This window comes from Podarcis filfolensis (assembly GCF_964270895.1).
Source record: "Podarcis filfolensis genome assembly, chromosome: 16".
Taxonomy (NCBI): Eukaryota; Metazoa; Chordata; class Lepidosauria; order Squamata; family Lacertidae; genus Podarcis; species Podarcis filfolensis.
Window position 1 is genome coordinate 21,510,867 of NC_139620.1, and position 1,148,750 is coordinate 22,659,616.

The window sequence follows — 1,148,750 nt, forward strand, 5'->3', positions numbered from 1 at the left end:
GGGGATGGTGAGGCCTCTGGGTCCAAGCACACATGCATATTATATAAAGGTGCAAAGCCCTTCTTTCACACCCTGTGAAACATAAATGCTCTGAGATTTTAAAAATGGGCAACGGCGCGCCAGCGACTCCCGAGCCTCCCCCATCTCCTGCCCCCTTCCCCCTTTGTTTTGACTGATGGGGGAGGCTTGGGAGTTGCTGGCTCTGGGCTGCTGAGCCTGCAGCCGCCATGTTTCCCGGAGACAGATTTGCAAATCTAGGTACATTCCGGGGATGGAATTTGTCTGGGAACAGATTTGCAAATCCGGGGACTGTCCCCGGGAACGGGATGTCTAGTAACCCACTCAAAGTGGTGTGCATGGTTATTCCCCGACTTATTTTATCCTCACAACAGCCCCATGAGGTAAGCTAGGGCAAAAGCTAGTGATTGGCCCAAGGTCACCCAGTGAGTTTCATGGCTGAGTGGGATTTGAAACCTGTCCTCCCAGGTTTTAGTCCAACACTTTAACCACTACACCACACTGGCTCTAATTAAATACTGACACTGTAGGCTGCAAACCACCTAAGACTTATGCATCACTTTTCACTACTCTTAAAAGTTCCCTGCAAACTTGCTGTAAGGTTTTCTTCTTGCAATAAAATGATAAAGATATAGGAAATAATATAAATAAATAGTTCCTGGGATAGAAGAAGATAAACTGCATGTATTTTTTTGTAACCAGTGTGTTAGCTCTTCAGAATGTGACTTAACTCTAGCTTCCTGTCTGAGCATAGCCACTTTGCTGAATACTACTTTTCTTCTTCTTCTTCTTCTTCGTCTTCCTCTTCTTCTTCTTCTTCTTTTCTTCTTCTTCTTCTCCTCCTCCTCCTCCCACCCATCTGGCTGGGTTTCCCTGCCCACTCTGGGTAGCTTCCAGCAAAATATAGAATGGGGTCCTGTGTTTATACTAAAATATCAGTTTTGCAACAGTAGTATCTTGCAAATTCAGCTAAAATGGGTATATTTCTAAATGTGGAAGTACATATATATTATACACACACACATACACACAAACATGTAGTCAAAGCAGCTTGTACGTTTTGTTTAAGAAACACTGAAAAAACACATTAATAAGATATTAACTGGAAAGCCCCCTGGATTTCTTAAAACATAAGCTGTTATACTGAGTCAGATCATTGATCCTTCTCACTCCATATTGTCTTCTACACTGACTGGCAGAAGACAATATGGAACAAGATGGACCAAAGAGTATAGGAGAGTTCTCCTGTGCTTGGGTCCTGCTTGCAGGTTTGTTATAGAAATATGGCTGGCCACTGTGAGAACAGGGTGCTACACTAGATGGTAAAGGTAAAAAAAAATGTAGTATAAACACTGACAACTAGGAAACGCTGCCCTGTGAGCGCTACAGTTGGAGAACAGCTTTTACCAAAGGTGTCATGGGCTTTGAAGACACTCAAACTCAGGACGCAAGGGAGAAACATGCTAAGAGGAAGGCACGCTTGGCTAATCCACACCGTGACCAGCTCCCGCCCAGAAACCAATGTTCCCACTGTGGAAAGACACGTGGATCCAGAATTGGCCTCCACAGCCACTTACGGACTCATTGTTAAAACCGTGTTTATGGAAGACAATTTTACTCGGCTACGAGTGATCGCCGAAGAAGAACACTAGATGGGCCATTGGCCTGATCCAGCATGTTTTCATGTCCTAGGTGCAATCTCTAGCATCTTCAGGTAGCGCTGGGGAATGTCCCCTGCCTGCAACCCAGCAATCTGTTCTCACAGCGGCCAACAAGATGCCTGTAGGAAACCTGCAAGCAGGGTCCAAACACAAAAGCATGCTCCTCTCCTGTGATTTATAGAAATTGGCTTTCAAAAGAATTCCTGCCACCAACTCTGGAACTAGAGCATAGCTGTCATGGCTAGTAGGCATTGAGAGCCTTCTGCTTAAAATTCAAATCCTGTTTTAAAGCTGTCCAAGTTAATGGTCATCACATCACAGCCTCCTGTGGGAGCAAGTTCCACCATTTAACTGAAGTACTTTATTGGTCTTGAATCTTCCAGCATTCAGCTTCATAAGATGTCCATGGATTCTAGTGCTATGAGAGCCACTTTCTCCATGCCATGCATAATTTTATAAACTTGTATCATGTCCCAACAGACCTTCTGCATGCACAGCATATGCTCTGCATCAGAGGTTCTTAAGAAAAGAAAGAGCAAGAAATAACTTCTGCCACTAGGACAGGCACACCTGTTCACCATGGTCCTGGAATATATGTCAACGTCCAATAGCAGGTGTTTCTTCAAAGTCTCAGATAGTGCTCTGTGGCAGAGACAACACAAAGGATGACATTTTAAATGCCCTCCTCCCCCACCTCTCCCTGTTGTGTTTGCCACCAAACCACCTCCTGTTGAGGACCTCTAGTACAAGGGCATTGGATGATGAGCTAGAACTTGCTGAACCTGTGATGGAGGCAAGATTTCCTTTGCTACCAGTTGCTTCCTGCAGCTCCTATTGTATACATGTACATATAAATATAACACAGTAGTAATAATAATATTTATACCCCACCCATCACCCAGTAGTGATGTATGGAAGTGAGAGCTGGACCATAAAGAAGGCTGATCGTCGAAGAATTGATGCTTTTGAATTATGGTGCTGGAGGAGACTCTCGAGAGTCCCATGGACTGCAAGATGATCAAACCTATCCATTCTTAAGGAAATCAGCCCTGAGTGCTCACTGGAAGGATAGATCGTGAAGCTGAGGCTCCAATACTTGGCCACCTCATGAGAAGAGAAGACTCCCTGGAAAAGACCCTGATGTTGGGAAAGATGGAGGGCACAAGGAGAAGGGGACGACAGAGGACGAGATGGTTGGATAGTGTCTTCGAAGCTACAAACATGAGTCTGACCAAACTGCGGGAGGCAGTGGAAGACAGAAGTGCCTGGCGTGCTCTGGTCCATGGGGTCACGAAGAGTCGGACATGACTAAATGACTAAACGACAACAACAACAACCCCACCCATCTCACTGGGTTGTAAGCAAGCTTCTGCATCCAACAGAACACTACATCAGATTGGGTACTGAGAAAAACTAGATGGTGGGAGGTGAGAAAAAAGCTGGCTTGAAGCCATAATGTTTGCATTGGTCAAAAAATATAATTTTTGTTGCATCGTTTCGAAAGGGGAAAAGCTATGGGGTTGTCAGGAAGAGTGCCTGCACTTCAGAGTCTACTACTGACCCAGTAGTTATTTGTGGCAATTATTATCCAGCCCTTAAAGAGGCTGCCAGAGCAATTCACAAAAATAAAAACTAACAAAAAAGAGAAAAAGGCCCACAGTCTAAAAAGACAGTAGCACACAAGAAATAAAGGGATGGGAGGGAGGAGGAAAAAGCAAGTTCAACCACCTGCCCTTAAAATACGCACATATATTAGGCTTGCCATAAGTCAGAAAAATTCCTGACATGTTTTGGTTTTGGGGTGCAAAAATTGCACCTAAAAGAATTGGCAGAAAACCTGGACGTATAGCAACGCGATGGAAAAAGCACCCAAAAGCTTAAAATCACTATTTTGGGGGGAGGTATCCCCAAAAAAGCTCAACCATTTGGGCTCCAAGAAAAAAAGCTCAACAACTTTGCACGTGTCAAGAATTTTACTTTTTTGAAATATGGCAACCCTGACATACATGGATCTACACACACATCCTTTTAAAAGCAGTCCCTTTAAGAGAGTCCCTGCGGAGAGTGGATGGGGCGCGCAGGCGGAAGCAGACCCCAGTTGACTGCAATTCCACACATCTATACAGCAAGCTGTTCACAAAAGTGGGGTGGGGCCAAGAAGCGAACCTGGAAACGCTTGGCAGCGAGTTGAGTCTACACCTACATCGGTCTATGGCTGAAGGCGCCATTCCTCGCGCCTACGGGTAGAAGGGGGGTCCAAACCGCGGAGCGAACGTCAAGCCAGCCTCCCGCCAATCCGCCTATCCATCCAGCTCAACCAGGGCCCGGAAGTGGTTCTAGCGCGCCTGCGCGCGGGAGGCGGGGCCGCTCGCGGCTTGTCTGAGGGGGGAGTTAAGAAGAAGAAAAAAGGAGGAGGAGGCGACCGGATCGTCCGCGGTGGCCTCGGCGGCGGTCGGTCGGCGTTTTCCCGCTTCGGCCATGAGCGTCGCCGCGCTGGTTTCTCCCGCGCTCCCGCCGGGGCCTCCAGCTTCTACCGCCGCCGTGCTGCCTGCCGGGACGGGCCCCGCCGCTGCCATTGCCGCCGCTGCAGCCGCCGCCGCCGCAGCCGCCGAGAGCTTCGAGGATGAGGAGCTGGACAGCCCCGCCGACGAGGAGGACGGGGAGCGCAGCGGCCGCGCGCGGGACTCGGACGAGGGTGAGTCGCCTGCCTGCCCGCCCCCCGACCCGCCTCCGCGGAGGCCTCGAGGCGCCGCCGAGCAGGTTTTCCCGGGAGTAACCTGCCGCCCGTTTCTGCTTGGGGCTGATTCCCAAGGCGGGGGCGAGGGGAGAGGAGCGCGCAAGTTGAGTCTTTCTCGCGAGTAGGCCCATTGGAATTCATGCGCGTGGTTCACGGGGGCCCGTGGAGCTCGGCGCGTCTGCTCATGAGGCAAACGCTGCACTGGTTGCGATGGGGCCACCTCACGGCGGCCCCGATCCGTTCTTCTCGGGAGGGAAACCGACTGTCGGGGACTTCCGAGTCAGGAAGCACGTGGGTATTGTAGCCACCCGTCCAGTCTTACCTACGAGTAGATCCCATCGAAGTTTACGAGCCCAGAGGCTGACTGACTGACACCTGGTCACTGTATGGACAACTGTTCAAATATTATTGCCTGAGTTAGATCCCCCGCCTTCCCTCCCTGTCGCTTTTCCCTGGTGTGCCTTTAAAAAACGAAAGATCTTAAGCCTTCAGGCAGGGACTGTTTTGTTTTAGTTCATTGATTCCCAAACTCAAAATAATTCCATGCCCTTTTTGAGGATTTAGTCTTACTGGAGTGCCCCTTCTCTGGTGAAGACAATTTGGAGGTAGCTTTAATAATGTTTTATCTAGGCTAGAGCAAATGCAATATATGGTATTAATTTATTATATATAGCAAAAACTATGCATGCACACTACAAAGAGAAATAATTTCTCAAAAAGCTTAAAATAATGGTAGTAATAATTGTATGTTTCAAACACCCCCCCCCTTTTTAGCCAGCAATCCGTATGGAAGGGTTTAGCTAAAACAAAAGAGAAATTTTGTTAATTAAAACTCTTCAAGATTCATCGCCCATCGGTATAATCGTTGTGTAAAATGTATGCTGTGGATGTGACCTCAGTTGCAGGTGGCTAACTTGTGAGTAAATGTACACATTTGCAGAGCAATCCTTTTAATATATAGTCATTTGCAACAGAACATTCAATTTACAACAACAGTGTCATTCTTTACCTAGGTGGAAGTAATGAAGAAAGAAAAAAGTAAGTTTTAGGGTGCATCTAGTGTGTCTGGGACTTCAAAGGAGGGTGTGGGGAAAGGGAGAACCTCATACAAAAAATGGAGAAAATCATTGGGTCTTTCAGTAGAGTCACTTTGTCACTTTTGTTAACAAATTGAATACTGTAGATGGATACCAAATCCCCGTGTCTTTCTCCTCTCCTGGGTCAATTTTTCATCCAAGGCTAGTTGCCAAACTATCCTACCAAGTTTTAAAGGAGGGATGTTCTGCTCTTCGCACAGCACTCTTATTATGGTGCTCAGTGGGGTTTAATGCTGGTCACAGGAAGTATTCATATTAGCTTTTGAGTAAACACACATAGAATTTCCTGTTACTTATCTAGAAATGTATGTGAGAAAGCATGTTGCAAGTCCAGAACCCAGTTAAGTGTGGTACTTTTCCCACTGCTTTTCATTTCACCTATTTATTTCACAAAATAAATACACTGCTCGCTTGATTGTAAAAACAACAACCTCAGAGCAGTTTACAGAAAAGAGTAAAATCAAGAAAAATGTACAACCATGCTTTAAAGCATGCAAAAGTTAAAACACTAAAACAGATTAACATTGTTTATTGATCTGTTTTTATTGATTGCCTGGTCTATGTTGAGCAACAGGCGTTTTATATAAACTTACGGCCCAACTTAAAATGTTAACTTCTGGAATTTTACTGTGAGAGCATCAATAGTTTTAAAAAGAAGGCTCTGAAGAATGGCAGAGTCAGATGTCAGAAAAGAAAACATCTCGTGACCAACCAGTAGCGTATGTTTACTTGGCAGTAAAAGTATTTGTTTCCATAGGATTTTCTTTCAAAGAAGTTAGCTTAGGGTTGCAGCTTTTTTCTTCTCCTCCTAACGTGAAAAGGGTAATGTTTGGTCTGCTTCAGTGAATTTCTTCATATGCATAATTACTTTATGGAACTTTCTGGTGGAACTCAGGCTTTGTATGCAAAAGTTGTCAAGTTCACTTCTCAACATCTTCACATAGGGCTGACCCCTGCTTGAGTTTGTGGAGATTTTCTGCCAATCTGTGTTGTTGTTGTTTAGTCGTTTAGTCGTGTCCGACTCTTCGTGACCCCATGAACCAGAGCACGCCAGGCACTCCTGTCTTTCACTGCCTCCCGCAGTTTGGTCAAACTCATGCTGGTAGCTTCGAGAACACTGTCCAACCATCTCATCCTCTGTCGTCCCCATCTCCTTGTGCCCTCAATCTTTCCCAGCATCAGGGTCTTTTCCAAGGAGTCTTCTCTTCTCATGAGGTGGCCAAAGTATTGGAGCCTCAGCTTCACGATCTGCCCTTCCAGTGAGCACTCAGGGCTGATTTCCTTAAGAATGGATAGGTTTGATCTTCTTGCAGTCCATGGGACTTTCAAGAGTCTCCTCCAGCACCATAATTCAAAAGCATCAATTCTTTGGCAATCAGCCTTCTTTATGGTCCAGCTCTCAAAAAGAAATCTGTGTAGGGCAGGTTATAGTGAATTAAGACAAACCAATGGTCAGACCCTGGATAAGGCAGCCTCCTACATTCTATTGTCATGTTTAATTTGATACATTTGCACCCTGCCTTGCTGTGATGCTTGAGGAGGCTTTTATTAAGAGGAATGTGCCTGTTCCCTTGAAGGTCTTGGATGTGCCAGTAGTAATTTTTCCAGTAATTACCAAAAGCCATGGAGGCACTGAACAGAGGCCTGTGGGGAGGCAGGAGAAGGGGAGGGGGGCACTGTGTTAAAGCCAGTGGGATACTGGAGAACTGTGTTGGGATCAAAGAGTTTGCATGGAATGAATATTGGAAGGAAATTGACAGACACAGCTGGTAGGAATCTTGTTATGCTGTCTGGTGGGAACTGTGGTACATAATCACGTTCCTGCCTTTATAACATAGAGGTCTGGATAACACAACAATAAGAAATGGCACAGTTGTTTTGAATGAGCTTGCTCTCTTGCGTGTTTAGTTTTTTTAAGTGTACAGTTCTTTTTTGTACCTCAGTGGTGTTTGTTTCTGCTGCTGAGTGGGGAATGCTTGAGCAAAAAAACGTACTGATTGGCACTGCTCTGACACTCGCTGATGTTCCTGTTTCCTTAGATACCGAAGATGCAAGTGAAACTGATCTGGCCAAGCACAATGAGGAGGATTATGTAGAAATGAAGGAGCAGTAAGTATTCTCCCGGTTACAGATATATTTCCATGCCTCTTTCATATGAGTCATATCCCAGCTCAGAGGGAGGGAGTTTTGAACGTATGTTGGTGGGGCAAAAGTGCAAAAGTATTAAGACAAAAAGATTGAAATTCACATCACATTTCCCTAAATCAAAGAGCTGTTTGCAGCAGTTGTTGTTATTTCTCCTTATAGCCCACCCTTCACCAAATGGTGCCAGGGTGGGTTAGAAAAAGATCACAATTAAAATAACAACATAAAACCAAATGTCAGAATAACAGAAAGCAGCCCCACAGAAGAGGCCTGAGTTAAAAGAATTTGTACCTTGAGCGTAGAGAAATTCTTCCCTTGATAGTCCTGTACGTCTTACTTCCATCGAATGCAGGCTTCCCCCAACCTGGTCCCTCCCTGCTGGCTGTTTTGGACCACAGCTTCCATCATCTCTGACCCTTGTCCATGCCTCATGGGCATAATGGTCTGAAACAGCTGCAGGGCACCAGGGTAGGGAAGACTGATTTAGTGTTTTGAGAGCAGGCCTCAAACTCATGGGCCTCCTGCCCCACCACCTCCGGTGCAGTTGAAAGGAGATGAGAAGCTTCTGTTTTTGAGCAACCACAGTTTACCATGTGGTCCAAACCTGAAAAAGTTGTTCATCTCAACAACTCTTATTGAAAGCAAGCTGACTGGTTCTGCATTGCATATGAACTAAGTTTAACGTTTCTGCTGAACTTTAAGCATATCAGTGAGACTTTGGACAACGTATATTCCTTCTAGATATGCAATGGCTTTATGCTCCTGACTCTTTATTTTCTTAAGTGCTGGGTTAGTTGATGCTTCTTAATTTCTGCTTTTCGTAACATTATCTTTTCTGCAGTTAGGCGTCTTGTGACATTTTGCCTGGACAATACCTTCTGGAATACAGATTAGATGCTGTTGTGGCCCAGGCAACTAAATTTTATTATCTGGCCCTCTGTGATCAAATGCTTTTGAGGTAGAAAATCAAGATCTTGGTGTTCTTTTTTTTAAAAAAAAGCAAACTTTTATTGCTCCTTCACTTCAGCTCTACTTGAACAACATAATAGAAATTTAGCAATGGAAAGAATCAATTGAATAGGAAAGTAAAACCAGCAGTTGGTGTTCACTGGGGTTCCTTCATTAGAATATGTATTCTCTTTGCAGGATGTATCAGGATAAATTGGCATCTCTTAAGAGGCAGCTGCAGCAACTGCAAGAAGGTATGGTTTAAAAAGCATGACATGACATTTATTCACGAGAACAGCAGGCTTTACATTTAATACCCAGATCAAATAAAAACATAACATCAGAAGAGCCCGGTGGATCAGGCCAATAGCCCATTTAGTCCAGTATCCTGTTTTCACAGTGACCAACCCTATGCCTGTGGGGAAACCAGCAACAAAAGCATTCTCCCCTTCTACAGTTTCCGGCAACTGGTATTCAGAGGCACTACTGTCTCCAACCATGGAGGATAAAATGTTTTGGAGTTCTCTTAAATCACACTTTCTGGTGCATTAGGAATATAGAAAGATGCCTTATGCCAGATCTCTATATATGCCCATCCAACCCAGATTTGTCTGCTACCTGCTGCCTGATCATTTCATTGGAGATGGCAAGGATTGAACCCGAAATCTTCTACATGCAAAGCATGTGCTCTGTCATTGAGTTAGGGTCTCTGCCATTTTCATGCAGTGCAATTGGGGAATCTTCCATGATTTGGCATAGTGCTGAATCTTTCCTGACCAGTGTCGTGATGGTTCTCATTTTGAGATTTCAGTACTTGCATGCAGGCATCACAACTTCTCTTGTTTTTCAAGTGAAAAGAAATAAAGCCACTCTTAATATATTGCTGGTTGGATTATCTGAAAAACAGAACCTGGAATGTATTGAGTTTTGCTTTAATAGTGTATTATTAATCTTATTTATTAAATTTGTATACTGACTTTCATGTGAAGATTCCAGGGCAGTTCACAACAGCAACAAAATATAAAATGAGAATAAAAAATACATAATAAAACATAAAGACCACCAAGCCAATAACCCCTTCTCTCACAAACATACAGTGGTGCCCCGCAAGACGAATGCCTCGCAAGACGAAAAACGCGCAAGACGAAAGGGTTTTTCGGTTTTTGCGTCGCTTCGCAAGACGATTTTCCCTATGGGCTTGCTTTGCAAGACGAAAACGTCTTGCGAGTTTGTTCGCTTTTTTCCTAAAGCCGCTTGAAGAGGTGCAGTTGCGACGGACCGTGCTTCGCAAGACGAAAAACATCACAAGACGAAAAGACTCGCGGAACGAATTAATTTCGTCTTGCGAGGCACCACTGTATTTAAAAAGCCTTCAGATGTTAATCAGCCGAACACCTGGTTGAAGAGAAACATTTTCACCTGGCACCTAAAGATATGTAATGAAGGTGTCAGGCAAGCATCCCTGGGGAGAACATTCCACAAATGGGCATTCCACATACCCTGACCTTTTAAATATATCACTTTACCTTAATTTGGGACAGTCAGTTGACTTTTATTTCTACTAAGCACAAAGCTGAATGGAGAAGTGGCTTTTCCTATACTGGATGTGTCCACTTCTCATCTGTACTTCTTAGCACCAGTACTGTATAATTTTACTGAAATGGACACTGGGGATGGGGAGATGCACCAGTGATGTAAATTTTGTGCCTGCTCTTCTCCTTTAAGGGCTAGAAAGTAGCCCAAACTCTTTTATTTTGTCTGAACAATATGATGTTGCTTCTTCTTTGGCAGTGGCTTATTATTTGTGGAAAGAAATTTTTTTTAAGCTTGATCTGAAATTTTTAACCATCAGGTTGAAGTAGGACTGCTCAGAATAGGTGGTGGTAAAATTGGTGAAGGGAATGGTCTTTTTTTTAAAAAATGAAACTTTGAGGTATACTGTACAAACAAAAATCTCTTCTGCTTTGAGATATAAACTGCGTGATTCAAGCTGTGTACAGACACTTCTGTGAAATAACAGGAGCAATGACCTCTGTCACAAATCCTGGGCCCTAGGTCAGATCAGGCACTGATAGCTTGATAGTGAGAAAAACAGTGTAGAGTCCTTCTCAACAGTATTATGGTGCTGTCCCATTTTGTTGCAGCGGGAGGGATTGGCCTTTGAGGTTCCGTCCAGCTCTATCATTCTATATTTTAATCTATTGATTTCGGAGTGTTAATTTTGTACGGTTTTAATAGGTACTTTGCAAGAATATCAGAAAAGGATGAAAAAGCTGGATCAGCAGTACAAGGAAAGGATACGCAATGCGGGTGAGCGAACTGCATTTCTGGTGACTTGCTTGAGGATTTCTGATCTAGGCCTAGAGAAGTACATGATAATCATGCATGAAACCCTGCTCAGTGCTTTTGGGTGATCTTACTTGTGTGTCGCAATCTCATTCTAAAAACTTTCCACAGGGTCAGCTGTGTTTGTCTATTGCAGCAAAAACAACCTCCTGTAGCACCTTGGAGATTAATACATTTATTGTGGCGTAGGCTTTCAGTGGACTACAGTGCACTTCTCCAGACCATTCATGTCCATATGTAAATGCTGTTCAACCAGTTTTGGAAGGTGTCAAGACCGCCTAAATGAGGTGTTCACACTTAAATGGACCTACAGATGTATCTGATGAAATTGGCTATAGTCTACAGAACTTTGTGCCATAGTTCATTTGTTGATCTTTACAGTACCCCTTCTTGGGTTGATTCTGATCCTAGACACACATTTTTATAAATAATTTCTATTGATTTTTTCCCCCAATCAGACTGGCTTTTATAGACTTATTCTGGGGCAGGCTTATGTTCCAGCTAAGAAGAAGGTACAGCAATCAGTGTTGCTTTTCTGCAGTTGTATTAGGTGTTTCAGCGCAATCCCTTGTGTCCACCTGGAAGTAAATCTCCTTCAGTTCAATGAGACAGCTATAGGGTTGCAAACTTAACTGTTGGCTATCTAAGATAGGAATTGTTTGGTATACGTTGCACCAAATGTCTAGTTACTTTGTCAGTGCAGCTACTGATGAAGATTAATCTGGTGCAAGCAGAAATACCTGCAAGGGCTGGTTTTGCAGCCTGTCTTAGCGGCCTGTAGCTTGCCGTCATCAAAATTTTCACTCTAGGCTAACCACTTGCTAGAGTTAAATGCTTAGTTCAGCAAAAAAAAAGTAACTTATTTTCTCTTTCTTTCAGAGCTTTTTCTCCAGCTGGAAGTAAGTGTGTGTATATATATATATGTGTGTGTGTGTGTGTGTGTGTGTTTCCTTTTCTGTTGGTCGGGTTTCATTAATGTATTCTGTTCCCTTTTTCAGTCATTTTGAGTAGAACTTCCTTTCCTTTGCTGTAGAATGTTCAAACTATTCTGCAAATTGTGATCGACCTCTTTCTTGCCCTGAGGAGAAGCTCAGTACTGAGGGTGCATGAATCCCAAGTCATTTGAGAATAGTTATTTCCATCCTTTATTAGGTTGTGGCATTGGTTTTGCAGCACACATGTAAATTGTGTTTTAAAGCAGGCAGACACCATATACTTGTGAAAGGGAGAAAGTTCCACTCAAGTGAGGCTGCCTGATACTTAAGAATTAAGAGAGCCACAGGTTCCTGTAGGAGGTAGGGGGCCATGTATCCAACTTTACAGATGCTGGGATAGATGGACCTTTGACCTTACCAATCAGGGCTCATACTTGCTTTCCGTATGGTGACAAGTCACATGAACAGTTTCATTGCAAAGTTTGGGAAAGCCTGTGCCATTAGTCAGGTGTAACTTCCGACTCCGCAGCTTCTCAGTCTGGTGACCCCGAGCACAATGGTTCCCCTATCAGCACCTATGCGTACCTGATGTGGTTCTGCCCTGTCGATGACTCCCTGTTTTCTTTTGGGCTTGGCTCAGACAGAGCAGGTGGAACGGAACTACATCAAGGAAAAGAAAGCGGCCGTGAAGGAATTTGAAGATAAAAAAATTGAGCTCAAGGAAAACTTGATTGCCGAGTTGGAAGAGAAGAAGAAAATGATAGAGAGCGAGAAGCTAACTATGGAGCTAACAGGAGGTAAATACAAAATAATTGAAGTCAGCATCTCTCCTTAGGGAAGAGGGCATATACAGTGGATAAGTCCTCTGGATACGGACTTAATTCATTCCGGGAGTCCATACGTACCCCAAAAATTCTGTATCTAGAGGTGCCACTTCTGCGCATGTGCGTGCGGCAAAACCTAGAAGTATACACTTCCAGGTTGACTACGTTCGCAACCTGAAAGTTATGTTACCCGAAGGTAACGTAACCCAAGGGTCCACTGTAACTGTACAATTACCTGTATATTGTCGTGATCTGCCCAGGGAGCTTACAGTGAAGGGCAGGTAAGAAATCTTATAATTGGATCAGTCAATCAATCAATATGTCAGCAATGGAGCAAATGCTTTGTAGCCAGAAGTGTCCAGGTTCAGTCCCTGGTATCTTCAGTTAAAAAAGGATCAGATAGCTGTTGACATTGTAAACCTACTTCTGCCTGAGACCTAGAGGAAAATGCATTATTGGATGAATTAGGTCAGAGAAGGAGAAATGCCTCTCTAAACACATGCAAGCACTGTCTGCAAAAAAAAAAGTACCTTTAGGACAGGGACTGTGGCTCAGTGGTAGAGCATGTTCTTTGCATGCAGAAGTCCCAAGTTCAATTCCCGGAATCTCCAGGTAGGGCTGGGAAATGACTCCCTGTCTCAAACCCTGGACGGCTGCGGCTGGTCACAGTAGATATTACTGAGCTAGATGGGCCAACGGCCTGACTTTGTATAAGGTAGCTTCTGGTGTTCTTACAAAAGCTGCTGTCAGTGAAGAGAAGGCATTTTAATGAGCTAGCAGACTCTGATTAGAAAACAGTGACCGGTGTCTCTAAGCCTGCTTACTCAAAAGCAAATGCTGCTCATTTCAGTGGAATTTTACTAACCACATAGGATTGCAGCTTTCACCGCTGAATCCCCATTGCACGTTTGCACCATGCATACAGTTTGTAGGTACTATTTATTGAGTAAAATTAAGCATACACTTTTGTATTTCTCAAATTAGGGGCAGAGTCACAGGCTGAGTCTTTGCATAAAAGAAAAAGACCCCCCCCCCAAGAAAAGATTAATGTGGAAAAGCACAGTTCTTTTTTCTCTTACTCTGTTTTTAAAAAATCAGTCTGTGGACCTTACCAAAAAACTGTCCTTGCTTCTTCAGACTCCATGGAAGTGAAGCCCATCATGACGAGGAAATTGCGGAGGCGGCCAAATGACCCCGTTCCCATCCCTGACAAAAGGCGGAAGCCGGCCCCTGATATCCTTTGACCAGCTACCTGGTGCATGAGCTTTCCTTGAAAAGAGAGCTTATTGGTTGGCAAATCTTCCCTTGCAATGTGCAGCTGCACAGCGTATTGGCTGACAATCAGCAAGGCCCAATGCGCCTGGCCATTGCACCATAGCTCTTCATGCAGGCGATCCCAAGTTCAGCCTCTGACATGTCTAGTTAATGTCTAGCAGGTGATGGGGGAAAGATGCTCTGCCTGAAATTATGGAGAGCTGCTGCCAGTCAGAGCAGGCAACGCTAGGCTTGGAGGACATTAGCTTGGCCCACTGTAAGACAGCTTCCTATGGGCCTCTCCAAATGGGTGGGCAGAAGGTAGATCGGGCATCAGTGGCTGCTATGCTCTGCCTCCACAGTCGGAGGCAGCGAACTTCTGAATGCCAGTTGCTGGAAGCCAAAAGAGGGGAGAGTGCTCTTGTGATCAGGTTCTCCCGATGGGCTTTCCATGAAAGCATCTAGGTAGCAACTCAGTACACCTTTATTGATGGAGGTTATCCCGGGGCACCGTTGCTCTTCCCTTTTGTTTCAGAGCAGGGCCTTTGCTTGGTTCTGTTCACTGGGACAAGTCCCCTCCACACCCCCTTGGCTCAGTCCTGCCTGCTTCAAGACGATGGGGCTTTCCTGGGGTTCTGCCCCTGTGAACAGTTCCGTATAGTGCTAGCAGCCAGAGTCGGCCTTTCCTGCTTAATAGTTCGCCTGCCATGGCAAGTGAACCTTCTGTGGCACGTCTGCAATATGCCCCGCAAAGGAGAGACCCAGAAGTAGCCACAAAGAGGGGTGTCGCTCCTGGGTTGAGTTCTGCCCAGGAGATGCAAGCCGCATTTTTGTACATGGTTCCAAAGTTACTTCCCCCTTAATTTGGATTACCTCAGCTAAATTACCTGCTAACAGACGAACAGATAATGGAGGATCTGAGGATTCTCAATAAGGTAAGTGCTTAGCGTAGATTGGGTGTGATTAACTTTAATTCATTTATTCAGACAAACCCCTCCTTTTTCTCCATGGCACTCAAGATGGCTTACATGGTTCTCCCTCTCTTCATTTAATCCCAACCAAAACCCTGGGAGGGAGGTTAGGCTGAGAGAGAGTGATTGGCCTATTGTCACCCAATGAGCTTCATGGCTGAGTGGGGATTTGAACCCTGTTCCCCCAGGTCCTAGCCTGACACTTAACCACTACACCACACTGGCTCTCAGGGCCGCATTCCTTTCTGGGCAACCTTTGGGGGTGGGAGGTGGTGGCATATGCCAGTGGTGGGTGTGGTCAGAGGCAAAAGTGGGCGGGGCAATGAATGTATATTTTGGATCAGTACAGTAGACTAGTTTCTACGCAAGCTCACATGCCCCTCTCCACCCTCCATCCTGACAAGCAAGAAGCATGATCTCAGTTGAAGGATGTGTACTAATCAGGCAAAACACTTGAGGAGGGTGCAAAGCAAGGACAGTGAGGGTAGTGGCCTGAGCCCGAGTCCCAAGAGTTGCTAAAGAGAATGTCCAAGGTGAATGGACATTATCTCTTGGTTGTCAGAAGAGCAGGCCAGTATCCCCTGTCATCTCTCAGTGCTGCCGAACACTGCTCATAGCTCTTGGTTTTTCTCTGTTCCCAAGAAAAAATGGGTATCAGAGAGCCACCTAGGACCTAAAATGTAGAAGGAGCCGAAATTCTGGGCAGAGACTCTAAAGGCAGTTGTGGAAGCCAGTAGACGGGAGGATTTCTGGCTGCAGTCAGCCTGCCCCAAACCCTGTCCTTAGGGATAGAGAGTCGCTGTAGCTTAGACTGAGCATGACTGGCTGGTGGATTAGTGAGGCATATTGTCATAGGTAGAACATTTTTTAAAAAATTAAATGCACTGCTGAATTAACATTAGAATATTAATAATATACTGATACTAATTCTGTGCTACATTCATTTTTTAAAATGTTCTGTGTTAGTGAAAACTGCTGATATTTTGTGAGAGGGCGGCATAAAAATCCTTTTAATAAATAAATAAATGTATCCAAAGATTTGCAGCCCAAAATGAAATAACACTAATGATGCCAATCAGAATAGATTATTAGTAATTTAATACTTGAATTGCTTCCTATGAGGCATTCTAAGTTACAAACATAAAAGAGTTGCACATCTAAAAACACTGTTTTTAAAAAGCAAGTGTGTGTATGTACTACAGGCAACTCCCCGTTTACACACGTTCAGTGCACACACGCATCCCCACGAACCCAGAAGTGGCATGAGAAGGGGCAAAAATGGTCCTAAAAGAGTGCAAAAATGGTGTGAAAACAGCATCTAGCAATCCCAATAGCCTTTGCAAATGCAATCCCAGGAGCCCTTGCACTGATCTTTGAGCCCTGTGGAGAGTTGGAGTTTGGGCAAGGAGATTTGGAGGCAACGATGCCGTGTTTGCTTTTTCAATGGTGTTCCAAATATACGCGATTTCTCTTAAATGTGCGGTGCCTCAGAACATAACTCCCACATAAATGGGGAGTTTCCTGTACATACATAGCATCATTTCAATCCAGTTCATATTAATTTATTATTATTAATGATTTTTAAATTTCCTTGAAAATGACCGTCTAAAGACCATGTACAATAAGAATAATTAAAGCTGTAAAATACACAAAGACAACAAATACATTTAAAGCAGAACCAAAACCACTCAAAGCAGACTTTCATGGTAAAGCGTCATTTATCCAGATGGAGAAATCTTCAGCTGTTCTCTGCTCCACAGGGTGGAGGCAGCCACACTAAAAGCCTGCTGTGGGTTACTGCGGAGTGGGCATGTGAGGTCTTTGGAACTTGCCAGCTGGGAATAAAGATCCCTATTCAGAAGACATGTTGGCCTTCATGAAATGTCCTGTTAGGTCAGTTATTTCTCTTCCGGTATATGTTCTTGTAGGGAGTCACTAAAACAGCTTTCTTGTTTTTCCTTTTTATAGCTTAAATCACCTAAACGGCCAGGTAAGTGGCATCCCCACCCCAATAAGGCTTCCTAGTGTGTTCAAAAAATAGCTTAGGAGATAGGAAGGTCCCAAGCTTTCAGGCAGAAGGTCCCAAGCTCAACCTGCGGCATCTGTGGCTAAAAGGATGCCGAGCAGTAAGGGATGGTGGAAGTACTTCTGCTTGAGACCCAGAAGAGCTTTTGCTGGTGAGAGAAAGTAAAACTGGGCTGGATGATCAAATAACCTGACCTGATCTAAAGTAGCCTTCTGCATTGTTATCGTAGACTGCTTTATGCTAGAATATACTGTATAGGGTTATAATTTTAATGGGTCCAGATTTGAGTATAGCTAATGACCTCTGAAAAGCTGAGAAATAGCAGAATGCTTGGATGAGTGTTGCTATCAGAAAAACTTTCTTTTGCTGTTTTGACTGGAACTCTGGCATCTCCCAGTCCTAACAGGTCACCCAAAATTCCCAGCTATGCAGAGGGGAAAAACAGAAACTCAAAACTGGGAAGGAGCCAGAGTTCAGTGTAGCCATTCCTAACTGTGTCTTGCAGACATTTTGGACTGCGACCCTCATTGACTTCAGCCAACATAGCCTGATGGTTAGAGATAATGGGCCGTCCAGCAAATACCTGGCGGGCCCTGGGCTCCCTGCCCCTGCTCTAAACCTTGCGCTATGCTGGATCCCTAGAATTTGTAGGGTTTGTAGGGTTCTGAGAACCCTGGGGAGCAGCTCTTAATCTAAGTAGATAATACAGGGCATGGGCAGTCAGATGCTGTTGGAGTCACAGCTCACATCAGCCCCAGTCAGTGTTCAGGGTTGATGGAAGATGAATTTCACCAACATCTGGAGGAGCACCAAAACAGCTCAGCCAACCTGGTGCTCTTCAGATGTTCGGGAATGTTAACTCCCATGAGCTGCAGCTAGCACAGCTGTTCTGGCTGGGGCTGATGGGAGTTGTAGCCCATAAACATCTGGAGGGTACCCGGTTGACAAAGGCTGAGCTAGATTGCCCAGTGGTTTGACTCTCTGCAAGGTAGACCTGCACAAGTCAAACCGGATCTCTGCCTGTGTGCTCCTCTCACAAAGCTTAATACTTTTACCTCCCACTGTCGGCTTAAGGTCCCCGCAATCACTCAGTGTTGCCTGAATCGTAAGCTGCTACGTAGGGTTAGACTGTGTATAGAGTTCACTCTTCTATTCCAGCGTCTCCTTCATCACCAGAACACCTGCCGGCCACGCCTGCCGAATCCCCAGCACAGCGGTTTGAGGCAAGGATAGAAGATGGCAAATTGTACTACGATAAAAGATGGTAAGGCTCGGTGTGGGGAGTGGGGTCTGTTCTGATGTCATGGCCTTCTGAGCTTTAGAAATGGTCAGGATCAAAGGATAGAAAGGGCCAAAGAAGGAGCAATTTCATGGAGGAACCTCCAGGAGCCCTACCCCTCCTACGTACAGTGTTGGAAGGGTTGTATCACAGTGGTCAGAGCATCTGTTGTGGCTTCAGAAGGTCCCAGGTCCAGTCTCCAACATCTCCAAGTGGGATGGGAGATTCTCCTGTCCAAAACCCTGGAGAACCACTGGCGTGACTTGGTGTAAACCAGGCATAGGCAAACTCGGCCCTCCAGATGTTTTGGGACTACAACTCCCATCATCCCTAGCTAACAGGACCAGTGGTCAGGAGTGACGCCTATGCTTAGTGTAAGTCAACTGCCTAGGTTTCTTTCAGGGTGAAGTGGAAAATGGCCTCTCAGAAATTCTCCATCCTATTTGCACGTGGTGAAATTTGGAGGGGAAAGGAGTGGAATTCTTCAATAGTTTTGAGGTGCCCCCCCAAAAAGAGAGTTCTCACCTGAAAAAAAAATGACTTTGCTAACATGGAATTAAGCTCAGTTGTTGGTTCATACTCAATGCAGTGTTGACTGGGGCCTCTTGAGACTGGTAGGCTGGAAGGCAGGGAGACCAACAGTAGGTGGCGCCAGAGTCAATAATAGGGCAGAGCTGACTAATTCTGGTTTTCTTCCCATCCTCCTTGCTCAGTTCTACAAGGTTTCACTTCCACAATATTAAAACTAAATATTATTAAGGCAGGATGAACAACTGAGCTACTTCATTCACAGTCTGAAGAGGTCGGGGTGGGGCATATAATTGAATATTATTTTTTTGGTGGGGGTGGGAATTCTCCCAGCACTTCAAGAAGACTTGTAAAGAATTATCAGGAAATGTTTTTCCAGATAATGGTTGGCCTAGCCCTAAGACATGTAAAGGCTTTAAACTTCTACCAGGGGGTACTGCACTCCTCTGCATCTCTCATCTTACTCCCCCTTTCCCTCTCACCTGCTTCCAACAAGCAGGTTTTTTTTTCTTTTTCTGTTTTTTTCTGGCCACAGTGCTTAATAACCAGAAGGTGTAGGGTAGATCTGATTCTTTGCATTACCCAATCAGTGACTGGAGTGCATTGCAGTCTTATGTGCCTTTAGTCAGGCCATCAAAGGCCATGAAACCTTTCCAACAAGGGTAGGGAACCTTTCTGCAGCCCAAGGGCCACATTCACATCTGGACAACCTCCCGAGGGCAACACGCAGAAGTTGGGGCCAGAGGCAAAAATGGACTGAGCGATTAATGTAAATTTTATCTCTGTACAGTAGGCTAGTTTCTATACTTGCACACCCCTCTTTATCCTCCATTCAGACAGGAGTAATCATATTCTGCTGTTCCTCCAGCAGCACCAATGCTTCTCTGAATACCAGTTGCTGGAAACCGCAAGAGAGGAGAGTATTCTTGTGCTTGAGTCCTGCTCGTGCGTTTCTCACAGACATAGTCGGCCACTGTGAGACTAGGATGCTGGTCTAGGTAGGCCACCAGCCTGTTCCAGTAGCCAGGCTATTCCTGTGTTTTTATAGGCAGCTCAGTGGTAGAACAACATGGCAGCCATATCCTCATAGCATAGCAGTCAGCAGCTTCTAACCCTGATGGTTATGTTCTTCCACTTTTGGAGGCAGTAATGTGTCTGAATACCAGTTGCTGGAAATTGCCGGAGGGGAGAATCGCTCTTGTACTCGGATCCTGTTTGTGGGCTTCCCGTAGGGGCAAGTCGTCGTGAGAGCAGTATGCTGGACTATATTGGCCATTGGCCTGATCCAGCAGGCTCTCATGTTCTTAAAAAAAATTTTTTTTTAATCCCCTTACATTTAATAATAATATCTAACAATAAAATGCAAAAGCGTAATCCCAATAGCATCCAACAGTAACATACCTCTGTAGTTGAATCCTGGCCCCAACGAAAGCTCCACTCTGGTAGTCTCTAGGCCCAGGTATAGACAAACTCGGCCCTTCAGATGTTTTGGGACTACAATTCCTATCATCCCTGACCACTGGTCCTGCTAGCTAAGGATGATGGGATTTGTAGTCCCAAAACATCTGGAGGGCCAAGTTTGCCTTTGTCTGCTCTAGGCAGCCTGCTTTTCCAGATTTGCAGTAAGGTGGTCCCTGTCGCCTTGAACAATAGCAGCAGCTGTTGTAGCTGGAGTTGGTTGGGGCCCTGCCCTTCCAGGTTTGGTGGAAACAGGTCAGCCATGCAAGTTTCACAGGGACTCGCAGCAAGAGGCATTTGTTGCAATTCCAGGATGTGTTCAGGCCAGTGAAAACACCCAGGCTGTAAAACAGGGCCAGCGAGGTGTGTAGCTTGGCAAGAGTTCAAGGGACAAATGGAAGGGGGGCTGCAATCAGACTCAAGCTTCATGCTTACTGAACAGCACTTCAAGTGCCGCTTAACTCCAAGAGTAACAGCACTGCCAAGTGAACACATAAGACAGGTTGCAATGAGAGTTTGTACATTGCCAAATCTGGTCTTGCCCCAGTGATGGCAGGCACCTCGATTCCACCCTCCCAGAAAGCTGTCAACAAAGTAGGGGGGCATTGGCCGTCTTTGGGATTTCTAACGTGCTGCCCTCCAGATGTTACTATCGTTTATTCATTAATTGTCTTTAAAGAATCTTCTCAGGGAGATTTACATATAAGATAGCTTGGAAACAGCAAAAGCAAGGATAAAACTGAGTAGACTCCCTGGTAAAAGGCCTATTTATCCAGCTGGGAAAAGACCTTCAGTTGCTTCTGCAAAATGCAGGCAGTGGGCAACCACATAGGAAGCCCAGCTCCCGAGTTACTGCAGAGTTATTCAGACTGCAGTTCCCATCATTCCTGGCCATTGGCCTGTGCTGGCTGGGTCTGATGGGAGTCCAGCAGCATCTGGAATCATCACATTGGAAGGCATCTAAAATGATCACCAATCCACTAACACAAGGGTGGCCAACTCCCGAGAGACTGCGATCTACTTTCAGAATTAAAATCTGGCAGTGAGCTACCCCCGTTTTTTAGGGTTTCAGGTCAAAGTTACAACAGAAGTTCTGGAACACTACATTTCCCTCCAAAAAATCTTTATTGAAACTTCACATATATAGATAATAACCAAAATTCCCAATGATTCCCTCACATAAAATATAATATCTAAAGTACAACAGCTGCATAATTATACACTTAATTATAAAACCCACCACCCACCCTCTACTTACCTCCACAGCAATTCAACTTCTTTATATTTCTTTCTACCTCTTTTTCCTTGCATTCTATAATAAATTATTTTTGTTAAAGTCAGATTTTTCCTTCTTTCTTTATTGGTTTTGTTATTGCTTACATTTTTCATTCTAAGCCTATTAGCATGTCATTTTTAGAACAATATTTTGACATATAATCTTCGAAATACTTCCGCTCCATTCTTAACTTTTTAACACCAACAAAGGGAGAGTAGATTTGTAAATTAAGTGAGTGTATAGACTTGGAACACTACATCTTTTATTCTCATTCTCAGAAGCATTTTTGCCACAAGGTGGCAGAATGAGATCAGAAATTATTTTCCGTGAGAGGAGGCTGGGGGGAAATGGTTTGCTTGTTTTTAGCAGTAATGTGCCTTTTAGAGACCACCCCTTGATGTAAGAATTCAGATTGGTCTGCAGAATATAGCAGGGCTCCCAAATATAGCAGCAGCTCCCAAATATTTCATTGAGCTCATCCAACAATAGACATAGGGTAGCCTTGGGAACATATTACTAACCACCCCCTATCCTGGAAATGTAACCCTTCCCTCCCCACTTGACTAATTGTTGGCCTGGTGAGTCCCTTGCAAATCTCCATAGACCTGCTGTGCCAATCCTGTTTTTTCCTAATTGGATCTCTTCTCTGAAAAGCATTGTCCATTGAAGTAAATGTACCTCCAAGAATGGAGGAAGAGGATCTGATTTCTGATAATGTCTGGCTCCTGTAAATTGCAGTGTTTTTTACACCAAGCCTTATGACCCCTTGATTCTTAGTCATATCTTAAGAATGGCATTCTCTCTGGCCTCAAATGGCCCCCATCACTATTTCACCACAATACTCTAGGAAGCTTTGGACCTTTTTCTGGGACAGCATCCCTCTGAGCCACACAGAAAGCCATTTTTTTTAAATTGCAGGGATGTTCTGAAGTGCTTTGTGGGTGCCAAGGAAGTCTGGTGTTGGAAGGCGAGGGGAAGTATCAAAAAACCCCAGATTTAGGTGCATCTGAAGCAGTTCTTTAGATTTTAGCTAGCCAGTTTGCTCAAAGTAAGTCCTATTGAAAAAGGATAGCGCTGGGTTTGTTTATTGGGAATTTTTCATTAGAGGGGAAAAATACTCCTATACAAGACTCAAAATATGCAACAGGAACAAGTAAAACATAAGAAAAGAAACTACAAAGGAATAATACAGAAAAATAAATAAAATTGAATCTTAATAGTGAAGCTATGCATATTGAAATCACAGAGCTAGAGAAATAATATATTCTGAGAAGGCCATCTATTGCCAAATCCCAAAAGATGCCAGTAGCAAGGGGGAAAGAAATGTAGATGGAGGACACATTTTGAGATGGTTGTGGCCACAAATGCTTAGGTAATAAATAATACCAAAAGGTTTTCTCTTGTTCAGGAGGTTGAATCCCCTCTCCGCCAGTTGTTAAATATATAACAAGCGGGTGCCAAACAGAAAGAAACATAACTTTTGCTCTATTTATTTGACTCACAGCTGTTAATTTTTCTGACAGTGCAAGTGGGGAGGGTTTCTGCTGTTATATTTAAGACCTTTAAAAAAAGAAGTGACATCATAACTGAAGGTGCCCAAAACAGTAATTTTTGAGGGAGGAAGGAGGGCAGTGTCTAGCTGAACAGATCCACTAGTGCAAGGATTTCCATGAGTACAGTGGAACTTCTGCCCCCCTCCTCTCCCCGTGCCCTCCCAAAATTTGTTTATTGCATTTATAGCTCCCTTCTTCTCCAAGGAGCTCAGGGTGGTATTCATAGTTCTCCTGATTTTATCCTCACAACACCACTATGAAGGCAGGGCTAAGTGTGAGAAAGCGATTGGCCCAAGGTCACACAGTGAGCTTCATGGCTGAGTGGGGATTTGAACCCTGGTATCCCAGAGTCCTAGTCCCACACGCTAACCACTACGCCACACTGGCTCACTTTGCTCTGGAAGGTTGAGGGAACCCTAAACAGGATTTAGGGAAGCCCAGGCAGGTGCGCAAGGAGGAGGGGAGTACCTTTGCACAGCTGAAAGTCCTTTCTCTTGCAGTGCTGTTTAGCTGGATCCCACTCTGCCTAATCCTTTGCAGTGAAATTTAATTAAAACCTCCAGCATTAGCGTACTTGCCATATGGGCGGTTGTCTGAACTCGTCAGCTAATTAGCATTGAAGGGGGTTTCAGTCATCCCAGTCGCATTCCGTATTTTCTCCCATTCGAGACGTGGCTCCTTAAACCGAATAGGCTCATTGCCTGCTCTGTGCTGGAAGCCAGCCTTGATCTTGCTGGAGGAAAGTTTTCTGTGAGATTGCCTGCAGATAGAAGACCCAGCCCACACGCCTTATTTAAGCCGGTTGGTGAATGGGTCCGTACAAGGGGAGGGGCGTAGCTCAGGGGTAGAGCATCTGCTTGGCATGCAGAAGGTCCCTGGTTCAGTCCCCGGCATCTCCAGTTAGGGCTGGGAGGGGCAGCCTGTCTGAAAGCCTGGAAGATAGCTGCTGCCAGTCAGTGTTGACAACATTAATCTAGATGGAGCAGTGGTCTGCCTGAGTGGAAGGCAGCTTTCTACCTACCAGGGGAAAACACGGCATTGTCCAGCAAGAAGCTCAGTGGTGGTGCGGGGAGCGCATGTGGCGCATGTTCATGTGCTCACCAGCCCCCCTGCAAGGTAGGTTTATGGCTAAGGAAAATGCCTGACCACCATGGCTGAACAGGGCATCGAAACGTTGAGTCAAATACCCTCCGCCTCAGCGCACTGGCTTTCCATGCCCCCAGGATGGTATATATGTGTGTCTCGATTTCACCTTGCTGTTAACGGCTTGATTTCCTTCCGAGTGTCACTGTTGGCCCTTTTCCTTCCCCTTTCCTAGCATTCCTATTCCTCAAGATCAACACTGCACTCCCCCACCCTTTGCTGTAAGATTTCTTTTTTGGTTATTGATTGCAATGATGCCTCAGCAGGGTAGTTAATATTTTAAAAATAACTTGTTGGTGTGGGAGGACAACATTTTGAGTGCATATTAAAACCTGTCAAGTGTCAAAATGGAATGAAACGTCAGCTTGAGAATTGAATGCTCCCTTTTTTCTATATTCCTTCTGTCCTCCTTTCTTCCTATCTTTCCTTCCTTCCTCCTGATGGCAAAAGAATGACTGTTTAAAGCTAGGCATAGGCTTCCCTGTGACCTTTTTATTTGCAAAAGTGTGAAAGCAGAGCATATAGCTTTTGCCCTCCACAGATTTGCCTAACCTTCTTTTAAAGCCTCCAACCTGGATGGCTTTAGAAGAGGATTAGGCCAGTTCATGGAGGAGAAAGCTCTCGGTGGCTACTTGCCATGGTGGCTATGCTCTGCCTCTGTGGTTGGAGGCAGAAATGTTTCTGAATATCAGCTGCTGGAAAACGCAGGAGGGGAGAGGGCTCTTGTGCTCGGATCCTGCATGAGGGTTTCTTACAGGCTTCTGATGGTCAGCCACTGTGAGAACAGGATGGCCTGATCCAGCAAACTCTTTGAAATTAAAAAGGTGGCTTGGTGGCTGAAATGCAGACTGTGTGCAGGAACTCAGGTCTGCTTTTTCACCAGCCTGTGTCCCCCCAATTTATAGCAAGAATGCGCTGTTTGCTCTGTGGTAACGTGGCTGCTGGAAATCGTGCGCTATTGTGACATGGTTGGAGAAGAAATAGAATGTAAAAGATGTCCATCAAATGATGAGCGCATAGATGGCGTGTAGGTTTGAGTGATGTATTTTCTCTCCGCCCACACCTTTTCATAACACCAGAATCGGGGGCTAAATGAGATAAGTCTTCATTTTGCACAATTAGCAATTGCATCAGTGGCTTTAAAAAAGCAGGTTGCAGGTGCAAGGGATCCTATTGGGATAGTTGTAGGGGGACTTCAATTCTCTCTCACACACAAACACATGGCACACTGTAGGCCTAGGTCCAGATTGCGGGAGATCTTACATTACATTTAAAATACCGATTCACATTGTTAATCCTGTGACTGACACCTCACCGCATTTTGCCCTCGGACACGACACTAAATAGAACTCTGATGGATTCAGCACAGATGGTGTAAACTATGCAGAGAGGGTCTTTTCAATGGTTTCTGCCCCCTTCCCGCTTTGTAGAATGCTGCCCTCAGGAAGCTCACTTGGCACCTGTGTTAATTGCATTTCAGCACCCAGCAAAGGAGATCCTTTTCCCTCAGGCCTTTTAATAAGTTTTTAAAAGATCTTTTAAACCACTTAATGTATTTTTATTATTTTGCTCCCTATATAAATTGATGGTGGAGTGCGGGGGTGGCAGGTTCAAATTAACTGTTTGACTGATTTCTTTGTTGATTATTAGTCACCTGTTGGTTTGTTATTTCATGTTTTATTGTTCGTGGCCTAGAGGCTGCAGTGTTTGGATCACTGAGAAATTTAATAAAGATTGTTTTTCCCACAGCATGCAATAAACATATGGATTTGGTTTCTGGACAATCCACCATTTTCCCTTTTGAATATGAGGCTCTGCTGAACTCCAGTTTAGGTCCTATATTGAACTCCTGTAGTTTTTCTTGCATATAATTTAAAAAAGAAAGAAAGATATAGCACATACAGACTATCTGATAACCCCAATTTTCCCATTTCTCTCCCCACATCTAGTCTGCATTTATAAGCCCCTTTGCTAATGACTACATTTCATCAGTATTCCCTGCAGTGAAGAGCACACTGGCTGTCATTAAACATTAAAAAGCAGAAGCCATAATAAATTTGAAGCAGGAGAAAGCAGCCGGTATAGTCTGTGGAATGCTGTTGTGTTTATACATTTGAAGAATTCTTGAATGCTAAACCACAGTTTAGAGAGGGGAATGAGTCAACTGCTTTGCTCATAGTTTGCAGACAAAGGGCATTATTGCATTTGCACCACAGTACACTATCAAAAGCTTTTTGTGTTATGGCCAGGTTTGAGCTTGGCAGTCATAATAAGCTGGAGCAAAGTCTTCACCCTGTTGCATCCATTCTGCCTTTCTCCTGAGTTGTTAGTTGTGCCTCTGAATGAGGTAGTCTTACACCCAGAACACTTATAAATTATTAGTATTTATTTATTACCCGCCCCCAGGTTCCCAGGGTGGGCCGCAACAATTTGAAATACAACATTAAAATCAAATGACAATCGCAAAAGTGGGAGAGGCCCCTAAAAATACGAAATCTCAAGTGTCAAGGCATAAATAATAGTTGTTAAGGTCAAAGCAAAATGAGTGGGTTTGTGATGACGGTGGTAACCAATCTGGTGGCCCATAATCCCTGACCATTGACCTTGCTGGCTGGGCATGATGGGAGTTTAGAGTCCAGCAACATTTGCAAGGCACGACATCAACTGTCCCTGGATTAAAATGTTCCTTTTTCAGGAGGCAAATGGCTCATTCTCATTTGCGGGGACAGTGGGGGACAGAGGACACCAGTTGATTTTTGTAAGCTGGGATCTTGGGCTGTCCCAGAGTGTCAAGTAGACTCACAGCTCTTAACTTTTACTTGCAGGTATCACAAAAGCCAGGCTATTTATCTGGAGTCGAAAGAGAACACCAAAATTAGCTGTGTGATCAGTTCCGTGGGAGCCAATGAGGTAAGCTCGGGTCTTCAGTGAGTTTTGCAGGCAGTTGCCAGGTTTGAAGCTCTAAGGGGTTGGCAGTCAATGGGGCTGTGGACCGTGACACAATATTATTAAATTTATTGCCTCTGGCTATGTACACCTCCCCCCCCCCCCGAATTCTGCAAACACTAGTTTGTTACAGGTGCTCGGAATTGCAGCTCCATGGAGTAAACTACAGTTCCCAGAATTCTTTACCGGGCGTCGGCACTGTGCTTTTTTTCCAGTGGCAGGATTTTGGAGCAAAATATTGAATCTTCTGTCTAGTCAATTGCATGGCAGCAATTGGCGGCAGAGCTTCGGGAATTGGAAGTGAGATGCATTTATTAAGCCGAAACTCTTCATCTGACTTTTTTTGTTAACTCTTCCATATATTTTTTAAAACACAATTACTCTTCCGTAACTAAGTGAAGCTCTTTGTCTAGTTCTCCATCCCAGTTTATGTGCCAAGAGCTGACAGCTGATGGATTGAATTTATATCCCACACTTCTTCCCGAAAGAGCCCAGGGTGGCAGACACATCAATAAAACAATTTTAAAACATTCTGAAAACACTTTTAAAAAAACAGTGATTTCGGGGTTGCCGGTAGCAACATCCTTCAGCCATCAAATGTTTTGGTGCAAATAGCAATGTTTTCACCATTTCTGCAGAAAGTCAATGGCAGAGGCAGATACACTTCACCAGGGAGGGGATTTTACAAACATGGTAAAGGTAAAGGTACCCCTGCCCGTACGGGCCAGTCGTGTCTGACTCTAGGGTTGTGTGCCCATCTCACTTAAGAGGCCGGGGGCCAGCGCTGTCCGGAGACACTTCCGGGTCACGTGGCAAGCGTGACAAAGTTGCATCTGGCGAGCCAGCGCAGCACACGGAAACGCCATTTACCTTCCCGCCAGTAAGTGGTCCCTATTTATCTACTTGCACCCGGGGGTGCTTTTGAACTGCTAGGTTGGCAGGCGCTGGGACCGAGCAACGGGAGCGCACCCCGCCGCGGGGATTCGAACCGCCGACCTTTCGATCGGCAAGTCCTAGGCACTGAGGTTTTATCCACAGCGCCACCCGCGTCCATGTTACAAACATGGAGCCACCATCAAAAAGGCCCTGGCAGAGGCCAGTGGTGACCAGGCATCACCTACATGGCCTCTTAGAGACTGTTCCAAACCTTCCTGAACCCCATAAATATAGCTCATTCTTGGCTTGCGCACATCATCTGATCCTCCCTTTGGAAAACTAATTGCCGCATCTTCAGTTAAAACGAGTCAGGGAGACCTTGGTGAATGCATTGGGGGTTTGGTCTAGACCAGGGTTTCCCAAACCTGGGTCTCCAGCTATTGTTGGACTACAGTTCCCATCATCCCTGACCTGCTAGCTAAGGATGATGGGAGTTGTAGTCCAAAAACAGCTGGAAACCCAAGTTTGGGAAACTGTGGTCTAGACCAGGGGATTTTTTTTCAGACCACCTCCTCCCTTGGTTTCCTAAACCCATCCCCATTGCCCTCCTACCCTATAAAAAAGCAGTCAGAATAGTGGTTGGCATAACCCGCTACGGAAGATAATAACACAATAAAATTCAAACCAGTAACAATTAATTGCACAATTAGTCAAAATCCAATTAAAACTATTGAGTTTAATTATTCAGCAAAGTTGATGAACTTGATCCCAGCTTTTCAAAAGTCTAGCAGTCGTTTATACCTCCACTGCCCCTCTGCTGAGTTATTTTATTACTTACTAGATTTCTACTGTGTTTTGTTGTTGTTGTTGTTGTTGTTTAGTCGTTTAGTCGTGTCCGACTCTTTGTGACCCCATGGACCAGAGCACGCCAGGCACTCCTGTCTTCCACTGCCTCCCGCAGTTTGGTCAGATTCATGTTGGTAGCTTCGAGAACACTGTCCAACCATCTTGTCCTCTGTCGTCCCCTTCTCCTTGTGCCCTCAATCTTTCCCAACATCAGGGTCTTTTCCAGGGAGTCTTCTCTTCTCATGAGGTGGCCAAAGTATTGGAGCCTCAGCTTCAGGATCTGTCCTTCCAGTGAGCACTCAGGGCTGATTTCCTTCAGAATGGATACGTTTGATCTTCTTGCAGTCCATGGGACTCTCAAGGGTCTCCTCCAGCACCATAATTCAAAAGCATCAATTCTTCGGCGATCAGCCTTCTTTATGGTCCAGCTTCTACTGTGTACCTTCCTTCAAAGAAGAGTAGGGCAGCCTAAGATTTGAGTTGCAGTTGCTCAGACTGTTTCTGCTTTCCCCTCTACCCAGTTGGTTGCTTGTGTTTTTGTTCTGGAGGTTGGATTTTATTCTCCTTGGCTTGGTTTGCCGTTGACTCCAACACAGCCAGGGAGAAAGACCAACAGGAAATTGTTGGGAAGCACCCGTTTTATGGCTGTGGTGCTCTCTAGATGGACAGTGCCGAGTTAGATGTTCTGATTGACATTTGACAGCCTCCCATGTTCCTATGTAATCCAGCCCTTTAATGAGAACCGTGAGGACTAGACTCTTACTCTCTTTTTTAGAGGAAAGGCTTAGTGTTAGAGCCTCTGATTTGCATGCAGAAGAGCCCATTTTCAATCTCCAGCATCCCCAGGTACGGCTAGCGAAAGAAGGACCCCTGCCCGAAACCTCTGAGAGAGCTGCTGCCAGCCAGTGCAGACGGTCCGGAGCTAAATGAACCAGTGGTCCAACTCTGTATAAAACTCCCCCCTGTGTTCTTAACCAAAGACCAGTGGCCATACTTTCTGGCTCATCCCATATTTCACAAACGGGGCCGAGGAAGCAAAATAATCTTCATCTGTTTACAGTGGTACCTCGGGTTAAGTACTTAATTCGTTCCTGAGGTCCATTCTTAACCTGAAACGGTTCTTAACCTGAAGCACCACTTTAGCTAATGGGGCCTCCTGCAGCCGCCGCGCTGCCGGAGCACAATTTCTGTTCTCATCCTGAAGCAAATTCTTAACCTGAAGCACTATTTCTGGGTTAGCAGAGTCTGTAACCTGAAGCGTATGTAACCTGAAGTGTATGTAACCTGAGGTACCATTGTATCTCAGTTGGTAGAGCATGCGTTCGAGCCCCACATTGGGCGAGAGATTCCTGCATTGCAGGCGGTTGGGTTAGAATAGTCCTCACGGTCTGTTCCAACTCTGAGTCTATGTACCTCAGCAGATTACTGGCAAGGTTGCTATTCACACATGTAAAGGGAAAAGACACAGCAATTCTGTCAAATCTCCTCTTACATTTTTATCTGCCTTTCTCCATACATGTGGGGTAGCTCACGTAGAGCGTGAGATTCTTGATCTCAGTGCCGTGGGTTCAAGCCTCGCATTGGGCACAAAGATTCCTGCATTGCGTGGGGTTGAGCTAGATGACCCTCATGGCCCCTTCCAACTCCACGAAGCTGCATAAAACCCTGCCTCGAGCAAAACATAGGAACTGAAACAAGTGGGCAATTAAAAGGAAAACATTTTGTATGGCTCGCTCTGGCTCGTGAGTTATGGCTGCTATTCAAAGTGTCTCTTTCAATTAATAATGAAACTAGTCACAAAGATGTCATTATGTTCAGTGGGTGATTATTCAAATGAGCGTGCAACGTCGTACCGAGAGATGCATTAGAACATAACCTTAAATCAAATTTAGCAATTTCGCTCTTATTAACATTAACAATAAGCATCTTAATGCGGTTAGGTGCCCGCATAATTGAAATTAAGTCCCAACTCACCCTGTCGCCGGAGACGTGCCCAAACTTGGGGAGAAGGATTCTTCTGGCGCCGGCCACTTTAAGTAGGCGTGACGTATTTCTCAAGTCAGCTTAGGGAAAAGGTGCGTTTTGTCTTTCGTATTTCAGCAGGAAATGAAATAATTGCTGTAAGACCGTTTGAGAGAGGCTGTCGTGCACCTGTTTAGGGTGCAGGATGGCCCCAGGTTCCATCCCCGACACCTCCAACAAGAAAAAGGGAATTTGGGGAGCATAGGAAGCTGCCTTGCACCTAGCTAGAAAACTGGTCGGTGCAGCTTAGTGTTGCCTACACTGACTGGCAGCAGCTCCCCAGGGTTTCAGACAAGGGTCTCTGCCAGCCGTAACCTTCTGCAAACTGTATTACATAGACAGGCCTCTACTACTACTACTACTACTACTACTACTACTACTACTACTGCACCCTTCCTTCACCTTAAGGTCTCAGGATGTGTTCCAACAGCTAATACACGACCTTAAAAAAAGTTAAAACAACATACAATCGCAGAAATAAGATAGGTCCTAAAAATATATACCTCAGGTATCATCAGTGAAGACTCTTATTCTGACAGGTCTCTGGGAAATTACTGGGTTTTTTTAAGGAGAGGGCTTTTAATAGTGCTTTGCTTTTTTATCTGCATTTTAAAAGATTTGTTTTTTATATTTTATTTCTGTTAGTGTTTAATTAGTTTTTAACAATTACCATTTGTATGTTCTTAGCTTTTTGTATTTTACCAATGTTGTTTTAATTTGTGTAAGCCACCTTGAATCCCTGGGAAAAGGTGGGACATAGATAGGATTTATATCTGAGGTCCAACTCCGAGGGCCTTCTGGCGGTTCTCTCCCTGCTAGAAGTGAGGTTGCAGGGAACCAGGCAGAGGGCCTTCTCGGTAGTGGCGCCCGCCCTGTGGAACGCCCTCCCATCAGATGTCAAGGAAATATACAACTAGTCTTTTAGAAGACATCTGAAGGCAGCCCTGTTGAGGGAAGTTTTTAATGTTTGATGTTTGATCGTGGTTTTAATATTCTGCTGGGAGCCGCCCAGAGTAACTGGGACATCCAAGTCAAATGGGCAGTATTTAAATAATAAAATTATTTATAATATAACATAACATAACATAACATAACATAACATAACATAACATAACATAATATAATAATATAATGCTTTGCCAGGGTAAAGAGGTGCAACATGGTTTATTTTTCACCCAACTATTTACTGACGTTTCATTGTTGTTTTTAACTGATGCTTTGCTGATTTTTATCCCAACCCCTTGTGGTTTTTACCACCTTGATATATTTTCACGGAAGCGCGGACTGTATAATCCAACCCAGATGAAAACGCAAAAAGTTGACTTTTCTTTTGTGTGTCCCCCCCCCCCCCCCACCAAAACCTTCGCAGATCTGGGTGAGGAAAACCAGTGACAGCACAAAAATGCGGATCTACCTTGGACAGCTCCAGCGCGGAGCCTTCGTCATCCGGCGGCGGTCGGCTGCGTGACTCTCTGGCCCTGCGCTGTGTTAAAGACAATCAGCTCTTGCAGAGACTTGTGGTTGTTCTTCCTGGGTCTGAACCAGCAGAAGGTCCACCTCCCTCCTCGATCCTTTGGATGCTGCCTGTTTGGCTGCCCACGTTGCTCCTGCTGTCCTCTCTCTCTCTTTCGTGAGCCCACGCCGTGCACCAGAGCCCACCCCACTGCGTTAGTTGAGCTTTCTCATTTCCAAAGACTACTTAAAAGAAGAATGTATGCCTGTGGTCTCAAGTCCATTCCATTCTTGTATATCCTGCAGAAGAGCACACGCGGTGTATCGTTTTTAAAATTATATATATATTTTGCATTGAGAGGCGCAAGCAGGGTAGCCTCGGGGAGACGCAATGGGCAGCCTGCACATCTGAGAGGTGCTGAATGGAGGACAGATCCGACCGCAGTGCCTCTTAAACAGCCGACCCCGTGAACGACGCTGATCGCAGTTAGGCATGCAGGGAAATAGGAGTTTTCCGAGGTCCTTGGGTGTCCTGAACTTCGAATTGCTTTTACTGAAAGTGTGGTTCAGGGGATCGCACTTGATTGCCCCGAAGCTTGAGGGGAGGGGCGGGTGGGGCGGTAGCCATTTGTATATCCCAGCAATGAGCAAACCCAATGTTTTCTTTGTGTTTCCTGTGGAGGGTGAATCAAAGGAACAATTGGACTCTGGGTGGGAGGGAGGTTCTGTGAGCAGCGCTGTGTGGAAACTGCTGGTGACTGTCCTACAAGCTGCTCTCTTTGTTGTTGCAGCAGCTGTGATGATTCTTGGGTGGCGGCTGATGGAGATGGCATGAGCCCTGTATGGACACTTGTGTGTGAGTGAGTGAGAGAAAGAGAACACACATCAGCGAGGCCCTCAGTGTAATCTCAAGGGATAGTAATTCTTGAAACCAGATGGAATGTGCAGTGCCAATCTTTAGAGAGTGCTGTACTGTTTTTATGACCTGGCGGTGGTGGTGAAGTTGCTTGCAAAACACTTTTTATCTCGATACCTGCTGTGTGGTGTCTGCTTTTCTCCCCAGCGCTGTTGGCTGTCCCAGTCCAGCCTATGTTGTGAATTCTGATTGAACCAGGCCTGATCAACCACCTCTTTTAACCCTTGCCCGTTCTTCCTACGCAGCAATTGCATGGGTCCTCAAAGCCCTCCTTTTCACACCTGCGGGGGTCCGGGGTTTTTTGCACGCCTTCCTTATTCAGCCTGAGCCTGCCATGTCTCATTTTCTGTGTGCTGCAGCCAGATGGCAGTCATGCCACAGCAATGAGGTCCGTGTTAGAATCTCCTAATCTGAACCCTGGAGTTGGGGGATTGTGGTCCAGGCAGCCGGCCTTTCTGACATTTCATTTGCCTGCCCGCCTGGCTCCCATCATTGCCAGCAAATATGTGTGCATCGGATTCTGCACCCAGCTATACATCAGTCTCTCTTGCTACAAACACTCTCTTTGAGATATAAAACTCCTCCGTTTTATATCTGTCCTTATCAAAATTGTTGCCTCTTTCACCTTGGCTTCAGAGCCCAGTTCCCCCGAATAAATTGCGTGCGATTGAAATGAAGCAAGGATGTGAAAGTGGTTGGAAATACCTGCTACAGAGCACTGGAAGCTGCCTTCTGCTGCGTCAGGCTCAGTATTGTCTGCACTGACTGGCAGCTGCTCTCCAGAGGCCTTTCCCAGCCGACGCCAAGGATTGAACCTGGGACCTTTTGCATGCCAAGTATGCAACCTGCCTCTGAGCTACAGCCCTTTCTTGACATACTGCGTGGAGAGCAGCCAGAAGCATGCAAGTCTAGACTGCCTTCCCATTTTTTTTGCTGCCTTTTAAATAACTAGTCCATGGTGTGCTTCTTTTAGGCAGTTCTACATCGCCCGATAGCTTCTCAGGGGGAGAACCAGTTGTTGGGAGAAGGCAGGCAGGGTGGAAAAAAATGAGCAGCAGCCTCGATAGCAGAAAAGTGCCTGTAAGCGTTCCGTCTTATTATTCTGGGGTTGGGGGTGCCTGGGACCCCTTAGATGTGGTTGAATTCCCATCACCCCCTGCCAGGATCACCAGCAGTCATGTAACAGCCAAGTAACAACTGGAAGACCACACCTGACCATCCCTGATCTGTCTGCAGGAAGACCCCTCATCCTGTCAGGGCTGGTTCACAGGCTGCCTTGGGAACTTGACCCTAAGAAACAAAAGCAAATGTGCTTGCCGCAGATCTGGGCTGTGCTCTGTTGCTTTTTTCTAAAGGGGTTCTGACCATTTTAGGATTTCGAAAGGCAAAGTTCCAAAAGGGAGCCTTAAAAAAAAAAGTAAAAAATGAGTTTTTTGTTTAGGACGGCTCAATATTCTGTTATGGATTCACATTAGCCTTTCCTCTTGCCAGAAGGATTCTTTGTGTTTTATGAGAGTGGATAGCGTCGCGTTTAGCAGAGCAGGACAGTGGGTGGGAGGGTTTCCTTCAGCCTGGGGCTTGAAATGAGGCGGAATTCATCCTTGATTGCTCACACCAACCCTATTTGGGGTCTTATACGCCGGTGCCAACTTTTATTTATTTAGGGGTGGTTTTTTTACGAGGATGAGTCAAATTCTTATGTGCAGTGAGGATGCAAATCAATAAAAGCATTTTGCCGATTTGCAGTATAAGCATCTTCCAATCACTTGCTTTCTTCCAATATTGTTTGTGGAAATCATTGCCGAGTTGGCAACCTTCTGACAAGCATGGTGTTCGGGGAGAGGAATTGGCAGCAAGGCTGTGTGTTCAGCCCGTCAGAAATCTCTGCCAAGGCAACAAAGCAGGCCTCGAAAGCAATTGTCCCCTGCTGTTCGTCCCTTCCTGCGGAGGTATACTATCCTCTGTTCTATTGCTCGGCCCCGTATGCTCTTCCATCTGTGGGTCGAGGATAACATACAAGAATGTCAGAGAAAGTCTCAGTGTCCATCCTTCGACCTTCACCTGGTGTGACTCAATATCAGGCAGGTCCCTAAGTTCTGAACACGGAGGTTCCTTATAGCTGGGGATGGTAGCCTGCGGTGGTGTAGTGAATAGCACGTCGAACTATGACCAGGATTCAAATCCCCACTCTGTCACAAAGCTCACTGGATGACCTTGGGCCAGTTGCTGCCTCCCAGCCTAACCTACCTCACAGGGTTCTTGTGGGGGTTAATTGAGGAAGGGGAGAGCCATGTATGCCACCTTGAGCTCCTATGGGGAAAAGGTGGGATATAAATGCAATAAATCAAACAGTATAGCCCTCCAGATGTTGGGATCCAGCTCCCATCAGCTCCAGCCAGCATGGCTAATGCTGAAGGACAATGAGAGCTGTGATCCAGCAGTATCTGGAAGGTCACACATTCCCCATCTCTGTGTTTGGCACCATTGGCTGCATTGGCCATTTGACCTATCCTTGTGGAATTTGCTTTATCCTTTCAATATACCACTCTGGGCACACAATAGGCAGTTTCCTATATTACACCAGAGGTTCACAGCTTCTAAGGCTGTGTTAGAAAATCAGATCTATAAGCCAGGCCACGTAGGGCACCTTAAACCAGGATTGCAGCCACCGAAACAAAATACCTAGTTGACATTTTGGGGCCAGATGGCTCAAAGGTCGTATTTTTCAGTGCAACTTTTGTGTTCCTCAAATTAATTCTGGTTGTGCCGATAAAATATAATGGATAGAATTCTACAAGATGCGTTGCCAAGTGAGTGAAAACAGACAAGGTCCAAGGATCTCCAGGCACGCACCTCCAGATGGTAGAGATGTCAGGCGCCATCCTGGTACCCGGGCATCTTCCCTTGGTCACAAGTGGCCGATAGCCTGGTGCAAAACGTGCCTGGTGAATTTCAAATGCTGTTCTAAGCTGCTGGTAAATGTGGCAGCTCAGGTTGCTAACAGCCACGGCCTAAAGCATCTCATGGTCACCAGGTTTCAGAAGGCTGGGGGTAAGTGGTTTAATGCCAGAAGCAGTGTAGAGAGTTGAGAGGCTTTTTGCTTCCAGACCCACGTATCCCAAACGGAGCTGATTATGAATGCTCTGCTGTTTTCGAGGGTTGCGCACCAGCCCTGATGTTTTGAGGATAACATGTTCCCCCTGCAGCCATGATTCTTGCAACAGCTATTAGAGTCTGAGCAAGCTTAACTGATCGGCACAGCAAAAGCGTACAGAGTGCAATTGCTCCGAGATCAGCACAAAACACTGCCGACAAGGTCTGTTTTAGCCGGGGCTGGTTCCGGAGAAGTTGAAAACTGCTGCAGGAGCAAAGTTTCGCAAGCCCCCCATCTTGATGGATCTCTTTAGTGCTGTGTCGTGCGCATGGAATTCAGAGCTACGCACATCTCCCCACCCCTTAATCCACAATTCCCTGCAGTTCGCGGTCAGGGCTCCAGGCCGTACACCCTCTGAGCACACAGGTTTGCTTCACCGCCACCTCTCTCGCAAAAGGATAATCCTCTGTGGTTTTATCGCCGCAGAGCGCCAAACAACCTTGCAGAAATTGGCATGGAATTTCCTTGCGCCATCTCTCCAATCCTCTTCTCGCTGGAGGACGGGAAAAGCTAATTTAATCAACCAGCCGTTGAAAAAGGACTTGCCACAGGCGAAAGGGTTTTTGCATGTCGGGAATAATTTGAAGGCTCCTTAGGACAGCCTAACTAGGGAGTGGAAGGTGTTAGGAGAGAGTGGAAGGATGGCCAAACCTGTTGATTTGGGTATCTCTCAGTTCCTCATTTTTTTCAACTTCTAAAAAACGTTACTGAATTCCATTCATACCCCGCCCTTCCTCCTCAAGGAGACCAGGGTGGCAAACAGACACACAACTTAAAAACAAAATGAAAAAAAATTCCAAAACAGGTTAAAACAATTTAAAAGCAGTTACAATGACAAACATCTAGAAGCAGTTGCAGTTGAAAACCTTCTAAGAGTGGTTAAAAACATTTGTTTCCATCTGATGATCTTGGGCTTCCCAGGAGAGTTATTCTTCAGCCACCGAATTCAGCTGGGTAAACAAATGTTTTCAAATTCCTCCTGAAGGTTAACAGTGGAGACAGGCGCAGCTGCCTAGGGATAGCATTCCACAACTGGGGAGCCATCACTGGAAAGGACCTGTCATGCGTCAGTCACAACTGGACAGATTTTTCCGTTCTTGAGTTTGATTTTCCATATTTCCATATCACTTTGCTTTCGGTTTATTTGGTTAGATCCAATAAATTCTTCAGCATTCTTGTACAATTTTCTCCTGGTGTACACATTTTTGTACACAACCTTGCCTGATATACACGTCTGGCAAAGCAGTTTCCCCCAATATGATGCATTTTAGTTGTCTCCTCCCCCCCACTAATATATGGACATGTTATCCAACAATACACTTTTTTTGCACACTTTACTTGGCTGGAGGAGAGTGCATTACAAAATTCGGAGAAGTGAATGTTTCAAAGGACGGCTGTGTTGTTTCAGAAAGTGCAAGTTAGGTAAACTGCCTTTAGATGCAAACTAAGAACATAAGAGTAAAAGATGTTTGTGTGTGCGCATGTATCTTTCATACACACACACAAACACAAACACATACACAACATTTCATAATTGCTTTGTGTTGTTGTTGTTGTTGTTGTTTAGTCGTTTAGTCGTGTCCGACTCTTCGTGACCCCATGGACCAGAGCACGCCAGGCACTTCTGTCTTCCACTGCCTCCCACAGTTTGGTCAGACTCATGTTTGTAGCTTCGAAGACACTATCCAACCATCTCGTCCTCTGTCGTCCCCTTCTCCTTGTGCCCTCCATCTTTCCCAACATCAGGGTCTTTTCCAGGGAGTCTTCTCTTCTCATGAGGTGGCCAAAGTATTGGAGCCTCAGCTTCAGGATCTGTCCTTCCAGTGAGCACTCAGGGCTGATTTCCTTAAGAATGGATAGGTTTGATCTTCTTGTAGTCCATGGGACTCTCAAGAGTCTCCTCCAGCACCATAATTCAAAAGCATCAATTCTTCGACGATCAGCCTTCTTTATGGTCCAGTTCTCACTTCCATACATCACTACTGGGAAAACCATAGCTTTTACTATACGGACCTTTGTTGGCAAGGTGATGTCTCTACTTTTTAAGATGCTGTCTAGGTTGGTCATTGCTTTCCTCCCAAGAAGCAGGCGTCTCTTAATTTCGTGGCTGCTGTCACCATCTGCACTGATCATGGAGCCCAAGAAAGTAAAATCTCTCACTGCCTCCATTTCTTCTCCTTCTATTTGCCAGGAGGTGATGGGACCAGTGGCCATGATCTTCGTTTTTTTGATGTTGAGCTTCAGACCATATTTTGCCCTCTCCTCTTTTACCCTCAATAAAAGGTTCTTTAATTCCTAAATTGCTTTGTAGTGAATCACAAAATGGCAATCAAGTACAGAGTGCAATATATTAACAAACACATACAAACCTATTGAAATACACCAATCAGTAACACAAACAGATACATCCCTCAAGACCAAAAATCCCGGTCAATTCATTATGTGCAATGAAGACAGCTGACCAGATTAAAAACAAGCGGCAGCCTGGGAATTAAAATAAAAATTATAATCTCTCTTATGTCTTACCTGGGGCAGCAGGACCCTGCCTGCTTGCCTGCCTGCCTCACACCCAACAGTGTGTTTTTTACTTGCACCCTGGTGCTTCCAGGTTCACACTGACATGGTTTTCGTGATACTGTAAACAAAATGTCATGTTGATTCCCTTGAAAGCACAGAAATGCATGCGGGCAAAATGAACACATCCCATTTGCCTCTTTAATGGGTGCTTGTCCTTCGTCTGTTTTTGTCTTGGGGAGGGGGTTGCCTCTGGCACCCCAACTTTATTTCTGCCTCCTCTAAAGCCTGTTAATGTCCCCCAGGAAATATCTCCCCCCACCCTACTTTGTGTTGAAGTACAGTGGTACCTCAGGTTACAGACGCTTCAGGTTGCAGACCCCGCTAACCCAGAAATAGTACCTCAGGTTAAGAACTTTGCTTCAGGATGAGAACAGAAATCGTAGTCTGGCGGCACTGCGGCAGCAGGAGGCTCCATTTGCTAAAGTGGTACCTCAGGTGAAAAACAGATTCAGGCTAAGAACAGACCTCCAGAACAAATTTAAGTTCTTAACCTGAGGTACCACTGTACAGAGCTCAGATCCTTTTGATTTAGAATTGGGCACTTTCCCCAACCTGTACAGTTGCACACGTGCCGTTTAATAAAGATTTACATACCCTCGAACACTTTTCTGATGAAAGTAGGAATGTCCTACTCCATCATAATAATAATTTTATCATTTATACCCTGTCCCTCTGACTGGGTTGCCCCAGCCACTCCGGGTGGCTTCCAATAAATATAAAAACATAATAAAACATTAAAAAAACAACCCACTTCCCTATACAGGGCTGCCTCCAGACATCTCCTAAAGCAGGGGTCTGCAACCTTTAAGACAAAAAGAGCCACTTGTACCCGTTTCCGAAGGAAAAAAAACTGGGAGCCGCAAAACTCGTCATTATAAAAATAACTTTTTTGTCACTTTTTTATTATTTCTTTGTTTGACCCCTCAGAATTACTCCTCCTCACAGAAATAAACGTTAAATTAACAAGTTACCTTTTTTTGTGTGTGTGTTCTTCACTCCCCTTCAAAACAGTGACCAGCGTACATGCCCCCTTTCAATGCAGTGACCAGCGTACATGCCCCTTACAATGTAGTGGGCGGGCGGGCGGGAAGGTGACGTTGGGACTAACGCACGCACTGCCCCCATGCGACGTCACAGCCAGTACAGCGCCCGCCACAGTGGAGAGTGTCGGGGTGCACAATGCGCCTCCTCCCCTTGCTAGTATCCGCCCCGGAGCTGCGGCAAAGGTGTACAAGAGCCACATGCGGCTCCGGAGCCGCGGGTTGCAGACCCCTGTCCTAAAGGTTGTCTAGTTACTTATCTCCTTGGTTTGGGGGTCACATTAACTCCATACCCTCCAACATTTCTCCACTGAAAATAGGTATGTCCTAAGGTAAAGTGGGACATTCCAGGATCAAATCAGAAACCAGGACAGCTTCTGTAAATTCAGGACTTCCTGGAAAATAGGGACACTTCGTATGACCCTTCTGCAGCTACAACTGCAGTTATAGGAAAGTTTTTAATGTTTGATGTTTTGATTTGCTGGAAGCTGCCCAGAGTGGCTTGGGCAACCCAGTCAGATGGGCAGCATTTATTTTATTTATTTATTTATTTACTTACTTACTTACTTACAAACACACATACCCCGCATCATGCTGGGAATGATTTATTTTATTTCATAAAATTTATGCATTGCTTGTTTGCGAAATTGAAAAACAAGATAAAACAAGAAATTTATCAATGAGGAAAAATAATTAAGACTTTTAAAAAGTGGACCAAAAACAGATTAAAACTCCCATCAACTTTCTAAACGTCTGCATAGGTTTGTCTAAAACATGGGTAAGCAATCTAAAAGTAAACATGAGTAGGCAAACTAAGGCCCGGGGGCCGGAGCCGGCCCAATTGCCTTCTCAGTCTGGCCCGCGGACGGTCCGGGAATCAGTGTGTTTTTACATGAGTAGAATGTGTCCTTTTCTTTAAAATGCATCTCTGGGTTATTTGGGGGGCATAGGAATTCGTTCATTCCCCCCCCAAAAAAATAGTCCGGCCCCCCCACAAGGTCTGAGGGACAGTGGACCAGCCCCCTGCTGAAAAAGTTTGCTGACCCCTGGTCTAAAACATAATGTTTTGAGCAGGCACTAAAAAGCATATGGTGTCTTCCTGATATCAATAGGCGGAGAGTTCCAAAGTGTAGCTGCAGCCACACTAAAAGATCCATTTCTTACAAAGGTATTAGGTGGCAACTGTAACAGTGCCACTTCTGCTGATCCAAGTGGTCAAGTGGGCATATATATAGCAAGATGCTCTTGTAGGTAAAATGGTCCCAAGTTGTTAAGGACTTTATATACTCATAGTAATACTTTGAACTTGGCCCTCGGTAGGTGACCATCGGAAGTGAGAGCTGGACCATAAAGAAGGCTGATCGCCAAAGAATTGATGCTTTTGAATTATGGTGCTGGAGGAGACTCTTGAGAGTCCCATGGACTGCAAGAAGATCAAACGTATCCATTCTTAAGGAAACCATCCCTCAGTGCTCACTGGAAGGACAGATCCTGAGACTCCAATACTTTGGCCACCTCATGAGAAGAGAAGACTCCCTGGAAAAGACCCTGATGTTGGGAAAGATGGAGGGCACAAGGAGAAGGGGACGACAGAGGATGAGATGGTTGGACAGTGTTCTCGAAGCTATGAACATGAGTTTGACCAAACTGCGGGAGACAGTGGAAGACAGGAGTGCCTGGCGTGCTCTGGTCCATGGGGTCACAAAGAGTCGGATATGACTAAACAACAACAGGTCACCATCTGCTTTTCTGGAATTAGAGCGGCTTATGATTGCAGGTTAAACAACCATCCCAAGAGCAAAAAGCTGGAGGAGATCAGCAGCAACTTCATTTTCTTTATGTTTGTGTTGAAGATTCAAAGCCCACCTTTTGATCGCGCCATCTCCACGGCAGCTTACAGTGGATTAAAACAAGGCGAGGATAAAACACGAAGCAATTAAGGAGGCAACCGGAATGGGCAGCAAGACAGCATCCGCATTCATAAGCAGCACAATTATCTTCTGTTTGGAGCCGAAACAAATGAGGCAGCTTTTGATGGCAACTCCGATCTCTCCCTGGTAGTCGCCTGCCTGTCTCGCACAGCTAGGGGAGAAATGATTATAAATGGAATATTTTTTTTAATCCCCTTGTAAATCCTCAAAACTGTCCATCAGGGTTGTATGTTGGATTGTACAGATGCTAGGCTTAGGGTCGGCATAGGAGTGCAAAATGGACCAGCTCCTCCCACCCCAAATAAGCCTAATAGGGGCTGAGCATGCTCAGTATGCAAGGAATATTGGGGGCCGGTTGCCAACGAAAAATGGAGATGGAGGAATGGAATGCTCTGCCTGACTGGGACGCTGATCAGAAGAGCTGTAGTTAGGAGCTGTGAATGCACTGCAACATTTTCTTGCAGCTTCCCTTTTGTTTCTCTATATCAAGGGTGGGAAACCAAGTCTAGGGGCCAAATGCGGCCCTCTAGGGTAGGGTTACCAGACGTCCCCGTTTCCCGGGGACAGTCCCCGGATTTGCGAAGAAGTCCCTGGACAAATTCCATCCCCGGAATGTCCCCGAATTTCATCTAATGTCCCCGGGAAACGCAGCAGTGGCAGTCTCAGCAGCCCAGAGCAGTTGGCTCTCGCTGGCTTCAGGAGCTGATCAGAAGTCCCCATATGATGGTGCTGCAGGGGCTCTAAGATGCAGCTTCCAGGCTGCCTCCGCCTTCCCTGAGCCCAGCAACTACGCTGTGAAGGGAGGCTTCATGCTGCCTATAGGAGCAGCCTCCCAACTCCTACTTGCGTGCAAGCAGGAGCGGGGCAGGGATCTCTCAGCTGTGCAGGAGGCTTCACGCTGCCTATCAGAGCTTGCGTCCAAGCAGGAGGGGGCAGGGATCTCTCAGTTAGGCAACGGAAAGCCTCCCTTCCTAGCTAAGGGATCTGTTATGTACTGAGTTGAATAGGATCCAAACTGCAGCAGTCTGATTGGTCCTAGAACAATAGGATCCAAAAGGCAGCAGTCTGATTGGTACTAGAACAATAGGATTCAGAATGCAGCAGTCTGATTGGTCCTAGAACAATGCAGCAGTATGATTGGTTGGCAGGAACCACCCAATCATGCTCCAGATAGAAGTGAATCCACAACCTGACTGGCTTACAGTAGAATTCCGGAATCAGCCAATCATGTGCAGCCCATTGTGTAAATAATGTATATAAAGCAGATACTTTGAGGGGACATTCATTCATTCCTCCTCACCACTATGAGCTGAATAAAGAGCATGAAATCACTTTGCGACTCTGAGTATATTTCACTGGCGACGAAGGTGGGATCCCGCTGAGCTGACTGCCACACACAGCACCCTGCCCCCTCCTGCTTGCATGCAAGTAGGAATGGGATTGGGGCTGCTCCGATGGGAAGGGAGGCATCCTGCCGCCTGAGCTTGCTGCTGCCACCACTCTCGGACCTCCTTCTCTGCCTTCCATGCCTGACCCACCGTGCACTGCTTCCCCACCACCACCACCACCACCGAAGAACCAACAACTCAGGGGCTGCCCAGGCTCATGGAGAAAGGAGATAGAAGCCTCAGAGGAAGGGGAAATGTGGCGGCTGAGGTCAAGGGGGCGGCCACCCCTCTGCCACCGCCATCACTGCAGCATCAATGTCCCAAACATGTCTTATTTATTTATTTGTTTATTTATTTATTTAAAATGTCCCCGGATTCCTTGAAAAAAATCTGGTAACCTTACCCTGGGGTCTCTCTGTCTGCCTCTTGGGACTCTTCTCCAAGACAAACTGGCCCTGCTTTGCCCTCTTCTCAAGTGTTTTTGCCTGGCTGGAATGTGTCATTCATGCGTCTTGCTTGTCTGGGTGGAACATAGAGATGGGTGGTGGTGTAGAAACTCCCCTGTTGTAAAAAAGGTAAAATTCACATCCGATTCTGTCTTCTGTGACATTAGCTAACCCTCCCGGTTAGGTGTCATCTGCAAATTTGATGAGCGTCCCTTCAATTCCTTCTTCCAAGTTGTTTATAAAGACACTGAACAGCAACAGGCCCAGGACAGAACCCTGAGGCGCCCCACTTTTTCCCAGGATGATGAGAAAACATTAGTGAGCACCAGTGCTTTTTTAACCCTCTAAAAAATTTTTTAGGGGTACCCTCATTTTCCTACTCATATTGAAATATTGCCCCTCAGTGAGGCCAGACTTAGATTCACAAAATGTTTAGGGGTATGCGTACCCCTGCGTACCCCCCAGAAAAAAAGCACTGGTGAGCACTCTTTGTGTATGTTCAATCAACCAGCTACAAATCCATCTAACAGTTACCTCGTTCAACCCAAATTTTACCAGCTTCTCTGCAAGAATACCATGGGAGACTTGGTCAAAAGCCTTACTGAAATCAAGATGGACAGCATCTTAAAAAGCAGAGACATCACCTTGCCAACAAAGGTCCGTATAGTTAAAGCTATGGTTTTCCCAGTAGTGATGTATGGAAGTGAGAGCTGGACCATAAAGAAGGCTGATCGCCGAAGAATTGATGCTTTTGAATTATGGTGCTGGAGGAGACTCTTGAGAGTCCCATGGACTGCAAGAAGATCAAACCTCTCCATTCTTAAGGAAATCAGCCCTGAGTGCTCCCTGGAAGGACAGATCCTGAAGCTGAGGCTCCAATACTTTGGCCACCTCTTGAGAAGAGAAGACTCCCTGGAAAAGACCCTGATGTTGGGAAAGATGGAGGGCACAAGGAGAAGGGGACGACAGAGGATGAGATGGTTGGACAGTGTTCTCGAAGCTACGAACATGAGTTTGATCAAACTGCGAGAGGCAGTGGAAGACAGGAGTGCCTGGCGTGCTCTGGTCCATGGGGTCACGAAGAGTCAGACACGACTAAACAACAACAACCTCTGCACCATTCCCCTGATCCACCAAGCTTGTAGCTTTATCAGAAAAAGAAGAAAAAGAAATGAGATTCGTCTGGCATGACTTGTTTTTGAGAAACCCGTTCATTTTTTCTGTACCTGGCTTAGAAACCTCAGTAATGAAGCTGTGTAAATAAATATATTGATGGGAGGACAAGCTCCTCCAGCAAAATACATGCTGGAAACCCAGCCAGATGGGTGAGGTTTAAATAATAAATTATTATTATATTATACTATTATTATGCAAACGTGCATTTATTTATTTATTTTTTAAATCATTGGAAAGGTGAGATCGTTTGATTTTTATTTTATCTTGGCAAGAAAGATAAAAGAATAGGTTTTAAATCTGGAAGCTTTGATGCATTGCCATGTGGCTGCATTTTTTGTTTTTAAGGTAAAGGCAAGCAGGAGGTTGACGCTGTACCTTGTTCAGAAGTATCCCTGGTTGCCTGTGAGCTGGTTGGCTTTGGAGAAAATACCAGCTGGATGGCTGTCTTTAGAACTTCAAGCTTATCGTAGGATCACTGAAAGCAAGAAGGTGTGTGTGGTTTTCTTTGTGTGTACATTTCACTTAACAGCACTAACATTTTGCCACCTGGGCTGAGCATAACTAATCAAAATGAGATGGTGGGAGGGGAGGCTTGTAGAGCAGACATTTGCCACCTGAAACGCTGTGAAATCTGATCGCCCATCACCATTTTCGCCTCACCCTCTTCCACTCTGGGAATGCAAATGGGCTACTCCTTCCCTGCAATGTCATCCGGAGGGCAGAGAGAATTGGCATGAAATCAAATTAGTCATTGTAATGATTTCTTGAGTCCTGTGGGTAACTGGAAGGCAGGTGCGTAGAGCTGAGCGGAAAGGGGAAAAAGATCTGTGTGTGTGGAACTGGTTGGAAAAAAGAGAAACCCAGAAGGGGCGAAAGTAATGCTATACAAGACGGATGCACATTTTTTCAGAGCAGCAGGAGGGCAGCTTGGAAAGCACTCGTTGCGTTCAATACTGACATTTATCTCATAGGGTGGTCTCTGAAACAACACATTTGCAGCTCAGTCAGTTACAACTGAGGGAAAGCTACCTGTGGAGCAGGTGTGGGTAACCTGGGGCCACTCCAAATCCCATTGGCTCTCGCCAGCACGGACAATGGTCAGGGAAGATGAGAGTTGCAATCTAGGGATATTGGGAGGGCTGCAGGTCCTCCACCCCCTGCTGTAGGGGTGCCTACAGGCCATAAGAATAAGAATAATAAGAATAAGAATTTATTATTTATACCCCACCCATCTGACTGGGTTTCCCAGCCACTCTGGGTGGCTTCCAACAGAACACTAAAATACAATAACCTATTAAACATTAAAAGCTTCCCTAAACAGGGCTGCCTTCAGATGTCTTCTAAAAGTTTGGTAGTTATTTTTCTCTTTGACATCTGGCGGGAGGGCGTTCCACAGGGCGGGTGCCACTACCGAGAAGGCCGTCTGCCTGGTTCCTTGTAACTTGGCTTCTCGTAGCGAGGGAACTGCCAGAAGGCCCTCGGTGCTGGACCAAAGTGTCTGGGCAGAATGATGTAGGTGGAGACGCTCCTTCAGGTATACTGGACTGAGGCCGTTTAGGGCTTTAAAGGTCAGCACCAACACTTTGAATTGTGCTCGGAAACATACTGGGAGCCAGTGTAGGTCTTTCAAGACCAGTGTTATATGGTCTAGCACTTGTGACGTTGCAAACACGCACACCCCCAGAGCAATGTTGCAACTGGATTAAAAAAAATAAAAATCAGGAGGGGGGAACCTCCTGGTATGGAGCTCAAAGTGCAAGAACTCTGTTCCATGTCATTGTGAAATAATGTGGAATGCTCAGAGACGTATCTTTGGTCTCTGGCACCCTTGGCAAGGTGTATCAGCAACCCCCCCCCCAAAACCCCCCACTTTAAAAGAGGGTACGTTATTTCATATGTGGTGGAATTGTAAATTAATTTTAAAAATTACTGGGAAATGAATTATAATGAATTGAAGAAAATATTTAAGATAACCTTTGTGAAAAATCCAGAAGCTTTTTTTTTGTTAGGTATTTCAGGTCAAGATTTGCCAAAAGAGAAGAAAAAACTGTTCAAGTGTGCTAGCAGTTGTGGCTAGGATACTGCTAGCACAAAGATGGAAAAGTGCTGAAATACCAGCTAAAGAAGAATGGCAAGGAAAACTGATGGAATACGCTGAAATGGCAAAACTAACAGAAAGACTTCGAGACAGAGACCATCGAGATTTTAAGAAGCTGCTAGAATAGTGTTTGCTGCTAGGTGGAAGTCACCAACTATACCCACAAAGGAGGAATGGCTTTGTAAACTAAATGAATATTTAATTTTGGCAAAATTAACTGCTATAATAAGAAATCAGTCGAATCAAAAATTAAAAAACGAGTGGAAATGTTTTGATGAATATATGGCAGAATACCGCTCAAAAAAAAGATATGCTAATATGCCTAGATTAAAATGTGAAGTACTGGATGGAAGAAAAATTAGTAAGGAAAGATAATAAGAATATATAGATGACTTGAGAAGACTGTAGAATGCAAAGATTATTGTAAACTGTATAATGTGGAGGAAATCGAGTGGGGACGGAGGGAAGTGGGAGGAGGGGAAAAGGAATAATATGATGGATTGAGGAAATATATGGTAAATGTAAATGTATGGGAGGATGGGGGAAATGGTGTTGGCTTTGGTACATTTGTATTGTAATGTAATATGTGAAACCAATAAATAAATACATAAATAAAATAATTTATTATTTATACCCCGCCCATCTGGCTGAGTTTCCCCAGCCACTCTGGGCAGCTCCCAATCAAGTGTTAAAAACAACACAGCATTAAATATTAAAAACTTCCCTGAACACGGCTGCCTTCAGATGTCTTTTAAAGATAGGATAACTGCTTATTTCCTTCATATCTGAAGGGAGGGTGTTCCACAGGGTGGGCGTCACTACCGAGAAGGCCCTGTGCCTGGTTCCCTGTAGCTTTGCTTCTCGCAGTGAGGGGACCACCAGAAGGCCCTCGGCGATGGACCTCAGCGTCCGGGCTGAACAATGGGGGTGGAGACGCTCCTTCAGGTATACAGGACCGAGGCTGTTTAGGGCTTTAAAGGTCAGCACCAACACTTTGAATTGTGCTCGGAAACGTACTGGGAAACTCAGACAGATGGGCGGGGTATAAATAAATAAAAATAGAGATTTTAAAGAAGGACAGGTGGGGGGGTGACAGATGATGGGAGTTCAATCATAGAACTGTAAAGTTGGGAGAGACCCTAAGGCTCATCTAGTCCAAATTCTGGCAGTACAGGAACCACAGCTAAGAAAGGCCAGCGGCATACCTGGAACGCCACTCAGTTGCCAGCCCCTGTTGAAATGTTTATGATTCCTTTTGTTAGTAATATGCAGCAACAAACATTGATGTGTGCTGTTGCGGTTTTTATCAAGGAAGATTAAACATAGGAGGAGAGGGATGGGCTGACAGCTGTTTCAGTGATGGGCTCGTTGGAATATGCAGTCCTCACCATCAGCTACGTAAGGCAGGCATAATACTTTTGAGAGCGGCGCAATGCCTGCCTTGCACTGCTGGTTAAGAAGCTGCTGTGACTGCTCTTTTAAATCTGACATCCATAATTGCCAGGTGGTTTCATGTGTGGAAGACAGCCCGCATCCTTGCTGGATTATAAATGAAAGAAACTTGGTGGAGACAGCACAAGCCTCACTGTGGCTTCATCTCTCAGGCTTCCCTAGGTGGAAATTGCATGTGAGTGGTAGGCCGGACCCGACTGTGAGGCAAAGTGCAGCAGCTGCCTCAGGCAGCAGATTCTGAGGGGTGGCAGCTCCTCCTGGGCCTTCCCAATAATGGACAGATCTGACTGCCCAAGTAATTAATTGTGCAGCAAAAAAAAAAAAAAAGTGGAGATCGATTCAATTTATTTTATTTCTGTGCCGCTTTTGATTCAAATGAATCCCAAAGGGGCTTACAAACAATAAATAACAACAACATGATAGAATGTTGTTGTTTAGTCGTTTAGTCTTGTCCAACTCTTTGTGACCCCATGGACCAGAGCACGCCAGGCACTCCTGTCTTCCACTGCCTCCCGCAGTTTGGTCAAACTCATGCTGGTAGCTTCGAGAACACTGTCCAACCATCTCGTCCTCTGTCGTCCCCTTCTCCTTGTGCCCTCAATCTTTCCCAATATCAGGGTCTTTCCCAGGGAGTCTTCTCTTCTCATGAGGTGGCCAAAATATTGGAGCCTCAGCTTCAGGATCTGTCCTTCCAGTGAGCACTCAGGGCTGATTTCCTTCAGAATGGAGAGGTTTGATCTTCTTGCAGTCCATGGGACTCTCAAGAGTCTCCTCCAAGCACCATAATTCAAAAGCATCCATTCTTCGGCGATCAGCCTTCTTTATGTTCCAGCTCTCACTTTCACACATCACTACTGGGAAAACCATAGCTTTTACTATACGGACCTTTGTTGGGAAGGTGATATCTCTGCTGAACGTCACAAATACAGTGGAAATGGTGTAGAACAATTAACAAGTCATCAGTAAAACAATCACAATCTGTGAAACACTGTTAACAAAGGTATCTGAAGAAGTGTGCATGCACATAAAAGCTTATATCCAGAACAAACTTACTTGGTCTCTAAGGTGCTACTGGACAATTTTTTAATTTTTTAATTTATTTTGACTGCGTCAGACCAACACTGCTGCCTACCTGAATCTGTTAACAAAGCGACAACTCTAAAACAAACTAAACATCACAATCAAAGAAATAGTCATATTTACGGCTGGGCGATATCTGTTTTTCAACATCATGATATATCACCAGCTAAGCATCGCGATAACAATAAATATATCTCAATGTCTGAAATAAGGATGGAACTATGTAGAGGCATTGGCTGGCTCTACGGTTTTTCCACATCGTGATTTTTGTCACAATACCCCCCCAATCACGGTATTTGTCAGTATTTCAGCGGGGGGGGGGGATTGTTTTGGGGAGCAGCCTAGGGTTGCTAAGTTGCTGAGATTTTTTTAAGGAAACAACCTAAGGTGTTGACATTTCTAGAGAAGGCAACCAGAGCCATTTTCTACCTGGAAAGTGCGATGGGAAATTCAAAATGGCCGCCGCTGTACCAAAATGGCCACTTCTTTTGCTGCTTTATGCGGGCCACCATTATACTTGACTATTGTTGGAGTTTTTCTATTTTTTAAAAAAAACAACTTTCATAAAGTGGGTGCTATTATTCCTCCGATAGCTCATCACACCCGAGAACTGCTGTGTTAACAAATAATGCATTCACACACCCCAGAAAAGGACAGTGATTGAAATAGCATTGTTGGAAAGTACCATGCCGCACAAACCTACTTAGAACCTGGAATATGAGGGATTTTTAAAAATTTAGTTTGACTTTATTTTCTTTGCAATAATTAATTATTGGACTTATACCCCACTTTTGTTTCCGAGGAGCTCAAGGTGCCATACATGGTTCTCCCCTCCTCAATGAGTCCCCGCAACATCCATTGTTGTGTAGGTTAGGCTGTGGGAAGGGACTGACCACCCAGTGAACTTCATTGTTGAGTGGGGATTTGAACCCTGAACTCCCAGCTTCAAGTCCAGCAACTGTAGCCACAACACTGCGCCAGCTTCTTGCAAACTGCCCTGGTGATGCTTTGTTAATATCTAAATATGCTTTACCTGAAAGTAGTTCCGGAGTTTTAAAATGCATAATATGTCAGCTTGGTTTTTCTTGGGGGGGGGGGAGAGAATATAAAGGAAAACAAGAGATTAATAGAATGAGCATATCTGATCAGAAGAGCACTGTAGGCACTCGGATTGACTCCCAAATAAACAAGCTGATGAATCAGATTAATGACAAAAAAAAAGTGTTTTCCCCTGAATGGCTGGGACCGTGCCACAAATTTTGGGTTGAATCACTATTTCTTGCCAGCTCTAACATATCCTCAACAGGCCTCGCCTTTGGGAGATGACTCTGCTCTCTCCCAGCTGGGGCTTAGTAGCTGATATCTGTATTTTTGCATCACTCTCGTGGTGATGTTAGGGAGGATTATAGTCTTGATGATTTAATCAGCGAAATCTTCAGCCAAATCCTATCTCAATGGGAAATGTTAATTTATTCACTGATGGGGAAAGGCAGCCATTTGCTTCAGGGTTGGTGGTGTTTACCTATCTGGTCACATGTCCAACGCAACACTGGTGCTATCAAAATAATCTCAACTGCCAGCAATATTTTAGCTAGCAATAGGTGCCTGAAAACCTTGCCCCTAGGTATGTTTATTCAGGAGTAAAGTCCTACTGAATTCATCGGAATTCTCCCTCTGAATAATTGTAGTGGGGTTGCCAACTCACAGGAAGAATACAGACTCACCCGCTCTTGTGCATTTTAATTAACAGTACCGCAATATGCAAAAATCAGCAGATGATGCTTCAGACGGTAGGAAGATAAAGTTGATCGCCTGCAGATAGTGACAGGGAAAACATTTGATTCAGTTTGGATTTAAAGGCAAACTTACCTAATAATTATTTTCACTTTCCTGAAGAGTACACCAACTGATACGCAGCCATCTTTTGAAATTCTCTTTTCTGAATTTTGCAGTGTCCTTCTGCAGCCAAGCACTGTGTACAGACATGCACATCCTTTGAGAAAATCTGCAATAAAATGCCTATGTTAGAGAAAATGGCATGCAAAGACTGTGTGGTGTTAGCGGGGAAAGGCCCTGCAAATTTGTGTTTATTTGGTAAAATTGCACACAAAAAAAGGTGTAACTTGGGAGAAATTCGCTCAGAAACGCTGATGAACGCTCATGACTTTCAAAACAGATAGGGAAGACTGATGCATGCTACCACTTCTTGAGAGCGGTCACTTACCCATTGCCCATGACAAAGAAAACAAAAAACCCTTCTCAATTATTGTTGCTTAGCTGTTGCTGGAACTTGTGTATGCAGCTGTGACCCCAGACTGATAGATTCCAATGAAATTTATGAAACTCATCCCTTTTCTTCTCTATTCCTTGGGACAGGAAATTAATAGTTTCATTGTTACTTCTTCCCTCTCCATCACCTCTATTTCTTCAATCTTTCTTTCTTTCTTTCTTTCTTTCTTTCTTTCTTTCTTTCTTTCTTTCTTTCTTCAACAAACACAGTAACCTAAAGACTCAGGAAGCCCTATATCAGAGGCAGATTTGGGAGTGTGACAAGTTCACCTGCACTGGGTGCCGAGCCAAGAGGGCACCACAACAATGATGAACAATGGAAGGTGAGAGGTTCGGGGGTCACCAAATTTTGGCATTTCACAGGGCACCGCTGAAATGTTAAAGCCCAAAGCCTGCCACTCTTTGTGGGTCCCTCTGAATCATCATGAAATCAAAGGGACCAAGTTGCCATCGACCAATAGCCACAGCTGTTCTGATCATCTCCCAGGACGTTTCTGAGCACAATTCAAAGTGTTGGTGCTGACCTTTAAAGCCCTAAACGGCCTCGGCCCAGTATACCTGAAGGAGTGTCTCCACCCCCATCGTTCTGCCCGGACGCTGAGGTCCAGCTCTGAGGGCATTCTGGCGGTTCCCTCATTGCGAGAAGTGAGGTTACAGGGAACCAGGCAAAGGGCCTTCTCGGTAGTGGCGCCCGTCCTGTGGAACACCCTCCCTTCAGATGTGAAGGAAATAAGCAGCTATCTTCTCTTTAAAAGACATCTGAAGGGAAGTTTTTAATATTTAATGCTGTATTGTTTTTAACACCTGATTGGAAGCCACCCCGAGTGGCTGGGAAAACTCAGCCAGATGGGCGGGGTATAAATAATAAATTGTTGTTGTTGTTGTTATATCTCATCATCTCGTTCTCAGGTTTCCAGGTAGTCCTGCAGAAGAAAATCCCAAACCTGCAACCCGGCAACCAAATTTGGTGTCTGTGTGTGTGAATTCTGAAGGACATTTCCATGGCAGTTCGTAGGCTGCTATGGCAAGGATTAACTGGGTTGCTCTGCCTTCAAACGAACCCAATGCTTTTCCCCGTTCTGGAGTTCCTGCCCTCTTTATCATTCCATGGGATGCCTCAATTAGCCACTCAGTGGCACAGCAAATGTGCAATTAGGGTCAAGGCAATTACAGTGCTGATTGGATATTTACTCTTTACCAATAGCAACCATTGCTTGTACAGGGAGCAGCAGGATTTTGCAGAGAAATGTGGCTTTGTGGAGACAGCATCAGCTCTTAGTGGGGTTTTTTTTGGGGGGGGTGTGTGGAAATCATCACTTGGGCTGGGGCTAGCTTATTTTTAGGACCCACGTGGTTTTTATAATTTCAAATTGTTTTTAAATACAGTGGTACCTCGGGTTACATATGCTTCAGGTTACATACGCTTCAGGTTACACACTCCACTAAGCCAGAAATAGTGCTTCAGGTTAAGAACTTTGCTTCAGGATGAGAACAGAAATCGTGCTCCAGCAGCGCGGCGGCAGCAGGAGGCCCCATTAGCTAAAGTGGTGCTTCAGGTTAAGAACAGTTACGGACCTCCGGAACAAATTAAATACTTAACCCGAGGTACCACTGTATTGTGTTTTAATAGTAATGTTGGCATTTTAATTGTTGTAACCCACCTTAGGGGGAAGGGTGGACGATAAAGTGTATTAAGTAAAATATAAATATACATATATAAAGGTAAAAGGTAAAGGACAGGGGTCAGCAAAGTTTTTCAGCAGGGGGCCGGTTCACTGTCCCTCAGACCTTGGGGGGGGGGCAGACTATATTTTGAAGAAAAAAATGAATGAATTCCTATGCCCCACAAATAAGCCAGAGATGCATTTTAAATAAAAGCACACATTCTACTCATGTAAAAACCACGCTGATTCCCAGACTGTCCACGGGCCGGATTTAGAAGGCGATTGGGCTGGATCCGGCCCCTGGGCCTTAGTTTGCCTACCCATGGTAAAGGACCTCTGGCCGGTTAAGTCCAGCCAAAGGCAACTATGGGGTTGTGGCGCTCATCTCTCAGGCCAAGGGAGCCGGTGTTTGTCCACAGACAGCTTTCTGGGTCATGTGGCCAGCATGACTAAACTGCTTCTGGCGCAACGGGACACCATGATGGAAGCCAGAGAGCATGGAAATGCTGTTTACCTTCTCGCCACAGTATCTCCCTTCCGCCCTTGATCCCCCAACAACTGCTACTCAGAGGCATCCTGCCCCTGACATTGGAAATACAGTGGTACCTTGGTTTAAGAACTTAATTCGTTCTGGAGGTCCCTTCTTAACCTGAAACTGTTCTTAACCTGAGGTACCACTTTAGCTAATGGGGCCTCCTTCTGCCGCCATGCCACCACTACACGATTTCTGTTCTCATCCTGAAGCAAAGTTCTTAACCTGAGGTACTATTTCTGGGTTAGCGGAGTCTGTAACCTGAAGCGTCTGAAACCCGAGGTAGCACTGTAGCATATTGCCACTGTGACCTGTTGCTGAGCCTGTGAACTCTTCGCTGCCTCAATAAAAATATCTTCCTTACAATCCAGATCTGGACACAAACCAGGACAGATCTGTGTCCCATACCCTCCAACATTTCTCCATTGAAAATCGGGACGTCCTAAGGAAAAGCAGGACATTCCAGGTTCGAATCAGAAACCAGGCTGGCTTCTGTAAATCTGGAACTGTCCCTGGGAAATAGGGACACTTGCAGGGTCTGGTGTCCTGCACCCCTGTGTATAAGCAGCCTGACCTAGATGGACCATTGGCCGGATGCATCAGTCTCTTCTTACGTTCCAACTAGGCTGCAGGTAGAAATCAAAAGGCCTCTTTGTGAAAGATACGCAAATGGCCCATCACTGCGGAACAGAGAAGACAGATCCACACTTTCTTGGGTTGTGCATTGCCTGTAAGGTTCCCCCTCCAAGTTGTCTTTCCTCCAGAGGAGAAACATGCAAGTTTTGAATAAGGGTAAAAACTCTCTGGCTCTCCATCCCACCTGATTCCTGTGACCCTGGTCCAATTCACTCTCTGTCTCCCACCTGCTATTAAACTCTTAAGAAAAAGTACAAGATCTTAGTGGTGGCTCTAAGTAGGTCCCCATTTTTTTTTTTTTTAATGTGAACAGAGCGGAAATTATTTCCATCTGGAGAGCGACGGTACCTGAGGGAAGTGTAACAGTTTCAGAAGATCAAAGCACCTTGTGTGCAGGTAACACAATTCATGTCGCTGAAAGAAGTTGGTTGTCTTCAGGTGTTTCCTCCCCCCTCGCCCCACCGCGGGGGGTTCAGATGACTTTTGAAGCTGTAATACAAAGAGACCGAGAAACGCAGCTTGAAAAGGAACACTTTAAAATATAAAGAGCTCAGCGGGGGCTAATGGGTGCTTTTAATTGGCTCTCAGTCATTGGCATACAACAGATTTAATCCCCAGGAAAAGCTGCTTTATACTGAGTTAGGCCACTAGCCCTACCACTACCGTATTTTTCGCTCTATAAGACGCACCAGACCACAAGAAGGACCTAGTTTTTGGAGGAGGAAAACAAGAAAAAAATATTCTGAATCTCAGAAGCCAGAACAGCAAGAGGGATCGCTGCGCAGTGAAAGCAGCAATCCCTCTTGCTGTTCTGGCTTCTGGGACAGCTGCGCAGCCTGCATTCACTCCATAAGATGCACACACATTTCCCCTTAATTTTTAGGAGGGAAAAAGTGAGTCTTATAGAGCAAAAAATACAGTAGTTCAATATTGTCCACCCAGGGATGGGGAACATGTATCCCTACAGTTGTTGTTGGACTACTTATCCCATCAGCGCCAGCTATCATGGCCCAATGGTCGGGGTGATAGACATAATTTCCTCACAATTGGTCTGCACTGACTTAACAGGGTTTCAAACAGGGGTCTCTCCCAGGCCTTCCAGGAGATGCCAACAGATACTCTGAGCTACAGCCCTTTCAATAAGACACAGGAACATCATATCCTGCAACATTTCTCCCCATTCAGTGCTATTTTTCCAGAAAAAGAAATCCTGGAACTCTCCATGAACGCCTCCTTTGTCCTCTTATAATGGCAATGGTGCCAGAACTGAGTTTCAGTGACTTCTGGCTGAAAAAAAAAGCCCTGGGGAACATCTTGTTCCATACCACCACCCCCTCAACATTTCTCCTGTGGGTTAAACCACAGAGCCTACGACTTGCCGATCAGAAGGTCGGCGGTTCGAATCCCCGCGATGGGGTGAGCTCCCGTCGCTCGGTCCCTGCTCCTGCCAACCTAGCAGTTCGAAGCACGTCAAAGTGCAAGTAGATAAATAGGTACCGCTCCGGCGGGAAGGTGCACTGCTCTGGTTCTCCAGAAGCGGCTTAGTCATGCTGGCCACATGACCCGGAAGCTGTACGCCGGCTCCCTCGGCCAGTAAAACGAGATGAGCGCCGCAACCCCAGAGTCAGCCACGACTGGACCTAATGGTCAGGGGTCCCTTTACCTTTAAGGAAAAGCGGGACATTCCAGATCAAATCAGAAACTGGGACAGCATTCACTGAGAGCTGTACAGTGAAGAAGACAGATGCACCTCTGTGAGGAGGGCTTTCCACAACTGAGGTGCTGCCACCATCCCCCTGAATTTCTAAGGGAGGTGGAATTACCAAGAAGGCCCCCTCTGCTGATCTTAGTGCTCGGGAGGGTCTGTAGGCAAGGAGGTCAGAGGTGTGCATTCAGTGGGCTAGATCAGGGGTCAGCAACCTTTTTCAGCAGGGGGCCGGTCCACTGTCCCTCAGACCTTGTGGGGGGCCGGACTATATTTTGAAAAAAATATATGAATGAATTCCTATGCCCCACAAATAACCCACAATCTACTCATGTAAAAACACCAGGCAGGCCCCACAAATAACCCAGAGATGCATTTTAAATAAAAGGACACATTCTACTCATGTAAAAACATGCTGATTCCCGGACTGTCCACGAGCTGGACTGAGAAGGCGATTGGGCTGGATCCGGCCCCCGGGCCTTAGTTTGCCTACCCATGGGACTAGGCTAGTTCCCTAAATTTTCCCAGTAAATCAGAGTACAGTATTAAAGTATTAAAGCTTGCAGCCTCCTTCCAAAAGCCCGGGAGCTTCTGCCTGGCTTAGGGAGGGAGGAGCGATGCTCACGTGTGTCTCTGGCCCTAACTGTTCCCCTACGAAAATGTTCACCGCATGCCACTGGAGTGGGTGGTCTTTCAGGTATTTGGAGCCTAAGTTGTTTAGGGCTTTAAACATTGGCATGAGCACCACGGAGAAACTGGCATCCGGTGCCAGCCCCCTCCCTGTAAGCTAAGTTTGTCGATCCAACTATTTTCCTGCTGATCCACCTCTGTTTCCACAGTCTTACTTCGAGGAGAGTCTGATTATCTCACTTCCCCCTTAATAGGCTTCAATTCAAGTTACAGTCAAGGATAAACTGGATGATATCTCAGGGAAAGAGATATGATCTCCTCACCAGACTTGCTTTAATAAGAGGCTGCTATAGGAGGTTGATTCTCTTATCTCCTCTCCACACCTATCTGCTTGCTAAGTTTTTTTTGGAAGCGAAAGGCAACTGTGCATTCAGGATTTGCGTCAGCCAATCAGGAAGAGCGAAGCACTGGTGGAGGTTTTAAGGGGGTGGGGGGCAGGATAAGGGTGGGGTGAGTTTCTGGCGCCTTGCAGTGCCTGTAGCTTTAAAGATATGGCATTATGCAGGGATGCTGTCTAGCCTTGACGTTTCCTAGTTGCCTCTGCCTACCCTCTGTCACATTTGGGCTTGCTGCAATACGTACAAATGACCTTGTCCTGAAACTTTGGTATGCTGTCTGAAGAAGATGCTTGCTCAGTCATATTTTGATGGGCTGGAGGCCACTGTCACAGAATCATAGAACTGTAGAGTTGGAAAGTACCCTGAGGGTCATCTAGTCGAAATATACGCCCTCCCTGTGAGATTTTGACCAGCTTCGGCCCATCTGAAGCTGAAGCTGATACAGGCTCGCCTTATCTTGAGCCCAAGCAGAGCGTCGTCATACACAGCGGAAGGATAAGCAGTATGTGCTACATTCTTAATTTTATTTACACTCTATGCTGAGAGAATACATACATGCATCTTGCCTCTGCGAGAGCAGAGAAGCAACCCCTCTCGGAAACAAAGAACACCGAGAGAACAGTGAAAAACAGGAAACCAGTGAACGTCACATCCAGTCTCCCATTCCCGTGGGAATCCAACAGTAACTCTGACTGTGGAATGCAAAACAATGTCTTGTGACTGCAGTTGCTGCTCAGTGAGGGAAATAGAAACCAACACTCCCTGCAAGGCAGGAATCTCAACATGAGGTCTCCCATCCAATTTGAAACCATACCAGACCCTGCTTAGCATTGCAAATGTGCAAGCAGTTTTATTGCTGCGCCACTACTTCTACTCGAAGGTGGTGGTGGGGAAACAGCAACAAATATTGTTTGCTAGCTGAAGATACTTGCTCTGTAATCTTGGATGGGCTGGTGGCTACTAGCTTTGTTTTGTTTTGTTTTAATCATGCTGCTCTAAAGACAACAAATAATCTTAAATGTGAATAACGAATACAGTGGTACCTCAGTTTTTGAACGTAATCTGTTCTGGAAGACCGTTCAAGTTTCCAAACGTTCAAAAACCAAAAACTCAGTACAGAAGCCTCAGTATGGAAGCTGTGTTTCATGTTCGACTTCTGAGGTGAGTTTGAAAACCGAAGCATTTACTTCCAGGTTTATGGCATTTGAAAACCGAAATGTTCGTCAACAGAGGCGTTTGAAAACCGAGGTACCACTGTATTGTTATACAAAACCCCAGTCTCTAAGAGGTTCCAGGAGTTCTGCTTCCTTGGAATAAAGGTCAGTAGGGACTATGGTGGCTTCAGGAAACAGTATATATATTTTTTATTTACACATATACACAATCTGATTGTAAGATGGAGATTGATAGCTGTCTCCATGCATTTCTCTAATCCTATCTTAAAGCCATCCAGGTTAGTAGCCATCACTGCTTCCTTTGGGAGCAAGTTCCATAGTTCCATACCCTCTGATGGAAATAGAGACACCCTATATAACAACAACAGTTTTATTATTTTATTATTTATACCTTGCCCATCTCTCTGGTTGGCTTCCAACAGATATAAAAACTTAACAAAACAATAAGAAACTTCCCTACAGGGCTGCCTTCAGATGTCTTCTATCTCCTTGGCTCATGGGTTGCATAACGATGTGCTGTGTGATTAAGTCCTTTCTTTGTTCTGGCCTGAATCTCCAATATTCAGCTTCATTGGCTATCCCTAAATTCTAGTATTATGGAAGAGGTTCCTTTCCTGCATCTGAACAATGACTTGTCCGGTCTTTTTCACCTGACCAAGTGGAAGGAATGTATTCATGTCTCCATTTGAGCTCATGCACCTTTTTAAAAAAGATGTCTTCTGTTATCTTCAAAAACTCGGACTGGTGGTGGTGTTACAGGATGCTTGTGTGTCTCAGTTGGCTGCTGGACCCGCCGTAGATTAATAGCTTCTCTCTATCTGGGAAAAGCCAAGCTGCTGCTGCTGCTGCTGCTGCCATCACCTCCCTCCCGAGTTTTTTTGGGGTGGATTTTTCATTGTTTCATTGTTTGCTGGCTGAGGATAAAAAATGACTTAGAGCAGGACCCAAGGCAGTTGAAGTCTCGCTGCACACATGAACGCCCATGCGTTCGTGCACAAACACACACGAATCCCGCACAGACTGCCCTCTTCAGACCTTGCCAGGAGTAACTGTGTCCCATTACTCAACTTGTCTTTCCTTCTCCTGCACCAGAGAGCCATTTTCTCCCTGCAGAAACACACACACCTGTTCAGAATGGAGCCCGCAATCTTGAATGCTCTGGTCCAGACATAGGCAAACTCCGGCCCTTCAGATGTTTGGGACTATAATTCCCATCATCCCTGACCACTGGTCCTATTAGCTAGGGGTGATGGGAATTGTAGTCCCAAACATCTGGAGGGCTGGAGTTTGCCTATGCCTGCTCTGGTCAATATGAACTGTGCAACTGAGCCGTGGGGGAACCACTATCAGTGTCTCTCCCCCACCCCCAGACCTCAGTGATTGGCAGGCCTGTGCAGAGGGTTGGGGACAGCCAAGTATACTTGCCCTGGGCCTTGGAAGGCTAAGCTGGTTGGGGGCCCCTCCAGGTACCACATGCTTTTATGTTTGAGTTTATAAATTTATTCTAACAAGACGACTGCCCCATACCTTCCAACATAGATGAAAATAGGGACATTTCTCACTCTCCCTGGGCCGACCCTCCCCAACCCCCCATTTTTGTGCCCCCCAAGCATTTCCTATCAGAAAAAGTGCCGCTGCCACCATGCTAATGGGACAGAAGACACATACCCTCCACTGTCCTGAGAAAACCTCTTAATCCCAATTTTATTTTATTTTATTTGGTAGATTTACAAAAAGTAAAACACGCACGAATGAATAAATTTTAGCAAAGGGGCAAGATTAGACTTAGATGCACAAAGCATTCAGGAAATAAATAAATCAATACTCCTTGCGTTTTGCTTCACTTCCTCTTTCTTCCCACCCAGGGTGTCCCTGTGTCAGGAGTCCCGGTTCCCAGCTTGATAACACCGTAAGCGTAGGTAATTAAAAAGGAAGATTTATTGCAAAAACAAACAGTTAGCTCCGGACGGCTCTATCAAAGCCTCCAGCATCACTACTCAAGATGACCCTTCTGAAGACGCTTTCCGGTGACACCAGAAGATATTGAACTTACTACCCTTATGTCCCTTATTTTGCTTCCTATCTATCAGTCCTCCCATTCACCAACTCTTTGAACATAGTGGATTAGCTCCACCCTCGTCCTGGTCTGAGTTTCTTCGCTCTGTTTTGTGCTTCCTGCAACCTTTGGCTGTGTTCCAGCCTGCTCTCAGCTACTGCCTTATCAGCCTGTCCGTCAAGGTCAGGAAGAGCCGAAGTCTGCAGCTGCCAGCTCTCCCCTGCCTGACTAACATCTAAGCCTCTCTGTTCCTGGCTGCTCTCTGCAGTTGGCTGCAAACCTTTGCTAGGAGCTGGCTCGTTCCTGACACCCTGCCCTCTGCCTACCCCTCTGAGTTGGTGCATCATGAGAGGCTGGGCCTTGGCATCTGCAGCCTCTCTTCTTCCTCCTCACCCACTTTCAAGCAGCCACTATGGGATGCCCAAGGGGGGAGACTGGCGGCAGCCGACATGGAGAAGCAACTGGGTACTCCCTGGCAGCTGCCAATGCTGCCACTGCTGTCGCTCAGGACATGTGATGGCTCATCTGCCTCCCCAAGCTCGGCAGCGGTGGTATGATGGGGGACATTCCAGGATCAAATCCGAAGCCAGGATAGCTTTTATAATTTCGGGACCGCCCCTGGAAAATAGGGACACTTGGAGGGTATGCAGTCCCGGGCTGCAGGCAAGCTCTGCGTGGGCCTGATGATTAGACAAGGGATATGAGGGCTTAGGAGGCTCCTGAGATGCCCTCAACCCAAGTTGTCAAGGGCCTTGTAAATTAATGCAAGGAACTTGAAACTGGCTTGGTTCAAGCCAGTGCAAGCTTTTGAGTATGTGCTAGCGATTTTCTGCCCCCATCAATGGCCTAGTTGTAGTGTTTTGCACCAGCTGGACCCCTGGATCAGGACACCAAGAATAGCCCCACACAGAGCACCTTGCAGTAGTCAAGTCTTACCAATGCATGTATGCAGAATGGCTTGCAGAGACAAAGCTGGAACCTGTGCAGATCTGTGCAGCATGGAATCTGCTACACTTTCTCGTCATTTCCCTTCCGTGTGGATGATTTTGTCGTCCACTCTGCCACGTTCCCGACTTTGGGAAGGAACGTCTGCCTGTTTGATTAATGGCTCCTCTCCACCAAAACAGCAGAGACAAATCTCATCTGGAGCCCCACAAAGAGGAATGAAGAAAGAGGCTTGGCTAATTTTCAGCCATTATTTTCAAAGCCCAAGCCCCCTTTTCTGGCATCAATTTAGCTATTCTTTCAAAAACTAATTAATCTTCACTCCGGCAGCTCCAAGGGACCTGTGTTTAGATAATTAACAGTCCGTGGATTATGAAAAGGCAAAACTTTCAATCTACTACAGTTCTTGGCTTTGAGAAACTTAATGTTATCACCCAGCTGCTTTTCATCAATCCACCCTTTTCCCTGACAATTAAGAACAAATAATTAGATATGATGGATCCTGCTTGCTTCCTAGTGGCTCATACACCAATTTTCCCCCTCCCTTTCTCTCCCAAGAAACATCCACCATCTGTGCAAATTTTTCATGACTTTGGAACTCAAAACAGCTACACTGGTGGCTTTTTCGCTCCTGGTGTGGTAATATGAGATATAGATACTGGACATAGGAGTTCACCTTATTCTTTTTAAATCTCCATCTTGCCTCTCATGTTTGTTTTTTTTTTTTTTCACATTTAATTTTTTATTACTTGCATCAAGAAAAAGATTAAACAAAAGAATTATCTACACACACATGAGCTAATAAAAATAGAAATCATACACAATCATACACCACTAAAGAGAAAAAAAGTAAGAACAGAAGAAATATAAAAGAAAAAAAAACTTAATTTTCACATTTACTCCTTCTTAAATTAACATGCCTCTCATGTTTGGTCTTAACATAATCCATGGACTGCAGTTAGTTTAGTTAGTTAGTTAGTTAGTTAGTTAGTTAGGGCAACCAAAATGATCAAAGGCTGGTGTGAATGTGGCCTCAATCTCCCACCACCAGCAACAATTGGTTGTTTGTTCTGGGCTGAAATCACACCCACTTCTCCATCCTTTCCATTTCCACTGTTGTTGGACTCTGTATTATTACTATTCTACACTTCAACATCTCGCTTGCTTCCCTGTTTCTTTAATTCTTAGAGGTCTGGTCTCGTGGGACGCTCAGGGCTTCTGGCATGTCTGAATATGTATGAAGACCACCCTAGAGATTGCAATCCATTGCTGCGGGCCTGACCTTTTTGCCTTTATTGGAGAAAACACGTCCATTGCACAGCCCTTCCTTGGTTTCAGATGAGGCCGCTCCTTCAGAAGACATCAGGATAACGTCTTGCTGTCCCCTTGCAATTGGCTCTTTATTGGGCTGGGGAGAGGCAGAGCTTCAGCAGTCAAACTCTTTCTGGCCTCGAGTTCAGCTGCCATGACGTTGCAATGCTGAGGCAGTCAAATTCCTGGCCCCTCTTGCTGTGATATTTGCGGCTTTGCTAATTTTCAAGCAGGGAGCGCATGTCTATTTTCAGTGTCCTCTGCCTGGTGGTGTGAGAGCTCCAGCAGGAGTAGATGAGTGAGCTTTAATATTGTGGAATAGAGGATAAATCTATTGCCTCAAAGGGGTGTGCAACCTATGCTCAACAAAGTTGCTAGGTAAAGGGACCCCTGACCATTAGGTCCAGCCGTGACCAACTCTGGGGTTGTGGCACTCATCTCGCTTTATTGGCTGAAGGAGCCGGCGTACAGCTTCCGGGTCATGTGGCCAGCATGACTAAGCCGCTTCTGGCGAACCAGAGCAGCGCATGGAAATGCCGTTTACCTTCCCGCCGGAGCGGTACCTATTTATCTACTTGCACTTTGACGTGCTTTCGAACTGCTAGGTTGGCAGGAGCTGGGACCGAGCGACGGGAGCTCACCCCATCATGGGGATTCGAACCGCCGACCTTCTGATCGGCAAGTCCTAGGCTCTGTGATTTAACCCACAGCGCCACCCGCGTCCCCACAAAGTTGCTAGCAACCCATTTATGCATTATTTTGCTCAACTGTGTTCCACTAGTGGAAGACATGCAGATGATCCCAGGTTCAAACCCCCAGTTTCATCTCTAGGTAGGGCTGGGAGAGATCCCTGGCTTTCCACACCTGCCTTCCCCCACCCTCCAGCCCTACATAAGAACCTTTCCCGGACCGTGACTTTAGGAACAGCAGAAGCAGCTGGAAAGAGAGGAGAGGAGTTCAGGGATATTTTTAAAGATAATTTCATTAGTTGTGTGTCTTGGCTTCCCAATTTGTATTGTGTTATTTTATGCACCATGGCTTGCTGTCATTTTTATTATCGTTTAGAAATAATTCATTGTAATTGTTAAGAGTGAATTTCTGTTTAATTATTATTTGCTGATGTTGAATTTTATTGTGCTCTTTTATATTCTAATGGGTTGTTGAATATTACTTTATTTGACATATGTTGTCTAATTTAAAGTTTATTTTGACATTTTTGTATTGGATCAGTTTGTTATAAGGAGGCAAACTGCCTTGTGTATAGAAAGGTGGTATAAAAATTAAAAGTGTATATGAAATGAAATGAGAGTTTCTCCAAGTCAGTGCAGACTGAGCTAGATGGACCCCAGGAACTAACTTAGTGTAAGGAAGCCTCCTATGATAGGGATAGCTCAGTGTTAGGACACCTGCTTTGCATGCAGAAGGTCCCAGGTTCAGTCCCCAATGGCATCTCTAAGTCGGGCTGGGAGAGATCCCTGTATGAAACCCGGGATATCTTCTTCCAGCTGGTGCACTGAGCTTGATGGACCAATGGTTTGACTCAGGAGAAGGTAGCTTCCTATGTACAAAGGGAAAACACAGGATTAATATTTGTATCCTACCCTTGTGCCTGCTCAGCATAGTTCATAGCTTCTCTGAGTTATTCAAGCCCCTTCGCCACGGCAAGGCAGTGATCCATGAAGGGGTACTCTTGAGGAGTACCCATGGACTGCAAGAAGATCAAACCTATCCATTCTTAAGGAAATCAGCCCTGAGTGCTCCCTGGAAGGACAGATCCTGAAGCTGAGGTTCCAATACTTTGGCCACCTCATGAGAAGAGAAGACTTCCTGGAAAAGACCTTGATGTTGGGAAAGATGGAGGGCACAAGGAGAAGGGGACGACAGAGGATGAGATGGTTGCATAGTGTTCTCGAAGCTACCAGCATGAGTTTGACCAAACTGCGGGAGGCAGTAGAAGACAGAAGTGCCTGGTGTGCTCTGGTCCAGGGGGTCACGAAGAGTCAGACACAACTAAACAACTAAACAACAACAAACCCTTATGCCTGTTTGTGTGTGTTCAGCTTAATCCTTGCCAAACACCTATGAAGCAGGATAATGACCAATCACCATGGTTGTCTCAGTAAAAGGCAGTTTTGCAACGTTCTTCACACAGCCCATAGTTAAATTGTGGAACAGGAGGCAGTGAGGACCACCAACTTGGATGGCTTCGAAAGAGGATCAGACAAATCCATGGAGCAGAAGGCTGTCAATGGCTGCTAGCCAGACTGTCTGTGCTCTGCCTCCAACGACGGTGTCTCCAAAAAATTTTACACATCACTTGGGAAGACAGGCAAACTAATGCCAGTGTACTGGAAGGAGCAAAGATCACCAGTGTCAAAGCAATGATTCTTCAACATCAACTTTGTTGGACTGGTCATGTTGTGCGGGTGCCTGATGATTGTCTTCCAAAGCAACTACTCTATTCCAAACTTTAAAAAGGAAAGCGTAATGCTGGTGGTCAACAAACGAGGTTTAAAGACTCTCTCAAGGCAAATCTTTAAAAATGTACAGTGGTACCTTGGGTTACATACGCTTCAGGTTACAGACGCTTCAGGTTACAGACTCCGCTAACCCAGAAATAGTACCTTGGGTTAAGAACTTTGCTTCAGGATGAGAACAGAAATCGTGCTCCGGCGGCATGGCAGCAGCGGGAGGCCCCATTAGATAAAGTGGTGCTTCAGGTTAAGAACAGTTTCAGGTTAAGAACGGACCTCCGGAACGAATTAAGTACCGGTACTTAACCCAAGGTACCACTGTAGTATAAACACCGACAACTGGGAAACACAGGCCTGCGAGCACTCCAGTTGGAGAACAGCCTTTACCAAAGGCGTCATGGACTTTAAAGTACTATACCAGCTGCACTGGCTCCCGGTGGAGTACAGGATCAGGTTTAAGGTGCTGGTTTTAACCTTTAAAGCCCTATATGGCCTAGGACCCTCGTACCTACGGGACCGCCTCTCCTGGTATGCCCCACAGAGAAACCTACGGTCTGCAAATAAAAACATCCTGAAGGTCCCAGGCCTCAGAGAGGTTAGGCTGGCCTCAACTAGAGCCAGGGCCTTCTCGGCTGCGGCTCCAATCTGGTGGAACGCTCTGTCACAAGAGACTAGGGCCCTGCGGGACCTGTCATCTTTCCGCAGGGCTTGCAAGACAGAGTTGTTCCACCAGGCCTTTGGTCAGGGCACAGCCTGACTCCCTCCTCTGGCAACCTGCACAGAATTTTGCTTAATGGTTGCCATCAACTTGATTTTAATTAATTTTTATAATGAAATATTTTTAGAATGTTGGATTATTTGATTGTTTGATTATTTGATTGTTGTTAGCCGCCCTGAGCCCGGCTTCGGCTGGGGAGGGCGGGATATAAATAAAAGTTATTATTATTATTATTAATATTATAAAGACGCTCAAACTCAAGATGAAAGGGAGAAACGTGCTAAGAGGACGGCATACTTGGCAAACCTTCACCATGATCAACTCCCACTGTGGAAGGATGTGTGGATCCAGAATTGGCCTCCACAGTCACTTACGGACTCACTGTTAAGACCGTGCTTGTAGATTTCCCACTGGGACTTCTACTTGGCCACTGTGAGAACAGGATCCTGGACTAGATGGGCCATTGTCTTAATCCAACAGGTTCTTCTCATGTCCCTATGACATAAGTTACATGCCACATCCAATTGCTGCTGCTGCTTCTTTAAAAAAAATTTTTTTTTTGATTTGTTAGCAAACGAAGGGCAAATGTAACAAAATGAAAGAATCAAAAATTCAAAGCATCACAGCCTGGAAGGGCAAAAGTGCCAAGATGCAACACAGCTCAAAGAGATAATAAAATACTAACTCAAAGCAAGATTTCCTTTACAAATAATAACGATTTATAAAAAATGAAAGCATTCTCCACCTGTGGTTTCCATCATTATTTCAAATAATGATTCTGTATAGCCTTAAATGAGCCAGACATTTGCATACCCTAGTGACTGTGTGCCTCAAAATTTGTATAAGAAATAAAACCATGCCATATTTAACATAAAATAAAAGTCATGTCCAATTGCTTCTGAATTACATCACCCAGTAAGGACACCTGTGCTCCACTGATGTTCCCATCTTCATCCCTTCCCCGCTCGTTTATCGTATGTACAGCCAGGCATTGCCCTAAATCAAGGAATAAAAAGAGGGCCCCGTGCAGGAAATTATTGTGTTTCCAATATGTTAAGAGTTACGAGGCAGCCAGAGGAAGGAGTCCAGGCAATGACCAAGAGCAGAGCTAATTAGCTCTGACACACACACACACACAGCAAGGTTTTTGCCTCCATTGCCACTGTCATCACCACCTGCCCGTCACCGAATCGTGCCTCTCTGCCCTCTCGGCAGTGTCTGTCTCTCTTTGTTAATTTGCAGATCTCACTTGGCACGGAGGGTTCCCACCCTTGAGTTTATTAAATGGAAAGCCTTATCTGTCCACGCAGATAATGCCAGGAATAATTAGCGCGCAGTGAGGTTTGTCAACATCCTTGAGCTTCTCCCTGCAAACCCTGGCCCTCCCTCTTGTCCCTCTGCTTGTGCTGGTGGCACAGGTCCTTGGGTGCAGGGTGAGGGGAGTGTCTGGCCCTCCTGGCATTGGTGGGCACCAACTCCTGTTGCCACTGTCCATTGGCCAGACCAAGGGCATCTGGAAGGAGCAAAATCCTTGGAGTGAGTGATATATAGAGATGATAGATAGATAGATGATAGATGATAGATAGATAGATATGCCTTCTCAGCAGCTTTTGGTCCACAGAAGGTGGTGGACTTTCCTTCAGTGGAGATTTTTAAATAGGGGTTGTAATTATTATTACAGTGGTACCTTGGGTTAAGTACTTAATTCATTCCGGAGGTCTGTTCTTAACCTGAAACTGTTCTTAACCTGAAGCACCACTTTAGCTAATGGGGCCTCCCGCTGCCGCCGCACCGCTGGAGCACGATTTCTGTTCTCATCCTGAAGCAAAGTTCTTAACCTGGGTTAGTGGAGTCTATAACCTGAAGTGTCTGTAACCTGAAGCTTATGTAACCCAAGGTACCACTGTATTATTATTATTATTATTATTATTATTATTATTATTATTAATGGATGAGCCAGCTCTCATCACATCTTCCTGTTATCCTTCAAGCACCTGCTCTGTGTTGTATATAGTCTCACTAATAATAATAATAATAACAATAACAACAACAATAATAATTTTATTATTTATACCCCACCCAACTGGCTGGGTTGCTCCAGCCACTCTGGGTGACTTCAACACATATAAAAACATAATAAAAACATCAAACATTAAAAAACTTCCCTATACAGGGCTGCCTTCAGATGTCTTCTAAAAGTTGTGTAGTTCTTTATTCTCCTTGACATCTGACGGGAGGGCGTTCCACAGGGAGGGTGCCACTACCGAGAAGGCCCTCTGCCTAGTTTCCTGTAACCTCGCTTCTCACAGTGAGGGAACCACCAGAAGGCCATCAGAGCTGGACCTCAGTGTCCAGGCAGAATGATGGGGGTGGAGACACTCCTTCAGGTAAACAGAGCTACCTGTATGGCCACCTGTCAGGGATTCTATCGCTATGATTCCTGAATTTGTAGGGGGTTGGACTAGATGACCCTTAGGTTGCCTTCCAACTGTACGTTTCCATGAATAAGAACCGCTGCAATCGTGTTTCAGGACAGGAGTGTGGCAGTAGCTTCTGCTTGATGATCTGAGGCAGGATTACGCGAAGGCGCCGTTTGAGGCCTCATTCATCGCTGCATCACAATGCAAGGAGCGACCTTGTTTTCCCTGGGTGACATTTTAATAATCTCGGCGTGAAAAATCTACGCCTCCTCCTCCCCCGCCACCTTTGCCTTTCAACGCTGGCCTTTTCCTCCAGACGGCCCCCTCCCTTCTGCAACTCTGCAAACTTTCCGAGCTGACAAGGGTGTTATATGGAACAGCGCGTGCGTTTGTGAGTGCATGGAGGGGGGAGGAGCAAGGGGAAATGCCACGATAATTGAAAATAAATGGTGCATTATATGAAATCAATGTCCCCGGTGAAGCTCGCTGGCTGTGTGTTATCTATTTATTTGTTTTGATGGTTAACATATTGCGGTGATGGGATGCGGCTGCCCGCTTGAAATGAGATCTGGAATGGCTGGGTGGCAAACAGACGGCGCTGTGAAGATTAGGCCATCTTGCTTTAGGGTTTTCCCTCCGTGTTTCCTTTCTTCCCCCGAAGCAGAAAAAAAGAAAGAAAAAGGCAATGTTAAGAATATTCTGTGTGGGCTGCAAGCCGAGGCAGTTTGAGGGGAAATGGGAAGATTTCTAGACCTTCGACCATAGCTGGAGCTGGAGCTTTGCAAATCAAAAGAGATGAACTGGCCTCTTGCACTGATATGGGCTTTATCAAAATGGCAAGAAAAATAGGTGCAAAAAACTTAAACCAAGCCTAGGGCCTTCTTCCATCTAGCTCAGAATTGCCTACACTGACTGGCAGAGGCTCTCTGGGGTTTCAGGCAGGTGATGTTCTCAGTCCTCCCTCAGGGATTAAACCTGGTGCCTTCTATGTGTGAAGCATGTGTTCTACCACTCAGCCGCAGCCCCCCCAATTAAACAAGTTTCCAGTTCTCATGATAAACCTCGCAAGCGTCACAGAAAAACTGCCACACTCCGTTTTTCATCACGAGAAAATGGAGGCCATTTGGTAATTGTGATCTCGCACAAGTTTGCGCCGTGATCCCCCCTGAAAAAGTACATTTTTCAGGGCTGCGTTCTGACCCAAAATGCGTGCTCTTGGGTGCCGCGCCTGAAAAAGTGCTTTTGGGGAGGCGGGCCCCACGACACAAAATCGTGTAGAATCACGGCAGCCAAAATGGCCGACCTGCTGTCCTGATAAATAATAGGAAGATGGCGTCCCGGAAGATGGCGTCTCGGATTTTGGCTTCAAAGTGCTGGAAGGGTATGTCATAGTTCTCCATTAATGGCTGGTGCAAACATAGGAAGCAGCCTTATACCGAGCCCAGAACATTGGTCTGTCTAGCTATGCATTATCTACAGCCACTGGTCTTCAAGTGGTTGGTTGGGACCCACATACAGGGGTGGGCCGCAACAGGAGCACTGAAAGTAAAGGTAAAGGGACCCCTGACCATTAGGTCCAGTCGTGACTGACTCTGGGGTTGCGGCGCTCATCTCGCGTTATTGGCCGAGGGAGCCGGCGTACAGCTTCTGAGTCATGTGGCCAGCATGACTAAGCCGCTTCTGGCGAACCAGAGCAGCGCACGGAAACGCCGTTTACCTTCCTGCCAGAGCGGTACCTATTTATCTACTTGGACTTTGATGTGCTTTTGAACTGCTAGGTTGGCAGGAGAACAGGAACACTACTAGCTTGCAAATAAATGGTAATGATTACAGACCCTCCAAGTGTCCCTATTTTCCAGCAACCATCCCGGATTTACAGAAGCTGTCCCGGTTTCTGATTTGATCCCGGAATGTCCTGCTTTTCCTTCAGATGTCCCTGTTTTCACCGGAGGAATGTTGGAGGGTATGAGATTAAGAAATGGGTCCCCAAATGCCTGCTTGGGTTGAAAGTGGGTCCTGGGTCTGTGGGATGTGATACATAAGTAGCAGTGAAGTACAACATTCCTTGTTTTCCTAGAATGGACATGAAAGGGGATGTTTGGAAACTTCCTGTTTCCTCCTGGGCTGTAGCATCCTTCCTTTTGCATGTGACTAAAGGTGGGTGTGACATCACCTGTCCAGGTAACAAAAGGACTAGGCACGCAGTCATCTCACTCTCTTTGACTTGCTCCGTCGTTGGACCACCAGCTTTTTAGGAAGAAATGCTCTCAGCCAACAGAGGACAAAGGGACTATCTCCATATGGGATAGACCCACATGTATATACTTTGTAACTAAGTCTGCCTTCAGGGATCCAACTGTGAACTGATGATGTGAGCAAACTTCTTTTACAGTGGTACCTCGGGTTGCAAACACATCAGGTTACAAACACTTCGGGTTACAGACTCCGCTAACCCGGAAGTAGTACCTCGGGTTAAGAACTTTGCCTCAGGATGAGAACAGAAATTGTGCTCTGGCAGTGCAGCGGCAGCGGGAGGCCCCATTAGCTAAAGTGGTACCTCACATTAAGAACGGTTTCAGGTTAAGAACGGACCTCTGGAACGAATTAAGTTCGTAACCAGAGGTAGCACAGTATATACTTTACACAAGATTGTGGCGTGTTAATTCTTTTAAGAGGGAAATAAGGGAACTTACCAGGAATCTAATATTAAGAGGCTTAAACAAGCCTGCAACCAGCTACCCGCTGTGTGTTTAAAAGGGGAATGTAAAACTCTGCTAAGTTATAGAACTTGCTAGCACAAATTAGGAAGGATATTAATGAACAATATACAGTGGTACCTCGGGTTAAGTATTTAATTCGTTCCGGAGGTCCGTTCTTAACCTGAAACTGTTCTTAACCTGAAGCACCACTTTAGCTGCCGCTGCGCCGCCGGAGCACGATTTCTGTTCTCATCCCGAAGCAAAGTTTTTAACCCGAGGTACTATTTCTGGGTTAGCAGAGTCTGTAACCTGAAGCGTATGTAACCCAAGGTACCACTGTATCCTCTCCTGCCTCCCCGAACATTGCCACAGGGTCTGGAAAGGTTGAAGATCCCTGTGCTTGGCAGCTGCTCTTAAGGGTTTCAGTCTTCCCAGGCTGACCTGGATATCTCTTGGATTCAACCTGGGGCCTTCTGCATGCAAAGCAGATGTTCTATGGCACCGTTCTAAACAGTACCAGGGCTGGTCCAAAGCGTTTTGCCGACTGAGACAGAGAAGCAAATAGCACCTCCTCACTGTGGTCCCAGTGTGTGGCTGCTTTCAGTGGAACTGAGGTGTTTGCTTTTCATTTAGTTACCACGTTTGCATCCTGCCTTTCAGGCCTGAGAACACAAGATAAGGTTGCATCCAATGTAATGCACTCAGTGAAAGCCACTTAAGCTGTGTGTTCATTCCGCTGGCGAAATGTTTTGTGCCACTGAGGTGCTGTCGCAAGAGAAAAGGCAGAAGCCGGTCGCTGGGGTTTTTTTTTGTTTTTTTTTGGTACAATAGTCTGTAAAATAGGTTGTGCACTAGATTACTGCCAGTGTAACTGATGCATAGCGTTAAAACCGGCCCCTCCACCAGGCCAGAGAACGCTGGATGCAGCCCCTAGTTTACATTTTACAATAATGGTTTGAAATTTAAGAGAATGGCATGCAATACTCTGATGTGATGCTGTGTAGAAATTTAAAATCCTGCCTGCTGATCAAAAAAGGTGTCTGCCTGAAGCCAGTTAGAGGAGCTGGGCAAAGCTGCCCACTGACCTAGGAAGGTACTACGTAGCAATAGGCAAATCTCTCAGTTCAGTTCCTCTCAGTTTCTCTGTTTTCCAACGTTCAGTCCAGATCTCCATATTTCCAGATCAGTTGATGGCTTTTTTTGGTTTTGGTTTTTAAATAATAACAACAATAATTTTAATATTTATACCCGCCCATCTGTCTCGGTTGCCCCTGCCATCAGCTTTTTGTGCAAATTTCTCTGGGCACACACATTTTTGGGTACACAATTTTGCCTGATCTACACATTTTTGCAAAGTAATTCTCAGTACAATGCATATTTTCACAAATAAATGCATTTCTGTACTCGTTACTTGGCTGGAAAACTGCGTAGGAATATCTGGAAGTGTGGATTTTGTAGGATGGCTGTGTTTCAGTCCTCGCACGGTTTTGAAAAGTATGAATTAGATAATTCACACTTGCTGCTAATTCCTGGAAATCACAGGGGGAGGGAATGCTCTTGTGCTCAAAGCCTGCTTGTGGGCCTCCCACAGGCATCTGATTGGCCACCGTGAGAACAGGATGCTGGACTAAACAGACCATTGTAGCTCAGTGTGTATATGCACTTTTATGTTTCTCTGATCTCATCCTCACCAAGGACAATTACTGACCACTGTGGTTGCCTGGGTATAAGGCAGTTTGCAATGTTCCTCTTCATGCAGCCCATAGCTAAACTGTGGAACTCACCCCCACAGGAGGCAGTGATATTTACCAACAGCTCCTGCCAACCTAGCAGTTCGAAAGCACGTCAAAGTGCAAGTAGATAAATAGGTACCACTCCGGCGGGAAGGTAAACGGCGTTTCCGTGCACTGCTCTGGTTCGCCAGAAGCGGCTTAGTCATGCTGGCCACACGACCCGGAAGCTGTACGCCGGCTCCCTCGGTCAATAAAGCGAGATGAGCGCCACAACCCCAGAGTCGGCCACGACTGGACCTAATGGTCAGGGGTCCCTTTACCTTTTATGGTGAACATCCAACAACCTTCTCCTCTGTGAATTTGTCTAACCTTCTTTTAAAACACTGTTTCCCAGACTTGGGTCTCCAGCTGTTTTGGGACTACAATTCTCATCATCCCTGACCACTTGCTAGCTAAGGATGATGGGAGTTGTAGTCCAAAACCAGCTGGAGACCCCAGTTTGGGGGAAAGTGTTTTAAAAGAAGATTAGACAAATTCACGGAGGAGAGGGCTGTCGATGGCTGCTAGCCATGTTGGAGATGCTGTACCATCAAGGTCAAAGGAAGGGATTCTTCTGAATAATGGTTGGTGGAAACCTCAGGAGGGGAGAGAGCTCTTGTGCTTGGGTTTTTCAGACGTATTTGGCTGGCCACTGTGAGAACAGGATGTTGGACTAGATGGGTCTGACCCAGAAGACTCTTCTCATAATATTTTAAGTTACCTTTTAAGGTGAATTCAAGTTATCTTCTCTTCCTGGTGCCATGTTGAGGACCCAACCCCTTCTCAAGCACTGGAGACAGCTGTGCAAGTTTGGACCGCGTATTGTAAAAGCATCCCGGGCATCTTTACATAACACAAGAGTTGCTCTCGGAAGACCCGCCATTTCAGCCACGTTTCCCTTATGCCGGCAACCTCAATCCACCCCTGTAAGACCCTGTCTCCCGAGATCCCTCTTGGTCTAATTGGCCCGAAGAATGCAGCTCAGCGTGACTTATGAAAATGGCACCTAATCTGTCCAGATTAGTTCTGCTTACTGGAGCAACTGACACATCAAACTCCATCGCTGGCTAAAAAGTGTAACATTTCACAGGGCTGTTCAAAAAAGAAGAAGAAAATCAAAGGCGGAGGAGATGGAGGAGGGATGGCTCTGAAATACATTTTCACTGGGAAGGAAAAAGGAGGGCCATCTGAGACATGGACTCCATCCCCTCAAGTATTCCCTGGTCCTGGTTGGTCAAGATCCACACTATTATAAGAAAAAAACTGCTCCTTTTTCCCTTATGGGGTACCCAAGAGGCCATATAGAGTCCTTATGTAAGTTCTCTATCGGTAGGAGAAAATAACAGAGGCCAACCAGAGAATATTGAGAAGCAAAGCAGCTAGTAAGCCTGATCTTTATTAAAGCTGTTGCAACAGGGTGCTCATGCCCCACCATGCAGGAGGGAGGAGGAACCCAGAACAATGGTGTGCAAGCCCATATGTAGACTTTTGAAATTGCCACCTTGTAGCTCAAGACCACCCCCCTATACATCATACATACATCACAGAAGGGGCAGTCTACAGCAGAATCCTGTCTGGCAGGAAACCTGTTAATGGGCTTACCTGGAGAGCCTGGCCATTCTTTTGTGATGATAAATGCTTAATTCCTGAGTCCAGGTCACAGGCTCACTCTATTCGTAGTATGTAATATACCATTGGATGTTGGGAGTGTCTTACATTGTCATACGTGTGGAGGAAAACCTTAAACACATTGCAGAGTTCAGCAGAGTTCCTACAAATAGACCAGAGGCAATCGTACTTCATTCAGCAGAGCTTTACTTGCGCTGAAGGCAAATGTAGCGTAATGGTTATCAAATCCAATACAATCAGGATTGGCTCAGTCCATACAAAATCCAGTTGCAGCATTTATAAACTTAACTCATAATAAGTCCAAACCTTAGCACTAAACATCCTATGTACAGAAACACCACACCAGAAGGAAGAGAGACAAAGAGAAGAGTAAGTCCCAGGCTCCTTCTGGCCTATATTTATAGTCAGCATGACTATAGAGGTAAGAGAAACAGTTCAAAGCAGCTTCCCAGAAGGTATAACCCAAACAACCGATAACCCTTCTTCCTCTGCTCCTCTCACACAGAGAAGCTTCTAGTAGCTTCCAGAAACCAGCTTGAATTAATTAGAACAGGAAAGATACCCACACATTAGATCAATACTTTCTGCACTAAAAAATGGAAACTGACAGGGAGCTGTAATTCAAAACACCCTGCGGGGTGCATCCCAAAGCCACCTTGTCTAACGTGGTCGGGAATGATGGGAATTGTAGTCCAGCAAGATCCAGAAGGCCACAGGCTCCCTAAAGCCTTCTTCTACAGTATCAGCTTGGTTTCCTGCTTCCTTTCCTGACATGTCTATAGTGACAGGGATGAAAAATTCTCGTCTAAATCTGCATCAAGGCCACTTGTTTCTGGAAATGTTTCTGCAAGCGTTTTTTGGAAGCAGTGGAGTGAAATACATCCTGCCACCGCACGGAATTGCTAAAAAAGAGAGAAGAAGATAGCAAATAATAAACTTCCCATTCGATATAATTAAAAACAGAAGTGTCATCACCCACCTGCCTAGTTTCCTTGCAGCCTCTGCAGCGGGCCTCAGATCCAACGCTTGAGCATGCTGGCTTTGAATATGATGAGATCTAAATCATGTCCTTTACTTTTGTTTAGCAGTTGAGAAGTTTAATTGATCGTACCCAACTGGCACCGATGGGGGATCTTGAAATCCTGAGAAAAGATTGCATGTGTGTATTTCAACCTGCCAGCTCCCTGCTCTTTCCACCATCTGTAGGGTTTTCTGGTGTGTGTGTGCAAAATACATTCAGATTTTTGCTTTTCGAATAATGTATTTAATGATTTGATAGAGTTATATCCAGCCCTTTCTCCAAAACAGAGCTCAGGGCAGCCTGCAAGAAGCCAATATGGTTAGAATGTCATACTAGGACCTGGAAGACTAACTGTTCAAATCCCCACTCAGCCATGAAGCCTTGGGCTTCTCAGCCCAACCTACCTTACAGGGTATATAATAAGGAAGGGTATATAATAAGGAAGCGGTGGTTCGTAATACACCCATAATAGGTTTATTAATAACATGTAAGAGGCAATCTGTAACTTGGTGGCCACAAATTTATTGGTCAAATATTTTTGCTTTAGTATTAAAAACACAACTCATAAATGCCTTTGAGCATGGTCTGTTGAGTTAGGTTGCATGAGAAGATAATTACCCATTAGGCTACGGAGGGGGCGAGGGGAAACCGCACTCCAAGCCATATAACATTGATTTCCTTTGCTGCTTAGAGACCATGCACTAACCCCATTTTTTCGCATAGAGGAAAAAAACCCCAAGGCTGAAAGTAAGTATTAATATTTGTGTGTGCTTTGCTATCTAATCTCGCATGCTCTTTAGACGGCAAACTAGGGTCAGTGGAGAGGAAGGGTGGGGGGAAGATTTGTCCCACCCGAGCCTGTCACATTCGTGCTGTTTCACAGAGCGATGCTGCATTGGAGTGGGACAGCGGGGGGCCAATGTGGTGCCCTTTTAAATGGGTGTTCCCCTTTAAATGCAAACTCATTATAATTCCCAAGGAGGCACAGCCAGGGGATGTGTCTGAAGGACCAGCTAGAGAAGGCTCAAGGGCCACATTTGACCCTTGGGCTGGAGGTTGCCCATTCCTGCTATGGTGTGTGTTGAAATTTTGCTGGTGCCCATGCAGACTGAGGAGGCTGAAAGCAGGGAACCCAAAGTGTTGGTGGAGCCATAGCCAATGGCTAATGGAGCCAACATATTCCAGGTCTGTATGGAGACACAGATTCCCTGTCCTTGGGATAGGAGGTTGGGTGGCAAGGCACCCAACTTTCCAGAGGACAGCCCTCTATTTGAAGGAGTCCTCTAGTGGAAAGGAAAGTCCAACTTTAAGATAATGAACCCTAAGAAGCGAGAGCATGTTGAGTCTTGAAGGTGCAGGGAGTCCTTCTTCTTCTTCTTTGGCAATCACTCGTAGCCGAGTAAGATTGTCTTCCATAAATACGGTTTTAACAATGAGTCCGTAAGTGACTGTGGAGGCCAATTCTGGATCCACATGTCCTTCCACAGTGGGAAGATTGGTTTCTGGGCGGGAGCTGATCACGGTGTAGATTAGCCAAGCGTGCCTTCCTCCTAGCACATTTCTCTCTTGCGCCCTGAGTTCGAGTGTCTTCAAAGCCCATGACACCTTTGGAGAAAGGCTGTTCTCCAACTGGAGCGCTCACAGGCCAGTGTTTCCCAGTTGTCGGTATTTATACTACATTTTTTTAGATTTGCCTTGAGACAGTCTTTAAACCTCTTTTGTTGACCACCAGCATTACGCTTTCCATTTTTATGTTCGGAATAGAGTAGTTGCTTTGGAAGACGTTCATCAGGCATCCACACAACATGACCAGTCCAACGAAGTTCTTCCAAGCAGGGAGTCCAACAGTAGGTGGCGCCAGAGCCAATGAGAGGCAGAGCCAACTCATTTTAGCATCCTCCTCCCTGCTGAGTTCTGCAGAAGTGACCTTGCGGCTGAGGAGGAGGACGAAGCTGGCAGCCACTGGCACGCTTTGGACAGGTTGTAGGCAGGAAGGCAGGCAGGTGGCTGGCTGACTGGCTGGGTGAGGACAGGTTGAGGTTGGTGGGCCAGTGCCTCAGATGCCTTGATGGACTGGCTGCCTCTGCCAGCCTCTCCCCCTTTCTCTAGGGAACTTGCGATCCTCTTCTCCTGGCAGAGGAATAGTGCCCATCGCAAGAGCTCTGACTTTAATTGCTAATCAGACGCTGCAATCAGCCTCGCCTGCCACTCCCTGCTTCTCCTCTTCTCGGGTGAGCTGACTTTCGAATCTCAAGGTGACTCTGCTGGGAATTAAAGAGACTTGGAAACAGACATGATAATCAGACTAAATTCATTAGGCAAGCAGTAACATTGATTTGCAAATTGGATAGTGACGGGGGTGTATCTTCCCGCACACAGGTTGCTATTTTTAAAGAAATCCCTGTTAGTGTCATCACGGTTTTGAGCTGCCACCCAATCTCGCCCAAGGCAACTGTCTGAGGTCTAAGTGACCTCCAGATGATGGGGAGAGGAGGGAAGTTTTGCTTTGGCAACCGGCTCAGAAAAACAGAAGTGCAGGCTGTTTGGGAGGTTTTGTGGTTGGGTGTTGTCACCTAGCTGTGAATACAGGAAGCTGCCTCCCTGCCCCGATTTTGACCCTTGGCCCAATCTAGCTTATTGTTGTCCACACTAACTGGCAGCAGCTCTCCAGGGCTCCCAGTAAGGGATGCTCCCAGCCCAAGCAGGAGATGTTGGAGATTGAAGCTGCATGCAAAGCCGGTCTCTGCTATGGAGCTTCCTCTGTTTCTATTGTTATTGATTTGTGGGGGGGGGGGGTCTGGAGGAGATCTGTGGGCTGCTTCTGGGCCTGCCATCCTGTAGCTGTAAGGCTAGAAACCTGCTGAACCGTACCCACTCTGGAAGAATGGCAGACGAAGTTTATTGACTTTATGGGATTGGCAGAAATGACTGGCAGAATCCGTGACCAGGGAGAAGAGTCGGCAGAAGAAGAATGGAAGAAATTCAAGGACTACTTACAAAAATATTGCAATATTAATGAATGTTGAGTGATGTTGGATTGAAATTAAATGGTTTCTAGCTGTAATGGTACACAAGAATATGAAAAAATGGTCCTTTTTTTCTTTGTATATAAGTAAGAGTTTAAGCTACAATAATTTAAGAAGATGGATAGAAAATAAGGGGTTTAATTGTAATGCTAGGAGATAAGGATTTGCTGGATAAACAATTTGAACTGGAATACAAGAAGGGGAGGCATGAGGAGGTCAAGGAAATATGTTATTGAAAAATAAGTTATGAACTTTATGTGTTTTTATTATTTTTTCTTTTTAATTTTTCTTTGTTTGTATAAAATGGAAAATTCTAATAAATATCTTATAAAAAAAAAAAAGAAACCTGCTGAACCAGTCAATCTGTGAAGGTAATGGTCTTAACCTCACAGCTAAGTAATCATCTCAGTTGGTAGAGCGTGAGACTTAATCTCAGAGTTGTAGGTTTGAGCCCCAGTTTGGGTGAGATTCCTGCACTGCAGGGCGTTGGCCTAGTTCAGGCATGTCCAAAATCTGTTTCGGGGGCCTAATCTAGCCAGCTGGTCAGTTTAATCCGGCCCCTGTGGCAGATTATTTCCTGGGGTAAAATCCTGAAAAAAACCTCAACAATTTCAATCCTAAAAAAACCTCAACTACTTCAACCCTAGTGGGACGCGGGTGGCGCTGTGGGTTAACCCACAGAGCCTAGGACTTGCCGATCACAAGGTTGGCGGTTCGAATCCCCGTGACGGGGTGAGCTCCTGTTGCTCGGTCCCTGCTCCTGCCAACCTAGCAGTGTGAAAGCACGTCAAAGTGCAAGTAGATAAATAGGTACCGCTCCGGCGGGAACGTAAATGGCGTTTCTGTGTGCTGCTCTGGTTCGCCAGAAGCGGCTTAGTTATGCTGGCCACATGACCCGGAAGCTCCCTTGGCCAATAAAGCCAGATGATCGTCGCAACCCCAGAGTCGGTCACGACTGGACCTAATGGTCTGGGGTCCCTTTACCTTACCTTACTTCAACCCTAAAGAAAGCTGAAGAACTTTGGGGTAAAAAGTCCAACAACTTCAATCCTAAAAAAAGGTCAACTACTTTGGTTGGCCCTCATGGCCCTCTACTTCATCAAATCTGGCCCTCCTTGAAAAAAGTTTGGATGCCGCTGGCCTAGTTGATCCTCGTGGTCCCTTCCAACTCTACAATTCTGTGATTCTGTGATCATCTCAAACAGTGAGCCACATTATCCAAGGATGGAGAACACAGGCTAAGGTGAGTTGGGCGTGAGAGAGAATTTGGGTTGGTACTGGAGACACAGAGGCTTGTCTTGCTCTGTGCTGGATCCCAAGCTATGATTTGGGGATCTCTCTGGAAACCTAATGGCCCAAGTTGTGGGGGGGAGCGAAGTTTGGGGACCACTGCCTTAGAAGTATGCACCTAAGCTCGCCAGATACCAAAATGGACAGGACTCAAGCACCTTTAATAGTTGTGTAGAAGAGGGGATTTCAGCTAAATTCTACTCAGCTATTAAAGATGCACAGAGCCCTGTCTTCACCCCCCCCTGTCTGTCTGTCTGTCTGTCTGTCTGTCTCTTTTTCAACTTGCCTATTTAATTGTGCTGGCGACTTTCTAATCTCCCCCACCCCCACCAAGGTAGCATCTTCTTCTTCTTCTTCTCCTTGTTGTAAATAAAACCTGTGCTATCAGAATCAGGTGCAACACAGTCCATCACCTCTCCTGAGTGACAAAGAGCTCTTACAATCACAAAACAATGGGAGAAGGGCTAAGTATTATTTTAATAGACTCATCACTTTTGGTTATGGCAGCCACCATCTGCCTCTCCCCCTTTAATTACGAATGCAAAAAGGAACATTGTTCCCAGCAGCATCGTAATGAGGTGCGACAGTGATTTAGATCCCCCTATCTTTCCCTTAATTCATGGCCTCCCAGCCCTTGCTTGCATTTTTCCACAGCTGTGGGGGGTGGGGGGGGATGGAGGCATAAATTTTGGGCAAATGGGGCTCAGGAGTCGCTTCCTGAGCAAAGCAGTGGGTGTTTTCTGGAAAACAAAGAATTCCTTTTTTGTGTGTGTGGATTTCATCACCTGCAAATGTGCAGAAAGCAAAAGGAGGCCCTTATGACATTTTGGAGGCAAATCAATCTAGCAGCCGCCAGACACAGAACTAGCAAAATTAAATAAAAACAGAGCTGAACCAAATATTATTCCCCTATTTTTATTTTTAGGACATATGTCAAGGATGAGGAACCTTTGGCCTTTCAGGTGTTCCTGAACGACATCTCCTGTCAGCAACAGGCAGGATGGGATGATGGGAGTTGTAGTTCAGCGGCACCTGGAAGGCCTAAGGTCCTGAAGCGTAGGTGGGTTCCCACGAGGCAAGACACAGCAATAACAGCAAGAACCTTTAATTGAACTAACAGAACTGGACAACAGGGGCAAAGCAACTGCTTATATATATTTCTGAAGGCCGGAGCCACTCCCCACCTGATTGGCTGTTTAAACTTCCAAGCTGCGAATCATGACTCAGAGTTTAAGGGCCAATGGCAGAGGCCCAAATCCTGAAATGTTCCTGTGATTGGATATCATGTATCGAATCAGAGCACAGGGGCTCAGAATCCTTCATCCAGACTCAAGCTCAGGCAAACACAGACCACTGAATACATAACAGGTTCTTCACACATAAGTGCTAATTTTGAGAGCAAGGTAGAAACTGTTACTGGAATAATATTCACACGGAGAATACCCAAATTTTACAAACAGGTCTGACGTCTTTCTTTCAAACTTTTCCACCTGCTTCTTTCTTCTTCTAGGGGTAGTCCCATGAACAATCAAAAGCCAGTCAAGAATGATGAGATGATGACATACCCTTCAACATTTCTCTGATGAAAATAGGGACGTCCTATTTAATAATAATAATAATAATAATAATAATAATAATAATAATAATGTTATTACTTATACCCTGCCCATCTGACTGGGTTGCCCCAGCCACTCTGAGCTGCTTCCAACATATATAAAAACATAACAAAACCTTTAAAAACTTCCCTATGCAGGGCTGTCTTCAGATGTCTTCTAAAGGTTGTATAGTTACTTATCTCCTTGGCTCGGGGGTCGCATAACTCCATACCCTCCAACATTTCTCCAGTGAAAATAGGGACATTCTAAGGAAAAGTGGGACATTCCAGGATCAAATCAGAAACCGGGACGAGTTCTCTAAATCGGGGACTGTCGCTGGAAAATAAGGACACTTGGAGGGTCTGTGATGATACACAGCTAATCAGAATTGATTATGTGACGACATCAGTGAAGACAAACAAATGTCAATTGAGAATTAGAGCAAACTTCCTGGATCCATTGCACTGGTGATCTCAGTCAATTGGGGATCATTTAGTAGAGAATCATCTCTATGGTATGCATTCAGATTTGGCTTCCTGGTAATATCACTGGGTCAAATGAAGCCAATTGAGCAGTAGGTCAGCAAGGAGATAAACAGGTGACAAGTATTGCCAACTTTAAAATTATAGGAAGTGAGTTGCTCACTGACACTGTTGAAAATATTCCCCCAAACAGTGAGTCATTTCAGCTCAGCTCTTGCAAAAAGAAAACCAATTTAAGCAGCTAATTGTTATAGCCATCGATGATGGGCAGTGGGTAGGATACTTTGACCAATTGATAAAGATCACAGGGAGGATGTGTCTTGGGGAGAACATTGATGCAGCTCTATATAACTTCAGATTGAAGGAAACAAGCATGAACTACGGTTTTGAAGGTTAATTGTAGGAACACTGGAGACTTCTTAACAGGCTCACAGGGCAGGTGCAACAGGCATACCAAATCCTTTCATATTACCTGGGTCTTCACGAAGGATTTCCAGTACATCTCTGCTGTTTATATTTATTTCACAAATTTTATATACCACTCGATTGTACTAAAACCTCAAAGCGGTTTACAGAACAAATGAAACAACAATAAAATCATCTACTACAGTCATACCTCATGTTATGTCCGCTTCATGTTACATTCTTTCAGGTCAGTGGCATAGCGTGGGTTGTCAGCACCCGGGGCAAGGCAAGTAATTTGCGCCCCCTAACCTGTGGATTTGCGCCCCCTAACCCTAACCCCCAGATGTTGCGCCCGGTGCGGCCAGCCCCCCCTGCACCCCCCACGCTACGCCACTGTTTCAGGTTACATCCTGTGGTGACCCGGAAGTACCGGAAAGGGTTACTTCTGGGTTTCGCTGCTCACACATGCACAGAAGCGCAAAATGACGTCACGCGCGTGCGCAGAAGAGGCAAATCACAACCCGCGCATGCGCAGACGCGCCACTGCGGGTTGTGCTCTTTTCAATGGGCCTACAGAATGGATCCCATTCGCAACCAGAGGTACCACTGTATTGGGTGAAAGATTTCTACATTGCAGGGGACTAGATGATTCTTGTGATTCCTTCCAACACTACAAGTCTGTCTGTCTTGGTAAAAAGTTGGTGGGGCAATGAATGCAAATGTTGCATTGTACCATAGGCAAGTTTTTCTCTCTGTCATCCATCCTGATAAGCCAATGGCATGATCACAGTTCAAGGACACATTCCAGCCAAGCAGAAACATCCAGGGCACAGAGGAGGGTTAAGTAAAAGTAAAGGTCAAGGACCCCTGGACAGTTAAGTCCTGTCAAAGGCGACTATGGGGTTGCAGCAGTCATCTCACTTCAGGCCGAGGGAGCTGGTGTTTGTCCACAGATAGCTTTCCGGGTCATATGGCCAGCATGGCTAAACTGCTTCTGGCGCAACAGAACACCATGATGGAAACCAGAGCGCACGGAAATGCTGTTTACCTTCCCGCCACGGCGGTACCTATTTATCTACTTGCACTGGTGTGCTTTTGAACTGCTAGGCTGGCAGGAGCTGGGACAGAGCAATGGGAGCTCACCGTGTCACAGGGATTTGAACCGCAAACCTTCTGATCGGCAAGTCCAAGATGCTCAGTGGTTTAGACCACAGTGCCACCCACATCCCAGAGGAGGGTTAAGAAGGTATGTGGGCTGGGTAGAGTTCTGAGGGCCTGATAGGGAGCACTGAAGGGCCACATCCAACCTGTGAGTGTGAAGTTCCCTACTCCAGCTTTCAACGTTTTGTTCCTTTTTATGGAGAACAATTTGCAGAGAACAACCGGCGTTGAGCAGTGGCTGAAATATACATGATGCCTAAAGCCTCGGATCTCACATTTTGATGTGGCTGGAAATCAGCTTTGCCTCGGGACTCGACTGGAGGGGAAGAGAGGGAGTCCTTTTGCCCCCAAGGCTGTTTTAATGATCAGAAAGCAGCACAGTGTCTTTAAATACAGGATGCAGAAATTAGCTGCCATTAAAGCTGCCATAGTTAGGATCTCAGCAGTGAAGACTTATTAGGTCTTTGCATGTGGTGAGACGTCCGTTTCACAACCATAGAGTTTTAGAGTTGGGGAAAACCCTCTTGGAAGTCCTGTGCTGGGTACCAATATGAGGTGTCAACAGCTCTCTTCCTATCATCCCAGGAGACCCTTCTGACCATCATCCAGAACAACTTGGAGTTGGCAACAGGCAAATCAGAACACATGACAAAGTCCCTGCCTCAACAGGTGACAGAACCAGGGCCTCCAGGGATGTCATACCTTGTATACCCCTATCTGGTTACTTTGATTCCTGATGGAGACACTCCGAAGTGCCCTATGCATGCAAGGTTTGTTGCATGCCCAGTCCCTTGTCAAGGGCGCTGGGAATTGTAGTTCTGCGAGGAGCAAACTATAGTTCCCGGGATTAATCGGGGGGAGCTATACTCTTTAAATGGGCTTTAAATGTATGGCATGGATGCGATGTGAGCCACAAAAGACAACACAAGACTTGCTTCCAAGTAAGTACTGTATGCCTAAACCAGCACTGTTATTCTGTATAAATTTATTCTGAATAATTGTATCTCCTTCAGCTAGTTAGGACAGGGATCACAGAGCTATGAAGGGTATTGAATGCCTCCCTTGCCCCTTCTGACCACCCTTGAGATTTCTATAGGAATCCTTCAAAGCTGCACAATCCTAACAACTTTGAAGGGGTTTATTTTTCTTTTTCAAAAATGAAGGCTGAGAATCTTAAGACAAATGCCACATGCTACATTTTAAAAAATTCCGAATCTGCTGCCACATCTAAACATATACACAGACCATTCTGTTGATGTCTCTCAGAACAGAGCAGGATGAGAAGGCTCGGAGGAATCTACAGAGATCTGCGCGGGGCTCAGTAAATAATAGATATCTTGGAACCAACGCCATATTTCTCAAGTGCCCAGATATTAGATTTCTGCCAAACGATCTGTGGCGTCCAGCTAAGCAGAAGCAATAATGCAAAACAGACATCGCCACACTGTCTAATAAAACCACGGGAGCCAGGCTTGGTGGGAAAGGCGCCATATTTCAACCCAACAGACCGTGCTTAACAGAACAGTTAAATAAACGCAGCGTGTCCCTGATTCTTAAATATTGGTGAGAAGGCGGGTGGTGGTGGGGAGCAAGCAGCGTACAGAAGGGATGAAACCAATGGATCCTTTCTAAGAGCTTGTTTGCAAACCAAAGATTCTGGGACATTGATCTCACGAGGGAAATTCCGATGCAGAAGATGTGCAAGGTCAAAAATCAAGTTTTTGCTCACCATAGAGAAAGGCAGGACAGCGTAGTGGTTTAGAGTTGCAAACCACGACCCAGGAGACCCAGGTTCGGATCCCCACTCAGCCACGAAGCTCGCTGGGTGACCTCAAGCCACACACTCTGCCTCGGGTGAAACTGCCTCACATGGTTGTTGCGAGGATAAAATAGGAAGTAGGGGACGAACCATGGGCTCCACCCAATGTTAATCTGGAGAAGTGTGAAGGCTGAAGGATGGCCGTGGTTCGGTCTGTGTATGGTTTTGGGAAGGGTGGATCAGGGAGTTTTGCAGCACAGTGAGCCTGTGTGGTGTAGAAGCTAGTGTGGGATATTTAAAACGTGACCAGAGCAACAAGTCATGTTTTGCTAGATAGGGACCTGATAGGAGTGGACACTCACAGAGTTTTCCTGTAAGCTTGCTAGAGAAAACTCTGTGAGAGACACTCCTATTGTGCCCTGACAGGGAGGGTGTATACTGCGGACAAATTCTGGCTCCCTCGGCCTGAAGTGAGACGAGCGCCGCACTGCATAGTCGCCTTTTACTGGACTTGACCGTACAGCGGTCCTTTACCTTTACCTTCTAGCTATTCTCTTTAGGGGACGCTGTGGTCTAAACCACTGAGCCTCTTGGGCTTGCTGATCGGAAGGTAGGCGGTTCGAATCCCCACAACGGGGTGAGCTCCCATTGCTCTGTCCCAGCTCCTGCCAACCTAGCAGTTTGAAAGCATGCCAGTGCAAGTAGATAAATAGGTACCACTGTGGCGGGAAGGTCAACAGTGTTTCCATGAGCTCTGGTTTCCATCATGGTGTTCCGTTGTTCCAGAAGAGGTTTAGTCCTTCTGGCCACATGACCCGGAAAGCTGTCTGTGGACAAACACCGGCTTCTTTGGCCTGAAAGCGAGATGAGTGCCATACCCCATAGTCGCCGTTGACTTGACTTAACCGTCCAGGGGTCCTTTACATTTTACCTATTCTCCTACCTGCCTGGGCACACCCTTTTCCATCTCTTTCTGCTCTGCCGCCAGTGTGAGCAAATCTAATTGTCATCGGCGTCCCCCCGGAGCCTTTCGCACACCCAGCAAGAACTCTCTGAACATCGTAACATCTGGAGATGAGGGGCAGAGCTCTGAAACCTTAATCAGAGATGGAGAGGTAGGAGCCAAGAGTATTGATGACAGTGTCAAGATAAGAAAAGGAGTTTGAGCACTGGGTCGTGCTCCTGGATGATTTCTTCCTTGCCGTAAAAACAAAACAAAAAGTGTAAAGGGCTCCATCTTTTAATGTAAGATGCAGTTGTTATAGTGGTGAAGCCTTTTCAACACTTCCGACTTTAACAGCCAAAGAGCTGGAGAAGCAATGATTTCTGCATTAAAAATTTATGGCCGACACCACATATTATGGCATTTATATTGGCCTCAAAGGGGACAAAGAGGACTTTGGCTTTTCAGGGTCATATTTCCTCTAGCAAAATGCTACCGGTGTACGCAGTGGTTGTGGGGATGCTTAGAGTGGCAGAAGATCATCATTGCAGCAGATGTTTGCCTGTGGCTGGGATTCTGCACTAACTGATTCTGACACCTGAATTCTGCGACTGGACAAATGTACGCAAATTAATCTGATCATGTTCATCTATCTGTCTATATCTATCTATCTATCTATCTATCATCTATCTATCTATCTATCTATCTATCTATCTATCTATCATCATCATCTATCTATCATCTATCTATCTATATCTATCATCTATCTATCATCTATCATCTGTCTATCTATCTATCATCCATCTATCTATCTATCTATCTATCTATCTATCTATCTATCTATATCTATCTATATCTATCTATCTATCTATCTATCTATCTATCTATCTATCTATCTATCATCTATCTCTATGAATATTAGTATGTTTACTCCTCTCTTCTTTCTGTTGCTGTTGACAGGATCTCCAGTGGTGATCCACTGGCTAGTGCTGGTGGAAAATTGATCTCTCTCTCTCTCTCTCTCTCTCTCTCTCTCTCTCCACACACAGACAAAGAAAAACAACAAAAGCAGCACTCAGATTGAAGAGACAGTGTGGCATAGTGGTTAGCAGTGGTGTAGCGTGGGGGTGCAGGGGGGGCGGCCGCACCGGGCGCAACATCTGGGGGTTAGGGTTAGGGGGCGCAAATCCACGGGTTAGGGGGCGCAAATCCACGGGTTAGGGGGCGCAAATTACTTGCCTTGCCCCGGGTGCTGACAACCCACGCTACGCCACTGGTGGTTAGAGTGTTAAATCAGGACCTGCGAGATCAGAGTTCAAACCCCTACAGCCAGGGCTCCCCGCCCCCCACCAGAACTCAGTTCCGGCGCTTCTCAAGTGTGTGCCATTGCCATTCTAAGAGAACAAGGGTCATGGCTCACAGAATCAAAGAGTTGGAAGGAACCACGAGGTCATCTAATCCAATCCCCTGCAATGCAAGAATCTTTTGCCCAATGTGGGGCTCGAACCCACAGCCCTGAGATTCAGAGTCTTATGCTCTGCCAAAAGGGAGGTTTTCGTGGTGTGTTCTGGCAACTCTTTTTTTTAAATAGAAAAATAGCACTGCCTACACAGCCTTGAGGGATGCGGGTGGTGCTGTGGTCTAAACCACTGAGCCTCTTGGGCTTGCCGATCAGAAGGTCAGCGGTTCAGATCCCTGCAACAGAGTGAGCTCCCCTCCCTCGGTCCCTGCTCCTGCCAACCTAGCAGTTTGAAAGCATGCCAGTGCAAGTAGATAAATAGGTACCACTCTGGTGGAAGATAAATGACATTTCCGTGCGCTGCTCTGGTTTGCCAGAAGCGGCTTAGTCATGCTGGCCAATAAAGCGAAATGAGCTCTGCAACCCCAGAGTCATCTGTGACTGGACCTAACGGTCAGCGGTCCCTTTACCTTTACCATTACACAGCCTTGAAGCTCACTGGTCGTCTTTGGGCCAGTCACTGCCTCTCCGCCTCACCTACCTCGCAGGGTTGTTGGGATTAAACGAGGAAGGGGAGCACCATGCACACTGCCTTGGAGCTCCTTGGGGGGAAAAGTAGGATATAAATGCAATAAGTAAATAAATATTTTCCTCTGATGGCAAGCCAGAGCAGTCAGTTTGTTACCAGATGTCCCCATTTCCCGGGGAAAGTCCCCGGATTTACATATCAGTCCCCATACAAAATCAATGGAAGTTGAAAAGTGTCCCTGGGTTCATTGCAAAAAATCTGGTAACCTTAGGTCAGTTTATAGAATCATAGAATCAAGGAACTGTAAGGTTGGAAGGAATCCCGAAGGTCATCTGGTCCAACCCTCTGCAATGCAGGAATCTCGACTAGATTGTGATGGAGCTCTGCCTCTCCCTGGTCCTAATCCTGGCTATTATCCTGAAGCTAGAGACATTTGGCCTTGAGAAACTACCTTGTGTGTTCTGACTGTTCTTTGACATCAGATGGAGCAGCCACTAGGAAGAGGTGCTATTGAGTTCAGCTCCAACCTGCAGTTCCAAAGCCTCACCACAAGGGGCAACGGCATGTAGACCTGCCATTCTCGTCCAATTCATTTCCCAGAAGGGATATGTTTTTGTTTTTCAGGTGGTAATCTCAGCATGCAGCAGTGGCCTGGCCAAATGTGAAAAGAAAGGAGACAAAGAAGTCTGTCTGCTCCTCTCATTGGTCAAGGAGAAATGTGTTTCCCAGGAGATCTGAAGCTGCTGGCTGGCTCCCAGGAACTGCATGGAGAGCAGCACTCATACTGCTTCCATTTCCATTTCCACTGGAAGCTGTTTCATACTGAGACCATTGGCCCATCTATCTCAGTGCTGCCTGCACTGGCTGGCAGCAACTCTTTACACCTTCAGGCAGGGAGCCTCTCCCAACCCAACCTGGAGATGCTGTGGATTGAACCTTTTAAATGTGTTGCGGTTTATTTTTGTTCTTATTTTTATTATGAATTTTGTGTTTTTTATATTGTATCTTTATGTTGTGTACCTCCCTGAAATCTACGAATGAAGGGCGGTTTGCAAATTTAATAAATAATAACAATAACCTGGAACCTTCTGCATGCAAAGCAGATGTTATCCCAATGAGCTACAGCTGTTCCCTTAAGACACAGGAACATACGAGGGCCGCTCATTAAAAATTTTCCCTGACCCACTTCCAGTTATTGTAGGAGGATGAAATTGCGCTGTGGTCTAAACCACTGAGCCTCTTGGGCTTGCCGATCAGAAGGTCGGTGGTTCAAATCCCCGCAAAGGGGTGAGCTCCCGTTGCTCGGTCCCAGCTCCTGCCAACCTAGCAGTTCAAAAGCATGCCAGTGCAAGTAGATAAATAGGTACCGGTCTGGTGGGAAGGTAAATGGCTTTTCCGTGTACTGCTCTGGTTTTGGTGTTCCATTGCGCCAGAAGCGGCTTAGTCATGCTGGCCACATAACCTGGAAAAACTGCGGACAAACGCCGGCTCCCTCAGCCTCTAAAGTCGAGATGAGTGCTGCAACCCCAGAGTTGTCTGGACTGGACTTAACTGTCAGGGGTCCTTTACCTTTACCTTTTTTAATGATACATCTCTCCATAGGTAACGTGGTAATTTGCAGCTCTGAACTCCTAACAGTTTCTCTGCTACAGGTGCTAACATGGTGTAATTAGTAGAAAGCAACCTTACACTGAGTCAGGCCCATTGGTCCATCTGGCTCAATAATAATAATAATAATAATAATAATAATAATAATAATATTTTATTATTTATACCCTGCCCATCTGGCTGGGCTTCCCCAGCCACTCTGGGCGGCTTCCAACAAAATATTAAAATACAGTAATCCATCAAACATTAAAAGCTTCCCTAAACAGGGCTGCCTTCAGTATCCTCTACACTGACTGGCAGCTGCTCCAGGCCTCCCTAGAGATGCTGGGGATTAAACCTGGAGCCTTCTGCAACAAGGCAGATGCTCAGCCATCAGCTGTAGCCCTTCCCCCAAAGTACTGTGTTAAAAAAAAAAAAGCCCACATAAAAACACAACCAGTTTCAATCTCTGCAAACTATAAGATCTTTTTATACCGTGTTCACAGCAACGGTAATCTCCCTAGCCAGGAGCCCTGGGCACTTGCAATCTCAGTCCCTCTGGCTAAGATCAAGTGGTGTTATCAGTAACTCTATCGGATATTAAGCATTTGGGAGTCTGGGTTTCACACCGGCAGATGGCTGCGTGCTTCGTGGCTGCCTGCGACAGCCTTTTCCCGTTGCAGCTGCCCTTCAGCGTCGATGACGGGCACCGCTCAGAGTCTCTGGGAAAACATATTGTTGCTTCAAATGCCATCATGCCGTTTTGGTAGTCTTGCCATGAACGAGGGAGTCTGTGCCGCTCCGATTCCGTAGGAAGGACATGCCAGGATCAGGCGTGGGCGTTTTCTAACGGCAAACAGCAGAGCCGTGCTGGAATGTGGCGGTTCTGGGGGCCGGCTCACAATCTGGAGCTTTGGAACGGAGCCTTTTCTTTCTCCCTGGCAAGAAGGCATCGCAAAATGCCGCCGGATTCGCCAAAATATCTGCAGTACACTTACAAAGTGGTAGAATGGCCTCGTTCCCGCTCCTTCCCCGTGTTTTTATTTGTGTTGTTGTTCATACCCAGTAGGGCCTGGGGCTGGTAGGGCAGAAGGCAGGGAGGCCAACAGCAGGTGGCGCTAGAGCCAATAGCAGGCAGAGCCACTCCCTTGTTGTTGTTGTTATTTAGTCGTTTAGTCGTGTCCGACTCTTTGTGACCCCATGGACCAGAGCACGCCAGGCACTCCTGTCTTCCACTGCCTCCCGCAGCTTGGTCAAACTCATGGTGGTAGCTTAGAAAACACTGTCCAACCATCTCGTCCTCTGTCGTCCCCTTCTCCTTGTGCCCTCCATCTTTCCCAACATCAGGGTCTTTTCCAGGGAGTCTTCTCTTCTCATGAGGTGGCCAAAGTATTGGAGTCTCAGCTTCACAATCTGTCCTTCCAGTGAGCGCTCAGGACTGATTTCCTTCAGAATGGATAGGTTTGATCATCTTGCAGTCCATGGGACTCTCGAGAGTCTCCTCCAGCACCATAATTCAAAAGCATCAATTCTTTGGGGATCAGCCTTCTTTATGGTCCAACTCTCACTTCCATACATCACTACTGGGAAAACCATAGCTTTAACTATACGGACCTTTGTTGGCAAGGTGATGTCTCTGCTTTTTAAGATGCTGACTAGGTTTGTCATTGCTTTTCTCCCAAGAAGCAGGCTCCCTGTTTACAAGTAAGAGAATCTGCAGGTAGGAGCTGGCTAAGGTCAGGCTGAGGTTGTTGGGGGCAGTGCTCCATTTCTCACTAATGGACCAACCTCCATAGTTTGAACATTTGTATCTCCCTTTTCCTCCAAGGAGCTCAGGCCTGCTCAAGATGCAGTAGCTGGCATCGACTTAATCTATAGCTAATTAACCTTTTGATCCAGTATAAGGCAGAAAACCGAAAAAGATCCCTAGTTGGGGCCAGAGCAGACCTCAGCCATTAAGAAGACACGATACAATTGAGAAACTCACGACTGATAACACCCAGAGACAATGGGACAGCTTTTGCTGAATTTATGGGTTGTCAAAGGGAAGATAATCTGCATTTCAGAGAAATCACAAAGGCCAAGATTGATCCGAAAAGCAAATTGACTGGGACCAAGGAAGGTCTGTCTTGTCCAGGGCTCAGCTGAGCTTTCAAATATTTGAAAAGTGAGCCTGGGTTTTACAGAGAAGTGAGGGATGAAGCTGCATGGTTTCTTCACATTTCAAGGTGGAGGGCAGATTTTGAAAGCAGAGGGTGCCAAACCCACTGATGTGCCTCTCTTTCATTGGTTGGCATGTTTTAATTCCCATAATGCACTGGGGTGATTTCGGTGCCATTTCAGTGTGCATTCTGGTAGGGGATGATGGTAGCTCCACTGGAAGCTATCTGCTTTCTTTCTGGATGAGTGGCGGGCCAAGCTTTAGCTGACTGACAACATCGATCAAAACAGAGGAGGTGTCCTGGCCCTCACTGCTGGAAGGAAGAACTTGGAACTCCCAGCTTGGTTTCTGCCAAAATCTTTAATCCATCCATCAGAGTGGCAGGTAGCCTAGGCACAGGCTACAGCAAGTACAGAAGACATATAAATACACGACTAAGTGCTAGCTAAGATGTTGATCCAACAAGTAACAAACACCCACCCACCCCGCGTCTTCCTTTTGAAGGATCCTACCTGGAGTACTGTGACCAGTTCTGGGCACCACTGTTCAAAGAGGAAATCAACAAGCTGGAACATGTGCAAAGGAGGGTGGCCAAGATATGAAAGAATTTGGAAACCAGGCCTTATGAGAACCGGTTGACGGAGTTGACTATATTTAGCCTGGAGAAGAGAAGACGCAGAGATGCTATCATAGACAGCTTTGAATATCTGGAGGGCTATCACATGGAAGATGGAGCAAGCTTGTTTTCTGCTGCTCCAGAGGGGAGGACCTGAGCCAATGGATTCAAATGATAAGAGATTCCGGCTAAACATGAGGCAGAACTTTCTGGTGGTAAGAGCTGTTCAACCGTGGAATGGACTATCATGGAAAGTGGTGAAGTCTCCTTCCTTTGAGGTATTTAAACAGAGGTTGGATGGTCACCTATCAAGGATTCTGTAGCTGTGATTCCTACATTCCAGGGGGTGGACTGGATGACTTCCAACTCCAGAATTCTATGATTCTATGAAGAGTGGGGTGAGCACACCACTTAGCATGTGTCCTGGGGCTGGGCAAGCAAACGGGCACTCCTTCAATTGGGTTGGGCTGGCATCTCTGTGTCCTGGGAGATGGAGGTGGGGTCAACACCATCTCAGCATCCAATTTGCTCTCAGTTGCCTCTTCTGAAATAGGAGCTGCCACCCCCCCAAAAAAAGATTAGGCACTGGGGGCAGCTGCACAACAGGATATATCTGATATGGAGTGTCCAGTGTCATGGGGGTGGAAAACTCTTCTGCCAACCATTTTGGTCCCTCCTCTAGATCCAGCTCTCCACTCTCTGGACTTCGGGTCTACTCCCCAGACTCAGACACTTCTCGGGGTGCTAATTGCACCCACCCACCCCACGAGGAACCTCCCCAAGGTCATCTAGATCCAACTCCTTAAGCTCCTCCCATTCCTTCTCAAGATCTGACCATCCGCTCCAAGACATCTCCATAGGACTCATGAGAAATGGATAACATGTGTTGAACAGAGTAATCCAAAGCCCCAGATTCCCCACGCAGCAGGGTGCTTGAATGAAGCTGAGTTCTCTCTTTGCCCAGCTCAGACAGGCAGCTGTTGGTAGGAGGGGCCCATCATAGTTGAGCTCCTGGCTGCCTCCACTTAAACCACAGGTAGCCAAAAGCTATCCCAGGCAGTGTGCATGCTGATTCTTCATATACTCTTCACACAGAGTGGGTATTTTTTGAGGAGCAGAGGGCAGGGAAGGCATGGAGCTGGCAGTGACACCTGGTGCACATAGGCCAGAAGGCACGGAGCTTGACACTAGGTGGCGCCAGAGCCGATGACAGGAAACCCCAACAAATTCTCATTTTCTGGCCATCCTCCATGGAGGGCGGCAGGCAGAGGAGCTTCAAGGGCAGGACCAAGGACACCCATGTTGTGGGTGTCGCCACACTTTGCCCACGAAGGGTTGATGTGGCCTGCTCTCCCCCACTGACCCCCCGTGTCACCTGAGAGGGAGGGAAGCTGAGGAGAGGACTCTCTGCATGCGCCGTCCTTTGTGAGATTCAATCACGAAGGCAAGATGGCACAAAAGCCTATTGTGCTCGGAGACCAGGAAACAAGTCTATGAATATCCCAAGGCTGTCGAAAGCAAAACGCCGAATAATAGGAGGATCTGCGTGAGAGGCTGCTTGGAACGGGGGTGGTTGGGGGGAGTAAATAAGTTTGGACAAAAGGAGATGACGGATCGCTGCTTTGTTTGCTGTACTTTTGGGCTGTCTGTCCGCAGAGGGAAGTAACCAGGCAACAGTGAGAGGTGGCGAGAAATAGGCTGAGGCGGGGGGGGGGGAGAGCCTTAGGCCAACCAGCACTGCGCAGCCCCATAACTAACCACGTATGTGCTGGAGGTGTCAGGCCTTTTCCAGGCTGGGTAATATTTGCACTGGTTGCTGGTTCATTTGCGATCCCAGTTCAAGATGCTCACAAAGTCCTAAGCGGATTAGACCCCAAATAACCAAAATGCATTCTCCTACAAAAGTTGAAGCTAAAACTCCAATTAAGTATCGAGCTACATGCAAGGTGCTCATACGAAGCTCTGCACAGCAGTTTGCAACCAGGAAACTGGAAATAGATTGTCTCAGCTCTTATATACCTCATCATATGGTTTGGTTGCCGGGACCGATAACATACCCATCAACTGCCCTAGAAAAACGGGGACATCCTGTTCTTTGGCGTGAAAGTACGGTGGCGACTATTTTGGGCACCTTGCTCTCTTGCAATTTTGGGCTAAGATCTCGCCCCAATGCCTTTTCTGGGTTCGCAATCTCACACAGTGCCCCAAACCATGTGTTTCTGGGTGCTGTGCCTGGGGGGAAAGTACTTTTTTCGGGTCCCCGATTTCACACGGGTCTCTTGACTCGTGTTGGGTTTTGGACCCGGAAGATGGTGTCCTAGATTTTGGCCACGTCGTGTCGGATGGGTGTTATAGTCCAACATGGCTCTGTCTGCACTGCAGTTAATGGGAATTGTAGTCCTGCCTCGTTTCATATCTTTGAGAGGAGAAAAGGCTAAGGAGTATAAACCTACACAATCCAGAGTGGAGTCCCTAAGATGGTTGGATGGCGCCTTGAATGCCTCCTTCCGGCAACTCCTGCTGCCAAGCTGGTGCCAGATGTATTGCTCTTTAGTTCCTTTGGACCAAATCAGTGAGGCCGGGAGGGATGCCTTGTTGTCTGGGCAGCTGAGGACCTCCATGCACACTGCCCAGGCTTGCACCCCAGGGTGAGGTCACCTTGGTGCTGCTAACACAGCAAAAACAACGCAGGAGGCAGAAGTTATGAGTTACCAGTCTCTGCAGCCACAACGGGCGCTGAGATTCTCCAGCAGTTTGGCTTTGTCCCCGGTGGCACATTCCAGTGTCTCTTGAGACAGACGGGTGCCAACAAAGTCCAGAATGACTATGGTCTCTGGGGCTGATGGGCGTTGTCACCCAAAATGTTGGTACAGTGGTACCTCTGGTTGCGAACAGGATCTGTTCCAGAGGCCCATTCGCAACATGAAAAGCCCACAACCTGAAGTGCTGTATCTGCGCAGGTGCGCAGCGTGATTTGATGCTTGTGCGCATGCGCAAAGCGTGATTTAGCACTTCTGTGCATGCGCGAGCGGCAAAACCCGGAAGTAACCCTTTCCGGTACTTCTGGGTCGCCGCAGGACGCAGCCTGAAAAAATGTAACACGAAGCAAACGTAACGTGAGGTATGACTGTACTGTCTGAAACTCATGGGAGATGAACTCCAAAAACTTTGATGTCCAGCACATTGAGGAAGGCTGATGTGGGACATAGATGGTCTGAAAATGTAGCGGAAACCACCCAACACCATTAGACACACTTAGACCTGTTGAGGTCAATTGTCGTAAGTGGCCCTGGCAATGCCATCTTGTGGGATTCTCAGAAGCCGGTATCCTTATACTGTAAACAGACTGGCCTCTGCTATTCACCAGGTTGGCTGGCTCCCTCTTTTCATGCTTTTACTCAGAGCGAGACTTGGTGGCGAGAAATTGCCGGTGATTACCGGTCAAAATAAGCCAGGCTGACCATTGCCTGCCTCCCACTCCAGAAGGGAGAGAGAGAAAATCACAAGATGAAATCAGGCTACCCTACAGACTGGGAAGAAGATGCCTCAACCACATATTTAGGGCCAATCTGAGCCTCCCATCATCTGTAATCATGCTCCACTCTGCTCAAGGCTGACTCATGCTGCCTGCTCCTCTTGGACCACTTTGCCAGGGCTGGTGATGGGTGAGATGTCTCTGGAGACTGGAAAGGAAGGGGTGGAACAGGCAGGTGGTGCAAAGCCTCTCTGGATTGGTTAAGCTTGGTGTAAACAACAGGAGGTTAGGCTTCTGCCCCAGGACACGTCTGCGCTATTCAGTATGTATGTATGTATGTATGTATGTATGTATGTATTATTATTATTATTATTATTATTATTATTATTATTATTATTATTATTATTATATTTATACCCCGCCCATCTGCTTGGTTTCCCCAGCCACTCTGGGCGGCTCCCAACAGAATATTAAAAACATGATAAAACATCAAACATTAAAAGCTTCCCTAAACAGGGCTGCCCTCAGATGTCTTTTAAAAGTCAGATAGTTGTTTATTTCCTTGACATCTGATGGGAGGGCATCCCACAGGGCGGGTGCCACCACTGAGAAGGCCCTCTGCCTGGTTCCCTGTAACCTCACTTCTCGCAGTGAGGGAACCATTTTAAGCAGTCATGGCTTTGCCCAAAGAATTTTGGGAGCTATAGTTTCTTAAAGGTGCTGAGAGTTGTTAGGAGACCCTTAATCCCCCCCCCCAGAGCTAGAATTCCCAGAGTAGCTTAACTATCAATCCCTCTTCCCAAGCAACTCTGGGAACTGTAGATCTGTGAGCGCCTTTGGCACCCTCAACAAACTCCAGGATTCCCAGGATTATTTGGGGCCTCCAAATTGACTGTCTACAGTTTACTGAGCAAGACACACAGTCCTAGTTGGGCACTGGCGCCTCTTGCCACAGAGGAGTTCTATTTTCCTACATTACACAGAGATAGCCAGCATAAAGTAAACGTAAGAACAGTGCTGGTGGATCAGGCCAGTGGCCCATAGCTTGTTCAGCATCCTGTTCTCACAGTGGCCAACCAGGTGCTTCCAATGGGAAGCCTGAATATTATATTAGGACCAGGAAGACTCAGGTTCAAATCCCTACTCAGATATAAAGTCCTCTGGATGACTGTGGACCAGTCTCTCTCCCTCCCCTGCTCTTTCTGTGTCAGCTTAATCCACCTCGCAAGGCTGTGGTGAGGATTAATGGGCAGGAGAACTGTGCATGCCCCCTTGAGCTCTTTGGGGGGAAACATGGGATATAAATGTCATAAATAAGACGGAGGAGCAAGGAAGGAGAGTGTGTGTTTGCTGTGTTTTGCATTGCAGCGGCTCAGACTAGATGTCTCTTGGGTGTAGCTTCCAACCGTACAATTATTGTGTGAAGCACAATGTTGGGATCCCCCAGTCTCCCTTCCAACAGGGAGCTCCAAAAACTAGCACCTGCTTAGGAAACAGGCTGCCAGTTGGAGCCACAATGACGCACAGGTTGTTGTGTTTCTGTTTTGATTGCAAATGCTTACAGCCGTGTTGAAAAATACCTCTCCTCTTAATTCATTTTTTTGGCCTTCTTTCCGCAAATATTACTTGCCTTCTCATTCAACACAGCTCTCATTCCTGACTGCATTTCATGATCAAGGTGTCTCCCCTTCCAGGTAAGTATTCCAAATCTGATTGGCTGCAAAGCCAGGTGTGATGTCATCCTGTTCTCCGCGGGGAACCCTGATGGACCTGGGAAACCCCCACGCCACTTTCGCTAAAGTTTCGGTCTTGATTTCCAAGCAGAGACTCATTTGCTCACCTTTTAGGTTTTGTTTCTTTTATTTTAATGGCATGCTCCCAGTGATTGTGGATCATACTTACAGTGCCGTGTTCAATGACATCACTGGGGCCAGCTCCCATGACATCACCAGGGAGTCCCTGTGACATCACCAAGAAGCACCCTGTGACATCACCAAGGGCCACCTGCAGGTCTCAGCTTTGGGCCTGAATTCTCCGGGTCTCAGTTATCCCTAATTGGCTGCCTAGTGTCATGATGTCACCCCCATTCATCATGTGTTCCCTGATTAGCTGATGGTCCTGGCCAATCTGTGACAAAGGACAAAGGACCAGCTGGGAGGGGGGAGAGAAACCAAGAGGGGGTGAGACCTGGACCACACCAGCAACCAGAAGAAACAACACCCAACAGTTTTAGGAGAGAATATGGGGTGGGTAGATGCGGGGGGAACAATATTGTCAGGAAATGTTTCTGCGCCAAACCAGCGGCTATTTTTGACCCGAAAAATCCAAACTGGAGAGTATTCGCTAGTTTGAAGCAAACAAAGGCAGCAACGTTGCCTGGCCTCAGGGTTTGCATTTCATCATTGACTGAGGAAATGAGCTCCACTAATAGAGGAACAGGGAGAACATTGGCTAAGCACAGCAGATAACAAACACTAATCATAATGCAAGCAAACACTCAAAGCCCTTGGCTGGTTTAAAGCAAATGTCTCAATTAACATGGAGGCTCCCCACCCCTTCCTACTCACTATTTTCCCCTCCCCCTTCCTTTCTGGGGGGCTCCAGGCAACTTTCTCTTTCAAATGCAATACATTGTTGACAGTTGGAAAAGACAGAGAGAGAGACTATCCATTCAGAGGGAGGAAGCAAGGTGCCTTTGCATGCCTTTGCAATTCATGTAAGGTTGGCACGAAGGCCCCCCCCACCCCACCCCTGCTGCCTAACTGCAGGCTGGTGCTTTTAACAGCAGGCTAAAATGCAAGAGCCCCTTCATGGATCACTGCCTTCTCATGGTGAAGGGGCTTGGAGAACTCCAAGAAACGATGAGCTATGCCGTGCAGGGCCACTCAAGACGGACAGGTCATAGCCGAGAGTCTAGACTAAATGTGATCCACTTGGAGGAGGAACTGGCAAACCACTCCAGTATTTTGCCAAGAAAACTCCATGGACATAAAAAAAGGAGAAGCTTTGAGAAGAAAGTGAGAGTTTCCAAGGCATGCTCTGGTTCATGGGGTCACGGAGAGTCGAACATGACTAAACAACAACAAAATGCAAGAGAGCCATGCTGAACATTTGGGGGAATTTTGGATTGTTCGTTTGTCGGGTGGGTGCATATTCTTGGTTAGACTACTGCACTGCACATGGGGGGTAGGGCTGCCCTTGAAGATGGTTTGGAAGCTGCCGCTGGTGCAGATTTCAGCAGCCAGATTACTAACGGGGACCACAAGGCCTGAGAATCTATTGCACTGGTCCATGCACAACTGCCCTGGCTACAGTGCCAGGCTCAGTTCAAAATGAAAGCAGAGGAGAACTCAGGGAGGGAGACAGTAGAGTAGGAAGGGGGCCCTGGGTGGAACTGGGGCTGCAGGGCACTTGAGCTGCTTTATCCCTTCTGGGTACCCTCTGGCAGGCCCAGTGCTGCCCAAAAAAGCAGTGTTTGAGCTCCCAAGCTCAAGGACCATTTCCCCCCAAAGACATCCCTCCAAACCAGGAAGGTTTTGCAACTTCAAATACAAACAGCTCCCATCAGAAGCTCTGAAATGAACTGGGCGGAAGCCTCGCCATCTGGCGACAAGTTACCCACTTCAAGCCAGACGATTGGCAGTCTCTCTGGTCTCTGGATCCCACGCACCCCGGCTGTCCTGGACATCCCTTCCCCGGGAATCTGTCTCCTTGTCACATCCGCTTTGAGTCCTAATTAGCTCCGCGGGCCTCCGACGGTGTCAGCTTGTTCCGTCGCAAATGTCAGCCCGATGTTATAGCTCTGTTGAGCAGCTGACAAGTGGTACGGGGGAAAGGCAAAACAGTCTGGACCGCCTCCAACATTTCCTCTCCGCGCCCAGTCAGAAGGGATGTACTCAGAGAGGCGCACCCCTTTGGAGTAGGCCCATCCTCTCCATGATTTGAGTACAATGGCTGCAGAGCTGGGCTGGGGGGCCCTCTTCCTCCTCCCCTTCCCCTTCCCTTTCCCCTAGGGTGCCAGGGTGGGTTACAACATTAAAACAGTTTAAAACCAATCAGTGGCTTTCTAAAAATATACACCTCAGGTGCAAGAACCAGGGTGAAGAGGTGTATCTTCAGCCTCCTCTGGAAGCTCTATAATGAAGGTGCCAGGTGTACCTCTTTGGGGAGAAAGAGGCACAGCTTAGGGGCCACCACAGAGAAGGCCCTGTGTCAGGCTACACCCCCACCTAACCTCTTGAGGGCAGAGGAACTACCAAGAGGACCTCTTCTGCCCATCTCAGCACGCAAGAGGGTCTGCAAGGAAGGAGGTGGTCTTGGGCAATCAACATGCAGCATTTTAAGCATTAGCATGCGTCCTGAGTGCGCACTCCTCTGAATCCCACATTAGGGAAAGCTTTATGTCAGGATCCCCCTTTTTCATTGGTCCTTGCAAAAAGTCCCATCCCCCACTTGCACAATTCCCATGTGCAGCAAATATAAATGAGGCAAGTAGTTCCAGGGCATGTGAAGAGTGCTGGCAGAATGAAGAGGGTTTATAGGAGAGCTCAAGGAGGCAGGGGGTGGGTGCGTGTGGAGAGGGCACCTGGTGGTGGAGGAGAACATTGGCCCTCTCAATATTGGGGGACTGGGTCTCCTGCTTCAAAATATTGAGGGGGCTGAAGCCCCTTGCACCCCCTATACCCAGAGCTGGTGAAACAGTATAAGGTCGGGGAGAAGAGAGGCAGGGAGAGAGAGCCAGCGTAGTGGTGGGGAGAGAAGGAGGTAGTAACCTTTCATTCTTTCGCACAGTGTATGTGCGAGGTTTTGGTGTAGCATCACACGGCTAGCTTCTTAGTTTTCATTGGCAATGACTATTTGATTCTAAAGCAAGGCTGGAGAAGCTCTTCTGGCAAGAGGAACACATTCTCTTCTGGATAGCATGGGGGGGCTGCATGCCAGGAGTGGGCAGCAGAGCCAGAGGCAAACGTATAGCTGGAGAAATGCATGTAAATTTTACCTCTGTACAGTCAGCTGTTCCCCCCCCCCCACCTTCTTTCTCTCCTCTGTCCAGATTGGAGATCTAAGATTCACGCCAGCCAGGCAAAAATATTCAGGGCAGAAAGACGGGTCAGGGGGTGTGTGGCTGCAGAGAGTCCTGGGGGCCAGATAGGGAAACCAGAAGGGCCACATTCAACTAAGCCAGGGCTGGCAGGGTTTGAGTCCCTCAACATCTGCACGTCCACCCCACCTGCTTACAACTGGGTGTGCCAAGCGGTCAATTTTATTTTCCCTGTTTCTTTACCCAGGGTACAATGCGGGGAAACTCAGTCATCAGCCTGACTGTTGCTAGACTGGGGACCTGCGTGGTCAGAGCATGTCCCTTCTGCTCCGTCTTCTGCAAAACGTGAGCCTTCCCTTGCCTCCGACTGCCCCACAGCCCCTCCATCAGAAGCAATCAGCTTCCCGCCTTGACTTTACCAAGGATGTCACTGCTATCTAGGTCAGCCCAAGTGTCAAAGGGGGCCGGGGCAATTTGTTCCAAGTCCCCAGCGTGTGGGCTCCAGGGATGGTAATTGGTGCAGACTGGGGAAGCGGGGAGAAGGATACGAGGAGCTCAGCTAACCAGGGGCTCTCTCTGGAAATAACATGGAGGGCGTGCATCCTGGACCGGTTTTGACATTTCCATCCCTTTTGTGGAAGGGGCTAGAAGGGAACAAAGGGGATGGGCGATGAAGAGCAGACAGACTCGCTGGGTCTCAGCTTGCAGCTCAGTCAAAAGCGAGGGCAGGAGCCTGGCTGATGTGTAGCGCTCTCTTCCCCACCCCCATCTCTCTCTCTCTCTCTCTCTCTCTCTCTCTCTCTCTCTCTCTCTCTCTCTGTGTGTGTGTGTGTGTGTACATCTCTTTTGCCTATCACAGCATGGAAAAGGTCAGCAGGCAGACCTGCTCACCAGTCTGCACAGAACAGGCAGCGTTTGATAAGCCTGATGATCTTGTTCTTTTCACCACCGTCCCATGGAACATGAGCTGCATCTAACCAGACAAGAGGGAGGGAGGCTGGAGAGAAAGTTGGCCAAATATGATGTCTTTCTATAGCATATATAGAGATCGCCTCTCTCTCTCTCTCTCTCTCTCTCTCTCTCTCTCTCTCACACACACACACACACACACACACAGCAGTAGCATGAGCTTCCTGGGACAACTGCTTCTTTTTTGGGAGTGGGAGGACAGCAATTCCTTTGTGAGGACGACAAGGTTTCTGGCTGCAATTTGGTTGTCTCTCTTTACTTACCTGGGATTGCAGGAGATATATACAATTGCAGAACTGGGAAGCAGACAGTGAGTCTGACTGAGGAAGGTCCATAGCTCAGTGATTAGAGCATCAGCTTTGCATTCAGAAGGTTCAGTCCCCAATGGCATCTCCTGGTAGGGTTGGGAATGCCACCTGGATGAAACTCTGGAAAGCCACTGCTGGTCTATGTGGACAAAACTGAGCTAGATGGCTTCTGCCCCATGTTCATCCGCCTTGGTTCGTCAGCCAGTCTGCTCAGGGTTTTGTGCTTGGAATGCGGAGTCGCAGCATAGCATGGGTTGCTGGTGCCCGGGGCAGGCAAGCTACTGATGGCACTGGAGCATCTCCACACACAGTGGAGCCAAGTGTGGCAATGCTGTGCCACCTGCCTGTCTGCCTGGCCCGCCGACATGGCCCTTGACAAGAGAATTCCCTGGCCCCCGCAGAGAGGAGCGCCGGACTGTGCCACGCTGGGGTTGCCCCCTTGCCCGCCCCCCTCTGCGCCTGCTCACCATGGGCCTGAGCTGCTCTGCTGCCTTCAGCAGGGTGGGGCAAGGATCCCCATGGAAGCTGTTGCCTGCATGGCAGCCCCACAGATTTTTGTGCCCAGGGACATGGCCCCCCTGCCTCCCCCATGTTATGCTAATGATGGGGAGGGACACCATCTTCTCCTCCCTCTCAGGTGGCAAAGCGTCTCAGGCCAGCTTCTGCCACAGGGCTGGAGTCAAAAGAAGCCTTTTCCTCAAGCACTTTTGCCTCATGCCTCAGTTTGTCATATGCGATACCAGCCAGACATTCCAAGGTTTTTTGCTGTCTGTATTTAGGAAGCGTCAACAAAAGGGGAGAGAGATGAAGGAGTGATGCAGAAGGCAGCACTGACTGCAGCGTTCCAGAGAAACAGACCCTCCACCCACCCAGTTGTAACTTTTGTTAAATGTCAAGCATGTTAACATCTGGGGGGAGGGAATGCATAGCAGTGCTTGAGACGGCTTGACTCAGGGATCAAGGATCTGTCAGGGCTGCCTCCGCCCCCAGATTTTTAAGAGTGCCTATGATGATCTGTGGATAAGCAAATATAGCACAAGGAGCAACTGCTGAGACAGTGACTGGCCCTATTTAACCCAGGGAGCTACATGGCCATGTGGGGATTTGAACCCTGGTCTCCCAGGCATTAGTCCGATGCTCTAACCACTACACTGACTGGCTCTCTGGTGAACAGCACTGCCAGAACCTTTCCTGTAAGCAGGCATTTCCCCTAAACTCCCGTGGGTGTAGCCAGAGATTGAGGCATGAGACTCTTAATCTCAGGGTCCTGAGTTCGAGCCGCACTGAGTTCGAGAGTCCTGCATTGCAGGGGGCTGGACTAGATGATCCTTGTGGCCCCTTTCAACACTATGATTCTATGATGAGCCTTGAGATCCGTGATGGCTGCTCTGTGAAGGCAAACAGGGAACGGCCCCACCAATCTCAACAAGCCCCAGCTGACTGCCTTTTCACTTTGATCCAGTCCAGGGAGTAGCCCTGGCTGTCAGCTTCTACCTCCTTGGCCTCCTGGGGGAGAGGACTATCAGTGGCTACTAGTCATGACAGCGATGCTCTTTCTCCACAGCTGGAAGCACCAATGCTTCTGATTTCCAGTTGCTGGAAACCACAGGAGGAGAGAGGGCTCTTGTGCTCTGGTCACTGTGGGATGTGAAACACAAGAGCAGCCAAGTACAACATTCCTAGAGTGAACATGTTTACACATGGGGAGGAATGTTTGTCCAGCCAGCAGGTAAACTTCCTGTTTCCTTCTGGGCAGGGACAAACTTCCTCTGCATTTGACTAGAGGTGGGCGTGGCCTCACCTGTGCAGGTAAAGACAAAAGCACAGGGCAGGGCAGCCATCTCTCTCTATGACTACTTTCGGCGAAGACGCAAAGATGCTCTGTTGGCTTCCAGCCAAGAGAGGACAAAGCACCTGTCTCCTTATGAGATAGTTTCCAGGTGTATGTTACTTTTCTAAGCTGAGTCTGCCTTCTGGGATCTGATTGTGAACAGAATGTGAGTAAACTCTTTTTATACTTTTATAGAAGACTGTGTCGTGTCTTATCTTTTATGAGGGAATAAGGGGAAAATACCAGAACAGTTATTATAGAGGCTTTAGCGAGCCTGAGCAAACACATCCACAGCAAGTTTAAAAAGGGGAATATTACTCTGCTAAATTGTGAACTTGTTTACACAAGTTGGAAAGGCTATAATCAAACTATATATCCTCTCCTGCATCCCTGAACATTGCCACAGTCTCCCAGTGGTTGGCCACTGTGAGAACAGGATGGTGGACCTGCTGGGCCATTGGCCTAATCCAGTAGGCTCTTCTTATTTTCAGTGCTAGCCTTGTAGAACCCAGCAGAGAGAAGTATGGGGGCAAAGCTAGCATTAGCTGGCTCTGTCCGTCATTGGCTCTGGCGCCCCCTACTGTTGGGCCTCCTGCTTCCTGCCTCAATGGCCACCACTCACCGCTGATCAGAATCTTCCGCATATCAATGAAGACCTCTATCACTGAGCTTCCACCCATAAGAACACCCAAAGAGCCCTGCTGGATCAGGCCAGTAGTCCATCTTGTCCAGCGTCCTGTTCTAACAGTGGCTAACCAGATGCATCATCATTGATGCAGAAATGCAGTGCATCTCACCATAGCAGTGAAGACTGATAAGGTGCACTCATGTCCCTGCACTGTCCAGTGCCCAGGGGATGATGGGTAGCTTCAAGGCTCCCCTCTCAACTCTCCCTTCCCAGTGTTGTTGTTGTAGTTTTTGAAATTTATTTATTTGGTTTTTCAGATTGAAATTTTAGAGTCACATATGCAACATACAACATAAAAACAAGATTCCAAGGAATCTCTTGGACTTCCTTACTCCCCTTTGTGGGTTCTACTGTTAATCATTTCCTCCTGCATCTTTTATAATAATCCAGATATTTCAACTCTCCAGTGTATCCAAAATTCACCATTAAACAACAAACAATATTCCAATCCTACAAACGATTTTAACTGTTTACAATGGTCTTTAAGATAAGTTATCAATTTCCCCCATTCCTTATTAAACTATTGGTCTTCCTGATTTCTGATTCTTCCGGTCATTTTAGCCATTTTGGCATAATCCATCAACTTGATCTGCCATTCTTCTATGGTAGGGACTTTATCTTATTTCCATCTCTGGGCCAATAACATCCATGCAGTTGTAGTCACATACATAAATAGTCTTTTCTGCTCCCTTGGGATTTCAGCACCTAGTATTCCTAAAAGGAAAGCTTCAGGGTTTTTAAGGAAAAGGTTATTTTTTTAAAAAAAATATATCCGACTCATTAAATATCATTTCCAAAATTCCTTTTCTACCTTACATTTCCACCACATATGATTTAAGGTGCCTTCTCTTCCCAATGTTTTTGTTTAATTTTTAAACTAGACACAGACCAGAGAATCCTTCAAATGGAGAACATCAGAACATCAGAAGAACCCTGTTGGGTCAGGCCAAGGGCCCGTCTCATCACAGAATCATTTACAGTGGTACCTCAGGTTACATATGCTTCAGGTTACAGACTCCGCTAACCCAGAAATAGTACGTCAGGTTAAGAACTTTGCTTCAGGATGAGAACAGAAATCGTGCTCTGGCGGCACGGCGGCAGCGGGAGGCCCCATTAGCTAAAGTGGTGCTTCAGGTTAAGAACAGTTTCAGGTTAAGAACGGACCTCCGGAACGTATTAAGTACTTAACCTGAGGTACCACTGTAATTGTAGAGTTGGAAGGGACCCTGAGGATTCTCTAGTCCAGGCATAGGCAAACTCAGTCCTCCAGATGTTTTGGGAATACCACTCCCATCATCCCTAGCTAGCAGGACCAGTGGTCAGGGATGATGGGAATTGCAGTCTCAAAACATCTGGAGGGCCGAGTCTGCCTATGCCTGCTCTAGTCCAGCCCCCTACAATGCAGCTGCCCCATTCGGGGATCGAACCTGCAACCTTGGCATTATCAGCACTGCGTTCTAACCAACTGAGCTATCCAGGCCAGCATCCTGTTCTCACAGTGGTCAACCAGATGCCTGTGGGAAACCCTCAAGCAGCACCTGAGCTCTAGAGCAGTGTTTTTCAACCTTTTTTGGGCAAAGGCACACTTGTTTCATGAAAAAAATCACGAGGCACACCACCATTAGAAAATCTTAAAAAATTTAACTCTGTGCCTATATTGACTATCTATAAAGTAATTCTCTTGAATAGGAATCAAATAAACACAAAGAAAGTATTTTATAATTACTTTATTATGAAACAGTAAGTAAACAGAAATATGAAAAATTATAAAATACTTTATTTTTAAATCTTTCAAATTTTTCAATTTTTCCCACAGCACACCAGGCAACATCTCGCGGCACACTAGTGTGCCGCGGAACAGTGGTTGAAAAACACTGCTCTAGAGCACTCTTCCCACTTGTGATTCCCGGCAACTGGTATTGGGGTACCATTACTTCCATCATGGCCAGTGAACTCTGGATCAGGTCTAAGGAGCATCTAGTCCAGCATCATTTTCTCATGGTGGCCAAGCACTGTGGGAAACCTGCAAACAGGACATGAGCACATTTTTAATCTTTGTTGGAAGCTGCCCAGAGTGGCTGGATGAAACCCAGCCAGATGCGCGGGGTACAAATAATAAATTATTATTATTATTATTATTATTATTATTATTATTATTATTATTATTATTATTCTCTATTCCTGCAGTTTCTAGCAACTGGTATTCAGCAGTTGCCTCCAACCCGCTCAAAAGGTAGGGGTCCTGGCAGCAAACCTGTCTCACTCAGCCCCTCCCAGAAGAGCAAACATATGCTTGCAATGATTATGTTTGTTTCCCCTAATCCAGTGACATCTGCATGTAGAATGGTGCTGTGTTTGCTACCTAACTAGGGCCAACTGGACTGGATATCTGTATTCCTTTTCTCCCTGGTACTGGAAGGACTGATACGCGACTCTCTGGCTGACTGGCTTAAGGGCTTCAAAACACAGTGCTTCTGGGAAGCTCACAGAGTCACAGATAAAAACCAGCAGCCCTCCCCGTGCTGTGACTGAGAGATATGGTCAAGCACTCATTTTGCCTGTAGGCAATCTCGGCTTCATTCCTTGCTGTTTGCAGGTGGCAGGAACAAGCCTCCCCACCCCCCCACCCCGAGAGCTGTTGCCATCAGAGTAGGCAATACCAAGGGAGAATTATTCCCTTCCAGGAAATTCTCTGTGGGCCACAGGTCAGCAGAGTCAGACACAAGTGCGGGTGGAAGAACTGGTGTGAATATGAACCTTGCGCAGGAAAGTAGTTCCTACAGAGAGACACCCCTCTCCATTGTGCATCCAGGCAAGTGACAATCATTGTCAGAGTTCTAGGAAACGTTCCAGCAATTTGCTCAGAACTGGAAAGATCTGGACAATTTACATCCATCCCTGTGGAGGCAAAAGAATACAGTGGTACCTCAGGTTAAGTACTTAATTCGTTCTTAACCTGAAGCACCACTTTAGCTAATGGGGCCTCCTACTGCTGCTGTGCTGCCGGAGCCCGATTTCTGTTCTCATCCTGAAGCAAAGTTCTTAACCTGAAGCACTATTTCTGGGTTAGCAGAGTCTGTAACCTGAAGCGTATGTAACCTGAAGCGTATGTAACCTGAGGTACCACTGTATGGGCAGTGGCAGGACTGGAGAAGCTTACCAAACACCTGAAAGCTTTGTGGGGTGAACAAGGCATGAATGACATTATAGACCATGGGTAGGCAAACTAAGGCCCGGGGGCCGGATCCGGCCCAATCGCCTTCTAAATCCAGCCTGCGGACGGTCCAGGAATCAGCGTGCTTTTACATGAGTAGAACGTGTGCTTTTATTTAAAATGCATCTCTGGGTTATTTGTGGGGCATAGGAATTCGTTCATTTTCCCCCTCCAAAATATAGTCTGGCCCCCCGACAAGGTCTGAGGGACAGTGGACCGGCCCCCTGCTGAAAAAGTTTGCTGACCCCTGTTATAGACACTTGATACTATTTCATTGCCTTCTCAGTTGATAATCCTGTAGTGTGATGTCCTCTGAACACCCAACTGCAACTCAGAAGCAAAGCATTTCATTCTGCCCAATCCCACTTGGGGGGTGAGGATTATTGGGATATGTTATTGCAACTTGTTAGCACACTTGTGTAATTGTGAAAACTTTTTCAAAAAAAACTTCATTGCAAAATTCGGAGGAGTTTGAATTTCGAAGGGGGATCGTAGTTTTTCAGAAAGCGAAAATCTGGTAGGCTCACTTTTAAATCATTTATTTATTACATTTCTATCCCACCTTTGCTCCCAGGAGCCCAAGGCAACACACACACTTCTCCTCCCCATGTTATCCTCACAACCACAACAACAAACAACAACAACAACCCTGTGAGGTAGGTTAGGCTGAGAGTGAGTGACTGGCCCAAGGCCATCCATGGAGGTTCATGTCTGAGTGGGGATTTGAACCCTGGTCTCACAGGTCCTAGTCTGACACTCTAACCACTACACCACACTGGCTCTCATGCAAACCGAATTGAATTTCTCCCAAATCCCTAGTCCTGAGCCATGTAAGGCTTTATTGGTTAAAACTGACACCTTGAATCTGGTCCATCAATGTATAGACAGCCACTGCAATTGTGCAAATCCTCGTGATCTATGGTGCACCTGCTCTGCTGCTGAGCTATGGACTCGCCCCCTTTCCAGACTCATCCTTCTTCCCCGACTCCTTTACTGCCTCCAACAATACTTACCCCCCATGATAAATAACGTACACTGAAGTGATAAAACTAATAGATGAAGACAGACAAGGACAGGAGTGGAAGCCTGTTTGCTTTGAGGGGCCCCTTTCCTTTTAACGGCAGAAAGCGGATTATTGGTGCAATTAATTGTTCAAACTGCCAAGACAACGAAAAAGTGTAGGGGAATAAACAGATGCTGATCTTGATTCAATACTCATTAAGGCGGAGAACGGATTCATTTCCTATGCATGATTAACTCCTGCCAGCTAGTGTTTGGCAAAGCAGATGATCAGAAGAGAATTAATTATCCCACAAATAGCACCTCTGATATCATGCCAGTTGCCCCCCCCCCCTTGGAGAACATGGGACGGCGAGCCTCTGTTGCAAATTTGGGGTTTCCAGGCACCAGAGTCAATGAGGGCCCTTCAGAGAACAGGTAGATTGGGGTGGGGGCGTTTTTCCAAACTGAGAGCCATGTTCATGTCTGGGCAATCTTCTGGGGGGGGCACATACCAGTGGTGGGAGGGGCCAGGGGAATAATAATAATAATAATAATAATAATAATAATAATACTCCGCCCATCTGTAGTATAAATACTCCATCTGGCTTCCAACAGAATATTAAAATACAATAGTGTATTAAACATTAAAAGCTTCCCTAAAGTGGGTGGGGGCAGAGATGTATGTAATTTTTCCTCTGTGCAGGTTAGTTCCTATGCACACTTTGGTCTAAGCTCCATTCAGGCAACCTAAAGAGGTTTTGAGAGTTTGGAGAAAGTACCGACGGTGGAAGAATGGAGAATGAAGCTGTTAGACTATGCTGAGTTGGATAAATTGACTGGGAAGATTAGATATTTAAGAGACCAAAAGTTCACCGAGGACTGGGGGAAATTCGTGGAATATCTGGAAAGTATAAGTGAGGGACAGATAACACTAGAGGGATTTAAAGAAGCACTGTGAAAAATCGAGAAGTATTGTTTAAAGGGAACAGAAAAGAAAGATATAAATAATGACAATATAAACCTAAGGAATGTGTAACTTAAATAATGACCATGGATGATTTACGGAAAAGCTGAAGGAAGTCCAGAAAAGAAATAATTTGTGAAAAATTGGATGTGAAATTAGTATGTGTTTTTGTTTTTGTTGTAAACTAATAAAAATTATTTCAAAAAAAAAGAAAAGAGAGAGTTTGGAGAAAGTATGAAGTATGAAGCTTCAATTCCCAGAGTTCCTAAGGTAGGAATGTGGCCACATTAGCCGCCTCTCTTTCTAAGCTGTTGCGAACTTACCCAACCAGTGGTTTCCCCAGAAGGCACTTGGGTATGCCTGACTGTCTTTGAGGTTTCTCACCAATTGCCATCCTGCCCTGGGTGTGATATGAGATGTCTGGAGGGTGGCAACACGAGAATGGGCCTTTTCTGCATTGGCTCCCCGTTTGTGAAATGCTCTCCTAAGGGAGGTTCGGCTGACACCTTCATTATACACCTGGTCTTTAACCAGGCCTTGGGCTGATAGACATCCGATGGCCTTTTAAATGTGCTATGGAAGGGTGTGTGGGGGTTATTGGTTTGCCTCTGTTCTTATTTTTATTATGTATTTTGTGTTTTTCGTGTTGTAATTTTATGTTGTGAGTCACCCTGAGATCTACGGTTCTAGGACTGTACACAAATTTAACAAATAATAAATAAAATAATGATGATGATGATACAGGATACAAGCACACACATATATTCTATATCCCCACTTGCACTACTCTCTCTCTCACACACCCGCCATTCTCCCCAAATTAACTCCTTAGGGAGCCCCCCAACACCTCATGCAGCTAAGCTTGCTTTTCTTGGCTTCTTGGGTTATTCTTCATGAAAATCCCAGATTGTGATGAGGCACTACAAATCCTGCAATGGAGGCTATGCGACGACAGCATTCCATTTTTATATATATAGGAAGATATCCATATCTACAGATGTAGATACAGATGTTTCAAAAATAATTGGTGGGTCTGAGAAATAGTTGGAGTTTCAAGGCTATGGGGCAGGGAGGGAATGACCCACACCCCATAGTTTGCGAGGAGCGGAGAAACACACACCATGTCTGCCAGATCCTAGATCATGGGTAGGCAAACTAAGGCCCGGGGGCCGGATCTGGCCCAATTGCCTTCTAAATCCGGCCTGTGGACGGTTCAGGAATCAGCGTGTTTTTACATGAGTACAATGTGTGCTTTTATTTAAAATGCATCTCTGGGTTATCAGTGGGACATAGGAATTCATTCCTTTTTTTCCAAAATATAGTCCAGCCCCCCACAAGGTCTGATGGACAGTGGACCAGCCCCTTGCTGAAAAAGTTTGCTGACCCCTGTCCTAGATGCTACAGAATGTGAGAGGAGGTCTTTTGAGTTCTTATTTTCTCACTCTTCTATCAAGTGTTCTTTCCCCCCACCCCCAGTGATTGGAGAGGAACAGGGAATGGATTTGTGAGTGTCTCAAGAAAATTGCCTTTTGCCTCATTGTTCTAAGTAATAGTGCAAAGTAATAGAGGCATAGGACATGGGCAGCTCTTGTCACCCCTCTTTTCAGCAGCAGGAGGCTAATTCTTCTGCAAGAACTGGAAACATTGTGCCCGGCCTTTTGTTTTACAGCTGCTTGTTAAAGGGACAAATGGAAGAAATGAAATAGCTCTCTTTAGGAAAGAAATCAGAAACAGAGGCCATCTGCTGTAGGGCAAACGTCTATCGGTTTTACACCAGGCTAGCAGCCTCATTGCTCGGGAATCCAAGGAAACCAAAATATCAGTTCAGTTTTGAGATCAGTGGTTGAAATCATTGCAGTTTGGAAAGGTTCAGTCCACCATCTAGAGCAGCCTTTCTCAACCTGTGGGTCCCCAGATGTTGTTGAACTACAACTCCCATCACCCCTAGCTAGCAAGGCCAGAGCTCAGGGATGATGGGAGTTGTAGTCCAACAACATTTGGGGACCCACAGGTTGAGAACTGCTGATCTAGAGCCAAAATAGTGTCCACTTGCACCCAAAGCTAGACAGAAACCTGTCCTTGATCTCTGGAACCATCATGCAAAAAAAATTAAAAATGATTATAATCAGTACAATTCTGAAAGGTGCAGTCCTCCATGAATTGGTCTCATCCTCTTTTAAAGTCATCGAAGTCAGTGACCCTGCAGGAGGGAGTTCCGTAGTTTTAACTCTGTGTTGCATAAAGATGTCCTTTCTTTTATTTCCCAACATTTAGCCTCATTGGGTGCCCATGACTTCTAGTGTTACGAAACAGAGAGGAAAAATTTTTCTTTATCTGCTTTCTCCATGCCGTGTATGATTTCACAAACTTCTATAATGTCGCTTCTGACTCACCTTGTCTCTGAACTAAAAAGTCCCAAATGCTGCAACCTTTTCTTGTGGGGGGGTCATTCCATCCTCTTGATCATTTCGGCTGCCCTTTTCTGAATGCACGCCCTTAAAGATAAGCGGGATATCTAATGCGGCTTTCTGCCCAACAAAATCAGGTGATCTGAAGAGCTAATTTGCAGCTCAGCATGGGGGGGGGGGGGGAGAACTGCTTAGCACATTCCCTAAAGCCCTTCTTAACCCACAGCCTGAATTAACTTACTCTATCACTGGAGGAAGTTCGAAGACCACCTACTGGTTTTATTATTCTCATGCTGCTATTATTGATTAGTTTGATTTAATCAACGGTACGTGTCTGGTGCATTTGTTGCATTTTATTTATTAGAATTTATTTATATACCACTTTAGATGGTGCAGGAAAAACCCCAAAGAATCAGCCTGGATAGCTCAGTTGTTTAGAGTGTGGTGCTGATAATGCACAAGGTTGCAGGTTCGATTCCTGTAGGGGGCAGCTGCATATTCCTGCATTGCAGGAGGTTGGACCAGAAGATCCTCAGAGTCCCTTCCAACTCTACAATTCCACGATTCTATTAATATATTATTAAAACCGAAACAATAGTCTAATCCAAGGAGTCAGCTACATAAGTAAAGAAAAAGCATTTTGTGGCTAGGATATTACTAGCCCCAAAATGGAAAGACGACAAAATACCAACTAAAGAAGATTGGCAAGAAAAATTGATAAGAGTATGCTGAAATGGCGAAGCTAACTGGAAAACTCAGAGACAAGGACAATAGAGACTTTTAAAAAGACTGGGAACTATTTACAGAAATATTGTAAAGAAGTGGACTCACTAGTAGGGTTTGATTAAACACTTACAATCAACAAAATAGAGAGATTAAGATGTAATAACAGGAAAATATTAAAATGTAAGAGGTAACCTGAAAATAATTATGGTATGAAAAGGAGGCGAATATAATAATATTGAATTTAAAGGTTGAATTATTAAGGTCTAATAAAATAAACAGGAGAAGTTAACGTGTAAAGAACCAGAGAAGGAAGTTGAGGGAAGATGTAGGGAGGGGGAGGGGGGCGTGTGGGAATTGTATTTTTCTCCTTTTTTTGGAATAATGTTACTGTGATGAATATAAAACCGTAAAACCTAATAATATTTTTTTAAAGCGTTTTAAATGCGTTATAGCACTGTGACACCAGACGGCACTGTGGAGTTCCGTCTTTCTGCAATGTGGTTTCCTATTAGGAGGTTTACAACACGTTTTCCTTATTATTATTTTTTATGTGTCTAGATCCAGCCCAAGTTAAACAGTAATATAAGAACACATGAAAGCATATAAAAAAGAATAAAAAAGAAATCCAGAGGATTCTAACCCATACAAGAGGGTCTAACCTTGTGGACCAGGGAAAGCCTGGATTAAAAAAAAGTCTTCGTAAAACATCTGATGATTCTTGCTCCGTGGCAACTGATTCAATAGCTTTTCTTGAAGATGGGAGTTGGATTTTGTGTGTTTGGAATTTTGTCAAATTTTAGAATGCAAATTTTGGAATTGTTCAACTGTTTACACTCCCCACCCCCCTTTTTCTTTCTTTTCGAAGTTTAACTTACTAAGGGTGAAAAAGAAACCCAACCACAACCTTAGTCATTGATGAAAGGCACGATAGTGGCCGGTTCACAAGCAATGCGAAAACGGCATCCCACTACACAGTAAAAGTGTGGCAAGCCTTGCGATACAAAACAAACCACAATTCCCTGCAACATCCAAACTCAGGGAAACCTTGGCTTGTTTAAATAATGATTAATTAGAATAAGTCAGGATCAAAGTGCAGTTTCAGAACCTGGCTTGTTTTCACTGACAGTAATCCTTAAAAAGCCACTGTCTCTGAGATCTGATGTCATGGGAAACTGGTTGTGCTTTTTAAAAACAAAACAAAACAAAACAAAAAACACTGGAAGCAGATGTTCGTGATTTTCTCTTGTGGTGCATGGAGCTCACAAACCTGTGGTGATCCACAGCTCACTCACACAGTGAAAAGCAATTTTCACAATTTCATATATATATATATATATATATATATATATATATATATATATATATATAATTTTTATTAATTTCAACATACCAATTATTATACATTCCACAGAACTTCACATCTTATACAATCTTTTTGGACAAAAATTTTTTTTCCTTCCAGTAGCACCTTAAAGACCAACTAAGTTAGTTCTTGGTATGAGCTTTCGTGTGCATGCACACTTCTTCAGGCACAATCCAATCTTTTTGGACTTCCATCAGCACCTCTGATGATCCACCATTTTTATCATTTCTTCTGCATTTCTTAAATTCCTATTGCCTTTAATTATCTTAACTCACAATCCACCTCTTTAACCATTTTTGCAATAATTCAAATAATTTACCTCACAAAACTTTTTGCAAACCTACAAACGTAATCTGGTCATCACAATTACTTTTCAAATAGTCTGTAAATTTACACCAGTCTTCTGTGAATCTCTGGTAACAATTTTCACAATTTCCAATTGCACCTGGATCAGGGCAATGTGGTGATGCAACTTGCTCAGTATATGTGTGTGTTTTTTTTGGGGGGGGGGAGGGCAAGACTCTCCTGAATTCCTGGAACCAAGAAAGGGTTAGAATTTAACGATATCTGTCAAAATGCTTTAAATGCCCTAAAGCAAGCTTTACTGCGGTCTCAGCTGTTAATGGCACCTGATCCAAAGGAAGCCTTTTGTAGTTCAGACTGACACTTCAGAAGCTGGTCTTGGTGCCATCCTGCTTCAACAAGATGATGAAGGTGAACTAAATCCTGTTGTATTTATCAGTAAGAAGTTATTTCCTGGAGAACGTAATTATGCTGCGGTAAAGAAGTACCGTATTTTTTGCTCTATAAGACGCACTTTTCCCCTCCTAAAAAATAAGGGGAAATGTGTGTGTGTCTTATGGAGAGAATGCAGGCTGCACAGCTTTCGCTGAAGCCAGGAGAGCGAGAGGGATCGGTGCGCACCGATCCCTCTTGCTCTCCTGGCTTCCCTTCATTGGAGAGGTGCTGCGCAGCTTTCCCTCTCTGTACAGCGCCCCTTCAGCGAACCAGGAGGAGAAACGGAGCCCCTTCCATTTCTCCTCCCGCTTTGCTGAAGAGGCGCTGAGCAGAGAGGGAGAGAATATTTTTTTTCTTGTTCTCCTCCTCTAAAACTAGGTGTGTCTTATGGTCGGGTGCCTCTTACAGAGCAAAAAACACAGTAATTATGCTGTGGTTTAGCTGTAGTATGGGCCCTTAATAAATTACGATCTTACCTCTGGGGTCAGTGGTTTGCACCTGAAACAGATCATTCCCCATTATGTTGGTTAGACAGAGTAAAAAAATGTAACCCAAAACTTTAAAGGTGGAATCTCACTCTTCAGGATTTCAGTTTTGTTTTCTTTTAAATAATTTTTATTTAGTTTTACACAATCAGTCACACAATTAAAATTCTTAATAATATTAAAAATAAAACAAGATTCTTCCGAATCTTAGGACTTCCTTCCTCACCTCCATAGGTTCTTTAAATACTTTGGCAATTGCATATTATAATTCATCCAAATTACAGTTCTCCATTGTGCCCAAAGTCTCAATTTTGACACAGTTCATAGAAAAGGAAGTGCTAATAAAGTTGCTGACTTTTTATCTAGAATCTATGTTGATTAAGAGGATTAATGTTAACTGGTCTGCTTTAATCTTGCAGTATGTACTATGGATATATTTTTTGTTATGTCTGTTTCTCGTTTCGTAACTTATTTGCTGTGTTTTCGTTGGTTTTAGAATGGTTATAGTACATATATTGTTTGTGGTTCAGTTCTACTTGAAGATGAAAATTCTAACATTGAGAATTTCATCTTCAGAGAAAAGAAGGGATGTCACGAAGTAGCGATCCTGTAAGCAAGTGCCGCTGGGTGGGGCCCCTCAGGCAGGTGGTAACAATTAGTCCCCAAAGTGGGGGGGGGGACACATGTGATGGGATTGGCTGATTGCCAGCATTCCCCAGCCCCTATAAATCTTCGAGTTAACCTGCCAGGGGAGGGAGAGAACACATTGTGTTTTCGACTTGCTATTTGATGTTCTGTAGCTGGTGCCAGAGAAGAAGAAGAGGAGGAGGAGGAGGAGGAGTTTGGATTTTATATCTTGCTTTATTACTACCCGAAGGAGTCTCAAAGCGGCTAACATTCTCCTTTCCCTTCCTCCCCCACAACAAACACTCTGTGAGGTGAGTGAGGCTGAGAGACTTCGGAGAAGTGTGACTGGCCCAAGGTCACCCAGCAGCTGCATGTGGAGGAGCGGGGAAGCGAACCCGGTTCACCAGATTACGAGTCCACTGCTCTTAACTACTACACCACACTGGCCGATAAAGCCTAGTACAGTGGTACCTTGGGTTATAGATGCTTCAGGTTACAGACACTTCAGGTTACAGACTCCGCTAACCCAGAAATAGTACTTTGGGTTAAGAACTTTGCTTCAGGATGAGAACAGAAATCGTGTTCCAGCGGCGCGGCGGCAGCAGGAGGCCTCATTAGCTAAAGTGGTGCTTCAGGTTAAGAACAGTTTCAGGTTAAGAACGGACCTCTGGAACGAATTAAGTTCTTAACCCGAGGTACCACTGTAACCTGTTCGGTGCCTGCATGTGATTGATTAGTAGCTTGGAGGGAGGGCTCGGGAAAGCAACCCCCTCCTTGACAGCACTTAGTGAGCATCATCCTACCCCCAAGCCCAGTGCAGATACATCCTAAGATGTCGCCTCCAGCTTGACAGGTGTCCTTCCAGGAAAATGAAAAAATGACATACCCCGCTCCTCGCCTGTATACCCACAGAGAAATAAATTGTGCTTCTCTCCCCCTCCCTACCCCCAGGATGCTTACCAGCAGACAATCATCTCCTCCACAAAGACTGTCTGGGGCAGTACGTAGGGGGATGAAAAATAAAATGTTCTATTTATGGCTCCAGCCATTCTTGCTCCTTTGACAGTCCCGCATTGATGGGGCTGCAGGGATGTTTTCCCTGTGAGTGTGAGATGGATAGGGCGGCTGAGGTTGTCTTTCAGAAGGACAAAGGATAGGACACAAAGGATCTGCTCCGATGCCAGCTACAGGGCCCGGCGTGCACGGGGGAAATGCAGTTTTACTTCTCCAGTGGTGTGTGTGAGAGAGATTCTCTAGACAAAGCCGTACTTTCAGAGTGTCTGCAGGTTGAGCTGTAGGGTAGCCCCCCGTGGAGCTGTTTCCCATTCTGTTCGTGATCAGACAAGGAAGCTCTATTTTATCATTTGTATCCCATGAGATGAGTGCTCAGGTCTACTTCTGTGCCGGTACAGAACCAGGGAGAAGTGAGGAGGGAAGGTGTAGAATGTTGTGCACAGTGAAAAGAGAAAGTGAGAGGGACCCAGGGAGAGAGAACAGAGAAGGAAGTAGCATGGATACAGAGAAAACGAAATGTGAACTGACATGACCAAGGCCACATTCACAACATTATGGAGAGGTTTTATAGAAAAGTGAGCTAACTTTCTTCCCTTTCTTCATATACAATTGCTCTCTTAAGCTGCATTGCACATTTTATGTCCCCCATCTCCCTGTCGGGATCTCTGCTCGGCCAAGCTGATAAAGCTCATCTTCCTCCAGAATCGCCCTCCCGACGAATAATTAACGACCTGAGCCTTTGATGAGGCCTCAGGCACATTCTCGTTCAGCAGAGTTTCCAGCACAGGGAAGTGATGAGATTTATGGCTACATCGCTGTGCTTTATTTCTTACTACGCAGACAGCAAAGAAATATACATTCTCTCTCTATGAAAGCAGAGAGCAACTGAACAACAAAGGAACAGGAAACCAGTAGCGTCACATCCGTCTCCCATTCCATGAGACTTCCAATAGCCTGGAATGTGTCTGGAATGTAAACAGAGTCCTGTGACTCAAAGCAGCTGCTCAGTGGCAAACAGAAACTAACACTCCCTATGTTTTATGACTATCATTACTACCGTATTAAGCCTCTGCACAAGTATGTAACACTTTTGTTATGGAAAATGACAATAAAGGGCTTTTGAAAAGAAGCACTATGATACCGCTTGAAACAGACATGGCTTCCCCCAGAGTTCTGGGTGCTGTAGTTTGTTACAGGTGCTGAGAGGTGTTATAAGACCCCCCTATTCCCCCCACAGAGTAATAATTCTCTTAACAATCAATCCCTTTTCGCAGGAAACTCTAGGGATTGTAGCTGGGGGTGGGGAATAGGGGCCTCCTAACAACTCTCAGGGATGAGGGTGGTGCTGTGGGTTAAACCACAGAGCCTAGGACTTGCCGATCAGAAGGTTGGCAGTTCAAATCCCCACGATGGGGTGAGCTCCCGTTGCTCGGTCCCTGCTCCTGCCAACCTAGCAGTTTGAAAGCACGTCAAAGTGCAAGTAGATAAATAGGTACCACTCCGGCGGGAAGGTAAATGGCATTTCCGTGTGCTGCTCTGGTTCGCCAGAAGCGGCTTAGTCATGCTGGGCACATGACCTGGAAGCTGTACGCCGGCTCCCTCAGCCAATAAAACGAGAGGAGCGCCACAACCCCAGAGTCGGTCACGACTGGACCTAATGGTCAGGGGTCCCTTTACCTTTAACAACTCTCAGCCCTTTTAACAAACTACAGCTCCCACAATTCTTTTTTTTGGGGGGGGAAGACCATGGCTGCTTGAAGCGGCATAACAGTGCTTCAAAAGTATGGTGTGAATATGGCCTTAGTTCAGTGCCATCTGGAGGGTCTCACGGGATAAATTCCTCCTGCCCACAGCTACAATTCCCAGAGTTCCCTGTGAATAGGGCAGAGGTTTTCAACCTTTTCAGGTCCATGGCTCCCTTGAGCAACTACATTCTTTCTGCGGCTCCCCTGTGGGGCTCAGAAGCCCAGTTATGTCACCCCTTGCCTGCAGAGCTGGCAGCCTCTTGCATTTTTTTCAAACACCCTCCCTTGTAGTTCCTTCAACCTCCTCTCCTCTCCCCTCCCCTCTCCTTGGGAGTCTTCCAGGCAACCGTTGCTGCCTGCCCCTGCCCCAAAGAGAGGTGCCTCCTCACATTGCCCCACAGGAGCCTGGGAAGCACCCCCTGACCAGCCCCAGAGGCACCATTCACCTGGGGAGCTTGTAGCCAGAGCTGCTGCAACAAACAGCTATGCAAGCCCTTGGGAGGCAGAGAGGCAAGAAGGCATCAGAGGAAGGGAGGGAAGGAAAAAGCAACAGAGGCTGGTATTGCTGTCGGCACCCCTGACCATCATTCAAGGCACCCCAGGGTGCCACGGCACATTGGTTGAAAACCACTGGAATAGGGATTGACTGTTCAAACACTCTGGGAAAGGCAGCTCCGGGAATGTTGGGGAGTTATTCATTTTGCTGTTACCATAGCTTGGTGCTCTTTAAATAACCCCCACCTGGAAGATACGTAGCTGATTATTATATTGGTGCCTCTTATCATCAAGAATTCGCCCAAGACCAACTTAATGTTATTCATCTCCTATATCATGGGTAGGCAAACTAAGGCCCGGGGCCTGATCCGGCCTAATTGCCTTCTAAATCCGGCCCGCGGATGGTCTGGGAATCAGCGTGTTTTTACATGAGTAGAATGTGTGCTTTTATTTAAAATGCATCTCTGGGTTATTTGTGGGGCATAGGAATTCATTCATCCCCCCCCAAAAAAAAATAGTCCGTCCCCCCACAAGGTCTGAGGGACAGTGGATCGGCCCCCTGCGGATAAAGTTTGCTGACCCCTGTCCTATATGAATTTCACCCCTCTCCACTTGGAGCTGTCCATGGTCCTGCATCCGTTGCTGAACTCTGGTTCTGCTATCCCAATTCTCCCTTCATGGGCCATGTTCAGAATAGAACACCAGCTCAAATGCCATGCCGTCCCAGGAGGCTTGAGCATAACCAAGAATAATCTTCTTCACCTTGGTTATAATAACAATTTGTAAATTGCTGTCTATTTCTATATTTAGGTAATATACGAAGACAGCCCAAGGGGAATTAGAATAGATAGGGCTCTTGCAATATTGAAATGGGAACAAAAATAAAACACCTTGTTACTAAATCCTTTCGTGATGTCTGTACTTTCGGTGCTGCAGATCAGGGATGAGGAAGTTGTGACCCTCAGAATACTGCTGGACAGCAACTCCTATAATTCTTGGCCATTCTTCCTGCATTGCAGGGGGTTGGACTAGATGATCCTCAGGGTCCCTTCCAACTCTACAATTCTATGATTGGCCAGGCTGACTGGGGCTGATGGGAGTTGCAGTCTGACAACATCTGGAAGCCTGTAGGTACCCCATCCCTGTTGCAGATGGAGTATATTGTATACTACTTTGATTTATATATAAAAGAAAAGGTTGTCATGCAGCATAAAATGTGGGAATTAGACTCCAGTTCCTATTTGCAAAGTATGCGGAAGACAGATCTGGGTTGTGTGGTCCTTTAACTGGTTCCCCTTTCCTTCCCATAAAAGCCAAGCAATACACTCTATTTTTCAGTTTAAAGAACATATCACTTTTACTTAGTGTACTTACAGTCACAGATTAAAATATATGCGATGCAGGTAGAAGATACTTAAATTGCTAAAACATATTACTTAGATTAAACTGTTACAGACAAAACTCTGGGGCAGACAGCATCACAACACAACATACCTGCTGCTCTAACTGTTAAGACTGTTAACTTACTGCCATAAAAAGCCAACTGCCATAACTGCCTCAGATCACAGGTTTTCTCTCTCAGTCCTGCTACCCTGGTGGGGATGTGGGACAGGGTCTTCTCGGTGGCTGCTCCCAAACTTTGGAATTTCCTTCCTAGAGAAGCTAGAGTGGCTCCCTCCTGGCTATCCTCCCACCGGCAGGTGAAGACTGTCTTCTTTTGACAGGCTTTTGGGAATGGACTTTTAAAAAAAGAAAAGAGTTTTTAATAGTGCTGTGCTGTTTTCACTTCCGGTATTTTAATATAATTGCTTTTATCTATTACAGTTTATTTACAATTCTCTTTATATGTTTCTGGCCTTGTGTATTTTATCTGTGTTGTTTTGATGGGTGTAAGTTGCCTCGAGTCCAGGTCTGGGGAAAAGGAGGAATCTAGAACCATAGGATTGCAGAGCTTCAAGGGATCACAATGGTCATTTAGTCCAAACTCCTGAAATGTATGGAATCACAGCTAAAGAATCCCTGACAGACGGTCACCTGACCTCTTTTTTTTAAAAAAAGGAAGGAGAGTCCATCACCTATTATATAAGTAAATATAACAGCTGCAGCTGCAGCAACAACCACCTTCCTGTTTCATTAAATGCCTGTTCTGCCAGCATCTGTTTACCTTCCCCATCCTTCCCCTGATGGTCCAAGAGGAAGACAAAGCAAAACTGTCGTGGATCACTTGGCCTTATTAATCGTTAGTGCAACTGCTAATGGTGAAACTTTTATGGCTCCACCGAACGAGCAGAGGGTTGCGAGAGTAGGCACTTCCCATTAAGAGGCACTAATGAAATGTGAAAACGTTTTACTAGGCCATAATTGTGTATGTATGTTTGCATGCTTTCTGTAGCTGCTGGTGTGCTTCCATTTGTGGCTCATTTAAATGCCCATTAAACCCGGCGAAATTGCCATCAAATAGCTGCAGAGGAAAAAAGAAGAAGTGGTACCACTACAGGCGGGAGTGAGAGCCACCACTTTTCTGCCATAAACGGAGCGGGTTTCTTTAATGGGCACAAATAGCAAGAAGAGGGTCGGTGGGCATCTAGCGTCAGGACACACACAGAGAGAAACACACACACACACACACACAAAATCTGGACAAGGAGAGTATGAAGGAAACTGTCTGGGGAGCAACCTTCCTTCATACCCTCCTTGAGTGCTTTTATCTGGCTGGAATGTGTCCTTCAACTCAGATCATGCCTGCTGCTTGCCTGGATGGAGAGAGAGAGGTGTGTGTAGAAATTAGCCTGCTGTACAAAGGTAAAGGGGACGCAGGTGGCGCTGTGGGTAAAACCTCAGCGCCTAGGACTTGCCGATCACATGGTCGGCGGTTCGAATCCCCGCGGCGGGGTGCGCTTCCGTCGTTTGGTCCCAGCGCCTGCCAACCTAGCAGTTCGAAAGCACCCCCGGGTGCAAGTAGATAAATAGGGACCGCTTACCAGCGGGAAGGTAAACGGCGTTCCGTGTGCTGCGCTGGCTCGCCAGATGCAGCTTGTCATGCTGGCCACGTGACCCGGAAGTGTCTGCGGACAGCGCTGGCTCCCGGCCAATAGAGTGAGATGAGCGCACAACCCTAGAGTCTGGCAAGACTGGCCCATACGGGCAGGGGTACCTTTACCTTTACCTTTACAAAGGTAAAATTTGCATCCATTGCTCCACCCACTTTTGTTTCTGGCCCCGCCCACCACTAGCATGCACCCTCTGGAACAGGCACCCCCAAACTCGGCCCTCCAGATGTTTTGGGACTACAATTCCCAACATCCCTGACCACTGGTCCTGTTTGCTAGGGATGATGGGAGCTGTAGTCCCAAAACATCTGGAGAGGCGAGTTTGAAGATGCCTGCTCTGGAAGATGGCCCAGAAGAGAATGCAGTCTTCAGAATTAAAAAAAACTCCCCCATCCAGCATTATACTCTCAGGCCACATTCACAGCATACATTTAAAGCACTATGGCAACCGTTTAAACCAGGGGTAGGCAACCTAAGGTCCGTGGGCCGGATGCGGCCCAATCGCCTTCTCAATCCGGCCTGTGGATAGTCTGGGAATCAGCGTGTTTTTACATGAGTAGAATGTGTCCTTTTATTTAAAATGCATCTCTGGGTTATTTGTGGGGCATAGGAATTCTTTCATTACTTTTTTTCAAAATTTAAATTTATTATATTTCAAAATATAAATTTATTATTTATACCGCGCCCATCTGGCTGGGTTTCCCGCAGCCACTCTGGGTGGCTTCCAATAAAAGGTTAAAAATACATGAAGACATCAATCATTAAAAACTTCCCTAGACAGGGCTGCCTTCAGATGTCTTCTAAAAGCCAGATAGTTGTTTATTTCCTTGACATCTGATAGGAGGGCGTTCCACAGGGCGGGTGCCACTACCGAGAAGGCCTTCTGCCTGGTTCCCTGAAACCTCGCTTCTCACAATGAGGGAACTGCCAGAAGGCCCTCAGAGCTGGACCTCAGTGTCCGGGCTGAATGATGGAGGTGAAGACGCTCCTTCAGGAGCATAGCCTAGGGTGTGGTTGGTTGTCTTTGCTTGGCTGTAGTGAGATTTGTTTTTCTGTGTGAGTGGGGTATGTATGTATGCGTTTTAGGATCAGGTTAGCCAGATTGATTTGTATGCTGTCGGCAGATTCTTGTTGTTGTACCATGGCTGTTTCAAGTGGTATGATAGTGCTTTAAATGTACGGTAAGAAATGTGGCCCTTGTTGTCTCTGCCTGTCATTGGCTCTGCCTACTTCTTGGGCTCCCAACAGTCCGCCCTACCAGCTCCAATGAATGTTAGCCACCCACAAATGCCCACAAGTACTTAGACATGCAAGCTGAGATGGAGGAAGACCTCTCTGTAGCTTCTGGTGTGCTTCAGAGGTTGGACACAGGGGGCAGTGATGGCAACCTACCGTATTTTTCGCTCCATAGGACGCACCGGCCCATAGGACGCATCAAGTTTTTTGGGGGGGAAATAAAGGGGAAAAAAATTATTTCCCCCCCAGGCGCTTGTGGTGCCCGCAGCGGGGAGAAGCGCTCTTCTCCCCGCAGCCCGCCTTCAGACCAGGTCCGGGGACAGCGGGAAGACGCGCTGCGCCTCCCCGCTGTCCCCGGAGCTTGCGGGGCAGGCAGCGGGGAGAAGCGCTCTTCTCCCTGCCGCCCGCCCTCAGACCAGGTCCGGGGACAGCGGGGAGACGCGCTGCGCCTCCCCACTGTCCCCGGAGCTTGCAGGGCTGGCCGCGGGGTCTCCCCTCTCACTCTGCAGGCTTCAGCGAAAGCCTGCATTCGCCCTATAGGACGCACACACATTTCCCCTTCATTTTTGGAGGGGAAAAAGTGCGTCCTATAGAGCGAAAAATACGGTACCTAATGGCTTCAAAAGAGGATTAGACAGATAATGGAGGAGAGGGCTTTGGATGAATATAAGCCATGATGGCTATGTTCTGCCTCCACAGCTGGAGGCAGCAACACTTCTGAATACCAGTTACTGGAAGCCATCGGAGAAGAGAGTGCTCTTGTGCTCAGGTCCTGCTTGAGGCTTCAGCAGATGCATCTGGGTGGCCACTGTGAGAACAGGCTTATGGGCTAGATGGGCCATTGGCCTGATGCAGCCAGGGCTCTGTAACAGACAAGGAGCCATCAGAATTAGGATACCAAGCCATTCAAGCCATGTTCCACCACAGAGCTACAGATCTTTGCCAGTTAGATATGAAACAACATGGGACGGTGTCAGAGCTGGGAGTCTGCAGCTTCTGGCGAACACCAGCCGCCTACATGGCTGCATTAAAAATAAAACACGACGAGCCACCCAGCGTCCTTCACACACTCTTGCCTCCACCGTTTCGTACCGAGATGCAAAACGAGGTGTTACCCGGCAACCGAGCCTTGCTGCAGTCGATTGCTCAGGGTGGCGAACACTCTTTCTGCTGTAGGATCAGCTGCTGAACAGCTACATCACTCACTAACGGCTCTGCTACAAGGCAAAGGACATTGGCAGGATTGCACCTCCCACATTGCTGAGCCACAGTAAGGAGACGGAGGATCAGGATGTCTCCACCAGGAATCACAACAATCAGATGGCTTTAAAAGAGGATTAAGTTGGTGGTTATATTAATTAAATTTATACCCCACCCTTTATACCCCAAGGTTCTCCCCTTCCCTCATTTTAGGTTGGTTAGACTGAAAGGTGGTGACTGTCTCATAGACGCTCGATGCTGAGCTCAGCAGCACATGTGTCACACTGATCCTAAGGTGTTCTTAGTCTCAACACCGGGACCAGTGGCTCGTCTGCACCGGCTATCAACGTTGCAGCTCTCCACCGCTGGTGATTCTTAGGTGTCAGCAATGATGGTTCTCCCCATGCCACTTGCCTTCTCCTCCTCCCACCATCTGGCATCACAGCAGTTCCCTGGTACAGCCTCCACTGCCCAGGTGATGCTCTCTTCCTTCCACTACCATTGCCTCTGCTGGTCTCCAATGTCCCCTTCCCATGCAACTCTCTCATTCAGCAAGCACCCACCTTTGAAGTTGTGGGGACCCTGAGTGCCTGCTACTTCTGTTGTTGCTGTTGCTGTTGTGTTTTTGTATATTATGTTGAAAGCTGCTCAGGGTGGCTGTGGCAACCCAGTCAGATGGACGAGGTGTTGCAATGTGTCCAAGGGAACGGGGGCAATTTGCAGGCCCCCAGCTGGCTCCAGCGCACCGGCCGGCAGCCAGGCAAACTTGGAACAGCATCAAAACAGCAGCACACAGCTTCAGAAGCCTTCAGAAGCTTGAGCACGCCTCCATCAGCAGAGTGAATAACACACAACCGAAGTGGCGGACAGAGGCATATGTAAAGCATATTCACAAGCAGTTTATTTAGCATAGTTCAGGACAAAGAAAACATGTCTGCTCTCTTTCATGTCCAAGAGCAGGAAGCATAAGCAAAAGCAATACACAAACGGAAGTTCCCAGCAAGCTGTGCTGGAATGTAAACAGACATGTGACATACAACAATCCACATATCTGTTCCTCTTAAGGGTGGAACGGAACATCAATATCCTAACACGAGGTACAACATTATTATTATTATTATTATTATTATTATTATTATTATTATTATTAATTTATTTCCCTCAATTGCTGGGCAGAGACTCATCACCTGGGTCTTGGCTCCATTGGTTTCAGGTGCTGGCCTGTCTCTTAACTGGTTTCAGGTGGTGAGTCATGTGCCCCCAATCTTGTACTCCTTCATACCAGCACCTCAGCTGTCAGCTGCCTTCCTAATTCTGCTCCTGGCTCTTGGAGGCAACTGTGGAAGCCATGATCCCCCAGGGTCCCAAGGGCCCCCTCTGTGCTGGAAGGCATTGCGATCTCTTCTTCCCTGTGTTCCTGGTATTCCATGCTGCCTGCCTGCTCTCCCACTGGCCTCTTGTCCCTCAGCCCCTCTGGCATCTTCCTCTGGGTCATACTCATCCGGTCACTCCTGGCACCCCTGCCAATACACGACAGTGACTGGCCGAAGGCTCACCCAGTGAGCTTCGTGGTCAAGTGTGGATTTGAACCCTGGTCTCTCTGGTGCTCGTTTGGCATGCCAGGTATTATGCCACAGTGGCACAGGTGTGCGTTTCTAGTCAGGGATGATGGGAATTGTAGTCCAATGGCATCTGGCAGGGCGTGGGCCACATTTTATGGCCCTGCCTCTTGAAACCCTTTGAGTTGGAGATTGCAGGGCTGGATCCTGCAACGGCTTGCCTGCAGAGCTGGTGCTTTACATACAGCTCAGCTCCGGCCCCTCCCTATTTTTGATGGGGGACTTAGCCCTCCTACGTTAAACACCTTGCCAGTGATTCCCGGCCAATTGACTGTTGCAAAGGGCCTTCCAGTCTCTGGGTTTGATCCCTGACTGATGAGAACCAACTGGGGTCCTTTGACCTTAGCAGAAATTACACACGGAAGCAGCCACCTCGCCAGCCCCAATATTTACTTGCTCAATTTTGTGGCTTCCTGCAAAGCCCCGCTTCCCCCTTTCCCAACCTCCATCCGTTCTCAGACCCTGCAGCTGCGTTTGACCTTTAATAAGCACCACTTCTGTGCAAAAGAAAAGAAATGCGAGCGCAGTTATTGCTTAGAGGCCCCTGGGGCAGGTTACCTACCAGGCCTCGTGTTCTCCTGAAGCTTGTAAGGGAAAATTACATTTTGATCTACATCCCCACCCCCTTCCAAATAGCCACTTCTTGCATCGGAGCCCACGAGTCGGAGGGGAGGCAAAGGCACGTTCCTGCCCTCTCCCGCTCTCCAAGGCTGCCAATCGATTCACCTTAAAAGTGGCGACGTTTACCTGTCACCACAATATTTCATCTCACCTCTGTATCTAGGAAGTGCTAAACGCTGCAGAGAGGAAGAGGTGGAGGTCAAGGGATTGGGAGATGCCATCACCCCAAAAGGCAGCGCTTACATTTCCCAGCTACCTTTACATTAGGGGCCAAGAACATTTTTCAGCGTGAAAGCCTTTCTAAGCAACCTTATGGTGGGGGGAGTGTCTTATGCCGGTGGTGGGTGGGGCCAGGAACAAAAGTGGGTGGAGCAAGTGGTGGGAATTGATGCATGCACACCTTTCTGTGCTTTCCCCAGGTAAGCAAGGGAGCATCATCGGAGTGCAAGGAGACAGACTAACAAAAACACTCAAGAAGTTGCAAAGAAGGGCCACTGGAGAGATTCCCAAGGGCCAGATTGAGAGAGGGCAGCTCTCTAGGCCTGAAGCTCCCCATTCTTGCTCTTTTGCATGCTGAAAGTGAGCCACAAGAACATTCAGAAGAGCCTGCCTGCAGGATCCGCCCAATGGCCCATCTAGTCCAGCATCCTGTTCTCACAGTGGCCAAGCAGATGCCTGTGGAAACCCCTATTGGTGTATTCCAAAAATAAACTTGAAATGTTTCTTGAAACAGGGCTGTCCTTGAAGCAAGTCTGCTTAGAAATGAGAATTCTCCCCAGGAACAGGTGTCCTTACCTGAGCATGTCTGGGGGAGGAGAGAGCCAGTGCCTATGAGTTTTTGTGAGCCTGGTTTTTTTGGCGGATGGCTGCAGGGAGCAGAGAGGATTGAAATCTCTGTATATAGTTTGTGCGATGTAATCCATGGGGAGCAGTCAAGTACAACATTCCTTGTTTTGCTAGAGTGGACATGCAAGGGAATGTTTGGTCCAGCCGGTCGAAACATCCTGTTCTTCCTGGCCTGGAGCATCCTTCCTTGCATGTGACTAGTGGGTGGGTGTGACCTTTCCAGACCTGGTAAAAGGACAAGGCATGCTGCCACTCTCTCCCTTTTCCATCTCCCTTTCATCCTGTGAACTGTCGGACTGCTAATTGCGGTCACTAGGTCAACCCACGTATGGGGTAAACCTAGTTGTATATGCTTGTAACATTAAGCCATAAGCCTGCCTTCAGGGATCACACTGTGCTCTGCCTGATCATGAGTAAACTTTCCTTTTATTGCCTATGAATAAGACTGTGGTGTCTTTATTCTTTTAGGAGGGATTCTTACCAGGAAAATATTAGAACACATTTCAATCTGGACAAGTCAGATTGAATTGTGTATTGTCTTAAGAAACTCACACGAGTTTGCAACCAGTTTTCTGTTGTGCCTGAGAAGGGAAATGTAAACTCTGCTAGGTAAAGGAACCTGCTAGTGCAAGTTAGGGAGGATATTAATAAACAATATATCCTCTCCTGCCACCCTGAACATTCCCATATAGTTAGTGTAGACCAGTAGCCGTGGTGAAGGAATGGGTTTCTGAGCAGTCAGTTTAAAACTGACTCAACCCCCCCCCTTTTCTTCGCATTTCTAAAATGCTTTAACTTGAGCTGTTGAGCAAATGCATAACAAGAACACAGCTGCATGAACAAAGCTCTCTCCTTTATCAGTCTGTGACGATAAGGCTGGCCTTGTCCACTCTAAAGTGGAACAGAGATGACACTCTAGGTCTTATCTTACCACAACCCTGACGCACAGACCTAAGTCCGGGAACAAAGCCAGAGTGCGTTCTCGGAGATGATGACCTCTTCCTCCAAGATAAGAGTAGGAAGAGGAAGATCCTTTTATGGTCAGAAGTACAGGAAGGAAGATCCTTTTATGGTTGAGAATACCAGAGCAGGAACATATGTGATGTCAACCTGCGTACATAGGCTGACGTGGTTGGGTTCCTGGGGAGGAGGATATATATACTGCATGAAACCTCTCATTTCTTTGGACTTGCTGTGGACTCACCACGCAAGTGCCTTCTGCTATCCGGAGAGCAGAATAAACTCTTTCTTTGAACCAACCTTGGTGTCGTTTGACTTCCTTCCTCCTGTCCCGGAGCAATGCAGACCCAATCGGTGAACTCCAATAAGGCTACAGTGGAATAGAGTTATGCAACTTGTCATATAAATAAATACTTTGGAGAAGAACATGAAAGGGCGAGGTGTTTATCCCTTCAAGGGAATTCACCAATAGAGAGCTGGACTGCTGCTGTGAAGATGCAGGAAGACTTTCTGGGTAACTCAGCTGCAAAAGGAACCCCAAAGGCTTGGAGCTAACATACTAACAACCCCACCAAGCAGGTCCTGAGCACAAGAGCACTCTCCCCTCCTATGGCTTCCAGCAGCTGGTATTTAGAAGCATCTCTGCCTCGTATACTTTAATATCTGACAAAGCCCTAAAGGACCTGTGAGCTCCTGTTTGCTAAGCCAATCTGCCTAGGAGCTGGGGTTTCATGCGCAGCATTGCTTAGATCAAACAGCTGAGGTTCTGCAAGACTTTCAAAGGAGCTCATCTGTCTTGCAAAGATCTCTGCTAGCAACATTTGCTCTTGACTCAGACTACCAGTACTATTCTTAAGGATACTTGAAAGCAGGGGGGGGGGGGGAATCCTGTGTTGACCTTGGACAACTACTCTGATGCTCCTGGGGGGCACATAGCGCCCCCATCTTTTTATCCCTTCTGCACCAGCACAAATCCATTTCCATGCCTAGACGGGTCTGATTAAGTTGAATCCTGCGAAGCTGCTCCTGAAGTTTTGATGGATAGGGGTGCTCTTTGCTGGTGATGTATGTACTGAGACCTGCAATCTTCATGGAAGGCTGCACTTCCAAACATGATGCCTGCCACTTATTGATCGACAGGCTGGCTGAGGAGACTCAGCACCTTTCTCCCCATCTCTCCTAGACACTCGTCCTTGAGGCCACTTGCTGAAGACAGCAAATAGAGGCTCCTTGTGATGATGGACTGACCCTTCAGCGGTATCCAGGAACATCTTCTGTACCCATCAAACAAACAAAAATTATTCCATGTCTTACTGCTCTCAGCTTCCTTTCCCCAGCCTAGCTTTCCTTTCTGCCATTCCCTGTTGGTGATCCAAGTTAAAACAGACGTTCTCTAGGGATGGAGGGGGGAATTGAATTTGATTCACATTTAAAGGCTGTTCTGGGTTTCAGGCTGGAGATGTTCCCAGCCCAACCTGGTGGTGCCGGGGATTGAGCGGGACCTTCTGCGTGTAGCAGTTCAGTTCAGTTCAGCCCCAGTCCCGTCATCCTTGACCATTGGCCATCTGGGCTAGGGAGCTGTAGTTCAACAGTGTCAGGACGGCAACTCATTGGTTATCCCTGTGCTAAGTCACACTCCTCAAACTGATTGCCTTATTCTCACACTACATAAGATCATAAGAAGTGTCCTGCTAGATCTGGCCAATGGCCCATCTAGTCCAGTATCCTGTTCCCAGTATGGCCAGCCAAATACTTGTGAGGAACCAGCAAGCAGGACCTGAGCACAACACTGCTCTTCCCTTCTGTAGTTTCCAGCAACTGGAGTTCAGTAGCATTGCTGTTGTTGTTGTTTAGTCATTTAGTTGTGTCCTACTCTTCGTGACTCCATGGACCAGAGCACGCCAGGCACTCCTGTCTTCCACTGCCTCCCGCAGTGTGGTCAAACTCATGCTGGTAGCTTTGAGAACACTGTCCAACCATCTCGTCCGCTGTCATCCCCTTCTCCTTGTGCCCTCCATCTTTCCCAACAACAGGGTCTTTTCCAGGGAGTCTTCTCTTCCCACGAGGTGGCCAAAGTATTGGAGCCTCAGCTTCACGATCTGTCCTTCCAGTGACCACTCGGGGCTGATTTCCTTCAGAATGGATACGTTTGATCTTCTTGCAGTCCATGGGACTCTCAAGAGTCTCCTCCAACACCATAATTCAAAAGCATCAATTCTTCGGTGATCAGCCTTCTTTATGGTCTAGCTCTCACTTCCATACATCACTACTGGGAAAACTGCATCCAATCATGGAGGTGGAGCATAGCTAGCAGGCCTAGTAGCCATTGATAACTTTCTCCTCCATGAATTTGTCCAACCTCTTTTAAAGCCACCCAGGGTGGTGGCCATCACTCGCCCTTTTATCTTCCAGCATTCAGCTTCACTGGACATTCATGAGTTCCACTGTTATGAGACATGGAGAAAAACTGTTGTGCTGGTCCTGGGGGGAAGGTTACGGTTGGCATGGTCAAAGTCCGGTCCTGGGTCATGAGTCTGGAAACAGTTCACAAAGAGCGAGGCGGGGTCCGAAGCAGGGAGCCAGATGGGGCCGGGAACTCTGGAAGGGCAGGTCTGGGTTCGGGCAGGAGCAGGTATTCAACGACGTTGCTCCCACAACCTGGGACCGGGCTGACTGGCCTTTATCTTCTCTGAGGCCAGGGGCGGTCCCGGCCCCTAGGAGACCCGCCTCTCCCGGCCTTAAGGCGAGCACTCCTCCTGGGAGAAACCAGTTCCCTCTGCCTCTCTGCCCTGAGCCTCTGCAGCTCAGGAGAGGCTGGGGAGTTCCTGGACCCAGGGGGAGACTCACCTTCCTCTGACAGGGCCGGGAGAGGTGCACCTGTAGGCACTGTGTCCTCAATCACCTCCGGAGCTAGAGTGGAATCACCTGGTGCCTGCTCCTGAGGATCCGGCACAGGTGCAGGCGCTTCAGAATCAAGGCCCTGCCCCAGTTCAGCTGGCCCTGGAGGCAGGGACTCCTGTGCAGGCTGGGGTTCCTCCGGTTCAGCCTCTGAATCGGATTCCCAGGCCATGACAACTGTTTTCCATCCACTTTCTCCATGCCATGCATCTTTCTACAAACTTCCAACATGTCATGTCTTGCTCACCTTTTCTCTAAACTATAAACGCTGCAAGCTTTCCTCAAAGGAGAAAGACCTTGAAAGTAGAGCTCTGATTTCTGCAATTTGAAGAGGGATATGGAGAATATTGGGACGCGGGTGGAGCTGTGGGTTAAACCACAGAACTTAGGACTTGCCGATCAGAATGTCGGCAGTTCGAATCCCCGTGACAGGATGAGCTCCTGTTGCTCGGTCCCTGCTCCTGCCAACCTAGCAGTTCAAAAGCACGCCAGTGCAAGTAGATAAGTAGGTACCGTTCTGGCGGGAAGGTAAACGGCGTTTCCGTGCGCTGCTCTGGTTCGCCAGAAGCGGCTTGGTCATGCTGGCCACATGACCCAGAAGCTGTACGCCGGCTCCCTCGGCCAATAAAGCGAGATGAGCGCCGCAACCCCAGAGTCGGTCATGACTGGACCTAATGGTCAGGGGTCCCTTTACCTTTATGGAGAATATTGGACCGGTGGAGGGGAGGTGCTTATTGTAGCTCTGCAAGTTCCATCAAGCTAGTGGTTACCATGCTTTTCTCCAAAATGTCCAGATTCGAGATGCATTCTGGGAGAACTGCTAACAATGGTGACTGCTGCAGACCACATTGCCAGTCAGCCTTAGCTCAGGTCATGCAGGCATGATCCCGTGAGAAAGTCCCCTTAGCCACTGTCTGTTGAAGACTATGGGGACAGCAATGTGATTTAAACAAGGCGAAGGATGTCAGGATACAAAACTTGTTGATAGGACTCGTAAAATCCACCACCATAATTCAAGCACTGACCTGGCCTGGGGAGATAACCTCAGTCTTGGTTGGGTCCTAAGTGAATAGAATCAAACTTGCTGATAAATTCTTACCCAGCAATTTCATGCCAACATATTGCCCTTTGAAGTTCTTTTGTTGGGGAATGATGACTGCAAGGCTACCAGTCTTCCACAAAGGGACTTCAAAGGGGAAGACCAAACCGAGTCCCTTTGAAGTATTTTTGAAAACTAGATTGCATACACTGTCACATGCAGTGGCATATCAAAGCACCGTTCAGTGGTTTTCAGAGTTGCAGATGAACATGGCTTGGCCCCAAGTGGCTGACGGTCACTAGAAGATGACCACTTAACCTCCAGCCTCTAAGAAGGGGAGAATCTGTATCCCATTTTGAATGGGACATGAAATATTATACATGAAAGAATGAGAAGTGCAAAGTCTGAAACTTTGGAGACCCCTTGCTGGCCAGTGCAGACATTACTGATCTCATGGACCAAGCATCTGACTCAGTGTAAGGAAGCCTCCTATGAAAGGTGAAGGGCTGTAGCTCAATGGTAGAGCATCTCCTTTGCATGCAGAAGGTTCTGGGTTCAATCCTTGGGATCTCCAGGTAAAGCAGTCAGAATAAATATTGAGCTAAATGGACCAATGGTCTGGCAGCAGTGTCGGGGCGGAAATATGTGGTGGTCTTGTAAGATTGTAAAGATTGTAAACCTTCTGGGAAATGATTTATAACAAATTGAAAAAAAATGCCTAAAATAACTTTTTTGGGCTCAACAACTTTCCCGTCTGGATTTTCACTCTTTGAAATATGACAATCCTCTTAAAGCAGCACCGGGCACCTTCGTTGCATATCTTTAGGCACCAGGTAGAAACATTCCCCTTTTCCCAGGCATTTGGCTAATTAAACTGGGGGGTATTGTTTTTGTTTGTTATTATGTTGTAATTTTTGCATATTTATATTGTAAACCACCCTGTGATCCTTGGATGAAGGGCAGTATATATATATATTTAATTAATAATAATACTGCATTAGATATCAAATTCTCATGTAATTACCAATTCCTTTATCATTTCCCCCCCTCTATTCCTTTCTCAAATCCTGCCTTTTTGTTTATAATACTTTGCAAATTATTCCATTAAAGGCTTCCATTGTTCTATAAAAAGTTCATCATTTTGATCTCTTAATACGGCTCTCAGCATTGCCATTTCTGCGTAGTCCATAACTTTTAAAAGCCATTCCTCCTCTGTGCGCTCGCCCCACTTCTGATTCCCCCCCAGCAACTGGAATCCCAAAGCATACTGTCTCCAGCAGTGGAGGAAGAATATAGTTGCTGTGACAAACAGCCATGGATAGCCTTATCCTCTATGAATGTGTCTAATCCCCTTTTATGGACATCCAAGTTGGTGACCATCACTGCCTCCTTCTGGAATGAGCTTTGTGGTTTAATCATGTGTTGCATGGTTAGCCCAGAAATGGAAGCAAGAAGAAATTCCGACAAAAGAAGAATGGCAGACAAAATTAATGGACTACGCAGAATTAGACAAAATGGCTGGAAGGATTTGAAACCAGTGGGACCAGAGATTTACAGAAGATTGGAAGAAATATATGAACTATCTGAAGAGCAACTGTAATCAACAAATTATGCTAGTAGGATTACAAGAAGTTTTGTAAGGAGAAATATATGAAATATTGCAAAATAGAGAAAGAAGAGACATTAGTTATTTAAAGGTAATAGTGAAAGTAAGAAGTGTATATTAAGTGATTAGATTGGAAAATGTTCAGATGTGATTGATGGAAATCCAAAAAAATTGTATAAGATGTAAAAGTATGTTTAATTATTTGAAAATGATATGATAAAAAAACCTAATAAAAATTTATATAAAAATAATAATAGTCATGTGTTGCATGAAGAAGTACTTTGCCCTAAGTCTCCCAGGACTCAGCTTCATTAGATGGCCCTGGCTTCTAGCATTATGCGTGAGGGATTTCTTGAGCACAGGTGTAATCTGAAATCAAACAGGGTATTTCCACAAGTTCATGTGTGGCCGCATGGCGTTCAATGTGACAATCATTTTTCTTCTACTAGCGATCCTCATAATCAGGCAGGTTAAATGCCAGGCTTAATTAAGCCTTACGTGTTGTGTAATCAGTTGACAGAAGGCATCTCCATTGGTAAAAGAGCATCATTCGGTGTCCTTCCAAGTCTTATAATGACAACATAAGGGGATGTCTGATCACATCAGTGTCTCCCAACCTTCCAAGTCAATGCTATCCCATTCCATTCCTAGATACATTACTGGCAAGGCAAGCAAGTCAACTCTGAGAATAGACTCAGAGATGCAATCCACTATACACTTATCATAGAATGCTAGAGTAGGAAGAGACCCCAAGGGTAATCTCATGCAATCCCTTGCAATGCAGAAATCACAGCTGAAAAAACTGTAACAGATGACCATCCTAACTCTGCTTGAAAACCCCAAACGAAGGAGAGTCTTCTACTTTCGGAGGTAGTTCATTCCATGGTCAAATAACTCTTTGTGCTGGGCCCGGGGGTAACCTGAGAACTGCGGTCCAGGTCAGGTCCAGAATCCGTAGGTTCCACTAGGAGTCAGTCCGATAGGGTCAAGGCAGGACACGAGGCAGGAAACAAGGCAAGGACAGGTACAGGATCTCAGACAGGGTCTGGCATACAGCAATGTTGCTCCCGTAACCTGGGGCAGGGTCCGACAGCCTTTTATCTCTGTCGGGGTAACTGCCGGTTCTGATCCCTTGGCGACTCACCTCCCTGTTTCGCCCGAAGGCGAGCACTCCTCCCGCGAGTTCTACAGGTATCTCCTTTTCTCAGATCCCAGTCTCTGCAGCTCTGGAGACGTCAGTGGGTTACTAGACCCAGGGGCCGCCTCAGCCTCCCCTGACCAAACTGATAGTGGAGCAGCTGTAAGTGATTGCCCAGCTAAAGACAATGAGGTAATCCCCGCATCTGGAGCCAGGGCAGGCTCAGGCCCCTGACTCGGCCCAGCTGGTGCTTGTTGCAGGGGAACCTGTGCAGACTGGGGCTCTTCAGAATGCGGCCCTAGACTTGGTTCAGATGATGCCTGAAGCAAAGGATCCGGTGCAGACTGAGACTCCTCTGATTCCGAATCCGAGCCCAAGTCCCAGGCCATCACACTCTTACTGTCAGAAAGTTCTTCCCAGTCAGAATCTATTTTCTTGTAATTTTGGATCCATTTGTTTGGGTCCTCCCCTCTAGAGCAGCGGAGGATAAGTTTGCTCCATCTTCCATGTGTCAGCCCTTCAGATATGTGAAGATGACACTTATGGAGCAATTGCTCCAGAAGGAGGCAGTGATGGCCACCAGCTTGGGTGTTGGAGGAGAAGGCTTTCAATAGCTACTAGGAATGATGGCTCTGCTCTGCTTCCACAGTTGGAGGCAGCAATGCTTCTGAATACCAGTTGCTGGAGACCAGAGGAGGGGAGAGGGCTCTTGTTCTTGAATCCTGCATCTGGTTAGCCATTGTGTGAACAGGATGCTGGATGAGACTGGCCCTTTGGCCTCATCCATCAGGATCTTCTTATGTTCTTATGCTATTGAACTACAGCTCCCACCATCTCTTATTCTTAGCTCTTTAGGCAGGGGTTGATGGGGCTTGGAGGTCAACAACACCTGCAGGGCACCACATTGACTCTCCGTGACCATGGGAGTTGAGGTATGACATGGACCACTGGCTATCCCAACAGGCCAGGTGGGTCATATTTGCCCCATGGGCTGGAGGTTCCTATGTAGCAGGACTGGTGAGATTCAGGGCCTGGAAAGGTGTGGCCTGCAGAGAATCTTGAAGGCCTGACAGAGACCTGGAGGGTCACAGTTGTCCCCTGGACGTAAGGTTGCCCACCTCTGCTCTAGACAAATGACACTTGTCTTCTGGCTTCATTTCCTCAGAGAATATGGCACCTTCCTGTCTCTATCTTCTCCTATCTGCTTGCACTTGCAGTGCCCTTGATGTGCTCCGCACCACAGAAAGCATTTTGCTGAGCCAGCTTCCTGCCTTAGATTCTTATTTCCACCTTTTGCTATCCCCTAATGACAGAACTCCCCCCTGTAAACTGTGTATTTGACAGGCTTTTCAAACCGCTAGCACTTGCTTCCTTAAACATGCAAGGAGAAGTATCTGACGGCTACCAGACATCCTCCCTGCGGTTTCTGGATCGCCTGGATCCCATAGGAGTCTTTAGGCTGATCTGTTTGGAGGAGGAGATTTCAACTCACTCTCTCAAACACACTCAATACCAAAAACCCATCTTAGATTAAAGCCCTGCAATCATTAGTTTGCCTGTGGAACAGCAGGGCGCTTCCAGCTGCAAAGGATTAAAACAAGTAGCGCATGTATTTTTCTAAAAGGGAAACAAATGAATGCAGCGGATGATCCCTAGCATTTTTCAAGTTAATATTTTAAAATATCATGATTTGCTTCGAGGGAATTATTCTAGCTGCGCGCTCCGATGGAGCAAGCTGATGAGCCACCCAACATTCTCAATGCCATATTCTCCACTATCACCGGTAAACATTGTGGCAGAAATCAGCCTCCACCAACCTGGCATTCGTCCAGATGTTTTGGACTACAACTCCCATCAGCACTGACTATCGGCTGTTCTGGCTGGGGCTGATGGGAGTTGTAGTCCAAAACATCTAGATGAATGCCAGGTTGGCGGAGGCTGTTATCAAGGAAATGTCTTTTGCTGCCTATCAAATTCAGACTTGCCACCGCCATGTCTGTACATCCTGCACCAGCAGCTGGTATCAGGCTGGAGCGATGGAGCTGCCACCTTCAGACCCTCCAAGTGTCCCTATTTTCCAGGGACGTCCCTGATTTAGGGAAGCTGTCCCAGTTTCTGATTTGATCCTGGAATGTCCTGCTTTTCCTTAGGATGTCCCTATTTTCACTGGAGAAATGTTGGAGGGTATGGAGTTATCCAACTCCCCGAGCCATTTGAAGGCAATCCTGTATAGGGAGGCTTTTTTCAAATGTTTAATGTTTTATTGCACTTTTATATATGTTGGAAGCTGCCCAGAGTGGCTGGGGCAAACCAATAAGACGTAGGGGTATAAATAGTAAAATTATCATTTTGGAAAGGGATGTCCCTATTTTCATCAGAGAAATGTTGGAGGGTATGCACTTGCCGTTTCCTTTCTCAGTGTGAAGACAGAAGGCTGTAGAAGTGTATAGAATTATACATGCTTTGGAAAAAGTGTGTACAGAAAAGATTTTCTCCCTCTCTAACGTAACAGCTTCAGTCCAATATACCTGAAGGAGCATCTCCTCCCCCATCGCTCAGACACTGAGGTCCTTCTCTAAGGGTCTTCTTCTGGTTCCCTCACTCTGAAAAATGAGGTTACAGGTTACCTTCTTGGTAGTGGCACCCTCCCTGTGAAACACCCTCCCTTCAGATGTCAAGGAAATAAACTTTCTATCTGACTTTTAGAAAACATCTGAAGGCAGCCCTGTATCAGGGAGTTTTTAATGTTTCAAAAATGTTTGATGTTTTAGCATGTTCTGATATATGCTGCGAGCTGCCCAGAGTGGCTGGGGAAACCCAGCCAGATGGGCGGGGTATAAATGATAAAATTATTATTATAATCTATCTTAACTGTTTTTAATTCTGAATTTTCAATTGTTGTAACTCACCTTGGGACCTGCTGGTGAAGGGTGGGTAATAAATGATGATGATGATGATGATGATGATGATGATGATGATAGATTAGCCAGCTCTCATCACCTCTCCCTGTTACCCTTCAGGCGCCTGTTCTGTGTTGTACGTAGTCTCGCTAGCAAGCTGAGGGAAAGCCTGCTGGCATTTCCAGGATGTTTTCTACATTTTTACGGACTGCACCTTTCAAAGGAGCTACTGCTTTGAGTGGAATTTGGCAAGGACCCTGATTCTATCAGCCAGGGCCCTTCATCTGCCAAACCGTCACGGACGGCTCCTGGAAATATAATAACACGTTGCAGATATTAGCACGGTGACTTGGTCTCGTGATAGCGATTGATGAGCACTTCATTACTGTTTGTATGCCTTTCCCCGATGCTGGCAGGAGACCACTTCCTCAAATTGCTCATTCAGCGCCATGCACATTTCGCATAAAAGCCTCTGTCTTGGTGATGCCTCCGTCAAGGCCAATCTGGGCTTTGCTGGTGATTTGCAATCACTCCACGGGAGAACAGCTGTACCTTTTGTCTGCGTTGTCGGAAGACATCTAGGCGGTTTGTACAGCTCTGTTTAGCTGTCAGCGAAGATTTCCCAGGGTCTGGAGCCGCTGAGGGTCCTTCGCTCCTTCTAATACCAGTGTCAGGTGGCGAGCGCTGATAGAAATGGAGCCCAAATGAAACCACTGAGAAAGAAGGGTCAGGAATCAGCATCCCTGGAAGAACTCGGTCTTTTTTTGCAGAAGTTCAATTCAAAATCCTCCCCGCAACAAATTCTTTTTTTTAATTATTATTATTAAATTTTTATTGATTTTAATATATAAATTATAAAATGTACCACAAAACTTATCACTTATACAATCTTTTTAGACTTCCACCAGCACCTCTGATGATCCACCGTTTTAACCACTCCTTATGCATTTCTTAACTTTATATTGCCTTTACATCTCTTAACAAATCATCCTCCCCCTTCTCCATTTTTGCAATACTTCCAATCATACTCCTCACAAAACTTCTTGCAAACCTACAAACGTCGTCTGATCTTCACAAATACTTTTCAAATAGTCTGTAAATTTACTCCAGTCTTCCATGAATTTCTGGTCCCGCCGGTTTCGAATCCTTCCTGTTAGTTTATCTATTTCTGCATAGTCCATTAATTTCATCCTCCATTCTTCAATCGTCGATAATTCTTCTTGCTTCCATTTTTGGGCCAGTAATATTCTTGCTTCCCCGCAACAAATTCTTAGCCCTAATTGTGGGTTTCCAACAGGCATCTGGTCAGCCACTGTGAGAACAGGATGCTAGACCAGATGGACCATTGGCCTCATCCAACAGGCTTTTCTTATATTCTTAGGTTTTCATCTCGGTGGAACTCAAAGTGGAACGGCAAAAGCACTCTGATCCACCTGAACTTTGGGGTCCAGCTGCTTTGGGGGTCATTTTCCAGGGAAGACAGTGCACTGCCTGCTGAACAGGCTGAAAGTCAGGTTGACTAGAGTTGTAACCAGGGCTGGCTCTATAATGAGACAGACTGAGGCAGCTGCCTCAGGTGGTCGATGCTGAGGTGGAGGGAGTGGCCAAAGCCGTGAGTGCCGTGTGACCTTGTACCCTGTGCTAGCCCTCAAGTGCAGTGGAAGACATGGGCATAGCCGGGGGGGGCAAGGGGGCAGTTGCCCCCCTCCAGATCAAGTAAAACAATAGAAATACTTAACTAACTGAATAATAATAATAATAATAATAATAATAATAATAATAATAATTTTATTATTTATACCCCGCCCATCTGGCTGGGTTTCCCCAGCCACTCTGGGCAGCTCCCAACAGAATATTAAAAACACAATAAAACATCAAAAACCACCCTAAGCAGGGCTGCCTTCAGATGTCTTCTAAAAGTTTATTTTCTTGACATCTGATGGGAGGGTGTTCCACAGGACGTGTGCCACTACCGAGAAGGCCCTCTGACTGGTTCCCTGTAAAATCACCTCTCGCAGTGAGGGAAGTGCCAGAAGGCCCTCAGAGCTGGACCTCAGGCTGAATGATGGGGGTGGAGACGCTCCTTTAGGTATACTGGACTGAGGCCATTTAGGGTTTTAAAGGCCAGCACCAACACTTTGAATTGTGCTTGGAAACATTCTGGGAGCCAATGTAGGTCTGACCAATCACATCAGTTCTGCCCCCCCCCAAGTCCTGCCTCCCCCTAACCAAAATCCTGGCTACGCCCACGAAGACACTATATTTTCACCAGTCCAAATGGCTTCCATATATGCCTCAGAGGAGGGCACCATCTTGTCCTTTGCCTCAGGCAGCAACATGTCTTGAGCCAGCCCTGCATTTAACGTTGGTACCAAGCTAACTTTGGCACTGAGACCCTGCCAGCTGCCAGCTCCTGATGCCAACCTGTCTGGATGGATTAAGCGTCTGCTTCCAGATGCTAAAGGATCTCATCCCAGGTGTGCCACCGCCACACCTGTTTGCGTTCCGGCAGAGATCCTCCACCTGCCTCTGTACAAACCAGGGCTTCCCATAATAATTATTCCAGCTGGGAAGAGATTGCTTGATCTGGTTTTGATGTTTTTTTTAACAAACAAACACAGGTCCTTTCTATTCTCCAGCTGTTTTTTTTCAGAATATATCTCAGCCATTGTTACCAGAAAAGATGTAGGGGGAGGCAGGAGGGAATAGAAGCAAAGCAGAGAGCATGATAGGAAAAGCAAGCATTTAATTTCAGGATGTTCTTATCATGTTTGTTTACCTGTGTTTTTTTTCTCCCAGTGGCAAAACATTTCCTTTCCCCCCTTTTTTTAAACAAAAATTGTTGCTCGAAAATATAAAATAGCTAGCAAATCTTCCTCGAAGCTTTAATCACCTCCCCAACTCCCTGCTTATGTGTTCTATAAATGGGAACAAAGGACGCAAGGGAAACTAGGAACATTTCCCTTTGATTGCCTTTTGATTCAGGCAGGTAGGGGAGCGGCGCAGAGAAGCCCCCGCCACTGCCTCGAATGAGGATCCCATTTAGCTCGATAATTCCTGCCTCTGGTTTTCCTTTGGCAATGGGGAGATAAGAGCTGGCACTCCCCCCTTCCCGAGCAGCGATTTAAAAGCGAATCTGGAGCAGGCGATGAAGAGGAAGGTAAATATGGTGCTGAGGGGCGTTCTGCGCCAGGAAAACAAAACAAATTGGAATGGGATGGCTCTTCTATTTATTTATTTATTTTGCCCAAATTAGCCTGCCATGTTTACTGTTTTGCAAAATCTGTTTTGCTTTTTTTGCTAGCTGCTGCGGGGGGAGCCTGTTCTGAACTGGTGAGCTGGAAGCGGCTTGGGAAATTAGCCGCGATTCCTGCACCGCTTAGCTATGATTCCTCCATTGCAGGGGTGGGTGGGCTGGATGACCTTTTGCATCCCTTTCAACTCTGTGATTCTGGTTTGTAGTAGATTTCCCAGAGCTACTGACTCCTCATTGAAAACGGCAGGTTAAGGCAGCTCTCAAAGAGGATTAGGCAAATGCATGGAGGAGAAGGCTAGCAATGGCTTCTAGCCATGATGGATGTTGGAGGGTCTGCATACCTCTGAATGCCAGTCACTGAGAATCGCAGGTGGGGGAGAGTGCTGTGGCATCCATGTGGCTCCCCATGTGCCACTGTGAGAACCGGATGCTGGGCTAGAAGGGACACTGGTCCAGTAGGGCTCTTTTGACCTTCTTTAACTGTAAGTTAAGGACCTTGTAGCTCGGTTTGCGGGGGTGGGTCGGGGATACAAACCTTCTCCTCGCATAGGAGCAGGCTTCTGGTGTGCTCTCTTTGCCTCACTGACTGTTCCTTCAGGTTGTTTGGTGGTATGTACATATATTGGCCAAAGCACACAGAGAAAGATGGAAATGAGCAGATAACAGGGACAACACAGTCTCGACAGCTGAGTCGAATTGCCCATTGTCATCACTTCCATTGTGTTTAAATTTGTTTGCATTTGTCCCGTTGCATTTTCCAGCTAGTCATGTTGATTTTATCAACACCAGAAGAGCCTTTCTACTGGATCAGGCCAGTGGCCCATCTAATCCAGCATCCTGTTCTCACAATGGCCAAGCAGATCCCTTAATGGAAAGCCCTTGAGCAGGATAAGGGTGTAACAGGTCTTTGATTTTTTGAAAAAAAAATCCCCATCACATCAATGTGTTGGAGCCAAAATAGCCTCAAAAATCAAATTGGTGTACATGTCACTCACATCCATGAAAATTTGCCTATTGCTAATTAAAATTGCCCCCCTGACCACAGCTGATCAATTAAATCTGGCTAACTAGATGAATCGAGACTTGAGTTGATTAATCTAGCAATCAATTTGATTAAAGAGCTTGCAATTCTCTTGTGGTACACAGCTGGAGCCTTTGGAATTAGGCAGTCTAAGTGTGTGTGTGTGTGTGTGTGAGAGAGAGAGAGAGAGAGAGAGAGAGAGAGAGAGAGAGTCCAAAATTCCTGAGCCATCGCAATCTCACTGTTGTAATGACACAGTTGTAATGACAGCTGGGACACATTTAGGGCAAGTTAACCATTGGTGTGTGACCTTGTGATCTCCCAGGATCTTGCACCTTTCAAATTCTGCTTCCTAAAGATAGCATCACTTGTTCTTACTCTCTCTCACACATATCATACCCCAGGGTGGGTTATTAATCATCGACATGAAGCTTGCTCATGGTGTGTGAAAAACTTCAGGTGGGATTTTCTGCTTGGGCAGTGATGCAGCAATGCATTCAATAACATTTTGCTGCCTTCCAAAGATATCCTTCGGAGAGTTGCCCAATGATAACTGTTTAAGCTGGTGCTTCCAGAACTGGAATGTTACCCCCAAACATCATCTAGTCCAGGCCAACCCCTGATGGTGCAAAAAAGGGAAAACAACCCACTGCTACATCACCCCTGAGAGGTGGGCATCTCCAGATAGGTGGTGATTTGCACTCATTATGGTGTTGTCAGCACTTACATGAGACGTATAAATAGTTCCTCTAACTTGGGTCGCCAGCTGTTTTCAGACTACTGTTCCTCATTATCCCTGAGCACTGGTCTTGCTAGCTAGGGATGATGGGAGTTGTAGTCCAAAAACAGCTGGAGACCCAAGTTTGGGAAACGCTGGGCTAGGTGGACTGAGTGATGGAGCGGCTTGGAGACCCACAAAGGATGTGGTAAGGAATACCAGACACTTCTAGGTCAGGTCAAAGGCAAAGAAAATCAGGACCGTGGACAGCTCCCAGTGGCTCTGCTATCTCTGATGGGCCTTTGCTGCAATGACATCACCTTGCTGACAAAGGTCCAGATAGTTAAAGCTATGGTTTTCCCAGTAGTGATGTATGGAAGTGAGAGCTGGACCATAAAGAAGGCTGATCGCCAAAGAATTGATGCTTTTGAATTATGGTGCTGGAGGAGACTCTTGAGAGTCCCATGGACTGCAAGAAGATCAAACCTATCCATTCTTAAGGAAATCAGCCCTGAGTGCTCACTGGAAAGACAGATCATGAAGCTGAGGCTCCAATACTTTGGTTACCTCATGAGAAGAGAAGACTGCCTGGAAAAGACCCTGATGTTGGGAAGGATGGAGGGCAGAAGGAGAAGGGGACGACAGAGGATGAGATGGTTGGACAGTGTTCTCAAAGCTACCAGCATGAGTCTGACCAAACTGTGGGAGGCAGTGGAAGACAGGAGTGCCTGCGTGCTCTGGTCCATGGGGTCACGAAGAGTAGGACATGACTAAACGACTAAACAACAACAACAGCTTCCCACGCTCAGGTAGCAAGTTTGGGAAACACCGAGGAAACTCAGTGTTGCCTTTACTGACTGGTAGCGGCTCTCCAAGTTTTTAGGCAATGACTTTCTCCCAGCCCTTCCTGGAGAAGCTGGGTTTTGAACCTGGGACCTTTTGCACGCCAACCGGGCGCTCTGCCATTGAGCTAAGGGATTCCCATAGGAAGATAGGACACTTCCTTGTACCAAGTGAGGCCACTGGTCCTTCCAGCTCTCTTTTGCCTACAGCAACTGGCAGTGGCCCTCTGGGGTTTCTCTCTGTGGCCCTCTGGGGGTGAATCTCTTCCAGTTCTACTTGGAGATTCCATTGGGGATTGAACTTGGGAACTTCTGCCTGCAGGACAGGTGCTCTTCCATTGAGCTATGGCGCTCCTCCTCCCCCAGTTCTTATCACATGTAGAATAGGCTGGTTTGTGCCTTTGCACTACAAATGCAAGGAAGAGCTGCAATTAATATGTGCATCCTGAGTTAACTATTTAAGGCAAAAAAAAAAGGTAAAGGACCTCTGGATGGTTAAGTCCAGTCAAAGGCAACTATGGGGTGTAGCACTCATCTCACTTTTCAGACCGAGGGAGCCGGCATTTGTCCACAGACAACTTTCTGGGTCATGTGGCCAGCATGACTAAACCTCTTCTGGCACAACGGAACACCGTGACTGAAACCAGAGTGCACGGAAACACCGTTTACCTTCCCGCCGCAGTGGTACCTATTTATCTACTTGCACTGGTGCGCTTTTGAACTGCTAGGTTGGCAGGAGCCGAGACAGAGCAGCGGGAGCTCACCCCATTCATTGCAGGGGTTTGAACTGCCGACCTTCCAATCGGCAAGCCCAAGAGCTTCAGCGGTTTAGACCGCAGCACCACCCGTGTCCCTTGCTAGCTATTTAAAGGCAGGTTACTCTCCAACAAACCCTCTCACCTGCAGAAAGGCCCACTCCACAAGCTTTCCATTGCAACCTATCTGACAGCGTAAGGATATCAGTTGATTTTATTTTTATCGGCCCATTGATTCTCATCAGTTTCCCGTCTAAATGCTTTTTTGAACTGAAAGATCCGATTCCAGAGTTGCTGGTGGTTTTGCATTTAAGATCAAACCCAATTTAGATTGTGAAATATGATTCTCAATGTGTTTGTTATTTATTTGCTCAGCTCCCCTCCTCCCCCCATCATCTTTTTGCCTTTCCCTCTTTCTCCTCCTCTCTGCTTTCCCAAATATCGAGATAATGTGGTTTTAATAGTATGATGCCTGTGCTGCCTTTTGACAGCTGCTTAATTCCATTTTAAACTGTCCATTAAACTAGGCATGGCATTCTTTCTGCTTAATGTTCGCTATTGCAAAAATCATCCTCCCTGTTGACTAAAAAGTGTTTGGGAAAGCTTGTTTTGAGAACTGCGCGGCTGATCCTCCCAGCCTGCAAGGAGGAACCGTGTCAGCTAGTGCCAGGTGTGGATTTCTGAGACCCGAGTTCAAATCCCCTTTCCCGCTTATGCTGAAGACAATTTTTGTCATAGTGTGACACTGAAGCTCAGCCACTGTTTTTATTATTTTATTTATTGAACAGTATCCCACCTTCTTCTCCAAGGAGCTCAAGTGGCATGCATGGTTCTCCCCCACCTCAATTAACCCCCACAACAACCCTGCGAAGTAGGCTAGGGCTGGGAGGCAGTGACTGGCCCAAGGTCACCCAGTGAAGCCATGTGCCAGGAAAGTTGCCCTAATGACAACTAGGAAAAGTGGGAACCTGCGCAACTGTGGCTGATTAGCTGACAGACCCTGTACCTCGGGTTACATAAGCTTCAGGTTACATATGCTTCAGGTTGCAGACTCCTCTAACCCAGAAATAGTACCCTGGGTTAAGAACTTTGCTTCAGGATGAGAACAGAAATCACACGGCGGCGGCAGGAGGCCCCATTAGCTAAAGTGGTGCTCCAGGTTAAGAACAGTTTCAGGTTAGGAACGGACCTCCAGAACGAATTAAGTACGTAACCAGAGGTACCACTGTACTATACAAATCTTACGTGGTTTTTCTGCCCAGAGACACAGGGGTGGGACCTCCTTGCCATATTCTGGATTCTGCAGTGAGCTGGTTGGCCAGGGAACAGGAGATTGACAGAAACATCTCAAAGAGCTCAAATGAGTATATAATGTGTGTGGTAGAGGAAAGAGGGTGTGGCTTTGATATTTTGGGGGTGGGGTTAAAATTGCTTGGCATTCTCCTTGGGAGGGCTGTATCTTAGTTGTCCTAGTGCAACAGCCTCCTCTGGGGTAGGAAACCTCAGATTCAGGGAGGAGGGGCTTAATATTACCTTCCAGTCCTCTTATTGGCTAATAATAATAATAATAATATTTATACCCCGCCCATCTGGTTGGGTTTCCCCAGCCACTCTGGGCGGCTTACAGCAAAATATTAAAATACAATAATTCATCAAATATTAAAAGCTTCCCTAAACAGGGCTGCCTTCAGATGTCTTTTAAAAGTCTGATAGTTGTTTATTTCTTTGACATCTGGTGGGAGGGCATTCCACAGGGCAGGTGCCACTACCAGCAAGGCCGAGAAGTAGATTCAACCCCATTTGCAGCCACGTTGACAAGCCAGATAGGTATGAAGCACAATGAAATAATGCCCACGATTGCATGAAACAAATATTTTCCAAAGCCTGTATTTGTAGCCAGATAAGGAATGCAGAAACACCAACGTGAGCAAGAACCCAGGAGGTCTGATTGCAGTTTACAATGTGCCACAAGAAAAACAACCCAAATGTTCACATTGAAAATGTAGACCTTGTTGGCTTCTTGCATAAGCCCATAAAACCCATAAAAGGATTCTTCAGAGAGTTGATGCTAATAATCATAAGAACAGAATGAGCCCCACTGGACCAGCCTAATGGCCCATCAATTCCATCATCTTGTTCTCAGATTGTCTACCCAGATGCCCATGGGAAACCCACAAGCAGGACCTGAGCACAAGAGTACTGTCCTCTCTAGCAACGGGTACCCAAAAGCAGTTCTGCCTCCAGTCATGCAGCACAGCCATCATGGTTAGTCGCCATGGGTAGCCCCCTCTCCTCCTTGAAGTTTCAATCCATCCACACTGAGCGTCAGCATGGCATGGTGGTTAGACTAGCCCTGGAAGTCTAGGGCTGATATCTCCACTCAGCCATGAAGCTCACTGGTTGTCCTTGGGCCAGTCACTGCCTCTCAGCCTAACCTACATCACAAGGTGGTTGTTATGGGAATTAAATGAGGACAGGGAGAACCATGTCTGCCACCTTGAGCACCCCAGAGGAAAAAGTGGGATTTAAATGCAGCAAATAAAATAAAGTTGGCGGCCACCACAGTGAGTTCCACAGTTTATCTATGCACTGCATGAAGAACTTCGCCCATTTACCTGTCCTGAATCTCCCAGCATTCAGCTTTGTTGCATGCCCATTCAGTCCTCTGAATCTATGGGCCATTGGGCCATGATATTGTTTTTCTAAAGAAATCGCCTTAAAGCTTGCATCTTCCTTTTTACCTCGAACATTTGAGTGCAGCCACAGAAAAACGCTGCCGCAGTCGCTAATGGGCTGCACATTGTAGGGATTCTTTTATTTAGAGAGAAGAAAGGGAGAAATGAAGGCTGGCTTTTTGTTTGGGTTCGGTTTGGGTGTTTTTGGTTTTCTTTTCAGTCCTGTTAAAGAGGAAGCGTCAGACAAAGCGCCATGTGATTCTCCCGCCCGGTGGCCTCGCTCAGGAACTGGAGTGTGTGTGTGTGTGTGTGTGTGTGTCCCTTTATTGTGTTGTTTTGCAAAGGTACTGGAGCATGCTGTGTTCTGATGTCGGCTTTGCTTGCATCGCCTTGCAAATGGAAAGCCAGCCTGCTGCCAGAGGAAGCAGGAGAGAGCGCAGGGACTGAACACATCATAACTGCAATCAGTAGGATTCAGCCTGTAAAGGGATGCGACAGAGAAAGGGGAAATATTTGCAGTGAGGTGCTGTGCTGAGTCGGGTGCGGGAATCAGGATTCTTCCTTCCACTTAGGGTATGGTTACCAGATTTTTTTCAATGAATCCGGGGACACCCCCTTTTTTTTTTTGGGAAGCTGAGTAGCAACAGGGAGTCAGTAGTGGGGATGTTGAGGCAAAAGTTCCTGGGCCCAAGCACACATGCATATTGTATAAGGGTGCAAAGCCCTTCTTTCACATCCTGTGAAACATAAATGTGCAGAGTTTAAAAAAAAAACCAGCAACAGTGTACTGCCCACAACTCCCGAGCCTCCCCCGATCAGTCAAAACAAAGGGGGAAGGGGGCAGGAGATCTGTACCGCCGGACGTCCCCGGTTCCCCTTCAGCAGCGGCAGCAGCAGTCAGCAGTCAGCAGCCCGGAGCCAGCCTGGTAGCACAGTTGGCTTTGGCTGGCTTCAGGAGCTGCTTACTGCTTGCTGCCGTGTCTCCCGCCATTTTTCCTTGCCAGAAGTCCCCATATGATGTGTTGCGCACAAGACACATTATATGGGGACTTCCGGAGAGGAAAAATGGCAGGCACCTCAGCAGCGGGCAGCTCCTGAAGCCAGCCAGAACCAACTGTGCTACCAGGCTGTCTCCGGGCTGCTGAGGCTGTCGCTGCCACGTTTCCCGGGGACAGATTTGCAAACCTGGGGACATTCCGGGGACGGAATTTGTCTGGGGACAGATTTGCAAATCCGGGGACTGTCCCCGGGAACCGTGGATGTGTGGTAACCCTAACTTAGGGCATGCTGTTTTTTCCAGTGACTATGATACCTGAGGCAGTGCAAGTGAGGGAGACTTCTACACTGGAAGTCGTGGTAACTGGTAGCCCTTGCTTGCTGCCAAAAGGTCATGCTGTACCAGTCTGATCTTCATAGAATCATATAATTGCAGAGTTGGAGGTGTACCAAAGGCTCATCTACTCCAACTCCCTGTAATGAAGGAATCACAGCTGAAGAATCCCTGACAGATGGCCCCACAACTTCTGTTTAAAAACCTCCAGTGAAGGAGAGTCTTTTGAGGGAGCTCATTCCACCATCAAACAGCTCTCACCATCAGAAATGACTTCCTAATCTTTAGTCAGAATATCCTTGCAATTTCTCTCTCCATACCCACGAAGGCCAGTTGACACTATGCATTCTATTTACAACTGGTACTGCAGCTTTCTACAAGCAGGTCTGCTGTAAAACAGAGTCCCCAGGTTTTGGAACTCTCTACCATCATGGGAACATGGGGTGCCGCTTTATATGGAGTCAGAGCCTGGGTCTAACTAGGCCAGTATTTTCCTACACTCACTGGCAGTGGGTCTCCAGGGCTTCAGAACATACCCAGTCCTACCTGGAGAAGCTGTGGATTGAACCTATATGCAAAGCACATGCTCTGTTGCAGAGTCACAAGCTCTCCTTGTTTGAGGCATTGCTGCCTTGTGGTGGCATGGTGAAATTCTGGAGTGTCTCCTATATCCTAGCAATAGAGGAACTAGGTGATCAGCAGGCAGCCCACAACACATTGATCAGGCAAAAGATCAGGACCATGGACAGGTCACACTGAAGTTGGAGGAGAATCGTGCAAAGGAGCAGGGCTGGGCTGACATTAGACTCTCATGGCCCATTTTGTTTCCTTAGGAGTCCTCACCAGTGGTGCCCCACCAACCACAGACAGCTTCCACCTGCTTGTCTTCTTTCCTACAACCAGTCAGTGGGGTGGCCCTGGCAATCAGCTTCCTCCTCTTTAGCCCCAGTGTTGCCTTTGTAGGAAGGAGAATGGGGACAAAACTAGCTGGCTTCGTTTGCAGGAAACACATGTGATTAGGCTGCACAGAAAAGTGTTAATTAATAAAAAATTAGGCCAAGAATTTATCTCATCAGACAAGGTTAAAAAGAGAGGTGTGGCAATCTATGCAAAAGAAAGCCTATCACCAAAGCTTCTTTTTAAAGATGAACAAGGAAGAATTTTGGCAATAGAAATCCAAACACAAGGAGAGAAATTTCTGATCTTAGGAATTTATGCACCAAATGAGGGGAAATCAGAGTTTTACAAGAAATTGCATGAGACGTTGATGGACTTTATTGACTATAACAATATTATTATGATGGGAGACATGAATGGAGTGGTGTCCACGAACATGGATAAAGCACAAAGACAGACCATAACGAAAGAGGGAAGACTACCAAAAACCTTTTTGGAACTGACTGACAATTTGGATTTGATTGATATTTGGAGGACCAAAAATCCCCTAGGTAGAGAGGGAACATTCTTTTCTGAAGCCAAAATGACATGGACAAGGATCGACCAAATTTGGACAACTAGAGGCCTGGCACCTAAAATAAAAAAGGTGGAAATCTGCCCAAAAACCTGCTCCGACCATAATGCGGTAAAGATGGAAATGAAACTAACACCTATCGGTTCCTTCAGATGGAGGATGAATGACACCTTACTAAGAAACCAAGATATCGTAAGGAAGGCCCAAAAGACTCTGAAAGACTATTTTGAAATTAATATGAGAACTACGGTTGAAAAAAGAACGGTTTGGGACGCAAGCAAAGCGGTCATGAGAGGGTTCTTGATTCAACAGAATGCAATAAAAAAGAGATCTCAAAATGAGAAGAAAACGAAAATTTTGGAAAAAATAAAACAAGGGGAGAAGAAGTTAAGAGTTAAACCAAACTCAAAAGAGATTCTAAGAGAGATTAAGTTATATCAGGTGCAATATATGAAATTGATTAATGAAGAAATAGAGTGGAAAATTAAACAAATGAGACAAAAGACTTTTGAGTCAGCTAATAAATGTGGGAAATTATTGGCGTGGCAACTGAAAAAAAGACAGAAGTTAAATACGATCACAAATCTTGAGATCAATGGAAAAAACATACAGAACCCGGAGGAGATTAGAAGGTGCTTTCAGAGATATTTTAAACAACTTTATACGCAAGGGCTGCAGAAAGAAACTGAGATAGACCAATTTTTAAGAACCAATGGATTACAAAAAATATCTTCAGAAAATAAATTAGTATTGAACCAGCAAATTACAGAACAAGAAATTGAAGGTGCCATTCAGAACATGCAACTGGGCAAATCTCCAGGACCGGACGGGCTAACCTCCAAATACTACAGAACTTTGAAAGATCTCTTAATTCAACCATTAAAGGAGGTGTGCAATGAGATTTTGGAAGGGAAAAAGGCGCCTGAATCGTGGAAAGAAGCATACATCACATTGATACCCAAGACAGAAGCTGAAAAGACACAACTAAAGAACTACCGTCCCATCTCCCTTTTGAATGTGGATTACAAAATATTTGCAGACATTTTAGCTAGCAGACTTAAAAAAGTATTAATGGAAGTAATACATAAGGACCAGGCAGGCTTTCTCCCAGGCAGACACTTGTCTGATAATACAAGGAATATAATTGACATTTTGGAGTTGTTGCAAAGGAATATCAACACGAAAGCTGTTTTAGTTTTTATTGATGCGGAGAAAGCCTTTGATAACATCTCTTGGAGTTTTATGAAGAAAAATTTGAAAGGGATGGGAGTGGGTCAGGGGTTCGAAAATGGTATAGGAGCAATATATTCAGAACAAAAAGCGAAATTGATTGTAAACAATGTGGTGACTGAAGATTTTAGGATAGAAAAAGGAACACGTCAGGGCTGCCCTATCTCTCCATTATTATTTATCTCGGTCCTGGAGGTGCTGCTAAACATGATAAGAGGGGACCGATTTGTAAAAGGTATTCAGGTCGGAGCCAAACAATATAAATTGAAAGCCTTTGCAGATGATTTGGTTCTAACTTTACAGGAGCCGGAATCCAGTATGAAAAGAGCTTTGGAATTGATTAAAGAATTTGGTCATGTGGCGGGATTTAGACTAAACAGGGTAAAAACTAAAGTATTAGAGAAGAATTTAACTCCAATGGAAAAGGATAGGTTTCAGAATGAAACAGGTTTAATGGTGGTTAAGAAAGTGAAATACCTAGGGATTAATATGACGGCGAAAAATCTGAACTTATTTAAAGAGAACTATGAGAAATGTTGGGCAGAAGTTAAAAAAGACTTAGAAATCTGGTCTAACTTGAAGCTTTCCTTGTTGGGTCGAATTGCAGCTATAAAAATGAATGTATTGCCTAAAATGCTATTTTTATTTCAATCCTTGCAAATTTTGGACAAGATGGATTGTTTCAAGAAGTGGCAGAGAGACATCTCTAGATTTGTCTGGCAGGGCAAGAAACCTAGAATTAAGTTTAAAATTTTAACTGATGCAAAAGAAAGAGGTGGATTTGCCCTGCCAGACCTTAAATTGTACTATGAATCAGCAGCATTCTGCTGGCTGAAAGACTGGCTGCTTCTTGAAAATACAGACATTTTGGATTTGGAAGGTTTTAATAATGTTTTTGGGTGGCATGCATATCTTTGGTACGACAAGGTTAAAGCTCATAAGGCATTCAAAAACCATATTGTCAGAAAATCTTTGTTTAATGTCTGGATAAGATATAAAGATCTGCTGGAAAGTAAAACCCCAAGGTGGTTGTCACCTATGGAAGCTAAGGCTCAGAAAAAGCTCAATATGGAGGCTAAATGGCCAAAATATTGGGAAATTTTGGAACAAGAAGGTGACAGATTGAAACTGCAGAGTTTTGAAAAATTAAAAGACAAAGTGCGAGATTGGCTTCATTACTATCAAATAAGAGAGGCCTATAATTTGGATAGAAAAATTGGCTTCCAGGTGGATAAATCGAAATTGGAAATAGAACTGTTAGAACCAAAAACTAAGATTTTGTCAAAGATGTATAACTTGCTGTTGAAATGGAACACGCAGGATGAAACGGTCAAATCAGCAATGATCAAATGGGCGCAGGATCTAGGTCATAATATTATGTTTGCTGATTGGGAGCAGTTGTGGACCACCGGTATGAAATTTACGGCATGTATTGCCTTAAAGGAGAATATTATGAAAATGATTTACAGGTGGTACATGACCCCAGTCAAGCTTGCTAAAATTTATCACCTGCCTGACAATAAATGTTGGAAATGTAAAGAAGCTGAGGGAACATTCTTTCACCTCTGGTGGACCTGCCCAAGAGTTAAGGCTTACTGGGAAATGATATATAATGAACTTAAGAAAGTACTTAAAAGTACCTTCCCTAAGAAACCAGAGGCCTTTCTCTTGGGCATAGTTGGCCAATGGGTGCCAAAGAAAGATAGAACATTCTTTATGTATGCAACAACAGCAGCAAGAATACTTTTAGCTAAATATTGGAAGACACAGGATCTACCCACCGTGGAGGAATGGCAGACGCAAGTGATAGACTACATGGAGATGGCTGAAATGACTGGCAGAATCCGTGACCAGGGAGAAGAATCGATGGAACAGGACTGGAAAAAGTTTAAGGACTATCTACAAAAATACTGTAAAATCTTTGAGTGTCAATAGGATGTGGGAAGTAAAAGCAACAGGGTTTGTGTGACTTTGGCCAAAGGTGTGTGAAAAGAAGAATCTAAGAAAAAAAGGATAAGGGGTTATGAACAGAACAATATTATGTCATATTTTATAAGATGAGGTACGGATTAAAATAATGGAAAATGGGGACATAATAATTAGAATATAACATTAAGTATGGTTGAAATAAGGTTTTGAATTTGCTGAATCTGATTGGAGTAAAGTGGAACACAAAAAAGGGGGATGTGAGGAGGTCAAGACAGAGGGGCATGGAACTTTATAAATTTAAGAAAGAGTGTTTTTCTTTTTTCTGTATTTCTATTTTTCTTCTTTCATTTTTTTTTCTGTCATATATTGTTGTTTTTCTTGAGCTTTATGTATGGAAATGATACATTTTGAAATGATGAATTCTTTGTTTTGTAAAACTTTAATAAATATGTATTTAAAAAAAAAAACAAAACTAGCTGGCTTCTATGCCTGTTGGCTTCTCTGCTCTGGCGCCATCTACTGTTGGGCCTCCCTGCCTTCTGCCACCACTGATCCTCATGGTCCAAGTATTGCATGCTCTACTCCTGGCAGAACTTTCAGAGCTAGAACCAATGGGTGGAGATTCTAGGGAGGCAAATTTGTACCACTGAGCTATGCCCCCTCTTGAAGGTGGAAGCTGTATATATGGGGGGAAGAAGACTTAATGACAGATTCCAAGTGGAACTTCCTATATCCCTGGCCCATCCTCTGACTGATGTGTGTGTGAGAGAGATATACACTGATCAATCCAGAACAGTCCTTTGACAAGAACCAAATGGAGCCATAAGAACTGGCTGCTGGAACAGGGTCTAGCCCAGCTTCCTGTTCTCACAGTGTCCAACCAGATATCTGGGGGAAACCAACAGGCAGGTCTTGAGCACAAGAGCACACTCCCCCACCCCTCATGGCCTTGAACAACTGGTGTTCTGCGGCACCATGAAGGTAGAGCAATAGCCTTATATCCATAAATGTGTCCAATCCTCTTTTAAAGCCATACATACATATTAGTGGCCATCACTATCTGTGGTGGGAGGGAGTTCCATAGCTTAACTATGAGATGTGTGAATAAGTATGTGTCAGGGAACTGCCATCAGCTCAGAGGCGGGAGGTGGAAGGGCAGTTGGGTTACAGGGAGCCGCCAAAGATCGTGAGAAGCAGCTCGTCCTCCGGGGAGGAGCGAAGCCACGCCTCCAGTGGGGAAGGGATGCAGGGCTCGGAAGATGCAAGGGAGAGCCGCAACACCGAACCTGAGCAAAGCGGGGGGGGAGCAGGTCCCCCTTTGCCCACGCCCTCTCTGCGCAGAAGGCTTACACGCAGAGAGGGAAGGCGTAGGATGGGGGTCAAAAAACTGCTCTGCTGGGGAAAGTTTAAGGACTGCTAACTCCCAGATTCTGCTAGCAACTGAGCAGACATGGAATTGAGTCGATCTGCATTGTGAACGTTTTGGACAGATAATAAAGCCTTGAAAAGACCAACGGGGAGTCTTGCCTGTTTGCTCTCGAGCAACCACGTTGGCATACATAACAGCATGTTTCAAAATCTGTCCCGAATCTTCCAAAGTTCAACTTTATTGGTTGTCCATGAGTTCTAGTGAGAGAGAGAGAGAGAGAGAGAGAGAGAGAGAGAGAGAGAGAGAGTTCTCTATCTACTTACTCCAAGCCACCCACCATTTTATAAACAGCCAACATGTTGCCTCTTACTCGCCTTTCCTCTGAACCAAAAAGCTTCACCCTTACCTTAAAGGGGAGTCACTCCATCCCCTTGGCTATTTTGCTCACCCTTTGCCAAGGATTTCCGAGGATCTGGAGGTCAACGTTGCCTTCTTCTGCTTACCCTTGCAGCTGTTGTGCTGCTGGGAGGCAGGGAACATTGCGATGGGAAGCACGTCGGCCTCTAGGATTTTGAGGGGCACCTCTGGAAACGGCTCAGGATTTGATTACCGTCTTCAAGTCTAATGGCTGCTGCTAAAAGCTGTTATTTCCGTGCTGTGGATCAATGGCTGTTGAAGAGCTGCCAACTGTGCTTGCTAGGGGAGGCATTGGATTTGGCATTACCCAGAAGGCTCTGCAGCTGGAGTAGGAGCCCAGGTGTTCATGTAAGAAGGCCCTCATCCAACCCAGACTTTCAAGAAAGCCGTTTTGTTGGAACCATGCATGCACAGACATGGGAAAAGAAGGCGTCTCCAAAGAAGGCTCTATTACAAAGATGGGGGACCTGTCTCAGCCTGAGGGCCATCTTCCCTTCCTGGTGACCTTCTGAGGGCCACATGCCAGAGTAGAGCGGGGCCAGAGGTGGGAGTGGGTGGAGCAAAGAATGTAAACCTTTGCACAGAATGCTACGTTCTACACAAGATCACACACCCATCTCTATCCTCCAGTCAAGCAGGCACCAGGATCAGAGAAAAACACCCCAGAGGAATGTGAAGTATGGTTGGTCAAAGGGTGGGGCCTGGGGATAATCCCAGGGGTCAGAGAGACAAGCCTGGGGGGCACATTTGGCCCCTGAGGCTGAAGTTCCCCACCCCTGTGGACCACCATTTATATCAGTTTGAGGCTTGTGGATTTGATGATACAATGATGATGGTGGTGGGGGGGGGGGTTATAAACCATTAAATGGTGTTTCTGTGTGCTCTGGCTTCCATCACGGTGTCCTGTTGCACCAGAAGCAGTTTAGTCCTGCTGGCCACATGACCCGGAAATCTGTCTGTAGACAAATACTGGCTCCCTTGGCCTGAAAAGCAAGATGAGCGCCGCAACCGCATAATCACCTTTGACAGGACTTAACCATCTAGGGGTCCTTTAAGGTCAAGGTCAAGGTCAAGGTCAAGGACAAGGACCCCTGGATGGTTAAGTCCTGCCAAAGGCAACTATGGGGTTGCGGTGCTCATCTCACTTTCAGGCTGAGGGAGCTGGCGTTTGTCCACAGACAGCTTTCCGGGTCATGTCGCCAGCATGACTAAACTGCTTCTGGCACAACGGGACACCATGATGGAAGCCAGAGCACACAGAAACACCGTTTACCTTCCTGCCGCAGAGATACCTATTTATCTACTTCCGCTGGCGTGCTTTTGAGCTGCTAGGTTGGCAGGAGCAGAGACAGAGCAACAGGAGCTCACTCCATCGTGGGGATTCAAACTGCCAACCTTCCGATCAGCAAGCCCAAGAGGCTCAGTGGTTTAAGGCAAAGGCTAAAAGGTAAAGGGGTCCTTTACCTTTACCTATAAACCATTGCAAGCTGGACTAGCTCTAAGTTTAAAGAACCTTCTCACCGCTCCCAACACACATTGGTGGTCACTCGGTGTGCTTATCTGAAACCTGCATGAACCACCTGCCATTTTAATTACCCACAATGTCCCCAGCATGGGATCACTCTGGGAGAATTTAGGAAATCGGAAAAAACAGATGGCTCTCAGTTTGTGGCAGCTAACGCAGGTGGTAGAGAAGGAAAAGGAGGAAGAGCCACTTTCGGCTGGAGTCATCTGCCTGAGGATGCCAGGTGCTGTCACCACCCCTGTGTGGAAGGGCCAGAGAGGAGAGAATGCCTTCTGTTTGACTGGCATGCTAGCTGAGCGCAGATCTGGGTATATGATGAGATACTCTTTTTGCTGGTGACGCTAATCAGGAAAAAAAATGGCTCTGGACATCTTGCTGACTTGGGGCATGGTAAGAACATAAGAACATCTTGGGCTCCATGATCACTGCAGATGGTGACAGCAGTCACGAAATTAAAAGACGCCTACTTCTTGGGAGAAAAGCAATGACAAACCTAGACAGCATCTTATAAAGCAGAGACATCACCTTGCCGACAAAGGTCCAGATAGTTAAAGCTATGGTTTTCCCAGGAGTGATGTATGGAAGAAGGCTGATCGCCGAAGAATTGATGCTTTTGAATTATGGTGCTGGAGGAGACTCTTGAGAGTCCCATGGACTGCAAGAAGATCAAACCTCTCCATTCTTAAGGAAATCAGCCCTGAGTGCTCACTGGAAGGACAGATCCTGAAGCTGAGGCTCCAAGACTTTGGCCAGCTCATGAGAAGAGAAGACTCCCTGGAAAAGACCCTGATGTTGGGAAAGATGGAGGGCACAAGAAGAAGGGGATGACAGAGGACGAGATGGTTGGACAGTGTTCTCGAAGCTACCAGCATGAGTTTGACCAAACTGCGGGAGGCAGTGGAAGACAGGAGTGGCTGGCGTGCTCTGGTCCATGGGGTCACGAAGAGTCGGACACGACTAAACGACTAAACATCAACAAGAACATAAGAACATTGCCAGATCTGGACAAGGGTCCATGTAATCCAGCCTCTCACATTGGCCAACCAGATGCCTATGGGAAACCAGCAAGCAGGATCTATGCACAAGAGCCCTCTTACCTCCTGTGGTTTCCAGCATTGTTGCGTCTAACCGTGGAGGCAGATCATGGACCCCTTGCCTAGTAGCCATGGGTAGCGCTCTTCACCATTAATTCATCTAATCCTCTTTGGAAGCCATTTAGGTTGGTGGCTACCACTGTTTCCTGTGGGAGTGAGTTCCACAGTTCAATCGTGCACTGCATGAAGAAATCCTTTCTTTCCTCTGTCCTGAATGTTCCAGCATTCAGCTTCATCAGACGTCCAAGAGTTCTGGCGTTACGAAAGAGGAAGAAAAACTTTTCCCGATTTGTTTTTTTTCCTCCATGCTGTGCATAATTTCATAAACTTCCATTATGTCTCTGCTTACTCACCAATAGACTGACGATCCAAGTTCTTCAGCTGCTGTTCCAAACCGAGAAGCAGTCACAGCTAGAGCAGCAGAAAGAAGGAAACAGGCGAGGCATGGATCCCGAACGGAATTCTACTCTCTGGCACTGTTTCCTAAGCCCCACACAGATTTTCCATCTGCTGTTTTCTCTATCATTAGATCCATGCAGTGCAGAGCAAGTGACATATTTGGCTCGTTTTAAGTATGAGCTTGTCGTTCCTGTAGGATGGGGAGGGGGGCGGAGAGGAAGGAAGGAAGGAAGGAAGGAAGGAAGGAAGGAAGGAAGGAAGGAAGGAAGGAAGGAAGGAAGGAAGGAAGGACACTCCATAGTTCCTCTTGCCACTGACAAACTGGTTCCCCAGCTAGGTGTTTTTATTAGGAACAAAGGAATACATTGCAGTAACCTGCTTGTATCCCTTTCTAGGAATAGATTCTAGACCTAGAGAGCAAATAGGCTTTGTTGTTGTTGTTGTTTAGTCGTTTAGTCGTGTCCTACTCTTCGTGACCCCATGGACCAGAGCACGCCAGGCACTCCTGTCTTCCACTGCCTCCCGCAGTTTGGTCAAACTCATGTTCGTAGCTTCGAGAGCACTGTCCAGCCATCTCATCCTCTGTTGTCCCCTTCTCCTTGTGCCCTCCATCTTTCCCAACATCAGGGTCTTTTCCAGGGAGTCTTCTCTTCTCATGAGGTGGCCAAAGTACTGGAGCCTCAGCTTCAGGATCTGTCCTTCCAGTGAGCTCTCAGGGCTGCTTTCCTTCAGAATGGATAGGTTTGATCTTCTTGCAGTCCATGGGACTCTCAAGAGTCTCCTTCAAGCACCATAATTCAAAAGCATCAATTCTTCGGCGATCAGCCTTCTTTATGGTCCAGCTCTCACTTCCATACATCACAACTGGGAAAACCATAGCTTTAACTATACGGACCGTTGTTGGCAAGGTGATGTCTCTGCTTTTTAAGATGCTGGAAGCGGATTTGAAGGGGAGGGTAAAATATCTGCTTTGCATGCAGAAAGTCCCAAATTCAATCCTTGGCATCTCCAGGCAGGGCTGGGAGAGAACCCCATATGAAACCCTGAAGTGCTGCTGCCAGTCAGTGTAGACAATGCTGAGTCAGATGGATCTACGGTATAAGGCAGTTTACTATGTTCCTGCTTATTACTATTGTTACTATTTGTATACCACCCTTCATCCGTAGATCTCGGGGCAGTTCACAGCATAAAAATGCAAGGAAAAAACAAATACATCATACATAATAAAAACAAGAGCAAGAACAAGAACAAACCAATAACCACCCCTCTCCCCCAGGGACAAATCCTAGCAGGGAGAAAGATTTCAATGGTCAGATCCTGGGAGGTAGAAGCGCCAACTTTCTTTTCCCTAGCTGAGCACCTGAACCTTTTGCCAAACCTGAAAGATAGAAACTGATCCTGTGAAGCTTCATCTCTGTGTCACGGGAAATCTTCAGTGTGCTGCTCAGGCCAGAAGTATGCTGGTAGGTGGAAAACTAGGACCCTTAGCCCTCCTGTAATAGAAATACAGCAGGCAGAAATCCAACAGGACTGGCTATTTATTTATGCATTTGTTATATTAGCTTGTTATATTTAATTCAGATGTTTAAAGAACCACATGGACTAGTATCTAAATTTATTTATAGGGGAAGAGCTGTGGCTCTGTGTCAGAGAAGAAGAAGAAGAGGAGGAGGAGGAGGAGGAGGAGGAGGAGGAGTAGTTTGGATTTGATATCCCGCTTTATCACTACCCAAAGGAGTCTCAAAGCAGCTAACATTCTCCTTTCCCTTCCTCCCCCACAACAAACACTCTGTGAGGTGAGTGAGGCTGAGAGACTTCAGAGAAGTGTGACTGGCCCAAGGTCACCCAGCAGCTGCATGTGGAGGAGTGGGGAAGCGAACCCGGTTCACCAGATTGCAAGACTACCGCTCTTAACCACTACACCACACTGGCTTTCTTTGAGGCTGGGAGACCTCCCTGTCTGAAATCCTGGAGACCCATTGACAGTCACTGCAGACCATACTGAGCTAGATGAAGCAAAGGAAGGAAGGAAGGAAGGAAGGAAGGAAGGAAGGAAGGAAGGAAGGAAGGAAGGAGGAAAGGAAGGAAGGAAGGAAGGAAGGAAGGAAGGAAGGAAGGAAGGAAGGAAGGAAGGAAGGAAGGAAAGAAAGAAAGAAAGAAAGAAAGAAAGAAAGAAAGAAAGAAAGAAAGAAAGAAAGAAAGAAAGATCTGGCTTGACAAAAGACAGCTTCCTGTGTTCCTGACAAGTAAGCAGTGAACACACTTCCTGGCTCATCCCAGATTCTGTACATTTTCTAGGATGTGATGAGCTGCAATTCAATGAGACGATGGAGCATTTCAAAGTTTGACCTATTTTATCATTTATAAAATGATAGCCACAAGACATGGACATGTTATCCAGACAAAATAAGCATATAATAGGCCAGCTGTAAAGCAGAGTGATATAAACAGTGGTATAAACAGGAACAGCATGGGTCTCAGAGTAGCAATTTGGAGATAAAATAAAACTACATGGTTTAGATTGAAAAGTAGCTTAAAACTCAGTGCCCCCCCCCAACCAATTCCTTTCCTCATAATTCCTAAGACTGAATTTCCCTGTGGGTAAGACAATACATTTGTAATACTAGAACTTGGGGGGGTCATCCAGTGAAAAGGACTGGTGGTAGATGAGACTCAGTGCAGTATAGTGGTTAGAGTGTCGGACTAGGACCTGGGAGACCAGGGTTCAAATCCCCGCTTGGCCATTGTGCTTGCTGGGTGACCTTGGGCCAGACACTCACCCTCAGCCTAACCTACTATTGGCAAAACCTATTGGTGTTTCGCAACTTTCTGACTAGTTGCAGGACCTTAGCCAGACCTAGCAGAGTAAAAGCAGAATCCACGGAAGCAATTGGCAACTTGGCTGCAGACAGGATAGACGAAGCAGGAACCAGGAACTTGTAGTTAGGTGTTTATTATATACAGTGGACTAGTTACAGGAACAGAACACGGATCTTTTGCTAGCTCTCTCTGACACGACTCACAACTCCTACACTCACTGACACACTGAACCACTGAACTAACACATTCCAGTTAGTAGGCCATTAATTATCACTCCTTTGAGAGAGCTTGACCAATCAGGGAGCTGTCTCCATGTCTCTGTATCACCAGGCAGACTTACTCCTTCACATTACCTTGGCTGTCTGCCAAATCCTAATTGACTCTGTGTGAGTAGCTGCACATATTCAGATTCCCAACACCTACCTCACAGGGTTGTTGTGGGGATGACAAGAGGAAGAGGAGAAGCACATAGTCAGCTCCTTGAGAGGAGGAAGGTGTGATATAAATGCAATAATTGGCAGGAGGAGGGCAGACAAAACAAAGCACTTCTTCCCTCAGAATATTCATTTATTCCAGGGGTCGTGAATGCAGAACTGCTGGATTCCCAGCTCCCATCAGTCCTAGGCAAGGATGATGGAGCTGGTGGTCCAACAATTTCTAGAGGTTGCCATGTTGACTACCACAGGTCTATGAAATTCACCGCCACAACATTTGTCAATTGTTGCTGACTTAAACAATGTTGGGGGGGATGGCCAAAAGAAGAGCATGTATAAGACCCTGCATCTTAAAAAGTAGAGACATCACCTTGCCAACAAAGGTCCGTATAGTAAAAGCTATGGTTTTCCCAGTAGTGATGTATGGAAGTGAGAGCTGGACCATAAAGAAGGCTGATCGCCGAAGAATTGATGCTTTTGAATTATGGTGCTTGAAGGAGACTCTTGAGAGTCCCATGGACTGCAAGAAGATCAAACCTATCCATTTTGAAGGAAAGCAGCCCTGAGAGCTCACTGGAAGGACAGATCCTGAAGCTGAGGCTCCAGTACTTTGGCCACCTCATGAGAAGAGAAGACTCCCTGGAAAAGACCCTGATGTTGGGAAAGATGGAGGGCACAAGGAGGAGGGGACGACAGAGGACGAGATGGTTGGACAGTGTTCTCGAAGCTACCAATATGAGTTTGACCAAACTGCGGGAGGCAGTGGAAGACAGGAGTGCCTGGCGTGCTCTGGTCCAGGGGGTCACGAAGAGTCGGACACAACTAAACGACTAAACAACAACAAGAAGACCCTGCTGGATCAGGCCAATGGCCCATCTCATCCAGCATCCTGTGGCCAAGCAAATGCCTTAACAGAAAGCCCAAAAGCAGGACCTGGGCCACAACAGCATCTCTCCCTACTTGTAATTCCCAGCATCTGGTTAACAGAGGCATACTGCCTTGGATGGCATAAGACCATAAGAAAAGCCCCGGTGGATCAGGCCCATCTCATCCATCATTGTGTTCTTGCAGGGACCAACCAATGCCTCTGGGGAGTCTGCAAGCAGGATGTGAAGGCAACAGCCCACTCCCTCTGTGGTCCCTTTTCCACTGTCATGGTGCCTCTGATCCAGGAAGCAGCATATGACCACCATGAAAAGTGAGATCATAAGAGCCTGCTGGGCCAGACCAATGATCCAGCATCCAGTTCTCGCAGTGGCCAACCAGGTACCTATGGGAAACCAGCAGGCAGGTATGCCCCACGGAGGACCTTAATGTCTATAAATAGTAACACCCTAGAGGTCCCGAGCCCTAAGGAAGTTAGATTAGCCTCAACCAGAGCCAGGGCCTTTTCAACTCTGGCTCTGGCCTGGTGGAACGCTCTGTCTCATGAGACCAGGGCCCTGCAGGATCTGATTTCTTTCCGCAGGGCCTGTAAGACAGAGTTGTTCCGCCCAGCCTTTGGCTTGGAATAAAATTGATCCCCTCCCCCTCTTCCTTTTCCCTTTCTCCTTATGTGATGGAACTCCTATTTGTGGACTTTTTTTCTGGCCCACGTAGGAGCAGTCTGGATTGTTGGCCTTGGTGAAGACTTGACGTTTTCACCCCTCAAAAAAGTTTTTGATTTGAGTTCCTACTGAAATGAGACTGTATTTTAATGTTGTATTTTAATCTTGTTTTTAAGTTGTATTTCAATCAGTTGTTTTTATACCGGTGTTAGCCACCCTGAGCCCAGTCTTGGCTGGGGAGGGCAGGGTATAAATAAAATTTAATTAATTAATTAAGCAAGACCCAAGCACAAGAGCATTCTCCACTCATGTGGCCTCCAGCAGCTGGTATTCAGAAGCTTTGCTGCCTCCAACCAGGGGTGTAGGAAGGGGGTGTGGTGGGTGCGGACCACCCCAGGTGCCATCCCCGAGGGAGGGTGACATCACCACGCTGTCCCCAGACACTCGCCACGGGCAACACACTCCCCAGGACGCCGCAGGCGGAGCACCCCCTGGGAGGCTCATGGTGGAGGCCGAGCTGAGTCACTGTGGCTGGTATTGCCCATCGATAGCCCTCTCCTCCATTAATTTGTCTAATCAGCTATTAAAGCCACCCAAGGCTATCAGCAAGTCCTGTGGCAGTGAGTTCCATAGTTAATTATGTGTGAGCTGATGGCAGTTGTAGGCATGAGTGCGGGTGCATGTTTCAGCGTTTCCCAGCCAGAGCTTATCTAGAGCAAGGAGGCATACCCCAGTTGTAGTAAAACTGGAAACAGAAAGGGATTTTTAAATTCGAGTAAAATTTTGCAACAGAACCAAAACCAGCTGTTCGCAAGAGTATGGCTGGAAAGAACCCTCTCTCTGGCACAGCTCCAAGGAACCACTAGAGGGCACTCTTACCCACCAATCTCGCTGAGTTTCTGAGCACTCCATTCGCTGTCTGCCCCTTGGTTCCCATTCTCCGCACAACGGCTGGTGCAAGAGACCAGCGTAATCATAATGGTAATGCAACTTGATGGCTTTCCAGTCCAAGCGCAATGTATGTCAGGAATCTGGAGGAAGAACTGTTTGGGAGGGAGAGTTGATTTCCTACAATTGCTTGAATGAATGCAGTGATCATAGGTGATTGGGACAGAGCATAGGAGCCAAGGGCCAAGGTCCCCTCCCCCTCCCCCCAGTAAAATATTCGAGGGGGCTCCCCCCCCCAAAAAAGTTGATGGACATTGCAATTCAAATGTCATGTGCACACTGCATCTTATAACTGATTATGTGGGGTGGGGCTTATCTGCCCCCACCGAATATTTTATTTAAGTTGGCACCCCAGGACAGAGTACAGTGGTATCTCGGGTTAAGTACTTAATTCTTTCCGGAGGTCTGTTCTTAACCTGAAACTGTTCTTAACCTGAAGCACCACTTTAGCTAATGGGGCCTCCTGCTGCTGCCGCGCCACCGGAGCACGATTTCTGTTCTCATCCTGAAGCAAAGTTCTTAACCAGAGGTACTCTTTCTGGGTTAGTGGAGTCTGTAACCTGAAGCGTATGTAACCTGAAGCGTATGTAACCCGAGGTACCACTGTATTGCAAAGCACAGTCTGCAAGGTTACTTACTGGCTCTGGTTTTCCATCTCCTGCGCACACATATACATGCCAAAGCTCACGAAATGTCATCTGGAAAGCTTGTGGAGATGGCCCAACTATTTCAGCATCCTGTTCTCACAGTGGCCAGCAAGGTGCCTTTTCTGGGAAGTCCACAAGCAGGGTCCAAGTGCAACAGCACCCGCCGCATTTATGACTCCAAATAACTGGTATTCAGAAGTCTACTGTCTCCAACAGGAGAGGGAATAACATACCCATAGTGGCTAGCAAGCACCGATAGCCTTATCTTTCACAAATTCATCTGCGCCTCTTTTAAAGCCATCCATGTTGGCAGCATACCGTCCAAGTGTCCCGATTTTCCAGGGACAGCCTTGGGATTATGAAAGTCATCCCAGATTCTGATTTGATCCAGGAATGTCCCTGTTTCCTCTATCAGGGCTGCTGTCACCAAGCTCAGGGAGGAGGAATGAGATGACACTTTTTCGAGTGGTAGTGGGGAGGGCCTTGCAGAGCCAGGCAGAGGCCCGGGCCAGGTAGAGAAGTGCCCCCCTTTTTTTTACCCTGGGGATAACAAGTCTTATAAATAAGTAAGTATAGAAATAATTTTCACAAACGTTATGCTGACAAATAATTTTATTTCAAGGCTTGAACCATATCTGCATATAAAGACAAAACGGAAAATATAGATATAGGTAAAGGTAAAGGGACCCTTGACCATTAGGTCCAGTCATGGTCGACTCTGGGGCTGCGGTGCTCATCTTGCTTTATTGGCCAAGGGAGCCGGCATACAGCTTCCGGGTCATGTGGCCAGCATGACTAAGCCGCTTCTGGCGAACCAGAGCAGCGCACGGAAACGTTGCTTACCTTTCCCGCCGCAGTGGTACCTATTTATCTACTTGCATTTTGACATGCTTTCGAACTGCTAGGTTGGCAGGAGCAGGGACCAAGCAACAGGAGCTCACCCCGTCACGGGGATTCGAAGCGCCGACCTTCTGATCAGCAAGTCCTAGGCTTTGTGGTTTAACCCACAGCGCCACCCACGTCCCTAAATATAGATAATGCTTTTTTAAAATACATAGGGAAAAGGATTATTTTAAGTATTTACATTTAAAAATGCTTTTGTGAATATGCTGGCCGAGGCTCCCTTTGGAATCGGAGGCCTGGGCCAAGTGGCCCATATGGCGCCCCCTCTGTCTGGGCCCAGTGGTGGGGGCTGCTGCTGCTGCGAGGGAGCATCCCGTTGCCTCTCTATGGCCCCTTCATGGTCACCGCTGCCAACATCCTCCCTTGGGCAGCTTGTAGCCAGCAAGGGCGAGGAGAGGTTGCCACTGCTGGGCCCAGCCCCACATGACACACCAGCTTTGAGGGGCAGGCAGAGGGGCAAGGCCTCTCTGGGGAAGAAGAAAGGGGAAGTGGAGCAGAGCAGAGTGCAGGGAATCTTGAATTTTTTTAATGCTATGTGTGTCTGCATCTAATCTTGCCCCATTCTAAAGTTTATTTAATGGTGTGCATTTTTCATTTTGTAAATCAACCAAATAATAAAATAGAATTGGGATTAAGGGGTTTTTATGGGATGGTGGAAAGTGCATGTGTTTTGTCCTGTTGGTGTAGTAGTAGTAGTAGTAGTAGTAGTAGTAGTGATAATAATAATAATAATAATAATAATAATAATAATAATAATAATAATAATTTATTTGTACCCCGCCCATATGGCTGGGTTTCCCCAGCCACTCTGGGCAGCTTCCAACAAAGATTAAAAATACTTTAAAATGTTACACATTAAAAATGATGGCACTTGCCCATCTTCTGATCAGAAATGCTCTGCAGTGGGGGGACCAAGAAAAATGGGTGGTTGCGGAGGGTCAGTTGGCGTGGGGGGGGGAGTGAAAAATGTTCCTGTTTTCATCCGAGGAATGTTGAAGGATATGTGGCAGTCATCACTGCCTCGTATGGGAGCAAACTCCACAGTTCAACTACACACTGTGGGAAGAAGGACTTCATTTTGTCTCTTCTGAATCTTCCAACATGCAGTTTTCAAACCTTCCAGGTCTAAGCTGTAGCATCAATCCTCCAGAATACCTTCCCAAAAGAGATTATGGGCGTTCAATCAGCTGGGTGCTTTAAATGTCTATTCAGAACCCATTTGTTTCCTTTTATCATAATATATTTGCTGTTTTCTCATCTTAATTTATGGTGTCTTATACCTGCATAAGCCTGCATTATACCTGCATTAGATCCCCCTCCCCCCAAAAAAAATGTTTTAATCCAGAAATGATGATAATATTATGAATAATAATAGAAGAGAAGAGAAGAGAAGAGAAGACTGGGAGGTGATAAAAGAGCCATCTTCAAAAACCTGAAGGGCTGTCCCATGGAAGAGGGAGCAAGCTTGTTTCCTCCTGCTCTGGAGGCTAGGATCTGAACCGACGGGTTCAAGTTACAAGAAAGGAGATTCCAACTAATCTGGCAGGAGTGCGTGCAGGAGCCAGGCCCTGTGACCAGTAGGACTTTGCAGGACTGGAGCCTTCCTAAGTTTGTTCTGAAGAGGCAAGGCGCAGCCACACAGGTGAGGCCAATTGGTAACTCACAGCACCTGGTGGCAAGAGCTGGGAAGGGATATACGGTCAGCATTTCCCTTCAGCTTTTTGCCGCAGCAACACGTTCCCTGCCTTGCTGCGTTTGGCTCCTTGACTCCTTGCTTCTTGATCTTCAGACCCTTGACTTTGTGACTCCTTGCTTCTTGATCCTTGGACCCTTGACTTTGTGACTCCTTGCTTGTTGATTCTCAGACCCTTGACTTTGTTACTCCTTGTTTCTTGATCCTCGGACCCTTGACGTTGTAACTCCTTGCTTCCTGACCCTCAGACCCTCGGCTTCTTCACTCCCGGCTCTCTGACCCTTGGACTCCTGGCTTCCTGACTCCTGGCTTCTGGACTCCCGTTCCTGCTCCCACCCCACCATCTTGCCCCCGGTCCCGATGTCCCCAGCCGGGACTTCAATTGCCCGTGAACCGGACTGTGGCATAAATATTAGGGAGAACTTTCTGACAGTAAGAGCTGTTTGTCAGTGGAACAGATTACTTTGGAAGGTGGTGGACTCTCCTTCACTGGAGGTTTTCTAAAACAGAAATTGAGTGGCCAGCTGTCAGAGATTCTTTCGCTGCAATTCTTGCATTACAGGAGGTTGAAATAGACGGCCCTTGGGGTACCTTCCAACTCTTCCATTCTATGCTCCTAATAGCCTGTGTCTCAACTATCAAAAGTCTGGAAGACATCAGTCTAATGACTCCAAACATGGACAGTGATATCATTTTGTCTTAAGGCAAAGAAGGAAAAGAAGGACCACAAAGCAAGGAGCTGGCCCTCTGGATTTGCAGAATTCTTCCTTAGGTTTGATGTTAAGGAAGGAGCAGGAAAGAGGAGAGGAGAGAAATGTTGCTAATTATGCTCTTTGGGCCTTGTCAAGGTACTGTGTTGCTGTCTCTGCTTGTATTTCATTTCATGGGCCAATCCACCTGCCTAGGTTTAAGAGTGAATGAGGCAAGGCATGGCCTACGAGAGGGAAAGCCTCAAACTCATTACACCCTTCGGGAGTGATCCTATGCACAAGAAGCTGGCACAGAGCTAGCTGGTGTAAATTAAGCAGGTGAAACGTTATACCAGATCCAAGGTAAAAAGGTACAGGTAAAAAGATGAAGGACCCCTGGATGGTTAAGTTCAGTCAAAGGTGGCTATGAGGTTGCAGCACTCATCTCGCTTCTGGCCGAGGGAGCCGGCTTTTGTCCACAGACAGCTTTCCGGGTTATGCGGCCAGCATGACTAAACCGCTTCTGGCGCAACGGAACACTGTGATGGAAGCCAGAGCGCATGGAAACACCATTTACCTTCCCACCACAGCGGTACCTATTTATCTATTTGCACATGTGTGCTTTCGAACTGCTAGGTTGGCAGGAGCTGAGACAGAGCAAGGGGAGCTCACCCCGTCACGGGGATTCAAACCGCCAACCTTCTGATCAGCAAGCCCAAGAGGCTCAGCGGTTTAGACCACAGTGCCCCCTTGCCACTGTGAGGACATGATGCTGGACTAGATGGGCTTTCGGCTGCATACAGCAGAGCTTTCCTTATGGTGTATATCTTTTATAGGTTGTAGAAGAAATAGAAGAACAATATGAACCTCCTCCCCCAGTTTTCCCATCCCCGACCCCAGGAAGAGTTACAGAAGTACATTGATGAGGAGTCATGTCCCACCAACCAGGTTCTTTTCCATACACCTTCTGTTCGCCCACACCTGAGTTCAAACCCCCATTGAACACAGTGAGGATTTCTTTTGAGTAAACATGCTTTGGATTAGGCTGTGTAAACCACAGGACTGATATCAGCTGGGATGTTTCAAATCAGGTAGGAGCAGAACACAATGGGAAAGATATCTGTATCTCCACACACACACCCTCAATGGGCCATTTTGAGTGGAAACTGCCAGGAAAGGAAAGCGTTGACTTGATTGATGGATCTCAGGTTGAAGTGGTGAGAAGGTTAAGACCAGGTTTCAACTCCCCATCCAGTCTGTGAGACACATTGGCTGACCTGGGGGTGGCAGTCACAACCTAGCCCACCTCACTGGATCACGATGCTGAAAGTTCAGAAAGCGTAGATCCACTCACACCACCTATAGCTCCTTGGAAGAAAGGTTAGGATACAAATGTCACAAGTAAATAATATATAGCCCCAAACAAAGTCGATCCTGCAGGCATTGCAGGGGGTTGGACTAGATGACGGGATGGGTCAACTCTACAGCTTTATAAATCTATGATTCTAAGCCTGAAATCTTCCTTCCTTTCCTAGCCCACAAAAAAGAAAAGGGACTGTTAGGCTTTAGGGTATCACAAGATTATATTGGTTGTATGCAGCAAAGTTCTACTCAGAGTTGACCCATTGAAATTAAGGGACCTAAGTTGCCCATCCATTTCCATGTGTCTAGAACTAAAATTGAATGCAACCTGTTTTTAGTTGCAATTCATTTTTAGCATACTTTTTTTTTTTGAGGGGGGAGGTTAGATATGGCAATTTAATTTTTCGTTAAAGGGCTTGATTAGCATCGTTTTTGGGACAATCAGATGTACAGTATATAATTTATCACAGCTTATTCGAATACATTTTTTTTAAGTTGACGTTCTAAACAGTTGTTTTTACTGATAATTTCACTGTTTTGTTTTTATTTTTGTTAACAGCTTTCAGGCCTTATTTTATTTCGCAGTCGAGCGGGACATAATAAATTTCGTGAAACGAACAAAGTGCAAGCTCAAGCCTTTGTGTTTGCCTGCGACAGACTCTGAGTCCTTAGGAAGTGCCATTGCGCTGAGCACTTGAGGGCCTGTCCTTACCCCGCCTCTCTCCAAAATGGGGGGGGGCGGTTGAGGTTATTTAATTAGGCTTGTTCCTTCCCTCCCTCCCCGATTCTGCTGGGGGCGGGGAAGAGATGCATACAAGCAGCTGGAGGGGCGAGCGTGAGTTTCTGCTCATTTCCTCCCCTTCTCAATTAAATCGCGTCTGAGTCAGCGCCTCGCCCTGTCCTCCCCACCCCCGTTCTCCCCTCCCAGGCCATTGACAGGCACACGCCCGGAGGACCCGGGGACCAGCCGCCCTTTGTGATGCTGATTCGGGCTGGAGGAGCCCCTCCGTCTTTTGTCTGATGTTTTCCAGGCAGACGGAGGAGGAGAGAGCGCAGCAGCAGCTCTTGAAAATTGACCAGCCCCCCGAGCTGCGCGTCACATCGGAGCAAAGACAAAACGCCCGCCTGCCTGGGCTTAGCGCGCACGCACTGCCGGTTCGGGAGGCAGACGGAGGCGCTTCCCTTACGCAGGAAACACAGGGCTTGGTGATTCCCCCCCCCAAAAAAAAAAAAAAATATTGTCGATCCAGGCTATTACCCCTCCAGGGCAAACCGTCTTAGGCAGGCGCTGGCCAGGTGAGAGAGCCCCCGGGCTTGGAGAGGCGGAAATGTAACATTTCAGCACCCTGGACAGTTCCGAGCGCGGCGGCGCTTTGACGGTCGGGCCATGGCGAGCGTCCAGCAGGGCGAAAAGCAGCTGTTCGAGAAGTTCTGGAGAGGGACCTTCAAAGCCGTGGCCACGCCAAGACCCGGCAGCGTCATCGTGGCCAGCATCACCTCCCGCAAGCCCCTGGCCAGGTAGGAAACTTGTTCGCATTGCTCTGTTTTTGAAGCTAGACCGGCTGCCTCCTTCCTCTCCTTCCGCGGTTTGTTCTGTTTTATTCCAACATGCTGGGGCACGGAGGAGACTGACCGTTTTGTAAGGAAAGAGCTTTGAAAATAGTGATTTTACTGCTTTTACTCTCTGCGTTTTAGTAGATCTGTTGTTGTTTTTAATCTTGCTTTAATTCTTTTTAACTATTAATTTGCATATGCTTTTCCGCCTTCTTTGTTTTCTCTGCATTGTGTGAGCCGCCTTGAGCCCTGGTCTTGGGGGAAAGGCGGGATATAAATAAACAAATAAATAAATAAATAAATGTTTAACGGCATGTTTTATTGACGACTTCTCTGTCTTGACTGATGCATTTCTCTGTGGTTTGGGTTTTCAATGTAGTATATGCATTTTGCTTCCCCCGTTATCTTACTATGTTTTATGTAAGCTACTCACGGATTTTGCATATTAAATGGTAAATAAAAATTATCGAGGAAGAGGACCCTTTGCTCCAGCCCTGTGGGTGCAGGGAGTCAGGGACCCTCTCGCCTTCTGTTTGATCAATGGATAAGAAATCTTCCCTAATTGGGGTAGATCAGGGGGTTGTGAGAGTCTTTTTGTAAATGAGGATGTGGGTGTGGAAACTTTTCCTGGACCCGTAGAAATTAAGAGCCTGCAGGAGCATATCAGATACCTGGATAGTGGTGGTTGGCTTATTAAGGAGCAAGGAAGGTTTTGGGGTTGAGCTTTGATGAATATGTCCAATCTCTCTGAATGTTCAAGTTTTAATGACTTTAAAAAAGCACCATATTTAATATACTGTCACTTTCTGGCATCTGCATCCTTTCGTCTCACCCTGCAGAATTCAGGATGGGGTGGGTTAGATGCTGAAAAATGTACATCAGGAATAAACAATGACTCTTCCCTGGTTTTGGGCACCAAGCATCTCTGTGAATGGAGGAGGTGGGCATGAAAACTTTTTCTAGACCAGCTGGGCTTTGGTGGGAGCAGGGGAGCTAAAGAGTAGCATCTGCAAGAGCAAATCAAATATATTGATTATGAAGGTGGTGATGGTTGGGTTTTATAGGCAAGGTAGGTTTGGGGGTTGAGCCTTGATGATGTGCCTATTCTCCGGTCAATCTGAAACAGATTTAATGGCATTAAAAAAACCACAACTTTTTTAAAATGTACAGTTACTTTCCTCCACTACCCAAAATTCAGGATAGGATGAGCAAGAGACTGAAATTGATGCACCTAGAACACAGCAAGTGTGCCCTGGTTTGGGAATGACTAAAAAAAAAGATATTAGAATTGCATCCACCTAAACACAAAAATTCAGGAGTGCGGAAGAATGGCAGAGGAGTCTGACCTTTTAGTCCCTTTTGTAAAAAGCCATGATGTATGAGCAACTGGATGTTTGAAAAATAAAGTTGGGCTTACTGATCTGTGGTGCTCTGACCTTTAAAAGGTGTAAAGTCCAAAGGTGAAGGTGATGAGGAAGGAAATTGTATTGTGGTACACATACATATTATTAAACTGTTCAGAGGTTTATTTACAATTATACATTTTTTAAATGATATTTTTTAATGAATTCAATATTTGTTTTTAAATGTTTCCTTTTAAATGTTTCCTTGGGGAGAAAAAACTGAAAACGTTATAGCTTTGTTCTTTTTGTAAACTCCTTTGAGGTTTTATTATTTACTTTATTGCATTTATATCCCTCGTTTTTTCTCCCCAAGGATCTCAGGGTGGCATGCATGGTCCTCATTTAATCTCCACAACAACCTTGTGAGGTAGGTTAGGCTGAGAGACAGCCACTGACCCAAGGTCACCCTGGGAGCTTCATGGCCAAGTGGGAATTTGAACCCTTGTCCCCTCCAGGTCCTACTCTGACACTCTAACCACTACATTACCACTGGCTTTTATTTTATTACCATCAAGCGTTATAGCAATCTTGGGGAATAAATAAATAAATGGGGCTGAAAGACAAGAGCATTTTTCAAATAAAACTCCCTGAGCTGCACACCGGGGAGTTTGTTGACGCTGGAGTTTCCTGCACTGCTGTTTCGCAACATTTCTGCTAGAATTCAGGATTACCCATAGGACTGAGCTGCAGCTCTTCCAAGAGGCTTAGGGCAAGTACAGCAATCTATGTGGCTTCTCCCAGATTATTGCATGGATAAGCGCAAGAATTGGCACTCTTGCCAAGTGGGGCTTATAGGGGCTGGTGGCACTGGAGGGTCAAACAAAATCCCCATTGCAGAGGTCTTCTCCACCCCAGCGCATAAATGCCATTTTGAGTGCAAACATTTGCACAGGCTTTGGGTCCATCTCTCAGTGATGGTGCTTCCGTTGCTTTCACAGTCTAGGAAAAGGTGTTGATATGGAACAGCGTACATAATTCTCCACTATCACTGGCATTAGGAAGAGCCTGTGATGCAACTTGATCACTCAGTGGAAGGGCATCTGCACTGCATGCAGAAGTTCCCTGGTTCCATGCCCAGGATCTCCAGGTAGGACTTCCATTCTGAAACCCTTGAGAGCCACTCCCAGTCAGTTTATATAGGATTGAGCTGGATGGATGAACTGTCTGATTCAATATGGTGAAGGACCATAGCTCAGTAGGTTGAGCATCTGTTTTGCATGCAGAAGGTCCCAGGTTCAGTCCCCAATGGCATCTCCAGGTAGGGCTGAGAAAGATTCCCCATCTAAAACCCTAGAGAGCCACCAGTCCAAGTCATTATACGGCAGCTCCTTAAGTTCCTGCTAGTTGCATTTGGGTTGGTTGCTCATTTCCTTTCTGGAAAGGGGATGGAAAACTGTCGATCTGCTTCTCTAGAGGGTCTTTCATAAAGCGCTTTGGTTCCTTAGCCACCCCCTCCCCACATATAACTTCTGAGGGTGAATCTTCCATACCTATGAACTTCTTACCGATAACTGATAGCTTCCTTCAAGAATCTGACCATCTGTGTATATCGGAGCTGGTAAAGGGCTGGTTGTTCCAGCTTCAAATTTAAGGTTCGGATCAAATTTTCCTAGGGCTGACGGAGGTTGTAGCCCAAAAAGTCTGGAAGGCACCAGGCTGATATAGCTTATTCAAGAGAATATAGTGACCTTTGGGAATGCAGGCGTTGACTATCTATAAAGAATAACATTCTTACAGCATTTCTGTTCTTGTTGAGAAGGAAGGAGGTGTGGTGCTTGCAAAATCTTTAGAGAGGGACAATTTGGAAACAGAGGCTTTGTTTCATTCCTCATAAGAACATAAGAGCCTGCTGGTCACCATCACTGCTTCTTGTGGGAGTGAGTTTAACTATGTGCCGTGTGAAAAAGTATGTTCTTTTATCAGCCCTGAATAGACAACAAAGAGAAAGGATACATTGACTGTGGTCACGATTTCTTACAATTTATATTTTGCACTGTAGTTTTTAATCTTATGTTAAAGACCAGTATTACATCTGCTGGGCTCCCTAAGTGTGTATATTGCAGCAATTAACCATAATGACAAGCAAACATCAACAGCTAGAATGAAGCGCTCTGAAGCAATAGGTGCTAACGTTTGAAAGCCCAAATCCCTGTACGCTCCGAGCACACAAGCTTGTCTCCCACACTTCCCATTTGTTACACCATTAGAAGCATTAAAAAACCTACAAAAGCACCGCTTACATCATTTCCCTCCTTACTGCAGTGAGAAGGTACCATCTATTAAAATAATGGTTTGAGAAAACCTTCTCATATTGGGTAAAAATATCTCACCAAACGAAAGCCCAATGAGATCCGACTCCTGTGTATGACTCCTGGAACATTTGATTGCCTTTCATTATCTGTGCCCAAAGTAATCATGTGCAAGTCTTTATTTCAGGTGGGTGACTCATTATGCCAACATTCACATACCTGCTGCCCACTGTATGTATTGGATCCCAACATCGCCGTTGGCAGAGGGTGATGGGAGTTGTAGTCCAAAACATACAGAGGGTAGGCTGCACCCTTGCTAGACTGCCTTAGTTCCTCTTGCATTTCCTCTTTTTCCTGAACTACAACTCCCGTCACCCTAGCTAGCAAGGCCAGAGCTCAGGGATGATGGGAGTTGTAGTCCAACAACATCTGGGGACCCACAGGTTGAGAACCACTTTAAACAATTTCTTCATTGTTTTATTTTTAAAAAATGCATATCTCCATCCCAATTTAGTTTCTGACATTTGCAAATGGACATTGGCTGAGTGATAGAGTATCTACAGTACCTTGCATGCTGGAGATTCCAGATTCAATCCCTGGCATCTCCAGGTAGGACTGGGAATGCCTTATATCTGCAAACCCCCTATCCCACCCCCAGAGCCTCTGCCAGTCAGTGTAGACAGCACTGAGCTGGATGGTCTGATTCAGTATACCGTAAGGCAGCTTCCCGGATTCCTGTGTGCTGCCTCTTGAAATCGTTTACACTTAACCATTTGTAATGCTTGAAAATCTTTTTAATAAATCTCATTCCGGATGGGAAGATGGTTATCAACTGGTAAACGAGCTCAAGCATGAGCACAAGTGATGGAGAAAGTGACCCTCACCTCCCTCATTATTAAAAATGCCCTGCAATTGAACATATGCATGCATTAGCAGAGATAAATGCCCAGACTGCCTCCGGGGCATTTGAAGAGCTTTGGCGACACTGATCCAGCCTTGAACCGACTTTCTGAGTGGGGCAGTTAAGGTGGGTGCTAGTGATGATGCTGTCAGGGTTGCTGGGCATCTTGTTGGAGGGCAGCATTGCCAAGCTCTGGCGAGACAGATTGTGCACTGCTTTGGGGGGCAATAATACAGGGGAGCTCTCGGCTCACTGGCAAAGGACTGGGAGGGAAGAGTGCAGCTCTAGATAACAAGATCTTCTTAGGAGACCAGCTAATGACTGCCTGCATCTGTTGTTGTAACAAAGACTGCAGAGGCGGTCAAGGTCTCATTCTCCGATGGCATTTTCATCCCAGACCTTTTACTGTCAGGTTAATGCAAGGAAAGGAACACTGAATCCCTGGGCTTGTTCGTGACATCTAATTCTTTTTCTTTTTTGAATACAAATTCTGATTATATTAATCCAGAGCAAATCTCACCTGGCAGGAGACCAGGGGTCACCTTGATTCCTTTTGTATCATAATCCCTAATGTTGATTGGAGTTGAACTACAGAGGTCCTGACAGTGGAGGGGAATCCCTATTTTCAAACATGAAGGGAGGTGTTGCTGCTGTTTGTCACAGTCAGTATACTCTATAAGCATTTTTTAAGATATACAGGACTCTGCCCCAAAGATCTTGTAATTGAAAGTGGGAGAGGAAGCAAAAGAAGAAGAGAAAGGAAAGGAGGAGCCACAGGATTTGCAGAGGATGAGTATTGAAATATTGATATGAAGTCTAAGCTATCGCAAGGAGAAGAGATAGAGTAATGACAGGCATAGCAGAAACGGTGGTATAAGATAGCATAAGAACACAACGAGAGAAGTAAAATTTAAAAGGAGAAGTCACATATGGGTGGAGGGAAGTCGTTTTTATTCTTTTTATGTCCTCTTATTTTGTATTGATTATTCTATGCGATATGTCGATATTTGAAGTTTGCTTTTGCAATCAATCAATCAATCCATCAATAAGATTTGCAGAGGACGAACGGGGTGGTTGGCAGGGAGGTAAACAGTTAACATTGTTTTGGCTTGGTTCCAGTTCAGGTTCAATTGCAAGGAAGCTTGCCCCAGTTAAGGCCAAAGAAGGTTCAGTAACCAAGTCAGCACAAATGGCTACTAGCCACAATGGCTATGCCCTCCCTCCACAGACAGACAGATGCACTAATGCTTCTGAATAGCAGATGTCAGAAGCCACAGGAGGGGAGAGAGCTCTTGTGCTCAGATCCTGCTTGGCCATCTGGTTGGCCATTGGGAGAACAGGATGCTGGACTAGATGGGCCATGGGCCTGATCCTGCAGGGGTCTTCCCACATTCTTAAATGAACTGACTGTTTCATTTTCGGTTCTCATGAGAAAATGTAAATACAAGAGGCTGTTTAATCAAATAATAATAATAATAATAATAATAATAATAATAATAATAATAATACCTTTGTATGCAAACCTTTAAGTCAAAGGTTAGAAAGGAGATGTGTCGACTCAAGCCAGCAAAAACTTAGTCTGGTGGTTCCCAATTGGTGGTCCATGGTGTCAGACTTGCATTCGACCGAGCGACTCTTCCGGTCGAGTCCTCCGGAATCGCCTCCGACGTGATTAACGACCTGAGCCTCTGATAAGGCTCCAAGCGTGTTCCCCCATTACGCAGAGTATCCAGCACAGGGAAGGACGAGAAGTTTATGAGCTACATTTCTAAAGAGTTTTATTCCTAACTACGCAGACAGAAAAGAAATATACATGCTCTCTCTGTGAAAGCAGAGAGCAACTGAAAAACAAAGGAACAGGAAACCAGTAACATCACATTCATCTCCTGTCTTCCTTGAGACTTCCAACAGCCTGGAATGTCTCTGGAATGTAAACAGAGTCTTGTGACTCCAAGAGCACTGCACAGTGGCAACACACAGAAACCAACACATGGACCCTGGGGATCTACATAACCCACCCAAGGGGCCCATGGCACCATTCACATAAAGACTACCATAGAGACAGGGCTTTTTTTTCCAGCCAGAACTCACCAGAACTCCATTCTGGCCATTGCCATTATAAGAGAACAAGGGAGGCGTTCATGGTAAGTTCTAGCACCTCTTTTTCTAGAAAGACAGCACTGCATAGAGACATCTAAATTTTCAAAAGAAGGGGGTCCATGGTTTGGCTTTTGAAAAACAGGGAATTCATAATACTTAGCTACATGGGAGCCACTGACTTAGTCTTGAACACCCACCTCCATAACCCAGCGGTTGGTTGTGCCCATCAGGACTGGTGGGCAGAAGGCAGAGAGACCAACAGGAGGCGGAGCCAGAGCCCATGACAGACAAGGCTCAGAGCCAACCAATTCTAGTTTTGCACTCATCCCCCTCCTTGCTGAGTTCCACAAAGGCAATACAGTGGTACCTCGGGTTAAGAACTTAATTTGTTCTGGAGGTCCGTTCTTAACCTGAAACTGTTCTTAACCTGAGGTACCACTTTAGCTAATGGGGCCTTCCGCTGCCACCACACAATTTCAGTTCTCATCCTGAAGCAAAGTTCTTAACCCAAGGTACTATTTCTGGGTTAGCGGAGTCTGTAACCTGAAGCATCTGTAACCCAAGGTACCACTGTACTGCCACTAAGGAGAAGGAAGCTGGTGGCCTCTCTGGACTGGGTGTCAGGTAGGAACAGCTTGGTTAAAATGGCCTCATGGGCCAAATGGAGAGGCTTGGTGGGCCAGATTAGGCCTGTGGGCTGGCAGTTTCCAACCCTTTATATAAAGGCACAGACACCCTTCCATGCAAGGTGGGGTTGCCGTCTCCCCCCCCAAGAGGCTTCAAAGAAATGAACGAACAAGGAGCGATTTATCTCACAGCCAACAGAAGCTTCTGTAAGCCTCTTGCTTAAGAGCAAACCATCGATGTGCTTTTTCATGTCTGCAAACTGTTAGTGTTGGAAACGGATAAGCCAAACGGGAACAGCCGCCTTTATGTTCAGAAGAATGTACCTGCTCATAATGAGCAGCTTTCTCTAATAAATAAGGATGTAAAAAAGAGACCTGCTAGGATCAGAGCAAAGGGTCACCTAGTTAGTCCTGCATCCTGTATCCCACAGCGGCCAATCAGATGGCTCGTAGGCAGGCTGTGATGAGAGTAATAGTCCTCTTCTGCTTGTGTGTCCCTAGCAACCAGCATTTAGAGGTATCCTGTCTCTGATAATCTAGGGAAGATGTAGCCACCGTCACCAGCAGCCAGTGATAGCCTTCTCCTCAATATTCACTTCAAAAAAAAGGATATCGTGGGAAATAGTTCATATTGGGGGGATATGTGCCTAGAAGCAATAATACAGTGGTACCTCGGGTTAAGTACTTAATTAGTTCTGGAGGTCCGTTCTTAACCTGAAACTGTTCTTAACCTGAAGCACCACTTTAGCTAATGGGGCCTCCTGCTGCTGCTGCTGCCGCACCGCCGGAGCACGATTTCTGTTCTCATCCTGAAGCAAAGTTCTTAACCTGAAGCACTATTACTGGGTTAGCAGAGTCTGTAACCTGAAGCGTGTGTAACCCAAGGTACCACTGTATATTATTATTATTAATTAAATTTGTATACCACCCTATATACCCATAGGTCTCAGGGCATAGAATTACATTAAAAAAACAACAACACAAAATACATAATAAAAAATAAGAACAAAAACAAACGGGTAATCCCCCAATACAGATTAATTCCCTCTCCACTTTATCCTCACGACAACCCTGCAAGGTAGGTTAGGCTGAGAGACAGTGACTAGGGCCCAAGGTTGCCCAAGGAGCTTCAGCATGGCTGAGTGGGGGGTGGGGGTGGGGATTGGAGCCTTGGTCCTCCCAGGCACTGCTCCCAGAGAGCCAGCGTGGTGTAGTGGTTAAGAGCGGTAGTCTTGTAATCTGGGGAACCGGGTTCGCGTCTCCACTCCTCCACATGCAGCTGCTGGGTGACCTTGGGCCAGTCACACTTCTCTGAAGTCTCTCAGCCCCACTCACCTCACAGAGTGTTTGTTGTGGGGGAGGAAGGGAAAGGAGAATGTTAGCCGCTTTGAGACTCCTTCGGGTAGTGATAAAGCAGGATATCAAATCCAAAGTCGTGGTCTTCTTCTTCCTTGTACTCTAACCACTACACCACATTGCTGGTGCTCATTCCAGAGGCGAGCAATGAAGGTGATGGTGGGGGGGGTGAAGTGGGGAGATGGCATCTGTGGGGAGAGGCAGGGAGATCAAAATGAGACACAGTGGGTGGTTGTGGGTGCTTACGACACGTCCCTTTTTGATGCCTTGGGTGCCTGCCATTAACTTCATCCTCTGATGCCTGAGAAATTCTGCTAGTTGCTTGCAGTTTTGAACAAAGACGAAAATGGTTTTGTAGATGGGTTGTTGTTTTTTTATATTATCCTGGAAATTTACTGCTGCACAGCTAATTCCAGAACCTTTCTCTTTATTACAGAGTCAGCTAGCAGGCAGCTTCCCCCACCCCCCAATGCTATTTTGGAAAAAAACACACTTGCAGAGAGAGAGAGAGAGAGAGAGAGAGAGACGGAAAGCATTGGTCTGTATCCATCACTGCCTCTCTCCCTTTCCAATCTGAGTCTTTGGGGCAAAGCAGCACAATGAAATCTAGCATGAAATAATGCGAATTTGCAAGGGCGCTTTATGCATGTGGCTTTTAAAGCGACAAAGGCCGTTCCCCGGGTCAACATGGCAGAAAAATCACGTCTGCAATTGAGTGTATGCTTAAAAGATGTCTGTAGCCAACTCTGGCTCTCTGGGCCTCTTTGCACTCTACTAAAGGTAAAGGTAAAGGTAAAGGGACCCCTGACCATTAGGTCCAGTCGTGGCCGACTCTGGGATTGCGGCGCTCATCTCGCTTTATTGGCCAAGGGAGCCGGCGTACAGCTCCCGGGTCATGTGGCCAGCATGACTAAGCCGCTTCTGGCAAACCAGAGCAGCGCACGGAAACGCCGTTTACCTTCCCGCCGGAGCGGTACCTATTTATCTACTAACACTTTGACGTGCTTTTGAACTGCTAGGTGGGCAGGAGCAGGGACCGCGCAACGGGAGCTCACCCCGTCATGGGGATTCGAACCACCGACCTTCTGATCGGCAAGTCCTAGGCTCTGTGGTTTAACCCACAGCGCCACCCGCGCAGTGGCGTAGCGTGGGTTGTCAGCACCCGGGGCAAGGCAAGTAATTTGCGCCCCCTAACCCGTGGATTTGCGCCCCCTAACCCGTGGATTTGCGCCCCCTAACCCATGGATTTGCCCTAACCCCAGATGTTGCGCCCGGTGCGGCCGGCCCCCCCTGCACCCCCCACGCTACGCCACTGCACCCGCGTCCCTTCTTGCACTCTACTACTTCCTTGCAAACCCAGCTTCAAGCAGGATTATTTCCCAGGGAAGTCTGCTGTGTAGAGCAGGTTCTTACCTAAGCTCTCATCCGGCAAACGTGGTTTTGTCCCTCTCCTGACTGCTGCATTACACATATCAGGAGTGGGGAACCTTTTGGCCTGGAGGCCAAACACCCCACACCTGACACTGTATGTAATACAGGCCAGTGGAGAATCACACAATCATAGAGTTGGGATGGATCCTGAGTATCATCTAGTAGTCTGACCCCCTGCAATGCAGGAATATGCAGCTGTCCCTTATGGGGATCGAACCTGCAACCTTGGTGTCATCAGCACCATACTCTAGCCAAGGACCACCTCTTTCCATATGAACTGACCTGTAGCCTGAGATCATTTTCTGAGGCCCTCCTTCATGTGCCACCTCCTCAAGAGATCCGGAGACCGGCAACATGAGAACAGGGCCTTTTCTGCAGTGGCTCCCTGTCTGTGGAATGCTCTCCCCAGGGAAGTTCGCCTGGCACCTTCATTATACACCTTTTAGGCGCCAGGCGAAAATGTTCCTTTTAAACCAGGCCTTTGGTTGATCTGTTTGACATCCTGCACCCTTTTATGGGACGAGGGTGGCACAGTGGGTTAAACCACATTTTATTAAATGATACATGTTATATAAGAACTAGACAAAGAAAAGTTTCTCTCCCTCTCTCATCAGAACTGGTGGGGATCCCATGAAGAGGAATGTTGGAATATTAAGGGCAGATAAAAGAAAGAACCTTTTATAGCAGCACGTAGTTAAAATAGATTGTAACTTTTTATTCATTTGTGCTTTTATCCTGTACTGTATTTTTATCTTGCGAACCGCCCTGAGACCTTTTGATGCAAATCTAATCCATCAGTTAATCTGTGGAACTCTCTGCCACAGGGATGGCAGCCAACTTGAATGGCTTTCTAAGAGGACTGGACAAATTCATGGGGGACAGGAAGGCAGCCAATGGGCACTAGCTGGGAAGGCTCTGCAATGCTTCTGAATACGGGTTATTAGAAGCCACAGGGGGGGGGGAAGAGGGCTCGTGCTCAGATCCTGCATGCATCTATAGACATCTCTGGGTGGCCACTGTGAGAACAGGATACTGGACTCGATGGGCCACTGGCCTGATCCATTGGGGTCCTGCTAAGTTCTTATGTGCTTACATTCTCCATAGTAGAATTCTCACTTTTGTGTGGCTTTCTTGACGGGAATTCAGAGGTGTGGGGGGGGTCTTCTCAAACCATTTTATTTTGTCAAGCAATTTCTCCTCCAGCAATTTATTTTGTTATTTTGTCGGCCGATCTATATATCTATATCTATATATTTTTTCCTAAGCAATTTCTGCTCATCCGTTCCCTTGCCAAACTCAGGCAGCACGTAAAAGCTTTCAGAAGTGGCAACTCCGAGGAAATTGCACCCATTCTGATCCAAGAAATTCAACAATCGTTTTTTGACTTTCTTTTCTTCTTCCTTCCTTCCTTCCTGTAACACCCCTCCTCCCCTAGGTTCTGCTCTATCGGATGCTCATTGGGGAAATTAAAGTGGGGGGGGAAAGGGGGGAAGTAATTTAGAGGCAACTGCCAGCCTCATCATCTTAAAAGAAGCAAGAGATTGTCATATTGACAGAACAGAGAGCATCTCCCTCCTCTGTTCCTCTCCCCATTTGGTTCAATCAAATTTTGTGGCGTCGTATCCAAAGATCTGCCTGCAATTCTAACCTTCGCCTTGCCTGGAATATATTCAAAGGCTGTTGCGGGTGGCCCAGTCTACCTTTCACTCTTTTCCCTTTGACAGCCTGTGGTTATGACCACTTGGCTATCTCGAGAGCTCCATAATGGATGATCGGGCTCTCAGAACTGATGGGTGTTTTGCTCGGAGGAGTAATTGATGTCATCTCTGCCTCTTGTGGGGCGCGGTTCTTCCCCCCTACACACACACACACACTGCAAACCACAACCTTCACGTTAAATATGTACCGTAAGCTGAAGAGCTGGGTGCTATTTCCATATTTCTTGAAAAAAGCGTGATTGGTTTTGAATCACCGGTCAGGCGGCGCTGCCATTTATCGTCAAAGGTTTAGCCTGCAGTGAGGTCCCCTTATTAGACGAATTAAATGTTACCTACATAGTCTTCTGATCTTTATGGGCTCCAATACTCCTGTCTGGATGCTGCGATTTCAGGTAGAAGATTCACTTTCCAGAGAATTTCTATTTCCCCCCACTCAAAAAATGAAAAAGCAAGATTCTAGTCCTTGTTGCTAGGAAACTAGCCTGAAAGTGTGTGAGCAAGGCCTGGTGAATTCACCAAAGCCACAAGAGTGTGGAGACTGTGCAGGATTCCCAGTGGTTAGGAGTGGGGTTGCAAAGTTCCTCACCCAGGAGCAGCCAAATCAGTTATGGAAAATAAGGGAAGCTAATTTGTGGATAGGGACGCGGGTGGCGCTGTGGGTTAAACCATAGAGCCTAGGGCTTGCCAATCAGAAGGTCAGCAGTTCGAATCCCCATGACAGGGTGAGCTCCCGTTGCTTGGTCCCTGCTCCTGCCAACCTAGTAGTTCAAAAGCACATCAAAGTGCAAGTAGATAAATAGGGACCGCTCCGGTGGGAAGGTAAACGGCGTTTCCGTGTGCTGCTCTGGTTCACCATAAGCGGCTTAGTCATGCTGGCCACATGACCCGGAAGCTGTACTCCGGCTCCCTCGGCCAGTAAAGCGAGATGAGCGCCACAACCCCAGAGTCGGTCATAACTGGACCTAATGGTCAGGGGTCCCTTTACCTTTACCTAATTTGTGCATATCTTACACAGATCAGATGTTCTCCTGTGGGAGAATATTCATCCCACATTGTTTTCAAAATATCTGTTTACCTCTATGCCGACTTCCAGAAGTTTGAGGATTTTTCCATATACTCTATGAGTGATGTTCCAAGTTCTAAAAGTGATCACTGGACGAACATAGTGGTAATCATAGAAAAGGTACTCTATGTTTGATATATCCTCTATATACTGAGAGATGATGGAATTATTGCTTCTACTAGTTGCAAAAAAATGTATTTTATGCTGGGTCTGGGTAAGCATATCTCTGGGCTTAGAAAAAGCTGAGAAGGCCAATTTTAGGCAATTTTAGAACCAAACTCCATTTTGGAGTTGATGTTAAGCAACCGCTACTTGACCAATATGAGATTAATTTAAGTGTATATTCTTGTCCTCTGATAAGGATATGTTGCCATGGATCCTGGATAGCATCTTGCAACTCTGTCCAATTTATAGGTGGAGTTGGTTCTAGATCATTCAAGGCTACAGATATCACCCTATTTCATTCATTCATTCATCTTACATTGATATACCAGTTTTCCACCAATGAGCTCCACATGGCTCTCTCTCTCCCCCCCTCACTTTAAACTCACAACAATCTTGTGAGGTAGGGTAGCCTGAGAGCTGGTAATGACTGGCCCCAGACCACCCAATGAGCTCTGTTCCCCTCAGTCCCAAGATCTGACACTAACGTAGGGACAAGGAAGCTGTGCCCGCCCTTGGCCTTATCTCATTCAGCTGGGGGGAGTCCAGAGGGAGATAAAGAAAACATGGGAAGAAGCTCCAATGGATGGTGTGATGGTAAGAGAATGGGGAAAGTCATCTGTGAGTTCAAAGCACAGGCAAGAGTGATCTCTCTTCCCCACTCAGAGCCTGCTGGCCCCTTCGGCCCTCCCAATAAAATATTTGAGGGGGTTGGGCCTCCCCAAAGTTGATGGGCATTGCCATTCAAATAGCGTGTGTGCACCATGTCATGTGATCGATTAATAGGGGCGGAGCTTACCTCCCCCCCCCAATATCTTATTCAAGTTGGCACCCTTGGAAGGAGGTGTCAGAAAGAGAGAAAGGGGTGCCAAAAGGGGGAAGGCAGTGTCAGAGAGAGAGAGAGAGAGAGAGAGAGAGAGAGAAATGGGGTGTCAGAGCCACAGAGAAGAAGAAGAGGAGGAGGAGGAGGAGTTTGGATTTGATATCCCGCTTTATCAGTACCCAAAGGAGTACTAACTTTCTCCTTTCCCTTCCTCCACCACAACAAACACTCTGTGAGGTGAGTGAGGCTGAGAGACTTCAGAGAAGTGTGACTAGCCCAAGGTCACCCAGCAGCTGCATGTGGAGGAGCAGAGATGCGAACCCGGTTCACCAGATTACGAGTCCACCGCTCTTAACCACTACACCGCACTGGGGGTCAGAAAGAGAGAGAAAATGGGATGTCAAAAAGAGAAAGGAAAAAAGGTACAGCAGTACCTCGGGTTACATACGCTTCAGGTTACAGATGCTTCAGGTTACAGACGCTTCGGGTTACAGAAGCTAACCCAGAAATAGTACCTCGTTAAGAACTTTGCTTCAGGATAAGAACAGAAATCGTGCGGCGGCAGCGGGAGGCCCCATTAGCTAAAGTGGTGCTTCAGGTTAAGAACAGTTTCAGGTTAAGAACGGACCTTTGGAACGAATTAAGTACTTAACCCGAGGTACCACTGTATTGTCAGAAAGAGAAGAAAAGGGGTGCCAGAAAGAGAAAGGGGGTGTCAATGAGAGAGATGCAGAGAGAGAGAGAGAGAGAGAGAGAGAGAGAGAGAGAGAATGAATGAATGGGAAAGGTGTGCCAGAAACTAAAAGAAATAAAAGGGGCTGCCTGACCCCCTTTGGCCTTTGTCTCACCCCATCACTGGCTCTGGTCCTCAACAAGAAAAACATTTTAAACGGTGTAGAGCAGGCTGACTGCAATATGCTCAGCCCAGGCGTGGAATTCCCATATTTTTTTCTGAGCCTTGAGACATACAGACCTGTCTTTGCAAGAAATCTGAGCCCATAAATTTTTTCAAGGGCTCTTCTTCCCAGGCTTGATGCAAAGATTTCTCCCACAGACCTGGCCCAAAAGCTGTAGCTTGACATACCTGCAAAGACTCCCTTGCCAATATCATTGTGATGAAGTACACACAATCCTTTTTGGCTTGGATGCCTCTCATCCAGAACATGGTGGTGGAGACACAAGATTTCCTTGGTGTACATGTTTCGATTAAAAAAAGAAAAAGCGGCACAATTGCAAACATGAATATCAATTGTCCAGAAGCAATTACTTTCTGTCCTGAGACGATCCTTTGACATCCAGATAATCGTGGGACACACTGATTGATTTTGACAGTGGAGAGAATAAAAAAATGATGGTTTTGAGAAATCTGGCCGAGTGATCCTTTTAATGCTAACGTTAACTAATTCATACTTCCTGAAACAATTCACAAACGCAACTATCTGTCAAAATTTGCGTTGCTCCAGATTTTGCAATGTGGCTCTCCATCCAAAAACTGCACACCCACCTACCCCCAAAATACTTTATATCAGGGGAAAGTGTGCCATAATTTTTTTAAAATATATTTGTGAAACCTCTTTATTAACCACCAGTCCAGGAGTTGGCACCGCCCATCAGCTGCCCCCTCCTCTTCAGTCTCTGTGTTGCGCCTTGTATAACTCAGCAGGGAGGAGGCTAAGGACAACGCTAGAATTAGTCGGCCCTGCCTGCTCTGGCGCCACCTACTGTTGGCCTCCCTGCCTTCCACCTTACCAGACCCAATGAACCACAAACAGCTGCTACTGCCTGCAGATACCTTTGTATCAGGAGGGCCCTTCCATATGATACAGGGATCATGTCTTTGCATGTCGAGACCCCGCAACCACCCCCTCGTAAAGAATAAGACACCAGGACACAGATACTATGTTAATGTTATTGGGCAAATTTTGGCCACAACTTTATTGATTACGGACTGTGAGCGGTATTGGCTTAGGCATTGGATGGACCCAACTATATCTGACTCCTGCCCACTGCGCAGGAAGTCCGGTAAGGGTAAACCACCGGAAGGGGGAGCCCTGTCGATGCATACCATCTCGAGCTCCACCATGCGTTCCTGATGGGGCCCTAGCCCCCGCCCTGGGTTTCGGACAAGATCCACACCCCCGGATTCCTTCAACGGAATACCCTTAAGCTTGGAGAGGCAGGTGATGGTCACACCTCACCTCCCCTATCATAAGGTCAAACAATACCCAACCACAAAACCTTACAAAGTTGTGACGATTGCTACGAGGTAGGTGAAAACCAAATGGCCCCATGCCAATTTTGCCAAGTGGAAAAAATCCTACCAGGCCCCTCAACGGCGACCAACCAAGGTTGATAGCAAGGCCAATGAAAAAGTAAACCTGAAAATTAGAGAGGGAGGGCAGGCGTTTAAAGCAGTGAGCCAAGAGAACGCCACTGTTTAAATTGTTCCCGGCCATGCCCCCCTAGCCACTGGATTGGCTGGCTGGCGATGATGTGGCCAAGATCCACCAGGCAACACGGGACTTCGTCCCCCACCCCCCAGAGGAGAGGGAGCAGCCACGCAGTCCACCGCAACTCCTCCCCACAGGTAAGTGGAGCAGACAGAATGTGGCAGCACCTGCTCTTTGGCATACCCTCCGACATTGCTCTGATGAAAATAGGGACGTCCCTTTCCATAATGATAATTTTGATAATTTTACTATTTATACACAGGCGGCTCGGGGGTCGGATAACTCCATATCCTCCAACATTTCTCCAGTAAAAATAGAAACCACAGAGCCTAGGACTTGCCAATCAGAAGGTCGGCGGTTCGAATCCCTGTGACGGGGTGAGCTCCCGTTGCTCGCTTCCTGCTCCTGCCAACCTAGCAGTTCGAAAGCACATCAAAGTGCAAGTAGATAAATAGGTACCACTCCGGCGGGAAGGTAAACGGCATTTCCGTGTGCTGCTCTGGTTCGCCAGAAGCGGCTTAGTCATGCTGGCCACATGACCCAGAAGCTGTACGCCGGCTCCCTCGGCCAATAAAGCGAGATGAGCGCCACAACCCCAGAGTCGTCCACGACTGGACCTAATGGTCAGGGGGTCCCTTTACCTTTACCTTTAAGGAAAGGGGGGACATTCCAGGATCAAATCAGAAACTGGGACAGCTTATCTAATTCAGGGACAACCCTGGAAAATAGGGACACTCTTCTTGCACATCAGACAGGCACTTTCTCTAGTGTGTTTTTGGTGTGTGTGGTAGGATCTCCAGCCTTTTAAGTAGAGATCTTTATCATACTCCTGTCTCCGTAATCGGATTTGAAATTGTTTTCATGTATGGAATTGGTTTGGATCGTTTGTGTGTGTTCTAACTGGGATTTTAGTGCTGCCGATGCTTTGACTGTGAAATTGCTCCGAGATATTTTATGGGAAGTGATTCACCAATGCTTGTCAGATAAAACACAAGGCTACTATTTTCAGCAGAGGCTTCTTATGTTTTGTAATAGTTCGGGAACGCGTTTAAAGCACATTTCCCCTCCCCTACAAAAAAATAAATAAAAAGGAAACATGGGAACTGTAGTTTTTAAGGGTGCTGGGAACTGTAGATCTGTGAGGGTTAAACTACACTCCCCAAGATTCTTGGGCAGGGGAAATGTATGCTTTAAAAGTCTGGTATGTCCATAGCCTTAGACCTGCACCTAGCAAGTTCCTAATAAATTCAAGTTCGTCTTTCAGCCCCTGTGTTGGGCTCACCCGATATCAAGTTTTCAGCTACTTTGGGGCTGCTTGCTCTGCACAGGCCTCAATGTCAGAGAGATGTCTTTGCCTGAGCAAAACCAAGAGGGAGTTATTTCAGACTTGGCCAGGAGTAGAAGTGGGGCATTTGGTAGGGGGCAGAAGGCTTTCTTTCCTTTGCAAGAACGCTGCAGTGGTCGAGAGGCACCATCTGTGAAGTGGTGTGAGAGGCTTTGTATCGAATGGGGGGAACTGTCAGATGAAAATCCAGTTTTGAAGGATGCCTGCTCTCCAGAATTTGACAGGGAGGGGGTGGAATAAGCAGGCATGCTTTGCATTCAGTGGAAATGGGGAGTTTCATGAGACCGCGAGGCTCTCTGCCAGAGAATTTTCAAAACAGACATCTGGCCAAGAAAGCATCATGGAACATTTGCCCCTTTAGTTTGTTGAAATGTTAGCTCATCTGTGCCTGGCCACAGACGCATTAATGTGCTTTTTATTTTCTTCCTCCCTTTTCTTCTCTGAGGTTCCTTGGAGAGGAAGGGTGGGGTGAAGATTTAATAAGTTAAATAAATAAAAAATACTGTGGCCACCTAAAGATTCCACCACCACCTCGTTCGACTGCCTGGGTCAACAAAGCCAAGAACGAGAGTATGGACACATTTGTCATTTGGAATACTTGTGTGTACAGTTCTGGTTCCTGGTCACCTTTGCTCTGAAAGGATATTGTAAAGTGGGAAATGGTTCAGCAAAGGGTGACCCAAATGAGGGGATGAAGGAAGGTTCTGGGTTTGGGACTTTTTAAGTATAGGGGGGAAAGGCAAGTGTTGTTGTTCTTGTTGTTGTTTAGTCATGTCTGACACTTTGTGACCCCATGGACCAGAGCGCGCCAGGCACTCCTGTCTTCCACTGCCTCCCACAGTTTGGTCAAACTCATGCTGGTAGCTTCGAGAACACTGTCCAACCATCTCGTCCTCTGTCGTCCCCTTCTCCTTGTGCCCTCCATCTTCCCCAACATCAGGGTCTTTTCCAGGGAGTCTTCTCTTCTCATGAGTTGGCCAAGGTATTGGAGCCGCAGCTTCAGGATCTGTCCTTCCAGTGAGCACTCAGGGCTGATTTCCTTAAGAATGGATAGGTTTGTTCTTCTTGCAGTCCATGGGACTCTCAAGAGTCTCCTCCAGCACCATAATTCAAAAGCATCAATTCTTCGGCAATCAGCCTTCTTTATGGTCCAGCTCTCACTTCCATACATCACTACTGGGAAAACCATAGCTTTTACTATACGGACCTTTGTTGGCAAGGTGATGTCTCTGCTTTTTAAGATGCTGTCTAGAAAGGCAAGTAAGAGGATGCAAGTGAAGTTTACTGAATTATGCGTGGCAGGGAGAGAATGGATAACAAGAAAGTTGTTATCCCTTTCTCATAAAACTAGAACTCGCTGACCTCCAACGAATGTTGGAAGATCCAAGACATATTCTCCACACAGGGCATTGTTAAACTATGGAACTCCCTCCCACAAGAGGTAGCGATGGCCACCAATTTGGATGCCTTTAAAAGAGGGTTGGACACATTCATGGGAAAGAAGGCTACCAATGGCTACTAGCCGCAACGGCTATGCTCTGCCTCCAGAAGCAGAGAAACACGATGAGCCACTATAACCTGCTAATTTTTACTTGGACTTTGGACATTTGGGTGGGTGGTATGCGCAGAATGACCATTAACTGGATGCAGTGGTGGCTGGTTTGCTTTGGGCTCCTGTGGGGCAGAAGACAGGGAGCCCAGCAGTAGGGGGCGCTAGAGCCAATGACAGAGGGAGCTAGTTTTGTCTGAGTTCTACAATAATAATAATAATAATATTTTATTTATACCCCGCCCTTCCCGGTTCAGAAAACCGGGCTCAGGGCGGCTAACAACAAATTCAAAACACTTAATTGATGCAACAAAAAACAGCATAAAATACAGTATAAAACATGAATAACAATAAATTCAGAATTCAAAAATCAATTTAGGGGGGAAATCCATCCAATAAACATTAGATGATCACCAGGGCTAGATGGCTAAATTAATCCTATTTGGACCAGTGAGGAGACCAGGGGAGAATTAGCTGTGGGATCCCAGAGCGGGTAATCTTCATAAAAAGGGGAGGGGGAGGGAAGGAAAGGGAATAAAAGATCAGGCTAAGTTCAAGTTGAAAGCCAGGCAGAATAGCTCTGTCTTACAGGCCCTGTGGAAGGAGGTTAAATCCTGCAGGGCCCTGGTCTCATGGGACAGAGCATTCCACCAGGTCGGAGCCATCACTGAGAAGGCCCTGGTGGAGGATAATCTGACTTCCTTAGAGCCTGGGACCTCTAAACTATGATTATTCATGGTCCTTAAGGTCCTCTGCAGGGCATACCAGGAGAGGCAGTCCCGTAAATATGAGGGCCCTAAGCCACAAAGGGCTTTAAAGGTTAAAACCAGCAAGGGGGAACATGATGAGACTTAGGAGAGGGAAGCTGATAGGGCCAGTTGTAGGTAAGAAGGCAGGCTGGCTTAAGCCTGTCTGAGGTCAGTGGGGCAGTGCTCCAGCTGCCCGCACAGACCAACCTCTGCTGTCCGGATGCAAACTAAAGCCCCCTGGGTCTGCCAGACAGCCAGGGGTCAGCTGCCTGGCGCTGCCATGCCAGAAACCTGATTCCCTTCCCGCCGGGGGAAGGGAATGCATCAGGTTGCATTTTATTGTGAAGGAAGGGGAAAAGTGACAGGTGTGTGTTCCAGCTGTCAGTCTGGCGAGATGGTGAGTTTATTGGTTTTAACCCATGCAGAGATGTTCATCCTAGCCTTCACCTGCATCGGGTTGGAATGGGTTGGGGACGTTGTCCAGCCCGAGGGCCACATTCCATTCTGGGCATGCTTGCGGGGGCCGTGGGCTGGTGGTGGGCTGGGACAGAAGCCAAAGTGAATCAAGCAGCAAAGGTAAAAAAAATCAAGTGTTTATTTATTGCATTGGTATCCTACCTTTCTCTCTGAGGAGCTCAAGGTGCCATGCATGGTTCTCCCCCTCCTCCTTATTTAATCCCCACTATAACCCTGGCGCTGTGGGTTAAACCACAGAGCCTAGGACTTGCTGATCAGAAAGTCGGTGCTTCGAATCCCCGCAATGGGGTGAGCTCCCATTGCTCAGTCCCTGCTCCTGCCAACCTAGCAGTTTGAAAGCACGTCAAAGTGCAAGTAGATAAATAGGTACCACTCTGGCGGGAAGGTAAACGGCGTTTCCGTGCGCTGCTCTGGTTTGCCAGAAGCGGCTTAGTCCTGCTGGCCACATGACCCGGAAGCTGTACGCCGGCTTCCTCAGCCAATAAAGCAAGATGAGCGCCGCAACCCCAGAGTCGGTCACGACTGGACCTAATGGTCAGGGGTCCCTTTACCTTTTTATAACCCTGCCAGGTAGGTTAGGCTAAGAGGCAGTGACTGGCTCAAAAAACCCAGGGAGGTCCATGGCTTCCTTTGCTTGGGAGTCACCTAACTCCATACCCTCCAACATTTCTCTGCTGAAAAGAGGGATTTCCTTAGAAAAAGCAGGACATCCTGGGATCAAATCAGAAACTGGGATGGCTTCTGTAAATCTGGGACTGTCCTTGGAAAATAGGGACACTTAGAGCAGGGGTCAGCAAACTTTTTCAGCAGGGGGCCAGTCCACTGTCCCTCAGACCTTGTGGGGGCCCGGACTATATTTTGAAGAAGCAAACTTCTTAACCCTATGCCCCACAAATAACCTAGAGATGCATTTTAAATAAAAGGACACATTCTACTCATGTAAAAACACTCTGATTCCTGGACCGTCCGTGGGCCGGATTTAGAAGGCAATTGGGCCAGATCCAGCCCCCGGGCCGTAGTTTGCCTACCCATGACTTAGAGGTTCTGCACTCATCCAGCCTGCCATTGTCCCTGGCAGTGACTGGACCCACTCCCGGTCCCTGTGTTAAACACTCTGGGCCATTTATTCTAATTGCTGCCAGCGTTCCTTGCAAACCCCTCAAAGAAGCCGAAATTGAAACATACCTGGCTTGTCTTTGTTTATCTGGAAAAAAAACAAGGGGTGGAGGGAAACCGCCCCCTTTTGCTGTCTACTCCTTCCCTCCTTCCCCCCTTCATATAGATTCTTGTAAATGTTTTGCAGTGAGGCCTGGGGGCTTTTGGTTTCCCCTGTGCGGTCTGAACAATGTCTCTCTGCGAATGGATTATTGAGCTGCTTGTACCGTGGCAGAATAAATAAGACAATCGGGAGAAAGGACTTTTTCCAATTAACCTTTCCTGGAGCTTGTCAGAGCTTGGCATTGAGGCCTGAAGCGGGGACAGAAAACCACGCCACATCTTCTCCTTCGTGTCTTGGATCTGCTGCTGGCGTGACCTCTGCATGCAGCTCCCTGGCCTAGGTGGACCTTCGTCAACCTTCTCCAACCTGGTGCCCTCCAGATCAGGGGGTCCCCAAACATTTTTGGAGCTGTGCACCCTTGGGTTCATAAACTCATCCCCAGTGCCCCCTAACCTATAAAAAAAAACCCAGCCCCCCACTCAGTAACACAATAACATTCAAAACAGTAACAACTGAATGTGCATTTATTCAAAACTATGGACTAGCAGTTAATAGTCCTGAAGGAGCATCTCCACCCCCATCGTTCAGCCCGGACACTGAGATCCAGTGCCGAGGGCCTTCTGGCGGTTCCCTCACTGCGAGAAGTGAGGCTACAGGGAACCAGACAGAGGGCCTTCTCGGTAGTGGTGCCTGCCCTCTGGAATGCCCTCCCATCAGATGTCAAAGAGATAAACAACTACCTGACATTCAGAAGACATTTGAAGGCAGCCCTGTTCAGGGAAGTTTTTAATATTTAACACTGTACTGTTTTTAACACTTGATTGGGAGCCGCCCAGAGTGGCTGCGGAAACTCAGCCAGATGGGGTGGGGTATAAATAATAAATTATTATTATTATTATTATTATTATTATTATTATTATTATTATTATATTAATAATTATTATTATTAATAATAATAATTAAAAATAATAATTTATTATCAATAATAAAGAGGTTGGCAAGTAGGTGATGAATGTCATCTAGGGATGCCAGTTTTTCAAGCTCTGGTTGGCACCTCCAACCCAGCCCCCTTTTCTGCCACCCCTTGCTTCTTGGCACCCCCTGAGATAATCCTACCACCACCATCTCAGGAGACACTGCCACCCACTTAATCACCCCCTGCTCTGAAGTTTGAAACTACAACTCTTGGTCTGGAAATTGAGCCTTATGAGGAACAGTCACTGGTGCTGTGTTTGTTAAGCCAGAAGAAGATGGCCATCTTCAAATACAGTGGTACCTCGGGTTACATACACTTCAGGTTATATACGCTTCAGGTTACAGACTCTTATAACCCAGAAATAGTACCTCGGGTTAAGAACTTTGCTTCAGGATGAGAACAGAAATTGTGCTCCGTCGGCGCGGCAGCAGCAGGAGGCCCCATTAGCTAAAGTGGTGCTTCAGGTTAAGAACGGACCTCTGGAACGAATTAAGTACTTAACCCGAGGTACCACTGTATCTGAAGGGCTGTCCCATGGAAGATGGAGCAAGCTTGTTTTCTGCTGCTCTAGAGGGTAGGGCCTGAACCAATGGATTCAAATGATAAGAGAGGAGATTCTCTTAGGGAGGAATTCATGAGGGTAGGAGCTGTTTGACAATGGAACGGACTACAGTCGTACCTGGAATCCGTTCTGGAAGTCCGTTCGACTTCCAAAATGTTCAGAAACCAAAGCGTGGCTTCTGATTGGCTGCAGGAAGGTCCTGCTGCCAATTGGGAGTTGCGGAAGCTGCGCCGGATGTTCGGCTTCCGAAAATCGTTCGAAAACCGGAACACTCACTTCTGGGTTCTGATCGTTCAGGAGCCGATTTGTTTGGGAGCCAAGGCATTTGGGAGCCAAGGTACGATTGTACAACAGCAGTTTGTGGAATCTTCTTTGTTCGAGGTTTTTAAACAGAGGTTGGATAGGGATTCTGGGATTTCTGCATTGCAGGGGGCTGGGCTGGATGTCCTTTAAGGTCTCATCCAATTCTACAAATCTATTATTAAAACCCCTCTCACCCGCAGCCAACCATTCTCCCTGCCTGCGATTCCGAGCAAATACTATTCAGAGTCAGCTACAGAAGGAGAAGAACATAGGCATTGTGGCTAGTAGTGACATGACTTGCTTCTTATTTATGTCTGGAAATATTGAATCTGGCATCTGACAATTTATTGCTTGGTTGGCTTCAACAGCTTTCGTCCAGATGATTACCGAATCTGCATTTTTCTAAGCTCAGATAGTGCACGTATTGTCGTAGTGTAGTGCCGATACCAAAACAAAGAGTTCGTTGTTTCATTGTCAGGTGGCTGTGATCAGGTTTTTTGTGTGAGTTGATTGGGTCTTGACGAATGATCGGAGTTGTCCCAGAAAATATGTCTAAAGACCATGTGATCTATGATTTCTGGCTTCTCACTGTGATTACTATCATTGCTACTGCCACTACTACAACTGGGCCTTGCAACAAAATGTTGCAGCATAAAGCACGATCCTTTAGATTCCATCCACTCTGTTCTGTTCCCTCTCCTACCCTGGCTTCCCATTTCGCTCCTGCCAATAGCCAGCCAACATCCCATTACCAGTAAGCAATGCTCACTTCTCATTGAGCTCTTTGAGAATTCTTCCTCCTTTGACTCCCCCCCCCCAAAAAAACAAACCCATTTATGCAAACTTTGGAGTTTGCAATCCTACTTCTTCCTTTTGCTTGGACATGCCCTTTTGGATACATAAGCAATGGCACTCTGTCTGAAGGTCAACACTAGAGGGATATAAAAGGACAGAAGAAATGAATAAGAATTAAATAGCTTCTTGCCTAATCACCTATGGCGAGTAGACATTTGCCAAACAACCAGAGAAGGGAGTGTGTTGTTGTTGTTGTTGTTGTTGTTGTATTATAGGCAGCATCATTATCAGCCCAAAATAAACCATAACAGAATAAGCTGGTGGTATTCAGCAGTACCGATCACCGAAGAATTGATGCTTTTGAATTATGGTGCTGGAGGAGACTCTTGAGAGTCCCATGGACTGCAAGAAGATCAAACCGATCCATTCTGAAGGAAATCATCCCTGGGTGCTCACTGGAAGGACAGATCCTGAAGCTGAGGCTCCAATACTTTGGCCACCTCATGAGAAGAGAAGACTCCCTGGAAAAGAGCCTGATGTTGGGAAAGATTGAAGGCACAAGGAGAAGAGGACGAGATGGTTGGACAGTGTTCTCGAAGCTACCAACATGAGTTTGACCAGACTGCGGGAGGCAGTGGAAGACAGGAGGGCCTGGCGTGCTCTGGTCCAGGGGGTCACGAAGAGTCCGACACGACTAAACGACTAAACAACAACAACATTCAGTAAGATGGGTTTCACTCCCAGTTTATTCAGGCAGTGGTGGCTGATCCATTAGCGTGACTGGCAAGCTGTCCCACCAACCTCATTCTGCTCTCAGCCAGCCCTTCCCTCAACCTACCTGTGTACTTATTTGCAACCAGTCCAGGGAGTAAACAATGCTTGTCGGCTTCCTCATTAGTCTCAGTGTTGCCCTTGCAAGGAAGAGGATGGGGACAAAACTAGAGTGAGTTGGCTCTACCTGTCATTGGCTATGGCGCCCCCTACTGTTAGGCTCCCTGCCTTGTGCCCTACCAGTCCCAGTGGGCCTCAGCCACCACTGTGTTTAGATATTCCTATTCTCAGATATCAGCACTCCATTCAAAGTTCTATCCCTTCCCAGATTTTGGCTCTCATTCAGGGCTGCCAAACCCCTCTAGATGCTTCTGGACCCCAACACACGCCAGTCCAGACAGCACGACCCAATGGTCAGAGACGATGAGGTGTTAAGTCCAGCAACATCTGCAGGGCCACCAGGTCCCCCTCCCTGCTGTAAAATTGTGCTAACAGGCAGGCATGCCTGGCTTCCAAATGACACAGAGAAAGTGGGTCACTAGCCAGAAAGCCCCCAGGTGACAAAAGCATATTTAGCCCAGTTATAAATTAGGGAGCACTAGAGCAGAGGAAATTCCCAATTGATAAACTCCACCCGCCCATAAATATTCTCCCCCGCCCCCCAATATCCCTGCCTGCAATCTAAGCAGCTTAAGGGCTATTTCTCCCTCCTGCTGGCAAATTTATATGTAAGCCCTATTTAAATCCCCGGCACAATTTCATTTCAACGCCACTGCTGTAAAGAGACAAGAGAAAGAATCCTTTTATTATTTTATATTTAAGCTTTATTCACAGGGCATAAAGGGGGGGATGTAAAACAGAGCATGTCTTCAAAAGTCGCCGCAGGAAGCAGGTGGATCCGGACTGACAGCGGAAATGAATTTCATTTCGGAATTTTATTCCGGGCGTAGTGCAATTCTGGAATGCTACAGAACTTTTCGGACGTGCATCATTTCGCGACACAGTCATTCAGTTTTGCTAGCAAAGCAGAAGTGGAACTAAACCCTTTACAACCCCAAGAAAGAAAGCAGGGCGCGTTCACACAGCACACCTGCACACTGCAACCAACACACTAACGTGTCGTGACACACAGTTTGGAAAGCTCTGTTCTAGAATCTCGGCTTTTTAATCTTCGAGATTTGTTTATTTCCAAATGCAAGGCCCTAGTCCGTATGTTTCCAGAGAAAATGTCATTGGGAGTGGAGCCTGGTGGCATTTCAAAGCCAGAGAAAAGTGATAGAATAAGATTTCCAGTTGTCAGAGGGTGGAGCTTCAGTTCCCCCTGGATGCATACATGGGCACATGGAAATGTGTGCACCTACGTGCGTGCATGAAATACTTTGTTGTTTCTCCTGCATGGCAAAAGCAGGATCTTTTTGCAAAGTACAGTGGTACCTCGGGTTACAGACGCTTCAGATTACAGACGCTTCAGGTTACAGAGTCTGCTAACCCAGAAATAGTACCTCAGGTTAAGAACTTTGCTTCAGGATGAGAAGAGAAATCGTGCTCCAGTGGCGTGGCAGCAGCAGGAGGCCCCATTAGCTAAAGTGGTGCTTCAGGTTAAGAACAGTTTTAGGTTAAGAACAGACCACCAGAACGAATTAAGTTCTTAACCCGAGTTACCACTGTACTCAAAATGTATCACATACTATGTAAAGCAGAAGAAACCACCCAATAGGTAGATTAGGTGGCAGAATTTTTCTTGGATCAAAAGTGTGTTGTTGTTGTTTTTTAAATACCCACGGTCTAGACACATTCAATTCCCTCAGAACATTGTCCAGGCTGCACCTGAAGAAAGCAACAAGATCTTTTCAGACTGTTCGAACAACTGTTGCAGTCAAATGGGCAAAGTTAGAATCATGAGCAGTGGAATGAAAACAAGTGAAATAGAGGATAATTGTATTAGATTCAAGTATGTCATATAAAGCAGTTGGTATAAACTGCGAATAAAAAGATCATGGGAGTAAGGGTGAGAAGTCAAAACTTTAAGGAAAATATATATTTAAATGTAAATAAATTTGTAAGTAAATTTAAATGTAAGTAAATTTGTAAGTAAATTTGTAAGTAAAAATGTAAGTAAATTTGTAGGCGCTGTGGGTTAAACCACAGAGCCTAGGACTTGCCGATCAGAAGGTCGGCAGTTCGAATCCCCATGACGGGGTGAGCTCCCGTTGCTCGGTCCCTGCTCCTGCCAACCTACCAGTTCAAAAGCACGTCAAAGTGCAAGTAGATAAATAGGTACCGTTCTGGCGGGAAGGGAAACGGCATTTCTGTGCACTGCTCTGGTTCTCCAGAAGTGGCTTAGTCATGCTGGCCACATGACCTGGAAGCTGTACTCCGGCTCCCTCGGCCAATAAAGCGAGATGAGCGCCGCAACCCCAGAGTCGTCCGCGACTGGACCTAATGGTCAGGGGTCCCTTTACCTTTACCTTTAAATTTGTAAAACCTGTGAAAATCAATAAAAAATGTTTAAAACAAATCAAAACTAGATCTTGACATATTGGGGGTGGTTCAGAGTTGTCCTGCTTCCTGTTTCCCCTGGTTGTAGAAAGTTCCTGAAACAGATTATAAGGCCACTGTCAGTTTCTTTCAGCCTCCTGAAGATGTCTCTGTAACTGAGATATGCTACCAGGGTTTTCCTTTCCCCTCATCCCTCCCAAACCCATTTCCTTTTGTGTCATGCCTTTCAGATTATCATCCTAAAGGCAGAGACTGCCTTATCGCTGACATTTGTAAGCTGTTCTGGCAGCCTTTGAGGTGAGGGGAAGCGGCTAAAGAGCAAGATAAAAAAAACGCTTTCACAATATCTATCGGGTAGCTAGAAGCCATCAGTCACCAAAGGCCACCAGCACTCATTAAGCGAGCATCAGGTGACAGAGAAAAGGCTAGAGAAACAAGTCGTCTCTTGACTTCTGAGGCAGAACGCAAATACCATTACCATGACAACACCTGCAAATAACTTGGAAATGACAAGAGTCGGTGGTTGAGCCCCAGTTTGTTTCAGACGTGGGAATAAATCCATGGTTGCTTTTCCGCTTGACTAAGAGAGCAATTCATCCTCAACTTTCAATGACACACCTGCTCAACCTGTTGGTGAACTGGTGCAATGTAGTGCTAAACTTAAGGCAAGGAGACCCAAGTTCAAATCCCGGTTCAGACAGGATTATCTCCCGGCCCTACCTGGAGATGCTGAGGATTGAATCTGGAACCTTTTCCATGCAATATAAACGCTCTTTCACTGAGCTACTGCCCTTTCCCCATCATAGGAGGCTTCCATATACTGTGCCATATAATTGGTCCATCTAGCTCAGTATTGTTTACTCTGACTGGCAGCAGCCCTCCATCTAGCCCAGTATTGTTTACTCTGACTGGCAGCAGCCCTCCATCTAACCCAGTATTGTTTACTCTGACTGGCAGCAGCCCTCCATCTAACCCAGTATTGTTTACTCTGACTGGCAGCAGCTCTCCATCTAGCCCAGTAGTGTTTACTCTGACTGGCAGCAGCTCTCCAGCATTTCAGACATGGTCCTCTCTTGGCCCTACCAGGAGATGCTATTGGGGATTGAACCCAGGACCTTCTGCACTCAAAGCAGATGCTCTACCGCTGAGCCACAGCCCTTTCCTACATTTCCCATGCCTCGGGGAAGATTGAGTTTGGAACAACCCCAAACTGATCGTGTCCCATAGGAAATTGGAGAATGCTGGGGGGGGGGCAGACTCCTGCAAATTCTAGGTTGACAAATGGGCCAGATGGCAGACTGGCCTCTTCCCTCTTCCCAGAGTCACTTGGGGCTAGAGATCTGGAGCGATACACCCGTTAACCCTTAATCTTCTGAGACACATTGTCAGAGGAACGACAGAGCGTTATGCGCAAGAGCACATGGGCGGGTGGGAGAGATTTGGTCGCTTGATCTGTTTGCATGGAAGATTAAAAAGGGAGATTTGCGCAGTCGGTTGCTAATCTCGGGAGCCCGTGTGCAGCCTGCGTGTCGGGCACAAGGCCCAAGCTGACCCTGGGAATCTCTCCGAGGGCATCTACATGTTCTACATTGCAGAGGACTGTCCTCTATTTTGAAGGGCAGACAGCCCTGGCCTGACCCGGTCCCATCATGTTAGCATGTAATCTTGACATGCGTTTTTAGTAGTCTGATAAAGCTACTGGTTTCATTTTGTATTTTATTTTATTTTATTTTTTTGAAAAAAATAAAATTATGTACCGTATTTTTCGCTCTATAAGACGCACCAGACCACAAGATGCACCTAGTTTTTGGAGGAGGAAAACAAGAAAAAAAATATTCTGAATTTCAGAAGCCAGAACAGCAAGAGGGATCACTGCGCAGTGAAAGCAGAAATCTCTCTTGCTATTCTGGCTTCTGTGATAGCTGCACAGCCTGCATTCGCTCCATAAGATGCACACACATTTCCCTTTACTTTTTAGAAGGGAAAAAGTGAGTCTTATAGAGCAAAAAATACGGTAACTTGTTTTTAATGTTGTTGGCGTGTTCAGTGAATATTTTCAACTGTCTTTTGTAAACTGCTTGGAGCATCGGTTCCTAATTTTGGGGGTTCCCTAAACTCATCCCCAGTGCCCCCAGCCCCACCCTATAAAAAGCATCACTACAAACAGTGGTTTGCATGACCAATTAAGGAAGATAAGAACACAATAAAGTTCAAAGCAGTAACCATCAATTGCACATTTATTCAAAATTCCAGTTAAAACTAGTTTAATTATGGGCAACGCCCCATTTATACGGGGGTTATGTTCTGAGTGCATTTAAGTGAAATCATGTAAATTTGAAACACAATTGAAAAAGCCTGCAAACACCCTGTTCCACCCCTTTTTGTGATGTTTTTTGGTCACTTCCGGGTTGGGTGCAATGCACACGTGAGTAGGCCCTCCAAGTGTCCCTATTTTCTAGGAACAATCTCGGATTTACAGAAGCCATCCCAGTTTCTGATTTGATCCCGGAATGTCCCACTTTTCCTTAAAAAGGTAAAGGTGAAGGACCCCTGACAGTTAAGCCCAGTCGCTAACAACTCTGGGGTTGCAGCGCTCATCTCACTTTACTGGCTGAAGGAGCCAACGTTTGTCCATAGACAGTTTTTCCGGGTCATGTGGCCAGCATCATCATCATCATTAATTTATATCCCGCCCTCCCCAGCCGAAGCCAGGCTCAGAGCGGCTAACAACAGTAAAAATAACATAGTTTACATAAAATCACAATCAATTACTTGAAATGAAATTGAAGCATGACTAAGCCGCTTCTGGTGAAACCAGAGCAGTGCAGGAAATGCCGTTTACCTTTCTGCCAGAGTGGTACCTATTTATCTACTAGCACTTTGACATGCTTTCAAACTGCTAGGTTGGCAGGAGCTGGGACAGAGCAACGGGAGCTCACCCTGTCGCGGGGATTCAAACCGCTGACCTTCTGATCGGCAAGCCCAAGAGGCTCGGTGGTTTAGACCACAGCACCACCCGCGTCCACTTTTCCTTAAAGGTAAAGGTACGCCTGACCATTAGGTCCAATTGGGTACAACTCTGTGGTTGTGGCACTCATCTTGCTTTATTGGCCGAGGGAGCCGGCGTATAGCTTCCGGGTGATGTGGCCAGCATGACTAAGCCGCTTCTGGCGAACCAGAGCAGCGCACGGAAACGCCGTTTACCTTCCCGCCGGAGTGGTACCTATTTATCTACTTGCACTTTGACGTGCTTTCAAACTGCTAGGTGGGCAGGAGCAGGGACCGAGCAACAGGAGCTCACCCCATTGCGTCCCTATTTTCACCAGAGAAATGTTGGAGGGTATGGAGTTATGCAATCCCCGATCCAAGGAGATAAGTAACTATACAACCTTTAGAAGACATCTGAAGGCAGCCCTGCATTTAAAATCCTGCTAATGTTTCAACCTGCTTACAATGATTTTGTATATACATTATAAACATTTCCCATTCTTTTTTTAAAAAAACCCTGTCTTCTTGATTCCTGAGCTTCCCAGTTAATTTATCCATCAACTTGATAAATGCAATATTTTGAAAGCACCTTTTAACTGAGAACTGTCCAGTTTTAATCTGGTGTATAAAGAGGAGGGATCGCAAGAGGAGGAGAGCAGGAGCCTCGAATAGGAATGAAACGCAGAAATTTGGAGAACCAAACTGGAGAGGGACTGAAACGGACGGGTCGGCTTCCCTCTGAGCCTGGCGTCATCTTTCTTCCTTCTCCCCTTCCTCCTTCAGCCCCCTTCCTGACCTTGCCGAATCCCTGCTCTTCCTGGGGCCTGCTGTTGCCTCCTTGCCATCCTCTCTGCCTCTCTCTGACCTTAGATGTTAATTGATACAGAGAGGCCTTTAATCCTCTCTCTCTTTCTCCCTCTCTCCCTGCTCTTGTTCTGGGGCATCTGCTGAGCGAGAGAGAGGAGCAGCCTGGGCTCCGCCACCCGCCTGCCTGCCATCTGCTCCTTCCCAGCGGCCCCCACCCCCCCAGAAACGCATCCTCATAATGAGCCCCTCTCGGTCCTCCTCAGCCCAACTGCAAAGTGGGTGAATTGAGGGTGGCGGAGGCGAGGGAGGGAAAGAAAGCCTTTAAGAGCCAAGCTGCCCGTCTGCTCCTTGACCCCGGGGTGGGTGGGGGGGACTCCAGCTGTACAGCGGCCCTCCCTGGGTCTGCCGAGGTGATTCACATCTCTAATTACCAGGCCACACAGCAGTGCAGGCAGCCCTGAAGGGGGGAGAGAGGGCGAGAGGGGATGGAGAAGGACCCAGGGGGGTTGGAAGATGCTAGGATTAAGGAAGGGGGTGTCCTCTCAAAGCAGAAAGGGCTTCTGGTCACAGGACAAGTGGAACTTTTTGGGGGCTCCTGCGTTTCTCTCTCTCTCTCCCTCTCTGTCACACACATCCCCTCGCTGCCATCTGCCTCTCTCATTAGCTGCTTGGATATTGTGAGAAATACCCCTTGCCGGCTGCCTGTCGCCTTGGCAGAATGCGCTCACTGTCTGCTTCTTCTACCTGCCCAAGTTTGTTCTATTTACAGTCATACCTCAGGTTTCAGATGCTTCAGGCTGCATTTTTTCAGGTTACGGACCGCCGAAACCCGGAAGTACCGGAATGGGTTACTTCCGGGTTTTGACGGTCGCGCATGCGCAGAAGCGCTAGATTGTGCTTTGCACATGTGCAGAAGCGCTGAATCGCCACCCGCGTGTGCGCAGACGTGCCGCTGCGGGTTGCGAATGTGCATCCCACACGGATCACGTTTGCAACCCAAGTGTCCACTGTACTTTTGTTTTATTGCATTTCTGCCCCACCTTGTTCTTCTTCCTCATTTAATCTGCACAACAGCCTTGTGAGGTAGGTTAGTTAGGCTGAGAGGCAGTGACTGGCCCAAGGTGACCCAGTGAACTTTGTGGCCGAAGTAGGATAATAAGAACATGATAAATGCCTGCAGGATCAGGTCAGTGGCTCCTCTACATTTTGTACTATGTATTATGTGGTTTTATATCTTGATTTTATTCTGTGAATCGCCCCGAGACCCCCTGGTATAAAGGTAAAGGTAAAGGGACCCCTGACCATTAGGTCCAGTCACAGACGACTCTGGGGTTGCGGCGCTCATCTCGCTTTATTGGCCGAGGGAGCCGGCATACAGCTTCTGGGTCATGTGGCCAGCATGACTAAGCCGCTTCTGGTGAAGCAGAGCAGTGCACGGAAACACCGTTTACCGTCCCGCCGGAGCGGTACCTACTTATCTACTTGCACTTTGACGTGCTTTCGAACTGCTAGGTTGGCAGGAGCTGGGACCGAGCAATGAGAGCTCACCCGATCGTGTGGATTCGAACCGCCGACCTTCTGATCGGCAAGTCCTAGGCTCTGTGGTTTAACCCACAGTGCCACCTGCGTCCCCCCCCTGTATAGGGCAGTGTATAAATTCAATTCATCATCATCTTGTCCAGGACCCTGTTCTCCATGTGGCCATGTGGATTCTGGTAGAGTCACAGAACTTTGTCATTGGGAGAGACCCACAGGTCATCTAGTCCAACCCACTGCAACGCTGGGATCACAGCAAAAAAATGTGTGCGAATGGCAGAAAAGCACAAATCCAGTCTTTTTCGCTTAAAAATGCAGACTGTATGAAATCCTCAGGCGCCTCTGCTGTGACAGACAGGAGCAAAGAAATGAGTTCTGGTAGGCTGGAGAACTCTGGAAGCATGCAATCTCAGAGACGCTGCAGCAGAGAGCTGTAGAAACCAGGTGTGGCAGACTCAGGTGATGCCAGGCTCCCGGCGGGCAGAGACACAGAGAACGAAGCTGCTGACATGGCTTCTTTTGCCAGCTCACCAGCAGAGCATGGACACACTTGACCCTCTGGGCTCAGACTTGAAGATTTGCATCATTAGAAGGAACTGGTGGTGTTAGAAATGCACGAAGAATGACCATTCACCATTTGCAAGACTGAAGTCAGCCTTCCTCCTGGTTTACAGACAGATTTTGTTTGTCAGGAACCGGGGTCCTCAAGCTTGTGGCCCTCCAGACGTCTCTCTCTGGCCCTTGGGACTATTCCCTAGGCTGAACTCAGTGTCCGACTCTTTGTGACCCCGTGGACCAGAGCATGCCAGGCACTCCTGTCTTCCACTGCCTCCCGCAGTTTGGTCAAACTCATGCTGGTAGCTTCGAGAACACTGTCCAACCATCTTGTCCTCTGTCGTCCCCTTCTCCTTGTGCCCTCCATCTTTCCCAACATCAGGGTCTTTTCCAAGGAGTCTTCTCTTCTCATGAGGGGGCCAAAGTATTGGAGCCTCAGCTTCAGGATCTGTCCTTCCAGGGAGCACTCAGGGCTGATTTTCTTCAGAATGGATAGGTTTGATCTTCTTGCAGTCCACGGGACTCTCAAGAGTCTCCTCCAGCACTATAATTCAAAAGCATCAATCCTGAGCTAGATGGACCAATTATAAGACTCAGTATACGGAAGCCACCTATGAGAGCCATCTTGCCCTCAATCTTTCCCAACATCAGGGTCTTTCCCAGTGAGTCTTCTCTTCTCATGAGGTAGCCAAAGTATTGGAGCCTCAGCTTCAGGATCTGTCCTTCCAGGGAGCACTCAGGGCTGATTTTCTTCAGAATGGATAGGTTTGAACTTCTTGCAGTCCACGGGACTCTCAAGAGTCTCCTCCAGCACCATAATTCAAAAGCATCAATTCTTTGGCGATCAGCCTTCTTTATGGTCCAGCTTTCACCTCCATACATCACTACTGGGAAAACCATAGTGTAATGGCTTTAGGGGTTGCTTGTGCGTAAATAGCCGCCGCTCTGGGCTAGGTTGGCTGGTTAAACCATTTCTCGCTGGACAGCCATCCACTCCGTGGCTGTTCAGTCGCTGGCAGAATCCGTCAGTGGGCGTTTCTTAAACCTTTTCCAACATAAAAGTTGTTTGACGCCCAGTCTCCTCCTACTCTCCCTGCGCGGAAGTCTTCTGCGCAGGGAGGGTGTGGGTAGCGGAGGACCTGTGCTCTCCCCGCTGGTGTCCAGTGAAGAGTCCCGGAGCCTGCTCTCTGCTTCCCCCATTGGCCCCCCTCTATCCCTGGTGTTGCGCTGATTTTCTTCCCCAACAGGAGACCTGCCTCTCTCCCTGCTTGGCCCCTCTCCAGCATCGTTGTGGAGCCTCGCCTCCTCCTCTAGTTCCGATGGCAGTTCCCTGACACATAGCTTTAACTATACGGACCTTTGTCGGCAAGGTGATGTCTCTGCTTCTTAAGATTTAACCTTGGCATTAGATCATATAAAGTAGATGAGCCAATGGTCTGACTCAGTATAGGACATCTTCCTGGGGTAGATGCCTTTCTGCCTTCCGCGCGGCACGTAGGGCAGATTAAAGAAGGGACTTCTTCACGCTGTTAAACTATGGAACTCACTGCCACAACAGGCAGTGATGGCTACCAACTTAGGCACCTTTGAAAGACGATTGGACAAATTCATGGAGAAGAAAGCTATTGGTGGCTGCTTGCCATGTTGGCTACACTCATGGTCAGAGGTAGTTGTGCTTCTGAATACCAGTTGCTGGAAAACCACAAGAGAGGCGAGGGTTCTTGGGCTTGGGTCCTACTTGAGGGTTTGCCATGTGGGCATCTGGTTGGCTTTGGTGAGAAGACGATGCTAGATTTAATAATAATAATAATAATAATAATAATAATAATAATAATAATAATAATAATAATTTATTATTTACACCCCGCCCATCTGGCTGGGTTTCCCCAGCCACTCTGGGCGGCTTCCAACTGAATATTAAAAATAATACAGCATTAGACATTAAAAACTTTCCTGAAGAGGGCTGCCTTCAGTTGTCTTTTAAAAGTAAAATAGTTGTTTATTGCCTTGACATCTGCTGGGAGGGCGTTCCACAGGGAGGGCGCCACTACCGAGAAGGCCCTCTGCCTGGTTCCCTGTAACCTCACTTCTCGCAATGAGGGAACCGCCAGAAGGCCCTCGGCGCTGGACCTCAGCGTCCGGGCAGAATGATGGGGGTGGAGATGCTCCTTCAGATGGGCTCTTGGGGTTTTCTTATGTTCTTATTCCTGCCCCCTGCCCCTGGAATCCTTCCCACAGGGCAGTTGGAGGTTCTGTAAACCAAGTGGACAGTCAAGGCGGAACAGGCTCTGATCTTTTCTTCCTCATTAAGATGTAGTTTCTGTGTTCTGTGTTTAAGAGCCAGGACACATTCTGCCCCGATTTAAAACGGGAAGGCCGGGATTCTGGAGTAGATGGGCCGTTGGCCTGATCCTGCGGGTTCTTCTTCTGTCCTTGTGCCTTCGTAAGTTATCGGTTTGGGACCAATTTCTTTGGAACTGAGATCGGATTACCGGCTGCATCTTTTTATCTCCAGGGAAATTACGAGCATCTTGAGAGCGCTGCCAGGAATGTCGCCGGGTCACACGTTGCCAGGGAGCCTGCAGAGGCCGAGTTTAATGGCCAATAAACGACAAATGGCAGGCATGCTCCGCAGGCAGGAAAAGTGGTATTTTGAAAACGGGGCCTATTTAAAGTGTTGCAAAAGTTGAGCGGTGGCCTATTAATTCGAAGTGCAAGATTCATAACATTGCCTTTTCTAACTCTCTGTGCGTGCGCATTGGATTGTTGGCAATAAGTTCATTGGGAAGAGGGAGACATGGAACTCTAATGGCCGCCTGGATTCCTTTTAGATTTACACCAATGGTGAGGCCCACTCAATGGTTGGAACAATTGAGATTGGCAGCATAGGTCAGCTGGGATGGCTCAGTCAGTAGAGTACGTGGCTCTTAATCTCAAGGTCATTGGTTTGAATCCCACATTGGGCAAAAGGTCCCTTCCAACTCTACAATTCTATGATCTACTATTCTATTTTGTGTTGTTTAGATAGTACAGGGATCAGCAAACTTTTTCAGCAGGGGGCCGGTCCACTGTCCCTCAAACCTTGTGGGGGGGCAGTCTATATTTTTTTCGGGGAAGGATGAACAAATTCCTATGCCCCACAAATAACCCAGAGATGCATTTTAAATGAAAGCACACATTCTACTCATGTAAAAACACCAGGCAGGCCCCACAAATAACCCAGAGATGCATGTCCCACAGAGGACCTTACGGTCTTCAAACAAAAACACCTTGGAGGTCCCGGGCCACAAAGAGGTTAGGCTGGCCTCAACCAGAGCCAGGGCTTTTTCGGCTGTGGCTCCTATCTGGTGGAACGCTCTGTCACAAGAGACTAGGGCCCTGCGGGACTTGACATCTTTCCGCAGGGCCTGCAAGACAGAGCTGCTCCACCAGGCCTTTGGCCAGGGCACAGCCTGACCCCCTCCTTTGGCAATTCTCACAGAACTCTAGCCCAATGGTTGCCATCAATTTGATTTGAACTGATTTTATAACGAATTGATTTTAGAATGCTGTATTATTTTGCTGTTGTTAGCCGCTCTGAGCCCGGCTTTGGCTGGGGAGGGCGGGATATAAATAAAAAAATTATTATTATTATTAATAAAAGGACACGTTCTACTCATGTAAAAACATGCTGATTCCTGGGGTGGGCCGGATTTAGAAGGCGATTGGGCCAGATCTGGCCCCCGGGCCTTAGTTTGCCTACCCAAGAGATAGTATTTTCTGTTTGGGGGACTTGCAAACCATCCTGATGTTTTTATATGACTGGAGGTGGGGCAGATCTATAAAGACTTTAAAAAAAAAAAATGTGAATGGGCACATATTCCCTAAACATTTCTTTTTTTCTTCTCAACGCTGCCAATACCTCTTCAGCAGTAGCGGTGATGTTGATAGTAAATTCATTTTCTCACATATCTGGAACATTATAACTCCATCACTGGGACTCTCTGACATCAAACACCTTCCACCAAATGGAGGATATCCTGTCATTTGTCTCAAGCATACACTCCAACGATCCCTGCTTTCTGATGCTTTTCTCTGATAAATCACTCTTCCTTATTTTCTCACTCTTTTATCACTTGGGGCTGCCTTCTTAAAATCTTGTTAGCAGGCACAATCTGATACCAGAGTTGCCATTCTTCAGCTTCCCTAAGCTATGGCACTTGTCCATGTGTGTCCGAGCCAATGCAGATTAATCACTGTGGATCGATCATTTGCATTGCCAAATTTACGCTCGAAATGCATGTTTGCTTGATGGAAGAGCAATACGGTTGCGAGCAGGAGGAGGGAGAAGGAACGGGAGGGGGGGTGAGTGGTGAAAATGTGGGTTGGAAGAGGAGAGGGTCTCCCCATTCCACCCCAACTTCAGCTGGTTTGGGGGGGTCAGAGAGGATAGGAAAGGAATTGAAAATAAAACCACTGACATCATAACGTTGTTATCCAAAGCTATGGTGCAACCCGATTTGGAATACTGTGTACAGTTCTGGTTGCCCCCACCTCAAAAAAAGGATGTTGCAGAGTTCAGAAAGGTTCAGAAAAGGGCAAGGATTTAGCGACTCCCCATTGAAGAAAGGTAGCAGCATTTGCGACAACTTAGTTTAGAGAAAAGGTGAAAAAGAGGCGAAATGATAGAAGTTAATAAGATTAATAATAATAATAATAATAATAATAATAATAATAATAATAATTTATTTGTACCCCGCCCATCTGGCTGGGTTTCCCCAGCCACTCTGGGCGGATTCCAACAAATATTAAAAATACATCAAAATGTCACACATTAAAAACTTCCCTGAATAGGGCTACCTTCAGATGTTTTCTAAATGTCAGGGAGTTGTTTATCTCTTTGACATCTGATGAGAGGGTGTTCCACAGAGTGGGCGCCACTACCGAGAAGGCCCTCTGCCTGGTTCCCTGTAGCTTTGCTTCTTGCAGTGAGGGAACCGCCAGAAGGCCCTTGACACTGGACCTCAGCGTCTGGGCAGAATGATGGGGGTGGAGATGCTCCTTCAGGTATACTGGGCCAAGGCCGTTTAGGGCTTTAAAGGTCAGCACCAACACTTTGAACTGTGCTCGGAAATGTACTGGGAGCCAATGCAGGTCTTTCAAGACCGGTGTTATATGGTCTCGGCGGCCACCCCCAGTCACCAGTCTAGCTGCCGCATTCTGGATTAGTTGTAGTTTCCGGGTCACCTTCAAAGCATGGCAAAGAAAAGAGGTTCTCAAAGGGTGTGGCGCCTCTGAGAAGTCTGCCTGCCTCCTCCCATTCAGCCACCCTACAGCTGAGGGGGAGGCGGTGGGTGGACTGTTTGAGGCAGAGCAGAGCCTGCGGGCACCCAAGCCACCGCAGGCCACACAGTGAGTGCCGCCCGCCATTTTGTCACCCCCCCCCCTCAGTGGTGACACACAGGGCAGACTGCCCCCCGCCCCCCTTTCCTCCACCCCTGCTGGTGTGGCAGGGAAGATGGCAGATGCGGCAGGAAGATTCACGGACAATCAAATACATTTTTAAACATTTCCGTACAGTATAGTACAGTACAGTATTACAGTGGTACCTCAGGTTAAGTACTTAATTCGTTCCAGAGGTCTGTTCTTCACCTGAAACTGTTCTTAAGCTGAAGCACCACTTTATCTAATGGGGCCTCCTGCTGCCGCCGATGAGAGCACGATTTCTGTTCTCATCCTGAAGCAAAGTTCTTAACCTGAGGTACTATTTCTTGGTTAGCAGAGTCTGTAACCTAAAGCGTATGTAACCCGAGATACCACTGTAGTATCAAAATATTTTGGGGGGATATACACCCCAAAACAGTGTCCATGCCTCTCTTCAAGAGCACTGGCTATTCTTCTACAGCTCTCCATGCCATATTGTTGTCAACAAGGATTTTCAACTCTGTCAGTATGAAAGATCAGAAAAGAGAAAGTCTTCTTTGTGTTGATGAGGAGATGAGAGCTTGTTTGTCTCAAATTAGACCTAATGTAAATGAGATTGAGCCGGCGAAAGCAAACTCACACCTCTCACTGTGTTTGTATACATACTTAAGGTACATGTGTAAGACGTTCGTTTATAATTATATTTTGGGAATGATTCACGTTCTTCGTTCTTGTATACTTTCCAGAAGTCCCATGATCATATTATAAAGTAATAATTGAGCTCTGTGTTATAAATCAAGCACTGCTAGCTGTTTCTTTTTTGTTTTCCAATGTATTTCATAACAATTTTTTTAAAAAATCTGTCAGCACTAGCAAATTTTTATTCTGACAGTGTGGCCCAGAGAAAAAAATAGTTTGAGAACCACTGGAATAGAGGGAGTGGATACAGGAAAAAAGTTTCTCCCTCTCTCATAACACTAGAATGAAGCTGAGTCAGGACACATAAAAGTCCTTCACACAGTGCATAGTTAAACGGCGGAACTCACTTCCACAGGAGACAGTGATGGCCAACAACTTGGATAGTTTTAGAAGACCTGAAAGAGAGAGCACAGCAGAGGTTATATTTTCTGAGAATCCCCTGGAGAAATAATCTCTCAAAGGACCTGTTGATGGCATTTTACCGTTGTACTGTTGAGAGTGTATTAACTTATGGTCTATGTGTGTGGTTTGGGAGCTGCATGGTCAGGGGAAAAACAATGCTGTCCAGGGTTGTAAAGACTGCAGAGAGAATAATTGGGTGCACTCTTCCCACCTTGGATCAAATCTATGCTTCCAGGTGCCATAAGAAAGCTGCAGAGATATTGCAGGATAGTGCACACCCCAGAAATGATCTCTTTCAGCTTTTGCCTTCTGGAAGAAGGTGCAGACTAGGACTATCCGCCTGAGAAACAGTTTCTATTCAAATGCAATTTTGGTTTTAAACGCAGTGTAAGGTAGTCTCTATGGGAGTATATTGTATTTAATTATGGGGTATCAGAGTTTTTAGGGGGCTAACCAGGCTGGGATAGCAAGCTTGTTGGTTTCTGAACGTCTGATGTAGATTTTCAATTTCGTTGTTCTGTATGGGACAATGACAATAAAGATTATCGTATCGTAAAATGATTGGACAAATTCCTGGAGGAGAAGGCCATCAATGGCTACTAGCCAGGATGGCTACGCTTTGCCTCTTCAGTTGGATGCAGTAATGCTTCTGACTATCACTTGCTGGAAACCACAGGAGGGAAGAATGCTCTTGTGTTTTTGTCCTGTTTGCAGATTTCCCATTGGGGCATCTGATTTGTGGCTGTGAGAAGAAGATGCTGGACTAGATGGGTCATTGGCCTGATCCATCTGGCTCTTCGTATGTTGCCTAGAACCAGGCGCCTTGGCAGGGAGGGCAAGTGTCTTCTGTGGTTAGGAGTGCCTTTGCAGGTAGCAGCAGCAGACCCACGTGGCCTTAAAGGAGCACAGGTTTGCAATCCCGACCTTCCCACAAGGTGAGCAAGTCCCCCAAGTGAGCACAAACATGCCACCTTGTCATGTACTGAGTTGAATAGGATCCAAAAAGCAGCAGTCTGATTGGTCCTAGAACAATAGGGTCCAGAATGCAGCAGTCTGATTGGTCCTAGAACAATGCAGCAGTATGATTGGTCTGCAGGAGCCACCCAATCCAGCTCCAGGTGGAAGTGAATCCGCAACCTGATTGGCCTACAGGAGAATCCCAGAATTAGCCAATCATGTGCGACCCATTGTGTAAATAATGTATATAAAGCAGATATTCTGGGGAAACTTTCATTCCTCACTACTATGAGCTGAATAAAGAGCATGAAATCACACCTCTTTCACACCTGTGCAAATTGAGGCGAAGGTGTGCCCATGCAGGAGTCCTAAGCCACTTCCTTGCAATCCTGCTGCCAGACAGAGAGAGAGTGAACGGGTACCTGTGTTGCCAACCCTTAGTGGAAAGCCAAGCCTGATTGCTTAGTGGAAGGAAGCCGGCTGCTGAGAGGTGGGAACTGAGTGGGGAGCTAAGAAAAGGGTGACTCAGTACTTTATCTAAATATTTGATCTCACCCTTGACCATGCCTGTGTGAAGGAGCTGCTCCTGCCATGGGGAGGGGGATGTACATTAAGTGCCCAGGTGTTCCTGTATGAGACTGATTGTCTACACCGGTGAAAGCTTTGAATCGGTGTCTGGATGCAGTGGTGGGCTGGATAAGGGCCAATAAACTATGCTTGAATCCTAGAGTGATTGGGATTCTTTGGCAGGTGACTCCCATGTTCAGGAAATTGGCAAGTTACTTGTTTTGGATGGATACGTTTTTGTAACTAGAGGTGTGGGAGTTGCAAGGATTTTTGTTGGGGGGCAGGACTTTTGTTGGGGGGGGCAGAACTGACTTGATTGGTCAGTTAGTTAAGTATTTCTTTTGTTTTACTTGATCTGGGGGGGCAGCTGCTCCCCTGTCCCCCCTTGGCAGGGGGGCAAGTGTCCTCTGTGGTTAGGAGTGCCTTTACCTTTGCCTCCATGCACTGAAAAGCCTCATCTGCTATTTTCTATGCCAGGGGTCAGCAAACTTTTTCAGCAGAGGGCCAGTCTTATGGGGGGCCGGATGATACTTTGGGGGAAAATGAATGAATTCCTTTGCCTCACAAATAATCCAGACATGCACTTTAAATAAAAGCACACTGTCCCTCAAACCTTGTGGGAGGGCAGACTATATTTTTTTTTGGGGGGGTGAACAAATTCCTATGCCCCACAAATAACCCAGAGATGCATTTTAAATAAAAGCACACATTCTACTCATGTAAAAACACCAGGCAGCCCCCACAAATAACCCAGAGATGCATTTAAATAAAAGGACACATTCTACTCATGTAAAAACATGCTGATTCCTGGACCGTCCACGGGCCGAATTGAGAAGGCATTTGGGCCGGATCTGGCCCCCGGGCCTTAATTTTGCCTACCCATGTTCTATGCATTGGGTTTCTCTTACAGACAGAAGAGCAGAGCAGGTTTGATTTTCCTTAGTACGTTGGTGTCAAGGCTGCCCAAGGTCCCAGCTCACAAAGGTCCAACGCTGCTTTCTAATTAAATACAAAAGTCTTTATTGAAGTTCAGTTTCACTTCCAGAGCCGCAGCGCGCAGCCCCACATCTCAACTGTCAGACCGCTGATGACCCTTCTGAATCTCCTCCCCCTGTACACCAATTTAAGACCCTCTTCTTGCTCCACCTTTTCCGCTGCTCCTTCCTCCTCTGGGTCCGCCTGCCCGCCGGGGTCTCGCCCTTCCTAGCCTCCTCTGACGCTGATTCCCCTGAGCCTTCTCCCTCCCTCCGGCGGGCTTTAGGAGCTGGTTCCCCATCCGGGTCTCCTGCTGTCCCGCGCGCCTGTACATTTGAACTTGGCGCGCGCGCCCAGCCAGCAGCTTTCCACCTGACCGTTTCACTGCTGCTGTCACTGCTTCCCCCTTCGGGGGGGGCTAGCTGCAACTGACCTCCCTTCCGTTCCTCCACTCTCCGATGGAGGCGTGGTCAGCCCTGACTCCCTCTCTGGAGGAGACGCTGGCCCTGACACATGTGACTCTTCCCCCCCACTACGCTCTGGTGGGGAAACTGGTCCCGATCCTCCACTGCTGCTTTGGGGTTCCCCTCTGGCTCCTTGTTTCTGGTGCGTCCCCCCTGGGACCCCCCTTGCCCTGACCATCGGCGCCCCCTTCTGGGAATCTTCTGATTCGCTGGAGAAGCTCATGGAATCTCTCGGGCCACTGTCATACTCCCCTACGCTGCCCTCGGATTCTTCCCCTTCGCTCTCCATTTCCTCTCTCCCCAGTGCTCCTGCTCCTGATTCCCTGACAGTTGGCAACACTCCTTGGGAAAATATCAAGAGAAGCCAGATTAGCATGGAACATAAAAGCTCGGCTTTTATGTTCTCAAAAGCTCGGCTTTTCTGAACTAATTTTCAGGCATGTCCTAATAATACACTAGCCCTAATGTTAACTGTCCTCAATTTTTCAAACTCCCCCCTATAAATCAGAATTGCCAGCTGTTTCCCACAGTTGCCCAGGGTGAAGCTGATTATATTTTCTTAAGTGCAGTAGAAGCTAGGAAGTCTACTTCTCCTGCTTTATCTTATGCCCCATGCTTGCAGGTGCCGAACACCTGTCTCTGGCAGAGGCAGCATAAAGAGAGCACATCTGCCAAGCTGTGTTGCTGCCCTCTGGTGGACAGTCAAGCATTAGCCACTGAACACAGGAACCCCTGAAACTACTTTATATGCTGGAGTCAGGCCATTGGTTCCTCTACTCAGTGTTGCCTCCTTTGAGTGAAGAAGACTTGAAAAATTTCAATTGGTCCGTAATGCAGCAGCCAGATTGCTGGCTGGGGTTCCATTTAGATCTCATACAAGATACAACCCCTGTTTTGAAAGAACAGCCCTCAGTGGTGTAGCATGGGCAGTTGCCCCAGGCGCAAAATTGTTAGGGGTGCAAAATTTCCAATAGGGGGGAAAGTAGTAACAATAAATTTTAAAAATGTGCCCCCTTGCAGTGGTGGAGCTTCATGCTCCAGCACCGGGGGGCAGAGAACAAGTGGGGATGAGGCTGGCACGCATCCTGGGCGCATGATGCGCGTCCTGGGGGCATGGCACACCGCCTGCAGGGGTGTGGCACCCAGTGCGGGCAGGGGGCAGTCGCGATGGCGCACCACCAGGATCGTGCTGCTGGGAGCAGTGCGCTCCCCCCGCACTCCTCTTCCTCCGCCAGTGCCCCCTCGCCCTCACACAGAAAATCTAACAGTGTTTGTGCAGGCAGACTGAGGATCAGATTTGGGCGATGGCTGGTTGCTAGGGCGCCTTCTGAGCAGGCTTTAGAAAGATATTCACTCCTGACCAATCCCCCATTCAGGTCTCCACCGTGCTCAACACTCATGGGGCACCACAGCTGCCACTCGGACAGGTCACAAACTATTGCCCCTTCGTTCCAGCTTATTGGCGGGCAGTGCCGAGGATACTTGCCATGCCCGGGGCTCTGGCAACCCACGCTATGCAACTGGCTGCACTGCTTGCCAGTTCATCGCTGGACCCAATTCAAGGTGCTCGCATTAGTGTTTAAAGCCCTAAACGACTCAGGCCCCAAAGAGCCAAAACACCACCTCCTTCATTGGAGACCCTCTCAGGTGCTAAGATGGGCAGAGGGTGCCCTCTAAGAAACTTGAGGGTCGCAGCCCAGGAGAGGAGGACCTTCTCTGTGGTGGCCCCTAAGTTGTGGGACTCTCTCCCTATGGAGGTGTGTCTGTCTTCTTCACTACACAGCTTTCAGCAAATGCTGAAGATGCACCTTGACTTTTGGCAATTGAGATGTGCATTTTTAGGACCCACCGTACTTCTGTAGCTGTACGCTGGTTTTAATGCTGTGTTTTAATTGTTGTAACCAGCCCTGGGACCTTGGGGTTGACAGACGGGTAATTAATAATGGTCATAATAATAATACTGCCCTGGGTGGGCCGTATGGCGTTCTGCGGGAAAAGTGCCAGTTCGCCAGGCCGTCTGCGTTGCAAGTGATTTGTGTTCAGATCCAAGTGTGCAGATGTATTATTATGTGATGGGGAAAGGTCATGCATGCAGATTCTGCCTCCAAGTCATGAAACAAGCTGCAGTTTTGCCATAAAATAAAAAGAACCCTATAAATGGAAAGTTGGATGGGACCACGAGGGTCATTTAGCTAGTTCAACCCCTTGCAATGCAGGAATCTTTTTGCCTAAGGTGGGTCTCGAACCCGCAACCCTGTTGAACAAGTAGAAGCATCGCAGGAGATGCTCCTTGCCTGGGGAACCATCTGAAAAGGCAAACAGGAGGAGACGTGGTAGAGGTGTCTAAAATTATATAAGAAAGTGGGTAGAGAGAAGATTTATATATGTATAAATTTTCTGTTTTACAATTTAAAATATTCATTTAAACAACCTTAAAATATCAATGACTCCCTTTCTTCTCTTTCCATGGTTCATTTTGCATAACGTAAATCCCTGCATATTTTATATAAACCAAACCATTCAGTATTCCATTATTACATCCATCAAAACTTATTTACACTGTTGAATTTATCTTAATGCTGCCAACGTTTTCAAATGTACACAATTCCCCCCCCCCATATATTCAATAAACGTTTTCCAATCTTCTTTAAATGTATGTTCTTCTTGTTCTCTTATTCTATAAATTAGGTCCGCAAGCTGCGTGTATTCCATCAGTCTAAGTTGCCATTCTTCTTTGGTTGGGACCTCACTCGTTTTCCATTTTGGGGCTAACAAAACACAAGTCACAGTAGTGGCATACATAAATAACCTTTTTTGATACCTGGGAATTTCCATCTGAATTATCCCCAACAGAAAGGATTCTGGATGGGTTTTTTTTGGAAAAGTACTTTTAAACATTTTTTTCAATTCATTATAAATTATTTCCCAGTACTCTTTTACCCGTTTACAGGTCCACCACATATGAAAGAACATTCCCTCGACCTCATTGCATCTCCAGCACTTATCTGATTCAGTCTTATACATCTTAGCAAGCCTACTCAGAGTTAGGTATCATCTGTAAATCATTTTCAAGTAGTTATCCTACTTGAAATCGAGAGAATATTTTTATTCCTCTCTCATAACACTAGAGAAGGGATGAGAGTAGCGCTGTGGGTTAAACCACAGAGCCTAGGACTTGCCGATCAGAAGGTTGGCGGTTTGAATCCCCACGACGGGGTGAGCTCCCGTTGCTTAGTCCCTGCTCTTGCCAACCTAGCAGTTTGAAAGCACATCAAAGTGCAAGTAGATAAATAGGTACCGCTCTGGCGGGAAGGTAAACAGCGTTTCCGTGCGCTGCTCTGGTTGCCAGAAGCGGCTTAGTCATGCTGGCCACATGACCCGGAAGCTGTACACTGGCTCCCTCAGCCAATAAAGCGAGATGAGCACCGCAACCCCAGAGTTGGCCACAACTGGACCTAATGGTCAGGGGGTCCCTTTACCTTTACCATAACACTAGAACTCAGGGACACCCAAGGAAGCTGCAAGTTGGAAGATTCAGGACAGACAAAGTAAAGGACTTCTGCACACAGGGCACAGTTCACTCCCAAAGAAGCCAGCGATGGCAAACCAATTTAGATTGCTTTCAAAGAGAATTAGACAAATTTATGGAGAAGTCTGTTAGTGGCTACTTAGCCATGTTCCACCTCCACGGCTGAAGGGAGGAAATGCCACTGAATATCAGTTGCTGGAAACTATAGGAGGTGAGTGGGCTCTTGTGCTTTCAGGCTCCCCACTGGGGTATCTGCTTGCCACGGTGAGAACAGGACGCCAACCAACTACTTTCTGATCAGCTTTGTGTATCCCAGGAGCAGATCTCTCTCTGGGGCAGTGCAGTAAATCAGCAAGTCTAATAGAGCCCAACTGAGCTTTGGAAGAAGCAAGAGACCCTGCAAGGTACTGCTGTACATGCCAGAAACCTCTGCAGCTGTCAGCTAGTTGAGGATGTGCTGCTAAGGACCCTGTGAGCATATTTCTCCCCTGGGCAATGGAAATAAGCAGATGGTCAAGATGGGCTGCTTACAAATATGAAAACAAAGGATAAACTCAACAGCCAAAGGCAAGCAGAAATGAACAAGGATAGGATTGTATAAAATAGCTTCTCATCTATTCGCCTATGGCGAGCAGACATTTGCCTCCAAGCAACCAGGGAGGGGAGTGTAATTGTTGTTCTTGTCATTATTCTTAAGTTCCCAGTTTTCCTTTCAAAGAAGCCCAGGGCAGCAAGAAACATAGCAGGGAAAGCAATACAATTAAAATAAAGCGTGCTCCGAACACTTAAGAACAATGAAGAACATCTAGAAAAGAGAGAGGTTATTTCCTTTACTCTTCCGGATGGATCTGCACTAGAAACGGGCTTGCGTCAGTCTATGTGAGCAGGCGGACCAGTTTGTTTGTTTTTAAAACAAGGGCTAATATCTGGGTGCATTTTGCAAGAAGAGGATGTGACTGGAATGTTTCAAAGACCAACGGAAGGGACCATAATGGAGAGGATTTTATTCCTTTCACACCTGCAGGTGATCCCTCTCCAGAGTCGGCAGCAAACATGGCATGCCATTTAAAAACAGAAACTTTCCCCATTTTGCACTGTTCCTGCAGGGCTCCCTTAGGCCCTGGTTGGATCACATCCCAGTTTTTGGATTTGCAGGGAAAGCCCTATATAATCTCCACCAGGTTGGCTCAGCCCCTGTGCTCGATAGTTTGCAAGTTCATGCCCTCCAACCGTATCTGTTACAGGAATAATGCCTAACTTTCCCCATACACCCCCCCCCCAAAAAAGTGTGTAGTTAAACATACATACATCACTACTGGGGAAACCATAGCTTTAACTATACAGACCGGCCAAGAGAACTCCATTGACAAAGACAACAGGCTTGCTCCATATTTTTTATAATTCCTCATAGCAATCCCACCTGATCACTACATTCCCTCAGTTCTTTCGGCAGCTCTCACCACCTGCCTTCACCATCAAGTTATCATCAGTGAACTCTCTCTTGGGCAGCTAGAAGCACAGGAAGCTGCCTTAAACTGAGTCACATCATTGGTCCATTGTCTGAGTATTGTCCACACTGATTGGCAGCAGCTCTCTCGGATTTCAGACTGGAGGTCTTTCCCAGTCATACCTGGGGATGCCAGGGATTGAACCTAAGAGCTTCAGACTGCAAGACCTTTGTGCTATGGCCCTTACACCCTTCCACTCGGAAGACCTGGTCTTCTCCCCTGAATATGGGGAATCCGGCCCCAGGGTCGTGTGATGCCAAGAGCATCTTCGAAATACCATTGCTGCTCCAGGAGAGCCTGTTTGGGACTGTTTGTTTCCTTGAAGGCCACACCTTCTCCTTCTGTAGCTCATTCTGTACAGCTCTTAATAAATAAAAGCTGGAGCAGATAATTACAGCCTTGATGGCTGTTCCCAAGGAGTGCCGAGAGGGAGGTCGGATCTGAATTCTTTTAAGTGTGTACACAAACAATTAGCAAAAGATGGCAAAGGGTTTGGAAGTTTAAGAATGTGCTTGAGGTAAAGGCGGTAGCAAGCGGGGCGGAATAGAGAATGCTTCTGAACCGGAGAGGCACTATTTCAAATTTCAGTATTTTCTTTTCGTATGAGGAACTGCCTGTTGGCATCAGGCAGGTGCCTTCACTATACATTATTATTATTATTATTATTATTATTATTATTATTGCATTTTACTCTTTCGGCACCTGATGAAACCTTTTTGTTTGGTTTAGACAAGCCCACCCAGATGTTTAGAAAGTCGGCGCAAATTTTAATTTGCTTTTCGTTTATTGTTAACTTCCTGAAAGTCTGAAATCATTGTTGCTATTATCGACTATTCTGTTGCTTTATCTTCTTTGGTAAACCACTTTGAGGTGTGTGTGTTTTGGGGGGAGGGGAGGCGCAATTACAATCAAATGGTGCATGGATTTTATTAAATGAATGAATAACACGACCCCGGATTTTAGCTGCCCAAACTGCAAGGCAGGATCTGTGCCACTGAGAAAAAGCAGCCTGGTTTCACAATGAGCCGCTGCAAGGCGAGCAAAACAAAACAAAACAAAACTGGAGAACAAGCGGATTGACTTAGGCTAGATTGCTTCTGGGCTGAGTGATGCAGTCAGCGGCCAAGGCCTGTCAGACTGATGGGAAGTGACAGCCGTGTCCTGGAGCCCCGAGTGGTCTCAGGATACCCCTGCAGGGAAATTTTGTCCTCTTCTCTCTTCTTTTCCCCCGTGGAACCATCTCTCCCTGTCTGTCTCTCTTGTCTCAGCTGAACCAAAGAGCCAAGGCCGCTTTAAATATTCTCCTGCAGGAAGAGCAGAGTTTAGTGGCTGGACGGAGCAGATCAGCACGCAAACTCTGAGCATGGGCCCACGACCCCAGCAGGCAAAATCCAAACGCATAAGCTCAGGGCTGCAAATCAGCCGTGACAGCCTGCCAATTGCTGGATGCCTGTGTGCAAACTCTGTCCTCCTGTGCCCATGACAGGGGAGGGGGTGCTGTAAGCTTGGGGAGGGTCTTTCAGGGACATTTCAGAGCAGACCCGCCTAGGTCTGGCCTGGACATAGCAGGTTCACCACTCAGTGACCGGCAGCATCAAGTTCTGGCTGGCGTTTATGAACAAACTGCTATTCATTAAACGCTGTGCCGGATTTACGTATAAGCTAAACAAACTATAGCTTAGGGCCCCACTCTCCTGGGGCCCCAAAAAAAAATTTAAAGGAAAACAACACTGGATGCACATTTCCAAAATATAAGATAAAAAACCAATAAAATAAAATCTACATATAGCAACAGTGTTTTGTGTTGTGTAGGCTCCTATGATGTAAGTAATGGGCCCCACCTGCTAGCCTGCTCCCTAGAATATCACTAGTTTGCTCATTTCTATATATAGGGTACCTACATTTTACATGTGCAAATGGCTTTAGATACCTATTGGGTCCATAAATTTTGTTGTTTAGTCGTTTAGTCCTGTCTGACTCTTTGTGACCCCATGGACCAGAGCACGCCAGGCACTCCTGTCTTCCACTGCCTCCCGCAGTTTGGTCAAACTCATGCTGGTAGCTTCAAGAACACTATCCAACCATCTCGTCCTCTGTCGTCCCCTTCTCCTTGTGCCCTCCATCTTTCCCAACATCAGGGTCTTCTCCAGGGAGTCTTCTCTTCTCATGAGGTGGCCAAAGTATTGGAGCCTCAGCTTCACGATCTGTCCCTCCAGTGAGCACTCAGGACTGATTTCCTTCAGAATGGATAGGTTTGATCTTCTTGCAGTCCATGAAGAGGGTCCATAAATTACCATACAGCATATATTCAACACAAAAAAACAGCGACAATTTGTTGTCGACAAAGGACAGCTGGACATATAAAGGGCCCCATTACCTTCAGTAGCTTAGGGCCTCATCAAACCTAAATCCGGTCCTGATCGAATGCCGCGTTGGGGTTACGGGACTCCTTTGTTATTTCTTTGCAGTTTTTTTATTTGAAAGAGAGCGATGCAATAAGACGGGGGACCTCTGGCATTGCAGAGATTGCGGCCCTCCAAGCCTCCATATCTGGCCCTTGGAACTTTCCAAATGCCATGCCTCTCACTAGCACTGCTTCTTTGCACTTGTGAGTGTTTTTGCGGAGCTGGGGTTTGTCCTTGAATTCTTATGATGCTTCTTGCATTCGCATACCCTCCAACATTTCTCCAATGAAAATAGGGACATCCTATTCAATAGTAATAGCAAAATTCAGTGCAAAAACTGGTGGGTGGCTGTTACAGTCTGAAAAGTCTGGATCAAGTTAGTTAATTTCAAACCTGCTCCTGGTTCAGGATCAGGATCAGGGAGAGGCTCCCACCATTCTTCCTCAGTGCAGCCCTCCTCAGCACGGTCCCTGAACCAAGTTGGTGGCCATCACTTCCTCCTGTGGGAGAGAGTTCCACAGTCTAACCCTGTGCTGTGTGGAGAAGTCCTTCCTTTTCTCCACCCTGAACCTCCCAACTTGCAGCTTCTTTGGAATAAATGGATGAAATTGAAACAAGACCCACAAGCCATCCCACATCTTATTCCTGAAGGGCTTAGGACAGGTGTGGTGGAAACCTTGGCCCTCCAGATGTTGCTGAACTACAACTCCCATCATCGCTGGCTATTGGCCATGCTTGCTGGGGCTGATGGGAGATGGGTCCTCAGCATCAGGAGGGAAAAAGATTCCCCGTTCCTAGCACCTAGGAGGTCTGGTGGTCTCCCATTCTTCCTTCTGGACTTTGGCTGCTCAGCAGCACAGAGACCTAATGCCTCCTCTTTGTCCCTGGTGGCAATTGGCTATGCTAAGCAGATGCAGATGATGGTTATATAGGAAGCTCAGCCTCCTCGTATGCAAAACTAGTTCCAAGGGTCTAATTTTCATCAGCAGAGCCTGACTTTTTATAGCAACTGGGAAGCGGGAGAGTGGCTAATGAGCTGTAATTCTGAAGAGCTTCTGCCTTGATTGAGACTAATTATTTTTTATAAAGAGAAATAATTAAAAATGTGAGGTAGGGAGGGGAAAAACATGTGGCGTTGAATAATTCGCGCACCTTTTTATCTCTCCTTCCCCGAGAACGGATGGCAATGTTTGCGGAGAGACGGTGGCAGAATTGTAACCACAAAGGGCGACTAGAGGTCCTCTAGCTGAGTCCCATTTGGGAACAGTCCTCAGTTGTCCCAGGAGTCCTTGGTCAAGTTGGTTGAGTCAAAGTCTAGGAAAGATTTGGATCTAGGCAGAAAGCCTTGTTCGGGAGGGGTGAGGAAGCATATTTCATCTCGAGGGCCGCATTTCATTCATAGCAACCTTCTGAGGGCCACATGCCAGCAATGGCACAGAACAACTTCTTTGGTTATGTGGATTGTGGTGCTTAGCTAGCTAGCCAAAGCCATTGTCTTAATAAAGGAGCTGGTTTGGCACACCTTCTCGTATACATTCTACCCCAGAATTGGCCCTACTAAACATCTTCCAAGACAGCAATGCCCATTTACACCACAAAGAACTCATAACCCACCTACTTTCAGCAGCCAGAAGCATCATAGCCAGACACTGGAGAGACCTGTCAGGAGTAAATATGGACCAATGGTACCAAATAGTATGGGAAACAGCCCTACTAGAAAAATTAACCAATAAACTGAAACTGACACGGGGACATACCTTTACCCTGGTATGGCTCCCCTTTATCACATACACAGCCCAATAAGACAATGACAATAATCCACCAACAGCATACAAATCAATATGGCTAACCTGATCCAAAACACCCACCCACCCCACTCACACACGAAAACAAAGATCACCACAGCCAATCACAAACAAATAGCCACACCCTAGGCCAACCCCAACCTCTCTCACCACCAAAGGAACACAAGTGAACAGCACAAGCAGTGCTGACACCAAACCCTACATACATTAAGCATAATAGAAACATCGCCACCCGACCCCACCCCCACCCACCTTCCCTCCCTCCACCCCCTTTTTCTTTTCTTTTTTCTCCCCCTAATGTCTCAACAAATGAAACAGATTTGTAAAAATGTTACATGGAAAAAATACGAGAGACATTGCACTTACTTCTGTAAAACAAGAAAATCTTTAATTTAAAAAAATGGTACATTCTACACCTACAGATACAGGAACCCAAGAACTGGAAAGGGGCCCGTGGCATCATCCAAACTGACCCCCACAACCCAAGAGTCTCATATCAATTACAACACTCTAAAAAATAATCTAGTGTCCTCCCTGGTCAGAAAAGACCTGATAGATTCTTCCCAAACCCCTAGGAGATGCCACAGCTGATCTGATCCTTACTTACCCAGTGCACATCCCCGAGTGAGTAGGGAAATAAATCTCCGTCTCTGCACCCCTGCCCACAAACGTAGCCTGTTTTCTCATCACAGACACCACATACATTTTGCCTGTGTTGAAGGACCTCTGTTTCCCTGGGGTTGTTTGAATTTAAAAGACTGTGACACTCTCAGCCCCAAAGCATCCACGCTCCAACAGAGCCTCGCAGCCACAGATTAAGGACTCTGACACTAATTGTCGTCCGGCAAGAGAGGAAACTGCAAACCTCCTCTCAAGGACAGAAGTCAAAGCACCCGGTCAGTTGCTGCCTCTCCGTCTCCTCTCTCTCTCTCTCTCTCTCTCTCTCTCTCTCTCTCTCTCTCTCTCTCTCGTAGTCATGCAAGATTTAGTCCAGCAAAGATAACTTCAGCTACATCAGGAGAAACCTAGAATGGCATTTTATCCTAACCTAGGTTTACAAGGGCAAAATTCAGGGTTGCACCATTTACAGTGCGATTCTACTCAAAACACACTATATATAGGCAAAGTGGTGAGTGAAGCCAGAGACGAAAGTGAGCAGAGCAATGGATGCAACTCCTACAGTAGGATGTAAACTGGATGAAAATTCTCCTTCATCCCTAAAGCCTACTGCCCTGGTTTTTTGTGATATATATAACATGCAACAAGCATTACCTTTAAACAAATGGACATTTAGTTTTCTTTTGTTGCAACAATTTTTTAAAGTTTGCTTTTAAACTTAACATAATAGAAGTTTATAAAATGATACATGGCATGGAGAAAATAATAATAATAATAATAATAAAATTATACCCTACTACATGTTGCATGAAGAAGTGCTTTCAATAATAATAATTTATTTATACCCCGCCCATCTGGCTAGGTCTCCCCAGCCACTCTGGGTGGCTTCCAACAGAGTATTAAAAACATGCTAAAACATTAAAAACTTCCCTATACTGGGCTGCCTTCAGATGTCTTTTAAAAGTCTGATAGTTCTTTATTTCCTTGACATCTGATGGAAGGGTGTTCCACAGGGTGGGCACCACCACCAAGAAGGCCCTCTGCCTGGTTCCCTGTAACCTCATTTCTCACAGTGAGGGAACCGCCAGAAGGCCCTTGGAGCTGGACCTCAGTGTCCGGGCTGAATGATGGGGGTGGAGACGCTCCTTCAGGTATACTGGGCCGAGGCCATTTAGGGCTTGAAAGGTCAGCACCAACACTTTGAATTGTGCTCGGAAATGTACTATGAGCCAATGTAGGTCTTTCAGGACCGGTGTTATATGGTCTTGGCAGCCACTCCCAGTCACCAGTTTTGCTGCCGCATTCTGGATTAGTTGTAGTTTCTGAGTCACTTTCAAAGATAGCCCCACGCAGAGCTTGTTGCAGTAGTCCAAGCAGGAGATAACCAGAGCATGCACCACTCTGGCGAGTCAGTCTGCGGGCAGGTAGGGTCTCAGCCTGCGTACCAGATGGAGCTGGTAGACAGCTGCCCTGGACACAGAATTGACCTGCGCCTCCATGGACAGCTGTGAGTCCAAAATGACTCCCAAGCTGTGCACCTGGTCCTTCAGGGGCACAGTTGCCCCATTCAGGACCAGGGAATCCTCCACACCAGCCAGCCCCCTGTCCCCCAAAGACAGTACTATTGTCTTGGCAGGATTCAATCTCAATCTGTTAGCCACCATCCATCCTCCAACTGCCTGGATAGAGAAAGGTTTTTCTCCCTCTCTTGCAACATTAAAATTCATGAACATCCAATGAAGCTGAATGTTGGAAGATTCAGGGCAGAGAAAAGAAAGGAATTCTTTAAGTTGTGCATATTTAAACTATGGAACTCCCTCCCACAGGAAGGCAGGGATGGCCACCAACTTAGATGGCTTTAAGAGAGTACTAGATAAGTTCACAGAGTATATAAGGCTATTGATTGCTGCAAGCCATGGCTATGCACAGTTGGAGGCAGTAATGCTTCTGAATAAACAGTTGCTGGAAACTGCAGAAGGGGAGAGTGCCCATGTGCTTGGGTCCTGCTTGTGGGTTTCCCATAAGGACATCTGGTCAACCACTGTGAGAATAGGATGCTGGACTAGATGGGCCATTGGTCTGATCCAGCCAGCCCATCTTAACGTTCTTATGTTATTTAACTGCATCTATTTCTCTCCCACCATAGTACTCACACAGGGCCACTTAGATCCTTTTAAACAAGTCAGAGAGTTCCACTATTTTTTGTGCAGGATCTGGATTTCCTGAATGCAGGACTTGGTTCTTGTTTGTTTGTTCTGCAGCATAGAGGACACAGAGCCATGCATGTGACTCACTCTGGCACAGACGCAAAGAGGAGCTTTTCCTTGTGAATGTGAAGTAGCAGTCCTGCATTATTTCCATCAGGCTGAAGAGGCGTGGAAGGGAGAGAATGGAGGGGGAGCTATGCCATCTGTTCTGCTAAGAGGGCGGCTGCCTTTGGTTCTGCCTCCAATGCCACCTGGTTGCGAACTTTTCCTGAATTGTCTCCTTTATAGTCGTTATGAAAACCCTTAAGAACTGACACCCAGTGGTGTAGCGTGGGTTGTCAGCACCCGGGGCAAGGCAAGTAATTTGCGCCCCCTAACCCGTGGATTTTAGTAGGGGCAGAGAGCTGCGAGTGAGAGTGCCCCCCCAGATGTTGCGCCCAGTGCGGCCGGCCCCCCCTGCACCCCCACGCTACGCCACTGCTGACACCCAACTTTGCTTTCCGCTCCGTCCTCTTCCTCCTTCCTCCCCACCTCCTTTTGTGTCAACCTTGTGAAACCTTGGAGAACCACCACTAGATAGAGATGGAAGTCTCCCATGCCTGAAACCACTGAGAGCTGCTGCCAGTCAGTGTCAACTGTACTGAGCTAGCTAGATAGACTGAAGGTGTTGCTCAGTAGAATGAAGCTCCCTGTGTTTTTATGGAGGAAGAGCAGTAGCTTAGTGATGGAGCACTTGCTTTGAATGAGGAAATGTCCTAGGTTCAATCCCTAACTGCATCTCCATGTAGCCACTGCTAGAAACCCTGGGGAGCTGCTGCCAGTCAGGGCCAGCAGAACTGAGGTAGAAGGACCAATGGTCGGGCACTTCCTAGTTGGTCATACAAATTGTTTACACTATTGCTTCTAGACCCACCCATCCCGGGGATGTGTGGCACATTGCAGCTTCTCTCTCACACCCACCCACATCTCCCCAGTCACAGAATCGTAGAGGGGACACGAGGGTCATCTAGTCCAACCCCCTGAAATGCAGGGATCATTGTCTTGAACTCACAACCCTGAGATTAAAAGCCTCATGCTCTGTTGACTGAGGGAATATGTGACCATTCACATTTAATTTGTGTGTGTGTGTATAGATATAGATGATATAGATATATCAGGCATCCCCAACCTGCAGCCCTCCAGATGTTTTGGCCTACAATTCCCATGATCCCTAGCTAACAGGACCAGTGGTCAGGGATGATGGGAATTGTAGTCCAAAACATCTGGAGGGAGAAGGTTGGGGATATATCCCCCTGCTCCCCATTCATCATATACAAATATCAGGGTGGTTTACAAGTCGTCATCCCCCACAACAAAAAATACCACCCAAACAACACAGAATAATCTTTAAAATGACTGGCTTATCTTAAGAAAGTTTAAAGAACTGAAGTGAATCAGCCAACTCTTCAGGGTTAGCAGAGAGGCAGAGTCCCACTCCCAAGTCCCAGTCTTCTAGGAAAAGGAATAAAGTCTTTAATGATGCAGTCAGGATCTTGCAGACTGAAGACCCATTGTGATATCATCTGCCAGTAAACCAATCAGTTCCCTCTAACTGCTCCCCTTATTTGCATGCCCGAACATTCTAAATAGCCATCCCACGCAATCATAGAATTGTAGTGCTAGAAGGGACCCTGAAGGTCATCCAGTCCAACCCCCACACAACGCGGGGATCATTTGTCCTGCATGGGTTTCGAACCCACGACCCTGCAATTCAAAGCCACACGCTCTGCTGACTGAGCCATCTAGCCCCACCACAGCTCTGCAGCCGTCATCCCAAACATAATCTAAAGAGCCACTGTGGAGGAAAAGCAAACTCTGCCGTTTGAAGTTCTCTTGCATTTGCACAAAGCTGGCAGTTTTCGAGTCCACGGCTTTTCGACTCTACTGAGCCGGCATTTTGCTCGGGACCCCCAGGGCGGAAGGCCCCGTCCAGCACTGCAGCGCAGCCGCGGGGTGTTTTGCGGCCCTCTGAGTTATCTGAGTGGAATGCTTTGGAGCCGAACATATGGGGGCGGGAGGCAATTTTCTTTTTCATGCTCCGATGGCTCAAAACCAGCTTGAGCGAAGGCAGACCCTGATGCCTGCAGTGGGGGTGCGGGAAGCTATATCCATCTTACTTCAAAGCTGGCAGCCAGCAGAAATGGCATCAGAGGAGAGAGAGAGAGAGAGAGAGAGAGAGAGGAAAAGATTTAGCTGGGGAAAGTTAGAAAGCAGCTAGTGGGGCAACTAAAGGGTCTACTTGAGGGCATCCGGCTGGCCTCTGTGAGAATAGGATGCTGGGATAGATCAGTGGTGTGGGGTCAGTCAACTAGAGGGACTAAGCTAGTCCCTCAAAATGTTCCCAGCAAATTAAAGTTTTAAAGGCTGGTGCCTCCGTCCCAAAGTCCAGGAATACAGTGGTACCTCGGGTTACAGATGCTTCAGGTTACAGACACTTCAGGTTACAGACTCCGCTATCCCAGAAATAGTACCTCAGGTTAAGAACTTTACCTCAGGATGAGAACAGAAATTGTGTGGCGGCAGCGGGAGGCCCCATTAGCTAAAGTGGTACCTCTGGTTAAGAACAGTTTCAGGTTAGGAACTGACCTCCAGAATGAATTAAGTTCTTAAACTGAGGTACCACTGTACTCTGTGTATTCCTTGCCAAAGCCCTCGATACTCCATGCCCCTTCCAACTCTACAGTTCTATCTGTCTGTCTGTCTGTCTGTCTGTCTATCTATCTATCTATCTATCTCTGTTGGCTTTTGCTGCCCAACTCCCCAAGGAACTGAGCCCTTAAGTTCATGATCAGTCAGAGAAGAATGAATGGAGGCAGGATCCAGGGAAAGCAAGGCTGGTCTTTATTTTTATGTTGCAACAGAGTGCCCCCACCCTTATCAGTGCTGGATTTACATATAAGCTAAACAAGCTATAGCTTAGGGCCCCACTCTCTTGCAGGCCCCCCAAAAATTAAAGGGGGGAAAAACTGGATGAACATTTCCAAAATATAAGATAAAAAATAAATAAAATAAAACCTACATACAGCAATAGTGTTTTGTGTTGTGTAGGCTCCTATTTGTTATGTGCAAATGGCTTTAGATACCTATTAGGTCCATAAATTACCATATAGCATATATTCAATACAAAAAACAGCAACAATTTGTTGTTGACAAAGGACAGCTGGACATATAAAGGGCCCCATTACCTTCAGCAGGTTAGGGCCTCATCAAACCTAAATCCACGCCTTGCAAGAAAGTAAGAAAGACCCAGAACAAAGCGTGCAGGAACTTTTAAAGACCTTTGACATTGCCCAACCCCTTAGCCAAAGACCACCTTAAAAGCATCACACATACATCGCAGAAAGAGGTGGTCCACTACAGAAATTTGAGAGTCTGGCTGTCTGCCAAGATCCCTGATAATATTTTGCTGATTGCATTACCTGGGGAGCCTGACCATTCTTCTGAGATCCAAGTTACAGGCATACCCTTTTCATACACAAATATGCCCTTCAAATGAGGGTTGCCATATTTCAAAAAGTGAAAATCCGGACACAAAAGTTGTTTGGTTTTTTTCTGCAAAGTTGTTGAGCTTCCGACATGGGCTGCCATATGGCTGGGTTTTCCTGGACATTTTTACCAGTTTTCAGAAATTCCTCCCGGACCATATTTTCGACAGACAAATCTTAGATATGTCTGGGAAAACTCAGACGTACGGCAGATAGGATTTTTAAGTGAAAATAACTACTGGGAAAGGTTTCTCCAGGACATCTCCTTCTGCAGAGGAAATATTTAGAGTACCATATTTTTCCGTCTATAAGACACCCCCTAATTTTGGGCAACAGCCAATCACCAGTCTACCCTCGGCACTATCCGTGTATAAGATGCCCCCTAATTTTTGACTTTTTTTTTTTTGGAAGAAAACCTAGTCTTATACACGGAAAAATATGGTAATTAGAAAAGCCAAGATGGCATTGGGAGTTGTTTGGTGTGCTAAAATAATGTGAAGTTTTCTCAGGGGATATTTCATTCATGCACACACACACACACACACACACACACATATATATACACACACACACACACACACAATCATACCTCGGGTTACAGATGCTTCAGGTTGCACGTTTTCGGGTTACGGACACGCTGAAACCCGGAAGTACCGGAATGGGTTACTTCCAGGTTTTGGCGCTTTGTCCATGCGCAGAAGCACTGAATCGTGACCTGTGCATGCTCAGACGCGGCACTGTGGGTTGCAAACGCTGTGGGTTGCAAACATGCCTCCTGCACAGATCACGTTCGCAACCCGAGCCTCCACTGAATAGATAGATAGATAGATAGATAGACACACACAATATATATACGCACATTTCATTCATATATAAGCACACACGCAAACCACCCAGATCCAACAACATGGCTAACTCCCAGTCTCTATTTGGTATTTTTTAAAACCAACCCCCTCCCCCACCAAATCACCATCACTGACTGCAGATCCCTCCCTCCTTCCCCTGCCTGCTGTTTTCTAGTTTATCTCTTCTTGAGCACAAGCCTTCAATGCAGTAATCCCCACCAGGTAGGTTTTGAAGCTCCACAATTCCTTGATATCTCGGCTCCACGAGGGGGCCTGCCACTGAAGGTACTGCCAATACATGGTCTCCCTCCAAAAAAGGAGCGGCGGCGTTTGTTTTTTTCCAAAAGCAAAAGCGATAAAAGGTGCTTGTTAAAAGTTAATTGATCCCCCACCCCTTTAAAAGGGGGGAAGAGAAAGGAGCTTAGAAGACAGGCTGTGAGATGAATATAATAGCCAAATCAAAATCCCCACTGATGTCACCGGTGTGAAAATCATGAGAATTTGATGATGTTTATTTTACTTCCTTTCATTTAATTTGAAGGGCGAGTGGTGCATTCTTTGACGCTGTTGTTTCAAGAGGTTCCCCCTGCTTCGCCTTCCACTCTTTCTGCCTTAACGGTTTCAAATGGATAATTCCTTCTTTGGAAGATAAGTCTCAAAATGAATTTTAATGCATGCTCCAACTGTCTGGGCAGTGAGAGTTCTAGGGGTGCAGGGGGTACCCGGGTTTTATTTCCTTAGGAGTTAGATCCCTGTGGACTTTTGACATTCTGGTGCCCTATACACAGCATCTCAAAAAGCAGAGACATCACCTTGCCAACAAAGGTCCGTATAGTTAAAGCTATGGTTTTCCCAGTAGTGATGTATGGAAGTGAGAGCTGGACCATAAAAAAGGCTGATCGCCGAAGAACTGATGCTTTTGAATTATGGTGCTGGAGGAGACTCTTGAGAGTCCCAGGGACGGCAAGAAGATCAAACCTATCCATTCTTAAGGAAATCAGCCCTGAGTGCTCACTGGAAGGACAGATCCTGAAGCTGAGGTTCCAATACTTTGGCCACCTCATGAGAAGAGAAGACTCCCTGGAAAAGACCCTGATGTTGGGAAAGATGGAGGGCACAAGAAGAAGGGGATGACAGAGGACTAGATGGTTGGACAGTGTTCTTGAAGCTACCAACATGAGTTTGACCAAACTGCGGGAGGCAGTGGAAGACAGGAGTGCCTGGCGTGCTCTGGTCCATGGGGTCACGAAGAGTCAGACATGACTAAACGACTAAACAACAACCGTAGATTCTTTGCTAACCTTTGGCTTTCCAGAAGTTGTCGTACTACAAGTCCCATCATTCCCTGACCATTAGCCATCATGCCTGGGGCTGATGGGAGTTGAAGACTCCAACAACTGTTGCAGGGCCATAGGTTAGCCACCCTACAGGTTGGTCATAGATGGAGATTTGCAGCATTAAACACCCCAACAGATACCTTATAAGGTAAGCTAGTAAGCTTGATGTATGAGTGAGGATTTCAGCCCTAGACTCCCAGGTTCTAGCCCAACTCTCTAACCACTACACCACAGTGTCTTTCTTCTTAGGATTTCAACCAACCCATATGCATGCACTTCCTCTGCCTTTGGTGAAAGCCTGCTGTCAAGTTGGTCATTGGGTTGTTGTCTGTGCATGGGACCTAATGGTCAGGGGTCCCTTTGCCTAATGTTTAGTTGGAATCTCCTTCCGTGTCTTTAGAATCCATTGGTTCGGGTCCTATCGTCTAGAGCAGCAGAGAACAAGCTTGCTCCATCTTCCATGGGACAGCCCTTCAGATATTTGAAGATGCCTATCATATCCCCTTTCAGTCTTCCCTTTTCCTGGCTAAACATACTCAACTCCCTCAAACATCCCTCATAAGGCTTAGTTTCCAGACCCTTGATCACCTTGGCTGTCGATACCCTTCTTAAAATAGCAAACCACCCCCTCAATCAGTCCTGTTTGGCAACACAAAGGAAATATAAGAACTTCTCTTTTCCTCTCGTTCCATCTCAGCTGGAGGTGTTGTGTGTGTGTGTGCGTGTGTGTGTGTGTGTGTGAACAGGAGGGGAGGGAATCTGCGATTGCTTGATTGATACTATGCTCAGGGATCCGTAGTCTCTGATGTAATTACACTTATGGGTTTTGTGTGATAAGAAGATTAATCAGCCCATTACACCAGAGCTGTTTACCTATAGATGAAAGTAATTGAACAGAGCAGTCATACGTTGCCTGCCGTTGCTTTGCATAGCTACCTGCAAGCCTGTTTGCTGCCTCCTGCCTCATTTTAGAAAGAGAAAGAGAGAGGTGTCAGGCCTTAAGCCCGTTTGGAACCAGCACTTTGGAAGTCCTCCCTCTTACCCCCAGATTTGAAGAGATGCTCTAGGTGGGGGCCTCATCCTTTGTGTGCAAAGAGATTCAAGCTTCAGTCACTGAAAGCTACAGAGGATTCTCTTGCTGAAGTTGTCAGACAGGTTTCTTTGTAAGGCAAGGGCCATTGCAATGCGCTCTATGTGGGGCTACCTTTGAAGGTGACCCAGAAACTGCAACTAATCCAGAATTCGGCAGCTAGACCGGTGACTGGGAGTGGCTGCCAAAACCATATAACACCGGTCCTGACAGACCTACATTGGCTTCCAGTACGTTTCCGAGCACAATTCAAAGTGTTGGTGCTGACCTTTAAAGCCCTAAACGGCCTCAGTCAAGTATATCTGAAGGAGTGTCTCCACCCCCATCGTTCAGCCCGGACACTGAGGTCCAGCACCGAGGGCCTTCTGGTGGTTCCCTCACTGTGAGAAGCCAAGTTACAGGGAACCAGGCAGAGGGCCTTCTCAGTAGTGGCACCCACCCTGTAGAACACCCTCCCACCAGATGTCAAAGAGAACAACAACTACCAGACTTTTAGACGACATCTGAAGGCAGCCCTATTGAGGGAAGTTTTTAATGTGTGACATTTTGATGTATTTTTAATATTTGTTGGAACCCGCCCAGAGTAGCTGGGGAAACCCAGCCAGATGGGCGGAGTATAAATAATAAATTATAATATTATTATCATCATCATCATCGCTGGTCACTTAACTGTCCTCATCAACATCCCTAAAGAATGACCCAGGTTGCAAGAGCTTCCACTAAGTGATGGGACTCTCCAGGCTAATGGGTCCTTTTTCTCCATCCCACTCCCTGCCACCTTGCAGCTAGGTAGGAGTACAATAGCCAGAGTGGTGTGTTTGAGCAAAGCTAGAAACAGGCTGGAAGCCGGAGACACAGACTTGCTTGCTCTGTGCTGGGTCCAAAGCGGCGACAAATGGAGAAGCAAGATCTGTAGGGCCGATAATGCGGCGAGTCCCTCCATCTCATGCTCAGGTTGTACATATGTGTAAATAAAACCATGTGTGCTAAAGGCACCACATATTCCGCTGACCTTCATTCCAAGGAAACTGAACCTGAATAAGCGCCAGGTACCCCAGAGTCTCTGGCCGCTCGGAGACTGGCGTGGCTTGTGACACTGCCATTTCAGGATTTCCCATGATTCTCATAAAGCTAGGTGTAGCAACTATAAAGCACGGGTTGCATGCGGCTCTAGGAAGTAACAAATGTAAAGGAGAATTATTAATTATTAAATTAGAAGGCATTGTGATTCATTTATGTGTTGCTGTTTTCCTGCTGCAAAGTGTGTTTGTGCATGTCCTGTATAGATTTTACAAGGAGGCAATTTGAGAGTTTGCATCAGTTCTAATTTTAGGATATATTTTTTTTAAATGAAATAAGAGTTATTTAAATGGTTTTACATACCGCGCAAAGAACTTGAAAGTGTATATTTATAGCGAATGCAATAGTATATAGATACAGGTGATAGGTTTGATGGAATCGTAGAATTGTAGAGTTGGAAGGGACCATGAGTGTTATCTAGTCCACCCCCGGCAATGAAGGAATAGATGACAGACAGACAGAGATGGATGATAGATGATAGATGATAGATAGCTAATTTTATTTTATTTTATTGTATTTTATTATGACTGGGACTGTCACCCCACTCAATCCACTTGCCAACCCTACGTACTTTGCCAACCCCCCCAACCCCCCCTTCTTCCCTTTCCACCTCACCAAACCCCCCTCCCTTCAGACATGGGCAACCTAAGCTAAGATTCCTTCCAGACATGCAACCCCACTGGGAGAGAAATAGCTCTAAGTCCTCCTGAGAACAGGGAGGAGAGCATGGGCAGCTTGAGGGTTTAGCTTCCCGCTTCTGCTAACCAAGATGTTGGAGAGCTTCAGGCCTGGGGGCCAAATACCTCTCTACCTGGCCCTTGGAATTATCCACAGGACACACCTCCTTTCCCTAGGCCACACCCCTCCCTGGCCCTATGCTTTTGCCTAGCCAGAACGTGTCCTTGAACTCTGATCGTGCCTTTTGCTTGCTGAGATGGAGGAGGGTGTATTGCAACTAGCCTAATGTATAGGGCAAAATCTACATTAATTGCTCCACTCATTCCCCCACTCCCAGGCCTGCCTGCCGCTGACATGTGGCCCCCGGGAGATGGCCCAGAAGGGAATGTAGTCATTGGGCTAGAAAAAGATCCCTTTCCCACCATGCTAACCCAGCCTGTACTTTAAATACCCGCCTTCCCAGAGAAAGGATTGAAAAGACACCTTGCATGCTATAAATATTGTGACAAGGGTGTTCAGTACCAGACATATTACCTACTGTGGTTGGAATATGTTCCAGAAAATGCAAAGTGGGGATGACAGAATCTGATCTAGGATGGTTTTAGCAGCAGCGCAGCTGATTTCTCTGGCCCAGTGTTGGTGTAAATCATGCAGTGATCCCCCTCTCAAAGAAAGGAGAGGGAAAGCCTGGTTGTGCAAACTATGGGAATGATTGCAGCCTGTTTTAAATCAAGGTTTGATAGTAACCAGCTGTACACGTTTCAAAACAAACAGCCTGCATTTATTTCACTCCGGAGAGATCATCATGGGCAGGCATACCATTTGGAAAACACGCTGGTGACGAGCAGGGAAATATTTTGCCGTGATGTAATGGAATGTGGTTTTACTTTTAAAATTTCAATTAAGAACGCCTTCTTCCGTCTCGCTGCTTTCAAAGGCTCCCATCAGCAATCCGGCTTCTTGGTTCGGATCCGCAGCTGTTGGGTCTGCCAACCAAGTTAAGGCCCTTCGCTGTGCTTAGGCCCCACCTGCAATGTACATTTAAAGCAGTTTCGTATCACTTCAAATATCCCCAAAGAATTCTGGGAAGTGTAGTTTTTTTATAGGTGCTGGGAGTTTCGAGGCGAGACCCTTAGTCCCCTTCATTTGAGCAGCAATTCCCAGGAGGTTTGTGAGGAAAGAAATGTCTTCAGCGGGTGTCTGAATGATAGCAGGGTTGCCTCAGTTCAGAGGGGAGATGATTTCATAGGGAGAAGCAGAGAAGGCCCTGCTCCTGGTTGCTTCGAGGTGGGTTTTTTCAGGCTGCGGCAAAGCAACAGTCACCTCATTCGCTGTCCTCAGTGACCAGGCACTGAGAGAAGAAGATCCCCCAGGTAGCTGAGTCCTCTGTCTTCTGTGCTCCCTCCATTGTGAAAGGCTCTCTTATTTATTTTTTTAAAGGAATGGATTGTGTTGCATTATACACTGCAGATGGCATGGTAGATAGCGAAGTGTTAAGCTCAGCCTCTATTGTACAAGGTGGGCCTGGCAGAGAATACACAGAGCAGGAAGAGGGAACAATTACTGGAGTAGGATCCCATTCCAAGTAATTTATATCTCGGGCGACTTGACACTGATTGCAATTCAAGCTATTTTCTTTAGAGCTCAATGTTCCTGCCATCGCCTCGTTCCGGCAGCCTTGCAAAGACTCGTTTCATCACGTTCTGTCCATAAAGCTTTTCCTCCCGTCTTATCTCTGCACAATAAACCTAGAGTCCAAGGGGAGGTGATAAGCGACAAAAACCTTTCAAAAAGGGGGAAAAAAGAGGAAAATCTCAGGGGTGCGTGAGAGCGAAACCATATGAAACACTCTGCTGTGACACCTGATCATTTTATGAATCCGACAAGCCTCCCCGGTGAATGAGTGCTTGAGGAGAGTCGCAGGCGCTTGTTATGAGCCATCCAATCTACGCACGGAGGAAGGGAAATGAGCTCAACTTTATTTTTCCCCCTAAAGTCAGTGATTAGGTGCTATAATTAAGAAAGCATTGTGCCTGATTTCTAATCTTCCTCCCTGTTTAAAATTTAATTGATTTCCCTCCCGATTGAATCCATCTGCATCCATCTTTATAAGGCCCTGGGTTCTGAGTTTGGAATGAGACAGTCCCTGAAAGAACTGCTCTCTATTTGCTCAAGGTAGCACCTGGAACTGTCCCAGGCAGCGGCGGGGCTACCCTCTGTGGGGGCAGGGCGAGGGTCCCAGGGGTGTGGGGCGGCAATGTCCCCCCCCCTCAGGGATAACACCTGGGGCAGACCACACCCACTGCACACACACCCTTCCTCTACCAGTGATCCCATTTAGGAGATTTTATTATTTTTCAGCATTCTAACTGGCTCCCTGTTTCTGCAAACTGTGTAGGATGGATAGAGAGATGGCTTTAAGGCTGCAGCCCTAAACAACGTTACTTGATAATAACATACCCTCCAACATTTCTCCGATGAAAATAGGTAAAGGTAAAGGGACCCCTGACCATCAGGTCCAATCGTGACCGACTCTGGGGTTGCGGCGCTCATCTCGCTTTATTGGCCGAGGGAGCCGGCGTACAGCTTCCGGGTCATGTGGCCAGCATGACTAAGCCGCTTCTGGCGAACCAGAGCAGCGCACGGAAACGCCGTTTAGCTTCCCGCCAGAGCGGTACCTGTTTATCTACGTGCACTGGTGTGCTTTCGAACTGCTAGGTGGGCAGGAACTGGGAGCTCACCCTGTTGCGGGGATTTAAACCGCTGACCTTCTGATCGGCAACTCCTAGGCTCTGTGGTTTAACCCACAGCGCCACCCGCGTCCCTTGTCGATGAAAATAGGGACGTCCTGTTCAATGGTGATTATGATGATGGTTTTCTTATTTATACCCCACCCATCTGACTGGGTCACCCTAGGTTTCCAACATATATAAACACATAATAAAACATTAAACATTAAAAAAGGAACTTCCCTTTGCAGGGCTGCCTTTAGATGTCTTACAAAAGTTGTATAGTTACCTACTTATCTCCTTGGCTCGGGGGTATCCTCCAGCATTTCTCCAATGATAATAGGGACATCTTAAGGAAAAGCAGGACATTGTGGGATCAAACCAGAAACTGAGATGGCTTCTGTAAATCCAGGACTGTCCCTGGAAAACAGGGACACTTGGTGGGTCTGGAGAAATTTCCCTTGAACTTCATAGGGCTTTCTCTGAGTAGAAAGGCCTAGGATTGCACTGTGAACAAGCCTTGTGTACATAGCATACATGCCAAAGGAGAAAATCACCTTGACTGTTTGACCTGTGTAGATAACATTGTGGTTACAGGTAGAGCCAATACCATTAAAATACTTTTGATTTTTTTGTATGTATATAAAAATGCTTTTCTGTAATTTAACCATCCTAAATATATCCACGAGCAGGTATTGAATCTTTGCTGAGAAATTTTCACCTAGCCTTGTCATATTCCAGTTCATGAAAGCATGGAAAGTCTGCTTTGCATATTATGCAAATTGCAATGCAAATTTTTGCTCTGATTCTGAGTGGGAAGTGAACTGATTTGAGGTTTTTTAAAAAAAAAACACGCAAAAAATAAAAATGCAAGAAGTTGATGGAGCGCTGGGTTTCTGTATCGCAACACAACGCCGAGCTAGACTGACCTTTGCTGTGACCTGACGTGCCCTTTGCGGAGGGTATCTTGGAATGAAAATCCAAACCAGAAAGTGATCAGAGTTAAGTGTTTTAGCAATTATTCCTATAGCAGCAGTTTCAGGCACTGTTTGACAGCACTGAGGCTCCAACTCTGCATTGTTATTTCTGGAGCAACTCCCCCTATGAGGAAATGTTGATTCCGAGAATAGGCAAGTAAATGGATAAAATCAAAGAACTGCAGAGTTGGAAGGGATCCTGAAGATCATCTAGCCCAGCCCCAGTTGTCCCATATGGGAATCAAGCCTGCAACCTTGGTGTTATCAGCACCATGCTCTAACCAACTGAGCTAAATAGAGAACCCCTTTCTCTCTCTCTCTGGACAGCCAATGTTGGAAGATTCAAGACAAAGAACAGAAAGTACTTCATGCGGCCCATAATTAGCCTATGGAACTCACTTCCACAAGAGGCAGTGAGGACCACTAACTTGGATAGCTTCAGAAGAGGATTAGATTCACGGAAGACAAGGCTATTGATGGCTACTTAGATGAGGCTGGATAGCTCAGTCAGTAGAGCATGAGACCCTTAATCCCAGGGTTCGAGCCCCACTTTGGATGAAAGATTTCTGCAATGCAGGGGGTTGGACTAGATGACCCTGGTGACCCCTCCCAACTAACTCTACGTTTCTATGTATTTACTAACCATGATGGCTATGCTCTGTCTCCATGGTCTGAGGCACTAATGCTTGCGAATACCAGGTGCTGGAGACTGCATAAATGCTTTTCATGGTGAAAGCAAAGGTTCCTCAGCTTCCTGGCTGATCTAACCCTACTTTCCTTCCAGAAGTCTCTCTTATTTATCGACTCCTATGAGCCATATTTAGCCCAAGGCTCACATTTTAACTAATGCACCCTAATTGGTCATTAACCCAGGTCACCGGTTCCAGAAAACATTTCAGAATTGATTCCAAAAGACTTAGCTTCAAAAGGGGTTTTAGTTTTAAATGGGGCTTTCAGAGAAGGTCAGGCATCAATTAGCTGGAACGGAAGAACCTACAAACTTTGTTGATTACCAATATATGTGACTGTATGATGTCAGCCCCTATGGAGAAAGCTTTGCGAAGAGTGACCTTGGATAGTTTCATAAACAGAAATGGGAAAAAGGGCAGGAGCCCCAAACTGGTTAAATGAGGTTAAAGTTAAACTGGTTAAAGTTGAATGAGATGGTGTACCAGTTCCAGTTGGGACCCAGGCACAAGCCCAAAATCATCCGCAAACACCAGCTGTGGAGGTATCATGGGAAGAAAACTGTCACTGGTTGATCCAGCCGTCAGTGGGGCTGGATCCTGGGGCCACACTGGCCCCACCTGGACAAAGTGTATCCACTACTGCATGTAGCTTACCCAATGCCAGTCTGGTAGGAACCTGCCTTATGCTTAGTCAGACCATTGGTCCAACTAGCATGGGTGGAGCTGTGGTCTAAACCACTGAGCATCTTGGGCTTGCCGATCAGAAGGTCAGCAGTTCGAATCCCACGACAGAGTGAGCTCCCGTTGCTCTGTCCCAGTTCCTGCCAACCTAGCAGTTCGAAAGCACGCCAGTGCAAGTAGATAAATAGGTACCACTGCAGAGGGAAGATAAACGGCATTTCCATGTGCTCTGGTTTCCATCATGGTGTTCTGTTGTGCCAGAAGTGGTTTAGTCATGCTGGCCACATGACCCGGAAAGCTGTCTGTGGACAAATGTTGGCTCCCTCGGTCTGAAAGCGAGATGGGCACTGCAACCCCATAGTCGCCTTTGACTGGACTTAACCATCCAGGGGTCCTTTACCTTGTTACCCAACTAGCTCAGTGTTGCCCACATTGAAACCCTGGCAGTCAAACAAGAGTCTTTCCTTGCCATATCTGGAGATGTCAGAGTTTGAACCCAGGACCTACTGCATGTAGATTACATGCTCTGTCATCGAGTTACACAGCCTTTCTTAATGCAGAATTTTTGGTGGGCACAAGGAATGGGCACTATAACTGGCTTAAAACTGCAGACCTTCCAGAGGCACTATTTTACGACATTGCACTTATTTGGGTGCATGCAAACTGCCTGAGCATTTATACGAATGCTGTGCATAATCTCTCTCACACTTGCACCCAGTAGTTCTGGGGTGGGGTGAGAGGAGACCAAAGCATCCTGCGAAGAACTTGAACCCGAGTTTGCATATTTCCCCTCCCCATCTATTTTCCTTTTGTGTCGATTCTTTCTAGATTGTATAAGCCTGTTGGTGGGGACTTGTAGACTGCTCCAGCGGCTTTTGGGGGAGGCTGAAGGGCAGGAGAAGAAAGTAATATTTAAAGAAATAAGAGGAGAAAAGATGGCGCAGCTGTGCAACACCTAACTGATATGCAGAGAGATGCAAACTATGATCTAAGCCAGAGGGTTCAACCTTTTTGAGTCCACGGCTCCCTTGACCAACTCCATTCTTTCTGTGGCACATCTGTGGGGCTCAGGAGCCCAGTTATGCCACCCCTTGCCTGCAGAGCTCACAGCCTCTCACCCCTTTTCGAACACCCTCCCCTGTGGGGTGTTCCCTCAGCCTTCCCTCCTCTCCTTCTGGTCCTGCCCCACGCCCACCCCCACGCCCCAAAGAGAGGTGCCTCTTCACACTGCCCCACAGGGGCCTAGGAACTTGTCTGTCCATTCCCAACAGCTAGGGCTGGTGGACTGGATAGCTGGGCTCCCTTGCCCACTTGCTTGCTTGCTTACTCCAAGGCCACCTCAACTTCTGGCAACCAGCACCCCCTGGCCAGCCCCAGAGGCACCATTCACCTATGGAGCTTGTAGCCAGGACTGCTGCAACACACAATTGTGCAAGGCTTTGGGAGGCAGAGACAGGAGAGGGCATCAAAGGAGGGAAGGAAAGAAAGAAAGACAGAGACCAGTGTTGCCTGCAGCACCCCTGACCATCATTCAAGGTGCCACGGCACACTGGTTGAAAGCCACTGATCTAAGCAGAAACACAATGTGGATTGTGACCAAGTGGACCATGTGGCTCCTCAACTGGCTGCCCAGGTACACACTGAGGACTGGCAACTTGAAGTGCCTGCTCACTTTTCTTAGGCATCTTGACCTTGAAACTGGCCTTGGACCAGCCAGTCCACCCAAGAGAAGATGCCTCCAAAAAGAGGGCTGTCCCCCCTGTGAGGTAGGAGACTGGGGCACCCTACAACTCACATTCTGTGGGTTTCTTCTCCTTTATGAAGCTCTGTGGAAGATGCATGCATCAAAGCATGAGCTTCTCCTGTAGCTTCCTACTGGGTTTGATTATATGTCCCTCTGCCCTCCAATACGTCATGCCCCTTAACCAGCACATTCTCCAGAGGCTGCATTTTGAAATCTGCCATTCAGGCCACAGAGCAATATTCTCCCCTTGATTAACTGCAAGTCACTCAAGCCGGGAAGATCATCTCGGAGGTCCCTCCCGCTGGCATTTCCAATTGATGTGTCTTTGTGATGGGAAGGTGTGCCAAAGGGCAATCATATCCCTCGCTGCTGCTCCTCTGCCTGTGAGGACAGGGGCTTTGTGATTGTAAATTAAATGGGGGGAAGAGAATGAAAACAAGATCTTGCAGGCTCTCGTTGGACCAAGCGTGGCTTCTCGCTGCGCTAGCCAATCAATTGTGACTTTCGAGTCCCTCTTAATGCCTCGGGGCTTTCTAATAGGGATGGATGACTCAGTCCTCTTTGCGGCCCGTTCCAATTTTGCAGGTGTTCCTTCACAAAAGACCGCTCCATCCTGATCAGTCTATTTGTGGACCGCAGCAATTTCACAGGCATTCATTCACAGACATCCGCTACATCTGCAACAGTCTCTTTGTAGCCCTTTTCTGAACTGCCTTATAAGCATCATGGTGGGAAGGAGAAGAAATTGAAACTGCCCAGCAAACTCACTCAGAGCCAGCACCGTCCCGCAGCTGAATGAAGCAACCCAATTCAGATGGTACCATCTTCAAAAGCAGTGATGAGGTCACTTGTGTAATGCCCCTGTTTCACATGCAGAAAGTCCCAGGTTCAAGCCCCAGCAAAGGTTGAGGTGCCCTACTTTGCGGCAAAAATATTCCCTCCCCCCTTTTTTTCTTTGTTCATCTGTCAGTCTGAAGAAGAGCTGTGGGCAACGTGAAAGCTTGCTCACTCCTTGGTGAATTTCGATTGGTGTTTTTTTATTTCTGTTTTTGTTTCTCTCTCCCCCCACCACCACCGGGGGGGAATATCTGTGTGGTGTTACTCTGGCTTTGAATGCAATACAGGCAGTGCACCATCTCTGCTTGGAGAAAGGGGCAGCCCTCCCCAATGTACTTTTAACTCTACAATATTTTTTTTAAGCATTTGCTAAATAGCATCTTTATTTCCTGGGTTAATTCATAGCTGGCCTTAGGACGACGTAGTGCTACAATTGTGGAGCAAGCTCTGAACTATTCCCCCAGGGGTGGAGAGCAATTATTGATGCAAATAATTGTTCCCCAATCCCATCAAAGTCTGCTTTTGCTTCGGCCCAATATTCTTTTTCATTGATTCCCGAAGCTCCCCTGAGCCCTAAAATACTAGTAATCTCTTTGGGCTGGATTCTTGCGGCGGCAGATAAATGGCTGTGTGCGAGTGCGTGCACGCATTTTTTTCTTTGCAGACTTTCATGTTTGTGATGGGAAATGCATTTGCAATTTAATATGAATGATTATTCTAATCTTAAAGGAAAGGATTATCACAGAACTCCCTGCAGGAAACTTAATCGAGGAGAATTGCCCAAAGACTGTCCTGGCTGGCAGGCTGAAAACCTGAACAGGGGCCCTCTATATGGAAAAAGAATGGAGTGCCCTGGGGTGGGTGAGAAGGAAAACAGCATGGTTGGCTGGCTGGCTGGCTGGAACCCTAAAAAGGAGCACTCCACACAGCAACATTGGCATGGAAAAGGAATAGAGTGTCCTGGAAATAATGGAATGGAGCCTCCTGCAAAAGGGCATGGCTGGCTGGAAACCCTGAACAGGGATTTGCCCCACTCAGCAACATTTTTTGTCACAGGTCCAACTTGCGATTTTCCTGCTCCTCTTCATTCTCCAGACCTGGTGATGTCTGTTCCCAGCCCACTCCCAACATCTGTGACTCACAGCATGGCATGTCACCCTGACAACTGTCCTCTCTATTCCAGCTTTCTCTTCGGGCTGCTTTCCTGCTTCCAGGAAAGCTATGCATGGTTGGGGCTCCCAGACTGTCATTAGTTGCCATATCGCAGCACAAAAGAACTGCTTGTTTGCTAAATGCTTCCTGACAAGACCACTGGCTTGTGCAAATCTGAAATTGTGTCCCGGCTTCCCAGTGCCCCAATCAATCTGGGGGGTTGGCCACTCGATGCCTCCACCCCCAAGCCCTCATTTTTTAACGGATGGCTTGATTTGGTTTAGCAGATTTTCTGGGAGAGAAAGAGGTCTGGACCAGAAGGGGCAATGTGGCAAACGGATGTGCTAAAATTAAAATCTCAGGCAGCCATAGATTCTCAGACACCACCAGGGCACTCAGACAACTTCTGGATTCCTGGATTCGACATCATTTGTCCTCCAGCTTGGTGCTTTAAAAATACAGTAGTACCTCGGGTTAAGAACGTAATTCATTCTGGAGGTCTGTTCTTAACCTGAAACTGTTCTTAACCTGAGGTACCACTTTAGCTAATGGGGCCTCCCACTGCCATGCAATTTCTTTTCTCATCCTGAAGCAAAGTTCTTAACCCGAGGTACTATTTCTGGGTTAGCGGAGTCTGTAACCTGAAGCGTCTGTAACCTGAGGTACCACTGTAAATAAATGCATAGGTGAGCAGGAAAAATGCTCTTGTGGTTTCCAGGCACTCCTGTAACTTTAGGTAAATGATTCCTTTTTGGAGGTTCCGCTAACTTTATGGCTTCCTAAGGAGTGCAGCTTCCCTTAAGTGCCTCAGGTCAAGTTCCTGTCCTGGAAGAGTGGGGTAATAGATGTGGAGCTGTAACAGAATGTGTGTGTGTGTGTGTGTGTGTGTGTGTGTGTGTGTGTGTGTGTGTGTGCGTGCCTGCCTGCCTGCCTGCCTGCCTGCCTGCCTGTGTGTATGTGTGTGTGTGTGTGTCAGAGAGAGAGATACTCCTGTCACTGGAAAAGCTGAAAACAAATCTTCAAAACTGCACCCTCAACTACTGCTTTATTACTCCCCACTCTTATTTATTATTGAAACTCATTTGTTTTTGTTTTAAAAATTAATACTTTATTACTGATCTATTCAGTAAGTGGGATGCCTCTGTTATGCCTTCTGTGATACTAAAGGGTTCTGAATGTATATCACAAGTACGCGTGTGTCTTTTGGACTGCTTTGAATATACTTTAACCACCTCAAGCACTGTTTTTACAGAACAATCTCATGGAGACAGGAAGGGGGGGCCCATCTGTAGCAAGAGAATCACCAGATCCAAAGCCCTGTAAGTGCAAGCATGAGGAAATCTTTGGCCCTACAAATGTTGCTGGACTCAATCCCATCACCCCTGGTCATTACTCATGCTGATTGGGGCTCGTGTGTGTTGGAGTCTGACCACATGGGCTAGACCAGTGTTTCCCAAACTTGGGTCTCCAGCTGTTTTTAGACTACAGTTCCCATCATCCCTGACCACTGGTCCTGCTAGCTAGGGATGATGGGAGTTGTAGTCCAAAAACAGCTGAAGACCCAAGTTTGGAGAACACTGGGCTAGATGGACTGAGTGGTGGCGTGGAGACCCACAAAGGATGTGGAGACGAATTCCAGACACTTCTAGGTCAGGTCAAAGGCAAAGAAAATCAGGACCGTGGACAGCTCTCAGTGGCTCTGCTATCTCTGATGGTCCTTTGCTGCAACATCTTCCCACGCTCAGGTAGCAGGAGGCCCTGGGAGGTGTCCATGGTCCTGATCTGCTTTGCCTTGTCTTTGACCTGATCTGGATGAGCCTCTGGCATCCATTGCCACTTCCTTTGTGGGCACCGATCCCTAACAGTACAGGTTAGGCAGATCCAAAGTAAATTGGTAACAGATGGCAAGATGAGAGTTCTCTGCCCCATGGAGCTTGCAATAGAAGCCCTGCCTGCCCCTGTGAATGTTTCACTGACAAGGTTCTTCTTCTCCCTCCTTCTTTTCCAGCACTGAGGCACTCAGCTGCCTGCCGCTTCCAACAGACAACAAGCACCCAGAGGAGCCATGCCAAACTCAAGAGACCTCTAGCACCAATGGCTGTGTGAGGTTGAAAGACAGCCAGGAGTACGCTAGGCACAAATCATGCAGGTAAGACTCAGGGCCTGAGGCCTCTCCAGATATGGCCCTCTGAGTCACTCCATCTGCCCCTCAGGACTCTCCACAGGCCACAATGCTTCTCCACAGCCCACACCTGCTTTGTACCTTCCTTGAGTGTTTTTCCCTGGCTGGAACGTGTCCTTGAAGTCTGGTCGTGCCTCTTGCTTGCCTGGGTGGAGGAGAGAACGGGAACTAGTGTGTGTGGAAACTAAGCCTCCTGTACAAAGGGACGCAGGTGGCACTGTGGGTTAAACCACAGAGCCTAGGACTTGACAATCAGAAGGTCGGCGGTTTGCATCCCCGCGACGGAGTGAGCTCGGTCCCTGCTCCTGCTAACCTAGCAGTTCGAAAGCACCTCAAAGTGCAAGTAGATAAATAGGTACCACTCCGGCGGGAAGGTAAACGCTGTTTCCTTGCGCTGCTCTGGTTTGCCAGAAGCAGCGTAGTCATGCTGGCCACATGACCCGGAAGCTGTACGCCGGCTCCCTCAGCCAATAAAGCGAGATGAGCGCCGCAACCCCAGAGTCGGTCACGACTGGACCTTTACCTTTTACAAAGCAAAACAAAAGTACCTTTTACCCTTTACCTTTACAAAGGTAGAATCCACATTTGTTGTTGCCACTTAAGAACATAAGAAGAGCTTGCTGGACTAGGCCAAGGGCCCATCTAGTCCAGCATCCCGTTCTCAAAGTGGCCAACCAGATGCCTGTGGGAAACCTGCATGCCGCACATGAGCACAAGAACATCTCTCCCCCTCCTGTAGCTTCCTGCAACTGGTATTCAGAAGCACTGCTGCCTCCAGCTGTGGAAGCAGACCATAGCCTCCACCAAGCCTCAAAGCCATTGATAGCCATGTCCTCCATGAATCTGTCTCATCCTTTTCTAAAGCCATACAAGTTGGTGGCCATCGCTCCTTCCTGCAGGAGTGAGTTCCATAGGTTAACGATGCACACTGTGTGAATAAGTCCTTCTTTTTATCTGTCCTGGAACCTCCCAACATTCCGCTTTGTTGGCTGTCCATGGGTTCTAGCGTTGCATCTTTGGCCTCTTCCCCTGCCCAACTGTGGCATGTGGCTCCCCTGGCAGATTGCTCAGAAAGGTATGTGATCTCAGGCTGACAAATGTCCCCCCCGATTTGCTGGAAATCACGCAGGAATCTACCAGCAGATCTCAGCCTACCTTCTGTTTAACCTTTCCGTACAGCGCACAGGTTATTCAAGGACCCGTAGGAACTAGCTGCCCTGCGGTCAGTGCCCATCTCAGACCCTTTGAAATGGCTGGCGCAAAAGGCTTTTAGAATAGTATTTGCATTTTTTTATTATTTTAGTTTAGCCTTGCTTGGTAATTAGACCCAGGGCTAGCAGCAAAGGAACATGCCTCCTTAAGTCATCCTTTGTTTTCCTGCTCTCTCTGAAATGCTTTCTGCCGCTTCTTCAATAAAACATGGCAAAGTAATAAGAGTTCTGCCTAAAGGGGACCCATTTGCACCCACGTGTTTTCCAAGAGGCTGGCGAGATGGCACAGTTGCTGTCTTCCTCGCAAAGGGCTTTACATCCAAGTCAAGAGAAAGCTGAATGCTTCGGCTTCCCCGCGGTGCAGTCTTTGCCGCAGTCTTTCAGAGCAGCCTGGGTTTTTTATTTTTATTTTAAGATTCTGCATTCCAAGATTGCTTGTCTCTCTTTCGGATTTAATAAGCTCGGGTGGCAATTAAGAAGTAGTCCTTGCCATGCATTTAAGGCATTGCGTAGGCTTGGACCTCATGTTTTCAGCACCTGAGTGCAAGCACGTCGGGGAGTTTGAAGAGAGTAAAAATAGAGCCTAAATCACCGTACTGCTTCAAGGCAAACCACCCTAAAGAGAGGCCCATAGAACATGCAGCTTCCAGAATTCTTTGAGGGAAGCTGTGACTATTTAAAGTAGAATCACAGTGCTAATAATAATATTAATAATAATAATAATTTTTATAATTTATAACCTGCCCATCTGGCTGTGTTTCCCCAGCAACTCTGGGCGGCTTACAGCACACATAAAAACATAATAAAACATCAAACATAAAAAACTTCCCGATACAGGGCTGCCCATAATAAATGTATGGTGTCAATGTGGCCTTAGTTTCAGTGTTGCCCTTGTAGAACTCAGCAGGGAGGAGGATGGGGACAACAGTAGAATTAGTTGGCTGTGGCTGTCATTGGCTCTGGCGCCACCTACTGTTGGACTCCCTGCCTTCCACCCTGTCACTGGGGACAGTCGTGGAGACCACTCCCACTTCTGCTCCTGCTTCCGCTGTCTGAAGACCAAAGTCTTTCTAAGGGATAAAGGAGGACGAAAAAGAGCGTGAGCCCCTCTCCCTCCGCCCCCATCCTTTGTGGCTTCTTTCTGCTATCGACCGGCCTTTGCTCTTTGTCACTTTGAAGGCGGGGGGAAATGAAGCCTGCGGCGAAGCAGATTGTTGTTTAAAAGGGCCCTATTTGCCAAACTGTCCCCAGAATTAAAGCACGTAACTGTTTTGCTTCCAACTGCTGCAGGAAGGTGGGAGGTGGGGCTTCTACAGACGCCCAGATTTCGAGCTTACTGCTGCATCGGCCTGAAGTGCATTGTAGTTGCTTTTCTTAATTAGACTTAGATTGCAATCAGTGAGGTGCAATTAAATCCGCATCAGCTTTAGGAGGCCTCCAAGACGAGACGGAACGCCCAAACCGTCACCAAATAAAGATGAGAGGTGGGCATGAAGTGAGCATATAGAGCCCTTAACAATTTGGAGCCAGTTTACCTGCGAGATTGCCTTCCTCCGTAAGTTAGCTTAGATGGAGGAGACACAATTATGGAAAGACAACACGTTCTTGAATAACAAACATACACTGAGAGAGAGTTCATTGTCTGTGCCAAGCCTGGTTCCTGGAGAGTGACAATTAAGTTTTGCGGGTAAACGCAAAGATTAGAATACTGCTCTTTTCTGTGGCTGTCATAGAATCATAAAATTGCAGAATTTGAAGGGACCACAAGGATCATCTCGTCCAACCCCCTGCAATGCAGGAATCTTTTGCCCAATGTAGGGATCAAACCCACGACCCTGAGCTTAAGAGTCTCATGCTCTACCGGCTGAGCTATTCAGGATGTTACTTATTCATTCCAGGTCATGTTGTTAGATGGGAGCCTGTTCCAGGGTCACAGATAGTTCATGAGGGGGTATATTTCATTTTAAGCTTACACCAGCCACACAGATGCCATGATCCATAGAAATAAACCACGCGAAAAGCACCAACTTGAACCCATTGTTACCTGTCGGAATTAAAACATTGGAGAAGGTTGCATCTGAGCCATGTCAGGCCCCAGCAGACTTTGACTCCATAGCTTTAGAATAGCAAAAGGTAAAGGTTAAGGACCCCTGGATGGTTAAGTCCAGTCAAAGGTGACTATGGGGTTGCGGCACACACCTCGCTTTCAGGCCGAGGGAGCCAGCGTTTGTTCACAGACAGCTTTCCGGGTCATGTGGTCAGCATGACTAAACTGCTTCTGGCACAACGGGACACTGTGATGTGCACAAAAATGCTGTTTATCTTCCCGCCACAGTGGTACCTATTTATCTGCTTGCATTGGTCTGCTTTAGAACTGCTGGGTTGGCAGGAGCTGGGACAGAGCAACGGGAGCTCACTCCGCCGCAGGGATTTGAACCGCCGACCTTAGGCAAGCCTAAGAGGCTCAATGGTTTAGACCACAGCGCCACCCACATCCCCTCTTTTAAAAATAGCCCCCTGTGCTGTACAGGAGAATTAACACAACCTGTGCTTCCTGTCCTAGTCAAAGCACGTATAAATCACCAGCTTGGTCAAGCTGAGGTAGCTGGTCCGCTGCTGAGTTGGTAGAGCACATCGAATCACAGAATTGTAGAGTTGGAAGAGACCATGATGATCATCTAGTCCAACTCCCTGCAATGCAAGAATATGTAGCTGACCCATACGGGGATCGAACCTGCAGCCTTGGTGTTATCAGCATGACGCTCTAACCAACTGAGCTATCCAGGCTTAAAACACATGTGTTGCCTTTGTGGGCATAAGATGAACCTTGGGAGCATCGAGCACTTCTAAGAGCATCTTTCACGAGGACCAAAGGAACTAGGTAGGGCTAGACAAAGGAGGCATTCCTGGAATTGCGTTCACGCTTTCCAAGAGCAAATGCTCATCTGCTGATAACACGAGCCTCTTAAAAGGCGGCTTGATCTGAAATAAGGTGACTGAGTTCTTTGTAAAGATATTCCTTGATGCAGATTTTTTTTTTTTTTAAATAGCACATCACACCACTTATTATTTTTTTAGAAAAGGGAAAAGGCAGCAGCAGGTGCTGCGAGGATCACTTAACAAATCTTCTTTGGGATCTTTGAAACCCTCGCCAAGAGGGAAATAGTGAAGTGGATGCTTTTAAATAGCAATGGACGGCATGAGAGGGACTGTATGTTCTTGATCAAGAACACAAAGGCTAGCTGCCTTTGCTTGCATCATGTCAATATCTGAGCTCTTTCATGCTGAGTGGCTCGCGGTGACTCATCCTTCATTGATGGCTCTGAACCCTGAAATATTTCAGGGAGCCGCTTAACCGAATCTCTCTCTCTATATATATACAGTGGTACCTCGGATTACAGACACCTCAGGTTACATAAGCTTCAGGTTACAGACTCTGCTAACCCAGAAATAGTACCTCGGGTTAAGAACTTTGCTTCAGGATGAGAACAGAAATCGTGCTCCGGCGGCGTGGCGGCAGCAGGAGACCCCATTAGCTAAAGTGGTGCTTCAGGTTAAGAACAGTTTCAGGTTAAGAATGGACCTCCGGAACGAATTAAGTACTTAACCCGAGGTACCACTGTATACCACTCTAAGGCCTTGGTGGTGCCACCACTGGGAGCAACCCTGGTTGGCACTGACCCATGTCAAAGCCTTTTCAGTGGTGGCTCCCTGGTTTGGGGAATGCTCAGAAAGGTGTGCCTGTCACCCTCATTATTAACTTTTAGGAGGAAGCAAAGTTCTTAACCCGAGGTACAATTTCTGGGTTAGCGGAGTCTGTAACCTGAAGTGTATGTAACCTGAAGCATATATAACCCGAGGTACCCCTGTACTACCTTTCCTCAAGCTCAAGATGGTTTGCAACATAGAGCTAACTAAAATTACTACTCAGAAATAATTCTCTCACAGTGCTCAGTTGGGCTTACTCTCAAGTAAGTGTGTATGGGATCGTGACTTCAGGTGCTCTTTCCTATATGTATGCAGTTCATACTCTACCTTCCAATGAATTCAGAAAGGCACGTAGGCACTTATCAGTGCTAGCTAGATCCAGAGCTGCTTGGATACGGCAAAGTTGACTCATCACCTGCCTTGAGGCCTTGCCTGGGGTCGTTCCTCACACAGAGGACAATGGCATTTTGCTTCTTGGTTGTAGGCTGTTCTGAGCCTTTCAGACAGGGCGAGGTTTTAAAAAAACCTAAATCTAGTACATAAATGAGCCTCTGTTATAGCTGGAACAACCCCCTGTGATTTTTTCAAGGGCTTCTTGGAATTGGCCTTACAGTCCGATGGCCCCTGGACTACTGCAATGTGGGGCTGCCCTTGCCCACAATCTCGTGGCTCCAGCTGGTGTAGAACGCAATGACTAGCCTGCATTTGGGGAAGATGACAAATAGCATGGGGCACCTCTGCAAAAACCTCTGTGCATGGGGAAATGATGGAGGGATGCCAGAGGCCTTCTCCACTCTCACTTCTGCCCTTCCGGCAAGAGCCTGGCAGAGCCTTGGATAAGGTGACCAAACCGCCACCAGTTCCACACCACCATGTCCCAGCCTTGGGATTGCAGCCTAAATCTCCTGTTTATGTAATTGATTGCTATTTAATAAACATTGCCAAGTCTCTTTTAAAAATAAATTAGGCGGATGCCCGTACTTTGCAACCATTATCCTATGCAAATTAAAGTCTGATTAATTTATTTTAAAACATATTTACTGAGAGGAGCCAAATGTATAAATCTATTATAGAGTTGTTAACCTCGATAAATATGTCTTAAATAACTTGGTGCCAAGCCAGTTAACATACAGTAACTCTCTCATTAGATCTGCAATAAATCCCTGGAGGAGACAGTTAATTTCAAGCATGGCTAAATTACCCGGAACATGGCAATTAAACATTCACCCTACGTTATGGATCTCCCGCAAGACCCCATCCTTCACAGGAAACCGTACTTTGGGGATCAGAACTGTCAAGATGTTGACAGATGGCCGTGATTGACACATGAGAACATGAGAACATAAGACGAGCCTGTCGGATCAGGCTAGTGGCCCGCCTAGTCCAGCATCCTGATCTCACAGTGGCCGACCAGATACCTGTGGGAAGCCTGCAGTCTGGACATGAAGCAACCGCACTTGCGATTCCCAGCAACCAGTTTTCAGAGGCCCATTGTACTACTGCCTCTGACAGTGGGGACAGAACACAGCCATCTTGGCTAGTAGTCATCATGCAAACTTAATACCTTCTCTCTCTCTTTCCCTTCCTCTATCCAAAGCCCATCCTATACTGAGGAATTCACACCACCTCCTACCAAGGGGAAGAAGAAAAAGAAGAAATCTACGCGGAAGAAGAGAAGGAGGTGAGTGGAAATCCATCACAGGCTTCTTTCTGCACCGGTGTCAGGCAGCCGAGGAACCAACCCCCACGGCAGGTTGCCAGGAATGGATAAGACAATGAAAAGTCCTTACCAACTGCTTTTTATTCAGTATTTACAGAGAGAGGCTTGGGAATGCAGAATCTTGGAATAATAGCGTTGCCCCAATTTAGTCTCCATCCGCTCCCTCTCTTCCACTTCCTCATGCATCATCACTACAGGTGCTGAGAAGTGCCATATGCCTTTGAGTTCTTTGCTCTCCTACTTTTAATGCTTGCTGGGTTCTGGGAGAGGAGGGGCCTGGAATGCTCTCTAAAGATGCTGTGTCCATCAGCTGTCCCCCCTCTGGTGCTTCTTCTTCCTCCTCTCCCATTCTTTCCCAGCTTTTCCCCTCATCTGCCTCTGAGCTATGACCTCCCTCAAACCCCTGCTGTAATTCTGAACAGTCACCTTCTTCTCTGGAAGGGTCAGGATGGGGAGGCGGTCTCCACCATTCCTCCTCTGCCCAGTCCCTAACACCTGGGGGTATAAAGGATAAGGCAGTCTCTCAACTAGCCTGTGATTTGAGGTTTAGGCTTAATGCCGTGTATCACACAGCCACAGTTGCCAGGGAGGCATGATGGGTTGCCAATAGGGATCTCAGAAATTACGGCCTCTGGTTGGGTACCCGTGAGAACGGAACAGTGGGCTAGGTGCTCCCTTGGCCTGATCCAGCAAAGGGTGTTGCAGGGGGGTTGGACTAGATGACCCTCAGGGGGTCCCTTCCAACCTTACAATTCTAAGATTCTGTGACTTCTCCCTAGGTCTCCATCCTGCAGTCCCTCCCCACTGAAGAAGAAGAAGAAAAAGAAGAGCTCGAAGAAAAGAAAAAGAAACAGGCAAGTCTTTCTTCTGCTGTGCTCCCACTCCGGAAGGCCTGCCAAATTTCCTCCTACTCAAGAGGATTCCACTGTACCGGTGGTTCCAGATTTGGGGAGAGATGTTATTGGTCCTTCTGCTCACCATTGCCTGCTCACTTGCCTCCTACCCCTGGCCCCAATCCCCACTGTGGCCAGGAGGGAAAGGCAGGGGAGGCTAGTTAGTTAAAGTAGACCTGTGGGAATGTTCAGGGTGGCAGGAGAGGATATATTGTTTATTAATATCCTTCCTAACTTCCGCTAGCAAGTTCCTTTACTTAAAAGAGTGCATTCCCCTTTAAAAAGCAGAAAACTAATTGCAAACTCGCGCGAGTTTCTTAAGACAATACGCAATTCAATCAGGCTTGTCCAGATTGAAATGTGTTCTAATATTTTCCTGGTAAGGCCCCTTGAATCCCGCCTAAAAGAATAAAGACGCCACAGTCTTATTCATAAGCAATAAAAAGCAAGTTTACTCACGATCAGGCAGAGCACAGTGTGATCCCTGAAGGCAGGCTTAAGGCTTAAAGTTACAAGCCTATACAGTGGTACCTCGGGTTACAGATGCTTCAAGTTACAGGTGCTTCAGGTTACAGACTCCGCTAACCCATAAATAGTACCTTGGGTTGAGAACTTTGCTTCAGGATGAGAACAGAACGCGAGCAGCAGCGGCGCGGCAGCAGCGGGAAGCCCCATTAGCTAAAGTGGTGCTTCAGGTTAAGAACAGTTTCAGGTTAAGAACAGACTTCCGGAACGAATTAAGTTCTTAACCCGAGGTACCACTGTACAAACAGGTTTACCCCATATGTGGGTTGACCTAGCAACTGCAGTTAGCAGTCCGGCAGTTCACAGGATGAAAGGGAGATGGAAAAGGGAGAGAATGGCAGCATGCCTTGGCCTTTTACCAGGTCTGGAAAGGTCGCGCCCACCCACTAGTCACATGCAAGGAAAGATGCTTCAGGCCAGGAGGAGGAACAGGAAGTTTTGACTGGCTGGACCAAACATTCCCTTGCATGTCCACTCTAGGAAAACAAGGAATGTTGTACTTGACTGCTTTCAGTGGATTACATCCCACAGGACCATCCCACCAACCTCAGCCAGACACCCCCACACACGCATCTATCTTCTTGCTTTCTCTGCTGTCCAGAGGGTGATGGAGCTTCCTCTGCCTTAGCCTTAAAACGGGAACCCAACTGAATCTCTCTATTGTCCCTAGGTTTGGCAAACTTTTATAAGTCGCCAGGAACGGTCATGGAGCCAAGATAAAACATGAGCTGCCTTGCTTGGTTCATTTCTTCTTTTTTTAAATTAGTATGATTTGAAAATATAGCAAACAGAACATCAAGCTGAAATACATCATGGAAAAGTCATAAGCTCAAGAGGAGTAAAAAATACATTTTTAAAAGAACTTAAAAACTAATGAATAGCATAAAATATATTCCATGTTGGGATGCAAGTTTCGTATTGATACAAAATAAATTCTTATAGGTTTGGGGGGACCCTCTTTCCTTTTTTTTATAATAAATTTTTATTGATTTTACAACATATATTAAAACACAATACAACTAACAATTGACGACACATAAACAGACAAACATGTAAACACGTATAATTTCTTAACCTCTCTTTCTTGAACCTTGTTTCCACGACTTCCCCATACCTCCCTTTTCTGCATCCCTGTTTTAAACTTTTCCAGCAACCCCTAATTTCAGTACTTGTAATTCAGTTTCTAATCTTTTTCCTCTTACCCAATTATTTATCACTGCAATTCTGTTTTACATTACCCATGACATTTTAGCACTCATTAATTTTACAACAATTCTTAAGATAAACTTTAAATTTCTTCCAATCTTCTTCCACCGTCTCTTTCCCTTGGTCACGGATTCTGCCAGTCATCTCAGCCAGTCCCATATAATCAATCACTTTCGTCTGCCACTCTTCCAGCGTGGGTAGTTCTTGTGTCTTCCAATACTTTGCTAGAAGAACTCTTGCTGCTGTTGTAGCGTACATAAAAAACGTCCTGTCTTTCCTTGAAAAGAGGGGGACCCTCTTTCCTAAACCTTAGATATTAATAAATGGTAAGATTTTGATGATTTGGGATGTGAAGGAAGAAGTGCAAGCTGCAGAGGAATGGACTAGCCTATGCAAAATGACCTGGCCAAGCTAGGGCCAGGAAGAAACAATACAGGGCCCTTGAGGGCCATTAGCAATGTGAGGGAAGTCCCTCTTTGCCCTGAGGTGTGAACAGAGACTGCAGATTTGGAAGGTTGCCAGGATAACTGGGTGTGAGGTGACAGAAGAAGAGAGTTTCTTAGCAAGGTGTTCTGCAGGGAAGAAGAAAGGAGAAGAAGGAATGGGGTCCATCTTGGGCAGGCTGGCTGCTTGCTGGCTGGGAGAGAGGCCTTGGACTCCAAGGCTACACTGCTGTGGGGTACAAGCCCCTCTTGAAATAACCATGCTATAAGATCAGGACTCCCTCCATGCAGACCGAAGGTGTAAATCGGGGAATAAACCTTATTTCTTAAAGCTACAGCAGTCTCTGCTGTGTCTCAGTTCTCGAAAGGAACACAGATCCTGGGTGAGTTCCCGGAACCTCATGGCCTCTTGCCACTGCTTGGCAGAGAAAGGGGGCGGCCCCCAACTTTTGTAACACTATTAAGTATTCATAAATAGAGATAAAATCATATTTAGGAGGAATGTGCCAACCATGATATCAAGTTCCTTCCAAAGTTTCCCACTTCCCCCAGCGTAAGAAAAAGCCACATATTTGGTAAGTTAAAAATTGGTTTACTTACAAACTCTCCAAAGGTCTTGTTCATGTGCTATTCCATACATCTGCATAGGCGGCAAAACTTAGCTTAGTTACAAAGTGGTAAAAGTTCCTAAATTATTAGTATAGGAACACAAGAGTGGCTGATGAGAGCCATGCGGCTGAACTGGAGCAACCAGCTCAAACTTCTTCACAAGTTCAGCTTCTTAAGTTGACTGGTAAGGCTTGGTAACCTTCTTCCTCCCAGGGTGAGGGGAAGTGACCTCAGCTAAGCCGGGCAGGATAGCTTACTCTATTCCATTAACCCTTTCAAGAATTAATTAGGCCTAAGTATGTTGGTTATCTGAGGTTGGTTTTCCCACAAAATGTTTGCTGATTCTGCCGGTGATGCTCTTGCCTGATTTAATCATTTATATTTTAATATTAATATTTTGCATTTTATGTTCCAGGTTTTCTTCAAAGAAGAGAAGACACAGGTAAGGATAGTGAGGGCTTGGGGGGGGGGAAACTTGCCTAAACTGTCTGGAATAATTCTAGAATCACAGGCTGAACCAGCTCACCAGTGGTCAGTGGAAGTTAACCATTTTGGTTCAACCAGATCTAATGGAGAAGGCCCCTAGTTGCTGATCCTAGTTTCAGCATTCTTCCACTGCTCCTGCCAAAGGACCATTTTGGGTAATGATCTGATGCCACGGCATGTTAGCTTTTGTAAGAAATTCATCTTTAATGTGGCAGAACCCGCACTTTGGAACTCCCTGTGCATTGACACTGGGCTAAAAACGTTTTTGTTTAGATAAGCCCACCCAAAACAGTGTTTCCCCAGTGTTTCAATGCCTTTTTTTAGTTCACCACTTGTTTCAGGGTTTTTTTTAAATGTTCCAAATCATGGGTAGGCAAACTAAGGCCCGGGGGCTGGATCCGGCCCAATCGCCTTCTAAATCTGGCCCACGGATGGTCCAGGAATCAGCTTGTTTTTACATGAGTATAATGTGCCCTTTTATTTAAAATGCATCTCTGGCTTATTTGTGGGGCCTGCCTGGTGTTTTTACATGAGTAGAATGTGTGCTTTTATTTAAAATGCATTTCTGGATTTTTTGTGGGGCATAGGAATTCGTTCATTTATTTATTTTTTCAAACTATAGTCCGGCCCCCCACAAGGTTTGAGGGACAGTGGACCGGAGCCCTGCTGAAAAAGTTTGCTGACCCCTGTTCCAAATAGTTGTTTTTAATTTTCTTACAATTTTACGGTTTTACTGCTCTGAGGGTAGGGGTTTTTTTGAGGAGGGGAATGTTTACCATCAATGGTATATAAATTGTATGAAATAAAAATAAATAAATAAACGAGCACAGTGGCGCTCCTACACGTTTACATGCCCCCGTTGAACTTTTACCAGCTCTCTAAATCGAATGGTCAGTTACTCGTTCATTAGCTTATACCTTTTTTTCCCCCACCCTCTTATTTAGTTCCCCAAGCCCCAAAAGCAAAAGGAAGGAAGAAAGAAAACACAAGAAACAGTAAGTGGAGGCAGTCGCTATGTACGCACCAGCGTTCGTGGTTGATTTGCGCATGCATGCAAATTGGTGCGTACATTGGTGGGTGGGTGGGTGTCGTTGGCTCAAGTAAGCTCTTCAGCTAAAAAAAAAAGCAGAGGTTGTCCCAAAAGAAAAGAAAAATCCATATTATAGCAATAAAGTCATACCTCGGGTTGTGAACGTGATCCGTGCGGGAGGCAAGTTCGCAACCCTGAAGTTCGCCTGAACCGCCGCATCTGCGCACATGTGTGATGCGATTCAGCACTTCTGCACATGCGTGTGACGTCATTTTGCGTGGCAAAGACTGTTCTCTAATTGGAGCACTCGCAGGCCTGTGTTTCCCAGTTGTCAGTGTTGATACTACATTTTTTAAGATTTGCCTTGAGACAGTCTTTAAACCTCTTTTGTTGACCACCAGCATCACACTTTCCATTTTTAAGTTCGGAATAGAGTAGTTGCTTTCGAAGACGATCATCAGGCATCCGCACAACATGACCACTCCAACGAAGCTGATGTTGAAGAATCATTGCTTCAACATCGGTGATCTTTGCTTCTTTCAGTACACTGGTATAAGTTCGCCTGTCTTCCCAAGTGATGTGTAAAATTTTTCGGAGACACCGTTGATGGAATCTTTCGAGGAGTTGGAGATGGCGTTTATGAGTGGTAATAGGGTGCCTCGCTGGCTGGCTGCCTCTGGAGCTGAACGGCTTCTCTCTCAAAGGCAGTGCCACTCCCACCTGCCGGCTTTGCTCAATGACTTTGTGGGTGTGTGGCCCCCAGGGCCGTCTTAAGCATAGCCGGCGCTGTGGTGCAAAGCTCCCTCCGGCGCCCCCATTTCCCAGAGTTTTTTAGGCGCTGCCGGCGGGGCTGGAGGAGGTGGGCAGTGGCTGGAGGGCGGCTCCTTTGGTGGGGAAGAGGTGAAGGCTGGATGTGGTGGCTCCTGGCTCATCTGGCCACTTCATGCCACGGTGGTCACAGCAGACGGAGGCTCCGGACACGGTGCTGCTTCGGTGCGGCATTGCGGAGGCGGGCGAGGGTGGCAAGCTGATGCTGGGAGGTGCCGCGTCCAGCCTCCGCCTCTTCCCTGGCGCCCTCTAGAGCTTGGTGCCGTGGCACCCCGCACCACTAGCCTCTGTGGGTAAGACGCACCTGGTGGCCCCCACAATTACCGTATTTTTCACTCCATAAGACACACTTTTCCCCTCCTAAAAAGTAAGGGGAAATGTGTGTGTGTCTTATGGCGCGAATGCAGGGGTGAGGCAGGCGGGAAAAGCCCCCAAGAGCCACACACAAGCTCAGTGATGGGCTGTCAGTGATGGGCTGCCCTTCTCCCTCCTCGGGGAAAAGCCCCCAAGAGCCACACATACACTCCACGCGGCTCATGAAAGGGAGCGCTGAGCAGAGCCTGGGATGCATACAGGCTCTGCTCAGTGCTCCCTTTAATTAATATTTTTTTTCCTTGAATCCCCCCTCTAAAAACTAGGTGCGCCTTATGGGCACGTGTGCCTTATGGAGCGGAAAATACGGTATATTACCGTATTGGCCTGAATATAAGCCACACTTTCCCCCGAAATTCTGATCGTGAAAAGTTAAAGTATGGCTTATATTCGCGACCTTACTGTATGCAGCCAGGAGCATGGGGCAAACAGCGCCAGGAGCGCGGCAAAGCAGCTCCCGCCCCGTGCGTAGTTCCCTTGTCCTCTCCCCTAAGGCCGGGAAGGGAGAGAGCGAGGAAGGGGAAAGGCAGCCAGCAATGCAGCGTGGCTCCCCCCCCCCCCCCAGTATGCAGCCAGGAGCAGCGAGGAAGGGAGCAGCTTATATTTGGGTATTTTTTCCTTTCACCACTCCAATTTTAAAGGTGTGGCTTATATTCGGGTGTGGCTTATATTTGGGCCAATACGGTACACCCACAGCCCCCTGGAGTTGCCTCCTATAGCTGTGTGACTGCGTTGGGCTCCTTCCGGAGGAAAAGCAGACCGAAAAATGGTTTTATTTGGTTCACAAAACTTATATACCGCTTACTTGACAGATGACCGCTAAAGCACTGGGGAAATTCAGTCTTCCCCTAGAGAATATGGGGGAAAGTGGCCAACTCTGTTTCTGTGAACTTTGGGTACAACTGTGGATCCAGCTGTCATATTGTTTGACATTATTTGAATATTGAAGGAATCGATAGGCTTATTCCGTTCTACCTTCCTCTTTCAACCCATTCCTTGCTCATCAATACGAACTAACAGCAGGGTCTCAGTCAACATTAAGTGAGATGAATAGGAGAGGAGATGTGAGAGCCATCTTCAAATATCTGGAGGGCTGACATATGGGAGATGGAGCAAGGTTGTTTTCTGCTGCTCTGGTGGGTAGCACCCAAACCATAGGTTTCAAATTACAAGAAAGGCGATTCTGATGAAACATTAAGAAGAATTTTCTGGTGGTAAGAGCTGTTCAGCGGTGGAATTCTTTTGTTGCGATTGCAGGGGTTATGTCAGAGCAAGTCTCTATCTGACAGCAGACACAGGAAGACAAGGGGGAAGAATTGAGGAATTCCCAAGGGAGGGGGAAGAAGCAGTTAGCCGCAGGAATGTGAACATTGTACACACCAATACAAAGAGCTAGTGTGGTGCAGTGGTTAAGAGCAGTAGACTCGTAATCTGGTGAACCAGGTTTGCGTCTCCGCTCCTCCACATGCAGCTGCTGGGTGACCTTGGGCTACTCACACTTCTCTGAAGTCTCTCAGCCTCACTCACCACACAGAGTGTTTGTTGTGGGGGAGGAAGGAAAAGGAGAATGTTAGCCGCTTTGAGACTCCTTTGGGTAGTGATAAAGTGCGATATCAAATCCAGACTCTTCTTCTTCTTCTTCACACAGAGACACAGGGAGAAGGAACGCAGAAGCTAAGCTCAGATAGTGACACAGACACGGGAATACAGGGAGTGCCATCTCCCAAATCTCGTAGAATCACAAGATTAGCCGAGAAGTGCAAAATTAACAGGAAGAGAAAGTGGGGGTTTTCCTGTTGGGGGGGAAGGGGGAGGAGCTCAGTTCTGGCAACGCTTTCGTCAGAGGATGACTGAATTAGCTGAGCTCCGACCGGGGCTTTGTAATGGACAATAAATCTGAAATAATCAACTACCGGAATCGTCTCATGTGTGGGGGGGAGAGACCCCAAGCCTGACAGGTTGGACCCAATAGCCCTTGAAGGGCTCTACAACTCTACAGTTCTATGATTCTACAAAATCTTTCGGAAAAGATTTTTTTCAGGGGGGGAAATGGGTATAGATAGATATAGATAGATGATAGATAGATAAAGAGAGAGAGAGAGAGAGTGTTACAGTGGTACCTCGGGTTACATACGCTTCAGGTTACATACGCTTCAGGTTACACACTCCGCTTACCCAGAAATAGTGCTTCAGGTTAAGAACTTTGCTTCAGGATGAGAACAGGAATTGTGCTCCGGCGGCGCGGCGACAGCAGGAGGCCCCATCAGCTAAAGTGGTGCTTCAGGTTAAGAACAGTTTCAGGTTAAGTACGGACCTCCGGAATGAATTAAGTACTTAACCCGAGGTACCACTGTATATAAAACCACTTCCCAGAGGTGTTTTCAATCAAATCCCTTTCTTCCCACAATTTTGCTGCCTGTAAATATTGTGGAGTAGCTGCGGCAGAAATTCCCCTTGCAGGGGTCAAGTATGGAGGCTCACACCAAATTCTCAATTGGTCAAACATTGTCCAGTACAGGACAGAGTTCTAAGAGTCTGCCAGAGCATTTCCCTTAGGACACACCCTATATGGCCAAATATACATCTTCTTGCCACCCCACCCCAGCACCACACCATCTTGCATACAACCACAGTCCTTGAAAACACTTACTCAACCCAATTTTTTTTTTACTGTACATATTAGAATCCTCCTTGTACCTTATATGGAGTTGTTTTCCAATTTACTGCAGCGTTCTGCCATTAGGTTCCTCCTTAGCTGGTTCTGACAAGTTTGCAGTCAGGTCGGATTCTTGCGTACGTGACACTAGGTTCACTGATAAACCAATTTGACAGGAATTCCATGTCACAGCCTTCCGTAAACAGATGCCATCCAGATGTTGTTGGATTATAACTCCCATGGGCCCCAGCCAGCAGGGCCAGTGGTCAAGGACGAGGTGAGTTGTAGTCTGACAACCAGGTTGGGAAGTCCATTGTAGAGGCTTTCGGAAAGCTGTTTTCATTTAGCCCTACGACTGATGAGCTGGCATTTGCCAGCTGTATTTTCTGGCCACATCTCCCAACGCTCCATGGACCTTTCAAAGACGGATTCCCACCTGCAGGTGAATGTTAAGGTGTTCTGTTTTTCTGTCTTCTTTTTCAAAAGCTCTCGCAGTCAGTCACAGAAATCCCAACGCCGCCGCCATCGCCGCTGCCGCTCTGGCTCAGAGAGCACCAATTCCCTCACAGAGAGCTGTGGAAGCAGGTAAGAATCTTACCTGGGAATAATAATAATAATAATAATAATAATAATAATAATAATAATAATAATAATAATTTATTATTTATACCCCACCTATCTGGCTGGGTTTCCCCAGCCACTCTGGGCAGCTTCCAACAAAACAGTAAAATACAATAACCTATTAAACATTAAAAGCTTCCCTAAACAGGGCTGCCTTCAGATGTCTTCTAAAAGTTTGGTAGTTATTTTTCTCTTTGACATCTGATGGGAGGGTGTTTCACAGGGCAGGTGCCACTACCGAGAAGGCCCTCTGCCTGGTTCCCTGTAACTTGGCTTCTTGCAGGGAGGGAACCGTCAGAAGGCCCTCGGAGCTGGACCTCAGTGTCTGGGCTGAGCAATGGGGGTGGAAACGCTCCTTCAGGTATACTGGACTGAGGCCGTTTAGGGCTTTAAAGGTCAGCACCAACACTTTGAATTGTGCTCGGAAACGTACTGGGAGCCAGTGTAGGTCTTTCAAGACCGGTGTTAATTATTATTTTTTTGTCTAAAACCCAGGAGAGCTGCTGCCAGTCAGTGCTGACAATACTGAGCTAGATGGACCAGCAGTCTAACTCAGTGCAAGGCAGCTTCCGATCTTCCTATGTCTTAAGGCATAGGAGGTTTTCAACCTTTCTGGGTCCACGACTCCCTAGACCAACCACATTCTTCCTTCAGCACCCCTGTGGGGCTCAGGAGCCCAGTTGCGTCACCCCTTGCCTGCAGAGCTGGCAGCCTCTCACCCTTTTTCAAACACCCTCCCTTGTAGAGTGTTCACTCAGCCTTCTCTCCCCTCTCCTTGGGAGTCCTCTGGACAGCCACGGCTGCCATCCCAGGTCTTTGATCTGCCCCCCCACCCCAAAGAAAGGGGCCTCCTCACACTGCCCCACAGTGGCCTGGGAAGCAACCCCTGGTCAGCCCCAGAAGCACCATTCACCTGCGGAGCTTGTAGCCAGGGCTGCTGCAACAAACAGCTGTGCTAGCCTTTGGAAGGCAAAGACGTAAGAGGGCATCAGAGGAGGGAGGGAAGGAAAGAGGGACAGAGGTCAGTGCTGCCTGCAGCACTCCGACCATCATTCCTGGCACCCCAGGGTGCCACGGCACACTGGTTGAAAACCACTGTCTTAAGGAAAGGGCCAGTGTCACCTCTATGTAAGGTTGGAAGAGAACCCTATATGAAATCCTCTTTATTCAAGGAGACGGTATACAATTCAGAGGGACGCGGGTGGCGCTGTGGGTTAAACCACAGAGCCTAAGACTTGCCAATCAGAAGGTTGGCGGTTCGAATCCCCGTGACGGGGTGAGTTCCCATTGCTCGGTCCCTGCTCCTGTCAACCTAGCAGTTCAAAAGCACGTCAAAGTGCAACTAGATAAATAGGTACCACTCCAGCGGGAAGGTAAACGGTGTTTCCATGCGCTGCTCTGGTTTGCCAGAAGCAGCTTAGTCATGCTGGCCACATGACCCGGAAGCTCCCTCGGCCAATAAAGTGAGATGAGTGCCGCAACCCCAGAGTCGGCCACGACTGGACCTAATGGTCAGGGTCTTATACAATTCAGCAACACTTCCCAGTAGGTCTTGTCCCTATGGAGCAGTTGCCAGGACTGAAGGTCCCTGCTGTTATGTTCTGAGTTGAATAGGATCCAAAATGCAGCTGTCTGATTGGTCCTAGAACAACAGGATTCAGAATGCAGCAGTCTGGTCCTAGAACAATAGGATCCAGAATGCAGCAGTCTGATTGGTCCACAGGAGCCACCCAATCCAGCTCCAGGTGGAAGTGAATCCGCAAGCTGATTGGCCTACAGGAGAATCCCAGAATTAGCCAATCACATGGGGCCCATTGTGTAAATAATGTTTATAAAGCAGACATTCTGGGGGAACTTCCATTCCTCCTCACCACTATGAACTGAATAAAGAGCATGAAATACACTCTCGACTCTGAGTATATTTCACCTGCCTTCCACCCCTTCAAAGGCTCCTTCTCTCCCAGAGGTTTCCCAAGCAGTCTCAAACTGTGTCTGCTCACCTCTAGCCTCTGTTCTGCTCTCCTCATTATTTTGCGTGTTCTCGGAGACCAGGGGGAGGGGAGCTTGTCGCAGCAGGAAAGGGAGACTCCTTGGACTCTTCGGCAGTCTCTTGACCCGCCCCCCTCTGCTTCACCCTCTGAGTCTGAACTGCTCCCTGTCACAGGCTCCTCCTGCTCACTAAACCCTGTTGCCCCTTCGGCATCTGGCACCTCCTCCCAATCTTTTCCCTCTGACCTCTCCTCATTGTCCTGCCACCAATCCCCTGGCTCTGAACCTTCTTCCTCTTGGGGTTCCCTGGCTAGCGCCTCCCACAATTCTTCTTCGTCCTGACACTATGAGGCATCTTCCTAAATAGGAACCACCCCTCTTCTCCCTCCAGGCCGGGTGCCAGGTCACGGGAGGAAGGCCGCAAAGCGAGATGGAAACACTCCCGGCACTCTTTGAAGAGCCCTCAAAAGCCTGATGGCACTACAGAGCTGACCACCACTCCTTTCCCCGGCTACACCCCCCAGAACGACGGCTTGCTTCCCTCCACAGAAGCTGTAAGTATCCCCCTATCTGCTTTGCCCCTTGGTTTAAGGCCCCGAGGATCCGTTATGCAATGTTTATGACTCAATTACAGGCATGTTATACTAAAAGTCGGTTTGAAAGCTCGATGCATTATTAACGGCGTGGCTCTCTGATGTATGGAGAGCGTGCAGTTTTTTGCACAGAGGGTGGGGAGAAAGGGAGGGCAGAGGATGGGATCGGGGGGGGGGGGAGACGAGAGATTGCTTAGGCTGTAGCCCATGAATAATACAGGGGAGACATTTACCAAGGCAGTGGCCTCCAGCGATGATATTTCACACGGGTGTCTCTGTAACATGCCTCTTCCGCTCCGTGGATTTGCTGCCTCTTGCACCCAGGCGGTTCAGTCCTCGGAGGCACGCAAGATTAAACCTGTTTTTTTAAAAAGCAACATTTGCATTGAATCGGGTGGGAGCGGAGGTGCAAGGGTGGCGAGAGACGAAGGGGGATGCTGGAGGACTCTTGACAAACAGGCCCCGTGGCTGCTCCTATGGATGCTAATAGACGCCTTGCGAGCATCAGAGGAGAAAATGGGCAGCCGGATGTAACAGGGCTGGCTTGGGCACAGCAATCACTGTGAGCTCAAGGCCGGGTTTGTTTGTGCTCAAGGCCTGCCTGGATGTATCTACTTCTGGCACCAAGGCTTGCCTTTCCTCCACCTCCCAAGCCAGAAAGAGGAGCTGCCATGCAGTGTTAATTTAATGTGCCTGTTTTTTTGCTAGGATCCCTTTTTTATATAAAGCAAGCAAACAAGCGTTCCTGTGTAGGTGTTAGAGCAGGAGTGGGGAACCCTTTTCAGCCAAGGGCCATGTTTCCTTCTCGGCTACGCTCCAGGGGCCACATGCTAAGAGTGGGCGGGGCCAGATGTAAAAGCAGGCGGAGCAATGGATGTAAATTTCAGTAGGCTGGTTTCTACACTCACACAAAACCCTCTCCTGTCCTCCAGCCAGGTAAGCGAGAGGCATTATCAGACACAGATCCAACCAGGGATGATGATTACTTGGGTGTGGGTGTGATGCAGAGCTAGTGAGGGGTGTGGTCTATGAAGAAGGGTGTGGTCCAGAGAGAGTCTCAAGGGCCAGGTGAGAGAGGTCTGGATGGCTGCATTTGGACCCCAACATCCTGAGACCCCCACTTCCCTAAATCAGAGCATTCAAGTGAATGTGTAGGGAATCTAGGTAAAGGCAAAGGGACCCCTGACCGTTAGGTCCAGTCGTGACCGACTCTGGGGTTGCGGTGCTCTTCTTGCTTTATTGGCCAAGGGAGCTGGCGTACAGCTTCCGGGTCATGTGGCCAGCATGACTAAGCCGCTTCTGGCGAACCAGAGCAGTGCACGGAAACGCCGTTTATCTTCCCACTGGAGCGGTACCTATTTATCTACTTGCACTTTGACATGCTTTTGAACTGCTAGGTTGGCAGGAGCAGGGACCAAGCAACGGGAGCTCACCCCGTCGCGGGGATTCAAACTGCCGACCTTCTGATCGGCAAGTCCTAGGCTCTGTGGTTTAACCCACAGCGCCACCCACATCCCATGTAGGGAATCTACATGGCCTCATACTCTCAAAGTACATACTCTCAAAAATTTATTTATTTTGTGTGTGTGTGTGTGTGTATAGCATTTCAAACAAATATCATTGCCCTACGTCAGGGCTGGCCCGTGACATTCTGCTGCCTGAGGCAAAGGGCAAGAAGATGCCACCCCCCTTCCTTGTACACCGACAGACCAGACTTTAATACCGGTGACAGGATAGCATCCTTTATCACACCTAAGGGCAGCAGGCACAGGGCAGGCCATGTGGTGTACACAGCTCAATATTTTGCCGCCATCCTACAGTATATGCCACCTGAGGTTGCCATCTCAAACTACCCAATGGCAGGGCCCAAAGTGGCTCACATTAACAAGAGAGACGGGGACAGAGACAGAGAGAGGTGGGGCCTGCCCTCAGGCATAGAAACTAAAAAGACTCAGAAGTAGGGATGTAAGAGCATTGCAACAAAACCAAAAATGAGAGCGGAAATTGCTGGTGTTTCCTTATTTGTTCCATGTCTGTATTGGAAATCGATCCAGCAAAAACTATCAGTATTCATTGTTGTTGTTGCTTTCAGTCTGCAAATGATACAATGGCAAAGTAACTTCCCGAATGTATGTGACTGATTTTGTACATTGCATACGTAATTTTGCCACTGGGGACGACAGACAAATAGCATGGTTTTTAGCAGAATATGAACTGCAGCAAAATGGAAACAGCGCTGTGTGTGAAATCTGATCTGGGCACTCCTGCCCCCTATGTGTAGAAGTTTCTCTGCAGTAGCTTCTCATAGGTAGGTTTACAAGCAGACCTTTGTACTTTGAAAGAGATGCTAAAAGAAGGAAGCTGTGTTGCATGAAAAGCACAGCCTTCTGTTTTAGGTGTTGTGTGCTGGAGACGGGAGGAATTTGATTCAGCTTGCAAATAAAGGTGAATCTGCAATAGGAGAACTGAAATGCAGCCAACCTTCAGAATTTGCACCTCTCTGAATTTTGCAAAGCCAAGTTCTCCGGTCAAGTGATGTGTACAAAAAGGTATACTGATGGTGCAAACCACACTTGGTGTGCAGGTCTGGTGGCCTCACTTCGGAAAAGGATATTCTAGAGTTGGGACAGGTTCAGAAACGGGCAACTCAGATGATCAAGGAGGTGGAGTGACTCCTCTATGAGGAGAGGTTGAGATGTAAGGGATTTCTTCGTTTAGAGTAAAGTAAAGGGACCCCTGACCATTAGGTCCAGTCGTAACCGACTCTGGGGTTGCAGTGCTCATCTCGCTTTATTGGCCGAGGGAGCTGGCGTACAGCTTCCGGGTCATGTAGCCATCATGACTAAGCCGCTTCTGGCGAACCATTTACCTTCCCACCAGAGTGGTACCTATTTATCTACTTGTACTTTGACATGCTTTCGAACTGCTAGGTGGGCAGGAGCAGGGACTGAGCAACGGGATTCGAACCGCCAACCTTCCGATCAGCAAGCCCTAGGCTCTGTGGTTTAACCCACAGCGCCACCTGTGTCGTTTAGAGTACAGGCGATTAAAAGTTGACATGATAGAAGTTTCTAAATGATGCATGATATGGAGAAATAGAGAAAAGTCTCTCATAATACTAGGAGTCACGGGCATCCACTGAAGCTGAATGTTGGAAGGTTCGGGACAGGTAGAAGAAATTACTTCAGTGGTGGTCACCAACTTGGATGGCTTCAAACGAGGATTTGATAAATTCGTGAAGGCTATCAAAAGCTACTAGCCATGGCGGCTATGCTCTGCCTGCATGCTCACAGGGAGAAATGCTTCTGAATACCAGCTGCTGGAAACCAAAGGAAGGGAGAGTTGCTCTCATGCTTGAATCTGCTTGCAGACTTCTCAAGAGGCATCTGGCTGCCCACTGGGAGAACATGATGCTGGTTTAGATGGCCCATTGGCCATCAACAAGCTCTTATTATTATCTTATGTTTTTACGTTCATATCCTGGGATAAAGTGTTCGTTAAAAATTATCTATCTATTTTGCAGTAACACACAAAAATTCAATGTTTTAGGGGGGACGTTGTTTTGCAAAAAATAAGGTGTATATTATGCAAAATTGCATTTTAAAAATGAGCATATTAGGATAAATGTGCCCTTAAATGTTGGTGAATTTTCATGAGGATTTCTTTCTTTTTAATGCAAGCTGATGTGGAGAACTGAAGATTGGAAAAATGAGAAATTGAAAGAGACAGAGTCACCCACTCCTATTTATGACTCACTCTGAACATTTAACATAGTTAACATATTGAGTAGCAGTTGAAAGAGGGGTCACCCACCTCTTTCAGTTAATGAGCAGATTTGGATTTTTGAGCAAGTGCCTTGGGTGTCACCCCTTCTGCTCACTTCCTTTCCTAAATGAGCCACACACACAAGGCCACTTTCTCCTCCAGAGAGAGATAGAAAGGGAGGGAGAGCACAAGCCACTTTTTCCAGCGGATCTTTGTAAACGTCAGATCCAATAGAATTACCGTATTTTTCGCTCTATAAGATGCACATTTCCCCCTACAAAAATTAAGGGGAAATGTGTGTGCGTCTTATGGAGCGAATGCAGGCTCCATGGCTTCAGCGATAGCAACACGAAGCCTCCGAAGCGCAGTGGGAGCGCTCCCGTCGCGCTCCGGAGGCTTCGCGTTGCTTTCACTAAGCCAGGAGAGCGCTCGGGAGGCTTCGAACCCTCTCGCTCTCCAGGCTTCGGGTTCCTTTCGCTGAAGCCAGGAGAGCAAGACACTCTCGGTTTCAGCGAAAGGAACCCGAAGCCTCCGGAGCGTGGCGGGAACTCCAGCTGCGCTCCGGAGGCTTCACGTTGCTTTTGCTGAAGCCTGGAGAGCGAGAGGGGTCGGTGTGCACCGATCCCTCTTGCTCTCCTGGCTTTGCTTCGCTGGAGAGGCGCTGCACAGTTTTCCCTCTCTGCGCAGCGCCCCTTCAGCGAAGCGGGAGGAGAAATGGAAGGGGCTCCGTTTCTCCTGCCGCTGCGCAGAGAGGGAGAGAAATGTTTTTCTTGTCCTCCACTTCTAAAACAAGGTGAGTCCTATGGTCGGGTGCGTCCTATAGAGCGAATGATGCGGTAAGCTGAGCATCAAAGGAGAGAAAGGCAACCACCCTCCCCACTCTATGACCAAGGTTGTCTGTTCCTAAGGGTAGCCTGAGAGGAAAACTATGGAGATAGTTGCTGTTGCTATACTTTGTCTGAACACTCATTGTTAAGCATTATTATTCCACTGCCCATTAAATTTAATCAAGATGCCTCCTGGGGAGCTTGATAGCAAAAGCACTAATTGAGTTAATTTTTTTAAAAAACACACACAATTAAACTTGAGCTGAGGCAGGGGAAAGTTCAGATCTAAGTCTGGACCAGGGAAAGTTGACATGACACCCTATAGATACTTTGGGAACTCTCGTGAGCCCAGCCAGCATGACCAATGTTCAGGGGTGACGGGAGTTGTAGTCCACAGTATTGTGGAAGGCTAACCCTGATCTAGACAGCTTTGGCATTCCAGCACACTGACATGGCTTACTGTTGTCGACATGTGGCCTACAAGCCCCGCACGGTTGCCTAGCAACAGCAGGCACTGGGAAACCACCCATCGCTTGGAATTTCCCACAGTGCTTTGGAACGGCTGATGCAGCCTTCCTCTGGAACATTGTGGGAACTTAAAATTGCAGGTGGCTTCTCAAGATTCTGAATAAGTCTATGGCCAGATTAGCAGATGGAGAAGGCTCTTCGCCAAACAGAAGGTCAGCTTATGGTTGTTGTTTTTTTTACAAATATTGCATGTAAGATGAGGAGGAGGATTAGGAGGAGCACTGCTGATTCAAGGTGAATGGCACATCAAGTCTGGCATGCTGTTCTCATGGTGGGCAACCAGGTGACTTTTCTGAGAAGCCCATAAACAGGACCTGAGCACAACAGTACTCTCCCTTGCTGTGGTTTCTGTGGGATGATTAGGGAGGCAGGAGAGGATATATTATTTAATGATATCCTTCCTAACTTGCGCTAGCAAGTTCCGTATTCTAGCAGAATTCCGAACATCCCCCTTTTTAAATTACGCAGCAATCAGCTTGTTGCTGACTCATCTGAGTCTTACTGTTAAAGATTCCTTCCTGGTAAAATCCCTTCTAATCCCTCTTAAAAAGAATAAACACAAGAATCTGATTAACGTGAATATAAAAGTAGTTTACTCGCAGATTCATTCGGATTCACAGACAGGCAGGCTTAGGTTATATAACTACTAGAACTACTCCATAAAGGAGTTAGTCCCAAGTGACTGTGACTAAGCAGTCACTCCTCCAAACACACAGTGACATACAAAATGGAGAACACACACTGATCAGAGCATGGAGGCCATGTGCTCCTCCATGCTACTACAACAGACCACACCCTCTTCAAGTCACATGTAGTAGAAGTCTGTCCCAGCTCAGGATGAAACAGGAAGTCTTCTCCTGAGTGGTACAAAGCATCCCCTAGCATGTCCACTGTAGGAATGTTGTACTTGACTGCAGTTTGACACCCCATAGTTTCCAGCACTGGGTAGTCAGAAGCATACTGCCTCAAACACAGTCATACCTCATGTTACATTTGCTTCATGTTACATTTTTCCAGGTTGTGTCCCGCGGCGACCTGGAAGTACCGGAAAGGGTTATTGCCGGGTTTTGCTGCTTGCGCTTGCGCAGAAGCGCTAAATTGTGCTTCGTGCATGTGCACAAGCACCAAACTGCGCCGCGCACCTGCGCAGATACGGCGCTTCAGGTTGCAGGCTTTTCATGTTGCGAATGGGCCTCCAGAATGGATCCCATTCGCAACCAGAGGTACCACTGTATGGTGGAGAGGGCTGTCGATAGCTGCTACCCACAATGGCTATGCTCTGCCTCCACATTTGGAGGCAGCAATACTTCTGAATGCCAGTTGCTGGAAACCACAAGAGGGGAGAGGGCTCTTGGGCTCCAATCCTGCTTGCTGGTTTCCCACAGGCATCTGGTCGGCCACTGTGAGCAAAGGATGCTGGACTAGATGGGCCATTGGCCTGATCCAGCGGGCTCTTCCAACTGTGGCCAGCAGCTATCGATAGCCATATCCTCCGTGGATTTGCCGGCTCCTTTTCTGAAACCAACCAAGCTGGCGGCTGTCACTCACATTTTGATAATAGATGTGCACGCTTTCAGGGTGGGGTGGGAGTGTTGTATGGGAGAGTAAACGGAAGAGCAGGCACAGAGAAATCTGGGACTTCATGCAGAAAATCTGTGGATTTGTGCAGGCTCGTTCCGCCGCCAGGCACCTCCTGGAAGGGAAGGATATTCTGACTTTGAAGTTGGAGCTTTAAAACACAAGAAAGACCCCCCAGAAAGAGAGAGGTTTCTTAAGCGCGCTGCAAAAATTGCTGGTTCCATATGGTTGAGAAAATTGATAGCAACATCTCTCCAAGGAGGCATTTAAAGCACACCAAACAGGCTTGTTCAGTTTAATTGGAAAATTCGCTGCAATTATACTTTTGTAACCTATTGGGCTACCCTGCTTCTTGAGTTAAGCATTCGGCGGAAATTGAAGCCCGAGGTACGAGCCTTTCTTTTCTCCTCCTCCCACTTCAATTAAATAATGTTTTGACCCGACCAGAAAACCTGCAAACAGCCTGATCCCAAATATATTTAGTTAGAAGTTAAGTCCTGCGGAGTTCAATAGGACTTTTGATAAGAGTAAGTAGGCTTAGTGAAGTTTGCCCTGCAGGACTCTTGCCTATCTCACAGATCCATGGCCTGGTGGCAAAACGGTAACAGCAATGTTCTCTTGATGGGAGAACCGAGCAATCTCCATCGTTTCACCTAAATGGAGATCTAAGCAGCGCGATATGAAACAAGGCACCCACCGTGAAATTAACACGTTTGAGAATGAATGGCGGAAGGTGTCTGCGCAGCAACTGTGGAGCTTTGGTCTGAGGGTTAGTTCCCAGGCCCCACATTAATTGAGTTAATATTTCAGTTTGTTTATATGCAGATAGTCTAGGGTGGTTGCTCTGAAACTTTTTCTTGGTTCCATAAACTCATCCCCCAGTTCCCCCTACCCTGACCTATAAAAAGCATCACAGTTGTATCTTGGTTCTCAAATGGAATACATTCCAGAAGTCCGTTCGACTTCCAAAACATTCGGAAACCAACACACGTCTTCCGATTGGCTGCAGAAAGCTCCTCCTGCAGCCAATCAGAAGCTGTGTAAGCCACGTCGGACGTTTGGCTTCCAAAAATAGTTCGCAAACTGGAACATTTACTTCCAGGTTTGCGGTGTTTGGGAGCCAGAACATTCGAGAACTAAGCTGTTTTAAAACCAAGGTATGACTGTACTCAGAATAGCAGTCTGCACAACTCACTAAGGAACCTAGGAGCCAATTCCCAGGGGATGAGGTTTCTTCACCGCCCCCCCCATAAAATATTTGAGGGGGCCGGGGGGCCCCAAAGTTGATGGACATTGCCATTCAGATGGTGTGCGTGTACCGCATCTTGTGGATTATTTAGGGCAGGGCTTACCTGACCCCTCGCCCAATATTTTATTCAAGTTGGCACCCCTGCTAAGGAAGGTGATAACACAACAAAATTCAAAGCAAGTAGTCCTTAATTGCACATTTATTCAAAATCCAGTATAAACCATTTGGTTTCAGTAATTAGAGCCCTAAACGGCATCAGCCCTGTATACCTGAGGGAGCGTCTCCATGCCCATTGTTCAGCCCGGACACTGAGGTCCAGCTCCAAGGGCCTTCTGGCGGCTCCTTCACTGCGAGAAGTGAGGTTACAGGGACCCTGTGAAATGCCCCTTCCCACCAGATGTCAAGGAGATAAATAACCATACAACTTTCAGAAGGCATCTAAAGGCAGCCCTGTATAGGGAAGTTTCTAATGTTTGATGTTTTCTCATGTTTTTACATCTGTTGGAAGACGCCCAGAGTGGCTGGGGCAATTCAGTCACGTAGGCTGAGTTCAAATGATAAAAGTATTATTATGTGTTATTATTAATTCAACAAAATTAATATACTTCATCCCATAATACCAGCTTTTCATAGTCTGATAGCCATTTACACCTTCCCACTTGCCTCTTAGACCCCCTAGGTAACCCCCCTCAAGGGATGGTACCACCCACTTTAGGAACCCCTGCTTGAGGATGTCCCTTGGTACATTCCTCCTTACCTTGGCAAGGGTCTGTGGCAAAGGGCTTTGGGAACCACCCACCGCTTTAATTACCCACAATGCCCCTGGTGTGACATCATTCTGGGGCATTGCAGGAAATGCAAATGACCGGCCCCATTTTAATTTTATTTGCTCACAACGTCCTGGAGTAGCAACATGATGACAGGGGGTATTGTGGGTAATTAAAATGCTGGAAAGATTCCATATCCAGCCACCTGGCAGATGGAATCCCTGAGGCCCTGAAAGCTGCCGAAGGATGCCAGGTGGAGAATGGGGCACTGGCCCCACCAGACTCAATCTCTGCTGCCTGCTTTTCCACTTGCAACTAGTCCAGGGGGCAGCCCTGGCTTTCAGCTTCCTCTCAGTCTCGCCCCTTGCATAACTCAGTAGGGACAAGGATGGGAAACCAGAATCAGTTGGTTCTGCCTGTCATTGGCTCTGGTGCCCTCTACTGTTGGACAGTAGAGCACCGGGGTGAAGAGCAGCAGCAGCAGAAGAAGAAGAAGAGTTTGGATTTGATATCCCGCTTTATCACTACCCGAAGGAATCTCAAAGCAGCTAACATTCTCCTTTCCCTTCCTCCCCCGCAACAAACACTCTGTGAGGTGAGTGGGGCTGAGAGACTGGCCCAAGGTCACCCAGCAGCTGCATGTGGAGGAGCGGAGATGCGAACCCGGTTCACCAGATTACGAGTCCACCACTCTTAACCACTACACCACACTGGCTCTCAGGCAGGGGCGTGACTGGCATGCGTCCCGTGGGTGTGGTGCGCAGCCCGGGGGCGTGGCACGCCGCCCGCAGGGGTGTGACGCATGTCCTGGGGGCATGGCATGCCACCCACAGGGGTGTGGTGCATGTCCCATGGGCATGGTGTGCGTCCTGGGGGCGTGACATGCGTCCTGGGGCATGGTGTGCCACCCACAGGGGCATGGCACGTCTTCTGGGGGCGGGGTGCCCATCACGGAGGGGGCAGCCACGATGGCACCCCACCAGGATCGTGGTGCCAAGGGCGGTACGCTCCCCCCACCCCCCTCTTCCTCTGCCAATGCTGTTGGACTCCCTGCCTTTTTGCCTTCTTCCCCAGCAGTCTCAGTGGGCACCAGCTGTCACATTCTGCCAGACAGCAAAAACAGTCCTGAGCTAGATAAGGTGACTGACTTGGTATGAGGCAGCTTGCTTTGTGAGATTTGGAGGTTGTTGTAGTTGTTTGCTACGTCTTGCAATCTGCATTGGGACAGTCTGCAGGGGAGGCTAGTATGAGCTGCTCTAGAACCCAGGAACGTCTCCCCATGGATCTGATGATATTGTGGGGAGCCACAAAGCATCAATGGGAGGAAGAGGTGTGTTTGTACTTTGTAGCCAGTGCCTATGTCTTCCTTTTGGTCCTCACTAAAAAACAAAGCGGGAAATCTTCCTCTCTTTTTTTTTACCAAAAAAAAAAAATCTCCGTTCTCCTTTTAATGATTTTTTAATTATTATTTTTTTATGTGGGTCAGCATTAAAAGCCAAAGGTGATGATGTGAATAGATGCCATATAAGTCCCAGATAAACAAGTGGCCAAAACGAAGTAGCTCGAAAGGGATTGTTTGGAGAGAGAGAGAGAACATGATGGCAAAGCTTATTTAAAATCGGACAAGACAAAAAAACAAACACCCAACATTTGAGTGGAGAGAGATAGAGAGAGGGTTTGTGGATTTTTTTTAATCTTCTCTTGTAATTTGAGACTCTAATGATGGACTTATGATGCCCACTCTTCCCTTTTTCTTACACCTTACCCTACTAAAGGAGGAAATCTTGATTGGTAAGTGGATGAAAACCGCAAGATGCTAGGACGTTTATTACTAGAGGTCCCTCGAAAGTATGAGCTGTACCAGGGGTGACTAACCTGTGGCCTCCTGGGTATCGCAGGAATGCAATTCCCAGCATCCTCCACCATTGGCTGTTCTGGCTGCTGAGGATGCTGGGAGATGTAGTCCAGCAGCATCTGGGGGGTCCATTGGTTCCCCATTCCTGAGCTGTGCCTTCTAGGAGGGGGAAAAAACCACACCGAGATATATATATATGTCTTCTTTTTTCCCAGAGGGAGTTTTTGCTTTTTGTTTTCTTAAAGTTTTCTTTCATTTTCTTCTTTTGATTATTGTTTCAAGGCATTACAGTTTGCCTGCCAGATTTCTTTATGTCATTCCTAAGATATCCCTTTTCTTTTAAAGTTTGTGATAGACCTCCCATCTCCTTGTCGAGAGTTGATTGATTGATTGATTGATTGATTTGAAATGGAGATCAATCACAAAAAGGGCAAGACCCCAGCCAAAGTTAAGCTCTTCTACAGCTTGGCTCCAGGCATGTTCCCTCAGGAGTTAAGTCTCTCTCCTTTCAATGGGACATGCAATTAATCCATATCTAATTGGGATCGAGCCCCACTGCATTTCAAATGGGATTTAATCTCATATAATGTGCACAGCAGCCTTCCTCAACCTGGTGCCTTCCAGATGTTTTGAACTACAATTCCCATCGGTCCCAGGCAGTATGTCCTTCCACTCCTTGAGGAAGGTGTGGTGTCTCAGAGGGGGTGATCTGGACCCTTGGAGGCAATGAAGGCTTCAATTAAGTCCCAGGCATTCTTGGAGCAAGTAGCTCACTTGGAGCTTTCCATGGTGCTGAAACCACTGGCCAGCCTTTTGCCCATGGTGCTGAAACTACTGGCCTGCCTTATGTCCTTCCAGTGGGCTTCCTGTCAGGGCAAGACAGGACATTTGTTTGTATCAGGGATTGGGTGCCTGCCTGTGGCACTCCAGATGTTGCTACTACAGCTCCCATTATCCCTGACAATTTGCCATGTTGGCTGATGGGAGTTGTCGTCCAAAACAAGCTGGAGGACTTTCCAGGTTGGGGACTACTGGTGCATAGGATTGCTTTGGATTGCCTCCTTATACTCTGTTGATTTCTTCAATAAAGAACCTATGCACGATTAATACCCTCCTTTGCCAACCTGGTGCCTTCCAGATGTTCTGGCCTACTACTCCCATCAGCCCCCACCAGCAGGGGGCATCTGGAGGGAACCAGGTCAGCGATGGCTGTTTAAGGCTCCCCTGCTGGAATCAATGGGAACTAGAAGTGCTTAATTTTAGCTGGATTATGCTTGCAGGATTCTGTTCTGTTCTGTTCTGTTTAATTTCTAAGGCATATGTCTGTCCGTCTTTTTAAAGATACTCCTTTTCTTTTTCAACCCCTTTGTTTTTAGAGAAGGCTTTGGTTTTAAGTCTGCTTTATATTTTTTTTTATTTGATCTTTCATTCAACATTGATTCGCATGCCTAGGACTCTTTGCATGATGCCTTAAAATCTTCCAATTTATATCTGGGTGGGGAAAAAAGACATTTCTTCTTTCTTTCAGGGAGATGTGTTGTTTTGTTTTTTATTCTTTCTTTGTTTGTTCGTTTCTTCCTTTCTCCTTCTTTCCTTCCTTCCTTTCTTTCTTTCCTTTGATTACAGACTGTGCATCATGATGGTTAAAAAGAAAAGAAAAGAAAAAAGGTTTATTTGGAAAAAAATAAAATAATGATTGAGTGTATAAAATCAGACAAAACTTAATGGGCTGAGGAAAAATCTATTTATACGCTGGCCAATGGCTTTTGTTTTGCTTGCAGATTTCAAAGTCTGGGTGTCCTGCTGACCTCTTTAAAAAAGCAGAGGGTCGGGTTGGCAGGCTGGCCCAACAGAATGGAGTACCCCACGAGTACGACTCAGGAAATGATACTTCTTCCCCTCCATCCACCCAGACAAGTGCATCCAGGTCAAAGGGGGGCCCCAAACCACCAGGTGATCAAGTCTGTGATGGTTTCAGCCGGGCCTTCTCTTCCGGGAAGGTGAGCAGCGGGAGCAGTTCTGATTCAGGAAATTCCTTCACCAGCTGCTTCTCCCGGACTAAGGGGGCAACTTTAGACAATCCATCTCCAAGGGTTCGAGCCAAGGATCAAAGGTGAGCAACCACCCTGAAAGTCTGAGCTCTGAGCTCTGGAGCAACAGGAAGTTGCTGTAGCTCCTGATAATATAATAATAATTTATTATTTATACCCCATCCATCTGGCTGGGCTTCCCCAGCCACTCTGGGCAGCTTCCCAAAAAATATTAAAATACTGTAATACATCAAACATTAAAAGCTTCCCTAAACAGGGCTGCCTTTAGATGTCTTCTAAAAGTCTGGTAGTTGTTGTTCTCTTTGACATCTGGTGGGAGGGCGTTCCACAGGGCGGGTGCCACTACCAAGAAGGCCCTCTGCCTGGTTCCCTGTAACTTAGCTTCTCACAGTGAGGGAACCGCCAGAAGGCCCTCGGTGCTGGACCTCAGTGTCTGGGTAGAACGATGGGGGTGGAGACGCTTCTTCAGATATACTGGACTGAGGCCGTTTAGGGCTTTAAAGGTCAGCACCAACACTTTGAATTGTGCTCGGAAACGTACTGGGATGACCACCAAACTAGATTGTTCTAAAGGAGGATTAGACAAATTCATGGCTGACACGGGTTTCAGAGAGGGTTCTCACATAGCCCTACTTGGAGTTGCTGGGGCTTGAAACTGGGACCTTTTTCATGCAAGGCAAAAGGGTCTCTGATAGCAGTGATGGGTAGAGTAGGCTGCTGCCAGTCAGAGTAGCTAGTATAGAGTCAGATGGATGAATAGCCTGACCTAGTATAAGGCAGCTTTTCTGTGTTTCAAAATGCATCTTTTAAAGGGAGTGAAAGTGGAGCAGAAACTGGTTTGCTGTACCAAGTTCCTGTAAGGATAGAATGCTGTTTTTGGGTGTGAAATGTCCCTTCTCAGGAAAAGGCTTGATGCAATCTCCTGGGCACTCAGAAAAGAAAGTCTTGTTTTCACCCGTTCTTTTCTGGCTCGCCTCTTAGGTCATGTGCCCGGAATGATTCTACATCCAGCAGGTCATCTCCAGAGTCTAACCACTCCCATTTATTACATCACAAGGCAGGATCCCGGTCTTCACACAGCAGATCCTGTTCATCAGGGACAAGGTGAGGTATTTTGGGGAGTCATCTATTGGCAGTACTGACTCTCTGGAACTCCCCTTCCCCCTGGATATTGTGATAGGAATTTTGAGGTCTTAGATATAAGGTAATGTTCATAACCGCACGTACATAGATCAGCACAGGAAGACCGACCTGAAGCCATTTTGATTCCTAAACTGAGCAAATGTTTTCTCTGCAAGGTCAAAGTGGAAAAGCCTCCCCATTGTCTTTTCCTTCACAAATCCTGTCTTAACAGTATGTCTGTGTTTGAATAGGGTGTGAGCCTGTGACATGGCCCAGGAACTAAGTATTTATCACTACAAAAGAATGGCCAGGCTCCCCAGGCAATCCAATCAAGTAACCTGCCAGACAGGAGATAAATAAAGACAAGAGAAAAACATTTAAATTTCTATTTAGACCGCCTTTTCTGTGATGTAGGTATGATGTATCTGAGGGGTGGTCTTAGGTTACACCCATTCTGTGTTGTATGTATGATGTTTCTGGGGGTGGTCTTGATCTACAGGGTGGCAATTTCAAAAGTCTTTATAAGGCCTTGTGAGCCATTTTTCTGGGTCCCTCCTCTCTCCTGCAGGTGAGGGGAGCACCCTGTTGCAACAGATCAATAAAGATCAAGCTTACTAGCTGCTTTGCTTCTCAATATTCTCTGGTTGGCCTCTGTTATTCTCTCCTACCAATAGGGAACCTATGTAAGGACTCTATATGGGCTCTTAGATACCCCATAAGGGAAAAGGGCAATTTTTGTTTACAACAATATCAGGGAGGCACCTTCACTCTTATCATTTTCAGGACCCGCCAAAGCATTTTACATTTAGAAAAGCCTATCCTGAAACATACTTTTAACGTGGAATTTGATTATGTATATTTGTTTTGAAACTGCAGAGGCATGTGTTTTTATGCAAACTCGTTTTTTACATTGGAATTATATGCTGCTTGGTCATTGAAGCTTCTAAGCAGCTTACATAAAATATAAATTTCAAATTAACAATCATGGTTTTTTTTTAAAAAAAGTAAACCTAAAAAGGAATTCAAAAACAAAATCAGCAGTTTTCACACAAATAAAATTACATGTTTAACTTTAAATCAACTATGCATGTCTGGGGGGGCTTGCTTTAAAAAGTTTTGAAACCACATAGAGGTTTTGGTTGATTAAGTACTATTTTAAAATGCATGATATAAATGTGTATATTATTTATGTATTGTGTTTATACCCCACCTTTTCCTCCAAGGAGCTCAGGGTGGTGCACATGGTTCTCCAAGTCCCCATTTTATCTTCCCAACAACCTCATGAGGTGGTTAGGTTGAGAGGCAGTGACTGGCCCCCAAGGTGCTTCACATGGCTGAGTGGGAGGATTCGAACCGGAGTCTCCCAGGTCCTAGTATGATGCTCTAACCATTGTGCCATACTGCTTGTCATTCATACCAGGCAGAATGAGAAACTTGTGCCTCTCCAGATGCTGCTGGACTACAACTCAGTTGGTCAGAGCATGGTGATGATAGCGCCAAGGTTGCAGGATCAATCCCCTTATGGGACAGCTGCATATTCCTACATGGCATGGGGTTGGACCAGATGATCTTCAGGGTCCCTTCCAACTCTACGATTCTATGACCTATGAAACTCCCAACGTTTTCGACAGTGGGCCACGTTGGCAGGGGCTGATGGGAGCTGAGGTCTGACAACATCTACAGATCCTGCAAGCGTCCCTATTTTCCAGGGACAGTCCCAGACTGTCCCTATTTTCCAGGGACAGTCCCAGATTTCCTGGTTTCTGATTTGATCCTGGAATGTCCCATTTTTCCTTAGGACAGGCATGGCCAAACTTGGCCCTCCAGCTGTTTTGGGACTACAATTCCCATCATCCCTGGCCACTGACTGGTCCTGTTAGCTAGGGATGATGGGAGTTGTAGTCCCAAAACAGCTGGAGGGCCAAGTTTGGCCATGCTTGCTTTAGGATGTCCCTATTTTCATTGGAGAAATGTTGGAAGGTATGGAGTTATCCGACCCCCGAGCCATCTGAAGGCAATCCTGTATAGGGAAGGGTTTTTAAAAAATGTTTAATGTTTTATTATGTTTCTCTATATATGTTGTGGCACTGTGGGTTAAACCACAGAGCCTAGGACTTGCCGATCAGAAGGTTGGCAGTTCGAATCCCCGCGACGGGGTGAGCTCTTGTTGCTCATTCCCGCTCCTGCCAACCTAGCAGTTTGAAAGCACGTCAAAGTGCAAGTAGATAAATAGGTACCGCTCCGGCGGGAAAGTAAACGGCGTCTCCGTGCGCTGCTCTGGTTCTCCAGAAGCGGCTTAGTCATGCTGGCCACATGACCCGGAAGCTGTACGCCGGCTCCCTCAGCCAGTAAAGCGAGATGAGTGCCGCAACCCCAGAGTCGTCCGCGACTGGACCTAATGGTCAGGGGTCCCTTTACCTTTACCCATATATGTTGGAAGCTACCCAGAGTGGCTGGGTCACTAAGAGGTGTGGGGTATAAATAGTAAAATTATCATTATGGAATGGGACGTCCCTATTTTCATCGGAGAAATGTTGGAGGGTATGCATCTAGAGGACCAAAGGGTTCTGCACCCCTGAGCTCAACAGAAGCCTACACCAGGTAGCAAGACGTCTCTGTGAACCAGTTCTGTGGCCCTGTGTAACCACAACCTCAGCAAGACCACCTTCCAGTGCATACGGCTTCTGCTGGGGATAGAATCTTGTGCCTCTTGCTCTTTCCCATCAGCCTTATATTTCTCCCCTGTTTCCAGATCCTATTCACGTTCTCCTAGCTACTCACCCAAGTCCTGCAAGAGAAGCCCTGGGAGCAGAAGCTCCAGGCAGCGACGAAGTCCCAGCTATGCTCGCTATAGTCCTATCAGGTACCACTCGCGTGTGCTGTGTCCAGGGCCCACATCCTACCATCCACACACTTCTCATCCAGGATCTCCATCACCATTCATTCATTCATTCATTCATTGACTGTATATACACCCTATACCTGGGGGTCTCAGGGCGGTTCACAGGGTGGTTGCAGTATGATGTTTGAAGGCTCTGTAGATGGTAGCAAGAGATTTGACATTAGCAGATATTTAAGAGATAGGAAGGACTTGGAGATAGGAGTTGGTGGGCAGTAAATCTGAGGATGTTGTTAATAGGTTATTAACGGAAGATATGGGAGTCTTCTTTCCCAGGTCAACTAATCTAGGGTTGCCATATTCCAGGGATCAAAAACCCTCACCTCACCCAGACCCTATTGGGGCAAGCCCCACCCCACCCCACATCTCCCTTGCTCACTCGCCCCCTCCCTACAGCTAGCCCCTTCCTCACTTGCCTGTTTCCCCCCCTTCTGCCCTCCCCTCTCTTACCTTTGTTGCCTTCTGCTCATGATGGGGGGCTGAGCAGCCCCAGGAAGGTCACACAAGGCCAGGTGAGCGCCAGGACCAGCACGGGGCCTAACGCAGCCCCAAGAAAGCCACGCAAGGCCTGACGGTGACCAGGAACAACACCAGGCCTAGGGCAAACTTCAGACTAGGGTTGGGGGAGGGCTTCAGTTTTCTTTGCATTTTAATTTGGGAACTATTATGATACCTCAGGTTACAGACTCCACTAACCCAGAAATAGTACCTCAGGTTAAGAACTTTGCTTCAGGATGAGAACAGAAATAGAGCGGTGGCAGTGCGGCGACAGCGGGAGGCTCCATTAGCTAAAGTGGTACCTCAGGTTAAGAACAGTTTCAGGTTAAGAACGGACCTCCAGAACGAAATAAGTTCTTAACCTGAGGTACCACTGTACCAAATTTGCACTTCTCGGTGAGGAAGAAGGTAGCCATCATGGCTCATAGCCTGATCTTCCACAAATTTGTCTAACCCTCTTTTAAAGCCATCCAAGTTGGTGGTCCTCATCGCTGCATCCAGTGGCAGTGAGTTCCATAGTTCAGAAGAAGTCCTTTCTTTTATGTGTCTTGAATCTTCCAACACTCAGCTTCATTGGATGGCCACAAGTTCTAGCATTCTGAGAGAGGGAGAAAAGCTTCAATGTATGCCTGTGTTTGTTTGTTGCTTAGAATATTGTCAGTCGCTTTGAGTTGCCGCGGCAAAAAAAAGAAAAAAAAAGGCAACTGACAAATCCAGTAAATAACAAGAACTTGTGTATCTGCCTGAGCTAAGATAAGCATTGTGTGTGTGTGTAATTTTTATTAAATTTTCTGTTTTACAATTTAAAGTACTCATTTTTACATCCTTAAGATATCAATGACTTCCCTTCTTCTTTCCATGGTTCATTTTACATATCATAAATCCCTGCATATTTACAGTAACTATACCATTCAGTATTCCATTATTACATCCATCATAACTTATTTACACTGTTGAATTTTTCTTAGTGCTTCCAGTGTTTTCAGCTGTACACAGTTATTTCACATATACTCAGTAAACATTTTCCAATCTTCTCTAAATGTATGTTCTTCTTGTTCTCTTATTCTATATGTTAAGTCTGCAAATTGTGCATATTCTGTCAACTTAAGTTGCCATTCTTCTTTGGTAGGGACCTTGCTCATTTGCCATTTTGGGGCTAACAAAACACGGGCCACAGTAGTGGCATACATATATAACCTTTTTTTGACACCTGGGAAATTCAGTCTTGATTATCCCCAACAGAAAGGATTCTGGGTTTTGGGGGGGAGTACTTTTAAACATTTTTTTCAATTCATTATGGATTATTTCCCAATACTCTTTTACCCTTTTACAAGCCCACCACATATGAAAGAACGTTCCCTCAACCTTTTTGCATCTCCAGTACTTACTAAGATAAGCATTGTTGATCATCCGTGGGGTTATCTTTTTTTCTCAGGGACCGTGAACGAGATCACAAGTACGGGTCCAGTGGGAAGGAGTCTCACAGGCACCGTGACCGCCGACGCCGCAAACAGTCATATTCACCCATGAGGAAGCGGAGAAGAGATTCCCCCAGCCATCTGGAAGCCCGACGCATAACAAGGTGAGCTAGGGCTGTCCTTCTCAGCTGTCCTTCTCAGCTGCTGTCAAGGTGATCAAACCACCTTGAAAGGTTGGATATCAGAGCTGAGCTGCTACCCACTTGGGAATTACACCTCAAAAGGCATAAAAATACGAGAACAGTCTGCTAAAAGGTAAAGGTAAAGGACCCCTGGATGGTTAAGTCCAGTCAAAGGTGACTATGGGGTTGCAGCATTCATCTCGCTTTCAGGCCAAGGGAGCCGGTGTTTGTCCACAGACAGCTTTCCTGGTCATGTCGCCATCATGACTAAACCACTTCTGGTGCAAAGGAACACCATGCCGGAAACCAGAGCACACAGAAGCGCCATTTACCTTCCCGCTGCAGTGGTACCTATTTATCTACTTGCACTGGCGTGCTTTTGAACTGCTAGGTTAGCAGGAGCTGGGACGGGAGCTCACCCCGCTGTGGGGATTCGAACTGCCGACCTTCTTATTGTGGGAATGTTCAGGGATGCAGGAGAGAATATATTGTCTGATTATATCCTTTTCCAACTTGTATTAACAAGTTCCACAATTTAGCAGAGTAATATTCCCCTTTTTAAACTTGCTGTGGATGTGTTTGCTCAGGCTCACTAAAGCCTCTATAATAACTGTTCTGGTATTTTCCTCTTATTCCCTCATATAAGATAAGACATGACACAGTCTTCTATAAAAGTATAAAAAGGTTTACTCACATATTATTCTGTTCACAATAGAATCCCAGAAGGCAGACTTAGCTTAGAAAAGTAACATACACTTGGAAACTATCCCATAAGAAGTCAGTCCCTTTGTCCTCTCTTGGCTGGAGCCAAGAGAGCATCTTTGGCTAAGCAGATGTTGCTTCTTTGATGCATGTAGTGAAAGAGAGAGAGATGGCTGCCCTGCCCTGTGCTTTTGTCATTACCTGCACAGGTGAGGCCACACCCACCTCTAGTCACATGCAGAGGAAGTCTGTCCCAGCCCAGAAGGAAACAGGAAGTTTACCTGCTGGCTGGACAAACATTCCTCCCCATGTGTAAACATGTTCACTCTAGGAATGTTGTACTTGACTGCTCTTGTGTTTCACATCCCACACTGATCAGCAAGCTGAAGCTGCTTAGTGGTTTAGACCACTGCACCACCCACTATATCAGGCCAGAGACCTATCCAGCAGGGCATCCTCTTCCCACAGTCGCCACCCAGATGCCTAGGGAAGCCCACAAGCAGAACCTGAACCCAAGAACACTCTTCCATCCTCTGGTTTCCAGCAACTGGTGTTCAGAAGCGTACTGCCTCTAACTGGGGAGGTAGTGTAGAAAGAATGGCTTAGGACTGGGACATGCCAAGTTCAAATCCCTACCTAGCTATGAAAATCATTGGGTGATTTGGGGCCAGTCGGTGCCTCTCAGCCTAATTTACTTCACAGGGTTGTTGCAGACCCTCCAAGTTTTCCAGTCCTGGATTTACAAAAGCCATCCCAGTTTCTGATTTGATCCCAGAATGTCCCATTTTTCTTTAGGACATCCCTATTTTCATCAGAGAAATATTGGAGTGTATGGAGTTATGAGACCTCCAACACAGGGAGATAACTTGACAACCTTTAGAAGACATCTGAAGGCAGCCCTGCATAGGGATATTTTTAAATGTTTAATGTTTTTATATACAGTGAGGGGAAAAGGTATTTGATCCCCTGCTAAATTTGCCCGTTTGGCCTCTGACAAAGAAATGACCAGGCCATAATTTTAATGGTAGGTTTATTGTAGCCGTGAGAGACAGAATAAGAACAGGAAAACCCCCAGAAACCCAGAAGACAAAAGTCAAAGACTGATGTGCATTATAATGAGTGAAATAAGGATTTGATGCCTTTGCAAAAGATGACTTAGTACTTGGTGGCAAAACCCTTGTTGGCAATTACAGAGGTCAGATGTTTCTTGTAGTGGCCACCAGGCAAATTTAGCAGGGGATCAAATACTTTTTTCCTATATACTTAATGAAAATTCTGTGACTTTAAAATTGATTTTGCATTTAAATATAATTATATAAATATAATATAATGTATTGTGTATAATAGATTAGTTTATAAAATCTAATAGATTATATGGTCTACATATTATAGATTTTATTATATAATCTATATATTATAGATTATAAAATAATCTATAAATATAATCTAAATTGATTTTGCATTTAAAAGCAATCTAAATTGATTCAAATTTATACATTTAAACTGCAAATTTAATTTTCTTTTTTGAAATTTCTTTCAAAATTTGGACAATTTTTTTGCTCTCGTCGGCTTCTTTGCATGTCCGTGAGTTCTTGCGTGGTGAGAGGAGGAAGAAAAAAGCTTCCCTCTTTGTTTCTTTTGTCTCCGCAGTGCCCGGAAGCGCCCAATCCCCTACTACCGCCCCAGCCCCTCTTCCTCATCCCCCAGCAGCATCAGCAGCTACTCCTCCTGGCACAGCCCCTTCAGCTACTCCCCCAGCCGTAGCCGCAGCTACTCCAGCAAAAGGACCAGCCGCAGCAGAAGCTGGAGCAGCAGCGGCAGCAACCGGAGCCGCAGTGGCAGCAGCTCAGGGGCACGGAACAGCCGGCGAAGCGGCAGCAGGAGCGGCGAGTCGGCAGGCAGCTATGACAGCTTGCGGCGTTAGCGGACCACAGCCAGAAGGGGGTGCCCTTCCCTCCCACTTCAATGGACTCAACGGAATGAATTTCTCAAGGGGCAGATCCAGAAAGGCATCCTGTTCTTGACCGGAAGAAAACGACACCACTCGTTCAGCAACCCTAAGTTGTGGGGGACGTCCCAGAGGGATGCATCTTTCTTTCTTTCTTCCACCTGACCCACCAACCCATGGGAAAAAACCAGCCATGAAACTGATCCCTTGTCATTGCAGGCCGGCGAGTGCAAACCTGGGCTGTCTCTAGCACATTTCTCCTGCAGGGATGGGATCTGCTTCACACCAGTCCATCAGCTCTGAACTGGGTGCGTCCTCCTGTTGCCTGTATCACAGCCACCGCTGGACCGTCCCATTGAGGGAGTGCTATTGACGCCGCACCCCAAATCCCTCCACTCTTCAGCAGGTCATGTTGCTGGTTCCTGTTGCTCCCCGTTAAGGGGGAGTAGACTTTGCTATGTCATCCACTAAGAATTCTGCATTGCAGGGGGCTGGACTTGGATGGCCCTCCCGACTCTACAATTCTGTGATCGATCCCTTTGAGCTTCTGTCCTCCATGTCCTTCTTCCTCTTGTGATCTGTACCCTCAATCTTCCCTGGCTGGCCCAGGCGGCTTCAGAAACCTCGCCTTCTGCCACCAGAGAGTGACAGTCGTGTGACGACAAACCGGTTGCCGGCCTTCCAAGGACGTCAAACTGGATCGTCAAACTTCCTTGTTACGTCGACGACATCTCTCGGTCCAGGCCATAGAACTTAGTAAGACCCAAGGGTGAGGAACCTGTGGCCTTCCAGATGCTTGATGGATTCCAACGTCCATCAACTCCAAGCCAACATGGCCAACAGTTATGGATGTTTGTGGTCTTCCCAGTTGGGTCATCTGATTGGCCATCACAGGATGCTGGACGAGATGGGCCTTTGGTTGGGCTCTTCTTAGGTTCTTTTGGAGAGTTGAAGTCTCACAACAGCTGGAGGGGCACGGGTTCCCCGCAACCGGGATCACCCCCAACCCAAGATTCTCAAACCCACCTCCGGAATTAATGAGGAGTTAAAATCCACCGAGCTAATGATGCAGGGCAAACCTAGACAGCATCTTAAAAAGCAAAGACATCACCTTGCCAACAAAGGTCCGTAAAGTAAAAGCTATGGTTTTCCCAGTAGTGATGTATGGAAGTGAGAGCTGGACCATAAAGAAGACTGATCGCCAAAGAATTGATGCTTTTGAATTATGGCGCTGGAGGAGACTCTTGAGAGTCCCATGGACTGCAAGAAGATCAAAACTATCCATTCTTAAGGAAATCAGCCCTGAGTGCTCACTGGAAGGACAGATCCTGAAGCTGAGGCTCCAATACTTTGGCCACCTCATGAAAAGAGAAGACTCCCTGGAAAAGACCCTGATGTTGGGAAAGATGGAGGGCACAAGGAGAAGGGGACGACAGAGGACGAGATGGTTGGATAGTGTTCTCGAAGCTACCAGCATGAGTTTGACCAAACTGCGGGAGGCAGTGGAAGACAGGAGTGCCTGGCGTGCTCGGGTCCATGGGGTCACGAAGAGTCGGACATGACTAAACGACTAAACAACAACAACAACAAATGATGCAGGGAATTTGAGGGAGGGGGTCAAGTGAAGCGAAATAGCATCTCCAACATAGATAAGGGAAGTCCATCACTTTGTGGAAGGCGAGGCGTTGTGCGCATTAATCACCATTCATCTTTGTAAAACCTGTATAAATAGAGGCAAAAAAGGAGAGAGAGAGACAGAAGTTCCGTGTTATTTATTGGAGATGGGAGAGATCTCTGAACAACCCCCTCCTCCGCTGTATTGCATCCACTCCAACCTTTCCTGCCAGACCATAGAGAGGGTGGTTAAATGTGGGACTTTGCAGACCCTGGAAAGATGTGCCTGCTTAGAGGGCTGTCCACAGGCGTTTGACTCTGTGGCAGCAAAGGCTCCTTCTTTTTCCTCAATCCGACCGTGTGCTGTTATATGTTCTTTTGTTATTTATTGATTGCTGTAATTATTTATTACGTTTGGGATTTGGTGCTGAGTTGCATGTCAATCACTTGCTGTCGCTATCAAAGTTTAATTTATTCCCATTTTTAAGCACTATGTTATTAGTATTTATTATTATTATTATTATTATTATTATTATTATTATTATTATTATTATTATTATGGTTGTTTTGTTTCATTTAATGCAGGGATGTAGAGGCCCACAAGTGACGTTCAGGCTCAGTTTTACTATATTTTGCTACCTCTGGCTCTTTCCCCCTAATTAGGAATGTCAGAGAACTCTGATGAAAATGGAAACAGAATTGGAAATTGCTGGTGTTTGGTCCCATATCTGGAGTGGAAATCAATCCAGTGAATTCAATTGGGGTTCACTGTTATTGGTTTCAATCTGCAAATCATATGTTGCTGATTACATCCTCCTTTTCACTATTAGCATTGTGTTTTCTTTGCATTGAAATGATGGGTGGAAAAACATTACTATTGTTATTATTATTATTATTTTAATTTATCACCTGCCCTTTACCCTAAGGTCTCAGAGTGGATTGCAACAATTGAAACTCAACGTTAAAAACAGTTTAAATCAACTTACAGTCACAAAAATAATGCAGGTCCTATTGCAACGACAACATAATCTATGTGGTTACAGAAATTACGCAAGTTACGTAATATCACCACAGCAGATGGCGAGACACAACGTTAAAAGCAGCTTACAACAACTGACAATCACAAAATAGGGTTGGGCCCTATTGCAATGGCAAAGTCATTTACATAGTTAGTTACCTAAATCACACGTTTCACAATTTTGCCCCAGTGGACCTGGAAAAAAAGAACGTTGCTTTGTATGGAAGATGAATCGCAGCAGTCAGAAGCAGTGCTGCATGCAATCAGAGGCATAGCAAGGTCAGATGGTACCCGATGCGAAAAAAATTTTGTCACCCCCCCCAAATGTTGTTGAAGGTTAGGGAAGGTTGCCCAGAGTTGTTGAGCAAATCTGACCGCCAATCGCATAAAACCACCTGCCAGAGGGTGCAAACGCAGCCCGATGGGGGTGCAGGACTGATCACCAGGAGTATTTACACCACCCCCCTAAGCATGACACGCCGGGACACGGGTGGCGCTGTGGGTTAAACCACAGAGCCTAGGACTTGCCGATCAGAAGGTCGGTAGTTTGAATCCCCGTGACGGGGTGAGCTCCTGTTGCTCAGTCCCTGCTCCTGCCAACCTAGCAGTTCGAAAGCACGTCAAAGTGCAAGTAGATAAATAGGTACCACTCCAGCGGGAAGGTAAACGGCGTTTCTGTGCGCTGCTCTAGTTCGCCAGAAGCGGCTTAGTCATGCTGGCCACATGACCCGGAAGCTGTACGCCGGCTCCCTCGGCAAATAAAGCGAGATGAGCGCCGCAACACCAGAGTCGGTCATGACTGGACCTAATGGTCAGGGGTCCCTTTACCTTTACCTTTAAGCACGACACCTGGGCCAGACCACACACCCCTTGCGACGCCCCAGCTTCTACCCACAATGCCACCTTAGTTTGGAGGCTGCTTGACTCCTTCAGCAACCAAGCATTCAGCTCTGGGTGGTGCTCCTCCTAGAACAAAATTAAAGGGTATGCCCCCCCCCCTCCCCAAAGCCTATGTAAACCTGCAAAGATTTCAGGGATTTCTTGTCCCTTTGGGAGGGACAGCTGTTCGGTCACAAGCAGCAATTTCAACAGAGTTTAGTGCCAAATTTGGGACTGGCCCCCCCTTAAGGCAGAATGAGGCAGAGGCTTCCAATGGCGCTTGTGGGAAGGAGGCGTATGGACTTAGAGGGGGGGGTGAGATGCCAGAAGATAGAACAATGCATGCCCCTAAACCAGCTTGCTTCTAGCTACCACTTTTGTAGCTCCCCCCCAAAAAAAAATCATATTAGGAACTGTTAAGGAGGCTGAAAGGTGTTAGAGGATCCCTCTCCCCCTCACAGAGCTACAATTCCCACAGTGGTGTAACAATTGATCCCTCTCCCCAGGGAACTCTGGGAATTGTAACCCTGCCCAATACGTTCTTCTGTTCTGCACTCACGAAAATCTCCAGCTTCCCCTAAAATAAACACCTTAAAATATTTCCCATTTTACCGCCCCCAAGTCTGGTTTCCCACTCTGCATCCAAAGAAGGGGAAAACATTTGGGGGAAATCTCCCCAAAAGACGGCCACCTCCATTCCAAGAGATTTTGAAAAGCCCAATCCAAAACATGAACTGCTTATTCAAACGTAAGGGCCACTGAATTCAGTGGATATGGAGGAAACTGACTTATACTGAGTCAGATCAATCGTCTTTCTGGTTCAGGATTGGTCTACAATGACCGGCAGTGGCTCTCTGGGCTATCGGGCAGGGTTCTAACCGTACCTAGAGATGCCAGGACTTGAACCCGGGACCTTCTGCATGCAAAGCAGATGCTCTAACCCCTGAGCTACAGCGGTTTCCTGGGGTGGGTGGGAGGTAGTATTGTAGTCTCCCCATTAAAGGGTTTGATTCTCTCCCTCTCTCCCTCTCTGCTTTAACTGCTAAATGCTGAATTGCACTTCCACCTTACACGTTACCAGTTCATTTCTGTCTCCGGTCAAACCATTGGTATTATTATTATTGTTGTTGTTGTTGTTAATTTATCATGCACTGTATATATGATGAGAGACAGGTGTCGCGCTATTTATTTATTTATTTATTTGGATATATTTTTTTTAAATGAAAACAATTCTGTCACTGGGTTTTGGGTTGTTGAGGGGTGGGTATTTCCCCCCCCAAAAAAAAAAATTAAAATTCATTTCATTTTGAGGACCGCTAGCTCCTCTCTAATGAAGAAAAACAGCAACTGAACATCTCAGAAATTTAAATGTTTCAGACCCAGTGTTTTCCTTTTAAATTCTGTTCACATGTGACGGCTACGTATTCTGAAGAAGAACACAGAGTAGAAGGAGAAATAGAGGTTTTCTTTTCCTGAAGCATCTGAACTCAAGCAGAACAAGGCAAAAGACAAGATGGTGGTCCTCATTTCAGATCCAGAATCTGACGCAATTGGCAGTTGAATTTTTTTTCTGTCTACTTGCCCTCCTGTGAGGGGAGCAGGCTAGCCTAAGGGGCATAGCAGGCTGTCTTCCAACTCCTTGCTGCCACTGCCTGCCCCTCAAAATCTGCCGCCTGAGGCAGCTGCTTCACTCCACCTAATGGTAGAGCCAGTCCTGACATGAATTCAAATCCTTTAGAACAAAGCCAGGCCGCAGAATGGGCTGTGTGTGATGAGTAGCAGGCAACACATCTCTCTCGTTCTCACATTTTGACAAGCAGCTACTAAGCTGCTCCAAAACATTGGTTCATTGAACTTCAGATTTAAAAATTTAAAAAAAAACCTACCTTTGACATGGCTGTATTCTTTAGTCTTCCTGAAGAAGTTTCTCTCTCACACACAAATGTACAAATAATAATAATAATAAAATCCTGCTGTGTTTCATTCTCATCCGTCGTTACTGCTTGTTTTTGTTCCTGAAATAAATTAATGTGCCACAAGACTGCCGCTGTTTTGCAGAAGGGGTTCAAGTACATACCAGAAATGTCGGTTTGCGCAATAAAACGGCCTTGAAGCTTTCCGTCGCCATAGCAAATCCACTTAGAAACGAACGGATTTCTTGCATTTAGGAGATAGCGATTGGGAAAGGCGCTAGAAAGTAAGCGATTGACATGCAGATGTAGAAATGATTTTAACATGCAGATGCAGAAACACCTGATGCACGTCATTGTATAACCTCAACACCAAGAAATCACAGTGAATTAGATGAATTCATGGAGAATGAGGCTGTCAAAGGCTGGTAACTAATGGCCATCAAGTTGGATGGTTTTAAAGGACAATTAGACAACTTTATAGCCACTATAGCTATGCTCTACCTCATGGGTAATAATAATAATAATAATAATAATAATAATAATAATAATAATTAATAAATAAATTTTATATCCCGCCCTCCCCAGCCGAAGCCGGGCTCAGGGCAGCTAACAACAATAAAATAGTACAACATTCTAAAATCATTTCATTATAAAAGTAATTCAAATCAAATTGATGGCAACCATTGGGCCAAAGTTCTGTGAAGATTTCCAAAGGAGGGAGTCAGGCTGTGCCCTGGCCAAAGGCCTGGTGGAACAGCTCTGTCTTGCAGGCCCTGCGGAAAGATGTCAAGTCCCGCAGGGCCCTAGTCTCTTGTGACAGAGCGTTCCACCAGATTGGAGCCACAGCCAAAAAAGCCCTGGCTTTAGTTGAGGCCAGCCTAACCTCTCTGTGGCCTGGGACCTTCAAGATGTTTTTGTTTGAAGACCGTAAGTTCCTCTGTGGGACATACCAGGAGTAGGCAAACTAAGGCCCAGGGGCCGGATCCGGCCCAACTGCCTTCCAAATCCGGCCCACGGATGGTCCAGGAATAGGCGTGTTTTTACATGAGTAGAATGTGTCCTTTTATTTAAAATGCATCTCTGGGTTATTTGTGGGGCATAGGAATTAGTTCATTTTTCCCCAAAAAATATAGTCCGGCCCCCCACAAGGTCTGAGGGACAGTGGACCGGCCCCCTGCTGAAAAAGTTTGCTGACCCCTGTCTACCTCCACATCTGGAGGCAGTACTGCTTCTGAATACCTGTTGCTGGAGACCACAGGAGGAGGAGGAGGCTCTTATGCTCAGATCCTGCTCAGTGCTGGATTTACGTATAAGCTAAACAAGCTATAGCTTAGGGCCCCACTATCTTGGGGGCCCCCCAAAAAAAATCAAAGGAAAACAACAGTGGATGTACATCTCCAAAATATAAGATAAAAACCAAATAAAACCAAATACAGCAACACTGTTTTGCGTTGTGTAGGCTGCTATGATGTAAGTAATGGGCCCAGCCTGCTAGCCTGCTCCCTAAAATATCACTGGTTTGCTCATTTCTATATACAGTGGTACCTCGGGTTAAGAACTCAATTCGTTCCGGAGGTCTGTTCTTAACCTGAAACTGTTCTTAACCTGAGGTACCACTTTAGCTAATGGGGCCTCCCGCTGCTGCCACCACGCCTCCAGAGCACAATTTCTGTTCTCATCCTGAAGCAAAGTTCTTAACCCAAGGTACTATTTCTGGGTTAGCGGAGTCTGTAACCTGAAGTGTCTGTAACCTGAAGCATCTGTAACCCAAGGTACCACTGTATAGGGTGGCTACATTCTGCATGGCAACATGTGCAAATGGCTTTAGATACCTGTTAGGTCCATAAATTACCTTATAGCATATGTTCAACACACAAAAACAGCAGCAATTTGTTGTTGAACAAAGGACAGCTGGACGTATAAAGGGCCCCATTACCTTCAGTAGCTTAGGGCCTCATTAAACCTAAATCCGACCCTGATCCTGCTTGAACATTTCCTACAGGCAAACTGGTTGGCCACTGTGACAACAAGATGCTGAAGTCCGCTTTGCAGCTCTAGTAGAAAATCACTTGTGGGGGGGGGGGGGGCTCTGGTTGCTGGAAACCAGAGGATGGGAGAATGCTCTCGTGGTCGAATCCTACTTGCAGGTTGGTCCTTGTCAGAACAGGATGCTGGACTAGATGGTCATTGGCCTGATCCAGCAGGCTCTTCTTGTTGATACCAAAGTAGTGAAACCGCAGCTAATAAGCTCAAATCATGACTGACACTCTACTTTGGTAATTAAACCAATGTCCAGACTTCAACATTCAAAAACTTTACTTGCAGAAACCGATAGTTATTGACGAATTGAAGCATAATATTTACAGTCGCATGCTTCACAGTGGATTCTAAAAAACAGTCATCTTGCTTCACATAAAATGGAGTCTCCGCTGCATTAGATGCCTCTCTTGTGACCGTTAGCCAATCATATAAGAACTACAGTGGTACCTCAGGTTAAGAACTTAATTCGTTCCAGAGGTCCATTCTTACCTGAAACTGTTCTTAACCTGAAGCACCACTTTAGCCAATGGGGCCTCCTGCTGCTGCCACGCCGCCGGAGCACAATTTCTGTTCTCATCCTGAAGCAAAGTTCTTAACCCGAGGTACTATTTCTGGGTTAGCGGAGTCTGTAACCTGAAGCGTCTGTAACCTGAAGCATCTGTAACCCAAGGTACCACTGTACTAGAGAACTCTCCAGAATAATAGCTGTCAACTTTTCCCTTTTCTTGCGAGGAATCCTATTCGGAATAAGGGAATTTCCCTTATACTTAACACTTCTTACATTATTTTGTTCTTGTGTAAATCCACCCATGGGGGACATGGGTGGCACTGTGGGTTAAACCACAGAGCCTAGGACTTGCCGATCAGAAGGTTGGTGGTTTGAATGCCCGCGACGGGGTGAGCTCCTGTTGCTCAGTCCCTGCTCCTGCAAACCTAGCAGTTCGAAAGCACATCAAAGTGCAAGTAGATAAATAGGTACCGCTCCGGTGGGAAGGTAAACGGTGTTTCCGTGCGCTGCCTGGTTCGCCAGAAGCGGCCTAGTCATGCTGGCCACATGACCCGGAAGCTGTACGACGGCTCCCTCGGCCAATAAAGCGAGATGAGCGACGCAACCACAGAGTCGGTCACGACTGGACCTAATGGTCCGGGGTCCCTTTACCTTTAAATCCACCCATGTATGCTTAACTCCTAATATTGTCTCCATTAAGATCAGACCCCTGCTCTCTGACTCCCTTCCTGTTTCACCAGTTTTTTAAAAAATAAGTACTGTATAATAAACACGACCATAACATAACATGAGCAACCACAACATTTGTCCTAGCTGCATCTGAAGCAAAAGAAACCTTGACCCAGTTTGTTTTTATGTTGTAACAACCCTTTAACAATATTTGCCTTTTCCTTGCATAGCTTCTGTTCCTCCTAGCCCTTCCCAAGGTTTTCTTCCCATGGTGCAATTCTATTTTTCACACAGTCGGGCTAGGGGTTGGAGAGAAATCTGATTCAATGCATGTTTAAAGTCAAATCTATCAAATCCATACCTTCCGAAACAAAATGCAAAGCGAGACACAGCTATCCTTGGATATTCAGGCTTATCTGAAATGTTGCAATGCAGTTCTCACATCAATTGCTTCTAAAAATGCATAGATCAGATTGGGGGGGAGGTGCATGAAAATATTAGTGAAAATTACATGCAAAATGCATTATATTAGGCGAATTGCTTGCAAAGATAGGCACATTAGTCAGAACTGCATATTCAAAATGTATATGTTAGGAGAAGTTTGCACAAAATTTGCTGGTGAATGTTTATGAGGATTTTTTATTAAAAAAAAACAACGCTCAAATTGTTGCAAAATTTGGAGAACTGAATTTAAATTTGGGGAAATGAGAAACTGAGATAAGTGAAATTGACATAACCTTCCATTCCTACCACAGGGCATTGGTAGCTAACCTTTAATAATAATAATAATAATAATAATAATAATAATAATAATATAATTTATTATTTCTACCCCGCCCATCTGGCTGGGTTTCCCCAGCTACTCTGGGCGGCTTCCAACAAAAGATTAAAAATATATTAAAACATCAGTCCTTAAAAACTTCCCTAAACAGGGCTGCCTTGAGACGTCTTCTAAATGTCAATACTCTCCAAGTATTGTTGGACTACAACTGCAAAGGGGCAGATGGGGCTCATCACCCTGGGAAGGTAGCCCAGGTTCCATTTAGGAGAAGGATAACTCTGATCCGAAGGATACCTTCAGGAGAAGAAAAGGCTAAGGGGCAAAGCCTTAAAAAATCTGGAGTTGAGTCCTTAAGACAGCTGAATGGTGCCTTGCACACCTCCTTCCAGCTACTCCTGCAGCCAAGCTGGTGCCAAACATCTTGCTCTGCTTTCCTTTGGACCACATCAGTGAGGCCCAGAAGGGTATCTTGTCATCTGGGTAGCCCAGGACCTCCAGACCTTTAAAGCCCTAAACAGCCTCAGTCCAGTACACCTGAAGGAGCGTCTCCACCTCCATCATTCTGCCCGGATACTGAGGTCCAGCGCCGAGGGCCTTCTGGCGGTTCCCTCGCTGTGAGAAGCCAAGTTACAGGGAACCAGGCAGAGGGCCTTCTCAGTAGTGGCACGCGCCCTGTGGAACGCCCTCCCACCAGTTGTCAAAGAGAAAAACAACTACCAAACTTTTAGAAGACATCTAAAGGCAGGCCTGTTTAGGGAAGCTTTTAATGTTTAATAGGTTATTGTATTTCAGTGTTTTGTTGGAAGCCGCCCAGAGTGGCTGGGGGGACCCAGCCAGATGGGCGATGTATAAATAATAAATAATAATAATAATAATAATAATAATAATAATAATAATTATTATTATTATTATTATTATTATTATTATTATTATACACACTGTCCAGGTTTGCACTGCGGAGAGGTCACTTCAGTGCCGCTAATGCAGCAGCTTGATTTCATCCTCACACTCCATCGTCTCTTGAGACAAACAGATGTCAACAACTCCCAGCATCCTTGGTTTCATTGGCCATGCTGACTGGGGCTGATGGGAGTCCAACCAAAACAGGAGAGCATCAGGTTGGGGAGGGGTTGGGCACAGATTCCCTCTCCCTAAGCTGTATAAAGTAAAACAATGCTCTCGTCAGTCATCCTTAGGTATCATGTGTCTCAGAAGTGGAGTGGAAGGCTGAAACAGGGGGAATATGAGGGTAACATGAGGAGGGGGTGCTGAGACCAGGGAACAATGGTTGGAGAAGGTAGGTACTTTCCCCCTCCCCAGATCCGGCTGCCACGGCAGGGGAGGCAAGACTCCCAGCTCCCTTCTTCCTACCAGGAGAAAGGAGCAAAGCAATGGAATCTGGGCTGGGCAATGGCCCATCACTAGGGGTAGAGGAACTGGAGTCAGAAGGGAAAGGGACAGTCTGGTTACCCAGGACCTAGACACACCCTCCCTGGCACAGGGAGTGTCTGCACACTTGACAATCTAGCAAGGCACAAGGGCAAGTGAGAGCACCTTGCCTGATCTTTAAAAGCTTGGTGGGTGGGTGTGCCAACCCATTGGGACAATTTTGTGGCTTCCATGCAGTTTTGACCTCCTTGCCTACATCTTGGGACTCCTCGAACTTGGACCAATCCTTCTAGTCTGTCTAACCTTGGCTTTCCCATCATCAAACCTGGATGTAGAAGCTGCTGTGATTCATTTCCCTTATTGTACCAAGGTGTTTGGGATCCAAGGTACGACTGTAAATACAAAATAATGGCAACGCTGATCACAGCAGAAAAAGAGAGAGGTGATGTCAGGCACGGCATTTTAAAAAGGCCCAGGAATAGTGATCTGGCCCAGGGATGGGGGAGAGATGCTGTTTTGCTTACATTTTAACGAGAAACAAATTCACACTTTTCAGATCAGTGTGTGAATCTAAACACAGCTGCCCTTCAATGTTCACAGTGCCTCAAATTTTGCAGTGTAGTCATCCAGGCAGACAATGTTTATACAAAAACACATATATTGAAAAGGCATGCATTAGTAAAGTAACATACAAAAAGATCCTTTCCATTAGGGGAAATCGCTTGCAAAAACGTGTATATTAGTTAAAACTGCGTATAAAAACGTGTACATTATTTATTTATTGAATTTATATCCTGTCCTTTCTCCCCCAAAAAGGAGCCCAAAATATTAGGTGAAATTCACACTAAAATGCTGATAAATTTCCTTGAGGGTTTCTTCTTATCCAATCACAACCAGATGCAGAAATGTGCAGAAATGAATTTAAGACTGGTGGGGGAGGGAAACAGAGAAATGAAATCGAAAGCATTGCTCATTTCTCATTTCACTCCTTTATTTTGGCAGCTGGCTCAAATCCAGGACTCCAAAATGAAAGAGAAGGCATCTCAAGATCCTAGAAAGGGGTGCAGGTGTGGTGAAAATGTAGCTTTTATTTCCAGGAAATGCATTTCGGCCAATAGGTATTTCAAGGCCTTTTTTCTTTTCCAGAGGGTTAATTGAAAAACAGCCTGCAGCCACCCAGCCTGCGCTTGTTTCTTTGATCCCTTCTTTCCCCCTCCATCCAATAAAAGCCCAATTGCTATCAGCAGTTTCCAGCTGATGCAGGTTGGGTGGTTTTGGGTGGAGTTAAATGCAGTTCCTCGCTCCGGCCTCCAAGTGTCAGGGTCAGAAGCGACTGGGCGAAAACTGCAGGCCTTCCGGAGAGAGCGCTGGGCTTGAGCCAAGGCCATCTCTGCTGGGGGAAAAAACCAAGCAAAAATAAAACCAACAACCTCCAAGCTCCTTTTCCTAGGGCCTCTCCAGATAGCATTCCTGGCGCATTGCCTGGCTCCACCTCTGCCCAGTGTGAGAACACCGCTTTGCTGTGTGGCTGCCTGCCCAGGGAAGCCAGGGACACGGCTGAAAGCTTTTTCTATCTGCATTGCTGAACTGTCAAGAGGAGTAGGGGACTGAGTGGTGCACGTCTGATTCAGCACTAAAGGCGCCATTGCTCAGTTGGGAACGCCCCAGACCCTACTTCACTGACTGGGCACTGCCTGGCAGCCTTTGGAGACCTTTCCAGACAGAGGCTTCTGTGGGTAAGAGACTACTAGGGAGCCAGGGAGGGGGGGGAGGAAGACTTGATGCTTTGAGCTATGGGAGGGGGTCATGCTTTCAAACTGCATATGTGGATGTTTCAGAGTTTAGATCTCTCCTGCATGCATTTCAGACCTCCAGCCCCGGTGGGATTTAGCCTGGGAGAGCAAACCACAAAGATAAACAGAGCATCACATGCTAATTTAAAGGTTTATCGTGCCTGCACCAAGTTTTAGACTTTCCTGGGGCGGGTTTCGCAGTGTTAGGGCTATTGCAACGAAAGCAACAAGATTGTCCCATTTTCCCTTGAAGGTTAACAGCTATATTCTTGTAGCACAAGCTTTTTTGCACCAGAAAACAAAGTCTTTAAGGCGCCACAAGACTCTTCGTCTCTGAAGTGCTGTTACTGGTTGGCAGATTCTCTCTCTACACCTGTGTGTGAGAGGGAAAGTGGGTTAAGAATGCCAGAGATAAGAGTAACTCCAAGGCATGTTTCTGTGAAGCTCAAATGTCTCCTAGTTTATTGCAGTGACCTTTCACAACAGCTGTTATTGGTGAGAACGCACAATGCCTCCAGACTTGTCGGCATTTTTGCAGGAGGGATTCAAGAGTATACTGCAACTTTTGGTTGGTGCAATTAAAAGGCATTAAGAGCTTTGTCGCCCTGGCATGACATAATCACTTTTTGAAAAAGTGTGGTTAGGAATGCATTGAAACGGATGGACAAAAGGCTGATTGGGAAATAAATCGGAGCAAATGTTCCGTATTGACTGGTGGTAACAGTGTTAGCAGTAGAGACAACCCTGGGCTCAACTGAGTCCTAGATTAGTTAAATCAAACTTGCCAATAAATTCAGGTGCAGCAGGTTTCATGTCAGCAGAAGAGTATCGTCTGAAACTAGAATGTTATTTCACAGGTTTCTGAATGTTAGGTGTAAGCCTGTTAACAAATCTTCCCTCATGACTTTTTTCTTTATACGTTGGTGTCTTGGTTCAGATAAGCCTTGCTCTCTACATTTACAATGCTGATTAAAGCTGTAGGCCCTATCTGAGGTTTTGATGATGAAATAATAATTTAACCTTACAGCACAGGATTCCTGTGTGTGATACCCAGAAGTATGTCTTACCAGCATCAGTGGAACTTATTCCCACATATATAGGATTGCAATCTAGATCCCCAGAAGCACAATACATTTAAAACAGGATTATGCCCCCTTTAAACAGTCATGGCTTCCGCCCAAAGGCACCTCAAATGTGAAGTTTGTTAATGGTGCTGAGAGTTGTCGGAGACCCCTTTTCCCCTCAGTCCCCTGGGGAAAGGAACTGACTGTTAAACCACTCTGGCAACAGTAGTTCTGTGAGGAGAAACAGGGGGTCTCCTAGCAACTCAGCAACCTTTACAAACTACACTTCCCAAGATTCTTTGAGGGAAGCCATGGCTGTTTAAAGTGGTGTGATACTGCTTTAAAGGTGCAGTGCAGATACAGTTGTAGTTTGGATTAGCATGTTGTCCAAACCCGGGCTCATGGTTTAGCTCTCTCCAGATTAGCCATTAGTTGTAACCGTGGTTTTCCTGCTACTGTGGAGAGAAGGTTCTCTTGTTTTTTCACAGTCAAGCGGTATATGCATATTGTTAAACAAATAAATCGTGAAATTAAAGTGCTAGGCCACATGGCTGCAACCACCATCTTCTTTATCCCTGACGAAGGATGGGTGAGATAACATCGGTTTCTGTTTTCTGCTTCTCATTTCTCCAGTCTTCAGTTCAGTTCTGTACATCTCCTCATCAGTTAGCCTTTTTAAAAAAAGAAGAAGAAAAGGGTCATGAAAATTCATCAGCATTTTTGCGTGAACATCCTAATAAACACATTTTTGTATGCAGCGGCTCTTAAGGAACATATTTTTAGCAAAGCAATCTTCCCTGATATAATGCGTTATTGTATGTCGTATGCATTTTTATGGAGACTACCCTAGTATAGGCATTTTTGTACACACTTCTTGGCTAGAGAACTGTATCGCAAACTCCTAAAAAGTGCAAATTTTGAAGGTTGGCTGTGTTTTAGTTTGTCTATTCTTCCAAGAAGTGCAAATTCGGAAGGGCTTAAATGCAAACTGCATGGAATTTCTGCCCCACCCCTTACACTTACGCCTCTGGGCCCAGACATACATATCCGAGGCAGGTCCCAGAAGCACTGGGTTCAAGGAAGATAATCACGCCACGCTCTGTAGATACCCATGGGGCTCAAGGAGTGTGTGGCATCTGCACAGCTGCCTGCCCTTCTCAGCTGCCACTGCCCATCCTCATCTGCCTCTGTTTAACCTCTGTGGGGAGGGCACTTTGCCCAGGTCCCCCTCAAAAAAAACTAGCAACGGCCTTGGCAGGGGAAGGAGGGAGGGGCAACCAGAGCGACCACCTGTCAAAGGAAAGGACGCAGCAAACCAAAATGGGGAGAAGAGCAGATGGAAGGAACCAACTTCTTGTTTCATTCCTGCCGAGGAGAAGGGTGGGGCGGGCGTCTCCGACCGTGTGGCTTTGCCATACAGGCGATTTGCTGAGCGACTCTCAATGGAATAATGAGGTGTGGTGGCATTAAGTGCCAGATGGAGATTTGCTAAGGAGGCAAAGAGTGTTAGGACTTCTAGCAAAGGGGGGTTGGACTAGATGACCCCTGGGGGTCCCATCCAACTCTATGATTCTACCTTGCTATGTTTCAGGTCTGAGCTGAATAGCTACCAAACACAGGACCTTAGCTTGCTATGTATTTTTATTGATTTGGGGGGGGGGGACAACTGCCCCTCCCTGCCCCCCCCAGCTACACCCATGTTATGAGTGCCCTTGAACTCTGATCACGGCTCTTACCTGCCTGGATCCAGGGCTATTTTTTTCTAGAAAAAAAGGTGTGTGTGTGTTTGTGTAGAAAGCAGTCTAATGTATAAAGGTCACATTTACATTAATTGCCCCACTCACTTTTTTTCCTGCGGCCCAGCCCGCCATGGTCATGTGGCTCACCATTTGTGCTGCATATAGGCCTAAGGCTGTATCATCCCACATAATAATAATAAAATAATAATAATACTAATGCCACCCATCTGGCTGGGTTTCCCCAGCCATTCTAGGCGGCTTCCAGCAAAATATTAAAATCACAGTAAAACATCAAACATTAAAAGCTTCCCTTCAGGTGTCTTCTAGAAGTCAGGTAGTTGTTTATTTCCTTGACATCTGATGGGAGGGCGTTTCACAAAGAGGGTGCCACTACCGAGAAGGCCCTCTGCCTGCTTCCCTGTAACTTGGCTTCTCGCAGGGAGGGAACCGCCAGAAGGCCCTGGGCGCTGGACCTCAGTGTCTGGGCAGAACGATGGGGGTGGAGACGCTCCTTCAGTCCCATCTCCCCCCACCCCAAAGAAATCTGGCAAAGTGTCGTTTGTTGAACATTTAAAGTGGTGTACTTAGTTAAACAGGGAGTGCAGATGAGACCACAATGGCAGCAGCTGTCCAGGATTTCAGGCAACGATCTCACCCTCCCTGCAGATGCCGTTCAGGATCGAACCTGCAAATGCAGATGCTCTCCCATGAAGAGGTGGCCCTTCTGCTAGAATAAGATTCCTAAATTCGCAACCCAGGCTTGCGGCATGTAGTAGACTGCTTAACCCTCCCCGCCCCACAGAACACTGTTTGTTTGTTTGTTTGTTTGTTTGTTTGTTTGTTTGTTTGTTTGTTTTGTCTGTTGCCCTACTCCCGTAGATCTCAGGGCAGTTCACAACATAAAATCACAATATATATTTTAAAAAAACCCAGAAGATACATAATAAAAACAAAAATAACCCAATAATAGCCCCCTTCCAAAACACATTTAAAAGGGCATCGGATGTCAATCGGCCAAAGGCCTGGTTAAAGAGGAACATTTTCACCTGGTAAAGGTAAAGGACCCCTGACAGTTAAGTCCAGTTGTGAATGACTCTGGGGTTGCGGGACTCATCTCGCTTTACTGGCTGAGGGAGCCAACGTTTGTCCGCAGCATGACTAAGCTGTGAACCAAAGCAGTGCACGGAAACGCCATTTGCCTTCCCACCGGAGTGGTACCTATTTATCTACTTACACTTTGATGTGCTTGCAAACTGCTAGGTTGGCAGGAGCAGGGACCGAGCAACGGTAGCTCACCCCGTTGCAGGGATTCAAACCGCCGACCTTCTGATCGGCAAGCCCAAGAGGCTCAGTGGTTTAGACCACAGCGCCACCCACGTCCCTTTCACCTGGTACCTAAGGGTATATCATGAAGGCGCCGGCCAAACCTCCCTGGGGAGAGCATTACACTAAAGAAAAAGCCTGTTCTCATGTTGCCACCCTCCTAAAGTAAACCTCCCACTGCTCTATCTTCCAGCAAAAAAAAAGAGAGGAAAAAGTGCTATAATTGGTCTCACAACAGAAAGAGTACTGTTTCGTTGGAGACTGTGGCATCTTTAGGATATATAGATTTATTTACACATACTGTATAATTAATATAATATAATATAATATAATATAATATAATATAATATAATAATAAATAATTAAATAATTTATTATTTATACCCAGCCCATCTGGCTGAGTTTCCCCAGCCGCTCTGGGAGGCTCCCAATCAAGTGTTAAAAACAATACAGCATTAAATATTAAAAACTTCCCTAAAAAGGGCTGCCTTCAGATGTCTTTAGATAGGATAGCTGCTTATTTCCTTCACATCTAATGGGAGGGTGTTCCACAGGGCCGGTGCCACCACCAAGAAGGCCCTCTGCCTGGTTCCCTGTAACCTCACTTCTCACAATGAGGGAACCACCAGAAGGCCCTTGGCGCTGGAGCTCAGTGTCCGGGCTGAACAACCTGGGTATAAGATGGAGGGGGCTCACAGCATTAACACCCCAACAGATCTTGCTTCTCCATTAGTCACAGCTCTAGATCCAGGACAGAGCAAGCAGGTCTCTGTGTCTCCAACTCCCAGCCCGCTTCCAGCTCAGTCAAGCCTATCTCAGGAGTAACTGGCAACACTCCCAGGCTTGGTCTCCTGTTGACCTCCCTGGCTGCATTCCCAGCAAGATCCAGGCTAGGTCGCGATAGGCGATTCTTCTCAGCATGGCAAGAACACACCCCCTCCCTCCTGCACTCCCGGCAGGGAAAAGGAGATAGACAGAAACATTTTTACATGCTTTTATTTCTGTCTTTGAAGCATAACAGAAAACATGACTGCTCTCTTCAAGCTCCAGCAGTCGAGAGACAAACACTTCCTGTACTTCCTGTACAAGAGCAAGAGGAAGAGCTCATATTACACTCTGAGCTAATTCCGGTGCATTGCCCTGTGAATTGACTGTCCCTCTGTTTCCCATGTAACATCACTCACATCCCTATGGCTACTGTTCTCCTAGCAGCTAGGACAGGGCCAGGTGGAGGGAATGCCCACCCATTAGCCCAGAGGGCATCGTTCCTTAGGGATAGCTCTTGCAACCTAGCCTATTCTTTGTGGGTGCTGATGAGGGCACTTTTAAGTGGTCAGCTGAGGTCATGGTCTTACAATGGAACTTCTCCCCAGTTAAAATCTGGCTGCTTTAATGGAAGTAAAAAATAAAAATAAAAATGTCAGGGGATATGATTGCAGACCTCCTGCATCACACTGTTTGGCCCTTGTTCCTAGCCAGCTGTGTTGTGGATTCAGAGGACAGGGAAACACTGGTGGTTGCCTAGCAACAGCAGCAAGAAACATACCCCATTCTCTTCCAGGCCAGCCCTAAGAGAGTTGGGAGGGTGCCCTGCGGTCGCTAGGCAACAGCAAAAGGCTTCAGTTCCATCACCAACCTTTTGAGATGGAACTAATTTGGAATATACAGGGATTGAGCACTCTACAATCAAGGGGTGTATAAATTTTATGAAATGAAAGAGGATTAAAAACTGAGATTAAAGTTTGCGTCCTCCGCCCAGTTTGCAGAGCGTAGAATGGCTGAGTTCTGAGTTCACAGAGGGATTCAATGCTGCCTCTTTTTAGGCCTCAGGCAGAATTGGGAGTGCCTAGTTCCCTACTATAAACAGTAATTATCTCACATGTGATGTAATGTTAGGCAGATTGGATTCAGACTGTGGATAGCAGGCATGCATGCCTTAAGTCTCCAGGGGTGGTCAAACGACAGAGATCTTGTTAAACTCAACTAAGTCAGGAATGGTATTTCCTTTTATCGTCTGTGACGGATGCCTTCTAGAACCTCCCAACTTTACAACTTTAGGTACAACAAGATTTACATGTAAGCTGCTGTTCACTCAGTCTCGGTTCTCTCTCTCTCTCTCTCTCTCTCTCTCTCTCTCTCTCTCTCTCACACACACACACACACACACACACACACACACACCCCACTAGCAAAATACAGTGGTACCTCGGGTTACATACACTTCAGGTTACATACGCTTCAGGTTACACACTCTGCTAACCCAGAAATAGTACCTTGGGTTAAGAACTTGGCTTCAGGATGAGAACAGAAATTGCGCAGCGGCAGCAGGAGGCTCCATTAGCTAAAGTGGTGCTTCAGGTTAAGAACAGTTTCAGGTTAAGAACGGACCTCCGGAACAAATTAAGTACTTAACCTGAGGTACCACTGTAAGGTTAAGAATAGTAGGGAATGTTGTATACCACCATGATGTATTTTTTTTTTAAATGGCTTGGTGATATATACAGTGGTGCCCCGCAAGACGAACGCCTCACAAGACGAAAAACCCGCTAGACGAAAGGGTTTTCCGTTTTTCGATGTGCTTCGCAAGACGAATTTCCCTATGGGCTTCCTTCGCAAGACGAAAGCCCATAGGGAAATCTCCAGGACAGCGGGGAAGCGCAGCGCGTCTTCCCCAACTGTCCTCGGACCTCCTCCGAAGGCTGGCGGTGGGGCGGAGAGACCTCCTCCCGCCGCCAGCCTTCGGAAGGCTGCTCCGAAGGCTGGCAGCGGGAGGAGGTCTCTCCGCCCCACCGCCAGCCTTCGGAAGGCTGCTCCGAAGGCTGGCGGCGGGAGGAGGTCTCTCCGCCCCACCGGCAGCCTTCGGAAGGCTGCTCCGAAGGCTGGCGGCGGGAGGAGGTCTCTCCGCCCCACCGGCAGCCTTCGGAAGGCTCCTCCGAAGGCTGGCGGTGGGGCAGAGAGACCTTCTCCCCGCGCCAGCCTTCGGATGGCTGTCCTGAAGACTTGCGGTGGGAGGAGGGTTTTCCTTCCCACCGCCAACATTCAGAATGCTGTTCTGAATGTTGGCAGTGGGGAGGAAAAACCCTCCTCCCACCGCAAGCCCCGGGAACAGAGGAGAAGCGCTGCGCGCCTTCCCCTCTGTTCCCGTACCTGTCCTGAAGGCTTGCGGTGGGGAGAAAAGCCCTTCTCCGCACCGCCAGCCTGGCAAGCGGTCTCCATAGGAACGCATTAATTGATTTTCAATGCATTCCTATGGGAAACCGTGCTTCGCAAGACGAAAAACTCGCAAGAAGAAAAAACTTGCGAAACGAATTAATTTCGTCTTGCGAGGCACCACTGTATATATACCTGAAATAATTAAGTAAATAAACTGCCATATGCCAAGTCAGCCCATTGGTCCATTTAGCTCCATTATGTCTACACTGACCGGCAGCAGCTCTTCAGGGTTTCAGGTGGGGTTCTGCCCCAGCCCTACCCAGAGACGCCAGGGGTCGAGCCTGGGACTGTCCAAATATAAATCATATGCTCTGTCACATAGCTAATTTCCCTCTCATAGGAGCCTGCTTTATACTGAGTCAGGCCACTGGCCCATATACATCAATATTGTCTATAATGACCGGCAGCGGCTTCTTAACTTTCATTACAATGGGTTGCAGCCACAACATAAATTTAAAGTGCATGGCTTTCCCCAAAGAATCCTGGGAGCCGCAATTTGTTAAGGGAAGTATCCCAGCATTCTTGGGGCAGAGGGAACTGTGTGCTTAAAATACAGTGGTACCTTGGTTCTCAAACACCTTGGTGCTCAAACAACTTGGAACCCAAACACCGCAAACCCGGAAGTAAGTGTTCTGGTTTGCGAACTTTCTTCAGAAGCCGAACATGCTCTGCTTTGAGTGTTACGCTTCTGTTTTGAGTGCCACACTTCTGTTTTGAGTGTTACGCTGAGGTCTGTCTGCTTTTGCTATTTATTTTGCGGCTCTTTTTGTTTTGTTTTTGCGACTGTGTGGAACCCAGTTCAGCTACTTATTGATTGATTGTGTGACTGCAGTATATTGTATACTGTTTATTGCTTTCATTTTATGGATCAATGGATAGTAAAATTCATGTTAAATTGCTGTTTTAGGGGTTGTTTTTTAAAGTCTAGAACGAATTAATCCATTTTGCATTACTTTCTACGGGAAAGCGCATCTTGGTTTTGGAACACTTTGGTTTTGGAACAGACTTCCGGAATGGATTAAGTTTGAGAACCAAGGTACCACTGTACAGTGGTACCTCGGGTTACATACGCTTCAGGTTACATACGCTTCAGGTTACAGACTCCACTAACCCAGAAATAGTGCTTCAGGTTAAGAACTTTACTTCAGGATAAGAACAGAAATTGTGCTCTGGCGGCGCGGCAGCAGTGGGAGGCCCCATTAGCTAAAGTGGTGCTTCAGGTTAAGAACAGTTTCAGGTTAAGAACGGACCTCCGGAACGAATTAAGTACTTAACCTGAGGTACCACTGTATGTGGTATGGATTTGACTACAGTCATACCTCGGGTTGCGAACACTGTGGGTTGCGCGTTTTCAGGTTACGGATGCGCTGAACCCGGAAGTACCAGAACAAGTTACTTCCGGGTTTCGGGACATGTGCAGAAGCGCCAAATCGTGCTTTGTGCATGCACAGAAGTGCCAAATCGCGTCATGCGCATGCGCATACGCAGCGCTGCGGGTTGCGAACGTGCCTCCTGGATGGATCACATTCGCAACCCGAGGTTCCACTGTACAGTTTTAGCCTAGAATATACAGTTGCTTACTTCAGAGCCCAATCGGACTAAATTCCCTCTATTTCCAGTGTTGGAGCTATGAGAGCTGTTGTTTATGTTGTCAAAAACACAGCACCCAGGCACAAGATGGGAGCACCAGCAAGCTTGGGGAAATCTTGAGATTGTGCAGAAGTACCCCGAAAAACCAGCTTATCCTGAAGGTTCATCCTTCCCAGTTACTCCACCAGCTCCAGACTTTGCCTTAGATACCGGCTGTCAATACCTGCTGACAACAGGACTCTCCCTTTGGGTGCTGACTCAGGCTCAGTCAATTTTGCACATGTGGCGAGACATAATCTGCTTTCTAAACTGCTCAAACCAGAATGCATAGTTCATTGAAAGCGAGCAGTTGGTATAGATCTTAAGTAAAGACACAGAGCTTCTACAGTTTCAGTATTCTGGCCTAGGCTGCCTGTACACCATACACTTAAAAGTAAGAATTCTGGAAACTAAACTAGGTGCCAGGAATTATAGTTCTGCGGGGGGGGGGGGTAAACTATAGTTTCCGGAATGAGGAGGATCCTAAAACAATCCAAAAAGGGGGTCGCGCCCTTTTAACTCATTTTTATTTACCTGCTCTTCACCCTAAGGTCCCACGGCAGGTTACAATATTTAAAACACATTTTAAAAACAGCTTAAAACACTCCACACCACAACATTTTGTTCTGAGTGAGCACCTCCCATATTTTTCTATAATAATATCAAGTGCCTTTATTGCCAGGGTGGAAAGAAATCAATGATTTTTTTAAAAAAATCAGATTATTTTATTTAAATTGGATTTTTTAAAATTTAAATCGGATTTTTAAAATAAAATGCTTTTGGAGGAAAAATCTTTCTAAAGATAGTTTTCTATTTAAGTTACATTATAGTCCAAAGGCTATTCATCAGGAAATAAGGATTTGCTTTAAGTTTTTCATGTGTGCTAAAACCCAGTCTAAGTTTTTGGGGTTTTTTAATTGTTTAACCACATTGGTTAACAAACATGGATCCATATGCTATAATGTTATTGTTTTAGTTAAATAAATAGTTTAAATTGTTATTAAGGAAGTGATTGTTTTTCTCCTTCCAATAAAAGTACAGCAGAAAAGTTGCCCAAATATAAACAGTTAACTTATTAAACCTCACAATAATTTCATAATTATCCGTCTATGTATTTCTAATAATATAATCAAATCAGATTTTTTTGTAAAAACTACTCTGAAAATTTATTATTCCAAAAATGAAAACCTTCCTCTGGTTGTAAATATTAAGATTATTCCAGCAAGAATGAGTCTTTCTGTAAAAAAAAAGATTTAAATCAAATCCACCCTGTTTGTTGTAACCTCGTGCATTTCGTTCATCTCATCCATGCCAGTCAGAGTCATCAGGGCTTGACAAGATGGTCTGATTCAACATCAGGCAACATGATACGACCCTAAAAAGTAGGCTATCGCTTGCAAATAAAGTTGCCAACTTTTAAAAGCGGTGCTTTAAAAACAGCCTTGGCACTCAGTGCCATAAATAGACATTCCTACACCTGAGACAAGCTCTCTGAACTCTTGACCCCCTTCGGCCGGAACCAACGCTGGGTTAAGGCACATAGTCATGGGTTTTTTAAAGACATTACTGAGAAAATGCTGTTGAAGCTGCTTAGGCAAGACTGCTCCTGATGCCACTGTTCGATGTCATGCGCCACCCCCACCCCCCATTTTATCCTTCTTCTTTTTTTTTAATTAAATTTTTTATTAGATTTTCCACAATGATAACACAAACCACAAAGCAAAATGATACACAAAAACAGAAAAAGAAAAAGAAAGAAGAAGAAGGGGGGAAAGGGAACAATAAACAGATAAACAATAACAACAAACTTAATTCTTCACAAATCCAACCTTTTAAACATCTTGGTTGACTTCCTCAAATCCCTCCCTTCTTAGTTTCCTTGTAATTAAAAGTAACAGCTTTCCAATATCATTATTAAACTAAAACAATTTCCAATTATAGTCCATCTTACTCACTTTTCTTAACATTCTAAATCCCATTTATTTAATTATAACTTAATTTAATCCTAGGCCTATTTGTTTCTTTCTTCTAATTTTTTATATTACAATATTTATTCAAATAGTCCTTAAATTTCCTCCAGTCCTCTCGAAACTCCTCTTCTTTCTGGTTGTGGATTCTTCCAGTCAGGTCAGCTAGCTCTGAAAAGTCCATCATCTTCATCTGCCAATCTTCCACTGTTTATCCTTCTTGACAAAGCTGAATGTGCTATGCTGGGTTAGGCTGCGGGTGTGGCCTGCTGCCCTGACTAAGCCTCCGAGAAAGCTGACGTCTAGCTTTTTTAATCTACTATCTGGAAAGCTTTATATATTTAGTAGGCTCATTTTGCTTTCTTCATCCAAGGAGATCAGGGAGGCTTAAACCGGGGGGTCTTTTAGAACCAGAGAGCCACATTCTCTTGTGGGCAAGATTCTGGGGGCCACATGTCTGTGGTGGGCAGGGCCAGAGGCAAAAGTGAGCAGAGAAATGAATGCAATTTTTACTTTTGTACATTAAACTACCTTCTATACACACCTCTGTGTCCTCGACCCAGACAAGCATGAGGCATTATCAAAGACATATTCCAGCCAGGCAAAAACATTTGGGGCATGAAGCAGGACAAATGCAGAGTATGGCCTGGGGAATATGCTAAGGGATGGACAGAGAGGCCTGGAGAGCTGCATTTGACCCCTGGGCGTGAGGCTCTTCCCATTGTTGTTGTTTAGTTGTTTAGTCGTGTCCGACTCTTCGTGACCCCATGGACCAGAGCATGCCAGGCACTCCTGTCTTCCATTGCCTCCCGCAGTTTGGTCAAACTCATGCTGGTAGCTTTGAGAACACTGTCCAACCACCTCATCCTCTGTCGTCCCCTTCTCCTTGTGCCCTCCATCTTTCCCAACATCAGGGTCTTTTCCAGGGAGTCTTCTCTTCTCATGAGGTGGCCAAAGTATTGGAGCCTCAGCTTCAGGATCTGTCCTTCCAGTGAGCACTCAGGGCTGATTTCCTTCAGAATGGAGAGGTTTGATCTTCTTGCGTTCTTCCCATAGACATCTTTTATCACAACAACCTTGTGAGGTGGGATAGACTCAAAGATTGTGGCCCAGGGTCTCCCCATAAGATTCAAGAACACTGAGCGCCAGAGGAATTGTCATAGCTCAGTAGTGCAGCACATGCTTTGGGCTGGGGAAAACTGAAATTCTTACCTTGAATTCCTCTACCCGGGCTTCATTGAGGGCATTCCTAGTACAGTGGTACCTCGGTTTTCGAACGTAATCCGTTCCGGAAGTCCATCCGAGTTCCAAAACGTTCAAAAACCGAAAGCCTCAAAACGGAAAACTCAAAACAGAAGCCGCGTTTCCTGTTTGACTTCCAAGGCGCGTTCGAAAACCGAGGCATTTATTTCTGGGTTTTTGGCATTCGAGTTCTGAAACGTTTGACTATGGAGGCGTTCAAAAACCGAGGTACCACTGTATGCACAAAACAAAGGGAAGATGGATGGGTGGTCAACAGTTTCTTGGGCTGGGAAAAACTCCTTTTTGAAACCCTGTAGAGACCGCCGGACAGAAGAGACCAGGGCTTGGGGGATCTTCAGCCCTCCAGTTGCTGTTGGACTCCAACTCCCAACAGCCTCAGCAGTCATGACTAATAGTCAAGAATGATGGGAGTTGTAGTTCAGCAACATCTGGTGGGCCAAAGTTTCCCTCGATAGACGATACTGCGCTAAATGACTGGAGTTGTTCAATGGGTGGAGACTTCAGCCAGGATCTCTTGCATTCTAATCTGACCCTCTAACCACTACTGCACGGTGCTGGCTCATCTTTAATTATTCCACGCTGAAAGGAAAACATTACATAATGATAATTACAGGTATTAAAATAATATTATTACAGCATGATCTTTGATGCCTGTTGCCCCCAGACAGGGTTGCACCCAGGAGAAGTGTCCTCAACGCCCCACCTAGCTGTGTACTTCTTCACACGGTGTGTAATTAACTTGTGGGACTCACCGCCACAAGATGAGGCAATATATTCATTATTATTATTATTGCATTTATATCCTCCACAGTACTGGGAGGTAGTTTGACTGAGAGGAAGCAACTGGCCCAAGCCCACCTAGTGAGCTTCATAGCTGAATGGGGGGGGGCGGGTTCAACCTGGTCTCCCAGGTCCTAGTCCAACACTCTAACCACTACACCACTCTGCCTCTGCTGTCATGGCTTCCCCCAAAAAAATCCTGAGCACTTTAGTTTTCAATGATGTTGAGAATTGTCAGGTGACCCCTCACTGAAAAGTGGATGAATGGCTGATGGTATAAGCACCCCTCAAATCAAAATGACTACATGATGAATGAATTGGGATAATTAAAAATAATATAATTATAATAATGAATGTAACCACTCATAATCATCATCATCAATAAATAATAATAGTGGTCATGCTCTTTGTCACATAACTATCCCAGAACAAATGCCCAGTAAACACAGATAAGAGCTCAGCATTGCCCACACTGATTTGCAGCAGCTCTCCCAGGCCTACCTCAAATCAATCAAAATAAGCTTTACTGTACTAGCCAAAGGCCATGACAAAACCATGCAAACAGTGTCAGGAAAAGAAATATCTATATAACTATACAACTGTATATAAAAAGCAGAGCCGCTGCCTGAACCAACCCAATCATAAAATGCAGATGTACGTGTAGATTGGGGACTTCACAAAGAATGCGATATTTTCCTATTTAGACCTTACAGTTTACTGCAATTTTGTCCAGGTGGTTCTTCCTGGTGCATTAGACAGGGGTCAGCAAACTTTTTCAGCAGGGAGCCAGTCTACTGTCCCTCAGACCTTGTGGGGGGGGCGGACTATATTTTGGGGGGGAAATAAAAATGAACAAATTCCTATGCCCCACAAATAACCCAGAGATACATTTTAAATAAAAGCACACATTCTACTCATGTAAAAACACCAGGCAGGCCCCACAAATAACTCAGAGATGCATTTTAAATAAAAGCACACATTCTACTCATGTAAAAACACCAGGCAGGCCCCACAAATAACCCAGAGACGCATTTTAAATAAAAGCACACATTCTACTCATGTAAAAACACCAGGCAGGCCCCACAAATAACCCAGAGACGCATTTTAAATAAAAGCACACATTCTACTCATGTAAAAACACCAGGCAGGCCCCACAAATAACCCAGAGATGCATTTTAAATAAAAGGACACATTCTACTCATGTAATAACATGCTGATTCCCGGACTGTCCGCGGACCAGATTTAGAAGGCGATTGGGCTGGATCCGGCCCCTGGGCCTTAGTTTGCCTACCCATGCATTAGCATAACTGAGCAGCCACAGAACCCTCTCCTACCTGGAGATGACAGGGATTAATCCTGGGAGCTTCGTCCATGCAAGGCAGGTCCTCTTCCACTGACCCATGGATTTCCCCCCAATAAATATCCATTAGACTGAGTTGCTCCATCTATTTTAGGATTGTCAACACTGATTGGTTCCCCAGGGTTTCAAACCGGGAATCTCTCCTAGCCCTACCTAGAGATGGAAACCAGGGATTGGGCCTAGGACCTTCTGCTTGCAAAGCACTGAGCTAAAAGGCTTTCCCCCCAAAACATAAGGCAGCTTCCTATGTCCACTTGCCTTTTTAAAGGTGCCACAACAACAAGGCTCTGTTTTCAGGGCAAACCCCCAAGAGGTGATATTAAGAGACGTTCGCAGAGGAACAGGCCTGACACCCCAAACTAATAATAGCCGCCTTGCCTGCTTTATGTTAAGAGGGAAGGAGCGAAGGAGAAGGTGGGGCTGGTGAGAGAGGCTGTCTAAACTTGGCTCTCCATTGGGGCTTGTCTGTCCCACTGGGGTGAAGTCAGCTGTCTCAGCCCAGATTCTCCAGGGCTGTTTCACCCTCTCCAAAAATACGGCTTTGCAGGGCACGCATTGCAACACCAGCAGCAGCACTAAAGCGCTTATAAATAGAGGGCAAGCAGCTGCCTAGAACTTCAGAGAAGTTTCGCGGCTCTTACGAAAGAGGTTTATTTAAGCTCCTGTGTGAGCAACAGGAGGGAGGGAGTTTTTTAATCAGGAGAGCACAGCAGCCAGGTGCATTTGCTTTTCAACCTTGCGGCCAAAGGATTGCTCGCCCCATCTCTGGAATTCAAAAGCAAACAGGAGCTCCTCTGGTTCATTCTCAGCGTTGAAGAGGTGCTTTCTCATTTCAGATTTGCGGACGGGAACATTTTCATTTGGGGTGCTTTAAAAGCGGGGAAGTATCCAGGTATCGAACCAGGACCTTTGAAGCTGAAATTTCACATACAGCACTTGAGTGATATTTTTGGGTCCCGAACCAAATTCAATCAAGTTATCTTTCTTGGATTTTTCTCTCCCTTAGTCTCTGACTCTTCTCGGCTCCGACTCGGAAGAAACTTGCCATGGCTGACAGCCAGATCCCCTTCTCATGCCATTATCCCGGCCGGCACCGGACCCTTCGAGACACGTTCCGGGAACCCAGCTTGTCTTCGCGGCTTCTGGACGATGACTTTGGCCTGTCCTCCTTCCCCGCAGGCCTGACCTCAGACTGGCCAGACTGGGCCCGCTCCCGACTGGGTCCAGCGTGGCCGGGGTCGCTGAGGTCCCGGACCACTGGCCTATCCCCGCCAGGATATGGCCCTAGATTTGGGGAGTACACAGAAGGTCCGGCTTTTGGGGGCAGCCCTCCCCCCTTTTCGGGGGAGCCGTGGAAAGTGTGTGTCAACGTGCAGAGCTTTAAACCTGAGGAACTGACGGTGAAAACCAAGGATGGTTACGTGGAAGTCTCAGGTGAGTGATGGGGAAATTAAGCAGAGGGGTGTCATTTTGGATTTGGGGTGGGAAGGTACATGTCAGAGCAAGCGTTCGAAATGTAAGACTAAGAACCCATCTTCACTACCCAGTTAAGGCAGTGTCATCACATCTTATTTATTATTTGTTTTATTGCATCTATATTATTCCACCTTTCCCCCCTCATGGACGTACGTGATTCTTCGCTTCCTTCTTTAACCTCCACAACAACCCTGTGAGGTAGGTGAGGGTTAAGAGTTAGTGACAGGCCCAAGGTTACCTAGTGAGCTACAGGGCCAAGGGAGGATTTGAACCTGGGTCTCCCAGTTCTTAATCTGATGCTCTAACCACTAAATCACTGACTTTGCAGCCATGGCTTCCTCCAAAGAATCCCGAGACTGTAGTTTTTAATGGTGTTGAGAGATGTTAGGAGACCCCTGTTCCTTCCAGAGAGCTGCAATTCCCAGAGTGGCTGGGGAAACCCAGCCAGATGGATGGGGTATAATATGTATGTATGTATGTATGTATGTATGTATGTATGTATGTATGTATGTTCCCTAAGAAGAGGGATTGATCGTTGAACCATGCTGGGAATTGTAGTTCTGTGAGGGGAATAGGGTTTCCTAACTTTTAGCACCCTTAACAAACTGCCTAGGATTTTTTTTGGGGGGGGGGAAGAAATGTATGTTGCTGATTGGACAGCCTTCCCATCTCCAGAAAGCACCTATCATGATTCATTTTATAATCTCCAAATTCACTGAAATTCAATTCCCATTTGAAGACGGTGAGGCGGGGAAACTAATCAACCAAAGCCTCTTTTTTCATTGCCCCAACCAGGGGGAAAAAATGAATTAATGTGCTTTAATAGGATTTTCTGGGATCTGTGCATTAATACTGTAATAATAATATAACAGGCTTCCTCAACCTCGGCCCTCCAGATTTTTTGACACCACAATTCCCATCATCCCTGACCACTGGTCCTGCTAGCTAGGGATCATGGGAGTTGTAGGCCAAAAACATCCGGAGGGCTGAGGTTGAGGAAGTCTGATATAATAATAATAAATTATTATTTATATGCTGTTCATCTAATATTAAAGTATCTATATACCACCCACTCCTATAAAATACCTAGGTGATGTGTAAGAATGTAGAGGAATGCAGTGAAGCCTAAAGGAGTGTTGAAAACAATGCAGAATGATCACTAACGTGACTGGCTCTTTATAAGAATAATTCAGCAGCTGCAAAGGCCTGAACAAGGGTCTTCAAGAGACAAAGTTGAAAGCGAGGAGGCCTCTGCTTTCTGCAGCTTGGGGTTAGTGACATTCAATCCCCGACATCTAGTTGAAGCCTGTCAGGCTTCTGAGACAGGGAGAATGAAAGCAAAGTGCGTCATTTGATTCCTGGCCGGTTGCCATATGTGTGAACTGCTTGTTTTTGAGATGCCTTCTGTTTGGAGTTCTGTGGTTCCTAGGAAGCTGGTTTATACTGAGTCAGACCATTGCTCACTACTGTCTACACTGGCTGGCAGAGGTTCTCCAGGGCTTCAGGCAAGGGATCTCTCCCAGCCCTCGCTGGGGATCCTAGGGATTGAACCTGGGACCTTCTGCATGCAAAGCAGATGCTCTACCACTGTGCTACGTCCCTTCCTTGATATAAAAGGAGCATAGGAAGCCATCTTGTACCAAGTCAAGCCATTAATCCATCTAGCTCAATACTGTCTACATTGAGAAGGAGCATTTATTGGGGGTTTCAGGCAGTAAGCATTCCCCAGTCCCAGGAATCCAACCTGTGATTTTCTGCATGCAAAGTAACTGCCCTAACCACTGAGCTATGGCACTTCCCCAGTAGCAGTGTTTTGTTTTGTTTTTAAATCTGAAGCTGCCCAGCCTCACTGGATGGTTTAGTCATCAACATGCATGTGTGAACCAGTTCTAAGATTCCCCATCCACAGTGCATGTAAATTATACACTAGATCATATTAGCTGGGGCTGAGGCAAGTTGTGGTCCAAAACAACATGGAAGGCATCAGATGATGGTGATGATTAGATTGATGCCACTTATATGACAAAATGACTTGTTCTAAGTGGTTTGTAAATATGAAGCCAATCCATAATTTAAATGCGCGCGCGCGCACACACACACACACACACACACACAATCACATTAAAGCATCCTCAGTTAAAATATACAATAAAACAATTTGGAAGCATGACAGTTAATACAGTTTAAAGAAAAGAAAACAGTTACAATGATAAAATCACAAGTTCAGCTCAGGGGAACGCTTGGGGCCTCTCATATTTCAGCAGGTGTCTCCAGTGAAAAAGCCTGCCTCTGTGTTACCACACACCACTAGTCATTGGCTGGGGAAAGCTGGTCTAATCACCATCCCCATGTGATGCCATGTGCTTTGACAGCACACAGATGCCCACTCAAGGCAAGAGATATCTAGGGTCGAAGTATTCCTGCATTTATGTTTAAGTTGGGGACATCCCTTAGGTCACTTCCAGACAATCTCTTTATGAGCATTCATCGTGATTGGTTTTCAGGGAGGTTAGACAAAGCCGGCTATTTGATGACCATCGTATTGACCGTATGGTGTTCTCCTACAAATCATGGCCATCATACACCCTTCTCTCAGTTTGGATTTCCTCATACCAGGGGCACTCCAAAAAGGAGAAGAGGGTATTTTAAAAAATCCAGATTGAAGGAGGAGAAGGTGTGTGAAGACAGTGATTTAGAGGAGAAATGCCATACAGACAACGGAGAATACGCAGAGGTACAGGAAACTGGCTATCAACATTGAACAACAGTATGGATGAACCTTGAATCTCACCCGCAAATAGCAGCCATCTGGGAGACCTGCTGTGTATAAACTATCCTTTTAAAACGCACTTGAAGCACATCCTTTCCCTCAAAGAATTCTGGGCAGTTTAAGGGTTGCTGGGAATTTTAACTCTGTGAGGGGTGGAACTACAGTCCCCGTCAGTCTCTGAAGAAAGGAATGTGTTTTGAATGTCCTTTAAAGTATAGTGTGCAAACAGTTTTAATAAGGTTGTTGATGGATGGCAATCTCTGTCTCTATGCCTACATTATTGTTCTGCACATCAACAGGTGGTTCATGGATAATCACAGGGCTGGTCAGGGATCCAGCCTGCCTAGAATAAATACCCATGTTCTGTGTGGTGACTGAAATTTATGCTGAATGTACTGAGGCCATTTTCACACTGTACATTTAAAATGCTCTGATACCACTTTCACTGCTTCCCCCCAAAGAATTCTGGGAATTGCAGTCTGTTCAGGGTGCTGAGAGTTGTCAAGAGACCCTTATTCCCTTCCCGGAACTATAATTCCCAGAGTTGCCCAGGAAGGAGGAACGGCTGGGGCGACGCAGTCAGATAGGCAGCATATAAATAACAAATTGTTGTTGTTAAACCACTCTGGGAATTGTAGCTCTGCAAGGGGGAAAGGGGGTCTTCTCTCAGCAGCCTTAGCGAACAACAGCTCCCAGAATTCTTTGGGGGAAGCTGAGGGTGTTTAAAAGGTCGCCATAGTGCTTTAAATGTGCGGTGTGAATGTGGCCTAGGGAGAGAATGTCAGCAGCAGCAGCTGTTTCTCCAGAGCCGTATCTGAGGTGGATTCGCTCCTACTGAGGCTCTTGCTAGTTCACCCAGAAGCTGTTGGAAATGACGGCAGAGACAACCTGTCTGCCATGAGGGCAGTCTGTGGGTAGACTCTTGCCAGGGAATTCCATTCCGTAGAGATTTTCTGAGCGTTTTTATGGCAGTGCCTCAGACAGCAGCTGTTCCTGGCGATGCTGGAGCCTCATGTATAAAACGATGCATGGCATAGAGAAAAGTTTTTCTCCCTCTCTGGTAACACTGAAATCCTGGGGAATCCAAGCTGAATGCTGGGAGATTCAGGACAGATTTATTTCATAAAATCATTGCTTGATTGTTGGGTTTAAAAAGCACCTCAAAGTGGTTTATAGAAAAATAAAATTCATGCCAGCGTTTCTAGGAATTTGGGTAGGCTTGTCGAAACAAGAATGTGTTTAGCAGGCGCTGAAAGACAGAAGAAATGGCTTCTTTGTACAGTACATAGTTGAACTACAGAACTCGCTCCCACAGGAACTTGGATTTGTTAAAAGAATTTTGGACCAATTCATGGAGAAGTATCTCATTGGCTAGTAGCCACAAACCTATCCTCCACTCCTATGCTTAGCACAAAGGCTGCAACCGGATTCATGGCTTCAAGCGAGAGTTGCCCACCAGTGAAATGTGATCAGAAGCAAAATATGGAGCAAATATGAAGATACTTGGTTGTGTCTAGTGCTAATCCTACTCATTGTAGACACATTGACATTAATGAACATGACCAACTTAGGTCCATTAATCTCAGTAGTTCTACTCATAGTAAAATTTAGTTGGCTACAACCTTTTCTTTATACAGTGGTACCTTAGTTCTCAAACTTAATCCGTTCCGGGAGTCCATTCGACTCCTGAAACATTCAAAAACCAAGGCACGCCTTCCAATTGGCTGTAGGAGCTTCCTGCACTCAAGCAGAAGCCGCGTTTGACGTTCAGCTTCCTAAAAACATTCGCAAACCGGAACACTTACTTCTAGGTTTGCAGCGTTCAGGAGCTGATTTGTTGGACAGCTAAGCCGTTTGGGAACCAAGGCACCACTGTATATGTATTTAATACAGAAATATACCACCCCACCTTGGTATCTCGCTACCATTCAGTAGCTAGGAGAAAACAATCCAGGTGCAAGGATTGGCCAGGTCAAAAATAGACGCAGCAGCTGTGAACAGCATATCAGTAACGTCCACAGTAACTGGAGCACAGCATGTTTTTAAATCACTGCTGGGTGCTGCCCTGGCTGGCAAAGACCTGCTTCTCCCTTATTATTAACCTGTAGGTAGAGTTTTAAAACATTCCTGTTCAGCCACGCATTTGGTGTCTGAGCGTAATAAAAGTCTCGTTGGATCAGGCCAAAGGTCCATCTTGTTCTCACAGTGGCCAGTCTGATGCCTCTTTGGAAACCCACAAACAGGTCCTGGGTGCAACATCACCTCTCCCCACTTGTGATTCCAACGACAGGGTACCCTGCCTCTGACAGTGAAGGTAGAACAGAGCCATCATGGTTAGCAGTCATCAATAACTGCATCCTCCAGGAATTTGTCTAATCTTCCTTTAAACACACCCAATTCGGCAGCAATCCCTGCCTCTTATGAGAATGAATCCCATAGTTTTAACTAAGCGCTGTGTGACTAAATCCTTCTTTCTGCAGGTCCTGAATTTTCCCTCATTCAGCTTCGTCAGATGACTCTTGAGTTCTAGAGCTGAGATAGGGAGAAAAACTTTCTCCTGAAATCCATTGTTTCTGAAAACTATGAAATCATTAATTTAGTTCCGAATTAGATAAAAGCATGTTATATAATGGGGTGCGGGTGGCGCTGTGGTCTAAACCACAGAGCCTCTTGGGCTTGCCGATCAGAAGGTTGGCGGTTCGAATCCCGCAACGGGGTGAGCTCCCGTTGCTCAGTCCCAGCTCCTGCCAACCTAGCAGTTCGAAAGCATGCTAAAAAGTGCAAGTAGATAAATAGGTACCACTCTGGCGGGAAGATAAACGGCGTTTCTGTGTGCTGCTCTGATTTGCCAGAAGCAGCTTAGTCATGCTGGCCACATGACCCGGAAGCTGTACGCCGGCTCCCTCGGCCAATAAAGTGAGATGAGCGCCTCAACCCCAGAGTCGTCTGCGACTGGACTTAACTGTCAGGGGTCCTTTACTTTTACCTTTTTATGTTATATAATGCGGCAAGAAAAGGGGGGGAGAATGGCAACATCGTGGGAGAAGGGTGGGAAGTCAGCTTTTAAATTTGAATTACTGTATTTTTCCGTGTATACGACTATATTTTCCCCTAAATTTTTCAAGTTTAAAATAAGGGGTCGTCTTATACACGGATAGTGCATAGTGCATTTTCTTAATTTTGAGTCCCAAAAAATAGGGGGCGTCTTATACACAGGGGTGTCCTTATACATGGAAAAATACGGTAATTTGAGGTTAATTTGTTGACAGTTTTGAAAAATTAATAAAAACTAACGAGCAAAAATACCATTAATTTAGTTTGAGAATATTTGGCTTTTTTATATATTATATAGATATATGATTTCACACACACACACAGAGAGAGAGGGAGAGAGAGAGAGAGTTTATATTTCACTCTTTGTCACCCTGGGCTCCTTTGGAAGAAATGGGATCAACATTTAGTAGTTAAAATAATAAATAATCCTGCTTACTTCAGGGCAGAGGAGTTCAGCTAGCATCCCACGCTATTTACGCCCCATATTATCCCACTATTTATTTTATTTATACAATCACAGGCCACCCTATAACCCAAATTCTCTGGGCAGTTTATTTTTGTTTGTTTGTTTCTCAAGATTTGTAGTAAAACCTGAAAGCAGTTTACAAAAAAGATATATATATATATATATATATATATATATATATATATATATGGATTAAACAATATTGCAACAGCAAAATGCCTTCATTGTAGTTTAACAAATCGCTTTTTTAAAAAGCCATGACACAGAACAGAGGGAAAGAAACTTTACAGGGGCAAATCAATTTTTAACAAGTAAGGGCAGAGGAATGAAACCCCACAGAGCTGAAATTGTGTAAAGTCGTAACATTATTTAGAAGGCAACAGTAAAAAAAAAAAGAAATGTCCTAACCCAACATGAGGTGAGATTGAGAGAGGCTGCATATGCACCATACATTTAAAGAACACACCACACACAGAAAAAAATCCTGGGATGAGTTAACAAACCAGAATGTGTGGCAAGCTTGATGGAAATTTGTTGTGCTGTGGAATTTGTACACCAAAAAAACCCCTCTGTTCTTTGCAGGTAAACATGAAGAACAACAGGTAGAAGGCGGAATTGTATCCAAAAACTTTACCAAGAAAATCCAGTAAGTATTTCACAGCTTCATTTCCCAGGGAAATGGGTGGCACTGTGGTCTAAACCACTGAGCCTCTTGGGCTTCCCGATCAGAAGGTCAGCGGTTTGAATCCGCGTGACGAGGTGAGCTCCCGTCACTCTGTCCCAGCTCCTGCCAACCTAGCAGTTAGAAAGCACACCAGTGCAAGTAGATAAATAGGTACCGCTATGGCAGGAAGGTAAACGGCGTTTCCGTGCACTCTGCTTTCCATCATAGTGTTCCGTTGCGCCAGAAGCGGTTTAGTCATGCTGGCCACATGACCCGGAAAGCTGTCTGTGGACAAACACCAGCTCCCTTGGCCTGAAAGTGAGATGAGTGCCACACCTCAAAGTCACCTTTGACTGGAATTCACCGTCCTGGGGTCCTTTACCTTACCTTACCAGGGAACTTCTAAGTATGTCCGGGAAAAGTACCCGGTATATCTCTGCCTGGGTCCAGTGCCACCGATCAGCCAAGTCAGTGAGCCAAGGTCTCCAGCATCTCAGAAGGGTTCCTCATGACCCAGCTATGCTGCCACTTACCTCCCTCCTCACTGGGCACCTAGATTTCATAGATCTATAGGACAGGGCATTCGATTTTGGGCAAATTAAAATGGGGTGGGTCATGCTGACTGGGGCTGATCGGAGCTGGAGTTCAACAACAACTTCCCACGAGTTCCCCGACCCTGAGTAAACTCCAAATCTGGAAGTTTGGGGTTACAACACCCATCAATAGGGTTGCCAAACCTCCAGGGCTGACCTGAAGTCTCCATGTTTTTCCTGGCCCCCTCCAGGTGGCAGAGAGGGCTTGAATCTCCTGCTGGGAATGCCTTCAAAGCAGAAGCAAACTATTATGAGTGCACCTTGCAAGTTTAAGCCTGGCAGAAGCAAACTACAAATGATTACATAGACTTTCCTCCTCCTCCCCTCTCCCAATTAACCTCTGTCTTCAGAGATCAGTGGTGGGAGAGATTGCAGAGGAAGACTCACCAGGGCCTGTCACCGTGACATCACCAGAGACTGCCAGTAGGTCCATAGAGGTCAACGTTTCCCTTTTTTAAAGGGAAATTCCCTTATTCTGAATAGGATTCCTCGCAAGAAAAGGGAAAAGTTGACAGCTATGAGGAGGTCTCAGGTTTGGGCCCTAAAATCTCAGGGTCTGGGATGATCCTGACCTGACAACCTCAGCCAGCCAGCATGCTTCAGAAGATCTGAAGGGCACTAAATTAGTGGAAACCTGTTTTTAACAACAAAAATAAATACAGTGGTACCTCAGGTTAAGTACTTAATTCGTTCCAGAGGTTCATTCTTAACCTGAAACTGTTCTTAACCTGAAGCACCACTTTAGCTAATGGGGCCTCCTGCTGCCGCCGTGCCGCTGGAGCACGATTTCTGTTCTCATCCTGAAGCAAAGTTTTAACCCAAGGTACTATTTCTGGGCTAGCGGAGTCTGTAACCTGAAGCGTATGTAACCCGAGGTAGCACTGTAAATGGTTGCCTTTAGGTTAACTTCTCTGAACACTAGTTTGATCAGGGTCAGCTGTTAGGGATGCTGAATGCATCGTATGCTGCGGAGGCCAGCCTGCTCTGGATTTCAATAATATGGGCTCCCTGCCTTGAACCGACATTCAGGCTTTCCCCTTCCCCGCTTGGCGGGATTTTATTACAGAATCAGCTCACCAGGCAAGCAGATTGAAAGCCTCTCCTCACTTGCTCACTGACTCTTTGACCTCTGCCCATCGTGCTCCTGGAACCTTTTCCTGTAAAGATGGTACAGGGCTCTCTGGGTGCCAGTAAGGCTGGAGCAATGTTGACCTTTCCTCCCGGCTGACAGCAGCGTGGTCACTCTCATGGCTATCTTGTGCTGATGCTCTGAGCTGATAGGCATTTTGAGGAGCCCCCAGGCTGTCTGGAGACAGAGGTTAATTGGGAGAGGGGAGGAGGAGGACAGACCCCTCCGAACACTGGAGTAGGGGCGTTCTGCACATTCTTGGAAATCCTTGGCCGTTCCCCACCCCTCACAGGACAGGGTGCCATTTGGCCAGAGCTCCACACTGTGAGGCAGTGATTCCCAAAGCAGGTGGCACTGCCCTCTGGGCAGTGGGGGTTACCTTGGGGGTGCTAAGAAGCCAGAGGGCAGCAGCAGGGGGGGTGCCAGAGGTATAAATGACCATCAGATTCTTTGGGGGGAAGCTGTGGCTCTTTGAAGTGGTATGATACCACTTTAAATGTACGGTGCAGAAGAGGCCTCCATGTAGACAATACTGAGCTATGTGGATTTCCCAGGAGCCTTTGGGGGAAGCCTAGATTGCTTAAAGTTGTATCATACTACTTTCAGTGGATGGTTCAGGTAGGGCTTTGAGCTCAGTCCTGGAGTTGATCTGCAAAGTTGCTTCCTGATGTCTATTTTAGAATCTATGCCTCGTCATGCTCTCGGGCCCTCATTGTTTACTTTTAAGCGATGAGTCATGCTCCGGAACTTTCTCTGCCATTAAGAAAAAAATAGCAACAGGGGACTGCAAGTCACAAAGGGTAGAAGAGTCTTCTCCAGGTTTACCATCTCGCTGAGAACCCAACTAGGCCATGGTTGGCCTGTCTCTGGAGTTTCACAAGAGCTCCTTATTTGTGCATGCTTCTTTCCTGCTTGCAGCGGCCAAAGTTTACTTTGATGTGCTTGTACTCAGCTTAAACGAAGGCATCCAGCCAAACCGGCTTGCCAAAGAATTTGCACAGATTCAACACAAAGCCTGTATTACAATACAACACCCCTTTTTTAAAAAAAATGGGGGGGAGCAAGAAAAGCGAGCATAATCCCTCTCCTAAGCCTTTTCCCTTCTAAACTCTCCCCCCTTTATGGATACACACCACAAATTTAAAGCATGTTTAAAGCACATAGCTTCCTTCACAGAATCCTGGGAGGTGTCGCTTTTACCCAATTGCAAAGCTACAGTTCCCAAATTCTTAACTACAGTTCCCAGGACCTTTTTTCGTGGGGGGGGGGGGAATCATGTCCTTTCAATGTAGGGTGTGTACCCAGTTAACATTTAAGGCCAAATGATTAGCTACCAGGGATGCCTAATTCATTCATTGTTAGTTGTGTGGGTTAGTGGTAAGTATGTCAGACCAGGGAGATCAAGGTTCAAATCCCTCACCCAGTCTAGCCTACCTCACAGGGTTGTTGCGGGGTTTAGACCATGAGGAGAACCACCACGTTAACCACCTTGAGCTCCTCAGAGAAAGAGGTGGGAAATAAATGTAGTATATACATACAATATATGATGAAGAAGAAAATTATTAGAATTTATATGCTGCCTTCAGATTGCTTATCTGTTTGACGTCTGGTGAGAGGGCATTCCACAGGGCAGGCGCCACTACTGAGAAGGCCCTGTTGCTTAGTTCCCAGTGACATCACTTCTCGCAGTGAGGGAACCACCAGAAGTCCCTCAGAGATGGATCTCAGTGTCTGGGCTGAATGATAATGTGTGTGTTATTCACTCCCTAGGCTTCCTGGAGAAGTGGATCCCGTCACAGTTTTCGCATCCTTGTCACCAGAGGGGCTGCTGATCATCGAGGCTCCTCAAATACCTCCTTACATCCAGTATGGAGATGGCAGCTATGGTAATGAAATACCTCTGGAGAACCAAGAAGCGACTTGTGCCTGAAGGATGGCCCATCTAGAAGTTCCCAGCTCCCTTCATCCCCACCCCCTGTTTCTCTCCCTACATGCATTTGCCACTTGATGTTGTACATTTTTTTTTTCTTATAAAGAGCATTTTTCCTCCTCAAAACATTCTGCTGCTTCCTCCCAGTATTCCAATCAGATCAGTGTGTGGCTTTCGTATCAGTAGCCTTTTAAAATCACATGACCCAGGTCCTTGCCACAAGTAGGGCATTCCCCTCTAGGCAGCCACATGTCAGTGGTAAGCAGGGCAAGAAATGCTAATTTTACCTTTGTGTGGCCAGATAGTTTCTGAACATACAGGCACGCAAACACCCCTCCCTCCATCTTGCCAAGCAAAACGGCATTATCGGGGTTCAAGGGCACTTCTCAACTAGTAAAAAGCACTCAAGGAGAATGCAAAACAGGGACAATAAGGGGCATTGCCTTGGGGAGAGCCACAAAGGCCACATAGAGGGAGGTTCAGAGGGCCAGAATTGGCCCCGGGACCTGAGGCTCCCCACCTCCATGCCAGAGGGACTCGTTCCAGAAGTCCTGTCACCATCTGAGACACAATCTCTGGGAGGCTTCTCAGAGGAAGGTGAGAGGTGGCGGTCAGCTTCTAAAACTGTAGTGGTTATATAATAAATAATTGCCCCAGCTACACTGTGGGCGGCTTCCAGCATAATAAAAACGCAGCAAAACATCAGACATTAAAAACTTCCCGATACAGGGCCACCTTCAGATGTCTTCGGAAAGTTGTGCGGTTATTTATCTGTTTGGCATCTGAAGGGCAGTTCAGGTCGTTTGGAGCCTGGGTGAGCTCCAATTTCCCACAATTCCTAGCAGCTGTGATGTGTTGGGGGCACTAAAATGGTGGCTCCCACTGACCCAGCTTGCAAGCACTCACTCAGGGTGTCGCACCAGCTAGAGGGGGTGGTGGGAGTGGGCCCTTTCTCAGGTGCTGAGACCTTCTTAGCTTCCCCCAGGTGATGCCCAACCTTCCCTGAATCTCTACTACATCAGCCCATCAACATCCCAAGGCTGTCCAGGTGTTCCAGAGGTTGAGGAGGCAACAGGTTCAATGACACTTGAAATTCCTTCAGCTTGAAGAGGGCAGGGCTATGGCAGTCATTGGTCCTTCCCTGGAGGGGGGAGCAGGGCAGAGGTATATGGACTCATTTGCCATCTAGCCTTCACTTTGCATGCAGGTTCAATCCCCCTTTGGCACCCCCATGTAGGACTGAGAGAGATTCTGTGCTTGAAACCTTGGACTCAGCTGCCACTCAGTGTGGAAAATACTGAGCAAGATAAACCAATAGGTCTGACTCAGTATGTTGAAGGCAGAACTGGTCTAAGTCCAGGTGCCTTTACTCCAGCAGTTAAATGCCTTCCCACCTCTGCTCAGTTAAGCTGCACATTCTTCCTGGTGCCACAGTTAACTAAGGTCTTTCTCCCTACTTGAAAGCTCCTGGCTTGTGTTCCCAAAGAGAGCTCAGGGTCCAGGGCATCTTCCCTATGGCTCGTATATTAAGATCAGATGTAGTCCCCTTGCCTGGAAGAAATCACACAGAAGTGTAGGATCAGAAATCACTCTCAGATACTCCTATTGAGTATCCATCCTCCTTTTTATTTGCACAAAGCTTGTGTGGAGGTTATACAACATCCGTCATTCATTGAGTAACCATTCTGATCTGTTTGCCAGGCAAACAATGCTGATTCAAGCAGCTGTTCTACCCACTTTCCCTGTTCCTTTCCCCATGCATCACTTTCCTTCCTGCAAAAACATCCATTGGTTTGGTTTGGTTTAGAAGCGGGTTTAGAATCCTCTTTTTATTGGCATCACCTGAATTTGCAAGGATGTGACTGAATCCCATGCCCTGTTCAATGTGATGCTCTGGAAGCCACCAGACAGCTCACAATGTGTCAGAAAACTTGGCTCTCCTCCGTGTCCCATTCTGAGCAATTTACTACAATCGAGCGCTGTTCTTGGGCCCTTTGAACCATGGGCTGCTCCTGGGAGGTTCACCAACACACCCACCCCTGATTTTGCACTAAAGTTGTCCCTCTGGGTTGCCGTAATCCATCAAAGTTTACGAGTCTTCCTGGAGTGTCAATGTCTAACTACTGATTAAGACTGAGAACACCTTGGTCCTTGAGAGACGCGGAGTCCTCAGTGCTCTGGTCTTTAACCCGTTCCCTGCCAGGTTCTCATGATTGCTTCTTGTTCTCTCAAGGGCTGTCCTTGCGTTGGGACAGGCCAGGCCAAGCCAGTCTTACAGAAACTCGGGATTGCAACAACACCTTATCAACTGATCCTTTTTAGAGAAACACTCCCTAGTTGCAAATTAACGTCTGGGGTTGTAGGCTATGTTAATCCCACTCTGAGTAGACCCATTCAAAATAATAAGCATGGCTAACTTGGCTCTGTTCATTTCAATGGGCCTACTTTCTGCAAGATTTAATTGGGTACAACTGCCTCTATAACCCCTGGTTTTATCAAGGTCTTACAAGCCATGCTCCAGCATTTTGTATCTGTATGTGGAACGTAGCAACAAGTCGTTTGTCATTAATATAATTTTGGTGTATGTGAGATATTTATGATAGTAGGAATAGATAGGTTAAATGTTTGGTATTCTCGGCCTTTAGGAAGCTTTTCCTGCTTTCTTTTTTTAATTAAAGGCAATCCAGCTCCCCCTAAAGTTGATGTGAACCGCAAGATTAGCTATTTTTGAGTGGGGTGGGTACGTTCTAGACCTGCAGGATGTCATTAGTCTGAAAATACTTAGACATGTGAAATTATGCCCTTGTTTGGAGCAATGTCCTTTTTTTCCAAATAAGACTTGTGCTTTTATTGAACAATAAACCCAAACTGAAGTTTTTAGTTGTGTGTACATGTATACCTGCTACATCCTAACTCGGAGGTTTTCAGATTGGTCCACTAGTTCCATTCATGGCTGGCTAAGGCTGATGGCAATCCAGAACAACTGGGCTTTATACCTGACCCAATACATCTCTTTTTACACCTCACCCTCGGCTAGCCCCTCACAGCTCACCCAAAGCCCCATTCCCTTTTTAAAGGAGGGGGTAGGTGCTTTAAAGAGCGGTTTTCCAAACTGCTCTCTGAAGCACTTCCATTAAACAACTCTTCTGGGCTGGCTGCCCCCATGTTGCTTGTTCACTCACTTGCCTGCCATTCAGTGCATTTGGTGGAGCCACCTATTGATGGCCATATGAACTGCAGTGTGATGATAGCCTTACGTTTCTATGTATATAGGAAGGCACATAAGCAGAAATTTTATCTTTTTGGCACATATGTATGACATTGTAAAAATAAACACATTATTTATCTGTTATGAAGCCCCTCCATGGATGAATGCGAGTGGCCAGGGTGGGGGCATTGATCTTATTACCAGATTAATAAAGGAAGCCAAATTGTATCAAGGCGGGTATGTTTGACCTGCCTCATCACCTCTCCCCATGTCATGTTGGATGCTCTGAAAGTGCTCTCTCCCATACCTTTCCTAGCCATATCCACTCCTGTTGAACAGACTGCAACGCCTCTGACCAACAGGCAACAATCAAACAGGTGCCCCATTGTTACAGTTCCAGAGTGGGGAGGGAAATGTGGGGGAGAAAGTATTTGCTTATTTCTTTCCGCAGCTGTTTAAATTGCCAAGCCGCCTTCTTCAGGAAACGTGAGCAATCGCATTTATGAAGATTCCTAATTTATATGGGTTGTGGCAACCCTGCGATCCAAGGGTGTGTTGAGAATAAAGCCTCTCTCTCTTTAATCAAGGCTTTATTGAGCTTTTAATCTTCAGATAAAAACCGGATCCTACTGGGATATGTTCCTGGAGCATGTCTAATGAATACAGCTGTACAATTGTGGGTTTCTGAGTCCTGTACTGCGACCAGAATTATAGGATGCAGTAGCGTGGCCTCGAAAGATGTAATGTATCATTATGGAAAACCATGAACTGTGAAATTCACACCACCTGTAAAAAAAGCCTCACCAGTTCCCTCTCTGGCAGACAACAATGTCATCTATTGTTGTCCCATTTGCAACAGATTTAGAAATCACAGCTTCATTCAGCTCAACATTCTTGCCTTTTCATGAGTGTAAATCCTATATTATTATTATTATGAATACCATTTGTATGTGGTGCAGTGGTTAGAGGGTTGGACTAGGACCTGGAAGAGACCAGGGTTCAAATCCCCACTCAGACATGAAGCTCACTGCGGACTTCCGGGTTGGTGCCACTGTTTAATGGCGGATTCCCTCCGAGCTCCGGAGGGAATCGGCTCCGTAGCGTCTGGGTCTGGCCGCTGCGGCGAAGCGGGGACCCTTAAAATCACAGGCGCGGATGCCTGTGAACACAGAGACTCGGCGGGCACCATTTGCGCCCCCCCAATCCGCGACGGAGCCTTTTTAAAGGCTTCGGAACGGAGGCAGGGTAAGGCGTGGTGCTGAGAGTACTCCCTCGTCTACGGAGTGAAGCCGCAAGCCATTGACAGAGAGCGCCAACTTCTTCTAAGAGTGATTGGATTCTAAAACATCAACCCGTGAGTAATACGGAGATTGGAACTTTAAAAAATTTCTTATTTTGGATTTGGAACGAGCGGGAAGGGGCTAAAAAGGAAGTCCACCCCCCCCTCTTTGTAAACAACTTAAAGCAAAGGACTGGGCAGCTAAGGTCGAGAGAATCTGTTTCTTGTTTTTTTTTTTAACTAAAGATCCTGACCTCACGGTTTGGACATTATAAGAGGATATTCTGGAGGATAAAAAGAATTTTGGGAGCTGAAACTACACCCCCCCCTAGACCCGGGAACGTCCGATGAGAAAGCCTGTTGTATGGAAGATTTTGACAGCTGTCAAGTGAGCTGCTAGTCAGCTAGTTGCCAGCTGGAAAAAGAGAACATTGTTTCTGCTGTTTTTGCTGGTTAATTCGGGATAACTTGTTGAAAATAAGGTTGATACAAAATAACTGGACTTTTGGTTTTTGAGCTGAAAGGAAGATCAAGGAATTAAATCCCCCTAGAGGGGTAACAAGGATACTACATTACAAAAATGGCTGGAGTGTCTAAATTCCAAGCAGAATTGGACAGAGCACTGGTTCTCTTGGGAAACTTACAAGATGAGTACGATGCTTTGTCTACAGAGGTAGCGCTATTACACTGGACAGTAAACAACAGCTTGGAGTCTGATAAGGATTTGAAACAGGAAGCCTATTCAACTGAACAAATAAATGAAACCGAAAGTGTAGACACGATGGAGCAATATGTTCTTTTTGAAGAAAACGAAGGAGGAGTTGGAGGTTTGCAGGAGTCAAAGGAGAGCTACAATATGAGGCCTGACATGATGATAAAAAAGGACAATAAAAACTGGATGCGGAAAGCCTGGTTTGATTGGGAATTTGGAAAATGGAGAGATCCTCTTTTGAGGAGATCTGAAGACCTGAGGATTATAAATTTGTTGAAGGTGGAAGCTGGAGCTGTGGGGACATTTGGATTAGAAAGAAATTTGAAACAAGAGTTGGAATACCCCATAGGCTTTGCTTTTGCTTTTAAGGATGGAGGACTGGCTAGAAGCAACACCGATTCTGTTGGGCCGTAGCCCCTCCGAGACCTGGGGCTTAACATCAAGGTCTATCAAAGAGACCGGCAGAAAGGAACTGAGAGAGACATAAGGGCCTCGGACCTGAGATCTCCAGGCTAAATAAATAATATAAAGACTGATGGATATTGGTTGGGGACTGGAACCGGGAGAAGGGTGGGTGGAGGTTGGGAATCCAAAGGGTACATAAGGATAATTTGCATTGCTTTGTTTGTTTTATATTTTGTTAGTGGTAAGGAAATTGGGTAAACCGTGGAAGGGAAATTTTGGTCGACCTTAGGAAAAAGGTTCAAGAATAAATTAATGAGGTATAAGTATTGATGTGTAATTTTAATAAGGTGAAATTGGTTTTTTTTTTTCTTTCTTTTTTTTAAACTAAGTGAGAATAAGGCTGTTAAAAATAAATGGAGGAAATGGAAAAAAGAAGTAAAGTAAAATAACAGTATGTTAGAATAAATGTTTAAGTTAAGGTGAAGAAATAAGTTAAGGACTTGCTGAATTGACAATTTAAATTGGAATACAAGAAGGGGAGGTGTGAGGAGGTCTGAGAAACAAGGTTGAGGAAAATAAGTATCAGAAACTGTATGTGTTTTTTCTATTTTTTTTGTTTAGTTTCGAATATTTTGTTTATTTTTTTTTGTATTGTTTGTTGTGGGTTTTTTGAAAATACCAATAAATATTTAATTTAAAAAAAAAAAACAGACATGAAGCTCACTGCATGACCTTGGACCTGTCACTGTCTCTCAGCCTAAACTACTTCACAGGATTGCTGTGGGAATTAAATGGGGGAACCATGTATGCCAGCTACTTTGAGCTCCTTGGAGAAAAAGGTGGGAGATAAATGCAAGAAATATAAGATAAATAAATCATTAGCATTATGATTAGTATTCATTAGTCCCTTTTTCACAAGAGCGACCCAAAGCAATTTTCAAACCAAAACAGAATAAGTACCTAAAAACACCTCCATCCATTTATTTAAAAGGTCAGTCTAGCAGATCCCACCCCACTAAAAGAGGCCATAAATACTGAAAACTCGCCGGGTAGAAAGTCTGGGTAAAAAACCATGTTTTTGCCTGGCACAGCACCTGCAAATACGACAGTGATGAGGAAGAACATTCCACAAACAGGGAGCCACCACTAAAAAGGCCCCATTCTAGCGTTACCATTATCCCCACCTCCCTGGGAGAAAAGTCTCATATATTGTAAATAAGGCATATTATATTTATTTTTACTCAAAAAAAATTGTATACTGCTTACTCAAGTATATTTGTATACTGCTTTCGCAATTTAAAAAGATGGCTGTTTACAAATCCGTTTACAAAGGACAAGCTACAGACTACATTAAAAATACCAATATATATTAAAAACAAATTAACATCATTAAAATCAGCACTCTTAAAACAATTATTTGTTGTTGTTGTTTTAAAAAAAACCTTTGGGATTGTTCTCCAGTACTATTTCAGACACGTGGTTTATATACTTATGTATGTGTTTGCCTTGTACATTTATGGACATCATATATATATATATATATATATATATGACCTTAGAATTTCTATAACAAGTCCAACCTCCTACAATGCATAAATAAATACACAGCTGTCCCGTAGGGGGATCGAACTCGCAAACCTTGGCGTTCTCAGCACCACGCTCGAACCAACTGAGCGTACTAGCGCCCTACTTTCCAGTTCACTTTCGGTTGGGCTGCCTACTGCATAGAAAAGGAGTCGACTCCTCTAGGAGCAGGAAGAGGGCATCTGAGGTCATTCCTCCGCTTGCAGTCTCTAGCAACAAAGAGGCTTTTTGAGCTGCTCTCTTTGCCCTCGCCCGGGCTGTTCGATAACACTTTCAAATACTTAGAGCCGCAAGAGGAGGGGAAGATAATGGCCGCTGAGCCAACTGTATTACATTTTATGGTTCCGCAGCAATTACGCTGCCTTTTATGGTGTCATAACATATTACGCTTTATGGCTTAATATCCGCTTTAATACGGAGATGCGGGCGCTCAGAATTTTAACGAGGGGAGCCCGCTCCCATCTGGAAGGGGGGAAACGGGCTCCCGACAGGATGGAACAGGAGAGGCCGATTGCAAATTGAGATGGGCGATTACTCTTGATGGTGGCGCCTTCGTTCTGCACTCCCTACTTGGCCAAACATGCCACCACAAAGAAGGAAGCCATGCTGCTGGCATCTGTTGCATTCAAACTTGCACATTGCTTTGCACCATGTTTGGAAAAGCAAACTTTTTACCATGCACGCATTTTCTCTGTGCAGAGTAACCTCTGCAATTCATTTGAAAGAGGGACAGAGAGCATGTGCCTCCCCGCCAGACAGCCAGTGTCTTGTGATGGTTAGTGTTGGACAATGACCTGGGAGACCAGGGGTTCAGATTCCCGCTTGACCTTGACGCTCACTGGGTGTGACCTTGGGACAGTCAGCATCACTCAGCCTAACCTACCTCACAGGGTTGTTATGAGGAAGAAACAGGGATAGGAGGAGAACCGTCTGTCATGAATGCTTAAGTTGAGATTCCTGCATTGCCTGGGGTCAGACTAGATGGCCCCTGGGGTCTCTTCCAACTCTACAATTCTGTGATTCTATGTACACCACCTTAAGCTCTTCGGAGGAAAAGGTGGTATACACAGTGCTTTCTTTCTGGGGGGACGCAGGGGTACGCATACCCCTAAACATTTTGTGAAACTAAGTTTGGCCTCATTGAGGGGCAGTATCTCAATACGAGTAGGAAAATGAGAGTACAGTGGTACCTCAGGTTAAGCACTTAATTCGTTCTGGAGGTCTGTACTTAACCTGAAACTGTTCTTAACCCGAAACACCACTTTAGCTAATGGGGCCTCCTGGTGCCGCTGCACCGCCGGAGCACGATTTCTGTTCTCATCCTGAAGCAAAGTTCTTAACCTGAGGTAATATTTCTGGGTTAGCAGAGTCTGTAACCTGAAGCGTATGTAACCCGAGGTACCACTGTACCCCTAAACATTTTTTTAAAGAAAAAAAGCACCGAGTATACGTATAAATAAAATAATAAGAACAACATGTTTTTGTTGTTGAGCGGAAACTCCCACCATCCTTGGTCAACTGCTGGCTGGGGCTGATAGGAGCTGGAGTCTAACTACATCTAGAGGGCCACATGTTCCCCATCCCTAATTTAAAATGTTATTCATTTATTTGTGTTTTATTGCATAAATACCCCACTTTTTTCCTCCAAGGAGCTCAAAGTGATGTGCGTGGTTCCCTTCCCCCCACTCATTTAATCCCTACAACAACCCTTTGAGGTAGGTTAGGCTAAGAGGCAATGACTGGCCCAAGAACACCCAGCGAGCTTCTTGGCCGAGTGTGGATTTGAACCCTGCTCTTCCAGGTCCTAGTCTGAACTACTACACCACAGCAAGTACCCTTCCCTGAGATGTTTCCAAGGAGCAAATTGAAACCCTCAATAGTTCCTAAACATTCACCTGAGAAAGAACCAAGTAGCCCTACTCTTTGCTTAGCAGACAAACGAAGGCCGGAAGATCAATTTCTCCCAAAGTTTCCTCAGAAATCTTTGCTTCAAAACAGCCAAGCCCAATTTCAATCTCCTTCCCTCCTCTCCTCTCCTCTCTCATCCCTCTTTACCTCTCACCTCCTTCCCCTCCCTTTACACATGCAATTTGATTAATCCATAAGGATTAACCTCTCTTTAACTCCCTGATTAGCTGCATTTTAAAACTCCATTTGTTTTCCTTTTTCATCAAGACCCGCAATTTACATCGATATAGACATACTGCAATCTTTCGGAAATCAGTGCAAACTCTGGAGAGGCGTGACTGGAATCTCAATGGCATCTCGTATGCGATCAGGTTTTTCTTCCATTTTTGTCCAAGGATGGAGAAACCCTTTTTCAGCCTGAGGGTCGCAATCCTTCCAAGGCAGCCTTCCCAGGGCCACAGGCCAGAGGAGAGCAAAGCCAGAGGCACAAGGGGACAGAGGTACCTCTGTCCAGTAGACTAGTTTGCAGGCAAACCCCTCTCAATCTTGCATCCAGGCAAGCAAGTGGGTTTGGTCCCACACCCAGACCACACAGTTAAAGCATATGGCTTCCACCAAGGAATCCTGGGAAGTGCAGTTCACCCCTCACAGAGCAGCCATTCTCCATACTCTTAACCAACTACAATTCCCAGAATTCTTTGCAAGGAAACAAGTGTGCTTTTGCTGTATGGTGCAGATGTGACCATTATCAGAGTTCAGGGACATATCCCAGGCAGGGGGTGAAATAAGGTGGAGCAAGGCCAGGGAGGGGTGTGGCCTGGGAAGAGTGCCAAGGTCCAGGTAGAGATGCCTGGAGAGCTGACTTTGGGCCCCAAACCTGAGGTTCCTCACTGCTGGTTTACACATTCAAACAGAATACATGTCAGGGACTGTGCTGACGAGGGCTGCATTGAGGAGGAATGAGGGGAGCCATCCCCTTCCCCTGATCCTGAGTGTTCCCAGGAGCAGGAAGACAGTATAGATTTGGAACAGTGGTTTGCAGAGGGGCATAGTTCAGAAGGCAGAAGCTGGGAAATCCTGGATGGGGAACAGCTAGGAGAAGAAACAGAAGAAGAGAGAGAGTTAACAGATTCACAGTCTCTGGACAGCATTCACACACACACCCATCTCCAAAGACACAGAGAGCTCATAAAGTGTTAGAACAGAAAACGCAGAGGGTACAAACTCAGATTACAAGACATAGGAGTGATGTAGATTAATAGGGACGGAGGAGGTGTCAACCTTAATTGGGAGCACCGCTATTCTGGGTGGACACTTTCCTTTGTCCTTTGCTGTGTTTATTAAAGAAACTAACTGGTAAGAATTCCTTTTCTTGGATCTTCTCATTTATGGCCATGGGGGAGGAAGTCAATTCCCCAAAGCCTGACAATAAGTGATAATTGTATGTGGGGCAGGGAATAAGCATTTTCCCTAGTTCATGTTAACCCAAAGTCATAACGGGGGAGAAGAAATCACTGTCACATTTTCCCAGCCCTTAAAACAATGTTGCGCACTACCTAAGTAGTTCAAAGCACTTACCCTGAGTTCAGTTTCCTTGGTATGAAGGTCAGCAGAGACTGTGGTGTGTTAAGGGTATCATACCCTCCAACACATTAAAGGCAAAAAAACTGGGACACTGTCTTCCGGGATGCCACCTTCCTGTTTTTTCTCGCGAGAGGACAGCGGCTATTTTGGGCACTGTGATCTTGAGCAATTTTGTGCTGTGATGTCTTAATCGCAGCCTGAAATTGCACTAGATTATGTTGCTCAAAATGGCCGCCGTCCTCTCACGAGAAAAAAACCCCAAGATTTCCCAGTTTGTTCAGGACACTTGCCGGGTATGGGATATATGATTTTATTTACACAGATATACCACCTGAGCAAGGGACGTGGGTGGCACTGTGGGTTAAACCACAGAGCCTAAGACTTGCCAATCAGAAGGTTGGCGGTTCGAATCCCCATGACGGGGTGAGCTCCCATTGCTCGGTCCCAGCTCCTGCCAACCTAGCAGTTCGAAAGCACGTCAAAGTGCAAGTAGATAAATAGGTACCGCTCTGGCAGAAAGGTAAACGGCGTTTCCGTGGGCTGCTCTGGCTCGCCAGAAGCGGCTTAGTCATGCTGGCCACATGACCCGGAAGCTGTACGCCAGCTCCCTCGGCCAATAAAGCGAGATGAGCGCCGCAACCCCAGAGTCAGTCACAACTAGACCTAATGGTCAGGGGTCCCTTTACCTTTACCACCTGAGCATAAGATGAAAGGGCTCACAGCATTAACACCCCAGCAGATCTTGCTTCTCCATTCATCTCTGTGCCGCCTGCTCCCAGCTCAATGCTCACATATACCGCTGGTTATTGTTCTCTTACATACTAGTTTGGTGAGCTGGTGGCAGGGAAGGGAAAGTGGGGAGGCCCACCCACTTATTTTATAGCATTCTTTGGTCATGCTGATTGTGGTGCTTTACTAGTCAGCCAAAGGCTTTGCCGAGGCAAAGAGACTGGTTTTGCAAGCTTGCTCTTACACATTCAGAGAATTGTAGAGTTCAAAGGGACCACAATCATCTAGTCCAACCTCCTGCAGTGCAGGAATTTATTACCCAACGTAGGGCTGGAACCCACAACCCCGGAGATTAAGATTCTCATGCTCTACCAACTGAGCTATCCTGAGTTCCTTGCATTCTACCCCCATGGATACAGGAGCCGAAAAACTGGTCATTATCCAGACTGCCTCCCGAAACCACAACAACATGATTCCTCTTGCAACAGCAACCATTTTTCTCAGTTGAGGCCTACATTCGCTGTGCCCTTAGATAACAGGAGTCCACGGCAAGACATGCTTTTGACTGCGCTGCCACCTGCCCTGACGACGACCGATCATCCTTGCCAGTCAACAAAACAAACAAGCCCTGGTACCTAGGAGGCAAGAAAGGGAGACTCTGCAGCGGGGTGACGTAGGGATCAGATCTGCCCAGGGTTGCTGGGGAAATGCCAATTGGCACCCAGTTCCACAGTGAGGCAGCCTGCATGACACTCTCTCTCTCTCTCTCTCTCTCTCTCTCTCTCTCTCTCTCTCTCTCCATTTACCATTGCAGAAAACAAATATTTTTACATCAAATTCCAGTACAGTGGTACCTCAGGTTACAGACGCTTCAGGTTACAGATGCTTCAGGTTACAGACTCCGCTAACCCAGAAATAGTACCTCAGGTTAAGAACTTTACCTCAGGATGAGAACAGGAATCGCGTGGCAGTGGCGCAGTGGCAGCGGGAGGCCCCATTAGCTAAAGTGGTACCTCAAGTTAAGAACAGTTTCAGGTTAAGAACGGACCTCCAGAACGAATTAAGTTCTTAACCCGAGGTACCACTGTACCCAGTTTTATTATTTTCACTGCATATCCAAGCTAAACCTAATTACTATTTATCCAGTATTGTCAAAACCAGTTTTGATTCACTGCACGTCTTTATATTAATCCAGCTAATAATTTAATCTGTTTACAATAACTTTTTAGTTATTCAATAAATGATTTCCACTCTAAATTAAAAACTCTGTCTTCTTGGTTTCTTTTTTCTCCCAGTAAGTTCTGCCATTTCTGCATACTCCAACAGTTTTTGCTGCCATTCTTCTTTGGTTGCAACATTATCTTCTTTCCGTCTCTGGGCATAAATCATTCAGGTCTCCATGGTTGCGTACATAAATAAAAATTTTTATCCTTTAGGTATCTCTACCCCTATTATTCCCAACCAAAAAATGCCTCTGGTTTCTTAGTAAAAGTTATGGCAGTCTGCATGTCTCTTGGTCTGATACAGCTGTCCAAGGAATCTTTGCCCAGTTGCCTTTGGCAAAGCCAGCAACACCCCTCGAATCTCTCACACACACACACACACACCAGCTTGTTTTCCAGCATCATCCGCTCAGCTGCCATGGAGACCACGATGCCACAAACACAACAGTGTCAGAAACGGAGCTGGCACAAAGCTTGCAGGACAGTGACCCGTCTAGTTCAGCATCCTGTTCTCACAGTGGCCAATGAGAGATGTCAATGACGGAAAATCTGCACTGAGTGCTGCAGTCTCCCCTGTTGACTAGTGGTATTTTTGCACCTGCAGTTATAAGGATTCCCAGTTGGCAGCAAGTATTTTGCTTTTAATTAAATGAGGGCTGAGGGATCAGCAGGAATGGCTCTTTTAAACATGCACTAAGAGGACAAAGGGCTCTTTAACTTAAAGGTAAAGGTAAAGGTATCCCTGACCATTAGGTCCAGTCATGACCGACTCTGGGGTTGCGGCGCTCATCTCGCTCTATGGGCCGAGGGAGCTGGCGTTTGTCCGCAGACAGCTTCCAGGTCATGTGGCCAGCATGACTAAGCAGCTTCTGGCGAACCAGAGCAGCGCACGGAAACGCCGTTTACCTCCCCACCTATTTATCTACTTGCACTTTGACGTGCTTTCGAACTGCTAGGTTGGCAGGAGCTGGGACTAGGCAACGGGAGCTCACCCCGTCACGGGGATTCGAACTGCCGACCTTCCGATCATCAAGTCCTAGGCTCTGTGGTTTAACCCACAGCGCTACCCGCGTCCCTCTTTAACTTACTCTTTAACTTACTCATCCCCATTTTGGACAGCAATGAAGGCTCAGGTAGAGTTTAAGAGCATAAAAAGAGCCTGCAGGATCAGGCCAATGGCCCTTTCAGTCATCATCCTGTTCTCACAGTGGCCAACCAGATGCTTCTTGGAAACCCTCAAACAGCGTCCGAGCACAAGAACAGTACATGCACAGAAAACAGTAGATCAAAGCTGATGGAGATCCCTAATTATCATTATTGCATAATGATAAAGTTATTGTATAATCTTAGAAGAGGTGTGGCTGTGAAGGGGCCTGGCTGTGGTTATCGTGAAGGGACCGTACACTTCTGAATTTGCCACTACGCCACCAAGACCAAGAAAAACTTGGCTGACTGCTACACCATGCTTCTGGAAATCTGTTTTGCCGACATCCCCTTTCTTTGATCTTAAGTAGTGCAATGATTTTGACATCAAAGCTAATTCCCAAAGCTCATTTATCCAATCTCTACTCTGAGGTATTATTAAAGCTTTCCAGTTTGTTCCCTGAGTAAATGGCAAGCTTACAGCCACGATCATGTAAGAGGTTAGTTCTCTGTATTCTCTATTTATTGATTGAAAGGTGTAATTTAACAACAGTAGTAAGGGATCCAATGCCTGGCTGCTTCAGATCAATATACGGAAACCTTTTCTTTCCCTCATAGGTAGGGGTTTTTTTTTTCAACCGGAACTTGCCGGAATTCAATTCTGGCACCTCTCAGGTGGGCACCATTGTCATTATAAGAGAACAAGGGAGGTGTTCTAGCACCTTTTTTTCTAAAAAAAAAATAGCACTGATTATTGTTATAAAACCATCACGGTTTTAGAGGCAGAGTGTTTGAGGACCGAGAAATTCGCAGGGAAACCAAAATGCTTCTTCACAAAGCTATTGTACTACCAACCTTACTGTATGCTTCTGAAACGTGGACCACTTATAAACACCATCTCCAACTCCTCAAAAGATTCCATCAATGGTGTCTCCAAATTTTTTTACACATCACTTGGAAAGACAGGTGAACTAATGTCAGTGTACTGGAAGAAGCAAAGATCACCAGTGTCAAAGCAATGATTCTTCAACATCAACTTCGTTGGACTGATCATGTTATGCGGATGCCTGATTATCATCTTCCAAAGCAACTACTCTATTCCAAACTTTAAAATGGAAAGTGTAATGCTGGTGGTCAACAAAAGGGGTTTAAAAACTCTCTCAAGATAAATCTAAAAAAATGTAGTATAAACACCGACAACTGGGAAACACTGGCCTGCGAGCGCTCCAATTGGAGAACAGCCTTTGTCAAAGGTATCATGGGCTTTGAGACACTCCAACTCAGGACGAAAGGGAGAAACGAGCTAAGAGGAAGGCACGTTTGACAAACCCTTGCCATGATCAACTCCCTCCCGGAAACCTATGTCCCCACTGTGGAAGGGCATGTGGATCCAGAATTGGCCTCCACAGTCACTTACAGACTCACTGTTAAACCCGTGTTTATGGAAGACAATCTTCCTCGGCTACGAGTGATCACCAAAGAAGAAGAAGAGGCTGACCAACACCTCTCACCTTTCCAGAGGTTGTTTCTCAGAGTGTGTCTCAGATGGACTTCTGGAATGAGTCCATCTGGCTCTCCGAACCTCTCTCTATGCACTGCTCATAGGGAAAAATTGAACACAAAATGCATAAAATGATGCATGATGTGAAGCAAGTGCATTACGAGCTGATTAAAACTTCTAGGGCAAAAGGACCTCGATGCGAATTTGTGCAAATTTAAAGCAACTTGTACACCATACATTTAAAGCACTTTTAGCTGTCGTGGCTTTTCCTCAAAGCATCCTGGGAAATGAAGCTTGCTAAGGGTGCCGAGAGTTGTTAGGCGACACCCCCATTCCCATTCCCCTCACAGATCTACAATTTCCAGAGTTCCGTTGGAAGAAGGACTGATTGTTAAACCACTCTAGGAATGGTCGCCCTGTGAGGGGAATGGGCGTCTCTCAAATACCCTTAACATCCTACAGTTCCAAGGAGATATATATATATATATATATATATATATATATATATATATATACACTATCCTTATTCTACAACTGTGTTTAGCCTTTTTCCCTTTTAATGTGAACTGCTTTGAGAACAGAAGCATACGTGTGAAATAAATTTAGCAGGGCTATTCCAAAGAGCAAATTTCTACCCTTCAGGGTTACAACAATACACTTGGAAGCAGGTAGGCAAGGGCCACTGAAGCAAGCCAAAGGAAGTGCTGAATAAGATTTCTAGGGCAGGGAGAGGCAGTTTCACTGCCCTCGCTCCTCCTTATGATTAGAATCAGCAGCATTAAGTATGCAACCTAGAAAGAAAATTGCAACTTTCTTGATTGGCATAATTCATATTGGTCGTTTGAGGCCCTTTGTGGCTTAGGGCCCTCGTATTTACGGGACCGCCTCTCCTGGTATGCCCTGCAAAGGACCTTAAGATCCATGAATAACCATAGTTTAGAGGTCCCGGGCCCTAAGGAAGTCAGACTATCCTCCACCAGGGCCAGGGCCTTTTCAGTGATGGCTCCGACCTGGTGGAATGCTCTGTCCCATGAGACTAGGGCCCTTCAGGATTTAACCTCCTTCCGCAGGGCCTGTAAGACAGAGCTATTCTGCCTGGCCTTTAATTTGAATTCAGCCTGATCTTTTATTTCCTTTCTCCTCCCTCCCCCTCCCCTTTTATGAAGATTACCCACTCTGAGACCCCACAGCTAATTCTCCCCTGGCCTCCTTGCTGGCCCAAGTAGGACTAATTCAGCCAGCTAGCCCTGGTGATTATCTAATGCTTATTAGATGGATTTCCTCTAAATTGATTTCTGAACTTGGAATTTTATTGTTATTCATGTTTTTATACTGTATTTTATGCTGCTTTTACAATTAAATGTTTTAAATTTGTTGTTAGCCGCCCTGAGCCCGGTTTTTGAACCGGGAAGGGCGGGGTATAAATACAATTTAATTATTTATTTATTATTATGTGCCTCCTCCACATGAGGTCCAGAGGTCAGCTCTCCAGTTGTGGGACGCTTTCCCCAGGCAGGTCCAGGGAGGTTTGTGGCAACTTCATCACACAACTTTAGGCACCAGGCGAAAATGTTCCTCTTTAACCAGGCCTTTGGCTAATCAACATCCAATGCCCTTTTAAAAGTGTGACCAGGGAGAAGAGTCGGTAGAAGAAGAATGGAAGAAATTCAAGGATTACTTACAAAAACACTGTAATATTAATGAATGTTGAGTGATGTTGGATTGAAATTAAGTGGTTTCTAGCTGTAATGGCACAAAAGAATATGAAAAAATGGTTCTTTTTTCTTTGTATATAAGTAAAAGTTTAAACTACAATAATTTAAGAAGATGGATAGGAAATAAGGGGTTTTTTAGCTGTAATGCTATGAGATAAGGATTTGCTGGATAAACAATTTGAACTGGAATACAAGAAGGGGAGGCATGAGGGGGTCAGGGAAATATGTTATTGAAAAATAAGTTATGAACTTTATGTGTTTTTATTATTTTTTCTTCTTAATTTTTTCTTTATTTGTATAAAATGGAAAATTCGAATAAATATCTTATAAAAAAATAAATAAAAGCGTTGTGGGAAGGGGGTGTTATAGAAAAAACCGGGGGTTTGGCTTTTGCTGCCCAACTCCCCAAGGGACTGTGTCCCATAAGTCCATGATTGGTCAGAGATGAATGGATGGCAGCAAGATCCATAGAAAGCAAGGAAGATATTTATTTTTCCGGTTGCAACACAGTTCCTCCCCTCCTTGCAAGGAGGTAGGAGAGACCCTGAAGAATGGTGGGCAAGCCCCTATAAAGACTTTGGAATCCCCACCATGATGCTTCACAGGGTGACTACGGGCCAGGCACCACCTCTCAGCCTAACCTACCTTGCAAGGTTGTTGTTTGGATTAAATGAGGGGGGGAGGGAACCATGCACACCACCTTGAGTTCAGTTAATAATAAAGAATAACACAGCGGTACCTCTGGTTACGAACTTAATTCGCTCCGGAGGTCCATTCTTAACCTGAAACCATTCTTAACCTGAGGTACCACTTTAGCTAATGAGGCCTCCTGCTGCCACTGTGCCGCTGGCGCACAGTTTCTGTTCTCATCCTGAGGTAAAGTTCTTAACCTGAGGTACTACTTCCGGGTTAGCAGAGTCTGTAACCCAAAGTATTTGTAACCCGAGGTACCACTGTAAATAAAATAATAAAAATAATAGTTGGGATTCAACACCACTCTGTTACGAATGTTCCATCTTTCTTGCCACTTGCCAGATGGAACTATCCCCCCCTCTTCTCCCCCCCCCCCATATGCTGTTCTGGGGGCTCTCCCATCACACACACACACACATTTCAGGGGTGTAACGGAAAGGAGGAAGCCCATTGTGCAAGGACAAGTCCTCCCACGGTGCTTTCACTGATGGTGCACACAAGGTGAATCTCGCCCAGTCTCCACAGCCTTGCTCAGGGTAACTTCCTCATGTAAAGATGAGAGTCGAGGGAGCGAAAATGTTTTTGAACATTTGGTAATAACGTTTGTCAAAGAGCCAGCTGATGACTGCGTTCCTTTGGTATGCTCTCTTACGGCATTTGTTCTGATGACGCCCCTGGAGCCCTGGAACAATTTCACAAACACAAAACTTTCCAAGTACATTAAGAACCTGTCAGAGACTTCACCGTAACAGCTTTTCATCTTCAAGTACCCACCAGGGTTGCCTCCAGACTGTCACTGTTCTGCAGGAGCGGTTCAGTCACATGCCAGAAACTTAAGTTTGCACAATTAAAGCATATTACCCGCTGCCTTGTGGGACATCTTCAGCGGAAGAAAAGGCTAAGGAGTAAACTATGGTTGCCATATTTCAAGAGGTGAACAAAGTTGTTGAGCTTTTAGGGGGCCCCCAAAGAGGAAGTGTCTGGGAATTCCCGAACGTATGGCAAGCCTAGAGTAAACGCCACACGCAGCCTTTCTCAACCTGTGGGTCCCCAGATGTTGTTGAACTACAACTCCCATCACCCCTAGCTACCAAGGCCAGAGCTCAGGGATGATGGGAGTTGTAGTCCAACATCTCGGGACCCACAGGTTGAGAACCGCTGCATCTGGAGTGGAGTCCCTAAGATGGTTGGATGACGTCTTGTACACCTCCTTCCAGTAATCCCAGCTGCCACGTTGGTGCCAAACATATTGCTCTGCTTTCCTTTTGACAAGCAGAGACATCACCTTGCCAACAAAGGTCCAGTAGTGATGTATGGAAGTGAGAGCTGGACCATAAAGAAGGCTGATCGCCGAAGAATTGATGCTTTTGAATTATGGTGCTGGAGGAGACTCTTGAGAGTCCCATGGACTGCAAGAAGATCAAACCTCTCCCTTCTGAAGGAAATCAGCCCTGAGTGCTCACTGGAAGGACAGATCCTGAAGCTGAGGCTCCAATACTTTGGCCACCTCATGAGAAGAGAAGACTCCCTGGAAAAGACCCTGATGTTGGGAAAGATGGAGGGCACAAGGAGAAGGGGACGACAGAGGATGAGGTGGTTGGACAGTGTTCTCGAAGCTACCAGCATGAGTTTGACCAAACCGCAGGAGGCAGTGGAAGACAGGAGTGCCTGGTGTGCTCTGGTCCATGGGGTCACGAAGAGTCGGACACAACTAAACGACTAAACAACAACAACATCATATTGGTGAAACTTAGAAGGGGGTCATTGTCTGGGCACCCCAGGACCTACATGCACTGCCCAGGCTTGTACCCCGTTCAGGTCATTTCAGTGCTGCAGATGCAGCGAAAACAATGCAGGAGACAGCAGTTATGAGTTACTGGTCTCTGCAGCCACTTCAGGCGCTGTGATTCTCCAGAGGCTGGACTTCACCGCCAGAGGCACACTCCATTGTCTCTCAAGATAACAACAAAACTTTCATCCTCTGTGGGAAGCGTCATAGCTCAGTGGTATAGCAACTGTGAATTGCACTGGGGGGCGTGGAACTATAAAAATTTAGAAGAGGAAAAGTGCTCTTGGGTACCTCATACACAGATACCTCTGCCCCACAAAATATCGATGTAGATCTCTTTCTCCCAGCCTTTTCAATTAACTTCCCCTACTACTGGAATTGCTGAAAAAGAAGCATTTGAGAGATTTAACACAGGAGTAGTGTGTTGACACTTTAATATCTCTACAGAGGTTCTGGCTTGATTTTTGTTTTGGCTGTTAAGATTCTGTTTTCCCATAAGCTGTTATTGAAATGTGATTGAAATGCTAACATTACTCCATTGCAAAGAATTGTTTTTATGTTTTTGCATATTGTTGACATGTCCATGGACAAGAGCACATTTAAAAAAAAAAAATAATAATTGCTGTCATTGTTTCCATTCTGAACACGATTTCAGTTGCGGAAAAGTTCTTTACAGATTAAAGTCTAATCTAATCTGGGCTGTCTGAGCAGTGTCTGTCAACGGCAGTAGCACTGGCTGGGTCAGGGAACCATAGGATGATGTTTTGCAATATATATTTTACTGCCTTTTTATATAAAAAAGTGCAAACCCTCTAGAGAACATTCATTATTGTTTGATATATATGAAATGCTGTAAATAAATAAATCTTCCTGTTCTTGTATTGGCAGGTGCAGATAATCAATGCTATGTTGGGGCCTCCCCAGCTGGAGAAGGATGCCGCCACACCAGCAGGAGGATTTATTTACCCCCCCCCCCAGTTCAGCTCAAGTTTGTTAACAAGTCCACAGACCTCCAGATTCTACCTGCCCCCCCCAATACCCAACTCCATATACTGAGGAGAAAAGAGGCTCAAACGTACAAGTAGCTTATTGAACTTTTTCATTTTAAAAAAATTGCTCCCATGGAGATTTCTCCTCTCCTCTCCACTTGTAAAGCCATCCAAGCTGGTGGCCATCAGTGCCTCCTGTCCTGTAGCAGTGAGTTCCATAGTTTAACCATGTTCTGTGTGAAGGAGGACTTTCTTTTTATCTGTCCTGAATCTGCCAACATTCAGCTTCACTAAACGTCCACAAGATCTAGCCTTAAGAGGGAGGAAAAAAAACTTTTCCCCCCACCCATATTTTCGAGTTAGAGGACTCGAAAAAAGGTAGAGGTTCTCCCCCCCCTCCACCTTTAAACGAATACAAGCACTACTTGGCTTGAAGAAAAATTCTGTGAAAGCCAAAGTCTGGCTTACTATTTTGGGTACGCCCCAATAAAAACCACTGTCTCGAGCAGCAGATCTCACTGAACTACCAAAGAAGGAACTTTGCAACTGTAGTAAAGGAAGCACGCAAGTGTAGAAGGGGAGAAAAAGAGAGAATCTACACCAGGGGTCAGCAAACTTTTTCAGCAGGGGGCCGGTCCACTGGGGTGGACTATATTTTGGAGGGGGGAAATGAACAAATTCCTATGCCCCACAAATAACTCAGAGATGCATTTTAAATAAAAGGACACATTCTACTCATGTTAAAACACGCTGATTCCCGGACCGTCCACGGGCCAGATTTAGTAGGTGATTGGGCCGGATCCGGCCCCCGGGCCTTAGGTTGCCTACCCATGATCTACACGTATACCCGTTGTTGTGACGTGGGGTTTGTGATTTCAGCTCTCTTGACATAATATGCTGGAGACAGTTCTGTAGTAACACTTATTTATTAAAGCAAACAAGACTGAGAACTGAGGAGGGGAGAGCTACATTTATAGGGACAGGGAACTAGCTAGAAAGGATACATTTTGGAGGGAACAATATCAGGCAATCACAGTCCTGCCTTTTGGAGGAAACCAATAAGACAGAGGATCCAAATACAGCAGCTTAAATGAACCAATAGTAGCTGTACCCTCTGGAACCAAAAGGCAGTTACTTTACCCTAATGAAAATACAGACAATAATAATACAGATATAAAATCCTTTGACTCAATACACAACACCCACTTCCACGCATGGGCGTAGCCAAGTGGGGGACAGGGAGGGGCAGATGCTCCCCTAAATCAATAAAATTCAGAAAAATACATAGCAAATTGAGGTTCTGCCCACCCCAAAGACTCCAACAAAAATCCTGGCTACGCCCATGCTTCCACGGACCCTTCTATTTTCACCAATACGTAATTAAAATAAACCATATGAGGTCATTTAAAAGAAATTACAATGAACGGGGAGAGAAAGCCATGAATAGAAAGTTCTTGTTTCCATTCTGCCACGAGGGATTCTCAGTTCATTTAGGACGCAATCCTACCAAGCGATAGGATCGCCCACCTCATTCATTAAAGTGAGGGCAAAATTGTAAGGGCGGAAACAGCTTCAGCGTGCCGCCGCTGCCATGGCTACGGAAAGCGACGAGGGACCATTCCCAGCCGGCGCCGGAGCGTTCCCAAGCGGTTGCCAAGGGCAACAGGCGACGCCTTTTCCTCCCCGCTCCCTCCCCACTGTGAGGGTTCCAGCTGGGGCTGAGAAGGCGCTCAAGTTCTAGATGGGGGGAAGGCCTTGAAAGCGACGTCGGGGGGGTTGTTCCGGGGTGGGGGAGGGATTGTGGGGTCCGGGAGGAGGGTTAGGGTCTTTGAAGGGTGTGTTTCACTTCATGAAACCGCCCTCTCTGGGACTGAGCTTGGTTGTAAATAATCCATTCAGTGAGAAGGGTCGTCCCAGTTTGGGCTTTCTGAAAGAGAGGAGGGGGCTGGGAAAGAAGTCTCAAGTTCAGGGGGGGGTCTTTATAGTAAAGAGGGGGTGATGCCAGCTGGCGACTGGCGTTGGGAATCTCAAACAGGAAATGGTCGAGAAGTCTTAGGGACTAGAATCTTGTCCTGTTTTTAAATGGTGGGGTGTATTTGGGCCTCGAGTTAGCACTCTAGAAAAAAAGGGGGAATCAGTGGGGTTGTTGGTAGGGAAAACTTAGGGGTTAGAATCTATTTAAAAAGAAAAGAGGATAATTTGAGCTGAGATCTGGTTGTCTTTAGCAGCAGGAAGACTGGTCAGTAGGGCAATAGAGTGGCCTCAGGAAGGACTGGATTTGTGTTGGGGTGAGGCTACACCCACCCACTCCAGGGCCTGTGTTTAGCAAGTTTTTAAGAGAAATGATGAGCCAAGTGGTTTGAGACTGGTGGCAGTTCTTAGTTGGATCTGAAGGGGAATCGTGCAGCCTTGCTGGCATTTTAATTGCGGGCAGTTGCTGTCAGTCAGCCCTGGACAAAGACGAGGCTGTCAAATCTGCCTTGCCTTTTCAATTAGTTACCTTTCTTTGGGTTCCCAAGGCACAGAGATGTTTATACCTGAGTTCCTTGCAGCAGCCCAACTTGCTTAGTGGAATCATGGTCCTAGTTTGATGTGAATTGAAGGCAGAGGTGCGTTTGTTGTTATTTCCTACTTGCGAGTGACTAAACCCCCCCCCCCAAATCTGCAGCCTTTACCTTTTGAAGCTGCATTTTATCCTTCCAGGCGCTGTTTGTGGTGTGAGGTACGAGTGAGAAAGGGTACCGTTATAGTAACCGAAACGAAGGTTCAGAGGCCCGGTTAAAGGAGTGGTTTTTCCTAGGAAGCGAGGTGGCTCTACAACACCGTCAATATGCCTATGCACCCAAAGTCAGACCCCCGTTACTTTGTCGTGATCCGGCCTCTGCCCATCCCCAGCCAGAAAGGCCTCAAGGTCCAAGCTCGAAGCAACACCATCTACAACTGCTGGGATGTCACGAGAGAGCAGGTCTTCCGGGAGAACTACCATCGGAGAATCAAACAGCTCACGCAACAAGGCTACTTTACTCCCAGCTGGAAGCCCTATCAAGATTTTGGGGACCCTCTTTACCTCGATCCGAGGAAACTCACCCTCTATGGTCTTGGACAGCTCCCACTGGTAAGTATAGTGCTCTCTTAGTATGTTCTTTGCTTGTGATATTAAAAAGTAGGTGGTGGACCTCATTAAGCCATAGAAACCGCACACTGAGGTCCAGCTCTGAGGGCCTTCTGGCGGTTCACTCACTGCAAGATGTGATGTTACGGGAACCAGGCAGAGGGCCTTCTCGGTGGTGGCGCCCACCCTGTGGAACGCCCTCCCATCAGATGTCAAGGAAATAAACAACTACCTGACTTTTAGAAGACATCTGTTTAGGGAAGTTTTTAAATAATTGATGTTTTATTCTGTTTTAATTTGTTGGGAGCTGCCCAGAGTGACTGGAGAAATCCAAAATAGCGGTCAACTGCAAAGGGGATTCAGATATTTAATTTGGCACATTTTACTAGAGAATCTTCTGCTGTTCTATTTTATGCAACAAACAATCTTAGTAGTTGTGACCATGGTTTATATTGTATGTGTGGTGCCTGATGATTTTTATGGTTATTGCTGTTTTTCCTTTTGTTATTTTTCCAAATGATGCCATGGCCTATGGCTAGTGCAATAAAAGTCGATGATGATGACTGGGGAAACCCAGCCGGATGGGTGGGGTATAAATAATAAATTAGTATATTATTATTATTACATTTGAGACATGATTATTACAGCAGGTGGCACTGGTTGCAAGGTTCTGAATCCTGGGCAAAGAGACCTGAAGAGGCCCCTGGGCCTGAGTTTTAAAGGTTTATCTAAATGGCTTTCAAGTTTAACTAAAGTGCTACCTTCGCCCCTGTGATCTTGCTTCCACTAAGATAAGCTAGGGGTGTGTGTGAGGGGGGAGGCTTTTTGGTGGTGGCTCCACTGCTGCGGAATTCCCTTCCAACCTACCGTATTTTTCCCTCTATAACACGCAGATTTTTTCTCCTAAAAAGGAAGGGGAAATGTCTGTGCGTGTTATTGAGCGAATGTGTGGTCCCTGGAGCCAAATGGCAAAAAAAATCAGGCAAAAATCAAATCGCGCGTCTCGGAGAAGGGAAACCTGAAAAGAGGAAGTGGCTGCTTTCCTGCATTCTGCCTCAGGGTCTTACTGCCCACCCTCCTCTGTTTCCTTGCTGTGTTTGCTCAAACGGAACAAAGAGCAGGGAAAGCCCCTCCCCTCCAGGCAAGCAGAGGGGAAAGCAGAGTGTCGTCTCTGTGCTCCGGTGCTGCTGAAAACATGCAGGAGGGAGAGAGAGAGAGAGAGAGAGAGAGAGAGAGAGAGAGAGAGAGAGAGCTGGCTGGCTTGGGTGGGTAGGTGAGGGAAAACTTTTGCCTTCCTTTCCTCCCTCCCGTTATACCCCTCTCCTGCATTCTTAGCCAGCTGCTTCTCTGCACACCCCTCTCGTGCTCCTTGTCCATTCTGTATTTTTCCTTCCTTCCCCACTTAAAATGTGGTTAAAAAGCATGGATCCACATGGATCCTCAGGATCTTTGCATTGGGTCACCCCAAATTCACCATCAGATCACATAGCATGTCCATGGCTACAGCCTGCCCCCCAAAAATCACACACGCACTGTTGCCTGGGGCTGCAATGGTGCAAGAATGTGGTTAAAAAGCATGGATCCACATGGATCCTCAGGATCTTTGCATTGGGTCACCCCAAATTCACCATCAGATCACATAGCATGTCCATGGCTACAGCCTGCCCCCCCCAAATCACGCACCCACTGTTGCCTGGGGCTGCAATGGTGCAAAAACGTGGTTACAAAACATGGATCCTCAGGATCTTTGCATTGGGTCACCCCAAATTCACCATCAGAGCACATAGCATGTCCATGGCTACAGCCTGCCCCCCCCCCAAAATCACACACCCACTGTTGCCTGGGGCTGCAATGGTGCAAAAACGTGGTTACAAAGCATGGATCCACAGGGATTCTCAGGATTTTTGCATTGGGTCACCCCAAATTCACCATCAGATCACATGTCTGTGGCCACAGCATGAAGCACAAAAATGATACATCCACTGTTTCATTCAGAATGTTTTTTCCCTTGTTTTCCTCCTCTAAAAACGATGTGCGTGTTATGGTCAGGTGCGTGTTATCGAGCGAAAAATACGGTAACTGCGCATGTCCTCAAACAGGCCTTCCAAAATGTACCTGTTCCAGGCTGCCTTTCCATAACAGTGCTTTTGCGTTGCTGCTTTCTGAGCCTCTTAGGATTTGTTGCTTCTAATGTATTGTAATATTTCCCATCTGAATAAAGGTGCCTCCTTGTGAGGGCTGCATGCAAAAAGGTGGCCGATAAATACTTGAATACCAACAACAACAATGGAAGGCCAATTAAAAGAGTGCTATAAAAGCAAATAAAGGTGAAATTAGGGGGATCCGTATAGATAAAAACAGGGTCTGATTTTATATGGCGGGGAAATCCTGGGCTTAAAAATACCTCTTTACAAGGCATCCGAAGCAATTGATAGTTGTTCTTTCATATATAGATACCAGGAACCTCTTTTTCTGGCTGATTAATGGAACAGGACGATTTGTGCCCCTCAGAGAGCCTGCATTGTCAGGTTCAGAAACTCAGGTGAGAGTTTGGGGTCGGCCACCCTCAGTGCTGGCCTAGCCCCAACATTTCCCCTCCATGTTTAACTCGGTTTTTAGAGTACAGCGCCTCTAGCCTACTCTTGAAAGTGCTTGCTGAATGCAGTCGGTTCTCGCCCCCCTCTCTTCCGCATCTGTCCCCAAATGGCCCAGCAGAGCCCTGTTAGTATTCATTTAAGGACTGTGAAATGACCCATTTTGGTTTTAGAATCCTGGCTTCTGCTCTCCAGAGATGGGCGTGCATTAGGCAGGCAGCTCTGATTCATTGAAAATCAAGGAACGTTGCATCCCCAGACAGGCTTTTTGATTACCTGAGTGTTCCAAGCTCTGTGTTAAAAGGTCTGGTTTGATTCCTTAGTGAGCCGGCACAGGGGGATATTAGTCCCCTTTTTATCCGTTCAGAGAGTTAATTGCCAGGCAAGCTTGTCTGCGATACCCAGGAGCCGGCTTGTTGACTTCTTCCAAGTAAAGAAAGGTGACTTTTTCCTCTCTCTTTTTTTCTCTCTCTCTCTTTTTCTTTTTTGGACACACTCAAAACATTTCTGTTCTTTTCAATTTGGAGCATCATGGATGCTTCAAGCCTGCTCTGCGCTTGTAATCAGACCCCGCTGGGTAATTGTGTGCTATACAGAAAGAAGATGGGTAATGAGATGGGTAACTACATCTATCCAGGAAGAAAATGGAGCCATTTTTGTTGACTGGCGTAATTTCTGCACCTGTAGTTAGATCCCTCAGTTGGCAGGCTTTGAATTAAGTGGGGGCTGTGGGGTCATTAGCCGTGGCTCATTCCCGCATGTGCTAAGAGGACAAAGGGCTCTTTAGCCTACTCTTTCTTGGTTAGAACAACAGTGCAGCTGTACCTTGGAAGTCGAACAGAATCCGTTTCAGAAGTCTGTTCGACTTCCAAAATGTTCAAAAACCAAAGCACAGCTTCTGATTGGCTGCAGGAAGCTCCTGCAGCCAATCAGAAGCCCCGTCGGACGTTCGGCTTGCAAAAATAGTTCACAAACTGGAACAATCACTTCCGGGTTTGCGACATTCGGGAGCCAAAACGGGAACTAAGCTGTTTGACTTCCAAGGAACGACCTTAGAGGCTTTGGCAGACATTTTATTGCATGCTGTTTCGTTTATTTACTTAAAGGATTTATATACTGCTGAATTTTCAAAGCCTTTAATCAGTTTGCACAATATATGCATTAAAATTACCAGTCAGAGCAGATATTATTATTAGAAAAGATCTTGAAAATAAAACTGCTGAGCCTCTGAGAATTCTTGGAGAACAGGTAAGGTCCCTGCAAACTGGAGGCATGCAAATTGTTATGTACTGAAGTTCTCACCCTGGGCCAGCAAGGGGATACTGTAGATAGTTCATGGCCACATATGCAAATAAGGGATCAAAAGTGACGTTCAGTGATTGGATAGTTACAGAAAATGGTTGCTGTTGCGTTCTAGTGGAGCTCTATATAGTAAGCAGGCTGGCTGAACCCTTCAGTTCAGTTCTGTTCTGGCCTGTAAATAAACAAGAGCTGTTTGAAGAATCGGTGTCGTCTGATATGTTCACCCACAACTTAACACAAATGTTGTCCCCATCTTCAAAAAGGGGGAGAAGACTCAACCACATGATTTCGATATCAGGAAAGGTCCTAGAACAGATAATTAAATATTCCGCCTGTGAGCATTTAGAGAAGATGCTGTGATTACTAAGACCCAGCATGGATTTCTCAAAAACGAGTCATGCCAGACCAATCTCTTTTTTTTAAAAAATTTTTGATAGAGTTACAGGTTTGGTGGATCAGGGGAATGCTATGGGCACAGTGTATCTTGATTTCAGTTGGAATTAACAGGTACTTGTTGAAAAGAAGTTAAAAAGGGGGGGCTAGTAAGGGGGGGAAGGCTAGTAATTTTTGTATGCCCATTTGTAAGGCTGAGTTTAGCTGCCAGAGGGTCTGGAAAGAAGAAGAAGAAGAAGAGTTTGGATTTGATATCCCGCTTTATCACTACCCGAAGGAGTCTCAAAGGGGCTAACATTCTCCTTTCCCTTCCTCCCCCACAACAAACACTCTGTGAGGTGAATGGGGCTGAGAGACTTCAGAGAGAAGTGTGACTAGCCCAAGGTCACCCAGCAGCTGCATGTGGAGGAGCGGGGACACGAACCCGGTTCACCAGATTGGGAGATTCAATTTGGCTAGGGTGCCAAGGAGAATGATTTGGAGCCCTAGTCGTCTAGGGTGAGCTTCATTTCCCAGTATATTCTGGGTCAGAGAGCAAGTTTAAGTTGGTGTGGTGCAGGTACTGTATGCTCAAAGGGTTTGTCTTCAGCAGCATCAAACCCACAATCAGAGGCATACAGAGATCATTATATTCCCATATGTTTCAATCTCTGTCAAAGGTTGCTTGTTATGTTTCCCAGACTTTAAGACAGGGAGAGAGTAATGTCTGAAGTTGTTGACAACTGAACCATCCCCGGGATCAAGGCTGTTTTGGCTTTTCACTGCACAACTGGCACACACTTCCCTAACACTTGGCCATTTGCTCTGTGTAATTAAAGCCCTCCGTTGTCTGTGGGCAAAGTTCAGAAGTGGCCTGGAAAAATGAGCTCATTTTTAAACCATCATCAGAGCTATTTCTAGAGGATGGCTTTGTCCTTCGGTGTCATCAAGCAGCCAGCCATAGCAGTTAGCCATGACAGTTATCTATGAAAAACGAGAAATGGGGTACTCCTTAGCCAAGGGTATGTAACGCACGCCTTGGGTCTGTTTGTTTTCCTGACCATTTCAATGGCTTCCCGATATTTTCTGCCAAATGACCTCTGGCTTGCTTTTGTCATGCTGCCGGCATGATGGCTTTGTGAATCAGCCTTTCCGAGTGGCCCCTTAATGCTGATGGGTTAGGCTCGGTTTTAATGTACACTTGCATTTTCCGATGTGGTTTTTTTCTTGCCTGTTTAGCGCAGCTGCTAAGCTTGCCCCACAACAAAATATTTGAAGTCTACTGTGGCGCACATGACAAGTTTTCCAACACTGCAATTGTATGACTCTAGGGTGGTTGTGAGAATAAAATGGAGACAGGTGGGATATCTGTGTATGCCACCTTGAGCTCTTCGGGGGAAAGTTGGGATGGAAATGTTGTTATTACTGTTGGTTTTCAGCTGTGGGAAAATGATCTTTTGCATTGGCATGGAGCCAAAATGCAGCCAAATGTGTTTTTTTGAAAGGAGAGAGATCTTGTGGAGTGCTTTCCCTTAAGTGATTGAAATCCGGTCCTTTCCCAGAACCAGTTCAGGGTACAAAGCAAAAAAGTGCATTTCTGCTGCATGCCAGTCATTTAGTAAATTCATCCCAGGCCTGCAGTCACCACAGCTAATACACAAGAGCACCAGTCACACAGCCGAGGGGTAAGGAGTCCCCAAGGCTCTGTCTGTTTCAGACAGAAAGTCTTGCGTTCAGAAAGCAATTTCGAGGTACAGAATTTAGGTCCTTAAAGATAAGGACTTCCACTCAGGAGTAAATTGGTAGTCGAGGCAGGTGAGAGAATATGCAGAGCGATAGGCTCCATCTGCTTGGTTCCAGTCACAAGTTTGGCAGCTGCATTTTGAAACAGCTGAAGTTCCCCGATGCTCTTCTGCAAAGGCAGCCCCACATGAGCTTTACTGAAGCACAAGTGGGTGTAGCCCCGAGGTGGACAATGATCATGGGACCAGGTAGGGTGGTGTCAGGCATCAGGGAAACCTACCACCACCCACCCACCCACGGCCAGCTACCAGAGATAGAAAGACAGGGAAAGCTCCTTACCAAAGTCTTTTATGCAATATGCACAGAGAGGGGCTTAGAAAGGTAGCCTCTTGGAGTAAGGGCGTTGCTCCGAGTAATCTCCCCCCCCCCTTCCCTTCTCACTCGTCAACAACACTACCTGCCTTACAGTGGCTGCTTAAGGCCAATTGCCTCTTAGCTCTCTGCTCTCCTACTTTCACTGCCCGCCAGGTTCTGGGGGAAGGGGGATCTGGAATGCTTTCTAATGATAATGTGTCAGCCAGCTGTTCCGGCTCTGCTTCTCCCTCCTCCCCTTCTCCCATTATCTTCCAGCTTTGCTCCCTCTTCTGTCTCTGAGCTGTGACCTTCTGCAAACCACTGTTGTACTTTTTAAATTATTTTTTTAGAAAATCTTTATTAATTTTCACATAGACAAATATACATAACATATAGTACAAAAGACGATACAGATGAATATAAACAATAAAGTAAGAAAAGTAAGAAAAACAAACATAAACTAATACAATACAGTGGTACCTCAGGTTACATACGCTTCAGGTTACATACACTTCAGGTTACAGACTCCGCTAACCCAGAAATATTACCTCAGGTTAAGAACTTTGCTTCAGGATGAGAACAGAAATCGTTCTCTGGCAGCGCGGCGGCAGCTGGAGGCCCCATTAGCTAAAGTGGTGCTTCAGGTTAAGAACAGTTTCAGGTTCAGAATGGACCTCTGAAACGAATTAAGTACTTAACCCGAGGTACCACTGTATATTACACTTACATAACAAATTAATATATGTAACTTCCAATAATTCTCATTAAACTACTTATGTTATCTGTATTCCTTGCACAGATTTATATTATTTTATTTTGTATATAGATATATTACTATTACATTTTGAATATTTCTTGGTTATCAGTATCACTCTATTTCTGCAAGTATCTTATTGTTCGTACAGTACGTTTTCAAGTACCGGTATTCTTTATATATTTTCCATTCCCTAAATACCTTTTGGTTTGACATTCCTCTGGGTTTTCCAGTCTGTTTTAAATCTATACTGTCTTCTTCTTCTCTGGAAGATTCAGGGGGAGGAGGGGGCGGTCTCCACCATTCCTTCTCAGTCCAGTCCCTGACAGGTAGTAGGGTACCTAAGTGGAGGCGGAACCTGGGGGTGAGGTGTCACCATAGGTGGAGTCAACCTGTTCTGGTTTGGTCCCCCACCCTGCAACTTCCTTAGAAAAATATTGTGGACACTGATTCAGTGCAGTAGTAGCTTAACACCTTGGGGACGTGGGTGGCGCTGTGGTCTAAACCACTGAGACTCTTGGGCTTGCTGATCGGAAGGTCGGCGGTTCGAATCCCCGCGACGGGGTGAGCTCCCGTTGCTCGGTCCCTGCTCCTGCCAACCTAGCAGTTCGAAAGCATGCAAGTGCATGTAGATAAATAGGTCCCAATGCGGCAGGAAGGTAAATGGCGTTTCTGTGCACTCTGGTTTCCGTCACAGTGTTCCGTTGTGCCAGAAGCGGTTTAGTCATGCTGGCCACATGACCCGGAAAGCTGTCTGTGGACAAACACTAGCTCCCTTGGCCTGAAAGTGAGGTGAGCACCACAACCCCATAGTCGCCTTTGACTGGACTTCACCGTCCAGGAGTCCTTTACCTTTTTACCTTTAGCTTAACACCTGTTCTACCCAGGAAAATGGTGGGGACAGGCATTTCATGCTACAGCAACCCCCTTGGCATCCAGGAGCATTCCCAAGCTTTGTTGTTGTTGTTTAGTCGTTTAGTCGTGTCCGACTCTTCGTGACCCCATGGACCAGAGCACGCCAGGCACTCCTGTCTTCCACTGCCTCCCACAGTTTGGCCAAACACATGCTGGTAGCTTCAAGAACACTATCCAACCATCTCGTCCTCTGTCGTCCCCTTCTCCTTGTGCCCTCCATCTTTCCCAACATCAGGGTCTTTTCCAGGGAGTCTTCTCTTCTCATGAGGTGGCCAAAGTATTGGAACCTCAGCTTCAGGATCTGTCCTTCCAGTGAGCACTCAGGGCTGATTTCCTTCAGAATGGAGAGGTTTGATCTTCTTGCAGTCCATTGGACTCTCAAGAGTCTCCTCCAGCACCTTAATTCTTATATGCCTGTTGTCTTTGTCCATGGAGTTTTCTTGGCAGGGATACTGGAGTGGCTTCCCGGTTCCTGCTCCAGGTGGATCACATTTGGTCAAAACTCTCCACTATGACCTGTACATCTTGGGTGCCCTGCACGGCATAGTTCATAGCTTCTCTGAGTTATTCAAGCCCCTTTGCCACGGCAAGGCGGTGATCCCAAGCGAAGCACCTGATTTTTAGATAGTTAGATGTTTGCATCAGCCATCGGCCTTTGCAGTCCGAGTACAAAATACATGTACAGTGGTACCTCGGGTTACATACGCTTCAGGTTACATACGCTTCAGGTTACACACTCCGCTAACCCAGAAATAGTGCTTCAGGTTAAGAACTTTGCTTCAGGATAAGAACAGAAATCGTGCTCCGGCAGCGTGGCGGCAGCAGGAGGCCCCATTAGCTAAAGTGGTGCTTCAGGTTAAGAACGGACCTCCAGAACGAATTAAGTACTTAACCCGAGGTACCGCTGTACAGAAAACTTAAGTACTTCTGGAGCGTTCCTTCTTTTGGCCGACAGAGGGTTGGCAGGAGCCCGGCCTTGGGATGACTCTCCTTGAGCCGGATTGCTCAGAACAGCCAATTGCCCTCGCCGCGAGTTTTAAGAAACACTGTAATCCCAACCGCTCTCCCCTCACTGCAGGGTTGGCTAAAGATGATACTGTCAAGTGAAAACAATGATTTAATGGCTTTGTGACATGAAGGCCCCGGGACTAATGGAACACAACCTAGAAATCGAAGCCGAGTGAATGTTTTAAGGCTCCTAGGCTGCAATTATGATACAGTCTCTGCCTGCAGCTGTCATTACAATCACAAAATGTCAGCAGCGATTAGTTCTCTTTCAGAAGGTCAAATAACAATGGCGAGGAGGATGCCTGCATGGTGACAGTAAGCCTGTACCAGTGGGCAAAAGCGTGGACAGCTCTCGTGATGCTTTGCAGTTTTGCTGTGATAGGACCACTCCTTCTGCATGTCAGCATAAAGTTATTCCGGGGCCGGGTTCAAGCGAGAGACCAGCATCCTCCAAGGCAGCAGATCTCATGTTTCCTACATTTTTTTGATATATAACAAAATTTAAACCAGAGCATACTGCTGTGCATTTCTCAATTTGACAAGATCCCGGGGCTCTGTTTATCAGGCCTCCGTTCCCTTGGGAAAGAAAGATGGCTGAAGGCATTTCTGTAATGTGCTTTTATTTACCGATATAAAAGGTGAGCATAAGGCATATACAGATTTATCTTTTTGCTCAGGCAGCCCAGTCAGATGAGCGGGGTACAATTATATCACCCACTGAATCAGCCCCTGTTTTGTGGGTCCGAATCTTTTATTTGTTCTTGTTTGCTCCTAAGTATTTTTAGACTGCATTTAGGATGCATTTTCGTTTTAATTGTACTCCCCCCCATTGTACACCGCCTCAAGGTCTTTAAAAAACATATTCCAGTTTATGTGCTTTGAAATAAATAAATAAATAAAATATAGGTCAGATAGTTGTTTATTTCTTTGACATCTGATGGAAGAGTGTTCCACAGGGTGGGCACCACTACCGAGAAGGCCCTCTGCCTGGTTCCCATCAAATCTCCAGAGAGGCACCCCAAGACAGAATCATAGAGTTGGGAGGTCCTAACGGGTCCAACAATGCTGGAATCACAGCTAAAGAATCCCTGACAGATGGCTATCCAGTCTCTGGTTGGAAACCTCCAATTAAGGAGAATCCACTATCTTCCAAGCTCCCACTGTTGGTCAGCTCTTGCCGCCAGAAAATTCTTCCTAATGCTTAGTCGGAATGATCATTTGGATGCTTCTAATTTTCCAGAGCTCTTTTCTCTCTGTCTCAGGTTTTCTCCAAACTGCTGTATCTCTGTCTTTCAGAGCCTCAACCTGCTTCTATTCTTTGCCTTTTTAAATATACATAATGTCACTGCATGTCCCTGCCTCCTACGTGTGTTGCAGAAATATCTATGTACAGGAGGGGCGAGCATGGGTTTTGTAGTTCAGAGCCACCGGGTCATTCATCAGCATTTCGGTGCAATATCTTCCCAATATACACATTTGTGTATACAATTTCCCCCCTAAAGCGCACATTTTTTGCAAAACGGTTTTCCATTCACCCAATCCAGCAGACTCAGCTTACGTTCTTGCACATTTTTCTATGTTATTTTATGTATTTTGAGGCAGACTTTGCCCCAGTGTGCGCACAGAACTGCATTTGCAAACTTTGAAGCAGGGCAAATTCCGAAAGGATGGCTGCCATTTCGGTTTGTTCATTGTTTAAGAAAATCAGAAGACTGTCTGGGGGAATGGGAGACGAAAGACGAAGAGGTGAAATCAGTTATGATTAAATGGGCACAATATATATGTCATAATATTATGCTGGAAGATTGGGAAAGGTTATGGAAAATTGATTTAAAATTTATAGATTGCTCCTTGCTGGAAGAAAATTATATGAAGATGATGTATAGATGGTATATAACACCAGTACAGCTAGGAAGAATGTACAAAACCAGTTCAAATATGTGTTGAAAGTGCGAAGAAAAAGAAGGGACCTTTTATCATATGTGGTGGGATTGTAATGAAATTAAAAAGTTTTGGGAAGTGATATATAACGAACTGAAGAAATTGTTCCAATTAACATTTGTTAATAAACCTGAAGCATTTTTGTTAGGAATTGTAGGAAAAGACCTGCCAAGGAAATTGAAAAATATCTTTATGTATGCGACAACGGCGGCAAGGGTCTTAATAGCACAAGGATGGAAGAATGAGGAAATCCCGACTAAAGAACTATGGCAAGAGAAATTGATGGACTACGCAGAATTGGCAAAATTGACACACATACTACATGACAAGGATAACTGTGATTTTAAAGATGAATGGGAACCCTTTACAAAGTATTTAAAGAAACAACAAAATGAACTGGGCTCCTTGGCAGGCTTTGAATAAACATTCACAAACTTTTTATTGATAACACTCAGATAGATAAATTAAGGATCTGTACAGTTTTGTAACATGCAGAAAATAACATAGGTTGATAAACCAGAGAGAGGAGTTGAGGGAAGTCTGGGGGGGGAGGGGGTCAGGTTTTTTGGGGGCGGAGGGAAAAAACGAAGGGGAATTTAAGTAGCCATTGATGGCCTTCTTCCTGAGTTTATCCAGTCCTCTTTTGAAGCCGTCCAAGTTGGTGGCCATCACTGCCTCCTGTGGGAGTGAGTTCCACAGTTTAACTATGCTCTGCATGAAGAAGTTCTTTCTTTTCATCTGTCCCAAATCTCCCATCGTTCATCTTCATTGGATGCCTACCTGTTCTAAGTGTTACGAGAGAGGGAGAAATAACTTTTCTCTATTTGCTTTCTACTTGCCTTGTATATACAAGTTGGGCATGTCATCATCCACGGGCCTAGCTGAAGGGGGCATGGGTGGGCAACTATCCCCCCCCCCAAAAAAAACCAAGTAAATAAATGAAAATGAAAAGTAGAAATAATTAGAATATTTGAAATGCTGTGACAGATTTCACTGAGCACTTGGGGTCAAAAGAAAGTCATTTCAAACATCTGTTGTTGAGACATTTCATTTCAAATTTGCCAGACAGAGGATGATGACACGTGCGTGTCCTGCCCCCCCCAACATAAATCCCAGCTATGCCCATGATGTCATATAAATCCCGGCTATGCCCATGATGTCATTTTTCATTTTTCAAAAAGCTTGAATTACGTAGCTTCGCCTTTAAATGCAGACCGAATTGACTCTCTCCTTGGTTGCTGGCTTTTTGATTTCCAACAGATTCCCCGTGAGCTGCCCATGCATTTTTTTACGCCTGCTTCTCAGTGAGCAGAAAGAGACACGCATGATCTGACTTAATATATGACTTTCTCTCTCATCTGGAGCAAATGTTTCTGTTCTTCTTAGCACCAGCTGCTCTGTGAGGCTGTAGTGCCAAGAGACCCTGTCACGCTGCATTTTTTTATGTTGTAAGGATTGTCAGTGTGTTTATTTTGCTGTGCTAGACACTGGTCTGACAGTTGGGCGTCTAGGCTCTGAAGACATCAAGCAGCCTCCTTCGGAGCAGCTCTCCAGATGTTGGTGAACGCTGAAGACACACCTCTTTGACACACGAGACGCATATTTTTACGACGCACCTTATTTTCTTATTTTAAGTTGTTTTGAGCTGTTTTTAATGTTTTTTAGTTGTTATAATCTACCCTTGTTAAGTCGTGGACGAACATATCAGACGACACAGCGATTCTTCCAAAGCAGCTCTTTATTTGTAAGCTGGAACAGAACTGAACTGAAGAGCTCAGTCAGCCTGCTTATATAGAGCTCCAGAACCTCGTTACTGTAACAACTTTCTAAAACTATCCAATCACTGAACATCACTTTCGATCCTTCATTTGCATAACTATCTACAGTATCCCCCTGCTGGCCCAGGGTGAGAACTTCAGTACATAACAACCCTGGCACATTAGGGTGAAGAGCAGGAAAATAGTTGTTTTAGCAGTGCTAAGAAGGCAGGCGGGCAAGTTTGTGGGGCACTGGAAAGCTCTGCAAGTATCATTATTATTCATATTTTTAAAAAATGTGTTTATTATACCCCAGGTGCAGCCTGACTTTCCTCCACCTTGAGTGTGGCCCCACCTCGCCTCCCTGCCTCTATTTTTTTTTTCAAAGTTGGAGACAGCTTATTGAGAGTATTGAAATCCAGGTCTGCAACTGTGGCTCCAGTAAAGCTCGTTCCAGTGCCAAAAATGACTTCATGAGCATGTCCTGACAACAAGTAGTTTTTTAAAATAATAACAGTGCCGTGGCCAGCGGTAGTTGCTTCCTGGAAAATATACTTGGGGGTGGGGTGGGGGCGGAGAGAAATAATCTCCACTTTCCCCTTGTTTAGGTGATGGATGGAAAGCTAGAAACTGAATAGGATAGATAAAGAGGAAACTTGCCAAGGACAATAAGAGTTTCATTGGTAACATGCAACAAACAGAAGATGTGGGGAACGTTTGCAAGAAGAATCTGAAATTTTTGGCACACCTCCGAACGGTCATGGAAATGAGACAAAGCAGAGAGAGAGAGAGGAATCTGAGAAGCAGAAATGGAGATGTTGTATACAATAGGATGATTATGATTATTATTTTTTAAAAAAACATGCCTACACAAAAGCACTGGCTCGCGTGGGTAGATTAGAAAAGAAGAAAGAAAAAACTGTGCTTTTCAGATACCCTGCCTGGGAATAGAACCAAGGCTGACTGAAATAACTCAGGGTTTCTAAGCCTAAATTTAAGAATGGCACTAATTGGATTTACATCAGAAATGGCTCTGGCATTTTAATTCTGAAAGGCAGCAATCCAGAATTAATTGACTGCAGAAGCAGCCCCCGTTGCATTCATTTGGTCTGCTCTGGAAGTAGGCAGATAGTAGATTTAGGGACCTCCCCCCATGCAGTTGTCCTTTTTATCATGCATTCATTTGTGCTCAAGATAAGAACCTCAGAAGAGGCTGCTGGATCAGACCAGTGGCTCGTCTAGTGCAGAATCCTGTTCTCACAGTGGCTAATGGGAAACCTGCAAGCGGGACCCAAGCATAAGAGCACTCTCCCTTCCTGTGGTTTCCAGGAATTGGTACCCAGAAACATTATGGCCTCCGACCATGGAGGCAGCACATACCCGTCATGTCTAGTAGTTGCTGACAGCCTTCTCCATCCACGATGGTATCAGGGCAGTTATACATGCTGCCGTTTTTCAATACTGTTTGGACCTGCAGAAGTTTCAGGGCTAACTTGCTGCTCCATTTCCAATTGGTGCACATCTTGTAACTCCCCCCTCCCATTTTTTTATTTATTTGTGTTATGTACTGAAGTTCTCACCCTGGGCCAGCAGAGGGATACTGTAGATAGTTTTCACTCAGGTCCACATATGCAAATAAGGGATTGAAAGTGACATTCAGTGATTGGATAGTTACAGAAAGTGGTTGCTGTTGCGTTGTAGTGGAGTTCTATATAAGCAGGCTGGCTGAACCCTTCAGTTCAGTTCTGTTCTGGCCTGTGAATAAGCAAGAACTGTTTGAAGAATCGCTGTGTCGTCTGATATGTTCACCCACAACTTAACAATTTGGTTTTTCAGATTGAAAACATACAACATAAAAGCAACATTCCAAGCAATCTCTTGGACTTCCCTCCTCCCCTTTGTGGGTCCTACTGTTAATCATTTCCTCCTGCATCTTTTATAATAATCCAAATCTTTTACCTCTCCATCGTATCCAGAATTCACCCTTAAACGACAATCCTACTAACAATTTTAACAGTTTACAATGGTCTTTAAGATAAGTTATACATTTTCCCCATTTGTTATTAAAATTTTGGTCTTCCTGATTTCTGATTCTTCCGGTAATTTTAGCCATTTCGGCATAATCCATCAGTGTGATCTGCCATTCTTCTCTGGTAGGGACTTTATCTTCTTTTCCATCTCTGAGCCAGTAACATCCGCGCAGCTGTGGTTGCATACATAAATATTCTTTTCTGCTCCTTTGGGATTTCAGCACCTAGAATTCCTGAAAGGAAGGCTTCGGGGGTTTTTCAAAAAGGTTATTTTAAACATTTTTTCGTCTTGTAATTTCCTGCTGAAGTCTTGTAGCTTTTTATAGCACAAATGATCCGGTTAAGTTTTCGCCTCCCTTTTTGTTGTACTGTACTTGAAAAGTGCCCCTCCAGGCGGCAATAATGTGATAACATTGGGGAGACATTGCTGAGCAACTAATAACGTGGGATGATGTGTGTGGACGGTCCAGTATAAACCCATCACCGTCTCCTGACACACCAATGCACTATTACTACATCAATGGCACATTGCCCCTACGGCTGGTGGTAGCATGTAATGGTTTAAAAGACCGGGAGATGGAAGAGAGATCTGGATAGAAATGAGGATATAGCAGAATAAAATGAGATTGTTTGGACGCTTCCAAAGCCAACACAATGCCAGGCTGAAATTTCAGTGTTAAGACTACACAGGTAAATACAGGAAGTCTGATGCAAGAAATCTAAGGCACAATCTGCCAAAACACTGGCTGTTTTAAGACCTATAGATTTCCTGGAGTGACTTAGGCAAAATAGAGGCCTGATTCAGTCATAACTACATTGGCCTGTAGGACCAAGAATGAGTGTTATGGCTGCTTGTTCCCTTCTCCCCTTCTCTCAAGTGCCTAACTGCCATACATGTGGGATTTGTTAAACCAAAGTTTCCCATTGAAGCTTGGACTACAACCCTGGCTTGTGAGCCATCATCGATAGTCTGAAATCCTAGTTTGTAGTTGGAGCTTAAACTACAGTTTCCTGGTTCAGATGTAAGAGGAAACTGTGGCTTAACAAACCTCAGATGTGTGGCAGTGAGAGAGCAGAGAGAAGGAAAAGGGAGGATGAAGCACAGGGACACCTTGATTCTTTGCCCAATAAACCATGGTTTATCAGATTGAGGTGGTTAATGTTTGAATTGGGTCACTGAGCATGTGCTCACCTTTGTCCTATTGAAATCAGTGGGACTTTCAGACCAATCTTAAGCATGTTTACTCAGTAAGCCCCATGTGTTCAGTAGGACTTACGTATGTCTACGCAGGAGAAAACCCCTTTGATTTCAATGGGACTTACTCCCAGGTAATGTATACAGTGTGGAAGCCTTACTCCCTCATATGCACGTTCACAATTTCTGCCTAAGACCATGGGCTGGATCATGCCCAAAGGCTTTTTAGCTCAAAGGCAATCAGGATTTTTCAAGCTCGACTAATTCATTTCCCGTTTTGTTCCCATTTGGTTTGCTGGTTTAATTAAGCTTATTTCAAGAGACATGAGAATTTAGTAAAAATAAAACAGAAAGCTGAGGAAAAATGAAAGGGAGACATTAGCAGTTAGCATTAATAATGCATATATTAAAAGCCTCTTGGGAAAACGTACAATGTAAGTTTAAAAACCTCTTGCTAAAACAGGCAGAATATAGTGAATCTTTTTCTTTTCAATTAACCAGTCCATACTTAGAATAAGGTCTCTCTCTGCTGTGGAATTAAGTTACCAGCAAGATTCAAGGCCTCGCTGTTCTGTTCTTTAAAAGCAAGCTTCTAGCCCTCATGGAGGTTTTGGGGTTGTTTTTTTTAGTGGTGCAGAAACCTGTCGCTCACAAGAGCTCCTCCGTTCACTTCTCAGGGGGGGACAGCTCTTTGCACAATGCCACAAATGCAGTGGGCCGGATGTTTTGATGAGCATCTACAAAAATTTTCATTGTTCAGAAGTCAGAGCTGGGAAAGGTTCCTGCCTGACCTGAGATGTTGGAGAATCACTACTGGCAAGGAGGAAGATGCTGATTTACTAAAACCATTTAGGAACATAGGAAATTGCTTTATGCCATGTCAGACTGTTGCTCCATCTAGCTCAGTATTATCTGCTGTGACTGGTAGAGGCTCTCAGGCAGGGGACATTGCCATCCCTAGCTGGAGATGTCCTTAGGGACTGAACCTGGGAGCTTCTGCACACAGAGCTCTGACCCCTGAGCAGGGGCGCCAGCTAAGGGGGACCAAGGGGGACTTGCATGTCAAGAGCGGAGAAGCAGCTGAGTGACCGGGCTGTTGCTGAAAGCGTTGTTATTGCAAACATTGGGTGAGACCTTGGTGGTAATATCGCCACTGGGGGCTGCCTTATTGGTGTTGGCCCACGACAGGGCCTTTTAAGTGGTGATTCCCCAGTTGCAGAATGGCCTCCCCATGTGAGGCTCGCCTGTCTCCACCATGATCAGCATTCAGGAGGAATTTGAAAACAGTCCTGTTTACCCAAGCATTTGGTGGCTGAAGAATACTGTTCCTGGCAACCCTGAGATCATTGGCTAGAAAAATGTCTTTAGTTGTATAGTGGTACCTCGGGTTAAGTACTTAATTCGTTCCGGAGGTCCGTTCTTAACCTGAAACTGTTCTTAACCTGAAGCACCATTTTAGCTAATGGGGCCTCCTGCTTCTACCACGCCACCAGAGCACGATTTCTATTCTCATCCTGAAGCAAAGTTCTTAACCTGAGGTAATATTTCTGGGTTAGCGGAGTCTGTAACATGAAGCGTATGTAACCTGAAGCATATGTAACCCGAGGTACCACTGTAATTGGGTTTTTTATAATGTTTTAATCTGTTTTAGAATGTTTTTGTGGTTGGAGGATGGATGGCAGCTAACAGATTGAGGTTGAATCCTGATAAGACAGAAGTACTGTTTTGGGGGGACAGGGGTCAGGCGGGGGTGGAGGATTCCCAGATCCTGAATGGGGTAACTGTGCCCCTGAAGGAACAGGTGTGCAGCCTGGGAGTCATTTTGGACTCACAGCTGTCCATGGAGGCGCAAGTCAATTCTGTGTCCAGGGCAGCTATCTACCAGCTCGATCTGGTACGCAGGCGGAGGCCCTACCTGCCCGCAGACTGTCTCGCCAGAGTGGTGCATGCTCTGGTTTTCTCCTGCTTTGACTACTTCAGTCGCCCTACGTGGGGCTACCTTTGATGGTGACCTGGAAACTGCAATTAATCCAGAATGCGGCAGCTAGACTGGTGACTGGGAGTGGCCACCGAGACCATATAACACTGGTCCTGAAAGATCTACATTGGCTCCCAGTATGTTTCTGAGCACAATTCAAAGTGTTGGTGCTGACCTTTAAAGCTCTAAACGGTGCTATATACCTGAAGGAGTGTCTCCACCCCCATCGTTCAGCCCAGACACTGAGGTCCAGCTCTGAGGGCCTTCTGACGGTTCCCTCCTTGCGAGAAGTGTGGTTTATAGGGAACCAGGCAGAGGGCCTTCTTGGTAGTGGCGCCTGCCCTGTGGGTCGCCCTCCCATCAGATGTCAAGGAAATAAACAACTATCTGACTTTTAGAAGACATCTGAAGTCAGCCCTGTTTAGGGAAGTTTTTAATGACTGATGTTTTAATGTATTTTTAATATTTTGTTGGCAGCCGCCCAGAGTGGCTGGGGAAACCCAGCCAGATGGGCGGGGTATAAATAATAAATTATTATTATTATATATTATTTGCTTCATTTTTACCTTCAGGTTACCTGTTTGCCATCCTGACCTCCTTGAGGACAAAGGGCAGGGTGCAGATTCAATTCAATAAATAATAACTCTGTTTTGATTAATTCCTTACTTCCTTACCTCTTACCTATGCCTTGAGGCAGTTTGCAAACGGACCATGAAAAATGCTAAAAAGAGTTTTGAAAGCTGTACAAAAATCCAGCTGAAGATATACACTGAAAAACAATGCAAAAAGGACTCCAGCTAAGGGGGGCCAAGGAGGACTTGCGTGTTACATGTGCAAGTTGCACTGCATGCGCTTGTGATATGAGCACATCACACTGTGCCAGCCTCCTCAATTGCAGGAGCAAACTGGCATGCCTGCCCTGGAATTATGGACCTTCCTCAATTTGTTAGCTTCCTTTCTTATGTTCAAAACAGTGACAGAAACCTATAAAACTGGATGGATCTATGGTTTGGATCCATTTAAGGCAGCCCTTGTTTCACTCATACCTGATCTGAATCCTCAAGATGCGGAAGGGTGAACATTGAAATAAACGAAAGAAGCAGAGTTGCACACAATGGAATTGTAAAGTCGAAAATTCTCTTTCCTCCTAACTTGGGGATGGTCAACCTGTTGGACTCCAGTTCCCAACAGCCAACCTGAGCAAAGGATGATGGGAGTTGTAGTCCAACAACATCTGGCATCCTAAAAGCTACTCCCCACAGGCCTTCCAGAAACACAGTGAGCCCCCCAGTAGTTATTTAATTTCATGACAGCTTAATACCTATTTAATTATTTGGTTATATTTTAGTGGAGGGATTAATTATTCAATATGTTACCATCCTGTTTAATAGGGTATTACGGCGTCGGCCGCCCTGGGATCGATGAAACTGATGAAGGGCTGGATATAAATTGAACTAATAAGTAGATAAATAATTGACACGGTTTCTACTACGTGGTTGTTGTTTTACTTTCAAAAGAAATTTACTGGGAGACTTACAAAACATTAATATATAAAAAATACCATAAATGCAATTCCATAAAATTGTTATAAACTGTAGAGAAACATAATATACTGTAGAAGAAGTCCCAATGGGAGAAGAATGGCTACAGAAACTAATGGATTATGCAGAAATGGTGAAATTTACCCAAAGAATAGGAAATCAAGACAACCGACTTTCTATAAAGGAATGGAAATGGTTTGTTTAATATTTACAAACAAACTGTAAAGAGATTAAGGTATTGGCAGGAATATTGTAATAACTTGTAGCTTCAAAAGACATATATGAGAACAGATGCATAAAAGAATAAGTCAAGATAATTCGGAATATGCAGGGAATGATGTAAATAAATTTAAGGAACTGCAGAAAAAGGAGGAAGGAAGTCAAGGTTTGAAATGTTAGAATTATTACAAATAAATTATATATATACATATATATAATTTTGCGAAGTAGTAAATCCTCAGAAGCAGTTATTGTGCTTTTTTGGGGGGAGGCAATTGAAGTGGGGAGAGAGAGGGGTGGAGGCAGTAAAATGTCATTCTTTTGCACAGTATATCATAGAACCATATAATTATAGGGTTGGAAAGGACCCCAGGGATCACCTAGTCCAACCCCCTGCAATGCAGTAATCTAGGACCCACAACCCTTAGATAGTGAGTCTCATGATCTACCAACTGAACCATCCCAGGCTGAAGCTTTTGTGTCAGTGGTACCTCGGTTTCTGAACCTAATCCATTCCAGAAGACCATTCGAGTTCCGAAATGTTCGAAAACTGAAAACTCAGTACGGAAAACTCATTACGGAAGCTGCGTGGCATGTTCGACTTCTGAGGCGAGTTTGAAAACCAAAGCATTTACTTCCGGGTTTACAGCATTCAAAAACCAAAACGTTCATCAACAGAGACGTTTGAAAACCGAGGTACCATTGTACTTTTTTTTTTTCTGCAGCGGTGCAAAAGTCAAGAAGTCCTGGTTGGTTGCAAATAGTTGATTGCAGTGTCTGTCCATCTCAGTATTGTCTGCACTGACTGGCAGCAGCTTTCCAGACAGGGAGTCTCTCCCAGCCCTACCTGGAGAAACCAGGGATTGAACTGGGAGCTTCTACATGCAATTTGGATGCTCTAACCGCCAAGCTAGGGATGCGGGTGGCACTGTGGGTTAAACCACAGAGCCTAGGACTTGCTGATCAGAAGGTCAGCAGTTCGAATCCCCGCAACGGGGTGAGCTCCCGTTGCTCAGTCCCTTCTCCTGCCAACCTAGCAGTTCAAAAGCACGTCAAAGTGCAAGTAGATAAATAGCTCCAGCGGGAAGGTAAACGGCGTTTCCGTGCGCTGCTCTGGTTCGCCAGAAGCGGCTTAGTCATGCTGGCCACATGACCCGGAAGTTGTACGCCGGCTCCCTCGGCCAATAAAGCGAGATGAGCGCGCAACCCCAGAGTTGGCCACGACTGGACCTAATGGTCAGGGGTCCCTTTACCTTTACCTTTAACTGCCGAGCTAAGATCCTTTTCCTGGGCTATGGCCCATCCCTTAGAGAGGGATTGTTCCTGGAATATTTTTCCCGTTCCACAAACCTGTGTCTTTGTGAGCCTTCCAGCAGCGCTCAGATATATGGACATTTAAGTAGTGTCCTTAATGTCCGGATTTTGTATTTGAGGAAAACAACATGCCTCGGTTTATTTAAAACAAAACAAAAAAACAAGCACCAGATATGCTCAGCATGATCCCAATGGAGATTTATAAGATAAGACCTGATTTCTGGTCACCCATTTTTGCAAAACTGTTTTCATACATTAACAGCTCAGGTTGCATACCGTAAGGGTGGAAGCTGAGTATAATTGCCCCAATATATAAAAAGGGTGATAAGAAAAACCCTGCCAATTATAGACCCATTAGTTTGTTAGATGGAGCCTCTAAACTATATGCCAGGCTCCTTCTTGGGAGACTGAAAGAATGGGCAGATACAAATAAGGTGATATCTGAAGTCCAGGCAGGTTTCCAAGAGAAAAATCCACATTGGACCAGTGCTTTGTGATGAACTTTCTGCTATGCAAATACATCCGTAATTTGAAGCAAAAATTATATGTCGCTTTTATCGATCTAAAGTCCGCTTTCGATACGGTCCCAAGACACGCATCGTGGCAAAAATTGGAAAAGACAAATATAGACTTCCGTCTATTATTTCTCATCAAAACACTATATACTGACACATTGATACCAGTAAAGGTGGATCTGGCTGGCCATCTCACCACTAGAATTAAGACCACTGGAGTCAAACAGGGATGCATCTTGGCGCCTTTCCTGTTTGATTTTTATGTTAATGACATGGTTAAAGAACTGGAGGGCCTACAATTTGCCCCTGTCACAATTCTCTCGATATGCTCGGTTTCATTCCTTGCAATCTTAACGGAGTGTTCTGGCATCTGAATGCAAAACAACAACAAAAACCTCTTTTACTTGTTGAAGGCAATACCTAAAGGGCTGAACCTAAGCGATAGCTCTGTGTGTGTGTATCTGTTTAGTGGTAGCATAAAAACGAATCCCTGCCCTGGGATTCCATTTTTCAAGCTCAATCCAGGAAGATGAGCTGCAGGCTGCCAAGCTCGAAAAGTGTTTCAAGAGAACTGATTGCCTTTATTTATAGGAGGACAAGGGCTTCATTTCTACCAGGCTGGTCGTTGGTTTGCTGCTGCCCTATTAAGCCCGCCGTATGGCTAACAACCGCTCTGTGATACTCACTGCCCAGATTCGTTTTGATAGCCTCCTGTAATGCTTTTTGCAGCTCCGCTTTCAGAGGAGATCAATTAGGCAGCTCCAGGCTCCACCTAGTGCTCAGTCGCTGTGCCTGGCTGGCTCCCCAAAACAGCCGCCTTTGTCTACTCTACTCCATCCTTTCAACCCAGTGCCCTCTAGATGTTTTAGACTCCCATTACTGGGGCTGATGGGAGTTACAGGCCAAAATATCTGGAGGGCGTGTCAGGTGGCAGGGTAGAGGATGGTATATTCGCGAGACATACCTTCAGCTATCTTTGAATCTTCATTGTGCTCATTTATCTCTCGTATTTATAGGTATCGTTTTAGCACCGTCGGTCCTGGAAGCGTTTTTTCCCTCCCAGAATGCCCCAGGTTCTTAGCAGAAACACTCCGTACTGATGACAATGTTTTGCCTCTTCTTGCAGGGATTCTTCAGAGAGGATGTTGGCCCCGAAGAAGTGGCAGAACCAGTGGAACCAGTCAGTGCTAAGAAGCCGAAACCAAAGGTAAATGTAATATGATCCGTATCTCTGTCTTGAGAGCCAACGTGGTGTACTGGTCAGAGTGCTGGGTTCAAATCCCCACTTGGCCATTAAGCTCACCGGGTGACCATGGGCCAGGGCCTGCCTCTCTCAGCCTCACCTACTGGACAGGGTTGTTCTGAGGTTAAAATAGGGTGGAGGAGAACCATGCATGCCACTTTGAGCTCCTTGCAGGAAAAAAGTGGATAGATGTGCAATAAATGCATAATAAATCAATATTAAGATAAAGGTAAAGGGACCCCTGACCATTAGGTCCAGTCGTGACCGACTCTGGGGTTGTGGCGCTCATCTCGCTTTATTGGCCGAGGGAGCCGGCGTACAGCTTCCGGGTCATGTGGCCAGCATGAATAAGCCGCTTCTGGCGAACCAGAGCAGCGCACGGAAACGCCGCTTACCTTCCCGCCGGAGCGGTACCTATTTATCTACTTGCACTTTGACGTGCTTTCGAACTGCTAGGTTGGCAGGAGCAGGGACCGAGCAATGGGAGCTCACCCCGTCGTGGGGATTTGAACCGCCGACCTTCTGATCAGCAAGTCCTAGGCTCTGTGGTTTAACCCACAGCGCCACCCGCATCCCAATAAATCAATATATCGGTTCCCAAATGGAGAAGCGGCCCCACCTAGGGAAACACCAAATATTGGCAGGGGAATGATGAGCGTTTTGACTGAGGGCAGATTTCACTGGTGCACAGCTTGGATATAATTTATTTGCGGGATGCACACTCAGACAGGACAGTGTACATACCCACAAGTGTGTGTTCGTGCCACACACACACATACACACTTCGTTTCTCACATTCACATGACCGTCAGTGTTGATTTATTAATTGCCTTCTAAGCCATTGCGTTAAGGCGATTTACATATAAGATTGTTAGAAACATAAAAACCAGCAATGCATTTGAAGCAAGATGAAAACCCAAACAAGTGGGCATTTGTGCTAAAGTCCTGTTTATCCAGCTGGGAAATGGAGCAGAAATGCCTCCGCTTGTTTCTGGAAGATGTAGTTAGGGTGTGCCTGTCATATCTCGACAAGGATGCTGTTCCACAAAACAAGGGCAGCCACACTGAAAGCCCTGCTCCAAGTTATTGCAGAGCAAGCTTCTGTGATCTTTGGAACTTGCAAGAGATCTCCTGGTGTCAGGCAGAGGATCCAACCCCCACGGCAGGTTGCCAGGAACGGATAAGAAGGAAAAATTCTTACCAACTGCTTTTTATTCAGTATTCACAGAGAGAGGCTTGGGAATGCAGCCTCTTGGAATAATGGCGTTGCCCCGAGTAAGTCTCCCCCCCCCTCTCATGTGTCATCACTACAGGTGCTGAAAAGTGCCCTCTGCCTTTGAGCTCTTTTCTCTCCTACTTTCAATGCTCACCAGGTTCTGGGAGAGGAGGGGTCTGGAATGCTTTCTAAAGACATTGAGTCCATCAGCTGTCCCCTCTCTGGTGCTTCTTCTTCCTTCTCTCCCATTCTTTCCCAGCTTTTTCCCTCATCTGCCTCTGAGCTGTGATCTCCCTCAAACCCCTGTTGTCTTCTTCGCCTCCCTATCCTGACCCTTCCATAGAAGGTCTCCACCATTCCTCCTCTGCCCAGTCCCTAACACCTGGGGGTATAAAGGATAAGGCAGTCCCTCAACTAGCCTGTGATTTGAGATTTAGGCTTAATGCCATCAAGTCTATCACACAGCCACAGTTGTCAGGAAGCCATGATGTGTTGCCAATAGGGATCTCAGAGATTACGGGTTTCCCAAAGGTCTCTGGTTGGGTACCCATTAGAATGGAACAGTGGGCTAGGTGCTCCTTTGGCCTGATCCAGCAAAGGTTCTTCTAACATTACGTTCCATGTCTGCAGGAACCTGAGAAGAAGCTCCTGCCTTTTAGAAACTTAGAAAAGGACCTGAGGACCCTCCATAAAGACCTTGCACACACAAGGTAGGAACATGGCGTGATACCGTACGTCAACGTCTAGCGAAATTGTTGATCTTTAGCTGCAGACGCAGGAATCCCTGCACTCTACTCATGGTTTCTGAGCTCATTCCCAGAAGTAGGTGATGTGCTTTATCACCCTTGTACTAGCCACAGGTTTTGAACCTGACTTTTCATCCTCTTATTATCAGAGATATTGGGCGGTATCCATCTAAATAGATCTGCCAGCGCAAGGATTTCTGCTTGAGCAATAGAGCTGCCCTGCCTTCTCTTGCACCTCAAATCTGCTTTGGAGGGTTGAGGAAACCTCCAGAACAGAATTAGCAGTGTAGGAAGCTGCCTGAAACCAACTCAGGCCACTTGTCTCTTCCAGTCCTACCTGGAGATGCCAAGGATTGAACCTGGGACCTCCTTGCATGCAAGGCAGATGCTGTACCTTTGAGCTACAGCCCTTCACTATACTATGTCAGATCATTGGTCCATCCAGCTCAGAACTGCCCTCCCTGATTGGCAGTGGCTCTCCAGGGTTTCAGGCAGGGGGTCTCTCTCAGTCCTACCTAGAGATGTTGCAACTTTCTTCATGCAAAGAAGATTCTCTGCAGTTGGTTGATGGACACACACTCCCCCTGCACACTGAGCCATGGCACTCCCATTTAGGGGGAACACAGGGAGAGGAGAGGGAGTTCCCTTGCACAGCCAAAAGTCCTTGCGCTAGTGGATAGCTCAGTTGGTTAGAGCGTGGTGCTGATGGCTCCAAGGTTGCAGGTTCGATGCTCATATGGGACAGCTGCCTATTCCTACACTGCAGGGAGTTGGACCAGATGATCCTCAGGGTCCCTTCTGACCCTACAGTTCTATGATTCTATAGCGGCTCTATTTAGTTAGATGCAGCCCATTGAGTTGTATTCAGTGTTTGTCATACTGATCCACTGAGACTAAAAGGCATGACTAACTTAGGCCCATTGATATCAGCAGGTCTAGTCTCAATAGAATTTACCTGGATGCAAGCTTAATCTCTGAGATGTCCTCAAGCTATAGCAGCATTCTGGGCTAGATGGGCCATTGGCTCCTCTTATGTTCTTAAGCACTTATAATAGGGACGCAGGTGGCCCTGTGGTCTAAACCACTGAGCCTCTTGGGCTTGCCGATCGGAAGGTCAGCGGTTCAAATCCCTGTGACAGGGTGAGCTCCCATTGCTCTGTCCCAGCTTCTGCCAACCTAGCGGTTCGAAAGCATGTCAAAAAGTGCAAGTAGATAAATAGGGACCGCTGTGGTGGGAAGGTAAATGACATTTCCATGCACTCTGGTTTCCATTACGGTGTCCCATTGTGCCAGAAGCGGTTTAGTCCTGCCGGCCACATGACCTGGAAAGCTGTCTGTGGACAAACGCCAGCTCCCTTTGCCTAAAAGCAAGATGAGCACTGCAACCCCATTGTCGCCTTTGCCTGGACTTAACTGTCCAGTGGTCCCTTACCTTTTTACCTTTATATTGGTGGGAATTTAATATACCATCATAGATTCGTAGAGTTGGGACCATCTTGTCCAGCAGCCCTGCAACGCGTTCCACCGAATGTGGGGCTTGACCCACGACCCTGAGATTAAGAGACTCAGGTGCTACCGACTGATGTTCAGACTTATGCACAGGTGGCAAAACAGACCATCTCATGTTCTTATTTGGCTGGTGCATGCATTGGTTTCTAAAGCAGGGAAATGCCAGTTAAGGGGGTGGGGAGTCACAAATGAAGTGGCCTCCAGCGACGACACTTTAAAATTGAGCAGAGGTGGCTGGAACTGATGGAAATTTCCATTTGTATGCTCGTTGCACGTGATGGCTCCTTTGGTCTTCATATACTCATTAATTTGAATATCAGACTTTTGCAGCAAGAACATCAGCGGTGGGTACAAATGCCATGATTTACCGCTTGCGGGGTTTAGCAACAGCCCGATGCAAAATGAACGCTGACAAACGATCGCTGCCAACCACAGAAGGGCACATACATCCCCAAACTCACATTCTCATCCAGAGTAGCATCTTTCAAAAGCAGTTCTGCAGAGAACAGACAGTAAACAACAGAAAGGAGGCAGGTGCTAGTTAATCTTAGGGCAGTTGGGCCCAGGCAATTTGTCCTAATTCTTTTGGCTGGCTACTTCAGGTCTCCCTTGCAATAGGTTTCCTCAAGACATCAGATGAGGCAGGAGAAGTCCACGTATTCTGAGCACTGGGGAGATCAGGAGCAGAACTACCATATTTTTCGCTCTATAGGACGCACCTTTTCCCCTCCCAAAATTAAGGGGAAATGTGTGTGCGTCCTATGGAGCGAATGCAGGCTCCTTGGCTTCAGCGATAGCAATGCGAAGCCTTCGAAGTGCAGAGGGAGCGCTCCCTCCGCACTCCGGAGGCTTCGCGATGCTTTCGCTGAAGCTTGGAAAGCGAGAGAGGTCGCTGCGCTCCGAAGGCTTCAGGGATAGCCGCCTGAAGCCTCCAGAACACAGCAGGAGGTCCCGCTGCGCTCCGGAGGCTTCGGGTTCCTTTTGCTGAAGCCAGGAGAGCAAGACTCTCCTGGCTTCAGCAGAGAGGGAGAGCTGCACAGCGCCCCTTCAGCGAAGCGGGAGGAGAAATGGAAGGGGCTCCGTTTCTCCTGCCGCTTCGCTGAAGGGGCGCTGAGCAGAGGGGGGGGGAGAATTTTTTTTCTTGTTCTCCCCCTCTAAAACAAGGTGCGTCCTATGGTCGGGTGCGTCCTATAGAGCGAAAAATACGGTATGTTATTGTCAGGGAAATGCCATTGGTTCGGGAGGGAGAGAGGAAAAGCCAAATGGATTATAGAGAGCCTCCAAGGATCGTGGGAAGCAGCTCCTCCTCAATGGAGGAGAGTAAACACGCCTCCAGTGGAGAGGAGCTGCAGGGCTCGGAAGAGGCAAGGCGGTGCCAGGACATCTTGCCTGGGCAAAGCGGGGAGGAGAGGGGTCCTCCGTTACCCACGCCCCCCTTGCACAGAAAGCATCCGTGCAGAGAGGGGAGGCGCAAACTGAGCGTCAAGAAATTGCTTTGCTGGGGAAAGTTCAGGAACCGCCCACTCACAGATTCTGCCAGCGATTGAGTGAGCCACGGGAGAGTGGCGCTCCGGACAGATAAGGTTTATTTTGGCAGCAAAAGTAAGGCTTCACAGCCTAGTAGGGAGATATTTGCCTGCTTGCTCTCGAGCAACCCCTTGGAAACATAACAGTTATCTTTGAGCAAGAAGATAGGAGAAGCAGCTGGGTGACTGGGCTTTTGCAGAAAGCATTGTTATAACAAACATCGGGTGAGACCTTGGTGGTGGTATCGCCACTGGGGGCTGCCTTGTTGGTGTTGACCCCGCAGCAGGGCCTTTTCAGTGGTGATTCTCCAGTTGCAGAATGGCTCCCCATGTGAGGCACGCCTCTCTCCATCATGATCAGCTTTCAGGAGGAATTTGAAAACAATCCTGTTTACCCAGGCATTTGGTGGCTGAAGAATACTGTTCCTGGCAACCCTGAGATCATTGGCTAGAATAATGTCTTTAGTTATAATTATTTTTTGTAATGTTTGAATCTGTTTTAGAATGTTTTTGCTTCATTTTTATCTCCATGTTACCTGTTTGCCAGCCTGAGCTCCTTGAGGACGAAGGGCAGGGTACAGATTCAATCCCAACAAATAGTAACTCTATTTTGATTAATTCCTTAATTCCTTACCTTTGCCTTGAGGCAGTTTTCAAACGTCCCATGAAAAATGCTAAAAACAGTTTTGAAAGCTGTACAGAAATCCAGCTGAAGATATACATTAAAAAACAATGCAAAAAAAGAGTACCTAAGGCAGAGACCTTTTCATCCTGCTGGAAAATCTTGTCGGAATGAAAAGGTCTCCAGTTGTTTCCTGAAAGTAATGTTTCCTGATGTGAAGAGGTCTCTTTTACCAGCAACCGTTGGTTCCTATACAAGGATGCAAATTCTTCCATTTTCCGATGATAAATGAAAGCTAGAAATGTCAGCTTCCCAAAAGAGGGAGATCCCAGGCAGGTAAACAACAACAATTATTACCGTATTTTTCGCCCTATAGGGCGCACCGGCCCATAGGGCGCACCTAGTTTTTTTGGGGGGAGGGAATAAAGAAAAAAAATTATTTCCCCCCCCCAGGTGTGCTCCCCGGGTTTCAGGCTGCAGCCTGCTGTCCACAAGCCTTGGGAGCCCAGCAGGAACTCCCGCCGGGCTCCCAAGGCTTGCGGATAGCTTCCTGAAGCCTGGAGAGCAAGAGGGGCCCTTCATTTTTGGAGGGGGGAAAGTGCGTCCTATAGGGCGAAAAATATGGTAATTACATTTGCATCCCACCTTTCCTCCAAGGAGCTCAATCAAGGTGGAGGGGGAGAATAGTTCTCCTCACCATTTCATCCTTACAACAACCCTGTGAGGTAGGTGAGACTGAGAGTGAGTGCCTGACTCCAAGGTCACTCAGTGAGCTTCATGACCAGGGGTAGGCAAACTAAGGCCCGGGGTCCGGATCCAGCCCAATCACCTTCTCAATCCGGCCCACGGACGGTCCAGGAGTCAGCATGTTCTTACATGAGTAGAATGTGTGCTTTTATTTAAAATGCATCTCTGGGCTATTTGTGGGGCATAGGAATTCATTCATTTTTTTTCTTCGAAATATAGTCCAGCCCCCCACAAGGTCTGAGGGACAGTGGACTGGTCGCCTGCTGAAAAAGTTTGCTGACCCCTGTGACCGAGTGGGGAACTGAACCCTGGTCTCCCAGGTCCTAGTCCAGCGCTCTAACCACTACACCACCTTGGGCATGTCATTGCCGCTTCTGACCCGGTCCATCATCAATCGTGTTCTGGGGAGTGAGGAGACGGCCCCTGAACTTGGCTCTGCTGGCTTTGACCAATAAGGTTTTTAGTCCAAAACATCTGAAAGGCTGCTGAGGTCAATGTATCCCAATCCCTACACTGTTGAGGATTTGACAGTGATACACTCCTCAGCTCCCAGCATGAATCACAGGTAATTAAACTGAAATGCCAGTGAAGACTGAGGCCGTTGAAATTGCCTTTAAAAGCTTTATTAACACAACCCGCAACATTATAAAGTCACTGCAAAAAACAAAAAAAGACAGAAAAATGTCAGCTATAGACAAAGCCCAGAATTTGTAAGCAAAAGACCATGGGAGGCTTTCCCATTTCCTCTCTCCTTGCAGAGAAATATTTGAGGTCAATTTGGGAGAGTCAAAACGGCTTCAGGATTGCTCTCCTGTACTATTTCAGACAGGTCGGCAGTTCGAATCCCCGCAACGGGGTGAGCTCTTGTTGCTCGGTCCCTGCTCCTGCCAACCTAGCAGTTCAAAAGCATGTCAAAGTGCAAGTAGATAAATAGGTACCGCTCCGGCGGGAAGGTAAACGGCGTTTCCGTGCACTGCTCTGGTTCTCCAGAAGTGGCTTAGTCATGCTGGCCACATGACCCGGAAGCTGTACGCCGGCTCCCTCGGCCAATAAAGCGAGATGAGCGCCGCAACCCCAGAGTCGGCCACGACTGGACCTAATGGTCAGGGGTACCTTTACCTTTACTATTTCAGACACGTGGTTTATATACTTATGTATGTGTTTGCCTTGTACATTTATGAACATTTTAATTTATATTTGAGACCTTAGAATTCTTATAACAAGCTCTAAACCTACTTACTAGGGAAGGGTGTATTTGTGTATGAATAGGGTGAGCCTGTGACCTGGGAGTCAGGAACTAAAGTATTAACCATCACAAAAGAATGGCCAGGCTGCCCAGGTAATGCAATCAGTGACCATTATCAGGTATCCTGGCAGACAGGATTTCTGCTGTAGACCGCCTCCTTCTGTGATGTATGTATGATGTTTTAGGGGGTTGGTCTTGGGCTACAAGGTGGGCAATTTCAAGAGTCTGTATGAGGGCTTGCACACCATTGTTCTGGGTTCTCCTCCCTCCTGTGTGTGGTGAGTGGGAACCCTGTTGCAAAAGTTTAATAAAGAGCAGGCTTACTAGCCGCTTTGCTTCTCAGTATACTCTGGTTGGCTTCTGTTATTCTGTAGCTCAAGACCACCCCCGAAAACATCATACATACATCACAGGGGGGCAGTCTACAACAGAAATCCTGTCTGGCAGGATACTGATAATGGCCACTTGATTGCTTTACCTGGGCAGCCTGGCCATTCTTTTGAGATGCTAAATATTTAGTTCCTGAATCCAGGTCACAGGCTCACCCTATTCATGCCCAAATACACCCTTAAGACAGGATTAGAGCAAAGAAACAATGGGGAGGCTTTCCTGTTTCCTTCCTCACTGCAGAGAATATTTGAGGTCACTGGAAGAGTCAAAATGGCTTCAGGATTGCTCTCCTGTACTATTTCAGACCAAGGGATGCGGGTGGCGCTGTGGGTTAAACCACAGAGCCTAGGGCTTGCCGATCAGAAGGTTGGCAGTTCAAATCCCCGTGACGGGGTGAGCTCCTGTTGCTCAGTCCCAGCTCCTGCCCACTTAGCAGTTCGAAAGCACGTCAGAGTGCAAGTAGATAAATAGGTACCACTCCGGCGTGAAGGTAAACAGCGTTTCCATGCGCTGCTCTGGTTCGCCAGAAGCGGCTTACTCATGCTGGCCGCATGACGCTGGCTCCCTCAGCCTGTAAAGCGAGATGAGCGCCGCAACCCCAGAGTCGTTCACGACTGGACCTAATGGTCAGGGGTCTCTTTACCTTTACTATTTCAGACACATGGTTTATATACTTATGTATGTATTTGCCTTGTAGATTCATGAACATATGATTTATATATATGAGACCTTAGAATTCCTATAACAGCAGCATCACAGATAAGGCACTCGAAACGCAGAGAGTCAAATTGTGGGATTCACAGGCATGGACCTGATGTATTCATTCTGTTCTCTGTTGACCTCCAGGCTTAAGACACTTTCTGCTCCTTTGCCCTGTGCCAAGCTGTTAAACATTGGAATTCTGCCTGGCCTCAACTCCTTCTTCTTTCTTTCTTTCTTTCTTTCTTTCTTTCTTTCTTTCTTTCTTTCTTCTGTTCCTGTTCAGCCCACTGCTTTTCAGCCTTGGCTGTTGTAAGCCCCTGTTCATACTCTGCCAATTCCCTCCTCTCCCAACGCCAGCAAATCAGCCAGAGAAGATCAGGCTCTTGGTGTGGCCGTGATCGTGGCCGGAGATACGATGAGCACCTGCAGGACAGAGAGAAAGAGAGAAATTGTGCCGCCGCTTGGGGACTTTGGCATTACCTGCCAGCGCTAGACTTCCTCTGCAGCTAATGCCTGGTAATGCCAGTTGCTTGGAAACAGGTGCTCTGTTGCCTCGTATCCTAGGCTTCTTCCCTTTTTTGCCATTTGGCAGCCAGCACTCTAATTGGCATGCTTCTTGCGTGGTCACGGCTGGAGGTTTGCAAAATTCTGTTCCAGAAAGAAAGAGGGGAGAAAGAGAGTGGATCAGCATTGGGGGGAGAGAGAGACTTTCTTTCTCCGTGAATGACAGCTCACGTTAATTAGACAGCAGACATGAGCAGACAGGGAGCAGAGTGTCTGGATGGGTGGAATATTACCTACGCCATCAGTCATGAAAGGAAAGCGCTATTTTCTGGGCCCAGCAACAGCACTGCATCTCCCAGTTGCGCACCCGCGACGCAGTTTGCCCTGGAGTGGAACTCTGTAAAGAACATAAGAACATGGGGGAAGCCTGTAGGATCAGGCCAATGGCCCATCTAGTCCAGCATCCTGTTCTCACAGTGCAGACTCTATATGTTGTTTGTTTTGTGAGACAATGGAGTGCACCTATGGGGGTGAAGCCAAACTGCTACAATAGCTGCACCAAAGTGACCTCCCCGGGGTGCAAGCCTGGGCAGTGTGTATTGTGGTTCTGGGGATGCCCAGATGTGGTCCCTAAGTGTGGAACTCCCTCCCCTCAGAGGTGAGTCTGGCACCTTCATTATACTGTTTCTGGCGAGTGCTGATAACACACCTCTTTACCTAGGCTTTTGACACTTGAGGTATGTTATTTTGCAATTGTCAGTTGTTTAAACCTGTTTTTAATACTGTGTTTTACTATTGTTTTACTATTGTTCGAAGCCCCGCGACAGGGTGAGCTCCCGTTGCTCGGTCCCAGCTCCTGCCCACCTAGCAGTTCAAAAGCACGTCAAAGTGCAAGTAGATAAATAGGTACCGCTCCGGCAGGAAGGTAAACGGTGTTTCCATGCACTGCTCTGGTTCACCAGAAGCGGCTTAGTCATGCTGGCCACATGACCCGGAAGCTGTACGCCGGCTCCCTCGGCCAATAAAGCAAGATGAGCGCCGCAACCCCAGAGTCGGTAACAACTGGACCTAATGGTCAGGGGTCCCCTTTCCTTTACCTTTACTATTGCAACCTGCTCGGGGACCTCTGGGCGAAGTACAGGTCAATAATAATAATAATAATAATAATAGTCGGATCGTACCTTTTGATAAGTATGTTTTCACTCCTGCTTCAAAGAAATGCATCTGGCCTATTCAAGCTCGACTCCTTTGTTATTCCGTGTTACAAATTTAGGAATAGATCAGCGGGGCGGTCAGACGTTTTAAGATAATTATACACACATGATGTTGTATTAAGCATGAAAGCAAGCTTCTCGTTAGCTTGCCATCCACCTTGTTTGCTGCCAGGTCATTTTTATTTTGGTACAGTACGAGCCTGACCTTTATCTATATTAATTTAATCCTATAAAGGAGCTGGAGTATTCTGACGAAAATGATTAGCACTCAAAAAGGCGGCGGGGGTGGGGTGGGGGGGGAGAAGCTCTCTCAATTTTCCCAGTGACGAAGTTATTAGTTTACAAGAAAGGCATGGCCTTTGTCGGCAAGGTGGCGGAAAATCCGTGTTGTGACTTCCAGCCGGCTGGAGCTCAATTACTGTAATAAATGCATTCCAAAGTTCATCTCAAATGCATTTGCATTTTAATGAATGATTCTTACCTCCTCGTCAAGTTGGCGGCAGAGGCTAATTTTATTAAGTTGCTGCATAAATACGATGCTTTTGAAACGAGGATTTAAATGGAAAGGTATTTGCTTTGCCCCCTCCCCACACCTTGTGTGAAAATGACTAGCCCTTGTTTGTGCCACCTGCCAGGGACAGCGCAGAATGTGTGTGTGTTGAGAGATAGAGGTAGAGAGAGAAAGAGCTGTCAGAACATAATGCTTGCCTGGTAGAGACAGGGTAGAAATTCAGTTCGGTTCTGATTTGCAGTTTCTGAAACAATACGCGAACTGAAATACAGTCATCGTTCAAAATTTATGGTTGCAGTCCCCGTCGCAGCAACACCCTTCCTGTGTGGATGTAACTGCTGAAGTTTAAGGAACAAGCAAAGCAAAATTGCATGGAACGGTATACATATATTTGGAGAAAACGACCCTTAAATTCTGCAGAATTTCGATGAGGCTTTTTAAAAGCAAAAACAAAAAGCATCAGAAACTACTATGGAATTGTGGAGAACTAAACTTAAAAGGTTAAAGCTATGGTTTTCCCAGTAGTGATGTCTGGAAGTGAGAGCTGGACCATAAAGAAGGCTGATCGCCAAAGAATCGATGCTTTTGAATTATGGTGCTGGAGGAGACTCTTGAGAGTCCCATGGACTGCAAGAAGATCAAACCTCTCCATTCTTAAGGAAATCAGCCGTGAGTGCTCACTGGAAGGACAGATCCTGAAGCTGAGGCTCCAGTACTTTGGCCACCTCATGAGAAGAGAAGACTCCCTGGAAAAGACCCTGATGTTGGGAAAGATGGAGGGCACAAGGAGAAGGGGACGACAGAGGATGAGATGGTTGGACAGTGTTCTCGAAGCTACTAACATGAGTTTGACCAAACTGCAGGAGGCAGTGGAAGATAGGAGTGCCTGGCGTGCTCTGGTCAGGGGATCACGAAGAGTCAGACACGACTAAACGACTAAACAACAACAACAAACTTAAAAGATTGGAAGTGGTGTGTGAAATGGAGAGCTTCTGTACAGTTGGGAGACTCAGGACAGATAAATGAAAGTATTTCTTTATTCAACGCATAGTTGAACTATGGAACTCACTCCTGCAGGAGGGAGGCGTGGCCGACCAACTTAGATGGCTTTAAAAGGCGATTGGACAAATTCAGGGAGGGCAGGGCTCTCATTGGCTGCTAGCCACAATGACTGTGTTCTACCTCCACTGTCAGAGGCATACATTTCTAGGGTTGCCATATTTCCAAAAGTGAAAATCCAGACACAATAATTGTTGGGCTTTTGCAGAATCTGAAAAAGAAGTCTTGTAGTAAGGTTAAAGCTTACTGGGAATGATATATAATGAATTGAAAAAGATGTTTAAAATAACATTTGTAAAAAAACAAAACAAAACTCAGAAGCTTTCCTTTTGGGAATTAAAGGAACAGAACTGCTGAAACTGTATAGAAATTTATTCATGTATGTGACTACAGCAGCAAGAATGTTGCTTGTCCAAAAATGTAAAGAAGAAGAAGTCCCAGGAATGGATACAAAAACATATGGGATATGCAGAAATGGCAAAACTTACCGGAAAAATAAGAAATCAAAATAACAGACTTTTCACTAAAGCATGGAAATGTTTTATTGAATATTTAGAAACAAATTGTAAACAGATAAGAACATTGGCAGGATTATTGTAATAACCTGCAGTTTCGTATGAGTATGTATTTAAAGCAGATGAATAAATGAACAAATTAAGTTAATTTGGATATGCAGAAAATATTAAAAATAAATTTAAGGAACAGCAGAAAGAGGGGGAAGGAAGTCAAGTTTTGAAATGTTAAAACGACAGTAAAATTATTGAAATGCATAAACCTGAAAGTCATAAATAAAATAGTTTTTAAAAAATGGAAAAAAGAAGTTTTTGAACTTTTTTAAAGGAAATTTGCCAAAATCTATACATTCCAACATGGGTTCCCATATGTCAGGAATTCCACAGACATTACAGGCAGACGGCGAATCACCTTGAGATTCAGAAGCGCCATTTGTTAAGTGTCTAGTAGCCTTCGAGTAGTTTTAATGCATTGCTAGGAAGGAAGAGGGTGTTCTGAACCCGGTTGCAGCCATTACTTTAGGAGGTACGCACAATGTTTCGGGAGATGGATGGGCTTGTCTGATTCGGACAGGGTAGAAATATGTTTTGCACGCGGACTGCAGAACAACTTGTCGTGATGTATCCATTTTGCTGGCAGTGAGCGCTTTGCGTTGTCTGTCTCGTCTGTCATCCGACAAAAGACTTCTTTTAAAAATAGAAAGGGGTGGGGGGGGGAAGAGGGAGAGACGAAAGAAATCTTCTACTGCAGTCTCATAGCCAATGCAAAATTCAACTGTCTTCATCTCTCTCTGAACCACAAGCCTTTATTTGCCTAGAATCTGGATAAGGTCTTCTCCCCTTATATGTCACATATATATTTATTAAATATGTGAACACCAGCCTTATAGGGGCACAAACGCGTCTTACGATGGAAGCCACTGTTACATAGTCATCTTAGCTCAATTGCTTTTTAACTGTTATATTTTATAGGTTTTTAGCTTTTTGTGTTTGTTTTATTTTTTTGTGAGCCGCCTTCAGTCCCAGTTCTGCAGAAAAGGTGGGATATAAATCGTGGTGAAGGGATAGCTCAGTCGGTAGAGCATGAGACTGTAAATCTCAGGGTTGTGAGTTCGAAACCCACGTTGGGCAAAAGATTCCTGTATTGCAGGGGGTTCAACTAGATGACCCTCATGGTCCCTTACAATGCTATGATCCTATGATGGTGACGATGATGATATACCAGTGTGGTGTTGTGGTTAGAGTGCTGGACTAGGACCTGGGAAACCACGGTTCAAATCCCCACTTGACCATGAACTTCCCTGTGTGATCTGGGGCCAGTCACTGGCTCTCAGTCTAACCTACCTCACAGGGATGTTGTGGGGATTAAATGAGGAAGGGAGAGAAGAACGTTTCCCACCTTAAGCTTGAAGAAAAGGACAGAAATGCAATGAGGAAATAATAATAATAATAATTATTATTATTATTATTATTATTAATAATAATAATAATAATCTGCATTGCAGGGGTTGGACTTGATGAACCTCACAATCCCTTCCAACTATCATTTTCTCTTTATATATGTATGTGTGTGCATAATATTTTTGTTTTACAATTTAAAGTACTCATTTTTGTATCCTTAAGATATCAATGACTTCCCTTCTTCTCATTCCATGGTTCATTTTACATATCATAAATCCCTGCATATTTTACAAAAAACGATACCATTCAGTATTCCACTATTACATCCATCAAAACTTATTTACACTGTTGAATTTATCTTAAACGCTGCCAGCGTTTTCAGCTGTACGACTCTATGGTTTTCTCTACGATTCTATGATGAGTAATGGACCTCAAAGCAGTTTACAAAAAGAGTTAAGATTAAATCATCATCTTAAAACAAACAGACAAACGAACAGTTCAGCACAGCGATTAAAAACCTTCAGAAAATAATCAAATTCAGCAATGACCAAAAATAATCAAATTAAGCAGTTTCCAGATTAAAACACATGGAAACTTTCAATATGCCTGTGTAGGCTTTGCCTGAGCGAAAATGCTCTTGCCAGGCGCTGGGAAGAGCAGACTGAAGGAGCCTGCGGATGTCTATAGGCATATAGGAAGACACAAGATTTACCCACTTTGGAAGAATGGCAGATGAAGATGATGGACTATATGGGACTGGCAGAAATGACTGGCAGAATCCGGGACCAGGGAGAAGAGGCGGTGGAAGAAGATTGGAAGAAATTTAAAGACTATTTACAGAAATATTGCAAAATTAATGAATGTTAGAATGATGTTGGATAGAAATTAAGTGGTTTCCAGCTGTAATGCTTTAAGAATATGGAAGAAGGGTATAATTAGGTAAAAAAAAAATAACTAAAATGGTGTTGGATTGGAAATAAGTGGTATTGGCAACAAAGTTAATAAGAATATGCAAAAACGAATTGATAATGGATGAAAATACTGAGTTATAAAATGTTAAGTTATAGAGATAAGATAAATGAAAGAGGGTAAGGATTTGCTGATTTGATTATTTAAATGGGAATACAAGAAGGGGAGGTGTGAGGAAGTCAAAGAAACAAGCAAATGAGTTTTAAGTTATGAAAAATAATTGTTTTTAATTTTTCTTGTTTTTTCTGTATGTTTTACTTATTTTTTTATTTTTTATTTTTATTATTATGTGTTTTTGTATATTTGTCTTTGTAAAATCTTAATAAATATTTCTCATATATATATATATATATATATATATATATATATATATATATATCTAGAACAGGGGTCAGCAAACTTTTTCAGCAGGGGGCCAGTCCACTTTTCCTCAGACCTTGTGGTGGGTCAGTCTATATTTTGGAAAAAAATAAAATGAACGAATTCCTATGCCCCACAAATAACCCAGAGATGCATTTTAAATAAAAGGACACATTCTACTCATGTAAAAACACACTGATTCCCGGACCGTCCACGGGCCGGATTGAGAAGGCGATTGGGCCAGATCCAGCCCCCAGGCCTTTGTTTACCTACCCGTGGGCTAGAATCTCTCTAGGGAATTCAATAGCTCACCTTCCTTATAGGTTCTGTGTTTAGGCGTACAGCGTGTCCATCAGTACTAGTACAGGAATCTGAATGGAAATCACGGCGGTTAGCAAATTTCTATAAATCCGTTTTGTTATATGGGAGGGAGTTGGCAGCACAGATGGCAATTGCGCACCTGTGCAGATGTTTCCTATCGCGTCGCAATCAACACAAGATTGCTGGAGGGCCTGCGGGCTCTGAGGGACTTCCTTCCACCTTTGGTGGGAATGCCATCAGGTTTCATTATTCCGGTCCCGAGTATATTAAGAAATATCCAAAACAATTAAATCACCTGCTCAGGCTTCCCCACAACTGACATTCGTCAATATGTGGACAGACAGCTTGTCACTCCGAAGAGCTCATGATTTGGATTTTCGCTGCCGCTGGGATTTCAACAGCCCAACAATGAGAAACCTTGGAAAAAATCTGCATTTGGCTGTGTGGTATTATAACTTACGGCCTTTGCCTACCATGGGAAAAATTGCACAAAAACCGCACGTCTCCAGGGGGATGGAGGGTCCAGAATGCTTTTAAGTCATTCAGTAGGATTTTATTTCCTATGATTTAGGGCTGGGCGATATCTGGTTTTCAACATTGTGATATATCATCAGCTAAACGTTGTGCTATACTAGGCATAGGCAAACTCGGCCCTCCAGATGTTTTGGGACTACAACTCCCATCATCCCTGACCACTGGTCCTGTTAGCTAGGGATGGTGGGAGTTGTCCCAAAACATCTGGAGGGCCGAGTTTGCCTATGCCTGTGCTATACTAATATATCACAATGTCTGAAATAAGGATGGAGTTATGTAGAGGCATTGTCTGGCTTCATGGTTTTTACAACAAGGCGATTTTTGCATAACACACACACACACACACACACACACAAACACAAACATCATGATTCGCAATATACTGCCAGGTTAAAAATTATGAAACCAATATTGAAACCATTTTTGGACGATGTATTGATGTATCACCCAGCTCTATGATAGACTTAATGGGCTGCTTTATTTTGGTGCGTCACCATTTCTTTTCCTTATTATTGATCCTTTGTTTGTCCTGTTTACGTTGTGATGTGACGCCCTGCTACTGCACTTTCGGGGTTGCGAATAGTGTTCACAAAAAAAAATCTAAAAATAAATAAATAATGAATTAAATAAGTTCTGACAGGAACGAGGAGGAGGAAGGCCTCTGAGACAACCCATAATCCTTTGGGTCCTGGACTTCTTTCAACATGTGTTCTTTTACTCTTTGCATAAATTTAAAGAGACAGAGAATTCTTCTTGAGGGGAATAATGTATCTCCGTATTGTTAGCTTTGCCGTCACTTCAGTGCTTGACCTCCTGCCATTTTTAACAGGTATCTGATCAACTCGGGGAAGATTGGGCGGGGGTACTTCCATATGCTTCGCAGAGAAACTCTGGAGAGGCAGGAGGCAACCAGGCTGGAAGAGTGGAAGGAGCAGGAAAGGCAAAGGACTGACTGTCAGCCGCCGAAATACCCATCATCCTCGTCCTCCGATGAAGACTCAGGGGATGAAGAACTGACTGAGTAGGTGTTCTTTGAGGCTCTTAATCTATTAACAGCCGTTTCCTTTTTCCAAATGTGACCTCTAAATGGCGCCATCGGGTTCTCAGAAGATCATCCACACACACCTTTTTGCGAGGTTGACTAGCTCAGAGTTGGCCAATGCAATGCCCTCCAGACATTTTAGACGGTGTGACAAACGGCCGTGTAACCTAGGGCTGCCATATTTCAAAAAGTAAAAACCAGGGCTTGTCAATTGACTTAGGTCTAAGATCCAGGATGTATGGCAGCCCTACATACACCAAGTGGGACGCGGGGGGCGCTGTGGTCTAAACCACTGAGCCTCTTGGGCTTGCCGATCAGAAGGTCGGTGGTTTGAATCCCTGTGACAGGGTGAGCTCCTGTTGCTCTGTCCCAGCTCCTGCCAACCTAGCAGTTCGAAAGCACACCAGTGCAAGTAGATAAATAGGTACCACTGCGGCGGGAAGGTAAATGCCGTTTCCATGTGCTCTGGCTTCTGTCACGGTGTCCCGTTGCGCCAGAAGCGGTTTAGTCATGCTGGCCACGACTCAAAAAGCTGTCTGTGGACAAATGCCGGCTCCCTCGGCCTGAAGTGAAATGAGCACTGCAACCCCATAGTCGCCTTTGACTGGACTAAACCATCCAGGGGTCCTTTACCTTTACCTTACACCAAGTGAGGTTCTTGGCTCAGTGTCATCTACACTGTCTGGCAGCTGCTCTGCAGGAGCTCAGTCCTACTTGGAGATTCCAGGGATCGAGTCACAGACTTTCTGCCTTCAAAACAGATGCTCTACCCCTGACCAATCATAGGAGGCTTCCTTATACCGAATCAGACCATTGGCTCGCCCAGCTCAGCATTTTCTACACAGGCTGGCAGCAGCTCTGCCAGAGTTCCTTGCAGCCCTACCCAGAGATCGAACCTTTTGGCCAGCGAAGCGTGTGCTCTGCCCCTGAACATCTTTCTTGCACATGGGCTTAGGGTATACACACAATGGCGCTCATAGACCGGACATTAGTATGGGGGAACGAGTGGAGGCTCCGCATGGCACAGTTTGAATCAGTATTAGAAGGAATTATGATAATATCTCTATGCCTGAAGCACATGAGACACTTTTCACAATATAAATCACCTTTTTTAAAAGAAGATTCCCCAGCCTTGCATTAAAGGAACATCTTTAGCTGTTAAGCATGCAGGAGGGTGATTTTGCTATTATGACATTTTCCTTGTACTGGACTCCGCAGTTGTAAATGTCTATGGGGGTGCTAATTTTGCAGGTCAGGGTGCTCTTCAGAAAGGACGAGGAGTGCCAGGAGTGGGTGTAAATCAGATCAATAAGCAGTTCCTGTCTAGAACAGATTGTGCTTTTGTTTTCTGACAGCTGTGTCTCTTTGTCTCTCCCCCCCCCCCAAGTTTCTTTCTAACAGAATGTCCCTTTCTGAGAGAGACGGAGAAAAAGAAGAAGAAGAAAATTGTCCGACCTTTCACCCCCGTCTACAACGGCCTGCTGTCGGAAAAGCATCCGGATGCCCATTTGTACGTTTGAAGGCGTTAATAACATCAGGAATATTCTTGGACTCTCTGCTTGCCATTTCTTTTCAGAGACCACTTGCAGTTTGCTTGTTGGTCTGGGGAAGGCTCTCTTTACATGCTCAGAGGGGACTTGGGCTCCTTTATATTTGTTCCCCTGGGGAAAGGGGGATCATAACCACATATGGAACATGAAGGTGCTAAGCAGGTGGTTAAAGGAAGAGTGTTTGTTTCCTTTGAACAGTACCTGCAAGAGAGTTTAGCATATATTCTATGTCCAGGGCAGCTGTCTACCAGCTCCGTCTGGTATGCTGGCTGAGACCCTGCCTGCCTGCACACTGTCTTGCCAGAATGGTGCGTGCTCTGGTTATCTCTCGCTTGGACTACTGTAATGCACTCTATGTGGGGCTACCTTTGAAGGTGACTCTGAAACTACAACTAATCCAGAATGTGTCAGCTAGACTGGTGACTGGGAGTGGCCGCCAGGACCATATAACACCTACATTGGCTCTCAGTATGTTTCCGAGCACAATTCAAAGTGTTGGTGCTGACCTTTAGAGCCCTAAATGGCCCAGTATACCTGAAGGAGTGTCTCCACCCACATCATTCAGCCCAGACACTGAGATCCATCTCTGAGGACCTTCTGGCGGTTCCCTCACTGCAGGAAGTGTAACTACAGGGAACCAGGCAGAGGGTCTTATCGGTAGTGGAACACCCATCAAAATGCCAACAAGATAAACAATCGTACAACTTTCTGTAGATCTTTCTGTAGACCTCTGAAAGCAGCACTGTATGGGAAGTTTTTAAAGTTTTTTGCTGTGGGGTTTTTCATATTCTGTTGGAAGCTGCCCGGAGTGGCTGGGGAAACCCAGTCAGTTGGGTGGGGTTTAAGGAATTTATTATTGTTGTTATATCTAGTTAAACTTCTGTTTTGAGGACCACAAGCCCAAAGCCCGGTTGCATAGTTCTCTGCTTTGTGGACCATTTCCCCCTCTCAAAACTCACAAGCCCTGCAGCCCCTGAGCCCGCCCCCTCTGCCAATCAGCCCCACCATCTGCCAATCAACTCACCATCTGCCTTTCTCTCTCTTTCTCTTTGACAGCGACTCCATCTTCCGGCAGCTGTGCGCCCTCAACTGGCTCTTGGAAGCTTTGACTCTGGATCCCAACAGCAGCATGAAACCTGTGATGACATGCTGGAATCCCAGGTGGGTCTTGGTGCCGTCAGGCCAGGTGATGGAAATGGATACACCTTGGAAATGGGCAGGTGGCTCTGAAAATAGGGTAGAGCAACTCCTCTGTTGGTTGGGGTTGAGTGTGGCTTCGCCGCTGTGAGTAAACTATGCAAAAAATCACCCCATGAGCTTGGGTTGAAGAATTTAGCCAAGGATTTAGAAGGCTAAAAGTAAAGGGACCCCTGACCATTAGGTCCAGTCATGGCTGACTCTGGGGTTGCGGCGCTCATCTCGCTTTATTGGCTGAGGGAGCCGGCGTACAGCTTCTGGGTCATGTGGCCAGCATGACTAAGCTGCTTCTGGTGAACCAGAGCAGCACACGGAAACGCCGTTTACCTTCCCGCCGGAGCAGTACCTATTTATTTACTTGCACTTTGACATGCTTTCGAACTGCTAGTTTGCCAGGAGCAGGGAGCTCACCCCGTCACGGGGATTCGAACCGCCAACCTTCTGATCGGCAAGTCCTAGGCTCTGTGGTGTAACCCACAGCGCCACCCGTGTCCCATTTAGAAGGCTACACAGCTGTAAATTCCGTATTCTATACTTTCAAGAGAGGACAGGCCACTAGCTGTAAGAAAAGCACTCTGCACGTGTTTAGAGCCAGAAGCTGGGCACTTTCCATGACTGGGTCCTGCCACTGGATGTAGAATCTGTGGCTAGGCCCAAGAGTCAGTTGTGTCTCAGCGGTGCCAAAAGGAGCTTGGAATAAAAGCCAGGGTGTAGCCACTGAAAGCTCGCCCCCTTCATTTTTCCCCCTTAGGCAGTACGGCGGTGCAAAAAGTTCCTTGAAAGTCATTGCGAAAGAAAAGACGGTGAAGGCTCGATGGGAGCACTTTCTCTTGCAAACAAAGGTAAATCGGTTTATGCCAGTTTCCAAATACAGCCGTACCTTGGATCTCGAACGCCTTGCGACTCGAACGTTTTGGCTCCTGAACGCCGCAAACCCGGAAGTGAGTGTTCCGGTTTGTGAACGTTCTTTGGAAGCCAAATGTCTGGCATGGCTTCCGATTGAGTGCAGGAAGCTCCTGCAGCCAATCGGAAGCCGCGCCTTGGTTGTCAAACGTTTTCAGAAGTCGAACGGACTCCCAGAACAGATTCCGTTTGACAACCAAGGTATGACTGTAGTTGTTTAGTATTTGTTTAGAGCCTTAATAAAATAAAATAAAACAAATCACCATTCCTGACACCCTCCCTGGGGTTCTGGGGTTTTCCGCCAGCTCTTCAGAACAGTTTCCATGGCATGTGTGGTTGGAGGAGGAGTGTAAATTCTTTTTCTGGTGGGGTGGTTACTTAGTGCTATACTGGGTAGCTGTCATTGTCTCCATACTGCAGATGGGATAACTGAGGCTTGCCTTATGGCTCTGCAGTGAGTGTTGGATGCCACTACACATAGGCTCAGCGCCTCCACCCCACCAGCCCCTCATACTTGTTTTTATACCATCCATCCTTGGTGGGCTCTGAACCCCCCTTCCAACAACTAGCTATTATTGTTGCTGCTGCTGTTGTTGTCGTTATTTATTAAATTAGTATACCAATCTATGCCCACAGGGCTCAGGGCGGTTCACAACATAAAATCACAATATGGAAATACAAAATACATAATAAAAACAAGAACAACATAATAATCCCTCCCTCCTCCCCAACACATTTTAAAAGGGCATTGGATGCCAATCAGTCCAAGGCCTAATTAAAAAGGAGCATTTTTGCCTGGCGCCTAAAGGTGTCTAATGAAGGCGCCAGGCCTTCCCTGGGGAGAGCATTCCATCCACACAGCAACCAGAAACGTAGCCAATAATTCTCTGTATTGAATTCCACGATTATTTCTCCTTCCGGTCAAGAAGAGTGCTTGAATCAGGTCTCAGCAGAGGATTTGGTCTTGTTCAAAAAAGACCTCATTCCAAAAATTTTGACCTATCGGGCAATCCCACTGCAGGCAAAGCAACAATCCTCTTCTCCGCCATAGTGTTGTTGGAGTTTTATAACATATGGAATTTTTTACAAGTGTCCGGTCCCAGCAGAATAGCATCTTCAAAGCACCTCCTTGAATGCGTGCCAAAATGGCAAATCTGACCACATTTTCTCCCCCTTTGTTCATCCTCAAGCCAGGTGCCTAAATCGGTTTCCCATGTTTTCCTAATACTTTGTGGAATTGTGTGTGTGTGTGTGTCCGTCAAACAGTAGGACCATCCTAATGAGGCACCGCCTCTTAAGGGCTTTCTGTTGCATTTCTCCAGAGCAGAAAATACACCCAGAAAGGACAGTACCGGGGCAGGAGAATCCCCAAGAGGTCTTCCACCATGAGCATCTCCTCTCCCCACAGCAAAACGACCCTGACCAGCACAAGCTCCCTGTCGCCCATCTACGACGAAGCGGCCCAGCCCCCTTCCGACAGCGCCAAGGAAGGGGAGGAGATGGAGTCCATCTTCAGCAAGACAACCAGGGAAGAAGAGGAGCCGATGTGCTACCGTGAGTCCCGGAGAGCTCAGCGACTCCCCTCTAGGCTGTCACGGCTACCCCTCTCCAGAATTTATTTATTATATCACCTGCCTTTCCCCCCCCCCATCCTCTTCTCAGAACTGCAGACGCTGCTTCAGATGATACACGAAGACGTGGCGAAGAATTTTAGCAAAGAAAATATGTTTTGGAACTTGACACACGGCTGGTACGTCGGGCCTTTTGCGGAAGCGGACGGGGTCACAGTATAAAGAGAGAGTGAAAGGCGGGGTATCAAGTCCAAACTCCTCCTCCTCTTCCTCCTCCTCTTCTTCCTCTGCCCAGTCCCTGAGAGCCAATGTGGTGTAGTGGTTAAGAGCGGTAGTCTCGTAATCTGGGGAACCGGGTTCGCGTCTCCGCTCTTCCACATGCAGCTGCTGGGTGACCTTGGGCCAGTCACGCTTCTTTGAAGACTCTCAGCCCCACTCACCCCACAGAGTGTTTGTTGTGGGGGAGGAAGGGAAAGGAGAATGTTAGCCGCTTTGCGACTCCTTAAAGGGAGTGAAAGGCGGGATATCAAATCCAAACTCTTCTTCTTCTTCTGACACCCGATGTCATCCCAGAGAAATGGATGTTGGCAAGTCAAGCTGCCATTCCCACATACCCAGCCAGCAGCACATTCCATTGCTTGCTCCCTGAGGCCACAATCACACCATGTATTTGGAGCACTCTGAGAACACTTTGAACCAGTGAGAGCCAGTGTGGTGAAGTGGTTAAGATCGGTGGACTCGTAATCTGGTGAACCGGGTTCGCTTCCCCGCTCCTCCACATGCAGCTGCTGGGTGACCTTGGGCTAGTCACACTTCTCTGAAGTCTCTCAGCCCCACTCACCTCACAGAGTGTTTGTTGTGGGGGAGGAAGGGAAAGGAGAATGTTAGCTGCTTTGAAACTCCTTTGGGTAGTGATAAAGCGGGATATCAAATCCAAACAGTCGCGGCTTCCCTCAAAGAATTCTGTGAGTTGTTTTGCCAAGGGTGCTGAGAGTTATTAGCAAACTTCTCTTCCGCCTCGTGGGCCTCGGAGTCATTCAACAGCTGATCCCTCTTCCCAGGGAACTCTGGGGATTGTAGCTCTGGGACAGCAGCGGGGTGTCTTCTAGTGACCCATAACAAACTGCAGCTCCCAGGATTCTTTGGGGGAAGCCATGAAAGTTTAAAGTGGCATTGTCCTTCACATATGATGTGAGTGTGGCTTAAGAGTTTTCCCATCTCCCCAATTTCCTCCAAAGGCCGTACCCAGAGAGCCCCGATTGGACAACTGTGGAAAATTATACCTGTTAATTGGATCGGATGACTGTGTATCTCAAAAGAGAGGCCAGATTGGGGGGGGGGCATTTCTCATTGCATTTTTGCTTCAGTCCCTGCATTCTGGTCATGTGCAAGACTCAGTTTCTGCTCCTTATTTTGCAGCTCGCACACCATATTGTCGAGACGTGAGCTGGAGAGCGAATTTTCATTTGGGCAGAAGGGCAAAAGGTAGGGACTCTGCAAGAGAACGCGACGGAGCATGGTGCACATGGCAGCGATGCAGCTGAACAGTGCGCCATATCATTTATTTCTGCGGGTTTTGCTGCAATTCAGACACAGTTTTTCTTCATGCAGTTGCTGGAAGCCACAGAGCATCCCACCTGGCCACTGCAAGAACAGGATGAGCAGCTGAGATCTTATGTTCAAAGGAGCTCTAGTGTGAATATTATGGGTGCAATGGCAATACCATGAGTCAGTGTGATTGCTTTGAAATGTTTTTAGATTGTGTGTGTGTGTGTCTGTGTGTATGTGTGTTTAAAAAATGTCCATATGAAAACTCACCAGTATTTTTTAATGCCAATTTATCTCAAGGGATAGCTCAGTCGGTAGAGCACAGGAGGCAGGGCTGTGGTTTCAATCCCAATATTGGGTAAAGAATTCCTGCATTGTGGGGGGTTGGACAAGATGGTCCTTGAGGTGCCTTCCAACTCTGTGATTATTATTTTTTATGCAATTTTGCGCAAAACACACATTCCATCATCTTTGTCTCCCACTCCTCTAATGTTGGTAAATCCGAGTGTCTTGCTTTTCAGCTCAGTTTCGTCCTCGAAGGAAGAGAAGACCAGCACAGGAGTCGCGAAAGAGGAGACCTCAGGGGAGCAGAGGCCAAAGAGGTAGGGAGGGGGAGCAGCCGTGTACAGTGGTACCTCAGGTTACATACGCTTCAGGTTACAGACTCCGCTAACCCAGAAATAGTGCTTCAGGTTAAGAACTTTGTTTCAGGATGAGAACAGAAATCGTTCTCCGGCGGCACGGCGGCAGCAGGAGGCCCCATTAGCTAAAGAGGTGCTTCAGGTTAAGAACAGTTTCAGGTTAAGTACGGACCTCCGGAACGAATTAAGTACTTAACCCGAGGTACCACTGTAGTGGCAAGTTCAGAAGGCCAGGGTGCCTTCAGCATCATCCTAGGATTATGGAACAGTCTCATAATGGCCTAATAATACTAATTAGGGATGCCTTGCTACAATCAGTGCAGCTAGCTCTCCATGTGCTGCCTTTCAGCTAGCTCTATTTTCTGTGCGCGTACCGGGACAAAAGACTTGAAATGCTCCAATATATTCTTTCAGAGCAACTTAAATCGTGTTTTCTGTGGTGTTCCATTGTACATAACAGAACTTGCAGGCTGTTCTCTTGAAACTGAAGCGTTGGTGGGATTTGAACTCTGGACTTGCACTCGTTGCAAAACAGCAGCACGGGTCCTCAGCTACCTGAGATTCCTAACTCTGGATGTCTGGAAGAGACAGGCGCCAAGAGCAATCGTGTATCAGAGAAGCGCTCCAGGATTCTTTGCCTGAGTAATCGAGGCTGGATTCCTCAAGCTAACAATCCTGGGTCTGCAAATTTTTGTATCCTCTTCCTTGCACAGAAGAAGCCCCCTGATTTCAGACCTGCCCCCCCGATTGTTAGCTGTGTGTGTCCATTTCCCTTTGAATTTCCTTGCAGTTCGATGACAGTGACTGTCCGAGAAGATAAAACGATGACAGCGACCTACTCGGACGAAGACACCACTGAGCAGATCAACAAACCTCAAAGGTAGGTGTGCGGAGGTAGGCTTCTTTCCTGAGGGTCAATAAGAGGGACTCTATTCTGGCTGCGCAGAAGCTCCTCCCACAAACTCTGACATCACCCAGGAGGAGGAGTTTGCACACACCCAGGAAGTCTCAGTGGCAGAAAGTAAGGTGATGAAATGCAGCTGCTCATTTGGGGCTCCAAGACTTATTTTTGGTTTGGGGCTCCTTTCCCCTGCTATCTGGCTGATAGAGAGGGGATGATTTGTTTGTATATTATATATATATCTGGTAATTTATATACTGCTTATCTGTAAACAAAACACTCAGGAGTTTACAACGCAAGTGAGAAATATCTTAAAATAAACAGTACGATTAAACGCCAGAGCTTTTCTACATTCTGTGAAACACAGGTAGTTACCAAACTAAACGAACATCAAAACGCATCAAAACGAACATCATACATAAATTCCAAAAGAAGATTCATAGTATGATGAGTGTTTTGTGGAAGAATGGATTCATTTTTCGGACTATTTAAAGAATAGTATGATGATTTCGTGAGCTGGATTTGAGCTACGAGCAACAGAAGTAACGAGATTATAGTATTCTGGTTATGATTTGATAGAAACAGACGGGGAAAAGCAACAACTCCATGGGTAACTGAGTGGGAAGTTGACAAAAATAAGAAAAAAGACAAAATTGTGTTTTGACTGCCCGTGTTAGAAATGTTGAAACTTAATAAAATATAATTGAAAAAGAGAAAAGAAAATTCATAGTAAACAAGCTAAGCGAAATAACAACAGGCGAGAATCAGACCATTTTGCACTTTGCACAGCAGGATGGGGAACTGCCATATGTCTGGATTTTCCAGGACATTTAAACATCCTGGATACTGTCTACACGGGCCGAATACAAGCTGTGTGTGGATGTAAAACCTCTCTACATACTTGTCTCTAGAGCAGGGAGTTTAGTGGGCTGTTCAGCTGAGTTAGCATAGGAGAGAAACATAGGACAGGGAACTTCTTTGTCCCAGGAGCTGAATCAGAGGCCATCTGGTGAAGCTGAACAATAGGAGATTCAGGGCAGACGAAAGAAAGGGCTTCTTCCCATGGAGTATATAGTATGGAACTCGCTCTCCCACAAGGTGTGGCGATGGTTTTAAGAGAGGATGAGACCAATTCAAGGAGAATCAAGCTATCTGTGGCTACAAACTATGTTCTTTCAGTTCCATTGTCCCAGGCAGAGTGCCTGTGAATACCCGTCGCTGTGAATCTCAGGCAAGGAGAGGGTTTTTTGACCCAAGCCCTTTTGTTTGCCCCAGAGAGGTCCATTTCCCAAACTGGCCAGCTTGGGCAGATAAACTGGGCCTACCCTTCTTCCGCCTCTCTAGAGATCTGGAGCCTGTGAGTTAATCCCTCTGCCTCTTTCTCCTCCAGCCTCTTCCTGAAAAGGAAAGAGCAGACTTTCCAGAACATGAAGGATATCTTCCACGAGGTGGCCCACGAGTCTGCGTTCAGGCTGCACGATCAACTGGACATCCTAGAGAGGTAAATCATATTTTGTCTTTCATTTTGGTTATGAGCCCGAGCTCAGAACTAGGAGTGGGCATTGTCTGGTTTTCGACATCGTGATATATCACCGCCTAAACATTATGATGCACCGATATATCACGATGTCTGAAATAACAGTGTGACTATGTAGAGGCAAACAGGGTAATGTCCTGGCAACTGCCACTACTTAGGGAAACTGTCCCCCTGCATCCCTGCTAAAAACCCCTCCCGTTTTTACTCTGCGGCTCCCAGCTTCAGCCCTGCCTGTCCTGCATCCCTACGGCCCTGTCCCCAGAACAGGGCAGATTTGAACTTGCGGCTGGGTGGGCGCTGGCAATCCCACCTTGCTCAAAGGGTTCACTTTAGAAAACAACAAGTGAGCTAAATTGGCAGGAGGCGAGAAGAGAAGAGCACGAGGAAGTACCTGTGCCTGAGTCGCATCACCAAGTTCCGAAAAGATCTCGAGCGGATGAGGCAGTCGATGGTGGGGACAGAGCCGGAGCAAGACGCCGAGTCTGAGAACTGGTGAGGAAATGGGTAAAGGGGCTTAAAAGCCAGAGTGCTTTGCTGCGGGGAGAGTGCAAAACAGGGTACTGGCATCAGGAGCCAGCTTCCTAAGAACCTTGGCACTTGCATTTAAAAAACAAAACCCAAAGTTTCTAGCTTGTCAGGAGGCAGTTGAAAGCACAGAGGCATTTACAGGTGACCTCCGGGAGGCCAGGAATCTCAGCAGTCACAGGAAGTCGCTTCTCAATGAGCAGCAGGCATGTAAAATAATTTTCAGCGGGATAAAAACATGCAAAAACGGTGGACAAGGTGTTTTAAAACCAGGAAGTGGGCAGAGTTCTGCCTTCCCATCTCAGTTTCCAGCAGGGAGGTGGATATGGCCGGACAGGTTTTGCCATTCCCCATCTTAGGATTTTGCAGCCTTAAGACACCACCTTGCGGACCTGTCATGGGCATTTGGTGAGACCCAGGTTTGGGAAGCACTGGCCTAACAGCTCACCACAAGCCGTCCAGGACACTTGTGTTGAAATGCCTGTTTTCGTATCTGTTCCAAGGTTCTCCACTTTGCTGGCCAGGATCCCAGATGACGTCAAGAGAGACCACCGTACCCAGAAAGTCCTAAAGAAACTGGAGAGGTTTGCGAGGAATCCGGACTTGCGCATCCGGCCGCCCACCTTCCTGAAAGTGTTGGGGGAGCTTCGGATCTGGGAAATCTGCTCTCCGGACATCTGCGCGGCTGTGGAGGTGAGAGATGCGAAAGGAGAGTCTGTCTGAAAGGGCCGAGAGAGCCCAAGGCAGATTTGCTCATCCCTGAGCTTCTCCATGACAAGAGAGAGAAAACAAATTCAGTTCATTAGGCTCTAGCTCAAGGATCCTGGTAAGAAGTCCTTGGCCTTCTGGGAGGGATGCTGTGCTCTGCAGGCCTCTGCTTCTATCCAGAATGATTTAGGATTTAGATTACCTTTTTAAACGTGCTCAGAGGGCTCCACGTTGGTTTTATTGGAGCGATCGGTACAAAGCCTCTGCAAGATCGGTCAGCGTTATTATTGCCATCTTGCAAAGGAGGGAGCTGAGAGAGAGAGAGAGAGAGAGAGAGAGAGAGAGAGAGAGAGGCGTTTCCTCCTCTCCTCTTTCTATATAAATCCTGGAAGCTCAAGGAGGGTAGCACAGTGGAATTGATCTAGGGTAAGATTAGCATGGGCAATTTCACATAGTGCACCATTGAACTCCCGGGATGAAAAATATACCCCCAAAGGCCCATCAAGTCCAGCATCTTTCCTGTGCTCATTGTGGCCAAGCAGATACCCTTTCTCAACCCTGGGTCCCCAGTTGTTGCTGGACTACAACTCCCCCCTTCCTCTGGGCTCTGTCTCCTGTCCTAGGTAATTGAGGACGCGGCGGGCTTGGAGCTGCTTCAGTACCACCTCGAGAGGAGAACGCCTGAGTTTGCTAAAGAACCACCCGAGGCAAAAGGGGGCAGGGGGAGTCTTGGACAGCAGAGGAATACTATTTCCCGTTTGTCTCGAGTGCCTCCGGGTGCGTGAGAACAGAGAACATCCAACAAAAGATATCCAATACAGTTCCTTTCACATAAGTGCCGTGGTCCTGCAGGCTTGTTTTTAGAAGCTACCCCTCTCCTTGGGTACAAGCAATTCTGGCAGGTGGAGAGGAGGGGGACGACCTTGTGTGGGAAAAGAGCCCGAGGGTCCTCGTGCTTTTTTCCTGTTTATACACACAGCCTCTTGAATCTGCTTTTAGGTTTAAAGGGAAAAGGAAATTTGGGGGAAGAGGATACACGCATCCCCTACATTAGCCCTCAATGGCATACTTAACTCGCTTTGTGCTGGATTTACTTGTTTAGACTGACAAGGTATTGAAGGGAGGTAAATCTGCGACTAGGAGTTTCCTGACCAGTCCTGAACAAATGACTAGACGAGTGTGATTTGGATCTCCAGGGAACAATCACAGTAGCTGCCTCATATCAAGTCAGACCCTTGGGTCCATCTAGCTCAGTAATGTCCACACTGATTGGCAGCAGCTCTCCAGAGTTTCAGGCAGGGCCCTACTTGGGAGACAGCAGGATTTGAACTTGGGATCTTCTGCAGTTGCCCTACCACTGAGCTACCACCCTCCCCTAGGGGTGCAGCTAGAGGGCTATAGCAGCAGAGGCAGGGGGGACCCTCACCTTTCCCAGAGTCCAGCCTTGTAGCTCGTAAGCCAGATCTCCCGCCAGGGTGACATTGCAGCAGGAATGATGTACCACTACCAAACCCACCTTCCACTTACTTGTCCCTCAACCACAGCTTTGTTTCCGGCAATCCAAACAATACCAGTGCCAATTTCCACCAATTGCTGCCCGTTTGGCTTCCAGTAACCTGGTTAGGAAGACCCGTTCCTTTAAGATATCCACCCAGTAGATGGTAGGGAAACTAGTGTGGAGCCTAATCACTCCTAATTGGGCTGTTTTTAAAAAGCATGTGAGTTCCAGGTCTTGTGCAAAACCTCTTCATCACTTTTGCGCAAGACCTCACTCTTATTATTTCAGGAAATGAAATGGGCATTTGCCTGTTGTCCCCGAAAAAAGCAGACACTTCCGTTTTGCCCGGTGTGAAGAACGGTGACCGAGGCTGGTACCACTTGCCATCGTGCTCTTCCTGGAGATTTTTGTTTATAAAAGGTGTATACGTGCAAAGGTATAGCAACAACCTCATGCATGCAAACAGCGGAACAAAAAAACAAACCAGAATGGTATTATCAGAGTTCAAGGGCAAATTCTAGCCAGGCAAGAAGCACTCAAGGAAGGTGCAAAGCAGGACAGGTGAGGGCTGTTACTAGGGCCAGATAGAGAACCCTAGAGAGCCACATTTGGCCCCTGGGCTTGAGGTTCTTTACCCCTGCTCAGTGGCCTGTATGTTTCTCCTTTACAACCTGTCACACATTCCCTCTCGCCTCTTTCATAGTTCCTGCGTGAATATATTGTGGAGATGCCCATGGACGATTACAAACAATGGTTACAGTCTCGAGTGACAATCCCTAAGCGAGCACACAGCGCTCCGCCGATATGCTGAAAGCCCCCCTCCCCACAAGGGCTGGGTCGAAAAGACTAAGGACAAAGGCTTCATTTTTTGTAAAAAAAAAAAAAAAGAAATCAGACACGGGCTGAGAAAGAGCTGGATGAAGCCAACACCTGGAGTGTCTACTTGGAGAACGTACTCTTGCTCATCCGCCTGGAATGATGCATGGCTAGGGCCCAAGGGCCACACTCTAGAACCCTCTCAAAAGGCTGGAATTGCTCATTTTCAAAAAGGTTCATTTGGAATTGCACCACCGTCGCTTGCAGCTGCAGGCTCAAAATGACAAGGAAGAGAATTGAACAGCCAAAGCCATTTTAACTTTTAGATGTTCAATTTAATTTGGGACAGGAGGCATGGAATTACGTGCTTGCGGCAACCTGCAGTTCAGTGAAGGGAGCGGATCCCTTTGCTTGTGGTGATCAGCTCTCTCTGCTGAAAGGGAGCAGATCCCTTTGCTTGTGGTGATCAGCTCTCTGCTGAAAGGGGCAGTTCTGAGGCTTCAGACCAATGCCAGCATTTGCAAATGTTTTGTTATTTCTGTAAGCTTTGAATTATTAAAAAAAATGTTTTAGCAGTCTGCATTCCCGGCAGCTTCTCATCCAGTTAGTAGAGCATTAGACTCTTAAGCTCAGGATTGTGTGTTTGAGCCCCATATTGGGCAAGACTCCTGCATTGCAGGGGGTTGGACTAGATGACCCTCGTGGTCCCTTTGAACTCTACAATTCTATGATGTACTGAGCTTCCACTTAGGGATCCAGTATCTGCAGGTGGGATTTACTCGCTCATCAGATAACACACACTGTCTCCTACTGCCATCTTCTGTACAAGAGAGGGATCTTACCGAACAACCTTGCACGTGATTTTTAAGCAGGGCTGGTGGTATTTCAAAGGTCAGTGCTCATGATCTCACCAACTGACAGAGAGGAAAACGAAAACCTTGCTAAGCCATTTGCTAAAAATGATTTCACTATCCAGTGAAAGTCCTTATGATCCTGGAAGCACATCACTGGATTCTAGAAAACCACAAGTAGCTCTTTTTAATGAATTACAGCAAACCATATCTGTGCCATGCTGAAGTGCGTATCTGCAAATAATGCTTCAGCACCACAGTTTCGTTTCAAAGCTTTTTATTAAACTGTCACCCAAACAGCCTACTTTTCATCCCCCTTTCGCCTCTAATTTCTGAGGCTCTTTAAATTAAGTTTTGATTTACAGAATTTGCAGCCCCCCGAGCTACAACAACAGCAAATCAGCAGTACATCAAAACAAACTGCTCAACTTCCACGGAACTCTTTAATTCCACTTACACAGAGTGGGAATTGCTCCTTTAACACAAAGGTGGGGAGGGAGATTCACAACAGGACCAAGTACCAATTACCGGTTCACAATTGATAGGACTCCTTCACCATGTAATTCTGTGTTTTTTAAAAAAAAAAAAATTAAAGTGGGGGGGAGCCAAATTCTATTTATTTATTTACTTAACCTATCAGAACTCTTATTAAGGCTATTCTGGTTTATTTCTTTATTAAAATACTCCGGAAGCCCTTTTTTCTTTGTTTTCCATAATCTCCCATCAGAATTTAGCATTTTCGAAAATGAAAACATTTCCACTGGTGTTTCGAGTTGTAATGTTGATGCAGTGATGGGTAAAAGGGCCACCTCTCCCTTCTGCGCCTTGAAAATCACGTCAGGATCGTGTCGTCAATCTGCTCAATGGAGTCGGCCTGGCTAGCAAGCTTCTTCAGGGATCGACGGCAGCTCTCGTTCAGCAGTTCCAGACTGGCGGCATCGAGGATCTTGGAGACGGACTGCAGGAAATAATTGTTATTAGAGGAAAGGGTGTGTGGTGTGGGAGGTGGCCACGAAGCCCACTTCTGTGGCTCATCATGGCGGCGGCTAATGCTCACTGGGACTGGCAGGGGGGAAAGCAAGGAGATCAGCAATAGGTGGAGCTAGAGCCATGGATGGGCACAGCCACCCTCTGACTGGTTGTAAGAAGAAGGTAGGCAGGTGGGGGACTGGCTAAGGGCAGGTGGGGATTGGTGGGGCAGCGCCCTGTTTGCCCAAATGGATCAATCAGCACTATTAAAGCTAAGGCTGAGTGAAAACCCTCTTCCTCCTGTTCTGCATCCAATTTACAAGTGGCAAACAAAAGTAGCGGTTAGGAATCTGGGGAGGCAGCAAACATTTCTGAACAGGCAGCAGCAGAACTTTCCATTCTATCCCTGTATACCTGAAGGAGCATCTCCATCCCCATTGTTCTGCCCGGACACTGAAGTCCAGCTCCGAGGGCCTTCTGGTGGTTTCCTCACTGCGAGAAGTGAGGTTGCAGGGAACCAGGCAGAGGGCCTTCTCGGTAGTGGCACCCGCCCTGTGGGACACCCTCCCACCAGATGTCAAGGAAAGGCCGTATTTACTAGAGTCTAATGTGCCATCAAATCTAATACACCCCTCAATTTTCAGAAGCTTGAATCCACAAAAGGTATTTGCTGGCGAACGTAAATGTGCCGTCGAATCTAATGCGCACCTTAATTTTCACGACACATTTTTGCCAAAAAAGGTGAGCATTCGATTCCAGTAAATACGGTAAATAACTATACAACTTTTAGAAGGCAACTGAAGGTTGCCCTGCATGGGGACGTTTTTAATGTCTGGTGTCCTACAGTGGTTTAATTTGTTGGAAGCTGCCCAGAGTGACTGGGGCAACCCGGTCAGATGAGCGGCATAGAAATTATAAATAATTATCATCCCTAAACAATGTGACACCGCGATGCGGCGTCATTCTGATGGGGTAGCTGGAGGTGGGGGAATGGAGGTCCACAGTTCCGTATCAAAGGGGGTGAGCAGAGAAGACAGAGGTCACACACTACAAAGGACTTGGCTGGCGTTACCACCAGCACAGAACCGGGAGTGGGAGATTTTTTACAACTTAGGAAGAAGATGCTTCTGCCAATTAGTAGAGAGCGTGAGGAAGGGAGGGGAGAGGGGGAAGAGAAACTGACTTCCTCCTCCAAGACGGGCCAATACCTGAAGCACTTCCTCGCCCTCTCGCATCTTCAGGAGGTTGACGATGGCCTGGTCGCTGTAGGCCCTGACGCTGGTGTTCTTGTCTTTTGTATTGTCCAGAAGCGCTTTGAGGATGGGCTTCATGGTCTGGGGATCCAAGGGAGGGAGGGGGCTTTTGCTGGCCCACCAGAGCATCTTCTCTGCCACTAACTTGATGTCGCTGGATGGATTCTGAAGACACTGCAGGGGGGAAAACACACACACACACACTTCAGTTTCAACCAAGAACCAGGAAGCTAATTTTTACTAACAAAACAATTCAACACAAGCAACTACAGGTTGTCCTTAGAAAGAATGATGATACAGTGGTGCGTCGCAAGATGAAATTAATTCGTTCCGCAAGTTTTTTCTTCTTGCGAGTTTTTCGTCTTGCGAAGCACGGTTTCCCATAGGAATGCATTGAAAATCAATTAATGCGTTCCTATGGAGACCGCCTTCAGACCAGGTCCGGGGACAGTCTGTCCCCGGACCTCTTCTGAAGGCTGGCGGGGGGCGGGGGGGGAGAAGGACTTTTCTCCCCACCACCAGCCTTCAGAACAGCCTTCTGAAGGCTGGCGGTGGGAAGAAAAGCCCTTCTCCTGCCGCCAGCCTTCAGAAGAGTTCCCCCAGGGCTGCCTAGGCTGCGGATAGCAGCCTGCTGCCCCGCGCGAGGGGCGCTCTGCTTCAGAGCGCCCCTCGCGCGGGGCAGACATTCGCAGCTTGGGGAGCGCTGCAGGACTTCCCCGCAGGCCTCTCCAAGCTGCGGAGAGCAGCCTGCTGCCCCACGCGAGGGGCGCTCTGAAGCAGAGCGCCCCTCGCGCGGGGCAGCAGGCTGCTATCCGCAGCCTAGGCAGCCCTGGGGGAACTCTTCTGAAGGCTGGCGGCGGGAGAAGGGCTTTCCTCCCCACCGCCAACATTCAGAAGGCTGTTCTGAATGTTGGCAGTGGGGAGGAAAAACCCTCCTCCCACTGCAAGCCCCGGGAGCAGAGGAGAAGCGCTGCGCGCCTTCTCCTCTGTTCCCGGACCTCCCACCGCAAGCCTTCAGGACAGGTCCGGGAACAGAGGAGAAGGCGCGCTGCGCTTCCCCGCTGTCCCCGGAGATTTCCCTATGGGCTTTCGTCTTGCAAAGCAAGCCCATAGGGAAATTCGTCTTGTGAAGCCGCTAAAAAATCGGAAAACCCTTTCGTCTTGCGGGTTTTTCGTTTAGCGAGGCATTCGTCTTGCGGGGCACCACTGTATTTACAAGTTACAATTCAGAATTAAAAACAGTGAAAACACATTACAGTGGTACCTCAGGTTACATACGTTTCAGGTTACATACGCTTCAAGTTACAGACTCCGCTAACCCAGAAACAGTACCTCAGGTTAAGAACTTTGCTTCTGGATGAGAACAGAAATCACGTGGTGGCGGCAGGAGGCCCCATTAGGTAAAGTGGTGCTTCAGGTTAAGAACAGTTTCAGCTTAAGAACAGACCTCCAGAACAAATTAAGTACTTAACCTGAGGTACCACTGTACAGTCACAGGACACCCGCCGTCAGAAGACAGTCGGTGGCGGCCACAGGCCTGTCAAAAGAAAAAAAGTGTGTGTGTGCCCGCAAAAGGAAAATGAAAAAGGGGCCAGCCTAGCCTCCAGTGGAAGGGAGTTCCCAAGTCTGGGAGCAGCCACCGAGAAGGCCTCTCTCCTAGGCTAGGGGATAATACAAATGACTAATTGTATACTGATACAAATTCCTTCTTCTGACACACTCGGCACCTCTCGGCTTCCTGGCTCTCACGCAGGACTCCAACCCTCCAACCTGGCCCCAAGCAAACTCATACATCACCCTGCTAAATCTCACAATGAAGAGGGTTCCTGGAACCTGCTGGTATCGCTCAAGTCTCTTGCTCTAGGGCAGGACAGTCTAACATTTTATACCAAGTGGGCTGCAAGAGTAGTTCAGCAAGGAACCTGGGGGCCGCACACTGCCTTGTTGTGCCAGGTTGGGGGCGGGGAGCGAGGTCAAAATTTGACACCCCCCTCAACCCTCAATGCTGCCTTCCCAAAGCTGGATTAAGCACTGTGCCAGTGGGGACAAGCTTAGGGCCACTACCATTGATAGAAGGCTACTATATTTAATTCAGGTAGTACATTCAAATACGGCCCTTAGGTGCAGCCGGCTAGGGCACTTAACAGACCCCATCAAAACGTTTATGGGTGTTAGGCAAGGATGCCTTTTGGTCCCTTTATTTAATTTTTATTTAAATAACCTGGTAACCACTCTCCATAACCTTGACTTCCACCCTCCGAACTTAGCAAACCGGCACATCATGGCTCTGCCTTACGCAGACGACATGGTAATACTATCCAGAACCCCCATAGGGCTTAGAAGAGCACTAAGAAAATTAGCTGCCTATTGTGAGACAGAATGCCTCAAAATAAATTATCAGAAGACCAAAATTCTTGCTTCTGGGAAAAAAACCAAAGCTCAGAAACTGGAAACTTCAAGGCCAAAAGTTAGAACACGTCTCAAACTATAAATATTTAGGAATGGTGGTCCAGGCATCAGGATCCAACAAAATCCATATTAACTAAAATGGTGTGCCGTAGAAAGATCTGCAAATGCTATCCTTAATTTTTTTAGAACTCAAGGGAGTTTTTATGTCCCCGAAGCACTAAAATTATACAAAGACGAAACGTTGGCATAGCTCCTTTATGGATCCTTTCTGGGCCCGCCTCCCTCCTTGTTCATTCCCCTTGAAAGAGTACAATCCAAACTCCTCCGAGCCCTTCTACAAGTTCCAAGATGCATTTTAAATGCATGGGTCAGACTAGAAACAGGCACTGTGCCAGGCTTTTGGAAGGAGGCATGAGGCTCCGGCAGGGTCCTAGAGCTCCCCCCCTCCCCGGGATTTCGCCAAAGCTGCGGTGTCAAATTTTGCTGCGGTCCATAAAAAAAAAGGCGTCAAGGGCCACATGTGGCCCTCAGGCCATGCATCGGACCCCTCTGCTCTAGGGCTTACATGCAGGCTCTTTGTACACAACACGGAAGGAGCCACCAAAGGACGGGCCACAATCCTGTGCTCATCCAAATCACATCTAGCTGGTTCCTGGAAAGCAGATCTCTGATTACCAGCAAAGTCCATCCCATACATTCAGAAAGGGGCTCACCTTAATGAAGAGGTTGGAGAGTTTGGGGGGCAGATTTCCCCCATTGGCTTCTATGTGGTACTTCATCAGGAAACCCATCCCTCTGATGCCGCTGATTGCAATTGGGATCTGGAGAAGAAGAAGCAGGAAAGTGACATTTGGAACTCCTTGCCACTGGACCTCGCAACCTCGAGGTGGTGCTTGTTTTGTCTTTCAGATCAGGGCCTCCCGGATTCAAGACCTAACAGGAAGCTGTTAGGAAATGCCCGACAGCCACGCTGGAAGGAGACGCTTACCCGGTCCGCGGTAGTATTGCTAAAGATCATTTCGTGGACACTGTTGCTGTATTTGGGGGCGCACACTCTGCCGGGGGCCACGCTGACAGCCACGGAAAGCGCCAGGCTGCGCCCGTGCCGCACCATCCAGTCAATGCCAGAGACGTCCGCTGCAGGAGCGAAGGAAGAGAGTTTCTGAGCATGGCGTCAGGCCAACACTACTTCTCCCCCCCCCCCCCGCCCCAAAATCTGGATGGCATCGGCATTTCAGGATGCCAATCATTTTAAAACAATGGTTCCTAAACTGGGTGGTACTGCCCCCTGGGATTACTGAAAGAGGCACTAAGAGGCAAGGGACAGCAGGGTGGGGGGCAAAGGAGGTGTAAATGGCTATCCGACTTTGAACAGATGTTAGGACAACAATACCTCAAGGACCGCCTCTTTCCATATGAACCTACCCAGACCCTGAGATCATCTTCTGAGGCCCTTCTTCATGTGCCTCCTCCTCGATAGGTCAGGAGGGTTGCAACACGAGAACAGGGCCTTCTCTGCAGTGGCTCCCCATCTGTGGAATGCTCTCCCCAGGGAAGTTCGCCTGGCGCCTTCATTATACACCTTTAGGCGCCAGGCAAAAACGTTCCTTTTTAACCCTTAGGTTGATCCGCTATACATCCTATGCCCTTTTAAAATGTGGGGGGGGGGTTGGGGGGGAGCGGTTATTGGGTTGTTGTTTTTATTTTTATTAGGTATTTTGTGGTTTTATATCTTGATTTTATTCTGTCAAATGCCCTGAGGCTCCCGGGTATATAAACTCAATCAATCAATCAGTGATCAAGTTCGTCAATTTTGTTAAGTTAACTAAATAATCTTAATTGCATGCTGAATAAATGTGCAATCAATTGTTACTCTTTTGAATTTTATTGTGTTATTATCTTCCTTAGTGGGTTGTGGAAACTACTATTTTGAACAATGCTTTTTTTAGAGGGTAGGGGGCACTGGGAATGTGTTTGTGCAACCAAGGGGGCAATGGCCTGAAAAAGCTTTCCCAGTGTAAATTTAAAATCCGTAACTTAAGAACTGAACCAGGGCACTGCAACCAACCCAACCCCTAGCATGCCACCCAGTCTGAGGTCTGTTGTCATTGTGCATGTAATGGAGTGCCCCAATCATAATAATTTTTACTGCCTCCTAGTGGACAGAGAAGACAGTACTGTTTCCCCACCCAGGTCTGGACCACTCTATGGTGACAAGCAGGGAGGACACCTTTTCTGCTCCTGGGAATCATTCTGCACCACCTGCAAAACCATACCTAGCAGGTGATTCTGGAGAACGCTGCCAAGTTCTTCTTCCGACAGAAACGCACACAGCTCTGCCAGGCAGCCAGCGGAGGCCATACGGGTGGCATCCTAAAAGGAAATATTTCAAGTAACATTGAGGCTTTCCAGCAAAACAGAGGTTCTAGCAAGAACACACTTGGGTTTCTCTAGGTTCTGTTCCTATACGCTTAATGCCTGGCAAAAGAATAGCACGAGGTCACCCTCGTACCACAGCTCTTTCGCAGTCACTCTCATGTTAATCACTCAATTTTAAGGGGTGACTTAATTTTGCGAACAAGTGAAAAAAATGAATCGAATGAGGCCCGGGGGGGGGGGGACAGGGAAGAGAGGACTTGTTGAAAGTCCTGGGAAACAAACTCATCTTGTATTAAGGTATAGATAAAGAAGATTGAGTGAAGACTCTCCAACCTTCCTGTCCTGTGCAGGTTTGATGCTGGACTGGTACCCTTAGGGCTGCTGTTCTCACTTCTGACTTCCCACCCTTGGGGGATGAGACATCTTTCCTCCCTCCCTCCCCCTACAGAGATAAAAGAACAAGCAGGGCTCTTTGCACCCCCACCTTAGTTAGATGAAAATAGCCTAGTTCTATCAACCAAGTATTTCCTTTAATAAACGTCCTCGTTTTCCTAAACGCAAAGTCTCCACGTGATCGCATTCAGGGTATATAAAAGGTGCTGCTCTAAGTGGAGATTCATTGCTAAGCTCGACTTCAGCAACCAAATTCTATCAAGTGCTGTGTATGTGGCCTGAGCAACTTGGAAGAATGGGAGGAAAAAAAGGTGGTAATATTTTTTTTCCACAAGCACACACAAAGCTGCCAAGAGGCCCTTGGCCCATCTATGACTACAACCAGCTGTGGCTCTCCAAGGCTGGAGGCAGTGTCCCTTTAGGCCATTGCTGAGCTATTAGCCTTCTCACAATATGGGGCAGATCAGCTGCTGCAGAAATCTAACTACCGTATACTGGAGTATACGCCGACTTTTTCAGCACATTTTTAATGCTGAAAAAGCCCCCCTCGGCTTATACTCAAGTAAGGGTCCTTTCAGGCTGCTCCTTCCTCCTCCGCCGCCTTTGCCACCACTACCAGGTTTGTGGTGTGGTGAACTGGCTTATACTCGAGTCAATAAGTTTTCCCAATTTTTTGTGCTAAAATTAGGTGCCTCGGCTTATATTCGGGTCGGCTTATACTCGAGTATATAGGGTAATTGAAAATACCTCGTCGTGTCCCAACATGCCCAGGAGCACCGTGGTGATGTTCTTCCTAACAGCAGCATCAACTTTAGCACCAGCGCTTTGAGTGACGAACCGCAAGGCCTGGAGCATCGTGTCCCTGGAAAGCAGCAAGAAACGTTAGGTCCGCCAGCCGGTCAGGGACAATCACTTCCTTCAAGTCAAGCCTAAGCCTTGGAAATCCTGCCTGGGAGAAGTCCCTCGTTACAAGATACCCCTCCTGCCCTGAGCCAAGAGACAGGAAGCAACCACTCTGCATGGCTTTTGGTCCCCCGACACTTCAGCTCCCCAGGATCTCGCTTGCCTGATGCCGGAATCTTCGCTGGTTCGGATGCCGTTCAGCAGCTCGGTGAACAGTGGGTCGACTTTGGCATGCATGGCAATCAGCTTCCCCAGGGCGTCGGCGGCCTTCAGGCGGACAATGCGGTTGGGGTCTTGCAGCGCCTTCGTGAAGGTGGTTTGCAGCTGGGGCAGGAACGGCTTCAGAGCAATGCCCACCTGTAACATGTCAGAGAAAGCACATCAGCAGAGCCAGCGGCAAAAAAGCGTGACCGCCGCTTCCAAGAAAACATGGCAGCGCATCAATTCTCTGGTTGATTCTCTGTGATTTCTGTTGGCTTGTTTGCCAGGCTGATCTTACTGGGGCTGCTCCTCAAGGTTTCGGCACCGGAGGTCTGCTGTGAGTAGGAAAGCTGGAGGAAAGAAGTACGCAGCTTCTAAGCAGGGCTCCTCAACCTCCAATCCAGAGGATCTCAATCTGATAATACCGTTCTCAAAAGGTTTCTCAACGCACAGCGACCGCCCAACGCGCTCGCCACTTACCTTCGCCAGCAGAAGGCTCAGCGTCTCCAGCAGAGCCACCTTGACGTTCCAGCTGAACCGGTCTCCCAAGATACGGATGAGCGGCCCCGTAATGCTCACGACAGAGGGCTTCAGGGCTTCGGCCGAGGTCAGCTTGATCACAAGCCCCAGCGCCTTGGCCGCCTCCTCCTTCTGCTCCGAGCTGCCCGTTAGGACTCCCTCCCGAAGCACAGGAAGGATGGACGTCACGCCCTGTGTAAAAAGGGGTGGGGGAGGGAGGAAGAAGACAAGCGGGGAAATAAATGAAGAGGGAAGTCGTAAGAGTTTTGTGCATTTTGTATTTTATATTGTGATTTTATGTTGGAACCGTCCGGAGACCCACAGGTATAGGGCGATATCCAAATAATAATAACATCATCATCATCATCAAACCTTTTATTGGCATCCCATACAAACATCCAAAACAAATCAATACGGAATTACCACTTCCCCAGTGGCACAAAACATTTGCTAAAAGAAAGGAGGCAGAGCAGTCTATCGTCACATCTCTAGGTCTCCAGGGAGATCAGACGTCTGCAGTGTATTTCGACAACAAACAACCAAATAGAGATATTTAGCCACTAACTCGGTGAGCTCCTGATCATTCCCCAGTAATAGAAAATGTATGACCTCCAACTCTGGTTTCCATTTGGGGATACAGAGTTGATCTAGAAATTGCTGACGGAGATCAGCATATAGTTTACAATTAAGAACCATGTGTGTAAGGGTTTCCACCAGGTGGTCTTCACATGGGCAAGTTCTTTCTCCTTCCACCCTGCCTGAGAACCTTCCCCAAAGGAGGTTTGATGGATTTGAATTAAATCTGGCCAGCGAAAATGCCCTTCTTTCTTGAGGGTTAAGCAGAAATTCAAGGTAATTGTGGTTAGTTTCATGTGCCCAAGAAAGTTGAAAATAAAGAGGGGAAATAATAATAATAATAATAGTAGTAGTAGTAGTTCCTTTATGCTCTGCTCAGCTCGTGGGGGAAAGGAAGCAGAGAAAGGGAGACCTCGGCCTGCTCCTAAGGGGGCCATATTCACTTCTCACTGTTTGCTTTCCCTTCTCTTGACCAGAGTGGTTTTCTTTTGAGATTCCAGTGGTGTCCCTCATCCAGGTGTGTGGGCCAAATGCGGCCCTCCAGGCTCCTCTGGCTGGCTTTCAGGGCTCTCCCCCGGACCTGCACCCCCCTTAGCTACGCCCTCTTCCCCAGGCCTCACCCCTCAATGACCCTGCTTTGCACCCTCGAGTGTTTTTTGCCTGGCTGGAAAGTGTCCCTGAATTCTGGCCATGTCTCTTTCTTGCCTGGATGGAGGGCAGAGAGGGGCATGTGGGGGGGGGGGGTAAGACTAGCTTCCTGAGCAATGGTACAATCTGCACCCATTTCTCTGCCCGCTTTTGCCTCTGGCTCCACCCACCCATCACTGGGCATGCAGCCCTTGGGTTGAAAGATGTTTCCCATCCCTGCTCTAGTCAGCCAACTAATCATGCTGCTTGCCTTTTCAAGGAAGTCCCTTGACCAGAGGTTTTCAACCTTTTTTGATTCCACGGCTCCCTTAACCAACTCCATTCTTTCTGCGGCACCCCTGTGGGGCTCAGGATCCCAGTTATGTCACCCCTTGCCTGCAGAGCTGGCAGCCCCTCACCCTTTTTTGAACACCCTCCCTTGTGGAGTGTTCACTCAGCCTCTTCTCCCTTCTCCTTGGGAGTCCTCCAGGCAGCTGCTGCAGCTGTCCCTGGTCCCTGAACTGCCCGTCCTTGCCCCAAAGAGAGGTGCCTCCTCACACTGCCCCACAGGGGCCTGGGAAGCACCCCCTGACCAGCCCCAGAGGCACCAAGAGGAGCTTGTAGCCAGGGCTGCTGCAACACACAACTGTGCAAGTGTTCGGGAGGCAGAGACGCGAGAGGGCATCAGAGGAAGGGAGGGAAGGAAAGAAGGACAGAGGCCAGTGTTGCCTGCGGCATCCCTGACCATCATTCAAGGTGTACCCCAGGGTGCCACTGCCCTTGACCACCACCACCCCAATTCTCTCCCTCTCAGGGCCAGAAGAAGGAAAAGATCACGTAGGCTGGCAGCCCTGCCTTGCACTCTTCTCGATAGATTTTTGCGGGCTTAGCAATAATAAAAACAGAAAAATGAACAATGATTAAAAACCCAGAACAGAGCAGGGATCACCATAACATTCCAGGGTCCCACCAGAGCTCAGAGCTCTTACCTTTTTCACAATGCAGAACCCAGGGACGTGGTCTCCACCAGCATCATTGCCAACCATACGGATATCCCTGTGCAGATCCTCTATGAGAGCCAGCTGGTTGCCAGCATCTAATTTCTGGGGGAAGAAGCAGAGATAGGACTAGGATTAGCAGATACAGTGGTACCTCGGGTTACAGACGCTTCAGGTTACAGACGCTTCAGGTTACAGACTCCGCTAACCCAGAAATAGTACCTTGGGTTAAGAGCTTTGCTTCAAGATGAGAACAGACATCGCGTGGCGGCAGCGGGAGGCCCCATTAGCTAAAGTGGTGCTTCAGGTTAAGAACAGTTTCAGGTTAAGAACGGACCTCCAGAACGAATTAAGTTCATAACCCGAGGTACCACTGTACAGCCCTAAACAACAACAAAAAGTGCCCATCTAGTCCAGCATTCTGTTCTCATAGCGGCTAACCAGATGCCCCAATTGGAAGCTCACAAGGAAGGCCTGGTATTTCAGGAGTGGACTGCTTCCAGCGTAAGAACATAAGAAGAGCCTTGCTGCTGGATCAGGCCAATGGCCTATCTAGTCCAGCATCCTGTTCTCACTGTGGCCAACCAGATGACTGTGGGAAACCCAAAAGCAGGACGCCCCCCACCTGCAGTTTCCAGCAACTGATCTTCAGAAGCATTGCTGCCTCCAATTGTGGAGGCAAAGCATATCCATCACAGCTAGCAGCCAACAGCGAGGTAGAACAGGCACTAAGATCTGCTGGGGATGTCCTGCTTGTTATTCCAAGTTTAGCTTCTGCTGGGCGGGTGATGATGTGAGACAGGGCCTTCCTGGTGGTGGCTGCCTTCCCTGCATCCCCGATTACAGAACTTCCTCCCCAACAACATTCAGACGTTGCCCACATCCTCAAGAGGGTGCAAGGTACAAACCTTTTGTCCTTGGCAATGCAATCAACTTTCTTGTTGATACTGCTGCTTTGTATAATAGCATTACAACGCTGTTGCCTTAAGAACAACACGGTAAAAATCCACCAACTGATTGATCAGAGATCACCTCTTCCGAGCGTCTAACCAAACTCTATCTAATCAATTCAATTTTAATTTATCTAATTCAATTTTAATGTCCCTGAACCAATCACAGCATCATCATCCTCTCAGAAACAACTGGCTCCTACCTTGGTGATGGCATTGAGAGCATCCCAGCTTTCGTTCAGAACCACAGTGTTTGTGTCGTTGAAGAGCCGGATCAGGCCCGAGACCAGGCTCCGCAGGTGGGCCGTGTAGTCGGCCTTCGTCTTGGAGCAGTAGATGTTGAGGATGACGGCGGCTGCCTGCCTCATCCCCACCTCGGGGCTGCGGGTCGCCTCCAGCAGGTCCTCAATTATAATCCTCTGCCCGGCCTCGTCCTCCACCGACAGGATGACCACCTGGCAGTTTGACATCTCCTGGGAAAGCAATGGGTGTCCTGTTGGTTTTTGGCCGCAACTTTATGCTGGGAACGAGTCCTTCCCAAGATAGCACACCAGAGATCCTTTCACCTTGCTGTCCAAAGCCTAAAGGAAATAGACCTCTTCTCCCCATTTAGTGAGCCCTATTAAAGGTGGGATTTAGTCACACAGTTCAATGGACATATGAAGACCAAAAGGCAGTGGTGGTGGAGCGACATGTTTAGGGTTGGATTACTACAATTTGCTTTCTGTGGGGCTGCCCCAGGGGCTGCAGCTGCTACAGAATACGATGGCTATGTTGCTTGTGGGGCCAGACTACTGCTGGGACGTAACCCCTTGCTTAGACTGGCTGCCAATCTACAACTGGGCCAAGTTCAAGGTGCTAGCACTAAAACATAAGGCCTGGTTACTTGAGAGACCACCTCTCTATAGACCCTATAGGAGAAACTCCTGCAGACCACATTCCAAAGATCTCAGAAGCCTCCTCTGGAGTAACTTGGAGCAGGACTTTTAGTGTGTCCATCCTTGTTCTGTGGAACAACATTCCTGGCGAGACACAACAAGCATCCACTACCTGCACTTTCCAGAAACAACTGGAGACGTTTTTGTTCCAACAGGTTTTCCCATCTGAATGAATGGGTCTTTACCACAAGTGCCCCCTTGTTGGGTTTTAGCCTTATTTTAAATGTGTTGGTTGTTTTGGTGTCTTGATGGTTTCTAACCATCTTATATGTAAATCACCTTGAGACCATGGTTTAGAAAGCAATTGATAAATTCAATGGTAATGGTAATGATGTCACAGAAATGATACAAATCCTCTATCGCTGGCAATGGCCAACTGGCAGCTCAGTGACTGGCAGTCTTCTCTGTCCCTCCCCAGCTTCTCTGTTCCTGTGCCACCTTATACTTGCAACATCACTGCCAGCATCCTTCACCAACCCGGTGCGCTACTGCTGCTTTGGACTAGAATTTGTCGGAACTCCGTTCGACCAAGCTGATAAGGCTTTTCTTCGGAATCGCCTCCCGACGTGTTTAACGACCTCGAGCCTTTGATGAGGCTCCAAGGCACGTCCTCCCAGCACAGGGAAGGATGAGACAGTATGAGCTACATTTTAAAGAGTTTTATTTCTAAACTACGCAGAACAGAAAAGACATCCTCTCTCTACGAAAGCAGAGAGCAACTGAACAAAGGAAACAGGAAACCACTAACGTCACATCCCGTTCCCTTGCCCATGAGACTCCAATAGTATGGAATCCCAGGAATGTAAACAGAGTCCTGTGACTCCACGCAGCTGCTCAGTGAGAAACAGAAACTAACATAATTCCTATCAGTGCCAGACTCTAGCTGGGGATCCAGCATGGAGTAGTGGTTTAGACTAGGACCTGGGAGAGACCAAGGGATCAAATCCCCACTCGGCCATGGAACTCACATGGTGTGACCTTGGACCAGTAACTGCCTCTTGGCCTAACCTACCTCACATGGTTGTTGTGGGGATTAAAGGAGGAGGTGTGAACCATGTACGCCACCTTGAGCACATTGGAGAAAATGAATAGCTTCAGCTCATCTTTCTCTCCAAAAACATCCTTACCTGCTGCTCTTCATTAGTCCCAAGCTTCCCCTTTAGCGCCGACATCATGGCAGGCAAGATCACGCCAAGGTGCCGGGTGAGAGCGTCACCAGCTACAGATGAGAGGAAGGCCAGGACTCTGGTGTTTACAGGAGGAGAAATAAGCTAAGGGAAACAAAAAATTAGAAATAAGAAGAATATTTTATACTACTGACCTGTAACGGGTGGGGTACCCTGCAGCCCTCCAGATGTTGTTGGACTACAACTCCCACCCTCCCTGGCTGGGGCTGATGGGAGATGGAGTCCGACAATAATGGAAAGGCTACAGGTTCCCCCATCTCTGTCTGACCTACAGCCCGGACACTGACCCCAGACACTGTTCTGTGACCCCAAATTCCCAAGGGTGCTTTTGCACATCAACCAACCAATAGGCTTGCTCTTGAGTGTGCACACTCAGAACCATGGTGCCACGGCGGGTAGAGTGTTGGCATACAGCGTGCAAGACCCAGATTAAAATTCCCGCTTGGCCCGCAACAACAGCGGCAAGAGTATTGTTAGCCCAGAAATGGAAGCAAGAAGAGATTCCGACGAAAGAAGAATGGCAAACAAAATTAATGGACTATGCAGAATTAGATAAAATGACAGGGAGGATTCGAAACCTGCGGGACCAGAGATTTACAGAAGATTGGAAGACATATATGAACTATTTGAAGAGCAACTGTAACCAACAAATTACGCTAGTAGGACTACAAGAAGCTGTGTAAGGAGAAATGTATGAAGCATTGCAAATTAGAGAAAGAACAGTGATATTAGTTATGAGCTAAATGTAATTGAAGAAGTGGGAAATGTGTATTTAGTGATTAGACTGGAAAATTTTCAGGTGAGACTGATGGAAGTCAAAAAAATTGTGTAAGATGTTAAAATGTTGATTACTGTTGAAAATGATATGTTGAAAATTAATAAAAATATATTTTAAAAATTCCCGCTTGGCCACAACCTCGCTGAATGCTGCAAGAAGAGCCTTGCTGGATCAGACCAATGGCCTGTCTAGTCTAGCAACCTGTTTCCCATACAGGAAGCAGACGAGCAGGACCTGAGCCCGTTAGCTTTTCCCCAGCCATGTTCCCCAGCATACTGCCTCCGATTCTGGGGGCAGCAACACTGCCATCACAACTGGCAGTTGCTGGCAACTTTATCCTCTGTGAGCGAAGTCTAGCTCCCTTTCAAAGCTGTCCAAGTTGGTGGCCATCCCTATCTCTTCTGCATCAGTACATAGAGACCTGGGGCCAGATGCTGCCTAAACTACGTTACAGGATGAGTGTCAGGATAAAACTGGGAGAGGAGAATCGTGTACTCCACCTTCAGCTCCTCGTAAGAAAAATGGGAAATACATAAACAGCCAAATCCTGGCCCTCCAGAACAGGCATAGGCAAACTCAGCCCTCCAGATGTTATGGGACTACAACTCCCATCATCCCTAGCTAACAGGACCAGTGGTCAGGGATGATGGGAGTTGTAGTCCCAAAACATCTGGAGGGCCGAGTTTGCCTATGCCTACACCTGGGTAGGATTTTTTTTTCCTACCTGAGGGCCATATTCCCTCCTCAGGGCCAGATGTCAGCAGTAGGAGGGGCCAGAGGCCAAAGTGGGCAGGGCAACAAGACACATTTTACCTTTGAATAGTAGACTACTTTCTACACACCCTTCTCTCTCTGTCGCCCATCAAGGCAGTGTCAGAGTTCAAGGCCACAGTCCAGCCAGGCAAAAACACTCAAGGAGGGTGTAAATTTCGGGCTGGTGAGGGGTGTGGACGGAGGAGAGTTCCAAGAGCCAGTCAGACATTCCTCACTCCTGATGGAAATATGTGTTTTCGAAAACCCTGAGATTTCCATGTAAGTGCTTGAAAAGTTTTAAGATATTTTAAGGTATCATAGAGTTGGGACTTCCGGGTCAGCGCCAGCGGCGAATGGCGGAGTTCCTCCGATTGGAGGAACGAGCTCCGTGGAAATTGGGTCTTCCCGCCGTGGCGAAGGCGGGGACCCGCTAGAAATCCCAGGCGGAGGAGCCTGGGAACGTGGGGTTCAGCAGAGCACCAAGAGCGCCTCCCGTACTCGCAGGGAAACCCCTTTTTGGGGGCCCCGGAGTGAAGTGGGGTGAGCAGCGTGGTGCAGCGAACCGATTGCTACTTTCACAGAGGGAAGCCGCACAGCCATCGCCGGAGAGCGCTGACTTTTTCCTGACGACAATTGGACTCTAAACAAAGTACCCGTGAGTAAAAACGGAAAATTGGATTAAGAAATTTGTGAATTAGGCACCGAAGCGGGAAGGTTTAAACAGGAAGTCCGCCTTCCGCTTTTTGTAAATAGACTGAAGCAAAAACCCTGCAACCTAATAGCCTGGAAAGTTGTTTTAAAGATTGAAATTTCCTGCATCTACAACCAACAAAACCCCCTTGGAAGCAGGAGAAAAGGGGGGGGATTTGACTGTTTAAGCCTGCAGGGGAGAGAGTAAAGGAATATAAGTTTCCATCGTCCCAAACCTGGGAACGGGGTGTCAGGACAGAAATCGTTGGAGACGTCCATTGATTAAAAGTGGAGCACTTTGACAGATAGTTAAAAAAGAGAAACAAATTAATTTCAACGCTGCTTTCTGCATTTCTGCATTTTAAAGAAACAAAGTATTTGAAAATCGAAAGTAATTTTCCTTTGTTGGATACGTTTTTTAAAGATGGATACAAATGGAAATTGTGTCCCCTAGAGGGAGCCTGTCAGTTTGTTGTTGCAGTTTATTCGGAGACTTCACAGCTGCGAGATTGAGATCGTGGGACCAGTCGTTCGACCTTGAACAGAAATGTGTTGGGAGAAAGTTTTGGTGTCTGCCCTTGGCAAGACAAATGCTTTGCTGGAGCAGTTGCATGAGAAAATGAACTTGATGAATGAAAAGTTGGACTTGATGACTGCTGTAGCCAGTGAATATGAATTAACAGGAAACAAGGATAAAGAAATTATACAGCGACCAACCCAGGAAACTGGTTTGACAGGGCAAGTCCAAGGGCAGATGAAGACGGAAGAGGTTGCGACTGCATCCCAAGCAATACAAATGGCGAGACCTAAAGTCCTGCAGGAACAAAAGTTGCTGCACTGGAAGATTGAACTTGGAGTGTGTCTGGAAGTGTCTGGAGTCAAGGAAGCTCTCAATTCTGGTGGGACTATGAAACAGGTTGACAATTACCTTTTGGATAACTACTTTTTGGATTACAATGACGATGACGGGGAGTGGGACTCAGGGGAATGGGCTAGCTTGATGAAGGAAAATGGAGATTATCACCGGTTGGAATTCCCCGGAGACCCACTCCTGAAGGAGAAAGGAAAGAAACTACGAAAGAAACCAACAAAGGATAAAGAAGAGTGTAAACACAAACAAGAACAAGAAAATCTGCAGACGGGGCATAGAAGAGACTTAAGGGCCTCGGACATAAGATCACCAGATTGATGGACTGGATGCAATGGTCAGAAAGGACTGACATAACCCGAGACCAGGAAGAAGGGACGTTGGATAAAAACTAGAGAAAGAGGAAAAGTTTATAAAAAGAAAAATTTCTTTCTATTTTGGGAATTAGTGTAACACTAATGAAATATCAGGGATTATGCTGGAAAGGAACTAAATTGGCTTTAGTAGAAAGGATTTAAGGAATTATGTAGAAATATGGTTTAAATTTTGAATTTTAAGGTTTTTAAGGTAAGATAAGGTTAAAGAAATTAAGGTAAATTGAATAATAGAATATAGTAAAAGATGGAGAGGATATGTTGAGTTAAATAAATAAGATAGACTGTTAAGATAAATTATTTAAACAAAAATTGAGAAATATGGGAAGAATTTGCTGAAATAACGAATTAAGCTAGAATACAAAAAGGGAGGTGTGAGGAGGTCCAAGAAACAAGCAAATGAAAAGATGCAATATGAGATTTGTATTTTCTTTTTTTTCTTTTTCTTTTTCTGTTGTATTTTTTTTTGCTCTTTTTTATACTTATGTATTTTTGAAACTTTGAATAAATATCATTTAAAAAATAATAACAATACAATATCATAGAGTTGGAAGGGACCCTGAGGTTCATCCAGTGCAGGCTTCCTTACACTCGGCCCTCCAGATGTTTTGAGACTACAGTTCCCATCATCCCTGACCACTGGACCTGCTAGCTAGGGATCATGGGAGTTGTAGGCCAAAAACATCTGGAGGGCCGAGGCCGAGGAAGCCTGATCTAGTGCAACCTCCTGCAATGCAGGAATAGGCAGCTGTTCCATCTGGGGACCAAACTTGCAACGCTGGGATTATCAGCACCACGCTCTATCCAACTGAGCTATTGCAACTGCTTATCCAGGAACTGAGCTGAGAGGGACTCACCTTTCAAAGGTTACATAAAGGGTGGGGCAGGGGGGAGTGTTCACACACATACCTTTGGCACCAAGTAAGGCAGCACCACTCGGCTCTTCACGGCCATCACCTGCTTAAGGCCATCCAGAGCAAACTCCGACGTCTCTTCACATTCCTACGAGGAGGAAAAGGAAATAAGCCATTGTATGTACAGCCATTACAGACACTGCAAGCATTATTGAAAGCATTACTTGTCCAGGAAGGTAAAGGTAAAGGGACCCCTGACCATTCAGTCCAGTCGTGACCGGCTCTGGGGTTGCGGCACTCATCTCACTTTATTGGCAGAGGGAGCCGGCGTACAGCTTCCGGGTCATGTGGCCAGCATGACTAAGCCACTTCTGGAGAACCAGAGCAGCGCACGGAAACGCCGTTTACCTTCCCGCTGGAGCGGTACCTATTTATCTACTTGCACTGGCGTGCTTTCGAACTGCTAGGTTGGCAGGAGCAGGGACCGAATAACGGGTGCTCACCCCATCGCAGGGATTCGAACCGCCAACCTTCTGATCGGCAAGTCCTAGGCTCTGTGGTTTAACCCACAGTGCCACCCGTGTCCCTTTGTCCAGGAAGCTAAAAGCACTTTAAACATGAAATCGGATTTCATCAGCTCCATTGATGGTCTGATCACTGCAGGGGGAGGCCTGCCCCATCCTCTCCACCTGCCAGATCCATCTCCTACAGCAAAGACATAAGATGTCAAGAACGGTGTTGCTGGAGCAGATGGAGACCCATTTAAGCCAATGGTGGGAGAATCTGTACTTCTGCTAACTCCCACTTCCTGATCCAAGCCCAGCAATTCATCTTCCAGCACCCAAATGCCCCTGGAAGCCCCCAAAGCCTTGATGCTGGTAATCAGCATCTGACATTCAGAGATTTGATGTCTCTATACACAGAGGTTCCCGCTTAGCTTTCATCAATCAGTCCACCTTCCAAGTTCTGAAGTTATTTTTGGGGTGTTCTCTGCAGCACCTCGAAATAAGGAGAGCTACTGTTGCATATATTTCCTAATTCAACAGGACACAGAAAGAAAGAACTTCTGATGTGCTCACCAGCTGCTTCAGCAAGAAGGGCAGGATGTCTTCCAGAGCCTGGTACCCGACTGTAGAGTGCAGCTGTTCGAAGGTCTTTGCGGCTGCTTCCCGGACCTCCTCCAAAGGGTCGCACAGAGCTTTCCTCACTGTTGGGACCAGAGACTCTGAGAAGCACAGCACCTGGAAAGGGGGCAGATGAAGACCGCTGCTGGGTGGATTTCCATGGCGAGTACAAGGGGAAAGGTGCAGTCAAGTTTTCATTTCTTAGTACAGTGGTACCTCAGGTTAAGTACTTAATTCGTTCCGGAGGTCCGTACTTAACCTGAAACTGTTCTTAACCTGAAGCACCACTTTAGCTAATGGGGCCTCCTGCTGCTGCTGCGCCTCCAGAGCACAACTTCTGTACTCATCCTGAAGTAAAGTTCTTAGCCTGAAGCACTATTTCTGGGTTAGCGGAGTCTGTAACCTGAAGCGTATGTAACCTGAAGTGTATGTAACCCGAGGTACCACTGTACAGAAAGTGCTGATCTGATGTATAGAGATCTTTCCCATTCTGATTAGTTCAGGGGGTTCTGGAAGGTTTCTTTCCATGTGGGGAAAGGTGCAATTGACTTCTAGGAAACCTATGCAAAGTTGTGTTTTCTGTGAAGTTCCATTGTACATAATAGAAAGAGGTAAAAAGGTAAAGAACCTCTGGATGGTTAAGTCCAGTCAAAGGCGACTATGGGGTTGCGGCGCTCATCTCGCTTTCAGGCCAAGGGAGCCGGTGTTTATCCACAGACAGCTTTCCAGGTCATGTGGCCAGCATGACTAAACCGCTTCTGGCGCAAAAGAACATTGTGACAGAAGCCAGAGCAGCCGGAAATGCCATTATCCTTCCCGTCACGGCGCTACCTATTTATCTACTTGCACTGGTTTGCTTTCGAACTGCTGGGTTGGCAGAAGATGGGACAGTGCAACAGGAACTCACCCCATTGCGGGGATTCGAACTGCCAACCTTCTGATCGGCAAGCCCAAGACGCTCAGTGGTTTAGACCACAGTGCCACACATGCACACAATTGCCTTGAAACTGAAGCACCTGGTGTTTTCAGGGTCCCTTAGCTTTGAAACCTACAGAACAGCTTCTTCTCAGTGTTCTTCCCGCACCTTCTCCAGGAGGACCCTAGGAACCCATCCTCAGTGGTTGGTTTGCCTCCTTTCGCTCTAATCGGCTCCAATGAGCACAAAGGGAGAGAAGACTTCTCAGGGGCTACAAAGTTCTCCTTTCATGCCCACTGACGCTGGAGACAGGGACCTTGCTGCAGAAATAGTCGAGGGTCTTTGACCCACCCAAAACCCCAGAGTACTACACTATTGGAATTGATACATTTCCTTACTCCTTCAATAATTATTATCTGCCAAAATGGGAAGAAAAGGAGAAAAGGTTCTATGAGGGAATGGATAACTAAAGTTTTGGACATGGTAAACTTAGAAATATGGTTAATATGGTTAGAAATATGGTTAATATGGCTCCCAGTATGTTTCCGAGCACAATTCAAAGTGTTGGTGCTGACCTTTAAAGCCCTAAACGGCCTCGGTCCAGTATATCTGAAGGAGCGTCTCCTCCCCCATCGTTCTGCCCAGACACTGAGGTCCAGCTCCGAGGCGCTCCTGGCGGTTCCCTCACTGCGAGAGGCCAAGGTACAGGGAACCAGGCAGAGGGCCTTCTCGGTAGTGGCGCCCGCCCTGTGGAACGCCCTCCCATCAGATGTCAAAGCGATAAACATCTACCTGACATTCAGAAGACATCTGAAGGCAGCCCTGTTCAGGGAAGTTTTTAATATGTGACATTTTAGTGTATCTTTCATCTTTGTTGGAAGCTGCCCAGAGTGGCTGGGGAAACCCAGCCAGATGGGTGGGGTACAAATAATAAATTATTATTATTATTATTATAAACAGAGAAGGAAGATAACAAAGTCCTTGTGGAAAAACAGAATCTTTTCATAATTTACTAGAGCAGTTGTTGCTTGGAACTCTGAATTTGATTAAATATGTTAAATCTGCTTCATGTCTGATTTTGGTTTTGGATATTTACTATCTTCTGGCATTCCTTAAGTTAACTACATCCTCCTTCTTTTTTATTTTGGTTTCTATGTAAAGCGTAATAATAAAGACGACTAAAATAAATAACTAAAGCAGCCCAGCCCACCAGGTTCCAAGTTACCGCTGCTGTGAGGAAGAACTTACAGCATCCCTGCTGGTGGACTTCATGATCTCACTCAGGCCAATGCAGACTCCTTGCCTCTTGTCACTCTTCTCCGACCTCAGACCTTCCTCCAAAATGGGGATGATTTCTGGAAGAATCTTCTCCCCCAGCTTCCGGACAAGGTCCCCCAACGTGCGTGCTGCGATCTGCCGATAGAGAGTTTTAGGTGTGTCAAAAAAGAGCTAGTCACAAGGTTTTAAAAGAAGCAAAAACAACTGCACTTGGAAGGGCTGGCTGTCCCCGCTCTTACTCACTGTGAATGTCCCATTATGCTTTTCCAATTATTATTATTATTATTATTATTATTATTATTATTATTATTATTACATTTCTATCCCACGCTTCCTCCTGAAGGAGCCCAGGGCAGTAAACACATGTGATAAAACAATTTTTCTTACAAGAGAGAGGTTGTAACAATTAAAGCATCTGCTAAATGATTCCAATACAGATGCAGGCTTTGAAAAATCTCTACCTAAAAAGTTGTGCTGGGGAAGGAAGGTCTTCAGTGAGTGCCGGAAAGGCAACAAAAGAGACCCCTGTATAATATTCAACAAGAAGGGCTTCCACAAGACTCCTATGTTGCATGAAACAGACCACCTGATAGGTTGGTATCTGCTATCGACTGAGTAGCAACAGATCGCTGCCTCATGGAGCTCACATTCCAAGTTTTAAGGACGAGGAGAAAGGTGGAGGAAAAGGTAGAGAGGAAAAGAGGGAACAACCCCTCCATGAGAGAGAGGGGGGAAATTTGAATTTGATTATTTCAGTCACAGACCAGTTCCAGCCCACATATCAAGGAAATCATAAAACACGATAGGGATACATTTGAATTTGCAATTAGGTAAAAGAGGGACGATACAGATATAGCAACAGTTAAAAAATATATAAATTAAAACTTAGTCATTAACATATAACCTAAAATTATCATTTAAAACCTTAATCATTATGATAGCACAGTTTGTTCCCTAAGTTTTATGGCAATCGTACAGAATTTGGCTACCCTTAACGTGATCTCTGGATCCTTGTCCTCCAACAGGGATTTTAGACACTGAAGTTCAGATTCATTTGGAGATTTTGAGAGAGAGAAGATAACCATTTTACACGTGCGTAAAGTCTATGCATTATGAGGGGCTGAGGTCTCCCTTTATCCCACTTGCCTAACCTGCTCCCAGAAATCCAACAGACTCTTGTGTCCCACTGGAATACATAGCAGAACATCCACAAATTCAACCGATCTAGCACTGATCCCCACAGTCCCAATTTTGTGCAAATGAACACTACATTGTGGCGTAGGAGCCAACTACTAGGGGCCGTGTGGGCTTCGGCCCCCACAATAAAATATTTGAGGGGGCCGGGCCCCCACAAAGTCAATGGACATTCCCATTCAAATAGTGTGTGTGTGTGTGTGTGTGTGTGTGTGTGTGTGTGTGTGTGTGTGTACTGCACCATGTGATCAATTATGGGGGGCGGGGCTTACCTGGACCCCCACAATATTTTATTCAAGTTGGCACCCCTGCGTTGCAGAATCATAAAGCGAAACTCAGTTAACACCTGAAAAGCGGCAGAGTCAAGTTGGTTGGCCCAAAGACTTAACTGTTCTCTTGTCCGCACAGGTGCTGGCCAAGAATCCCAGGAGCAGGCCGAAGAGCGTTGGCAGAATCTCGCGGAGCGTGCGAGGCGTGTTGGAGACGACAATTTTCCAAACGTGCAAGGATGCCTGGCGGACGGCCAGCTGCGTATCCGAGCGGCCCATGTACAGCCCCGCCAGCACCCGGTTCCTCCTCTCCACTCCGAGTGCGTTAATGATTGCCTGGAAAAATAAAAAGAATGCATTACTTTTTTTAAAAAAAAGGGGTGCAGCCAAGAAAACAAATTTCGGTTTGCATCCAGGGTTAGACACATTGAGAGGAGGCACACTGAAAATGTATGTGTCAGAGCTGCCCGAGGTCCCAGCTCACAAAGGACCAACGCCGCTTCGTTGTTAAGTAAGGAAGTCTTTATTGAAGTTCAGTTTCACTTCCAGAGCCGCAGCGTGCAGCTCTACGTCTCAAACTTCAGACCGCTGATGCTCCGTCTGAGTCTCCTCCCCCCAGACACCAGTTTAAGACTCTAGCCTTGCTCCACCTCTTCCTCTGCTCTTTCCGCCTCTGGTTCCGCCTCTCCGTCGGGGTCTCGCCCTTTCTAGACTCTTCTGACGCTGAATCCCCTGAGCCTTCCCCCTCCCTCCGGCGGGCTTTAGGAGCTGGTTCCCAATCCGGGTCTCCTGCTGTCCCTCGCGCCTGTACATTTGAACTTGGCGCGCGCGCCCAGCCAGCAACTTTCCTCCTGACCGTTTCACTGCTGCTGTCACTGCTTCCCCCTTCGGGGAGGCTAGCTGCAACTGACCTCCCCTCCGTTCCCCCACTCTCCGATGGAGGTGTGGTCAGCCCTGACTCATCTCCTCTCCCCGCTGGAGGAGACGCTGGTCCTGACACATGTGACTCTTCCCCCCCACTACGCTCTGGTGGGGAAACTGGTCCTGATCCCCCGCTGCTGCTTTGGGGTTCCACGCTGGCTCCTCGTTTCTGGTGCGTCCCCCCTGGGACCCCCCTTGCCCTGACCATCGGCGCCCCCTTCTGGGAATCTTCTGATTCGCTGGAGAAGCTCATGGAATCTCTCGGGTCACTGTCATACTCCCCTACGCTACCCTCGGATTCTTCCCCTTCGCTCTCCATTTCCTCTCTCCCCTGTGCTCTTGCTCCCGAGCCCCTGACAGTATGCATTCTTTGTATGCACACAGTTTAACAATGAAACTCACTGCTGCAGGAAGCAGTGATGGCTACTAGTTTGGATGGCTTAAAAAGAGGATTGGACAAACTCTTGGAGGGCAAGGCTATCAATGGCCACTGACCAAAATGCTTATGCCCTTCCTCTACAGTTGGAGGCTGTAATACTTCAGGATCCCAGTTGCTGGAGACCACAGGAGGGGAGAGAGTTCTTGTGCTCAGGTCCTGTTTGCAGATTTCCCCAGAAAAGGCTTCTGGTTGTCCTCTGTGAGAACAGGATGCTGCCTTGCTTGGGCCACTGCCCTGATCTAGCAAGCTGTTCTCATGACTGCAAACTGCTTCAACCATTCTGAATTTTTTTTTTCTTTAAAACGGTTGTAACCAGCGCCCTGGGAGCTCATGGTGGAGGGCAGGTAAGAAATCAAACGAGTGGCAACAGCAACATAAGATGCATGGATTTCTATGGGTCTTCTCCTCTGAGAAGAATTTATCTGGATAAAGCCCACCGCGTTTCACACTAGCAAGAAACATACTACAGGGCCAAACTAGGGAAGGCATTCATTGGGAGATCTCAAATCATATCGTTCATCTCTTCACATCCCCTACCCCCAAAGAAGGGAAAGCAATAATTTTTGGGTGGCAAGATCTACCAGTGAAGCAAAAGGCACTGGTTTTTTAATAGAAGGTTGGCGGCGGCTATTTTTAAAAAAGAAAGGAAAAAGGAAAAAAGAGAGTAGTTATATATCAAGTGTTTGAAATTCCCCAGGTGTCATGTGTGTTTTGCTACTGGTGCAGTTCCAATTGCGACTACAGTAGTACCTTGGTTTACGAACTTAATCCGTTCCAGAAGTCTGTTCTTAAACCAAGGCGTGCTTTCCCAAAGCAATAGGGGACTCAGTTTACAAAAGGAACACACACAACAGGAAGTGGAACATGTTCTGCTTCCAAGGCAAAGCTTACAAACCGAAACACCTACTTCCAGGCTTGAAGTGTTCTTAATCAAAGTTGTTCATAAACTAAGCTGTTATTAAACCAAGGTACCACTGTACGTTGAGATTTCTGGATGTCAGGGTTGGCAACCGCAGTTTAAAAACCTCTGCCCTAGCCCATGGTTAATACCATTCCCATTTCCACTGTGTGTGTTTCTCCTCCTTGCATACTGAGACAAGTGAACTGTTGTAAGAGCAAGCTACAGTCAGGCAATGTAGCCAAGACAATTGAATCATAGAAATCTGTTGTGGCAACCGTAACCTAAGTTTAAGGTGCCATTTGGCTTATACACCTGAGTTTCTAACACTGCAAATATCCACCGTCTTGCCTAGTCTGGGCTCCAGCTGTTTGCTCTCAAAGCAGCCGGGAGAGGAAAGGACAGCACTCGCCTTGTTGGACTGGGCTGTTCCAAAGTTGTCGTCCTCAGAAGCCGTCTCCGTTGTCATCTTCCCTGTGACTCCCGAAATATAGAAGAGGAGGTCCCCGAGCAGCTGAACTGAGCTGTACCTGTTTGAAAAATAAATTTAAAAAGAGGGCAGGTAAGGCAAGATTGACGTATAGCACAAATGAGGAAGCATTTTTCAGCAGAGGGCAGCATTCCCTTTTGCACAACCTCTGGGAGTCACATGACCCTGGGCAGGGTCAGAAACAAAAGTGGGTGGAGCCATGAGGGTGAATTCTATCTTTGTACAGTAGGGTAGCTGTACACACCCCAGCCGAGCAAGAACAAACAAGCAAACAGCAAAGCAGGACCACAGTGTGGGTGTGGCCTCTGGAGAGCCCTGAGGACTGGAGGGTCGCATTGGTCCCCTGCACATGTGGTTCTCGGTCCCCATTCTAGATGATGATAATAATAATAATAATAATAATAATAATAATAATAATAATAATAATAAAAATTATTTATACCCCGCGCTCCCCAGCCAAGGCCGGGCTCAGGGCGGCTAACAACCAATAATAAAAACAAGTTGAATGATACAACTTTAAAAAACAAGATTAAAATACAACATTAAAACATTAACATGCAGCCTCATCACAGGAGGAGAAAGGAAAACAGAAAGAGGGGGAGGGAATCAAATTGACTCCAAGCCAAAGGCCAGGCGAAACAACTCTGTCTTACAGGCCCTGCGCAAAGAAAGCAGATCCTGCAGGGCCCTGGTCTCATGAGACAGAGCGTTCCACCAGGCCGGAGCCAGTGTTGAGAAGGCTCTGGCTCTGGTTGAGGCTAATCTAACTTCCTTAGGGCCCGGGACCTCTAGGGTGTTGCTCTTTTTGGACCTTAAGGTCCTCCATGGGGCATACCGGGAGAGGCGGTCCGGTAGGTACGAGGGTCCTAGGCCGTGAGATTCCCCGCAAGTGACAAGCCACATGAATGGGAAGTCGGCTCTAACCTGATTCTCCAGAGGTCATCGAAGAGGCCTTGCTCCAGCTGAGGCAAGAGGAGCGCAATGGCTGTCTCTGCGTACATGCTTATGATCCTCTGCCCGGCGCGCAAAGCCGTGTCCCGCACGAACTCATTCTCATCTGCCAGTGCCTAAGTAGGAGGGTACAAATTACCAACAAGGGTTGGTTTTGTGGGCGCAGCACAGAGGCTAAGAGTGGGATCTCCAGCCGTCAGAGACTTGGAGGCTTCTCCATTCCCATGACTTGGATGCAAGCCTCCATCCCTTCTGGATGGAAGGATCAAAAACCTGCCCCGAAAACCCTACCTTAAGGATGCAAGGTATGATGGGCCCAACATAAGGTGTGAACTTATCCCCAAAGGTGATGGGCAGGTAGTTGAACATCATGATGTAACCGTCCCGGACGTGGGGGGCGATGTCCACTTTGCTTGCTGTAGCCACGATTTCTGGCATAAGTTTCTCCAGCTTCTCCACTCCTAAGCCAGCCATGACTTCAGCCAGACCTGGAAAAGATGGTGTGTTTTGGTGTAACTCTCTTGCTCAGGATCGCATGGATGTGTATACCCACAAAAGGTATATTTCCCATTGAAATGCAAAATGTGCCACTGGGTTCAGAACAGCCTTCTGAGAATCTCTTACTTTTCCGGGTTTAATAAGACAAAGCAAATAGCTAGCCCATATGTTTGTGAAGGTGTGATCAAACAACGTGTGGGCAGCCTCTGGTAAAATCCCAGAGCCTGGAAGGGATTTCAGTGACTGGAGGACTTCAATGATGTATACAGCTTCCTACGCCTCCCATTCCCAGGAATAGCAGAATCTGAAATGCCTTGATGAGGTAAACCCCGTCTCTTGTGGGTGAGGAGCCACAGCAAAATGGCTGAGCGCATATTGGCACAGAATCTACATTGACAAATAAGTTTCTCTCGGCATATAAAGCAGCTTCCAAGATTTCCAACGTTCACAACAACTTTGCGAGGTAGGCCGTTTAGAAACCTGATCTTACAAAATGGTGCGACGGGGCGGAGAGTAACTTGAAAGCTGGTGTGGCTGTACCGGCGAGAGTGTCGGACTAGGACCTGGAAGGGACCCGTGTTCAAAATTCCCACTTGGCAGCTGTGAAGCTCACTGGGCGACCTTGGGGGCCGGTCACTGCTTCTTAGCACAACCCACCTTTGAATCCTTTTCTCTCGGGTCTTGGTCCAAGACTCTTATCTAACCACACCACCACAATGGCTCTCTCCCATAATAAGTAAATAACTTTGCTTGAGGCTGCGCAACATGCTGGCGAGCTGAGCAGGCAACCAGCCCCCAACTCGCTTGCAGCCAAATCCATTGTTTTTATCAAATGCCAGAAAACAGCCTGCTGTCCTTGCCTTGGGCGGCCCCAGACCGATCCACCGAACTCTGCTCGTACGTCAGGGTCTCCATCAGCCAAGGCAGCAGGTCCTCGAAGCAAGACTCGCCCATCCCCTTCACCATGGCTCCCAGCGCCTTTGCGGATACCGTGCGCACCTGAGAGTCCAAAGGAAAGGATTGTGGGAAACTGGGAGGAAAAGGTGAGGGGGGAAAGGCCACCGAACGAAGGAACTGCACCGAGATGGCGTACCTCAGGCACCGGGTCCAGCAAAGAGGCCTTCAGACCTGGGGTCACACTGGGCAGATAAGGAGCCAGATCCTGAAATGGAGAAGGGGGACAGGTTAAGTGGGATGAACATCACAAATTGGGATTTTGGGATCAGTGCATGTGGACCTTGAAAGGGTGCAGATGGCAAACGGCACAGATAACACGTGTGCCCTGTTTTTCACATAGCAGCCAGTCCCCCTCCAAACACAGCTGGGAGGGCAACAAACAGCAAAGTCATGGCCTGTAGAGGCTCTGTCCTCAGGGAACCATTTCTACGTATGTGGATCTGCTGCAGTTCCTGTAGGGATGGGGAACAACAGATCCAGGGGCCACATGTGGCCCTCCAGGCCTTTCTATCTGACCCTTGGAACCCTACCCAGGATGCACCTCTCACCAGTCATGATCCACCCCCTGCGTATTTTATCTAAATCTATAGCTATCTGCAGTGCTTTTTTTCTTTAAAAAAATATGTTTAGGGGTACTCTCATTTTCCTACTCATGAGGCCAAACTTAGATTCACAAAATGTTTAGGGGTATGCATATCCCTGCATCCCCCCCCCCCAGAAAAAAGCACTGGCTGTCTATGTATGTATGTATGTATGTATGTATGTATGTATGTATCTCTCTGTCTGTCTAGCTAGCTATCATTGCTTTTTCATATACATAATTTAAATGACAATAGACAACAATAGCAGTCATTTCTTAAAAAGAGGCCTAACTGCATCTTAAGGTTGGAACCACTACTCGGAACAAGTTTATGATGCATATGAACAATTCAAGTCCAATAAGTCTCCAGGTGCTTCTGTGGGGGTTGCCTAGATTGATTGTTGCATCTCACATAGGAGATGAATGGATATCAGGAGTTGCAGAACTCATCTTGCCTCTGGCTGTCAGTTTCATACCCTGAATCTGTTGCATGTTTTTGCCTGGCTGAGATGTGTCTTTGACCTGCGACAATGGCTCTTGTTTGTCCAGATGGGAGGACAGAGAGAGGCGTGTGTGTAGAAACTAGCCTGCGGTACGAAGGTAAAATTTACATTCATTGCTCCACCCCCTTTTGAGTCTGGCCCCACCTACCAATGGCATGTGGCCCCTGCAGAAGATAATGTGGCCCTTGAGCCGAAAAAAAGCTCCCACCCCTGGCTCTGAAACCTCTCTCCAGCTCACCTTCTGATCTGTCAAAGAGTACATGTTGCCAATAATCTGGGCGGCCATTTTCCTCGTGTCCGTGGAGCGATCCTGGAAAGCCCTCTGGACGATGGGCATAATGAGAGCCAGTGAAGGGGCGTCAATGAAATGGACAAATTTGGTGTCCAGCAGGGTCTGCAAGCACTTCTGCGTCTTTCTGGATGGGTCTGTCAAGGCATCTAACAGAACAGGCGCGATTGCTGTACGGAGGGGAAGAAAAGGAGGAGGACATGGTCAGGATCAGAGCAAAGAGCCGGCTGATAGTTTGGCAACAACAGTCCGTGTTTTGGTAACCCATATGCAAAATGCTGCTGGCAACAACCTGTGACGCCTCTGTTGAAAGTGATGCACCAGCTGCCTGTTTTCGACCTTGCTAGATTCAAGGTTTCATTAGATGCCTATAAAGTCCTGTTCCATTCTGGACAGAGGCCAGCAGCTGGTATTCAGGGGTATACTGATTCAGTACATGGCGGTTCTATCCAGACTCCATAATTAGTAGCCACTGATACATCCAACCTCCATGCTTGGGTCTACCTGCTCCCTCCACCAGCAAACTCAGCAGAGTCCAGGCCATTATGTACTACACAACGGGGTCACTGAGAAACAAGAGGGAGATGTCAGCAGGCCTGGAGGAATCCCACGATTTTCAGAACTATGGAGGGGGAAATGGGGGCAAGGAATCCCAAAGGAGCAACCCCTGTTGAAACAGCCCAATGAGGACTGTGTATGCTTAGGGACCATGGAATGCCAAATATCTGGAGTGGAAAATAGGAAACAGGTGGGGGAATGGAGTATCCTGGAATAGGGTAGGGTTGGCTGGCTGGCTCCCTGAATCTCATGTTTTATTGTGCTTTATTTTTAATTTGCAATGTGGTCCCATTTGTTCCACCTTGCACGCCTCAAGAGGAAGATGCTAGTCCACACAGAAACACAAACTACAAGCTCTTACCCAAGATCTCGGGGTTCCTGATAACCGACCCAATTTGCCGGAGCGCCTGCTGCCCAGCCTTCTGGACCTTCACGTGGGAGTCTGTGAGCACCTCGGTGAGTTTTGGCACAATGTTTGGCAAGCAGGAGGAGAGTTGTTTGGGGGCGCAGTAAGCCATGGCACCCAGCAGCTCCACTGACCCTGGTGGGGAAGAGCAGGAAGCCAGGGAATGATGGAATGATAGATAGATGATAGATAGATCGATAGACAGAGGCAGAGTTAGAAGTCAGTCCACAGGGCAGCCTTACTAGGAAGTCATATCCACCAAGCTCGGTGGGACCTCCCTCCCCAAAATTAAGTGTACAGAGGATTACAGCCACAGTCATGCATGCAGCTTCAAAAGTTTTGGAGAGCTAAGATAAACAGTGACCAACAGAGACTAAATTTCATTCTCAATGGACCCTGCCACCCACAGCTGTCAACCTTCCCTTTTTTTGCGGGAAATTCCCTTATTCCAGCGCCGTTTCCCGCTGCTATCCCGGATTGTTAGATATCCCATAGACTGTCCCCGGGATAGGTGAGGCTGCTGATTCCTTTTTTTCGAGGCTGCTGATCCCTTATTTTCAAATCTGAAAGTTGACAGCTATGCTGCTACGACAACTTAAACAATAAACTTCGAGAGACTAAAGTTTCCCAAAAGCTGTAAAGATCCTACCTAGTTAGGATGGCTCTTTGCAGAGAATAATACCTGAGCAAAATAAGGCAACGCTGGTATAATCTTCCCGCAAGAACGAAGGAGCTACAGCCATTCCAAAAGCTGTCAGTCAGCCTCCCTTCCCTTAAATGAAAAAGGAACCCAGTCCCAAGTTCTTACCAGCTTTGGTTCTCCAAGACTCCTCCTCAAGCGCAGCCAGCAACGAAGGCAGCACCAGCTTCACCCCGTGGGCACTCAGGTTACTCATCACGGCCTTGGCGCAATCGTCTGCGGCCTCAAAGGAAGGAAACGGAGAAATCACAACTGGCCTCAAACCCACTTCGAGATCCAGCAGCCAAACATTATAGAGGATCACTCTCAACTCCAGCAATGAACTGTGTGTGCAGGTGTGAGGGCACCAGAAAACTAAATCTAAGGTGAGGTAGCCACTGCGGTGCCTTCCAGGTGATGTTGAACTACAACTCCCATCATTCCTGTCCACCGGCCATGCTGGCTGGGGCTGATGGGATTTGGAGTCCATTAAAATCCGGAGGACACAGCACTGGCTGCCCCTGGGCCAAGGGAATCACCATACAATTATTTGTCATGCATTTTTACACTCATCAGCAGTAGCAGACTGGAGCGAGTTTCTCTGTCTCCAGCCAGGACCCACATAATGTTTTTAAAGGTGTTATGCTTGTGATATACAGTTGCACTCTTATCTGATTTTCACCTAGTTTTAAGGAAATCCTTCTTGGGTGTTTACTGCGTATGTATGCTAATTAAGAGATTATTATGTCCAGCAGCATCTGGTTGGCCAGTGTGTGAACAGGATGCTGGAAGAAATGACCCTGATCCTGCAGCCAGGTGCTTCTTATGTTCTTATGCAATAAGGTAAGGCTACTGCCACCATCGAGACATGGGTGGCTCTGTGGTCTAAACCACAGAGCCTAGGGCTTGCCGATCAGAAGGTTGGCGGTTCAAATCCCCACAATGGGGTGAGCTCCCGTTGCTTGGTCCCAGCTCCTGCCAACCTAGCAGTTCGAAAGCACATCAAAAGTGCAAGTAGATAAATAGGTACCACTCCAGCAGGAAGGTAAACGCCGTTTCCGTGCGCTGCTCTGGTTCTCCAGAAGCAGCTTAGTCATGCTGGCCACATAACCCGGAAGCTGTATGGCGGCTCCCTCCGCCAATAAAGCGAGATGAGCACCGCAACCCCAGAGTCGGTCACGACTGGACCTAATGGTCAGGGGTCCCTTTACCTTTACTGCCACGATGGGGAACAGGGTGCTGGACCTGGGCAGGGGGTGGGTGGGGCTTTGGCCTAATCCAGCAGCCCAATGCTTCTTCCATCCTTAACCTACTGCCCTGGAAACACCAGGCACTTCTTACCTCTCGGACGTACTGATTCCCGTCTCCGAAGCAAAGCAGCAGGTGGGGCAAGACGTGGACCACGTAAGGCTCAAAGAGCTTCCCAAGCATGGTGCAGAGCATCTCAAAGGCAAACAAGGCCCCTAAATGGGAGGCAAACAAGGCTTTTGTCAGGGCAAGGGGCAGACTGGCAAGCGAGGCTCTCTCCCCGCCAACTTTCTCTCAGCCTGCAAGCTCAAAACATGAAATGAAGGAAAGGGTTGGAATTTTCCGTGCAGTTTATCTCCGCTTCCCCCCCCCCCTCGCCCTTCTAATTTCAGTCTCAACCACCCTTCTCAAAAAAAGCAAGATCACGGTGCCCAGCCACTGGATGTAGCCTGAAATAGGGAAATGCTGCAACTGCTGGTCCAGAAACGCTACAACTGCCTTAGTTCAGGCCAATCAGAACAATACAAACACAACACGTTGGCTAATAGTAGAGAATATATAATAGAATAATGATATCATTCAAATTTCAATTTGTTGAAAAATATCGGGTATGTAACTTTATTTATTTATTCTGTTTTGTATGTTCTGCTTTATTTTACAATGTGTATGCAGGTAGCTCAGTTTAGTTATCATTCATCGATTGTATGCCTTGTATCTTATTTCCAGTAGATGAAGACTATCACAAAACAGTAGTATCATTCCGGAGACACTGTCCTTTTGAGGCATCTTCCGTTAAAACTTTTGAAAGACTATTGAGAGACTTCACTTTTGAAACTTTTGAGACGTCTTCTGTTGAAACTTTTGAAAGACTATTGTGAGACTGTCCTTAGATGTCTGCTTTGAACACACGGCTTGACAGTTCTCACTACCATTCTGTTATATTGTACATGTGAACTTTGATTGGCTTATTCTTGTAATTTGAATGATATCACTATTCTATTATATATTCTCTACTAACTATTAGCCTACGTGTTGTGTTTGTATTGTTGTGATTGGTTCTTATTGCAACACAGGGGGCTTGCTTTTAGTTCAGGCCAAGACTGCACCGGGACCCCCTCGGTCTGAACTATGGGTTGTATCCAAAGCAGTGCTGAGTTAAAGTTGCTTAGCAGTACAGCTGTTCTGCTGGCAAAAGGTTTTGCACCAACGGAATGGACCCCTGGTCTTGTCTGAAAGGTGGTTTTGATGCACGTCAGGCTGTCACATGGGTGAATATCGCCGCCTGGTATCCAAGGCAGGAAATGTTCAGAGTTGAGAAGTATGCAGGTGCTTCCTGTCCTCACTCGGCCCATTTCCTGTCTTCGTCCAAAGCAGATTATCTATCAAGGCTTTGCACCTTGGCTTCATGGTTTCTCCTTTGGTGTGAGTCGTGAGTGTTGTTTTGGGCCAACAGAACACTTTTTTACACAAAAGAAGGCGTCAGGCCGTTGGCAACTTTGTCACACGATAAGACTTTGAAATCCGTTGTGCAACAAATTCCCGGCAGCGGAACCGTTCTACCAGATCCCCATTGCGAAACATTAAAATTTGAATGTCCCTAATAAACTACTAGAATTTGCTGAGATGGCGCAGTTGACAAATAGCCTGAGAGGCAATTCAAAATGAAAATTTATGGAAAAATGGGATAGATATAAGATATATGTTCAAAAACATAGTAAAGGTACATTATCTATGCTAGCATTCGATTGATGTTGGAGAAAAATTGAGTTGAGAAACAATATCAAGGGTACATATTGATATAGGAATGTATTAGATAAAATGTAAAGAAACATACAATAATAAGAGTACATTCACTTGTAAAAAAAGGAATATACGACGAGATTTGACAGGAAGTCCGTAGTCCTGGTACAAATACTATTTTGGAATAGTTTTGTGTCTTTGCTTTTTCTTTTTTTAAGTATATAAATTTTGTATATAAACTTTGTATACATGTTGGAAATTCTATTATAATAAGCCCTGTAATGTAATATGGCAATGTATGCGTATGTAACATAAGAAAGTTAATAAATAAATAAATAAGAAAGAAAATTGCATGTCCCTTAGCGCAAGAGCCCTTCGTCTAGCAGGCAGAGAACATTGGGTGAGGTTCCAAGCAAGCGACACACCCACCCACATCAAGGGCAAAAGTCCTAAAGAAGTTAAGATGGGGAGAACAGGGGGAGAATCTGCCAATCAATTCACCTTCTCGCCGCCGGAAGTTCTTCTTGTCCTGGATGGCATCTGTTAGCGTGGCCATCATTTCCTGCTGTTTCAGGGAGAGGATGCCCAAGCCTTTCACCAGGCCAGCCAGGCCGTAAGCGGCTCCTTTCCGTTCGGCGTACTTATCGGACTCCAGCAGCAGCTGCAGCAGCTTCTGAATCATCCCTCCTGCATCCTCCTTGATGGCAGGCACCAGGGGTGGCAAGCAGCTGGCCACGGACTCCTGGACCTACAGGGATCACCGTGACAAGAATGCAATTCAAGCAAAAGTTACCTTGGGCTGACTCGGGGGCCAGTCATAGAAAGTGAATTTGGTAAAAGGTAAAGGACCCCTGGACGGTTAAGTCCAGGCAAAGGCGACTATGGGGTTGCGGTGCTCATCTCGCTTTCAGGCAGAGGGAGCCGGCGTTTGTCCACAGCTGTCTGACAGCTTTCCGGGTCATGTGGCCAGCATGGCTAAACAGCTTCTGGTGCAACGGAACACCATGACGGAAACCAGAGCGCATGGAAACGCCATTTACCTTCCCACCGGAGTGGTACCTATTTATCTACTTGCACTGGTCTGCTTTCGAACTGCTAGGTTGGCAGGAGCTGGGACAGAACAATGGGAGCTCGCCCTGTAGCAAGGATTTGAACTGCCAACCTTCTGATCGGCAAGCCCAAGAGGCTCAGTGGTTGAGACCACAGCACCACCCGCATCCCAGTGAATTTGGTATGATTAGGCAGGTGGATAATTTGCTCCCTAATGGAATATAATGCACTTTTTATTACTGTCCCCCATTGTTTAAAACACATTTATAACTGACCCTAATTAAGGCAGGTGATCTGATGACCAGTCCATTTTAGCAAGGGCGGGCCATGAGGTAAACCAGGTAAAAGGGACACTGCTTCCTGCGTCTCCTGGAGCAACGTGGGGTCAGGAGCAACCTCCTCAAAATGTGCCTCTTTATTATTATTTCTTTTTTAGAAAAAGTATCACGGGCAGCCAAATTCTGAAAGCAAAGCTCAAAGACCTCACCATTATCAGGACCTTATGTCTTATGTGAATTCATTTTCAATCTTTTGTAGCTCTCCCGCACTGAGATAGAGACCACATTCGCACAACACCCTAAACCGTTGTTTAGTGCGAGTAGAGTCAAATGAGTCACAGCAAGCCTCTCAAGCAGCCAGGGAAAGGAGACAGCAAGCTTCCGCTTTGGCTTAACCGCAGTTTGTCATTTCACCCGAACTGACAAACTGTGGTTAATATTAACTGCAGTCTGAAACAAGGCAACGCGGAACCAGTTAACGTCAACCTCAATTTGGACAAAATAACACTGCAATGAAGCAAAAAGAGAAACAATAATCTTCAAATTTCACAGTATATTTAAGCACCATTGTATTCCCAGCAGCTGCGTGTTTAATTGATTTGTTTCTCGTGGTATGCCACTGCCCCCTGGTGGACTGCCTGGGGACTACTGCATTAACCAAACTACCAAAAGAGTCAAAACGAACCGAAAATGCAAAAACTGGTTCAGAGATCTCTTCTCAGTGTTTTGAACCCGCCCCGCCCCCCAAATCTCCTACCCTGCTCCCATCTCTGCAAAAGGTGGAAAGGAAAAGAGAAAGAGCTTACCTGTTGGGATGGAGTGGAAAGGGCTGCTATCAGTTTGGCAACGATCGGCTTGACTTTCGGATCGCTTTTGTCCAAATGTTTGGCCAGGGAGCCCATCAGAATGACGACACTCTGCCGGACGGCATCATAGCTGGCATCGTTTGGCGCGTCCTTCAGGAACTCCTCGAACACGGGCAGCAGGGAGTTGACACTGTCCTGAAAAGCCGTAGGACACACACACAATAGCATTAACCGTGATTTCAAAGACCTGGATGCAATGGTGAGCTAGATGAACCAAAAGACCGAGTCAATATAAGGCTGTTTCATTTCGATGTATCTTAATGCCTACCTTGCCATGGGTATTGAGCGCCGAGAGGGCTGCGTCCAGCATGCACTTCCGGACTTCAGGGTTGCGGTCGTTAAGGGCATCCGGTACAAAGAACTGGAAGAGAGGCTTCACCTGCGAACTGTCCAGGTGCTCCGAGAGCTTGTTCAGGGCCAACGCAATGCCACACCTGTAAAGGTAACATGGTAGCTATGGTTCGAAGGGCCATGGTTCAGTGGCAGAGCAGCATGAAGGTCCCAGGTATTTCCAGGTAGGGCTGGGAATATCTCCTGCCTTAAACCTGGAGAGGCACGACCAGTTAAGTCAGTACTGAGCTAGACAGACTGACTCATGGAGGCTTCTTGTGTTCCTATGCTTTTAAACCAGGGTTTAGGGCTGGGCAATATATCAATATTTCATCCAAAACCAGTTTGAAGTCCCTATTGTGATATTGGTTTCATAATTTTTCACCTGGCAATATGTTGTTGTGTGTATATAGCTACGATCGTGCTAGGAGGAAGGCATGCTTGGCAAATCCACACCATGACCAGCTCCTGCCCGGAAACCAATGTCCCCACTGTGGAAGGACGTGTGGATCCAGAATTGGCCTCCACAGTCACTTATGGACTCATTGTTAAAACCATGTTTATGGAAGACAATCTTACTCGGCTACTAGTGATCGCCAAAGAAGAAGAAGCTAGTACTATGCAAAAATCACAATGTAGGAAAAACCGTGAAGCCTACCAGTACTTCTACATAGCCTCATCTTTATTTCAGACACCGTGATGTATCAGTATATCGTGATGTTTAGCTGGTGATATATTGTGATGTTGAAAACCAGATATCGCCCAGCCCTACTAGCTACCAGGTCAGGGATGCTGGGAGTGGTAGTCAAAAAACAGCCGGAGACGCAAGTTTGGGAAGCCCCGATTTAAACTATTACATTTACACCTCGCCTTATAACGTCAGAGGCCTGAAGTACCTCAGCTGGATAGAGAGTCAGAATTTTAATTTAAGTAAGGACTACCTGGCTTCCCACTGGTCGGGTGGAGATTCAGATATCACACGTCCCAGAGCATCCAAAACCGGTGGAGGCCTCTGTTCAAGAGAAACAGGCATTCCGTCAGAAAACCCAGCAAAGGAGCTTATAAAAGCTGGACACGGTCAAAATCCAGGTGCAAAACAAATAATGGGGAGGGAGGGGGCAGGGACAGAAGCACACCGTGCTAGACATAAGTTTCTCTATAAGACCAGGGCGTGGGGAACCTGTGGCCCTGTAGATGTGGCTGGACTCTGACTCAAGAGCTACCAGCCATGGTGGTGTCAAGGGCAGCACACCTCTTGAGTACTGGATGATGGGAATCACAAGTGGGGAGAGCGCTGTTGTGCTTGGATCCTGCTTGCAGGCTTCCCACTGGGGCATCTGGTTGGCCACTGGGAGGACAGGATGCTAGACTGGATGGGCATTTGATCCAGCAGCCAGGCTCTTGCTGTGTTCTGTTGTGCTTTATTCCACAATGCTTTAAACAGTATTGCTCTCCCCACACCTGGTGCTTGAACTACTATATTGCTTTATGGTCATCATTTGTCAGGTAACCGTGTCAGGAGAGCTGTCCCATTGGGGCATCTGATTGGCCAGTGGATGCTTGACTAGGTGGACCTTTGGCCTGACCCAGCAGGCTCTTCGTATGCTCATTATCACAGAACGAGGACACTGAAGGGCCTGAAAGACCTTCATTGGCTCCCAGTACGTTTCCAAGCACAATTCAAAGTGTTGGTGCTGACCTTTAAAGCCCTTAACGGCCACAGCCTCGTATACCTGAAGGAGCGTCTCCACCCCCATCATTCAGCCTGGACATTGAGGTCCAGCTCCGAGGGCCTTCTGGCGGTTCCCTCACTGCGAGAAGTGATGTTACAGGGAACCAGGCAGAGGGCCTTCTCGGTGGTGGCACCTGCCCTGTGGAACGCCCTCCCACCAGATGTCAAGGAAATAAACAACTATCTGACTTTTAGAAGACATCTGAAGGCAGCCCTGTTTAGGGAAGTTTTTAATGTCTGATGTTTTATCATGTTTTTAATATTCTGTTGAGAGCTGCCCAGAGTGGCTAGGGAAACCCAGCCAGATGGTCAGGGAATGAATGAATGAATGAACGAATGAAAAAATAAATACCACCACCACTACTACTACTACATTGCTGCCAGGTGAAAGCACGCAAGGATAGTACACAGGAATGTAGTTTGGGAAGAGGAGAGGTGTGGCCTAGGGAGGGTCCCGAGGACTGGATACACAGACACCTAGAGGTCTCAGTGCCAGAGCCTCTGGGCCAGAGGTTCCCCCCCACTCCTGCTCTAGACCTCCCCCCAGTCCCTCCTCACGAATGGCATACATAGAGTTTCTCCTGATAGATCTCCATCAGTTTGGTCATGACGTCCCTCGTCTGGCTTCGATACTGCTCAACGCTCTTGGAAAGCGCCTCGGCCCCAGCCTGGCGCACGGCTTCCTCATAGTGGATGACATCTTTAATGAGGACCGAACAGATGTCAGGCTGCAACTCCAGACCCATCGACTCCCAAAGCCTGTAAGAGACGAAAGCCAAAGGTCATCCTCCGGGTATCGAAGATCCACCCCGGTCTCATATCAGGCAGCGACGAGGGGAGTTTTCAGCAGGTAGCGCATTCCACAACCAAGCTGCGACCAGTGAAAAAGCCTGCCTCTGCGTCAAGGTGGGCCAATAATTGTTAGGCCCTGGCAAGACTTAGGAGGGTTCCATTTGTTAGGCAATACTCTGCAGAGGCAGTTTCCTATGTCCACTGGTAAAAGCACTTCCTCAGGTCCTGGCGGAGAAGTATCATCTGACATTTGAGCAATGTGCCTCTGGTACAAAAAAAAAGAAAAAAAGAGCATCTCTTTGGTGGGACAGCAAATTCTCACCTCTGGGCCAGCGTCCTGATTGCTTCCTCCTTGTCGAAATTCACCACCCAGAGACGGCGCAAAAGGTTCATCCCATTCTTCTCATCGCTGTCCGGCGTTGGCAGCACCAACTGCAGCTCCATCAAGCCCTGAAGATCAGAACAGGACAAGTCAGCAGAAAGCCTTCCTCCCCAACCTCCTTGTATTCCAAAACTGCAATGAGAAGTGACGTCCCCTTTCCAGCATGCATTAAGGCTGTTCAGGTATTACTTTGCAGGCACACGCTTGCAGCAAGACTGGGAGGGCATGCTGCATTCCGAGGGCCAGGCATGAAGGCCCAGAGGGCCACATTAGGCCCCCAGGCCTGGGATTCCCTAACACAGCTCTACAAACTTATCTTCCTCCAGTGGTGGATGGGAAGCCACCCATCCCCCCCACTGTGCTGGCTGGAAAGAGATCCCGACTGACCCGGAGGGCTGCATCTCGGACATTCATGCACGGGGACTGAAGGGCTTGGAGTAAAACATCCACTTCTTCCTGTTCTGCGTAGGCACAGCCGTCCTCTCCACTGCTGCTGGCACACAGGGCGGTCAGGGCGTTGGAAGCCAAGACCTGACAAGAGGCAAGAGAGCTTAAAATCAGACAGCGAAGGAATGTAATTGTTGTCATACAAATTCATAGGCAGGTTCACGGCACAAAGCCACCAAAGGGGTCCAAAAAGGACATTAAAACACACTCTGAAAGAAATAAAAACGGATTCAATCAACTAAAAACCATGGAACCACCCACGTGCTGCTATCTGCCTTATTGCAGGGCAGATTCAAGGGTAAACCATATGTGGAATGAGTCTGCCCCTGTGGCTTGATGGAGGTAGAAACTGTCTCCCATGTCTTGTTATGCTGCCGTTTCTACAGGGATATACGCTCGGTATTTATTACTCCTGTTATACAAAAATCTCCAAATGGGTCCGAACTTCAATGTCTAAAACTCCTGGTAGAGGACAAGGATCTAGAGATCATGCTAAGGGTGGCCAAATTCTGTGCAACTGCCATAAAACTTAGGGAACAAGCTGTACTACCAAAATGATTAAGGTTTTTAATGACAATTTTAGGTTACATTTTAGTGATCAAGATTTAATATATATTTTTGACTGCCGCTATATCTGAATTGTCTCTGTTCTACCCAATTGCAATTCAATGTAGTCCTGTTGTGTTTTATGATTTTCCTGATATTGTGAGTCGGAACTGGTCTGTGACGATAATAATAAAATTCAAGTTCAAATCCATACAAACCAAAACAACAACAAAGCAATTTCATCTGATATAAAATTGATATTCCATAAATGGCCAGGTTGCAAGGGAAAGCCTTACTAAGCACAGATGTTTTCAGCAGACACCTAAATATAATCTCATTAATGGCACCAAACTGGAAAATCCGTAAGTGAATCAATCAATTGCATTTATAAACCATCTTTCCTCCAAGGAGTTCAAGGTGGCATCCATAGTTCTTCCTCTCTCAATTTTAGCCCCACAATAACCCTGTGAGGTAGGTTAAGGCTGAGAGATGGTGAGCCTCATGGCCGAGTGAGGATCTGAACCCGTCTCCTAAATCCTCGTCCAGCAATCTAACCACTGTGAAACACTGGCTCACATGTACTCAGGCACTGCATAACATATTAATACAGGCACTGTACAGTTAACATTAGAAGTATGGGAGCTGAATACAGGTTTAACAGGAACAACAAAGACCAGATAAAAAGAGCTACAGGGACTATGCATCTGGTCTGCGAGCTACTGCTGTACTAGAATGGGTGGCCAGCTCACCTGTAAGCGTGGAGAGCCTGTCCCGATCACTTTACTCAGGAGCCGCAGCATCTCTGTGCGAGGCAGTAACTCGGGTCCGTTCTGACAGGTGACCGGGAGGAAAGAGGGGCAAAAGAGAAACGCAAACACTTGTCATTTTAAAAAAGGCAAGTGCACAACCAATAATGAACAATCATTCTCATCATGCAATGAAGCTGGGGGATTTGGAATGGCTCCCAGCAGGTGAGCATTCTGTATTTTATGTACTTAACAAAATTTACATACTGGTCGACTTACTGCATTGCTGTTATTATTTACATTGACCGTATTTTTCTGTCTATAAGACACCTCCATGTATAAGACACCCCCTATTTTGGGGGACTCAGATTTAAGAAAATGGGGAAGATGTATCTGTGTGTAAGATGCCCCCTAATTTTTGACATTATTTTTTAGGGAGGGAAACCTAGTCTTACACACAGAAATATACTGTATATGTTGCTTTTTCAAAGCGGCTTGCAACAGAACAACATGTGAATCAATACATCGTTAAAATAGTGGTCAAATACTAAAATGTAACACCCAAATCCAGCAAATACAGTGGTACCTTGGTTCTCAAACGGCTTGGCTCCCAAACAAATAGGCTCCCGAACGCCACAAACCCGGAACTGATCTGATTTGCGAACGTTTTGCGGAAGCCCAACATCCGACACAGCTTCTGCTCGACTGCAGGAATCTCCTGCAGCCAATCAGAAGCTGCGCCTTGGTTTTCGAACGGTTTCAGGAGTTGAACCGACTCCCGGAACGGATTAAGTTTGAGAACCAAGGTACCACTGTAACTCTGTTCAGTTGCATTAATGTTACAACATTTTAAATTCATGTTGAAGTACTTCCTGTTCTTCTATGGCTACAAGCTGTTGTATGCTGCATCTGGGGCCAGGCGAGGGAGGCAGCTCTCAAGACAAAGAGGCAGAGGAGGAGGGATGTGATGAGAAGGAAAGTATCTCAAGACTTGCATCAGCTTTGTTCGGCTGTGCATTTTCAGCTTCGTTTGAACCTCCTGGGGGGGGTAGGGCATGTCTGTCAGCCACCAAGTAAAAATGGCAGCTTGCTTTCTAAAGATGATGCAACCCCATGGAAAACACTGACCTCGTCCACCAGCAAACTCTGGCTGCTGGCAGATGATCTCAGCTGAGCATGGACTGTGATCGTCTGCAGAGCCTTGACCAACAGCTCCTCCTTCTCTTCACTGTCGTTGGGAGTCTCCAGCAGCACCATTTTGAGGAGAGGGAAGACTAAGGAAAAGGCTGGGGCCGTTAATGGCACGGGACCTGCAACAGGCAGAAAAGAAGAGGGGAGATACAGACGCAGAAGGACATGCCCATACATGCAACGTCAGCCACTGATAGAGTAGAAATCAATGGGCATGGCTGACGTTGGGAGTGCAACAGCAGTGATTATTCAGTTCATAACTTAAAGAGTTAATTCTGTAGCCAGTGTGGTGTAGTGGTTAAGAGCGGTGGACTCGTAATCTGGTGAACTGGGTTCGCGTCTCCGCTCCTCCACATGCAGCTGCTGGGTGACTTTGGGCAAGTCACACTTCTCTGAAGTCTCTTAGCCCCACTCACCTCACAGAGTGTTTGTTGTGAGGGAGGAAGGGAAAGGAGAATGTTAGCCGCTTTGAGACTCCTTCGGGTAGTGATAAAGCGGGATATCAAATCCAAACTCTTCTTCTTCTTCTTCTAGTCAGCTGCTCGGGGAGGAGGGGGGAGGCACTGCCTAGCAACCAAATCAGGTGGAAAAAATCAGAAGCGGGTCCTCACCTGCCTCTCCCTTGTTCATCCGGACAGGCACAGTGTGCGTGTGCAGCAAGGTCACCACTCTGGTCACAGCAGTGGGCAGGTCCTCTTGGCACCAGGATTCATCCAAAACACACTCAGGCTTTATCATCCTCAAGGTCACGTGACTCACTACAGTACCTGGGGAGAGGGGTGAAGGGAGTTGTAAGTCCAGCACCAAAATTGAGGAGGGGGGGAAGGCACCCTGGCTGGCTACCCCAATCTACGTTTGTTTGTATTTTTGCAGATTTATGCTACAAAAGCTTATCTTATCTGAGTTTTCCCCCATCACAGAGATAGATAGATAGATAGATAGATAGATAGATAGATAGATATAGATAGATGATATAGATAGATAGATAGATAGATAGATAGATATAAACACACACAAAGCGGAACACTAACCAAAAGTCTTCAACCGATCAGGCATCACACAGGACGCCAAAGAAAGGAAAGGGGTCTTAATCCTTGGAGCCGCCAGAGGGGACTTCAGCAGAGGCAGGAAGAAGCCTATGAGACTGGGGATGTACTGGGAGAGACCAGGGGGGTTCCTTTTTAGAACAGCATCCAGGAGACCCAGCATTGATTCCAGTTCATTGTCAAGCTGCAATAGAACACTGCGGTGGTTACTGGCAAAAGGCAATCTTGAAGGAAGCAGCCAAGCTTTGGACTAACACACCCACACACCCATAAGCTCAATCCTTTCTCTGTATTTTCTTTCTTTATCAACATTATCAGCACAGTAAGAGGGGAAAAGGGACTTGCTGACCCAGAAACAGATGGCATGACAATATTGGACCACAGCAGCAGCAGCAGCTGGTGACCAGTGGATATGGTGGGGCGGTTGATCTGCTAACGGGAGATGGAGGGGGTGGTCTTCAGAGACAGAGTCAAGAGGGTCCTCAGAGGCAACAGGTAACAATTTGTTGACATATGCTCTGCAGCGGGCTAGGCTACCCTCTTTTGTGTGATCCAGCCCACGTTATTTTTTAAATTTAATTTAATTTATTAAAACAACAACAACCACCAGCCAGGAAGCAAACATTGCCCTTCAGTGTGGAAATGTGCCAGTTCAGAGGAGAGACCCTATTCTTGCTTGTAATTTCAAGGTCTCTCCCCAGCCCCTCTCATCTCAATGCTGGAGGGGAGAAATCTCATGTGCTCAGATCCTGCTTGTGGGTTTCCCATGTGACCGGAATTTTTATAAAGGTGGTGGTGGAGTTTTGTTTCCAGTTAAATGGGACACTACACCCCCAGACCAAATGCCCAAATCAACACCATTCCAACTTCATTTTACTCAGGGAAAAGATGGCTACCAAAGGCGGGGGGGCTTGGGAAACTGGTAAAAGACAGCCATAATCCCTGAAACCCGGGATCAGGTACACAGCAGCCTCTTACATAAGAGATAATCACTGGCATCCTGGCAAATGGGTGCCAGACAGGTAGTCATCCTGTGGACAATAGCAAACCACCCAGGAACGGATTAGGTTCTGGGTCAGGACAAAGAAATGTGATTACCTGAGCAGGGAAAAGCAGGAACTTGTAAATACTTCCATTGTTATCACTTGATGGGTGTAAAGTGGGGGGGCAAGGGAGGGTTGGAGGCAAGAAATCCCCTCCCCCTTTGTGACATATGTATGATGTATCTGTGATGCATGCATGAAGCTTCACCAAAGGGGTTTGTGGGAAAAGGGAAAGCTTATAAAAGAAGGGGCACCCTTTTGTTCGGTGCTTCTTCCTGCTTCTTCCATGTGGTGGGTGGAAGTCCTGTTGCGACAGTCTTTTGAATAAAGATCAGGCCTACAGGCTGCTGTTTTGCTCCTATATACACTGAGGTCCAGCACCGAGGGCCTTCTGGCGGTTCCCTCACTGCGAGAAGCCAAGTTGCAGGGAACCAGGCAGAGGGCCTTCTCGGTAGTGGTGTCCGCCCTGTGGAACGCCCTCCCATCAGATGTCAAGGAGAAGAACAACTACCAGACTTTTAGAAGGCATCTGAAGGCAGCCCTGTTTAAGGAAGCTTTTAATGTTTGATGTATTACAGTATTTTAATATTTTGCTGGAAGCCACCCAAGGTGGCTGGGGAGACCCAGCCAGATGGCAGGGTATAAATAATAAATAAATTATTATTATTATTATTACTACTACTACTACTATTACTATTTTCCTGGCTGGTGTCTTTGTTTGACAATGCAAGTGAGCCCAAGGATTTTCCTATAACACCCACAGGTATCTGGCTGGCCACTGCAAGAACACGATGGGCCCGTGGCCTGATCCAGCAGGCTCTTCTTATGTTCTTAACATTAGGCCCAGCTATAGCTTACCTCTTTCAACTGCTTCCTGGTCTGAGATTCCTTTTCCAGCTGGGCATTCAGCATTTCCTTCTGTTTGCTGGTTAGTTGGATCTCCTCCTTTATCCCCTTCTTCTTCTTAATCTCCTGAAGAAGAGAAAACCATCTATTTGGTTATAACGGGGAAGCGGGCAGCAGCATTCCCTCCAAAGGAAGCAGCTTCAGCAGTTCAAAGACAAGGGGCAACATGATGGGGGAGAAAATGAGAGTGAATTGGGAGTTGTGCCCAGAGACAGACAAGCTCAGGATGACAGCAGCAAGAAAGAAAAAAGACACCTAGCTCTATGCAATCTGACTTAGTTTATCACAGGTTGCTCACCAAATGCTACCAAAAAAGGTCTTGATGCAACTTAAAACTATTCAGTCTTCTTTTCATCTTCATTTTCTTTCCCCTTCTCTCCCAGAAACTCAGGGAGCTTTACATGGGATGTTTTCCCTGTTATCCCCTGAGAGGTGGCTCATCAGGCTTGAGAAAAGGTGAGTGTTCCAAAAGAAACCTGCAGAACTGAATGAAGATCTGAAATCCAACTTTCCTCCAGCCCATGCCTGAGTCATTTAGGGCTTTAATAATAATACAGTTGTACCTTGGTTCTCGAATGTAATCTGTTCAAGGAGTCCATTTGACGTCCAAAATGTTCGAAAACCAAGGCGCGGCTTCCGATCGGCTGCAGGAGCTTCCTGCACTCAAGTGAAAGCTGCGTCAGATGTTTGGGTTCCAAAAAATGTCCAAAACCCGGAACACTTACTTCCAGGTTTTTGGTGTTCGGAAGCCAAAACGTATGAGTACCAAGGTGTTTGAGAACCAAGGTACGACTGTAATATAGAAGGAGGAGGAGGAGGAGGAGGAGCAGCAGCAGCACTCTGGGTAGCTTACAGCATATATAAAAACATAATAAAACATCAAACATTAACAAACATTAAATGCTAAGAGAAGCAACCAGTCCAGTTGCTTTAAAACAGGGCTTATATTAGACCTAAATATGGCATTATCCACCATGCAAGACCTCACCTCCTTCAGCTCCAGTTCAATGATCTGCTCCTTGAAAGAATAAGCTTTGTTTTCTCTCTTCATGTTGGCCTTTTTCAAGCTGTCTTGCTGAGCACTGAAGACAGCAAAGGAAAGAGAGAGAGATTAGCACAATCCAGTGAAATCATCTCAGGTTATCAGCTTCAATTACAGCTACCACAAAAGAACAGAAAACATTTAATATTTGTTATTTATTTAAACAAAAATTATATACGGTTTGATTGTGATAAAGACCTCTCTAAGCATTTTACACAAACTATATCTCTCTCTCTATATATACAACAGCTAAAAAGAGATTTATGCAGGGAGTTCCGAAGTTTAAGCATTGCTACACTAAAAGATTGATTTCTTACAAGTGCAGAATGAGTATCATGTTTCACTTGTAAGAGTGCCAGTTCCACAGATCAAAGCAGTTTCGTTAGTGGTGTTTTGTTATACCACACACATTTCAAAGGGAAAGGTCATCGCTTAGTGGTCTGTCTACACAAGGTCCATAGGTCAATGACATACATGTCTCGACTTTTAGGAGATTTTTTCTCCTAAAAGTGCTTTGGAAACCTGGCATGGCCTGTCAAAAATAAGGAGGGCTGTAGCTCAATGGCAAAACATCTGATTTGCAGGCAAAAGGTCCCAGGTTCAATACCTGGCATCTCCAGGTAGGGTAGGCAAAAAGGTTCCCTGTCTGGAATGGGAGAGCCGCTGCCAGTCAGTGTAGACAACACTGAGCTAGATGGACCAATGGCCTGGCTCAGTATAAGGCAGCTTCCTGTATCCAAGCGCTCGTCCTCACCTGTGCAAGATGGACTTGTCATAAAGTTCCCCTTCGGGTGTCTTCATGATAGCAAACTCCTCCTGAGTCACAAGAAACAGCGCTGGGTTTTCTAGAAAGGCGGAGATGGTGCTGATGACCTGAGGGAGGACTTGGCTGGGAGAGAGGGCAGAAAGCAGACCCACTGCATTCAGGGATGACTGTGAAACAAGAAAGGGGAGGGGAAACAGCCACTTGTCAAGGATTACAGCACTATCCCAGTAGTGATGTATGGAAGTGAGAACTGGACCATAAAGAAAGCTGATCGCCGAAGAATCGATGCTTTTGAATTATGGTGCTGGAGGAGACTCTTGAGAGTCCCATGGACTGCAAGAAGATCAAACCTATCCATTCTGAAGGAAATCAGCCCTGAGGGCTCACTGGAAGGACAGATCGTGAAGCTGAGGCTCCAATACTCTGGCCACCTCATGAGAAGACTCCCTGGAAAAAACCCTGATGTTGGGAAAGATGGAGGACACAAGGGGACGACAGAGGACAAGATGGTTGGACAGTGTTCTCGAAGCTACCAGCATGAGTTTGACCAAACTGCGGGAGGCAGTGGAAGACAGGGGTGCCTGGCGTGCTCTGGTCCATGGGGTGACGAAGAGTCGGACACGACTAAACAACTAAACAACAACACCATAATATTCTCTCAACACTTGGGGCTGATAGTCTTAATCTGCAGCACTCTTCACTGCATGCACCTGTGGTCTCTGTGTCCTTTTGCGGACAGGAGAGAAGCAGCATCAGCAAGATTTTTCAACCCGCAACCCCCAGGTATAAAATCTTATCACACTAGGTCCATTAAGAAGCATTTTAGGAAGGGAGCACAGATCAGTGGTAGAGCATCAACTCTGCAGAGTGGAAAGCCACAGGTCGAATCCCTGCCATTTCCAATTAACATTTATAAGCAGCAGATCAAAAAGAGACCCTTTGCCTGCACCCCTGGAGAGCCTGTTCAGAGTGGACCAGGTGTGGGGAGAGCCTTGGGCCCTCTAACCTCTCTGGCTGGCCCTCTGCACCCACCTTGAGTAGCTTTGCCTGTCTGGAATGTGCCCTTGAACTCAGATTATGCCTCCTGCTGGGGGTGGGGTGGAAAAACTAGCTTACTGTTCTGCCTCTAGCCCCGCCCCCCATGTAGCATGTAGCCCTTGAAAGGATGCCAAGAAGGGAATGAGGCTTCCGGCCTGGAAAAAGTTCCCCCACTTCTGGAAAGCTGGCAGTACTGAAACTAAGTGGACCACAGTTTGTGTTGACTATGGCAGCTTCATCATCTCTCGGGCCAGGATGCCCTTGAAAACCTCTGCCGAAGAATCAAACCCAGTCACCTTATTCATGGGGCTCTGGGTGACAATCCGGTCAAAGATCTTTTCCAGGTACTTGGCGATGAAATCGACAGGGTCCAGTTTCATCTTGACCAGGAGGGCTGTCCAAAGGCCAGACTGCCCTGTTACTGAAAGGGAGAAAAAGGAAGGAAGGAGGGAAAGACTTACAAGAGGCACAACAGACCCTACTTCTGTCACATACCCAACTGGTAAAATATATAATTAAATTTTCTGTTTTACATTTTAAAATACTCATTTTTAAATCCTCAAAATATCCCTTATTCTCTTTCCATGGTTCATATCATATATCCCTGCATGTTTTTACAAAAACTAAACCATTCAGTATTCCGTGATTGCATCTATCAGAACTTATTTACACTGTTGAATTTATCTTAATGCTGCCAACGTTTTCATGTGTACACAATTCCCCCCCATATATTCAACAAACGTTTACCAATCTTCTCTAAACGTATGTTCTTCTTGGTCTCTTATTCTATATGTTAAGTCTGCAAGCTGCGCATATTCTGTCAGCTTAAGTTGCCATTTTTCTTTAGTTGGGACCTTGCTCGTTTTCCATTTTGGGGCTAACCAAACACGGACCACAGTAGTAGCATACATAAATAACCTTTTTTGACACCTGGGAATTTCAGTCTGATTTATTCCCAAGGAAAAGGATTCTGGTTTTTCTTTTGGAAAAGAACGCTTAAACGTTTTTTCAGTTCATTATGGATTACTTCCCAGTACTCTTTTACCCTTTTACAAGTCCACCACATGTGAAAAAACGTTCCCTCCACCTCTTTGCATATCCAGCACTTACCTGATTCAGTCTTATTATACATCTTAGCAAGCCTAAAGGTAAAGGGTAAAGGGTCCCCTGACCATTAGGTCCAGTCGTGGCCGACTCTGGGGTTGCGGCGCTCATCTCGCTTTATTGGTCGAGGGAGCCAGCGTACATGACTAAGCCGCTTCTGGAGAACCAGAGCAGCGCACGGAAATGCCGTTTACCTTCCCGCCAGAGCGGTACCTATTTATCAACTTGCACTTGACGTGCTTTTGAACTGCTAGGTTGGCAGGAGCAGGGACCGAGCAACGGAAGCTCACCCCGTCACGGGGATTCGAATTGCCAACCTTCTGATCGGCAAGTCTTAGGCTCTGTGGTTTAACCCACAGCACCAGCCGCGTCCCCTCTTAGCAAGCCTACTCAGAGTTAAATACCATCTGTACCATTTTCAAGTAGTTCTCCTTCAAAGAATAACATACTGGGAGCTTTCCCCTCTCCTACTCACCTAGAGAAGGGTGATTGCTTACTAGCAACATTTCCAAGGCTAACTTTTCCTTCTCCTCTGGATCGCCTTCCAGCCCTGACACGCAAGAGATCATGCACAGCGTCTCCTGGAGGACACGAGGAGGGATGTAGGTCTTTCCTTGTTCCGACAGCTCTCCTGTCTCGGTGAGCAAGGCCTCGGTGGGCAGTACCTGACGAATCATGAATATAAATGCAATAGTAAGACAAGTGCTGGAGTGTAGAGAGAGCAAGGTCGATCCAAGTCTTGTAGAGTAAAGCACACCCGAATGCAGCAAGAGTCTGACTTCTGGATCAGGCTAAAAGGCCCATCCAGCCCAGGATCCTGTTCTCATAGTGGCCGATCGGATGTCTGTGGGAAGCCCGCGACCCGACCTGAGTGCATCAGAAACACTCTCCCCCTCCTGTAGTCCCCATCAACTGGCAACTCCACTGAAGCTCAAAGTTATCTACTTGCAAAGAATTTGTAATCCAATTATCTGCTGAGGGTATTACCCAAAATTACTGAGATTGTTTCAGGGTTATTTAGCCAAGATTTTTAAAGTCAAATCTAAAACTACTTAATTGTACTTAATGGTGGCTAATGGATCTTTTAGATGTTTTATGTATTTAATATGTCTGGATTATCAATGTTTTACGGATGGTTTTCTTTTTTTTTCTCCTTTACAGTCTTGTTGTCTAAATTATCCAAATAGCCGATGTCTATGGGAAGCCTGCAAACCAGACCTGAATGCAACAAAAACAATCCCCTCTCTTGCACAATATTGCATAGCAAAGCAATGGATGTAAATTTTACCCCCGTAAAGGTAAAAAAGGTAAAGGACGGCTAAGTCCAGTCAAAGGCATCTATGGGGTACGGCGCTCATCTCGCTTTCAGGCAGAGGGAGCTGGCGTTTGTCCACAGACAGCTTTCCGGGTCATGTGGCCAGCAGGACTAAACCACTTCTGGGGTAACAGAACACCATAACGGAAGGCAGAGTGCAAGGAAACGCCATTTACCTTCCTGCCGCAGCAGTACCTATTTATCTACTTGCACTGGCGTGCTTTCGAACTGCTAGGTTAGCAGGAGCTGGGACAGAGCGACGGGAGCTCACTCTGTCACGGGGATTCGAACCACCAACCTTCTGATCGGCAAGCCCAAGAGGCTCAGTGGTTTAGACCACAGCGCCACCCGCGTCCCCATGAAGTACGCTCCCTCCAGCAGCGGAGACAGAACCTAGCCATCGTGGATATTAGCCTTATCCTCCATGGACCTCAGGATGGAGGGCTTTAAAAGGCTGGACCTCGTCCCAAAAGTTGTATGGACTTTACCTTGTGAGAACTGAGCACTACTTTCAGCTCTTCTAAGAGCCCATAAGCCAACTTGAACCCTCTGGGCAAAGACAGGAGCTTCCTCACAGTCTGCTGGGCGAGCCTTCGGACACACCATGATCGGCTGAGGAGGACTGCAGCCAGGGCTTTGTGATATTGCCTGAAAGCAAGAAAAAAAGGTAGAGGGGAAGGAGAGAGAGAGATAGGAGGGAGGAGAGCCATGCGTCAGGGGCACAGCATCTGATTTGCATGCAGAAGGTCCCATGTTCAATCTAGGGCTGGGAATGTCCCAACAGGAAACCCGGAGAGGCTGCTGCCAGTCAGTGTACACAGTACTGAGCTAGATGGGCCAATGGTCTGATTCGGTATGGGGAGGAGGCAAGCAGTCAACAACAGGGTGATCATGACCCAAAGCATACCAGCCTTTTGTGCAAAGTTCTGGGGGTGCCCTCACCCTCAGAGGAAGGTTCAAGAGTTTGATGATAAGCAAGAGAAGGAGACCAAGCTATACGTACTGGACTTTAGCACCAGGTAGTCGATGCTCATGGTCCAAGAGGAGGCGTTCTGTCAGCTGCAGAACTGTGCACATTGCTGCAGGAGGGGAGGAAAAACACAAAAGGTGTGGAAACCAGCCTTGTTGCATTCACCATACCTTTCCTTGCATGTAAATCACAATCGTAAAGTCATTTCCCCAAGAGAATCACAGCTTTCCTTTCAAAAAAAGCAACTTAACAGCTACAAAAGGTTTGCCTAAGATATTGTAGGCACAATATTCAAATAACTTAAAAACAAAAAAATTAAAAAAGAGGCACTTGGTTGATTTACATGTATTCTTTTATAGCAGCTTAGTTTTATCGTCATCATAAAGGACTGGATCTTTTGGATCCAATAAGTTTATGAAAAGACTGAGGATTTTTTTGTGATGTTCCAGAATAATATGCTTCATGACAATGTACAACCTTACACTGTGTTTAATTTACTATGATGTTATCAGTATTCCCATATGTTTTCAGTTGATTTTTTCTTGCTAAAGATATTAACTAAAAAAGACATCTGATCCCAAAGAACAAAGAAACAAGAGAGGCAGAACTGTGCGTATTAAGCCTTTACAAGCAAAGACCTGGGCAACACAATCCATTGTGCAAGTGTACTAAGGAGAGATGCAAAAGTTAGTATCCCATCTTCTTTGTCCACAAGGCAGACTAACCTGCCTCACTCAGCTTTGCCTACAAGCAGTAGAAGAGGAGAACAAAAAGTGCCCCAAAGCTCCAAAATACAGAAGCCTGTCCATCTTAGGAAACCCTTTTGCAAAACCTGAGGATGACCCCTTAAAGCAAAGGCATCCAGCTCACCTTCCTCTGATGCAGACTGCAGGAACTTCTCAGAAGTGAAAATCTGCTTTTTCTCATCCAGAACGAGGGGCCAGAAGCTGCTCAGTTTGTTCTCTGGAGCGGAAAAGAAAGAGATTGTGGCCATGTAGATAACAAAAAGAAGAGGAGGCAACCAGCCCTGCAGGCACTGCTTATATAAAGAAAGCTATACCCTATTATTTACTATATTTATATACCACTTAGCATGGAAGATCCTAAGTGGTTTACTTACAATAAAACTTTATTTTTTCTATTAACACAGTACTATAAGCAAAAATAAAAACACATTGATAAAAAACAAAGGGTTGTATCCAACACTGCAAAAACAGTGTATTGTTTGCATAATGGGATTTCCCCTTTTCCTTCTACTCTTCCCCTGCGTGCCCCCAAAATCTGCTCCAACCACGGAAGAGGAGGGGGAAGTTCCATTGTGTAAATGAAACAGCTGTGCTGGATACAACCCAAAACAACTAGTAAAATGAATGAAACACTGCAATCAATCTTACAACCCAGGGCATATGGAATCATAGAATTGGAGAGGACCAATTCCTGAGATGCAGGAATCTCAGATGGCTGATCGGCAGTGCCACACTTCCATAGAAAGGTGGGGAAATGGATGGTGGGAGGGAGAATGGTCTGAGGCCATTGCAATCCAATGAGAGCCAATGTTGGTGTAGTGGTTAGAGTGTTGGACTAGGACCTAGGAGATCAGGGTTCGAATCCCCACTCAGCCATGAAGTTCCCTGGGTGACCTTGGGCCACAGCCACTGCCTCTCAGCCTAAACTACCAACCTCACAGGGTTGTCGTGGGGATTAATTGATGGCAGGGGAGAGAACTGCGTATGCCACCTTGAGCTCCTTGGAGAAAAAGATGGGAGAAAAATGTAACAACTAAATATATAAATCCACAGGTGCAGAACGCAGGAAAGTGAATCACCACAATTGTCTCTGAGTAATAATTCTGTACCAGATCTTACAACTGTGAAGACCGCAGGGGTGGGCAAGGAGAAGAGAGAGGAAAAAGAGAGACACCTGAATTATGTTCATCTGTACCTATTGTTCCTTCACCCCATCAACTTGTTTCTAAACATCATGGGACCTTACCTATTTGTGCATCAGCTACCGAGAGCCTACAAATCAGCAAGGCTGCTGCCACGCCTTCCGTCACCAGGGCAACCTGAGTGCTCTGCGCTGCTGCTTTTTCAACCGTCTGCATCAGCAATGGCAGCAAGTCTACTCCCTGCATAAGTACGTTGCCTGTGGAAGCAGAAAGAGAAGTCAGGGAGGCCTTTCCCCAAAAACCTGCTATTGGAGGGGATTGCACAGACACAGGAATGGAACTAGAAGAGGCTCTTTCTTGCCTTTGAAGGATGCCAGCATGCACTGAAGATACGCATGTCTTACAGCGGAAGTGCAGGTTTTAAGGCTGAAGGCTTTCTTGAACCATTCGACCAGCTTCTTGGGCACTTCGGTGGTGAACCGATTACACCAGAGTGCGAGGACAGAGATGGCGTGCACCAAAGTGCCTTCGTGGACTGAGGAGAGAGAAAACGAAAAGAAACTGGGGCAAAGAAAGCAACCTGTCAATCAACAGTGTGCTTTTCACAATCACGTTCCAATCACTGAAGTCGACAGTGTGCAACAAAATAAGACACCTTACCTTCCTGCTGAAGGAAAGGGATGAAAAGTTCTGTTATAGTTCCGCTTACAACTTGGTTTGAAGGCCCAGAAACTGCATGGTGGCTACAGCTGCCGATCCCTAAAAGCAGAAAAACTCCCTTGGTTAGAGCTACATTTCCTTTTGGCATTTCGAAAGCAGGAAAGAAAAATACTCTGTATCTGCAGGAACATACTGAAAAGTCTTTTCTTTAATTTTCTTTTTCCTTAATTTTCTTTTTGTAGTATGAGATTGTAAATTATTTGTGTAAGTGTGTAATTTAAATTAATAAAGCTTATTTAATTTTTTTTTTAAAGTCTGCTGGATCACACTCATGGCCCATCATGTCCAGCAGCCTGTTTTCACAGTGGCCACCTGGCTGCCTTTGAGAAACCTGCAAGCATGACCTAAGCTCAGGAACTCTCCCCCCTCTAGCAACTTGTTATTCAGAAGCTTTACTGTCTCTGACCACAGAGCCAGAGCATAGTCATCATGGCTAACAGCCCAACTTGTAGCCTTATTCTCCTCCATGAATTTGTCCAACCCTCTTTCAAAGCCATCCAAGATGGCAGCCATCACTGCTTCCCATAGGAAGCAGTTCTACAGTTTAACTATGCATTGTGCGAATAAGTACTTCATCTGTCCTGAATCTTCCAACATTCACTACAACTTTAAGGCAATCCAAGATGTCTTCCCTTACCTGAGAGGACACTGATTTTCTGTGCCACAACTGTTAGCTTTCCCTCGGCACCTGTCGACAAGAATTGCGGGTTAGCCGTAGACTCAAAGTTTGAAAAGACATAAAGCCCAAATTTTAATGCTCTGAATGTGGACAATCACATCTCAGCTTAATAGGCCAAGATATTAATGAGCTCTGGGTACCAACAGGGAAAAACTTTGCCTCTCCCTTCTTCATGCAAACTAGGGCACAAGCCTAGAAACCTGCTGCATAATCAGCGTCCGATTATGTCTAAACCAGGAAATCTTGGGGGTTGGGGGACACCACCAAAAGTGCCCCCTTGGAAGGCTTTCTAGGAACCATGAAGAGGCATGAGGTTTCTGAAGCCAGATGTAGAATGGGAATATGCAACTAAGTCTGCTCCCAGCTCTCCTGACCTTGGCCATTCCTCAAATCCCACAACTGAGACACCACAAGCAGAGATTAGGTGCACTGCGAAACAGGGCAGAGGGCGATATCCAACTAAGGCCATATTCACAGCTTCGTTTCTGGGAGCTGTAGTTTGTTCTCCTCCCAGAGCCACAATTCCCAGAGTTCCCTGGAAAAGGAGGACTGGTTGCTAAGCCACTCCGGGAATTGCAGCTCTAGGAGTGAAACAGGGGTCCCCTGGAAACTCTCAGCACCTACAGCTACCAGGATTCTTTGGGAGAAGCTGCGACTGTTTCAAGTGACACCACTGCAGTTTAAAGGTATGGTGTGAATTTAGCCTAAGTCATACGCAGAGCAGCCCCATTCAAATCTATGAACTTAAGTTACCTGCCCGTCAGTTTTGATGGGTCTACTGTGAGTAGGACTAACACTGCTTATCTCCCAGGCAAGGTGCAAGTGACACGAGAAAAGGGAATGATCAGAGCCACTCACCTCCCAAAATGGCAAACAGGTGTCTCCCAAGTGACTCCACTGTTGATGGGTCGCTGCACTGCCGAGCCAAGTTCTTCAATGCTACAATAGCCTCGTCCATCAGCTGAGAACTGTTGGATTTCAACTGGCCTATAAAATCAAAACACAAACACTCAAATCTTTGGAGCTGTATGGAAGCTTACAGTTATCTTTACTAACAACTGGGGTTGGGAATAAGAGACATGGACATGATTACTGCAGCCTAGTTCCCCTCTTTGAAAAACAGACACGCCCTATCTTTTAAATGTTCTCTCCACCTATTAAAAATTGGTCCCCGCCAATCACGAAAAGCTTGGGTCGCTTACTCATTGCTTCCTTCTCCTTGAAGACTAGCGCCCTCTCCTCCCAAAAAGCACCTGCTTGGAATGGCAAACAACCACCAGGCTTCAAGTGCTTCAAACCATTCTCAATTGCTCTCACTATAACAAAGCTCCACTCTCAAAACAGTACAGGATGGTACTGATAAGAGCAGCAGCAATAGAGGGAAATTTCTGCTGGCCTCTGTAAGCGCAGACAATGGAACTTACCAGCTAGACCTTTCACGATGTCCAGAGCATACTGGCTGAGATCGAGGGTCACAGACGCCAAGAGAGAGGAGATAGCTGAAGACAGGAAGGAGAGAAATGTGTTACCGTTCATTAGCTTACAGGCTGGCCGGGGACCAATCTCTGAGAGTCCACAACAGCAAGCTTTCCGTAAGATAAGACGTGCTGGATCAGGCCTATGGCCCCATCTAGCCTAGCATTCTGTTCTCTCACCCAGCAGCCACCCAGGTGGGAAGGGAAGTCTAAAAAAGGGACATGAACACAAGAAGCACTCATGGTCGATGCACAAGAACCAAAATAAAGTAACTGGGAACTACAAAGAAGCTGACACTTGAGATGCCGCTTCCTAAAAAATGAGAAACCTGTACAGTGGTACCTCGGGTTAAGTACTTAATTCGTTCTGGAGGTCCGTTCTTAACCTGAAACTGTTCTTAACCTGAAGCACTACTTAAGCTAATGAGGCCTCCTGCTGCCGCTGTACCGCCAGAGCATAATTTCTGTTCTCATACTGAAGCAAAGTTCTTAACCTGAAGCACTATTTCTGGGTTAGCGGAGTCTGTAACCTGAAGCGTATGTAACCTGAAGCGTATGTAACCTGAGGTACCAGTGTACTAGGGTGTGAGAGAAACAATCCAGCAAACTGTTAACCCCCTGGTTGTTATCTACTTGCAGAGAATTGTATACATGATAAGTTGCTTTTTAATACTGTGAATTAAAAAAAAAAGCACAGGGCATTTGAAAAGATTCTGAGTTTATGTAATCCAATGAAACACAGAATTCCAATGCATCATCGGCATGGGACATGTTCCCCCCACAGATAAACAGAATCTGTACCTTAACCCAAAAACATGAAAGGCCTATTGCATAAACTTAAAACAGATCCACCCACACAGGGACATCAAGAACCAAATGCTGCTTCTCTAACCCAGCTGGAGCTCATTCTTGACCCCCATGCAATGAAGAGCCACTATGTGGGTCTCAGGTGCTGACAAATCAGCTTGGTGCAAACTTCCTTTGCAATGTACCCCCCCACACCGCACATGCTTCCACTGGCCACTCACTTTCAATTGCGTTCTCAGGACTCCGCAGGAGGGACTTCTGCAAAGCTGGCAAGACGAGGTCCTTGAATTCAGTATGAGACACATAGCGGAGCAGAGGGGCACAGTTGTCCTGCAAGAAACCCACCCGCTTTAATGCAATACACGGATCGGGATCCTTAGTGCAAATGTTACTATTGCTGCTCTTGTTACAATTTATTCATCGCCTTCCAAACTACCGCCCAAAGGCAATTTACACTTAAATAATTAAAAAATTCCTTCCAGTAGCACCTTAGAGACCAACTAAGTTTGTCATTGGTATGAGCTTTCGTGTACCTGAAGAAGTGTGCAAGCACATGAAAGCTCATACCAATGACAAACTTAGCTGGTCTCTAAGGTGCTACTGGGAGGAATTTTTTTATTTTGTTTTGACTATGGCAGACCAACACGGCTACCTACCTGTAACTTAAATAATAAAGAACAGTGAAATAGCCACTTGCCTGGTCACCTAGGGAGAGCACAAATTCCCATCCAGGAAAATGACTTCCAGTCAGTAATAATATGGGTGTTTAACTTACAAGTCAGGAAGACTATGATGGCACCTAGCATAACTGTTATGACGACTATGATTTTTTACCCACTCTTCACAAAATCCCAGGGCAGGTAACAGAAATTCAAAATGCAATATTATGACCACGTGTTGTTTTTAAGTAAGGATTGTTTCTAACGTCTGTATTCAGGCAACCCTGTTTAGGAAAGTTTGTAATGTTTGATATTTTATCGTGTTCTTAATACTCTGTTGGGAGGTGCCCAGCATGGCTGGGGCAACCCAGCCAGATAAGCAGAGCAGCATACAAAAATTCTTCTTATTTATTATTATTAAGCTGAGCAAAGCGCAGAAACGCTGGAAACCATTTCATAGCCACTTTACTCCATGGCTTTCCAGTCCTTTTCTCCGTATGTATGCCTGACAACTAAGGAAAACAGTCCATTCATCTGATAAAGCAGGCCCGAGGCCATGAAACCTTCCACCACAATAAATTTGCTTGCCTTTAAAGAGTACAGTGGTGCCCCGCAAGACGAATGCCTCGCAAGACGGAAAACCCGCTAGATGAAAGGGTTTTCCATTTTGGAAGTGCTTCGCAAAACGAATTTCCTATGGGCTTGCTTCGCAAGATGAAAATGTCTTGCGAGTTCCTGCGGGGTTTTTTTCCTTTTCCCCCCCTTTTTCCCAAGCCGCTAAGCCGCTTATCAGCTGATCCGCTAAGCTGCTTAACAGCTGATCCGCTAAGCCGCTTATCAGCTGATCCGCTAAGCCCGCTAAGCCGCTAATAGCGCTAATCCGCTAAGCTGCTAATGGGCTTGCTTCGCAAGACGAGAAAACCGCAAGAGGAAGAGACTCGCGGAACAGATTCTTTTCGTCTTGCGAGGCACCACTGTACCAAGATACTCTTGTTTTGTGTTTGCTGTGGCAGACTTGACCCAGTGAGCTAGCTAACTATTTTTGACTGGGGCCACAATCCTAACCATGTCTGCTCACAGAAGTAAGTCCTATTGAATTCAATGAGGCTTACTCCCACTGTGAGTGGAGTTAGGATTGCAGCCTTAGATGCTCAAGGCTAGGAGTTTCCCTCACCAGCAGGTGCTTCTGAGGTCGTGTCTTGCTCATTAGGATGTTCTTCATGTAGAAATCAAGGAGGGCGCTCTAGAGAAGACAGAACACCTGTTATAATCATTCAGCAATATACCACTACGCTGGACAAACAGCAAGAGTTTGCTGTAGCAGTTCACCAAGGCTACAGAGTATCTGCTTAGAGGCTTGGGACCCCACTGCTGCTTGAGCCCCCACCCCCTTCACAGACACAGTTGCAAACACCATCCTTATTTCCCCAAAAAGAAGTGTGCAAGAATTTCTGGTACTTGATGCAACTGGTACTTGATGCAACTGGTACAACAGACAGGATTCTGAACTTGAGGTGCATTACTTTTCCAGATATTAAAAGGTAGCATCCCCCAGGACTGACACCTCCCCCACCAGAAAGAGCCTCCAAATTCTTAGAATCCGTCCAAAATCTTAGAATCGGTCCGAATAAGGCTCACCAGTTCCCTGCCTTCGCCCCACAATTTGGCCCAGCCACACCAACCTGCCCTACGAAGGGAATTCTATAAGATGTTGCTGAGTCAAAGGGGCTATGCAAGCCCAAACAATCTGCTTGATCATCAGCATGGGCAAAAACAGGTCACTTGACGGCATTGTGGGTTGGGGAGATAAGGATGCAAGCCACTGACTGGATCCACTTCTCCACAACCTGCTTTAAGGTCCCACAACCAGCTGATTCTAACCCTGGGTGCAAGCTCAATCCATGCCCCTGCTGGCAACCTGCTAACAAGTCACATCTTTCTCCAAGGCTGCCCTGAGGTACTTGCCTTGTATCGGTTAATGACGTCAAGTTCTTTCTGAGTGGTGCAGAATTGCACTAGTAGGCCCAACATGCCTGCGTAGCCTTGGCTGGCTTCAAGGCTGAGAATAACAGAGAGGTACTGATCCACCAGCCCAGGGTTCTGAGGAGAAGACATCAAATCAGAACAACCAAGAAGCTAATTCAAGGAGCTCAAATTGGGGGGTAGCAAACACGGGGTTCTCCATATGTTGTTGGACTACAACTCCCACAATCTCCAACTACTGGATATGCTAGCTGGGGCTGATGGGAGTTGCAGTCCAACAATGATCGGGAGGGTTCCATGCTGGCCACCCGTGACCTAAATACTCAGAATCTGTGTCATGCTCTCAGAAGATGTATACGACACCTCTTTCCACAGCCTGTTCAATTTCTTCACAGCCCCGTCCACCACCGGCTTGCGAGAGCCACCCAGAACCTCCAACAGCAGCAGACACTGAACTTCCACCTGTTTAAAAAGGAGAGAACGAACCAGTATAAATTATGAGGAACCTTTGGTCCTCCAGATGTTGCTGAACTCCAATGTAACTATGTACTAGAAAAGTATGGATGGGGTCTCTTCGACGAACTGGCATGAAAAAGTATGGAAATTTGCACTTGTTGAACACACCAATAAAATTAGAATGGCACAAAGTGCAGAACGAAAGGACCCCTTTATGGTTGATTGACATAGCTTCATTCTGTAAAGAACCCCTGGATGGTTAAGTCCAGTCAAAGGCAACTATGGGGTTGCGGCGCTCATCTGGCTTTCATGCAGAGGGAGCCAATGTTTGTCCACAGACAGCTTTCTGGGTCATGTGGCCAGCAGGACTAAACTGCTTCTGGTGCAACAGGACACCATGACAGAAATCAGAGTGCACAGAAACACTGTTTACCTCCCTGCAGCAGCAGTACCTATTTATCTACTTGCAGTGGCATGCTTTCGAACTGCTAGGCTGGCAGGAGCTGGGACAGTGCAACAGGAGCTCACTCCATCGCAGGGATTCGAACCGCTGACCTTCTGATCGGCAAGCCCTAGAGGCTCAGTGGTTTAGACCACAGTGCCACCCGCGCCATTTTGCTTCATTCCGTATACAGTGAAGAATGAGCATAAAATACTTCATACAAGCATTTTTGGTTGCTTTACTTTCTGCCATTCTTTGTGGACCTATGGAATCTGGATATAAGATGTGGACTTGAATGGATGTCTGATTGGGATCTCATGCAGAGGGTGTGGGTAATTTTTCCCATTTTTGCTTTTCATTTTTGTATTTTAATTGCTTTGCAATACACACGTATACGATGCATTAACAAAAAGTGGAGGTCAAGGTTTCTTACTAGTTTCTCCCAGGTTTCTCCCTGTCTCTTCTCATGTGTGGGGAAGACGATACGAACGAGCAGGCAAGTCCAGGAGAGGGCCTGCAATGCTGCAGATCCACTGCTTTTGCTGCCACAGAAAAAGCGAGAAGGAAATGAGGCCTCAACTCAAGAGTTATATTATTGCTCTCCTGAGTGCAACAAAAGCTGAGCCAAAAAACTCCCAACCTGTAATATCTGTGATATAATAAGTTACAAGGTTTCAGCAGGAAGCTACAAGGCATGCGGTGATTGGAAATGAAGAAGCATGCCAACCCAAAAGCTTTTGCAGGAGCAAACAGCATTGAAAGCAGGAATCACAAATAACTGCCCCAGCACCGTTACAAATGCAAATCGTCACAAATGCACAATAAAGAGGGTGTCTGGAGGGGCCCTGGGAAGCAGACAGCCACCTTTTCAAGAAATGGTTCCTGAAGATGCCATGGCACTGAATTCCAACTCTCACCTGGGTCCCCCAGACTTGCTGCTGATCCCCGAAGACTGCAGGGACTGCAGAAGGTTCTTGGCAGTTGCTTCCGGCTGACATTCTGCAAGCTGCTGAAGTGCTGCCTGGAGGGCTCTGTGGGAGGCTGCATCTCTGATGGGGGAAGAAATTGGAGGGTTTCAGAAATAATCGGCTGATATCCTTAAGGTTCTGGTTGCAAGCACCTTCCTGCCAGCCTACATTATTAACAAGCTACGTTTCAACTGATTAACCTATTAAGGAAAATTTAAACAAATCTGCGTAGTATTGGACCTCAATATCCATGTCTCTTTGAAACGGAAAGACATGTAACGTAATTTTTCAATTAGGTAAACAATGACGACTACTGGGTTGTTATAAGGCAGTCTTTTAAAAATAGTTATTTCACTGAGCATGGCAAATGTTTACATCAGGGATGAGGAACTTCCGACATAGGGGTCAAATGTATACCCCCACAAGCCTCTCTATCTGGCCCTTAAAACTTTTACCAGGCCCCATATTCTTCCCAGACCACACCCATCAAACCAGCTCTGTTTTGCTTTCTTTGGGTGTTTTTGCCTATGCTTTGGAATATGCCCTTGAATTCTGATAATGCCTCTTGCTTCCCTGGATGGAGGATGGAGCAGGGTGCATGCAAGCGTGTGTAATGTACAAATGTAAGATTCACATTTGTTGCTCTGCCTGCCTGTCGAGGCAGGAGTCGGGAATAGGTCAGGAATAACTCACAAGGTGTTGGGGAAGTTAACTCTTTATTCAAAGAAACAAAACAGCTCAGGCTTAGGGAGCACAGCAACTCTTCCCAGTAGGTCTTGCCTCAATGAGGCAGTTGTGGGGTCTCCCCCGCCCCCCGCCAGCTCCCTGAAACTCCTCCTCCCCCAGGTTATTCCCAAGCACCCTGAGTCTCCTCCACCTTGTCTGTCTTTGCTCCGCCCTCTTCATACCTCTTCTGGTTCTGGGTGACCAAGGGGGAAGGGAGCTGGTCGCAGCAGGAGGGGGAGACCCCCGGCTTATTCAGCAGCCTGTCTGATCTCTGCCTCTTGGCCTCCTCTTCTCCAGCCTCCACTTCTGGACTGCTCTCTGCCACAGCCTCTTTCTGCTCACTAAACCCAGTTACCGCTTCAGCTTCCGACACATTCTCTTCCCAGTCTTCTCCCTCTGACCACTCATTGTTGTCCCACCACCAATCCCCAGGCTCTGAGTCTTTTTCCCATCTGGTGCCTCCTACCATTTCCCTGCATCCAGCCAGTCCATGACACCACCTATGGCATGCAGCCCCCTGGAAGGCTGCCCCAAAAAGAATCTGGCCCTCAAGATTAAAAAAAAGTTTCTCAACTTTGATTTACATGAATCAAACAAAAATGCCAATAAACAGCTATCACAGAGGGAGGGAGGGAGGGAGGAGAACACCTCCCTCATGTCCCCAAACATTGTTAACTTTTCCTCAGAGAGCAGCTGTTACAAGCCCTTATTTTGGTTAGTCTTTTCTGAATATCTTCTGACACTCCAAGCTCACACTCTTACCTGTATCGATGCAGGGTGAGGCAGAACAGCTTACAGAGGCCCTTCACGGCACCTTCTGGAAGATCTGGAACAAGGCAGAGGGTTTAATGATCTTTGTATTGATGTGTGCATTTTATAAAATGTGTGCTGCCCTGGGAATCTTCAGATTGCAGGACTTTGTTTCATATTCTGTAGAAATAGATGGATATGAAACAACAAGCTTTTTTTTGCTTCTGAGTTTGCAATGAAGGGGCCAAATTTCACCCAGAGATTTCTAGTGACTGAGCCTTTCTGTGGTGCAATGTGAATACCTTTCCCAGTGATGCATCTCGCAAGTTCATTGAGGATGTCTCTTCGTTCCTTCACACTGGATGTGGTCACTTTCACTGCAAATCTCTTCAGTGCTTCAGAAACCTAAACGGCCAGTCGGGGTGGAAGGAGAGAAGGGTTTCCAGTTTAGTCCTCTCCAGATGTCCAATGTACATCTACATTAGAGCTCCTTGGTTGAACTAAGACCCTGATCCTATGTTTTTTTTTCTTCTGGAGAAAAGTTCATTGAGACTTACTCTCAGGTAGGTGTGCATCAGCTTGCAAGCTTAACATGTATCAGATCAAGTTGCCAGTTTCACCTGAAAGTGTTTTTGACTGAATTCCTTACTACTCATTATTTCTTTGTAGTGTACACACGTATACACACACACACAGAGCAGGCAAAGAAAACAAGGGATAAAGACTCGAAAGAAAATCAAGGGAAAGGGAAAGGTCTTAATACAGTATCAAATTTTGAGAAAGATATGACAGACAGGTCCTGGGTCTGCCTCCTAGTGAGCCAACAACTAGTAGGAGCCAATCAAGAAAAAGAGAGTAGAATTTAATAAAATAAATGAATAAGACCCTTGGATAACTCCTCCTCCTGACATAACACCCTTGGTCAGGAAAACAAGCCAAGGCAGAGATGGATGACGGGGTGGCTGTAGGTCAGAAAGCAGAGTATGTGCATTGTATGCAGAAGGTCACAGGTTCAATATCTGGCATCTCCAGACAAAGATGGAAAAGACTGCTATTTGAAACCCACAGCATAGACATTATACTGAGCTAGACGGTTCAGTAGTCTGACTCAAAATAAGGCATCTTCCTATGCTCGTGTGTGTTGAAGGGCCAGAAAATCAGTGGCAAAGCATCTGTTTTGCATGCAGAAGGTCCCAGGTTTAATCACAGGCATTTCCAGGCAGTGCTGGGAAGGACTTCTGTCTGAAATCCTGGAGAGAGCCACTGCCAATACCGAGCTGAGTAGACCAATAGCCTGTCATGGTATAAAGCTCTTTCCTGTGTTTTATCCCATTTTATCCTTAACAACTCTATGAGCTTGACCAGGCTGACTCCTAGCAGCTTGCTCAAAGCCATCTATGCGGTACAGAGGAGGTATTCAAATCCAGCCTATTTCAGGCTGAGTCTGTCCACTAAATGTTTCCAGTTCCATCTGCTTCTATTCTCCCATAGCTCTACCTGTAGGTCTGGTTTCCCTAGCAACCCAGCAGGAAAGTCGCAATGCAGTGTATTCCAGTGGTTATAGTTTTTGTGTTTTCTCAAATTTCATTTGCTCCAAGAGGAACTACGCTTAGCAGAAAACACAAAGGTACCCAACAGGTTTGTCACATTGTCACCACATAGGAAGCTGGCCTAAACAGAGTAAGATCTTTGATTCATCTAACTGTGGTGTTGGCAGTAGTCAGCATGGTGCCCTCCAGATGCTGTTGGACTCCAACTCTCATCAGCCCCAGCAAGTATGACCAATGCTCAGGAACTATGGGAGTTGGAGTACTACAACACCACCTCAAGGGCAACATGTTGGCTAAACTGAAGAGGCTATTCAGAACCTCCAATGGGAGTTTTTCCTAGGCTAACAGAGAGGACTGAACTTGGTATCTTCTGAATGGAAAGCAAGTGCTGTGCCACTAAGGTATGCCCACTGTCAAATAAGAGACTGACAATTGGAGCCTGAAAATAGTGAACTAGTGGTAAAGGATGCAGCTCAATGGTGACGCATATACTTTATATGCAGAAGGCTCCAGGTTAAGTTTCCGGCATCTCCAGGTAGGGCGTTGAAAGACTCCCTGTCTAAAACCCAGAAGAGCTACTGCCAGTCATTGCAGACAGATAACGCTATGCTAGATGGACCAATGATTTGACTCATTGTAAGGCAGCTTCCTATGCTTCTATTTAAAACCAGTCTTTAATTCAGAACCATGAGAACTAGAAACTGTGGCTCAGTTACACAGCATTTTTTCTGCATGCAGCAGCTCCCAAGCTCAATTTGTTTTTAACTATTTTCAACCCTACATTTTAAAACTCTTATGGTGACGGGCAGGTAAGAAACGGATGCAGGGGCAGTAAAATCCCTGGCATCCCTAAGTACGTCTCAGAATGTCTTCTGTCTGAAACCCATTCTGCACAGACAATATTGAGCTATATGGACCAATGGTCTGAGGGTTCAACCACACTCCTCTTTGTTCCGTGTTTTCTGGGCACAGGTCTGGGATTTCCAGGTCCATGTCTAAGCAGTGGTGCATTTTTTGTTTGTTTCACTGCCATGCCACTTTCACCAGGAAAACCCAGTTTTATCACTGCATCAGAGCAAACAACAATGCGTGGGGAAACCCAATTGCTATTTGTTCTAATTTGGTGGTAAAACGCAGGTTTCCCCAGGGAAAACGGGGGGGGGAGGGGGAAAACCTGCTCCAAAATGGACCTGGAAATCCCAGATCTGTGCCTAGACGCAAGGCACAAAAGGAAGTTTGGAAGAGCCATGAGGATAAGGCAGCTTCTTATGTTCCTGGGGAGCGGTACTTGCTTAACAACAGAGAACCTAGTTTGCATGCAAAGGGTACCAGGTTCAATTCCTGGCAAGGCTTGAAAGAGTCATTGTCTGAAAACGTGGAGCGCCGCTAAGCTAACAACACTGAGCTAGACGGACCAACAGTCTGGTTAAGCGTGAGATAGGCTCCTACTAAAACGAGGACTTTCTCCAGAACCCTGAGGACTGGAATCTTGCTTTATTTTTAGCAGAAGGGCTCTTGCTCGGTGGCGTCTGGCGTGGTAGAAAGCCGCTTCCTATCTTCCTTGGGACCTGTTTCTCCCCCTCTGACAGCCAACAGACAAGCTGGACGGGCTCCAACTATTGACCTCCCCCTCCCCCGGCCCTGCCCGAGGGGCTCCGCAGCTGGGCGGAGGGAGGAAGGACGCGGCCCCACGGCCAGAGAGGGAAGAGGCGCTGCCTTCCGCCCTCGCCTGCCCACAGCTCGCTTCCATTCCTCTCGCCTCCTCGCACGGCCCCTCGCCTCGCCTCAAGCAGCACCCACCTGCGTGTCAGCCGCCATAGCGCCGGCTCCAACCCGGAAATAATTCTCCCTCACTTCCGGGGAGCGTTGGGCGCAGCTTAATGGCGTCACGAAGTTTCTTGCTGAGCTGTTAGAAGACGGAGGGGAGGAGCGAGGCAGGCTGACGTAAGCTAAGTAAGGCTCCTCCTCCTTTTACCACGCCTTCTGTGGTGGCTAAGCTAAAGTGAGGCTGCGGCCTACAAGCAGCCACCACTGCAAGTACTGTAAATTACCCCCGTTAATTCTCAGTCTTGTCAACTCTAATTAAAAATAAAAAATTTGCTATGGTATAAACTTCTGTGGATGACTGTTTATTAGTAATAGGGGGCAAGTTGTGCCACTCCCAAGGCATAAAAAGTTTCCAAAGTGGCTTATCAGGAAGATGATTTGACATTGAACGGTAGTGTCTGAGACAGCACCAAAGGAAAAGGGAATGGGAGGGAGGAGAAAAAACAAGCTCAGGATGGAGTAAAAGCTAGGATTTCAATCTACAAAGGCTTTGACAAACTGGCAGCACAATACTGCTTGTTTCAACAGACTGTAACAGCTACATCTCTCGCAATTACTAGGAAGTATCCCTAACTTCCCTCAAGCCTATCCCTGCTAGGTAGGTAGGGGTGTGTGATAGCCACCCTGCTGATTCAAAGTAAACATCCATTTCCCCACAGTGGTTGCCATATTCTTCACTCACTCACAATATACCCAAACCTTTTCCCTGAATGAAGCTGAAGGTAGAATACATATGGTTCTCCTTCCCTCATTTTATCCTCACAACACCTAAGATAGGCTGGACTTGTCTGGAAAAGCAGCTTGAAAATACTTGTGTACATACATACGATATAGGATATTACCTATTCTTCACCTCCGTGGGGCAAAGAATGAGAAATGCTGGGGTTTCACCCCATTCCAGCAACATCTTCTAGTCCAAAGGTTCCTTATCTCAGATTTACATATCCCTCCCTTAAGTTTTCTGCTCAAGGGAGTAAGAGGCCCAGGACGAAACTACTCTTTGATCTGCAAAACTGCAGATCATTCCAAGCTTCCCGAGCTGGAAAAAAAATTCTGAAAGCCTTGTTACTTCAGATCAGGGAGGGCTAGAATTGTGGAAGGAGGTGGTCCCCTGAATTGTGGAAGGGGGAGGTCACTGATTGTGGACCAGGCATGCATTCAGTTGCATAGCCCTGCCATATGCAACTGAAGGAGAGAAGTTGATAGTTCCCCCTGGCAGAGGACTAACCAAGAATGATAATGCGACATGGGTGTGTAGAGAAGTACTTTTATTTTATTGTTTCACTCTGCTCCGACTGATTGGCAACAAAACTCTGAAAGTTAGTCAAAGAGACCGAATCCCATGTCCTCGTCAGACTCTTCAGACTCCTCCTTGGCCTCCACCTTGGCTGGGGCTGCTGCAGCGGGAGCTGCAACCTCAGCTGCCACAGGGGCAGCAGTCACAAAAGCAGAAGGGTCAGCCAGGAAGGCCTTTACCTGTGGAGAAATTAAAAAAAAGCAAGGTCAGCTTCATACATCCCCCACTGGCACTTTGTGCCATGAATGGTTTCTGCTGGCAGGAATGTGTCACTTGAACTCGGATCATGTTTGCCTGGATGGAGAGGGGTGCACATGTGTGTGTAGAAACTAATGTACTGCAAAGGAAGGTAAAATCTGCATTTGTTGCTCTACCCACTTTTGTCTCTTGCCCTTCCCACCACTGGTATGTGCACCACCATCAGAAGCAAATATAGCCCTACAGGTGAAAAGGATTCCCCACCCCGATTCAAAAATAGACTTGAGCTCTCCTCCAAACAATCTCCCTATTTATGTTGGATCACATTTGAAGGCGTGGGGAACTATTGACCCTCCAGGTGTGTCTGAACTACAACTCCTATCATCCCTAACCCACACTTGATGGGGCTAATGGGATTTTGGTGCCTAAAACAGCTTGGGGGGGGGGGAGGAGGTTTGGAGGAACCAAAGAGTTGGAGGAACTTGTGGTAGAATTTTCCCGTGGGCTTCTCCAAACTTTCTGCAAAACCTGCCTCAAAGACTACAATCACAAGAAACCAGATTAAGTTGCAGTTCACACATAAGGTTTAGTGTGAAAAATGTGATTTTTTTAAATTATTTTTTTTGAGGGAGGGCAATACTACAACTTCCACACCTGTGAATTTCAGAATCTTAAGCTGTCTGGTGTTAAACTGACAACAGAGAATTCAAGGACTTCGGGGTTTGCAGACTTATTACTATACCTAATAATTTCAAAACGAACAATATAATTGTAGCAGAGCACCTGATGTGCTTGGGTGTTAGGTAATGTTTCGAAGTTGTACCTTGATGCATGCCATGTTAGCTTGCTCTCCATTATGTTTATATGTAAAATTCAAATAATATATGCACACATACAAAAAGGAAAGCTGTAGCCACTGGAACCACTCTTGCCAATTCAACATTATGCACTCATCATCCAGTTCAACATATCATCATCCTTACCTTGTCAGCTAATGGGAAAGAGTAATCAGTCTCTACAGCCACAGCCAGGACTCGTTTGTACCCATTGATGATGGAGTGGGGCACAGAGGCAACTGTCGGGTAGCCAATTTGCAGGCAAACACTGGCAACATTGCGAACACCCTGGTAGGAGAAAAAGTGCACGTCTTTACTCCTGTTCATCCCATGGCAATTCCAATATGTTTTAGGCGCTCCCTGTACTCTCCCAAATTCACAATGCAAAATAAACAACAACTGGCATTTTTACTTCCCAACTGTAGTCTAGTGACTTCAAACTAGGTACACACCCATACAAAGGAATCAATTTTCAGAGCTACTTCTGGAACACTCACAGCACAATCCTATACATGCCTTTTCAGAAATCCTATCAAATTCAGTGGGACTTTACTCCTAGGATAAGTGGATATGGGGTGGCAAACTTCAGGCACAACAAATCTGCCTTCCACTGAATCAGACCACACCAAGCGAAGGCAGACCACTTGTCCATGCAAATCAAAAGAGGCATCACTTACTTCCAAGAAGCGCCCATGCAGGGTCTCTTCAGTGATGTCCAGGACTTCAGGGCTGTAAATGCTGCCATTATCAAACACCTGCTGGATGACGAGCCCAAAGGAGAAGGGGGAGATGTTCAACATGTTCAGCAAGGTGGCTTCGCTGGCACCCACTTTGTCTCCGGTCTTGATCAACTGCACATCACTCTGAGAAACAAGAGGGGGACAAAAACCAGCAAATTCAACAGCAACTTCTTTACAAGAACAAGAATTGTACACCATCCCAGCAAGGTGATGTATGTTTAGTCCAGCTGAGTCAGAAGTGCTGAAAGGAGAAAACAACACGCTCTCCTGTCAGGCTGGCTAAGGCCAAGTCCCTCTTGGCCCCTCTGCTTCATTCATTTCAAACAGTGAGTCATGTCACGTACTTTTGCATTCACACACACCATTTATATTTTGAAAAATTAACAAAAGGAAAGAAACATAATCAGCTCATGTTATCAATAAAAACAATAAATCATTCCTGACTTATTATTTTACACTTACATATTGCCCTTCATTCAAGGAACACAGGGCGGTTTACAATATAGAAACACAAAAATATATCATGTAATCACAAAGAAAACAATAACCCCCTATACACACTTAAGACAATTTATTAATATAAGCTGCCCTACAAGCCAAACAAGATTGACAATGGTTAAGATACACGTTCAAACGTAGAAAGGTCAGTGAGATCTTCAGACCACCAAATGGGTGTTTATCCTTCCAGCCTTGGGAGTATACATTACTATTATTGCTCCTTCTCCTGACACCCCTTATAACTTGCCCTTCTTCTCATGAAAACCCAAGGTATCTAACTTTTTTTTAAAAAAAAAGCAATAGAAGTGTAAGCACAATCACCATAGACAGCCACTAAGTACTCACCAGAATTTCAATGGTGCCTCTGGAGATCTTGGTGGTGATGCCCAAAGCCTGGAAAAAGGAGGTCTTCTCAGGGCCAAGGCCGGTGTTTTGAGCTGGCACAGTGACCTCACAGGGGGCAATGGCACCTGCACGAGCAGCAGCTGGTACCTGAGGGAGGAAAAAAACCCAAGTCAGCCTTGGCACTGAATGTTGGGAGGATTCAGGACCGAATAAAGTACTTCTTCAAAGAGGTGCCATTAACTATGGAATTTCGCTCCCACAGGAGGCAGTGATGGTCCCCAACATGGGAGGCTTTTAAAGACAATTTAATAAATTAATGGATAAGGCTATTAATGGCTATTAGCCACAGTGACTGCTGTTTTTCCACTACTGGAGGCAGTAAGCTTCTGAATTCTAGTTGCTGGAAACCACAGGAGGGGAGTGTCCTTTCACTCAAGTCCCACTTGAGGATCTGCTTGGCAACTGTAAGAACAGGACACTGGACTATATTGGCCTAATCCAGCAAGCTCTTATTATTTCCTTATCACTGAGGTCCAGCTCCAACGGCCTTCTGGTGGTTCCATCACTGTGAGAAGTGAGGTTACAGGGAACCAAGCAGAGGGTCTTCTCAGTGGTGGCGCCCGCCCTGTGGAATGACCTCTCATCAGATGTCAAGGAAATAAACAATTATCTGACTTTTAGAAGACATCTGAAGGCAGCCCTGTTTAGGGAAGTTTTTAATGACTGATGTTTTAATGTATTAATATTTTGTTGGCAGCCGCCCAATGTGGCTGGGGAAACCCAGCCAGATGGCTGGGGTATAAATAATAAATTGTTGTTGTTGTTATATCAGATGTACTCTATAACATCTGCAGACCACCAGGTTGGGGCAATTTAGGTGCAAAGAGCCACTCTCTTCCTCCTAAGTGGTTACCACTTACCTTGTTGGCCAACAACATGTCCCTGATTTCAGTCAGATCCTCCTTGGTGAACACGAAGCCCACATTACCACGGATATGAGGCAGAAGCCTAACGAGAAACAAGGCATGTTCTATTAGCAACATCATTTCTAACCTGATTTCTTTATAAACAAACAAAAATTATAGGCAGGTAACAATAACATCCAGCTGTAGAATTAACAAATTTTACATACATGCTCTCAATAACCTTTGCAACAACCCTTTAAGGTAGGACAGTATTATCCCTATACTGCAGAGATTGGCCGCGAGACTGATAAGAGGGTCATCTAGTGAATTTGCAGCTCAAGAACACTTTGAACAAAGGACTTACTGGCTCAATCTTATTTTAAAAATGCAATTTTTTTACAGCTAATGCAAAGGAATCTAGGAAATGCTGCATCACTAACTTTTCCAGAGCAGGGTTGTTTTCCAGATGTCCCCGGATTGCCTTGCGCATCATGGTGTTCTTCCCCATCAGGACCACGGCTTTCCCACGCAAGGACATGCGGATTTGCTGCATCTGCTTGGAACCGACATTGTCTGCTCCCACAATGAAGCATTTTGGATAGTCGTCCAAGAGTTGCTGCGGAAAGAAAGCAAACCCTGAGAAAACCTTTTCAAACTTAAGAGCTGGCACACTGTCTGCTTGCAATAAGATGCAGATACCAAACATCAAACAGGGGTAACATCTAAATTAGAAAATTAACTCCGAATAAAGTGCTGGCTTTCCCTGTGGCACACAATCAAGTTAACACATACGAATCACTCTGAACACGTACAAAATTCTGCATATAGTCAAATTAGTAACAGTAACAATACTTAGCATTTTTGTGCATTCAGGGTTTCACATACGTTATCTTGCCCATTATTACACCAGTCCTGTAGACCAGGCACGTCCAACTCCCAACAGACTGTTATCTACTCCCAGTATAAAAAAAACTGGCAGTGATCTACCCATTGTCATTGGAGGAAGTGTGCATGGGGCGGGTGGATTGCCCTGAGTTGAGCAGCTTTTTTAAGGGTAGGATTGCCCCGAGTACTTCAACTTTTATTTGTTAACTTTCGGTAAACTTTATTTAATCCTATGATCGATAAGAGTCCCACAATCTACCAGGATCAGCCGGGGATCTACCAGTAGATCACGATCTACTGTTTGGACATGCCTGCTGTAGACAAATTTATGCTGATTATGATCTATGGGCCAACTGTGGTCACCCTTTACTGTACACGCTCAGAGGGACCATCAGATTCCTGCTTCTCATATTATGATCTCGGATACTGCAATATGATAGTACATCTGAGCCCTGCTCCAACCATGCATCACGGAAAGGGTCTGGCTACAATCCCACATTATTCTATATGCACTGAGAGATCCTTATTCTTAAGACTCCAACATTCCAGACTTGAGACGATGCTGCAACGTAAGGACAGAGCTGTATGGTGTGTTGAGCCCACAGAATTTGCTGGACTATTCAGTGATGGCCACCAACTTTGGCTGTTTTAAATGGGGAATCAACAGATTCATGGAGAATAAGGCTATTAGCAGCTACTAATCATGGAGACAATATCATTCAGAATACTGTAACAAGTGGGCAGAGTTGTGCTTGTGCCCTGCATGCAGGCTTCCCATTAGCATCTGGTTGGCCACTATGAAAATAGTATTTTGGACAGATGGGCCTTTGGTCTTATACACTCAACTTAAATAGAAAAGCATCCTGTACATACAGAAGTATTTTTTAATAGTCTATTGTTATTCCTGCTGCTGCTTTTGAAACTTAAGTTTTTTGCAGAATATACAAAGAGGATTACTTTCACCAGAGCAGACTGTACTGCTTTCTGATTACAATAATTACTTTTTTTAAAAAAGCGCTCTCTACCTGGTGAAAGAAGCCTTCAATGCATCTCCTACTGCTTATTACTTTCCCAACTTAATTTCTGTGCCCAATAGCTTTCGGGGCAAATCATACAATGTACTTATAATCATAGGCATCTCTCTTGGAATTAATTACATGATTCCTGCAAGGTGTAATGTAAGGTGCTTATGCTCTGCCTCCAGAGTCTGAGGGAGCAATGCCTCGGAATACCAGTTCCTGTAAACCACACAAGGGGAAAGGGCTGTTGAGCTCAAATCCTGCTTGTGGGTTTCATGCTGAACTAAGATGGAACACTGGCCTTGTCCAGCAAGGCTCTTTTTGTTAGACCTATTGATGACGATATCTTATCACTAGCTGCTTTAAGGGTTGTCGCTGTTTTAAAAATCAAGCACGAGATAAATTCCATGAAGTGATAAATAATAATAATAGTGAGCCAGTGTTCTTCTTAAATCTTATTTTCGTATTCTACACGGCGCCCAAAGGATTTATTTTATGGGGCACCTAATGGATGCTAGAAACTAATGGTACTTTGTACATGCTCAGAGACACCGTCGCCGGCATCTTTTTTCTTGTTTTTCACTTGAGCCACAGAGAAAAGGTTTCCAACGGGAGAAATACGAGCATCAGCCCTGTTTCCCCTCGCCCAAGCCAGCAGAAGGACTCACGATGATCTTGAGGAAGTAGTTTGACTTCCACGTGGCTCGGTCTTCCCTGGGCATCGCGGTGACCCAAGGATCGCACGGCAGCGGTTTAAAGACTCCGGTGTTTCTCTACAGAGGACAGACAAAAGAGGCTCTGGTTAGGCCCGGCCCCAACCTAGGCCCCAAAGGCCTCCCCGGCCCGCCGCCAGCCACACACCTACCTCACGAGGCCTCCGTGGAGCAAAAGAACTGGCCCCGCCCCCGCCCCACGCTTTTATAACATCCCCGACCGTCGCGGCCAATCGGCGGCGAGCAACAGCTTCCTCCTCCCCCTTCCTCTCGCTGCGGATTGGACAGGTCTGTCGATGATGAAAAGAAGCGGCGAGAGAGCGTGGGGAGGGGGAGGGAGAGAGCTATTCTCAGCTCTCATTGGCATAAAGAGCCATCCTTCCAAATACCCAGAAACTTCCTCTCCCGCCTTTTAAAGGGAGAGGAAGCTTTCGTAGCTGTGCAGGCTGAGAGAGGCATGCTCCCCCTGCTGGGGCAGAAACGCACATAGATGTAGAGAGAACTATATAGGCCAGTGGTTTTCAATCAGGGTGCCTTGAATGGTCAGGGGTGCTGCGGGCAACACTGGCCTCTGTCCTTCTTTCTTTCCCTCCTTTCCTCTGATGCCCTCTTGCTTCTCTGCCTCTCAAAGGCTTGCATGGCTGTGTGATAGGAATTTTGAGGTCTTAAAGGTAAAGGGAACCCTGACCATTAGGTCCAGTCGTGACCGACTCTGGGGTTGCGGCGCTCATCTCGCTTTATTGGCCGAGGGAGCCGGCGTCCAGCTTCTGGGTCATATGGCCAGCATGACTAAGCCACTTCTGGTGAACCAGAGCAGTGCACAGAAACGCCGTTTACCTTCCTGCCGGAGCGGTACCTATTTTTTACTTGCACTTTGAGGTGCTTTCGAACTGCTAGGTTGGCAGGAGCAGGGACTGAGCAACGGGAGCTCACCCAGTCACGGGGATTCGAACCGCCGACCTTCTGATCGGCAAGTCCTAGGCTCTGTGGTTTAACCCACAGCGCCACCCGCGTCCCTATTTTGAGGTCTTAGATATATGTTAAATGTTCATAAGTGTACCAGTCAAGCACGTACATAGATCAGCACAGGAAGACCGACCAGGAACCATTTTTGATTCCCAAACTGACCAAATGTTTTCTCTGCAAGGTCAAAGGAAAATGGAAAAGCCTCCCCATTGACAAATCCTGTCTTAAGGTTTGAATAGGGTGAGCCTGTGATCTGACTCAGAAACTAAGTATTTATCATTACAAAGTATTTATCATTACAAAAGACTGGCCAAGCTCCCCGGGGTATCCAATCAAGTAAGCAGGGCATCCAATCAAGTAACCTGCCAGACAGGAGATAAACAACATTCAAATTTCTGTTTTAGACTGCCTTTTCTGAGATATAGGTATGATGTATCTGGGGTGGTGGTCTTGAGCTACACCCCTTCTGTGATGATGTTTCTGGGGGTGGTCTTGATCTACAGGGTGGCAATTTCAAAATGTCTATCTAAGGCCTTGAAACGAAGATCATGGCCACTGGTCCCATCACCTCCTGGCAAATAGAAGGAGAAGAAATGGAGGCAGTGAGAGATTTTACTTTCTTGGGCTCCATGATCACTGCAGATGGTGACAGCAGCCACGAAATTAAGAGACGCCTGCTTCTTGGGAGGAAAGCAATGACCAACCTAGACAGCATCTTAAAAAGTAGAGACATCACCTTGCCAACAAAGGTCCGTATAGTAAAAGCTATGGTTTTCCCAGTAGTGATGTATGGAAGTGAGAGCTGGACCATAAAGAAGGCTGATCGTCGAAGAATTGATGCTTTTGAATTATGGTGCTGGAGGAGACTCTTGAGAGTCCCATGGACTGCAAGAAGATCAAACCTATCCATTCTTAAGGAAATCAGCCCTGAGTGCTCACTGGAAGGACAGATCGTGAAGCTGAGGCTCCAATACTTTGGCCACCTCATGAGAAGAGAAGACTCCCTGGAAAAGACCCTGATGTTGGGAAAGATGGAGGGCACAAGAAGAAGGGGACGACAGAGGACGAGATGGTTGGATAGTGTCTTCGAAGCTACAAACATGAGTCTGACCAAACTGCGGGAGGCAGTGGTAGACAGAAGTGCCTGGCGTGCTCTGGTCCATGGGGTCACGAAGAGTCGGACACGACTAAATGACTAAACAACAACAACAAAGGCCTTGAGCACCATTGTTCTGGCTTCCTCTTCCCTCATGTGTGTGGTGAGTGAGGACCCTGTTGCAACAGATCAATAAAGATCAGGCTTACTAGCTGCTTTGCTTCTCAATATTCTCTGGTTGGCCTCTGTTATTTTCTCCTACCAATAGGGAACCTACGTAAGGACTCTATATGGGCTCTTGGATACCCCATAAGGGGAAAAGGGCAGATTTTTGTTTACAACAGAGCCTGGCTGTTTGTTGTAGCAGTCCTGGCTACAAACTTCCCAGGCGAATGGTGCCTCTGGGGCTGGCCAGGGGCGCTTCCCAGGCCCTTGTGGGGCAGTGTGAGGAGGCACCTCTCTTTGCAGTGGGGGACGGCTTAAAGACCAGGAGCAGCAACTGTGGCTGCCCAGAGAAGTTCCAAGGAGAGGGGAGAGAGGAGAGGAGGATGAGGGAACACTCCACAAGGGAAGGGTGTTCAAAAAAGGATGAGGGCTGCCAGCTCTGCAGGCAAGGGGTGACATAACTGGGCTCCCAAGTCCCACAGGGGTGCCACAGAAAGATTATAGTTTGGTCACGGGAGCCATGGGCCCCAAAAGGTTGAAAACCTCTGATCTAGGCTACAAATATATTTATTTATTTCATCAGACAGACTTATATACCTCTTGATTGTAGGGGAAAACCTCAAAGCGGTTTACAAAAATGATTAAACAATATTTCGCTGTAAGAACAATTTAAAAAATAAAACAATATAGGCAGGGACTTGCAACTTAAGTACGTGTATAGATTTACAAACACATGTAAATATGAGCCATCTTCCAACTATCCAAAGGGCTGCCCCATGGAAGATACAGCAAGCTTGTTTCCTGCTGCTCCAGATGAGAGGATCTGAACCAACAGATGCAAAATACAAGAAAGGAAATTCCAGCTGAACATTAGGGGGGAAAGCTTTCTGAGGGCAAAAGCTGTTTTGGCAGTGGAACATTCCACATATGACCTTGGAAGGTGGTGAACTCTCCCTTCAATGAAGGTTTTTAAGCAGCAGTTGGGTGGCCACCTGTCAGTCATTTCTTAGAATTCCTGTATTGCCGGGGGTTGGACTATATGACCCTTTGGGATTCTTTCAACTCTGTGATACTATATGAAAGAATAGGAATTTTTAAAAGCACTCAACAGGACCTCAGAGAAGTTTGTTCTGGATCATGAAAGGTTGCAGTTCCTCACTAAATGAAACCTACTAATTCTACTATACCTCTTAGGCTTCCAAGCAGTTTATACTTTGCAAACGCCAAGTTACTAAACATTAAAATATAAAAAGACATTACTAAATATTTAAGGCTGGTAGCAGCTCTCCAGGGGTTCATGCAGGAGAGCTTCCCAGACCTTCTGCACGCAAGGCAGATACTCTGTTTCACAGTGAAGGCCCTTCCCTACAATATTGCTAGTACATGTAGGATGATAACCCCTTGCTTCTAGCATAGTGAATTCCCCAAGGCCAGTAAGTGAGCCCAAAGGAAAGACTTGAGATCAGAAGGTTAAATTCAGTAAACCCACAACTTATGCAGTTAACTTGTGCCCATTTACACGCTTGGCAAAAAAAAATGTTTTAAAAAATGGAAAGGGGGTGGGAGTACAAGAAATAAGACTTTGGGCAATCCTATACTCCATTGAACCCAATTTTGGCTTTAGGTGTGATCCCTGGAACGTAGCCCCTGCGTAAGTTGCTGGCTGGCTTTACCCCTTCCCCCCAATGCAGAAATAAAATGGTAAAGTATTTTATGGTGCAACAACATCATGGGAGAGGTGTTTCCAGCTGTCCCAGCCCCATGCCTTTCAAAGCCTTGTAGGCAGCTTCAGGAGAGGGATTGAAAGCAACATCATGAGAAGGGTGTTTCTAGGTCCAAAGTGAAACTGTCAAGCCCCTTGCCAGGAGATGCAACATAATTAATGTTATATTTACTGTACTGAAACGTGCGGGTTTGTATGCTGTTATATTTGCTGTTTTATTATGAAAGGGGGGGGTTTGTTTTTTTACTGTTTATTTAAGAAAGGCCACAACCAATGACACTGAAAATTATCATAAAATTTATTAGCATCATCACAGGAATTTTAAAAGTGGGGTAAAAAACCAGCAGAGTTAGAAGTTTACAAAAGGGGAAAACAGGAAGAGGGGAGAGAAATGTCATTCCACAGGAGAATCTCTCCTCTTCCTCCTTCCCAGAAGATCTGTTGAAGCTTTAATTGAGACCCACTTCATTCTGATGCATTTTAAAAAGTTAAACGAAAGAAAGAAAGAAAGAAAGAAAGAAAGAAAGAAAGAAAGAAAGAAAGAAACCGCGCCCCAGGCCTAAAATGTCACAAAGCTATGGTAGCAGAGTGGGTATTTTCAGAAAAAACAATGGTGTATCTTCATCTGACACCCATCAGAGGCAGCACCAGGCCATTCCCTCAGATTGCAATACCTCATCATGCCCAGATACAGAAAAAACAACAACATCCCAGACTTCCAAAAGGCCCAACTTCACACAATCCTTTATAACCTGAGCAGCCTGGTACCAGCAAAACAATGCAGGCTTTCCTCTCCCACAAAACTGAAAGACCCACTCAGCCGCTCTCAGAATCACTTCACCAGCTGACAGACTTTTTGTCCAATATTGTTTTTCATCATTCCCCAACCAAGGCCAGCTCCAGTCGCAAAGGACAAAATAGTGCCGCTTCCCATTCCAGATAAAAAACAAAGCTGACCAGAGTGGCAGCTGAATCAGACTTCAACGCTGGTGAGTGGGAGCATCTTCTGCTGCAGTTGAGGGCAGCAGGCTAGCTTATGGGATGTGGAGCTGGTGGCCCAGCACACCCAGCTCAGTCCATCCCCACCCTTCTCTGTCCTCTGCCTGAGATCCTGTTCTCCACCCCCATGTGAAATTCCCAGTTTACAGAGGCAAGCAGGTACAGAAAAGTTATGGAAACAGCTATACAAAATCATGGCTCTTCCCTGCCTGCCCCAGCTGTTTGAGAAAAGCTCAATATTACTTTGGCTTGCCTGGGTGCTTGGTATGGTTATGTGGTGGCGAAGCAAGCACATGTGAATAGAAGTTGAGCGATCCAGACATGAGCTTTCAGGACAGCCTGCTGGCGCCAATATACAAATGGCCAGCTTGCAGCGGTGGAGGGGACCACATGCAAGAGAGGCAATAGGAATTGATGGCACTCCTGGGCTGGAGTATGAGGATCCACAGGCCTGGCTACAGAGCCTCCAGCCCGCCAGGCCTCCCTCATTCATCCCACCAAACCACACCCACAGGGCATGTAAAGGCGCATTGGGGCCAAAGGGGGTTTGCAGTGCAAAGCACAGTTTGCAGCGCTTTGAAAAATGCTGGCATCAGCAGATTGTCAAGGCTTGCAAAGCATCGCACGTGGAGTTACACACGGCCCAGAAGATCGGCAGAGACAAAAGTGTGTTTCTGCCAACACCTCCCATGCCATACTGCTGCCTGCTCCCTGGCTCAGTAGACAAGAGGTAAAGGCACCAGAGGACACATAGGTACAGCAGTGTGTGCACATACACACTGTGGCATACACTAGCACAGCAGTCTCACACTGCAAAGTTGAATAATGGCACACTTGGGCAAAAATAAAAGGCTGGTCAACTATGTTAACACTATGTATGGGAGGGCTCAGACCACAGGCTCAGCGTCAGCTTCTGAAACAGATTATGAAGCTTGACACCAAACGTGTAAGATTTGAGCTCTTTCTCCCTGCTGGAGTAACTTAAGACTCGCTTCAAAAAAAATCTGCAGCTCTGATTTTGAGAGAAAGGCAAACAATTCCAAATACAGCAGTTTACAAGTTATTTTTTTAAAAAAGAAATCTGTTCCAGTTGAGCTCTGATCAATAGAAAAGCTACTTAATAGGCAAAAATGAAGTAAAACCACACATACACGCTCCTTGCACATTCCCCCTCTCCCACCCCAGTTTTAAAAAGACAATACTTGTCATGTTAATAGTTGTGTTTAACAAAGCACCAAAGGCTTGCGGGTGCAGGAACCAGCACAACCAGGGCCCTGCCCAGACATTGTCAGGTATGAAAGTCATCTGTTGAAAATCATTTCAAAAAACTAAAATTTTCAATACAAGAGATTTAAAAGTCATTTTGTTATGAATTCAAGACTCAATGTAGAAATCAGCATCTCCCCCAAACACACAGTATTCACTTTGATAGTAAAAGTCATTCGCGCGCTCTCTCTCACACACAGACATAAAAACCACGAGAGGCAAGAAGAGAGAAAGAACACCCACACACACACACTGAGAAACTTACTATGTCAATAGAAAAAGAATTATTGCTCAGAACTGTGTTTCTCTAGGGCATATTTCACATGAGTGAGAGATGTGCTTGTGATTGCAAGAGAGAGAGACAAGCAAAAGAAGTCAATGCTGTTAAATGAAGCTTCTCTTGCCTTTTGGGAGAAAATCACAACACAGGCTACATCCCTGCCTAAAACCTGGAAAGGCTGGGATGCCTTGCTTCTCTGGATTGTCATATAAAACAAATACCACTTCCGCCCCACTGAGCACACTTTCACTCTCATGATTTCTCAGGAGTGGATGGCAGCAATGGTGGCGAAATTAACATCCCCAAATGGGGAGATGTCCTATTTGAAAAGAGTAGAAGTACAAACAAGAGTCAGTGATCCACTCTGTACATGCAGGTGGTGATAAAAAGGGGTGTTGGGCATTTTTCCAGTATCATTTGAACCTCATCTCCCTGGAGGGGGATGCAGACAGGAAGGAAGTTGCTCACCCAGTCCCAAGAGTCTTGCACAGATCAGTATCTGCCAATGTGGCCCTTGCTACATTGTGGGACTGCAAGATGCGTTCTCTGCTCTCTTTTGACCCTTCACAGTGTTCTTGGGAGAGGCAACTTAGTAAAACGGGAACCTGCCTTATACTGAGTCAGACCATTGGTCTATCAAGCTCAGTACTGTCCTCACTGACTGGCAGCAGCTATGTTTTCGGACAGGGAGTCTCTCCCAGCTCTACCTGGAGATGCCAGGGACTGAACCTGGGGCCTTCTGCATGCAAAGCAGATGCTCTACCACTGAGCTACAGCCCTTCCCATTCCCCATTTCTAAGTAGAATCCATATGGGGTTCTCAGCCCTCCTGACTATTTTAGCATTCTTGGGGAGGAGAATTAAATTCCACTGCCCCCAAGCTGAAACCCAAACCATTTTTATTTGACTGCCTGAACCTTTGCTACCAATGCAACCAATCAACTGATCAACCAACCACCACAACCAAACAGAGCCTCCCACTCAAACTGCCTCGGTTTGGCTAAGCTGTCCATCTGGTGCATCAATGGCAGTCTCACCATCTCCTTGCTAAAATACAGCTTCTAAGTGAATGGTCCAATGTGATTCGTTCTCTGGATTTACCACTTTTCCAGAGCAGTGGTAAGCATCTCATCCTGCCCCATCCCATCCCACCCCACCCTGACACACACACACACACACACACACACACACACCCACACACCCACACACACTCCTCCTCTTCTCCTAGATTAGCCCACCAAGGCCACAGGTTGCCAAATTGTGGCAATGTCCAAAGAGTCAAGGTTTCCTGGAAAGGCAACAAAAACGATGCTGAATGTTGGCCTTAGCAGAAGAGTTTCACGAAGCAGTTCTGACAGTAGGGCTTGTCGTTCTGCTCCTTGAAGGTTCCTTTGTTGAGCTGCTTGAGACAGAAGGCACAGACGAAGTGCTCAGGGTGAAATTTCTTGGCCATCGCAGTGATGCAGCGGCCTGTGATGGGCTTCTGGCAGCCGGAGCACAGCGAGCCGCGGCGCTCATGGTAATGCACCTCGCAGTAGGGCTGCCCGTCGTGTTCAAAGAAGCTGCCATTGATGAATGGAGTAAAACATTCCTGTGGAAGAGGAGGAGAAGCAAGACCACAATCAGGTATCAGAGATGGAAAAACATGGCGCTAGTAGCTGAGGGCAGCTCCAGAGCTCAGCTCTGGAAAACCGCTCAGGGTAAGAGAGCATGATAAGAAAACATCTATAACAAAATTAAGAACAGTTGTAACAGAATAGGTCATCCAAAACAGAATAGTTTTCATCAGGCATCTGTCTTAAAGAATACAATGATGGTGGCTGCATTATATCAATAAGCAAGGAGTTCCAAAGTACAGTAATGTCACACTGATGGAATAAGGTATCATTTTTGCTGTTACAGATAGGCACTTGTGGATGCACTTATCCTCCCGCTTCCGAGCCCTCTAGGGTTGCCAATCTTTCCGACCCCCCAGGCATATTTGCAAACTGGAGAAACCGTTGTGAGCGTCATGCAAACACTGCAACCATGCACACTCAATGCAACCATGCACGCTCATCTTCTCCTACCACCAGCAATTAAGTTGTTTTAAAGTCTCCTATTGTCTGCAATGAAAGGCTTCTCACAAGCATAATTTCAGCAGGAGAAAGAAGGAACCCTGTGGTCATCAAGAAAGGCCTCCGCTGGCACTTGTGTGCCTGAGAGCACTGCATTGGTGACCCATGAATTACACCAAGACTGGTCAGGATGATAGATGTCCTCAGCTGGCTGAATGGAACGGAAGGGGAATGAATTCCTGAAGTGCTCTTACCCGACAGACAAAACATTCAGGGTGCCAAAGGGTATTCAAGGCAGAGATATAGTTTTCCAAGATAGCCCGGGCACAGCCTCCACACTTAGGAGCAAACATGTCAAAGTAATCCTTGCGACAGTAGGCCTTGCCATCCTTCTCGTGAAAACCTGCCAGGGCAGAAGGGTAAGCAGCAAAAAAGGAAAGAAGAAAATTAGTATCTGCCTGGCCTTTTCATTTTAGGAATTTATAAAATGTTTTTTCCAAATCTGAATGCGGAACTCAAAAAACATAGAAAACATTCGATAAAAATGAACAAATTTGCACCCCAAACTTACTGCTGTCATAAACAGAAACAGCCGCTTAAAAGTTACACATATTTGTATGTAATAAAAAGTTGGTGGGGGGACTGAAAGGGGGGAAAGAAGAAAAAAAATAATAAACAAAAATAAAAGCCTAGACATAAAAGAAAGGCATCACCAAAAGATTCTAAGAAATGGAGAGGACCATCAAAGCTGGAATCGACACTCTTCATCATCAGGCTACTGCAAATGTGCAATCTGGTGTGCATTTCCCTGGGAGTAAGCCCTGCTGAATGGGGTTGGGCTTGCTTCCATGTAAACATGAACAGGATTGGACCTACCAAAGAAGCAGCCTATTGGGGCTGAGAACAGTGCGGTTACACTACACTTCCACTTCCTGGGGAGCAAGGCTACACGAGTCTATGCAATCCGAATGTCAGGGGGAGGATTGTGTTTGCCTGTGCTAAGCTTATTTATGCATGCCCATTACTGCCAGTGTCTGCAACATGAAGTAATGACTTGCAAGGGAGAAATGGCAAATCTGAGCTGAAATTCCACTCGCAGCACTTGAATGTCACCTCACAAGACCTCAAGCTCAATACCTGGGAGACAGTTTACACATCTGAAAATAAGCAAGCCACGCAAGCTGTGGATCAGCCTTCAGGGACCATACCTTCTGGGCCGAAGAATGCTCCGCACTGGGCACAGAAGAAATGCTCAGGGTGCCATGTCCTATCCAGCGCCGTAACCACTTTCTGATATAAAGAAACCATAAACCATGAATGAGTAGCCAAAACTTAAAAAAAAAATGCAAGGAAACACGTAGAGTGCATTTCAAGGAGAGGAAGGGAGGAATCCTCTGACCCTGGGAAACTGAACTATACAGTGGTACCTCGGGTTAAGTACTTAATTCGTTCCAGAGGTCCGTTCTTAACCTGAAACTGTTCTTAACCTGAAGCACCACTTTAGATAATGGGGTGCTTCCGTGCCGCCGGAGCACGATTTCTGTTCTCATCCTGAAGCAAAGTTCTTAACCCGAGGTACTATTTCTGCGTTAGCGGAGTCTGTAACCTGAAGCATATGTAACCTGAAGCGTATGTAACCCGAGGTACCACTGTAATGTGATCTCTGGCTGGATTAAGCCCAGAATTTCATGAACATGCATTTCCGATCTCGATCTCTCTCTCTCCTGTTGCCTTTGGAAGGTCAATGAACTCCCCAGCAGACAGATAGACATCCTGGGACGCGTACAGAGATTAACTGGCTGATTGCTGTGGTATGTCTGCTCATGGGCCCCACCCATGTAGAACGCAAACAGATGAAACAGTACACTAAGGCATAAATGAGGATAAAACTAAGAAAAAGAGAATGGAGTGCGAAGATGTAGGTGAACAAAAGCTCTTCTCCTCCCTTCAAGCACAAAATTGGGAATATAATTGATCCCTCTCCTTATCCCGCTGCAGTTTTTCAATACATCAGTTGTTGTGTTTAATGCGGCATCTAAAATCTGCAAATATGGCCAAGGATACAATCAAAGCCTGTTGTTATGAATCAATTCTAGTTTTCCATATTTTGCACACCCTTGGGCAAAATATGTCCGAATTACAGCCTAAGAAGTTGCAAGGGAACCCTTTACTTTTTACCCTGGATTGCCCTGGATCTCAGGATCTTCCTGCCTGCTTTCCTGTCAAGCTATGCCACTCCCTCCACCAAGACTGGTTTCTTGGTGGCAGAGCGGAACTGACAAAGCGAAGGGCATGAGCATCACCACTAGGAATGTAGAGAATTGCATCTTGCAAGTAGGTCAGGGATGTGGCAATTTAACTAAGCGGCATCCTCTGTGCAGTGTCCACTCTGAACCCTAGTTCAGTGCCAGTAAAATTGGCAGTCATAAGGGAGAGGGGGCCTTTTCCATAGCTCAGTGGCAGAGCACCAGCTTTGCACTCAAGAGTGCACAAGTTCAATCCCTGGTCAGGAAGAGCTGCAAGTATCCCCTGCCTGAAACTCTGGAGAGCTGCTGCCACTCAGTGTAGCAGTGGTGAGCTAGATGAACCAGTGGTTTGACCTAGAATAAGGCTCCTATGCTCCTTCTGATGAGACTGGTGGGTGAGGTGGGGAAGAAGAAGAAGAAGAAGAGTTTGGATTGGATATCCCACCTTTCGCTCCCTTTAAGGAGTCTCAAAGCGGCTAATATTCTCCTTTCCCTTCCTCCCCCACAACAAACACTCTGTGAGGTGAGTGGGGCTGAGAGACTTCAGAGAAGTGTGACTGGCCCAAGGTCACCCAGCAGCTGCATGTGGAGAAGCGGAGACGCGAACCCGGTTCACCAGATTATGAGTCTACCGCTCTTAACCACTACACCACACTGGCTCTCCCACACTGGGAGAGAGACATATATGGGATTCTATGGTTATTTAATCTCACTTCCCTCACTTCATTTTGACGAATCATCTCAATTTATTATATTTACAGAATCCAGCTGTTTCACATACAGTAGTACCTCGAATGCCTCCATTAACGAACAGTTCGGAACCCGAACGCCAAAAACCCGGAAGTAAATGCTTCCATTTTCAAACACACCTCAGAAGTCAAACGGCTTCTGCTGCATGTTTTTCAATTTTCTCAACTGAATTTGCAGGCAGCCCTTTGCACCTCGGTTTTCAAACGTTTCAAAACTCGAATGGTCTTCCGGAGCAAATTACGTTCGAGAACCGAGGACAATGAGGGGGGATCCCATTGCTAACACCCAAGCTAACACTAGAATGGTGTCACTCAACCTGCCACATGGGGGCGTCTAACTCCTAGACTCGCTGTTCCCAATGTGTGTGTTGCCAGTCTCTAGTTGTGTCCTACTAGAGCATTTCCATATAATGCGAAAAGTAGCCACGTGTAAATAAATGTGAAACTGATGTAGCAGTGTTGATAACATGAACCCACAATGTTGCTAGGAGCTCACTGGCCATTTTAAGGTAAGCCCATGCATGTATACAGGCAAGGGTGAAGAGTTCCACCCTCCCAGCAGCCCAAAGGCCATATTCCCTTGGGGAAAGTAGCCAGGGACTGTATGTATAATGGTACAAGCACATCCACATGCACACCCACCCACCCCATTCATTCACACACCCAGTTCACTTCATTTCTGTGATGTGCAATGAGAAAGAGGCAGTAACAGTAGCACTGTATTTACTACGGAATGCAGAATTTGTATTTTATTTTTTAAAATGTTATTTTTGTTGGGATGCGGACAGGTATTTCGGTTGAAATATAAAGCATTATAAAAGTTAAAACAGATAAATGATACACACCAAGCAATCTCTTCCTCCATGAGCAGCTCACTCTACCAGTCAGTGCATTGGCGTGGTTAGAGTGTAGAACTAGGACATTGGTGTGGTTAGAGTGTAGAACTAGGTTCAAATCCCCACTCAGCCATGAAGGCAACTGGGTGACCTTGGGCCAGTCATTCGGTCACAGTCTAACCCAGGGGTCAGCAAACTTACCGCACCTCGGGCCGGTGTCTCCAGCACTGATCGCGCAGTGGGCCGGAGAGCGGAGGAGTGTGTGCCCATACGCATGGGCACACACTATTTCCGGCGCCCTTCCGAGTCAGAGGAGCACCGGAAATAGCTTGTGCGCATATGCATGGGCCTCCTCCACCCCAGATGTGCACCGGAAATAACGCTTGCGCATGCGCACAAGCTATTTCCGGGGCTCCTCCGACCCGGAAGTGGGCAGCCATGCAGCACAGCACTGGTAAGAGTGGGCGGCAGCAACGGGCGGCACCGCGGGCTGGATAAACGAGTCCCTCGGGCCTTATCCGGCCCGTGGGCCTTAGTGTGGGGACCCCTGGTCTAACCTACCTCACACAATTGTTTTAAGGACAGGAGGGGGAGAACTTTGTGTGCCACCTTAAACTCCTTGGAGGAAAGGTTGGGGTAGAAAAGTAGTAATAAAATAAATACTCTAAACCTTCTCGCCTTGTGATCTTATATGTACACAGAGATCAGAATTTACAAGATTACAGCTCAGCAATGGAGAAATTAATCCCTGATCAGATGGCCAGCACAAGGATTGGGGGAAGACTATGAGGAAGGGAGGTTTAAATGTATCCTCCCCCATGAACCCCAACCCCACTACTCAGCTGATTAGAAACTGCAGTTCAGCAGCATGGGGGTATGGGCAGGGCCTGTGGAGAGGTTGTTGGGCTGGATGCAGAGGAGACCTACATGCTGGAGGTGGGCTGAAATCCCCCACTGTGATTTAATTTTCTAAACCACAGTGACTAGGGTGGGATTACTGGCACCCACTGCACAAGCAAATGAAATGTGTGCATAGGTACGGGATCGGTAAGGTAGAAAGCGTAAGGCTGGACAGTCAGAGGAATAAGACGGCATAAACGCCATGGACTCACATCCAGGATAGGACCGTTGCAGTAGTAGCAGCGCGGAGAGAAGAGGTTGTGATAGTCCTTCTCGCAGTAGGGCTGGCCGTCACGCTCAAAGAAGTTACGCGATCCTATCTCCTCCTGGCAGTGGGTGCAGACAAAGTGTTCAGGGTGCCAAGTCTTCCCCATCGCTGTGACAACCTGGGAAAGAGAGAGGAAAAAACGGTCCTGGCTCCAGCAGATGCTCCACCTCTCAAGTATGGGCATCATATGTGTGACAAAGACATCAAAAAGCACAGAGTCTAGAACAAATGAGAGAGAACGTTCTACTAACAGGTGGATCCCTGGACTGGGGTAGCATGAAAACTGAATTACCTATCATCTCAGAAGAGGGCAGTCCCTCATGGGCAGGGTAGAAGTCACTGGAGGAGCTTACAGCGTACCTAGCCAGTGGATAAATAGAGTACTTCAGTTTCTTCAGCATCGCCAGTCCGTTCATCCATATGATTTTTTAAAGCCCTCCCAGTTGTAGCTTGAGACTCTCAACAAGTGGGGGTTGTCCTTCAGACTCACCTGTCCAGCAATTGGCTTCTTGCAGGCTCCACATACACCTTTGGCAACCGTTGCTACCCCGAGTTTATGCAAGTCTGACTGGAGGCTTCCGAGCATGCTATCCAACTGGCTGCCAGGCTTTGGAGAAGTCGTGGATGGGTAGTTGTTCCCACCTTTCCCTTGGGACATGAACTGCAACAACAGAGAGTCAAAGCAGAGACTATTAAAGTTAAGAACCATGCTAGAGTTCTTCTCTCCCTGTGGAAGTTCGCTGAGCCACCTCCTGCCTCCATTAACATATAACAGAAAGGACAGTGTAATTGCAGAAGCTGGTGAAGGATCACAGTGAAGGCTAGGATGAATGGTTTCCAGCAGTTTTGTTGGAGAAAGTCTCCTCGAATCAACAGACCCATGGATTAGGAAGTCACAAGAAAAGGCTCTTCCCATAGGCAGATTAATGAAAATGGGAAATCTGTGTGAGCTCAGAGCGCGCTTTCAAGTTTCTCAAGGTAAACACAATAAAACCGTATTCCTAAATTAGATTTCTCTGCCAGTGCCACAATATGCAAGACATCCACACAATGACAATTCCAGCTCTAACATCAGCCAAAGGAACGTGTGACTTGGTTTAAGATCGTGAGATGTTACACCACAGTCTACTGGAGGACCACTTCTCTTCCTGCCACTCAGCACTGGACCATCTTGCTTCTGATCTCTCACCATGGCAGCACCTCTTGACCAAGCTATTGGCATGCTGGTTATCACCTTCCACAACTACGCCGGCAAGGATGGCGATAAGAACACCCTAAGCAAGAAGGAATTGAAGGAGCTGATACAGAAGGAGTTCACCATTCGACCGAAATGGCAGGATGCAGAGATACAGGCATTAATGGAAGATCTGGACCGCAATGGGGACCCAGTGGTGAACTTCCAGGAATATGTCACTTTCCTGGGTGCCCTGGCAATGATTTACAATGAAGCTTGAGTTCGTAAATGTACACCCCAGTGGGGTGAGGTGTCGTGGTTCAGGATTATACCTCTGTAGGCAGTTTCACATCCAAAAGAAATTAAGTTTTGTAAAAAACAAACGAAAAAGCCAGTCTATTGATATAAGTCCTTCTGTTCCAATTAACACATGGGGTGCAGGGAAGGTTGGCAGATGGGAAGCGTGTGTTGTTCTACAAATCACACCTCACACTTACAAGAGCCTTTGATCCTCGCATGTGTACACACTAACTTCGCTATGCGTTTCTAGGGTTAAAGCAGAGATGAGGAAGCTTTGGGCCCTCCAGATGCAACTGAGCTACAACTCCCATCATCTCTTAAATTTGCTTCTGATGTTTTATTGTTTTTACCAATTTTTAAATTTGGTTTTATTTTATTTTTATTTGTATTCTTATTACAGAAAGGGTTTGCCACTTCAGGGGAAAGGGCAGCATATAAATTTAATAAAACAAATAAATTAATCAAGCATCTAGAGAATATCAGGTTGGTGAAGGCTGCTCTGTGTGATGCCAAAGGACACAGAGTAGGTTTATTTATTATATTTGTATTATTTATTATATTTGTATTCCCCATTTATTATTTACTGATTATATTGGCTATCTAACTTTTCCTCCAGGGAGCTCAAGGTACGACATGCATCCCCTGCCCCATTTTATACTCACAATAACCCTGTGAGGTAGGTTAGGCTAAGAAATTGTGACAGGCCGACGGTCACGCAGTGAGCTTCATGAGTAGGTGGGGATTTCAACCCTGGTCTGCCAGGTCCTAGCCCAACACTCTAACCACTACACCATATTCTTCCATGAATGAAATCAAGGTGCTGTAAATACAAGTCTCCCATCAAGACACTGATTGGGCTCAGACCTGCTTAGCTTCAAAACGGTTGCTGGATAAAATGTTTTCCAACTATTCCCCCTGGACTTTAGAATGACAGGTTTACATGCAAGTCTGCAAATATTAGTAGTTTGTTTGTTTTTTACTGGCCCACCTGATCACACATGTTAGTTAGTCATGGCCTAAAAGAAGAGAAAGCCAGATTTTGCACATCTTTTCCTGCTTGGTTAACCTGTGGTCAGTTTTTACTCGCCACAGGTGACTGGTGATTGATAAGACTGGGGCACAGCATGCAGTTCTCCCAGAAAATGATTCTACTTTATTCCGGTGACATACATATGTTCAAGCAACACAGCAAAAAATAAAGGACAAGTCCTAAAAAACATATATTCTCTTCACTGGGATTATTAAATATATTTGAGCATTTGATACCTTGTTTAAAAATGCCTCGCTCAATACATGCTGGGAAGACATTCATACTTTTTACTTGGTTAACTGCATGAACGTTTGTTGCTTCTTCTCCCATTCTCCAGCCACTGAACACACGTCCTTGAAAAGGTCATGCCACAAGCTCTCAAAAATCATGCTGGTTTTAAGAGACCTACTGTCGCTTCCCCATACTAATTAGAAACAAGCAGGCTGAGCCTTAGGAAAAAGCACAAAATTGCATTTCTGTGGAAAACTTGCAATTCTACCAATGCAAGAATCAAATCTATGCCAAGAGAAGTGTTTCCCACACGCCATGCTACAGAAAAAAAGAGAGAGAGGATGCCCTGCCTTCTCAGGAGTGGGAGGACGAACGGCAAGAACTTGGGAGCCCCAGTCCGGAGGTGGAGCATATGAGACCTGAAAAGCATAATTCACAGTGAGTCCTAGCAGGCTGAAAGCTGCAGTGATGTGAGAAAGCCAGCAGAAAGGCTACTGGACGTGGATTCAGGGAAAGTCCTGCACCCCAGTCCTAGCTAAGTCATGAAGGGCTAAAGAGTCCAAACCTTCGCATCTGTAAAATGGAAATAATGGCTGTCCATTTAATGTATTACAAAGGTGTGTGAGATAAGGAAAGTCTTTCTCGACTTTATACATAAGGTGGGTTTACCACCCATAACCTGTATGCAGCCTTTTTTCTACAGTGAACTGGAACTGATCATTGCCCTGGGATCATTGCCACTTGATGGAGAAAGTTGAGCACTCAGCTATGTGGCATACAGGTGGTTCTGCAGCACTTTTAAAAATAAAAACACCAGCATGGAGCAAGTATGCAACCATACTAAAACCGTGGAGCACGAGGATTCGTAGGAAAAGCTCAGGTGCTCCCAAAAACCCTTGAACAGCTCATGAAGGCAGAAGAAAACTGCTTGCGCAATAAGTTTCTACGGGCCACAGAGGGACACATAGTAAGCTGCCTTACACAGACTGCTTCGTGCATCTAGCTCAGTCTTCACCCAACCACTGCCCACAATGTGGGCCACACACTATGCCCTTTGTGGCACTACTCCCAACTCCGCGCACATGGCAGAGTGTACTCATGTGTACTCAGCACCACTATGAAAGCTAAAATGTGTTTTCTGTCCTGAGCATCCAAATAGTTGCTCTTCCCTGTGAGCTCAGAATAAGCTTACGCCCAAACATTCAGTCTAAAAGGAGGACCCCCCCCAAAAAAATGAACAACCTTGTATCTGCTGGGCTCACACTGGCACTATTCTAGTAAGTCAGGAGTCCAAAGAAAGGAGACCATGCCTGATCTGGAGGGAAGAATGAATCCTCGTCCGTTTGGCAACCAACTGACACCACCATCTTGGGAGGAGAGGCCACTTCAACTGGTTCTGCTGGGATCTGTGCCTGGGAAGGGGGGCATTCCTCCAGAAGCATTTCCCACTGGAGCAGAGGGTGAGGAGGTGGAGCTGATGGCACATAGCGCAGCTGGGGGACGTGCACAGATGGCGGTGGTGGCGGCGGCAAGGGAGGAGGTGGCGGCGGAGGGTGAGGGAGAGGAGAAGAGAAGGCAGCCTTGACAGAGGCAGCCTTTGAAACATCTTTAGGAAACTGTGGGGGGGGAGAGGGTGGAACTGCAATTGTCCTTCTTAGAGGGAGGGGTGACTCTGCAGGAATTATAACCTAGGAAAGAAGCAGGAAGAAAACATAAACAAGTCCAGAGGCACTTAGTCCAGAGGAATTGCATCGACCAAGGAGAAAACATGAAATGAAAGAAGTGACCCACTTCTGAGTGTAGAGCCTTAGTCTGGCCGCAAAACAAGCAGAAATTATAAAAAACTAATGCAATAGTCAAGTATAATCAAACGTGAGGGGGAATAATAGCCAGAATCTGCCTTTATGCACTTTCAATCTGCAGAAACCTATGTGGCAATGAAATCATGTTTCATTTAGTAAAAAACTGGAATATTGTTCTACCTCTGAGTGTGCCATACCTACAGAACAAAAATTAATAAATCCAGAGTCCCACACTCTTCATTTAAAATGCCTTCCAGTGAAAACGGGCAAGTTCCCATGTTCATATAGAGGGATCTAGGTCACAAGCCAGCATGGAAAAACAGTAAGGGTGATCTGAGTCATCTAGACAAAAAGTAACTCTCCAGTAGGTTTCCAGCAGGTTTAACACTCAAGACACACTAAGACCTTGCTGTTAATCATCTGGCCAACAAACCCATCTTGAATCCACTTGCTTTCTCCTGGTGTTCAATGAAACACTGGTAGTCAGGGGCAGATTCTTACTCATATAAGCATTCTGATAGCACATCTGTACTTTTCTCATTTCAGGAATTGCATGTGCTCATCTGCTACTCCAGAAGCTTGAGCTAGTCCCTGAGCATCCAGCATGGTTGATGCACACAGTAAGCTGTGAAGCATACACAACTGGCTGCTTCTCTTGGACCAAGAGGGTAAAAGGTAATTCCTGAGTGTCTCGGTGATGTGGATTACCTCTCCACACTTTGAATGCTAACAAGTGCTGTACGGATGTGTTCTAAGCCATTTTCAATATACCAAATAGGAGACTCCTGGAGGAGAGACAAGAAAACCCACAAGGCATTACGCTCTCTACCTTTTCTACCTGCTGACTACCATCTTGCTCTTTCTTCTGTGGCCTGGAGATAATGATGACTCCCTCGGTCATCCAGTTGTCTGGGCTTCTCCACTCCTCCTGTTCAGGTTTGCTGATGCCCAACCTGTCTTGCAGTTCCTCAATCAAGCGGTCTTGGGAGACCGTCTTGTGAAATATGGCTGGGCCCAGCTTGCGCCGTGGCGAGAGATCGCGGCACATCGGGTGCACGTGGGAAGTCTCTTTTGTCTGCTTGATTACAGATTTTATCTTAACAGGAGGGAAATGGCAGTTTCAGTACAAGAGCTGCAGTGGTAACAAAAACACAGGATGCACACGCTTCAAGCTCAAGAACGGTTAGTGACCAGGAGCAGGAAAAACAGCAGCCATTGCCTCTTCGAGGGGAGGGATGAAAACAACAACAACAAATCCTTTTGGCCCATCTCCAAGCAGCAAGTCAACCTTGAGCTAGGTCTTCCAAGGTCAGCTATGTCAGCTGAACAAACAGGACTGATTACAGAGAGCAAATAATTTGTTGCAGTAGGGGAAGGGCCATGGCTCAGTAGTTTACAAGCTCTGCATGCAAAAAGGTCCCTGGTTCAATCCCCAGCATATCCAGGTAGGGCTTGAAAACCCTGAAACCCTGAAGAGCTGCTCTTGCTAAACAGCATAGAAAATACTGAGGTAGCTGGACCAATGGCCTGACTCCGTGTAAGGTGGCGTCCTATGTTCCTAGGCCAAATGTGCTAGATCAAGTGTTAGGAACAGCTTTAAAACACCACAACCAACGGCAGTATCTTCATGCACAGAGCACTGTAAATTCATGGAGGCACTGGACTATCCCGCAGCTAAGTGAAAGCATCAAGACGTACAGATTCATCAAGGTGCGAAACTCCATGAGACCTGCGGGTATAGGGCGGTATACAAATTTAATAAATAATAATATTCATAATAATTCCATAGGTAGGAGAACAGATGTGGCATCAAAACAGTCTAGTTTATGGTGGTTTGATTTTCTTGTAGCTTGACCTTTTATAGGTAACGTTCCACTACACCAGTTGCTCAAAACAAATAATCTAACAAGTGGGTTGCTGTTAGGAAGAGATCCATTGAGCTCTAATTGTTATAAGCTTCCAAGGCCCTCTCTCTCTCCAGGCCACACTTTCCACTAAGAAGAGGGATGAAAGCGGCTGGTATGTCTTCACAACGTTATGGGAGCTGAGCATGGGGGCCAATGTGCAATGGGTTGCCAAAATAAGTTGTTTCCCTGCAGCATTTTCCCAGTTCACAGTCCCATGCAGCTGCTACTAAGTCTCACTTCAGAGAAGCATGCAAAGCAGCTTAATTCAGAGGGCTCAAAAGCACACCATGCACAGCCAAATGAGATGCACCCGCAGAAGAAATCCACACTAGCTCACTCGCCACTACATGCACTTTGATGCCTGCCTGGCCTGATGTAGAAATCCTCTCCACAGGAATCTTGCAAGAAGGAATCAGATCCATTTCCTCTTTCCAGGCATTTCCCGTCGACCCTGGAGCAGCTGCTACGCAGGAGAGTGGCTCTTTCCATTCACTCATCGGAGCACTCTGAAGGCTGTTTTTCCTAGGCATCCTCTCTGGACCTTGCTTCTTCTCAGCAACATCAGGACAGCTGCTTGCCCTGGCTGGATCTTGGACTTCAGTACCATGCAGTATGTTCTGGCCCAAGTGGCTTCTGGTACCTGGACAGTTCTCCCATTGATCAACACTCAAAGGACCAGGTCTGTGCATTGTTGGCACGACACCATCTCCCTCTGATTGTAGTCTTGGTGCAAAGTGAGATGCTTTAGAGTTGTTCAGATCATCCACATCTCCTTTGTTGATGCCAATCCCTTTGTGAGCATCAGCTGTTGGATCAAACACAGGTTCCAACTCTTGTGGCGCTGGCACTTTCACCTTGCCACTTATGCAGGAGTTTGAAACAAGCATTGTTGCAGCCTGGGTTTCATCTCTCTGCTCATCCCTCCAAGGTCCTTTTGGCTCTGCAAGCCTCTGATTCAGGGTTCCTACATCAGAATGAATGGGCAATGACTCCGCCTTGGAAAATGAGAGAAGTTTCACATTGGAAGTGGACTCTCTGCTTGGTCCGTCTGAGCTTGTGAGAGTAGCAGAGGCCTCTGGGTGCAGTGGCTCAGTCCAGAGTCTGGAAGGGGTGATGAGAGATTGCTCTTGAATTACAGCAGTGACTGGGCTGTTGCTTTCCTCTTCAATATGGAGCACCTCCAGTGGGAGAGGTGCCAGAGGGGACAGAACACCCTCAGAGTGGCCCATGGCTTGCTGCTTTGAGGTAGTCAGGAAAGATATACTAGGAAGCACATGGGCTGCATCTGAGCCAACCGGACCAGGAAGTAGCTCCAGGGAGGGTTCAGAGATCAGTGATATGGTAGAAGAGGTCTGTGAAAAGATAAAGAAATGTGGGAGGGGAGAAAGGATGGAAACAGAATTGAAGGAAGAGGAAGAAGGGGAAAGGAGGAGTAGGGAAGTGATGAGAAAAAGGAAAATGGCTCTAACCTAAGGCAGAAGGAACAAGAAGGCAGAATGGAAATCTGGAAAGGGTGCTGCAGTTTCTTACAATAGGCAGCCATCAAGCACTGTTTTGTCTCTGTCCTCCCCTCTTCACAGAACTAGGTCACCCAAGTCGGTTATACCAGAAACCAACCCAGAAGCCAACAATCACTTGACATAACTGTGACACACGAGCCGCAAGCTTGCTCAAGAAGCCACCATCCCCACCACACACAGACACACCACTGCTTGCTCAGGTAGCAATGAAAGTGAAGGCGTGGAGGACCTGCAACAGAAGATTCAAGGGACATGCTCATCCTCATGCAACTGGATCCACAAGAAAAGAGATACGGCCCAGAGACTGAATCCCTTTAAACCAAACAACAATGCTCTGTTCTGAATCCACATGTTCAGTCTCACGTGCACAACAAACTTTAGAGGGAACAATGAATGCCCATCATTCAGGAAGGGGAAGATCTGACAAACTTATTGACTGCAATTCAACCATTTCTTTAACTAGTACTGCATGTTTGCTGACAGTTCAGCTTCTCAAAAATAATTGCTTACACTGGGGGGCGGGGAGAGAGAGATATTTTTAGCTTTTAGGTTTGCAATTATGGATTATTTTGTATCTTATTTTGTTTGCAATTATGGACTATTTTATATCTTATTTTAATTTTGCTAGTTATGCTGAATTTCTTGTGAAAATCAAGCAGGCTACAATTATCATTGTTTTAAGTTAAAATATCTGTTTTTACTGTTAGTGCTGCTGTTGCTTTTCTAAATCTGAAGGGGGAGTGGCACAGAAGACAGCAGCAACCAAACTAATCTATCAACAAAATGGGCATCTCTTTTTTTGAAAAAAAAGAAAAGAAACAAGAACAACAAAAAGCACCAAGCTGTTCTACGCTAGTTGCAAGACACACAAGAGCACAGAAAAACATAACTGTGAGCTGTCAGGTGATTAGCATGGGGAAGCAGCAGGACTGTAGCTAGGGGGTGGTGAGGTGGGTCTGCACCAGGGGCGCAGATGAGGGTAGGGTGCAAAATAAGCTTTAAAATATGTCTATAAATAAAAATATTGATTATTGTCTCATAAGAAAAGGTTTTTAATAGGGGGTGAATTGAATGGGTTGGGGTTGGGGTTGGAGGAGAGGCGGAAAGAAGAGCTTTCTAAGGCTAGGGGGTGCAATCTGGATGGTTCTTCCAGGGACGCAAGATCACCTAGCTACGGCTCTGGGAAGCAGCTGAGTTTCTCGCAAAAATACTACTACTTATATATTTTACTTCATGTCTCAGGGTTCCATAAATGATAGAAACTCACTCTTTTTTTAAATAAAAAAAAATGAAAGCTGGGGATCTGGGGATTATGGTTCATCTCTGCAGGTGCTCATATCCTGAACCTCACCACTCTCCTCTGTATTCACACTTTCACAATCTCTCACCCGTGTTCTGTCCTCATGTTCTGCACCTCTACCGACCTAGCCTACTGCTTTTTCTTTTACAGCACCAAATGAAGCTCACACTACTCTCACCAAAGCAGGGGTCCTTTTCATGGTATTATTCTTGAAGCCTGAACCTATCCTCTCCTCTCTCTCTCTCTCTCTCTGGCTTCTCCCCCACCCCTTATCCAACAGGCATGTCTGTCTCTTCTGCTACTTCTCAGGCTGTCTCCTCTATGTTGTTCTTGGCAAGAAGCCATTCCATCCCAAAAGCTGCAAGTTCCTATGTGACATGTGTTGTAGTTCTTGCCCCCCATTTGCTGGGTAAAATGTGAATTTAACACCTCATAACTTTACATGTAATAAGTTGTTTTTCATCAATACAGAAAAGGACAACGCTCCTACGACTTCCTTGGATTTTTCACTGAATTTAAATCAGCAAAAAAGGAAGAAAGAACTGAAGGTTTGCTACGGGCACACAGAAAAGATCATGAACAGGTGAAAACTGCACATATTGAAACTGTTCTATCCCAGACTTTTCTTTACAGATTCTTTTGGACACTCAGCAGAATGTTCCCACAATGGCATTATCATGATTTTGTGCTGAACTATGCATGTGAAAGGCTGTCATTGACTCCCTCACCCTTCTGAATAGGAGAGATGAGATTAAAAATACCAGGAAATAAGAAGAAAAGACAGTAAACTTTTTCAATATGCAGTTACTGCAGCAAGAATTTTATTGGCCCAGAAATGGAAGCAGGAGGAAATACCGACGATAGAAGAATGGAGAATGAAATTGACAGACTATGCAGAGTTGGACAAATTAACTGGAAAAATTAGATATCTCCGAGATCAAAAGTTTATTGATGACTGGGGGAAATTTGTGGATTATCTGAAAAGTATATGTGATGTGCAAACAACGCTAGTGGGGTTCCAAGAAGCACTGTGAGTTATAAGATGTATTGTTGGAAAGAAATAGAAGTGGGAGGGAAGACAATGGCAATACAAAAATAAGGAATGCGAAATAGAGAGATCAATATGGATGATTGTCAGAGCAGCTGAGGGAAGTAAAAAAAGGATTAATTTGTTAAAAATTGGATATAATTGTATATTTGTGTTGAAAATTAATAAAAAATTATTATAAAAAAGAGATTAAAAATACCATTCTTAGTGGTATCTTCTTAACATATATTTTAATCTATTTTTAGTTTATCACTGATTTTATTTTTTGAAATATTTGAAATACTTGTTTTTAACTGTTTTTGCCAATTGTTTTATTATTTTAAAAATGACTTCCAGGTTGTTGGTTTTTTTGCAATCAAGCACTGCATAAATTACACACACAATTCTGGTTTTGCATTAGCGCACTTGCTTAGAATTTCTTCTCTCCCATCCTGTCTTTTGGGTTTATTGGGGGGGGGACAGGGTGCAGGGCTGAGTGTTCCTGCATATTTAGCAAGGTATGCATGAGATGTGCAAACTAGTGTATGGTACGTGTGACTGAAGAAACTGTATTTCCTTGAAGAGACAGCTCAGTTCTGAAATCAGTAGAAGAAAAAGAATGTGCTGTGTACGGCTCTTGGCATGCCACGAGGGCAAGAATGAATCCATGCATCACAGACCCAAAAGTCCAGGGTCTTAATAGATGTGCCGCCAGTGTAGAGCTTGCTCTAAGACACGAACACCAAAAGGAGGAATGAGGGCTGGTCCTTTACGCAGCAGCGTGAGGAGAGGGGTTCAGGAAAATAAAAGTGGAGGCGACACACTGACAAGTGAGTGGGACAGGAAAGAATGGTATTGACTGGGTACCTTGAAGTCGGAAAGTGAAGCCATCAGCTCATCCAGTTCTCTTGTGGCTGATGAGGCAGATATGCGAGTCTGTTGCTGGCTGGAGGTGACCCGTTGGGGGCTGCTCATCTCACCCTGATTCACAGTGATAGCTGGACTAAGGGAAAGACAGAAGACAGTCAGACACTGCTAAGAAGAGGAAGGTGGCCATTTCTTCCCAAGGACACGCAGCAAGGCTTCCTCCCTGCCTCCCACCGAACTGTTTTATCCACAATCTTCCTGCTTGTATCTGGCTCTTGTCACTCAGAAGATAAAAACTTTGGATCCTTTTGGAGACAGGTACACTCTCCTGTTGAGGCATGCATGGGCACAACTATCCATTACGTGCAGATCTGGGCCTGGTTTGAGGATACACGAAGCTGCCTTATACCAAATCAAACCATTGGGTTCATTTAACTCAGTAGTTAGCTCATCTAACATGGATTGGCAGTGGGTTCTAGACGAGGTTTTCTCCCAGCCCTACCTGTAGATGCCAATGGTTGAACATGGGACCTTCTGCATGCAAATCAGCAGCTCTATCACTGAGCTACGGCCCCTTCCCTTTCATAGGAGGCTGCCTTGTACAGAGTCAGACCATGGGTCCATCTAGCTCAGTACTGTCTACAGCTACTAGCAGTAGCTCTCCAAGGTCTCTCCGAACGCTACCTGAAGATGCTGAGAGTTGAAAGAGAGCTACTGTATATAACAGAAACAGAGCTACTCTCTCTCAAACACAGTACCTTCTAAGAGACACTTCCATCGTTTCCTCTGCCCTCAAGCCTCTGCATCTTGATCTTTTAATTAATGAAAATTAATTAATTAAAAAGTAATTAATCAAAATTTTCTCTATCTTTAATTAAAATTTTTCTCTCTTTTTCTTTCTTCCTCCCTCTCTCTCAACAGTCATAGCTGCAGAACCTTGTTGCTTTCAGCTCTGGAACATGTACAAAGCCCACCTTTCTCTTCTTCCTGAATGATGTAATGCTCTCGAGCACACTCATTATTTGCTTGCAGTGATTACTGCAACACTTCTCAGCTTTCCGGTTTCCTCTCAGAAACCTCTTTCCTCCCTCTTGAATTCTGCAGCTTACTTAACCCATTCTGCTCACACAATATGCTCCCCTTTCCTCTACACTGGCTTCCTTTTTCCTCTCTCTAGTTAAGCTTCCACTATTGACCTCTAAATGTCGTCAGTCTCTTTATCCTTTTTCTCAGACCCACTCTTGTAAACTGCAAAATCACACCAATCTGTTCCCTGGTTGCGTCTTTTCACCCTTGCTGCTCCTGCTCATGAGAGCACTTCACCTCTTGGTGAAATTTGTTGACCCTTGACACAACCCATGGGCCCCAGTTTTCCATTTCTTATTTGGAAAGAAGTTCCCCTTCTCTTTTGAGGAACCAGAAACTGGCCCATATTGCATTCTCTGACGTGAGACACCACTGCTTCCTGCACCGCTCTGGGAGCCCCCGCATTATAGTGGGAAGGGAGAAAGTGGCCAAGTTGTTACTCACACTGGACTGGGCACAGAGCTTTCCAATTCATCCAAAAGGCTCTCCACACTAGGGCACACATCCTCAATGCCGTGCCCTCCATTCCGCTTGGGCTTCTCCTTCGGTGGGGTTGCTGATGGTGTGTTCAAAGAGGTAGTGTTCTCTGGGACACCGTAGTGAGATCCAGTCCCACCAGGCAATGAAGGGCTCCTAGTGGCTTCATCTTATAAGCAGAAAGACACAGGCAAATGGTTTTTATTCATTTTATTTATTCAAAAGGAAATGCACGTTTGCTTGCTTGTAATAGAACCAACCTCTAAACAAGCAATCTAAACAAGCAATCAAACAAGATATCTAAAAGATAACTCAGATCAACAGTAAACTTTAGGGAGATTAAAGAACATGTCAGCATTTTCTGTGTCTGGATAGGCTTTGCTTAAAGAAAATGTTTTCAGTAGGCAGCAAAAAAAAGTACAATAAAAGCATCTGCCTGGTGTAAATAAAATAAAAGCATCAATAAAAGCATCTGCCTGGTGTAAATAGGCAGGGAGCTCCGAATTATAGGTACTGTCATGCTAAAAGACCCATTTGCTACAAGTGCAGAATGAATATTATGTGGCACTTCAGTTCCCTGTACTTTAATTCCTCAAATTATAACTTAAGGGCTACTTGGGGACCACCAAAATGTGTGTCTTCTCCAAGTCTGCAGGCATCTCAGTTACACTGGAAGTCAGATTACAGATAGGTAGCCGTGTTGGTCTGCCATAGTCAAAACAAAAAGAATTTTTTTCCTTCCAGTAGCACCTTAAAGACCAACTAAGTTAGTTCTTGGTATGAGCTTTCGTGTGCATGCACACTTCTTCAGTATCTGAAGAAGTGTGCATGCACACGAAAGCTCATACCAAGAACTAACTTAGTTGGTCTTTAAGGTGCTACTGGAAGGAAAAAAATTCTTTTTGTTTTGACTGAAAGTCAGAGCGCAGCATGTGCATGGGGCAGGCAACAGATCCAGGATCAGGGGACAGGAATTTGACTCCCGCCATCAAATTTACCTATGGTTGTCCTGTGCTGCCAGAGCTATTGCTTCCTACCTGGTGCATAGCCGCTGGGAGGGTTGTGCTGAACGGCATTCAGTTCCAGTAGCAGTCGGTCCAGTTCTGACAGGTTATTGCCTAGTGAAGAGCTCATCAGGGTGGGAGATGGTTCTGCAGACTTCTGCTTGTTGGGGAAACTGGTGTTCAAGGGATCAAAAGGAAAGCGAATTGATCACAAATCTTTTTATTAAACCTTGTTAAGCTACTTGCATTATAGGTTTGCAGGGATGGTTGCTGCTGTTTTTACTTCTATATAAACGCAGTTCCAAGTCATCAAAAGTGATAAACCCCAACTGGCTTACAGTGGTGCCTCGGGTTAAGTATTTAATTCGTTCTGGGGGTCTGTTCTTAACCTGAAACTGTTCTTAACCTGAAGCACCACTTTAGCTAATGGGGCCTCCTGCTGCCGTTGCGCCGCCGGAGCACAATTTCTGTTCTCATACTGAAGCAAAGTTCTTAACCCGAGGTAATATTTCTGGGTTAGCGGAGTCTGTAACCTGAAGTGTATGTAACCCGAGGTACCACTGTATTTTCATCCCATTTGTGGTTTTACTGTTGAGTTGGCAACAACGAGGGCTGATGTATCTAGAGCTCCACATGCAAAGCATGGGCTCCACAACAAAGTTAAAGCCCTTCCCCAGAATATACCTGATGTGGAGCTCTCTCTTATTTCTCTCCTCAAAACCTACTGGGGGTGAGGGAGCATACAGCTTAATTCACTTGTCTTTATGGTACAAGTACCTAAGTACATGTAATTGTTCTTGCTGGCATCCATCCAAGCTCCTCCCCGCCACCTTTGCTTGCATTGCACCTTAAAGAGCCACTCTAGCCTCTAAGAACCATCACCATGGAGCTGCAGTTAGCTGCATATTCCTGAAGTAACTAACTAACTTTCTTTCTTTCCTTCCTTCATTCCTCCTCTCTCTCTCTCACACACACACACATACACAGAGCTTCAATTTATGATGCAGTCTGAGATGCCTTGGTGGCATTTTGCTAGACTGGCTTAAATAGTGTTTTTGTTTTACAGATTTAAAATAACTTTAATTGGGAATGACAGCCACCCAAATCTCCATTTTACAGCTGGAGATACAGTGATCAAAACCCGATTACCGAAGGCAGATCTAAAATGAATGGCAAAGCAGAAAATAAAAATCCTGATCTCCTAACTCCACTGTGCTAGAGAAAGTTAACTGCATTTCGCCACCTCAAATTCCTGTTTATGGAATGTTATTCCACAAACACAGTAGGAAAAGATCCCCAAGAACTAGCTCTGAAGTGAAACAGGAAGTGGTATCAACATGGGTGCCCAATATTTTTCCGACCACCACAAGCAGAACCTGCTCCTGGCTTCACCATAAGCTGCTGAGTGTAGGGGGGATTTGGGAGAGTAAGCATAAGAATAGTGGGCTACCTGTAGACGTGCTCCTCTTCGCTTACACGTGAAGGAGAGATGGCACACTCTCTGGACACCGAAATGCTGGAGCTGCACACAGGAGACTGGGACTGCGGCTGCAGAAAGAACCATTTGCACATTTCATTTAAATTTATTAGGAAAGAAAGTGTATATGAGTCAAAACCTCTGTTCCAGAACCAGCTCTGTGCAAGAGACTTTCACCCAACTACTGTGCTGCACATGGATCTTAGCACAAGTCTGTAGTCCTTTTTCAAATTCAAAGCACTGAATGAGGGCTGAGGAACCTTTTTCAACCCGAGGGCCACATGTACAACTTTCTGAGGGCCTCAAGTCAGTGGTGGACAGGGCCAGAGTCAAAAGTGGGGACAGCAACAAATGTCAATTTTACCTCTGCACAGTAGGCTGCTTTCTACACACACAGTACACAACCCTCTCTATATTTCTTCCAGACAAGCAAAAGGCAGAAACACTTGGAGTGCAAAGTAGAGGAGGGGATGGGTGTGGCCGGGGGAGAGTTCCAAGGGCCAGACAGAGAGACCTAGAGAGCCACTGTCAGCCCCTGGGCATCCTATAAAATTGTCGCATTTGCAGACGACTTAGTATTGACGTTACAGGAGCCAGAATCTAGTACTAAAAGGGTTTTAGAACTAATTCAAGAATTTGGTCAAGTGGCAGGATTTAAACTGAACAAGTTAAAAACTAAGGTTTTAGAGAAAAATTTAACACCGATTGAAAGAGAGAGGTTTCAGAATGAGATAGGCTTGACTGTGGTTAAGAAAGTGAAATACCTGGGGATTAATATGACAGCCAAAAATGGGAACTTATTTAAAGATAATTATGAAAAATGTTGGACGGAAGTGAAAAAAGACTTAGAAATTTGGTCGAACTTGAAGCTTTCACTGTTGGGTCGTATTGCTGTGATAAAAATGAATGCATTGCCTAGAATGCTGTTTTTGTTTCAAACATTGCAAATTGTGGACAAGATGGACTGTTTCAAGAAGTGGCAGAGAGATATTTCTAGATTTGTCTGGCAGGGCAAGAAGCCCAGAATAAAATTTAAGATATTAACTGATGCAAAGGAAAGGGGTGGATTTGCCCTGCCAGACTTTAAACTTTACTATGAATCAGCAGCCTTTTGCTGGTTGAAAGAATGGCTGCTTCTGGAAAACACAGACATTTTGGACTTAGAAGGTTTTAACAATGTATTTGGATGGCATGCATATCTGTGGTATGACAAGGTCAAAGCGCATAAAGTATTTAAAAACCATATCATCAGGAAAGCATTGTTTAACGTTTGGATAAGATATAAGGACTTATTGGAAAATAAAACCCCAAGGTGGCTGTCACCAATGGAAGCAAAAGCCCAGAAAAAGCTCAATATGGAGGCCAAATGGCCGAAATATTGGGAAATTTTGGAACAAGAGGGAGATAGACTGAAACTGCAGAGTTTTGAGAAACTAAAAAACAAAGTACGAGATTGGCTTCATTATTATCAGATAATGGAGGCATATAATTTGGACAAGAAAATTGGCTTCCAGGTGGAAAAATCAAAATTAGAAACAGAACTGTTAGAACCCAAAACTAAGATTTTGTCAAAGATGTATAACTTGCTGTTGAAATGGAATACTCAGGATGAAACGGTGAAATCTGCTATGATTAAATGGGCACAAGATGTTGGACATAACATTATGTTTGCTGACTGGGAACAGTTATGGACCACAGGTATGAAGTTTACGGCATGCAATGCCTTAAGAGAGAATATTATGAAGATGATATACAGGTGGTACATGACCCCAGTCAAGCTTGCAAAAATCTATCATTTGCCCGATAATAAATGTTGGAAATGTAAAGAAACTGAAGGTACATTCTTTCACCTTTGGTGGACGTGCCCAAGGATTAAGGCTTTCTGGGAAATGATCTATAATGAAATGAAAAAGGTATTTAAATATACCTTCCTGAAGAAACCAGAGGCTTCTTCTCGGCATTGTCGGCCAATTGGTGCCAAAGAAGGACAGAACTTTTTTTATGTACGCTACAACAGCAGCAAGAATACTCATTGCAAAGTATTGGAAGTCACAAGATCTACCCACTTTGGAAGAATGGCAGACGAAGGTGATGGACTATATGGGATTGGCAGAAATGACTGGCAGAATCCGAGACCAGGGAGAAGAGTCGGTGGAAGAAGATTGGAAGAAATTCAAAGACTATCTACAGAAATATTGTAAAATTAATGAATGTTAGAATGATGTTGGATAGAAATTAAGTGGTTTCCAGCTGTAATGCTTTAAGAGAATATGAAAAAAGGGTTATAAATAGGTAAAAATCTAATGGTAAGGATTTGCTGAACCAATAATTTGAAGTGGAATACAAAAAAGGGAGGTATGAGGAGGTCCGGGAAACAAGCTAAAGGAAAATAAGCAATGGAAAATCTGTGTGTTTTTAACTATTTTTATTTTTTATTTTTGTTATTTTTTCCATTTTTATTGTAATACTTTAAAAAATCTTAATAAATATCTTATTTAAAAAAAAATTGTCACATTAACACACAAAACTAAGTCAAAATGAGAAGACTGCACTTGCAGACAACCCCTCTCCTGTGTCTTTGCACCTCTCTTCCTGTTATATGAGCACTCAGACACTATGGTCAGAACAAGCCAGGATATGAAGCCACAGTTTGAAATTGGCTTAAAACCCGAATTTGTCTAGAAGCCACTGGCCATAGTTTCCAGATCTGAACATAATGGGAAGTATATGGCTAAGATCTGAGTCTCGGATTTATGGCTTAGCACTGCAATGGAAACACAACCATGGTCACTGTAATCTTCACAGCAAGCCACCATTAAAATCCCTAGTGCAGATGATGGCGAGGGAAAGGTTGGCCGGAAAGCTGAGTACTTAAGGTCAGCTAGTATGTTCATAGCCAATGATGAATTTGGGTGGCTGACAGCTCACCGGCAGAGTAAAAACCAGGTTTCATATGGAGCTCTCCCTGACATTTTTTTAAAAAATGAAAAGCTGCCACTGAAGACTGAAATCAAAGGCCAAGGAATGGCAAGTAGGCCTTTAACCCTTTCCCTGTCGGTTGCTGCCTCTCTCAGAATATTCTTCTCCCAGGTGCTCTTCCTACCCCCAAGAAAAGCAGCTTGAGGAGAGGCTGTCTAGGGGCAGGCAAGCGGGGGACACAAAGCAGAATAAGCTGGAAAGGAATAAGCAGCCCCTTTTACAGCTCCCAAAATGCAGCCCCCAGATGTTGCAACCATCAGGAGAGATACATGGAGCTCCACATAATGCACACTTTATTCTTTAGTTGTACTAATAAGCAAGGCTGGGGAACATTTAGCCCTCCAGATGTTGTTGGACTTCATCTCTCATCAGCTCCCACCAGTGTAGGCAACGGGTGAGGGATGATGGGAGCTGTAGTCCAACAATGTCTGGAGGCCAAGGGTTCCCCAGCCTTGCTGTAAACAAACAAAACAAAAACAATTCAGGGTGCATGCAAAGCAATGTGGTTCAGTTAAATCTGCTGGTCTTAGCTGGAGATCAGGGTTTGGAGATTAGTCTGAGCTGCAGCTTAACCCCAAGAACCCATTGTGAATTCAGCCTTTGGAACATGCAAAGTAACAAGGAAGCAAATCACAGTTTACCCCTAACACACAGGCTTCCAGATCAAACCCTAGCACCTTTTATTTTATAAAGTAGCAATAGTTACAGTTCACTTATTTCCTCAGGAATATACACAAATTGGGTGCCCTTGAGCCAGCTGCTCAAGGCTGACAACCCAACTTGTACAGCTGTTAGAATAGTGACTTTCCTCCAGAACTGATCTACACAAAAATCAGATCATGCAAGAAAACTACTCTCCCCCCACTCCCCAGTTTTACAAAAAGTTGCCACTTCCGCATTTGGACAGGCCCAAACAGTTTTGAGAGCTCACCCTCTACTTACATGCAATGCATGACTGGGATCTTGGAATGTGGAACAAACAGGATGCAACCTGGTAACAAATTGTTCTCCCTAGAGCTAGCCTTCACCTCCTTCCAGAAACACGTTTCATGCTTCCTCCAATCTGATCTATGGCTCATATACCTGTGATCTACAAAACTACAATCTCTTTTTCAAAAGCCCCAAGGTGACTGATTAAGATCTGCATCATTCCACTGTGGCTTCAGACAGGGCACTGGTGAGGAGACTGTGAGTAGTGTTTTCAGGGTGTGAACCTTCAGGTCTAGCTTTACAGACTGAAAGAAAAATTGAGCAATCTTTACATTATGCTGCCAGCTAAAGCTGAGTACTGCCATGTTTACTCAGAGCTATGCGGGGAGGGGAGAGTCAGTTTCCATGTAAGCATTTAAACTGAGCTGGTAACAAGTACAATGTGAAGATCGCTGGCCAGAGGAAGCTTCTTTCAATTAAACGAGGAAGCGTCCAATCCCAATTGGAAGCATTAAACAACCACTAGCCATTTATTTTCAGTTCTTGGCAGTAAAGTTTTCATGTTATGTTATTAGAGCAAATGCTTTTATTAATACGGCCATAAACCAGCTCTGAGCGGAAATTTGGGATACAAATATTTTAACAGACAGTAAGTTGCTCCACAACACACCAACAACTGGCTCCCTCAGTTCCATGAGCATAACTAAGACAGACAAGCAAAATTACCTGCTGGTGAATATTTCTGGGGATGCTGAGCTGCCACTGGTCTAAAGGTTCACTTACAGTCCCATTCAAGGCCTCATTAGAAGGAGGGGGTGGGACCGGAGGAGGTATAGTGATTTCCTGGTACGTATGGTTTCCAGTTGGATACGAGTAAGATGTTTCCTCTGACAGGAAGACTGGTCGCTTGGAGATGTGAGAGGTAGTGGATTCCAGGTCTGCTAACAATGCGTCTGCACAAAAGACATACAAGAGGAGAATTAGAAAAGGAGGGTTTTGTCTATATTAGGGGTAGAGAACCTCATGCCTGGGGGCCAAACGAAGCCCCCCAGGCCTCTTTATCTGACTCTCAGGACTAACCTGGCCATGTCCCAATTCCAAGCCACACACCTCACGGGCCCTGTTCCAAGCCCTTCTCTGGTGCTTTTGCTGGCTAGAATGTGTACTTGAATGGTGATAATGCATCTTGCTCACCAGGAGTGAAAGGTACATGCATGTGTGATTTGGGCAGGGGTGTGTGTGTGTACGCAGAAACCTCTTTTTTTTTTGCATGGCTAGAACAAAGCCTTCTATTGCTCTGTCTTGCCTGCAGCCCTGCCCACCACAGCAGCCCCCAGAAAGTCTCCTAGAAGGGAATGCAGCCCTCAGACTGAAAAACATTCCTCTGGGCCTACACACTTTCTTTCACTCCTCCCAGCCAAGTCAACAGGCATCGCTATCCTGAATGAAGCCCTTCAACGAGCTTCACTATACTGTCAGAAACTAAGTCTCTAGAAACCTGCTGTTCTTTCCAGCACAGCACCAACACAATTAATAAAACCTTCCTTACCTTTACAAAAAAGTAAACAGACCAAGACACTACAGCAGGTGATAGCGACAACAAAGCACCCTGAAGATCCAAAGAAAAGCCAGATAGTAATGACTCCTCAGCCCCTGCAGCTTTGCTAAAGAGGAACCTAAGCAGGCCTCTCTCTGAGACAAACCCACCAAAGTCTGAAGCAGACTAATTACTAGTTCTGTGTCATGAACTCATTCAAAACGTGGCCACAAGCACTGCCTTGTGCAACGAAGAGATCTCGGGAAAGATTTTTCTTCCTCAAAATCCAAAGACATCTAGGAAAGGACTCTGTCGGCCCACAAACTTGCTTCCCAGGTGCAAAGAGTTAACACGAGATCAGTTCCCTGCCAGGTAAATGCAATTTTGCCTCCTGCAAATAGCTTTCAACATGCTGAATCAGATCGCAAATTCCTGAAGGGGAGGAAAAGCCTCTCCCAGATAAAAATGCACCTTCAAAAAAGGCAGAGGCAAAGTGGGGCAGGCAGAAATCTGGATACTTAAGCTAGCACAGCCTGTCCTTGCTTAGTAAGGGAGGAAGAAAAGTGCAAGAAGAGAAACTGTGCAACAGATGAGAGGTTTTGTCTGCAGCATAACAAGCTACAGCAACTTGCAGTGAATCCCAGCCAGAGTTGCTGTAAAAAGACGCTTCAAGGAAAAGAACAATGGATGACATTTGCCAAGTCAGGCTACTCTCAAAGAGAAATGGAGCACAGGAAAGGTTGAAGGCAAACCAGACAATACGCTATCAATAGACCAGTTAAGGTTTCAAAAAGAGAAGTAAGCTTTTGAGTCACACAAAGCTCATTTTCCAGCTGTGTTTCTAGGGCAATGTCTGCCTAACTATCAATGGCATGTGGTGAATTTTTTTGTAGGATCAGAGGTGCCAGCTGGCGAGGTCGATGGGGGTGGGGAGCCACATCATGCCTGTGAGTATCACCTCCCTCCCTAAGCTTCCCAGGCTTTCAGAAGAAGGCACCAGGCCCCTGACAGGATGCTGGAGCCCTCCTGCCTCCTTCCAAAAGCTTCCTAGGCTTTGGGAAGGTGGAAGGAGGGTTCTTGGACCCATCGGAGCATTGCACCTTCCTTCCTAAGCTGAGCAGAAGCTTCCCAGGCTTTGAGAAGAAAGTCCTAGGGAACAATTAGGGGACTCTTAGGGTTACCAGACGCCCCCGTTTCCCGGGGACAGTCCCAGGATTTGCAAATAAGTCCCCAGACAAATTCCATCCCCGGAATGTCCCCAGATTTCATCTAATGTCCCCGGGAAACGCAGCAGCGGCAGTCTCAGCAGCCCGGAGCAGTTGACTCTGGCTGGCTTCAGAAACTGCTCGGAAGTCCCCATATGAACTCAAATTTCTGGCCATTTTGATTATGAATTCCCTCTTATGTTGCTATCACAGCCGTAAAGGAAACTATGGGCACAAAACTGCATGTGATGTCGGCATACATGTATTTTGCTGTACATAGCAGATGGAAAGTCTTCATGTTCATCACTTGCTAAGGTCTATGTGCAATTTCCAATGCAGAAATGGCACCTATTAACGAAATATGTTGTGCATAAAGCAATCTTTCAGATGTTCAGAGTTGGAAGAAAAAGCATTATTGCCCTCTTAGGTAACTGTTCGCCCAATTATGAAGACGATACTCGGCATACACACACCTACGTCGCCAGATCAGGAGAGTGCCTCAACGCTGCATACCCATGTCTCTGCACTGCATACAAAACTGAACACTCAGACAAGATTTTGCAATGGGGTATCTGCTTTTGCTTGCTTTATTTATCTCCCTTGGCTCTCTCTAAAAGAGATTTCAGTAAACAAGTAAGTTGATGGTTGGAGGACCCTGCAACCTACGGATTCATTTCTAGGTGAATAACACATTGGTGAATAAATATACCAGCTTGTCTGATGAAGTTGTCACAGGTTATTAAATTCTTCTTTAAAGTATACACCAACTCAAGGTTTCAGCCCACGTATAAAATCTTGCCATGTATAGCGAAGAGTGGTGAAGTAACGTCTGAGCACCCTGCATGTCTTTCAAGACAAAGATGTTGTAGGCGTTGTTTTAATTAGATTACTAAAAGAGTGCCTCCAGGGACACAGTAAAACGCTCCCTTCGGGAGTAAGAGGTACTGCCTGTATAAACTACACGCTGCATGTGTGTGAAGGAAAAATTCAGAAATGCAGTGGTACCTCAGGCTAAGAACTTAATTCATTCCAGATGTCCGTTCTTAACCTGAAACTGTTCTTAACCTGAGGTACCACTTTGGCTAATAGGGCCTCCCACTGCCACTGCGCTGCCGCCACGCGATTTCTGTTCTCATCCTGAAGCAAAGTTCTTAACCCGAGGTACTATTTCTGGGTTAGCAGAGTCTGTAACCCGAGGTACCACTGTACACAGGCATTTTTACATGTTGGTGTCAATGTGTTTGTCTGTAAGACAAACATAGGAAACAGTCATAAACAGAGTCCAGCTATCAGTTGATCAACTATCAGATTGTCTACACTGACTGGCAGAGGCTCTCTGGGGGTTCAGATGGGAGACATGCACAGCCCTACTTGGAGATGCCAGAGAATGAACCTGAGGCCTTGTGCATGCAAAGCAGATGCTCTACCACTGAGCCACAGTCCTTCCCCACAAGAGGTCATCTCAGTACACAACATACCTGTCAAACAACCAGGCTAACACGATTACTGCCATCCTCATATTAACGACACTTGAACATAACCTAAGCCTAAAGGGGCTCCGAGTTATTTAGAAGGACTCTAAGGTCATCTGTGAACCCCTCAGTTCCCTCAGGGTACGTAACTGGAGCACAGCCTAGAAAGAGGACTTGTTTTTAAGGAACACGATATGCAGCAAGGATTCCCAAGGCGCAGAATACATACCTCAGAGAAGAGGGCAAGGAGCTGCAGTTGTTCTAATACTGTTGCTCTTTGAATGTGTGACTATGTGTACACAGTTTATGATTCAAGCTCTATCAGAGAAGGTGTGGCTCTGAATGACAAAAACTTTCCTTGTGAAATGATTATCAAATCATGTTTTCTTGCGCTCATGCTCTCTCTCACACGCACACCCCACTCTGTGAATTACCAAAGGAGGAATTCTCAATTGCAAAGGTCAACAGTCCAGAGAAAGAGGGGAATGGAGTTGCCTGTCCTGTATGCAGTTTTGTTGATGCAGGCACATTTTCCCACTCCACTGCCCTTTTCCCTTATTTTTTAAACAAATGCTTAATATTGTCTCTGAAAAGGATGAAACTTAGTTCCCAGTGAGTGTTTGTTCACATTGTTAGGTTTCTGCTGCAGCTACAGCTGGACACACCTCTTTGGCAGTTTATGCACTGTTTCCTTCTAGGGTGCCTGAAAGATAAGAATTCTGGAATAAACTGCAACTATTTCTGTCTTCCTGGGCATAAAATACTGTAGTCAGATGGAGTGCCCTTTTCAAATACAATATCCCACATATTCAACACAAGTCCTCATTATTGGATAGTTGCTTTTCTTCCCTTTTCAGTCAGAGGTAAATCAAAGAGGAACAGCTGTCTTAGCAGTAAAAACAGTCAACATCTGTTGAGACCATGGTCACAACACCATACATTTGAAGCATGCATACTCATCCCCCCCCAAAGAATCCTGGGAACTGTTTTTCTTAAGGGTGCTGGGAACTGTGGCTCTGTAAGGTGTCCACTACAGCTCCCAGGATTCGGGGGGGGGGCGGGGGAGAGAGAAGCCATTTGCTTTAAATGTATGGCACGGATGTGACCCAAGCTCTTACTAAGAAGTACTTGACATATGATGAACTCTGGCGATTGACACTGCTTTGCTTTGACCTTTTTAGTGATTAATGACTCCGTAATACGTCACACAGGCTTGCTTGGAACTGGAAGTGATGCACAATAGACAATTTGCTTGACACCCTAACTTTTTTCAAAAAGTTATTTACCAAGTTTTTCACATTTGTTCATGAATGATTTGTGAAGGGTGCAGTGCCTTATCAATAGCTTTGGGTGACACTGCTGCAATTCTCAGAGTCCAAAGGGTAAGGTAGGCTAGACATATTAAAAAAAAATTCCCAGTATAGAAAATTAGAATTTACTGCTTAAGTTAATGTGGCGGGCAAGAAACAACTATTGCTTAAAAGGCAGTTGTGAACACGCATTATACAGTAAAAGTTAGGGGGCACAGCTGGGTCCCTTAAGAGGCACCATCTCTAAACAGGCATTCTGTGTAGGTAGGGAGGTAAGCTCCAAGATCAACAGATGAGGCCCTCCTGGTGGTTCCTCCTCAGTACAGTATAAAGTAAGTAGTGTGGGGGCCTGGGAAGCAGCTTTTTAAGCTGCAGCTTAAAAAGGAGGGAACTTCCTCCCTACTGACCCATCTTTTATACTTTAAGGTAGCAAGTGAAGGCAATTCTCTAAGCAGGGGTTTGGAACAGAAGGCCTGACTGCTAATGCTATTAGCAACTGTTCTTCAGTGATTTGCTATGAGTTTTGAAGGATTGTTTTATTTTATGGGATTTATGTAATTTAAATGTAAATGTAAAATGTAAATGACTATTGGGTTGCTTCCAAGTAAGTTTTATTCAGACTAGACTTATTGAGATTGGTGGATCTAATTTTGTCAAGTTCATTAATCTCACTGGATGTACTTTATGTATGGCTATTATTGGATGCAACTCTATGTAAATAAAAAAGTACTGTAGAGGGTTTTTGGTGTAGTAGGATTTAGGCTGTTGTCTCTGTCCATTGAGTTTTCTTGGCAGGGATACTGGAATGGCTTGCCGTTTCCTGCTCCAGGTGGATCACGTTTGGTCAAAACTCTCCACTATGACATGTCCATCTTGGGTGGCCCTGCACAGCATAGCTCATAGTTTCTCTGAGTTATTCAAGCCCCTTCACCACAGCAAGGCAGTGATCCATGAAGGGTCTTTTAACATCACAGTAATCCAAGTTTATGCACCAAACACTAGTGCTGAAGAAACTGAAATTGACCAATTCTATGAAGACTTACAACATCTTATAGAAATGACACCAAAGAAGGATGTTCTTCTCATTACAGGGGATTGGAATGCTAAAGTAGGGAGTCAAGAGGTAAAAGGAACAACTGGCAAGTTTGGCCTTGGAGTTCAAAATGAAGCGGGGAAAAGGTTAATAGAGTTCTGCCAAGAGAACAAGCCGGTCATCACAAACACTCTTTTCCAACAACACAAGAGACGACTCTACACATGGACATCACCAGATGGGCAGCATCGAAATCAGATTGATTATATTCTCTGCAGCCAAAGATGGAGAAGCTCTATACAGTCAGCAAAAACAAGACCTGGAGCTGACTGTGGCTCAGATCATCAGCTTCTTATAGCAAAATTCAAGCTTAAACTGAAGAAAGTAGGAAAATCCACTGGGCCGGTAAGATACAATCTAAGTCAAATCCCTTATGAATACACAGTGGAAGTGAGGAACAGGTTTAAGGATTTAGATTTGGTGGACAGAGTGCCTGAAGAACTATGGATGGAGGCGCGTAACATTATACAGGGGGCAGCAACTAAAACCATCCCAATGAAAAGGAAATGCAAGAAAGCAAAGTGGCTGTCCAATGAGGCCTTACAAATAGCGGGGGAGAGAAGGCAAGCAAAATGCGAGGGAGATAGTGAAAGATACAGGAAATTGAATGCAGATTTCCAAAAAATAGCAAGGAGAGACAAGAAGGCCTTCTTAAATGAGCAATGCAAAGAAATAGAGGAAAACAATAGAATGGGAAGAACCAGAGATCTGTTCAAGAAAATTGGAGATATGAAAGGAACATTTCGTACAAAGATTACCATAATAAAAGACAAAAGTGGAAAGGACCTAACAGAAGCAGAAGACATCAAGAAGAGGTGGCAAGAATACACAGAGGAACTATACCAGAAATAAATGGATGTCTCGTATACCCCAGTTAATGTGGTTGCTGACCTTGAGCCAGACATCCTGGAGAGTGAAGTCAAATGGGCCTTAGAAAGCACTGCTAATAACAAGGCCAGTGGAAGTGATGATATTCCAACTGAACTATTTAAAATTTTAAAAGATGATGCTGTTAAGGTGCTATACTCAATATGCCAGCAAATTTGGAAAACTCAGCAGTGGCCAGAGGATTGGAGAAGATCAGTCTACATCCCAATCCCAAAGAAGGGCAGTGCCAAAGAATGCTCCAACTACCGCACAATTGCACTCATTTCACACGCTAGCAAGGTTATGCTTAAAATTCTACAAGGCAGGCTTAAGCAGTATGTGGACCGAGAACTCCCAGAAGTGCAAGCTGGATTTAGAAGAGGCAGAGGAACCAGAGACCAAATTGCAAACATGCGCTGGATTATGGAGAAAGCTAGAGAGTTCCAGAAAGACATCTACTTCTGCTTCATTGACTATGCAAATGCCTTTGACTGTGTTGACCACAGCAAACTACGGCAAGTTCTTAAAGAAATGGGAGTGCCTGATCACCTCATCTGTCTCCTGAGAAATCTCTATGTGGGACAAGAAGCTACAGTTAGAACTGGATATGGAACAACTGATTGGTTCAAAATTGGGAAAGGAGTACGGCAAGGCTGTATATTGTCTCCCTGCTTATTTAACTTATATGCAGAATTCATCATGCGAAAGGCTGGGCTGGATGAATCCCAAGCCGGAATTAAGATCGCCAGAAGAAATATCAACAACCTCAGATATGCAGATGACACAACCTTGATGGCAGAAAGTGAGGAGGAATTAAAGAACCTTTTAATGAGGGTGCAAGAGGAGAGCGCAAAATATGGTCTGAAGCTCAACATCAAAAAAACGAAGATCATGGCCACTGGGCCCATCACCTCCTGGCAAATAGAAGGGGAAGAAATGGAGGCAGTGAGAGATTTTACTTTCTTGGGCTCCCTGATTACTGCAGATGGCGACAGCAGTCACGAAATTAAAAGACGCCTGCTCCTTGGGAGAAAGGCGATGGCAAACCTAGACAGCATCTTAAAAAGCAGAGACATCACCTTGCCAACAAAGGTCCGTATAGTTAAAGCCATGGTTTTCCCAGTAGTGATGTATGGAAGTGAGAGCTGGACCATAAAGAAGGCTGATCGCTGAAGAATTGATGCTTTTGAACTATGGTGCTGGAGGAGACTCTTGAGAGTCCTATGGACTGCAAGAAGATCAAACACATCCATTCTTAAGGAAATTAGCCCTGCGTGCTCACTGGAAGGACAGATTGTGAAGCTGAGGCTCCAATACTTTGGCCACCTCATGAGAAGACTCCCTGGAAAAGACTCTGATGTTGGGAAAGATTGAGGGCACAAGAAGGAGGGGACGACAGAGGACGAGATGGTTGGACAGTGTTCTCGAAGCTACAAACATGAGTCTGACCAAACTGCGGGAGGCAGTGGAAGACAGAAGTGCCTGGTGTGCTCTGGTCCATGGGGTCACGAAGAGTCGGACACGACTAAACAACTAAACAAAGGATTTAGGCCATATGGCAACCTAGACTAGTTTGTGCTCCAAGCAGCTGTCTCTAGGTTTTCATTCAGTATATGATCCAACTTACTTTCTCCTCCAGCAAGCAGATCTTCTATATAAATGCATTATATATAACATTATAAACAAATGCAAAGTAATGGTCTTCAGCCAGAAACAAAGCTAGATCCACAAACTCAGCCAGTAGAAAAGTGTGGTGAGCAAAGATGGATTCTTAAGCAACATGTTCTCCACCGAAGAGAAAATCTTCTTCCTTTGGTCTTGGCAATCTGGCAGGCAAAGTAAAGCAGGAGATGTTTCTAAATGAACACTGAGAGCCCAGCATATGAAACAGTTAAGTGGCAGAGATCACAGGTTTATTCATTAACTTCCTCCACCCCACATCCTTTGCCTTCCTGACTTTAGCAGCATGTTCCACTGTTGAGGAATAGGAAGTAAAAGAGGACAGAAGAAATACTGGGTGCGGATCTCTCACGTGGGATCTGATCAAAAGGGCTGGTGACAAATTATGCTGAAGCATAACCAGTGACTACAATGTTATAGTCCTGAAGGAGCCAACTGATACGGTCTGTGTTCACTATGAGAAGAAAATATGCAGCAACACAGGCAGGCCAGCTGAAGGACAGACAACCAGTGCCAACGGGGCAAATTACCTGGATCAAATGCAAATTCTAACTATGCTAGGTCATAGGCTGCAGCCAAAACTTTCAAAAACAACAACAGCCATGTATGGATCCACAAATGACAAAGTTAGGCTAACTCTGAAAATGCTTGTAGGAAATGCAGACTGTCAGGGAACTGCCATCGGAACTAGAGGAGGAGGCGAGGCTCCACAGCGATGCTGGAGAGGGGCCAAGCAGGGAGAGAGGCAGGTCTCCGGCTGGGGAAGAAAATCAGCGCAACACCAGGGATAGAGGGGGGCCGATGAGGGAAGCAGAGAGGAGGCTCCAGGACTCTTCGCAGGAGACCAGCGAGGAGAGCACAGGTCCTCCGCTGCCCACACCCACCCTGCGCAGAAGACTTCCGCGCAGGGAAAGTAGGCGGCGACTTGGCGTCAAAGAACTTCTTTGCTGGAAGAGGTTCAAGAAATGCCCACTGACGGATTCTGCCAGCGACTGAACAGCCACGGAGTGGATGGCTGTCCAGAGAGAAACGGTTTAACCAGGCAACCTAGCCCAGAGCGGCGGTAACTTACGCACAAGCAACCCCTAAAGCCATTGCACAGACCTGTTTGCTTAACCAAATAAAGAGTTCTGTGTAACTCATGCATTTGCACATTTTTCAGCACAATACAGATTGGTTTCTTGATGATATCCCCCCCATTAATTTTGAAAATGTTTGTATTTACCATATCATTAAAGCAATAATGTCTTAGAGGTTTTCATGATAAAAGGTTTTGATGAGCAAAATATCCCCAAAAATATGCCTGTGCCCAAGCATCTAGACCTTAGTTTATCCCACCATTATGAAATTAATATTTTATTGTAGCAATAATTTCTATATAATTTTTTTGCATGGGAAATACTTTTAAGTACAATTCCTATTTATTCCTATAACCCCGAGGTGGGTCAGTGATTTTTTTTTCTCTTTTACAGAGAGAGAGAACTGACCATGAGAGGCAGTGATAGACAAAAGGTAATCCAGAGCATTACACGACTGACTGAGCATGGAGCCTGGCCTCCTTGTTTAAAGTCTTAGTTTATTTGTTCTTGCCGGCTCCTAGTCTTTGAACCGGATGTTGCTCAACTGTACAAAATCAATATGCAATTGAGCTACCTCCAGATAATATCCAGGTAATGCTAGGGCTCTGGTAGAAGGTGCAATATATGTTTCATGTACCATGAAGCAGATTCTACCATTGTCTTAGAACAATGTATCTGGCTGATCACACAGTGGGAAAGTTGTGAAATAGTGCTGTGCCTGGCATAAAGCCATCCCTATATTAAGACGAGGGCACATTACAAAAATGTGGGGGAACAAGTTTCAGGTGAAGTAAGAGGTGCCTTACTTAAACTCCACAAGTGACCCCAAGTTATACAGTAAACATTCCTTCACTATGTTCCTAGTTGCACACATTCCCTCATATCAGACAGGGGAAGAGCTCATTCATTCTAGGCACTTCGCTGCAGGCATTTCAGTGATCCTTGCATGTTGGTTCTCGCCAGCCAAGAATGCAGGCACCTTAGGCAGAATAAGCAAGGAAAAGGCGTTTTCCTACATTTCCCAGATTTCTCTATAAAAGCAGTGAAGCCAAACACAGAGAAAAATAGTGCCAATGATAGCTATTTCTAACAAATCATTAGCAACATTTACAGACCAGTTGTCTGAAGAATGACCCTATGCAGCATGCAAGAAACACACACAGTGTATTGTACTCTGTGAATGTAGAGGGTTTACATGAAGGTTAATAAAAGGATAAAGAAAGAAATTCAAGGACTTGTTGCCCTCCTCTCATCTTACCTTTATAGATAGATATACAGTGGTACCTCGGTTTAAGAACAACCCTGTTTACGAACTATTTGGTTTACGAACTCCGAAAAACTGGAAGTAGTGTCCTGGTTTGCAAACTTTACCTTGGTCTAAGAATGGAAGCCGAACGGTGGAAGGATACCGGTGGCGGGAGGTCTCATTAGGGAAAGCGTGCCTCGGTTTAAGAATGGTTTCGATTTAAGAACCGACTTCCAGAACAGATTAAGTTCGTAAACTGAGGTACCACTGTATATGTGTTTGTGTTTATGGGAGGCTCCCAGAATGTACTGACTACCTTTTGCATGGCGCCTTCTACAGGACTCAAAAGGGAGAGCCTAGCCTAATGCGAAGGGACAGTGATGCTTGGTCCGGGCACACAAGACAGCTCCCTGCAGCGCAGCCACAGAAGATCCTCTACTGAAAGTTTTAACATATGGGTAGGCACGTAGTTGCCCTGGTCCTAAGCCATGAACAGCTTTAAAGACCAAGATCAGCAACTCAGAATTGGACTAAGAAACAGAGAACCACTGCAGCTGGTATAGCACATGTGTGATATAATTGCAATATTCTGTCCCAGTTACTAATCTAGATAGCCAATGCATTCTGCATTAGCTGCTATTTCTAGACCATTTTCATGGATATCTGACTCCAGGCTATGTGGGCCCTTTCAGATAATTACGTAATTATGTTTCTCCAGGAGCCTTTAGGTGAAACACTACTACAGTGGAACCTCGTGTTACAGACAGGATCCATTCCGGAGGCCCATCCATAACATGGAAGTGACGCAAGCTGAATCACTGCATCTGCGCACGCGCACAGTGCGATTTTGCACTTCTGCGCATGCACAAGCGGTGGAACCCAGAAGTAACCCGTTCCGGTACTTCCAGGTTGCTGCAGGACGCAACACGAAAACACGTAACCTGAAGCGGATGCAACATGAGGCATGACTGTAAAGGGGTGGTTTGCCTTTATGCTGACAAACAGCTTGGAGACTGCACTTGCTACAGTGTTTTAAACTCCCGCCCCAGAGCAGAAACCTCCTATGCATCCTTGGAATGCCCTTGCTAGAAGGACAAGATGAGTGCAATGAAGGAGCATAATGGAGCCCACCCTACACTGCACAGGCTCAGCCAGCATAAATAATAAGCTGTCTGCCTCCTACCCACTCACTTGGCTTATAACATAAAGCCATTGTCTTACTCACACAAAAATGCTGGCAATTGCCCCCTCCCACGTTAACCATATTCCTCCACCCATCATTTACAGAAACAGATAAGAGGAGTTTCAGGCTGTGTGCATACCTAGCTGTCAACTCAATTCACTCCAACAATTATTTTGTTAATGCTCCAGGAAGAGCCCCACACATTATCAAAGGATATGCCTGGAGGGGTGGGAGGGAGAATGGATGATGTCAACCCAAACCCCAGGGAGACCAGATCACATGGGTGGAGGAATATGGTTAACGTGGGAGGCCATACGCTTCACATGCATAGTGTAGCGTTGTCCACTTGTGGTGGGTAGATGGTGATATCCACCAGACTTGGATTGCTTTAAAAGCTTCAGAGACAAATTCATGGAGAAGTCTATTAATGGCAGTGGTCATTATACTATATGCGGCCTCTAGGTTTAGAGACAATATACCACTGAAGACCAGTAGCTGGAAGAGTGCTCTTGTGTTTGGGTCCTGCTTGCACGTTTCCCACAGGTATCTGAGTGGCTACTGTGAGAACAGGATGCAGTACTAGATGGGCCTAATCCAGCAGACTCTTCTTATGTTCTCACCAGTTGCTGGGGAGCAACAGCATGAAAAGCCTATTGTCCTCATGTCCTGCTTATGGGATTCCCAGAAGCATCTAACTGGACAGTGTGGCAAACAAGTAGAGCTAGGCGATATCTGGTTTTCAACATCGTGATATATCACCAGCTAAATATACCATTATATCACAATAACTGAAATACGGATGGAGCTATGTAGAGCATAGCTGTCAACGTTTCCCTTTTATTAAGGGAAATTCCCTTATTCCGAATAGGATTCCTTGCAAGAAAAGGGAAAAGTTCACAGCTATGTATGTAGAGGCATTGGCTGGTTTCACAGTTTTCCCCACATCGTGATTTGTTCCGGTACCTGCTCTTGTGATTCACTGCCCACTGCAGGAGGTAGGGGATTGCAGAGCCAGCAGAGTTAACAGGAGCTGCAGAAGCACTGGCTGCCTTCACCTTTTTTCACACATTGTGATTTTTGCATACAATTTGCAATATGTTGCCAGGTCAAAAATTATGAAACCAATATCACGATATGGACTTCAAGCTGGTTTAGGACAATATATCGATATATCACCCAGCCCTACCAACAAGCATTTGATTGATTTGTAGTCTGATCCAATAGGGTTCTTTTTATGTGTTGTGGAATACAGGGGGAACAGAAAGTGGAAATATTCCAGGCTTCTGCAAGTTTGTCTGTAACATGTGAAGCAGAATCTGTGCATCTAACTGCAGTGAGGGGGAAAAGGAATGCTCACAATATATATGCCCCCACCCCACAAAAAAGAATGGCTGAAGAATTGTCTGCACTACAGATTCATTCATTACAGGCTTAACAGAATGAATGGAAACAGCTTTCTACAGCTTGAACTCCCAACACTTAGCACAAGTCCTGAGAGCACAGAACCATTTAGAATGGCATCTTTTTGGTAGACTGAATTTAAGAAGTCCTTGTGAGCACAGAAGAGACCCTCAGACAGAAATAGACCCTCACATTAAAAAAGGCAGACTCAATCAGCCTACTCCCCACCCCTTTTGCACAAAGTAAATTGGCCCTCCCCAGCTCTCACTACTCATTTGAGGAGGACACAATCCCAGGCAGTAACCCAATCCCTGGCAGGATAGTTTTACTTGGTGAGCAACTGTTCAGGAATGGGAGGCGTGGGTATATTTATCACTTTAAGCATTCGTTCAGGACGGACACTTGCTGCCTCTGCTAAAAGAACCAACCCAGATGAAGAGATGCTGGCTCCTCTCCTACCTGAAAGGAGTAGGCTTGCCCAGAGAGGATTACTCAAATCAGAATGCAAACCTAGGACCCGGGGATAGAATGAAAGTAGAAAGGGACAGTAGCTATCCAAACCAAGTTGGAAGCTGAATTTCCACATGGAAAAGTAGTAGCAGTCATCTCTATATATAACCCAACCAGTTCTAAACATTGTCTCTTTGTCATGTCCTTGAGCTCTCACAAAAAGAAAAACACACAGAGAGAGAAAGAGAGAAGTCAGGGAACTAGCAAGGCCTCCTCCAACACAGGAGAGGAGTGAGGTTAACTCAGACTGAAGCGTAGGGGTGGGGCGCACTGGGTACCACTTACCCAGGGGGCGGCACTTACCACAGGACCTGCAGCACGCCCGAGCCATGAGCCACTGGGTTACGCAAGAAGGCTGTGGATTAAAAAATAAAAAGCGTGTTCCCTGCCAAACTGTAGAGCCAGTGATGAAATATTGCTTTTCACCAGGTGGTACAGCAACATGATGGATACAGTACACAGTTCTTTCCTCAGTGCCTATGCTTCAGAGCAAACCCAGCTAGGGCAGCTCTCACCTGGAGTTAATAGCAATCAAGAAGCAGGACAAAGACTGTAATTTATAGAAGGAAGTGGCAACGCCTGAGTTAGGAACTTTAATTTGCACCAAAAAGCACCCTGAAACCAGTGTAGAGTACAGTGGTACCTCTGGTTAAGAACTTAATTCGTTCTGGAGGTCTGTTCTTAACCTGAAACTGTTCTTAACCTGAAGCATCACTTTAGCTAATGAGGCCTCCTGCTGCCACCGCACAGCCGCCGCGCAATTTCTGTTCTCATCCGGAAGCAAAGTTCTTAACCTGAAGTACTATTTCTGGGTTAGCGGAGTCTGTAACCTGAAGCGTATGTAACCTGAAGTGTATGTAACCCGAGGTACCACTGTAGTTAGAGTCCTGGACTAGGACCTGGAAGACCAGAGTTCAAATCCTCACTCAGTCATGAAGCTTACTGGGTGACCGCGGGCCAATCACTGTCTCCCAGCTTAACCTACCTCACAGGGTTATTGTGAGGATAAAATGGAGAGGGGGAGACGCATGAGCGCCACCATTAGCACTTTGGATAAAATGTGGGATATAAATGTAACAATAAAAATAAATGAAAAATATCCCCAATCTACTGAAAGCCTGACTGTGAGAGAGATAACTTTCTCCAACTCTGGGACATCTGAAAGGATCAACAAGCTGATGTGAGAAAAGTTCCCTAGTCCCGCTCCTCTTTCCACATAGTTGCTGTCCCCCACCCTCTTCATCCTTGCTTAAAGGAAGTCCAGTTTGCACCCTCCCCTTCTTACCTCAGCACTTCCTTCCTGCACAAAAACAGAGTTATCCCCAACAAGCAACAGCAATAAACTGCAGCAGCCCTCCCATTTCCTGCACACTTTCTGCCTTGCTCAGTTCACTCTGTAAAGACAACGTTCTACATACACACAAACAAGGGCTCATGATATAAGCAGGGAAGCAGGGCTTTACATTGCATCCCAGGGAGAGCTGAGAGCGAATGGCCCCCCAGAATATTAACAGCAACTGTCATATTCACATAGCAGCCACTGGTAATCACCACTGGGAACTAGGCAGTTACATAGAAAAATAAACAACCAGTTGCCAACATCCAGTTGCACTGAGCTAACAAGGCAAAGACGAATTCTGTGCAGGTAAGGTCAGGTCCCTTCCAGCCTAACAATCTCACTCCATGGCAGATTCCAGATAATGCCCCAGTTCTTAAGGAGTTAAAGAGAGAAAAGTGAGGGATGTTTGGAATAGAATCTACCTGCCATGACAAAGGGTATCCTTGCAATCATAGGTGATGTTACAGAGATGCACTTGGACCACATGTGGTGTATTATTTAAAACAGTGTCACACAATAACTTGCCCTGGATATCATAACTATGTATATTCCAGTAGCCCTGCAGTTGTTAAAATAGCTTGAAACTTGTCTTAAGAAGCAATTGCTTGACTCAAGTTAACATTTCTAACATGGAATTCTGTCCCTACTAAAAAAAAAACAGCCTGCACCTGCTACTTCATTAGCCCTCGATAAACTTTCTAATTCTTGTTAATGAAGACACAAATATGCTTCTGCTATCATTTTAAATATAAATTATTGTAATGTAAGAATAATGCCTGAGATTAAATATTTTTTCCTGTATCTGAAAGGATGCTCACTATCATCTTTTTGATCTGCTTAACTTTAAAAGTTTGAAGCTTTTAAATTTAGAATATTTACCCACTTATAGAAAGGCCAACACTGGGTAGCACTCTTGGTTCAGCATCAGAAGGTCTCTAGTTTATTTCGAAGCACAAGGAACTGTATTGTGGGATACAGTTAAGAGGACTGGCTGTACCAATGCAGCTGCAGCAGACGTGGCTTTCTGCCCAAAGTCATGCTGTGGTTCTGCCAGATCTGCTGAAAGGATGTGTTGCACTGGTTACAGCCAACCCTTGCAAAATGAGGCCAGAAATACAAAACAGGTAAAACAGTAGCCACATCCAGTCCCTCGTACTGGCACTGTCAAATGCATAGAGAGGGACAGCCCCCCCCAAAAAATCCCAGAGCTTTCTTCCTCTCCTACAAAACCTTGACTAGGAACACAATGTGCCCAGGGCATGGCAACGTACATCACTATTACCTTGAAGGTGGACCCTGTAATAAAATAACAACCAATGCATCCTTTCCATGCTCATAATATTAGAAAACTCAGGGTCATCCAACAAAGCTGAATGTTGGAAGAGTCAAAACAGAGAAAAGGAATGACTTATTCACTTCCATAAGATGTAATGATGACCATCACCTTGGATGGCTTCAAAAGAGGGTAAGATAAATTCACAAAGGAGAATAAAGGTACCAGCAGCTACTAAACATGATGACTATGTTCTTGCTCCACTGCGGGAGGCAGTCGGCCTCAGTTGTCAGAAATTGCAGGTGAGAAGAGTGCTGATGAGCTCAGGTCCTGCTGGCAGGTTTCCCATTGGGGCATCTGGCTGGCAACTGTGAGAATATAATGCTGGATTGGATCGGCCTCTGGCCTGATCCAACAAAGCTTTTATTAAGCTCTTCTCCTAGGACAGGGGTCAGCAACCCGCGGCTCCGGAGCCACATGTGGCTCTTTTACACCTTTGCCGCGGCTCCGGGGCAGATACTAGCGAGGGGAGGAGGTGCATTGTGCGCCCCGACACTCCCCACTGTGGCGGGCGCTGTACTGGCTGTGACGTCGCATGGGGGCGGGGCGTGCGTTAGTCACGCACCGTCCCGACGTCATCTTCCCGCCCGCCCACCCGCTACATTGTAAGGGGCATGTACGCTGGTCACTGTTTTGAAGGGGAGTGAAGAACACACACACACAAAAAGGTAACTTGTTAATTTAACATTTATTTCTATGAGGAGAAGTAATTCTGAGGGGTCAAACAAAGAAATAATAAAAAAGTGACAAAAAAGTTATTTTTATAATGACGAGTTTTGTGGCTCCCAGTTTTTTTTTCTTCGGAAACGGGTCCAAGTGGCTTTTTGTCTTAAAGGTTGCAGGCCCCTGTCCTAGGAGAAGTGTTCCTGCCAGCCATACTTTTTTCCAAGACACTATAATCTGTAAGGAGCTCTTGGTCATTCTACTCCTGCTCTCCTTAGGAAAAAAAAATTCCTTACGATAAACTGATGTTCAACATTCCATGGCTACAGAGCATACTCAAACCTCTCTGTGGAACTTTATTTTGGTGAAGCCCCCTTAGATTTCCAGGCGGTGGTAGTTTCTTCCTTCTGAAACCTCAGGACTTCCCTGAGCATTACTACCTCAGTAGCCCCCTTTGGCTCCATTTCTCTTGGCACTCTCCACCTGAATTAAGTTTTGTCTGCATGCCCCACAAGGTTCAATCCCTCCACTGCTTCACAGGGCTGTGTGCTCACTTACAAGAAACAAAATGTTTGTTTATTCTACTAGGTTCTTTTGGACAGAGGTTTATAAACAAAATGTGCCCAGGAAACAGTTTCAAGACCCACATTTTGCACAGAAACATTGTTTAGTCTTGCAGGAGGTCACCTCTCTCCAAGAGCTGGTGTTCATTTCTCTCTCAATAGATGGAGGCCATCTAATATAGTTGAGGGGGACATCAGGTCCCAGGGTTGAATGCGGCCAACTAAGTCTCCCTATCTGGCCCCTGGGATTCTATAAACAAATATTAGTTCCTCGTTTGTAAAATCAGAACCATTATCTTACCCCACAGTTTTTACCAAAGACTTTAATCACAGGTTGCTGTGCTGGTCTAATAGGGCAGGGGAATATAAATGTAGCCATAGTACAATACTTTTATTAGGACCACCTAAGACATCACAGAGGAAGCTTGTGAGTCCCCTGTAACATTAGACAGTATACCGAACCAAGAGACTTTCTGACATCCTACGGACTAGCACATTAGAGCACTAACAGAAATATACCGCGTGTGCACACACATGCTCACAAGGATTTCCACATGTGCACCGGCAGGATAGATTCAAAGGTTTGCAGGGGGAGGGGGCTAAGTTTAAGCAGTGAAAAATGCTGGTTTAAATGTCAAAAACCCTCTGTTTTTCTTGGCTGGAAATCTCCTGCTCTTTAGCCCACATTAGTCTCAAAGACTTTTAAAAATTGACACATATTTTTAGACCGACTACTTTACCAATGCAAGTCGATAAGGATTACAACAGGTTGTCAGGTTGTCTGAGTAAAGGTTGCCTTTGATCAGTAAAGTAGGGCCACCAAATTTTAGGCCACCAAATGAGTAGACAGGGTAACTTGTGTTTTGTGGGCTGCATTGTTCTGTATTCTGTGAATGGTTTCTTAGTTTTCAGCATATTAACAGGGAATGCAATGCAATTTTAACTTTGTTATTTTAATGACAGTGATTTGACAACTCTGATTTAAAAGGGGATTAGACAGAATCATTTCGAATAAGGCTATCAGTGGCCTCACAATAATTGCATGTTACCTTCAACATCAAAGGCTTGGAATACCAGATGCAGAGATTAAGATGGAGAATGTGTTCTCATACCCTGCTGGTGGGCTTCCCAGAGGGATCTGTTCCTGGCAAACCTGAGATCACTGGCTGAAAGTTTGTAGCCGTTTTTTTAAAAATTGGTTTTATTACAGATACATTTGCTGTCCTGGGCTCCTTTGGGAGGAAGGGCGGATATAAATTTAATACATCTACTACATCAACATCATCATCATCATCAGGCTGGCTGGTGCTGGACTAGATGGGCCTTTTGATCTGATCCAGCTGCACTCTGCTTAAGCTCTTAACAATACATGAACCTTAAAACATGCACATAGCCCCAGTAAAGTCTAAGGGGAAGCTGTGTAAAAAGGGAAAAGTATTCTCATTTAAGGGAAAGTCTGCACCTCCTCTTCTCCTTTCTGTCCAGCCTCACTAAGAGGAAGGCAAGGGCTCACCACAGATCTCCAGCCCACCCGATGAACAAATGGCAGGAAGCAACAGTACAGAAAGTCATCGACAAAACTGTAGCTTCATAAGCAGTACTTAGTTCGAAATTGGGAAACAGAGTTCAAGAAGTCACAGCTCACACCATATCCTGCAAAAACAACATTTGGTCAGGCAAAGTGGCTCTCTCTCTCTCTGCCTGCCCATAAATGCCGGGTGTTTCACTGGCAGCAAAGAACATGTAAGGAAGTGACCTTAGAGTCATACAGGGACTCTGAATGAAAAGCAGTGGATTTGGGGCAAAGATTGGGCATGTGCTATATTTTGTAAGTGGCATATTCATCCATATTTCACAAGCAGAGAAGAAGCTTTTTTAAAAAAACATTCAAGCAATTATATAAAAGTCTACTTGAAGTAACATGACAGTACAAAGTAAATCAGGGTGTCCAGGCAAGTTAGACTCAAAACGCAGCTCACAGCCAGGAAAAGTACCATCTCAAGTTCCCTGCCTTTTTGTAGTTTCCCCCAACATGTTCTTTATGCTAAATTTTATATGTGGGCCACAGAAAAATAAGCACACCAGTCGACTCTCACATTATGACATCACAATTCTTTGGGCCTCCTCTTGACATGCATCTTAAGAAACCGCATAAAAAGTGTCTGAAGAAGGTTCTCTCTGTTCTTAATCTGTAGCAAGGGCATTACAATAACATCACTAATAGGGGTTGTTGTTAGGATAAAAGGAACATTGAAACATTACCAGAACATAAGCCATTTCACACAAATAGCACAGGGTGTTTATTTATCTATTTAGCGCATTTGTAGCCTACCCCTTCATCCAAAAAATTCTCTCAGAGTGACTTGCATAAAAACAGTTAAACCAAGACCTGCTTACAATCTAAAGAACAAGACACACAAGGTGGATGGGACAGGGAGGGAAGAAGAAAAAAGCAAACTCAGGCTCAGGCACCAATTCTTAAATAGTAGTTCTTATAACGACCAGCTGGCACAGAAACCATTCAGGGGTATGAGGTGCTTGATGGAGCTGGTCTTTTGGCAGAGCTGATAGAATGTATTTTTAATATTTTGTTGGAAGCCACCCAGAGTGGCTGGGGAAACCCAGTCAGATGGGCGGGGGTATAAATAATAAATTATTATTATTATTATTATTATTATTATTATTATTATTATTATTATTATATTATTATTATTATTATTATTATTATCCCTCCCATTGAGGGAAAGGCTGCTGTCAGGTGCCAAGTGAAGAGGGGAGGTCTGATAGAGCTAGTCTATGAAACACAAACCCTAAATTAGACCTTTGCTATACATGGAACACTTCAGGGATGTTTCCTGGACCAAGGAAAACATTAGCTACCTTTATGGGGGGCTTATAACAACAAATAATATTTCTTTCTGCCTCTAGGCACAGCAGAAGACTACGGAACCACAAGCATTCTCAGACCTTCTTGAGGAGAAGCAGGCCACCAACACAAGACACAGAAATCTCCAAAAGGGGCTTCATGAAGCAACCAAAATTCATTGGATAGCATTATGAAGGATTAGCAAAGGTGGAATTATTAGGCTATACAGATAAGAATTACAAACAGCATCTATTGCTTTCAGAAATTAGCAGGGTAGTCAGCATTTGAGTAAAGGAAAATCATACCAACCATTAACCATAGATTAATACACACACACAAACACACATACATGAAATGCAAGAATCCATTGGTAAAAAATAAGAATCAGATGCACTATTAATAGCTCAAAGCAAGAATTCAAATCACCTCTATAAATAAAAATGAGCAGTATTTCCTGAAATCATAAAGAGGAGAACCAAAAAGAGATGTGTGTGGTCTATAATTTTAGAGCCATTTTTTTCATTACATTCTTGTAAGAAAATCTATTTATAATATGAAATATACATGTATATTTCAGCTGCACTGCAAGGAAATCCATGTGCCAGAAAGGTATCGGAAATACACTCAAGTTGCAGTCTTAAATACATTTATCTGGGACTAAGTCCCATTCAACACAACAACTGTTATGGGGTGGGGCGGAATTGGGTGGGAATTTGGATTTATGGACCAAAGATCACACTGTGAAAGAGATTTATTAGAGAGTAATAAAAAACTATTATCTAAAATGTATAAGTTATTATTAGAATGGGAAACAAAAGATGAGCTGGTAAAAAGCCTCAATGATACACTGGGCAAGTGACATTGGGCATAATATAGAATTTGATCTCTGGGAGAAATTGTGGAAGAAGGATCTGAAATTCACTGCATGCTACACCCTGAAGAAAAACTATATGAAAATGAGGCATAGATGCATAAACCGAGTAGATTAGCTAGGATGTATAAATCTGAAATAGGTACGTGTTGGAAATGTAAGGAAAATGAAGGAACCTTTTTCCACATGTGGTGGGCATGCAAAAAAGTCAAGGAGTACTGGGAAATGGTTTATAATGAGATGAAAAAAATGTTCAAACTACCCTTCCCAAAAAACCCCAGATGCATTCCTGTTAGGAATATTTCAGACAGAGGTACCCAAAAGTCAGAAAAACTTATTTATGTATGCGACAACAGCAGCTTGGATCCTGTTAGCCAAAAAAGGAGGGTTGGCAACTTAAGTTGGAATACGCAGAGGTTGCAGACCTAATAAGTAGGGTAAGAGACCAAGAGGAACGAGTATTCAAGGAAAAGTGGAATTTTTTTTGTTGAATATGTAGAAAATAATTGTACGCAGATGAAAACGCTGGCAGCATTAGGGTAAATTCAACAGTGTAACATATCTAAAGGATATAATAAAGGGGAGAAATTGAATCAAATGGATATATAAGAATATGCAGGAACTGTGGTTAAATGAAAAGTGCCTTGGAAGGGGAAGAAGCGAAGTCATTGAATGCATTGGTATACTGAAATATTTCAATATGGAAATGTATATCTGAAAATTTTTCAATAAGAATATTTATTTAAAAACCTGTTATGCTTTGTTTGCAATACTAATTAGTACAAGTAGATTACGGTTAAATTCCTTAGAATTTTGTTTTATCTTTAGCTGGTATTTGTATAAGGCTCTTTCCAACAGAAGTGATTGAACGCTAAGAGAGCGCAGCAACTGTTGTTGTTATTTTATTTATACCCCGCCCATCTGGCTAGGTTTCCCCAGCCACTCTGGGTGGCTTCCAGCAGAATACAAAAACATAATAAAACGTCAAATGTTAAAAACTTCCCAATACAGGACTGCCTTTCACTTTGCAAAGTGAAATTAACCACACACAAAGCTTTAAGAGAGACCAATTGTGTTAACCATAGACTGCAAAGCAAAAAAAAAAAATTGGACAGAGAAGGGAAGCTTTTTAAAAACAAAAACAAAAAGATTAAACAATTTATAAGTAATCATCAGACAAGAAACTGGCACTGGATAAGAAGGATGAATGTGGTTTTTAAAAGTGTTAAAGCTCTGTGATTATTTGACAGATTAAAAGTGGTCATTTTGAAAAGCTGAGAATTGTAACCATTGAAATCAGGGCCAGCAACCATCAGCCTGGATGGACCAAGATAATCAAAGTCCCAACAACTAGCAGGATATGGCGGAAATAAGATACATTCTTGTGACCGCAGTTGCATAAAATTGTTATGTTCCAGGCTTTATCCCCATGACCCAGCATGCCCGCTAGTTAAGAGAACACCTCTGAATGGAGGGCAAAAGCCTAAATTTGAGTGCACAATAGAGATAAATAACCTCTGGCCCTCTCAGTGCTGTTGGGACTTGGACTCCCATCAGGTCAGGGAAGGTGTGAGTTATAGCGCAACAGCAGCTAAAGGGTTACAAGCTCCCCATAAGGAAAGTACCTGTTTTTAAATCCCTACAGCAGGGTTGGTGCTTTTTATTTTACAATACTGGTGCATTTGAGCTTTAACACAGGTTGCCTCTTAAGCATATGGTGTTGCTGCTTTTTGTAGCATTGCGGTTTTATTTATCAAACTTTTATAATGTGACCTTCAGCTCTGCATGCTACACAGAATAGGCTGAGTGGGACAGTAGACCCACTGTTCATATGATGCATAAAATCTCCCTGCACCACAAATACTTTTAAGCAGCTTTTCTCAACCTCTTGTCCTGCCTGTCTACGATCACGTTTCTCCACGACACTGAGGGCATGCAGCTTGCTAATCTTTTAAATGAAAAATGGAAATTCTCAAGAGCTGAAGACTCACTTTCCATGGATCTCCTCCTCACTACAACCCTGAGAGATAGGATATGCAGTGTGTGTGGCTGATGACTCAAGAGAGCTTTGTGTCTGAATGAGCCTAGGTCTTCCCAATCCTAGCCTGGCACTATTACACCACCCCGACTCTCTCCAGCTCTTCAGAACAGAATACATGTCCTTTCCTCATTACTGCCTAGCCCTCTTCTGTTTGTACTCCCTTCCCTGAAACACACGTCCAAATCTCACCACTTGGAGAACAAACAAGAACGTACCCAGATCCAAAATCTAACAAGCGGGAGGAGGGAACATGGTTATTTCTGCTAAGCAAGCCCTGGACTATGCTGCATTCCATTTGATTAAAACAATTACCAGAAAGGCAGCCAAGAATTACATAAAACTTCCTCTCTGCACCACCCCAGCTCTTTTCCTCCACCCGCATATTTCATACTGCTTTCCAGCCCTATTTGTACCATGCACAGATTATGCACGCCACCCTATGAAAACAGGGCTGAAGGGGGCAACACAAGGCCCTTTAAGCGTCACATGCAGAAAAATATATAAAGCAACCAGGATGTGAAATGCAGGCATGCCTTACTGACCCAAGAATCCTAGGCAACAACCAAGAGTAGCGTAAACGAGTGTGGGGTTGTCCCTGAATACTGCTTCCATGGGTGCAGTTGTTCATTTCCTTGTGCCTGTATCTCTACATCATGGAGATGCCTCTCTTGTCCCCCATTACAGGTAATGTGGCTCAATGTAGACAATGCACAGCAGCATACATCCATTAAGTACCACAGGAGGGGAGAGTGCTCTTGTGTTTGAGTTGCGCTTGCAGATTCCCCACAGGCATCTGGTTGGCCACTGTGAGAACAGGATGTTGGACCAAATGGTTCAACCAGCAGGTTCATGTGTTATTGAGGTGGGGAAAGCTCTTCATTTTGTCAAGCTACATTCTCTGCCTGACTTCTGACTTGAGCACATAAGTAATGGACCAACACCCAGGGTTAGCACCCAGAAACACCAGGGCCATAACTAGTTACTTCAGCATTTGAGGAAGTTTCCTCTACATGTCAACCTCACTTCCAAGAATCAGTAGCAAGGCAAGTTAAGAATAGTGGTGAATCTTTGACAGCAACACTGCTGAAATGCCAAGCCCCCACAGCTCCAACAACTGAACCTATTTAATTTTAAATATTTTACTCATTAATTCAATTTACATATCCCGTCCTTCCTATTATGTAAAAAATCTGACAGCTGATGTCATCCAATGTCATTATTTCTCCAGTTTTCTCTTTCTCCATAGAATGGCTGGAATTTTTTTGTGTGCTGCTAATGAGAAGGTGCTATAGTACAACTCTGCGTGGCCTGTTGGCACTCAATACCTTGCCTCTGAGCAGGCTAGCATCTGGCTTCTCATCTAACACCTTGAAAACTTGCTTAATTATTCCATTCTGAAAACAAAATGTTACATAATACAACCTGCTTTTAATAAATCAGGATTTGATACCCTCCTGCTTGCAGCAGAGATCTGAACATAGGGAGCTGCTATACACCAAGTCAAACCCTTGATCCATCAGTTCAATCAACACTAACTGGCAGCAGCTCTCTGGAATTTTCAGCCCTTTCTGGAGATGCTGGAAATTTATAACCTAAGAACTTTTGCATGCAGACCTTGTGCTCTGCCAGTGAGCTACAGTTGCAGAGCCCTTATCAGCTACACAAAAGAAAACCCTAAAAGAAACACTATTTAAAGGAGCATGTCCATTAAAAAGCAGTTCCAGCCCTTGAATTAAAATTATCCAATGACTGTCTTCGGTTTGACTGACAGACGAGACTTTCTTGCATTTTACAGGAGTGAAAAGAGACCAGTTGTCCTTGGTTATGCCTTACCCACGTGCACAACTGGAGGCACTGATAAGAGATGATATGATGTCAAAGAGATGGTATTTCTTCCCCTCCTACTCCTTATGCATAGTTTCTTTTGAAATGCCAGAGAGACTTACAGCTAGTAGGAACAGCTCCAGCTTTATAAATGCCAAGGACCATGAAGCCCACATAGCAGGAAAAGGAAACAGAGGCCCTGGGGCCAAATCTAGCCCTCCCAACGTGCTAAACATCCATTTGCCAACTTGAGGACAAGAGAGATGGTGTCAGGGATGTGGCTGTGGCAATGGGACTTGCTTGGAGTTTATTAAGGGCAGGGATAGGGAACCTGCGACCCTCCATATGCTGTTGGAACTACAGCTCCCATCATCCCTGACCACTGACTGGGGCCGATGGGAGTTGAAATCCCCCCATCTCAGATTTAGGGGCTGGTAAGTGGGCCCCTGGCTCAACCCCTCTCCTTCAACCCGCCTCAAAGTGGCCCTCCCATAAAACAACTTGCCACCAGATGTACCAGAACAATAAGATCTCCTGTCCCTTTTCTATTCCCCCACCCCTCAAATCTGCTCTGGAGGGGAGGGAGAACACCTACAACAGATCTGGAGGTAGGCAAAGAAAGAGGAAGACCTGTTGCATAGGGAAAAGTCATTGTGTTAACAGGACAGCTTTGTTAGATACAACCCAGTCTCCTGAGTCTATTCATTGCTTAGACAAGCTCAGCAGTTCATTTCTAAAATAAGAGCGAATTGCCACATCTCTGAACCATAAAGTGCCTTCACCAATCATAGACTCGTATGAAGTAGACAGCTGTGGTTTCTTAGTGGCATGGGAAAGGCACACCATGCATTTATTAGATAAATTCATGGAGGATAATGCTATCAATGGCTACTAACAATGCTGGCAATGTTCTACATCTGCTGTCAGAGGCAGTATGTCCCTGAATGCCAGTTCCTGGGAATCACACGTGGGTAGACCACATACCCTTCCCACTGATCAAAATCAGAATGCTAGGGTTTTGGTCCCAAGTTCTAGCGGGAGCCAGCTGATTCAAATGACACCAAAAAAGAGTGTCTTTTGGTCTGGTATTCTGACATGAGTCAGCTGATTTGTGTGTGAGCGCAAGACCCCAAAAAAGAGCATGTTTTGGTCCTGTGCTCTGGTGCGAGCCAGCTAATTTGTACCAGAGTGTGAGACCAAAACACCGGATGGCTTCTGTAATTCTGGGATATTTCACATAAACTGGGACTGTTGAAGGATATGAGAGTGCTGTTGCACTCTCAGATACCGTATTTTTCTGTGTATAAAATGCCCCCATGTATAACACGACCCCTATTTTTTGGGACTCCAAATAAAGAAATCCCCCATACGCACTATCCGTGTATAAAACGACCCCCAATTTTAAACTTGAAAAAATAGGGAAAAAATATAGTCTTATACATGGAAAAACACGGTACTTCTTTTTGTGAAAACAGGATGAAGGGACTAGATGGGCCACTGGTCTTTTTTTAAAAGGCACTAGTTACAGACAGCTTAAGCCCTTATGCTTTAAATAAGTTACCAAGCTCAGTTCTGAGCTCTGGCTCAGATTAAAGCTTGTTTGGGGCCATCAGGTGTGCCTTTCTTTGGATGAAAAGGAATTTAAGGACACCATGTTGAGATACAAGCTTTCTAAATGGACCACAGGGACGTGAGTCTGAGGGTTTTTTTTCTCTCTGAGAAGACTAAGTACCCACTTGATACTCCCACTTGTGCTATTTGTTCATGCCAGACAGAACTGCAATCTCAAATCGCATTAAGGTTTGGTACACCATGGTATTTGTCTACTAAAATCCTTCATTAAAAACAAAACAAAACCTTTTGTAGCCATCCCAGCGCCGTGTTTACACAGTCAGTTATTGTGCTGCAATAAACACCCCTATAATCAATTCGGCCCGATTTGTTTACATGTTCAAAGGACGAATTTGAGGTTGAAGTAAGCAGACAGCCTACCATCCCTCATGACAGCAGGGAGACTCCTAACTCACCCTGCATTAATCCTGGGGTTCCAGGTGAACAATAATTCAAGTTAGCATCTCCAGTGGGTGGAATTCCTATTTTCCCTGCAGGGAAAGGCAATGACCCGAAAAAGAACCAACAGAGTCAGCAAAGGGTGACGGGGTGGGAAAGCCGAACAGTGTCTGCCCTGTTCACATTTAAAGCAGGGAGGAGCATCTATTTTTATTTTTTACACAGAAAGGAGTGGGAAGATCAGGATTGCTAAACGCTCCCCCTCTTCCTAGTGGTGCAGCAACAAACCTACTAGCACATTTGCAAAGCTAAGCAGGGTCCGGTATAGTTTCAAACTGGATGGAAGACTGTGTTTTGAGGTTCCTGCATTGCAGGGAGTTGGACTAGATTACCCTTGGGGTCCCAACTCTACAATTCTATTATTTCAGCTTACCTCCATTCTTCAAATAACTTTCGTCCCAACTAAAATTCAGTAAAGAGCCAGCTAGGGAGAAAACCACTTAAAGCAATAAAGCATGGCCTGGGGGTGAGGGGGAGCGAATTGTTGCCTTCATCTGCATGCTCTTTTTCTTATTTTTATTTTTTTGAAGGACTGTATTCCCCTGTGTTATATGTCTACAGCACAGTCATGTACATAAACGACCACTGTGAGAACAGGATGCTGGAATAGATTGGCCATTGGCCCAATCCAGCCAGCTGTTCGTATGTTCTTATAAACATGCATCTGCCCCCATCACATCTAGAAGAGTACTGAAATACTATGGAATTCATGAACCATGAATAATACCAGGACAGAAGATAGCCACTTGGATTCCTAGCTGTGTCGACAAGCCTACATTCCACCCTCTGCTTATGTTCCTAGCATTCAGGGTTGCAGAAGTTCACATCTGTAGGAATTATGGTGTTATTGGCTCTGAATGACAGAGCCAAGCGAATTACGTAGCCAATACAAAATGTGAGCTGCAGTCCTTGCGCCGGCTGTATGTGCACCCACACCCTGCCCTGCCTCCAATGCTACAGTAGCTAAAGAGATCCAAGCATAGCACAATAGCTTCAGGTCTCACAAGCCATCAGAGTTCAGGAAAGCCATAAAGGCACCATTGTGAATTCCAAATTACATGGATGCTGGCTAAATGTCTACGCTTAAAGAGCAAACTTGTGAGCAGTGAAGCAGGCAAAGCCAGAGGAAAGCATTAAAGAAATCTGGAAGCAATTCTTCCTAGGGCTTCCCAAGGCTGTTAACTTTGCTGCATTAAATGTGCATTCTGTAGTAGACCCCATTTGTAATGTTTTATTTTGAAATCTTTAAGATAATATTTTAAGGTTCCTATTAATTATGTTAGTTTGAATATATACTTTATATTTGACTTGCTTCAGTAATGTTTTATTCTGGATTGCTTTACTAGATGTATTAATTTAGGGTGTAAACCGCTTTGAGTTATTTTCTTAAAATTAGAAAAATGAAATGAATAACAACAAATGAAATGAAATAAATAACAACAACAACAACAATAAATCTGAGGTTTAACTGTCCCCTAGGAGCGATGTCCTGGACTAAGCCACACAACTCCAGAAAAGGAATGGGAAGCCCCTGAAGGACAAGGCAGAATGTATACTCCTTTCGCTTTGAAATATTCTGTCTAGCTTCATGGAGAGAAATAGGTGATGTAACAGAAAGCTAGAAGGACATGGAGAAAGCGAGCATGGGATATATATATATCTTGAGAGACAGACAGAGAGAGAGATTATTGCTGCATTGCTCCAGGGAGAGCAGACACTTGCATACTCTGAGACACAAAGGAGTTAAAAAGTATCTGCAGAGTCCGGACTTTCCATGGAAATGCTACAGAAAGGGGGGGCGGGGGGAGGGGCTTTGCATCACACACTGCTTCAGGCACAGGACTTTGTCCAAGTCCTGCAAGACAATAGCACCTCTGTTTTACAAGGGAATTGAAGCACTTAAGGAGGAAGGCAGTAGGAAGGGGAGAATCACTCTTCACTCTGGTGGGGTTACAGACCAATTTACATACATACCCCAGTTGGGGCAACACTCGCAGGAACCTCAGCAAGCAAAAAAACAAAGCAAAACAAAAACCCAACATTCCAAACTAAAGCCATTTCCTGGTTGTAGCTCACAAGGAGGGTGATTCAACAACAGTCAGTTAAGTCCAGAAACAGATCACCATTCAAACACTACAGTGCATCTAACAATAATGAAGCCTGTGCAGACAAAGCCCACTCTCAAACAAGCAGAATGTCTTCACAGGCAGAAGATAGGGCTCTTTCTCTCTTTTTTTTCTATGAGAAAACAGACGTATGTGAGTGTAGGTGCTCTACTTCAGACCCAAAAGAACTCCAATCAAAGTCAACTGGCAAAGGTATCGCTGCCTTCTACAGGAGCAGGGGAAAATTCCCTACCACAGAAAGAGGAAAGAGAAATGCACCAGGAGAGAAACCAAAATTCAAAACATACAGTAAGATTCTTTGGTGGAGAGGGAAAAGATGTTTTAAGGTGAACTACAGCACACATACATCTGTCAGAGTATCTCTTCTGCCATTCTAGCTTCCCACTTCACAAGGAAGTTCTCTACCACAAGTCCGACTGATATAAATAGAAGCAGTCACAAGAGCATTGAACCCCCAAATACAGGAACGAGGAACTTGCGGACCTTCATATGGCATGGGGCCAGAACTCACAACAGCCCAAGCCAGCATAGTCAATGGTCAAGGATAATGGAGAGCTGCAGGTTCCCCAGTCACGAGTCACGTTGCCAGTAATAGGGGACAAATGAGGTATATCCATGGATAGAGATGTAGGTGCATGGTCCCCATCCCTGCCCTAGCATCTTTTACAACAGATCTGGATTTATGTCACTTAATAATTCTGGTGCAGTTCCACTGATCTGAATGGAGTTTAACAGGGATTACTCTGGAACTCCCTGCCTACTGACACCAGGAGGCGTCTACGTCGCACTTTTTAATGTGTGACTTAATGATTAAATTGTTTCTGTTTAGGCAAGCCTACCCAGATATGTACAGGTGACATACATTTTGATTTCTAATGTTAACTGCTAGTTTTACTTACACTTTTATTTTTTTTAACTTGCTTTTAACTCTGACAGTTATAGATAATTTTAATGTACATTTTTATTTACAGTTAAGATAATTTTAATGTACATTTTTATTTACAGTTAAGTGATAGGTAAGGTTAAAAAAAAAGGGACCCCTGGATGGTTAAGTCTAGTCGAATTTGACTAGAGGGTGCGGCGCTCGTAAGGTCGGCAGTTCGAAGCCACGTGAAGGGGTGAGTTCCCGTTGCTTTGTCCCAGCTCCTGCCAACCTAACAATTCAAAAGTTAAGTAGTACCTTGGACTAAGTACTTAATTCATTCTGGAGGTCCGTTCTTAACCTGAAGCATCACTTTAGCTAATGGGGCCTCCTGCTGCTGCTGCGCCACCGGAGCACAGTTTCTGTTCTCATCCTGAAGCAAAGTTCTTAACCCAAGGTACTATTTCTGGGTTAGTGGAGTTTGTAACCTGAAGCATATGTAACCTGAAGCATATGTAACCCAAGATACCACTGTACAAATATTGATATATCACTAAGGAGAAAACATCACATAAAACAGTGGGATTTACTTCTGAGTAACTCTGTGTAGGATGCACTGTGAATGCGTTAGTTTCAGAGGACAAAATTTAGAAAGCTGTGATCTTTGCTTACTGGAGAAAATGTCTTTTTTACTTAGTGGTTCAGTGTTGAAAAAAACTCAGGCACATGGGTTACCTTGGCCCCTAAATCACCTTATAGATGGCACCTAACATTTCCTCAGTTCAATACAGGGCTAGCTCCTAAAATCTGATAAGGCTCCCAAGAATTTTTCTAGCTCCAAAATAGGAAATAAATAAATAAGCTGACACTAAAGTCCCTGAGAACTGTGTGCCTGTGTATACTTCCATTCTTTTCAATAAGGTGATGTATACAAGAAAGGCTCTCCAAGCTTTGTGTCCAATATTCTTTGCATTACCTTCACATAAGACAATACTCCCACTCCTTAAGCCTCCAGCTGTAGCTAGTACTGAAATTTTGGGGAAGGGAGAACAAAAACCAAAACCCTAAAAGTTCACGGAAATTTAAAAAGTCTTGATCTCGCCTGCTAGCTAATGAAGCTACAGATCTGCCTTTGCCAACTGGTGCCCTCCAGATGTTTTGGATGACAACTGCCATCTAATCCTCCCACCACTGGCTATAACTGATGGCACTTGTAAGTCCAAAACATCTGGAGAACACCAGGTTGGCAAAGGCTCCCTTAGATCATGGTTGCATCCGTAGAGGACCCCCACCTTCCCCAAGTAGAGATCGTGTGGTCCAGGTGTTAGAGTACTGGACAAGGACATGGGAGACCAGAATTCAATCCCAACTCAGTCATAAAACTCATTGGGTGACCCTGGATCAATCACCATCTCTCAGACTAGCCTACTTCACAAGGTTGTTGTAAGGCTAAAAATGTGGGGGTGCTAGAGCACCTTAGAGGAAATATGTGAGGAAAATGTAGTAAGTAATGAATAAAGAGAGAAGCATAGGAAGCAGTGCTTGTGAACGTGGTGCCTTGCAGCCTGACAGCACTTTCCCTGTCTATGTGGACTGCATGGCTGCTGTATGGCTGCTGTCTTGTGTCTGGATCAGCTGGGTAGCAGGTGACCAAGTACACCAACTGAGAGCACTCACGATGCAATTAAGAAGATAAAATAAAATGTCATGTCCCAAGAATGCATTGTGTGAAATTACTACAGGTGATCACATCCATCCAAAAGTAAGTGTTGAAACTCATCTGCTTCTCTGCTCTTTAGATTTTTATATTTGGATTTTCTGAATCTGAAGCTGTGGACATAGAAAAAGAAGTTTGTGGCTTTCCTAGAGGAGAAGTATTGTCCCTGAATAAAAATGAAACTCTCAGTTTCCTTTTTTGCTTGCTTCAATCATGAAATGTACAGTGGTACCTCAGGTTGCAAACTTAATTTGTTCCGGAGGTCCATTCCTAACCCGAAACCAATCTTAACCTGAGGCGTGCTTTTACTAATGGGGCCTCCTGCTGCTTATGCGCTGCCGGCGCAAGATTTTCGTTCTCATTCTGGGGCAAAGTTCTCAACCCGAGGTACTACTTCTGGGTTAGCGGAGTTTGGAAGCCAAAGCGTTTGTAACCCGAGGCGTTTGTAACCAGAGGTACCACTGTAATATCATGTACTTTCTGAGAACCAAATGCTTTACACATGTCAGCCACAAACTGGGGGTTTTCGCACTCTCATTTACAGATAAGGAAGTGAAAGCAGGAGCAAGAAAACTTGTGGGTGGGCTAGATGTAAGCAGGCCTATGCTAGGTATCAATCTTTTTGAACACAGAAGTTCATAGTTTTAACTACTAAACACTTAATCTAAGTGTGTAACAAACAGCAGGAAAAAGGGAACAATTTCAATCATCTCTCCTATGTTTTCACTGATACCACCAACCAACAAACAAGTCTAGTAATACAACTGGAAATAAATCGTTTCAGATACTGCAAGTTAACAATACACATGACAAACCTACAAAAAGAAAAGAAAAGAAAAGAAAAACAGATTAAGCATCCCTCTATGGAGAATAGTCACTGGTGCAGCAGTACGCCATCTGACCAGATGGCAGAGTCACAAATACCTCAGTGAATTTATGGAATGCAACAGCTGTAGCTTGTATATTTCAATACCCATGATCTTAGCACATACTGGAAAGTTTCTCTGCTCATTTCATAAACGTCATCAAATTGTGTGTGCTTAGCTAGAGAACCTCTCACGGAAAGCTGAAAACTGTTCACAAAAATGGATTGCAATTATGCGAAAACTTTTAAACCTTGGAGTAAGAGCCCAAAGGACCCTTCAGACAGAACCACATATGCCAAGGCCACATCCACACGTTTTAAGCAGTGCCATACCACTTCGAACTGTCATTGCTTCCCCAAAATAATCCTGGGAATTGTAGTTTAAGATGCTGGCAGCTATTAGGAGACACACACCCCATTTCCTCTCATGTAACTACAATTTCCACAGTTCTCTGTGAAGAAAAATTGATTGTAAAATTGTAGCTTGGAACTGTAGCTCTGTGAGGGGAATAGGGGTCTCCTACAACTCTCAGCACCCTTAAACTACAGGTCCCAAGATTCTTTGGAGGGAAACATGACTGTTAATGTGGTATGATTACCCTTCATACGTATGGAGCAGATGTGGTCTAAGATATACCCAGTCAGGGCCAACCCAAAGTATTTTACTTCCTTAGGAAGGACAAGCCCCTCCCCCCCCCGCCGCCTCACTCCCCAAATTCCATCTACAGAAGCCAACCCAACTGGAAACTGACATTTCAGTGGTGGTAAAGGGGTAGCATTCTCCCATTGCCCCTAAAAACAGCAGGTTAGTTAGAGCAGGGTGGTCCAAATCTTCATACCAAGTGGGTCACAAGAGTACTTTGACATGGTGACAGAACCTGTGGGCCACAGTCTTGTCGCAGTGTGAGGGCTAGAGAGAGTCCAAAATTTGACGCCTCCCCCTAGCCCTCACACTGCCTTCCCAAATCAGCTGAGCAAGACACCTGTATTTGGGAAGGAGGTGTGAGCCCTCCCAGCTCCTTCTCAAAGCTGGAAAAGTGCTTAATAAGCTTTGGGAAGAAGGAAGGATTCTCATTCCCAAAGCCCAGCGCCTCACTTACTCAACTTTGGGAAGGCAACGTAAGGGTGGCGGGGCGAGTGTTGAATGTTGCCAAGGGCCATGAAAAGGCCTCAAGAGCCACACGTGGCCCTCGGGCTTTGCGTTAGACTACCCTGAGTTAAAGGGAAGGCGTGTGACACTTGCACACACAGGACTGTCCTCTGAAACCTTGCAGCCACTTCCCTTCCCCTGCTCCTCTCTGATGCTAGGGATGTGTCAATCAGTCAATTTTGGCTTCTCTCAGTTTCTCATTTGTCTAATCTTAAAATCAGCTCTCCATATTTCCACATAAACTTGCAATTTACAAAAAAACCCAGCATTTTAGTGCAAATTTATTTTAATATACACGTTTGCATGCAATTTTGCCTAATGCACACATTTTTGCAAAGCAATGTTCCCTAACATCATGCATTTTTATGTTATTTTCACTAATCTATGCATTTTAATGCACACTTTGCCTCCAGCATATGCATTTTTGTACATATTACTCGTCTGGAGAACTGCACTGCAAAGTTTGGACAAGTGTGAATGCCAGAGGATGACTGGGTTTTGATTCACATATTGTTTCAGACAGTGCAAATTAGGTAGCTTTTAAATACAAACTGAATCAAATTTCTCCTCCCTAAGGCAGTCACCTCAGTCTGCCTACCAAAAGGGCTGGTCTTACAACCCAACAGGTTCTTGGGAAGGAGAAATACATCAGAGGAAAACATGGACTTCTATACTCCAATGAGAACTTAACTTTTTTGAGAATTGTTTTATCACATTACTGAGATTCTCAGTCATTTTAAGCTGTCTGCACCCTCCCATATGAAGGGTGCAGAGCATAGTCTCAGGTAGTCAGCTGGCTGATGGACACAGTGTCTTGGTGCATTTGTCACAGGCTCAGTTTAGACTTCCTCTTCTGTAGGTGTTATTGCCGACTTTAAATTAGCACGGTAATTGAATACTCTAAGTCTAGTAATAAAACAGAGATTTTCTTGGAGCACATCTGAACAGAACATTTGGTTGCTATTAGAGGAACGATGAAGATGCCATAAATGGATCTTAGGTTATTTGTGATAGAGATTCTTTCTCCAATGAGAGTTGTAGGGAGCAAATACTTTCCAGGGCCCTTCACTCAAAGAGTTTTTTCAACTCTTTTTCAAACCTGAGGAGTTGAAGATGACTTGAGAAGGGCACTCAGAATCCATGCATTGGGAGAAAGGATGACATGGTAGTAGGAGCCTCCAACGTCAACATGGTTGTATTTTAGTTTAGTTGTAAAATCAGATGGCTCATTTCACGTCCAAGGGGATCATTTTACAAATGCAAAAATGACAAGCCAAAACTAAATATAGGAGCCAGGTCTTGTTAATATCAACGCCAAGAGAAGGCAATGTGTGATGCCTAGAAGTCTAATGGTATAAATGGAATTGCAGGGCTGAAACAAAAAGTTCCAGACAGGCTATGAATGGAAAGTGTGGCTGGATAAGAGGATAAATCAATTTCAGAAACTGATGCATGTGACTAAGGTGGTTATTATTATAGGTGAGACAATCCTAGAAGAATAAGGCTGCAATTCTAACCTCACTTCCCTGGGGGAACATAGGAACTGTTGCAGACCAAGTCTGATCATTGGTGAATCTAGCACAGCTTTTTTTAAACTGTAGTGGCTCTTTGGGATTTCATGTAGGGGACAAACACAGCTCTACCTGGAGATGCCAGGGACTGAGCCAAGGACCTACTGCATTCAAATCAAGTGCCCTACCAATGAGCCCTGTTCCCTCCCCTCAGGAGAATTCAGCTGAATTCAACAGAATGTCTGAGCAGCTATTTTGGATTGTGCTATAAGCATACATGTTAAGCACCCCTCCCAGCCTGCCTTTGAATATTCACATCAAGTACATAGAAGGTGCAATTATCAACAACTTTCCAACCCATGAACCATAAGAAAGAAGACAGGCAGTCAACTTAGGGCAGAAAGCAAGAAAAATGGAGTACAAAAAGAATAGCATGTATGCCATCTCAGGTTGCACCAGGTGTTGCTGCTGGTAAAAGGATGTGTGCTAGAAAACATTAAAGTAAACATGCTATAACATGAAGGGAACTCAACAGTCAATATAAGCCCACATCCATATCCAAACAATGAATAATTCAGGGTTGAACGAGGAAATTGGAAAGCAGGTATGTTACATATATATTATACCACATATGACATGCAGATGTTTGGGGGAGCATGCAGTGATCTTAAATAAACACATGGCAACAGGAATCAATAACATGGAGGGATAGGTTAGGTAAGGGAGCAGCTCAATAAGAAATGTGGTTTGATGGGGTAGAGATGGAGGATTCGTAAGTAGAATATTATCAGAAAGCAGTGTGCCTGGTTTTTACAGTAAATATGATATGCAGAAGATATGATATGAATTTCCACTAGGTTCTGAGCATACAGGATACAGCCAATAATCACACACACAGGCTTCGTACACGCTATACATTTAAACCACATTAACTCCGCCCATAGGATTCTGGGAAGTGTAGTTTACCCCTCACAAACCTACAATTCCCAGCACCCTTAACAAAATACAGCTCACAGGGTTCTTTAAGTGCTTTAAATGTATTCTGGTGAACGAAGCCTATAATTTGGATTAGTGTGGGGCCATCAATATGTAGAAAGCATAAGGTGTGCAAAGATAACAGTAAATGGAGTAACCATTTTACGAGTATAAGCTTTGGTTGCCTTGCCAACTTCTTGCCACTCCCACATAAAAATGTGACATTTACTGCAACATGTGCAGGTAGCAGAAACATTTAAACAAATCTTATAAGAAACTGAAAATATACTGTGACATTCAGGTTATGACTTGGGCACATTTTCAGTTATCCCAACCAAGAATTTTCCCTCCATGGGGTGGGGGGTGGGGAATGCAGCCAACAAAGGGAAATGATCAACCAAGAGTCTGATGCAGGAAGAGCCGTGAGGAAAAACTTGGCCCATACAGAGGCTATGAAAGGATGAAGCTGCAAGGAAAAGGGGCTAGGTGAACTGTAACCTAGACTGGGAAAGGGTAGCTAGAATGCAAGTGAAAGCTGGAAAACTGGAGAGGAACCAAGAAAATCAGGTGATTGGAAGTTTTAACTTTTAAAAAGCCTAACTTTTACTTATTGCTGATTTTTGTACAGAAAAAAAAACTGAGTTCCTAAAAATGCTATATTGAGACATGTGACAAATGGAAGCATATTTATGAATGAATGAATGAATAAATAAATAAATAAATAAATAAAAGCCCAGAACAACATGAAAAAACATCATCAGCATGAAGAGTCCTGCTAACTGAGAAAACACGCAAAATAATCTGCTAAAGGGTTTGTATCCACTGTTGGTCATACTCAAAGCAGACCCAATTTAAAGTAGACCTAAATTAAAGGACATGACTGATTGAAGTCCCTTAGTGTCAACGGGTCTCCTCTGAGGTGAATTTAGTTGGCAATAACCCAAGCTGCATAGCTTAAATATAGCTGAGGTGCAACACTGCAATCCTAAACATGCTTACGCAATTGCCCAAGGAACTGTGCAGACTTAATCACAGACTTAATATCCAAAGGGGCAGCCAAGCTTTACACAACTTTCACAGTTGGCAGAACCTATAAATAAAATAAAACCTCAAAGCAACAGGAAGAGTTTGAATACCTTTATTAAGACTAAAAAAGATGCACAAAGTTGGACACAAGCTCACAACTTCCCTTGCACACTTCTTCAGGCTGCTTTGTAAAGCAAAACATTTGTGCTTCGGGGTGTTTAAAAAGTTTGCCAACTACTTTGTGTGGCATTTTAGCAGGCATAATAATAAAATGCTGCGTGCTGCTGCTGAGCTTGGGGGTTTTCTTAGTGGACAGAAACAGCTACCTGCCGTTATTGTGTACACGCAAGATTCAGAAAAGGATGACCTCCAAATTGTATCTGAATGTACTTGAAGACACACTTGCGTCAAGCACTTCTCTCAAATACGGCCAGAAAACTGGGGTGGGAGATTGCTTCCTTACTGACTTCTGAGAGAGACTCAAGTGGGGTGCGTGAAGAAGTTAAAGACACCACTTAGAGAAGGGGAGAAGCAGAGAGAACACAGAAGGTGCACAGGGTGAAGAGGAGATATAGCAAATAGGTGAGGGTTTCGCAGGGAGGGAGCAAGAAAGAATCAATTTAACAACAAGAGGAATAGAAAGAGTCAATTTAACAACAAAAGGAATTTAAGCAAAGTGAGAGGAAGGAGGCGCGAAGTTAGGCTTAGCGGAGAGGCTTTTATGGAGGGTGATGTTACAGTGATGTTACAATATGGAAATTCATATTTTTTTTGGGGGGGGAGGAAATGGCAAGAGCCCAGTTAAGGTGGAGAGGAAGCTGGTAGGGAGGGAAGGGGAAGAAGTTGGAAGATGCAACAGTTAGGGACCAGCGGGGACTCACCCCCCCAAAAAAAAGCCAGCAATGGAAATACGTAATAAACTACTGGGACCCTTCCTACCCCCACGAAAAGGAAAGATAATGGATCCGTGGGACTCCCTCCTAAGACCTCCGGGTATAGGGCTGTACTGTATATAAATTCAATAAATAATAAAAACAGTAAGGGGAAATCTCAAAACGGGCCAGTGATAGATCCCCACCAAACACCCCAAGTAAAGGTAAATCAGAGTAGACCAGCGGGCCCCGCCAAACAAGCAAAGGGGGACCTCCCAAAAAGGAACAAGAAGGGGGGGCATAACGGACCTACACGCCTCTTTCCCCCCACCCTAAAAAAAAAACATCCCTGAACGGTGTTGAGAGGACATAATGGAAGGCACCATTGGGGGTCCCGCCCCCCAAAGAAAAAGTAAAGAAAGGTGGAGTTATGAGAAAGGGGGGGTAGTGTCCGAAGAGGAAAGGAGACAAAATTGTGAGGGAAACTGGCGGCGATTTGGGGAGGGAGGTGGGAGTCCGACTCTGAGGGGAAGGGGAAGTTGCCCCATGTCGGACCTCCTGCCCGCCTGCCTCCTTCCCTCCCTCGCCCTCCCGCCCTTCAAGCTCACCGAGGTCGTCCATGTTGCCGCCTGGCCGCCACTCCCCGCTCGACTGGAGGGAAGCGCAGCCGCAACTTTCCCCTCTTCTTCTTCCCTTCGCTCGCGCAGGCAGCGCGTCCCGGAGAAGCCCCGCTCGCTTCTCTCTCTCTCTCTCGCGCGCGCGCGCACTCACACACACACACACACAAACCGCCCTCTCGCCGCCGTAGCAGCAGCAAACCACCTCACGCGGGCGCGAGCTCGAACTCAGGTACGCGCACGCCTCCCCCCACCCCCACTCCCAACCAACCCGCGACATAAATCTATACAGAGAGAGGGAGAGAAAGAGAGACCCCCGAATAGGCTTAGAAGCGCCACCGCCTCCTAGCGGCCACCCGCGGGATGTGTGTGAGGCTAATATTCGACCCTCCGGGGTAGGAAGAAAGGAACGCACGCCGTCATTAGGCTGGGTCGTACAGTCACAAGCTCGCCTACCTCGCAGGGTTGTTGTGGGGATGATTTTTGTGGTTTTATGTTTTGATTTTGCTCTGCGAAGCGCCCTGAGGCCTCCGAGTATAGGGCAGCATAATAATAATAATAATAATAATAATAATAATAATAATAATAATTTTTTTTTAAAATGTGAGACGTGGGGGTGAGCTCCGGGATTGAAAGGTGGGATATAAATGTAAATAATGGGACAGCTCCTTCCACTCCAGCATAACTTTTTTTAAAATGTATTTTTATTAAAGATTTTATTGATTTACAAAAGTATGTGCAGTGTCTCTCTCTCTCGTTTTCCCCCCCATGTAACATTTTTACAAATCAGTTTCATTTGTTGAGACATTAGGAAGAAAAGGGGGAAAGAGGTGGGGGGGAAGGATGGGGGGGTCGGGGACGATGTTTCCATTTTACTTAATATATGTAGGCTTTGGTATCAGCGTTGCTCGTGCAGGTTCTTTGCTGTTCACTTGTGTTCCTTTGGTGGTGAGAGAGGTTGAAGGGACCTGCTGAAATGTGTGCCTGCCATCCCCCCCACTTCAGATGTCCTTGTTGTTTACTGGGAGGTCAACCATCACAAGAGCTCTGGCCATGCGTTCTTAAATGTTATAACATACATTCAGAATAGCTCAGCTGGGTGCGTGCTGATAACGCAGAGGTTGCAGGTTCGACTCCCGTATGGGACAGCTGCATATTCCTGCATTGATGGGGGTTGGACTAGATGGTCCTCAGGATCCCTTCCAAGTGTACAGTTCTATGATTTGCATTCCGGCCTTCCTCAAGGTGACTTACATTACTCTCCCTCTCCCTGTTTTAATCTTCGCTGCAGCCCCTATGTGGTAGGTTAGGCTGAGAGAAGGGTGGCTGCTCCAAGGTCAGTCAATGAGCTCTGCATGGTGCCTGAGAGGAGCCTTGAGCTCCCAAGGCCTTCGTTCGACACTCTTAACTTCCACAGCACGCTGTCACTCATAGCTCAGTGCTGCAGCATCTGCTTTGAATGCAGGAGGTCCCAGGTTCAATCCTGGGCTGCTCCAGGTAAGGATGGGAATGGATCCCATCTGAAAACCTGGAGAGCCACTGCCAGTCAGTGTAGACAATACTGAGCTAGATGAACTCGTGGTCTGACTTGGCACCACACACAAAAATACAAGAAACTATGTGCAAATCTAGAGTGGAGTCCCTAAGATGGTCGGGTGGAATCTTGTACACTTCCCTCCAGCAATTCCGGCAACCAAGCTGGTGCCAAACGTATTGCTCTTGTTTCCTTTGGACCAAATCAGCAAGGCCAAGACCCCCCTCTTAGACTTGTCGTCTGGGCAGCTCAGGACTTCCATACACATCACCCAGGTTTGAGCCCTGGAGGGGTCACTTCAGGCACTTTGACGGTTTGACTTGGCTCCCAAGACACACTGATGCCAACAAACAGACAACCAACTTATATATAGAACCATAGAATTGGAAGGGGACATGAGGGTCATCTAGTCCAATTACCCGCAATGCAGGAATTACATATGTACAGTCAGAAAATGCCACTTTATCAATATTTCCTTCTGCAACTCTATCATCCTAATACTGAGTCAACATCTATACAGCAAATGTTTTGCATCTGCCTTTTCCACCCAGGTGCCCTCCAAATATTTGGGCTACAACTCCCATTATCTCTGACCTGGAGTTGTGATCCAAAACAAACAGGAGGTTGGAAAAAACCTACATTCCTTGTATGATTACCTTTTTTTCAGGATTTTACAAAACTTTTTTCTTAAGAAAAGTCAACTACAACTTTAAACCCAAAGCACAAACTGTAACACTAAATAAAAAGCAATATCATAGTGATAATCGAACGCACTACACCCGACTCACAACTAACATGAAATTGCATAAATCTATTTTTAAACCAGAAAATTCAGTCTCCGTAGAGACTGTCAAAAATTGCCATTGCCGACTATATTTCAAGTCGTCATGGCGGGGTATTGGGAAAAGTTTTCAATTAGCAATAATCGCGCCTCGGATTAACCTCATTGGCTACGATACTGCCACTGCGCAAAGCTAACGTTCGTTTGCAAGGCCCTTCGGCCCCCAAGCAAGCAACAATTAATCCGGCTATGGTGAGCAGCCAACAAGGCAAAAGATGGAGTGCCGATCAGTTGATACCCTGCATCTCAAAATATCCGCAGCCACACTTTCATTCAATGGGGCGGGGGTTCCCCCTTTTCTTAGTTACAAAGCTGACATGCAGTCGCAAAGGCTTCTGGTTGCCTTATGTTAATCGCTTGTGATGTCATACGCGGAAGTCTGAGCAGTTTTCGAGAAAAGAGGTGGGTGCAACGATTCTTTGCCTGGCTTCGCTACTCCTATTACAATATAATCCAATTGAGAAGGAGTGTGGTTTAAAGATTTTTTTAACAGTGAACTGCTCTCAATAGAACAGCTAACAACAGGCATTGGGGATTTGGATGGCTACAAACAGACCAACGGTCACCTTTTGTGGGATTAGGGGCTGAAATCATAGGCATACAGATCACTAAAGTGGTAAGAAGGCACAAATGTTGAAAAAAATGATCTTTTACACAGCACTTTAATCTAAGCATAGTCTTATCACGAGCCCATCTGATGTACACGTTTGCCCAGATACAAACTGAGCTGTTGAAGGCAATGGAGCTGAGCGTAGATACATTGGAGAGAGGATGTTTTCAGAACACTGTTCCAAAAAGCAAAGACAATGGACCAAGTCTGCCTTGGAAACCCGCGTCTTTCCAGACCACCCTGACAGCCTTTCCCTCCTACCCCAAGCTTGTTTGGGATAGTTAGGGCAGTGAGAGAAAATATTATGCACATGTCCACAATACTCTTATTTATAAAGCCACAAATTTATGGCTTCCGTGCCGATATTGAGAACAGGTTCTGGCGCTAAACCACTGAGAGTTCCAGCTCAAATGAAACTTGTTTGTTGAGCACTCGTCCTGATTTGATTTCACAAAGCTTGCACAGAGTTAGAGTGTGTCGTGTATTCACTAAATATTTAATTATAGTTTGTTTGCAGGGAGGTTATATGACAATGAGCATTCATCCTGATTTCTTTCTTTTGTGGCTATGTTTTCCCATTTATCATTTATCCCCCACTTTTCAGTGCATTTCCCCCATGCAAAAGTCTGTTACTGTTTTATTTAGTTTTATTTTTTAAGCAAATTTGCTGCACTGGGGTGACAGAGCACTTTCACTGGGCAAACACAAAATAGGGAGAGTCTGGAGGCAACTTGAGTCCCACTTTCACCTCTGTGTGGCCAGTCATCAGGCCTAAAACTTGGTAGCAGGTCACTAAGGAGAAGCACAGACCTGAGTGTGTTCTCTGCACACAAGAAAAAAAAATGGTGGAAATGTTCCATGTAGAGGAGAGGAGCAGTAAAAGCAGTCTTGCCACACCCACACCATACATTTAAAACACTATGATGCCACTTTAAGCAGCCATGGCTTCCCCCAAAGTATTATGGGCACTGCAATTTGCTAAGGGTCCTGAGAGTTGTTAAAACTCTGTTCCCCTCCCATAGCTACCATTTCCAGAGTGATTTATCAATCACCCACTCTTCACAGTACAGTGGTACCTTGGTTCTCAAACACCTTGGTTCTCAAACACCGAAAACCCGGAAGTAAGTGTTCCAGTTTTTGAAGGTTTTTCGGAAGCCAAATGGCTGTTGCAGTTGTCCGCTATTGTTTCCAGGCACCTGCACCAATCAGAAGCTGCGCCCTGGTTTTTGAACATTTCAGAAGTCAAACGGACTTCCAGTATGGATTAAGTTTGGCACTTTTGTTTTTGCTATTTATTTTGCGTTTTTGTTTCTGAGGCTTTTCTGGTTAATTTGTTTTTGTGACTGTGTGGATGATAATTTTTATCATCTACAATACTGCCTTATTTATTTTATAGTACATTGATTATTTCTTTCATTTTATGGATCAATGGTGTTGTTAGATAGTAAAATTCATGTTAGATTGCTGTTTTAGGGGTTGTTTTTAAAAGTCTGGAACGGGTTAATCTGTTTTGCATTACAGTCATACCTCATGTTACGGTTGCTTCAGGTTACGTGTTTTTGGGTTGCAGACCACAGGAAACCCGAAAGTACTGAACTGGGTTACTTCGGGTTTCGCCGCTTACACAGAAGCACCAAATCGTGCCGGCGCCTGCACAGACACGGCACTTCCAGATGCGAAGGTGCCTCCATCATGGATTACATCTGCAACCCGAGGTTCCACTGTACTTTCAATGTGAAAGCATGCCTTGGTTTTGGAACAGACTTCCGAATCGGATTAAGTTTGAGAACCAAGGTACCACTGTACAACTCTCAGCACTGTACAACTCTCAACCCTTAAAGGTAAAGGTAAAGGGACCCCTGACCATTAGGTCCAGTCGTGGCCGACTCTGGGGTTGCGGTGCTCATCTCGCTTTATTGGCCAAGGGAGCCGGCATACAGCTTCCGGGTCATGTGGTCAGCATGACTAAGCCACTTCCGGCAAACCAGAGCAGCGCACAGAAATGCCGTTTACCTTCCCGCCGGAGCGATACCTATTTATCTACTTGAACTTTGACGTGCTTTTGAACTGCTAGGTTGGCAGGAGCAGGGAGTGAGCAATGGGAGCTCACCCTGTCGCAGGGATTCGAATCACCGACCTTCTGATTAGCAGGTCCTAGGCTCTGTGGTTTAACCCACAGCGCCACCCGCGTCCCTGTTCTTTTCTATAGAGAACCATTAATTTGCAATCCTGCAGAGCTGGGGAATGTAGCAGGTAGCCAGAAACAGTGTACATCAAGCAGATGCAAAGCCTCCATCATGCATGTGAATGTGTATTGTTTTGAATCAGCGCCACCCGCGTCTTATCAGACTACAATTCCCAGAATTCTTTGGGGAAAACAAAGTGGTATTACAGGGCTTTAAATGCATGTTGTGAATGTGGCCACTGTCAGCAGGAGCTGTCAGTGTATGACGTGCCCCTGCCTCATCCCGGCCCCCATAGTGATCCCACTTTAGAAGATGTAGCCTTTGGCTTCAGGACCTGTTTTAGAAATGCTGGTCTTGATGAGCCATTGGCCTGATCCAGCAGACTCTTCTTATGTTCTCAGGAGCGCAGTGTCATGATGGTTGACCCCACCTTGACTGGGAGCTCACTGATGTGGTGAAGTGAAGGCACTCTGCACACCCTCAGGGGCACTCTCCCCTCCGCACACTATACAGTTAACATAGTTTCCAGAAGCTACGCCTTGGTGAACTAGATCCTGGCAAGACGGTGTCTTAGCCCTGTCAGGGAAACCTGTCAGGTGAGATGACAGAGGCGTCCGGAGGCGGCGCATGCGCAAGGCGCCAACCCACTCTCCTTGCCGCTTCACATTAGGTGACTCCCCCCCGCACCCGCACCCGCTTCCCGTTCCGTGCGCACGCGTATTAATACGCCGGGCAAGAAAGAAGTACGGGAATGGTCGCTCCGGCCGCCATGTCGAGCAAGGGCAGAGGAAGCGAATGAGAACGAGGTAAGGGGGAGGAAGAAGAAAGGAAGCGGCAGGGCAGGCCAAAGGGGGCGGAGCCGCGCGTGCGCCGCGAGCCGCGCTCGAGCAGCTGGCGGTTTTTCCAGCTGCCCGGGCGGCGCGGCGCGCATGCGCCCTGGTGCGGAAGAGCGAGACGGCGGACTAAGGGGAGGGGGCGGGTGTCGCCGTCGCTTGCTTTGCCGCCGCCGCCGCCGCTTCTGTCAGTTCCGGCTGCTGGGTCGGCTTCGTGAGGAGGAGGCGCCGCTGTTGCCGCTGCCGCCGCCGCCGCCTGAGGAGAACTCGGCCTTCCCGCGACGGCACCAGGGGCGCCCGGCGGTCCTCCCCTCCCCCAGCCTCGCCGGCCATGGCCCGGGACTACGACCACCTCTTCAAGCTCCTCATCATCGGCGACAGCGGTGAGGCGGGGTGGGGGAGGGGGAGAGGAGGGGGCGGGGCACGGGCGGGGCGGGGAGAGGTAGGGTAGGAAGTTCGGCCCGGCCCGCGCGGAGGGAGGGGAGCGGAAGAGCCTCGAAGGAAGGAAAAGCGGGGAGGAGGATGTGTGAGGCGGAAGAGCCGGGGGGGGGCAGCATCAGCCTTGGGGAGAGTGGGGAAGTCAGGGAGGGGGTTTATTTATTGCATTGCATTTTGTATACCGCCTTTTTTCTCCAAGGAGCTCAAGGTGGGTGCGCAACTTCTCCCTATTTGATCCTCACAACAACCCCGTGAGGTAGGCTAGCCTGAGAGGGAGCGAGCCTGGCCCAAGGTCATCCAGTGAGCTTCATCGTGGCCGCATAGGGATTTGATCCCCAAGGGGTGGGGGAAGTGAGAAGAATAATATCTGCTTACCCCCTCCCCCTGTTCATTTTCTGTTTATTAATGTATGTATCTGTACCCTGGAGCTTTTAAGAGACTTGTTCGTAAGGTTCGGGGGGGGGGAACCCCAGAGATTTCTTTGAGGAAGCAGGGTGACTCTGGAGCTAGTGTTTCCTAGTGGTTAGAGCACTCTGAATGCTGTCGGACTACAGCTCCCATCAATGCCATCCAGCAAGGTCAGTGATCAGCAAGGGTGGGAGATGTAAAACATCTGGAGAACCAAAGTTTCCCATCCCTGGGACAGAACACAGTATATGTAACAATGAGCTAGTATAGTAGGAATACAGTAGTTGGCCAGGATTGATAGGAGTTGTAGTTCAACAACATCTGGAGGGTGCCAGGTTGGCTACGGCTGGGCTAGGACCTGAGGTGGTCAGGTTTCAAATCCCCTGTTCAGTCAGGGTGAGACTCAATCAGTGACCTTGGGTCAGCCATTGTACCTCTCAGCCTGACCTACCTTGCAAGGTTGTTGTGAGGATAAACTGCTGGGGGGGGGTGGGAAGCTACAAACTCCAACTTGAGTTCCTTGGATGAAAAGTTGGCTATAAATGTTCGTAATTAATTAATAAAGAAACTGGAATGGGAAGAGCTAGCCTGTGGAAGATTGGAGGGGACATGTCAGAGAAATGAATGTATATTTCTACTGCAAAACAATATTCTATTTATGTATGTGTGTATTTCCTGGAGCTCTTGTTTGGAATGTCAAGGAGAGGTAGCAGAGTATTTCTTTGTAAAGCAGCGGTATATTATTATTATTATTATTATTATTATTATGCTTATTCTGTTCCTCCTTTATGTTGATTGTTTCTAAGCAAAGGGCAGGTAACAACAATACAAAAATACAGTACAGTATTAGAATCAGTTAAAACAGTTACCTCCTTCTTGGGCTGTTCTAACTGCTCAGCCCCACTCTGTGGGCTCTGCTGCCTAGTAAACAGAGACCTGAAGGACAATGCCAGGGAAGCCCAAGGATGAGGGCAGGCAATGCCACTCAAATAATCTTGGCACCCTAGAGGGAACCATACTATTTCTTTTCCTGATACCAGACTTGATTATTTTTATGAGAAAGTTTTGTAAGTTGCTTTGAGAGCTGCTCAGGCCCATAAAGCAGAATATAAGTATTGTAAATAAATAAACGTTACATTTTTATATCCCACCTTTTCCCCCAAGGAGGTCAGCGTGGCATGCATATTTATCTCTTGTCTGCTGTATTAACCTCACAACAATCTTGTGAGGTAGCTTAGACAAAGTGACCTGCCCTATGTCACTTAGCGGGTGAATGAAGACTTGGAGCTCTGATAGCTCTTGTATTTGACTGTCTAATCCCAATGTGGCATCCTCCAGATGTTTTGGACTACAACTCCCGTCGGCCCCAGACAGCATATCCAATGGTAGAGGATGATAGGAGTTGTAGACCAAAACATTTGAAGGGCACATTGTTGACTATCCCTGGACCACTACACCACACAGACTTGGTTACCTCGTGCATGTTCTTGTTGTAATACTTGTAACAGTCTTGAAAGGTAGGTCAGTGGTATCTCCAAGTTGCAAGTCTGAAAGAGAGGAAACAGCTTGCCTTAGGTTACCTAGTGTGTTTGTGGTAGAGGATACATTCTGAACCAAGAGCTTCCTGATTTGTAAATGAGGTTTCAATCCTATGATTACTTTCCTCTGAGTAAGACCCTTCAAAAACAGTGGGGCATGTATGAGTAAACTGCTGGGCTACAACTCTCTTAGACGCTATGCCATGCCAGCTGTCTGCATGTTGTCGAACATCTCATGGGTGAAAACAAGGATACTTGAACACAGGTGTAGTTCAGGACAGGTTTTCACTGGGTTCATCCCCACTTGCCACTGGTGAGAAGTCTACTGCATAGCTTGAGCCAGTTGTGCTCTTAACCCTCAGCATACTTTCAAGGCTTGTGGTGAGAATAAAATAGGCGCAGGGGAGACTGTTATTTATTATGCCCTGAGCTCCTTGGAGGGAGAGGGTAGATTTGAATGTGAGGAATAATAATGAATGAAAGACTGTAAAGTATTTTGCAGATTTTTAGAAAAGTATCTTATAGACGTTGTAAGAGGAGACCGAATAACTGGAAATAACAAGTAAATTTTAAATATGCTTCCTCCTAATCTCCATGGCCACCAAACATTTACCCAAAGGTTAGAATCGCCTACGCATTGTCATTTCTATTCATGGAGCACCATTCATATACATGACACCTTAGAGTGTGGTGTTGCAAAAAGGATAGGTCTCTGTCCCAGCTAGATTGCATTTTAAATGCTGAAATGGTGGAGAGTTTGGAGGACAAGCACAGGTGACAAGGTCCAAGTACTGGCAGCTACGTTACATGTAATTTGGCTTAATATCGATTGTTTCCTGCCCTTCCTCCCAAAGAGCTTAGAGTAGTGGCCTCACAATAATTGAGCTGAGCAGGTTAGATAGAAAGGGAATTATATCCTCTGAGTTTCAAAACTGAATGTGGGTTTGAGCACCGGCTTCCCAAGCAAGCAGCCCTTCAACCACAACTAGTTTAAAAACCAGGAAGGTCTTGCCCTGCCTCTGAATTATTTTCAGTTTGGTGGTCCTTCAGAGAAAGGACATTCTATAAAAATGGAACAGCCTATGAGAATTCTCTCTGTAATGATTGCACGACATACAGTTTGCATTGTGAGTGTGAGGTACCTGGTTGATGGGATGGGGAAGGAAGCAACTGTGAAATGTAGGTGTTTAGATTTGTAGGCCATCCTATGAGAGCTTAGAGACCTCCGTTGTTGGTTAATTAAAAGCAATTCTCTGTTCCCAGAGCTAACATTTGTAAGAGCTGTTTTACATTTCCCCGTTCCTTTTGTGTCTAGTCTTACTTAGACTATAAACCCAAGGGCAGAGCCTGCCTCCCTTTTCTTCTTCTTTTGCATACAGTTTATAAATGCCTCTAGAAAACATTTTAAGGATTTAATATTAGCAATAGTAGCTGTGTATGAGCCAGGAAATGCTCCTTTGCAATCTCACCTCAACCACAAACTCACTAGGGGGCTAGAGGCAAGATTATATTATTTCAGCCTACTCCTCACCTGCGGTATACAGATAATACTAGCCTACCTCCTCAGATAGTTGTTGGGATTACTGAGATAATGTACGTGAAAGGTTTTGAATGCTTGACATGTGCTGTGTAAAATGCTTCACGCTGTTTAATTCATACATGAAAATGCTGCCTGTGTAGGGAATGCATAATGTATGAAGTGGCACTAATCTGTGCAAGTTTTCCATCTGCTCCCTTGGCTCTGCTGTGGGAGATCTTTCTGCAGTTTACGGTTTAGCCACTCTTCATCCATTTTCTGCTCTAAGATGTCTTAAAAACTGGTGCATCTAGATGACCAGTTACCAAATGGTAGCTTAGCACAGAGCCCATGCAACACTGTAGTAAAGCAGTTGTCTGTATTGCCCCGCCAAGCACTGGAACGCTATTATAACAGCATCTGGCATTTCCAGTTACAAAAGGATCAGACAGTGGGTGATGACAACATACCTCTGAGAGCCACTACCAGCTATTATTATTATTATTAGAATTAGAATTAGAATTTATATACCTCCCTATATACCTCCCTATATCTGGAGGTCTCAGGGTGGTTCACAGAATAAAATCAAAATACAAAACCACAAAATACATAATAAAAATAAAAACAACCCAATAATCCCCCCCAAAACCCCAAATTTTAAAAGGGCAAAGGCCTGGTTGGGATAGACCATTCTGGGCTAGATCAGCTAATGGTCTGACAGGATAAGGCAGCTTCATATGCCCATGTTCATTTTTTCCAGGCTTCTGCACTCAAGCAGGAGGCTTCTCTTCAGTGCTTGCAGGGGCTTTTCAGGGGTGGCTCCTTGCATGCGAGACTCCCTCCATGATGAAGTGCATCTGGCCTCAGTTCTTTGCCAGTTAGTTAAGACATAACGTTTCTTCGCGGACCATTTGGGGACGCAATGAGACAAATGAATTAGTTGTTGCCGCTATTAGTAATTGTTGTTTAGTGATTTTTTATGAATGGTGGTGGTTTGAAGGATTGTGTTGTTTATGGATTTTATGTACTATTATCTTACTTGATTTTATTGTAAACTTCCCCCGCCCCCATGGCTTGTGCAAAGAGTGGTATGACTGGCTTCCCAAATCATTACAGGTACAGTGGTTAGGTAGTATTCAGTGGTTGGTCATCAGCTGGCAAAATGTAATCCAGTATCAGAAATTCCATTTAATCCCAATTAGGTAAAAACAAAAGGTGTACCATTTAATCCCAATATTAATGTTACCAGTTCTCTTGAAAAAATGGTTTGTAGGCCTTAGGAACACATTCTTATGTAATGTACATTGTATGCTGCTTGTCCTAGTCCTAAGAAACTATACACTTCTTATCTTGTTTATCCTTTGCAATCTATCCTGTAAGGGGTAAACCTTCTGAACCAGAAAAGGTAACATGGAGAGATTTCCATGATATAATGAGGACTCGTTTGTGGTTCCTGCATGAACTATAGCGGCTATTCTTCCTGTCCCTTCCCACCCCTAGTAATGCTGTTCATTTATTAATTTAGAATGTTTTTTTGCATTGCTCTTCAAGACTGCAGTCTTGCCAAGGTAGCTTATAAATAGAAAATAGTATATATATAACAAAACTTTGATTACAAGAGTTAAAATGAATCATTCATTGAGCCTCTGTCCTGAGTTCTTCACTTTTTTCTTGTTTGTTGGCAACATATAACGTCATTAAGAACCAGCTCATATAATGATATCCTAGTGGCCCCTTCCCATGGCTTTTTAGCCAACCATTATTCATAGACACCACCTAGTTCCCTCCCCTATTTGGCATCTGCAGAGGACTCAAAGTTAGAGATGAGATCTGCTCATTTATGTTGGGGGCTTGTAGGACGTAGGGGATTGGTAGAATCTGTCCTGCTGCTTAAGAAGGACTCCTGTTTCTTAATCTTCTCCAAACTGTAGCCAAATAAGAGCTCCTGGGTGTGATGATCTGTGTTACCTGCTCACCAGAAAACCCAAAGCATTTGTTCTAGTAAGCAGATTTGGGGACACCTCTGTGCGCTGCTCTGGTTCGCCAGAAGCGGCTTAGTCATGCTGGCCACATGACCCGGAAGCTGTACACTGGCTCCCTCGGCCAATAAAGCGAAATGAGTTGGCCACGACTGGACCTAATGGTCAGGGGTCCCTTTACCTTTACCTTAAGAGATAAATAGGTACCGCTCCGGCGGGAAGGGAAACGGCATTTCCATGCGCTGCTCTGGTTCACCAGAAGCGGTTTAGTCATGCTGGCCACATGACCCTTAAGCTGTCTGCGGACAAACGCCAGCTCCCTTGGCCTATAGAGCAAGATGAGCACGCAGCCCCAGAATCATCTGCAACTGAACCTAATGGTCAGGGGTACCTTTACCTTTACCTTTACCTTTACCTTTAAGAGTCCCAGATATGTGAAGCTACTGTTGCTAGATGTAGCCGACGAAAAGAGCATTACATGCTTTGTGTTCTAAAGTGGTTGAAATACAACATAAAATACACTGCTCTGGTTCAGTTTGCATCCTTGAGCATTCCCTCTTTTCTCTTTCAGGTGTTGGCAAGAGCAGTTTGCTGTTACGTTTTGCAGACAACACTTTTTCAGGTAAGCTGGGCCCAGAACAACTCCAGAGGAGCCTTCCATCCAAGGAGCTCCAGAATGCTTCTATTCACACTCAAGGAGAAGAGAAGGGGCTTGAAGGCAGGGAAGCCAGTGGCAAGTCACCCTTGCTCATCACCCTAGATCCTGGGGATAACAGGTCATGTGGGGCAAGGATGCACCCCTTCATTTGCCCATATATACTCACAGAACTAATAATAATAATAAGTATCTCGACTTCTTAGCTGCTTGTTACTTGAAGGTCTCCAAGCGACTTGCAACACATTTCAAACATATATATGTAAAAGTCCTGAACGACATGATTTAAAGTCTTTTAGGGAGAAGGTTTCTGTTCAAAATAGTGCATGAGCTCAACACAATTTTCTTCTCCCTGTTACATGCTCTTGGGTTTGCAGTCTTTATTTCTGCAAATATAAAGTTTAATTTTCATTCTTCAGGGTTTGAAGCTTGAATGTTTTCTGGTGAGAAAACAGGGCCCTCCCTTTCGTTGGCCGTTGAAGTTCTGTATGTACAGCTGAGCTTATTAGCTTGACTGCTTCTTGTTTGTGCTGCTTCCCTCAACAGGCAGCTACATCACCACAATTGGAGTAGACTTCAAAATCCGAACAGTTGAGATTAATGGAGAAAAGGTCAAGCTGCAGATCTGGGATACTGCTGGACAGGAGCGCTTCCGGACCATCACGTCTACGTGAGTTTATTTCAGTAGGATTGTCAATTGACCTAAGGACTTGATTTCATCCTGTCTTTTAATAATTAGTTGCTTAAATAGGTTTGCCTATTATTAGCTAAGGTGCCTTTACACAATACCAGAGGAAGTATATGAGAACTTGCCGCCTAATAAACACATGGTACTATTTAATAACAACAATAACAGTAATATTTATTTTTATTGCTACTATTACCTAGCTTTTCTACCAAGATTGTCTTCCAAAGCATTTGACAGTTAAGATCAACAGAAAGGTATATTATAAGGGTATGAGGATTCTGTGATTCTACTCCAGAGGTGGCTAACCTGTGGCCTGTGAGATGTTGCTGTGCTGTGTGGTGGTTAGACCAAGGTTAGCCAATGTGATGCCCTGCAGATTCTTTGGACTCCAACTCCCATCATCCTTGACCATTGGTCCTGCTAGGTGGGGCTGATGGTAGTTTGGAACTCAACATCATCTAGAGCAGTGTTTCTCAACCTGTGGGTCCCCAGATGTTGTTGGACTACAACTCCCATAATTCCTAGACAGCAAGACCAGTGGTGAGAGATGATGGGAGTCGTAGTCCAACAACAACTGGGGACCCACAGGTTGAGAACCGCTGATCTAGAAGGTTGCCGGTTCCTTACCCCTCCCAACATGATCTAATGTTAAGAGTATAGGCTGGAATCACAGCTTGGTAGGAGGGTTGTCTTTCTGTTGGTCCCTGTTCCTTTTTGCACTGGTAGGAAAATGAGAAAAAAATCCTTTTCTGTTCTTGAGGATGTCGTCGTAGCATTCTGGCAGGACTTGCTCACAAAAAGAAATGTGTGGCTAGCTGCAAATAGGCGTATGCTTGAGAAGAGGAAGTGCCCTACAGAAGTAATTTGGATGACTTGAGTCCAGATTCTGTGTGTATTTTGAATGGGGATTATTTGCCTGCCAGCTTTTAGTCTTTAAAATCCTGTTGTCTGTTGTCTCAAGTGGGTTGTTTACTATAGAGCAAGGAAGGGTGTACTGCCACCTCATGACTTGAACTAGTTCAGTAGTCCTACCCTCCCCCCAAGGAATCCTGGGAAGTGTGTAAGGCAGATAAGGATCACTGACAGAAAATCCCCAGCACCTTTTGCAAACTACAGTTCCCAGGATTCTTTGAGGTAAGCCATGGCAGTTAGTGGCATTAAACCAATACAGTGGTACCTCGGGTTACTTATGCTTCAGGTTACATACGCTTCAGGTTACACACTCCGCTAACCTAGAAAAAGTGCTTCATGTTAAAAACTTTGCTTCAGGATGAGAACAGAAATTGTGCTCTGGCGGTGCGGTGGCAGCAGGAGGCCCCATTAGCTAAAGTGGTGCTTCAGGTTAAGAACAGTTTCAGGTTAAGTACGGACCTCCGGAGCGAATTAAGTACTTAACCCGAGGTACCACTGAATAAGTTTGCAGTGTTGATAAGCCTTTAATTCGTAGTGTGTATACAAGACGATGGCTTTTCTTCAACCAATGGGTGCTTTAAAAAATATTGGCTGAAGGGCTTTGCACTGCCCAGAACACAGGAGGCGTGCTTGTTCACAGAACAGGAGCAAATCAGGGCAGGAAATCAGCTTTGCTTTATTAGGCTGATTCCATGTCTGCTGTTTTTTCAGGGCAGAGGAAGAGGTTAATGTTGGCTTGTTACTTAGATTATAAAATGAGATTTGCAGATGAAATTCATTTTACATAAAGCGTATCTGCAGGGGAAATCAATTATTGTTCAAATACAAATATTTTGGAAATGAGACAAATGCATGTCTTAACTAGACATTATACCTTGAGGTGCAATGGGGGGTCTCCCCAATTTACATGAAAGCCTGTTTGGAAACTGCTATCTTGCATTTCTCTATTGCTGCAGGAAGTAGTATGAACAGCAAGCTTTGAGCATGCTGCTTGAACTGGCCCCTGACTTCCTTCAAGTCCTGAGGCATATCCTCTGAGGGTTGTGCTGCGTGGGCCAGATTCATACAGGAAAATGTGTTGGGGGTAAAACAGCCAGGCACTGCGGAATATCTGGTAAATGGGCAGTGTGGGTCAGCTGCAACATGTCTCACTCGTGCAGTGTCAGCAGAGCTCTTCCTGTGTGTGATTGTGTGAGCGTGCATGTGTGTGCGCGCGCACGTGCAAACACACCACATTGTGACTTGGACTTAGGGCTCTTTTGGAATTGAACCAGTACCCTGTGTGGAATACCCAGAAGAAGATGTCGGATGCAAACAAGAAAAGTTGCTGAATGCCTTTGCCCCTAATCCACTTGGTAAATAAAGGGCGAAGCCCAGGACTGGGTGTGTGCACTCAAGTTCCCCAGAATTGCACAGGGAAGCCATCCAGTGTGGTATTCAGTTCCCTCAGAATCTCAGCTTTTTGCATAAAGACCGGGTTGAGCAAGGGGAAATCTCAGAAGCCAGAGGAAATGCTGAACAAGACATTGCAGGATCAGAGGGTGGGGCTTCAGGGCTCTGTACGTCACTTGGCCCCTCCCAGTGACATGCAAGCTCAGCCAAAATAATGCACATGAGCAGAGTTCAGGTTGCAGCATTTAGTTGGTATTGTTCCAGGATTTGTGTGCACTCATGTATCTGTGTGTTGCACCCTGAAGAGGGACTGAAGGTTTGTGCGATACATTTGCTGATTTACAATTGTCTAGTTCTGTGTTTTGTTATTCTATTTGCTACAACAAAGAAACATAGTTGTCTGGTCCAGTTGATGTTCTTAAGACTGTATCTGGTAAATTCTACTGAAATGGAACCAAGGGAGTGTGCAGGGTGACTTCAGGTGACCAGTCCAGATGCTGTTTAATGCACAATAAGCTTATTAACATGTAAAAGCCAACTTCTATTCCTACCCTTGTCCCGCATTGTGCCAGTTGCTTGGTGGTAAGGCTGCCTACAAGTTGCTCTTGCTTATACTACACCTTCTAATGTTCATGGCAGCAAATAAACAGGTCCCTGCCCAAAGGTGCTTACAACCCATCTTTTAACACACCAGTTGAGACTATTAGTTTATCTGGTAGTGGATTGTCTTCCTCCAGGGTGGGGAACATTTGACCCTGCAAATGTTGTTGGGTTGCAGTTCCTGTCAGCCCTGACTATTGGCCATGCTGGCTGGGGCTGATAGGATATGTGGTTCAGCATTATCTGGAGGACTAAAGGTTTCCCCATCCTGGTCTGCACTGACTGACAGGCAGAGAATTTTTTCCCACCCGGACATGTTGGGGTTTGCAACTGGGACCTTCTGCGTGCCAAGCCTTAATGTTGAACTGTGGTCCCTTCCCCACAAAATAGCAGCTGTGAATGCCACAATCATTCCACCAAAAAAGCTGTCCACCAAATCTTTCCATGGGCCTTGCATGTCTCAGTGCTGCTGGATTCCTATCATGCTCAGAAACTTCCTACCCAAGTAAGACTTGCTGGTTCAGCCAACATCGTTCCTTCTGTAACATCTTCCTCATGTGTTCATCTCTCTTTCCTGAATTTCTAATCCATTTCAAGCTCATGGTGACAGCAGTTGTCCATGGCTCACAGAGTCTTCTCCATGGTAATCTGAGATTCTGAACCATCTCTGCCAACACTGCATCCCACAGAATCTTGCTTCCACTTCCTGCATCATGTGCTTCCCCCACAGTGCTGAAGCCCAGGCAGCCTATCATTGTCTGTTTGCGTGGTTCCCCTCTCCCCACTTCAAAAGCTCCAGTTTTTGCCCTTCTGTTTCTATCACAATTTGTATTTGCCCAGTCCAAGCAGTTAAGGGCAGCCCCAAGCCCTTTACAGCCATCTTGCTTGCTTCAGGTATACTGGTGTTTCTCTCCCCTTGCCACACCCCTGATAAGCAAGCATGTGAAGCATCTCAAAGTGTCACAGACACATGCCTTAACACACCTCTTTCTCTCCTCAGGTACTACAGAGGGACACACGGGGTTATTGTGGTTTATGATGTTACAAGCGCTGAGTCCTTTGTGAACGTCAAGCGGTGGTTGCATGAAATAAACCAGAATTGCGACGATGTGTGCCGGATATTAGGTAAGCTGCCTGGTTTGAGCAGCCTTTGAGTCATGTTACTGTGGCCAGCTGATGGCTGATTCATAGGACTGCACTTTCCCATGGTAGCTAAAGAATCCTAGTGGCAGATTGAGCTATGAACCAGCTTAAATTTCTCAGTTTAAGTCCCAGTTGATGTCTCATTTCAGCCATGAGCTTTTCAGGTGGTCTTATGCAAGCAAGATTCTGACTCTCGGCCTCTGTCTATCCCCCACCCCAACCTACAATGTGGGCATCATCACATGGCTCTACCTCATAAGGCTGTTGTCCAAATTACTGAGAATATGAAGGGTTTGATCACCTTGAAGAGCTGTATAAATGCTAAATATGACTTCTTGGTACTTGCAGTTGGTAATAAGAACGATGACCCAGAACGGAAAGTGGTGGAGACGGAAGACGCCTATAAATTTGCTGGGCAGATGGGGATCCAACTGTTTGAGACCAGCGCCAAAGAGAACATTAATGTGGAAGAAGTAAGTGATAACCAAGGAAAAGATGGGGGGGGGGGGCTTACGTTTAATCCCACAGGGGACATGTTGCTTCTGATGAGCACATTGCTGATCCCTTGACTGTTCTAGGCTACATACCAAGGAAGGCGTTGACATGGTTGTGAAGAAACCATCCCTCTCTCTGCAGAGTGCCTGATATGTAGGAAGTAGAAAGCAATAGATTTGCTTCTGGAGGCTGGCGAAGAGAGTCCTTTGGCATAACCAGCGGGACCGATGGTCAGGGGGATGGGAGTTGCAGCCCTACAGCGTGTGAAAGGCCACATATTTCCTTTCCTTACCTTGGGGGCTGATGGGAGTAGTGGTTCAAAAGTTACCTCTTATTCTGGTCCCCTCCTCATTTAGTATCCTTAAGGCTTTTATCCAGAACCACGTCACTTGGCCCTCGCAGCTCTTTTAAAGCAGGGATAGGGAACCCGTGGCCTTCCAGTGGTGTTGGACTACACCTCCCCTTGTCTCCCTTGACCATTGGCCCTGGTGCTGGGGCTGATGGGAATCTGTCAACATCTGGAGCTTCTGCATCCCTGTTCTTAAAGCTTGTTCAATAGCACCCCTCAGTTTGTGTTAAGCAGGGACAACATTGTTCAGCTGCCATGCTGAACAAGAGGGGCAAGAGCGGTGAGGAGCTCTTGACGGAACATGTGATCCCATTATCCAAGCTCTTAACTCTAGTTAGTGGCCAGCTAATATAATGTCTTCAGTGCCCCTGATTCTAGAACTGGCCACTTCTGGCGTAGCCAGAGACTGCTGCTGGTCTGCTTTCCGGCGTGTTGCTTATTGTTGTTCAGAGTTCTCCACTCTCATCTTGCATTTTTCTTTTTCAGATGTTCAACTGCATCACAGAGTTGGTTCTGCGAGCCAAAAAAGACAACCTAGCAAAGCAGCAGCAGCAGCAACAGAACGATGTGGTGAAGCTAACGAAGAACAGTAAACGGAAGAAGGCCCGGTGTTGCTAATGCCCTTTTCTCTTGCGGCAGAGACTGCACCCTCAGACACCTCAGCCCTTCCAGCCAGATGCAGGCGGCGATTCCACTGGGCTAGGCCACGGGAGGACTCTTCCCTGCCCCCCCGCACACCCCTCAGTTTGTGCCGTTATTTAAATGAGTTCTCTCCACGTTTTTTTCCGGTCAGGAGGCACCTTACCACAATAGTGCCAAGGAGGTATTGGATGGAGGTGATTCTGCCCCCTCTTTCCTACCTTATTCCCCCCTCCCCAAGAACATCTTGTAGACAAAAATGACTTTGCCTACCAAGTGGACTTTTGATCTCAAGAGTTTTGTACATAATGTATATTGTGCTTTAACCAGCTGCGCCTCCCTCGTTGTCGCTTCTGCCTTCTTAATTATCGACCAATCATGACTTCTTCAGAGTTCACCATTTTTTCTCTCCCTCCAAAGAGTACAGTACAATGTCCTTAAGTGAAGCTGCCCCTTGTTGGCATTCATTCCTCTTCAGCCTTTGTTAACCTTCAGGCTAGGATGGAGGCCTTAGCTACTTTTTCAGGCTGTGTGGGCAACCTTCCGAGATTCCTTTTCCCCCAGTCTCCAGAATAGCCAATGTTGCTGGAGCTTTGTCACTTCTTGGAATAGCTGTGCTCTCTTTCTTCTCCACACTCCCTGGCAGGGGGTGAGAGAGGCTTCCCCCACCCCCACCCCCATCCCAATTTAACTTCTCTGGCCAGTTGAAATGAAATCTTTGGCAATTAGATGTGAGACTTAAAACTAGTATTATCCCCACCCCGGTGGAATCTCTCTCCCATAACATCCTTAAGAGCTACCAAAGTGTAAATCTCTCAAAAACTATTCCCCACTCCTGCACTCATCATTCTGCACACAGTTACACGATGTGCATTTCTCAAAAGTGCATTTCTGGCTGCCAACATTCTCTGTGGCTCTTGCATTGTTCCCTTCTCCTACAGATTAAGAGCTGAAGGGGTACCTGGCTCTTCCAAATGGTGCTTGCACCCAACAGGTGTCAACAGGCTATTTTCTGTGTCCTTTATCAGACCAGAGGTGGTCTCTTAGGTATTGGATGGGGCTTCTTGCTGTGGTTTGTGCAGTCTTGACTGGATTTCTGATCTGGTTATGCTGAAAGTAAAAGGTTTTTATCCCCCTTGTTCTTTTTTAATGGCTATGGTGGGCTTTAGGAGGGAAATAACCAGAGGCTTACCTCCTCATTGTTTAAAAATGAGCTCACCTAGCATATTAAGATGGCCTAGACTATAAGAGAGCACATGTTTTTCAACCAAAATGATTCCTTCCTCCCCCGAATATGAAATTGATAGGAGGCTCTCCAGCGTCACTGACCCTTTGGACATTGAATTATGCAAGAAGGGCTAAGTTGAAACCCCTTATTATTTTGCTTGCCTTGAATAACAAAAATCAACAATTATGGTTGTACAAAGCCCTCGTGCAATCGCATTGCAAGTAGTCTGACTCTGCAGGCTTTTCCCACGCAAGCGGTGAATGTGACAGGTTTCGGCTGGTGAAATTGTTCTCAAAGACAACATCCATCCCAGCTGCCCATCTTCCACAGCTGTCTGCTCTGGTCGTCTCTTGTAAGTTAACTTCTCACTAATTCCAGAATTGAGAATGTGAGCTGAGCAAACCAATTGGGAAGGAATGGCTAGCGTTAAGAGGCCCGTAGAAAATGGTGGAACGTGCTGGTGTCTTGGTTTGGAACTCACGGGCTGAAGCAACGGTGGATCCTCAATGTGTGACAGGGAGGGGGGATGGCTCTCATATTGCAGTGGTCTTTTGTGAAAGGGGGGGGGCGTGGGTGTGAGCTTTGCCAATGCAGCAGTCCCAGTTTCCGATGTTGAAGCATGGGATTCTTTTCCCAAGGATGCCGTTAGCAGCACCTCTCCCGGTTCTTGTCTTTGCTCAGTGCTGCTGCATAAGCTCCGGTCATTAAAGGCGGCTTCACGGTGGTAGATTTACTTGGTGGACAGTGCTAGTGGGTGGTGCCTGTGGAGTATTAAATGGGGGGGTGGGGAGAGCTGCGTTTTTAGCGGTGCTGATGTCAAGCGGTGGAATGTCTAACTGGTTTGCTAGGACTATTTCTGTATATTGAAACTTTCTAACTATGCTTTTTAAATAATTTTAAAAAACTAAAAATAAAGGTGCCAAGCTGCCAAATCTTCTTTCGAGGCTCCTGTCTTTTGCTTCTCCCCCAGTATCAGGTGTGCAAATTTCTTCTCTGGCTTCTTTGACTCTCCCCCCCCCCCCACTTTCCCAGTTAGGCTCCATATGCCCGTCAGGAAAATGTATTGTATGCTAATGTCTTGTATGTAGCCTCTTTTGGAAAGGGATCTGCTAGATTATATTTCTTCACAAAGCGGAGGGGAGAGACTTGTTGGTCCCACCACCTTTATTCCCTAAACGTGGCAGGTTTCTGAGTTGTCTTAGAACTCTTCATTGGACAAGATGTTGCACAAAGCAGGGGGCTGGAGTGTAGAGTACAAAAATGTGGTTATACACTTAAGATTTTTGGATAAAGAAGCAATGGCTGCTCCTCATCTGTAGGAAAATGAAAGCCGGTTTATAATCCAGAAGAGACACATCTGGGATTGAGTTTACAAGCTGAACAGTTAAGTAAGCTGTCTTGAGTGTCAGCATCACCATCAGGTACTAGGTTAGGACATTTTTATTCTCCTAGGTGCTTTAAATAGAAATCCTATGGAAAATGAAGGTCTTTTTTTAAATAGCCCAATTCATTCTGTCTGAATTGGTTTTGGAGCTGTTGAGAAGTGCTTTTGTTTTTAACCTGTAGTAGTATTTCAGTTATGTAATTTGCATTGTGAACACCTGGCATATATTTGTACAAAGAGCACTAAACAAACACCACAAATTATTATTTTTAACATGCTACCATCGTTTGACGTTGGGGACAGGGAAACCAGTGGGCCTCCAGATGTTGCTGGACTCCCAACTCCCATCATGCCTGGCCACTGGCTATACTGGCTGGAGGCTGATGGGCGTTGGAGTCCAACAATGTCAGTACGCCAAGCAGTTCTCCAGGACTGGCTTAAATGCAGCAAGGGAGTGCTTTCCCCTGTTGGAACTCCCAAAGAAGGTCTCCCCGCCCCCTTGCAATGTTGCTGGACTCCCAACTCCCATCAGCTTCAGCCAACATGACCAGTGGTCAAGGCTGGTGGGAGTTGGAGTCTAGCAATGTTTGCAGGGTACAGCTTCTCTTCTTCCCCCCTACAACAGTGAGCAATTCACAGTACCCATAGAAAGACAGTACCCATAGAAAGGACCCATTTTATTCTGACGAGAACTATTTACAAAAGAAGCAGTAGAGCGGCGTTTTCTACTAAAATATGCCTTTATAGAATATCTTATATATATTTATATAAAAAGTACATTTATTTACATTACTGCTACATACAAAAATTACTGCACTGTGTAATATGTACATATACCTCTATAGATACATTCTGTCTGTTCATCCCTGCTGTGTGCTTGGTTTCCAAGGGCTTTGGGCAGGGTGGGGGAAGCCTATTGATGCAGCTCCCAGGCACATCTCGCTTTACTTTTGGGTAAGCGGTTTGAGCTGCTGAAGTGGGGAACGCTGACAGATCCAGATCCAAGGGCCTCTGGAGGTGCGAACTGTCCCCAGAACCTGCCATGGTCTGTTGCGAATGCTCATTGCTAGTAGGTTCCTAGTTCCCTTATGATGGGCTGGGCAACCTCTGGACCTCCAGCTGTTGTTAAGACTCCAGTTCCCATTAGCCCCACCAACATGGCCAGTGGGTGACGGATGATGGGCACTGAGAGTCCAGAAACGTCTGAAGGATTGTAGGCTTGCCCCAGCTCTGGCTTACAGCCTAGATCAAGTAGTGTGTGAAAAGGGCTGGTTGGCTACCGTGAGAACAGGATACTGGAATAGATGGGCCTGATCCGGCAAGAAGGATCTTCTGATGTTCTTAAAAAGGCTGTGTACTGCTCACTTCCTGGCCTGTATTACTTCGGGCTCTATAATGGGGAATTGAGCGACTGAATGCTCCTCATTTTTCTTCTTGATTGCACATAAAATAAAACTTGGAGAAATGTTCTAGAGTTGCCTTCTTTCCTGGTCAGCAAGTTTTTGAGGTGCCGGGATTTATTTTATTACAGACAGCCACACAATCTCTCTTGCCCTCCTCCAAATGGTAAAAATGAGGATCAGTTTTGCCATGTGGAACTGGGCCTCTCTGGATCCTGATGTGCCTCCCCCACTACTTTCTTTTTTGCTATAGGCAATAGACTTGGTGGCCCATTGCACCTCCCGTGTGAAGTGTATATCCGTGGGGCTTGCTAGCTCTGCTTCCTTCTTGACAATGCTGAGCCTGCCCAACCCACAGCCAGAGAAAGCTGAAAAGGATCCCAGAGAGCCGAAAACAGAAGCTGTGGGCCATCTCTCTCCTGCCACTGTTTTACTGCAGCTTTCTTTGCTCCTCCTAAGGAAAGGTTAGCTACTTGGCAGTGATCAATGATGGAGGGAGCCAGAGGCTCTACAGGTGCCCCTCTTGCATTATCAGTCTGCCTCTTGCTTACAGGCAAAACACATGCCAGGCTCTAAAACACAGGGGGGACGACTGCAGCCCTTGGGCTGTTGTGAGACTCCAGCTGGATCACATTGGCTGAGACTGATGGGAGTTGCAGTCACCAGAATGGGAGGTGGGGGGTGGAACGGGACACAGGACACAGTTTTCCCTTTCCTGTTCCAAAATATAGAGTGGTGTACTTTTAGGTGCAAAAATTAACTAAATGAATCTGTGCAATGATTTGTCTGGTCTGATCTTTAGGTAGTGATACCACGACTGATGCCCCTAGTGAGGATTCTCAGCTAATGCAGGGAGGGGGGAGATAAAGTGGGCAGTGTGGCTCCTTGCAATTGCTCTACAGCCACCCGCTTCTCCCAAATTAATGGAGCTCCGTCACCCCTGGCTGTGTAGTTCAATAATATCACAATATGATGTGGCTGGGGGGGGGGGAGGCGTGGAGCTGTGCTGTTATGACAGATGGCAATGCTCAACAGAGAGCGTGGGTGGGGGACTGGCAACTCCTGGAATCAAGTCTGCAAGTGTGGCTGTCAGGTTTCTCAAGGTGGGGGAGGGAGACCAGCCCTCCCTGTTCTCTATTGCTTTCAGTTCAGTATCCCACAATGCAATGGGCAGTAGCTAACCTTGCAGGAGAAGGCGGCAAAATATGGTGCATCACATTTTAGGAAAGACGCTGCTTTCCCCCCCCTCCCCCTAAGATTTCAGCCTCACCCTATGCATGCTTTTACTCAAAAGGAAGACCCACAGTGGTCAAGGATGCTGTCTGCCAAACCAGTGTATGAATATAGGTAACAGGTTCTGTTACACACTATTTTAACCAGAATACCTTTATGCATGTTGCCACTCAGGTTCTTTTCCAGACTGGTGTAATGCAGGGATCAGGAACCTATGGGCTAGAAATTGCTGAACTACAACTCCTATCATCTCCTGACCATTGGCCAGGCTGGCTGGGGGCAGATGGGATTCCAGTAACAACAGGATCCCCACCCTGGTGTAATAGAACTCACAGCGCAGGGATTCCTTTCTACATAAACCAGCACTATCTGTCCCACGGTCCTCCATATGTTGGACTGCTGCACCCATCAACCCCAGCCGACATAGTTAGGGGCATGATGGGAACTGTAGTTAAACAGCAGCCAGTAGACTACAGGTTCCCCATCCTTTTCATAACCAGTTGTCTTTCCCTTGCAAGCATTCTGCTCTAACCGCCAGTTACCAGATTAAGGCTGTAACACACTATATCTTTAAAATACATTCTTTCCCTTAAATAATTATGGGCACTGTAGTTTATCCCTTACAGAGTTACAATTCCCAGCAACTCTTAAACTTTAGTGCCCAGAATTTTAAGGGGGAAATGTGCTTCAAATGTATAGTGTGCACTCAGTCTAAATCTATACTGGACAAGTTTAGCTGGATTTCTGCTGGCTGCTCCAGCTGTGAAGGGCATCTGCAGCAGGTGCAAGAGTTGGGTTCCTGTTTTTGGAGGGCCAAGAGAAGATATAACAGCAGACTGGGCATTCATACACCACCTACTGTCTATGGTTGGAAAAGGATCTGTTCTCATGAAGTCCACCTGCATCTCAGCTCTGCCACTTTTAGATTGGAGCTCCCCCAAACCTTCCTCCAGTTCAAAGAGGGATAGCTAAATCTGCTGCCCTGCACCTGTTGATGGATTCCCAACAGGCCCAATAGTCAAGACGTTGGGTGTCCAACAGCACCCACAGGGCATTATGTTGGCTGCCCCTAGCCTAGAACACTACCATGCCAAGAAAAGATGGAATCTGGCTTCACCTATGCTGGGGTGAGGAACCTGTAACCCCAACTCCTAGTATCCCTGACCACTGACCATGCTGGTTGGGAGTCAGTGAGGATCAGGCTGAAGTCTCAACAGCTCCCGCTTCTCAGCAGTAGGGCCTCCCCTTTGTGAAAACGCCACGCCCCTGTCACTTCTATTATTCCATGAGCCTCACTCCCAATTTAACCTCACAATAGCAGCAAGGGTGGGGTGGGGTTTGGCACCTAGGCAGGGATAGCCAACATCAGGGCTGGTGGGGTGAGGCCACTGCCTCAGGCAGCAAAAGCCCCCAAGGCAGCACCCCTGTGGGCAGACCACTGCCAGCAGAGAAGCAGCACAGGCATTAGTGCTGATTTCAGGATTACATGCAAGACCTCTCCCAAAGTTGGCGCCGAGGCTGGCGCAGCTTCTCTGTCAGTAGCAGGGCAGGGTGGCACCCGTTTGCCCTTGCCAGCATGGTGCCCTCCAGATCTTGTTGGGACTCTCATCAGCCCCTGCCAGCATGGCCAAAGGTTCGTGATATTGGGAACTGTAGTCCAACAAGATCTGGACGGCACCACGTGGCCAGGTTAGAAGACAGCAAGTGGTCTCATTTTGCTGAAGGACAAACTTGGGAGGGGAGGTGGGGGAATACTGTGAATTCCAAGGATTTGCAAAAACCTGGGCTCTGGTTCTCACAAGCAGAGACAGCAGGATTTGTCCAGGGATTCTTCTGCTTGTTGGTATGGTGCTTGTTTAGGCACAGGAGCAGCTGCCCCCCTTAGACTCTTGCTGCAGCATACTTGCAACTTCCAGCTGGCTAGAGACTTGCCCATTTCCTTGCAGCCACAACCTCTGGGAAGGGGAACAGAGCTGACGTGGAAGCTGAACTGCCTTCAGTGTGCTTACATTTTTGCTTAGTCACCCACCCTGAGATAGACCAGGACAGAGCACAAACACTCCTCCATCTGTTGAGTTCTGCCTGGCTCTGCCCAAACCAGGAGCCACGACTGCTCTCTTTCTCTCTCTCTCTTTTGAGAAATGGACAGATAAGCATGACCCGCCTTTGCCAACCTGGCGCCCTCTGGTCTGGTGAAAAGAATGGAAACTCAGCAAATAAAATGCATGGGTATTTCCCCCTTTCTCTCTCTTCCCCGTCTGCCCCCCCCCCGGCCCCCGGCCCTTCCTTGGCTCCTACATCTCAACTGGTCCTTTAAAGTTTCCTCTTTTGCAGAAGAGAATGACTTTTAAGACATCTGGATTACTCACAGCAGAAACAGAGTGGACCTAACAAGAGACCCTGAAGGTTGTGTGTTTTCTTATCATGTTGCTTTAAGGTATCAAAGAGTGTCCTTTTCAATTGCTATCGCGCAGAAGACCGGCGATTGGAGTATGACGCATGTAAACATTGAGTTCAGACCACGCAGCCTGCAAGATTAGTGCAGTGTTCTTAAGGGTTGGGGGACGGGACTCCTTGCCCCCCCTTTTTTCGTGTGTTTTTTTGGCGGCTTCTTCTGTGACCGGAATTGGAGACCGTCATCCATCACAAGCTGGGCTTGCTGAATCTCTCTCCAGCATCCTTCATCTCAAAAAATAAAAATAAAAAAGGAAAAAGGAAGGGGGGAAAAAAGGAATTGAGAGTGGTTGCTCTTGTCCAATTAATTTTTCTTGAAAAAAGAAAAGAGGCGGTTCCCTTCTGCCCCGCTGGGCTCTGACCCCTGCTGCTCTGGCCTCAGCAAGGGGGAGGGTCTAGTGCGCCGCTTTGCTCCGTGACCGCTGGAGAAGGAATAGGTGGGCTGGCTCCACTCCTTTGGATGTTTGTCCATCAGCTGCTGGTCAATGACCCTCTGCATGTCATCCTGCAGCAGGAAGGAAAGAAGGAACGCTGTTAACAGGAAGGACAAAGAGAGAGCAGGAGGGATAAAACAAACATAAAGGGGCCAAATTCTGAGAAGGTTGAGAAGCAGCAAAACCTGGCCATCCTCAGGCTCTGCCCCCCCCTCCCTTCAATCATGCTGCCAAAAATGTTCTCTTTTACTCCCTCCCACCCATATAAATAAATGGCCATGCCAGCTTCTGCAAACAAAGTCACAAACTCAGAATAGCGGGCAGCCCAGCCTCCACAAACACAGCACTCCTGTAGGCAGAGAGCTCAGCAGGAGAGGGAAGAGATCGGACTCTGTACATTGGCACAACTGAAAACCAGCAACTTTTGCCTCCTCTGCCAATTTTATTTCCCATTCCTCTTCCCGTTGCAAAATATCTGTAACTAATAACTGGGGCCTGAGCTTGCTTTTTTCCTCTCCCCTCCCTAACTCGTTTTCCTCTTGTGTCATGAATTCTTAGATTGTGAGAACATGTCTTCCCACTGATTATTTGTAAGCTGCTCTGGGAGCCTTTATTGGCTGAAGAGTGGGATAAAAATGTCTAATAATAAAAAGTAGTAGTAAAAGCAGTACTAGTGGTAGCAATATTATACACAGATAGGCATACTAAGTTCTGCCTCTGCACAGAAACATATTCCTTGTGCATCATGGCAAAGGGCATTTGGGTACCATTATTTAAACTGCGGTGCCTGTAGATCACTTAAATGCTAAATTGAGGTGAAATAGCTCCAAGAATCTTGCCATGAGTTCTCTCTCAGCCATCAAAGCTTTTTGCACTCGGGGCTTATGTAATGTGAGGAATGAGCTGCGTGACAAGCAGACTCTAGCACTAAAAGGAGGGTTGGGGGGAATCATTATTAACCAGAAATCAGTGAAGCCAAGAGGAAAGAAACAAGAATTTCCATCTGACACATGGATTATCATCACAGCAAGGGCTCGGTTGCTAGGAACAACCATCAAATGCACATGGACACAGCGAAGACGTGTGTGCACTCATGCACAAACACACACACTTCACTCCTACCATATCACTGCCAGCATCAGTAAAACAGACATAGCCAGTCACCTAGCTCTGAGGCCTCATCTTAAATCAGCAGAGAGGCTGGTCCATTAGGCTGACCAGGGCATTATCCCACCAATTTCAGCCTGCCCTTTGCCAGCCCTCACCTGCCAGCCTGCCTTCTTACTTGCACCCAGTCCAGGGGATGTCTTTGCCTGCCAGCTGCTTCTTCCTCCTCAGTCTCTTTGTTGCCCTTGTAGAACTCAGCAGGGAGGAGGATGGGAACAAACCTAGAACTAGTTGGTTCTGCCCGTCGTTGGTGCCACCTACTGTCGGGCTCCCTGCCTGCCGCTCCACCAGTCTCAAAGGGCACCAGCCACCACTGTTTTACATGTCTGGTAAGCAGCCAATTGGCTATCTATATCAGGGGCTGGCAAGGTTTACCTAGCCTGGGCCGGTTCACTCCAGTGGAGATCCCGCTATGGGCTGGATTGTGTGTGTGAGTGAGCGCACCTGCAATTTCTGGCATCTGCACATACGTGATTTGCCACAGAAGCGAGTCCCCATGCTGCGCTGCACCGGTTTAGCGCAGAGTGCAGGGACTCACTAAGCAGGCGGCTCAATCTGGAGGTGGCTCATGGGCCAGTTAAACGACCCCCATGGGCCACCTGTGGCCCATGGGCCTTAGGTTGCCAACCCCTGATCTACAGTCATACCTCGGGCTGAAGTAGCTTTGGGTTGAGCGTTTTTGGGTTGCGCTCTGCGGCGACCCGGAAGTAACGGAACACGTTACTTCCGGGTTTTGCCACTCACGCATGCGCAGACGCTCAAAATGACGCCATGCACATGCGCGGAAGTGGTGAATTGTGACCGCCGCGTGTACAGATGCGGGTTGCGTTCTCTTCAGGATGCGAATGGGGCTCAGGAACGGATCCCATTTGTATCCAGAGGTACCACTGTATATGCAAATCCCCTTTGGGCTAGCAATTTCAAACAGCATGCCAAGGAAGGGTTCATTTCTAGAATACCCCTGCCCCCCAAAGAATAATGGAAGTGATTTATTTTTTAAAAAAGAACACACACAAAAGATACTTCAGGCTTCAACAGCAGGAATGTAGAACCTGTGGACCTCCCAAGGTTGTGGGACTACAACTCCTATCATCCCTGATGCTGGCTGGTGATGATGGAAGTTGGGAGTCCAACAACCTCTGCATTCCTTCCAACTTTTTCTGATGCAAAACCAAGACATGCATCTTCCGGGATGCACTCCCAGGGGAGTCATGTGACCTGCACCTCACTCGCTCTCCAAAAAAGTGCTTTTTTCGAGGCAAGAGCGTAGCACGAGAACATACAAGATCACAGCACCCAAAATGGCCACCAAGATCTCGCAAGAGAAAACGAGATGCCCCTTTTTCCTGGGTCACTTGAAAGGTATTTCTCTGGAGCATGGGTAGGCAAACTACGGCCCGGGGGCTGGATCCGGCCCAATCACCTTCTAAATCCGGCCTGTGGACGGGACTGGAATCAGCATGTTTTTACATGAGTAGAATGTGTCCTTTTACAGTGGTACCACAGGTTAAGTACTTAATTCATTCCAGAGGTCCGTACTTAACCTGAAACTGTTCTTAACCTGAAGCACCACTTTAGCTAATGAGGCCTCCTGCTGCCGCCACGCCACCAGAGCACGATTTCTGTTCTCATCCTGAAGCAAAGTTCTTAACCTGAAGCACTATTTTTGGGTTAGCGGAGGCTGTTACCTGAAGCGTATGTAACCTGAAGCGAGGTACCACTGTATTTAAAATGCATCTCTGGGTTATTTGTGGGGCATAGGAATTTGTTCATTTTTTCTCTCCAAAATATAGTCCGGCCCCCCACAAGGTCTGAGGGACAGTGGACTGGCCCCCTGCTGAAAAAGTTTGCTGACCCCTGCTCTGGAGGGTCACAGATTCCCCATCCCTCCTTTAAAGCAAGTTGTTTTGGTCATGGAAGCAGAGGCCTAGCTGTTCTAATTTCTACTGAGCGATCAAGTCAGAAGCGAGGGCTGGAGAAGGCACGACAAGCTGGGGAGAGAAAGAGGAGACAGGAAATTCAAATGGAAGAGACTGGGGGGGCTGCTTGTAGGAGGGGGGGGCACAGCGATAGATATACGAAGCACGGCGGACCACCCGTGAGGTGGGGTGATGCAGCTGCCTCAGGCAGCAGAAACTAAAGAAGCAGAGACCCCATGTATGCTCTGCCACCTCCGCTGGCCAAGAAGCAGTGCTGGCTTCCGGTGACATCTTGCAAAGCGCACAAGGTCTCGCTGGAACCTGCCATCGCCTCCATTTTGTAGCCACCGCCAGGCAACACAGCTAAGTAAGGCTGCAGCACAGCATGTTCCCATTTCACCTCAGACGGGATCCCTGACACCAAGTCGGATCACTGGTCCATCTGGCCCAGTACTGTCTGCCGTATCTTTCCAGGGTTTCAGAGAGGTGGGCTTTTCCCATCCCTACCTGCTCTCCCACTGAGCTACAGGCCAGTGCTCATATAAGCAGCAATGGGCAGCAGCTCTCCAGGGATTCTGGCAGGAGTCTATCCCAGCCTTACCTGGAGATGCTGGGGACTGAAACCTGGGAGCTTTTGCATGCAAAGCAGATGCTTGACCCGTTTGCTTTGGTCTTTACACTGAAAGTAAAGATCCCCGTCGTCATGGCTGTGAATAAAGGGCTGATCTAAACAGGAAGACAGGGAGCGGTTTGAAGTTCTCCATTCCATGTTCTTATTATACAATGCTTTCAGCTTGTGATTATGAGTCATCTTGCTGGGGAGAGGGGCACATGGGGCCAAAACAAAACAACATGCATCTCTCTGCCAGCCGAGCAAAGTGCTCCACAGACCAGTGGCGGTGTAGTCGTTAGGGTGTTAAACTGGGACCAGGGAGGTAAAGGTAAAGGGAGCCCTGACCATTAGGTCCAGTCGCGGATGACTCTGGGGTTGCGGCGCTCATCTCGCTTTATTGGCCGAGGGACCCGGCGTACAACTTCCAGGTCATATGGCCAGCATGACTAAGCCGCTTCTGGCGAACCAGAGCAGCGCACGGAAACGCCGTTTACCTTCCTGCCGGAGCGGTACCTATTTATCTACTTGCACTTTGACGTGCTTTCGAACTGCTAGGTTGGCAGGAGCAGGGACCCAGCAACGGGAGCTCATCCCGTCGCAGGGATTCGAACCGCCAACCTTCTGATCAGCAAGTCCTAGGCTCTGTGGTTTAACCCACAGCACCACCCGCATCCCTGGGACCAGGGAGACCTGGGTTCAAATGCCTGCTCCACCACAAAGCTCACTTGCTGACCTCAGGCCAATCACAGTCAGTGGCAGAGCTTCATGGTCTGGCACCAGGGGTGGGGGGCGCAGAGAGCAGGTGGCGGCAGGGGTGGCACGCATCCCGGGGGCGTGACACGCCTCCCACAGGGGTGTGACAGGCGTCCTGGGGGCGTGGCATGCTGCCTGGGGGCATGGCACGTGCCTGTGGCGGCATGGCACCCAGCGCAGGCGGGGGGGGCAGCCACGATGGCACCCTACCAGGATCGCGCTGCCGGGGTGGTGTGCTCCCCCCGCACTCCTCTTCCTCCACCACTGATCACAGTCCCTCAGCCTAACCTACCTCACAGGGTTGTTGTGAGAAGAAGATGTTAAATGGAAGAACCATATACACCACTTAGAAGAAGAGTTTGGATTTGATATCCCGCTTTATCACTACCCGAAGGAGTCTCAAAGGGGCTAATATTCTCCTTTCCCTTCCTCCCCCACAACAAACACTCTGTGAGGTGAGTGAGGCTGAGAGACTTCAGAGAAGTGTGACTGGCCCAAGGTCACCCAGCAGCTGCAGGTGGAGGAGAGGAGACGCGAACCCGGTTCCCCAGATTACGAGTCTACTGCTCTTAACCACTACACCACACTGGTGGTCTTTGGTCTTTAGAGGAAAAATCATCATTGGTCCATGAAGCTCAATGTTATCAACACTGACTGGCAGCAGCTCTCTAGGATATAGGGCAGGCTTCCTCAACCGTGGCCCTCCAGATGTTTTTGAGACTACAATTCCCATCATCCCTGACCACTGGTCCTGCTAGCTAGGGATCATGGGAGTTGTAGGCCAAAAACATCTGGAGGGCCGAGGTTGAGGAAGCCTGATATAGGGCTTTCACAGCCCTACCTGGAGAGGCTGGGGATTGAACCAGGGACCTTCTGCATGGAAATCAAGAGCTCCCCACCCTGGAACTATATGTGCTCAGTGATTTAGTTCTAAACAGTGCTTGGAATGAACTAGTGTGGTTTAACAAAGTTTACTAAATTAGTTTTGAAAAACTATGTTTTTTTCCACAATTGCCAGGTGTACAGAATGTGAATTCATGAGCAATTTCTAGTTCATTTTCAAGTTTGTTCTATGGCACTCCCCCACCCTCTTTAGACTCTTTGGGCCTTTTGGGCCAGGACAGATGTTGAAAAAGGACCTTCTTCACACAGTGCACAGTTAACTAGGGACCTCGCGCAGGATGCAGGAATGACCACCAGCTGGGATGGCTTTAAAAGAGGATCAGATAGCCTCGTTGAGGAGAATAAGGCCTGGGCTCAGTTCTGGCACTTCTCAGGTGGGCCCCATTGCCATTCTAAGAGAACAAGGGAGACACTCATGGTGAGTTCTGGCACCTCTTTTTCTAGAAAAATAGTACTAGATAAGGCTATCAGTGGCTACTAGCCATGATGGCTATGCTACACCTCCACCTTTGAAGGTATCTATGCTTCTGCATTCTAATTGGTGGAATAATAATAATAATAATAATAATAATAATAATAATAATAATAATAATGCAAGATGTTTGTTATGTACTGAGTTGAATAGGATCCAAATGCAGCAGTCTGATTGGTCCTAGAACAATAGGATTCAGAATGCAGCAGTCTGATTGGTCCTAGAACAATGCAGCAGTATGATTGGTCCGCAGGAGCCACCTAATCCAGCTCCAGGTGGAAGTGAATCCGCAACCTGATTGGAGAATCCAGGAATTAGCCAATCACGTGCGGCCCATTGTGTAAATAATGTATATAAAGCAGATATTTTGGGGGAACTTTCATTCCTCACTACTATGAGCTGAATAAAGAGCATGAAATCCACACTCGACTCCAAGTATATTTCAATGTTACTACAAGTCCATGCTCTGGAAAGGAAAGCATGTGTTTTAAAAAAAAGAGAGACACTAGTCCACAAGACAGGCAAGCAAATTCAGAAAGGTACTTTTGAGAAGAGAGAGAGAGAAACTGTGACATGCTCATGGAAGATGAGAAGAGCGACGTGCCCACAGAGTTGATTCTGTGGGTGCCTATGAGATGTTCGCATTCTTTCCCCCCGGAGGATGTAGTGAGACTGAACTGGGATGAGATGAAACAGGATGAGGTGGTTAAGGAGAGAGGTGGGTGGGCGCTCACCTTAAAGGCAGGAGGGGTGTACGACTAAAGCTGTTGTTACGGGAACTGAGAAAGGCCACACTAGATCAGAAACCAAAGGAGCCATATTGTAAAAAGGCCTGAGGAAGCAAACTGGAAGCATAGGAGAGAAGAGAGAGAGAGGAGAAGACGGAGAAGTTGAGAACTGGGGTGGGAAAAGGTCAACCAGGGGGAGGTTTCTGTCGATCACAGGGAAGTAGGAAAATCAGGCCTAGTTCAATAACACATGCATGTATGTCACCGCTGTGCAAGGTTTAGGCAAGTGAATCAGGATGAACGCACAAAAAAGGGACTTCTGGTGGAATCCGCAAAGCATTTCTGACTTAAGAGAATAGGGCTGGGGAGGAGGGCTCTGTGCTGCTACTCCACGCTCCCCTTTCCCTCTTACCTGCCACGCCTCCAGCTGCTGCGAAAGGTTCAGCTTCTGCTGAATAGCATCCAAGAGCTGACTATTCAGTGACATCATATCCATCTTGCATTTGGCTAGCTCCATTTCGACAGCGTTCTTCCTGGAAAGCAAAAGCAGAAGACGGTCAAATTCATTTCTCGGGAGACCCTCTGCCATTGCTTGCTTTTTGGATTTAGAAACAGCTCGAGCAACGCGGCAATTCAAGAGGATTAATAAAGGACGGTCCATGCGTGAACACAGAGGAAGGCAATATGGTGCCCTCCGGATGTCATTGCATGCCAACTCCCATCACCCCTAACCATTGGTCATGCTGGCTGGGTCTGGTGGAAGCTGGGAATCCAACTGGCATTTTGCCAGCTTTTGAAGATGTGACTATTATTTTCCCTTGATCTCTTCCTATTTTAATTACCGGTACGGCATGTTTTATTTTTATTTATTTATTTTTTCTTCATGGTAAACCTTTATTGGTTTAAAATACAAATATACAACGAAGGTAAGTATAGAAGAGTTAAATACAAAAAAAAGAAAACATCAAGACATAAAAGTAAGAAAATTTACTTTTTTACTTAATTACGGCATGTTTTAATGGGGTTGTTTTATCATGTACTTTAATTAGGGAGGTTTATATATTCACACTTATGTAATCAATTTTTATACACGTAAAGTGCTTAGAAGTTGGCAGTAAGAGATAGACAGATGATAGATAGATAGACAGACAGATGATAGATGATAGATAGATGATAGATAGATAGATAGATGATAGATAGATGATAGATAGATAGATAGATAGATAGATAGATAGATAGATGATAGATATAGATAGATAGATAGATGATAGATATAAAATATGAAGGGCAACATCTGGCTTCCCCTACATGAACATTACAATCACAAAACATTTAAATACAGATTCTAATGGTACAATGTAAAACTCCACAATAAGTGACTACAACTCCCATCATCCCTAGCTAGCAGGACCAGCAGTCAGGAGTGATGGGAATTGTACTCCAAAAACAGCTGGAGACCCAAGTTTGGGAAACCCTGAATTAAGGCAAACCTTCCTCTTCCTCAGCTATTTAATTCTTGTAGAAAGATGACTATTTTAGAGTGGATTTAAATATTATGGACCCATATCCTGCCCAGTGTCAGAGGTTGAAAGGGTGGAGAAAATGGACAGAAAAATGCTTTTCTTTCTCTCTCATAACACTAGAACTTCAGGACATTCAACAAAGCGGAACCTCAGAGGATTCGGGACAAGCAAAAGGAAGGACATTTTCACACAACAAATCATTCCGACTATAGATTTAGCTCCCGCAAGAGGCAGCGAGGGCCACCAACTTGGGTGGATTGAAAGAAGGTTAGACAAATTCATAGAGGAGAAGGCTACTAAAGGCTAGCATGATAGCTATGTTTATCCTTCACTGTCAGGTGTCAGTATGCCCTGGAATACCAGCTGCTGAGAAACATACCCGTATTTTTCGCTCTATAAGACGCACCAGACCACAAGACACACCTAGTTTTTGGAGGAGGAAAACAAGAAAAAAAATATTCTGAATCTCAGAAGCCAAAACAACAAGAGGGATCGCTGCGCAGTGAAAGCAGCAATCCCTCTTGCTGTTCTGGCTTCTGGGATATCTGCGCAGCCTGCATTTGCTCCATCAGACGCACACACATTTCCCCTTACTTTTTAGGAGGGGAAAAGTGAGTCTTATAGAGCAAGAAAATACGGTAAGTGGGCAGAGTTTTGGTTCCCATCAGGTCCTGATTTTGGGCTTACTGTAGATGTCTGGTTCACCAGTGTGAGAACAGAATGCTGGATGAGATACTGGCCTGATTCAGCAGGCTCATCTTAGGTTGGGTGGGCTGAGCTGCTGATACTGCTGCATAGACCCCCCCTCCCCCCCAAAATCTGCCAACTTGACACTTAGTTGACATGGTAGATAGCAAATGGGCATGTGTCCCATGCTCCCTTGCAATAGTACAATGGTACCTCGGGTTACATACGCTTCAGGTTACATACGCTTCAGGTTACAGACTCTGCTAACCCAGAAATAGTACCTCAGGTTAAGAACTTTGCTTCAGGATGAGAACAGAAATCGTGCAGCGGCAGTGGAAGGCCCCATTAGCTAAAGTGGTGCTTCAGGTTAAGAACAGTTTCAGGTTAAGAACGGACCTCCAGAATGAATTACCATATTTTTTGCTCTATTAAGACTCACTTTTTCCCTCCTAAAAAGTAAGGGGAAATGTGTGTGCATCTTACGGAGTGAATGCAGGCTGCGCAGCTATCCCAGAAGCCAGAACAGCAAGAGGGATCGCTGCTTTCACTGTGCAGCGATTCCTCTTGCTGTTCTGGCTTCTGAGATTCAGAATATTTTTTTCCTTGTTTTCCTCCTTCAAGAACTAGGTGTGTCTTGTGGTCTGGTGTGTCTTATAGAGCGAAAAATACGGTAAGTACTTAACCCGAGGTACCACTGTACAGACAAACCTGGCGCATTTCTCCCTTTTAGCACATCATGCTCCCCTCTGCTGCCTCCCGTTGGCTGTGCCACTGCTTCCTGCCTTTCACAAAGATGGCATACCCTGTTACACCAAGGGTGCTTCCAGGCTGTCCCTACTTTTGAGTGGTATCCAAACACAGCCAATTCACCAGCCAATTCAAGCCACACAATTCCTATTGCTGGGAGGTCTTGAGCAACAAACCCTCTTCCCCAAAAGAATCCGACTTTTTGTGATAAGGAAAGAAACAAAGAAATGCCCTAGAAAATGTGCTTTAATGCTTGCTTTGACATAACATCAGCCAACTCCACCAAACAAATCAGAATGAATGCCACTGCAGTCAAATCTTCTTGCAAACCAATCAGGATGAGTGCTCAATAAACAGGTAATCTGGAAGCACCCAGATGGTCCTCTACAAATTGGGGATGAGGCTGCCTGGAAAGACCTCTCCCACCCACCCACTGATCTGGCTGAAAAGAGTTCAAAACATCGTAGAAGCAGAACAGCGGAAGGACTGAGAGGGGGAAGGAAGGCTGGGGGCCTTTATAAGGACTGCGCTAACAAAAGTGGCCCAGGGAGTCAGGGGAGGTGATCACTATACAGTGGTACCTCTGGTTGTGGGACGCAGGTGGCGCTGTAGGTTAAACCACAGAGCCCAGGGCTTGCCGATCAGAAGGTCGGCGGTTCGAATCCCCACGACGAGGTGAGCTCCCATTGCTCGGTCCCTGCTCCTGCCAACCTAGCAGTTCGAAAGCACGTCAAAGTGCAAGTAGATAAATAGGTACCACTCCGGCGGGAAGGTAAACGGCATTTCCGTGCGCTGCTCTGGTTCGCCAGAAGCGGCTTAGTCATGCTGGCCACATGACCCGGAAGCTGTACGCCAGCTCCCTCGGCCAGTAAAGCGAGATGAGCACCGCAACCCCAGAGTCGGCCACGACTGGACCTAATGGTCAGGGGCCCCTTTACCTTTACCTTTACCTCTGGTTACAAACTTAATTCGTTCCAGAGGTCCATTCTTAACCTGAAACCGTTCTTAACCTGAGGTACCACTTTAGCTAATGGGGCCTCCTGCTGCTGCCGGCACACGATTTCTGTTCTCATCCTGAGGTAAAGTTCTTAACCCAAGGTACTACTTCCGGGTTAGCAGAGTCTGTAACCCGAAGAGTTTGTAACCCAGGGTGTTTGTAACCCAAAGTACCACTGTACTGGATTGTATGAAATACAAGAGGGTGAACTTGCGTACAGTGGTACCTCGGGTTAAGAATTTAATTCGTTCTGGAGGTCCATTCTTAACCTGAAACTGTTCTTAACCTGAGGTACCACTTTAGCTAATGGGGGCCTCCTGCCGCCGTGTGATTTCTGTTCTCATCCTGAAGCAAAGTTCTTAACCCAAGGTATTATTTCTGGGTTAGCGGAGTCTGTAACCTGAAGCGTCTGTAACCCGAGGTACCACTGTACATGGCATTTCACAGAGTCATAGAGATGTAAGAGGTCCTCAAAGGTAATCAAGCCCAACCCCCAGTCAATGCAGGAATTCCACTGCTATAGCATTTCTGATAGGTGGCCACGCAGCTTCTGCTTCATAAATAATAATAATTTATAATTTATACCCCACCCATCTGGCTGAGTTTCCTCATCCACTCTGGGCAGCTCCCAATCAGGTGTTAAAAACAATACAGCATTAAATATTAAAAACTTCCCTAAACAGGGCTGCCTTCAGATGTCTTTTAAAGAAAAGATAGCTGCTTATTTCCTTCACATATGAAGGGAGGGCGTTCCACAGGGCGGGTGCTACTACCGAGAAGGCCCTCTGTATGGTAAAAAGAGAACCCTGCTAGATCAGGCCAGTGGCCCACCTAGTCCAGCATCCTGTTCACACAGTGGCCAACCAGATGCATACAGAAAGTCTGCAAGCAGGATTTGAGTGAAGCGGGATCTGAGGGAACTTGGGACCTTCTACATGCCAAGCAGGTGCTCTATGACTGAGTTACAGATCTTCCCCTATGTGGAACAGCACTGGAATCAAAGCTAAACCTGTCTGCTGCCTTGAACCATCCCAGAGCCTGGAAAGAGGGATAAGTTTGTTTAAATTAATATATCTGTATTTTAAGATGTATCACGGGTCACGTTTCAGCAAAATATACCTGCGGCTTCCAAGATAGACGACCAGAACAAGTAAGTCCTGCACTGCAAAATCCCCTTACTGCTGAATGAATATTAAAAACACTGGGACTCGTACAGCCCCAGAACGGCAGCTGGTTTCCATGGATACAGGAGAGCCAGTAACCCACACACATACTAAAATATCAAAAGCTGCCTTTTGCATCCAAAACTCAGCAGTTGGCAGTTCCTCCCCTTAGCCAACAGGTGGCAGCGCTACAATGGCTCTTTAAACAGAGATCTGTATGCTTCCTGTTCTACGTGCTGAAAAGGCCCGCTTGAGTGATGATGGTGACAGAGTCCTTGAAAATAAGGAGATTGAGCCATTGCACAGCTTCCCCCAATACAAATCTGGTTGTGTCCCCGTGTATGGCAAATATAAGAAATGATTTATATTTGGGGAAATATATTTATATAAGAAATGATTTACATTTGGGGAAAGGACCATAGCTCCATGGGAGAGCATCTGCTTTGCATACAGAAAGTCCCAGGTTCAAGTCATACCCTCTCCAGGTAGGGACAGGAGAGAGACAGCTCCGAAATCCTGGAGGACCACTGCCAGTTGGTATAAACAAAACTAAGCTAGGTGGACCCACGATCTGACTCAGAAAAAGGCAGCTTCCTATGTTCGTAACTGGCAAGGAGGCTAAATCACCACTGAGTGGCAATTAGGATAATGGATCAATAATTTTAAAAAGACAGATTTAACAGTATCGCTTTGGCATTCCTACCAGTGCTCTGTAAGGACAGCTATACATCAGTGTGGGTGGTCCAGAGGCAAAATGGCTTAAGACCTGGCAAAAAGGCTGTTGATAAGCTGCTGTTGCTGGCATCCATCTGTCTCAGACAATGGAGTGTGCCTTCGGGGGTTAAGTCAAGCCAAACATGACTTCCCTGGTGTGCAAAACCTGGGCAGTGTGTATGGAGATCCTGGGCTGTACAGAAGCTAAGAGCCCCCTCTCAGTATACAAAGCACCGCCCAACTGTCTCAGGAACTCCACTCTAGATCTTTTTTCTCCTGAAAATATCCCCTAAGGCAGCAGAGGATTAGGATTAGACTTTTCCTTCTCCTAGATGGGCACACCTTCCCAGGTTGTTGAGCCCCATCTGCCTCTCATCTCCCTCTACGGCCTGTGCAGAAACCATCTTCTTGATCGTTGGACAAACTATTGGTATCGTCCGCTCAATCTGCCAGAGCCTGTCTGTGCATGCAGAGGAGGTCCCTAACTAACCAAGGGTTTGAGACCCAGATAAACTGTAATATTCTGTAAATGCGAAGGGTGGTGGCTCAGTGGTAGAACATCTGTTTTGTATGTAGAAAGTCTCTTGTTTCAATTCCTGGCATTTCCAGGTAGAGCTGGGAATGTCCTGCATTTGAAACTCTAAACAGCTGCTGCCAACCAGCGTGGACAACACTGAGTTAGATGGACCAATGGCATAAGGTGTAAACATAAGGCAGTTTGCTGTGACTCCAGCTCCCTGACCATTGGCTGCGCTGGCTGGAGCTTATGGAAGCGGCAGCCAAAAACATCTAGAGGGCACCTAGTTAGGGAAGGCTGACATAATCAAACTAAGCAGCAGATTAATTCTTCTGCATTTTGGGGTTTTGATTTTGCCCTTCTCCATGGATTCAAAACAATACACATTCACATGCATGATGGAGGCTTTGCATCTGCTTGATGTACACTGTTTCTGGCTACCTGCTACGTTCCCCAGCTCTGCAGGATTGCAAATTAATGGTTCTATATAGAAAAGAACAGGGATGCGGGTGGCGCTGTGGGTTAAACCACAGAGCCTAGGACTTGTTGATCAGAAGGTTGGCGGTTTGAATCCCCGCGACGGGGTGAGCTCCCGTTGCTCGGTCCCTGCTCCTGCCAACCTAGCAGTTCGAAAGCACGTCAAAGTGCAAGTAGATAAATAGGTACCGCTTTGGCGGGAAGGTAAACAGCGTTTCCGTGCGCTGCTCTGGTTCGCCAGAAGCGGCTTAGTCATGCTGGCCACATGACCCGGAAGCTGTACGCCGGCTCCCTCAGCCAGTAAAGCGAGATGAGCGCTGCAACCCCAGAGTCAGCCACGACGGGACCTAACGGTCAGGGGTCCCTTTACCTTTATAGACAAGAACGGTGATGTTTTTGCATCACACCTGGGGAGCCTGTGGCCCTCCAAGATTCCGAGGTACGATTCCAATCACCCCGACCATTGATCATGCTGGCTGGGGATGATAGGAGTTGGAGTCCAATGACGTTTGAAGAGCCACTGGTTCTCCACCCCGGCTGACTTTTTACTGAGTTTCTTGTCAAACACAAAGCCATCACGACGCAGCTGCCCCTCTCCCTGGGTGTCACAACCCCACACGTCTTTAAAAAAGAATCCAGCTTACTTGGCGATTGCTTCATCCCGATCCCTGATAGCCTTCAAGAGTTGTTCGCTCATATCCTTATCATCTACTGATCCCCGGAGTCTGTCCCGTTCCTCTTTCAGGGAAGTCATCTCTACACTCAGTAGCGTCACCTGATAAGAAACAGAAGGAAAATTAACCTTTGATTGCCACTCATTGAATGGCAAGAATAAGGGACTGGACTGACTGCTCTGAAGGTGCCGCAAGGAAAAGACTGTGGATAGGGAGCTGTGCTTGTCATATCACAACCACAGTTATAAATGGGGTATTTTGAGGGGGGAGACAGGAACAAAAATGGTCACAATCTTGAGACTCTATTCTGGAGGTTTTATGTAAGCCAGACCACATGGCTGTAGGAATAAATATTAAAACCTTAAATTCCTAAAAAGAACCTACAGCGGAGAAAAACTTGAAAAAGCCATCATTCTGGTTTTCAAACCTCATGTTTTTAAATCAGACTGGTGGTCTTCCAGATTTTTTGGACTGTATCTGTCATCGGTGCTGGCTAACAATCTGGAAGGCACCAGGTTAGAGTGAGGCTGCTTTAAGTAATTCCCATCAGTGAAAGGAACCACATCAGGATTTCTGAGCATTTCAAGGTCACTAATACAGAACTCGTGGTTACCACAGCTAGCTGAAACACTATTAAAAACCATGTCCTCAGCACCACCTCTCAGCTGCAAGAGAAATTGGAAAATGGCCACTGCAGAGTTTTGAGGACCACATAGCTTTGCTTACTTTTTGCAGCTAGTCTTCTCCATATATTTAGGGCTTATCTCCTACCATTAGGCTCAGCAAATATAACAGCAGCTTAATTTAAAATGAATTATGTTTGTGTGCACACACACGTGTCCATGTTCCTTAAGGATTTACAATCAATCAATTAAAAAAACACCACGTAAATGGATCCAGAAGGAGAAAGTATAGCTGGGGGGGGGGAAGAGGGGAGTGGGTTTTAAACCTATTTAATATATAGAGATAACACAACAAAAACAACAAAGTCCTGCCACACATAGAGAATGATCAGTTCACAGGAACATGGGGAAGCGGATTACAGTGGTACCTCGGGTTACATACGCTTCAAGTTACAGACGCTTCAGGTTACAGACTCCGCTAACCCAGAAATAGTGCTTCAGGTTAAGAACTTTGCTTCAGGATGAGAACAGAAATCGTGCTCTGGCAGCGCGGCAGCAGCGGGAGGCCCCATTAGCTAAGGTGGTGCTTCAGGTTAAGAACAGTTTCAGGTTAAGAACGGACCTCCTGAACGAATTAAGTATGTAACCAGAGGTACCACTGTATAGGATTCAGGACTGGGAACACATCCCATTGCATTTGCTTGCTGGCCTCCCTCCTCAGGCTCCAGGGGCAGCTGGCACCCATTGGGACTGGTGTGGCAGAAGGCAAGGATGCCCAATAGTAGGTGGTGCCAGAGCCAATGAAAGACAAGAGTCAACCAAATCTACTTTCGTCTCCATCTTCCTCCCTGCTGTGCCCCAGAAGGGCAACACCGAGACTAAGGGGATGGAAGATGGAGCAAGGTTGTTTTCTGCTGCTGCAAAAGCTCAGACTGGAACCAGTGGATTCAAAATACAAGAAACGAGATTCCAACTAAACATTAGGAGGAACTTTCTGATGGTAAGAGCTGTCTGACAGTGGAACAGACTCCCTCGGAAAGTGGTGCCCTCTCCTTCTCTGGAGGTTTATAAACAGAGGCTGGATGGCCATCTGTCAGGGATTCTTCAGTTGTGATTCCTGCATTGCAGAGTGTTGGACTAGGTTACTCTTTAGTGACTTTCTCTTGGGTGAGAAAATAGGCAGGTGAGCCTGGCTGAGGGCAGATTGAGCTCCTTCACCCTAATGGGCAAGCCTTCACTGGCAGGCCCTCTCTCAGAGGCCTGATAGTCTGCCTTTCCAGGCCGACTCTTTTTTTATTAATATACTTGTGCCCAGCTCTGCTTGGAAATTCTAAGAAACAAACATTAGTGGAGTTTTGAAATCAGAGGTTAAAACAACTGTGCTTTTGAAAGGTTCAGTCCACCATTCAAAATGCTGTCCAATTGCATCCAAATATAGAGGGAAAACCTGTTCCTCAATCTCAGGAACCAAAACTGGTGTACAATATCCCCAAACAAAAATTAAAACAAGGGTGGGCAACCTCTGGCCCTTCAGATGTTCTTGGCCAAGGCATCAGGAAGAATTTTGGGAGTTGTAATCCAGCAATACTGAAAGAGCCACAAGCCTCTCCTCCCTTTAAAGGTAAAGGTACCCCTGCCCGTACGGGCCAGTCGTGTCCGACTCTAGGGTTGTGCGCCCATCTCACTTAAGAGGCCGGGGGCCAGCGCTGTCCGGAGACACTTCCGGGTCATGTGGCCAGCGTGACGAAGCTGCTCTGGCGAGCCGGCACCAGCGCAGCACACGGAAACGCCGTTTACCTTCCCACTATAAAGCGGTACCTATTTATCTACTTGCACTTAGGGGTGCTTTCGAACTGCTAGGTGGTCAGGAGCTGGGACCGAAAGACAGGAGCTCACCCCGCTGCGAGGATTCGAACCGCTGACCATACGATCGGCAAGCCCTAGGCACTGAGGTTTTACCCACAGCGCCACCCGCGTCCCTCTCCTCCCTTTAACTGGACAGTAAGATTGAAACGATGTAAACAAGCTACGTAATTCCATGACAACTCAAACCAGCAACAGAAAACAAATGAGCTCAAAGGAGTTTAGTCAGGGTAGCATGCAACTAAATTGCTGGGAAGTGCCAACGAAAGAGGAATGGCAGACAAAATTAATGGACTACGCAGAATTGGATAAAATGACAGGAAAGATTTGAAATCTGCGGGACCACAGATTTACAGAAGATTGGAAGAAATCTATAAACTATTTGAAGAGCAACTGTACTCAACAAAACAAAAAAAATTTTTTTCCTTCCATTAGCACCTTAAAGACCAACTAAGTTAGTTCTTGGTATGAGCTTTCGTGTGCATGCACACTTCTTCAGATATCTGAAGAAGTATCTGAAGAATCTGAAGAAGTGTGCATGCACACGAAAGCTCATACCAAGAACTAACTTAGTTGGTCTTTAAGGTGCTACTGGAAGGAAAAAAAAATTTTTTGTTTTGACTATGGCAGACCAACACGGCTACCTATCTGTAACTGTACTCAACAAATTACGCTAGTAGGACTACAAGAAGTTTTGTAAGAAGAAATATATGAAATATTGCAAAGTAGAGAAAGAATAGAGATATTAGTTATGCGATTTAAATGTAAGAAATGTAAATTAAGTGAATAGATTGGAAAATTTTCAGATGTGATTGATGGAAGTAAAAAAAAATTGTATAAGATATAAAAGTATGTTTAATTATTGTTGAAAATGATATGTTAAAAAAGCTAATAAAAATTTATATAGTAAAAAAAATAATTGCTGGGAAGTGCCGGTGTGGGGCGTGTTGCTGTGGTCAGGTTTTGCTTCGGTTTCTCATTGGCATATGACTGGCCAGAGTGAAAAGAGGTTGCTGGGATAGATAGGCCTTCGGATAGTCAGAGGTGCATGCTTACCTGGCTATGGAGCTGCTGCAGCTCTTCCAGGCTCTGCCTCAGTTTCCCCCTTTCGCCTTCCATCAGCTCCCTCAAGGCTCTCGAATCTTCGCTCGTCTGCTTGATCTGTTCTTCTAAGGCATCATCATCGCTTCGCCGTGAGCTCTGGCAACCGTAATGAAGCAAAGAAAGAAAAGTGACATCAGCAGAGGTTTGGGAAGCAGAATGGAAGAAAGGAGAGATCCAGGAGGGACCACACAAAGTTCAGTTAGGGACAGGTGACTCTGAAGGTTAATTCTTCTCAGTTTCACCTTTTCCCAGTCTTAAGTCTGGTTCTCCACATTTCCACACCAGTTTGCAATTTTTTAATAGAAGTCCTCATCGAAACTCATCAGCATTTTAGCGCCAATTTCTTCCCATATACAGTGGTACCTTCGGTCTCAAACTTAATCCGTTCCAGAAGTCCAAAACCAAGGCCCGCTTTCCCATAGAAAGTAATGTAAAACTGATTACAGTGGTACCTCGGGTTACATATGCTTCAGGTTACACACACTTCAGGTTACAGACTCCGCTAACCCAGAAATAGTACCTCGGGTTAAGAACTTTGCTTCAGGATGAGAACAGGAATCATGCTCTGGCGGCGTGGCGGCAGCGGGAGGCCCCATTAGCTGAAGTGGTGCTTCAGGTTAAGAACAGTTTCAGGTTAAGAACGGACCTCCAGAACAAATTAAGTACTTAACCTGAGGTACCACTGTAATCCATTCCAGACTTTTAAGAAGAACCCCTAAAACAGCAATTTGACATGAATTTGACTATCTAACGAGACCGTTGATCCATAAAATGAAAGCGATAAACAATGTACTGCAGGCACACAACCAATCAATCAGTAACTGAACTGGGTTCCACACAGTCACAAAAACAAAAAAAGAGCCGCAAATACAAAAATGCAAAAACAAACAAACAAAAAAACCCCGCAAAAACAGACAGACCTCAGCGTAACACTCAAAATGGAAGCGTGGCACTCAAACCGGAACACGTTCAGCTTCCAAAAATAGCTCGCAAACCGGAACACCTACTTCTGGGTTTGCAGTGTTTGGGTTCCAAGTTGTTTGAGTACCAAAGCGTTTGAGAACCAAGGTACCACCGTACACACTTTTGCAAAGCAATTTTCTCCGATATAATGCACCTGTATGCAATTTTTATGCACACTTTACCCTGGTATGTGCATTTTTATCCCATTAGTTGGCAGCATTGCAAAATTTAGAGAAGCGCAAATGGCAAAGGATGGCAGTGTTTGGGTTCAGGGTTTCATTCTGGAAAGTGCAAATTAGGTACTGTGGCAATTACACAGGGTCCCTGGACGTTTGACGGTCTATTGATCCTTGTGCCACCACTATGATCGCTTCCCCGCTGCCACCAACCTGTTTCTCTCAGGTACACACGGAGTCCAGACAGTTGTTAACATTAACAAATACCGTATTTTTTGCTCTATAAGACTCACTTTTTCCCTTCTAAAAAGTAAGGGGAAATGTGTGTGCATCTTATGGAGCAAATGCAGGCTGCGCAGCTATCCCAGAAGCCAGAACAGCAAGAGGGATTGCTGCTTTCACTGCACAGAGATCCCTCTTGCTGTTCTGGCTTCTGAGATTCAGAATATTTTTTTTCTTGTTTTCCTCCTCCAAAAACTAGGTGCGTCTTATGGTCTGGTGCATCTTATAGAGCGAAAAATACGGTAATCAAGTTTATTTTATAGGCATGAACAAATTTATGGTTTCAGTTAATTTTTCTTGGCAGTTTCTTAATCTTAGTTTCTTTACTGTCCTATACGTTCCTAACAACTTCAAACTGATTATCCCAACTATCTATCTGACTCCACCTAACAGTTCCTCTCACTCTCTCACAACACAACTCGACCAACCCACAGACTTATCCTCTCTCTTCCTTCTCCAACTCCCAACTCTCAGCTGACTTTCACACAACTCCAACTCTAACTCCTCCCCTTGGGTTCCCACTGGCCAATCACTTCACCCTCATTTAACCCTTTCCTTATGACCCACCTAGGAGGGCAAACACCACAGGTACATTTGCTTCAAATGTGAGCTTCAAATCTCTCCCCCTTACCGTGGAGTCTGTGCCATCTATAACACTTTGGATCAGCCTCTTCAGCTCGCTGAGGGCAGCCCGCAAGCTACCAGCCGGCACATCTTTGGCCGAGGAGGTTTCCGATGACTCGTCCATGGAAGAATCCGTGGACACCGCAGAATCCGCACTGTCGTTCCCTCGAAGGTGAGTGCACAGGTATCGGACCTGGCAGTAGGCCTCCCAGAGCTGGAGTCTGAGCTGTGATGAGAATGCAGAAAGGACTGTTCTAGGGAGTGCTGACTGGTGCTGATTGGGACTGATAGGGTGGAAAGCAGGGAGTCCAACAGTAGGTGGCGCCAGAGCCAATGGCAGGCAGCGCCAACTAACCCTACTCTTGCCCCCATCTTCCTCCCTGCTGAGTTCTAGAAGGACAACACTGAGTCTAAGGGAGAGGCAAGCAATTGGGGCCAGCTGAGGTTGGTGGGGCAGTACCCCTGTTTCCCTAATGGACCAGTCTCCATTTGACCTGGGGTAGCACTTTTCCGTATATTTCCAACAAAGAAGCACACTTGGGGCCAAGCTAGGCATGACTTTTGACACATAGCTTGTCCTTGTGGAATTGATTACCCTTCCGCCCCCAGCAAATAAATTATTAGTATTAAATATTATTGTGTGCCAACCATAAAAGAGCATATCTTGAGAAATCAAGTTGATGACTGGATGTCAAATGCAGATCAGGAACATTCAGGGAACACCAGAGTATTCGGAGAATGTGCAACACAAACATTTGCGGACGGAGGATTTTAGGAAGGAAGTCCACTATGGCTCTACCACACACATTTAAACACACCTGTGCTGCACCCAATTCTTCTGGAGCCAAGAGTTTTGATGCTACCTGTTCTCTCTCTTGCTCCAGTTCCTCGGCCTCCATGCTCTGCTCAATCTCTGACAGCAGTGACGTGCTGGTAGAGTTGAAATTCTGGAGGCTTCTCTCCTCGCTGAGTTCATCTACCTTTAGCTGCAGTTGCCGATAAGACAGCCTCACCTCCTGAAGTTCTAGCTGGTTCTGATGCAACTGGAACAAGAAATTATAAAGATATATTCTTCATTTATATATTATCATCATCATCATCCATCCTTCACCATAAGGTCACAGAGCAGGCTTGAGCAATATAAAATACAAGATAAAAACCAGTTAAAACAATTTACAATCAGAAGAATAGGGTGGGTCTTAAAATATACATGTGCATTTCATGAAAACTGCATTGTGAATGTGCCAGACACACCTCTGTGGGAAGGGATTCCTACAGCTTCACATGCCTGTACGATGCCGGTATTTTATTAGTTAAAATTAGCATGCCTTTACACCTGTTCGCTGTATTCGCAACATTGTGTTTTTGTTTTTAGGTAAGCAATTAAAAAAACATAAATGAGGCTTTTACAACACAATCCTACCTGTCTTTTAAAAGCATTGCACAGCTCCAAAACAGCTCAAACGCCCTTTATTTCAGTCTGTTTTTTAATCACTGCTGTTGCTTTTATTCACTGCTAACGTTTTAACAGCTATTGTTCACGTTTAATGTGGTTTTAACTGGATGATCATATCCTTTTGTTTAATCATCATTATTGTATTTTACAAAGTTTAAAGCTGTATCCAGTTAATCTTACTCAGAGTAGACTCATTAAAAATAATGGACATGGCTGTCTTGGATCCATTAATTTCAGCGAGTCCAACTTAGGTTGGATAGAAAGCTTTGCATGCTGCTTCGAAGGGACAATTAAACACTAAGAGACAGAAAATACCATATTTTTCCGTGTATAAGACTAGCCCTTTCCCCTAAAAAATAATGACAAAAATTAGGGGGCGTCTTATACACGGATACATCTCCCCCCCATTTTCTTAAACCTGAGTCCCCCAAAATAAGGGGCGTCTTATACATGGGGGCATCTTATACATGGGGGCGTCATATACATGGGGCGTCTTATAGATGAAAAAATACGGTAAATTGGGCACATAAACAAATCAATGCTACCCATAATAAATATAACTCAATACAATTTTAATGCATATTTTATCTTCTGTGTAAACCACTTTAGAGGTTATAATTACTGTTCAGCGGCATACATGTTTTTGTGAAGTATAAACTAAAATACATGTTTTCTGAACAGGAAGTCCTACTGAATTCAATGGGGCTCACTACCAGGGAAGCAGGTCTAGGATCGCAGCAGCATCCTTCGAGAATATGCAGCAGTGAAGGGGAATCTGTAGCCCTCCAGATTTCATTGGAGTTCAGCTCCCATTAACTCCGACCCACGTAGTGAATGGTCAAGAACGATGGGAGTTGTAGTCCAGGGACATGTGGAGGGCCATGGGTTTCCCTTTCCTCCCACTGATGCCATACTGGTTCCTAGTGTTAACGGAGAAATCTGAGGGCTCCCTTGGACAAAAAACAAGGATACCAGCCAGGAATACAGAGCAAAACAGCAGCCAGTAGGCTTGGTCTTTATTGAAGATTGTTGCGACAGGACTCCCACCTGCCACAAGGTGGAACAAGATGGAAGCCCCAAACAAAAGAGCCCCCAAATTTTTATTAGTTGCTAATCCCCATGTTAACCCCTCCCAAACTACATCACAGTTACATCATGAAAGGGGAAGTCTGGTGGCGGTAATCTGAGCATCCTGGACCCTGCCCCATGGTTCCCCTTGCCCTCCACCAAACACCTATCAAGTCTAACAAAAAATATATTTACATTTCCCTGTAAATTAATCAAGTTAATCACACCCTCTTGTCTTCATCTGGGTTTGTTATTTCTGGAACGGCTAGGTGTCTGGCACTCAGGTATCAGGATGCCAGGGATTATCACTCAGGCAGAGGGGCTGCTGAGTAGCTGAGCTCACATGTCTATATGAATTTCTGAAGTTTTCCCAGTGAGCCAGTACATAGAGACATTTATCAGTGAATTGTTACATTTGGTATCGTGCAGCAAAGGCCCTTTGAATAGATAGGAAGAAACTGTGATGAAGTGTTTTGTGGGGACAAATCACAAAAGTGATTGTGCTGGTTTTGGTAGTGGGCTGCATGTGCATGATATCTGCTGGAGGGGCACCCACCCAAACTATACATAAATTCCTGCAACACTAGTAAAAGTCCAGGTTGCAGGTTGCTCAAGCCTCACAATGTTACCTTCCTGTTTCCAAACTGTTGATCTGGCAGCATCGCTCAATCAAAATAATAATATTTTAAATCAGTCCCTTCCTTCCAGCTGTCTCCCCCTTTCCCCAAGCCCCTGTTCCCCCATACCTGCATGTCCTTCTCGTGACTCTGCCGCTCCAAAATCAACACACGATCTTGAAGCTCCTCCACTGTCCCCTGAAGAAGGTTGTTTTCTTCCATCATGGCACTCAGCCGACGCTCCAGCTCGTGCTTCCTATCCGTAAGCATCTTAATCTGAAAGCGGAGGAAGGGAGGGGAAAGGAAAAGGAACCCCAAAAGTAAGTCTCAAGAGTTTGCAATTTCCCAGTCTGGAGAGAATGAGAACTCAGCCAGGTGTAGAGAAGGAGAGAAATGAATGCAAAATCTATCTGCACCTGTGGTCAAAAGAGAAGTCCGCTTTCCCCCTTGCCAGAAACTTGTCTGGAGAGGCAAGAAAGAGTGAGTGTGGGGGAGGAATTTAAACTCTTAGAGAGCTGGAATGTGGGTTGCCAGGCAAAGGAGGAGGGAGGGAAGGAGGAAAGCCAGGCCGCTGTGTTCTCTGGAATTCCCAAGAGAGATAAAACGCCAGGGAAGGACGCCTTGCCCCTCTCTCAGTCTGCTCACGGAGCACCTTGCTTACACCTTCAAAGCACAAACAGATTTGTTTATGCAACTGCTTTCCACACTGGGCCTTTCCCCCTTTTTCTTTTAGGTAGTCAAATGCAGGGGAATTCCATGGTCTGGATTCCAGGTACCTAAACAGCCCCGTCAGATTTGGGAAGAGGCCTTCTTGTTGCTTCAGGCCAAAGACCGTTGCTTCTTTTCTTTTACTTTTACACCAATATCTATTTGAACTCCTCCTCCAAGAACTTTAATGGAGTTCAAATAGATATTGAATTCCTCCAAGGACTTTTAAGGGATGCGGGTGGCGCTGTGGGTTAAACCACAGAGCCTAGGACTCGCCGATCAGAAGGTTGGCGGTTCAAATCCATGTGACGGGGTGAGCTCCCATTGCTCGGTCCCTGCTCCTGCCAACCTAGCAGTTCAAAAGCACCTCAAAGTGCAAGTAGATAAATAGGTACCGCTCCGGCGGGAAGGTAAACGGCGTTTCCGTGAGCTGCTCTGGTTCGCCAGAAGCGGCTTAGACATGCTGGCCACATGACCCGGAAGCTGTACGCCGGCTCCCTCGGCCAATAAAGCGAGATGAGCGCCGCAACCCCAGAGTCGGCCACGACTGGACCTAATGGTCAGGGGTCCCTTTACCTTTACCTTTAAGGACTTTAAAGTACAGTGGTACCTCGGGTTAAGTACTTAATTCGTTCCGGAGGTCCGTTCTTAACCTGAAACTGTACTTAACCTGAGACACCACTTTAGCTAATGGGGCTTCCCGCTGCCGCCGCACGATTTCTGTTCTAATCCTGAAGCAAAGTTCTTAACCTGAGGTATTATTTCTGGATTAGCAGAGTCTGTAACCTGAAGCGTCTGTAACCCGAGGTACCACTGTAGTGTGCATGGTTCACCCCTCTTCCTTTTCCCCATTGTGTCTTCACAACAACCCTGTGAGGTAGGTTAGGCTGAAAGACTGGTTCAAAGTCACCCATGGAGCTTCAAGTCCAAGTGGAGATTTTAGCCCTCCTTTTCTCCAAGGAGTTCAAAACAGAGCACATAGTTCTCCCCTACCCAAATCAAATTCTCAAAGGTTCTTAAAGATTCAGTAGAATAAAATCACCCATCAAAACCTGCAGCTAACGCTTAAGTTAATGCTGTATAATGTTCACGAATCCTCACTGTGTGTTGCAGAAACTCATTTTTATATCCGTAGAAGCTGAGAGGGAAGGTAACTGACCTAAGGTAACTCAGTGAGGTTCACAGCTGTGTGGGGATTTGAACCTGGGTTCCCCCAGTCCATGGCCAGCACTTCAACTGAGGGGTAGCCATTGTGGTGCCCTCCAGATTTTCCCACTCTGTACTGTTCAGTTGTGGGCGAACATATCAGATGACACAGCGATTCTTCAGACAGCTCTTGTTTATTCACAGGCCAGAACAGAACTGAACTGAAGGGTTCAACCAGCCTGCTTATATAGAGCTCCACTACAACGCAACAGTAACCACTTCCTGTAACTATCCAATCACTGAATGTCACTTTCAATCCCTTATTTGCATATGTGGACCTGAGTGAAAACTATCCACAGTATCCCCCTGCTGGCCCAGGGTGATAACTTCAGTACATAACAACTCCCATCATTTCTGACCATTGGCCATGCTGGCTGGGGTTGATGGGAGCTGGAGTCCAACAACATCTGGAGGGCACCAGGTTGGCTACCCGTGTTCTAACCATTACATCACCCTGGCTAAACTCATTTACCAGTAACAGCCACCAAGTTGCCACTGGAAGCTCACAAGCAGACCCCGATGATAAGTGCTTTCTTCTATTTGTCCCCAGCACCCGGTATTCAGAGATTCCAGTGTGGCACATAAACATTTATAGATCTCACATAAATCCATAACATTAATTTAGGTATAATACAGTCTATTTATTTTCTTTTAACAAATTACACTGAGATTTACTATTGTTTGTTCTTCAGTTCCCCCTCTCTAAATGTATATTATTATTTATTTTACTATTATTATATAAAAGAATAAAATTTTTAAAAAATTAAAACTCACTACTGTAAAAAGAGAGAGAGAAAAGATCCCTCTCTCTGTTAAAAAGCTTTAATTTAATGTTTAACTTGTCAATGGTTTGTAGTGGAATGATTGCATTTTGTGACTGTTGCAGCAAAGTCAGCTTGGGAATCTCAATGTGTGTATGTGTGTACAGTCATACCTCGGGTTACAGACGCTTCAAGTTGCGTTTTTTTGGATTACGGGCTGCCGAAACCCAGAAGTACCGGAATGGGTTACTTCCGGGTTTCGGCAGTTGCGCATGCGCAGAAGCGCTAAACTGCGCTTTGCACATGCGCAGAAGCGCCAAATCGCAACCCACACATGTGCAGACGCACCGCTGTGGGTTGTGAATGTGCATTCCGCACAGATCACGTTCGCAACCCGAGCGTCCACTGTATAAGGGACGTGCGCCATGTTCAGTCAAAGCCCAGAACCTGAACCAATTCTGGGCAATTCCTAGTCAGATTTGGCTGGGTTGGGTTGGCACAACCCCAGATCACTCCCATGGGGGCACCTGTTTGGTCACTGTGAGAAAAAGATGCTGAACTAGTTTGTTCTCATCCAGCAAGGCTATTCCTATGTAGATATGCTCTGACAGGCACATGATGTGAAGGAATTTCCTTTGTCAAAACAATTAAGAGTCATGTGGCATCTTAAAAACTACTCTGAAGATTTTGTTTTGTTCAAGGATGGTCTACCTCAAGGTCAGTCACAGGGTGTTCTTGGAAAGTTTCAATGTCCCCACACTGGTTTGGGGCTATTGCTGTTTCTAAAATAAAATTTGGGTCCATTTATTCTGTTGCATAAAAGGGACGCGTGTGGCGCTGTGGGTTACACCACTGAGCCTAGGGCTTGTGGATCAGAAGGTCGGCGGTTCGAATCCTCGCGACGGGGTGAGCTCCCATTGCTTGGTCCCAGCTCCTGCCCACCTGGCAGTTCGAAAGCATGTCAAAGAGCAAGTAGATAAATAGGTACCGCTCCAGCGGAAAGGTAAACGGCGTTTCCATGCGCTGCTCTGGTTCGCCAGAAGCGGCTTAGTCATGCTGCCCACATGACCCGGAAGCTGTACGCCGGCTCCCTCGGCCAGTAAAGCGAGATGAGTGTCACAACCCCAGAGTCGTCCGCGACTGGACCTAATGGTCAGGGGTCCCTTTACCTATTCTGTTGCATAGAAGAGTCTGGCCTATTTGTCCTAATGCAGAAGGCGCTGCTGGCAGATGACAGCATATATATCACATTGAAAAATGAGCAAGTGAAGGAGCCCCTGATGTTGTAGGTGATATTATTAGGTTCTATAACAGTCCTGGCAGAGTTGGGATCTGGGCCTGTCCCTGTAACTCTGTTCTTTATTTATTGATAAAAGTGTTTTCATTCTGCCATATCATAAAGTACAGTGGTACCTCTGGTTAAGAACTTAATTTGTTCCGGAGGTCCATTCTTAACCTGAAACTCTTCTTAACCTGAGGTACCACTTTAGCTAATGGGGCCTCCCGCTGCCACCACGTGATTTCTGTTCTTATCCTGAAGTAAAGTTCTTAACCCGCGGTACTACTTCCGGGTTAGCGGAGTCTGTAACCTGAAGCATTTGTAACTTGAAGCGTTTGTAACCCGAGGTACCACTGTACTAGGATAGTGTTGAATGTTAAAACATAAAACACCACTGACAAAAATAAAAATACAGATAACCACTGAGGTAACTAGCTAATCCGAAAACAAAAATTAGGCAGCTACAAAGGTCTGCCAGCATAGAAAGGAGATGTGTAGAAGTCACAGGGTGTGCGCTGAATCTCTGCTGGAAGTGCGTTCCACAGCGTGGGACCCGCAACACTAAATGCCTGATTTCTAGTTGAGCTAAGTTGGGACATACTAATACAACAAACAGCACTCCTCTACATGATCTCAGAGACCAAGCTAGAATATAAGGGGTGTGGTGGTATCGATCCCCAAACCCTGGGTTACTTGGTTTGTGTATTTTGAGTAGCAGCTCAATGCCTGCTTAAGGCTCTCTCGAGGTGCATCTGTACACATAGCATCTTGTACCTCTGTAGAAAATGGGATCAGAGAATAAGGGTCTGTGCAATGCAGCGTTGGAGAAAGTTGCCACTCAAAGTTGCCTGCACCTTCTCCAGTTTGTTAATGGTGATGACAGCTCCTCCTTTCTCAACCTCCATTTTGTTTCTCAGGCTATGGACGGCAGTGCACTCTGCGTGGCTGAGATTGTGGGGAATGCTGTGGTTTCCTGAGGACCTCTGCTTGGGCACGGAGCATCCCAATCTTGTCTAACTGACCTCCCATCAATTTGGCCTACTGGATGACCACCACATTTTGTGCTAGCCTTCTCCCAAATTGGTGCATTCCAGATGTTTTAGAAGACAATTCCTATCAACCCCAGGATTATGTGGCTGTGCTGATTGGGGCTGATGGAAACTGTAGTCCGAAACATCTGGAGGCATCAAGTTGGGAAAGGCTGTCTAACATTCACACTTATTTTAACTGAGTTAATTACCATATTTTTCGCCCTATAGGACGCACTTTTTCCCCTCCAAAAATGAAGGGGAAATGTGGGTGCGTCCTATGGGGCGAATACAGGCTTTCGCTGAGGCTCTCGCTCTCCAGGCTTCAGGAAGCTCTGCGCAACCCTCCAGAGCCCGGCGCCAAGCCATGCCGGCCTCCGGAGGGTCGCGCAGAGCTGCCTGCCCTCCCGGGCTCCGCGCCAGCCCTGTGCCTGGGGGGGAAATAATTTTTTTTCCTTTATTTCCCCCCCCAAAAAAACTAGGTGTGTCCTATAGGGCGGTGCGTCCTATGGGGCAAAAAATACAGTACTTCTGATTCTACAGAAACTAATCTGCTTTACCAGCAAAACACAATTACTACCTGTTTGCATTCCCTCCCACCCCCTCTTTCCTCCCACTGGGTACCACCTATGACTCATATACTATTTTGCTCTGTGATAAGGACAAATCAGAGGAGAATGACCACACTAAGGAGGACCCTCTGTTGACTTTGATAAAATTGCCTTCTGCAATGGATCCAGAGATACAGCATCAATCAAGCATGGAGAAACGACCCTCTCTTTTGGGCTCGGTAGAAACAGAAGTAGCTCATAGGGACAGTCAGTGTGCCAAGGGAAGGGTTTAAAAACCATTAGGAGCATAAGAAGCTTATATTGATTTAGACCAGGGATGTCCAACCAGTAGATCGCGATCTACCGGCAGATCCCCGGCTGATCCTGGCAGATTGCGGGATCCTTATTGTGTACAAAAAGTTACGGAGGGAAGCTAAAAAACTCTGGACAATCCTACCCCCCAAAAAACTCAACAACTCTAGGCAATCCACCCACCCCACGCACACTCCTCCTCACTCAATGACAATGGGTAGATCAGGGATCAGGAACCTTTTTCAGCCGTGGGCCGGTCCACTGTCCCTCAGTCCTTGTAGGGGGCCGGACTATATTTTGAAGGGAAAAAATGAACGAATTCCTATGCCCCACAAATAACCCTGAGATGCATTTTAAATAAAAGGACACATTCTACTCATGTAAAAACACGCTGATTCCCGGACCGTCCACGGGCCAGATTTAGAAGGCGATTGGGCCGCATCCGGCCCACGGACCTTAGGTTCCCTACCCCTGGGATAGCTCACTGCCAGTTTTTTTTTTATATATACTGGGAGTAGATCACAGTCTCTTGGGAGTTGGACATGGCTGATTGAGACTACTGGTCCATCTAGCTCAGAATTGTCTATGCTGACTGGCAGTGGCTCCCCCCTCACAGTATCTGGAGATGCCTCGGGTTGTACTTACAACCTTCTACATGCAAAGCAGATGCTCTGCCACTGAGCTATGTCCTTATGGGAGTTGTTGGGGTTAAACACCTGCCTCTGACTGAACTAATCTTGAGGTGATGACTTCTAGTCCACACAAAAGTGCTCTCTAGCTTACATTCGTTCTTGTTTAAACATTTTTGGCCATTCTGTTGATCTCTTAGGACTTTCTGCTTACAAAAGAGCTGCTCTACCAGTGAGCTACTGCCCTTTCCCTTGACATCAGTAATGGTCCTGGCCATGATCTGAAGGCACATCTGAGGGTACCACCTTAACAAAGCTAAGCAGGTTTGGGTTTGGCCAGGGCCTGGATGGAGGACTGCCTGGAAACCACATGCTATGATCCCTAGGTTCCATGGTGGGAAAAGCAGGATGAAGAGGCAAGAAAATACATTTTAAAAATTAATAATGTTTAAGGAAGGCGATAAAAAACAGCAGCTTTCAGAGAACAAGTAGGCTTCAACTGATTGATATGGGCCCATTGGGACTGGTAGGGCGGTAGCCAAGGAGCCCAACAGTAGGTGGCGCCAGAGCCGATGACAGGCAAAGGCAACAGATGCTAATTTTGTTCCCATCCTCCAACTCCCTGCTGAGCTTTACAAGGGCAACCCTGAGACTAAGGAGGAGGAACTTGACAGCCAGGGCTGATTATAAGAAGGTAGACAAGTGGGCTGTGGCTGAAGGCAGACTGAGATTGGTAGGGCAGTGCCCTATTTGTCCCAATGGATCAGTCGCCACTTTCTTGATGTTTCCTGTTGAGACCCTTTTCTGTCTGTGCAACCTCCAGCAGAGGCAGGTAAACAAAACCCTGTCCCAGCAAAGATGCTGAAAGTGGACGTCAGACATTTTAAAGCAAAGGTCCGAGAGTAGCATTCTCAGTACACGTGGGGGAGAGTCAGGGAAATTTTCAGCATCCCCCAAGGTTATCCAGTGCCACCGAAGGGATTTTCTGCCCGTACGTTTTATGTTTTATTACTCACATCCGTCCTGTTGTCTGTAATTCTTTAGTACACAAATATCAGTTCACCAGTTCCAGACCTTTCCCGTTATCCAGTCTGTTTCTCACACAAGAAGGTCAAAAGGCCCCATGAAGAATTTTTTTTAAAAAAACCCCTCAGAAATATGTAAGTCAGAGAAAGGCTTGGTGCAATATAGAGTGCAGACAGGCTTTAAAAGAACCAAAAAAAATGTTTTGAGACATTCAGAGCTCTTCTTCAGCAGAAAGAAAAACCCAATTTCTAGATACACAAGGTGTACAGCAACTGTGAAAAAGCCAGCTTCCATGTTAGAGATCATTAGGAAAGGGATCAAAAATAAAATCAGCTGAGTTTTAGATGTCTAGTTAAAACTGTTTTATTTCAGGAGGTCTTTGAATTATGAATGGTGTTCTGATTTTTTAAATAAAAAAATCTTATATTTTATGTTTAAAAATCTGAGATTTCCAATTTTTAATGGCAGGGGTGGGAACCTGTGACCCGCCAGATGTTATTGGATTTCAACTCCCATTAGCCCCAGCAGCCAGCATGATCAATGGTCAGGGATGATGGCAGGTGGAGTCAAGCAACATCTTGAAGTCCCTGGGTTTCCCCGCCATTGTCTTAAGGTTTTTGGAAGAGAGAAATATCAACACAGATACCAAGACTTAAAAGCAATGCGTATGTCAATGATGAAAGCATCCTTTATCAATGAATGATTGTACTCAGTGGTGGCTGGTGTCCATTGGGACTGGTGGGGCAGAAGGAAGGGTGACCAACAGTAGGTGGTGTGAGAGTCAATGAGAGGCAGAGCCAACCAATTCTAGTTTTGTCCCCATCTTCCCCCCTGCTGAGTTCTATGGGGGGCAACATTGAGACTAAGGAGGAGGAGGAGGAACCTGATAGGCAGTGCCACCCTCTGGGCCGGATACAAGTCAGAAGCCAGGCAGATGGGAGCTGGCTGAAGGTAGACTGGGATTCGTGAGTAGTACCCCAGTTTCCCTAATGGACCAGCCTCCACTGAGGGTACCAAATCCCCAACTCTTCTTGCAGACCAGCAGAGACAAGAAGAAGATGGAGGAAGCCAAGAACCCAGAGAGCTAGGGACATGAAGAGCATCACAAGCATGGCATGCAAGAAATGGAGGCTGATGGACATGCATTTCGGACCCTAGGACCACTTCTGTACTTACTTCAAGGATTTGCTGCTCCACAGTCAAGTAGGAAGGGAACGGGGAAGGAGAGAAAGGGGACAAGTCAGGATTGACAAGGAGAAACCAAGAAACCTAAAAGCTCAAGGTCGGGAGGGGAAACCTTTTCTAAAACAAGAAAACAAAATGCATATCCCAGCCCTCCAACCTTTTTTAATAAACAGAGTGGGGTGGGAGCCTGTGGCCCTCTAGATCATGGGTAGGCAAACTAAGGCCCGGGGGCTGGATCCGGCCCAATCGCCTTCTGGATCCGGCCTCCGGACGGTCCGGGAATCAGCGTGTTTTTACATGAGTAGAATGTGTGCTTTTATTTAAAATGCATCTCTGAGTTATTTCTGGGGCATAGGAGGCGCCACTGCGGTGTGTGTGGGGGGGAAATGGAGCAGCCCGAATGATCAGAACCCCCATGCCGATCCACACGGCTATTCCCAGACCGTCTGCAGGCTGGATCCAGAAGGCAATTGGGCCAAATCCGGCCCCCGGGCCTTAGTTTGCCGACCCATTTTATACAGTGTTGCACTAGCAGAAGCCATTTACACAAAGCTTCCAGCAACCTGCCCATGCATTTGGTCGCACAACCTTCCTTCGGCACAAAACAGTTCGCCTGCAGAACAAATATACTGACGAGTGACTTTAGCTTAGCACCACTGCGGGTGCAATTGTGGTACAAAGCACAAATAGACAAAGCCATCTTTGCATTTAAGCCAATGATGGCCAACCTTCTTGGTCAGGAGGGTCAAGTAGGGCAAGCCAAAGAGACATTTTTGCTGCCCCAGGAAGTGGGGAAATAATTCTATGCTAGAAATGGCAGACACTCACACCCACAGCTCCCGGAACAAGTGGAGTAAATTATGCAAAACTGCAACAAATATTTATCCACTTCATTTCACCTTGCTGCAATATTGGAAGGTTTTGTAGCTTTTTTGTTTCGTTTAGTAAGAGGGAAAGGGAAGAAAGACAAGGACAGAAAAGAATAAAACACATGGGTCATTGGGAAAACAAGATTCTCAACATGGTGGGCAGGATCTGGGGGCCCAAAGGAAGCTAAAAGAGAAGAGAGAAATATAGAAGCTTCTGTTCCTGCTCAAAGTTGCATTGATCCAGCCTCTGGGTTCTTTGAGCAGATATTTTATATTTGCCTGTGCCATATGTTATTTCTATAACCATAAGGTCTAGAAACATGAATCAAAGTGGAAATCTGAAGAATTTTGCCAAAGGAGCAAGAACTCCGAATCTACTTCTACTCACATCCACATCTTATGTTTAAAGCACATTCGACACACATTGAAAGCATGTGGCAAACCCCCAAAGAATAGTAGGAACTGTATTTTTTATCCTTCACAAAGCTACACTTCCAGCACCCTTAAAAAACTACAGTTCCCATGTTTCCTTGCCGAGGGGGCAGGGAACCAATGGGCTTTAAATGTATGGTGTGAATGTGTCCTCAGAATCCAGAAAGCAGCAGGCTGGATATCTGGATACTTTCCCCCAGCTAGAAATGCTCCCTGTACATTCATGAAAACTCAAAGTGGTCTAGAAGGAAGATTCAGTCTACTTTAAGCTTTCCCCCATCATTCAATGTAAAGGGAGTTATTCCACCCCTGCTGGCAAGGCTGACATGGAACATTCCAGAAAGAGCTTCACCATATACTGCTGCTGAATGCATAATTGGTCTTAATTGCAATAGTGGCCTTGCTGTTTCTGGAATCCTTGCAAAATGGATCATAGATCGGGGCTGGTGGATGATTCCCTCCCCTTTTGAAGACCGTATTACTTCCGGGGGAATCAATCAGGGGGTGAAACCAATGGTGGGAGGTGTTTGGAGGATTGCATAGCACTCCCTGCACCACCTCATTATCTCTCACACCCTCATACACACACACAGACACTCTGCAGATAAAGCAAACAATTCTTAGAGGAATATAGTCCAATTATGGGACGCGGGTGGTGCTGTGGTCTAAACCACTGAGCCTAGGGCTTGCCGATCAGAAGGTCGGCGGTTCGAATCCCCACAGGGTGAGCTCCCATTGCTGGGTCCCTGTTCCTGCCAACCCAGCAGTTCGAAAGCATGTCAAAGTGCAAGTAGATAAAGAGGTACCACCCTGGCGGGAAGGCAAACAGTGTTTCTGTGCGCTGCTTTGGTTCACCAGAAGCGGCTTAGTCATGCTGGCCACATGACCCGGAAGCTGTACGCCGGCTCCCTCGGCCAGTAAAGCGAGATGAGCGCCGCAACCCCAGAGTCGGCCACGACTGGACCTAATGGTCAGGGGTCCCTTTACCTTTTTAATAGCCCAATTCTTAAAGGGGTAGAGGAAGTATGGGCCTGCAGTGTCAGGGTAGGGCGTGTGTGTTTGCCTGCAGACTTTGGGCCAACATAGGAGCATAGGAAGCTCCCTTATACTGAATAAGACCAGTGGATCCATCTAGCCCAGTACTGTCCACACTGACTGGCAGCGGCTCTCCAGCAGCTCTTCCCAGCCCTACCTGGAGATGCCATTGGGAACTGAACCTTGGACCCTCTACCATTTTGCTATGGGCCTCCCCCTCCAACTTCTCTACCACTGCCATAGACCATTCCAGCCATGGGGGGAACTCACCTCTGCTTGAAGGCTCTCGAGTCGTACGATGTGCTGGCTGGTCGATGACTTCTTCTCCCTGAAGTCCTCTTGGAGGACATGTACCTGCATAGAGAGCTGTTTTTCCACCTCCGATGCCTGCAAAAGATGGAAGTGCTGGGCAATCAATCAATCAATCAATAAGGCACCAACAGTTTTAATGTAGAACACTGCCTTGTTATGGTCTTTCCACTGAACACTGGTCTCTTTCTGCTGGCAGAACGGCTCTGTCATCATGGCTGGGCAGCTTCATGTAAGACAGTGACAAATCCCACGTTCCACCAGGTTAGCATTTCCAAAAATACAACTGGGATTCATGATGCACTTAAATAAGTACCGTAATTCCATCAGATGCTAGGACTTACTACACCTTATCGATATGTGCTGCTATAGATGGAGAATTAATGCTCTTCCATTTGGGCATTGATCAAAAATCTTATAGCTGTAAACAGGTGAACTTTCAGATCTGTACTCAAAGCAGGTACATGTCGTTGGTGTAAGTCACCTAACAATACCACTAGAGGACAAAGGAGAACAGCATAACTTGTGATGGAGCAGGTAGAGAACCTGTAGCTCTCCAAATGCCCTCAGCCCCAGCAAGCATAGGACAGAGAAGATGGGAGTTGTAGTGCTATAGGTTCCCCATTCCTATTGTAATGGAAGTGTCTTCCAAATTCTAAGGTCGCTTGGCTGACTGATGTAAAGTACAGGGTTGCATCCTAATTTCAGTTTGACATTGGGTCTGTCTAACTCTAATTGTGCATTAGATGAGGTGTGGGGAACCTCTGACCCTCAAGGTATTGCCGAACTACAATTCCCATCAGCACCAGCCAGTGTGGTCAATGGCCAGGGACGATGGGAGTTGTAGTTCAGCAACATTTGGAGGGCTAGAGCTTTCTCGCATCTGCATTAGACACTTAAACAACCAATCACACTTGATAAACCCATGCGGAGAAATGTCTTCCACCTCAGAGTGCAGAAGCATCAAGGTCCCCCAGTACTGAAGGTTCACAGGAATAAAGCTTTGGGGATAGCCACTTTCCTGCAGGGTTGATGTTGCTTTTTAAAAAGGAAACAAAAAGTGAGACCGGGAATTGGTTCCAGTTATTCACAAATTGCCCTAGGATGTTCCCAAAGGAAATCATTACCATTCTGTTTTGCAAAAAGTAAAAATAGACCTCGTTTAGCGCCAGAGGCACCCATCTCCCAGCAACTAAAAATGAGATGTGCTGAATGAAGAATGAAGCCTGAGCATTCGAAATAATCCATTGATAAAGAGTTGCCTGCTATATATTTTAAAGAAAAGGCATTCCCACATCAAACATGGAACCAGCCTCATGGCTGCAGAAGGCTACCCTGTGTGTTTATAGCTGAGGTAACATTTCAGCTGGGACATCAGGTTCAAAGTTTACACTTTTTATCTGGCACAGCAGGGGGGGGAGAATCTCAAGCATGAGGGTCCTCATTACTCCCCCACTTGCCCCAATTTGCAAAAACACACCTTTCTTTAGTGTTTTTTTAATTGTTAAAATAATTCAACATTAATACACATACAAACATACATTTCATACAACATACCTACATACATACAACATACCTACAACATACCTACACTCAGTCCCACAGATAATTCCCATCACCATCCACCACCCCTCACCCTTTGTGTTAGACTTCCAATCTACTCAACTGCAATTTCTTTCCACTTCTATTACTTTCTTTCACACACCTTTAACCTAATTTCATACTTCTTTTTCTATTGCACATTGTTATCCATCTTATTTAGTATTCCAATATTTGAAACGAAACTTGTTTATTCTAATAGGAGTTCTGATTTTTCGATATAGTTTTGCAAGTATCTTTTAAACACCTTCCAGTCCCTGTCTGCCTTCTCTTTTGAGATCCTTCCAATTTCTCCCATTGTTTTGGATATATTGTAGTACTCCAATAATTTGGCAAGCCACTCTGTCTTTGTTGGTACAGTACCACTTTTCCAATTTTTCGCAATCAATAGCCTTGCGGCTACTGTTGCGTATAAATATAAAGTCTTGTCTTCTTCCTTTAGGCTTCCCACCAGTATGGTGTAGTGGTTAAGAGCGGTAGTCTCGTAATCTGGGGAACCGGGTTCGCGTCTCCGCTCCTCCACATGCAGCTGCTGGGTGACCTTGGGCCAGTCACACTTCTTTGAAGTCTCTCAGCCCCACTCACCCCACAGAGTGTTTGTTGTGGGGGAGGAAGGGAAAGGAGAATGTTAGCCGCTTTGAGACTCCTTTGGGTAGTGATAAAGCGGGATATCAAATCCAAACTCTTCCTCCTCTTCTTCTTCCTGGTACTATTCCCAATTAAAAAAAAAAGTGTTTTTGACTAGCTGAAGGGCGTGTGAGAGTGCGTGGAAATCGTCCTACTGCACAAAAGTAGAATTTACATTCAATGCTCTGCCTACTTTTGCCCCTGACTCCTCCTGCCACTGGCATGTGGTCCCAGAAGGCTGCTCAGAAAGGAATACAGTCCTTGAGCTCTGGTTCGCCAGAAAGCAGCTTAGTCATGCTGGCCACATGACCCGGAAGCTGTACACCGGCTCCCTCGGCCAGTAAAGCGAGATGAGCGCCACAACCCCAGAGTTGGCCATGACTGAACCTAATGATCAGGGGTCCCTTTACCTTTACAACTGATGAAGTGGTATAAAAGTGCTTAAATATACAGTGGTACCTCGGGTTAAGTACTTAATTCGTTCCGGAGGTCCGTTCTTAACCTGAAACTGTTCTTAACCTGAAGCACCACTTTAGCTAATGGGGCCTCCTGCTGCCGCCGTGCTGCTGCTGCAGCACAATTTCTGTTCTCATCCTGAAGCAAAGTTCTTAACCCGAGGTAATATTTCTGGGTTAGCGGAGTCTGTAACCTGAAGCGTATGTAACCTGAAGCGTATGTAACCTGAGGTACCACTGTATGGTGTGGAGTGTGACCTGTGCTTCTTAAATTGGTGCGCATGCAGTGCTCCCCCTGCTGGCAACAAAAATGCATTGCAGCAAGAACTGAGGATGTGCACTGGGCTACTAAGGAGGGCAAGAGCTTCACTCTGACCCCAGGAAAGTGGCTTATGCACAAGTGACCTCAGTGGCTTTGTCTGCTGTACTGCAGGCAGGTGGGGGAGAGAGAGTGCCATGTGTCATGATGATGAGCTAAGTGACCATCTGTTTGCTTCTTGTGTAGATGCCAGTGCGAGTGTGCAGGTCTGTGCAGACTCAGAGTTAATAAGATTATGGTCCTGATACAGGGTTACGTCTAAGCCATCTACCATCTGTCCTCTGACACCTTAAAGAAGAATCTCTGTTCCCATTTAGATGGGATATAGATATAGGATATAGGATATAGATATAGGATATACACTGCTGGGTCAGGTATCAAGGTTCTTTTAACATCTTGGCTGTTATCCCTGGAAGACCTGCTCCTTGTCTTGCAGGCCTTTTCCCACCTGGCTTTGGAGGCTGGGGCCCTGACTGACTCCAGCTACGAAAGCTGAAGCTGCTGAATAAACTATTGGATTGGGGTATTATTTAAGGGTTTTGTTGCAGGCAGGGTTGCTGCTGTTTTTGATTATTTTTTTGCAACTTCATTTTAGATCTTGTTATGATTTATGTGGAAATTTTTAATTTGGTTGTGTTTAAGGAAGTTTTTAATGACTGATGTTTTAATGTATTTTTAATCTTTTGTTGGAACAGCCCAGAGTGGCTGGGGAAACCCAGCCAGATGGGCGGGGTATAAGTAATTTTTATCATCATTATTATTTTTAATACATTATTATTATTAACTTTTTGATGTCTTATATATTATTTATGGCCATTTTGTTATGCTGGTAATTATGTATTTTTTCATGTTGTAAGCCCCCTTGTGCATGGTTTTAACTATGGAAAGGTAGCATACAAATAAAATTATGTATGTGTGTATGAAATTTACAAGGCCATTAACAACTTGGTTCTGGGATACCTCAAGGGCAGCCTGATTCCTTATATCCTGGGCCTGATCACTGAAGTCTTCAGGGGAGTCACCGCTCTGATTTTTAATGCCCATACAGCCTGGGACTGAGATATCTACCTTTTGCTATATAAACCTTTATAGGAAAGGCCATAGTTCGATGGTAGAACATCTGCTCTGCATGCAGAAAATTCAGTCCCCAGCCTCTCCAAGTAGGGTTGGGGGTGTCCCCTGTCTGAAACCTTGGAGAGCCCCTGCCAATGTGTAGAAAATCCTGAGCTAGATGGACCAAGAGTCTGACTTGGTATAGGGTAGCTTCCGCTGTCCCTATGAAAATTGGGACATATACTATAACATAATAATAATAACAATTTTTTATTTATACCCCACCCTCCCCGGCCATGACCGGGCTAAGGGTGGCTAACACCAAATATAAAACACAGTACAAGCATTTCAAACAAACAAACAAACAGTTGATTAAAATATACGTAGGTTAAAATACAGTTTAAAATACAGCTTGAAATGCAGCCTCGTTTTAGTGGTAGTCCATAAATCAAGACCATAAGGGGAGAAAACCTCAAATATTCACCAGGGCCAACTATCCATGCTGGTCCTACATGGGCCAGCAAAAAGAGCCGAGGGAAAACTTATATACAAAATCCCATATAAGGGGTTCCATCAAAAAATAAATAAAAAATGAGAGGGGGGTCAGACTGAGTCCAGCCCAGAGGCCAGGCGGAACAGCTACATATTGCATTATGATATTCTGTGAAGGCTGTTCTTTGCATCCTACCAAAATTCGAATGTCTGAATGCAAGGTACTTATGAGCATCTCCAAGACCACTTCCTGTTCTCCCTTCTTAGGATTCCTCATCTTAAAAAAAACAACTTGGGACCAGGTGGCCTTTCAAACAGAGGAAAGTTGGATTTCTAGATCTGCCTGACTCCCCGGCAGCCTTCTGCTACTTGCTGAAGCTTTTCGTTTAGACAGGTATTTACGAAGCATCCTGACCTCTTAATTTTAATTCTATTGGCGTGTGAAACCTTGGCTTTAAGCCATCGATTGTCCATCTTCCTTTTAAAACTATCGCCGCTGATTATTGATTTGCCTTTTGTTGCAGTTTAAGAGTGCGGGGTGAGCTGCCGTGAAACATTTTATCGGGAAAGTGAGATGATAAATAAATAAATGCAATTTCCCCACAAGACAGGGACAGTACACTTGAGCCTCTCAGGCAGTATTTTAATTTGCCACTTCTGGGATTGTTGGGAAAGCAGAAGGCACAGTGATAACCCATTCAAGCCAATGTAGGCTTCGCAGTTGCACCGCAACACCCACACAGCAGCATTTAGCAACTCTTGTGTGATATTGGCCTATGCCACAGCCAGACCCACAAGTGATAATGCCGGGAGCCCCCTGTGGCGATCACACAGGGTCCCTGGACGTTTGACAGTCTACTGATCCCTGTGCCACCACTGTGTTTGCTTCCCAGCTGCCACCAACCCGTTTCTCTTGTGTACACACGGAGTCCAGACAGTTGTTAACATTAAAAAATAATCAAGCTTATTTAATAAGCATGAACAAGTTTATGGTTTCAGATAATTTTTCTTGTCAGTTTCTTAATCTTAGGTTCTTTACTGACCTATACCTTCCTAATAACTTCTAACTGATTATCCCAACTGTCTATCTGACTCCTCCTAACGGTTTCTCTCTCTCACACACATCAAAACTAGACCAACCCACAGACTTATCTCCTCCCTCTTCCTTCTCCAACTCCCAACTGACTTCCAAACAACTCCAATTCTAACTCTGACTCCTCCCCTTGGTTCCCACTGGCCAATCACTTCACACTCATTTAACCCTTTCCTTATGACCCACCTAAGAGGGCAAACACCACACCCCCATACAAGTGTTCAAAGTAGTTTCCCCCACATAATGGGTGGTGCCCAGTGGGACTGGTAGAGTGGAAGGTTGGAAGGCCGGCAGTAGGTGAGGCGAGAGATAAGGACAGACAGAGCCAATGCATTCTTGTCTCCATCCCGCTGAGTTCCACAGAGGAAATGCAGAGACTATGGAAAAGGAAGTTGATGCCCAGGGCTAAACCTTGGCCTGGTTGTAAGCAACAAGGTAGTCAAGTGGGACTGAGGTTGGTGGGGCAATGCCCCATTCTTCCCAGTGGACCAGCCTCCATGGCTACACAGTGTGCCACTCATGGCATCCAGGCTGCAAGTAAGCTCAACCAGCTTGTTGCTTGCAAAAGAAAAACAAAACCATTGAACCAATTCCACTGGGGGACATAGCCTCACTGTTCCATAATAACCCCCGACTGTGTGCTAAAGCTATTTTAAAACAGGATTACTTGCAGCGTAAGCTGTTCGTTGAACAGCCTTTTGTGGATTGCCAAGCATGTGGAAGATAGTGGAATATACAGTGGACGCTCGGGTTGCGAACGTGATCCGTGCAGGATGCATGTTCGCAACCCGCAGCACCTGCAACCTGCAGCGGAGCGTCTGCGCACGTGCGGGTTGTGATTCGGTGCTTCTGCGCATAGTGCGATTTAGCACTTCTGCGTATGCACGACCGCCAAAACCCGGAAGTAACCCGTTCCGGTACTTCCGGGTTTCGGCGGTCCGTAACCCGAAAAAATACAACCTGAAGCGTCTGTAACCCGAGGTATGACTGTATACTCAAACCAAAAACTCCAGGTATTTAGTTTACAAGAAGGCTTTCAGAAACAGCCCTGTTGTTTCATGGCTGCCAGAGAGAGCATCCATGGAGAGAATGGTTTCAATGTTTATTTTTATCCAAAGGGCACGCTGAGGTTCACAGTGCGTTTTTCTTAAGCAATGTTCTCAACGAGGTAAGCCCCAAGAAGGGCAGCCAGATTCAGGAATCACAACTGGGCCCTGTAATGGAAGGTTGCTGCATGTTTTATACTTGTGCAAACGTCTGGACCACCCCCAAACCTGCCAGTACCTCCCCATCATACACAAATTGTGCATTTCATCTAAGGTATCATTCCTGTGCTTGATAATGGGAAATTATTTAAACAGCCAGTCATCTGTATGTTCGTGTAAAGTTGTGTAAAGAAAAGGTGAGCAATGCGTGCATAAAATTATGCATTGTGAAGCTGTGGAGAAAATGCTAGAACTCATTAGTCATCTGATGAAGCTGAATGTTCGGAGATACAAGACGGACAACAGAAAGTACTTCTTCCCACAGCGCAAAGTTATACAGTGGTACCTCGGTTTACATACACTTCAGGTTACATACGCTTCAGGTTACAGACTCCGCTAACCCAGAAATAGTGCTTTAGATTAAGAACTTTGCTTCGGGATAAGAACAGAAATCGTGCTGTGGCAGCAGGAGGCCCCATTAGTTAAAGTGGTGCTTCAGGTTAAGAACAGTTTCAGGTTAAGTACGGACCCCCGGAATGAATTAAGTACTTAACCCAAGGTACCACTGTATGCAGTTCACTCCTTCATGAGGTAGTGATGGCCAGCAACTGGGCTGGCTTTAAAAGATTAGACAAATTCATGCAGGATAAGGCTATCAAAGCCTTCTAGCCATGATGGATTCTTTCTGCCTCTCTCTCCACTGTCAGAGGCCGTATGCCTCAAAATACCAGTTCCTGGGAATCACAATGTGGGAGGGGGCTGTTGTGCTCAGGGTCTGATTGTGGGATTGTTTTATTAATCTGTATTTTATTATGATGTTTTTTAAATATTGGAAGCTACCTTGAATCCCAGCTTTTGAGACAGGTGGGATATAAATACATTAAATAAATAATAATGGATAATCTAATAAAGCAGAGTGATGTGTAGGCAATCCAGGATAAGCCCGCCATTAATGCACTATGGTTGGATGGTTACGTGGAAGCCGGTTGAAGTTAAATCCTTCGAAGACAGAGGTCCTCAGGCTGGGACGGGACGATATGGGATTGGGGGGGGGGGGCAACTCCCATCTCTTGCGGGGGTGCAATTAGTGCCAGCACCGTCCGTTAAGAGTTTGGGTGTAATCTTCGATACCTCCCTCTCTATGGAGGCGCAGATTACAGCTATAACAAAAGCGGCATTTTTTCATCTCCGCCAAGCTAAGCAGTTGGCCCCTTATCTCTCTCGCCCTGACCTAGCCACTGTGATCCACGCGACGGTCACCTCCAGACTGGATTATTGTATCTCGTTCTACGTGGGGCTGCCCTTGAGACTGACCCAGAAACTCCAGGGGGTGCAGAATGCCGCGGCGAGACTCCTTATGGGGTCTTCGCTGCAAGATCACATTCATCCAGTACTATACCAGCTGCACTGGCTCCCGGTGGAGTACAGGATCAGGTTTAAGGTGCTGGTTTTAACCTTTAAAGCCCTATACGGCCTATGACCCTCGTACCTACGGGACCGCCTCTCCTGGTATGCCCCACAGAGGAACCTACGGTCTGCAAATAAAAACATCCTGAAGGTCCCAGGCCTCAGAGAGGTTAGGTTGGCCTCAACTAGAGCCAGGGCTTTCTCGGCTGTGGCTCCAATCTGGTGAAACGCTCTGTCACAAGAGACTAGGGCCCTGTGGGACCTGACATCTTTCCGCAGGGCCTGCAAGACAGAGTTGTTCCACCAGGCCTTTGGTCAGGGCCCAGCCTGACTCCCTCCTCTGGCAACCTGCACAGAATTTTGCTTAACGGTTGCCATTAATTTGATTTTAATTAATTTTTATAATGAAATGTTTTTAGAATGTTGGATTATTTGATTGTTTGATTATTTGATTGTTGTTAGCCGCCCTGAGCCCGGCTTCGGCTGGGGAGGGCAGGATATAAATAAAATTTATTATTATTATTATTATTATTATTATTATTATTATTATTGCTTCAATGACTTGTTACGGAATAGCCCCCTCCAGCAAAAACAGGTGACCCTGTGACTATATGGACACCTCGCTTCTGAAAAACATCACAAAATGATATATGCTCAAACTGTTGGATTTGCTTTTTTGTTGTTGTTCCAAAATAATAAAAATATAGGGTAAAAAAGGACCGTTCCCTGTAACATCCCTACTGCTCAACAGCTATTTCTTTTTAAAAGGACATTCGCTGAGCCCCCAGTGACCACTTGCAGACGTCACTGCCGTGTCTCCCACGGTATCTGCAGCCTCACGGTAACAGAATTGCAGGGGGGAAAATCCAGGAACCACCATCCTTGTTTCCGTGGCAACACCAGCCGACTGGGACACTGTGATATACAGTCGCCTAGCAACCAGCGACAAGAGCTCCTGAGCCGCTCTGGAAATTGCAAATAAGCCATCCAGGCTGAGATTGATCGCCCTGAGGCAAAGGAGGGGCGAGGCACATTGCTGTGCAATCCGAAGCGCTGACTGTTCTGGTACAAGAAGGATGAGGGGAAATGCACACGTCATCCCTGGCTTCTGGGGACAGGAGGGATACGGGAGCTGAAGGAAGGGGACGTGTGCCTTCCGAAGCAGCAAGAAGAGCCAAACATAGGAAACTGCCTTATACTGACTCACATCAGTGGTCCAATTAGCTCAATATTGTCTACACAGTTTGGCAGCAGCTCTCCACGGTTTAAGATAAGGAGTCTATCCCAATAATAATAATAATAATAATTTATTATTTGTATCCCACCCATCTGGCTGGGTTTCCTCAGCCACTCTGGGCGGCTTCCACAGAGACCAAAAATACACTAAAATGTCACACATTAAAAACTTCCCTGAACAGGGCTGCCATAAGATGTCTTCTGAATGTCAGGTAGTTGTTTATCGCTTTGACATCTGATGGGAGGGTGTTCCACAGGGCGGGTGCCACTACCAAGAAGGCCCTCTGCCTGGTTCCCTGTAGCTTTGCTTCTCGCAATGAGGGAACAGCCAGAAGGCCCTCGGCGCTGGACCTCAGTGTCCGGGCAGAATGATGGGGGTGGAGACGCTCCTTCAGGTATACTGGAGGTGTTGGGAATTGAATGTGGAACCGTCTACAGTGGTACCTCAGGTTACGTACTTAATTCCTTCCGGAGGTCCGTATTTAACCTGAAACTGTTCTTAACCTGAAGCACCACTTTAGCTAATGGGGCCTCCTGCTGCCGCCGGGCCGCCGGAGCACAATTTCTGTTCTCATCCTGAAGCAAAGTTCTTAACCTGAAGCACTATTTCTGGGTTAGCGGAGTCTGTAACCTGAAGTGTATGTAACCTGAAGCGTATGCAACCTGAGGTACCACTGTACATGCAAAACAGATGCTGTACATCAGGCACGTCCAACTCCCCAGAGACTGTGATCTACTCCCCGTATAAAAAAAACTGGCAGTGATCTACCATCCATTGTCATTGGATGGAGGAGGTGGATGGGTTGCCCAGAGTTCTTCAGCTTTTATCTGTTAACTTTCGGTAAACTTTATTTAATCCCACGATCGATAAGGGTCCCGCGATCTACCAGGATCAGCCGGGGATCTACTGGTAGATCGCAACCTACTGGTTGGACATGCCTGCTGTACGTGGTTCTTCACTATACTGAGTCAGAACCTTGGTCCATCTAGCTCAGTAATGTCAGAAGTCAGCAAACCTTTTAAGCAGGTTCAGCAGGTCCACTGTCCCTCAGGCCTTTTGAAGGGCCGGACAATATTTTGAAGGTGAAAAAAGAACAAATTCCTATGCCCCACAAATAACCCAGAGATGCATTTTAAATAAAAGGACACATTCTACTCATGTGAAAACACACTGATTCCCGGACCGTCCACGGGCCGGATTTGGAAGACGATTGGGCCGGATCCGGTCCCTGGGTCTTAGTTTGCCTACCCATGCTCTACACAAGGGGTTGTCAATCTGGTCCCTACCACCCACTAGTGGGCATTGCAGGATTCTAGGTGGGCGGTAGGGGGTTCTGCAGCACAAGCTGAAATCCTCCTTCCATTGAGCACTCGTGGGTGGTAAGGAAATTTTACCATCAAGAAAGATGCATTAGGGGGCAGTAGGTATAAAAAGGTTGACTACCCCGGGTCTACATTGACTGGCAGTAGCTCTTCAGGGCTTCAGCTAGGGAGTCTCTCTCCCAGCCCTGCCTGATGTTAGGGGCTGAACCTGCAACCTTATGAATACAAAAGAGATGTTCCAGCACTGAGCCGCAATCCTTTCCAAGAAGACATTTTCAGGCAACCTTTCCAGTATGTGTTAACTTCAAGCACACATTGCTGAATAATGAGATCCTTCTCAGGTCTCATTGTTCATTTGCAAAACAGACACAGCAAAAGTATAAATGCACACAGAGAAGGGCTGCAATTAGGGATGGAGGAGAAATTTGGTAGTCTTTTAGTGTGAACCTACCTAATGAGCAGCTTCTGAAACACAGCTATCCTTTGATATTTGCCCTTCTCCAAAAATTGTGATTCAGCTCTCCAACAAAATAGCATGACCCCAAATGCAACTATTAGGGGGGGAGAATGCCTAAAATGCATATATTATATGTGGAAATAATATGCAAAAACCAGCTTGCAGAATGGTGGATATAACAGGGGAAATAACGTACAAAAACGTGTCAATTGGGGAAAATTTGCACTAAAATGCTGGCGAATTTTCACTTGCAAAAATGTACGTTAGGCAAAACTGCACACAAACATGTGAATGTCAGAAATTTGACTGAAATACTGATGAATATTTTTAAATATTTTCATTTGAAATAATAAAAAATCGTGAACTGATGAAAAAAGTGGAAAGTTGCACGTAAGACTGGAAAAATGAGAAACAGAGAAAAAGTGAAATTGACATAGGAAGGTTGGGAAAGGATGAGGTTTTCTTCAGGTATTTGGGTCCCAAGACATTTAGGTCTTTGACAGAGCCATAGCTACGGGGTGGGGGTGGGGAGATAGCCAGGTTTTTTGCCCCAGGTGAAGCCTCCAGAGGGGTGCTATTGAGGCTCCCAGCCTCTGTCTGTGTGTGTGTGTGTGTGTGTGTGTGTGTGTTTGTATGCAAGTGTGTGTGTGTGCAGTAGGGTGCGTGTGTGTGTGTGTGTGTGTCTGTGCGCGCACCAAACTGGGTCTTTGACCAGGGTGAAATAAAGCCTAATTTTGCCCCAAGCCACAGCCTTTTTGAAAAGGAAAAGATATGCTCAAATCCTTTTAGAGTAGGGTGTGAAACCTTTTTCAGCCTGAGGGCTGCATACCTGTCTGGGCAACCTTCCAGGAGCCCCGTGCTGTGGAGAGCGGGGACCAGAGGCAAACATGGGCAGAGCAAAAAATGCAAATTTTACCTTTATACAGCAGGCTAGTTTCTCCCAGCACCCATCCCCAGGCTTGCACCATGCTCTCCCTGAGCACTGTCTCCTTGAACTGAGAAAATTCCTCTTGCTCGCCTGGGATGGAGAAGTGTGTATGCAGGAACCTCTTGGTCAGTGTTCCTCAACCTGTGGGTCCCCAGATGTTGGACTACAACTCCCATCATCCCTGAGCTCTGGTCTTGCTAGCTAGGGATGATGGGAGTTGTAGTTCAACAACATCTGGGGACCCAAGGTTGAGAAAGGCTGCTCTAGGTTGTAGTCAATGTGAGTCCTACTCAGAGTAGTCCCACTGAAATGATCAGACATGACTAATTTAGGTACATTCATCTTAATGGCCTACACAGAGTAGGATTAACCTTGGACGCAACCCTCTGCATGTAAGAAGAGCCTGCTGGATCAGGCCAATGGCCCATCTAGTCCAGCATCCTGGCCAAGCTGATGCCTGAAAGGAAATTCGCAATCAGGACTCAAGCTCCTCAGCATTCTAGCCTCCTCTCGTATTTTGATTGTGGAGGTAGAGCATAGCCATGATGGCTAGCAACCGTTGACAACCTTATACTCCATGAATTTGTCTAATCCTCTTTTAAAGCCATCCAAGTTGGTGGCCATCAAAGCTTCCTTTGGGAGCAAGTTCTTCAGTTTAACTATATGCTATGTGAAAAGTCCTTTTTTAAACTTCCAACACTGAGCATCCACGAGTTCTACTGTTCAGAGAGATGGAGAAAAGCTTTTCTCTATCCATTTTTTCCATGACATTCAAAATTTTATAAACTTCTAGCATCTCACTTTTCACTCATCTTTTCTCTAAACTCTTTTCTTAATCTTTTCCAACTCTGCAATATCCTAATAAAAAAAAATTCCTTTTAGTAGCACCTTAGAGACCAATGAAGTTTGTTATTAGTATGAGCTTTCATGTGCATGCACACTTCTTCAGATACAGTGGTACCTTGGGTTACATACGCTTCAGGTTACATACACTTCAGGTTACAGACTCCGCTAACCCAGAAATAGTACCTCGGGTTAAGAACTTTGCTTCAGGATGAGAACAGAAATCATGCTCCGGCGGCACAGTGGCAGCAGGAGGCCCCATTAGCTAAAGTGGTGCTTCAGGTTAAGAACATTTTCAGGTTAAGAACGGACCTTCGGAACGAATTAAGTACTTAACCCGAGGTACCACTGTACTGATTGTTCAGATTTGCTGATCAGCCAGACGCCCATTCCCCCCACCCTTCTGAGTAATACCCCTCCCCACCCTCTCACTATATATAAGGGTCTGGTGACTTCTGTTTCAGTGTATCTGAAGAAGTGGGCATGCACGCGAAAGTTCATACCAATAACAAACTTAGTTGGTTTATAAGGTGCTACTGGAAGAAATTTTTTGTTTTGTTTCAACTATGGCAGACCAATATGGCTACCTACCTGTATCTACAATACCCTTTGTGAGGTGATGTGATCAGAACTGTACACAACAGATGTGTATAACAGCACTTTTAACAGGGATGATATCAGCAATTTTATTTTCAATTCCTTTCCTAATGATCCTTAGTGTGGAATTTGCTCTTTTCACAGCTGCTGCACACATTTTAATTGAGCTATCTACTATGATCCCAGCCAAGGCCTTTTTCCTGGTGCGTCACATGAATCAGACCCCATGAATGTATATATGAAATTAAGATATATATTTTTTGTCTCAACATGCATCACTTTATACTTTGCTCTGTCATACATCACTCTGATTTTTGTGTGGCTGGAATGCAGCCTTGCCTACAAAGAGTAACATCTGTAGCCCTGTCCACTTTCCCCTCTAGGCTCACCCACCACCGTGTGGTCCCCAAAATCCTGCTTGCAAAGTAATGTGGGCCCCCACGCTGAAAACAGCTCCCCAAAGAGAAAGAGAAGCAACGTCAGGTGAAGGAGCATGGACTTCAAAAGAAATACCAAGCTGTTTGAGCAGTTCTGACAACCACATGAGACTCACTCACCCTGCTGAGCTGATCTAAGAGTCTTTGGTTCTGTTCAGAGAGTTCCTGGACTGCCCTCGTTTTCTCTCGGTCAGCTTCTCGGAGGTGAACCTGTTGCTTCTCCAGCTCATCCTGGAGTTGCTTCACATCGCTTTCCAGCTCCGACACTCGTCCTTCCCACTCTCCTTCTTTGTTCTCAAACCGTCGCCTTAGTTCATGCTTCTCTTGTTCCAAGTGCTGTGTAACAGGGGAGAAGGAGGGGGAAAGGGTCAAAATGTCACTGTTCCAACCCTTTGCGCTTTCCTGCTGCCATGCACGTTTTTTTAAATTAAAAAATGCACGACTTAAGTCACATCGATTCCAGCCAGGCCTGCCCAAAGACATTTTGCTTCTCTGGGGTCAAGTACTAGATGGTGCCCTTTCTCAGTTCCACGTAAGGAAGCCAGAAAAACTGGTTAACTGAATCCTCTTCGAGGCATCTGCAGACGGTAAGCATCTTCCAGCAGCAATTCAACTGCATTCCAGAACTTTGGTTTGCACCTAAAGGACCCCTGCAGAAGTTATTATTATTTTTATTGTGCATTTGTGATTATTTGTACTCATGGTGGTTTTGCAGCAGTGTGGTGGGATCCTGCTTTTTAATACTCTTTGGGCCTGCAAAGGTTTTGGGGCAGACATACAGCTTCATTTACAATCTGTGCATGTCCCATAAATTCCCTCTGATAAACCCAGTGCAGACTGATTCATTTTTTTATTTTATTTTTTAAAGATTTTTATTGAAACAGCAAGAAAAAAGAAGAAAACACAAATACCAAATTACACACAGGAATAACCATAGACACATAATTTTCTTAGCAAACAATAAAACATACATTGGTCTTAACACTAAAGACCCAACCTCCCGTCTATTCCATATTTCGATTTCATATTACTTATTGCCAATACACACTTCTATCATAATTAAACTTTTTCTTAATATATCTAATTTCTTATATCTGCCTTGCGACTATTGCTGAAGTTCCTCGAATGCTGCAAAAGAATTTAAACTACCATATTTATAACCTCCCATTTTGAAACAAATTCCTGTTTTGATTTATTCTTTATTTTTTCTGATAGACCATGGATCCAAAAGCTGACAGAATATGCCGAATTAGATGGTCTAGCACAGTGTTTCCCAACCTTGGGCCTCCAGCTGTTTTTGAACTACAATTCCCATCATCCCTGACCATTGGTCCTGCTAGCTAGGGATGATGGGAGTTGTAGTCCAAAAACAGCTGGAGGCAGACTGATTCATTTTGGCAAATGGGGTACTGCCCCACCAACCTTGGTCTGCCCTCAACCAGCCCCCATCTGCCTTTCTTCCTACTCACATTCAGCCCACGGAGTGGCACTGCCTGCCAGCATCCTTCTCTTTAGTCTCAGAGTTGCCGTTGTAAGACTCAACAATAAGGAAAATGGGGACAAATCTAGAATTACAGGCTGGATTCAGCTAAATATTACACTTGTGGAAGTCTGTGCAAGGATACCCACTAGCACAACAGAGGTTTATCACTTCTTTTCCCCTGTGCTCCCCCAAATTGGCTCCAGGGAATTAATAATAACAAATACTAATCATATTAATAATAACTTATTATTTATACCCCGCCCAGCTGGCTGGGCTTCCCCAGCCACTTTGGGCGGCTTCCAACAAAATATTAAAATACCGTAATGCATCAAACATTAAAAGCTTCCCTAAACAGGGCTGCCTTCAGATGTCTTCTAAAAGTCTGGTAGTTGTTGTTCTCTTTGACATCTGGTGGGAGGGCGTTCCACAGAGCAGGTGCCACTACCGAGAAGGCTCTCTGCCTGGTTCCCTGTAGCTTTGCTTCTCACAGTGAGGGAACCGCCAGAAGGCCATCAGCACTGGCCCTCAGTGTCCAGGTAGAACGATGGGGGTGGAGACGCTCCTTCAGGTATACTGGGCCGAGGCCATTTAGGGCTTTAAAGGTCAGCACCAACACTTTGAATTGTGCTGGGAAATGTACTGGGAGCCAATGTAGGTCTTTCAAGGCCTGTGTTACGTGGTCTCGGCGGCCGCTCCCAGTCACCAAGGGGATTTGAGAGGTGCAGAGGGAGACGAGGAGAGATAATTCTATCAGGAACGACATGCTTGCGCTGACATAATTATTGTAATAGCATGATGCTGAATTCCACCCTACCGGTCCCACCAGTGTGATATCCTGTAAGTTTTTATACCACAAATGTCCTGGTGTGTGTGTCCTAGTTTGCTGCATTATAGCACCCAGCATCACAGAAAAATTAATAAAGAGGAATTACATGCAGAAAGTGTAGTGTAAATCTACCACTAATCCACTATTATTGCATCAGTGACATGTTGCCAAATATCCCCACGAAAAGATCCATCTTGCTGAATGCTGTTGACACTGACTGGCAGCAGCACTCCAGAGTTTCAGACAGAAACCTGTCTAAGCCTTTAAAGAGCTGCTGTCAACAGTTCTGTAGTACAAATGAACAACCACACCCTAGGCCAGGGGTAAGCAAACTTTTTCAGCAGGGGGCCAGTCCACTATCCTTCAGACCTTGTGGGGGGCCGGACTATATTTTGAAGGGGGAAAATGAACAAATTCCTATTCCCCACAAATAACCCAGAGATGCATTTTAAATAAAAGTACACATTCTACTCATGTAAAAACACCAGGCAGGCCCCACAAATAACCCAGAGATGCATTTTAAATAAAAGCACACATTCTACTCATGTAAAAACATGCTGATTCCCAGACCGTCCGTGGGCCAGACTTAGAAGGCGATTGGGCCGAATCCGGCCCCTGGGCCTTAGTTTGCCTACCCCTGCCCTAGGCTAACCCCAACCTCTCTCACCACCAAAGGAACGCAAGTGAACAGCAGAGAACCTGCACAAGCAATGCTGACACAAAACCCCACATATATTAAGTAAAATAGAAACATCGCCACCCGAACCCAACCCCACTCATCTTTCTCCCCCTCCACCTCTTTCCCCCTTTTCTTCCTAATGTCTCAACAAATGAAACCGATTTGTAAAAAATGTTACATGGGGGGGGGGATAAGAGAGACATTGCACATATTTTTGTAAATCAATAAAATATTTAATAAAAATACATTGAAAAAAAACAAAACAGTTCTGTGGTAGATAGATCAAGGGTTCAGCCCAGTGTAAAGCAGCTTTCTATGCTTCTCATGGATTTCAGGCAGGGGGTGTTCCCAGCCCTAACTGCAGACACCAGCAACTGAATCTTCTGCATGCAAAGCAGTTGCCCCACCACTGTGCTTTGACTCTTCTCCTAAAAGTAAACATCCCTGTCCTCATGGTTCGGAACAAAGGGTTAACTTAAATGGGAAAATGGAGCAGCTTTATACCAAGTCAGTATTGTCGTGGGATTCAATCACATACCAGCAAATTCAGGTCACACAATTATGGCTAATTAGGAGGCCTTTTGCAGCATACCTGCTTCCTGCAAAAGAGGAGACTTTCCAAGCTAAGGAAAGCATTGGGACAATGCTATGAAAAGTGTGGAATAGCACCTGCTTTGAGGCAATGTCATCTAACCTCCCTGCAAACAAATCAGAATGAATGCTCATTAAATAGCCACCATTGTCCAAACTCTTTTATTTTATTTATTTATTTATTTATTTAAAGATATTTATTGAAGTTTTACAAAAACATAAATTTAAAAAGGTCATATAAAAAGAAAGAAATACAAAAAAAATAGAAAAATACATAAAAAAGAAAAAAGAAGAATAAAAACAAATCCATTTTTTGTAACCCTAACTCATTATCTTATTTCCTTGGCCTCCTCACACCTCCCCTTTTTGTATTCCCATTTAAGTAATCAAATCAGCAAATCCTTACCCTCTTTCGTTTATCTTAACGCTGTATCTTAACATATTATAACTCTATATTTTCATCCATTATCAATTCAATTTTGCATACTCTTGTTAACTTTGTTGCTAATGCCACTTATTTTCAATCCAACATAATTTTAACATTCATTAATTTTACAGTATTTCTGCAGATAATCTTTAAATTTCTTCCAGTCTTCTTCCACCAACTCTTCTCCCAGGTTATTTATTTTTAAAGATTTTGTTGATTTACAAAAGTGTGCAATGTCTCTCTATCTCTCTGAAAACAAATCAAGATAAATCGTTCTTTCGCCAAACCTTTATTAGGCATTACAGGTACAGACCATCTTAAAACATCCATATTTATCAAGATGAATGCTCAATAAACAGATCATCTGGGAGCACACCCAAAGTCTCTTGTTCTCTTAAATAAAAACATAAGAATAGCCTGCTGGATCAGGCCAGCAGGCAGAGCATAGCCACCAAGGCTAACAGTCACTGGTATCCTTATCCTTTGCTGCCATTCCTCCCTTGCTTTCCCCTCTGCCTAAAACCATTCCCTAGAACACCTGTATGATATCATCTCTCCTTCCTTCAAATTCCTCCAGGTGAACAAAGGAAGTTGTTTTATACCAAGTCAGACTCATTGGTCAATCTAGCTCAGCGTGGTCCACACTGACTGGCAGTCACTCTCTAGAATTTCAGACAGTGATTTGTCCCAGCCTTTCCTGGAGAGGCAGGGGATCAAACCTGAGACCTTCTGAATGCATCTACCACACGGTAAGCTTTTAAAGCAACCTTATTACATTTTTAGCGCCTCATCTCCAAGTAGATTCAAGGATAAAAAATGAATAGCATTTATATAATTCTGATTGTCCAAAATGCTCCAGGCACACGATTTCAGCATGACCATGCTCCCTGGGTCTGATGGGAGCAGTGGCGTAGCGTGGGTTGTCAGAACCCGGGGCAAGGCAAGTAATTTGCACCCCTAACCCGTGGATTTGCGCCCCCTAACCCTAACCCCCAGATGTTGCGCCCGGTGCAGCCGGCCCCCCCTGCACCCCCCACGCTATGCCACTGGATGGGAGTTGTAATGAAAATATCTGGAGGGCATCAGGCCACTTGCTGCTGCATCATCATCATCATTATTCTTATTCTTATTCTTATTCTTATTCTTATTCTTATTCTTATTTACCCGCCCTTCACCCTAAGGTCCCAGGGCAGGTTACAGCATTGAAACACAATATAAAAACTATTTAGCATTAGTTTGGGTTTTTTTACTGCAGAGGGACTGAGTGAGTTCATATCGCAGGTCACAAGTAAGTTTATATCGGAGGCAAGAGTTGAACAAGGGGATTCTAGATTCAGGCTCCATCTCTCAGGTTGCCATGCTGCATGCCTTTAGAAAAAAAAAGCCCAGAGTGTTCAATGGGCCTTACTCCCAAGAAAGTATGTGAGTGCATACAGGATTGAAGCTGTTGCATCTAGTGCAATTGCATGAGGAATGATTGAGAACTCAATGACTACATATTGTCACTGAAATAAACTCATGATGGGCCAGAGACCAGTGTGGCCTACATGTTTGTGGAAGGTGAGAGAAACTTGAAATATGGGGAAGCAGAAGATGGTGCCCAGCAGGGAACAGCTGTAGCTTAGTGGTAGAGCACCTGCTTTGCATGCAGAATGTCTCAGGGCTGGAGTGACCGCTGCCCCAAATCCTGGAAAGGTACTGCCAGTCAGGGTAGAAAATACTGAGCCAGATGGACTCCATATAGCGAAGGGCCATAGCTCAGTGGTAGAGCACCTGCTTAGCATGCAGAAAATCCCAGGTTCAATTGCTGGGAACATTCCCTGTGTGAAATCCATAAGGAGCATAGGAAGCTGCTTTATACTGAGCTGAACTCCTGATCCATCTTGCTGTTCAGGGATGCAGGAGAGGATATATTGTTTGGTTATAGCCTTTCCAGCTTGTGTTAACAAATTCACAATTTAGCAGAGTAACATTTCCCTTTTTAAACTCACAGCGAATGCGTTTGCTCAGGCTCACTAAAGCCTCTATAATAACTGTTCTGGTATTTTCCCCTTATTCCCTCATAAAAGATAAGACACGACACAGTCTTCTATAAAAGTATTTAAAAAAAGTTTACTCACTCACATTCTGTTCACAATCGGATCCCAGAAGGCAGACTTAGCTTAGAAAAGTAACATACACCTGGAAACTATCTCATAAGGAGACAGTTCCTCTCTTGGCTAGAAGCCAAGAGAGCATCTTTGGCTAAGCAGATGTTGCTTCTCTGACGAAAATAGTCATAGAGAGAGAGATGGCTGTCCTGCCCTATGCTTTTGTCGTTACCTGCACAGGTGAGGCCACACCCACCTCTAGTCACATGCAGAGGAAGTCTGTCCCAGCCCAGAAGGAAACAGGAAGTTTACCTGCTGGCTGGACAAACATTCCTCCCATGTGTAAACATGTTCACTCTAGGAATGTTGTACTTGACTGCTCTTGTGTTTCACATCCCACACTTGCTGAGTACTATTGACACTGACTGCTGGCAGCAGCTCTCCAAAGGTTTCTGTCTGAAACTCTAGAGAACTGCTGCCAGTCAGTGTCAACAGTAGTCAGGAAGGTGGAACATGGGTCAAACCCAAGGCAAGGCAGCTTTCTATGTTCTTCGTTGGCCTTTAAGAAAAAGGTCGGTGCTAGATGTATGCAAAACAGTTCATACTAGAAGCAATTTATAGAACGCTCCATCACTCCTGGATACATAAAGGGTCTCTCAGTGGTTTCCTTGTGTTTCCTAAAGCATTAATGCTGGAGGTCATGAAAAGCTCATTTGGAGGATTTAGTGCAGTCATTTCCAGGCATGAAGGAATTAAGGTCATTTTATATAGAAAGAGGGTGGGGGAAAATACAGCACCACACTAGGGCTAATAGATGGAATTTCAGGAAAATTGTCATTTTTGTGCTTTTTTCATAGAAGTTACAGGCTGGAGACAAAACACTCTCCCTGTCTAAGAGTCAAAAGCAGTTTGAAAGGGGAATTGATGATGTGGTGAATATTTATTTATTTTATTTATATCCCAACTTCCCTTCAATAAGCTCAAGGTGGCATACACGGCTGTCCCCCTCCCCAGGGTGGCTGGTCTCATCCCATCTCACTGTCTAGGGCCAGCAGGGGCTGATGGAAGTTGTAGTCAAAAATATCAGCAGGGCACAGGGACAGCTGCTGTAAACTCTATAGTATTGAATTGCCTCTACCTGTTCTGGAGGCTAGGACCCGAACCAATGGATTCAAGTTACAATAAAGAAGATTCTGACTAAACATCAGGAAGAATTTTCTGACAGTAAGAGCTATTCAACAGTGGGACAGACTTTCGCAAGAGATGGTGGACCATGGGTAGGCAAACTAAGGCCCGGGGGCCAGATCTGGCCCAATCGCCTTCTAAATCCGGCCCATGGACGGTCTGGGAATCTGCGTGTCTTTACATGAATAGAATGGGTCCTTTTATTTAAAATGCATCTCTGGGATATTTGTGGGGCATAGGAATTCATTCATTTTTTTCCCTTCAAAATATAGTCCGGCCCCCCACAAGGTCTGAGGGGCAGTGGACCAGCCCCCTGCTGAAAATGTTTGCTGACCTCTGTGGTGGACTCTCCTTTCTTGGAGGTTTTTAAGTACAGTATATAAATCAAACTCAAAACAGCCTAGTAGGTATCCGCATTAGAGTTGTTTGCAATGTGCTCTAAGTGGGGTGTCCCTTGGGGCTTAACTTGGAAACTACAGCTGGTATAGAATGCAGCAACTAGGTTGTTGACTGGGGCATTTCTTCAACACAGTATGACACCTCTGAGGGTGCTGCATTGGCTGCCAATATGCTACCAGGAACATTTCTCTTTGTAAACTACTTTGAGGGTTTTTTAAACAGTCAACTGGTGTATAAATTTTATGAAATGGAAAGGAAACATTTCAAGGTTTCTACTTTTAGCATTGGGACCAGCTTACCTAAGGGACCGCCTCACCTAATATATACCTGCCCAGCAACTGCAGTTCTCAGACAGGCACTGCTGAGGGTGTATTTAGCTTGCCCTAGAAACTAGGATTTCAGGATTTTAAGCCCAGCCCTCTGCAATCAATTACCAGCCAGAATTGCACAGGTGCATCACATCATGTTGTTTAGCTCCCTAATTAATACCGTTTTAGGCTTTCCTTGATGGCTGACCCAGTCACTTACACAATACTGATTGCTTATTTGCAAAAAGAGTTTTGTTGCTTTCTAGAAGTGGTAAGACAGGGTTTTAGAAATGATTTTATTGCTTTTAGAAATGGGTTTTGTGTTTTATCCTGTACACTGCTCCAGCGGCTTCTGTTAACTAAGTAACTAAATGCTTAGTGGGAAGGAGAGCAGGTATATCAAGGACCCAGCCAGACATCCTTGTTACTGCGCATTCATTATCATTTGGTGCTCATGGCAATATCAGGGAAGTTATACATGATCCTGCCTTCAGTATTGTTTACACCTGCAGAACTCTTGGTGCAAGTGTTCTGTTTTGTTTTTGTTTTGTCCTGCTTTTGTTGCGCTATTGAGCAAGGGTGCTCCTCTGGATGACAAAATGTATTAACACTGGGGAAGTTTCACAGAGAATATAATAAAATAGAATGGTACGTGAACGGTCCAGTATAAACCTATACTCTTAAACTACGGTGCCCAGAATTAGTTGAAGGAAAGAATGTGCTTGAACGTTGACAGCATAGCTGTCAACGTTTCCCTTTTTTAAAGTGAAATTCCCTTATTCCGAATAAGACTCATCACAAGAAAAGGGAAAAATTGACAGCTATGGTACACAGCCTACGTGGGACGCGAGTGGCGCTGTGGGTTAAACCACAGAGCCTAGGGCTTGCCAATCAGAAGGTCGGCGGTTCGAATCCCCGCGACGGGGTGAGCTCCCGTTGCTCGGTCCCAGCTCCTGCCAACCTAGCAGTTCAAAAGCACGTCAAACTGCAAGTAGATAAATAGGTACCACTCCGGCAGGAAGGTAAACGGTGTTTCCGTGCACTGCTCTGGTTCGCCAGAAGTGGCTAGTCATGCTGGCCACATGACCCGGAGGCTGTATGCTGGCTCCCTTGGCCAATAAAGCGAGATGTGTGCCGCAACCCCAGAGTCGGCCACGACTGGACCTAATGGTCAGGGCTCCCTTTACCTTTACCTTTATACAGCCTACAGTTTCATCATCCCTGATCATTGGCTGCGCTGGCTGAGACTGGTGGGACCAGGAGTCCGACAACTTTTGAAGTGTTACTTGAACCACACCCCTGCCCTAAAGGGAACGAATCCACAGAAAATAAAAAAGGCATCAAGAAAGGGTGAGTGGTGACAGGGATATTACACCCATTCTCCCCCAGATCTGCCAGCCTCAGCACTGTCGGATGCCAGTGTCATTCAGGGCACACTGATTGGAGAGTGCATAGGCTAGCATGCTGTCTCCTCATCCAATCAGCTTGCCCAAAGAACTAGGCTAGGAGGGGCCTACAGTGGCATTTTATCCCTCCCCCTGACAACTGCCTGTGCTTGTTTAGGGAGGCCCTCTCACTCTGAGAATCAAGGCTTCAAAATAAGTTATGAAACCATGGAAAGTGCAAGTGGGACAGAGCATCGTCTTTGGAGCACAGCATAACTGCTGGGCAACTATGAGCATGTTGCTTCTTGCCAAACTTATCCTCCTACTTGCAAAAATTGTTTTTTTGTGGGTGTGTGTATGTGTAAACAGAAATGACACAGTCCAAATGCTAACAGGGTAAGACCAAGGAGTTACACGTGGAGCCTACCCAGGGTAAGACCACACGGAGCTCCAACTCTCATGTACAGAAAAAGTGAGGAACCTGTGGACCTCCAATTGTCGTTGGACTAAAGTTCCAACAATCCCTGGCAATTGCCCACACCGGCTGGGGCTGGTGGAACTTGCAGCCCAAGAACATCTAAAACAGGGAAGAGGAACCTGTGTCTCTCCAGATGCCAAGTCCCAACAGCCCTAGCTAGCATCATCAATGGCCAGGGATTATGGAAGCTGGAACACAGCCACCTCTGGAGGGTTATAGGTTAGCCAACCTGCTCTCATCTGTACTACTTAGGTGGCAATCCTTGGTCTCTCTCCCCCATCCCATTCTTTCTCAACTCCCTTTGAATGGGTAAAAGTAGGAGGCCTATAGAGGGGCTAGGGAATCTTTTTTCAGTGCTAGGGCCACACGCCCTTGTAGGGAGTCGCCTGTTGTTGGTGGGTGGGGTCAGAGGCAAAAGCAGATGGAACAATGTATGTTAATGTACCTTTGTACAGTGGGTTAGATTCTCTGCACACCCCTCCGTCTCTAAACTCCATCAAGACAAGCAAGAGGCATTACCAGAGTTTAAGGACATGTTTCCATCAGCCCTAACTAGCATGGTCACACTGGCTGGGGAAGATGGGAGCTGTGGTCCAGGACATTTGGAAGGACACCAAGTTGAAGACTGTTTTCTGTTGTATTTTAACGATTTTTTCCCCACCATTCATATGCTACTGTGATTTTAAAATAACTGTAAGCCACACTGAGCAGTACATAGGCCCTAGAAATGGAGAATGGAGAATACACATTTCTTTCTTTATGAAAATTCCAGACAAACAATAACACTCAAGAGGGTGCAAAGCAGGGCCAGAAGGAGATGTGGCTTGGGGAGAGTGGGTGTGGCACAGGAGAGTCCCAAGGGCCAGACAAAGAGGCCTGGAGGTCCTCAGGCTTCCCTGACTCTGAGCTTACCACAAATAGGGGCCATATGTTGATGGGGCTCCCAGCGCTAGAGTCTGGTCAGACGAAGGACATTTCTATGTTGGGTGCATGCAGTTTCTACATTTCATCTAGTGCTGGCACTAAATATGTCTTCTGTAGCATTAGAAATGATTAAGGGACATCTGGCAAACGTGGAGTAAACAGGGCCTTCCCCTCTCCTCTCAGGACTGCACCTTTCAGATACTTCAGGTTAGTTCAATATTACACAGAAGTTCTGCTCTTGGTCTGCTCCACTGCTCAAACCTTCTCCGTGGCCTTAGCTAGAGCCACCATGACTTGCTAGGCCCTGGCAGCACAATCTATTTGCCAGTACCCTGAATTCAGTCCTCTCAAATGTGGTTAGGTTCCCACAAATGGCAGTCCTGAGCATGGGCAGAATACTTCCCCCCACACTACAAACAGGAGACCCCGAGACCCAAACCTGAAGTCATAAACCCTTATGAGCAATGACAAATTAGAAAGTGTATGTCACAATCCAAGATGCAAAGGTCTTGGGGAAAGAAAGGGTGCAGCTGGAGTTAGCTGGTGGGAGAGGCTCTCTGCACATGCTCAGAAACTCTTCCTTCATCACCCCCAAAAGATGTTCTCTGCACATGGTCAGATGCCCTTTGGTTGAATATTCACACCCAGGGTCTAGACTGTAGACCCAAGAACACACACATCTGTTTTGGGACTTGCCACAGTGGTTCTGGGTCTAGGCCTTTGGTATACCCGAGTTCACATTAACTGTCCCCTGCTTGCACATCTGGGATTATGGGGTAGGAGGAAGTTCCGCGGCCCCCATCTCCGGGCAGGCCACCTGAGTCATAGACACGCAGCTCTCTCCCTTCCAGAATCAGCCCCAGCGAGGGGCGGCTTCCCCTTCCCCTCCCCTCCTCGCCCTCTTCGTCCGGGCCGCCTCACCTCCAGCTTATCCGTCAGCTCCTTGTGCATCCTCTCGTACTGGCGGCTCATATCCTGGTTGCGCTCCAGCAGCGCCTTCCCGAGCCGAGCGGCTAACAGCAAATCCTTCTCCTTCTGCCTCATCAGGGAGAGCAGCTCCGGCGGCGGAGCCGCCTCCGCCGGGCCCATGGACTCGGGCTCCCCGGGCGCAGCATCCCCGGCGGCGGCTAGCAGAGCCAGCTCTTCCTCCAGCTCCAGCTCTCCTTCCGAGCCGCCCACCTCGAAGGCCGAGGAAGAGGAAGAGGAAGCGGCGGCGGCGGGCCCGGCTGTGGGCGAGCTCCGGCTGTCCTTGGCTCCCCCCTCCGACGTCGACTGGGGCGGCCCTTGCAGTTCCATGCGGCAGGCGCTGTCCAGTTCCGATGGTGCTGAAACGGGCCCCAAGCAGAAAGCGGACATGGCCGGGCCCCGGGCCACTCCAGGCTACGAAAGCCAGCGGAGCAGGGAGCCCGGAGCCCGCAGCGGGGAGGGAGCCGCGTTTCTCCTCTCCTGCCTCTTCCGTGCGCCCCTGCGCGGAGGCGAGCCGAGCCGCCCTGGGCTTGCGCGCGGGGGCCGCCGCCGCCGCCGCCGCCGCCTACTCTGTCTCGCCGCCCCGCTGGAGCCGCGCGCTCTCAAGGCGATCGGGACGTCCCTCCCTCGGCCGAGTTAAAGCAGCAGCAGCAGTCGTCGTCGTCGTCGTGGCTTTTCTTCCTGCTGCTGCCGCCGGCCCAGCTTTGCAGCGCCGCTCCCCGAGCCCCATCTCCGCCGAGGCGCCTGCAAAACATCGCGCGGCCCCGGGAAGCTCGCGGAAGGCCGCCGCCGCCGCCGGCTGCTGCTGCACAAACAGCCAGCCGACTCGCAAGCCCGGCCCCCCGCCCCGCCCCTCGCCCCTGACGGCAGCAAACACCTGTTTGGCGGCCTGCTCTGATTCGCTGAGCAGGGTAGCTCCACACAAACTGGCCCACAGGTGCGGCCCCCTCCCCTCCCCGCAGCCCTGCCTTGACTTAACCCCCTGCATGCCCGGGAATTTTCCCTTCGCTCTTCTTGGCCTGGGCTGGCGCTGGGCCCAATTGTTTGATTTGCTAAGAAATTATCTCTTGCAGCTTCTGCCTTCTGGAAGAAGGTACTGTACAGGGTTATAAAGACTGGGACTAGCCGCCTGACAAACAGTTTCTATCCAAATGAGATTTTGGTTTGAAATGCAGTGTAAGGAGTCTCTATGGGAGTATACTGTATTTAAAAATGGGGTATCAGAATTTTTAGGGGGCTAACCAGGTTGGGATAGCTGGCATAGCAGGTTTTTGAATGTCTTATGTAGATTTTTTAAATTTCATTGTTCTGTATGGGATAATGACAATAAAGATTATCGTATCATATTTGTAGGCAGCTGCATCAAACAGCACATCTCTAAGGGCATTGCTCTTCTGCTCTCACCAGCAGACTCTGCGTTCAGGAATCCAGCATGTTGGAGCGGACCCCTATAAAATGTCTCCTCAGAAGTAAGGCCAGTGGAGTTCAATTACATCCCAGGTTGGTGGTGATAGCCTCTGGCTGCAATCCTAAAGGCGCTGGTTGGAGAGTAAGTCCGATTGAATTTGGCAGGATTTACTTCTCAGTAAACTGAGCTTCGGTTTGTGGTGTTAAATAGCTTCCCTCCCATGCCTTCTTCAGAGCCACTAAAACGAATTAGCAGATCCTCCCTGAATTCAAGGAAGGGTACCCTGGCGACTTAAAGACTTCAGTGTGGTAGCAAACTAAGTTCTATTCAGAGTAGACCGACTGAAATTAATTGGATCCAAGTTGCTGTTTTTACTACTACTACTACTAATAATAATAATAATTATACTACTAATAATTATTGGGACGCGGGTGGCGCTGTGGGTTAAACCACAGAGCCTAGGACTTGCCGATCAGAAGGTCGGCGGTTCGAATCCCTGCAACGGGATGAGCTCCCATTGCTCGGTCCCTGCTAATGCCAACCTAGCAGTTTGAAAGCATGTCAAAGTGCCAGTAGATAAATAGGTACCACTCTGGCGGGAAGGTAAATGGCGTTTCTGTGCGCTGCTCTGGTTTGCCAGAAGCGGCTTAGTCATGCTGGCCACATGACCCGGAAGCTGTACACTGGCTCCCTCAGCCAATAAAGCGAGATGAGCACTGCAACCCCAGAGTTGGTCACGACTGGACCTAATGGTCAGGGGTCCCTTTACCTTTTACTCATAATTATTATTTTATTATTTATACTCCATCCATCTGGCTGGGTTGCCCCAGAGACAAAGTCGATCTGTTAGTTACTCAGAGGTCTCCAAGCAACTTACAGTACTGTTAAAACACAATCAGATTTGAAAAACAACATGAAGAAAAACCACAACAGTCACAGGAAACTTTAGTAGCACACTAATAACAATGCCAGAAATTAATAAACATAACTTCCTCTGAGGGAGGCTCAGAGGGTGGCCGTGACCCTGAAGCAGAGCGGTGAGGGGGGGCATTTTTCAGTTGTGGCTTTCCATTTGCAGACTGTATTCCCCAGTGAGGAGGTGCCTTCTTTGAAATCTTTTCTGGCACAAGTTCCTCTTGCACACCCTTTCCTCCAGCAGGCTCCCAAGGGGCATAAAGATCAATTAGCAGCACTTATTGTATGCCCTTGGGCACCTCCATTTTGTCCTCTACAGCAGTCTCCCAGGAAGTGGTGAAATCAATCTGAAGCAGCTCTGCCTGCCAGCCCTTCTTCTCTTGTACAGTGGTACCTCAGGTTAAGAACTTAATTTGTTCCGGAGGTCTGTTCTTAACCTGAAACTGTTCTTAACCTGAGGTACCACTTTAGCTAATGGGGCCTCCCACTGCTGCCGTGCCGTGCCGCACAATTTCTGTTCTCATTCTGAAGCAAAGTTCTTAGCTTGAAGCACTATTTCTGGGTTAGTGGAGTCTGTAACCTGAAGTGTCTGTAACCTGAAGCGTCTGTAACCTGAGGTACCACTGTACACCCTTTCCAACAGCAGGCTCCCTGGAAGCAGAAAGATTCATCAGTAGCCCCTCAGCTCTAGGTCTCTTTGGCTACCTTCTTCACCTGGATGCCTGGAAGCTGGGCTTCTAGGTCATTTCGAACCCACTGCAAGGTGATCACCTCACATGGAGTCTCACTTTGCTATCCAGTGAGGCTTCTCACTCTGCTCATCCACTCTGGTTGTGGTTATTCTGTTATGTTGAACAGCTGTCTCTACCATTTATGTGACTGCAGAAACTGCTCCAGCCTTTGGTTACTTCGCTGCCTATACTGCTTCATTTGCCAATTGTGGTGCTCCTTCATCCACTTGAACTGCTCAAGGGGTGCTGCTGCTTCTCCCTCCATTTTGACTTCAGGCACCCTTTGCTTCTAGGCCCTTTCCACCAGGGAACACAGATCCCACTACTGACACCAGTGTTACGAAGGTTGAATGCCACTTCCAATCTCTTCCAATCTTGCAGAAGCGAGATTTCAGGAGGTTCCAGATGCTTACCCAGGGTTGTGTTTCCATTGGGAGTCAACACATGGCCAAGACTATGGTGTCTTAAAGAAATATGGTTTACTTTACACATATTTACACCTCGGTGTAGATGGAGCGAGTGCAGGGTTTACAGCATTCAAATCTCAAGAGGGGCTTGTTCCCCACAAGCTGTGCAGCATCAGATTCCAAGACATCTCCATGCCTCTGTCCCGGTTTCTCTTCAGCCAGTCCACAATAAGGTTCTGACTCTCAGTCCCTGCATGGAGTTCTACTGATTTCCTCCTCCTTGTTCCCAGAACATCTTGCTCCAGTCTTCTGTGTAGAGGGGCACTTTTTTCTCTGTGGGCACAGCCTGCTCCTGCCTGTTTTCAGTCCTAACCCTTTTTCTGCCCATGCTAACAATGGCAACTCTGTTTTGCACAGACCCAAGGATCCTTCTCTGATGTGTAGATTACTGGTCATTGTCTCATAATGGTTCACATTCAACCAGCTGGAAGAGACTGGATTGCATAGGCTAAACCCAGGAATTTCCATCTTTCAGGAGAACTGCTGCACCTTGTATTTTCCCTTCAATATCCCAAATATTATCTAAACTCTAAGGTAAAGGGACCCCTGACTGTTAGGTCCAGTCGTGACCGACTCTGGGGTTGCGGCGCTCATCTCATTTTATTGGCCGAGGGAGCCGGCGTACAATGGCCATGTGGCCAGCATGACTAAGCCGCTTCTGGTGAACCAGAGCAGCGCACGGAAACGCTGTTTACCTTCCCGCCGGAGCAGTACCTATTTATCTACTTGCACTTTGAGGTGCTTTCGAACTGCTAGGTTGGCAGGAGCTGGGACCGAGCAATGGGAGCTCACCCTGTCGCGGGGATTCAAACTGCCAACCTTCTGATCAGCAAGTCCTAGGCTCTGTGGTTTAACCCACAGCGCCACCCGCGTCCCTAAATTCTACCATTTTACTAATCTAAATTCTACCATTTTACTAATTTCTAGCATTCACTAATTCTACATCTGCAACATAATAACTTGAGTCACCCTCCAACTCGCCCTGTCAGAAGTCTGGCCACAGCATCATAGGCCAGTTGCAGTTTCTGAATTCTGTTCCACAGCAACCCCAAGTAAAGCCCCAATAATTCAGCCTACACTAATTCAAACACTCCAGCCACTGCTCTCGAAGTGAAAGATTTCCCCACATTGATTTTCTATGTCTGTAGACTCTGAAGCAGCCACAGACAGTTTGTTCTGCTCGAACTCAATTTGTCTTTCACAGAGCCTATGAGATTTTTTCCAGTCTCTCTCCTTTCTCTTCACCAAGAGGAAATGAGCATCCACAATATTACGCCTTCTGCTGGTAGAGCCCGTTATAATCCTCCTGGCCTGATTAGCAAAAGCCACTGTGCTGTTAGCATTAATCTCGAATGCCTCTTTCCTGAGCATGGCACACAAAGGGATTATATGGAGCAGGATTTAATCCACTCCAAACAAAGCCATGCCCCAAAACTGCTGGAGCTTAGAGGACTGGGTGGGAGAAAGGGCATACCCATCTCCCAACATATGTCAGTGTTGCTTTCGCACCTTCCTTGCACATAAGTGACACACACAGAGAGACACAGACACAAGGCTTCTGTCTAGTTCCACTCAAGTGCATTGGCTTGCAAACCCGGAACAATGTGCTCACCCCTGCCCCAGACATGCCAGCACATCCCCCGCCCCATGTCCCACTTCACATGCTCCCTCTGTCGGATATTAATGCTTTGTTTACTTCAAGGTCATCCATTAATCTCCAGTTCAGAAACAACTCTGTCATCGTCCTCTGAATTAAATTATTGAATGCCATTTCCAGAAGCAGGCTGGGAGCTTGCTTTGAACTCCTTCATGTCATCATCCAGCCATTGACTGTGGTATGCACAGAAGCAGATCAAAGTAGTGCACCGATCCAAATCTATGAATGAAAGTCATTTAATTGAGAGCAAATATGAATGCATTGGAAGCTGTCCATGAAACTGTCTCTTGCTACATCAGTCATCCTAAATTATTTTGAGCTGTATACCCTGCAACCCACTGGCCAGCCAGGACATTAGAAGAAGTGAGGCAGGTGGAAAATGCTGGGAAATGGCAACAAGATGTTGGAGCACACAATAGTGTGAGGCACACAGCCTGTCTGGCATCCCGCAAATGATGTTGCTGCCACAGAACTAACAGCTACTGCACCTTTCCTGGAGGAAGTATGTTAGTGTAATTCCCTTCTCCCTCCTGTAGAGGGTTAAGACATGAGCACTCAGGTGACACAGCTCCCCTCTCCATCAACAACACCTGCTAAGCATCCAAGGCAAAGGACTGCAAGCTTCAGCTGCTGCCAAGTGTTCTCAGTAGTGGCTGGTGCTCATTGAGACTGGTAGGGTGAAATGCAAGGAGCCCAAATAGTGGGAAGAACCAGAGACAACAGACAGGGGACAAATCTAGAATTACAGGCCGGATTCAGCTAAATATTACACTTGTGGAAGTCTGTGCAAGGATACCCACTAGCGCAACTTAGCTTTATCACAGAGAATAATAATAATAATAATAATAATAATAATAATAATAATAATAATAATTAATTTATACCCCGCCCATCTGGCTGGGTTTCCCCAGCCACTCTGGGCAGCTTCCAACAAAATATTAAAATACAATAATTCATCAAATATTAAAAGCTTCCCTAAACAGGGCTGCCTTCAGATGTTTTCTAAAAGTCAAATAGTTGTTTATTTCTTTGACATCTGATGGGAAGGCATTTCACAGGGCGGGTGCCACCACTGAGAAGACCCTCTGCCTGTTTCCCCGTAACTTCACTACTCGCGGTGAGGGAAGCACCAGAAGGCTCTCAGCACTGGACCTCAGTGTCTGGGCAGAATGATGGGGGTGGAGATGCTCCTTCAGGTATACTGGGCCAATGCCGTTTTGGGCATTCCATGCATGCCCCATGGCCAAGATGTTCCCAGTTGTTCCTCCATTGGGTTGTTAATCTACATGATCCACTACCAGCCTGAGAGCCACAAGCAACTGGTAGGAGGGGCCAGAGTCAAAAGTGGGTGGAGCAACAAATGTAAATGTCACCTTTGTACAGTAGGCTAGTTTCTACTCAAACAGCCCTCTCTAATCTCCATCAAGCAAGGAAGGGACATTATCAGAGTTCAAGGACACATTCCAGTCAAGTAAAAATACTTGGGGGGGGAGGGGGAGAGAGAGAGTTCTGAGGGCAAACTAGACCATGGGTAGGCAAACTAAGGCCTGGGGGCCGGATCCCACCCAATTGCCTTCTAAATGCAGCCCGCAGACGGTCCGGGAATCAGCGGTTTTTACATGAGTAGAATGTGTCCTTTTATTTAAAATGCATCTCTGGGTTATTTGTGGAGCATAGGAATTCGTTCATTCCCCCCCCCCAAAAAAAAAATATAGTCCGGTCTGAGGGACAGTGGACCGGCCCCCTGCTGAAAAAGTTTGCTGAACCCTGAACTAGACCAAGTTGATAAAGGGTCTGGAAAACAAACCTTATGAGGAACAGTTGAGGGAACTTGGTATGTTAGCTTGGCAAAGAGGAGATATGCAATGTTCTTATATCTAAAAGGCTGTCACACGGAAGATGGAGCAAGCTTGTTTTCTTCTGCTCTGGAGGCTAGGACCTGAACCAAGGGACTCACGAAACAAGAAAGGAGGTTCTGACTAAACATCAGGAATACCTTTCTGACAGTAAGAGCTGTTTGACAGGGCAACAGACTCCCTAAGGAGATGATGGACTCTCCTTCCTTGGAGGTTTTAAAGAGAGGTTGGATGGCAATCTGTCATGTATGATCTAGTTAATATTCATGCATTAATGGGGGTTAGAATAGATGCCCCTTGGGGTCCCTTCCAATTCTACAATATTATGATTCTATGATCCTGGTATACTGTAACATCAGATTGCTTTGCTCAGGATAGGAAAGGTTATTGAGATACTCTCATACTACTGGGCTTATTGATATGCAGCCATAGATTTTAGGGGCTGCTATATGAACTAATTCAAAGTAAAAAGGTAAAGGTAAAGGGAGCCCTGACCATTAGGTCCAGTCGTGACCGACTCTGGGGTTGCGGCGCTCATCTCGCTTTACTGGCCAAGGGAGCGGCTGACGCCGTTTACCTTCCCACTGGAGCAGTACCTATTTATCTACTTGCACTTTGATGTGCTTTTGAACTGCTAGGTTGGCAGGAGCAACAGGAGCTCACCCCGTCGCAGGGATTCGAACCACTGACCTTCTGATCGGCAAGTCCCTTTTAATTCAAAGTAGTGTTCCCTTTATTATATAGCAGGACCTGGGGGAAGGGGAGTCTTGACTTTGTGAATTGCTCCTGCATGTCTGGTTTTATAAGATGCTTCTCTATGGAAAACAGCAGATCTTCATCATATCCTCTCAAATTGGACCACATCAACACAAAACATTTTACTATATAGCATGAGCTTTAGTTACTTATCAGTGTCATCAATTGTTCCTTGACAATTTCAACCTTACTGGCTATATATGCCTCATTTAAACAATGGTGTTGCTATGGTGACTAGGGTTTGAATACAAGGCTTTAAAAAATGGGCCAAGTGTTTCTCTTCCCTCAGGAACCCAAAGTTGGTACCTGCAGAAGATCCAGGCAACATGCAATCAGGGCCTGCTTACAACACACCCAGTGATAAGCATTTTATTGGCATTAGCAATATGACAGCATTAACGTACAAGGTGTTGAACAGAATAACAAAGCAAAAATAGAAAAATACAGGACCCTTTCTAAAAATCAGGGTAACTAATACGGTGTCCTCCAGATGTTAAGACTCCACTTCTCATTGTCCATGACTATTGGACACTACATTGTCTAACCCTGATCTAAATTTAAACAGGGACAGAAGTACTGTAGTGTTCTATTCCAGGCAAGGGATCCCAGACCAAGGCTGCCGTGCTAACCCCACACCTAGGAGCAAGTCCTACTTAATTCAGTAGGACTGCTAAGTATAAAGGTAAAGGTAAAGGGACCCCTGACCATTAGGTCCAGTCGTGGCCGTCTCTGGGGTTGTGGCGCTCATCTCGCTTTATTGGCCGAGGGAGCCAGCATACAGCTTCCGGGTCATGTGGCCAGCATGACTAAGCCGCTTCTGGCGAACCAGAGCAGCGCACAGAAACACCGTTTACCTTCCCGCCAGAGCGGTACCTATTTATCTACTTGCACTTTGACGTGCTTTCGAACTGCTAGGTTGGCAGGAGCAGGGACCGAGCAATGGGAGCTCACCCCGTCGTGGGGATTTGAACCGCTGACCTTCTGATCGGCAAGCCCTAGGCTCTGTGGTTTAACCCACAGCGCCACCCATGTCCCTGCATGAGGTCAAATATGACCCTGGACAGCTCCAACAAAAGTGCACACTGAAGACTCACACAGAAGCTTCACAGCCTTACATGCTGCTTTAGTAAGTAAGTAAGTAAGTAAGTAAATTTTTATTTATACCCCGCCCTCCCCAGCCAAGACCAGGCTCAGGGTGCCTAACATCAAATATCAAATACATTAAGACACAATCAAAAAATTGATTAAAACACAGCTTAGAAATTAGAATCAGGATAAAATTAAATGACTGCCCACGAATTACAACCATAGGGGTTGGGAACCTCAAGTATTCATCAGGACCAGCTATCCATGTTGGTCCCACATGAGCCGATAAAAGGGCCAAAGAGGTAACTTACAGGGTCCCATAGAGGGGGGATCAAACTGGGCCCGGACTGAAGGCCAGGAGGAGCAGCTCCGTCTTGCAGGCCCCGCAGAAGGATGTGAAGCTGACACTTCAACTGTGGACTCTAGCAGAAGTCTAGAGTTTCCTGCAACTTTAACAGACTTCCATTCGGATAGGGAAAGCCTTCTATAATTATAGGGGCCTTGCTCCATTGAGCGAACTTTGGACCCAATAAGAGTGGGCGTATCTGTGGCTGTATTGCACATTCTGGGCTGAAGTCCTCAAACTAAATGCAGCCCCACCCCCCAGTATCTCTGCCTCACCCTCTGGACTCTCTCCAAGCTTCAGGATGAGAACTGAAAATCGTGCTCCGACAGCAGTGGGAGTCCCCATTAGCTAAAGTGGTACCTCAGGTTAAGAACAGTTTCAGGTTAAGAACGGACCTCCAGAACGAATTTGTTCTTAACCCGAGGTACCACGCTTCAGGTTACAGACTCTGCTAACCCAAAAATAGTGCTTCAGGATAAGAACAGAAATCGTGCTCCGGCGGTGCGGCAGCAGCAGGAGGCCCCATTATCTAAAGTGGTGCTTCAGGTTAAGAACAGTTTCAGGTTAAGAACGGACCTCCAGAACGAATTAGTTCTTAACCCGAGGTACCACTGTATACTGTAGTGGTGTGGTTTCCAATGCCTAAGCCAATGCCACTCACATTCTGTAACCAATAAAGTTGTGGCCTTTTTCGCCCATTAACCTAAAATACTGTTTGATGTGTCTTTATTCCACTTCCCGGGAGAGTTTGGGACCTTTGCCATGCAATAACTCTTGCTTGCCCAAATGGAAGATAGAGGCAAGTGTGTGAATGTGCATAGAAATCTGTTAACTGAACATAGGTAAAATGCACACTAATTGTGTAGCCCACTTTGAGGAGATTTCACCCCTCTCATATCCAAGAATCTGCTTATGTTCTCTGCTGATTCTCGAGAGAGGAGGAGGCGGTTTTCTGCTCTCTATTTATTCCGCTCCAGCCTCACATCAAAGAGAGAGAGAGACTTAGAGAGAGAGAGACTGAGTGTTAGAGAGAAACTGTGTGTGATCTCTGTAGATAAGGTTGCTGCTAAAAGCAGCTGCAGACACTCAGTGCAGTTCAGCATTTTCGTTTAGACCTCATTTAGCTCTGTATATAGTTGTATATCATAGTTGTAGATAGAATAAAGAAGATATTCTACAGAGCTGCTCTCCGAATCGTTTATGCTCTGCTATACTCTGCTATACTCTGCTATACTCTGCTGTGCGACGACTGTCTTCTTGTTGGAGTGAATCCGGTGCTCACAACTCTAAGCTGTGAGTCCACAGCACTTTGACCTGTTCCTGTGCAGAAGGTGGTCTCTGGAAGTGCTACCCAGCTCGCCTAGCCCAGTCGGGGCTGAAGTGGATGAGTCCAGTTGGTGGCACTGGCTCAAGGGCGATGCTGACACACTTTTGTATCTGACTCCACCCACCACTGGCATGTGGCTCTCCCAATGTTGCCCAGAAGGAAATGAAAATCGTGGGCTGTGAAAGGTCCCCCACTCTTGCTCTCTTGTACGTGGGAGCCGTTTACTAAAGCAAGTGATATATGTAGAAGAGAAGAGGAAGCTAGTGTACAGTACTGAAGAGTGGTGTCAAGACTATCCAAGCTCAAGAGGTTAATTTTTGGCAACTGGAGGTTTGGACAGTGTTGTAAACAAAATCTGCCCCCTTTCACTTATGGGGTATCCAAGAGCCCATATAGAGTACTTACGTGGGTTCCCTATTGGTAGGAGAAAATAACAGAGGCCAACCAGAGAATATTGAGAAGCATAGCAGCTAGTAAGCCTGATCTTTACTAACGCTGTTGCAACAGGGCGCTCCCCTCACCCGCAGGAGGACGGAGAAGGACCCAAAACCAAGCTGTGCCTGCCCTTATATAGACATTTTAAATTCCCTGCCCTGGAGCTCAAGACCACCCCTCCATACATCATACATACATCACAGAAGGGGTGTAGCCCAAGACCACCCCCCACAAACATCATACCTGCATCACAGAAAAGGTGGTCTACAACAGAAATTTGAATGCTGTTGTTTTTCCTGTCTGCTGGGTTATCTGATAATGCCTTATCTGATTGCCTTTCCTGGTAGTCTGCCCATTCCTTTGAAATGGTGATTTCCCAATTTCTGAGACAATGGGAAGGTTCCCTCACACCTCCTCCCTCCTTGCAGAGAAAATATTTGGTCAGTTTGGGAGTCAAAATGGTTTCAGGACGGTCTTCCTGTGCTGCTCCAGACATGTGGTCCACATATCTATGTACGTGCTTGATTGGTACTTTTATGAACATTTATTATATATATAAAGGGATGCGGGTGGCGCTGTGGGTTAAACCACAGAGCCTAGAACTTGCTGATCAGAAGGTCAGCGGTTTGAATCCCCACGACGGGGTGAGCTCCCGTTGCTCGGTCCCTGCTCCTGCCAACCTAGCAGTTCGAAAGCACACCAAAGTGCAAGTAGATAAATAGGTACCGCTTCGACAGGAAGGTAAACAGCGTTTCCGTGTGCAGCTCTGGTTTGCCAGAAGCAGCTTAGTCATGCTGGCCACATGACCCGGAAGCTGTACACTGGCTCCCTTGGCCAATAAAGCGAGATGAGCGCCGCAACCCCAGAGTCGGCCACGACTGGACCTAATGGTCAGGGGTCCCTTTACCTTTATTATATATATAAGACCTTAATTTTTTTATTACAACAGTAGTGAGAAAAGAAGACAAGTTTAAATCAGTTGGCCTACCTCTGAAGTATAGAATCTTAGTAGTTGAGTGGCAAGTGACCAGAAAGCTGTTGTGCTGGTCTTCAGAAGTGACCTGGTGCAGCTTTCACTGTTATAAATGGAGCTAGTACAACCACCTGTTCATTTGCCTATAAAAAATTGAAAGGAAGCTGGTGATTAAAGTTTCCCCAACATAGCTGGAAAAGTAGCCCACACTGGAACATTTCTAAGAGGATTTTCAAGGGGCAATTCATCACTAATCCCCTGCCTGTGCTAATCAGAAAGCAATAAAATAGGTAAAACATACCTGGGGGAAACTTTTTAATTAACATCCCTAAGAAACTTTGAGTAGAGACATCACCTTGCCAACAAAGGTCCGTATAGTAAAAGCTATGGTTTTCCCAGTAGTGATGTATGGAAGTGAAAGCTGGACCATAAAGAAGGCTGATCGCCGAAGAATTGATGCTTTTGAATTATGGTGCTGGAGGAGACTCTTGAGAGTCCCATGGACTGCAAGAAGATCAAACCTATCCATTCTGAAGGAAATAAGCCCTGAGTGCTCACTGGAAGGACAGATCGTGAAGCTGAGGCTCCAATACTTTGGCCACCTCATGAGAAGAGAAGACTCCCTGGAAAAGACCCTGATGTTGGGAAAGATGGAGGGCACAAGGAGAAGGGAATGACAGGACAAGATGGTTGGACAGTGTTCTCAAAGCTACCAGCATGAGTTTGACCAAACTGCGGGAGGCAGTGGAAGACAGGAGTGCCTGGTGTGCTCTGGCCCATGGGGTCACGAAGAGTCGGACACGACTAAACGACGAAACAACAACAAGAAGCTTTGCTTGCCTGTGAATAAACCCAGAAGGATTTTGATCAGAGCAGTGGGCATTGCTGGATAGTACAGTGCAAAACTTGTGTCAAAACTCCAGTTTAATTCCTCTTCAATAGCAGTACTAAAGGGCTCGGGTGCAGAAGCAACTCTTATCCATAAGGACTAGGCTAGCTTTCTTTCTCGTGCTAGAACCATATATTTTTCATTGGAAAGCATTCAAATATGCATGTACAGATTCCTGCAGCCTAAATGGATACTTATTTAGGAAAACCTTTATCACTTGCTGTAATGTGTTTTATTAGCCATGTTGCAGCAAAAATCCTCAAAAACACACCAAAAGAATTTGAGGTATTTTGTCAGGAGTGGGAGTCAGGAGCAAGTCGGCAATAAATCACACCGTGTCAGTGAAGTTGCAGGCATCTCCCATTTATATGTGGTCACGTGTGAGTCAAACGCACATGTGTGCTGTGTCAGGAAATAATTAAATAAATTTATTTAAACTGCAGAAAGGCACGAAAAGGGCAAAAACAGCCCCCAAAGAGCAGGAAAACTGCAAAATGGTGCAAAAATAGCAGAGCAATTGGCTCGCAATTCCAGAAGCCTTTGCAACTGCAATCCCACGAGCCTTTGCACCCATCTTTCAGGCCTGTGGAGAGCTGGAGTTTGAGAAAGGAGCTTTGGAGGGAGTGATGGTAGTGGAGTCTGGCGGATTTTGGGCTGAGTTTTTGGAGGATTTTTTTGAGGCGACACCTAAACACACCTTCCTTGGGTGCTGAGAAACCCAAGAAGCAGCGAGTGGTGGCCACGCTGGAGGATACCACTTTGGGGTACCGATCTAGCTCTGAATCATAGTCAGGTACTTCAGGGTACCAGTTTACCCAACTTGTCGTTGTTTCTACATTGTCCTCCAGCAATGAGGAAGAATGAGAGCCCCCATTCCAACCATTCATGCCAGTCTGATAAGTGCTGCTGGTTTTTTAAAAGCATTTTTCAAGGGTTTCCAGCGGTTTCCAGGCTTTTTAGATGGGGTTCCCCACTATACCCAATTTCACATGTGTGGTACCCAGGAACATAACCCCTGCATAAGTGGGGAGATAGCTGCAACTCTTTATTCAGGGAAACAAGGTTGACCCAGGAGGCCATGCCCCAGAGATCACAGCAATTCTTCCTGGTAGACCTTTCCCCCATGAGGCAGTTATGGGGAATGAAGGTTTCTGCGATCCCACAGTTGCCTAAGTCTCCTCCTCCCCTGGGTCCTTCCCAAGCAACCTGAGACTTTGTCAGGTGTGCGTGCAGGAGCCAGACCCTGTGACCAATAGGACTCTGCAGGACTGGGGCCTTCCTAAGTTTGTTCTGAAGAGGCAAGGCGCGGCCATACAGGTGAGATCGGTTGGTAACTCACAGCACCTGGTGGCAAGAGCCGGGAAGGGATATAAGGTCAGCATTTTCCCTTCGGCTCTTTGCCACAGCAACACGTTCCCTGCCTTGCTGTGTTTGGTTCCTTGACTCCTTGCTTCTTGGTCCTCGGACCCTTGACTCCTTGCTTCTTGGTCCTCAGACCCTTGACCTTGTAACTCCTTGCTTCCCTCAGACCCTTGGCTTCTTGACTCCCGGCTCTCTGACCCTCAGACTCTTGGCTTCCTGACTCCTGGCTTCTGGACTCCCATTCCTGCTCCCACCCCACCATCTTGCCCCCAGTCCTGACGTCCCCAGCCGGGACTTTGATTGCCCGTGAACCGGACTGTGACAGACTTCATCACTGTGCCTGTCTATGCTCCACGCTCGTCATACCTCTTTTGGTTCTTTGAGAATAGGAAAGAGTGAATCTGGTCACAGCAGGAGGGGGAAACTCCCTGGCTTCTCTAGCAGCCTGCCTCATCTCTGCCTTTTGGTCCTCCTCCTCTCCAGCCTCCACTTCTGCCTCTGATTCTGGACGGCTCTCTGCCACACCATCTTCCTTCTCATTATATACCCTGTTACCTCTACAGCTTTTGACACCTTCTCCACCCAGTTTGCTTCCTCTTTTTCCTCTGACCACTCATTGCTGTCCCACCACTAATCCCCTGGCTCTGAGCCTTCTTCCCTTGGGGGTTCCCCACCTGGTGCCTCCCCCCACTCTTGTGAATCCATCCAGTCCATGACAAATGTATATTACTCTTTTATAATTAAGATCAATTAATGGTGTTATTAAGCGGGCACAGGTAGAATGGTTGGCTGTTAACTGGACAGAAGCTGCATTTACACCATACATTTAAATCATATAATAATTTATAATAATAATTTATTTGTACCCCACCCATCTGGCTGGGTTTCCCCAGCCACTCTGGGCGGCTTCCAACAAGGACCAAAAATACACTAAGATGCCACACATTAAAAACTTCCCTAAACAGGGCTGCCTTCAGATGTCTTCTGAATGTCAGGTAGTTGTTTATCTCTTGGACATCTGATGGGAGGGTGTTCCACAGGGCGGGCGCCACTACTGAGAAGGCCCTCTGCCTGGTTCCCTGTAGCTTTGCTTCTCCCAATGAGGGAACCACTAGAAGGCCCTCGGCGCTGGACCTCAGCGTCCGGGCAGAACGATGGGGGTGGAGACGCTCCTTCAGGTATACTGGACTGAGGCCGTTTATCTCACACACCCCCACCACTGCCAAAAAAGAATGTTGGGAAGTATAGTTTAGTCCTTACCTTGTAGAGCTATAATTTCCAGCATCATTAACAAACCAGTTACCATTATTCTTTTTTGGGGAGGGGGGCAGAATCTTTTTTAAATGTATGATACGTATGCTACCAGAGGTCAGTCCTGCTGCCCTCCACCCCCTGGAAGATGGTAGAATTCAGTGACACACCTGTCGTCTCTTTGGCAGCTTGATCTATTCCACCAACTGGGGGAGAAAATCCTGGCAGTCTACAGGGTGTTTTATATACAGTTATATATATACAGTTTGTTGCCAAGATTTCACCATCACATGTGTTGTGAGGACTGGCAACAAGCTTCTGAAACAGATTGACATTTTGGGCTCATTAATCTTGGGAAATGAACAGCTTTGGTGGAGGAGTTGTAGGTAAAGTTCAGCCCCCCTTCTTCTAGATGAATAAAAAAAAGTTTTAAAAGGTAAGAAGTTCTCTATACAAGTCGCTTTCCTCACCCACTACATTAGACTGTATATTTCCAGATATTTTAGGAAGTGCACAGGCCCTGGTTTGTCACTGATATGTTCTATATCAATTATCTATTTCAACACCCATTTTGTGTGGGTGAATTTTAGATTCAAAGACTTTGTTAGCAAGAGAGATTCTGCAGTGACACCCCTGCTAAGTTCACTTCTGTAATAGCTGAATAACAAGATGACTTGTTTCTCCTATTGAAAAAGAAAAAAGAAACTAAATGCCCTAAAAAAAGACTTATCCCCGTGATCTTGAACTCGGTAGCTAATATCTCTAAAAAGTACATTTAAATTTTATCTAGAGCAATGTTTTTCTAATTTCCTGCTTTCAACTCCTCCGTGGAAAACCCTTCAAATGACTGCAACAGAACCCATGCACACTGCTACAGATCCTGTTAACACAGATTTCCTTAACCTAGGTGCCCTCAGGGTGTTTAGAACTACAACTCCCATCAGCCTTAGCCTGTACGTCTCGCTAGCTAGGAAACAGGACCTCAGTTAGCATAGGAGAATTTTGCACTACTGTGGTACCTCGGGTTAATAACTCAATTCGTTCCGGAGGTCCGTTCTTAACCTGAAACTGTTCTTAACCTGAGGTACCACTTTAGCTAATGGGGCCTCCTGCTGCCGCCGCACCGCCAGAGCACGATTTCTGTTCTCATCCTGAAGCAAAGTTCTTAACCCAAGGTACTATTTCTGGGTTAGCGGAGTCTGTAACCTGAAGCGTCTGTAACCTGAGCTACCACTGTAGTTTTGACAGCATACATGCTGCATGGTTCTGGAAACCACAAGAGACACGGGTATTCAAGAGTCACAATCGCAGTTGCAGTATAGAGCGAAAATCACAGCCTCCAGGCCACCAACAGGGGCAGCTCCATATCTGAGGGGTCCCTGGGCAGCATGTTCTGTTAGGCTTAACCCAACTGGGGTGGCATTACACCATAGCTGAATAAAGCCACCATTTAAAATATTCTTCAATGCCCCAGAATGTTAGGTAAGGGGCATTGTGGGAAATGAAAGTGGAGGTTGGTGCCCATTGGGACTGGTAGAATGGAAGGCAGGGAGGCCACCAGTAGGTGAGGCTAGAGTCTCCTCCATGCATGGAGATGGCTAGTGGTGGGTGCTGCTCATTGGAACTGATGGGTTGGAAGGCATGTCACGGCTAAAATGGCCACTGTTTCTTTAATGCGAATAAAGCTGGGTCAGCATGACTCAGCGGCCTGCAGCAGGTTGTATATATAAAGTGAGAAATGTTAGTTTGTGCTGAGGCTGGTGTTTGGGTTGGTTGATTAGTGCTGGTGTGTATAGTTATTCAGTCGTGTTTTGCACAAAGACTTTTGAGAATAAAACTCTGCAAGGATATTCTCGTGGACTCTTTTGTGCCGACAAGGGTCCGAGGACCAGGCTGAGGAGACAAAGGGAGGTCAGAACCCTTTCCTCCTTTTTTTTTTGCTTTTTACAAACACTGACAAGGCAGAGATGTCAACAGTAGGTAGAGTTGGAGCCAATGATAGGCAGGAACAGAGACAATGACAGGTGGAGCCAACTATTTCTAGTTTTGTCCCATTCCCGTCTAGGCAATGCTGATAGATCTAGTTGCTTAGAGTACCAGGCCAGAGAAAATATAAAGAGGGGTGAAATATACTCAGAGTCAAGAGTGGATTTCATGCTCTTTATTCAGCTCATAGTGGTGAGGAGGAATGGAAGTTCCCCCAGAATGTCTGCTTTATATACATTATTTACACCATGGGTCGGACATGATTGGCTAATTCTGGGATTCTCCTGTAGGCCAATCAGGTTGTGGATTCACTTCCACCTGGAGCTGGATTGGGTGGCTCCTGTGGACCAATCAGACTGCTGCATTCTGAATCCTATTGTTCTAGGACCAATCAGACTGCGGCATTCTGAATCCTATTGTTCTAGGACCAATCAGACTGCGGCATTTTGGATCCTATTCAACACAGTACATAGCAAGGAGCCTGGGGCAGGAATCAGTAGGGGACCCTGCCAGAGACCTGTCAGCTGCTTAAGGATGCTGATATCAACTGTGGCTACCATGATGGTGAGGAAGCAGGCTAGTGGACTGTGGAATGGCAACATAAAAGTCTGGGACTACAAAAGCACTCACATTTTAAATGGCTGCTGTGCCAGAGTTGCAAGTGATTACTATAAATAGCTGACACTTCAACAAATAGAAACGACTTTAAGATTGGAATAAACAGCCAACAAAATATTGGCTAAGCTAGGCTAATGGCTGAGGAGGAATGGGTTGGCAGGGAAAGGCCATATCACAAAAGTGACACGATTGCCGGGATAAATTTTCTCCTCTGTAAGTCTGACATAAGTCTGAGAGCCAGTGTGGTGTAGTGGTTAAGAGTGGTAGTCTCGTAATCTGGTGAACCGGGTTCGATTCCCCGCTCCTCCACATGCAGCTGCTGGGTGACCTTGGGCCAGTCACACTTCTCTGAAGTCTCTCAGCCTCACTCACCTCACAGAGTGTTTGTTGTGGGGGACGAAGGGAAAGGAGAATGTTAGCCACTTTGAAACTCCTTAGGGTAGCGATAAAGCGGGATATCAAATCCAAACTCTTCTCTTCCAAAACATAAATGGGCAGGAGTTTCTATAAAGTGCAAGAAATAAGGTGTGTGTATGAGGGTCATGAATCAGGGCAAGCCTTCCAAACTGACCTCTGTGCTTCAGCACCGCTGTGTTGTAGTACCAGCTGGCCTCAGCATTCTGTCAGCTGATTCCTAAAAGCTAATCCCTTCCCATTGGGCCTTATAAAAGCCTAGCCTCAAAAGCTATCTCCTCAGTCTGAGCAACTTGTCTTGGATGTGAGGATGGTGGATTAGTTAGGGCGGAGCAGAACCTCAGTTTGTATTGATTGCCCCCCCTGGCTACGCCCATGTATATTTGTGTGTGTTTATACTGTAAATTACAGGGACACGGGTGGCGCTGTGGGTTAAACCACAGAGCCCAGGGCTTGCCGATCAGAAGGTCGGCGGTTTGAATCCCCGCGACGGGATGAGCTCCCGTTGCTCGGTCCCTGCTCCTGCCAACCTAGCAGTTCAAAAGCACGTCAAAGTGCAAGTAGATAAATAGGTACTGCTCTGGCAGGAAGGTAAACGGTGTTTCCGTGCGCTGCTCTGGTTCGCCAGAAGTGGCTTGGTCATGCTGGCCACATGACCTGGAAGCTGTACGCCGGCTCCCTCGGCCAATAAAGCGAGATGAGCGCCGCAACCCCAGAGTTGGCCACGACTGGACCTAACGGTCAGGGGTCCCTTTACCTTTACCTATACTGTAAATTGCCCTGTTATACTTGGATGAACAGCAGTATATAAATCAATGAAACAATATAATCCTATGGTGACCTGTCATTGATAAAAAACTAATGCTAGGATTTTGACCTCTTTTTATGAGGTGTTTGTATTTTTGTTTTTGCTGCCTTTTATGCTATTGCTATGTTTAGATTATGGGGTTTTTTTAAAGTATGTTTATAAAACAGCATAAACATCAGTGGGGAGAACTGGTTACAAGAGACTTAACTAGCTATTTATTACTGAAGAAACAACAACAATAATATAAAGGATTTCAGAGCCAAGGCAGCAGCACATAATTATTAATTTAGGGGAGAAATAAAATAACATGTAGGAGGCTCTGCCAAGCTTTACTGAAACAGAAATACATTCAGCCACTTAGGAAGGGGACATCTTAACTGCGTGCAGAACCCAAATGCTATGATTCAGAATAACAACTATGGGCAATCAAATCTGTAGTCTTTCTGCGATTTTGTCTGGAAAAGAATTCACTGCATCATATACCTGTCACAGTTGATCTTGCCTACACTAAAAACAAGCACCTGCATTAGTCATTTGTGTTCTTTTCATGCTTCTCATCACACAGGCATTCTTGTTTTTGCACAGCCAGCTCTGAACAATGCAGTGTGTGGACTCAGCCCACTGCAATCATTCCCAATTTTGCTTCACGTGCTGTGTTTTTGCTTAGAAGTTGTCAGCCATGCTCTACAGGAAAATTAAAGATTTGGGTGTCTTTCTCGATTTATATAGCTTAAAAACTAAGTAGACTTTATGTGCGTGTTCTTTGAAATTAGCTTCATAACATATTATTAAGGCTGCAAGCGGTAGGTTAATACAGTAAACCAAAAGCTATAGCTGATTAAATGGTGGGACAGATCTGAATAGGAGCAGCTACAAGGTTAGGGATCTATGCTTTGTGTGTGTTTTTAATCAATTTATTTATTTATTTTCAAGTTACTTTTCAGGCTAAAATGCAACTTTATTGCCATAAGAAAATGTAAACATGTAATAAGGGGATAAATAACATTATTAAAATAAAATAATATATAATATTGTTCAAAATTTTCTAATGTACAGCTTCACTGGATTACTCTGAGTTCTAGTATAATGAGAGAAGAAAAACCTTCAGCCTCTCAGCTTTCTCCACCCCACGCATCCTTTTCTTTGTCTCCCCTTCCTTGCATGAGTTACTACACTAAACTGTGAATCAGGGTTCAAATCTGCACTGTGATGGGAAAGGCAGAACCAGTAACATGGACCATAGATTCATGGTTGCAAATTAAATGGGTGAATGGTTTGTTGACATAGAACACTCAAGATTAGAGGGGAAAATATTGTAGGTCCAAAATATCATGCAAGAACATAAGGCGAGATCTTGTTCTAGTTCCAGTATTTGAGATTTTGAGGAATAAAGATTTTAAGAATTTAAAGACCAGTTAACAAGTTGAGACTATCTTAAACCTATAGGTGTGGGAGAATCTAAATCTGCATAGGATTGGGCTATAAAGTTCTCTGCCCTGTCCTTCAACAGCGAGCGCATATGTGTGTGTATAAAAAAGAAAAGAAAAGTCCAATCCATTTTTTAGTCCTTTCCTTTCAATTAGTAACCTTTTTTTATAAAAGAAAAGATTAGCGAACTTGGCTGAATTCCTGAAACTGACAGGATATAATCGAAGGAATTTCAGCTGCAATTCAATGCCGTCCTTTTGCTTTTGCCCTGTACTCTGGCTGGGACCCAAAGGAGTACTTTAGCTGTGTCTGAGGGGTTCAGACATGACCACTGGGTTGTTGTTTAAAAAACAACAACACTATTTCCTTTCTTTGAAGAGTATAGATCCTTATGCCATTTCAGGATGAAGACTCCTCATCTTTGCTTTCAAAGTCTTTAATGTTCTTGTCTTCCTTTGTTCTCTTTCTGGTGTAATATTCTGATGCAGCAGGGGTAGAAGGTCAAGGGCCCTCCAGATCTCTCTGTCTGACCCTTCGGACTCTCACCAGATCACACCCCTCCCCAGCCAGTGTGGTGTAGTGGTTAAGAGCGGTAGACTCATAATCTGGTGAACTGGGTTCGCTTCCCCGCTTCTCCACATGCAGCTGCTGGTGACTTTGGGCTAGTCACACTTCTCTGAAGTCTCTCAGCCTCACTCACCTCACAGAGTGTTTGTTGTGGGGGAGGAAGGGAAAGGAGAATGTTAGCCGCTTTGAGACTCCTTCGGGTAGTGATAAAGCGGGATATCAAATCCAAACTCTTCTTCTTCTAAGTGGTGTATATGGTTCTTCCATTTAACATCTTCTTCTCACAACAACCCTGCGAGGTAGGTTAGGCTGAGGGACTGTGATCAGTGGTGGTATGTATTTTCTTCATTGTATGTATTTTCTTCATTGTTCACCCGTCATCATGTTTTGTAGAATGTCTATTTCGTTCTACAGGTTTAATCACTGGGTTAATACCGATCAATCCCAATGCTGGAACTTATTACAGATTAATGAGAACTCTACCTCTAACTACAGGGAGAAGTTTGATTAGAAACATGTACACCGTGGTCCTATAAATGTTTATTCAGAAATAAGTACCACTGAGATTGGTGGGAATTACTGTTGAGTTAGGAAAGGCCATGGCTCAGTGGCAGAGCCCATGCTTTCCATGCAAAGGTCCCAGGTTTAATCCCTGCCATGTCTAGGTAAACTGGACAATAGCCCTGTCTGAAACCCTGGATACACACAGTCAGTGTAGACAATACTGAGTTAGATAGACTAATGACAACTTCATATGTTCCTACTCTCAGGTAAGCAGTGGTAGCTGGTGCTCATTGGGACCTGGAACAGCAGAATACAGGGATCCTGACAGTAGGAGGAGCTGCAACCAATGACAGGCAGAGCCAACTAATTTTATTCTTGTCTCATCCTCCTCCTTGCAATACTTGCAAGGGCAATACTGAGACTAAGGAGAAGGAAGCTAATGGGCAATGCAGTCACCCGCTGGACTGGTTGTAAGTTAGAAGGCAGACAGATGGGAACTGGCTGAGGGCAGACTGAGATTGGTTCAGCAGTGCCTGCATTTGCCTTAATAAACCAGATTCCACTGCAGGCAAATGTACAGTGGTACCTCGGGTTAAGAACTTAAATCGTTCCGGAGGTCCGTTCTTAACTCGAAACTGTTCTTAACCTGAAGCACCACTTTAACTACCGTATTTTTTGCTTTATAAGACTCACTTTTTCCCTCCTAAAAAAGTAAGGGGGAATGTGTGTGCATCTTATGGAGTGAATGCAGGCTGCGCAGCTATCCCAGAAGCCAGAACAGCAAGAGGGATTGCTGCTTTCACTGCGCAGCAATCCCTCTTGCCGTTCTAGCTTCTAAGATTCAGAATATTTTTTTTCTTGTTTTCCTCCTCCAAAAACTAGGTTTGTCTTGTGGTCTGGTGCGTCTTATAGAGCGAAAAATACGGTAATGGGGCCTGCCGCTGCACCGCCACCACGCAATTTCTGTTCTCAAAGTTCTTAACCCGAGGTACTATTTCTGGGTTAGTGGAGTCTGTAACCTGAAGCGCCTGTAACCTGAAGCGTCTGTAACCCGAGGTACCACTGTATGTATGATTGCAGCATTACTTTGGGTTTTCTTGACACTATCTTATAAATTCCTTTGCTAGAATCTTGCTGATTATGTTTGTCAAGCTCTGCTGAAGTGAGAAATGAAATAGCCTCTCTCCTCTTCTATTCACTTTTAAAAAAATTTATTGATGATCTTCCTTGATCTCTTTGCAGGCTGTTTAGAAGACACAGCTTATTGTCAGAATGGAAATGATCATCTAGGGCTCTTCTTTAGGCACCAGAACAGTTGAAAGTTGAAGTACTGCTGTCCTGAGATACTGTTTCTGCTGCTGAATCAGAAGGGTTGGGTTTCTGAGGGAAATTCGCAGGGGTTAGCGCATGCTGGAATCCGGCGGCATATTTCTGAAGGTCACAACTCAGCCAATTCACCACATTGCCTTTCTCACAGCGGCCTTGCTTGAAAAAGCAGACAGCTCCTTCAGTGTTGGCTGAATTTTTGTTTTCATCTTTTATTATAACTATCTCCTTCTCCTCCAGATCAAATCCACCAATAGGTTCCATGTCACTGGACTCGCTAGTAGACGGCTTGGAATTCTGACCTCTCTCTTTTGCGTTCAGGCTGGAGACATCCACAAAGCAGACCAGTTTCCGCTCCTTGTCACTTTTCAGTTTTTCACTGCTGAAGAGGTTAACTTTACACAGGCTTGCCCGACAGTGCAACCAGTCAATGTCTGGAGCCATCATGGTTGGAATAAGGGACTCAAACTCAGAATGTTCTTTCTGCTGAACCCGTGCCATGTTCCTGTGAGACTCAAGATGTGTGTCTCCTCTTTCACTTTTCCATACCCTTCTACTGACAGACGGCACCTTCACAGATGTGGACACACAGTTGCTCTGGCAGCAGTGACATCACAAAGCATCAGCCACAAACCAGTGATGTGTCAGCAGTGTTTTTAAAAAGAGACTGTATTATGGTTGTGTAATACTTCCAATGTCAGAGGCAGTATGCCTCTGAATGCCAGTTGCTGAGAATCACAAATGGGGAGAGTGCTGTTATGCTCAGGCCTTGATTGCAGGATTCTCAAAGGCATTTGCTTGGCTTTAGTGAGAATAAGATGTTGGACTAGAATGGACCTTTGCTCTGATCCAGCCGGGCTCTTCTTATGTTCTTATAACAGAAGGTCTCTTGTTTGGCTTTTACTGAATAAAGTGGGAATGCATTTTCAGGCTTCTTCTTCTTCTTTTAAGTTGTAAGCAAGAACCCAGTCAAGTAAACTATACTTATCAGAGCCGATTTTTAAAAAAATGCTTGTAGTTTTTACGAACTTAATCCGTTCTAGAAGTCCGTTCTTAAACCAAAGCGTTCTTAAACTAAGGCATGCTTTCCCATAGAAAGTAATGGAAAATGGATTCATCTGTTCCAGACGATGAAAAACAACCCCTAAAACAGCAGTTTAACATGAATTTTACTATCTAACGAGACCATTGATCCATAAAATGAAGGAAATAATCAATGTACTGTACTATAAAATAAATAAGACAGTATTGTAGATGATTAAAATTAATTTTTTTCTTACGTGCACTGATGATAGTCATTGTTTGGATGGGGGGCTTTTATCCATTTCTGCAGTCACACTATCAACCAGGAGCTGAACTGGGTTCGACAAAAACAAGTCACAAAAACGAAGTCACAAGTCAGTCCCATAAAACAAAGAACAAGTCACAGTGAAAAAAATGAAAATGCCACACAAACAAAACCGCAAAAAAAGCAAAAACAAAAGCTCCAAATATCACTTCTGTGTTGTGTGGGTGCTTGGGACTCAACAGCCGGCAGACTCAACAGGAAGCCTCTGATTAGCAGCGGGGGACTCAGTTTACAAATGGAACACACTCAACAGGAAGTGGAACATGTTCTGCTTCCAAGGCAAAGTTCACAAACCAAAACACATACTTCTGGGTTTGCAGCATTCTTATTCCAAGTTGTTCATAAACTAAGCTGCTCTTAGAGCAAGTACAGTGGTACCTTGGTTTATCAAGAATACTCAGAAATGTGAGGAGTTAGGAGTCCAACGTTGTTTATTGCAAAGCAATAGGTTACAGTCTGATTGTTCTGCAAAACTGCAGCCCTGCCCAGTGGTCCAGGCAGTGGTATTTATAAAATTTCAAACAAAGCATTTCAATTCCCACCAATCATATACATCATTACCTTATTTCATGTTTAATCCACATGCGCAATAAGCACTGGCAATTTCTGCTGATAAGTTCTGATTCCGTGTTCCGTTACATTGTGTTAGTTGTGCATGTTGGGAACCTGTGTTACGTGTAGCCATTTGCACCATGTAGCAACTTGTGTTCTAGCTTTGAGCTGTATCTTTCACATATTAGCTGTATTTCTGCCCCAGTGGGGAGGGGGGCAGCAACTTGCAAAATCATCAGTTTCATAAAGTAACAGGCTGCCGTAACTTCTGTATTAGAAGTACACTCAAGGATTTACAGGGGTACATATTATTAAATTTATTGCGGCCCTTTGGGCCACTGCCACACCATCATCCCTGAACTCAGTGGAGGCTGGTCCATGAGGGCAATGCCCCACCATCCTCAGTCTGTCTCTCAACCCTGCTTCCATATTTACAACTTAGTTGTGGGGACTTTGTCCATCGTTCGCTCTGGCACCACTGACTGCTGGGCCTCCCTGCCTTCTACTCTGCTAGTCCCAATGGACACCAGCCACCACGGCTGGCACATTCACGACTGAGGTCCATGTTCCTTTGATGGCAACATTCCAGGGGCCACATGCCGGGGTGTGTGTGACCAGAGGCAAAAGTCGGCGGGGCAACAGTTGGGACTCTTAATTTTGCTACACGATGCAAACAGTATGAGGGGGCTTCCTAGCTGTTATCTGTGTGGCGGAGCATTTGCCACATGTTATGTACTGAGTTGAATAGGATCCAAAATGCAGCAGTCTGATTGGTCCTAGAACAATAGGATCCAGAATGCAGCAGTCTGATTGGTCCTAGAACAATAGGATCCAGAATGCAGCAGTCTGATTGGTCCGCAGGAGCCACCCAATCCAACTCCAGGTGGCAGTGAATCTGCAACCTGCTTGGCCTACAGGAGAATCCCAGAAATAGCCAATCACGTGGGGCCCATTGTGTAAATAATGTATATAAAGCAGACATTTCAGGGGAAATTCCATTCCTCACTACTATGAGCTGAATAAAGAACATGAAATCCACACTCGACTCCGAGTATATTTCACCACATGAAGACAAATCCAGGACAGGAGGGGGGAATTGTGTTTGTGACCCTCCCTGAAATAGTTGTGTCTTATTACAGTATTCAAGCACTGCAGCCTTTTGTATTACAGTATATGCAGGGTGTGGGAATACCGAATACGGGCTTTGACAGGATGAGAGGCAAAAGCCGTTGGGACCCTTTTTGAGCTGGCCACGCCCCATCTCGCTGCGTGGCCACGCCTCTCCCTGCTGTTTCGAAAGGGGAGCGTTGGAGACAGAAGGGCGCGCTCCCGTCTCCGCGTGACGTCACCCGGCGAGCGGATTGGCGGAGGGTGTTCGGATCACGTGGCTTAGGGAGGCAGGTGACGCCCCTTCTCCGCTTCGTCCATTCAAACGCGGATGGCGGGAAAGGCGGAGGAGGCGCTTTTCTGAGGCGACGGCGGATGTGGCTCGTTGCGTTTGGGGGAAAAGGGCGCTGAGGCTTCAGGGGGCTCCCTTCCTGACATGCCGTTGGGTAATGATGATTTATTAAATGTCTGTCCTGCCCTTCTATCCAAAGTGGGGGGTGGATGCAGGTGCTTTATACATTATAGTAACGTGATATATGTGTGTGTGTGTGTGTGTGTGTGTGTGTGTGTGTGAGAGAGAGAGAGAGAGAGAGAGAGAGAGAGAGAGAGAGAGAGAGCCGGGCGGGGGGAGGGGAGGATTTCAAATCGTGGCTCAAGCCTGCCTTGGAAGTCGCGTGCACGTCAATGGTGCGGGTAACCGGCGAAAGGCACACTGCACATGCTCAGGGACGCGCGTAACCTGGAGAGTTTGGAAATTGAGCCGGGGACCTTCTGTGTGCCACGCAGATGCTTCAACTTTTGAGCTCCAACTAAAGGCATGGGGAACTGATCCATCCAGCTTAGTATTGTTTACAGTGACAATGAGCCCTACCTCAAATTGCCAAGGATTGAACTGAACTATAGGTAAAGGACCCCTGACAGTTAAATCCAGTGGCGAACAACTCGGGTTGCGGCGCTCATCTCGCTTTACTGGCCGAGGGAGCCGGTGTTTGTCCACAGACAGTTTTTCCTGGTCATGTGGCCAGCATGACTATGCCGCTTCTGGCGAACCAGAGCAGTGCACGGAAACACCGTTTACCTTCCCGCCAGAGTGGTACCTATTTATCTACTTGCACTTTGAGGTGCTTTCGAACTGCTAGGTTGGCAGGAGCAGGGACCAAGCAACGGGAGCTCACCCCGTCGCGGGGATTTGAACCGCCCACCTTCTGATCGGCAAGCCCTAGGCTTAGTGGTTTAGACCACAGTGCCACCCACATCCCAAACTGAACTATAGTCCTCTTTAAAAAGGAAAAAGAAAAAAGCCGGGGAGGGGGGAGTTTCAGGCACTAGTAGGAGAAACTGGGCATTGAACATGAGACCTCTGCATGCAAAGCAGATTAACTGCAACCAGGAACATAGTGAGCTGCTTTATACTGAGTTGGATCCACCTTAGCTCAGTGTGCTGGCTGGTTGCAGTTCTCTCAGGGTTTCAGACAAGAGTTTCTCCCAGCCTTAGCTGCAGATGCCAAGGATTGAAACTGGGGCCCTCTGCATGCAAAGCAGATGTTCTACCATCTAATGGCGACCTTTCGCCTCACAGTTGTTGTTGCTTCACATCTTATTCAACCCTGCACATGAGTGGCCAAATAAATATTATATATTATTACATTTCAATCCCACTTTTTTTCCAATGAGCTCAGTGTGTTGTATGTGGTTCTCTCCCCATTTTGCTTTCATAGCAACCCTGTGAGGCTAGGCTAGGTGGCAGTGACTAACCCAAGATTACCCAGTGAGACCCATGGCTGACTGGGGATTTGAACCCTGGACTCCCAGGGTAGGGAATTCAGGGGTCGGTAAACCGTAGTCTTCTAAATCCTCCTGTCAACCATGACACATTGGCCATGCTAGCTGGGGCCGATCGAAGTTGAGTCCATTAACATCTGAAGGGCCACAGCTTCCCCGTCCTGTTCTATGACATTCAATTATACCTTTAGAATTGTGTGATTTGAAGGGAACCCAAACTTCTTATAACTTCTTGAAATTAATAATTCTGATACAGGTTGAAAACAAACTACAGCATCCATCCTGGGAGGTGTCTGTTGGTGGTGAATTTTGAAGATGTTGAAGTTTAAGTATGGTGTGCGTAATCCTGCGGAGATAGGCATGATGGAGCCCATTGCCAGCCGTGTCTCTAGACTTAACCTGCTTTTACAGGTAAATGTTTATTTGGTCCCAGATTGTGTAAACTATACTGGTTTTGCATCAGCATCTGCAATTCATAAATACTCAACTTTCTGTTGTGTTGAAGGAGTAACATTTATTGTGGCCAAAGATTTGTGGCTGTCTTCAAAGTTCTGTACCTCCCATGCAGTAAGGAGGGGCCAACAACTGCTTCACCCTCTGGGACCCCACTGACTGGTATCATCAGCCACCAGCTGATCACAAAAGTTGGGTGTAGTTGGGCAATATCTGATGCATTGGAGCTTGGTCATTTTGGTCAGTGGGGCACAGGTAAACATCTTAGAGGTTCTGTTTATAGTTAAACAGTTTACAAATGTTGTTAAATAAAGAAAAATAAATGGTACTTCCCGGAATTCTGTACATTCTACAGTTTGTTTACATTGTTCATATTAGAACTTCTCCTCTTTATCTTTATTTTTTTAGTATCTCTTAAAAGTCTTCTGTTAAAGGGAGTACAGGAGGCAGAGACAGCAGTGGTGACACTTTTCCCCTTCTTCATTTTACAGGGTGGTCTTATTAATGATTGCCTTTCAATACTTTTATTGCCATCTCTAATTAGTGTGACAGTTGACTGTTGTCATTAAAGCAGTGCTGTGTAGTGGTTAGAGTGTTGGAATAGGAGCCGGGAGACTAAGGTTCAAATACTCACTGGGTGACATTGAGCCAGTCACTGCCTCTCAGCCTGACCTACCTCCACAGGTTTGTGAGGATAAACTTGAGAGTGCAGGAACCATATATGTTTCCCAGAGCTCTTTAGGGAAAAGGTGGGAAATATAACTGTAACTAGCATACAAACACACACACACACACACACACACACACTTCAACTATTCACCCTAAAAGTAGAAAAAGAAATCGAGCAGTTCTATATATACATAGTGACCTGTTGTAACATATGCTTCTAATTTTGCTAGCAACTATGAATTGTCTACCAATGTTCTTCCATTCTTGTCTCTCACTGGTATTTGTCTTCGTTACCAGGGGAAGCTGCCCTCTGTGGCACAGCAGCAGATGTCTCCATTTTCCAGGGAAGGCATTTTGGACTCCCTAATGGTGCTTTTCGAAGAATGCAGCAACCCTGTTTTAATGAAAATCAAGCATGTGGGCAATTTCATTAAAAAGTGTATGTATTGTTGGCTTTCTTACAGCTTTTTTATGCAAGAGTGAATTTATTCTGTGAAGGACCTGTTCAGCATATACATTAGGAACATAGGAAGCTGCCTTATTCTGAGCCAGACCATCAGTACATCTTAATATTGCCCACACTGATGAGCAGCAGTTCTCCAGGGTTTCACATAGGAGTTTTTGCCAGTCTTACTTAGAGATGCTAGTGAATGAACCTGGGGCTTTCTGCCTGCAAAGCAGATACTTTATCACTGAGCTGTAGCCCCACTGCAACAGAGGAAATCCATGTAGTAACAGCAGGATATTGTATTGGGCTTGTATGTGCATCCTTCTTTTTTACCCAGTGTAGAAAATAATATTCCCAAATGGAAGAGTCTGGTGAATTGAAGAGTTGGGCAGATGCTACCTGGTAGCTGTTGTGCATAGTTTTGGCATGATATATGTGTATATCACAATCAAGTGATATATGAACAGCGTTAGGAACTGAGATATGAAAACTAGGAATGTAATGGAACCTTAAGGCTAGGTTATGAGTGCAACAATGGAATGTCTATGCACAGTTTTTTTAATAACAAGAATGCAAAGCTGAAAATACAGCTAAAATACTACGTTCATTTTTCACATGATCTAGTCCTTCCCCTGCCCACCCCTCTAATATTCTTAAGGTCTCTTTTCCAGTCTTCAGAGAGTGGCTGGAAGTGGGGAGGCAGAAAAAGGTCCTCCTTTCCTTCCACTCTGCAGTTCTAATCTGAAATGTTAGGCGCAGTACTGTGGCCAGAGCTCAGAAACGTGCTTGTAATAATGAAATTTCCTGTGCAAAATGCGCCTAGAACAATGGGAGTTTTGAACACTGTATATGAATGTTATGAAATAAAATTAATAAAAAGAGACATGAACATTTTGGCTCCCCAAGATCTGGACTGAGGAGAGGACATGGGAACAATTTTATTGATGGGGTGGCCATGGCTGTTTAAGTTAAATTCTGCATTGCACTTCACTGTTTGCTTCTCCCCAATGTAAAATGTCTGTCTAATATTGCCCAGATTCGGACTCTGTAGCAGCATTCCGAGAACTTCAGCCCAGTGTGAAGGACTTTGAAGTCAGAAGTCTGGTGGGATGTGGTCACTTTGCAGAAGTGCAGGTAGTGAGAGAGAAGGCAACTGGCGATGTGTACGCCATGAAGGTGATGAGCAAGGAGAGGCTGCTGGCACAGGATCATGTGAGTTCCTGTTTTGATTTTATAATCTTCAAATTGCTCATAACCTTTTCATAGCAAGAAAGCTTGTTAACAGGGTATGGAATCAGGAGTTCCAGTTGTGATCCAGATATAAATATACAGTTGCCCCAGAGCAAGATCAAATAACCTGTGCCCATAGAAGTGGTAGAGAATGGGCTTCTCTGGCATCTGTGTGAAGTGCAAAACTCTAAAGTGCTTGGCTGCTGTGGGGCTTGCAACACCCCAACTTACATTTGCCACCACCTCCTGCTTCATCCTAACTTCTGAGTGAGAGGAACTCAGAAGAGTAGCAGGTTAAATTTCTCCTGGGAGGGGACAACTTCCCACTTGTAATGGAGTGAGTTACCTCCCCTTTGGTCAAAGCATATAGCGTGAAAATATGGTCTGACAAGCAGCAGAAGATCTGAGTTGTCAAAAATTGTATGGTCAAATCCCAGGTTCCAAATTTAGAGGCTTCATTGAGATTAGAATGGAGGGGAAACAGGTAGCATAAGCCCCCCCTCCTCTAAGTAACATAAGCTAAGTAGTCTTGAAAAGGAAGCTCAAACTTTCAGGAACTATACACGACCCTCCTGAAAACAGGATGCTACATGACACAGAAGCCGACAGCATTTCTATGGGGAATAATAACCCCCCTCTTTTTAACTGTAGAATTGCAGGAGGGGGTTGTCAGGGAGAGAGATGAATCCTCTGATCAGGTTTGGCTGTGTGGCCTTGGGCACACCTGTAGAGACAGAGTTTTGATGCATGCGACACCTGACGCCCAACATTTAGACAGTGAAAGATAGGCCACCCGCACCTTTCAACAACCCAGGAAGATAAAAGGTGAGAGCTGAGACAGCTTTCTCATCTACTCCTAATCAGTGCATTCTGGAATAGGCTGTATGGAGGCTGCTGGAAACACAACAGGTAGGTTGTTATGTAATGGAGAAGCCTGGTCATTCAGCCAGGTTCATCAGATTTTAAAAAAAGAGATAGGCAGTTGAATTTTTTAAGCTCTGTGCTAAGGAAATAATTCCCAGAAAAGTCATTCTGCATTCAAATGTTGCAGATTAGTACGATCTGGGCAAATGATGTGTTGTGAATCATATAGTATTTCATCAAAGAGGCATTGTGTGATTTAGGAGGGAGAGGCATTGTGTGAAAAAGTGAGTAACAGGGTTTGTGGGGAGGGAAAATGTAATTGGAGACCATGAATGCTCAAACTTTAAACATGCAACTTTTCAAAATATATAGCTTTCTCCATGATGGCTAGGAACTTGGTTTTTAAAATCTGAAGGCTGACAGTTTCAGAAAAGGAAAGCTAGATCCATACTAGATGAAAGACTTTAGATGTGAGTGACTGTTGCTGCTGAATCTTCAAAATGCAAATTTGCACTCACTTTATTGTTCCTCCAAGGAGTTGATGATTTATTAATATTTACTCCTCACAGGTATTATTCTTTGAGGAAGAAAGGAATATATTATCCCAGAGTACCAGCCCTTGGATTCCACAGTTGCATTATGCATTTCAAGACAAAAAGAATCTTTATTTGGTGAGTTTTGTATTTGCAGCATCACTTCAAGTGGGCTGACAGCTTTTACTTTCACACGCCAGGCAAGTTGCTCGCTGCTGGAGACCACTGGGTAGAGTTTGATTTTACCACATTCACTTCAAAGCAATTACAGGAGGAAACTAGTCATTAAATCTTCCTGTTAGGAAAGGTGGGAGCCTTTCTGCAGAACAGTGAATACTTCAATCTGAGAATGAAGAATCCTTGACAGTTAATTAACTTTTTTTTTCAATTATCAAACTATTTAAATGTTAACATTTTAAGAAGGGAAAAAGCATGATTGATAAAGAATTTGATACCTTCGGGCCTGCATGGGTAATACTTCTCCGCTTCCACTGTACACAGTGAGGTGGAGAGTGAATTTTATTCTCTTCTGTGCATACAGAAGCCACTATTGAACTATGCTGAAATACTTGTGGGGTGCTCTGGTTCAAGCCACACTCTATAGTAAACCATGCTATGACTCAAGCATGTGCTTTTAGCATTGTGGCTGGACTTCTCTTCCCATTGAAATGAAGCAAGCTCAACATTGCTATGTTTTGGGACACCTGACTGCAAACTTCTCTTTTTTCCTAAGGCTTCTCAAATGAATCTATTTCATTTCTGCAGTTTTTAATTCTTCTTGGTTTTTAAGTTTTAATACTGTTTTTATTATCTATATCTTACAGTTTGTTTTATACTTCACTTTTTAATGCTGGTATATTGCTTAATCCAGGGATGGCCAAACTTGGCTCTCCAGCTGTTTTGGGACTACAACTCCCATCATCCCTGACCACTGGTTCTGTTAGCTAGGGATGATGGGAGTTGTAGTTCCAAAAAACAGCTGGAGGGCCACTTTTGGCCATGCCCGGAATCGTACTCCGGTTTTTTTTTTTGTTTCTATATTTTGATTGGCTGGTGAAGTTTGTTTTTGCGGGAGATGTAAGCCAGTGGAGGAAGTGGGGGGTGCACATTTTAAAATAAAAAAACATTGTCTGCTATGCACGAAGAAGGCAAAGGGAGCAGGGCAGTGTGTCATCTTGAGCCTTGTTGCATGTGTTTGTATTTGTATTTCTTGCATTGATACCCTGCCTTTTTCTTCAGGGAGCTCAAGGTTCTTCAGGGAGCTCAAGGTTCCTTGGTTCTTCCCCATTTCCTTTAATCCCCACAACAACCCTGTGAGGTAGGTTAGGCTGAGATGCAGTGACTGGCCCAAGGCCACCCAGTGAGTTTCATGACCCAGTAAGGTTTGAACCCTGGTCTCCTAGTTCCTAGTCCACCATTATGCCACACTGGTGAATGTGGTGAGAAGAGACTGAGCAAGCCATCAGTGTGTGTGATACTTCACAAAGGTTTGACAGGACCTTCCCTAAGAAGCTTAAAATTTAAAATAGACACAGGGAAAGGAGATCATGCACCTTTGGCTGACAAATCCTATCAGCCATAGCCAGCATGGTATTGCCCCCAAGCCCATCTTTGGAACTGCATCCTGAAAAACGTATGCGTACCTCAGACATAATGAATGGGCTAAGACTGCAATCCTATGCAGGCCTGCATGGAGTTAGAACCAGCCTTCTCCAACCTGGTGCCCTCCAGCTCTTTTGGACTACAAAGCCCATCGGCTATATCATCATAAACTTTCATCATCATTATAAACTTTATTGCACTAGCCAAAGGCCATGGCATCATTCACAAAGGGAACAAAAAGAAAAGCAAAAATAACCATAAAACCCATAAAAACATCAGCCACTGCAGATACAATAAACCATGATCATGTCTCCTAAGAATTATTTGTTGCATACGATAGAATAGCAGGGGGTTCTCAGGTAGAATGTGCCAGCTTAAATGTCCGAATCACCTTTGCAATTGACCACTATTTTATCTAGTTCTTTTCTCCTGATCTTCTTAGCTGCCCACGCATATAAGTTACGAAGTCATCAGTACCCATCAGCTATAGTTAACACAGCCATTTCCCAAGGAACAGCCATTTTTGTAGTCAAGCCACGTTAAAAAGAAATACTTCTTGATGCATCTAGGGTCCCGTCCTCCAACTTTAATTACTGGAAGATTAGTGCTTCTGAATTTCTTTTGTTGTAGCAAAGCTGAATATATTGAGAACACAGAAAATGTTCTTTAAATGATTGTTTGTTTGCTGATGCTGTGTGCTTTTCATAGTAGAAGAGCTTCACAAAGCTTTGCTTTCTTTTTGTCTGTTTACTTTGAAATTGCATGAAGGTTATGGAATATGAGCCTGGAGGAGATCTTCTGTCCTTCCTAAACAGATATGAGGATCAACTTGATGAAAGCACTATTCAGTTTTATCTAGCGGAGTTAGTTCTGGCCATCCATAGTGTCCATCAAATGGGCTATGCTCACCGGTAAGTGTTGCTGTGCCTCACACCAGTAGGCTTAATTCAACACTGGGAATAATGGATCGTTTTGGAAATCAGTGAAGGGAACAGTTTGGGAAACGATTGATACTTCTAACTGTATTTGGAGACATTACCCTTAAGATACTACTAAGATTGCTGGAGTCAAACATCTGTTTTAGGCAGTGGGTTTCTAGAATTTGAACACCCTGTTGCAATATCATCATCAGCTTTTGAAACTCTCCTGAGTTCACTGAAGAATTCTCAGTAGCTTTATTGCCTAAGAAGAGGAGGAGTTTGGATTTGATACCCCGCTTTATCACTACTCTAAGGAGTCTCAAAGCGGCTAACAATCTCCTTTCCCTTCCTCCCCCACAACACACACTCTGTGAGGTAAGTGAGGCTGAGAGACTTCAGAGAAGTGTGAGTAGCCCAAGGTCACCCAGCAGCTGCATGTGGAGGAGCAGGGAAGTGAACCCGGTTCACCAGATTACGAGTCTACCGCTCTTAACCACTATACCACGCTGGCTCTCTAAGATGTGGTGGGGGACAGGACAGGACACCAAAGCTAAAGAAAGGACTGAGCAGTACAGGTGCTTCCATGAGGAACTCCAGTTTGGACCTTCCAACTTCAGTTGGAGTTGGAATATAGTTCCAGGTTGAGTATTTCCAGGTTGACTTGCTTGAGTATTTGCTTTCTAAATACTCTCTCTCTCTCTCTCTCTCTCTGAGATGCATGTGGTATTGTAAAGTGTTAGTCTGACTAGTTTGAGAACTAGTGTTTGACTACATCCCTTTTGGATTATTTTTTTACCACTCTAATGGTTTTTGTAATACAGTATGTGTTAGGGAAGCATTTATGGTCTTGTGAAAAGCTTTTATTGATTGCTTTGGGTTTTTTATTTACAGAGATATTAAACCAGAGAATATTCTTATTGACCGAACAGGACACATCAAGCTGGTGGACTTTGGGTCTGCCGCCAAACTGACGGCGGATAAAAAGGTAATAAAGATCTAGAGTGGATGGGGAAAGTAAACATCTTAGCTTTTTTATTTTTGGCTGCGGGTGCCTATTGTAGTTGTCACTAATTTAATACAGATTATTAGTAATGAGGCAAGAGTGTACTGTTTCTTTAAAAGAAATGTAAGCAATGCTAGCACAGGTGAAAGTATTTAATTCGCTGAATTGCTTATGTCTAGCCTTACTGTTCTTTGAGTGTGTGCATAGTTCCTCTGTATCTGGATCTTTCGGCATCGCAGAATCACAGCAGGGAGCTGTGTGATTGGTTGGTAAGGAAAACACTAGCAACCTTTTTAAGAATGACAGCTTTTGGGAGTGGCACAAAAAAACCTTGGGTAGCTCACACGGCATGGGTCAGCCATCCCTTCTATATGGATAACTGTGTGGCAGACACCAAAAGTAATTATTAATAATGCCTCAGTGCAGATTGTCTCTGAAGGCGTATTCAGGAAACTGCAAGCTCTTGAACTTCCTTCCCTATGAGTTTTGAGTGTTTTACATATTCATTATTAGTATGGATTTCTGCTTAAGTTGATGTGTTTTTCTCAAATTGCTGTACTTCCAAAGCGAGAGCTGTGCCTTTCAGTTAAAAAAACTGAAGTAGTTGGATAGCACTGAAAGACAGCTAGAGTGTACCCTGGTTCTTGACTTTAATGATGTTCCTGCTAATTTGGGAAGAAACTGAAATGGGTAATTAAGTAGCTGAGGTCTGGTGGATGGTGAGTAATGGTCTTTTTGATTACAGTTAGAACTGTTTGTCTCTTGTGATGCTAACAAGTGCTTCTTGATTAAACTAATGCAACGGATGTGATTCGATATAGAAATGAATATTGGCTAATTACTCATCTTGTTACATTTGCCAGTCCTGGCCTTGGATATATAATATTATTACATTCTTTTGTTAATTTTTCGTTTAAAAGCCAGTTGGAAATGTGTACTGCTTAAACTAACAGCATTTATTAATGCATATTTAATCTAAAAGAACAGTGGTCTTCAGACTGTGTTCCCAGGAATGTCAAATAAGCTTCTTTTAAAGGAAATAATATTTCCCTTCCATCTAGGAGAGTGTTTGGTGTGTTCATACATGCAGCTCAAGTAGGCCGAGTGAGGCCAGTGTTCTTGAGTCTATTGGTCATTGTGCTTGCTGGTTTAACCAAAAATAATTACATGTCCCAGAATCCTTTGCAACACACAGGCCCAATGTGCATGGGATCCTTGTTAAAGGAGTTGATGTGGAAAGAGTTACGATAGTGGAAAATCTGTAAACAATTAGTACCCAACGTAGTACTAAATAAATGGTTCCATTAGCTCAAGGCTTTATGCTTGTGCAACCTTGTCTTTCCTCTCCTTCCCTATGTGCTTCTTAAATATGTCCGGGGAAGGGTACCCCCAATCCTTCAGAGCAGACTTGGGGGGCAGAAGGGCAGAAATTCTGTTGCCCAAGCATGAATCCTTGCACTAACAGAACAAGTGCAATCACAATACTGTACGAATGGGACCTGTAACAAAATCTTGCAATGCATTCTTACTGTAATGCACTCTGCGTGGGGAAAGCAGTCTGGAAACATCAACTGGGGCAAAATGGAACAGCAAGGACACGTGGCAGGAGACAGATGCCCTAACCATATGACATCCGTTATGCTGGTTGCCTATCTGCTTCAGGGTCCAATATAAGGTGCTGTATTGGCCTATGAATTATGGTGCAGAAGGAGACTCTTGAGCAGGGGTTGGCAAGGTTTGCCTCACCTGGGTCAGTTTACTCTAGCAGAGATCCCTCTGTGGGCTGGATCGTGTGTGAGTGTGCACGCCCGCAATTTCTGGTGTCTGCATCTGCGCAGACGCGATTTCTTGCGCTGCGGAAGCGAGTCCCCGTGCTGCGCTGCGCTGATTTAGTGCAGTACGTGGGGACTTGCCGAGTGGACGGTTCAGTTCAGGGGCGGCTCATGGGCCAGTTAAACGACCCCCGCTTGTGGGCTGCTTGTGGCCCTTGGGCCTTAGGTTGCTGCCCCCTGCTCTTGAGAGTCCCATGGACTGCAAGAAGATCAAACCTCTCCATTCTTAAGGAAATCAGCCCTGAGTGCTCACTGGAAGGACAGATCCTGAAGCTGAGGCTCCAATACTTTGGCCACCTCATGAGAAGAGAAGACTCCCTGGAAAAGACCCTGATGTTGGGAAAGATGGAGGGCACAAGGAGAAGGGGACGACAGAGGACGAGATGGTTGGACAGTGTTCTTGAAGCTACCAGCATGAGTTTGACCAAACTGCGGGAGGCAGTGGAAGACAGGAGTGCCTGGCGTGCTCTGGTCCATGGGGTCACGAAGAGTCGGACACAACTAAACGACTAAACAGCAACAACATTGGCCTTTAAAGCCCTAAACAGTTTGGGCCAAAGGCATCTAAAGAACTGTTGTCCTTTAGAAAAACCCTAAAGTGTGTGCCTTTGTTACAGTTTTTAATTGTTTTGTCCGTCTTGCCTTTTTCTTCTTGCATATTATTTATTTGTTGTAGTCTTCCTTGGGAAAGGTAAGCTAGAGAGCCGTTCAATAATAAATAAAGAATAGTGGATGTGCTCCTATTCTTAGCTTCAGGCATATTGGAGTAGGAGCCTTGTAGTGCTGTTCAGATTCTTAGGATTGGGAAAGGCATTAAAAAATATCTCACTCTCCCCAACCTCCGTTTGCTACGCTATATAGTGCTAGAGGGTTGCCACCTCCAAACCAGGGTTGCTTTTGGAGGAAGGGTGTGATATGCAATAAAAAAAATTTAAAATGTATTTTGCAGCTATACAGCAAGCAGTAGGGGACACAGTTCAGGAGACAGGAGAAGCATCCTCCCCCATCCTTGCTTCTAGAAGCTTGTTCATATCAATTGGTAGACTCGAGTGCTTCAGTTTCTGTAGGCTCCCAGGCAGTTTATGTGAGTGCTAAAATGTATTTTTCACTTAATTCATAAGCCTGTGTGCCTACTTGGAGGATGCCTTGAATCCTCTATTACGTAGAAGCCACTGCTTATTTCGGGTGGGATAGGCATCTAGCAACCTAAGCTTATTGAAGGGAATGGTAGCATGGCAATTTTTACACATTGGAAAGGAGAGATGCAGCTAAATTTGAATGAATGAGATGAGCTGCCATTTCTTCTGCTGTTAGCTAAAGGCATTTAGTTGGTTAAAGGCATTTTTGAGTGGACGAAGTTCTTGTTTCCTTTTACAAACCGCTTCTGATAAATTGGGCGCTATGTGAAGTGACAAAGAGGAAATTATAGTTAGCATTAACCATGACTAAAGTTGGTGCTGACAAAAGCATTAACTGCGGATAATTCATGCGAGGCATTTTTGCTGTTGAGGCAAATGCCTGGGAGGAAGGAATGTGTGATATCACAATCTTTTCAAAATCTGTTATCCATGGTAAAAAGATTTGGCTTTGTTATGATTCAAAAGACTTGAAATACAGACTCCTCCCATGTAACACACATTTCCATTTTCCTCCTTGGTTCATCATGTTAATGTTGTATTAAGCATGCAATCCATTATTTTCTTGTTCAGGGATGTACACAGAAAATGTTATCTTAAATCCCTTTCATGAGTAACGTGATGAATACTTGGTTTCCAGCGTATATTAACAATAGAATAAGCTATAACTTCACCCATTGTGTTCTACTTTCCAGGTGGATGCCAAACTGCCAGTTGGCACCCCAGATTATATGGCTCCAGAGATGCTAACAGTTCTGAATAGCAATGGCAAGGGTTCATATGGATCAGAATGTGACTGGTGGTCTCTAGGGGTGGTTGCTTATGAAATGATGTATGGAAAATCACCATTTACGGAAGGAACCTCAAGCAAAACCTTCAATAACATAATGAACTTTCAGGTACGAACAACGTTCTCAGTACATGTGAAGGTGGAATTTGCCAGAACAAAACTGCTCCAAGCGTTTGTCTGTATGGTCCTGCGTCCTGCATAGCTTTCGCTAGTTATTTCCTGCTGTACTAGTGCTTTGGGCATTATTGACAGATGTATTATTAGCTACAGGAACTTTGTGAAATTAGTGCTGATTAGCCAATACTAAAACTTCGTTCAATCATACATTTAATTCTACCTAGAACTGTGTGCATTTTGCATGATTAAAAGCAAGATACTCTGTGCCATTGACCCAAATTCTGTGGCAAATAAGTGAGTTTCTATGATGGGTATTTATGCATTTCTCATCATTTATCTTGCATTATTTAGTCTGCTTCTGTTAGTCTTGGGAAGGGGCAGTAAAGCCCCATCCAGAGTCACTGGCAAAGTCTCCATCATCAGGAATTGTCAACATGCTTTCAAACATTGCTTTGCATGGCGCAGGAACAGGGAACCTGCAGCCCTCCAGATATGGGACTACATTTCCCATCACCCCTGACCACTGACTATTAAATCTATGACTGATGGAAGTTGGGACTTCAGCAACATCTGGAGACCCACAGATTCCCCATCCTTGGCATAAGGGCTAGAAACTTTCATTACTAAAAAGTGAAATCTGATGTTCTGTATGCTGTACCTAATAAGAATAGCTAACATAGCAGCAACAACAACATCACCATCAGCTAATAATAATATTTTTTGCTTTCCTGTGCTTTTGTGAAGTTGCTGCATGTGCATATCCCTTTCATTAACTACCTTTTTTGGGATGTTTTGAAGGATACTGAAACCCTTTGGCTGGGGTCCAAAGAACTGTGCTGCTCATCCCACGTACCCGAAAGGACTCTGGGCTGTCGTCTCTCCAAACAGCTGCCTCCTTACTTTGTTCTCAGGTGTGGAGGAAGTTTCAAAAGCAGTTTGCAATATAGCTTAATGAGATGTTGTGTTAAAATAAATACAAATCCACATGGCCCACTTCAGGGTATGCAAGCTTTTTGGCTTGGTGAAAGTAGTTCTTTGGATCCCAGCTCTCAGCTTTTGGTTTCTTTACTACTGAGTAAGATTTATTTTTGCTTCAACTTCAGAGGTTCCTGAAGTTCCCTGAGGATGTGAAAGTCAGCAAAGAATTCCTTGATCTAGTGCAGAGCTTACTGTGTGGGCAGAAAGAGAGACTAGATTATGAAAGCCTCTGCTGTCATCCATTCTTTTCTACAGTTGACTGGAGTTGCATCCGTAACTGTGAGTAACATGTTCCTGATGAAATTTAGGGCCTTGGTTGGTGGCTAATTCCCAGGGCACACTCCAAAGGAACATTATGCAGCAACTTTCTGGGGTCTTCCCTTCTTTCACTTCCATCATGTATGCCACCACGAGTACTATCATGGCAGAGAGAGCGTATGAATGGAATAAAGAGAGACAATAATTTACAAAGGGAATTTTGTTGATCTTTGCACTGAACTGCCACAAATGTCGTTGTACAAAATGAGATGCAGGGAAAATGATTTGCTTTGCTATGTGCTTGAAATGTGCTATACTTATTTGAGATACTCGGCAAGGATGCAAGTAGTGGGTGAAATTTTGTCAAGTGGTGCATTGAGAAGGCTGCTTGGACCTCCCTAAATGCTATTAAGACAAAGACACACAAGACTTCCTTTACGTATTTAAACTTGGCTAGCAAATTAAGTCAAGTCGTTGGCTTACAAATACTTCCGTGAATGCACATGTACCTTATCGCTGTTAATTAAGATCAAGATCTGAAGTCCTGATCTGGATTCTGTTGCTGACCTGGGGTTCACCTGATGAGTAAAAGGTGCAGGACCTTTTTTTCTGTGACATCATGAAATGCCTTCCCCAAGGAAACATGCCTGACTATCTCCCCCTACCCCCCTTTTTTTGCTGCTTTCTCAAAATATGGCTCTTCATAGGGACTTATGCAGATGACTACTGGAATCATCTTCTGTTTCTTTTAATAGGTTTTCTTTCCCTCTTTTAAATCCTGCTGACTTTCTGTTTTTTCCTATTAGGTGTTTGGTTGAGGGTGTTTAATGCTGTTTTGTGTATGATTTTATAGTTTAAGCTGCTTTAAGTCATTTCCATAAGAAAAGTGGGAGAAGTCATTTGTTGCTTAAAATGACCTCCCCCCAGCTTTCATGAATCTTATTTTCTTGTTCACCTGGAGAAGATTATTATTAATCACAGGTGACCAGTAAATAGTTCTTTACAAGCCAGAATGAAGATACTTTATTTTTGAGAGTATAGAGGGTACGGATGCCCAACTGCTGCCCTGCGGACAACGAGCACCCAAGCTGATTTCTTCCAGTCAACAGTAGTCATTGCAATGGAACAGAGTTTGTGAGCGTGTGTTTAAAGCACTGTTAGGGGACCTGTGGCCCTCGGGCTGTTGTTGGACTCTGTGGCGATCACACAGGGTCCCCAGACGTTTAACGGTCTATTGATCCCTGTGCCACCACTGTGCTCGCTTCCCCGCTGCCATCAACCCGTTACTCTCTGGTAAAACACTGAGTCCAGACAGTTGTTAAAAGTGAACCAAATAAACAAGTTTATTTTATAAACATTAACAAGTTTATGGTTTCTCAGATAATATTCCTGTCATTATCTTAACTTTAGTTTCTTTACCGGCCTATGCCTTCCTAATACCTTCTGACTGATTATCTCAACCGTTTGACTGACTCCTCTTAACAAATTCTCTCACTCTCTCTCATCAGACTAGCCCAACCCACAGACTTATCCTCTCTGTCTCTTCTAACTCCAGACTGACTTCTCAACCACTCTAACTCTCCCTTCTAACTCCTCCCCTTGGGTTCCCATTGGTTAGTCATTTTACAATTAGTTAACCCTTTCCCTATGAACCCAGTATGATGTCACACACCTAGGAGGGCAAACGCCACATACTCCAATTCCCATCAACCCCAGTCAGCATGGCCACTGATCAGGGATGATGTGAGTTGTACAGTGGCAACATTTGGAGGGCCACAGTTTCCCTAACACTGGTGGAAAGGGAAAGTGCTTTGGGATCATGAATGGAAGAGCCATATACTCTTAATTTCCCTCTATACACTGCCAGCTTCCTTGTATAACATGGACAACTCATCCCTTGCAGTTCATGAAGGGACTAGCCTCGAGTTGCCGGGTCCACAAATGCTTGTGGGCCTTTCTGTTTGAAATGGTTGTCAATTGGGCTAGGGTTGGTAGCTTGAACACCAATGCCATATTTTTAGTCTTGTGGATAAAAAAATCAGAAAATATTTCAATACTAAACAATCACTGCATTATTTTTAGATGATGTCACAGTTTGACTTGTTCGTCACTGTCCTAAAGTTATTTTGCCACCCCTCCCTTTGCTTTTTGTTGCACTTTTATTCTGAGACTTCCTTGGTGTTCTTTTTAATTCTGCCAGTGTTGTTGCATTTGAAGTGTTAGCCATATCAATTTTTTGAGGAAGGTCAGGGTAAAAATCTTAAACAGATAAATAAGCAAGAGAATCCAAGACCTTGAAAGGGATGTCTTGTATTCTCATTTTTCAAATAATTCATTCATTTATAAACCATTTAATGTTTTAAGGGCCTTTGAAAGTGTCTCAGATGAATCCATCTACTGAAGAGAAATGGGAAGGAGCATTCATTTCTCAAGGAGAGAATCTAATTAACCTAAGTGCAAATGACCTCTCCCTTGAGCAAACAGTTGTTTGCTGTTTTTCTGTTAGGTTTATCTCCTGCTTTCTCAGAGGAGATTCCTTCTTAGCTGTGATGCACGATAACATCTAAAATGTTGTCCCTTCCCGCCTCCACAGTGCCTTCAACAGCAAGCTCCAGGGGTCAGAGTTCTGATTCTTGCACCCATCCATCATTACATCTTGCCTTTGCCAGTTCCTCTTAGCCTGTTCACATCCCTGGTTAAAGCAGAAGGTTTTCTTGCTTCCAAGAGTAGATGAAATTGCCATGAAGTGACTTAAGTCTTGCCAGGAAAGGAGGATCTGCATCCCAGGCCTCAGGTGGAATACTGGGATTTTGATTCGATTTATTATACTGTATTTCTATGCTGCTTTTCATTCACATGAATTGCAAATTGGCTTACAAATGATGAATAACAATAATGCAATAGAACATCACAAGTACAACATGTCATGGAATTCTACACAATATTGATCCAGAGCAGATTCCAACGTATAGTTAGCAGAGTAAAAACTTAAACACGTTGCAGGATTCCCAAAATATTGTCCAGAAGCAATTAAGATTTCATCCAGCAGAGCTTGACTGCTACTGAAGGCAAATGAGCATAATGGTCACAAATCCAGTACATTCAGGACTGGCACAGTCCATAAGAAATCCAGTTGCAGCAGACTTAACTTAAACTTACAATAACTTATAATAAGTCTAAACCTTAACATTAAGCATACTATGTACAGAACACCATACCAGAAGGAGAGAGAGAGAGAGAAAAGAGTGAATCCCAGGCTCCTTCTGGCCTCTTATTATAGCTAGCATGACCTTGACACAGAAGAGATAACAGAACCAGTTTAAACCAGCTGTACTCGGCTTCTCTGAAGGAATAACCCAAACATTATGAACGTTCTGCTTGTTTCTTTCATACAGAGAAGCTTCCAGAACCCTTTTGAATTAAGTAGAATAGGAAAGATCTCTACACATCAGATCAATACTTTCTACGCTAAGAAATGCAAACTGACATAACATAAATCATAGAATATTTAACAAGTCACCAGTAAGTGACTGTGCTATTAGCTATTCTTATTAGGTGCAACTGTTTGTCAGTGACTGTGGAAACCAAATCTGGATCCACACTTCTTTCCACAGTGGGGACATAGGTTTTCGAGTGGGAGTTGATCAACTCCATCTCCTCACCTCGCACATACACATACAGTGGTACCTCGGGTTACAGATGCTTCAGGTTACAGACGCTTCAGGTTACAGACTCCGCTAACCCAGAAATAGTACCTCAGGTTAAGAACTTTGCTTCAGGATGAGAACAGAAATTGTGTGGTGGTGGTGCAGCGGCAGGCCCCATTAGCTAAAGTGGTACCTCAGGTTAAGAACAGTTTCAGGTTCAGAACGGACCTCCAGAACGAAATAAGTTCTTAACCCGAGGTGCCACTGTAATGCCTTTGGCAGCAACTCCATTCTAAAGGCTCCTCCGGCTGGAAGGTGGGGCAAGGCAGGTGAGAAAAGCCATTCCCTGGTGGCCAGCACAAAGTCTCTCCCACCTCACAGTTCTTCCTTTGGAAACAGCTCCCTGCTTTGCTTTGCAACTTCAAGGGACTTGTGTTGGACTGGATTCAGGGAACAGCTGTGCAAGTTTAGGACAGTAGCCAAATATTTCAAGCAGTTATGCCTTGATAACAGGGCTGGGGAATTGTGGCCCTCCAGAAGTTGGACCCGACTCCCATCAACCCAGTGTGGTGTAGTGGTTAAGAGAGGTAGACTCGTAATCTGGGGAACCGGGTTCGCATCTCTGCTCCTCCACATGCAGCTGCTGGGTGACCTTGGGCTACTCACACTTCTCTGAAGTCTCTCAGCCCCACTCACCTTATGGAGTGTTTGTTGTGGGGGAAGAATGGAAAGGAGAATGTTAGCCGCTTTGAGACTCCTTCGGGTAGTGATAAAGCGGGATATCAAATCCAAACTCCTCCTCTTCTTCAACCCTAGCCAGTATGCTCAATGCCCAGGGTTGATAGAGTCCAGCAACATTCTGGAGGGCTACAGGTTCCCCATCCTTGCTTTATAAAATCAGTCTCTAGGTTGTCCTGGGAGGTCAGGTGCTTGCGTCTTTGGAAGATAAGTCAGCAGTGTGTCAGGTGCTTAGCCTTGAGGGTGGGCAAGTGCCTTTGAGACAAACGGGTTGGGAGGAGGCCAATCACCAGGCAACATGGTGTGAGAACTCAGTGGTTCCCACAATAACAGATTGCTCATACTGAAAGAAGTCAGTAGGACTGAGAGTCTTTATGCCAGTTAGTGACACCAGATTGGCCCTCTGGTGTCCTTTGACTTCCCAGACTAGGTGCACTGTGGCTGTGATGTGCACCTTCAGGCTGGAATTGCCTGCAGTTCTGTCATTTGACCAAAACCCAGAGCTGGAACAGAGAGACAGTGCTTGATCCACAGGGGTCCATGCTCAAGATCTCTGGCAGCTGAATAATGAAGACTAGCAAGGGGATAAGGAAGCTGGTTGCCCTCAGGCAGCAGAAGGAATTCAAGGCTCATTCTACTGGCAAGCACTTAAGGGGGCTGCTGAACTCAATATGTTTTCAAAGATACAAGTAGAATAATTTTTACAAGACAGGGAAAATCTCTGTAGAAAGGAAATTCTTTAACCAACTTTCAGAAGTTGATTGTGTCCAGGCACCAGAAAAAAAAACATTCTGATGTGCAGTCATACCTCGGGTTGAATGTGCTTCGGGATGAGCGCGTTCAAGTTGCGCTCTGCGGCAACCCAGAAGTAACGGAGTGCGTTACTTCTGGGTTTCGCCGCTTGCGCATGCACAGACGCTCAAAATGACGCCACGCGCATGCGCAGAAGTGACGAAAAGCGACGTGTGCATGCGCAGACATGCCATCGCTGGTTACGTCTGCTTCTAGATGTGAACGGGGCTCCGGAACAGATCCCGTTCCCATCTAGAGGTACCACTGTATTTTCCTAATACAGAGCTGCTAAAAACTGCACCTACTACTGCCCTAGGTCATAGACTATTTCAACTCTGCATGCAGATTAATATTGCTTTTTGGTTAGCAGCACCAAGATTGTTTCCCAATCTTTAACCATGGTTAAGAAATTACAGAACATTCCACTGGCTTGTTCCCTCCTTTCTTTCATTGTTAGCATTAAACCACGGGGTATTGTTCCGTTGGCTACCAGCTTTAAATCTGGGTAAGAAGGCAGTCGTGGATTGGGCATTGCTTTGTTCCATGCATTTTTACACCATGGTTAAGGCTGAAAACTGAGGGAGCACATAAGCCCATAGGTTAAGAGGTCAGGAAGCAAGTAGTCTGCAATGGGCCTTTTGCGTTTCAAAAAGAATCATCATTTTATCCTTGTTTCATCAACTAACAGTGGAGGAAATTTTTTTATATATATAAGATATTTATTAGAATTTTCCATTTTATACAAAGAAAAAATTAAAAAGAAAAAATAATAAAAACACATAAAGTTCATAACTTATTTTTCAATAACATATTTCCCTGACCTCCTCATGCCTCCCCTTCTTGTATTCCAGTTCAAATTGTTTATCCAGCAAATCCTTATCTCATAGCATTACAGCTAAAAAACCCCTTATTTTCTATCCATCTTCTTAAATTATTGTAGCTTAAACTTTTACTTATATACAAAGAAAAAAGAACCATTTTTTCATATTCTTTTGTACCATTACAGCTAGAAACCACTTAATTTCAATCCAACATCACTCAACATTCATTAATATTGCAGTGTTTTTGTAAGTAATCCTTGAATTTCTTCCATTCTTCTTCTGCCGACTCTTCTCCCTGGTCACGGATTCTGCCAGTCATTTCTGCCAATCCCATAAAGTCAATCAACTTCGTCTGCCATTCTTCCAGAGTGGGTAGATCTTGCATCTTCCAATACTTTGCGATGAGTATTCTTGCTGCTGTTGTGGCATACATAAAGAAAGTTCTATCCTTTTTTAACACCAATTGGCCGACCATGCCCAAGAGAAAGGCCTCTGGTTTCTTCACAAAGGTATATTTAAATACCTTTTTCAATTCATTATAAATCATTTCCCAGAAAGCCTTAATCCTAGGGCACGTCCACCAAAGGTGAAAAAATGTACCTTCATTTATGCAAGATTGACTTCCCTCCCTGGAAAAAGCTGAACAACTGACCTCAAACACCCCCCTCCAAAAAAAGAGTAGATCACTGCCAGTTTTTTATTCTGTGAGTAGATTGCAGTCTTTTGGGCGTTGGACGTCCCTGCCATACACCTATTGAAGAGGGAAAATAAAATCTAATTTAACCAACTTTTAAAAACAATGCTTCAAAAAAACCATTCTTTACATCCCTGTATGTAAAATCGTTAGGCTGTATCTTATAATATAAATCTCCTCATTGCGTTAGCCACCTTGCCGTTTACTCTTAGTTACTTTTAACCTCTGAGAAAATCAGCTTGCTCATCTATTTGTGAAAGCAGTGTCAGCATTTTCTCTATGAAAGACTGCCAATATGTGTTCTGGGTGATTTGAATTAGGAAGACGCTTTTCTTCTTTTTTTTTTTGGCTTATTAATTCTGGCCATTCACTTGTGATGGTTTAAAAGTATGTATAAAAAAGCAAAGAGTTAAAAAAACCTGGGCTGCAAAAGGCTCTGGCAGCCTAGAGGGAGCTAGTAAGCTCCAGTAGTGACTCATGTTTTGCCTGTGTCAGTCAGATAAGTATCAGCATCTGTCAGGAATAGAGGGAGTCAGGCAGGCTTTAAACTCTGGAGCATGCACAAAGTGAGGAGCAGGGAGTCTGCACTGCAGGGACTGTAATGCTGGCTCCCAGCATTCATTTCCCATCAGCCCTTCAGCTGCCGGAGATCTATACGGAATCCATGGTAACGGCATTAGCACACTATACATTCATCAGCTTGTGATGAGGAGCGAGCTGGCTGAAGGGATTCTGCTTCACAGAGCAAAAAGAGAACCTGGCTGATTTGCATTTTGCGATGATTTGCACTGATTGATTAAATGCATATTTGAAACGAACGAAGGTGCATAATCCTAATGAGCAGGGCTTCGTTCTGTATACATGCAGACCAGCAAGCAACTCTGCTGCTGAACATGGTTTAGGGACAGCTTATCTCTTCAAGATTTTGTAGCTCTGCTGCTTTATTTAAACCTTAAAGGAAGGCTAAAATGAAGTAGTTTGAGAGCAGGAGCTTTAAGGGAGCCAGCTAAAGGGGGAGAAATTATTTTTACTGTTGCCTATTTGATAGAGTTGATAGCGCTGAAGCTAGACTGCGGTGGAGTCCCATCAGTAGTGTTTTAGCAAAGCTGGGAACATGAATTCTCAAAAGGGTTGAGGTTTATCAGCTGCAGTGCTTCCACAGGCAAGATTAATTTAGTAAAGGGAGGCGAGGGTCTGCTATCCAGGCTGCGGGTGCTACTGGTTCTGTTTGGCACGACCCCATCTGTAGGCAGAGCCAGCCGGTTTGCTTCATTGATTCAGGTTGCTTAGATGGATCTCCCTTGTCCAAAGAGATCAGGAGGAAGCATCCTGCAGACAGACAAGATTGAAAGTTGACATATTGCCGTCGTTGGCTTGTTCTTGAAGGTGCAAGGATGGTTCAAAAGCAGCAAGAGATTCTCTGCCTGCAGAATGGTAGCCATGTTGGCAGCCAAAGGGTTAATCTCTTGTTGCTGTAATAGGTTGGAGAGCAGTGGCTCAGCCTGCTGGTGTTAGCAAGATTAAAAGCAGGAGCTGCAGTGCCATTGACAATGCTGAACGAGAGGGACTTTGACAGCAAACTGCAGCTAAAATTTTTTTGTTCCTTCTTCTTTATGTTTTTTTATGAAATAACCAGCTCCTCCCCCCTTTGTGCCTACCATCAAGTCTGATGATGACACCTCAAATTTCGATGAACCAGACAAGAATTCACGAATTGTATCCTCTCTGTGCCAGCTGAACCCTGCAGGTTTCTCAGGAGAAGATTTGCCGTTTGTAGGGTTCTCCTTCATCAAGGCGTTGGGGATTCTCCGAACAGAGTAAGTAGGAATTGCTGTTTTGTAGAGGATGAATAGGGGAAAATCAGTGCTTGATGTACTTGGCGGTGGAACGGGGAGTGGGGGGGGGGGTTAGGTTGGGGAAATGTGAATACCCAGCTTTTGACTGGTCTTCCCTCTGCTATAGGAAGATGATTCAGGCTTTGCTTTAGCTGTGATTCATGTCATTGGCTCTCACCCCCCAATATTGTTGCATGAAAGGAATGCTTCATTCTGAGTCTAACGTTCCTCGTCTTAGAATCTATCTGCTACATCCTAGAGGGAAGTGAACGGTTTTGACTGAATTCTCTCTCTGTGTGGCTTTGCAGGAATTTAGGAGAAATTTAGAAGAGTTTCAGATCTTGAGGGATGGGGGTGTGTTTGATTGGTGTGAAATGGCTAGGGCATTGCTAAGCACTCTAGGTCTACAAGGTTGGTCCGGTGAGGCACAGAGGTGTGGAGTTCATTTTCCTGGGAGCAAACTAGCAGCTCAGGTTACCCATTGAAACTGGGAGCAAGGTATCGACAAAACTCATGGTCAAAAGAGGCATTGGAGCTGCAGGATGGATGATGCAGAGGTCCATAGCGATTGGATGTCTTAGGGGAAGATAGAAGGTCCTATACGACAGTGGTACAGGGAAGAGTATCAGTTGTATAATGATGCCCCTTCTGGTCTGGTGGGCCCTTGATTTTTTTTGCTGCTACTGCCCAGAAGTAAAGCATGAGTATATAGCACGTCCAATTGAAGAACGGCTATAGGGTTGCCAGTCAGATAAATGCAGAGACTTTCCTTGGGATTCCATGTACAGTGTGCTGTTAGCCGCCCCCAATGTCTCAGTATAAAGCAAGTTGTATTATGGGGTGGAAAGTCTAACCAAATCAGGTCTCTATATTTTTTAAATGTGAACTCTTGGGGCATGTGTGGAAGATGATCTGTTTAAAAGAGAAGCCTGGAAACCAAATCTGATTTCTCTCCTGGCACCAACGATGTTCCCAGTGTTATGAGTCAGAGAGGAACCTTAAATAGGCCAGCAATTAGAAGGGAGCTTCTTGACTGCCTGTGGTGTCCTCCTACTCGCAGGTGTCTCTTTTCTGGAGGGGGAGGAAGACAAGGGAGTACCAAGCAGGAATTGGAAGGTGGTGCTGTTGCCTCTGCGCCAGTGAGACAATCCTCTCTTGATGTCTTTTGTGCTCAATTTTGGCATTGTCGCTCCTGAAAAGCTTTTTAAAATGTTCCAATAAGAACTAGGAAGATGGTTGCTAGATTGGAGATCTTCCTTTTCACAGTAGGCATCTTGAGCTGCTGCTACCTATGTGACGGAACGGTGGGGTTTATATTGGCTAATTCGTGGAGGTTATCCATGGCTATTGGCTGAAACCTCCATGCTCAGAGGCAGTATACCTCTGTGAATTCCTAATGCTGGGGGCATAAAATAAAATAGAGGCTGTCGCCTTCACATCCGACTTGTAAGCTGCCCAGAGTCTTCTAGTCATTTTAGTCTGATCCAGCAGGTCAATTCCCCTGGGCTTTTACAAATGAACCTTTATTCAAGGAGGTAATTTATATTTTTTTAAAAATGTAAATTTTGGAAGCTGAAGATTAGACTAGGAATAGTGATCAAATTAACAATTAAGATCTTGAAATAAAAGATCAGAGACTTTTTCTGAGACTTTAAATTGTGCTCCAGAACATCTGCTCTGATTGCAATAGAAATAAAGAGTGGCTAAGGCATTGGTTTGAATCTTGCCTCTTCCATAAAATCATGTACTGGCTTTAGGCAAGCATCTCCCTCTCAGCCTGTGGCCCCCATCTGCCTTGTGCAGCTAATTGCATCAGCTTACCTTGCAGGATTGTTGTAAGAATTACAACAAGATAATGTATAGGGAGTGCTTTGAACATCTGAAAGCATTTTACAAATGCTGCTATTAATATTTAGCACTGAGTTGGAGACCAATAGATGAAACTCTTTGGTATGATCTTGTCCAGAAAATTAGTCCATAACTGAGATTATAGATCTCAGTATGGAGATATATAGACCATTGTTGCCAGGATACTTGAGCCATCTTAGTTGAACTGGAAGTCCAGATTGCATACTGTGTTCATTGACTTTACGGATCATGTTTTATGGCATTAGTTTATTGATGACCCATGGGATAGCTTGGCTGTCAGATGGATTTTTTTCACCTCCGACATGGGCATGCAACTTGGTGAAGACTATCTTGGATGTGTGAGAAGGCAGTGCCTGTACAGTAAAGGGTTGTGGTTGATTTGCTTTGGCTTGGATGCTGGACAGTTTCTGTGGTTACCTTATAATTTTTAGGATACATTGAAAATGATTTCATTCAGATTTAGTAAGATTTTCTTGCAATAGCAGATATTTCTTAAAGAGAAACGTTAAGAAACATATTGCACTAATTCCATGTACATCTGGTAGATACTGATTATTTATTGTCGTTTATTGTCAGAACCAGAGGATTGATTGTCTGCTTCTGGCTAGGTGCAGCATCCTCAAATGACATAATTAAAAAGTAGCAAGGTCAGTTATGATAGTTTTAGGAAACCTCTCAAGATTCCAAGTCATGTTGCTGAAGATGCCTAGACATTCTGATTTTCTGGATTTATTTTATACTGCAGACCAGGGCTTTTTTCAGCTGGAACTCAGTTCCGGCACCTCTCAGGTGGGTGCCATTGCCATTCTAAGAGAAGGAGGGAGGTGTTCATGCTGAGTTCCGGCACCTCTTTTTCCAGATAAATAGCACTGCTGCAGACCGTTATAGAGTTTTATATTGGTTTAAGTGAAATGGCTTCCCCCAAAGAATCATGGGAATTGTAGTGTTGTGCAGTTGCTGCAAATTCTCTGGTGGAAAGCTTTACCCCCTCCTCACAGAACTAGTTCCCAGAATTCCCTAGGGAGAGGAAATGACAATAGTGTCTGCCTTAGTGGTGTTGATATGCTCTGTGTATTTCTAAAATTTGGGGAACCATTTTTGTTAACTGTGGAGTATGGCAGGTACTTCTCAGTCAACAGGGTCTTCCAGCTATTGAGATGAAACAAGAGTCTAGACATTGTGCACAGAAATGGTTGATAAGCTTGCCCTTTAAAATAATGAGAGAGGTGCTTATGAGATGGCCATACATCTGGAAGCAATGATTTTAATTGCCCTTCTCATTTTTCGGTCTTGAATACCATTATCATTTTTGATGTCTTTTAAGAATGGCTATATATTTCATGTAGAAAAGATAAAGTGGAATTTCAGAAGATTAGGATGCTTCTGTGAGTGCTTGGGTCACCTGGAATAATAAGGAACGGTGTCCTTCTGCTTGTTAACTGACATTTCTCAACAGCAGGCTTGTCAACTGGGGCATTTTAGATAAGTATATTGTGTGGGAGAACAAGAATTCTACCCAATCTTAGTCCTACTCAGTTTGGCTAATTGAAATTAATTTATCAAAGTTAATAATAATAATAATAATTTTATTATTTATACCCTGCCCAACTGGCTGGGTTGCTCCAGCCACTCTGGGTGGCTTCCAACACATTTTAAAACATAGTACGTTAGTCAGGTCTACCAATTTCAACAGACCTATTGTGAGCTAGACAGACATTGGATACAAGGACTGAACTCCCCACTGAGATCCATCTGAGTTGCTTCGGGTCTCAGATGCCTGTCAGTGACCAGGAATCCTGGTTTCACACAGATTTGAAACCAGAACTTCGTAATTCCACATTCAGAAAAGCTGTGTGGCATTCCAGTTGATAAGGAAAATTCTGGGTTGTAACACAGTCCATTGCTTATAGACTTCATCTTGCAAATCACAAGGCCATGTGCATGCCTTGATTTATTTTGATCAATAACTGCTTGTTTAGTAGACACTAGACATGGATTGAATTAGCGAGCATGGATGTCACACAGTGCCACCCATGCTGGAGTGTGAAATCTCCCTTGTCTTAATAACACATTAGTGCACTGCTTAGGAAAGTGATGGCATTTGCAGGGTTGCTGTTGCCATAAAGTATAGGAGGGGGATGAGAGAGGGCAGCAAGCTCTGAAGCTGAATCCTGACCTTGTGCAATCTTGGGCCTTGCTTTCACTGAGGTGGTGGTAACCTGTGTCTGGTGTGTACCACTCTGGAGTGCTGGTACAAGGAGTCTTACAATGCAAGGGCGCTCCCTACAAATGAAGTAACTAAAATTCCCTCCACATAGAAAACTAGCATATCAGGGAAAAGACTTGTTGACATTCTCGTTTTCTACATGCAGGGAATTTATTTTGGTATCACTTGATAGGGGCATTCTGTCATGTGATTCCCCCACCTACAGTCTGAAGTGGTACATGGGTTGCTACCTTCCTGTGAGCTGTGTGTGGAGTTTGGCTCTGCTTCAACCCGTGAGATGTCTTGGGCAAGGACTACTGAGAACTAATTACCAAACTAAGTACTTTAACGAGCTGAGAACTGGTGGGAGAATGTCTATATGGGCTGAATTTTTTTTGTCATGTAAGAACCACCCACGGTCTTGATACAAGCCTTGAAAAATGTCATCAGCTGGTCTATTAAGTTCCTTAAACATCTGAGGCTTCCTGTTCAGTGACCCTCAAAAAGCTGCTGTTTATGTGTTGTTGTAACTGGAGGTACATTGATGAGGGATAGAAAATGGAATTTCTTTTTAAGCAGGAACTGGGGTTCTCAAGAATTTGGTAAATAAAACACTTTCTGCATTGGAAACTGGTTTCTGGCTTTGGAGAAAACCAGCATTTACTCAGCCTATTAATGTGTGTGTAAAGCAGGGATGGGACGCGGGTGGCACTGTGGGTAAAACCTCAGCGCCTAGGACTTGCCGATCGGATGGTCGGCGGTTCGAATCCCCGCGGCGGGGTGAGCTCCCGTCGTTTGGTCCCAGCTCCTGCCCACCTAGCAGTTCGAAAGCACCCTTAAGTGCAAGTAGATAAATAGGTACCGCTTTATAGCGGGAAGGTAAACGGCGTTTCCGTGTGCTGCTCTGGTGCCGGTTCGCCGGAGCAGCTTCGTCACGCTGGCCACGTGACCCGGAAGTGTCTGCGGACAGCGCTGGCTCCCGGCCTCTAGAGTGAGATGAGCGCACAACCCTAAAGTCTGTCAAGACTGGTCCGTACGGGCAGGGGTACCTTTACCTTTTAAAGCAGGGATGAGGAACCTGTGGTCCTCTCTGAAGGTGTTGGACAACAACTCCCAGCATCTCTGACCATTGGTCATGCTGATGAACATCTGGAGGGCCACAGGTTCCCGACATCAATGGTGTAAACTAAGGTATTACGTTGGGATCATCTCTCTTCCTCCATCCTGCGCCATATTGCCCCATTGGCTCTAATGCACGATCATTGCATCTCGGCATTAGGAGTTGTGACAATGTCGAAAGTCACATGCATTCTTAAGCCTATGCATCTGGAATTCTGCACTGTGTACTGTAGAGATTGCATCAGATGCACAGGAGGCTGAAGTTGTAGACAGGGTTGGTGGGTGCTGTTGTGCTCGCCTGCCACAAGCCCAAGCTTATTTATTTATTTTATTTATTTCTGTCCGACCCTTCCTCCCAAAGTAGCCCAAGGTGACAAACATCTTTGGTTCAAGCAATGCAATCGTTTGCATGCTTTTGCAAATATATGATAATATTGGTTAGTTATTGTTTTGACAGAGACTGTAGAAGATGCTCTTGCATGAAAGCCCTCTTGAGGATTTAGAGCAAGCCTTTGCAGGAGATGGCTGATTTTTATTTTTGTTTCCTAACTGCCTTTCTGCCCCCAAATAGACCAACCAGGTTGTTTACAAGCAATGTAAACAGTGCCATCTGCAACACCATTTAGTAACAGTTGGGACCCATTAAAAACTTTCAAGGCAGCAAAAGGATTTTTTTAAAAAAGTGATTGCCTATAGCTCATCAAACCTTTCATTAAAAAACCACAGGAATGGGCCCACCTTGTGGACTTCAAGGGGAACAGTGGTGGCAGGTGATATTCCACTACTTAAAAAGGCCCCTTTTGAGTGGTAAACCATAGCAGGGTCTCATCCAAAGTGGGTGGTGAGCTTGTATGGGAGTGGGTTTTTTCTGAAACACCCTTAATCAAGACTCTCTAGTCCTGAAACAACTTCACAGCTAATGAAATTCTTCTAAGATGGGCAGAATGTGGTTCCAAAAGATACTCCTCTTTAGCTTGGACATTGACAGCTAAGTTTTTGTGTGATTTATTTATTTGTGTGTGAGAGAGACCATCTTTATTGTCTGGTATATATTCTTTAGTTTGTTCCAAGTAGTTCTATTAGGTTTTAATACTATATGATTCTTACCTGCCCTGGGACCTTGTGGTGAAGGGTGGGTAAGAATTCACTTTTAAAAAAGTAAAAAAAAAAAATCAATCGTGCACAGAAAATAACACAAGAGGAAGAAACTCAAATAAAGGGCCATCAGTTTCTTTCTTAAGTACAAGGTGAGAAAACGTGAGCAAACACCTGTAAATAAGCTTTTAAGATTGCCATACTTCCACATTTGTGGCGACAAAGAGTCCTGAGATAAGTATTGTAGCATTAGAAATGAAATCCGACTATACCACATAAACATGTTCTGTGGTTTCTAAACCTTTGGAGACTTTTATATTGTTGCATGCCACCCCCAAACTCTGCCTAGCAGCGACAAGATTCTAGCTGGGCATGGAAAATTAGGTACGGCAGAGAATAATATCTTTAAGTTACAGGGTTTTATTTGCACCAGAAACTACTGTGGAGAGTTCAAAGCATTCACATCTTTAGTGGCCTTGCTTCCTGCAGGAGTGCAGTATTGGATTCCAGGGCAGCCAAAACACCATCTCCCCGTGTCTCTTAGTTCCAGCCTGTCATTCCCAGCTCACATGGAGCTTTGCCCCTCTTCCTCCTTCTCACTGCTGTCTGACTCCAAGGAGCTCCCAAAGCCTACGGCAGGCATGTCCAACTCCCAAGAGACTGTATAAAAAAACCTGGTAGATCGCAATCTACTGGTTGGACATCCCTGGCCCTACAGCATTCCTATTAGAAATCCTAAACCTGGCCTTTGCCTCTGTCTACTAGCACTCAGCAAAGAAGGGCCCCCCCTGTAACCTTGGAAACCGCCCTCCTCTGTTGACTGGCTGGGAGTCTTCTGCCCTGGTGATGGTTTCCATTGATGGGCCATTCACTCTGCTTTATTCCTTAAAGCAGGCATGGCCAAACTTGGCCCACCAGCTGTTTTGGGACTACAACTCCCATCATCCCTAGCTATAACAGGACCAGTGGTCAGGGATGATGGGAATTGTAGTCCTAAAACAACTGGAGGGCCAAGTTTGGCCATGCCAGCCTTAAAGGCTTGCACTCAGCTGGCCCTGCCCTGCTAGCCTGGTTTGTTTGCATACGCCCATGTTTGGCCCGGTGTAATCAAACCTTGTTTAATTCTGACTTTTACTAAAGCCAAAAATTATGGGGAGGATCTGGCACAAACCCACAACACATTTAGGGGGATCTAGCCTTCACCCCTGCAAAGTTCATAACGATATTATGCATTATCTTTTCCATGATGGCCAGGTTCCGTATGTTTTCATGCCATAAAGATATTAGCAGGGCCTGTGGCGTCCTCCACACTTGTGCTATAAGCATCCTAGCTGCTGCCAGTAGCCAGCCAGTTATTTATTTAAAATAATTTAAAAATAATAAAAAATAGAATAAAAACATGAAAACACCAGTTAGGGAACGTACTGGGTGACTGGAAGTTTCTGGATTGTCTCCGCAAGCAGCTCCACACGGAGCAAACCATAATAGTCTTAAACCTACAGGATGCCAGGTGTGTAGCCTTCCTCAAATATACTGCAGTAGAAAAAAATCTAATTAGTTCTGAAATGTAGGGGGGAAAAACAAATTTGCTATACTTTTATTAAATGGAAGACATTTTAAAAACTCTAGGCAGCCCGTGGAAAAAAATACTTCCTCAGCAGGCTTAGGCACTTAAATTATATTGTACAGAAGAGTTATTAAATGTGAAAAGGGTTCTAGGGAAAACTGAGATGGGCTGTTACTTAAGCTAGTACTACCAAAATTGGTGGTCTCAGAGGGTTAAATTAGTTAATTCTCCCCTTCTAATTAGTTAACAGATAAATGACCTCCTTCCCTACTGGCCTTCTTGGGCTTTATGATCTGCAGAGGGGGCTTTTTTGGTAGTTCCATCAACAGAGTATGTAGAGTTCTGTAGGAAGGGAAAGAATGAGAAACCAGGGATCGGTTCCCAATTTAAGCAGTTCATATCAATAGCCTATAGGGTGGTAAAGTTCGCAAACGTTTCCCCACTAGCAACCGGAAGTGGTATTGCATGACCGAGAGGGACAGTAACTTGCTGGATAGAGCTGTGCGTACATAAGAACATGAGGGCCTGGTGAATCAGGCCAATGGTCCACCTAGTCTAACATCCTGATCTCACAGTGCCTCTGACAACACTTGCCTCTGGGACTCGAGCACAAGAGTACTCTCCCCTCCTTTGGTTTCCAGCAACTGATATTAAGAAGCATTGCTGCCTCTCTCTATGGAGGCAGAGCATAGCCCTTGTGGCTAGTAGCCATCAATAGCCCTCTCCTCCAAGAATCTGTCTAATCTTTTGAAGCCAAGAGGATTTAGAAGTTCAGAAGTTTCCAGACTCAATACCCGGTCTCTCCAGGTAGGGTTGGGAAAAGACTCCTGCAGTCGCCTGCTGGAAGTCTGATAGGATATAGTCTAGAAACAGTCCTACCACTGCATCTGTTTGTATGAACTAGGCCAATACTTCGAAACCTCTATAAACGAAGATGTCTGAAGAGAAGCAGCAACAGTCTTGCAGTTTCCTGATCCTATGCGACTTGGATAGCTTTTATTTTTCATGCTGCACCTCAGAGGTGCTACTGCCCATTAATCTGAGTTCTTGCTTTCAGTGAACAGAGCTGTCAAAGCAGTTTAGTGATGATGTACATGGTAGTCAGTGGTGGGGTAGTGGTTAGAGTGTCAGACTATGATCTTGGAGACCAGGTTTCAAGTCCCCTCTCAGCCATGAAGTTCACTGGGTGTGACATTGGGCCACTTTCTGTCTCTCAGCCTAACCTACTTCACAAGGTTGTTGTGAGAGTAAAATGGGGAGGGGAGAACCATATATACCACCTTGAGCTCCTTGGGGTGCGGGAATACTTATATAAATGTAAGAAATAAGAAATGGGTAGGTGTTTGGGGGAAGGGCATAGCTCAGCGGTAGTGTGTCTGCTTTGCATAAAGGTCCTAGGTTCACCCCCCAGCATCTTCAGATAGGTCTGGGAATGTCCCCTACCTGAAATCCGGGAGAGTTGCTGCCAGCCAGTGTAGATTGCATTGAGCAAAATGGACCAATGGTCTGACTCAATGTATGGCAGCTTCCCATGTGTTGCATGAAGCTAGATTCAGCATATTGAAGTATGTGCTTGTTTGGGAACAAAGTTTTGGCCCCAGTTCATTTCATTCTTTAATATGACCTGTTGTATTTCTTTTCTTAGTTTGGGCTATGTTAGAAGAATTTTGTCTCTTGATCGTTTTTTAAACTCTTTATCTGGAGCAGGCTTTCCTAATTATGTAGTCCAGGGTAATCACTGGAATACATATTACTAAACGCTCTCATAGTTGGGCATATTGTAGTTCCTTAGTAACTGGCTTCAGATTAGAAAGTCTGTTGATGATGGGTATGTACTTCTAAAAATGGGATGAAACGCTTTTTCATTCATCCATTAATTCAGTCAGTCATACCTTCCAAAATAAAATGTTTCCAAGGTGTCCTACAACACAAGCAATACAAAGAATTTAAGGGGCCATCCTAAACAGACACTAAGGATTAAGCATAGAAATGGTTTCTGAGCAGAGTGTTTTTTGCAGCACAGCTAAAGTCAGCAAGAGAAGGTGTGTATCATAGGGCTGTAGCACCAGCTTTGAAAAGGCACTGTCCTTGGTACCCACCAGTCTGATTTAAGGAATGGTGGGCCAGGGAGAGAAGAGTTAGTGAATCTAAGCTCAGTTAGAGCATGGTACTGATAACACCAAGGTTGCAGGTTTGATTCTGTATGGGACAGCTGCATTGCATTGCAGCAGGTTGGACTAGATGATCCTCAGGGTCCCTTCCAACTCTATAATTCTATGAAATTTATAATCTTGAAGTCAGATTCTTAGAGCTGCTATGGGTGCAAGTGGCATTTGTGGTGGTGAAACTCTACATTGACTGCCTGAGATGAGTCAAAGTACAATAGAGTACGATAGGGAGAAGAAATGCTGGCTGCTTAGATCCTTGACAGGAAGAACATTTTGAAGGCCTAGATAAGGAAGGTGGAAGCATGAACTTAGAAAAGCAGGATCTGGAAGTCTTGAGAAACCAGCAAACAGGTCAGAATGGGGCTTTGCAGAAGGAATTATCCAGAGAAATAAGAAATTTGGTGATACGGGTAGAGAGAAAAGATAAATATGACTAGGTTACAGAGGCTATGTTGGCTATGTTCTCCCTCAACTGTTGAAGGCAGCATGCCTCTGTACTCATACTGGTGGGAATCACAAGAGGGAAGAGTAATACTTGGGGGTTTGTGTCCTGCTTATGGACTTCCCGTGGGCATCTGATTGGCCACTGTAAGAACAAGATGCTGGACTAGGTGGGTCTTTGGCCCAATCCAGTAGGGCCGTACTTACATACTTGTGCATAAGCAGGATAACAGTAACACAATGATATCCCCAAAGCAGCAACTAAGATGAAACAAACATAAAAATCTCAAGTTGCCTACCGCCCAGAAGTTAAGCTGGGGTATGGTATGGCAGGCCTTCATGGAGAAAACTTTCTATTTCACCAAATTACTGATAGCAATTGGTTCTGTTAACCAACCAAAGTGCTTTCACCATTGATTCTGTCCATTCCTCCAAGAGAGCAAAGCAAAGTCTTGTTTGTAATGCCATCAGTAAGCTTTGAAGGCTCGGTGTGGCAGATGTCCGCCCCCCCCCCATTCATAGTTGTGTGGAAAGGAAACTGGGATGTGTGTCCCTCTTACGTTGAGCCATGGGGATGGTCAGAAAATGTCAGTATGACTTGCTCTCGGTCAAGCCTAACTGGACTCTGGAGAAAGGCAGGGACTCTCCCTAATGTTGCAGCAAGCCTCGTAGAAACTCCAAAGTCAGGGAAACCTTGAAGTTGGGGGAGCTGCCACACTTTTGGGGTGCTCTTATCTGACAAAAAGAAGGTAGTGACCAATGGCACCTTGGCAAGTGTATGTACTCCTATGGACAGGCGACCTGCTTTTTCTTTGCATTTGTGTTTCTGCAAATTCCTGTAGTAGTAAGCATTTGCTATTCAAACTACCCCAAGGTATTTATTTCCATGGCTGGCTTCCCTCTTCGCTCCGGGGATCTACAACCAGTTTATTAATTGCCTAGTTAAATAGACTGTGCTGCTGTGAATAGCTTTTGTGTGTGCATGTTGTGGTTTCCTTTTTCTTTTATTATGGTAAGCATTCAAGGATGGGCGGGGGAGTATAAACACGTTTTATCAATCTAGTTCTTAATATACAAGGGGTCTAACAACAAATAGCTCCAGTTCCAGAAAGAATATTTCAGTGTTTGCCCTCTGCAGTGCTGGCATGTAGAGTAGGTTTTGATTATTTTTAGACAACAACGTTGCATAGGGGTTGGGATAGCTAGTATTATTTTGAGCCAGAGGATCACATTCCCACAAGGGCAGCCTTCTGGGAGCTGCATGCTAGGTTGTAAGGGGCAAGAGGGTCTTACTCTGCCTTTTGTCTATCGTAGTTGTGGAGAAATGAACTACAACTCCCATCAGCCCCAACAAGCATGGCCAATGGCCAGGGATAATGGGAACTGTAGTTCAGTAGCATCTAGAGGGCCAGAGGTTCCCCACGCCTGGTCTATCACACTGAGATGGTGATGTCTGAACCAGTCCAGTCTTTCTCAAGCCATCAAGCACATCTCTGGATGTTTCTTTTTCCCCATGAAGAGTTTTAACACTTTGCTCTTCTAATGCTAACAAACACTGTGCAAGCTACTAGTAATGCCTCTAGGTTAGACCTCAATAATGTACTCTAAGTGGAGGTTGTGCTTAATGGTTGAAAACCCCATGGGGTCTTTCTATCTTAGCAACACCTTTTTCATGTCTTTCCCATTACTTCCTTTGACTGGCTTCTAAATTGCAGCCATAAAGATTGCCATGTATTGTGATGGCCATTGTGAAAATAATAATATACCCACCTTTCCCAGAAAAAAAGTCTTTATGTGATGCTTAATAGCAACATAAAGTGGCTCAGCTCTTGTAACTAGGGCATTCTCATATTCATCTTGCAACCTATCCCAACAATGTTCTGCTGGGTCTTTGCATCCTTTGGGGTGGGGTGAGGAAGGACCTGTGGGTCCTCCAGGGGTTTTGGACTCCCATCAGGCCCAGCCACCATGGCCAATGGCCAAGGATTATGGGAGTTGGGAATGTCTGGGAGGAAACAGCTCCCAGCTCTCAGCTCATATCCATAAGTAATCTTCCATAAATAATGTCTCTTATAGACCGTCCCCAACAAAAAGTATGTGGTGGCCAGGTTACTAAGTAATTTACCTGACTGTAAAGGTAATCAAAATGTGCTGCTAGGTTTTTGCTTTTGTTGTATTATCTGATATTCAGAGTTGCATTCAATGATAATCATATATAGAGTAGAGCCACTGAAAATAGTCTGACTAACTCGGATCCATTAATTTCAATGGGCCTGCTCTGAGTTGAAGTTAGATAACACCAGTTTTTTGGGGTTTGTGTGTGTGTGTGTGTGTGTGTGTGTGTGTGTGTGTTTGTAATGATCTTTTTATAAACCATTTAGACTGCTCTGGTGTGGTGGTGCATATATATGTGCAAATATTATTATTATTATTTGGGGTTCTTTTTTTTCTTCTTTAAAGGTCTGCTTTGGGTTTGGATTCTCCAGCCAAGATTAACTCCATGGAAAAGAAAATCCTTCTTAAGAGTAAAGAGCTGCAAGACACCCAGGATAAGTGCCACAAGGTATTTATTTACATGGCCAGCCTCCCACCTTGCTCCAGGGATCTTCAACCTGTGTATGCCAAAGGACCTACCAGATGCTGCTGATGGGTCCACAGCTTCGGTGGAGCAGTTTCCTCCTCACCAGTTAGATGAGGGAGATGAGTTTAGGTCATGTCTGTTTCTAGACCCGTTAATTTTATAACAAAAGGAGGCTCTGGATTTTCTCTAGACCTTTGCTTGGCCTGGCGTTGACGGCAGTGGTTTCCAGCAGGTGGCATTTCTTCTTCCATCAAATGTTCAGCAGCTTCGGTTCTGTTCTGAATGCTACGAAGTCTCTCTTCTTCTTCTGCTTCTTCTTTTCCTCTTTTCGTCCTTCGGTTTCTGCTTATGTAACTGTTGCCGCTTCATTGATTTGACAGTGAGAACTGTTGCTGAAAGAAAACTCACTGGGATATACATTTTAAACCCCTCTCTTTGTTTTGAGAGACTTTAAAGAGTGTGCAGTTACTTCTCTTTCTGTTCCGTGCTGGACTTGACATTTGATCCCTCAGAAGGACATGGGGGGGAGCCCTCCTCTGGTCCAACATGGATTTGGGATAAAGCTAAAGTGACCCATCTCTGGAGAAAAAAAAAGTAATCAGGTGAAAAAATGATTGTGGCTTCTTTGCTAACTGGGGTTCGAAGAGTGACTGAATGTGAACAAGCGGCTTGAATGAATGGGGTGACTTAGACTTACTGCCTTTCCTTGAGAAGGAACTGTGAATCCCCAGGAGCAGAACCATGGTATTTGAATTTAAACAGAATTCTAGCCTAGTCTCTCTTCCAGAGACAGATTTTCCTCCCGAGTTGTGCATCGACCCTTTGTCTGCTCGTAGACCCTTGGAAAATGCTTTTAAACCTTTTAATGTTTGTTGCAGATGGAGCAGGAAATGACGCGCTTGCACCGCAGAGTATCGGAGGTGGAGGCTGTACTTAGCCAAAAGGAGGTGGAACTGAAAGCCTCCGAGACCCAGCGATCCCTCCTTGAGCAGGACCTGGCTACCTACATCACAGAATGCAGTGTGAGCCTCTACCTGTTCCCCCTGAAGTCACTGACTTCCGTTGGTCTAAAACCTTTCTGTTATGGATGTCTCAGTAAGGCATATGGCAGAGGGAGCTTAAGAAGGATAGCTGTCTTAAATAAATAGGGGTGGTTAATTGCCAAAGCACTGTAAGCCTGTTACGTGGTTTTAATTCATTAATGACCTGATAGGTTGACAGCGTGGCAGAGAAGGCAAAGGAAATTTAGCTTGAGTCTTCCATGCAGAAGATAGCAGCGGATATGGTGCTTGTTGGAGTTTACATACTTTGGACTATTTCCTTAACCAAATCTGAAGCAAGGTAGTCATGATTCAGAAGCATTTATTTGACACTGGTAGGGAAGTCTGTGCAAAGAATCTTCTTACATTGATCCTTTTCTTTTTGTAGTATTAGCATATCTGAAACTGCCTATACTTTGACTTTCCAAGGAATTCTTGGTCTAACTGGAGGTGTCAAGAGATTGAACCTTGTGTTCATAAATAGGCCACAGCTCAATAGCAGATCCTTTCTCCATTCTGTACTTTAACAGGGATAGTTGCCGGTGTCCTCCTTGCTCATGTAGCTCTTTAAATTGCACTCCAAAATGGTGTTTCTTAAACAACATACCATATTTCATTCAAGTGGACGTGTTCTTTTGTTGCTGCCGAGGCAGGAGACTGGAGCTGAACAGAAGCTAAGATGCAAGCTTTGGGTTTTGCTGTCCTGTTGGTGTGTTTTTTTTATCCATAACTGATAACATTTTCCTTGGTACAGCTGCATGCAAAGTGGCTGTGTATTAAACGTTGCGCTTTTGCAGAGCTTAAAGCGAAGTCTGGAGCAGGCTCGGATGGAAGTGTCTCAGGAGGACGACAAGGCACTGCAGCTCCTTCACGATATCAGGGAACAGAGCCGGAAGCTTCAGGAAATCAAAGAACAGGTGTGTGTAGCTACTTCTCAGAGGAATGTAGTGGCTGGTGATAGCTTTGGCTTTGGCTTGTGCTAGCCAGTCCTCACACTAGGAATAGATCCAGGGTGTTGGTGGAGTGTAAAAACTTTTCTCTCTCTCATGTGTGGCTTTCCATATATACACATTTTTTTTTAATGAAAGGGGACATAACCTTTGTGTACGGCAAAAATGTGTTTCACTCTGTGTGGTTGTGTGTGCTTCCTCCCTCTGTGTTTTTCCTTACACAACTGCCTGGTTGCCATTTTTCCCTTTGTCCTTTCTGAAGTGTGTGACACCCCACTTCCTCCCACAGGAGTATCAGGCTCAGGTAGAAGAGATGAGGCTAATGATGAATCAGTTAGAAGAAGACCTCATTTCAGCTCGCAGACGGAGTGATCTTTATGAATCGGAATTGAGAGAGTCCCGATTGGCTGCTGAAGAGTTCAAACGCAAAGCCACAGAATGTCACAACAGGCTCCAGAAGGTAGCTAAGGTCAGGGAACTATAATTCTGTTTTTGGGGTTAATTTTGGCAGTCTTGCTCCTCACACCAATGTATTGAGAATAGATTCGACTTCATTAGGTTTCGTTTGCATGCCATGATTGCTCTGCTCTGCTTCCAAAGGTGGAGGCAGCAATGCTTCCAAATACAGTGGTACCTCGAGTTACAAACGTTTCAGGTTACAAACTCCGCTAACCTGGAAGAGTTACCTCGAGTTGAGAACTTTGCCCCAGGATGAGAACGGAAATCATGTGCCAGCGGCGCAGAGGCAGCAAGAGGCCCTATTAGCGAAAGCACGCCTCTAGTTGAGAACAGTTTCAGGTTAAGAACGGACCTCCGGAACAAATTAAGTTCGTAACTAGAGGTACCACTGTACCAGCTGCTGGAAACTGCAGGAGGGCAGAATGGTCTTGTGCTCAAATCCTGCTTGTGGGCTTCCCACAGGCATCTGGTTGGCCACTGTGAGAACAGGATGCTGGACTAGAGGGGCTATTGGCCTGATCCAGTAGCCTCTTCATATGGTTGCAAATAAAAAAAACATGGCTTTGGTAGAAATTCAGACTTTTAATTTTGTTAATGAGTAGAAATATAGCATGATATGGAGCAGCAATGGTTTAAAAAAAATACCCAAGAAATCTGATAGTCATTAGTAATCTACTTTTTTCTCTGTTACCAGTCAGTTTTTCTTGCCTGCCTATCAAGGGTTCATGGGGGGAAAGTTTTGTGCAAATTAATTGGAATAGATACATCTATTCCAGAATTCCTGTTCTCCAAAAGGAAGGAGTCCATTCTCACCACTCTTTATCAATTTAGCCCCTTCCTCTTAGCATAACTTAATAATGGATCTACAGACATGATTCATTGGCAGTTTGGAACCGCAGCACTTTTATTTTGACCCCATTTATTCATTTTAAATACCAGTAATATTTTTTTAAAAAAACATGACCCATTTAGAGCTGCACTTTCTAATGTTCGTTTGAAGAAAGAACAGATTGAGACAGCTTTGAAACTGAGGAACTGCTGCTCATACTGTGGTGTCTGATCTGAGTCCTGTGGCTGGGTGGTTCATCTTTCTTTCATCTTTGCTTTTAAAGGTTAAAGATCAAGGAAAAACGGAAGTAGGAGAGCTGTATTCCAAACTGGAGAAGGTATGTTCCTCTGGGTGTTTTGTACTGATAGAACCCCAGTATGAATTCAATGGGCTTTTCATTTAGTGATTTTGTGGTTTGATTTTGAAGTAGGCCTGATCAATAAGTGGTGTCCCTCCCGGCCCCGGCACTTGGGAAATGTATATATGTAAGAAAATGTATACAGTGGTACCTTGGGTTACATACACTTCAGGTTACAGACACTTCAGGTTACAGACTCCACTAACCCAGAAATAGTACCTAGGGTTAAGAACTTTGCTTCAGGATGAGAACAGAAATCGTGCTCCAGCGGCGCGGAAGCAGCGGGAGGCCCTATTAGCTAAAGTGGTGCTTCAGGTTAAGAACAGTTTCAGGTTAAGAACGGACTTCCGGAACGAATTAAGTACTTAACCCGAGGTACCACTGTATTCTAATTCATGGGGATTTTGTGGTAAGCAGTGTGGGTGATGAAACATCTTAACCCTCCGCGCTGTGTTGATGCCCTGTAGTGATGTCTTTGTGAAAACTCTAGCTGCTTAAGAGCACTTGCCCGTCTTGTACTCTTTGTGGCATTTCAACGTATGTGAGTTGAAATGAACTTGCAGCAGCTGGCTTAGGGCCAGGCACAAGCTGTGTGGGCAAGTCAGGGCAGAAGACTGGAAAGTTCAAGAGAAAGAAATCTCCAAGTTAGGGATACTTAGTGGGTAGGAGAACCCAGAGGCAGAGTGGGTGGATGAGACAAGCAAATTATACTTGACAATTTACTGAGAAATGGAGAGCTATCCATCTAAACAGCTCTTCTAATACAATGAGTTTTAGGTGACTTCTGTGCCCTTTCTTCCCTTTGCCTACCCCATAAATCTGCTCTGGGGGGTTGGGAGAGCTCCTGGAACAAGTTTAGGGGCACACAAGGAGAAAAGGGGGCGGGGTCGTTCCATTGCACAGCTGAAACTCATGGTGCTAGTGGAGCTGTTTAGTTGGGTACCACCCAGGAACGTTAAGGAAGGGTAGGCATATGCAACAGAGATCTGGAGTTGAGAAAATGAGGTGCTATAGGGAGAAACCCCTGTATGCCAGTGTGTTAGCAGGAAGGGATGGAGGCAAGAGTGCTGCTTCTGAATTGACAGGGAAGCTGGCTGAAAGCTGGGGTGGTAAAGGGTGCAGCAGTAGACTGAAACCCTGAGGCCAGAGAAAACGGGCAGGGAGATGAAGAAAGGAGCGTCCAAGGAGAAAGCTGAACTGTGAATTGAATGCCAGAAATAAGGGGCTGGTAGTACTGGAGTCCTAGGGACGCGGGAGGCGCTGTGGTCTAAACCAAGGAGCCTAGGGCTTGCCGATCAGAAGGTGGCGGTTTGAATCCTCATGACGGGTTGAGCTCCCGTTGCTTGGTTCCTGCTCCTGCCAGCCTAGCAATTCGAAAGCACGTCAGAGTGCAAGTGGATAAATAGGTACCGCTCCAGTGAGAAGGTAAATGGCGTTTCCATATGCTGCTCTGGTTCGCCAGAAGCAGCTTAGTCATGCTGGCCACATGACCCAGAAGCTGTCTGCAGACAAATGCTGGCTCCCTCGGCCTATAGAGTGAGATGAGTGCCACAACCCCAGAGTCATCCACGACTGGACCTAATGGTCAGGGGTACCTTTACCTTTAGTACTGGAATACTGTGGTCTGCAGTGCCAAGGAGACATAGGTTTGTGCCAAAGGCGCTCCCCAGCCAAAGGAGTGGACACGGCAAATAGTTAACTCCTTATTTTCAAAGCTTACACATAGTCATTTCTATGGATCTGAATGCCCACGCATAGGACTGGTGTCTAGGCAGCTATTCCCAGGTCATCACTCAATGGAACAGTTGCAGCGACAGGGGTCCACTCTCCCTCTACCACTTTATATACCTCCCCCCTGATGGACTGCGCACATGTAGCCAAAGTCTATGCCTATGTGGAAGCTTCCTCTGCTCACCCCTTTTCAATCCCCTCCTGGTTCTAGGAAACAATGGGTGGAGAAGCTCCTGGCTCTTCACTTTCCTGACTTGCCTCTTCCTCCTTTTCTTCTGACCCATCCTGTGTTCCACCCTCCAACTCGGAAGCCTTCCCAGCCTCCAACTCTTGCTTCCTGGCAAAAGCAGTTCCCCACAACTCACTGCCCCCTCTCCCGAGTCAGACTTCAACCCCTCTTCCCCTGGTGCACACTCATCAGCGTCTTGCCAATCCCTGACATCTTGCTAGGCACAGAGCTGGCATCTGGGTAGGCATCGTTGAGCCTCTGGCTCTACTGCTATTCCTTTTCACATTTGCCTCCTATTCTCTTCCTCTGGTCAAGAAGGGAGAGCAAAGTGGATCAAGCAATGGGAGTGAGAAAGAGCAGCAGCCATTTCTGCCAGCTCACTTGGCTGTCATTTCCTTTCCTTGGTTGAAGCGAGGATTGGGCCCAGGGGCAGCAGGAGAACAAGTGGACAGTGTTGTTGGTAGATAAGCAACCAGCCAAACCCTATTTTCCTTAGACCTCTGGTCCTTCTAGGTGTTTCTTTCCAAACATGACTTATTGCCAGAAAAGTAATAAATGCTCCATTTTCCCAAATGGCTTTTCACCAACCCTCAGTCCTTTCCACCTTGCAAAGAGAAACTTTGCACCATTCCCAGAAATATTTTGCTAGCCAACCAGAATCAAACTGGGTCCCTTTTCGTTCTCCATATTTCATTGGACAACTGGGGTAGCTGACACGGTACTCTCCAGATATTGCTGAACTTCAGCCCCCACCATCCCTGACCATTGGCTATGTCGGCTGGGATTGATTGGAGCTGTAATTCAACAGCACCCAGGAGGAGGATGCCTTAGTCAAGAGGACCTGCTTTAAGAAAGCGTCATGTGAGAGTGCGGGGGGACTGCAGTCATTGGATTGAAGTGATTCAATGTAGCATTACACTAGCTAGTATTTCCACGCCTCTTCCTTGTAGGTGAATGCGGAACAGCAGGTCAAAATCCAGGAGCTACAGGAGAAGCTGACAAAGGTAAGGTTTGGATAGGTGCGTGTTAAGAGAATTGATTGCTTCTGCGTGTGAGTTAAAAGTTGTGAGTCGCTTCTTGTGCAGTTTATACATCTCCTCCTTCGACTTACCAGCAAGCCGTAATGCAGAGGAGGGGAGGAGTGGTGTCTCGTGTTCAAAAACAGAATTAGTCATTGTGCTTTGGGTAGGAAAGGGAGAAGAAGGGTGGGGGATTGGGATCCAAAATCGTGATGATCTCAGTGCTTTCTCCTCTTCACAACATGTCATCCTATGTTTATTTTTAAAACCGAAGCTGAGCCAGAATTGGAATGTTTGGTAGAGATTTAACTTTGGAAAGCCGGATCAGGCGCTCTGCACCAGGTGTGAGCTTTTTCAGTACTGGGGGCCACATTGTAAAAATAGAATGAACCCTGAAGCAGCAACAGATTGCGACTGCTTAATTTGGATCTACTTTTCATGAATGGGGTGGGTGCCAAATCATAATTTGTGGACGATGTTGCATCTGTTCTGGAACTTTGCATACAAAGTGTGAAGCCTTATAGAGCAGCCCCTGAGCAATCCGAGACACGCTCAGCACTAATGAGATACTAAAACTGAACTTAATTTCTCTTGTAAAGTGTGTGTTTCATGTAGGGGGGTGGACCTTTTTCAGGATGAGGTCTACATTGGGCTGGTGGAAAGCTATCGGGGGCACACAGAGAGAGCCACTTCCCATGGAATCAAAGGCACGCAAACCACTCACAATTCACCTTTTCTTCATATACTTTTTTAAAGGTTGTTTTTTTACAAAAGGAAAAAAGTTCCCCATCTCCTTTTAGAACTCCTGTAATCCCATGCAAATAACACACCAGTTTACAGCTGAACAGCAAACCTTGCCTCAAACTTCATAATGCAATTGTACACATGTGGTTGAAAGATGCATGGACACTTTTGCTACCAACATAAGCCTACCTCTCTGCTGGGTGTTTCCCATTGCATTAGACTTCTTGCAGAGGAAGGAACTGCCATTACACAGTGGGTATGTGTAGAGACTTAGGCTAAGGAGTCCTGGCTGTTCTTGCCTGAGACAAGCCGCTCATTTCCTAACCTGCTTCATGAGTTAGAGATGTTGCTGTTTATCACCTGTAGAGCATCCAGAATATTTCAAAGTGCTGTGTACATGTTGAAAGATAAGGCATGGCATAGCGTGGTAGTGGGTGTGGCTGGATCAGAGCCGCAGCTCATTCTCACTTGTGCATTTGGGGGGGGGCATGGCAAGGACACTCGGGAGGTTGAATTGGGCTTTGACTCCCCCATTTCAACTCTCCTCTCACTTTGGTCACACCTTCCTCCTCAAAATCTGAACAGAGAACACCAAGCTGTAATGCTGTCTGACCATACAGCATACCAGGAGCGCTCTGGGCCTGGAAACAGGAAATGTAGCTTTCTAGATTAGTTAGACCATAAGAGGGCAGGCAGGGCAGGTGCACTGAAATCAGTAGCTGTGGCGTTGGAGCTACATTGGGCACCCACAAGAGTTAAATATGGGCCACGGATTGGCCACATGTGCTTCCAGTTGTCAAACGGACAGTAAAATTTCAGCCTAACTTTCGTTGCCCAGAGTAATTTCGTGCATTTGGGGGATATTTTCCCAGCTATGCAAAGATGAAAAGATACAATATCAGAATGTCAAAACATACACATGGGGAATGTCAAAACATACACGTGTCTGCTATTTTACAGCTATATTTTTCCAGTTCTGCAAAAGGGATGCTCTTAGTTGTAGTACTTCAGATTTAGTTACTTTCTGGTTAGTCGTTCATTTCCTGTGGGCAAGCTGACCAGCATATTCACAAAGGTTTGTGTTGGATTACATGAGCTTCATTATCAGGCAGGAGGAGCAACACCACCTGTTACACTAACGAGTAATTTAGTAGATGTACAGCATTGCACTTTTGCAGGGGTGTGTTGCTGGCTGCTTCAGGTTGAGCAGAAACGCCACAATCTTATTTGAAGGTGGGTATCGCCCCATGGAAGGATTGGCTGTGAGTTCTTCTTCTTTTTTTTTTTTTATAATATTTTTATTTTTTCCATATAAACACAACATACATAAACATACAAAGACAAAAACAGAACAAAAAACATGTATCATTTCATATCCTAATTTCTTATACCTTTCTTCCCCGACTTCCTCATGCCTCCCTTTTCTGTATTCCAAATTCTTATCGATTGTTCAGCAAATCTTCCCTTATTTTAATTTAAATTTAGACTAGTCTTCCTTATTCTCCTTGTCTTAACCATAGCTAATAGTAACCATTTACTTTCCAGTCCAACATCATTCTAACTTTCATTAACTTTGTAATATTTCTTTAAATAGTCCTTAAATTTTTTCCATTCTTCTTGCGCTGCTTCTCTTCCCTGGTTTCGGATTCTGCTCGTCATTTCTGCCAAGCCCATGTAGTCTATCACCTTCATCTGCCATTCTTCCAGTGTGGGTAGCTCTTGCGTCTTCCAGTACTTCGCAATGAGTATTCTAGCTGCTGCTGTAGCATACATAAAGAAAGTTATATCCGTCTTTAACACCCCTTGGCCGACAATACCCAAGAGAAAGGCCTCTGGTTTCTTGGGGAAAGTATATTTAAATACCTTTTTAAGTTCATTATAGATCATTTCCCAGAATACCTTAATCTTCGGGCAAGTCCACCAAAGAGGCTGTGAGTTGTTCTGGTATTAGGTGTAGAAGCACTTTGCGTTGCAGTCATTCAGTGGAGGTTTAAGAAGCCTTGTCATGCTTTGCTTAATATGTGTTTTGTTTAGCTAGGGCCTTCCCAAAACTAGCCGCTCCACCAACCTACGTCAGAGCCTAGCAGTTAGTTGCCTTCTCTTCTCCATGCCACTTTCCCATTGGTGCCTCCCTCTCCCAGACAAATTAAAGCAAAGGCTATTGCCATAAATTGCAGCAAGCATAACAGGTGAACACTGAGTAAATTGGAAAGTCTGCTCATCTGCCATGCAATTATATTAATGCTCCCATTAAGGTTTTCTTAAGGTTCTAACCTAAATGTGTGTACTACTACTTGGATCAAGAAGTCTAGTTCAATTTCTGGAAACTTGTGTGGATATATATATATATATCATAAAATGTAGACAATTCTAGACTGTAAAAACCTTAAAGTGGTTTACAAAAGATGTAACAGTAAGATCAATAAAAAATTACTTTAAAACATGTGAAAGTTAAAATACTAAAACAGATTAGAATTACCTCAACTTTCTAAGCATCTGTCAGTAATATTCTACTACGGTGTTCAGAGTTTGAGAGTAATGCAGAGAGCAGTGCTTTGACTGCTTATTACACACACACACACACACACACACACACACAAACATAGTATCAAATTCTGTCACTGATTAGCTGCTTCATTAAGTTGTTACTGGAATGCTGGATATTGGTGCTTGCAATCTTATACACGTTAAAAACTTTAGCATTATTCTCCCTATTCTTCAAGGCAATGAAAGCCAGCTCGGAGGCCACTGAACTCCTTCAGAACATACGCCAAGCGAAAGAAAGAGCCGAGAAAGAACTGGAGAAGTTGCAAAACCGGGAAGACTCTAACGAAGGCATGAAAAAGAAATTGCTCGAAGCAGAGGTTGGCAAAAGCTTTTAACTTTTAAGATGTTAACTTTTAAGAGTAACCGGAAAGTCCACTTCAGGCATACCAAATCCCGTCCTTGGTTTGATATCCTGGCTTATTTAACTCCCTGTGGGTTGTACAGGTCAGGCTTCTTGAGTCTGGTTGAAATGGGAAGCTGCTGTTTAGACTAAACCAGGAATGGAAGGTTTATTAAATCCCTCTTCTGTGTGAGTCTTATATTGGCTTGTGCTTGTAACCATAGATGAAGGGTGAGGAACCACTGAACTACTGTCTACAATGGTTCTGCTTTCCCTGCCCAGTTGGAGGCAGTCATGCTTCTGAATGCCAGTTGCTGGAAATGAAGGATGGGGAGTTCTGTTGTCCTGCTTGTGGGTGTCCCATAGGCATCTGGTTGGCTATTGTGAGAACAGATGGACCATTGGCCTGATCCATCAAGCTCTTACTTTGTTTTAGCAAGCATGGTCAATGACCAGGGATTATGGGAGTTGTAGTTCAGCAACATGTCCCCCACACCTGCCATAAACCACCCTTTATTTATATATCTGAACTGAACTATGTTGTGTCAAATGAAAGAACTGGTTTTTTGTTTTTAAAGCAAACAATATTTATTCTTGTTTCTGTGTTCAAGTACTGTTTGTTTTTTTTTTTGCTGGATTTGCTTTTTAAATTAAACTTTAAGGGGGGTGGGTATGTAATTTAGGGAGTGGTACTGAAATGGTTCTACTGTGACTGCTACTTGCTGTGTGAACACCCAGGGCTCCTTTAGCCTCAATTCTGCTTTCCTGAATGTCGGACAGGAAAGGCGCCATTCTCTGGAGAACCAAGTGAAGCGACTGGAAACGGTTGAACGCAGAGAGAACCGACTGAAGGAAGATATCCAGACGAAATCTCAGCAGATCCAGCAGATGGCGGATAAAATTTTGGTGGGTAGTGATTACAAAATGGGAGACTGGAGCGGAATAGTGGGCACAGTTTCTGGCTCCATAAGATGCAGTGGGAAGTGTTAACATTTTGAAAAGTTTTTTTCTAGATGTTAAAATGCGTAGCTGGAGCCAGGTGAAACCAAATGAAGGGATTTCATGCAGATTCTTGGGCGCTTGGTTCAGGGCTGAACATTTAGTGTAGGAGGCCTTTTGTGCAGATGTAACACGACTGTGCTGCTGTGGGAGAAAGAAGAGTCCATCTGGCTTCTCAGTGGCTGACAACAAACTGAAGACACATGGAAGCTGGTAGAAGGCCTTGGATATTTTTTTCTCAATTAACCTATAGCTGCTTTTTGTAACAAGGCAGGGCCCAGAGGCTGTCTTCATGTTCTCGGTCTCTTCTGGGCTGACACATAGTCAGACTGACATTATTTATTATTAGGATTATACGGGGCCCAGATTCTCTTAGCCTTGATTCACTACTGCCTAATTCTCAATGAGATCTATCTATGTATGGGATGTATCACTTCACACCATGGTTCACATGATGGAATGTTATTTAGTAGAAAAATAAAGGAATTGCTCCACACAGGAAACTAGCATGTTAGGGACACGGTTGTGCCAGTGTCCTCCTTCCCTGCAAATGTGGTTTTAGATGCTTTTAATCCCACTTTAAACCCAAGTACATGTCTCAAGATGTGCCTCTGAATGTCAGCTGCTGAGTAGCAGCACAGAGAGGCCTGTTACGTTGGTGTTCTTATGAAAGGAACCTTATTGTATGGAGGAACATGCAACCATGTGAGCCCTGACCTGGAGACTGTGCCTGGGCTGTCCCCAAGACATAGACCGAAATCATCTGCATCCTGTCACAGGTAATCTGCAGTACACTATAGTGCCCATGCTGCAGTGCAACCAGGCAAATTGCACCCATGCGAGATAGCTGTGGCACAGCTAAGTGGAGTGCACATAAGTTTTATCTTATTCGTGCTCTACTGGCCTTTGATGTGGCAACACTGAGGGCACTAGGCAGAGCTGGTCATAAGTAATATAGGTTCCAGGAGACTGAGAGTCCCATGGACTGCAAGAAGATCAAACCTATCCATTCTGAAGCCCTGAGTGCTCATTGGAAGGACAGATCGTGAAGCTGAGGCTCCAATACTTTGGCCACCTCATGAGAGGAGAAGACTCCCTGGAAAAGACCCTGATGTTGGGAAAGATGGAGGGCACAAGGAGAAGGGGACAACAGAGGATGAGATGGTTGGACAGTGTTCTTGAAGCTACGAACATGAGTTTGACCAAACTGCAGAAGGCAGTGGAAGACAGGAGTGCCTGGTGTGCTCTGGTCCATGGGGTCATGAAGAGTCGGGACACGACTAAACGACTAAACAGCAACAACAACAATAGTGAAATCCCTGCCTGCTCACCTGGTAGCCCTCTAACATTCCATTATAAGTGGAATTTGATGGGAACCCTTTCTGCAACGTTATTTCAAAACGCCTGCTTGCCACGTCAGAGAGACTTACAATTTCCAGTTGCTTCGACAGAAGCTCTAGAACTCAAATAAAACATGTTTCGGAAACTCCGTACCCATCCTGTGTTTTGAGTTGTGTGACAATAAAATCTGCAGAGCCCAGCTTGGGAAGTCTTGGCAACCTCTCCTGTGTTGCAATGTCTGCTGCATCTTCCCTGTTGAAGAACCGAATGAGTCATCGTAACTCTTTCCTCTCCAAATATAAATGGTTGGATGCTTTTCAGTGCATGGGAGAGAAAGGATTTCCTTCTTTGCTGTACATGAGTTTCACTTTTTGTTTACGATGCTCATCATTGTTATTTATGAATTTTGTTCACTGGGGAGCCAGGCAGAGGGGCTTGCAGCTGTTGCTGCAGGATCAACTTAGGGACATTTCAGCAGTTTCAGATTCATTCGTTTTGCATCAGTCTTCCTGTCCAAAAACTGTGTGTGTGTAGGTGCGTATTCTGCACTCTCATCTGTTCGTATCCTTAGACATGCATCTGTGTGTGCACATAATCCTCCATTTGCTTATGCGTGCATCCATATATATGGATTGTGGTTGTATGCCTGTCTGCACTCAGGCACATGCATATATGCCTGCTCATATTTGTTTGTTTATAGAAACAGTTATACTGTCTTTCCCCCCCTTTGAGGGCCCCCAAGGTATATGAACGCCTACACACGCTCTTAGCTTCCGTAGCAGGGCTTTACTAATCCCAATCACACAAGCACCCAAAAACAATTTACAACCAAGCAAAAAATACAATGATAAAAACCACATAAACAGATTTAAAAACAGATTGAATGAGACAGTGTATCATTTGTGAGGCCCAAATGCCCAGGAAAACAAAAACATATTTGCTTGGCACTGAAACGATGGCAAGATTAGTGCCAGGCGGGCCTCCCTGGGGAGAGGGGTGGGAAGGGAACAGAACATTATTTATTTTTTAAAAAACCCTGCTTAATTGTAGAGAAGCTATTTCAGCAGATCACTGCCATCATCCTCCAAAGGCTGCTGCAAAAACAAAACCAGATGATGATGATGATGATGATGTTAATTTGAGAAAATTCAGGGTGAGGGAGGGCTAAGCTTGAGGAATTTGTGTACCCTCTACTTTTCTCTTCAGACCTCAGATTATAGCTCTCAATAGTATGAAACCTGCTTAGGCTTATAAATAAAGCCTTTTGCAATAAGACAGTTTGAAAAGTCTAAAATAAATCCAGAACATCTTTATTTATAAAAGAGGTAGCTGCTTCCAAGTAGGCAGTCAAATGAAAAAGCAACAACAACAACAACAACAACAACAACAACGTTATCTATACCTTCTTGTAATTAAAGGTTCAGCAGTAGGTGTCTGAACTGCTTAAACCTTTCCAGAGGGGAGGGTACTGCAGTTTCATGTCTTCGTATCATTAGTGTGGGGTTGCAGGCTGCTTCTCGACCCATGTGATTCAGTGATATTCCAGGCTGGACAGCTCAGAACAGAATTCAGTTAAGTCCCAACACACCAGATTGAGACAAAAGCTGCACCTTTTAACCTCTCATTGCATTAGCTAGAACTAAAAAAGGTGTATGTGTGGGTGGGGGGCAAGTCTCCCTGGGGAAATCAGCCAATCAGTTTCCTGGATTTTGTTTACCTATTCTGGACTGAAATGTGAAGCCTCTTATGTATTAGATCATAATACATGGAGCGTTCAGGGATGTTGCATGCTGCAAAATAGGCATGGTAATATCCATGCAAAGCTTCTATGCTTCTGCCTACAAAGAGGTGCTTTTCAAAGAGGAAATGGGTCACATCTGAAGTGGCCCTTGAAGGATGAGGCATTGGTGACATTAGGAAGGGAACAAGAGATGAATGGTGGCGTTAGAAAAGGACACATCAGAGAAATGAAAGGCCCCTCTTGCTTAATGAACCACTGGATCAGCCAGATGGATCAGCCTCAGCGCTGCCTTGTAGCATAGGAAATTATCCTCACTCTAGTTGATGCTGACAACATCCTTGCAAGCTGGTGCATATAGTAGATGGGCCATAGCGGTTGTTGATGACAGCAGTCGAGAAAACGGAAGTTCCATTTTAAAGCCGCCATGCTTATAGTGCAAGCTGTGGTTTTGGGGATCTATCCGAACTGGCAAAGAAATGTGTCTCGTTTGCAAGCAGCTTTAGACACACTTTTTTTTTTAAAGGTGGGATTCCCTTTCAATATATTCTCATATGCCTCTAGATGAGCTGTCCCATATCAGGGTATCTTCCTATCTCCTCTTGAGCAAACTCAAGACCTGGGAACTGGGAATCCCTTTGGAGGAAACGGTGAGGAAGTAAATTCCTAAATTATTGGAAAAAAGGGCACCATACCGTTTCTCTTGACTAAGAAAAGATCCCGCTCAAACTGGGATCTGCTCTGAAAAAGACTAAAGCTAGACAAGCGAGAGAATTGCCAAGTATACATTTTGTCTGAGGTTTTTTGGAAGTGTAGGTGGATGCTGTCAGTGGCTATGGTAACGGGTGAAGAACAATCCTTTAAAATTATTTATCTTTGCCTCTGAGCTTATATTGACTTTTAAGTGGCTACTCCTCGACTCGGGAAGGATCCAGACACACCCAGAAGCACACAGATACACACTATAATACTGATTGTAAGTTAAATATGAAGCTGCACTCTGTGGCCTAGAAGGAGAGGCTCTGGATTTATTTATTGAAATAAGGGCATTACATTCCAGGCCTTAGATTCAAATATCTCACTTAGATTGTTGAGTTATTTATAAAAGTATTTAAATACCACCCTCGCATAAAATTTCAGGTTGACATACAGCAATAGCAAACCATAAAAGCCATTAGAAATACTGCAAAACAATCATTAAAGTGGCTGGCTTCTCAAGAAAACGTTTAAACAGCTGCATACTATTTATATACTTTCATGAATATGCATTTCAGGCATTTGCCTCTCATGAATGCAAGTGGATTCAGTAATGTTTTGAACCATTCAGTGACTTCTTGATGGCATCACTTGCCAAAGGCCTTGAAAGCTGTTTCAACCCTTCTTTTGTGTGTGCAGGCTATTGAATCAAGAGAGTGAGTGAAATCAGTTTTGACCTGTGCCCGAGCAAAATAATTGTAGCCTAAGTCTCTTTAAAAATGTGTGCTTGTGTGACAGCGTGTGTTGTTGCTGCAACATCTGGAAAGAGCCATCCAAATGGGGCGTTTATCTGATGAGGCCTGACCTGTAATTGTCTCTCCCGGAGCAAGAAATGCGTAGTTTGTGGTGTGCGTTTCATGAGTGTGCTTGTGGTGCCATTCCCCCTCTTCCTTAATCTTTGATACGTTTAAACCTTTGTTTCCAGGAATTAGAAGAGAAGCATCGGGAGGCACAGCTCTCCGCGCAGCACCTGGAGTTGCATCTGAAACAGAAAGAGCAGATGTATGAAGAAAGGATCAAAGTAAAGATACCTTTTTTATCTTCAGGCGTGCTTAAAAGATGCATGGCCCTCTACACAAAACCCCAAGTAGTTGTGCTTTTAAAGTTTCCAACTTCCTTCTCCCTCGCTCCTGCACTTCTGAGGCATTGTCTCTGTCTCTCTCAGTGTTTGGAGCGGGTAAACATGCTTAGTTGACTTGTTCTGTCATGCTGGTGGTGCCTTGTGGTCGGAGATGGTTGCTTTGCAGGTGTCAGAAGTAGTTTTGCAATGCTATTTAATAAGGTATCTTTTTTTTGTGAAATCTTAAAAGGCCGAAAATCAGAAAGGGGGAGTGAGGAAAGTGTTGCTGTGTTTGGGTCACATAACTACAATGGTACCTTGGTTCTCAAACTTAATCCGTTCCGGAAGTCTGTTCCAAAAACAAAGTGTGCTTTCTCATAGAAAGTAATGCAAAATGGATTAATCTGTTCCCGACTTTTAAAAACAACCCCTTAAACAGCAATTTAACATGAATTTTACTCTCTAACGAGACCATTGATCCATAAAATGAAGGCAATAGACAATGTACTACAGTCACACAATCACTCAATCAATCAGTAGCTGAACTGGGTTCCACAGAGTCACAAAAATGAAACAAAAAAAGAGCTGCAAAAACAAAAATGCAAAATAAATAGCAAAAACAGAGCAACCTCAGCGTAACACTCAAAACGGAAGTGTGGCACTCAAAATGGAGCACATTCGGCTTCCGAAAAAAGTTCGCAAACCGGAACACTAACTTCCGGGTTTGCAGTGTTTGGGTTCCAAGTTGTTTGAGTACCAAGGCATTGGAGAACCAAGGTACCACTGTAGTCAAGTTTTTTTCAGAGCAGTGTTGTCTGCCAGTGTCTCAAGGGATGCATTTACTCACTTTTTTGGGGGGGGGGGGACACGAGTGAAATTATGCTGCACCATCTCAATTAAATGATAGGTGTCACTTATTGGGGAAACTCAAATTGCACAATTTTTGTCCTTTGGTTTCCCCACCCCAGCTGCCCCTTTATGATGTGAGCAGCGCTACTGTCCATTTGCACAGTAGTCTGATATGTGAAGGAAACTCCTTAGAATTGCTGAAAACACCTTTGCTTAAAGCATGATTCAAGATTCTTAAAGATGTTTCTTAAATACCACGGAAAGGGGGGAAAGTTATATGGATGTCAGGATGTTATTATTTATTACTAAAATCTCTTATATGCTGCCTTTAAATTGAAGCAGGTACTTGAAAACAAGACATAGAATGGGCACTGAAGTATTTGACTATAGTAACAATAGAAGACTCTGAACAGTAGACTCCAACCTGCATGATCTTAGGTTCCCCTTCAAACTTTAAAAAATACAAACATTTTTATATTGTGAAACACACAAACTATGTGACTGTGGGGGGGAAAGGTAGATTAATTCCAAATTGCCAAATGCTCGTGTTTTAGCAGTGGTTAAAAACAATTTTGCAGATACTAATGCACGCATACCACTACTAGAAGTTAGTTTGCTATGTAATTTCTGGTGATTGTCAGGAATGGAATTCAAACTCACGCTTCTAGGGTGTAATTTCTGGTGATGTAACAAAAAGGCAATCTTTGTATTTTATACTGGGAACCCAGTTGATACTCCTGTTAACAGCCAATATGGCATATTGTGCCGCTTTGCTCTACGTAATCAAAACACCTTTGGATATATTTGTGAAGGAAAAATGAATTGCATCGAAACACTTTATCTAGCAGACCTGCTCATACCTGGTAACCGAAGGGAGTGTGACCTCTTTAACAGAGGTGGCCCCAAGCTGCTTTGTGCAGTGAGTTTTGGGAATTCTTACTGGCAGAGTGAGAGACAGTTCTGGTCCATGGAGCACAAATTGGTGGTGGGAATTTTGAGCAGCTTCGGTTCTCCCAAGTCAGCTCCAGCAGGTCAAATCTGTCTCCTTCTTCACATTTATTAGTTCCCAGTAGTGTCCCATGTTCATTAAGGGCCCAACTACTCGAAAGTATAGACTCTTTGTCACCCAACCCTCTGCTTGTCTTGGGAGGCGACTTCAGTGCCCGGATCGGCATTGTTTCCCCACAAAATACAATATTATCTGGACTAAACTTGGAGGATGAACCTGAAATCTGTCAGAGGGCAGCAATGGACACCACCTCTAACCACGCTGGGAAATATCTTTGTGAACATAACCTTTTGTTATGCAATGGGCACGGTCAAGGGGATCAAGAGGGTTATTTTACTTTTATCTCCCCCAGAGGATTTACTAGCACCATAGATTATATCTTAACATCTAATAATGTGCCAATTAACCGAGATACCTTCAGGATAATTCCCAGAGCTGAAAGTAACCACTTTCCACTTGAGTTATCTCTGACATCATTAGTTTCTCCTGCCTTTCCCAAATTATTGGATGTTCATTAAGGGAAGAATGTTTCATTTAACATAAAATATGTGAGCAGAAGAAGCTGCTTTATGCTGCATTAGGCCACTGGCCTGCCTGGTCAAGTAACTGTCTACTTTGGCTAACAACGAGTACCCAGGGGTTGAGGCAGTTGTCATTACTGGTCCTGCTACTTCAGTTCCTTTAACTGAACTTAGGACCTTTTCGTACACAAGGTTTGTGCTCTGCCTCCATGTTACGGCCCTTTTCTTTGAAGCGAGAAAGGAGGAAGGGCATAGTGCTTTGCATAAGACTCCTGGCCCAAATCCTAGAGAACTACTGCCAGTCGGTGTAATATAGACAGCCCTGTGCTAGATGGACCAGTGGTTAGACTTGGCGTAGGTCAGCTCCCTTATATTCCTAATGTTTGCCATAGGAAAAGATTCAGGCACCAAAATGTCTTGTGCCAGCCTTAATTCTGGAATGGTCCCCTTGATGACAACTGGCAATAGGCACGAAGGAAGAAAGTAAGCATGTATTTCTTTTTCTTTTAGGTACTTGACCATCAGATGAAAAAAGATCTTGCAGACAAGGATGCGCTTGAGAACTTATTGAGAAAACATGAGGAAGAAGCCCATGAAAAATGCAAAATTCTTGCAGAACAGAAGGCAGTATGTGAAGCTCCGATTTGCTTACAAACACAAACAAGCTGGGATATGAAGTTGTGGTTTAAAGTTGGCTTTCAAATCCTGGCTTATTTGGAAGTTGTGAACCACAGTTCTTGGTTTGCATGTAATGGGAAGCTATGGTTAACTTGCAACTTCCTGGCTGTCTCCCCATTCACTTGATGGGGCTGTGTGTGGGTGAATGGAGCTTGTGCGTATCTTGGCTTATTAAGCCAGAATTTGATTTCCACGAACTGGGCCTCTGTCAGTCAGTGTCACTAGGGTGACAGTGTGAGAGAAAAATATATCCCTCTCAACTCTCTCCATGCCATTCGTAATTATATAAACCTTGTCATATCACTGCCTTGCTCATCTCTACCTTAACCTGTGCTGCACAAGAGCTTGTGTTGAAAGACGCCCTTATATTGCAGTGTGGTGTCCTAGATCAGCTTTGCTTGAGATGCAGTCAATGCACTCATCCTAAATGCTTATTTCTAGAGCAGCAACTCCTAGAATTGGGCCATTGAAGAGCTTCCTAAGAGCAGTTTGAGAGAACTGCATTGTAAACAGCTTCTGTGTGGTCCTTAGCCAAAGGGCTTGTTTGTGCTAAATTGGGATCCCTTGAAATATGTCCACAAATATCCAAGGGGTAGTGTGCTCTTAATCTAGTTTTAGTTTCTTGTAGAAATAAAGATGAGCAGATTATTGATGGTGCCTCTGTATGGGAATCCCCACTTGGCTTTGCTAAACCGGACATGCTCCATATAACAGTTAACTGTGACTGCATTCCCCAGCTTGAATAATTCGATCTGTTTCAGCAAGACACCATGCTATATATTCCTATCTGGAGAGAATTGCTTTGTTCTGAAAGAAGCACACACAGCATTTTTCAAATCCCCCATGACATCAGCTTGTCTGCAGGAGCCCTGTGCACATGTGCCGTGGAATGCCTGCATACAGCTGAAGTTTCTGGGGAGTGCTGTAGGGTGCACACACAGCTAACATGAAGTGATGAGTAGCTTCTGAGCCCTTCTCCAAATTAAGAATGTGTCCCAGTTTTGCATGGCAAAGGAAGTTCAGTAATGGTAAGTGAGCTTGTCAGCCACCACTAAACTTCTTATATAAGGAATCCTTGCTTAAGCCTCCAAGGAACCTCTGGGCTCTTCAGAACATAGTTTGAAAGCCACCCTTAAGTCATATTAACTGTAGGTATCTTTCTTTCAGATGCTCAATGCCATGGATTCAAAGATTAGGTCTCTGGAACAGAGAATAGTGGAACTGTCTGAAGCTAATAAGCTTGCAGCAAATAGCAGCCTATTTACGCAGAGGAACATGTAAGCATGAAGCTGTCCTTTGGCTCACAGCCCCCTGGGGAAGTTTGGAGTGCCTGTAACTGCTAGTGAAACAAGCCCTTTTCTGTGCTTTTCATAAAGAACCGATGACTCGAGGGCATTTTTCTAGCTGAAGAGAAACTCCCTGAAATCCCCACTGCCTTCTGTTCGGCTACTGTGTCTATTAGCTCTTGCTAGTCAGAAATGTCCCTTTGGCGTGAGGTGCCTTAGTAACCTTTCCCTCTTTTTTATTTTTTGGTATGCCACTTGATTAATTTTTGCTTTAAATTTTCGTTTTCAGTTCCTGAGACATTTTCTGAGTGAGGAAAATTGAGATTACGCAAATTTCTTGTGCGTGCAATGATAGCTTTAGGTAGGAGAATTAACAGCTGTGACTTGTATCCGACTAAAGTTCTCTTCAGAGGAGACCCACTGAAATTAAAGGACATAGTCAAGCTCATTCGTTTCATTGGGTCTACTCTTGAGTAGGATAGGAATTGGATACAACAGGACAAACTCCTGAGGCTTATAGTTATATAGCAGGGGGAAAGCAGATACTGTATACTACTGTTTCCAGGTGTGTTGTCAGTACTGTAGTTGTGAGCTGCATTAAGTCACAAGGGGGAGCAGATCTTAATGGTTGCTCTTAACTTTGAACATAAGAACCATTGGCCCATCTAGTCCGGCATTCTCACAGTGGCTGACCAGATGTCTATGGGAAACCCTCAAGCACAAGAGCACTCTTCTCCCACTTCCCCTGTGGTTTGCAGCAACTGGCATTCAGTTAGCTTGTTGTCCTAAAGCCCAGTTGTAGGATTAGCCAATTTTCATTTGTGATTAAGGAGAAGACTCAAGTTACATCCGTGCTCTATAGCAGCAGTTTTGGTGATAAATGTGACCTTTTCAAAATAAAAGTGTTCATATGATTGGATGGGGTTGACTCTGCCGATGCATCAGCACTCCTGGCCTAGGGAGCCATTTCTTCTGCACCCCAATGTAAGAAAAGGCTTTTGGCCAGGACTAGAGTACATCTCTTCCCCCCCCCCACCCCCACTTTTCAGGAAAGCCCAAGAAGAAATGATTTCTGAGCTCAGACAGCAGAAATTTTATCTGGAAACTCAAGCTGGAAAATTGGAGGCCCAGAACAGTAAGCTGGAGGAACAGTTGGAGAAAATCAGTCATCAGGACCACAATGACAAGGCTCGCTTGTTGGAGCTGGAGACTAGATTGCGAGAGGTAAAAGTTTGCTTGCCAATGTCGGTATTGCTGCTGCTTCTATAAATGAAACTAAATTGTCTAGCTGGCACTGGCAAAATGGCAGTGTGGCAGATTTTCTCTGTCCCTGTGGTAGCTCCAGGTGAATGAAGGTGAAGCTTCTCAACCCCCTTGAACAGGATAATAACTGTGGAGTGTCTGTTCATAACTTCAAGATGAGACTGCCTCTTGTCATGGGAGAAAGTGGGGTGGCTGCTCAACATGATTATTTTAGGTCTCCTTGGAATGGCTTTCACAGGGCTGTTTGGGCACAGTTTTCAGTGGTACGCAGAGTAGATCAATCTGTAATTTGGGTCTGAAGACTAGCTAGACAAGTGACTCTTTTTTCCTCATTGTATATTTTAATGTTGGCCTCCTTCAGAACAGTACGTGAAGCTTTTTCTAGGGTGACATCCTTAAAACTGCATGTTAACCTACTTGGTTGCCATAAACATCTGACGGGTTTAATTATTCAGAAGTGGCAATGCTTACGGCAGATGGAAGATCAGTTTTGGATTTTGAAAATGTGTTGCTGATGCTTTTTGAACTGCAGCCGAAACAAGAAATGACAGAGAGAGAAACTCAACAGCCTACTTAGCTGGACGTTTAGACAACTACAGGCGGCACCCCACTTATGTGCGATCAGTTCACTTCTGACTTATTTATTTTCCAGCACCATGAGTATATAAGTCAGTTCAAACCCAGAAATGGCGGGAGAGAGCCGGTGAGTCCTTGTGGCCTCCCCAGAGCCCAAGGAGGACGTCAGTGTGGGCAGAGGAAACCCCAAAGAGACCAGAGGCACAGCAGGACTTTGTTTACGCTGCTCAGCCTCCCCGCCTAACAGCTGACGTGCAGGGTATTGCAGCAGCAACAGCCACTTTCCTGTGCATCCTCCAGCCTCCTGCCAGCCCCAGAGTTTCAATTCTAGTTGTGGATATTTTTGGATACAGTATTTTTGGTATGGGTTGAAGAGAAAGTGGCATAGAGGGTGTTTAAAGGGTATTTAGACGGTACTCCCCACTTTACACGATCTATGCACACAGTGTGTGGTGGAGAATGTAACCTCTGCGTAAGTGGGGAGCCACCTGTATTAGATTATATCCTCACTGTCAAAAATGGCGTCCCATAGTATTAGGAAGGAAGAAGTGAAAATTAATGTTGATCTGTGTATGGAGAGAGGCAAATATTCTGAGGGTGGTTTTCATTGGAGGAATGAGCTGCAAGGAATGCAGGTGTTGTTGAAAAGGGATATGAGGGTCAGTTAAGGTGTGTGTGTGGGGGGGGAAGCTTTCCAAATGAAAGCCTGTCCTTGCATGCAGTTGAGCAATTCATGTACATCTGGCCACATGGGTGGTGGGTTGTGATTGTTACAGCATAAGCTTTTGTGGACCAGAGGCCACTTCAGTAGAGGTGTAGTATGATCCTTGGTATACGTTTTTCAAAAAATAGAGCTGTCATGGTAACATGTAAGAAAAGCAATTTGTGACAATTCAGTTAGAGTTTCAGTGTTTGCAAAATAAGCCCATTGAACATGCATAGCAGTGGTAGTTCGTGATAATTCACTCAGCAGTGCTAGGATGATTGTGTTCAGGCCTGTAGCAGGACAGGAAACCACTGTCTCATTTCAGACCCAAATAAATTCAGCTATTTCACCCTTTGAAATTCCTCCGGAGAATGACAACCGCCAGGTCAGAAGCAGAGTATCCAGGGAGATTAAAATGTTCTCCTTCTGCTTTGTGAATATTATCCTATCTGATATCAGATTTATGTCCAGGTGTTCCTCTGCATGGAGATGACTTTTTTGTCCTACATAAACAGCAGAAGGACATTGCTGAAAGATCTTAAGCAAACTTCCATTTTGAAGTTCATACGTGTCAATACTGTATTTAAACTCTTCAGGTTAGCCTTGAACATGAAGAACAAAAATTGGAGTTGAAGCGGCAGCTTACAGAATTGCAGCTCACCCTCCAGGAGAGGGAATCTCAGATTTCGGGGTTGCAGGCTGCCCGCGCAGCCCTGGAAAGTCAACTCCGGGAGGCTAAAACTGAGCTAGAGGAGACCACGGCTGAGGCAGAAGAGGAGATCCAAGCTCTGACGGTAAGCTCCAGAATTCTGGGCTGGTGTAAGGAGCTGTGCCCTTGAAGCATACGATCCAGTGATGCTCTTTACTGGCTTGAAATTGTAATATTGAAATATACCCTTGGTTGAGAATGATCATCTGCAGATGGCTTAGCTTGATCTGTTTTGCTTTGCTTCATCTTATGTCTCTGATGTTTGTTGAAAATGTGCTCCTAACAGATCTACACTTATTTTTTTTCATATGGATCAGCCTCCATAGATGTGATGTTTTTCTTTGTCTGGGTTTGTCTCTTCAGAGTAAAGGAAATATGCCTGATCAGGCATGGTGACTTCCTTTTAAGGACTAGAACGTTGCCATTGTTCTACTTTCTACTTGTCATCTGGAACGTTCAAGATTTAGACAGTCATTTTGGGTTCAGTGAAAGTACCCATATATGGTGTCTTCAAATTCCTTCTTTGGGGCACCAGTCTCATTCCTCCTACCTGTTTCTTTGAAACAGGAGCACAGCTAAGTGACATTGAGAAGAAACTCCCATTTCTGTTGCCATTTTGAAACCCAGTCCAGACACAAAGGCTTTTACATCCAGGCCTTTTTAGAGGAGGGGAAGATGATCCGTTGGTGAATGATCTTTCGGAAGAGTTTACCCAGCATAACATGAGGATTGTAACCAGCTAAGCTTTGTACTCCGAGTAGACCCATTGAAATTAATGGACTTAAATTAGCCACGTCTATTATTTTCAGTGGGTTTACAAGCAGTGGACTAACACTGGAGTGCTCTGTTTTAAAGAGTGCACTGAGAGCACCTAAAGTCCTTACGTGAGTTGAGATGCTGTCATGAAGCTGTAGAAGGAAAAGTTGGGAGAGTGAATGATCAAGGGTTCTGAAAGGGGGAAGAAATGCCTGCAGTAGACTTCTTCTCTGTGCTCTGAATCATGCCTTGATATCAGAATATAAACTAACACTGAACTCAAGCTGGGGCCTGCTCTTATCCAGTATTCCTTGAATTCTGAAACACCATATGCTCTGCCTTTCATAACTACTTTAGGATTGTACAGCATTGGCATTGAAATATCCTGGTTTAGAGGCAAGAAGTGCGACAAAAGGGTCCCTCTGTAACCCTATTCAACCCCCGAAAGGGCAGTAGCTCTAAGAATTGGTGGCAGCTTCATGTGGATTTCCCTTGAGATAACTCAGTATAGGGCATAGATTCCTCAGCCTCCAAATACAGCATATTATTGAAGTACAATGTCTTTATTTTCATGAAAGTTTGGTGACATTCTGCCCATATATATATATAAATTAATGGTCAGATTTAACTTTGAAAAAGGCTGGTTACAGGTAAGTAACTGATGTTTCAGAACCATCATTCCTATGGATTTGTGTCCCTTTTTTCACAGAAGTACTGAGATTTTGTTTGGGTGGGTGAGGATTCTCTTTAATATTGTAGTTTCATGCTGCCCCGTTTTTAAAGGAAGCTGGTGAAATAAATGTTGCCTTATACTTGTTCCCTAACAAAGGTGTCAGTTGTATATCTTACTATGCAGAAATAGTGAATCCTTCATTAAGGTACTCTTTCATTTTTTTATCCCCTCCCCTGAACTGAACCTAAATGTATACTATATGCTACTGATTTTTTTAAAAAAGATCTTGCCCTTGCAAAACAAAAACAGAAACCCAAATAAACAACGATGTGCTTTATGAAGCTGGATCTTCACTTTAAGGTTTGCCAAATTGTTGGGTGGTAGAGATTATTAACTCCTGCTTTGGCTGCCAGCTGTGGCTTCGTGCATCCAGCAGTGCTGGAAGTGGGCTTGTGTCTCAGTGGATGCTAATGAAAGGAACAGTGTCTTTCATTAGGGACCCCTTTAACCGCTTTTGCAGCTGTACCTTGGGGCTTGAGGGATTAAGCAGTAGACCTGTGCATGTATTGCTTGTGGTATTAGTATCCTGGGGAAGGAAAGCCCGACCTCTTCTGCGTTCAGAGATGCACATCAGCTGAGTGCTAACTATTAGGAAATGCAACTGTACTAGTGCAGGAAACTTGTGAGTAATGAATGCCGTGCTCTATCCCATGAGTGGTCAACCTGAGGCATGGGTGCCATAAGTGGCACAGGAACTAGGAGTTTGTGACACTCCTAGACTGAAGCCCAAGGGTCCGTGGGTCATGTTAGAGAGCATAGGGTGACTTTTCACATGGGTGGTTGTACTGTAATGCTTTCTGTAATGTGATTTTCCAAAGTTACCTAGAATCTATAATTGCATTGCCTGCTCCCAAACTAATGGAACTTGGGGCTCCAGAGAGACACTGGTGCTCAGAGTAGACAATGCTGGGCCAGCTGGACAAATATATAAGGAAGCTTTCCATGGGAAAGGGTCACAGTGCGGCTTGGAAACGCCCATAGTGCCAACCTCTGCCATGCTGTGCTGCTGCCTGCTCTCTGGCTCAGTGGATGCGAGGCAAAACCTAGCCCAATGGTTTCTTCGTTTTTTGGAGGGTGGTGGGAGAGATCTACACATGCGCTGTAGTGCCTGTTAGAATGGCAATGTCTTGTACGTTGGACTTCTGACACACTTGCAAAAGGTTGGCCACTGCTCTGCTTCTCTATCCGATCTTTTCCAGTGCAGATACGGAAATGTGGAATACTTGGCTTCTAGGCCAATAGAAACAGGGGCATGCTGTATGAGATGATTTCACTTAGCACTAAAATGACAACCTGCATTTCCTCAAAAGAGCTCCTGTTTCAGTCTAATGATTCAAACACCCCATTAAGAATTGGGTATTAAATCTAGTGGAATGCTGGGAAGGGGGGAGGGGGGGTCTCATTTGAGCCTCTTTCAGCTGATTGGTGGAAGAAAAAGTTCATTTTCTAGTCATTCACTTCAGACATGGGTTGAGCAGCTTTTCCGCCTTGGGTGTCTTGGGAATGAATGGGTTGGCTTGAATCAAGAAGAAACGTCCACTTAGCAACTAGTGACCTGAGAGTCCCTTTGCTGCGGCTTGAGACTGCCTCAATCGGACTGATGGGAGAGGGTCCAGTGGCTGGAAGATGAGCTTTGTCTTTGTGTCACACTTTGCTTGCAAAAACACTTAAAACGGTGCATGCCTTTTCACAGTTGTCTTGAATCGAAATGCTTCATGTCTTTGAATGTTAGACTTCCATGATCCAAGCAATAATAAGCATAAAATTATTAGTTGGTTTCGTCACTCCTTTGGGAAGGCATCAGGCTGCTTGTTAGGCTTGTGGTTGTGTGGCTGAATTGCTTGGTAAGTTTGCCTAATCTCCATGATAGGCTTTTCTAACACTTTGTGTTTGTGTGTGGACTCTTAAATACATGTGTAGGATTTATTTATTTATTTTTAAATCCCATGAAGTAGTAGCTCAGATGCGGAAACAAAAAACGCAAGGCAAGCCATTTCAAAACTCTTATTAAATGGCAGCTACCTTCTGAAGGCCGCTGAAAAGGAATATTTTGGCATTTGCCACGAAGCAGTGCATTCAGTTGTACATTTAGCTCCAGTAGCTGAGAACACGGAAGCATGAGGATGCCTTAAGTCGACACAACGTTTGGTTCTTTTGTCCTGGTAGCATTCATAGCCTGCAGCATCTGCCTTTTTAACTTTGCTTGCTGGTAGATTGTTCTGCAGTTCATTTAGAAAGAAAGAAAACAGCTGTTGGATTCTAAAAGTAATGTATGAAAAAATTGATGATCAACTTCTTACCTCCTTTAGGCTCATAGAGATGAAATCCAGCGTAAATTTGAAGCCCTTCGTAATAGCTGCACAGTGAGTATTAAATACGGATCATTGAATTATTTTGAAATTAAGGAGAAGGAAGGAAAACAATCTTAATTTTGCTCCTTGAAGACAAGGGTTCATGACATGGCCTTTTGCTTTCAAGGAGTTAGCAGGACCAAGACTGATTGGATTGCTTCTTTAGATCTCAGGTGAATCTCAGCTTAGAGATTTTATCCTGATTTAAAATTGACAGTGTTTCTCAAGTTTTTGAAGAAGCCAGTATGAAATCTCATTGTAGTGCAGCTAATAAGAATGGTGTAGCAGCTGCAACAAGTGATGTATATATAGAGATAACATTTCCCCCCTTACAGGTGAAGGGAACTATCATAGTACAGTAGGATGGAAGACAAAGGAGGGCATTTAGCTAGGCTCAAATGTTCCTATTATTGTAGCCTGACTACCAAACGACTTGTAGGCTGCAGCAGTGGCAGTATTTCATCTGTATGTAAGAAAAAGTACGTACACTTGTCACATTTGAAGTGTGACATGGGTGTGCCAATAAACAGATTGAGCAATTGTTGCATGTAGTCTTATTTTCCATTACTGAGGTGTGTAACGTGAAGTAGCCCTAAAGTTTCCTACAGAACCATGCATATGTAGATTATTGTTTTCAGTTTCCTTTTCCTGCCATCAGCATTTTGGTGAGCCTTTTAAGGCTCCTTGACTGCTTTTCAAGACCTCTACATTTTGTGCAATTGAACAACACACACACACACACACAGAGAGAGAGAGAGAGAGAGAGAGAGAGAGAGAGAGTGTTTTCTTGGTAGTTTGCCCTCAAGATACAGATCCAAAGTGGTCTGCCTTGAAATAAATATTTTTTAGGAGTTGAAATGTCTCTAGTGTTTTAGATTTTTAAATCAGAAAGCAAGTAAGTAAAAGGAGGAAAGGCTTATGGCTAAGCACTCTCTGTAAAAGAGGTAAGTGTACCCCAAAAGTAGTAACTAAGCAGCTTTTAGAAATGGAAGATTCCCTCCTTTATCATCTTGGCTGCTTCATGTACTGGATTTCTTCATAAAATACATGCCACCAAAGGATCTCCTTTCACACATCATTCAGTATGATAGAGCTCTACTACAGCCATGTGGCTCCAAATATCTCTTACCAGTTTGTGTGTAACCTTTAGCTGTTCTTTAAGTTAGCAAAAAAAGTGCTGGTTTATGCATGCATATTCATCATTTGATGACCGCAACATCAGGTGGCGATTTCAACCTGTGGAAGGGTCTGTTGCAGGTACTACACCACAAACTGAACTGTCACATCACTGTATCACCTCAAATACAATGCTTTCCAGTTCACACATTCAGCTGCTTTGTTGTCTAGTGTACATTTCAGGTATTGGAGGTTATCCTTACTAAAGATGCTGAAGAATTTGAAGGAGTGCTGTTGTGAGCAAAAGCATGAGTAGAAACTTTTTTTTGTTCTCGTTGTAGGGAACTAGATAGTTGCATAGGTTTTGTGTGTCCTTATGCAGAAGTCATAACGTAACAATAGTGAGAGAAGCTACTGGAGTTAGGCAAATAATAGGGAAGGTAAAATAAATGACTCAAAATGTCATTGGTACCAAGGCTGACTTGGTTTGTAAGGAAAGACATAACCTTACACCATAGAGGAGGCCAAGGCTAGAGGTTGAAGGCTTTGTTTTGCAGCAAAGCCACATTGCTTTTTCAAAAGAAAGAAAGAAAAATCAAGGAAAAGGGAATTGGATTAAAAATCCATTCCCTGCTGCTAATAATCACCAAAGAACCCTGGACTTTGACCAAAGAACCCTGGAGGAGCAAAAAGGACATGGAAATGAAAGCCTGTTGGAAGAAATTGGGCATTTTCTTCAGTGCAAGTTGATTTTCTCTTGTATTGTGGAATAGTCACCAAATAAGTTGCCATTTCTGGGATTTCTCTGGGAGCCTCCTTCATGTTCCCCTGAGCTTTCCAAGAAGGTTGAGAAGACTTCTGGAGGTTTTAAGGGTTATGTTGTTCACGTGATAGGAAAAAGGAGGTTTCAAATAACAGATCTCATCAAGAGTGCCTGAACCACTATAGTAATTCATTTGTCGTTTCACATACTTGATGAGAATTGCTTCTTTAAACCTGCCCCTGAAGAAGGACTATATCCCAAAACCTATTGGGATTGTATTAAACATTTCCCCAAGCAACTGGCATTTTCTCCTCTCCCTGTGAGCTTCAGCTTGGGTGTGCATGCCTGGTTTGGGTAAATGGGAAACCAAAGCTGCAGCTGAAATTGTTGTGGTTTCCTGTGTGCTGGAGGGACAACTTTTTTTCCTGTCAATTTTTTATTCAAATTCAAGATAGTCTGCAACCCCACTAAGTGTCTCATCGTTTTATTCATTCACAGTCTGCCAATAGGATAGAGGTGTACATGTAAAAATTGAGAATACAAATATGGAAAGCTAAGGAGTTTGCCATGACTTCTCATAAACCCAAACATCTCTTTCATAGCTTTTGGTCTATGCTCATTTCAGCTATATAAGCAATTGCTTCTTTGCATCAGCTCGGCTAATAGACAACTGTGTGTGGGTTGTTTCCTTAGGAAGTTGGAGCATAGTCTTCCATTTAGGCCCTCGCTGTTTTATCTCTTGTGCCTAAGCTTTTGGGGCCTTGATACTGGAGGTTTTGCTTCCAGATCCCATCTGTGATGATTCTTGATGGAGAACTGGAAGCTGCAGATTGCAGTTGCTTTCCTAGATGAAGGAATTAGATGAACAAGCCAAGGGTGGTTTGGAGTTTGGAAAAGATGAATGGCTTGTGCTACCATATTTTGCTGTTTATGTATATAGAGACCATACTGCATCAAGACTGTTTTTTATACTTCATCCTCAAGCAAAGGGTGCAATATGTCTGTTGTCATGCTTATTCCCAGGAGACAGGAGGAAATGGGGGCATACCCAAAATAATTGCTTCACACCTTTTATATAGTCGACCACCTCCTGCAATACCTGCCCTTTGGAATCCCCTCCCCTTGGCAGGCGCCGTCTCTGTTGTCTTTTCAGTGCCTACTGAGACCCTTCTTCCAACAAGCATTATAAGTAGGGATCTTTTCCAGCCTGTATTGGAATGTATGTAAGTATTGTATCTGTGCTCCCTCACTCCTGCCTTTACTCAGGCCTCTCCAGGCTGCAGAGCAGGTGTGGAAGGAGCTGCCCCAACAGTTCCATCAGACCATTGGTGGTTCTTTGAGGATCTGATGGTATGTGTGCTCCCTGGCCTGGGTTCACTTGGTTTAGTGTTGCTTCTGAGCAGAGTCATAGTGTTTTGCCTTGCACTGTAAGGATCGCTATGCACTTGTAGTTATGATGCACATGAGAAATGCATTTATTAACTATCTGTCAAGGGAAGGGTTTGGGGGATGAGTCAGTGGACAAGAATTTTTACCCAAAGTCTTGCCTTGGTGGATCAGACTAATGGCCCACTTAATCTAGCAATTGTCTACAGTAGAGATCAGCCCAAACAGCACAGAGAAACTCAAAAAGAAGATATCAGGATGGAAGTGATACATTGCTGCTTTTGTCCTCTGCACACCTGCTAATTGGTGTCATGTCACCTCAATATAATCCGTTCCATTTTATTTATCATACCTGATTGAGCCACTGATAGATATATGCACAGGGGCTAGTTGCCATGACAACTTCCTGTGGCAATGAGTTTCATAATTGATTATACATTGAAATAGGAAGTGCTTCCTTTTGTATGCCTTCTTTGATGTCTACTTTGCTAGTTAAATGAGTTCCAGTGTATTCAGAGTGATTTTCAACATATTGTTTTAGGTTATTTAAATTCCTTCTAAGCTAGTAGCAACATGATGAGAGATCTGCCAACACATATTCATGTTTTCTTTTAGTCCACACTATTTAGAAACTGAATAAAATCTGGGTCCGCGTATAAAGGAACATTCGTAAAGGAAGCAAGTGCTCTGTGCCACTGTTGGTCATGATAAAATAATATTCTTGGCCTGATGTTTCAGAGTTATGTGTGTAATATGTTAACAGAAATCCCCAACACCCTTTTTAATCAACTGTTCACCTAACCTTTGATAAGTCACAAGCAGTTGGACTGGGACAGGATTAGGTAACATCGTGCCTGCCAGATTTAATGGGCTAAAACTGCTACCAACCCCAGCCAGCATTGGCTAATGATCAGGGATGATGGGAGTTGTAGTTCAGCAGCATCTAGAGGGCACCATGTTGACTATTTCTGGATCAAAATATCTAGAAGAAAAAGCCTTGTACTCCGCAGTGGTTTTGTTTTAACGCAGACACCTTCTTCTTAAAAAGAGAAGAGGGGAAGAAGTCCTCCTGGATGGTACTAGAAATCAGTAATTTATTTTGTGAGATTAGATTAAATGTTCCCTTTGGGAGCAAAGGGTATTCTTGTGGGATCCTATTTCAAACAGCTCGAGCAAATGCACCAGGATAAAACGTACAGACCCTTTTACCCCATGATGACGACCTTCAGTCCAAACCAGTATTCATTTACAACACTGAAGAAGCACTTTCCCCTAATTTCTCCTCCCCACCTGCTGCTGCCCCTCATCCTCTCCCAGCAACTTTTCCAATCCACCAGTTGGAAGATATTATCAGCGTTATATGTTTTCTAAAGAACAAAATTTCCACCCATACCTATTCTACTATACCTTTCTTGTTGTGCAAAATTACAGTAGTGTGCTTTAAGTTACACATAAGAAAAGGGATTGTCTGCTTTTTAAAATGGAGGAGGTCCACATTTAAGTGGTAATATGGGGCATACTTTCCTGTTAAATATTCCCACCCTCACTTCTTTCTTTCCTCTTCATTTTCTTCCCTCCCTCTTTCCCTTAAACTTCACTTCCAAAAAAGAATTTTAAAAAATTGCTGCGGTTGCGCTTTAGAAGACTAGTAGGTGGCCAGTGTCTTTTAGAACAGCTTTTTTTAATCTGTTCCCGTGGTTATAGCGAGTGTTGCCTCTGTCTGTAGTGGAATAGTGTGAGCAGGTGTTAAAAGAAAGCCATGCTTTTCTTATTCCAGAGTTACTGTGACTTTCTGTGTTTTTTTGTTTGGTTTCTGTCTCTCTCTCCCCAACCCCAACCTCTGTCCCAATATAGCTGTGTACTAACATGGGATAGTTGAATTCAGCATTTTGCTGGGGGTGGGGAGATGTTTCCAGATTGCTACACTACTGCTTAAAACATTGGACATCACTTGTTTGCACAAAAGCATTGTTGCCTGGTTCTTATCTCTTATTTTAACGCTGATATTGACTTTCCTCTTATAATCTGTTGTGCTGCCAAACATTTTCCCTCACGTTTCATCTTGCTGTCCTTAACTCTGCTGACATTAGAAATCCAGTCTTTGTTAAATCAGTGTGTGTGGCTTTTTCTAGCGGTTTGCGAGTTCTGCTTGGTTTTCTTTTTCTTTTTTAAACACGCTTTAAGAGAGTGCCATTCCAGATAATGCACCTCTCTTCAAAGAGCTCTCTGTTGGGTATTATGAAAATCTCTCTTTTGAAAGCTAGCATCACCTTTCCTCAGATAGCATAGTGTAAGGTTTGGAGAGAGAAACCAATCTGCTTATGCCCTTTTTTCACCATGCAGCAAGTTTGGGGAGAAGACCATTAACTGTGGACTCCCAGTTCCTGGATTTTGCCACAACGATGCGCTCTCAAAGTCATGCCATAGGACACAAAAATTTTACAATGCAATGTATTTTGTACCTTAAGGCTGAGTTAAGCTTAGCTCTTCTGAAGACAAAGGTCCGTATCCAACGTTCTCTGTCTGCTAGGGTGAGATCCCTTGTGCTAGCAGATGACAAAGTTTAAAAGTTGCCCAAGGGAAGAATGGATATTCCTAAAGCCAAGAAGTATGAACCTGAACAGTGTGGTGATGCTCAATAGTGAAGCAAGTTGAGTTACATCAGCTTAAAACTGGGTAGGTGCAGACTTGGTATGAGCAATTTTTACTTGGTGAAAAATCCTTTACTTGACACTTTTAGACGCAGCCATTTAGGGCTGTATCCGACATTCTCTTGTTTGCTGGTGCAAGAGCTCTTGTGCTAGCAGACAGCAGAGTTTAAAGGTTGCACAACAAAAGAATCGAACGCAACAGTTGTGCTAGCAGAAGCTTGTGCAACAGCTGGCTCTTGTACAATCAGTTGCACGACAATCTTTTGGCAATGTACTCATGGCTTTATCAGAGCATCAGAGGTTAATCCCCTGTTCACTCATCTCCAGAGTGAATTCAATAGCCAAGATTTGTCTTAATTATCTCACATCGGCAACTTGCCGGCAGAAGATGTTCGGTCTGCTGTGTTCCTCTCCCTGAAGTCCCCAGATTTTCAAAGTGTGTATCTGTTAGGTATGTATCAGCCTACAAGACAGTATACTGAGCTTTACAGAAACCCATTCTTTAGGGTTTGAAGTTTGACTTTCAAAAAAGACTTGGCTAGTCCCCATTTATCTTAAGAATCTTGGCCTTATTAACCTTTTTTCCTTAGTCCCCATTTATCTTAGGTTCTCTGGCTTATTATTTTTATTTAGGTGATTACAGACTTGGAAGAGCAGCTGAATCAGTTGAGTGAGGACAACGCTGAGCTGAACAACCAGAATTTCTTCCTGTCCAAACAACTAGATGAGGCTTCGGGGGCAAATGATGAGGTAGTGCAGCTGCGAAGCGAGGTAGACCACCTCCGTCGCGAGATCACGGAGCGAGAGATGCAGCTGACCAGCCAGAAGCAAGTAGGTGTTCAGAATTTGCATTGTAAAGTCCAACTTTCTCAAGGCTTTTGTCTAAGTGTGAGACTAAATATTCAGTCACTGGAGGTCTTTGTAGGGCTTTGATGGTTTGCCTCCTCCTCAGAGTCAAGACTCTCCTATCGCCAGCTCTTGTCTCACAATTAAAAGCACACAATCCTGAATCAGATTGTGCCAGAATTGGACAACAGAAGCAGAATAACCTAAAGAATTGCCTGTTGGACTGGAGTGTAGACCAAATATGTGACCAAAATATAGGGTTGGGGGAGAGGATAACAGAGGAGGGGGATCCCAAAAGTATAAGTAACCAAAGGACGAAGTCACAGGAATCGAAGTGACAATGAAATGATATAAAAAGCATTGTTGTTAAAGCAAAAGTACATGCAAACACGCATGAGTGTGTGCATGCAAAACACAAAAATACAAATTATCTAAGCTATAACTACTATATAAGAATACGAATTATCTTTATAATTTGCAGAACTTCATTTTCCCCCCTTCTAAAGTCAGACAGTGGAACAGATGGAATCTGCTAAGACAAAACTCACGTTTTATTGATAGTATTTCACAGTGTGGGATACAGCAGTCAAGTACTACACAGAACTTGGCAGGTTTGGGGCTGGTCAACATGAAGGCAGAGACTAGAAGCTTTCCAGAGGGGTTGCTTGATGGCAGGCACCATCATTGCCATCTAATCTTGTCCGACTTCCTCTTTTTCCAGTTGATTTTTTTACCTTTTAAAGTTGTAATGGGTTTGCATACAAAGTAGCAGTTCCCTTCACTATACCATTATTTTGAGCATGTGCAAAGTTTCTAATTAACAAGAAGTAAATATTTTGCTTAAATCACAGGTCATGGTGTCCTGACTTTGGCTTGCTTTAATCTTTCACCTAATTAACCGAGACAGTTTTATATACGGTATAGTGCTTTTCTTAGTGAAAAAATGAGGTGCTGGTACACATACATTGATAAAAGTGCCATTGGTGCCAGCACAAAACGACTGCCATAGGCAGCAAAAAGAGAGATGCCAGTACTCTGTACCAGTAAGTACTGTCATGGGGGGGAAAGCCAGAAAGTGAACACCTTATCTACTAATCTTGATGGTGGCAAGATTTTACTGAGCCTCTTTGCTTGGTGAATTTCACACATCTGTTCTATTGAAGGGTATTTGAAAATCTGATTTTTTTTTTAAAAAAAAAAATTTAAATATTAACTTCTAAAGTGGTTGTCGGAAGCTTTTATTTATCCATAGTCTGAACCTTACCCAGAAAGATACAGGAGGAGCATCCAAAATGTTGGCAGCTGCTATTAAGGCATGTGACAAACTGATAGCAGAACATCACTTAGAGTCAACAGCAAGTTGTCTAGTCAACTGTCTGATTGGCAGTAGACTTTGTACACAGTAAAATTGAATGGAAAAGAAATATGTATGAGGCATTGCTAATGAACACAAGAGATTCCATCCGTAAGCACAAGAGCCTGCCACAAGGAGACATGTCCCCATTGACATAGCTCACCATCTCATGTTCCTATTTCCTCAGCCTTAGGGTCAGAGGAAGGCACTGAAGGGGAGCCATTTAGCCTATTCAAGCATTTGTCTTCACATCACTACATCACACAGTTCTACACACTTAATTATCTCCCCAAGGGGGCTTGCCTTGTTGTGCTTTTCATTTTTTCATACCAGGCTTTGAAATTGCTAGTGGGATTTTGGTGTCGGATTGTTTGCTTTAATGTGTTTCTTGTTTTATCGCTTGCTATATTTTTGCCAAATTTGTTTATAAACCAACCTGATCCTGGTTTTAACTGAAGGGCAGAAAACAGATACAATTTCATGGAGTTTTTTGACTTAAAATAACGGCCATATTTGATGTCAGAACAGTAAAGATTATACGGCACCAGTGGCGTAGCGTGGGTTGTCAGCACCCGGGGCAAGGCAAGTAATTTGCGCCCCCTAACCCGTGGATTTGCGCCCCCTAACCCGTGGATTTGCGCCCCTAACCCTACCCCCCAGATGTTGCGCCCGGTGCGGCTGGCCCCCCCTGCACCCCCCACGCTACGCCACTGTACGGCACAACACAAATGGTTTTTTGTACATACTTCTGGAGGATTCTGCAGTTTCTCTGAAGCTTATCAGAGATACCTGAAAAATCATTCCTTAAATACCCAACTGATCACTGTGATCTGCAAGTGAGGGCCTTATCAAGAGGACAGGCCTTTAGTTTGGTGGCCCCTCCCTTTTGGAATTCCCTCCCATTAAATATCAGGCACTGTCTTTTGAAGACCTTCCTCTTCTAACAAGCTTTTCAAGCACAGGTCTTTCTTTGTCTGCATCATATTGGAATTCCTTCAAATGTGTTTTAAATGTTTTATCACTTCTCTGTCTGCTGCCTAGGGCTCCTTTGGAAGGAAGGGCAGAAAATAAATTAAATTAACTAAAGGGGATTTCCATAAGGGACGCGGGTGGTGCTGTGGGTTAAACCACAGAGCCTAGGACTTGCCGATCAGAAGGTCGGCGGTTCGAATCCCCATGACGGGGTGAGCTCCCGTTGCTCGGTCCCTGCTCCTGCCAACCTAGCAGTTCGAAAGCACGTCAAAATGCAAGTAGATAAATAGGTACCGCTCCGGCGGGAAGGTAAACGGCGTTTCCGTGCACTGCTCTGATTCGCCAGCAGCAGCTTAGTCATGCTGGCCACATGACCCGGAAGCTATACACTGACTGCCTCGGCTAAATAAAGCGAGATGAGCGCCGCAACCCCAGAGTTGGCCACGACTGGACCTAATGGTCAGGGGTCCCTTTACCTTTACCTTAAAGGGGATTTCCAACAAGAAGCCGGTTGGGGTAGTCATTTCCTTGAAAGGCACATTTGCCACACCACTACCATAGTTCATCGCCACATAGAGCTGCAGGAAGAGCACGCTGGGTGTGTTTTAGGTCATGCTTTTTCAGGCAAAAAAGGAACAGCCATTTGCCGGCGAGCCCTCCCTTTTCTTTTGCAGAAGTCTCAAAATTAAAGTTACTCTTCTGAGTTAATCAATGGGACGTCACAGTGAACACCATTACTGTAAAAGTACTGTGATTCTGCTTTTTGTTGTTTTTCTGTTCAGAAGACTATTCAATAGAAATATTTACCAACAAATAGTCTCAGTTCAGTTAGGTCAGATTCCCACCCCACCCCTGGAAGTCAGGGGTACAGCTGCATCAGTTGCTCCATTCTGGACCACTTCCTATTGCAGTCGTACCTTGGATCTCAAACGTCTTTGCTCCTGAACAAATCGGCTCCCAAACGTTCGAAACCCAGAAGTGAGTGCTCTGGATTTTGAACGATTTTCAGAAGCCGAACGTCCGGTGCAGCTTCCTATTGGCTGCAGGACACTCCTGCAGTCAATCAGAAGCCGTGCCTTGGTTTTCAAATGGTTCTGGAAGTCGAACAGACTCCTGGAACACATTCTGTTCGAGAACCAAGGTACAACTGTAGTCTGTTTTACTTGTTCTCGTGGCACCCCTTCTTTGTTTGACCTTGAAGAACACCACCAGCCCCCTTCCTTTTCCTTTGTTTTAGCTGCCTCTGGGCCGAGGACAAGAGTGAGTACGACCAGCCGAACTGTCTGTCTGTGTTCATGTATTATACTTGGAGAAGCTTGGACTGTGTATATATAAACATATTTCTTGATCTAGGAAGGTTTCGCTCTAGAACGCCATCATGAAGGAGGCTTATTTTTTGCAGTGGTTCAGAGGCAGAGATTAGAAAAGTGATGAAAGGCTTTGTTTTTAGACGATGGAGGCCTTAAAGACAACCTGCACGATGCTTGAAGAGCAAGTGATGGATCTGGAGGCTCTGAATGACGAGCTGCTTGAGAAGGAGCGCCAATGGGAGGCTTGGCGGAGTGTTCTGGGGGACGAGAAGACCCAGTTCGAATGTCGGGTTCGAGAGCTGCAGAGAATGTTGGATACAGAGAAACAAAGCAGGTATGGACTTTTGTTTCTGCACGCTTTGTTGGAGAGCTCTGCATTATATAAAGCAATAAGTAAATACAGTGGTACCTCGGAAGTCAAATGGAATCTGTTGCAGATGTCTGTTCAACTTCCAAAACATTCGGAAACCAAGCTGCAGCTTCTGATGGGCTGCAGGAAGCTGATTACAGACTGCAATAATGGATGTTTTTAGCCTGGTCCAGTGTTCCTCGATGTTATCAGGGAATTCTGAAAGCAGATGGTCCTTAAGAGTCGTTTGGAAGCAGTCCCGCTTAATGGGATCTTGAAGGGCTTGAGTGTTCATTTTGTGCCTTGGTTTCCTTCCTTGAAGCCTGTGTTGAGGTATAAACTTGATAGCCATCGTGGAGCGTATTAGCCATCGTGGAGCGTATTAGGACTTTTGGGGTTTGGGTTGGGTTTTTGGAAGACGCCTTTGTGTGAATTTGTTTTATGTGTGTAGGTGCATGCTGACCAATGCACAGTCTTCGCAGTAGGGCTCTGTTCTGATGGCATGAAGTAGTCACGGCAAACCGGTAGATTCCTATCTGCTGCAGCCTTCATCCGCCTTCACAGCCGTTGTAATGCACCACTTGTTATCATCTGCATGTTCTGCCGTTGAGGACTTCTTGGATCATTCTTTGTCTAGCTCCTTCCCTTTGACCTTACCACCTTGGGTGACCCTGCTGGGAGTACGAGATTCCCGATGGCTTCGCTCACAAGGGTCATAGGAACATGCAAGCCCACTCACCACGACAAGGTGATGATCCAGCTAGTGGGACAACTGGTCCATAATGGTGGCCTGACTACTGGTTGAGGACTTGTTATGCTTAAGCACATTGAGCTTAAATATTCACATTAGTTTCCAATTTCCTTTGGGTGAAATCCAAATTGATCTACAGAGCTGCAAGCTAGGAATCTTTTAACTAGGGCTTTGAAATGCCAAAAGACCTGCCTGAGTTCAGAAGGAGGGTTCTGATGAAAGTGTGGGGAAACTTTCACCTTTTGGGGGAGGAAGGCAGTATTACAGTCTTCTTCCTTTTGCTGGCCAACATGTTTATTTTCCCCAAATGTCTCTCAGAGAGATATTGCAACACATTGTTCTGAGGCAATAAAAATGGCAACCAGCAGCAGGCATTCAGGAAGCCATCCCCACTCACATCTCTACTTTCACAGCTCACAAGCGGGGGCCGTGAAAGCTGGGGAGAAAGATTAAAGTCCAGGCCTGCTCTAGTTTTAATATGGATTATACTGAGTTACAGATCCCTTTTTATGCTTATACAAGGGATGTGGAGTTGGAAACCGGCCACTCTGGTGATTTGCCAACTGTCGTCTTCTGTACTGCCATATGGCGCTAGGCTTTGATTCCAGATTCTCACTGTGGCAACTTGGATCTCTCTCAGCACAGCAGGTGTGGATAAGTTATGTGGAATGGGGAGCACCATATAATGATGGCTTTCTTTAAAGCAGAAGTTTGGAACAGTTCCTACCCATTGATCCCATCTGATGCCATGGGATCCTTGGAAGAAATCAGTTCCCAGGAAAGGAGTCTTTAAGAAAACATATTTCTCGTTTTTCATGCAGGGTGCGAGCAGATCAGCGCATCACTGAATCCCGTCAGGTGGTAGAGCTTGCTGTGAAAGAACATAAAGCAGAAATCTTGGCTCTCCAGCAAGCGTTAAAGGAGCAGAAACTCAAGGCTGAGAGCCTTTCTGACAAGGTTAGTTAGTTGGTTTTTTAAGCACCTTTCCATCATACAGCGTTGACAAAATCAGCTGTTCCAGAGGCTACATCACAGCCAAAAAATATTTTAGCATGTTATAATTACGGCTCTGAAATGCCAAAAGTCTGGCCAGAGTTCACCTTAATTTGGCTTAGATGCAATGAATGCAAATCGCTCTTTTCATGTGTGACAGTTACTGTTTCTTTGATACGTTGCATTGAATATATAATATGTTTTGTAGGGTAGAGACATGTCCCTGCCCGCATGGAGCTTATAGTCTAAAATTTAAAGAGGCGGGGAGTGGGCAGCAGAAGGAAGGGGACATAGGAGCCGCTTGAGAGTGGAACTGAATGTCTAGGGAGGTGATCTTGGCTGGAGATGCCATCTGCCAGGCAGTGAAGTTGTATCAAGCTGGAGGCCTCCTGGAAAAGAAGAAACATAAGATCATAAGAAGAGCCTGCTGGATCAGCCAGTGGCCCATCTAGTCCAGCATCCTCACAGTGGCTGACCAGATGCCTGTCAAAGACATGCAAGCAGGACCTGAGCACAAGAGCCCTCTCCCCTCCTGAGAATCGCAGGAAGTGATATTCAGAAGCGTTGCTGCCTCCAGCCGTGGAGGCAGAGCATAGCCAACCCGGCTAGTGGCCATCAATAGCCTTATCCTCCATGAATTTGGCTGATCCTCTTCTAAAGCTACCCAGTGGAAGTGAGAAATGAAGCTACTTAGGTGTTCCCAGAGGGAGTTAAACAGGTCAGCAAGGGAGAAAGGGTGGAGTCCTCTAAGAAATTAGGAGACTTTAAGGCAGCTCAGTGTGGTAGAGCTGGAGGAGCAAAGGGGAGGACCATAGCTCAGTGGTTGGAGCATTCACCTTGCAGGCCAAAGGTCCCAGGTATACTTCCCGCCATCTTCAAGTATGGCTGTGAAAAAGACTCCCTACCTGAAACCCTGGAGAACTGTTGCCAGCTAGGATAGATAATGCCCCGCTAGATGGACTTGATGGTCTGACTCTGTACAGTGGTACCTTGGTTGTCGTACTAAATCTGTTCCGGGAGTCCGTTCGACTCCCGGAACTGTTCGAAAACCAAAGCGCGGCTTCTGACTGGCTGCAGGCGCTTCCTGCACTCAAGCGGAAGTCACGTTGGACGGTCAGCCTCCAAAAAACGTTCGCAAACCGGAACACTCACTTCTGGGTTTGTGGCGTTCGGGAGCCGATTTGTTTGGGAGCCAAGCCGTTCGACAACCAAGGTACCACCGTATAAGGCAGCTTTGTAGGCCTGTTGGGAGATAAGAAAAATGATGGAGATCCTTTAAAAATAAGGATCAGTTTGTTCCCACTGGGGAAGGAATTGTTAATGTCCGTGTATCTGTTCTATCTAGCTTAATGATTTGGAGAAGAAGCATGCTATGCTGGAGATGAACGCGCGTAGCCTGCAACAGAAGCTTGAGACGGAGCGTGAACTCAAGCAGAGGCTTCTGGAAGAGGTATTAATACTCAACTCATAATGAGATGCCATTCATCCGTATTGGGAGAGATTATGAAATCGCCCAGCTTCACACAGCGGGTCTTTTACACCACAGACTTTACTGGTTTAATAATAACTCCATCTTCCCTGGGAATTACAATTTTTATGCATGCACATATTTGCTTGCTGTTATATCCTGCTTTGCTTTCATCATCGTGGTCCCCAGGCAGTCAGCCATCCAGGCACTGATCAATCCCAGGCTCACTTAGCTTCATTTAAGGTGGTGTTTCTCATTTGCCTTCAGTCTGTACTCTGAAATTCTCTGATGGCGGGTGGGAGATGCAGGATGGGGGTTACTTAGCAGGGAATTCTCAACATCTCACCAAACTTCAGCTCCTAATATTTTTTGAGAGAAGCCATCCCAGATAGTGTTGCATAACTGTTTTAGGCTGTATACACCTCCCTGGAAGTAGATCCTATTGAACTCAGTGGGGTTTGCTTATGAGTAGACATGTAGAGGATTGCACTGTTAGGTTTTGAGGTAAAGATTGGAAGCTGATTTTAACCCCCAAGTGTTGCCTCCCCTCCATTCCTTAATAAAGAAGTCTGCCACTGGAAAGGCAGATAAAATGACACTACTGTGTATTTATGCCAGTTAATAATACTCTGTTGCCGAGTCACAACCACCTTGACCTTTTCTATATATCAGTCTTTAGATTTTTTTGTGTGTGTTTGGAAAAGCAGAGGATTCTATTTAAAATGCAGACTGCATGGGCATAGTTTTAAGGCCAAAAGGGATTTAGAACACTGGAATATTACCAGATCCTCTAATAGGAATATATTCTCTCCACTAACTAAATGCTGCATAAATACACTCTACTTGATCTGCACAATTTGTTTCCGATGACTTCTTCATAGATTTTTGAATTTTTGACTCTCTTTCATCATTGTGGACAAGGAAAGGGTAGATGAATGTCTTCGAATACTCCTGCACCACAAAAGCCCATGTTCCACATCCAATAATACTTCATGCATATCTTTTCTTAATCCTTACTTCGTTTATTCTGAAAGGTTTCTTTAGTATTTTGCAAACGTTTCTGGTCTCAGGGAAGGGAGATCAAGCCACTACAAAAGCCACTGAACTCATCTCCCCCCATTTATATACCCACTCGACCACTTTAATCTGCAGAAGTGACACTAATACTACTTCTGCACTTGTAAGAAATTGATCTGTTAGTGTGGCAGCACCCACACACTTTGGAACTCCCTGCCTGTTGACACCAGGCAGGTACCTTCACTGTACTTTAGGCACCTGCTCAAAGCATTTTTGCTTAGACAAGCTTACCCAGATAAGTAGGATGTTGGAAAGTGTTTTGACCTGTTTTCAGCTTATTGCTGATTTTAATTATTGAATATTTTAATGGAGCTGCTGTAACTGTTCTTATTGATAATTTTACTGCTTTATTCCTTTTGTAAACCTCCTTGGTTCTTTCCTTTCCCCCTTGAGGGTCGTATTCCCTTCTGAACAACTTCTTCCAAAGGCCCAATATCAGTGGTGGGTGGGGCCAGAAGCAAAAGTGGGTGGGCCAATGAATGTAAATTTAACCTTCATGCAGTAGGTGTGTGACCTGGCTAGGTGGCCTGGGAAGACTTCTGAGGGCCATATAGAGAGGCCTAGAGGGCCACATTCGACACCTGCCCTCCCCAGTCTGAAGTTCACCACCCCTGACTTAAAGAATCTGGATTTCTCCTTCTTACCAACAGCAAGCAAAGCTGCAGCAACAAATGGATCTACAGAAAAATCACATATTCCGCCTGACTCAAGGCCTGCAAGAGGCTTTGGATAGGGCAGATCTTCTGAAGACTGAGAGAAGTGACCTGGAGTACCAGCTAGAAAATATCCAGGTGAGAAGAGACAATGCCTTATGCTCTGGATTTCACACATCCTCCACTGGGATTGTTTTGCTGTCTGCATGGACATGTGTCACAATATATGGTTTTTTTCCGATCTTTCCTTTTCATCCTTTTTTTTGTACTTCAAAGGTTCTCTATTCCCATGAAAAGGTGAAAATGGAGGGCACCATTTCACAACAAACCAAGCTCATTGACTTTCTGCAAGCAAAGATGGACCAGCCAGCCAAAAAGAAAAAGGTGAGGAATCAGGCGGTTTGTTACACATGGTGTTTAAAAAATAAATAAACCTAAGGCTGGAGTCCAAAGAACACTTGCAGCTAGTTCCGTGTGCCCCAGAATCCTGCTGGGTGTGCGCAAGCCCCCTGCGTGTGCCTGAAGTCTGTCTTTGGAACCTGGCCTAAATGATTAGCTGCGGTGTCTTGATATTAAGCCATAACCTGAAGGAAAAACATGCCCAAGCTATAAGAGGATGCTGTAAAGACAGTTTCGGCTCATGACGGTGGAGTATTTTGCTCTTTCTTCTCTGAGCGAACCCACTTGGAACAATTTGGGGAAAGTCCACACTTTCCCTGCTTTTATGCTGAAACGTGAGCACAAACCGTGGAAATAAATGTTTGCAAATAAGGGCAGGAGTGGCTGTTCAGGTTCATCACGGCCGGGTGTCGCCTTTGTTACTAGCAAGCTCTTAGACAGAGATGAGGTGGCAGTGGAGATGGGAGGGCTGTGTGCAGCTTTATCCATCCGCTGACGCAATTCCGCACAACAGATTGCTCAATCTATTGTGAAATAAAGTTACCAGCAGCCTGCTCGTGCATTCCCTTGCACAGTGATGTTCCCCTGGTGCAAAACATTTCACCGGCGGAACAACCATGCCACTAAGCGACTTCAGCTTTTAGCGCCAGTTGGATGCCCCCCCACAGAATTCTCCGTCGAGCTAGATGGAAAATGTTAGCAATTGCCCGGATAAGCTTCTCGAAAACAATTTGAGTGGGGGAGAGCTTCTCCCCGCTGCCACACCTTAACCTCTTTCTTTATTGAGATGAGGAATACCATCAGACCCTCTGGTCTGCAGTTAGTGAGGTTTCCCTTCCCCTAGTTTAAACCATCACTTACTAGGAGTTAGGAGCTGTCTGTGTGTTTCTGTTGCTAGGGCCTGTTTAGTCGACGGAAAGAGGACCCTTGTTTACCCACACAGGTTCCTCTGCAGTACAATGAGCTGAAGGTGGCGCTGGAGAAGGAGAAGGCCCGTTCGGCTGAGCTGGAGGAGGCCCTTCAGAAAACTCGCATCGAGCTCAGATCTGCTCGAGAGGAAGGTAGGGGGCTACTGAAAAGTTGCATCTGGAGAGAAGGGCCGTTTTTAGTCCAAACGCGTGTCTCATATTTCTGTGTTTTCTGTAGCAGTGAAATGTTTTTCTCTTCCCCCCCCCACCCTCTCCCCCCTTTCCCCCTGTTTGCTGTTGAGGATCCAATAGAGCAACACCTTTGCTGCAGGCTGTAACTCTTAAGGCTGCCTTAGAACCACGGCTGCTCCTCGTGCAGGGGAGGAGTTGACTAACTATTTATGTGTATCTGTAGCTGCCCATAGGAAAATTACAGACCACCCTCACCCATCCACTCCTGCCACGGCCAGGCAGCAGATCATCATGTCTGCCATAGTCCGGTCACCAGAACACCAGCCCACGCCCATCAGTCTGCTTGCTCCTCCCTCAAGCCGCAGAAAGGAGTCTTCCACACCAGAGGGTAAGGCTTCGAGGGGGCGGGTTGGGTATGGGAAGAGTCCCTATCCCTTGATTCAACTCAACACCCTCCTTTCATCTATGCACATTCTAACCAAGCATATCCATGAGTTTGGCAACCTTAAGGGAATCGGGAGGCTTGGAGACTTGTTAGGGAGAGAAATATATATATATATATCCCCGTGAAAATGAAAATGTCCCGCCGCCCCAATCACTTCCTCTTCTATCGTGACCCAAGCCTTCATAGTTATTCTTTTCATATTATTCTTCAACCTAAAAGTCTGACTTGACCAAGCAACAAATAACTTAAATGGAAATCGGTTGAAAGGGAGAGAACAAGTAGAGTCTTCTTAAAATAAAGGCTGCTATAAGATTCATTCTGCAAACTACAAGTTCCAGAGAAAATGAAAAGTTTTTTCTTCTTCTTTTCATTTCAAGGACCCTCGTCGCTTTGTCACACAGCAAAATTATTTGCACATAGGAGGTGCCAGGCTCGGTCTAATGCATTTCCCTATTAAGAGAGACTTGGTAGCAGGGCTTGGGGTAGGCTTTAGAGCTGCTCAATATGAAGATCATAATAAAGTGAAAATGTCAATTTGGAAACACAAATCAGCTGGGATGATGGCAGGTGTAGGCTGGAGTGGCGGAAAATTCTGTGCTTTTCTGCTTTAAAAGTACAAGTGTTATATGTAATGGTGATCTCTTTATTTTAATCATAAGCACACTTACTTGGGAGCAAACCCCACTAAACACAAAGAGACTTGATGCTTGGCAAATATGTATAGAACTGCACAGTTGGTCCATGGAAGGAGACTTAACCCTTCTGTTCCCTTTCCCTTTCAAGTGTATATAGAAGTGCTGAGCTCTTTGGTCCTGCCTCTTTGCAGGATGCTTACTTTATTCCAAAGTGCCACATACCGTGATGGAGCTGTATACATAATAAGCAGAAGATTTTAGTTCCAACAGAAACAACAACATAAAGAAAGGGTTTCTTCCTAGTAGAAATATGCTAAAGGAGCATCTCTTTACCCTGGCCTTTGACACTTGAGAAACATGTTAGGACCCACCCTGTTTTAATAGTTTTCAGTACTGCCTTTTTCTTCTGAAAAATTGAACTTTCTACTTCCAACAATTTGGGTTTTTTCCTCTAATTATTGGTGATAAGTTTGAATAAGAGGCTTTCCCATCTTACCCAGCTGTGGTTATCCTAATATCCTGTTCTGGTCTGAACTCATTCTACAGCTTCCAAGTCTCTTTTGTGAGCAGTTCCTCCTACTTGCACCCTCGGGCATTATCTTGGGTTATTCTAATTTAACCATTGAAAATCTGAGGTCCTCCTTCTTTTGCCTACGGTAGGCAATTTCCTGTTGAGCCATCTTTTCTCAAATGCTGAGCCATCTCTCCCCCTGCCCCCCCAAAAACCCCAATAATGTAACGTGGCTTTCGGGAACCCTTTTCAGACAACCTGCTTCTGCAGCTACTTGGCTGTCTTCCATGCCCATCCGTGACTATTCCAGTATCTCATGCCACTAAGATTTCTTTTAGCTTTCCAGATCTGTTTAGCCATTAACACTTGAACCCTTTGCCCCCTAAAAAAACGACATTCAGCGTAAGTTATCAGCTCTCCAGCGTGTGTTACTTCTCCGTGTTTCTTCTGCAGTGCTTGTCTCCCTTTTATTGATGTCTGAAGTACGTACGGCTTGTCTGCCATCCCTACAGGTCTGTTGGTGTACTTGTCGGTGTGATTCAGTCGTGTGGTCTAGAGCTGGTGTACTGTTGTGCCCGGTCTAGAGCCTTGCAGGTCTAGGGCTATTGTGTACTGTTGAGCTGAGGGAAAGGCCCCCAGCTCTTATCGGTTGTGAATATGACGTATGCCTTTTACAAAAGCCGTGTCTCTTAGCATCAACCCCCCATTTAAAATATAGGAATAATTCTGGCATACCTTATAACATGGGTGATGAACTACAGGCCTTATCTGGCGCATCAAACCTTCTCCAACGGCTTGCCAGCCCCAGTGCAATTTATCTGCCCCACTACCCCAGTGGCATTGGGAATTATCCCTCTCCAAGTGCTCAGGTAATAGAAAGGAGTTCCTGGCAAAGAAGAAGAAAGATTTACGTGGCTCTCCTGTCTGGAAAACCAAGGGGTCAGAGAGCCCAGTGATACACCCGCTGAGCAAGAGTGAGGAGAGTTTTATCCTTTCTCTGCAACCTCTCTCCCCAGAGAGGGGGCTATGGTGTGTGCATAAGTGTGCACACCCACCACTAGCATTCAGCCCCCCAAGGGCCTTTCAGAAAGGCAGCGTGGCCCTTTGGCTGAAGATGTTAGCCTCCTGTGCTTTACACAATAATCAGGATCGCTGAGATAATTACGTGACGTGCTTTGAACCCTCCAAGCACTATAAGTGCTAGTTGTTCTTTCATCTGCAAAAGTTAAAATTAACTGGCTGGCCTGTGATTTTAAACTCCGGTGTGCCCCAACTCTAAACACTTGGTATGTATTAACTTTCCTGCCAAAACCTGAGTATATATCTTGAGTGCTAACAGCAGCACTGCTTGAGTCTCGCTGCTGTTAAATCATCATCCTTTCTTACTCCATGTTGCCGCATGAAACCCATTCATTTAGCACTTATTTCCACAGTGCGTTATTTTTTTGTAGAATTGGAGTGATCTCTCTGCCAAACCTCTGAAAAACAAGTGGATTAGGTATCGCTGTTTAAACAAGCAAGCAACTGCGTCCACATTCAGTTATTTGTGCTTAGGGGTGGGAGCAGCCTGTTTCAGCTTAAATCAAAGGGCTGCTTTTCTGCCTCACACAAGCGTTCTTTTGCTAACACCCTTGCTGGTGGCGGCGGCAGTGCTTGGTGAAATGGGAAGGGGCAGCTAATTCAGTAGTAGGGTGTGCGCCTTGGCTGCAGGTCCCCAGCTCAATTCCTGAAGCCTCCAGTTCAAGCCATCAGATGGCTGGGGACAGGAAGGACCTTTACCTGTGACAATAGAAAGCCACTCCCAAACAGGATTGGGCAAATAATTTGAACCAGCAAAAAGCATCTTCTTATGTTCCTAAGGTCTCCTTTTCACATGCGTTGGCCAGTTGAGTTCTGAGTATGTGTGCTGCTTCTGCCGCCACCGGCCATATGCTTGCTGGTGGCATATGCATATTAAGTGCCTTGGGATTGTGAGATTTATCTCTCTGCGCAGCCCTGCCTAAAAGACCTTTTAGTTAGGTACCAACCAAACCAGCCGAGGGAGAATCGGAAGTGCTGATAGCTGCCGAGCTGCTTTTAACTGTGCTTTGCCACTTGCTCCTTCCCCCCAGAGTTTAACCGGCGTCTGAAAGAACGGATGCATCACAATATCCCTCACCGGTTCAATGTGGGGCTGAACATGAGAGCAACTAAATGTGCAGTTTGCTTGGATACGGTTCACTTTGGACGACAGGCGTCTAAATGTCTTGGTAAGAATGGCAAGGAAACAAAGGTGGTAACAAGGCCGAACTGGAAGAGTAATAATACCTTATGTTATGTCCATATTGTCTAATTTTTTGTTCTCTTGGCCAATTTAGCTTGTTATCTGTGTTCCCTTTCCTGTCCTCTCTGCCTCAAGAAAGGTTTCCACCGATATAGCCCTATTTGTCCTTGGGCCTTGTAGGCTGACAATTTAAAAAAATATATTATTATTTTAAAAGAATTCCTTAGAATGTTAGTAACCGTTCCATAACACCACAACAGCTACACCAATGCCTGGTGATGGCTCATTTCCATCAGTTGGAGCCAGAGTCTCTTAATCACTAGCTAGAGCAGCTTCAAAGACTGCAGCCCAAATTTACCTCAGAGTTTGGGGAGTTTGGAGTTGGCTTTTCTGCAAATTCACACTTTCTTAATTTAATTCATTACTGTTCTAAGACTGCAGCCCAAATTTACCTCAGAGTTTGGGGAGTCTGGAGTTGGCTTTTCTGCAAATTCACACTTTCTCAATTTAATTCATTACTGTTCTAAGATCACAATAAGCACACACACACCCGCACACCAAATTATCGTAAACTGCTTTAAGAGACTTCATGATTTTATATATATTTTTGGAATAGACTTCATGAATTAGCAGTATTCATCCAGTATTCCTTAGGTCAATCCTTTTCTACTTATCATGCCAAAATAAAAAGGCATTGGAAAATGATGCTGAAAGCACAGCATCTCCTCTCTCTCTACAAAATGGGGTCCTAGGCCTCAACAGTAATGCCATAAGGTTCTCAGCTTTGTGGAAAAGGGACATATATGGATTTCAAGCATTTTAGGAAAACCTTGGCGACCTTTATTAAGCAGGCTTGATCTTGGAGAAGAAAGCTGATCGTGTCTCCTGCAGAAGTACTCATTTCACAACTGGCACAGAACAGGTTCTTAGCTGTTATTTGCTGCCTTGTTGTTGGCATCCATCTGTCTTGAAAGACAATGGAGTGCGCCTCCAGGGGTGGAAGTCAAACCGCTGGAGAATCACAGCGCCTGCTGTGGCTGTAGAGACCAGTAGCTCATAACAGCTGCCTCCCACGTGTACCAAAGCAACATCTCCGGGTGCAATCAAGTATGTTTTGCTGTCATTAAATGTTTTACTAGTGTTCTTTAACATTATTTTTAGTTCCAGTAAGTTGTCTTGTTGTTTCACTGGAGCCTAAAAGGTGTGGTTTATAAGTTTAACTTACAAACCTTTTGTTCCATAGAATAAAATGAAACGTGACTAGAGGTGGGAAGGCCTGCGGGAAAAACTGGAAAAATTGGGCGGGGGGGGGGGAGACAACCAGTTTCCCCCGTTTTTTTCCAAAGCTGTATTTTTCCAGAAAAAAGGGGCTTAGGAAAAAACCTGGTTGCTTTTTCCAATTTTCCCGGGTTTTTCCAGGCCTTCCCATCTCTAAACATGACCCAAGGCAAGCTTTCTACAGCCTATGTAGGCACAGTAAGTCCAGATTCCTGGATTCTGCTTTCCTGTCAAGCAGCTGATCTGATTTCAGCTGTATGTTATGTCAGTCTGAGGCTCGAGTAGCCAGTATGGTACATTCGAGAGGCTTTGGACTACAGTGGTACCTTGGAACTCTTAACGCCTCCGTTCTTGAACGTTTTGGCTCACAAATGCCGAAATCCTAGAAGTAAGTGCTCCGGTTTCTGAAAGTTCCTCGGAACACAAACATCTGATGTGGCTTCTGCTGTGCAAAAACCTAGCTGTTTTGGCCAATCGGAAGCTGCACCTCGGAACTCAAACATTTTGGAAGCCAGACGGTCTTCCAGAATGGATTACGTTCAAGATCCGAGGTACCACTGTACATCTCTGTTCAGCCCCTGCTGGCAAGGACAGTGATCAGAGATTATGAGGGTTGTAGTCCTCAACTTCTGAAGGACTACAAGTTGGCTACTCCTGATCTAAAGTCATGTCAGTAACAAGTCAACTTTCTTTCATAAACTGACAGTTTTACATTAAGCATGAATTAGTATATGACATGACTCCCTTCAAAAATTGCTGCAGGAAAAGAATGTACAGTGGTACCTCGGGTTAAGTACTTAATTTGTTCCGGAGGTCCGTTCTTAACCTGAAACTGTTCTTAACCTGAAGCACCACTTTAGCTAATGGGGCCTCCTGCTGCTGCCGCGCTGCCGGAGCCCGATTTCTGTTCTTATCCTGAAGCAAAGTTCTTAACCTGAAGCACTATTTCTGGGTTAGTGGAGTGTGTAACCTGAAGCGTATGTAACCCGAGGTACCACTGTATTGGAATTGGTTATCAATAGACCTTGGAAAGCAGCTTGGATAGGGCACCAGAAAGGGAAGAATGGATGTACTGTACCTAACACCAAGAAGCTGTGAACCAGAACATGTGGTGATACTCAGTTGGGAAGTTAGTTGAGATTCTTCAGCTTAATACTGGTTCGGTGCAGACTTGAGTCCGAGCAATTCTGATTTTGTGAAAAATCCTTTACCTGAAGTTTTTAAATGCAGGGCTCTATCCAACATTCATTGTCTGCTATCACAAGAGCCTTTGCACTAGCAGGTTGTGGAGTTTAAAGGTTGAGCAATGAAGAAATCCAGCACAGCAGTTACATTAGCAGAAGCTTGTTGGGCAACAAGTATACCTCTAAGCAACTAATACAGTGCTACATTTGATAGCCCTTAAATCCTAATGTTTCTATAAGGTTTCCCCCTCTTCCCTTTCTACCCTCCCCCTGCCAGAATGCCAGATGATGTGCCATCCAAAGTGCTCAACCTGTTTGCCGGCTACTTGTGGCTTGCCTGCCGAATACGCCACGCATTTCTCCGAAGCCTTCTGCCGAGACAAACTGAACTCTCCGGGTCTGCAGCTGAAAGAGCCAAGCAGCAGTTTACGGCTAGAAGGATGGATGAAGGTGCCAAGGTACAAACGTGAGTCTCTGCGCTAAAATTGCTTGCCCAGAGCTGCTGGTGCTGCCGCTGCCGGAGGAGCCGCTTCGTAGACTGTAGCTGTGAAGCCGATTCTCTTGTTCGCTGGTGAAAACTCCCACGGGAGGTTGGCTGACCACGCTAATCGGGAACCTTTGACGCAACCCTCTAACGCAGTTTTGTCCTTTTTCTGTGTTTTCAGAAATAATAAGCGTGGGCAGCAGGGCTGGGACAGGAAGTATATAGTTCTGGAAGGAACTAAAGTGCTTGTTTATGACACAGAAGCAAGAGAAGGTAACCTCTTAACATCTGACTCGCTTTCCCCGTCTCCTCTGACATGGCCTCTCAATGCATAACTTTGTCTGAACAAAAACGTTTGAACTTTGTGGAAGTGGGGAGATTGGCTTAATACTCTAGGACATCACTCTTTGTAAAGCCTCGCCCTTGGAGAACCCTTTCTGCATCTGACCGCCAAGGAGCTGCCACTGGGCGCCTCCAGTATAACCCCTACGATTGGCAAAGGAACCTGAGTGCGTTCTAGGCTGCATTTGCCGCACATATGGGGCGCTGATTGCTGTTGCGCCACACAAACTGACCATGCCCCCAACATTCTCTGTGGCTGAGCCATTGATCAGAAGATCAGTAGTGACAGGTACGTTATCTTTCAGGGGCGCTTCTCTGCCATTACTGATCTTCTCCCCCCTGAGGTGCCCCAGAGCCTCCCCACCCCTTAGGAACAAAGCACAATTTGAAAACTTCTGCTCTAGTTGTCTTAGTGCCCCTCCAGGCTGGTGCTTTATTGTGGGTTTAGTTGGCAACATGCTGTTGAGACAGTAAAGAGTTCCTTAGCGGCAGATTGGTTCCGCTTTAGTCCATTCCGCAATTCTTCCCCAAGTCTACCCAGTTATTGCTATCCAGAGGGCCTATAGTGCAATGAAAGCGGGACAAAAATGATGCTGATTTTAGCAGGGATGTGCATTAGCTGGAAATGAAGCAGTGTGATGATGTCCCCTCCCCCCCCCCAAAAAAAACCATTCTGCAAATGCAAACAGTATTGAAAGTGGAATTGTGTATGACTCAGTGGCGTAGTGTGGGTTGTCAGCACCCGGGGCAAGGCAAGTAATTTGCGCCCCCTAACCCGTGGATTTGCGCCCCCTAACCCGTGGATTTGCCCTAACCCCAGATGTTGCGCCTGGTGCGGCCGGCCCCCCCTGCACCCCCCACGCTACGCCACTGGTATGACTGCCCCAATAGCATTTTGCGCACAAATCACTGTGAATGCGCGATCAAAAGTACGTCTGGAGGGGCCTTTTGTCTTACATTTGTTCCATCCCTCAAGAATGACGTGAAATTTAACGTGTGAAGTGCCTTCTCCCCCGACACCTGTTTTTCTCTCTGATTTCTTTGTCTTCCAAGTTTCCATTCCCCCTTCATACTCTTGTCCTCCCACTTATATCTTTGCCAAAGCAGGACAGAGGCCTTCGGAGGAGTTTGAGCTGTGTCCTCCAGACGGTGATGTGACCGTCCACGGAGCTGTGGGCGCAACTGAGCTCCTAAACACTGCTAAGACAGGTGAGGTCAACTGTGCTTCATCTGATGTGTTAACACATCAGATGGCTGTGGCAGAGCCATTGCTTTTTCAGATATCTTTTTTTAAAAAAAAATAAGGGTGTGGTCCTATAATTCGTTATTTAAGTTTTTACAAATTTTTACAAACCTGAACCATACAATGCAGGAAGCTGCCATATACTGTGTTGGACCCTTGGTCCATCTAGCTCCATGATGTCAGGGACAAGGGAAACCCCAGAGGAGGAAGGCTCAGGGCCAGGGGATTGGGTGGTGGGATGCTGAGGAGAGGTCAGAGGTAAAGGTTTGGGAGGAGAGGCTGGATGCTGAAGGGGCAACAGTATTTAGTGAACGGGAAGAACAAGGAAGGTACGCTCTGTGGAACAGCCTCCCATCAGATGTCAAGGAAATAAACAGCTATCTGACTTTTAGAAGACATCTGAAGGCAGCCCTGTTTAGGGAAGTTTTTACTGTTTGCTGTTTTATCGTGTTTGTAATATTCTGTTGGGAGCTGCCCAGAGTGCCTGGGGAAACCCAGCCAGATGGGTGGCGTATAAATTAATAATAATAATGTCTGTGACCTTGATTTCTGAAGCACATAGTTCCTGATTGCACTTTTCTCAAGATACCTTGAAAACTTCTTTTCCACCCTAAGCCGTTTTTGACCTCTAGGTCTTTATTCACCCACCACCCACCCCATTTCCTAAACCTCTGTCTGTGTTTTTTGGTAACAGATGTGCCCTATATATTGAAGCTGGAATCTCATCCTCATACCACGTGTTGGCCTGGCCGGACTCTCTACTTACTCACACCCACTTTTCCTGATAAGCAACGCTGGGTCAGTGCGCTGGAATCCATAGTTGCTGGAGGAAGAGTTTCCAGGGAAAAGGCTGAGGCTGATGCTGTAAGTAAAAACATTGAGGGTTGCGGGGGGGGGGGGAATCCTCTTTCATTTTAAAAAGAGGGATATTTCTAGACTTTTTAACATAGTCCTCTAAGAAAAGAAAATAGACAAGGGGAATTCTGTCCCATTTGCTCAGTAAGTAAATCTCCACCCTTCCTGCATCCTAACTAATTATGTGGGATGATTAATAAACTCTTGGAGAGGCACTATCTGATTTTGTTAAAACTTAACTCAAGCTGTTTTAATTAACCGAAACAGAATATTATTTGCATTTAGGCAATTCCTGTTTCCCATTGATTTACAGCCATCACCACCCAGCGTACCCTAACCTAGGTACTCGCCATTTGCACCACATTTCTGACCAAGGGCCTAAAGCACAAAATAAATCTAATGACCACAACACTCTAGGCCTTTTATCAAGCAATCAAAATGGAAATATATTTTTTAAGGTGTGGCTTGGGTTTTGCAGGTGCACCCAGACACACACAATTTCAAAGGTGAGCCTGCTGTGGAAGCATATTCTCCATGTTTTGGACATGCATCTTTTAATCCAGCCCTGGGGAAACACGGTGTTTTAGTTTGCAGCTGAAGGAGCAATGCACAGTTCTGATTTGGTGGCCTTTCTGCCATTCAGGAAGATATTTTCTTTCCTTCTCGGAATGCAAACATTTAAGTTTGCTAGGGGTGTGGGGGAAGGAAAGAACCAGAGAGCCTGTGTGATTCATGGGAGGAGGGACAAAGAGGTACTGGACATATGATTGGAGGCTGCGTATGTGTCCCTTGAAGAGCATGGAATTCCGTCCACTGTCAAAGAAAGTCTGCTTCTGAATACCAATTTCGAGAAACTGCAGGAGGAGAGAGTGCTGTTGTTGTAGGCTTCCCATAGGCATCTGACTGGCCACTTTCAGGGTTCTTGACCAGATGGGCCACTGGTCTGATCCAGCAGGCTCTCTTTACATTCTTAGCAAAAGGAACCCTGGCATCTACTCTTGCATGCAACTAGTTTTGTGGGGCTGGCAAGAAAGTATGTGCTTGCATTACTTTTTCCTTTATGGAGTGAAGATCTGCTGTCACAGGGTGAGATCTGTACCTGAAGGCTCTTCTCTCACGTGCTTCTGTGAAGAAGGTGGGAAAGTACAGTCATACCTCATGTTGCATTAGGTTCATGTTGCGTCTTTTCGGCTTGCGAACCCGGCAAACCCGGAAGTGTATACTTCCAGGTTTTGCCACACGGGCAGAAGCGTTCTATGGCGCTCCGCACTTGCGCAGAAGCGCCGCTCTAGTTGCAGACTTTTCGGGGTGCAAACGGCACCCCAGAACGGATCGTGTCTGCAACTAGAGGTACAACTGTATTTTTTATTATTATGGTTGCTGTTATTGTTAGTAGCCATGCAGAATTACTGGCACGTGTCCACCCCATGGCAAAATGGACTAGGTTAGAAAGAAAGGATTGTGCCACTGCGGTCTTTTGGACTCAGCCATCCTTAGTCTTAGCCTGCTCCTGGTGATGTCTTTGGCAAATATAGCTTTTCATTGGTGGGTTTAAGAAGTTTCCATTGTATCGTTCCTGTGCACCATGCTAGTTCTCCCTTTCTCTCCCTCATGCACAGAAGCTCCTTGGAAATTCTCTCCTGAAGCTGGAGGGGGAGGACCGTTTGGATATCAACTGCACACTGCCCTTCAGTGACCAGGTAATGGGGGATTTTGCCAACTCTAGCTTTGCCATGCTGGGGAATAAGCAAACTGAACAAGGAACCTATTTAGTTTTGGACCTTCTGGGATTTCTTCCTTCGGTGGTGGTGGTGGTTTTTAATAGCATCCCTGTAGCCTTTCTCTCTCTGTGTGTTGACTCTTCATAAACCCCTTTTGTAGGTGGTCCTAGTGGGTGCTGAGGAAGGCCTTTATGCCCTGAATGTGCTGAAGAACTCTTTAACACATGTCCCAGGAATTGGTGCCGTCTTCCAAGTGCACCTCATCAAGGATCTGGAGAAGCTGCTCATGATAGCAGGTAGAGTTCGGGAAGCCATGTATTCTGCTATAATGGAACTCTTATATGTCAGTTTGAATGTTTCCTCATCAGCCTTCCTCATCAGGCTCCTGAAGCTTCAGTGGGCATTGCCTGCACTCTTACAGGCACACCTTACCCCAACCATAATAGCTAGAAACTTGCTTTTAGAAAAAGAGAAAAAACCCTTAGTTTATATGATGGCAGATTTTGTGGCCGATGCTAAATTCTGCGTGGCATTTCTGCACTCTCAGGACTGCAGTATGTGTGTGCGTGCGCACATGTATGTGTGCACCTTGGTAACTCTCTCCTTGGGCCCCCTCCCGGGGGGGCAGTTTTGTTTTTGTTTTTGTTTTGTTTGCATTTAGTCATATAGAATTGCGTCGGCAATTTTGTCCTTGTTTTGAAACACCTTTCAATGATTTTGGATGGTTTATTTTGTATGCAACCACCTTCAACTATCTTTTGCATCATTGAATTTAGGAAACTGGGGAGTTGCCTTACACAGCGCTTAGTATTCTCAGTATTGTCTACACTGGCTGGCAGCAGCACTCCAGGTTTCCAGGCAGGGAATATCTCAGTCCGACCAGGGATTGTACCTGATAACTTTCTACATGCAGAGCAGGTGCTCTGCTGTTTTTTTTTTTGTTGTTGTTGTTTTTTTAGAAGAAGAGTTTGGATTTGATATCCCGCCTTTCACTCCCTTTAAGGAGTCTCAAAGCGGCTAACATTCTCCTTTCCCTTCCTCCCCCACAACAAACACTCTGTGAGGTGAGTGGGGCTGAGAGACTTCAGAGAAGTGTGACTGGCCCAAGGTCACCCAGCAGCTGCAGGTGGAGGAGCGGAGACGCGAACCCAGTTCCCCAGATTACAAGACTACCGCTCTTAACCACCACACCACACTGGCTCTCCCAGGTGCTCTGCTGTTGAGCTATGGTCCCTCCTCCATTAATTTAATAAACAGAAGTTGATAAAAGTGTATTAAGCTTTCTTTGATGATCCTTCTGACTTGTGAAGTAGGACTTAACCCATTTTCAGTGAACGGAACAAGTTCCAGTGCTGTTTAGACATAAAATATTTCTAGAAACCAGCTCTTAGTGATTTGGTGCCATTAAGTGTGGGAGCAGCATGAAGCTTTTACTTCTGTAATTTTGCTCCTTGGCTTAGCTAGAAATGTTTCTCTGCTCCTTTGTGTCTTTACTCAGGGGATGAGAGGGCACTGTGTCTTGTTGACGTGAAGAAAGTTAAGCAGTCTCTAGCCCAGTCCCACCTGCCAGCCCAGCCTGATGTCTCTCCAAACGTTTTCGAGGCTGTGAAAGGATGTCATCTTTTTGCTGCTGGCAAGGTAAGACCCCCAAGCTCTGCATTTGCCTCTTAATGCAATGATCCCCGGAACACAGGGTATGATGATCAAAAGGGTTGTTAGGCCCCATCTCAAGACCATGCATCCACTATTTGTTTACGACTTTTGTATGTCGTAATATGGGTCATATTAGATTTCAAGTACATTTCCGAGCACAATTCAAAGTGTTGGTGCTGACCTTTAAAGCCCTAAACGGCCTTGGTCCAGTATATCTGAAGGAGCGTCTCCACCCCCATCGTTTTACCCGGACACTGAGGTCCAGCACCGAGGGCCTTCTGGCAGTTCCCTCACTGCGAGAAGCCAAGTTACAGGGAACCAGGCAGAGGGCCTTCTCGGTAGTGGCGCTCGCCCTGTGGAACGCCCTCCCCCCAGATGTCAAAGAGAACAACAACTACCAGACTTTTAGAAGACATCTGAAGGCAGCCCTGTTTAGGGAAGCTTTTAATGTTTGATGTATTACAGTATTTTAATATTTTTTTGGAAGCTGCCCAGAGTGGCTGGGGAAGCCCAGCCAGATGGGCGGGGTATAAATAATAAATTATTATTATTATATTATTATTATCAAGGCTGTGTGCAACAAAATAGCACTATTTGTTATCTTTCACATGCAGATTGAGAATGGGCTGTGCATCTGTGCAGCGATGCCCAACAAAGTGGTGGTTCTGCGCTATAATGAGAGCCTCAGCAAGTTCTGCATCAGGAAGGTAAAGTTTGCAATTGCAATGCAGTCCCCTTTTGCCCGTGAGAGACTGGCAACAGTTGGTCCCAAACCTGACATGGTGAATAACCTGCCCACTCTTCCATTAGTTACAACTAAACCTGCCTCCCACCCATTTTTGCCTTTGCACTGACCAAGCTGCAACCGTATAGTGTCTTCATCATAAATATTCAGTGTACGTTACTCCCCTGGACATGACATGTTGCCACACAGAATCAGACTGATGCAAAAGTACATAGTGGTGATCCTATACTGGCCTGTCAGTCTAGTTTAGGATATGCAGCCCCGTTTGAGATTTAATCTGTGCTACAAGAATCCCACAGATGCTTGCTAGCGATCCATCAGTTTGGAGAACAGTAATGGTGGACATGCATCCTTGAAAGCCAGCCGGTCTCCTAAAACGTACAGCTGCAGAGGAGAGTGTGGTCCACAATGTGGCCTGGTTTTATGCAGGGCATTGGTGAGACTTAACACGGAGTAAACAAGAACGTGGTATTCTAGTTGCAAGGGGCTAAATGCAGCAACTCGGTTTATAATTCTGTACCTTGAATGCTGAGGTCTGTTCTGGACCCCATAATTCAAGAAAGAGACTAAAGCCAACAGGTTAGAGGGATGCCAGTGGGCAGCTGCATTATTATTTGTTTCTGCAGAGCAAGGATTTTAATCCCTATCCCAGCAGTGTTACCCAGAATCCTCTACCACTCTCCTCAAAGTGAGACTGAACAAGCCTTAAGCCAATGCAGTTGTCACATTCCCAAGCCAGGAAACTCCAGACCTATCTTGGATTTTGTGACTGCAGCCAGGCAGATTCCTAGGATCTTCTTAATCTTATCCACCCTTCTCTGCTCCGGTCAAGGTGCTGTATAATCTAAGTAGTGCGACTGATGCAACACATTGGCGATTAATATACACGGAACAGTAATTATACATACTTTATCAACCTTCTGAGAAAAATACAAAACATCAAACAAAGCCACAAAGACTTGCAAACTACCCAGCCTAAAATGAACTTATTGGAAGGTTGATAAAGTATGTATTATTGTTGTTCTGTGTATATTAATTGCCAACGTGTTGCATGAGTCGCACTACTTCTATCAGCAGAGGTTGCATTTTTCTAGTATAATCCAAGTAGGCTAACTGAGGCTTGTATGCCTGTGCTTGTGTTTCCATCCTTGCAGGAGATTGAAACCTCGGAGCCCTGCAGCTGCATTCATTTCACCAGTTACAGCATCATCATTGGAACAAATAAGTTCTATGAAATTGAGATGAAGCAGTACACCCTTGAGGGTAGGTGTCACTTCCTAACTATGCTTTGGAGAGCTAGTGCTTTAAGTCCTCAGCGGGATGTATGGCAGGGGTGGGCTGTCGCCTTCATGCCTGCCCTGCCTTGGTCATAGGAGTGTAGGAAATCTTCCTTAAACAAAATCAGACCATTGGTCTATCTAGCTCAGCACTGTCTACACCAGAGGTCAGCAAACTTTTTCAGCAGGGGGCCAGTCCACTGTCCCTCAGACCTTGTGGGGGGCCGGACTATATTATTATTTTTTGGGGTGGGGGTGGGGGAATGAACTAATTCCTATGCCCCACAAATAACCCAGAGATGCATTTTAAATAAAAGGACACATTGTACTCATGTAAAAACACGCTGATTCCCGGACTGTCCGCGGGCCAGATTTAGAAGGCGATTGGGCCGGATCCGGCCCCCGGGCCTTAGTTTGCCTACCCATGGTCTACACTGACTTGCAATGGCTCTTCCTGGGTTTTAGGCAGGAGTCTGATCCAGCCTTATTTGGCAAAGCTGGGGATTGATCCCAGGACCTTCTGCATGTATAGTAGATGCTCTAGCACTGAGATATGACCTTTGTTTAAAATGAAATAGGCACTGATCTAATTCTCTTGTGCCTTCTAGAATTCCTGGACAAGAATGACCATACTTTAGCTTCTGCTGTGTTTGCATCATCCACCAACAGTTTCCCAATCAATATCATCCAGGTGAACCCTACAGGGCAGAGGGAGGAGTATCTGCTTTGCTTTCATGGTAAGTCTAGTTCAGTGTCTTGCTCAGCTTCTGCCTATTTTACCCAGGGAGCTCAGAGCAGCACACCTGGAGCTTTCCAGGGTGATTCAGGTACTGGCAACTCTCAGGCCAGCTTAGTTTCAAAGATCAAACTGCATGTTCACTGCATGCTCTAGGTTTTTCAAAGGGAAATTGTTCCCACATCCAACAACTGCAATTACTGCTTCGTGGAGCTCTGGAATCCTGGCAAACTCACATTTCATTTCTCTTAAGAAGACTAGCTTGAAATGGAATGGTGGTGATTGTTGGGTGTGTGTCCCCCCTCCTGCAGAGTTTGGCGTCTTTGTAGACTCCTATGGAAGGCGCAGTCGCTCAGATGACCTGAAATGGAGTCGTCTGCCTTTAGCATTCGGTAAGCATTTGTGTGATTTTCATTGTCATGTGATTACTTGGTCACCCATCTTTTTCTAGTGTTCAGAGATGCCGAGGGTTGTAGAAATAGCGAGGGGGCATTTGTCTTTCCTTTTGTAGAAGACCTTCAGCAGAGGAGGGAGAACCTGTGGCCTTCCTGGTGGTGATGGCCTTGAGCCAACATGGCCAGTGGTCCAGGATGTTGGGAGCTAGGAATCTAGCTAGATCTGGAAGGTCACAGGTTCCTGCATCCCTGGCTTAAATAGATGTGTTCTTTTACAAAACAAAAACTCAAAAATCTGAGGCATGGTTTTATTTATTTCATAAAATTTAAACAACAACAACAACCAACAAATTTATTTATACCGCACACTTCCCAGTTTAAAAACTGGGCTCAGGGTGGCTAACAGCAAATATACCGTATTTTCGCCCTATAGGACGCACTTTTCCCCCTCCAAAAATGAAGGGGAAATGTGTGTACGTCCTATGGGGCGAATGCAGGCTTTCGTTGAAGCCTGGAGAGCGAGAGGGGTTGGTGCACACCGACCCCTCTCGCTCTCCAGGCTTCAGGAAGCTATCCGCAAGCCTGCAGAGCCCGACAGGAACTCCCGCAGGCTCTGAAGGCTTGCGGATAGCTGCCCTAAGCCCGGGGTGCGCAGCGGGCTACAGCGCCGCGCTCCCCGGGCTTCGGTTAGCAGCAAGCTCCGGGAGCGATGGCGAGGTTGAGTGCAACCTTGCCATCGTTCCCGGACCCGTTCTGGGGGCTGGGGTTGGGGGAAGCTCAGGCTTCCCCCACCCCCAGCCCCGCAAGCTCGGGGGGGAAATAATTTTTTTCCCTTTATTTCCCCCCCCCCCCAAAAAAAGTGCGCCCTATGAGCCGGTGCGCCGTATAGGGCGAAAAATACGGTAAAACATTGATTAAAATGTGACTTAAAAACAGCATAAAATACAACATAAAATGCAGCATCAATATCAATAAAATTCTAAAATTCAGGGGTCATTTTGGGGGGGGGGGGGAAACAACAACCCCAGTCAGTAGACATCAAATGATCACCAGGGCTAACTGGCCAAGCAAGGAGACCAGGGAAGAATTTAAATGTGGGGTCCCGCTTGATTTTAAAATAAATTGGTAAAAATAGTTAAGAACAACTATCTAAAACATTTTCAGAAGTAGGGCTGTAGGTGAACAAGACATGTGCTTCTTAAGAGATAATTGGACAAGTTCATGGAGGACAAGCTTGTCCAGTCACAATGGCTATATTCTACATCCACTGGACACAGTATACCTCTGAATGCCAGTAGGTGGGGAGAGCGCTGTTATGCTCAGGTCCTGCTTGCTGGCGTCCCATTGGGGCATCTGGTTGAGAACAGGATATTGGACAAGATGGGCCATTGACCTGAATCAGCAGCCTAGGCTCTTAGGATGTTTTCTTGTGAGTTCCCTGACTACTTTATTCATCTTTGTTCCTGGCACTGTTCTTGCTGTAGCCTATAGGGAGCCTTACCTGTTTGTGACGCACTTCAACTCTCTCGAAGTGATTGAGATCCAAGCACGTGCCTCCCTTGGGTAAGTAATTACGCCGCCTCACTGCTTGCCTTCTACAACTGTGGAGGCCAAACTGGCCAAAACAAGATTTAAGAGCCAATTTTAAAGGCACTCTTCCCTCTCCACCCCAGCACTCCAGCACGAGCCCACTTGGATATTCCGAGCCCTCGCTACCTGGGTCCAGCGATTTCATCAGGAGCAATTTACCTGGCCTCTTCCTACCAGGACAAACTAAGAGTTATTTGCTGCAAGGGGAATTTGGTGAAGGAATCAAACAACGAACTCCACCGAGTCCCCTCTACTACGCGCAGGTAAGAAGTAATATTACAGCTTTACACTTATAGGAGAGGGGGAAAGAGAGACGCCTGCCCCAAGGTACCCTCTACTTTGGAAGGATGGGGAAAGCATGGTGGCAGTAGATGGACATGATGAGCTAGGTGCAGTTTCACCTACCGAGATGCCAGTTTGACTGGGGAAGAAAAGTGGAGAAGATTAAAGATTGCATGGAAAGCAGGATGCATCACCAGTGCTGAGAAAAGCCTTAGAGAAAGATACGTGGTTCATGCCAATGCAAGTTCTGCTCAGCGTAGACCCATTAAGAACATAAGAAGAGACTGCTGGATTAGGTCAATGGCCTATCTAGTCCAGCGTCCCATTTTTACAGTCTCCGCCGCTCAGCTATGCCTCTTCCCCAAAGGGAGAGGTAAACTGAGTAGTTTGAGGCAGAGTTTTGGGACAAGTTGAGGAGAAGAAGGTGTAATGACAAGGGGGATGTCACTGAAAGAAAGTGGTGGTCCAGGCCAAGTGTTGATGAGAATGTGGGCTTGTGTCTTAACTGAGAAGATGCAGGGGAAGGAACAGATGTTTACAATGTTGCTTAGGTCGTGGTTGAATATAGAGAGCAAAAAAGGAGGAAAAAATAGATGAAGCTGAGCATGCCTTACCTCACTCAGCTGGGTAAAGGTAAAGGGACCCCTGACCATTAGGTCCAGTTGTGACCGACTCTGGGGTTGCGGCGCTCATCTCGCTTTATTGGTCAAGGGAGCCAGGTCATGTGGCCAGCATGACTAAGCCACTTCTGACGAACCAGAGCAGCACACGGAAACGCCGTTTGCCTTCCTGCCAGAGTGGTACCTATTTATCTACTTGCACTTGGACATGCTTTCGAACTGCTAGGTTGGCAGGAGCAGGGACCGAGCAATGGGAGCTCACCCCGTCGCGGGGATTCAAACCGCCAACCTTCTGATCAGCAAGTCCTAGGCTCTGTGATTTAACCCACAGTGCCACTCGCGTCCCTTACTCAGCTGGGTAGGTAGTGGTAATATCAGCTACTCTCTACACCCAATGACAAGAGGGAAGATGAAGGGGAAAGAGGAGCTGTTCAGACTTGGGCATGCTGAGGGCAGTGATGAGCCACTGAAGGAGTAGCAGAAGGAAAGAGGGAGAGGTTGGTGATAGGGAAGAGAGATCTGGATATCTTCAGCATAGAGACCTGATGAAGATCACCCTGTGTTTAGATAGCTGTGAGATCATGGCAGAGTCCTCTGGAACAGAGGGAGACCTTCAGGGAAAACACTGAAGCAGGCTGCATTCAACTGGGCTCAAATAAAACTATCAGGGTTCCAGAGATCCAAAGATGGGGGAGGTGTTGACCTGAAGAGCATGTTCACAAGCATCTGCGTCAAAGGTGGCCGAGAGGATAAGGATGGTGATGGAAGAGATTTTTTTAGATCTGAGAACAAGGCTATTTATTTATTTAAGTGATGTCTGTTTCAGTGGAATGCAGAGGATGGAAGCCAGACTGCGTTATCTCAAGAGAGAGGTGTAGGAAAAAGAGAAAGCTGAGTCAATGAGAGCAAAGTACAAATCCAGATATTGAAAGGTGAAAAGGAGATCAGGCTATGTAAAGGAGATGGTTTTTAAGGGGGGGGGAGCAGTAGTGTGTGTGTGTGGCCATCACCGCTCCCACAGGAGGCATTGGTCACCACCAACTTAGATGACCTTAAAAGCAGGTTAGATAAATTCATGGAGGAGCCAGCTATCAATGGCTAGTAGCCGTGCTGGCTATGTTCTGCCTCCGCAGTTGAGGCAGGAATGCTTTTGAATACCAGCTGCTGGAAACCACTGGAGGGGAGAGTGCTGTTGTGCTCAGGTCCTGCTTGCATGTTTCCCACAGGCATCTGCTTGGCCACTGTGCAAACAAGATGCTGGACTAGATGGGCCATTTTCCCTTATCCATCAGGCTCCTCTTATGTTCTTATGTGCACATTCCATGTGAAAAGAGCTGGAAAATTGGTGACTGATGGAGGGATGGTAACCCAGAGGCAGAACTAGATTGGATGTTACATGTTAGGGGCTGGTTACGCAGCAGTGCAGGGTTTCTGCCGCATGTTAAAGAGTCCACAACAGAGAAATCTTTTCGCCTTTCAGTCTGCCAGCCCTGCTGTGTTACAGACACAGCAGCACACTTGTTTTCCGTCCCCAAAAACGGCCTCACAGAGCAAGGGGAAAGGCACAGTGGGGGGTTTTGCTGTTGTAAATAAAAATGTAACGTTAAGGTTTTTATTGTCACTCAGCTGTCCACGTCCATTGTTTTTGAATGACAGCAGTCCGAACAAGAGAGGCCCCCCGACATATAACGAGCACATAACCAAGCGGGTAGCGTCAAGCCCTGGGCCTCCGGAAGGTCCAAGCCACCCTCGGGAGCCAAGCACACCCCATCGCTATCGAGAGGGAAGGACGGAGATGCGTAGGGACAAGTCTCCTGGGCGTCCTCTAGAGAGGGAGAAATCTCCTGGCAGGGTCCTGAGCACCCGCAGGGAAAGGTCTCCTGGGAGGCTGTTTGAGGAGAGCAGCAGGGGACGGATGCAGGTGGGGGGAGCAAGGACTCCCCTCTCCCAAGTCAACAAGGTAAGCTGGGCTGTCCTGCACCATTTATCGTACTTTACAGTTTATTTTTATGCTGCCTTTTAGCCAAAAAGGCATCCCCCCCTCCAATAAACATGCAAGTGCAAACAATACAGATGATAGAAATCCAAAACAAAACCTTAAATGTATTTTTTAAAAAAACACAAATACATTCCTGTTCCTGAAAATAGAGCAATGAACATTCCCCACAAAAATGTTAAGAGAGAACCAGAGTAAATACTCAAGCGGCGGCTCCTCCTTAAAAGGATCCCAGGCAGAGGGAAAAGCTGGGACTTCTTGATGATTCCAGCAGCTTCTCTCCTCTGTAGCAATCTCTCTATTACAGCAGTTGTTGCACGTTTCTTTTCTCATGGACCACTTGAAAATTGCTGGGCGGGCTGCAGCGGGGCTTGAAAGGTCACTTCAAATTTATTATCTTGTTACTCTGCAAAGGGAAGTGCATTACTCACATAAAACCCTCACGAGCCCGCCGCTGTAGAATGTAATAAGTCCAAACAGTCCGCGTGGGTTAGCTGAGCTGCAGCCGGTGAAACCCGACCTTGTAGGCTATCTGACAAAATGTATCCTGTGTAAACCAGGAATTCGCAGCTGACAAAATTGGACCGTTCTGATACTGATTTGGGTTGATAACAATTTGGAGGGACACACCAAGTTTTGCTTCTGGATTTTAAAAGTGAAGTAAACTGAACTTTTCTTTCAGTACAGGCATCATTGTTGAAATCAGTGCCATATTAAGAAAAATCATGGGCACTAGGCCAGATCACTGTTTTAATTTTTTAGGGGAAATTTAGTAGACCTCCCCAGAATCATCTTATGAAAATCATGGGCTCTATGGCAGGGCCTTATTTCCTTGTTGGAGAATCTACCCCTGGTCAAAACTGCCTTGATATTGTCATCAGGGGGGAAAAGCTAAAGTAGAGGACTTATTATTGATTTGTTCTGCAAATTTTCTATGAACCACTTGAATGGAGCTTCTATGGACTACAATTTGAAAACCCCAGCTCTGTCATCTATTTAATTAACTTGTATGCTGCTTCATATTTCAGCAGAAATCTCTTAATTGGCTGTGCCATTGTGTGGAATAGTTTCAAATCGTAGCAATTTCCAGAGAGCAATTCTGCCCTTCATACTAGAAAAATCCCTTATATATAGGAATGATCCCAGAGGAGTTGGCTTTGCGGTCTAGGTGGCTGGGGCAAATCTTGCAATCAAGCAATACATCCCTGTGCGTTCAGATTCAACGCTTATTAAATTTATATGCCACCCTCCTTCCAAAGGAGCCCAGGACAGCTAACCTAGCAATACTAAAACAATACAATTAAAACTTCTAAAAGTAAGTCACCTACTCTCAAGTCTAATAATTTCAAGGTTGCCAGGGACAGGTTGCCATTTTAGCTCTCAAATACCTGGCTAAACAGGAATGTTTTAAAGCTCCCTTCAAAAGTTAGTAATGAGGGAGGCCAATGCACCTCACTAGAGAGGGCATTCCACAAATTGGGAGCCACCACCAAGAAGGCCTCACTGTTGATTGTAGGGCCTAAAATGGTGAATAATGGGGAAAGGCACTATTGGGAAATGTTGTTGTTGATTAAATTTCTATACCGCCCTTCATCTGAAGATCACAAGGCAGTAGCCTTTGTTTACTACTAAGCAATATGCGCTTGAGAATCTCAGTCCAGCACTGCTGTAAACAATTCTAGGAACTCTGACGCCAAGTGCATCTGCTGAACTTCATATCATTTTCTTCCTTTCTGTAACAGGTCTGGGACCAATCGTCAGTATAAGCTACACAAGCCTCCCCTTGACCTTGAACTGCAGGAAGAGCCGAGGAAATGTACTGAGTAGATGCACTTCTTAACTTAGCTGCCCAGGTACCCACCCAGCCAACAGCACTGGGCCCCAAATAATTGCTCTGGCAACAGGATCCGATCCACCAGGACTCAAGTTGCTCGCAAGGATCGCTTGCATCTCAGTTTCTTTTCCTGCAGCTTCCTGCAGTTCGGTTTTTCTCTTCCCCTCTCTCTCTTCTTGCCCCTTCCCTCTTTTTGAGCACTTTGTTACTACCGTTGCTCTTTCAAGCAGTTCATGGACTTTTTATACTTCGCTTTTAGCCTTTTACCAGCCCGCCCTCGCCCCACCCCCCACCCCCATCAACAGAAGTCAGATGGGATGGGGATCTCACCTAAGTCTTGAAAGGTGGGCTATATCAGCATTTGGGAAAGATGCTGGAATTCTGGGAAGGCCCTTTAACCGGCAAAAGGCCACAGCGATTCGTGTCTCCACACCCAACATCATTAGCTTCTGCTGTAGAGCTTTTAGAGAAAGCCTGATCAATTTAGTCCATCCGCTCCTTCCAAAACCTTTTGGAATTTAGGATTCCCAAAGAAAAAGATACCCGTTAAATGCAGCTCTGCCGTCAGCCGGGTTACAGGGAAGGGAACGTCCTGTTTTAGCTCTCCCCAAATATCCCACGATAACACAGAATAAGTGGTCGTGATCCACTTCTCTCACTCTCTCCTTCTGCACTAAAGCAGTATGGAGGTGTAAAACCTCCCTCTCTTACCCAGGTTTTCTGCATGGCAGCTCCCTGCATGCTTCCTGTACACCACCATCCTCCTGGCTGCAGTCTCCTTTTCAGTTGCTTTTGCTAGATATTGTATCTTGTACCTCCCGTGTTAACTAAACTGAAGCCTTTATAGATTATGCTGCAACAATAACCATCATTGTTTACTGGGGAAACTGGCACTGAAGGAGAATGAGCTTTAACAGTTCTCGATTCCACGACAACAGAACTTAGCGAGGCATGACGACATTCCCATCCCCAGCCAGCACTAGGCAGGATCCTGTTCACAAACGTATCACTATATACTGGATAAAGGCTAAGCTAAAGGAAAGGCCCTCCTTGCCGCAGCGGTGCAACCAGCGCTCAGACGCTACCAAAGAAGGGGGTGGGGAACCTAAACAAAACAAGCCATATTGTGGTTTGTACTCTCTTGGGGTAGGTCAGGGACAGGGAACCTTTGGCCCTCCTGTTGGCGTTGGGCCCATAATGACCGCTGGCCGGGGCTGATGGGAGACAGAGCCCAACATCTGGAGGCCCACAGTCAGTGGGAATGGGTTGATGGCTTCAGCTGGCGGTCAAAGGCAGGCAGCAGCTTTTGGGGAGTAGGTGCTCTCACCGTGCCATTTGCTCCTGCCTTCGTCAGGTCCCCATTTGGCTCCCGTTCTGGAGGTCCGCAGGCTCCCCATCCCTAGTACAGCAACAGACCACCCCTTCCCGGCAGTGAGGATAAAGGCAAATTTTAACAGCTTTGGCGAACTCTTCCAAACATTTCTCCATCACTTTTTGCCTCCCAGCTGCAATCCCCTCTATAGCTTCTCACGTTCGGGTGTTGCTGAGCCACCGAGGCAAACAAGTTTCCAAGTTTAGGCTTTCGGCCGTTCGATTTGCTTTAGCTGCTGCGTTTCACTCCAAGCTGGCAAGAGCAAAAATCCCACTCTGCCTCTCCTGCTTACTCCTTTTGCCAGCTGGTGCTGCCCTACTGGAGAGGCACCTAAAATCTCTTCTGCTTCAATCAGTGCCCTTCTGGAGGGTCTTGTGGATTACAGGGTCTGGTCTGTTGTATATCCGGGCTATTTTATATCAGATGGTTTGTCAGGAAACATGCTGAGACTTCTGCCTCTGGGTCTGGGTGTTCTGAAAGGTTTTTAAGGTCTTTGCATCTCATGGAAAAAAAAGTCCCTCGTGACCTGAAAGCTCGGCTTGTCGAGTCCTGAGAGTGTATATCTTGTGTCTTGTTTGTGAAATGCTTCCTGCTATAGAATAGCTCAAAGGACTGTACATATTTACAAGAAACTTTATATTCGTAAAAAACAAAAAAAAGGAAATCAAATCAGTTTCTACTTTTTTATTGTAAAGTGTGCATCTTTATTTTCAACCGCCAGCCCTTTGTTTTAACGGTGGCTGGGGAAAGGCGTCTTCAGCTACTTGAAGGGGCCTCGCCCTCACCCTCCAGGAACCCCACGAAGAAATAATTGTAACGTTAAATTTGCAGGCGGAAGCTTGCTAGCATCAATGAGGTTCTCGAGCATAACTACAATATAGAATTTGCCGTCACTACCTTTTAACGGTTGCAGAAAAGGTAAAGAAACAACAGGAGCAACTCACGCTCCACCTGGAAAAGTATTGAACTTGTTGTTAACAATAATCAAATAAAAACAAAATTCACTCGGACTGGCATGGTGCAGTGACCTTTTCCTTCCTACAGGAGCAGCAGCATCTTAAGGCAGGTGGGAGAGCATATCTTCCATCGTTGTCTCCCAGAGCCTTTATAACTCACCACTGCCTTTTAAAAGGGGGGGGGGATTTTTAAAAAAATTATATACTAACTTTCACTTGTCGTCTGCCATCCTGGAGGCCTGTCGTCAGGCAGAAAGGTGGCGTTATAAATATTTCAAGTAGCAAGACTATAAATAAACTGTCAGAAGTTACTCTGTGAGTGCTTGGCTTCCATGGTTGTTACCTGAAGTCACAGGGATGAGCTGAGCGTCCCAGCCCTCTCCATTGCTGCAGGATAAAAGCTGCCAGGCCTTCTAGAACGCAGCAGCAGCAGCAGTAATTGCTAAACTTCCAGCTCTCCGTCTTCAGTCCTGGAGTAAGCTATCCCGTCCCCATTAGGAAGCCAATCTGTCCATTTTTAAACATTGAGCAGCAGGTCAGCGCTCCTGGCAGACACACACGAGCCAATGGCTTCTCATAAACACCGTCCTAAAATAACAAAGGGGGAATAGTTCCTTGCCCTCTTCCTAGCAACAGCACCCCTAAAAGCTTCAAGTTTGTTTGTTTTTTAAAAGAAACAACTTATTGCCCATGTTAATTCAGACTGTACATCTCAAAACAAGTAACGCTTGGCAAGAGAATGCAAGTTCAGACTATAATGTAAATACTTCTATTTTTAAACGAAGCCAGTTTATACAGGGTCTGATGTATTCTTCTACAGGGATCGTGTGTGTCTATTACTAACTATCGGCTTTACAGGAACTGAAGTGTGTTTCCTGATGAGTTGTACACCTAACCTTTTCCCAGCCTGCTGTGGGTAGGTTACCAGTAAGCGATGCCCCCCCAGCCCCACCCCAACCACCACCTTTTGGTCTCCATATAGCTCATAGTGATGCTCTGCATAAACAAACAAAAAAACCAAACTGCTTTGACTTCTGTTGTGCCTAATCTTGAATGTATAAATGAACTGCAAGCTTGTTTACAAATGTTCCTTTATTTTTCTTTCAATGTGCACATAAATATACTTATTTAAGACTCACTGTTTCAGTCCTGTCGATAAGATTCATAATCAAACTGGGTTTTTTGGGGGGGTGGGGGGAGGACTGCTGGTGAACTAAACAAAGCAAGCATTCTCTTTCCTCTGCTCTCCCGCACTTAAAGCAATTGGGCTGCCCACCCTTTGTCCATCATCTCTAGCTGTGCATAATCCTGCATTTTGCTCATGGGGGGGGGAGGAGTATGCAGGGTTTGAAGGCCTGCCCCCAGGCATTGCACATCTTCAGTTACTCATCTGACTTCTGAGATCTAGTCTGCAAAGCCCCCGCCCCACACACTTCCATATTTGAAGCTGTCAGGGCCAGAAGTTTCTGGGGCAACTGAATTTTACATGACTGTACTGCATCATAGCAGTCATTCTCCCATTCCAAATTACCTACCACAGCCTTCCCCAAATGGTTAGATTACATCTCCCACCACGGCTGACCACCGGCTAAACTGACTAGGGCACAGATGAGAGGGACCTAGTTTGGGGAAGCTGTTCTAACATGAGGGGGGCTCTTATCTACCTCCCCTTGCCCCCGAAGCCAACAGGGAACTTTCTGAGAATACACTTGTGCTGTTGCTCAACTCCTGGTGAACACAGCTGTACTTCCTGCTAATGGATGTGGTCTGCAACAATGAAATGTCAAGGGCAGCGAGTTGTGCTAGCTGTGCGTAGAGTTGGCTGGGGTTGGGAGTTGCCGCCCAGCATTCTCCCCTTAACCTAAAACTGGCCACTCGCTTCCCTTATCTCCCCAGTTTTATATTTATAGTCACCAAAAATTGCCGGTGGGGAACATTTCAGTCGTAGTCTTGGGGAGTATTTAAAATGCAGCAAATCTCATGCTATTTATTAGGGAAACAGATGTGCAATATTTGGTTTAGTTTATTAATTTAAAAAGCGTAAAAAAAAATATGGGGGCAAAAAATCAGTAGATCTATTGAGTTCAGAAGAGCTTGGGGTTATGTAAGAAAAAGGGTGTGTTATTAGGTATGGTGATTCAGCCTCTGCATGAACTGTTTATGCATGGTTGCTTAAAACTTTATATATTACATGTTGCTTTATACCTTTGATGTAGGGGTGGGGAACATGTGGCCCTGCAGATATTGGACTTCAACTCTTATCTGCCCTTAATGGTTAATCTGATCCAGCATGGTTGAATTTACGTTCTCAATTGACTTCAAAAGAGGATTAGACAAATTCGAGGAGGATTTGCCATAGTTACATGAGCCATAAAAGATATAGTCTCCACTGTCAAGAGTTGGCATGCTTCTGAATGCTAGTTACAGGGAATCACAAGTGGGGAGAGGTTGCTGTGTTGTCTTCAGGTCCCGCTTGTGGACTTTGCAGCCAGAGAACAGGATGTTGGACTTGATAGACCTCTGGCCTCATCCAGCAAGGCTTTTTTGATGTTCTAAATGTCCCAGTAGTTGCTCATAAGCCTAGCAGTTTTAGAGATGTCAGAGCATAAGAGCTGCTCTGCTTGGACTGCTTCTAGTCTCGGATCCAGTTTCCCACTGTGACGAACTGAATGTCCTGTGAGAAACATAAAAGCCAGGACATAAAGGCAAAAGCATCCTGCCTCATCCTGGATGCAGCTCTTGTGGCTAGTTGCTATCTATACCCTTCTCCATGAATTCTTCTAAACCCCTTTTAAAGTTTCTCCTGGGAGAAATAGTTAAATGTGCTGCGGGAAGAAGTTGTTTTGTGTCCTGAATCCCCCTACCCTCTTTTAGCTTCCCTGAATGACCCTTCAGCTTCTAGTGTTATAAATACAGGAAAAAAGCTTCTCTCCATTTTCGATGTACCATACATAGTTTTAAACATCTATAATAGCCACCTGCCTTCCTTTTTTTCTTTTTGCTAAATGAAACTCTTCAAATGCAATAACCTTTCCCGCCACTGTGTGTCTTTTTGCTACGGTATCCCAACAGCTCACACCATTGCTTTTGTACAACAGCATAATGATAGTGGCGGTCTTATTTTTTCCACCCTTTCTCTAGCAATACCTAGATAGAGTTTACATCCCCCCCCCAAAAAAAAACACCTGCCCCATGCAGAGTTGACATTTTCACAAAGCTATCTGTTTTAGCCTTCAGAACTCTCTTCTTGGTCAGTCACTACAAGCACATATGTGAGGTTAGGAATTCATTTTGCCCTAATCTGCATGACTCTGGACATTTGCTTCTTTGCCTGCCTGCTCCAAGAGTCTGATCTTTTTGATTAGCTCATCTTCCTCATCGTAGTGAAAATAACTAGAGCAGAGGGTGCGGAACCTCAGACGGGAGCCAAATACAGCCCTCCAGACCTGTCCAGTTTGCCCTCCAGTTTGTCCTTGAATGCTGATGATGTCTCTCCCTTACTCGGTGGAGATTAGAGAGGGCTGTTTGAGTAGAAACTAGCCTACTCTACAAAGGTAGCATTTACATTTGTTGCTCCACCCAACTTTTGCCTCTGGCCCCACCTACCACCGACATGTGGCCCTCAGGCTGAAATAACTTAACCGTCCTGGAACAAGAGGGATCACAGGTTGAGAGGCTACTATATGATGTTGTTGTTGTTTAGTCTTGTCCGACTCTTTGTGACCCCATGGACCAGAGCACACCAGGCACTTCTGTCTTCCACTGCCTCCCGCAGTTTAGTCAAACTCATGCTGGTAGCTTCGAGAACACTGTCCAACCATCTCATCCTCTGTCGTCCCCTTCTCCTTGTGCCCTCCATCTTTCCCAACATCAGGGTCTTATCCAGGGAGTCTTCTCTTCTCATGAGGTGGCCAAAGTACTGGAGTCTCAGCTTCAAGATCTGTCCTTCCAGTGAGCACTCAGGGCTGATTTCCTTAAGAATGGAGAGGTTTGATCTTCTTGCAGTCCATGGGACTCCCAAGAGTCTCCTCCAGCACCATAATTCAAAAGCATCAATTCTTCGGTGATCAGCCTTCTTTATGGAGGCTACTATATAGTGACCAGTAAATTTTCCTGTAGAGTAGCTAACTTAGCTCCACTGCGAGACAATCATTTTGTTGACCTCCAGTACTTGGTAAACCAGACCATATAACACCCCCACGACCTTTGTCTTGCCCAACCCAACAGGCATATTCCTCTCACATATTGCAACAGGTCACAGGTGACATTATGGGTTGCAACCTTTGCCGTAATGTCGGGAAATTAACCTGTGTTCCTTTCGAGAAAGGCGCAGAGGAAATGCTCACTCTTCATTATGTAAACTGATTTTATTTTCTTTTTAAAAAACTGATTTCTGAAGAGAACCAATAAAACAGCAAACTGATGATTTTTTTTAAAAAAGCAGACGTGAAATACTGTTCTCAACAGCGGTCTAGAGCAGGGATGGGAGCTTGGAGCCGCCCAGCTCCCATCTGTCCCAAACAGCTGGTCAGACGAGGTTAGGGATGAAGGCAGTTGAAGCCCAATGACACCTGGAGGAGCCACAGGTTAGCCAGACCCTGTTCTAGAGCGCCTGTTCTACCTATACATCAGTTTCAGCTACTCAAAGCAATAAAACTGCCTGGTGGCCTCAAAAGATTGGTAAGGAATCAGAAGGGAAAAAACCACACAGGGCTCGCTTGGCTGAGAAGGCACAAGCTGGTACCACAGCAGGCTAGGGAGTGTGTGCACCTTGGTGTGACAGACAACACAATAATTGGCCTTTTTGGGGGGGGAGAGACAAGCAGGCAGCTTATCTTTTATGGGAGGCGTAGCCCCTTGACAAGCCTCCTTCCACAAACAAGGGGAGGCTACAGCTGTTTGAGAGGAGAAGCATCCTGATTCCTTAGCGCAGAGACATATGAAGGCCTGGGGTGCAAAGCCCACCTCCCCTAGCAACCCTGGAGCAGGGCAGCAATATTGCTTGGGAGTTCTAATCTTTGGAAAGGAAGGAGCCACATTTCTGAGCAAGCTATCCAAGAAGTTAGGGGGCTTGTAGGACCCAGAAAGGGTTGGTCCCGAAGCTTCACAGCAGTGTCCGACTCTTCTAGCCTCTTCGTAACACCCTGCTGCCCACTGGACGGTGAAACCACCAACCTAAAGCCGCCAGTCCAGCTGCAGTAAACTGAAACGTGTGCCAAGCATTTTCTGCTGGAAAGTAACCAAAGCTGGCTGCCTTTGCCAGTCATCTGAAACCTGGCAAGTCGCACCCAGGTTACAAAAGGTGACTAGCGGGGAGGGCAGGGACGGACGAGAACGAAAAACAAAAAGTTATTTATAAGGGTATGCCCAGATTGCTACAGAAGGAAAACACCTTCTCTTACACATATTGCTGTACGAAAAAAGGAAAGTCACTTTGGGGACTTTGGACGATTGAAGGTGTCCATTCATTCCAAGTGCCCAGTTCAAAAATTCATTTGTATTAACTCTGCAAACTAAATGCCCTTGGCAGCTTGTGCGTCTTCAGAGATCCCACCCCCCCGCAATATTACAGGGCAACGAACCCCCTCAAAAACCCACGGCCTTGATTGGCAGCACAAGTGGGTACCTGCTTGTGGGGCTAAAGAACATTCAAAGCAGGAGGGAGAGAAAGAGAGCAAGGCAAATTTGGGCTCTTTTTAAAAATATAAAGATATATATATATAAATATGCGTTATGATTCGACAGCAAGTCCACTACTGTTTCAAAGAGCATACACTTCTCATTTGTTCCCTCCGCTGCTCCATCGGCCCGGGCACCCAGCTCTGCTTTCATATGGGCTTATACAGCAGCGTAGTGACATATTTCTTCTTGTAGCGGTGGGTAGCGCTGAGCACCATGACCCCGTCCTAGGAGAGATTTGCGAAGAGAGGGAGATCAGAAGACAGAGCCATCTAAACACAGGCAGACAGCAACGACTTAAGCCGCCGCCTTACCTTGATGGAAAGGGCATAGAGGTGATTCAGCATGACGTGATTCGGCTCGGGAAGCAGGGCAGGATCGCACTAAAGAGGGCGACAAAGGAGAATAGTTCAGGACACGGATGGGGAACCCTTTTTCAGCTCAAGGGCCACATTCCCTCTGGAGGAGCCTGCCAGGGGCTACATGGCTGTTGCAGGTGGTGCCAAAGTCAAGTGAGTGGAGCATCGCTACATCCCAGCAATACGCAAGGGGCAGGTTTCTGCACCACTGTTGTCTCCACCCAAGCAAGTAAGAGGCACTGACGCAGTTCACAGACACATTCCAGCCAGGCATAGGCTTCTGAGGAAAGGGCAGAGGGGGGTCAGTGAAGGTGTGGTTTGGGGGGAGAGGTGCAGCTTAAGGAGAGAGTGTGGCTAAGGGAGATTCCTAAGGGCCGGGTACACAGCCCCAGAGGGTTGCATTTGGCCCCCAAGCACTCTACCTGATTTAGGACTAAAAGGTAAAGATACCCCTGACCATTAGGTCCACTCGTGGACGACTCTGGGGTTGTGGTGCTCATCTTGCTCTATAGGCCGAGGGAGCCGGCGTACAGCTTCCAAGTCATGTGGCCAGCATGATTAAGCCATTTCTGGCGAACCAGAGCAGCGCACGGAAATGCCGTTTACCTTCCGGTCGGAGTGGTACCTATTTATCTACTTGCACTTGACATGCTTTCGAACTGCTAGGTGGGCAGGAGCTGGGACTGAACAACAGGAGCTCACCCGTGGGGATTCAAACCGCCAACCTTCTGATTGGCAAGCCCTAGGCTCTGTGATTTAGACCACAGCGCCACCCGCATCCCGATTTAGGACTAGGGCTGGGCAGTATCTGGTTTTCAGCATCATGATATATCACAAGCAAAGCATTGTGATATACCAATATATCACAGTATCTGAAATAAGGATGGCGCTATGTAGAGGCAATGACTGGCTTCACAGTCTTCCCCGCGTTGTGATTTTTGCCGGTGCCTGCTCTTGTGATTCGCCTGCCCCCAGAACGAGGCAGTGGAGCAGAGTTAATGGGCTGCAGGAATCAAGAGAAACATTGGCTGGTTCCATGGTTTTCCCCACACTGTGATTTGTGCATAGCAAGCACACACATCGTGATTTGCGATATATTGCCAGGTCAAAAATTATGAAACCAATATCCCAATATGGACTTCAAGCAGCTTTTGGACAATATGTCGCCTAGCCCTATTTAGAACTTTGAATGCAAAATCAGGAAAGCCACTAGGGGCCACCAAAGGACACTTGTACACCTACCAAATACATTATTTTTTTGTAGCATGAAAGAGAAACTTTCCATTCCTGTGGAAGCTTCTGAAATGCAAACCCAAGCATGACTGGTTTATTAAGAAAACAGGATGCAAGGGGGGGACTTTAATAATAATAATAATAATAATGATAATAATTATATTTGTATACCATCTCCATGTGTAAATCTGAGGACAGTTCACAGCATAAAAATACAAGATAAAAACACATAATAAGAACAAAAGAAACCAATAACCCTCCTCACCAGGTCAATTCAAACAATTTGGAGTTTCAGTGGTGCAGTCTCACTGCGCCACCTCTGTTTTCAAATGGAGAATCCCCACATAAAAACTGCCCAAAGGTGGTGAAGACACACCAGCTTACACAGTGAATTTGATTTGGGGGGAAAGCGGGGGCTTGCCTCTATCCACATTTCTCTACTCACCGAAATCCCAGTGTCTTTGTTTAGGATAACCTGCAGGAGGTGTGGAGGAAGAATAGGGGGGGACTTGAAGCGCTCTTCAGGCTTACAGATGTAGGGTTCCTGGTGGTAGGGTCCGGGGGGTGAACTCGACAGCTCTGCTCAGGGAGGGTAGGGGAGAGAGAGGGGAGGCTCCTGTAGTTAACCTTGGTCTGTTTGGGAGAAAGCACTTCTAAACAATTTCCCATTTCAGCCGTGGTCTTGAATCCCCAAAGGTTTCCTTACTTGATTTCTACACTTTACCACTGAATGCCATTTATTCAGCAAACTTTCCTGCCTGTTTGCCCATTTGAGAGAGATCCTTTTGGCACTCTCTGCAATGCCTTTTTCAACAACAAAAATCATTATCATTGTTGAATTTATTGCCCATCCTTCACCACCAGGTCCCAGGGAGGGCTACGACAATTTAAAACTTGGTATTAAAAACAGTTAAAAGGTTTAGAATGTAACTGATCAATATCTGTATAGCTAGATCATTTCTTCTAGCTCATCCATGGGATGTTCCAAGACAGCAGAACAACATTTGGGTGAATAATATATTATGCCTTTAATTCTGGATGCTGCTGCTGTTCTTACCACCCTGGACAATTTGGTACCATCGGGAAACTTCGCTACCTCACTGCTCACATCTAACGCCAGGCCAAGTTTAAAAAGCACAGGCCCCAATACCAATTCCAGTGAGGAGGACACTTTTTACACCTCTCCACTGTGAGATATGTCCATTTATTACTATCTGGTGCTTTCCGTTCTTTGATCCATAAGGGATCTTATCTCACGATTGCTAAGCTTACTCGGGAGTCCTTGCTGAAGAACCGTTTGAGACTCTTAAGTGCACAATGTCTGCTCGATCACCACTTTCCGTGTGGTTACTGACACTCTCAATAATGTGCCGGGAGGAACAAAGTCCTCCAGGATTAACTGTGCATTCAGACCATCCCCACTGCCATGAAACAAATAGTGTTCAATGATGTCACTTCTGCAAAATGCACAGCTAGACACTAAACCCTGGACCAAGGCAACACAGCACCCCCAACCATGGAGAAGCACGACACCAAGATACCTACCAGATACATCTGAGGACTTTTGGGAGTCCACCATTAAAGCATCAAATACTTCAAAGTCTGTTTTCTTCACCTGGATGACGTTGTTGACTGTCCCCAGCTGGCTGGTTACTACAGGCTAGGAAGAAAACCAAGGGGCAGCTTGTAAATCGCTTTGGGGTGCCTCATGGGAAGAGATTGGAGGGGAAGGAGAAGGAACAGAATATAGACCAGCAAAGCTCTACTTCGCATCTCCAAAATAGGCTCCACCCCATAGCTTTTGGGAACCTCCAGACTGTTAGACTCCAGCTCCCATCAGCCCCGGTCAGAGTGGCCAATGGTCAGGGATGATGTCAGCAACACCTGGAGGGGTACAGGCTCCCCATCCATGACCAAATCTCAGGCCTTCCCATGGGAAGGATGTAGGAAGATTTTTTAAAAAAGGAGAAGTCTTCGGCTGAGTGTCTGACCAACAGCAGGTGCCCCACTGGTTCATTACAGAAAGAAGTCAGTTGTCAACATTGGTTTGCGCAAGGATATACGTGACTTTATGCTGCTACGTCAAGTGATGGCCTACATATGTAAAAGGGCCACCACCTTTGATGTGAACTATCATCCCTAAAACAACACGCTTTCCAATGCACCCGGCATTTCTCATGTTCATCTGCCAGCCACCAATCACGGAGAAATTAAAGAAGGCGGAGGCATGGATGCATGAACCAGCCCTTCATGATGGCCAAGTAAGACGACTGAAAAAGGCAATATTACCTCTGCAGGGTCATGTGTCCATTGACCATCCACATAAAACTTGTATTGGTGTTCGCCTTCTGGGAGATCGAGAATTGCTACAAAGTTATTGTGGCTATGAATGAGAGAGGGAGGGGATTTTAGAGAGAGAGGGAGGGAGGGAGGAGATACAATTAATCCTTTACCCGAGAAAGTGAGTCAGCTAAATAATAATTAAAAAGTCTGAATCTGAAGAGTGGTCCAATCAGAAGGACAAATTTTGCCTCTTCCCATTCTGCAGACAGCCCACCCCAATATACTGGAATGAAACACACAGTACTGTCCTGCCCACCAAAAACCCAACAGCTCTCCGCGAGTGCGATTGTAGGCCGCTCTTGCTTAGAGGCTGGGGATTTGCGGCAATGTTTTGTTGCAAGACTGGCTCCCCATGCCCATAAAGGTGAGCCACTCTTAAAAATCAGCATTGGCTTCACCACCAGTATTTGATAACAGCATGGCACCAAGCTCAGCCCCTTGGGAATGCCTGAAGTCACTCTGGAGCTTCTCCAAAGATGGCAGATTGCAGAAATGGCAATGGGGGGTGGTTCAAAGGTATTCCTGAGAATGCCTTTCACTGGGTCCAGAAACATTATTTCAACCTGGCTAAGGGACGCGGGTGGGCGCTGTGGGTTAAACCACAGAGCCTAGGGCCTGCCGATCAGAAGGTTGGTGGTTCGCATCCCTGCGACGGGGTGAGCTCCCGTTACTCGGTCCCTGCTCCTGCCAACCTAGCAGTTCGAAAGCACGTCAAAGTGCAAGTAGATAAATAGGTACCACTCCAGCAGGAATGTAAATGGCATTTCCGTGCGCTGCTCTGGTTCACCAGAAGCGGTTTAGTCATGACCTGGAAGCTGCACGCTGGCTCCCTCGGGCAATAAAGCGAGATGAGCGCCACAATCCCAGAGTCTGTCACAACTGGACCTAATGGTCAGGGATCCCTTTACTCTTTAAGAAGACTGAAACAGTCTGCACAAACTGGCGCCCTCCAGAAGCTTTGGACTACGGCTCCCATCAGCCGCACCCAGCTCAGGTAAAGAGGGAGGGACTGTAAGCATTCTGCTGAGCTCCACGAAGAACAGGATAAAAATATACAGTGGTGCCCCGCAAGACGAATGCCTCGCAAGACGGAAAACCCGCTAGACGAAAGGGTTTTCCGTTTTGGAGGTGCTTCGCAAAACGAATTTCCTATGGGCTTGCTTCGCAAGACAAAAATGTCTTGCGAGTTCCTGCGGGATTTTTTTCCTTTCCCCCCCCTTTTCCCCAAGCCGCTAAGCCGCTTATCAGCTGATCTCTAGGGCGCTAAGCCGCTTATCAGCTGATCCGCTAAGCCACTTAACAGCTGATCGCTAAGCCGCTTAACAGCTGATCCGCTAAGCCGCTAAGCCACTTAACAGCTGATCCGCTAAGCCGCTTAACAGCTGATCCGCTAAGCCGCTTATCAGCTAATCCGCTAAGCCGCTTATCAGCTGATCCGCTAAGCCCACTAAGCCGCTAATTGCGCTAATCCGCTTGCTTCGCAAGACGAAAAAACCGCAAGACGAAGAGACTCGCGGAACGGATTCTTTTCGTCTTGCGAGGCACCACTGTACCAGCAATGTCTCCTTTCCAATCACCCAACTAGAGTTGCCGTGGGGTACATAGAGACAAAATGTTTTGTGAGCAAAAGTTCAACCCCACATTCTTCACTTTTCCTGCTCTTGTAGAAAACTGTGGTAAGGATAGACACTATGAATACCCTTCAAAACATATTGGGCCTCCTCACCAAGACAGCAAACGAAGATAGCCCAGACCAAGGCACAAAGATGCTCACCTCCGTGTCAGTGGAAGTTTGCTCCAGTTGTTAAAAGAGCCAGACAGAAAGACCTCTTTGCCTCCTCCGGTCCAGCGAAAAACGGTTGGCCGAGCTTGTGTAGGAGCCTTATCGTTCACCTCGACGTCATGCTGCCAGGCCAGGAATTCTTCTTTTTCCTTGCCAAGCTGCGTGGGACAGGGAGGGAGGAATATGTGGTGTAATGGCCAAGCCTTGGTAAAAATTCAGTTCTGCAATCTGTTTTAGGTTAAGTGGCTAAGGGGTGGGTCATTTAGGGTCCGCTTGCATAGCTGGTTTTCTCCTTCCTTTCCTTTCTCCAGGCACTCCCAAAATCTTATCCATAGGATCCCACAACCTTCTGAAGCAGACCTTTGCTCCATTGGGCCTACATACCATTATCTGACCGCCTCCTAGCAGAGGGTGAAGGAGGTGGAAGCAGACATTCAAATGACTCAGAGTTTGCCTAGGTCTGACTTGGAAGGGACCCACTGAAATTAACAGATCCAAGTTAGATATGTCTATTACATTAAGTGGGTCTGTTCTGAGTGGTACTAAAGCTTGATGTAACCCAATGGCCGATTCCCCCTCTCTAAAAAGAGAAATGAACTGGCTGCTGGAGCTTCTGCAAGAGTAAACTGGCGCCTGTCTCACATCCTTCAAAATGGCAGCATGACCACTTTGCTCGGCTTTCCCAGTGAATGAGGGTGAACGCCTGAGGTCACATACCTTTATTTCCTCAGCGTGGAACATGTCAGCATCTTCAGGGCTGTCCATCAAGATCTTCGGCCGGTCTCCATCCTTTGTTCCTCCACTATCTCTCCGAGGTGTCTTGTGGCTCCCTTGACGCTCCACACCGGCCCGCTCACTGCTCGTGTTCCCCATTGCTCTTCAGATCCCAAAGAGAAAGGCAGCCACAAATCTCTGCAACAAATCAGGTGCCGGAGAAAGCAGAGGCTGTTCAGTCGGCATAAACAAACAGCCCAGCTCACAATCTAATAAGAAATGGACAAGAAAATGACAAGCTGGTGGTAAACCAGGAGAAGTAAAATGAGCCAGTGTGGTTTACTGCTGGCTTTTGACTGCAGAGATCTGGTTTGAAAGCCCTGCTGAGCTACAAAGTCCACTATATGTGCTGTTTGTTTGGTTTACTATCTTTTGTTTGTTTGTTTGTTTCCTGTCTTGAAGCCAATGATGCCATTTGGGTGGGGATGACCACCAGGCACATAAGGCTTGTGTCCTGTAGAGAGAGAAGCTTAGAACCTGTGTGGTGTCACAATTAAAGTGCCTGAGAGACTTGGGTTCAAATCCCCACTCAGCCAGGAAGTTCACTAAGTGACCTTGATTCACTCCCCATCCCTCCCAGCCTAAACTACTTCACAGGGCTATAGAGAGGCAAGAATGGGGAGGGGAGCAAAAAGGTCCTTGGCTAATTGGTGGAAGGATGGAATAAAAAATAAAAATGGAATGAGGTGAAAGCATAGAAGGTCCCTGGAAGCATCTCCAGCTGAAAGGGGCAACATCTGCCATGAAGATCACTAGATGACCTTGGGCCACATTCTCAACCTAATCTCCCTCACAGGGTTGTTGTGAAGATAAAATAGAAGGGGGAATCTGCAACCTGTGCTCTTCAGAAGGCCAAGCAAGACAAATATATTCTTTTTAACTGTCATCTGCCCCAGCTGCAACAAAACATGTCTCTCCCTTATCAGTCTCTACTGCCACAACAGGCACTGTAACTTTCCAATAGTTTGACTTCATCCACAAAGGCACACTCCTCCACTGTCTCCCGATACAGACGGATACCAGCAACAAAATGTTCTCTAAGAAACTCAAGATAGCATAATGGTTCTCCCATCTCTTGTGAGATAGGTGAGCCTGAGTGTGTATGATTGGCCCAAGATCACACAACAACATTAATGAGGGATATGAACCCAGGTCTCCCTCTTCCTAGCCAAATACCCCTACATGTATCTGTATCTTCCAAATGAGGAAAACACTTTACCTGGGTTCCAACAAAGTGTGCTCTACTAAATAAAGCTATTAAGCTTTAAACATGAACAAGACTCAAAAAACCCCCGGGAAGCTGAACATTTGCAAGATTCAGGACAGAAAAAGGAAGTCCTTCTTCACACAGCATCTAATTCATTTGCGAAATTAGCTGCAACAGGATGTAGTGACGGTCACGAACTTGGACAGCTTTAAAAGAGGATTCAGCAAATTCATGGGGGATAAGGCTTCTACTCTGGATGGCTGCTAGCCTCTACTGTCAGAGGCAGTAAACGCCTCTGAATGCCAGCTGCTGTGAATTGCAGATGGGCAGAGTGCTATTGCACTCATGCCCTACTTGAAAGCTTCCCTTTGGGCCAGTGTGAGAACAGGATGCTGGAACCAGAAGAGTCCCTTTCACCTGATCCAGCAAGGCTCTCTCACCTGCTGTGAGTTGTGTTTAAGCTATGACTTGTCCTTCAGGCCCTTCCTTCCCAGTAACATATGCAACCCCTAAGTACCACCAGTCAAGAGGACATCCAGCAGAAGATGCATAGAATCATAGAACTGGAAGGGACCATGAGGATCATCTAATCCAACCCCCTCCAATGCAGGAATCTTTTGCCCAATGTGTGGGGCTCGAACCCATGCCTTGGCATCTGGTTGGCTTCTCTGAGAAGAGGATGCTGTCGACTTGACCCAGTATGGCTCTTACGTTTTTATACCACAAAAGGACTGGCATAGCTACAACTGCTACAAGTTGTGCTCAAGTTGTGAGTGACTCACCCTTTGACACCCCCACCCCCTAATATTTGCAACTATTTAATATCCCCACTTATAAAAAGGACATCCAGCAGGAAAGGAAAGGAAAGACCCCTCTGTGCCAAAGACTCCAGAGAGCCACTGTTGGTGGAACTATAAAACACGAGGCTAAAGGGACGAATAACCTGATCCGGTTCGAGGCAGTTCCTAATATATCTAACATATAAATTCAAATCAAACATATCAATTCAAATAGTGATGTATGGAAGTGAGAGCTGGACCATAAAGAAGGCTGATCGCCGAAGAATTGATGCTTTTGAATTACGGTGCTGGAGGAGACTCTTGAGAGTCCCATGGACTGCAAGAAGATCAAACCTCTCCATTCTGAAGGAAATCAGCCCTGAGTGCTCACTGGAAGGACAGATCCTGAAGCTGAGGCTCCAATACTTTGGCCACCTCATGAGAAGAGAAGACTCCCTGGAAAAGAGTTGGGAAAGATGGAAGGCACAAGGAGAAGGGGACAACAGAGGACGAGATGCTTGGACAGTGTTCTCGAAGCTACCAGCATGAGTTTGACCAAACTGCGGGAGGCAGTGGAAGACAGGAATGCCCGGCGTGCTCTGGTCCAGGGGGTCACGAAGAGTCGGACACGACTAAACAACAACATAAATTCAAAGTCTGAGAGGCAAGTGGCACCGGATGTGCGCGAAGAACCTTCTTTTCACCTCTAGCGCTGCGCAGGGAAATGGGCTTTTCAAAAGGCTCGCTTGGTGACCTTGGGCCAGTCCCCTCCTCTCAGCCTGGACCTTCCTCGCATTAAACAGCAACACTCGCCTGCTAAACAGCAGTCAAATAATTATCCTCTGCACATGCTCAGGAGCCCGGTGCTCCCCTGCCGGGGGGGGGGAAGGTTCCGGGGCTCAACCAGCCTCTTTGTGCCGCGGACCGAGGAGGGAGTCGTCGCAGCGCCCGCCCGCTTCCCTTTCACTCACCTGCAAGCGGCTCCGCGACTCTCTTCCCGGGGTCCCCGGGCAGCAGCCGTTTCCGCCACTTCCGGTTTCTCCCCGGCCGCCTGAGAAACAACTTCCGGTCTCGGGGAGATCCTGGCGGCGCAGCTGAACTCTAGTTCTTACTGCACATGCGGGTGCGCGAAGCAGGCAGGAGGCGGGGCGGGGCGGGAGCTTGCCGGAATTTAAAGGGGCCGCGTCGCCTTTTTACCTTCTGCTCCGGCGGCGAGAGTTCTAGGAAGCGTCACTCGCCCCCAAGTCTCATCGTCTAGTTTGTTCCCAGCCCCGCGCCGCCCAACAGACTCCTGGAAATGGATGAGGAATCTAAATGGTTAGAAGGAAGGAAATTGCACTCCTACATGCTCAGAGGCTCCTGCCTCTGTACGCGCTCAGAGGCTGCCAGCCCATACATGTGCTTATTCAGAAGTAAAATAGCAAAAATAAAAATAAACCTTGTGTGGCACCCTTAAGTAGAGGTGGGGAACCTGTGGCCCTTTGGGTATAATTAAATTACTTCCACCATCACCACCCGTTGCTGATCATTGGTCAGATGTTGATTGGTGAGGACAAGTGCTACAGCCTGACAAAACCTGGAAGCCCACAGGTACCCAACTCCTGCCTGCTCTGGTAGCAAAATTAGTTACTTATTTCATAAAAAAAGATTCCATACTACTGGATTGTAACAAACCTCAAAGCAGTTTGCATGAAGAATAGAAAAATAAAATTATCAGTAAAAACAATCAAAACATTCAGAAAACTATAGCCAGCAGTAAGCTTTAAAAAACCACACACACATCAACGCTTTACATATCTGAGTACAGTGAAGGCACCTGCCTGATATCAACGGGCAGGGAATTCCAAAGTGTAGGTGCTGCCACACTGAAAGGTTGATTTCTTACACATTCCAAACCTATATTATGTGGCACCTGTAACAGTGCCAGTTCCGCCCATTGAAGCGGTCGAGAGAGCATATATAGAGTAAGATGATCTTGGGAGTAAACTGGGCCCAAGCTGTGAATGGATTTGGATGCTAATAGTAACACCTTGAACCTTAAACCATGACTTGTCTTAAATAAAATACAGTGGTACCTCTGGTTACAAATGTGTTGTTGTTGTTGTTTAGTCGTTTAGTCGTGTCTGACTCTTCGTGACCCCATGGACCAGAGCACGCCAGGCTCTGGCGTAATAATATTTTTTTTATTTTTTCATAATAATATTTTTTTATTTATACCCCGCCCTCCCCAGCCAAGGCCGGGCTCAGAGTGGCTTACAAGCAATAATAAAAACAAGATGAATGATTACAACTTAAAAACAAAAATAAAAAACAACATTAAAATAATGGAACATTAAAATATTAAAATGTAGCCTCATCGCAGGAGGAGAAGGAAAAGAAAAAAGAAAGAGAGGGAATGATGCTTCAAGACTCTTGTGGGGATGAGGAACATCTGTGGCCCTCCAGGGGTTGCTGGACTTCATCACCCCTGCCCATCTGCCATGCTTGCCAGGGCTGATGGGAACTGGGGTCCAACAACATTTGGAGATTGGGGGGTACAGGTTCCCCATCCTTGTCTTTGGATTTTTGGTGCAACAGACTGTTTAGCAATAGGCACCACCACACTCAGTGGATCTGATTCAGTGGACTGCAATCCGCAGAAACATGTTCCATACCACAGCCTTCCACAACCTGGTGCCCTCCAGTTTGGACCTCAGTTCTCATTAGCCCAGTTTGGCGTGATAACGGAGGAATCTGAGGGCTCCCTTGGACAAAAAGACAAAGGCACCAACCAGGACAATTTGGAGCAAAACAGCAGCCTGTAGGCTTGGCCTTTATTGAAAACTGTTGTGACAGGACTCCCACCCACAACAAGATGAAGCAAGATGGAAGTCCCGAACAAAAGAAGACCCCAACTTTTATTAGCTACTAATCCCCCAAGCTACACCCCTAGAACTACATCACAACCACATCATGACTACATCATTGACACATCACAAAAAGGAGGGGTTGAGGGAGGGGTTGTGGAAGTAACCTGAGTATCTTGTCACCTGGCTGGTTCCTCCTTTCCCCCTCCCCATGAGTCATTTCTAGAGGACAAAGGGGAGTTGGCAGTTTCCTGCCCCCAGAGGGAAGATCTGATCATTGTCCTTTGTTCCAGTCCGGGTTGAATCCACTCCCATATGAAAGTCCGTTGTGTCCTTGATGGTCTTCTGTCTGGGACCATCAAGGTTGCCATGCCAACTGGGCAGGGCTCCTGAGTATGTGTTGGTACGGTTGAGGGATTATGGCCGTCCTGTATCAAACCGTCCCCCTTTGATAGTCCTTCCTTCATGGAGCAAAATAAAAGTGGACCGGTGTACATCCGATGTACGGTTGATTTACTATGAATTTATAACAGAAGTTTTGCATATGTCGTGTGTGAGTGTGTGTGTGTCGTGTTTGTACAAACTGAATGATTGGGGGGGAGGTGGTTCCTGCAACAGGATATAGGCATGTACTCAGCCCCTCATAATATCCATTCTTCTGATCTGGTCCGCCCTTGGATCTCTTCCCCATTCCCTTAGCCCTCCTACCCTCCAACTGACTGTCATGACCCATGACATTGCAGGGGGTTGGACTAGATGATCCTTGGGGTCCCATCCAGCTCCACAGTTCTAGAACCCAGATACCATGCAATAAGCTCAGAAGCTGGCAAGATGGGTGCCGTTGTCCCTGGGGAAAGAGCTGCCAGGGCTGCCTTCTGAATCATCCCACCTGGAAGACACAGGCTTACCATCCTCTGATTCCCAGCCCTACAGGAACCAAAGACTGCTGAATAAGGCGAGGGCCCTTTAACAGACAGCTGGCTCCTCTGGAGGAGGCGGAGCTCACTGAACTACTGGTCCTGGTCAAGGTTTATAAGGCTTCAGTTGGCACTAGACCTTTGCAGAGGCAGCAGTTCTTAAGGCTACATAGGAGGACTCTGGGAGTTCCTGACAGGACAACTGCTGGACTTCCCTTGTGGTCTTATAAAAGAGGCACTGACCTGCTCTGTTTTTTGTTTTGTTTTGTTTTTGTTTGTTTGTTATCAGGTTACAGGCGAGCCTGTTTTGTTGGGGAAAGCAACTGTCTACTGGATCAATCCAAATAGATACCTAACTTAGTTGCTGAGACGTGGTAGGGTGGAAGATGGGGAGACCAGCAGTAGGTGGCGCCAGAGCCAATGACAGGCAGGGCTGACTAATTCTAATTTTTGCCTTCATCTTCCTCCTGTTACGACGACTTAAGAAGGCAGGTGTGGAGCAGCTGAGGGCAGACTGAGGTTGGTGGGGCAGTGCCCCACTAGTCCTAATAGACAAGTTTTTCCTGAGATAGCCCTGGGCTGTTGCTTGAGAACTGTGACAGCACTTCCAAGATTAGATGGCCCAATACAAAAGCAGAGTATATGCATGTTGTACCAGGGCTGCAAGCTGACACCTCGGATAAGCCCTGGAAGTCTCTGATGGCTGTTTAAATACAAGCTGTTCCTCCTCTCCGGTCTACTCAGTTTAACAACTTCCCAAGCGTCGGGATGATATTTCACCCCCTAAATGCCTTGGTGGTGCAGCTGAGCAGCATAGGAGGACCCTTGTGGAGCAAGGAAGGAGCAGGGTGGCCTTTCTTAGCGAAGTTCTGCAAGTGCAATTGGCTCTCTGCCGCTTGAGATATAACTGAGGACTTCCGAAGTTGCTCACATTCAACAGATAGCCAAGGGGTAGGGCTGTGGCTAAATCTTTCCTCCAGCTTACCAAAGATTTCCTTCCTCTGCAAAAGGGGCTTCCATTTTCCTTTTCTAGGGGCACCAAGCGTGAGTGCGTTCACATTTCTGTCCCGGTTGGTTTAGCTTAGGGACCAGTTTCTAAAGGGGAGTGCTGAGATTTACCAGGGCAATTCAACATTCGAAGGAATGTTTGTGTTTATAGAGAGCCAGTGTGGTGTAGTTGCTAGAGTGTTGGACTAGGACCTGGCATAGGTCAGGGTTCGAATCCCCACTCAGCCATGTGAACTTTCGTGGGCAACCTCAGGCCATTCACTATCTCTTAGACCAGCCTACTTCACAGGCCTGTTGTGAGAACAGAGCGGAGAGGGGGAAATCCCACAAAATATATCCCCTTGAGCTCCTTGGAGGAAAGATAGTTTGTAAACAAAATGAATGAAGGTTTTTAAGCAGACGTTGGGTGGCCCTCTGTCATGGTTGCTTTAGATAAGATTCCTGCATTGCAGAGTTGTTGGATGAGAGTACCCTTGGGGTTCCTTCTCTACAATTCTATGATTCTATGAATGATTGAGGGACACGGGTGGCGCTGTGGGTTAAACCACAGAGCCTAGGACTCGCCGATCAGAAAGTCGGCGGTTCAAATTCCCGCGACGGGGTGAGCTTCCGTTGTTCGGTCCCAGCTCCTGCCAACCTAGCAGTTTGAAAGCACGTCAAAGTGCAAGTAGATCAATAGGTACCGCTCTGGCGGGAAGGTAAACGGCGTTTCCGTGCGCTGCTCTGGTTTGCCAGAAGCGGCTTAGTCATGCTGGCCACATGACCTGGAAGCTGTACGCCGGCTCCCTCGGCCAGTAAAGCGAGATGAGAGCCGCAACCCCAGAGTCGGCCATGACTGGACCTAATGGTCAGGGGTCCCTTCACCTTTTATGAATGAATGAACATTACCGAAGAGTGGATTTGCCTGCGCATTTGTCTTATTGATGATAATTTGCTGCTATTTGGTGGAGAAAGGAGCCCTGCAGAAGCCTGCTGCTTAAATCTTCACTGGGCCCTCATCTCTTATATTTAGCTGCCCTGATCTAAAGTTACATATCAGAATTACACACACATCGCTGTTTTACAGAGCCCAGCTGTCCCGAAGACCTGGAGGAGGCTAATCTGATCCAGGAGCTGAGGACAGCAATTTACCTTCCCATCTGTCTCTGCCTGTAACGCGTGTGTGGCGGGGCAGGCGGGCGGGCTTGGTTTTGAGGCACAGGGAATGGCACAGCAGAACTTGAGGTGGTAAATAAAAGGAGACTATTTTATGTTTTGTGTGTGTGTGTGACAGAGAAAGACTATCATGAGGCAGTGAAAGCCTGAAGCAAATAAATGGATAAAAACGGTCCTGCTCCACTCATAGGCAAACAGGAGTAGCCAGTGTGGTGTAGTGGTTAAGAGCGGTAGTCTCCTAATCTGGGGAACCGGGTTCGCGTCTCCGCTCCTCCACATGCAGCTGCTGGGTGACCTTGGGCCAGTCACACTTCTTTAAAGTCTCTCAGCCCCACTCACCTCACAGAGTGTTTGTTGTGGGGGAGGAAGGGAAAGGAGAATGTTAGCCGCTTTGAGACTCCTTAAAGGGAGTGAAAGGCGGGATATCAAATCCAAACTCTTCTTCTTCTTCACATCCTTTGGACTTCATAAACCAAATGACTGGGGTGGATAGCTGGTGGCCTGCCCAAATCTGGTCCTGTGTGCTGCTAACCTGGATGAGACCCAATGTGGACCTGGTGACTCTGACCTCAGCTGGTTTCTCCCAAGCCAACACATACGTCAAAGGCTCTTTAGTCCGCCCTTCCTGATGCAGACTGCTTGGTCTGAGATCACCTTTACTCACCCCAGGCAGCGAGCAAACATTGCCATCCATCTTTTACTTGGCACTAAAAACATTTCCCCCCCAGGGGGCTTAATACTGCAAATTCAGATATCACAAACAGGTTGCTTGCAATGGGCGTTTTTTTTAACTCACTGGATTTCCCACGGAAAGGGTAAATCCTGATTAAATGAGGGTGGGGGGGGAGCAGCCTGGCATTTTGATGCCAATGACATCCTGTGGATCTTGCATAATAGGTCTTGCCTGCCTGAGCAGCAATGATTCTGCAAAAAACACCTGTCTGAATACTGCCAGAGCTACGGAACCTTAACACCATAGTACAAAAAAACCCCAGGATCACATCTGATTCCTTTATGGCTAGCTTAATGAAGAGTAGAAATTACAATTGCTGGAGGGAATTTCATACACATGTGCTGGAATTGTCATAATCAGATTCTTGGGCTATGATATTTAGAGAGACTACTGCTACAACACTTATTCTCCAGTTAAGGTAAAGGTAGACAAAGCTCAACAACTTTGACCTGAACCCCCCAAAAAATGGGGGTGACCGACTCTGGGGTTGCGGCGCTCATCTCTCTTTATTGGCCAAGGGAGCTTCCGGGTCATGTGGCCAGCATGACTAAGCTGCTTCTGGCGAACCAGAGCAGCGCACGGAAACGCTGTTTACCTTCCCGCTGGAGTGGTACCTATTTATCTACTTGCACTTTGATGTGCTTTTGAACTGCTAGGTTGGCAGGAGCAGGGACCGAGCAATGGGAGCTCACCCCGTCGCGGGGATTCAAACCACCGACCTTCCGATCAGCAAGCCCTAGGCTCTGTGGTTTAGACCACAATGCCACCCGCGTCCCTTATTCTCCAGTTAACGGTCAGCAATAATGAGGTAACACTGGGAAAACTAATGTAAAGTGTAGAGATGTTTAGACTTAAGTACTATAGTTGTGTCCAATGCTATTTTTCTAGAAAAAAAGATGCTCAAACTCGCCATGAAAACCTCCCTCATTCTCTTAGAATGGCAATGGCACCCACCTGAGAGGTGCCAGAACTGAGTTCCTGTCAGTTCCTCCTTAACAAAAGCCCTGGTTGTGTCACTGTTATGAGAATTATAAGGTCTAAGATATAAAATAAATGTTCATAAATGTGCCAGGCAAACACATACCTAAATATATAAACCACATGTCTGAAACAGTACAGAAAAACAGTCCGAAAGCCATTTTTACTCTTTCAGCGACCTCAAATATTCCTCTGCAGTTTGGATGGAAGTGGGAAAAGCCTCCCCATTGTCTCTGTGCTCACAAATCCTGCCTTAAGGGCACATTGGGTATGAACAGAGTGAGCCTGTGACCTGGACTCAGGAATTAAGTGCCGTATTTTTCACTCTATAAGACGCACCAGACCATAAGACGCACCTAGTTTTTAGAGGGGGAATGCCAGGAAAAAAAATTCTTTAAAGGGAGCGCTGAGCAGAGCCTATATGCATCCCAGGCTCTGCTCAGTGCTCCCTTTCACAAGCCGCGTGGAGCATGTGTGCGGCGCTTGCAGGCTTTTCCCCGAGGAGGGAGAAGCCTCCAAGAGCCGCACACACGCTCTGCGCAGCTCATGGGGGCTTTTCTGCGAGGTGGGGGAAGAGACGGAGGGGCTGCCCTTCTCCCTCCTCGGGGAAAAGCCCCCAAGAGCCGCACACACACTCCACACGGCTCTTTAAAGGGAGCACTGAGCGGAGCCTCCCCCCTGCATTTGCTTACTTTTTAGGAGGGAAAAGGTGCGTCTTATGGAGCGAAAAATACGGTAAGTATTTATCATCACAAACGAATGGCTAGGCTGTCCAGGTAAACTGATCACCAGATTTCATGCCAGACAGGATTCTGCTGTAGGCCGCCCCGTTCTGTGATGTGTGTATGATGTATTGGGGGGTGGTCTTGAGCTACAGGGTGGCAATTTCAAAAGTCTACATAAGGGCTTGCACACCATTGTTCTGGGTTCCTCCTCCCTCCTGTGTGGTGGGGCATGAGCACCCTGTTGCAACAGCTTTAATAAAGATCAGGCTTACTAGCTGCTTTGCTTCTCAATATTCTCTGGGCTGGCCTCTGTTATTTTCTCCTACCGACAGAGAACCTACATAAGGACTCTATATGGGCTCTTAAAGGTAAAAGGACCCCTGACCATTAGGTCCAGTCATGGACGACTCTGGGGTTGCGGCGCTCATCTCGCTTTATTGGCCGAGGGAGCCGGCGTACACGTGGCCAGCATGACTAAGCCGCTTCTGGCGAACCATAGCAGCGCACGGAAACGCCGCTTACCTTCCCGCTGGAGCGGAACCTATTTATCTACTTGCACTTTGACGTGCTTTCGAACTGCTAGGTGGGCAGGAGCAGGGACCAGGCAGCGGGAGCTCACCCCGTCACAGGGATTCGAACCACCGACCTTCTGATCGGCAAGCCCTAAGCTCTGTAGTTTAACCCACAGCGCCACCTGCGTCCCCATATGGGCTCTTGGGTACCCTATAAGGGGAAAGGAGCAGGGTTTTTTCGTATAAAAGTCACCCAAAGGGGGGGGGGAATACATCTTTTCTTCCTCCGTTCTCTACACCACATATAAATTTATAAACCACTATCATCCTTCGTTGTCTTTCTTCCACGTGCTTTTCATTTTATTTTTGCCTTTCCTTGTAAGGAAAATGCTTCAGCCATTCCCAGAATCATTTCAGTGACCCTTTTCTGGCTCTGTTGTGTCCCATGCGCTGGGGAGCAGATCCTTTACAGAAGTCCTCAAGAAAGCATTAAAGTTATTTGAACAAAGAATTATACAAACCAATACAAGTTTATTGAATCCCCCCTTTTTTTTCAGACATGACATTTAAGTGTTAATTAAAAAAAAAATCCACAGTCAGACACGGGGTGATCACAATTACCCTTTATCCCTTGGGGAAAGTTCCTTGTAACATCCCTTAAGTTAGATTATGGTGATGGAAGGGAAGGGATAAAACTTTTATATTTCCTTACTTGCACAGGTGGGAGGATGCATTTTATGTTGTGAACCGCCCTGAGATCTATAGGGCGGTATACAAATTTAATAAATAATAAATAAAATAAAAATTATTCTCCTTACCCCATAGAAAGTTTCCTTTCTGTTGTATCCAACTAAGTTGGAGTTAACCAATTGAAATTAATAGAATTCAGTTAAACATGTCAATTAATTTAAATGGATCCACTCTGAGTAGGTTGACCATTGGCTATAACCCATTCCATTCAGGATCTGGCATGGGAAAAAAGTATTTCCTACAGTAGGCATCCCCAAACTCAGCCCTCCAGATGTTTTGGGACTACAATTCCCATCATCCCTGACCACTGGTCCTGTTAGCCAGGGGTGATGGGAGTTGTAGTCCCAAAACATCTGGAGGGCCAAGTTTGGGGATGCCTAGCCTACAGGGTATCAAAATGCAAGTCAAGCCTGATTACATTTCGCTTGCCAATTTACAGCCACCCCAAAGTTGGCTGGTGCCTTTAACTGAAGCTTGATTTTCAGTCATGTGCTCTGCCTACAAGTTTAACATTCAAAGCACATGGCTTTCCCCCAAAGATTCCTGGGAACTGTAGTTTACCCCCGAGCTGCAATGCCCAGGATTAAAATACCCAGAACTACAGTTCCCAGGATTCTTTGGGGGAAGTTAGGTGGTTTAAATGTAATTTCCATGCAGAGGAAAGCTCCGCCTGCTCATTTCTGCGGATCAAGTTGTTCTTAAAGGCACATGAGCAGGCCAGGCTGATCTCCCTTCGCCAGCACCATCCTTCACCGACTCTCAGGACGAGTTGTCCTCTTGAGTCGCACATGACATCATACACAGCCGGACAAGCACAAACACGTAGCAGAGGCCTGATCAAAGAAATGGGAGTCTGTAAAAAGAGATAGCAAAACATTCCTGAAAAAGAAGAAGCCTGTTTTGCAGAAAGAGCAGGGAGAAAGCTGGACTGGAGAGAAGGCAGTTCAGGAAGAAAGAGAGTGGATTGGTGGAGCATCTACTTTGCATGCAGGAAGTCTCAGATTCAAGTCCCAAGCATCTCCAGGTAGGACTGGGAGAGAACTCTGTCTGACACCCTGGAGGGCTGCATAAGACAATACGAAGCAAGATGGACCAACAAGGTAGCTTTCTAAATATCCATGCTAGACTGAGAAACTCAGATGATAACTCTGAAGCTGTAGAGAGGGTTGAGCCGCAGTAGATCAAAGATGTATGATGGGCTGGAAAAGCATTCTCATTTTTTATCCTGAGAGGTTCCAATGGGGTCAATGGACCTGAAGCAGAAGTCAACCCAAAAATCACCTTGTCCGGCCTGCTCCTCCAGCTCGGTCCTTGCATCCATCAGTGATCCAAAAAGTCCAGCCAGCCAACTGACCCGGGCGATGTTGCACACAAGGGTGAGCCTGAATGCCTACGATGTAGGATGGAGGGAGAGGCGTTGGTGTGTGTTGCAGGAATAGAGGTACCACCTCCAACATACATGAAAACGGAGGCCTGGAGTTTGGGGGTTTGAAAAGCAAATTGGAAGCATTTCTCTATTAACAGCATTCCTTAAGAAATACTTTTTGATGCTCGTCTCGGTTGACGCAGCACTGTGGACAGCGATAGCGGACGCAATCTGTTCACCAGCGACTGGAATCAAACCGTCTGGACTGAAGGATCCTTGTTTTCCTTCCCTTTGCCAGAGATTCCCTGTGCCTTTCCCAGAGGTTTGAAGACGGGCAACACTTCCCATTCTAAGTCTTGGATGTCAGATGACGTGCTGCGTTGGTGTTAAAAATAATGGCGGTTTTTCCCTCCCACAAAGAGAAGAGGAGAATTCGGGAAGGGGAGAGAGAGAGAGAAGAAGAAGAGAAAGTTAGAAAGTTTGATTGCCTTATTTAAATTATTCATCCTCAAGGCCTAATGGACACATTATTTAATAGCCCTTGTTCCCATTAAACAAACAACTCACTGCATTAGTGGCTCAATACTCTTTTGAATCACAAGCATTAAGTCTCCACTGGTAGCTGTCATCTCGCTGCCAGTTCGTGCTGAATTATGTATCAGGGCGATCTCGAAAAATCAATGGATTCCTGACTGTCAGGAAATGGTTTGATATTCACTAATGGCTTTTGTTTTGTTTTGTTTTTTGGTGTTTTCATAAAGCCTTCCTTGTTTTAACATAGAAGAAGCAATCAGCCACACCCTGGGCAATTACCAGAGCCGCTGGTGCTCATAGCAAAGGCAAAGCACAGCTGTAACGCAGAGGCAGGAATGGGGGACTACAACTCCCAGCTGGACTACAACTCCCAGAAGCCCTAGCAAGCAGAGCCAATGGCCAGGGGTGGTGGGTGGTGCAGTTCAGCAACATCAGGGGGGGCAAAGTTTCCCCACACCTGACTTAAAGGGGAAAGGAAGGTCATAGTTAAGGAGAGAGAAGAGTCACAGCTCAGTGGTAGATTCTATAGGCATAGGCAAACTCCGGCCCTCCAGCTGTTTTGAGACTACAGTTCCCATTGTCCCTGACCACTGGTCCTGTTAGCTAGGGATGATGGGAATTGTAGTTCCAAAATGAGTAGAATGTGTGCTTTTATTTAAAATGCATCTCTGGGTTATTTGTGGGGCATAGGAATTCGTTCATTCCCCCCCCCCCAAATATAGTCCAGCCCCCCACAAGGTCTGAGGGATGGTGGACCGGCCCCCTGCTGAAAAAGTTTGCTGACCCCTGAGGTTTCCACCAGGAGTCTCCCTCATAGCAGTTGCAGCACAGGGAAAAGACACCAAAGGACTGCTGTGCATAATGGATTGTGTAAGTATGTGCCTCCCACAATTTCTACCACATCTAATGCAAGTATTATGGACTTTTTCCAGTTTAGAGCAAAAGTGAGCAAGGATTTGATATAGGTTCACAAAATTATGCAGGGCATGAAGAAATGGATAGGTTGTTTTGCTCCCTCTCTTATGACAGAAGAACTTTTGGACATGCAACGGAGCTGATTATTGGAAGATCCAGGGCAGATGTTTTAAAAAAGGACTAAGTAATAAACAGTTTCAAGCATGCAGGCCTAATTATTTAGGAAGTTTCTTGAGAGCTCTGGTTTCGGTTGTGGGGGAGAGAAACACACACAACCCATCCTCCTCAAGCACGGTGTCCAGCAGAAAGAGGTGAAAAGTTCATGCCCATCTCAACTTGTGTGTCTTGCAGAAACATCCCACCACAGCCCTTCTGCTCCTCCTGTGTCTTTGGGGACAGCCGGTAATTCCATCTGCCAGGATGAAGAGCCAGTGATGTAAATATGCCAGCGAAGGTTGCCAGACACCCAGGACGTGGCTGTACAGCAGAGGAACTAACTTCCTTGTGTCCATCCATGAGTAGCCTCTCCCTGCAATCTCTCTTTGTCAACAGAGTGCCCTACAGATATTTTGGGGTTATTTCTTTCTTGCATTTATATTTATATTATTTATTCTACAAGGAGCTCAAAGCGGCGTACAGTGGTACCTCGGGTTACAGACACTTCAGGTTACAGACTCCACTAACCCAGAAATAGTACCTCAGGTTAAGAACTTTACCTCAGGATGAGAACAGGAATTGCGCGGCAGTGGCGCGGTGGCAGCGGGAGGCCCCGTTAGCTAAAGTGGTACCTCAGGTTAAGAACAGTTTCAGGTTAAGAACGGACCTCCAGAACGAATTATGTTCTTAACCTGAGGTACCACTATACGTGGTTCTCTCCCTCCCCATTTAATACCCACTGCAAACCTGTGAAGCAAATTAGGCTGAGAGGCAGCGACGGGCCCAGTGAGTTTCACGTGGCCGAGTGAGGAAGGAAACCCTGGTTTCCAGGTCCAGGGCCGACACGCTAACCACGACACCACACTGGCTCTCGAAGAAGTTGTATTCCAAAGAATCTGGAGGGCACCAGGTTAGCAAAGGCTGCTCTATGAGAGTGCAGGATAGCACTCTCCAACCTTGGAACTCCAACTCCCATCATCCCTGGCAAACTTAGTCAGTGGTCAGGGACGATGGGAGTTGGAGTCCAACAGCATCTAGGGACCTGCATAGGGCATTGACACAGAGCTTTTTATACAGGGGGTGGGAGGGAAATAACCAAAAGGCTGTGTCAAGGAAAGCTGTCTTTTACGTTGCAGTTTCCAGGTGGCCAAGAGTTGGAGATGATGCGATCTGGAGGGCCACAGGTTTCACAATCCTGGTAGTAATAAGGTAGCCAAATGCAACAGAGGCAAAATGCTCTTACACCTTTAATAGTATAGAAATCCCCTCTTCTGTTCAGCTCTTAAAGGTGCAGGACCTCTGGCTACAGTCTTTGGCTATGCTAGTCTTTGGCCTACCTTACAGGAGTGCTGTGAAGATTCTGGAGATAAGTAGCAATGTGAGCAATCCTTAATTGGATAGGGTGGCAGGCTCCTGCCCCTGACTTCGTGAAAGGTGAAGGAGCCACGGTCCCCTTTTGCATCCACTCTCCCCAATTCCCTACCTACCGAAAGGGATGCATACAGCAAGCCCAGTTTACACAGTTTACACAGAGGAAACATTCCAGGTATCACCCCTAAAGCCAAAATTGCATCTAGTTAAAAACACTGTAAGTCCAATGGCAAGTGGGATTGCTAAAATCTTTTTTCCTGGATGCACGCCCCCTTTCTATTTTATTTTTATTTTATTTTGCATAAAGCTGATTGTACACAAGTAGTAGTAGTAGTAATTATTATTATTATTATTATTATTATTTATACCCCACCCTCCCCAGCCAAGACCAGGCTCAGGGCGGCTAACAACCAATAATAAAAAACAAGTTGATTAAAATACAATTTAAAAAACAAGTTTAAAATACAACATTAAAACATTAGGATGCAGCCTCTTCACAGGAGGAGAAAGGGCTTACTGCACTTCAAAATACTGTATTACTTTAGATAATTTGATCTTCTCACTTGCATACCTTATTTGACTAGTCACAGCAATAGGTAAGGAGCTCTGCAGGCATCCAAGCACAACCTCCTGACTTCTGGGTTTTCCTTTCACCCAGGTTCTGTCCACCTGAGATTTTACACCAGGCATAGGCAAACTCAGCCCCCCAGATGTTTTGAGACTACAATTCCCATCATCCCTGACCACTGGTCCTGTTAGCTAGGGATGATGGGAGTTGTAGTCCCAAAACATCTGGAGGGCCGAGTTTGCCTATGCCTGCTTTACACTTTCAACATGTTCGTCATAGTCTTAGGGACTAGGAACTTAAATCCCCTCTTTAATGAAAATCGAGGTCCCCACCCCTCCTGAATTCTGCACCCAACTTGCACAACCAGCACCCATGAGTAGATTCACACATGCCTGTGCATCACTGGTCTTCAGCTGGTCAGCTGGGACCCACTAGTGGGTCACAACAGAAACATCACAGCCATGCAAATAGAAGCCAAGTTACAGGGAACCAGGCAGAGGGCCTTCTCGGTAGTAGCGCCCGCCCTGTGGAACGCCCTCCCATCAGACGTCAAAGAGAACAACAACTACCAGACTTTTAGAAGACATCTGAAGGCAGCCCCGTTTAGGGAAGCTTTTAATGTTTGATGCATTACTATATTTTAATATTTTGTTGGAAGCAGCCCAGAGTGGCTGGGGAAGCCCAGCCAGATGGGTGGGGTATAAATAAATACAGTGGTACCTTGGGTTAAGTACTTAATTTGTTCCGGAGGTCCGTACTTAACCTGAAACTGTTCTTAACCTGAAGCACCACTTTAGCTAATCATCCTGAAGCAAAGTTCTTAACCTGAAGCACTATTTCTGGGTTAGCGGAGTCTGTAACCTGAAGCGTATGTAACCTGAAGCGTATGTAACCCGAGGTATCACTGTATATTATTATTATTATTATTATTATTATTACCCAAGGCCTGGGAGCCGGATGCGGCCCAATCATCTTCTCAATCCGGCCCATGGACGGTCCAGGAATCAGCGTGTTTTTACATGAGTAGAATGTGTGCTTTTATTTAAAATGCATCTCTGGGTTATTTGTGGGGCATAGGAATTCGTTCATTTCCCCCACCCCAAAATATAGTCCAGCCCACCACATGGTCTGAGGGATGGTGGACCAGCCCGCGGCTGAAAAAGGTTGCTGACCCCTGTTTTAATCCATCCCATATCTTCCGCTTCCTTGGATGTTGGTCAGTTCTAGTGTTAGGAGAGAGGGAAGAAAAGTTTCCTCTATCTTCTTTCCCCGTGTCAACTGTTAATTCAGAAGCATACTGGCTCTGACAGGGGAGGGAGGGCCTGGGTTCTGGATCAGGCCAAAGGTCCACCTCGCCCAGCATCGTTTCCTTGCAGCTGCCAACCAGATACCTCTGGGAAGATGCCTCTGCTCCTCACTGCTTAGGCTGAAAGCTCAAGCATTTCCCATCTTCCTTCTAGATACTTGACGGAATTCCCCCCTTGATCTTCTTTGGGCTAAATTTATTCACTTCCTTCCACCTTTCCCTTATGCAACTTTCCCTTTCAGATCCTACATCGTGACAAGGTGAGGCTGCCAGCTGGCGATGCAGCCTGACCTGAAGTTCTGGGGCCTTTACAGTGCAATCCAATCCGCGTCTACTCAGAAGGAAGTCCCACTGGGTACAATGGGGCTTACTCCCAAGTAAGTGGGGATAGGGTTGCAGCTTTGGCCTCCTCCTCGGGATATCCGGAGGAAGGACTAAGATTTATGGGGAGACAGGAGAGTGTGCACAGGGTTGCACACTCAGATGTCATTACTACCACTAGTCTTATTATTATTCATTCAGAACCTGAAATCACAAAAGAATGTTTTTAATGTATTTGGGCTGTTTGCCTGCTCCTTTGATCTGTTTTCGTGAGGGTGTTTTGTTTTGTTTTGTTTTTTGGTGTTTAAAAAACAGCTCCACTAGTTTCAGCTCATGAGGTCTGGAGACTTTATTTCTTAAAATGAAAGCTTTGGCTTCTCGGGAATTTAACCAGAGCCTGTGAGTTGCCCAGTGGTGCTTTAGTCTGGGGTCATGTTGGGGTCAAAGACCCATTCATATTTCTGCAGCAGGGTCCCTGTTCCCAGACTCCTGCATTCACCCAATCAGCATGAAAGAGGAGCTTTTTAAGCTACCGATAAACAGCCTTCTCCCGCTATGCGCTGATTGGAGGAAGAAGAAAAAGAGGAGGAGGAGGAGTTTGGATTTGATATCCTGCTTTATCACTACCCGAAGGAGTCTCAAAGCAGCTAACAACCTCCTTTCCCTTCCTCCCCCACAACAAACACTCTGTGAGGTGAGTGAGGCTGAGAGACTTCAGAGAAGTGTAACTAGCCCAAAGTCACCCAGCAGCTGCATGTGGAGGAGCGGGGAAGCGAACCCAGTTCACCAGATTACAAGTCTACCGCTCTTAACCACTATACCACAATGGCTTGTGAAGGCAACTGGAGTGAAAGGAGGCAAGTCAACCATTGAGAATGGGCTCCTAGGGTCACTCTGGAGAAGGTGCATGGGAAGAATACCTGAGGAGGAGTTATTCTGCTCCAAACAGGGGCGGACCTTGGTAATATGGCACCCTGAGCGAGAACAAAATTTGAAGCTTCCCCCAGCCCCAGAAATATTTCTCATTTTCGCAATAATTCCTTTTGGTACAGTTGATTTTTATGGATCTTATCACTAGGTACCCTTATAAATATAAGTGGTTGTTGTTGTTTTGCACCTCCTAGGCTGGCCATCCTGTGTGCTGGGGGGGGCAGCCCACAGCACCCTAAATCCACAGCTGCTCTCTACCAGAGAAGAATGGCAAACCAAGCTGGTGGACTATGCCAAAATGGCAAAGCTGACTGGAAAACTCAGAAACCAAGAGGATGAAAACTTTATAAATGAATGGGGGAAATTTACAAGTTATTTAGGAGACCACTGTAAGCAGATGGAAACAAGAGCAGGATTTTGACATACTGGTAGTATAAAAAATATTATGGATAATATGGTTTGATATAATAACTGGAGTACAAACTAATATGCAGTTGTAGATGTTTTAAAACAAGACTCCGTAGACGGGATGGGGGGAAGTCGCGAGATTCGAAGAATCTCCACATATAGTGTTACTTTATCGATGTGTGTTTATTTGTTTTTATTTTTATGAATCTGGGTAATCGGAGTATCACTGAGTCATGCCCGAGGAAGCGCTGTGCGGAAAATGTTGACTCTGGTGAATATTATGCCAAATTGTAAAAATTAATAAAAATTATTAAAAATAAAATAAAATCCAGAGCTGCTCCAAAGCCGAAACATTTGGGAAGACTGAAAACACCAGATGCTCCAGATTCAAGGGAACGGGGGTGCACATTCTGTTTCATCCAATGGACCTTCATGGAAAACACAATGTAACTTGCTACAAAAGAAGATATTGGAGCGCTCCGAATCATTTGCCCATGTACGTGCATGGAACATTGTAGAACTAGCTGGAAGGCAACCCATGGAGATCTGCATTGATGGTTGCAATGCACCCCTAATTACTGAAAATTAATAAGACTGTTTTTAGAAGGCTGCATAACCTCAGAAGGGGCTCGTAGCTTAGAGCGCTACAAGTCACCGCTCCCCATTGATTGACCCTCTTCCTCTGGGCCCACTCTGCCCAAAGAGAAGGGGGCAAGTTGGGCAGAAGCTGTCTCCTCTTTTCTCATCTCCTATCCATGCTTCCTGGAGCTCCAGGAGTTGGCAGTGGTCCCCCCACTGGGAAGTGGGCACTTGTAGGTACCCAGCGAAGCCAACTCCTGAGTGCTGGCCCTGCCCCTCTAAGCATGCAGGAGCACAAGAAACACAGATTAAAGAAGATAGCATAATCTTAGAAGCTGCCATCGTTGTGAGTATCCACTACAGTACTGGAAATAATTGTCCTCCCTCTCATTTCTCCCCTCTCCGCAAATTAGCAGCATTGTTCAAAATGGCATCAAGTTCTAGCGCGTTGGCTGGAGAATGGCGAAATCTGACTTACCGTAGTGAAATGAACTGCACAAAGGATACCGATCAACACGAGGCCAATGAGAATCGCTGCGATAGCAACCAGGAGTGCGGTGTGGCCCAGTCTTTTTGACCCCTCTATATCTCCCTGTGTGTAACTGTTTAATGCCTGCAGAGGAGAAATGCAATTTTCATTAAAAAACAACAACCAACCAACCTGTGCCTCCATTCTCACTCCTTTTGCCACCATTGGCGGGTAAGGCCTTGCTGCCGGAGGCGCTGCCACCGAAGGCTGCGTGGTTGGCAGTGCTCTGTGACGGGGCCTCTTTGGTGGTGGCCCCCCAGTTGAGGAATGCCCTCTCTAGCCAGGTGTGCCTGTCTCTATCATTATTAACTCCCTAGGAGAAAATGTCCCTGTTCACCCAAGCATTTGGTGGCTGAAGAATACTGCGCCTGGCCACCTCAAGAGAATAGGCTGGAAGTATGTTTTTGATTGGAATTGATTTTAGGACATTTTAATCTGTTTTATAATGTTTTTCTTTTTCTTTTTACAGTTTTGTATCTGTCTGCCAGCCTGGGATCCTTGGGGAGGAAGGGCTGTGTATCAATTCAGTAATGAATAAATCATCGGCATAAAACTTTAACAACCAGCTCACAGTTTTTTCATTCTCCTGTCCTCTCTCCCCCTCCACCCAAATCTACTATATATTTTGGAAAGCTGTCATACATCTCTTAAAAGATATTGTGACCAATTCTTACACAGTGGTTCCTGTGATCAAGATCATAGGTTTTGGTCTGTGCTTGGATATACTTGGAAACCATTTTGAATCAAGAAGGTGGACTGAACCTTTAAAAGCTGTGCTGATTTGAACCACTGATTTCAAAAAGGTACTGGGTTTCTTTTTTTGTTTCCTTATAATTTTATTTATTACAGTGGTACCTCGGGTTAAGTACTTAATTCGTTCCGGAGGTCCGTTCTTAACCTGAAACTGTTCTTAACCTGAAGCACCACTTTAGCTAATGGGGCCTCCTGCTGCCGCCGCGCTGCCAGAGCATGATTTCTGTTCTCATCCTGAAGCAAAGTTCTTAACCCGAGGTACTATTTCTGGGTTAGTGGAGTCTGTAACCTGAAGCGTATGTAACCTGAAGCGTATGTAACCCGAGGTACCACTGTATTTATGTACTCATTGCATTTATATCCCACTTTTTCTCCGCTGCGCTCAAGGCAGTGTATGTGGTTCTCTCCCTCCTCATTTAATCCCCACAACAACCTTGCAAGGTAGGTTAATGACAGGCCTGAGGTCACCCAATGCACTCCATGGCTGAGTGGGGGATTTGAACCCTGAGCACGTCAAAGTGCAAATAGATAAATAGGTACCGCTCCGGTGGGAAGGTAAACGACGTTTCCATGCGCTGCTCTGGTTCGCCAGAAGCGGCTTAGTCATGCTGGCCACATGACCTGGAAGCTGTACACCGGCTCCCTCGGCCAATAAAGCGAGATGAGTGCTGCAACCCCAGTCATCTGCGACTGGACCTAATGGTCAGGGGTCCCTTTACCTTTACCTTTACCTCCCGGGTGCTAGAGCCTGACACTCTAACCACTACACCACACTGGCTATTCCCAATCAACGCCAGAGACGAAGCGGCCATTTATCCAGGAGCTGATTATTACTGCTGCATTTGTTGTACGGTTCATTGCTCCACCATAGCTGATCAATAAATCCCACAGCAATTTAACTAAGTGCTGCACTTCGAAGGCTCGGCTGTCCACTTGACAGAATATGCATCTGAGCAGTGCGAGGTGGAGGGGAGGAGGAAAGGGATTCTGGTTTTACTTGGAGGCCAGAGATATCATTGTACTGGCCAGGCATTTGAGTAAGAGGGCAAACTATTTTTAGGTGTGGTTTTACTGACATTTATTTGCTCCTAAATTGTAGCTGACTTTGGTTTAAATGACTCTCCCATGAGGAATATTTGCAGCATTTGGGATTTTTTAGTTTAGAGAAAAGGAGAGAAAGAGGTGCCATAATAGAACCTTATAAAATGATGCATGGCACACAGAAAGTGGATGGAGAACAGGCTTTTCTCCCTTTCTCCTAATGCTATAACTCAGGGACATAAAATGAAACTGAATGATTTGGGACAGATAAAAGAACTTTTCCACACAGGACATAGTTAAACTACGGAACTCACTCCCACAAGAGCCAGCGATGGCCACCAACATTTAGAAGTTCTAGGTTTAATTCCTGGCATATAAACTACACAAAGGTCAGATGAAAGCTGAGGGCAAAAAGCTAAATCCTCTATTTATTGGGTGGCGCTGTGGGTTAAACCACAGAGCCTAGGACTTGCCGATCAGAAGGTCGGCGGTTCGAATCCCCATGACGGGGTGAGCTCCCGTTGCTCGGTCCCTGCTCCTGCCAACCTAGCAGTTCGAAAGCACGTCAAAGTGCAAGTAGATAAATAGGTACCGCTCTGGCAGGAAGGTAAACGGCGTTTCTGTGTGCTGCTCTGGTTCGCCAGAAGCGGCTTAGTCATGCGGGCCACATGACCCGGAAGCTGTACGCCGGCTCCCTCGGCCAATAAAGCGAGATGAGCGCCGCAACCCCAGAGTCGGCCACGACTGGACCTAATGGTCAGGGGTCCCTTTACCTTTAAGGTGACGCAAGCAATTTGGCACAATGGCTCCTGAGATCATGGAACAGTTTTTTAACTATGTTTTGATATTAGCCACCATTGTGAATCAATACGGCAGACTCAACATTTTAAAAACGCACAAATCTGGACATTTCTTAAGATAGATTTTTGCATGCCTGTTGGGCAAATATACACATCTCTTTTTGCAAGACATTTGCCCTAATTTAATTCACGTTTGTATATTGTTTTCATGAATATACACGAGGACCTCGGTCCCCCTCTACCTTTGATGGAACAAGTGGTTTGCTCGGAGCTCTCCATGGTGCTGGAAGCTTCCCCTCCCCACCCGTCCCTCAGATCAGAGCAGGTCGAAACCTTGAGAATGGCCATAGCTCAGTGGCAGAGCAGTGCCCTGGTTCCCAGTTGCTGAAGAAAATTGATACACTCTTTCCAAAGGCTTTTATGCTTAGATTATTGTGGTACAGAGGCAGATTGTTGGCTTAAGGCACTTTAGGCAATACTCTTTGCTAATCCTCAATAAGAGCTACAACAAAGGCAGGAGCTCCAGCTGGCAAAGCTTTGAAAGATGATCCAATGACTATCCTGAATATAGTAACAGGGTGCGCTCATCTTAAGGCTGAAAGAGTTTCTGAAATCTCTTGCAATGCTCAGTAGGCAGAGCCCGCTGTTTCCTTCTCTTTGGGCTCCTCCTGGACTTGGGTGACAGGGAACCTGTCAGCTACCACCTGAGAGGTGGCTGGGACTGGTGAACTATTCTCTCCTGGGGAGGCAGAGCTATTCCCAGTATCAGACAGCTGTGTCTGACGGCGGTTCTCCACCAAACGTGGAAAGGGAGGAGGGGAAAGAGCAGGCTGAGGAAACCCCCCAACCTTAAATCCTTGTCTAGCAGATTCCCCCACTCCCAGCAGATGCCCCACATCCCACTGGAGGCCTCCCCCATATCCTCCCTTTGCATTTTCCCGACTTGGCCAGCCCATAACTGTCATGGTCTGGTTCACGGGTGATCAAAGTCACTGCAGGGGATGTCAGGACCGGGGGCAAGATGGCGGGGTGGGAGCAGGAACGGGGGTCCAGAAGCCAGGAGTCAGGAAGCCAAGAGTCTGAGGGTCAGAGAGCTGGGAGTCAAGAAGCCGAGGTTCCAAGGATCAAGAAGCAAGAAGCCAAATGCAGCAAGGCAGGAAGCATGTTGCTGTGGCAAAGAGCCGAAGGGAAAACGCTGACCTTATATCCCTTCCCAGCTCTTGCCACCAGGTGCTGTGAGTTACCAATTGGCCTCACTTGTGAGGCTGCGCCTTGCCTCTTCAGAACAAACTTAGGAAGGCCCCAGTCCTGCAAAGTCCTGTTGGTCACAGGGCCTGGCTCCTGCATGCACACCTGACAATGACAAGTGTCAGCCTTGAATGCAGAAAGCCCCAGATTCAATTCTTGGCATCTCCAGATAGGGCTGGGAGAGACTTCCGTCAGTGGGGACAATCGGGGCGTACGAGGGGCGGTAGAAGGGATGGGCCACCCCGGGCACTACTCGTAGGGTGACAAGATGGCCTGCTGCCCCCCCCAGCTGTAGAGCTGCAAAAAGCAGTTAGTATGGGTGCTGCTCGCGTGGCGTTTTGCACGGGCTGCCGCTCACACAGCGACCGTACAGGATATCGCGCGTGCGCCGCTGGGTGATTCGCCCCGCCCCAGGTTCCTCCGCCACTGCGGACAATTCTGAGCTAGCTGGAATCAGTGATCTGACTTAGTATACGGCATCCTATTTCTCCTCCCCTCAGAGGAATTGTTATAAGTTGTGGCAAGTTGGGAGCACAGGCGATTCATGACAGATGCAAGCTTTTCAGAATGCCAGCGCCTCAAGAAGACGTTCAGCAGACAGAATAAATCCTGTCAGCTACACAACTAGGCAGAGGTCTACTCAGCTGTACATGCGATGACGGCATGCGGCATTAGATGAATTGCAGGCCCGGAGGGAAATTGCTAGTGGATCAAGTGTCTCCTCTGGCTCTTTTTCAGCAGCAATGCAGCAAATATATCATGTGGGCATTCCTGCGCTTCTCATTACACTTGGGTTTTGTGGGAGCCTTGCAAGAGCTTATCCATAAGACAATACAAAACGAATACATTGCAGCTTCTGTGGGAGTGAGGGCCTCCTGCCTTCCTGGGGAACCTTCTGGGGGCCAAATGGGTGGAGCCAGAAGCACAACTGGGTGGAGCAACGTATTTAAATTTGACCTCAAGGAGGGCGTGGCCTGTGGAGAGTGCCAAGGGTCAGGCAGGGATGGCTGGAGGGCCAGTTGTGGCCCCTGGGCCTGAAGTTCCCCAACCCAGACTTGTATGAGTTGATAGCCATGTTTGCATGTAATGATAAGCCAGATGTAATGGCTTATTGTGGTTTATTGTGAAAGAACAGCTGGCTGGTATATACTGCCCAATTGCCTCCTCTTCTATCCTCCACTGGTGGAAGCAGAATAAACAAACACACAAAGAAGCCTTGGCTTTGTGTTACATCAGAACCAAGGATTGTGGTTTGTTTTCTCCTAAATGAAATGGCTTCATTTCTCCCCTGCCCCGTTCTGTTTCATGTCTTTTCTATGGTAAACCCAAAGGCTTCCCCCCTTCTCCCTCCCCATTCATTTTTCCTTTTGTGACGTGCCTTTTAGGCCGCAACTCTAAAAAGTCAGGGTTGCCTTGTTATTGATCTTTGTCAACCACTGTGGGAGGCTTTTTCAGCTGGAGAGAAAGCTAAAAATGCTTCAGTTAAAGACGTTTGTTTCGTTTTATTTATTAAGGTGCTTTCATACAGCTCTGCACCACCACAGCCACCTCGCAACGAAATAATCTGAACCAATTCGCATACATTCCCTACATAAACTAATGCAGGAACAGTGATGTCCTTCACCCATCAAACCTCTCCACCTGTAAAAGCCTGACAAAAGAGGTTCGTCTTCACCTGAATTTCGGCAGGAGCTCAGGCCTCCTCATAGCTTAAAGCCAAGCTGCATTTTAACCTTTCAGGAAGAAGACCCGAATCTTCTAACATTCAGGTTCATTCGATATCCACAAGTTCTAGCAGTAAAGAGAGGGAGAAAGACTTTTCTCTATCCACTTTCTCCCAGCTGTGTCCAGTGGTACCTCGGGTTAAGTGCTTAATTCGTTCTGGAGGTCCGTTCTTAACCTGAAACTGTTCTTAACCTGAAGCACCACTTTAGCTAATGGGGCCTCCTGCTGCTGCCGTGTCGCCGCTGCACAATTTCTGTTCTCATCCTGAAGCAAAGTTTTTAACCTGAGGTAATATTTCTGGACCATAAAGAAGGCTGATCGCCGAAGAATTGATGCTTTTGAATTATGGTGCTGGAGGAGACTCTTGAGAATCCCATGGACTGCAAGAAAATCAAACCTATCCATTCTGAAGGAAATCAGCCCTGAGTGCTCACTGGAAGGACAGATCGTGAAGCTGAGGCTCCGATACTTTGGCCACCTCATGAGAAGAGAAGATTCCCTGGAAAAGACCCTGATGTTGGGAAAGATGGAGGGCACAAGGAGAAGGGGATGACAGAGGACGAGATGGTTGGACAGTGTTCTCGAAGCTACCAGCATGAGTTTGACCAAACTGCGGGAGGCAGTGGAAAACAGAAGTGCCTGGCATGCTCTGGTCCATGGGGTCATGAAGAGTCGGACATGACTAAACGACTAAACGACAATATTTCTGGGTTAATGGAGTCTGTAACCTGAAGCGTATGCAACCTGAAGCATATGTAACCTGGGGTACCACTGTATAATTTTATAAGCTTCTATTGAACCTTGGGCCTGGGGGCCAAATTCAACCCTCCACATGGCTCCTGAGACTCTCCCATGCCCATCAAATAAATAAATAAAAATACTTAACTAAAAATAGAAATTGTAGAAAGAATTGGACAGATTTTCCTGAGCGCTTGGGGTCAAAAGAAAGTCATTTAAAAACAGCTGAGACCTTCATTCCAAATGTAATAGGTACAGAGCCAGATGGACGATGATGTCGGGTGGGGTGCCTGCCCCCCTACAACATGAATCCTGGCTACACCTATGCCCATGCCACACACCCCTCTCCAGCCACATCTCTTCTCCCCAGGCCACAGCCCTCACCAGCCCTGCTTTGCACCCTCTTTGAGTGTTTTGCCTGGCTGGAATGTTTCCTTGAACTGTGATTGTTCTTCTTGCTTGCCTGGATTATGAGTGTGTGTGTGTAGAAACTAGCCTATTGTACAGAGGTCCAATTTGCATCTGTTGCTCCTCCCAGTTTTCCTTCTGGCTCCACCCACCACTGGCATGTGGCCCCTGAAAGATTGCCCAGAAGGGATTTGCGGCCCTCAGGCTGAAAGAGGTTCCCTACCTTTGATGCAGAGGAACGAGTGTGGACAAGGCAGTTGGATATTGCTGTACTGGGCTGGTGCCATTCGTACTTGTTTTTTTGTTGAGCCATTAACTCTGATGGCGAGAAAATGGTACCCATTATTTAAAGAGCAGATCAGCAGGGTGAGATATCTGTATAGTGATTCGAGGCATCTCTTTTGAGCTCTCAAATAACCCTTGCTGCTTGAAAGCTTTATGGTCCCCAGAGAGATGGGGGAGAAGCCATCTCTCTTAGCGAAATACCTTCTGTCTCCAGTCCACCGTCCTGCCAACTGCAGACGGAACGTGCTTCGAGGTTCTTTGGCACACACAAGCACACACCCTTAGCCTCTCCTAATCTCTCAGGGCTCTGAAACAGCCAGCCATTTCTCCCTTCGCGCAAGTAATGGACCGCAACCCATTAGGTTGGCTAAATGGACTCTCTCGGAATGGATGGTCCGTGTTGTGCACATATCCACCCACACTTCTACACTTACCTTCCTATATGCATAAAAATGTAAGGTTGTTGTCACGTAGCCATTCTGGGTCTCACATCAAAATCCCAGATTTGCAGGAAGTTAGGGTGGGGTGAGGAGGCAAGCTGCACAACACCAGCAGCCATGTCATGGGAGCGAGGAGGGAGGGGCATTGACAGGTGAAATGTTGCAGTTGAAAACAAGAGCAGAGGTTTGTGTGAAGTAAGGATGGAGGGAACTGAAGGAGCATGGCAGGGGGAGGAAGAGTCATGGGCATGCCTGTGAAAATGGGGGTGCAGAGTGGGACTGCAGAATAGAAGAGAAAAATGGGGAAGAATAGGGAGCTTAGCAATCACTTGAGGTGGGAAGGGGAAGCTCTAGGGGGGGCAGGGAAACTGTGGGAGGTTTGTGAACCGAGTGAGCAGGGATGCAGCCTCTAGCAATCAATATGGAGAAAACAATATAGTGTACATTTGTTGCAGAAGGGTCTCATATGCACAGCCCAATTTTGCTCTTATTGAAAAAAGAGTTGCAACTGAAAGTATTTCTGATCTCCCAAATCCTCTATGTGCCTGCATGCACACGTGCACACACATGTGCACACATGCACACACATGACTTATTTTGGCACCTCATCTCCTTGACCTATTACATCTGGTTGTTACAAGAACTCCAGAGCAAAGACCTAGCACCTGAATTTGCTTCTTCTTCCTCCTCCCTCCTCCTCCTTTTTCCTTTTGCATTGTATCTTTTAGCTTATAAGCCAAGTCTTATTATTGATAGCTGTAAGCCACTCTGCGAAGCTTCCTCCCACCCCCGGCTGAAGAGCAGGGGTCAAAATCTTTCAAACTGGTAAATGACAGCCAGGGCGAGGTTGGGCTGTTGAATGGTCCTTTTGCCATAGGAACCTCTGCCTTCACACTCCTCTTGGGCTTCTGGGTTGGCAGCTAGGAACATAGGAAGCAGCCATAAACCGAGTCAGACCATTGGTCCATCTAGCTTAGTATTGTCTACACTGCCTGGCAGCATCTCTCCCAGGCTTTCAGACAGGGATCTTTCCTGGCCCTACCTTGAGATGCTGGAAATTGAACCTGGGTCCTTCTGAATGCAAGGCAGATGCCGTACCACTGACCCCAACCCTACCCCAATGTCGGGAAAGAGACAGCAGTTAGCATGCAGAAGGTGTACTCTCTACCCCTGAGACAGGCAGAACTGCAAAATGGGCCAAAATGGGCCACAGATCTTCACCTCCTAGAGAGAAAGAGAGATGTTATAATGACGGACAAAACAGAAGTTTCAAAATCATCCTTTAAATGCATCCTTTTCATCAGAGCAACTGATGATCATTTTTATCAGTTGCTGGAAATGTTATGCTTCAAGAATTTAAAAGTTCTGCTTTAAGTTTGCTGTAATAAACCTATAGATTTGGTCACAAACTGCATCCTACCAGGACCCCAGAGCTTGTGGTATTGTTTTAATTGCAGGGTGGGTGGAGGGGACCGATGAGCCGATCTTACACCCTTTTCCAGGCTAGAGCTCCTAAACCATCTTTGCTTCCTGGATCTCACTTCCATATAGCCCAGAATCTGCCAGAACACAGGGCAAGGGAGTTCACCACCCTCTGCTCTGAAATTCACACCTAAGGCACTGGAATGGAAAGAACAGTGATTGGGATGAGGCCTTTTGAGAAGAAAGTTTAGAACTGCCAGGGGGGTAAGGATGACAATTTGCCAACAAAGCATGCACCACTATAAAAGACTTGTGCACACCTTCCTCATGTGTGCATGTGAGGGCTGAGCAGGTCTCCCGTCCTGTCTTGCACCCAACTTGGATCCAGACCCTGACCCAATTCAGGTACCTTACAGAGTCACACAGAGCTCCTTCTCCCTGCTTTCCTTGCCTTGCATTTTGAGAGCCCTGGATTGCTTCAGGTGGACTTGATCCAAGCCAAGGGTATCCAAGGCTGCCTCAGTCTGATCCACCCGAATCCCAGGTCAACCCAGATCCACCCAAGGCAGTGTGTGTGCTTCTCCTGCTCCTCATTCAATCCCCACAACAACCCTACGAGGTAGGATAGGATGACTGGCCTCCAAGGGTGACCCAGTGAGCTGCATAGCCAAGCGGGGATTTGAACTCTGGTCTCCCAGGTCCTAGTCTGACATGCTAACCATTACACCACACTGGCTCTCTGGTTTTAACTTTGCTGTTCTATCTTTCCTATGCCTGGTGCTGTACAAGACACAATCACTTGCCGCTCATTATCTGAAATTTCTCTCTCTCTCTCTCTGAAAACAAAACCAATGGTGCATGTTCTTGAAATTGTATTTATTCATTGCACTTATATCCCATTTTTCAAAGAGCTCAAAGGTTCTTCTCCCCTCCCCTGTTTGATCCTCACAACCACCCTGTGAGGTAGGCTAGGCCAAGAGAGAGTTAGGAAGTGACGCAAAGTTGCCCAGTGAGGGAAGGAGGATTTGAACCCTGCTCTCCCGGATCCCTAGTCTGATGCCGCAACCGCCACACCACCCTGGTTGTTGTATGGACTGGGCACCAGAAGGAGAACAAGTTCCAGAAACAAGACAGTCATATAATCAAGGCAAGTGACTGAAAAGCAGCATCTTTGCACTACAGAAACCACAACTTCTATCCAGTACAGTAGTACCTCGGGTTACATACGCTTCAGGTTACATACGCTTCAGGTTACAGACTCCGCTAACCCAGAAATATTACCTCGGGTTAAGAACTTTGCTTCAGGATGAGAACAGAAATCGTGCTCCGGTGGCGTGGCAGCAGCAGCAGGAGGCCCCATTAGCTAAAGTGGTGCTTCAGGTTAAGAACAGTTTCAGGTTAAGAACGGACCTCCGGAACGAATTAAGTACTTAACCCGAGGTACCACTGTATTGATAACAACATCTTGAGACAAAAGGTTACAACCTTAACATAGGCTTGCACCAACAGAACAGTGAGCCCCACTGAACTCCGCAGTGCTTAGGATCCGGAGTAAACTCAGGTCCCCTCCAGATTGGAGCTGTGTAAACACACATTTCCTTTTTACTCTGCACCCACTGCACTCTCACCCCGGGTTCAATCCACACCTATCCTGCCTTTTGCTGCTCTGAACCCCTTTGGGACCGAAGGTAGGGGAGAGAGAGAAATGCAATAATAAATAATGATAAAATCTACCCTCAACTGTGATTCCTTCATTGCAGGGAGTAGGGACTAGACAACCCTTTTGAGCAAGTTCCAGCTCTAGAATTCTATGATTCTGTATTTTTTTTTTACAAAATACTGCACTCCCCCCCCAAAAAAACACCCACCCTGGCTTTGATCCTAACTGGGGGAAAAAGAACAACCTAGCTGGATTTTAAGCCAGCAATATGTACACACAGCTTGTGGTTCTTTTGGGAGAAAGATTCAATTGCATAGCTGCAAATTTAGGCTTGAGCAATTAGAAGTGGGTTAAAGTGTTCTCGGGCAGTAAATTCGCCTTTTTTAAAAAGGGGGGGGGGCTTTTTCAGGAAGGAAAGTAGTGCAGAAATGCTTGGGGAAGTGTGGACTGACAATGGAATGACAGGACATCTGGAGGCTCCCTCCCTAACATTGCATCTTGAAACCATCTATTGCACTTCCTGGAAAGTTAAGCCCAGCTAAATATCACCCAGCAAGCTTGCTTCTGGGCCAACCATTAATAGGTGGGGGCTGCCATCACATCCATGCTTCCTTAGATGCAAGCCCCTGTTTGAACTCCATGGGACTTTTGAGTTACACCTGCAGCGGATCGGAATCTAAAGATGCAGTAGAGACTGAAGCTGGAAAGGAGAGGTTCTGAAAAATAAATTTCATAGGGGGTGTTGTGTCCCCTCCCTCTATAGTCCAGGGGAATCACGGGTCAGCTGGGGTTGTCAATAGACCCACTAAAAGTAAGGAACATGGCTAACCGGTGTCCTTTTAATGTGTGCGAATCTCTCCAGTGCTGGTTCTACTCAAGAGTAAACCCCCTGAAGCCAATGGGCATGGCTACCTTATGCCCATTGAGTCCAACCAATATTCTCTTGGAAAGAAATCAAAAGGTCTACTCTGAGTAGGGTCCAGCTGAATACAACCCTTTTAAACCCTAATGTTTGATGTGTTACAGTATTTTAATATTTTTTTTGGGAAGTCGCCCAGAGTGGCTGGGGAAGCCCAGCCAGATGGGTGGGGTATATTATTATTATTATTATTATTATTATTATTATTATTATTATTATTATTATTATTATTTTGTCCTTCCCCTTTTCAAATAAGAGCTGTCCAGTAGGAGGCGACGAACTGGGGAGGGGCGCAATCGTGGAGATAGGGACGCTCCAGCCCCGACGGCGCCCCCTTAAACCCACCCCAAAAAAAACACCACACGAGGCTTACCATCACTGAGAAGACGAAGGCCACGATGTTGATGGGGTAGGACGGGCAGAAGCAGGAAAGGATGCTGAGCCACAGGTAGTTTTTGGGCGCGTGGATCTCCTCTTCATCGGGGCCCGGCGCCTCCTCGTCGCCGTTCATCTGCAGGTCGGCGCCGCTGTTGCTCTTCCCCAGGCCCCGCCTGAGGTCCGAGTAGGCGGGCGGCGGCGAAGAGGAGCCCTCCATGGAGCCGGTGCGGGAAGAAGGAGAAGAAGGGAGAAACGAAGTTCGACGGGGCGGACGCGAGCCGAGGAGGAGCGCACGGCTGCTGCTGTCCCTGCGGCGGAAAGAGCTGCTCCGTCGGCCGCAGAGGGAGCCGCTTGACCTCGCTCAGCCCCTCTCCTCCTTCTCCTCCTCGCTCCTGTCTCCGTTCAGGGACGGCAGCCAAAAGACAGACCGAGCCAAGCCCACCTCGATCCCGGGCAAACTCTCAGGTTTCGCTCCCCGGCCAAGCCGAAGAGGTTGGCGTCTTGGGGAAGAAGAGATCCCTCCCGACGGGCTCAGCAAGGACTGAAAGCGCCTTTGGTGTGGCCAGCGGCTGCGGCGGCGGCAGTAGCAGCAGCACCAAGGCACTCGGAGCGCCGTCTGATTGGAGGGAAGGGACGCCCACTTTGGAGTTACACGGAGCTCTTCGACCCAATCAGGTATTGTGGGGAGATGGGAGGAGGGGGAGGAGAGGACTGGGGAAATGGGTCTGAGCCAGGATGGCTAGACGGTCTTCCCAGGCAGGATGGCAAGGGGGTGATTGAGGTCACATCCAGGGGTGCCAACTTGAATAAAATATTGGGGGGGGGGTGGAGGTAAGCCCCATTGATCACATGATAATGGTACGCCCACCCACACCTACACACCATTTGAATGGTAATGACCATTAACTTGGGGGGCGCCCCCTCAAATATTTTTTAAATTTTTTAAATTTTATTTTCAATGCAAAATTACAACAAAAATTACAAACTTTGAATCCAAAATAAAACTATACAAACAAGAAAGAAAAACAAAACACAAAAAGGGAGAAAAACACACACACACATATCTAGAAATTAAACCATATCTTCATTCTAATCTAGTCATTACATACATATACACATATTCACTTCCTTCCTTTGTTCTAAGACCTCAGAAATTTTACTCTTTCTAAATTGTTGTGTCTAATGTAGATTACCTCTATCTTTATACTTTTTACATCATTTATCTTTTTCTTTAACCCTGCAAAGCATCATTCATTACATACTGATATGCTTACTCCAGAACAATGTTTTTTCATATACTCTTTAGCGCATTCCCATTCTTTTAATAATTTCTGGTCCAATTGTCCTCTTATGAATGAGGATTTATATATTCACAAAATTTAATTTGCCCCTCAAATATTTTATTGGAGGGGCGGAAAAGAGCCCTCAGCCCCAAGGAGTTGCCTCCTACGGTCACATCTGCACCATGTATTTAAAGCAAATTCAACATGGCCGGCTTCCCAATCCTGGGAACTCTAGCTTACCTCTCACTGAGCTAGAACTCCCAGTACCCTTAACCACACAACCGTTTCCGGGATTTCTGGGAAGGAAGCCATGTGCTCTAAATGTGTTGCGTAGATGTGACCTGAACCTCCAGAGCCAGTGGTAGTATACTTCAGAGCAACAGGAAGAGGGGAATGTGGAAGTTTCCCCCCCTCTCTCTGCTCTTTCCCATGCAGACATATCAGCCTTCGGTGCAAGCTGAGTTACATCTCAACACTTCCAAGGTACTGGGTTCAATCTCCGCAATCTCCAGGTAGGGCTGCTCATGTTTTCAGCCTGAAACCCCAGAGAGCCACTACCAGCCAGTGTAGACAGAACTGAGTTAGATAGACGCAGTGGTCTAACTTCGTATAGGGCAGCTTCCTGTGTGAGACGTGACAATAAAGTGATGTTTTACATCAGGGGTCAGCAAACTACGGCCTGGGGGCCGGATCCGATCCAATCGCCTTCTCAATCCGGCCTGCGGACGGTCCGGGAAGCAGCGTGTTTTTACATGAGTAGAATGTGTCCTGTTATTTAAAATGCATCTCTGGGTTATTTGTGGGGCCTGCCTGGTGTTTTTACAAAAGTAGAATGTGTGCTTTTATTTAAAATGCATCTCTGGGTTATTTGTGGGGCATAGGAATTCGTTCATTTTCTTTTTTTCAAAATATAGTCCAGCACCCCACAAGGTCTGAGGGTGGACCGGCCCACAGCTGGAAAAGGTTGTTGACCCCTGTTTTACATCCACATGTATTGGCATAATAGGTCAGTGTGTCTGGCTGTGAACCAGAAGGTTGGTGGTTCGAGCCCACTCAGGGATGGCTATGTGGAGGGACTTGGACTAGATGACCGCCGGGGTCCCTTCCAAATCTATGATTCTATGTGTCAATGGGGCACTGGAAAACTGCACAGTACACTGGTCTTTCTTTACTCCAAAATGACGCACACTCTCTCCAGCAGATTGCTCTCCTTTCCTGATAAACCAGGGAGGGACATGATTACGAGGGAGAAAGCGCAGAGGCTGATGGTGTGTGGATTGGATGGTGGCCTTCTGGCCTGCTGGAGGGAAGCCACTTGCACTGTGGTAAGGCTGTGCTCTATAGGAGGCAGCAGTCTTCGGAATACCAGCTGCTGGAGACCACAGGAGAGGAGACCCCTTTTGAGCTTGTGACCACCTTGGGGCATCTTGGTGGCTAGGATTCTGGATTAGATAGGCCATTGGCCTGCCCAGCAGGCTCTTCTTATGGTCTTATGTCTGGCCCAGGGTCTAATAATAATAATAATAATAATAATAATAATAATAATAATAATAATATATTGATACCCCGCCACTCTGGGCGACTCCCAACAGAATTAAAAGCACAACAAAACATCAAACATTAAAAACTTCCCTAAACAACGCTGCCTTCAGATGTTTTCTAAATGTCAGATAGTTGTTTATTTCCTTGACATCTGATGGGAGGGTGTTCCACAGGGAGGGCGCCACTACCGAGAAGGCCCTCTGCCTGGTTCCCTGTAACCTCATTTCTCGCAGTGAGGGAACCACCAGAACGCCCTCGGAGCTGGACCTCAGTGTCCGGGCAGAATGATGGGGGTGGAGACACTCCTTCAGATATACTGGACCGAGGCCGTTTAGGGCTTTAAAGGTCAGCACCAACACTTTGAATTGTGCTTGGAAACGTACTGGGAACCAATGTAGGTCTTTCAGGACTGGTGTTATGTGGTCTTGGCGACCACTCCCAGTCACCAGTCTAGCTGCTGCATTCTGGATTAGTTGCAGTTTCCGGGTCACCTTCAAAGGTAGCCCCACATAGAGTGCATTGCAGTAGTCCAAGTGGGAGATAACTAGAGCATGCACCACTCTGGCGAGACAGTCTGCGGGCAGGTAGGGTCTCAGCCTGCGTACCAGATGGAGCTGGTAGACAGCTGCCCTGGACACAGAATTGACCTGCGCCTCCATGGACAGCTGTGAGCCCAAAATGCATCCCAGGCTGCGCACCTGGTCCTTCAGGGGCACAGTTGCCCCATTCAGGACCAGGGAATCCTCCACACCTGCCTGCCTCCTGTCCCCCCAAAACAGCACTTCTGTCTTGTCAGGATTCAACCTCAATCTGTTAGCCGCCATCCATCCTCCAACCACCTCCAGACACTCACATAGGACCTTCACCACCTTCACTGGTTCTGATTTAAAAGAGAGGTAGAGCTGGGTATCATCCACATACTGATGAACACCACGTAAGCACCACAACTGAGTGGAGGATCTGAACCCTGGCTTGGACTCCACCCAATCCCTCACCCAACACTGTCATCACGATGACGCCGCTGCCTCTCGCCACACTTTCCTCTTGCTGTGAAACAAAACAGAAATGCTGATCTGACAGACGTTTCTTGATCTCCAAGAAAAGGCACAGATCCATCGTGCTCATTTCCTTGCCAATTTGCCCATTAATCCTGAAGCAGCTCCTCCACCTTCTCCTTGGCGCTCTCCAAGACAGGCTGATTTGATCTCAGGGGTTTCTGCTGAAAGTATAATAGCTTTGCACTAGCATTATTGAAGGTTGGGGACTTCTCTACGGCCACATTCACACCATCCACCGTGATACTACTTTAAGCAGTCGTGGCTTCTCCCAAAGGATCCTGGGGGTTGTAGTTTGTTGAGGGTGCTGAGAGTTCTCAGGAGAGCCCTAGATCCCCCCTCCCAGAGCTATGATTCCCAGAGTAGTTTAACAATCAAGATAGACAGGGAGCTCTGGGAGGGGGAATACAGGGGTTTCCTAAGAACTCTCACTAAGCACTCATAACAAACCACAGCTCCCATAAATCTTTGGGGGAAACCATGACTGTTTTATTATTATTATTATTGGTTTTACACAAAAGCTATACACAACAAACATAACATTTCCAAAAATAAAAAAGTGGTTCTTTCGAACCTTCAGACCTCCTTCCTTCCCTCCATGGGTTCCATTTCTCTATTTTGTTCCTACATCTTTTGATGTAATCTATTATATAGGGACGTGGGTGGTGCTGTGGTCTAAACCACAGAGCCTAGGGCTTGCTGATCGGAAGGTCAGTGGTTCGAATCCCCGCTTTCTCCAGTGGCCTCTGGTCTGTTAATAACGGTTATCCCACTGCTCTTCAGGACCCTTCACAAACTGGGGGCTGGGGGGTGGAGTGGGGAGATCTACTGGTCAAGTTGTGTGGACGCCTGATGATTGTCTTCCAAAGCAACTACTCTATTCCAAACTTAAAAATGGAAAGTGTAATGCTGGTGGTCAACAAAAGAGGTTTAAACACTGTTTCAAGGCAAATCTAAAAAAATGTGACATAAACACCAACAACTGGAAAACACTTGCCTGTGAGCGCTCCAATTGGAGAACAGTCTTTACCAAAGGTGTCATGGGTTTTGAAGACACTTGAACTCAGGACGCAAGGGAGAAACGTGCTAGGAGGAAGGCTCACTTGGCAAATCCACACTGCGATCAACTCCCATCCGGAAACCTATGTCCCCACTGTGGAAGGACATGTGGGTCCAGAATTGGCTTTCACAGTCACTTACAGACTCATTGTTAAAACCGTGTTTATGGAAGACAATCTTGCTCGGCTATGAGTGATCACCAAAGAAATAACTGGTGTTAGAGCTGACCATTTATTTATTTATTTATTTATTTAAATTCATTTAGATAGGTAGGCCACCCAGTGCTGAAGGATTTGGATGGGCAGCTATGCAAAAACATAGGAAACGGAATGAAATCTCACCAGTCAGTTGCGGTCAAGTTACAATAGTGGTCATCATCGCTGCTGGTTGGACGCAGAGAAATGGCGGGAGGAACTAGTTGGGAAACCCCCAAGGGAAGAAGGCTCAGAGCCCGGGGAGTGGTGGTGGTGGGACAACGATGAGTGGTCAGAGGGAGAAGATGGGAAGAGGAGGTGTCGGAAGCCGAAGGGGTAACAGGGCTCAGTGAAAAGGGAGAGTCTCTGGCAGAGAGCAGTCCAGAATCAGAGGCAGAAGCTGACGCAGGCTAATGGGAGGAGGGAGGCCAAGAGGCAGAGATGAGTCAGGCTGGTGAAGAGTCATAGGTGCCTCCCCTTCCTGCTGTGACAAGCTCCCTCCCCCCACCAACCCCAGAACCAGAAGAGGTGCGAAATGGGAAGAGCACAGTCTCCGGAAGGCACAGTCTCTGATTGCTGGGGGGGGGAACCCTGGGGAGGAAGAGATACAGGCGGCTATGGGGAGGTCTTGGCAATTATTTCATGGAGTAAGACCTACTGAGAACGAGCTGCTGTGCTCATTAGGCCTGACACTCAGCCAAGTCTGTGAAGATCGTGTTTTTGCTACTAAAGAGTTAACTCCAACTCTGATCTGTGTGATTTACTGACCGACTCACTCTGTGACAGCCAGTTAGTTGCATATAAGGACATAGGAAGGTGCTTTATTACTAAATCAGACCACTGGTCCATTTAGCCCAGTACTGCCAACCGTGACTGGCAGCAGCTGTCCCAGGTTTCAGCCACGGGATCTCTCCCAACACTACCTGGAGAAGCTGGGGGTTGAACCTGAGACCTTTTGCATGCAAAGCAGACGCTCAACCCATTGATCCACACCATTCCTAATATTGAATTCTATACTGAGATAGGCTATTGGCCTATCTTGCTTAGTATTGTCAACACTGACTGGCAGCATCTCCCCAGACTTTCAGGCAAGGGGGGGGGGTCTCTCCCAACCCTACCTGGGGATGCTGGGGGTTGAACCTGAGACCTTCTGCATGCAAAGCAGACGCTTAACCCATTGAGCCACACCATTCCTAATATTGAATTCTATACTGAGATAGGCTATTGGCCCATCTTGCTTAGTATTGCCAACACCGACTGGCAGCATCTCTCCAGACCCTACCTGGGGATGCCAGGGGTTGAACCTGGATGTGAAGCAGTTGCTCTACCACTTTGCCTACCCTAGGTAAGCCCAAACCTAGGACAGAGCAGGCATCGCTTTCCAGTAAGTCTGCCTGGGGTGTCAAGCTCTTAAAAGATAATGCATGGTGACACCAGACCTGGTAGAAATGACATTCTTGTTATCAAGGGGTTTCAGAGAGGAGAGGGAGAGACAGAGGGATCTCACGCATGTGCCTGATAAAGCACTTTTCAAAGCCAATGATGCGATGCAGCCATTTAGCAGGAAATTGATCAATTTTTAAACAGCATCAATTTGTCTCCACTTACTGATGGGAGCGAGGGAGAAAATGTACCGCTCCACCTTGGGATGGGAAAAACAGGGCAGTTTACCCACGTCCTTCCTTCTGTTAAGTTGCAGAGGGACTTTGCACTCCTAGGTTATCCTCCTCCGCTGACTGTCTTACCTGCCCACACACAACGTAACAGGATGTTTTTGACTGTGTAACTTCTATTTCAAACACAATTCAACATATAATATCTCACAAAGTGTAATTCCATAGACCAGCACATCATGCAAACAGAACATATCCAGATAAATTAAAGTCTGATGGATGGTCAGGAGATAAAGTCCATTCGGTTCCTAAATTGGCAATATCGGCAATAACCACAATATGCTATGCTTATCTTATGGTATCACTGCTTTCACGATTCTAACATTCCTTGTATGTAGATATCGGATCAGATGGAAAACTTGAAGGTATGGCACGACAAGGATTCCAGGATAATACCTTGTTTCACCCAATCAGGCTTCATCAGCCGTGCATACTCTAAATTAAATAAACACAATATAACATAATCCTTATACAAACTAAGTAACATAACATACCAGTTAAACAACAAGTTTACATACCATATTCTTGTATGACGGAAACACTGCACAATTCAAAGTGTTGGTGCTGACCTTTAAAGCCCTAAACGGCCTCGGTCCAGTATATCTGAAGGAGCGTCTCCACCCCCATCTTTCTACCCGGACACTGAGGTCCAGCACCGAGGGCCTTCTGGCGGTTCCCTCACTGCGAGAAGCCAAGTTACAGGGAACCAGGCAGAGGGCCTTCTCGGTAGTGGCACCCGTCCTATGGAACGCCCTCCCACCAGATGTCAAAGAGAACAACAACTACCAGACTTTTAGAAGACATCTGAAGGCAGTCCTGTTTAGGGAAGCTTTTAATGTTTGATGTATTACAGTATTTTAATATTTTTTTTGGAAGCCGCCAAATAAATTATTATTATTATTATTATTATTATTATTATTATTATTATTATTATGGAACAAAATTTCTCGTCATATGTTCTGTTTGCATGATGTGTTGGTCTATGGAATTACACTTTGTGAGATATTATATGTTGAGTTGTGTTTGAAATGGAAGTTACATAGTCAAAAACAGCCTGTTACATTGGGTGTGTTTGTATTTATGTAACCTAAGGTTTAGTAGTGTTTTGCATGTCTTACCTGCCCTTCATCACCTAGGAGGGTCCATAGCTCAGTGGCTGAGCATCTCTCTTGCATGCAGAGAGTCCCAGGTTAAATCTTTCACCAATGCACATTTTCCCCTAAGATGCACTTTTGAAAGCGTTGTGTGCAGTGCACAATTTTGAGCAAAAGCGAATTTCAAAAGACTCTGGCAAACTGAGCTGAATTTATCTCCCTTCTCTAGTTACCAGGCGCCATCTCTTGCTAGGGAAATGAAAGGTTAAAGGCTCGCAGGAATGGTTAGGAAATTGCTGGCAGGTGAAAACCATTTGGAGGAATCAGAGAAACATACAATGGTACAGTTGGAAGGGGTCCAAATGGTCATCTACTCCAACCCTTTGCAATCCAGGAATCACAGCTCCCTGCAATGCCACATCTTCCTCAGCCCCTCTCAACTTAGGGTGATATAAACAGGATCTGTGGTTGAGAAAGGACCAATAGAACCAGGGCCAGCTCAATACATTTTGCTGCCTGAGGCGAAGGGCAAGATGTCTTCCTCCTGCAAAGCAGATGCGGAAGCCAGCAGGGCTGATAGTCGAATCTTAACTTCCATACTGGTGACAGTATCTTCCACTGCACTTGATAGCAGTCATCCCCGCACCTCAGCATCTGCCGCCTGAGGCAGCTGCTTCACTCTGCCTCATTGTAGGGCCGGCCCTATGTACAACCCAGGCCTGTTTTGCTGCAGAACTTTGCTCAAGCTGACTAAACCACGCGGTGAATCTTACTTCAGCAGTGGTGGTGCATAGCACCTTTCACTTAACCCCAGAGCGTTAGGGAAGTACAGAGCAGGCTATGTGGTCCACACTCTCCCTCCAATATCTTGCTGTCACTGCTCACCCTGCTGTATCTGCTGCCTGAGGCAGTTGTTTCCCTTTGCCAATGGGAGGGCCAGCCCAGCTAGAAGCTGCAGTTTTGCAGACAGAGCTGGCAGGGGGGAAGCATTGAGCTCTGGTGAATAAAAAGCACCTGGAGTGGCCGGGGTGCCTCTTGGTGGTGATCTCATGTGCAAGACCATGATGGCATCTTAAGGTGTCTGATACTCAACTTGCATATCTGTAAATAAATCCAGATATTATAGAAGCATCGTAAGTCTCCAGGTGGTTAGGTTGTAGCAGGGGTGGGGTAGCCAGTTCACCCTGAGCAGGAGAAGAAGAAGAAGAGTTTGGATTTGATATCCCGCTTTATCACTACCCTAAGGAGTCTCAAAGCGGCTAACATTCTCCTTTCCCTTCCTCCCCCACAACAAACACTCTGTGAGGTGAGTGGGGCTGAGAGACTTCAGAGAAGTGTGACGAGCCCAAGGTCACCCAGCAGCTGCATGTGGAGGAGCGGGGAATCGAACCCAGTTCACCACATTACGAGTCCACCACTCTTAACCACTACACCACACTGGTTCTCTGAGGGCCCCAGCCCCTTCTGGGAAACTTTCCAGGGGCCGCATTCCAGTGGTGGGCAAGGCCAGAGAAAAAAGTAGGTGGAGCAACATATGCAAATGCTACTTTTGTACAGTAAGTTAGTTTCTATACACCCCTGTATATACATTGGTACCTTGGTTCCTGTACGGCTTAGTTGCTGAACAAATCAGCTCCTAAACGCCGCAAACCTGGAAGTACGTGTTCCGGTTTGTGAAAGTTTTTCGGAAGCCGAACATCCGACGCAGCTTCTGCTTGAGTGCAGGAAGCTCCTGCAGCCAATCGGAAACTGTGCCTTGGTTTTCAAACGGTTTTGGGAGTTGAACGGACTTCCAGAACGGATTAAGTTTGAGAACCAAGGTACCACTGTACTTGAGGCAAGCAAAGACGTCTTCAGAGTTGAAGGATACATCTTAGCCAGGAGAAAAACACTAAATGATTGTGTGAGCAGGGTTGACGAAAGGCGGTTGGCTGGCAAGAAGCCCATGGGGCAGACAGAGACACTGGGGGGGTCGTATTTGGTCCCTGCACCTGGGGTTCCCCATTTCTGATTTACGGCATATGTACCCCACTCTTCATCCATAAAAGGCTCCCAGAGCAACTCACATACAATCAGTTAAAAACAAGATAGTCTCTGCCTTCAGGCTTGCGTTCTAAAAGCCATAGCACAAAAGGAAAAGGGCATGGAGGGAAGAGGGGGGAAAACAAGTCAGGTGCCCATTCTTAAAGTTAAATAGTAGCTCTTTGTTATGTACTGAGTTGAATAGGATCCAAAATGCAGCAGTCTGATTGGTCCTAGAACAATGCAGCAGTATGATTGGTCCGCAGGAGCCACCCAATCCAGCTCCAGGTGGAAGTGAATCCACAACCTGATTGGCCTACAGGAGAATCCCGGAATTAGCCAATCACGTGTAGCCCATTGTGTAAATAATGTATATAAAGCAGATATTGTGGGGGAACTTCCATTCCTCCTCACCACTATGAGCTGAATAAAGAGCATGAAATCCACTCTCCGAGTATATTTTACTCTTATAAGGAGCAGCTGGAAACAATTCAGCTGATGGAATGAGCCCTGCTTCCTTTCTCTCCCACAACCCATTGCTAGCCTGTCACCAGAAGGTGGCAGCAGTCATCAATACTGTATTTCTTTCAAAAAATGGACTGATCTATTCTACAGCCACCATCCCTGTGCCAGAAGGCTGGGGAGAGCGCTTGCAGGAAAAAGCTCAACCTGCTGAACTTCTGGCTGTGGTGCAGTTGGGAAAGTCGCAAGAGCCCTGCCTGAAAGCAAGAAGAAAACTTGGGTGCTCATTCCAAAAAGAGATTGGTCAAATTCATAGCCACAGTGACCATGTTCTCCTTCAACGTGCCTCGGAATGCTTCTTGCAGGAATCCACAGGAGGAGAGCGTGCTCCTGCGCTCATGTGCCTCTTGCAGGTTTCCCAGAAGCATCTGCCTGGCCAGTGTGAGAACAGGAGGATGAACTAGATGGGCCAGTGGCCTGATCCGGCCGACTCTTACGTTTGGATGCTGTAAAGGACTGACAAAACTATCCCGCTGTGAGCTGCATTCACATTGTGCCTCACCTTTCAATATCCTCTCTCCCTGATAAAATATATGCAAGTCCTAAGTATTTCTAGTTAATAGGAAATCCAGGAAGAACATCATAAGAGCCTGCTGGATGAGGCCAATGTCCCATCTAGTTCAGCATCCTATTCTCATAGTGGCTTCTTGTTGCTGCTGCTGCTGCTGCTCCTCCTCCAGCTGCTGTATTTATATTCCACCCATCTGACTGGGTTTCCCCAGCCACTCTGGGTGGCTTCCAACATATATAAAAACATAATAAAAATATTAAGACATTAAAAACTTCCCTAAAGAGGGCTGCCTTCAGATGTCTTGTAAAAGTCAGATAGTTGTTTACTTCCTTGACATCTGATGGGAGGGCGTTCCACAGGGTGGCCCCACCACCGAGAAGGCCCTCTGGCTGGTTCCCTATAACCTCACTTCTCACAGATGCCTGTGGGCAACCCACATAATATGATGTTATTTATACCCTGCCCATCTGGCTGGGTTTCCCCAGCCACTCTGGGTGGCTCCCACCAGACTATTAAAAACACGATAAAACAACAAACATTAAAAACTTCCCTAAACAGCGCTGCTTTCAGATGTCTTGTAAAAGTCAGATAGTTGTTTATTTCCTTGACATCTGATGGGAGGGCATTCCACAGGGCAGGTGCCACTACCGAGAAGGCCCTCTGCCTGGTTACCTGCAACCTCACTTCTCGCAGGGAGGGAACCACCAGAAGGCCCTTGGAGCTGGACCTCAGTGTCCAGGCTGAATGATGGGGGTGAACGATGGGGGTGGAGACACTCCTTCAGGTATACTGGGCTAAGGCATCTAGCTGACCACAGTTAGAAGAAGATGCTGAAGCCAGTGGGACACCAGCCTCATCCAACAGGGTCTTCTTATGTCGCCAGCTAAGTTGAATATAAAGGAAAACTGCAATGACATTTGTTTGGGCTGGGAACATAGGAAGGCGTCTCACCCTGAGTCAGACCCACTTGCCCATCTAGTTCAGTCCTGTCTGCAATGACCAGCAGTAGCTTTCCAGAGTCCCAGGAAGGGGCTTCTCCAAGCCCTACATTAAACCAGGGACCTTCTGCATAATGCAAGGTAGATGCTTTCTGACTCAGCTATGGCCCTTTCTCCCCAGCTCCAGATTGTTTTAATGTGCCCTTTGTAGGAGGTTTTCCCATGCCAGTTAGGGGGGTGGTGGCAGTGCCAACTGGTCTGGTGCCTTTGTACATAAACAACAAAGAGTTTTGCAGCACCTTAGAAATTACCAATTTTATTATGGCCTAAGCTTTCCTGGGACGCAGGTGGCGCTGTGGGTCAAACCACAGAGCCTACGACTTGCCGATCAGAAGGTCGGCGGTTCGAATCCCTGCGACGGGGTCAGCTCCCATTGTTCTGTCCCTGCTCCTGCCAACCTAGCAGGTTGAAAGCTCGTCAAAGTGCAAGTAGAAACGGCGTTTCCGTGCGCTGCTCTGGTTCGCCAGAAGCGGCTTAGTCATGCTGGCCACATGACCCGGAAGCTCTACGCCAGCTACCTCGGCCAATAAAGCGAGATGAGCGCCGCAACCCCAGAGTCGTCCACGACTGGACCTAATGGTCAGGGGTCCCTTTACCTTTAAGCTTTCCTACTGAAAGTGGAGGTGGCAGCCAAACATTTCTGCGACCTAACTGTGTACATATATATATATTGTTGGTATACGATTTAGCCACTAGATGGCACCGGACTTACTTTAATTTAGCTGTTGTCTGGAGTTCCCTGTATCTGTTCTGCTTTTGCCTGAAACAGACCAGAAAGTTATTGTCTAGCTTCTTGACTGTCCTCCAAACTTTCTATGACATGGCATGAGCAGTAGGATTTGAACTCATCCATAAGGTTTTTTTATGTTAAAGGAGAAGTGGTAGTATTCTATGCTCCCAGGTGATAGGAAATGTACACACTTTTATTTTTAATTTATTTATTTATTCATTAAATTTATAAACCATTTGTAAAAAAACAACAACCCTCAAAGAGAATAAAACAATAAAATTATCGGTAAAAACAGTTAAAAGCAACTTTGTAAAACATTCAGAAAAATTACAAGTGAAATAAAACATATGATACTTTTGTTTAAAAACTGATGTGAAAGTTTATTGTAATCAAATAGACGTTTGGTGTTTCGGTTGGTGGCGTGGGGGGAAGATGGTTGAATGCTTATTGGTGATCCTTGAATAAAAAAGTGAAAACATTGAAATATTTTTTTGGAGGGGGACACATTAAAAGACACACCAGCATTCTACATAGCTGAGTAGGCTTGTTTTACCATTCGAGATTATACAGTAGTATACTGTATGTTTTTGATGGTTTATAAACACTGCTGTATTACAGAACCCAACAGGACTTGCATCTCCTCTACATAACCGCCTGTCCGAAGCAGGACAAAGTAATCCCATGAATGCCTAGCCGGAAATCAGTTCCATTGAATTCAATGGGGCTTACTCTCCCCCCTCCAAAAAAGTGGATATAGGATTGCAGCCTGCTGTTGAATACGTTTGTGTTTTGTTTTTTTTTAATTATTGGTTTTCACATTATAAACAAACAAACACATAAAGCAAACAAACATAAATCATAGCCTTATTGAAAATTACACTTATTAACATTGTTAAGTGAGTTCCTCGCTTCGCCTTGGTTGAATTTCACTGCATATCCTTTTAACAGTTTTCCAAATCACAGTTCTTATAAAATTTAACTTAAACATTAACATCCTTAGATCTTCACATTATGAAATTAAACATATTAATTCATCACTTAACATAAATAAAATCCTAAGCCAATTAAGTATCTGCAAGCAATTTTCAGTTAATTTAATTTAACATATTTAACTAAGTAATCCTTAAATTGAATCCACTCTGTTGAATACGTTTGAGCTGCATATATTCCACAGGCCCGTAACACTGGAAAACACCTCCTTCCTCTCCTCCACCGCCCGCCCCTTCCGCGTTTCTCCAAGTTTTGTCCTACGTGGAAAAGTGAATGGGAAGAGGAGTGTGGAGGAGGGGAGGCGGGTGCGGAGGAGGAAACACCGCGCTCCTCCTGGTCAACTGGATTGGCGGGTGAGAAGCAGGAGGAGGGGGGTTCTTTAAGCCTTTGATTGATTGGCAGCTCGGACGGCCAAGAGCTTTGCCGGCTCGCGCTCCCTTTCCCGCCCATTTTCCATTCAAGAGGCCTGCGAGGCCGCCGGCCCTCGCCCGCGCCCGAGAGCCAATGCCGGCTGCGTAGGGGCGGGCTCGGGAGCGATGGCTCAGCCAATGGGCGTGGCCGGATCGGCTGAGGGAGAGGCGGCCCGGCCGGATCGACTGTGGGTTTCGTCCGATGGCGGCGCCCCTTCCTTCCCGCTGAGGCGGCCGCGTATGGCCAAGAGCCGAGCGGGAGGAAGCGGCGGCGGTGACGACGGGGAGGCTGCCTCCGCCGCCCAGGCCGGCGGCATGGGCTCTGCGCCCCGCGGACCCCTGGCCGAGGCGGAGGAGGACGACGACGCTGCCGAAGACGAGGCGGCGTCGGCGGCAGCGGCCAGCGAGATGGACTCGCGGAGCTCCTTGGGCGGCGGCGGCAGCAGCTCCGACGGCGAGCGCCGCGTCGACAAGTTCGGCTTCCTCGTCGCCGACGGCGGAGACGGACCAGAGCAGGAGGCGCCGTGAGTGGCGGCTGCGGCGGGGGCGGGGGGAGTGAGCACTGGGCACTCTTGCCATGGGCAGGGGCACTCTTGCCATGGGCAGGGGCACTCTTTCTCCTTTCGGGAGTGGGTGGGTATGGGCTCGCCTCGAGCCCGGGAGCGGCTGGCCAGAATCAGGAGGCAAGTGGTGTCCGGTTTTTTTTCACCCCCTCCCCCTTTGTAGTAGCCTCAAGTGCGGCAGAGGCGCTCTCGCCATGCGCAGGGGCACTGTTGCCATTCCCCGGAGATTGGCCTGTCTCTGTTATTGGCATAGGTTCCTTCGCCGCCGCCTCCCCCAATAAAATATTTGAGGGGGCCGCCCCCACCCCCAGAGTTGATGGACATTGCCTTTCGAATGGTGTGCGCGTGCAAAGCGCCATGCGATCGATTATACGGGGTGGGGCTTACTTACCTCTCCTAATACAGTGGTACCTCGGGTTACATACGCTTCAGGTTGCAGATTCCGCTAACCCAGAAATAGTACCTCGGGTTAAGAACTTTGCTTCAGGATGAGAACAGAAATTGCGTGGCTGCGCACTGGCAGCGGGAGGCCCCCTTAGCAAAGTGGTACCTCAGGTTAAGAACAGTTTCAGGTCAAGAACGGACCTCCAGAACAAATTAAGTTCTTAACCCAAGGTACCACTGTCTTTTATTCAAGTTGGCATCCCATATTCTTGGGGAGGGTGGTAGGTGGAAGTTTCTGTGTCTCACACATACTCACGCGCACACACTTAGCAGGGCACTCTTGCCATGGTCAGGAGGCACTCTCTGTGCCAAGAATGATGAGCTGTGGTAGGAAAACCCTGTGGAAGGGAAACTGCAAGTGGTAGCTATATGTTTGTGGTGTAGAGGCGCTCTGTCTGTGGGCAAGGGTACTCTTCCCTGTTTGGGAGCTGGCTTTTGTCACTCCTGGGGGTGGGTAGGTGTGGGTGAGGGTGAACAGCTGGTGACTAAGTTTCTGTAACACACACACACCCCAATGGGCTGGAGTTTGCACCCAAGAGTTATAACCCCTGTTGCCTTTTGGGGAAATTGGCTTGTCTCCCTTCCCGGAGTGGTGAGGGCAAGTTTCTTTAGGCCCAGTGACGCTGACGCATTTTTGCCATGGGCAGGATCACTCTTGCCTTTCTGGGAATTGTCCTGTCTTGCTGGCGGGCTGGGTGGGTGAGGCTGGCCATCAGTGGCTGTAAATTTCTGTAATCCCCAGCAGCCAGGGCAAGGGGGCACTCCTGCCATGGGGTGGGAAGGGGTGCTGTTTGCATCCCAGAGGGATGAGCATTGACGGGGAGCCCTGTGAGGGGAGAACAGTCGGTGGGAGCTAAATGCATGTGTAACCCTGATGGCCAGGGGTTCTCTTTCCATGGGCAGGGATATTCTTGCTTTTGTGGGCAGTGTTAAAAGTTGTTTCTAGGCAGAAGAGAGGTGGGTAAGCAATTGCTTTGGTAGTAAAGCACAAAGAGCTGCCTATTTATGTAACCTCAAATGGGCTGGAGCAAGCTTTTCCCATGGGCAGAGGTTCTTTTGCTTTCGAGAGTTGGAGTCTAATTGAGTCTGAGGATGACCCGAGGCTGAAGAATATCGCTTTTGGCTACAGATGTCTGTTGCCTTCAGAGAGGTGCCAGGGCTCCAGCCTGCCTAGATTGGGGTGTGTCCCACCACCTGGCTTGGAGGGATGTGTGATTAAAGGGATTCTGAGGACCTCTTGTTACTTTAAACTCCCCTGTGGTCCAGAATAAAATAGGGCCAAGGCTACTTGGTTGAAGCCTCCTATCCAGCTCCTCCCTGGGATATCCCAGGATATGGTTGAGTAGAAGGCACTTTTCATGAGCTTGGGTTTTCACACTTTTTATTCTCCCTCTCTCTGTTTAGCGCTCTTGAGTCTGGAAACTGGTTTAGGGACTGAGTACTAAGGCATGGAATGGGGAGGATGTGTAGATTTGGGATTGCCAGATTTAGGGGAGGCCTCCCCTGTTCTTCCCAGTGAGGGGTGGAGGAAAAATGGAAATTGTCTCAGTGCAACAGTAGTGAGAAGTTGTTGCTGCTGAACTTCCCCTCTTAACAGTACCAGAGCCCTTCTGAGATATTGAAACAACTGAGGGATGGAGGCTTTAGGCAGCAAACCCAGTCTATGGGCAACTGGGCCACAAGTGCCTGAGGGTGACCAGAGTGAAACCACCCTCATTGTTTCTGATCCTGGATGATGTGGGAATTGCAGTGCAGGGAGTACTCTTGTTTTGAAGTCAAGAGGAGCTTTATCTGAGGGTAGCGGAGTAAGGCAGGCTTTAGGAATGCAGATGTTGTGGCTTGGGGAATGGATCTTGATTGCCAAATCCCCCTTCTCTGGGATACCTTCATCCCAGTCTCCACTGGGTGGGTGGTGGAAGTAGGCTAGAATTTGCTATATGGGGCCTCTTAAAATCAACCTCTTTCCCCAAGTCTTCATGCACTGTTTTGGAGGGGGTGCCCTCCATTGTAGGATGTTTTGACTTCTTATGTAAGCTCCTTAAGTTGCAGTCTGTGTCCCTTTACTCTATCTGAGCCAGCCTGGAACTGGGCTTCCCCAAAGCAATTTTCCCTCTCAGGAGCTGGTCTGCTGTAAAGCATAGATGATCATGTCCAAAGACACTAGGCAGTTGTCTTGGATAATTACCCTTCTCTCAGTTGACCGTGAGGCAGGTTAATGATTGTAAAGCATTTTTTCTGCTGCGCCACAGAAGCAGCAACTGTTTTGTTTTGCTTTGTATGGCTTTGACTCTGTGGCCTGCTTCCTCCCCATTCTGAAAGAAGACAATTGATCCAGGAGGAAACATTCCCTTCAGCATGATTTTTTTTGGAACTGAAGAGCATGATATCCTCTGAACTGAAGTAAAGGTGGGGGGAAGAAGCCACGTAACCCGTGACACTCTGGGGTGGGCGAGCCTGGAGAATGATTAATGCACACCTTGCAAATGAGACGTGTATTGCATTCCAACATCTCTTGTGTGAGAGTAGGTATGCCTGTTTTGGTGAGAGCAGGGTCACTGTGGAAAGGTGGTAAGCTGGCTAGCATCCAACACCTGGCCCATCCCAGCCAGTTGGCACTGTTCACTTACCCACATGACGATCCATTTCTGTCAAATGGATCCTGCAAAGCAGTTTACAATAATGTTTGTACAACGAAACGAGACAATAAAAATTTTGTATACATGCAAATGGGGGGGGGGGGAGTTTTGAAGCAGCTGTTTTTCAGCTTCTTTTTCTGCTACCCTCAGGACAAAGGGGTGTTTCAAAAGCCCCTGTGGTGGGGGAAGGAGGAGCCATGGCTGTTTAGATCAGGTGTGGGGAACTTTCAACCTCCAGATGTTGCTGAAATTCAGCTCCCATCAGCCCTAGAGAGCACTGCCAGTGTTTAGGGATGGTGGGAGTTGCCATCTGGAGGGCCAAAGCTTCCTCACACCTGGTTTAGTTTATCAGCCTGCTTGCCAGTGGCGTAGCGTGGGTTGTCAGCACCCGGGGCAAGGCAAGTAATTTGTGCCCCCTAACCCGTGGATTTGCGCCCCCTAACCCCTAACCCCTAACCCCCAGATGTTGCGCCCGGTGCGGCATGGCCCCCCTGCACCCCCCACGCTACGCCACGGCTGCTTGCCAATGCATATGGATATATAGTCATTTGTGGCACATTAAAAACTTGAATGCATGCTGAAGTGGAGATGCTGTCTTTTCCGCTTCCCAAATGATTCCCTGTTGGATCATGTGGAGAGGTGATTGGTTTTTTGTTTTGTTTTTCCTACAGGTGACCAAGTGAGTAGCCTGCCATGTCTAACCTTTGTGAGTTATAGGGACAAGATGCCTTGCTGTGAAGGGGGAAAGAGTACTGTTGAGCCTCGTCCCCCTCTTCCTAGGATAGGAGCATTGGGTCCTTTAACTGCAGAACCTAAACTACTGAGCTTCATTCTGTGAGCTGTGACTCACAAGTGGTTTGCAAATGGACCTTGGGTGGGGTGTATCAGTGGTGCTGCCACTGTCTCATTTCCCAACTTATAATACCATATTTTTTGCTCTATAAGACTCACTTTTTCCCTCCTAAAAAGTAAGGGGAAATGTGTGTGCGTCTTATGGAGCGAATGCAGGCTGCGCAGCTATCCCAGAAGTCATAACAGCAAGAGGGATTGCTGTGCGGCGATCCCTCTTGTTGTTCTGGCTTTTGAGATTCAGAATTTTTTTTTCTTGTTTTCCTCCTCCAAAAACTAGGTGCGTCTTATGGTCTGGTGTGTCTTGTGGAGCGAAAAATACGGTAGCTGCTTTTTCAGGGTAAAAGCAGGTGTTAGATGCAGAAATAGCCACACTCCACTATGGAGTGAAGCTGCTTTTGGCCACTTTTGTACACCAGCAAGCAATATGATGGTTCAGGCCACCTGAGGGGGGGAAGCAGAAGCAGAAAAGAATAAAGATATGAAATAGAAGCACCTCCTACGACATAATGGGTCAGTGTGACCAGCTGTTAACCGGAAGGTTGGTGGTGGAAGCTCACCCAGGGACAGCTGTGGGCTCTGTGTTGAAGCCTGAGATTGAAGGTGGATCCTGGTTGGCTGTAAAGGAGTTCCGCAGAATTGATTTGTTTTTGTTTTTTTCAAATGGGCTTGTCAATTTCACTTTTGCTGTCAGAAATGAGGAAGTGAAAATGATACATCCTGTTCACTACCCTGGAACAATGGGAGTGGGTGGCCTTCAAACAGTATGCCAGTAGGCGGATTAAAAATCGCAAGAGGTTCACAGAATGGGTGAGGCACTCCCTGACTGGGGGGTAGGGAGAGAGAGAGGAGGATAGACTTAAAGCAGTGAAAACACCCTGTTTTTGTTTATTAAAAAAACACATAAATTCGGATTCGAACTTGTAAACTGGGGCTATACTGCGAGGGAGCACTGAGCCTACACAATATATCCAAAATCTACTGACAGTGTAGGCGTTGGACATGGGATGGCAGAGGAATTTGTGTTGCTCAACTTGTATCTCTCTGATTTCCCTTTCCGCTCATGCCTGCAGCATTGGCCTGTACCAGGGGTCAGCAAACTTTTTCAGCAGAGGGCTGGTCCACTGTCCCTCAGACCTTGGGGGGGGGGGCTGAACTATATATTTTTTTGGGCGGGGGATGAACAAATTCCTATGCCCCACAAATAACTCAGAGATGCATTTTAAATAAAAGCACACATTCTACTCATGTAAAAACACACTGCTTCTCAGACTGTCTGTGGGCCGGATTTAGAAGGCGATTGGGCCAGATCCGGCCCCCGGGCCTTTGTTTTCCTACCCATACTGGCCTATACTGTACAGTATTAGATATTGCCAGTTATTAAAAGGTGCCTGCACTGTCTGTGCTTTTCCTTCTTCTGGTAGGAATCTCAATAAATGTGGTAGCTGGAGAGAAACTGTTATTTTCCTAGCAACTAAAAATAAAATTGTGGCACTGCCTTCACTGAGGAAATACATCTTGGATACTTGATTTTGGTGTGAATATACCTAGCTCTGAAATATTGTCCAGCACTTTCTGACAGCCTTGTATTGAAAGGAGCAGGGGCACAACTGGACAGCCTGATCATCCTATCACAGCAGACCTATTAGCTTTTACTGTGACCCCAAATGGACTGAGATATCTAAGAACATGCTACCTCCTGTTGGGGGTTCCAAGGTAAGCCATTGTTTACCAGGCCCAATTGACTTAATTCAGTTGCTTCTAGTATTGGAAGGAGATCTGGTGTGTTTAGGAAGAAAATAGTACGCTGAATCAAAGAGGCATAGGGATTGGAGTGTGGGTTTCTCTGGTTGAGTTCATGGAGACTAGGAGTCAATATTTGCCACCCACACATAGCAAACGGTTGACGTTCAGGGCTGTTGGAGGATATGCAGACTGAGTGAATGTTGCTTTTTATGAGAGCCCTTGCCAGACTGCGAGAGCTCCTTAACATGTAGGAGTAGTGTCTGGAATATGTAGCAGAGGAGATAAGTGAGAGTGAAGGAGAGAGCAAGCAGCCACTACTGCAGTATGCTGATGCCAGAGCTACTCCCTCTTGTTGCTTCGTTGTGTATATGAGATCAGGAATCTCATTCGCTGGGAGGCTACGGCTGTTGCACAAAACACCAAGAAAAGGTTGCAACAATGAAAGGAGATTTGGGAAATTAGTCCCGGTTACCTTGGCTGCTCTGAGTGTGGTAGTGACTCCCAAATTGCGTGCTGTGTCCCCCACTACCTCTTTGAGCTCAGAGGCCCCATGAGGGATTGATCCTGTCTCCTGCTCATATGAACTGTGACATCAACTTGAGGGTGGGCCTTAGGATGTATTGGGATTCCACAGTGCAGTCTGCTGTACTACTGTGGATGGGCACAGCATTACCATAGAAGCATCTTCATTAGCTAGGGAACATGGTGCCATCCCTGACTGACCGATCCAAAGGGTATGATCAGAGGTTTGGAGGCAATATTAACTGGGCTATTTTGCAGTCTTAAGAAGAGTTCCAGGTCAAAGTGATCAGGAAAACCTATGTGCATCTCATAAGTATACTTGAAAGATGACAATTGGAACAGGCATCCCCAAACTCGGCCCTCCAGCTGTTTTGGGACTACAATTCCCATCATCCCTGACCACTGGTCCTGTTAGCTAGGGGTGGTGGGAGTTGTAGTCCCAAAATTGCTGGAGGGCCGAGTTTGGGGATGCCTGATCTGGAACATAAGAGTCCGCCTTTTACTTCTCCCCACTGGAAATGGAATGAATGAGAAGAGGGGGTTTTCCTCCCTGGCTGGAGCCTTGACAAAAATTGCTCCTCTTAAGGAACTGGCAACAACAAAAAAATTAGGTAGCAATTTAAGGGAAATACCCCCAGAAGCAGCCTTATACTGAGTGAGGGCATTGGTCCATAGCTTAGCATTGTCTTCATTGACAGGCAGCAGCTCTCCAGGACTTCAAGTGGGTTTCTCTCCTAACCCTGCCTGGAGATGCCAAGGATTGAACTTGGGACTCCTGCATGCAAAGTGCTCTATCTCTGAGCTACAGGAAATATTAAAAGTGGGCAACAAACATTTGAGTCAAGGCAACTGTATGCAAAATGCATCTCTTAGGAACTTTCATCATGATCATTTTTGCTTGGAGTTTCTGTTCTAAGCAAAACAATGCAATAATAATCTGAGATGCAGAATAGGTTTTTACTGTCCTACCTTATCCTGGTAGCCATGGATGGATTTAAAGCTCCATTCAAAAGAAACAAAATCATAGAATCCCCGAGCTGGAAGGGACCCAAGGGTCATCTAGTCCAACCCCCTGCAATGCAGGAATCACAGCTAAAGCATCCATAACAAATGGCCATCCAGCCTCTGCTTTAAAATAGCATAAGGGTATAAGGTTTCTTCCATCTTAACCTACCTTCCATTAAACTTTTCAGAAGCATTTCAGAAGCTCTCAAATGGCCCAGAGTCTGTCTCTGCAGCTGTGAGGTCTAAAGAAACCAACTTACTCTCTCACGGCTCTGTGGCAGTTATCAGAGTTTGATTAGAGGCTTGTAGGCCCCCCCCCCTTCTGTTTGTGGTGCTTTTAGATCTCTTCACATTCCTAGGTTGCTGGCACGAAGGTTGCAAGTGAAACCACTGACTTGGAACAAACAGTTACTGAGACTTCTGCTATCTCAGGCTTGCAGATAAATCCACAAACCTAACCTATTACTTATTTTTGGCTTTCGAGCATTTAATAGCCTATCCTTTAGCCCACACATAATGCTGTAGTGTTGCTTGTTACCTGACAACAGCCTGAAAGGAAACTGAATGATCCAACAACAGTCTCTCTCTTCCTGTTTATCAGACTTCCCTTACCTGGTGGCCAGGAAGGCAATTATTCCACACTGCAGGTGAGCAGCAAGTGGCTGTTGTGAAAGCAACACTCTCATCTTATTCTCATTGCCTAATCCTTGTTTCATGAACTGCCCTGTAGCTACAGGCACTTTGCATATGCCACGGGGCATGCTAAAGGAGTGCTTCATTCCATAGCTCGAGTCAAGAACCTAGAAAGTTGCCATGCTGAGTCAGGCCATCGCCCTGTATTGACCACAGTGGGGCTGTGGAACATTTTTCATCCTGAGGATTGCATTCCCTCATGGGCAACCTTTCAGGGGCCACTGCCAGGTGTGGGCAGGGCAAAGGGATAAAAAAATAGATGGGATCAGAGGCAAAAGTGGCTGGAGTAACACATGGCTCTTTCCTTTGTACATTACTCTGTTTTCCAGACAAGCAAACATCAAAGGGTTCTATACACACCCCTCTCCCCATACAGGTAGGAGAGAGCATTGATCACAGTTTAAGGACGCATTGAGAGGTGAAGCCTGAGAAGGAGGCAAGGCTAGGGCGAGGCCTGAGGCCTGGATTGAGAGACCGGGCTGCATAATTTATATGCACACACGCGGAATACACATCCTGTTAATGTGCGAGAAGCAGTTTGGTGCCTTTTCCAGATTACTCTGATTTTGCTGCAGTTTTAAATATTATTTTGGTCCATTTCCAGGAAAGGGGCTAGAGAACAGAAAAACAAAGATTAGAGGGAGAACAGATGCAGCTGTGGTAGGAGGCAAATACATCCTGCTTGGATGGGTGCCTGGGGGCAAACGGTGGAAGACCTGGAAGACCTCCGCAGCTGGGAGGTTGACCAGCAGACTGCATTAAGCACTTTGAGTGGTACATTGAAAGTATGCTTAATGTAGCCTTCTCCATTCAGGTGTCTTTCCAGACGCCCTTCTTACAAAAATTGAGAGGTTTTGCTAAGATTTATTTTAGGGGGGCAGGCTTTATATTCGGGGTCAAAACAGAGTTATCTGCAACACAGTTGGTCAGTTAGCTGCAGGCAATAATGCTTCAGAACACCAGTTGCTGGAAACCACAGGAGGGGAGAGTGCTCTTGTTCTCAGGTCCTGCTTGTGTGTTTCCCAGAAAAGGCATCTGGTTGGCCATTGTGAGCAAAGGATTCTGGACTGGATGGACCACTGGCCTGATCCAGCAGGCTCTTCTTATGTTCAAGGGAGGAGGGAAGGAAAGGGGGGTGGCAGAGAGAAAAAGGTAAGGTATTTCACCCCAGACGTCAGACCTTTCCCCATCCATTACCAGCAAGTGGCCCCCACTTGATTACCTTTGAAAGGAGTATAGCCTTCAATGGAAAGAAGGTTCCCTGCCCTTTCAGTAAATGAGATGAACTTAAGCAAAATCTTTGCAAAAGGCATTCAGCTTTGAGAGATCACCGTGCACAATAAATGAATAGTAGTAACTGGACAGGGCAGGTCTCCTTGTGGGGAGATGTCATGTAATATTATGTTTGCATACAGACATACTGGGTGGGGCATGCCTGCAAATTGGGTGTGGGACAGCTCTTAAATATCCTCATTTTTTTTAAAAAAAGAACAGCATCTGTTCCCCCAAAAGCAGATGTCCGGAGCCCTCGTCCCTCCTACCACCTTGTCTGTGTTATCCCTTCACAATCAAGAGGCAGAATGCCTCTGAATGCCAGTTGCCAGGAATCCTGGTGGTGAGAGATGTGTTGCACTCAGTTCCAGCTTGACAAGCTTCCATTGGGGCATCTGATTGGCCAGAACAGGATGCTGGACTAGATGGGCCACTGGCCTCACCAGTGGCCAGGCTCTTCTTTTCCAGCTGAGCCAAATACATGTAGAAAACCTTCTTTAACTAGAAGCTATTTTTTAAAGCATAGGTTAAAGCCCATCAAGTCATCATCTTGCTGCAAGTGGACATTATAGCCCTAAAACTGGCCGCACCTACGAAAGGTTGACTCAGAATTGTTGAGACAACACGCTCCTGAACTTGGAGGAGAAGCAGAACTTCCTTCATGCTAAGTTGCAATGACCCATTTTTTTACCTCAATGGTTGTTTGCAAATGGTGCAGGTCTAATATGCCTTTAGAATTGGGTAAACCATTTCCTTCACCCTAAGGGCAGAGTGAGATGTCAGATTCTGGGCATCTGTCATTTAAATTATAATGTGGGGAGCTGTCCTCCCCATATGTTTTGACAATACTTGTACAGCTTGCCTGTAAATAACATGTCTTTTTAAAATTGGATTTATTAGCAGCTCATCCTCATCTGTTCTGTGCTGACAAATAGCATCAGAAGCAAGATCTAGCCTAATAAATCTGGTGGTTTGCTCTTTTTAAAAAAAAGAAAAGAAAAGAAGGGTGAGTGGGGTGTGTGAATTGTGCGTTTAAAACTAGGTCAAAGCAGGGCCTTTGCTCCACATTAAAATCCCATCTAGTTCCTAAAGTAATGCTGCACTAGGCAGAGTGGTGGGATTGGGATGCTGTTGCAAAAGTGATTAGCCTAGGGGTGGCCTGCACCAAAGATGTGCCACATTCTAACTGAGCTGTTTTATTGCAATGAAGCAAGCGGTGCCACTGGTTTGTTTTCTGACAAAGAAGCGGAACAAATCTAGTGTGTAAATCAAGCTAGAAAACACTTCAATAGAGCCAGTACATGATTGATGGGGAAGCAGAAGCTTTTATTATCTCACTTCCCAATATTTGGTCATTAAAAAGCTGTGTGTGGGTATTAAGGCAGATATGGAAAACCTTTGGCCCTCCACACATTGCTGAACTGCAGTGCCTATCATCCCTGGCCATTGGCCACTTTTGCTGGGGCTGATGGGAGTTGTAGTTCAGGAACATATGGGGCAAACGGGTGGGGCAGAGGCTCCTCACACCTAGGTTAAGGGGAGCAGAGGAAAGCAGGAACCTGAGGAAGTTAAAAGGAAAATGGGTTGTTGAGAGCAAGGGATCAGAATGAAGGAAGGGGTAAAGCCTTACGAGTCCAGAGTATAGAAACCTAGGGCTTAACTTGAGAATAGAAGCTAGTGACTAAAGGGGTTGGCAAGGGACGTTGTGTAGTTTACAGTGCATTTTAAGCATGGTGGCAGGCCGTCTTCCAGAGTAAAAAGCTTGAAGGCTTTTTCTCATTTTCTGAGATGGGTATGGTTGAGAGCAGTTGGCTAGCAGGAGGTGGTTTATTATGCTGGTGGTTGAAGTGTTCCAAACTTCATTGTGTTGTTGGCCTGTGGTCGGAACAACCGGCTGGGGATTTACTCAGAGGTCTGCAGCCAAAGTCTTACATCCTTTGACTCTTCACCTCTTAAGCTGACTTATGTGGCCTCCTAGTTTTACAACTCTGACTCTTTCCTCTGTTTTTCTCCCCTCTGCCCTCATTCTGACCATTTCCTCTCGGACCTTCTTTTTTGATATTCATGCTGCTTACATCTCCTTTTCTAGGCCCATCCATGTGCCCTGCTTCTCTAGGGTAAGAGCAGCTCAGCATGACCTCTTAAGAGTCAGAGCAGCTGAGCCAGTGGCAGCCAGAGACTTCAGGGCAGCTCTGCTGATCACTGCCAGGAGCTTTGCCACTGGACATTACATGCTTTGTGTTATTTGACATGACTCACAAGTTGTGCTTCTTAAAGTTTGAGTTACTTTGGTGCACAATGTTGTGTTTAAAGCACAAAGTACACCCCACCTTTTGGCATACCTGCCTAATCAGTTTAACTAATAAGCTTCTTCATGCATACGTTACAGTTATATACAGTGGAACCTTGGGTTACGTTACCCTCGGGTAACGTAAACTTCGGGTTGCGAAAGCGGCAAACCTGGTAGTGTTTTGCCGCTCGTGCATGTGCAGAAGCGGTCTACCACCGCATGCGCATGTGCAGAAGCGGTCTCTCTGGTTGAGAAAACTTTGGGATACAGCCAGACCTCCGGAACGGATCCCGTTCGCAACCAGAGGTACCACTGTATAAAAGATGGTAGGGAGATTTGAATAACCTCTTACTGAAGTGGTTGGGCAAATTTTACCTTTGTTCATCAGTGTTCAATGGCACTGTGGAAATTGGGCTGGCCTGATTGATCTGGTAGAGCTTCTGCTTGGCATGCAGAGGGTCCCAGGCGCAATCCTCAGCATCTCCAGGTAGGGCTGGGAGGATCCCCTGCCTGAAATTTGGGAGAGCCACTGCCAGTCAGTGTAGACAACACTGAACTAGATGGTCAGACTCTGTATTTGGCAGCTTCCTATCTAGTGAAGCATGGGCCTGAGCATGTAGATTCAGCTGGGCCTTGATAGTTAGGAAAGGCACATGGCTTAGATGTCTCATCTGCTCCACCACCAGTAATAGAAGTTTAGCCAGCACCAGCTACATGAAGTGGGCTAGAAGAAGGCCCAGTGCTTTTAGAATCTGCAGGGAATGAATCTCTGGCAGCTATTCCAGGCTCCAGGATCTTGCTGTTCCGTTTCCGTCAAGCCATGCCAGATTCTTGTCTGCTGCAAAACTGGTTTTTCCATTCAAGCGCAGGATTTTTGCACACTGATGTGCACTTGGCTTAAGCATTGTCAGATAAGCAGCTTTATCTGGCTCCCTTCAGAATCTCCTTCCTACAGGAGGAATGGGAAAATCTCTCGCTTTTGTGAAAAGAGTGGGTGGGTGTCACTTTGGAGCTGTGGATGAGCCTGCTGTTAAAGCTCGCCTGTGAATTTTGGAGGAGTTCATACTTGGCAGTTCTTGTGCAAAAGAGCAAGGCTGAGTACCTGTACACTGCCTCCCATCCTTCTTGAGACAATTGTCATTGACTGTAAAATGGCAGCTCGTATACAAGCAGGGACTGAGGTGCAGAGAGAGTGGGGAGCTTTGAAGCACCGACTTGGCATTCCCAATGCATGCGTGGCCAGTGCATATTCAGAACTACTTTGGAGAGCCAGTGTGTTGTTGAGGCTAGAAGGTTGAGTTTGGACTAGAGAGGGCCAGGTTCAAATTCTGTCACCAGCCCTCAAGTTTGCTGGGTGGGTGGGTGTGCTCTCTCAGCCTCACCTACCTCACAGGGTAGTTGTAGGATTAAAAAGGAGCAAGCCCAGAAAAGGAGGCTGGGAGAATACTTTAACTTAAAATGCTTCTCCCAGTAGAGCCAGATTTCAACCTTAATTTCCCACCCTCCCAAAGAAAAGATTTGAAATGTTTCTTATGCCCAGGTCTCTTGCTGTCTTCTCTGCTCTGTAAGTAGAGAGGAAGCAAGTAGCCCTGAATAGTGTTAAGGTGGTGGGAGAGTGCAAATTCATCCTGATCTGTCCACTAGAGGAAATTTAGCAAGCAGAATGAGATGTAATGTTTGGAGAGGATCACACCCTCTATACTAGGAGGGGTGTGTGTGTTGACCCTATGGCCCTCCAGATGTCATAGGACTCCATATATCTCTTTACAGAAGACTGAAACATCACTAGCAGAATTCTTGGAATCTCAAATTATGCAATAATACTCCATGTGTTGGTACATCTCCTTGAAGAAAATTGTAATTACCATATTTTTCAAGGCTTCTATTAAGTAAGGATTGGTGGAATTACAGAACTGTTTGAGCTGATGTCATCTCTCTCTTTTTCCCTTCCTGCCCCTTTTCTCTTTTGTGTTGTGTCTCTTAGACCGTAATATTGTCTCTTAGACCGCTAACAGTTGGTGGGATTGATATTTGTAAGCTGCTCTGGGAGTCCCCTTTCTCCCTCCCCAGCCCCAGTTAAGAGCAGAGTCAGAATCCTTCACTCAGTCCAATGTCTAAATAAAATACTGCTGCAGCTGTGTGTGGGTGTTCCCAGAGTGGTTTGGTTATAGAATTAATGTGTATTTTTGTTAATAAGCAGTTTTGAGCACACGGAGAGGTAGAGTTTTAAACCACATCCAATAAATAAATAGATCTTGTGGCTACTGCTCTTCCATGGAGGTTTGCCAAAGTCAGAGCCTGAGCATCTTTCCAGAAGTGCTTTGTAGAGACTCCTATATTTGGGCCTGTTTTTGATGGCAGTCAATTCTTTATGTAGGTGGAAGCTGGGTGTAACTAGGGATGGATGAATTTGTCAATTTCACTTTCTCATTTCCCCATCCCTATAGGTTCTGTTCTCTACATTTCTCCATCAGTTTCTGATTTTTTAAAATACAGTCGGACCTCAGTTCTCGAACTGAATGCATTCCGGGAGTCCATTTGACTCCTGGAATCGTTCGAGAACCAAAGTGCGGCTTCCAATTGGCTGCAGGAGCATCGTGCAGCCAATCAGAAGCTGTGCCAGATGTTCGGCTTCCGAAAATTGGAACACTCACTTCTGGGAGCCAAGATGTTCGGCTTCCAAGGTACGACTGTATAAAAAGTTCTCACAAAAATTCATTAGCCCTTTACTGTGTACAATCTCCTGATAATGCTTTTTTTTGTTGGCAGTTTTGTCTTATATTAAATGTCTTTTGCTAGGTTTTCTACTAATATGTGCATTTTATGTATGTTTTCCCCTAATATTTGTACTTTTGTATATATTTTTTGGTTTGAGAATGCATTGCAAAATTTGGAGAAATGTGAGTTTTGAAGGGTGGCTGCTTTAAAGTTTGCATATTGTTTCAGCAAGTATGAGTTAGGAGGGTTCACTTTCAGATTCATACCAACCCAAATTTCTCACCCCCTACGTAGGTGTAATGTTGGCTTTTCCATCAGCAGCCGGGAGTTGAAGAGCAAACAGGGAATTCTGAGTTGAGAGAAACCCAGCAAGTCTAACAGAAACTGAAGCAGCTTTCCACTGGGGAATAAAATGGGCAGGTCTTGGATGAAAGTTGCCTTGCTTATCGCTCTAGCTTCAGTTTTTATTAGACATGCTGGATTTCCAGGAATTTCATAGACTTGCTAGCTCTCGAAACCCCTAAACTGCTGATGGGGTTGGGGAGAAGCCCCTGCATCATGGACTCTCGATTTAGTAAGGCCACACGCTTCTGTGCAAAGAGCCAGTTAGATCTCTGTGGAATGTGCTGTCCTGGCTGCCCCCAGTTTTAATTTCAGTCTGGTTTGGCAGCATTGCTTGTTTCTAGAGTTATGTCTCCTTTTTCGGCAACACCCGGAAAAATTGAGTTGTGCTGGTTCTGTTAGCTGTGCCTCCGGTCACCCTCCTGCACTTAAGACTGCATCTGTCAGTGCAACCTTGCTTGGCTTCCTGCTCCTAGAACCTCTCCCACATTCATAGATTATTATTGTCTGTTACTCCTTCTCCCTAGCCTGAAACCGGTAATCTAGCCTGGAATAGGGCCAATGCAGCTAGGCAGTGTGTCGCCAAACTGTTTATAAGCTGGTGCAGATTGTATTATTAAATCAACCTGTGCAGGCTTCAAGTTCTCAGGAAGGTCAGGCAAGCACAGTTGATTTATCTGACACAAGAAGTCAGATTTGGATTATCGGCTTTGGTGACTCTGTGGACCTGGTGCAAGCATAGCAGTTTGAATGTAGGTTTTGTGCCCAGGGTTCAGAAGAAGGAACCCTGGTTGATTTTAACTGTGGTTAGGGTTACTGCTGATCTACACCTTAACCATGGTTGGGATGAGTGAATTTGCTCTCTGGAGGGGATTCAACTGTCTCCTCATGATCCCTTACGAGTGAGTCAGTGGTATTTCTTGACTTGCCCATATGGGGTGTGTATGGATGAGTGGATGGAAGAGAGATTTATGGCCACAGCAGATGGTCTATATCCATTTTGGATTAAAAGGATGGGGCTATCTAGGTCAGGAGGTGTAAGAAAAACATGGCTGTTTTCTCTAGATTAACTTTATCATTATTATTAATTACTTATTGGACTTACTAGGCACTTTTTATGGCATACAATACAATATAAAGAAGCATTAAAACCAATGTAAAGCCGAAACAAAAGCTGAAAACATTGATATACATAAAAAGCAGTCTAACAAATCCCGCCCGCTAACAGAAACCATGATGTCTACCACCCTCCAAATTAAAGGCCAAAAGCCTAGCACCTAAAAGTAGCCTGTGTTGGTGCCAGGCCTGCTTCCCTGGGGAGAACATTCTACAAGCAGAGAGCTACCACTGAAAAATGCATTCTTGTGCTGTCACCATCTGGACGACCTGAGATGATGAACACAGAGTTAGAGCGGGCACGCTAGAGATGGCACGTGTGGATGGCCCTTTGCCTCCTGGTATTCCCCATGTGACAGCTGTTGGGGTAGATTAATGGGTTAGCAGCCAAATTTGTGGTGAAAGGGGATAAGTGCTCGTTCTTGCTCTCCACGGGAAACTGTGCCAGGGTGTGTCCTTTCCAGTCATAGTAACACCATGATTCTGCTGACTTTGTCGGTAATCCTTAACAGCCCCTTTAAGGTAGGTCACTATTCCTTCCATTGCAGTGGTAAGTGTGTGCAATTGAGGCTGAGACAAAAACAACTTGCCTTAGGCCAGTCTCTAACAGGTAGTCATGCAGCTAAACTATTAAATCCAGAGCCTAATTACCTTACCCCCACCACCACCCTCCCTCTTTTGTTGGTAATATGTATTACTTCACTTACACCAAAATGTGGTGAGCCAGTCCTACTCCATTAGGGCCCCCCGTCTGCTGACTGTGGTGCTGGAACCACTGGACAGAGGCACTTACCTGTTTAATGTTTATTCAGCTTATTAGTTGCTTGCGTGTGAGAGTCTCTGAGCGACTTAAAACATTTTAGGAGCGTAAAGCTTGACATAAAATTGGGGCTGGGGGATCAGTTAGTTGCAATAAGAGTCATACAATAACCTATGGAAAAAACAGGGAAGATTTCAACAGCAAAAACATGCCATTAATAGAAAGCACAACTGCAGTAATTTCCCAAATACCTGGGAGAATTTTTTTTACCTGGCACTGAATGGTGGCACCAGACAGAACCCACCAGGGAGATGTGAACTGAGTCGACTTTGCTGGCTCACAGCCCTGTCTCATCACCTGTGTGCTAGCTCTCCTAGAAAGATTGGGCAAGGGTCATAGCTCAGTGGTAGAGCTTTAATGCAGAAGTTCCCAGGTTCAGTCCCTGGCATCTCCAGGTAGGGCTTGGAGGGATTCACTTTCTGAAACACTGGGCAGATGCTGCCAGCCAGTGTAGGCAGTACTGGCTCTGTATAAGGCAGCATCCTATGTTCCTGTGCTTTCACCTAGCATCACTGTAGACTCAGAGGATTGGCCCTGGTGGGCTGTTCCTGATGCAAGTTCATTGGCACACTCGAACCGGGGCCTCAAAATGTGCCTAGGTGGCATTCCTACTGTGTGTGGCACCAGAAGGCCATCAGAGAGGCAACCTGGTGTGTCTGCTGGCAGTGAGCTGTGCACTTACTTCCTCTTGAGGCCGTTCTGCATCCCGGCTTTTTTCCAGCCCCCATGTGAAAACAAAGGGGACCTTGTCCAGCCCCCCGAACTCCTAATGAATCATCTAGCCTGTTCACAGAGGTACACAAAGGCCTGTTTAGGCAACCCTGAGAGCCTCAAGCACAAGCAGTTGGGTCCATTCCAAGCATCAGATTAAAAGATCCCTAGCCCCCTCCTTTCTACCCCCCCTCCAATGAGCAGGCCTTACTGCCTCAGCCAAATGATTCAGGAGGAAAAAACATTAGAGCGCCTGTTCATCCTGCACCAAGAATGAGGAACCTGTGGCCCTCCAGATGGTGCTGGACTTCTTAGTAAAGCAGCTTCCAATGCTGGCCATCTGTGGAGAATGTTTGAGGCTTTCTGCAATGGATGGTTCCCATTTCCTTCATGCTTGGCTCAGAATGTGTTGAAGGAGTGCATTATAGGCTCCCTACCGCTCAGTGCCCGCAGCTGAATTGCATGTTTAAGCCAGGCACAGAGCTGGTTCTCTCTTCTCTCCCGCCCCCCCCCCAAAAAAAAATCCCAGGTGCTTTGGCACAATCTCAGCACAATCAGCCAAGGAATTCTTGGCATTTAGTTCTGTTGCCTACCTTAAGCCTTTGCTGGAGTAAGTGGGTTTAAAATGTACATTCTCTAGTACTGTGAGAATGCAAGTGACTCAAAAGGGTAAAAAATGAATAAACCATGTACAGTTATTGATTATACAGTTATTGGCTGCTTGTTGAGACTTGTTCAAGGGAAACTGGCCTTGGTGGTGACTTCTGCCTATTGATAAATCGAGGCACTGTTGCCCGATTAACATGCTTATCTTTAGGCCTTGGCTTATGTCTTGCATCTGCAGGTGTGCAGAATGGAATCTAGATTGAAACTGTGTGATGTGGGGGGGGGAACCCTTCCAGTTCTGGGGAGGATGTGTTTTTAAAATAAGCACCTGGAGAAGGTTTATGGCACTGGTGGAGAACCTCAATCCTGTGAACAAAAGGTGGCCTTCCAGGCTGCTCCACTTACTGGCTCTGCTTCACACCTGAAATGTGTTTGCTTGGCTTGGCTTGTCCTTGAACTCTGATTCTGCTTGCTTCCATGGATGGAGGATGCAGAGGGAAGTGTGAATGTGTGTGGGAACTAGCCTGCTGTATTAAGCTAAAGTTTGCATTGCTTGCTCTGCCCCCATTGGCCTGTGGCCCTTGGAAGGTTTTCTAGGAGGGAATGTGGCCCTTGTTCCCCACCTGTGGTTTAGGGCTGATTATCTGTAAAGGGTGACTTAAGACTTACCATGGGCAAGCGCATCTGTGCATTGCCCCAAGAAGATTTTTCTCCCCACCTTCTTTCTTCCTACCAAGGGTGGCATTTGGCCCTCGCTGGACTACAATTCCCATAATCACTTACTATTGGCCATGCTGGCTGCTGCTCATGCAAGTTGAAGTCTATTGACATCTGGAGGGCCCCAGGTTAGCCACAAAGTGGTGAGAGTTCAACTCCTATTCTGTGCTTGAAATCCCCCCTCCCCATTTCATAGTACATTGACAGGACGTGCATTGAGTTCAGTCACCACTGCCAAGCCTTATTGTGCTCTTGGAAAAAGCTCCTGCTAGTTGAAAGGATCTGTACAAAATTCTCCAGGCCAAAAAATCCTCTTAATTTTTGACCTTGTGACCTGGAAAAAATGGTCTGATTTATCCTACTGGGGTCACACACACACCAGTATTTGGTATTGCTTGGGGACAGAGTTTTGCCCTACTTAAAGCAAGCCAGTGAACTCCTGGACATGATGTTTAGGGCTCAATTCCCTTCACCAGCCATTCTCTGTGCATTGCTGTCACTCCTATCTGCCCAGTCTTTTGACTGCAGCCTGTGCTGGCTTCTCCCTTCTGCTACTCTTCTTGCATTGCAAGAGGCCCGGAGGGGGGAGGAAGTGGGCTTTGGCTTTTCAGCGTTAGAAATTCCATAAATGCACATTTCCGGCAGAGAAAGTGGGAGCAGCCAGCTCAGTTCCAAGGTGGGCGGGATGGTTTGGCCTTGTCTACTTCCTTTTTTTCTATTAAAAAAAATGCCTCCTGATTCCCTGGCCCAGCTTCTGAAAACTTTGCCTGACCCTGATTTGCAGATTGTATGGTAACTAGTTGTGCTTGCTGAACCTAGGGAGTTGCGTAGCTGGTGCCTGTTCTGTGTTGGCGGTTCCTTTCCTCACTTATGGGGTGCTCCAGCTCTGCTACACCCCTCCTGTGCTGCACAGATGGGGTTTATTGGGGCTGGCTCAAGACTGTTTGCTGCCTGAGGTGCAGGATAATATGGTCCCCTTCTCCCAGGTTTCCATGCATACTAAGCCAATTACTGTGATGTGCTGTGGGGGGCGGGGGAGGCTATGCTTGGGGTTGGTCCAGGGACTGTATCTGCTGCTGAATGCAGCATCTTACAATTGGTTCATCTGTTTTCTTTCCCTAAGGAATCCTGGGAGTTGTGGTTTGAGGTTGCTGAGAATTCCCAAGCTGAGTTCCAGCCTACAATTCCCAGGAATCCCTAGGGAGCGAGGACTATGATTATAGCAGTCCCATTGTTGTGGTGGGTGTGCCTTCAATATTTGGCAGAATGTAGCAACCCTGTCAGATGGGTGGCATGTAAATATATTATTAATATTAATATTGCAGTTTGCATATTGGCAGAGTGACTCACGGATTACAGTTGAGAGAGGGTGCTTGCTTTGTGATGGAAGTGCAGGAGGTAGCGGATTATGATCCAAAGAAGCTCAGTGTGTACATGGACGTAGCCAAGGGAGGCGGGGGGGGGCAGCTGCCCCCATCAATAAAAATGAATACAATACAATACCATACAAATACCTTTATTGGCATTACAAGTTTAGACATTTCAAATCTGTGGGATAAATTTAAAAAGGACATGAGTGAGGCTGTCTAGGGTCACAAGACACTCAATTGTTCTGCTTCACCCTGTCTATTCCCTAGACTAGAGGGGTGATTCATTAAGAACCCTTTCGGGGGAAATCAATAGATACCTAAGGTTCTGCCCTCCCCTAACAAAAATCCTGGCTACAACCATGAGTGTGTAAGTCATCTTTGAAACTTAGCAGAGCCTAGTTTTTGTCTCACCTGGATGGGGGAGTGCTGATGAATCTCTTGTATGCAATTGGCTTTTTACAGCTTGGAAAGTCACATGGAAAGACATTGAAAAGTATGGAACGAATGGATGATTAACAGCAAATTGGGATGAATGTTAATTTTTGCATAACCGCCCCGTTAACAGACCCAAGCAAAAACTCAGTAAATACCAGACATAGTCTAACCGCTATGTAAGCTTTGTGCAACCAAATCAGGATGAATGAACAGGTCTTCTGGAAGAGCCCAAGGTTTTTAGACATGGAAGTGATTCCTATAGCCTGGGAAGGGTGGCTGTTAACTGGGTGGTTCCAGATGGGGCTTGCAAATAGATCAGAGAGAAAATGGGAGTTTGGCAATGGTGTGGTTTTGTTGTTGTTTTGCTTCTCACATTTGGCGTTGGGAGTTGTAGTCCAGCCACATCTGGAGGCCCACAGCTTTCTCACTACTGTGATAGACTGATCACCTTCAGAGGGGTAAATTGGCCTGTTACCTTCATTTTCCTAGGCTGGAGGAGGTGCCGTTGGAGGTGCTGAGGCAGAGGGAATCCAAGTGGCTAGATATGCTCAACAACTGGGACAAGTGGATGGCAAAGAAACACAAAAAGGTGAGTCACCAGCCAAGCGTTGGGTGATGGCTGTTGCTCTCTTCCTCTTTCTTTCACCATATTATGTTTTTTAACACTTTCTGAACATTCCTTTGCCCCATTGTCTTCTGCTATAGCCGCAGTTGATGTGTAGAGCCACTCTTGGGGCAGGGCGATACATCCTGTGACCCAGTCCCTACAGACTTTACCTTTCCTCTGTTTCCTGTGCTCTTTGCTTCCTTTCTTTGCCAGAATGTTAAAAAAACAAAACAATTTGCAACATGAGATAATCACATGAATGATGCAAAAATCAGTGCACCATATTTCTGGGGGGTGGGGGGTGTTGTTTCTGCCCTCCAGGTTAGGAGAGAGGACTCCACCTTCCCAGGTGGTCAGTTTTAGCAGCAGATCATCCTGCATTTCATAACATCTTCCACATCAAGGGCTTTTGGCAGTGTATCATGATGATGCATCAGAAGGGCAACCAGACTGCCTTGCCCTCCACAATTTCCCCTTTCTGCCTCTTGCATTTCAGCATCTTGATTGAGAGCAGACTGAGCACTCAAACAGGCAAGGCGGCCTGAACTATACTTCTACCCAAGGCAGGCTTCCTGGTGCAAAATGTCTCCCTGTGATGAGGGCTCAGGGCTTGTGTTGCCCTGCCTCTGTGTGTCAGCGAAACTCTTTCTGCTTTGATCTGACTTGGCCATGCTGCAAAGCTTGCCGCAGATTGCTGGGAAAGGCTTCCAGTCAGCCTCTTGGCAGGGCTTATTATCCTGAATCAAAGCTTTTGTTTACACAGGCTGGGAATCCCAGGATGTACTTAACCCGCTGTGGGCTTCTTTATACTGTCGGTTTATCCCAAGATGATAACATTTGGATTTGTGCTTGCATGGGCATGCAAGAGTCTTCCTAACCTTGCCGGAATCGGTAACTCACACCCCTGTCCATTCTCTATATGGACTACTAATGCATGACACATATAGAGCACTCTTTGATTATCTCATTTGTAAAACATCCCTGTTAGGTAGCTCCATATGTTGGATGAAAGAGGGGACCGAGGAGAGAATGCTTAAGTCCTGCCTGCTAGGTTGTTGTTGTTGTTGTTTATTAAATTTATATACCGTCCATCATACAAAGTTCGGTTCAGATACAACACTCATGATCAAGGACATACTGAAAGCTCATACCCTCACATTCCCTTTGCACTGTAGGAAAAACATCAGGAAGAACTTTCTGACAGTAAGAGCTGTTTGATAGTGGAACAAACTACCACGAGAGGTGGTGGATTCTCTTTCCTTGGAGGTTTTTAAGCAGATATTTTATCATTACCTGTTGTGTATGATTTGGTTGAGATTCCTGCATTGCAAGGGGTTGAACAAGATGACCCTCAAAGTCTCTTCCAACTCTGCAATTCTGGGGTTCTATTTTTTTCTATTTAGTGCAAACCACACTTCACCAAAAACATCTGAGCCATGATCAAACTGCAGTGGCTGGTAGGGTAGAAGGCAGGGAGCCAGGGACAAAGACAAGCAGAGCTAACTAATTTTGGTTTTGATGGCATTCTCTCCCCTACTGAGTTCTGCAAAGGTAACACTGAAGCTAAGGTTTGCCACCTGCTGGCAGAGCTGGTGAGGGCTGGCTGAGGTTAATGGGGCAGTACTTTATTCACCCTCATGAACCAGCCTCCACTGATCAAACTGTGGTTCACAATTCTAGCTTGCAGAATGAGAGTCAGGGGCCTTCATTTGCATGACTTCCGAATTATGGTTTGGTGACCAAATAGAGCCATCTCTACTGGTTGATAATCCTCACTGACTTCCATAGCAGTGACTGCAGTCCCTCGTAATTGGTATGCTGACCAACTTGGCCAAGTAAAGCAAACTCATTGATAAGCCTCACAAATCCATTGTGACATTAAGCAACCTGCAGTGATTCAAGATACTTGTCAGACGGAGCTTGGCCCTAAGGTGCTTCTTAGGTCTTCCAAGTTTTTTCCTGTTCTGGACTCAAATAGTAAGAATTAAAAAAAAATCAAAATCAAAAACAGTAGGAATAATTGTGGCTTGATGGTGAGGCTAAGCATTTCCTGTTAACATTTCATTCTTGGTCTTAGCACCCCCTCCTCAACCCCATCATAGGAGGGGGGGGGCTTGCTAAACATACAGGCTTTGTGGACAGGGATCTTTCAACAGGACTTGTTATCCTGCATCAAATCCCTTGTATGCACAGGCTGGGAATCCCCTCTTTTTTCCTGTTTACACTGTCGGCTCATCCCATGATAACAGCTTCTGCTTTGTGCAGACAGAATCTGCCATCCCTGCCAAGATCAGTGACTCTGTACCCAGAAATTCCCAGGGATCCTTTGTCCTACTGGGCCTTTTAATTGTTCTGTCTCCCTGCACCGCCCCCATGCAAAGCTGGAATCCATCTGCTTCCCTAATCGAGAGGAGCTTGGCTCAGCTTTGTTGAGACAGAGCTTTCAACAAGCGGCATCCAGTTAAACTCCTCCTGTCTGTTTCCTTCCTGCCTGTGAAGTCACCAAGCAGGATAGCACTGCTGTGTGTGTATTTTGGGACACTCCCTGGCACTTTTGAGCCTGCTGTCCCACCAGCTGTGGCATAGGACAGGCTTAGAGCTCCCCCTGCAGAAGCTCCCTTGGAGGTGATCAGAGTGGGCTTTAAGAGTGCAGTCTTAAACAGGAAGAACTAGGAACTTGAGATTGATATGGGTAAGCCTCACCACGGAGCCAGAGTTTGGAAGGTAGCGAAAGTAGCCATAAACATTCTAGCAGGTTGTCTTACCCAAAATACTTTGATCACTTCTTACACAAAAATCCCTCTGCTGTATTTTTTGGAGGTGCAGCCCAACACCCCCCTACACCTTTCTGGAGAGATCAAAGGTGTGAGTATACGGAGATAGAAGCCCCAACTGAAGTGTAATCAGATTGGTGAACTGGATCAGTGTCTGACATGCCTTGTCAAAGTGTGTAGGGCACAAACTAGTAGCTTCTACACGATGATACCAAAGGCTCATCTGGTAATGACCCTGGTTTTCCGTGCAATCGTGAAGACTAATAACTTTTGTCCTAAAAAGCCATGCTGCTTAGGATTTTGTAGGAACTATTGAAACAGACACCATGCTTCATCATATGGGGCACAGCTATGCCCTGGACACAGCCCTGCCCCACCCCCTTTCCCCAGTTTCCCTCTTAGGTGAAGAAAGGAGGTAGAATGCAAGTAGCTCAGGGACACCTGTTAGGCCAACTTCCCTGGTTATGGGTGGCTGGGTGGGAGAACCAGAATAAATAAAAGCATGTTGCAAGTACCATTCCAAAATACATTTCCCCTCTTATTTTTGTGCCCAACTTAACTTGTATTCACCAGCACAAAAGGTGGTCGGATTTTGCAACCTGAATCAATGGTTGCAGTGATTTGCAATGCCAAATCACGCCTGCCCCCACTTCTGTTTGGCATGGGGTGGGTGGGTTTAAAGGGACTGTGCGGTTCTCTGAAGCCTCCTTGGCCCTGGCAAGTTTTGCCCACTTCCCCAGGTCAGCTTTTGAATTTGCACCTGGCACGTCCCAGAGGAGGCCTTTCCCTTTGTGACTGCAAATTCCTGGCAGCACTCGCTCTGTCAATGTGCCAGCCCCACAGGGAGCCCATCGCCTCTACCGACTGTGTTTTCAAGCTCTTTCCTAGAATGGGCTGAACCTTGCTCCCTGTGGGGCCCTGACAATTGCAAACTTTTCAATGCTTCCCCCTTTCAGGCTGTCAGTTTCTTCTCCTATGCTTTCCCTGGCTCCTCCTCCACCCCAACATCAAAGAGTCTGGCAGGAGGTAGGAGTTTGCATCCGAAGTTGCCTTTGGCACTAGCAGTGCAAACTGCCTTTCCCACAGACCCTGGGATGGGTGGGGTGGGGAGAGAGAAAGGTCTGCCTGCAGCTGGTTTTCGCCGATGTGGACTCTTGTGGCCAGGCCCTGCCTTAGACTGCTGACTCCTCTGTCTGCACTAGACCTTCAGATTTCCTTTGTTTTCCAGCATTTAATCTCTGGCGCCTTCCCATGAATGCAACTGCATCCCGTGTTGACTTTTCTCTCTGCCTGCCCACAGCCCCCCCCATCCATATCCAAACATGCTCTGCTGTTTTGGAGTGTCTGTCCTTGATTTTTTTCTAAGGAACCCCTTAGCTTCCCACCCCCATGCAAATCTATAGTGTTTGATTTAGGGGATTGATATTCACTGCTTCCTATATCAAAGAAAATCTCAAGCCATTTACAGCAACTTAAAAAGATCACGAATAAAATGACAAACACAGAAAAGTAGTAAAAAGAAATTCACATTTTACTACAGATAAAATATGCAAGCGTGTAGTTAGAGTTGGCAGTACCACTTTTGATTCTGCTGCTGTCACCCTAGCTTAGATTTCCTGTAGAGTTGTCGTGTTGTTGTTGTTGTTTGTTGTTGTTGTGGCAGTTGTATTCTGCAGCACATCACTGATGCAATAATAGTGCATTAATGGTGGATTTATACTGAACCTGAACTGTCCACACGTTGCTCCAGTTTATTAGCTGTTCTGCTATGCATCCCCAGTGTTGCAGCAATACTGCTGCCTGGAGGGGCTCTCTTGTGCACTGCAGCTCAATGAAAGTAGGTGACCCCCACCCCCACCCCTCTGAACTTTTGTGGCATGAAAAGTTACAAGGTTTTAGCAGGAAGCTACGGGATGTGCACTGTTGGAAATGAAGCAGTCCATCCAACTCAGTGTTTGTAAGTGCAAGCAGTATTGAGAACAAGTTCATATGTCACCTTTCCAGTACTGTCAATGCACAATAAAACAGATGTCTAGAGGGGGCCCTGAGTTCATGGTAAAGAGATAGGGGCCTTTGTATGGGCCTGTGAGCTACTAAACACACAGCTGCCTTCTGGGTTTCATCCTACAAGCAACCCAGTCAGGCATTGGGATGCCTGACCCTGCTTTCTGTGTTCATGTGCAATTCTTGCATGCTGTGTATAATACGGCTTTCTCACACCTCTGCAATAACTCTTTTGCCTTTTCAGATCCGGCTGCGATGCCAGAAGGGGATCCCACCATCGCTGCGGGGTAGGGCCTGGCAGTACCTCTCCGGAGGCAAAGTCAAGTTGGAGCAGAATTCCGGGAAGTTTGATGTAAGGCGTTTCTCGGGGTGGGATAAGACGACCTCTCTGCCCCCATTCCTACAGTGCAGAGTTATTCAAGGGCATCTGCTACCGTGTGATGTGCTGACTTCTCGGTTGCTTAGATGGAAAAGTCCATGTGACTTAGGAGGACTGTAAAGATGCATTTAACATTTTGTGTAATTCGGACCCTGCTCTGATCCTGTGAGGCAACTCACTTTTTTTAAAAGGGCAAAGTCTGCAAAAAGGCGCTAAAATGTAACCAAGTCTCTGGACATTGCACCCTTAACAAAAAATTGAACATGTCGTTTTGGTGCTGAATAATTTCTCTAGCGCAAGTAACGAAAAGGGGTTCCTTCTCTGTGGCATTGTGCATGCATATATAAATGAGAACAAACATGGGCAGATGCAAAGATCAAGAGGTAAACACTGCCATCAGGGTTGATAGCCATTGATGGACAAATTGTCTGACCTGCTGTAAGGCAGCTTTCTCTGATTCTGTTATGTGCATCCTAGTTCAGGGATACTAGAGTGTTTTCTGCTTCAACCCCTCTAGTGTCAATCACAGAGGATAAAGCTATCAATGGCTATGCTCTGCCTTCATAGTTGGAGGCAGTAATGCTTCTGAAAACCGGTTCCTGGAAGCCACAGCAGGGGAAAGTGCTCAGGTCCTGCTTGAGGGTCTCCCACAGACATCTGGGTAGCCGCTGTGAGAACAGGAGGCCGGACTAGAGGGACCATTGGCCTGATCCATCTGACTCTTCTGATGTTCTTATTGAGCTGTACATTTCCTCCTTCAGTCGTGGAGGGAGGTGGTGTTTGTTGTCCTCACCTTTAACCCACAGTGTCAACACTCCCTCATTTGAGAGTCTGTCTTGTCGTTGCCCATCTTACTATTTCCCCCTGCACAAGGATCTCTTAAGCATCCACTTTTGTGTATCTTTAACAGCATCAATCCAGAGGAGATCACCTTGGATACTTGGGGGAAAACCTCTCCCAACAACTCATTTTCTATCACAGTCTCGCAACTAACAAAGTGGGTACTCTGTCTGTTCCCCAGGAGCTGGATTTGGCGCCGGGAGACCCCAAGTGGCTGGATGTGATCGAGCGGGATCTCCACAGGCAGTTTCCCTTCCACGAAATGTTTGTTGCTCGTGGAGGACACGGGTAAGCCAGAATGTCTCTCCTCTTGTCAAATACCAGCTGATCCTTATTGTTCAAGGCAGGCACATGGGCAACCCACCTTCCCCGCCCAGTGTTGCAGGTTGCCTAGTTCTGCGTTGTTGGCATTGTCTGAAATCTCTGTGGCAACCCCACTTGACCCTCTTGTCTTGCTGGCAGGGGCTGAGGAAAGTGGATTAGCAGAGGGCAGTGACTATAAGGAAGTTCTCTCTGCCAGGTATTCAGGTTGCCTTGACCACCTGGGCACGTCTGGCATATAAAGAGATGCAGTTCTGGGCATGCCTGACAAATCTTCGGGGTGGGAGGGTTGCCTGGGGAGGGAAGAAAACAATACCTTTGGGCAAATAGAGGCAGTTCACTTTCTTTTCAGACCATGGAAGCCATCAGCTGCCATCAATCTGTTTTATTATTGTTAGGGATATTCACAGGGCTGTGAGCATTTGGTGCAGTATTTCAGGTTACCTTTTGGCACCAAGGGCAGCTGAATCCTGCTGCCTCCGTGGCTCAGGCAAATAAGCAAGCTTGCGTCATGATTTGGTGCGATTACATCGGTTGTAGTTCTACAACTTTGTACTCTTACCTCCCTCTCCCTGCTTTTGCTAGTAATGGAAAAGGGAAGGGGCCAAAGTCTCAACTCTGATCGCTAGGTTCCTTCCCTCTTTGGAGAACTGAAATTCAGCTCATGGTGAGGGACAAGGAGAACCGCTTTGAAATTTCATTGAGAACTTCCAAGCTTAGTTAATCTCCAAGGCTCGGCCAAGGAAATGGAAATTCTACTAAGCCAACCACAAGCATGGTTGTTTTCAGGTAGCCAAACATGACGTTTTATTTTTTGTTTTAACACCGCTTTTCAACCACTCAGAGCCCTTTCAGTAAAAGCAATCCTTCTTTGGACAGTGCATGGGAGCCTGTGGCCCTCCAGATGTTCATGGGCTCCCGTCTCTCCACAGCCAGCATGGTCAATGGTCAGAGATGCTGGGAGTTGTGGTCCAATGACATCCAGAGCGCCACAGGTTTCCTACCCCTGCCTTAAAACAACCTTTCAAGAGAGGCCTCCCTAGTGTGGCAGATGGGGTGGTGCAGCAGCAAAGAGGCAGTGACAAGTTTGCTTAACGCTTGCAGCAGCACAGGCAAGATTTGAACCCAGGACTCTGTATGCTGAAGTTCATTCTGTGGTCCCTACTGTGGATGTCATCTCTCTCCTGGCTTGCATGCAATTTCGAGTCCTTGGGGGCTCCACTTATGAGCGGCAGCCTTTGCATTCCCTTTGTCCTCATGCCTGTGGTGTGGGTTGCTCTTTCCCTGCAGGCAGCAAGACTTATTCCGGGTACTGAAGGCTTACACGCTTTATCGGCCGGAGGAAGGTTACTGCCAGGCTCAAGCTCCAATTGCTGCAGTGTTGTTGATGCACATGCCTGCGGAGGTAGGTGATGCCTTGCTTGGAACAGAGGTTCCCCAATTGATTTCTTACATTTGTATCCCAACTTTACCTCCAAGGAGCTTGAGGTGCAATTCATAGTTCTCCCCTCATAGTTCAACCTAATCAACCTGTTGGGTTGATTCTCGCTTCCATCTAAGATGGGGATAGGGAATCTTTTTGGCTCCACAGGTCAGACCCTCATTGGACCCCCTGGCAGGCCAAGATTGCTTGGGTCAGCAGCACTTGGGGAGAGAAGGTGTTTCAGCCCCTATACACATCCTGTGCTGTCTGTTTAAATTTGCTTAAAAGGGCGGGGGTCTCTGTGCTCTGACATGGTCCTTGCGGTTCTTCCTGCAGTGGTACTTCACACTTCTCTTATCTGGAATCTGGCTTTGAAAGCAATTTGGGACCCAGTAACCGTGGCCCTGGATTTGCACCCCAAACTCCCGGGAATCTTTAGCCAGACTTATCCATATCCACACAAGGTGTTGCATGTCAGGCACAGCTCCACATGGTGAGCTGAAGAATCCCCCCTCCCAGCTTCGATGTAGTTGAAACAGCTGGAGATGTCCAGGCAGCTGCTCTGTCCCAATGGCTGTAGCTTCCTGCTCTTTGTGTACTGCTCACTTACAGTGTTGCCTCTCTGGGAGCATTGGGAGTGAGTAGGGTGCATGAAGCAGCTATGAATAGTTGCAACAGAAGGGAGAGTTTTCTCTGTTGCAGCTCCTCCCATCATGGGACTGCACAGATGGGGAAAGCAGTGGGGTAGGTGTTAAATCAGTCTGCACAGTGACCACCTTGAATGCACGTTGCTCCAATCAGCTCTGTTCTGTGCTGCAGAGTGATGCCTTTCCTCCTTTTTCCTTCCTGCCCTCAGCAAGCGTTCTGGTGCCTTGTGCAGATCTGTGAGAAGTACCTTCCTGGCTACTACAGTGAGAAGCTGGTGAGTTAACTGGAGCAATCCTGAATGCCCCTTTTGAGGGGGGCAGGCTAGTCGAAGGGATGGCAACTTCTTCGATCTTCAGTCTGTGTTGCCCCTTGTAGAATTCCGCAGGGAGGAGGAAGGGGACATGGAATAATAGAATTGTAGAGTTGGAAGAGGCTGCAAGGATAATCTAAGTCGAAACCTCCACAATGCAGCAAGCACAGCTAATGAATCCCTGACAGAGGGCCATCCAACCTCTGTTCAAAAGTTCTTCCTAATGCTTAGTCGAAATCTCCTTTCTTGTCATTTGAATCCATTAGTTTGGGTCCTCTGCTCTGGAGTGGCAGAAAACCAGCTCACTCCCATCTTCTATGGCACAGCTCTCCAGATATTTGAAGATAGCTGTTGTATCAGCTCTTTGTCTTCTCTTCCGCAGGCTAACCACACCCAATTCCCTCAAAAGCATGCTCAGTGGTAGAGCATTGCCCTTGCAAGCAGACAATCCCTGGTTCAATCCTCTAGAGCTTGGGGAGAGACTGAAATGCCACAGAGGTGCTGCCTGTCAGTGTAAATAGCCCTGAGCAGCATGGGCCCAGTGGCCTGACTTGGCATAAGGCATCTCCCTATGTTCCTTTCGGCCTTCAACCTGTCATGTGACCAGCAGGAGTTGAGCATGTGGTCCTGTGACAACCCAGGCCTTTACTTACCCCCTTTGCCTGCCCTTGACCCAGGTTCCTTCCCTCTCTCTCTCTCCATGCGCAGGAGGCCATCCAGCTGGATGGGGAGATCCTCTTCTCTCTCCTGCACAAGGTCTCCCCCATGGCCTACAAGCATCTGAGCAAGCAGAAGATTGACCCCATCCTGTACATGACAGAGTGGTTCATGTGCGCCTTCTCCAGGACATTGCCCTGGAGTTCCGTGCTGCGCGTTTGGGACATGTTTTTCTGTGAAGGTACCGTCTTGGGTGGGGCCTCTTGAATCGCTTTGCTAACTGGACCGAGGAGACCAAGGGGGTGAGGCACACTTGGCTGCATTAGGGTGAGGGATAATCCCAGCTTATCCTCCTGCCTCTGGCTCCACAACCATAGAGGGGGTCTTTTTATGCCCGGGCTGGGGGACCTGTGCCCCCCACCCCCCTGATATCACTGGACTCCAGGAGTAGCCAGCATCGCTAGTGGTCAGGGCTGATGTGAGTCCACGAGCGTTTGGAAGGCCGCAGCTTCCCTGTCTCTGTATTTTAAGCCCACTGGAGAAAGTTTCCTTCTGGAACGGGCTACTGTTCCCAGGTTCCTTGATAACAAACTTGTCCTACTTTATAGCAGGATCTTCCTATTTTTGCCTCTGGCCCTGCCTAGCTCCGGAAAGTGGCCCCCGGAAGGTTGTCTCATATCTGGGTAGGTCACATAAGCGTGGGGGTCTCCTAAAACTGCAGATGTGGGGCAAGCAGCATTCTCAATGCTGAACTTTCACCTTCCACTTTGGGAGAATCCATTTGTGTTGAAATGCTGCCTCCTGCTGGCAATTGGCATATGTGCATCTTTATATTGAGGAATGCCAGAACATTATTCCCAGATTATGTATATCAGGATGGCAGCAATATGCAGCATGTTCGATCCTTGTATCCACACTGTGGGGTCTGTGTGTGAGAAAGATCCAAGATCACCAATAGACTTCGTAGCTGAGGACGGGGGGATTTCAATGCACACCCTTTGGCTCAAAATCTAAAACTCTCTTTCCTTTTACTACAGCACACTGATGGCTCTCCTCCTAAATGTAAAGCCATACTTCCTTACTTAAGGAAGAATGGGAAGGTGGAAGACCCCTGTGCATGTTGAGTGTGTGTTGATCAGGTGGTATTGGGCATTTCCTGCTGAGGAAGGTGACTAAAAAGCCTAGTTTTTACCAGCATAACAGTGCTTGGGCGAATTCTGTCTCTGAGGCAGGGGTGTGGGGAACCATTTTTCAGCCTGATGGCTGCAGTTCCTTGTGTGCAACCTCAGGCAGGCCCCAAGGCAAAAGTGGGCAAGAGTCACCGTTGTATAGAGCACACACCTCAAAGTCAGAGAGTTCTCCAGACACCCCTCTCCATCCCCCATCCAGACAAGCCAAGAGTTCAAAGATGGGATTCCATCCAGGCAACAGCACCTGGAGGGGGTGCAGCAGGATCTGTAAGGCAATGTGGCTTAGGGAGGGTGTGTCGCCCCTGGGGCAGGTCCTGAGAGCCAGGTGGAGGGCCGGGAGGGGTTGAATTTGGCCCCCAGGACTGAGACTTCTCCATGCCTGTTTTCAGGGTTATAAAGCAGGACAGAAGTATTCTAAATAAATTGGGAGGGACAGGTAGGTTGACTTGTATTCTGCCTCTTGATGACTGTTCCACACATTGATGGTTAACTTGACAGCCTGCTCTTCTTTTCCAGGAGTCAAGATTATATTCCGAGTGGGTCTGGTGCTGCTGAAGTACACCCTGGGCTCTTCTGAGAAGCTCAAGTCCTGCCAGGGGCAGTATGAGACAATGGAGCGGCTGAGGGCCCTGAACCCCAAGATCATGCAGGAGACTTTCCTTGTGCAAGAGGTAAGATGGGAGTCGGGGCTGGCCCAGCCTGTTCAGTGGGTTTCCTCACTGCACGTGGCTGTAAACTGGTCACCTGATCAGACTGAAGGAGTCACTTTTCCCCAGTGCAGCTCACAGCACTGATCGCTGCCTCAGTTCCCCCAAGTCAGTAGGCAACCACACCAGCTCAGAGTTCTCCAAAAAGGCCCAACTTGTGGTTCTGGAGAAGGGCAACCAGAACTGGATTTCCCTGAGATTTGCAGCAAATGTGCTGCGTTTGAACTGCTACTTCCCTTTCCAAAAAAACTGACAAGCTGTGTCAGTTGAAGCAGTGTGTGTGTTTCCAGGCTACACAGAACTCTTTGTCAAGCTTAGTGAACTAGAATTCTCTGTCACATGGGTTGTTTAGTTTTTTGTTTTGCTCCTGCTGAAACAGTTGAGAGTTGGAAATCCTTATGGATCTAATGCAGATCACCCCAAGATGTTCAGGTAGATCCAAGTCTACCTTCTGCCCACCCCTCACCTGTTGTTGTTGTTTGTTTGTTTGTTTGTTTATATCGACTGGTAGAGCATGAGACCCCTTAATCTCAGGGTCTTGGGTTCGGGCCCCACGTTGGGTGAAAGATTCCTGCCTTGCGGGGGGTTGGACTAGATGACCCTTGTGGTTCCTCCCAACTGCCGATTCTATGATTCCTTCAGCAGAAGGTCCCAGGGTGTGTAAAAGTAATATAAAACACAGCCCATGCCTGCCTGAAGGTTCAATCTCACTGTGCACACCTGCTTCTAGAGTCTTGCCTGATGCCTTGGAGAAGCTGCCAGCCAGAACTGACAGTAATGGGCTAGGCAGACCAATGGGGTACTCTGCAGAAAGAAACTTTATTCCTGTTGGGATGTTGATGTGTTCAAGGCAACACTGCCCTCTGCTGGAATAGCCTTTTTATAACTGGCTTACAAAAGGGGAAAGTAGAGTCTTTCCTGGATGCCATTGTGCTGTGTTATACAGGCAGGCCTTGCTTTTTGCCTTAACTGTTCAAGAAGCACAAAGTGTAATCAATATTCTGCAGGGGGTTGTATCCCAAAGATTAGTCACTTGTATATTAGTGACTCTCCTAGGCAAGGGGCAGCTAACCTTGTAACAATGGGACAAATCTGGGCCCCCAATAGTTCTTTTGTGACCTGGAACTCCAGCCTCCAGTTTATATGTACCTGGCTGCTCCCATGGGTACCCGACTAATATGAAAAGATTACCGTGAACTCCACCCCACCCCCCACTCCAGACCCTCCAAATGTGTCCTTTAAAAATAATTGGCCACACCCACTTTGACATGCAGCTCCTGAGGTGGACTCAAGTTTAGGGTCCCCCACTTGCAATAGGCTCTTTAGTGTCCCTCCTTAAAGAGAGGTGGGCCCTGTTTTCAGTCCCAGGTGTTCCCAGGGCAGAAGGAAACCCTCTCTGACTGAGGTGAACGATGTGTGGCAGAGCTTTCGCTTCTGGAAACTTGAGAGCAGGCACAGACAGTTCAAGAAGAGAGACACTCTTTCATCTTTTGAGTAAGCCTGTGCACTTGGTCCCCTTCAAAATTCAGCTTGCGTCTTGAGAGCAGAAGTCAACATTGGTTTGGTTTTTATTGAATGGAAGTTAAGGTGTGGATATCGATGCGTTTCCACGTTTAAGAAGCTGAACCTGATGGATATTTGGGGAGGGGGACAGAATACAGTGGTACCTCGGATTACATATGCTTCAGGTTAAGAACTTTGCTTCAGGATGAGAACACAAACCGCACTGCGGCGGCGGGAGGCCCCATTAGCTAAAGTGGTGTCTCAGGTTAAGAACAGTTTCAGGTTAAGAATGGACCTCTGGAACGAATTAAGTACGTAACCAGAGGTACCACTGTACCCTTAAACCTTGGGTGCTGGCATTCCTCTGTTCCGTATCGTGTTCTGGCATGATGCCCAAGGATGAACTGGCTATTGATGTATCTATTTATTTGGTCCTCCTTTAGATCATAGAGTTGCCAGTGACGGAGCGTCAGATAGAGCGAGAACACCTGATCCAGCTGAAGAAGTGGAAAGAGACCCGTGGGGAGCTGCAATGCAAATCCCCTCCCCGCTTCCACGGCGCCAAGGCCATCAGCGACGCCGAGCCCTACTCCCGCAAAGCTCTGGAGCCCTCGCCCTCCATCATCCTGCCCCCTGGCACCACACTTTCGCCCAAGGGCCACAAGACCAAGCCGCTGAAGGGGAACAAGAGAGGCGGCCAAGGGAAGAGCACCCCAGTCAACGGCCCCATCCCTGAAGAAAACGGGACTCGGACATTGCTGGCGCCAGAGTCCTCTCTCCACCAGTCCAAGGAGAGCCTCAGCTCTCAGGAGAGCGAGGACACTTACCTGTAAACTGGGTGGCTGAACACTCCAGACCACCACCCCCTGGCCTGCTCTGCCGCCTGTCTTAGTAGCCTCTGCAGCCAGAGGGAGCCAGCGACCCATAGGTGGGGGTGCGTGGGTAGCTGGGATTCTGAGAATTTCTGCTGTTGCACTCAAGGTGAGCTAGGACTGCAGGGGCTCTCTAGCTTGATCTTAACTGTATGCAGCAGTGCCCCCCGGTGGCCCGGAGGAGGTGAGGCACAACAAGTGCACCTCTTTGTCTCCGGTGGGAAAGGCTAAAGCAAGCAGCTGCTGTTCTGCCTTCTGTTGCGAAGTCTTCACAGGATGGGGCAGGGCGCTGCCCTTGCTGTACACCTGCAGGGTTTGGTCTGTGAGGAACATGCAGGTATAGATACAGGTTTATTTCCTGCTATGCACCCACCATCATTGCTTTGGCAGTGCTGGGGACAGCCTGGCGGGTATCTGTTCTGTGGGGAATTGGTAGGAGCCAGGTTGGCTGTCTGATGGTGGCGGATGGGACTTGCATCCATTCTCTGACTCTCTTGGCCTATTAGCCACCTGTCACTCTTTCCTCACGCAGTCAGGGTTGCAGTCGAGACTTTGCCTCTTACAGGACTTGCATTCCAACCTAAATCATGGGAGTAGCTGTGTGCTCTCATATCATTTTGACATGCCCTTCCCAACATTCCCCTCTGGGCCTTCTTCCCTTTCCTTTGGGTTCCTCACATCAGCTGATGAAACTATTCCTTCTACTGCCCAAGCATTGCAGGGGCTGCCAGTACTCTGGTGGCCTTGACCTGGATCTGGAAAGCCTTCTGCTCCTGGAAAGCTCGACCTCTTCCCCTCCTACCCCAGTGTCTTCTGCCCTGTATGCCAGAACAATCGGGTGACCTGTTCTGTGCATACGTGGTTCAGAGTTTTGTGAAGGTCAGAGAACTAATACATTCACCTTCCCTTGCTGTCTTGACCAAAATTCTCAAAAGGGTTTTCCATGCTGGAATCAGGAGTACTGAAATCACCATTCACTTCTGGACCAATTTTCTTTATAGAAGGAACTGCTGCAGAAATGTGTTAGCTTTTGCTGCTTCGTGTGTGCGATTTGGGTCTTTGAGCATTGGCTTGAGCTGACATACAGTCCAGCTCTGCCGGTGACGCCCTGGAAAATGAGGCAGCTTGTTTCCAAGGCATTAGTCATTTCCATTGCCCACCCTCTCATTCTTCAGAAGGCTGTCCTGGTCCTTCACCTACAACCTCCCCCAGTTGATGGAATTAAAGCTGAACCCTGAATGGCCAGAGAGAAGGGACTGAGCAGCACCCATTGGTTGCTGCCTGTGGCCCTGCCTCCCAACTGATATGGTGCTGTTCATAGAATGGTTGGTTCCGAAATACAAAACCCCTGCCACTGTTCATTTTCTCTCTAGCCCGCTTGCAGGCTGAGGTTGAACCTTCCCTGTTCTTGAAGGCTCCCATGGGCAACAATTTAATTCCTGGCCCAAAGCAAAAAAGTGGGAGACTGCAGTTTATTAAGAAGGCTCAAGGAGAGGCCCCTCCCTCCTCTCCACAGGCCCCCTTTCATTCCTTCAACACAGATCCGTCAGGATGGGGTGACGCAGTGGCACTTGAGGCCATCTTTTCTGATAGCCGACCTCGCCTGCACCGTCCCATCCCAGGGGGTTGTATGTCCAGGTTGGGTGGGGAGGTGGAGGCTTGTCTTCCTTCTCCCCCAATGTTCGGTTATTTCTGATGGGTCTGGAGTTATTTTTGTGCATTTTTTTTAAAAAACGGGAAATCATTAGCTGAAAGTGTTTTGTACAAAAGGCAAAATAAAACCATAATTATGTAAATGGTCTGCATTGTCTGAGTGGCTTTCTGTTGGGTATGGGGGGCGGGGGCGGTTAAAGAAGTGAGTATTTGGTAGCTGCCTGGCAAGTAGTCTTTGTGACTGTCTTTGGCAGCTGAGCCTGCAGCCACTTCTATAAATTCCATTCTGATTTTCTCCTCAATGGCCTTTGCTGCAGAAAAGCCCACCCTGTGTGTTGCTTTCCTAAGCACCTATGTCATGGTAGGCAAACTAAGGCCCGGGGGCCGGATCCGGCCCAATTGCCTTCTAAATCCAACCTGCTGACAGTCCAGGAATCAGTGTGTTTTTACATGAGTAGAATGTGTGCTTTTATTTAAAATGCATCTCTGGGTTATTTGTGGGGCATAGGAATATAGTCCGGCCCCTCACAAGGTCTGAGGGACAGTGGACTGGCCCCCTGCTGAAAAAGTTTGCTGACCCCTGATCTATGTATACTGCTTGTTGACTTAGCGGTCATCATTGGAAAGCAGGTTACTCGTTTTAAGGCATCCATGTTAACGTGACCTTGGGTTGGAGTCTAGACCGAGCATGGGACTTTTGGGGAAAAATTAAGCTCTGTCCCATCACCTTTGATCTGTTTTGACGCTCTAGTGACGTGTTTAGGTAGAAAGGGGCTGCTTTCTCCTTGTCTGCCAAATTCCACTCGCATTTTAATCCTTAATCCAGAGCAGTGGGGCGTCAAAAGTGCCATTCTGCTAAGGAAGTGAGTGAAAGGATGGTGGTGGAGTTCTTAGTTTGCTTTCCCTGGAATCTGGCTAAATACATGTATAGGCTATTCTGTAACTCACATGTATTTTCTTGCTAGTAGATCATTTTCCCACCCTCAACCAGCTTTCTGTTGGTTTGTGTGTGTCTGTGTTTTTTTAATGTTTTCTGACTCCTGCACCAGGAATCATTTGTAGAGCTAACAGACTCTTGAGACTGGGTGTGTTCCTCACGCAGTTCTTCACGCTGCAACATCTCCACTTGCTAGATTTGTTGAAAGCCCTTTGCAAGGCAGCAAGCAAAATCTTGAGTGTTTTTGCAGAGCCTCGACAGATGAAGAAAAAAGCAAAGGGTTTTGCACAAATCCCTCCTTGGTTTCCCCTGCCTTGTATTCTCAGTAAACTCTTTAGTTAGGGTTTGGAGGGAAAACCTGTGCCCCTGTAGAATCTGGGTAGAGAAACCTCTTTTCTACCTGCACACACCCTGGGTGGGGTTGATAGTGAAAAAAGTTTCTCTCTCTCATAACACTAAAACTTGTGGCCATCCAATGAAGATGAATGTTGCAAGATTCAGGACAGGCGAAAGAAAGGACTTCTTCACACAGCACATATATATACTGTGGAACTCGCTTCCCCAGGAGGCAGGGATTGTTAGAATTCCTGCTCCGTGATTGCAGTCATGGGATTGTTGTCTTTCACATGACGGTGTATATTTTGACTCCACAAAGACGGAGACAGGATGTTTGTGTTACTGTGTTCCATGAAGTGGGACAAATGTCTCTGCCAGGGTCCTACTCGAGTGTAGGACGAGCTCCTGATAGGGATGACTACCAACTTGGAGGGCTTTCAAAGAGGATTGGACAAATCCATGGAGGAGAGGGATAGTGACGGCTACTACTCCTGATGGCTGTGCTCTGTATCCGTGGTGAGAGGCAATAGTGCTTCTGAATACCAGCTGCTGGCAGCCACAGGAGGGGCAAGTGCTCTTGTGCTCAGGTCCTGCTTTCTGGTTTCCCACTGGGGCATCTAGTTGGCCATTGGGAGAAGAGGATGCTGGACTAGATGGGCCATTGACCGGACCCAGCAAGCTCTTCTGATGTCCTCTTTCAAAATGCTGGGCGAGGTGTTTTCAGAAGCCCCTCTCATAACACTACCTCATGCTGCACTGTGAAGGCACTGCCCATCAGATGAACAGCAACGCCTACAAACAAGCCTGTCAGCTGTGCCAAGTTTTTACCTGCTCCATACCTGACGTATGACACCAGGTGGTGTAGGATAGGTGACCATGACCTTGTGAGTCTGTCAAGGCTAATTAGGCCTGCAGTTCGCCACCCCTGCTCCAGATGTTGGACTCCAATTCCCATCAGCTGCAGCTTGCATGGCCCGACGGTCAGGGATGATGGGAGTTGTAGTCCAACAACATCTGGAGGTCCCCGACGTCTTGTGTTAAGAGCAAAATCCGTGGTGGAAAATCCCAGCAGTAAGAACTACTTCTGTGTTGGTTCCTCCTTTGAAAAGACTGTTCTCTGGTCAACAAAACTCGACGTGAGGATGGCTGGTTAATGTGAAGCTGGAGATCAAGATGTAATGTGGCAGATGGGTAAATCATTGAAGGGATTTGCCCATCCATTTTTTTCTGCTTGACCCAGATGCCTTGTGTGATGCTAGCTTTCAAAGTTAAGGGGCATGGGTTTTGGATGAAGTGATCTTTGAGGTTTGGACCTGCATTCTGAAGCCCCTCAAAAAACATTACCATTGGTCTCATGCATTATTGGCTTTATAATTTGGAGAAAAGGCTAGCGAGAGGTGACATTGCAGAAGTTTATAAAATTATGCATCGGGTATATACGGGGTGAGAGGATCTTTCAGCTCTCCTGGTCCCAAGTTGTATTGGGCTTTCATACACCAAAACCAGGACCTTGAATTTAGCCCGGTATGTAAGCTTGAAGTAAGTAACTCACTACATATGTTAGTACATAACATTTGGGAGGTCAGTTATCAGTCTACGGTTGTTTGGAAGGTTACTTGGGAGATGAATGCAATTCTGTCTGCTGTTCAAGGACAAGCCTTAGGCAGGAAGCCAGGGTCACTGAGCTCAAAACCTTGAAGAAGCCATCACTTCAGGACTTAACCGTGATCTAATGAGAAGAAATTCCTGGTGGTAATCGGCAACCCAGTTCCTCCAAAACTCGCACCAAGGGTGAAAGCAAGAAGCAAATCTATCACACCAGCAATACTGACTGCAGCTTTGGTGATGCATTGCAGAGCCAAAACCTGCTCCCTACTAGCAGTTTAGCATTGTGGTGCAGCTAGATTTGCTGTATAGGTATAGGTAAAGGTAAAGGGACCCCTGACCGTTAGGTCCAGTTGCGGATGACTCTGGGGTTGCGGCACTCATCTCGCTTTATTGGCCAAGGGAGCCGGCGTACAGCTTCCGGATCATGTGGCCGGCATGACTAAGCCGCTTCTGGAGAACCAGAGCAGCGCACGGAAACGCCGTTTACCTTCCCGCAGGAGTGGTACCCATATATCTACTTGCACTTTGATGTGCTTTCGAACTGCTAGGTTGGCAGGAGCAGGGACTGAGCAACAGGAGCTCACCCCGTCGCGGGGATTCAAACCGCCGACCTTCTGATTGCCAAGTCCTAGGCTCTGTGGTTTAACCCACAGCACCACCCGCGTCCCTAGATTTGCTGTACAGTGGTACAAAAGAGGCCAAAAGACATTACAATTATTATCTTCTTCCAAAGACTAAACTATTTAAGGGCTGTATGCTAGATAGACATCCAAAAATGGCGTTTGGAGGATATCGTCTGTTGAGTCTTGAGATGAAGAAATTGCAAGCAGCTTGCGGACTTAACATACAGAATAAGAACAAGAAGAACATACGTTTAGAGAAGATCGCGAAATGTCTGTTGAATATATGGGGGGGAATTGTGTACACTTGAAAACATTGGCAGCATTTAGATAAATTCAAAGTTTTGATTGTTGTAATCAGTGCTTTTTTCTGCCCCCTCCCTTCTGGTTCTGTTGTCATTATCTTGAAACTGGATAACTCCTCCCTAAGCTGTTTAGCTTCTGTCTCTCTGCTTCTGAACACGCTGTGAACAAGAGGAGCGACTCTTCCCTCTCCAGCTCTCCATTGGAGAGAGGCTGGTCTGCCATAGAATGCATTCCCCGGTCCTTGTCTTCAGACCATTCCCTGACACCAGGCAGATTCCATCGAAATTTGCGATGACTTCCTCAGTGGAAGATGCACCTTGGCCAAAAGCTGTCCTTGTCACAAGACCCACTTTCTGTACCACTGACAGTTGAGGAGAAAGCATTCTCTCACCTGGCAGAGTTTGGATGATGAGGGTTAGCAGCACTTGGAGAAGCTTTGCAGTGATGCCAGCAGACAGGTTGGAACAGGAAGGAGGCATCTTGCCTCTGCAGAGCCCAGCAAGAGAGAAAGTATAGGGCAAATAAAAAAGAAGTAATTTAGCGTCAGTCCAGGCCTGCAGAGCTTGTGGTGTGTCATGTGCATAAAAGGAGACGTATTAGAGGGAAATCCTGCGAGTTGCATCATGTCCGGGGAAATTGCATGCAAAAATGTGTCTGTTAGGAGAGTTGTGCCCAAAAATGCTGGTGAATTTTCACGAGGCCATTGAAGAAAAATTGCAAACTGATGCGGAAATGTGGGGAACTCAGCTTTAAGATTAGGAAAATGGGAAAGTGAGAGAATCCACAGCATTGGATTCACCCAGCCCTAGCTGGAAAGGGACGGTGTTAGATCTGCTGCCAGGCTTCTTGTTCTCACAGTAGGAACTTGACGGTCAAGGTGGTGCAGTGGTTAGAGTGTTGGACTAGGACCTGGGAGACCCAGGATTGAATCCCCACTCGGCCATGAAGCTCACTGAGCAACATTGGGCCAAGTCACTCACTCTCAGCCTAACCTACCTCACAGGGTTGTTGTGGGGATTAAATGAGGAGGAGGAGAATTATGTAAACCACCTTGAACTCCATTGAGAAAAAGGTAGAATATAAATGCAATAGATAGACAGATAGATAGCACGCTCCCCTCCTGTGGTTCCTGATGGTGGAGTCAGAATGTAGCCACAGCAGCTGGTAACCACTGACAGCCTCCTTCATGAATCTGCCTAACCACCTTTTAAAGCCATTCAAGTTGTCGCCCATCGCTATCTCTCGTGGGAGCGAGTTTCACACAGTTCACCTATGTGCTGTGCGAAGGAGTCCTTTTATTTTGTCTGTCCTGAAAGTTCCAACACTCGGTCTTTCTCTTGAGGTGTGGTTGCCAGCGTTCCCAGATGTGGTTTTAAAGGAATGAATGCAAAAAACAGCAATTATCTCCATAAACAACAACAAAAAGCCATTGAGAACCCTCTTGCCATTCTCACATGTCTGGGCATTGCATTAGCACCCAGGAACCATTAGCCTTTAATGAAAACAATTGTTTTTCAGAAGCTTTCAGCTGCTTATTTAAAGAAGGTGCTCGTTAGAAAGCGCAACATTCTTAAGTTTAGCTTTTCCTCACTCCTGGAAGCATCTTCTCAGGCTCACAGTCATAGCTGCTAAAGGACTTTTCCTTTTTCTTTACTTAAGCCTGATTAGGACAATACTGATCTTAAAGAATCCACCCTGAGACAGGAGGAATCTTGAGAAGAGGCAGAGCTGGGTGTGTCCCAGGTCACATCTTTGCCCCTGGAAATCTTGAGGGGCAGAAAGCAGGGAGCCCAACAGCAGGTGGCGCCAGAGCCCAATGGCAGGCCAAAGCAACTCCTCCTTGCCTTGTCCCCATCCTTGGCCCTGCTGAGTTCTACAGGGGCAACCCTGAGGGGGAGGAAACGGATAGACAGGCCCACCCCCTGGGCTGGCTGTTAAGTAGGCCGGCAGGCAGGCAGGGCAGAGTCCCATTTGCCCATTTGCCTTCTCTGAACATGACACGACTTAAGCCAGGCATAGGAAGAAGGTCCATGACAAAAGTGTATCTCACTGAAAGTGGAGATGAAAGATGTACATTCTCCCATTTATCTGTTTGTTTTGTAGCACAATAAAATATTTAATAAAAACGTGGCTTGTTTGTTTTTTAAGTGGATAAGACAAATTCATGAAAGCTATCAGTGACTACTAGCCATAAAGGTTACACTCTGCTTCTTCCATGGTTGGAGACGGCGAAGCTTCTGAATGACAGTTGCTTGCATAATAATGATTTATTATTTATACCCTGCTTATCTGGCTGGGTATCCCCAGCCACTCCGGGCGACTTCCAACAAAATATTAAAAATACAATAAAACATCAAACATTAAAAACTTCCTTAAACAAGACTGCCTTCAGGTGCCTTCGAAAAGTCAGAGAGTTGTTTATTTCCTTGACATCTGATGGGAGGAATGTATATTGCTGTATGTGTGTGAGAGGTCATGCATTTAAGCTCTGGGTAGCAAAGCACAGACAAATTTGCAAATTCGTGTGTCTGTGTGAAATTCCAGAGGGGCCATCCTGTTAGATTGTAATGGATTGCTTTGAATGCAATAGATTGTAATGGATTGCTTTGAAGTCATTTCAGCAACTGGTGAGGAAATAAATTGCACCCCAACGCCCTGCCCAGTCTTGTATTTTGCCAGAACAAAGGTGGTACCCCAAGATTCTGCTTACGCCTTACCGGGTTCCTATGGGCATGTAGTTGGCCACTGTGAGAAAAGGATGCTGGATTCGATGGGCCTGATCCTGCACAGCTCATCTTAGGTTTTTGAATAAATAAAACTTGTGGTTGGACTCAATTTCTCAAGTATTATGTTTCAGGGTTTTTTTTAGAGCATGCACACACACAAAAAGGGAACTTAACGAGAGCAGAGGGGGAAATGATGACATTTGCTATGACAACCTCTGCGACCTCATAAGTGGGAGTGCCTCAGCACAAAGACTTCAAAGGGAGGTTCTGGGGTAGGAATGCTGAATCGAAAACAGTGTCAGCAAATTCCTCTCTATTCAGTTCTGATATAATCAGGGCTGCTTCTGCTCTTGTTTCCCCACAGAGGTGTTAGATTAGCAAAGGGTAAGGAGAAAGACAGCATTGTCAAACGGGACACACGTGTCATGATTGGATCACAGTCTTATCTTGCGTACTTTGGGGCTCCGGTTACCCTTTGGATTGCAGTCTTATCTTACATAGTAGTCTTATCCAGTTACTTGTGGTATTTTGCACGTGGTCCAACTGGTTTCTAAGGGACAAGTCTTTTTCCCCTTTTAATGCTCCCTGTTAAATCACCAAATCATTCCCATTCCATGCACCCCCAGTTAGTAAGGGTTTCATCCAACAATAGGCCGCCTATATAGACCCGTTGAAAATGATGGATATCTAACTTCAGTTGTTTAGTTGTTTAGTCATGTCTGACTCTTCGTGACCCCATGGACCAGAGCACGCCAGGCACTCCTGTCTTCCACTGCCTCCCACAGTTTGGTCAAACTCAGTCTGTTCTCTAAACTTGCAACCTTTCCCCATAGGGCATACCCTTCAACATTTCTGCAATGAAAATAGGGGTGTCCTAAGGAAAAGTGGAACATTCTGGGATCAAATAAGAAACCAGGACAGCTTCTGTAAATCCAGGACTGTGTCTGGAAAATAAGGACACTTGGAGGGTCTGAATCCATTTGGGTTCCACTTTCCTGTGAAGGTGCGAACGTGGTTTGAGTGACAACCCACCAGACACGAGGGTTTTCTAACCAAGTGCAGGATACATTTGCCCTTTGGAGGACATTTTTGGAGGACATTTGCCCTTTGGAGGGCGTCACAGAATCAAAGAATTGTAGAGTTGGAATAATACTACAACCAGACGTAACACGGACACTGGCACCAGAGCCTGCAATAAACCCAGATGCCAACTTTGCTGCCACATACACCCGGACAACACCATTACTGGCCCCAACAACATCACACATACCATCTCGGGACTATTTAATTGCTCATCGTCTAACATTGTATATGCCATCAAATGCCAACAGTGTCCTTCAGCTCTCTATATTGGACAAACAGGCCAAACCTTACGCCAAAGAATAAACGGACATAAATCGGACATCAAGAATCACAAGACAGAGAAACCAGTAGAAGAACACTTCAATCTCCCAGGACATTCTATACAAGATCTCAAAGTAGCTGTATTACTACAAAGGAATTTCAGAAATAGACTGGAAAGAGAAGCTGCTGAATTGCAACTCATTACCAAACTTAAAACCATGGAGAGACCTGGTCTGAACAAAGACATTGGATTCTTATCTCATTATACATGACAAAGCCATTTTTCACCTTCTCACCCCTTGCTTTTTCCTGTAAGACCTATTGCAGTCGTTAAGAGTCGTCAACAGGCTCATCACAGCTATCTGCCAATCACCCATTCCCACCACCCTTCTGAGTAATACCCCTCCCCATCTTCTCACTATATAGAAGGATCTGGCAACTTCTGTTTCAGTGTATCTGAAGAAGTGTGCATGCACACGAAAGCTCATACCAAGAACTAACTTAGTTGGTCTTTAAGGTGCTACTGGAAGGAAAAAATTTTTTTTGTTTTGAGAGTTGGAAGAGACCTTGAGGATTGTCTAGTCCAGGGGTCAGCAGCCTTTTTCAGCTGTGGGCAGGTCTACCATCCTTCAAACCATGTGTTGGGCCGGACTATATATTTTTTTTGGGGGGGATGAACAAATTCCTGTGCCCCACAAATAACCCAGAGGTGCATTTTAAATAAAAGGACACATTCTATTCATGTAAAAACACGCTGATTCCTGGACCGTCCGTGGGCCAGACTGAGAAGGCGATTGGGCCGCATCTGGCTCACGGGCCTTAGGTTGCCTACCCCTGGTCTAGTCCAACCCCCTGCAATGCAAATATCCCATATGGGGATCAAACTTGCAACCTTGGTATTGTCAGCACCATTCTCTAACCAACTGAGCTATCCATGTGAACCCAGATTAAAACCTCAGCACTGGAAACTCAGGGGGTGCCCAATGAATGGGAGCGTGAGCCCAGCTTGTCGAGTCCGGGAAAGCTTATGCTATAATAAAAGTGTCCGTCTTCAAGGAAATCCCAAGGCTTTTGGAGGGTTGCTTTTGCTGCAGAGGTCTAATGCGGTGACCCCTCTGGAAATTGCTTCCTTAAGGGGCATGAATTATGTTCTGGTGGTGGCATCAGTCAGAATGCAACTGGTTGATCATAGACAAGGAGATAAGGCAACACAAAGGTGCAAAATCAAAAAGTAACCCACTTTGGCTTAACCCCCTGGCTCCAGATGATTAATGAGTGGCAGGGATTAGGAAAAAAAAGTTGGTTCAGAAGAAAATTGCAAAATAAGGATAGGGGATATTTTTCAGACCGGGGGCCACCTTTCCTTCTGGAGAGCCTTCCAGGGGCTACATGGCAGGTGGAGCTGGAGGCAAGAGTGGGCGCAGTATTGGAGGTAAATTCGTCCTTTGTACACTAGAGTAGTTTCCATACGAATTCACATGCTCCTCTGTCCTTTATCCATGCAAACAAAGGACATTCTTGAAAGGGTTGCCAGATCTCCAGGTCTGACCTGAAGTCCCCAGGTTTGCCTGAACCCCTCTAGGTAGAAGGCATGGATCTCCTGGTGAGTGAGAGTGCCTTTAATGATGATGATAATAAGGTTACAAAACTTAGGTGCTACCCCACACTCTGCCGAGCAATAGAAGGTCTCAGGGGGTTCCAGGCCCTCACCCAGGGTCTGTGTTCCTTCGGAGGACTGAGACACAGTGGAGACTGTCACAGCTTGAAGAAATATGGTTTATTCACCTATTTGCACGACTGGGCCGCATGGAGGGAGTCCAGATCTCACAACATGGTTATTTCAAGAGGGGCTTGAACCTCAGTACAGCCCTTTCTCCCAGGCAGCAAGCAGCCAACCTGCCCAAGATGGATCCCAGTCTTTCTTCTCCTTTCTTCTCCCCTGCAGAACACCTTGCTGAAAACTCTCTTTTCCTGTCACCTCACACCCAGTTATCCTGGCAACCTTCCAAATCCGCAGGGATTGTCTCTATTCACACCTCAGGGCAAGGAGGGACTTCTCGGGCATAGCTTAGCCAGGTCCTTTTTCATAGCCTAGCCCAGGAACTCCTCTGCAGCTTGCATTTTCCCCTTCACATCCCAAATAATCAAAATCCCAGCATTTTTTAATTTCTAGGGTTTAGCATACCCTCCAACACTACTCCGATGAAAATAGGGACATCCTATTCAACAACAAAAGCAACAATTTTATTATTTATATCCCACCCATCTGACTGGGTTGCCCCAGCCACTCTGGACGGCTTCCACCATATATAAAAACATAATAAAACATCAAACATTTGAAAACTTCCCTATACAGCGCTGCCTTCAGATATCTCCTAAAGCAGGCATAGGCAAACTCCGGCCCACCAGATGTTTGGGACTACAATTCCCATCATCCCTGACCACTGGTCCTGCTAGCTAGGGATCATGGGAGTTGTAGGCCAAAAACATCTGGAGGGCCGAATTTGGGGAAGCCTGTTCTAAAGTTTGTATAGTTACTTATTTTATTGGCTCAGAGGTCTCATAACACCATGCCCTCCAACATTTCTCCAATGAAAATAGGGACGTCCTAAGGAAAAGCAGGACATTCTGGGATCAAATCAGAAACTGGGCCAGCTTCTGTAAATCGTTAACTTTCCCAGGAAAATATGGACACTTAGAGGGTCTGCTTTGGGGGGGTCTCCCCCAAATCTATAGCAATAATTATTAAGACAACTGTGCATGCAGTTTGCAGCCTTCAGTCCACTAGGAGCTGACTGCAAATTATAGAATACTCTGTGCTCTGTTGCAAGGATTGGGGTGGGGGTGGGGGTGGCGAAATCTGTCGCCGTCCAAATGTTGTTGGACACATAGTTCAGTTGGTGGAACACAGGACTCTTAGTCTCAGTCGTGGGTTCGAGTGTTGTGTTGCACAAAAGATTCCTGGATTGCAAGGGGTTGGACTAGATGACGCTCATGGTCCCTCCCTTTGAAAAGACTTTGATTCTATGGTTCCAACTCCCATCAAGCTGAGTTAATTGCCTTAGGCAGATGGCATACATGGGGTGTATGTGGTAAATGGCTCCCCCCACAGCTCTCTTACTGTTTGATCCTCTTGCTCTGATGCTGGTGGCCATCATCCGCCAATCTCCTGAGGCTTTGCCTTGCTCCTGTCTTGCTCTGAGGAAAGCCCAGGGGGTCCTTGATTATTGATTGATTGATTGATTGATTGATTGATTGATTGATTGAATATTACACCGTTTTTCATCCACAGATCTCAGGGGAGTTCACAACATAAAAATACAAGATAATAACACAAAATACATAATAAAAACAAGAACAGAACAGAACCCTCCATACCACTGTTACAAGAATTCTAAGGTCTCAAATACAGAATATTCATAAATCTACAAGGCAAACACATACATAAGTATTTAAACCACGTGTCTGAAATAATACAGGAGAGCAATCCTGAAGCCATTTTGACTTTCCCAAATTGACCTCAAATATTTCTCTGCAAGGAGGAAGGAAATGGGGAAAGTTTTCCAATTGTCTTTGGACTGTAGGGGCTTACACCTCCCTTTTCAAATACAGTCTGGCAAGTGTCTGTTAAGCTGAGCAAACCTCCTACCCCAGGAAGTGCTCAGAGGTGACAATTGCTGAGCTGGTTGTTGGCCAAGGAAAGCCTGATCCCATCACCGGACTTGCCAAAGGGTCCAGACATGCAAAGGAAGTTCTATTGTACTTTGGGTGGTGGGACTTCAGAGGTGTTTTCCTATGCTAATCTTATACCTGAGTCTTGCCCTGACATGTCTGCTTATGCTAATCTTGTACCAAGGACTTGTCTGGACATGTTTGCCAAGGTTAAACTAGTGTAACCCCTGTCTACCCCTCCCCTTTTGTGACATGTCAGTGATGTATCAATGATGCTGTACGAACTGTATTCTGGGATATGGTGGGAAAGTTTTAAAAGTCCTTGTCACCCCATCCTCATGGTTCAAAATTCCTCTTTGAACCTGTTGCGCAATAAACTTTGGTCTACAGCTATTTGCTCCGGTTGGTGGCTGGACTGCTTCTTTTATTCCGCAGGGACCCGCGGGCTCTGCCCGACGAGCTGGGTGACTGAGCAGCCTCGCACCTAGATTTTTCCATAACACACGATTATTTGATGTGTGTGTGTGTGTGTGTGCGCATTTAAACAGAATTTCCCAGCTGCTTTGCTCTGAGGACCTCTCTTGCCCTTTCTGCACAAAAGTGGAAGGAGGTGGGGAGAATTGCCAGCACTTGGGCTGATGGGAATGGTAGTGCAAGCCACCTGGAGGGCACCAGGTTGCCAAAGGCAGTGTTATAACTTTATGACATAGATACGTAGCGGTGTGTTGAGGATTAAGCGGAAAGACAGCTGCAGTTCTTGACTTTTTGAATGCTGGAGATAAAACATATCCTACAACCTGGATTTACCAGAAATAAAACTTAGTAGCCAGGCAGTTGCACAACAGGTCTCTTTATAACTGAGCAGTCATCACAGCTGCCTGTAACTTTCCACAAAATTTGGCCACGGGGCTGAAATTTTCCACACTTGGGAGAGGCAACTTTTTTCCATGCTCAGCGTTTTCATTCGAGGGAAAGAGAGCAAGGAGGGTGCTTCTAGAGGCATGTTTATTGCACTCTTGTGGATGCAAGATTTCTGCAGCTTCTACATGATGTTGGCAGCATCAGTAATACGCCAGTCCACAAATCCCTCCCCTCCACAATTTAATCTGGATTTCCCTTTTCCAGGGAATAGCTGAAAAGTAAAAAACAACCACCACCATCACATCAACCTGTTGCCAATTATTTGCAAATATATTTTTTAAAATTCAATTTCGATCCCAACAGGCAGGTTCCAGAAAAAGGAAAGAAAAAAAGGCTTAAGCATAATAAAGTGTTGCAATTGCCAAGGAAATATGGAATACAGACCTAAGACATACTGAGGAATAATACTGTAAAACATATCCAGAGTGAAAGGATGTGTGTTCTGTGGTTACAGAGGGTCTCATGGTTTAAATTGGTGATTCCCAGCTTCATTCAATCATTGAACTGCAGTTGCAAGGGACTACAAGGGTCCATTCAGTCCAACCCCCTGTACTGCAGGAATATTTTGCCTCACCTTTTACTCTGCCTTAATGGATGGTCTGGGACACGGGTGGCGCTGTGGGTTAAACCACAGAGCCTAGGACTTGCTGATCAGAAGGTCGGCGGTTCGAATCCCCGCGACGGGGTGAGCTCCTGTTGCTTGGTCCCTGCTCCTGCCAACCTAGCAGTTCGAAAGCACGTCAAAGTGCAATTAGATAAATAGGTACCGCTCCTGCGGGAAGGTAAACAGCGTTTCCGTGTGCTGCTCTTGTTCGCCAGAAGTGGATTAGTCATACTGGCCACATGACCCAGAAGCTGTACGCCGGCTCCCTCGGCCAATAAAGCGAGATGAGCGCCGCAACCCCAGAGTCGTTCACAACTGGACGTAATGGTCAGGGGTCCCTTTATCTTTACCTAATGGATGGTCCGTAGCTTAGTGCCAGAGCACCTGTCTTGCATGAAGAAGGTCCCAGGTTCAATTCCCAGCATCTCCAGGCAGGGCTGTCCCTCACCTGAATCCCTGGAGAGCCATTGCTGCTGGTCAGTGCAAACAGTACTGAGCTAGGTGGACCAATGGTTTGGTTCGATAGGTTCCTATTGAAAACCAGTCCTCTTTTTTACAGGACCATGAGGACTAGAATCTTACTTTTAAGGAATGGACCATAGCTTAGAGGTGGGGGCATCTGCTTTGCACACATGCTGGGAATGTCCCTGAAAACCAGTGCTGGATTTACATGTAAACTAAAGTTTAGGGCCCCACTCTCTTGGGGGGCCCCAAAAAAATTAAAGGGGAAAAAACCGGATGTACATTCCCAAAATATAAGATAAAAAACAAACAAAACAAAACCTACATACAGCAACAGTGCTTTGTGTTGTGTTGGCTGCTATTTGTTATGTGCAAATGGCTTTAGATACCTATTAGGTCCATAAATAACCATATAGCATATATTCAACACAAAAAACGGTGACAATTTGTTGTTGACAAAGGACAGCTGGACATATAAAGGGCCCCATTACCTTAGGGCCTCATCAAACCTAAATCCGGCCCTGCTGAAAACCCTGGAAAGCCACTGCTGTCAGTACTAAAGGATTCCCGCTGGGGCAACCCAGCCAGGTGATATAAATAATAATAATTATTATTTATTAGTGGGTCAGGGTCCGACTCGACATAAGGCAGCTTCTTGAGTTTTCAGATGGGCTGCCTGAGCCCCAACACCTCTCCTTCTCCCAGCGGCGCCCATGGCGGCCGGCAACCAAGGGGCGGAAAGGAGGCGGCGGTGGGTGGATCCCGGGGCCGGCGAGCCTCCACCCCGTGGGCCGGGCCAGGCCTGGCCGAGGAGGCGGCGCCGCGGCCCCGGCTTCGCCTATAGCCGAGCGCCGGGGTTGCGATCCGGCCTTGCTTGGTGCGCCGCTGCCGCTGCCGCTGCCGAGACACGCGCTTCGGGCCGCCGCCGCCGCGATGGACCTGCGGATCCTGGAGCCCCGCGTGCGAGTGCTGAGCCTGGCTCGCAGCGGCCTCTGGCTCTACACGCACCCGCTGCTCAAGATGCTGCTGCTGCCCCAGCGAAGCAGGTGCCCCACCGGGACGGGGTGGGTCGGGCTCGGGTTCCTAGCGGCGTGTATGCGTGTCGTGCGTACGCACACTCGCGTGTACACCAAGGGGTTGAAGGAAAGGAGGACGGAAAGGGGATGCGAGAGTCTCGAGAGGAGAGGGCTTCATTGAGCGAAGGTTGCCGAGCCCCATTTTATAAGCCCGCGCACGTGTAGAGGGAGGTTGTGGGAAGATGGGCCAAGGAGGCGTGTTGAGTGTTGTGGACCGTCCGCAGGGTGAAGCCCTTTGGGGAAGGGGCAGAATTGGTCCCTGCTAGGTGGGCTCACGTGCCGCAAAGGATTGGGTGCATACTGCGAAATTGTGGGGATGGACCAAGGTGGTATATTGAACATGTGGATTGGGGTGTAGGGGGGCACGTGCACATGTGGTCCAAGCGGTTGTGTTAGTGAGCAAAGGTGTGGGGGGGGGGGAGGGGAGAGAGAGAACTGGACTACATTCTTCCTCTCTCTCAAGGGATTGGGTTCCTCCGTGCGTGTATATGAGTCTACTGACAGGTTGTGGGAATGCACAAACACAAGAGTGCATTGTTCTGAGTGCAATGTGCGAAAGCCTCTTTTGTCACTGCAGGATTGGGCCCACGTTCCTGAGAGCTGCAGGGAGTGTGTGGAGCATTCTGAGTAAACCTCATTTGGGGAGGGGTCTGGGTCCTCTGTGCTTGTACCAAGGGGTTGTGCTGTTGAGCCAAGAAGGGTGTGTGTGGTGTGGTGGCAGATGCAATCCTGACCCCACTTGGACGTAGCAAGGATTGCCTCCAAACTCTTGCTTTGCACGGGATCTTAGAGGATAGGCAGGGTGCTTTGCTGCAAACTCTGCTCAGGGAATTACTGAAAACACTTCTGTTTCTTTATCTGGGTTAAATGAAATGAGCCTTGTTTGGGCAGCAGGTATCTTTGCTTAGCATCTTGTAACACAGAATGTGCTACCCTGTTTAAAACCCAGAGGACGAGTTGCTGAAGACCCAACCCTACCTCAAACAGGCAAATCTGGTCTCTGTGTGCCTCTTCTCCCAAACTAAGGGTTCAAAGCTGGGTGTTGGGTGAGCAAGTGGTAATATTCCTGTAGTAACAGCGGACTATTCTTGCTGTTGTTTGAGCCCGTGGGACTCTGCTCCTTTCTTCTGTTTTTCAAAGCAGGCCTTTCAATGCCTCCAAATTGCAGGCCAAGGTTTTAAATATGTTCTCCTTATAAACACTCCCACACTTTGTGCTTGGAGTCAATTGTGGAAAAAAATGTGTTTTTTTTAATTAAAGAAAAAAAAGGAAAATCCTCCCTTTTCTCAGGATTGAAAATGGACACCCCCCCCCCTACTTTTTCCTCCTACAGTTGGCTTGCAAAGCCTGGCAAAAACAACCTAACTAACACCCTCCGCTTACCCGCCTTGCAGAGAATAAGCAAACAATTACAGGGTGTTATTAGATCAGCCCTTCCAACTGGATCTCACAGCTGGCTGGCAGCCCCTCTCTTTCCAATATATATAAATACACACAGGGCTTTCCCCCCAATTCCAGAATCCAAACGCATTGGGAAGGGGGGACGGGGGGCTCTTGCAAGTGTGGAACTCCAGAAGTCGGTCAGCACAGGGAAATATTTCTGGAGTTCCACACTTGCAAGAGTCCCCCCCCCCCTTTGCTTTGGGATTCTGGAATTGGAGAGAAAGTCCCTGTGTTTGTGCCGAGTCTTTCAGTTAAAGCAGCTGCTTCCGAAATAGGAGGTACTGCCCCCTATAGGGAGTCACCGGGAGGTGGTGTTTAAAGGCTCCTGCTAAGTGACTTAGAATCTCAGAATTGTAAGGTTGGAAGGGATCACAAGGGTCATCTAGCCCAACCCCCCTGCAATGCAGGAATCTTTTGCCCAGTGCGGGACTCGAATCCGGGACCCGGAGATTAAAAGAGTCTCATGCTCTGCTGAGTGACCTATCCCAGATGTTGGGAAACTGGGTATCCCTTTGTCAAGCCCATCTTATCGCATTTGCTGAGCAGTGAAGTAGTTAACTAAAGATGGTAATCTAAGCCTCTTATCTAAGACTTGCTAAATGATTGTCAGACTCTGGGAAGCTGGTATCGCTGGATCAAGTTTTATCAGTTGTGTTGAATTAATTAAATTTAGTTTAAATCGGATTTTGAATGAAGGCACGATTAACTGCTACTGTTTTGGATGTTATTGTGCTGTTTATCTTCCTTAGTGGGTCATGCAAACCTCTATTCTGAATAATGCATTTTATAGGGTGCTGAATCATCGAGTTGAAAGGCATCATCTAGTCCAATGCAGGAATCTTTTGCCCAGCCTGGGGCTTGAACCCATGATCTTGAGATTAAGAGCCTCCTGCTCTACCGATGGAGCTATGCCTCAGGGGCACTGGGAATGAGTTTACGGTGGCTTGAAAAAGTTTGGGAACCACTGATCTGAATCAAATAATTTCATTGCTCATGTTCTGGTTTCTCAGTCCCATAGCCCAGCCCAGTCCAAATAGATCACATCAAGATTTAAAGTCCCCGATGCTGCGGAGCGAATGGGGGGGGGGTGTTAGCTGAGAAATAAAAATTCTTCAGGCACCACCATTGTTAAATTTTTAGTCTCTTGACAATCAAGGGCGGCTGTTGTTGCCTTTTAAAATCCTGGTACCGCCCCAAGTTCTGTTAAAATCCTCAGGATTGAGTTCTGCCTTGCATAGGATCCCCGTGCATTTAAAACTCACCCAATTGCATGGTTTATTTTCAACATGGAATTAGGAGGTTTCTGTAGTGAAATAATTTGAATTTCTTCCGTGCAGAGTTGCGAGTGGTTTTCTCTTCCGCAAAGTACCAATGGATTTACCGTAGTTCTACAGCAATCAACATTTATTCCCCATTCATAATATTTTACCTTAATTTCTTAGTATGTTACAATTGTAAGTTCTTGGCTGTCAGGTGTTTCTGTTACATCTCTGAGGTTGCATCAGTGTAAACGGTGGTTTGTTTGTTTTTAAACTGTGTTTTGTTGAAATGGCACATAACTTGTAGCAACCCTCTAGGGTTTCTAAACAAGGGTCGTGTCTCCCCTAGCCAGACCTGGAGTTGCTGGCGATTGATGCTTTGCTGCTGAGCTAACATCCCTTCACTATACTGAGTCAGACCTTTTGTCCATCTAGCTCAGTATCCCCAGCACTGACTGGCAGCAGCTCTCCAAGATTTCAGATAGGAAGTATTTTGCCAAGGACTCCTGTGTCTTCCCAGAGTGAGATCTGTACATTTCCAATCCTTTGGAGTCTCTCTGCTGTCTTTATTTGTACATCCCTCTTGGTAGAAGCAGAACTGAACAGTTACAGTTCTGTCTTGGTAATTGCTGTTGACTAGAAATGTGAAATAGAATAATAGAATTGTATAATGTAGAGTTGGAAGGGACCCCAAGGATCATCTATAACGGTAAAGGGACCCCTGACCATTAGGTCCAGTTGTGGACGACTCTGGGGTTGTGACGCTCATCTCGCTTTACTGGCCGAGGGAGCTGGCGTACAGCTTCCAGGTCATATGGCCAGCATGACTAAGCCACTTCTGGCGAACCAGAGCAGCGCACGGAAATGCCGTTTACCTTCCCGCCGGAGCGGTACCTATTTATCTACTTGCACTTTGAGGTGCTTTCGAACTGTTAGGTTGGCAGGAGCAGGGACCGAACAACGGGAGCTCACTCCGTCGTGGGGATTCGAACCGCCGACCTTCTGATCGGCAAGTCCTAGGCTCTGTGGTTTAACCCACAGCGCCACCCGCGTCCCAAGGATCATCTATAGGCTTCCTCAAACTTGGCCCTCCAGATGTTTTTGGCCTACAACTCCCAAGATCTCTAGCCAGCAGGACCAGTGGTCAGGGATGATGGGAATTGTAGTCTCAAAATATCTGGAGGGCCGAGTTTGAGGAGGCCTGATCTAGTCCAACCCCCTGCAATGCAGGAGTCTCAGCTATAGCATCCATGACAGATGACCATCCAACCTCTGATCAAAAACTTCCAGGGAAGGAGAAATAGATGGGGGTCACGTTTTTCTCCTCTCAAGCTTTTTGTCGTGAGAATTGCACAAGCGTCTGCTGAAATTTTGCAAGGGAGATTGGGAATAAAACTAGAACAAGCACGGCTGTAGCTCAGTGGCAAAGCATCTGTTTCGCTTGTAAAACGTCCCAGCTTCAATCCCTGGCATCTCCAGGTAGGGCTGGGGGGTGACCTGAAGGAGCGTCTCCACCCCCATCATTCAGCCCGGACACTGAGGTCCAGCTCTGAGGGCCTTCTGGCGGTTCCCTCATGGCGAGAAGCAAAGCTACAGGGAACCGGGCAGAGGGCCTCCTTGGTAGTGGCGCCTGCCCTGTGGAATGCCCTCCCGTCAAATGTCAAGGAAATAAACAAATATCTGATTTTAGAAGACATCTGAAAGCAGCCCTGTTTAGGGAAGCTTTTAATATTGGATGAAATATTGTATTTTAGTATTTTGTTGGAAGCTGCCCAGTTTCCCCAGATGGATGGGGTAAAATAATAATAATAATAATAATAATAATAATAATAATATGCCTGAAATCCAGGGATAAGCAAACTTTTTCAGCAGGGGGCCAGTCCACTGTCCCTCAGACCTTGTGGAGGGCTGGACTATATTTTGAAAAAAGAAGAACAAATTCCTACGCCCCACAAATAAACCAGAGGTGCATTTTAAATAAAAGCACACTTTCTACTCATGTAAAAACACGCTGATTCCCGGACCGTCCACGGGGCGGATTCAGAAGGCGATTGGGCCGGATCCGGCCCCCGGGCCTTAGTTTGCCTACCCAAGTACCTGGAGAGACGTTGCCAATCAGTGCGGACTGTGGACAGTACAGAGCTAGATGGGCCAGTGGTCTGAATGTAATAGGCAGGTTCGTGAGTTGACTTTGCCTCCCATTAGCCAGCCATTAGTTGCCCGTAGCAGCAGCTGGCACTTGTGCTAGGCTTGGAAATGATTTGGAAGCAGATGCATGTGGAGAAATATATATATGTAGCGCATATATATATATATATATATATATATATATATATCCCTTCAAAACTCCTGCCCGCCACACCTTGGGCTACTTGAAATTTCTGGGTGCTTTTTCAAAGGCTAGCAAACATTCATGCAGTTGGCTAAAAATTAAAAAAATGCAATGCTGATTTTTCTTCTTCTGTCTTCCCAGGTGCAAATTCTTCAGCTTGACAGAGACTCCTGAAGACTATACGATCATGCTGGATGAAGAAGGCTTTAAAGGTACCAATGTCCATGCTTTCTGTGTGTTGACTCCTAGCGTGGCATTGTTGCCGTTTCTGACAGCTGTTAATTCAGTTTAATTTAGGGTGCACCGCACGGGATTACTTGCATGGAGCTGTGTGAAACCCTCAAGGGGGACGTTATAGTGAAGGAAGAGCTTATACCTGCCGATAAAGGAATACTTGGGGTTTAAGCTGTTCCTTTTTCAGCCTCAGGGCCACATTCCTTTCTGGGTGATATTCCGGGGGCCACATGTCAGTGGTGGGCAGGGCCAGAGGAAAAAATGGGTGGGAGCAATGGATGTAAGTGATGCCTTTGTAGGGTAGGCTAGTGTCTACACTCTTCCCACACCCCTCTCTCCTACATCTGGCTGGAGGTGCGGGTTTAAGAAAAGATTATTGCTAGGCAATCATGGAGGGTGTAAAGCAAGGCGGGAGAGGAGGTGGGGCCTGGGGAGAGGAGGTGGGGCCTGGGGAGAGGAGGCGGGGCCTGGGGAGTGTCCCAAAAGGTCAGATAGAGAAGAGTGAATGATTCCCCATCCCTGATTTAATGCAATTTTCTGGGTTTAATTTTTGTTGCTTACCAAAAAAAAAAAAGCCCTTTCTCCGATGCTGAAATGGCCCATCACAAGGTTATTACGCCTTTTGGGACTTAACTGGCACCTTGGTTGGAGTTTACACTTAAGAGCATTCATACGCCACTTTTTTTTTTAATTAAAAAAAAATCTCTTCGCATATGATCTAAGAAAGCTGGACAATATATCCTTAAAACAAAAATGCGTTGTAAAACCAGCCCTATAAAAACACTAGTAATATAAAGAGAAAAATAAAACAGAAATTCTGAGGATTCCGACGCATGAATCGGAACCCAACCTTACGGTTCAGGGAATGCCTGGACAAAAAGCAACGTGGGAAAAGGATTTAGGCCCTGCCACTGAGCCTTAGTTGGATTGGAGCAAAAGTTCATCTGGTCCAGGAAGCCCTGAAAAAAGGATGTATTTTTTTTATGAAGGTTGGCTGGCAACATCCTTTGCATGCAGACAGCCTCTGGTTCAATTTCCAGTCTTTTTTTTTTTCTTTTAAAAAGAAAAATATCCTTCCTTAGTATGAGATGCTGCTGGTTAGAGCAGGTGATACTGGCATGGAGGGACTTAACACACCGATATTGTAAGGCAAGCAGCTCCCTATGTGCTGTTGATCAATTTTGCCGGGTGACCCCGCCCTGGACTTAATTTTGAGCATTATCAAGAGAGAGAGACAGAGAGAGGAAAGAGAAAATCTCCCTGCTGTTCTCTGCTTTTTCCAAGTATAGGAGGGAACAGATGGAGAGCAGATGTTGGTATTGTGCGTCTGTTTTATTTACCCCATGGGGAAGAGGGAGCAGGGCCACAGGAAGGGAGATAGGAAGCCGCCCCGGTCACTGCTGACAACAGCAGCTTTTGTATAACTGCTTCCTGGATGCACTCCAGAGTGCCTTTGGCAGGACATTTTTCAGAGCGGATGGAAGGCGTGGCCTTCCCAAGCTGTGATTTCTTTTGGTGTTGTTCCCATGGAAAAGCAACACACACACACAGGTCCATTTGAGTGATGCATAAATGTGGCTACCTGGCTGCTTGTGTGAGAGAAGCTGGAAGGGGCCAAACAGGTGAAGTCTTGGTTTTTACTTAGCCAAGGGATGGTTTGGGGTCCCCCCCCATTTTATTTATTTCATATACAGTGGTACCTCAGGTTAAGTACTTAATTCGTTCTGGAGGTCCGTACTTAACCTGAAACTGTTCTTAACCTGAAGCACCACTTTAGCTAATGGGGCCTCCTGCTGCTGCCGCGCTGCCGTTCTTATCCTGAAGCAAAGTTCTTAACCTGAAGCACTATTTCTGGGTTAGCGGAGTCTGTAACCTGAAGCGTATGTAACCCGAGCTACCACTGTACCACTTGATTGTAAAACAAACAAGCAGAGTTCAGAAGAACTTGCAGAAAGGAAACAATAAAATTAGCAGTAAAAAGAAGAAGATATTTTAAACAATTTTTTTAATCAGCAAAAATAGATCAAAGCACCCAACATTCTGTGTGCCGTCCATGTCCTGATAGGCATGCATAAACAAAAATATTTTAAGCAGAAAGAGTGCAGTGAAGATGCCTGCCTGGTGTCAAGTGGCAGGGAGTTCCAAAGTATGGGTGCTGCATTACTGTATGATGTATAGGCAACCTGGAAAGGCCACAGGGAGAGGAGGGGGTTCCTTTTCTGGAATCTCCAGTGTTTAGCCTTCTCTCCAGGCAGTGACGGGGATTTACATAACCTTTGATAACTTGCCTCCCAAGATGTTTGCTTTCATTCACACCAGATTCTCTTAAAAGGGCATTCTGACCTCCCGCCCCCTTGGAATTTGAGAGCAGCTGATTTGCCAGTGCTTTTTTTTCCTCTAGAAGTCTAGAGATGCAGTTTTATTCTCTGGATAAAAAGCTCTGGTGCTTTCTTGGTTGATGTTTTTTTTTTTTTTTGAGAAGTCCTTGCTCTCGTTCCCAGGATTTCTACAGCCTGGTTGGCCATTGTTCTTCTGAACGACTCCATCCTGTTTCCTTGGAACAGAAGCCCCCAAAAGGCCCATTTGAAAGTAACCCTTTGCCTTCCGTTGTGCAGCAAATGACACAACAGCTTTGCTTCCCACCTGCATCGCCCCCTCCCTCTGTATATAAATGTAGATATGTGGTTGTGCCTTGACACCCAAGCCAGATGCCGTTTGTGCATTTCCCATGGCACGAGAGGTGGGGCAGGAACATCTTTGACACCCTTGGCCCCACCCCTATCATGTGTTGCATCTGAATATCTGCAACGGAGGGCAAGTTAGAATCTTAAGATTCTGAGTTAGAACCTTGGGTTAAGTAAGGTTCTCATTTAGAGCATTGCGTAGTGCAGGGTTCTAAACTAGAATGCTCTTCCAATAAAGATTCAGCAGGTATCTTCTATATCATCATTATCATGATTATCAATATTATTATGATTATGATTATCATTATTATTATTATTACTAAATTTATTACCCACTCTTCACCAGCAGGCCCCATGGTGAGTTACATCAATTTGAAACTTAAAATTAAGAACAGTTAAAACAGGTTACAGCCACAAGAATAGGGTGAAAACACACACCTCAGATTTTAACACCTGAGAAGGTCTGTAATAATAATAATAATAATTTTTTATTTATACCCCACCCTCCCCAGCCAAGGCTGGGCTCAGAGCGGCTTACAAGCAATAATAAAAACAAGTTGAATGATTACAACTTAAAAACAAAATTAAAATACAACACTAAAATATTGAAACATTTAAAATATTAAAATGCAGCCTCATCGCAGGAGGAGAAGGAAAAGAAAAAAGAAAGAGAGGGAGGGAATCAAATTGGCTCCAAGCCAAAGGCCAGGCGGAACAACTCTGTCTTACAGGCCCTGCGGAAAGAAATCAGATCCTGCAGGGCCCTGGTCTCGTGAGGCAGAGCGTTCCACCAGACCGGAGCCAGAGTTGAAAAGGCCCTGGCTCTGGTTGAAGCTAATTTAACTTCCTTAGGGCCCGGGACCACTAGGGTGTTGCTATTTATGGACCTTGAGGCTCTCTGTGGGGCAGAAGGAAGCCATCTCTTGGATATTTGTAAGTGTTAGAACCTTGGGTTAAAGTTCTGACTTAGAACCTTGAAGAGTGCAGGGTTCTAAATTGTGGGCTGCTCTTCCGATAGAGATTCAGTGGGCATCTTCTATGTTAAGCCTTTTTTGCTTATGAAGGCAGCTTGCTCGAAGCTGCCGGGGCGGGTGGGGGGGGGAGTGCTCTTGTGCCTGGTTCCTGCTTGCGGGTTTCCCATTGTGTGAAGAGGATGCTGGACTTGATGGGCCAGTGGTCTAATCCAGCAGCCTCTCCTGTTCTTCCTCCTTGTGTCTTTTGGTCTGGTCGAGCAAAGGCGGTTCATATCTTCTGAATTAACCTCTGGAGTAGCTGAATCAACAAGAATCCTTGTTGGCCGAGAACGCAATGTACTTGCTTCCCTCCTTGACTGGGGGCTGTTCCAAGCCCCTTTTTGGCTCTGCTTCATTCTGGAGAGAGGGAGAGAGAGCGCGCGCTAAAATCTCTGGTTAGAGGGACAGTTTGTCTTAGGTGGGAACAGGCTTGCCAAAGGCATCAAAGCCCATTGGCAGGGAAATGGGGAGGCAAGGGGCTTGGAGTCTTGCAGTAAACCGCTGCTCCTGATTCCAAAACCTCATTGGAACTCAGAATTCTGTGAAGTTCCCTGGATCGTTTTAAAATAAGAGACAAGTTTTTTTTTAAAAAAACAACAACTTCCGTGTAAAAACTACAGCACCATTTTGTTTATTTAATTAAAAGTCCTTCTTACACAGCTTAATATTTTTAAAACATTCCTAAGTGCTACAGACCGTGCAATACAAAAATATGCTCATTTTGGGGTCACCACCCTGCAATATTCAGTAGGCTGCATTGCTGCGAGTAGAATTTCCCAGATCTACGTAACGTTGCAGGTCTGTGCAAGGGGATAAACTTGGTTGTTTGGACAAAATAAAAAAATTCCTTCCAGTAGCACTTTAGAGACCAACTAAGTTTGTTATTGGTATGAGCTTTCGTGTGCATGCACACTTCTTCAGATACCATGAAGAAGATGGTTGTTTGCGTAATCTTTTATGAAGCTACTAGGGGCTACTGCCCCATTTGCTCTACTTGCCAACCTGCCAACCCCTTTGCCAACCCCCCTTCCCCCACATCTGAGCAACCCCCCTTCTTAAACCTTACCCACTTCCTTCACTGTCTTTTCACAGCTTGACCAAAGCCCCACCCCCTTTTAAAGCCCCACCCCCTGCTTGCTAAACCTCTGTGAAGTGCTTGCCCCCCTCCATTAAACAGCTCACTTGGGCCACCAGCACTGCTCACTTTCTTGCTTGCCTGCCTGCTGTCCTGTTGTGACGACAGCCTTACGTTCTTATGTATATAGGAAGATAAAGAGATTTAGTTCAGGTTTTGACCTGCGTAGGCAGTTGTGTGCAATATTTGTAATTTTATCTGACGAGCATAAGTTGTACTTCATCAGTAGTAGTCAATTTTTTTGGAGGGGGGAGCATGAAAACAAATCTTGGATCTCCCCCCCACCCTTGTCTTCCAGAGCTGCCCCCGTCTGAGTTCCTGCAAGTCGTCGATTCCACCTGGCTGGTGCTCAATGTCTCATCCAACGGCAGCGCTTCCGCTAACCTCCAGCCTATTGGGGTCACCAAGATCGCTAAGTCGGTCATTGCACCACTGGCAGAGCACAACGTCTCGGTGCTAATGCTCTCCACCTATCAGACAGACTTCATCCTGGTGAGTCTCTTGGGGTGACTCCCCCCCCCCATCCCCAGGGGAGACAGTTGACCATTGTAAAGGGAGGAGACCACCTGAGGAAGGGCTGAGTCTTACTGGTTGAGCCCTTTGTTTTCCCAAAGGCCCGAACTTCAACCCCCAACATCTCTAGATACAATTGGGACTGCGTGCACACGATACATTTAATCATAGCTGTCAACTTACAGATTTGAGAATAAGGGATCAGCAGCCAAAATAAGGGATTTTGGCTTGGCTTATACAGAAATCTGGCACTGATGGAGCCATGCTGCTTTGGCTGCGACTGACTGTGTTTTGTAGGGGGTTGGACTAGATGATCCTAAGGGTCTACAACTCCGACCAAAGAAGAGTGGCAGACAAAACTGATGAACGACGTCGAGATGGCAAAGCTTACAGGCAGAATTAGAAACCAGGAAGAGGACTTCTTTAATAAAGAATGGGGAAAGTTTATAATTTAGTTGAAAAGCTATTGTAAAGAGTTACATACATTGGTAGAATCATAGAATCATAGAGTTGGAAGAGACCACAAGGGCCATCGAGTCCAACCCCCTGCCAAGCAGGAAACACCATCAGAGTACTCCTGACATATGGTTGTCAAGCCTCTGCTTAAAGACCTCCAAAGAAGGAGACTCCATCACACTCCTTGGCAGCAAATTCCACTGTCGAACAGCTTTTACTGTCAGGAAGTTCTTCCTAATGTTTAGGTGGAATCTTCTTTCTTGTAGTTTGGATCCATTGCTCCGTGTCCGCTTCTCTGGAGCAGCAGAAAACAACCTTTCTCCCTCCTCTATGTGACATCCTTTTATATATTTGAACATGGCTATCACATCACCCCTTAACCTCCTCTTCTCCAGGCTAAACATGCCCAGCTCCCTTAGCCGTTCCTCATAAGGCATCGTTTCCAGGCCTTTGACCATTTTGGTTGCCCTCCTCTGGACACGTTCCAGTTTGTCAGTGTCCTTCTTGAACTGTGGTGCCCAGAACTGGACACAGTACTCCAGGTGAGGTCTGACCAGAGCAGAATACAGTGGCACTATTACTTCCCTTGATCTAGATGCTATACTCCTATTGATGCAGCCCAGAATTGCATTGGCTTTTTTAGCTGCCGCGTCACACTGTTGGCTCATGTCAAGTTTGTGGTCAACCAAGACTCCTAGATCCTTTTCACATGTACTGCTCTCAAGCCAGGTGTCACCCATCTTGTATTTGTGCCTCTCATTTTTTTTGGTAGGCTTGACAGAAAACTTGCAGTAAAAATTTGAACTATGGATGGACAAATGATTTATAAAAATAGAGTTATGAAAGGGATGCAAAGGGGGAAATCACTACATTAAGTTGCTGCACTGGTTGGAGGGCATGCAAAGCAGCATGCCGGGGCTGCCGTCCTGGTGCAAGGAGTTCCATCGGCCCTTCCCTGCCCGAGATGGGGGGGGGGACGGAGAGAGACTCTCCCACGCCGCCCACGAGCCTGGCATGAGGCGGTTGCGGCGCCGCAGCAGCCGCTGAAGCACCGCCCTTCTGCGTCCCTCCCCATCCCCTCCTCTTCCTCCTCCCTCAGGCCGCCTCCTCAGCCGCCGCTGCCTCCAGCTTCCCCTGGCAGTGTGGCGGAAGTCTCGCAAGAGGGGCTGCCTGCCCGCCCGCTGCTGCCCGTCTCCTCACAATGCACCCCAGAGGGGGGAAAGAGAGATGGAGACGCAGCTCATGCGCACGCTCTCTTGCGGCGGAGGACCCTGAGCCACTGCTTCCCTCCCGAGCCGGGCGAGCATGAAACCCGGGAAATTTAAGGGACTCCTTATTGGGTGAGCAACGCAGCCAAGCAACACAGTTGGAGCCTCCCTCCTCCCTGGTCGGCAGGGAGGGAGGGAGAGGAGCTGCTTCCTTTGAAACCCAGGAAATTTAAGGGACATCATGAATAAGGGACAGCAGCGGCACACAGTGCTGGGATAAGGGAGTTTCCCGCCAAATAAGGGACGCTTGACAGCTATGCATTTAATGTGCTGTGATACTGCTTTAAACCATCATGGCTTCTGTCAGAGAATTCTGGGAGCTGTGTTTTGTTGAAAGTGCTGAGAGGTTTGTTAGTAGGCCTCACATAGCTACAATTCCCAGAGCTCCTTGAGAAGAGGGATTGATTATTATTATACCACTTGGAGGATTGTTGGGGTCTCCTAATGACTCTCACACCCTTAACAAACCACAGCTCCCAGAATTCATTGGGGGAAGCCATGATGGTTTAAAGTGGCGCCATAGTGCTTTAAATGTTTGGTGTGAATGTGGCCGAGGAAAAAAAGACCATTTTCTTTAGTCATAGGACAGTGGTGGAGAATTTGTTTCAGGCTGAGGGCCGCATTCTGTTCTAGGCAACCTTTTGGGGGCCACATTCTGTTCTGGGCAGTGCCCGAGGTGAAAGTGGGCAGAGCAATGAATGTAAATTTTACCTTTGTACAGTAGGCTAGTTTCTGCACACACTCCCACTGTCCTTCTCTATCCTCCACTTGGACAAGCAAGAGGCATGACCGGAGTTTAAGGACACATTCCAGCCAGGCAGAACCACTCAAGGAGGGCACGAAGCAAAGTCAATGTGGGGTGCGGCCGAACGCCAGATAGACTTAGAAGGCCACACTTAGCATCTAGGCCCGAGGTTCCTAACTCTTGTCCTAGGCTGTTCATCTTATGCATAATAAAAGGAGATTCTCCTAAGGGCATCAGATGAGTTTTGGCCAGAGCCAAAATTCAAACTACAGACTTTCAGCGTCTTGGGCCACCGCCAGTGGAGGCTGGTCAATTAGGGCTAATGGGGCAGTGCCCCACCAAGCTCAGCCTGCCTTCTTACAACCGATGAAGGGGGGAGACCCTGCCTGTTAGTTTCCTCCTCCTCCTCCTCCTCTGTGTTCCCCTTGTAGAACTCAGCCAGGAAGAAGAGGATGGGGGACAAATGCTCAAATTGGATGGCTCTGCTTGCCACTGGCGCCACCTACTGTTGGCCTCCCTGCCTTCCTCTCTACCCATCCCAAAAGGCACCAGCTGCTGCTCTGCACCGGCGACGACCTTGGCTCTCTCTTCCAGGTGCGGGAGAAGGACCTCCCTGTCGTGATCCACACCCTGGAAGGCGAATTTGATATTTACAAGGAGGTGAACGGGGAGCCGGTCCCCGCAAGCTGCGACGACGCAACCAACGGGTTCCTCAAGCCAAAGCAAGGTGAGTTTTTTTGGAATGAGAGAGGGCTGGAGTGGAAACCGGCTCTGTAACCTTATGGCCTCCTTTTGGAGGCTTTGAAATTGGATTCCTTGTCTCCACCGCCACCCAGTTTTATCAAAAATATGTCAGGCCAGTCCGATGGGGACAAAGTTCATCCATTGTGTTGATGCTCGGAGGAGAAGAAAGTATCTTTTTGTTTTGCTTAGACAATAGGGAGGTTTGTGCTTTAACCTTGCAAACAGCAGCCTTGCAAACAAAGCCATGGGAGCTGCTGGCTGATTTAATTTTTTTTTTCTTCAGTCGCCACTCTCTCAGTAGCATAACCAAGAAACATTTAAAACTGTGGTTCCCAACCTTTTTTATTTTTTGGCCAAACCCCACCTAAGCATCTCTAAAATCCTGATGTCCACCCCACCCCCGGTGACATATACCATATTTTTCCATGTATAACACGCCCCTTTGTATAAGACACCCCTTCTTTTTTGCAGAATTTTAAAATGACAAACCTAGTCTTATACACGGAAAAATACGGTAATTCTTATTATTCGAAAGTGAACTCCTATTCACGTGGAGGAAGCCTAAAGGGCCATTAACTTGGTCTAAACAAACTTCCAAAGAACATGGCACCCATGAAAGAGAAAAATAAAAGAACGAAAGGACAGGTGAAGTACCAAGGAAGAAATCACTAATTCTTAAAATGATGATGATGATGATAATTAATAATTAACATGCCAGCTGCAGACAGATTTTATATTAGGCACCAATTTAGTCCGCTTCAGTCTCAAGTCTTCTTGTTTAGTGATATCCAGTCAATTTATTTTCTTTTCGAATTGCCCCCCTTAAAAATCTAATTGCCCCCCTGTGGGGCGTGTGCCCCACATTGGGAACCACAGATTTAAGACATAAAAAACTATAAAGGTAAAATTGAGCAGGCAGTTAAAAGAATCCAGTAACCAAACTATATGGATCTGAGCAGCCCTTGAAATTCTGACACTTGAGGTGTGGATAAATGGTGGGTATTAAATTATAACAACAACAAAATTCAACTTTGTTGGATGTCTCCAAATTCTGGTGCAGAAAATAAAGATGGCTGTTAGCCAAATGGGCTGTTGCTGCAGGTGTTATGCAAATGCAATTCAGCCCTGCTCCTCTGCTTGGAAAATCTCCTGGAATTGCCATGGCATTCCCTTGTCTGGTCCAAGCCAATCCCTTGGGAATTCTGGCTGTTGCTGTGTCAGGTGTCTTAACACTTTTGTCTCTTGTCCTTAGACGTGAACCCCACTGTCCACCCTGTGCAGAGCCCCCAAAACAGGTTCTGTATCCTGAGCATCTCTCCAGACTCCTTGCCCGCCATCGCCACAATCCTCATTGATGTCCTGTTCTACTCACACAGGTAAGAGCGCAGCAGAGGTGTAGCGGACACCAGCCATGTTCTGCTTTCTGTGCAAAGATCAAAACTTAACTGTTTGGGGGGCTTCCAGTTCCGCTCTGCCTTAGTGGAGGCAGGCTCCATGACAGCGGGGAGTTCATTGGTGAAGGAAAAACAAGGATGATTGAAGGTAATCATCCTTGCAAATTCTCCCCCTGGATGGGGGGAGTGGGCTTCACTCGCAGTTCGTCTTGGTACCTGGCTCTCGGTCTGGCATGGAATGTGGGGGGCAGGAAGGCGCTAAGTGTAAAAGCCCTTCGCCTACCACAAATCAACGCCGCCATTAAGAAGCAGAGGTTTTCCTGTTAGAGCTTAATTGGGCTAAAGTACAGGCACGTGCTAGAAGAGATGAGATCACAAACTGCGGAACAAACCAATTGCAAGGACTTTAAGGTTTGAATTTGAGATAAGACTTCATTCAGTGCAAAAGATGGCGGGGTGGGGAGCCTACGGTTTCTTTATTTAAAGTTTTCTTCTCTACATTTATGATTCAGCACCCCTCATGAATGTTAGTTCAAATTATATTTATGCAAATGAGAATGGAAGAAATTGGATTATAAATATGGAATATAACATCAAATGGAACGGTGTGTATAAAGAAAAAAGGAGGGAAGCTCTATTTTGCAAAAGGTTTACAGTGGAAACTTAGAGCTGACTCTTCCCCATCCTTTATTATTTACGGAGTGAACTGAATCACGCTAAGAGAACTTGGAATTTAATTTAATTGGAAGTATAATTGCTCATATCTTCAGCTGGAAGGAAAGATGAAAGGAGTCTGTGAACTGTCAAGAAACTGATAGGGTTCTTTATTGAGTCACCTGCAGTTCGACAGACCTCTCTTCTTCCCAGGCTGAGAGGGAAAATGGTGACAACAGTCACCAACAGACAGAGTGACTTTTGCAGCTGTTGTTAAAGTTCTTGATGCAAAACGACGAAGCATGGGACAGAACGATTGAGAAATTTCTGGAACAACAATGGGATATCAGCTCTGCCCAAAGCATGATGCAAACAGCAAAAATTGGGGGAAAGAAAGCCATAATATCTTACAAGGACAGGAAGAAACACCACAGACAGAATAATTCCTGCACACAGGAAGAACAAGGATATAGTCTGAGTTCCTCATTTGCTGTCTTATAAATCCATTTAATTGTCAACGCGAATAGAAGTTATTAATATTGCAGTTGTTGTATAAAGGATCATTATTATGACCGGAATGTAACTGAAACTAATAAGATTTTGCAATGCAGAAATAAAGAAAATAATCAAAACATCAAATCTAGCATGCGGCGGCCCCACTTAAACCAAATTATATAATTTGTTATTTGAATGATTGGTATAATTGTAATATAAATTGGTATTGTTATAATGAGGCTATTATTGGACTTTAATTGAAAACTAATAAACATTTATGATTACCCCCCCCTCTGTTTTTTAAAAAGCTGGTCAGCTTGTCCTATTCAGTCCTTTATTTTGGCAACTTATATGTTTCTTCTTCACCCCATTTTTCAGCCCCTCAAAAGAAGCCGCTTCAGCCAGCCAGGACCTCGACTCCATTACTTTCTTTGCCTTTTCGCTGATCGAGGGGTACATCTCCATCGTCATGGATGCTGAGACCAAGAAGAAGTAAGTGCTGTCAGGTAGACAGCTTTGCTGCAGGTAGCAGGGAAACTTTTATTCAATTAGTAGGGCTGCATTCACACGGTGGTTTATTCCATGTCCCTAACGTTTCCCTGGCTCTTAATTTCCCCATTACATTTGAGCTTTTGCATGACTCGGAAGCCGCTTCTGGGAAACGTAGCAGAACATTATGGAAATTTTGTACACATTTTCGTATTAATTGCTTTCGGGGGGGGAACCCTGTTTGCAACCCCGCTAAATCAGAAAATTGCAAGAGGGAAAGTGACGAAATTTGGAGCAGTAAACCAGCTTGCAAGTTCTCCATGGGGGAACAAGAACAGTCATGTGCAGAAAGGATGGAGAATTGGCAACACTGAATGACGTTCGTTGAATGGTGTAAATGTGTGGGATGTAATCCACTGGGAGCAGTCAAATACAACATTCCTTGTTTTCCTAGAGTGGCCATTCAAGGGAATGTTTGTCCCAGCCATTCGAAACTTCCTGTCCCTCCTGGCCTAGAGCATCCTTCCTTGCATGTGACTAGTGAGTGGGCGTGACCTTTCCAGACCTGGTAAAAGGACAAGGCATCCTGCCACTCTCTTTCTCTTTTCCATCTTCCTTTCGTCTTGCGAACTTCCTGGAATGAACTGCTGGCTGCCAGCCAAGCAGCCCCCCAGGTCATCTCCCTTATGGGATAAACCTGTTAGTATTAGTTTGTAACTTTTAAGCCTTAAGCCTGCCTTCAGAGATCCCACTGTGCTCTGTCTGATCATGAGCAAACTTTCTTTTTATTGCTTTTAAAGACTGTGGTGTCTTTATTCTTTTAGGAGGGATTCAAGGGGTCTTACCAGGAAAATATTAGAACACATTTCATTCTGGGCAAGCCAGATTGAATTGCGTATTGTCTTAAGAAACTCACACGAGTTCGCAACTAGTTTTCTGCTGTGTAAAGGGGAATGTAAATTCTGCTAAGTGAAGGAAGTTGCTAGAGCAAGTTAGGAAGGATATTAATAATATTAATATTTATAAACAATATATCCTCTCCTTCCACCCTGAACATTCCCACAAAATGAAATTTAGCACAGCATGCCGGTATATCAGTCAAAAGGCTTACAAGTTCCAGGGTTCTGCTCTTGCCTTGCCATGCATCTTTTAATAAAAAGGTCTATCATGTTGCCTCTTACTTGACTTTTCCCTAAACTTAAAAAAGTCCCAAACTTTGCAACCTTTTCTCATAGAAAGGCTCTGCATCATTCCCTTGATCATTTGTGTTGCCCTTTTCTGAACCTTTTACAAATGCTTCAATATCCTTTTTGAGGTGAGGGGGACCAGAATGGCATACACAGTATATTCCAAGAATGGTCACCAGCGTTGTCTTTCACAAATGAGGGCAATGTGCAGTGCCAGTCGAAGCATCTCCTGGTGGGGGGGGGGGTGTCTGTCAGGGCAGGAATCCCCTTTCTTGCTTGAAAGCCCTGTGACAGCATCTCGTAGTTTGCCTTAGGAAATTGCCGGCTGCTGTGTTCGTAGGCAATTGCTGGAATTCATGCAGTGGTTTGGCTGAGATTTCTGTTTGTCACGTGGCAGTCTTGGGATAAAGGGTCATATCCATGCAGCACCGTAAAAGGACAGATAACGCACCACAGTTCCCAGGATTATCTGGTTCAGCCGTGTGCTTTATTTATTTATTTTGGATAATTTTATTGTTTATTTAACGTAATTGTTACAAAATGTAAGCAAAATGTTACAAATACATACATGCATATATATTTCAAATACAGTGGTACCTCGGGTTACATACGCTTCAGGTTACAGACTCCGCTAACCCAGAAATAGTGCTTCAGGTTAAGAACTTGGCTTCAGGATGAGAACAGAAATCGTGCTCCGGCGGCGCAGCAGCAGCAGGAGGCGCCATTAGCTAAAGTGGTGCTTCAGGTTAAGAACAGTTTCAGGTTAAGAATGGACCTCTGGAACGAATTAAGTACTTAACCCGAGGTACCACCGTATGCACATGTATATGAAAAAAGAAACAAAAAAGAAAAAAGAAGAAAAAATAAAGAGGAAAAAAGAAGAAATAATGTTGGAAGAATTTCTTCCAAGTTTATTCTACAGATATCTCAATATGAAAATAATAAAATTTGGTTGACTTCCATCACTTACACTGCACTTCCTATATACATTTTAAGCCAGATAGTATCTGTTGTTCCGTATTTTCCCCATACAATCTCACACAAATGTTCTAATCAATAAGTTTTCTTAATCTCTCATGAATCTATTCTAAACACAACCAGTACCTTACATTTAGGTACCTTAAATGATAGATAATCATTTAAGCATTTCCATTGTTTCTGGATTACATTTTTTGGTTTTTGTCTTATCAGATCGGTCAACTTTGCTAATTCCAAGTATTTGCATAATTTATTTAACCATTCTTCTTTGGTTGGAATAGAATTATAAGCCGTGTGTTTTAAATGCGTGGTGTGGATGCGATCGTGCTGGTGTGTTGCTGTGTGCAGGGAAAACTGAGCCGGAGGGCAGAAAGCACAGAGCATCACTTGGGTGTGGGGCTTTAGAAAAGGTGCCTTGTGGCCGTGACTAAATTCTCCTGTCTCCTTCTCCCAGGTTCCCCAGTGACCTCCTGCTGACCAGCTCCTCAGGGGAGCTCTGGAGGATGGTGAGGATTGGTGGCCAGCCCCTGGGCTTCGGTGAGTGAGTGCACCCTCATGTTCTGAGCTCTGCTTTTCCTTGTGGACAGCGTTACTGATAGCTGCAGGGACGGCTGTTGTTTTTAATAGTACAAGATGCTAGCCATAAAGTACAGCCTTGCCAAGTGCTCAGCTGATTGCCTGTGGCGAGTTAGAATTTCCTCCAGGCGAGCAGGCAGCGAGATCTTGCAAGAGCCGACTTTTTCTGTTCCTTCACTTTTAAGCTACACTCACCTGTACCGGGTAAGCGTGAGTTATCTAGTAAAAATGTGTTCTTTGCACAGCTGGTACAGCCTTAGTGGGGCTATTTTAAGAGCTACCTCACCATGTATATATAGTTTGTATATTTTATTGCTCTAAGCTGCTTTGAGACCAACATGGTGAAAAGTGGGATATTATATGTGTGTGTGTGTGTGTGTGTGTGTGTGTGTGTAAAAATAAATAAAATAAAACATTAAGCCAACACTGGAAGGTAGGTGTTGGCTGCCATATTATAATCAATGGGGAAGACATCCAAACAATTCTGGGAGCTGTAGTTTGTTTTGAGGGCCCTATTCCCCTCCCAGGGTTACAGTTCCCAGAGTAGTTTAATGGTCAATCTGTCCTCACAGGGAATTCTGGGAAATGGAATTCTGCGAAACGGGAGGGGAATAGGGCTCTCCTAACAACTCAGCACTCTTAAGAAACTGCAACTCCCAGAATCCTTTGGGGGAAGGGGAAACCAGGACTGCTTAAGTGCTTTCATAGTGCCTTAGATGTGTGGTGTGCATGTGACCAATCAGTGCTTAAGAGAAAGGGAGGGTTTTTCTTACTCTTTTTAAAAGGGCACAAGTTTATCACCTGCCTTCTTGCCTCCCCAGACGAATGTGGGATTGTGGCTCAGATTGCCAAACCTCTCGCCGATGCAGACATCTCTGCGTATTACATTAGCACCTTCAACTTTGACCACGCCCTGGTAAGGTCAGGCTTTCTTCCAAATTGTGAGCAGCTGCCTACCTATTTTATTTTATTTTAAATGATCATTTTAATGTTTTATTTAGAGGCCTTGTTTGTTTGTCTTTTGAACTAAAGCAGCATAGTCATACCTCAGGTTACAGACGTTTCAGGTTGCCTTTTTTTGGGTTGCGGACTGCCGAAACCCGGAAGTACCGGAACGGGTTACTTCCAGGTTTCGGCAGTCGCGCATGCGCAAAACGTTAAATCCCACATTGCGCATGCGCAGAAGCGCCAAATCTCAACCTGTGCTTGCGCAGACGCGCCGCTGCAGGTTGCGAACGTGCATCCCACACGGATCATGTTTGCAACCCGAGGGTCCACTGTATAAATTTTGTTAAATGAAAAAATATTCTAAATCCTCTTTTGAGCTGTACTGCAGGGAGGAGTTGCTATTTGGTCCGGCTGGTTTGCTACCCTTCCCCATCTCTTCCAGGTTCCAGAGGACGGCATTGATAGCGTCACCCAAGTGCTTCAGACACGGCAGGAGAGTGGGAGATAGCCCCTTGGCTCAGTATGCACACCGATTTCTGCTGCACCTGACACCTGGTGTTCCCTGGAGCGAGGCGGAAGCCGCTTGCCCTGAGTGTGAGCCGAGCTGTCCTTTTTTCACAGTGTTTTCTTGGAAACGTGGAGCGACTGGTGCGTCTCCCTCCAGCTGGAGGAGAGCTGTTGTTCCTTTGCTCCCAGGAGGGGAGCCCCAACCTGTGCCTTATCTAGACACTCCCCAGAACCCGGTGAATCCGTTCCGATTGCCTGCATCAGACTTTAGTATTCTCCAAACCCCGCTCTAGCCTTCCAGCCCTATCGTTCGGTCCTCGGCCTTGCTGTATCTAGAGCCAAGGAGAGAGATTCCTGCTCCTGATGGGCTCCTGGAGAATCTCTCTTTCTCTCTTTTTTGCACATTACCTGAGCTTCTCCAATAGGAAGACAAGCCTGGAACTTTTTGTTGTCATTTTTGTTGTGGTTGCTAATTTGTTGGAATTGCACAGTTTACTTCTTATTGTGATTTTTTTTTTTTTTTGGATCCACAGTGCTAAGATTGGGATATAACTGGGGCCATTCCTTGTTGAGGTGGTTGGCAGAAAGCACACATTCACTCCACAAGTTTAAAGCTCTAGGATACCACTTTTAAACAGTCCTGGCTTCTTCCAAAGGATTATGGGAGCTGTAGTTCATTGAAGGGTTGTTAGGAAGACCCTCTCTTTCCCCTCCCAGAGCTGCGTTTCCCAGAGATCGTTGGGGAGAGGGATTGACGGTTATCACTCTAGGAATTGTAGCTCTGGAAGGAGAAAGTGTGTGTGTGTGGGGGGGTGTCTCCTCCAATGACCCTTAACAAACTACAGCTCCCATAATTCTTTGAGAAAAGCTAGGACTGTTTAAATGGGCACCACAGGGCTTTAACTGTGAATGGTGGGACTATGGCCTAAGTGACTGATCATCGTAGGGTTTTTTTAAACTTCAACCTTCCACCAAGTTCCCATTTGTAGGTTCCTTGCCCAGTGGCTGTTTTAAGAACCACTGATGCACGTCCTGCACCCTCTTTGCTTTCTGCCGGGACAGTGCCCCCCGTTTTAACAGTATTAAGGCGATGCTCATTCCTCCAGGTGTTCCCTCCAGATGTTGCCAGGTTGGCTGGAGCTGATGGGAGCTAGCATCTGTCAGCATCTGCGCCGCCACCCCCCATGCATTAATAGACAGGATACTTCGTCAGATCTTTGAGCTGGAGGAGGGTGAGGAGAAGGACTTGAGCAAACCCCCTCTCCCCCCCCCCCAATTCCTCTATTTCACGTGGCCTTAAAACCTGAGGGTGCCTTATTGTGCTTTATCATGAAGCATTTATATACTTTTTACAAAATAATGATGTATGAAGTTAGTCACATTCCTCTCGCCCCTCCTTCCTTTGGGCTACGGGCGAAGGAGCTCATGCCGGTACCCTGAGAAATTTATCACCCTCCACCGTGTGTTTGATTTCATTTTATTTTGTGGAGGAGGGGACAAGACAGAGGAGCAGCTGGGCCAGCAGCCCAGTCAAAGGGGCACCCAGTGCCAGAACAGAAGAAGAAGGTGGGGTAAGCTGGAAAGTGGGTTGGTGGTGATCCTATTTTTGGTTGCCCCCCCCCCCTACAGAAGCTGCTCCAAGCAAGTTAAAACTGCCACCCGCAGCCCTCTCCAGCTTACTCTGCTGTGTATGCAGATCCAGCTTGGAGAGCTGGATTTGGGTTTTGGTTATTGTTTGTTTTGAAAACAACCAATGCCAAACCAGCTGAAGAACTCTGTGCTGGAGAAGCGGGTAGTCGAGATCATTCAGACCTTTGGAGCTGTTCCAGATAGCAGGTGCTTTGTAAGGAGGGTAGTGCCAAACCTGAGTTGCTGGGGTTCATCTCAAGGAAAAAGGCACCCTCATTCTGTTCTTGTTTGGGGTGAGAGTCCTTTAGTTTCCCCAAAGTGAGCCAGCCAGGTGAAAGACATTGAGGGTCCTTGCCTGCTGAAATGAACCCGCTAGGGAACCAGAGCGAGCTGAAGAATGCTGCCTCCCTTTCTGCTTTGGGGTTTTTTTTGGGGGGGGTGTTGTTGTGCTGGGCCTTGGGCAATCAGAAGTGCTTAAATGTGAGCCTTTGGCAAGTTCTCGACCTTTCCTGGGTGCTAACTTTTTGAAGCAGCTTTGAATGTAGTTTTCCTGGTTCCTTGCATCACTGGAACTTTCTAATTTGCAAGCTAGCCTAAAGGGAACCGATTCTATTTGTGTTTCTTTTTAAAATATATATATCTAAATAAAGCAGGTTGCCAGTACAGTCGAACCTCTACTTACCACCTTATGGTCGTTCCATGTCGCAACCGCGGCAAACCCGGAAGTAACCAGCGGGTTTGCTGCCATCCGCGTATGCGCAATGGCGGTAATCGCAGTTCACGCATAAGCTGCGGTCGCCGTTCACACATGCGCAGAAGTGGGTGATCACTGTCTGCGCACAACAGCGCCTCTCCCAGCGACCCATTTTGACCTCCGGACGGACCTCCAGAACAGATTATGGTCGCAAATAGAGGTTCTACTGTATCTGGGCCTGCTAACCAAGTGAAGTGCAACCCCTTTAGTTTGGGTAAGGTCCCACAGCCATGTCTGGTTTCAGGCTTATTTCAGGAAGAGCTTTAGGAAAAGGCGTGGCTGTCATTTGCACAGCTGGGTTTCTACGGTTGCCAATTAGCTAGAGCTGACCGGGCATTGTCAGTCTCTGCCCAAGAGCTGCATAATGTGTTTCCTTTATGCTTTCCCCCTTTGTGGCCACCTTTTTGCTCATCCCTGGTCCTCTCACCTGGCGCACAGGTGAAGGGGAAGTAGCACAGCTGCCAAGTGACACTGTCTGTGCTTTCTCTAGGCCATGGCAAAGGGCTAGGTCCCAGCAGGCAGCCACAAAGGAGTGGTGGGAGCTGGGTAAGTCTAAGAGGGTAGGTTTGATCAGGGCTGGAGTCCTTGCCCTCTGGGTGGGCTGGCCCAAGCCCTGTGTGCCTGCCCTCCGGAGGGATGGTGTTGCCCTCATTTCTCTCCACACCACAGAGCCTGAAATAGACCCTCCCAGTCCTGGATTCCTTTGAAACTTTTGTGCCAGTTTTTATAGAGAACGAAGCTTTTTGTAGACACTAACCCTGACCTGAGAACTCCTGCACAGCCACCCGGCACCGCTGGAAAACCTCTAGCAGAACACAAGGGAACAGAGACCCATGATTGCATCCTTGAATTTTTTTTCCCAGTATTTTAATACAGGGCTGAGAATAGGTGTGCTCAGATAAGGAGATCGCCTCCTATGTAGATCTCAAGAAAGCGAAGGGCTCTCATAGGGGGGTAACTCACATCTACTGACATTCCTCATTTTGGCTGCTAGTTCCGGATTCCTGGCTCAGTTCTAAGACGAATTACCCGGCGAAACTTCTTTTCAACACTACACCAATGAAAGCCAGTTTGCGTGCCGCGAGAATGCAAAGTCCTTTACATTATTTGTGTGTGTTTGTGCGTGTGCGCATAGTTTTACATTTTGTCAATAAAGGTCATTTATTTCTTGCAATTAATGCTTGTGTCAGGTGATTTTGTCTAATAAGCACATGGTTAGGGCATCAAGGGAAGCGGGCGGCGGCGGCAGCGGCGGTGGGGCACCACAGAAATTTTCCCCTGCCGGATTTATAACATTAACAGTCACAAATTGCTCAGTCGAGTGTTCGGCTACACCCATGGCTATAGGTAAAAAGGTAAAGGACCCCTGGACGGTTAAGTCTAGTCAAAGGCGACTGTGGGGTTGTGGTGCTCATCTCGCTTTCAGGCCGAGGGAGCCGGTGTTTGTCCGCAGACAGCTTTCCGGGTCATGTGGCCAGCAGGACTAAACCACTACAGGCGCAACGGGACACTGTGACGGAAGCCAGAGCATATGGAAATGTTTATCTTCCCGCTACGGTGGTACCTGTTTATCTACTTGCACTGGTGTGCTTTCAAACCTCTAGGTTGGCAGAGCTGGGACAGAGCAACAGGAGCTCACCCCCGTTGCACGGGATTCGAACTGCTGATCAGAAGGTCAGCAAGCCCAAGAGGCTCTGTGGTTTTGACTACAGCACCACCCGTGTCCCTCTGAGTGTTATCAGCTGAGTGTTTGGCTATGTTCTGCCTCCAGATCTGGATGTAGTAATTTCCGTCTACTGCAATTATTAAGTTTGCAGATGACACCACCATAATGGGTTTAATAACAGGTGGAGATGAATCAGCGTATAGAGGGGAGGTCCAAAAAATATCTACATGGTGCCTAGGGAACAACTTGCACCTTAATATCAGCAAGACAAAGGAGATGGTGTTGGACTTTCGGAGGAAGAGAGGAGAACTAGCCCCGCTGTACATCGGGGAGGGCTGGGTGGAGAGAGTCTCTTCCTTTAAATTCCTAGGAGTTTATCTCAGTGAAGACCTTACTTGGAATATCAATACAACCCAGGTGGTTAAGAAAGCCCAACAGAGACTCCATCTCCTCAGAGTATTGCGGAAAAACAATGTCAATCAACATCTGATGATCTCCTTCTACTGGTCAACAACAGAAAGTGTCCTTTCATACTGCATCACGGTGTGGTACGCTGGTTTGACATCGTCTGATAGGAAGTGCCTACAGAGGGTGGTGAATACAGCACAAGATATTATGGGCTGTCCCATGAATCCACTGGATGAAATAGCGGAAGAACATTGCCTCAGGAGAGTGAGGAAAATTCTCAGGGATGATTCACACCCTGGCTGGCACTTTCTTGATCTCCTGCCCTCGGGCAGAAGATATAGAAGCACGATTAGTCTCACCAACAGGGTAAAGAACAGCTTCTATCCATGGGCTGTTAGGCTGCTGAATGAAAAGATAACAACAGGGCAACTGACTTTCGGGTTTGGTGGGTGTGCGTCAGTAAACGAGGGGAATTAAGAGAGCTGAGTGGGGGGTGCTCGTGTAATCTCACTGTATACAAGTTGTACAAGTGACAATAAAGTATTTCAGTTTCAATTCTGAATGCCAGTTGCTGAAAACCGCAGGACGCGAGAGCGATCTTGTGCTCGGATCCTGCCTGCCAGTTTCCCACAGGCCTCTGGTTGGCCGCTGTGAGGACAGGATGCTGGACTAGATGGGCCAGGGGCCTGATCCAGCGGGGACTGTTCTTACGTTGTATAGATTATCACAGCCACCCCATGTGGGATTTATCATAGTAAAAGGTCGGAATGACAGCCACCAATGACAGCCTTGGAAAACAGAAGCCCGAGACTTGAGACGCCAATCTTGTTCAGCAGCTGCCGGCAGGGAAGACGGGTGGTGAGAAACTGGGCATTAAAAGAACAACAACACCCGGACTTGACTTTCCTGTCAGCAGAGGAATTTCTTTTACAGCTTTTCTTGAAGGACGGTTTCTCCCTGGCAGGGATTAGGGCCTGTGGGAACTCTTCAGGAGCTGTTTATGTGGTAACGCTGTCGAGACACGGGCAATAAATTTTACATTCACAGCCCAGAATGTAAATCTATCCGAGGGGTGGAAGAGCCGACTGAAAAATCACCATGACGCGTAAAAGACACGAGCCAAAATGTTGATACTTCTTTGCTTCCCGCTGAAGAAAGAGGATGGTATTTTCCAGAACATTCTCTGGAAATAATAATAATAATAAAAACCAGAGTTAGAAGGGATCACAAGGATAATCTAATCCAACACACTGCAGTGCAGGGATATTTTGCCCAACTTTTCACGGTCGGAATTTGGGGGGGGAAAGAGGCTTATATTCAGGCCAATATGGTAATAAAGCAACAGAATCCAAAACAACAACAACAATAATTTATTATTTCTACCTCGCCACTCTGGGCAGCTCCCAATCGAATATTAAAAACAATACAGCATTAAATATTAAAAACTTCCCTAAACAGGGAATTGCACATTTGTTCAAAATGTAGTTGAAATGATTTGGTTTATAATTAATTCACCAAAATGGATGAAGTTGATCTGATGATACCAGCTTTTCAAGGTGTTTTTAGTCATTTACCCCTCTGGCCCTGTCGCCTCTCCTTGCCTCTTGGTGCCCCTGCTGCATTAGATGCTTTTAAAGAGCCGGGTCCCAAACTTCACCCCTGCTTTCTCTTCATCTCATAATTTATTTCATAAACTGCTTGATTGTAAAACCACCACCTCAAAGCATTTTTGGTAGACTCATTTCCTCAGAAGCTGCTGTATCATTTCTCCTGCCTTTGGAGAATATTTTCTAAAATTATGCATCTGGTTTTGCTGCTTGAAAATGAGGAGAATTTTGAGAGGCTTTTGGGTTGTTGTTTTTCTTCTGCTTCCAGAGTTGAAATAGTTGGCTAATGTGAAAATGACAGGGTTGGTCAACAGAGGGAGCCAGACTCTTGCTTTTTGAGGGAATCTGTTTCTCCTTTTTTATGTACTGGAGAAACACAGCTAATGTTAAGTCCAATCAGGGAGAAATGTGGGTTATGATTGATTGATTGATTGATTGATTGATTGAATGTTGCTTTGATAGTTTTCCAGTGGAACAGTCTCCCACAAGAAATGGTGGGCTCCTTCCTTGGAGGTTTTCAAACAGAGGTTGGAGATCCTGATAGGATTGCCATATCTTGAAGAGCGGAAAAGAGGACAGCCTGAGCTGCTGCCAGCCTGTGCCAGGAAAGAGGTGTGTGGGGTTGCTGCCGCCGTGCTTGCATGCTTCTTTCCCCAGCTCGGGCTGGCAGCAGCCACGGCATGCAGAGCAGCCCACACCCGAGCCCAAGTCAAAAAACACATCCCTCCCTCCATCCATCCATCCATCCCCCCCCAAATCCCAGACATTTCCTTTAAAATGTAAAACTTCCACCAGAGGGGCATGTTGGCCCCCACAAAAGAGGACATATATTTTGCTCTTTGGGCATCTTAATAACAAGTTGGGATTTGGCCTGCTGTTATTTTGATGTGTAAAAGACATTTATGGGGGTATTAATTTTCTCATTGATTCATGTGTTCCATTTTTCAGTCACTTTCCATGAGGCATCATGAAGCAATTTACAATATAATTACATATAAAACAGAAATATACACACAATTGCAATCTTCACTGGAATTATGTTTAGCTGTCTTAAGGGTTTCATTATTTGTGTGTTTGCTGCCCTGGGCTCCTTTGGAGGTAGGGTGGGATATAAACTTGATTAACAAAATAAAACAAAATATTAAATAATAATATAATATAATAACTCATAAATGTAAAAACCCATTCTTAAAATCCAAGTCAAACAACAACTGAGATAAAGATTATAGAAGGCTTCTCAAAAGAGGAATGACTTTTTAAAAACATTTATGTGCATTAGATTTTAATTGGGATGTTTAATTTGATTTTAATGTTAGGCACCTTTCACAGTTTTCTCATACTGTGAAAAGCAGGATAGGAATGCATTCCTACGAAACTAACATGAGATAACTTTCCACCAGAGGCTAGATGGGTATCTATTATGCCTCTGAATACCAGTTCCTGGTAACTGCAGGAGGGTGGGAGACAGCTGCTGAGTTCAGATCCTGCTCCTGGGCTCCCCAGGAAGAGGCATGTGGTTGGCCACTGTGCGAACAGGAATGTCAGACGAGATGGGCCCTTGATGCAGAAAGTCTCTGAAATCTAGCCAGATGACTAATTCAGGGACGTGAACAGACCTGCCCCTTGCTGATTAAAAAGAGCAGGCCTTTTTTTGTGCTTTCCCTCTAACAAAATAGGAGACTTAAGTAAAACTACATGAATCTGCAGCGTTCCAGCAAGGACGGATGTCCTTAGCAGATGATTCCCTGGGCCAATGGAGGAACAGGCGAATGACGTCACTTGGTATGTTACTGGGCTGGCCGTCACTTCCAACGGCCATTGCCCTGAGGTCCTCGCTCGACTCTGCCTCTGCCCTCCGTGACTGGAAAGCGACAGGATGTGACTGACACTGGGATAATCCCTGGTAACCTGGAAGGAGGCTCCACCTCGGAGCTACCAGATCTTCGATGCTGCTCCACATCACTGCCTCCATTCTATGGCCGTGAATCATGGAGGAATTCCTCAGGTCCCTGCAGGCTGAAGTCACTCTTCAGGTTACATACGCTTCAGGTTACATACGCTTCAGGTTACAGACTCTGCTAACCCAGAAATAGTGCTTCGGGTTAAGAACTTGCTTCAGGATGAGAACAGAAATCGTGCTCCGGTGGCACGGTGGCAGCAGGAGGCCCCATTAGCTAAAGTGGTGCTTCAGGTTAAGAACAGTTTCAGGTTAACAACGGACCTCCGGAACGAATTAAGTACTTAACCTGAGGTACCACTGTATTCCAGGAAAAATAAATAGGCTTTATCTGAGTACCCAGAGCAATCCCGAAGCCATCTTGACTCTCTTAATGACCCCAGATATTTCCTCTGCAGTAGAAGTATCTTGGAAAAAACCTTTTCCAATAGTTCCTTTTTGCTTTCAGATCCTTCAAATGCTGTCAAAAGAGCATATTTTGTGTATGGATAGGGGAGGTCTGCTGTGACAATGGTTTCAGAAACTAGGGTATTTGCCAAAAGACAGCCCAGATCATCAGGATAATGCAACCAGCAAGCATTATATTGACAAACAGGAGACAAGCCACACTCTCAAATTTCTGTTCTACACCGCTTCTTTCTGTGATGCTCATGTGATGCTTTTGGGTGGTCTTTGGTTAAGGGGTTGGGCAATTTCTAAAGCCTTTAAAAGCTGTCACACACCTTTGTTTAGGGTCCTCACCTCCTTGCAGGTGGGGGTGGGGGGTGGGCAACCTCTGTTGCAAAAGAAAAAAATAAAGATCTTCCTTGCTTTTCTTCTACTGTTTTCTGTCTTCATCCATTCTTCTCAGACAGATAATTGACGGGGAGTGTGGGGGACTGAGTCCATTCACGAGCTGGGCTGTAAAAGCCAACCCAGACATTTCGTACACTGAGTCAGACCACTGGTCCACCTAGCTCAGGGGTCAGCAACCTGTGGCCCCTGAGGGCCGTTTAACTGGCCCCCGAACCGAGCCACCTGTTCGACGAGTCCCTGCATGCTGCGCTAAACCGATGATGGACTTTTCGGAGCTTTCCGACCTGACTGGAAGAGTCCGCAACCAGAAGGAGGAAGAGTACCAGAAGGAATGGATGAAATTCAAAGACTATTTAGTTAAATATGCTAAGATAATTTAATTGGAAAAAACTTGCAAATGCCAGATAGGCTTAGGATTTAAATACCGGTATGTGATGTTAGAGAATAATATGTTCAAAGTTAAAATGAAAAGAAAGAATGATGTTAAGTGATTAAGTTAATTTGATGAGAAATTTGGTTTTGGAAAACTGTTACAATGATATACACTGAAACTCAGCCAGGGGGATTCGAGGAAGTCACTTAACAGTTTTACTAAGATTGGATTAAGTACAGTTAAGATTTATGTTTGTTTGTTTAAAAATTCTAGAAAATCAATTTTAAAAATTTGGGAAAAAATAAAAATAAACCGGCGCGGCGACGGAAATCGCGTCTGCACATGCCCAGACACCGGAAATTGTGCATGTGCGCAATCTGGCCCATGCAGAGATGTCTGCGGGACTTGATCAGCCCAGGCAGGTAAAACCTTGCCGATCCCTGACCTAGTTCAGTGTTGGCAACGCTGACAGGCAGCAGCAATCCAGAGTTTGGGATGGGTGGGGTGGGTGGTTAATCTCCCAGCCCCCTAGGCCATCTCCCCCCCTCTCCTCCAGTCATATTGAGCACGGCTGGGGTCATGCAGAAGACCATGGTATTCACATGGCAATGTTTCCATCTTGGCAAGCAGTTTTCGAACTGCCCAGCACCGCCGGGGACTTGCTTTGGGCAGGGCAACTCTTGAGAAGTTCTAGTGAGGCTTAAAGCTGCCCCCCTTGCTATGCCCTCCTGCTCTTTCCCGAATCATGAGGCCACAGTGACGTCTATTGAAGAGCAAGTAAGATTAAGAAACCACAGACCGTGATAGTCTACAGCCAACCACAGAGGCTATTTTTAAACCGAGTTCTGTGTAAAGTGTTTCCTCTTATCCTTTTCCAGTGAATTTAAGGGGCAAAGCCAAGGGCCTTCCAAGCCGGGGAGAGCCCCCCAGAACTCCCCCCCCCCAGTCATTACTACACCAGCAGTGGTCTGGAATTCCCCAATGCCCACTCGTCTTTTTTTTAATCTCGCTTGGGTGAGACAAATAATATTCCTTCTTTCTCACTATGCCTACATTGCGTCCGGCCAGCTAGAATGACGTGGAAGTTCAGATCTCCTGATCGTTTTTTTTAAAAAAGAAATGCATTTCTGTAAAAGCAGTGGCAGGGAAGGGAAGGGAAGGGCTATGGTGCTGGGGCACATTTTTTTACAATTTATTAAATTGCAAGGGCTTTTTTTCCCCAGCCGGAACTCGCCATAACTCAGTTCTGGCACATCTCAGGTATACGCCATTGCCATTGTAAGAGAACAAGGGAGGCAGGGTTCATGGTGAGTTCCGCAACCTCTTTTTCTAGAAAATAATAGCACAGCCTTGTACCCATTTCTTATATTAAAATATTTATTTTTTTAACTATCATTTTTGTCGAAGCTTTAAAATGATAAATGAAAAAAATTACAGAAGGAAAAGAAGATACCAGAAGAAAATCACTATGCAGCATCAGGGCAGACATGGAACATGAACACAGCCTAAATATTATTGTGGCTTAAGAAACATGCCTGCCTATTTGAAAAAGAAAATGACACAGCAATTACCAATATGATCAACGTGTGAGGAATCAAGCAAAAATGTTAATCTTAATTCCCTTGCTTTCTTATCAGGTGTACACCATATGAACAGAGATGTCATAAGAATAAAATAAGAGCATAGATGTGTTGTATATTATTGATTGTATTTTCCTGTAATCCATACTGCAGCATAAATTGGAGGAAGCATCCATCGGCTGCCTTATTCAAAGCACACTTCATAAAATCTGACTTTCTTTTTTTAAACTAGACTCCCCTAGACACTTTCAGTTTAAGGGAAGTTTTTTCTAACAAGGCTATCTGCCAGATCCCTGAATACCAGCAGCCCAAATTAACTAGATCAAACGTACAGTGGTACCTTGGTTCCCGAACAGCTTAGTTGCTGAACAAATCAGATACAGTGGTACCTCAGGTAACAAATGCTTCAGGTTACATATGCTTCAGGTTACAGACTCCGCTAACCCCAAAATATTGCTTCAGGTTAAGAACTTTACTTCAGGATGAGAACAGAAATCGTGCTCTGGCGGCGTGGCAGCAGCAGGAGGCCCCATTAGCTAAAGTGGTGCTTCAGGTTAAGAACAGTTTCAGGTTAAGTACAGACCTCCGGAACGAATTAAGTACTTAACCTGAGGTACTACTGTAGTTCAAGGTGGCTGTCATATCATCTCTTGGCCTTTTCTTCCCCAGAATAGACATACCCAGATCCTTCAACCATTCCTCACAAGGCTTGGTTTCCAGACTCTTGATCATCTTAGTCATCTGTCTCTGCCCACTTTCCAGCTTGTAACTAGCTGTCCTTCTTAAACTCTGGTGCCCAGTACTGAAAGTTTGATCCGGAAAAAGCTAGAATTATTTGGCTCTGCCTGTCATTGTCTCTGGCTCCACCCTGTTTAACAACAACAACAAGAACGACAACAACTTTATTATGTGTATCCCACCAACTGGCTGGCTTCCAACATATATAAAAACATAATAAAATATTAAACTTTTTTGAAAAAAAACTTCCCTATACAGGGCTGCCTTCAGATGTCTTCTAAAGGTTGTATATTTACTTATCTCCTTGTTATGTACTGAGTTGAATAGGATCCAAACTGCAGCAGTCTGATTGGTCCTAGAACAATAGGATCCAAAAGGCAGCAGTCTGATTGGTCCTAGAACAATAGGATTCAGAATGCAGCAGTCTGATTGGTCCTAGAACAATGCAGCAGTATGATTGGTTGGCAGGAACCACCCAATCATGCTCCAGATAGAAATGAATCCGCAACCTGATTGGCTTACAGTAGAATTCCGGAATTAGCCAATCATGTGCAGCCCATTGTGTAAATAATGTATATAAAGCAGATACTTTGAGGGGACATTCATTCATTCCTCCTCACCACTATGAGCTGAATAAAGAGCATGAAATCACTTTGCGACTCTGAGTATATTTCACTCCTTAACATCTGATCGGAGGGCGTCCCACTGTTTGGGCTCCCTGTGTTCCACACTATCAGTCCCAGCAAACACCAACCACCACTGGAAAGTTGAAACAGCTCTATAGGCCTGTTAGCATAAAAAGGTCTTCAAGGGATGGCCTTAAGTTAGCAGTGAGGGATGTGAATCTCTGCTGGGAAGCTGAGATGGGACCAGCAATGCCAAACGCCCAAGTTAAAGCCCTTTGGGCTTCTGTAACATTGATGGTTGTGGGGTCCCCCCCAAAAAGAAAATTCTACATATTTTTTGATCCGTATTGGTTCAAAAGGCCTGAGCATCCACTCTAGTGGGAAGAGGTGGAACATCTGCTTTGCATGCAGAAGGACCCATGACATCTCTTGGTTGAGTTGGAACTCCGTATCGGAAACCTCCGGGGAGCCACTGCCAGTCAGCAAACTTTTTCAGCAGGGGGCTGGTCCACTGTCCCTCAGCCCTTGTGGGGGGCCGGACTATATTTTGAAAATAAAAATGAACGAATTCCTATGCACCACAAATAACCCAGAGATGCGTTTTAAATAAAAGGACACAATCTACTCATGTAAAAACACCAGGCAGGCCCCACAAATAACCCAGAGATGCATTTTAAATAAAAGGACACATTCTACTCTTTAAACTATGATCTATGTTTTAGGTTGTAATTAGGTGATATCACCATTGATGTCTTCTACTAATTTATGAGCAGAGGGCGATGTTTATGTTACAAATTTATTGTAATGTATGATGTTGGTCTTTTGTTTTTATTTTGCTTTGGTTCTTGTCTGTTGTTTGTAAGTTTTGGCGGTTTTAAATTTGGAGGTTTAAGTACCTTATGTTGGTATGGGAAACTGTCGTGTGATGGGCCAATGGCCGTAATAAAGATCAATACAATACACATTCTACTCATGTAAAAACACGCTGATTCCCAGACTTTCCGCGGGCCGTATTTAGAAGGCGATTGGGCCGGATCCGGCACCCGGACCTTAGTTTGCCTACTGAGCTAGATGGACCAATGGCATGACTTGTTCTGAGGCTGCTTCCTAGGTTCCTAGCATGTTGCATGCTGAGAGCAGATGTGCAGGGCAGCATGAATTCTCATCCCCAGCAAGATATGCAGGATGGACCCTATGACAAAGCATTTCAGAAGCGCACGCAAGCATGCAAGCAGATACACAAGTAACGGACTAGGAACATACCTGAGAAGAAGCAGGCTGTTGCTTAGACGCAACCACAATAAGTGATGACGTCGGAGCAGAGGAAGCTGTTGCCAGCCTTCCATAGAGGCCCAAAGGAAATGCTAATAATTATTTCAGATTGACACCGGAGCACATTCCTGAGAGGGAATACAATCGTACCTTGGTTTTCAAACAGCTTAGTTCTCGAACGTTTTGGCTCCCGAACGCCACAAACCCAGAAGTGACAGTTCCGGTTTGCGAACTGTTTTTGGAAGCAGAACGTCCGACGGGGCTTCCGATTGGCTGCAGGAGCTTCCTGTAGCCAATCAGAAGACACGCTTTGGTTTCCGAACATTTTGGAAGTCAAACGGACTTCTGGAATGGTTTCCAGGGTATGAGACTACAAAAGAATACCCTAGATCCGAGGAAAATGATTGAAGGCGATTGATGGCATCTTACCTGGCCTTTTCCACAAGGTCCCAGCAGTATAAAAATATAACATTAAAATAATAATTATAATGATTAATTGAATTTATTTTTATTACTTTTTTGCCATGGTAAGTCACTCTGACAGAAAACATGCATACATGTATTAAAACCAGGAGAAAATACATTAAAACTCTCCAGGGAAATATCCCACCAAAACTGCTCTGCCCCCTTAAAATGGGGGGGGGGGCTGAATCCCATCCCGGGGGTCATAGAGGCCTCAGCCCCATAGAGTTGGCGTGCCTGCAAGAGGGTCAGTGGGGAAATACGGTAGGTATTTGATATTTGAGAGCTCAAGTCATTTGGGGGCTTTAAACACAAACCTGAGCACCTTATTTTTTATATATATATAAATTTTTATTAGTTTTTTTAACATCATTTTCAACAGTAATTAAACATACTTTTACATCAATCCTGTCTGAAAATTTTCCAATCTAATCTCTCAGTATGCATTTCTTACCTTCCCTATTACATTTCAAACTCATAACCAATATCTCTATCTTTTTCTACTTTGTAACACTTTGTATATTTCTCCTTACAAAACTTCTTGTAGTCCTACTAGCGTAATTTGTTGATTACAGTTGCCTTTCAAATAATTCATATACTTCTTCCAATCTTCTGTAAATCTCTGTTCCTGCAGGTTTCGAATCCTTTCTGTCATTTTGTCCAATTCTGCATAGTCCATTAATTTTGAAACCTGAGCACCTTAAATTGGGCTCCAAGGGAGCTGCTTTAGAAATTCTACAAGGGAACCTCAGCGAACTGTCAGTCAAAGTTGTATTGGCCATATCAGTGAAGCTAGGAATGCAGGAAGCTTCTATGAACTAGGTCAGATTGTCCACCCTAGCCCTGGCACTATCTAATCCAGCAGTGGTTCTCCTTCAGGCAGGTGGGTGGGGGAAAATATTTCCCCCCAATCCTCCTTTTAAGTATTGGATGCCAAAGGTTGAAGCTGGAATCCTTGGCATGTAAGCTCATGCTTTGCCACTGAGCTGTAGTCCTTCTCATTAGCAAGATGCAGAAGGAGTGTCCCCGCCCCATGGCAATAGAGGGCAACTGTCAAAAATGCTGCAGAAATGCAATCTCTGTGTGGTAGATAAGCCAGCTATGTCAATATCAGCACTCGAAAGACCCTGCAGTCATTAAATGTGACAAAAATCTAATCACAAAGCATCAAAGGGGGTCATAGTGACTTGCTTGAGGCATAGTTGGGTGCTCCCAGACTGAGCCTGCTGGAAAAAATGATGATCCCTCGTGGAAAAATAGTCTATTGTCTCATGCTAAGGGACTATGGGTTAAACCACAGAGCCTAGGACTTGCCGATCAGAAGGCTGCCGGTTCGAATCCCCACAACGGGGTGAGCTCCCGTTGCTCGGTCCCTGCTCCTGCCAACCTAGCAGTTCGAAAGCACGTCAAAGTGCAAGTAGATAAATAGGTACCGCTCCGGCGGGAAGGTAAATGGCGTTTCCGTGCGCTGTTCTGGTTCTCCAGAAGCGGCTTGGTCATGCTGGCCACATGACCCGGAAGCTGTACGCCGGCTCCCTCGGCCAATAAAGCAAGATGAGCGCTGCAACCCCAGAGTCGGTCACGACTGGACCTCACGGTCAGGGGTCCCTATTACTATTACCTAAGGGACTGTTGGGAAACAAAACTGCCAATATCCTAAGACCCTTATACAAATCTACGGTACATCGTACAAATCTCTGGTGAGTTCTGGCAAGCTGCCCTTCAAAAAGGACATTGGAGCTGGAAAATGATGGCGCAAGAAAAAGTTGCAGCATTGGGGATTCTTTTAGTCTAGAGAAAAGGCGATTAAAACGCAACATGATAGAAGTTTATAAAATTATGTATGCCTGGCATGGAGAAAGCGGGTAGAGACGTTTTTCCCCCTCTCTCAAAACACTGCATGGCCAATGATCAGGGATGACAGGAGCAGAAATGTGAAAATGTGACAATTCCAGTTTCTCTCAGTTTCTCATTCCACCCCTCCCCCCCAGTCTTAGGTTTAGCTCTCCAGATGCCCATATCAGTTTACAAAGCAATTTCCCCAAATAGAACAGATTTTTTTTTGTATGTTCTTTTCATTAATATATGCATTTTAATGCGCATTCAACCCAACTGTAGCATTTTTTGTACACATGACTTGGCTGGAGAGCTAACTGCGTAGCAAAATTTGGAGAGGTTGCAATATTTCGAAGATGGCTGCGTTTCAGTTTGCAACAGTGTTCTGCACGTTTGAAAGGTTCGCCTTCGAAGCGGGAGTTGTACTCCAGAACATCTGGAAGGCACTAGGTTGGAGAAGTCTAAATCTACAAAAGACAAGACACAAAAGGAAAATGGGTTGGGAGGGAGGAGGAAATGAGCAAGCTCAGGTACAAAATCATAGCTGCAAGGTCTTCTAATGAGCACCTGGGGAGGAAAAGGTCAGGAGAGGGGTGTGTGTCAAATTCTGTTGTTCCCTCCATCGTGTCAGTGTAGTGGCTTTCCATCCCATATATGCCAAGCCAGCAAAACGATGCCCTGATAGATAAAGGAGCTGTTTGCCATTGTGGCAGGGGTGTCAGAAATTTCATCAGTATATAGACGGCTGCCTAGTCAGAATGGAAACAGACCACAAACCGCCGGGGAGTCTTTTCGTTGCTTCTCTCACCTCAGCTTTACTAAGGCTCCCAGTGTGAGATTCTGAAACTGCACAGAACCAGTCCATGAGTCAAAACAACTGTTTGGAAAAGAGATCCCGACGACAGATTTGCTGTCTTGCAGTTTTTAAGAAACTGGACCAGTGGAGGAGGAACACCTACCTGCTTCCGCTATCAGGCTGGTGGAAATGTCAAAGCAGACAGTAGTGTTGCACTCATTTTCCCGCTGTACAGGAAGGAAAGCTCATGCAGAGGCGATGGAGGAGGACTCCAGATGAGCTGGAGGCAGCCCTGTTTAGGGAAGCTTTTAATGTTTGATGCATTACTGTATTTTAATATTTTGTTGGAAGCTGCCCAGAGTGGCTGGGGAAGCCCAGCCAGATGGGCTGGGTATAAATAAATTATTATTATTATTATTATTATTATTATTATTATTAAGCATCCATCCTCATTTGTTTGCAGGGAGATTCGATGAAGTTAGCTAGTTAATGTGCATTCACTCTGGTTTGTTTGCAGGGAGGCTAGCCAAACATTGTGTCAAAGCAAGTGTCACCCTACACTTCCCAGTGCATAAAAACTTTAAGAAGAGCCTGCCGGATCAGGCCAATGGCCCATCTAATCTAAGCATCCTGTTCTCACAGTGGCCAACCGGATGCCTGTAGGAAACCCGCAAGCGGGACCCGAACAGAAGAACTTTCTCTGCTCCTGTGATCGCCATCAACTGGTATCTAGAAGCATTATTCCCTCCAACCATGGAGGGAGACCATAGCCATCATGACTAGCAAAGGTAAAGGGATCCCTGACCATTAGGTCCAGTCGTGGCCGACTCTGTGGTTGCAGCGCTCATCTCGCTTTACTGGCCAAGGGAGCCGGCGTACAGCTTCCGGGTCATGTGGCCAGCATGACTAAGCCGCTTCTGGCGAACCAGAGCAGCGCACGGAAACGCCGTTTACCTTCCCGCCGGAGCAGTACCTATTTATCTACTTGCACTTGCTTTCGAACTGCTAGGTTGGCAGGAGCGGGGACCGAGCAATGGGAGCTCACCCCGTCGCGAGGATTCGAACCACCGACCTTCTGATTGGCAAGTCCTAGGCTCTGTGGTTTAACCCACAGCGCCACCTGTGTCATGACTAGTAGCCACAATCAATAGCTTTATCTTCTTCCATGTTTTAGTTGAAAACCATTCAAGTTGGTGGCCAACAGCAGACAGAGAAATGAGCTCAGTCTGACTCCTTACTTTTCTCTGAACTGTTTCCCTTCAAGTTGATTATTCTAAGAACTTAAGAACTGGTGTCTGAGTTCCTTGTTTTCCTCTCTTCTCCCTTTTTCCTTTTGTGTCAGTTTTTTAGATTGTGGGCCTTTAGGCAGGGACTGCCTTGTTTGTTATTGATTTTATGTAAAACTGCTACAGGAGCCTTTTGGGCTGAATGGCAGGGTAGAAATACTTAAAAATAAATAAGAACTGTCTATTTGTTGTGGTCTGTTACCGCTTTGAGATGATGTGACTATAAATAACGCATGCAAGCGCTGTAATAAATCACACCAAGTTTATATTTGATAATATAGCGGGTAAGTTGAGCTTAGACAATGGGTCTCAGTACAGTGTTTTTTGGACTACAACTTCCATCAGCCTCAACTAGCATGGCTGTTACGATGGGCGCTATAGTCTAAATTTGACATGCTGGCTGGGATGATGGGAATAGCTATCCAAAACATTTGGGCCCTAGGTTGGCAAAAGTCAACCACTGCTTTGAGCTATAAGCACCTGCCCACCCTCCTGGTTTTGACACCAAATCTTTGGATCCCTGCTACCATGAGAAGTGGGGTTTGGTAACCCAGTTAGACACTGGCAAGATAACTATCTTGGGTGGCTGGCACCCAGGAAACACGATGACCTCGAGGAACTTAATTCGAAGACCCGGGGGCAGGATGTGTTTCCTGTGGGAGACCGCACATTGAGAGACTCATTGAGGCTGGTCCACGGCGCTTCTTCTTTTTCTCGTGTTTTTTTTCCCTTCTTCTCTTTTCTTTCCACCACGCAATGTCACACCCTGAAAGCAGAGTTTGGCTAATCAGCAAGCGGGGTGGGGTTGGGACGAAGAATCAACTTCCACCTTCATTGAGCCATTCGTGAAGGAAGCAGTGGCTGGCTGAACAACCCTGTGGCGGTCTGAGCATGGTGTTGAAGCCCCGGGTGATTGCCGTTTGTCTCGGTACGTGGTGAATCTCGCTCTCTCCTTCCTTTTGCCTGGGATGCTGGCCTATTCTGTGTCTTCTCTTTTCCCTGCTCTTGTTCAAGTTCCTCTTTCCATGTGTGCTACTCAGTTCTAACAGTTATTTTGTGTTGGTTTGTTAATGAGGTGACAAGACAGAGCTAGGCAGCTAAAGGGAATGGCTGAAGTACAGAGGGTTGTAGCCAAAGCTAGTCCTGCACAGAGCAGACCTGCTGATATTAATGTGCCTAGGTTAGCCATGTCCATTAATTTCAATGGGTCTACTCTGAGTAGGACTGGCATGGGGTACTGCATTGTTTTGTTCCCAGCATCTGGTATGCTCCTCTGTGTGTCGTGGCTGTTTACCTCTAAGACACTGGAAACAGGATCCATGGGGAACCAGCACTGCGCCCAGCTTTTGGACACACCTTGAGCTCCCTTCCCCAACCTGGTGCCCTCTAGATGTTTCGGACCACAACTCCCATCAGCCACAGCCAGCAATGCAGATATACATATAGAAGCTCAGCGTTTTCACATCCACAAGTGCCCAATCGGACAAATAGCAGCTCTCTAGGGTTTCAGGTCGGGACGCGGATGGTGTTGTGGGTTAAACCACAGAGCCTAGGGCTTACCGATCAGAAGGTTGGCGGTTCGAATCCCCATGACGGGGTGAGCTCCCGTTGCTCGGTCCCAGCTCCTGCCAACCTAGCAATTCGAAAGCATGTCAAAGTGCAAGTAGATAAATAGGTACTGCTCCGGCGGGAAGGTAAACGGCGTTTCCATGCGCTGCTCTGGTTCGCCAGAAGTAGCTTAATCCTGCTGGCCACATGACCCAGAAGCTGTACGCCGGCTCCCTTGGCCAATAAAGCGAGATGAGCGCTGCAACCCCAGAGTCGGTCACGACTAGACCTAATGGTCAGGGGTCCCTTTACCTTAGGGTTTAAGGTGTAGAGAGGGGGACCTTCTGCGTGCAGAGGTATTTAAAGCATATTTCTCCCACCCCAACAGAGAATCCTGAGAACTGTAGTTCTGTGAATTCTAGCTCTGCGAGGGTAAACTATAATACCTGGGATTCTTTTGGGGCAGTTGTGTGCTTTAAATCTATGCTATGTATGCCGCCACTGTTTTTAATTGCCACTTTTGCTTTATTTGCAAGCGCAAATATTTCCAGTAGAACAATCAGTATGTGTGTTACATGTATATTACATACATGTACACACACACACACACATGTGGTGTAGTGGTTAGAGCATTGGACTGGGACCTGAAGCTCACTGGGTCCAACACTCACTCTCAGCCTAACCTACCTCACAGGGTTGTTGTTTGGATAAAATATGGGGAGGAGGAGAACAATGATGTACATAACCTTGATCTCCTTGAAGGAAAGGTGGAATATAAAAGGAATATATATACATACAAGGGATGCGGGTGGCGCTGTGGGTTAAACCATAGAGCTTAGGACTTGCTGATCAGAAGGTTGGTGGTTCAAATCCCCGCAATGGGGTGAGCTCCTGTTGCTTGGTCCCTGCTCCAGCCAACCTAGCAGTTCGAAAGCACGTCAAAGTGCAAGTAGATAAATAGGTACCGCTCCGGCGGGAAGGTAAACAGTGTTTCTGTGCACTGCTCTGGTTCGCCAGAAGCGGCTTAGTCATGCTGGCCACCTGACCCGGAAGCTGTACGCCGGCTCCCTCGGTCAATAAAGCGAGATGAGCGCCGCAACCCCAGAGTCGGCCACGACTGGACTTAATGGTCAGGGGTCCCTTTACCTTTACCTTTATATATACATACATGTAATATTTACATACATACATACATACATACAACATGCACCCACCAACACACATCTTGAGACCTTAACCCATTATTCCTTTGCAGAGAAATGCCAACAACCTGCTTTAGAAATATCTAATGACCCCCAGCAGTGGGCCAGCCAGAAACTCTTATGCAGTGGTTTTCAGCCAGTGTGCCATGGCACCCTAGGGCGCTTTGAATGATGGTCAGGAGTGCCGTGGGCAACACTAGCCTCTGTCCTTTTTCTTTCCTCCCTCCTCTGATGCCCTCTCGTGTCCCCAAAAGCTTGCACGACTCTTCCTTGCAGCAGCCCTGGCTACAAACTCTCCAGGAAAATGGTGCCTCTGGGGCTGGTTGCCAGGAGCTGAGGTGGTCTCGGAGTAAGCAAGCAGGTGGGCAAGGGAGCCCAGCCAGCCAGTCCGCCAGCCCTTGCTGTCGGGAATGGACAGACAAGTGGGAGACCGGGCAGGCAGGTGCTGTGCTGGCTTTTCTTGCCCTGGCAAGGCCTGCCTGGGAGCTGAGTGCCCGGTGCTGAAGGGGAGCCTTTCCGCCATGCAGGCCTTGACAGCACCCGCTGCTGCCACTGCTGACTCCCAAGGTAAGGTGCTGGCCTCATGTTCACCTTTGCCCAGTCTCCTTTGGGTCACTGAGGCTGGGGGCATCCTCTTCCCAGGCCCCTGTGGGGCAGTGTGAGGAGGCACCGCTCTTTGGGGCAGAGTGGGAGATTAGCTCAGAGACCAGTGGCAGTGGCGGAAGCTGCCCAGAGGACTCCCAAGGAGAGGGGAAAAGAGAGGAGGCTGAGGAAACAGGGGTGGGTGTTTGAAAAAGGTTGAGGGGCTGTAGGTAAGGGATGACAAAACTGGCATCCTGAGCCCCACAGGGGTGCCGCAGAAAGGTCAAGGGAGCCGTGGACTCAAAAAGGTTGAAAGCCTCTGCTCTTGTGGATAAATTCAAAAGATTGCTTGGATGCTGTTGTGCTCATGGAGGAACAATGCTTGCCTGATTATTTTAAATGGCAAAATCTTCTAATTTTTGTGCAAAATGCATTTCCATATACAGTGGTACCTCAGGTTAAGTACTTAATTCGTTCCGGAGGTCCGTTCTTAACCTGAAACTGTTCTTAACCTGAAGCACCACGTTAGCTAATGGGGCCTCCTGCTGCCACGCCGCTGGAGCACGATTTCTGTTCTCATCCTGAAGCAAAGTTCTTAACCTGAAGCACTATTTCTGGGTTAGCGGAGTCTGTAACCTGAAGCGTATGTAACCTGAAGCGTATGTAACCTGAGGTACCACTGTATCGTTGAATGACTCGCAAGTCTGCTTGCCTTGGGACTTCAGAGGCAGCCGTCTTCCGTGGACCCTGCCTGTCTCACTTGCTCCTTGTCTCTATCTTCTCATCCAGTCGTGGTGACCCCACTCGTTCTCGTGGGTGTGACGCCGGTGAATTCTAGCTCCAGCTCCTGCCAACTCTGCTTTGCTGGTTCAGAGACCCTCCTCCAAACAAAGCGACTGGTTATGTCGATGAGGAGGCCTGCCCGGAAACTCTACAAGTCCTATGTAAGTAAACTGGGATTTATTCACTCGGACATCCTACAAGGGGATCTAACAGAGCAATGTCTACACGAAAGTAGAGATGTAAGAAGGACTCACTTGCTATCCTACCCCTGCATTCCTCACATACAACTCTGTTTACATTCTGTTGCAGTTTGCCTTCTGCAAAAACGATGTTATCTGTCCCGCTGTGGCGGAATTACATAATTTAGATCATTTGTGTGCTCAGTTAGTTACATAAGATACACCTCTTTACCCTGACTTACGACACTTGAGATGGATATTTTTAGAACCCACTTCATTTCTGGTGTTGTAAGTTGTTTTCAACATGCTGTTTTAGTTGTTGGGCTTCAGGGTGAAGGGCAGGCAGTTAATATTATTGTTAATTATTATTCAGTATAGTGGGTCATCTTCTAATTTTGCACAAAACACATTTCTGTATGCCATTGAACGGCTCCAAGCTGTCTTCCATTGCCTTAATAATAATAATAATAATAATAATAATAATAATAATAATGTTGTCATTATGTTATTCTACCACATGAATTTCAGTGCCAACAAAACAATGCAAGTGTGTTGGTGGTGAGGAATGTAATCGAACACATCTTGTTTGTGGACTGAAACCAAACTGTAGCAATTTCCACTCCCTGTTTCCATCAGAATTTTCCCACACCCCTCTTCAGAAGTCAGTCCTATTGAATTCAGTGGGGCTTACTCCCAGATAAATGGGGTTAGGACTGCAGTCCAAATCACAGTTCCCCAGTCTGGTGCCCTCCAGATGTTCTGCACTTCCAGAAAAGCACCAGAAAGAAACATTTCTTTGTCAACCAATAATACAGGTAGCTGGATTTTATTTCAACCCTGGGGACAGGATACTGGGTTGTAGTCAATGTTAGTCCCCCTCAGAGTAGACCCATTGAAATTAACAATATTGACAGACAATAGATTCATTAATTCCAATGGGTTTGCTCAGAGTAGGACTAGCAGTGGTTACAACCCACTGGAGGCAGCAGGCCAGAACATACAAATCAGAGGAGAATGGATTAGGAGGAGCAAGAAGCCACTACTGTTGCCCTCCAGTATCTGCCGCCAGAGGCGGTTGGCTCACTTTGCCTAAGGATAGGGCCGGCCCTGCTACTTCTGTTCATTTGCATGCCCGTACAAACCTGTCAACGTATACAACCCACACTTGTGTTTTGACACACATCTGGCGGACAGCCTGGCACAGAAGGCCACATTCTGTCACACCACAACAGGAAGTTGCTATTCTATGACATACTTCCTACTGCCCTTCCTGTTTGCCTGCTGCTGTTGCTCATTCCAGCCACCCCAGTGGTAGAGAAATCCTGCCCTCTTCAGATTTTTTTGCTTTGCTTTACATTTTGGCGATATCAGCTGTTTGAATCAGTGAGGGCTGGCGCCCAGTGGGATTGGTGTAGGTAGGAAGAGAGCACAGCCAACAGCAGGTGGCGACAGAGCTAACGACCGGTGGAGCCAACTAATTCTAGTTTTGTCCCCCACTGAGGACTCAGCTATACCGCTGCAAATAAAACGTTTTAAGCGTGTTTGGAATGCAATATACAATGTGACACCAGATGGCGATGGTGAGCCGTACGGAAAATTCAATGCATTTTTAAAAACTCTTTAAAAAAACAACAGCATTTTCAGAACAGTTTTTATCTCAGATTCCACCTGAGTCCTACAAGGGCAACCCTGAGACTAACGCCACATTCACACCAGACATTCAAAGCGCTATGAGACCACTCAGACAGACACAGCTTCCTCAGACAGACACAGCCTCCCCCAAAGGATTCTGGGAACTGTAGTTTGTAATGGGGAGGGCTAGCCAAAGACATTTTGCTGCTTAAAGGAAAAGAGAAAATCTGCCACTGCCGCCTATATCTCTGCTGCCACCTGAGGTGACTCTAGGTGGCCCAGGAAAGCCCTGGCGCATTGACGGTAGCAGGGGAGAGAAAAGGAGGCTGGAGGGGAGTCAGCGGTACTAGCCTTACTCTTGCCAGGTGACGGCGAATGACACACTCCTCTGAGGGCCTTCAGGACAGCAGAATAGGAGAAAACGAATCTAGACAGTGGCTACAGAGGCTCCTCAGATCTGCTGTACACCCAGCTGTTCCTAGCCTGCCGCCTGAGGCAACTGCCTCAGCCAGGCTAATAGGTGGGCCGGCCTTGGTGAAGGATGATTAAAGTTGCTGGGGGACCCATATTCCCTTCCCAGAGCTACAATCCAGAGTGATTTAACAATCAGTCCCTCTTCACAGGGAACTCTGGGAATTGTAGATCTGAGAGGGGGACAGGGAGCTTCCTAACAACTCTCAGCACCCATAACAAACTACAGGTCCCAAACTCCTGGATTGGTTGCAAATAAGCAGGGAGACAGGCGGGTGCTGGCTGAGGACAGACTGAAGTGGAGAGGGCAAGCACCCTATTTGCCTTAATAGAATAGAATGATAGAACTGGAAGGCACCATGAGGGTAATCTAGTCTAATCCCTTGCAACAAAGGTATCTTTTGTTGAATGTGGGGCTCAAATCCATGACTCTGAGATTAAGGGTCTCACGCTCTACCGGCCGAGCGATCCACAGGGCTAGGCCAGTCTCTGTTGGTTTGAATCAAAAGACATACGCCAAAAATGGCTTTTTGAACTTTTTTATTTTGAATTTCTGTTATAAACAAGAGCATGTAGGCACTGAAAAAGCAGGTAGGTAACAAAGAAAACGGGACGCGGGTGGCGCTGTGGGTTAAACCACAGAGCCTAGGACTTGCTGATCAGAAGGTCGGCGGTTCGAATCCCCGCGACGGAGTGAGCTCCCGTTGCTCGGTCCCTGCTCCTGCCCACCTAGCAGTTCGAAGGCACGTCAAAGTGCAAGTAGATAAATAGGTACCGCTCCGGTGGGAAGGTAAACGGCATTTCCGTGCGCTGCTCTGGTTTGCCAGAAGCGGCTTAGTCATGCTGGCCACATGACACGGAAGCTGTACGTTGCCTCCCTCGGCCTGTAAAGCGAGATGAGCGCCACAACCCCAGAGTTGGCCACGACTGGACCTAAAGGTCAGGGGTCCCTTTACCTTTAACAAAGAAAAAGCACTGCAGAGTTGCAGAACGAAATGTAACAGCAGCAAACCTCTGCGCCAAACTACAATAATACTTCACTGAATATCAGGTGGGATTTAAATACCCCCACCGTAGTGAAGAACAGGAAGTCAGAGGGATATGGGAAGATAATATATTCAAAGAAGCGAAGCCAGTCTTCATCAATATGCCCATAATTGACATGCCTCTGATTTTGTCTCTAGTTGACCCATATGGGCTTGGTGCAAGATGCGGACCAGCTTTGCAGCATGACGCCAGTTCCCTGGTTCCCAGATAGCAATATCGCTAGGAAACCGCAGAATCTTATGCTGCAGGAGTTGTACAGGACAGCACTCTGTTTGAAAGACTCCCTCCTGCTCATCAGAGAGCAGCAAAGCAGACTGACTGGTCCCCATGAGGCGTTGCACAGCCAATTGGAAAAAGCCCAGCAGCAAGTGAACGGCCTGGTCACCAATACTCAGTGCACCCTCTGCCTGCAGGGCCTGACTCTGCCCGCCGTCACCCTCCCAGCGAGACCCACGGACCCATCGGCCTTCCAGCAAAAGATTGACGGCTGCCGGGTGCTCCGGAACTACTCCAAGCTGATTGGCGGCTTGGCAAAGGCTTTCAGAAAGCACCTAGCTAAAGGGAAAGGGGCAGAGCGTCAGAAAACGAGAAACAGGACTAAGCCGGCTGCAGCTTTCTGACTGACTCATCAAAAGCGTGTTCTTTTTCAAAAAGGAAAAGAAACATGGAATTTCATCAGCCTCCCCCGAAAGACAATAATAACTCAGAAGGCATCTGCGTGCAAGACCAGCCCAAATGCAGAAGCGGTGCCCTCAAGACATGAAGAGGCCTTTGGGTGACATGTTTCAAAACACAGATTATGGCCCTTTGTTGCTGACTTAGGGACACAGTGGACTGCCTTATAGCGCAGGCCACCTAGCTCAGTATTGTCTACACTGACTGCCAGCAGCTCTGCAGTGTCTCAGACTAGGTCTCTCCCAACTTTACCTGAAGATGGCGGGGACTGAACCTGGCGTCCTCTCCATGTGGGTCAGATGCTCTAACCACTGAGCTAGGGTGCTTGTTCTTCAGTCTTGCCTCACAGCTTTTGTTTCCTGTCTCCAGGCTCTGCGCAGTATAGGCTGCTGCCAGGCCTGAGATCCAGAATTCAAGAAGAGTGGAACAGAAGGCAGCATTAAGAAGAGGAACGATATAGGGGCAGAGATTCACTGCCTTTTCGTCTGCTGGCACTTTGCACAAAGGGGCCTCCTATATTTCCTGCTGAGGAAACGTGTGTGTCGCCGGCACAGAATGTACTTTGCACAAGGACAGGGACACTCTGGCCTTGGGAACTTTGCACATGGACAGGAATACTTTTCTCTTGGTTGGTATGCTACACTTCGAAACGATATCATCTATACACATTGGCGTAGCCAGGATTTTTGTTAAGGGGCAGGCTTTTGTTAGGGGTGGACAGAACCTCAGATTTGTATTGATTTTTTATTGATTATGGGGGGGCAGCTGAATTAGGGAGCGAGATAAGATTGCACAAATTATAAAACGGGGGGGGGGGGGCAGCTGAATTAGCGTTTGAAGGGCTGTTGCTGTTTTGATTGCAGCAATAGATCCCGGGGAAGGATCCACTTCACAGGTTACTCCAGGGCATCAGCAGAGGCCAGCTGAGGATGGCTGTCCATCGTAGCCCAATGATTTTCCCGCAGTGATTCAATATCCCCTGCCTGACTAAATCGCTGCATGTTGCAGAAGAAGCAGAAGCCCCACAGCCGACGGCATGTGATTTTGACAGGCAAATGCTCTCTTCCCTTTGCTAGGCAGAAGTTGTTTCTGTGATCTAAGGGCGGGGGGGGGGTGAGCCGGAATCACCCATTCACCTGTTTACTTCCAACCCACATTGTGGCTTTCCCATGGGAACGAAACGGCAGCTAGTCGTAGAACCATAGAAAACTGTAGGGCTGGAAGGGGACCTAAAGGATGATCTGGTCCAACCCTCTGCAATGCATAAGAGAGAAAGGAAAGGGGCTACATTTGCCGCCCCCTCCACAAAAAAAGGTTGGTAAACCCATGGTTGCAGGTGACACTCTTTGGACCATGTCTCAGGCTGCAGTCAAGCTGCCTACTCCCATTGGAAAACCATCACTGGAAGCTGCAGAAAACTGAGCCAGCTTTCATTTGGATGGTCCCTCCTCTTCATCTGCATAACTCCACCCCCGGGTTCTATTTCCTGGTATGTTGCTGGATGGGGATGGAATCTACACCTTTCAGGAGGGAGATGATGCTGGGAGTTGCCTGTGGCATATTTAGATCAGGGGGATTTTCCCAGTGTAGAGCCACTGCCTGGGGGGGAAAGTTTTCAGCACTAAGCCTCAATGAGTCTGTCTTGCCTGCAGCAAATTACCTGTAGCCACGGCTTTCGTCAGGGTGACTCCCCAATGAGGAATCTTTGCAGCGCTTGGGAATTTTCAGTTCTGAGAAAAGGCAAGTCGGAGGTGACATAATAGGCGTTTAGAAAATTCTGCGAGAAAGGGGACAGAGAAAAGAAGCATTTCCGCTGGCCTTGTAAAGCTAGAACTCATAGACAACCGGTGAGGGTGAGTGTTGGGAGATTCTGGACGGATAAAAGACAGGACTCACTTGTGCAGGCACATATCTCATTTTAGTCCAAAAGCCTGGAGAGAGCTCCTTGGGGATGGTTTTCCTATTAGGGGGCGATATACTGCCCTCCCTTATGTGTTGTGCTTTCATAATTAAAGGCAGGTTTATCTCTGCCTTTACCTGGAGGTTATAGGGACGTGGGTGGCGCTGTGGGTTAAACCACAGAGCCTAGGACTTGCTGATCAGAAGATCGGCAGTTCAAATCCCCACGACAGGGTGGGCTCCCATTGTTCGGTCCCTGCTCCTGCCAACCTAGCAGTTCGAAAGCACGTCAAAGTGCAAGTAGATAAATAGGTACCGCTCCGGCGGGAAGGTAAACGGCGTTTCCGTGCACTGCTCTGGTTCTCCAGAAGCAGCTTAGTCATGCTGGCCACATGATCCAGAAAAACTGTCTGTGGACAAACGCCGGCTCCCTCAGCCAGGAAAGTGAGATGAGCACCGCAACCCCAGAGTCGGCTACAACTGGACCTAATGGTCAGGGGTCCCTTTACCTTTACCTTTATACTGCCCTCCCTTATGTGTTGTGCTTTCATAATTAAAGGCGGGTTTATCTCTGCCTTTCCCTGGAGGTTATGTGGACGACAATCTGCTGAGTTATATTCCTGTGTAGGAATCATTTTGGAGGAAATCTGGCCCTTTTTTAGGTCATCCTCCTTGGTATCATTATATGGGTGTCTTTCCCAGATGCAGGCACATAGTTTAAGCTGCGGAACTCTCTGCCACATGAGGCAGTGATGGCCAGCAACTTGGTTGGCTTTAAAAGAGGATTGGACAAATGCATGAAGGATAAAGATATTGAGGCTGACCATAAATGATCCTGTGCTCTGCTTCCACAGTGCGAGGCAATAGTGCTTCTGAATACCAGTTGCTGGAAGCCACAGAAAAGGAGAATGCTCAGAATGCTCCTACTTACCTGCTTCCCAAAGGCATCTGAGAGGCCATTGTGGCTACAGGAGTCTGGAACAAATGGGCCTGATCCAGCAGCCTCTTCTTATGTTCTTACGTGGTGCCTCCCAGGAGCTATGCACAGGGATGACGTCCATTGTTGTTGTTGTTGTTTAGTTGCTTAGTCGTGTCCGACTCTTTGTGACCCCATGGACCAGAGCACGCCAGGCACTCCTGTCTTCCACTGCCTTCTGCAGTCTGGTCAAACTCATGTTGGTAGCTTCAAGAACACTATCCAACCATCTCATCCTCTGTCGTCCCCTTCTCCTTGCGTCCTCCATCTTTCCCAACATCAGGGTCTGTTCCAGGGAGTCTTCTCTTCTCATGAGGTGGCCAAAGCATTGGAGCCTCAGCTTCACGATCTGTCCTTCCAGTGAGCACTCAGGGCTGATTTCCTTCAGAATGGATAGGTTGGATCTTCTTGCAGTCCATGGGACTCTCAAGAGTCTCTTCCAGCACCATAATTCAAAAGCATCAAAAGCATAAATTCTTCGGCGAATGATGTCCATAAATAAGTACAAATCTACAGCTAAGCTGCTACAGATCAGAGATTTCAACACCCTAAGTTTTTTTGGGGTGGGGTGGGGAGGACAGCTGCACTGTCATAGAAAATCTTTCAGAAATGTCACCAACACACCTGAGTTCTTCTGCAGGCAATTGGGCATGGAGAGGGTTGACTGAAGATATTTACAATGCTTATATTTTTAAATTAATATGATACTGGGTTGCATCCAAGGCTAGCCCCAGTGAGAGGAGACCCACTGATACCAGTGGAGGTAAGATATGTTCATTAATTTAAATGCATCTCCTTTGAGGAAGACTGGCTTCGGAGACAACACACTGCCTTTTTATTTTTAGACTTTCAGCAGCCAATGTGCAGTATATAGAATTCTTTCTATTTCTGATGTTAAGGTTCTATTATTTATTGAAACTTCACTGATTTTTACTTTTAGGAGAGCACCTTTGCACTGGGAAAGCCTATTTAAAACGTTGCGGTCAATATTTATACAACATGTAAATATTTGTAAAAGTTAACTTAATAACACATTGCTGTCCTGCAGATGGGACTTGTTTTCTCAGGTTTATTTATTCTTCCAGAGTGGATGACGTATATTTGTATAAGTATAAGAATTCAGCCTCGGTTGTATGAATGCGACTTTGTGGAATAATAATGTTCCACCTGCACTGACCTGTTTTCTGATATTAATATAAAACTTGTGTTTTTTTTTGTATTTTCATAAAATAAATAATCTTATGATTTGCCATTGTACATTCAGTTTCACTTATTGAGTTACCCGCCTTTGAGCTTTGAGGTCAGGTGGAATATAACTACAGTTGTACCTCAGGTTAAGTACTTAATTCGTTCCGGAGGTCCATTCTTAACCTGAAACTGTTCTTAACCTGAAGCACCACTTTAGCTAATGGGGCCTCCTGCTGCCGCCGCACTGCTGGAGCACGATTTCTGTTCTCATCCTGAAGCAAAGTTCTTAACCCGAGGTACTATTTCCGGGTTAGCGGAGTCTGTAACCTGAAGCGTATGTAACCTGAAGCGTATGTAACCCGAGGTACCACTGTATTTTAAATAAGCAAGCAAATAATTGTCTTCTCTTTTTTTTAAAGGAACTTCAGCAATGGCTCCATATTTACAGCCCAAGACCCAATGTCAAAGAACTGGCTGTTAGTTTTCAATTGAAATGTGCAATTCAGATAATGTGAAATACGGAGTAAAATAAAATTATGCAGAGCATGCAGGGAGCGGGCAGAGAAAACATTTTTCTCCCTCTCTCATAGCGCTGGAGTTCGTGGGCCTTCCAAGAAGCTGAATGCTGGAAGATTCAGAACAGATGATCGAAAGGTCTTCTTCACAGAAAGCATAGACAAACAGTGGAACTCACTCCCGTAAGGAGGCAGTAATGGCCACCAGCTTGGATGATTTTGAAAGACAAATTCATGGAGGAGAATCATAGAGTTGGAAGGGACCCCATGGATCATCAAGTCCACGCCCCCTGCAATGCAGGAATCGTTTGCCCAACATGGGGCTCGACCCTGAGATTAAGAGTCTCATTCTCTACCCACTGAGACAAGAGGACCACCAATGGTTACTAGCCATGGTAGCAGTGCCTTACCTTTACAGTCACAAAGAGAGTATTGCTTCTGAATACCAGTTGCAGGAAGCCTCAGGAGGGGAGAGTTCTCTTGTGCTCAGATCCTGCTTGTGGGCTTCCAGCAGGCATCTGGTTGGCCACTGTGAGAACAGGTTACTTAGACTAGATGGGTCATTGGTCTGATCCAGGAGAGCTCGTCTTTATTTTCTTTGAGTTACATGGGAACATAGATGGCTGCTTTATACGTCAGACCAATGAACCATACAGTTCAGTATGGGACGCGGTTCCATATCTATCATCTATCTATCTATCTATCTATCTATCTATCTATCTATCTATCTATCTATCATCTATCTATCTATCATCTATCTATCTATCTATCTATCTATCTATCATCATCATCTATCATCTATCTATCTATCTATCTATCTATCTATCTATCTATCATCTATCTATCATCTATCTATCTATCTATCATCTATATCTATCTATCTATCTATCTATCTATCTATCTATCTATCATCTATCTATCTATCTATCTATCTATCTATCTATCTATCTATCATCTATCTATCTATCTATCTATCTATCTATCTATCTATCATCTATAAATCTATAAAGGTAAAGGACCCCTGACAGTTAAGTCCAGTCCAGACGACTCTGGGGTTGCGGCGCTCATCTCACTTTACAGGCCGAGGGAGCCGACGTTTGTCCACAGACAGTTTTTCCAGGCCATGTGGCCAGCATGACTAAGCCGCTTCTGGCGAAACCAGAGCAGCGCACGGAAACACTGTTTACCTTCCCGCCGGAGCGGTACCTATTTATCTACTTGCACTTTGACATGCTTTCAAACTGCTAGGTTGGCAGGAGCTGGGACCGAGGAACGGGAGCTCACCCCATTGTGGAGATTCGAACCACCGACCTTCTGATCGGCAAGCCCAAGAGGTGCAGTGGTTTAGACAACAGTGCCACCTGCGTCCCTACACACACACACACACGGTTCAGTATGGGACGCGGGTGGTGAGCTCCCATTGCTCTGTCCCAGCTCCTGCCAACCGAGCAGTTCGAAAGCAGACCAGTGCAAGTAGATAAATAGGTACTGCTGTGGCCGGAAGGTAAATGGCGTTTCCGTGCACTATGGTTTCCGTCATGGTGTCCCGTTGCTCCAGAAGCAGTTTAGTCATGCTGGCTGCATGACCTGGAAAGCTGTCTGTGGACAAACGCCAGCTCCCTCGACCTGAAAGCAAGATGAGTGCCGCAACCCCATAGTCGCCTTTGACTGGACTTCACCGTCAGGGGTCCTTTACCTTTTTTACAGTTCAGTATTCTCAACACTGAGCAGCAGCAACTCTCTTAAGGTTTCAAAGAGGTGTCTCTCCCAGCCTTACATGGAGATGATGGGGATTGGACCTGGGACCTGATGCATGCTTGGCAGATGGTCTACCAATGAGCCACAGCCCTTCCCTTAAGATACAGGGACATAGGAAGCTGATTCCAAGCCAGGGCAGCTGAGTCATCTAGCTTAGCATCACACAATGACTGGCAGCAGCACTCTAGGGTTTCGAGGGCGCGGGTTGTCTCCCAGCCCCACCTCAAGATGCTGAGAACTGAACCCACGGGAGACTTGTGGGGAAAGATGCAGAGAGGTGAGGAAGCGCAGGAGAGCTCCAGCTCTTTGCATGCAAAAGGTCCCAGGTTCATTTCCAGGTTGGGCTGAGAAACCCTGGAGAGGCCACTGCCAATCAGTGCAGACAATATTGAGCTAGATGGACCAATGGCCTGATTCAGTAGAAGCATAGGAGTCACCTAGGAGCTATGGGGGTTTCTACCCCCACAATGAAATATTTCAGGGGGCCGGGCCTCCACAAAGTTGATGGGCGTTCCCATTCAAACGGTGTGTGTGCCCTTTGTCATCTGATTGAATATGCAAGGCCAGGCTTACCTGGGCCCCCACAATATTTTATTTCATTAGAAGGCAGCTGCCTATGTTCCCTTATTTGGTAATCATTTGAATTCTGCATATATTTGCATACAAAGGGAGAGAAAACACACCATATTTCTGTAGTTTCCAGATGATGAAGGTCTGAGTCATAGGAGGCAAGCTCTGATATTAAACACAACTTTGATATGTTTATATCCACTGGGCAGGTCACGGGGAGGTTGGGAGGTGGAAGGAAATTTTTAGTTGCTCAGATGGTTTTTAATCAATTAAAACCTAGTCCGTTTAGTGCAGTGGTGTCCAAACTTTTTTCAAAGAGGGCCAGATTTGATGTTGATGAAGTGAAGGGCCGTGAGGGCCAACCAAAGTTGTTGACCTTTTTTTTAGGATTGAAGTTGTTAAGGGTTGTTTTAGGATTTTACCCCAGAAAATAAACTGCCACAGGGGCTGGATTAGGCCCCCCAAAATGACTTTGGACATGCCTGGTTTAGTGGCTGCTGTGGAATCCCTATTACAAAAAATTGTAACTGAAAATTCTAAGTGTTAAAGAGAAACTTAAGAAGCATTTCGATTAAAAATGATTTTTTTCTTTTGCAATTAAAATTCACTGACGAATTCAGTGACCATTTCCCGACTGATCAATTCACTGACCATTAAAATTCACTCACCATTTTATTTGATCAAATGCTTTGTAATCTAATGAATTCTAATCAATTCATTAATGTTTAGCTCTGCTTTGGTTAATGTGGCAAATTAGCACAGAGGATAGCTCAGTCGGGAGAGCATGAGTCTCTTAATCCCAGGGCTGTGGGTTCGAGCCCCACATTGGGTGAAATATTCCTGCATTTCAAGGGGTTGGACTTAGATGATCCTTGTGTTCCCTTCCAACTCTATGATTCTATGGTCAGCCAAGGACCTAGGAATGGCTGAAACTCTGTGTGAATGTGGGTTGTGCACTGGCTACCATTTTAATAGGTGAAATGGTCCTGAGTTTCCCTATATACGGTATTTCACTGATTCCTCATTCTGTGACTGCTGGAGATTTTACTCATCAAATACTCTCACTTCTGAGATCTCATGTCATGCATTGCCCACACACTCTCAACCATCTCTTGCACTTACTCATAAGGACTAGAAACTTGCATTTTTAAAATGGAAACAGAATTCTGTGGCCAGTCGCACATTCTGGGTTTTCTCTGCAACTGCTATAGAATAATAACACAACCATGTTGACGAGTAACCACGAGAGGAACTGAAGCCTGTAGCAAGACCCCTGAACCTGCTCAAATCAATATATAAAAATATATCTCCCATGTGACAAGCAGGAGCCTAGAAGGTGGAATGCAGGTGTGAAGGCAACCCACCCAATTTTGTGCAATGCTGTGTGGATAGGGAGCACCCACAATCCGATGTGCTTTTTAAGTCCTGATCCAGCAGATGCTATGCACATTTAAGCAGCCACATTCATGAAGCTCTTCACTGGATCAGGGCAAAGCCTTCCCATAGTTTCAACAATTCAGTGATAACTTGCAGGTGTGTTTCTATTGGGCCATCTGGCTGTGTTTCCCCAGCCACTCTGGGTGGCTTCCAACAGAATATTAAAATACAATAACCTATTAAACATTAAAAGCTTCCCTAAACAGGGCTGCCTTAAGATGTCTTCTAAAAGTCTGGTAGTTGCTGTTCTCTTTGACATCTGGTGGGAGGGCATTCCACAGGGCAGGTGCCACTACTGAGAAGGCCCTCTGCCTGGTTCCCTGTAACTTCACTTCTCACAGTGAGGGAACCGCCAGAAGGCCCTCGGCGCTGGACCTCAGTGTCCGGGTAGAACAGTGGAGGTGGAGACACTCCTTCAGATATACTGGAAGAAGACCGTTTAGGGCTTTAAAGGTCAGCACCAACACTTTGAATGGCGCTCAGAAACGTGCTGGGTGCCAATGTAGGTCCTTCAAGACCGGTGTTATGTGGTCTCGGCGGCCGCTCCCAGTCACCAGTCTAGCTGCCGCATTCTGGATTAGTTGTAGTTTCCGGGTCATCTTCAAAGGTAGCCCCACATAGAGCGCATTGCAGTAGTCCAAGCGAGAGATAACCAGAGCATGCACCACTCTGGTGACGCAGTCCGTGGGCAGATAAGGTCTCAGCCTGCTTACCAGATGGAGCTGTTAAACAGCTGCCCTGGACACAGAGTTGATCTGCGCCTCCATGGACAGCTGTGAGTCCAAAATGACTCCCAGGCTGCGCACCTGGTCCTTCAGGGGCACTGTTACCCCATTCAGGACCAGGGAATCTATGTGGCTTGGGCCCATGCTAGCTGAAAGATTATATCTTCCCAAACTTTGGTCTCCAGCTGTTTTTGGACTACAGCTCCCATCATCCCTAGTTAGCAGGACCTATGGCCAGGGATGGTGGGAATTGTTGTTCAAAAAGAGCTGGAGACCCAAGTTTGGGAAACCATGCCCTACAGAAACCTGTCCTGGTGCCACGATCCTTGGGTGGGCATATTCGCTCTGTCTCCTAGGCATCAGAGGCACAACTGTTGGTGACCCGAGAGAGAGCCTTTTCTGTGGCTGCTCCCAGATTGTGGAGTTCCCTCCCAAGGGCAGTTAGACTGGCTCCCTCTCAGACTCAGATCTCGCTGCTGGGCTTCCCACTGGGGCCTCTGGTTGGCAACTGCAGGAACAAGGATGCTGGACTAGACGGGCCATGGGCCTGATCCGGAAGCCTCATGTTCTTATGCCCTCGATTTTCCATTATGTTCGGAAACTTTAGGTAGCCTCGCAACCATCTCCATCTGGTTTAAGCTCTCTCAAACGAGATTTGCCTCTGTTTCACAACGGCGTTTGCAGAAATATCTCCCTCCCTGATTTCCAAACCTCATCCGGTAACTTGCAGCAAAGGGAGGTGAGAGGTGAGCTTCGCTCCTCTTGAGGAACGCCTGCAGCAGTGGCGGAAACGGTTGCCAGATCCTTGGGGTGATCAGAGATCCAGCTGGACGCCTTTACCAGGCAGGGTAAAGCCCGTCACTTACAGATATGGAGAATGACGCTTTCTATGGCTCCTGGTCACAGTGGCTGTGTTCTCCCTCCACTGCTGGAGACAATATGCTTCCGAGAGCCTGAGAATCAGAAGGAGGGAGAGCACTCTGATCTTGCTACTGGGCTTCCAATGGGAACACCTGGCTGGGCACTGTGAGAACAGGACACTGGACCAGATGGGCTACTGGCCTGATCCGTATGTTCTTCCATCAGGAACTAGGAAAAGTTCAGAAAGGGATAGAGAAGGAGAACTGAGAAAGTCTTGGGCGTCCAGGTACACCCTATAGGGAGGGTGGTGTGGCAGTAGAAAGCATACCCTCCAACATTTCTCCGATGAAAATAGGGACGTCCCATCCCATAATGATAATTTTAACTATTTATACCTCACCCATCTGACTGGATTGGCCCAGCCACTGTGGGCACCTTCCAATATAGATAGATAGATAGGTAGATATAGATAGATAGATGATAGATATAGATAGATAGATAAACACATAAAACATTAAACACCCTTCCCTATACAGTGGTACCTCGGGTTAAGAACTTACTTTGTTCTGGAGGTCCGTTCTTAACCTGAAACTGTTCTTAACCTGAGGTACCACTTTAGCTAATGGGGCCTTCTGCTGCTGCCGCAATGGCAGAGCACGATTTCTGTTCTCATCCTGAAGCAAAGTTCTTAACCCGAGGTACTATTTCTGGGTTAGCGGAGTCTGTAACCTGAAGCATCTGTAACCTGAGGTACCACTGTACAGGATTACCTTCAGACGGCTTGGGGGTCGGATAACTCCATACCCTCCAGCGTTTCTCCAATGAATATAGGGACATCCTAAGGAAAAGTGGGACATTCCGGGGTCATATCAGAAACCGGGATGGCTTCTCTAAATCAGGGACGTCCCTGGAAAATAGGGTCACTTGGAGGGTCTGAGAAAGTGATCTAAAGTGACTTACAAACAACCAATTAAAACCCAAAAAAAGCTTTTTGATCTGTTTTATATTTGTGTTATGGTTCTCTTTTGTAGGATGTCTTGAATATCTAGATTAATAAAATAAAGTTCATACAGCCGTACCTTGGTTAACAAACGCCTTAGCAGTCGAACGTTTTGGCTCTGAACGCTGCAAACCCAGAAGTGAGTGTTCCGGTTTGCGAATGTTCTTTTGGAACCCGAACATCCTGCGGGGCTTCCGCGGCTTCTGATCGGCTGCAGGAGCCAGATGCACGCCACACACCTGCCTGCTCTCCACCCCCCAGTGCCGAAGCATGAAGCTCCGCCACTGTTCAGGACTAAGAACCCTGCTGAATGAGACCAATGGTCTATCTAGTCCATCTCACAGTGGCCAAACAGGTGCCCCTGCATACTGCCTCCAACAGTGGAGGTAGAATACAGCCACTTGCCTGCTGTAATCATAGAATTGTAGGGTTGGAAGGGACCACAAGGGTCATCTCATCCAACCCCCTGCAAATGCAGGAATCTTTTGCCCAACGTGGGGCTCAAACCCACAGCCCTGAACATTAAGAGTCTCATTCTCTCCCGACTGAGCTATCCCTACGGGGCTGCAATGGTGCAAGGCGAACGAGAGCCTCATGGAGTCCAAAAACCCCCTGAGGCATCCACTGTCTGGTCATGAGATCAAAGACAGTCAGTCGTTCCCCTCTCACCGGACCAGCCTCTGGGCACAGCCCAGGATGGAGAGCAAGAATCAGCTGGATCAGTGAGTCAGTCTCTCTTTGAGGGCTTTGCTCTTCAGAAGGCAAGTGGATCTGAGCTCCTTTCCCCCTTCTAACCCCGATTTGGCACAATACGGCGGACGGCCTAACCAATGGATTACCCATAGATGAGGCTTGTGGCAGCCCTGAGAGGTGGATTCTCAAGAAGGTCTTGGAAAGATAAAAGAGGGTCTTCTCTAAGAAAAGGAGTTCTTCCGACATCTTGCTTTGAAGTGACTCAAATTACACCTCCCGCTTCAACCGAGTGTGAATCCGAGTGCCGTTTGACATCTCCTCTGTTTCTCTGCTGATCTGAGCTCCATCCAAACAGAACATTGGAGAGCAAGGTAATGTTTTGATGCTATCCAGCAAGGCACTGAATGGTGTTGTGTGTGCAGAATAGCTCAGTTGTTGCTGTGTTTGGGGCGCAAGCTACAAAAGATACTGAACAGCTGAAGTGAGAGCTTTGACTAGACTTACATTTTTGTTGGCGGTGGGGTTAAGAATGTGCACTAGGCAGAGGTCCCTGCCACAGGAACTCCTTGCCACTGGAGCGCTTGCATGCTCTTATTGTAGGAAGACAGGGAAATTTGAGTTAACGGCACCTAGGCACTTTTTCAAGGCACCCAGTCCTTGAGGCAGGCGTGGGAACTTCTCCCGAAAGTAGCACTAGGCCCAGGATAGGTTGTTTATACTTCATGCAAACGATCTATTTCCAGTGGATAGAAAGGGGACCCTGGAAAAAGTGTGAATGCATTTTCCTAGGGCTCCCACATACAGATGGGAAACGGCTGTGTATAGTGAATACTTATCTACTTAAAAAAAATTTCACCTATGATCCTTTTCTTTTACTTCTTTATTTTTTTCTTTGTTCTTTTTCTGATATCTTATCTTTCATTTCACTCCTTTATTGTGAATAGCATTTTATAGAGGTATAAATAATCGTAAATATGAAAAGAGGCAAAGTATTCTCTAATTATTTTCCTTGGTTATATGTATTTTCTTTTTCCTTTGTATTTTCTTTTGTTGTAAATATGTATGTTTTCTAATTTGTACTTAATAAAAATTATTTTTTTAAAAAAAAAGGAAATTAATGGACTTAAGTTGGTGACTTCTATTAATTTCAGTGGGTCTACTCAGAGTAGGACTAGCAATGAATACAAACCATTCTCTATAGCTCTGCTAATGGAAATACAGTATGCTACTCTGGAAGGAGGGTTACAATGTAGAAGGATTACAATTACAACTGCGGGCAGCAGATCAGGGATGAGTGGATTCTAGGGGTTTTCAGAAGCTTATCTGGGGACTCAGCTACATTAGTTAAAAAAGAAGCATTTTAAATGCATTATAACACTTTGACACTAGATGGCGCTGTGGAGTTCCGTCTTTCAGCAACCTGATTTCCCATTATGAGGTTTTCAACGCGTTTTCCTGAAAAGTTTTTTTGATGTGTCTAGATCCAGCCTTAGGACTCAGCTATACAGCTGCAAATAAAAAGTTTTAAGTGTGTTTTAAGTGTAATATATAATGTGACACTGGATGGTGAGCCTTATAGAAAATTCAATGTATTTTTAAAAACACTTCAAAGCGATTTTTATATGTGTCTAGATTCCACCTTAGTCTCCTCAATGAACAACCCAGTAATGGCACAGAAACTTCCCTGAAGCTTCCCTTGCTCAAGTCCTGAAATGTACAGTGTAAGGGGAGAATCATCAGCATTTCATTCGGATCAAAATGTGGATCAACAAGCCCACATTTCCCCTCAGATATTCATTGGAATATTATTATTTTTAACTCAACACATTTGACCCTATATTCTTTCACCTGATCCAGATTGAGCCATATTTTAATAATGGTTTGTCAAACCATTTGTCCTGGGTGAACCATGGACATCATTCGACGTCTTGCTGTTTTGATACTCATACCCACATAATACCTATTCTGCATTTGTAACTTTGGAACTCCCTGCTTATTGATATCGGGCAGGTGTCTTCACTGTACTCTTTTCAGCAGCTGCTAAAAACAGTCTTGCTTAGACAAGCCTGCTCAGATGTTTAGAAAGCTGGTGCGAGTTTTAATCTATTTTTAACTTTTTGAAAGTCTCAAATTACGGTTGTCGATTTTGCTTGTCGGTAATTTTATTGTTTCATCGTTTTTGTAAACTGCTTTGGGGATTGTTTTTAACAATAAAGCAGCGTATAAATTTTATGAAATGAATAAATAAACGAGCATTGGCACAAGCAATTCTGCTTGCTGGATGGAAGGATCCAGCGTCTCTCTCCCCCCCCCCTCCTTGCATGCTGCTCTGGGCAGAGTCTCCCAATGCCCCCACCGAGCTAATTTGAGGGGTGGGGGCACGATGGGAGGAGGAGAAACTGAGAAGCCCTGTTGCCCAAACAGGAGTCCTTGCACAGAGCTTCTTGCCAGCTCTACTATTTAGCTGAATGCAGTCCTGGATGACCCAACCCTCAAACTTTCTGCAGTGCATACAGCTTCAGGAGCAGACAATCTGATACATAAAGTGTTTGCTGAGAGGTAGAACACCTGGGAGGCTGGCCTGACATAGAGGTCAGACTTTGACCTGGGAGATCTGTGTTCGAATCCTCCCACAAAGCTCACCGGCTGACTTTGGACTCTGTTCAAACAGATCCTAAGCTAGGTGTGGGGAAAATCTGTAGCTCTTCAGACTGTTGGGTTATCATTCCTGTGCTGGCTAGGGGGCAATGGTGGGATTGTAGTCCAATGAGTTCAGGAGGGCCAGAGTGCCCCCCCCCTACTTTCTCCAAGCCACAGGAGTGAAACACTTATTTTCTGCTTCTTGGCCTGCATAAAAGAATCCCCCACAAGACATCATTCTTCCTAGCCAAAAGGCTACGCAGATTTGTATTGTGTTCAGGTCTGCACCCCAGAAAATCCCCTGTGGGGCTGGGTGGGGTTTGGGGAGACGTTATCGCTGCAGAGCAATTCCCTGGCTAGTCAACTCTTGCCCCTGCTTACTGCTTAAACACCATGGACAATCTCAGCATCTTAGGACTGTTTCAGCTGTGGAATACCATACCTTTGCTATAGGGTAGACTAATAGCAAACAGAGAATTAAGCCTTCTGTAGCCAAAATGGTCCCATCCACACCCAAGAGAGTGGTATCCACAGGTTTTCAGCAGAACAAGGAGAAATCAAGTTTGGGACCAGTTTACCTGCAAGATTTTCTTACCTCATATTTCTCATTCTGGCAGGTGCCTTCACTGTATTTTCAGTCCCTGCTCAAAGCATTTTTTTAGGCAAAGCCTATCCACACATGTAGACTGTTGCCATTTGTTTTAATGTGTGTGTTTTTTAGCTTCTCGTGGATATCAGTTCTTTCTCAGAGGCATCAAATACAGTGGTACCTCGGGTCAAGTACTTAATTCATTCCGGAAGTCCGTACTTAACCTGAAACTGTTCTTAACCTGAAGCACCACTTTAGCTAATGGGGCCTCCTGCTGCTGCCGCGCCGCCGGAGCAGGATTTCTGTTCTCATCCTGAAGCAAAGTTCTAAACCTGAAGCACTATTTCTGGGTTAGCGGAGTCTGTAACCTGAAGCGTATGTAACCTGAAGCGTATGTAACCCAAGGTACCACTGTAGCTGTTTTTAACTGTTGCTGTTGTTTTACTGATCATTTCATTATTTCCTTTTTTGTAATCTGCTTTGGGTTTGGTTTTTTTTAATTTAAAAAAATCAACCAAGCAGTATATAAATTCCATGAAATAATAATAATAATAATAATAATAATAATAATAATAATAATAATTTTTATTTATACCCCGCCCTCCCCAGCCAAGGCCAGGCTCAGGGAGGCTAAGTAAATAGATATTCCATTTCAGAGCTGTAGATACAGAAGGGGTGGGGGCAGCTACCCACTGCCCAGATAATGCAAGAGGTATCATTCAGAGTTCGAGGACAGATTCCATCCAGGCAAAAACACTCAATGAGGGTGTGAGAAGGGAGGCTGATGAGGGGGCGTGGCCTGGTGAGTGAGGGGGTGTGGCCTGGAGAAAGATGGAAGGGCCAGTTAGAGAGGCCTGTAGGGCCGCATATTATGATTATTGATTAAATTTATATACCGCCCTTCACCCAAAGATCTCACATCGATTCACAATGTGGGCCTGAGGTTCCCCTTCCCTGGTGCACACACTTGTTGAACGTTGCGTGTGAATCGTGAGTGTATGGCTCAGCTCTTTGTGTACACAGGTGCACACGGTTTATAGACAGTTGCCCTTTAAATCACACTCGGAGAGCAGATCCATTAAACGGGTCTGCTCTGAGCAGGACTAGCATCGGAGATCACCCACAAAAAGATATGTAAAAGCACACAAATGCACAAAGCCCAAAGAGGGTGAAATGCAAAAAAAATAGCCCAGTGGGCATGGAATGCTGTGTTGGGGAGGGGCGGAATACAGTGGTACCTCGGGTTACATACACTTCAGGTTACATACACTTCAGGTTACACACTCTGCTAACCCAGAAATAGTGCTACAGGTTAAGAACTTTGCTTCAGGATGAGAACAGAAATTGTGGACATTTTGGATTTAGAAGGTTTCAATAATGTTTTTGGGTGGCATGCATATTTGTGGTATGACAAGGTTAAAGCACATAAGGCATTCAAAAACCATATTATCAGGAAAGCATTGTTTAATGTCTGGATAAGATACAAAGACTTATTGGAAAATAAAACCCCAAGGTGGCTGTCGCCAATGGAAGCTAAGGCTCAGAAAAAGTCCAACATGGAGGCCAAATGGCCAAAATATTGGGAAATTCTGGAGCAAGAAGGTGACAAATTGAAGTTGCAGAGTTTCGAGAAACTAAAAGATAAAGTGCGAGATTGGCTTCATTACTATCAAATAAGAGAGGCCTATAATTTGGATTAAAAAATTGGTTTCCAGGTGGAAAAATCAAAGTTGGAAATAGAATTGCTAGAACCGAAAATTAAGACTTTGTCAAGAATGTATAACTTGCTGTTAAAATGGAATACACAGGATGAAACGGTCAAATCAGCTATGATTAAATGGGCGCAAGACGTAGGTCATAATATTATGTTTGCTGACTGGGAACAGTTGTGGACCACCGGTATGAAGTTTACGGCATGTAATGCCTTAAAGGAGAATATTATGAAAATGATTTACAGGTGGTACATGACCCCAGTTAAGCTTGCAAAAATTTATCACCTGCCTGATAACAAGTGTTGGAAATGTAAAGAAGCTGAGGGAACATTCTTTCATCTTTGGTGGACGTGCCCAAGGGTTAAGGCTTACTGGGAAATGATCTATAATGAACTGAAGAAGGTATTTAAATTTACCTTTCCTAAGAAACCAGAGGCCTTCCTTTTGGGCATAGTCGGCCAATTGGTGCCAAAGAAAGACAGAACATTTTTTATGTATGCAACAACAGCAGCAAGAATACTTCTCGCTAAATATTGGAAGACACAAGATTTGCCCACCGTGGAAGAATGGCAGATGCAAGTGATAGACTATATGGAGATGGCAGAAATGACTGGCAGAATTCGAGACCTGGGAGAAGAGTTGATGGAAGAGGACTGGAAAAAGTTCAAGGATTATCTACAGAAATATAGCAAATTGTTTGAATGCTAAAATGATGTGGGATGTAAAGGTAACACGGCATTTGGGATATGGTTAAAAGAGGTATGAAAAAAAAGGTTCTAAAAAAGAGGGGAAATTAGAGATATAACAAGTGGGAGTACATAAATATAAATGAGATGTGAAAGAGGGTTAGAATTTGCTGAATTTGACGGAATAAAGAGGAACACAAAAAAGGGAGATGTGAGGAGGTCAGGAAAGAGGGATATAGAACCTTGAAATTTAAAAGTGGATTCTTTTTCTTTTTCTTTTTTTTATTAAGTGTGTATTTTTTGTTTTTTGTGTTGATATGTATTTGTTTGATTTTTATGTGTTGTAAAATCCTAATAAACAATTATTAAAAAAAAAAAGAGAACAGAAATTGTGCTCTGGCGGCATGGCGGCAGCAGGAGGCCCCATTAGCTAAAGTGGTGCTTCAGGTTAAGAAACATTTCAGGTTAAGAACGGACCTCCGGAACAAATTAAGTACTTAACCTGAGGTATCACTGTAGAGTGGAGTGTCCTGGGGGAGCAGATGGTTGAGATCCTATTTTCAAGTACCTTCTAGCCTTAGTCTGGCGTGATGTCCTCCAGATACTGTTGGATAACAACTCCCAGCATCCCTGTCCGTTGCATACCCTCCAACGTTGCTTTGATGAAAATAGGGACGTCCTATTCAATTATTAACGGACGGGGGTGGTGCTGTGGGTTAAACCACAGAGCCTAGGGCTTGCCGATCAGAAGGTTGGAGGTTTTGAATCCCCGTGACGGGGTGAGCTCCCGTTGTTCGGTCCCTGCTCCTGCCTACCTAGCAGTTTGAAAGCACGTCAAAGTGCAAGTAGATAAATACCGTAGGTACCGCTCTGGCAGGAAGGTAAACGGCATTTCCGTGTGCTGCTCTGGTTCGCCAGAAGCAGCTTAGTCATGCTGGCCACATGACCCGGAAGCTGTACGCCGGCTCCCTCGGCCAATGAAGCAAGATGAGCGCCGCAACCCCAGAGTCGTCCGCGACTGGACCTAACGGTCAGGGGTACCTTCACCTTTACCTTTTAGTCCATTATTATTATTATTATTATTATTATTATTATTATTATTATTATATCCCAGCCATTTATACCCCAGCCACTCTGAGCAGCTTCCAACATATATAAAAGCATAATACAATGGTACCTCTGGTTACGTACTTAATTCGTTCCGGAGATCCATTCTTAACCTGAAACTGTTCATAACCTGAAGCACCACTTTAGGCAATGGGGCCTCCTGCTGCTGCTGCGCAGCTGCCATGCAATTTCTGTTCTCATCCTGAAGCAAATTTCTTAACCCGAGGTACTATTTCTGGGTTAGCGGAGTCTGTAACCTGAAGTGTATGTAACCCAAGGTACCACTGTAAAACATTAAACATTAAAAAACTTCCCTATTCAGGGCTGCTTATAAATGCCTTCTAAAGGTTGTACAGTTACTTATCTCCTTGGCTTGGGGGGGGGTGTCGAATAACTCCGTACACTCCAACATTTCTCCGATGAAAATAGGGACGTGCTAAGGAAAAGTGAGACTTTCCAGAATCAAATCAGAAACTGGGAGCACTCCGGTAAATCCAGGACTGTCCCTGAAAAACAGGGTCTGCCGTTGACCATGTTGGATGGGGGCTGATGGGAGTTTACTCTTATTCATTTCTACATTGATAGCCTCCAAGGATCTCAAGGTGTGGCCTACACGCTTCTCCCCACCCCTCCATTTGACCCTCACACAACAACCTTGTGGGGTAGGTCAGACAAAGAGAAAGTGACTGGCCCAAGGTCACCCAGTGAGTTTCAGGGCCCAGTGGGCATTTGAGCCCTAGTCTCCCAGGTCCACTCTAACCACGGCACCATTGCTATCTCTCAGTTCCAGGCTCTGGCTATCTTCAGGTGGTATTCAAACCCATCCCCGCAAACTGAAGCTGTGCAACTGGAGGTTTTGCGCAAGGAAACCACTCTCCCAAAAGATAAAGGAAAGTGAAGTGTGTGGGGGGAAGAGAATGCACTGGGAAGTGTGCAATAGTGTTTAACTTTGGCTCAGTGTGATCTAACGGTTGCAAACAAAGCTGTGGCCCAAAAGATAAGGAAAGCAAGATAGGGAAATTCACTGGGAAGTGTGAGATAACACTCAATGTTGACACAACATTATCTAACCTCCCTGCACACAAATCAGAACAAATGTGAATGTACCTCATCTCTTCCAGGCAAATAAAGAGGAACGAATGGTCCACGTGCCCTCAGGCTGGTGTAGAGGGCTGTCTAAAAATGATGTTGTATATGTAAAATGCCAAATCCTACAAAAAGTGGTTCTAGTCCTTGTCAAAATCACTGAGCTTAGTTTTCTCCATTATAGTTACATTCCAGAGTGGTACCAAGCATCCGGTGTAAGATTTTGGGCAAAAAGATGTCATCAAATGCCTAAAATGGGAAATTCTTGCCCATGTTGATTCAGAAAGGAAATGTCAGCTTGGACCAGCCCTTGTCTGAGAAACCTAATTGAAATTCACCATCCCGTCCTGTCTGCTCCCACCCTCCCATCCCAGGAAGAGAGGATGAGGATTTGCGCAAGCACAGCAAACAGGAAAAAGTTAGGAGACATTCACTCGCATCCCTGCCATTGGAAGGTGAGCAATAAAGAGAGGTCCCGGGTCAATCCCTGGCATCTCTAGGTAGCGGAAGATCATTTCCCCATTCAAAACACAGGAAAACTGCTACTAATTCCCTGTAAGGACGACAGAGGTCAGATCCACACCATAAATTAAAGTCACACGGCTTCCCTCAAGGAATCTTGGGGAATGTAGTTTGTAAAGGATGCTGGAATTTGTAGCTGGGTGAGGGGCAATGCTACCCCACTGAGCTACAACCAATGCATTTTTTTCTGGGGGGTACGCAGGGGTATGCATACCCCTAAACATTTTGTGAATCGAAATCTGGCCTCATTGAGGGGCAGTGTTTCAGTATGAGTAGGAAAATGAGAGTACCCCTAAACATTATTTTTTTAAAGGAAAAAAGCACTGGCTACAACTCTTCCCTTTGGAATCCGTGGCCTCATTCTGAGCACACATTTCCAGTGGGCTAGTGCAGGAACAGAGTTCTTTCTCTTCTCTTTGATGTTAAATATTCTCCTTTATGATTCTGGAAACGGCAGGGAGAGTGGCTGGGGAGGGAAGGATCCCCCCTCTGTGTATGAGCAGGAATTGGGCAGGGCAGGTCTGCAAGAAATCAAGAGGGAAGATGATAGAAAATAAAATTTCGTCATGGGGCCAAATGAGCCCTCTGCTCCTCTGACTCCCCATTGTTGGCCAATATCCCCGTCTAGACATGAGTGAAAGTGTAAGGTCATGAGATGACTGTCAATTTGAACTTTCGTAGAGGAACTTCGAGGCTTCCTAAGCCCTTAAAGAGGATGACAGAAACATAGAGTTGCACATTAATGAGCTTCACTGATTAATCAACTATAGCTTTGGTTGATTAACTGGGGGAGGGCTATTTTAATTAGTGTGTCTGTTTGTTTCCACACGAGACTTCACTATGGATTTGCAATCTGTTGCTCACTCACTTTCCAGAGCATCGGGATGCAAGCGATGCTGTTTATAGATGGCATTTATAGATGTGGTTGCAATGTCAAATTGTTATATTCCAGCGTTTGCATTGTGTTGTCCTCCTGTTTGCCTGCCTGCCCACCAGCTCTGGCTTGCAGCAATTTTTTAATATAATTCAACGAATTTGCAGCATCAGCAAGTTCAAAATAGTCACTACTGAGGCTTGTGGGGAGCGGATTACTGATGAATAGCTCCTTCTTCCGTCAGTTTCTGTTCCTCGCCAGAGTGGAACTGGGACGTCAGTTTCATGTTTCTGTTCATTTCCCCCTAATATTCCTTCTGCGGCAGAAAAAACAAAAAATAATCAATAACTCAGGGATTACAGCCCCTTTCCATTTCAGATCAATGCTGCTGGTTAAGGCGCAAGTCATCATTAATACCTCACTGTGCTACACTAGGGACGCGGGTGGCGCTGTGGGTTAAACCACAGAGCCTAGGATTTGGTGATCAGAAGGTCGGTGGTTCGAATCCCCGTGACGGGGTGAGCTCCCGTTGCTTGGTCCCTGCTCCTGCCAACCTAGCAGTTCGAAAGCACGTCAAAGTGCAAGTAGATAAATAGGTACCGCTCCGGCGGGAAGGTAAACGGCGTTTACGTGTGCTGCTCTGGTTCGCCAGAAGCAGCTTAGTCATACTGGCCACATGACCCGGAAGCTGTATGCAGGCTCCCTCGGCCAATAAAGCGAGTTGAGCGCCGCAACCCCAGAGTCGGTCACGACTGGACCTAATGGTCAGGGGTCCCTTTACCTTTACCTTTTGTGCTACACTAGGAGCAATTAGAGGAGCAGAAGTCACAAGGGAGAAACTATTAATTAACCTTGTAAGGGACCTTCTGAGTAAGCAAGCCTAGATTGCTCAGTTGGTTAGAGCATGAAGCTGTTAACGCCAAGGTTGCTGGTTCCCTTTTGGGACAGCTGCATATTCCTGCATTGCCGGTGGTTGGACTAGATGATCCTCAAGGTCCCTTCCAATCATACCATTCTATGATCTCTAATATAGAAGGATCTTGGTTGTAGGGAGGGGCACTGCCTTAAAAAAAAAAGCTATATGAAGTTCTGTGTGGAACCATCACCAGCTGATTGTGGGTAAGGATGCAATCTGAAGAAGCAATCTGAATTATGGGCACACCCATTGCTCTTTGGACGCGAGATGAGTTCTGCTGGGAATGGCATTGGGAATGACAACAGCAATCTTAAAAGACAGCTTTTCCTGCTTAATGGTTAGAAAGAGCTGGCACATAATAAATCCCCAGTTCTCTTGTACTTCTTCCACGGGACAAAAGCTTCTCAACATGAGGTTTCATTCAGCGGATAACGACGTAAATTTTAACGTTGAAAGGATGACTAGTTTATATTCAGATGATTAATTCAGATTAAAAATCCCCAGAAACCTTTTCAGGGAGAATGTCTCCTGAGCAGTTTCGTTTCAGCTGCAGCCCAGATACTGCCTGCGTCGGAATGATCACATTTTCTGTTCTCGAAACTCACTTCAGGTAGAATTTGTTGATACTGGATGCGACTTCTCCTTTTCTCTCTCTCCCTTCTTCTTTTTGGCCATTCTCACCAGAATCCCCTTCTGGCCTCAGAGTTCAAACCTCAAGATTTCCACAATGCAACGGAATTCCTGAGTCCTCCGTTGAGAAACTCCAGTCCAGATATTTAAACATCCTATTTCCTACATCGACATCACACTTTATAGCAGGAGGGCTGGTGCGGGGAGACCATTACCCCCTGATGTTACTGAACTATAACTCCCCACCAGTCCTAGCAAGCACAGCCAATGACCAGGGGTGTTAGGAGCATAGCTATCAACTTACAGATTTGAAAATAAGGGACCAGCAGCCTCGAATATAAGGGGTCAGCAGCCAAAATAAGGGATTTTCCAGAACAGGTATGTTCGGCTTCTGAGCCCCTCCGAGCCAAAGGCAGAAAGCCCAGCCAGCAGCCAAACAAAGCCTCAAGCAGTGGTTCCCACAGCGCAGCAACCCAGCAAAGGGGATGCAGCAAGGAAAACCACCGTCACCTCTGCTGGGAAGCGCTGAGCAAAGGCGAGTCCCCAGGCAACGCGGCTGTCAGGGAATCAGGAGCAGGAGCACTGGGGAGAGAGAATTGGGAGAGCGAAGGGGAAGAATCCGAGGGCAGCGTAGGGGAGTATGACAGTGGCCCGAGAGATTCCATGAGCTTCTCCAGTGAATCAGAAGATTCCCAGAAGGGGGCGCCGATGGTCAGGGCAAGGGGGGTCCCAGGGGGGACGCACCAGAAACAAGGAGCCAGAGGGGAACCCCAAAGCAGCAGTGGAGGATCGGGACCAGTTTCCCCACCAGAGCGTAGTGGGGGGGAAGAGTCACATGTGTCAGGGGCAGTGTCTCCTCCAGAGAGGGAGTCAGGGCTGACCACGCCTCCAACGGAGGGGAGGTCAGTTGCAGCTAGCCCCCCCGAAGGGGGAAGCAGTGACAGCAGCAGTGGAACGGTCAGGAGGAAAGCTGCTGGCTGGGCGCGCGCGCCAAGTTCAAATGTGCAGGCGCGCGGAACAGCAGGAGACCCGGATGGGGAACCAGCTCCTAAAGCCCGCCGGAGGGAGGGAGAAGGCTCAGGGGAATCAGCGGGAGAAGAGGCTAGAAAGGGCGGAACCCCGGCGGGCAGGCGGACCCAGAGGAGGAAGGAGCAGCGGAGAAGGTGGAGCAAGGCTAGAATCTTAAATTGGTGTCAAGGGGGAGGAGACTCAGACAGAGCATCAGCGGTCTGACACTTGAGACGTGGAGCTGCGCGCTGCGGCTCTGGAAGTGAAACTGAACTTCAATAAAGACTTTTATACTTAACAACGAAGCAGCGTTGGTCCTTTGTGAGCTGGGACCTAGGGTAGCTCTGACAGCGGCCAATTTGTTCGGCACAAGGCATGCAAGCTCCACCTCCCAGTTGTTCTTAGACTCCTGATTGGGTGAGCAACGCAGCCAAACAACACAGTTGGAGCCTCCCTCCTCCCTGGCCGGCAGGGAGGGAGGGAGAGGAGCTGCTTCCTTTGAAACCCAGGAAATTTAAGGGACATCATCAATAAGGGAAAGCAGTGGGACATGGCACTGGGATAAGGGACTTTCCCGCCAAATAAGGGACGGTTGACAGCTATGCCCCTGATGTTACTGAACTATAACTCCCCACCCCACCAGCCCTAGCAAGCACAGCCAATGACCAGGGGTATTGGGAGTTGTAGTTCAGTGATATCTGGAGGGCCAAATATTCCCCACACTTGCTTTATAGGAAGGACAGGGAACCTCAAGCTGGGGTGTGGGTGTGGGTGCAAATGCATCCCCTTCCAGGTTTCTGTGTCTGGCCTTTGGAACACTTCCCAGGTCATTCCCCCTTTCCTCAGGTGACACAACTCATGGGCCTTGCTTCACAACCTGAGAGTTTTTGGCTAGCTGGAATGATGTTGTCCAACACTGATGTCTCTTGCATGCCGGTCTACTGGCATGCAAGACGCGAGTGGTGCTGTGGTCTAAACTACTGAGCCTCTTGGGCTTGCTGATCAGAAGGTCGGCGGTTCGAATCCCCGCGACGGGGTGAACTCCCGTTGCTCCGTCCCAGCTCCTGCCAACCTAGCAATTCGAAAGCACGCCAGTGCAAGTAGATAAATAGGTACCGCTGTGGCGGGAAGGGAAATGGCATTTCCGTGCACCAAAAGTAGTTTAGTCTTGCTGGCCACATGACCTGGAAAGCTGTCTGTGGACAAAGGCTGGCTCCCTTGGCCTGAAGTGAGATGAGCGCCGCAACCCCATAGTCGCCTTTGACTGGACTTAACCGTCCAGGGGTCCTTTACCTTTTTTACCTTTACGGGGGTAAAATTTACATCCATTACTTTGCCATGCAGTATAGTCGCCTACTTTCCTTCCAAGTCTCTTGCTCCACACAAATTAGCCATGGCAGTATAGTGGTACCTCGGGTTACAGATGCTTCATATTACATACGCTTCAGGTTACAGACTCCGCTAACCCAGAAATAGTACCTCAGGTTAATCGTGTGACAGTGGTGCAGCGGCAGTGGGAGGCTCCATTAGCTAAAATGGTATATCAGGTTAAGAACAGTTTCAGGTTAAGAATGGACCTCCAGAACAAATTAAGTTCTTAACCCGAGGTACCACCGTATAGTGGTTAGTGCAGACCCTCCAAGTGTCCCTATTTTCCAGGGACTGTCCCAGATTTACAGAAGTCGTCTGTTTCTGGTTTGATCCCAGAATGTCTTACTTTTCCATAAGATTTCCTTATTTTCATTGGTGAAATGTTGGGTGGGGTCCCTATTTTCATCAGATAAATGTTGGAGGGTATGGAGTTTTGTGGCCTCCGAGCCAAGCAGATACAATAAGTAACTATATAACCTTTAGAAGACATCTGAAAGCAGCCCTGTATAGGGAAGATTTTTTTTTAAATGTTTTATTATGTTTTTATATATGCTGGAAGCTGCCCTGGGTGGCTGGGGCAACCCAATCAGATGGGTGGGGTACGAATAATAACATTATTAGTATTATTTTCATTCTCATGGAATAGGACGTCCCTATTTTCATCAGAGAAATGTTGGAGGGTATATCTGTGGGTGCCAGTGTTTTGCAGTGTCTGATTTTAAACATCTTTGTACTTTGGATTCTAGGCAGTGCTTTTTTTCCCTGGGGGGACGCATACCCCTAAACATTTTGTGAATCTTTGTACTTTTGTCCATTTACTGTATTTATTTTTCCTGATATGAACTATAAAATGGTGGTTTTCCTGAGTCAAAAGCCTAAACATTATTTTTTTTTAAAGAGAAAAAAAGCGCTGGTTCTAGGATTGGATTTTTTTACACAAATCCATTGATGTTCCAAAGTACCCACCAGGGGGCAATAAATCTCTCTCTCTCTCTCTCTCTCTCTCTCTCTCTCTCTCTCTCACACACACACACACACACACACACACACACACACACACACACCAGACTTTTCATGTACTTTCTTGGTTTTTGATTTCCTCCACAGAAATTCCTCCACCGGCTTCCGTTTCTTCTTCTTGTTTTGCCCCGATAATTACCAAATGAGGCCATGCGTGGGTGTGCTTCTACCTTTGTACAACCCGGCCTCTCGGAAACGCTGAAGAAAGTGCCTTTCCCAGGGGAAATCATCGGGCTACAAAAGTGAAAGTTGCACTCCCCTCTGTGGCGAGGGGTGGGGTGAGAACAGAAGATGGAGCGGGGGGGGGGGAGCCTATGATGTCAAACCTTTGGTCTGACAGCTCTTTTCCTTGCGATGACTCGTGACATGATTGTCTCCATGTAGGCAGGGAAAACCAGGAGCTGATTTTTCTTCAAATGGTTGTTGTTTTATCTGCCCACTTAATTTCGTATCAAACAATTCCAAAATGAGCCACACTCGGGTGTGGAGTGGGGGGGGGCCTGATGGGGAGGAACCAGAAAAACCACAAATGTAATGACCTCAACATTTTCATTCTTCGGAAGAACTCAGTATTTCCACTCTCAATGAAATCTCCCTCCCCTTTCTTACAACACAGGCTCACAAGTATATATAAACCAGTGGCATCCCCAAGTATTAAGCACCACTCTCTGAATGAACACTCCTGCCAACAGCCAATTCTCTTACGTCATTCCAGGATGCAGCTTACAATGAAAGCCATCATTTCAGGTAACCCACCTTTCTCCAGCTCAGATTACTTTTCCTTTGTTGTCTTTTTTTCCTCCTTTCCCTTTCCCTTTCCAAAGTTCACTGAGGACCGCTGTCTGCGCCTTCTGCCCTCTGCAATCCAAAGCATGACCCCAGTTGAACTTTCAACTCTATCCTTCTAGTTACTCTGAGCATTTTGGGGCAGCGTGAGAAAAAGATGGTTTCCCTTTTTTCTTTTTGGCAGACTTCTGCTAAACTTCCTGGCAACTTCTGAAAGATTCCCCCCCCCTCCCCATATTTCTGGCTTTTGGGAGAAATACTTCACTTATCGAATTAGACATTTTAATCCCCCTCCCCTCCCAAAAGGAAGTTTGGAAAGAAGGGAAATGTTATCCAGCGGTTGAAGCAGCTCAGATTGTATTCAGCCCATCATAAAAAAGGTAAAGGGACCCCTGACCGTTAGGTCCAGTCGTGACCGACTCTGGGGTTGCGGTGCTCATCTCGCTTTATTGGCCGAGGGAGCCGGCGTACAACTTCCAGGTCATGTGGCCAGCATGACTAAGCCGCTTCTGGCGAACCACAGCAGCGCACAGAAACGCCGTTTACTTTCCCGCCAGAGCAGTACCTATTTATCTACTTGCACTTTGATGTGCTTTCAAACCGCTAGGTTGGCAGGAGTAGGGACCGAGCAATGGGAGCTCACCCCGTCGCGGGGATTCGAACCGCCGACTTTCTGATCGGCAAGTCCTAGGCTCTGTGGTTTAACCCACAGTGCCACCCGCATCCCACCAGCCCATCATAGGGAGCAACAAACCTAGAATGAAGGTATGCTAACCTGACAAGGTTTTGGGCCTCTCTAAGGAATTATTCTGTTCTTCCAGTTTGGGATTCTTAGATTGGGTCTCCTTTCCTGCTTCACAGGCTCCCCCACCCCCACCCCAGTGGTCAGGCTTACCTAAATCAGTGTTACAGAGCATTTCTTTCTTCACTGGATTTTCCTGAACTGTTTGGCAGTTAGAATAAGCAAGCTAAGCTTTCCTAGAGCTCAGCTGCCAAGAGGTGGACAGCTTATTGTTAGAGCTCCTGAGCTGTTAATTAATGCAAACCCAGAAAAGTTTAAACAACCACCACCCCGAAACCTCAGCATCCTCTGACACCTTTAAAAGGGCAGTTAGAATGGTAGAATTGTAGAGTCGGAAGGGACCCTGAGGGTCATCTAGTCCAACCCTCTGCAAAGCTAGAAGCAAGATAAGCTTTGCAAGAGCTCATGTGTTAGAGGGATGAATAACTTCTTGCTAGAACTCTTCAGCTGGTGAATTAATGGCTATTAATGCAACCTAGATAAGCTTTTTAACAACAACAACAACAACAATAATAATAATAATACCCCAAAACCTCAGGGTTGTCCAGCACCTTCAAAAGAAAACATACCCATTTATTATAGTGTGTACATTCTAAGGCTGTGCCATCAGAATTCACCAGCACAAGACATTTTAATGGTCACTAGTAGGGATGAGAGATAAATTCAGTTTGCTTCACATTTTAATTTGGATCTACCTATTGTGCACTTCCTGGAACAGTATACAAACTGAAATGTAACCGTGCTTCAAAATTTCACACTTTCTCCAATTTTGCAATGCAGTTTTCCCACCAAAAACTCAGTACAGAGTGGCTGGGGCAACCCAGTCAGACGGGTGGCATAAAAATATTATGATTACGGTTGTGATTGTGATTATGATTATTTGTAGTATACAAAAATGTGCTTTATAAGGCAAAACTGGATGCAAGAAAATGGGCATACTGGGCAAAATTTAATACAAAAAATGTGTATAATGTGTGTGTGTGGGGGGAGGAACATGCATTGTTTAAACTTTAAAAATTCAGGAAATGATGTTGAAATGTAGCAAACTGAATTTAAGATTGAAAGAAACAAGAGAGCAAAAGAAATGGATGGATTTGACACTAGCTACAAGAAGCCCTTTTAGAAAGGGCTAGAGAATTTTTGGCTGCTTTATCCATGATTGGCGAACAGAATCAAACCTCTGACTAATAATACCTGCCTGGAAAAAGGGCAACAGGAGAAGCTGATGGGCTCCTGTAAGCATCCATGTGGAAGTGGATGGTTTTTGGAATGTTGGACCTGAATGCTACCCAGCAACAAATCACCTCTTCCGTCCTTGGAAATGTAATAGCTTTCACTTGAGGAGTAGCTTCTGCCTCTCATTGCAAAGAGATATTAGTGTGATCCTCTTGGACAGCCAGCCTGACTCTTGAGGAACAGAGCTGAATGCTTAGCATGGAATCAACTGCAGATCTTAGGGGAGATGCTATCACCAACAGCTCCTTGAGTCAGGACTGCCTATGTCATGTGCTCCTATTTCCCTTATCAAACAACCTCCTTGGCAGCAGCAGCGGTTTTCCGAAACCGCTTCCTCTTCCTGGAGCAAGACTGTCCTCCTCCTCAACATCCCATCAGCTGACGGGTGCACCAGCCAAATGATTTTGCTTTAAGTCTGAAGGGTGGGTGGGCATGGCTTGGGGGAAATAGGGCTCAGATTGAGACCTTTGGTGGGGAGAGTTTAGCCCACAGACAAGAGGATTCCCAATTTCTGGTGCCCACATCTCTGGAGTTTGGTGGCCCCCCTTAGGCCTTGCTCAGCTTGTGCACCATATTGTCTTTGCCTAGACGTCATGCCCAGCCTTGGCACATACCCACTGGTACTAAACCTCCTCTCCCTGCCACCTTGAGTGGATCTAGTTGGCTGGAAGTAGCCTCTGCAATTCTCTTTGGAGAAATCTTCTGCCCTTCCAGTTCCCCCTGCTTTCTGTCTCCTTTCACATACCTTCCAACATTTCTCTGGTGAAAATAGGGGGCCAGTGTCCAAGCTTATGGGGCCCACGCCTTTTAGGGTAAGGTTACCAGATTTTCCCCCCCAATGAATTTGGGGACACTTTTCAATTTCAATAGGAATGATAGGATTTTGTCAGGGGACTGATTTGTAAATCCAGGGACTGTCCCCGGGAAACGAGGACGCCTTGTAACCTTATTTTAGGGGCCTCTTGACAACGGATCAAAAATAATATTGATTTGACCTTGAGAGCAAATTGCAACCAATCTTCCTTAGTTCAATGTTATCCCGCTAGAGCTCACCCACGAGGCTCTCTCCTCCCCACCCTGAGATTTTGATTGCCTAGGGGCCTCCACAGGGTTGAATCCAGCACTGAGGGACGTCCATCCATGCCCTCCAATATTTCTCCAGTGAAAATAGGGGCGTAATATCAAAAATTGGGACATTGCAAGGAACTGGGGCAGCTTCTGTAAATCCGAGGCTGTCCCTGGAAAATAGGGACACATGGAAGGTCTGCTTGCAAATGTGCTCCATTCTCTGTCTTGCTCTCGTCCACACATTTGGCCAACTTCCCCCTGCCTTATACCCAGACGCTTTGCCGCTTCTCCCCACCACTCAGTTAACCCCTTACTGTCCTCCTTGGCCCCACGAGGCTGAGCCCACCAAGCTCCTCTTTGTGTTTGACCCCCCTGCTCTTTCGATCGAGCTTTCTGTAAGTCACTGGTCACTCCCAGACAATAGTTATTTAAGGAGTATATGGGATGGCATGTAGTATGTCTTGGTCATTAAACAGGTCCAGGATAGGGAACCTGTGTCTCTCAAGATGTTGTTGGGCTACAGCTTAGGGTTGCCATACAGTCGTACCTGGGGAGCTGAACAGAATCGGTTCCGGAAGTCCATTTGACTTCCAAAACATTCGGAAACCAATCCTGCACTCAGTTGGAAGCCGCAGAAGCCACGTTGGACGTTCAGCTTCCAAAAAACGGTCGCAAACTGGAACACTCACTTCCGGGTTTGTGGCGTTTGGGTGCCAAAACGTTCCAGTCGCAACTTCCGAGGTACGACTGTATTTCAAAAAGTAAAAACCAGGACGCCTTGAGCTTTTTTAAAGGAAGACCCCAACAACCCTGCAATTTTTTGATTGACTTGCCAAAGATCCAGGATAAGGTGCTGCCTTTAGAAAATCCCCCTTGGATGTCAATGCCACATCTGAAATCCCAGTCTGGGAAAATTTGGACATACGGCAGCCCTACTGCATCTTAGCCGTGTGAGTGATGGGAGCAGGAGTCTGACGACATCCAGGGCCTCTGAGGTTTCTTAAACACCCCTGTGAGAACCCCTGGAGAGCTTCTGGCTGTCAGTATAGACAGCACTGAGCTAGACCAACCAATGGTCTGGCTCCATATAAAGCAACTTCCTGTGTTCCTCAAGGGAAGGGGCGTAGCTCCTGCTTTGCATGCAGAATGACCTCACATTCAATCTCCAGGAAGGGGTAATAATAATAATAATAATAATAATAATAATAATAATAATTTATTATTTATACCCCGCCCATCTGGCTGGGCCTCCCCAGCCACTCTGGGCGGCTTCCATAGAAACCAAAAATACAGTAAAATATCACACGTTAAAAACTTCCCTGAACAGGGCTGCCTTCAGATGTCTTCTGAATGTCAGGTGGTTGTTTATCGCTTTGACATCTGCTAGAAGGGCGTTCCACAGGGCGGGTGCCACCACCGAGAAGGCCCTCTGCCTGGTTCCCTGTAGCTTTGCTTCTCGCAATGAGGGAACCGCCAGAAGGCCCTTGGCGCTGGACCTCAGCGTCCGGGCAGAATGATGGGGGTGGAGACGCTCCTTCAGGCATACTGGACCGAGGCCGTTTAGGGCTTTAAAGGTCAGCATCAACACTTTGAATTGTGCTCGGAAACGTACTGGGAGCCAATGTAGGTCTTTCAAGACCGGTGTTATATGGTCTAGCTCAGTGGTGTTAATAGAGGGGTTCCCTGCCTGAAATCCTGGAGAGCCACTGCCAGTCATAAAATCCTAGAATCATAGAGTTGGGAGAGACCCCCAAGGGTATGGTTACCAGATTTTTTTCAATGAATCCGGGGACACTATTTTTTTTGAAGCTGAAAAGCAACAGGGAGTCAGTAGTGAGGATGGTCAGGCAAAAGACGCTGGGCCCAAGCACACATGCATATTGTATAAGGGTGCAAAGCCCTTCTTTCGCACCCTGTGAAACATAAATACACAGAGACTGGGCAATGGTGTGCCCCGTGCCCGAGTCTTCCCCGATCTCCTTCCCCTTTCCCCCTGTGTTCTGACAGATCAGGGGAGGCTCGGGAGTCATGGGCGGGCAGCCGTTGCCCAAGAGGGGCCAGCCTGGTAGTGCAGTTGGCTCTGGCTGGCTTCAGGATATGCTTGCTGCCATGGCACAGGAAAAATGGTGGGCGCCACGGCAGTGAGCAGCGCTAACAGGCTTGCTCTGGGCTGCTGAGGCTGCTGCTGCCACGTTTCCCGGGGACAGATTTGCAAATCCGGGGACTGTCCCCGGGAACCGGGGAAGTCTGGCAACCCTACCCAAGGGTCATCTCATCCAACCCCCTGCAATGCAGGAATCTCAGCTAAAGCATCCCTGACAGACGCCCATCCAACCTCTGCTTAAAAACTCCAAATGAAGGAGAGTCCACAACCTCTTTAGGGAGACCCTGTTCCATTATTGAACAGCTCTTGCAGTCAGAAAGTCCTTCCTGGTATTCCATTGGAATCTCCCTTCTTGTAACTTGAAGCCGTTGGTTTAAGCTTGCTGCATCTTCCACGTGACAGTTCTTAAGATATTTGAAGATGACTATCATATCTCCTCTCTGTCGCCTCTTTTCCACGCTGAACATGCCAAGCTCCTTCAACCATTCCTCATCAGGCTTGACTGCCAAACCCTTAATAATTCAGTGGTACCTCGGGTTACAGGCGCTTCAGGTTACAGACGCTTCAAGTTACAGACTCCGCTAACCCAGAAATAGTACCTCGGGTTAAGAACTTTGCTTCAGGATGAGAACAGAAATCGTGGTGCGGTGGCAGCGGGAGGCCCCATTAGCTAAAGTGGTGCTTCAGGTTAAGAACAGTTTCAGGTGAAGAACGGACCTCCAGAACGAATTAAGTACTTAACCCGAGGTACCACTGTACTGAGTTGGATGGACCAATGGGGAAAGACTATAGCGAAGGGGGTAGCGCAACTATTTCACATGCAGATGGTCCTAATGTTCAGTTCCTGGCATCTCCAGGTAGGGCTGGGAATGTCCCTTGCCTGAGACCTAAGGAGCTGCTGCCAGTCAGTGCAGACAATATTAAGCTTGTTAGTATAAGGTAGCTTCCTATGCCCTGCTTTTTTTTTTACTTTTGTGGCACACCTGCCTAGCGCACAGTCCTCCTCCGACTGTCTAAAAGAGAAATAACAGTGAAATGAGGGAAGAGGTTTTCCCAAATTGCTGCTTTGATGCTGAGCTGGAGATGTTCCCGGTAGGAACCGCTTTGCATATTTGACATTGTTTGGCCTGCGGTTATGAAATCTGGGAAGGTTGCCACCCGTCACTCAGAACCGAGGGGAATTCTGGTGACGTTGGCTGGGCAAGGTCTGCACAAGGCTGCACGAATCAAACAGTAGCACATGGGAGCTGTGGGTGGCCAGCGAGGGAGGTACACATCCAGCTATAGTAGCCTGGAAGAGGAGGAGCAGAGAGTAAAGAAAACCAGGGGAGAGTAAGGAGAGGGCATTTGCAATTCACTCTCAGGACTGGTGGTGTTTGGGGAGGGGGAAACCCAGAGGGCCACCAATGGCCCAGCTGTTTCACATCTATATTTTTCATTTATATATTTATTTCGCTCAATAACCAGTATGGAAGGTAGGAAGCAAAACAGAGCACGTAAAACACAATAGGATACATTAAGCACACTATTAAACAGTGAGAAATATAAAATAATTATATTAAAGCAGTAAGAAAACAACGTAAGGGGTTGATAATTTTAAAATTAACCCTGTTCTCACAGTGGAGGCAGAGGATAGCCACTGTGACTAGCAGCCGTTGAGAACATTGTCCTCGCATGAATTTGTCCAGTCCTCTTTCAAAGGTATAACAACAACAACAACAATGACATCCAAGTTGGTGACCATCACTGCAGCAGTGAGTTCCACAGTTTAACACTGCACTTCCTGAAGAAGTCCTTTCTTTTATCTGCATTCATGAAAATAATGCACAAAGATGCATTATGGCAGGGGGAATTCCTTGCAAAATAAGTGAATAACTAAAAGTAAAGGTAAAGGGACCCCTGACCATTAGGTCCAGTCGTGACCAACTCTGGGGTTGCGGCGCTCATCTCACTTTACTGGCCGAGGGAGCCGGTGTACAGCTTCCAGGTCATGTGGCCAGCATGACTAAGCTGCTTCTGGCAAACCAGAGCAGTGCACGGAAACGCCGTTTACCTTCCCGCCGGAGCGGGAACTATTTATCTACTTGCACTTCATGCTTTCGAACTGCTAGGTTGGCAGGAGCAGGGACCTAGCAACGGGCGCTCACCCCGTCGCGGGGATTCGAACCGCCGACCTTCTGATCGGCAAGCCCTGGGCTCTGTGGTTTAACCCGTGTCCCTTAAGTGAAAAATACATGTGTGCATTAGGCAAAGTTGGCTCTGTTGCACAGTTAGCCCTGGGTAGCGTTTGGCATTTGAAATGCATCAGAACACAAGCCTGAGCGGCATATAAGCACCCAGAGCCTCCTGCTTCTCTTTCTTTACTTGCTGTATGTTTGGTTCTGGGGCACATTGTTTCCCTACTGGACAGCAAATCCTGACGCATCCTTTCCTCCTCCTCCTCTTCCGCACAGGAGTTGTTCCTTTGCTGCTAGCCATGCACTGCCGACTGGTGCCCGGAAAACCCCTCCTGAGGAACAGGCGGAACCTCATGTGCGACAACATTGGCCCTTGCGGAGAAACAGTCTTCAATCAAATTAAGTGCCAAGTGACACGTCTCAATTTGTCGGCCCCGGGTCTCTTTGATGCCTATGTAAGTTTTGGCACTTCAGGCACAGGAATGTGGCCCTCCAGGGCAGTCTAGCTGGCCCTCGGGACTCTCCCCAGGCCACACCTGATTTGCACCCTCCTTGAGTGTTTTTGCCTGGCCAGGATATGTCCCTGAATTCTGATGATGCTCCTTACTCTCCTGGACGGAGGATGGAGAGAGAGAGTGTATGTGTAGAAACCAGTCTATTGTACAAATTTGCATTCGTTGCTCTGCGAACTTTTGCTTCTGGTCCCGCCCGCCAATGCCACACGCCCTTCCAGAAGGTTATTCATAAGGGAATGTGGTCCTTCAACAAAAAATGTGCATTTATTAAAGTTTGCATCAGAATGAATATCTTAGTAAAAAACAATATACAAAAATGCATTATGTCAGGGGAAATTGATTTTTAAAAATGCATACACAAGGGGCAATTGCATGCAAAAATATACGTGCTAGGAGGAAGTCATCCTTAATCGCTGATGAGTTTGTATGGGGACCTTAAAAATTAAAATCAAATCACCAACAGATACGGAAATGTGTCAAGCTGAACCTAAGATGGGAAGGAGAAACTGAAATCAGCAGATTAATCCACTTCCAGAAATGTGCTTCTTAATTTGGTTTTAGGTGGGATTTAACAAAGGCGCTTTAAAAACATTGGTTCCCGCTCTCAAATCATGATTGTTACTGCCAATGGCCTGCATTAAAGAAACATTATGAAAGATAAAAGCACATTATCCAGATCATAGAATCATAGAATTGTAGAGTTAGAAGGGACCATGAGGGTCATCTTATTCAACCCCGTGCGATGCAGAAACGTAAGACTTGAACCCACAACCCGAGATTAAGTGTCTCATGCTCTCCTGACTATTTTTGGCCAGATGTGTAGAACAAGGGTATTCTTTTTAAAGCAGCATAAAGTAAAGTAAAATGGGTATCAACGCCAGCTCTTAATTTGGTTCCTCCTTCTATCCTGAGCAGCTGGAGAGCCAAGGCTCCCCCTTCAACAGAGCGGAGGTGAAATCGCTTTGCGTCTCCAAAGACACTTTCCCCTCCTTCGACAACCGGACCAGGAAAGAGATGCTGATCTCGCTGTACAAGATCTTCACCTTTTTCAACGCCTCCCTGGGCAACATCACCAGAGACCAGGAGAACAACGACAGGAAGGACCTGCTGGAACGGCTCAGCAACACCACCGCCAAGACGCGAGGCCTCCTAGCCAACCTCACCTGCCTGTTGTGCTCCGAGTACAAAGTCACTGACGTGAAGGTTACCTACGGCTCGGAGGAAACGGGAGCATTTGAGAAGAAGAAGCAGGGCTGCTGGGCCCTGAGGATGTACACAGAGACCATCCCGCTCATCGCTCAGGCCTTGGGGAAATGCCACAGGCAGAGATGAGCTTTCGCGTGAGACCATGCTAAGAACTCTTTGTCTGCAGCGTCAACCCAATGTGTTTTGGGTTGTATCCATAGCCCTGGGGATGACATCATACAGTCTTTCCTCCCCATGGGTCTTTTTCCTTTCCAGATCAGGAAAGCTGGGAGGGGCTGCAGAGTTCTGGAGAAATGTTTACTGGGGGGAGGGGGGCCGAGCACACCCACCAACCTCAGCTACCTCACCGTGATATGATAAGCTTTTGCACACCTGTTCGCAGTTACTTAGTTTTACAGTCTTCACTACTCACAGTCAGGATGGTCAAAGGGGTTCAAAACGGTGCTCAGTCCTGAGCCTGTATGTGGAGCAGGGAAGCTCCTGCTACCCTGAGTGATTCAGGCTGCACTCCTAGCCTTACTTACCTGGGAGTAAGCCCCGTTGAATCCAGCAGGACTTGCTTCTGAACAAACCAGGTTAGGATTGCAGCCCATCTCACTAAGTGGCCGTCGCTAAGCCTGTCCCTGTCTGTCTGTCTGTCTGTCTGTCTGTCTGTCTGTCTCTGGGCTCATCTACACACAGCTTTGCTCTGCATTACAAGGCACTGATCCATGCTTTAAAGTTCCCTGGCCAAGCACTTTTTCTTTTTCTTTTTCGTCCCAGTGCTTTCCCAGCAACCCCCCCCCCCATTTTTTCACCACTGAATTTTGCCTCTGAAACCTAAATTGCTGTTTGTCGCTGGATAGCTCAGTTGGTCAGAGCGTGGTGCTGATAACGCCAAGGTTGCAGGTTCGATCCCCGTATGGGACAGCTGCACATTCCTGCATTGCAGGGGGTTGGGCTAGATGATCCTCAGGGACCCTTCCAACTCTCTGATTCTGTATGATTCCAATTCAGCAGGTTTTCCTGGGGGAACTTGCAGGGCAAAACAGCAACCACAACGCTGGTTGCAATTTTTCATAGGGGAAAAGTTAGGTCCAGAGGTGCCAGCTGGCGAGGGCAATTTGGGGTGGGGGACGCAACATTGTGTGCGTGACATTGCCACATCCTGCCTCCCTCCCTAAGCCAGACAAAAGATTCCCAGGCTTTGGGAAGGAGGCGCCTGGGGAACATTTAGGGGACTAGCCTAGTTCCCCTAGTTGACTGACCACACACCACTGGCTTGGACACGGACTGGAAAACCGCGGGTCTGTGCTAGAAAGCACAGGGCAAAAGTTAAGTGTGGGTGAGCCTTCTTGTCTTTCTCTCTGCCTTACCTGACACCATGCCGATCTGCAATACTGATAATAATAGCTGACCTACCTTACAGGGTTGTCCTTAGGATTATGGCAAGATGATGTAATACACTTTCAACCCTCCGAGAAAGGGTTATTTTCTCACGCTCAGAACTTAAGATTTCTTTTTTTACCGTGTTCAGTCTCAGATGTTGACACTGGCCAGTTTCAATGTGATTTGGGGTCTCTTGCCGCCCAACTCTTTTCAGTGTTGAGCAATGGGTAATGAGGATTAGCAGTAGTAGCCATGCGTTTAAATATTGGCATAGGCACAAAGCAGAATGCCTGGGCTTCCCCCCTCCCTTTTTAATGGGGATGGGGGCAGACAGCAATATCGCCCAAGAGTTATGAATCGTAATGGAGCCAAGCTTTCTCAAAGGGTCCACAGTTTCCTGCAGGTGTTTGTATATTTATTTTAAGAAATAACCAGCAGCTCAAGATTAGGCATGATTCTACAGCTATAATATTTATTAGGCGGTATTGTTATTATTATAATAACAGCTCTTCATAGTTGCAACTCCGTGAGTATATCAATAGTTGTTAGAACAGGCGAAAATATAACATATGGAAAACCACAAACGCAGATGAGCAAGCAATTTTAAAAAGTATGTATGCATTTTTAAAACCACCCATTCCACAGTAGAGATTGAAAACGACGACACAGCAATTATAGGAAAATAGGAAGCTGCTTTATACAGAGTCAGGCTAATGGGTCCATCTAGTTTAGTGTTGTCTACACTGATTGGCAGCAGCTCTCCAGGACCTTAGTCTGGGACCTCCTGACCTCAGATGCCACTGAGCTATGGCCACTTCCCAACTTCATGGATACCAAGAGTCAAAATGCCAGAACCGAAACATCATAGTTTAAAACACTGCATGATACAGAGATAGAAATATATTCTTGAAACTCTTGGGGAAATAAAAAAGGCACTTTGCCTCGTGTGATATTAAAGTTGGGGCTGGGGAGACTTTTCTGGCAAGAAGAGCCTTTGGTCCTGTTCCAAAAAAAAAAAAAAGAATGTGTCTCGGAAGGAATCCTCAGACTGACTGGTGAATGTTGACATTTCCCAGCAATGTACGGTGCAATATAGTGGCGGTCTGGGACCCGATTTTTAAAATGCTTGAATTTGCTTTGCACTCAGCTGACCCATTTGGACAGTTCGCTGCAGTCCGTGCCTTCTTCATGCCAGAGGTTGCACTCATGGGACCAGAGGTGGCCCACCTCTCCCCCCCCCCCTCAAGATATGAGGAAATAACCTACCTATGCTTAGCCATCAGAACTCCAACTATGACCTACCTCCTTGGAGGGATGGTGTGAGGATATTTAATGTTTAGTGATTTGTTTTTGTTGTATAAATATAATTTAATAATAATAATAATAATAATAATAATAATAATAATAATAGAGTATATTTATTTGATCTTTGGCAATAGGGTAGCCAATGTGCCTTCCACTGAAAGGAAGTCCAGGCAAAGATTCTGACAGCACTTGCTACTCCCTTCTATGCAGTTCTACTAAGGGAGAGGCCACTTTCCCGCCATTTTAACCCACACGCACTGCCGGCCCACCCATGAGGCGGGGTGAAGCACCCGCCTCAGTCGGCAGAAGTGCAAGAGGCAGTGCCCCACCTGCCCCACCGCTGCCGAAATGCCCCCCTCTCGCCGGCGAGAGGGATGTGTTCCGGTGCGCGGCATGGATGCTTGTCTCTCTCCCCCCCGCCCCCCGGGTGGGCTAAGACAAGCAGTAATGCTCTGAAGAGCGCAGGATTTTATATGACTTGTTTTATATGACTTTAGAAAGAACGTGTCTCGAATGAATAATATATTGTGCAATATTTAAATATTTAATTTTTTATACTATTTTTTTTTTGTATGGAAAGAATGCCTTTCATAAAATAAACATTTCCAAAAAGAAGTTCTGAGGAACCCTGTCGTTGCTGGTTTGTTTCTGATCTGCCTGGCTTTTAGAAGAGTTTGGATTTGATATCCCGCTTTTTCACTACCCGAAGGAGTCTCAAAGCGGCTAACATTCTCCTTTCCCTTCCTCCCCCACAACAAACACTCTGTGAGGTGAGTGGGGCTGAGAGACTTCAGAGAAGTGTGAGTAGCCCAAGGTCACCCAGCAGCTGCATGTGGAGGAGCGGAGACGCGAACCTGGTTCACCAGATTACGAGTCCACTGCTCTTAACCACTACACCACACTGGCTTACCTATTTCCAAACGCATGTCGACCATAAGAGCATCCAAAGAGTCCCATAGCTGGGTCTGGCAAAAAAAGCTGTCCAGTCCAGCTTCCTGGAGCCACCTGATTGGCCACTGTGGAATACAGCTTCCCGTATCCCTACGGTGGCCTATCAGGTGGCTCCAGGAAGTTCACAGGCTGGGCACGAAGGCAACAGCCCTTTCTTACTGCTATTCATAAGGACATCAGAATCACCCAGCACTTGCATCAGCCTAGTGACCCATCTAGTCCAGTATCCTGTTCTCACATTGGCCAACCAGATGCCTGAATGGGAAGCCCAAAAGCACAACAGCACTTGTGATTCCCAGCAGCTGGTGTTCAGTATTGCCTCTGACTGAAAACACGTTTCGCCTCTGTTTGTCACGGCCTCCATGAATACAGTGGTGCAGTTAGCTAATTCTAAACTCTGAAGTCAGTGACCCCTTCTTTAGATGGTAATACTGCTTACTTCAAAATATAGTAAAATGGGTCCCTCTTGCTAGGTCCACCATCCTTGGACGTGGGTGGTGGGTGGGTAGCCCAGGAGAGGGCCTTCTCTGTGGCAGCCCCTAAGTTGTGGAACTGCCTCCCCACAGAAGTGTGCTTGGCACCTTCATTGGCATAATTTCAGCCGTATGCTAAAGATGCACCTCTTTACCCTGGCCTTTGACCCCCTGAGTAGCAGGGCTTGAATCTCCAGGTGAGTGAGAGTGCCTTTAATAAAATAAATCGTTAAGAAGAGTGTGCATGCAGCTTGCAAATTTCAGCCCAGTAGGAGCTGGCTGTGAATTGTAGCATGGGCATTCTAGGGGGAGGGGGTCTGCCCTTCTCTGCTCCCCTCTCCCAATTAACCTCCGTCTCCTGGGTCTGTCCCTGTGACATCACCAGAGGCTGCCTGAATGACAACAAATGGGGCCTCCCTCCGCATTATCACCAGGGGCTGCCCCTAGGTCTCAGGGCCCTGAAATCTCTGGATGCTCCCGACTTGGCAAACTTATGCAGGTGTGCATTTTCCAGAGAACCAGACTGTGAGGCAGCAATGAGCGAGAGGCAGTCTGGACCTTCACGTACTGAAAATCCCCCCAGCGCCAAAGGGAAGAGCCATATGATGATTTGCAAGCTTGAAAGGCTGGAGGGCAGGCAAAAGGATCAGATAAAAGCCGCAGACAGCCCCGAGATTCCATCATTTAGCTAAGCTCAGACCACCTAGGTCTTCCAAAGGACAACGACCTCCTCCTCCTCTAGCTAATGAAACTGGGTTGTATCAGTGCACAAGAAGGCGATTGTGATTTTGCATGCCGAGTGATGAAATCCTCCCACCAAAGGCTTGCAGGAGCCTTGCCAAACCTCCCTGGAGTGAGACAGAAAGCGGACAGAAAGCGGATGAGCTAAGATCCTGTTTGATCATCGCCCTTCTTCTCTGGGGAATGCAAAATCCCTTTTCTCTCTGGGAGGAACGACATGCCCCATCAGGTTGCTTAGGCCTTTCCTGGGCTCCCCGAGGGGAAGAAATCACGAGGGGTGTCGAGGGATGACCTTTGGCCGTTGGTGATGCAAGGCGGCCGAGGCCGGCTTGTCCTTTTGGCAGCCCCCAGACAATGGCCGAGGAGGACAAATGCGGCATTGATGGCTCCTTTTAGACTTCCCTGCAGAGAAAAGGTCTCACCATGTGTCACTGACTGTCCTGCTGAGATGGCATCAGAGTTCTGTGTCACGCAGACCCACGGCAGCCAAACACTTAATCCAGGCTCTCCCTTTTGGTTCTGAGGCATGGAGGCCCTGCCCTTTCGGGGCAAGGAGAATCAGAGGCCTGTTCCTGCTGCCTCCGCAGGGCATGGGATGGTGAAGCTGGAGGACAAATCTCTTCTTTCGGTTGCCCTTTTAAACGGAGTTTAAGAAAGAAAAGAAAGTCTGTGGACTCTGGGCTGTGTAGTTACACTCAGATGAGCAGCCTGCAATTCTTTGCTTGCTTAAGGCATCTGCTTGCTTCTTAGGTAACCATGAAGCCTCCTCTACTCCTCTAGTGTAACCAAATGGATAGAAAGTCGGGGTTTGAGCGTCTCCGACGTTCAGAGCTTTTATTTAAATTGAAATATTGAAATACTTTATTGTCACTTGTACAACTTGTATACAGTGAGATTACATGAGCACTCCCCACTCAGCTCTCTTAGTCTTAATTCCCCTTGTTTACTGACACACACACACCAAACCCGAAAGTCAGTTGCCCTGTTGTTATCTTTTCATTCAGCAGCCTAACAGCCCATGGATAGAAGCTGTTCTTTACCCTGTTGGTGCGACTTATCACACTTCTATATCTTATGCCTGAGGGCAGTAGATCAAGAAAGTGCCACCAGGGTGTGAATCATCCCTGATAATTTTCCTCACTCTCCTGAGGCAACGTTCTTCCGCTATTTCATCCAGTGGATTCATGGGACAGCCCATAATATCTTGTGCTGGATTCACCACCCTCTGTAGGCACTTCCTATCAGATGATGTCAAACCAGCATACCACACCGTGATGCAGTATGAAAGGACACTTTCTATTGTGGACCGGTAGAAGGAGATCATCAGATGTTGATTGACATTGTTCTTCCGCAATACTCTGAGGAGATGGAGTCTCTGTTGGGCTTTCTTAACCACCTGGGTTGTATTGATATTCCAAGTAAGGTCTTTACTGAGATAAACTCCTAGGAATTTAAAGGAAGAGACTCTCTCCACCCAGCCCTCCCCAATGTACAGTGGGGCTAGTTCTCCTCTCTTCCTCCGAAAGTCCAACACCATCTCCTTTGTCTTGCTGATATTAAGGAGCAAGTTGTTCCCTAGGCACCATGCAGATATTTTCATATGATACACAATCATATGTATACAATGAATACAGGTAGGGACTTAGCACACATCCCTGTGGTGTGCCAGTGCTGATTTTTAAGGAATTAGATGTTATTAGATTTTAGGGCAGAGATGAAGAAACTCTTTCAGCCTGATGGCCACATTACCTGATGTGGGGGCTGCATACCAGTGATGGGGAGGGACAGAGGGCAAAAGTTGCACAGCAGGCAACATTTTAGACATGCATGCACCAGAACCACGCAGACAGAAACACACCTCTCCATCCAGCCAAGCAGTCCATGGGCTGCAAGAAGATTCAAGAAGAGAGTCCCATGGACTGCAAGAAGATCCAACGTATCCATTCTTAAGGAAATCAGCCCTGAGTGCTCACTGGAAGGACAGATTGTGAAGCTGAGGCTCCAGTACTTTGGCCACCTCATGAGAAGAGAAGACTCCCTGGAAAAGACCCTGATGTTGGGAAAGATGGAGGGCACAAGGAGAAGGGGACAACAGAGGACAAGATAGCTGGACAGTGTTCTCGAAGCTACCAGCATGAGTTTGACCAAACTGCGGGAGGCAGTGGAAGACAGGAGTGCCTGGCGTGCTCTGGTCCATGGGGTCATGAAAAGTCGGACACAACTAAACGACTAAACAACAACAACCATCCAGCCAAGCAAGATGCACTTCCACCATCCAAGGGCAGAAATTCTCAGAGGATGCAGACTGGTGCATAGCAACACAGGACGCTGCCTTACACAAAATCGGACCACTGGTCCATTCCAGCTCAGCTGCTGTCCAGGTGTTCAGGCAGTCCTACCTGGAGATGACGTTGGGGATTTGAACCTGGGACCTTGTGCACACAGTGCATATGCTCTACCGCTGAGCTACATCCCTTCCCCATGCTCACGTGCTTTCCAAGAACTGGGTTTCCGCAACCAAGCCAGAGTTCTCTATCTTCTTTCCATCTGGCCATGCAAGTTCTTACTGCCTCACACCAGCATGCACTGAGCAGCACAGCAAACCAAAAACGCCTTTTCCAGCAAACTCAATCAGGCCAGAGGCACTGGTCAGGAGTTCACCAGGGTTTCAGTTCATGATTTTTGAATTTATTTTGTTGTTCATTGAAGGAAGCAAAAGTAGATATGGAATTTTCTGAACTTTTTGGAGCAACTTTAATCTCAGACTTCCAAGGATGGGGGAACTCAGGCCTAGGGGCCAAATGCGGCCCTCCAGGCCTGTTTATCAGGCCCTCAGGACTCCCAAGCCAGACCCTCATTGTCTGGCTCTATATTTGCCTTAAGAGTGTTTGCTTGGCTGTGTTGGCTCCTGGAGCTGTGATAATAGCTCTTGGCAGTGGAGATGGTTGCTCCTTGAGAATGGCGGGGTGGAAGGTAGGGAGGCCAACAGTAGGTGGAGCCAGAGCCCCTCACCCAGCACTTGCTGCCTGAAGCACTCATCTCATTATTGCCTAATGATAAGGCCGGCCCTCCTGGCAAATAGAAGAGGAAGAAATGGAGGCAGTGAGAGATTTTACTTTCTTGGGCTCCATGATCACTGTAGATGGTGACAGCAGTCACGAAATTAAAAGACCCCTGCTTCTTGGGAAAAAGGCGATGACAAACCTAGACAGCATCTTAAAAAGCAGAGACATCACCTTGCCAACAAAGGTCCGTATAGTTAAAGCCATGGTTTTCCCAGTAGTGATGTATGGAAGTGAGAGCTGGACCATAAAGAAGGCTGATCGCCGAAGAACTGATGCTTTTGAATTATGGTGCTGGAGGAGACTCTCGAGAGTCCAATGGACTGCAAGAAGATCCAACCTATCCATTCTGAAGGAAATCAGCCCTGAGTGCTCACTGGAAGGACAGATCCTGAAGCTGAGGCTCCAGTACTTTGGCCACCTCATGAGAAGAGAAGACTCCCTGGAAAAGACCCTGATGTTGGGAAAGATTAAGGGCACAAGGAGAAGGGGACAACAGAGGATGAGATGGTTGGACAGTGTTCTCGAAGCTACCAGCATGAGTTTGACCAAACTGTGGGAGGCAGTGAAAAACAGGAGGGCCTGGCGTGCTCTGGTCCATGGGGTCACGAAGAGTCGGACACGACTAAACGACTAAACAACAACTATTAGAGTGCAAAACCCCAGCCCATCGCGCTTCAGGTGCATTGCAGAAATTTAGCCTGCAAGGACCTGCAGATGACGACTCAAGCGGGGAGCCCAACAGTAGGTGAAACTAGAGCCCAGGACAGGCAGAGCCAACTGACTCTTGTTTTGCCCCCATCCTCCTCCTTTAATGGAGCAGAGGGCTACTAGCCATGATGCCTATGTTCTGCCTCCACAGTTGCTTTTGAATACCAGTTGCTGGAAACTACGGGAGGGGAGAGCGCTCTTGTGCTTAGGTCTTGCGTGTGGGCTTTGGGGCATCTGGTTGGCCACTGTGAGAAGAGGATGCTGCACCAGATAGGCCATTGGACTGATCCAGCAGGCTCTTCTTATGTTCTTAACACCAAGGCTAAGTAGGAGTAAGCTGATAACTCTTCTGGAATGGCAGGCAGGGGGGGCGGGTTGGCTAATGGCAGACTGAGGCTGGTAGGGCAGTGAACCACCTGTCCCAACACAGCAATGTCCACTGATAGGTGTGTTATACAGGTTATTGCTTTGCTGTTTTCATTTTAACTATTTACTTGTGCTTTCCCCTTCCATTTTGTCCTGTGAACTGCCCTGAGATCTCGTGATGAAGACTAATTAAATTAATTAAATTAAATTAATAAATAGTAACATAGGAACCTCTGATGGCTGCATGAACGGAATGTGGCACACTGTGCAACAGGAAGAGGCATGCCTGTTGCTGCAGCCGCTTTTTGCCTCTGGCCACAGCCACCACTGGGATGCGGCCCCTAGAAGGTTGTTCTTGATGGAACGTGGCCCTCGGGCTGAAAAATAGAGGCAAACATTTCACAGATATGAATTTAAGGATGTCCTTGTAACGTCTCAAAATGGACATCTTGGACCACGTCAATTTCACAGGTTTCTGTTCATTAAGTCCCTGCCGTCCTGGTTCTGCATGCGTCTGAAATTTCCCCCCACCCATGCTGTAATATAAGGTACCAGAGGCTAGAATCAGTGGGCTCCCACAACTGAGGCCCAACCAAGCTCTATGGCCAAGGTTCATGCGGGAATCCGTGAACCTTCACAATACATGATGGAATACATGATGGTTCCTCCACAGCTGTTACAACAGCGGCTGTGAGAGTCCCATTGCCATCCCCAGGGAGACCCTCTCTCAGGGAGTTTCCCTTTCTTTCTGGTTGCGTGCAAAAGTTCTGATCCAGGAGCAAAAGTCATCTGTCATACAGATGTGTCATGTGGGAGCCTAAACTGCCCCTGTGAGGGGAACGGGGTTGTCAAAACATTGCCACAGAACATCTTGTGTCCTCTGGTGACACCAGTGTTGGACTGACACAAAGAGTGACTGAAACAGCAGATGTGAAAACTCAGCAAGAGGGTGGCGGGAGTATAAAAAAAAAGGCGAAGAAATTCACAGCTCCCAATGCAAAGACATATCGATCACATTGTACACGAGAACAGAAGAGCCTGTAGGGCCAGGTGAGTGGCCCATCTAATCCAGCATCCTATTCCCACAGTGGCCAATCAGACTTCTGTAGGGAACCTGGAAGGAGGACCAGAACACAAGAGCCCTCTTCACTCCTGATGTTTCCAGCAACTGGTACTCAGAAGCATTGCGGCCTCAAACTCTGAAAGCAGAGCATAGCCATGGTGGCTGGTGGCCATTGATAGCCCTCTCCCCTGTGAATTGGTCTAATCCTGTTTTAAAGCCATCTATGTTGGTGGCCACCAATACCTCTTGTGGAAGCGAGTTCCATTGCAGAGGGCCTTCTAGGCAGTGGCGCCCACCCTGTGGAACGCCCTCCCATCAGATGTCAAGGAAATAAACAACTATCTGACTTTCAGAAGACATCTGAAGGCAGCCCTGTTTAGGGAAGTTTTTAATGTTTGATGTTTTATTGTATTTTTAATATTTTGTTGGAAGCCGTCCAGAGTGGCTGTGGAAACCCAGCCAGATGGGTGGGGCATAAATAATAATAATAATAATAATAATAATAATAATAATAATAATAATAATAATTATTATTATTATTATTATTATTATTATTATTATTATTATTTCATTTCTTACATCTTTTATCTTCCAGTATTCAGTTTAACTGGATGTTTTAGTGTTCTGAGAGAGGGAGAAAAGCTTTTCTCTATCCACTCCCTCCATGCCATGAATATAGTTTGTAAAACTTATGTCAAATCACCTCTTACTCGCCTTTCCACTAAACTAAAAAGTCCTGGGCACTGCAACCTTCCTTTGTAAGGAAGTTGTTTTGTATCCCCTTGATCGTTTTAATACATAACCAATGCTCTCTTTTTTTGCACATAACGCCAAACCACGGTTTACTGAGCGAATCTGGATTTGGATGTAACAGGGAAGTCAAGCTCAATTGCATCTTCCTTTTTTTCGGTTTTTCCACTCGGGTCAAGGGAAAGCGGGAGTGACCGGGCACCACAGCAAGCCCGTGTCTACCATTTGCCTGCTCACTGCCAACCTGCTCAACCTTTGCATTTATAAAGAAACAGGTATTGCAAAAGCATCATTAGTATACAATCGTCTTTGCTCAGAAGGAAACTTTAGAATTGCTAAGCTCTCAGGGGCATGAGGAGTGTGGAACATTACGTTATTGGGGCTGAAAAACAGCAAGAGCCGATGATAAGATTATGCTCTTGCATTGAGTTCAGTAACATAATCTGATCAAATCGTTGATCATGCTACACTGTTATCAGTTTCGGTTCTCTATGAATAGGAAATGTAGGCACGTTGTGCATGAGATTTGCAGCACTGGAGAGCAGCCAGCATAAAAAAAGAACCTTCTCACAGTTGAAAATGCTACCTGGAAGAGTTCTGTAATTTGGATCAGGAGAATTTTTCCATGTTTAATTAAGATCTCAGTGTGCTTAAGATGCAAATTTCTTTTTCTTGAGAAGCTCTTTTGTTCAGGGGGAACAAATCTGGAGAACAAGGAAGGGCCAGAAGTAAAGTAGGATGAATCCCTCCAATCTGGCTTCTCGTTTTTCTAATCTTAAATTCAGCCCTCCACATTTCCACATCGGTTTTCAAATTCTTTTGAATAAAAGCCCTTATGAAAGCTCTCCGCCCACACTCAAGTGCATGTTTCTCCTAATAAGCATATGCTGACATGCAAGATGTTGCACACATTTTTTTCAAAGCAATGTTCCTGTACAGAAGGATTTTTGAACGTTGTTTTCATTAAAATATGGATTTGAGCACACATTGTTACCCTAGGGTGTGCATTTTTGTACACTTTGCTCAGCTGGAGAACTGCCTTGCAATATTCAGAGGAGGGAGACTTTCAAAGGGTCTCTGTATTTCAATTCCTGTACTGAATCGGAAAGTGTGACTTGGGTAGAATCGTCTTCATATGTGTTGGCAAGCAGGGAGAGCAGCAGAGCTGCACCAGTGCTGCCCCACCATCCACAACTTTCTGGATTACTGTAATGCACAGTGTGTGCGCCTTCCCTCGCAGCTGGCCCAGAGGCTACAGCTGGTGAAGAATGCTGCAACACATGTGGCAAGCGGTGCTCTGTGTTGGGCACATATCACACCAGTTCTAAGGGGATCTGCGCCAGCTGCCTATTAGGTGCTGAACCAGTTTTAAGGTCCTGCTAGAAAGCCCTGAGGATGCGGGTGGCGCTGTGGTCTAAACCACTAAGGCTCTTGGGCTTGCCGATCAGAAGGTTGGCGGTTCAAATCCCCGTGAAGGGGTGAGCTCCTGTTGCTCGGTCCCAGCTCCTGCCAACTTAGCAGTTTGAAAGCATGCCAGTGCAAGTAGATAAATAGGTACCATTGTGGTGGGAAGGTAAACGGCGTTTCCGTGCGCTGCTCTGGTTTCGGTGTTCCATTGTGCCAGAAGCGGCTTAGTCGTGCTAGCCACATGACCTGGAAAAACTGTCTGCAGACGAATCCTGGCTCCCTTGGCCTGTAAAGCGAGATGAGCATCGCAACCCCAGAGTCATCTCCGACTGGACTTAACTGTTATGGGTCCTTTACCTTTACCTTTTAGACAGCCCTGAACAACTCTGGAACAGGTTACAATAAAAATCATCTTCCACTTCACTACCCGGTCAAGGTAATAAGATCGGCAAATGGAATCTGGCTAGCTTGCCACACCCTTGTGATCATTGGCTCGTGAGGGGCTTTATCACCAGTGGGACCAGTGCTGTGGAATGCTTTTCCAACTGAAATATGAGAGGCCCCATCAGTATTGGCAATCCTCTGGCTCTTGAAGGCGCACCTGTTTAGGCAAGCATTCCCCAGAAGCTGAACCACTTGATCTAATTGTTTTAATTGCTCTTTTTCTGTTTGAATGATCCTTTTAAACAAGCCTGTTTTATTGTATGACAGATTTTTTTTTTAACATTTTGATGAAATTGTTTTACTGCATGTTTTAATTATAAGTGACTATTTTATCATTGATTTTATATAGTCGTACCTTGGTTTTTGAACAGCTTAGTTCTTGAACGTTTTGGCTCCTGAAAGCCCGCAAACCCGGAAGTGACTGTTCCGGTTTGCGAACTATTTTTGGAAGCTGAATGTCCGACGGGGCTTCCGGGGCTTCTGATTGGCTGCAGGAGCTTCCTGCAGCCAATCAGAAGTCGTGTTTTGGTTTTGGAAGTTGAACGGACTTCCGGAACGGATTCCGTTTGACTTCCAAGGTACGACTGTAATCTGTCAAGTGCTTAGAAGCCATTTCGTCATGTTAGTAGTTTGCTTAATTATTTAACCACTTATTTAGAGAGAGGGTTGTCTAAGTGTGTGTGGAAATAAGCCTACCATAAAAAGGTAAAGGGACCCCTGACCATTAGGTTCAGTCATGACCGACTCTGGGGTTGCGGCACTCATCTTGCTTTATTGGCCGAGGGAGCAGGCATACAGCTTCCGGGTCATGTGGCCAGCATGACTAAGCCGCTTCTGGCGAACCAGAGCAGCACATAGAAACGCCGTTTACCTTCCCGCCAGAGCAGTACCTATTTATCTACTTGCACTTTGATGTGCTTTCGAAGTGCTAGGTTGGCAGGAGCAGGGACCGAGCAATGGGAGCTCACCCTGTCATGGGGATTCAAACCGCCAACCTTTTGATCAGCAAGTCTTAGGCTCTGTGGTTTAACCCACAGCACCACCCGCGTCCCTAAACCTACCATACAGAGCCCCAAGAAAGCACCCCAAGGCTTGCAAAGCTATTTATTTCTCAGATCAATCTTTACCAACTTGGCCCACACCAATGTATTGAACTTCAGTTCCCATCACCTCCAGCCAGCACGCCTTTGCTCCCATCAATCCTTGCAACCTATGGCCATTCCAGGTGGGGAGAGTTGCAATCCAAAACAACTGGAGGGCACCAGCTTGGGAAAGGATGCCATGGATGCCTGCCTCGTGGAAGACCATATCCATAAAAAGATTGCTGAGAGACCAAACACTCTATGAAAAGACACTATGAGGAAAAAATGGAAGCTGAGGTCTCTTGACAGATAACAGGGAGGTGATACAATCTGGCAATCAAGGCTAGCATCTAATCTGCCTTGGTGCCTTTTATCGCTCACACTTTGCCTCTCTCAACTTTCCGCTGAGGTTTTCTTGGAATCGTAAGGACAAATAGTCTCTGAACTGAAGTGCCACATCATAGATGGAGAGATGAAGGTGGTGGTAATGGGTTGACAGAGGGCGCACAGTGCCATTGCTGTCAGAGAAATATTTACTGGGTGTGATGGAGTCTCAACACCAAAGTGGGGTCCATGTAGGGCAGGAATGGGGGAACCAATGGCCCTCCAGCTGTTGCTGGGCTCCAGCGCCCATTAGTCCCTGCCAGAAAACCCAACAGAACTGCTGGGAGTCCATCAACATCTTCTTTATTCTTATTGGTTTATGTATTTATATCCTGCCTTGCTCTGTGGGTAAAACCTCAACGCCTAGGACTTGCTGATCGCATGGTCGGTGGTTCGAATCCCCGCGGCGGGGTGAGCTCCCATCGTTCGGTCCCAGCTCCTGCCCACCTAGCAGTTCGAAAGCACCCTTAAGTGCAAGTAGATAAATAGGTACCGCTTTATAGCGGGAAGGTAAACAGCGTTCCGTGTGCTGCTCTGGTGCCGGTTCGCCAGAGCAGCTTCGTCATGCTGGCCACGTGACCCGGAAGTGTCTGTGGACAGCGCTGGCTCCCGGCCTCTAGAGTGAGATGAGCGCACAACCCTAGAGTCTGTCAAGACTGGCCCGTACGGGCAAGGGTACCTTTACCTTTACCTTCCTCTAAGGTTGGGATTCAAGGCGGCTTCCGACATCTAAAAACTCCGCTGTAAAGCACAAAAGTTAAATACTTGTTAAAACGTTAGTTACATCAGTACACATTTAGAACCAGCAGTGAAAATCTAGTTTGAGTGTTTCTGCCTGACTGGAAATCATAGAATTGTAGTGTTGGATGGGACAAGGACCAGTCTGGATAGTTAGCCTTGGTGAAGACTTGACATTTTTATCCCCTGAAAAGTTTTTTATTGAGTTTCCACTGAAATGAGGCTGCATTTTAATGTTTCAATGTTGTATTTTAATCTTGTTTTTTAAGCAGTATTTCAATCAATTGTTTTTATATTTGGTGTTAGTCGCCCTTGGCTGGGGAGGGCGGGGTATAAATTGATTGATTGATTGATTGATTGATTGTTATTCCTGCAGTGTGGGAATCTTTTGCCCAATGTGGGGCTCAGACCCATGACCCTGAGATTAAGAGTCTCATACTCTACCAACTGAGCGAAATGCTTTTTTTCTTTCTTTCCATGTGTCCTTGCACTGTGATAAGGCCTCTTGGTTGCCTGGATAGAGAACGGAGAGGGGGAAACTAGCTTCCTGTATAAAGGTGAAATTTACATCTGTTGCTCCACCCACTTTTGCCTCTGGCCCCACCCATCACTGAAATGTGGTCCCTGGAGAAAATTGTCCCAAAGAGAATTCAGCCCCCCAGTCTGAGAAAGGTGGCAAGTCCTATTCCTGCAGTGTTCCCTGTGGTGCTCCAAAGTCCAGGTAATAAAAACTCTTCAGCACTGTGGGGCAGGGGGCATTTTGTGTACAGGCGCCCATCACGTACAAACCCTACTTCCTGGAAAGCAAAATCAAACTGGGGAGCCACAACAGAGGTCCCTTCTTGACTCTTGCGTCTCTCAGCCTCCAGTCAGACAGCTACCACAGCCCCGATGACCTGGCAAAAACAAAACCAAAAAAGCATTTCCTTCCAACGTTTTCTTTTCTTTTCTTTTTTAATTGCCTTTCTTTTCATCTTTCCTCTTCTCTTTCTTCGTGCCACAATGGGAAATTGCAGAACATATTGGGAGTCATAAACATGTCAATGCAACAACACAGACAGACATCTCCACGTGTTCTGAGAACAAAAAATCCCTGTCGGAAATGACTGCAAGAGAAGGGATTTGGGTGAGATATAGAGAAGGAGGAGGAACTGGCTTGGCGTCAGTCCCAAAAGAGAAACAAGACCTTGGGCGGTTCCGCAGTGAGACTCTCTAGAAGAGCAAGCCGCTAGAGGTTAAAGCATACAGTCGTGGGAAGACAGGCAAGGTCTTTGGGCTGAACAAGGAGGGTGAAACAACTCTTCAGGGAAATGGGGAGGAGGAGAGAATCTCTTTGGCCAATGCAAATGGAAACTTTTCAGGGGAAGACAATAAAGCTGTCTTGGAGACAGGGGAGTGGGTTCTGAGGGCTGGAACAATCAGATGTAAGTGAAGATTTAGACACTTTGGCCCTTATATCAGAGCCGACCCAATCATTAGACGTGGGGAGGACACTGCTTCAAGCAGCAGAAGCCTCCTAGGTGGCAGTGTGGTGTAGTGGTTAAGAGCAGTAGACTCATAATCTGGTGAACTGGGTTCGCTTCCCCGCTCCTCCACATGCAGCTGCTGGGTGACCTTGGGCTAGTCACACTTCTCTGAAGTCTCTCAGCCCCACTCACCTCACGGAGTGTTTGTTGTGGGGAAGGAAGGGAAAGGAGATTGTTAGATGATAGAGGTATATAAAATTATGGTTACCAATAGCTGTGTTCCACCTCCAGTTTCAGAGGCAATGTGCTTCTAAATAGTGGTTGCTGGAATGGGAGCGTTGCTGTTGCACCCAGCTTCTGTTTGTGGGCTTCCCACAGACATCTGCTTGGCTACTGACGGACTGGATACTGGATTACATGGGCCTTTGGCCCAGTAGAGCTTCTCCTATGTTCATAACCACACTACAAGTGTAATGTGGTTTAACAGTTATCTTCCCAGGGGATATTGGGAACTGTACTTGTCAGGCGTCAGAGGATCCAACCCCCACAGCAGGTTGCTCATGCGTCATCGCTACTTCCTCATGCGCAATCGCTACTTCCTCATGCGTCATCGCTACAGGTGCTGAAAAGTGCCCTCTGTCTTTGAGCTCTTTGCTCTCCTACTTTCAATGCCCACCAGGTTCTGGGAGAGGGGGGGTCTGGAATGCTTTCTAAAGACACTTTGTCCATCCACTCTTCCTCCTCTGGTGCTTCTTTTCCCCCCTCTCCCATTATCTGCCTCTGAGCTGTGATTTCCCTGTGGTCTTCTTCTCCTCTGGAAAGGTCAGGCTGGGGAGGCAGTCTCCGCCATTCCTCCTCTGCCCAGTTCCTGTCCTTCTGTAAGGACAGATAGGAGCCTCATAACAGATTTCTGAGACACATATTTTTGTAAACTAAAAATATTTAATAAAAATATACTATAAAATAAAATAACAGATTTCTGAGAGCCAAACTAGACAATTTATAGGAGACATGGAATTGGGCCTCCTAACGTTGCACACAGACGTGGTATCTGCGGCGACATATACAGAACAAAGGATGCTTCTTAAAAACTGATAAAAACTATTTTGTTTCCTCAAGCAATGTTGCAATCCTGACTCTCAGGTAAGTTGAGAGTGAGCCCAATGAATTCAATGGGACTTACTTCTGAGTCATAAAAAAAAAATCACTGTTGTTGGCTGATGCTCATGCGATTGGGGTGAAAAGGAGGGAGCCCAACAGTAGGTGGCGCCAGAGCCAATAGCGGGCAGAGCCAACTAATTCTAGTTTGGTCCCCATCCTCCTTCCTGTTGAGTTCTATAAGAGCAACACTGAGTCTAAGGAGGAGGAAGCTGATGGGCAGGGACACCCCCCCACACACACACCTGTACTGTTTGTAAGTTAGAAGGCAAACAGGTGAAAGGCAAACTGAAATTGTGGTCCTAATGAACCAGCCCTCCAATCTTTAACTGCAAGAGAGTTCTATCTACACAATATTTGTTTTCTGCTGATGCTCTGAGTGAATGCAGGCATCATAGAATTTACAGGAGGGGGGGGTGGAGGGAGGGAGGAGGCCAAACAAACTGGTATACTGTGGAACCTCTGCTTACAACTATAATCCATTCTGGAGGTCTGGTCATAACTAGAAACGTACATAAGTAGAGGCGCACTGTTCCATAGAAAGTAATGGAAAAGTGAATTGATCTGTTCTAGACCATGAAAAACACCCGCTAAAACAGCAATTTAACACGGATTTTACCATAGATCCATAAAATGAAGGCAATAATCAATGTACTGTACTATAAAATAAATAAGACAGTATTGTAGATGAAAAAATTTAACATTTTTTCTTCTTACGGGCACTGTGGGTGGGTGGGCTTACCTGGCTACAAGCTGGGGGTGGGGCAAGGGTCAGTAAAGAGCGAATTCACTTCGGCCAGGGTCATTTTTTCTTCTTGCCAGGCCAGGTTCTTCTCTGGACTTCCTCAGGTTAGTTCCTTGGCAGGGTTTGGGGCTGCAATGCACCCTGCTGTGCCTCTTGCAGGCGGCACCTCTTCCACAGCTTCGGGGGGGGGATGGGGGCCCTCTCCCCAGCAGCAGAGGCCCCAGCCTCTGTTCATATCTAGAGGAAAGTTCATAAGTCAAAGCACCTACTGAAGGTTGTAACTGGAATCGTATGTAAGTAGAGCCATATGTAAGTTGAAGTTCCACTGTACAATCAATACAGATTTCTAGTGCAGATGCTGTCTTGCAACATTTTCCAGAAGATGACGTCAACTGAACATCGTGATGAACTGGACTAGAGCCTGCAAGACTGCGGTTCAAATCCCCACTCGGCTATGAAGCTCACTGGGTGACCTTGGGGGCCAATGACAGCCCTCCCAGCCTAACCTACCTCACAGGGGTGTTATGGGGATTAAATGAGGTGGGGGAGAACCTTGAGCTCCTTGGAGAAAAAAGGTTGGGTATAAATGCAAGACATGATAAAATACACAATACACAGTCGAGTGACATCATGACATGGTACCCAGGAGCCAGTTCCCAACTTTTCCTGCGAAACAGTGGACGGAAATGCCATAAACTCTTTCCATACATCCTTAACAACAACATCAAGGAAGTGGGTAATTAATCTCAATTACTCCCACATAGAGGATTTAGCTCCAGGTGCTACCACACCCCAGTTCCATTTAATCTCTATTGCTGATGGCTGGCAGGGCAAAAAGCCATCTTTCTACTTCCCGTGATCCTCATAAATCCTATCCTTTGCCACCCAGCCTGGGTGTGGAGAGGAATCTTGCCGCAGGGCATCTAGTGAAGACAGAGTGGGATTTAAATTTTCTGGGCCAAGGTGCTTTGCCACTTTCGCTCTTCTCTTGCGCTGCAAGCATAAGAAGAGCTCGCTGGATCAGGCCAATGGCCCCAGCATCCTGTACTCACAGTGGCCACTCAGAAAGCAGCAAGTGGGACCCAAACACAATAGCTGTCTCCCTTCCTTTGGTTTCCAGCAGCCATTATTCAGAAGCATTAGCACAGCCATCATGGCTAGTAGCCATCAATAGCCTTCACAAATTTGTCTAATCCTAAAGTTCCATGCTAAGGGACGCGGGTGGCGCTGTGGGTAAAACCTCAGCACCTAGGACTTGCCGATCGCATGGTCAGCGGTTCGAATCCCCGCGGCGGGGTGCGCTCCCGTTGTTCGGTCCCAGCGCCTGCCAACCTAGCAGTTCGAAAGCACCTCCGGGTGCAAGTAGATAAATAGGGACCGCTTACCAGTGGGAAGGTAAACGGCGTTCTGTGTGCTGCGCTGGCTCGCCAGATGCAGCTTGTCACGCTGGCCACGTGACCCGGAAGTGTCTGCGGACAGCGCTGGCTCCCGGCCTATAGAGTGAGATGAGCGCACAACCCTAGAGTCTGGCAAGACTGGCCCGAACGGGCAGGGGTACCTTTACCTTTTTAAAGTTCCATGGGATGCGGGTGGCGCTGTGGTTTAAACCACAGAGCCTAGGACTTGCCGATCAGAAGGTCGGCAGTTCAAATCCCCGCGACGGGGTGAGCTCCCGTTGCTCGGTCTCTGCTCCTGCCCACCTAGCAGTTTGAAAGCACATCCAAGTGCAAGTAGATAAATAGGTACCGCTCCGGCGGGAAGGTAAACGGCATTTCCGTGCACTGCTCTGGTTCGCCAGAAGCAGCTTAGTCATGCTGGCCACATGACCCGGAAGCTGTACGCCGGCTCCCTCGGCCAATAAAGCGAGATGAGTGCCGCAACCCCAGAGTCGGTCACGACTGGACCTAATGGTCAGGGGTCCCTTTACCTAAAGTTCCACTCCTGTGCACAGGCAGCAGCAACAACAACTCAGCAGCTCCCCCCTTTCAAAGTCTTATTCTTTTTACTCTTCTTATTCTTTTTAGGTACCCACCAAAATTAATTTGGACACTTATATCCAATTCAAGGAGGTTAAGAGAAACACTGTGTACTGTTATAGCAAGCTCAGACAGCAGCAGTTACCTTGCAATCCCCGAAGAGGAAAACGAAAGTTGAATGTATCTGCTTCCTTTGTAACTCAATAATGGAGTCTAGCCTTCCCCCGCTGGGGAAGCAAGAGTCTAATCCACTGTCAAATCTATCTCATGCAGGGTCTCAATTCAATCAAATTCTCCCCTCTTCCCCCTGCAGAAAGAGGTGCTAAAGTTCCACTCCTGCTGAAGTGAGTTCCATAGTTAACGATGTACTGCAGGCTTCCTCAACCTCGGCCCTCCAGATGTTTTTGGCCTACAACTCCCATGAACCCTAGCTAGCAGGACCAGTGGTCAGGGATGATGGGAATTGTAGTCTCAAAACATCTGGAGGGCTGAGGTTGAAGAAGCCTGATGTGCTGCATGAAGAGGCACTTTCTTTTACCTGAGCCTCCCAACTTCCTGCTTGATCTGATGCTCACGAGTTCTAGCGTCATGAGAGATGGAGCAAAACTTTCCCCTTTCCCCATGCCTTGCATCGTTTCGTAAACTTCTTTCATATCACCTCTCGCTAGCCTTTTCTCTGAACTAGACATCAAAGTTAATAAACCTGGGTTAGTCATGCCAGTGCATTTTTTTCCAATGAGTCTGCTCTGAGCTTAGACTAGCATTGTGTACAGACCTAGACCATGAAAACACAAAATGCAACCTAAAACAGCTTTATGAAACGGTGGCCAGTCAGATGCCCAGGGGGAACCCACCAGCAGGACCTTAATGCAACCGCGCACCTTGGTTTCCAAACGTTTTGGAAGTCGAACGGACTTCCGGAATGGATTCCGTTCGACTTCCGAGATACAACTGTACAAGGAAGACAAACAAAAAACAATAAGAGAAAGAAATGGTGGCACACCAATTGTTATGTACTGAGTTGAATAGGATCCAAACTGCAGCAGTCTGATTGGTCCTGGAACAATAGGATCCAAAAGGCAGCAGCCTGATTGGTCCTAGAACAATAGGATTCAGAATGCAGCAGTCTGATTGGTCCTAGAACAATGCAGCAGTATGATTGGTTGGCAGGAACCACCCAATCATGCTCCAGATAGAAGTGAATCCACAACCTGATTGGCTTACAGTAGAATTCCGGAATTAGCCAATCATGTGCAGCCCATTGTGTAAATAATGTATATAAAGCAGATACTTTGAGGGGACTTTCATTCATTCCTCCTCACCACTATGAGCTGAATAAAGAGCATGAAATCACTTTGCGACTCTGAGTATATTTCACCAATATAAATCAAGGCATCCATATTTAATAAGTAGATATGGTCGGTGAATATTGAGCTTCTAAGTCCAAAGCATAGGAAATAAAATCCCACCAGAGGACATAAAATGGTTCTGTATCATCCATCCCCCTGGAAACACACGGTTTATGTGTCATTTCCCCCCACAATACCTGAAATGCATGAATTCTTTATACCATACAGTCAAGGTTTTCCATTGCTGGGCTATTGAAATCCTACCTGCAGCCAGCAACATCTATATCAAAAGCTCTTTAGAGCAACAAGCCTCCATACCTTTTAGACCATGGGTAGGCAAACTAAGGCCCGGGGGCCGGATCCTGCCCAATCGCCTTCTAAATGCGGCCCATGGACAGTCAGGGAATCAGCATGTTTTTACATGAGTAGAATGTATCCTTTTATTTAAAATGCATCCCTGGGTTATTTGTGGGGCCTGCCTGGTGTTTGTACATGAGTAGAATTTGTCCTTTTATTTAAACTGCATCTCTGCGTTATTTGTGGGGCATAGGAATTTGTTCATTTTTTTCTCTCCAAAATATAGTCCAGCCCCCCACAAGGTCTGAGGGACAGTGGACCGGCCCCCTGCTGAAAAAGTTTGCTGACCCCTGTTTTTGACCATAGGTCAAACCCTGTACATTCCACTGGGGCAATGGATGGTCTCACAGCAACAAACAAAAATATGGTGATATCTCTTGTCTTAATCTTTTTTTAATATGATGGAGGGAGGTGCTGGTGTCAGCTGTTGTGGTCCTAATGGGGTCTCAATACTTCTGCAGCTGTGCATTGTGTTGACGCCAGCAGGGGTGGATTTTGGTCACATGATGCCCTGATCAAGGACAAAATCCACACATAAAGCCCAATATTGCTTATTTTCATGCCCTCCTCCCTCTCCCACTTCCTTGGCTTGGGCCACCCCCCAGCTTGGCACCCTGTGAGGGGGAAACCACCCACACCGCCCTAAATCCGGCGTTGACACACCCAGTGCTTGTACGCACGCCTACACGCATTGAACTTTTTCCATCTTATCCCAAGGCCAGTTTCAAGCCCAGGCAACCTTTCCTGCGGTTTTTGCTCTGCAAAAGAGAAGTGGCAGCGTAAGTAGACCATGATGTCACTGCTTTCCCTGCGGCTGCATATTTTGGACTGAGAAGGCTGCTGCTTCCAATCAAGAGGTTGCATTGATCCTTGCTCCAGCTATACCCCCTTGAGCGTAATCAGCGAAATAGTTGGCACCGGCTTTGAATTCTTAGACGTCCTGAGGGCCCAAGCTAGCGGAATTCAAATGGCGCTCTTCCAGGGCTTGTGGGGGGGGGAGTTGTTTTGAGCTCATCCCATGCAGAGGTCAACCTGATGCAGGATAGGGAGCCATCTTTATAGGGCAGGTTCTATTAAGGATGCGAAAGACAAAGATGTTCAGCTCAAGGGTCACGATCCGATGAGATCTCCTCCTTCACAAGTCCAAGTAAAATGAGCAGGGACTTGGGGAGGGTCCTGGATTGTCCCTGGCTATTTTCAGTTTCACAGGAAGCTATTTAATACCAGGTCAGACTATGGATGAATGAATCTGCCAAGTTCCCGTAATTACCGTATTTTTCGCTCTATAAGACTCACTTCTCCCCTCCTAAAAAGTAAGGGGAAATGTGTGTGCGTCTTATGGAGTGAATGCAGGCTGCGCAGCTATCCCAGAAGCCAGAACAGCAAGAGGGATTGCTGCATTCACTGCAGAATATTTTTTTTCAGAATATTTTTTTTTCTTGTTTTCCTCCTCCAAAAATTAGGTGCGTCTTGTGGTCTGGTGCGTCTTATAGAGTGAAAAATACGGCACTCTCTTTCTCTCTGTCTCTGTCTCTCTGTCTGTCTCTCTCTCACTCTCGTTTTAAATTAAGCTCTTCACATTTCCATGCCAGTGTGCGATTTTCCTTTTAAAAAGAAAAAGGAAAAAAGAAGTCATCATGAAAATTAATCTGCATTTCAGTGCAGATTTTCTCCTAATGATATGCATTTCTGTGCACATTATGTGGCCAGAGAACTGCGTTGCAAAATCCAGAGAATTGCAAATTTCAAAGGACGATTGTGCGTATTGTTTTAGAAAGTGCAAATTAGGTAGGTTCCTTTTTAAAATGTGAACTGAATTGAATCTCGTTCCTGTCTCCAGGTCAGGCAATCTGTTTAATGAGTATTGATCCTGATTTGCTTTCACAGACCTCGTGGGGTTGTTTATGCAATGCCAGTTCTTCATTTAACATTTGTCCTTATTTGTTTGAGGAGAGTTCAGTTAGAATCCTGAGTTGTGGTGTGTTTAGACATCTTATTAATCATTTGTCCACCCCACACTTCCCACTCCATTTTCCTGTCACTTTCCAAACCACATAAAGGGCCTGTTTCTGTTTAAAAGCCCATTTGCTGTTGCACTAGGGCAGCAGAGCCCTTTCTCAGACTTTCACTGTGCAAACCTGATGTTCCAGGATGTCCCTGAATCCCTTCTGCAAAATACTGACAGCCTGGGAGGAGGTTTTCGCCTGGCCACTTTTCAGGGTGTCAGGAGGCAGGGAAGTGTCTCTCCTATCACTTGCTACCCAAGCCTCTCCAACTACAGTCATACCTTGGGTTACAGACACTTCAGGTTGCATTTTTTTGGGTTATGGACCCGCTGAAACCCGGAAGTACAGGTACCAGAACAGGTTACTTCCAGGTTTTGGGGGGTGCGCATGCGCAGAAGTGCTAAATCGTGCTTTACGCATGCGCAGAAGACCAAATCACAACCCATGCGTGTGCAGATGCACCGCTGCAGGTTGTGAACGCTGCGGGTTGCGAACATGCTTCCCACACGGATCACGTTCGCAACCTGAGCGTCCACTGTACAGGTAACAGAGACTGGAGAGAGGGCCTTTCTCCAGGCAAAACCGGCACATCCCTTTCTATTCAAGCAAGAAACATGATCAGAGTTCAAGGATACACTCTAGGCAGACCCTCACCCCCCCCAATAAACACTTCAAGAAGGGTGCCCAGAAGGATCGGTGAGGGGGTGCAGTGGCTGCAGAGAATGGGTGTGGTTCAGAAGGGTGTATGGCCTGGGAGAGTCTTGAGGGCGAGGGAAGGAGGCCGGGGGGGGGGGGGCTTCACTCAGCCCCCAGGCCTGACCTTCCCCATCCCTGGCCTAGAGAATCCCTGGACTGCCTGCCAGCCAGTCAGTGTAGAAAATACTGAGCTGACTGTTGGTGCAAGTACTCTTTGGTGAGAGAACGCCAGCAGAGATTGAAAGTCACAAAATATGCAGAAAAGTAATGTGTGGTGAAATAAAAAAATTAAGGTCATATATATATATATATATATATATATATATATATATATATATATAATGTTCATAACTGCATATATAAACCACATGTCTGAAACCCCACAGAAAAAGTCCTGAAACCATTTTGTCCCTTCCAAATTGACCTCAAATAATTTCTCTGCAAGGTAGAAGGAAAATGGAAAAGCCTCCCATTGTCTTTTCCTTCACAAATCCTGTCTTAAGGGTATGTCTGTATATGAATACGGTGAGACTGTGACCTGGCTCAGGAACTATTTGTCATTACAAAAAACTGGCCAGGCTCCCCAGGGTATCCAGTCAAGTAACCATTAACAGGTAACTTGCCAGACAGGAGATAAACAATGCACTCAGATTTCTGTTGTAGACTGCCCCTTCTGTGATGTAGGTATGATGTATCTGGGGGGGGTGTGGTCTTGAGCTCCACCCCTTTCTGTGATGTATGTATGATGTATGGAGGGGTGGTCTTTAGCTCCAGGGCAGGGAATTTACAATGTCTATATAAGGGCAGGCACACATTTGTTTGGGGTCCTCCTCCCTTCCTGCGTGTGAGGGGAGCACCCTGTTGTAACAGTTTCAATAAAGATCAGGCTTATTAGCTGCTTTGCTTCTCAATATTCTCTGGTTGGCCTGTTATTTTCTCCGACCGATGGAGAACCTACAAAGGACTCTATAAGGGCTCTTGTGTCCCCTATAAGGGAATAAGATTTTTGTTTATTACAGTGGGTATATAGGCTGTTAGACCTTTAAAATATGCCCTTCCAAGTTCCTTCCGAAGTTTCCATCTTCCCCCAGTATAGGAAGAGACCTTGTACACAAGAGCCCAGCAGAGGAGAGGGGCTGTCTGCCCTTGGGTCACACCCTCTTCCTCCCTCCTTGATGGTTGGTGACAGCACACTCCCCCTCCCTCTCTGGGTCAGCCCAGAGAGAGGATGTCCCTTCAGTGTGGTGTAGTGGTTAAGAGCGGTAGTCTCGTAATCTGGTGAACAGGGTTCGTGTCTCCGCTCCTCCACATGCAGCTGCTGGGTGACCTTGGGCCAGTCACACTTCTCTGAAGTCTCTCAGCCCCACTCACCCCACAGAGTGTTTGTTGTGGGGGAGGAAGGGAAAGGAGAATGTTAGCCGCTTTGAGACTCCTTCGGGTAGTGATAAAGCGGGATATCAAATCCAAACTCTTCTTCTTCACCAGCCATAAGGAGAATGGGGCTCCGTTCCCCCCCCAGCCCCAAAGTCCCGGCTCAGGTGCTCACTTCACTCCCTTCGGCTCTGGCCTCAATGAGGGGGCTTCTTGTGGGCAGGGGCATAGCTAGCTGCTCTGGCACCCAGAGCGGTAGGGGCGGGGTGATCCACCCAGGGGGGCAGCGCAACGAGCTGCCCAAGGAGTCAGTCTAGCGGACGCAAGCCCCACGCTGCTGTTTCGGGCAGCACGGGGCCCCGAGCCACCACATCACTCCCAGGAGAGACGTGTGTTTCAGGCACACTGCAGGCCAGGCCCCGGGGTAAGTGCCACTCTCCGCAGTGTTCCATTTTGTCACCCCCTCAAGGATGACACCCAGGGCGGACTGCACCCCCCTTCCTATGTCCCTGCTTCTGGGGGTGCCTGGTTGTGCGCCCTCAAGAAGTAAATAATGAGGCCAGATACAGGATAAAGGAAGTCTTTCATTTGGTTGTTTGTATTGCTGTATGTTATATATATATATATTTTAATATAATTTTTATTAAATTTTCCATTTTAACAATCCAATCCAATCACATTAAGTACTCCAAATTATACAAATACATATCATATAGTCCAAATATTCTGCCAAATTATAAATTTTTGTTGAGGCTTCCCATGCTTCAAGTTCAGTGGGGCTCTAATCATCTTATGTTTCTACTGCCTTGAGTTTCCAATAGTTCCTTCTTTAAATCTTCCTGTTGTTATCCTTCCGTATTGCAGTATGTTATAAGGGACGCAGGTGGCGCTGTGGGTTAAACCACAGAGCCTAGGGCTTGCCGATCAGAAGGTCGGAGGTTCGAATCCTCACGACGGGGTGAGCTCCCGTTGCTTGATCCCTGCTCCTGCCAACCTAGCAGTTCGAAAGCACGTCAAAGTGTAAGTAGATAAATAGGTACCACTCCGGCGGGAAGGTAAACGGTGCGCTGCTCTGGTTCGCCAGAAGCGGCTTAGTCATGCTGGCCACATGACCCGGAAGCTGTGCTCGGCCAGTAAAGCAAGATAAGCGCCACAACCCCAGATGGTCAGGGGTCCCTTTATCTTTACCTTTATTGCTGTATGTTATGCTCACTGTATGTTGTGTTCCTGTTTAATGAGGGTGGATTTGTGTATTGGGGGGTGGTTGTGTTATGTTGTAAATAAAAGTCCAATAAAAATTAAAAGGGAAAAGAAAAAAAGAAATGTACCTGGGACCACACACAAACACACCCCAACGCTATACCACTGCAGTAAAGGATACTGTCTCATCACCAGTGTTGAAGTAAGATTCAATTTCCGGTCCATTTGGATTCTGTGGGTTGTATCCTCTGTCTGCTAGCACAACGAAGGAACAGTTGGACTAGTGAAAGCTCATTGGGCAACAGATGATGTAACCTATTCTGCAACAGTTACCAGCAATTTAGTTACGTGTTCTCTTGCGCAACTACTATCAACTGACATGAAAGTAGAAGTTTTGCCAGCAGAGCAAGCATGTCACTAAGTGACCTTAACTTAACACTACATTGGATACATCCCTAAATTACAGAGATGTGCGTGGATCTTTTCCTTCACAGCGGGCAGCAAAATGACTTGGGCAGCTCTGCTGGTGAGTGAGGAATGTGTAGGTATCTCTCTGCTAATGAAACACAGCTTTATCTCTCTCCCACCTTCTGAAGGGCCCTTTGTCATGACCCAAACGGAAAAAACTTTGTTCTTCTTCTTCCAGGAACTGAGGCCCATGCTTGTAGAATTCACTCTTACTCAGCAGATCTCCAAGTACTTCCTGATGTCTTTAAATACTTTTTAGAGAGGCAGCAGCAAAAGCAGGAATTGCGGCTCTTGCGCCAGACGACTCTTGTAAAGTTGGAAAGGGTTCCTTTCTTTTTTGGACAGCGATAGCAGGCAGCTGATGCACTGGTTAGGAACATGGGTGAAATATGGTTCTGCTTGCATTTTAATATGAACCTACTTGATTTACACCTCCCTAAATTGTCCGCAAAACCAAAATGCAACTGTATCACACTTCTCTGAATTTTGTGATGAAGTTCTCCAGCCCAATAATAATGAACAAAAAAGACATATTGGGAGAAAGTGTGCATAAACATGCATATATTAGGGAAAATAACATACTGAAATAATTATATTATTGCAAACTGCTGGCAAAATTGTATACATTAGGCAAAATTGCATATAATAATCATTTATTATTTGTACCCCACCCATCTGGCTGGGTTTCCCCAGCCACTCTGGGCGGCTTCCAACAAAGACCAAAAATACACTAAAATGTCACACATTAAAAACTTCTTTGAACAGGGCTGCCTTCAGATGTCTTCTGAATGTCAGGTATTTGTTTATCTCTTTGACATCTGATGGGAGGGCGTTCCACAGGGCGGGCGCCACTACCGAGAAGGCCCTCTGCCTGGTTCCCTGTAGCTTTGCTTCTCGCAATGAGGGAACCGCCAGAAGGCCCTCAGCGCTGGACCTCAGTGTCTGCACTGAACAATGGGGGTGGAGAAGCTCTTTCAGGTATATATATATATATACATACATATATATATGTATGTATTATAGGCTTCCCAGAGGGATCTGGTTGTAAGAACAGCATGTTGGACTAGATGGGCCTTTGGCCTGATCCAGCAGGGCTTTTCTTGGGTTCTCATGTTCTTGTATTAATAGAAATTCACACAAAAATGCTGGGTGGAGGTCAATTCACCTATAATTTTAAAAATAAAATGTTTTAATCTTTTTAATAATCTGTGTTTTATTCGGTGTTAAAGTGCTTTTATAAATTTACCGACCAAAATATAGAAAGTCAATTGCAACTCAAGAAACCTTTAATATATTAAATGTATAGTTGAATTAGAGGCTTGGAAATGGCAGCAGCAAAAAGTCAACCAGGAGGCTTTGTATTTTATTTTTTAAAAAGCAAGCACTACAGTATTCTTTAATTTTGCAATATTTTAATTTAAAAAGAAAAGAAAAAGGCATAGCCCAAACTATTTGAGCACTAATTAATAGACGGATCAAAAAGAAAACAAGATTAATAGTAAGTAGGGAAAGGAAATTTGGGAAATGTCAAAGGAATGAAAGGCTTGTAAAAAAAACCAAAACTCCTGTGTTATATCAGAACAGAATTTCCTGCTGTTGAAAAACTCGAGGCATCAGATTCAGGAGTCAAATTTCTTTGATGTAATCAGCCAGTGAGTAATACACTGCTCTTTTTATGAGGCATCATCTAGTCTTGCGTCTAGCTTGATGCCAATTAAAGAAAAAAAAGCAGCAGCAGCATAAACAAACACAATGGTTTGGTGAAGTTTTCTGTTGGGCTCAAGGAAATCAAGCAGGAAATTGAATTCCTAGAGGTGAACTTCAAAGGATCACTTGTCACCAGATCTATCCCCTGCCGTACTGTTATAGGTTTGTGGACTGTTCCAGCTTTACAAAGCTTCAAAAGGTCTAGCTTGGAAGACTTTGACTCACCAGGATGCTGTCTGACTGCTGCTGAATGTGTCTTTTGTCCAGCCCTTGGGAGCATGCCAAGGCAAAAATAGTTTTGCGAACTCTGCTGCACACGCTCTGCAGCACCCATTAAAACATCATCTGTTCACTTCACTAGACTTATGGCACATACCACATGGTCAAGAGCTGGGGACTCTGGAGATTTTCCCTCGGTGTGATCTCTCTCAGACAAAAAACCCGCTGAGTCATGAAGTCATGACGTTCAAGAGTTGGTAGAATGGGATTAGTAACACGAACGCATACGTGGGAATTCAGTTCATGCTCGGAGACATTACTTAAGGAGGCATTACTTACTTAACAGGGAGACGGCACTCGCTTCATCATTCATTTTGCAAATCTGACACTACTGAATTTGGTCTGAGTGGCTTTTCCACCATTCAGGTGGCTTTTCCACCACGGGGGGCCTTGCAGATGGGTGCTTATTATGGGATGGGTGCTCCTTATTCACTCCCCAGCATCCATATAGTGTTGTTGGCATCACAATCCCATCCCATATCTCCTCGCCTCCATTTAATTCCGATTTACTATTTACAGGGGAAATCCTACATTAAAAAAAAACAACTGTTGCCAATGATTCATTGAATCAATGAGTCTTTTGAAGATTAACTTCCCATCTGCAAACATCCAGAAACTGATAGTACCTCTTGAAATGCTGTGCTAACTGATCGCCAATGACTGCTCTTGAGGAGTGGGTCATTCTGATTTTATCTTGCATATATTTTACCTTTACTCAAGAATATGACACACTTTCAGTTGCTCCTTGTTATTCATTCACTTTTTGACTCATGCTTTCCAAATTCTTCATCCTTCATTGTGCTAACCTATACAGTGGTACCTCGGGTTACATACGCTTCAGGTTACAGATGCTTCAGGTTACAGACTCCGCTAACCCAGAAATAGTGCTTCAGGTTAAGAACTTTGCTTCAGGATGAGAACAGAAATTGTGCTCCGGCGGCGCGGCAGCAGCAGGAGGCCCCATTAGCTAAAGTGGTGCTTCAGGTTAAGAACAGTTTCAGGTTAAGAATGGACCTCCGGAACGAATTAAGTACTTAACCTGAGGTACCACTGTATATACCTAATCCGGTCAATTTAGGCACCCATCTGTTTATCTAGCTATCTGTTGAGAGATTGACCAAAGTCCATAGAACTTTATGGTCTCTAAGGTGCCATAGAACTCTATTTGTGGCTTTTGTTGTTGTTATTATTATTATTAATTGGATTTATGTATCACCCTATACCCGGAGGTCTCAGGTCACAGAACAGATGGACAAACACTGTTACTGCTTCAGTATGTAGGTTTGGGCAGAGGTGAAACTAGGCTTCATTTCATTCGGGTCAAAGACCCAGTTTGGTACACACACCCCGCCATGTGCATTTGTGTACACACAAACAGAGGCTGGAGCCTTAATGGTGCCCCTCTAGAGGCTTCACCAGGGGCAAAAAAACCTGACTAGCCCCCCCCCCCCCGTAGCTACGGCACTGGCTTATTTTTTTTCTTTCTTTACTTTGAAGATGACAGAAAATGGAAGATTGTCCCTTGCAGTTGGCAATTCCATTGTCTTCCTGGTGAGAAATTATGAGATCGGTGGGACAGGAAAATAAATACCTTCATTTTTAAAAAAAATTGCATAGCAATTAGTGACCAATATGCTGAGTTGTCGTTTCTGCTGTGCTCAAGAATTGTTGTTTTTAAAGCAATTTCCGATCAGTGGGGTAAACCATGCTGAGACCTGCAGTTACAGAAACATCTGAAAAAAAGAGAACATTCTGTGTTGCATGGGTAATATGGGGGTGGGGTTGCTTATGTTGTGTAACTGTAAAGGCTGTTGAAAGATGATCAGAAAGAAACCCAGCTTTTTAACTAGACTGTGCTCCTGCGCTTTTAACAGCAGCTTGGTGTGCGGACATTAGATATAATAACACTTGCATCTCCATGCCATGAGAGGTTTTCACTGCTGATTTCTGCACATCAAAGACAGTTAAAGGCAAATGATTGGGTCATGCCATTTTCTGCTCAGCTGGTCAGAAATGGCTCTGTAACTGGACATGCTTCTTAAAATGTGAAAAAAGCACAGATATTTAACTGGCACGCAGGAGGGAATGAGGCCCTTGGGCTTAAAAAGTCTTGTCCCCACCACTAAGGATGGTCAATTTAAGGGGCCGTTATAAGCCAATGTAGAAAAAGAAAAGCTTAATCTAATGTGTGGTACTGTATTTTAGTGATGTATGGAAGTGAGGGCTGGACCATAAAGAAGGCTGATCGTCGAAGAATTGATGCTTTTGAATTATGGTGCTGGAGGAGACTCTTGAGAGTCCCATGGACTGCAAGAAGATCAAACCTATCCATTCTGAAGGAAATCAGCCCTGAGTGCTCATTGGAAGGACAGATTGTGAAGCTGAGGCTCCAATACTTTGGCCACCTCATGAGAAGAGAAGACTCCCTGGAAAAGACCCTGATGTTGGGAAAGATTGAGGGCACAAGGAGAAGGGGCTGACAGAGGACAAGATGGTTGGACAGTGTTCTCAAAGCTACCAGCATGAGTTTGACCAAACTGTGGTAGGCAGTGGAAAACAGGAGTGCCTGGCATGCTCTGTTCCACGGAGTCACGAAAAGTCGGACATGACTAAACAACAACAAAATGGGTGGTATTTAACCAAATTTTACTCAAAAGTTGCTCCACTGAAATAACATGACAAAATTAGACCCATTAATTTCATTAGGTCTAATTTAAATAAAACTTAGCTGGCTATAGAATTATAGAATCCTAGAACTGTAAAGTTGGAAGGGACCCCAAGGGTCATCTAGGTTAACCCCCTGCAACGCAGGAATCTCAAATAAAGCATCCCTGACAGATGGCCATCCAACCTCTGCTTAAAAACCTTCAAGGAAGGAGAGCCCACCACCGCCTGAGGGAGGTGAACAGCTCTTACAGTCAAAAACTTATTCCTGATGTTTAATCAGAATCTCCTTTCATGTAACTTGAAGCCGTTGGTTCAGGTCCTAGCCTCCAGAGCAGGAGAAAACAAGCTTGCTCCATCTTCAGTGTGACAGCCCTTTAGATATTTGAAAATGGCTATCATATTTCCTCTCAGTCTCCTCTTCTCCAGGCCAAACATAGCAACTCCCTCAAATGTTCCTCATAAGGCTCAGCTTCCAGGCCTTTTATCATTTTGGTAGCCCTCCTCTGCACAGCTTGTCAATATATTTCTTAAATTGCGGCTCCCAGAACTCGACTCCAGGTGTGGTCTGACCAAAGCAGAATAGAGTGGTATTATTACTTCCCTATACTTCTATTGATGCAGCCTAGAATAGCATTAGGTTTTTTGCTGCTGCATCTCACTATTCACTCATGTTGACTACCACCCAATGCATTTATTAATGCTGCAGTCCTTGAGACATTTACTAGATGAACTGAAGTCAAGCAGTATTTTTCTCAGTAAAAACTTAGGATTGAATGAATGTGTTAAATTGTTTTAATAAAATAATAAAACTTGTTTTCAAAATTAGTGCCCAAAGCCTTCTTATTAATCAGCTACAACACTGGAATGTAGAAATGTACAGTGGTACCTCGGGTTAAGAACTTAATTTGTTCTGGAGGTCCGTTCTTAACCTGAGACTGTTCTTAACCTGAGGTACCACTTTAGCTAATGGGACCTCCAGCTGCCGCCGCACCGCCGGAGCATGATTTCTGTTCTCATCCTGAAGCAAAGTTCTTACCCTGAGGTACTATTTCTGGGTTAGCAGAGTCTGTAACCTGAAGCATCTGTAACCCGAGATACCACTGTATTGGCTATTTGGGTAGAATACTGCCTTCCTATTTTCACTTATATCTCCACAAGGAAAATAGTTGTTTGTTTGTTTGTTTGAAGCAAAAAATAAAAAATTATGGGAAGAGGACTCTTAGCAACCCTGAGGAACCTCACAACACTTACAACTATGGGGTTATTAGGAAAGTTTCCTTAATTTCCCTTTCAAAAAAATTCTTGTGGCCTCTTTTAAGGGTAAAGGTGCACAGTCATAAAGCACACCTATTTTCTGAAGACAATGAGATCATGGAAGACCTAGAAAAAATGAGTTGTCAAGTAGTGAATCACAGGCTTTCCCAAGGATGCCTGTTTAGATTGGGGTGGTGGGAACCAGGTGGGTGAAGTCACGGTAGGCCGGTCACATGCACCACCAAGGGAGTACAAAATAGGGCACACAGAGAGGGAGCAGAGAGGAGCACAAGGAGTCTTAAAAAAAAAACCTAAAACTTTGTGTGTCCAACATCTAATCTTGCCCCTTTCTCAAATTTACCTCTTTGTAAATCCACCAAAAAATAAAATAAAATAAAATAAAATAATAAAATAAGGATGAATGGCTTTTCTCAGGGCAGTGGAGGCTGTGTGTGCTGTGTCCTGTTGGTGTGATGGTGTTGGCATTTGCCCTTCTTCTGATAGGAAATGCTATTGTGGGAGGACGAAAATGAGAGGGGGAAATCAAGGAGGGTCAGTTGTGTGGGGGAGTGAAATGTCCCTATTTTCACCAGAGGAATGTTGGAAGGTATCTGAGATCCTGGCAAATTAATACGTGAGCAAAGTAGGGAATTTGGGCAAATGCCACTGATCAAGTATGGGATGAAAGAGTTCTTCCCTTTTTGCTTAAAAACCCTTTTACACAATGTGAAAAGCACGGGGGCCCTGCCTTCCTTACCAGAAGCAATAATAAAGTTTCATTTTTGCTTGTCGGCCCATTTTACATATCAGGAGGAAGCAGCGGTCTAACCAAAAGCAAAAGCTGTTGACCGCAGTGAGCAACATGTAACTCACTCAAAAGACTTCAGGGACAGAAGATAACAGTCATAGTTGCCTCCTGCCGCCCTGCTATCAAAACTTGAAATAGGTTTGAAGTTTAAGGAAGTGGCTTGCAGATGTTTTAACCTCTTTTGGTGTTTTTCCCGGCAAAGCCCCATCAAGGTGCTGCTTCTGCTTGAATCTATGCTACCTGGTTGCTTAGGGAAATTTGAAATATTTGTGAAGGAAGGTGTGAGGTTTCTGTGAAGTATTGCAGGAAAGGCATGTGTTCATAGGGGGAAGGTGACCGCAAAAGAGTTCCCCTTATTCACCAGTTTCCTGAAAAACCCTGCAGAAGTCATTAACTTGCATCACACAGAATCTTTCGAAGAGGTCATGCTTATTGCCCACTGAAATTTTCATGCTGGTGGCAGATCAAAAGGATGTTATGCGACTTTCTGGATTACTCACACTTTTACCAACATGTGTGTTATACAGCTTCTTGTCTTTTGTCCAAAGGGGAATAAACATGCCTCCCTATAATATGTAAATGTGTTAGTTGGTTGTTTGTTTGGTTGGTTGGTTAAGGGGCTTTTAAAAAACAACAACAGGTAAGCAACTTCGACCTCATCTTATCTTAGAATTACCGTATTTTTCACTCTATAAGACGCACCAGACCACAAGACGCACCTAGTTTTTGGAGGAAGAAAACAAGAAAAAAAATATTCTGAATCTCAGAAGCCAGAACAGCAAGAGGGATCACTACGCAGTGAAAGCAGCAATCCCTCTTGCTGTTCTGGCTTCTGGGATAGCTGTGCAGCATGCATTCACTCCATAAGACGCACACACATTTCCCCTTACTTTTTAGGAGGGAAAAAGTGAGTCTTATAGAGCAAAAAATATGGTATTTTATAAGCTTCTGCCAATTTATGTACTGTATGTGTGTTTATAGCTAAGGATGGGTGGCTACTGTAGAGTTGTGGAAGAGCAACCAAAATTATAAAGATAGAACAACTCCCCTCTGAGGAAAGGTTGCAGCATTTGGGATCGAATGTTGGACTATAAAAGGACTTTTCAATGCAGTACTTAGTTAAACTATGGAACTTGCTCTCTCAGGAAGCAGTGATGGCCACCAACTTGGATGGCTTCAAAATAAGATTAGAGGAATTCATGGAGCATAAGGCTATTAGTGGCTGTTAACCATGATGGCTATGCTTTGTCTCCACAGTCGGAGGCAGTATGCTTCTGAATACCAGTTGCTGGAAACCATAGGGGAGTGCTCTCATGCTCAGGTCCTGCTTGCAGGCTTTCCACAGGCATCATGTGAAGAAATACAGTTAATGCCAATTAACTGACTCCGCATTTGTGTGTAATGAGAGTGAGTGGAACATCACCATTCATCAGTGTATAAGCTTCTATCATGTTCCTCCTTCAGTGTCAAATGACAGAGGATTTTTGGAGATGTTAAACCTTTTCCCTTCAGTCGTTTTGCCACTTAAAGTACTGACAAGATAAAAGTATTCTGTGCCATGTTTAGTTTGGCCCAACATTTGGAGGGAAACCATAGCTCAGTGGTAGAGTACATGCTTTGCACGCAGAAGATTCCTGGTTCAGTCCCTGGCATCTCCACAGAGGACTAGAAAAAGGCTAATTGTGGAATGCCACTTTGCGTCTGCTGCTAGTGCTCTACAGAGTTCGGATTTCATGAATTCATTAGCTGCTGGGGGTTGATGGATTATATTTTGTGCCCCACAAAGGGGCCTCCTACAGCCTCCTACAAATTCCCCAAACCACCCACGCATTCCAGCTTCCTTTGTGAGCTTTTCTGGACTGCCGGATTACACAACCTGAAGTGTGGCCATATAAAAAGCTACATAAAAACACTGCTTGTTTCTGGAACCAACGAGGCAGATGATTTTGGGGAATAACAAATCAGTTGTGACGCCACCCTCAGAACATGTGCATAATTAGCCTCACTCTACATTTCACTTGAGTTATAAAGGAGAGATCTTCTTGCAATATGATTACTTCCAGGAAACATACTTTGTCTGCATCTGGTATGCGTTACAGATTTCATAAGGGCTGGTCCTCATATTTACCTTCTACTGTACCATGTGGCTTGACTCCCTTGCTTCAGTCACCCTGTAGGATCCTCAGTGGGGCATGTCTTAAGGTGCCTCCAGACAGGAAGCTCCTAGTGCTAGACAATCATTGCTCTTCTGCTGTAAGGAAATGCAACTGAGGTCTCATCCACACTTCTAGGCACAGGTCTGAGAGGATTTTCTTTTGTCCTGCTGCTTTCCCGGGAAAATCTGCTGTTTACCACTGAATTAGAACAAAGTCAATCCACAAAAAAACTTGATTGATGTTTGCTCTGATTCAGTGGTATACGGCTGGTTTTCCCAGGGAAAGAAGCAGAACAAAAACAAACAAACAAACCTAGAAGTCATGGACCAAACAAAAGTGTAGATGAACCCTGACTTCCCATATTTCAGGGATATAGTGGCTTTTTTGTGGTTTATTCATCCTGCTGTTTTTCATCCACAGGATGGATAGAGGTGTGTATGTAGGACAGGCACAATTCACGTGAACAGCCATTTCCCCCACTTTTAAAATCTAGCCTTTTCATCAATGATTTAATTTGCATTAAAGCACATGTTTATTCAAGTACAATTGTGCTATTACTTTCAGAGCTAGTAAAAAATGTTTTGAAATGGAAAGTTCTCTCAAACTATGTAAAGGAATGCAAAATGACATGACACCAAACACAAGTATTGTTTATGATAACACTGGCCAGAATCTTGTAAAGAACACATTGGAAGATGTTGAAAACCTAATTAAATGGGCCTTCTAAGGAAACTCTTGGAACAACCAAATACTGTAAAACTAACAGCTGTGCTTAAGGAGAAAAAGAGAGGAAGTTATTAATGGTTGGAGTTTGGTAGCTAAGAAGGAATTGGGGAACTTGGGACAAGAAATAAACAAGTTAGTTACATTTTGAAACTGCCAATTATTTATTTATTTATCTATTTACAATACATTCATTTTCTTTCTAATATTAGTATAGAAATCATTTATATGCACGCACACACACACAGTTTCATGCTGCATTATATTTAGCATATATAGATTAATATAGTTGGGGTATAAAGAATATTCAAAAAGGAAGGAATTAATATAAATGTTTTTAAATATTATGAAGTGTTTTAGGATGACTGGAAAAAATTAAGAAGTGCTAAAATTAATGGTGAAGAAAAATGATTATTTTTTTTAATCAGTTTTATAATCACCCCTATAACTGTATTTCAGTTAAGCACTATTGTATGCATATGTTCATTTTAAAAAGAAATATAGATGGAAAAGAATTCTAGCACTAAATAGAATACAAATTTAAATGGTGTAAAGTGGCAATAGATTCCCCGGCACATATCATAACTAGAACTGTTAAACTGACAGAAGTGCTAAAGTAGTCTATACTTGCAGGGACGGCATTGCTCTTCAATTCTTTTAAAAAGCATCAGATATTCTGCGGTCTGATGTAGATTCCCCATAAAATATGAACCAAGTGTTGCAATTCTACACTATGAGCTTTGTGATGAAGCACTTTGGGGCAGTGTCACTTAATGGAGAGGAAATGGGGCTGTTGTCTGAAGAGCCCTGCTCTCTGGGAAAAGGTGTAGTATGTGACAATTTGGCCTGGGGTGAGCCACGGAATGAGAGATGAGACTTTTTATGTGGACAGAAGGCAGATAAATACCTGAATATTTGTAAATTAACAGACTATGGAGTGTGAGTGCAAATTTCCAGTACTCTCATCTACAAAGAATAAATAGGATCTTATGGTGACTGTCCCCAAAACCTTCAACTGCTTGGGGAAGTGGAAGCAGACAATGAAGCAACTACTGTATATCCTGCTAGCTTGAGCTACAACTTGCATTTTCAGAGTGTAGCATCTTAAATGATAATTAATAACCAAGTGACAGATACAAGCTCAATAGAAATGACTGGAAAGGAAAGAATGGGGGATGTTTCTATCAGTGTGGCAAAAACAACAACTCCAAACACCCCCAAACTGTATAGAATCTATGTAGGTTCATTCTAGCTTAGCTATACAGCATCAAAGTAACTACACCCTATACATTTATATATGCAGGTCTATTCCACACAGGGTTTAAAACAGGAAACTAGATATAGCCTCTTCAAAATATAGATATGTTCTGTGCATGGAGAGTTCACTAAAGCAGGTAAAAGATTAGAAGACACAGTAAACAGGAAGGATGCCTACTAGCACATTATAGTCAAAGCAAAGCAGTCCATGGCAGTCATAGATGCTGAGCTGCAAGAATGGAGTTGACTGGCATGCTGACCTTCCTCTTCTTCCCTGGGCCACTTGCTTCCTCCTGGCTAAAAGCACTGTCCAGTCTCAATTTCTGCAAGAGTAATGGGAAAGAAGATTGGTTCTTCAGTATATCTTGTAATTCTAGGCACATCTGCCTCTCTAGAGGTATTCTAGACAGTATTTCAAACTGTGTATTATTCACTAAACTTTCCATCAACTTAAACTTTTCCCCATCAACTTGTCTGCTAAGGAATACTTGCAAGACGATTGATGGAACTGTAACATATTGCAGAATATTCCATAGCATGTTTTAGGGAATGAGTTCCCAAATTGTAATCCACGGACCATCAGCAAGCTTCATTCAGTTGGTCTGCAGCGTATCTGCATCAACTATTAATATTGATTTTAAAATGTATTTTCATTCCTCCTGTCATTTCTTATGGTGTTACAGACTGAATTCTATGCAGTGCAAATTGTAATACAATAAAATACAATATAAGAAATATAAGAAGCAAGAGAAATACAATTAAAAATCATACAGGACATTACAATTGCTGCAACAGGAGAGAGAAAAACCATTAAGCGGTCTGTCTAGCTAGGTCTTGGTTGAGACTGTGACCTGGAAGAACATACTCAGCATCCACCTGCAACTGTACATTGAAGGGGAAGATATCTAGTGGAAGCGAGAAGCAAGCCTACTTCTCATGGAATCTTGTCAGACATTATGCATCTTTTCTTTGTGCTTGAGGAGAAATTCGATTCAGTTTGCTTTTAAAAGGAAGCTTACCTAATTTGCACTATCAGAAACAATACAGCAACTGAAACAAACCACCCTTTGAAATTTGTATGTCTTTGAATTTTGCAGTGCAGCTCTCCGGCCAAGCAATGTGTACAAAAATCCATATATTGGGAGAAAGTGTGCATATAAATGAATATTAGTGGAAATAACAAATACAAATCTACATGCTGGGAAATTGCTTTGCAAAATTGTGTATATTGGGAAAAATTGTGTATAAAATGTGTTTATTAGGAGCAATTTGCACTAAATTGCTGATTAATGTTCATGAGGATTAAAACAAAAATCACAAACTGATGTAGAAATATGGAGAACCAAATTTAAGAATGGAAAAATGAGGAATTGGGAGAAACCAAAATTGTCATATTCACCCGCAGTATACAGTTTGAGTGCCACAGCTTTAGAAGACTGTAGCCTTTTGAATGTGCTGCAATATCAAACAATGGCAAGTACACACAGTCACATCCAACTACCCTAATCAACATTCATGGCCCAAGGCCAACAGTCCATTTTCTGAATCTTCTTTAATTGTATTCATACATCAGATTGTGCCACAAAATATCCTTGTGTCCCAGGCTTAGCTTATTTGTTTTCAGTGAAAAAGCATTTTGTTACAGGTCTTTTAATTGTATCTAGGTAGTGGGAAGGTTCAGAGCAGAGGGACTAGAGCATCCTTCATCAACCTAGTGCCGTCCAGATGTTATGGTTTTACAGCTTTCATCCTTGTTCCATCATGAGGCCATGTTCTATGTTCTACTACCAAGCGAATGCTGTAACCATGGCTTCTAAGTGACACAACAGCATAGGAGCCAAGTCCTAGGGGCTGAGGGTTCTTTGCCCCCCAATAAAATATTTGACACCCCCCCCCAAGTTGATGGGCATTGCCATGCAAATAGTGTGTGTGTCGTGTCATGTGATCGATTATGCAGGATGGGGCTTACCAGTCCCCGCAACATTTTATTCAACTTGGCACCCCTGCACCACAGCACTATTTCATTGCAATTGGCTGCCCTTCCATTTTTCTGACCCTGAGGAAAGTTCCCTTCTCCACAGAATTACTTAACGATGGTGATGATTAATCATAATCATAAATGTAAAAACAAACATTTACGGTAATCTGTATAAATTATTTTTGGGCACAGAATAGCGATAGAGAAACTGTGACGCTTAAGTTGCTGTTTGTTTTCAACTCTCATCAGCCCCAGACAGCATGGCCAATGTATAGGGGTTGTGGAAGTTGTAATCTAACAACAACTAATGGGCCAGAGGTTCCATGTTCCATGCATGGAAATGCAGAAATTTCATTGACTATTTTTTAGACATCCACAGATTGCACACAGCTCAAGGTACAGTATATAAAACTTTACACAGCCAGATCTCACAGTGCACCTCTTTACCCTGTACATAGTGGCAGAATTGCAACCACAAGGATCGCGTTTCCTTTGCAGAAATGCTGCTTTTGAGGGCTCAAATGCTTTCTTCTAGCTGGTCTATAAATATTATTCTACCTTAAACAAAAATAAACTATTTTTATAGAAGGGAGGAAACCTCAAATTGTTAGAAAGCAACCATTTCCAACCTAGGCTTAAGAGTAAATGCAGGAGTTGCTAGATAGAAGAACTTTTCCCACAGTTTTCTGTTACTTCTGTTAATGCAGTGATCTCCTCATCCCCACATCATCAAAAAGGATAAGTCCAGCCTTTGCACAGGGGACTGTCTTCATTGAAGACTGGAGAAGTTAAGTACACAGGATTAAGCTGACTTCCCCACCACAGCCACTATCAAATGGCTGGGAATTTAAAATGCATGAGTAGGGACTTCCGCTGTGCCTCATGCAGGGCTGGCCTGAGACCAAGACATTTTGATGCCTAAGGCAAAAACAGCTACATTCCCCTACCCCATGCACAGACACTAATTGAAGTAGCTGACAGCACAAGTAAGTTCAAATGTAGAAGTTCTATTGAAGTGAATGGGAGAGACATTGGTACAAACATGCCTTGTTGCAAAACTGAAGACATGTTTTGGGGCACAGATAAGTCAGTTTTTAAAGAAAAATCATTGTCTTGTGAATTAAGGTTTAATTTTAAGCTCTTCCTATGCAAAGGATTTAGTTCAAATTAGAAATGGTCTGATGCTGGGATAGCTCAGTCGGAAGAGCATGAGACTATTAATCTCGGAGCTGTGGGTTCAAGCCCCACATTAAGCAAAAAGATTCCTACATTGGAGGCGATTGGACTAGATGACCTTGTTGTACATTCCAACTCTACACTTCTATGATTCTAGGAACATTTCGGCTCAAGTTCTTTTGGTGATTTGGGAAGGGGTGGGGAGGAGAACTCCCCTGAAGTTTTGGGGGTGGGAAATGTTTATAAGAATTTGGAAAGGGACTGGTTTGCCTTCATTTATCAGGAAAGGTGGCTAAGTGGAGTAGGGAGTTTTTCTCTAAAAAAAACAAAAAAAAAACCCCCAAATTTTATGACAACTGTAAGTCACATGAGTGCTCTTTGCATCTTCCCTGCTGCATTTCCAGGTCCAACTGGAACAACAATGTGTAGTTCCCAACTCAACCTCACAACTTGAAAATTCTTATTTTCATTACCACAACCTCCTCAAATTATGAAGTCTCTCCCCCCCCCCAAAAAAAACCTAGGCAATATTAACAAGAATCCAGTTCAGCTCTCAGGTGGATGCTCATAAGCAAACGGGGCTCTCAGGCCTATCGCAGCTGCCTCCCCAGTCTCAGCTTCATCAGAATATCACTCTTCTCTTCTTGGCCTGTCTCCCATCCCATGATGGTACAGGTGGTTGAAGGATGGAGTAAACCTAAGGCTTTTCCATGCCTTTTAGTTAGGTGGTAAGTAATCCAACTGATTCCTAATTTGCTCCCTCTAGTTCTTCTCCCATTACAGATTGCCTCAAAGGTCACTGCAACTGAGGAGAGGGTGTGGCAAGGAGTGAGGCTAGAGGCTGAACTTCAAGATTAGATGATGTAAGGGATGAATGTGGTTGGTGGATATTTGGATATATATATCGTTTTATTTATTGTATCCTTCTTTTGTATTAATATGTTGTTCACTGTTGTGGAAGCCTTTGGGCCAAAAAGCAGTACAGTATATAAATAAACCGTAGCAAATAAATCATAATGTTGGGAGAATGCCCATTTAATTAGGCCCCATAATTTAATCAGGAGCACCAAATATAAACAAACAGCCAGGTTAACTAATTGACTAGCACAAGAGTCCAAACTAGTAATAATTCCTGCCTCTCCTACAACTTCTCAAATTCATACTCCTCCATCATCTCCCAAGACCGATGGATGCCAACAACAAGATGAGGGAAAAGGAAACAGGGTTATGCCAGGGGAAACTTATGGTAGACATGAATCTATTCATTCAAATATGTCATTTTTTGTAATGTTTGAGGCCCAAGACCAGGATCTTCCATAGTTTTTTTTTAAAAAGCCTATATATACCTCTAGTTTTTACCAAATATGGTAAGGGAAACTATGAAAAGCAAGTGAATACTAAAGCCACCCCTTTCTGTGAAATTCTTTCCATACTAGTATTTCCACTGTCATTTGAATGTGTGTGTATATCATTAGAAAAGTGACTTTGCAAGAAAGGCATTTTCATCTTTTTTAAGATCTGTTCCCTAGATAGCCCCTGTCTCAGGCAAACATCCTTTCTGCCCTTCCCTGGAATCACAACAGTGGAAAAGTTTCTGCTCCACCCTGTTGCTTCTTTGGAGCTTTCTTTGTCCTAGGAAAAGCAGTCCTTCTTCTGCAATGTTAAGGATGGAGGTATGTCTGAGAGTTCCTGCCGAAGGGGAGAGAGCTGCTTTTAGGGAAAGTCTGTCTGCCCCAATACTTCTTTAGTCACACTTTTAACATGCTGTGTGGAGAATGGATGGCTAGATGGGGAAGAACCAGTTGGTGGCTGGAGGGGGTGTGGGTTGGAACTGCCACATTTTCCTAGCAACAGCACTTGTTTGAGTGATCAGCAAAAGTGATACCACTACAATGGGTGTGCCAGCTGGATGGCAGACACTATAAGAGCCAGGCTAAATGGAAGAGATTTAGAAATAAAATACATTTAGGTCACCCAGAGCAACTTAATAATCCATTCCATTCTAACAATTTTCATAGGGGTAGTCTGTTACTAGATCTACTCATGTATCTGTACACGCATATGTGAAACCGTGGGGCTCGTTACTGGAGATGCTTGTATGCCACAGATGTTATTGAAATGGACACTATTATTTTAAAAATACCGGCTGAAATCCTGCTTATTTAAGGGAGTTAGCGAAGACCAACGAATGTAAGAAAAGGTCCTGCTTACAAGCATCTGGCTGGGCACTATGAGAACAGAATTCTAGGTTAGATGGGCCATTAGCCAGCTCCAGCAGACAGTCTCTTTTTATGTTCTTAATCTAAATGAATATGTGTTTATTTACAAAAAAATGGCAGACATAAGTAAAATGGCTTTGCAGCTAAAAGTGACAAAACATAAAGATAAAATAGCAGGGAGGTTAGTGAATACAATCTACTGAGGTTACCCAAATCTATATTGCCTGGATCATTAGCTTAAAAGTTCTTATTAGAAATAGAGAGATACAATAAGATATGCCATTATGGAATATGAGTAGGTATTCAGAAACCCAGACAAGCTATTGGGAAACTGAAATCCACCAGGAAGGGGGAAATTTCACATGCAAATGATGTGGGTTCAGATCTGACATGAACTGATCTGTGTCTGAACTGAGGGAGATCAGTGGAATAAAAGAAGGTAGAGAGAAGTGAGAGGGTACATGCAATAGTTTTAATGGAATTGACAAGCTGCATTACAGCTAATGTGTGCAACAGCATCCCAGCCCCTTTCTGGAATGAGTGTTTAGAGCAGAGAACTGGCAAAGGTGGGTGGGTTGATTAACATTTTCTTTGTTCACCATTTCATAATTCCTCCCTCAAAGCTCCTTTCCTTAGCATAGGGTTCCAAACACACATTATCCTTGCAAATGCACACTTTGAATCTCATAGGAGAGGAAGTTATTTGGGCAGGAAATGGGTGAGATTTAGAGTAAAGAAATGGTGGACACAGAAAGGATTAAGCAGCCTTCCCTTCTATTTCTAAATTTCCCCTTTGGAACGGACTTTAACTTTTTAAAAGTTAAACACACTTACATCCCACTTACATCCCACAGGGATGGGAAATCTGTGGCTCTCCTGTTGTCTCCCATCTGCTCCAGCCAAAGTTGCCAATATATAGGAATAGTCTGAGATGGTGCGATCAACACATGGAGGACCACAGGTTCCCATCTCTCTATTGGTTAGCTCTTGAGCCAAGTAAAGATAAAGGTAAAGGGACCCCTGACCATTAGGTCCAGTCGTAGCCGACTCTGGGGTTGCGGCACTCATCTCACTTTATTGGCCGAAGGAGCCGGTGTACAGAAGAAGAAGAAGAAGAGTTTGGATTTGATATCCCGCCTTTCACTCCCCTTCAGGAGTCTCAAAGCGGCTAACATTCTCCTTTCCTTTCCTCCCCCACAACAAACACTCTGTGACGTGAGTGGGGCTGAGAGACTTTAAAGAAGTGTGACTGGCCCAAGGTCACCCAGCAGCTGCATGTGGAGGAGCGGAGACGTAAACCCGGTTCCCCAGATTACGAGACTACCGCTCTTAACCACTACACCACACTGGCTCTCAAGTGCAGCTTCCGGGTCATGTGGCCAGCATGACTAAGCCGCTTCTGGCGAACCAGAGCAGTGCACGGAAACACCGTTTACCTTCCCGCCGGAGCTTACTTGCACTTTGACGTGCTTTCAAACTGCTAGGTTGGCAGGAGCAGGCACCGAGCAACAGGAGCTCACCCCATCGTGGGAATTCGAACCGCCGACCTTCTGATCAGCAAGCCCTAGGCTCTGTGGTTTGTCCCACAGCGCCACCAGCGTCCCTCTTGAGCCAAGTACTTCAGCTTAATTTGGCTGTATTCCGGGGTGCAAGTAAAGAAGAGTCAGCTACAAAATGAGATCACCCTAATACATTCTTTGATCTCTCTTGCCTACATTTTACTGCACTTTCTTACCACAATGTTATATTCAAATTTTTGTAGTCTGGTTTTCTTTGTGAGCCCGATTCCACTAAAGTATGTGCTAATCATTTATTTGGCTTGCCTACTTCCTAGTGAGACAATGGGAAGGGAAAGTCCCTGTGGTATGTGGAACAGAATGAATGAATCATTCACAAAGTAATGGCATTTTGAGATCAGCGTACTGCTTTTGTCTAGCAACCTGGTGTTCTTTTCCCCTGAAGTAGTCCACATGATCTTGCCTGTAGTCAGGAGAGTCTCTGAAAAATGGGAGTCCATTTTCCCATTGATAAAATTGCCAATGAAAATGGTTATTTATTTATGCTAGAAATTAATTACTGTGGTGACAAAAAGTAGAGGGAAGAATGTGCCCACATCTATTCCTTGACAGTAGAGTGCCCAGTACTAACGTGTTCTACTTTAATACAAGCCATCAAATTTAAATCTGCAGCATGCATGAATCATGCCATTTTAATGAGGGCCACTATCCACAGTGTGTGTTCAATGAGTCAGCACTTTCAGACTGCTGAGTAAAGGAAGTGCAAAACTGTATCCTTCCTATTTTTTCATACAAGAGACAAGGGCTGACGTGAACAAGCCCTAAACTTACTCAATGATTACTTCAGACAAAATGTCATGTCATCATTTCAAAATATACCACATACACTGAGTCAGTAGCCTCATGGGTCAAAGTTTGGACACCATTACAGGGCACCAAACTTTCAGTTATTTAATATATTACAGTATGTATATTTTTGTCCTGTGCTGCCACTGAGACTTTCTGCCTCAAGCACTGAAATGTTTTGGGCTGACACAGGGTTAACGAGCATTTTTTACTCTATGAAGCCAAACCCTCTAGCAGTACCCTTGTCCTCCTCAGCTTTCTTTTTAAAAACATTGCAAGATGTTCATAGAAGCACTGAAGTATATTTTCCCTTACATAGGTTTCTATTATCACCTTCATCTGGCTATGCATTACTGTGTGTTGTACATTGCAAACAGTTAAAATAATTTTAAAAGAAACCTTTTAATGGATTGCAAAATCATTGGCTTAATAATTTATATAGCACTTTTGTGGTGTTCAAAGTCTGCACACACTTATTTCAGAAATCTTTTCCTGTAAGACAGGCCAGTCTTACCACTCTAATCTTGCAGGCAGGCGGCTGAGGCTGCAATCCTAAGAGGTGTGTGTGTGTGCAAAATCCAAAGACAGTTCTACAGTCATTTGATTTCATCAACCATTATCAAGAAGTTCCAAAACCATGGCACATTTGTAATCCAGAGATTACGAATTCCCCCCTCCTCAATCTAACTTGAATACTAAAGGATTTTACATCTTGACAGAACCAACACAACTACTGCTGTTTTAAGGAAAGTCAGCATTGATTCCAAGCATCCCCTAAAAGCTGAAAACAAGCATTAAGTTCTCATCTAATGTTGGCACCATCATGTGGCACTAGGGATTGGTTAGAGGTGTGGCCTAATGCTAGAAGATCTAGCTGTTTCAGATAAATCACAATTTGGGGTTTTTGCTTTTTAGGTGGTATTGCGTTGTGCACTATTGCAAAATATTTTCCAGACTTCCGGGACTCCTACTGGAAATGCAGATACATTGGCTTTAGGTGGTGTCAGCGAAGACAGTAAGCCACATTCTCCAGCTTCAGGTGTCACTTCAGGGTGCAGGGATAGTTGAAGGGAAAAATTGATTTCACATGGTGCATGAAGACTTATTGAAGTGTTGGTCCAAGCTAGGGGTAGAGGAACATTTGCATACCACTTCAGGCAGAAAAATGCTTTGAACTGGCACTGGTAGTCAGAGAAGCAGCTATTGTTAATCATGTTTACAATGTAGTGATGCTCACCTGATGAGATGCTTTTTCTGCCCCTTTTACACCAGTCTTTCTAGATGTTTCTGAAATATAAACATTATGCTGTTTCAGGTAGATATCTTTTAAAAAATACTCTATTATTTAAATATATACCTTTTAAAAAAGATTTTGATAAACACAAATTTATAATACAGACAAATCACTGAATACAAAGGAGCTAAATCAGGAAAATTAAAATGCATCTCTTTTAATGTAAAATATTAGTTGGACACCAGATCAGTCATAAGAACATAATCCCTACTGCATAAGACCAAAGGCCTATCTCTATCTATGTGTCCTACAGTAGCTAAATAAGTATCTATGGGAAGTCCCCGAGAAGTATTCTCCCACTATTCTTCCTAGTGATTGGTATTTAGATCCATGGTACTTCTGATCCTGTAGTATAGCTATCACAACCAGAAGCCACTGGTAGTCTTAACCTCCAGCAGTATAATCCTAATAGAGGCAAACACTGGGACAGGCATAAAATTGTAATGCAACAGACGCACAACTTATGAGGGGGTTACGTTCCAGGGATACCGCATTAAGTTAAAATCCCATATACAGTGGTACCTCGGGTTACATACGCTTCAGGTTACATACGCTTCAGGTTACAGACTCCACTAACCCAGAAATATTACCTCTGGTTAAGAACTTTGCTTTAGGATGAGAACAGAAATTGGGCTCCGGCAGCGCAGCAGCAGCAGGAGGCCCCATTAGCTAAAGTGGTGCTTCAGGTTAAGAACAGTTTCAGGTTAAGAATGGACCTCTGGAACGAATTAAGTACTTAACCCGAGGTACCACTGTAGTCAAAACACATTGAGTGCAACTGCGGGTGAGACTGCCAAAGTCGTTTTCCCCAGACGCTCTCCCCCTTTCTTCCAACTTTTTTTTGCTTATGAACTCACTGCCACCAGATAAGGGGGCAGGGAGATTATTTCTACAAGGTTACCCCATTATTATTCAGCCTGGATAACCTCCCTGGTGTCTCCTTGAAGCCTTTCAAGGTACTGTAGGCTAAGGCTTCCAGGTATGAGGGTGTTTAACATAAGCTAAGACCACACAGGGAAGCGGGTGGCGCTATGGGTTAAACCACAGAGCCTAGGGCTTGCCGATCAGAAGGTCAGCGGTTCGAATCCCTGCGATGGGGTGAGCTCCCGTTGCTTGGTCCCTGCTCCAGCCAACCTAGCAGTTCGAAAGCACATCAAAGTGCAAGTAGATAAATAGGTACCGCTCTGGCAGCAAGGTAAACAGTGTTTCCGTGCACTGCTCTGGTTCGCCATGCTGGCTACATGACCCGGAAGCTGTACGCCGGCTCCCTCGACCAATAAAGCGAGATGAGCACCACAACCCCAGAGTTGTCCGCGACTGGACCTAATGGGCAGGGGTCCCTTTACCTTTAAGACCACACAAGCTAATGAAACAAGTGAGGAGTTTAAAATAGATAAATAGATAAAAATGCCACCCACTTTCCCTAGACTTAACCAGTTTTCACCTCAGCAGACTCTCAAGAGGAATCTTTATCTTGAGTAGCAGCCCTTTCTTATTTGCTTGCCTTTGTCCCAGACTTTGACAGTTTCTCATTGCACTGAGTTCCATCTTAAACTAAACAGCTCCTAGCTAGCTACCTGCAGAGATAGACTCCCGGCTATCACAAGCCCCAGAAAGAACCCTTGGTAATACCAGAAAGCACTATTTCAAGGGGGGGGCACTTCACTTGGCAAGCATCAGACTGGGCCTTTCTGCGGTGGCCCCATCCCTATGAAATGCTCTTCTCTGTGACATACGCCTAGTTCATTGCTGACTATAAACAGGCCTTAAGTGCCTGGCTATTTCTGATGTTTATAATTGCTATTAACTGATTGCTGGTCTCATATTTGATAGTTAACATTTTAACCATTACTAGTATTTTTATTTTTGTTTATTTTTTATAGCTTTATATTCTATAAATTACTTTGAGAAGGTTATCACTGTTAAAGGTGGCACAAAAATATTTCAAATGAATAAAGAAATACCTGCTCCCTTTTGATTAAAAAAAACACTGTTTTTGCCTTCTGAATCTGCATTCCCTTCATGCATCCTGTTTTTCTCCATGCCATCAACTTGCAGGTTCTGTAATACAATTTACAAGCACAGGGATTCTTTTTCATTCAGTTCAGTACAGGGAAGAGTTATCTGCATGTTCATGACTAACTCTGCTAATTAGTTAATTATTTCGCAAACAATATGTGATTTTGAGTTATTATTCCACTGATTAAATTTGGAACTTCCTATGTTCCTTTCTATACAACCCTGGTGGTTTGTTGTTGCTGGGGGGTTTGGGGGTTTTTTAAAACCATATCAAACATCTGGATGTGCCCTTAGAAATAACTTCTTGAGCATAAGGACTGTTCAGCAGTCTACCATCCTGCCTGTGAAACAACCTGCCCTGAAGAAAGACTGAACAGATATTGTGCAGTGGATGCTTTAATAATAGGATGCTTTCTTTCAGCAGCATGGTCAAACACAACCACCATTCAATCCCTTTTAAATCTAGAATTTTAAGTAGTAGTAATAGTAATAGTAATAATAATTTTATTATTTATACTCCACCCATCTGGCTGGGTTTCCCCAGCAACTCTGGGCAGCTTACAGCACATAAAAAATTGTAAAACATCAGACATTAAAAATTTCCCAATACAGGGCTGCCCCCCTACTACAACACATACACACAATGGATTCAGGAAAATGATATTGTATATAACCTCTTCCTTTACTTTAGTGCTGCCTTCCTCTTCTTCCTCATCACAGTCTAGCCCCTGATGGGAGATCTCAGTGGAACCATTCTCCTCAACCAGATTGCTCTCCAGCAACCCCATCCGTTTGCTATCTGTTGTTACTCTCACTTTCATAATGTGGAACCCAGTGGAGACTGACCCGACTTTGAGGTTCACTGGTTCACCATCAAAAAGCAGGCAATCAGAGATGTTGCCTTCCTTAAAGCCAGGGGGTTGGTAATCATTGGGTGTGACTGCAAAGGAAAGACATATGAAATCCTGTGCTGCACAGCCTGAAGCAAAAGGCAAATGCAGGCCCCAGAGCAAGAAGCTAGGCTAGGCAGCTGAAGAAAATCGAAAAAACAACAACCATGGTTAGTTCATTAGCTATTGTGCTCCATGTTATTTTGTGCATCTCTTGTTTATTTATTATTTATGTCAAAGAATTAAATACCACTTGATTTTTTTAAAAAAGCCCTGTAAAGTGGTTTATGAAGAGAATAAAACAATGAAATTATCAAAATTAATTATTTGTTCCAACATTTATTTATTTATAGCATTTTAACACCGCTTTTCAGTCAAAAGAAGTTCCCAGAATGGCTTCCATAAGAATCAGAGAATTGTTAACTTGGAATGAACTCAAAGGGTCACCTAGTGAGTCCAACTTCTTACTATGCTGGAATCTCAATTAAAGCATCCCATCCAACCTCTGCTTTAAAACCTTCAAGGAAGGAGAGCCCACTACCTCCTGAGGGAGGTGAACAGCTCTTACTGTCAGAAAGTTATTCCTGATGTTTAGTTGGAATCTCCTTTCTTGTAACTTGAACCCGTTAGTTCAGGTCCTAGCCTCCAGAGCAGGAGAAAACAAGCTTGCTTCCTCTTCCATGTGACAGCATTTTAGATATTTGAAACCAGCCATTTGAACCCATTTGGTTTTGTCACCTACCTCGTAGCAAACTGTCACAACTTTGTAGGGTTAGGCAGTTAGGCATTGGAGTATTAGGTTGAAGGTGAGGAGAGGTAGTGGCCATCACCTACCCCTCCTAATTCAAGGGTATTCCGTTAAAGAAATCCGAGGTGCGTGGTCTCTGTCCAGCGCCTCAGATGGGGGTCTAGGGCCATGGCACGACCCCTAGCGGTGACCCCGGGGGAGTACCTAGTTGATGTGCATCAGCAGGGCTTCCCCCAACTGGTGGTTAACCCTTCCAAGACTTCCTGCAGATGGGCAGGAGTCAGATATAGTCATTTCGTTTCCAATGCCTAAGCCAATACCACTCACATTCTGTAACCAATAAAGTTGTGGCCTTTTTTGCCCATTAATCTAAAATACTGGTTTCATGTGTCTTTATTCCAACATCCCGGAAGGTATTGGGACCTTGCCACACAATCTCCTTTTTTTCTCATTTGAACCTGTTGGTTCAGGCCCTAGCCTCCAGAGCAGGAGAAAACAAGCTTGCTTCCTCTTCCATGTGACAGCATTTTTTATATTTGAAGATGGCTATCATATTTCCTCTCAGTCTCCTCTTATCCAGGCCAAACATAGCGACTCCCTCAACTGTTCCTCATAAGGCTCTGCTTCCAGACCTTTTATCATCTTAGTAGTCCTCCACTGCACGTGTTCCATCATGTCAGTATTTTTTCTTAAATTGTGGTTCTCTAGAGGTGCTCTGACCAAGACAGAATAGAGCAGGACTATTACTTCTCTTAATTGGGATACTATACTCTGTTGATGCAGCCTAGAATAGCATTAGGTTTCTTTGCAGCTGCATAACACTGTTGACTCAGGTTTGTTGTCTACGAAGACCACTAGATCTTTTTCACATGTACTACTGTCAAGCCAGGGACGCGGGTGGCACTGTGGGTTAAACCACAGAACCTTGGACTTGCCGATCAGAAGGTCGGCATTTCAAATCCCTGCGACGGGGTGAGCTCCCGTTGCTCGGTCCCTGCTCCTGCCAACCTAGCAGTTCGAAAGCACGTTCGCCAGAAGCGGCTTAGTCATGCTGGCCACATGACCCAGAAGCTGTACGCTGGCTCCCTCGACCAATAAAGCGAGATGAGCGCCGTAACCCCAGAGTCGGCCACGACTGGACCCAATGGTCAGGGGTCCCTTTACCTTTACCGTCAAGCCAGGTGTCTCCCATCTTATGTCTGTGCAGCTGTTTGTTCAACCTAAAACCTTACATTTGTCATTATTGAAATTCATTTTATTAGTTCTGGCCCACTTCTCCAATCTGTTAAGGTCATCTTGAATCCTGATTCTGTCTTCTGAGGTATTGGCTACCCTTCCCAGTTTGTTTGGATGAGCATAACCACAATACCTTCATCCAAGTCACTCATAAAGATCTTAAACAAGAACAGAACCCTGTGGACAGAACCCTGTGGTCCCCCACTTGTCACATTTTTCTATGATGACAAGGAACCACTTAGGTATGTAGCTGTTCTCACACGATCCCTCCATTCCTTCCCACTGCCCACCTTGACAACCAATTTGCCTCCAAGCTGCAAACTCTGACATACATTTTGATAGCAGTTCCCCAATTTCCTTGTTTGTGTGCTAGTCCTGGGAATTAAATTAAGGGAAGCAAAGAAAGGTGGAATCTCATCACCTACCGTCATTGTAGTAGAACAGTTTCATGGTCAATGTAATGTCATTAGGCAGCGGTCCAAGATTCTGCATTAAGACATACAGTTTGCGGATCAACAAGATGCTGGCTTGCTTAATTTCCTCACTGGTCCCTCCATTTGTAAAGTTCCCTTGAGTGTCACCACTGAAACAATAAAGAAGTCAAAGTCTGCTCCAAATCATATGGCTCAACATTAAGGCATAAAACAAACTTTAAAAGTAGATACACTCAACAGGTACCAAGAAACAGTTTACTGAATCAAGGAGCTGAAGTTCAATATAATCCTATAAAACAAGCTACTGGACCAGAAAATAGATGTGCAGGATCAGATGCAAGGCACACTACTTTCTATGCAATACCAGCGCAATGCATAGCTGTGTACTGACAACATGGGAAGCTGACATGTGCTATGTCAAACTACTGATCCCATTGGCAGGAGTCTTTCCCAAACCTTTGGGTCTTTTGCATGGAAAGCATGTGCTCTGCTACTGAACTTTGGTCCTTCCCCCAACCTATGAGCCAACCCTAGGAGTTTGAACCCACAGGAGCATGAGTCAGTCACAAGATGATGTGCCATTGACAGTCATGGACAGTTCTGCTCTCATGAATAACTGCTCGTGTGAACACTAGTTGCATGAGCAGTGTGACATGAAAGCCTTTAACACACACAAGATTGCAAATCTGATTGCATCTGTTGGAATTTTTTTAACAATGTGTCTGTTTCATGGAATCAGAGCAATGATCTTACATGAGTTCACAGTACTGTAATCATATAATTTCACGTGATAAATTATTTGTGGGAGCGAGCAACCTATGGAACATTAGAACTGACTCAGAAGTGTTCTTTGTCATTATACCTTCCCTAAATGAGTGGAAGACACATGGAAAGAGGGCCAAGGACAGAACAAGAGGTATGTGCCATCTGAAGACACTTCAGCTATCACAGATCTACTTACAACAAAGCAACCTGAAACATGTGCAGTGATATGCTGCTGCAGCCTCTTCTGCTAAGATTGCAGATTCAGTTGCCAGACTTAGGATAACATTGTATACACCAACGCAAGCCAGTGTGTATGTGTTGGCTATAGCATCTAACCATTCTACAGGATTTGAACATCAATCTCACAGCGCCAGTAGAAGCCAAAATAGCAAAATTATTTTCAGTCACAAAAGCAACCACTGATGCCCCACTGGCAAATATAGAACACCTACTGACACATTTTACAGTAAGGATATAAAAGGGCTGCAGAGTCTTTTCACCACTATAATCAAGATAAATAGGAAAGACAGATTTGCAGTGGGCTACTGCCTAGAATTACAAAATTTGTCATTAACACATGAATTGACACTATGACTGTGGAAAGGGCACAGCTCCAAAATTAAAAATGGTTATGAATACTCATTTGTTCAGCATTTGTATCTACGAATCCTATCTAAGAAATAAGGAAGCAATTTCAGAAACCATCAGATTGCCACTGGAGAGTATGTGCTCATCCTTCTAAGAAAGATTTAATTAAAGCAAGCTGAACAGGTTTATTTCAGCACCTCTAAATCTGTAACCCAGATCTTGACATCTAGCTCCAGTTCACACAGCGAGAAGACTAGGTGCAAAGTGAGTGGTGAGATATTCAAGAGGATAATTGAAAGTGCCAAATCACATTAACATTTTTTTTTCACCATGGAGGTATATCATGAGTACCTTGTGAAGCGGCTTATCAAAGAAAATCTGAATTCTAAGTTGTACAGGGTATTTTAACTAGATGGTATATGATGTTGTGGAACTGTTTACAAACTACAGTTCCACATGATTTGTGCCACCTGCTGGCAGTGGTGGGGAAAGCACCATCTGACAGGAAAGTGTGCAATTTGGAGTCCAATTACCGTAATACATCTCAGTTCATCTGTCAAATCAGAAGATGGCCTGAGGGCCTGAGGCCACTCACTATTGTCTCTGTCTGATACTGATCTTGCCCTGAAGCAAGTCCAACTGTATTTAATATGATTTATTCCTTAGGAGGTAGAAACATGATTGCACCCTTAGTACTGTAAAGAGAAATCTTATAGTTATCTAATTCACAGGCTTGTTGTAGGAGACATGCAAAGTAGTTTGCATGTGAAAAGGCACTACACAGTAAATAAATAAATAAAACAAAAGTCTGTCTGCATAAGAGCAGTTTTCTCAAATTAAACACTTCAAGGCAGGGATAGGGAACCAAATGCAGCCCTCCAGGCCTCTGTCCAGCCCTCAGGACTCTCCTCAGACTATCCCCTTCACTGCCCCTCCTCTAGAGCTTTTGCCTGGTTCTGATGTGTCCTTGAATAATACCTCTTGCTTACCTGGATAGAGGATGGAGAGAAGTGTAGAAACCTCTGACTGCTGGATAGCCTTCTGTAAAAAAACATAGACCCTGCTCCTTTTAGGTTCTGGCACTAACTATGCCTCAGGGCTGGCATGTGGCCCCTGGAAGGTTTCCCATGAAGGAGTGTTGCTCACAAACTGAAAAGGGTTTCCCATCCCAGTTTTAAGGCAAGCATCTCTCTCAAGGTATTTGCCCGAGAAATTAAATGATGAAGTGTTTACCTATCGAAGTCCATCTGAGGTCCATTCCTTGAATACTTGAACTTAAACCGGTAGAATTCTGTCATGTGCTGGAGATTGAAAAGCAAAGAGCAAGACCGATTGTAACTTGCTACTGTAACAAATAGACTTCTGACCATCATGGGATGTTCTAGCCATATAATAATTCCCACATGAGATCTCAGAAAGTGTTTTCCATCTCCTTAGATCAGGGGTCTGCAACCTTTAAGACAAAAAGAGCCACTTGGACCCGTTTCCGAAGAAAAAAAAACTGGGAGCCGCAAAACTCGTCATTATAAAAATAATTTTTTTGTCACTTTTTTATTATTTCTTTGTTTGACCCCTCAGAATTACTCCTCATAGAAATAAACGTTAAATTAACAAGTTACCTTTTTGTGTGTGTGTGTTCTTCACTCCCCTTCAAAACAGTGACCAGCGTACATGCCCCTTACAATGTAGCGGGCGGGCGGGCGGGAAGGCGACGTCAGGACAGTGCGTGACTAACGCACGCACCGCCCCCATGCGACGTCACAGCCAGTACAGCGCCCGCCACAGTGGGGAGTGTCGGGGCGCACAATGCGCCTCCTCCCCTTGCTAGTATCCGCCCCGGAGCCGCGGCAAAGGTGTAAAAGAGCCACATGCGGCTCCGGAGCCGCGGGTTGCCGACCCCTGCCTTAGATTAAAGCACATGAGCTATCTGTTGACATTTTATTCCCTTCTTCAAGTTGATTGCTTTGTCCTTAGATATCATTACTGTGTTGTATTAAGGACAGTCCCACACTTGATGCCATTACACAGAAAACTTTATGTTGGTCCTATAAAATGTTATTTTATCCATACATAGACCATTTATTACATTACTTTGGCTCTAATTAGCTGGAACATTTAGTACTCCATGTACAATGGTGCCAGCCTAACTCATCTGTCATGCTAAGAAAAAATGTGTATGGAAAAAATAAACAGCTGAAGGAGGGCAAAAAAAAATAATGAAATGGTTTGCTTGTTCTGAAATACAGTGGTACCTCGGGTTGCAGACTCTTCAGGTTACAGATGCTTCAGGTTACAGACTCCACTAACCCAGAAATAGTACCTCGGGTTAAGAACTTTGCTTCAGGATGAGAAGAAGAAATCATGCTCCGGCGGTGCGGTGGCAGCTGGAGGCCCCATTAGCTAAAGTGGTACCTCAGGTTAAGAACAGTTTCAGGTTAAGAACGGACCTCCAGAAACGAATTAAGTTCTTAAGTAGAGGTAACACTGTAAGCATAAATGAGTTCACTAACTCAGAGTGGGAGATGCTGTGATTATACTCAAATGAAAAGAAGGTAAAGGGACCCCTGATCATTAGGTTCAGTCGTGGACTCTGGGGTTGTGGCGCTTATCTCGCTTTACTGGCTGAGGGAGCCGGTGTACAGCTTCCGGGTCATGTGGCCAGCATGACAAAGCCACTTCTGGCAAACCAGAGCAGCGCACGGAAACGCCGTTTACCTTCCCGCCGGAGCAGTACCTATTTATCTGCTTGCACTGTGTGCTTTTGAACTGCTAGGTTGGCAGGAGCAGGGACCGAGCAACTGGAGCTCACCCCGTTGCGGGAATTTGAAACGCCGACCTTCCGATCGGCAAGCCATAGGCTCTGTGGTTTAACCCACAGCGCCACCTGCGTCCCTACTCAAATGTGTATTAATTAAATTCACATCCTGCCTTCTCATTAGGATGATCAAGACAGCTAACAAAATTGCACAAAGCAATTACAATGAACAAAAATGATACCAAAAAAATCAAATAAAAAATCATAATAATTCAGGATAAAAACTGCAAGCTGGTTTTGACACCTCCCTCTTCTGCTGACTGTATGTTCTAAAGCCAACCATAATGGCAAAAGGAGGGCTTGTTGCCAGACACTTCCTTCAGCTGCTGACAGCAGTGGCGTAGCGTGGGTTGTCAGCACCCGGGGCAAGGCAAGTAATTTGCGCCCCCTAATCCATGGATTTGCGCCCCCTAACCCGTGGATTTGCGCCCCCTAACCCGTGGATTTGCCCTAACCCCAGATGTTGCGCCCGGTGCGGCCGGCCCCCCCCCTGCACCCCCCACGCTACGCCACTGGCTGACAGATCCTATGGGCAATTGGAAACTGAAGTAAGACACATGGCTTCAGCTTAGTCCTGGTGATGATTGTAGATCTTATAAATGATTGTCTAGGAGTGCCTTTGGTGGTTTTCTTTTTTAAAATAAAGCTGTGTCCTCTCTCTATTTAGCAAAGGAAAGAGCTTTAGCTCACCAGCTTTGCATGCAAAAGGTCCCAGGTTCAATCTTCAGCATCTCAAAGAAGGTCTGGGTATATCCCTGTCTGGAACCCTAGAGAGCAGCTGCCAGTCATTGTAGATAAAGCTGAGCTGGCTGGACCAATGGCCTGACTCAGTATAACACAGCTTCCTATGTTCCAAGCATGCATGTGTTGGTGGTGGAAGCTGAGATTCTGGTTAACTTGAACATAAAGCATAATTTCTGCCTACTTGATTTTTGACTTTCTCTTACCTCAGGTTCTTTAGGGTTGGTATAGATCTGTTTTAAGAAAGCATTGAATTTTCATAGTAAAAATGAAGCAAGTACAATTCTGTTTGATCACAGGTGGACTATAAATCTCACTGCAGGAATTTTTTTTACTCATCCTTCCTGGATCTGTAACTAGTCATACAAACTGTGAAACTGTGAGATGTGTATATAAATATCTGTCTTGCAAAACTTTCCATAACCCCAGCTCTCATTCAGGGAATTAATAAAGCAGCAGCACCCACATAGATTTCTATAGTCAGTTTACCAAACCACCCAATATTCAAGACTTCTAATTTTAATAGATTTTAATAAAGCCAACAGATTTTAATACACATTTCCCTGCGGAAATGTCAATCATAATATCTCAGTGTAGCAACTACAGAAACATGGGACCTCTCCTGACATAATTTTTAGTGCACATTCATGATTACTTGTTCTCTTGATGCTATTGGGGCAGTCACACATGATCCCACTTTCAATACTGTTTGTGCCTGCAAAATTTTTGGGGCTGACACACTGCTTTACTTCCAATCAGTGCAAAATCCCATAACTTGCTATATTTTTTATACATACAAATGTTCTGGTTTATTTTTGTTCTGCCTTTTGTTGCACTGTCCCTCCAGACAGAAATAATATGGTAGCATTGGGGAAGTATCTCAGAATAAACTAAACCAGAATAAATCCACCACTAATGCACTATTATTGTGTTAAGAACATGATGCAGAATGCACCTGCCATAAAACACTTGTCTGGAGAGGTCCATTAGGGCAATGAGACTGGTTTTACTTCGAGTGTAACAGCCACAATAGTCTACCATGCAAAGTGAAAAACTGCCCTCTCCTGGCCACTACTTAACGGGGACAGTCAAAACTAAATGAACAACAGACTGCAAGAAGAATAAGCTTTTATAACCAATCATTCCAGCTATTTGCAAAGGGTGGTGTGTGAAGCTTGCTGTTCAGGGGGTGGGGGACTGTCAGCCCCCTAGACCTTTCTATCCAGCCCACAAGCAATCTCCAGGCCACACTCCTCTCTGCATCTTCTTGGAGTTTTTCTGCATGGCTGGAATGTGTCTTTGAACTCTGATAATGCTCCCTGCTTGTCTGGATGGAGAGATGTGTGGTGTGTGTGTATAAAGCTGACTTTTGCGTGAACAGAATGTAACCTACAGTACAAAAGTAAGAGTCCTATTAATTTCTCTGCCCACATTGCCACTGATCCCCACCCACCACTGCCATGCAGCCCCCAGGAGATTGTCCATGAAGGAATGTGGCCCTTAGGTTGATAAGGGCTTCTTATCCTTTGCAACATGGGGGAGAGTAGAGTAAAAACAAGGGTGGTGAAAAAGACCCTCTTCATCCCTCCAAACTCCAACAGCAAATCTATTATGTTTGTTTGTTTGTTTGTTTAGTTGTTGTTAGCAACAAAATCTACAATAAACTCAGTATCTGTGATTAAACATTAGTCTGCTTTTGTTTACTGTGTCAATAGAAAATAAAGAAATCCTACATTTAACAAACTTATTGTCTGTGATTTATCAGCTGTACCAGGGCTGCTGCCCCTCCTGCATGAGGCAAGGTGAGGTGACCGCCTCAGGTGGCAGGATCCACAGGAGCAGCAGATCCAGCCTCCATGGAACACATCACCTGCTGCTGCGTTTGGAGGTCAGATCATCTGCTTCCCCAGTGCTGCCTCTGTAGAGGTTGTAGAGCAGGCATAGGCAAACTCGACCCTCCAGATGTTTTGGGACTACAACTCCCATCATCCCTGACCACTGGTCCTGTGAGCTAGGGATGATGGGAGTTGTAGTCCCAAAACTTCTGGAGTCCCAAAACTGCTGGAGGGCCGAGTTTACCTATGCCTGCTATAGAGGCTTTTGACCCATAGGAGGCTCTCCTGATCTTCTCCCACCCTTGTTCCCAGTGTAGATCTTCACTCAACCCTTCTTCCCTGGCTAAGGGTGGGGGACATACTATTTTGTGGTTCGCCTCAGGTGCCAAAATGTATTGGGCTGGCCCAGAGCTGTACAGTGAACTTTAGTTTAATGAAATAACTTAAAACTTCTAATAAAGAATTTTCCGCACTTTCACCAAACTACAATACCCAGAGGCTTGGGGTGGGTGGAGACTGGTGCAAACTGAACTGGTATTAAACCTTATAAAAAGATGTAGGTGTGTAAAGATGGCACTTGTAAACATATTCAAACAAGTTAGAGATTGCGGAGTGTACATCACAGTGGGAAGTAAAACTTGAGCAAAGTGTTCAGATATTGAGGTAAAATATATTGTTGAAATATCTTAATCTTTGCCCAAGGCAGGTGAGGCCAAGTTAGTATTTGTTCTTTCCAAACAGAGGAAGAGGAAATCCTCTGTGAATTGATTTCATGTACTACTTACTGTTAAAACAGCCATATGTAGCTGGAAAACAAAAACAAAAACAAAAGAAGGATCAAAAATCAGCATTTCATTTCATTTCATTTCATTTATTTCATTTTAAATGTCCCCATCGTTTCTTCCCTTCAACTGCTACTATTTCCAATAGCTCAGGGCGGAGGGGGCGGGGGAACCAGCTTCTTTTTACTTGGATGTGCTGTGGTATCTTGGCGACTGAACAATGCAACTTTTCAAGTCTAAATTGTTTACTCAAAGAAATATCTCAGATGCCATTTTACATGTGATTTAACATTGCAAAAATTTTCTTTACTGTAAATAGCAGTTGCTGGGAAGGACTTATCAGAAATGAGACTACAGCATATGGTGTGTGTGTTAAACTTTCCCTCCTGAGCTGTGGTCCTGATGTAAATCTCAATCCCAAAGGATGGGAGAGAGAGACCCCTCACTGGTGCCAATATAGTCTTTTTCCCACTTAGAGTGGTAGATGGAACTGCAAGAAACATCACTGACATCTTGTGGCTAATTGGATTAATTACACATAAAAGGGTAGCTTTAGGTTTACCGGTATATTTCTTTTCTTAGTTGCACCCACCTGTATAAATCTTATAAAATCAGTTTCTGTACCGCATGCAACTGAAAAAGGCAGTCTTAACCCAGTGTTTGGTATATCTCAACTACTTTCATAGGGCCAAATTAGATCTGCCGACTTCTTTTTACCTTTGAAGTGGTTGTGGGGGATTTTAGTTTTTATGAATGCAGGTGCAGGGTAATGTGCTAAATCACACACACTTCTTTTCGGTGCCCAGAGGAAGAGGGAAATGGGTACTTGTATTGTGCCTGATCCCCAACCCCTACACACGCACACACACAGAGAGAGAGAGAGAGAGAGAGAGATTAATAGCAGCTTCAGGGGCAGCACGGTGGAAAAGGACTAAAAATGTGCTGTCTCTGTATGTACACCAAATAAGGAGGCAAATGAGGGTGAGTCAGGTCATGATTTTACATTCTCAACATAATTTCATCTACTTATGTGAAAAGGAAAATGTGTTGTAGTTATTTTTAGATTCTCTATTATAGTCAACAGGGATGAAACAGATTTTCAGATTTAACATCAGACCTGGACCTGAATAATAAATCAAAACAGAATGACACAGAACAGATCCAAAAGAGACTGGGTTGCTTCTAAATGCTACAAATATAAATACAAATAGAACCTTGTAATTGCTGTGCACCCCTCTTTAATATTTTCCCCGCACCTCTGCTCTGATCAAAACCAGAACTTATTGTGAATGCTTTAAGCTTAAAAAAAATGTCAGGAGATCCTGCGGAGTGTTTGGCCTGGCCTCGATATATAGCAAAAGAACTAGCATTATAACTTAAAAAAATAAGCAACCAAAGTAACAAGCACTAAGCAAAGAAAAGTACCTAGGACAGGTATCTTTTTCTTTAAATGATGATTTGACAACTGTTTTTGCAAATGTGATTTTCCTGTCAGTGAATCTCCATCTTTAGAGAAAAATTTCATCTGTTCAATATCTGCATATCAAGCAGCACTTTTGGACTGAGATATGGTCATCTAATTTTTTTATTATCATAATATATATATTACAAGTCTGGTTCAAACTTACTTATTGAATTACTATCAGGCACAACATGCAGCAGAATAGTCTGCAAATTGATTTGATTCATGGACATCTCCATATTTACTCCAGTTGCAGACATGGCATAGGCAAACCTTACATCTCTAGAGGAACAGTTTTCTTTGGTCAAGACAATTCATTCAAGGCAAGAGGTGAAGAGCAGACAATTTTGCAGTGAGGTTCCCCTGCCTTCTGTAACCTTGTGGTGAAATCTCATGATACTTAAAACAAGGTTTAATATAAATGAAATCAAAACTTACATAGTTCTTTTCCAGCGCATCAAAGCACCCTTGAATCCTGCTGGAGCAGATATATTAATGAATGAACATTCATCCAAATATATATAGTGATAACATTCTTAGTTGCCAAATGGAGTTTAGAGCTCATAGCAAACAAAATGAAGGAATGCTCTGGAATGTAAAACCTGTGCCCAGTTAATCAATAGTAAGGATTATATAAATCTCTGGTTTTTGTACCATCCTTGGTTGGGGGTGTATGTAGAGAGTTTGTGCAGAGCCAGGCATCTGCTACAATCAATATCCACTATGGTATCTTCTTGATCATTTGGGATTTCTGTTTCTTACCACTTGACTATCTGGAGTGAACCCTGGCAGCTTTTATCTTCTCGAAGAATTTTTAGGCACATGTCTGGAGGAAGAAGAGAAGAAGAAGAGTTTGGATTTGATATCCCGCCTTTCACTCCCCTTCAGGAGTCTCAAAGCGGCTAACAATCTCCTTTCCCTTCCTCCCCCACAACAAACACTCTGTGAGGTGAGTGGGGCTGAGAGACTTCAAAGAAGTGTGACTGGCCCAAGGTCACCCAGCAGCTGCATGTGGAGGAGCGGAGACGCGAACCCGGTTCCCCAGATTATGTGACTACCGCTCTTAACCACTACACCACACTGCAGTTAACAATGCAGTTAACTGGTGTTTGCCAAGTTGATTTCCAGCTACCAAATATTGGCTGCTTCCGGACAAGTGGCTTCAAGTTCAACCTAACTGCTCTTCCGTTGGAACTCAGAAGTATTGTGCTTTTTCTATGTGTACATCTCACTATACTTGCAAACAGAGAGACAGAGACAAAGACAGAGAGAACAGCTTCAAATCCACATTAAGCTTCAATGTAAGGTAAAGGTAAAGGACCCCTGGACGGTTAAGTCCAGTCGAAGGCAACTGTGGGGTTGTGGCGCTCATCTCGCTTTCAGGCCAAGGGAGCTGGCGTTTGTCCACAGACAGCTTTCCAGGTCATGTGGCCAGCATGACTAAACTGCTTCTGGCACAACGGGACACCATGATGGAAACCAGAGCACACGGAAACAACGTTTACCTTCCCACCACAGGGGTACCTATTTATCTACTTGCACCGGTGTGCTTTCAAACTGCTAGGTTGGCAGGAACTGGGACAGAGCAACAGGAGCTCACCCCATCATGCAGATTCCAACTGCCCACCTTCTGATCAGCAAGCCCAAGAGGCTCAGTGGTTTAGACCACAGCGCCACCAGCATCCCTAAACTTCAATGTGGATAAGCCTGACATGTAATAACTGAAGAGTTCAATGAAACAGAAAAGGCAAAGGCAGCAAACGTTACCATCTAAATAGCAGGTTCCATAAGAGCTTTCTGGGAAGAGCCCTCGGAGGTAAGTTATGCAGGAGATTGAAACTGCTAGCAGCCTTTTCACCAAAACCATAGACTGCTGCTCAGTGGCAACTCTGTTTGGAAACAGAGACGTTTCCTGAAAATGATGAAAACATATTTCCTATTTGCTTTAGAAAACAAATAAATAATTGGAGGTCTACATTTTCTTCTTAAAATAATACTACAGGTTTGCTTTGTACCTTCAAAGTTTTGGGCTTCTGCCCAATATGCAAGAGTTGAGCAGTAGCCATATTCGTTCAGTTAACTGTTTTCCAAGGAGTATTGGACCTACAGGAAGACAGATATGCTTGTGATAAGAAAGAGTTACTTCTAGGCAACCAGGGATTTCAGCTGCTCCCTGGCTGCCCCAGTTTTAGACTCCAAATGATTACCATAAATATGGCAGGCTAGCAAAAGTTTTTGAAGACCATTAAGCTTTGGAGGCTGATTTTCAAGACTGACCTACGCCAAGGGTCAGCAAACTTTTTCAACAGGGGGCCGGTCCACAGTCCCTCAGACCTTGTGGGGGGCCGGACTATATTTTTTTGGGGAAAGAAAAGAACAAATTCCTATGCCCCACAAATAACCCAGAGATGCATTTTAAATAAAAGCACACATTCTACTCATGTAGAAACACGCTGATTCCAGTACTCGTCCATGGGCCAGATTTATAAGGCAATTGGGCCGGATCCGGCCCCCGGGCCTTAGTTTGCCTACTTATGCACTATTCAACAGCTATGGCTTACCTGAGTGTGTGTAATAGTTTTAGCTGCCTTTTATTCACATGCCATTGATTAGAATAATTGTATTTTAATTTGGTGACAACAGTCACGAAATTAAAAGACACCTGCTCCTTGGGAGAAAGGCGATGACCTAGACCTAGAGAAACCTAGACAGCATCTTAAAAAGCAGAGACATCACCTTGCCAACAAAGGTCCGTATAGTTAAAGCCATGGTTTTCCCAGTAGTGATGTATGGAAGTGACAGCTGGACCATAAAGAAGGCTGATCGCCAAAGAATTGATGCTTTTGAATTATGGTGCTGGAGGAAACTCTTGAGAGTCCCATGGAATGCAAGAAGATCAAACGCATCCATTCTTAAGGAAATTAGCCCTGAGTGCTCACTGGAAGGACAGATCGTGAAGCTGAGGCTCCAATACTTTGGCCACCTCATGAGAAGAGAAGACTCCCTGGAAAAGACCCTGATGTTGGGAAAGATGGAGGGCACAAGGAGAAGGGGATGACAGAGGACGAGATGGTTGGACAGTGTTCTCGAAGCTACAAACGTGAGTCTGACCAAACTGCGGGAGGCAGTGGAAGACAGAAGTGCCTGGCGTGCTCTGGTCCATGGGGTCACGAAGAGTCGGACACGACTAAACGACTAAACAACAACATTTATAATTTAGTCGGCACCTTTCATCCATGTTACTCAAGGCAATGAACAATGTTATTTCCCTCTTCTCCTACCTCATTCCCAGTTACAAACATACTTGAAATAAAAAGCACTCAGATAGCAGGCTAGAAAAAAGCCTTTGCCTTAAACTAGGACAGAGGAAGGGAGACTAATGGTCTATGTGACTCAGTATATGTACTGTACAAAGTTAATGAGTGTGACACGCAGGGATAAAGCATAAAGCTTCACTTCTTACTGAGAATCACATTTTCTGAGTATTAGAAATTGGTTCAGTTACTGCTTTGAACCATAATAATATTATAAAGAATTGTATAGTCTTCCAGGTTTAAGCCCCAGGTTGAGCAAAAAGATTCCTGCATTGCAGGGGGTTGGACTAGATTACCATTGGGATCCCTTCCAACTCTCCAGTTCTCCAGTTCTATGCCTGGGGGACCATACAGCTGTTAGCACCCAGATCATTCAGTTCCTGACAGAAGTTAGATGAATGCTGTTCTTGAAAGATATTACACAAGCAATTTTTTTATGTTCACAGCAAGAACCTCTGACCACTCGTGATAAAACACTCAGCCATGTCAGAAGTTCAGGTCTCATATTTTTTGCCCCTTCAACACCATGGCTTAAACATGGGCAGTTGCCCACTTAGCCGTGAACTATGACAGGGTCTTCTTGGTGGTGGCTCCCCATTGATGGAATGCCCTCCATGGGTGTAGCCAGGATTGTTTTTGAGGAGCAGGCTTTTGTTAGGGGAGGCAAATTTTTTTAGCGGGGGATAGAACCTCATATTTGTATTGATTTGTAGTGATTTTTTTGAGGGGGAAACAGCTGCCCCCCTGGCTATGCCCATGATGCCCTCCCTAGTGAGGTGCGTTTGTCTGCAACCTTTAGGAGTAATTCAAAACTTTCCTGTTTATCCAGTGCATGGGTAGGCAAACTAAGGCCCCGGGCCGGATCGGGAGCCGGCCCAATCACCTTCTAAATCCGGCCTGCGGACGGTCTAGGAATCAGCATGTTTTTATATGAATAGAATGTGTGCTTTTATTTAAAATGCATCTGCGGGTTATTTGTGGGGCATAGGAACTCGTTCATTTCCCCCCCAAAATGTAGTCCGGCCCCCCACAAGGCCTGAGGGACAGTGGACTGGCCCCCTGCTGAAAAAGTTTGCTGACCCCTGATCCAGTGCATTTGAAGGCCGACAGATACTGTCCCTGGCAATTTTGGGTTGCACCAATGCTAGTCCTACTCAGAGCAGACCCACAGAGGGTAATTTATTTTTAATAAATGTGTATATACTTATAACAATATCCAAGTGGTTTCCAACAATTATACATACACTGTATGTACCATACAATAAGTTAGTGGGTGTGACTCATTTAAATCAATTAAGTTCCACAGGTTTACCCTGAGCAGGACTTAAGTTGGACACAATCCCTGAAATGTTTAGCTGTGAGGTGAATTTCTCCCCAGAGGTTTTTTAACTGCTCTTTTTTTGTTTGTTTAGTCGTTAATTGTATTGTTTTATTACAGAAGTGTTTGCCTCCCTGGGCTCATTTGCAATGAAGGGCGAAATTATAAATTTAAGAAATGAATACTAAGCGACCCCTGGAACGCGTGAAGGGCAGCTGAAGTGTCCCTGAGGAAGTGCAGAGCGCGTTTCCCTTGAGGATCAGATCAAAGGAGGGCTATTTTCAAACTGAGAAGAAACTGAGCCTCTCCAGACCTCTAATTAGGCTGTGGGCTATCTCGAAGTTGGGGCAAGCACTGGGGACGTTTGTTTCCTTCTTTCCCTATATATTTGGGGGGTTTTGCAACGGCGGGAGGGAAAGCCGCAATTTCCCTCAGACGGAGCTTCCCTTCAGGTCGAATAGAATCCTGCCCGCTTCCCGCCTAAATTCAACGGTCGACTCTGACGCTCCCTCAGGCGGGCGCTGAATTTAGGCGGGAAACGGGCAGGATTCTGTTCGACCCGAGGGGAAAAAAACCTGAGGGAAAACCTCTGGTCTCGATGGACCAAGGGGCAGCTTCCTATTGTCTTGCAAATAAAGTTGGCTCGGGTGGAGGGAGGGAATCTGCTTCGCCAGCTCCGCTGCTTCCTCCTCCTCCTCCTCCAGTCTCTCCCCGAAACCATCAAAGAGATGCCAGCCCCTTCCAAGGTCCCGTTCAGGCTCGTCCTGCCGGCTACTTGCGCAAGGGAAAGGGCGTCCTTTGTTTTGTTACAAGCCCCAGTTCCCGCCTGTTGGAAGGGGGAGGTGGCTCAAGGCGAAACAAACGCGCCCGCTAGGTTCTTTCTTCGGCCGCTATTGGTTTGCTTTTTGGCTTTTGGTTTGTTCCTTTATTTTGGCAAGTTGGCCATGTGAACGCCTTGCAAGCCGAAGCTGTCAAACTGCGAAGTTTGGTTGCAAAACTTAGGGCAAGCAGGGAATCAAAAGTGCAAAGCTTGGGGCAAGAGGCGAATCGCGTTTCCCAAAGGCTGGAATCAGCAAATGGAGGCCATGGATCAAAAATGCTCCTCACAACACCCAAGAGAGCTTTTTGCCAGGAAAGAAATTGGGGTCTTTTGTCAAGAACAGCCTAGGATTGGAAATCCATATCTGGAAGATGCTTTTCTTCAGGATTACTTGAAATCACAGCTACCAGCTGAGGTCTGTATTTTATATATGTCATATTATATACATAGACACACAGATATATATTTAATGCGCGCGCACACACACACACACAAAAAGGTTCTGTTCTCTCACCTGTTTTATTTGACCTTAAATAGGAAGGTACCTTCCACTGAATCAAACCAATTGGCCTATCTAGCTCAGTATATTTGACTGGCAACAGCTCTCCAGGGGTTTGGACAGGGAACCTTTCCCAGCCCTACCTAGCCCTGTAGGTATTGGACCTACAGGAAGACAGATATGCCTGTGATAAGAAAGAGTTACTTCTAGGCAACCAGGGATTTCAGCTGCTCCCTGGCTGCCCCAGTTTTAGACTCCAAATGATTACCATAAATATGGCAGGCTAGCAAAAGTTTTTGAAGACCATTAAGCTTTGGAGGCTGATTTTCAAGACTGACCTACGCCAAGGGTCAGCAAACTTTTTCAACAGGGGGCCAGTCCACAGTCCCTCAGACCTTGTGGGGGGCCGGACTATTTTTGGGGGGGGAAAGAAAAGAACAAATTCCTATGCCCCACAAATAACCCAGAGATGCATTTTAAATAAAAGCACACATTCTACTCATGTAGAAACACGCTGATTCCAGTACTCGTCCATGGGCCAGAATTATAAGGCAATTGGGTCGGATCCGGCCCCCGGGCCTTAGTTTGCCTACTTATGCACTATTCAACAGCTATTGCTTACCTGAGTGTGTGTAATAGTTTTAGCTGCCTTTTATTCACATGCCATTGATTAGAATAATTGTATTTTAATTTGGTGACAACAGTCACGAAATTAAAAGACACCTGCTCCTTGGGAGAAAGGCGATGACCTAGACCTAGAGAAACCTAGACAGCATCTTAAAAAGCAGAGACATCACCTTGCCAACAAAGGTCTGTATAGTTAAAGCCATGGTTTTCCCAGTAGTGATGTATGGAAGTGACAGCTGGACCATAAAGAAGGCTGATCGCCAAAGAATTGATGCTTTTGAATTATGGTGCTGGAGGAAACTCTTGAGAGTCCCATGGAATGCAAGAAGATCAAACGCATCCATTTTTAAGGAAATTAGCCCTGAGTGCTCACTGGAAGGACAGATCGTGAAGCTGAGGCTCCAATACTTTGGCCACCTCATGAGAAGAGAAGACTCCCTGGAAAAGACCCTGATGTTGGGAAAGATTGAGGGCACAAGGAGAAGGGGACGACAGAGGACGAGATGGTTGGACAGTGTTCTTGAAGCTACAAACGTGAGTCTGACCAAACTGCGGGAGGCAGTGGAAGACAGAAGTGCCTGGCGTGCTCTGGTCCATGGGGTCACGAAGAGTGGGACACGACTAAACAACAACATTTATAAGTTAGTCGGCACCTTTCATCCATGTTACTCAAGGCAATGAACAATGTTATTTCCCTCTTCTCCTACCTCATTCCCAGTTACAAACATACTTGAAATAAAAAGCACTCAGATAGCAGGCTAGAAAAAAGCCTTTGCCTTAAACTAGGACAGAGGAAGGGAGACTAATGGTCTATGTGACTCAGTATATGTACTGTACAAAGTTAATGAGTGTGACACGCAGGGATAAAGCATAAAGCTTCACTTCTTACTGAGAATCACATTTTCTGAGTATTAGAAATTGGTTCAGTTACTGCTTTGAACCATAATAATATTATAAAGAATTGTATAGTCTTCCAGGTTTGAGCCCCAGGTTGAGCAAAAAGATTCCTGCATTGCAGGGGGTTGGACTAGATTACCATTGGGATCCCTTCCAACTCTCCAGTTCTCCAGTTCTATGCCTGGGGGACCATACAGCTATTAGCACCCAGATCATTCAGTTCCTGACAGAAGTTAGATGAATGCTGTTCTTGAAAGATATTACACAAGCAATTTTTTTATGTTCACAGCAAGAACCTCTGACCACTCGTGATAAAACACTCAGCCATGTCAGAAGTTCAGGTCTCATATTTTTTGCCCCTTCAACACCATGGCTTAAACATGGGCAGTTGCCCACTTAGCCGTGAACTATGACAGGGTCTTCTTGGTGGTGGCTCCCCATTGATGGAATGCCCTCCATGGGTGTAGCCAGGATTGTTTTTGAGGAGCAGGCTTTTGTTAGGGGAGGCAAATTTTTGTTAGTGGGGGATAGAACCTCATATTTGTATTGATTTGTACTGATTTTTTTGAGGGGGAAACAGCTGCCCCGCTGGCTATGCCCATGATGCCCTCCCTAGTGAGGTGCGTTTGTCTGCAACCTTTAGGAGTAATTCAAAACTTTCCTGTTTATCCAGTGCATGGGTAGGCAAACTAAGGCCCCGGGCCGGATCGGGAGCCGGCCCAATCGCCTTCTAAATCCGGCCTGCGGACGGTCTGGGAATCAGCATGTTTTTATATGAATAGAATGTGTGCTTTTATTTAAAATGCATCTGTGGGTTATTTGTGGGGCATAGGAACTCGTTCATTTCCCCCCCCAAAATGTAGTCCGGCCCCCCACAAGGCCTGAGGGACAGTGGACTGGCCCCCTGCTGAAAAAGTTTGCTGACCCCTGATCCAGTGCATTTGAAGGCCGACATACTGTCCCTGGCAATTTTGGGTTGCACCAATGCTAGTCCTACTCAGAGCAGACCCACAGAGGGTTATTTATTTTTAATAAATGTGTATATACTTATAACAATATCCAAGTGGTTTCCAACAATTATACATACACTGTATGTACCATACAATAAGTTAGTGGGTGTGACTCATTTAAATCAATTAAGTTCCACAGGTTTACCCTGAGCAGGACTTAAGTTGGACACAATCCCTGAAATGTGAGGTGAATTTCTCCCCAGAGGTTTTTTAACTGCTCTTTTTTTGTTTGTTTAGTCGTTAATTGTATTGTTTTATTACAGAAGTGTTTGCCTCCCTGGGCTCATTTGCAATGAAGGGCGAAATTATAAATTTAAGAAATGAATACTAAGCGACCCCTGGAACGCGTGAAGGGCAGCTGAAGTGTCCCTGAGCAAGTGCAGAGTGCGTTTCCCTTGAGGATCAGATCAAAGGAGGGCTATTTTCAAACTGAGAAGAAACTGAGCCTCTCCAGACCTCTAATTAGGCTGTGGGCTATCTCGAAGTTGGGGCAAGCACTGGGGACGTTTGTTTCCTTCTTTCCCTATATATTTGGGGGGTTTTGCAACGGCGGGAGGGAAAGCCGCAATTTCCCTCAGACGGAGCTTCCCTTCAGGTCGAATAGAATCCTGCCCGCTTCCCGCCTAAATTCAACGGTCGACTCTGACGCTCTCCTCAGGTGGGCGCTGAATTTAGGCGGGAAACGGGCAGGATTCTGTTCGACCCGAGGGGGGAAATCTCTGGCCGTTTATTTTTTTATTAAATCATTAATCCGGGTTCAGTGCCTCAAAGCATCTATCTCCAAAAGCTGGGCTGGGAGAAACTCGCTGCCTGAAAACCTGGAGAGCGATTGCTGCCAGGGTTTGTGGACAATACTGAGCTCGATGGACCAAGGGGCAGCTTCCTATTTTCTTGCAAGTAAAGTTGGCTCGGGTGGAGGGAGGGAATCTGCTTCGCCAGCTCCGCTGCTTCCTCCTCCTCCTCCTCCAGTCTCCCCGAAACCATCAAAGAGATGCCAGCCCCTTCCAAGGTCCCGTTCAGGCTCGTCCTGCCGGCTACTTGCGCAAGGGAAAGGGCGTCCTTTGTTTTGTTACAAGCCCCAGTACCCGCCTGTTGGAAGGGAGAGGTGGCTCAAGGCGAAACAAACGCGCCCGCTAGGTTCTTTCTTCGGCCGCTATTGGTTTGCTTTTTGGCTTTTGATTTGTTCATTTATTTTGGCAAGTTGGCCATGTGAACGCCTTGCAAGCCGAAGCTGTCAAACTGCGAAGTTTGGTTGCAAAGCTTAGGGCAAGCAGGGAATCAAAAGTGCAAAGCTTGGGGCAAGAGGCGAATCGCGTTTTCCAAAGGCTGGAATCAGCAAATGGAGGCCATGGATCAAAAATGCTCCTCACAACACCCAAGGGAGCTTTTTGCCAGGAAAGAAATTGGGGTCTTTTGTCAAGAGCAGCCTAGGATTGGAAATCCATACCTGGAAGATGCTTTTCTTCAGGATTACTTGAAATCACAGCTACCCGCTGAGGTCTGTATTTTATATATCATCATATATACATAGACACACAGATATATATTTAATGCATGCACACACACACACAAAATGTTCTGTGACATCTAGAGACTCCTAGAATTGTAGAATTAGAAGGGACTCCAAGGGTAATCTCATCCAACCCCCTACAATGCAAGAATCTCAGCTCGTTTGCACAGACAATTTACATGGATTTGACTACTTCCTCTGATTTTTAAAAAAGCAAGACTGAGACTCTTAGGACAGCACCCCATGCATCCAAATGTAGCAGCCTACACTGAATTCCAAAGTTGTCCTTGAGTACCATCCAATATTTCACAAATGGAAATAGAGACAGGTTAGTAAAATTCCTATTCCTATACCAAGGACCGCTGCACAAGCCACCACTATCTTTTGCACATTGCTAAAGGTTCTGTTCTCTCACCTGTGTTAATTGACCCTACATAGGAAGGTACCTTCCACTGAATCAAACCAATTGGCCTATCTAGCTCAGTATATTTGACTGGCAACAGCTCTCCAGGGGTTTGGACAGGGAACCTTTCCCAGCCCTACCTGGAGCCACCATTGGGGACTGAACTAGGGACCTTTTGTCTGCAAAGCCGATGCTCTTCCCCTGTGTTACAGCAAAGTATTTTGCCCTCCACTGATTTAAAAGTCAAATGGGTGTTTGCTCTTTGCTTAAAAGTTATGCAAAAAGCCAGCAGTTTGCGCTGTTCCCAAGCTGCTGTCCACAGTTAAAAACAAACCTCACTAGTTGAAGCAGGTGAAAAGTGAACTATGTATGGGTCATTATGTATGTGCAGTTATTAAGTAGTAACTTTTATAAGTGCAAGACAGTCTCCCAAGCCATGTTTTGGAGGAAAGTCCAAAAGTTCAGGCAGCGGGGTTGATTCTTTATAACATAAGCGCATTTCAAATAGCAGCAGTACATAATACTCAGTTTAAAAGGATCAGTATAGGAGACAGGTGAGGTCAAACAGGGAGCCCAATACTTTGTTTTATGTTCTGCTTGCTGTGATGTTTTTATTTTATTTTATTATTTTATTTTACTTTTTATTTATACATAGATACATACATACCGGTATGTACTTGTCCATCCGCCCACATTCTTTTACTTTGCAGGTGTTTGCTGACGTAAGTTTGGACCTTGAACAGTTTGGGGCTCGAGTGAAGGATGAAATTGATCTCCTGGGACGCAAGTGTGAGTTAAACCCTCCACAACTTAAGCAGTTCGATGCCTGGGGGCGGCGTGTGGATGAAATTATCACCTGCCCAGCCTGGAAGAGGATGAAGGAGATCTCGGCTGAGGAGGGGCTGATTGCTGAGGCTTATGAGAGGAGATACTCTAACTGGAGGTACAAATTTAGTTGACACTTTCAGACTCAGTTGGCCACACTTCAGGGCAGCGAACATGTCCATATACCTCCAGTGCCATTCAAAATGAAATGTCCCTACAGTGGGGATAGTGACACTTTCCTAGACGAAAGCACTCCCACGGTAGAACTCCCACAGCAATAATGATTGGCCACCGATTTGGATGGCTTTACAAGACAGCAAGGTCAATGCATGTAAGGCTACTATCAATGGCTAGTAGCTATGATGGCTATGTTCTGCCTCCACTGTTGAAGGCAGTATGCCTCTGAACTCCATTTGCTGGGAATTGGAAGTGGGAAGACTGTTGTTGTACTCATGTCCTGCTTGTGAGCTTCTCATTGAGGCATCTGGTTGGCCACTGTGAGAACAGAGTGCTGAGCCTGATAGGCCTTTAGCCAAGCTCTTCTTGTGTTCTTGTGTAGCTATAATCCAGCTGAGATCTCCCTATAGCAAATATATTTTTCCCTTGGCATTTCTAAATTCAGCAAGGCTTTGTTTCTCCTTCACAGCCGCGTTCATCAGATTGCAAAACTGTACCTTTTCGCACTTTCTTCTGGTGCTTTTTCAGCTCCTCTGGGCATGACTGATGGAGCAGCAAAAGTAATAGAGGTGAGATCACAAGTCAGTGCTCAGCAGGTAGATCACTATATTGCATTACTCTGAATTAGACTAAGTTGGAGGTTCATTTCTGGAATGCTGCTACCAAAGTAAAACACCCTCCCCATAAGTTCCCCTTACCAAAAAACAAAACCTCTATCCACAACACTATTATTTAGAAACTTTAGAGAGCTGCTAGACTAATACTGAGGTAGGCTAATGGTCTGACTCTATATAAGACATATTCCTCAGTTCCCCAAGGCCTTCCCTAATAAGGCCAGATTGGGAGTTAGCAAAACTGGTGCATACGTGGCATCCTGGCTCTGCTTAGATCCAAAGTGAAGCATATCAGCCAGCTGTGCTGAAAAACCTTTTGGCCATTATCTCAGAGGCAGATCTTTGGCAGCACAACTGGTTCTACCACACTGGGCTCTGAGCCTACAGGGCACCATAGTGAGTTGTTGTGTAAGACCTCTGTGGGAAAGCTCCCTTGTCTGACTTTGCAGCTCACCCAGCCCTAGCCAGACTGTCATGGACTGGTTGGATGCAGAGGAGTGGTGGGAGGCACCAGCAAGGGAACCACCAGGCAAAGAAGGCTCAGAACCAGGGCATTTGTGGTAGGACAATGATGCAGGATCAGAGGAAAGTGTTGAAAGCTGAATAAGCAACAGGGTTTAGTGAGCAGGAAGAGGCTGTGGTGGAGGGCAGCCGAGCCTCAGAGGTGTCAGAGGAATGGGGCCAGGAGACAGAAATGAGGGAGGCTGCTGAAGAATTCAGGGAGTCTCCCCCTCCTGCTGGGACCAGCTCTCCTCCCACCTGGTCTCCCAAAGCATGCAGTGGAATAAAGAGGGAGGAGCAACAAATGACAGGACAAAGGAGCTTTGGGCTGCTGTGGAAGGAACCAGGAGAGGAAATCCTGTTTGTTTTTTTTCTCCCGTCTGTTTCCTGCAACTCCCAACAGTCCTTGGGTATCCCCAAACCCCTCAAAGAAGTTTTTATCCACTTGACATCACGTGACCCTGCCAAATTCTGGACTTCTGGCCAGTGGATGACTGAACGCAGAGGGGGCTCTGATGTTGGTAAGTGTACCCCAAAGTGGGAAGTCTGACACAGAGTGCAATACAAAATGCCTTAAGAAATGAGTAGTGGTGCAGCTAGATAATGTTATATACCATCAGCCTAATGGTCTGTTGAGGCATGGAGAGAGGTCATTTAGATGGCCATGTGTATAACGTCTGTTGAGAAATGCACAAATAACATTTCTCCCACCACCCCAACACCTCTTCCATTCCATGGTTTTAACTGCTTCCACATTTCTAATGGAAAAGAAAAATGAACAAATGAAAGACAGTTTACCAACCTGGTAATAAAAGAAAGATAATACTCTAAGCATGTGCAGTCTCACAGTTTAAAAATTCAGTTAACTCACAGCACCACCATGACTATATGAATAAAATAGGATAGTTTCTAATGCTTTCTCATGTGATTCTGTTAAAGTTGAACTCAGATCTATCCGCAGGCTTCTGGGGAAACCCAGCCAGATGGGCGGGGTATAAATAATAAATTATTATTATGTCACATAAGCCAGGACCATAGTAATCACCATGGCAACATTCCTGGTGGACAGGTAATATATAACCAATCCTATGGATTGCAAACATTGTAGCTGCTTAAGTTTTCCTATTGCTTAAGTTTCACCTTAGGAACATAGGAAGCTGTCTTATACAGAGTCAGTATTATCTACACAGACTGGCACCTTTTCCCAAAGTTACTGAGGTGCCAGCTTCTTTTTTCACTACACTGCTGAATGATAATGTTGCTTTTTCTTCAGCTTGAAGCCAGTGCTGGTTATTTGTGAAGATCAGCAGCAGCTAAGACTGGGTGTTCTTTTCTTGCAGCTCGTGGCACAGAGACAGTAGCCCTGGAACTCCCTGATGGCAGCTACAGTCTCCATGGCTTGAAATGGTTTACTTCGGCCACCGATTCAGATATAACTTTGACACTGGCAAGGACCATGACTGCTGATGGACAAATACAGCAGGTCAGATTCCTTACTGGGGAAACTGAAGGACCAGCTCACAAGCAGTAATCAGTAATGTGGAAGTGGGGTGAGAAACAGGGTCCTTCACTGGCCATTTTGACAGGCGTTGGAGCCACTTACCTGCCACTCACCTGCCATCACATGATCCATTGGGCCTTGCTGTGTTAATCAGCTGATCAGCGCTTATAGCAAGATGCACTTTGGGCAGGAATCAGCTGCACTAAGAAGCTCTGAGAACTCTGTAGCACAGCCAATCCCTGCAGGGCTTGTATTATCACCGAACAGCTGATCAGCACTGACAGCAAACCTTGTTTGCCAAGAAACTATCCAGCATAGTACACTTTAAGGATCCTGATTGTTCCCTTACAGCCATGTCTTTACCTGCCACATCCTCATTTCACATACAATGTCAGGTGAGGATCAGGTGGGCTTGGTTTGCAGAAAACAGCTTCACAGACCAAAGAGAACCCTTGCCTGGCCTAATTTGGTTCACAGACTGGAGGTTTCCCATTGCTGCACTAATGTATTGCAGAATGTATTCATTCTAGCTCCATTCTCCTTGTTACCAGTCAGTGTTTCTCACCTTTGCATTCTCGGCCGCAGGGCTCCCAAGGTCTGTCTCTGTTCTACCTGAAGATGCGCGATGAGGAAGGGAAGCTGAATGGGATTGAGATACAACGGCTGAAAGACAAGCTGGGCACAAGGCAACTGCCCACCGCAGAGCTCCTCCTAAATGGAGCCAAGTCACTCAAGGTGAGCAAAAAGAAAAAGGTGTGGAGGAAAACTTCCTCCAAAGATCACTTTCTACTTCCCTGGTATGAGACAAATGAAAGGAAGGTGCTCTGGAGCAGGGCAGCTCTCTGTGGATTTTGCCCATGCATGGAGCTGCCATGCAGGTGCAGAAGCAGACATCTAACAGCCAAAGCAGCATGCAGGAGAATTTCCGCCTCCTTAGGAAAACCAAGTTACTAGCAAAAAAGAAACAGCATCAAACTGTTGAACAATGCCTTCTGGAGTACTATGGTACTCAGAGGAAGACTAAGAGCAGGCCAATGCACTCTGTGGCCTCTACCTTACAATCTCCTCACAGATGGGGAACCTCAGACCTGGAGGCCAAATGCGGTGCTCCAGGTCTCTCTATCTGGGGTTTAAAACTCCTCAGGCCACACATCCTACTTGCCCTACTTTATACTCCAAGGGCTTTTTTTTTCTGGCCAGGGTGGAATGTGTCCTTGAACTCCAATAATGGCCTTTGTCTGGATGGAGAATAAAGAGGTGTGTGTGTTGAAAGTAGATTATTGTCCATGATCACTTTTGCCTTTGGTCCCATCCACCACTGGCATCCTCGAAAATTTGTTCCTTGGCCTTCATGCCCTTTCTGCTTCTGTTATGCAGATCCTTACCAAAGAATTGCATCAATCGTTTGTTAGCATGTTTCAGGTTTGTTTTGCTTTCTGAGCTGCCCCCTCACCCCATTCCTGTTGTTTTTACCCTATGAGCTGCTCTTCCCTTCCTAATGGCTAGATATGTATCTATGCAACTGTGCTGTGTGTACGTATTTCTTGACGAAGAATTTGTGCAGTGTTCCCACTGCTCTGCTTAGGAGTTACGGGCAGGCCGAAAGATTATTATAGGCTTTTATGCCCCAGGGAGAACATGAGAGAAAGCAAATAGATTCCCTTTTTACTAAATTGCAATCCAGACCATGCTAATTAACCTTATTCTGGCTTTTTCTGCTTCATGCTTCCAGATCTCTGCAGAGGGCCGGGGTGTGGCTTCCATTGTAAACATGATGACCACCACTAGGATCCACAATGTCATTTGTGCAGTTGCGTGCATGAGAAGGTACTGTATTTTTCGCTCTATAACACGCACCAGACCATAACACGCACATAGTTTTTAGAGGAGGAAAACAAGAAAAAAAATATTCTAAACGAAATAGTGATATATGATTTTTGTGGTTCATGCTGTGGCCGCAGACATGTGATCTGACAGTGAGTTTGGAGTAGCCCAATGCAAAAATCCTGAGGATCCATGTGGATCCATGCTTTGTAACCACAGAGGAGGCAAGGAAGGGGAACCATGGATCCTCTGCTCACGACTGCAGCAGATCCCCTCCGCCACCCGCAGGCATTCGCTCCATAACACGCACAGACATTTCCCCTTACTTTCTAGGAGGAAAAAAGTGAGTGTTATGGTGCAAAAAATACGGTAATTCATGTCCTCTTCCCTAAGACCTACTGGGTCCCTGGGCTTAATTATGGCTCTTTGAATCATGCTGCTGTCTGAATAAGCATTAAAGTAAGATGAGGTTGGCTGTGAAAATGCTGTTAAGAAACTCCTGGTTTCCAAATTGTGGTAGTAAACTACAGTTCCCAGGATTTCTTTGGGAGAAACATGTACTTGCAGTGTATGGTCAGATGGTAACTTCCATGTTACTGTCTCTCAAATAAAACCACTGCTTGTGAGCTACAATTAGCTACCTCAATCAGAAATCTACACAGAGGAAGAATGAGGAACCTGAGACACTCCAGATGTTGTTAGACTACAGCTCCCATCATTTCTGACTATTGGCCATGCTGGCTGAGGCTGGTGCAAGTTGTAATCCAGCAACACCTGGAAGGCCACAGGTTAGTCACTCCCCTCAACAGCTGTGGCCTTTGTGACCTTGGGGCATGTCTTCTCACATGTGACCTTTTTGGGGCACTAAGGTCATCAGTAGAGGCCTTGCTCCAAATCCTGCCCCTTTCTGGAGCCAGACTGAGTGATTTCCCAATTGGCTTGCCAGCTAACAAGAATCCTCCCTGACTTTGTGTTGTGAATAAGAGCTATCAAGCAGGTAGGTTGTTTGTAGTATGTGAGCAACAAAGTGATGCATCTAAAGCATAATTACAGCATGATATGAGAGCAAGAGTAGGAAAAATAGCCAAGTGCATTTAATTAGCTAAAAATTGCCTTCCATCTCCAGAGTGATCACCCTGGCAAGGGATTATGCCACCAAGAGGGAAGCCTTTGGGAAACCCCTGAAGGCTCACCCTTTGCACATGCAGACTTTGGCTCGAATGGAGGTGAGCATTCGGAGGTGCTGGTTTTGTTTGACCTTGACCCTTGAGGTCTTCCCCTGCCACCTATGAAGCACATGAGACTCCCCTCCACATTCACGTTCCTCTTGGTTGTGAGGTGAAGGTGATTTCTTCTTTCTCCCTTGAAAAGCCCATAGAGCCGAAGGAGGAAGTTGGAAGAGTGAGGTTCTTTCTCACAACCTCTTTCAGCTCCATGTGCTTTTCAGACCTCAGATAAATTCCGTTGGATCCAGCAGCTCCCTAAGAAAAGCAAAATGCCTGTAGTTTTTCTCTGTCTCAAGGTGGGGTGGGAGCTTACCAGTGGGAGTGCAAAAAGAAGTGACCAGAGGTGGTGGCAGTGGCTCTCCAGGATTTCAGGCAGGGAACCTGGATATATCAGGCACTGAACCAGGATTTCAAGCAGCCCTACCTGGATATGTCTGGCATCAAACTTGAGACCTCATGCATGTTAGGCAAATGCTCTACCACTAAGCTAAAATCCTTAAGACATAGGAAGCTGCCTTAAACTGAGTAAGACATCATTTTCCATCTAGTTCATTACTGTCTACATTAACTGGCTCTGGCTTTCCAGTGTTTCAGGCAAGGAACACTTCCAGCCCTACCTGTCTATTCCAGGGATTGATCTTGGGACTTTCTGTATGCGAAGCAGGTGTCCTGCCACTCAGCTACCGCCCTTGCCCAATATGAAATCCTTGTTTCTGCTTGTTTCTGATACTTGTTGAAAGAACTTTGTGTGCTCCTCCAACCTGCCCCAATGATCCCATGCTGTCTTGCTCCTGCAGGTGCAAGCTCGAGGAGCATTCCTGCTGATGATGGAGATAGGGAAATTGCTTGGACTGGAAGAAACCAAGAAGGACACTGAACAAGACCAGCACATGCTTAGGCTGCTGACACCTGTTGCCAAACTTTACACTGGGAAACAAGTAGTGTTTCAAGGCCTAGAATTTGGTTTCATGGTTTAGTTACCGTATTTTTCGCACCATAGGACGCACTTTTTCCCCTCCAAAAATGAAGGGGAAATGTGTGTGCGTCCTATGGTGCGAATGCAGGCTTTCGCTGAAGCCTGGAGAGTGAGAGGGGTCGGTGCGCACAGACCCCCCACGCTCTCCAGGCTTCGCACACCTCTCTGCAAGCAGCGGGAGCCCAGCGCTGGGCTCCCGCTGCTTGCGGAGAGTTGCCTGCATGCGGAAGCCTGCGCGCGCTGAGATCAGCGCGCCCAGGCTTCGCGGACCTCTCCGCAAACAGCGGGAGCGGTCCCGCTGCTTGTGGAGACTTGCCTGCATGCCGAAGCCTGCGCGCGCTGAGCTCAGCGCGCCCAGGCTTCGCGGATCTCTCCGCAAGCAGCGGGAGCGGTCCCGCTGCTTGCGGAGAGTTGCCAGCATGCGGAAGCCTGCGCGCGCTGAGCTCAGCGCGCCCAGGCTTCGCGGATCTCTCCGCAAGCAGCGGGAGCGGTCCCGCTGCTTGCGGAGACTTGCCTGCATGCCGAAGCCTGCGCGCGCTGAGCTCAGCGCGCCCAGGCTTCGCGGACCTCTCCGCAAACAGCGGGAGCGGTCCCGCTGGTTGCGGAGAGTTGCCAGCATGCGGAAGCCTGCGCGCGCTGAGCTCAGCGCGCCCAGGCTTCGCGGATCTCTCCGCAAGCAGCGGGAGCGGTCCCGCTGCTTGCGGAGACTTGCCTGCATGCCGAAGCCTGCGCGCGCTGAGCTCAGCGCGCCCAGGCTTCGCGGATCTCTCCGCAAGCAGCGGGAGCGGTCCCGCTGCTTGCGGAGAGTTGCCTGCATGCCGAAGCCTGCGCGCGCTGAGCTCAGCGCGCCCAGGCTTCGCGGATCTCTCCGCAAGCAGCGGGAGCGGTCCCGCTGCTTGCGGAGACTTGCCTGCATGCCGAAGCCTGCGCGCGCTGAGCTCAGCGCGCCCAGGCTTCGCGGACCTCTCCGCAAACAGCGGGAGCGGTCCCGCTGGTTGCGGAGAGTTGCCAGCATGCGGAAGCCTGCGCGCGCTGAGCTCAGCGCGCCCAGGCTTCGCGGATCTCTCCGCAAGCAGCGGGAGCGGTCCCGCTGCTTGCGGAGAGTTGCCTGCATGCCGAAGCCTGCGCGCGCTGAGCTCAGCGCGCCCAGGCTTCGCGGATCTCTCCGCAAGCAGCGGGAGCGGTCCCGCTGCTTGCGGAGAGTTGCCTGCATGCCGAAGCCTGCGCGCGCTGAGCTCAGCGCGCCCAGGCTTCGCGGACCTCTCCGCAAGCAGTGGGAGCGCTCCCACTGCTTGCAGAGAGCTGCCTGTTTGGGGGCTGGGGTCGGGGGAAGCTTCCCCCGCCCCAGCCCCGCGCCTGGGGGGGAAATAATTTTTCCCCTTTATTTCCCCCCCAAAAAACTGGGTGCGCCCTATGGTCCGGTGCGCCCTATGGTGCGAAAAATACGGTACATATTGGGCTCTGAAGTAAAAAGGGAGGATTCACAGAGCAGCCAGGTTCTATTTGTGGGGGAGAAAAGGAAAGGAAAGGAAGAACAAAACTTGGTAATTGTTTAATGGCCAAGTGGTTGTGAAATAGTAACACCCTGCCAGGGTAAGTGTATTCAAGAAATTGAACTATTATAAACATATTGGAATGATAGCTACTCCGATGTTTTCCTGGATGGGCTCCTGCCCTAGGGTGGTCCCTTAGCCTTGATCCTCTTTTCAACAAGCCTTTCCCATCCTCAGATTCTAGACAGTGCAAACTGGGATAGTGCAAATGTGCCGCATTTCACCTCCCCACATCCCAGTCTGCTGACAGGACTGTAATGCGCTTTAGGTGTATATAAAGTTGTCAGAGATGGGTGGAGACCAGGGGCAGATCTCTGGGTGTTCAAGGTTAATGGGAATGTGCACATACCACATGTCTTTGTTGCAGGCTGTTGCGGTTACCTCAGAAGGGCTGGAGTGTTTTGGAGGGCAGGGCTACATGGAAGATACAGGCCTGGCAGGAATTTTACGGGATGTCCAGGTATTAAGCCACACCCCCACACCCTGCAATAAATGCATTTTTCTTAGCTTCTCCTTCTTTCAGCAGCCTATATCCTATAGCAATGCTGTTGAGGTAGAGCAGGGGACAAAAACTGGCTTCAGAATCTTGGTGGTGGCTCCATTATTTGGAGTCTCCAGGAGCTTAGACATTGCTTGTCACAGTGGTCTAAGCTCACACTACAATTAGTTATTTTCACTCTTCTTTCAGGTAAAAGTTCTGCAGTTCAAAAATGTACTCTCTGCATCTGTTTCTCCAGGATTAAGAATGCACCAGCTGTTGATAGAGAGTGTCTTAGAAAGAGCAGCTTCAAACTGTGTCCCTACAGCTTGTAACTGGATTTACGCACCAAATACCAGGGGCTTCAATTTAACGGCAGGTGTTAATCATGAGTTAGATACAATCCCTTAGTGCCAATGTTATTTCTTCAAAGATGAATATTTATAGTAAGCCGATAGAAGTCTCCTGAGATGCCCCAACCCTCTGTCTGCTGTAAGAAATGAATACAGCTGGCAGATTGTGAAGGATGGACCAGTTCTCAGCTACAAAGAGCACTATCAAGGAATAGTTATGCAAACACAAACAGGCTATATTTGGGAGGGGCATTCAAAAATATTAGTTGGAGGGCAGTGCCCACCCTGCCCTAGATCAAGCAACACCCCCAAAATGTTTGTTTACAAATTAGATATAGGCCAGGTTAAGATCAGACCACACAATACACTGCAGGCACATGAAATGAAGTCCTGACAATCCCTTCTCTATTGCAAAGCACATCCGGGAGACTGCATTTCATCAGAGAAGAGCTGGGGGCACGTGTCACCATTCCACTCTCACTTGTTAACAGCGGTCTTCTGTTCTTTTTTGGTGGCCGGGGGTGAGTGTGCACTGGGCGGGGGCTGGACATGCAGGGCCCAGAGAACCCACCATGCCAGGTTTCCCTCACCGCCAACACTGTTAAGTGTACATACATGGGGCATGGAGTGTTCACGGAGCCTGTGTGCTAATTCATCCCTGGCCACCAGAATCAAGCGGGGCTATGCTCCTGCCCACCCATGCAGGGAGAAGCCTGGCTGACCGACATGGTCCTTGGCTGGCAAATCCCCATCCCACCCTGACGCTGGCCAGGCAGACATTCGGCAAGGGGGCTGGGGACACAGCGGTCAAGCCAGGCCAGGCTCCAGGGCTGAGAAACCCCAGCAGCAGGCAGGTGGGACAGGACTCCCTGTGTGGTTCACACCCCCTAAAAATCATGCACCTGCTGCTCCCCCCCCCCCATGCTATTCCCCTGCTTGTTAATATAGTTTGGATGGGAACATCACAGATGGTAGAAAGCAGCTGTCGGGAAAGAGCTCAGCATCCTCTGCTACCCATTTTCCAACTCAAAACCGTGCTGACCAGTGTATTTTGTGACCAGAAAGGGCAATTTGTTTTTCAGCTTTCTACGTTTATTTTCTTCAGGCTTTGCCAACTTGGTGCCCTGCAGTTGTTCTGGACTACAATTCTTAGCAGTCCCAGCCAGCACAGCCATAGAATGCTGGAGCTGGTGGGAGTTGTAGTCCAAAACATTTGGCAGAGATTGAGATATTGCAGAGATTTCAGGAGCGATATTTCATCTGGAGTGACATGCAGTTCTTACTCTTCTATCCATTACTAGTCTAACATCTCAACTTTCCCTCAACGTCTTAGATTTCGGCTTCCTTCCCTTGTCATTTTGTTTGCTGTCCCACTTTTCTCTGACTCCCTGACAGGTGCTAACTATCTGGGAAGGAACAACCAATATCCTCTCTCTGGATGTTCTGCGCTCCCTAGTCAAGAGCCAAGGAAAAGTGCTGGATGCATTTTTCTCTACTGCCCAGGTGAGCATTCCTCAACAAGGACACATTACTGTTAATGTCACTGCTACAAATGTAATCCTAAACTATACAGTGGTACCTCAGGTTAAGTACTTAATTCGTTCTGGAGGTTCGTACTTAACCTGAAACTGTTCTTAACCTGAAGCACCACTTTAGCTAATGGGGCCTCCTGCTGCCGCTGCGCCGCCAGAGCACGATTTCTGTTCTCATCCTGAAGCAAAGTTCTTAACCTGAAGCACTATTTCTGGGTTAGCGGAGTCTGTAACCTGAAGCGACACTTTATTGTTAATGCCACTGCTACAAATGTAATCCTAAACTATACCTACCTTCCAACCTGGTGCCTTCTAATTGTTTTGACTGCAATTCCCAACAGCCATGGCCAACAGAGTTGTGCTGGCAGGGAGTGATTGTATGTGTCTGTGTGTGGTTTTGCTAAACTTATATTCTATCCTTCCTCCCAAAGGAGCCCAGTAAACAAGCAAGCAAGCAAGCAATAAAACAATCAAACATTTTAAAAACCATTCCAGTACAGATGCAGACTGGGAAATATATCGGCTTAAAAGGCTTGTTGAAAGAGGAAGGTCTTCAGCAGGTACCAAAAAGGCAACAGAAGTGGCACATAATGTTTAAAGGGAGCAGATTCCAAAGGGCAGGTGCCAGAACCCTAAAGACCTGATTCTTACAATGTGTAGAATGAACCTCCTGCTAAGATGGCATCTGCAGAAGGCCCTCACCTCCAGAGCATAATCATTGACTGGGTATATAGAGGGTGAGATGAACGTTCAGGTACCGTGGTCCCAAGGTCTAGAGGGTTTTATACAACAAAGCCAACACATTGAACATAGCCTAGTTTGTGGCTGAATCCATCTGGAGGGCACCATGCTGGGGAAGGCTGCATTAAGCCACTGCTAAGATTGCAGAAGGTGGAAAGGAGTGCATAAGCCACATCCATTCCTGTGCCCTCAGCTGTGATGAAGAGATTGCAGCAGTTTGTCTGTGCTAGAGTGGTTTTCAAAGAGACAAAGCTCAAATATCATTAATATAAAGACGAATGGTTGTTTTCTGGAGTTTGTGAATAGACATGTGTGTAATAGGGGCCAAAGTAGTTAAGGAATCACTGTACTTTTTAACCATCATGTTGGCTGGGGCTAACAGGAGTTATAGTCCGAAAGGCAGAGGGCAACAGGTTGAGGAGAAGGCCACTATTAAGAGGTGACGAAAACATCTAGCATAGATGGCTTGATTCTTAGCCATGCTGTCAAATGGAAGGTTATACCAGCTGCACTTATACACTGCAGCCGACACACTAAAATGTCATGAAACACAGTTTGGAAAGCTCTGACTCAAGGTTTAACGTATTTGATCCCGGCTGTATTTTTGTATTTCATTCCATCTAACATCATGTGTGTTTATTCTATGACAAGGGAGGGGGACATGACCCTCCAGATGTGATTGGGAAGCTGCAACATGGGATTTGGAGTCTCCATCAGCTAGCTGGCATGGGCACTATTCAGGAATGATAGGTGTAGTCTAAAAATAGCGGGAGGTCTACAGACTCCCCCCTCCCCATTGCACTATGTGATAACGCTTATGCATGTGATAAAGCGGACTCAAGTTCTTAAAAGTTTATGTCATACTAACAACTGCAAATCCTTTAAGGTACCCCAAGCTTCTTTCTTGTTCAGATCAACATACTTGTCCAGAAAAAATTGTAAACTTTGGTTCAGATTTGCTAACAGCTGAAAAGATGGTTTAGATTGGACAGCAGTACTGGCTGTTTCGAGAAACACTGATTACCATATGATTGATTTCCTTGCAGGCCAGGTTGAAGGTGGCGCTTAGCGTCTCTGAACTGGAACTTTTTGTGCAAATGGTTCAAAATGCTCTCCACAAACTCAAACAGTTCACTCAGAAAATAAGCTTAAAGGGGGAAGCCGGGATGCAGCTGTCTGCAAGAGATTTTGCCTATGCTCTGGCACGGATCTATGGAGGTAATGAAAAATGCTGTTAAATAATCACTTTGCCAGCTTACTACAGAATGATGTAGAATTCAGTGCAGTAGCACTGAATTCAGAGGGTAGCACCAAATCAGTGGACATCAAATAGATTTAAGTTACCAGCACAGAACTGAATTTATTGGAAAGCCAGCACATCAAGCTGGAATAGTTTATTTTTATTGAGGCAATTGTTTCTAAGAACATGTCTCGGAATTCTTCAAAGATGATGGATGCACAATCCCCTGTCTGTGTGAACTGCTGTCGTTTTAAGCAAGCAGGCTGCCAGTGATCAGTGTAGTTTCAGAGAAACCAATGGCCAGGTCACCTTTCCTTGCTGCTCCCAATCACTGCCATTATCTGTTCCACCACCTGTGACTACCTGATCTATTGACTACTTCCTCATGCATAAACCCATCTGAAAACGTTATCTTCATTACCTTCTAGTTTAAATCCCATTTTTCAGTTTTTGCCTCTAGAATTAAATTTGGCAAAGACAAAACACCCGGCAGGGGTGGGAAAGAGATGGCCCTAGATCTTTGGACTGCTGTTACTTTAGTGGCATTAGGTGTATACGGGGGTGGGGGGATAGTCACAGACTAGTCTGTATGCCACAAAGGCCCACCATGGGCCAGAATGACTCACGTATGACTGGCAGATCTCTGGCACAGGCATGGGGAACTTTTTTCAGTTAGAGGGTTGCATACCATTCAGGGAAATCTTTCAGGGACCACAGACCTGTGATGAGTAAGGCCAAAACCCAAAGTGGTGGAGAAATAAATGTAAATTTTACCTTTTACAATAGAGTAGCTTCTATGCACCCCTGTCCTCCAGCAAGCAGCATTATTGGAGCTCAAGGGAATACTCCAGCCAGCCTAAACAGGCAAATAGGATATGACAGAAGGGTGGTGAGGGGTGGGTCTAGGGAGACTCTTAAGGGCCAGGTTAAGTGGTGCTTGAGGGCCATATTTGACCCCTGAACCTGAGGTTTCCCCTCCCTGCTGTAGCAGAATAATGTTACTTAGACGATAGCTCAGTAATGTTAACCACCTATATTTGCTTTACATAGGAGTTCTCCTGCTGGAATATGCTGCCAGGCCGAATGCATCAGCCACAGACATCTATACTGCTCAGAGGTATTAAATACGCTTAGTCCATACTCCAAAGCAATTTCTAAAATGGCACAGACATATTCATATTTTTAACTGCTCAAGTAAGGGGGGCAGTCCTGGAATGCTGAAAGTCATTGCAGCTGTCAAGGCTGAAGAGAAACAGTTTAGATTGGACAACCTCTCATACGGCTCTAGAGAGCCAGGCTGTATGCATGTAGGGAAGCGAGAGAGGGACATAATGAGAGGACAGAGCTGTGTGATATTGGTGGGAGGTGGTCAACTCTCACATAAGCATTTCAGAGTGGTCAGTCAAATCTATCCAGTAGGCTGCCCTGTGCTATTTGGTTTTCTAAAGGGACCACACGTGCCTTGTGATCATTAGGCTTCAGAACATAGGTGGCAGAGCAGATGGTCTCAAATCTCTTCACTAAATATAAATATTAAATGTTGATGCTTATGGCGAAAATATAGTATATAGTTTCCAACATACATCAGGGCAGTTTCTTGCAAACCTTTAGCCAGGCGGGAAACCTATGGCCCACCATAAGTTGTTGAACTAGAACTCCCATCAGCCTTGATGATTGGCCATGCTGACTGAGGCTGATGGGAGATGTAGCTCAGCAACACCTGGAGGGCCAAGGGTTTACCACCTCTTCTTAATGAAGTTGGAGAATCATTGATGGGTTTAAAGTTTAAAACCAGATTTCCAGTTTAAATCAGTTGTACACAAAGGGCTTTCTGCAACTCTTACAGATGGTGTCACCAAGACATGTGCCCTGTGGACAGTGAAGACAAAGCTGGGTCTTATAGCACTGGAGCAGCTTCTCTGGATACTTCCTTGGTTTATGACAAACACCCAGTTCTGAAAAGAAGACTGTAAGAAGGAATGCAGAAGAGATGCCATGCACTATCCTGGAATAAAGAAGTTAGTGGGGAGAGAGAAAGTTCTCATACAATAAAAAAAGGTATTGCTTACCCTGAAGTAAGCTGGCAGAGACTGAGTAAATAAAAGTAGAAATTTGAGAAACAAACAGCCTTTGTCACAAAACACTGCATTCAAGTGTGTGCATTCAACTCTTTTCAGTTCTTCATTTTTAACAGCCATGAGGATATGGAAAGGCGTGTATGAGCCCAAGTCTGGATGCAATCCATGGCTGCAAGTCACAGTTGAACAGATCCCCAAGTTACTCTTTGTGCCTCTACCTTAATGACATACAGGTATGTTATGACCACTCAGCATAATCAACTTCTAGCTCATTATGGAATACAAAGCAAACCTGACCTGTAAGGACAGTGGCATTGTGTCAAAAAGTTTGGAATGTGGCTCCTCCATTGGACACCTGCTTAGCTCCCAGTTACATTTCAGGTACACTTGTCAAGAAACACACAAAAAGATATTAACAGGGCTAAATGATATAGGTTACAAAGCAGTGTGTGTGTGTGTGTGTGTGTGTGTGTGTGTGCGCATCCCAACTAGTAAGTTCCGAAGGCCCTTTCTTTGCCCATATAACTGCTGCAAACCAAAAATACCCCATTTAAGCCCTAGGTACCTTTCCAATTTGCAAGCACTTAGGCTGCAACCCCAAAAGCTGTAGGTGGTTTCAGAAGAAAATCCATGGAATTAATTAGATGGAAAGCCATTTTATCCAGCCATATAGGTGTTAGCTGCTCCTAATGAACCACAAAGGAATCCAAGGAGCGGCAGCTCCAAGTAGCCTCAGCACACAGACCAAAGACTACAGGCCAAATGTTCATATCAAGTCTCACCCACTTGCAAAATGGTTTGCACAGGCACGTCTTTCCAGAGAGTGTGATGGAGCTCCCAGAGGGGATGACAGAGAAGGCTATAAACACTGAGATTCTTGCCAAAACAGATCAGATGAAAGAAAAGTGCTAGGAAGAACTCTAGTCTTATTGTGGGATACTTAGCTGGGCTGCTTACAGCGAGTAAGGAGAAAGAAATTTGTAGCAGATTTATATGGTAAACTGGGAAATTTATATGGTTAGCTGGGAGCGCAGGAAAAGTCATTTAATGCTGTAGATCAGCGGTTCTCAAGCTGTCGGTCCCCAAATGTTGGACTACAACTCCCATCATCCCTGAGCTCTGGCCTTGCTAGCTAGGGGTGATGGGAGTTGTAGTTCAACAACATCTGGGGACCCACAGGTTGAGAAAGGCTGCTGTAGATCTTACCTACTGCCTGCCACTGAGATAGTGAACACACCTCAAGCAGAATACCCAATTGGTGATGCAGTGTTCTCTTGTGTGAGTAATGAGGGATGTAGCTGTGTAGTACACCAGTGTCTCTCATAGCTCGTGCATTTGGTACAACACAGTGTGTACATATATATATATACATGAAAAGGTTTTGAAAGGTTTTTGACAGGAGGAGGGGCATCTCATACTAGTAAAACCCTCAAGCGGCCAACTTGCTTCCAAAGGCAAACAAGGCTGCTGCTGCCACCACCACCCTGCCCAAACCAGTGATAAGGAAAAAAGGGAAGACGTAGCAGCACATTTCTCCAGCTTACGGAAGGGTGGGGCAGTTAAAAAAGTAGGAAGTGGGTCAGCAAGTGCTCCCGTGCAAAACTCTAAACTTTATTCACTTTTATTTATATATTTAACAATTCTAAAGTATTTATGTCTTGCTCTTGGCAAAAGAAAATTGAAAAATATAAAGGAGCAACTTTGCGCTCCTCTTCAGGGGAGAAGAGTATTATATATACACAGCTATCTGGCGCGAGTGTCCTGCTTTACATACAAAGAATAAAATATTAATAAAAAAGTGCTTCATTGATCAAAAAGACTAAGAGCTGCAAGCGTTTATTCACACTGTACATCACAGACACGCTCCGCCAAAAAACCCGTATCAGAACCTCTTGGCACCTGTCGTTATGAACTGCAGAATATTAGACCTTGTTTTCACCATCTATTTGTACCATTAAAACCACACTGCCACAGTGCGCAACACAATTATGCTTTTCCTTCAAAAATCATCTCTCTATTCACCCACTTTAATGGATAAGTACAGATAAACTCCATTTACTCCATTGCAACTCCCACCTCTATTATAAAAAGAGTGCTATGCATTCTTGCTGCATACTCCCATAACATTTAATTTTATATTAAAAATCCAAAAGCCAAATTAGAGCCAGACTTTGTATTGCCTGTTCTCCCAGCTGGAAGAAAGGAGGAGTACAAAGTAGCTACGTACATCCCCAAGCTGCCTTAAAAGGTGCAAAGTCTCTTCCTATGCCTCTTGGAAACACTTGATTTTCATTCCCAAATGTTTCCCATGTATGACTGTGTTGTAATCAACACACACACCTTTTCACAGAGAACATGGAAAGAAAGAAAAGTTTGCTGACAGGGCTTTCTTCTATTGGGTATTCTAATACACTCGAAAACTTCACTTTAGAAGGCATTGCCCTATCTTGGCAATAGGTTACTTCTAACTTTGCAATCTCTTTTCGGAAGATTGGTTTGCTTATTACACCACTGCTGCTGGAGTCTCTTCTTCCTCCATGCTGCTCTTAATACACAGCCCCCCTTGGTATGGTTGGAGGGCTTTACTGGCAGTGCCACACATTCCCCACAGTTGCTGGCTTGGGTACAGTTGCCCACAGGGAGATCAGTGCTGCCTACGAACTTGTGCCATGAGGAAGACATCTCAAGCTGAGGCAGTTTCAAGCAGTGGCAGCCGTGTGATAAGGGAAACATGTTCAGTAGTCAAATTCTACAGGCTGGGGCAGAGGAAGATAGAGGCATGTCACTACTCGGTGGAATATTTAGGCAGAAGCTGCTTCAGCTTCCCCTAGCAAATGAATTGCAGAAAAAAATGTATTTTCACGCCCACCAACCAAAACCTATAAGTGTTTTTTTGTTGGCAGGGTTGGGTTGGCAAGACAATATTAAAATAAAAATAGGAGGACTCAAAACTCTTCATAGCACAGCAGCAGAAAAGTGATTTTAATGTAAGGGGCACATTTTCGTTTTAGATGAGTTGTGTCTTTACATACATATCTTGGGGGGGGGCAGTTGTTAAAATGCCCTAATTTGGGGGCCTTGGCAAACCAGTTTTCACTGACTCTCCTGTGCAGAAAAAAACCCAATAAATCAAAGCCACCCTCCATTTGTTTTGGGGTTCTCCTTGTGAGAGGGGGAGCCTGGCCAACAGTATTATTTGGCTTTGCATGCAGCCTTCCCAGTGCAGCGAAGCAGCTCTGCCTTCCGTGTAAACTATCTTTTTTTAAGAAGAAAAAAGTGGGGGCAAGGATAGCATTTTAACAGCTAGTAATAAGCCCAAACACCAGTTCCTTCAAAACAAATTGCATGTACAAGAGTCTTACACTGAGGTGCCAGTTTAAAAGTACAACCCTGAACAAGAATGGTCTGTCCAATCCCCCTTCCCTCTCACTTCCCTCAAACAAGCATACACTTTCTTTAGCCAAAGTGGTCCAGGCATTGCCTACCTTGAGCCACAAGTCTGCCAACATCGGCAAAGGACTGCCCAACGTGGAGATCTGCAACCCATTCCGCCGCCCCCTCCGCAGGTTGCTGTTGGGAAGCAACAGGAGTGACTGGGGAAAAAGAAAGCATAAGCACTGACGCTACAAGGTACTCACAAGGTCTCTGGACCGATTACCCTTCCTCTCACAGCAAGGTAGAATCATCCGTCTGCAGCACAGTTCTGACAGCAGGGCAACAGAAATGCCAGCGGGGAAGATTCCAGACCCTCTTCGTCGCCTTCCAGCAAAATCCACACAAAATTTACATGAGGTGGATGAAAATGACACTGGGAGGAACAGCTGGAAGGGAGGGGTTTCTGCTCCACTAGTACAGGCCCAGCATCCTTCCATTCTGCCTTCCATTCTGCTCTGTTCACTATGGTGCCCTGTAGGCTCAAAGCCCAGTGTGGTGGAACCAGCTGTGGTGCCATAGATCTGCCTCTGAGATAATGACCAAAAGGTTTTTCAGCACAGCTGGCTGATATGCATCACTTTGGATCTAAGCAGAGCCAGGATGCCACGTATGCACCAGTTTTGCTAACTTCCAATCTGGCCTTATTAGGGAAGGCCTTGGGGAACTGAGGAATATGTCTTATATAGAGTCAGACCATTAGCCTACCTCAGTATTAGTCTAGCAGCTCTCCAAGGTTTCTAAATAATAGTGTTGTGGATAGAGGTTTTGTTTTTTGGTAAGGGGAACATATGGGTAGGGCGTTTTACTTTGGTAGCAGCATTCCAGAAATGAACCTCCAACTTAGTCTAATTCAGAGCAATGCAATATAGTGATCTACCTGCTGAGCACTGACTTGTGATCTCACCTCTATTACTTTTGCTGCTCCATCAGTCATGGCCAGAGGAGCTGAAAAAGCACCAGAAGAAAGTGCGAAAAGGTACAGTTTTGCAATCTGATGAACGCGGCTGTGAAGGAGAAACAAAGCCTTGCTGAATTTAGAAATGCCAAGGGAAAAATATATTTGCTATAGGGAGATCTCAGCTGGATTATAGCTACACAAGAACACAAGAAGAGCTTGGCTAAAGGCCTATCAGGTTCAGCACTCTGTTCTCACAGTGGCCAACCAGATGCCTCAATGAGAAGCTCACAAGCAGGACATGAGTACAACAACAGTCTTCCCACTTACAATTCCCACCAAATGGAGTTCAGAGGCATACTGCCTTCAACAGTGGAGGCAGAACATAGCCATCATAGCTACTAGCCATTGATAGTAGCCTTACATGCATTGGCCTTGCTGTCTTGTAAAGCCATCCAAATCGGTGGCCAATCATTATTGCTGTGGGAGTTCTACCGTGGGAGTGCTTTCGTCTAGGAAAGTGTCACTATCCCCACTGTAGGGACATTTCATTTTGAATGGCACTGGAGGTATATGGACATGTTCGCTGCCCTGAAGTGTGCAAAGTAAAAGAATGTGGGCAGATGGACAAGTACATACCGGTATGTATGTATGTATCTATGTATAAATAAAAAGTAAAATAAAATAATAAAATAAAATAAAAACATCACAGCAAGCAGAACATAAAACAAAGTATTGGGCTCCCTGTTTGACCTCACCTGTCTCCTATACTGATCCTTTTAAACTGAGTATTATGTACTGCTGCTATTTGAAATGCGCTTATGTTATAAAGAATCAACCCAGCTGCCTGAACTTTTGGACTTTCCTCCAAAACATGGCTTGGGAGACTGTCTTGCACTTATAAAAGTTACTACTTAATAACTGCACATACATAATGACCCATACATAGTTCACTTTTCACCTGCTTCAACTAGTGAGGTTTGTTTTTAACTGTGGACAGCAGCTTGGGAACAGCGCAAACTGCTGGCTTTTTGCATAACTTTTAAGCAAAGAGCAAACACCCATTTGACTTTTAAATCAGTGGAGGGCAAAATACTTTGCTGTAACACAGGGGAAGAGCATCGGCTTTGCAGACAAAAGGTCCCTAGTTCAGTCCCCAATGGTGGCTCCAGGTAGGGCTGGGAAAGGTTCCCTGTCCAAACCCCTGGAGAGCTGTTGCCAGTCAAATATACTGAGCTAGATAGGCCAATTGGTTTGATTCAGTGGAAGGTACCTTCCTATTTAAGGTCAAATAACACAGGTGAGAGAACAGAACCTGTGTGTGTGTGTGTGTGTGTGTGTGTGTGTGTGCATTAAATATATATCTGTGTGTCTATGTATATAATATGATATATATAAAATACAGACCTCAGCTGGTAGCTGTGATTTCAAGTAATCCTGAAGAAAAGCATCTTCCAGATATGGATTTCCAATCCTAGGCTGTTCTTGACAAAAGACCCCAATTTCTTTCCTGGCAAAAAGCTCTCTTGGGTGTTGTGAGGAGCATTTTTGATCCATGGCCTCCATTTGCTGATTCCAGCCTTTGGGAAACGTGATTGGCCTTTTGCCCCAAGCTTTGCACTTTTGATTCCCTGCTTGCCCTAAGCTTTGCAACCAAACTTCGCAGTTTGACAGCTTCGGCTTGCAAGGCGTTCACATGGCCAACTTGCCAAAATAAATGAACAAATCAAAAGCCAAAAAGCAAACCAATAGCGGCCGAAGAAAGAACCTAGCGGGCGCGTTTGTTTCACCTTGAGCCACCTCCCCCTTCCAACAACACGATTCAGTAAAGGTGGAAGCCAAAACGGGGGCAATCCTGCGTGCATAAACAAGTTTAGAAAGAGACAGTTCCTCTGCAGGCCAGAAGGCCAATTGCCCCAGAGGCATGGCTGGGATTTGCATAAAAAAAGAAAAGAAAAATGTGTCTCTTTCCCTTGCCAAGCAGCCGGCAGGATGAGGTCGGCGAGCAACGCCGAAAGGAGACTTCATAGGTACACCTTGCAAAGCACCAATCTAAAGGTTTTCCCAACTTCGGCAAAAGGAGGAGGAAAAGGAAACAGCGGAGCTGGCGGAGCAGACTCCCTCCCTCGACCCGAGCCAACTTCATTTGCAAGAAAATAGGAATCTGCCTTCTACAACTAAGTCAGCCCATTGGTACTGTATTGTCAAAAAGCCCTGGCAGATATCGCTCTCCGGGTTTTCAGGCAGGGAGTCTCTATAAAATACACAGTTAAATAATTAACTATCCTTTAGCCGGTTTGCTTTGCTTATGTCCTGGTTCTGATTCCTGCCTTTAAACCCGGATTGCTGAGTCTGGTTCCTGCCTTTAAAACAGGACCGCCTTGTTTTCTTTTTCATTCCTTTGGGTTTGATTAAAATTTAAATTAATACTGTGATCGTTTTACAGGTAATTACCCTTACGCTAAGTGCATTCCTTTAAATACATTGCATTGAGGTGTGGGCTGGTATCTTGGGGCTGGTATCCAGTGCAGACAATACTGAACTACAGTGATATTGCTTGCAGCTAATTACAATTGGTTGAAGATTGTGTAGGCATTTTGGTTTTCCTTTGAACTTACCAGTGCAGACAATACTGAACTGCTGTAACATTGCTTGTAGCTTGCGCATAAAATCTGAGCTAGTTGGTGTTGATTTTACTGAACCAGGTTAATTAAGGGTATCAAACTATGTCTGCTCAAGAGAACCAGCAAAATTCCGCTGTACCTGGGGTGGCACAAGGGAACCGGGGGGGGGGGTCCCAGGCCTTTGTAATGCCTACCGTATCTGGGAGCGCACAAGGGAACCAAGAGGGGCCTCAGGCCTTTGTAGTGCCTAGTAACCCTCAGGCTTTTGTAGTGCCTAGTAACCCACAGGCTTTGGCGCAGTTTTTCATGGCTTTTCAGACATTTTATAGCCAATACAGGCCCGCAGACCAGGTGGCAGTGGCACCTCCGGTGCTCACCCAAGATTGCATCCCGGATACGCCACTTAACAATGTGGAACGCCCCGGCACCTCCGCAACCACCGCGGCAGTGCTGAAAGCAGCCAATGATTCAACAGCCCAGCCCAAAAAGAATACGCGAACTCAGTCTGTCACCTCAGGCAAGGCAAAAGAGGGCCAGAGGGGTGGCAGGAAGGGCAAGGCTAGTACTCAAAGTTCTAGGGCTACTAACCCACAAAAGGACCCAGGTGTCCCTAGTCTTTTTCAGAACCCACCACCGCAAGCGGCACCTGCCGAGGGCGCCTCAGGCTCCTCTTCAGATGAGGAAGCGCAAGGACTGCAAGTCGCACAGGTGCTCAGCGTGCCGGCACAAGCCACACCGGATGGCCATTCAGGGAAGAGAAAAGAAAAGAAAAGAGGAAGCACACATCGAAGAAGAGCAAGAGTAGGTGGTCTGAATCAGAGGATGAATCAGGTACCTCTTCTTCATCCGACTCAGATAGCGATGCTCCTATGGAGGAGTACAGGGGCCACGGGGAGGACTGTGTGGGTCTTCCTTTATGGGTGCATGAAAGGAGGGCCAATTCCTACCGCAAGTCCTTTAACGGTTCCCTTGAATGGAAGGACGGCGCACTAGTTCCGGATGTTAAAACTTCCACTAGCCTGTCTACTGATTTCATCCTAGGGAATAATTTATCTCAAAGAAAGAGAAATAAGATCCTTAATGGTGACTTTATAGATATATTCAGATTGTTACCACCAGCTAAGTTGACAGGTAAAGGGGAAAAGCTGCGCAGCTATGGGAAACGCAGGTACAGAACACCCAGAGCCGAACGTACTTTTGAAAATTGGCTGGATGGGTTCCAGGTGTTCATGGGTGTGGTCAGTGCGGCTTATCCAAAACGTGTGATGCATTTAATTGCTTACCTGGCCCATGTTAGGAGGGCACGAGAATTAGAGGGGGATACTGCTGCTCTAAATTATGATGAAGATTTTCGCAGAAATGCTTCGCTGTTATCTTCCATGCGCTGGGATCTGAGGGACCTGAACTATTGGTCAGAGCATGTGGGTCCCTATATAGACAAGAAGCCCCAGGAGTCGTCAAAATCCTGGAAGACCAGTGTGAAACAGAGGCGCCTGTGCTGGGAATTCAACAAAGGGGTTTGTGTGCGGCCTATCTGTAAGTATAGCCACAAGTGCGAGAAATGCCTCCGTAACCACCCAGCCACCGCCTGCATTAAAGGGAGGCAGCCCTTTTGGGGCGGGAGAGGCTCCTACAACCAGGGAACCAGAGGTGGCCATGGAGGTCCATTTGGACCTCAGGGAAAGCGACAGTAATTTCAATCTAGGCCTGGCCTTTTCCCCTATCAAGTTGACCCCGTTAAAAACCCCTTTAGAGCTTTATCCCAACAGAACAGCTGCATTGTATTTATGGGAAGGTTTTAGTACCGGTTTTAGGATCCTAGTAGCTTTCCCCCCCAATTCAGGTGACCCACCAAACCAAAAATCAGTGAGGGAGATGCCTGAGGTTGCCCGAAAGAAAATTAGTAAGGAAATTAAATCAGGAAGGGTAGCTGGCCCCTTTTTAGTTCCTCCAATAGAAGGGCTTCACATATCCCCTTTAGGCATTGTCCCCCAGAAAGCGCCTGGTGAGTTTCGCATGATTCACAACCTTTCTTACCCAAAAGAAGGGTCCGTCAATGATGCGATACCGCAGGAACTTTGCTCTGTGAGAGATGCCACTTTTGACCAGGCAGTCAAACTGATTCGCAAATTTGGAAAGGGTGCGCTGCTGGCAAAATGTGACATTGAGTCTGCCTTTAGACTCCTGCCAGTACATCCGGAAGATTTCCGGTGGCTTGGTTTCCACTGCTGAATGATAATGTTGCTTTTTCTTCAGCTTGAAGCCAGTGCTGGTTATTTGTGAAGATCAGCAGCAGCTAAGACTGGGTGTTCTTTTCTTGCAGCTAGTGGCACAGAGACAGTAGCCCAGGAACTCCCTGATGGCAGCTACAGTCTCCATGGCTTGAAATGGTTTACTTCGGCCACCGATTCAGATATAATTTTGACACTGGCAAGGAGCATGACTGCTGATGGACAAATACAGCAGGTCAGATTCCTTACTGGGGAAACTGAAGGACCAGCTCACAAGCAGTAATCAGTAATGTGGAAGTGGGGTGAGAAACAGGGTCCTTCACTGGCCATTTTGACAGGCGTTGGGACCACTTACCTGCTACTCACCTGCCATCACATGATCCATTGGGCCTTGCTGTGTTAATCAGTTGATCAGCGCTTATAGCAGGACACACTTTGGGCAGGAATCAGCTGCACTAAGAAGCTCTGAGAACTCTGTAGCACAGCCAATCCCTTACACGGATCATCACCAAACAGCTGATCAGCACTGACAGCAAACCTTGTTTGCCAAGAAACTATCCAGCATAGTACACTTTAAGGATCCTGATTGTTCCCTTACAGCCATGTCTTTACCTGCCACATCCTCATTTCACATACAATGTCAGGTGAGGATCAGGTGGGCTTGGTTTGCAGAAAACAGCTTCACAGGCCAAAGAGAACCCTTGCCTGGCCTAATTTGGTTCACAGACTGGAGGTTTCCCATTGCTGCACTAATGTATTGCACAATGTATTCATTCTAGCTCCATTCTCCTTGTTACCAATCAGTGTTTCTCACCTTTGCATTCTCGGCCGCAGGGCTCCCAAGGTCTGTCTCTGTTCTACCTGAAGATGCGCGATGAGGAAGGGAAGCTGAATGGGATTGAGATACAACGGCTGAAAGACAAGCTGGGCACAAGGCAACTGCCGACCGCAGAGCTCCTCCTAAATGGAGCCAAGTCACTCAAGGTGAGCAAAAAGAAAAAGGTGTGGAGGAAAACTTCCTCCAAAGATCACTTTCTACTTCCCTGGTATGAGACAAATGAAAGGAAGGTGCTCTGGAGCAGGGCAGCTCTCTGTGGATTTTGCCCATGCATGGAGCTGCCATGCAGGTGCAGAAGCAGACATCTAACAGCCAAAGCAGCATGCAGGAGAATTTCCGCCTCCTTAGGAAAACCAAGTTACTAGCAAAAAAGAAACAGCATCAAACTGTTGAACAATGCCTTCTGGAGTACTATGGTACTCAGAGGAAGACTAAGAGCAGGCCAATGCACTCTGTGGCCTCTACCTTACAATCTCCTCACAGATGGGGAACCTCAGACCTGGAGGCCAAATGCGGTGCTCCAGGTCTCTCTATCTGGGCTTTAAAACTCCTCAGGCCACACACCCTACTGGCCCTACTTTATACCCCAAGGCCTTTTTTTTCTGGCCAGGGTGGAATGTGTCCTTGAACTCCAATAATGGCCTTTGCCTTCCATCTCCAGAGTGATCACCCTGGCAAGGGATTATGCCACCAAGAGGGAAGCCTTTGGAAAACCCCTGAAGGCTCACCCTTTGCACATGCAGACTTTGGCTCGAATGGAGGTGAGCATTCGGAGGTGCTGGTTTTGTTTGACCTTGACCCTTGAGGTCTTCCCCTGCCACCTACGAAGCACATGAGACTCCTCTCCACATTCACGTTCCTCTTGGTCGTGAGGTGAAGGTGGTCTTTTCTTTCTCCCTTGAAAAGCCCATAGAGCCGAAGGAGGAAGTTGGAAGAGTGAGGTTCTTTCTCACAGCCTCTTTCAGGCCAATGTTCTTTTCAGACCTCAGATAAATTCTGTGGTATCCAGCAGCTCCCTTAGAAAAGCAAAATGCCTGTAGTTTTTCTCTGTCTCAAGGTGGGGTGGGAGCTTACCAGCGGGAGTGCAAAAAGAAGTGACCAAAGGTGGTGGCAATGGCTCTCCAGGATTTCAGGCAGGGAACCTGGATATATCAGGCACTGAACCAGGATTTCAGGCAGCCCTACCTGGATATGTCTGGCATCAGACTTGGGACCTAATGCATGCTAGGCAAATGCTCTACCACTAAGCTAAAATCCTTAAGACATAGGAAGCTGCCTTAAACTGAGTAAGACATCGTTTTCCATCTAGTTCATTACTGTCTACATTATCTGGCACTGGCTTTCCCGTGTTTCAGGCAGGGAACACTTCCAGCCCTACCTGTCTATTCCAGGGATTGATCTTGGGAGTTTCTGTACGCCAACCAGGTGTTCTTGCCCAATATGAAATCCTTGTTTCTGCAGCCAAGTGATACTTGTTGTAAGAACATTGTGTGCTCCTCCACCCTGCCCCAATGATCCCACGCTGTCTTGCTCCTGCAGGTGCAAGCTCGAGGAGCATTCCTGCTGATGATGGAGATAGGGAAATTGCTTGGACTGGAAGAAACAAAGAAGGACACTGAACAAGACCAGCACATGCTTAGGCTGCTGATGCCTGTTGCCAAACTTTACACTGGGAAACAAGTAGTGTTTCAAGGCCTAGAATTTGGTTTCATGGTTTAGTTACATATTGGGCTCTGAAGCAAAAAGGGAGGATTCACAGAGGAGCCAGATGCTAATTGTGGGGGAGAAGAGGAAAGGAAAGGAAAGATCAAAACTTGGTAATTGTTTAATGGCCAAGTGGTTGTGAAATAGTAACACCCTGCCAGGGTAAGCGTATTCAAGAAATTGAACTATTATAAACATATTGGAAAGATAGCTACTCCGATGTTTTCCTGGATGGGCTTCTGCCCTAGGGTGGTCCCTTAGCCTTGATCCTCTTTTCAACAAGCCTTTCCCATCCCCAGATTCTAGACAGTGCAAAGTGGGATAGTGCAAATGTGCCGCATTTGACCTCCCCACATCCCAGTCTGCTGACAGGACTGTAATGCGCTTTAGGTGTATCTGAAGTGGTCAGAGATGGGCGGAGACCAGGGGCAGATCTCTGGGTGTTCAAGGTTAATGGGAATGTGCACATACCACATGTCTTTGTTGCAGGCTGTTGCTGTTACCTCAGAAGGGCTGGAGTGTTTTGGAGGGCAGGGCTACATGGAAGATACAGGCCTGGCAGGAATTTTACGGGATGTCCAGGTATTAAGCCACACCCCCACACCCTGCAATAAATGCATTTTTCTTAGCTTCTCCTTCTTTCAGCAGCCTATATCCTATAGCAATGCTGTTGAGGTAGAGCAGGGGACAAAAACTGGCTTCAGAATCTTGGTGGTGGCTCCATTATTTGGAGTCTCCAGGAGCTTAGACATTGCTTGTCACAGTGGTCTAAGCTCACACTACAATTAGTTATTTTCACCCTTCTTTCAGGTAAAAGTTCTGCAGTTCAAAAATGTACTCTCTGCATCTGTTTCTCCAGGATTAAGAATGCACCAGCTGTTGATAGAGAATGTCTTAGAAAGAGCAGCTTCAAACTGTGTCCCTACAGCTTGTAATTTACTTGCCAAATACCAGGGACTTCAATTTAACGGCAGGTGTTAATCATGAGTTAGATACAATCCCTTAGTGCCAATGTTATTTCTTCAAAGATGAATATTTATAGTAAGCCGATAGAAGTCTCCTGAGATGCCCCAACCCTCTGTCTGCTGTAACAAATGAACACAGCTGGCAGATGGTGAAAGATGGACCAGTTCTCAGCTACAAAGAGCACTATCAAGGAATAGTTATGCAAACACAAACAGGCTATATTTGGGAGGGGCATTCAAAAATATTAGTTGGAGGGCAGTGTCCACCCTGCCCTAGATCAAGCAACACCCCCAAAATGTTTGTTTACAAATTAGATATAGGCCAGGTTAAGATCAGACCACACAATACACTGCAGGCACATGAAATGAAGTCCTGACAATCCCTTCTCTATTGCAAAGCACACCCGGGAGACTGCATTTCATCAGAGAAGGGCTGGGGGCACGTGTCACCATTCCACTCTCACTTGTTAACAGCGGTCTTCTGTTCTTCTTTGGTGGTCGGGGGCGAGTGTGCACTGGGCGGGGGCTGAACATGCAGGGCCCAGAGAACCCACCATGCCAGGTTTCCCTCACTGCCAACACTGCTAAGTGTACGTACATGGGGCATGGAGGGTTCACGGAGCCTGTGTGCTAGTTCATTCCTGGCCACCAGAATCAAGCGGGGCTATGCTCCTGCCCACCCATGCAGGGAGAAGCCTGGCTGACCGACATGGCCCTTGGCTGGCAAATCCCCAACCCACCCTGACGCTGGCCAGGCAGACATTCGGCAAGGGGGCTGGGGACACAGCTGTCAGGCCAGGCCAGACTCCAGGGCTGAGAGACCCCCAGCAGCAGGCAGGTGGGACTGGAATCCCTGTGTGGCTCACACCCCCTAAAAATCATGTGCCTGCTCCTCTCCCCCCCTCCCCCGCCCCATGTTATTCCCCTGCTTGTTAACATAGTCTGGATGGGAACATCACAGACGTAGAAAGCAGCTATCGGGAAAGAGCTCAGCATCCTCTGCTACCCATTTTCCAACTCAAAACCGTGCTGACCAGTGTATTTTGTGACCAGAAAGGGCAATTTGTTTTTCAGCTTTCTACGTTTATTTTCTTCAGGCTTTGCCAACTTGGTGCCCTGCAGTTGTTCTGGACTACAATTCTTAGCAGTCCCAGCCAGCACAGCCATAGAATGCTGGAGCTAGTGGGAGTTGTAGTACAAAACATTTGGCAGAGATTGAGATATTGCAGAGATTTCAGGAGCGATATTTCATCTGGAGTGACATGCAGTTCTTACTCTTCTATCCATTACTAGTCTAACATCTCAACTTTCCCTCAACGTCTTAGATTTTGGCTTGGTGCCCTCCAGTTGTTCTGGACTACAATTCGTAGCACTCCCAGCCAGCACAGCCATAGAATGCTACAGCTGGTGGGAGTTGTAGTCCAAAACATCTGGAGGGTGACAGATTAATAATAATGATAATAATAATAAATTTTATTTATATCCCGCCCTCCCCAGCCGAAGCCGGGCTCAGGGCGGCTAACAACAATAAAACAGTACAAAAGTACAGCATAAACAACATTCTAAAATCATTATAAAATTAATTAATTCAGGCCACTGGCAACCATTGGGCCAGAGCTCCGCGAAGATTGCCGAGGGAGGGAGTCAGGCTGTGCCCTGGCCAAAGGCCTGGTGGAACAGCTCTGTCTTGCAGGCCCTGCGGAAAGATGTCAAGTCCCGCAGGGCCCTGGTCTCTTGTGACAGAGTGTTCCACTAGATCGGAGCCACAGCCGAAAAAGCCCTGGCTCTAGTTGAGGCCAGCCTAACTTCTCTGTGGCCTGGGACCTTCAAGATGTTTTTATTTGAAGACCGTAAGTTTCTCTGTGGGGCATACCAGGAGAGGCGGTCCCGTAGGTACGAGGGTCCTAGGCCGTATAGGGCTTTAAAGGTTAAAACCAGCACCTTAAACCTGATCCTGTACTCCACTGGGAGCCAGTGCAGCTGGTATAGCACCGGGTGAATGTGATCTCGCAGCGAAGACCTCGTAAGGAGTCTCACTGCAGCATTCTGCACCCGCTGGAGTTTCTGGGTCAGTCTCAAGGGCAGCCCCACGTACAGCAAGTTACAATAATCAAGTCTGGAGGTGACCGTCGCGTGGATCACAGTGGCTAGGTCAGGGCGAGAGAGGTAAGGAGCCAACTGCTTAGCTTGGCGGAGGTGGAAAAATGCCGCCTTTGTTATAGCTGCAATCTGCGCCTCCATGGAAAGGGAGGTGTCGAAGATTACACCCAAACTCAACGGACGGTGCTGGCACTAATTGCGCCCCCACAAGAGATGGGAGTTGCCCCCCCAATCCCATATCACCCCGTCCCAGCCACAGGACCTCTGTCTTCGAAGGATTTAGCTTCAACCGGCTCCCACGTAACCATCCAGCCACAGCTTCCAAACATCTGGTCAGTGTGTCTGGGGCCGAGTCAGGATGGCCATCCATCAACAGATAGAGTTGGGTGTCATCAGCATACTGATGGCAACCCAGCCCAAAACTCCGAACAAGCTGGGCGAGGGGGCGCATAAAGATGTTGAAAAGCATCGGGGAGAGTATCGCACCCTGAGGTACTCCACACACCAAGGAGTGGCGCGATGACAATTCCCCCCCCAAGCGCCACCCTCTGTCCCCGACCAGAGAGAAACGAGCGCAGCCATTGAAGGACTGTGCCCTGAATCCCCACGTCGGCAAGGCGGTGGTCCAGAAGTTCGTGATCGACCATGTCGAAAGCTGCTGACAGATCTAGAAGAATCAGCAGCCCCGACCCACCTCGATCCAGCTGTCTACGAAGATCATCTGTTAGGGCAACCAGAGCCGTCTCAGTCCCATGACCAGCGCGGAAGCCGGACTGGAATGGATCCAGAGCCGATGTTTCATCCAGAAACCCACCAAGCTGTTCAGCAACCACTCTCTCAATTACCTTACCCAGGAACGGAAGATTCGAAACCGGGCAGTAATTGGATAGATCTAAAGGATCTAATGATGTTTTCTTTAAGAGCGGGCGCACCACTGCCTCCTTCAGTTCCCCTGGGAATGTCCCCGTGCCAAGGGACAAATTGATAATATCCCCCAGGAGGGCCTGCACCTCGTCTGGACACGCTCTAATCAGCCAAGACGGGCATGGGTCGAGAGCACAGGTGGTGGGCTTTCCAGCTCGGAGGAGTCTGTCCACATCGGCTGGGGATATCCGGTCGAAGTGGTCCAATACTGGACACGAGGACAGTCGAGGGGCCTCCAGTTCCTTTATTGTATCCAAATTGGCAGGGAGGTCATGGCGGAGCAACAAGACCTTCTCCGCAAAAAAGCTCGCAAATGCCTCACAGCTGTGTGTCAAATTGTTATTTAAATTTGGCTGTCCCTCAAGGGACGTTAAAGACCTGATTATACTAAATAATTGCGCTGGGCGAGAGCTAGCGGATGCAATGGAGGCCGAGAAGTATGACTTCTTAGCAGCCTTCACCGCCATCTCGTAGGTTTTCATAAAAGCCCTATAAGATGTTCTTGAGGCTCCGTCACGGGCACCCCGCCATACTCGCTCTAGCCGTCTGAGGTCCCGCTTCATTTTCCGGAGCTCCTCGGTAAACCAGGGAGCCCAGTTTCTGCGGGGTCGCAGAGGGCGCTTAGGTGCGATCTCATCGATGGCTGCCAGGAGCATCGTATTCCAGCCCTCAACAAGCTCAGTCAATGAGTCACCAGGGGGAGCAAGGTCCCGCAAGGCTTAGCGGAATCTATCAGGGTCCATCAGCCTCTGCGGGCGAGCCCAAATCGGCTCGCCACCTAAGCAGGGTGGGGGTGGAAAGTCAATCCTGGCTTTCAGAGCGTAGTGATCAGACCATGGCACCTTCATCGAAGGAGACACGATCACATCTATACCTACGCCAAAGATCAAATCCAGCATGTGGCCTGCTTGATTTGTGGGGCCCGAAACAAACTGGGAGAGCCCTAGTGTCGCCATGGAAGACACCAGGTCCAGAGCCTGTGAGGAGGGAGTGGCATCAGCATGGATGTTAAAGTCCCCCAATACCAATAGGTTAGGGAACTCCAAGGCCCAGCCGGCCACCACCTCCAATAGGCCTGATAGGGTGGCTGCTGGTGCGCTAGGTGGCCGGTACACCAGCCAGACAGCCAAGCTCTCCTCGGAGCCCCACACTAGGCCAACACATTCAATGCCGGGGATCGATGGCAATGGTAGAGCCCTGAAAGGACAATCTTCCCGGATTAATAATGCCACCCCTCCCCCCCGGCCCACAGTCCGCGACTGGTGGAGGACGGAGAAACCCGGGGGCGCCATCTCTCATAAGGTAACTGTTGCCCCTTCGCGCACCCAGGTCTCCGTCACACAAGCCAGGTCGACCCCCTGCGAGATGAAGAAATCTCGCAGGGTGGCGTTTTTATTGCCTATAGACCTGGCATTGCACAGCACCAGTGACGGAGGTGAGTAATCCTTGCTCACCCTACCCTCGTCTCTCGGGATGGGGCGCAGATTGGAAGGGGTACGAGCGTATCCATATCTCGATCCCCTTCGCCTATAACATCTGCCCCCACCGCCATACCTCCCTCGCCCCTCCACGGTAGCAATCCCAGGCCTCATAGTAGCCTCCATTGATGGCAATTAATGGTATTCTTTCACTGCCTAAAACAATAAAACCTTAAAACAATAAAAACAAAAAACAAAAACAACCCAGAAAACAATAAAACAATACAAATAAAAACTGCAAAAATTACAAATTCATCAAAATCTAACAAATTCCCGAGATGACTGGCAGAATCCGAGACCAGGGAGAAGAGTTGGTGGAAGAAGATTGGAGGAAATTTAAAATTTATTTACAGAAGTATTGTAAAATGTATGAATGCTGATGACATTGAAATAAAATGAAGGGGTTCTAGTAATAAGAGATAAAAATTTGAAATTTGGGAGGTAAAATATATAAGGATAAAGTAGTAGGATACGAATTTGTTGAACTAATTGTTAAAAAGGGATATAAAAAAGGGAGGGGTGAGGAAGTCAGGAAAATAAGTTAACTGAAGATGAATAATTAGAAAAGAGTGATTTGTGTTTTTCTTATTTTACTGTTTGTGTGTTGATTGTTCTTTTTTTTCTCTTGTTAAATGTTTGTATTTTATGTATTGTGAAAGTTTGTATTGTTGTGTTTTATATTTTTTGTGTTCTTATTGTCCTATTTTTCTATTGTTAAACTGAATAAAATATTATTTTTTAAAAAACAAAAAAAACTAAAATCTAACAAATTCCCAAGCCCACCCAAACATCCATCCCACCTCCATATATAAAAAATCTAAAGGGAAAGGAAAATATTTTTTTTTTAAAAAAAAAACATGTTAAAAAGAACTCTGCACCCCTCCGGGTCCTCCTGGGCAGTAGCAGCATCAGTGGCAACAATCATCCTTGTGAGGCCCCACCCTGGGACAGACAGTAAGTGGCAGGAGATTGATATATTGCAGAGATTTCAGGAGCGATATTTCATCTGGAGTGACATGCAGTTCTTACTCTTCCATCCATTACTAGTCTAACATCTCAACTTTCCCTCAACGTCTTAGATTTTGGCTTCCTTCCCTTGTCATTTTGTTTGCTGTCCCACTTTTCTCTGACTCCCTGACAGGTGCTAACTATCTGGGAAGGAACAACCAATATCCTCTCTCTGGATGTTCTGCGCTCTCTAGTCAAGAGCCAAGGAAAAGTGCTGGATGCATTTTTCTCTACTGCCCAGGTGAGCATTCCTCAACAAGGACACATTACTGTTAATGTCACTGCTACAAATGTAATCCTAAACTATGCCTACCTTCCAACCTGGTGCCTTCCTAATGGTTTTGACTGCAATTCCCAACAGCCATGGCCAACAGAGTTGTGCTGGCAGGGGCTGATGTTATGTGTGTGTGTGTGTGATTTTGTTAAATTTATATTCTATCCTTCCACCCAAAGGAGCCCAGGGCAGCAAGCAAGCAAGCAATAAAACAATCAAACATCTTAAAAACCATTCCAGTACAGATGCAGACTGGGAAATATAGCCACTTAAAAGGCTTATTGAAAGAGGAAGGTCTTCAGCAGGTACCAAAAAGGCAATAGAGGTGGCACATAATGTTTAAAGGGAGCAGATTCCAAAGGGCAGGTGCCAGAACCCTAAAGACCTGATTCTTACAATGTGTAGAATGAACCTCCTGCTAAGATGGCATCTGCAGAAGGCAGATGTGTTTGGGAAGCTGCAACATGGGATTTGGAGTCTCCATCAGCTAGCTGGCATGGGCACTATTCAGGAATGATAGGTGTAGTCTAAAAATAGCTGGAGGACTACAGACTCCCCCCTCCCCATTGCACTATGTGATAACGCTTATGCATGTGATAAAGTGGACTCAAGTTCTTAAAAGTTTATGTCATAGTAACAACTGTAAACCCTTTAAGGTACCCCAAGCCTCTTTCTTGTTCAGATCAACATAGTTGTCCAGAAAAAAATGTAAACTTTGGTTCAGATTTGCTAACAGCTGAAAACATGGTTTAGATTGGACAGCAGTACTGGCTGTTTCGAGAAACACTGATTACCATATGATTGATTTCCTTGCAGGCCAGGTTGAAGGTGGCGCTTAGCGTCTCTGAACTGGAACTTTCTGTGCAAATAGTTCAAAATGCTCTCCACAAACTCAAACAGTTCACTCAGAAAATAAGCTTAAAGGGGGAAGCCGGGATGCAGCTGTCTGCAAGAGACTTTGCCTATGCTCTGGCACGGATCTATGGAGGTAATGAAAAATGCTGTTAAATAATCACTTTGCCAGCTTACTAGAGAATGATGTAGAATTCAGCGCAGTAGGCTGAAGGTTATGATCACCGGGCATTTCTGGGTGATCTTCCAACCCAACTCTGCACTGCGAGTCTATGACCAATGATTAAAAAGTGGCATTATTTTTTTTACTGGATGCACAGCCACGTAGCAAGTGACTCATCTCAGGCAGGAGTAAAATGTCTTAATGTAAAAGTTGCAATAAATTTACTTTGGGATAGGGAGAAAAACAGCTGTTTCCAATACCGTGACAATCAAAAGAGGATTTTTGACAGGCACAAAATGTGTTCTAGTTCCCGATACAAAGGAGAGTCTGGCTCCCTCAGTACAACTAACATCATATGGCACATAGCAGTACACAAGAGAGTAGCACCAAATCAATGGACATCAAAAAGATTTAAGTTACCAGCACAGAACTGAATTTATTGGAAAGCCAGCACATCGAGCTGGAATAGTTTATTTTTATTGAGGCAATTGTTCCTAAGAACATGTCTCGGAATTCTTCAGAAGATGATGGATGCACAATCTCCTGTCTGTGTGAACTGCTGTCGTTTTAAGCAAGCAGGCTGCCAGTGACCAGTGTAATTTCAGAGAAGCCAATGGCCAGGTCACCTTTCCTTGTTGCTCCCAATCACTGCCATTATCTGTTCCACCACCTGTGACTACCTGATCTATTGACTACTTCCTCAGGCATACACCCATCTGGAAACGTTATCTTCATTACCTTCTAGTTTAAATCCCATTTTTCAGCTTTTGCCTCTGGAATTAAGTTTGGCAAAGACAAAACACCCGACAGGGGTGGGAAAGAGATGGCACTAGATCTTTGGACTGCTGTTACTTTAGTGGCATTAGGTGTATACGGGGGTGGGGGGATATTCACAGACTAGTCTGTATGCCACAAAGGCCCACCATGGGCCAGAATGACTCACGTATGACTGGCAGATCTCTGGCACAGGCATGGGGAACTTTTTTCAGTTAGAGGGTTGCATACCATTCAGGGAAACCTTTCAGGGACCACAGACCTGTGATGAGTAAGGCCAAAAGCCAAAGTGGTGGAGAAATAAATGTAAATTTTACCTTTTACAATAGAGTAGCTTCTATGCACCCCTTCATGGATCACTGCCTTGCCGTGGCGAAGGGGCCTGAAGAACTCAGAGAAGCTATGAACTACGCCGAGCAGGGCACACAAGATGAACAGGTCATAGTGGAGAGTTTTGACCAAACGTGATCCACCTGGAGGAGGAACCGGCAAGCCACTCCAGTATCCTTGCCAAGAAAACTCCATGGACAAAGACAACAGGCATATAAAAGTTATGACGCTGGAAGATGAGCCCCTCAGGTCGGAAGGCGTCCAACATGCTACTGGGGAAGAGCGGAGGGCAAGTACAAGTAGATCCAGAGCTGATGAAGCGGCTAGGCCAAAGCCGAAAGGACGCTCAGTTGCGGATATGCCTGGAAGCGAAAGGAAAGTCCAATGCTGTAAAGACCAAACAGCGGGAGGTAGTAGAGGACAGAGGTGCCTGGCGTGCTCTGGTCCATGGGGTCACGAAGAGTCGGACACGACTAAACGACTAAACAACAACAACAACGAAAGCTTCTATGCACCCCTGTCCTCCAGCAAGCAGCATTATTAGAGCTCAAGGGAATACTCCAGCCAGCCTTTACATGCAAATAGGATATGACAGAAGGGTGGTGAGGGGTGGGTCTAGGGAGACTCTTAAGGGCCAGGTTAAGTGGTGCTTGAGGGCCATATTTGACCCCTGAACCTGAGGTTTCCCCTCCCTGCTGTAGCAGAATAATGTTACTTAGACGATAGCTCAGTAATGTTAACCACCTATATATTTGCTTTACATAGGAGTTCTCCTGCTGGAATATGCTGCCAGGCCGAATGCATCAGCCACAGACATCTATACTGCTCAGAGGTATTAAATACGCTTAGTCCATACTCCAAAGCTATTTCTAAGATGGCACAGGCATATTCATATTTTTAACTGCTCAAGTAAGGGGGGCAGTCCTGGAATGCTGAAAGTCATTGCAGCTGTCAAGGCTGAAGAGAAACAGTTTAGATTGGACAACCTCTCATACGGCTCTAGAGAGCCAGGCTGTATGCATGTAGGGAAGCGAGAGAGGGACATAATGAGAGGACAGAGCTGTGTGATATTGGTGGGAGGTGGTCAACTCTCACATAAGCATTTCAGAGTGGTCAGTCAAATCTATCCAGTTGGCTGCCCTGTACTATTTGGTTTTCTAAAGGGACCACACGTGCCTTGTGATAATTAGGCTCCAGAACAAAAGTGGCACAGGAGATGGTCTCAAATCTCTTCACTAAATATAAATATTAAATGTTGATGCTTATGCCGAAGAGATAGTATTTAGTTTCCCACATAGATCAGGGCAGTTTCTTGCAAACCTTTAGCCAGGCGCGAAATCTATGGCCCGCCATAAGTTGTTGAACTAGAACTCCCATCAGCCTTGATGATTGGCCATGCTGACTGAGGCTGATGGGAGATGTAGCTCAGCAACACCTGGAGGGCCAAGGGTTCACCACCTCTGCTTAATGCAGTTGGAGAATCATTGATGGGTTTAAAGTTTAAAACCAGATTTCCAGTTTAAATCAGTTGTACACAAAGGGCTTTCTGCAACTCTTACAGATGGTGTCACCAAGACATGTGCCCTGTAGACAGTGAAGACAAAGCTGGGTCTTATAGCACTGGAGCAGCTTCTCTGGATACTTCCTTGGTTTATGACAAACACCCAGTTCTGAAAGGAAGACTGTAAGAAGGAATGCAGAAGAGATGCCATGCACTATCCTGGAATAAAGGAGTTAGTGGGGAGAGAGACAGTTCTGATACAATAAAAAAGGTATTGCTTATTCTGAAGTAAGCTGGCAAAGACTGCAGTAAATAAAAGTAGAAATTTGAGAAACAAACAGCCTTTGTCACAAAACACTGCATTCAAGTGTGTGCATCCAACTCTTTTCAGTTATTCATTTTTAACAGCCATGAGGATATGGAAAGGCGTGTATGAGCCCAGGTCTGGATGCAATCCATGGCTGCAAGTCACAGTTTAACAGATCCCCAAGTTACTCTTTGTGCCTCTACCTTAATGACATACAGGTATTGTGATGGTTCTAGGGGTTGCTCATGCATAAGCTGGTGCAAACATCCGGCTGTATTGCCTGAGTGAACCTTTTCTGTCCGGACAGCCACTCTCCCGTGGCTGTCTCAATCGCTGGCAGAATCCGTCAGTGGGCGTTTCTTTAACTTCTTCCAGCAAAGAAGCTCTTTGACGCCTAGCCTCCTCCTACTCTCTCTGCGCGAAAGCCTTCTGCGCAAGGAGGGCATAGGCAGCGGAGGACCTCTACTCTCCCCGCTGGTCCCCGGCAAGGAGTCATGGAACCGCCTCGCCACTTCCCCCATCTGCCCCCCTCCTCCACTGGTGCTACGCTGATTCTCTTCCCCAGAAGATGGGCTGCCTCTCCCAATCCCGGGACGCTCTCTGGAATCCCTCTGGATTTTGCTCTCTCCCTCCGGCACTGATGGCAGTTTCCTGACAGGTATGTTATGACCACTCAGCATAATCAACTTCTAGCTCATTATGGAATACAAAGCAAACCTGACCTGTAAGGACAGTGGCATTGTGTCAAATAGTTTGGAATGTGGCTCCTCCATCGGACACCTGCTTAGCTCCCAGTTACATTTCATGTACACTTGTCAAGAAACACACACACAAATATTAACAGGGCCAAATGACATAGGTTACAAAGCAGTGTGTTTGTGTATGCATCCCAACTAGTAAGTTCTGAAGGCTCTGTCTTTGCCCATATAACTGCTGCAAACCAAAGAGACCCCATTTAAACCCTAGGAACCTTTCCAATTTGCAAGCACTTAGGCTGCAACCCCAAAAGCTGTAGGTGGTTTCAGAAGAAAATCCATGGAATTAATTAGATGGAAAGCCAATTTATCCAGCCAGATGGGTGTTAGCTGCTCCTAATGAACCACAAAGGAATCCAAGGAGTGGCAGCTCCAAGTAGCCTCAGCACACAGACCAGACTACAGACCAAATGTTCATATCAAGTCTCACCCACTTGCAAAATGGTTTACACATATAAAAACCTGCTATAAGAACACGTGCAGAAACACAGTGCATGGCCTCCACTGAGAAACATCATTTCTTATTGTAGAAAATAATCTGGTTTGGGTTTTTTGTTGGTGGTGGTGATGGTGGTTGGGGGGTTTTTTTGGTGGTGGTGGGGAGATATGAGGCACATGCCTCTGATTTTAATATAAAATAAAGAGAGCCACAGAAATCAGACTGGGAAACACAATTTAACTATTGAGGAAATGGACATGGCACACACTGTCTCAAGATGGATCAAATCTCAAAATCGGCTCCTACTTGTTCTTTGGAAGCCTTCTCAGCTAAGAAGTCTTGACACAGCTAGAAGATGAAGCAATAGAATGGGACATTTCCAACATTGTCCAAAGCTCCTGTTCTAACAGACTTCAGCGCAAAGCAGAGGACCTCTGTCTATGAGGTGATTTAAACCTTTGCTCAAAGCAGAAAATGCAGTGTAAAAGGATGAGCACGGGCCAGGTGCTAAACTGGCAGAGTGAGCCCAGGAATATTTTTCTAAAAGAAAGGGGGGGGGCATGGAGCCTATTGGTGCTGCTGCTTGACTGGAAACAAAACAAGTTAGTGAGAAAGTTTGAGACAAGCAAACACACTAAAAAAGGCTGGGTTGGTAAGGGAGGCCTTGTTGGCAGAGCTATACCCAACTGCCACCTGGCTGGTGCTGACCCATGACAGGGCCTTCTCAGTGGTGGTTCCCCAGTTGCAGAATTGCCCTCTTGGGTGAGATGCACCTGTCTTCCTCATTACTGACTTTAACTTTCCCCTGAAACACATTCCTGGTTACCCAAGGCATTTGATGGATAAAAGATGCTGGCCATGGTAATCTTGAAATTAGGCTTTAGTGACAGCTTTTAAATGTTTTGCATTTAATTATTTTATATGTGTTTTTTAAAAATTTATTTTAAATTGCATTGCTTTAATGTTTTGATGTTTGCAACTGTGGGCATTTTGGGGAGGAATTGCCAATATATAATTATATTATAAAGAATTGTATAGTGCTCCAGGTTTGAGCCCCAGTTTGGGCAAAAAGATTCCTGCATTGCAGGGGGTTGGACTAGATTACCATTGGGATCCTTTCCAACTCTACAATTCTACCATTCTATGATTGGGGGACCATACAGCTGCTGGCACCGACATCATTCAGTTCCTGACAGAAGTTAAATGAATGCTGTTCAAGAAAGATATTACAGAAGCAAAATTTTTATGTTCACAGCAAGAACCTCTGGCCACTCGTGATAAAACACTCAGCCATGTCAGAAGTTCAGGTCTTGATAAATTCCTAAGGCAGGGGAGAGATGATGCTCTTCCCCACACTCCCTAAATTTTGTATCAAATCTGCATGCACACTTCATAGCGGCGCTTAATTTGTGTCAAACACTCAACCCCTTCAACACCATGGCTTAAACATGGGCAGTTGCCCACTTAGCCGTGAACTGTGACAGGGTCTTCTTGGTGGCGGCTCCCCATTAATGGAATAATAATAATAATAATTTTTATTTATACCCTGCCCTCCTCAGCCAAGGCCGCGCTCAGAGCGGCTTACAAGCAATAATAAAAACAAGTTGAATGATTACAACTTAAAAACAAAATTAAAATACAACATTAAAATATTGAAACATTAAAATATTAAAATGTAGCCTCATCGCAGGAGGGGAAGGAAAAGAAAAAAGAAAGAGGGAGGGAATCAAATTGGCTCCAAGCCAAAGGCCAGGTGGAACAACTCTGTCTTACAGGCCCTGCGGAAAGAAATCAGATCCTGCAGGGCCCTGGTCTCGTGAGGCAGAGCGTTGCACCAGAGTTGAAAAGGCCCTGGCTCTGGTTGAAGCTAATCTAACTTCCTTAGGGCCCGGGACCACAAGGGGGTTGCTATTTATGGACCTTGAGGCTCTCCGTGGGGCATACCGGGAGAGGCGGTCCCGTAGGTACGAGGGTCCTAGGCCGTGAAGGGCTTTAAAGGTCAAAAGCAGCACCTTAAATCTGACCCTGTACTCCACCAGGAGCCAGTGCAGCTTGAAAAGCACTGGGTGAATATGCTCCCATGGCAGAGACCCCGTGAGGAGCCTCGCTGCAGCATTCTGCACCCGCTGGAGTTTCAGAGACAGCTTCAAGGGCAGCCCCGCGTAGAGCAAATTACAGTAGTCAAGCCTGGAGGTGACTGTCACATGGATCACTGTGGCCAGGTTGGGGCGGGAAAGGTAAGGGACCAACTGCTTGATGCAGTCCCTGAAAAAATGTCACCTTGGCTGTTGCTATAACTTGCGCCTCCCTGGGAAGTGAGGCGTCAAGGATTACACCCAAACTCTTAACGGAAGGCAATGGCACTGTAGCACCCTGCTTGTGGTTAACGCTTAGCTGGAATGAAATATTCAACGCAGCAATAGAGAAATTAAAATAATAATTTATTTGTCGGACAAATAAATAAGAGGCACAGTGGTATATGGTTACCAAGCTCTGGCCTGGCCTCCTGCCATTATGGCCAGCACTTATATTCCCTCAGCTCAGCCCCCTTGCTCCTCCTTTGGCTGCCTCTGTCCAATCAGCCTGGTTAAAATTCCTATTGGCTGTTTGCTAGAACCAATCATAAAAGATACACCCATTTCCTATTACCTTTTATGGGAGACAAAGAGCTATATTTCCTTCTATTTATAATTGGCAAATAAGTAGTCATATATCTTACATTTACCTCGACCAGGCACCTTAATTACCAAATAACCTTTTGCCCTAGACTAGGCGCCTTAACAAACATTTCATCTTTTGCCCTATTGCCCTATTCACTCCAAAACAGATGATGGCTAATTTTATCTGAACAGATCTTTTTGTTCATCTCCCCACACATTATCAATGAAAGATCTCCTTCTTTGGAGGTCATCAAGCAGAGACTGACAACCATATGTCAGGAGTGCTCCGATGATGCTTTTCTTGCTTGGCAGGGGTTTGGACTCGATGGCCCTTGTGGTCTCTTCCAACTCTTCTATGATTCTATGATTCTATGATTTCTTACTTTCTAAATCCTTTGCATAATTACATTTAAGCCAATATTTCATACATATATAGTTTTTTTAGAAGAAAGGGAACTTAGTAAAAGCTAAGCTAAATTCTAAAGATTCAAAGCAGTTTCAGAGAGTTGCCTCTTCCCTAGCCAGCTGATGTTTGTATTAGCTCTTGCCCTTTTAACCTTAGGAAGATGTGGCTCAAGTTTAATGGGAGGCACAATAATTATTACTATTTGTGTTTTTGCAACCTTGATTGTATTCTATAATTTGTATGGTCAGTGTGACCTTTTGCTCCTAGCCTGTAATTTCCTTTTACAACCCTGAGACACTGCTATAGATCAGGGGGGCCCTTGATCAAGAAGATAAACAGCTGCCAGAGTATGGTTTCTGCCTGGCATGAGAGATACAAACATTTACAAATATATATTTCTTTAAGGTCATTTTTAGAATACAGGAATCTGATCAAAATATAAGCCTTGATTAAAAATGCAGGCTATGATCAGATGCCTCAGCACTAATTGGGCCCCCGCAAGAGAAGGGAGTTGGTCCCTCATCCCCATACCATCCCGACCCAGCCGGAGGACCTCTGTCATTGATTTCCCCCCCCCCCAAATATAGTCCAGCCCCCCACCAAGTCTGAGGGACAGTGGACTGGCCCCCTGCCGAAAAAGTTTGCTGACCCCTGAGGGTTATTTATTTTTAATAAATGTGTATATACTCATAACAATATCCAAGTGGTTTCCAACAATTATACATACACTGTATGTACCATACAATAAGTTAGTGGGTGTGACTCATTTAAATCAATAAAATCCCACGGGTTTACCCTGAGCAGGACTTAAGTTGGAAACAATCCCTGTTTAGCTTTGAGAGCAGTTGAATTTATCCCCAGAGGTTTTTAAACTGCTTTTGGAAGTTCTTTTTTGTTTGTTTGTTTAGTCGTTAATTGTATTGTTTTATTACAGAAGTGTTTGCCTCCCTGGGCTCATTTGCAATGAAGGGCGGGATTATAAATTTAAGAAATGAATACTAAGCGACCCCTGGAACGCGTGAAAGCAAGCTGAAGTGTCCCTGAGCAAGTGCAGAGCGCGTTTCCCTTGAGGATCAGATCAGAGGAGGGCTATTTTCAAACTGAGAAGAAACTGAGCCTCTCCAGACCTCTTAGTAGGCTGTGGGCTATCTCGAAGTTGGGGCAAGCACTGGGGACATTTGTTTCCCTCTTTCCCTATATATCTGGGGGAGTTTTGCGACGGCGGAAGGGAAAGCCACAATTTCCCTGAGACGGAAATTCCCTGAGACGGAGCTTCCCTTCAGGTCGAATCCTGCCCGCTTCCCGCCTAAATTCAACGGTCCACTCCGACGCTCCCTCAGGCGGGCGCTGAATTTAGGCGGGAAACGGGTAGGATTCTATTTCACCTGAGGGGGGAAAAACCTCCGTCTGAGAGAAAACCTCTGGCCGTTTAGTTTCATATTAAAGCATTAATCCGGATTCAGTGCCTCAAAGCATCTATCTCCAAAGGCTGGGCTGGGAGAGACTCGCTGCCTGAAAACCTGGAGAGCGATTGCTGCCAGGGTTTGTGGACAATACTGAGCTCGATGGACCAAGGGGCAGCTTCCAAGGCCCCATTCAGGCCCGTCCTGCCGGCTACTTGCGCGAGGGAAAGGGGTCCTTTGTTTTGTTACAAGCCCCAGTTCCCGCCTCCAGCCATGCCTCTGCTTCTAAACTGGTTTATGCAGGAGGCGTCGTTGTCCCTCTTTCGTATTCCGCCTTTATTGGAACCTCCTTTCCTGAACCTCTTTAGTCATGTTGTTAGTTTCATATTGAAGCATGAATCCGGGTTCAGTGGCTAAAAAGCACCTATCTCCAGGCAAGGGCGAGGAGAGACTCCCTGCCTGAAAACCTGGAGAGCGATATTTGCCAGGGCTTGTTGACAATACAGTACCAATGGGCTGACTTAGTTGTAGAAGGCAGCTTCCTTTTTTCGTGCAAATGAAGGTGAATCGGGTGGAGAGAGGGAGTCTGCTCCGCCAGCTCCGCTGTTTCCTCCTTTTGCCGGTTGGGGAAACCTTCAGATCGGTGCTTTGCAAGGTGTACCTATGAAGTCTCCTTTCGGCGTTGCTCGCCGGCCTCCTCCTGCCGGCTGCTTGCGCAAGGGAAAGAGATCCATTTTTCTTTTCTTTTTTTATGCAAATCCCAGCCATGCCTCTGGGGCAATTGGCCTTCTGGCCTGCAGAGGAGCTGTCTCTTTCTAAACTTATTTATGCACGCAGGGTCGCTCCCCTTTCTGCTTCCGCCTTTACTGAACTTTTTAATCGTGTTGTTGGAAGGGAGAGGTGGCTCAAGGTGAAACAAACGCGCCCGCTAGGTTCTTTCTTCGGCCGCTATTGGTTTGCTTTTTGGCTTTTGGCTTGTTTGTTTATTTATTTTGGAAAGTTGGCCATGTGGACGCATTGCAAGCCGAAGCTGTCAAACTGCGAAGTTTGGTTGCAAAGCTTAGGGCAAGCAGGGAATCAAAAGTGCAAAGCTTGGGGCAAGAGGCGAATCGCGTTTTCCAAAGGCTGGAATCAGCAAATGGAGGCCATGGATCAAAAATGCTCCTCACAACACCCAAGGGAGCTTTTTGCCAGGAAAGAAATCGGGGTCTTTTGTCAAGAGCAGCCTAGGATTGGAAATCCATACCTGGAAGATGCTTTTCTTCAGGATTACTTGAAATCACAGCTACCCGCTGAGGTCTGTATTTTATATATCATCATATATACATAGACACACAGATATATATTTAATGCATGCACACACACACACACAAAATGTTCTGTGACATCTAGAGACTCCTAGAATTGTAGAATTAGAAGGGACTCCAAGGGTAATCTCATCCAACCCCCTACAATGCAAGAATCTCAGCTCGTTTGCACAGACAATTTACATGGATTTGACTACTTCCTCTGATTTTTAAAAAAGCAAGACTGAGACTCTTAGGACAGCACCCCATGCATCCAAATGTAGCAGCCTACACTGAATTCCAAAGTTGTCCTTGAATACCATCCAATATTTCACAAATGGAAATAGAGACAGGTTAGTAAAATTCCTATTCCTATACCAAGGACCGCTGCACAAGCCACCACTATCTTTTGCACATTGCTAAAGGTTCTGTTCTCTCACGTGTGTTACTTGACCCTACATAGGAAGGTACCTTCCACTGAATCAAACCAATTGGCCTATCTAGCTCAGTATATTTGACTGGCAACAGCTCTCCAGGGGTTTGGACAGGGAACCTTTCCCAGCCCTACCTGGAGCCACCATTGGGGACTGAACTAGGGACCTTTTGTCTGCAAAGCCGATGCTCTTCCCCTGTGTTACAGCAAAGTATTTTGCCCTCCACTGATTTAAAAGTCAAATGGGTGTTTGTTCTTTGCTTAAAAGTTATGCAAAAAGCCAGCAGTTTGCCCTGTCCCCAAGCTGCTGTCCACAGTTAAAAACAAACCTTGCTAGTTGAAGCAGGTGAAAAGTGAACTATGTATGGGTCATTATGTATGTGCAGTTATGTATGTGCGGTCGTGGCACCCACCCTGTGGAACACCCTCCCTTCAGATGTGAAGGAAATAAGTAGCTATCCTAGCTTTAAAAGACATCTGAAGGCAGCCCTGTTCAGGGAAGTTTTTAACATTTAACGCTGTATTGTTTTTAATACTTGATTGGGAGCCACCCAGAGTGGCTGGGGAAACTCAACCAGATGGGTGGAGTATAAATAATAAATTATTATTATTATTAAGTAGTAAATTTTTTAAGTGCAAGACAGTCTCCTAAGCCATGTCCGGGAGGAAAGTCCAAAAGTTCAGGCAGCGGGGTTGATTCTTTATAACATAAGCACATTTCAAATAGCAGCAGTACATAATACTCAGTTTAAAAGGATCAGTACAAGAGACAGGTGAGGTCAAACAGGGAGCCCAATACTTTGTATTATGTTCTGCTTGCTGTGATGTTTTGTTTTGTTTTTATTATTTTATTTTATTTTATTTTACTTTTTATTTATACATACATACATACATACCTGTACATACTTGTCCATCTGCCCACATTCTTTTACTTTGCAGGTGTTTGCTGATGAAAGTTTAGACCTTGAACAGTTTGGGGCTCGAGTGAAGGATGAAATTGATCTCCTGGGACGCGAGTGTGAGATAAACCCTCCACAACTTAAGCAGTTTGATGCCTGGGGGCGGCGTGTGGATGAAATTATCACCTGCCCAGCCTGGAAGAGGATGAAGGAGATCTCGGCTGAGGAGGGGCTGATTGCTGAGGCTTATGAGAGGAGATACTCTAACTGGAGGTACAAATTTTGTTGACACCTTCAGACTCAGTTGGCCACACTTCAGGGCAGCGAACATGTCCATATACCTACAGTGCCATTCAAAATGAAATGTCCCTACAGTGGGGATAGTGACACTTTTCTAGATGAAAGCACTCCCACAGTAGAACTCCCACAGCATGTAATGATTGGCCCCCGATTTGGGTTGCTTTAAAAGTCAGCAAGGCAAATTCATGTAAGGCTACTATCAATGGCTAGTAGCTAGGATGGCTATGTTCTGCCTCCGCTGTTGAAGGCAGTAAGCCTCTGAACCCCATTTGCTGGGAATTGGAAATGGGAAGACTTTTGTTGTACTCATGGTCTGCTTGTGAGCTTCTCGTTGAGGCATCTGGTTGGCCACTGTGAGAACAGAGTGCTGAACCTGATAGGCCTTTAGCCAAGCTCTTCTTGTGTTCTTGTGTAGCTATAATCCAGCTGAGATCTCTCTATAGCAAAAATATTTTTCCCTTGGCATTTCTAAATTCAGCAAGGCTTTGTTTCTCCTTCACAGCCGCATTCATCAGATTGCAAAACTGTACCTTTTCGCACCTTCTTCTGGTCTTTTTTCATGTCCTCTGGCCATGACTGATGGAGCAGCAAAAGTAATAGAGGTGAGATCACAAGTCAGTGCTCAGCAGGTAGATCACTATATTGCATTGCTCTGAATTAGACTAAGTTGGAGGTTCATTTCTGGAATGCTGCTACCAAAGCAAAACGCCCTCCCCATAAGTTCCCCTTACCAAAAAACAAAACCCCTATCCACAACACTATTATTTAGAAACTTTGGAGAGCTGCTAGACTAATACTGAGGTAGGCTAATGGCTCTGCTTAGATCCAAAGTGATGCATATCAGCCAGCTCTGCTGAAAAGCCTTTTGGCCATTATCTCAGAGGCAGATCTTTGGCAGCACAACTGGTTCTATCACACTGGGCTCTGAGCCTACAGGGCACCATAGTGAGTTCTTGTGTAAGACCTATGTGGGAAATCTCCCTTGCCTGACTTTGCAGTTCACCCAGCCCTAGCCAGACTGTCATGGACTTGTTGGATGCAGAGGAGTGGTGGGAGGCACCAGCAAGGGAACCACCAGGCAGAGAAGGCTCAGAGCCAGGGCATTTGTGGTAGGACAATGATGCAGGGTCAGAGGAAAGTGTTGAAAGCTGGATAAGCAACAGGGTTTAGTGAGCAGGAAGAGGCTGTGGCGGAGGGCAGCCGAGCCTCAGAGGTGTCAGAGGAATGGGGCCAGGAGACAGAAATGAGGGAGGCTGCTGAAGAATTCAGGGAGTCTCCCCCTCCTGCTGAGACCAGCTCTCCTCCCACCTGGTCTCCCAAAGCATGCAGTGGAATAAAGAGGGAGGAGCAACAAATGACAGGAGAAAGGAGCTTTGGGCTGCTGTGGAAGGAACCAGGAGAGGAAATCCTGTTTGTTGTTCTTTCTCCCGTCTGTTTCCTGCAACTCCCAACAGTCCTTGGGTATCCCCAAACCCCTCAAAGAAGTTTTTATCCACTTGACATCACGTGACCCTGCCAAATTCTGGACTTCTGGCCAGTGGATGACTGAACGCAGAGGGGGCTCTGATGTTGGTAAGTGTACCCCAAAGTGGGAAGTCGGACACAGAGTGCAATACAAAATGCCTTAAGAAATGAGTAGTGGTGCAGCTAGATAATGTTATATACCATCAGCCTAATGGTCTGTTGAGGCATGGGGAGAGGTCATTTAGAGGGCCATGTGTATAACGTCTGTTGAGAAATGCACAAATAACATTTCTCTCACCACCCCAACACCTCTTCCCTTTCATGCTTTTAACTGCTTCCACATTTCTAATGGAAAAGAAAAACGAACAAATGAAAAACAGTTTACCAACCTGGTAATAAAAGAAATATAATACTCTAAGCATGTGCAGTCTCACAGTTTAAAAGTTCAGTTAACTCACAGCACCACCATGACTATATGAATAAAATAGGATAGTTTCTAATGCTTTCTCATGTGATTCTGTTAAAGTTGAACTCAGATCTATCCGCAGGCTTCTGGGGAAACACAGCCAGATGGGCAGGGTACACAGACTGGCAGCTTTTGTCCAGGGTTTGGGGCAGGGGTCTTTGCCAGCCTTACCTAGAAATGCTGGGGTTTGATCCTGGGAACTTCTGCATATGAAGCAGGTGTCATGACCTTTTCCCAAAGTTACTGAGGTGCCAGCTTCTTTTTTCGCTACACTGCTGAATGATAATGTTGCTTTTTCTTCAGCTTGAAGCCAGTGCTGGTTATTTGTGAAGATCAGCAGCAGCTAAGACTGGGTGTTCTTTTCTTGCAGCTAGTGGCACAGAGACAGTAGCCCTGGAACTCCCTGATGGCAGCTACAGTCTCCATGGCTTGAAATGGTTTACTTCGGCCACCGATTCAGATATAACTTTGACACTGGCAAGGACCATGACTGCTGATGGACAAATACAGCAGGTCAGATTCCTAACTGGGGAAACTGAAGGACCAGCTCACAAGCAGTAATCAGTAATGTGGAAGTGGGGTGAGAAACAGGGTCCTTCACTGGCCATTTTGACAGGCGTTGGGGCCACTTACCTGCCACTCACCTGCCATCACATGATCCATTGGGCCTTGCTGTGTTAATCAGTTGATCAGCGCTTATAGCAGGACCCACTTTGGGCAGGAATCAGCTGCACTAAGAAGCTCTGAGAACTCTGTAGCACAGCCAATCCCTTACAGGGATCATCACCAAACAGCTGATCAGCACTGACAGCAAACCTTGTTTGCCAAGAAACTATCCAGAGTAGTATATTTTATGGATCCTGATTGTTCCCTTACAGCCATGTCTTTACCTGCCACATCCTCATTTCACATACAATGTCAGGTGAGGATCAGGTGGGCTTGGTTTGCAGAAAACAGCTTCACAGGCCAAAGAGAACCCTTGCCTGGCCTAATTTGGTTCACAGACTGGAGGTTTCCCATTGCTGCACTAATGTATTGCACAATGTATTCATTCTAGCTCCATTCTCCTTGTTACCAGTCAGTGTTTCTCACCTTTGCATTCTCGGCCGCAGGGCTCCCAAGGTCTGTCTCTGTTCTACCTGAAGATGCGCGATGAGGAAGGGAAGCTGAATGGGATTGAGATACAACGGCTGAAAGACAAGCTGGGCACAAGGCAACTGCCCACCGCAGAGCTCCTCCTAAATGGAGCCAAGTCACTCAAGGTGAGCAAAAAGAAAAAGGTGTGGAGGAAAACTTCCTCCAAAGCTCACTTTCTACTTCCCTGGTATGAGACAAATGAAAGCAAGGTGCTCTGGAGCAGGGCAGCTCTCTGTGGATTTTGCCCATGCATGGAGCTGCCATGCAGGTGCAGAAGCAGACATCTAACAGCCAAAGCAGCATGCAGGAGAATTTCCGCCTCCTTAGGAAAACCAAGTTACTAGCAAAAAAGAAACAGCATCAAACTGTTGAACAATGCCTTCTGGAGTACTATGGCACTCAGAGGAAGACTAAGAGCAGGCCAGTGCACTCTGTGGCCTCTACCTTACAATCTCCTCACAGATGGGGAACCTCAGACCTGGAGGCCAAATGCGGTGCTCCAGGTCTCTCTATCTGGGCCTTAAAACTCCTCAGGCCACACATCCTACTTGCCCTACTTTATACTCCAAGGGCTTTTTTTTTCTGGCCAGGGTGGAATGTGTCCTTGAACTCCAATAATAGCCTTTGTCTGTCTGTCTGGAGAATAAAGAGGTGTGTGTGTTGAAAGTAGATTATTGTCCATGATCACTTTTGCCTTTGGTCCCATCCACCACTGGCATCCTTGAAAATTCGTTCCTAGGCCTTCATGCCCTTTCTGCTTCTGTTACGCAGATCCTTACCAAAGAATTGCATCAATCGTTTGTTAGCATGTTTCAGGTTTGTTTTGCTTACTGAGCTGCCCCCTCACCCCATTCCTGTTGTTTATACCCTATGAGCTGCTCTTCCCTTCCCAATGGCTAGATATGTATCTATGCAACTGTGCTGTGTGTATGTATTTCTTTTTTAAAAAAATGATATTTATTAGAAGTTTCAAAAATTACAGAAAAAAGAAGAAAAGAAAACAACAAAAAATTTAACAATACATACATAACAATACATAAAAAAGGGGAAAAGGCATAAAAACCAATACAACAATAACAAAAAAAACACACATCCAATATTCCATATCTTTATCTTTCATTTACTTGTTTCATCGACCTCCTCACACCTCCCTTTTTGTATTCTAGTTTAGTTATTTGTTTCAGCAAATTCTTTCCATCTTTCTCAATTTTTATTAGTAATTTATCTTAACAGTCTAACCTATTAATTAGCTCAGCAAATCCTTTCCATCTTTCACTATATTCTGTCATTCAATTTACCTTAATTTATTTTAACCTTATCTTACCATAAAATACCTTAAAGCTTAAAACTTAATATTTATTTGTACTTAATATTTATTTGTACTTTGTATTAAAACTTAATATTAAATATTAAAACTTAATATTTATTTGTACTTTGTAATTCCTTATATCATTTCTACTAAAGCCAAATAGTTTCATTCCAACATTTTTCCTAATACTCGTTAATTTTACACTAATTCCCAAAATAAATTTTTTAAAAATTTTCTTCCAATCTTCATCCAACGTCTCTTCTTCCTGGTCTCGGGTTATGTCAGTCCTTACTGTCCATTCCATCTAGTCCATCAACCTGGTAATCTTATGTCCGAGGCTCTTAAGTCTTTTCCATGTCCCTTCTGCAGATCTTCTTCTTGTTTATACCTGCACTTTACCTTGTCTTTTGTTGATCTCTTTCTTAATTTCTTTCCTTTCTCATTGAGGAGTAGGTCTCGGGGATACTCCAACTCAAAAATATCTCCGTCTCTCCTCAGATCAGCCCATTCCCCACAGTTCCATTCCCCACAGTCAGCAGTGTAGTCCAGAGAGTATTTAAAAGCATGTTTCAAAGTCCCTCCATAATTAAGGGCCCCCACAACTCCAGACCCCCCTGGCCCACTCCAAATTCAGTCTTCAAGAACAGCGGCTTATGCTCCTGCAGGGCCTCGGGTCTCTCCATTTGTGTTACTTGAGGTTCAACAGCAACCTCCTCCATTATCTTCTGCATTTGCACTTGCCCTGTCAAAACAGGTTCCTGGGTTGGTTCCTGAATGGTTTCTGTATAAATATTCGCTGTTTGTCCAAAATTTTTGACTGCAACAGTCATCAAATCCATCTTCTCATGCATCTGCTCCAACAAAGCGCTTGTCTTGCAAAAAGCAGGCACCAAAACTTCTTCCAAACACATTTTTATTCAAGGTCAGAGTCTGGTTCCACAATCCTAATCTCCACAGCTGTGAAATCCCCAGATCGACTCCAGCAACAATTTAACAAGCTCCCTCTAGAGGAGACAATTTCTATTTGTATCCATCTTTTGAAAGCAGGTCCAACAAAAGAGAATTACTTTCATTTTTCAAATTTTTTGTTTCTTTTAAATGCAAAAGGCAACATTGGAATCAATTTGTTTCTCTTCTTTAACTATCTGTCAAAAGACGTTCCATTCACAGTCAATGAACTTCCCCAAAAATCTCTGTCTCTGACACCCCGTTCCCAGGTTTGAGACAGTGGAAATTTATCTTTCTTTACTCTCTCTCCTGCAGGCTTGAACAATCAAAATTCCCCCTCTTTACTCCGGCTTCCAAGAGGGGTTTTGGTGGTTAAAACTGGAGGAATTTTAGACCTTTATATACGACTTTCCAGACTTTAGCTTTCACAATCTTTGCTTCAGTCTATTTACAAAAGCGGAAGGCGGACTTCCTGTTTAGAACCTTCCCGCTTCAGTGCCAAATTAAAATGTTTCTTAATCCAATTTTCCGTTCTACTCACGGGTACTTGTTTAGAGTCCAATTGTCCACAGGAAAAAGTCAGCATTCTCTGGCAACAGCTGTGCGGCTTCACTCCGTAAAAATAGTGGTCAATTCAAAACACCGCGCCGCTCACCCCACGTCGCTTCGGATCCCCGAAAAAGGGGTTTCCTTGCGAATAGGGGAGGCGCTCCTGGTGTCAGCCAAATCCCACGTTCCCAGGCTTCCTCCGCCTGGGATTTTTGAAGGGTCTCCGCCTTCGCCGTGGCGGCAAGACCAGATTTTCGCGGAGCGGGTTCCTCTCGATAAGAGGAACTCCGCCATTGCTGATGGCGCTAACCCAGAAGTCCTGTGTGTATGTATTTCTTGACTGAAGAATTTGTGCAGAGTTCCCACTGCTCTGCTTAGGAGTTACGGGCAGGCGGAAAGGTTATTATAGGCTTTTATGCCCCAGGGAGAACATGAGAGAAAACAAATAGATTCCCTTTTTACTAAATTGCAATCCAGACTATGCTAATTAACCTTATTCTGGCTTTTTCTGCTTCATGCTTCCAGATCTCTGCAGAGGGCCGGGGTGTGGCTTCCATTGTAAACATGATGACCATCACTAGGATCCACAATGTCATTTATGCAGTTGCGTGCATGAGAAGGTAATTCATGTCCTCTTCCCTAAGACCTACTGGGCCCTTGGGCTTAATTATGGCTCTTTGAATCATGCTGCTGTCTGAATAAGCATTAAAGTAAGATGAAGTTGGCTGTGAAAATACTGTTAAGAAACTCCTGGTTTCCAATTGTGGTAGTAAACTACAGTTCCCAGGATTCCTTTGGGAGAATCATGTACTTGCAGTATATGGTGCAGATGGTAACTTCCATGTTACTATCTCTCAAATAAAACCACTGCTTGTGAGCTACAATTAGCTACCTCAATCAGAAGTCTACACAGAGGAAGAATGAGGAACCTGAGACACTCCAGATATTGTTAGACTACAGCTCCCATCATTTCTGACCATTGGCCATGCTGGCTGGGGCTGGTGCAAGTTGTAGTCCAGCAACATCTGGAAGGCCACAGGTTAGTCACTCCTCTCAACAGCTGTGGCCTTTGCGACCTTGGGGCATGTCTTCTCACATGTGACCTTTGCATTTAATTAGCTAAAAATTGCCTTCCATCTCCAGAGTGATCACCCTGGCAAGGGATTATGCCACCAAGAGGGAAGCCTTTGGGAAACCCCTGAAGGCTCACCCTTTGCACATGCAGACTTTGGCTCGAATGGAGGTGAGCATTCGGAGGTGCTGGTTTTGTTTGACCTTGACCCTTGAGGTCTTCCCCTGCCACCTACGAAGCACATGAGACTCCTCTCCACATTCACGTTCCTCTTCGTCGTGAGGTGAAGGTGGTTTTTTCTTTCTCCCTTGAAAAGCCCATAGAGCCGAAGGAGGAAGTTGGAAGAGTGAGGTTCTTTCTCACGACCTCTTTCAGCTCCATGTGCTTTTCTGACCTCAGATAAATTCTGTTGGATCCAGCAGCTCCCTTAGAAAAGCAAAATGCCTGTAGTTTTTCTCTGTCTCATGGTGGGGTGGGAGCTTACCAGTGGGAGTGCAAAAAGAAGTGACCAGAGGTGGTGGCAGTGGCTCTCCAGGATTTCAGGCAGGGAACCTGGATATATCATGCACTGAACCAGGATTTCCGGCAGCCCTACCTGGATATGTCTGGCATCAGACTTGGGACCTAATGCATGCTAGGCAAATGCTCTACCATTAAGCTAAAATCCTTAAGACATAGGAAGCTGCCTTAAACTGAGTAAGACATCGTTTTCCATCTAGTTCATTACTGTCTACATTATCTGGCACTGGCTTTCCAGTGTTTCAGGCAGGGAACACTTCCAGCCCTACCTGGATATTCCAGGGATTGATCTTGGGACTTTCTGTATGCCAAGCAGGTGTTCTGCCACTCAGCTACCGCCCTTGCCTAATATGAAATCCTTGTTTCTGCTTGTTTCTGATACTTGTTGTAAGAACATTGTGTGCTCCTCCACCCTGCCCCAATGATCCCACGCTGTCTTGCTCCTGCAGGTGCAAGCTCGAGGAGCATTCCTGCTGATGATGGAGATAGGGAAATTGCTTGGACGGGAAGAAACCAAGAAGGACACTGAACAAGACCAGCACATGCTTAGGCTGCTGACGCCTGTTGTCAAACTTTACACTGGGAAACAAGTAGTGTTTCAAGGCCTAGAATTTGGTTTCATGGTTTAGTTACATATTGGGCTCTGAAGCAAAAAGGGAGGATTCACAGAGGAGCCAGATACTAATTGTGGGGGAGAAGAGGAAAGGAAAGGAAAGATCAAAACTTGGTAATTGTTTAATGGCCAAGTGGTTGTGAAATAGTAACACCCTGCCAGGGTAAGCGTATTCAAGAAATTGAACTATTATAAACATATTGGAAAGATAGCTACTCAGATGTTTTCCTGGATGGGCTTCTGCCCTAGGGTGGTCCCTTAGCCTTGATCCTCTTTTCAACAAGCCTTTCCCATCCCCAGATTCTAGAGAGTGCAAAGTGGGATAGTGCAAATGTGCTGCATTTAACCTCCCCACACCTCAGTCTGCTGACAGGTCTGTAATGCGCTTTAGGTGTATATGAAGTTGGCAGAGATGGGCGGAGACCAGGGGCAGATCTCTGGGTGTTCAAGGTTAATGGGAATGTGCACATACCACATGTCTTTGTTGCAGGCTGTTGCGGTTACCTCAGAAGGGCTGGAGTGTTTTGGAGGGCAGGGCTACATGGAAGATACAGGCCTGGCAGGAATTTTACGGGATGCCCAGGTATTAAGCCACACACCCACACCCTGCAAAAAAGGCATTTTAGCGTCTCCTTCTTTTAGCAGCCTATATCCTATAGCAGTGCTGTTGAGGTAGAGCAGGGGACAAAAACTGGCTTCAGAATCTTGGTGGTGGCTCCATTATTTGGAGTCTCCAGGAGCTTAGACATTGCTTGTCACAGTGGTCTAAGCTCACACTACAATTAGTTATTTTCACTCTTTTTTCAGGTAAAAGTACTGCAGTTCAAAAATGTACTCTCTGCATCTGTTTCTCCAGGATTAAGAATGCACCAGCTGTTGATACAGAATGTCTTAGAAAGAGCAGCTTCAAACTGTGTCCCTACAGCTTGTAACTGGATTTACGCGCCAAATACCAGGGACTTCAATTTAACGGCAGGTGTTAATCATGAGTTAGGTACAATCCCTTAGTGCCAATGTTATTTCTTCAAAGATGAATATTTATAGTAAGCCGATAGAAGTCTCCTGAGATGCCCCAACCCTCTGTCTGCTGTAACAAATGAACACAGCTGGCAGATTGTGAAAGATGGACCAGTTCTCAGCTACAAAGAGCACTATCAAGGAATAGTTATGCAAACACAAACAGGCTATATTTGGGAGGGGCATTCAAAAATATTAGTTGGAGGGCAGTGTCCACCCTGCCCTAGATCAAGCAACACCCCCAAAATGTTTGTTTACAAATTAGATATAGGCCAGGTTAAGATCAGACCACACGATACACTGCAGACACATGAAATGAAGTCCTGACAATCCCTTCTCATCAGAGAAGGGCTGGGGGTACGTGTCACCATTCCACTCTCACTTGTTTACAGCGGTCTTCTGTTCTTTTTTGGTGGCCGGGGGCGAGTGTGCACTGGGAGGGGGCCGGACATGCAGGGCCCAGAAAACCCGACATGCCAGGCTTTCCCTCACCACCAACACTGCTAAGTGTACGTACATGGGGCATGGAGGGTTCACGGAGCCTGTGTGCTAGTTCATCCCTGGCCACCAGAATCAAGCGGGGCTACGCCCCTGCCCACCCATGCAGGGAGAAGCCTGGCTGACCGACATGGCCCTTGGCTGGCAAATCCCCATCCCACCCTGACGCTGGCCAGGCAGACATTCGGCAAGGGGGCTGGGGACACAGCTGTCAGGCCAGGCCAGGCTTCAGGGCTGAGAGACCCCCAGCAGCAGGCAGGTGGGAGAGGAATCCCTGTGTGGCTCACACCCCCTAAAAATCATGCGCCTGCTGCTCTCCCCCCTGCCCCATGCTATTCCCCTGCTTGTTAACATAGTCTGGATGGGAACATCACAGACGTAGAAAGCAGCTGTCGGGAAAGAGCTCAGCATCCTCTGCTACCCATTTTCCAACTCAAAACCGTGCTGACCAGTGTATTTTGTGACCAGAAAGGGCAATTTATTTTTTCAGCTTTCTACGTTTATTTTCTTCAGTCTTTGCCAGCTTGGTGCCCTCCAGTTGTTTTGGACTACAATTCTTAGCAGTCCCAGCCAGCACAGCCATAGAATGCTACAGCTGGTGGGAGTTGTAGTCCAAAACATCTGGAGGGTGACAGATTGGCAGAGATTGATATATTGCAGAGATTTCAGGAGCGATATTTCATCTGGAGTGACATGCAGTTCTTACTCTTCTATCCATTACTAGTCTAACATCTCAACTTTCCCTCAACGTCGTAGATTTTGGCTTCCCTTGTCATTTTGTTTGCTGTCCCACTTTTCTCTGACTCCCTGACAGGTGCTAACTATCTGGGAAGGAACAACCAATATCCTCTCTCTGGATGTTCTGCGCTCCCTAGTCAAGAGCCAAGGAAAAGTGCTGGATGCATTTTTCTCTACTGCCCAGGTGAGCATTCCTCAACAAGGACACATTACTGTTAATGTCACTGCTACAAATGTAATCCTAAACTATGCCTACCTTCCAACCTGGTGCCTTCCTAATGGTTTTGACTGCAATTCCCAACAGCCATGGCCAACAGAGTTGTGCTGGCAGGGGCTGATGGCATGTGTGTGTGTGGTTTTGTTAAATTTATATTCTATCCTTCCATCCAAAGGAGCCCAGTAAGCAAGCAAGCAAGCAAGCAAGGAAGCAAGCAAGCAATAAAACAATCAAACATCTTAAAAACCATTCCAGTACAGATGCAGACTGGGAAATATATCCACTTAAAAGGCTTGTTGAAAGAGGAAGGTCTTCAGCAAGTACCAAAAAGGCAATAGAGGTGGCACATAATGTTCAAAGGGAGCAGATTCCAAAGGGCAGGTGCCAGAACCCTAAAGGCCATATTGTTACAATGTGTGGAATGAACCTCCTGCTAAGATGGCATCTGCAGAAGGCCCTCACCTCCAGAGCATAATCATTGACTGGGTATATAGGGGGTGAGATGAACGTTCAGGTACCGTGGCCCCAAGGTCTATAGGATTTTATACACCAAAGCCACTACACTGAACATAGCCTAGTTTGTGGCTGAATCCCTCTGGAGGGCACCATGCTGGGGAAGGCTGCATTAAGCCACTGTTAAGATTGCAGAAGGTGGAAAGGAGTGCATAAGCCACATCCATTCTCGTGCCCTCAGCTGTGATGAAGAGATTGCAGCAGCTTGTCTGTGCTGCACCCTAGAGTGGTTTTCAAAGAGACAAAGCTCAAATATCATGAATATAAAGACGAATGGTTGTTTTCTAGAGTTTGTGAATAGACATGTGTGTATTAGGGGCCAAAGTATTTAAGAAATCACTGTACTTTTTAACCATCATGCTGGCTGGGGCTAACAGGAGTTATAGTCCGAAAGGCAGAGGGTAACAGGTTGAGGAGCAGGCCACTATTAAGAGGTGACGAAAACATCTAGCATAGATGGCTCGATTCTTAGCCATGCTGTCAAATGGAAGGTTATACCAGCTGCACTTATACACTGCAGCCGACACACTAAAATGTCATGAAACACAGTTTGGAAAGCTCTGACTCAAGGTTTAACGTATTTGATCCTGGCTGTATTTTTGTATTTCATTCCATCTAACATCATATGTGTTTATTCTATGACATGGGAGGGGGACATGACCCTCCAGATGTGATTGGGAAGCTGCAACATGGGATTTGGAGTCTCCATCAACTAGCTGACATGGGCACTATTCAGGAATGATAGGTGTAGTCTAAAAATAGCTGGAGGACTACAGACTCCCCCCTCCCCATTGCACTATGTGATAACGCTTACACATGTGATGAAGTGGACTCAAGCTCTTAAAAGTTTATGTCATACTAACAACTGTAAATCCTTTAAGGTACCCCAAGCCTCTTTCTTGTTCAGATCAACATAGTTGTCCGGAAAAAAATGTAAACTTTGGTTCAGATTTGCTAACAGCTGAAATGATGGTTTACATTGGACAGCAGTACTGGCTGTTTCGAGAAACACTGATTACCATATGATTGATTTCCTTGCAGGCCAGGTTGAAGGTTGCACTTAGCGTCTCTGAACTGGAACTTTCTGTGCAAATGGTTCAAAATGCTCTCCACAAACTCAGACAGTTCACTCAGAAAATAAGCTTAAAGGGGGAAGCCGCGATGCAGCTGTCTGCAAGAGACTTTGCCTATGCTCTGGCACGGATCTATGGAGGTAATGAAAAATGCTGTTAAATAATCACTTTGCCAGCTTACTACAGAATGATGTAGAATTCAGTGCAGTAGGCTGAAGCTTATGATCACCAGGCATTTCTGGGTGATCTTCCAACCCAACTCTGCACTGCGAGTCGCTGACCAATAATTAAAAAGTGGCATTTTTTTTTACTGGATACACAGCCACGTAGCAAGTGACTCATCTCAGGCAGGAGTAAAATGTCTTAATGTAAAAGATGCAATAAATTTACTTTGGGATAGGGAGAAGAAATCCATAATTGAAAAACAGCCTTGACAATGAAAAGAGGATTTTTGACAGGCACAAAATGTGTTCTGGTTCCCGATACAAAGGAAAGTCTGGCTCCCTCACTACAACTAACATCATATGGCACATAGCAGTACACAAGAGGGCAGCACCAAATCAGTGGACATCAAAAAGATTTAAGTTATCAGCACAGAACTGAATCTATAGAGGGTTGCATACCCTTCAGGGAAACCTTTCAGGGACCACAGACCTGTGATGAGTAAGGCCAAAACCCAAAGTGGTGGAGAAATAAATGTAAATTTTGCCTTTTGCAATAGAGTAGCTTCTATGCAGCCCTGTCCTCCAGCAAGCAGCATTATTAAAGCTCAAGGGAATACTCCAGCCAGCCTAAACAGGCAAATAGGATATGACAGAAGGGTGGTGAGGGGTGGGTCTAGGGGGAGTCTTAAGGGTCAAGTTAAGAGGTGCTTGAGGGCCATATTTGACCCCTGAACCTGAGGTTTCCCCTCCTTGCTGTAGCAGAATAATGTTACTTGGACGATAGCTCAGTAATATTAACCACCTATATATTTGCTTTACATAGGAGTTCTCCTGCTGGAATATGCTGCTAGCCCGAATGCATCAGCCACAGACATCTATACTGCTCAGAGGTATTAAATAAGCTTAGTCCATCCTCCAAAGCTATTTCTAAGATGGCACAGACATATTCATATTTTTAACTGCTTAAGAAAGGGGGGCAGTCCTGAAATGCTGAAAGTCAGTGCAGCTGTCAAGGCTGAAGAGAAACAGTTTAGATCGGACAACCTCTCATACGGCTCTAGAGAGCCAGGCTGTATGCATGTAGGGAAGCGAGAGAGGGACATAATGAGAGGACCAGCGGCGTAGCGTGGGTTGTCAGCACCCGGGGCAAGGCAAGTAATTTGCGCCCCCTAACCCGGGGCAAGGCAAGTAATTTGGCCCCCTAACCTGCCGCCGCTGCCAGCTTCTTCTTGCTGCTGCCTGGGCTGGGGTATTTACGGTAAGGTAGCCACGGCGGCGGGTCCGTGTCAGGTGATCTGAGGCGAGTTGCCGCTGGCGCTGCCGCCCAAACGACGCCGCTTGCCCGGAGGAGGAGGAGGGCAGAGAGGCGAGGAAAATGCAACATTGCTCAGCAGCAGCAGCAGCGGGGCTGTGAGGAGGGGCTGCCTGGCGCGCCCTCTGCGGCCCTGACGCGCGGGGACCGGGCGAGCACTGAGAGCCGCTGCCTGCCGGACGCCTTCAGCCCGGACACGCGCACAGCTCGTTGGTTCCGCGAGACATGGGGCTCTGCTACAGCCTGCGCCCGAGGCTCTTCGGCGACTCCGGAGGCGGCGAGCGCCCCCCCCCCAGATGTTGCGCCCGGTGCGGCCGGCCCCCCCTGCACCCCCTACGCTACGCCACTGGAGAGGACAGAGCTGTGTGATATTGGTGGGAGGCGGTCAACTCTCACATAAGCATTTCAGAGTGGTCAGTCAAATCTATCCAGTAGGCTGCCCTGTACTATTTGGTTTTCTAAAGGGACCACACGTGCCTTGTGATAATTAGGCTGCAGAACATAGGTGGCACAGGAAATGGTCTCAAATCTCTTCACTAAATATAAATATTAAATGTTGGTGCTTATGGCGAAGAGATTGTATTTAGTTTCCAACATACATCAGGGCAGTTTCTTGCAAACCTTTCGCCAGGCGGGAAATCTATGGCCCGCCATAAGTTGTTGAACTACAACTCCCATCAGCCTTGATGATTGGCCACGCTGACTGAGGCTGATGGGAGATGTAGCTCAGCAACACCTGGAGGGCCAAGGGTTCACCACCTCTGCTTAATGCAGTAGGAGAATCATTGATGGGTTTAAAGTTTAAAACCAGATTTCTAGTTTAAATCAGTTGTACACAAAGGGCTTTGCTGCAACTCTTACAGATGGTGTCACCAAGACATGTGCCCTGTGGACAGTGAAGACAAAGCTGGGTCTTATAGCACTGGAGCAGCTTCTCTGGATACTTCCTTGGTTTATGACAAACACCCAGTTCTGAAAGGAAGACTGTAAGAAGGAAGGCAGAAGAGATGCCATGCACTATCCTGGAATAAAGAAGTTAGTGGGGAGAGAGACAGTTCTGATACAATAAAAAAGGTATTGCTTAATCTGAAGTATGCTGGCAAAGACTGCAGTAAATAAAAGTAGAAATTTGAGAAACAAACAGCCTTTGTCACAAAACACTGCATTCAACTGTGTGCATCCAACTCTTTTCAGTTCTTAATTTTTAACAGCCATGAGGATATGGAAAGAAGTGTATGAGCCCAAATCTGGATGCAATCCATGGCTGCAAGTCACAGTTGAACAGATCCCCAAGTTACTCTTTGTGCCTCTACCTTAATGACATACAGGTATTGTGATGGTTCTAGGGGTTGCTCATGCGTAAGCCGGTGCAAACACCCGGCTGTATTGCCTGAGTGAACCTTTTCTGTCCAGACAGCCACTCACCCGTGGCTGTCTCAATCGCTGGCAGAATCTGTCAGTGGGCGTTTCTTAAACTTCTTCCAGCAAAGAAGCTCTTTGACGCCTAGTCTCCTCCTACTCTCTCTGCGCGAAAGCCTTCTGCGCAAGGAGGGCGCAGGCAGCGGAGGACCTCTACTTTCCCCGCTGGTCCCCGGCAAGGAGTCATGGGACCGCCTCGTCGCTTCCCCCATCTGCTCCCCTTCTCCACTGGTGCTACGCTGATTCTCTTCCCCAGAAGATGGGCTGCCTCTGCCAATCCCGGGACGCTCTCCGGAATCCCTCTGGATTTTGCTCTCTCCCTTTGGCACTGATGGCAGTTCCCTGACATCCACCTCCTCCTCAGGACCCCCACCCCTGGCGCGATTTTCCGGTACAACCTCCTCTCTCTCCTCAGTTGACGATGCAGGGAATCCCCTGAAGGAACCGTCATCATCTTCTGAGGATTCAAAACCAGCCTCCCATCCGCTCGGACTTCTCCCCGCTGGTTGAACCTCCCAGTCTGATCCTTCTCCCTTGGACACCTCCCCTTCCTCCTCTTCGGAGGCAGGGAAACCCACAAAGTCCCCTTTGTCGTCTGTGGGTCCAAATTCTTCCTCCCAGAATCTAGCTAATGGTTTGGGCTTCTCCGGGAACAAACCGTGGAATTCTTCAACCAGATACCCGTCAGTGATTGATTCTGCCGGGACCTAAGTGTTTTAAGACCTAGGTTCCCCCTCCCAGGCTACCAACCTGGCGACCTCGCCACCTTGAATCGAGTATTTCCGTGGCTTCGTTACAGTGTCCTCTCTCCCCTACCCGCGGGTGGGTGGTAACTCCTCCCTCCCGTCCCGGGAACTCCCGCCCCTCCCTGTAAGGTGAAAGTAGGGACCTATGGAACACCGGGTGTATCTTCATGCTGTCAGGCAACTTGAGTTTAAATGCCACGGGGTTAACCTGCTGTATTACCTCAAACGGCCCCAGCCGCCTAGGCTGCAACTTCTTGCACCCTCCCTTTAGGGGTAACCCTTGGGACGACAACCACACCCTGTCCCCCACCCGTATGGCCTCCCCCCCCCGACGGTGCCTGTCCGCCTGCCTCTTGTAGACTTCCTTGGCCCGCTCCAAGTTCAGCCTGAGTTGCTGGTGTAAGGCCTCCATTTCCTCCACAAATTGCTCAGCCGCAGGTACACTCCATCCTTCCTCCCCCCACCCCGGGAAGGCCCTGGGGTGACACCCGTAATTGGCCATGAAAGGGCTCATTCCCGTGGACACGTGTTCAGTGTTATTGTATGCAAATTCAGCCAAAGCTAATTTCTCTACCCAATCGTTCTGCCTCTCGCTGACATAGCAGCGTAGGTACTGCTGGAGTATGCCGTTTGCCCTTTCGGCTTGTCCGTTGGTTTCTGGATGCCTCGCCGTTGAGATGCTCACCTCGACCTGTAGCAAGCTCATGAGTCTCTGCCAGAACCGGGAAGTAAATTGTTTCCCGCAATCTGAGATTACCCTCAATGGACCCCATGCAGTCTAAAAATGTGATCCACAAACAGCCTGGCTGTCTCCTCTGCCGTTGCTGCATGTGAGCAAGCTATGAAATGGCACATTTTAGTCAGTAGATCGACCACTACCATGACCGCTGTCTTTCCCCTTGACTTGGGCAGATCTGTCATAAAATCAATGGACACCACCTCCCAGGGCCTTTCCGGTGTGGGTAAGGGTTCCAGTAGCCCCGCGGGGGCAGCCCTTTGCCCTCTGGCATCAGTCACACCCTCGTACATATTCCCTTACGTCTTCCCTCACCTTTGGCCACCAGAACTGCCTGGTGACAAGTAGTATGGTCTTGTGCTGTCCAAAGTACCCATCTGTTGGGTTGTCATGGAGTTGTCTAAGTACCTTCCCCCTCAAAGTCTCCCCTGGTACATACAGCACCCCCTTATAGTACAGTAGTCCTTCCTTTTCCTCAAACCCTCCATTGACTTCCTTCCCGTCCCTGAGTTCCCTGATTTTTGTCTGAGCAAACTCATCGTCTCTGGTGAGCCCTGCCAGTTCTCGTTTCCCAACCAACGCTCCCGCACACACCCACCGGTCCTCGGGGAACACGTGCCTGGTCTCTGGTGGCCCCTCTCCTTCCATGTACTCCGGATTCCGGGAGAGAGCATCTGCCCTTACGTTTTCCTCTCCTGACACGTATCGGATCTCGAAGAAAAACTTGGCGAACTCCTGAAACCACCTGATCTGTCTCTGGTTGAGCACTCGCGCGGTCCGCCAGTATTCCAAGTTCTTGTGGTCAGTTCAGACCTGGATCTTGTGTCGCGCCCCTATCAATATATGTCTCCATTGCCGAAATGCCGTATAGATCGCAAGCAGTTCTCGGTCATACACCATGTAGTTTTGCTCCGACTTGCTCAGCTTCCTAGAGAAAAAGGCACACGGCATCCATTTCTGCTTGGCCCCGGGCTGCAAAAGGACCACGCCAATCGCGCGGTCGGACGCGTCCGTCTCCAGTCTCATGGGCTTCTCCGGATCCACGTGCAGGAGCTGCTGTTCCGAGGCGAACGCCTTCAGTTTTTCAAAGGATTGCTGCGTATCCTTTGTCCACACGAACTTCTTTTTGCTACTAAGACAATCCGTTATGGGCGCTGTCAAGTGAGCGAAGTTCTTTATGAACTGCCTGTAGAAGTTGCTGAAGCCCAGGAACCTCTGCACATCCTTTCTGTTTTGGGGGGCTTTCCATTCCAGCACTGCCTTCACTTTGCCCGGATCCATGGCTAGTCCTTTGTCTGACAACCTGTACCCCAGGAATTCGACCTCCCTGGCGTGGAATTGGCATTTTTACAGCTTGACCCACAACTGATGCTTCTTCAATCTCTGTAGCACCTCCCTGACGTCTCTGACGTGTTGCTTTTCGTTCTCCAAATAGATTAAGACGTCATCCAGAAAGGCTACGCAATTCTTGTACAGCAGGGGCCCCAACACATGGTGCATGAAGGCTTGAAAGCAGGCGGACCCCGATTGTAATCCAAATGGCATAACTAAGTACTCAAAAGCCCCCAAGGGGGTGAACATGGTCGTTTTCCATTCATCCCCCTCACTTATCCTAATCAGATTGTATGCTCCCCTGAGGTCCAGCTTGGTAAAAATCTTCCCTTGCCTCACACGTGTCAAAATATCGTCAATCCTGGGCATTGGGAAAGTCACGGGTTCTGACACCAGGTTTAGGGCCCTGTAATCCATGACTAATCTGGGCTGATTAGTCTCTTTTTTGTCCACAAAGAACACTGGACTGCCTCCCACCGCCTTTGATTCCCATATGAAACCTCTCTTCAGGTTCTTGTCAATAAACTGCCGCAACTCCTGCATCTCCCGGTCGGACATGGCATACAGCTTACCCACCGGTAACTGAGCCCCTGGAAGCAGGTTGATTTGGCAGTCAAATGGCCTGTGGGGGGGCAGTCTGTCTGCCTCCCTCTCGCTGAAGACCTCCTTCAAATCAGCATATTGTGTTGGCACCTCCCTCTTTTGCTCCAGGGCCACCCTGGCCACAGTCCTTCTTGGTTCCTTCCCTCCCAGACAGTGTTCTAAGCCGTAAGCTGACCCAAAGGTGACCAACCGCTGATGCCATGACCCCACTGGGTCATGTATTGCCAGCCAGCTCATTCCCAGTATTATCGGGGGTCCTGCCAGCGTGGCCACGTGAAAGGCAATGGTCTCCGTATGTCTGGAGACACTCATTCGCATTGGCAGTGTCTGGTGTGTCACTTCCCCTCCCAGGAGTTCCCTGCCATCGATGGTGGTCACCTGCAAGGGAAAATCTAGTGGCAACAGGTGGAGCTGGTGCTCCAGAGCGAAGTCTCTACTGAAGAAATTACACGAGCTGCCAGAATCTAGCAGCCCCTCCACTTTGACGGGGTGCCCATTTGGGAGTGCTAGCACCACCTCTATGGCGATAGCTGCCTTGGGGGGGTCAGGCTGGGGCACTTCTATTGGTTGCTGGCCTGGCTGCTGCCCCTGCTGGTTGGCAGCCAGGCGTTGTCGTTTCCCTGCACCTGCTCTTCCTCCCCCTTATCGTCATGGCCTGCAGCCCCCATCATGCCTTGCCAGGCTTTTCGTTGAGGGCAGACCTTTGCAAAATGTCCCGGCCTCTGACAGAGGAAACACTTCTTGGTAGTTTTCCACTCTTTCCCCTCCCTTTTCTGACCTTCCCCAGCGTTGGAAACTGCGCGCGCGCGCTCCATCAATTTCCATTGGCTCCGCCACCTGGGAAGGCTCCCTCGGCATCTCCGGAATGCGGTTGTCATGGAAACGTTCCACTCTTACCTCCCGCCTTTCCTGAGCCCGCGCTTCCTGGCGTACACCAATCGCAAGCACAGCCTTTGTGAGTTCATCCATCGACCACGGGCGGGGCACTCGGGACAGCTCGTCTTTCACTCCGGGGGCCAGACCTGCTTCAAACAACATTTGTACTGGTTCAGAGTCCAGATCCCACCCGAGCTTGTGGACTAACATCGCAAAACGCGACCAGTAGTTTCTGACGGTCCGGCCCCCCTGCTTGCACCCCATCAGCTCCCTCCGTGTCACGCTTTGCTCAATCTCACTGGAGAACATCGCGTCCATCGCGAGGTAAAATTTCTTAAGATCTTTCAAAGCGTCATTCCCCGATGCCATCAAGGGCCTGATCCATTCGCACGCCCCATCCTGCAGATGTCCAATAATGTAAGCCACCCTCTCCCCGTCATCCGCAAAGTCCTTTTTCTGCAATTCCAAAGCGTATTGAATTTCCGTCCGGAAGGCATTGTAGTCTTGGGGCGTTCCACCAAACATGTGTACCAGCCCCGGGACCTTCCTCCCTATCGGGGTGGCTCTAACCTGTGCACCCTGAGCCCGTCTTTCCTCCAGCCGCGCAGACAGGGTAGCGACATGCGCCTCCAGGTCTCGGTTCCTCTCGACCAGACCTCGCCCCATGGTTTCTTGCTCTGTCTCTCCGGCCGGCCCCGTTTGTCTCATCATGCTGCCTCTCCGGTGCTGCGCACAAGCAACATCAGGGACTGACGGATTGCTGTGATGGTTCTAGGGGTTGCTCATGCGTAAGCCGGTGCAAACACCCGGCTGTATTGCCTGAGTGAACCTTTTCTGTCCGGACAGCCACTCACCCGTGGCTGTCTCAATCGCTGGCAGAATCCGTCAGAGGGCGTTTCTTAAACTTCTTCTAGCAAAGAAGCTCTTTGACGCCTAGTCTCCTCCTACTCTCTCTGCGCGAAAGCCTTCTGCGCAAGGAGGGTGTAGGCAGCGGAGGACCTCTACTCTCCCCGCTGGTCCCCGGCAAGGAGTCATGGGATCGCCTCGCCGCTTCCCTCATCTGCCCCCCTTCTCCACTGGTGCTACGCTGATTCTCTTCCCCAGAAGATGGGCTGCCTCTCCCAATCCCGGGACGCTCTCTGGAATCCCTCTGGATTTTGCTCTCTCCCTCCGGCACTGATGGCAGTTCCCTGACAGGTATGTTATGACCACTCAGCATAATCAACTTCTAGCTCATTATGGAATACAAAGCAAACCGGACCTGTAAGGACAGTGGCATTGTGTCAAAAAGTTTGGAATGTGGCTCCTCCATCGGACACCTGCTTAGCTCCCAGTTACATTTCAGGTACACTTGTCAAGAAACACACACAAAAATATTAACAGGGCTAAATGACATAGGTTACAAAGCAGTGTGTTTGTGTATGCATCCCAACTACTAAGTTCTGAAGGCTCTGTCTTTGCCCATATAACTGCTGCAAACCAAAGAGACCCCATTTAAACCCTAGGAACCTTTCCAATTTGCAAGCACTTAGGCCGCAACCCCAAAAGCTGTAGGTGGTTTCAGAAGAAAATCCATGGAATTAATTAGATGGAAAGCCAATTTATCCAGCCAGATGGGTGTTAGCTGCTCCTAATGAACCACAAAGGAATCCAAGGAGTGGCAGCTCCAAGTAGCCTCAGCACACAGACCAAAGACTACAGACCAAATGTTCATATCAAGTCTCACCCACTTGCAAAATGGTTTACACATATAAAAACCTGCTATAAGAACACGTGCAGAAACACAGTGCATGGCCTCCACTGAGAAACATCATTTCTTATTGTAGAAAATAAACTGGTTTGGGTTTTTTTGTTGGTGGTTGTGATGGTGGTTGGGGTTTTTTTTTGGTGGTGGTGGGGAGATATGAGGCACATGCATCTGATTTTAATATAAAATAAAGAGAGCCACAGAAATCAGACTGGGAAACACAATTTAACTATTGAGGAAATGGACATAGCACACACTGTCTCAAGATGGATCAAATCTCAAAATCGGCTCCTACTTGTTCTTTGGAAGCCTTCTCAGCTAAGAAGTCTTGACACGGCTAGAAGATGAAGAAATTGAATGGGACATTTCCAACATTGTCCAAAGCTCCTGTTCTAACAGACTTCAGCGCAAAGCAGAGGACCTTTGTCTATGAGGTGATTTAAACCTTTGCTCAAAGCAGAAAATGCAGTGTAAAAGGATGCGCACGGGCCAGGTGCTAAACTGGCAGAGTGAGCCCAGGAATATTTTTCTAAAAGAAAGGGGGGGGGCATGGAGCCTATTGGTGCTGCTGCTTGACTGGAAACAAAACAAGTTAGTGAGAAAGTTTGAGACAAGCAAACACACTAAAAAAGGCTGGGGTGCTTCATTGGTAAGGGAGGCCTTGTTGGCAGAGCTATACCCGACTGCCACCTGGCTGGTGCTGACCCATGACAGGGCCTTCTCAGTGGTGGTTCCCCAGTCGCAGAATTGCCCTCTTGGGTGAGATGCACCTGTCTTCCTCATTACTGACTTTAACTTTCCCCTGAAACACATTCTTGGTTACCCAAGGCATTTGATGGATAAAAGATGCTGGCCATGCCAATCTTGAAATTAGGCTTTAGTGACAGCTTTTAAATGTTTTGCATTTAATTATTTTATATGTGTTTTTTAAAAATTTATTTTAAATTGCATTGCGTTAATGTTTTGATGTTTGCAACTTTGGGCATTTTGGGGAGGAATTGCCAATATATAATTATATTATAAAGAATTGTATAGTGGACTTCCGGGTTGGCGCCATCGCCGAATGGCGGACTCCCTCCGAGCTCCGGAGGGAGTCTGCTCGGCAGGGGCTGGGTTCTACCGCACCGGCGATGCGGGGACCCTTAGAAACCACGGCCACGGAGGCCGTGGACATGGAGACTCGGCTTGCACCGTTAGCGCCCTCCCGACTCGTGAAGGAGCCTTTTTAAAGGCTACGGATCGGGTGCCGGGGAGAAGCGTGGTGCCTTGAGTTTTCTGCTTCCCCTGCTGAGCGAAGCCGCATGCCATCCGGCGGAGAGCGCTGACTTCTTCCATTGAAAATTCGGACTTTTCAACAACAACCCGTGAGTAAATTTGGAAACCGGGTTCAAAAGGAGGAAAAAAAATTTTTTTTTTTTCGAATTGGATACGAGCGGGGGGGATCCAAAAAGGAAGTCAGTCCCCTCCCTATTGTAAACTTTCCAAAACAAGGACGGGGAAACCAAGACCCAAAAAGGCTTGCATTGCTGATAAAAATCCAAAATTTCACGATGGGGAACTACAAGAACTGTGCTGGAGGAGGAACTGGAGAAGGGAAACGCAACCCCCCCCCCTGGGAACCGGGGCGACTGAAGAGAGAGCCTGGTGAAAGGAGTCGGAGATTTTGACAGCTGTCAAAATAGCTGTCAAAGTCGAAAAGCGGAGTGGATTTTATTATGAGAACTTGGCTGGTTAAATTTGATACAATTTGCTACAACTTGTTAAAATTTGGATACAAAATGGCGAATATGGATAACAAATTGACTTTTGGATTAGAGGAAACAAAGTCACAACAATCCCCCTTGAGGAGCTTCGGGACATTACAAGGATTGGGAAAGTGGAAAAACACCAATGGAACTTTACAGGACTGGTTATCTTCTGGGAAAGCTGCAAAACGGAAATAACATCTCGTCTTCAGGGTGTTTTCTTTTTTGTTTTTTTAAAGGAGACAATAGATTTTTCTATTGAAGAAAGGAAGGGACTGAACGTAAGGTTTTGCCCCTGAATAACAACCATCCCTGCAGACTTACCAAACTTTCGAATTACAACGTTTTAGCAGCGGAACAAAGGGAAATTAGACTACAACCTGGAAAGAACAATGGAGGGAGTTCTATTACAGTTTTATTAAAGACTGAAGTTAAAGTTTTGAAAAATAATGATAATACTAATAATTTTGATTTTCAAAAAATTTATTTTTAATTTTAAAAAGAAAAAGCCAGCAAGGAGTTGGGGAAAAGTTGTGATTTATGGCCTTAAGAATTCCAGGCAGACACTAGGGGTTGATGGTCAGGGGGAAATTAAACCGGAGACAGGGGGGGGAGAACTAAAACTCCAAAGGCTTGCCAACTTTGTTATTTTTTGCTGAATTGGTCTATTATTCATTATATTTTTTTTTTATTTTCTACCTTTTCTGTTTCTATTATCTGGGGTGCTTCTTTTATTAAAAAATGGAAATTGTGGAATGACATGGGGTGGGTCTTGGGGAAAGAACACTGGGTTTTTTTCTTTTTTTTTTTTATTATTATTAAGGGTAAAACAAATTAAGTTTCAATTTGAATGGGGAACTTGTTTGGCCAACAATATGAAAGGGGAATATGGTAGGGGTGGGGGAAGGGGGGAGTCCCGTAAAGTGATATTTTTTGTATTTTTGAAAAATTTTAATAAATATTATTTAAAAAAAAAAAAAAAGAATTGTATAGTGCTCCAGGTTTGAGCCCCAGGTTGGGCAAAAAGATTCCTGCATTGCAGGGGGTTGGACTAGATTACCATTGGGATCCTTTCCAACTCTACAATTCTACCATTCTATGATTGGGGGACCATACAGCTGCTGGCACCGACATCATTCAGTTCCTGACAGAAGTTAAATGAATGCTGTTCAAGAAAGATATTACACAAGCAAAATTTTTATGTTCACAGCAAGAACCTCTGGCCACTCGTGATAAAACACTCAGCCATGTCAGAAGTTCAGGTCTTAATATTTTTTGCCACCACTCAAAACCTTAGGTATGAATGTGGGTGAGAACTCTTGATAAATTCCTAAGGCAGGGGAGAGATGATGCTCTTCCCCACACTCCCTAAATTTTGTATCAAATCTGCATGCACACTTCATAGCCGCACTTAATTTGTGTCAAACACTCAATCCCTTCAACACCATGGCTTAAACATGGGCAGTTGCCCACTTAGCCGTGAACTGTGACAGGATCTTCTTGGTGGCGGCTCCCCATTAATGGAATAATAATAATAATAATAATAATAATTTTTATTTATACCCCGCCCTCCTCAGCCAAGGCCGCGCTCAGAGCGGCTTACAAGCAATAATAAAAACAAGTTGAATGATTACAACTTAAAAACAAAATTAAAATACAACATTAAAATATTGAAACATTAAAATATTAAAATGTAGCCTCATCGCAGGAGGGGAAGGAAAAGAAAAAAGAAAGAGGGAGGGAATCAAACTGGCTCCAAGCCAAAGGCCAGGCGGAACAACTCTGTCTTACAAGCCCTGCGGAAAGAAGTCAGATCCTGCAGGGCCCTGGTCTCGTGAGGCAGAGCGTTCCACCAGACCGGAGCCAGAGTTGAAAAGGCCCTGGCTCTGGTTGAAGCTAATCTAACTTCCTTAGGGCCCGGGACCACAAGGGGGTTGCTATTTATGGACCTTGAGGCTCTCCGTGGGGCATACTGGGAGAGGCGGTCCCGTAGGTATGAGGGTCCTAGGCCGTGAAGGGCTTTAAAGGTCAAAAGCAGCACCTTAAATCTGACCCTGTACTCCACCAGGAGCCAGTGCAGCTTGAAAAGCACTGGGTGAATATGCTCCCATGGCAGAGACCCCGTGAGGAGCCTCGCTGCAGCATTCTGCACCCGCTGGAGTTTCAGAGACAGCTTCAAGGGCAGCCCCGCGTAGAGCAAATTACAGTAGTTTCAAGTTTCAAGTTTTATTGCGGCAAAAGCCAGTAACACTAAACATCACAAGATCAAACAAAAAGAGATCAACAACAACATCAGAAGGGGGGAAAAAAAAGATTACACAAGGGAACTTTGCAGTGTGCCATTCAACAGAAGAGATTTACGCTTCCTGATTGCTAAAGTGCAAAATTTGGCCACCTCATATGATATTGAGCTTGAGGAATCTTCCAGAAGGTATTTTCGTAGAATTTCGGGGGAGGATTCCAAATAATGTTGTAGGGGTATAAATTTTGATAAAAGCGGCAAAATAAGTTGAACTCGTTCCTCACTATAAAATTCGCAAAATAGAAGGATGTGTGTGACAGATTCTACCTTATTAGACATACAGGGACAGAGACGCGCATGCATTGGTACCCGCGTGAATTTGCCGTACAGCACTGCTGAGGGCATTGTCTCAAAGCGGGCTCTAGAGAAAGCCCATCTATAAGCTTCGTTAGTGATGTTAGTTAAGTAAGGGGCAGCTGCAAAATTAGGCCAAGCTTTTAAGCATCTATACGTTGGAAAACGCTGCAGAGAATCTGAGGACTTAGAGGAAATGGCATGTTTGCCCCTCACCAAGCAAACCAAAATCAGCGAATTTTTTAATGGAAAAACAAAGGACACTTTTAATATTCCGACCTCGAATAGCTTCTCTCCATTAGCAGAGATAATAGATAAGGAAACTACATCGAAGGAATTATCCGCTAAACACCCCACTAACCCCTTAAACAACACCATCACGAGACCAAAAGGTCCCAAAAAAGTTCCAACTATGCCCATTCAGGCGGAAGACCACATCAGAGAACAAGAAAACCATCTCTCTGAATTACTACTGGAACACTCTACCACGTTAGACCTAGTGGCTAAAACCGTGGACTGTATCTTTAAATATATAAGAGACATCAAAGGCTCCCTAGAGAAGATTTTATCCTTTGTATCCCCAAAAGTTAATGTCAGCCCCGTAGATGCTTCACCGGAGGATAGGGCCGAACCAACACCTAGAGTACCTGTCCTACTGCGCTCAACTTCGCAGACTGGCTGCAAATTTGAAAATGAACAAACTATGGAAGATTTACACACCATATCTTCCTACAATCTCTCACTACAAGCCACTAGACTCTGTTTAATTATCCTCCCCTTCAAAGGTCAGGTTGTTAACTGGTCGTCTATACATGTCGCAAGAAGGCATCTAGCTGACCTTTTGGGCGTAAATCCCCTTTCCATCGATCTGAAATCCACTGTCCACATTTACAGCAAGCCACCCATGCAGAGGATACTGCTCACCTTCGAATCTAAAAAGTTTCCAACTTATATGATGTCCCTACGAAGCTACCTGACTAATTATGGAATTTTTATTACAAGAGTTTTTATCAACACTAAGATTTGCCCTCTTATACCCTACTCTCCAGCTAAAAGGAAAGTAATTAAAAATGAGGGCACCCCACTTACTACGAGCTCTTCCTCTCCACCCTCAGACTTAATTAGTTGGACAGAGACCCCCATGCCCCTCCTATCAAAGGCTACTCATCTAGAGAATTCGATGGAGCAGGAGTTACTTGTTTCCTTCTCCCATCTTCCAAAAGCCGAACAAACAGAGATAACGGACAGACTAGATGAGTTATTACTCTATCTCCGCAACTCTGAAGATCTAGCGCCCACAAAAGAGGCAAATACTCCACCTAACTTGGAACGAAAAATGGGATATGAATCTCCTCAAGTCACGTCAGAACACACACCCCTACTCTGCCCAACTGAAATCCACGCCGAAATCTCTGTGGCGCCCCTAATCACATTACCGGAGACTTTACCATCCAATGGATGCATCTTCCACGACCCCGGGAAAGCCCTAGATGCTATTGAAGAGACAAAATGACTCCCGCCTCTACTACTATCCTGGAACGTTGCTGGATGGCAATCGAAAACAATGGACAAAGACGTTCTAACCTACGTATCACAGTTCAAGATCATCATGCTCCAAGAAACCTGGATGCAAAATCCTTTTGAACTACACAATTATTTTGCTTTCCATTCCTGTGCCACAATCGGCCCAAAAGGCGGAAGACCGGCGGGAGGTCTGAGCACCTTCGTATCGACAGATCTAGGAACCTCCCCTACCCAATTGAAAATCGATAAAAAATGGATTTTGGCTGTTAAAATATTCTCTACCCACTTTAAGATCATATGCATCAATGTCTATATTCATCCACTTATGAAACAAACTCATCTTAAAAACATCTGGAACGAACTGGAAGACTGCATTCTCCTTGTCTCAAATAAGTTCCCCTCTGCCTCCTTAATTATTGCTGGGGACTTTAATGCAAGGCTAGGCCACTCAGACGAACAGCTAATTAACGAAAGTGGAATGGGTCCCCTAAATGCTAATGATGAACATTGGCCCCTATTCAGGCGTCATTCACTTGACCCAGTTACCAATTTTGCTGGTACATGTCTCTTTCTAATGGCACTTAGATTAAACCTTGTTATTTTAAACGGCCTCTCCTCGGGAGACTGCCCTGGCCAATTCACTTATTGGTCAGGCTTAAGGCATTCTGTTATTGACTACATTCTTGTCTCCCAAGAACTCTTTGATGAATATATTGAATTTACTGTAGATATAAGAACCGAAAGTGACCATCTACCCCTAAATCTTAAAAGGACTGAATTTTGGGAACCCTCTAGATGTGGGCCCGTCCCACAGACACCTGACCCTAATGTTCTACAACAAATAGGCAGATCCAGAATTAAATGGTCCCCCTATGTTAATAACAACTTTAGCATTTGGACACAATCAATGGAAGGTCAACTTCTCTGGGCTGATCTGACCTCCAATGACACTGAAGAGACCTCCCCAATTGACCATTATAACACTTTAATCCGAAAACTCCAACCGTTATTGTCAAGACTCAGGAGACCTAACCACAATGAGTTCCCTACCAACAAAAAATGGTTTGACCGCGAATGCATCCAGGCAAAACTTATACTTAGGGAATGCTTTAAGGTCTTCCAGCAAAATCCTAACCCTATTACTAAATTAGAGTTACAACTTAAAAAAAAGAACTACAAAGAGTTACTAAAAACCAAAAAAAGAACCGCAGACTCTCTTATCTGGCAGGCCCTTATAAAAGCGTCAATAGAAAAAGACAATACCAACTTCTGGAAAATTATCTCCAGTCAAACCAAAACTCCTAACGAGGGCACAATAATCCCTGCAAACTTATGGGAAGAGCACTATAAAGTGCTGTTTAGGGAACATCGTCCTTCCGCGCTGCTTAACATCTCTTTAGATAATGATACACCATGGCCCCCAACATCTGAAACTGAGATCACTTCGTTAATTCTACAAATGAAATCTGGCAAAGCCCCAGGAAGTGATTTCATTGTCGCTGAACTTCTGAAAGCGCAAATAAACTGGTGGGCCCCGGTTCTTGCAAATCTATTTTCATATATAGATAAGACAACTGAAATCCCTAAAGATTGGGGACTGGCTATAATTGTTCCTATATTTAAAAAGGGCAACCCCTCTGACCCAGCTAATTATAGACCAATTAGTCTTCTGAATGTGATCTGTAAACTTTATACAAAACATCTATGTTTAAAATTATGTGAATGGTTAGATCATAATGACTTGCTAGAAATTGAACAAGCAGGGTTTACATCTGGACGTTCTACCATAGATCACTGCTTAGTGTTAGATTATTTTGTCTATAAGTATGTGAAACATTGGAAAAAGTCATTGTATGCGGCCTTTGTGGACCTAAAGGCAGCATTTGATTCTGTATCCAGGGGTAGGCTCTGGGCCAAATTGGCCAATATGGGTATTAACAGAAGGTTACTACTTCTGATGATTAAGCTTCATGAGAATAATACCCTCCAGATAAGACTCACACAGGACAGCAGACTCTCTAGAGAAATCCCAGTCCAAAGGGGAGTCAGACAAGGATGCCTATTAGCCCCATTTTTATTTAACATCTATGTTAACTCCCTGGTCACATGTTGCCGTGAAATCGAAACCCACCCCCCCGTGTTCTCTAACGGCAGAAAAGTACCAGTTTTAATGTATGCGGATGACGCTGTTCTTCTCTCTCAAACCAAAGTGGGCCTGAAACGTGCCTTAGGAAAGTTTAGTGACCAATGTAACACTGAACTGTTAACAATTAACTTTGCCAAAACCAAAATTGTACATTTTAACCGCTCCTTCAGGAAAGATAATTGGAGCGTAAAGGGAAACGCCATTGAACAGACTAAGACCTTCCAATACTTAGGCATTACTTTCTCTTATAATGCCAAACTGTCAACACACCTGACCACATCAGCTATATCAGCAGGAAGAAGTGCAAATGCCATCCTTAGATTATTCAGAAGGAAAGGAGCTGGCTTCCTCCCGATGGCCCTAAAAGTTTTTCAGGCAAAATCTCTAGCCCAACTCCTGTATGGCTCTCAAATTAGCCCCTCTGCCAACCTTAAGACCCTTGAAACAGTACAATCAAAATTCTTAAGATCATTATTTGCTACCCCAAAGTGTACACCTAATGCAGTCTTAAGGCAAGAGGCAGGACTGCCCAGAGTGGAATTAAAAGTCTGGGAGCAAGCAATATCACTCTGGCTGAAAATCCATTACAATTACAGTAGTCAAGCCTGGAGGTGACCATCGCATGGATCACTGTGGCCAGGTCGGGGCGGGAAAGGTAAGGGACCAACTGCTTGATGCGGCAAGGTGCGAGATTGGCTGCATTATTTTCAAATAAGAGAGGCCTATAATTTGGATAAAAAAATAGGTTTCCAGGTGGAAAAATCAAAATTGGAAACTGAATTGTTAGAACCCAAAACTAAAACACTTTCAAGAATGTATAACTTGCTGCTAAAATGGAACACGCAGGATGAAACAGTTAAATCTGCTATGAGTAAATGGGCACAAGATGTTGGTCATAACATCATGTTTGCTGACTGGGAACAGTTGTGGACCACAGGTATGAAATTTACGGCATGTAATGCCCTAAGAGAGAATATTATGAAAATGATATACAGGTGGTACATGACACCAGTCAAGCTTGCAAAAATCTATCATTTGCCCGATAATAAATGTTGGAAGTGTAAAGAAAATGAAGGAACATTCTTTCACCTTTGGTGGACGTGCCCAAAGATTAAGGCTTTCTGGGAGATGATTTATAACGAAATGAAAAAAGTATTTAAATATACATTCCTTAAGAAGCCAGAGGCCTTTCTCTTGGGCATGGTCGGCCAATTGGTGCCAAAGAAGGACAGAACTTTTTTTATGTATGCAACAACAGCAGCAAGAATTCTCATCGCAAAGTATTGGAAGACACAAGAGCTACCCACCCTGGAAGAGTGGCAGATGAAGCTGATGGACTATATGGAATTGGCAGAAATGACTGGCAGAATCCGAGACCTGGGAGAAGAGTTGGTGGAAGAAGACTGGAAGAAATTTAAAGACTATCTTCGGAAATACTGTAAAATTAATGAATGTTAAAATTATGCTTGGATTGGTAATAAGTGGTAACTAGTGACAAAAGTTAATAAGATTATGTAAAAAATGTATGGATAAATGGTTGAAAATATTGAGGTATAATATGTTATGACACAAAGTTAAGATATTTGAAAAAGGGTAAGAATTTGCTGAATTAAGTATGTAAATGGGAACGCAAAAGGGGGGAGGTGTGAGGAGGTCAAGGATACAAGCATATGACTTTGAGGATATAGAGAAAAATGGATTTCTTTTATCTTTTTAATTTCTTTTTTTCTTAATTAGCTGTTTTTTGTGTATTTTGTGCGTTGTTTTTTTTTGTATTGTCTATTTTTATTTGTGGTTTCTCTTTTTTTATTCTGTAAATTTTTACTTTTTTCTTTTGTAAAACTCTAATAAAAATTTATTTTTTTAAAAAAAAAACTGCTTGATGCGGCGAAGGTGAAAAAATGTCACCTTGGCTGTTGCTATAACTTGCGCCTCCCTGGAAAGTGAGGCATCAAGGATTACACCCAAACTCTTAACGGAAGGCAATGGCACTAATTGGGCCCCCGCAAGAGAAGGGAGTTGGTCCCTCATCCCCATACCATCCCGACCCAGCCAGAGGACCTCTGTCATTGATTCCCCCCCAAAAAAATATAGTCCAGGCCCCCACAAAGTCTAAGGAACAGTGGACTGGCCCCCTGCCAAAAAAGTTTGCTGACCCCTGAGGGTTATTTATTTTTAATAAAGGTGTATATACTCATAACAATATCCAAGTGGTTTCCAACAATTATACATACACTGTATGTACCATACAATAAGTTAGTGGGTGTGACTCATTTAAATCAATAAAATCCCACGGGTTTACCCTGAGCAGGACTTAAGTTGGAAACAATCCCTGTTTAGCTGTGAGAGCAGGTGAATTTCTCCCCAGAGGTTTTTAAACTGCTTTTGGAAGTTCTTTTTTTTTTTTGTTTGTTTGTTTAGTCGTTAATTGTATTGTTTTATTACAGAAGTGTTTGCCTCCCTGGGCTCATTTGCAATGAAGGGCGGGATTATAAATTTAAGAAATGAATACTAAGCGACCCCTGGAACGCGTGAAGGGCAGCTGAAGTGTCCCTGAGCAAGTGCAGAGCGCGTTTCCCTTGAGGATCAGATCAGAGGAGGGCTATTTTCAAACTGAGAAGAAACTGAGCCTCTCCAGACCTCTTAGTAGGCTGTAGGCTATCTCGAAGTTGGGGCAAGCACTGGGGACATTTGTTTCCCTCTTTCCCTATATATCTGGGGGAGTTTTGCAGCGGCGGGAAGGAAAGCCGCAATTTCCCTGAGACGGAGCTTCCCTTCAGGTCGAATAGAATCCTGCCCGCTTCCCGCCTAAATTCAACGGTCCACTCCGACGCTCCCTCAGGCGGGCGCTGAAGGATTCAGCGTGCAGGATTCTATTTGACCTGAGGGGGAAAAAACCTCCGTCTGAGGGAAAGCCTCGGGCCGTTTAGTTTCATATTAAGCATTAATCCGGGTTCAGTGCCTCAAAGCATCTATCTCCAAAGGCTGGGCTGGGAGAGACTCGCTGCCTGAAAAACTGGAGAGCGATTGCTGCCAGGGTTTGTGGACAATACTGAGCTCGATGGACCAAGGGGCAGATTCCTATTTTCTTGCCAATAAAGTTGGCTCGGGTCGAGGGAGGGAGTCAGCTCCGCTGTTTCCTTTTCCTCCTTTTGCCGAAGTTGGGGAAACCTTCAGATCGGTGCTTTGCAAGGTGTACCTATGAAGTCTCCTTTCGGCGTTGCTCGCCGACCTCATCCTGCCGGCTGCTAGCGCAAGGGAAAGATCCATTTTTCTTTTTTTTTATGCAAATCCCAGCCATGCCTCTGGGGCAATTGGCCTCCTGGCCTGCAGAGGAGCTGTCTCTTTCTAAACTTGTTTATGCACGCAGGATCGCCCCCTTTCGGCTTCCGCCTTTACTGAACTTTTTAATCGTGTTGTTGGAAGAGGGAGGTGGCTCAAGGCGAAACAAACGCGCCCGCTAGGTTCTTTCTTTGGCCGCTTTTGGTTTGCTTTTTGGCTTTTGGTTTGTTTGTTTATTTATTTTGGCAAGTTGGCCATGTGAACGCCTTGCAAGCCGAAGCTGTCAAACTGCGAAGTTTGGTTGCAAAGCTTAGGGCAAGCAGGGAATCAAAAGTGCAAAGCTTGGGGCAAGAGGCGAATCGCGTTTTCCAAAGGCGGGAATCAGCAAGTGGAGGCCATGGATCAACAATGCTCCTCACAACACCCAAGGGAGCTTTTTGCCAGGAAAGAAATTGGGGTCTTTTGTCAAGAGCAGCCTAGGATTGGAAATCCATACCTGGAAGATGCTTTTCTTCAGGATTACTTGAAATCACAGCTACCAACTGAGGTCTGTATTTTATATATCATATTCTATACATAGACACACAGATATATATTTAATGCATGCGCATGCACACACAAAATGTTCTGTGACATCTAAAGACTCCTAGAATTGTAGAATTAGAAGGGACTCCAAGGGTAATCTCATCCAACCCCCTACAATACAAGAATCTCAGCTCGTTTGCACACATAATTTACATGGATTTGATTACTTCCTCTGATTTTTAAAAAAGCAAGCCTGAAACTCTTAGGGCAGCACCCCATGCATCCAAATGTAGCAGCCTACACTGAATTCCAAAGCTGTTCTTGAATACCCTCCAGTATTTCACAAATGCAAATAGAGGCAGCTTAGTAAAATTCCTATTCCTATACCAAGGACCACAGCACAAGCCACCACTATCTTTTGCATGTTGCTAAAGGTTCTGTTCTCTCACGTGTGTTACTTGACCCTACATAGGAAGGTACCTTCCACTGAATCAAACCAATTGGCCTATCTAGCTCAGTATATTTGACTGGCAACAGCTCTCCAGGGGTTTGGACAGGGAACCTTTCCCAGCCCTACCTGGAGCCACCATTGGGGACTGAACTAGGGACCTTTTGTCTGCAAAGCAGATGCTCTTCCCTTAAGTTACAGCAAAGTATCTTGCGCTCCACTGATTTAAAAGTCAGATGGGTGTTTGCTCTTTGCTTAAAAGTTATGCAAGAAGCCAGCAGTTTGCCCTGTTCCCAAGCTGCTGTCCACAGTTAAAAACAAACCTCGCTAGTTGAAGCAGGTGAAAAGTGAACTATGTATGGGTCGTTATGTATGTGCAGTTATTAAGTAGTATTTTTTTTAAGTGCAAGACAGTCTCCCAAGCCATGTTTTGGAGGAAAGTCCAAAAGTACAGGCAGTGGGGTTGATTCTTTATAACATAAGCACATTTCAAATAACAGCAGTACATAATACTCAGTTTAAAAGGATCAGTATAAGAGACAGGTGAGGTCAAACAGGGAGCCCAATACTTTGTTTTATGTTCTGCTTGCTGTGATGTTTTGGTTTGCTTTTATTTTATTTTATTTTTTATTTATACATAGATACATACATACATACCGGTACATACTTGTCCATCTGCCCACATTCTTTTACTTTGCAGGTGTTTGCTGACGTAAGTTTAGACCTTGAACAGTTTGGGGCTCGAGTGAAGGATGAAATTGATCTCCTGGGACGCGAGTGTGAGATAAACCCTCCACAACTTAAGCAGTTTGATGCCTGGGGGCGGCGTGTGGATGAAATTATCACCTGCCCAGCCTGGAAGAGGATGAAGGAGATCTCGGCTGAGGAGGGGCTGATTGCTGAGGCTTATGAGAGGAGATACTCTAACTGGAGGTACAAATTTAGTTAACACCTTCAGACTCAGTTGGCCACACTTCAGGGCGGCAAACATGTCCATATACCTCCAGTGCCATTCAAAATGAAATGTCCCTACAGTGGGGATAGTGACACTTTTCTAGATGAAAGCACTCCCACAGTAGAACTCCCACAGCATGTAATGATTGGCCACCGATTTGGGTTGCTTTAAAAGTCAGCAAGGCAAATTCATGTAAGGCTACTATCAATGGCTAGTAGCTAGGATGGCTATGTTCTGCCTCCGCTGTTGAAAGCAGTAAGCCTCTGAACCCCATTTGCTGGGAATTGGAAGTGGGAAGACTGTTGTTGTATTCATGGTCTGCTTGTGAGCTTCTCATTGAGGCATCTGGTTGGCCACTGTGAGAACAGAGTGCTGAACCTGATAGGCCTTTAGCCAAGCTCTTCTTGTGTTCTTGTGTAGCTATAACCCAGCTGAGATCTCTCTATAGCAAATATATTTTTCCCTTGGCATTTCTAAATTCAGCAAGGCTTTGTTTCTCCTTCACAGCCGCGTTCATCAGATTGCCAAACTGTACCTTTTCGCACCTTCTTCTGGTCTTTTTTCACCTCCTCTGGCCATGACTGATGGAGCAGCAAAAGTAATAGAGGTGAGATCACAAGTCAGTGCTCAGCAGGTAGATCACTATATTGCATTGCTCTGAATTAGACTAAGTTGGAGCTTCATTTCTGGAATGCTGCTACCAAAGCAAAACGCCCTCCCCATAAGTTCCCCTTACCAAAAAACAAAACCCCTATCCACAACACTATTATTTAGAAACTTTGGAGAGCTGCTAGACTAATACTGAGGTAGGCTAATGGTCTTACTCTATATAAGACATATTCCTCTGTTCCCCAAGGCCTTCCCTAATAAGGCCAGATTGGAAGTTAGCAAAACTGGTGCATACGTGGCATCCTGGCTCTGCTTAGATCCAAAGTGATGCATATCAGCCAACTCTGCTGAAAAACCTTTTGGCCATTATCTCAGAGGCAGATCTTTGGCAGCACAACTGGTTCCACCACACTGGGCTCTGAGCCTATAGGGCACCATAGTGAACAGAGTAGAATGGAAGGCAAAGGCCAGGGGTGGGGCTCCAAATTTTGGCCTTGCACAGGGCGCCACTGAAATTTAAAAGATCAAAGTCTAACCCTAACTATCTGGAGTTGTTGTGTAAGACCTCTGTGGGAAAGGTCCCTTGCCTGCCTCTGCAGCCCACCCAGCCCTAGCCAGACTGTCATGGACTGGTTGGATGCAGAGGAGTGGTGGGAGGCACCAGCAAGGAACCCACCAGGCAGAGAAGGTTCAGAGCCAGGGCATTTGTGGTAGGACAATGATGCAGGGTCAGAGGAAAGTGTTGAAAGCTGAATAAGCAACAGGGTTTAGTGAGCAGGAAGAGGCTGTGGCGGAGGGCAGCCGAGCCTCAGAGGTGTCAGAGGAATGGGGCCAGGAGACAGAAATGAGGCAGGCTGCTGAAGAATTCAGGGAGTCTCCCCCTCCTGCTGAGACCAGCTCTCCTCCCACCTGGTCTCCCAAAGCATGCAGTGGAATAAAGAGGTAGGAGCAACAAATGACAGGACAAAAGAGCTTTGGGCTGTTGTGGAAGGAACCAGGAGAGGAAATCCTATTTGTTGTTCTTTCTCCCATCTGTTTCCTGCAACTCCCAACAGTCCTTGGGTATCCCCAAACCCCTCAAAGAAGTTTTTATCCACTTGACATCACGTGACCCTGCCAAATTCTGGACTTCTGGCCAGTGGATGACTGAACGCAGAGGGGGCTCTGATGTTGGTAAGTGTACCCCAAAGTGGGAAGTCTGACACAGAGTGCAATACAAAATGCCTTAAGAAATGAGTAGTGGTGCAGTTAGATAATGTTATATACCATCAGCCTAATGCTCTGTTGAGGCATGGAGAGAGGTCATTTAGATGGCCATGTGTATAACGTCTGTTGTGAAATGCACAAATAACATTTCTCCCACCACCCCAACACCTCTTCCATTCCATGCTTTTAACTGCTTCCACATTTCTAATGGAAAAGAAAAACGAACAAATGAAAAACAGTTTACCAACCTGGTAATAAAAGAAATATAATACTCTAAGCATGTGCAGTCTCACAGTTTAAAAATTCAATTAACTCACAGCACCACCATGACTTTATGAATAAAATAGGATAGTTTCTAATGCTTTCTCATGTGATTCTGTTAAACTTGAACTTAGATCTATCCGCAGGCTTCTGGGGAAACACAGCCAGATGGGCAGGGTACACAGACTGGCAGCTTTTGTCCAGGGTTTGGGGCAGGGGTCTTTGCCAGCCCTACCTAGAAATGCTGGGGTTTGATCCTGGGAACTTCTGCATATGAAGCAGGTGCCATGACCTTTTCCCAAAGTTACTGAGGTGCCAGCTTTTTTCGCTACACTGCTGAATTATAATGTTGCTTTTTCTTCAGCTTGAAGCCAGTGCTGGTTATTTGTGAAGATCAGCAGCAGCTAAGACTGGGTGCTCTTTTCTTGCAGCTAGTGGCACAGAGACAGTAGCCCTGGAACTCCCTGATGGCAGCTACAGTCTCCATGGCTTGAAATGGTTTACTTCGGCCACCGATTCAGATATAACTTTGACACTGGCAAGGAGCATGACTGCTGATGGACAAATACAGCAGGTCAGATTCCTAACTGGGGAAACTGAAGGACCAGCTCACAAGCAGTAATCAGTAATGTGGAAGTGGGGTGAGAAACAGGGTCCTTCACTGGCCATTTTGACAGGCGTTGGGGCCACTTACCTGCCACTCACCTGACATCACACGATCCATTGGGCCTTCTTGTGTTAATCAGCTGATCAGCGCTTATAGCAAGACGCACTTTGGGCAGGAATCAGCTGCACTAACAAGCTCTGAGAACTCTGCAGCACAGCCAATCCCTGCTGGGCTTGTATCATTACCGAACAGCTGATCAGCACTGACAGCAAACCTTGTTTGCTAAGAAACTAGCCAGCGTAGTACACTTTAAGGATCCTGATTGTTCCCTTACAACCATGTCTTTACCTGCCACATACTCATTTCACATACAATGTCAGGTGAGGATCAGGTGGGCTTGGTTTGCAGAAAACAGCTTCACAGGCCAAAGAGAACCCTTGCCTGGCCTAATTTAGTTCACAGACTGGAGGTTTCCCATTGCTGCACTAATGTATTGCACAATGTATTCATTCTAGCTCCATTCTCCTTGTTACCAGTCAGTGTTTCTCACCTTTGCATTCTCGGCCGCAGGGCTCCAAAGGTCTGTCTCTGTTCTACCTGAAGATGCGCGATGAGGAAGGGAAGCTGAATGGGATTGAGATACAACGGCTGAAAGACAAGCTGGGCACAAGGCAACTGCCGACCGCAGAGCTCCTCCTAAATGGAGCCAAGTCACTCAAGGTGAGCAAAAAGAAAAAGGTGTGGAGGAAAACTTCCTCCAAAGCTCAGTTTCTACTTCCCTGGTATGAGACAAATGAAAGCAAGGTGCTCTGGAGCAGGGCAGCTCTCTGTGGATTTTGCCCATGCATGGAGCTGCCATGCAGGTGCAGAAGCAGACATCTAACAGCCAAAGCAGCATGGGTGAGAATTTCCGCCTCCTTAGGAAGACCAAGTTACTAGCAAAAAAGAAACAGCATCAAACTGCTTAGGAGTTACGGGCAGGCGGAAAGGGTATTATAGGCTTTTATGCCCCAGGGAGAACATGAGAGAAAGCAAAGAGATTCCCTTTTTACTAAATTGCAATCCAGACTATGCTAATTAACCTTATTCTGGCTTTTTCTGCTTCATGCTTCCAGATCTCTGCAGAGGGCCGGGGTGTGGCTTCCATTGTAAACATGATGACCATCACTAGGATCCACAATGTCATTTGTGCAGTTACGTACATGAGAAGGTATTTCATGTCCTCTTCCCTAAGACCTACTGGGCCCTTGGGCTTAATTATGGCTCTTTGAATCATGCTGCTGTCTGAATAAGCATTAAAGTAAGATGAAGTTGGCTGTGAAAATGCTGTTAAGAAACTCCCGGTTTCCAAATTGTGGTAGTAAACTACAGTTCCCAGGATTCCTTTGGGAGAATCATGTACTTGCAGTGTATGGTGCAGATGGTAACTTCCATGTTACTATCTCTCAAATAAAACCACTGCTTGTGAGCTACAATTAGCTACCTCAATCAGAAATCTACACAGAGGAAGAATGAGGAACCTGAGACACTCCAGATGTTGTTAGACTACAGCTCCCATCATTTCTGACCATTGGCCATGCTGGCTGGGGCTGGTGCAAGTTGTAGTCCAGCAACATCTGGAAGGCCACAGGTTAGTCACTCCTCTCAACAGCTGTGGCCTTTGCAACCTTGGGGCATATCTTTTCACATGTGACCTTTGCATTTAATTAGCTAAAAATTGCCTTCCATCTCCAGAGTGATCACCCTGGCAAGGGATTATGCCACCAAGAGGGAAGCCTTTGGAAAACCCCTGAAGGCTCACCCTTTGCACATGCAGACTTTGGCTCGAATGGAGGTGAGCATTCGGAGGTGCTGGTTTTGTTTGACCTTGACCCTTGAGGTCTTCCCCTGCCACCTACGAAGCACATGAGACTCCCCTCCACATTCACGTTCCTCTTGGTCGTGAAGTGAAGGTGGTCTTTTCTTTCTCCCTTGAAAAGCCCATAGAGCCGAAGGAGGAAGTTGGAAGAGTGAGGTTCTTTCTCACAGCCTCTTTCAGCTCCATGTGCTTTTCTGACCTCAGATAAATTCTGTTGGATCCAGCAGCTCCCTTAGAAAAGCAAAATGCCTGTGTTTTTCTCTGTCTCAAGGTGGGGTGGGAGCTTACTAGTGGGAGTGCAAAAAGAAGTGACCAGAGGTGGTGGCAGTGGCTCTCCAGGATTTCAGGCAGGAAACCTGGATATATCAGGCACTGAACCAGGATTTCCGGCAGCCCTACCTGGATATGTCTGGCATCAGACTTGAGACCTAATGCATGCTAGGCAAATGCTCTACCATTAAGCTAAAATCCTTAAGACATAGGAAGCTGCCTTAAACTGAGTAAGACATCGTTTTCCATCTAGTTCATTACTGTCTACATTATCTGGCACTGGCTTTCCAGTGTTTCAGGCAGGGAACACTTCCAGCCCTACCTGGATATTCCAGGGATTGATCTTGGGACTTTCTGTATGCCAAGCAGGTGTTCTGCCACTCAGCTACCGCCCTTGCCTAAAATGAAATCCTTGTTTCTGCTTGTTTCTGATACTTGTTGTAAGAACATTGTGTGCTCCTCCACCCTGCCCCAATGATCCCATGCTGTCTTGCTCCTGCAGGTGCAAGCTCGAGGAGCATTCCTGCTGATGATGGAGATAGGGAAATTGCTTGGACTGGAAGAAACCAAGAAGGACACTGAACAAGACCAGCACATGCTTAGGCTGCTGACGTCTGTTGCCAAACTTTACACTGGAAAACAAGTAGTGTTTCAAGGCCTAGAATTTGCTTTCATGGTTTAGTTCCATATTGGGCTCTGAAGCAAAAAGGGAGGATTCACAGAGGAGCCAGATGCTAATTGTGGGGGAGAAGAGGAAAGGAAAGGAAAGAACAAAACTTGGTAATTCTTTAATGGCCAAGTGGTTGTGAAATAGTAACACCCTGCCAGGGTAAGCGTATTCAAGAAATTTAACTATTATAGCCTTGATCCTCTTTTTCAACAAGCCTTTCCCATCCCCAGATTCTAGACAGTGCAAAGTGGGATAGTGCAAATGTGCCGCATTTCACCTCCCCACAACCCAGTCTGCTGACAGGTCTGTAATGCGCTTTAGGTGTATATGAAGTTGTCAGAGATGAGCAGAGACCAGGGGCAGATCTCTGGGTGTTCAAGGTTAATGGGAATGTGCACATACCACATGTCTTTGTTGCAGGCTGTTGCGGTTACCTCAGAAGGGCTGGAGTGTTTTGGAGGCCAGGGCTACATGGAAGATACAGGCCTGGCAGGAATTTTGCGGGATGCCCAGGTATTAAGCCACACACCCACACCCTGCAAAAAAGGCATTTTTCTTAGCTTCTCCTTTCAGCAGCCTATATCCTATAGCAGTGCTGTTGAGGTAGAGCAGGGGACAAAAACTGGCTTCAGAATCTTGGTGGTGGCTCCATTATTTGGAGTCTCCAGGGGCTTAGACATTGCTTGTCACAGTGGTCTAAGCTCACAATAGAATTAGTTATTTTCACTCTTCTTTCAGGTAAAAGTTCTGCAGGTCAAAAATGTACTCTCTGCATCTGTTTCTCCAGGATTAAGAATGCACCAACTGTTGATAGAGAATGTCTTAGAAAGAGCAGCTTCAAACTGTGTCCCTACAGCTTGTAACTGGATTTACGCGCCAAATACCAGGGACTTCAATTTAACGGCAGGTGTTAATCATGAGTTAGATACAATCCCTTAGTGCCAATGTTATGTCTTCAAAGATGAATATTTATAGTAAGCTGATACAAGTCTCCTGAGATGCCCCAACCCTCTGTCTGCTGTAACAAATGAACACAGCTGGCAGATTGTGAAAGATGGACCAGTTCTCAGCAACAAAGAGCACTATCAAGGAATAGTTCTGCAAACACAAACAGGCTATATTTGGGAGGGGAATTCAAAAACATTAGTTGGAGGGCAGTGCCCACCCTGCCCTAGATCAAGGAACACCCCCAAAATGTTTGTTTACAAATTAGATATAGGCCAGGTTAAGATCAGACCACGAGATACACTGCAGACACATGAAATGAAGTCCTGACAATCCCTTCTCTATTGCAAAGCACATCCAGGAGACTTCATTTCATTAGAGAAGGGATGAGGCACGTGTCACCATTCCACTCTCACTTGTTAACAGCAGTCTTCTGTTTTTTTCTGGTGGCCGGGGGCGAGTGTGCACTGGGCGGGGGCCGGACATGCAGGGCCCAGAGAACCCACCATGCCAGGATTACCTCACCGCCAACACTGCTAAGTGTACGTAGATGGGGCATGGAGGGTTCACGGAGCCTGTGTGCTAGTTCATCCCTGGCCACCAGAATCAAGCGGGGCTACGCCCCTGCCCACCCATGCAGGGAGAAGCCTGGCTGACCGACATGGCCCTTGGCTGGCAAATCCCCATCCCACCCTGACGCTGGCCAGGCAGACATTCGGCAAGGGGGCTGGGGACACAGCTGTCAGGCCAGGCCAGGCTTCAGGGCTGAGAGACCCCCAGCAGCAGGCAGGTGGGAGAGGAATCCCTGTGTGGCTCACACCCCCTAAAAATCATGCGCCTGCTGCTTTCCCCCCTGCCCCATGCTATTCCCCTGCTTGTTAACATAGTCTGGATGGGAACATCACAGACGTAGAAAGCAGCTGTCGGGAAAGAGCTCAGCATCCTCTGCTACCCATTTTCCAACTCAAAACCGTGCTGACCAGTGTATTTTGTGACCAGAAAGGGCAATTTATTTTTTCAGCTTTCTACGTTTATTTTCTTCAGTCTTTGCCAGCTTGGTGCCCTCCAGTTGTTTTGGACTACAATTCTTAGCAGTCCCAGCCAGCACAGCCATAGAATGCTACAGCTGGTGGGAGTTGTAGTCCAAAACATCTGGAGGGTGACAGATTGGCAGAGATTGATATATTGCAGAGATTTCAGGAGCGATATTTCATCTGGAGTGACATGCAGTTCTTACTCTTCTATCCATTACTAGTCTAACATCTCAACTTTCCCTCAACGTCGTAGATTTTGGCTTCCCTTGTCATTTTGTTTGCTGTCCCACTTTTCTCTGACTCCCTGACAGGTGCTAACTATCTGGGAAGGAACAACCAATATCCTCTCTCTGGATGTTCTGCGCTCCCTAGTCAAGAGCCAAGGAAAAGTGCTGGATGCATTTTTCTCTACTGCCCAGGTGAGCATTCCTCAACAAGGACACATTACTGTTAATGTCACTGCTACAAATGTAATCCTAAACTATGCCTACCTTCCAACCTGGTGCCTTCCTAATGGTTTTTACTGCAATTCCCAACAGCCATGGCCAACAGAGTTGTGCTGGCAGGGGCTGATGGCATGTGTGTGTGTGGTTTTGTTAAATTTATATTCTATCCTTCCATCCAAAGGAGCCCAGTAAGCAAGCAAGGAAGCAATAAAACAATCAAACATCTTAAAAACCATTCCAGTACAGATGCAGACTGGGAAATATATCCACTTAAAAGGCTTGTTGAAAGAGGAAGGTCTTCAGCAGGTACCAAAAAGGCAATAAGAGGTGGCACATAATGTTCAAAGGGAGCAGATTCCAAAGGGCAGGTGCCAGAACCCTAAAGGCCATATTGTTACAATGTGTGGAATGAACCTCCTGCTAAGATGGCATCTGCAGAAGGCCCTCACCTCCAGAGCATAATCATTGACTGGGTATATAGGGGGTGAGATGAACATTCAGGTACCGTGGCCCCAAGGTCTATACGGTTTTATACACCAAAGCCACTACATTGAACATAGCCTAGTTTGTGGCTGAATCCCTCTGGAGGGCACCATGCTGGGGAAGGCTGCATTAAGCCACTGTTAAGATTGGAGAAGGTGGAAAGGAGTGCATAAGCTACATCCATTCTTGTGCCCTCAGCTGTGATGAAGAGATTGCAGCAGCTTGTCTGTGCTGCACCCTAGAGTGGTTTTCAAAGAGACAAAGCTCAAATATCATGAATATAAAGACGAATGGTTGTTTTCTAGAGTTTGTGAATAGACATGTGTGTATTAGGGGCCAAAGTATTTAAGAAATCACTGTACTTTTTAACCATCATGCTGGCTGGGGCTAACAGGAGTTATAGTCCGAAAGGCAGAGGGTAACAGGTTGAGGAGCAGGCCACTATTAAGAGGTGACGAAAACATCTAGCATAGATGGCTTGATTCTTAGCCATGCTGTCAAACGGAAGGTTATACCAGCTGCACTTATACACTGCAGCCGACACACTAAAATGTCATGAAACACAGTTTGGAAAGCTCTGACTCAAGGTTTAACGTATTTGATCCCGGCTGTATTTTTGTATTTCATTCCATCTAACATCATGTGTGTTTATTCTATGACATGGGAGGGGGACATGACCCTCCAGATGTGATTGGGAAGCTGCAACATGGGATTTGGAGTCTCCATCAACTAGCTGACATGGGCACTATTCAGGAATGATAGGTGTAGTCTAAAAATAGCTGGAGGACTACAGACTCCCCCCTCCCCATTGCACTATGTGATAACGCTTACACATGTGATGAAGTGGACTCAAGTTCTTAAAAGTTTATGTCATACTAACAACTGTAAATCCTTTAAGGTACCCCAAGCCTCTTTCTTGTTCAGATCAACATAGTTGTCCGGAAAAAAATGTAAACTTTGGTTCAGATTTGCTAACAGCTGAAATGATGGTTTAGATTGGACAGCAGTACTGGCTGTTTCGAGAAACACTGATTACCATACGATTGATTTCCTTGCAGGCCAGGTTGAAGGTTGCACTTAGCGTCTCTGAACTGGAACTTTCTGTGCAAATGGTTCAAAATGCTCTCCACAAACTCAGACAGTTCACTCAGAAAATCAGCTTAAAGGGGGAAGCCGCGATGCAGCTGTCTGCAAGAGACTTTGCCTATGCTCTGGCACGGATCTATGGAGGTAATGAAAAATGCTGTTAAATAATCACTTTGCCAGCTTACTACAGAATGATGTAGAATTCAGTGCAGTAGGCTGAAGCTTATGATCACCAGGCATTTCTGGGTGATCTTCCAACCCAACTCTGCACTGCGAGTCGCTGACCAATAATTAAAAAGTGGCATTTTTTTTGACTGGATACACAGCCACGTAGCAAGTGACTCATCTCAGGCAGGAGTAAAATGTCTTAATGTAAAAGATGCAATAAATTTACTTTGGGATAGGGAGAAGAAATCCATAATTGAAAAACAGCCTTGACAATCAAAAGAGGATTTTTGACAGGCACAAAATGTGTTCTGGTTCCCGATACAAAGGAGAGTCTGGCTCCCTCACTACAACTAACATCATATGGCACATAGCAGTACACAAGAGGGCAGCACCAAATCAGTGGACATCAAAAAGATTTAAGTTACCAGCACAGAACTGAATTTATTGGAAAGCCGGGACATCAAGCTGGAATAGTTTATTTTCATTGAGGCAATTGTTCCTAAGAACATGTCTTGGAATTCTTGAGAAGATGCTGGATGCACAATCTCCTGTCCGTGTGAACTGCTGTCGTTTTAAGCAAGCAGGCTGCCAGTGATCAGTGTAATTTCAGAGAAACCAATGGCCAGGTCACCTTTCTTGTTGCTCCCAATCACTGCCATTATCTGTTCCACCACCTGTGACTACCTGATCTATTGACTACTTCCTCAGGCATACACCCATCTGGAAACGTTATCTTCATTACCTTCTAGTTTAAATCCCATTTTTCAGTTTTTGCCTCTGGAATTAAGTTTGCCAAAGACAAAACACCTGGCAGGGGTGGGAAAGAGATGGCACTAGATCTTTGGACTGCTGTTACTTTAGTGGCATTAGGTGTATACGGGGGTGGGGGGATATTCACAGACTAGTCTGTATGCCACAAAGGCCCACCATGGGCCAGAATGACTCACGTATGACTGGCAGATCTCTGGCACAGGCATGGGGAACTTTTTTCAGTTAGAGGGTTGCATACCCTTCAGGGAAACCTTTCAGGGACCACAGACCTGTGATAAGTAAGGCCAAAACCCAAAGTGGTGGAGAAATAAATGTAAATTTTACCTTTTGCAATAGAGTAGCTTCTATGCAGCCCTGTCCTCCAGCAAGCAGCATTATTAGAGCTCAAGGGAATACTCCAGCCAGCCTAAACAGGCAAATAGGATATGACAGAAGGGTGGTGAGGGGTGGGTCTAGGGGGAGTCTTAAGGGCCAAGTTAAGAGGTGCTTGAGGGCCATATTTGACCCCTGAACCTGAGGTTTCCCCTCCCTGCTGTAGCAGAATAATGTTACTAGGACGATAGCTCAGTAATGTTAACCACCTATATATTTGCTTTATATAGGAGTTCTCCTGCTGGAATATGCTGCCAGGCCGAATGCTTCAGCCACAGACATCTATACTGCTCAGAGGTATTTAATAAGCTTAGTCCATCCTCCAAAGCAATTTCTAAGATGGCACAGGCATATTCATATTATTAACTGCTTACGAAAGGGGGGCAGTCCTGGAATGCTGAAAGTCAGTGCAGCTGTCAAGGCTGAAGAGAAGCAGTTTAAATCAGACAACCTCTCATACGCCTCTAGAGAGCCAGGCTGTATGCATGTAGGGAAGCGAGAGAGGGACATAATGAGAGGACCAAGCTGTGTGATATTGGTGGGAGGCTGTCAACTCTCACATAAGCATTTCAGAGTGGTCAAATCTATCCAGTAGACTGTTTGGTTTTCTAATGGGACCACACGTGCCTTGTGAACATTAGGCTCCTGAATATGGGTGGCAGAGCAGATGGTCTCAAATCTCATCACTAAATATAAATATTAAATGTTGATGCTTATGGCGAAGAGATAGTATTTAGTTTCCAACATACATCAGGGCAGTTTCTTGCAAACCTTTAGCCAGGTGGGAAACCTATGACCCGCCATAAGTTATTGAACTACAACTCCCATCAGTCTTGATGATTGGCCATGCTGACTGAAGCTGATGGGAGATGTAGCTCAGCAACACCTGGAGGGCCAAGGGTTCACCACCTCTGCTTAATGCAGTTGGAGAATCATTGATGGGTTTAAAGTTTAAAACCAGATTTCCAGTTTAAATCAGTTATACACAAAGGGCTTTGCTGCAACTCTTACAGATGGTGTCACCAAGACATGTGCCCTGTGGACAGTGAAGACAAAGCTGGGTCTTATAGCACTGGAGCAGCTTCTCTGGATACTTCCTTGGTTTATGACAAACACCCAGTTCTGAAAGGAAGACTGTAAGAAGGAAGGCAGAAGAGATGCCATGCACTATCCTGGAATAAAGAAGTTAGTGGGGAGAGAGACAGTTCTGATACAATAAAAAAGGTATTGCTTATTCTGAAGTATGCTGGCAAAGACTGCAGTAAATAAAAGTAGAAATTTGAGAAACAAACAGCCTTTGTCACAAAACACTGCATTCAACTGTGTGCATTCAACTCTTTTCAGTTCTTAATTTTTAACAGCCATGAGGATATGGAAAGAAGTGTATGAACCAAAGTCTGGATGCAATCCATGACTGCAAATCACAGTTGAACAGATCCCCAAGTTACTCTTTGTGCCTCTACCTTAATGACATACAGGTATGTTATGACCACTCAGCATAATCAACTTCTAGCTCATTATGGAATACAAACCAAACCTGACCTGTAAGGACAGTGGCATTGTGTCAAAAAGTTTGGAATGTGGCTCCTCCATTGGACACCTGCTTAGCTCCCAGTTACATTTCAGGTACACTTGTCAAGAACCACACAAAAAGATATTAACAGGGCTAAATGATATAGGTTACAAAGCAGTGTGTGTGTATGTGCGCGCGCATCCCGACTAGTAAGTTCTGAAGGCTCTGTCTTTGCCCATATAACTGCTGCAAACCAAAGAGACCCCATTTAAGCCCTAGTAACATTTCCAATTTGCAAGCACTTAGGCTGCAACCCCAAAAGGTGTAGGTGGTTTCAGAAGAAAATCCATGGAATTAATTAGATGGAAAGCCATTTTATCCAGCCAGATAGGTGTTAGCTGCTCCTAATGAACCACAAGGGAATCCAAGGAGCGGCAGCTCCAAGTAGCCTCAGCACACAGACCAAAGACTACAGACCAAATGTTCATATCAAGTCTCACCCACTTGCAAAATGGTTTACACAGGCACGTCTTTCCAGAGAGTGTGATGGAGCTCCCAGAGGGGATGACAGAGAAGGCTATAAACACTGAGATTCTTGCCAAAACAGATCAGATGAAAGAAAAGTGCTAGGAAGAACTCTAGTTTTATTGTGGGATACTTAGCTGGGCTGCTTAAAGGGAGTAAGGAGAAAGAAATTGGTAGCAGATTTATATGGTAAACTGGGAAATTTATATGGTAAGCTGGGAGCGCAGGAAAAGTCATTTAATGCTGTAGATCAGCGGTTCTCAACCTGTGGGTCCCCAGATGTTGGACTCCAACTCCAATCATCCCTGAGCTCTGGCCTTGCTAGCTAGGGGTGATGGGAGTTGTCGTTCAACATCTGTGGACCCACAGGTTGAGAAAGGCTGCTGTAGATCTTACCTACTGCCTGCCACTGAGATAGTGAACACACCTCAAGCAGAATACCCAATTGGTGATGCAGTGTTCTCTTCACAGTGTGCACGTATATATACATGAGAAGGTTTTGAAAGGTTTTTTGGTTGCTTAAGCATAAGCAACAGGAGGAGGGGCATCTCATACTAGTAAAACCCTCAACTTGCTTCCAAAGGCAAACAAGGCTCTGTGCCGCTGCTGTTGTTGTTGCCACCACCACCCTGCCCAAACCAGTGATAAGGAAAAAAGGGAAGACGTAGCAGCACATTTCTCCAGCTTACGGAAGGGTGGGGCAGTTAAAAAAGTAGGAAGTGGGTCAGCAAGTGCTCCCGTGCAAAACTCTAAACTTTATTCACTTTTATTTATATATTTAACAATTCTAAAGTATTTATGTCTTGCTCTTGACAAAAGAAAATTGAAAAATATAAAGGAGCAACTTTGCGCTCCTCTTCAGGAGAGAAGAGTATTATATATACACAGCTATCTGGCGCGAGTGTCCTGCTTTACATACAAAGAATAAAATATTAATAAAAAAGTGCTTCATTGATCAAAAAGACTAAGAGCTGCAAGCGTTTATTCACACTGTACATCACAGACACGCCCCCCCAAAAAACCCGTATCAGAACCTCTTGGCACCTGTCGTTATGAACTGCAGAATATTAGACCTTGTTTTCACCATCTATTTGTACCATTAAAACCACACTGCCACAGTGCGCAACACAATTATGCTTTTCCTTCAAAAATCATCTCTCTATTCACCCACTTTAATGGATAAGTACAGATAAACTCCATTTACTCCATTGCAACTCCCACCTCTATTAAAAAAAGAGTGCTATGCATCTTTGCTGCATACTCCCATAACATTTAATTTTCTATTAAAAATCCAAAAGCCAAATTAGAGCCAAACTTTGTATTGCCCGTTCTCCCAGCTGGAAGAAAGGAGGAGTACAAAGAAGCTACGTACATCCCCAAGCTGCCTTAAAAGGTGCAAAGTCTCTTCCTATGCCTCTTGGAAAGACTTGATTTTCATTCCCAAATGCTTCCCTTGTATGACTGTGTTGTAATCAACACACACACCTTTTCACAGAGAACATGGAAAGAAAGAAAAGTTTGCTGACAGGGCTTTCTTCTATTGGGTATTCCAATACACTCGAAAACTTCACTTTAGAAGGCATTGCCCTATCTTGGCAATAGGTTACTTCTAACTTTGCAATCTCTTTTCGGAAGGTTGGTTTGCTTATTACACCACTGCTGCTGGAGTCTCTCTTCTTCCTCCATGCTGCTATTAATACACAGCCCCCCTTGGTATGGTTGGAGGGCTTTACTGGCAGTGCCACACATTCCCCACAGTTGCTGGCTTGGGTACAGTTGCCCACAGGGAGATCAGTGCTGCCTACGAACTTGTGCCATGAGGAAGACATCTCAAGCTGAGGCAGTTTCAAGCGGTGGCAGCCGTGTGATAAGGGAAACATGTTCAGTAGTCAAATTCTACAGGCTGGGGCAGAGGAAGATAGAGGCACGTCACTACTTGGTGGAATATTTAGGCAGAAGCTGCTTCAGCTTCACCTAGCAAATGAATTGCAGAAAAAATGTGTTTTCACAGCCACCAACCAAAACCTCTAAGTGTTTTTTGTTGGCAGGGTTGGGTTGGGAAGACGATATTAAAACAAAAATAGGAGGACTCAAAACTCTTCATAGCACAGCAGCAGAAAAGTGATTTTAATGTAAGGGGCACATTTTCGTTTTAGATGAGTTGTATCTTTACATACATATCTTTTGGGGGGGGCAGTTGTTAAAATGCCCTAGTTTGGGGGCCTTGGCAAACCAGTTTTCACTGACTCTCCTGGGCAGAAAAAAACCCAATAAATCAAAACCATCCTCCATTTGCTTTGGGGTTCTCCTTGTGAGAGGGGGAGCCTGGCCAACAGTATTATTTGACTTTGCATGCAGCCTTCCCAGTGCAGCGAAGCAGCTCTGCCTTCTGTGTAAACTATCTTTTTTTAAGAAGAAAAAAGTGGGGGCAAGGATAGCATTTTAACAGCTAGTAATAAGCCCAAACACCAGTTCCTTCAAAACAAATTGCATGTACAAGAGTCTTACAGTGAGGTGCCAGTTTAAAAATACAACCCTGAACAGGAATGGTCTGTCCAATCCCCCTTCCCTCTCACTTTCCTCAAACCACCGTACACTTTCTTTAGCCAAAGTGGTCCAGGCATTGCCCACCTTGAGCCACAAGTCTGCCAACATCGGCAAAGGACTGCCCAACGTGGAGATCTGCAACCCATTCTGCCGCCCCCCGCCCCCCCCCCCCGCGCCTGCCCTTTCGTGCAGCAAGGATAGCTAAGCCCACTCTAAGAACAGAGAGGGAGAGAGGGTTTTTTTGAGAAGGCAGCTCCCATTTCTTCTAGCAGCAACAACTTCCCAAACAGCAGGTTGCTGTTGGGAAGTAACAGGAGTGACTGGGCAAAAAGAAAGCATAAGCACTGACGCTACAAGGTATTCACAAGGTCTCTGGACCGATTACCCTTCCTCTCACAGCAAGGTAGAATCATCCGTCTGCAGCACAGTTCTGACAGCAGGGCAACAGAAATGCCAGCGGGGAAGATTCCAGACCCTCTTTTTGTCGTCTTCCAGCAAAATCCACACAAAATTTACATGAGGTGGATGAAAATGACACTGGGAGGAACAGCTGGAAAGGAGGGGTTTCTGCTCCACTAGTACAGGCCCAGCATCCTGTCCCTCTGAGCATGTCATCTCTCCTCCCAACTCCAGAGTGCAAGGCTTCTCTCCAGTCCTACCAGCTTCAGTCAGCAGAGAAATGTGCGTATCTGCTTAGCAGGGAGAGGTGGTGCTGTCTCTTCCCAGCTTTCCTTCCACGCTGGAGCCTCAGTTTGAGGTGGCAGCAATAGGTTTGTCCAGTTCGAGGTCAAGGCTGGGGCTACTGGGATGCAAGCTGCTGTAGCAGGATTTGCAGACCCGGCTGGGTTCGAAGAGCTGCTGGCTGGGGACCGGCACCTTCTGGTTACAGCAGCTGGAGCAAAAGACATTCCCACAATTCCTTCAGTCAGAAACAGGAAGAGAAGAAATTACAGTAAATTTGCAACTCAGAAATGCAGTTTCCACAACAGTACATGTCTTAAGTTGGTGCTTGCAGAAAAAGGTTTGGGGGGGGGGCAGCCTTTGGACTAGTTGCCAAAGAGCAGCTTGGGTGGAAGAGGGTTAAGTTCTTTCCCCCCTTCAAGCTGCAGTGGGTCAGAGCGCCACAGGATGGTGATGTCTGCTATGATGCCAGCCCAGAAATGGTGATCTGGAAGGGTGAAAAGAGCCTGTAACCGAGCCACAAATTTCTTTTGTGCCTATCTTCAGTGCAATGGAACACTTCAGCTATGTCTCCGTCTGCTCCTGGCTGTTGCTTCCCAAAAAGAAGTTAACTAGAATCAAGCCTTGAAGACTGGCAAACCAGTCAACTTCTCCCCCCAAAAGGAAAAAGCCTACCTAAGCCAGAAGTGAGTCGGCTGCAGTTCAAGGGAACTACAACAATACTGTCTTTCAGCACAAAGAAAATGTGAGTCCATGGGGACCATGCAAAGCCACGCAGTGAGCAGCCAGAAAAGATGCAGCCCACATACTGAGTGAATGAGGGATGCAGCAGCTGACACATCTGTCAGTTGTCAGTCACAGCAGGGCCATAACAGCACATGCATCTTGGGGCAGGGATGGGGTCCTGCGTGCAACTAGAACCCCACAACCCCCCACTTCTTATCTCAAACCTTTCCCCCAAATGCAGCTCTGAGCAGCATAAGCGGACAAGGTCCCTGGTTCATAATCTTTGACTTGCAGATATAGGCAAGCATTAGGTAAGAATTGTTTTGCACCTCACTACAGGTGCCTTGAGGTTGGCATAAACAAACATAGCAGGTTTAATCTGCTCTTCTCCAGTAGCTTAATAGTGGGAGATAGGAGGCAACTGGCTTTATATAAAGAGTTTGTGCCAGGTGTGGTTTTTCTTTATGTTAACTGTCGATGTAACAAGCAAAGGGAAACCCCCATTTTTCATCTCACAAACTTTCATATTTCTAGCATGGCAAAGCAACCTCTAGATATCACTCACTCAGGGCTAGACTTGGGATGGTGATTTGGAAGTCTTCTTATGGACTCCAATAGACACTGCTATCAGAGAGAACAGCGGGAGTGAAAACAACAAGGCAGTGAAGACAGACCACTCTATGAAAAAGCCATTCAAATGCCCTCACAGTGAAGATTCTGAAAGGGTGAGGGTTCACAGCACGACCTAGCTGCCAAAAGAAGACTAAATATTTCCTTTCAAGAGAAACTCCTGGACATTGTGTAAAAGAGAGACTATCTGGAATTTTCTGCCTGGGTATATCTGTTCAAATCTCACGCAAAGGGATCACTTAGTCCCTAAGCAGGTTCTTATATGCATTTCAGGATTTTTGCCAGACTCTTGGCCCTCAGTGTCAAAGTCATGTTCCTTCTCAGGGAATCTACTCCACCTGGCTAGCAGAGGAGACCCTAATGCTCACGCTGCCTTGTCCCTCACTCAGTGCCCATTAGCCCACAATTAAGGCTTTTTACACTCTTGTGCTATTTCAGAAGTGATTGGTAAGGTTCTCTCAGTGTACTGCTCAAGAACTCCCCAACAGCTGCCAGCTCTCTGTAACACCAAATTCAATGGAAAAAGGCCAAAATAATGTGTTGGTTTCTATATACCAGTGGTGGCAGGTGTGGAGAGGTAGAGCTGCCCTCCTGATACTGGTGTCACTGCAGCTTACCTGGATGGGGCCAGGGCAGGGTGGACACATCGCCTTTGCTGCAGCTCTAGCAGGTAAGCTGCAGCGATACAGGGGGTCTCCACTCCACCAAACCGGATGCTACCACGCAATACACAGAAATTGCCTGCTCTTATAATTGAAATACTCATTGCAGATAAGCCACTTGCATGTTAGCCAAAGTTGCAGTATGCCATATGAAACAAAAAGGCTTATTAGTATAATGTGAAAAGAGGCCCACAGACCTCAATATCCAACTGGGCTGCTACCATTCGTCTTTGGTGTAACGATTTATGGGCAAGAGGAGTGCAGGGGAGGGAGTCAAAGGTTAGTTTGAAGAGGTTATTGGAGAAATGCAAGCAGACAACAGAGGCTGTTCCAAATGCTCACCAAGTCTGATCAACACGGTCAGGGTCCCTGCAAGGAGGGGAGAAAAAGCTCAGAGGGGAGACTAAATCAGAGGATTTGTGGTTTCCCCCCAGAAATGGCAAGGTGAGACCACTGTCTTTTCCTGCTAGCCTGAGAGAAGGTAATATACAGCTATGTTTTAAACAAAAAATGTTAGTGTGTTGTGAGAAATGAAGTTAAATGGCCCCTGTGAGCCCAACAATGGCCCAGCAATGGAAGAGGCTGTCCCTGCTGCATCTCTGCATGGTATCTTTCTTCGGACCCACCTTCCTCCAATCAGTAGGCATGGCAAGAACAGTGACATGTGCAGAAACACAGTGCATGGCCTCCACTGAGAAACATCATTTCTTATTGTAGCAAATAAACTGGTTTGGGTTTTTTGTTGTTGGTGGTGATGGTGGTTGGGGGGGGTTGGTGGTGGTGAAGAGATATGAGGCACGTGCCTCTGATTTTAATATAAAATAAAGAGTGCCACAGAAATCAGACTGGGAAACACAATTTAACTATAAAGGAAAGGGACATGGCACACACTGTCTCAAAATGGATCGAATCTCAAAATCGGCTCCTACTTGTTCTTTGGAAGCCTTCTCAGCTAAGAAGACTTGACACAGCTAGAAGATGAAGCAATAGAATGGGACATTTCCAACATTCTCCAAAGCTGCTGTTCTAACAGACTTCAGCACAAAGCAGAGGACCTCTGTCTATGAGGTGATTTAAACATTTGCTCAAAGCAGAGAATGCAGCGTAAAAGGAAGAGCACAGGCCAGAGTGAGCCCAGGAATATTTTTCTAAAAGAAAGGGGGGGCATGGAGCCTATTGGTGCTGCTGCTTGACTGGAAACAAAACAAGTTAGTGAGAAAGTTTGAGAAAAGCAAACACACTAAAAAGGGAGGCCTTGTTGGCAGCGCTAGACCCGACTGCCACCTGGCTGGTGCTGACCCATGACAGGGCCTTCTCAGTGGTGGTTCCCCAGTTGCAGAATTGCCCTCTTGGGTGAGATGCACCTGTCTTCCTCATTACTGACTTTAACTTTCCCCTGAAACACATTCCTGGTTGCCCAAGGCATTTGATGGCTAAAAGATGCTGACCATGGCAAACTTGAAATTAAGCTTTAGTGACAGCTTTTAAATGTTTTACATTTAATTATTTTATATGTGTTTTTTAAAAATTTATTTTAAATTGCATTGCTTTAATGTTTTGATGTTTGCAACTTTGGGCATTTTTGGGAGGAAGGGCAGGATACAAGACTGCAGGTGTAAAGCAAAAGGGTTCTGTCTCTCTTCTCAAATCACCATCTGGGGACCAAGTTTCCACAGGATTCTATGAACTCTGCATTGGTGGGAAGTTTAGGATTCATACTTAAGCCCCAGGAAATCTGGCCTCCTAACAACTCTCTGCCCCCTTAAGAAATTACAGTTCCTATGATTATTTGGAAGAAGCCAGGAGTCTTTAAAGTGGTATACTAGTACTTTAACTGTAAGGTGTGGAGGTGGGCTGTGTGACAAACTTTATAACACTCTTACAGCTTGTCAAAAGCTAAGCCCTTCTGACGCAGGCCATGGTGGACTCAGCAAGAAGAATGCTATGCAGTGGGTGTCTACCCTTGCTATAACACTGCCGTGTGTGGCTCTATGGTCTGACATGGGAGAGTGATCTTAATAAGGAAAAATAAAAGGCAAAGTGCCCAGAGGCTAAAAGAAAGAGGAGCCCCTCCAGGATATGGCAGCAGAATAGCATATCTGCACCCCACACTATCCATCCTACATGCATTACCTGCAGTGGTGCTTCCTGCTGACAAGCCAGAATGCACTGTCGCAGCCATAACAGTGTGCAGCCAGGTGATCGGGAAGCCATCGTGTCACCTGGGAACAGAGATGTAAAGAGAGAGAGAACTTTAAATACAAGCAACACGGTTTAGAAAGTAAGTAGGATACAGAGGGGAAGGAAGGAAGGGAGGAAGGGAGGAAGGAAGGAAGGAAGGAAGGAAGGAAGGAAGGAAGGAAGGAAGGAAGGAAGGAATTGTTTCTTCATCTTTGGCCAAATAACAGAAGAATCTTCTAACCGAGCATCTCAAATACTAAGTTTTCACAACCAGTGCTAAGGCCCCCAACTTTCTCTCACACTTACATAGCTAAATAATCCAAGCACACTGACACACCACGTGTTAGTCAAGGAAAATGCTTTCATCATTTCCCAGTGCAGGTCCAAAGGCAGAAAACTGACAGCTATGGGGCTTCTTTGGCACAGGTACAGATTTTTTAAGTATTAGAGACAACAGGGACAAGAGGGAAGAGGTTTCAAGAGACCAATGTCAGAACCAAAGGGATACAGAGTAGAGCCAGGTGATTAGTAGCAGGTGCCGATATAAGGAAAAGGGAGAGGAAGGCCACGGAGATGGATTTTGCCTGTACCTCTGTGTCCTGTTTATCCACCTGTTCCCAGCTGGCTTCAGAGAAAATCTCTGTACTGCAGCGAGACAAACAGTTCTGATCCAGATTGCTTTCCGAGTCAGGGATTGAAGTCTGTTGGCAAACAAACACAGCTGAACAGAACCTACTCCCAACCCCTCAGAACATGGATTAGGCAGCTGAGAAGAGGGAATCCTTCTGAACCTCCTGCTCAGAGATCAGATTATGGGATAGGGTGGAGAGGTGGCTTCTACCAAATTCCTCAAAATTTCTGCAAAACAAAAAACCCAAACTCATTGCTAAAATTCAAATGTTGCCATGAGCATATCTGATAGCAATATACTTTCACGGCTCATATATTTTGGCAATGATTGGGGTGCTGATGTTATCTCTATATGGTAGATACTTGAAGAGGTGTGTGATGTGGAGCAGAAGACAGAGCTCTGTGGCATAAATACGGTGCTGCAAAAGCTCCAACACTAAACAATGGAATTCCTGAACAGACCCAGTCGCTTTCCAATTCATTTGAAAAACTGTACGCCATGCAGAGCACCATATAATACAACCATGAAGAAAAGACTATTTAAGCCCTACAGCAGTGGTTGTGGGGCACGGGGAACGGAGTGGGGCTTCACTAGAGCAAATGTGAAAGTACAAGCAATTTGGGAGAGGCAACAGTGGAGTGATGGAGTGTCAGCAGTGGCCAGAAGACATCCCCTTTGGGTAAAAATGGGAAGAAAATGAGAGGAGATCAGGGGTACTTAGTTTCTCTTTCAGGCTTTGTCAGCTGGGGGGAAGAAGCTAGAATAAACTCTTCAGACACCCCACTTGTGCCAGCACCGCAGATTCTGCTCCTCCATGCCAGCATCTTCCTGTCAGCCAAATCCCTTGGCCAGTTTCAGACAGTTTTAAGGCTGTGCAAACAAAACACTGGTTATTTTTAAAATACCAGTTTTCCAGCTACTGTGCAGTTCTACTCAACACACAGCAGAAGTCTATGGGACAAGCCTTTCTCCTTAGGACACGGAAGGGGAAGCTTTTCGAGCCCAAGGACCACATTTCCTTCCAGGGGCCGTGGGCCAGTGATGAGCAGGACTAGAAGCAAAAGTGGCCAATGGATGTGAATTTTACTTCTGCACAGCAGGATAAGTTTTATAAGCACTCTCACACTCTTCTATTCTCCATCCATTCCAGTCAGACAAATACACTCAAGGAGGCTGCAAAATAGGGAAGGTGTAGCCTGGATAAAGTTCAGAGGGCAAACAGATGGGGCCTGGAGGGCTGCATTTGGCCCCCAGGGCTGAGGCTCCCCAATCCTACCTTAGGATAGTTCTATATATTGGCGTAGAAATGAAGTCTCAACTGAGGTCTTAATGTCTTCCCATCGCACCCAAAACCTTTAAGACGACAACTACATCACTTGGGAGGGCCAATCCAGAGCCAAGCACAAGCCCAACAGCCTACATTCCAAATATCCACCCACTCTCTCTATTCACCACCCCCCCCGATTCATTTGGCTAAAGATAAAGGTAAAGGGACTCCTGACCATTAGGTCCAGTCGCAGACGACTCTGGGGTTGCAGCACTCATCTCGCTTTACTGGCCAAGGGAGCCGGCGTACAGATTCCAGGTCATGTGGCCAGCATGACTAAGCCGCTTCTAGTGAAGCCAGAGTGGTGCACGGAAATGCCGTTTACCTTCCCGCCGGAGTGGTACCTATTTATCTACTTGCACTGGGTGCTTTCGAACTGCTAGGTGGGCAGTAGCAGGGACCGAGCAACGGGAGCTCACCCCATCGTGGGGATTCGAACCACGAACCTTCTGATCAGCAAACCGTAGGCTCCGTGGTTTAACGCACAGCGCCACCCGCTTCCTGTCGACTCATTAGGTTACTTACTGTCAATTTTGCTCTCTCTCATCCAGGCTGCACTGGAAAGAACGGGACGCATGTGGCTGGCTACTAACCACCTTTTCCCAGTTGCTCATTCCCCTTTGAATAGACCTCACAATGACAGATCTCATGTTGGTGAGCAGAACACAGCTGGGATTTGGATCCAGGACTGCCAGCTGGTGATCCACCCCACTGCATGCCACATCATGATCGACCCTGTTTTCATGCTTTATGTTATGCATGCATTTTTTAAAATTCTGGAGCAGCCCCAAGCATCCATAAACACCTGCACTCATAAACACGTGACACAAAGAACTGCCCCTTAAAACCACCAACAGGTTAAAAAATGATGCAACAGGGGTGCCTCTTTTGAGGGAGGACTCTTGGCCACTCAAAAGAAAATGCAGAAACTAGTGGACTGGACTGTCAAGACCTTTCAACAGGCCTAAATGGTGAATAGGCATTTCAATGAACTTGGACAGGACATGGAATAAATTAGTCTCTGCTGCAGCAGTGCTTTGGCGTCTTTTGCTAATAACTATAAAGTCCTGATACAACATCAACAAGTCTTTATACAATGTTTATATACAAGGTAGTGGCCCTCCTCAACCAAATAAAGCATGTATGGCTTTGCCATTTTTACTGGCACTAAAACACACACACACACACACACACACACACACACACACACACACACACACTTTCCAAAGCATGAGCAGCTTTGCAAATTAGCCACTCATCTAGCTGCCTGTAATGAATCAGAATCACCTCCAGGGGGACTAAGTAGGAAAGAATTTGTGAATCAGGGAAAGGCTGGTTCCCTACACCCCCAGCCTCAGGCTATCAATGTGCCATATATTTCTGTGGGGAAGCAGGCATATGTATCCAGGTAGCCTTTTTTTGTGGAGTCACTTCCAAGGATCCATTTTCCTTGCACAGAACCATGGGCACAATCATGGCAAAGGTCGCTTAACTTACCACTTCATCCCCATAATCCCCGTTGAAACGTAGCGAGCTGTTCAGGTACTGGCTCTCTAGACGGCTCCTCAGCTCCTGCACCTGCTTCTTTAAAGTCTCCACTTCCTGCTGGTGCCCACTTTCAATCTGGCGGAGGCGCTGCTGAATGACATCGGCATAGATTGGCATCCCATCGTCATCCAGGTGACTTCGGGCAGGCTGGTCCGGGCTGTTTGCTGTCTGCTGCCGGCCTGGAATAGCATGAACCCACTTGTGGTGCAAATTCCTCAGATGCAGCGGGGCAGAACTACAGCTAGCTGCAGAGACCTGTCGGCTGAGGGAAGCCTTTACCCTACCTTCCTCCCCGTTCACACAGTGTCCGTTTGGTGCAGGGTATTTCTGGGTAACACTGAACCCTGCCGGGCTCTCTGCCACCTTGTTCTCAGGCTCCAGCTCTCCATTGCACACAATCTCTTTATAGTCAGCTAAAGGCAAGGCACAAGGTGAAGGCATTGGGTCATGTAAGCTGCTGCTCTTAGTAGTCCTGTTTAGGTTCGCTGCCAGTTTGTGTAGCTCTATTGAGTCCTCGTTCTCAGGCCGACTTTCGACAGTGCGGGAAAGTTCGCCAGCACTGTTGTCCATGGGATGGAGCCAATGGCAAGAGACATTCTGGATCAGCTCCGTCTTTGCCCCATTCTCTGTTAAAGTTTCCGTAGAGCTCTCCATGTTTGATGTTCCCATCTCATGCAGGACAGGAAATGGGAGGCTGGGCTGGGGAGTGCCCTGAGGGATTTTGACCTCTACAGGTAGCCTACTAACACTGTCCTCCTCTGCTCTTTGAATGTTACTATTTACAGCATTGCCCAAAAAGCCAGGCCGTAGTTCCTTCACCTGAGATGGTTTCTGGACATCGTAATGGAGCTCATCTTGCCCCTGACACTCAAAAGCACCCTGTAAATCCATCTGTGGGCTGGAAACTGGATTGTCTAATAAAGTCGCTGTATCCAGTTCCGTCTTCCCACCCATGTTATCAGTAGAGCTGTCCAGGTTCTCAGTCCTGCTTTCCTTATCAAGAGCGGTGTCCTCTCCCCCTTCTTTACTTGCTGTTTCTGGAACGCCCCTCACACACTCCTCCAGGCTCACTTCCTCCTTGGTAGCCTCTTGCAAAATGTTCTCCATCTGCCCCTCTGCTACAGCCACTGAAAGCTCTGCTCCAACCAGAGTCCTGCCTTGTTTGCTCACACATTCTCCGTCAAAGGGGTCATCCTCCGGGTTCCCAAGGCTGCTCAGCTCCAGGGACCGGCGGTGCTCCTGCCACTTCTCGTTGAGGCTGGGGTCGCTACTACGCCGGTTGGTTGTCGGTACGCTGCTGTCACCAGCCATTGTCAGATTGTCAAATGACCTTGTCTTTGGCAGCCTTGAGAGGAAAGAAAGAAAAATGCTGAGAATTGTTTCTAATTACAGGTTAGAAATCAGCTGTTAACGGCCAATCACGCCTGCAGATAATCATCTTTCGCATGATGCTATACTCTCTCAACAACTCCTGAAAACTGCCATTTGTTAATCACGTGGACAGCAATAGAGGCAACTCCCTCACCTGTCAAACATCTACTTACATTACATCATCTGAACTCTGAGCTCACCTGCCCAGAGGCTGATCTTCAGGGCTGGAACCTGGGACTGGGTAAGGGGCACAGGTGTCATCCGCAGGGGTCGAAGGGGAAGAACATGGCAAGTAAACGGCACTCCACAGCATGAGGTTTCGCACGTGGCACACAGGATACAGCACCTGAGAGAGAGAGAGGACAAACAGATGACTAAGAAGGCTGTAATCCTTTTATTAAGGTTTGAGACTGACTGACCTTGCATTTTAATTTGCAGTCGCAGGTTAATCTTGAATATATTCAAGAGCAGCCATTTGAATTTTGCCCCTTCCGGACACTTTGGAATGGCCTCAGTTTGCCCACCCCATCAATTGATACAGCCCCTCCCGCCAGCTCATTGCTCATACTCTCAACCACCACAGTGCCACTAATTTAGAAAGTGGACAAACTATTTCAAAAGAGGGTGAATCATTGCAAGGACTGGGAAAGCAAGCAAACACCCAAAACCAAGAATGTTATATTAAAATGGCAACTTATTTTAAAACAACCAGATGAGCAGTGTAGTGCATCCACAAATTGTATTATTATATGTACTGCGCTTATGCCGTTCTGTGTCTCAGAAGAGCTCAGAGTGATTTACATGCATTTTCCCAGATGATCTAACTATCTTATTTACAGCCATACTTTTAGAATACTGTAATAATGTGTCCTTCAGCACACATTCTCTCTCAAGCAATGTACCCCCAATAACACAAAACCTACCCCATTCCCTACAGTTGGGTGACATTTGCTGTGGCTGCATGCAATGCTAGACCATTAGCAGCATTACAAGGATGTGTGGGAGTGCGCACATGAAGCCTTAAGAGTTTTTTGACATTATTAACAGCTGCAAAATTGGTTAACTGAAGATCACTGAATGTTTGTAGTCAAAAGAGTGGGTTTCAAGAGGCACTTTGGGGGTCTATAGGGAAATAACAGTACATTATATGCCTACAGCCTGTTTGCTCTGAATCTAAAATAGCTAAATAGCAGTACAGTATGTCCACCACATATGTTGGCTGCTTTCAAGTCACACTTCCCAGGTGTTTCCCATGAAGACAGAATATGGGGACAGACACTCAAACTGCAACATGGACCTACAGACCAACTGTCTCAGAGCACTACTGTGCTCTTGCCCAGCTCCCACTCATCTCAAGGGGGTTTGCAGAAAGGAACATCCTGCTGGACTGTGTCCTACATCTTTAGACTATTCTCAGAGTGCTGTAGCTCTGAGAGTCTTTTTGGGTTACCTAATGCAGTGTTTTGAATTGTCTTGGAAGATCAGGTTCCTTTACCCTCTTTAGATACAAACTCTTGCTTCAATGAGGTAGGCTGAATAGCTGCATCATACTTCGCCTCATCTTGATTTACCTGACAGGCGTGTTGTGGGAATGGGAAAGGGAAAAAGAACTATGTGCACCAGACTGGTTACATTTTTATAGGAGTGCAAACAATAAAAAGTACATACAGATTCTGATTGGGAGGAGTACAGCAGATTTTTGAAGGCTTTGTTTCCTGCTCGCAGCAGAGACCAAACTGAACAGGTCCTCTCTTGGGTGTGCTTTTCACCTCTCTCCTTCGCGTTGTTGCACAGGAATGTACCAAAGAGGCAGGAGTATGTGTGCTGCACCAACTTGACCTATATAGAAAAGATGCAGCTATATTACTGTTGGCACACAAGCCTGAAAAGTAGGATCTCTCGATTTCTCTTTCGCACACACCACCAAAACACAGATACGCAGGTCTGAAATATGTGAGTTTAATGTGAACTCCAAATTTGATTTTCCAATTCAGAGTTTAAATAACACTATGGAACATACCTAACTATCCTCTGAGTGAGCATTTCTGCAGACTCCAATGAGAGATTTTTACTTTTTTTTGGCTTGGTAGCTTCCTTTTCATATCCGAATACTGAACTACGAAAAGGTTCAAAATATTTGAAGCAGTGTGTAAAAGTATTCAACTCACAAGGAATGCTTCATTAAACTCGAAAGAGCAGGGGAACTGCCTCTGGAGCTGATGGACACAGTCGAGCCACTGCAGGAACACTGGGCATCGTTCATTTAGGTCATCCGAATTCTCACCATGACCACAGCGATCGGCAAACTTATGGCCAAAATCCAGCCACTCCATCTCCACAAGCACCTGGAAACCCTGAGGGAAGCATCACTGAATTAAATTCGCACAAGGCTCAAGTCCACAAAGCCAAACTAAGATATGCTGGCATGAGGTGGAAAACCCAAAATGCTTTCCCTCCTAGCAATTAACCAGCAAGGGGTCAAATTCACTATGAAAGTCTCATGGGCAAGCCCCACGGAAATGAAGAAAAGCTGCTCTCATTTGCATCAATGAGGCTTGCGGAAAAGAGCTTACACACAGGTGGCACCCCAAGGGCCAGATCCATGTTTCTATCTCTGCCATTCTTAATAGCACCTCAAAATGATCCTTACCTCAGACTACCTATTTCATTCTCGGACACAAACTCACATTTCTCTTATGCACCCCGCCCCAAAAAAACCCTTCCAGCATTAAATCCATTTTATTTCATGCCAAGTCTATTCTTCAGAAGTTTGGAGGAAAGCACATGGATCAGGCGTGGGGGACCACTGTCTCTCCAGATGTTGCTCAATTACAATTCACATTAGCCCTAGAAAGCATAGCCAATGGCCAGGAACAATGGGGACAGCAGCTGAGCAACATCTGGAGAGCAACAGATGCTCTTCTTTAGAAGAGCCACCACCATAAACCTTTCTAAACACGATTTAGAGGTCCCCCAACTGTGCTATTTCCCATGCCACGAACCTCGATGGTCCTGTAATATGGATCCAGCAGCAGCTTAGCCAGAGCCACTATCTGCGGGGTTCTGTCCCAGCCATCTGAGCAGTGCACCAAGACGGGCCGCTGATCTCTGTCCACTGCATGAACTACCAGAAGTGCCGATTTCAGGAGGACAGACAAATGTTGCAGCCATTTGGTGCTTTCCAGAGCTGACAGCCAGCTGCAGATCAACAAGGGAGAATAGTTTTGACCTCTCTGTTCTGTTAAAGTGAAGTTTGTAGGTTGAGCAAATTTCAGTAACAAGTGGAGGGTATACTTTTTTCCTTCTGCATCAAAAAGTACAAATCGCTTAAGTTAGTGGGTATCCAAGCCTCTATTTCCAGAAACCTTGGGGTGTCTCAGAAGCTTATCCAAGGTTCCCAAAGAAAACAGTAACAACAGGTAGGTTCCCTGCACACATGCCGACAACAGGTAAGCCTGCACACATGCCAACAATGCAGGAGTGTATGTTGGCAGTATTCCGGGGCATCCTCCTATTTTGTGTGGGAAAACAGCAAAGGTCAATAGGTCTGGAGGTAGGTGGATTTAAAAAAAAACCTAGGTTTTTTTAAATTAAAAAAGCCAATATTAAATATATGTGTGTGTGTGCGTGTGTACACACACACACACACACACACACACACACACAAACATATACAAATAATTACAAATGTTAATTTTCTCTTATCTAATAACTAATCCAGCATTCGCTAACCTGGTGCCTTCTAAATGGCCATGATGGCTGGGGATAATGGGGGCTGCAATCCAAAAATATCTGGAGGGCACAAGGTTGGTGGAAGGCATACAAATGACTGCCTTTATTTAAAATGACAAAAAGAAGACTGAGGATTAGATTGTTTAAAAAGCAATACCAATAAATCTATTAGTACAGTGTGCGTGCTGCGAAGGGGAGATGTGCAAGGGGACAACAGTGGGGGGGGGGGGAGCAGAGAGAAGGCGCACATGTCACTCACTTTCCTGGGTCCGGCATTTGTGTGCAGAGCAAACGCAGCGACTGAAAGCTCTTCCGAATAGAATGGATGTTTGCCATTCCCATAAACACTACTTCACAGTTTGGATAATACTCTGTTAAAAGCAGAAGATAAGGCACTTCAAACAAGGCAGAAGCGAAATGAATGAAGGAGCTTTACTGTAAAAATGAGCCAGCAGCAGCTGGGGCCTGTGCTAAGCGCTATTATCCCATCAGCCTCCTCTAGCCTTTGAGGTTCTCTCAGGCACACCAAACATCATGACAAAGGACGACTGTTATGACAGAATAGAGGGAGTTATTCTAACACAGTCTAAAGAAAACACATGAACTTACTGATCTACTGGACTGCTTGCTGGGAACAATGGTCTCTATCTATAGAAGTGATTTGAAACTGATTGTTATCACCAGTGAACATAAGTCAGACAACCCCCTTAGTTAGCAACACGGACATGGCAGTGGAGGAGTTGAAAAATAAGAGTTGTGTAGTGTCAGCATGCTCAGGACCTGTCTGGATATTATCTCTCACCCTCTGCCCTCTCTGGTGGCAATTTAGCATGACAACAGTGGCACATTCTTCAGCCACTATACTCCTGAACCAATGCCAGGAAGCAACACCTGTAACTGTAGACATACAAGTTCAATTGTTTCCATGGGCTACTTTGTATGTAGGAATTTCAAGTATACGGATCCCAATACAGTGGTACTTCGGGTTAAGAACTTAATTTGTTCTAGAGGTCCGTTCTTAACCTGAAACTGTTCTTAACCTGAGGTACCATTATAGCTAATGTAGCCTCCCGCTGCTGCTGCCGCGACACCACCACACAATTTCTGTTCTCATCCTGAAGCAAAGTTCTTAACCCAAGGTATTATTTCTGGGTTAGCGGAGTCTGTAACCTGAAGCGTCTGTAACCTGAGGTACCACTGTACTTGTTTGGGATGGGTGACGTAGTTGCACAGAAGTTTTTTGGTATAATTAGAATGCAGCCTGGAGGGTAGAAATATGGGTTCATGCTGGACTTCCGTAGCATCTTGCAATTTTTAAACAAATTACAATCATTAGGTCTTCATAAATAAGATGCACCTGGCTGGTGCACCATGCAGTTTTTCACCATGTATTGGTTTGGGTGGATCAGCGAACTTATAAGCGCATGCCATAATATTATAAACTTTAAAGCTGGCATCTATTGCAGATTTTGAATCATACAGAGAATCAGGGTGTCACTTGGAACATAAGTGTTTGGCCTTCTTATCAGACCCCTGGATCGATAGCTCTCATTACTGTCTGCACCACACCAGTAGTAGCTCTCCAGAAATTTAAGCAGATGTCTCTCAATTTTTCCCTTCCTTCCTCCTTTGCACATCAGGAGAAGGAATTTAAAAACTTCTTGTTTGCAATCTGCAACAACTTGGAGTTTCACCAATTTGGGTGAAACTAAAAACTGCTCTTTGTTACAAATTACAAACAGGGAAAGGGGTAGAGACACATGAGCCCAAAGCTACCTGCAACTTCTGCGTTCTGTGGCGAAAATCAGATGCAACACTAAACACCATGGTTTAGTGAATTTGGCCATGCAGTGCAATTCCTTCACTTCCTTAAAACAAAACAAGGTGGGCTTTTTTTAAAAAACAACAACCCAAAACCATACTTTTGATTAAAATCTGGTAAGGACTCCATGATCAAATACTGTAGTTTAGCTTTAGAGACTGGATCTAAATTGCAGGACAAAAGGTGGCATCTTTCTCTTCTTAAGCAACAACCCCTTTGGATTTGAACATTTTTTAGCACACACACCCCATTTCCAACCTCCTTGAATTAATGGTAGTTACTCTGGTAACCAAAATTTGATCTGGTTTAGACAAGGTCTCCACTCCCACTCCTTCTCTACATGTGTAAACACCTTTGCACAATGCTCAGAGCACAGCACGACTACTCACCTGGGCATTCACAGCCTCCCCCTTTGGCCCTGTTTGCCACTGCAGCTGCATATGAGCGTGCATCCAAGATCAAAAGTTTCTGAGGCTGAATGGCTAGACTTTCTGCTCCTGAAGCATTGGAAATGGAGGAATCTGAAGAGAGAATATTATGAAAATGATATACAGGTGGTACATAACCCCAGTCAAGCTCGCAAAAATATATCACTTGCCCGATAATAAATGCTGGAAATGTAAGGAAGTTGAAGGTACATTTTTTCACCTATGGTGGATGTGCCCAAAGATTAAGGCCTTCTGGGAAATGATTTATAATGAAATGAAAAAGATACTTAAGTATACCTTCCTGAAAAAACCAGAGGCTTTTCTCTTGGGCATAGTCGGCCATCTGGTGCCAAAGACAGACAGAATTTTCTTTATGTATGCTACAACGGCAGCAAGAATACTTATAGCAAAGCACTGGAAGACTCAGGATCTACCCACTCTGGAAGAATGGCAGATGAAGTTGATCGACTGTATGGGACTGGCAGAAATGACCGGCAGAATCCGCGACCAGGGAGAAAAGTCAGCAGAAGAAGATTGGAAGAAATTCAAGGATTATCTACAGAAATATTATAAAATTAATGAACTTTGAAAAGATGTTGGTTTGAACTTTGGTGGGGACTAGCTGTTATGATAAAGATAATGGGGATTATGATGGTTTATGTTATTAAATTTAAAAAAGCTGAATGGAAAATAAGGTTTTATTTTAAAAGGAATGTTAAGAGATTAGGATTTGCTGAATTAATAAGGTGAACTAGAGAACAAGAAGGGGAGGTATGAGGAAGTCAAAGAAATATGTGATTGAAAAACTGTTATTGAAACTGAATTGTTTTTAATATTTTTCTTTTTCTTTTTGTGTTTATATAAAATTGGAAAATCTAATAAATATTCATTTTAAAAAAAAAGGAAATGGAGGAATCTGAAGAAGAAAAGGAGTGGAACAGCTTATTCTGCAGCAGTTATCCAAAAAGTGCACACTTGACACATGGATTACATGGCATCTTACATATAAAAGAGATCAATGAAGTGAGAGAGAAGCAGAGGAGCTGCTTTTGACAGTGGAACATACTCCTCACGTGTAATTCCGGCACCAGCAGTAGCTGATTCAACCTGGTCACAGAAGAGGGAGAAGTGAGGCCACAAGGCCCACCCCACCAGGCTACCTAGAACAAACTGCCATTTTGCTTCTCCTTCAAACTGTCTCCTGCAGTTATCATTCCACCCTGTCACTATGTACATAGGAGGCCACTTTTTGCTGAATCTATGAAGCTCAGTATTATCTGCACTGACTAATAGAAGCTTTTCAGGGTTTCAGGCAGAGAACTTTCCCAACCCTACCTGAAGATGCTGGAGATTCAACCTGGGACCTGTCTCACCAGAGTGGTGCATGCTCTAGTTATCTCTTGCTTGGACTACTGCAATGCGCTCTATGTGGGGCTACCTTTGAAGGTGACCCGGAAACTGCAACTAATCCAGAATGCGGCAGCTAGATTGGTGACTGGGAGCGGCCGCCAAGACCACATAACACCGGTCCTGAAAGACCTACATTGGCTCCCAGTATGTTTCCAAGCACAATTCAAAGTGTTGGTGCTGACCTTTAAAGCCCTAAATGGCCTTGGTCCAGTATACCTGAAGAAGCGTCTCCACCCCCATCATTCTGCCCTGACATTGAGGTCCAGTGCCGAGGGCCTTCTGGTGGTTCCCTCGCTGCGAGAGGCCAAGTTGCAGGGAACCAGGCAGAGGGCCTTCTTGGTAGTGGCACCTGCCCTGTGGAACGCCCTCCCACCAGATGTCAAAGAGAAAAACAACTACCAGACTTTTAGAAGACATCTGAAGGCAGCCCTGTTTAGGGAAGCTTTTAATGTTTAATAGACTATTGTATTTTAATATTCTGTTGGAAGCCGCCCAGAGTGGCTGGGGAAACCCAGCCAGATGGGCGGGGTATAAATAATAAATTATTATTATTATTCTGAAAAACAGATGCTCTACCACTAAGTTATGGCCCATCAATGACATGAGTAGCACCCTGGCTATCCTTCCCCCACCCACCCACCCACCACCTCCTCCAAGGCAGAGCAGGAATCCAGGTGTCCTACACACAAGAGTTGCAGGCAAAAGGCTGAAATCCCAATCAGGGGGGAAACTGCCATTCGAACTCAATGGAGACTCCGAAATGCAATATTTGAGAAACAAAGAGATAATCAAACTTACCAAATTCTACATCAGAGAGGTCTCCTCCATTGGAGAAATCTCTTGAACAGTTTCCATTCACTAGTTTACTGCTATTAGACTTGGAATCTGAGGCACAAGCTTTGGCCACTGACTGGACAAGATGTTCATCGTCAGCATTTCTCCAGCCCCACCAGCTGACCTCTGGCTGCCCGCAACGGGAAATGACTGCCCCATTGCCCTGATGCCTATAGGAAACAGAAATGAAACAGCTAACAGCAGCCATCACAATAGGGCCCTAAGTGCAGGTAATGCTAGAGCAAAAGCACAGTGACATAGGAATTGCCACCTTACTGTAGAATTCCAAAAGTAGTTTTGACTTTCTAAAGCAGAAATACTTTCTACGAAATACTGTTTCATAGGGCATTCTAATGTATGCCCTATGAAAACAGTATTTCATACTGAATTTCATTTGAATCAACATTTGTAATCAAAATGCAGTAAAAAAAATGAAGTTAGGATTTAAAGAGATTTGTGTCAGAATGCTCAAGAAACAAGTTTCAAAGTAACTGAACCAATAGATTCACTTATACCAGGGTCAGAATTCCAACCAGTTTTTGTTGACGCATATAAAATGTCTATAATGCAGAGATGTCTAGAACTGGGAGGCTGCCTGTTTAATCCTAAAGAGAGATCAGTGACAAACTGCCAAAGTTAATGATGATCAGCAGCTTCAGTACTATAGATGTGCCTTTTGTTCAGAAACAGGCAGTCAGTGAAGCCCATCTATAGTTTTATATAACCTGTGTCGTGTCCCAAAACAACCCATGTAGCCAACTATTATTATTACGTTTCTAGACTGCTCGTCAAACAAAGTCCCCTGGGCAGTTTACAAATAAATCAAATAAAATCCAGTCAATAAAGCATTTCTCAAAACAAATGACATAAAAACTCGGAATTCAGTGCAAAATCAGGACCATAAAAACACAACTGAAAACAGACCAGCAAGATAATTATTATAAAAACCGGCCTCAAAATCATTAAAAGGAAAGCAATGTGCCCAGGTTTAAATACACCAAAACATAAGAGTAAAATTAAAAGGTAGAATATTTTGCACCTGATGTCACAAAGGTCATCATAATCAGAGAAACAGATGGGCTTCCCTGGGGAGACCATTTCACAACTGTTGGACTACAGAGACAGCCACCATTTATCCAATCATTCCTACACATCTTGAAGGGCTTGTGGGCTTTGC

General features: G+C 46.0%; 22 protein-coding genes and 4 long non-coding RNA genes across 105 annotated transcripts in view; 16 read left to right on the forward strand and 10 right to left on the reverse strand.

Moving 5' to 3' along the window:
* Positions 1-3,743: 3,743 nt before the first annotated feature.
* SUDS3 (SDS3 homolog, SIN3A corepressor complex component) lies at positions 3,744-33,371 on the forward strand. Of its 2 annotated transcripts, none has more exons than XM_083590483.1 (12): positions 3,744-4,374; positions 7,553-7,622; positions 8,805-8,860; positions 10,845-10,916; positions 11,832-11,851; positions 12,528-12,684; positions 13,849-13,944; positions 14,839-14,900; positions 16,905-16,926; positions 18,139-18,226; positions 27,025-27,109; positions 32,259-33,371. In XM_083590483.1, exons 1-12 carry the CDS (start codon positions 4,158-4,160, stop codon positions 32,355-32,357), a joined length of 1,044 nt encoding a protein of 347 aa, XP_083446609.1. In that variant the 5' UTR covers positions 3,744-4,157; the 3' UTR covers positions 32,358-33,371. The 2 variants fall into 2 exon arrangements, with proteins under 2 accessions (XP_083446609.1, XP_083446608.1); XM_083590482.1 differs by having other exon boundaries at positions 3,754-4,374; positions 18,121-18,226.
* Positions 29,418-165,278, reverse strand: LOC310751517. Its single transcript, XR_014542584.1, has 2 exons — positions 165,106-165,278; positions 29,418-30,083 (listed from the first exon to the last, which is right to left on the reverse strand). It is a non-coding gene; the product is annotated as an uncharacterized lncRNA (long non-coding RNA).
* A 5,498-nt stretch (positions 165,279-170,776) lies between these two features.
* Positions 170,777-515,893, forward strand: SRRM4 (serine/arginine repetitive matrix 4). 2 transcript variants are annotated; one of them, XR_014542415.1, is made up of 14 exons: positions 170,777-171,484; positions 245,844-245,984; positions 252,534-252,617; positions 253,436-253,510; positions 256,748-256,774; positions 257,763-257,813; positions 262,191-262,289; positions 264,706-264,868; positions 277,258-277,589; positions 278,509-278,631; positions 281,402-281,512; positions 283,482-283,628; positions 285,999-287,011; positions 515,882-515,893. XR_014542415.1 is itself a non-coding variant. In XM_083590245.1 (13 exons), exons 1-13 carry the CDS (start codon positions 171,354-171,356, stop codon positions 286,270-286,272), a joined length of 1,758 nt encoding a protein of 585 aa, XP_083446371.1. In that variant the 5' UTR covers positions 171,271-171,353; the 3' UTR covers positions 286,273-287,491. The 2 variants fall into 2 exon arrangements, 1 of the variants encoding a protein (XP_083446371.1); XM_083590245.1 differs by lacking the exon at positions 515,882-515,893 and having other exon boundaries at positions 171,271-171,484; positions 285,999-287,491.
* On the forward strand, positions 298,433-328,200 carry HSPB8 (heat shock protein family B (small) member 8). 3 transcript variants are annotated; one of them, XM_083590693.1, is made up of 4 exons: positions 298,433-298,843; positions 314,245-314,672; positions 321,587-321,650; positions 325,161-328,200. In XM_083590693.1, the coding sequence occupies exons 2-4, from the start codon at positions 314,285-314,287 to the stop codon at positions 325,318-325,320; spliced, it is 612 nt and encodes a 203-aa protein (XP_083446819.1). In that variant the 5' UTR covers positions 298,433-298,843; positions 314,245-314,284; the 3' UTR covers positions 325,321-328,200. The 3 variants fall into 3 exon arrangements, with proteins under 3 accessions (XP_083446819.1, XP_083446820.1, XP_083446818.1); XM_083590694.1 differs by lacking the exon at positions 298,433-298,843 and adding an exon at positions 313,679-314,057; XM_083590692.1 differs by lacking the exon at positions 298,433-298,843 and adding an exon at positions 313,858-314,130.
* On the reverse strand, positions 299,038-303,316 carry LOC310751461. The gene is made up of 2 exons (XR_014542523.1): positions 300,088-303,316; positions 299,038-299,273 (listed from the first exon to the last, which is right to left on the reverse strand). It is a non-coding gene; the product is annotated as an uncharacterized lncRNA (long non-coding RNA).
* On the forward strand, positions 347,227-403,619 carry CCDC60 (coiled-coil domain containing 60). 3 transcript variants are annotated; one of them, XM_083590088.1, is made up of 16 exons: positions 347,227-348,897; positions 371,553-371,633; positions 373,516-373,595; positions 388,588-388,779; positions 390,188-390,310; positions 391,407-391,511; positions 392,299-392,389; positions 393,773-394,004; positions 394,113-394,200; positions 395,441-395,506; positions 396,091-396,171; positions 397,001-397,090; positions 398,502-398,612; positions 399,009-399,140; positions 399,677-399,866; positions 402,083-403,619. In XM_083590088.1, exons 1-16 carry the CDS (start codon positions 348,613-348,615, stop codon positions 402,188-402,190), a joined length of 2,055 nt encoding a protein of 684 aa, XP_083446214.1. In that variant the 5' UTR covers positions 347,227-348,612; the 3' UTR covers positions 402,191-403,619. The 3 variants fall into 3 exon arrangements, with proteins under 3 accessions (XP_083446214.1, XP_083446213.1, XP_083446215.1); XM_083590087.1 differs by lacking the exon at positions 402,083-403,619 and adding an exon at positions 400,505-400,716 and having other exon boundaries at positions 347,426-348,897; XM_083590089.1 differs by lacking the exons at positions 347,227-348,897; positions 373,516-373,595; positions 402,083-403,619 and adding exons at positions 364,238-364,354; positions 400,505-400,716.
* GCN1 (GCN1 activator of EIF2AK4) lies at positions 403,307-470,174 on the reverse strand. Its single transcript, XM_083589551.1, has 58 exons — positions 470,097-470,174; positions 467,049-467,151; positions 466,759-466,822; positions 465,220-465,351; positions 464,736-464,844; positions 463,768-463,866; positions 463,387-463,521; positions 462,596-462,664; positions 460,984-461,092; positions 459,905-459,979; positions 459,339-459,467; positions 458,439-458,489; positions 457,742-457,840; positions 457,443-457,616; positions 457,186-457,338; positions 456,064-456,156; positions 455,227-455,302; positions 454,712-454,871; positions 453,384-453,573; positions 452,101-452,225; positions 450,755-450,933; positions 449,947-450,040; positions 448,911-449,024; positions 446,995-447,193; positions 446,575-446,730; positions 445,901-446,082; positions 444,776-444,856; positions 443,421-443,564; positions 442,974-443,101; positions 442,429-442,618; positions 441,069-441,139; positions 440,066-440,231; positions 439,738-439,932; positions 438,105-438,351; positions 435,957-436,078; positions 434,745-434,859; positions 433,892-434,071; positions 432,922-433,142; positions 431,737-431,805; positions 431,504-431,642; positions 430,437-430,633; positions 430,119-430,261; positions 429,117-429,234; positions 426,567-426,782; positions 424,954-425,118; positions 422,745-422,906; positions 421,721-421,813; positions 417,289-417,432; positions 415,427-415,696; positions 414,265-414,378; positions 412,034-412,264; positions 411,516-411,709; positions 411,197-411,311; positions 409,954-410,050; positions 408,666-408,814; positions 408,391-408,498; positions 405,224-405,442; positions 403,307-404,004 (listed from the first exon to the last, which is right to left on the reverse strand). Exons 1-58 carry the CDS (start codon positions 470,112-470,114, stop codon positions 403,879-403,881), a joined length of 8,016 nt encoding a protein of 2,671 aa, XP_083445677.1. The 5' UTR covers positions 470,115-470,174; the 3' UTR covers positions 403,307-403,878.
* RPLP0 (ribosomal protein lateral stalk subunit P0) lies at positions 471,377-477,755 on the reverse strand. Of its 2 annotated transcripts, none has more exons than XM_083590538.1 (8): positions 477,712-477,755; positions 477,515-477,619; positions 475,383-475,558; positions 474,958-475,045; positions 474,038-474,184; positions 473,132-473,317; positions 472,602-472,742; positions 471,377-471,599 (listed from the first exon to the last, which is right to left on the reverse strand). In XM_083590538.1, exons 2-8 carry the CDS (start codon positions 477,566-477,568, stop codon positions 471,444-471,446), a joined length of 948 nt encoding a protein of 315 aa, XP_083446664.1. In that variant the 5' UTR covers positions 477,569-477,619; positions 477,712-477,755; the 3' UTR covers positions 471,377-471,443. The 2 variants fall into 2 exon arrangements, with proteins under 2 accessions (XP_083446664.1, XP_083446663.1); XM_083590537.1 differs by having other exon boundaries at positions 475,383-475,854; positions 476,143-477,619; positions 477,712-477,733.
* PXN (paxillin) lies at positions 481,784-550,369 on the reverse strand. 5 transcript variants are annotated; one of them, XR_014542371.1, is made up of 16 exons: positions 550,086-550,321; positions 510,947-511,173; positions 506,285-506,382; positions 504,868-505,007; positions 503,798-503,999; positions 502,268-502,403; positions 497,919-498,905; positions 496,476-496,742; positions 495,155-495,532; positions 494,195-494,263; positions 491,600-491,770; positions 491,402-491,469; positions 491,054-491,227; positions 487,319-487,400; positions 486,365-486,513; positions 481,784-485,644 (listed from the first exon to the last, which is right to left on the reverse strand). XR_014542371.1 is itself a non-coding variant. In XM_083589802.1 (15 exons), exons 1-15 carry the CDS (start codon positions 550,096-550,098, stop codon positions 485,378-485,380), a joined length of 3,360 nt encoding a protein of 1,119 aa, XP_083445928.1. In that variant the 5' UTR covers positions 550,099-550,319; the 3' UTR covers positions 481,784-485,377. The 5 variants fall into 5 exon arrangements, 4 of the variants coding, with proteins under 4 accessions (XP_083445928.1, XP_083445929.1, XP_083445930.1 ...); XM_083589802.1 differs by lacking the exon at positions 491,402-491,469 and having other exon boundaries at positions 550,086-550,319; XM_083589803.1 differs by lacking the exons at positions 491,402-491,469; positions 494,195-494,263; positions 495,155-495,532; positions 496,476-496,742; positions 497,919-498,905 and having other exon boundaries at positions 550,086-550,369.
* Positions 492,232-492,578, forward strand: LOC310751408 (protein S100-A6-like). The gene has a single exon (XM_083590761.1). It carries the CDS (start codon positions 492,300-492,302, stop codon positions 492,561-492,563), a length of 264 nt encoding a protein of 87 aa, XP_083446887.1. The 5' UTR covers positions 492,232-492,299; the 3' UTR covers positions 492,564-492,578.
* A 5,763-nt stretch (positions 550,370-556,132) lies between the features above and the next one.
* Positions 556,133-571,015, forward strand: RAB35 (RAB35, member RAS oncogene family). Of its 2 annotated transcripts, XM_083590696.1 has the most exons (6): positions 556,133-556,481; positions 562,549-562,599; positions 563,179-563,302; positions 567,225-567,349; positions 567,716-567,840; positions 568,698-571,015. In XM_083590696.1, the coding sequence occupies exons 1-6, from the start codon at positions 556,430-556,432 to the stop codon at positions 568,827-568,829; spliced, it is 609 nt and encodes a 202-aa protein (XP_083446822.1). In that variant the 5' UTR covers positions 556,133-556,429; the 3' UTR covers positions 568,830-571,015. The 2 variants fall into 2 exon arrangements, with proteins under 2 accessions (XP_083446822.1, XP_083446823.1); XM_083590697.1 differs by lacking the exon at positions 567,716-567,840 and having other exon boundaries at positions 556,199-556,481.
* Positions 571,016-572,183: 1,168 nt separating this feature from the next.
* Positions 572,184-637,804, reverse strand: BICDL1 (BICD family like cargo adaptor 1). Of its 5 annotated transcripts, XR_014542394.1 has the most exons (12): positions 636,911-637,804; positions 625,335-625,550; positions 611,105-611,221; positions 608,490-608,501; positions 599,943-600,089; positions 597,491-597,715; positions 596,680-596,898; positions 594,580-594,723; positions 591,008-591,138; positions 583,951-584,071; positions 583,545-583,655; positions 576,925-577,054 (listed from the first exon to the last, which is right to left on the reverse strand). XR_014542394.1 is itself a non-coding variant. In XM_083590155.1 (11 exons), exons 1-11 carry the CDS (start codon positions 637,343-637,345, stop codon positions 576,854-576,856), a joined length of 1,968 nt encoding a protein of 655 aa, XP_083446281.1. In that variant the 5' UTR covers positions 637,346-637,802; the 3' UTR covers positions 572,184-576,853. The 5 variants fall into 5 exon arrangements, 4 of the variants coding, with proteins under 4 accessions (XP_083446281.1, XP_083446283.1, XP_083446282.1 ...); XM_083590155.1 differs by lacking the exon at positions 583,545-583,655 and having other exon boundaries at positions 572,184-577,054; positions 636,911-637,802; XM_083590157.1 differs by lacking the exon at positions 583,545-583,655 and having other exon boundaries at positions 572,184-577,054; positions 597,536-597,715; positions 636,911-637,800.
* Positions 637,805-663,370: 25,566 nt separating this feature from the next.
* CIT (citron rho-interacting serine/threonine kinase) lies at positions 663,371-769,581 on the forward strand. Of its 13 annotated transcripts, none has more exons than XM_083589669.1 (48): positions 663,371-663,518; positions 665,111-665,265; positions 666,274-666,415; positions 667,461-667,636; positions 669,088-669,189; positions 671,422-671,564; positions 672,465-672,558; positions 676,240-676,443; positions 677,555-677,708; positions 686,016-686,196; positions 699,140-699,242; positions 700,139-700,282; positions 701,098-701,217; positions 701,540-701,719; positions 702,822-702,875; positions 705,807-705,860; positions 709,343-709,483; positions 710,287-710,412; positions 715,266-715,361; positions 718,290-718,406; positions 719,625-719,734; positions 720,793-720,967; positions 722,885-723,082; positions 726,796-726,849; positions 733,387-733,584; positions 737,376-737,569; positions 739,157-739,292; positions 740,674-740,778; positions 742,524-742,664; positions 742,803-742,910; positions 743,824-743,986; positions 744,249-744,413; positions 747,728-747,865; positions 750,619-750,799; positions 751,007-751,098; positions 752,272-752,376; positions 753,105-753,274; positions 754,885-754,965; positions 755,147-755,282; positions 756,485-756,624; positions 757,254-757,346; positions 758,539-758,647; positions 759,270-759,398; positions 759,709-759,789; positions 761,277-761,355; positions 761,466-761,645; positions 763,911-764,244; positions 766,023-769,581. In XM_083589669.1, the coding sequence occupies exons 2-48, from the start codon at positions 665,170-665,172 to the stop codon at positions 766,044-766,046; spliced, it is 6,246 nt and encodes a 2,081-aa protein (XP_083445795.1). In that variant the 5' UTR covers positions 663,371-663,518; positions 665,111-665,169; the 3' UTR covers positions 766,047-769,581. The 13 variants fall into 13 exon arrangements, with proteins under 13 accessions (XP_083445795.1, XP_083445797.1, XP_083445796.1 ...); XM_083589671.1 differs by having other exon boundaries at positions 743,869-743,986; positions 752,275-752,376; XM_083589670.1 differs by having other exon boundaries at positions 701,540-701,710.
* A 986-nt stretch (positions 769,582-770,567) lies between these two features.
* On the forward strand, positions 770,568-774,000 carry LOC310751458. The gene is made up of 2 exons (XR_014542520.1): positions 770,568-772,117; positions 772,528-774,000. It is a non-coding gene; the product is annotated as an uncharacterized lncRNA (long non-coding RNA).
* PRKAB1 (protein kinase AMP-activated non-catalytic subunit beta 1) lies at positions 772,791-783,729 on the reverse strand. The gene is made up of 8 exons (XM_083590591.1): positions 783,571-783,729; positions 780,557-780,751; positions 779,831-779,997; positions 778,003-778,096; positions 777,259-777,373; positions 776,159-776,292; positions 774,436-774,504; positions 772,791-774,348 (listed from the first exon to the last, which is right to left on the reverse strand). Exons 2-8 carry the CDS (start codon positions 780,710-780,712, stop codon positions 774,271-774,273), a joined length of 813 nt encoding a protein of 270 aa, XP_083446717.1. The 5' UTR covers positions 780,713-780,751; positions 783,571-783,729; the 3' UTR covers positions 772,791-774,270.
* Positions 783,730-791,984: 8,255 nt separating this feature from the next.
* On the reverse strand, positions 791,985-813,574 carry TMEM233 (transmembrane protein 233). Of its 2 annotated transcripts, XM_083590740.1 has the most exons (3): positions 813,019-813,574; positions 801,156-801,290; positions 791,985-793,964 (listed from the first exon to the last, which is right to left on the reverse strand). In XM_083590740.1, the coding sequence occupies exons 1-3, from the start codon at positions 813,238-813,240 to the stop codon at positions 793,953-793,955; spliced, it is 369 nt and encodes a 122-aa protein (XP_083446866.1). In that variant the 5' UTR covers positions 813,241-813,574; the 3' UTR covers positions 791,985-793,952. The 2 variants fall into 2 exon arrangements, with proteins under 2 accessions (XP_083446866.1, XP_083446865.1); XM_083590739.1 differs by lacking the exon at positions 791,985-793,964 and having other exon boundaries at positions 800,793-801,290.
* Positions 813,575-827,217: 13,643 nt separating this feature from the next.
* TBC1D10A (TBC1 domain family member 10A) lies at positions 827,218-863,992 on the forward strand. The gene is made up of 9 exons (XM_083590281.1): positions 827,218-827,630; positions 848,451-848,550; positions 853,591-853,698; positions 854,747-854,853; positions 856,177-856,291; positions 857,166-857,231; positions 857,976-858,165; positions 859,631-859,785; positions 861,768-863,992. The coding sequence occupies exons 1-9, from the start codon at positions 827,233-827,235 to the stop codon at positions 862,155-862,157; spliced, it is 1,629 nt and encodes a 542-aa protein (XP_083446407.1). The 5' UTR covers positions 827,218-827,232; the 3' UTR covers positions 862,158-863,992.
* Positions 863,993-878,118: 14,126 nt separating this feature from the next.
* Positions 878,119-903,072, forward strand: CASTOR1 (cytosolic arginine sensor for mTORC1 subunit 1). The gene is made up of 9 exons (XM_083590527.1): positions 878,119-878,431; positions 883,637-883,707; positions 888,860-889,053; positions 892,138-892,270; positions 893,540-893,663; positions 895,209-895,322; positions 897,939-898,021; positions 898,882-898,976; positions 899,451-903,072. Exons 1-9 carry the CDS (start codon positions 878,319-878,321, stop codon positions 899,514-899,516), a joined length of 993 nt encoding a protein of 330 aa, XP_083446653.1. The 5' UTR covers positions 878,119-878,318; the 3' UTR covers positions 899,517-903,072.
* A 15,005-nt stretch (positions 903,073-918,077) lies between these two features.
* On the forward strand, positions 918,078-928,438 carry LOC310751345 (leukemia inhibitory factor-like). The gene is made up of 3 exons (XM_083590659.1): positions 918,078-918,228; positions 921,422-921,576; positions 924,882-928,438. Exons 1-3 carry the CDS (start codon positions 918,192-918,194, stop codon positions 925,362-925,364), a joined length of 675 nt encoding a protein of 224 aa, XP_083446785.1. The 5' UTR covers positions 918,078-918,191; the 3' UTR covers positions 925,365-928,438.
* Positions 928,439-951,314: 22,876 nt separating this feature from the next.
* On the forward strand, positions 951,315-961,838 carry LOC310751358 (leukemia inhibitory factor-like). Its single transcript, XM_083590689.1, has 4 exons — positions 951,315-951,362; positions 951,819-951,949; positions 959,652-959,830; positions 960,806-961,838. The coding sequence occupies exons 2-4, from the start codon at positions 951,919-951,921 to the stop codon at positions 961,220-961,222; spliced, it is 627 nt and encodes a 208-aa protein (XP_083446815.1). The 5' UTR covers positions 951,315-951,362; positions 951,819-951,918; the 3' UTR covers positions 961,223-961,838.
* A 36,629-nt stretch (positions 961,839-998,467) lies between these two features.
* On the reverse strand, positions 998,468-1,028,051 carry HORMAD2 (HORMA domain containing 2). The gene is made up of 13 exons (XM_083590776.1): positions 1,027,875-1,028,051; positions 1,024,945-1,025,032; positions 1,024,697-1,024,841; positions 1,023,692-1,023,755; positions 1,023,368-1,023,404; positions 1,021,471-1,021,491; positions 1,019,057-1,019,083; positions 1,016,528-1,016,595; positions 1,013,933-1,014,090; positions 1,011,308-1,011,573; positions 1,010,579-1,010,675; positions 1,008,558-1,008,607; positions 998,468-999,907 (listed from the first exon to the last, which is right to left on the reverse strand). Exons 2-13 carry the CDS (start codon positions 1,024,993-1,024,995, stop codon positions 999,800-999,802), a joined length of 1,092 nt encoding a protein of 363 aa, XP_083446902.1. The 5' UTR covers positions 1,024,996-1,025,032; positions 1,027,875-1,028,051; the 3' UTR covers positions 998,468-999,799.
* Positions 1,016,602-1,017,508, forward strand: LOC310751437. The gene is made up of 2 exons (XR_014542497.1): positions 1,016,602-1,016,738; positions 1,017,210-1,017,508. It is a non-coding gene; the product is annotated as an uncharacterized lncRNA (long non-coding RNA).
* A 228-nt stretch (positions 1,028,052-1,028,279) lies between the features above and the next one.
* Positions 1,028,280-1,071,380, forward strand: LOC310751088 (acyl-CoA dehydrogenase family member 11-like). 9 transcript variants are annotated; one of them, XR_014542382.1, is made up of 15 exons: positions 1,032,615-1,032,912; positions 1,034,038-1,034,270; positions 1,034,799-1,034,898; positions 1,035,848-1,035,965; positions 1,036,785-1,036,927; positions 1,037,531-1,037,680; positions 1,038,678-1,038,772; positions 1,039,896-1,039,995; positions 1,040,793-1,040,933; positions 1,042,892-1,042,984; positions 1,044,751-1,044,858; positions 1,046,675-1,046,846; positions 1,047,919-1,047,985; positions 1,048,715-1,048,926; positions 1,071,314-1,071,380. XR_014542382.1 is itself a non-coding variant. In XM_083590049.1 (14 exons), the coding sequence occupies exons 1-14, from the start codon at positions 1,028,638-1,028,640 to the stop codon at positions 1,071,227-1,071,229; spliced, it is 1,806 nt and encodes a 601-aa protein (XP_083446175.1). In that variant the 5' UTR covers positions 1,028,280-1,028,637; the 3' UTR covers positions 1,071,230-1,071,380. The 9 variants fall into 9 exon arrangements, 8 of the variants coding, with proteins under 8 accessions (XP_083446175.1, XP_083446181.1, XP_083446176.1 ...); XM_083590049.1 differs by lacking the exons at positions 1,032,615-1,032,912; positions 1,039,896-1,039,995; positions 1,040,793-1,040,933; ... (3 more) ...; positions 1,047,919-1,047,985; positions 1,048,715-1,048,926 and adding exons at positions 1,028,280-1,028,796; positions 1,059,631-1,059,730; positions 1,060,509-1,060,649; ... (2 more) ...; positions 1,068,239-1,068,410; positions 1,070,307-1,070,373 and having other exon boundaries at positions 1,071,103-1,071,380; XM_083590055.1 differs by lacking the exons at positions 1,032,615-1,032,912; positions 1,039,896-1,039,995; positions 1,040,793-1,040,933; ... (3 more) ...; positions 1,047,919-1,047,985; positions 1,048,715-1,048,926 and adding exons at positions 1,032,140-1,032,254; positions 1,059,631-1,059,730; positions 1,060,509-1,060,649; ... (2 more) ...; positions 1,068,239-1,068,410; positions 1,070,307-1,070,373 and having other exon boundaries at positions 1,071,103-1,071,380.
* Positions 1,071,381-1,076,711: 5,331 nt separating this feature from the next.
* Positions 1,076,712-1,094,680, forward strand: LOC310751084 (acyl-CoA dehydrogenase family member 11-like). Of its 2 annotated transcripts, XM_083590028.1 has the most exons (16): positions 1,076,712-1,077,186; positions 1,077,547-1,078,309; positions 1,079,671-1,079,903; positions 1,080,433-1,080,532; positions 1,081,385-1,081,502; positions 1,082,231-1,082,373; positions 1,082,973-1,083,122; positions 1,086,329-1,086,423; positions 1,086,947-1,087,046; positions 1,087,844-1,087,984; positions 1,088,498-1,088,590; positions 1,088,815-1,088,979; positions 1,090,337-1,090,444; positions 1,092,032-1,092,203; positions 1,093,051-1,093,117; positions 1,094,403-1,094,680. In XM_083590028.1, the coding sequence occupies exons 2-16, from the start codon at positions 1,077,764-1,077,766 to the stop codon at positions 1,094,527-1,094,529; spliced, it is 2,358 nt and encodes a 785-aa protein (XP_083446154.1). In that variant the 5' UTR covers positions 1,076,712-1,077,186; positions 1,077,547-1,077,763; the 3' UTR covers positions 1,094,530-1,094,680. The 2 variants fall into 2 exon arrangements, with proteins under 2 accessions (XP_083446154.1, XP_083446155.1); XM_083590029.1 differs by lacking the exon at positions 1,076,712-1,077,186 and having other exon boundaries at positions 1,077,522-1,078,309.
* A 17,197-nt stretch (positions 1,094,681-1,111,877) lies between these two features.
* Positions 1,111,878-1,126,296, forward strand: LOC310751137 (acyl-CoA dehydrogenase family member 11-like). 2 transcript variants are annotated; one of them, XM_083590230.1, is made up of 14 exons: positions 1,111,878-1,112,838; positions 1,113,965-1,114,197; positions 1,114,727-1,114,826; positions 1,115,884-1,116,001; positions 1,116,727-1,116,869; positions 1,117,473-1,117,622; positions 1,118,018-1,118,112; positions 1,118,637-1,118,736; positions 1,119,533-1,119,673; positions 1,120,121-1,120,213; positions 1,121,991-1,122,098; positions 1,123,667-1,123,838; positions 1,125,236-1,125,302; positions 1,126,019-1,126,296. In XM_083590230.1, the coding sequence occupies exons 1-14, from the start codon at positions 1,112,689-1,112,691 to the stop codon at positions 1,126,143-1,126,145; spliced, it is 1,797 nt and encodes a 598-aa protein (XP_083446356.1). In that variant the 5' UTR covers positions 1,111,878-1,112,688; the 3' UTR covers positions 1,126,146-1,126,296. The 2 variants fall into 2 exon arrangements, with proteins under 2 accessions (XP_083446356.1, XP_083446357.1); XM_083590231.1 differs by lacking the exons at positions 1,123,667-1,123,838; positions 1,125,236-1,125,302; positions 1,126,019-1,126,296 and adding an exon at positions 1,123,507-1,123,557 and having other exon boundaries at positions 1,111,891-1,112,838.
* Positions 1,126,297-1,127,778: 1,482 nt separating this feature from the next.
* MTMR3 (myotubularin related protein 3) overlaps positions 1,127,779-1,148,750 on the reverse strand; it is a 58,502-nt gene continuing 37,530 nt past the window's right edge. For 9 of the 41 annotated variants that reach the window (XM_083589763.1, XM_083589762.1, XM_083589764.1 and 6 more), the window contains 12 exons: positions 1,147,538-1,147,743; positions 1,145,291-1,145,422; positions 1,143,339-1,143,450; positions 1,142,350-1,142,545; positions 1,141,516-1,141,701; positions 1,141,016-1,141,186; positions 1,139,548-1,139,693; positions 1,137,926-1,139,321; positions 1,135,061-1,135,171; positions 1,134,423-1,134,511; positions 1,132,632-1,132,658; positions 1,127,779-1,130,509 (listed from right to left, as the gene is read on the reverse strand). In XM_083589763.1, coding sequence (XP_083445889.1) covers positions 1,130,338-1,130,509; positions 1,132,632-1,132,658; positions 1,134,423-1,134,511; positions 1,135,061-1,135,171; positions 1,137,926-1,139,321; positions 1,139,548-1,139,693; positions 1,141,016-1,141,186; positions 1,141,516-1,141,701; positions 1,142,350-1,142,545; positions 1,143,339-1,143,450; positions 1,145,291-1,145,422; positions 1,147,538-1,147,743 — 2,944 coding nt within the window. In that variant the 3' untranslated portion in view covers positions 1,127,779-1,130,337. The other 32 variants (XM_083589777.1, XM_083589787.1, XM_083589785.1 and 29 more) reach the window with 9 other exon arrangements.

What these genes read in the sequence shown, in the direction of transcription:
- SUDS3 (XM_083590482.1), top strand. Translation starts at nt 4,158, where the DNA reads ATGAGCGTCGCCGCGCTGGTTTCTCCCGCGCTCCCGCCGGGGCCTCCA. An exon ending in AGCTTTTTCTCCAGCTGGAA is followed by an intron (nt 11,852 to 12,527) that starts GTAAGTGTGTGT and finishes GGCTTGGCTCAG; the next exon opens with ACAGAGCAGGTGGAACGGAA. An exon ending in ATCTGAGGATTCTCAATAAG is followed by an intron (nt 14,901 to 16,904) that starts GTAAGTGCTTAG and finishes TCCTTTTTATAG; the next exon opens with CTTAAATCACCTAAACGGCC.
- PXN (XM_083589802.1), bottom strand. An exon ending in TCCCAGCGGCTATGCACCAG is followed by an intron (nt 504,000 to 504,867) that starts GTAGGAAGCAAT and finishes TCTGCTTATAAG; the next exon opens with ATGAAGCCACTAGGAGCCCT. An exon ending in AGAAGCCAATTGCTGGACAG is followed by an intron (nt 491,228 to 491,599) that starts GTGAGTCTGAAG and finishes TCTCTTTCCCAG; the next exon opens with GTTGTCACAGCGATGGGGAA.
- LOC310751408 (XM_083590761.1), top strand. Translation starts at nt 492,300, where the DNA reads ATGGCAGCACCTCTTGACCAAGCTATTGGCATGCTGGTTATCACCTTC.
- HSPB8 (XM_083590693.1), top strand. Translation starts at nt 314,285, where the DNA reads ATGGCTGACAGCCAGATCCCCTTCTCATGCCATTATCCCGGCCGGCAC. An exon ending in TGGTTACGTGGAAGTCTCAG is followed by an intron (nt 314,673 to 321,586) that starts GTGAGTGATGGG and finishes TGTTCTTTGCAG; the next exon opens with GTAAACATGAAGAACAACAG. An exon ending in AACTTTACCAAGAAAATCCA is followed by an intron (nt 321,651 to 325,160) that starts GTAAGTATTTCA and finishes TTCACTCCCTAG; the next exon opens with GCTTCCTGGAGAAGTGGATC.
- RPLP0 (XM_083590537.1), bottom strand. Translation starts at nt 475,648, where the DNA reads ATGTTTGGTATCTGCATCTTATTGCAAGCAGACAGTGTGCCAGCTCTT. An exon ending in ACATGTTGTTGGCCAACAAG is followed by an intron (nt 474,185 to 474,957) that starts GTAAGTGGTAAC and finishes TTCCTCCCTCAG; the next exon opens with GTACCAGCTGCTGCTCGTGC. An exon ending in GAGGCACCATTGAAATTCTG is followed by an intron (nt 473,318 to 474,037) that starts GTGAGTACTTAG and finishes CTTGTTTCTCAG; the next exon opens with AGTGATGTGCAGTTGATCAA.
- CASTOR1 (XM_083590527.1), top strand. Translation starts at nt 878,319, where the DNA reads ATGGACCTGCGGATCCTGGAGCCCCGCGTGCGAGTGCTGAGCCTGGCT. An exon ending in CTGCTGCCCCAGCGAAGCAG is followed by an intron (nt 878,432 to 883,636) that starts GTGCCCCACCGG and finishes CTGTCTTCCCAG; the next exon opens with GTGCAAATTCTTCAGCTTGA. An exon ending in GGATGAAGAAGGCTTTAAAG is followed by an intron (nt 883,708 to 888,859) that starts GTACCAATGTCC and finishes CTTGTCTTCCAG; the next exon opens with AGCTGCCCCCGTCTGAGTTC.
- GCN1 (XM_083589551.1), bottom strand. An exon ending in GCAGTCTGCATCAGAGGAAG is followed by an intron (nt 455,303 to 456,063) that starts GTGAGCTGGATG and finishes CCCCTCCTGCAG; the next exon opens with CAATGTGCACAGTTCTGCAG. An exon ending in TCTATCAGGAGAAACTCTAT is followed by an intron (nt 441,140 to 442,428) that starts GTATGCCATTCG and finishes TCTCTTGAACAG; the next exon opens with AGGCCTCCACCGGTTTTGGA.
- SRRM4 (XM_083590245.1), top strand. Translation starts at nt 171,354, where the DNA reads ATGGCGAGCGTCCAGCAGGGCGAAAAGCAGCTGTTCGAGAAGTTCTGG. An exon ending in ACAGAGAGCTGTGGAAGCAG is followed by an intron (nt 262,290 to 264,705) that starts GTAAGAATCTTA and finishes TTCTCCCTCCAG; the next exon opens with GCCGGGTGCCAGGTCACGGG. An exon ending in GAAGCCCGACGCATAACAAG is followed by an intron (nt 283,629 to 285,998) that starts GTGAGCTAGGGC and finishes TTGTCTCCGCAG; the next exon opens with TGCCCGGAAGCGCCCAATCC.
- PRKAB1 (XM_083590591.1), bottom strand. Translation starts at nt 780,712, where the DNA reads ATGGGGAACACGAGCAGTGAGCGGGCCGGTGTGGAGCGTCAAGGGAGC. An exon ending in AAACTTCCACTGACACGGAG is followed by an intron (nt 778,097 to 779,830) that starts GTGAGCATCTTT and finishes TCTCATTCATAG; the next exon opens with CCACAATAACTTTGTAGCAA. An exon ending in ACAAAGACACTGGGATTTCG is followed by an intron (nt 774,505 to 776,158) that starts GTGAGTAGAGAA and finishes CGCCCTCTTTAG; the next exon opens with TGCGATCCTGCCCTGCTTCC.
- BICDL1 (XM_083590155.1), bottom strand. Translation starts at nt 637,345, where the DNA reads ATGTCCGCTTTCTGCTTGGGGCCCGTTTCAGCACCATCGGAACTGGAC. An exon ending in AGCTGACGGATAAGCTGGAG is followed by an intron (nt 625,551 to 636,910) that starts GTGAGGCGGCCC and finishes CCTGTTACACAG; the next exon opens with CACTTGGAACAAGAGAAGCA. An exon ending in GTCACGAGAAGGACATGCAG is followed by an intron (nt 597,716 to 599,942) that starts GTATGGGGGAAC and finishes TTCTTGTTCCAG; the next exon opens with TTGCATCAGAACCAGCTAGA.
- CCDC60 (XM_083590087.1), top strand. Translation starts at nt 348,613, where the DNA reads ATGCCTATGCACCCAAAGTCAGACCCCCGTTACTTTGTCGTGATCCGG. An exon ending in ACTTTCTCTTGCAAACAAAG is followed by an intron (nt 392,390 to 393,772) that starts GTAAATCGGTTT and finishes GCATTTCTCCAG; the next exon opens with AGCAGAAAATACACCCAGAA. An exon ending in TGGAACTTGACACACGGCTG is followed by an intron (nt 394,201 to 395,440) that starts GTACGTCGGGCC and finishes CTTATTTTGCAG; the next exon opens with CTCGCACACCATATTGTCGA.
- LOC310751345 (XM_083590659.1), top strand. Translation starts at nt 918,192, where the DNA reads ATGGTGTTGAAGCCCCGGGTGATTGCCGTTTGTCTCG. An exon ending in GGTGATTGCCGTTTGTCTCG is followed by an intron (nt 918,229 to 921,421) that starts GTACGTGGTGAA and finishes CTTCTCATCCAG; the next exon opens with TCGTGGTGACCCCACTCGTT. An exon ending in GGAAACTCTACAAGTCCTAT is followed by an intron (nt 921,577 to 924,881) that starts GTAAGTAAACTG and finishes TTTTGTCTCTAG; the next exon opens with TTGACCCATATGGGCTTGGT.
- RAB35 (XM_083590696.1), top strand. Translation starts at nt 556,430, where the DNA reads ATGGCCCGGGACTACGACCACCTCTTCAAGCTCCTCATCATCGGCGAC. An exon ending in TTCCGGACCATCACGTCTAC is followed by an intron (nt 563,303 to 567,224) that starts GTGAGTTTATTT and finishes TTCTCTCCTCAG; the next exon opens with GTACTACAGAGGGACACACG. An exon ending in AGAACATTAATGTGGAAGAA is followed by an intron (nt 567,841 to 568,697) that starts GTAAGTGATAAC and finishes TTTCTTTTTCAG; the next exon opens with ATGTTCAACTGCATCACAGA.
- LOC310751088 (XM_083590049.1), top strand. Translation starts at nt 1,028,638, where the DNA reads ATGGAGGCCATGGATCAAAAATGCTCCTCACAACACCCAAGAGAGCTT. An exon ending in AATCACAGCTACCAGCTGAG is followed by an intron (nt 1,028,797 to 1,034,037) that starts GTCTGTATTTTA and finishes TTTACTTTGCAG; the next exon opens with GTGTTTGCTGACGTAAGTTT. An exon ending in GAGCAGCAAAAGTAATAGAG is followed by an intron (nt 1,034,899 to 1,035,847) that starts GTGAGATCACAA and finishes AACTCCCAACAG; the next exon opens with TCCTTGGGTATCCCCAAACC.
- CIT (XM_083589669.1), top strand. Translation starts at nt 665,170, where the DNA reads ATGTTGAAGTTTAAGTATGGTGTGCGTAATCCTGCGGAGATAGGCATG. An exon ending in TTGGGGATTCTCCGAACAGA is followed by an intron (nt 686,197 to 699,139) that starts GTAAGTAGGAAT and finishes TCTTCTTTAAAG; the next exon opens with GTCTGCTTTGGGTTTGGATT. An exon ending in TCGTCTGCCTTTAGCATTCG is followed by an intron (nt 759,790 to 761,276) that starts GTAAGCATTTGT and finishes TTCTTGCTGTAG; the next exon opens with CCTATAGGGAGCCTTACCTG.
- TBC1D10A (XM_083590281.1), top strand. Translation starts at nt 827,233, where the DNA reads ATGGCTCAGCCAATGGGCGTGGCCGGATCGGCTGAGGGAGAGGCGGCC. An exon ending in GGACCAGAGCAGGAGGCGCC is followed by an intron (nt 827,631 to 848,450) that starts GTGAGTGGCGGC and finishes TCATTTTCCTAG; the next exon opens with GCTGGAGGAGGTGCCGTTGG. An exon ending in GGACATGTTTTTCTGTGAAG is followed by an intron (nt 858,166 to 859,630) that starts GTACCGTCTTGG and finishes CTTCTTTTCCAG; the next exon opens with GAGTCAAGATTATATTCCGA.
- TMEM233 (XM_083590739.1), bottom strand. Translation starts at nt 813,240, where the DNA reads ATGGAGGGCTCCTCTTCGCCGCCGCCCGCCTACTCGGACCTCAGGCGG. An exon ending in CCTTCGTCTTCTCAGTGATG is followed by an intron (nt 801,291 to 813,018) that starts GTAAGCCTCGTG and finishes TCTCCTCTGCAG; the next exon opens with GCATTAAACAGTTACACACA.
- HORMAD2 (XM_083590776.1), bottom strand. Translation starts at nt 1,024,995, where the DNA reads ATGGCTACTGCTCAACTCTTGCATATTGGGCAGAAGCCCAAAACTTTG. An exon ending in ATGCGCTGGAAAAGAACTAT is followed by an intron (nt 1,021,492 to 1,023,367) that starts GTAAGTTTTGAT and finishes TTTGTTTTCCAG; the next exon opens with CTACATATGGCTGTTTTAAC. An exon ending in ACTGTTCTACTACAATGACG is followed by an intron (nt 1,011,574 to 1,013,932) that starts GTAGGTGATGAG and finishes TTTCCTTTGCAG; the next exon opens with TCACACCCAATGATTACCAA.
- LOC310751137 (XM_083590230.1), top strand. Translation starts at nt 1,112,689, where the DNA reads ATGGATCAACAATGCTCCTCACAACACCCAAGGGAGCTTTTTGCCAGG. An exon ending in GAGCAGCAAAAGTAATAGAG is followed by an intron (nt 1,114,827 to 1,115,883) that starts GTGAGATCACAA and finishes AACTCCCAACAG; the next exon opens with TCCTTGGGTATCCCCAAACC. An exon ending in CAGAGGGGGCTCTGATGTTG is followed by an intron (nt 1,116,002 to 1,116,726) that starts GTAAGTGTACCC and finishes CTTTTCTTGCAG; the next exon opens with CTAGTGGCACAGAGACAGTA.
- LOC310751358 (XM_083590689.1), top strand. Translation starts at nt 951,919, where the DNA reads ATGCAGCTTACAATGAAAGCCATCATTTCAG. An exon ending in AATGAAAGCCATCATTTCAG is followed by an intron (nt 951,950 to 959,651) that starts GTAACCCACCTT and finishes TCTTCCGCACAG; the next exon opens with GAGTTGTTCCTTTGCTGCTA. An exon ending in CGGGTCTCTTTGATGCCTAT is followed by an intron (nt 959,831 to 960,805) that starts GTAAGTTTTGGC and finishes TATCCTGAGCAG; the next exon opens with CTGGAGAGCCAAGGCTCCCC.
- LOC310751084 (XM_083590028.1), top strand. Translation starts at nt 1,077,764, where the DNA reads ATGCAAATCCCAGCCATGCCTCTGGGGCAATTGGCCTTCTGGCCTGCA. An exon ending in GAGCAGCAAAAGTAATAGAG is followed by an intron (nt 1,080,533 to 1,081,384) that starts GTGAGATCACAA and finishes AACTCCCAACAG; the next exon opens with TCCTTGGGTATCCCCAAACC. An exon ending in ATGGAGCCAAGTCACTCAAG is followed by an intron (nt 1,083,123 to 1,086,328) that starts GTGAGCAAAAAG and finishes TCATGCTTCCAG; the next exon opens with ATCTCTGCAGAGGGCCGGGG.